General features: G+C 44.9%; 34 protein-coding genes, 4 non-coding genes and 12 pseudogenes across 122 annotated transcripts; 26 read left to right on the forward strand and 24 right to left on the reverse strand.

The window, feature by feature from the left end:
• Window positions 1–2,264: 2,264 nt before the first annotated feature.
• On the reverse strand, window positions 2,265–3,567 carry LOC128585481 (ribonuclease P protein subunit p25-like; annotated as a pseudogene).
• Window positions 3,568–7,695: 4,128 nt separating this feature from the next.
• On the forward strand, window positions 7,696–106,159 carry RPRD2 (regulation of nuclear pre-mRNA domain containing 2). 6 transcript variants are annotated; one of them, XM_053590682.1, is made up of 12 exons: window positions 7,696–8,468; window positions 70,467–70,596; window positions 82,134–82,234; window positions 83,379–83,456; window positions 84,723–84,775; window positions 85,858–85,984; window positions 89,170–89,345; window positions 94,027–94,309; window positions 97,110–97,370; window positions 100,621–100,821; window positions 103,162–104,337; window positions 104,478–104,566. In XM_053590682.1, the coding sequence occupies exons 1-12, from the start codon at window positions 8,264–8,266 to the stop codon at window positions 104,564–104,566; spliced, it is 2,880 nt and encodes a 959-aa protein (XP_053446657.1). In that variant the 5' UTR covers window positions 7,696–8,263. The 6 variants fall into 6 exon arrangements, with proteins under 6 accessions (XP_053446657.1, XP_053446658.1, XP_053446653.1 ...); XM_053590683.1 differs by lacking the exon at window positions 83,379–83,456; XM_053590678.1 differs by having other exon boundaries at window positions 7,709–8,468; window positions 103,162–106,159.
• Window positions 19,815–19,959, reverse strand: LOC128587070 (uncharacterized; annotated as a pseudogene).
• LOC128586427 (ADP-sugar pyrophosphatase-like) lies at window positions 43,000–44,007 on the reverse strand (annotated as a pseudogene).
• An 8,669-nt stretch (window positions 106,160–114,828) lies between the features above and the next one.
• LOC128585482 (eukaryotic translation initiation factor 3 subunit E-like) lies at window positions 114,829–117,909 on the reverse strand (annotated as a pseudogene).
• Window positions 117,910–120,924: 3,015 nt separating this feature from the next.
• TARS2 (threonyl-tRNA synthetase 2, mitochondrial) lies at window positions 120,925–143,758 on the forward strand. 4 transcript variants are annotated; one of them, XM_053590711.1, is made up of 18 exons: window positions 120,925–121,071; window positions 121,367–121,563; window positions 123,058–123,181; window positions 126,322–126,446; window positions 126,854–126,971; window positions 127,060–127,124; window positions 129,265–129,343; window positions 132,664–132,810; window positions 132,986–133,084; window positions 133,455–133,672; window positions 134,220–134,382; window positions 134,610–134,747; window positions 134,924–135,001; window positions 138,504–138,604; window positions 139,932–140,033; window positions 140,193–140,265; window positions 142,045–142,159; window positions 143,386–143,758. In XM_053590711.1, exons 1-18 carry the CDS (start codon window positions 121,006–121,008, stop codon window positions 143,532–143,534), a joined length of 2,157 nt encoding a protein of 718 aa, XP_053446686.1. In that variant the 5' UTR covers window positions 120,925–121,005; the 3' UTR covers window positions 143,535–143,758. The 4 variants fall into 4 exon arrangements, with proteins under 4 accessions (XP_053446686.1, XP_053446688.1, XP_053446689.1 ...); XM_053590713.1 differs by lacking the exon at window positions 143,386–143,758 and having other exon boundaries at window positions 139,936–140,033; XM_053590714.1 differs by lacking the exons at window positions 142,045–142,159; window positions 143,386–143,758 and having other exon boundaries at window positions 139,936–140,033; window positions 140,193–140,267.
• Window positions 143,759–144,185: 427 nt separating this feature from the next.
• ECM1 (extracellular matrix protein 1) lies at window positions 144,186–149,931 on the forward strand. Of its 6 annotated transcripts, XM_053590736.1 has the most exons (10): window positions 144,186–144,384; window positions 145,707–145,769; window positions 146,022–146,123; window positions 146,274–146,354; window positions 146,450–146,533; window positions 147,289–147,611; window positions 147,877–148,251; window positions 148,730–148,950; window positions 149,109–149,196; window positions 149,615–149,931. In XM_053590736.1, the coding sequence occupies exons 1-10, from the start codon at window positions 144,315–144,317 to the stop codon at window positions 149,843–149,845; spliced, it is 1,638 nt and encodes a 545-aa protein (XP_053446711.1). In that variant the 5' UTR covers window positions 144,186–144,314; the 3' UTR covers window positions 149,846–149,931. The 6 variants fall into 6 exon arrangements, with proteins under 6 accessions (XP_053446711.1, XP_053446709.1, XP_053446712.1 ...); XM_053590734.1 differs by lacking the exon at window positions 145,707–145,769 and having other exon boundaries at window positions 144,188–144,384; XM_053590737.1 differs by lacking the exon at window positions 147,877–148,251 and having other exon boundaries at window positions 144,189–144,384.
• Window positions 149,932–191,928: 41,997 nt separating this feature from the next.
• On the forward strand, window positions 191,929–192,478 carry LOC128585662 (protein mago nashi homolog 2-like; annotated as a pseudogene).
• A 25,142-nt stretch (window positions 192,479–217,620) lies between these two features.
• On the forward strand, window positions 217,621–229,243 carry ADAMTSL4 (ADAMTS like 4). 9 transcript variants are annotated; one of them, XM_053590694.1, is made up of 18 exons: window positions 217,621–217,722; window positions 219,833–220,036; window positions 220,238–220,310; window positions 220,603–220,958; window positions 221,130–221,829; window positions 222,075–222,177; window positions 222,872–223,008; window positions 223,334–223,538; window positions 223,789–223,961; window positions 224,100–224,208; window positions 224,311–224,496; window positions 224,667–224,796; window positions 225,822–226,026; window positions 226,616–226,792; window positions 227,175–227,381; window positions 227,504–227,683; window positions 227,967–228,111; window positions 228,264–229,241. In XM_053590694.1, exons 2-18 carry the CDS (start codon window positions 220,017–220,019, stop codon window positions 228,398–228,400), a joined length of 3,243 nt encoding a protein of 1,080 aa, XP_053446669.1. In that variant the 5' UTR covers window positions 217,621–217,722; window positions 219,833–220,016; the 3' UTR covers window positions 228,401–229,241. The 9 variants fall into 9 exon arrangements, 7 of the variants coding, with proteins under 7 accessions (XP_053446669.1, XP_053446670.1, XP_053446671.1 ...); XR_008380066.1 differs by lacking the exons at window positions 217,621–217,722; window positions 228,264–229,241 and having other exon boundaries at window positions 219,407–220,036; window positions 227,175–227,359; window positions 227,967–228,106; XR_008380067.1 differs by lacking the exons at window positions 217,621–217,722; window positions 227,967–228,111; window positions 228,264–229,241 and adding an exon at window positions 227,818–227,957 and having other exon boundaries at window positions 219,407–220,036; window positions 227,175–227,359.
• A 20,171-nt stretch (window positions 229,244–249,414) lies between these two features.
• On the reverse strand, window positions 249,415–254,439 carry MCL1 (MCL1 apoptosis regulator, BCL2 family member). 2 transcript variants are annotated; one of them, XM_053590772.1, is made up of 3 exons: window positions 253,603–254,422; window positions 253,050–253,297; window positions 249,415–252,260 (listed from the first exon to the last, which is right to left on the reverse strand). In XM_053590772.1, the coding sequence occupies exons 1-3, from the start codon at window positions 254,288–254,290 to the stop codon at window positions 252,144–252,146; spliced, it is 1,053 nt and encodes a 350-aa protein (XP_053446747.1). In that variant the 5' UTR covers window positions 254,291–254,422; the 3' UTR covers window positions 249,415–252,143. The 2 variants fall into 2 exon arrangements, with proteins under 2 accessions (XP_053446747.1, XP_053446748.1); XM_053590773.1 differs by lacking the exon at window positions 253,050–253,297 and having other exon boundaries at window positions 252,136–252,260; window positions 253,603–254,439.
• A 46,387-nt stretch (window positions 254,440–300,826) lies between these two features.
• On the reverse strand, window positions 300,827–309,897 carry ENSA (endosulfine alpha). Its single transcript, XM_053590803.1, has 4 exons — window positions 309,691–309,897; window positions 307,907–308,032; window positions 306,028–306,194; window positions 300,827–303,137 (listed from the first exon to the last, which is right to left on the reverse strand). Exons 1-4 carry the CDS (start codon window positions 309,742–309,744, stop codon window positions 303,122–303,124), a joined length of 363 nt encoding a protein of 120 aa, XP_053446778.1. The 5' UTR covers window positions 309,745–309,897; the 3' UTR covers window positions 300,827–303,121.
• A 5,866-nt stretch (window positions 309,898–315,763) lies between these two features.
• On the forward strand, window positions 315,764–315,870 carry LOC128586908 (U6 spliceosomal RNA). Its single transcript, XR_008380365.1, has one exon. It is a non-coding gene; the product is annotated as a U6 spliceosomal RNA (small nuclear RNA).
• Window positions 315,871–322,967: 7,097 nt separating this feature from the next.
• On the reverse strand, window positions 322,968–364,439 carry GOLPH3L (golgi phosphoprotein 3 like). The gene is made up of 5 exons (XM_053590782.1): window positions 364,232–364,439; window positions 361,488–361,682; window positions 332,362–332,493; window positions 330,656–330,770; window positions 322,968–325,100 (listed from the first exon to the last, which is right to left on the reverse strand). The coding sequence occupies exons 2-5, from the start codon at window positions 361,668–361,670 to the stop codon at window positions 324,673–324,675; spliced, it is 858 nt and encodes a 285-aa protein (XP_053446757.1). The 5' UTR covers window positions 361,671–361,682; window positions 364,232–364,439; the 3' UTR covers window positions 322,968–324,672.
• Window positions 364,440–365,290: 851 nt separating this feature from the next.
• Window positions 365,291–395,617, reverse strand: HORMAD1 (HORMA domain containing 1). Its single transcript, XM_053590815.1, has 15 exons — window positions 395,296–395,617; window positions 394,487–394,553; window positions 393,396–393,540; window positions 391,546–391,609; window positions 390,764–390,800; window positions 382,355–382,375; window positions 382,073–382,099; window positions 380,231–380,298; window positions 379,481–379,632; window positions 377,809–378,062; window positions 375,746–375,812; window positions 375,591–375,667; window positions 374,548–374,631; window positions 370,582–370,653; window positions 365,291–365,896 (listed from the first exon to the last, which is right to left on the reverse strand). Exons 2-15 carry the CDS (start codon window positions 394,517–394,519, stop codon window positions 365,816–365,818), a joined length of 1,182 nt encoding a protein of 393 aa, XP_053446790.1. The 5' UTR covers window positions 394,520–394,553; window positions 395,296–395,617; the 3' UTR covers window positions 365,291–365,815.
• Window positions 369,099–369,440, forward strand: LOC128585664 (60S acidic ribosomal protein P1-like). The gene is made up of 2 exons (XM_053590804.1): window positions 369,099–369,169; window positions 369,245–369,440. The coding sequence occupies exons 1-2, from the start codon at window positions 369,099–369,101 to the stop codon at window positions 369,438–369,440; spliced, it is 267 nt and encodes an 88-aa protein (XP_053446779.1).
• A 5,657-nt stretch (window positions 395,618–401,274) lies between the features above and the next one.
• Window positions 401,275–401,412, reverse strand: LOC128585669 (thymosin beta-15A-like). Its single transcript, XM_053590814.1, has one exon. The coding sequence runs from the start codon at window positions 401,410–401,412 to the stop codon at window positions 401,275–401,277; it is 138 nt and encodes a 45-aa protein (XP_053446789.1).
• A 12,604-nt stretch (window positions 401,413–414,016) lies between these two features.
• On the reverse strand, window positions 414,017–446,985 carry CTSS (cathepsin S). The gene is made up of 8 exons (XM_053590780.1): window positions 446,858–446,985; window positions 445,786–445,912; window positions 437,806–437,928; window positions 434,787–434,936; window positions 431,736–431,963; window positions 427,735–427,900; window positions 425,279–425,381; window positions 414,017–414,801 (listed from the first exon to the last, which is right to left on the reverse strand). Exons 2-8 carry the CDS (start codon window positions 445,909–445,911, stop codon window positions 414,702–414,704), a joined length of 996 nt encoding a protein of 331 aa, XP_053446755.1. The 5' UTR covers window position 445,912; window positions 446,858–446,985; the 3' UTR covers window positions 414,017–414,701.
• LOC128585670 (calcium-binding protein 39-like) lies at window positions 441,834–444,213 on the forward strand (annotated as a pseudogene).
• Window positions 446,986–454,719: 7,734 nt separating the features above from the next.
• LOC128585483 (nucleosome assembly protein 1-like 1) lies at window positions 454,720–456,048 on the reverse strand (annotated as a pseudogene).
• Window positions 456,049–478,179: 22,131 nt separating this feature from the next.
• Window positions 478,180–492,462, reverse strand: CTSK (cathepsin K). The gene is made up of 8 exons (XM_053590781.1): window positions 491,128–492,462; window positions 489,668–489,788; window positions 489,134–489,256; window positions 488,898–489,053; window positions 487,128–487,346; window positions 481,901–482,066; window positions 481,020–481,125; window positions 478,180–478,853 (listed from the first exon to the last, which is right to left on the reverse strand). The coding sequence occupies exons 2-8, from the start codon at window positions 489,785–489,787 to the stop codon at window positions 478,754–478,756; spliced, it is 990 nt and encodes a 329-aa protein (XP_053446756.1). The 5' UTR covers window position 489,788; window positions 491,128–492,462; the 3' UTR covers window positions 478,180–478,753.
• Window positions 492,463–492,600: 138 nt separating this feature from the next.
• On the reverse strand, window positions 492,601–575,483 carry ARNT (aryl hydrocarbon receptor nuclear translocator). 6 transcript variants are annotated; one of them, XM_053590706.1, is made up of 22 exons: window positions 575,293–575,483; window positions 546,954–547,065; window positions 542,390–542,434; window positions 538,803–538,847; window positions 533,147–533,191; window positions 529,999–530,212; window positions 526,232–526,445; window positions 524,358–524,460; window positions 520,820–520,885; window positions 520,334–520,419; window positions 518,047–518,123; window positions 516,756–516,890; window positions 514,459–514,533; window positions 511,039–511,190; window positions 502,107–502,217; window positions 501,856–501,928; window positions 501,582–501,705; window positions 500,991–501,093; window positions 500,462–500,609; window positions 497,115–497,277; window positions 495,941–496,107; window positions 492,601–494,610 (listed from the first exon to the last, which is right to left on the reverse strand). In XM_053590706.1, the coding sequence occupies exons 1-22, from the start codon at window positions 575,315–575,317 to the stop codon at window positions 494,521–494,523; spliced, it is 2,373 nt and encodes a 790-aa protein (XP_053446681.1). In that variant the 5' UTR covers window positions 575,318–575,483; the 3' UTR covers window positions 492,601–494,520. The 6 variants fall into 6 exon arrangements, 5 of the variants coding, with proteins under 5 accessions (XP_053446681.1, XP_053446682.1, XP_053446685.1 ...); XM_053590707.1 differs by having other exon boundaries at window positions 497,115–497,274; window positions 575,293–575,451; XM_053590710.1 differs by lacking the exon at window positions 533,147–533,191 and having other exon boundaries at window positions 497,115–497,274.
• LOC128587073 (small nucleolar RNA U13) lies at window positions 506,662–506,765 on the reverse strand. The gene has a single exon (XR_008380495.1). It is a non-coding gene; the product is annotated as a small nucleolar RNA U13 (small nucleolar RNA).
• LOC128587014 (small nucleolar RNA SNORA70) lies at window positions 519,251–519,385 on the forward strand. Its single transcript, XR_008380450.1, has one exon. It is a non-coding gene; the product is annotated as a small nucleolar RNA SNORA70 (small nucleolar RNA).
• Window positions 571,908–886,456, reverse strand: SEMA6C (semaphorin 6C). 11 transcript variants are annotated; one of them, XR_008380071.1, is made up of 20 exons: window positions 884,250–886,455; window positions 882,233–882,282; window positions 880,396–880,567; window positions 877,459–877,573; window positions 877,122–877,188; window positions 876,913–876,969; window positions 876,455–876,556; window positions 876,139–876,229; window positions 875,841–875,960; window positions 875,566–875,654; window positions 874,618–874,835; window positions 874,218–874,349; window positions 873,787–873,939; window positions 873,086–873,259; window positions 872,680–872,826; window positions 872,345–872,422; window positions 872,154–872,209; window positions 871,663–871,707; window positions 869,118–870,836; window positions 571,910–571,981 (listed from the first exon to the last, which is right to left on the reverse strand). XR_008380071.1 is itself a non-coding variant. In XM_053590702.1 (17 exons), exons 1-17 carry the CDS (start codon window positions 880,511–880,513, stop codon window positions 869,830–869,832), a joined length of 2,769 nt encoding a protein of 922 aa, XP_053446677.1. In that variant the 5' UTR covers window positions 880,514–886,455; the 3' UTR covers window positions 867,982–869,829. The 11 variants fall into 11 exon arrangements, 1 of the variants encoding a protein (XP_053446677.1); XR_008380073.1 differs by having other exon boundaries at window positions 884,217–886,455; XR_008380070.1 differs by having other exon boundaries at window positions 884,118–886,455.
• CTXND2 (cortexin domain containing 2) lies at window positions 599,414–599,609 on the forward strand. The gene has a single exon (XM_053590813.1). It carries the CDS (start codon window positions 599,414–599,416, stop codon window positions 599,579–599,581), a length of 168 nt encoding a protein of 55 aa, XP_053446788.1. The 3' UTR covers window positions 599,582–599,609.
• On the forward strand, window positions 622,368–674,882 carry SETDB1 (SET domain bifurcated histone lysine methyltransferase 1). 9 transcript variants are annotated; one of them, XM_053590684.1, is made up of 23 exons: window positions 622,368–622,885; window positions 623,507–623,603; window positions 623,702–623,972; window positions 625,317–625,468; window positions 650,260–650,294; window positions 651,895–651,994; window positions 652,738–652,863; window positions 653,030–653,231; window positions 653,747–653,820; window positions 656,650–656,840; window positions 657,606–657,735; window positions 659,861–660,008; window positions 660,098–660,256; window positions 662,202–662,834; window positions 663,097–663,213; window positions 668,707–668,876; window positions 669,690–670,318; window positions 672,051–672,079; window positions 672,198–672,330; window positions 672,621–672,786; window positions 673,664–673,875; window positions 674,155–674,243; window positions 674,385–674,882. In XM_053590684.1, exons 3-23 carry the CDS (start codon window positions 623,713–623,715, stop codon window positions 674,500–674,502), a joined length of 3,873 nt encoding a protein of 1,290 aa, XP_053446659.1. In that variant the 5' UTR covers window positions 622,368–622,885; window positions 623,507–623,603; window positions 623,702–623,712; the 3' UTR covers window positions 674,503–674,882. The 9 variants fall into 9 exon arrangements, with proteins under 9 accessions (XP_053446659.1, XP_053446664.1, XP_053446666.1 ...); XM_053590686.1 differs by having other exon boundaries at window positions 622,387–622,474; window positions 623,685–623,972; XM_053590685.1 differs by having other exon boundaries at window positions 622,387–622,474.
• CERS2 (ceramide synthase 2) lies at window positions 675,068–684,684 on the reverse strand. 4 transcript variants are annotated; one of them, XM_053590755.1, is made up of 11 exons: window positions 684,519–684,684; window positions 678,680–678,853; window positions 678,164–678,281; window positions 677,887–678,005; window positions 677,627–677,684; window positions 677,475–677,525; window positions 677,192–677,284; window positions 676,881–677,009; window positions 676,603–676,709; window positions 676,318–676,471; window positions 675,068–676,133 (listed from the first exon to the last, which is right to left on the reverse strand). In XM_053590755.1, the coding sequence occupies exons 2-11, from the start codon at window positions 678,850–678,852 to the stop codon at window positions 675,993–675,995; spliced, it is 1,143 nt and encodes a 380-aa protein (XP_053446730.1). In that variant the 5' UTR covers window position 678,853; window positions 684,519–684,684; the 3' UTR covers window positions 675,068–675,992. The 4 variants fall into 4 exon arrangements, with proteins under 4 accessions (XP_053446730.1, XP_053446728.1, XP_053446727.1 ...); XM_053590753.1 differs by lacking the exon at window positions 684,519–684,684 and adding an exon at window positions 684,196–684,407; XM_053590752.1 differs by lacking the exon at window positions 684,519–684,684 and adding an exon at window positions 683,818–684,005.
• ANXA9 (annexin A9) lies at window positions 686,574–706,366 on the forward strand. Of its 4 annotated transcripts, XM_053590765.1 has the most exons (16): window positions 686,574–686,641; window positions 687,335–687,428; window positions 690,560–690,636; window positions 690,745–690,848; window positions 692,373–692,463; window positions 692,642–692,738; window positions 696,680–696,774; window positions 696,992–697,105; window positions 697,332–697,422; window positions 699,081–699,160; window positions 699,464–699,523; window positions 701,195–701,279; window positions 701,392–701,487; window positions 701,586–701,644; window positions 704,648–704,770; window positions 704,995–706,366. In XM_053590765.1, exons 5-16 carry the CDS (start codon window positions 692,389–692,391, stop codon window positions 705,055–705,057), a joined length of 1,038 nt encoding a protein of 345 aa, XP_053446740.1. In that variant the 5' UTR covers window positions 686,574–686,641; window positions 687,335–687,428; window positions 690,560–690,636; window positions 690,745–690,848; window positions 692,373–692,388; the 3' UTR covers window positions 705,058–706,366. The 4 variants fall into 4 exon arrangements, with proteins under 4 accessions (XP_053446740.1, XP_053446739.1, XP_053446742.1 ...); XM_053590764.1 differs by lacking the exon at window positions 690,745–690,848; XM_053590766.1 differs by lacking the exons at window positions 686,574–686,641; window positions 687,335–687,428 and adding an exon at window positions 689,911–690,372.
• Window positions 693,156–695,608, reverse strand: LOC128585631 (ubiquitin-associated protein 1-like; annotated as a pseudogene). Its single transcript, XR_008380079.1, has 2 exons — window positions 694,417–695,608; window positions 693,156–694,142 (listed from the first exon to the last, which is right to left on the reverse strand). The product of XR_008380079.1 is annotated as a ubiquitin-associated protein 1-like (transcript).
• Window positions 708,255–718,676, reverse strand: MINDY1 (MINDY lysine 48 deubiquitinase 1). Of its 5 annotated transcripts, XM_053590728.1 has the most exons (11): window positions 718,138–718,675; window positions 715,273–715,358; window positions 714,563–715,130; window positions 713,829–713,886; window positions 713,387–713,451; window positions 712,714–712,872; window positions 711,491–711,593; window positions 710,708–710,850; window positions 709,486–709,680; window positions 709,033–709,185; window positions 708,255–708,789 (listed from the first exon to the last, which is right to left on the reverse strand). In XM_053590728.1, the coding sequence occupies exons 3-11, from the start codon at window positions 715,013–715,015 to the stop codon at window positions 708,709–708,711; spliced, it is 1,410 nt and encodes a 469-aa protein (XP_053446703.1). In that variant the 5' UTR covers window positions 715,016–715,130; window positions 715,273–715,358; window positions 718,138–718,675; the 3' UTR covers window positions 708,255–708,708. The 5 variants fall into 5 exon arrangements, with proteins under 5 accessions (XP_053446703.1, XP_053446702.1, XP_053446704.1 ...); XM_053590727.1 differs by having other exon boundaries at window positions 714,563–715,358; window positions 718,138–718,676; XM_053590729.1 differs by lacking the exons at window positions 715,273–715,358; window positions 718,138–718,675 and having other exon boundaries at window positions 714,563–714,721; window positions 714,832–714,966.
• PRUNE1 (prune exopolyphosphatase 1) lies at window positions 719,721–754,890 on the forward strand. Of its 3 annotated transcripts, XM_053590749.1 has the most exons (8): window positions 719,722–720,050; window positions 733,378–733,470; window positions 735,373–735,575; window positions 737,995–738,179; window positions 738,882–739,040; window positions 741,447–741,541; window positions 747,320–747,478; window positions 751,958–754,890. In XM_053590749.1, the coding sequence occupies exons 1-8, from the start codon at window positions 720,012–720,014 to the stop codon at window positions 752,384–752,386; spliced, it is 1,362 nt and encodes a 453-aa protein (XP_053446724.1). In that variant the 5' UTR covers window positions 719,722–720,011; the 3' UTR covers window positions 752,387–754,890. The 3 variants fall into 3 exon arrangements, with proteins under 3 accessions (XP_053446725.1, XP_053446724.1, XP_053446726.1); XM_053590750.1 differs by lacking the exon at window positions 747,320–747,478 and having other exon boundaries at window positions 719,721–720,050; window positions 751,958–752,553; XM_053590751.1 differs by lacking the exons at window positions 719,722–720,050; window positions 733,378–733,470; window positions 737,995–738,179; window positions 738,882–739,040 and having other exon boundaries at window positions 735,500–735,575; window positions 751,958–752,553.
• Window positions 741,057–741,163, forward strand: LOC128586903 (U6 spliceosomal RNA). Its single transcript, XR_008380361.1, has one exon. It is a non-coding gene; the product is annotated as a U6 spliceosomal RNA (small nuclear RNA).
• Window positions 755,427–771,489, forward strand: BNIPL (BCL2 interacting protein like). The gene is given in 11 exon segments (XM_053590816.1): window positions 755,427–755,552; window positions 756,612–756,707; window positions 757,455–757,507; window positions 767,035–767,138; window positions 767,140–767,211; window positions 767,319–767,337; window positions 768,247–768,349; window positions 768,676–768,807; window positions 769,608–769,694; window positions 770,163–770,261; window positions 771,351–771,489. Coding segments are annotated over 11 exon segments (852 nt in total). The 5' UTR covers window positions 755,427–755,502; the 3' UTR covers window positions 771,388–771,489.
• Window positions 772,152–775,276, forward strand: C5H1orf56 (chromosome 5 C1orf56 homolog). The gene is made up of 2 exons (XM_053590762.1): window positions 772,152–773,891; window positions 775,146–775,276. Exons 1-2 carry the CDS (start codon window positions 772,689–772,691, stop codon window positions 775,164–775,166), a joined length of 1,224 nt encoding a protein of 407 aa, XP_053446737.1. The 5' UTR covers window positions 772,152–772,688; the 3' UTR covers window positions 775,167–775,276.
• On the reverse strand, window positions 774,360–784,607 carry CDC42SE1 (CDC42 small effector 1). Its single transcript, XM_053590812.1, has 5 exons — window positions 784,469–784,607; window positions 780,482–780,656; window positions 779,825–779,935; window positions 778,578–778,667; window positions 774,360–778,287 (listed from the first exon to the last, which is right to left on the reverse strand). The coding sequence occupies exons 2-4, from the start codon at window positions 780,533–780,535 to the stop codon at window positions 778,593–778,595; spliced, it is 240 nt and encodes a 79-aa protein (XP_053446787.1). The 5' UTR covers window positions 780,536–780,656; window positions 784,469–784,607; the 3' UTR covers window positions 774,360–778,287; window positions 778,578–778,592.
• Window positions 782,323–792,923, forward strand: MLLT11 (MLLT11 transcription factor 7 cofactor). Of its 2 annotated transcripts, XM_053590805.1 has the most exons (3): window positions 782,323–784,513; window positions 785,413–785,485; window positions 791,610–792,923. In XM_053590805.1, the coding sequence occupies exons 1-3, from the start codon at window positions 784,310–784,312 to the stop codon at window positions 791,633–791,635; spliced, it is 303 nt and encodes a 100-aa protein (XP_053446780.1). In that variant the 5' UTR covers window positions 782,323–784,309; the 3' UTR covers window positions 791,636–792,923. The 2 variants fall into 2 exon arrangements, with proteins under 2 accessions (XP_053446780.1, XP_053446781.1); XM_053590806.1 differs by lacking the exon at window positions 782,323–784,513.
• Window positions 793,490–852,849, forward strand: GABPB2 (GA binding protein transcription factor subunit beta 2). 3 transcript variants are annotated; one of them, XM_053590758.1, is made up of 9 exons: window positions 793,490–794,749; window positions 797,437–797,511; window positions 811,172–811,317; window positions 815,656–815,823; window positions 817,235–817,429; window positions 820,336–820,486; window positions 844,611–844,796; window positions 852,016–852,140; window positions 852,295–852,849. In XM_053590758.1, the coding sequence occupies exons 3-9, from the start codon at window positions 811,210–811,212 to the stop codon at window positions 852,592–852,594; spliced, it is 1,233 nt and encodes a 410-aa protein (XP_053446733.1). In that variant the 5' UTR covers window positions 793,490–794,749; window positions 797,437–797,511; window positions 811,172–811,209; the 3' UTR covers window positions 852,595–852,849. The 3 variants fall into 3 exon arrangements, with proteins under 3 accessions (XP_053446733.1, XP_053446735.1, XP_053446734.1); XM_053590760.1 differs by having other exon boundaries at window positions 793,490–794,545; XM_053590759.1 differs by lacking the exon at window positions 797,437–797,511 and having other exon boundaries at window positions 793,490–794,545.
• Window positions 886,457–897,552: 11,096 nt separating the features above from the next.
• TNFAIP8L2 (TNF alpha induced protein 8 like 2) lies at window positions 897,553–902,002 on the forward strand. Of its 2 annotated transcripts, none has more exons than XM_053590792.1 (2): window positions 897,553–898,222; window positions 900,899–902,002. In XM_053590792.1, the coding sequence occupies exons 1-2, from the start codon at window positions 898,086–898,088 to the stop codon at window positions 901,506–901,508; spliced, it is 747 nt and encodes a 248-aa protein (XP_053446767.1). In that variant the 5' UTR covers window positions 897,553–898,085; the 3' UTR covers window positions 901,509–902,002. The 2 variants fall into 2 exon arrangements, with proteins under 2 accessions (XP_053446767.1, XP_053446768.1); XM_053590793.1 differs by having other exon boundaries at window positions 898,159–898,222; window positions 900,949–902,002.
• LYSMD1 (LysM domain containing 1) lies at window positions 898,101–912,031 on the reverse strand. 4 transcript variants are annotated; one of them, XR_008380084.1, is made up of 5 exons: window positions 911,182–912,031; window positions 904,167–904,531; window positions 903,056–903,218; window positions 900,937–900,983; window positions 898,155–898,230 (listed from the first exon to the last, which is right to left on the reverse strand). XR_008380084.1 is itself a non-coding variant. In XM_053590798.1 (4 exons), the coding sequence occupies exons 1-3, from the start codon at window positions 911,359–911,361 to the stop codon at window positions 903,080–903,082; spliced, it is 684 nt and encodes a 227-aa protein (XP_053446773.1). In that variant the 5' UTR covers window positions 911,362–912,031; the 3' UTR covers window positions 898,210–898,230; window positions 903,056–903,079. The 4 variants fall into 4 exon arrangements, 2 of the variants coding, with proteins under 2 accessions (XP_053446773.1, XP_053446772.1); XR_008380083.1 differs by lacking the exon at window positions 900,937–900,983 and having other exon boundaries at window positions 898,101–898,230; window positions 903,015–903,218; window positions 911,182–912,029; XM_053590798.1 differs by lacking the exon at window positions 900,937–900,983 and having other exon boundaries at window positions 898,210–898,230.
• Window positions 912,032–912,139: 108 nt separating this feature from the next.
• On the forward strand, window positions 912,140–914,977 carry SCNM1 (sodium channel modifier 1). Of its 2 annotated transcripts, none has more exons than XM_053590795.1 (7): window positions 912,140–912,299; window positions 912,563–912,633; window positions 913,183–913,271; window positions 913,365–913,459; window positions 913,570–913,658; window positions 914,487–914,678; window positions 914,827–914,977. In XM_053590795.1, the coding sequence occupies exons 1-7, from the start codon at window positions 912,249–912,251 to the stop codon at window positions 914,924–914,926; spliced, it is 687 nt and encodes a 228-aa protein (XP_053446770.1). In that variant the 5' UTR covers window positions 912,140–912,248; the 3' UTR covers window positions 914,927–914,977. The 2 variants fall into 2 exon arrangements, with proteins under 2 accessions (XP_053446770.1, XP_053446771.1); XM_053590796.1 differs by lacking the exon at window positions 912,140–912,299 and adding an exon at window positions 912,327–912,466.
• Window positions 914,978–915,814: 837 nt separating this feature from the next.
• Window positions 915,815–921,144, reverse strand: TMOD4 (tropomodulin 4). 2 transcript variants are annotated; one of them, XM_053590779.1, is made up of 11 exons: window positions 921,005–921,102; window positions 920,841–920,897; window positions 919,730–919,892; window positions 919,376–919,532; window positions 918,958–919,074; window positions 917,741–917,830; window positions 917,434–917,564; window positions 917,228–917,335; window positions 916,699–916,842; window positions 916,319–916,463; window positions 915,815–915,928 (listed from the first exon to the last, which is right to left on the reverse strand). In XM_053590779.1, exons 3-11 carry the CDS (start codon window positions 919,850–919,852, stop codon window positions 915,906–915,908), a joined length of 1,038 nt encoding a protein of 345 aa, XP_053446754.1. In that variant the 5' UTR covers window positions 919,853–919,892; window positions 920,841–920,897; window positions 921,005–921,102; the 3' UTR covers window positions 915,815–915,905. The 2 variants fall into 2 exon arrangements, with proteins under 2 accessions (XP_053446754.1, XP_053446753.1); XM_053590778.1 differs by lacking the exon at window positions 920,841–920,897 and having other exon boundaries at window positions 921,005–921,144.
• A 709-nt stretch (window positions 921,145–921,853) lies between these two features.
• VPS72 (vacuolar protein sorting 72 homolog) lies at window positions 921,854–942,386 on the reverse strand. Its single transcript, XM_053590771.1, has 6 exons — window positions 942,172–942,386; window positions 933,703–933,855; window positions 933,385–933,499; window positions 932,536–932,712; window positions 923,057–923,201; window positions 921,854–922,712 (listed from the first exon to the last, which is right to left on the reverse strand). Exons 1-6 carry the CDS (start codon window positions 942,286–942,288, stop codon window positions 922,325–922,327), a joined length of 1,095 nt encoding a protein of 364 aa, XP_053446746.1. The 5' UTR covers window positions 942,289–942,386; the 3' UTR covers window positions 921,854–922,324.
• A 10,290-nt stretch (window positions 942,387–952,676) lies between these two features.
• Window positions 952,677–1,022,088, forward strand: PIP5K1A (phosphatidylinositol-4-phosphate 5-kinase type 1 alpha). Of its 8 annotated transcripts, XM_053590739.1 has the most exons (16): window positions 952,693–953,175; window positions 964,294–964,332; window positions 979,273–979,307; window positions 983,225–983,305; window positions 987,425–987,555; window positions 987,847–987,964; window positions 996,791–996,943; window positions 997,903–998,202; window positions 1,006,981–1,007,186; window positions 1,008,600–1,008,683; window positions 1,011,241–1,011,289; window positions 1,012,667–1,012,751; window positions 1,014,232–1,014,378; window positions 1,014,538–1,014,667; window positions 1,020,177–1,020,222; window positions 1,020,443–1,022,088. In XM_053590739.1, exons 1-16 carry the CDS (start codon window positions 953,094–953,096, stop codon window positions 1,020,443–1,020,445), a joined length of 1,689 nt encoding a protein of 562 aa, XP_053446714.1. In that variant the 5' UTR covers window positions 952,693–953,093; the 3' UTR covers window positions 1,020,446–1,022,088. The 8 variants fall into 8 exon arrangements, with proteins under 8 accessions (XP_053446715.1, XP_053446717.1, XP_053446721.1 ...); XM_053590740.1 differs by lacking the exon at window positions 964,294–964,332 and having other exon boundaries at window positions 952,677–953,175; XM_053590742.1 differs by lacking the exon at window positions 964,294–964,332 and having other exon boundaries at window positions 952,677–953,175; window positions 979,276–979,307.
• LOC128585654 (mortality factor 4-like protein 1) lies at window positions 977,251–979,259 on the forward strand (annotated as a pseudogene).
• Window positions 1,022,089–1,027,871: 5,783 nt separating the features above from the next.
• Window positions 1,027,872–1,040,436, forward strand: PSMD4 (proteasome 26S subunit ubiquitin receptor, non-ATPase 4). 2 transcript variants are annotated; one of them, XM_053590768.1, is made up of 10 exons: window positions 1,027,872–1,027,960; window positions 1,036,505–1,036,645; window positions 1,037,460–1,037,574; window positions 1,037,930–1,038,016; window positions 1,038,251–1,038,319; window positions 1,038,474–1,038,689; window positions 1,039,063–1,039,171; window positions 1,039,368–1,039,499; window positions 1,039,577–1,039,644; window positions 1,040,150–1,040,436. In XM_053590768.1, exons 1-10 carry the CDS (start codon window positions 1,027,935–1,027,937, stop codon window positions 1,040,318–1,040,320), a joined length of 1,134 nt encoding a protein of 377 aa, XP_053446743.1. In that variant the 5' UTR covers window positions 1,027,872–1,027,934; the 3' UTR covers window positions 1,040,321–1,040,436. The 2 variants fall into 2 exon arrangements, with proteins under 2 accessions (XP_053446743.1, XP_053446744.1); XM_053590769.1 differs by lacking the exon at window positions 1,027,872–1,027,960 and adding an exon at window positions 1,033,292–1,033,312.
• Window positions 1,029,134–1,029,258, forward strand: LOC128587053 (uncharacterized; annotated as a pseudogene).
• LOC128586428 (ras-related protein Rab-32-like) lies at window positions 1,030,751–1,033,169 on the forward strand (annotated as a pseudogene).
• A 26,198-nt stretch (window positions 1,040,437–1,066,634) lies between the features above and the next one.
• On the reverse strand, window positions 1,066,635–1,066,709 carry LOC128587001 (uncharacterized; annotated as a pseudogene).
• Window positions 1,066,710–1,069,414: 2,705 nt separating this feature from the next.
• On the forward strand, window positions 1,069,415–1,079,005 carry ZNF687 (zinc finger protein 687). Of its 5 annotated transcripts, none has more exons than XM_053591066.1 (10): window positions 1,069,415–1,069,590; window positions 1,073,172–1,073,346; window positions 1,073,556–1,075,678; window positions 1,075,830–1,076,008; window positions 1,076,319–1,076,495; window positions 1,076,573–1,076,735; window positions 1,076,866–1,077,189; window positions 1,077,287–1,077,399; window positions 1,077,543–1,077,678; window positions 1,077,802–1,079,005. In XM_053591066.1, exons 3-10 carry the CDS (start codon window positions 1,073,567–1,073,569, stop codon window positions 1,078,297–1,078,299), a joined length of 3,702 nt encoding a protein of 1,233 aa, XP_053447041.1. In that variant the 5' UTR covers window positions 1,069,415–1,069,590; window positions 1,073,172–1,073,346; window positions 1,073,556–1,073,566; the 3' UTR covers window positions 1,078,300–1,079,005. The 5 variants fall into 5 exon arrangements, with proteins under 5 accessions (XP_053447041.1, XP_053447038.1, XP_053447039.1 ...); XM_053591063.1 differs by having other exon boundaries at window positions 1,069,416–1,069,590; window positions 1,073,172–1,073,261; XM_053591065.1 differs by lacking the exon at window positions 1,069,415–1,069,590 and adding an exon at window positions 1,069,599–1,071,065 and having other exon boundaries at window positions 1,073,172–1,073,261.
• A 136-nt stretch (window positions 1,079,006–1,079,141) lies between these two features.
• On the reverse strand, window positions 1,079,142–1,123,051 carry PI4KB (phosphatidylinositol 4-kinase beta). Of its 6 annotated transcripts, XM_053591070.1 has the most exons (13): window positions 1,122,263–1,123,051; window positions 1,121,039–1,121,135; window positions 1,106,245–1,107,181; window positions 1,100,637–1,100,681; window positions 1,097,517–1,097,744; window positions 1,095,900–1,096,127; window positions 1,092,521–1,092,630; window positions 1,091,036–1,091,140; window positions 1,090,684–1,090,807; window positions 1,089,575–1,089,840; window positions 1,081,356–1,081,488; window positions 1,081,019–1,081,139; window positions 1,079,142–1,079,995 (listed from the first exon to the last, which is right to left on the reverse strand). In XM_053591070.1, exons 3-13 carry the CDS (start codon window positions 1,107,151–1,107,153, stop codon window positions 1,079,814–1,079,816), a joined length of 2,451 nt encoding a protein of 816 aa, XP_053447045.1. In that variant the 5' UTR covers window positions 1,107,154–1,107,181; window positions 1,121,039–1,121,135; window positions 1,122,263–1,123,051; the 3' UTR covers window positions 1,079,142–1,079,813. The 6 variants fall into 6 exon arrangements, with proteins under 6 accessions (XP_053447045.1, XP_053447046.1, XP_053447044.1 ...); XM_053591071.1 differs by lacking the exon at window positions 1,121,039–1,121,135 and having other exon boundaries at window positions 1,122,263–1,122,317; XM_053591069.1 differs by lacking the exons at window positions 1,100,637–1,100,681; window positions 1,122,263–1,123,051 and having other exon boundaries at window positions 1,121,039–1,121,059.
• Between the last annotated feature and the right edge of the window lie 8,302 nt (window positions 1,123,052–1,131,353).

Consider the following 1,131,353-nt stretch of genomic DNA (forward strand, 5'->3'; position numbering starts at 1 on the left):
GGTGGAAAGAAGGGAACACTTTTACACTGCTGGTGGGATTGCAAACTAATACAACCTTTTTGGAAGGAAGTATGGAGAATCCTCAATGAACTGAAACTAGACCTCCCATTTGATCCTGTAATTCCATTACTGGCATATACCCACAAGAACATTTTTTTTACAAGGACATTTGCACTAGACTGTTTATTGAAGATCAATTTATAATCACCATACTGTGGAAACAACCTAAATGCCCACCAACCCAGGAATGGATTAACAAGCTGTGGTATATGTATACCATGGAATACTCTTCAGCCACTATACAAGATGGAGACTTTACCTCTTTTGTATTAACCTGGATGGAATTGAAACAGTCTTCTTAGTAAAGCATCACAAGAATGGAGAAGCAAGAATCCAATGTACTCATTCTGATGTGAGGATAATTGATGACCTAGTGCATGGTGGGGGGTGGAGAATGGGGGGAGTGGAGAGAGGGAAAAGGGAAGGGGGGTGGGGGAAATGGTGTGTAACATACATCTTGGAAGCAGGACACAATTATAAGAGGGACTTTACCTAACAAATGCAATCACTGTAATCTGGTTCTCTGCACTCTCAATAGATCTTCAACAATAAAAAAAGAAAAAACTTTTTTTTTGCTTATTTTTACCTCCATTGAATCAAAAATATGCTTCATGTAAAAGGATGGCATGGTGGCTCAGGTCTATAATCCTAACACTTTGGGAGGCCAAGATGGACAGATTGCTTGAGCTCAGGAGTTTGAGACCAGCCTGAGCAAGAGCAAGGCCCCATCTCTAAAAATAGCCAGGCATTGTGGTGGGCACCTGTAGTCCCGCTACTTGGGAGGCTGAGGCAGGAGAATCGCTTTAGCCCAAGAGTTTGAGGTTGCTATGATCTATGACAACAGCACTCTTCCAAGGGTGGCAAAGTGAGACTCTATCTCCAGTTTAAAAAAAAAAAACAAAAAAGGCTCTGTGCTTGTAGCTCAGTGAATAGAGTGCTGGCCACATACACGAGGCTGGTGGATTCCAGCCCAGCCAGGCCTGCTAAACAATGACAACTGTAACCAAAATATAGCCGGGCATTATGGCGGACACCTGTAGTCCCAGCTACTTGGGAAGCTGAGGCAAGAGAATCGCTTGAGCCCAAGAGTTTGAGGTTGCTGTGAGCTGTGACGCCATAGAACTCTACCCAGGACAAAAGCTTGAGACTCTGTCTCAAAAAAAAACAGAAAAGAAAAAAAGAAAAGAAATTTAGAAGGCCAGGCGCAGTGGCTCACACCTGTAATCCTAGCACTCTGGGAGGCCCAGGTAGGTGGATTGCCTGAGCTCACAGTTTGGAGACCAGCCTGAGCAAGAGCATTCCTCGTCTCTAAAAATAGCCAGGCATTGTGGTGGGCACCCGTAGTCCTACCTACTCAGGAGGCTGAAGCAAGAGAATCGCCTGAGCCCAAGAGTTGGAGGTTGCTGTGAGCTACAACGCCAAGCCACAACAGCACTCTACCGAAGACAACAAAGTGCGGCTCTATCTCAAGAAAAAAAAAAACTTGGATTATGGGAGGCGCCTGTGGCTCAGTCCATAGGGCGCCAGCCCCATATACCGAGGGTGGCGGGTTCAAACGCGGCCCCGGCCAAACTGCAACCAAAAAAAAAATAGCCGGGCGTTGTGGCGGGCGCCTGTAGTCCCAGCTACTCGGGAGGCTGAGGCAAGAGAATCGCTTAAGCCCAGGAGTTGGAGGTTGCTGTGAGCTCTGTGAGGCCACGGCACTCTACCGAGGGCCATAAAGTGAGACTCCGTCTCTACAAAAAAAAAAAAACAAAAAAAAAAACTTGGATTTTAACTCTGAAATGGGGAGAACCTTTTAAAAAGACGACTTTTAGGCAAAGAAGTTACATGATAACCTTCATGTAATATATATCTATACATGTTTTTTAATTGTTTGGGATTCATTGAGGGTACAAAGAATTAGGCTACACTGCATTTGTTACATAAAGTCCCTCTTATATTTGTTTCCCGCCCCCAATAAACTGTGACCCCCATCTCATGAAATATAGATATATATATTTTTTTTGCAGTTTTTTGGTCGGGGCTGGGTTTGAACCCACCACCTCCAGCATATGGGGCCGGTGCCCTACTCTGTTGAGCCACAGGCGCCGCCCTCATGTAATATTTTTTATTTATTTATTTGCTTATTTTTTTCATTGTTGTGTTTCTTTTTTTTTTTTTTTTTATAGAGACAGAGTCTCACTTTATGGCCCTCGGTAGAGTGCCATGGCATCACACAGCTCACAGCAACTTCCAACTCCTGGGCTGAAGCGATTCTCTTGCCTCAGCCTCCCTAGTAGCTGGGTGTTGTGTTTCTTTTATTGGAATCATGATTCCAGCTGCAGGGTTCAGGGGAGGAGGCATTAAGAGTTCTGTACTGAGTTTCTCCTTCTCGGACAGCATAGGGAAGAGAGATGTTAAAAGGGATGGAGCCCCCAGAGATGCCTCTGCCACTGAAATCTCTGGATGCTCCTCAGAGGCAGGGGAAGGAAAATTAGAAAGAACACTGTCCCGGGGTTGGGGGCAGAATAGGAACCCCATATCTCAGACTCCCCTGCCCTCAGGTAGTCAGTTTCTTACCCCCTGTCCCCCTCTCTGTGGTGGGAATAATTCCAAGAGCTCTCCCAGACTTCCAGAATCCAGGACGAACTAGGGAAGGGTGAGTGTCTTTAACCCTTGAAATAAGGTTCAAAGAGTCCAGGTTGCCTACCCTTCCCGTCCTGAAGAAGTTCCCAGTATATCCCAGAACTGGTGAAGGTAGAATGCCACATCTTCAGGCAACACAGCTGTAGGGGGGGCCCATTAAGCTTCCTCATGTTGTAGTGGACCCTGGGGCCCTTCTCTTGGAGGTTCATGTCTGAGGAGCTGTGTCCAGATTGTGGGCTCCAGAAGACCGACTCATGAAAGGCTGGCGGTGCATCTGAAGGTGGAGGTGCCAGGAATAAGATACTGTCCGTCTAGGTGGCCCCAAGACTGGAGTCTGGGGTTCTCAGTCAGGCCTTCTGGTCCTCGATCCTCCGCAGCTCCTGGCTCAGGCTGCGACCCCTTCTCAGAGCCTTCTCCAGCTCCAGGCTCCCCTAGGCTCCTCTTGTACGTTGGCGCAGTTGACGGGGAAGAGGGACTGGGATGGGGGTTTGGAGGATGGTAACCAGGTTATTGTGGATCCAGTGCGTCCTTGGAAAGTAGGATGGCAAGCCCGGGAACATTCTTAAGTACACTGAGACTGGCAGCCGGCTCACTAGTAGTCTGAGCCAGCGTGGACCCAGGCGGGAGGCTCTGCCACACCTCCCGCACACTCCACTTAAGCAGCTGCGTGACCTGGTGCAGGCCCGCCAGGCAGCGGTTGAGGATCTCGGCGCACCAGACGGTTTTGGTGGTGGCCTGGCCACAGCTGCTGAAGACGATGGCGCGTGTGGCTGGCTACGCCATGCTGGCTGTGGCAAAGGCCATCAGGTTCCAGGTCTTGCTGTCCTCCTTGACCCGCATGTTCCAGGTCTTGCTGTCCTCCTTGACCCGCATGTACATGGCGCCCAGCGCCAGGTCCACTTTATTTTTTTGAGACAAGAGTCTCATTACCGTTGCCCTCGGTAGAGTGCTATAGCATCAGAGCTCTCAGCAACCTCAAACTCTTGGCCTTAAGTGATTGTCCTGCCTCAGCCTCCCAAGTAGCTGGGATTACAGGCGCCCGCCACAATGCTCCGCTATTTTTGTTGTTGTTGTTGTTGTTGTTTTTTTGTTTGTTTTTTGTGTGTTTTTTTGGCCGGGGCTGAGTTTGAACCCGCCACCTCCGGCATATGGGACCGGCGCCCTATTCCTTGAGCCACAGGCGCCGCCCCGCTATTTTTTTTTTTTTTGTAGAGGCAGAGTCTCACTGTACCGCCCTCGGGTAGAGTGCCGTGGCGTCACACGGCTCACAGCAACCTCTAACTCTTGGGCTTACGCGATTCTCCTGCCTCAGCCTCCCGAGCAGCTGGGACTACAGGCGCCCGCCACAACGCCCGGCTATTTTTTTTGTTGCAGTTTGGCCGGGGCTGGGTTTGAACCCGTCACCCTCGGCATATGGGGCCGGCGCCCTACTCACTGAACCACAGGCACGGCCCTCCGCTATTTTTTTGTTGTAGTTGTCATTGTTGTTTGGCGGGCCCAGGTTAGTTTTGAAACCTCCAGGTGCAGTGTATATGACTGGCGCCTTAGCTGCTTGAGCTACAGGTGCCGAGCCTTAAATTTCTTACAGAAGTTACAAGGCCCCAAGTATACTCTCTCCCTTCCCCTCCTACACTTCATATTCTACCACTTGTCTTCTCTTGTTCTCTTCAAGCCACAGTGTCAAAAGACAAAATTAGAACAAATGTAAAGACCTGAATTGGCTATTATTTGTGATTCTAGAATCAGGCAATACCTCATTCTAGAATGAATGTTCCAATGAGTAAGTAGGGATTGGTTCTATAGATTGAAATGGGCTGAGGGAAGCAGAAACAAAACAAAGAGAACTCAACACATCACTTTTTTTTTTTTTTTTTGAGAAGGAGTCACCACCCTGGGTAGAGTGCAGTGGCATCATCATAGCTCACAGCAACCTCCAACTCTTGGGCTCAAGGAATCCTGTTGCCTCGCTTTTCTTTTTTCTCTATTTTTACTAGAGATGCTTTTTATTTTTTGCTCAGGCTGGTCTTGAACTCCTGAGCTCCAGCAATCCACCTGCCTGGGCCTCCCAGAGTGCTAGGATTACAGGTTTGAGCCACTGCACAGGGCCTTCAACTAATCGTTTTATTTATTTTCTTTTTTTTTTTTTTTGAGACACAGTTTCACTTTATTGCCCTTGGTAGAGTGCCCTTCAACTTCTGGGCTTAGGTGATTCTCTTGCCTTAGCCTTCTGAGAGCTGGCACTACAAGCGCCCGCCACAACGCCTGGCTACTTTTTTGTTGTTGCAGTTTGGCTGGGGTCAGATTTGAACCCGTCACCCTTGGTATATAGGGCCTAAGCTCTATCCACTGAGCCATAGTCGCTGCCCTCAACTCATCTTTTTTTTTTTTCTTGCAGTTTTTGGACGGGGCCGGTTGGAACCTGCCACCTCTGGTACATGGGGCCTGCACGGTACTCCTTGAGCCACAGGCACTACCCTCAACTCATCATTTTAAAGTTGCTTTTTTTGTAAAAGTTAAAGCAGAGGGGACTTCCTTATACTGGCTAAAACTGTCCTGTTTAGGGATTTTGTTTTCTTTCTCTCTCCTGATTTCCTGGAAGGTAAGATAAAGATCTTACTTTTAGCTTGGTGGAGGGGAACTTTAGCATGAGTAACTCCATTTTGGTTTTGTTTGTTGGTACTAGTGGAGGTCAGTCCAAACCAATGGCCTCCTATACATAACACCTAATTCCTCTAAGACATTTCTGTCTTAGAGCTTTTGCACTTACTGTTACTTCCACTAGCACGTTCCTCTCTCCCTCTCCCATATCTGTCAACCTTATTTTTCATTGTTTGGAGCCAATGTCACCTCCTTGGAGAGGAGTCTTCTCGGATCACCACTCTCATTCACATAAATTCTTTTGTTTTTGTTTTTTGAGACAGAGCCTCAAGTTGCCGCCCTGGGTAGAGTGCCATGGCATCACACCTCACAGCAACCTCCAACTCCTGGGCTTAAGCGATTCTCTTGCCTCAGCCTCCCAAGTAGCTGGGACTACAGGCGCCCACCACAATGCCCAGCCATTTTTTGGTTGTAGTTGTTATTGCTGTTTGGCAGGCCGGGGCTGGATTCGAACCCGCCAATTCTGGTGTATGTGGCTGGTGCCTTAGCGGCTTGAGCTACAGGTGCCGAACCAAATTCTTTATAAAAATTATGACTCGCCTGAGCGACAGTGAGACCCCGACTCGTGAAAAAAATGGAAAAACCCAGCCGGGCGCCGCAGCGAGCACCTGTAATCCCAGCGGCTTCCGGAGGCTGAGGCAGCAGGGTGCCCGCAGCCCGAGTCTGAGGTTGTGGTGAGCTACCACGCCCACTGCACTCTGCTCAGGGGCATAGGGTGGGACCCTGTCTCAACAACAACAACAACAAAAAATTATTACTCTAGGGCGGCGCCTGTGGCTCAGTGAGTAGGGCGCCTGCCCCATACGCTGAGGTTGGCGGGTTCAAACCCAGCCCCGGCCAAACTGCAACAACAACAACAAAAAAATAGCCGGGCGTTGTGGTGGGCGTCTGTAGTCCCAACTGCTAGGGAGGCTGAGGCAAGAGAATCGCGTTAAGCCCGAAAGTTAGAGGTTGCTGTGAGCTGTGTGACGCCACGGCACTCTACCCGAGGGAGGTACAGTGAGACTCTGTCTCTACCAAAAAAAAAAAAAAAAAAAAAATTATTACTCTATCAGGCTGCACCTGTAACTCAGCGGGTAGGGCGCCAGCCACATACACCGAGGCTGTCGGGTTCGAACCCCGCCTGGGCCTGCTAAAACAAGGACAACTGCAACAACAACAAAATAGCCGGGCGTTGTGGCGGGCGCCTGTAGTCCCACCGACTTGGGAGGCTGAGGCCAGAGAATCGCGTAAGCCCAAGAGTTTGAGGTTGCTGTTGAGTTGTGAGACCACGACACTATACCGAAGGCAACAGCTTGAGACTGCCTCAAAAATAAAAAAAAATTATTACTGTCTGAAATATACTTGTTTGTGGTCTCCTGCCAACTAATTCCCCAGAAGGAAGGGATTTTTGTCTTTTCTATTAAGTCCCCAATGTTTAAAACAGAACTTGGGAGAACATTTAGTAACTTTTATGAATTATAATAGTAGGTATCAACTTGACAAAACGATTCTTTGACCCAAGAAACGTAAGTCTAGTGGAGAGACATAACATAATTAAAATACAATTACATGTGTTCAGTGGGAACATAGGATCCTCCAAATCTGGCCAAAGGATTTACCTGGGACAGGCGCATACGATGGAATATTTAATTTGACGCTATACTAATCTACATAATAGATATCTAAGGTTCTGTAACCTACAACGGATTATGCAGTTGTAAGATTGTATCATAACTTGCGATGGTGACGTAATTATCTTGCCATTTACTCTTTCCTTGCCCCGAAAAAATCACGAGGAAATTTTTTTACTTCTCTTCTCCTCAGGCGGCTGTGAATGGTATGGTCCAAAATTACGCGAACTACAGTTCGGTCTATGAGCCTGCGTAGTGAATGGCTCGCTGGGGTTGGCGCATGCGCATCTCCTGTGGTGCCGCACGATGGCTACCAGCCATTTTCTCTAGCGTCCGTACTCTAAGGATTTGGCGGCGACGGCAGCTGTCGCAGCCGCCAAAGACTAACAGTGACCTCTCGGCCGTGGGAATTTTCCGATTCCCGTTGTTTGAGCTGAACAGCCCCAAGAGAGCGGCCAAGCTAGGAAGCAAAAGGCGGGGTAGGGCGGAGCGCTGGAGCCCTTCCCTCTAACTTCTCCTTAGTTTGACCAGCTGGCTTACCCTCCCCTTCCAGTTTTTGCTCCCAGTCCCGCTGCACGCTTGGCTACTGCGCAGGCGCACAAATCATCGAAACTCCTCCCTTGGCCCTTGGGTCCTGCAAGCTTCTGCGCGCGCTTCTCTTTCTCCACCCTGGATTGGTGAGATTGCCCCGCCATCACGCCTCCCTTGGCTTTCAAGATTGGGAAGGAAGCTGGGGGGCGGGGCTAAGCAGCGCGTGCGCAATACTGTTGCTGTTCCTTTGCTGCTATTGCGTTGCAAAAAAAAAAGAAAAAAAAAATCCCCTCTAGGTAGCTTTGGTCCTTTTCTGTGCTAGTCTAAAGGAGAGAGAAAAGATTTCTGCAACTGAAGGGGCAGTCGGGTAGTATTAAATTTAATATAGTAACGCTGCCTGGGGATAGGGGTGGGGAAGGGCCTCATCTTTGAGAGCCGAAGATTATAAAACCATTAGTTTCGGGTCCAGGCGTTTTGAAAGATTTTGCAGATCCTGTTTTCTGCGTAATTCTTCCGTGATTACAGACTGGTTTAAACACGATTCCTTGAACATTATTGATAAACTCGCAGGCCTTCCTTGCAGCGTGTAGGAGCCGCCAGCGTGCTCAGCAGCTGGTCTTCGCGTCAGTACTTCCAGAAGAGCTCAGCGCGTGCACCATCCCCACCCCCTGGCCTCCCTCCCCACCTCGGGCTTTCACGCACTCGCAGTGATTGTTTTGCCCGCTCCCGCCGCCGCCGCCAGAGGAGCAGGAGCGCTTGTGCAAACCGGGAAGATGGCGGCCGGCGGCGGCGGAGGCAGCAGTAAGGCCTCCTCCTCGTCGGCCTCCTCGGCAGGGGCTTTGGAGTCCTCGTTGGATCGAAAATTCCAGTCGGTAACTAACACCATGGAATCTATTCAAGGCCTGTCGTCTTGGTGTATAGAGAACAAGAAACACCACAGCACTATCGTCTACCATTGGATGAAGTGGCTCCGGAGATGTGAGTGTTGGGGGGGACTCGGGTAGGGAAGACTAGGGAAATGGAAGGAAATACGGCATGAAACCCTTGGGCTTTTTCCACGGAGCCACTGCATTCGGTCTGGGTTGTTCGCTTGAAAGCTTTTGCCCAAGTATTCCCAGACCCAGACTCCATTTCTACCTAGGGGTTGTCCAGAATTGCAGGAGGCTCATTTCTTGGATTTTTTTAGCCATTGACTTCGTGTGACCTTGGGCCGTTGGGCCGAGATCCATAGAGATTTACCTATTCTTTCATTTCAGAGCCTTGTAAGGTATGTTGCTGATTTTTACTGAACCTTTGGGTAAATTGTCGCGTCAGTTTATTTCTTAGAGGTCTTGGCGTGTTCATAATCTGTTTTTTCCTGATGGTAGGCAGGCAAGCTACGGCAAGCAGTAGTAAATCCAGCCACTTCGCTGGAATATGTTGGACCATTCTGTATCCTCCACTGACCTAAAACTTCGGATGTGTAAGAAGGAGGGCCTTTATGTGGATGAATTACCTAGAACTTGGGATGTGTAGTAAGGAGGGTCTCACCTGGGTAAGTGTTAAGAACCAGCTTGAGCTCTGCATAGGAGGTGACCACCCGATTTTGGCTGTACCTGTTGTTTGCTGCAGTACAATACAGTTTTCTTGAATACTGACCAGAAACGACTGTGATGCTGTGGTCAGTATCATCACTAATATCTTAAAATATAAAACTTATTTGGCTACTTTTTAATTACCTGAAATACCTTTTAACAAAACTGAAATTGATTTGATTGGTAATCAATAGGAAATATGCTTTTTGAATCTATAGTACTCTTTCCTGGTTATTGCTTTTTCTTGGTCTTCATTTTGGAGATTTTTCCACTTTTTTACTACAAATAAAAGGTCTATTAGAACATAGATTGTTTACAAAAGAGTTCACAAATCTTACAGAAGGAAGTGTGGAGAAGTCACTATAGCTTCCTGCTGAAAAGAAAGGGTTAACCCTTACTCCACATATATCTGTCTGAATTTGAGTTTGCTTCCTGTCTATGGCATGTCATTAGTGAGACCCATCATCCGGTTATTCTTTCTTCTTTCTCCACTTCTGCCATTACCCTGTAGTATTTTGATGTGTTTGTCTTTTAGGGAACAAATGGGTAAAGCTTGCAAAATTATTGGCCCTACGTTTCAAACCATTTGTCTTTAAAGTTGTTGGGAGACGTGTTTTGTGGTTCTTTGAATAATAATTCTAAGGAGTTATTGGAGACAAGACAGGATTAACAGTCTTTACCAATAGTAGATCAAATAGTTGCTTTCTTGCCAAGAGGTGAAATTAGAATGTGCAAACATCAAGTGTGCTAACAGTCATTATCAAAGACTCACGTGTCTGCTGTGAGTGCTCAGCCTTCTCAGTATGTCTTAAAATATACCTTAAGATCTGTTGAGAAGTAGATTTTTTTTTTTTTTTGGAGACAGTCTCACTTCGTCACCCTCAGTAGAGTGCCATGGCGTTATAACTCACAGCAACCTCAAACTCTTGGGCTCAAGTGATTCTCTTGCCTCAGCCTCCCAAGTACCTGGGACTACAGGCACCCACCACAATGCCTGGCTATTTTTAGAGGTGGGGGTCTTGCTCAGGCTGGTCTCGAACCTGTGAACTCAGGGCATTCCACCTGCCTCAGCCTCTCAGAGTGCTATGATTACAGGTGTGAGCCACCGCGCCTGGCCAGGATTTGACATTAACTTTTTAATTTTTTTTTTTTTTTGTAGAGACAGAGTCTCCCTTTATGGCCCTCGGTAGAGTGCCGTGGCATCACACAGCTCACAGCAACCTCCAACTCCTGGGCTTAAGCGATTCTCTTGCCTCAGCCTCCCGAGTAGCTGGGACTACAGGCGCCTGCCACAACGCCCTGCTATTTTTTGGTTGCAGTTTGGCCGGGGCCGGGTTTGAACCTGCCACCCTCGGTATATGGGGCTGGCGCCTTACCGATTGAGCCACAGGCGCTGCCCTAACTTTTTAATTTTTGTAGAGATAGAGTCTCACTTATTACCCTGGTTAGAGTACCCTCGCGTCACACAGCTCACAGCAACTTCCAACTCCTGGGCTTAGGCTATTCTCTTGCCTCAGCCTCCCAAGTAGCTGGGACTACAGGTGACTGCCACAACACCCAGCTATTTTTCTGTTGCAATTTGGCTGGGGCCGGGTTTGAACTCGCCACCCTCAGTATATCGGGCCGGCGCCCTACCCACTGAGCCAGGGTGACAACTTGATACTATCTCAAAAAAAAAAGAAAGAAAGAAAGAAAATGATGATAATGGATGTTATAAACAAGCAAATTTTTTTGGCCGGGGCTGTGTTTGAACCTGCCACCTTCACCTCGGTATATGGGACCGGCGCTCTACCCCTTTGAGCCACAGGCGCCGCCCTAAACAAGCAAATTAAAAGAAGCCAAAATGAAATCAGTTAGAACCCTTCTATGGGGCCATTGAAATGGGGCGCTGCCCACATTTGACATTAATTCTGTAAAATAATGTTTAATATACTTCATGCAGGTGTGATAGCACTGTGAACTTGAGAACATAATCTCCACTGTTTTTTAAAACTTATTTTTTTTTTGAGACAGAGTTTCTTTTATTAACTCTCAGTAGAGAGCCGTGGTGTCTGTCCAGAAATCTCCAAATCCTTGGGCTTAGGCGATTCTCTTGCCTCAGCCTCCCGAGTAGCTGGGATTACAGGCGCCCGCCACGACGCCCGGCTATTTTTGTTGTTGTTGCTGCAATTTGGCCAGGGCTGGGTTTGAACCCACCACCCTCGGTATATGGGGCTGGCGCCTTACCCACTGAGCCACAGGCGCCACCCTAGAACATTTTTTCTAAAGTTTGCAAGCACTTTACATTTTCTCACCTTTGGGCTATGGTGATAACTATGTGGTTACATCATTTGCAAGAATAGGTAGGTCCCCATCTCTGCAGTGTGGGATCATGAGTGACAATTATAGTATTTTTTCTAGTCAGCAATAATGAGATTATACTGGAGCCAGAATTTTGGTTTTGTCTCTACTGTTGATAATGACCCTGAGCTTCTTTCTTTTGTTGATATCTTTTTTTTTTTTTTTTTTTGTAGAGACAGAGTCTCACCTTATGGCCCTCGGTAGAGTGCCGTGGCCTCACACAGCTCACAGCAACCTCCAACTCCTGGGCTTAAGCGATTCTCTTGCCTCAGCCTCCCGAGTAGCTGGGACTACAGGCGCCCACCACAACGCCCGGCTATTGAAGTGCATTCTATATACTTTATATAGTTAAGTGTTTTTAGCTTTCTGAAACCTTGGTGCTGTTTTCTAGTGGAAAGTTAAATTTCACTTAACTCTTCTAAAATAGTTAAGGGTAATTTGTAGTTGTTTCATATTTGCATTTAATGAACATAATTTGTCTCATTGTAAACAAAGCTTTTTGAGAGAAATATGCAACAGAGTGGTGAAGGGCAGAATAGCATTGGGTTTCATTTTCTTTTTTTTTAGTTTTTTTTTTGTTGTTATTGCAGTTTTGGCTGGGGCCAGGTTCGAACCTGCCACCCTCGGGATATGGGACCGCTGCCCTACTCCCTGAGCCACAGGCACCACCCACATTTTCATTTAAGTTCATATTTCTTTACAGACCTAGTTTAGTTTAAGTTTGGCAAAATTTGAGCTTTAGGCAAAATTGTCAAGCAGGTGTCTTTGGTATTCCCAGTCTTTTATGTTCATTTTCCTGATGCCACTTTTGCTTCTCTTTTTTTTCCCTCTAATTTCCATTATTTAATGATTTAAATTTATACCTCAGAGTAAATTTAAGTAACTATGTTAGCTTTTCTGGTAATATTTGTATTTTATCCCATATGTCATAATGTGTAATAACAGATTTTTGTTTACTTAAGGGAAGTAATTTAGAAAAGGTAAGGCGCTGTCTCTGAAGATACGCTCCATAGAAGGGTTCTACTGATTTTATTTAGGCTTCTTTAAATTTGCTTGTTTATAACATCCATTATCATCATTTTCTTTCTTTCTTTCTTTTTTTTTTTTGAGACAGTCTCAAGCTGTCACCCTGGGTAGAGTGCTATGGCATCATAGCTCACAGCAATCTTCAACTCTTGGGTTCAAGCGATCCTTTTGCCTCAGTTTTTTCTATTTTTAGTAGAGATGGAGTCTCGCTATGGCTCAGGCTGGTCTGGAACTCATGAGCTCAAGCTATCCACCTGCCTCAGCTTCCCAGAATGCTGGGAATACAGGAGTGAGCCACCACGCCTGGCCTGTCATCGTTTTCGTTTTTTTTTTTTTGTGGAGACAGAGTCTCACTGTACCGCCCTGGGGTAGAGTGCCGTGGCGTCACACGGCTCACAGCAACCTCTAACTCTTGGGGTTACGCGATTCTCTTGCCTCAGCCTCCCGAGCAGCTGGGACTACAGGCGCCCGCCACAACGCCCGGCTATTTTTCTTTTGCAGTTTGCCTGGGGCTGGGTCCGAACCTGCCACCCTCGGCATATGGGGCCGGCGCCCTACTCACTGAGCCACAGGCGCCGCCCCCTGTCATCGTTTTCTAAAATGATTTTTCTGTAGCATAACTGTTGTTATTCCTCTGTTTTAAAATCCTCCAGTGATATCCTGTTGTAATAGGGTTAGGATTTAAACTTTGTTTATGGTGGTCAAAATACTGTACCATCTGCTTTGCCTACCTCTCAGGATTCTTTCTTTTTTATTTTAGTTTATTTATCTTTTGAGACAGAGTCTTCCTCTGTTGCCCAGGCTAGAGTACCTTTTTTTTCTTGAGACAAAGCCTCAAGCTGTTACCCTGGGTTGAGTGCTATGGCATCACAGTTCACAGCAACCTCCAACTCCTGTGCTTAAGTGATTCTCTTGCCTCAGCCTCCCAAGTAGCTGGAACTACAGGCGCCTGCCACAATGCCCGGCTATTTTTTAGTTGTAGTTATTGTTGTTTGGCAGGCCCCGGCTGGATTCGAACCCGTCAATCAACTCTGGTATATGTGGCTGGCGCCTTAGCCGCTTAAGCTACAGGCGCCAAGCCCAGGCTAAAGTACCTTTTTTTTTTTTGGATTTTTTTTTTTTTTTTTTTTTGGCCGGGGCTAGGTTTGAACCCGCCATCTCTGGCATATGGGACCGGCGCCCTACTCCTTGAGCCACAGGCGTCGCCCTTTTTTTTTTTTTTTTTTTTTGCAGTTTTTGGCCGGGGCGTATTTGAACCCGCTACCTCCGGCATATGGTGCCGGCGCCCTACTCCTTTGAGCTACAGGCCTCGCCTTTTTTTTTTTTTTTTTTTTTTTTTAATAGAGACAGAGTCTCACTTTGTCACCCTCAGTAGAGTGCCATGGCGTCATAGCTTACAGCAAGCTCCAACTCCTGGGCTTAGGTGATTCTCTTGTCTCAGCATCCCGAGTAGCTGGGATTACAGGCGCCCGCCACAACACCCAGCTATTTTTTTTTATTGTTGCAGTTTGGCAGGGTCCGGGTTTGAACCCACCACCCTCGGTATATGGGGCTGGTGCCCTACCTACCCTCTGAGCCACAAGCGCCGCCCAGGCTAGAGTACCTTAACTGCAGCCTAACTCACAGCAACCTCAAACTCCTGGGCTGAAGCAATCCTCCTGCCTCAGCCTCCTGAGTAAGTGGGACTACAGGCACTCTCCACCAGGCACCTGCCAAAACATCCTGCTACTTTTTCTATTTTTAGTAGAGACAGGGGTCTTGCTCTTTTCAGGCTGATCTGGAATTCCTGAGCTCAGGTGATCCATCCGTGTTGGCCTCCCACAGTGCTGGGATTATAGGTGTGAACCACTGTGCTGGCCTATTTATTTTTTGAGATAGTCTTGTTCTATCACTTTAGCTAGAGTGCAGTGGCGTCATCATAGCTCACTGCAACCTCAAACTCTTGGGCTCAAGCGAACCTCCTGCTTCAGCCTCCTGAATAGCTAGGGCTACCGGCACCCACCACCACACCTGGCTATTTTTTTTCCTGTTTTTGGTAGAGACAAGGTCTTACTCTTGCTCAGGCTGGTTTTGAACTCCTGATCTCAAGAGATTCTCCCCCCTCAGCCTCACAGAGAGCTACCTTTTTTGTGTGTGTGTAGACACAGAGTCTCACTTTATTGCCCGCAGTAGAGTGCTGTGACATCACAGCTCACAGCAACCTCCAACTCCTGGTCTTAGGCGATTCCCTTGCCTCGGCCTCCCATGTAACTGGGACTGCAGGCACCCACCACAACGCCCGGCTATTTTTTTGAGGCAGTTTGGCTGGGGCCGGGTTTGAACTCACCACCCTTGGTATATGGGGCCGGTGCCCTACCCACTGAGCCACAGGTGCTGCACCCATTTTTTTTTTTTTTTTCCTGAGACGGAGTCTCACTATCTTGTCCTCAGTAGAGTGTTCTGGCATCATAGCTCACAGCAACCTCAAACTCCTGGGCGTAAGCGATTCTCTTGCCTCCTCAGTCTCCCTAGTAGCTGGGAGTATAGGCGCCCCCTGCAAAGCCCAACTATTTTTTTGTTTGTTTGTTTTTGTTTTTGTTTAGCAGGCCAGGGCTGGGTTCCAACCCACCAGCCCCAGTGCATGTGGCCGGTGCCCTAACCACTGAGCTACAGGCACACAGCCTTCAGAGGACTTCCATTACAGGAGTGAGCCACCACACCCAGCCTTCTCAGCTTTAAGTTCTGCCTTTTTCTCATCGTTTAATTCCAAGCTGAAATATTAACTTCCTCAAAGAGGTCTTCTCTCTCACTTTATTTCATGTGGTCCCTTCAGTTGCTATCACATCACCTTATTTTCAGTATATAAATTACCATTTTTGGTATGCTCATTTTGTATCTTCTCCCCACCAGATGACAGAGCTATGTCTTGTTTGCTGCTGTATCCCCAAGCAACTAAAACAATGCTTGGCATACAGTGAGCAATCAGTAAATATTTGAGTATTTGCCAGTACAATGTTGTGAAATAGTTAATCGAGAACTTAAGGAACTGGGCCGTGCCTGTGGCTTAAGGAGTAGGGCGCTGGCTCCATGTGCCAGAGGTGGCGAGTTCAAACCTGGCCCCGGCCAAAAACTGCAAAAAAAAAAAAAGGAACAAAATTGATTTAATTTCTGTTTATCAGAAACAAACATTTATAAATTAGTGAAAGAAATTATAGGCAGATTCAGGGTATGGCTTCTATGAAGTTGATGTGCAGTTTGACAAGGTTATCATTGCTACACTTTCCTCTTTTTTTTTTTCTTCAGTTTTTTTGCCCGGGGCTGGGTTTGAACCCACCACCTCTGGTATATGGCCCTGGGGTCCTACTCCTTTGAGCCACAGGTGCTGCTCTTTCCTCCCCCACTTTTTTTTTTGTTTTTTTGTTTTTTTTTGTAGAGACAGAGTCTCACTTTATGGCCCTCGGTAGAGTGCCGTGGCGTCACACAGCTCACGGCAACCTCCAACTCTTGGGCTTCAGCGATTCTCTTGCCTCAGCCTCCCGAGCAGCTGGGACTACAGGCGCCCGCCACAACGCCCGGCTATTTTTTTGTTGCAGTTTGGCCGGGGCTGGGTTTGAACCCGCCACCCTTGGCATATGGGGCCGGCGCCCTACTCACTGAGCCACAGGCGCCGCCCTCCTCCCCCATTTTGTAAGAGACAGGATCTCAGGCTGGAGTGCCGTGGTATGGTATGTTCATAATTGACTACAACCTCCAGCTCCTTGACACATGTGATCCTACTGCCTCAGCCTTCTTTTTTTTTTTTTTTTATAGAGACAGAGTCTCACTTTATGGCCCTCGGTAGAGTGCCGTGGCCTCACACAGCTCACAGCAACCTCCAACTCCTGGGCTTAAGCGATTCTCTTGCCTCAGCCTCCCGAGTAGCTGGGAGTACAGGCGCCCGCCACAACGCCCAGCTATTTTTTGGTTGCAGTTCAGCCGGGGCAGAGTTTGAACCCGCTGCCCTCGGTGTATGGGGCCAGTGCCTTACTGACTGAGCCACAGGCACCGCCCCTGCCTCAGCCTTCTAAGCAGCTGGGATTACAGGCTCATGCCCCTGCTCTCAGCTTAATTTTAAAAGTTAATTAATTAAAAATTAGAATGAGACCTAGGTTTAAATCTTTTTGTTTTGTTTTTGAGACAGAGTCTCAGTTTGTCACCCTTGGTAGAGTGCCATGCAGTCATAGCCCACAGCAACCTCAAACTCTTGGGCTCAAGCTATTCTCTTGCCTCAGCCTCCGGCTATTTGTTGTTGTTGCAGTTGTTATCGTTTAGCATTCCTGAGCTGGGCTCCAACGCACCAGCCCCAGTGTATGTGGCTGGTGCCCTAACCGCTGAGCTATAGGCGCCGAGCTGAGTCTCTGGCTATTTTAAAAATGGGGTCTCACTCTTGCTCAGGCAATCCACTTGCTCTCTGACGTGAGCTGCTGCATCTGGGCCCTAGGTTTATTTTTTTTACATTTACCAAGTATCACCAGAAGTGGCTCTAGGTTTAAATCTTAACTCTGGTCATTTAATATTGTGTAATACTATGCAAAATACTTAAGCTCTGAGCTTCAGTTTCTCATCTGGAAGTAGAGGAAATAGTGTTCTCATAGGATTATTGTTAGATTCAAAAGGTAATGTATGCGTTTTAGCATAGGGCCCAGCACATAGAAAGCATTCAAATTACTTACTATTTTTTAATTTTTATGTGTTTTTTTTTTTAAAGAGACAAGAGTCTTACTTTGTTGCCCTCAGTAGAGTTCTCTGGTGTTACAGCTCACAGCAACCTTCAACTATTAGACTTAGGGGATTCTCTTGCCTCAGCCTCCCAAGTAGCTGGGACTACAGGTGCCTGCCACAATGCCCAGCTATTTCTTTTGTTGCAGTTTGGCCGGGACCGGGTTTGAACCCGCCACCCTCAGTATATGGGGCAGGTGCCCTACTCACTGAGCCACAGGTGCCACCCTTTTATGTTTCTTTTTTTTTGGCCAGGGGTGGGTTTGTACTCACATCCTCCGGCATATGGGGCTGGCGCACTACCCTTTGAGCCACAGGCGCCGCCCCCCTTTTATGTTTTTTTTTGAGACAGAGTCTCACTAGGTTGCCCTGGGTAGAGCGCTGTGGCATAACAGCTCACAGCAGCCTCTAACTCTTGGACTTAAGCAATTCTCTTGCCTCAGCCTCCCTAGTAGCTGGATCTATAGGCGCCCACCACAACGCCCAGCTGTTTTTGTTGTTGTTGCAGTTGTCATTGTTGTTTTAGCTGGCCCAGGCTGGGTTTGAACCCACCAGCCTTGGTGTATGCGGACCTTGCCCTACCCACTGAGCTACGGGCACCGCCTGCAGTTGCCATTTTTGATCTATGGTAATAGTTTCTCACTTTGTGTCCCAGGATCCTTAGGTGGATGATGAGACTGATTTTATAGTTAGCTTTTGTTGAGTGCTTGCTATGGGCCACTGTCTTGGTACTAGGAATACAGCAGAAAAACATAAAGACCTCACAGAACTTACTGTACTGTAGCAAGGGAAAGCAGACAACAAACTAAATAAGTGAAATATATTAGAAAATTAAGTGCTACAAAAAATACAAAGCAGGGAGGGGGATACAGGGCTGGGGGGGAGGGTGTTTTTATTTTTATTTATATTTTTGATATATTTGGGGGTGGGGGCTGGGCCGGGCTTGAACCTGCCACACTTGGTATGTGGGGCTGATGCTTTAGTCCTTGAGCCACAGGTGCCACTGTGGTGTCATAGCTCACAGCAACCTCAAACTCTTGGTCTCAAGCGATTCTCTTGCTTCAGCCTCCCACGCAGCTGGAACTGTAGGTGCCTACCACAATGTCCAACTATTTTTTAGAGACGGGAGTCTCACACTTGGTCAGACTGATCTCGAACAGGTGAGTTCAGGCAATCCACCCGCCTCAATATCTCAGAGTGCGTGAGCTTCTGCACCAGACCTGATTTTTTTGTTTGTTTGCTTGTTTTTGCCTGAGTGAGGAGAAAAATAAAAGTTGACCTTTACTAATACGGGAAAGAGTATGAGTGGAGCAGATTTTGGGAGGAGGATCAGAAATTTAGTTTTGAATATGATAGGATCGGGGAGTCTATTTGTTTTTTTTTTTTTTTTTGTAGCGACAGAGTCTCACTTTATGGCCCTCGGTAGAGTGCCATGGCCTCACATAGCTCACAGCAACCTCCAACTCCTGGGCTTAAGCGATTCTCCTGCCTCAGCCTCCCGAGTAGCTGGGACTACAGGGGGAATCTATTTTTAAAAATACTTTCATTGGGCTCGGCACCTGTAGCATGGTGGTTACGACGCCAGGCACATACACCGAGGCTGGTGGGTTCGAACCCAGCCTGGGCCAGCTAAACAGTGACAACTGCAACAACAACAAAAAATAGCCAGATGTTATGGCAAGCACCTGTAGTCCCTGCTGCTTGGGAGGCTGAGGCAAAGACAATTGCTTAAGCCCAAGAGTTTGAGATTGCTGTGAGCTGTGATGCCATGGCACTCTACTGGGGGCGACATAGTAAGACTGTCTCCAAAAAAAGTTTTATTGAGGTATAATTCACAAAGAAAAATATTTACTCATTTAAATTGTACAATTTATTTGTTTTAGCATTCACTGAGTTGTGTAAAAATCACAACAGGGTGCCTGGTATGTGGCTTGTTTCTAGAGCCAATAGGCTGGAGGGTATCAGCTAAAAAGTAAGTGGAGAGAAGTAGTTCTAGTAAGATAGAATGGTAAGTACAGATAGAGAAGTGGTCCAGAGAGAAAGCTGTGGTACTCTGAAATATGTATTTGGTCTTTATCCCATTGTCTGGCATATAGCTACTTAAATCCTTAGAATCTTCAAAGTGATAAGTGTCTTTTTGTGTGCTCTGAGTTGACTAAGGGCTAGTAGCCCCTAAGTAGCCTCAGGATGGGGTTGGTCACTTTCACCTTCATCCTCCAGCCTCTGGGGACAGGTGAGGAGTTGAGGGTGAAGTTGCTCACCTTTGATCAATAGTTTAATCAGGGTCGTTTCACTAAAAACACAACTAAATGCGGCTTAGCACCAGTTGCTCAGTAGTTAAGGCGCCGGCCACATACACGGAGGCTGGCGGATTGAAGCCTGGCCCAGACCTGCTAAAACAACAGTGACAACTGCAACCAAAAAATAGCCAGGCGTTGTGGCGGGCACCTGTAGTCCCAGCTACTTGGGAGGCTGAGGTAAGAGAATCGCTTAAGCCCAGGTGTTTGAGGTTGCTGTGAGTGTGACGCCACAGCACTCTACTGAGGGTAACTCTGTCTCAAACAAACAAAAATACAACTAAATGCTGCAGAAATTGCTATATATATTTTTATATATATATATATATATATATATATATAATTTTCATTAAAAATGGTTAGATGCCACGAAGTAGGTGGCAATGCCTTAACTATGTGCGTGTTCTCAGGCCCAAGGGCCTCTTCCATCCTTGGAAGACCTTGATCAGGCTGGTTTCAAGGGGAATACTAACCTTCTCTCCTTTCATACAACACCAAACATATTTTTTAAATAAACTTAATAAACTTTCTAGTTGAGAATAGTTTTGGATTTGGGGAAGAGGTACAAAGATAGTACAGAGAGTTCTTGTATACTCTGTACTCATTTCCCCTTGTTTACATTTGTGTTACATTATGTTACATTTGGTTACATCAACTACAAAAAAGAATAGCCGGGCATTGGCGGGTGCCTGTAGTCCCAGCTACTTGAGAGGCTGAAGCAAGAGAATCACTTCAGCCCAAGAGTTTGAGGTTGCTGTGAGCTGTGATGCAACCGCACTCTACCAAGGGCGACATAGTGAGACTCTGTCTCAAACAATACAAAACAAAACAAAAAAACAGTAAGTGGCCAGTATTAATACATAATTATTAACCAAGTCCATAATTTTTTTATTTTTATTTTTTAATTTTTTTCGGACTATAGGTGTCTGCCACAACACCCGGCTATTTTTTGGTTCTAGTTCTCATTGTTGTTTGTCGGGCCGGGGCTGGATTCGATCCTGCCAGCTCCGGTGTTTGTGGCTGGCTCCCTAGACGCGCCGATCCCCGAGTCCATACTTTATTTGTGTGAATTTCTCTAGTTTTTACTGAATGTCTTTTTCTGTCTTGGGATCTGATCCAGGATTCTACATTATATTTAATTGTCATCTTTCTTTAGGTCTTTCTAGATTTTGACAATTCTTTTATTTATTTGTTTATTATTAAATAATAGCTGTGTACATTAATGCAATCATGGGGCACCATACACTGGTTTTATATACCATTTGACATATTTTTATCACACTGGCTAACATAGCCTTCCTGGCATTTTCTTAGTTATTCTCTTGAGACATTTACATTCTACATTTAGTAAGCTTCACATGTACCCTTGTAAGATGCACCGTAGGTGTGGATTTTGACAATTCCAAGGAATACTGGTCAGGTGTCTTTTTGTGGGTGGGGAGACAGTCTTGCTTTGTTGCCCCCTGTAGAGTGCTGTGATGTCATAGCTCACAGCAGCCTCAAAATCTTGGGCTCAGGAAGTTCTCTTGTCTCAGCCCCCTAAGTAGCTGTGACTGTTTTTAGAGGCAGAGTCTTACTCCTGGCTCAGGCTAGTCTCAAACTTGTGAGTTTAGGCAGTCCTCCTGCTTTGGCCTTCCAGAGAGTACTGGGATTATAGGTGTGGGTCACCATGCCTTGCATTATTCAGGTAGACGGTCCTTTAATATGAGTTTGTCTTTTTTTGTTTTAAGTGATTAGTTGGGGTTATTGGTTCTTCTTGGGAAGAAGATTACAGAGGTAAAGTCCCATTTTTATCATTTTGTCATATCACAAGAGTATCCTGTCACCTGGATTTATTAGCAATGGTAGTAATCTTGATCACCTGGCTGACATAATTTTTATCAAGTTTTTTTTCTTTTTTCTCTTTCTAGACACATTTTCCAGTTGAGTATATTCTCAGGTTTTTTTCACTATAAAGTTACCTTTTTTTCTTTTTACACTTTTCAAACTATACTCTTTGTTTGGTTATGAGGTTTTTGGTTTTTTTTTTAGAGACAGTCTTACTTTGTTGCCCTCGTTAGAGTGCTATGGCGTGACAGCTCACAGCAACCTCCAGCACTTGGGCTTAGGTGATTTTCTTGCCTTAGCCTCCTGAGTACCTGGGACTATAGGTGCCCGCCACAACGCCCGGCTGTTTTTTTGATGCAGTTTGGCCGGGGCCAGGTTTGAACCCGCCACCCTCAGTATATGGGGCTGCTGCCCTACTCAGTGAGCCACAGGTGCCGCCCTGGTTTGTTTTTTTTTTTTTGAGACAGAGTCTCACTATGTCGCCCTCGGTAGGGTGCTGTGATGTTACAGCTTACACCAACTTCCAACTCTTGGGCTTAGGCGATTCTCTTGACTCAGCCTCCTGAGTAGCTGGGACTACAGGTGCCTGCCACAACGCCTGGCTATTTTTTCTTGCAGTTGTCATTGTTGTTTAGCTAGCCTGGATGCATGTAGTAGGTGCCTTAACCACTGTGGTGCAGGCGCCGAGCTGGTTATGTTATTTTTGTTTTTGTTTTTTGAGACAGAGTCTCACTTTGTTACCCTTGGTAGAGTGTCACAGCAACCTCCAACTCCTGTGCTTAGGCGATTCTCTTGCCTCAGCCTCCTGAGTAGCTGGGACTACAGGCACCCGACACAACGCCCAGCTTTGTTTTTTGTTGTTTTTTTTTTACTGTTATTTACATCTATTCCCATGCCATAATTTTTTGTTTCTTCTGGGGTATCTTTTTCTTCTGTGCTACCTCTTCTGGTTTGGGAACAATCTGTTCCTTTTCATTAAGGATCATCTCGATGTGGCAGGAGGAGCTCATGGATGGGTTAATGTGACCATGAGCTCTGTAAGTTCAATGATGCATCTTGGGTCCTTTGTTCACTTGGATAAGCTCAATGACCAAGAGAATCTACATCTAAACCCTTAAGTTCAGCATTACTCTCTGCATTTTTAAGCATATGCAACAAAAATTCAGCACTCTTTTTGGGCCACAAACCCTGTGTCCAGCCCCACTGTTTGGCCTGGGCACCATTGTAAAGTTGGAATGGTACAGATTATTTCTTTAAGGTGACATCCTTCAGATACTTGGTGGCTTTTCATATATGCATACCCTGATGGCCTGGGCAGTTTCACGTGTGTTCTTAAAGTGAACATGAAGATTTGAGCCTCTTGACTTGCATGACTTTTCTGGGTTAAGTGAATAGTGAACCATTTTCACAGATCACCTCAGGCCGCTTAGGGGAAGAAGAAGAGCAGTGGCTTCCCGACTATTCTTTTGTTGCAGTTTGGCTGGGGCCGGGTTCGAACCCGCCACCCTCGGTATGTGGGGCCAGCACCCTACCAGCTGAGCCACAGGTACTGCCCTTTTTTTTTTTAAGGAGCAGCATCTATGTAAATTATTTGGAATTGTTCTGTATGGAAGATTAAAAGCAGGCATTACTGGGTATGCTGAAAAGCATGGGAACTTTCAGTCAGAAAAGTGAAGAGTCAAGCTAGGCGTGGTGGTTCATGCCTGTAATCTTAGCACTCTAGGAGGCCAAGGTGGAAGGATCACTTGAGCTCAGGAGTGTTCTAGATCAGATTGAGCAAAAATGAGACTCCGTCTGTACAAAAATAGAAAAATTAGCCAGGTGTGGTGGGGCCCTATAGTCCCAACTACTCAGGACACTCAGGCAAGAGGATTTCCTGAGTCCAAGAGTTTGAGGTTGTTGTGAGCTGTGACACTAGGGCACTCTACCCAGGGTGACAGAATGAGACTCTGTCTCAAGAAAAAACAAAAAGGAAAAGTGAAGAGTCAGCTGAAACTGTTACAGTGAATGAACTTATGACAAACAGGACAGGCAAGGTTGTCCTGAGGGCAAATACCTGTATCAGCCCTAATGGGAGACTAATCTTGGGCCTCCCCAGAAAAGTAGAAGAGCCCTCTGAGAAGAATACTAAATTTGACTGAGGTCAGTAACTCCTCTGACTCTGCTGGAAGCAAATGCAAGTATATTTTGACAGAAAACTTACTCTGATTAGACTCAGAATTCTCATAGATGCTAGCACTTTGGAAGGCAAAGGTGGGAAGATCACTTGAGGCCAGGTGTTTGAGACCAGCCTGGCCAACACAGCAGGACAGTCTCTAGGCTGGGCACAGTGGCTCATGCCTGTCATCATAGCACTCTGGGCGGCTGAGGTGGGTGGATTGCTTGAGCTCATGAGTTGGAGACCAGCCTGAGCAAAAGTGAGACCCCATCTATACTAAAAATAGAAAAACTGTGGCAAGAGGATCTCCTGAGCCCGAGTTAGAAGTTGCTGTGAGGTATGATACCATGACACTCTACCCGGGGCAACAGCTTGAGACTCTGGTCTCAAAAAAAAAATCAGACATGGTGATGCATACCACTAGTTCCAGCTACTTGGGAGGCTGAGGCAAGAAGGATCACTTGAGCCTAAGAGTTTGAAGTTGCTATGAGCTATAATGACATCACTTTATTCTAGCCAGGCAACAGAGGAAGACTCTACCTCAAAAAAAAAAAAAAAAAAGAATTCCCAGAGGTAAAACTCAATAAAATTTAAGCTCACAGTAAGAGAATTACCAAACAAAAGAAAATAAGCCACTGAGAGTAAGATTTGGTAGCAACAAACCCCGAAAGATTTAAACTTTTTGAATCCTAAAATATGAAATATAAAATAACCATGTGTAAAATATTTAAATTAATGAAAGATCTACAATTGTTGAAATTAAAAATTTAGTCAGACAGGGGTGTCCAGCCTAGCCTTTGGGTCACATGTAGATTATATGAGGACTTTCTTGCTTATCTGTGGTGTCACATACCATGAAAATTATGTACAGACCTTTTTTTGCTAATCAGCTTTTGTTAGTGTTTGTATATGCAATGTGTGTCCCAACACAAGTCTTTTTCTAATGTGCAAAAGAGGGGGAAAAAGTTGGGCATCGTTGATTGAATAGCAGATTTCACCATTGGCAAAGGAAGAATTCATGAACTGAAAATGTGAAGTAATTTCCCAGAATGAAATGCTGAGAAATAAGTTAATGGGAAAGATATAATGAATCTAAAAAAATATGTGTGATTGAAGTCCCAGAAGAAGAGAATGGAGAACAGGCAATATTGGAAGGAATAATGGCTGAGAAATTTGAAGACTTAAAGAGACTTCAAGATGTGAATAAATAAAAGAATATATGTGAGGGAGGTTAAATAAAAAGGAACCTACACATAAACACTTTCTAGTTAAACTGAGGAGTGTCAAAAATAGAGAAGGTTTTTTTTTTGTTGTTGTTGTAGAGACAGAGTCTCACTCTATGGCCCTCGGTAGAGTGCCATGGCCTCACACAGCTCACAGCAACCTCCAACTCCTGGGCTTTAGCGATTCTCTTGCCTCAGCCTCCCGAGTAGCTGGGACTACAGGCGCCCGCCACAACGCCCAGCTATTTTTTGGTTGCAGTTCAGCTAGGGCCAGGTTTGAACCCGCCACCCTCGGTATATGGGGCCGGCGCCTTACCGACTGAGCCACAGGCGCCGCCCTAGAGAAGCTTTTTAAAATAGTGGGAAAGCATAGTTTTTTAAAAAGAACATCCCGTTATAATAATTATTATTTTTAGAGACATTCTTGTCTCCTAAGCTGGAGTACAGTGGTGTATTCATAGTTCATTGTAACCTCAAACTCCTAAGCACCAATGGTTCTCCCACCTCAGCCTCCTGAGTAGCTGGGAGTATAGGGGCATGTCAGCATGCCTGGCTAATTTTTTTCTTTTTTCTTTTTTTTTGAGACAGAGCCTGAAGCTGTTGCCCTGGGTAGAGTGCTGTGAGCTGTGTGGCATCACAGCTCACAGCAACCTCCACCTCCCGGGCTCAAGCGATTCTTCTGCCTCCGCCTCCCAAGTGGCTGGGAGTATAGGTGCCCGCCACAACGCCCGGCTATTTTTTGGTCGCAGCTGTCATTGTTTGGCGGGCCCGAGCTGGACTGAACCCTCCAGCTCAGGTATATGTGGCTGGCACCTTAGCCACTTGAGCCACAGGGGCCAAGCCTTTTTTTTTTTCCCTGAGACAGAGTCTCACTTTGCTGCCCTCCGCAGAATACCATGGTGTCACAGCTCATAGCAACCTCAAACTCTTGGGCTTAAGCGATTCTCTTGCCTTGGCTTACCAAGTAGCTGGAACTACAGGTGCCTGCCACAATGCCTAGATATTTTTGTTATTGTTGTAGTTGTCGTTGTTTAGCAGGCCCAGGCCGGGTTGGAACCTGCCAGTCCCGGTGTATGTGGCTGATGCCCTAGCCACTGAGCTACAGGCGCCGAGCCTGCCTGGCTAATTTTCAACATTTTTATAGAGCCATGTTCTCTCTGTGTTGCCTAGGCTGGTCTTAGCCTGACCGCAGTGATACTCCTGCTTTGGCTTCCCAAAAGTACTGGAATTATGGGCAGGAACCACTGTGCCTGACAGAGGATACGTGTTCTATCTTCAGTGTACAGTGTAACAACTATTCTTCCTGTGAAAGTATTCCCCCAAAGATTATGAATTACAAAATGATAATTATAGATTATTACTTACAACAATGGAAGCCAAAGGGCATTGAAATGAAATATTCAAAGCACAAAGAAAACAGCCATCAATCTAGAATGGTTTACACAGCAAAACTTTTTTTTTAATTGTTTGGGATTTATTGAGGGAATAAAGAATTAGGTTACACTGATTGCATTTGTTAGGTAAAATCCCCCTTATAATTGTGTCCTGCCCCAGAAAAACTATTTTTTGAGGTCAAGGATAAAATATAAGAGTTTGACATTGTTGTGAGCTATGACGCCATGGCATTCTACCCATGGTGACAAAGTGAGACACTGTCTCAAAAAAAAAAAAAAAAGAATTTATTCTAATGGGGGGAGTTAAACACAGCTTTTCTTTTTTAAAGACAGAGCCTCAAATTGTCGCCCTGGGTAGAGTGCTGTGGCATCATAGCTCACAGCAACTTCCAACACCTGGGCTCAAGTGGTTCTCCTGCCTCTGCTTCCCCAGTAGTTGGGAGTATAGGTGCCCGCCACAATACCCGGCTATTTTTTGGTTGTAGCCGTCATTGTTGTTTAGTGGGCTAGGGCTGGATTTGAACCCACCAGCCTCAGGTGTATGTGGCTGGCACCTTAGCCGCTCAAGCCTTAAACACAGCTTTTAATTATGAATAGTTTAAGCAGATGTATGATTTGTAAAACTAGAAAATTTGTACTACCATCATATGTGATTTAATGGACTCATAGGGAGAACTCTGTGGTCTAAAATTGGAAAATATGTACTCTTGAACAAATCAGAAATATTTAAGCCAATTAATGATGTATACTGGCTCCTAATGAAAGATTCAGATAGTTTCAGATACCCTCTATCATACAGATGTATATAATTTTAACTGGTCCTTACAAGTTACAACCTAGCAGTTAATAAATAAAAGGAAAAATGCTGGGCGTGGTGGCTCACGTCTGTAATCTTAGCACTGTAGGAGGCCAGGGTGGGTGGATTGCTTGATCTCATGAGTTTGAGACCATCCTGAGAAAAAAATCAAGACCCCATCTCTACTAAAAATAGAAAAACTGAGGCAAGAGGATTACTTGAGCCCAAGAGTTGGAGATTGCTGTGAGCTATGACTCTATGGCACTCTACCCAGGGGGACAGCTTGAGACTCTGTCTCCCCCCACCCCAACAAAAAAAGTAAATAAAAATGACAAAAGAAAAGAGTTATACTTTGGAAAGTTAAATATGCCACTTTCCAAATAACTTGTGAGTCAAAGAAATCATAGTAGAAATTTAAAATACATAGCACTAGGTCTGGTGCAGTGGCTCACTCCAGTAATCGCACTCTGGGAGGCTGATGTGGGAGGATCACTTGAGCTCAGAGATTTGAGACCAGCTCGAAGAAGAGCGAGACCCCATCTCTACTAAAAGTAGCTGGGTGTTGTAGTGGGCACCTGTAGTGTCAGCTACTCAGGAGGCTGAGGCAAGAGGATCACTTGGATCTAGGAGTTTGAGGTTGCTGTGAGCTGATGCCTTGGCACCCTAGTCTGGGTGACAAAGTGAGACTGTCCCAAAACAAACAGGCAAACAAACAAGAATAACATAGCACTGAACAGTAATGAAAATAGTGTGTGCCACTTGGATGTACTAGAGCATATATTAAGATAAGTAATCTAGGCTGGGCACAGTGGCTCACACCTGTAATCCTAGTACTCTAAAGGCCTAGGCAGGAGGATTGCTTGAGTTCAGGAGTTGCAGACCAGCTTGAGCAAGAGGGAGACTCTGTTTCTACAAAGGAAAAGAAAAATTAGTGGATGTAGTAGTACACTCCTGAGTCACAGCTACTCAGGAGGCCAAGGCAAGCTTATCTCTGAAGTTTGAAGTTTAGTGAGCTACTGTGATACCACTGCACTTTAGTCTGGGCAACAGAAACTCTGCTTCTCCCCCGTCCCCATACTAGATAAGTAATCTATCTAGTATGATAGAAGTCTAGTATGATAAAGTTTTATAGGAAGAAGTAAAAATAGGCCAGGCGAGGTGGTTCATGTCTGTAATCCTAGCACTCTGGGAGGTCAAGGCGGGTGGATTGCCTGAGCTTACAGGTTTGAGACCAGCCTGAATCAGACAGACCCCATCTCTTAAAAAAAAAAAAAAAAAAATAGGTAGGCGTCGTGGCAGGCGCCTGTAGTTTCAGCTATGGGGAGGTTGAGAGAAGAGAATCATTTGAGCCCAAGAGTTTGAGGTTGCTGTGTGCTATGACACCACGGCACTCTACTGAGGGTGACAAAGTGAGACTATTTCACACAAAAAAGGTAAAAGTAGAGTAGGATAAAGGACATTTGAATTTATAATGGACATTAGGGGATAGGCTTAAAAGAAGCAGTTAAGGGCAATGCTGTGGCTCAGGGGGTAGGATGCTGGCCCCATATACCTAGGGTGAGGGGTTCGAACCCAGCCCCGGCCAGCTAAAACAGCATTGGCAACTGCAACAAAAATAGCTGGCTGTTGTGGCGGGCGCCTGTAGTCCCAGCAACTCGGGATGCTGAGGCAAGAGAATCGCCCTAGCCCAAGAGCTGGAGGTTGCTGTGAGCTGTGACGCCATGTCACTCTACCGAGGGCGACAAAGTAAGACTCTGTCTAAAAAAAAAAAAAAAAGAAGAAGAAGTTAAAATAGGCTTCAGTAGTTCAGCGCCTGTAGCTCAGCAGCTAAAGTGCCAGCCACATACACTGGAGCTGGCAGGTTCGAACCCAGCCCGGACCTGCCAAACAACAACTACAACCAAAAAATAGCCAGGCATTGTGGCAAGTGCCTGTAGTCCCAGCTAGTTGGGAGGCTGAGACAAGAGAATTGGTTAAGCCCAAGAGTTGGAGGTTGCTGTGAGCTGTGACACCTCGGCACTCTACCCAGGGCAACAAAGTGAAACTATGTCTCCAAGGGGGGAAAAAAAAAAGATAGGCTTCATTGAGAAAATGAGAATTGAGTACAGACCTGAAGATACTGGGAGTTAGTTGATTATCTGGAAAAAGATGATTGTAGCAAAGGATACAATTAAAATTAAGACCCTGAGATGTTAACATGTCTGGTATGTTCAGAAAGTACCATTCCAGGGCTAGGTACTGTGGCTCACGCCTGTAATCCTAGCACTTTGGGAGGCCGAGGTGGGGGGATTGTTTGAGCTCAGGAGTTTGGGACCAGCCTGACCAAGAGCGAAACCCTGTCTCTACTAAAAATAGAAAAAAGTAGCCCAGCATTGGGACGGTTACCTGTATCCCAGCTTCTTGGGCAGTTGAAGCAAGAGAATCGCTTAAACCCAACGTTTGATGTTGCTGATGCCATAGCACTCTACCAAGGGTGACAAAAAGAAAAGAAGAATAAGCAAAATTTAGGATATAGAGGCAGTACCCGTAGCTCAGAGGGTAGGGCGCTAGCCACATAAACTGGGGCTGGAGGTTTGAACCCGGCCCAGGCCAACTAAACAACAATGACAACTGCAACAACAACAACAACAACAAAAAATAGGCATTGTGGTGTGCACCTGTAGTTCCAGCTACTTGGGAGGCTGAGGCAAGAGAATTGCTTGAGCCCAAGAGTTTTGAGGTTGCTGTGAGCTGTGACGCCATGGCACTCTACCCAGCATGACAGCTTGAGACTCTGTCTCAAAAAAAAAAAAAAAAAAATTAGGGTATACATGAGTATATTAACACCTATTTCTAGCAGGGAGCAAGTGAACAAAATGAAAGTATTACATTGGTAGTGTTAATAGTGTTGGTAGTGTTCTAGTCCCTGTTGTATTGGTTCATAACCTACGTTTTTTGTTACATACATTTTGTGTATGTTCAATATTAAATAACTAACATTCTTTTTTTTCCCCTTAATAAATAGTGATGGCTGTTAATGGCGAAAGAATGGAAGCGAATAAAGTTTTACTGATTTTTGAGAAAAGAAAAAAAATAATGATGGTAGATGAGGAAGTGGAGACATATCTGGTCATTCTAGTAGACTACTAGTTCCAAATATTTGAATGAAAAGGGAAGGTAGCCGCACTGGATTATGTATTTAAGGGAGGTTATTCTTTTTTTTTTTTTTTTTTTAAGCTATTTTATTTTATTTTATTTTTGTAGTTTTGGCCGGGGCTGGGTTTGAACCCACCACCTCCGGCATATGGGGCTGGTGCCCTACCCCTTTGAGCCACAGGTGCTGCCCTGAGGTTATTCTTTAATCAGAATCACATTAGTAGATTAGGGAGCTATTAACTAGTTTGTTTTTAAACTACTGTGTTATTATAAAAGTTTATGGTAAATAAAATTAAACAATACTTATGTTAAAAAATGAAGAATAAGTTACCCTTCACTTACTTTCTTTTTTGTAGAGACAGAGTCTCACTGTACCATCCTCAGGTAGAATGCCATGACTTCACACGGCTCACAGCAACCGCTAACTCTTGGGCTTACGCGATTCTCTTGCCTCAGCCTCCCAAGCAGCTGGGACTACAGGCGCCCGCCACAACACCCGGCTATTTTTTTTTTTTTTGTAGAGACAGGGTCTCACTTTATGGCCCTTGGTAGAGTGCCATGGCCTCACACAGCTCACAGCAACCTCCAGCTCCTGGGCTTAAGCGATTCTCTTGCCTCAGCCTCCCGAGTAGCTGGGACTACAGGTGCCCGCCACAGCACCTGGCTATTTTTATTGTTGTTGCAGTTTGGCCGGGGCTGGGTTTGAACACGCCACCCTCGGCATATGGGGCCGGTGCCCTACTCACTGAGCCACAGGCGCTGCCCCCGGCTATTTTTTTTTTTGCAGTTTGGCCGGGGCTGGGTTTGAACCCACCACCTTCGGCATATGGGGCTGGTGCCCTACTCACTGAGCCACAGGCACCGCTCCCCCTTCACCTTCTTTTCACTATATATCCAGCCTCATTATCAGCAATTTCTTCTATATTCTTTTTTTTTTTTTTTTTTAGAGACAGTCTCATATTGTAGAATGTGTTTACTATGGAGAATATCAGAAACAGAATTTTTTTTTTTTTTTGTAGAGACAGAGTTTCACTTTATCGCCCTTGGTGGAGTGCCATGGCGTCACACAGCTCACAGCAGCAACCTCCAGTTCCTGGGTTTAGGCGATTCTCCTGCCTTAGCCTCGCGAGTAACTGGGACTACAGGCGCCCACCACAATGCCCAGCTATTTTTTTTTTGGTTGCAGTTCAGCCAGGGCCGGGGTCGGGTTCGAACCCGCCACCCTTGGTATATGGGGCCAGTGCCCTACTCACTGAGCCACAGGCGCCGCCCTTCTGTATTCTTACAGAATGTTTTTATACTTTCACACAATATATGTTTATTTTTATTTATTTATTTTATAGTTTAATTTTTTGTTTGTTTTTTTTTTCTTTGCGGTTTTTGGCCGCGGCCGGGTTTAAACCCACCACCTCCAGTATATGGGGCTGGCGACCCACTCCTTGGGTGACAGGCGCTGCCCTACAGTTGTTTTTTTTTTTGTGTGATTTTTGGCTGGGGCTGGGTTTGAACCTGCCACCTCCGGCATATGGGACCAGCACCCTACTCCTTGAGCCACAGGCGTCGCCCCGCCCTACAGTTTAATGTATTTTAATAGCAATCTTAAAACAGGAACAGCACAGGAGACAACATTAAGAACATGTATTTGCACATAGGAATCTCAGTTAGAAAAGTATACTGAATGAATGGAATCTACTGTATGATAAAAATGCTACAAACACCATTTAGTTGCCGTCAATAAGAAATTTATTTGCTTTAAAAAAATCCAAATTCGGGTGGCGCCTGTGGCTCAGTCAGTAGGGCGCCAGCCCCATATACCGAGGGTGGCGGGTTCAAACCCGGCCCCGGCCAAACTGCAACCAAAAAATAGCCGGACGTTGTGGCGGGCGCCTGTAGTCCCAGCTACTCGGGAGGCTGAGGCAAGAGAATCGCTTAAGCCCAGGAGTTGGAGGTTGCTGTGAGCTGTGTGAGGCCACGGCACTCTACCGAGGGCCATAAAGTGAGACTCTGTCTCTACAAAAAAAAAAAAACCAAATTCTGGGGTGGTGCCTGTGGCTGAGTGGATAGGGCACCAGCCCCATATACCATGGGTGGTGGGTTCAAACCTGGCCCTGGCCAAACTGCAACAAAAAAATGGCCGGGTGTTGTGGTGGGGTGCCTGTAGTCCCAGTTACTAACAGATTTATTTATAATTTTAAAAGTTGAACTGCAGGGCGGTGCCTGTGGCTCAGCGGGTAGGGTGCCGGCCCCATATGCTGAGGGTGGCGGGTTCAAACCCAGCCCCAGCCGAACTGCAACAACAACAAAAAAAAAAATAGCCGGTCGTTGTGGCGGGCGCCTGTAGTCCCGGCTACTTGGGAGGCTGAGTCAAGAGAATCGCCTAAGCCCAAGGATTTGGAGGTTGCTGTGAGCTGTGTGACGCAACGGCACTCTACCGAGGGTGATAAGGTGAGACTCTGTCTCTACAAAAAAAAAAAAAAAATAATAATAATAATAATAGTTGAACTGCCAAAACTTGTTCACTGAAACATTTTGACTCACATTAATGCAGCATATCCCTGCATTTGTATTAAAAATCACACACAAACGAAAATGGAAAATGGCTCCCAACGGTGCACAGTGGTTATGGCGCCAGCCACATGCACCAAGGGTGGCTGGTTTGATCCCAGCCCAGGCCAGCTAAAACAACAATGACAACTGCAAAAAAAAAAATAGCTGGGCGTTGTGGCAGACACCTGTAGTCCCAGCTACTCGGGGAGCTGAGAATCACATAAGCTCTAGAATTTGAGGTTGCTGTGAGCTGTGACACCAGGATACTCTACCCAGGGTGACATAGACTCTGTTTCAAAAAAGGAAAAACTGTCAATACCTGATTTTTGTCCCCTGTTTTTTCAGTCACAATCATATACTTAAGTATCTTTTGACCCCATGGGGGGAAAAAATCTAACATTCAGAACTACCCATGATAGGAAGAAGAGAATTTTGGTGTTTTTTGATAATGAAATGTTTTCCTGTCATAATGGACTCTTAAGCATGTTCTGCGCGTATGTACCATGCTAAGTGGATATCTAGGCTTAATTGTTACTTGTTGTGGCATGGATAACACACAGGTTGGAGTCTTCAAACAGGCCAACCAGATAGTCCTCACTTGCCTTCTGCAAAGCACCAATAGCTGTGCTCTAGAAGTGCAGATCTGTCTTAAAGTCCTGAGCAATTTCTCACACCAAACGCTGGAAAGGAAGTTTGGCAATCAGAAGTTCAGTGGACTTCTGATAATGTCTAATTTTGTGGAGTACCACAGTACCAGGCCTGTGGCAATGAGGTTTCTTCATCCCTCCAGTAGAGGGTGCTCTTGCGAGTGGCTTTTGCAGACAGTTGCTTCCTGGATGCTTTACGACCAGTGTATTTGCCGGCAGTCTGTACAAGCCATGGTATAAAGACCTCCTTACTTACCCCCCTTCTTCTTTGGCTGGGGTTCCAGACTAGAGGCTGCGCTGGTATTAGGTGTGGTGGCACAGTGGCAGCTACGAACACAACTCCACATATATGTTTATTAATTTTTCTTTTCTTTTTTGGAGACAGAGTCTCACTATGTAGCCCTCAGTAGAGTTCTGTGGCGTCCCAGCTCACACCAATCTCAGACTCTTAGGCTTAAGTGATTCTCTTGCCTCAGCCTCCCAAGTAGCTGGGACTACAGGTGCCTGCAACAACGCCCGGCTATTTTTTGGTTTGTTTGTTTAGCAGGCCCAGGTCGGGTTCGAACTGCCAGCCCTGGTATATGTGGCTGTCACCCTAACCACTGAGCTACGGGCACCGAGCCTATTAACGGTTTTTTATGAAATTGTGGTGAAATACACAAAATTTATTTATTTTTTGGATTCAGAGTCTCACTCTGTCACCCTAGGTAGAATGCCACAGCCTCATAGCTCACAGTAACATCAAACTCTTGGGCTCAAGTGATCCTCTTGCTTTAGCCTCCCAACTAGCTGGAACAATTGTCACCTGCTAAGACCCCTGGGTACTTCGTCTATTTTTAGTGGAGGTAGGGGTCTCCTACTCAGGCTGGTCTCGAACTCCTGAGCTCAAGCACCTTCCTCAGCCTTCCAGAATGCTGGGATTAATAAGCATGAGCTACTGTGCCTGGCCCATAATTTACTATTTTAACCATTTTTTAAATGTATAGCACAGTGGCATTATAAACATTTATTATGCAATAATCATCGTCCATCTCCACAACTTTTTTCATCTTCCCAAATTGAAATTCTATATCCATTAAATAATAATTTTCTAGTCCCTGGCGGTGCCTGTGACTCAGTGAGTAGGGCTCCGGCCCCATATGCCAAGGGTGGTGGGTTCAAACCCAGCTGCGGCCAAACTGCAACAATAACAAAAAAATAGCCGGTGTTGTGGTGGGTGCTTCTGGTCCCAGCTACTCGGGAGGCTGAGGCAAGGGAGTCAATTGCCTAAGCCCAAGAGCTGGAGGTTGCTGTGAGCTGTGATGCCATGGTACTTTACCAAAAGCGACAAAGTGAGACTCTGTCTCTAAAAAAAAATAATAATTCTCTAGTCCCTCAGCTCCTGGCAACCTCCGTTCTACTTTCTATATGAATTTGACTACTCTAGATATCTCATGGAAATAGGATCAAAGTATCTATCAATTTGTGATTGGCTTATTTCCTTACATAATGACTTTTCTTTTTTTTTTTCTATGTATATATATTTTTAGAGACAGAGTCTCACTTCTTGGGAGGCTGAGGCAAGAGAATTGCTTAAGCCCAAGAGTTTGATGTTGCTGTGAGTTGTGACGCTACAGCACTCTACCGAGGAAGACATAGTGAGACACTGTCTCAAAAAAAAAAAAAAGTCTTGTATAATTTATATTCAGGAGAGCGTGTCTATTGAGCATTTATTCTATATTATAGGTCTTATTTTTATTTATTTTTTGGTAAAATATTTGTTACCAGCAACCTGGGGAGTAGCTTGTTTCTTTTTTTCCCCCAAAACAGCCATGAAAATGTAATTGATTTCATTTAGTTCTCAGAACTTCAGAAACACAAATAAGTAGCCAATTTTTTGAAAATAATATTTTGCATAATAGTAAATGTGTTTTTTTTTTTTTTTTTGTAGAGACAGAGTCTTACTTTATGGCCCTCGGTAGAGTGCCGTGGCATCATACAGCTCACAGCAACCTCCAACTCCTGGGCTTAAGCCATTTTCTTGCCTCAGCCTCCCAAGTAGCTGGGACTACAGGCGCCCGTCACAACGCCCAGCTGTTTTTTGGTTGCAGCCGTCATTGTTTGGTGGGCCTGGGCTGGATTTGAATCCACCAGCTCGGATGTATGTGGCTGGGCATCTTAGCCACTTTGAGCCACAAGGTGCTAAGCCAAAAAAAAAAAAAAAAGAGAGAAAAAAATTTTTTTTTTTGTTTTTGTTTTTTTAAATAGAAAATAAAGGCGGTACCTGTGGCTCAAAGGAGTAGGGCGCTGGCCCCATATGCCAGAGGTGGCGGGTTCAAACCCAGCCCCAGCCAAAAACTGCAAAAAAAAAAAAAAAAAGAAAAGAAAACTAACTAGTTGTGTTCGCGCTCACCTGTTGTCCCAGCTTCTTGGAAGGCTGAAGCAAGGATTGCTTGAGCCCAGGAGTTTGAGATTGCTGTGAGCTGTGACCCCATCACACTCTATTTAGGGTGACAGAGTGAGACTGTGTGTCAAAATTCAAACAAAACAACAAACTAAAAATAAACAAAAAAGCACAGACGGGAAGAGAGAGAGGGACGGATGTGCTCCCACAATATAAGATTATATGGGGTGGCGCCTGTGGCTCAGTGAGTAGGGCGCCGGCCCCATATACCAAGGGTAGCGGGTTCAAGCCCGGCCTCAACCAAACTGCAACCAAAAAATACCCGGGCATTGTGGCAGGCGCCTGTAGTCCCAGCTGCTCGGGAGGCTGAGACAAGAGAATCGCGTAAGCCCAAAAGCTGGAGGTTGCTGTGAGCCGTGTGATGTCATGGGCGGTACCCAAGGTACCCAAGGGTGGTAAAGTGAGGCTCTGTCTCTACAAAAAGAAAAAAAAGAGTATGACCCAACTACAACAGGCTACAACAGGATCTCTTCTGAACAAATGCAAACATTGTAACCTAATTGTTCCCTCACATTAATCTGACATAAAAAGCATGGACTTTTACTCTTTGAGTGGATTGCTTGAGCTTATGGGTTTGAGACCAGCATGAGAAGAGTGAGACCCTGTCTCTAAAAATAGCCAGGTTGTTTTGGTGGGTGCCTATAGTCCCAGCTACTTGGGAGGCTGAGGCAAGAGGATAACTTGGGCTCAAGAAACTGATGTTGCTGTGAGCTGAGGCCGAGGCACTCCACGAGGGCAACAAAGTAAAACTCTTGTCAAAAACAAAAAGAAAAAAAAAATACAGACTTTTAGCCAAATAAATACTTTGAAAAAACTTTTTTTTGTTTTTTTGAGACAGAGTCTCACTTTGTCTTCTGTCTTCTCCCATAGAGTGTGCCTTGGCTTCAGCTCATAGCAACCTCAAACTCCTGGGCTTAAGTGATTCTCTTGCCTCAGCCTCCCAGTAGCTGGGACTACAGGCGGACCGCCACCCCTGGTATATGGGGCCAGCACCCTACTCCCCACAGGCACCGCCCAATACTTTGAAATTGTTACAAGAGAACCAATGAAACCATAGATTTATTTTTTTGTTTTTGTTTCAATTCTTTCCCACCCCGTTCTTTTTTCTCTTCCTAATAGCTTTTTTAGTAAGGGTAATAATATGATACTGCTCTAGCCAGGCCCCTGTAGATGCAAACCTGGGGTAAACATACCTTTAGTAGATAACTAAGAATTATAATAACTTTCCTTTCAATAATTTTATTCTACAATGTTACCATAAGTAAAAGAAATGTATACATTTATATGTACATGTATGCAAGAAAAAATATATATCCTAAACATACACTTTTGTATATAAATTCTTTCCATTAGCTACTTAATTGCAGAATACCAAACACATTTTAGGTATATTTTAACTTATTTTTCCAGAAACTAGACTCTGTAGATCTATTTGGCTTACTAGTTCTATTTTTTTTGTTGTTGTTGTGTTTGAGACAGTCTCAAGCTTTTGCCCTGGGTAGATTGCCCTGTCCTAAACTTTGATAAGTATGCTTAGCTATAATTGAAATTCTGATTTGCCTAACACATCTTAAATTGTTACTCTCCCATGAAGAAAAAAAACTGAAGACTTTTTTACAAAAAAGTATCAAATTTATTTCAATATTTAGTGTCATTTTAAAATTATGGCTATTTGACAGTTATTTGTAATTTAAAATTCATACTCCTTTGCAGAAAACATTAATAAGCTGTTAAATACTGACAGTGGAATTACTGGATTATATATTTATAAAAGCCATGTTTACTAGTAAAAGGGTCCATTTATACTCCTTAACTGAAAGAATAATCACTTCTAATTATAGCACATTATCATCTTGACATAATATATCTTTTTCCTCTAATTACTAATATGCCCATCACATGTTTCCAAATTTTGGCTCAGCGCCAATAGTACAGTGGTTACAGCGCCAGCCACATACACTGAAGGGGGCTGGTTTGAACCTGGCCCCGGGCCCCTTAACCAGCGTCTGTGGCTCAGTGAGTAGGGCGCCGGCCCCATATGCCGAGGGTGGCGGGTTCAAACCCAGCCCCGGCCAAACGGCAACCAAAAAATAGCCGGGCGTTGTGGCGGGCGCCTGTAGTCCCAGCTGCTCGGGAGGCTGAGGCAAGAGAATCGCGTAAGCCCAAGAGTTAGAGGTTGCTGTGAGCCGTGTGACGCCACGGCACTCTACCCAAGGGCGGTACAGTGAGACTCTGTCTCTAAAAAAAAAAAAAAAAAAAAAAAAGAATAGCCCGGCATTGTGGCAAGTGCCTGTAGTCCCATCTACTTGGAAGGCTTCAAGAGAATCGCTTGAGCCCAAGCAAGAGTTTGAGGTTGCTGCGAGCTGTGACGATACAGTACTCTACCGAGGGCAACATGGTGAGACTCTGTCTCGAAGAAAAAAGTTTCCAAATTTTAAGTCTTTCTTTCCCACTTAAAAAAAATCTGACTTAGGGCGGCGCCTGTGGCTCAGTGAGTAGGGCACCGGCCCCATATGCCGAAGGTGGTGGGTTCAAACCCAGCCCCGGCCAAACTGCAACAACAAAAAAATAGCTGGGCGTTGTGGCGGGCGCCTGTAGTCCCAGCTGCTCGGGAGGCTGAGGCAAGAGAATCGCGTAAGCCCAAGAGTTAGAAGTTGCTGTGAGCCGTGTGACGCCACGGCACTCTACCCGAGGGCGGTACAGTGAGACTCTGTCTCTACAAAAAAAAAAAAATCTGACTTAACTGTTACTTTTTAAAAGTTCTAAAAGCAATGTGAGATTTTATTTGCACTTTGAACCAAAAAGTAGTGGACATCACTGCCACCTAAGTTAAAATAGAAAGTGGAATAAAAACAAAAGCGATATCTATATAATCAGCAAATTATCTGATATAACGTTTTAACAGTTCTACTTAGCACAAGAGTAAACTGGTTCTAAGGTACTACAATGTTTGACATTTTTACTGCAGGCTATAAATTATAGTGTTACTCTTCTGAAGTCATCTCTAAGAAAACAGAGTGTTCTTTTTTTTTTTTTGGTAGAGACCTCACTTTTACCACCCTCGGAAAAATGGAGTGTTCTTAAGGTCAAAAATTATTATATCTTGTAGGTGGTATACTGCATTGTCAGCATAAGAGAATTTTTTATAAAATTAGGTTTAAAAAATGCACAATGTCTTGGTAATTACCAGTTGTCTGAAGGCTAAAATCAGAAAAATGCAGAAAGTAGAGGTACTCGTTGCTCTGAAAAAGCCGGAATTATTCTATTGTAAGAGGTAAGCAATAATGATAAAAGATGCAGTTAATATACTGTATCTCTTCTAAGCCAAACACTTTTCATCTCAGAGAGGACAATTCTTTTACATTCTTTTTATTTTTATTTATTTATTTTTTCGCCATACACTGGTTTTATATACCATTTGACAAATTTTCATCACACTGGTTAACATAGTTTTCCTGGCATTTTCTTAGTTATTGTGTTAAGATGTTTATATTCTACATTTAGTAAGTTTCACATGTACCCTTGTAAGATGTACCGTAGGTGTGGTCCCACCAATTATGACTTTTACGTTCTTAATTTCCTTTGTCCATTTGAATAGAGTTCATAATCCAGTCATTTTTCTCCACAGCATGTTCTCATTTCAGTATGTAAACTGCTAATGGGCAAATGACTAAATCAGTTGTAAAGAATTTGTACCTAAGAAATGTTAATTTACAGTAACTGTTAATGAATACTAACAAACTTCTATACCCACGCCTAAAAGTTATTCAGTATTGAGGTCAAAAGTAACATAGTTCTGGCTTGCCCCCTGTAGCTCAGCGGCTAGGGCACCAGCCACATACACCAGAGCTGGCAATTTGGAACCCAGGCCGGGTCTTCCAAACAACAGTGACAACTACAACCAAAAAATAGCCGGGCATTATGGCGGGCACCTGTAGTCCCAGCTACTCAAGAGCCTGAGGCAAGAGAATTGCTAAAGCCCAAGATTTGGAGGTTGCTGTGAGCTGCGATGTCAAGATGTCACAGCACTCTTCCGAAGGCGACATAGTAGGGTCTGTCTCAAAAAAAAAAAAAGAAGTAACATGGTTCTTCCATTGGTTAGATTTCATTCAGTAAATAATTCTATTAAGAAATCCAAAGAAGGGCGGTGCCTGTGCTCAGTGAGCAGGGCACCGGCCCCATATGCCGAGGGTGGCAGGTTCAAACCCAGCCCCGGCCAAACTGCAACAAAAAAATGGCCGGGCGTTGTGGCGGGCGCCTGTAGTCCCAGCTACTCGGGAGGCTGAGGCAGGAGAATCGCCTAAGCCCAGGAGTTCGAGGTTGCGTGAGCTGTGTGATGCCACGGCACTCTACCGAGGGCAATAAAGTGAAACTCTGTCTCTACAAAGAAAAGAAAAAAAGAAATCCAAAGAAGGCTTGGCACCTGTGGCTCAAGTGGCTAAGGCACCAGCCACATACACCTGAGCTGGCGGGTTTGCATCCAGCCTGGGCCCATCAAACAACGATGATGGCCGCAACCAAAAAATAGCCGGGTGCCTGTAGTCCCAGCTACTTGGGAGGTGGAAGCAGGAGACTCGCTTGAGCCCAGGAGTGGGAGGTTGCTGTGAGCTGTGATGTTACAGCACTCTACCTAGGTCAACAGCTTGAGGCTCTGTCTCAAAAAAAGAAATCCAAAGAAAAAGCCCTGCAGGGGCGGCTCCTGTGGCTCAGTGAGTAGGGCGCCGGCGCCATATGCCGAGGATGGTGGGTTCAAACCCAGCCCCGGCCAAACTGCAACAACAAAAAAATAGTCGGGCGTTGTGGCGGGCGCCTGTAGTCCCAGCTACTCGGGAGGCTGAGGCAAGAGAATCACTTAAGCCCAAGAGCTGGAGGTTGCTGTGAGCCGTGTGACGCCACGGCACTCTACCGAGGGCAGTAAAGTAAGACTGTGTCTCTACAAAAAAAAAAAAAAAAAGAAAAAGCCCTGCAGGTACTTCCAAAGCTGCTTACTTCTCCACATGATTTTCCTCTGGTTGCAGAACCTGTTCATTCCTTTCTTAGTTATTTATGTTTTGCAGTATTTTCTTGATGTTTTTGTTTCCTCTTTTGCTCCCTCTCCCTGGCCTTAATTATTGTGGCCAATATCTAAGAAGTACAGCACTTGCTACTAACAGTGGAGTAAAGGCCAAAAAAAGGAAGCTGTATGGATCCTTTCCACAGCATACTTGATGCCAGCCAGATATTTTGGTAGCAGTCTTAGGAAAATTCATCTTTTTTTTTTTTTGCAGTTTTTCTGGCCGGGGCTGGGTTTGAACCCGCCACCTCCTGCATATGGCGCCCACGCCCTACTCCTTTGAGTCACAGGCACTGTCCCAAGGAAAACTCAACTTAAGTAGTGATCTAACTTTATCCTGGCATTAGTGACCCAGATTTGTGTGGTTACCTGTTCCCAGTAAAAATGAGAGGGACTAACGGGAAGAATATAGATGGTTGTAAAAAACCAAACCAAACCAGAATCCAGAACAAATGCAGACATAACTATTAGCAATGACAGGGTGAAAGACATAAAATAGGGAAGTGGTGACTAATGCTTATCTAGGTCTTTGGCCTTTAGTTCGCACAGTGAATTCAGGTGGGAGGAGATACACAGTAGGAGTAGTTTCTAGACATGGGACAATTCATGTCAGAAAATAAAAACTGGGCGGTGCCTATGGCTCAGTGGATAGGGCTCTGGCCCCATATGCTGAGGGTGGCAGGTTCGAACCTGGCCCCGGCCAAACTGCAACAAAAAATAGACACTGTGGCAGGTGCCTGTAGTCCCAGCTACTTGGGAGACCGATGCAAGAGAAATTGCCCAAGCCCAGGCGCTGGAGGTTGCTGTGAGCTGTGACACTATGGCACTCTACCTAGAGTGATAAAGTGAAACTCTGTCTTTAAAAAAAGAAAAGAAAGAAAATATAAAAACTGAGGGTGCTGAAAGGGGATTGTTTATTATTGCTTTGCTAATTGAGGACATTAAAATGTACCTTGTTTTGTAAAGGGGTTTTTTTTTTTTTTTTGTGGTTTTTGGCCAGGGCTGGGTTTGAACCCGCCACCTCCAGCATATGGGACCGGCGCCCTACTCCTTGAGCCACAGGCGCCGCCCTTTGTAAAGATATTTTAATGACCAGGGAAGTAGAAAGAAAATAATTAAAAAACTTTTAATTTGTATACATTTTGCTTTAGAATAAATAAGCTGCATTTTTTTTTTCATTGTCAACAAACCAGGGAAATTTCATTACTGTCCAAAGCCAGAATTTAGGAACTAATGTACCAGGCCATACTGTTTTCTTGGAAAATTTCTTCATATATTAGATAAATAGAGACAAAAATCAGAGCACAGTATCTAAAAGTGAAAACAGGTTAGCTGACATTATATTATAAGAATTTTATGGAAAATTCTTCTAAGTTTTTGTAAATATATACTTTTGTAATTTCTGGTCTTAGATGGACTATACACATATGGTGGTAATGTTGCTATTGAAATGTTGATGCCAGGCACAGTGGCTCATGCCTATAATCTAGCCCTCTGTGAGGCTGAGGAGAGTAGCTTGCCTAAGCTCACAGGCTGGAGACCAGCCCTAGCAAGAGCCAGAACCCATCTCTAAAAATAGCTGGGTGTTGTGATGGGCGCCTGTAGTCCCAGCTGCTTGGGAGGCTGAGGCAAGAGGATCACTTGAGCCCAAGAGTTAGAGGTTGCTGTGAGCTGTGACGCCATAGCACTCTACCGCGGGGGACAAACTGAGACTCTGTCTCAAAAAAAGAAAAGAAGTCAAATAATATCCTTGTTAAAATACTGTTTTCTCTCTTGGGGCGGCACCTGTGGCTCAAAGGAGTAGGACGCCGGTCCCATATGCCGGGGGTGGTGGGTTCAAACCCAGCCCCGGCCAAAAACTACAAAAAAAAAAAAAAAAAAGATGCTGTTTTCTCCCACGTTATTCCTTTTAATGAGAACAGAATAGAGTTATTCCTTTTATGGCCCCAGATAGAGTTCTGTGGTGGCTGCCTAGTTCACAGCAACCTCAAGCTCCTGGGTTCAAGCTATCCTTTTGCCTTAGCCTCCCAAGTAGCTAGGACCACAGGCACCCACTACAACGCCAGGCTAATTTTTCTTTTTCTATTTCAGTAGAGACGGGGTCTTAAGCTCCTGAGCTCAACGGATTCTCCCACTTTGGCCTCCCAGAGTGCTGGGATTATAGGTGTGAGCCACCGTTCCCAGTCACAAGTTATGCTTTTTTTTTTTTTTTTCTTTTGGCATTCTGTGATGCCTTTATTTTCTGAAAAAGCTAATTTTGAATTTACATTAAACTATGTTACATTTAACTACGTTAAATACATTAAACTACATTAAATACACTTCTCCTTAAGTGTGGAGAAGGCCTGGTAGTCTTGTTTATAAAAACATGGCCTGTATTGTCTGTGGCCTTTAAATTTCAGGAAGGGCACTTGGACAGGCTTCATGTTTGCATGTTTCAGCAGCAGCAGAGCGTAGGAATAGACTCTGGCATCCACTGTGAGATGCTCTGTAGCTGCCAGAGTATCAGTTCTCTTCACCGGGTCATTCTTTGGTAAAGAAATTACTTCCACAAATTCTCCACCCCTGGCTTTGGCTTGGGTCGCACATTTTCTGCATCATCTCCATTAACGGTTACCATCACAACGTGTATGGTAGTTTGACAAACCTGGGTCCATACAGACAGCTGGAGAACATTCAACAACATCACCCTTGTAGCCAATTTCCTCATCAAGCTCTTGGAGAGCAGCTGCTTCTGGGCTTTTGTCATCATCTATGAGACCTGCAGGGAACTCCAGGCAGTAGCTATTCATCCATGGTTGGAAATGTTTCATTACAATGATTCACTCGTAATGAAAAGTTCTCTGCAACACAGGGATAACCACTACACCATCAGCAGACTGTCCCTTCCTGGTTGTGCGCTTCACTGTTCCCGGGTTCTCGTTTTACCAGCAGGATCCATGTGAGTTGTTTTTTCAAGCTTGACCCATTTTCCTTCTGCAATTAATTCCTCAGAGATAATACATTGTTTGGCATTCTGAGAAGAATCTGTTGGTTCTTAGTTTTCCATTTTCAAACTAATTAGTTCTGATAGTCCTCAGGTGAGACGTCCACGTGGCGGTGAAGAAGGGAAGTGGGACAAAAGAAGGAAGGACGAACCTGAGACAGTAGTTTCAGCAGATGCTGGACCAATGGTTGGAGACACTGGTGCCCTACAAGTTATTCTTTTCTTGATTTTTGTATTATCTCTTCTTACCTACTAGAGAAGTATAAGGTATGAAGGTTGAGGCAGATTATTTTGATATAAACTTGAGAGTGTAATTACCAAGATATTCGTAAAAGAGTTGATGTGATGTATTCTAAATGCACAATAGAAATATTTGGTGGGGGCGGCGCCTGTGGCTCAGTCGGTAAGGCGCTGGCCCCATATACCGAGGGTGGCAGGTTCAAACCCGGCCCCGGCTGAACTGCAACCAAAAAATAGCTGGGCGTTGTGGTGGGCGCCTGTAGTCCCAGCTACTGGGGAGGCTGAGGCAAGAGAATCGCTTAAGCCCAGGAGTTGGAAGTTGCTGTGAGCTGTGTGATGCCATGGCACTCTACCGAGGGCCATAAAGTGAGACTCTGTCTCTACAAAAAAATATATATATATATATATTTGGGGGAATGATTTTGTTTATGTCAACCACACTAGTGTTTCCCTTCATTAATTTGAATAATAATAGTCCTGCTAATATAATATTAATTGAAGATGAAAGGGAAAAAAGTGCTTTTTTTTGGTTACAAGTAAGCCTAAATGGATAGTCCATCAACAAATATATATTAAGGGCGGTGCCTGTGGCTCAATGGGTGGGATGCCGGCCCCATATAACGAGGGTGGCGGGTTCAAACTCGGCCCCAGCCAAACTGCAACAAAAAAATAACCGGGTGTTGTGGCAGTTGCCTGTAGTCGCAGCTACTTGGGAGGCTAAGGCAAGAGAATTGCCTGAGCCCAGGAGTTGGAGGTTGCTGTGAGCTGTGATGCCACAACACTCTACCGAGGGCAATAAAGTGAGACTCTGTCTCTACCCAAAAAAAAAAAAAAAAAATATATATATATATATATATATATTAAAAGGCTAGTTTGTGGGGCGGCTCCTATGGCTCAAAGATGGTGGGTTCATACCTGGCCCCGGCCAAAAACTGTAAAAGGCTAGTTTGTGTATAGTTCTAGGAAGATAAAAAAGAAATAGAAGATATTCTGTTTTCAAAAAGTTAACAGTCAGCTGGACACAGTGGCACACACCTGTAATCCTAACACTGTGGGAGGCGGAGGCAGGTGGATTGCTTGAGAAAGGGAGAACTCATCTCAACTGAAAATAGAAAAACTAGCTGGGCATCTCATTGGGTGCTCGTAGTCCCAGCTATTTGGGAGGCTGAGGCAAGAAGATGACTTGAGCTCGAGAATTTGAGGTTGCTGTGAGCTATGATGTCCCGGCACTACCCAAGGCAACAGATTGTGACTCTGTCTCAAAAAAAAAAAAAAAGTTAAAAGTCTAGCCAAGTGAAAGTTAAATGAGTTTAGAGCAAAGAAAAAAAGAAGGGCTTTCAAGAGCTTTCATTGAGGGTCAGGAGTTTGATGTGGGTTTTGACATAAGTATTCAAATAAATGAAAGGAGAGTATGAGCATTTTTTGTTGGAAGTAATACTATGAACGCTTTTTTTATTTAAATCCATGAGCATAGTCTTTGGCTATCTGACCAACATTTGAGTCTTGCGTAAACAGAATTTGGGTTATAATCTCTCTTTTTTTTTTTTTTTTTTTTGTAGAGACAAAGTCTCACTTTGTCGCCCTCAGTAGAGTGCCGTGGCGTCACACTGCTTACTACAGGTATCCGCCACAACGCCCAACTATTTTTTTGTTGTTGTTGCAGTTTGGCCAGGTCCGAGCTTGAACCCGTCACCCTCGGTATATGGGGCCAGCGCCCTACCCACTGAGCCACAGGTGTCGCCCATAATCAACTTTTAAAAAACATTTGTTGGGTGGTGCCTGTGGCTCAGTGGGTAGGGTGCTGGCCCCATATACTGAGGGTGGCGGGTTCAAATCCAGCCCCAGCTAAACTGCAACCAAAAAATAGCCGGACGTTGTGGCGGGCGCCTGTAGTCCCAGCTACTCGGAAGGCTGAGGCAAGAGAATTGCTTAAGCCCAGGAGTTGGAGGTTGCTGTGAGCTGTGTGAGGCCACGGCACTCTACCAAGGGCCATAAAGTGAGACTCTGTCTCTACAAAAAAAAAAAAAAAAACATTTGCTGATTGAATGATACGTGCAGTTACTATTCTGCATAGTGATTAGGTGTAAGTGACACACATAAGTCTCTACACTTAGTATTACTATCTTATTTTCACCGAAAATAAGACATCCTCCGAAAATAAGACCTAGCACATCTTTGGGAGCACACCTTAAAATAAGACACTGTCTTATTTTCGGGAAAACAGGGTACATGCAGACTAAACGTCTGAGGTCAGTTGGAAAGAAAACAGTCTTAAAACTGTAGGACTTTGCAGACTGGATGGGCTTCTGATTGACAGTCTAGATGTTTTAACACTTCAAAGATGTTAGGAACCGCAACAGTGCAGCGGAGTCCAGGGTCTGGAATTAAAAGAATCTTCTTTTCCCCCCATTTTCAGGGGCCACAGTTAAAGAGAAGAAGCTGTCATTATACATACATTGATTTAAATTGATTAGTTTAATCTAATGACTCTCCTCGTACTCGACTTGATACATAACTAGCTTAGAAGGAAGGAAAACTATCAAAAAACAACTGTAACTGAAATATTTGACTTGCTTTGTGACAGGTACTATAAACATTTCTCTTTTTTTTTTTGACAGACTCTTACTATATCACCCTCGGTAGAGTGCGGTGGCATCAGAGCCCACAGCAACCTCAAACGCTTGGGCTTAAGCGATTCTCTTGCCTCAGCATTCCTGGTAGCTGGGACTACAGGCGCCCGCCACAACGCCCAGCCATTTTTTAGAGACAGGTCTCACTCTGTCTCAGGCTAGTCTCAAACTCGTGTGCTCAGGCAATCTACCCACCTCAGCTTCCCAAGTGTTGGGATAACAGGCATGAGCCACCTTACCTGGCCCACTATAAACATATATTACATGTACTGTGTATTATTTATTCCTTGTGGTATAAAGCCACTTTGCTCAAGGAGCTCGTTGTCTGGTGAGGAGACATTTATCGGTAGTAAATGGATATTTTCAACTTAATAGTGAAAAGTACAGTATCTGTGTACAGCGTTTTAGCATTATTGAGGAAAGGTATAAATGTAGCAGCATTGGGGTATTTTCTTTAATTTTAATTTTTTTTCCTTTTTCTTCTTCTTCTTTTTTTTTTTTTTTTTTAAGGACAGTCTCACTTGGTTGCCCTGGGTAGAGTGCAGTGGCATCATATCTCACAGAAACCTCAAACTCTAGGGTTCAGGCGGTTTTCTTGCCTCAGCCTCCCAAGTAGCTGACACTACGGGAGCCTGCCACAATACCTGGCTATTTTTAGAGGCAGGGTCTCTCCCGGGCTAGGTCTGGTCTTGAACCTGTGAGCTCAGGCAATCCACCTGCCTCCGCCTCCCAGAGGGCTTTTTCTTTTTTTGTGACAGAGTCTCCCTCTGTTGCCCAGACTAGAGTGCTGTAGTGTCATGACTCACAGCAACCTCAAACTCCTGGGTTCAAGCCATCCTCTTGCCTCAGTCTCTGAAGTGGCTGGGACTACAGGTGCCCTCCACCACACCTGGCTAATTTGGCCTTGCTCTTGGTCAGGCTGGTCTCGACTCCTAAACTCAAGTGATCTCTCCCCTTCACCTCCCAGACTGCTAGGATTATAGGCATGAGTTACCACACCTGACCATTTAATGTATTATTTTGAGTATGTAAATTTATGCCCAAGGCAGGTGTCAAAAGATGTACAATAGAAAATCAGCTCCTCTATCATGACTGTCTCTGGGTCTTGATCCCTTAGTTTCCTTGCCTAGGGACATCACTATTAGCAATTTCTTCCCCTTCTCCTTTCCTTTCTTTTCCCTTCCTTTTTTTATTTTTGAGACAGGGTGTTGCTCTGTCATCCTCGCAAGAGTGCAATGGCATCATCCTAAGCTCACTGTCACCTTAAACTCCTTGGGCTCAGGTGATCCTCTGCCTCAGCCTCCTGAGTAAGCTGAGACTACAGGTGCGTACCACCACACCTGGCTAGATTCTTTTTTTTTTTTTCATGGTGGAGACAATTAGTGTCTCACTCTTGCTCCAGCTGGTCTGGAATGCCTGGCTCTCAAGCAGTCACTTTGGCCTCCCGAGGTGCTAGGATGGTAAGTGTGAGCCATAGCACCCAGCCAACAGTTTCTTATATGTCCTCCTACAGATAATTCTATGAATGTAAAATATATATTTATTCTTTTACACATACTGAAGCATGTGAGACCCACTGTACTTTGTCCCCATCCCCACCCCCCGCTACCTTATATATTGGAGATCTTTACATATGAACTATAGAACATCCTTGGGGTTTTTTTGTTTTGTTTTTTCTTTCTTTCTTTTCTTTTTTTCTTAGAGACAGAGTCTCACTTTGTTGCCCTTGGTAGAGTGCTATGTTGTCACAGTTTACAGCAACCTCTAAATTTGGGACTTAGGTGATTCTCGTGCCTCAGCCTCCTGAGTAGCTGGAACTACAGGCGCCTACCACAACGCCTGGCTATTTTTTGTTGCAGTTTGGCTGGGGCTGGGTTCGAACCCACCATCCTCGCTATATGGGGCCGGCACCCTACTCACTGAGCCATGGGCTCTGCCCTGTTTTTGTTTTCAATCTATGTACTATTCCATTGTATTGTAGTAACTGATATATTTAACCAAGCCCCTGTTAATGGACTTGTGGGGTATTTCCAGACTTTTGTTGAAAACAGTGCTGCTGCAAAGAGTATCTTTGTACAACGGTGGTCTTTGTAAATAGGAGTAAGCATATCTATGGGGCAAATTCCCAGTTTTCTGAAGAATGTATTGAAGTGTAGTGAAACCAGAGACAGAGATTCGTTATTTGGAGGTTTGTCGTACTAGTGATAAAGAATTAGGGTTACTTCAGTGAGGTACTTGAAGGCGTGGGCAGGAGAAAATGAATTAGATGTTACGTATTCTGTCAATTCTAAAATCTCCTTGTTCCCATTTTACCATGTTTGAAAGCAGCAGATACTTTTCTATTTTTTTTTTTTGAGACAGAGTCTCACCATGTCACCCTTAGTAGGGTACTATGGCATCACAGCTCACAGCAACCTCCAACTCTTGGGCTTAAGCGATTTTCTTGCCTCAGCTTCCCAAGTAGCTGGGACTACAGGCACCTGCCACAACGCCCAGCTATTTTTTGTTGTTATTGTTGTTGTAGTTTAGCAGGCCTGGGCTGGGTTCGAACCCACCAGCTCTGGTGTATGTGGCTGGCGCTCTAACCACTGAGGCATGAGCACCAACCCAGGTATCTTGTATTTCATAGTTTCATTCAATCAATTGGAAGTACTCTTTTTGTTTTCCCTAGTGACAGGATCTCACTCTGTTGTCCACACTGGAGTGTTGTGGCATCATCATAGTTCTCTGCAGCCTCGAACTCCGGGGCTCAAGTGATCCTCTGGCCTCAGCCTTTCAAAGTGCTAGGGTTACAGGTATGAGCCACCATGCCTGGTAGAAGTACTTTTTAAATTTCTAGATGGTACATGATCTAAACAACAGTATTTTAAATGCAGTGACATACTATAGCAAAGAGGTAGGATTGACTTGACAGGACCTAGATGTAGAAAATAAGAGGAACCAGTTTGGCACGTGTAGCTCAGTGGCTAGGGCGCCAGCCACATATACCAAGGGAACCAGGTTGGAACCCGGCCCGGGCCTGCCAAACAACAATGACAACAACAAAAAAAAATAGCTGGGTGTTGTGCAGGGACTATAGTCCCAATTACTTGGGAGACCGAGGCAAGAGAATCTCTTAAGCCCAAGAATTTGAGGTTGCTGTGAGCTGTGATGCCATGGCACTCTACCCAGGGGGACGTAGTGAGACTGTCTAAAAAAAAGAAATAGAAAATAAGGGGAACCTTATAAGAGTCAAGAGAATAAAAGTCAAGGTTGATGCAGCTTTTAGTACCGTATTTTGTTTTCTTCACTTTTAGTATTTTTTTAGTATTTAAACCATTTTTCTTTTGTCTGCACGTCTTCCTATTTGATGATGATTACATTGATTTTGTGAATTTAATAAACCAGCTCACCTATTAGTGGATATTTGGGTTCTAATTTTCTTTTGACTGGTTTAGATAATCGATAACACTGAACAATTTTCTGTTTAGAATTTGAAGTAATTTGAATTTAGTAGATTTCTAGATTGTATATAATAATATTTAACTGATAGTCCAAGTAGTAAATTCTTTTAAGAAGCTAGTTGATAAACACTTTATGAATGTTAACAGACTACTTTGAAATTTTTAGTTTAGACGTGGCTCTTTTAATATATATTTTTTAATTAAAAAAAAAAAAAAGATGGGCGGCGCCTGTGGCTCAGTGAGTAGGGCGCTGGCCCCATATGCCGAGGTTGGCGGGTTCAAACCCAGCCCTGGCCAAACTGCAACAAAAAAATAGCCGGGCGTTGTGGCAGGCGCCTGTAGTCCCAGCTGCTGGGGAGGCTGAGGCAAGAGAATCGCGTAAGCCCAAGAGTTAAAGGTTGCTGTGAGCTGGGTGACACCACCGCACTCTACCCGAGGGCGGTACAGTGAGACTCTTGTCTCTACAAAAAAAAAAAAAGGTGGGGTTTTGGGTGGTGCCTGTGGCTCAGTTGGTAAGGCGCCGGCTCCATATACCAGGGGTGGCAGGTTCACCCTGGCCCAGGCCAACTGCAACAAAAAAATAGCCGGGCGTTGTGGTGGGCGCCTGTGGTCCCAGCTACTCGGGAGGCTGAGGCAAGAGAATCGCCTAAGTCCAAGAGCTGGAGGTTGCTGTGAGCTGTGGGAGATGAAGTGAGACTCTGTCTCTATTAAAAAAAAAAAAAAGATAGGGTTTCAGTCTGTCACCTAGTTGAGTCACCTCAAACTCAAGTGATCCTTTTACCTTAGGCTCCAGACTAGCTGGGACTACAGGCCTGTACCACTATGCCTGGCTGAGTTGTTTTAGTTTTTGTAGAGATGAGGGTCTCACTGTGTTGCCCATATCCGTCACAGATTCCTGGCCTCAAGCATTCCTCCTGAGTAGTTGGGATTACAGTAGCCATCAGGCCCAACTCGATGTCTATTTTAGTCATTTTATTTTATTTTATTCTATTTCATTTATTTATTTTGAGACAGCCTCACTTTGTCGCCCTGGGTAGAGTGCTGTGGCATCATAGTTCACAGCAACCTCAAACTCTTGGACTCAAGTGATCCTCTTGCCTCAGCCTCCCAAGTAACTGGGACTAGGCAAGCCCACCGCAACACTTGGTTATTTTTAGAGACAGGCCTCTCTCTTGCTCAGTCTGGTCTCGAACTTGTAAGTTCAAGCAATCTACCTGCTTCGGCCTTCCAGAGTGCTAGGATTAGAGGCGCGATATTGTATTCATTTTAATTTAGGGATTTAGGTTCTAAATTTAGTATATAAAATGAAATTAGGCTTGAAAATATTTGAAGTTGGTATTTTTTTTTGAGACAGAGCCTCAAGCTGTTGCCCTGGGTAGAGTGCTATGGTGTCACAGCTCACAGCAACTTCCAACTCCTTGGCTTAAGCAATTCTCTTACCTCAGCCTCCCAAGTAGCTGGGACTACAGGTGCTCACCACATGCCCGGCTATTTTTTGGTTGTAATTGTCATTGTTGTTTGGCAGGCCTGGGCAGCTGGGCTGGATTCTAACCTGCCAGCTCTGGCATATGTGGCTGGCACCTTAGCTGCTTGAGTGAGCTACAGGTGCTGAGCCTTGAAGTTGTTTATTAATTACAGTATTTATGATTATTTGATAGAGAGCCTCGAGCAGAAATATATATGTGTAGGATAGATACTATATTTATTACTATATGTGTATAATTGCATAGGATAAATTATATTCAGGGATTAAATCAATTGACTATTTCAATGCTTCAAACACCAGCAAATTTAGGGAGAGTCAAACTTCTTGTTCTTCTCTCATTATTTTTGTGAAGATAATACTACTTACTCCATTTCTTCATTGGTATTTTTCTGACCCATGATGAAATTTCTTCCTGATATTTATAGTGGTTTTTCTTTCTTCAGTTAAGTGCAGTCTGAATGTAATAGATGTAAAAATCTAGAAATCACTGCTTAGTGTGTTTTAAATTGTATGCCATTCTGAGTAGTGTAATGATTTTTTGTGGTACTCCACCCGAGCCTTTGTCCAGGGTTTCTACACTTTTCACCTGCTTTTAGTCTCTTAGGGCAAGCTCTGTTATCAGATTGACTGTTGCTGTATAGCAGTGCTTCCTTTCAAGTAACTTTTTTTTTTTTTTGAGATAGTCTCAGTACTTCACCCTGGGTAGAGTACTGTGGTGTCACAGCTCACAGCAACCTCAAACTCTTGGGCTGAAGCGATTCTCTTGCCTCAGCCTCCCAAGTAGCTGGGACTACAGGCGCCCCCCACAACGCCTGGCTATTTTTGGTTGCAATTGTCATTGTTTAGCAGGCCCGGGCCAGGCTTGAACCCGCCACCATACGTGTATGTGGCTGGCGTCCTTACTCACTGAGATATGGGTGCCAAGCCAAGTACCTCTTATTTTACTTAATAATGGCCCCAAATCCCAAGAGTGGTGATGTTGGCAATTCATACACACCAAAGAGAATCCATAAAGTGGCTTTAAGTGAAAAAGTAAAAGTTCTTAATTTACTAAGGTAAGAAAAGAAAATTGTACGCTGAGGTTGCTAAGATCAACAGTAAAAATGAATCTTAATTTTCTATCTTTAGGCTCAGTGCCTGAGGCTCAAGTGGCTAAAGCGCCAGCCATGTACACCTGAGCTGGCAGGTTCGAATCCAACCAAAAAATAGCCAGGCGTTGTGGGCTGGTACCTGTAGTCCTAGCTACGTGGGAGAGAGAAGCAGGAGAATCGCTTGAGCCCAGGAGTTGGAGGATGCCGTGAGCTGTGATGTCACCACACTCTACCCAGGGCTACAGGGGACTCTGTCTCCAAAAAAAAAGTTAATTAATTAATAAATCCAAGTGTCTAAATCTTCTATATGTGAAATTTTGAGGAAGGAAAAAATAAATTTGTATTAGTTTTGCTTTTGCACCCCAAATGCAAAAATTGTGGCCATAATGTGTGGTAAGTGCTTAGTTAAGATGGAGAAGCCATAAATTTGTGGGTGGAGGTTATGAACAGAAATGTGTTCCTGGCTGGGCTCGGTGGCTCACGTCTGTAAAATCCCAGCACCTTGAGAGGCTGAGGTGGGTGGACTGCCTAGCTCAGGAGTTTGAGACCAGCCTGACCAAGCCCAAGACTCTGTCTCTACTAAAAATAGAAAAATTAGCCAACCATTGGGACACATGCCCAACTAGTCAGGAGGCTAAGGCAAGAGGATCACTTCAGCCCGAGAGTTTACCCAGGGGGACAGAATGAGACTCTGTCTCAAAAAAAAAGATGGGTTCCAGCTAACAACAATTGCACTTTTAGACATCCAATAGGCATCTTGGAACATATAACCTAAGCATAAAGGGGGTGTTGTTGCACTTGCCTTCACCCCTGATATTCTTTTTTTGTTTGTTTGTCTGTTTGAGACAAAGTCTCACTCTGTTGCCCTGGATAGAGTGCCATCAGATCATTTCTCACAGCAACCTCAAACTTGGGCTCAAGCAATCCATCCATCTCAGCCTCCCAGAACGCTAGGATTATAGGTGTGAGCCACTGCCCTGCCACCATTCACCCTGGCTAAGTACTTAGAAGTGAATGCTTTTTTTTTTTTGCGATTTTTGGCCGGGTTTGGGTTTGAACGCACCACCTCCAGCCTATGGGGCTGGCGCCCTACTCCTTTGAGCCACAGGCGCCGCCAACAAGTGAATTCTTACATGCTAAATGCAAACGACAATATGACCTCTAGTAACCTGTATCTCTTGATATCTCTAATTTCTGATTAGGATATTATGTGGTGCATGTGGTATTCATATCATGCTTTTGGTTGTTGGGGGTGGCCCACACAGTGCTAGGGTTCCCATAACATGATGTTATTGAGTTGTACATCGTTTCTCAGCCCCAACAAGAACATCTCATCAGAGAAGGAGTTTAAAGTACACTGTTAAGTTTGCTAATTGATCTGTCCCCCAATCAATATATATATATTTTTTTTTTTTTTTTGAGACACAGTCTCAGCTCTGGGTAGAGTGCTGTGGCATCACAGCTCACAGCAACTTCAAACTCTTGGGCTTAAGCAATTCTGTTGCCTCAGCCTCCCAAGTAGCTGGGACTACAGGTGCCCCCCACAAGATGCAGCTATTTTTTGGTTGTAGTTGTCATTGTTGTTTGTTGGGCCCGGGCTGTATTCGAACCCACTAGCTCTGGTATATGCGGCTGGCACCCTAGCCACTTGAGCTATGGGTGCCGAGCCTGTCCCCAGATAAATTTAATTGTAAGTCTGAACCCTCAAGGAAGAAGTTATGGTACTCTTTTTTTGTTGTTGTTAATTGAGACAGAGTTTCACTTTGTGGCCCTCTATAGAGTTCTGTAGCATGATAGCTCACAGCAACCTCAAACTCTTAGGCTTAAGTGATGCTCTTGCCTCAGCCTCCCAAGTAGCTGGGACTACAGGAGCCCACTACAACGCCCAGCTATTTTTTTGTTTGTTTGTTTGGCAGGCCCCAGCCGGGTTCGAACCCACTAGCCCTGGTGCATGTGACTGGTGCCTTAACTACTGAGCTATGGGCTCTCAGCCTACAGTACTCTTTTTGAAGAAATAATATTTAATTTAATAAACAAAGGAAGCATCTCTGACTTCTATACAGTATAGCACCATTTGTTCAGTGTTTTAAGTTCACAAAAGAAACAGAAAGTTATAGTATTTAGATCTAAAAGGGACCTTAGAAGGCTTTTGAAGCTATTTGTTTTATAGAGTCTTTTGACTAGTTGGGTCTTAGCTCAGCCTAACACATATGTGACCATGTGCTGATATGATCTCCTTTCATTTTCAAAGTGTCCCAGTTGGGGTGATAAATGATCGTCCTCATGTAGTGGTATATGGCACTTTTCTTTCTTTTTTTTTTTTTTTTTGTGATTTTTGGCCGGGGCTGCGTTTGAACCCACCACCTCTGGCATATGGGACCGGCGCCCTACTCCTTGAGCCACAGGCGCCGCCCTCTTTTTTTTTTTTTTTTTTTAGAGACAGAGTCTCCCTTTGTCGCCCTTGGTAGAGTGCTGTGGCATCAAACAGCTCACAGCAACCTCCAGCTCCTGGGCTTAGGCAATTCTTTTGCCTCAGCCTCCCAAGTAGCTGGACCACAGGCGCCCGCTACAAACCCTGGCTATATTTTTATTGTTGTTGCAGTTCAGCTGGGGCTGGGTTCGAACCTGCCACCTTCGATATATGGGGCCATTGCCCCACTCACTGAGCCACAGGCGCTGCCCTGCACTTTTCTTTCTAATAATTTAAGTCTTGTTACCTCTCAACAAAGCAATTAGTGATTTCAAGGAAGTTGGGAGTATTTCTCTTTTTAAAGAGAAGGTAAAGATTCTTTGAAGAAAGGTACAATTGTATTTAAATGTTTAAGTGGCTCTGCAGTTACTTGTATTAAGTGTCTGCACAAATACTTATTTGATTATAGGATATTAAAGCCACAGGGTATGTTACAGAAATTCTAATCCAAATTCGTTATTCCTTTTTTTCTTTTAAAACAGAGTTTTATTTTGTTGCCCTCAGTAGAGTACTGTTGCATCACAGCTCACAGCAACCTCAAACTCTTGGGCTGAAGCGATTTTCTTGCCTCAGCCTCCCTAGTAGCTGGGACTACAGGTACTTGCCACAACACGTGGCAAGTTTTTTTAAAGGCAAAATTTACAAAAAAATTTTTTTTTTTTTTTTTTTTTTTTTTGTGGAGACAGTCTCACTGTACCGCCCTCGGGTAGAGTACTGTGGTGTCATACGGCTCACAGCAACCGCTAACTCTTGGGCTTATGCGATTCTCTTGCCTCAGCCTCCCAAGCAGCTGGGACTACAGGTGCCCGCCACAACGCCAGGCTATTTTTCAGTTGCAGTTTGGCCGGGGCTGGGTCCGAACCCGCCACCCTCGGCATATGGGGCCGGCGCCCTACTCACTGAGCCACAGGCGCCGCCCCTAAAAAAATTTTTTTTTAGCAGGCCGGGGCTGGGTTCGAATCAACCAGCCCCAGAGCATGTGGCTGGTGCCATAACCACTGAGCTATGGATGCCCAGCCCAAATTTGTTCTTTCTTTCTTTTTTTTTTTGAGACAGTCTCACTTTGTGGCTCTTGGTTGCCTCCACAATGCCCAGCTATCTTTAGAGACTCAGTCTCACTTTGGCTCAGGCAAACCTGAGAACCTGTGAGCTCAGGCAATTCACCTGCCTCGACCTCTCAGAGTGCTAGGATTACAGGTATGAGCCACCATGCCCGGCTCTAAATTTGTTATTTCATGTGCTTTCAATTTTTATATACAGGCATTATAACTATAGTATAGACTGTTTAGAAAATGACTTCCATTTTAAAATATTCATTTACCTTTTAATATTGTATTGCATAATGGTGTATATATATTTTTCTTTCATTTGTTTTTCACTAACTATAATGCAAGCATTATCATGTTATTTATAGGCATGTACTTATCAACTACATAATGTGGATATACCTTTACTTATTATTCTCCTGTCATTATTATTATTTCCATTTTAGAGACAGGGTCTTGCTATGTTGCCCAGGCTAGATTCAAGCTCCTAGGCTTAGGTGATCCTCCCACCTCAGCCTCCTGAGTAGCTGGGACTATAGACATGTGCCACCATGCCTGGCATTCTGTTCTTGTTATTATTCTTTCTTTACATGTGGCTTCCTCTTTTTGTTTTTCCTTTCATCACCCCTGCTCCATACGTGAGGACAGAATATGAATCCTTTTCAAGGGTTACAACTCAGATCTTTTGACCATCATGCTCATACCCTTTTCATTGTACCACAATTCTTCTCTATAATTGAAAGCACATTACGCCTCGGCACCTGTAGCTCAGCCACTAGGGCAGCAGCCACATACACTGGAGCTGGCGGGTTCAAGCCCAGCTCGAGCCTGCAAAACAACAATGACAACTATGACCAAAAAATGGCAGGGTGTTGTGGCGGGCGCCTGTAGTCCCAGCTACTTGGGAGGCTGAGGCAAAAGAATCTCTTAAGCCCAAGAGTTTGAGGTTTCTGTGAGCTGTGACGCCATGGCACTCTACCCAGGGCGAAATAGTGAGACGCTGTCTTAGAAAAAAAAAAAAAAAAAGGAAAGCACATTACATATGTGTCAACTGCCTTGTTTTGGAACAAGGCAGTGTAGACACAAAATTTTAATATTAATTCAATTTGAAAAGTACTATTTTGGCCAGGGTCGGGGGAGACAGAGTTTCTGGTGCCCTGGGTAGAGTGTGAGTGCAGTGGCATCATAGCTCATAGCAACCTCAAACTCTTGGGCTCAAGTGATCCTCTTTTTTTTTTTTTTTTTTTTTTCTGAAACCGAGCCTCACTAGGTTGCCCTGGATATAGTGCCATGGCGTCACGGCTCACAGCAAACTCAAACTCTTGGGCTCCAGCAGTTCTCTTGCTTCAGCCTCCTGGGACTACAGTCACTTGCCACATTACCTGGCTATTTTTTGTTCGTTTGTTTAGCAGGCTTGGTCCGGGTTTGAACCCACCAGCCTCGGTGCATGTGGCCTGCCTGCTAACTACTGAGCTTCGGGGCACCGAGCCTCAAGTAATCTTCTTGCCTCAAGTTTTCTATTATTAGTAGGGACGGAGGGGTCTCCCTCTTGCCCAGGCTGGTCTCCAACTCCTGAGCTGAAGCAATCACCTGCCTCCTCTGCCTCCCAGAGTGCTAGGATTATAGGCGTGAGCCACCTCATGGGCCTCAAGTTAAAAATTATCTAACCCTTCTGCCCCTAAGTTAACAGTTATTTCAAGGGTACTATGATCCTCATTTTCTTATTATTAACTTATCTCCTTCTCTATGATGAGCAAAAAGAAGGCTAAGTGCTTAGCTTTTATTTATTATTAGTATTATTATTTTTTGAGACAGAGTCTCACTTGGTCACCCTTGGTACAGTGCTGTAGCATCTTCGCTCACAGCAACCTCAAACTCTTGGGCTCAAGCAGTTCTCTTGCCTCAGCCTCCCAGGTAGCTGGGACTACAGGTACCTGCCACAGTGCCTACCTGTTTTTTAGAGACAGGGTCTCGCTCTTGCTCAGGTTGGTCTTAAACTCTGAAGCTCAGGCAGTCCACCACATCCAACTAAGTGTTTAGCTTTTAGATTATTGAGCAATTGCTGTTGTGAGAACACCTTATATCTTGGTTAATTTCTGGAAGAGTCACTAGAATACTTCACCATTTTATTTAGATGAGGTCTTGGCCCTTCCTGTGCTGTACAGTTACATAAGAAGCCTGAAGAGATTATAACCAAACTGAAAATAAATTGTGTTTTCCTTCTCTTATTTATTTGTTTAATAATTATACGCATATTGGAAGGCTACTATGTGTTAGGCACAGTTCTAGGTGCTGAGAAAAAAATCCTTGTCTTTATGGAGCTTCTATTCTCTTGGCAGGGGGCGGAGTGGACAGAAAGAACATAGTATAGTATATTGGAAAATTTTTGTGTTATTTGGGAAGATAAAGCAGGGAAGGATGACGGTGTTTGTTGGCTTGATGTTGCAGTTTTCAATAAGGTGGTCAGAGAAGTGTTCACGGAGAAAGTGATATTTGGGCAAAGACTTAAAGTTGATAAGAATGAGGCTCGGCGCCCATGCCACATGCACCGAGGTTGGCAGGTTTGAACCCAGGCTGGGCCAGCCAAAACAACAATGACAACTATAACAAAAAATAGCCAGGCATTGTGGCAGGTGCCTGTAGTCCCAGCTACTTGGGAGGTTGAGGCAAGAGAATCGCTTTAGCCCAAGCGTTGAAGATTGCTGTGAGCTGTGATGCCATAGCACTTTATCTAAGGCAACAGTTCTCAACCTATGGGTCACAACCTCTTTGGGGTCGAACGAACCTTTCACAGGGGTTGCCTAAGACCATCCTACATATCAGATATTTACATTACGATTCATAACAGTAGCAAAAATTATAGTTATGAAGTAGTAAGGAAAATAATTTTATGGTTGGGGGTCACCACAACATGAGGAACTATATTAAAGAGTCACGGCATTAGGAAGGTTGAGAACCACTGACCTAGGGCGACATAGTGAGACCCTGTCTCAAAAAAAAAAAAAAAAAAAAAGAACTTGATGAAGTGAATCCATGAGAAATAAGGGAACATTTGAGCTTAAAGCAGCAATCCCCAATCTTTTTGACAGCAGGGAGCAATTTCATGGATGATAATTTTTCCATGGGCCAGGGGGTGGTTTTGCTATGAGTCTGCAATAAATTGATTTATTATGCTCTCTGGGCAGTCAAACCCCTTTACTGATGATATTTGTAACTGCTCCCCAGCGCTAGCGTCACCACCTCAGCTCCACCTCAGATCATCAGGCATTAGTCCCTCATCAGGAGGTGAAAGGTAGATTGCTGGCATGTGCAGTTACAGGCTCCTGTGAGAATCTAATGTTGCTGTTCATCTGACAGCAGAGTGCAGGTGGTGATGCAAATGGTAGGGAGCAGCTGTTAATAAGGGATGAAGCCTTGCTCGCTGGCCAGTCATCTGTTTTCTTCTGTGTGGCCCAGCTCCTAACAGGCCACAGACTTGGGTCCAGGGGTTAGGGACTACAGAGTTAAAGGACCCTGACATAAGGAGCATGCCAGGTGTGTTGTAGGCCCTGCAGAAATGGCAGGGTGGCTGTAATGGAAGGAATAATAATAAGGAAATTAAATCAGAGAAATAATACAGGCCATTGTAAGGACTTTGAACTTCATTCTTTTTTTTTTTTTTTTTTTGGTTTTTGGCCGGGGCTGGGTTTGAACCTGCCACCTCCGGCATATGGGACTGGCGTCCTACCCCTTGAGCCACAGGCGCCGCCCTGAACTTCATTCTTATTAAGGAAGTGAGCCATTATTGGAGAGAGATAAACAATGGGGTAGTGTGATGAGATTTATATTTTTTAAATGATCACTCACATGAAGCCCAGTGGGGGAGGCTACTGCAGTAATTCAACCAAAAGGTAATGGTGACCTAGAACAGAAGGCAGTGATAGAGCTGGTAAGTAGTAATTGGAGTTTTTTTGGGTTTTGTTTGTTTGTTTGTTTTTGTTTTTTTTGAGACAGAGCCTCAAGCTGCTGCCCTGGGTAGAGTGCCATGGCTCACAGCAACCTCCAACCTCCAACTCCTGGGCTCAAGCGATTCTCCTGCCTCCGCCACCCAAATAGCTGGGACTTGTGGCACCCGCCACACGCCTGGCTATTTTTTTGGTTGCAGCCATTGTTGTTTTTGGCGGGTTTGGGCTGGATTCGAACCCACCAGCTCAGGTGTGTATGGCTGGCGCCTTAGCTGCTTGAGCCACAGGCACCGAGCCAGAGTTTACGTATTTTTAACTTGTTATTTTTAAGTAATTTCAAACCTTAGAGAAGTTACAAGAGTAATATAAAGACTTCCTGTGGACTAGGTGCGGTGGCTCACGCCTGTGATCTTAACCACTCTGGGATGCTGACGCAAGTGGATTGCTTGAGCTCAGGAGTTTGAGACCAGCCTGAGCAAAAAAAGCAAGACTCGTCTCTACTAAAAACAGAAAAATAGAAGCAAGAGGATTGCTTGAGCCTGAGTTGGAAACAAAAATAACACAAAGATCTTCTGTGTACCTTTCACCCAATTCCCCAGTTATTAACATTTTACCATATTTGCCTTATCTCTCTTACTGTTCTCTCCACACACAGTTTTTCCTGAACTATTCGAGAGTATGTTGCAAATATAATGCCCTATTTTTAGTACTTTGGCATTCATTTCCTAAGAGCAAGGATGTTCTCCTTATATTGTTGTATTACTTGGGCTGCCATAACAAAATACCATAGGCTGTATGGCTTAAACAAAATTTATTTTCTCACAGTTCTAGAGGTTGCAGAGTCCACGATCAAGGTCTAGTTTGTTTCTGGTCAGGGCTCAGGGCTCTTTCCTAGCTTACCAATGGCCACCTTGCTACATCTTATGGGCTTTTGCTCAGCCTATAGATGGCCACACTTAGTACGAGGGTGGAGTGGAGTGAGAGAGCTTTACTTCTGGTGTATTTTTTGTGTGGTGGTGGTGTTTACTTTTAAAGAGACAGAGTCCACCAGCTGTGGTGGCTCACACATGTAATTCCAGCACTCTGGGAGGCTGAGGCAGGTGGATTGCCTGAGCTCAGGAGTTTGAGACTAGCTTGAGCAAGTGAGAGACCCTGTCTGAAACCCAGGGCAACTGAGTGAGACTCTGTTGCAAGAAAGAAAAAAAGAAGAGAGACAGGGTCTTGCTCTTTTGCCCAGGCTAGAGTACAATGGCACTATCATAGGTCTGCCGTCTTGAAGTCCTGGTCTCAAGTGATCCTCCTGCCTTGGCCTCCCAAAGTGCTGGAATGACAGGCATGAGCCACACTATACCTGGCCTGGTGTCTTTTTCATACAGCCCAACTATTATGTCCCCTTTTAACCTTAATTACCTCCTTATAAATCCTGTCTCCAATAGTCATATTGAGTGTTAGGGCTTCAATAATACACATATTTAAGGGTCACAATTCAGTCTACAGCAATGGTTATATTACCTCTATGTAACTACCAAACTCCAGAAATGAATATTAATACATTGAACCCACAAACTCTAGTTTTATTTTGGCAATTATCTTAGTAATAGTCTTTAAAGGTCAGGAATTATGCGTTACATTTAGTTGTCACATCTCTTTTGTTTTTGTCAGTCTGAAACAGTTTCTTAGTATTTGTTTTTTATGACCTTGACAGTTTGGAAGAGTGCAGATTAATAACTTGTAGAATATCCATAAATTTCTATTTGCTATTTCCCTGTTATTAAATTCAGATTATACAGTTTGGGGGCAGGAATAACATAGAACTGTTGCTATATTTATAGCTTTTCTTTTTTTTGAGACAGAGTTTCACTCTGTTGCCCAGGCTAGAGTGCCATGGTGTCAGCTAGCTCACAGCAACCTCAAACTCCTGGATTCAAGTGATCTTCCTACCTTAGCCTCCTGAGTAGCTGAGACTACACCCAGCTAATTTTTCTAATTTTTTAATAGAGATGGGGTCTTGCTCTTGATCAGACTGGTCCAACTCCTGAGCTCAAGAAATCCTCCTGCTTCAGCCTCCTGGGATTATAGGCCCAAGCCACTGCACTTGGCCTGCTATTATGTTCTCAACACATTATATTTGGAAGAACATAATGTCTTTCCAGTTAGTAATGATAACTTTTATAACTTGATTAAGATGATTGCCAGGGGGCGGCACCTGTGGCTCAGTCAGTAAGGCGCCGGCCCCATATACAGAGAGTGGTGGGTTTAAACCCGGCCCCGGCTGAACTGCAACCAAAAAATAGCCGGGCGTTGTGGCGGGCGCCTGTAGTCCCAGCTACTCGGGAGGCTGAGGCAGGAGAATCGCTTAAGCCCAGGAGTTGGAGGTTGCTGTGAGCTGTGTGACACCACAGCACTCTACCGAGGGCCATAAAGTGAGACTGTGTCTCTACCAAAAAAAAAAAAAAAGATGATTGCCAGGTTTCTGCAGTGTAGAGCCAATGAGTATTTTGTGGGGAAATAGTTAGAGACACTCTAAGTATCCTGTTCCTCGTTAAACTTTCTCTCACTAGCTTTGGCATCCATTGATGATTGTTGCTTGAGTCAGTATTTACTGTGATGGCTGCCAGTGCTGATTTTTAAAATTCCCTTGGCTCCTGTGGCAGGATGGTTATAGTGCCAGCCACATACCAGGGAGCCGGGTTCAAACCCAGCCCAGGTGAGCTAAACAACGGCAAATGTAACAAAAAATAGCTGGGCGTTGTGGTGGGCGCCTGTAGTCCCAGCTACTTGGAGGCTGAGGCAAGAGAATCGCTTAAGCCCAAGAGTTTGAGGTTGCTGTGAGCTGTGATGCCGTAGCACTTTACCCAGGGCAACATAGTGAGACTGTCTCAAAATAAAGAAATAAATAAAATTTCTTCATTCGTCTATGTTTTTTAGTTGGCATTTGATTGTAAGGCAGGGTTTTTCCCCTTCCCCTATTTATTATTATTCACTGTGTACTCATGGATTTTTGTTTCATTCAGTGGGCTATATTCTTTTACTGTTATTTATTTTGACACCTAGCTTGTGAGCAGAGGCAGGCGATTCAAGCTGGTATCTGTGTTCCTTTGACATCCTTCTATGAGTGCTTTTTTACTTTATGGTGCAAGATGTTTCAAATACTCTTCTTGTATTTTCTATCCTGGTGTGGAATCGGTCATTTCTCTAAGAAACCCTGGTTCTTAGAAACCAAGATCTAGGCATTGCATTTGTTTATTGCTATTGGAATGTCCTTGATTCTAGGCCTTTTTGATTGGAAAGATGTAGGAAGTATGATTGTTCTATGTATAGACATACATATATTTTCATTCATCTATGTTTTCTATATACATGTATAACTGAGTTCACATCAAGACTTCCGATTTACAATCTAACACCATAAGGTTCATTTTCTATATTTATAACTTTCTAAGTTGGTATGTATTTCAAAGGTACCATTAATGACATCTGCTGATAGTTTGAATATGGAGTGTGAAAGAGAAAAGTCAAAGATGACTCAAGATTTTTTTCTTGTAGCCACCAGAAGAAATAGAAATGCCATTTACTGAGATGTAGAAGACTATAGGAGGAGGCAGTTTGGAGAAAAAAGATAAGAAAGTCAGTTTCTGATATGTTGACTCTGAGCTGTCTGTTAGACGTCCAAGGGGAGATGTTGATGGGTGTTTAAGTCTGCAGTTCAAAGAACAGATCCAGGATGGAAATACACATTACTTCAAGAAAACAAACCAAACCAAGCAGAGTGCCTCTCACCTGTAATACTAGTATTCTGGGAGACCATGGTGGGAGGATTGCTTCAGCTCAGGAGTTCAAGACCACCCTGAGCAAGAGCCAGACCCCTCTCTTAAAAAAAAATAGAAAAATTAGCTGGGTGTGGTTGTGCACACCTGTAGATCCAGCTACTTGGGAGGCAGAAGCAGGAGGAGTGCCTAACCAGGAGTCTGAGGTTGCTCTTAGCTAGGTTGAGCCCATGGCACTTTAGCCTGGGTGACAGAGTGAGACTCTGTCTCAAAAAAAAAAAAAAAGAAAAAGAAAAAAACAAATCGAACTTTCTAGGCGAAATTAATTGTATTTATCTAATAACCTTTTATTGTGGAAGTAGCAAATATGTATTAAAGAAAATTTAGAATACAGGCAAGCAAAAGAGATTTTATCTATATCCTGATCTCTTTTATACAAATAAAGATACAATTTTCTTTTCTTTCCTTTTTTTTGAGACAGAATCTCACTATGTCGCTCGTGGTAGAATGCCGTAGTGTCACACTCTTGGGCTTAGGCGATTCTCTTGCCTCAGCCTCCCAAATATCTTGAGACTACATGCGCCTGTCACATTGCCTGGTTATTTTTTGTTGCAGTTGTCATTGTCTAGCTGGCCTGGCTGGGTTCGAACCTGCCACCCTTGGTGTATGTAGCTGGTGCTACGGGCCATTGTGCTATAGGCACTGAGCCAACAATCTTAAACTCTTGAGCTTAAGTGATTCTCTTGCCTCAGCCTCCCAAGTAACTGGGACTACAGGCGCCCACCACAACGCCTGGGTATTTTTTGGTTGTAGTTGTCATTGTTTGGCAGGCCCCGGCTGGGTTCGAACCCGCTTGTTCCAGTATGTGTGGCTGGTACCCTAGCTGCTAAGCTACTGGCACTGAGCCAAGATGCAATTTTGTTTTCGGAAACAAAATTATTCTGCAATTACTGCTTTTTTTTTTTTTTTTGCAGTTTTTGGCCGGGGTGGGTTTGAACCCGCCACCTCCAGTATATGGGGCTGGCGCCCTACTCCTTTGAGCCACAGGTGCCACCCTGTAATTACTGCATTACTGCTTTTTTATATTTAGTTGTTTGTTTGTTTATTGAGACAGAGTCTCACTTTGTCGCCCTCAGTAGGATGCTGTGGCGTTACAGCTTGCAGCAACCTTCAACTCTTGGGCTCAAATGATTCTCTTGCCTCAGCGTCAGCCTCTCAAGTAGCTGGGACTATAGATGCCCGCCACAGCGCCCCACTATTTTTAGAGACAGAGTCTCACTCTGGCTCAGGCTGGTCGGGAACTATGAGCTTAGGCAATCCACCTCCCAGAGTGCTAGGATTATAGGCGTGAGCGAGAGCGCCTGGCCAATAATTACTTTTTTAGTCAACAATTTCTTTGTTAACTCCTGTTTCATTAAATTTTCATCTTATCTGAGACCACATTCAGATTTCCTTCATTAATTCAAAAATGTCACTTATCAGCTGCCTGGTTAGTCCAAACCTATAACTAGTCAAGGAACACAAATTAATTACATCTGATGGCTGTATCATTTGAATCTTCCTTAATTGTTGATTAGACTAGGCCAGTTGTATAGAATATTTCACCTGGATTTGTTTTGTTGCTTCCTTATGGTGTTACTTCTTTTTATTATTTTTAACACTAAAATTATTTGCTGTTTTTTCTAAAACTCCCTTCTATATAAGAATCTTTTTATGACTTATTCTTGACCACAGAATAAAGACTAAAACTTTTTACCTCAATATTTAAGTCTCGCCACAGTTGGCTGTCTTTACCTGTCTTTCCATACAGACCCTCCTGGTCAGACAGAAATAAAAATGGAGAGTGGGGCAGTGCCTGTGGCTCAGTGGGTAGGGCGCCAGCCCCATATACCAAGGGTGGTGGGTTTAAACCCAGCCCCCGCCAAAATTGAAATGGGCACCTACAGTCCCAGCCACTCGGGAGGCTGAGACAAGAGAATCGGCTAAGCCCAGGAGCTGGAGTTTGGGGGTAGGGGAGCAGGCTGCCAAACAACAATAACTACAAAAAAAAAAAAATATAGCTGGGCCCCTGTAGTCCCAGCTACTTGGCAGGCTGAGGCAAGAGAATCTCTTAAGCCCAAGAGTTTGAGGTTGCTGTGAGCTGTGATTTGAGAGCACTCTACCGAGGGCAATGTAATAAAACTTTTGTCTCAAAAAAAAAGTTCACTTCATTCCATCTATTAAATGGTAGTGATAAGAGTCCTACTCAGCACTTTTGCTCATGACCTATTCTCTGGAATGTTCTACCCCTTCCTGCCTTCTTATAAAAATTTAACTTCTCTGTCAGTCATTAACTGGGCACCTCCCAGCCACTGAATTAGTCATTAAGAACATGGCAGCAGATAATAAGACAGAATCCTAGCCTTCAGAGTGCTTATATTCCAGTAGGAAGGCAGTAGGTAGGCAGTCAAGTACACACAGTTTGATAAATTCTGTAGGAACAGGGTGCACTAAAGACACAGTCTTATGGAGTCAAGGGGTGCTTCTTTGAAGATGTTACATATCAATTGAGACCTGAAGAAGGAAAGGCTTGAAAGGAGCAGCAAGACAAGGGAAGGGGGTGGAACTTATCGGAGATGAGAACGAAGTGTGATTCACTACGCTGGAGCTTTAAGGAAGATACTGGCTAAAGTTGAGGCTCAGCAGGTAGGCAAAAAACAGGTTACAGAGGACTTTGAAAAGCATTCAGTATGTACTTTCTCAATTTCCACTTCCTTTAGACATCTTTGCAAACCAACTTGTTTTATTCCTCCAGACTTTTCACAGAGCTCTGACTAGACAGTTTGCATTGAGGAGAAGTAATATTATAATAAAAAGAGTTTGAGATGTAGAGAAGTAGAAGAGATTGAGATGGTGGGACGGTCATAAGTTGACATGAATTGAATTTAGAATTTCCTATGGATGAGTGGAAAACCACTAAAAACTATTTAGGATGAGTTATAGAAGGGAAAAATTCTGAGGGGGGTGGTGAGCAGAGAGAACATGAGCCAGGGTTCTGGGAACTGTAATTCTTTAATGATGGAACGTCAGATTTTCTGGGAAAGAGATGAGACTGGAAGAGAAGACAGGAAGATCATAAAGGAGGGTGAGGTCTTGCAGCTTTTCTCACTAAGCATTGGGAAACCATTGATAACTTTGATATGAGAAATAGAAAATGTTTGTGTGCTAGAGAATAAATTTGGCAACAATATAGAGTAAATTTGAGGAGACTAAGTTTAAAGATAACCAGTTAGGAGGATGTCGTTAGTAGTGGTACAGGTGAAAAGTGCTGAAGCACAACAAAGAACAATAAAATAGGAAATAAAGAAGGGGTAAACTTGAGAATATTATTGGAGACAAAATTAGCTAGGCTTAAGAGATTTATTAAATGGGGGTGGGGAGATGAGGAAAAGTCAAAAAGAATTGCTGTGCTTGGTATGGTGGCTCATACCTGTAATCTGAGCACTTTGGGAGGTTGAGGCAGGAGGATTGCCTAAGGCCAGGGAGACCAGCTTGGGCAACAAAGAGAGACCCCATTGCTACAAAAACTAATTTTTAAAAATTAGCCAGCTGTGGTAGTATGCATCTGTAGTTTTATCTACTTGGGAGGCTGAGGGTGGGAGTATCATTTGAGGCCCAGGAGCTTGAGGTTGCTGTGAACTAGGCTGCCCCTATGGCACTCTAGCAAAAAAAGTGTGTGTGTGTGTGTGTGTGTGTGTATACAAATGTAGATATATATGTATATACACATACGCATATATATAAATAAAATTAGAGCTGAAAGTGCTAAAGAAAATAAAAATTTATAAGAAGATAAAATTTAAGTATAAGAGGCAAGGATAGTTAATGGAGTATATGGTTCCCAAAGAGTCAAGAGGAGCTAAGAAACACAGTACCCAGTGGAGGGGTTACTCTTTAATAATTAGAAGTGACACTTTTTTACTAGGTAAACTGACATGGATGATTTTAAGTATGAATTCATGTTTTGAGAGAAGATAATTCCCACATGGTGATTTCTGCTTTCCCTGTGCAGTAGCATACAAGTGTATCTTCCAACAATGAGAAGGGATACAGTAAGACAGGGGCTTGACAAGAGTGATGAAAATTTGAAATACCTGTAAGGATGCTGATTAAGGACATGTGAATGGATCATATATAGCACTGGAGGTGCATGTGAAGAAGGAGACTATGAATTTATGTGGTTTTAATTTTCTTTTTGTTTTTTTTTCTTTCTTTGTTTTTGTTTTTTTCAAACAGTCTTCTCTGTTGCCCTGGCTAGAATGCAGAGGTGTTATCATGGCGCACAGCAACCTCAAAGTCTTGGGCTTAAGTGATTCTCTTGCTTCAGCCTCCCAAGTAGCTGGGACTACAGGTGCCTGCCACAAAGCCCTGCTATTTTTTGGTTATAGTTATCATTGTTGTTTGGCAGGCCCGGACTGAGTTTGAACTCGCTAGCACTGCTGTAGGTGGCTGGCACCCTAGCTGCTGAGCTACAAGCGCTGAGCCCCAATTTTCTATTTTTAATAGAGGCGGGGTCTTGCTCTAGTTTAGGCTGGTCTGGAACTTCTGGGCTCAAGCAATCTTCCTGTATCTGCTTCCCAGACTGCTAGGATTACAGGTGTGAGTCCTGTGCCTGATCTTCTGGTATGATTTTTCTGTTTCTTTTTTTGAGACAGAGTCTCACTGTGTCATGCTGCTGAGATGTCACAACTCACAGCAACCTCCAACTCTTGGGCTTAAGTGATTTTCTTGCCTCAGCCTCCCAGGTAGCTGGGACTACAAGTGCCCATCACAACACCCGGCTATTTTTTGTTGCAGTTGTCATTGTTGTTTAGCTGGCCAGGGCTGGGTTTGAACCTGCCAGCTTTGGTGTATGTGGCTGGCATTGTAACTACTTTGCTACAGGCGCCAAGGCTGGTATGATTTTTCTTAAGCAGAATCCAGCAGCAGAAATAAAGGATGCAGTAAAGGCATTCAGTTGGGTTGATCCAAATATCGATTTTTTGTCAAGTACATGTGATAGAAGGCTGAATTGGGGTGAGGAAAGGTTTAAAAAAATGAATCAAAGACTCTGGAATTGACAGAAGAAATAGAGTGCTGGTAGAGGAATGTAGCATTAGAGAAAATAAAGAACTGAGATCTTGATGAAATTGAAAAACAAGTCTAATGGGAGTGGAAGTTTGTGGTCAGAGAATGAGATTTTAAAATGTACAACAGAGTAGTTCGTTTTCTTCTTTTTTTTTTTTTTTTTTGAGACAGAGTCTCACTATGTCACCCTCTGTAGGGTGCTGTAGCATCACAGCTCACAGCAATTTCAAACTCTTGGACTTAAGTGATTCTCTTGCCTCAGCCTCCCAAGTAGCTGGTCTACAGGCACCCGCCACAACACCCAGCTATTTTTTTGGTTGTAGTTGTAGTTGTTTGGCAGGCCCAGGCTGGATTCGAATACGCCAGCTCTGGTGTATGTGGCTGGCACCCTAGCCACTGAACCACAGGCGCCGAGCCCAATAGTTCTTTTTTTTTTTTTTTTAAGGTGTGTTTTATTTATTATTTATTTATTTATTTTGAGACAGAGTTTCACTTTGCTGCCCTTGGTAGAGTACCGTGGCATCACACAGCTCACAGCAACCTCCAGCTCTTGGGCTTAGGCGATTCTCTTGCCTCAGCCTCTCGAGTAGCTGGGACTACAGGCGACCGCCACAACACCCGGCTATTTTTTGTTGCCATTTGGCCGGGGCCAGGTTTGAACCCGCCACCCTCGGTATTTGGGGCTGGCGCCCTACTCACTGAGCCACAGGCACCGCCCCAGCCCAGTAGTTCTTGAAGGTCATTGAATTTGAGGTCATGGAACTGAGAGACTAGAAAACATGATGAATTAAAGGTATAGATGTTGAAATTGCCCAGCTTTTTTTCTTTTTTTTTAAGAGACCAAGTCTCACTTTGTCACCCTCAGCAGAGTGCCATGGCGTCATAGCTCACAGCAACTTCCAGCTCTTGGAGTTAGGCAATTCTCTTGTCTCAGCCTCCGGAGTAGCTGGGACAACAGGCACCCGCCACAAGGCCCAGCTATTTTTTTATTGTGGTTTGGCCGGGGCCAGGTTTGAGCCCACCACTGTCAGTATATGGGGCTAGCACCCTACTCACTGAGCCTCAGGCATCACCTGAAATTACCCTGCTTAATAATGATACTTGAGTTGGCTTTGCTCAAGGTTCCAGGTAGTAAATTGATTGGGCCTTGTTATGGGCCTTTGAAAAGCTTAACCTAATTATTTACATGGGATTATATTATTTTACCTAGTAATGGAACAGAGCCTCCCTTCCAGCATATGAAGAAGGGAAGACTTAGATATATCTGAGTAGTATTTGGGGTAGGAGATGGAATGGGTCTATCTATAATAATAATGCCCAGAACTTGCTGGAAGTCACATTCTGATTGTATTCCAAAGTCCATGTGTGCTCTTTCCACTAACCTTTGTGTTTTCACAACAAGTTGAGCTTGTTTAATTATGTTTATCCATCCTTCCTTCTTTGTCATTACCTCCACTGTTTACATCCATGTAAAAGAGCAGTAACAGTTTGAGAACACTGTATTTGGAATAAGTTGAACTAAGTATAAATTGACTCATTTGGTTTATTTATTGTCTTTTGTCATCTCTAGCTGCATATCCCCACCGTTTGAATCTCTTTTACCTTGCCAATGATGTCATACAGAACTGTAAGAGGAAAAATGCAATCATTTTCCGTGAATCGTTTGCTGATGTACTTCCTGAAGCAGCTGCTCTAGTGAAGTAAGTAAATTTTTATCGCTCTGTGTAATCTAACCTTAAAATATTTGGACTATTAGTTTCCCCTTTTTACCCATTACTAAGAACTGTAATAGTTGAACATATTTAAAGATCTAAGAGTATTTACCTAACTAGTTCATTGTAACTTTCCTGCTAATATATATGTTTTTTCTTTTGAAACGTCTTCCTTTTTTTTTTTTTTTTTCCAGTTGCAGCCGTCATTGTTGTTTGGCGGGCCAGGCTGGATTCAAACCTGCCAGTTCAGCTGTATGTGGCTGGCGCCAAGCCCCTTTTTCTTTTCTTTTTTTAAAGTACAACTTAATCTTTCTCCTGGTGATACTCTCTGAACATGATACGCTTCTTTCTGACTAGTGCTTCTATTTTTTTAATTGCTTTTTTATGTTTGTTTTTATTTTTTGAGATAGAGTTTGAGGTTGCTGTAAGCTTTGATGCCACGGCACTCTACCCAGGACTACAAAGTGAGACTGTCTCAAAAAAATAAAAGAATGCAAGCTCTGGAATCCCAGTGGTCAAGTGAGAGTAATAGCTTGTCTGTTAGAGATGTTGTGAAGATTAACTAGGCCAGCATATGTAAAGTACTTGCAAGGGAATGTAAAAGTGCTATAAAAATGTGCTAAGTTTCTCAAATCTCAAGCAATTTGAAAAGAAGAGCAAAATCAACTAAAGAAAGAAGTAATATAAAATAAGAACAGAAACTAATGAAATATAGAATTAGGTGCCTTGAGTAATCAAATTTATGGAGACAGAAAGTTGAATAGTATTTGCCAGGGGTTAGGGTAGGGGTCTAGAATAAGGAGTTTTTTTTTGGAGGCAGAGCCTCAAGCTATTGCCCTGGGTAGAGGGCTATGGCATCACAGCTCACAGCAACCTCCAACTCTTGGTCTTAGGCAATTCTCTTGCCTCAGCCTCCTGAGTAGCTGGGACTACAGGTGCCCACCACACGCCCGGCTATTTTTTGTTGCAGTTTGGTTGGGGCCATGTTTGAACCTGCCACCCTCGATATATGGGATTGGCACCCTCCTCACTGAGCCACAGATGCTGAATCTGTTTTTTTTTTTTTTGGAGACAGAGTCTCACTTTGTCACCCTCAGTAGAGTGCTGTGGCATCATAGCTCACAGCAACCTCAGACTCTTGGGCTTAAGCAATTCTTTTGCCTCAGCCTCTCTAGTAGTTGGGACTAAAGGTGCCTACCACAACGCTTGGCTATTTTTTATTTTTTATTTTTTTTTAGAGATGAGGTCTTGCTCTGGCTCAGCCTGGTCTTAAACCCTTGAGCTCAGGCAGTCCACCCACCTTGGCTTCCCAAGTGCTAGGATTACAAGCTTGAGACATCATGCCTGGCTAAAGAAAGACAAGGAACTCTTTCTCTCTTTTTATTTTTTTTTTTTTTTTGAGATACAGTCTCATTATGTTGTCCTCGGTAGAGTTCTGTGGCTCACAGCTCACAGCAACCTCAAACTGTTGGGCTTAAGTGATTCTCTTGCCTCAGCCTCCCAAGTAGCTAGGACTTCAGGTGCCCACCACAACACCTGGGTATTTTTTGGTTGTAGTTGTCATTGTTTGGCAATCCTGGGATGGGTTCTAACCCACCAGCTCCCATGCATGTGGCTGGCGCCCTAGCTGTTTGAGCTACAGGTGCCAAGCTGACAAACTCTTTTTTTTTTTTTTTTTTTTTTTTCATTTATATTTTTCTTGCTCCCACATCCCAAGTACTATTTGCTTTTGTTTTTTGTTTTTTTTTTTTGTGATTTTTTTTGGCCGGGGCTGGGTTTGAACCCGCCACCTCTGGCATATGGGACTGGCGCCCTACTCCTTGAGCCACAGGCGCCGCCCTAAGCTGACAAACTCTTAAGGAACAAGGTGGGGGACTTGCTCTACCAGCTATCAACATATATTATAAAACTAACATAAACTGTTTAGAAAGAAGTATGGAGAATCCTCAACTCAAAATAGACCTTCCATTTGATCCTGCAATTCCATTACTAGGCATCTACCTAGAAGAAAAAATAATTTTATCATAAGACATTTGCGCTGGATTGTTTATCCCAGCTCAGTTTACAATCGCTAAGATGTGGAAACAACCTAAATGCCCATTGACAAACGAATGCATTAACAAACTGTGGTATATATATATCATAGAATACTACTTGGCCATAAAAAGAGGTGAGCACTTTTATATCTTTTGTATTAAACTGAATGGAGTTGGAGAACATTCTCTTTAGTAAAGTATCTCAAGGATGGAAAAGCAAGGATGGCTCCCGTGGCTCAGTGGGTAGGGCGCCGGCCCCATGTACCAATGACGGCAGGTTTGAAACCAGCCCCAGCCAGCTGAAACAGCAGTGGCAACTGCAACAAAAATAGCCAGGCATTGTGACAGGCGCCTATAGTCCCAGCTACTCAGGAGGCTGAGGCAAGAGAATCGCTTAAGCCCAGGAGTTGGAGGTTGCTGTGAGCTGTGACGCCATGGCACTCTGGCAGCTTGAGACTCTACCTCAAAAAAAAAGAATGGAAAAGCAAGTGTCCAATGTATTCAATACCTCTTTCAAGCCAGTAGATAAACTCATACATGCCCACATAAAAGAAAAACTCAATTCAAGTGTGGGGGAGGGGGATTAGTGTGCTCCCACGTAATGGGCACAATGTAAAGGTATATGGCACACCTCCTGGGTTTGAGGTATAACCAGAACAGGTACAAGAGGGACCATACTTAACAAACCCAAATATTGTAACCTAATTGTTTGTACCCTCATATTAATCTGAAGTAAAAAAAATGAATAAATAGGCTCAGCACCCATAGCTCAGTGAGTAGGCCTCCATCACATACACCAAGTTTGGCGGGTTCAAGCCTGGCCCAGGCCTGCTACACAGCAATGACAACTGCAACCAAAAAATAGCCAGGTGTTGTGGTGGGCACTCTACTCCTATAGAGTAGCCAGGAGGCTGAGGCAAGGAGAATCTCTTAAGCCCAAGAGTTTGAGGTTGCTATGAGCTGTGGCGCCCCAGCACTCTACCCAAGGCAACATAATGAGACTCTGTCTCAAAAAGTAAAATTAAATTAAATAAATAAATAAAACTAACATAAAGCTGTATATTATTAGCCCAGGGATAGGCAAATAAACCGGTGGAATATAGTAGAAATTCTAGAAATAGACCAATGTATATATGTATATTTGACCTATTTATGGCATTGAAGGTAGTGTAAAAAGAAAAAATTTTATGTTAGTAATGTTATACAATTGTCTCTTTATGGAGAAAAAGTGAAATTAGATCTTACATCATACATAAAAATTAATTCCATGTTAATTAAATACCTAAATGGTAAATGAATTATACGTCTTTTTGAAGTATAGGAGACTATCTCATGACTTACCTCATAAGATTTATAATCTTAGCTACATCAAAACCAAGACCTTCCATTTATCAAAAGATAAAGAGCATGAGAAGACAAGCCACATAGTGGAAGAAAGTATTTGCAAGGCAGTCAAGAAAGGTTATATCCAGATTAAAGAATTATAAATTAATAAGAAAGTGATTTTAAAAAATAATATTTTATCTGGCACTAGTATTAGAGGCTGAAACTGAGAAAATGATTTTCCTTTGAAAATAGATATAAATAACATTTTAAAGAAAAATAGACATATAGGTGGTGTCTGTGGCTCAACGGAGTAGGGCACTGACCCCATATGCCAGAGGTGGTGGGTTCAAACCCAGCCCTGGCCAAAAACAGCAAAAAAAAAAAAAAAAAAAAAAAGGTAAGAAAAATAGACATATAATGCTTAGTGAGAAATAGTGGCATTGTTCTACATTCTTACAGATCTCTTTAATGTCTAGCTTAATAGCAGATGATAACTTCCTTTTTTTTTTTGTAGAGACAGAGCCCCACTTCATCACCCTTGGTAGAGTGCTGTGGCGTCACTCGGCTCACAGCAACCTCCAGCTCTTGGGCTTAGGTGATTCTCTTGCCTCAGCCTCCCGAATAGCTGGGACTACAGGCGCCCACCACAACACCCAGCTATTTTTTTGTTGCAGTTTGGCTGGGGCCGGGTTTGAACCCACTACCCTCGGTATATGGGGCTAACGCCCTACTCACTGAGCCACAGGCGCCACCTAGATGGTAACTTCTTAAAGTTGTCGCCCTGGGTAGAGTGCTGTAGCATCACAGCAACCTTCAACTATTGGGCTTAAGCGATTCTCTTGCCTTTGCTTCCCAAGTAGCTGGGACTACAGGCACCCGCCACAACGCCTGGCTATTTTTTGGGTGTAGTTGTTTGGCAGGCCCGGCTGGATTCGAACCCACCAGCTCCAGTGTATGTGGCTGGTGCCCTACCCGCTTGAGCTACAGGCACCAATCTAACAGATGGTAACTTCTTTATCTACTTAATGCATTTGGTCTGTTGTGATGTCTCATGTCTGATGGCCCTGTAACTGCTGAGCTGACTACTGTGTAGGTCAAGTATCAGTCAGGAGTGAAAACCCATGCACCAGTAATTAAAACATGGAAAATTTAATACAAAGAACTGCTAGGTGTAGGTTTAAGTAGCTGACTACCAGAAGGAATAGAAGAGGATGCTAAGGTGTGGTAGGATGGTATGTGCGGAAAGCAACTATACTGTCCTACCACACTTTATTAGCATTCTCTTTTATATCCTCTGGACCTGGGGGAAAAGTGAAGAAGGAGCCTCCTGTCTCTTAGCTGAGATCCAGAGCTGAGCAAAGAGTGGATCGCTATAAGAACATGCTACCTGCCACTGTGAGCTCAGCTACCTGAGGCACATGCTACTTGCCAAAGAAACAGGCTAGAGCATCCGTCATTGAACTGCATGCATCATAAGCAGCCCTTGGCTGACATGCACTCCTGTTCTAGGATCCACTTGAGAACTGAGCACCAGAGAAGAATCTGTGCTGTCACTTCTAGCATCAGTGTTATTCCATGGCCCTCTACTGGCAGAATCTAGCACTGAGCCAAGAGGAATTGGAGTTATCGTTGGAGATTCATTGAGAGTACAAGAAACCAGATTACACTGATTGCATTTGTTAGGTAAAGTCCCTCTTACACTTGTGGAGTTTGCAGAGTCTTGCTCCAGCATCATAAAATGAAGCAAAGAATGATAGATATAGAGCTGGGAGACAAACAAAAAATTAATAACTGGCACTGGTTACCTTCCAGATAGGGTAAGAATGTTAAAGCCTATCTTTAGCAAGGTTAGTAAGACTGGCATAATAGGAGCTCTGATTCTATTGGCTTGGAGGTTGGTTGGTACAACCCTTTTATTTCTTTTTTATTTTATTTATTTATTTATTTGTTTATTTGAGATAGTCTCACTATGTCACCGTCGGTAGAGTGTAGTGGCGTCATGGCTCACAACACCCTCAAACTCTGGGACTTAAGTGATTCTCTTGCCTCAGCCTCCCAAGTAGCTGGGACTACAGGTGCCCACCACAGCACCCGGCTGTTTTTTTGTTGCAGTTGTTTAGCTGGTCCAGGTCGGGTTCGAACCCGCCACCCTCAGTGTGTGTGTCGCTGTATCCACTGTACTACGGGCACCGAACCTGGAGAATTTTTATGGCAAATTGTTGTTCATGGTAGTAAAAATTAGGAGACAATTCTGGTTTATACGGTAAAGAAGCAGTTAATCATAAAAGTTCACCATCTCAGATAGATGGCCCGGGTCGGGTTCGAACCCACCACCCTTGGTGTGTGTGGCTATCGCTGTAACCACTGTGCTATGGGCACTGAACCTGGAGGAGAATTTTCACAGCAATTGTTCATGGTAGTAAAAGGAGACAATTCTGGTGTTTACGGTAAAGAAGCAGTTAATCATAAAAGGTCACCATCTCAGATAGATGGAAGGGATGTGGTCTTGAAGGGGGCAAGTGAGGTCTTCAGAGGTAGCAAATTTTAAAATTTAACCATTTTGAAATGGAGTGTAAAGTGGAGCGCACAAAAAAAACTGATCTACACCATATAAGGCCAACATGAGAGTATCACTTGAGCTCAGGAGTTTGAGTTTTAGGGGTTTTTTTTGTTTTGTTTTTTTGTTTATGAGGCAGAGTAGCTATCACCCTGGGTAGAGCGCTATGGCATCACAGCTCACAGCAACCTCAAACTCTTGGGCTAAAGCAATTCTTTTGCCTCAGCCTCCCAAGTAGCTGGGACTACAGGCGCCTGCCACAAAGCCTGGCCATTTTTTGTTGCAGTTGTCACTGTTGTTAAGCTGGCCCAAGCTGGTTTCAAACTTGTCAGTGTTGCCCCGGATAGAGTGCTGTGGCGACATACCTCACAGCAACCTCTAACTTTTGGGCTCAAGCAATCCTCTTGCCTTAGTTTTTTATTTTCTTTTTTTTTTGCATTTTTTTGTCCAGAGCCTGGTTTGAACTCGCCACCTCCGGTATATGGGGCTGCTGCCCTATTCCTTTAGCCACAGGTACCTCCTTCAGTTTTTCAATTTTTAGTAAAGACGGGGTCTCGCTTTTGCTCAGGCTGGTCTCGAACTCAGAGCTCAAGCAATCCACCTGCCTTGGCCTCCCAGAGTGCTAGGATTACACTGCGCCCAGCCAAAGGAAAAGTTCTTGAAGGAAATGAAAAGTGCTACTCCAGTGAACACAGTGAAACAGCCTTATTACTGATAGGGAAGAAGTTTTAGTGGTCTGCCAGCCACAATAGTTCCTTACACCAAAGCCTCAGTTCTGTGAAGACTGAAAAAGGAGAAGAAGCTGCAGAAGTTGGTTCAAGATGTTTGAGGAAAGAAGCCATCTCTGTAACATGAAAGTACAAGGTGAAGCAGCAAGTGCTGATGCAGAAAGCTGCAGCAGTCTATCCAGAAGACATAGCCAAGGTAATCCGCCAAACGACAGATTTTTTTTTGTTTTTTTTTTTTTTTAATTTCAGCTTGCTTGTTCATTCTTCTTCGTTGGAAGTACTCTTTTTTGTTGTTGTTGTTCATTTTCTTTTTCCCCTGGCGATGCTCTTTTCCTGTTGCCTCCCCAGTAGCTGAGATTACAGACGCCCACCACAACGTCTGGCTGTTTTTGATGTTAGTAGAGACGGGGTCTTACTCTGGTTCACTGTTGCTCATACTGGTCTCAAACCTCTGAGCTCAGGCAATCCACGCACCTCGGCCTCCCACAGCACTGTCACTACAGGCCAAACGACAGATTTTCAACGTAACTAAAACAACAGTCTTACATTGGAAGAAGATGGCATCTAGGACTTTCACAGCTAGAAAGGAGAATTCAGTGACTGGCTTCCGAGCTCCGAAGGACAGGCTGGCTCTCCCATGCAGGGCTAAAGCAGCTGGTGAATTTGAGTTGAAACTAGTGTTCATTTACCATTCTGAAAATCCACGGGCCCTTAAAAATTATGTTAAATCTACTCTGCCTGTGCTCTATAAATGGAACAACAATGCCTGGATGACAGCACATCTGTTTACAGCATGGTTTCCTGAGTATTTGAAGTTCACTGTTGAGAGCTACTCAGACAACTTGTCTACTCACCTAGGAGCTCTGATGGAGACATTCATGGAAATTGTTGTTTTCTTTTTTCTTTTCTTTTTTTTTTTTTTTTGAGACAGAGCTTCAAGCTGTCACCCTGGGTGGAGTGCCGTGGCATCACAGCTCATAGCAACCTCTAACTCCTGGGCTCAAGCGATTCTCCTGCCTCTGCCTCCCAAATTGCTGGGACTACAGGCACTCACCACAATGCTTGGCTATTTTTTTGGTTGCAGTCGTCCTTGTTTGGTGGCCCGGCTGGATTTGAACCTGCCAACTCAGGTGTATGTGACCGGTGCCTTAGCCGCTTGAGCCACAGGCACCAAGCTGAGATTGTTGTTTTCATGCCTACTAACAGATTGGTTCTGTAGCTCAGGGATCAGCAGTAATTTTAACGTTCAAGTTTTATTCATATTTATTCTCTTATAAATAAATTTCACAGGGCAGCGCCTGTGGCTCAGTCGGTAAGGCGCCGGCCCCATATACCGAGGGTGGTGGGTTCAAACCTGGCCCCGGCCAAACTGCAACCAAAAAATAGCCGGGCGTTGTGGCGGGCGCCTGTAGTCCCAGCTACTCGGGAGGCTGAGGCAAGAGAATCGCTTAAGCCCAGGAGTTGGAGGTTGCTGTGAGCTGTGTGAGGCCACGGCACTCCACCGAGGGCCATAAAGTGAGACTCTGTGTCTACAAAAAAATAAATAAATAAATTTCATAAGGCTATAGCTGCCATTGATAATGATTTCTCCGATGGATCTGGCAAAATAAATTGAAAACCTCTGGAAAGTAATTAACCAGTCTAGATGCCATTAAGAACAGTTGTCATTCATGAGAGATGGCTCAAATGGAAAAACAGGAGTTTGGAAGAAGTTGATTTCAGCCCTCATGAACAACGATGTTAAGGAGGTTCAAGACTTCAGTGGAGAAAGGAACTGTATATGATAGAAATAACAAGATAACTAGAATTAGCAGTGGAGCCTGAAGATGTGACTGAATCACTACAATTTAATGATAAAACTTTATTTTATTTAGACAGACTCTCACTATGTTGCCTGGGTAGAGTGCAGTGACGTCACAGCTCACAGCAACCTCAAACTCCTGCGCTTAAGTGATTCTCTTGCCTCAGCCTCCCAAGCAGCTAGGACTATAGGTGCCCACCACAACACCCAGCTATTTTTCATTGCAGTTGTAATCGTTGTTTAGCTGGCCCTGGGCCGGATTTGAATGCACCAGCCTCAGTGCATGTGGCCACACCATAACCACTGTGCTACAAGCACTGAGCCACATGATAAAACTTTAATAGATGAAGAGTTACTTCTTGGTGGTGCCTGTAGCTCAAGCGGCTAAGGCGCCAGCCACATACACAGAGCCAAGACCTTCATCTTTTCAAAATTTTTTAAAGAATTGGCTAGCATGAGCTTGGCATCTATAGCTCAAGCCACTAAGGCACCAGCCACATATACCAGAGCTGGCGGGTTTAAATCCAGCCCAGGCCTGCCAAACAACAATGACAACTACAACCAAAAAATAGCTGGGTGTTGTGGGAGGCGCTTGTAATCCCAGCTACTTGGGAGGCTGAGGCAAGAGAATCTCTTAAGCCCAAGAGTTGGAGATTGCTATGAGCTGTGACATCACTGCACTCTACCCAGGGCAACAACTTGTGACACTGTCTCAAAAAAAAAAAATACCTACAGCAATGCTGTATGTACTTGGGAGGCTGAGGCAGGAGGGTTACTTGAGCTCAAGAGAGTTCAAGGTTAAAGTGAGGTATGATCATGCAGCTGTACTTCAACCTAGTAGCAGAGCAGGACCCTGTGTCTAGATTTGTGTAGTATAAATGCATCTTTTATATGCACCAAGAAACCAAAACATTTGTGTAATTCACTTTGTTGTGGTTCGGAACCAAACAGGCAGAGTATATAGTCTGTCTATTCTGCTTAATAAAAACTTCCAGGAAATTATAATTTCTAGAGATTTAATACAATTTTTTATTTCCTGTATATGTTGTTCTTTGGCAAAAAAAAATTCTTTGTGAGCACATGATGTATGGATTCAGACTCATATTTTCTTCAGAGCATATGAAGCTGAATGCCTTATTATTTGTTATACTTCAGTCTTCTTATGGTTTGGTCAATTCACATATGGAAAGGTTATGTTTCTGTTTTGGCAGATCTGTTAGAACATTAGAATGGTCTCTGTTGTTTGGCAGATCTCTTAGAATGAAATTTTCTTTACCTTTAACTCCATTCTTCTGTTTTTATTTTGCATCCTCGAGATGCCTTCCTTACTGTGGTTGTGCCTTCCTTGTGTTTTTTTCTGTTTATTCTACCGTTCCTCATGAGACATAATTTAAATCTTTATAGTAAATGCCCGTAATTATTTCTCATTCAGCCCTGTTAACTTTTTTTTTTTACATGAAATAGCCAACCTGAACCCAGAAGTTCATCTGTTAACCAAACTAATAAACTAATGCCTTTCCCTTCTTCATTCTAAATGGGTATTTTTATAGAGTTATATGATAGCTTTTTAGAAAACATGTTAATGGGGGACCACAACTGGAGCACATTGCAAGTACAATCTATCTGTGTAGAACACAAGTTGGATCTATCATGTGTAGAACACAAATGTCCTAAAGCTATAATTGGGTAAATGAGGTGAAAGCTATGTTATTAGTATAATGTAAATACTCCAGTTTGTACAAATAATCAACACAATGAAAATGGCATAAATGTATTTATGATCTATGTACAAAAGACTTAATAAAAAAAAAAAACATGTTAATGGCTTGGTGCCTATGGCTCAAGTGGCTAAGGTGCCAGCCACATACACCTGAGCTGGCGGGTTAGATTCCAGCCTGGGCCTGCCAAACAACAATGAAAGCTGCAAACAAAAAAATAGCCCAGCGTGTGGTAGGCGCCTATAGTCCCAGCTACTTGGGAGGCTGAGGCAGGAGACTCGCTTGAGCGCAGGAGTTGGAGGTTGCTGTGAGCTGTGATGCCACAGCACTCTACCCAGGACAACAGCTTGAGGCTCTGTCTCAAAGAAAAAAAAGAAAGAAAACATGTTGACAATGTGTGATTGAATCATGATTTTTTTTTTTTTTTTGACCAAAACTTTAAAAGAAGAAAAGAATAATCATATCATTGTTAAACTTTGTCTTCTCATTCTGTACTAGTGTAATCATTTTTTGGACCAGGTTAATCCTTGTTACATTTCATCTTGTTCAAGTCACCCTATCTTTTGGAATGCTAGTTGTAGCAGTTAGCACATTGACTAGCTCTCAAAACCTTAAAAACCTTCGATATGTCATCCATAGCTTCATCTATGTCATTTATTAAAGTGTTAAATAAGTGTTTAATATTTCTTTAGTATCCGACATTGTAGAAAAAATAGGTCAAAAATAAACATGAGCGCTGGGTGTGGTGGCTTATCCCTATAATCCTGGCACTCTGGAGTTTGAGACCAGCCCGAGCAAGGGTGAGACCTCATCTCTACCAAAAGTAGAATGGGTGTTGTAGCAGTCCCACCCACTTGAGAGGCTGAAGAAAGATTGCTTGAACTCAGGAATTTGAGGTTGCGGTAAGCTAGGCTAATTCCATAGCACTCTACTCAGGGCAACAGAGTGAGACTCTGTCTCCAAAAAAATAAAATCAGAAGAAATCGGGTATTTTTGAGAAACAGTCTCAAGCTGTCGCCCTGGGTAGAGTGCTGTTGCGTCATAGCTCACAGCAACCTCAAATTCTTGGGCTTAAGCGATTCTCTTGCCTCAGACTCCCAAGTAGCTGGGACTACAGGCGCCCGCCACAACGCCCCGCTATTGTTGCGGTTGTCGTTGTTGTTCAGCTGGCCCGGGCCAAGTTTGAACCCGCCACCCTCGGTGCTTGTGGCTGGTGCCGTGACCACTGTGCTATGGGTGCTGAGCCCAGAAGAACCTTTGAAAATAATTTTGTTGACAACTTCCCCCCCCCCCCCAGCTTTCTAGCTTGGAATAAAAGTCAGTATTTTTATAATATATATATTTATTTTTTCTACTTAGGGATCCATCTGTTTCTAAGTCTATAGAGCGAATCTTTAAAATCTGGGAAGATAGAAATGTATATCCAGAAGAAATGATTGTGGCATTGAGAGAAGCTTTGAGTAAGTATTTGTTTCTCCCCTAAAAGAAAAATAGTTAGTCTTTATAACTATATATTTTATAGATTTGGTCATGCTTCATAATAATGAAAAAGTTTTGGATCTGGCCCTGACTGTTTAAAATTAAATACTTTTGGGGGAGGTTTTGGTGAAGGGAGGGTAATGGAATGGGTGGGGCCACATCTACGGTGCATCTTAGAATGGGTACAGGCAAAACTTAATAAATGCAGAATACAAATGCCTATATACAGTAACAAAGAAAATGCCATGAAGGCTACATTGAACAGTTTGATGAGAATATTTCAGATTGTATATGAAACCCGCACATTGTACCCCTTGATTGCACTAATGTACACAGCTATGACTTAACAATAAAAATAAATTTAAAATAAAAAAAAATACTTTTTAAAATGTAGATTTGTTTGAATTAAAATTGAAGTAGAATTGATTTGGGGGATGGGGTTGGATTTTGTTTTTATTAACTACATAAAACATCAAGTGATGATAGGCATCTGATTATTTTCCTGCATTCTTTCACTGAGTGTTCCAAGTGGTTCATTGTTTATTTTTAATCAGTACTGCCCTATACTCGTACTGTTGGCAAATTTTTGGACAGGGTTTCAGTTCTCACTAAGCTGTTTGGTTGTAAGCATTCATTGGTATTCTTCACATTCTTTTGATTCAGATTTGCAGTAAGTTGTATGCTTCTTTTTTAAAGGGAAAAAAGTTCTTATGTATAGTCCTTAGTTGCTATGTGTTAGATGCATGTAATCAAGTCATTGAATAGACGTTGGCGATAATCTGCTACCATGACCATCATTTAACTAGAAGTTTGCTTTAAAATTTAATAGCATGTTCTAAGAAGCTGTTAAATGTTTTATTTCAATTTGTTAACTGGTATTTTTAAGCATTCTGACCTACCCTTTTTGGAACTGATATTTCATCAATTATAGAAATCGTGTTTATTTGACAGCTTCTTAGATTGGTGGGAATTTCTATTTTTTTCTATAAAAATGAAAGCAAAAGAAAGAAAGAAACAACACACGGTCTCGGATTGCCCTTTTTCGTGCTACAACTTTGGCTCTGAAGTGGACAGACAGAACAGCTTCCCATAATGCCAGATTGCAAAAACTGAAATGTTTTCCAGGTACCACTTTCAAAACTCAGAAGCAGCTGAAAGAAAATCTGAACAAACAACCGAATAAGCAGTGGAAGAAATCACAAAGTAAGGAACAAAATCTCAACTAATAATAAAATTACCTCCTCTTTTTGGAGCAGAAGAAAATGTAGACCATTTGACATCGTACCTGGCATAAACCATGGGCAAGCCTGTGTTTTCCAGGCTTGGGAGGCTCCCAATGACTTACACTAAACAAGCCATCACGGAGTTACTTCTTAAAAAAACAAACAAACAAACACTTTTAAACAAAAGGAAATGCAGAAAAGGGTTTAATTGAGTGAAGATTCAAGAGTAGTTGGGGGATTGAATGAAGAAAAAAAAGTGCTTGATAGTACCCAGGCTTATTCTCAGGTTCAAAGATATATGAAGTTAGAGACAGCTGGCATTAAACCACAGATCTGAAGAGGAGACTAGGCATTAAGAAGCATTTCTATGGGAACCATGAAATCCTTCAGATTTGGGGATATACTCTGCCAAATTAGACATGGGCCTCAAATCCTGGCCAGAAGCTCATTTTCTAACTGGAGCTCCTGTTATGTTTATCATATTTACCCAGCATGAAATCAAGGGAGTGGAATACTGCATGTGATAGGCTGCTGTGGGCACACTGAGCAATATTGAGAGAGACTTGAAGGTATGGAGGGAACAAGGTAAAAGACAGAACTGGGAGGTAAAACGAGACACTTGGGATGGCTTTGCTCCAGCGAGCATGTGGTACTCATCATGATAAAGGGAGTCTTCTAACATCCTTTTGGTCATAAGTTGCATGCTTAGGAACAAGAGTCATCATTTCAGCCAAAGTTCAACCACAGTGGTAATGTACTTAGAACTTTCCTTGCCTATTTTTGCTATGAATTGAGTCAGCAGAAAAAGGAATTCAAAGCTAAATACATAGGAATACAGTTGATGTTTTTAAGTAATTTTCTTCAGCCAGTGCTCAGGGGTTAATTGGATGTCCTGTTACTGAAGAGACTTAATTTGAGGTACTGAGATCTTATACTAGAAAAGGAAGGTTCTTCACGTATCTCAATATCTTCAAATCAGTAATTCTAGGACTTTATGACTTGAAGGGTCTGTTGGAGGTAAGTGGGTTAGGCCTATCTAAATAGTATATTTTTATATTGACCATGCTTGGGAGTTTTTAAATTTCATAGTCCATTATTTCTTCTCAGAATTACATTATGACTTAAACGTGCATGTTTGCCTTATGTTGAAAGAGTACACCCTTAACTGTAGAGCTAAAGTTTTTCCTGGGTAGTATTCAACTCTTTGTGTCTATATTCTTAATGACCTCTTACTTAATTCCAACAGCATCCACAAATCCAAAAGCTGCTCTCAAGTCTAAGATAGTTGCTGAATTTCGAGTAAGTTATAGACTTTAATATTGCAAAGCATTATTCACCCTTTTTTCATAACATTAGTATTTATTGCTTTATATGAATACTGTATTGAAAGCCCAAGCATTCAGTTTACACACAGAAATTATACAATTATATACCGCTTCACAAAGGCAGCGAACACATTACATTCTACAAAATCTACCTTACAGAAATTTAAAAATTCTAAATATCAAAAAGTACAGCTGAAGAAACAGGTATAAATTTGGCAGCCAGTAATTTTGACAGGGAAGTTGCAGCTTAAATGACTTTAAATATGTAGATTTGAAAAAACTGAGTTTAGAGTAACCATTGTGCTTTGTGTTGATCTGAAAAATATAACACTGGCTGTCGAAGAAGCATGTTCAAAAATATTTAATTCACTTCAAAATGTTATACAAATTATGGTAGTTTCTATGCACCCCAAAGCTTCAGTCATTTAGCTCAGGTACATTACTAAAGTAATAATTCTTCCAGTAGAGTGGTGTTTCCATTATTCACCCTTTTTGTGTTGCAGTTTTCTATATAGTCTCACTAAGATATATTTTTATTCAGTTTTACTTCAGTAATGTTTGAACTGTTCTTAAGAAATTCAAATTGAGATCAGATTGCTTGGAATTTTATTTGTTCCACGAATGGGAGAAATAACCTTCTGTCTATCACCAGCTGAGTTCTATATTGAATTTATGCCACCAAGGGCGTTTATCTTTCTATGAAGCTCTTCTAAATTAGAATTTGCTTAGAATATCAGAAGTCTATGTTTACATACTTAAAATTTAAAGAGGCTGTAAATGGGCCTTTGTTTCGGTCTTAACCCTTTATTCATAAACTAGTCTTGAGTAATTGAGAAAAAGGATCTTTTACAGTATATAGCCAAAAATACGGTTCTGACTTGAAACTTTGATCACTGATACTCCTATAAATGAGGTAAAGTAAATGGTTTTCCTCCTGTCAGAATTTTGTTAAGCTGTCTTTTTTGAATCGGGTTGTTTTTTTTTTAAAGAGGGTGAAGTTGAATAAGTGTAATTGAATGATCTTACAAATGAATTTTGATTGTGGTCTGTGTTCAGTCTCAGGCCCTAATTGAAGAGCTGCTGCTATACAAGCGCTCAGAAGATCAGATAGAATTGAAGGAAAAACAGTTGTCAACTATGAGGGTAGATGTGTGCAGCACGGAAACTCTCAAATGCTTAAAAGGTAATACATTCTTTTAAACAGAATAATTTAGTATTTCTTTTCAGATCTGTCATTTTCTGTAGCCAGAGTGGTTTACCTCATAAAGAGAACCTTAGGTTTTGGTACTTCTGGTTTCTCAGGTGGTGATTTCATGTATATAAATTTTGTAAGTAAGTTCTTATCCTTCTCACATGTAGTACTTTCTTAGTATATTAGGTTATATATGGACCATGGTATTTCACATGTGCAGTTAATTATTGAGGGTATCCTCTTTGATAAGGTCACTGTAGAACTTTATAAAATCTAATTAGTCGCTGTCTTTTCCTTACATTGTGAATTGTAAATCATACTCATGATTTATTAGAATGTAAGCCTTGTTGAAGACAGTAATTACCCTTATTTGTTCATTGCTTTCCCCTATCTCCTATAGCAGTGCTTGGCACATAATGTGTATTTTTGAAATAATGAGTAAATAACTACTAGATATTCATTTTGGCACTTCTTTTGTTCCTGCACCATACTTTAAATTTATTAAATTTAACATACATTATTCTTATCCTTAACAGCAACCCAGAAACATGTCTGAAGAGAGGGGTAGCTTATCCAAGTTACACAGTTTGGTGAGAGACAAAACCCCAATTCATGCTCACATCCAAAGCCATCATTGAGAAAGAAGTATACATACTGAATTATCAAGGATCATTTTAAGATAGGAAAGAAGAATTTTTAGTGTGACACACTGAGGTCATGTTAATTTTACTTTTCTGATCTTCAGTTTTCTTTCTTTCTTTTTTTTTTTTTTTTTTTTTTGAGGCAGAGAACTATGTTGCCCCCAGTAGAATGCCGTGGTGTCACAGCTCACAGCAACCTCAAACTCTTGGGCTTAAGCAATTCTCTTTGCTGCAGCCTCCCAAGTAGCTAGGACTACAGGCACCCACCAAAACGCCTGGCCATTTCGTTGTTGTAGTTATCATTGTTGTTTGGCAGGCCCCAGCTAGATTCGAACCCGCCACCTGTGTGTGGCTGGTGCCCTAGCCACTGAGCTACAGGCACCAAGCCTAGTTTTCTCATTTAAGAGATAGATCTCATAACCTTCTTTTTTTTTTTTTTTCTTTTTTGAGATAGAGCCTCAAGCTGTTGCCCTGGGTAGAGGGCTATGGCATCACAGCTCACAGCAACCTCCAACTCCTGGGCTCAAGTGAGTCTCCTGTCTCTGCCTCCCAAGTAGCTGGGACTACAGGCGCCCGCCACAGTGCCCGGCTATTTTTTTTTTTTTTTGGTTGCAGCGGTCATTGTTGTTTGGCGGGCCCGGGCTGGATTCGAACCCACCAGCTCAGGTGTATGTGGCTGGCGCCTTAGCCGCTTGAGCCACAGGCGCCGAGCCTCATAACCTTCTGTAATGTGAAAGTTATGGTGTAAGTGAACTGAGTCCCAGTCTGCTATTCTTTTTTTTGGAGACAGAGTCTCACTATGTTGCCCTGGGTAGAGTGCTGTGGCATCACAGCTCACAGCAACCTGAAACTCTTGGGCTTAAGCTATTTTCTTCTGCCTCAGCCTCCCAAGTAGCTGGGACTATAGGCACCTGCCACAACACCTGGCTATTTTTTTTTTTTTTTTTTTTTAATTTGGCCGGGGCTGCGTTTGAACCCGCCACCTCCGGCATATGGGACCGGCGCCCTACCCGCTGAGCCACAGGCGCCGCCCACCTGGCTATTTTTTTGTTGTTGTTGTTGCAGTTGTCATTGATTTAGCTGGCCCTGGCCAGATTTGAACCCACCAGCCTGGGTGTATGTGGCTGGCACCCTACCCACTGAGCTATGGGCCCACCCTAGTCTGCTGTTCTTTTTTGGGTTTTTTTGTTTTTTTGAGAGATAGAGTCTCACTTTGTCACCCTCAGTAGAGTGCTGTGGCATTACAGCTCACAGCAACCTCCAGCTCTTGGGCTTAGGCAATTCTCTTGCCTCAGCCTCCCAAGTAGCTAGGACCACAGGCACCTGCCACAATGCCCAGATATTTTTTTGTTGCAGTTTGGCGGGTCCAGGTTCGAACCCACCACCCTCGGTATATGGGGCCGGCGCCCTACTCACTGAGCCACAGGCACCACCCCAGTCTGCTGTTCTTAAGTAGCATTGTGACATCCAATTTGTAAAGAAAAGAAGTAATGAGCAAACTTTAGTTGAACTTTTCTTTACCTAAATCACAGCTGCCTTCTCTCTTGCTTGACTTTAGCAGCTTGACATGAATGTTTTGTGGGGGAAAAAAATTTTTTTTATTAATTTATTTATTTTTATTGTTAAATCATAACTGTACATTAGTGCAATCAAGGGGTACAATGTGCTGGTTTGTTTTTTTGAGACTAAAGTCTCACTTTGTCATCCTCGGTAGAGTGCTATACCATCAAAGCTCACAGCAAACTGAAACTCTTGGCCTAAAGCGATTTTCTTGCCTCAGCCTCACACGTAGCTGGGAGTACAGGTGCTTGCACAATGCCCAGCTATTTTTAGAGGCAGAGTCTCGCTGTGGCTCAGGCTGGTCTCGAACTCATGAGCTCAGGCAGTCTACCTGCCTTGGCCTCCCAGAGTGCTAGAATTACAGGTGTGAGCCACCATGTCTGGCCTTTTGAGAAAATTTTTAAAACTCTGTTTTGTGATTCTGTAGTTTGGAGAAGCTTAAGCTAAAACTATGAGACTGACTTGGCACCACATTATGCCAGGGCTGGCCGGACAGCCGGGCATTGTGGCAGGCGCCTGTAGTTCCAGCTACTTGGGAGGCTGAGGCAAAAGAATTGCTTTAGCCCAAGAGTTTGAGGTTGCTGTGAGCTGTGACGCCATGGCATTCAACCTGGGCGACATAGTGAGACTCTATCACAAAAAAAAAAAAAAAAACCCTATGAGACTGTGACTATTATACCCTAAGGTTGCAAGAGCACAACATATTCACAGAGAGGAATTTTCTTCAAAAGACTGCTTTTTTCTTTTTTAACTTAATTTTAAAAAGTTTTTTAGAGACGAGTTATCATTCTGTCTCCCAGTCTAGAGTGCAATATGGCATGACCAAGCTTATTGCAGCCTGAACTCTTGGGCTCAAGTGATCCTTCTGTCTCAGCTCCCAAGTAGCTAGGACTATAAGCTCTAGCCACCGTACCTGGCTAAAAGATTGAATTTTTTATTTTTTATCCTGAAATGAGTACTTCTGTATTAATTTAGATAAAACAGGTGGGAAGAAGTTCTCCAAAGAATTTGAAGAGGCAAGCTCCAAACTGGAGGAATTTGTGAATGGATTAGATAAGCAAGTGAAAAATGGGCCCTCACTAACAGAAGCACTGGAAAATGCTGGAATTTTCTATGAAGCACAATACAAAGAAGTAAAAGTGGTAGCTAATGTAAGTAATAATTAAAACCATCTCATACTGCATGCTTACTATATACCAGAAACTATTTATATATGATGTTGTCTGGCTCTATTAGGATAAGCATTATCATCTCCACATATGAAGAAATTACTTTTTTGTTTTGTTTTTATTTATTTGTTTGTTTATTTTTTTCTTTTTTTTGAGACAGAGTCTCACTACATCCGCCTTGGTAGAGTGCCATGGCGTCATAGCTTACAGCAAACTCTTGGGCTCAAGTGATCCTCTTGCCTTAAGGCTCCCAAGTAGCTGGGACTACAGGCACCTGCCACAACACCCGGCTATTTTTAGAGACGGGCTCTTGCTCTGGCTCAGCCTGTCTTGAACTCCTGAGCTCAAGCAGTCTGCCTGCCTCATCCTCCCAGAGTGCTAGTATTACAGGTAGGAGCCACCATGCCTGGCCTGAATATGTTTGAAGATTACAAGCGAAATATTCTGTATAATTTCCCCCAGTTTGAATTTATGTAATACTTATGATCAGATTGAGGTTGTGTATCTTTAGGAGTATCATAGAAATGGATTTTGGGTTCTTGTTTCATCCTGTCCATTGCTACAAGTTTGACTTTTCCCACTAGCTGTGATGTTCCCTTTGATATCTTGATTAATGTGGCATTTTCCAGGCTTGTTCATTGTAAAATTTTCCCTTAGAAATTATCATGGATGGAATTGTGCATCTCAAAAACATATGTTGAAGCCCTAAGCATTGTTCAGATGAATGTGACCTTACTTGAAATAGGGTCCTTACAGACATGATCACGTTAAAATGAGATCATTAGAGTGTTTTTTGTTTGTTTGTTTGTTTGTTTTGTGAGAAAGAGTCTCACTGTGTCGCCGTAGGTAGAGTGCTGTGGCGTCACAGCTCAGAGCAACCTCAAACTCTTGGACTTAAGCGATTCTCTTACCTCAGCCTCCCAAGTAGCTGGGACTATAGGCGCCCGCCACAACACCCAGCTATTTTATTGTTGTAGTTGTCATTATAGTTTGGCAGGCCCAGGCCAGGTTCAAACCTGCCAGCTCCTGTGTATGTGGCTGGCACCCTAGCCGCTGAGCTACAGGCACTGAGCCCAATTAGATTATTGTTAACGAAACTCTGTATTTTCTTCATATTATCCCAGTTTTTACATAATTTTTTTTTTATAATCCAGGATCACATTCAAGATACCATAGTACATTTAGGAGTCATATTTTTCCTTTATCCTCAGATTTCTTTTATTTGTGACAGTTGGATGTTTTTTTATTCGTGCTGACCTTGACGGTTTCAGAGAGTGCTGTTTTGGTATTTAGTAGATAATCAACTGAAATTTGACTATGTTTTTCTCATGATTAAACTAGGGTTGTGGGGGGCCGGGATTGGTGGCTCACGCCTGTAATCCCAGCACTCTGGGAGGCCTAGGCGGGTGGATTGCCTGAGCTTACAGGTCGGAGACCACAAGAAAAAGAAAGCAATTATGGGCAGCGCCTGTGGCTCAAGGAGTAGGGCGCCGGTCCCATATGCCGGAGGTGGCAGGTTCAAACCCAGCTCCGGCCAAAAACCACAAAAAAAAAAAAGAAAGAAAGCAATTAGAAATGTGAAAAAGCAGGAAAACTAGGATGAAACTTAAAAGTTGGACTGGAACTGAAAATAACTGTGAACTCATGGTTTTCAATACATACATGGAGAGACATGTAAATATGTGTGTGTAGGTTAAGTGCATATATACACTCTAGTAGCTCACAGGGTATGGTAGGAGAGATTATCACAGGGTAAACAAGGAGTTTACCTAGTGCTTAGATCTTGGTTTCAAAAGATAGTTTTTTAGTAAGGCATTAGGGCTTCTTGGGCAAGTACGTGCAACAAGAAAAACAAGATAATCCTGTAACACCTTGTTCTAAAAGTAAGAAATTGCTCAAAAAATGATGGGGAAATGTCAAAGAACACAGAAAGGGGCTTCCACTGGCCAAATCTTGTCAATTTGAGCCTCAAAATAAATATTGGTTATAATGAATTAAAATAATAAGACTGACTCTCTGAGTCCATACTGATATATATTAATAATTGAAAGCCTGATGAGGAATGAGGTATTTACATAGCTTCAAAAATTATAATTTAATTACTACCTTCATTTCCTAGGTCTGTGGAAATAAAATGCTATAAAATGGGTGGCTTAAAACAACAGAAATTTATTGTTTCATAATTCTAGAAGCTAAGAAGTCCGAATCAGGACTTTAATAGGGCTACGCTCCCTCCTCAACTGGGTAGAATTCTTCCTTGTTCTTTCTTAGCATCTGGTTGTGGCCACTGATCCACAGTGCTCCTTGGACCACAGCTCATCACTCCAATGTCTGCCTCTGTTATGCTACAATGTTCTCCCTTCAGCCTGTGTCCAGTTCTGTCTTCTTAAATGTGGATCTCAATTATACTGGATGATTAAGAACCAGTCTAATGGCTTGGCACCCGTAGCATAGTGGTTACAGCACCAGCCACATACACAGAGTCTGGTGGGTTCAAGCCCCGCCCAGGCCAGCTAAATAACAATGATAATTGCAACAAAAAGTACCCAGGTGTTGGGGAGGTCGCAGAGACAGAATGCAAACCACACTTGGGTTCTTGCACAAGTCACAAAAATGAGACCAGAGAGAGAGCCTGGATGTCAGGGACCTTCACCCACAGCTGCCCAGTGGTCCATACTGAGGCTCAGTGTAGCCTGTGGACCAGTGCAGCCTCAGAAGCCAGGAGAGACAGTGGGCTTTGTTCACTCTAGCCACAGGGACTCGAACGGGATCTTTTGCACTGCACAGATTTTATACATAAATATATTTTGTTTGGGGCGGTGCCTGTGGCTCAAGGAGTAGGGCACCAGTCCCATATACCAGAGGTGGTGGGTTCAAACCTGGCCCCAGCCAAAATCTACAAAAACAAACAAAACAAACAAACATAAAAAAATATATATATGATATATATATATTGAGCCATTCTCAATAAAAGGGCGTTGTGGCTACTTGGGAGGCTGAGGCAAAAGAATCTCTTAAGCCCAAGAGTTTGAGGTTGCTATGAGTTGTGACGTGATGGCACTCTACCAAAGATGACATACTGAGACTCTGTCTCAAAAATAATAATAATAATAATCTAATTGGTTCAGTAACATGATAAATGTATCATACTAATGTAAAATGTTAATAATAGAGGAAATTGGCCCGGCATGGTGGCTCATACCTATAATCCCAGCACTCTGGGAGACTGAGGCAGGTGGATTGCCTGAGCTCATGAGTTCAAGACCAGCCTGAGCCAGAGCAAGACCCCTTCTGTAAAAATAGTAGGGTGTTGTGGCAGGTTCCTGTAGTCCCAGCTACTCAGGAGGCTGAGGCAAGAGAATCACTTGAGCCCAAGAGTTTGAGGTGGCTGTGAGCTATGACGCCACAGCATTCTACCAAGGGCGACAAAGTGAGACTATCTCCAAAAAAGAAAAAATAATAATAATAGGGGAAATTGAGTGTAGAGCATGTGAGAACTCTTTCTGAGATGGAATCTCAGTCTGTCGCAGTGGGTAGAGTGATGTGGCTTCATCATAGCTCATAGCAACCTCAAACTCCTGGGCTCACGCTTTCCTCCTGCCTCAGCGTCCTGAGTAGCAGGGATGCCAGGCTAATTTTTTCCTATTTTTAGCAGAGACAGGGTCTCACTCTTGTTTAGGCTTATGTGGGAACTTTCTATACTATCTGTACAGTAATTTTGCATACCTAAAACAATTCCATTCTAAAATGCTTATTTTTTCATTTTATTTATTTTGAGACAGTCTCGCCCTGTCACCCAGGCTAGAGTGCCATGGCCTTAGCTCACAGCAACCTCAAACTCCAGGGCTCAAGGGATCCCCTTGCTTCATCCTCCCAATTAGCTGAGACTACAGGTGCCTGCTGCCATGCCCAGCAGTTTTTTTCTATTTTTAGTAGAGACAGAGGTCTCACTCTTGCTCAGGATGGTCTGGAACTCCTGAGCTCAAGCAGTCTGCCCACCTTGGCCTCCCAGAGTGCTAGGATTACCAGTGTTATCCACCACACCTGGCCTTATTTTTTTTTTTTCTTTAAATCATTGGGATTTGACTTTCCAAGCCATCCTTTATTTTTGGATTTGATTTTTGTCTGTCTTGAGTACCTAGAAGAGTGATCAGTTGAGCGATGCCTATGGCTCAGTGAGTAGGGCGCCAGTCCCATATACCATGGGCGGCGAATTCGAACCCAGCCCCTGCCAAACTTCAACAAAAAAATAGATGGGCATTGTGGCTGGCACTTGTAGTCCCAGCTATTTTGGAGGCTGAGGCAAGAGAATCGCCTAAGCCCAGGAGCTATGAGCTGTGACGGCATGGCATTCTACCAAGGGCAATAAAGTGAGACACTGTCTCAAAAAAAAGAAAAAGAAGAGTGATCAGCATACTTAGGCTCTCAGTAGGCAATGCTTTGTTGAATGGACAAATGAGGAAGATAAATTACAGATCTAAGTTTCTAACTCAGGAATTGTGTGGAATACAAAAAGTAGAGATTAGAAACTACTTTGTGCCATTGGACAGATGATGATCTCTTGTTTTGTGCTGATAAATGTTAATTAGAAAATCTAATCAGAGTTAAAATGGTAACTTCTTTATTCTGTTCCCAAAGGAGTAAATTCTTTTTTCTTTTTTAGGCATATAAAACCTTTGCTAACCGAGTTAACAATTTAAAGAAAAAGTTGGATCAGTTGAAGTCAACCCTTCCTGATCCTGAAGAATCACCAGTCCCTTCCCCAAGCATGGATGCTCCCTCCCCCACTGGTTCTGAGTCTCCTTTTCAGGGCATGGGGGGTGAGGAATCCCAGTCACCAACCATGGAGAGTGAGAAATCTGCCACACCTGAACCTGTCAAAGATAATCGTGATGTGGAAGACATGGAACTCTCAGATGTGGAAGATGATGGGTCAAAAATCATTGGTATGTCCTTAGGTGATAAACAACTTCCTTCTGGCTTGGTGCCCGTACCACAGTGGTTACAGCGCCAGCCACATTCACCGAGGGTGGCGGTTTCAAGCCCAGGCCAGGCCAGGTAAACAACTGCAACCAAAAAATAGCCGGGCGTTGTGGCGGGTGCCTGTAGTCCCAGCTACTTGGGATGCTGAAGCAAGAGAATCATTTAAACCCAAGAGTTTGGGGTTGCTGTGAGCTGTGATACCACAGCACTCTACCAAGGGCAACATAGTGAGAATCTGTCTCAAAATAAATAAATAAATAAATAAACAAACAAACAACTTCGTATCTATTTTGCTTTCCCAAGAATAAATTGATCACAGTCAAGTATTCAAAGATAGTTTAATTCTTATAAGATTAGAACACCAGGATAGCATTATTGTCTCTAGAGCAGTAGTTATTTATATGCCATATGGGTTAAGAATTATTGCCCAGTATCTGCACTTTTCAATATAATAGCCACTAGTTACATGTGGCTATTAAGCATTTGAAATGGGGCTTGTTCAACTTCAGATGTGCTACAAAGTATAAAATATACATTGGGGGCGGCGCCTGTGGCTCAGTCGGTAGGGCGCCGGCCCCATATACCGAGGGTGGCGGGTTCAAACCCGGCCCCGGCCAAACTGCAACCAAAAAAAAAAAAAATAAAATAGCCGGGCATTGTGGCCGGCGCCTGTAGTCCCAGCTACTCAGGAGGCTGAGGCAAGAGAATCGCTTAAGCCCAGGAGTTGGAGGTTGCTGTGAGCTGTGTGAGGCCACGGCACTCTACCGAGGACCATAAAGTAAGACAGAGTCTACAAAAAAAAAAAAATATATATATATATATATATACACACACACACACACATTGGATTCGAATCCAGAAACTTTGTACCCATCCCAAAAGTGAAAATATCTTATTCATGATTTTTATGCTTATAACTTACTTAAATAAAAAAAATGGGATATATTAAGATAAATTATTAAAATCAAATGTATCTGTTCTTTTTGTGTTTTATTATTTTTTTTTTTTTCCGAGTCTCACTGTGTCACCCTCAGTAGAGTGTCATGGCGTACAGCTCACAACAACCTCAAACTCTTGGGCTTATTAAGCTATTCTCTTGCCTATGCCTCCCTAGTAGCTGGAACTACAAGGTGCCCGCCACAATACCCACCTATTTTTTTTTTTTTTTTTTTTACCCACCTATTTTTTTTTGTTGCAGTTGGTTAGCTGGCCGAGACCAGGTTTGAACCCGCCACCCTCAGTATATGAGTCTGGTGCCCTACCCACTGAGCCACAGGCCCTGCCCTATCCATTCTTCTTACATGGTAGCTTCAAGAAAATTTAAACTTACATTTTTTTTTTTTGTTTGTTTGTTTGTTTTGGTTTGGTTTGGTTGTTTTTGAGACAAAGTCTTGCTCCATTACCCCTGGTAGAGTGAACTAACCTGAAATGGTAAATTGTTTCTCTTATGTCCCCAGCCTTTATAAATATTCTTACCATATGGTTTGACTTAAGTTGTATCTAATTGCAGTTTCTCCTGACTTTCCTAGTCCTTTGGTTCTCGGGTATCTGCCCCCAACTACAGTTGGGGTCAGCCTCCTATCTACGTGGGCACGTTCCAAAGTTTAAATGCATTTTTTTTTTTTTTTTTTTTTTTTTTTTACTATTGGCCAAAATTTAGAAGATGCTGTGAATATCATTTTGAACTTGTGTAAAATATATGAAAGAGAAAAAAAAAATTGCAGTTTCAAATTGTGCCTAATTGCACCACACAGTATAGCAGTTTCAGGAAGCCAAAGGAAAACACAATGAGTATGTATAGAGTTTCTGTCTCTGAGAAGGTTTATAAGTAAAGGAAAAAAAGGACAATGTATGAAAAATATTATTTGCAAAAGATAGAATATACATGTGTAGCAAATAATGGCATGCTTCCAGAAACATACAAATTTAGAACATAAATACTTAGAAGATACAAAGAAATCATTAAAAAGTAAGATATAGGGGTGGCGCCTGTAGCTCAAGCGGCTAAGGTGCCAGCCACATACATCAGAGCTGGCAGGTTCGAATCCGGCTTAGGCCCACCAAACAGTGACAACTACAACAAAAACATAGCTGGGCATTGTGGCCGGTGCCTGTAGACCCAGCTACTCAGGAGGCAAGAGAATCACTTAAGCCCAGGAATTTGAGGTTGCTGTGAGCTGTGATGCCACAGCACTCTTCCCAGGGCAACAGCTTGAGGCTCTGTCTCAAAAAAATAAGAAAAAGGTAAGATACTGGCGGTGCCTGTGGCTCAGTAGTAGGTGCTGGCCACATGCACCAAGGGTGGCGGGTTCGAACCCAGCCCTGGCCAGCTAAGACAGGAATGAAAACTGCAACAACAACAAAAATTGCTGGGCATTCTGGTGAGTGCCTGTAATCCCATCTACTCAGGAGGCCGAAGCAAGAGAATTGCTTCGGCCCAAGAGTTTGAGGTTGTGCACTGTGATGCTTATGGCACTCTACTGAGGATGACAAGCTGAGACTCCAGCTCAAAAAAAAAAAATAAAAAGGGTAAGATACAAAATAAATTCTGAAAACACCTTTCAAGCAGGTATTGAAGTTAGGAATGATCATAAATTATGAAGAGTGTGACTTTTTTTAAAAAAAAGCATGAAGTGAATGGTTGGTAGTTTTCACCAGAATAATGCTTTTTGCCCCCAAATCTGGAAATACTACAACGTGTTACCATATTAGAAGCAACTTCTAGAAAGCAGGACGTAATATCTCTTTTCTTTGTTGAAACAGTGGAAGACAGGAAGGAAAAACCTGTGGAGAAGTCAGCTGCATCCACTTCTGTGCCTGCAAAGCCAGCAGAAAGCGCCTCTAAGGCCTCCGCATGTGCTCCGGTGCCTGTGACCGTGACAGCAACTCCATCTCTTCCAAAGCCTGCAAATACTTCTCTTCTGTCCCCAACCCCAGCTCTGGCTTTGCCAAATCTGGCTAATGTGGATCTGGCTAAGATCAGTTCTATCCTTAGCAGCCTAACATCAGTCATGAAAAATACTGGTAAGTAAGGCCAGTAAAAAGAATAAAAAGTTGGGGCAGCGCCTGTGGCTCAGTGAGCAGGACGCCGGCGGTTCAAACCCATCCCCTGCCAAACTGCAACAACAACAACAACAAAAAATAGCCAGGTGTTGTGGCGGGCGCCTGTAGTCCCAGCTACTCGGGAGGCTGAGGCAGGAGAATCGCCCAAGCCCAGGAGTTGGAGGTTGCTGTGAGCTGTGTGACCTCACGGCACTCTACCGAGGGCAATAAAGTGAAATTCTGTCTCTACAAAAAAAAAAAGGGCAGCGCCTGTGGCTCAGTGAGTAGGGCGCCCGCCCCATATGCCGAGGGTGGCGGGTTCAAACCCAGCCCCGGCCAAACTGCAACAAAAAAAATAGCCGGGCGTTGTGGCGGGCACCTGTAGTTCCAGCTGCTCGGGAGGCTGAGGCAAGAGAATCGCGTAAGCCCAAGAGCTGGAGGTTGCTGTGAGCCGTGTGACGCCACGGCACTCTACCCGAGGGCGGTACAATGAGACTCTGTCTCTACAAAAAAAAAAAAAAAAAAGAATAAAAAGTTAATTTTCATCTTTTTAATTGAATCATTAGTCTCAGTTTTTTTGTTAATTTTTTTTTTTAATAAAAGAAATCAAAAAGCTAGCCGGGCGTTGTGGCGGGCGCCTGTAGTCCCAGCTACTCGGGAGGCTGAGGCAAGAGAATCGCTTAAGCCCAGGAGTTGGAGGTTGCTGTGAGCTGTGTGAGGCCACGGCACTCTACCGAGGGCAGTAAAGTGAGACTCTGTCTCTGCAAAAAAAAAAAAAAAAAAAAGAAATCGAAAAGGTCATTATAGAAGAATTAGAAAATATGCAAAGAAAATAAAATACCTATAATGCTACTACCCCAAGGGAAACCCTTATAAGTATGTGCATATATGAAAGTGTAAGGGAATTGGGCAGCACCCTTGGCTCAGTGAGTAGGGTGCCAGCCCCATAAACCAAGGGTGGTGGGTTCAAACCCGGCCCTGGCCAAATTGCAACAAAAAATAGCTGGGCGTTGTGGCGGGCGCCTGTAGTCGCAGCTACTTGGGAGGCTGAGGCAAGAGAATCACCTAAGCCCAAGAGCTGGAGGTTGCTGTGAGCTGTGACACCAAGGAACTCTACCAAGGGCGACAAAGTGAGACTCTGTCTCTTAAAAAAAGAAAAGAAAAGTTTAAGGGAATTATGTAAATAATTATAATAATTTTTCTCTCAGTAATTGAAATATATTGCATGTACTATTTCAAAACCAACTATTTAAAAGTAAACTACAAGCCGAGCATGATAGCTCACGCCTGTAATCCTAGCACTGTGGGAGACTGAAGCAGGTAGATTGCTTGAGTTCAGGAGTTCAAGACCAGCTTGAGCAAGAGTGAGACCCCGTGACTACTAATAATAGAAAATCTTGTCGGGCATTGTGGCAGGCATCTGTAATCACAGCTACTTGGGAGGCTGAGGCAGGAGGATTGCTTGAGCCCAGGAGTTTGAGGTTGCTATGAGCTATGATACCAGGGTACTCTACCCAGAGCAACAGAGTGAGACTTTGTCTCCCTAAAAAATAAATACATTTTTTTGGAAAGTGAAAGTTTTTATGTCATTTAATAGCCAGAATAGCATTTGCTAATTTCTCTTTTATTATTAGACAATATGATTCTGATTTTTCTCTGGTATAAAGAATGCTTATAACGAACAAGAGGGTGCTAAAATTTTATGAACAGTCCCTTCTAAAAAGGTTCGTAGGTGTATAGGGCTTTTTAAATGGAGATTTTTAATTAAAAACATTGCTAATGGCTCGGCACCCATAGCACAGTGGTTACGGTGCCAGCCTCATACACGGAGGGTAGCAGGTTCGAACCCAGCCTGGGCCAGCTAAGCAACTGCAACAACAAAAAATAGCCGGGCATTGTGGCAGACGCCTGTAATCCCAACTTGGGAGCCTGAGGCAAGAGAATCACTTAAACCCCAGAGTTTGAGGTTCCTGAGACACCACAGCACTCTACCGAGGGCAACATAGTGAGACTCTGTCTCAAAAAAATAGAAATAAAAAACATTGCCAGGCATGGTGGCACAAACGTGTAGTCCCAGCTACTTGGGAAGCTGAAACAAGAAGATGCTTGAGCCCAGGAGTTCAGGCTGTAGTGTGCCATGGTTGTACCTGTGAATAGCCTGAGCACCTCCATGTATTCATCACTCAGCTAGAACAGTACAACCATGGGAAGTATTGTTTTTTCTATGTCCTACTCCAGATTATTTTGAAGAAATTCCCAATCATTTCATGTTATCATGAATACTTAAATACATATTTCTAAAAGGGAAAGACTCAAAAAATCAGCATGTAGTTTTTAAAGTCTTTTTATATATTATAACCAAATTCATATCCAGAAAAGTACTGTTTTATGTGACTAGTATATGAAAGTTCCTGTTGTTTCTTACCCTCTTCACTAATTTATTCGTGTCAAATTCAACCATAAAGTTGTTTTAATTTGTATTCCTTTGATTAAAGATGTAATTAAAAGATTTTATTTGCTTATCCTTTGTTTCTTTGTGAAAATGTCTGTTCTTTTTTTAGTTTGTTTTTAAAACATTTGTTTTTCTCTTATCTTGATAAACCTTTTTTCCAATGTTAAAAATCAACCTGGTATGTTAAAATGTAAAAATGTAAAAGAAGTTTCTTAGATAATCACATTTTAAAGTCCTATTTCAAAAGCAAATAACTTAACCAATTATAGAATGTAGTTGAATTACACAACTGCAGTGGCTCTCATCATCCAATCAGCCAGCAGTATTTACTGAGCACTTACAGGACTCTGAAGTGCAGGTGCCATTTGGTAGAGAAAAAGACATACCCTGTTTCCCCGAAAATAAGACAGTGTCTTATTTTAAGGTGTGCTCCCAAAGATGCGCTAGGTCTTATTTTCAGGGGATGTCTTATCTTTCCTGTAAGTAGGTCTTATTTTCAGGAAAACAGGGTAGGTTGCCTGGTCTTTTTCTATTGGGGCTCTCAAAACTAATGAATATATGTGAAAATAACTTAATACATGTTTGTTTTAAGGGTGTTCCAAGTAGAAGAAGCAAATATTAATCTGAATTACAAGTTACTTTTTATATCCTATGATATGGACCATTTGTGGATCTGTTACAGAAGAATACCTGTTAAACATCAAATTTGTTGGAGTAGAAAGTATGAATTGAAAGATCGTTTTAAATTGCATTTTCTTGAGTTCATATTTCTGCCACCAGGGGTCAGTCCTGCATCGAGACCTTCTCCAGGAACTCCTACCAGTCCCAGCAACCTCACCAGTGGCCTGAAAACACCTGCCCCTGCCACAACAGCATCTCAGAACCCTCTGGCAAATATCCTCTCCAAGGTGGAGATCACCCCAGAGAGCATTTTGTCTGCTCTTTCCAAAACCCAGACACAGTCAGCCCCCACACTACAAGGTAAGCTGTAGTGTGCCATAGGGACTTGAATTGCAAATGTTTGTCTCTCATTTAATCCTGGATTCCATTTCTGAGGAATCCAAATTTGTAAAATGTATGAGACAGTTAATTCATTATTCTCTTCATATTTATCCGCAAGCCAGAATTTTAAAGAAGCATAAAATGTTAAAGCTGAAAGAAACTTTATCTCGCCTCATCTTCTATTCAAGTAAGGAAACTAAGGCTTGGTAAGGTGATGTGACCTGCTTTAAACTCACATTCAGTGATGGGCCAGGAATAAAAGCCAGCATTCCTTCACCTACACTGTGATACCCCTAGGGGTTGCATTAAGCACCCCAACTTTTAGTATAGGTTAGTGTATATTGAATTTTGTATATTTTAATGTTAACTGAAGCTAAAGACAGTAAACAAGGTCAATCTGTTATCAAAAATAAATCTTGCCAGGCTTGATGGCTCAGGCCTGTAATCCTAGCACTCTGGGAGGATGAGGCACCCAGATTGCCTGAGCTCACAGGTTCAAGACCAGCCCAAGCAAGAGCAAGACCCTGCCTCCAAAAATAGCTGGGCCTTGTGGTAGACACCTGTAGTCCCAGCTATTTGGGAGGCTGAGGCAAGAGAATTGCTTGAGCCGAAGAGTTTGAGGTTGCTGTGAGCTGTGACACCGCAGCACTTTACCAAGGGTGACATAATGAGACTCTGTCTCAAAAAAAAATTTTTTTTTTCAAGAACAGTTAGCTTTGTTGAATTTCGCCCTTTGACCCAAAGAATTCTTTCCTATTGCTTCTGAGAAAGTTTTGATGATCCATGAATAAGGTGACTTTCATCATTGTTAATCTGGACTAATGAATAATCCTTGAATTTTTCCATACCATAAAATGGGGATTATATATTTTCTTGTGAAAGAATCAGTGCCCCTGGTGGTCTGGGTTTGTAAGTCTTTTGGTGTTTGTTTATGCATTATAACCAAAACCGGTATTTGAAAACATCGTTTCCCAAAAGTTACATCAGTCATACAAGAGATGCCTTTGATAGGTCAGGTGAGGTGGCTCAGGCCTCTAATCCTCGCTAGCACTCTGGGAGGCCAAGTCAGGTGGATTTCTCGAGCTTACAAGTTCAAGACCAGCCTGAGCAAAAGTGAGACCCTGTCTCTACTAAAAATAGAGAAACGGAGGCAAGAGAATCGCTTGAGCCCAAGAGTTGGAGGTTGCTGTGAGCTATGATGCTACAGCACTCTACCCCAGGGTGACAGCTTGAGACTCTTTCTCAAAAAATAAAAAGAGAGAGAGAGAGACAGACACATCTTGAAAAAAAAGTATTCCCTCTTCAAATAAATTTCTAAAATTTGCATATGCTCACTCTCTCTCTTGAAAATAAATGTATATTAACTTGACTAGAGATAAATGTAGAGGTTGGAAAGGTAGGATAGAACATCTTTTTGCCGGGCAGCGCCTGTGGCTCAAGGAGTAGGGCACCAGTCCCATATGCCGGAGGTGGCGGGTTCAAACCCAGCCCTGGCCAAAAATAAAAAAAAAAAAAAACATCTTTTTGCATTTAGGGAAACATTTCCACAGATCAAACAGTAAGAAATACTGGTTTATGGGCAGCACCTGTGGCTCAAGGAGTAGGGTGCCGGTCCCATATGCCGGAGGTGGCAGGTTCAAACCTATCCCGGCCAAAAAAAAAAAAAAAAGAAATACTGGTTTAAAGTGTTGTTTTAAGAATAATTTTGCCTCTTTTCTTCCTGCTTCGCCTTATTAGTTTAAGTGAATGATTCTGACATTAAAATCTCTGCCTTCCGAGCGGCACCTGTGGCTCAGTGAGTAGGGCGCCAGCCCCATATACCGAGGGTGGTGGGTTCAAACCCAGCCCCGGCCAAACTGCAACAAAAAAATAGCTGGGCGTTGTGGCGGGCGCCTGTAGTCCTGGCTACTCGGGAGGCTGAGGCAAGAGAATCACTTAAGCCCAAGAGTTGGAGGCTGCTGTGAGCTATGTGACGCCACGGCACTCTACCGAGGGCAATAAAGCGAGACTCTGTCTCTACAAAATGTCTCTACAAAAAAAAAAAAAAATCTCTGCCTTCCTGTTGCCTCTTATTGTGCCATTTTGGGCTTATTTCTGAACTGCACTGGGAACATTTCAGTGATCTGCTCTTTATTGATAAGTAGGTCCAGTGTTCCCTATGACAGTTAGCCTTGCTTGTTTGTTCTGGATTCACTTTGGCCTCATACTTTGTCTACCGGGTTCCCACCAGAATGAATGAGAACATCTGATTGACCTGCATTGTTCGTATTGTATGGTAGGTGTTGTTCTTTTTAACCCCTCTAATCTTTGTTTCTACAGGCCTGTCATCTTTACTTCAGAGTGTTACTGGGAACCCAGTTCCAGCCAGCGAAGCTGCATCACAGAGCACTTCAGCCTCCGCTGCCAGCACCACAGTCTCTACCGTAAAGGGGAGAAATCTGGCCTCTAATACCCAATCTTTTATTCCTAAAAGCTTCAACTATTCTCCTAATTCAACTTCTGAAGTCTCTTCAACTTCAGCCACCAAGGCCTCAATTGGGCAAAGCCCAGGGCTCCCAAGCACTACTTTCAAACTGCCATCCAACTCTCTGGGGTTCACAGCCACCCACAGCACTGGCCCCGCTGCTGCACCCACTGACGTCGCCATGTGCCAGTCTTCAGAGATCTCTAAGCCAAAGCTGGAATCAGAGTCCACATCCCCAAGCCTGGAAATGAAGATCCACAACTTTTTAAAAGGTAACCCTGGTTTCAGTGGCTTAAATTTAAATATCCCAATCTTGAGCAGTCTGGGGTCCAGCGCCCCCTCAGAGAGCCACTCCTCCGACTTCCAGCGCGGCCCTGCTAGCACTTCAGTGGACAACATTGATGGAACCCCTGTGCGGGATGAGCGGAGTGGGACACCCACCCAGGATGAGATGATGGACAAGCCCACCTCTAGCAGTGTAGACACTATGTCCCTGCTTTCTAAGATCATTAGCCCCGGTTCCTCAACACCCAGTAGCACAAGATCACCACCCCCTGGGAGAGATGAAAGCTACTCCCGGGAGCTCTCCAATTCTGTATCTACATATCGACCCTTTGGCCTGGGCAGTGAATCTCCCTATAAGCAGCCTTCTGATGGAATGGAGAGACCATCTTCCCTGATGGACTCTTCACAGGAAAAGTTCTATCCAGATACTTCCTTCCAAGATGAGGATTACCGAGATTTTGAGTATTCAGGGCCTCCACCCTCTGCCATGATGAACCTAGAGAAGAAACCAGCTAAATCTATCCTGAAATCAAGCAAACTTTCTGATACCACCGAATACCAGCCAATCTTGTCCAGTTACAGCCACAGGGCCCAGGAATTTGGGGTAAAGTCTGCCTTCCCTCCATCTGTAAGGGCCCTTCTGGACTCCAGTGAGAACTGTGACCGTCTCTCATCTTCCCCTGGGATATTTGGTGCCTTCAACATAAGAGGAAATGAACCTGGGTCTGACCGGTCACCATCGCCGAGTAAGAATGATTCATTTTTCACCCCTGACTCCAACCACAACAGTTTGTCTCAGCCTACCACTGGGCATCTCAGTTTGCCACAGAAGCAGTACCCAGACTCTCCTCACCCAGTCCCACATCGTTCCCTTTTCTCTCCGCAGAATACCCATGCTGCACCCATGGGTCACCCACCCACTTCAGGTGTGGAGAAAGTCCTGGCCTCCGCCATTTCCACCACGTCGACGATTGAATTTAAGAATATGCTTAAAAACGCCTCACGCAAGCCCTCAGATGATAAACATTTTGGCCAGGCCCCCAGCAAGGGCACTTCAAGTGATGGTGTCAGTCTCTCAAACCTTACCCAGCCCAGCTTGACGGCCGCTGACCAGCAGCAGCAAGAAGAGCACTACCGAATAGAGACCCGAGTCTCCTCCTCATGTTTGGACTTGCCTGACAGCACGGAAGAAAAGGGGGCCCCTATAGAAACCTTGGGGTATCATAATGCATCCAATAGGAGGATGTCAGGAGAGCCGATACAGACTGTAGAGTCCATCCGAGTTCCTGGGAAGGGAAATAGAGGACACGGGCGTGAGGCTTCAAGGGTGGGTTGGTTTGATCTGAGTACCTCGGGCAGCTCTTTTGACAATGGCCCCTCAAGTGCCTCTGAGTTGGCGTCCCTTGGGGGTGGGGGCAGCGGAGGCCTCACTGGCTTTAAAACAGCACCATACAAGGAACGGGCACCCCAATTTCAGGAGAGTGTCGGCAGCTTTCGTTCCAACAGTTTCAACTCAACATTTGAGCATCATCTTCCCCCATCCCCCTTGGAACATGGGACACCCTTCCAGAGAGAGCCAGTGGGGCCATCATCTGCCCCACCTGCCCCTCCCAAGGATCATGGTGGTATCTTCTCTCGAGATGCACCCACTCATCTATCCTCTGTGGATCTTTCGAACCCCTTCACAAAGGAGGCAGCCCTGGCCCATGCTGCCCCACCCCCTCCTCCTGGAGAGCACAGCGGAGTTCCTTTCCCCACCCCACCCCCTCCTCCACCCCCTGGGGAACATAGCAGCAGTGGTGGGAGTGGTGTTCCTTTTGCTACTCCGCCCCCTCCTCCACCCCCTGTCGACCACTCTGGAGTTGTACCCTTCCCAGCCCCAGCGCTGGCAGAGCATGGAGTGGCAGGGGCTGTGGCAGTATTTCCCAAGGACCATAGTTCCCTTCTTCAAGGGACCCTGGCTGAGCATTTTGGGGTGCTCCCAGGACCCAGGGACCATGGGGGCCCCACCCAGCGGGACCTCAACGGCCCTGGCCTTAGCCGTGTACGTGAGAGCCTGAGCCTACCCGCCCATTCTCTGGAGCACCTGGGCCCAGCCCATGGAGGAGGAGGTGGGGGAGGCAGCAACAGCAGCGGTGGCCCCCCCTTGGGTCCCTCACACAGAGACACCATCAGCCGGAGTGGTATGATTTTACGGAGTCCCCGGCCAGACTTTCGGCCTAGGGAACCTTTTCTCAGCAGAGACCCGTTTCACAGTTTAAAGAGACCCAGGCCACCTTTTGCTAGGGGCCCTCCGTTCTTTGCACCAAAACGCCCATTCTTCCCTCCCAGGTACTGATGGAAAAAAACCAAGGGAAAGGCATTTTGAACAGTCTAGAGAGCATTGGAAGTAGGAGTTTGGTTTATTATTGTTGTTTTCATTTGTTTTTCCCTTCCTTGATTTTTTTTTTTTAATTATAACGAAGGGCCTCTCTTCCAAATTAAAAAATCATATATGCTTGCATTTCACTAGTCCATTCAGTCCTCCCTCCCACTGCACTTATCTACCTTGTCTGAGTTATTTGTATTTTTTTTTTTTTAAGCTAAATTCAATTTAAGCCACTTCGTTTGGCTGCTGGGGGCTTGGGGAGTGGGGAGGAAAACTTACTTTATTTTATCCCATCTATTGAAGAGTATTACTACGTTTGAAATAAAACTTCCATCAGTACAGATAATAACATGTGCGATGTTGGGATTTTATTTTGGGCTTGGCTTATCAGGTAGTGAATGGAAGGACTCCTGTGGCTTGGCTTATCAGGTAGTGAATGGAAGGATTCCTGTCCCCGTCTTTTGCCAGCTAAGAAATTGCTTTCACCAGCTTGGCCACCCTGTATGCTCCCTGCTGACAGCCAAGAGATGTTACAAGGGAGGAAATGTGGGAGACTTGAATGTTTTAGGTTGTTGTGTTTTGTTTTGTTTTGTTTTTAAAGGCATGTTGAAGTTGAGATCTTTACCCTTCTAAAAGTTTTCTTTTTTTTTTTTTAATCAGCTTCTTCCCCTAAAGTACTGGGAATAACTTAAGAGGAGATACAAACTTGATTCTATTCTAGTAAATTTTTTTCTCTTTATCCTTGGAATGAAAGGATGGGGCTTAATATAATTTCAAGGTTAGAATAAGGAGTGAGTACAATATATAAAGCATCAGTGGTGTGAAGTGACCTGCCTATTCTTCGTAAACAAAAAAATAGGGAACATTTTCAAGGTAGTTTCACACGTCTTGCATGCTCTTAGCTCTTGCCTCCTGCTCTTCTTTTTTGACTTTTTCTCCCTCAGTTTTCACTTCTGTGCCCAGAAAGACAGTTACTACAATCGACTTATCAGTACAAAGGTACAACTGAAATATTATCCCTGCATTTTTTAGCATAAGTAGACATTAATTTTACCGTGGTGCCTCCCTAAAGTAAGTGGTATTTGTTAGTGGTTTTCAAAGTTAACAAAGGTTAACTATTAGAGAAAGGAAAAATGTGTCTTTCTTTTTCTTTTTCTTTGCCTCAGTCCTATATTCACCCCTATTGATATTTTAAAGGAGGAGATCGGTAGCATTTTTCTTTATATTGTATCTCTTCAGATATGTCTTAGAGAGAGGTGGTTATTAGTATACACACGTTTATAAAGAAACAGAAGGTCCTAGTAAGTCCAAATTCACCCCACACTGTAGATAGCAATATGTTACATTTCAAGGCTCAGGCTGTATCCCCACTACCCACCCCAGAAAGTAAAGACTGATTCTGCCTTTAAGTCATTTCACAACAGAGCAGAGTGCTTTCCTTCTCCCTGGACTGGAAGGCTTATTTGTATTCGTATATCCAGTACTTGGGAAAAGACAATCACTGTACTTTGAAGTGGATATCTAGAGACGCTAAGGAGCGAATGTTGCTTAACTACTATTTTGTTTATTATTAGTGTCTTACCCTAAGGTGTCCACACTGATAATCTCCAGCTAGATGAATGAAAGTGTTCAGTTCTGGGGGAAATGACGGCATGGTTCATCTGTTTTGTCCAAGTTAGGTGTGGAACTATCAGAAATGTAGGAGCTGCTTCAGACTCCTGCTAAAAGTGTGGAGGGTGGGTGGTGGAGTGACAGAAGGTGATTCTTTGTCTCAGAGTAAGCTTGCTTTTCAGAGAAAGCAGCTTCAACCAAGTGTGCATTAGCTGGGGGGGTCACTGTGTAATTTTGTTACTTATTTGGGCTCACTTTGTGTTTTGTGGCTAGGGTCCAGCTAGTCAGTTGTCTTCCTAAGGCACATCTGGTCTTCTTTCCTTGATCTCAAGCTTCTCTGCCCTGTGGGGTATGGGACATACAGTGTAGCAAAGACAAGAAAATATACTTAGTATTGAGTCCTAAGACATTTGTGTAAAGAAAAGCATAATAGAAAGAAATTGGGGGTGGGGAGAAGTCTATTTTACTTCCAAAATTGAAATAGATTTTTTTTTTCTAGAAATCAAGCAGGGTGTTTTTCATTGTAGAATAAGAATGTGAATTATTTCTGCTACTTTTTTTAAGCTAAAAGTAGTGTTTACTTGAAACGCTCTCTGACCTTTTGATTTTATCAGAAAATATAGAGGTGTCAGGAAAATAGCTTCCTGAATGTCAGGACAGGGAGACTGTCCTCACAGAGTGATGGCTGATACACAAAAGGAAGGCTTTGTTGTACAGTTTAAAAGATAGACATTTAAGGAGTTGGGTTTTTGTGGGGTATTTTTGTGTTGTCTTTTAAGTCACAGAATCCTCAGTACATTTGTTTTACAGTGGAAGTGAGGATATATCTCAGACAGTCAGCCATTAATTTTGAGGAAATCTGTCTACAACGGTAAATGAAGATGATAATGTATATATGTGATATAGTGAAATGAAAAAGCCAGTTCTGGTATTTGTAACATGAGGCAGAGGGGTTTCATTCTTTCTGTGTCTGTGATTTAAAAGTCCATGACCATGCTCTGACTTTTGTATTTCGACCTGCGTTTAAAAGAACAAACAAGATATTTTTTAAAGAAAGCATAACTTAGTGTGTCTGGCAAGGACATGTTTCACATGAAAGCATAAGTAGAAGAATTTGTTATTAAAGTTCTTGGTGCTCACTGTAAAATCACAGACAGAGAATTGGTTTGGTGGGGGGTTGGAGTACGCTAGTAGTGCCATGATAGACTGTCAGAAGGAGGGTGCTTGAGTATTTTGAAAGACCTTACTCTTCATTCAGCTTAGATAACAGCTCTTCCCCAATACCCCTCGGCCCTCTAGAAAGTCAAGAGTAAATAAAATGTGGGTTGATTACAGGGAGGGTAAAATGAGCAGAGAATAATACCTTTATCTTTTCCCACACCAGGAATACAATGTTTGTGATATATATGGTACAGCAAACCTATCTAGATAATGTGAATATGCTAAACTTCCTAACTGCAGAATCTTCACACTCAATCCTAAAGTTACTGTGCAGAATTAAGCTTCAGCTGTTAATGTTTTGAAGCCGCTGTAAATTACTGCTTCCTCCTCTCCTCCCCCCCTTTTTTTTAAGTGGGCAGGGGTGCCTGTTAAAATTAGATATGTTGGATTGAAATTCTCACGTGTTCAGTGTGGAAAACAAAACAAGTACATGCTTTAGAAGCAGCAGCAATGAAATCCTTTTGAAATGTGTATTAATGTCATTTAATAAAATAACTACTTCTAAAGGTTTGACATTTTTCTTTGAGATTGGGGCTTTGACCAAGGGCCCCTGGCTTCTCTGGTGAGTGCAAACAGGAGGGAACTTCTTCTCCGGGAGCTGCAGCTGCTGCTTTGTGAAGTAGACCTGTGGTTAGAAAACCTAAATTTTCTTCAGCAAAGACCCAACAAGCTTGTCCAAGACTGAAGATGAAACCAACTACAGAATGCAGAAAGAAAAGCCTGGATATATCTCTGAAGAAATGATTGTATTGGCTTCTGGTCCCAAGGGTACGTGGGGTGGTGTGGGGGGAGTGGTGTATGTGCCCACGCGTCCTGAGGCATATGCAAGGATACCATAGACTTCTCATTTTGTCCCTTCCTGGTAACCACTTGCACTTTATTCTCTTCCAGCCATTCCTTTATTTTTTTTTAAATCTCTTTGTTCTTAATATTTTGTTTCCAGTTTAATAAAGTATGGTTCCTTTTGTTGTGTGGTTGACTTTTCCCCTGTCATGTTGCTCTTACCCAGATGTCCCCCTTTGACTTTTCCACCTAATGTCACGGAAAGCAATCAGCCTCTGAGATCTTCGTGGCCTTGTGGGTTTTTTCTCTTTGTTCCTTTGTGTAAAATTGAATTTTGGAAAGGGATGATGGGTGGGGTGAGATAGTGTTCAGGGAGTGGTTTGTAATGAAGTGGGATATACTATGTGGATAGTTATTTGTGTGTGTGTTCAAAAATGTGTACAGTTGTAAGCCAAGAAACCTCTTTAAAGCAGCCTGGAATAGGGTTGCAGGTAATAGGGATCATCCTCTGGTCATTTCCCCACATCTCCCCTTGTTGCTGCATATTGGCAATCCATCATACGGAAGCCACACTTAACCCTTCTCTCTTGTCCCATCCCTTTTCATAATTATAGTGAGGGTTAATAAATGGAATGTTGGCTTTAAGGAATAAAGGAGGATAGTCACTGAATCTGGGCCAGGCCTAGGTCACTGGCAGGGTAGAAGCCTCTAAATAGCAGCCTTGATTATGTGAAGCTGCGTATGTGTGTCATGAGACACTTAAGAAATAGCAGTGGCCTGGGAACACACCCAGCAGGTAGGGTGTACTACTGTATTGGAATCTGGCTCACCCTTTTTTCCTTGTCCCTTCTTGGGACCCTGATTTGCCCCTCCTCCCCCATTCCTGTCTCTACCCAGAAGGAATCAATAGCTTTTAGGCTCCTTATTGGCCTTTCTAGGCACATTATTGAAAATGAATAACTTCCTCCACTTGTTTTATTTAAGCCAGTCCTGTATAGGGGATGAGTTATCCCCTTGTGTGTGTAGACATAGTAACACAAACCATTAGAATGGGTTCTGGAGTATTGGGGTGTTTCTCATACTTGTTTATGAGTAACTGTATGGACGAGTCTGGTCAGCTGCTGTTCACAATTGCTGAGTAATAACTCATTGAAGCTGCATAGACAAGGCCAGAAGAGGGACACCAGTAAGAGATACTGGTTCTTAAGTAAACACCATATATGCTTTAAAGGAAATGAGCGAGTATAATGTGAAACTAAAGATCAATGTTACTTTTGACTAATTGCTGGGGGAGCAACAGAGACTTTTTTTGCTTAATTACAGATCTGAAGAAAAAGATAATAAGTCTGAAATGTAGGGGCGGTGCCTGTGGCTCAAAGGAGTGGGGCGTAAGCCCCATATACAGGAGGTGGTGGGTTCAAACCCGGCCCAGGTCAAAAACTACAAAAAAAAAAAAAAAAGGTCTGAGATCTATTTAGAAATTGATCATTGCAATTATAGTCATCCCTTTATCCATGGGAGATTGGCTCCAGGACCCCAGGAGATAGCAAAATCTGCAGATGCTCAATTCCTTAAATGAAACAGCATAATACTTATATGTAGCCTATGCACATCTTCCAGTATGTTCTAAATGTCTCTATACTACTTGGAATACCTAGTACAACATAAGTGGTGTGTAAGTAGTTAGACTGTATTAGCTTGGGTTTTGTTTGTTTTTTGAGACAGAGCCTCAAGCTGTTGCACTGGGTAGAGTGCTATTGCATCACAGCTCACAGCAATCAATTGCTGTGACTAATTGCTGGGGGAGAAACAGAGACACTTAGCAACTGCTAAAATTGCTAAATTTTTGACTAATTGCTGGGGGAGCAACAGAGACACTTTTCGCAATTAGTCAAAAAACAAACTCTTGAGCCCAAGAGTTTGAAGTTGCTGTGAGCTAGGCGGAGGCCATAGCACTCTAGCCTCGGCCACAGAGTGAAACTGTCTCAAAAACAGACAGGCTCGGGTGGCTCCTGTGGCTCAAAGGGGTAGGGCGGGCCCCATATGCCGGAGGTGGCAGGTTCAAACTCAGCCCTGGCCAATTAGTTTTCAAGAGCACAGATCCTTCTGCCTCAGCCTTCCGAGTAGCTGGACTACAGCTGCCTTCCATAATCTGGCTGATTTTCCTATTTTTAGTAGAGGGGGGTCCCGAACTTGGCTCGGGCTGGTGCAGCAATCCTCTCACCTCTGCCTCCCAGAGTGCGAGGATCACAGGAATGAACCACTGACTCCAGCCTCTGTATTGGTTTTTAAATTTTGTATTTATTGTTACTTTTTTTTTTTTTTTTGTAGAGACAGAGTCTCACTTTATGGCCCTGGGTAGAGTGCCGTGGCCCCTGGGTAGAGTGCCGTGGCCTCACACAGCTCACAGCAACCTCCAACTCCTGGGCTTAAGCGATTCTCTTGCCTCAGCCTCCCAAGTAGCTGGGACTACAGGCGCCCGCCACAACACCCGGCTATTTTTTGCTTGCAGTTTGGCCGGGGCCAGATTTGAACCTGCTACCCTCGGTATATGGGGCCGGCGCCTTACTGACTGAGCCACAGGCGCCGCCCTTATTGTTACTTTTTCTTGGTTTTTCCCCAAAATATTTTTGGTTTTTTTTTGGGACAGAGTCTCACTTTGTCACTCTCAGTAGAGTGCTGGGGTGTCATAGTTTGCAGCAACCTCAAACTTTTGGGCTCAAGTGATTCTCTTGCCTCAGCCTCCCAAGGAGCTGGGACTACAGGTGCCCACCACAATGCTATTTTTTTTAGAGATGGGGTCTTGTTCTTGTGTAGGCTGGTCTTGAACTCAAGCAATCCACCCCCCTCAGCTTCCCAGAGTGCTAGTTTTGTATGTATGTTTGGGGCGTCTATGAGACAGAATCCCACTCTGTTGCCCAGGCTAGAATGGCCTGACTTCATAGCTCAGAGCAACCTCCTGGGCTTAAGCAATCCTGCCTCAGTCTTCCAAGTAGCTGGGATTACAGGCATGGGCCACCACATCTGGCCAGTTTTTCTTGTAGCTAGGGGGTCTCATCTTGCTCAGGCTAGGCTCAAACTCCTGAGCTCAAACGATCCACCTGACTCAGCCTCCCAGAGCGCTAGGATTACAGGTGTGAGCCCACTCACTTGGAGGCCTCCAAATATTTCTGATCTGAGGTTGAATAAATCCACAGATGTAGAACCCCAAAACATGGAATGCTAACTGTACTTTATTATTTTATATTTTTCTGTCCTTTCACTTTGTGTTCACATCTAGGCAAGACTCAGAAGTTGAGAATACAGATGTGGGTGGAGAGCCTGGTGAGCTCTGCAGTGCCAACTGAGAAAACATAGGCAGTTTTTTCTGTTTAACTAAAAAGGGTGTTGGCTAAATAGTCCACCTTGGGCATGTTTGGGTTCATGGCAAATTAGATGTCCCAGCAACTAACTTCCTCATCCCCATTACATCCCCTTATTTTTGAGAATTTTTCAAGTATTTTGCCACATATTTTGTGGAAAAGACAGAATATAAAGGGAATTTCCTACATTTCTTGAGTTGTTTGAGAAAGGATGAGCAAAAAGAAAACAGATGGACAGCACTCACTTCCTTTGTTTTCCTGTCCCCACCCCCAGTGAGGAGTCCTTTGCACCTACCTGAGATAGCCGATCATTGCCAAGAGTAGTAATGGATAGTAATGGTAAAGGATTAACTTGAAATCCTGGTTATGTAGAAGTGGACCTTAACTGTTCATACAGGTTGAGCATCCAAAATCCAAAACTTTGAGCAACAGTATGACAAAGGAAATGATCATTAGGATTTCAGATGTTGGATTAGGGGTGTTCAACTGGTAAGTTTAATACAAATATACCAAAATCAGGGGGAGAAAATTGAAAATCGGAAACACTTCTGGTCTCAAAGATTTTGAGTAAGGGATACTCAACCTGCATTTCCTTCTGTAGATGTATCTTGGACCTACTTAAAAGTACTTTGTTCCCCCCGCCCCACCTTTTTCTTTTAACTTTAGTACCAAACAGTTGACTCTATTTCTACCCTGGCTGTGACCTGACAAATCAAAGGCAAGGCTTAAGGTGTTTGTGTCCTTCTCTTCCACAGACTCAAGAGATACTCTGGGGAAGGGAAATCTTAAAGAGATTATTGGATTATTGGATGAGCACAGACTTTTTTTTTGTTTGTTTGTTTGTTTTGAGTTTCACTATGTTGCCCTTGGTAGAGTGCTCTGGCATCACAGCTCACAGCAAACTCAAACTCTTGGGCTTAAGCAATTCTCTTGCCTTGGTCTCCCAAGTAGGTGGGACTACAGGCCGCCTGCCACAATGCCCAGCTCAGACTTTATTTTCAAAGTCAAAGTTCAGTTATCTCTGTGCCAGTGGCAAGAAGCTTTCCCCTCTAGTGACTCAGCAAATTTGGTTGGATGTTCTGTCCCATTGTAACGTCTTAAAATTCGACCCAATCCTATATCTTCCACTTACATTACTTAGAATTTCTTTTTTTTTTTTTTTCGTAGAGACAGAGTCTCATTGTACCGCCCTCTGGTAGAGTGCCGTGGCGTCACACGGCTCACAGCAACCTCTAACTCTTGGGCTTACGCGATTCTCTTGCCTCAGCCTCCTGAGCAGCTGGGACTACAGGCGCCCGCCACAACGCCAGGCTATTTTTTTGTTGCAGTTTGGCCGGGGCTGGGTTTGAACCCGCCACCCTCGGCATATGGGGCCTGCGCCCTACTCACTGAGCAACAGGCGCCACCCTCACTTAGAATTTCTTTAATCAGGTGGTGCCTGTGCCTCAGTGGGTAGGGCACCGGCCCCATATACTGAGAGTGGCGGGTTTGAACCTGGCCCCAGCCTGCTAAAACAGCAATGAGAATTGCAACAAAAAATAGCCAGGTGTTGTGGTGGGCACCTGTAGTTCCAGCTACTCAGGAGACTGAGGCAAGAGAATCGCTTAAGCCCAAGAGTTAGAGTTTGCTGTGAGCTGCGATGCTACAGCACTCCACCGAGGGTGACAAAATGACTCTTTCTCCAAAAAAAAAAATTTTTCTTTAATCATAGGCAACTTTATTTAAATTATCCAAATTTATTCTCAATAGTTGTTTCTAAAATATGTATGTCACTCTTAGATAATGGTTATATTATTACATCTTTTATAGAATTTTTTCATCTTTAGAGTTCTTCAGTAGAAGCCAGAGTTTTGAGTTGATTTACTATTCTGGTTAAGTTTTATTCTCAATATTCACGGCAATATCTGCCTTCTAAAAGAATGACTTTGGTCTTTTCAATCACTTGCTAACTGGGTGAGACTGCCTTATTACTCAAAACCGCATGACCAAATTGAGAATTAATTTTGGCATTCAGTCTTGCATTTCTGATCAAATTCACAATCCCCCTTTCACCTTATTCTGGAGTCATGTTCAGTTTATCTGACAACATGTTAATGCTGATATGCTGGTAGATGTGACATAAAGTCTCAAATATGAAAAGAAAGGCATTTTCTTTTTCTTTCTTTTTTTTTTTTTGCAGTTTCTGGCCGGGGATGGGTTTGAACCCAGCACCTCCAGTGTATGGAGCCGGCGCCCTACTCCTTGAGCCACAGGTGCCACCCTTTTTTTTTTGTGACACAGTCTCAAGCTGTGGCCCTGGGTAGAGTGATGTGGCGTCACAGCTCACAGCAACCTCAAACTCCTGGGCTTAAGCGATTATCTTGCCTCAGCCTCCCAAGTACCTGGGACTACAGGCGCCTGCCACAACGCCCAGCTATTTTTTGGTTATCGTTGTCACTGTTGTTCAGCAGGCCCAGGCTGCATTCAAACTTGCCAGCTCCAGTGTATGTGGCTGGCGCTCTAGCGGTTGAGCTACAGGCATTAAGCCTGTTCTGTTTTTTGTTTTTTTTTGAGACAGAGCCTCAAGCTGTCGCTCTGGGTAGAGTGCTGTGACATCACAGCTCACAGCAACCTCCAACTCCTGGGCTTAAGCGCTTCTCTTGCCTCTGCCTCGCAAGTAGCTGGGACTACAGGTGCCCACAACAACGCCTGGCTATTTTTTGGTTGTAGTTGTCATTGTTGTTTTGGCAGGCCTGGACTGGCTTCAAACCCACCAGCTCTGAGCTACGGGAGCCGAGCCCCAAGACAGCATTTTCTTTTCTTTTTTTTTTTTTGGCAGTTTTTGGCCCGGGCCAGGTTTGAACCCACCACCTCCGGTATATGGAGCCAGCGCCCTACTCCTTGAGCCACAGGCACAGCCCAAGACAGCCATTTTCTTTCTTTCTTTTTTTTTTTTTTTGTAGAGACAGAGTCTCACTTTACCGCCCTCTGTAGAGTGCCATGACATCACAGGACTCACAGCAACCTCCAGCTCTTGGGCTTACGCGATTCTCCTGCCTCAGCCTCCTGAGCAGCTGGGACTACAGGCACCCGCCACAATGCCCGGCAATTTTTTTGTTGCAGTTTGACTGGGGCTGGGTTTGAACCCACCACCCTCGGTATATGGGGCCGGCGCCCCACTCACTGAGCCACAGGCGCTGCCCAACACAACCATTTTATTTTCTTTTCTTTTTTTGTAGTCTTTGGCCAGGGCTGGGCTTGAACCCACCACCTCTGGCATATGGGGTTGGTGCCCTACTCCTTTGAGCCACAAGCACCACCCAAGACAGCCATTTTCAATGAAACCTTCAAGACAAGCCACCAAGAAGTCATTCACAAGCACTGATTGACATGCCCTCAGTTTTTTCTGAGTCCCATCAGAATCAAAGTTAAGCATTCAACAAATTGTGTAATTGAGTCTTTATATGTGTGAGACTCCTGTTGAATAGCTTTGCCTAGATCTTTTACTACCTGGCGGTGTTTTTGAACACCTCGTTTGTTATGACTGCTGTAGTCAAATAGCAAGGAATATGCAGACATACTGTCTGAATTGCATGAAGATGCAGTGGTAAAGGAAGAAATAAATATTATCATCACAACCTCTGGGGTGTTTGAAGAAAACAGGTGAATGAACCATGTTTGCTGCTGAAGAGACTAGAGAGGAGGGTGGCACCTGTGGCTCAGTCCGTAAGGCACCGGCCCCATATACCGAGGGTGGCGGGTTCAAACCCTGCCCCAGCTGAATTGCAAACCAAAAAATAGCCGGGCGTTGTGGCGGGCACCTGTAGTCCCAGCTACTCGGGAGGCTGTGGCAGGGGAATCACTTCAGCCCAGGAGTTGGAGGTTGCTGTGAGCTGTGTGTGATGCCATGGCACTCTACCGAGGGCGATAAAGTGAGACGCTGTCTCTACAAAAAAAAAGAAAAAAAAAAAAGACTAGAGAGAATTCTAGGGTTTCTTTTAACCAATTTTGCATTAAGATTTCAGATACCAATTTTCCCAGGCGTGAACTTAAAGCATTTCTATCTGTTGCTGGAACCAACACTCTTAAAAAAACAAAGATTGGGCGGCGCCTGTGGCTCAACAGGTAGGGTGCCGGTCCCATATGCCGGAGGTGGCGGGTTCAAGCCCAGCCCCGGCCAAAAAAAAAAAAAAAAGATTTTCTGCTGTTCCTGAGTAATTCCCACATTTATATTGGAATTTTGCATACCTGTATCTAAATATTCCTGCCTAAAAACATGCTTGTCAACCCGGTCGTCCAGCATCCAGCCATCCATGGTTGGCTGCATTTGTCTTGTCATTTCTGCATCTCAGACATCTTCACAATTGGTTCTGTTTCTGCCTGAAGCTGTTTCAGTTGTGCAGCAACTGTTCTTTGTTCTCTCAAAGCATAAGGAATATCATCAAAAGAAAGTTTTTTGTATATGTTCAGAGCAAAGTCTACCACTAAGAAAATCTTAACTTGTAATAATTTTCATTATGTGTCAGTGTTGGTGTGGATGTAGGGTAACTGGAAGACTAATACTCTGCTGGCAGGAGTACAACCACTTTGGAAAACAGTTTTTGTCTTCTTTTTTTTTTTTTTTTTTTTTGTAGAGACAGAGTCTCACTTTATGGCCCTCAGTAGAGTGCCGTGGCCTCACACAGCTCACAGCAACCTCCAACTCCTGGGCTTAAGCGATTCTCTTGCCTCAGCCTCCCGAGTAGCTGGGACTACAGGCACCAGCCACAACGCCTGGCTATTTTTTGGTTGCAGTTTGGCCAGGGCCAAGTTTGAACCCGCCACTCTCGGTATATGGGGCGGGCTGAGCCACAGGCGCCGCCCACAGTTTTTGTCTTCTAAAGCCAAACACTTTTTGAATCATCAATTCTGCTCTTCCTTTGCAGAGAGAAACTCAAGGAGGGAAAGACCAGATGCCAATCCAAAAAGTACACAATACTCGTAGTCAAGTCATACCCACCATATTGCCAAAGAAAAGGCGATTTATTTATTTATTTATTTATTTTGAGACAGAGCCTCAAGCTGGCCCCTAGGCAGAGTGCCGTGGCATCACAGCTCACAACAACCTCCAACTCCTGGGCTCAAGCCATTCTCCTGCCTCCGCCTCCCAAGTAGCTGGGCCTACAGGCGCCCGCCACAACACCCGGCTAGTTTTTTTTGGTTGTAGCTGTTGTTGTTTGGCGGGCCCAGGCTGGATACCAACCTGCCAGCTCAGGTGTATGTGGCTGGCGCCAAGCTATTTATTATTTTTTTAAGACAGAGACTCACTATGTCGCTCTCAATAGAGTGCTGGGGCATCACAGCTCACAGCAACCTCAAACTCTTGGGCTTAAGCGATTCTCTAGCCTCAGCCTCCCAAGTGGCTGAGACTACAGGCACCCATCACAATGCCCGGCTATTTTTTGTTGCAATTGTCATTGTTGTTTTAGCTGGCCTTGGCTAGGTTTGAACCCGCCAACTTCAGTGTATGTGACTGGCACTGTAACCATTGTGCTACGGGTGCTGAGCCTGACCTTAGTTCTTGCTTGTTTGTTTGCTAACAGGGAGTGGGATGGAGTAACTCTTGACATTCTTTCCTTCCTCCACTGCGACACAAGTCAGACAGTTGGCAGTGTGATAGTTGATCCTTGGGCACCCCCTCAGCACTTGGCTTGCTGTATTGCACATAGTAAGCAGTCAGAGAGAGGAGTGTGGAAGCTGCCATCTTAGGGTCTCCTACCATTTCACCGTCCCTTCTTTTTTTTTTTTTAGAGACAAAGTCTCACTTTACCATCCTTGGTAGAGTGCTGTGGCATCACAGCCCACAGCAACCTCCAGCTCCTGGGCTTAGGTGATTCTCTTGCCTCAGCCTCCTGAGTAGCTGGGACTATAGGCACCTGCCACAACGCCTGGCTATTTTTTGTTACTGTTTGGCTGGAGCCAGGTTCAAACCCACCACCCTAGGTATATGGGGTCAGCACCCTACCCACTGAGCCACAGGTGCCGCCCTCACCATCCTTTTTCTATCCAAACATGACAGGATAACACAGAATGACTAAAGAAACTGCATCTGTGTCCTTTGGAGCTTCAAATCAATATAGTGATTGGTACATAGTTAATTCAATATTCAGTAACCACCTATTTTTTTTTTTTTTTAATTTGGCCGGGGCTGGGTCTGAACCCGCCACCTCCGGCATATGGGACCGGCGCCCTACCCGCTGAGCCACAGGCGCCACCCAACCACCTATTTTGTTGCCTGCAATATAACACCGCTATCCTTTTAGTGCGGTCATTACCCTTTCTGAATGCTATTTTAAATTCTTACTACCTTCTCCCAAGAAAACATAGACACACACAAGGAATCTTGCCCACACAGTCTTGACTCTTTGTTTTTCAGGGTGCCTCATATACCAGAACATGGAGCCAAGAACCAGAGTGGTGCTTATGACTCAGATCCACTGCCCAGACAGGACTTCTGGCCTCTTTGGAAACCTAGATTAAACTGCTTTCTCTGACGGCTCTTCCTCCCCTTGATTCTATCACCATTCAAACTTCAGAACCGACTCTAACCATCCCCACCCCCAGGTGAGGGGAATTTTGAGAATTACGGAGAGCCTGACAGCTGCCCTCAGTTCTATTTTCTTTCTTTCTTTTTTTTTTTTTTGTAGAGACAGAGTCTCACTTTACTGCCCTCAGTAGAGTGCCATAACATCACAGGACTCACAACAACCTCCAGCTTTTGGGCTTAGGCGATTCTCCTGCCTCAGCCTCCCGAGCAGCTGGGACTACAGGCGCCCGCCACAACACCTGGCTATTTTTTCGTTGCAGTTTGGCGGGGGCTGGGTTTGAACCCGCCACCCTTGGTATATGGGGCTGGTGCCCTACTCACTAAGCCACAGGCGCCACCTCCAAATCTATTTTCTTTCAGACTTTTCTACAGTCTGACTATATTTCCATTTTTACTGTGTAAAATTAATCAAATATACCTACTCTTGTGTCCTAGATGTTGTGGGGAGAAGGAAGAGAGAGAATAAAGCAAGTTGAGAGCTGGGATGGGAATGAGAGGCAAAGGGCATAGGTAAGGATCACAGGGGTAAAATTCTAGTCAGGCACTTTTTCCTGAGGTACTGGGGGAGTATATTTCTATATATTATAGGGGAAGCATGATGTGGAAGAAGAGTACAAGACTTAGGTTCAGAAGCTACCATCAGCACATGCTGTTTCACCTTAAATTCCTCCACGGAAAGATTAAGAAGTCCCCCAAATCCCTTTTAAACACCATGAATATGAAAGGACTCAAAGAAGTGACCTTTGAAGATTCTTTGCTCCAGCCTTAAAGCTGTTATATGTATTTACCGTAATTGCTTCTTGTTGCTGTTGCCCATTACCAAAAATTTAATTGAAAGTGATACTATTATTCTCATTTTATAGTTGAAAAAATTGAGTCTTAAAGAAATTAATTTACCTGGGCGGCACCTGTGGCTCAAGGAGTAAGGGCGCCGGCTCCGTATGCCGGAGGTGGTGGGTTCAAACCCTGCCCTGGCCAAAAATTGCAAAAAAGAAAAGAAAAGAAATTAATTTACCCAAAATTACATGATTAATGGCAGAGCCAGAACTTACTTTAGGTCTGTCTGGTTCCAAACTCTATGCTTAGTCTTAATGGTTTTCGTATCTCTTGTAAGGACCATGTAAAAGAAATTTTACGGTTAAAGGGAAATTACTAACTACCATTTCTTGTTTGTTTTTCTCCCTTTCGTGCCCCAAAATTACACCCGCCTCTGTTGTCAAATCCACGGACCGCCTTATTGCTACTTTACGGTTTCAGCAGAAACGGGGCGGGTTTCGGGATTGCAGGGTTGTGTTACAGTTTCCGTCTTCCGGCCATCCGGAACCACTTACCGGTGCTGTGTGAGGTGCGCCCCCGTGGAGCTCCTGGAGGTGGTACCAGGCTAGATTGGCAGCTGTAGAAACCAATAAGCAAGGAGATTGTTGGATCAGAAGCCAATGAAGAATATGGTGAAGGAGAAGCGGCGATAATCTGTTTGAGTAAGTATGCACCGGTCTGAAGAGACATGGGGCTGTATCGGGGATGGCAACGACTCCAGTTCCCTGGGTTGCAGGCCTGCGTGCTCCACACGGTACGTGAGGTACCCAAAAGTTCCGAAAGGCATCGGACCCAAAGATGTATATTAGGTTCTCAACCCAGCCTCCCGCCTACACTCCTCTGTCCGGCCTCCTAATTCCCGGACACCGCAGCCAGGCTCCTTGAGTCTGCGGTCTGGGAGCGCAGAGCTGCGTAGGGCCCCTAGCCTAGGGCTCAGTCACCAGAGATTAAGACCAAGACCACTTAAATATTCATAAGGCCTATCATCCTCAATCGTAAAACAGGAATGATGGGATCTGTGTTTCCTGCTAACATATCTTTCTTTCCAGGCAGCTGTGCCAACCCCTCCGCACTGGTTGGCAGAGCGGCTTGTCCTTTTTGAGGAGCTATGGGCTGCTCAGGTAAAGAGGTTTGCAAGCGTGGCACAGAAGGAACCCCGGACTATTAAGGTATCACTTCCCGGAGGCCAGAAAGTGGATGCTGTGGCATGGAACACAACCCCTTACCAACTAGCCCAGAAGATCAGGTACCAGGGAGCTATACTTACTGCGATTATGCTCCCCTTTTAGTTCCTCTGCACCATAGTAGGGGAAGAAAACTTGATCTGCTTGTTCCTGTTCCATCCCCATCAACCAGAGTTTCTTTTATCTGTTTGTCTCTGCCCTTCCCTTGGCGAAAGAAATGATAGGTTGTTTCTTCTTGGCAAGTTGCCATGGACGGTAACCTTTTTTGTTTAATTTACTTTTTTATTAATACACAATGTACATATTTTTAAGGTACATATGGTTTTTTGATACATGCATACAATGTGTGGGGAGCAAATCAGGGTATTTAGGATACCATCATCAGGCGGTGCCTGTGGCTCAGTGAGTAGGATGCCAGCCCTATATACCTAGGGTGGCGGGTTCAAACCCAGACCAGGCCAAACTGCAACCGGGCGTTGTGGCAGGTGCCTGTAGTCCCAGCTACTCTGGAGGCTGAGAAAAGAGAATAGCCTAAGCCCAGGAGCTGGAGGTTGCTATGAGTTGTGATGCCACAGCACTCTACTGAGGGCGACAAAGTAAGACTCTAAAAAAAAAAAAAAGATATCTGTCATTGGTTCTGCACTGGTTACAGCTCTGGCCACATGCACAGAGGCTAGCTGGTTGAAATGGGCCAGCTAAACAATGACAACTGCAACAACAACAAAAATAGCCAGGCCTGGTTGAAACGGGCCAGCTAAACAATGACAACTGCAACAACAACAACAACAAAAATAGCTAGGCCTTGTGACGGGCTCCTGTAGTCCCAGCTACTTGGGAGGCTGAGGCAAGAGAATCGCTTAAGCCCGAGGTTGCTGTGAGCTGTGACACCACAGCACTCTACTGAGGACAACATAGTGAAACTCTGTCTAAAAAAAAAAAAGATACCCATCATCTCCAACATTTATCATTTCTTTATATTAGGAATATTTCAGATCTTCTCTACTAGCTATTTTAAAATATACAATAAATTATTGTTAATTATAGTCACCCTATTGTGTTATTGCGTTACCAAATGCTAGAACTTATTCCTTCTACATAACTGTATGTTGTACCTATTAGGCAAACTCTTTTCTTTCTTTTTTTTTTTAAAAGACAGAGTTTCATTTAATCGCCCTCAGTAGAGTGCCGTGGCGTCACACAGCTCACAGCAACCTCCCAACTCCTGAGCTTAGGTGATTCTCTTGCCTCAGCCTCCTGAGTACCTGGGACTACGCCTGCCACAACGCCTGGCTATTTTTTTTGTTGCAGTTTCGCTGGGGTCGGGTTTGAACCCACCAGCCTTGGTATGTGGGGCCGCAGCCCTACCCACTGAGCCATAGGCACCGCTCTCTTTTCATTTCCCCTCCCCCATTCTCCCTAATCTCTGTTAATTATCATTCTCTCTACCTTCATAACATCAACTTTTTTAACTCATGTGTGAGTGAGAACATCCAGTGTCTGTCTTTCTGTGCCTTGTAACTTATCTTTTTCTTCCTCCCTACCTCCCACTGCTGCAGTTCAGTGCTGGCAGATACTGCAGTAGCTGCTCAAGTGAATGGAGAACCTTATGATCTGGAGCGGCCCTTGGAGACAGATTGTGATCTTAGATTTCTGACATTCGATTCCCCAGAGGGAAAAGCAGTAAGTTTCTTTCTTATTTGGAATGCACTGGCTATTTTTTTTTTTTTTTTTTTTGTAGAGACAGAGTCTTACTTTATGGCCCTCGGTAGAGTGCCATGGCCTCACACAACTCACAGCAACCTCCAACTCCTGGGCTTAAGCGATTCTCTTGCCTCAGCCTCCTGAGTAGCTGGGACTACAGGCGCCTGCCACAACGCCCGGCTATTTTTTGGTTGCAGTTTGGCCGGGGCCGGGTTTGAACCCGCCACCCTCGGTATATGGGGCCGGTGCCTTACCGACTGAGCCACAGGCGCCGCCCTGGAATGCACTGGCTATTTAAATTAAGAAATAGTTAAATGATAACGGTAAATGATAACATTTCTTTTATATATTTTTTTTTACTTTTTTGAGACAGTTGCCCTGGACTAGAGTTCCATCGTCTCAGCCTAGCTCGCAGCAACCTCAAATTCCTGGGCTTAAGCAATCTTCCTGCCTCAGCCCCCCACCAAGGAACTGGGAACAGGCACCTGCCACAATGCCCAGCTAATTCTGTTTTTAGTAGAGAAGGGTCTCATTGTTGCTTAGGCTGGTCTTGAACTCCTAAGCTAAAGTGATCCACCCTCTTCAACCTCCCAGAGTGCTAGGATTACAAGTGTGAGCCACCATGCTCGACCTAACATTTCATTTGCCTCATTTTCTCCATTTGCAGATGAGAAGTAAATCCCTACCGTAGACTGTCTTGGACAGTCCTCAAACTGTGGCCCGCGGACCGCATGAGGCGGTGTGATTGTATTCATTCCCGTTTGTTTTTTTTTTTTCCTTCAAAATAAGATATGTGCAGTGGGCATAGGAATTTGTTCAGTTTTTTGTTTTTTTTTTTTAACTATAGTCCGGCCCTCCAACAGTCTGAGGGACAGTGAACTGGCCCCCTGTTTAAAAAGTTTGAGAACTGGGCAGCGCCTGTGGCTCAGTGGGTAGGGCACCAGCCCCATATGCCGAGGGTGGCGGGTTCAAACCCGGCCCCAGCCAATCTGCAAGAAAAAATAGCCGGGCGTTGTGGCGGGCACCTGTAGTCCCAGCTACTTGGGAAGGTGAGGCAAAAGAATCGCCTAAGCCCAGAAGTTGGAGGTTGCTGTGAGCTGTGTGATGCCATGGCACTCTGCCAGGGCAATAAAGTGAGACTCTGTCTCTACAAAAAAAAAAAAAGTTTGAGAACCCCTAAGTCTATTCCTGGCTACTTGGAAACTTAGGATAAAAATTTTTACTTAGCTTCAATATATTAGCCAAACATTCATGTTAGTGAAAGGGAGAGATAATAGATTGAAAACAGAATGATAATACCCCAGTTCAGCCCCTTGTCTTTTGAGCACATACATTATAAGTCATCTGTAGTGTATACTCAATTCTAACATGGCTTCGAGAACTGAGCACACAACCTGGCCAGCCTCCCACTTTGTCATCGTCATGTTAGCTTAGGTAACACAGACCTTGTCTATTAGAATCTAGAAAAATGGAGTTCTCATGTCATCTCTGTATACATAGTAACCAGATCCCAGAGGAGTAATTGTGTTGCTCTCCTGTGGCTCAGTCGGTAAGGTGCCGGCCCCATATACCGAGGGTGGCAGGTTCAAACCCGGCCTCGGCTGAACTGCAACCAAAAAATAGCTGGGCGTTGTGGCGGGCACCTGTAGTCCCAGCTACTCGGGAGGCTGAGGCAAGAGAATCGCTTAAGCCCAGGAGTTGGAGGTTGCTGTGAGCTGTGTGATGCCAGAGCACTCTACCGAGGGCCATAAAGTGAGACTCTGTCTCTACAAAAAAAAAAAAAAAAATAGCAGCGCCTGTGGCTCAGTGAGTAGGGCACCGGCCTCATATACTGAGGGTGGCAGGTTCAAACCCAGCCCCAGCCAAACTACAACAAAAAAATAGCCGGGCGTTGTGGCAGGTGGCTGTAGTCCCTGCTGCTCAGGAGGCTGAGGCAGGAGAATTGCATAAGCCCAAGAGCTGGAGGTTGCTGTGAGTCCTGTGACGTCATGGCACTCTACCCAGGGCGGTAAAGTGAGACTCTGTCTCTAAAAAAAAAAAAAAAATTGGACTAAGAGCCCTAAGGAACCACTGTCTTAGAAAATAGTTTATTCTTGGGCGGTACCTGTGGCTCAGTCGGTAGGGCGCCGGCCCCATATACCGAGGGTGGTGGGTTCAAACCCGGCCCCAGCCAAACTGCAACCAAAAAATAGCCGGGCGTTGTGGCGGGCGCCTGTAGTCCCAGCTACTCGGGAGGCTGAGGCAAGAAAATCGCTTAAGCCCAGGAGTTGGAGGTTGCTGTGAGCTGTGTGAGGCCACGGCACTCTACCAAGGGCCATAAAGTGAGGCTCTGTCTCTACAAAAGAAAGAAAATAGTTTATTCTGGGTGGCGCCTGTGGCTCAGTAAGTAGGGCGCCGGCCCCATATACCAAGGGTAGCGGGTTCAAACCCGGCCTCGGCCAAACTGCAACCAAAAAATAGCCGGGCGTTGCGGCGGGCGCCTGTAGTCCCAGCTGCTTGGGAGGCTGAGGCAAAAGAATCGCGTAAGCCCAAAAGCTGGAGGTTGCTGTGAGCCGTGTGACGTCATGGCACTCTACGGGCGGCAAACTGAGACTCTGTCTCTACAAAAAAAAAAAAAAAAAAAGTTAAAAAAGAATATAGTTTATTCTAAAGTCCTGAAAGGTTATAGGAGCAGCAAAAGAGGACTGGCCTCCTGCTTCTATGCTCCACGACTGGGAAGCACCAAGAACTACCCATTTTCCCGAAAATAAGACATCCTCCAAAAATAAGACCTACTTAAAGGAAAGATAAGACGTCCCCTGAAAATAAGACCTAGCGCATCTTTGGGAGCACACCTTAAAATAAGATAGTCTTATTTTCGGGGAAACAGGGTAGGGATTGGGCAGGGCTTCTGTGCAGTGGCCTTATGCTTTCTTTTCTATGCAGTCTTTTTTTCTCTCTCTCTTTTTTTTTTTTTAATCTTTTACTATGTTAGTCACTCCCAAAGTCTAGGTTCTCTATTTTGTGGTAGTTATTTCTAGAGTCATACTGGTTTTCCCACTAGCTTCTCTGAAGAAGAGAAAGAGATATAGAGGTTAAGAGAGAAATCTATCAACTTCTAAACTTTCTTGTGAATCCAGGTGTTCTGGCATTCCAGCACCCATGTCCTGGGGGCAGCGGCTGAACAATTCCTGGGTGCTATTCTCTGCCGAGGTCCAAGTACAGAATGTGGCTTTTACCATGATTTCTTCCTGGGAAAGGATCGGTGAGTAATGCAAGAAGGAAGAAAAGAATTCTGGGATGGTTTCTAAGGCACTTTTCAGGGGTCCTAACCATGTCCAATTTGAAGAAGAAGGGTAGAAGAGGGCTTCTCCAGGCCTCAACTATGACAGTGATACCACATTCTCTGCTATGACCCTCCTCTTCTAACTCTGCTTGAAACTTACTTTCTTAGCCCTCACAAAATCAAATATTACTTCATCCCCTTGTTTTTATTCTAATTTTGTTCGTTTCCCACATTTAGCTTTTAACTTCATGCATAGAACTTTCTCTCTAGCTGTAAAATATGTAACCTGATTTCCTATTTTACTGCGCTCCCTAGCCTACAGGTGTGTTGCCCAGGTGATTGATGCATCTTACAGGATGCAAGTTAACCAACTCTCCTCTCTCCAGGACAATCCGGGGCTCAGAGATACCTGTTTTAGAACGGATTTGCCAGGAATTTGCAGCCACTGCTCAACCCTTCCGGAGGCTAGAGGCTTCCCAGGATCAGCTTCGCCAGCTCTTCAAGGTAGGGTGGAGGGATAGTGGCTTTCTCCTGGGAACATTTTTCTGGGAACAAAGACTTGTCTTCAGTCTTTCATTCTACCTTTTTCCAGGATAACCCCTTTAAGCTTCACCTGATTGAGGAGAAAGTGACAGGTCCAACAGCAACAGTATATGGGTAAGAGTGGTCAAGATTAAGGGAAATAGGGAGAAGTGGGGAAGCACTGAAGAAGTTCAGAAATGGGAAGGAAGGTAGATGGTAATCTGTGTTGTTCTTGAAAAAGTAGTAGGGGGTGGCACCTGTGGCTCAGGGAGTAGGGTGCCGGCCCCATATACCGAGGGTGGTGGGTTCAAACCTAGCCCCAGCCAAACTGCAACAACAGCAACAAAAAAATAGCCGGGCATTGTGGCAGGCGCCTGTGGTCTCAGCTACTCAGGAGGCTGAGGCAAGAGAATCACCTAAGCCCAAGAGCTGGAAGTTGCTGTGAGCTGTGATGCCATGGCACTCTACCAAGGGTGACAAAGTAAGACTCTGTCTCTAAAGAAAAAAAAAAGAAAAAGAAGTAGGAACAGAAGTTGATTTTTTTTTTTTGGAACAGAAGTTGATTTTTATCTACCACTACTCTCTCTGTCTATAGAACAGTTCCTTCCTTTTCACGTCCTTTTCCTATCATCTAAAGGCCATGAAAAGGAAAAACCTAGGAGCTCAAGAATCTGGAAGTGGCTAGGTAGACACTGTAGCTCAGTGTCTACCAGCCACATACACTGTAGCTGGCAGGTTCAAATCCAGCCCAGGCCTACCAAACAACAGTGACAACTACAACCAAAAAAAAATAGCTGGGTATTGTGGCGGGCGCTTGTAGTCCCAGCTACTTGGGAGGCTGAGGCAGGAGAATCACTTAAGCCCAAGAGTTTGAGGTTGCTGTGAGCTGTGATGCCAGAGCACTATACCAAGGGTGACAAAGTGAGACTGTCTTGGGCGGCGCCTGTGGCTTAGTCGGTAGGGCGCCGGCCCCATATACCGAGGGTGGCGGGTTCAAACCCGGCCCCGGTCAAACTGCAACCAGAAAATAGCCGGGCGTTGTGGCGGGCGCCCGTGGTCCCAGCTGCTCGGGAGGCTGAGGCAGGAGAATCGCTTAAGCCCAGGAGTTGGAAGTTGCTGTGAGCTGTGTGAGGCCACGGCACTCTACCGAGGGCCATAAAGTGAGACTCTGTCTCTACAAAAAAAATAAAATAAAACTTAAAAAAAAAAAAAGTGAGACTGTCTCAAAAAAAAGAAAAAGAATCTGGAAATGAGCTGGGAACCGTGGCTCACACCTTTAATCCTAGCACTCGAAGGCTGAGGCAGGTGGATTGCCTGAGCTCAGGAATTTGAGACCATCCTGAACAAGAAAAAGACTTTGTCTCTAAAAATAGCTGGGCGTTATGATTGGTGCCTACAGTACCAACTACTTGGGAGGCTGAGGCAAGAGAATCACTTGAGTCCAAAAGTTTGAGGTTGCTCTCGGCCTTAGCGCCATCTTTCTAGAAACCTCCGCGCCATGAGAGCCAAGTGGAGGAAGAAGCGAATGCGCAGGCTGAAGCGCAAAAGGAGAAAGATGAGGCAGAGGTCCAAGTAAACCGCCTGGTTGTGCACTCGTGAAGGCCACAAGAGAAGGAACATGGAATGCCAAGAGGCTAAGGAGGCTAGTACAAGCTGCTGGACTGCATGCTACTGTCTAGAACTTGCTCTCAGTGGATCTAAGACCTCATCGCCATCCAATCACCAAGACCACCCCTAAGAGACCCACCTTGTTCACACCAAAACAGTCCTATTGGTCCCTTGCCCTGGACCTGACATCCTGGACTCGTTCTGTTCTCGCTTGTGGCTGAGTGTAACCAGTATACAATAAATCATACCTTCTGCTGTTTCGGCTGATGAAGCAAAAAAAAAAAAAAAGTTTGAGGTTGTTGTGAACTATGAGTCCATGGCACTCTACTGAGGGTGACAAAACAAGAAAGAAAAAAAAAAGAAAGAAAGGGGCGGCGCCTGTGTCTCAGTAGGGCGCCAGCTCCATATGCTGAGGGTGGCGGGTTCAAACCCAGCCCCCCAAACTGCAACCAAAAAATAGCCAGGCGTTGTGGCAGGGACCTGTAGTCCCAGCTGCTTGGGAGGCTGAGGCAAGAGAAACGCGTAAGCCCAAGAATTACAGGTTGCTATGAGCCGTGTGACGTCATAGCACTCTACCTGAGGGTGGTACAGTGAGACTCTGTCTCTACAAAAAAAAAAAATAAAGAAAGAATCTGGAAGTCGTTAACTGGCCTGTTCTTTCTTCCAGGTGTGGCACATTGGTTGATCTTTGCCGGGGGCCCCACCTTCGCCATACTGGACAGATTGGAGGACTAAAGCTGCTAACGGTCAGTAGTGGGGGCAGAGTTAGGGTAAGACTTCTGTTTTCCTTGGAGCAAGCAGGAGAGTGGGAAGATGATCCCTTCTTTTACCCTCTTCTCTACTCTGATAGCTAAGAGGAGAATTCAGATAGAGAAAGTTACTTAGACATCCCACATTCTGGATACTCCCAGTTTGATGGCCCAGAAGCCAGTTCAGATCCCTTCTGACATCAGTGTTAAGAAAGATGGGACAGGAGTGTACGAGCAGGCTAGACATGGTCACACAGGGAAGGCTGCTGGAGAGAGAGGAGGCATGGTCCAGAAGGATAGATGGACACTATCAGGCACAAGGAGAACACCTTAAGTAAGGGGCATGCCTTCTATGAAAATACCATTCCTGGACAAGATAAGTTACTAGATGGGATAGGAGCAGGGAGCAAAGGGACAATAACAAGCAGAGGCTTTTGAATTTCACATGGCTAGGAATAGAATAAGGTATAGAGGACAGAATTTTTTTTTTAGAGATAGCGTCTCATTTTGTCACCCTCGATAGAGTGCTGTGGCGTCATAGCTCACAGCAACCTCCAGCTCTTGGGCTAGGCGATTCTCTTGCCTCAGCCTCCCAAGTAGCTGGGACTACAGGCACCTGCCATAAGGCATGGCTATTTTTTTGTTGCAGTTTGACTTGGGGCTGGGTTTGAACTCACCACCCTCAGTATATGGGGCCGGCGCCCTACTACTGAACCACAGGAGCTGCCCCCCAGAATTTTTTTTTTAATTGAGATAGAATCTTAGTCTACTGCCCTTTTTTTTTTTGCAGTTTTTGGCCAGGGCTGGTTTTGTTTTTTGTTTTTTGGTTTTTTTTTTCTGTAGAGACAGAGTTTCATTTTATCGCCCTCGGTAGAGTGCCGTGGCGTCACACAACTCACAGCAACCTCCAACTCCTGGGCCTAGGCGATTCTCCTGCCTCAGCCTCCCGAGTAGCTGGGACTACAGGCGCCCGCCACAACGCCTGGCTATTTTTTTTTTTTTTTTGCAGTTTGTCCGGGGCCAGGTTTGAACCCACCACCCTCGGTATATGGGGCTGGCGCCCTGCTCACTGAGCCACAGGCGCCGCCCCAAGGCTGGTTTTGAACCTGCCACCTCTGGCATATGAGGCCGGCGCCCTACTCTGTTGAGCCACAGGCGCTGCCCTTCATCTGTTGCCCTTGCTAGAGTGCAGTGGTGTTATTATAGCTCACAGCAACCTCAGACTCCTGGGCTCAAGCAATTTCTCTTGCCTCAGCCTCCTGAATAGCTGGGACTACAGGCAACCACCACACTGCCCAGCTATTTTTTTTCTTTAGAGATGGGGTTTTGCTCTTGCTCAGGCTGGTTTCAAACTTGTGAGCTCAGGGAATCCACCCACCTCAGCCTCCCAGAGTGTTGGATTTACAGGCGTGATTCAGCATGCATGGCCAGAGTTTTGGTTTGGTGTTTTTTTTTTAAGAGACAGAGTCTCACTTTGTTGCCCTCGGAAGAGTGCTGTAGCATCACAGCTCACAGCAGCAACCTCCAGCTCTTGGGCTTAGGTGATTTTTTTTCCTCAGCCTCCTGAGTAGTGGGGACTTCAGGTGCCCACCACAATGCCCAACTATTTTTTTTTTTTAAGTTGTTTTTATATTATTTATTTTAGGTGTGCAAGTGGCCTTTACTCTTTTTTTTGTGTGTGTGTGTAGAGACAGAGTCTCACTGTACTGCCCTCTGGTAGAGTGCCATGGCATCACACGGCTCACAGCAACCTCTAACTCTTGGGCTTACACGATTCTCTTGCCTCAGCCTCCCGAGCAGCTGGGACTACAGGCGCCTGCCACAACGCCCGGCTATTTTTTTTGTTGTTGTTGCAGTTTGGCCGGGCTGGGTTTGAACCCGCCACCCTCGGCATATGGGGCCAGCGCCTTACTCACTGAGCCACAGACACTGCCCGCCCAGCTATTTTTTTTATTGCAGTTTCGCTGGGGCCAGGTTTGAACCCGCCACCCTCTGTATATGGGGGCGGCGCCCAGAGATTTTTTTTTTTTTAAATTGAGATTGAGTTCTTGTTCTGTTGCCCTGGCTAGAGCACAGTGGTGTCATCATAGCTAACAGCAAGCTCAAACTCCTGGGCTCAAGTGATCTCCTGCCTCAGCCGCCTGAGTAGCTGGGACTATAGCTGACCATCCACCCAGCTAAGTATTGTATTTTTTGCTTTTGTTAGGCTGCTCTTGAACTCCTGACCTCAAGTGATCCTGCCTCCTTGGCCTCCCAGAGTGCTAGGATTATAGGTGTGAGCCACGACACCAGGCTAAAGACTGACTTTTCTAGTAGCTGTGTGGGATATTGATAAGGGGCAGGATAAACTGACATTTGACCAGAGCTTATGGTTAATTTCCTAAGCAATCATAATCATTGATTAGAAGAGGAAGGGTCAATGCTCAATTGTAGTTTAAAGAAAAAAAAAGAAGGGACTCAGCCCCTGTAGCACAGTGGTTATGGCGCCAGCCACATACACCAACTGTGGCGGGTTCGACCTCAGCCCGGGCCTGCTAAACAACAATGACAACTACAACAAAAAATAGCTGGGTGTTGTGGCAAGCACCTGTAGTCCCAGCTACTTGGGAGGCTGAGGCAAGAGAATCGCTTAAGCCCAAGAGTCTGAGGTTGCTGTGAGCTGTGATGCCATGGCACTCCACCGAGGGTGACATAGTAAGACTCTGTCTCCAAAAATAATAATAATAATAATAATTAAAAGAAATAAAAAGAGGGTGGTGCCTGTGGCTCAGTGAGTAGGGCGCTGGTCCCATATGCCGAGGGTGGCAGGTTCAAACCCAGCCCCGGCCAAAATAGCCGGGTGTTGTGGCGGGCACCTGTAGTCCTAGCTGCTTGGGAGGCTGAGGCAAGAGAATCGCCTAAGCCCAAGAGTTAGAGGTTGCTGTGAGCCATGTGAAGTCATGGCACTCTACCCGAGGACGGTACAGTGAGACTCTGTCTCTACCAAAAAAAAATAAATAAATAAAAAGAAGGAACTACAAGGGTACTGATCATTCAGCAGTATTGAGGATGGGGAGGAAAGGAGGTGGCAGAAAAATGTATGTTGGAATTAAGAATCAGGCAACTCCACAGCTACTAACCTGAAAGAGGCATGTCTGCAGGACAGGCGTGTCCATCATCTTGTGGTGATGGTGGGGAAGTAGTGAGAGAGATGAGACAGGATCACTGTTGAGTGCTTTACCTGTGACACTTACACTGAGAGTATTATATGAGGTTTGAAAGAGAGGCTGGTGTCTTCAGTCCTTGTCTTCCCTTTGATTCCCTGTGTCCTCCCACAGAACTCATCATCTTTATGGAGATCTTCAGGGGCCCCTGAGACACTGCAGAGAGTGTCAGGGATTTCCTTCCCCACAGCAGAGTCGCTGAGAGCCTGGGAAGCATGGAGAGAAAAGGCAGAGCTGCAGGACCACCGGCGCATTGGGAAGGTGCAGAGATTGAGAGATGGGGAGGGGCAGTGATTAGGGCTGGAGAGAGGAAGGAAGTTGTTGTGAAGTTGGGAGTAGATTCAGTCAAACAGCCCAGGCAGCTCCATCAGTTTCTTCTGGATTCTAGATCCCATTTCTCTCCCTTTGAAGTGACCCTTGTCATTCCTGACCCCAGGAGCAGGAGCTCTTCTTCTTCCATGAACTGAGCCCCGGGAGTTGCTTCTTCCTGCCACGAGGAACAAGGGTGTACAATGCACTGGTAGCATTTATCAGGGTAAGAGGGACCCAAATCCAGGGAAAAGAAGACCAGGGAGGGGCTGAGGGTTTAGAAGAAGCTAAGGTGTCCAAGTTAAAAGAGGGTGGCGGGTCTCATGAAGCCTAGCAGTTAGGAAAAGAAAAAGAAAAACCAAAAACAAATAATTAAATAGGAGAGAGGGGTTGGAAGCATAAACATAAATATTATAAAGTGCTGGCGACCTTTAGCAATTGTGTGGTCTGTGGTGGAGGAGCGTAGAGATGGGGTGTGGTATTAATTGGTTGTGTCTATGAGCAGCATGGCCTTAAAGGCTCAGGAGAGTCACAGGTGCCAGCCTGTCGCCTCTCTTTCCAGTTACTCTGACCTTCCATGTCTATGTCCTACACAGGAGGAATATGCTCGTCGTGGTTTCTCAGAGGTGAAAACCCCCACGCTGTTTTCTACAAAACTCTGGGAACAGTCAGGGCACTGGGAGCATTATAGGGAAGACATGTTTGCCCTGCAGCCCCCAGGCTCTGACAGGCCCACCAGCTCCCAGAGTGACCGCCCTACCAGGCATCCCACAGACACACTTGCCCTCAAGCCCATGAACTGCCCTGCACACTGGTGAGCTGGGAGCCAGGAGACCTGAGTCCTCCTGGGGCTAGGGTTACAGTCAGATTGCTAAAATGTAATAGCACCTTTGAAAGAGGATCAAGACACCTGATTTGAGTCTTCAATCTGCCCTCTAGCTAACTGTGTGAACTTGAGAAAGTCATCATACCTCTTTAGGCCTCAGTCTCCTTAACAAGTAACATCAAGGATTTGCAGTTGCTATCAAGTTTCCTCTAACCTGTGGGTCACGACCCCTTTGTAATAATGAAAATACATGGCAGCGTTTGGAAGGCTGAGGACTACTGCTCTAAACCATCACAGAACAGAGGCACAGTAAATGATGTCCGTTATTGTGTTACTAGAAAATTCACTTTTAAGTCAGGCAGAACTCTGACTGATGAGTGGGGTTAACAGGACTTCATGGGAGGACATGCTAAGGCTGGAAAGGGTGTTAGCTGATGGTGCGGAGAAAGTAGGCAAGCAGATTGGGTGGGGCACAGTCTTCAGGGACTAGTGCTCCCTGTGGCCCTGACCCCTTTACTCCCCTCTCCAACCTCAGCCTGATGTTCGCCCACCGGCCTAGATCCTGGCGGGAACTGCCCCTGCGACTGGCTGACTTTGGGGCCCTGCACCGTGCTGAAGCCTCTGGCAGTCTGGGGGGACTGACCCGGCTTTGGCGCTTCCAGCAGGATGATGCTCACATCTTCTGTACACCAGATCAGGTGGCCCTTCCTAGGCTCCATCAAAGCTTTTCTATACCACCTTCCATTCTCCTGTGAACCTCCAACACCCCTGACCTTCACTTGCCCTCTGTATCTACTACAGTTCAACCACATTCTACCCCAGTCCTCTGCTGATACCTCTCTGGTTTTGCCCTGTTTCCCCCAGACCACCATCATCCTAGATCGAGATCTGGCACACAGCTCACCACCCTTATTTCCGCCCCCAGCTAGAAGCAGAGATCCAAAGCTGCCTTGATTTTCTCCGCTCTGTCTATACGGTCCTTGGCTTCTCTTTCCACCTGGCACTGTCCACTCGGCCATCTGGCTTCCTTGGAGACCCTTGCCTTTGGGACCAGGCTGAACAGGTGAGTAGGAGGTAGGGAATCAGAGGCAGATAAGCCACTCGAGTGGAAGCGGGTGGGAGGTACAGTAACCATCAGATAGAGGCAAATGCTGAGGAGTCATTTGTTGGGGACCAGAGAGATGTGTTGATATTGAAGCCTAAGGTAATATACTCTTCCTTGTCTCAATCCCTTTACAGGTCCTTCAGCGGGCTCTGGAGAAATTTGGAGAACCCTGGGATCTCGACTCTGGACATGGTGCTTTCTATGGGCCTAAGGTAAGCTGGCACACTAATTATTGGTTTATTTTTTATTTTATTTTATTTATTTTTGCTTTATTTAATATTTAATGGGTAAAAAGAAATATTTTTAAACTTATTTAGGATATAAAGAAGAAAAATACATTTCCTGCCTCCATAGAACTTGTTCTAGTGAGGGCTGAGGAAGGTAATAGGCTGAGTCAGTGCTGTGGGGTCAGTGCTGTATAGGTACTAAGAGAGCATGTTGGGGCTGTGGAGGTCAACATTACTCTGGGGGTCAGGAAAGTAATTCTGCAGGAATCACTCCCTAGTCTGAAAGGTGGCTCCTTCTTAGCCCAGTAAAGATGTGTTTCAGGAGAAAACAACGTAAGCAGAGGCAGGGGGTAGGGATGAAAACTCAATGTGGCAAGTTGGACCATTTTCAGTGAACTGGGGCCTGAGAAAGGAGTCAGACAGAAGTGAATGAATGAATACATGTCCCAGCAAGAGAGAGTAACTAAAGGGAGGGACCTAGCTTGTCAGAAGATAATTTTTTTTTTTTTTTTTCAGAAGATAATTTTTAAGGGAGAAATTTGAGACTGTTTAAATGCTATTATGAGAGGAAGCATATTTTAGAGAGAAAAATCAAAGTTGTGGGAGGAGGAGTTACAGTAGAGGGAAGTTGCTTGGGAGGTTTAGGGTGGGCTTGAGAGCCCTTCCCGGAAGGGACCACCACTCCCGTTATATCCAGAGTAGAAGAAAAGGCTGAGAGAAGATGCTGGAAGTTTGTAAGTGTGATGACAGGAAGTTGAAGGCATTTTCCCATGCTGTGACATTAGTTATCTGAATTCTCCATGAGCAAGGAGCAGGATCATTTGCTGAGATGGGAGTGGAGGAGAGGAGAGTTGCCAGTGAAATAACTCAAAACTCTTATATGAACCATATAGGTAAAATTTCAGTGCTTAATACTGCTGTGTACTGTGCTGGGGTGATTTATTCATGTAATTTGTATATTCCTCTCTTTTATGTCCCAAATATCTGTTCTAGTACATGGTATTTATTAAGCTGCTGAATAAATAGTATATGAAAATATGAAAAAATAATGAAAATGTGTTTTATTGGTCAATTTCAGCAGTAATATTAGGAAAGTAAAATATTTTCATGTTACTAAGAAAAAAGGTTTGGCACTAAGAGTGTCCCAACTTTTTTTTGCTGCACATTAGATGAAGAATTGTCTTGGGCCACATGTTAAATACACAAACACAATGAAAGATGATGAGCTCAAAAATGTCTGTGGCTTCACGCCTATGGCTCAAGCAGCTAAGGTGCCAGCCACATACACCTGAGCTGGCGGGTTCAAATCCAGGCCAGGTCCGCCAAACAACAATGACGGCTGGAACCAAAAAATAGCCAGGCGTTGTGGCGGGCGCCTGTAGTCCCAGCTACTTGGGAGGTGGAGACAGGAGACTCGCTTGAGCCCAGGAGTTTGAGGTTGCTGTGAGCTACTATGCCACAGCACTCTACCCAGAGCAATAGCTTGAGGCTCTGTCTCAAAAAAAAAAAAAGAATAGTGATAAGGGCAGCGCCTGTGGCTCAGTTGGTAAAGGCACCAGCCCCATATACCGAGGGTGGCAGGTTCAAACCCGGCCCCAGCCGAACTGCAACAACAAAAAAAATAGCTGGGCATTGTGGCGGGCGCCTGTAGTCCCAGCTACTCGGGACGCTGAGGCAAGAGGATCGCCTAAGCCCAGGAGTTGGAGGTTGCTGTGAGCTATGTTATGCCATGGCACTCTACCGAGAGCAATAAAGTAAGACTCTGTCTCTACAAAAAAAAAAAAAAAAAAATAGTGATAAAGTGTTTATTATCTTAAATCAATCTAATAAACTACTAAGGTAACTTTTTTTTTTTTTTTTGTAGAGACAGAGTCTCACTTTGTCACCTTCAGTAGAATGCTGTAGCATCACAGCTCACAGCAACCTCCAACTCCTGGGCTTAGGTGATTCTCTTGCCTCAGCCTCCCCAGTAGCTGGGACTACAGGCGCCTGCCACAGCGCCCGGCTATTTTTTGTTGCAGTTTGTCCGGGGCGGGTTTGAACCCACCACCCTCTGTATATGGGGTCAGTGCCCTACTCACTGAGCCATAAGCGCCGCCCAAGGTAACATTTTTTAAAAGAGAGAGAGGATGGGCGGCACCTGTGGCTCTATGGAGTAGGGCACCGGCCCTATTTGCCGGAGGTGGTGGGTTCAAACCCAGCCCTGTCCAAAAACTACAAAAAAAAAAAAAAAGAGAGAGAGGATGGCTCAGTGCTCATAGCTCATTGAGTAGGGTGCCAGCCACATACACCAAAGGTGGTAGGTTCAAGCCCAGCCTAGGCCTGCTAAAGAATAATGATAACTGCAACCAAAAGATAGCTGACACTGGCAGGTGCCTGTAGTCCCAGCTACTTGGGAGGCTGAGGCAAGAGAATCGCTTAAGCCCAAGAGTTTGAGGTTGCTGTGAGCTGTGATGCCATGGCACTGTACCGAGGGCAACATAGTGAGACTGTCTCAAAAAATAATAAAAGTATGGGTGGCACCTGTGGCTCAGTCGGTGAGGGGCTGGCCCCATATACTGAGGGTGGCGGGTTCAAATCCAACCCCAGCCAAACTGCAACAAAAAAATAGCCAGGCGTTGTGGTGGGCCCCTGTAGTCCCAGCTATTTGGGAGGCTGAGGCAAGAGAATCACCTAAACCCAGGAGTTGGAGGCTGCTGTGAGCTGTGTGACACCATGGCACTCTACCGAGGGCAACAAAATGAAACTCTTGTCTCTACAAAAAAATTAATTAAAAATAAAAAGAGAGAGAGGAAAAAGCTTGAGAAGCATGAGGAGAATGGGGCATAGAGCTCAATAGTGTAGCCAAAGGATTGGAGGCAGCAACAGGGACCGGTTGAGTCTCAAAACAGTGACTTCCATGGTGGCGTCAACCTCTGCTTTTACATCTGTGTAGTGTGGGACATGTCGGGCAGTAATTAGTGGTTCTGTTCCAGGGCCAAAGACATAGGAAGTTAAGGGTCCACCAGGGTCAGGTTTGCCGTGCGGTGTGATGGAGGAAGAATGACTGACACAGAGGAACCAGGGAGAGTGGATGCAACTGCATGGGGAGGAGACAGAAGCAGGAGGGGCCTTGCAAATAGGAAGAAAAAGAGTAGGTAAGGGATCTGTGTGAAGAGAAAGTAATAGGAATAATTGTAAGAGCTGGCAGACTGTTTTCAGAGGTACAGCCATTGGGGGAGATGATAGGATGAAGAGTGTAGCCACAGTGAGCGTGCAATTGAGAGGCCAGGGTATGGATGTCCCCTAACATTGTAACACCATTATTCAGTGGAGGGAGCTGTTGAGTGAGTGAAGGGGAGTGCAGCAGAGGTGTAGAGCTTGTATAGCTGGGTGACTTGACTCTTTAGATAGCCTGGTTGGCGAGCAGGTTAAAGGGTAAACCGGCATGGGTAGTGAGGGTGCTGGTTCTAGGTACTCACATGCCTCTCTGTTCTGTCCCTTCCAGATTGATGTGCACCTCCGTGATGCCCTGGGTCGGCCCCGTCAGTGTGGGACAATCCAGCTTGACTTCCAACTGCCCTTGAGATTTGGCCTCCAGTTCAAGGGGTACAGAAACTTGCCCCATCCCCTTTCCCTCCACAGCCCATGGAATAGGTCAACATTGCCCCTTTTACTTTTTTTTTATTTTTATTTATTTATTTATTTATTTTTTGTAGAGACATAGTCTCACTTTTACCACCCTCGGTAGAGTGCCATGACGTCACAGGAGTACAGCAACCTCCAGCTCTTGGGCTTACGCGATTCTCCTGCCTCAGCCTCCTGAGCAGCTGGGACTACAGGCGCCCACCACAACGCCCGGCTATTTTTTTGTTGCAGTTTGGCTGGGGCTGGGTTTGAACCCACCACCCTCGGTATATAGGGCCGGCACCCGACTCACTGAGCCACAGGCGCTGCCCGCTTTTTTTTTTTTATTTTTGTAGAGACAGAATTTCACTTTATTGGCCTCGGTAGAGTGCCATGGTGTCACACAGCTCAGAGCAACCTCCAACTCCTGGGCTTAGGCAATTCCCTTGCCTCAGCCTCCCCAGTAGCTGGGACTATAGGCGCCCACCATAACGCCTGGCTATTTTTTTGTTGCATTTTGGCTGGGACTGGGTTTGAACCCACAACCCTCGGTATATGGGGCCAGCACCCTGCCCACTGAGCCACAGGCGCCACCCCTACCCCCTTTACTTTTAACCTTAAAAACTAAATCAATCGGGCGGCGCCTGTGGCTCAGTTGGTAAGGCGCCAGCCGCATATACCGTGGGTGGCGGGTTCAAACCCGGCCCTGGTTGAACTGCAACCAAAAAATAGCTGGGCGTTGTGGTGGGCGCCTGTAGTCCCAGCTACTTGGGAGGCTGAGGCAAGAGAATCGCTTAAGCCCAAGAGTTGGAGGTTGCTGTGAGCTGTGTGATGCCATGGCACTCTACTGAGGGCCATAAAGTGAGACTCTGTCTCTACAAAAAAAAAAAAAGAACTAAATCAATCTCCTACACTCTCTCTTGCCAGAACTGAATATTTCTTGAAAACTGGAAGATGTGGCTCCGTGCCTGTAGCTCAAGCGGCTAAGTCGCCAGCCACAAACACCAGAGCTGGCGGGTTTGAATCCAGCCCGGGCCTGCCAAACAACAATGACAACTACAACCAAAAAATACCTGGGCATTGTGGTGGGCACCTGTAGTCCCAGCTCTTGGCAGGCTGAGGCAAGAGAATCACTTAAGCCCAGGAGTTGGAAATTGCTGTGAGCTGTGATGCCAGGGCATTCTACCCAAGGCAACAGCTTCAGGCTCTGTCTTGAAAGAAAAAAAAAGAAAGAAAACTGGAGGGTGACCTTAGATGTGGAAATTGTGGTACTTCTGACATTCTACCTGCTTCCCTTTTTCCTTCCAAGGCAGGCAGGGGCCCTGGAGCGTCCAGTCCTCATTCATCGAGCAATACTCGGTTCTGTGGAAAGGCTGTTGGGAGTGCTGGCAGAAAGCTGTGGGGGGAGATGGTGAGACTTCTGACCCTGAAACTAGATCATTCGTGCTTTAGATCCTGGTTCCCCTTCATATGCCAGCTTCTCTTTCCTTCTCAAATCTGCTCCCTGCAGCCACACTTGTGGCTACAGCCAGAATGAATAATTTACCTTTATTTGTTCTCTCCCAACCAGGCCACTGTGGCTATCCCCATTCCAGGTGGTAGTCATCCCTGTGGGGACTGAGCAAGAAGAATATGCCCGAGAGGTGAGGATTTGGGAGCAAAAAAGAAAGGGAGTCTGGTGCCCACAGTGGGTAGGAAGAGGCCATCCAGGGTGGTGGCAAGAGTGTAGCACTTGGAGCCACAGGACTGGGCAACTGTCTTATGTGCTGAAAATCCTACATCTAAAAACAGACTAACACGGGTGGCGCCTGTGGCTCAGTGAGTAGGGCGCCGGCCCCATATGCCGAGGATGGCGGGTTCAAACCCAGCCCCGGCCAAACTGCAACAAAAAAATAGCCGGGCATTGTGGCGGGCGCCTGTAGTCCCAGCTGCTTGGGAGGCTGAGGCAAGAGAATTGCGTAAGCCCAAGAGTTAGAGGTTGCTGTGAGCCGTGTGACGCCATGGCACTCTACCCAAGGGCGGTACAGTGAGACTCTGTCTCTACAAAAAAAAAAACAAACAAAAAAAAACAGACTAACGGGGCGGCGCCTGTGGCTCATTCGGTAGGGCACCGGTCCCATATACCAAGGGTGATGGGTTCAAACCCGGCCCCGGCCAAACTGCAACCAAAAAATAGCTGGGCGTTGTGGCGAGCGCCTGTAGTCCCAGCTACTCGGGAGGCTGAGGCAGGAGAATCGCTTGGGCCCAGGAGTTGGAGGTTGCTGTGAGCTATGTGAGGCCGCGGCACTCTACCGAGGGTAATAAAGTGAGACTCTGTCTCTACAAATAAATAAATAAATAAAAAATAAAAACAGACTAATGGCTCTGTGCCCTTAGCACAGTGGTTACAGCGCTGACCACATGCACCAAGTTTGGCAGGTTTGAACCGGCCTGGGTCAGCTAAACAACAATGACAACTGCAACAAAAAAATAGTCGGGTGTTGTGGCAGGTTCCCATGGTCCCAGCTACTCAGGAGGCTGAGGCAAGAGAATCACTTAAGCCCAAGAGTTTGAGGTTGCTGTGAGCTGTGATGCCACAGCACTGTACTGAGAATGACATAGTGATACCCTGTCGAGACCCTGTTGCCCCCCCAAAAAAAAAAACAAATAAAAATAAAAATTGAGGGCGGGGTGGTGCCTGTGGCTCAGTGGATAGGGCGCTGGCCCCATATATCAAGGGTAGCGGGTTCAAACCTGGCCCCAGCCAAATTGCAACAAAAAAAAAATAGCTGGTCGGGAAGCTGAGGCAAGGGAATCGCCTAAGCCTGGGAGTTGGAGGTTGCTGTGAACTGTGTGATGCCATGACACTCTACCATGAAAAAATAGCCTGGCGTTGTAGTGGGCACTTATAGTCCCACCTACTTGGGAGCCTGAGGCAAGAGAATCTCTTGAGCCCAAGAGTTTGAGGTTGCTGTGAGCTGTGACGCCATGGCACTCTACGCAGGGCAACAGATTGAGACTCTGTCTCCCCGCCCCCCCAAAAAAAAACAAAACTGAGACTAACCTTCCCCTGTGAAGATATGTCGATGTTAAATTAATAGACATTAAACACTGCAACAGAGCACTTGCACCAAAGGGGCTTGGTGAAAAGTCAGCTTCATTTTTCCTTCCAAGAGAGAACTGACAGGGCAGTACCAGAGTTGAGCAGCTGGCTGGGTAGAGTGGTGGCTGGAAGCAGGCAAAGTCCAGGGAGTACGTAACTGAGGGCTCATCTCCAGTAAGAAGACAGAAAAGTTGTGGGTTTAGGGGTGTGATGGGGAGGAGGCCTCAGTGCAGAGAGATCCAGTGGTTTGTCAGAACTGGAGGGCGCTGATGAAGGAGGAACAAATGTAGCTCCTCAGCCTTCCACTAGATTAACTTAAGTCACCAACCCTCTGTTCCAGGTACAACAGAGCCTACAGTGTGCCGGACTGGTCAGTGACCTGGATGCTGACTCTGGGCTAACCCTCAGCAGGAGAGTCCGCCGGGCCCAGCTTGCCCACTACAATTTTCAGTTTGGTAAGCAAGTGGGTCAGCCTAAGGCCCCACAGCCTTTTTGGGTCAGCCTAGGACCCCACAGCCTTGTGTTCTCCCACCTGTCCTCTGAATTCTTCTTTCTGTTAAGTCTCCTAAGGTTGGTTATCTGCACATTTTGGTTAATCAGGGCTCATTACCTGAGCTTGGTAGGAGCCAGGATTCAGGACACTTGACTCATTGAGAGCCCTATGTTCCTTCATGCTGCCCCACCTTTCTCTTGACCACTTCTGACCCTTAGGATAGTTTTCCTTTTATTAACCCCACTCTAGCTCTGGTGTCTGTTAGGGTAATTAACTAGGGAAACATCAAGAGAAAGGGACAGGAAGGGGGCGGCACCTGTGGCTCAGTTGGTAAGGCGCCGGCCCCATATACCGAGGGTGGCGTGTTCAAACCCAGCCCCGGCCAAACTGCAACCAAAAAATAGCCAGGCGTTGTGGCAGGCGCCTGTAGTCCCAGCTACTCGGGAGGCTGAGGCAAGAGAATCGCTTAAGCCCAGGAGTTGGAGGTTGCTGTGAGCTGTGTGAGGCCACGGCACTCTACCGAGGGCCATAAAGTGAGACTCTGTCTCTACAAAAAAAAAAAAGAAAGGGACAGGAAAGGTTAATAAGGCATTAATTAATTAACCTTGTTTATTCTAGACCTAGATGGAGTCAGCCCTCGGGGATGAGGAGAAAGGCCTTAAGAACAATAGTCTGGCAATGCCATGCTCCTGCTTTTTTTTATTTTCTGGGGTTCAGAGCTCTAACCTAAAGGCAAGGAACAGAAACCCCTTAGCCAAATTACCTGACTCTCCAGTTTTACACACCCCATTTGCCCTGAGAGCACTTGGAGCAGGTTGTGCCACAGTCCCGTATACACATGCTTATCCGTGTGTTCCACCCCTGCCCTCTTCCCCTTCCTCTGATCACCACCCAGGCACACAAATGCACACATGCTTTGTCTGGTTCTCTGTTTGTCTTTCTCTGCCTGACTCTAGTGTCTCTGACTCTGGGCTCCTGACCAAAAGTAAGAGGGCATGTAGGGGTTGGAACATTTTCCTATCTCCTCAGGATGACAGCTAAATATTTCCTTTCTTTGAACCATATCTGGGCTATGTTCCCACCCTTCCTAAAGATTTAGGTCTCTTAAGTTTCTGCATAAAAAAAGGAAGTATCCCATGTGGATGAATTTGCCCTGAAATTCCGAAACTTCCCTTCCTCTTCCTGCAGTGGTTGGCCAAAAAGAGCAAAGTAAGAGAATTGTGAATATTCGGACCCGAGATAACCATCGCCATGGAGAGTGGGGCCTGACTGAGGCTGTGCGACGCCTGGTAGAACTTCAGAACAGCAGGACCCCAAATGCTGAAGAAGTTTTCTGAGCCTTTGTACATAGATGAGACAAAGACCAACCTGCAAGAGCCAATAGCCTCCAATGACATGGGAAGCCCCAGCATAACTGGCAGTCTGGAGTCCCTGAGGACCCTCAGAACTCAGTGGAGGCATGTGTCTGCTCTCCTAGGGGACCCCACAGAGGGAAGGAGCCTCTGGCTATTTGGATGTGAGGAGAGTAAAACTTAAAAAAAATAAACTTGAAGCTCTTGGGTATGTGTTTTTATCTCTGATTCTGAGAGGAGGAAATAAAAGGAAGTTCTACTCTCTCTTTCTCCTTTTTGTCCCAGAGAGTTGGAGAAATTGAAAAAGGACAGTCTAGATCTCTTATGGAAAGCTGTCCTGTATCCCACTTCCCAATTCAGTAGGTTGTCAGATCCCTTTTCCACAGAAGGCAGAGTGCAGACAGAGAAATTGAGGCACAGACTAAGGGCTCAGACATCTCTTGCTCCATGATTCTCTGAATCAGTTTCTCTTCTGGTCATAGGAATGTTCCCCTCCCATCACCCCCATTCTTCTCAATCCTCTCAGGAGGCTTCAGGGTGACTTTGGGAGGAGTGGCTGACTGGGAGGAGCAGCTGGGACTGAGTCATGGCAGGAAGCTGAGGAGGGCGGGAGATAGCCATATAAGAAGGAGAAGGAGCTGGCCTGAGGTTCACAGCAGCAGTAACAACAACCAGAGAAGAAGGCTTCAGCAGCTTGGCCCTTCCAGTCCAGATCTGCCAGAGAACCCACCTTTGAGGTGGCCAGTGACCAGACTTTACCCCAGGATGGGGACTATGTCCAGAGCAGCCTTGGTCTTGGCCTGTTTGGCTGTGGCTTTTGTTGCCTCCGAGGGTGGTGAGTAGTGAGGGGGTCAGCACTTGGGAAGGTGTCTCAGTCAGCACAGGTGGAGTCAGGTCTAGGCATCCCAGACAGCTCATCCCCAGCAATCCTTCTCCACTTGGCCTCCCTCTGCTGGGCAGGCCTGCAAGGACATTGGGACACTGGAGCCTTTAGCCAGGGAAGTGGGGGCAGGGACTCCTAGAAGCTGCTGCCAAGAAACATCAAATCGGAGTCAAGTTGACAACTGTGGGGTTGGGTGGATTCAGAGGAAGGGACCTCTGCCAAGGAGGATGCCATCAGGCAGGTAGGATGTTTGTGGAGGGAAAAGGGCCCCTCAGGCTGCTCAAACCTGACTGGCAAACTTGGGAGCCTTGACTGAGTCCTGTCTGGTGACAGGGTGGAGAAGCATCCACAGACTCACCTACCTAGCACATATGCCATTCTTTTTTTTTTTTTTTTTTTTTTTGTGGTTTTTGGCCAGGGCTGGGTTTGAACCCGCCACCTCCGGCATATGGGACCGGCACCCTACTCCTTGAGCCACAGGCGCTGCCATACATATGCCATTCTTCATCTGCTATTTTTTTTTCTAGTTTCCTTTTATTTATTTCTTTTTATTAAGTCATATACACATAGATCATATACTATTTCTTTTTCATTTTGTTTTCTTACTTGTTTTGCCTTTTCTCACAGGGCGACTGATCTTTATCTGCTTTGATGTCTGAACAAAACATTTTGAGAGAATGTCAATAGGTCTAGTCTGTATCTCTGAAGCCTTTGTTCCTGGTCTTTTGTGCCTGTAGATCCACTATAAGTGCCTGTCATAGTCCCTCAGGTCCTAAATTGAGACCTGAACTGAGGAGGAGTTGAGACTAACTGAAGGGGGGACACTTCAACTTCTAGATGGGCTCCTTATCAGAAAGATGTTCAAAAACATTTCTAGGGCCTGGAGGAGGAGGTGGGCAGGTGAAGTTCCAACCAGCTCAAGTCTGGACATTTTCCTCTGAAAGCCAGAGAAACCTCACTGCAGAGGCTATGAGGAAAACCACCCAAAATTCCCGGGGAAAAGACACTAGCAGAGGAAATTAGGGCCTCGCTCCTCAATAATTCCCTTTAGGTCCAGCCTCTGAGCCAGGCAGAGATAGAGCTACAGAATGTCACAAGCTTTGTCAGAAACTAGGGCATGTCTAGGAGTGTTTGGGGGTGGGGGCATAAGACAGGTCCACACCAGGGATTCTCATGTCTCGGTTGTCTCTCCTACACTCTTGACCTCCATGGCCTCCTCAGCCCTCCTCAGGGTCAGGAAAGGGACCCCAATAATTGTCCCTTCCTCCCTCCAGGCCTCAAGGCTCCAGGGCAGAGGGAGCTGAGGCCAGAGCACTTTATGCAGCACTTTCACGAAGGTAGGTTTAGGGCCAGGCACGGTGGCATACACCCTATCCCAGCTGTTCAAGAGGCTGAGGCAAGCGGGTCACTTGGGCCCCAGAGTTTGAGGTTGCTGTGAGCTAAAATGACCCCATGGCACTCAATTGAGGGCAACAAAGTAAGACTCTGTCTCAAATAAATAAAGAAATAATAAGCATTTGTGGGAGCAGGATCGGATTGGGAGCCCAGAAGGAGCTGTGGGCTCTAACCATCTCTCCTCTTGCCTCTAGTTGGCTATGCAGCACCGCCCTCTCCACCCCTGAGCCAAAGCCTCCCCATGGATCACCCTGATGCCTCTCAGCAGGGCCCTCCCTTGGAGGGACAGAGTGAAGGTAAGGCCACCACACATCCTTCTCAGTTACCATCCAGGTTTCTGATCCAGCTTCCCTCCTGCTCTTCAGAGAGGAGGGAAGAGGCCTCGCCCCTCTCCTGGCCCTGGCTAGGAGAAAGGGTGGGCTGCTCACACATTCCCCCTTCTGTAGTGCAGCCCCTTCCCCCTCAGGAAGCCATCCCTGTCCAAGAGGAAGAGGTGCCCCCTCCCCAAGTCCCTTTTGAAAAGACAGGTGAGTACTTGCCTATTCCCTTGCCACCATTCCACTGTAGGTCTTGCTGACACGTCTGATCCATGCTCCCTTGTGCCCTCACCTCTATCTTACAGCAGACCTCCCTCACCCTCAGGAAGCCATCTCTGCCCAAAAAGAAAACCTGCCCCCTCCTCAACTCTCTATTGAACAGAAAGAAGGTAACAACCCCATCTCCTCTTTACCCACCCACATAAACCCCACAGTCTTCCCCCATAGCTTTGGAGCTAGGCAAGATGGCAGGCTCTGCCACTTACTAGTTGTGTAACTTTGAGGAAGTTACCCACTCCAAGTCTTAGTTTCTTCATCTGTAAAATTGAGGGAAAATACCTATTTTATGAAGTTATGTGATTAGATGACATAAAATGACATTTATTTTAGGGCAGCGCCTGTGGCTCAAGGAGTAGGGTGCCGGTCCCATATGCTGGAGGTGGCGGTTTCAAACCCAGCCCCGGCCAAAAACCACCAAAAAAAAAAAAAATGACATTTATTTTCACTCTCCTCTCTCCTGAGTTCCACCTTACACATGGAAACTAGCCAAGTCCTCTCTTTTGAAGAAGCTCATCCTACATGACTTTTTCTTATTACTTTTACAGTAGACCCAGCTCTCTCACAGAAGGAAATGATCTTCCAACCAAAGCAGAGAGAGGTTGAGTGACAGCTTTGATCTGTCCATCCCCTGTCTTAGCACTTAGGACCCTGGGCAGAGAAGCCAGGACCCTGAGCCTTGGGCAGCAGCATAGGGCAGAGGCCTGACTGGGAAGGTGAAGGGGGAAGCTGTGAGGATGCCACCCTCCCACCTCAATTTTCTTTTCCTTTTAGTTAGTCCAAAAATAATTAATTTCTTCTTCGTTTCCCATATATCCTCCCAACTCTTTGTTAATTACTCCACATGTTCCCCCATCCCCAATTCCAGACAAGCCAGCTGCATTTGTGGGCCAATCCCACCCAGAACCTGAGACCTGGAATCCAGCCCAGCACTGCCAACAAGGTCGATCCAAAGGGGGCTGGAGCCACCGGCTGGATGGCTTCCCCCCTGGGCGGCCTTCCCCAGACAACCTGAACCAGATCTGCCTTCCTGACCGCCAGCATGTGCTCTATGGCCCCTGGAACCTACCACAGTCTGGCTACTCCCACCTTACTCGCCAGGGTGAGACCCTCAATTTCTTGGAGACTGGATATTCCCGCTGCTGCCGCTGCCACAGCCATACACACCGCCTGGACTGTGCAAAGCTTGTGGTAAGGGCTAGACTCTGGGTGGGGGAGGTATCCTTTAACCCCCAGACAGTGTGTATATGTCTTAAGGGCTAGTGACCTAGGCCTGGGTATGGAGGAACTTCAGGTCCCCTTCACTAGCCCTACCCTGTCCCCCCCGAAAATTCTAGGAGAGCAGAGGACAGCCACTACTTCTTGCTGTCCTACCCAGGGTCCTTTCCTGGAACCTGGGAGGAAGGCAGGAATGTGGACACTGGGCTGCCGGGCTGACCCACCCCTCTTGCTCTAGTGGGAGGATGCAATGACCCGGTTCTGTGAGGCCGAGTTCTCGGTCAAGACTCGAGCCCACTGGTGCTGCAAACGGCAGGGAGAGGCTCGATTCTCCTGCTTCCAGAAGGAAGCTCCCCAGCCACACTATCGGCTCCAGGCCTGCCCTGACCACCAGTCTGGTATTTCCTCGGGCCCCGAGCTGCCTTTCCCCCCTGGGGTGCCCACATTGGACAATATCAAGAACATCTGCCACCTGAGACGCTTCCGCTCTGTGCCACGAATCCTCCCCGCTACTGACCCCATCCAAAGGCAGCTGCAGGCTCTGACCTGGCTGGAGGGGGAGTTCCAGCGCTGCTGCCGCCAGGGGGACAACCACACCTGTACTTGGAAGGCTGTAAGTGGGCAACCCAGCCACATCCCCAGCCTGCCTGCCTGCCATCTCCAACTTCTGATCCTGCCAGTCGGTACAACCATGTGCCTCCCTGCTGTGAGCACATCCATCTGCTCGTCTGCTTGTGGCTCCATCCATTGTGTTCATCTTGAGCCTTCATACTACACTCCTGGCCTCGTCTACCCATGACCCTACCATACATCCATCCGTCCGTCCATCTGTCCAGCGCTAGCCTCACCTGACCCTCTCCATCTGCTCTTCCAGCTCATCTCCCATGCCAGCTAGGAACCACATTTGGGCTTTGACCCTCCCAACCCTATGCATCCAAGCTGCCTCCTTGACCTCTAATTCTTTGCTCCCTTCCTGGCTCTTAGGGCCAGGAGCCCCTCATCTCATAGCTGGGAGCATTAAGGGATGTAGATAGTCAGGACAGAAGGGGCAGAGAATCCAGGCTTCTGATTTCCTTGTCCCTGGCCCACAGTGGGAGGATAGCCTTGATCGATACTGTGACCAAGAGCATGCTGTAAAGACCCATCACTACTCGTGTTGCCACTACCCTCCTAGCCCTGCTCGAGATGAGTGCTTTGCCCGTCGGGCTCCATATCCCAACTATGACCGGGACATCCTGACCGTTGACATCAGCCGAGTCTCCCCCAACCTCATGGGCTACCTCTGTGGGAAACAAAGAGTTCTCACCAAGCAGTGAGTCTCACCCAGTTCTTTCTCAACTCTTTTCCCTTCCCAAAAACCTCCCTTCTGGGATACCCTAGGGAAGAGCATAAATCATGGTGTCTCAACATCATTTTGATGCCAGAGGTTGCCCAAAGATACTGACTGCTGCCTCTTTTGCCCCAAAATAGTAAACAGATTCCTGGGCTGATCCGGAACATGACTGCCACTTGCTGTGAACTGCCATTTCCAGAGCAAGCCTGCTGTGCCGAAGAGGAGGTGTGTGTGTGGAGTGGGGGGCACCGTCTCTAGGCATTCATTGTAGTGGGGAGAAGGCTAGAACTGCAGGCTACCCTTTCTCTTTAGTGCTTCAAACCTGTTCTAGAGAATAACAAGGACTAGTGGGGAGATGTTTCTCTTGCCAGAGTCTTTGTTCCTGACCTGGCCTTCTCCCTCTTCCTAAGTGCCTATGTATGCCTTCTCTGGGCCTCAAGCTTCTGGCATTTCCAGATGTGCACATCTGTCAGTCACAAGGAATCCAGCTGTGCAAGGCAGCCTTGCACTCTGTGAGCCCCCAGAAGGCATCCAGAGGGAAAGCAGAAGCTGATGGAAGAACAACTTTGGGCACCCAAGTATCCAGCATCTGACCTCTGACCACCCCTCCCCTATCATCTGTTTCACTCTTCTCTTTCATCAGAAATTAGCCTTCATCAATGATCTCTGTGGTCCCCGACGTAACTTCTGGCGAGACCCTGCTTTCTGCTGTGACCTGAATCCTGGGGATGAACAGGTCAACTGCTTCAACACCAATTATCTGAGGAATGTGGCTCTAGTGGCTGGAGACACTGGGAATGCCAAGGGCCAGGGGGAGCAGGGCCCAACTGGGGGAACAAAAATCAGTTCCACCCTTGAGCCCAAGGCAGAATGAGTCACCCCAGAGCTTTGGATGGGGGGAACTCCGCCCTGCCCCACCCTTCTCAGCACTCATTATAGTAAACACCTCTTGGATCTGGAGTCCTCATTGTCTTTAGCACACACCAAACATGCCTCCTCAGTCTGCCTGGGTTTCTTTCCCGCAACTGTACAGCTGTCCCACAGGCTGGGTGCTAAGACCAAAACTAAAGGACTTGATTTCACTATTTGTCATCTTAAATTTATTCAAATGTCTTAAAAGGAATGCCACCTTGTTAGATGGCTATCAGGATTCAAGGCGAAATGGATAGGTTTCATAGCCTCAGTGAGGCGCCCCCAAAATGCCACAGCCCATTCAGCTCTGGGTCTGTAGCACAGTGGTCACGGACCCAGCCACATACATGGAGGGTGGCGAGTTCAAACCCGGCCCAGGCCAGCTAACTAGCTGCAACAAAAAAATAGCCACGCATTGTGACCGGTGCCTGTAGTCCTAGCTACTTGGGAGGCTGAGGCAAGAGGGTCTCTTAAGCCCAAGAGTTGGAGGTTGCTGTGAGCTGCTATGTTACAGTGCTCTACAGAGGGTGACATAGTGAGACTGTCTCAAAACAAAACAAATGCCACAGCCCATACTTGGTTCCTTCAACACCCATTTATTGAACTCCTATCTGTATGTGCTGTGCTAAACTTGGGGGGGGGGGGTACACACCAGAAACACACAGCCCCTTCTGTTCACAGTCCACAAGCCTAGCACGTGCCGCCCTCCCGTAGGGGCTGGGAGCAGGGCCCCGGCCAGTGAGGGTGCCCAGGGAGAAGCCTCTGGGGCTGAGGGTGATTATCCAGGATAGCAGTGGAGGGTCAGGGGCAGTTTGTGCACAAGCATCAAGGCTGAAAGGCTCTTTGGTGGCCCTCCGGATGTCTGGAACCTGGAGCTGGTCACCACTGCCTCATCAGCAGGGTCTAAGACAGACCTTGGCAGCCCCAGCAGTTTCAAGTAGAGGATGTGATGGATTTGCAGCTACCCAGGAAGGAGCCAGGGAGCTCAGGTGGGAGAGCGTCGTGCCAGAGGGAAGGGACAGTGGCCCGAGTGCTGAAACAGAGGGTGGCGGTGACAGGGAACTCTCACAGCTGTCCCCAGGAGTCCCAGCTCAAGGGTGGAACTGACAGAAGCGGGTCCAGACAGACGAATCCTCTGAGACTGTGGCCAAGACAACGTTCCAGAAAGCCGGGCTCCTCCAGCCCAGTTCTGGCGGAGAGGGTGAGCGGAGCACCGCAGTCCTGCCCCAGCCAAGGACAAGCTGGGCCTCAGTAAGCTCTCAAAAGACACCCGCCGCTCTCGCCTCCTCACAGACTTCTATTGATTTGCTTATTTACTGGGGGCCGGTTGGCGGCATCCAACTAAGCAGCCCCGGAACAAACCTGCCCGGCGAGCGGCTGCACGCCAGCTAGCGGCGCCCCGCCTCGCCCGCGGCTCACGAGTCACGTGCTCGAGGCCGCCTCTGCGCCTGCGTGGGCGTCGGGCCTGGCCTGAGCTGCTTCTCGCCCCCGCGCGCCCGCGGCCCCCCGGCCTGGGTCGAGCCCTCAGTCTCCGGGAACCCGCTTTTTCAGGGCCTTCGAATCCGCTGGCGGAGACCAAAGTCTAGAGCGTGCTGTTTTCGCCGGATTTCCTGGAGCTGCTTTAGGACCGCATCTGTGGGGAGGGGGCTTCGAGGCTAGCGGCCAGCGTCCCGACCCCTGCGGTTTGCAGTCTGCGGGGGAGGGCGGCTGTGGCCGCCGAATAGGGAGTACTAGATAGACGCGTCACAGGCTGAGCTAAGGGAAGAGTCCTCTCTAGGGACCGGCGGATGGGGAAATGGAGGAGGTGAGTTTGGCCAGAGCCTGGAAGATGGGTACAACTGTTAGCGAGAAAAATGAAAGTGTTAGCGTTTACGGCAGGTGGTTGTGTAAACTACTAAACCATAATTTGTTAAAGTCGGGGACGGTGGATGAAGGAGTCACACCTTATAACTAGTTGGATGGGCCAGGGAACGCCTCATCGAGGAATTCAGGCTTGAGCAGGCAAGGAAGGCTGTACACAGTCGGATGGATGCGAAATTCAGCTCAAGTAATCAAAGGGTCCAGGGTCCTTTTTGTGTAAGGCAGAGTGCTAAAAGTATTCCAGCTGTAAAGAGGACTAAAACACCGTCCTCAAGGACGTTAGTCTCTGGAAACTTGGGTATCTAAGAATTCTCTGAGAGCCACCCAGCCTGACCTTCAGGGAGGTCTTCCTGAAGGAGGCAGTGACACGGGATTGTGGTTTTCTTTTATTCCTTTATTTATTTTAGGGATTGTGGTACATTTCAAGAATGTTCCCCGCACTAGCTGGACGTCGTGTTACACACATGTAGTCCCAGCTACTGTGGAGGCTGAGGCAGGAGGATCCCTCGAGCCCAGGATCTTGGGTTGCTGTGAGCTATACTGACGCCGTACTCTAGCTGGGACCTCACAGCGAGATTCCCATTCAATAATACGAAAGAAAAAAAAAGAAATACACCACTCCTGTGGGGAGTAGCTAAATATGAGGTTGAAAACTTAGGCTTAGTTCTGCTTTCTGGAAGATCTTGAAGAAATTTCCAAGTCTGGGCGGCGCCTGTGGCTCAGTGAGTAGGGCGCCGGCCCCATATGCCGAGGGTGGCGGGTTCAAACCCAGCCCCGGCCAAACTGCAATAAAAAAAAAATAGCCGGGCGTTGTGGCGGGCGCCTGTAGTCCCAGCTGCTCGGGAGGCTGAGGCAAGAGAATCGCGTAAGCCCAAGAGTTAGAGGTTGCTGTGAGCTGTGTGATGCCACGGCACTCTACCCAAGGGTGGTACAGTGAGACTCTGTCTCTACAAAAAAAAAAAAAAAAAAGAAATTTCCAAGTCATGCCAACCTGAGGATATGCACCTTTGAAGGATTGTGAAGGAAAAACAATGTGAACGGTGTTTGTTTTTTTTAAAGACCCATTAGATGGATAGACAAACAGGAATAGATGAGGGTAGGGATGGGGACCAGTTCAGAGGTTGAAATGGTGGAAGTTCTGAGACTCTGAACTTCGTTAATGGTAGAGGGAATGAAGCAGGAGGGGACATTAAAAAAAAGTTAGGAGATGGGATTCTTTAGCTTTAAAAAGCTATTTAGGGGCAGCACCTGTGGCTCATTGGGTAGGGTGCTGGCCCCGTATACTGAGGGTGGTGGGTTCAAACCCAGCCCCTGCCAAACTGCAACAAAAAAATAGCCAGGTGTTCTGGCAGGCGCCTGTAGTTCCAGCTACTCGGGAGGCTGAGGCAGGAGAATCGCCTAAGCCCAGGAGTTGGAGGTTGCTGTGAGCTGTGTGATGCCATGGCACTCTACCGAGGGTGATAAAGTAAGACTCTGTCTCTACAAAATAAATAAATAAAAAGCTATTTAGGAGATGGGAGAAGTTCCCCAAGAACTTCTTTGCTTGGGGAGCTGTCTAGGAGGACCCCCACTTTCAGGCTTGAGTAACTAATGCAGATGTTATTATGGACAGAATGTTTGTATGCCCCAAAATTCATATGTTGAAATCCTAATACTGTGGTATTAGGAGGTGGGACCTTTGGGGAATAGATTCTAGGGAACTGAGTGTGAATGGAAGTGAAGAAAGGGAGTAGCTTCCTCTTTAAGTGTACTTCCGAGGCACAGTGGCTTATGCCAGTAGTCCCAGCACTTTGGGAGACCAAGGCAGGAGGATCACTTCAGGCCAGGAGTTTTGAGACCAGGCCTGGGCAACATAGTAAGACTCTACCTCTACAAAAAATTTAAAAATTAGCCAGGTGTGGTGTCACATGCCTGTAGTCCCAGCTACTTAGGAGGCAGAGGCGGAGGATCACTTGAGCCCGGGAGTTTGAGGCTGCAATGAGCTATGATGACACCGGGCAACAGAGTGAAACCTTGTCTCAAAAATAAATGATTAATGAATATCCTTTGTACTACAGAGTAGCTTCCTATTAGAGATGACACTAGGATGACTTTTAAATATCACAAATTCAGCTTGTTCAAAAATGAATTCACAGGGCTGGGGGTATTGATGTGTAACACACCTTTTGGGGGCAAGACACAATTATAAGAGGGACTGTACCTAACAAATGCAATCAGTGTAATCTGGTTTTTTGTACCTTCAATGAATCCCCAACAATAAAAAAAAAAAAAAAAACTCATCTGGGTATAGTGGAAAGATGTGAGGAAGAAAATATAGCAATAAATTAATTGTAGAGGGCAGTGCTTATGGCTCAGTGAGTGAGTAGGGTGCCAGCCCCATATACAGGAGGTGGTGGATTCAAACCGGGCTCTGGCCAAAAACTGCAAAAAATAAAAACACATCACAGCGTGTGAGTGGAGTGACTGGCGTTACAGGTGTAAAGCCCGCTCCTGAAATAGTATGAAAACAAGAAACGGCTACAAGTCCATGATGGCAAGTAGCGATATTCTTTATTTCCAGCCAGCTAGTCACGTACACACTGTTGATCTATAATCACACCAAAACATATGGTAAAATCCGATTAACTTTTTCTTGGTGCCTGCTGATTAACTAATATACATTTTCCTAACCCAAAATAACTATCACATGAGTCATACGTTAGCTGCTTTGCTTGTGAACCGATAAACCACAAGATCACAATAAAGAAAGAGTAGCAGGGCAGCGCCTGTGGCTCAAGGAGTAGGGCGCTGGTCCCATATGCCGGAGGTGGCGGGTTCAAACTCAGCCCCGGCCAAAAACCACACAAAAAAAGAAAGAGTAGCTTGGCTCGGTGCCTGTGGCTCAAGCGGCTAAGGCGCCAGCCACATACACCTGACCTGGTGGGTTCGAATCCAGCCATCCCCGCCAAACAACGACGACTGCAACCAAAAAATAGCTGGGTGTTGTGGCGGACGCCTGTAGTCCCAGCTACTTGGGAGGCGGGGGCAGGAGAATCGCTTGAGCCCAGGAGTTGGAGGTTGCTGTGAGCTGTGACGCCATGGCTCTCTACCCAGGGTGATAGCTTGAGGCTCTGTGTCAAAAAAAAGAAAGAAAGGGTAGATTGTTCCTTAAAATCTCTGGAAACCCATAACAACCTGATGGGCAGAACTTAGTATCTCACTTAACCATGGTCCGGAGGCCGTACAGCATATTGATTACATGACTTGCATGTATCAGCCTCTAGGCGGTATCTCTGGGAGTGGAGTTTTTGCTCCAATGCCCCCAGGCTTAACAGCCACATTCGGAAGTCGCCAGGCCTACAACGAAACCTAGTGCAGCAAGAAATCTTAAACTCTTTTCTCAGGCCACTTGGGCACAGAGCATATAGGCTTTTAGCCTATAACAGTGGAATTGTACCTTACACTAGAGTTAGGTTTTAAGTCAGTAAGTATATAAGGCAAAAATTATATAATCAACCTCTGAAAATCCCTAACTCACCCATAAAATACAGTGTCTTTGGTTTTGCGTGCCTGACTCTGTACACATAATGCATGTACAAACATGTACGTACATAAGTATGTGTGTGCTGTGTGTAGTGGGGAACAGTATATGACAGGGTACACAAGATACCATTGCAGTGTTGAGATTCACTGCAGCCTAGAGTTGACCAGAGTTGTTGAATGCAAATAGGGCACAGGAATGCCATGCTCTCACCTCTTCACTGCCTGCACCTCAGGCCAAGCCTCAGGATTATTGAAGCAGTCTCCTGACTAGTCCCCTGGCTCCTCCTGACCCTGTCCAGTCTCTTCCCACATGCTCCAGACAGGACGACCAGGAAATGGACTTGAGCAGGCCATTTGCCATTTTAAATCTCTTGGTGTTCCTTCATGATATCTCCTAGAAAAAAGGAAAAACAAAATAAAAAACTCGGTGACTTTCCACTGGTCAGAACAATGGGAAAGGGCAGCGCCTGTGGCTCAGTGAGTAGGTGCCGGCCCCATATACCAAGGGTGGTGGGTTCAAACCCAGCCCCGGCCAAATTGCAACAAAAAAATAGCCAGGCGTTGTGGTGGGCGCCTGTAGTCCCAGCTACTTGGGAGGCTGAGGCAAGAGAATCGCCTAAACCCAGGAGTTGGAGGTTGCTGTGAGCGGTGATGCCATAGCACTCTACTGAGGGTGATAAAGTGAAACTCTGTCTCTAAAAAAAAAAAAAAAAAAACAATGGGAAGGACAGTCCAGAATACCCCCATGTGGCTACCACAGCCTTCCACCCTGAGACTCTACACCGTCCCTGACTTCATCACTCTTCCCCTGGTCTTCTAAGCACCCAGAACTGAGATTGTTCTACGTTCAGTCCCTCAGATTCTTTTGTGCTCAAGGACTGTGATAATACTGCTCTCCCCATGGCCCAGGTGGGTCTAGTTCAAGCCATCCTCTTCCAGGCCTTCAGTATTTTGTTCTTGTTGAATTTTAAAATAATTTTCTTTCTTTCTTTTTTTTTTTTTTTTAAGACAGTCTCACTGGGCAGCGCCTGTGGCTCGGTGAGTAGGGCGCCGGCCCCATATGCCAAGGGTGGTGGGTTCAAACCCACCCCCGGCCAAACTGCAACATAAAAATAGCCGGGCGTTGTGGTGGGCGCCTGTAGTCCCAGCTGCTCTGGAGGCTGAGGCAAGAGAATCGCCTAAGCCCAGGAGTTAGAGGTTGCTGTGGGCCCTGTGACGTCATGGCACTCTACCCGAGGGTGGTACAGTGAGACTCTGTCTCTACAAAAAAAAAAAAAAAAGACAGTCTCACTTTGTCACCCTGGGTAGAGTGCCATGACCTCTTAGCTCACAGCAACTTCAAACTCCTGGGCACAAGCGATCCTCCTGCCTCAGCCTCCGGAGTTACACGCCTGGCTAGTTTTTTCTATTTTTAGTAAAGACAGGTCTTCCTGTTGCTCAGGCTGGTCTTGAACTCCTGAGCTCAAGCCATCCACCCATCTTGGACTCCCAGAGTGCTGGGATTGCATGCGTGAGCCACCGTGTCCCACCCAGCCCAATAGACTATCATAAAATCAACCTCCCTGCAACAACTAGCCAAGTCAAGAAAGAGCATCCATTAAGCTAGTGACATGATAGGCAAAAGAGAAAAAAAGTATCCAGGACTGATCTGAGTGCAGTGGTGTTTACAACTAATTGATCACAACCATTATAGATTCCTTTGTTTCCTTTTGACTCTCATTACTTCACTTGACTAGGCTTTAAAAATAAATAAATAGGGGGCGGCGCCTGTGGCTCAGTCGGTAAGGCGCCAGCCCCATAAACCAAGAGTGGCGGGTTCAAACCCGGCCCCAGCCAAACTGCAACCAAAAAATAGCCGGGCGTTGTGGCGGGCGCCTGTAGTCCCAGCTACTCGGGAGGCTGAGGCAAGAGAATCGCTTAAGCCCAGGAGTTGGAGGTTGCTGTGAGCTGTGTGAGGCCACGGCACTCTACCGAGGGCCATAAAGTGAGACTCTGTCTCTACAAAAAAAAAAAAAAATAAATAAATAAATAGGGTGGCGCCTGTGGCTCAGTTGGTTAGGCGCTAGCCCCATATACCGAGGGTGGCGGGTTCAAACCCGGCCCCGGCTGAACTGCAACCAAAAAAAAATAGGTGTTGTGGCGGGCGCCTGTAGTCCCAGCTACTCGGGAGGCTGAGGCAAGAGAATCACTTAAGCCCAGGAGTTGGAGGTTGCTGTGAGCTGTGTGATGCCATGGCACTCTACTGAGGGCCATAAAGTGAGACTCTGTCTCAAAAATAAATAAATAAATAAATAAATAGGCTGCAGTCTTAGAATAATCCAGAATGGCTACTCTGATCTTTGTCTATAAGGAAAATGGAGAACCAGCTATAACCACCACCACCTCCCTGCCTGTCCCACGTGGCTCCTAAAGACTGGCTAAAGTTGAGGTCCAGGCTTTCAGTCAAAGCCTTAGATCTCAGTTTCAACACCACATGTTGGCAAAATGTTTGATATTCCACCAGCCTTCCCTAAAGCTGCCAGAAAGGCTTTGGGGACCGTCAACAGAGCTACAGAAGTCAGTAAAGATTAATGGGCCCCTCAGGAAAAAAAAACAAAAAAAACCCGCCAATCTTCCCTGCAAAAAAGAGGTGGCTGAGAAGACTAGTAAAGCAAAAAGTTGTGTTCCTGCCTCAGATGACATCTCTCCAGAAATACAAAAATTTTTTCCCTTCAGGCTCAGCTCCTGTAGCACAGTGGTTATGGCGCCAGCCACATACACTGAGGCTGGCGGATTCGAACGCAGCCCTGGCCAGCTAAACAACAATGATGACAACCTCAACAAAATCTAGCTGGGCGTAGAGGCGGGCACTTATAGTCCCAGCTACTTGGGAGGCTGAGGCAAGAGAATCACTTAAGCCTAAGAGTTTGAGGTTGCTGTGAGCTGTGATGCCACAGCACTCAACCGAGGGCAACAAAGTGAAAAAAAAAAAAAAACAAACTTTTTTTTTTCTCTTCAGTCCTCCAGATTTTGAGTGTTTTGACCTGCCTGAAGACTATCCCATAAATGGAGTGCCTCGCATGATCCTTGATGAGGAGAGAAAACTTGAAAAGCTATCATAACTGGGCTCCGTTCACCTGTGAAGATGCCCTCTCCACCCTGGGAGTCCAGTTGCTGCAGTCTCCTTCAAGCATTCTGTCAACCCTGCATGTCAACTTGCCACCTGTTTCTTATGACGTAGATGTTAAATTTCTTAGTGCTTTATAGCTAGCATGTATCTACATTAATAAAGCATAAAATAAATAAGAAAAAGCATCCCAGAAGTCCCCACAATGCTGCTTTCTAATGTCAGACTTCTCCCACCCCTGTGTGGTAACCAACATATTGCTCTCTTGACAGAGTAATAATTCATTTGCCCTTTCTATATAGTTTTACCACCTAAATATGAATCCTTTGCCTGTAATCCTAGCAGGTGGATCACCTGAGCTCAGGAGTTTGAGACCAGCCTGAGCAAGATCAAGACCCCTGACTCTACTAAAAGTAGAAAAACTAGCCTGGTGTTGTGATAGACACCTGTAGTCCCAGCTACTGAGGCTGAAGCAAGAGGATCACATGAGTACAAGAGTTTGAGGTTGTGGTGAGCTATCGCACCATGGCACTCTACCCAGGGTGACAGAGTAAGACTTTATCTTAAAAAAAAAAACTTTAACAAGGGTATATGTGAAACTTGGTAAACGGTCTGTGAAGCTAGTGAATGATGCCCCATGATTATATCCATGTACACAGCTATGATTTAATAAAAGAAAAAAAATATACTAAAAAAAAAAAAATAAATAAAAATGAATCCTAAGGCTCGGCGACTGTGGCTCAAGCAGCTAAGGCGCCAGCCACATTCATCTGAGCTGACGGGTTCGAATCCAGCCTGGGCCCTCCAAACAACAATGATGGCTGCAACCAAAAAAATAGCCGGGTGTCGTGGCGGGCACCTGTAGTCCCAGCTACTTGGGAGGCGGAGGCAGGAGACTCTGTTGAGCCCAGGAGTTGGAGGTTGCTGTGAGCTGTGATGCCATGGCACTCTACCCAGGGCAACAGCTTGAGGCTCTGTCTCAAAAAAAAAAAATCCTAAAAACAATCATTTTTGTTTTTGTTTTGAGACACAGTTTCTGTGGCCTGAACTCAGCCTAGTTCACACTAGTTCACAACAACCTCAAATTCCTGGACTCCAGTGATCCTCCTACTTCAGCTTCCTGAATAGCTGGGATTACAGGCATGCTCCACAACACCCAGCTAGTTTTGCTATCTTTAGTAGAGAGGGGGTCTCACTCTTGCTGAAGCTGGTCTCCAGCCCCTGACCTCAAGCATTCTTCCTGCCTTGAGTTCTTAGAGTGCTAAAATTACAGGCTGAGTTACTGTGCCCAGCTTCATTTGGGTTTTTATAAAAAAACTTTATTGAGATATAAATCATATACCATGTAAGTCACCCATTTGAAGTGTACAAGTTTTTGGTGTATATATATATATATTTTTTTTTTTTTTTGAGACAGAGTCTTATTATGTCGCCCTTGGTAGAGTGCCATGATATCACAGCTCACAGCAACCTCAAACTCTTGGTCTTAAGCTATTCTCTTGCCTCAGTCTCCCAGGTAGCTGGGGCAATAGGTGCCCGCCACAGGCCCAGCTATTTTTTGTTGTTGTTGTTGTTGTCATTGTTGTATAGCAGGCCCGGTCTGGGTTTGGACCCTCCACCCCTGGTGTATGTGGCTGGCGCCCTAACCACTGAGCTATGAACGCTGAGCCAATTTTTTGGTATATTATGTTAATTTTTTAAAATTGTGGTAAAGTGTGTATATATAAAATAAAATTTGCAATTTTAACCATTTTTGGTACCATTCAGTGTCGTTAATTACATTCACAATATTGTACAACCATCACCACTATGTATTTCAAAACATTTTTATTGGGCGGCGCCTGTGACTCAGTGGGTAGGGTGCCGGCCCCCGATAACAAGGGTGGTGGGTTCAAACCTGGCCCCGCCAAACTGCAACAATAAAAAAAATAGCTGGGCATTGTGGTGGGCCCCTGTAGTCCAGCTACTTGTGAGCCTGATGCAAGAGAATTGTCTAAGCACAGGAGTTGGAGGTTGCTGTGAGCTGTGATGCTGTGGCACTCTACTGAGGGTGATAAAGTGAGACTCTGTCTCAAAAAAAAAAAAAAAAACAAACTTTTTTATTACCCCAAACAGTTCTGTAACCGTTAATAACTTGCCTTCCTCCTCCCTTCAGCCCCTGATAACTCTAATCTTTCTGTCTCTATAAATTTGCCTATGCTGGGTATCTCATGTAAGTATCATACAACATTCCTTTTGTGTCTTGTTTATTTCACTTAGCATAATGTTTTCAAGGTTCATTCATGCTATAGGATATATCAGAATTTTCTTGCTTTTTCTTTTGTGTGTGTTTTTTGTTTGTTTTTTTTTTGACACAAGGTCTCACATTGTCAACCAGGCTGCAGTCCTCCTACCTCAGCCTCCCAAAGTGCTAGGATGACAGGCATGAGCCACCACACCTGGCCCCTCATTCCCTTTTCTGGCAAAATAACATTTAACTGTACATATATACCACATTTTATCCACTCATCTGTTGATGGACATTTGTGTTGTTTTAGTCTTTTGACTATTGTGAATAATGCACAATTATTTAGTTTTGCCAGTTTTTTTTTTTTTTTGGTAGAGACAAAGTCTCACTTTATTGCCCTCGGTAGAGTGCCATGGCGTCACGCAGCTCACAGCAACCTCCAACTCCTGGGCTTAGGCAATTCTCTTGCCTCGGCCTCCCAAGTAGCTGAGACTACAGGCACCCACCACAACACCCAGCTATTTTTTTGTTGTTGTTGCAGTTTGGCTGGGGCTGGGTTTGAACCTGCCACCCTCAGTATATGGAGCTGGTGCCCTACCCACAGAGCCACAGGCGCTGCCCAAATTTTGCCAGTTTTTGGTGGAATTAGAATACATTTATTGTGTAGGTCTTACCTTTTTTTTTTTTTTTTTTTGAGACAGGGTCTCCCTCTGCTGTTGCCCTGGCTAGAAACTAGTGGTGGCATCATAGCTCACAGCAACTTCAAATTCCTGGGCTCAAGTGATCCTCCTGCCTCAGCCCCCTAGGTAGCTGGGACTTCAGTGTGTGCCACCACATCTGCTAATTTTTCTATATTTTGTTGAGATGGGAGAGTTTCCTTGTTCAGGCTGGCCTTGAACCCCTGACCTCAAGTGATCCTCCTGCCTTGGCTCCCAAAGTGCTGGGATTAGAGGCGTGAGGCACTGCGCCTGGCCAAGTTCAACTTTCTTAGATTCCACATATAAGTGAGATCATGTTGGCTTTGTCGTTTGGTGCTTGGCTCATTTTACTTAATCATAATATCCTCCTGGTTTATCCATGTTGTTACAAATGACCAAATTTTCTTCCTTTTTTTTTTTTTTTTTTTTTGGCCGGGGCTGGGCTTGAACCCGCCACCTCCGGCATATGGGACCGGCGCCCTACCCGTTGAGCCACAGGCGCTGCCCAATTTTCTTCCTTTTTTAAGGCTGTCTCTAAGCTTTGCCTTTTCTAGATACCTTGTATATGTAAAATTATACAATATGAGATCTCTTATGTCTGACTTCTTTGGTCATATTGTTTTTGATGTTCCCTCATGCGCCATAGCATGTGTATATATTTTGTTTCTGTTTATTGCAGAATAGTGCTCCATTGTGCAGATCTACACCATTTATCTGCCCATTCTCCAGTATTCCATTGGGTAAGCATAGAACATTTCCCTTATTCATTTATCTATTGATGGTCACTTGGCTATTGTGAATAGTGCTGTAATGAACATGGGACTCAGATACCTCTTCAACATACGGATTTCTTCCCTCCCTCCCTCCCTCCCTTCCTTCCCTCCTTCCCTTTTTTTTGGAGATAGAGCTGTTGTAGAATGCCATGGCTTGATAGCTCACAGCAACCTCCAACTGTTGGGCTCAAACAATCATTTGAGTTTGAGCCCCAGTTTTTCTATTGTAGTAGAGATAGGGTCTCGCTTTTGCTCAGGCTAGTCTTGAATTTGTGAGCTCAAGCTATCCACCCACGTTGGCCTCCCAGATTACTAAGATTATAGGCATGAGCCACCTCACCAGGCCAAAAAATGTTTTATAACTATTTTGTAAAGGAACTTTTTTTTTTTTGTAGAGACAGAGTCTCACTGTACCGTTCTCGGGTAGAGTGCCATGACTTCACATGGCTCACAGCAACCTCTAACTCTTGGGTTTACGCGATTCTCTTGCCTCAGCCTCCCAAGCAGCTGGGACTACAGGCGCTGGCCACAACACCCGGCTTTTTTTTTGTTGCAGTTTGGCCGGGGCTGGGTTTGAACCCGCCACCCTCGGCATATGGGGCCGGCACCCTACTCACTGAGCCACAGGCACCGCCCGTAAAGGAACATTTTTAGTAAGCCCAAAATAAATTTTTAACTTTCTTTTTTTTGGAGAAAAAGTCTCAAGCTGTCACCCTAGATAGAGTGCAATGGCATCACAGCTCACAGCAAACTCAAACTTATTGGCTTAAGCGATTCTCTTGCCTCAGCCTCCCAAGTAGCTGGGACTACAGGCACCCATCACAATGCTCGACTATTTTTTGGTTGCAGTTGTCATTGTTGCTTAGCAGACCTGGGCTGGGTTCGAATGCTCCACCCTAGGTATATGTGGCCGGCGCCCTGCCAACTGAACTACAGGGTTTTTGGCTATTAAGTTTCTTTTTTTTTGTAGAGACAGAGTCTCATTTTATCGCCCTGGGTAGAGTGCTGTGGCGTCACACAGCTCACAGCAACCTCCAACTCCTGGGCTTAGGCGATTCTCCTGCCTCAGCCTCCCGAGTAGCTGGGACCACAGGCGCCCGCCACAACGCCCGGCTATTTTTTTCTTGCACTTTGGCCCGGGCTGGGTTTGAACCCGCCACCCTCGATATATGGGGCTGGCGCCCTGCTCACTGAGCCACAGGCGCCGCCCAGCTATTAAGTTTCTTAATAGCCAAAAACAAATTTTTAAGGAGGAAATTCTAGCTCTCATCTCATTTTTTGCATATTTAGATAAATGTAAATGTGTTTTTTTGTTGGCCAAGCACGCACCTATAATTTAGCACTCTGGGAGACCAAGGTAGGAGGACAGCTTGAACTCAGGAGTTCCAGACCAGTCTGAGCAAGAGTGAGACCTTGTCTCTACTAAAAGAAAAACGAGCCATGCATTGTGGTGGGTACCTGTAGTCCCAGCTACTAGCGAGGCTGAGGCAGGAGAATTGCTTAAGGCAAGCTATGCTGATGCCATGGCACTCTAGCCTGGACAACAGAGTGAGATTGTCTCAAAAAAAAAAAAAAAAATGTAAATGTTTTCTTTTTTTTATGAAGCCAAATCATATACTGGGTGTTTATTTTTCTGTATAACCTTGAACTAGTAGAATATTGAATAAAGGAAAGCTTTCAAAAAAAAAAAAGGGGAAAGCTTTTACAGTCTTAAGTGTAAACTTAACATTCTAAAGGCCCAAGTTTTCCAGAAGGATTCATCTCAAATAAATATCCCTGCTGGTCTAGTAGTTAGGATTTGGCGCTCTCATCTCAAATAAATAAGCAAGCTACCTTCTACAGGAAAGGGATTCTTCTCCCCCACCCCACATGAGGCTATGTCAAGTTTCTACTCACCTTAATACAATCAAGATGAGAACCTGTCACTATGACAGGGCAGAAATACTCTTTAAACTTTAGAAGGCAGAAAGATCAGAGATAAATGTCTTGGCTAGACTAAGCATACTTTACACTATGACTTCTGGCAGAGTACTAGATTTATAAATTCAGCATTCTCCAGAGTTGGGAATGTACCCCAGAGATGCTTAGTACCCACTGCCCCTGGCCAGACAGAATGTGGGGTTGAGCTCACACCGTGGGAAAGAGTTGGGAGCAGCCTTCTGCTATAGGAACACACAGTGCCTTCACCAAGTGCTTAAGGAAATAAATAGAAGTTAAATATAAGGGTGGTGCCTGTGGCTCAAGGAGTAGGGCGTGGTCCCATATGCCGGAGGTGGTGGGTTCAAACCTAGCCCCGGCTAAAACCACAAAAAAAAAAAAAAAAAGAAGTTAAATATAATTAAAGCAAATCTTATCATTTTCACAGTAACAAAATATTTAATTATATAAAATGATAAATACATTTTATATAATTATATTAAATAAATAAATACATTTCTTTCCCTTTTTTGGCAACAGAGTCTTGCTCTGTCATCCTAGGTAGAGTGTAGAGGTGTCATCATAGCTCACAGCAGCCTCAAACTTCTGGGTTCAAGCAAGCCTCCTGCCTTATCTTCCTGAGTACTTGGGACTACAAGCATGAGATCCCACAGGGATTACAGGGATTGCGATCCCACAGGGGAATCATTTGCACAAAAGCTGGCTTTTTGTCACAGAAATGGAGACAGTGCATTCTGCTTCTTTGCCACAGACCCAGAGGCTTGAACTGGGTGGGATGTGGAGCTAGCTTGCTCAGTGGGAGGCCTGGCTGCCAGGCACCCCAGCACCCTGGGAGAGCTGCAGGAGAGGAGAGGAGGGTGCTGAAAGCTTGAGCCAGCTGGCACCCGCAGGGCCCCAGTTTGGAGCAGCCTCACTGAGTCCCAGCTCAGACTGGCTTTGACTCCACCTGCTGGCCTGAAACAGCCACCCTTGGGCTGACTCCCACGGAGACACTGGCTGAGTTGGGCATATCCTGCCTCCCACACAGACCCCGCTGTGGGCCACCAGGAACTGTCTGGATGGCCAAGGCGTGTCCTCCAGAAAGTCTGGCATAAGCCTCAGGACTTTGGCTGCCCCGCCCTTGCAGGGCTTCAAATCTCACGCAGCTCCCACACCCAGATCAAAATCAAAAAGTCAGGAAAACAAAGACCCAGTCTCCAGGGCAACTAGTTAGTAACTTCCAGTCTCCACCACATCCACAAGTGGAAATAGTTTTGGGGGGTTTTAATTTGTTTGTAAGCCCAGGAGCGCCAACTAGTGTCCTTAAAAATTGTTTTCTTTTATTTTTTTTCTTTTTCTGGAGCAACCCTGGAATCCAAGCAATTTTTTTTGAGACAGAGTCTCACTTTGTTGTCCTCTGTAGAGTGCTGTAGAGTCACAGCTCACAGCCACCTCAAACTCTTGGGCTCAAGTGATTCTCTTGCCTCAGTCTCCCAAGTAGCTGGGACTATAGGCACCAGCCACAACACCTGGCTATTTTTAGAGATGAGGTCTCATTCTGTCTCAGGCTAGTCTCCAACCTGTGAGCTCAGGCTGTCCACCTGCTTCGGCTTCCCAGAGTGCTAGTATTACAGGTGCAAGCCACCGTGCCCAGACCACAATATATATTTTTTTAAATATTAATTTAAATAAGAAATCATACATGAGGAAGAACGAACAAAAAAATTCTGGCAATATGAAAAATCAGTGCAGATCAGTCACCAAGGGGATCAGGGTGCAGCTGCCACAGATGATTCCATGTATAAAGAAATTATGGAGGCTCAGTGCCTGTAGCTCAGTGAGTAGGGTGCTGGCCACATACACCGAGGCTGGCGGGTAGAGCCTGGCCTGGGCCTGCTAGACAACAATGACAACTGCAATGAAAAAATAGCCAGGTGTTGTGGCAGGAGCCGGTAGTCCCAGCTACTTGAGAGGCTGAGGCCAAGATAATCGCTTAAGCCCCAGAGTTTGATGTTGCTATGAGCTATGACGCCATAGCACTCTACTGAGGGTGACATAGTGTGATTCTGTCTCCAAAAAAAAAAAAAATTATGGAAATGGCAGTTTGGAGTACCAATGCAAAAATGAGGAAGGGAGGGGCGGCACCTGTGGCTCAGTGACAAGGGTGTTGGCCCCATATACTGAGGGTGGCGGGTTCAAACCCAGCCACTGCCAAACAGCAACAATAACAACAACAAACAAAATAGCCGGGCATTGTGGCAGGCACCTGTAGTCCTAGCTACTTGGGATGCTGAGGCAAGAGAATCGCCTAAGCCCAGGAGTTGGAGGGTTGCTGTGAGCTGTGTGATGCCACAGCACTCTAACAAGGGCGATACAGTGAGACTGTCTCTACAAAAAAAAAAAAAAAAAAAGATGAAGGGAATTGAACGGAAGGTGGAAAACCACCAAAAGGAAATCCAAAAATTGACCCAAGAAATGAATGAAGGAGATGATGAAATTAGAAAGGATATAACAGAGCTTAAAGAATTAAAGGAGGCGGCTCGGCGCCTGTGGCTCTAGCGGCTAAGGCACCAGCCACATACACCTGAGCTGGTGGGGTTCTAATCCAGCACAGGGCCGGCCAAACAACAATGATGGCTGCAACCAAAAAATAGCCGGGGTGTTTGTGGTGGGCGCCTATAGTCCCAGCTACTTGGGAGGCTGAAGCAAGAGAATCGCTTAAGCCCAGGAGTTGGAGGTTGCTGTGAGCTATTATGCTACAGCACTCTACCCAGGGTAGAGCTTGAGGCTCTGTCTCAAAAAAAAAAAAAAATTAAAGGAGGCTTGGCACCTGTGGCTGAAGCCGCTAAGGCGCCAGCTACATACAGCTGAGCTGGCGGGTTTGAATCCAGCCTGGGCCCGCCAAACAACAATGATGACTGCAACAACAAAAAAAAATAGCTGAGCATTGTGGCGGGCGCCTGTGGTCCAGCTACTTGGGAGGCGGAGGCAGGAGAATCACTTGAGCCCAGAAGTAGAAGGTGGCTGTGAGTTGTGATACCATAGCACTCTACCCAGGGCCGATAGGTTGAGGCTCTGTCTCAAAAAAAAAAGAATTAAAGGAGTCATTCAGAGAGTTTCAAAATGCAGCTACAGGCTCAGCACCTGTAGCTCAGTGGCTAGAGCTAGAGGTTCGAATCTAGCCTGGGCCTGCCAAACGACAATGACAACTACGGGGCGGTGCCTGTGGCTCAGTAAGTAGGGCACTGGCCCCATATATCGAGGGTGGTGGGTTTGAACCCAGTCCTGGCTGAACCGCGACAAAAAATAGCCAGGCATTGTGGTGGGCTCCTGTAGTCCCAGCTACTTGGAGGTTGAGGCAAGAGAATCACCTAAGGGCAAGAGCTGGAGGTTGCTATAAGCTGTGATGCCACAGCACTCTACTGAGGGTGACAAAATAAGACTGTCACAAAAAAAAAATGACAACTACAGCCAAAAAAAAAAAATAGCTTGGCGTTGTGGTGCGTGCCTGTCGTCCCAGGTACTTGGGAGGCTAAGGCAAGAGAATCGCTTAAGTCCAAAGGTTGGAGGTTGCTGTGAGCTGTGATGCCACAGCACTCTACCCAGGGTGACAGGTTGAAACTCTGTCTCAAAAAAATAAATAAAAAAGCAGTAGAAAGTATCAATAACAAATTAAACCATGGAGAAGAAAGGATCTCAGAGATTCTTAAAGCTTGAAGACAAGGCTAACTCAATCATTTAAGGAGTCAGAAAAGAACTTAAGGAATAAAAGCAGAGCAAGTGTTAGAGAATTATGGGATATCATGAAGCAAACAAACATATGAATTATAGGTATCCCTGAAGGAGAAGAAGAGGGACCCAAAGACACAAAAGCCCTACTGGAGGGCTACTGAAATTTATAGCCCTACTGAAAATTTCCAAGCATCACCAAAAATTCAGTAACACTCTTTTTAGATGGATATTGAACCCTAATTCATCTCAATTCAAACAGAGCACCTCCTAAACACATTGTAATTAACCTGACCAAGGTCAAAATGAAAGGGAAAATTCTGCAAGCCACTGGGTATAAGCAGTAGCTTATCTACAAGGGCAAACACAGAGCAGCAGCGTATTTTTTAGCAGAAACTTTACAAACCAGGGTGGTCACCTGTCTTCAATCTTCTCAAACAAAACAAACTCTAGCCAAGGATTCTGTATCATATCCTGCTAAACTGAGTTTCATATTCAATGGAGAAATCAAATCGTTTTTTTTTTTTTTTGTTTTTTTTTTTAAGAGCTAGAGTCTCGGGCGGCGCCTGTGGCTCAGTGAGTAGGGTGCCGGCCCCATATGCTGAGGGTGGCGGGTTCAAACCCAGCCCCGGCCAAACTGCAACAAAAAAATAGCTGGGCGTTGTGGCGGGCGCCTGTAGTCCCAGCTGCTTGGGAGGCTGAGGCAAGAGAATCGCGTAAGCCCAAGAGTTAGAGGTTGCTGTGAGCCGTGTGACGCCATGGAACTCTACCCGAGGGTGGTAGAGTGAGACTCTGTCTCTACAAAAAAAAAAAAAAAAGAGCTAGAGTCTCACTTTGTCACCCCCCTCCGTAGAGTGCTGTAGCATCACAGCTCATAGCAACCTCCAGCTCTTGGGCTTAGGCGATTTTCCTGCCTCAGCCTCCTGAGTAGCTGGGACTACAGGCACCCACCACAATGCCCGGCTATTTTTTTGTTGCAGTTTGGCTGGGGCCAGGTTTGAACCCTCAGTATATGGGCCAGCGCCCTACCCACTGAGCCACAGACACCGCCTGAGAAATCAAATCTTTTACTAGCAAGCAAACACTGAGGAAATTTGCCAGTACAAGACCAGCTCTGCAGGAAGTACTCAGACTCATACTGTACACAGACCATCACAATGGACCCCAGCAAAATAAAGATACTTGAAAACTAAAGGACAAAGCCTAGTTTATACATTGGCCTAAGTGATAAAATTAGGCAATAGGCCTCCACAAAAGATGAACAGAGCTAATAGCCGGGTGTTGTGGCAGGCGCCTGTAGTCCCAGCTGCTCGGGAGGCTGAGGCAGGAGAATCGCAGAAGCCCAAGAGCTAGAGGTTGCTGTGAGTCCTGTGACATCATGGCATTCTATCGAAGGGCGGTAAAGTGAGACTCTGTCTCTACCAAAAAAAGAAAGATGAACACAGCTCCACCCTACTTATTAATTCTCTCAATAAATGTGAATGGCTTGAATTGAATTCCCCAAAGAAGAGACACAGGCTCAGCTGATTGGATAAAAAGCATAAGCCAACTATATGTCTTCAAGAAATACATATACCTCCAAGGGACAAAACAAGACTCAGGGTAAAGGGTTGAAAAATGATATTTCTAGGCTCGGTGCCTATAGCTCAAGTGGCTAAGGCATCAGCCACATACACCAGAAGCTGGCAGGTTCAAATCCAGTCCAGGCCTGCCAAACAACAATGACAACTACAACCAAAAAATAGCTGGACATTGTGGTGGCGCCTTTAGTCCCAGCTACTTGGAAGGCAAGAGAATCACTTAAGCTAGGAGTTGAAAACTTGCTGTGATCTGTGACACCACAGCACTCTACCCAGGGCCACAGCTTGAGGCTCTTCTCAAAAAAAAAAAAAAAAGGAAAATGATATTTCAGGCAAATGGACATCAGAAGAAAGGAAGAGTTGAAATCCTATTTGCCAATACAATTGGCTTCAAAACAACAAAAGTAAAGCAAGACAAAGATGGACGCTATATACTTGTCAAGAGAATAATACAACAAGAAGACATTTCAATCCTAAATATTTATGCACCCAACATAAATGCTGTCAGAAAGGGAATCCTAACCAGTCAGTACAACATGCGACAACACTCCACTGACAGAACTGGGTAGATCCTCCAAGCAGAAGCTAAACAGAAAAATGAACTTAAACACCATTCTAGAACAAATGGGCCTAACAGACATTTCCAGAGCCAACCATCCCAATAATACTGAGTATACATTCTTGTCAGCTCATAGATCATCTTCTAAAATTGACCATATCGTAGGCCACAAATCAAACCTCAACAAATTTAAATGAATAGAAATTTTGCCTTGAGGCTTGGCACCTGTGGCTCAAGCTACTAAGGCGCCAGCCACATACACCTGAGCTGGGGGGTTCTAATCCAGCCCAGGCCTACCAAAACAACAATGACGGCTGCAACCAAAAAATAGCTGGGCATTGTAGCGGGCCTCCAGCTACTTGGGAAGCGGAGGCAGGAGAATCACTTGAGCCCAGGAGCTGGAGGTTGCTTTGAGCTATGATATCACAGCACTCTACCAAGGGCAACAAAGTGAAACTCTGTCTCAAGAAAAAAAAAAAAAAAAAAAGAAAGCTTGTAACACACAAAAAAGTCTTGTACCAGATAGTTTTTTTTTGTTGTTGTTTTTAGAGACAGAATCTTACTTTGTTGCCCTCAGTAGAGAGCCATGGCCTCACAGCTCATAGCAACCTCCACCTCTTGGGCTTAGATGATTCTCCCAAGTAGCTGGGACTACAGGCACCCGCCACAATGCCTGGCTATTCTTTTTTTTTTAGAGACAGAGTCTCACTGTACCGCTCTCAGGTAGAGTGCCATGACGTCACACAACTCACAGCAACCTCTAACTCTTGGGCTTACGCGATTCTCCTGTCTCAGCCTCCAGAGCAGCTGGGACTACAGGTGCCCGCCACAATGCCTGGCTATTTTTTGGTTGCAGTTTGGCGGGGCTGTGTTTGAACCTGCCACCCTCAGCATAGGGGGCCTGTGCCCTACTCACTGAGCCACAGGCGCCGCCCTGCTTGGCTATTTTTTGCTGCAGTTTGGCCAGGGCCAGGTTTGAACCTGCCACCCTCGGTATATGGGACCGGTGCCCTACTCACTGAGCTACAGGAGCCACCCAGTACCAGATAGTTTTACACCAGAATTCTACCAGATCTTTAAAGAAGAGGTTGTACCTATATTGCAGTACCTGTTCCAAAACATTGAGAAGGAAGAAAGTCTTCCCAACTCCTTTTTTTGAGACAGAGCCTCAAGCTGTCGCCCTGGGTACAGTGCTGTGGCATCACAGCTCACAGCAACCTCCAACCCCTGGGCTCAAGTGATTCTCCTGCCTCCGCCTCCCAAGTAGCTGGGACTACAGGCGCCTGCCACAACGCCCGGCTATTTTTTTTTTTTTTGCAGCTGTCGTTTGGCCGTCCCAGGCTGGATTCGAACCTGCCAGCTCAGGTGTATGTGGCTGGTGCCTTAGCCCCTTGAGCCACAGGGGCGCCTCCAACTCCTTCTATAAAATAAATATCACCCTGATACAAAAACCAGAAAAAGAACCAACAAAAAAAGAAAACTGTAAACCAGTTTATTAATGAACATTGACACAAAAATACTCAATAAAATCCTAGCAAATAGAGTACAGCTATACATTTCAAAAATTATACATCATGATCAGGTGGACTTTATCCCAGGGATGCAAGGCTAGTTCAACATATGCAAACACATAAATGTAATTCACCACATCAATAGAAGCAAAAACAAAGACCACATGATCCTCTCAAAAGATGCTGAAGGCTCAGCACCTGTGGCTCAAGCACGTAAGGCACCAGCCACATACACCTGAGCTGGTGGGTTCGAATCCAGCCCAGGCCCACCAAACAACAATGACAGCTGCAACCAAAAAACAGCTGGGTGTTGTGGCACGCACCTGTACTCCCAGCTACTTGGGAGGCAGAGGCAAGAGAATCACTTGAGCCCAGGAGTTTGAGGTTGCTGTGAGCCAGGGGTCCTCAAACTTTTTAAACAGGGGGCCAGTTCACTGTCTCTCAGACCGTTGGATGGCCGGATTACAGTTTTAAAAAAAACTATGAACAAATTCCTATGCACACTGCACATATCTTATTTTTTATTTATTTTGTGTGTGTGTGTGTTTTTTTTTGGCCGGGGCTGGGTTTGAACCCACCACCTCTGGCATATGGGACCGGTGCCCTACTCCTTGAGCCACAGGCGCCACCCTGCACATATCTTATTTTGAAGTAAAAAAACAAAACGGGAACAAATACAATCTCACTACCTCATGTGGCCCACGGGCCATAGTTCGAGGACCCCTGCGTGAGCTGTGATGCCACGGCACTCTACCCAGGGCAACAGCTTGAGTGAGGCTCTGTCTCCAAAAAAAAAGATGCTGAAAAAGCATTTGACAAAATTCAGCAATTCAACATCCTTTTCTGGTAAGAACACTTAAGAAAGTAGGTATAGATGGGATATTTCTTAAACTGATGGAGGCCATTTACAACAAACCCACAGCCAATATTATACTGAATGGAATAAAACTAGAAACATTTCCACTTAGAACTGGAACCAAGCTAAAGTGTCTACTATTACCACCACTACTATTCAGCATAGTGCTGGGAGCCCTAGCCAATGCAATCAGGCAAAAGAGAAGGATATCAATGGTATCCAAATGGGTCAAACTTTTACTCTTTGCTGATGATATAATCTTATACTTAGAAAGCTTCGGGGAGGGCGGCACCTGTGGCTCAGTCGGTAAGGCGCCGGCCCCATATACCGAGGGTGGCGAGTTCAAACCTGACCCCAGCCAAACTGCAACCAAAAAATAGCCAGGCGTTGTGGCGGGCGCCTGTAGTCCCAGCTACTTGGGAGGCTGAGGCAAGAGAATCGCTTAAGCCCAGGAGTTGGAGGTTTCTGTGAGCTGTGTGAGGCCACGGCTCTCTACCGAGGGCCATAAAGTGAGACTCTGTCTCTACAAAAAAAAAAAAAAGAAAGCTTCGGGGAATCAACCATGAGATTTCTGTAAGTGATCAAGAAATACAGTAATACAGATTTTATATCTCAGGATATAAAATCAATGTTGGGCGGTGCCTGTGGCTCAGTGGGGTAAGGCACTGGCCCCATATACTGAGGGTGGCAGGTTCGAACCTGGCCCTGGCCAAACTGCAACAACAACAACAATGAAAAACCAGCTGGGCTTTGTGGCGGGCACCTGTAGTCCCAGCTACTCAGGAGGCTGAGGCAAGAGAATCACCTAAGCCCAAGAGCTGGAGATTGCTATGAGCTGTGATGCCATAGCACTCTACTCAGGGTAAAAGTTTGAAGCTCTATCTCCAAAAAAAAAAAAAAAAGAATATTAAGGAATATACTTAATAAGAGATATGAAAGATTTCTATAGAGAGAACTGTGAAACCCTGAGAAAAGAAAAGAAGACATTAACAAATGGAAGAACATACCATGCTCATGACTGGGAAGAATCAACATTGTTAAGATGCCTATACTAGGGTGGCGCCTGTGGCTCAGTCAGTAAGGCGCTGGCCCCATATACCGAGGGCAGTGGGTTCAAACCCAGCCCCGGCTGAACTGCAACCAAAAAATAGCCGGGCGTTGTGGCGGGCGCCTGTAGTCCCAGCTGCTCGGGAGGCTGAGGCAGGAGACTTGCTTAAGCCCAGGAGTTGGAGGTTGCTGTGAGCTGTGTGAGGCCATGGCACTCTACCGAGAGCCATAAAGTGAGACTCTGTCTCTACAAAAAAAAAAAAAAAAACAGATGCCTATACTAGGGCAGCGCCTGTGGCTCAAAGGGGTAGGGTGCCAGCCCCATATGCCAGAGGTGGCAGGTTCAAACCCAGCCCTGGCCGAAAACTGCAAAGAAAAAAATAAATAAATAAAAAATAAAGTTAAATTAAAAAAAAAAAAAACCAAAAACATTCTCCTTCGGGCGGCGCCTGTGGCTCAAAGGAGTAGGGCACGGGCCCCATATGCAACAGGTAGCAGGTTTAAACCCAGCCCCGGCCAAAAAAAAAGAATTATTCTTAGTAAAGTATTTTGAGAATGGAAAAGAAAGCACCCCATGTACTTCCTACTAATTTGAAAATAGTAGATGAACAACTAGAGGCCCTCACAAGAGAAAAACACAGTTAAATTCAAGTAGGAGGGAGGGGAAAAGGGAGGAGGGGGTTTGATGAGCTCCCACCTGAGGGGTACAATGTGGGGGTATATGTCACACCTCCTGGGGGATGGACTCAAGTTCTTATTTAACTTGGATGCTACCTAACAAACACAAACAATGTAACCCAATTTTATATACACTTATATTAATCCAAAATAAACAAGTTTTTATTTTTTTTACTTTTTGGCTGGGGCTGGGTTTGAATCTGCCACCTCTACTCCTTTGAGCCACAGGCGCTGCCCAAAAACAAGTTTTGTTTTTTTTTTTTGTAGAGACAGTCTCACTGTACCACCCTCGGGTAGAGTGCCGTGGTGTCACACGGCTCACAGCAATCTCTAACTCTTGGGCTTACGCGATTCTCTTGCCTCAGCCTCCCGAGCAGCTGGGACTACAGGCGCCCACCACAATGCCCGGCTATTTTTTTGTTGCAGTTTGGCCGGGGCTGGGTTTGAACCCGCCACCCTCTGCATATGGGGCCTGTGCCCTACTCACTGAGCCACAGGCACCGCCCCCAAAAACAAGTTTTTAAAAATAGTTAGAAAGTTAGCTGGGCGCTGTGGCGGGCGCCTGTAGTCCCAGCTACTCGGGAGGCTGAGGCAAGAGAATCGCTTAAGCCCAGGAGTTGGAGGTTGCTGTGAGCTGTGTGAGGCCACGGCACTCTTCCGAGGGCCATAAAGTGAGACCCTGTCTCTACAAAAAAAAAATAAATAAATAAAATAAAAAATAAAAATAGTTAGAAAGCTCACCAAAATCTCACAAGGTCACATGTCTTCAACTATAACATCGTTGAGGATCTCGCCATAGCCCATATTCATACAGCCTGATCATACCAAACCTTAGATTCCCCCAGGAAAGTCTTTTCCAATTTGTGGGCAAATGTTAATCTCAACACAAATTAAAAGCCTTTCTAAGTAAACCTGAAAATATATGTGCCTGAGTTTTTAATAATGGACATTTTATAATGGATGATCTGAACTCAGTTCTTTTTTTTTAGAGACAGAGTCTCACTTTGTCACCCTCAGGGTAGAGTGCTATGGTGTCACAGCTCACAGCAACCTCCAGCTCTTGGGCTCAGGCAATTCTTCTGCCTTAGCCTCCTGAGTAGCTTGGACCACAGGTGCCCACTACAACGCCCAGCTATTTTTTTTGTTGTTGTTGCAGTTTGGCTGGGGCTGGGCTTGAACCCCCCACCCTTGGTATATGGGGCTGGTGCCCTACTCACTGAGCCACAGGTGCCGCCCAACCTATTCCTGCCTTTTATTTATTTATTTTATTTTATTTTTATTTTTTTTGCAGTTTTGGCTGGGGCTGGGCTTGAACTTGTCACCCCCCAAGTATATGGGGCCAGTGTCCTACTCCTTGAGCCACAGGCGCTGTCCTATTCCTGCCTTTTAAAAAGAAAAGTAGGTGGGCAGTGCCTGTGGCTCAAAGGGATAGGGCGCCAGTCCCATATGCTGGAGGTGTGGGTTCAAACCCAGCCTCAGCCAAAAACCACAAAAAAAAGAAAAGAAAAGTAGGTAAAGGCCTGCTGCCCGTAGCACAGTGGTTACAGCGCCAGCCACATACAGTGAAGTTGGCAGGTTCAAACCCAGCCAGGGCCAGCTAAGACAGCAATGACAACTGCAACAAAAAATAGCCGGGCTTTGTGGCAGGTGCCTGTAGTCCCAGCTACTTGGGAGGCTGAGGCAGGAGAATCACTTAAGCCCAAGAGTTTGAGGTTGCTGTGAGCTGTGATGCCACAGCACTCTACCAAGGGCCACATGGGGGGGACTCTGTCTCAAAAAAAAAAAGAAAAGAAAAGTAGGTAGAAATTTGGATTGAGACCATTGCCTGCCATTTTCCTCCTTTGCTGGCAAAATAATAAACTTCTCTTTCCTTCTCCTTAAACCACTTGTCCCTCTCTTTCTGATGCACTTTTGGGGGACAAATATCAAACTTTCTGTAACAGATTGTGGCATCCCTAGCCCATTGGCATCCTGCAACTTCTATAAAAGGTAAGGAAAAGCCCTGGGTCAAAGCTGTGGGTCTTTGTGGATAGAAGCAACTTCTTTCCAAGGTGAGAGAACAAAGGACAATCCCAGCAGCTTCCAGAGGCCGTTTTTTCAGCTCTGGGTTACTCCTGTCTCTGTCTTCCTGAAGTAGATGTAGCTCCTGCAACTTGCACTGAGTTGAGAAAGAAATGGACGGCAGGCCAAGAGGGAAGGAATGCTTGCAACTGCCACCATTTTGGCACCAAGGGAGGGGGCAGGGAGGGTGTTGCCTGAACTAATTATTTAATCCCACACCCATTAGGTTATGACTCTTGGTCAGGAATGATCTCTCCTTACCCAACTGGGAGCTCAATTTGGCCAAAGGGTACCCATAACCAGAGCATGGCAATTAGCATGAATTTTTTTTTTTTTTTTTAGAGACAGAGTCTTACTTTGTCACTCTCAGTAGAATGCTGTGGCGTCACACAGCTCACAGCAACCTCTAGTTCTTGGGCTTAATTGATTCTCTTGCCTCAGCTTCCCGAGTAGCTGGGACTACAGGCGTCTGCCACAATGCCAAGCTATTTTTTGTTGCAGTTTGGCCGGGGCCGTGTTCAAACCCTCCACTCTCAGTATATGGGGCCGGCGCCCTACTCACTGAGCTGCAGGCACTGCCCTAATATGACCTTTAAAATAAACTGAACACTGCCTTTTTTGCTAGTGTCTCCAGCCAAGGATCCTTTGAGACAAGTGAAAGGACTCAAGAGGATGATGGAGGGGGCCAAGGAGCCCCCTGCCTCACTAATAGCTCCAACCCAAATAGCCCCATAGAAGCCCCAGGTGCATATTGACAATGGGCACATGCTTGAGGGGTCCCAGAGATCCATGCTTCTCTACTACAGCCCCAGATGCAAATTAACACTGGTTATTTGATTGATGCCAAGATCCCCTTTAAAACTAAAGACTGGGGCTCTGGCATTTGGAATGGCATGGCTAAGTGGAGATAGAATTCTCATAGGCTCATTCTCCTACCTGAAGCTTTGGTTTGGCCTCTTGTGAGGCACCTATATGAATTGCACATTTTAGGGTATTGATGCCTCATTGAATTTGGGAGGACCTGATTTGCAATGGACTTGGTAGAACCTCATTTGGGAGGACCTTGATTGTAACAAACTGTGTACTTCAAACATCTAAAGACAGAGAGACAACCCACTGTACCAGGGAGCCCCAATATGAGGGGCCCAATCCTTTCAATGATTGGAAATTTCACCTGGTATTAGTAAATGTCCTTTCAGGCTGGCCAGAAGTTTGTGCTACCCAAATGGAGAGAACACCTACAGTCCAAGATGGACTCCTACCAGGAGCTACTGGCCTGGGACAAGACCTTTGCCAAGTTCCTGCAAACAAGCCTCAAAGGATGATGGGGTGATGGCCTTGCCTTCCAGCATATGCACTTGGACGTGCAACACAGTGTCCGTAGAGGGACCTTGCCTTCCAGCGTCTGCACTTGGACAAGCAACACAGTGTCCGTGGAGGGACCTTGCCTTCCAGCATCTGCACTTGGACAAGCAACACACTGTGGAGGGACCTTGCCTTCCAGCATCTGCACTTGGATATGCAACAGTGTCCGTGGAGGGACCTTACCTTCCAGCATCTGCACTTGGATATGCAACGTGTCCGTGGAAGAACTGTGCCTTCCAGTGTCTGCACTTGGACAAGCAACACAGTGTCTATGTTTGTCCATGAGCTTCTTCAAATGAACCCCCAAAAGGAACCTGAATGATAATGGGCTCTCCTTTATAGCTGAAGTAACCCAACAAGTAGGAAAAGCCCTATATATTGCATGGAATCTACCTAATGTGGATAAGGTATTCCTTCTGCCTTCTTCTGGATAAGAGTAGCCCTTTAGAACCAGGCATGGTGGCTCACACCTATAATTCCAGTACTCTGGGAGGTCAAGGCGGGTGGATTGCCTGAGCTCACAGGTTGGAGACCAGCCTGAGCAAGAGCAAGACCCCATCTCTAAAAATAGCCAGGTATTGTGGTGGGTGTCTGTAGTCCCAACTACTTGGGAGCTGAGGCAAGAGAATCATTTGTGTCCAAGAGTTTGACGTTGCTGTGAGCTGTGACGCCAGGGCACTCTACCCAGGGTGACATAGTGAAACTCAAAAAAAAAAAAAAAATAGAAGTAGGCTTAAGTTTAGCCCCAAAGAAATAGTTTATGAGAGACCCTTCCTAGTGCTCCAAGGTCAGGACCACATTGCCTCTCCTCCCACAGATACGGAACAGTAAAACTGACAGTGGGGAATATGTTGCACAAGAAACGGCCTGGGTGAAAAAAAAAGGTAAAAATATTTTCTGTCTCCTCAACCTTTTGGGAATTGAAACCTGCATTCCTCAATCAGGCCAGCGGTTGGGAGGGCAGGGGGAGTGTCTTTTGTTCTTTGTGCCACAGGAGACAGCTCAAGGGTAGAGATCACAGGATTGTTTTAGCTGAAAATGGAGGAATCCAGGTGGAGGTCACGAGATTGTCTTAGCCCAAAAGGGGATTATGGGATTAATCAGACCCTTTACTTTATTTATTTATTTAGTTTTTGGCCGGGGCCGGGTTTGAACTCGCCACCTCTGGTATATGGAGCCAGAGGCCTACTCCTTGAGCCACAGGCACCACCCTAATCAGAACCTTTAAAAGCTCTGTATTGTGCAGAAGTGGGGACCTTGGTACTTTGAGATAGGAATGTGCCTTCCTCCTCATTTGCAGCAAAGTAATAAACTTTTCTTTCTTCTCCTCAAACCATTTGTACTTGTTCTTTTGATGTGGCCTCTGGGAAAAGTGTGAAATTTTTAGTTAATGCTAAAACTCTTTGTATGCAAGTCTTTGTGTATATAGGTTTTTATTTCTTTCCTTTTTTTTTTTTTTTGCAGTTTTTGCCTGGGGCCAGGTTTGAACCCACCACCTCCAGTATATGGGGCCAGTGCCCTACTCCTTTGAGCTATAGGCGCTGCCCTTCTTTTTTGTTTTTTAAGAGAAAAGGTAGGGGGCGGCGCCTGTGGCTCAGTGAGTAGGGCGCGGGCCCCATATGCCGAGGGTGGCGGGTTCAAAACCAGCCCCGGCCAAACTGCAACAAAAAAATAGCCAGGCGTTGTGGCGGGCGCCTGTAGTCCCAGCTGCTCGGGAGGCTGAGGCAAGAGAATCGCGTAAGCCTAAGAGTTAGAGTTGCTGTGAGCCGTGTGATGCCACGGCACTCTACCCGAGGGTGGGTACAGTGAGACTCTGTCTCTACGAAAAAAAAAAGAGAGAGAGAGAGAAAAAGTAGGGCAGTGCCCATAGCTCAGTGGGTAGGGTGCTGGCCACATACACCAAGGCTGGTTCGTTGGAACCCGGCCCAGGCCAGTTAAAAAACAACGACAAAAATAGCTGGGCCTCCTAGCAGGCGTCTGTAGTCCCAGCTAACTAGGAAGGCTGAGGCAAGAGAATCGCTTAAGGCCAAGAGTTTGAGGTTGCCATGAGCTGTGACACCAGGACAGTCTACCAAGGGTGACATAGTGAGACTCTGTCTCAAACAAAAAAGTAAATAAATAAAGAGAAAAGGTCTCCCTACATTGCCCAGGCTGGAGTGCAGTGGCTGTGCATAGGTGCAATCAGTACACAGTCTTCCAAGTAGCTGGATGATAGGCATGAGCCACCACACCCAGCTATGTCTTCATTTCTCTTGGGGAGATACCAAAGAGTGGAATTGCTGGCTTATTTGGTAAACGCATGTTTAACTTTTTAAAAAAACGGCCAGTTTTTCAAACTGATCATTTTTTTACTCACACTAGAGCCAAGCATGGTGGCCCAAACCTGTAATAATACTTATTCCTGAGTAGACGGGGCCTGGGAGGAAGGGAGATGTTAGTCAGAGGACACCAAAGTTCAGTGAGATCTACTGTGAAACGTGGTGACTATAGTTAATGACAACGTATTGTATTCTCAAAAGTCTTAAGAAAGTAGACTTTAAGCACTCTCAGCACAAAAAAATTATAAGCATGTGAAGTAATGCATATGTGAGTCAGCTTGATCTAGCCCTTCTAAAATGGATACATGCTTCAAAGCATGTCGTGCATAATGCACATATACGTATAATGTTTATTTGTAAGTTAAAACAATAATGAATTTTTTTTTTTTTTTTTTTTAGAGACAGAGTTTCACTTTATTGCCCTCGGTAGAGTGCCGTGGTGTCACACAGCTCACAGCAACCTCCAACTCCTGGGCTTAGGCGATTCTCCTGCCTCAGCCTCCCAAGTAGCTGGGACTACAGGCGCCCGCCACAATGCCCGGCTATTTTTTTGTTCAGTTTGGCCGGGGCCGGGTTTGAACCCGCCACCCTCGGTATATGGGGCCGGCGCCCTACTCACTGAGCCACAGGCGCCGCCCTACTTTTTCTTTTTTAATCTAGAGATTTACACTTTTCTACTTTTTTGTCTTTTCTGGCATAGCTTCAACATTTTTTAGACAATTTTGCCAGTCCCCTACAACTTCTCTTCCAGTGGGATTAGCTTTGGAAGACTAGCCAGATGTGGAGTTTAGCACAGGTATCCTAGGGATGGTTGCCAGAAGGAAAGAAGATGTCTCTTAGCTATGGAGTCTTTTTTTTTTTGCAGTTTTTGGCTGGGGCTGGGTTTCAACCCACCACCTCTGGCATATGGGACCAGCGCCCTACTCCTTTGAGCTACAGGTGCTGCCCCTGGAGTCTTTTTTGGGGGGGGCGAGACAGAGTCTCACTATGTCGTCCTGGGTAGAGTGCAGTAGTGTCACAGCTCACAGCAACATCAAACTCTTGGGCTTAAGTAATTCTCTTGCCTCAGTCTCCCAAGTAGCTGGGACTACAGGCGCCTACCACAACACCTGGCTATATTTTTGTTGCAGTTATCATTGTTGTTTTAGCAAGCCCAGGCCAGGTTTGAACCCACCATACCTTGGTGTATGTGGCCAGTGCTCTACCCACTGAGCTATGGGTGCTGCCCACCTATGGAGTCTTGGGGATTTTCTTTTTTTCTTTTTTTTTTTTTTTTTTGTAGAGACAGAGTCTCACTTTATTGCCCTCGGTAGAGTGCCGTGGCCTCACACGGCTCACAGCAACCTCCAACTCCTGGGCTTAGGCGATTCTCCTGCCTCAGCCTCCTGAGTAGCTGGGACTACAGGCGCTTGCCACAACGCCCGGTTATTTTTTTGTTGCAGTTTGGCCGGGGCCGGGTTTGAACCCGCCACCCTCGGCATATGGGGCCGGCGCCCTACTCACTGAGCCACAGGCGCTGTCCGTCTTGGGGATTTTCTACAGAGATCATGCCTACTGTGAATGACAATACTTTGTTTCTTCATTCTATTTATTTTCTTTTTGCCTTTTAATTCTTTTTCTTCTTTTCTTTTCGTTTTTTTTTTTTTTTTTTGAGACAGAGTGTCACTTTTTCGCCATTGGTAGAGTGCCATAACATCATACCTCACAGCAACCTCAGACTCTTGGGCTCAAGCAAGTCTCTTGCTTCAGCCTTCCAAGTAGCTGGGACTACAGGCACCTGCTATGACCCCCAGCTATTTTGTTTGTTTGTTTGTTTTTGGTCGGGGCTGGGTTTGAACCCCCCCATCTCCGGCATATGGGACTGGTACACTATCCTTTGAGCCACAAGCACCGCCCAAACCCCAGCTATTTTTACAGACGAGGTCTTTCTCTGGCTCAGGCTGGTCTTGAACTCATGAACTCAGCAATCCAACCACCTTTGCCTCCCAGAGTTTTAGGATTACAGGCGTGAGCCACCGCACCTGGCCTTGTTTTCTGTTTTGCCACCCTGAAAAGACCTCCAGGAAATGTTGGTGAGAAGTGGAGAGAGAGACAGCAAACTGTCCTTGTCTCCTTCCTGAGGGTGGAGGCTATCTTGGAGGATGCCCTGTGTAGTCCCCGCCCCTGTTTTTTGTGGGCCCAATTGAGCATGGCAGAAGTGACGGCATGTATTTTCTTGACGCTAATACACAAAACAAACTGTGACATCTCTCTCTCTGAAACTAGTTCTAGGGGAAGACAGCTGACATCTCACGAGGAGACATCCACATGGAGAAATTGAGGACTCTAGCCAACAGGGAGCAAAGAACTGAGGCCACAGAGTGACTGAAGAAAATCTTCCTGTTCCAGTTAAGCCTTCAGCCTCAGCTGATGTCTGAACTACAACCTCCTGAGAGACCCTAAGTGAGAGCCATGTGTACCACTTCCAAATTCCAAATGGATGCAAAATATGTAAAATAATATTTATTGTTTTAATCCACTAAGTGTTAAGGGTCATTTGCTACACAGCAATAAATTACTGATCTCAAAGGAAAAACTCTCAACATTTCACCATTAATGTGCCCTATGCTGTTGGTGCTTTGTAGGAGATATCTTTCTTCTTTCCTTTCTTTTTTTCTTCCTGGTTTCCTTCCTTTGTTTTTTGTTTTCTTTCTTTATTTTCTTTTTTTATTTTTTTTTTTAGATAGAGTCTCACTTTGTCACCTTTGGAAGAGTGCTATGGTGTCATAGTTCACAGCAACCTCCAACTCTTGGGTTCAAGAGATTCTTTTGCCTCAGCCTCCTGAGTAGCTGGGACTACAGATGGCTGCCACAACGCCCAGCTATTTTTTTTTTTTTAGTGACAAGGTCTCGCTCTGGCTCAGACTGGTCTCAAACATGTGAGCTCAGGTAATCCACCTACCTCAGCCACCCAAGTGCTGGGATTATAGGCGTGAGCCCCCGTACCTGGCTTCTTTCTTTCTTTCTTTATTTTTATTTTTTGAGACAGAGTCTCATTATGTCACCTGAGTAGAGTACTGTGACATCACAGCTCACGGCAACCTCAAACTCTTGGGCTTAAGTGATTCTTCTGCCTTAGCCTCCCGCCTCCCAAGTAACTGGGACTACTGGTGCCTGCCCAATGCCCAGCTATTCGTTGTTGTTGTTGTCATTGCTATTTGGCAGGCCAGGACTGGGCTTGAACCCACCAGCCTCAGTGCATGTGGCTAGGGGCATAACCATGAGCACCAAGCCTACTTTTTTCTTTTTTTTTAAGACAGAGTCTCACTATGTCGCCCTTGGTAGAGTGCTGTGGCATCAGAGCTTAAAGCAATCTCAAACTTTTGGGCTTAAGCAATTCTCTTGCCTCAGCCTCCCAAGTAGCTAGGACTACAGGCGCCTGCCACAATGCTCAGCTATTTTTTTGGTTGCAATTGTCATTGTTGTTTAGCAGGCCCAGGCCAGGCTTAAACCCACCAGCTTCGGTGTAAGTGGCCCATACCCCATCCACTGAACTATGGGCACCGCCCAAATTTTATTTTATTTATTTATTTATTTTTTTAATGGGAATTTCCCCCTTTTTATTTTTTTTTTGTAGAGACAGAGTCTCACTTTATGGCCCTGGGTAGAGTGCCGTGGCCTCACACAGCTCACAGCAACCTCCAACTCCTGGGCTTAAGCAATTCTCTTGCCTCAGCCTCCCAAGTAGCTGGGACTACAGGCGCCCACCACAACGCCCAGCTTCTAATTTTATTTTATTTTATTTATTTATTTATTTATTATTTTTTTTTTTTGTAGAGACAGAATCTCACTTTATGGCCCTGGGTAGAGTGCCGTGGCCTCACACAGCTCACAGCAACCTCCAACTCCTGGGCTTAAGCGATTCTCTTGCCTCAGCCTCCCAAGTAGCTGGGACTACAGGTGCCCGCCACAACACCTGGCTATTTTTTGGTTGCAGTTTGGCCGGGGCCGGGTTTGAATCTGCCACCCTCGGTATATGGGTCCGGCGCCTTACGGACTGAGCCACAGGTGCTGCCCTATTTTATTTTTATTTATTTTATTTTTTTTGTAGACACAGAGTCTCACTTTTTTTTTTTTTTGTAGAGACAGAGTCTCACTCTATGGCCCTTGGTAGAGTGCTGTGGCCTCACACAGCTCACAGCAACCTCCAACTCCTGGGCTTAAGCGATTCTCCTGCCTCAGCCTCCCGAGCAGCTGGAACCACAGGCGCCCGCCACAATGCCTGGCCATTTTTTGGTTGCAGTTTGGCTGGGGCCCGGGCTTGAACCCGCCACCCTCGGTATATGGGGACGGCGCCCCACCAACTGAGCCACAGGTGCCGCCCAAGAGACAGAGTCTCACTTTATGGCCCTTGGTAGAGTGCCGTGGCATCACACAGCTCACAGCAACCTCCAGCTCCTGGGCTTAAGCTATTCTCTTGCCTCAGCCTCCCAAGTAGCTGGGACTACAGGTGCCCGCCACAACACCTGGCTATTTTTTGGTTGCAGTTTGGCCGGGGCCGGGTTTGAATCCGCCACCCTCGGTATATGGGTCCGGCGCCTTACGGACTGAGCCACAGGTGCTGCCCTATTTTATTTTTATTTATTTTATTTTTTTTGTAGACACAGAGTCTCACTTTTTTTTTTTTTTTGTAGAGACAGAGTCTCACTCTATGGCCCTTGGTAGAGTGCTGTGGCCTCACACAGCTCACAGCAACCTCCAACTCCTGGGCTTAAGCGATTCTCCTGCCTCAGCCTCCCGAGCAGCTGGAACCACAGGCGCCCGCCACAATGCCCGGCCATTTTTTGGTTGCAGTTTGGCCGGGGCCGGGCTTGAACCCGCCACCCTCGGTATATGGGGACGGCGCCCCACCAACTGAGCCACAGGTGCCGCCCAAGAGACAGAGTCTCACTTTATGGCCCTTGGTAGAGTGCCGTGGCATCACACAGCTCACAGCAACCTCCAGCTCCTGGGCTTAAGCTATTCTCTTGCCTCAGCCTCCCAAGTAGCTGGGACTACAGGCGCCGGCCACAACACCCGGCTATTTTTTTGTTGCAGTTTGGCCGGGGCTGGGTTTGAACCCGCCACCCTTGGCATATGGGGCCGGCGCCTTACTCACTGAGCCACAGGCACCGCCCCTAATTTTATTTTTGTAATTGAAAAAAAAATTTTATGTTTTTGGCCAGGGCTGGGTTTGAGCCCGCCAACCTCTGGCATATGGGGCCAGCGCCCTACCCCTTTGAGCCACAGGCACCACCCTAAAAAAATTTTTTTGAGACACTTTCACTCTGCCGCCCAGGCTAGAGTGCAGTGGCATGATCAGAGCTCACTGAAGCCTCCAACTCCTAGCTGGGATTAAAGGCATTAAAGGCACTCCTGGCCTCTTTCTTTATATTGGAAAGTCCATCTTTTACTTCTAGTTTGCTAAGAGTTAGATTATCAGTGTCTGTTGAATTTTACGAAACATTTTTCCTGCCACTGACATGACCTATGGTTTTTCTTGCTTAGTTTGTTAAGGTGGTAAATTCATGAATTAATATTTTTAAAGTTAAATTTAGCTTGCATTACTAAAATAATCATAAACACAAATTGGGGCCAGGTTTGGTGGCTAATAGCTATAATCCCAGCACTTTTGGAGGACAAGCCAAGAGGATTGTGTGAGACCATAAGTTCAAGACCAACCTGAACAAGAGACTCTAGCTCTACAAAAATAGAAAAAAATCAACTGGATATGGTGTTGCCTGTCCATAGTCACAGCTACTCAGGGCTGAGGCAGGAGGATCTCTTGAGCTCTAGCCTGGGTGACAGAGCAAGACCCTGTCTCAAAAGAAAAAAGAAAAAAAAGGTTCCACACCTGTAGCTCAGTGAGTAGAGTACCAGCCATATACACTGAGTCTGGCAGGTTCAAGCCCGGCCCAGGCCTGCTAAACAATGACAACTGCAACCAAAAATATCTGGGGGAAAGCAGGCACCTGTAGTCCCAGCTACTTGGGAGGCTGAGGCAAGAGAATTGCTTAAGCCCAAGAGTTTGAGGTTGCTGTGAGCTGTGATGCAACAGCACTCTACCAAAGGCAACATAGTGAGATTCTGTTTCAAAAAAAAAGGCAGAACCAGCAAGGTGGCTCACTCCTGTAATCCTCCCCACTCTGGGAAGGTGAGATGGGTGGACCACTTGAGCTAAGGAGTTCAAGACCAGTCTGAGTAAGAGTGAGACCCTATCTCTACTAAAAATAGAAAAACTAGCCAGACCTTGTTATGGGGCGCCTGTAATCCCAGCCAGTTGGTAGGCTGAGGCCAGAAAATCACTTAAGCCCAAGAGTTTGAGGTTGCTGTGAGCTATGACAGTACTGCACTCTACACAGGGCAACAAAGAATCTCTCCCATAACTTGGACATGATGTATCCTTCTTTTTTATACATTGCCAGATTAAAGTTCCTAATTTTTCTCAAAATTTTTGTATCATTGTTCATGAATGAGATTTACCAGTAATTTTTCTTCCTAATACTATCTTTTATAAGGTTTTTGTATCAAGATGAGTCTAGCCTCAAAATGAGTTGGTGAAAATAATTAGTTCTAAATAGCTGGGCGTTGTGGCGGGCGCCTGTAGTCCCAGCTGCTTGGGAGGCCGAGGCAAGAGAATCACGTAAGCCCAGGAGCTGGACGTTGCTGTGAGCCGTGTGACGCCACGGCACTCTACGAGGGCAGTAAAGTGAGACTCTGTCTCTACAAAAAAAAAAAAAAAAGAAAAAGAAAATAATTAGTTCTATTCTCTGAAAGTTTGTATAGGATTGACATTCCTTCCATATATTTTTTTCATTTTAACATGAATGAATCTTAATCTTCTATAAGTGTTTGATGGAAGTTTCTGATGAAGCCATGTGGGCCTGGAGTGTGCTTTGTGAGAAAGTATTCAACTAGTGTTTCAATTACTCTAAGAAGTATTGGTCTATTCAGCAGTCCTATTCTTAAGTAAGTTTTTTTTGTGTGTGCGAGACAGAGTTTCACTTTCTCACCCTCAGGAGAGTGCCCTGACATCACAGCGCACAGCAACCTCAAACTCTTGGGCTTAAATGATTCTCTTGTCTCAGCCTCCCAAGTAGCTGGTACTTCAGGCACCCACCACAATGCCTGGCTATTTTTTTTTTTGTAGTTATCATTGTTGTTTAACTGGCCCAGGCTGGGTTTGAACCCACCAGCCTCATTGTATGTATGTGCCGGCGCTATAACCACTGTGCTACAGGCACGAACTATTTTATTTGATTTTTGAGACAGAGTCTCACTTTGTCGCCCTTGGTAGAGAGCTGTGGCATCACAGCTCAAAGCAACCTCCCACTCTTGGGCTCAAGTGATTTTCTGGCCTCAGGCTCCCAAGTAGCTGGCACTACAGGCGCCCAACACAACACCCAGGTATTTTTAGAGACAGGGTCACTCTCTCTTTTTTTTTTTTTTTGAGACAGAGTCTTACTTTGTTCCCCTTGGTAGAATGCTGTGGTGTCATAGCCCACAGCAACCTCAAACTATTGGGCTGAAGTGATTCTTTTGTCTCAGCCTCCCAAATAGCTGTGACTATAGGCACCCACCACAGTGCCTGGCTATTTTTAGAGATAAGGTCTCGCTCTTGCTCAGGCTGCTCTCAAACCTGTGAGCTCAGGGCAATCCATCCACCTCAGCCTCCCAGAGTGCTAGGATTACAGGCATGAGGCATTGCGCCTGGCCAAACACCTGGCTATTTTTAGTGATTGGGTCTCAAACTCCTGAGCTTAGGCAATCCACTTGTGTTGGCCTGCCAGAGCGCTGGGGTTACAGGCGTCAGCCACCGTGTCTGGTCCCAATTTGTGGTCATTTTGGATTTAAATCTATTAGTTTTAGTTTGTTCTACCTGCTTTATGTTCTTGTATTTTTTTCAAAGGGTTTTTTTGTTTGTTTGTTTTTTGACACAGAGTCTCAGTATGTCGCCCTGGGTAGACTGCTGTGGTATCACAGCTCACAGCAACCTCAAACTCTTGGGCTTAAGTGATTCTTTTGCCTCAGCCTCCCAAGTAGCTGGGACTTACAGGCACCTGCCACAATGCCCGGCTGTTTTTTTTTTTTTTTGTTTGTTTTTTTGTAGAGACAGAGTCTCACTTTACTGCCTTCAGTAGAGTGCCATGATATCACAGGACTCACAGCAACCTCTAGCTCTTGGGCTTCAGCGATTCTCCTGCCTCAGCCTCCTGAGCAGCTGGGACTACAGGTGCCCACCACAACGCCCGGCTATTTTTTTTTTTTTTTTGGTTGCAGTTCAGCCCAGGGTTGGGTTTGAACCCGCCACCCTCGGTATATGGGGCCGGCGCCCTACTCACTGAGCCACAGGCGCCACCCTGCCCAGATGTTTTTTGGTTGTAGTTATCATTGTTCTTTGGCAGGCCCGGGCTGGATTTGAACCCACCAGCTCTGGTGTATGTGGCTGGTGCCCTAGCCACTGAGCTATAAGCTCTGAGCCTCAAAATAGCTTTATTGAGATAATTCATTTGACATAGAACTCACTCGGCTCAGCGCCAAGTGGCTCAAGCGGCTAAGGCGCCAGCCACATACACCTGAACTGGCGGGTTTGAATCCAGCCCCGCCTGCCAAACAACAATGACAGCTGCAACCAAAAAATAGCCAGGTGTTGTGGTGGGCGCCTGTAGTCCCAGCTACTTGGGAGGTGGAGGCAGGAGAATCGCTTGAGCCCAGAGTTGTAGGTTGCTGTGAGCTGTGATGCCACAGCACTCTACCCAGGGTGACAGCTTGAGGCTCTGTCTCAAAAAAAAAAAAAAAAAATACAAATATAGAACTCACACATTTAGGGTGGTGCCTGTGGCTCAGTTGGTAAGGCGCCGGCCCCATATACCGAGGGTGGCGTGTTCAAACCCGGCCCCGGCCAAACTGCAACCAAAAAACAGCCAGGCATTGTGGTGGGTGCCTGTAGTCCTAGCTACTCGGGAGGCTGAGGCAAGAGAATCACTTAAGCCCAGAAGTTGGAGGTTGCTGTGAGCTGTGTGATGCCACAGCACTCTACCGAGGGTCATAAAGTGAGACTCTGTCTCTACAAAAAAAAAAAAAAAAAGAACACACATTTAGAGTATATAGTTCAATTGTTTTTAGTATATTGATAAGAGCTGTGCCAATGTTACAACACTTTCACTGTCCCCAAAAGAGACTCTGTACCCTTCACCAGTCATTCCCATTCCCCTGTCTACCAGCTTTCTCTGCCCGGTCCTTAGGATCGCTAAGCTACTTTCTGTTATTATAGATTTTCCTCTTTTGTGCGCATTACATAAAATTATTCCATATGTGGCTGTTTGTGTGGCTTTCTCACTTAGCATAATATTTTCAAAGTTCATTCATTCCTTTCTGTGGCTGAATAATATTCCTTTATATAACACATTTTATTTATCCATTTATCAACTCATGGATATTTGGGTTGTTTCTACTTTTTTTTTTTGGAGACAGAGTCTCACTATGTCACTCCGGGTAGAGTGCTGTGGTGTCACAGCTCACAGCAACCTCCAACTTTTGGGCTAGAGTGATTCTCTTGCCTCAGCCTCCCAAGTAGCTAGAACTACAGGTGCCCCCAAAATGCCTGGCTATCTTTTTGGTTGCAGTTGTCATTGTTTAGCAGACCCCAGGCTGGGTTCGAACTGGCCAGCCCCAGTGTATGTGACTGGTGCCCTAGCCGCTGAGTTACAGGAGCTGAGCCAATGCCCGGCTACTTTTTGTGGCAGTTGTCATTATTGTTTTAGCTGGCCTGGGCCAGGTTTGAACCTGCTAGCCTTGGTGTATGTGGCTGGCGCCATAACCACTGTGCCTTGGGCTTAGGTGATTCTCTTGCCTCAGCCTCCCAAGTAGCTGGGACTACTGGCTCTCACCAGGAGGTGTGGCTATTTTTAGAGGTGGCGTCTCTCTCTGGCTCAGGTTGGTCTTGAACTCATGAGCTCAGGCAATCCATCTGCCTCGGCCTCCCAGAGTGCTGAGATTACAGGCATGAGCCACCGCGCCTGACCTTTTGTGAAAATTTTTAATACTCTGTTTTGTGATTCTGTGGTTTGAAGAAGCTTCTTTAAGATAAAACTATGAGACTGTGACCATTTATTATAACCTAAGGTAGCAAGAGCACAGCATATTCACAGAGACGAATTTTCTTTAAAAGACTGCTTTTTTCAGGCGGCGCCTGTGGCTCAAGGAGTAGGGCGCTGGTCCCATATGCCGGAGGTGGCGGGTTCAAACCCAGCCCTGGCCAAAAAAAAAATAATAATAAAAAAAGACAGAGAAAGACTGCTTTTTTCTGGTCTTACATATCCAGAACTGGAGGGACCATGACATGGGGTGTCTGACAGGCCACGATGCCAGCAGGGCAGATGGGATTCTCACAGTGCCAAGGGATAGATCACTGTGGCCTTCTCTCTGCCTATCTCAGGTGGGCATTCCACCCACTTTTGGCCAAAAAAAAACACAAAAGGAGGGTGGTGGCTGTGCCCGTGGCTCAATGAGTAGGGCGCCAGCGCCATATACTGAGGGTGTCACTGCAACAAAAAAATAGCCTGGCGTTGTGGCGGGTGCCTATAGTCCCAGTAACTCGAGAGGCTGAAGCAAGAGAATCGACCTACCCCAAGAGCTGGAGGTTGCTGTGAGCTGTGATGCCACATCACTCTACAGAGGGTGACAAAATAAGACTCTATCTCAAAAAAAAAAAAAACCCTTTGGGACCCTCCACTGCCAGGCTTCCTGAGGAAACAATAAACATCCTATGGTTTCACTGTTAGTCAGGTTTTCTGTTCTGTGTGGCTGAAAGCATTCCTAACTGACATCATCCCTCAGATCCCAGCTTTAAATGTCATTTCCTCAAGGAGGCCTTTCCCAAAGCCCCAGATCAACATGTTCTGTAACAATCTCCACTCTCCCTTAAGCACCCCTCATCATACTTGTAATTACTTGTTGAATGATGATCTTTGTCCCTGCACTGGAAGTTCCATGAGAACAGACAGTAGGAGAGGTATCCTAGGGCCTGACCCTGTATAGGGAGGGCTCAGTAGCCTGTAAATACATCACTATCAAAAAAAGAGAGAAGGGGCTCGGTGCCTGTGGCTCAAGCGGCTAAGGCGCCAGCCACATACACCAGAGCTGGCGGGTTCGAATCCAGCCTGAGCCCGCCAAACAACAATGACAACTACAACCAAAAAATAGCTGGGCAATGTGGCAGGCGCCTGTAGTCCCAGCTACTTCGGAGGCTGAGGCAGGAGAATCACTTTAGCCCAAGAACTGGAGGTTGCTGTGAGCTGTGATTCCACGTAACTCTACCCAGGGTGATAGCTTGACGCTCTGTCTCAAAAAAAACAAAAAAACCCCGAGAAGGTAGCCAGGCGTTGTGGCAGGAACCGGTAGTCCCTTGTAGTCCCACAGGAGGCTGAGGCAAGAGAATCGCCTAAGCCCAAGAACTGGAGATTGCTCTGAGCTGTGACACCACAGCACTCTACTGAGGGCAACCTAGTGAGACTCTCTCTAGAAAAAGAAAAAAAAACTGGCTTGATGCCCGGAGCACAGTGGTTACAGTGCTGGCCACATGCATCAAGGGTGGGTGACAGGTTTGAACCCAGCCCGAGCCTGCTAAACAACAATGACAACTGCAACAAAAAAAATAGCCAGGTGTTTTTGTGGGCGCCTGTAGTCCCAGCTACTTGGGAGGCTGAGGCAAGAACATCACTTAATCCCAAGAGTCTGAGGTTGCTGTGAGCTGTGATGCCATAGCACTCTACCAAGGGTGACATAGTAAGACTTTGTCTCAAAAAAAAAAAAAAAAAAGAGAGAGAGAGAAGGATCAAGAGCACAGATGGAAGGAGGAAAAAGATAAAAATCATGGAAGGTGTGGGCTTGGCACCTGTGGCTCAAGCGGCTAAGGAGCCAGCCACGTACACCTGAGCTGGCAGTTGGAATCCAGCCTGGGCCTACCAAACAACAATGACAGCTGCAACCAAAAAATAGCTGGGCATTGTGGCAGGCACCTGTAGTCCCAGCTACTTGGGAGGCGGAGGCAGGAGAATCACTTAAGCCTAGGAGTTGGAGGTTGCTGTGTGCTGTGATGCTACGGCACTCTACCCAGGGCAACAGCTTGAGGCTCTGTCTCAAAAATAAATAAATAAGGCCACTGTCAGGTGCTGGGCGGCACGTTGGCCAGGATTTAGGCGGGCTTCCTGAGACAAAAATGTCTATGGCTAGCGATTTCTACCTGCACTACTATGTAGGGCACAAGGGCAAATTTGGACACAAGTTTCCAGAGTTCGAGTTTCGGCTGGACGGAAAGCTTAGATACGCCAACAACAGTAATTACAAAAATGATGTGATGATCAGAAAACAGGCTTACGTACACAAGAGTGTAATGGAAGAATTGAAGAGAATTATTGATGACAGTGAAATTACAAAAGAAGATGATGCTTTGTGGCCTCCCCCTGACAGGGTTGGCTGACAGGAGCTGGAAATTGTTATTGGAGATGAGCATATTTCTTTTACCACATCAAAAATAGGTTCTCTTGGGTGGCGCCTGTGGCTCAAGGAGTAGGGCGCTTGTCCCATATGCCGGAGGTGGTGGGTTCAAACCCAGCCCCGGCCAAAAAAAAAAAAAAATAGGTTCTCTTATTGATGTAAATCAGTCAAAGGATCCTGAAGGACTTCGAATATTTTACTACTTGGTACAAGACCTAAAATGTTTAGTTTTCAGTCTCATTGGATTACACTTCAAAATTAAACCAATTTAGGGCGGCGCCTGTGGCTCAGTGAGTAGGGCGCCGGCCCCATATGCCGAGGGTGGCGGGTTCAAACCCAGCCCCGGCCAAACTGCAACCAAAAAATAGCCGGGTGTTGTGGCGGGCGCCTGTAGTCCCAGCTACTCGGGAGGCTGAGGCAAGAGAATCGCATAAGCCCAAGAGTTAAGAGGTTGCTGTGAGCCGTGTGACGCCACGGCTCTCTACCGAGGGCGGTACAATGAGACTCTGTCTCTACAAAAAATAAATAAATAAATAAATAAATAAAGATGTTTAAAAAAAATTATGGAAGATGTGAATTAAAGTTTGTGCAAGTATGCTTCTTCCATCACATGAAAACTGTTAAAGTTTAGGGAATCATTAAAGAGGGGCTGGAATGGCCACTGTGGGAACTGGCTGTGAGCAATTTGTCTGGTACAAGTAGGAGTTGCCAAGTAGTGTTAAGGACCCAGCGGGATTAGAAACCATGTGCACTGGCATAAATCGCAGAATTATGAAATTTCCTCCGGCTGTGTTCAGCTGCGTGGTTGTGGGAAAGAAACTGGGGGTCTGCAGGATAGGCTGCTTTTTGTTCCTTTCTCTGATGAAGTAAATGAAAGTAAATGTGGACTTTTGTTTCTATTATCTCAAAAATGAAAACTTTTTTTTTTTTTTTTTGAGACAGAGCCTCAAGCTGTCGCCCTGGGTAGAGTAATGTGGCGTCACAGCTCACAGCAACCTCCAACTCCTGGGCTTAAGAGATTCTCTTGCCTCAGCTTCCCAAGTAGCTGGGACTATAGGCACCCGCCACAACACCCGGCTATTTTTTGGTTGTAGTTGTCATTGTTTTTCAGGACCAGGCTGGATTCGAACCTCCCAGCTCTGGTGTATGTGGCTGGCGCCTTAGCTGCTTGAGCTACAGGTACCGAGCTAAAAGTGAAACCTTTTAGAACTTAAGGCTTGCCCTTTGGCTCCAGACTGGAGAATATCCATAGGCTGAAGCGTTCACCTCAGAAGTCTTCCCTTATTATCCACTTTAGGGAATCTGTGAATTTCCCAAAGTACATGCAGAAGCTATGTGTGCACCCATTCTGGGGAAAGTGTCTGTCAGGTTCTCAAAGGACTCTGTGATCCAGAAAGGCAAGAACCACAGACTTGAGGTTGCCTCCTCACCACAGGCATTATGTGGGGCCACTGCTGTGGATCGGGGCTTGACTGCTGGGCAGTCGTGTCCCTGCTTGACAAGGGGCACTGTGGCTGAGGTAGATGTGCAGAGGTCTGGGCTGTATTCCCTCAGGAAAGTTACTTAGTTCCTCAGTTTTCTCTGGTATAGCACGGGAATAATAATCACAGTTCCTATTTCAGAGGGCTGTTGTAAAGATCAGGCCAGTTAACACAAGCAAATGGCTGAGGTACCATTGGTTAGATTAGGTTACACTCTGACTCAAAAAAAAAACCAAAACTTGTTTGGTTTGTTTGTTTGTTTTGAGTCAGAGTCTCACTTTGTCACCCAGGCTAGAGTGCAGTGATCATCACAGCTCACAGTAACCTCAAACCTTTGGGCTCAAGCAATCCTCCTGCCTCAGCCTCCTGAGTAGTTGAGACTACAGGCCTACACCACAATGCCTAGCTAACTTTTTCTATTTTTCATAGAGACGGGGTTTGGCTGTTGTTCAGGTTGGTCTCAAACTCCTAAGCTCAAGGGATCCTCCTGCCTTGGCCTCCCCTTGCTGAGATTGCAGGTGTGAGCCATAGCACCCCGCATGTTTTTTATTGTGACTAAAAGAGCCACACACATGGGTGGGACCTGTGGCTCAAAGGGGTAGGGCACTGACCCCATATGCTGGAGGTGGCAGGTTCAAACCCAGCCCCGACCAGAAACTGCAAAAAAAAAGTGCCACACATATATTCAAGGACAAAACTTTGAATTAGAAAGCAGCATTTTGTAGGGGCACAGTTATAACTCGTTCTGTGCAAAACGCAAAATCTAACCGTTGCCTCCTTTCTGAGGCTTACGCTGTGTGAATCTAAGCTAGTTCTTTAATCACTGTGCACTTCAGTTTCCTCATCTGCAAAACAAAGTTAATAATAGTAACTACCTGGTGGGACCGTTGTGATGAAGGCTCAGAGCAGGACATCATACTCACCAAATTCTGGTCACCGCCACTGTGACAGCTGGGGCTGACGTTCAGGCTCGTCCTCCTCTTCTTTTTTTTTAATTAAATCATAGCTGTGTACAATAATGCAATCATGAGGTACAATGTGCTGGTTTTATATACAGTTTGAAATATTTTCATCGGACTGGTTAACATAGCCTTCATGGCATTTTCTCCCAGGCTCCTCTTCTTAAGAAAGGCTCCTCCTGTCAGTAAGACCTTCCTTACCCTGAAACCTTCACGACTCATAAAGCACCTTCCTGCAGGGCATGTCTGTCTCATAGCTGCTCTACTGCTAAAGAATTGAGACCCAGAGAGAACAAGTGACTAAAGGCCCCACAGCCTGTGGCCTTCTTCAGCGTTCCCTTCCAGGAGCCCCTTCCCTTTCTCTACCCAGTTTCCATCTGTAGAAATACCGCTTTGGGTTCAGACTGGGACTCTGGAAACCTCACCCACGAAGCTGCCCTAAACTTCCAAGTCAAAAGTCTCTGTTCTGAGCCAGTCGTATGGCAGTGACATCAGGCTGCACTTCAGCCTCTGGAGACAAGGGCCTGGCTGTGCTTTCCATTGCCCATCACCCTTCTTTGTGCAGAGAGCAGCTGGGGAAAGGAATGAAATGCCAATGGCTTTGCTCTTTCAGGATACTCACAGATTTAAGGGAAGGGACATAGAAACCTTAAGTGACTGATCTGCTCTGCAGACTAAGAAACTGAATATACAAGTGGATAATGGCCAGAATATATAGAGCTTCAATCTACCACCTATGGCCACCTGCTCAGAAATTAACTCTTTTATGTACAACACCCCCAGAGATCAGCCTGCTGTGAGTCAGTCTTGCAGGAGCCAGACTGCTATCTCCAGTGACAATCCAGGAAGCTACATAATAACTTCTGTAACAGTCAGCCCCAAATGGACAGGACTTGATTAGTAACTGACAGCTTCCTTAATTTTTCTTTTTCTTTTTCTTTTTTTTTTTGAGACAGGGTCTCCCTCTGTCACCCAGGCTGGAGTGCAGTAGTACAATCATAGCTCATTGTAAACTCAAACTCCTGGGCTCAAGTGATGCTCCAGCCTTAGCCTCCTGAATAGCTGGGACTACATGTGCCCACCACAGCCAGCTGATTAAAAATATTTGTGTAGAGATGGGGTCATTGTGTTGCCCAGGATGATCTTTAACTCCTAGCCCCTAGACCCACCTAGGTCTCCCAAAATGTTGTAATTACAGGCATAAGCCACCAAACCTGGCCAGCTTCCCTAATTTTTGTTCCTATTTAGGACCAAGCAGAGAAAGCCAAATATGCATCCCTTAACCAATCACATGTCTGGGTAGCCCACCTACAGCTTCCTCTTGCCAACAGCCTCCAACCAGGGTGCTACTGGACAGAGGGGTCCGGCCACATGTCAGTGTCCAGCCAATCCACAGAGTTAGGGACAGTTCCACCAAACTTTACTATCAGAAGGCTGGGATTCTGGAGAACAGTGAGAGTAGCCTCTCCAAGACCGTTCTATTCTTCCATTTCCGAAACCACAGTTTCGTATATAAAGGTTCAAAGCAAAAGCCATATTAACCCTTATCTTAAATAATAATCAACATTATTGTTGTATCGTGACCTATTACAACACTTCCAATTCAAAAGTTACTCTCCTAAAGGGAGGGTTAGGAGAAATAATTCACCCTAAACTATTCAAGATATTTAATTTTAGGTTGACGCTAAATTTACAAAACAAGAATGGAAGATGTGAGGTGAAGGTCACGTAGGACCTAAACTGACCAGACCCGCTGTGTCAGCCCCAGCCTGCCTGACTCCATCTTATTCTCACTACATGTGCTCTCGGGACACACCTGAATCCTTCCCTCACCCTTCTGTAAAGCTTTCCCACTCGTCTACCTGCCTTTGAACCTCTGTCAAAGGCAAGTTCCGGTGGCTGTGTCCCTCCCTGTAGCAAACTCAGAGTAAATAGCCTTTGCTTTTCTCATTTGCTTGGTCTTCCTTTATTGCCACAAGACCCAGAAATGAAAGTGCAGGTAGAAGAGGTGGCACTGTCCTTGGTCAGTCCTCTTGTTCCCCTGAGCGCTTGGACTACAGAGCTGCTGGCTGTTACACTGGAAACACTGACCAGAACTTTGGACTCAGCAGAGCTAAAGCAGGAAGGCCAATTGGCTCACATGAAACCCTCCAGGCACAAAATCACAAAGGAGGTTTTGTTAAATGCTGATTGGTGGGGAGTGGCTCCAGAGATCTAGGGAAAGGCAGGAACTTTGCCTAGAACTTGGGCCAGGGATTGCCAGGAGCCGCCCTAAGGGATGGAGATTTGAGCTGGAACTCTCTTCTAACCTCCACTACCATACTTTATTCATTCTATAGATATTCTCTGAGTGTGTAGTAGAGGGGCTGTTAGGGGCAGAGTTAAGGTTAGATGGGATGGGCAAGGTTATGGACTTTGTAGAGCTCACCCCCTAAGGATGAAGATAAACAGTAAATAATGATTAAAATAAGGTAATTTCATAAGTAACAAATGCCCTGAGGAAAATAAAGTAGGATGATGCAACAGAGAGCCAGTGCTGGGTGGGGGCAGCTATACAAAGGGCAGTTAGGGACAGGCTCAAAGGAAGGACATCTGTGCTGACACCCCAGTGGCCAGAGGAGCCATCAAGGTGACTCTCAGCAGAAATGGTTTTCCTAAGCTTGGGTGTGATGGCTCAGCCTGCAATCCTAGCACTCTAGGAAGCTGCGGCAGGTGGCTTGCTTGAGCTCAGGGGTTCGAGACCCACCTGAGCAAAAACTGAGACCCTGTCTCTAAAAAAATAGCAGGGCGTTGTGGAATGTGCCTATAGTCCCGCATTGGGAGGCTGAGGCAGGATATCACTTGAAGAGTTTAAGGTTGCTGTGAGCTATGACAACACAGCACTCTACTGAGGGTGACAAAGTGAAACTCTGTCTCATAAAAAGGAAATGGTTTTCCAGGCAGAGGGAGCCCCTTAAGCAAAGGCCCGGAGGCAGGACCAGGACTGACATGTTCAATAAAGAACAGAAAGGACGGTGTGACTATAACAGTGTAAGCAAAAGGCAGCATGGTGGGATGAGACCAGGAGAAGGCTCAGGCAGCAGCAGGCATGAAGGACTTCCTCCAACACATTAAGAGTTTAGATTTTAGGGCGGTGCCTGTGGTTCAGTGAGTAGGGCGCTGGCCCCATATACCAAGGGTGGCGGGTTTAAACCTGGCTCCGGCCAAACTGCAACAACAACAACAACAAAATAGCTGGGTGTTGTGGCGGGCGCCTGTAGTCCCAGCTACTTGGGAGGCTGAGGCAAGAGAATCACCTAAGCCCAGGAGTTGGAGGTTGCTGTGAGCTGCGACACTACAGCACTCTACTGAGGGTGATAAACTGAGACTCTGTCTCTAAAAAAAAAAAAAAGAAAGAGTTTGCATTTTATTTAATGCTAAATATAATGGGAAGCTATTTTTTTTTCTTTTTTTTTTTTGGCCGGGGCTGGGTTTGAACCCACCACCTCTGGCATATGGGACCGGCGCCCTACTCCTTGAGCCACAGGCGCCACCCGGGAAGCTATTTTTAAAAGGCACTAATGGGGCGGCACCTGTGGCTCAGTGAGTAGGGCGCCGGCCCCACATGCCGAGGGTGGCGGGTTCTAACCCAGCCCCGGCCAAACTGCAACAACAACAAAAAAATAAATAAAAGGCACTAATGGCTGATCTGCTTTAGGTTTTTTGAAGGCCTTGGAAGACCCGTTTTGCTGAGATCTCATCAAGATCCCAGATGCCAGGGGCTGTGTGTACGGTGGTGGTGGGGGGGGGGAGAGTTAAGGAAATACAGTGTAGATCAGACCCAGTTATTGTAAGCCACAACCAGAATCCCTTGCTGAGTCAGGCAAAATCCGTCACATGGTGCGTGTAACACCCTGAAATCGTACGCTCATCATTTTTTGTGTGTACCTTATTTTAGGGAGAGAACCCAGAGATTTTACCAGCCCCTTAGGAGAGTCTCTGTAACCAAAAAAAGACAGCAAAAGGAGAATATTGACACATGTGTTTACATACACCTGGGCATGGGCTTTTTTTTTTTTCTTTTAACACTAGTCAAAACCAGATGCAGTGGCTCACACCTGTAATCCTAGCACTCTGGGAGGCTGAGGCGGGTGGACAGCTTGAGATCACAAGTTCAAGACCAGCCTGAGCAAAAGTGAGACCCCCGTCTCTACTAAAATACAAAAACTGAAGCAAGAGGATCACTTGAGCCCGAGTTGGAGGTTGCTATGAGCTATGATATCACAGCACTCTATCCAGGACAACAGCTTGAGATAAAGAAAAAAAAAGGACCAAAGCTAGAGAAGTGGACAGGGTGAGGAGGAAGGTGCTAGTCTCGGCATAGCAGAAACCTGGGGGAAACCTTTCCCCACCCTTAACCCAGCCCCCTGGGCCAGGGTGGGGCAGTGACAAACCCACTGCCAGGCCCCACCCCACCCTTAACCTGTACTCACATGCCTCCACTGTAAGGAACTTGCCCTAGAGAGGCGGGGTGCAGGAGGGCTGCACCTCACCCCAGGGTGCAGAGGCCCCCAGGTGTGGACTGCAGGCTCTGGGAGAGACCTGCTGGAGGTAAGTACTTTGCTTAGATCACTGAAGCCACTGTTCTCCTCTGCCCCAGGCTCCTCTGAACCCCCAATCTTAATGAAAAGAGCACAGCACCCTCTCTGCCCCACCAAGAGCTCTTTACTCACATCTGAACTCATCTCTTGGATATATATATTTTGTGTGTGTGTGTGTGTGTGTGTGTGTGTGTGTGTGTGTGTGTGGTTTTTGGCCAGGCATATGGGACTGGTGCCCTACCCCTTTGAGCCACAGGTGCCGCCCCTCTCTTGGATATTTTTATGAAGGGTTGACTCCCAATATGTTGGCTGATCATTTGCTTTTACTGAAAGTTCACCCAGCCCTGCCCAGCACATGGAGGCTGAGATGGGGGCCTTCTCCAGTTCATTATAGAATCTTGGCTTGGATTTGCTTCACTGCCCAGAAATAGGCTCTGGTGTGGCTGCAGGACACACCTGTTCTCAGCCATCAGTCAGGAGCCCAGCCCTCCCTGACGCTCAGATCCCCAGTAATCTGGGTCCGCGAGTCAGGGAATAGAGTCAGTTGCTGATGACAGGTCCCTGGCAGGACGTAATGACAGATGAGGACCTCCCAATCTCACACTTGGAGAAGCGACCAGGATGGCCCTCTCTGGTCAATCAAATCAAAGAGCTGCTTTCCTCTCTGGCTCTGGAACATTCACACCATTCAATGTCTTCCTCTGAGGCCTCTTTTGAAGGTCAGAGCACAGTCACCCATGCTTGTGTGCCAAGCTCGGTGAGGAATTTTTGGCTGCAGTATTCTCTGGCCCTCTCCCTACGGGTATTCCCAGTTTTTGGGACAAGTGGGGGGACCTTATGTGAGAGGACAGGGGGTGTTATTGGGAACAAGTGCCCTTCGTGCTTCCAAAACCATCAGCTGTCTCTGCTCAGACCACCTCTCCAGTGGTGCCGAGTGCACTGCCCGAGGAGGGAGGAAAGAGGAAGAGGAGACAGAGCTGCTCCAGATACTGGGGTGGGAGGGAAGACGCCGCCCAGCCCAGGAGCAGGGATCACCTCCGACGCTGGCCCAGGCCCGGCTCATCAGAGCTTCCAAGAAAAAGCCTTGGGAACACATGGCGAATATGATGCGTTCACTTAACAGCGTGACTGGGCACCTATGTACTGTGTGCCACGGCACAGGGAGATAGCAAGCTGCAAAACTCCAAAGGCAGGACCTGGACCCAGCCGAGATGCCTCTGTGCACACATGAGCTGCCAGCCCCAGGGAAGGTTCCTGCCCAGTGGGAACGCAGGCGTGAAGAGAGTCAAGGCGAAGAGACAGGTGGGAGCGGTGGGAGTCTCCGCCTAGTTATGAGGCCCCTGGGGCCAACGAAGGATGCTGGGCAGGGTCCCACTTCTTAGTCCCAGAAGAGCAGTGGTCACTTTACAGCACCAGAAATCCTACTACGGGCCTGTGTCCAGCTGCTTGCATCTGTGGATGTCACTCCTGTGTCTGTGGTCAGAGGGGTGAGCCTGGGTCACATCCTGCTCAGCCTGTACCTCACCCACAGCGAGCCCGACCCTCTTCTTTCTGACTCAGGTCCTTTGTACGTTCAGTGTCTTTCCTCTTCTTCTAGAATGAGGTACAATTGGCTGATGTAACAGTTCTTCCCCTTAACTTCAGCCTCTCTACGAGTTTCCTTGCCCCTTGAACTAAACATTTCCAAGCTGATGCAGTGGCTCACACCTGTGGTCCCATCTATTCAGGAGGCTGAGGCAGGAGGATCCTGGGATACTTAAGAGTTTGAAGTTATAGCAGGGCGCAGTGGCTCATGCCTGTAATCCCAGCACTCTGGGAGACTGAGATGAGCAGATTGCTTGAGCTAAGTAGTTTGTGACCAGCCTGAGCCACATTGAGACCCTGTCTCTAAAAAATACCTGGGAGTATGGCAGGTGCCTGTAGTCCTAGCTACTCAGGAGTCTGAGGCAAGAGAATGGCTTAAGCCCAAGAGTTTGAAGTTGCTGTGAGTTATGATGCCTCAGCACTCTACTGAGAATGATAGTGAGACTCTGTCTCAAAAAAAAAAAAAAAGGAATTTGAGGTTACAGTAAGCTGTGAGTAGTAGTCTGGGCAGTTTTTTTTTTTTTTTTTTAATTTTTAGAAACAGGGTCTGGCTTGTCCCAAACTCCTGGCTCCAGTAATCCTCCCATCTCAGCCTCCCGAGTAGCTGGGACTACAGGTGGGCACCTCAGTGGACATTACTAAGCATTTTGCTATCATCCACTACACAAGCACGACTGAAATTTTGTCACATAGGCCTCAGTGCTGGATCCTGCAGGGGAAACAGGACCTGTAAGCAAGACTCTGCTCTTTTTTTTTTTTTATTGTTGGGGATTCATTGAGGGTACAATAAGCCAGTTACACTGATTGCAATTGTTAGGTAAAGTCCCTCTTGCAATCATGTCTTGTCCCCATAAAGTGTGACGCACACTAAGGCCCCACCCCCCTCCCTCCATCCCTCTTTCTGCTTCCCCCCCCATAACCTTAATTGTCATTAATTGTCCTCATATCAAAATTGAGTACATAGGATTCATGCTTCTCCATTCTTGTGATGCTTTACTAAGAATAATGTCTTCCACTTCCATCCAGGTTAATACGAAGGATGTAAAGTCTCCATTTTTTTTAATGGCTGAATAGTATTCCATGGTATACATATACCACAGCTTGTTAATCCATTCCTGGGTTGGTGGGCATTTAGGCTGTTTCCACATTTTGGCGATTGTAAATTGAGCTGCAATAAACAGTCTAGTACAAGTGTCCTTATGATAAAAGGATTTCTTTCCTTCTGGGTAGATGCCCAGTAATAGGATTGCAGGATCGAATGGGAAAGACTCTGCTCTTAAGAATTTATAATCTAATTATTGGAAAGTTCCTAACATGGGGCGGCGCCTGTGGCTCAGTCGGTAAGGCGCCAGCCCCATATACCGAGGGTGGTGGGTTCAAACCCAGCCCCGGCTGAACTGCAACCAAAAAATAGCCGGGAGTTGTGGCGGGCGCCTGTAGTCCCAGCTACTCGGGAGGCTGAGGCAAGAGAATCGCTTAAGCCCAAGAGTTGGAGGTTGCTGTGAGCTGTGTGAGGCCACGGCACTCTACCAAGGGCCATAAAGTGAGACTCTGTCTCCACAAAAAAAAAAAAAAAAGAAAAGTTCCTAACATAAAGATGCAGGCTGACTACAGTCACCCTGTGCATGAACTATGTGGATGATGAGCTCCAAGTGTAGCTGGAGGGGAGAGGTTGTGTTGGAACACCAAATGCTTCTTGGAAGAGGTGGCACTGGAGCCACCTGAAGACTGAACAGGATATGAGGAAGAAGAGAAGACATTCCTTTGCCACCATGAGCAAAGTAGTAGGCTTCTGCATTGATCTCTGTCAAGGTCATCCATGGAGGAGTGAGGACATCTTGGTCAGGTGGTGGCCACAGAATGCAGGAGGACACACGAATGTGTGAAGAAGAGGAAGCCTTTGGGCAACCAGGCCAGCAATTCCCATCTGTGGTGATCTGGATTCTGTGTTTGCCTCCTCTGAGTCATAACTTCTTCACCTGTAAAATGAAGACCCTGGGGAAGGTGATGTCTAAAGTTTCTTACTATTCTAAAGTTAGGAACCGGGCACAGGGGCTCACGCCTATAATCTCAGCCCTCTGGAGGCTGAGGCAGGAGGATTTCTTGAGCTCAGGAGTTAAAAACTAGCTTGAGCAAAAATGAGACCCTGTCTCTACTAAAAATAGAAAAAATGAGCTGAGCACTGTGGCAAGTGCCTGTAATCCTAGCTACTGAGGAGGCTGAGGCCAAGAGTTTGAGGTTGCTGTGAGCTGTGATTCCATCGCACTCTACCCAGGGCAACATAGTGAGACTCTGTCTCAAAAATAAAAATAAAATTTGTAGGTTCGGTGCCTGTAGCACAGTGGTTACAGCACCAGCCACATACACCGAGGCTGGCAGGTTCAAACCAAACCTGGGCCTGCTAAAACAACAATGACAACTGCAACAAAAAATAGCTGGGCTTGTGGCAGGCACCTGTAGTCCCAGCTACGTGGGAGGCTGAGGCAACAGCATCACTTAAGCCCAAGAGTTTGAGGTTCCTGTGAGCTGTGATGCCACGGCACTCTGCCGAGGGCAACATAGTCAGATTCTGTCTCAAAAATAAATAAATAAAATAAAATTAGTAGAATAAGGGTAGAAAGGAGTGAAGATGACTTTAGGATTTTGCAGAACAACAGCAGGAGATGAGAAGTCAGGAGAGAGGGCAGTTTGGACAGAAGACTTCAGCTTTAGATCAACAGAGTGGACCCTTTCCGATCCTTCCTCACTAGGTTCTGGCCACCACTGTCACAGGCTGGTCCATTCTAGTCTTGCACTGGGCACTTACTGCTTTCCTAACTCAGATCCTGATCCTGGCTACACTGAGACCAGAACTAGAGGAACTAACCTTTGACCCAGGGGAGTCTATCAGTAAGTCTTTTCCCTCAGTAAGGAAATGCCTTCAGTCATAACCAGCAAAATCTTGCTATAGAAGCACTAGGGAGCTCCCAGGTAAAGGTGGGAAGCCCTTACGTTGAACTACAATTAAGTTTCCAGCACCCCAGGGTAATGGGAGCTTAAAACACAAATTAGGTTGGCTCGGCGCCCATAGTACAGTGGTTATAGCGCCAGCCACATGCACCAAGGCTGGCGGGTTTGAGCCCGGCCCGGGCCAGCTAAACAACAATGACAACTGCAACAAAAAAATTGCGGGGCATTGTGGCAGGCATCTGTATTCCCAGCTACTTGGGAGGCTGAGGCAAGAGAACCACTTAAGCCCGAGAGTTTGAGGTTGCTGTGAGCTGTGATACCACAGCACTCTACCCAGGGCAACATAGTGAGACTCTCTTAAAAACACACACACACACAAATTAGGTTGTTATTGAGAAATAAATTGAAGTAGATTCCTGCACACCTGGGTTTGAGACCAGCTCACAGGCAAAGCTCCCACAGGCAGCATGCCAGGCAGCCTCTCAGAGCCACTGTGCAGCTCATGAACAGATCACCCAGAAGTGGGGACAGGACCCCGGGACCTCTATTTCAGAACTGCCACAGCGACTGTTAGGCAAAGGAGAGGAGAAACACCCAGTGGGGCTTGAGCTGCCCTCTAAGAGCAGGACCAGATCCTGAAGCTGCCAGGACAGGGAAGGCAGAGGGCAGAGGGGAGGCCCTCCAGGCGCTGTGTCCCTCTCCGTCTGCTGAGCCTGGCCTGTGGGGACAGGGTGAGCACCTTCTGCCTCAAGCCTGAGCTTCTTCACAGCAGGCCTGACTCTACTGCTGACTTCAATCTTTGGTATGTATGAAATTCTTGCCTCTTCTCTGGTTGCCCTGCCTGCCCGGCTGGCCCTGCTAGGAGTTCTGTGCCCTCATTCTTACCTTTTATGTCTGCCTTTCTGAGGCCTTCAGCACAATCTGTCAGGATTAACTTGACACCAAACTGGTTTTCTCTAGAAGTGCAAGGAAACTTCTAGGCACAAGAGCAAGATTCTCATGAGGAAAATTACAAGGGCTACTTCTTTAAAGGTGTCCTGAGGTTAGAGTCCTCTGCCCCACAGCCCCCTGGAGAGAGAAGTCCTGTCTGGTGCTCAGACTCAGGCTCCACTCGGAACAGCTCCTCCTCACCTCTGGGCCGCCTCTCTGTGCCACTGCTCTGCTTGAACAATTCTTTGTTTACTTCTGGAGTGCAGTGACAGGTTGGAATTCGGGCTCAGTTATCACATGGACCTTAATATTCTCGTAGGAGTCTCTTTGAGGAGGGAAGATGGGTTTCTGTCACCTTTCTTCTTTCAGACAAAATGCATTAACTTTGACTTTTCTTTTTTAAGACAGAGCCTCGGGCGGCACCTGTGGCTCAGTCGGTAAGGCACCGGCCCCATATACCGAGGGTGGCGGGTTCAAGCCCAGCCCCGGCCAAACTGCAACCAAAAAATAGCTGGGCGTTGGGGCGGGGACCTGTAGTCCCAGCTACTCGGGAGGCTGAGGCAAGAGAATCGCTTAAGCCCCAGGAGTTGGAGGTTGCTGTGAGCTGTGTGAGGCCACGGCACTCTACCGAGGGCCATAAAGTGAGACTCTGTCTCTACAAAAAAAAAAAAAAAAAGACAGAGCCTCAAGCTACAGCCCTGGGTAGAGTGCAGTGACATCACAGCTCACAGCAACCTCAAACTCCTGGGCTTAAGCGATTCTCTTGCCTCAGCCTCCTGAGTATCTGGGACTACAGACACCTGCCATAACGCCCAGCTATCTTTTTTTTTTTCTTTTTTTGAGACAGAGCCTCAAGCTGTCACCCTGGGTAGAGTGCTGTGCCATCACAGCTCACAGCAACCTCCAACTCCTGGGCTCAAGCGATTCTCCTGCCTCCGCCTCCCAAGTAGCTGGGACTACAGGTGCCTGCCACAACGCCTGGCTATTTTTTGGTTGCAGCCGTCAGTGTTGTTTGGTGGGCTCAGGCTGGATTTGAACTCGCCAGCTCAGGTGTATGTGGCTGGCGCCTTAGCAGCTTGAGCTACAGGCATCACCAACTTAGACTTTTAATTCACCATCTGCAATTGTTTTGGGATCTGGTCATAGCGCCATGTGAGTCTGCAATTCCAGACTCAAAAGCAAAATAACAGTTTGCTCTGTTTTCTTTTTTTTTTTTTTTTGCAGTTTTTGGCCAGGGCTGGGTTTGAACCCACCACCTCTGGCACATGGGGCCAGCGCCCTACCCCTTTGAGCCACAGGCGCCACCCTTGCTCTGTTTTCTGAAAATGCTTTGAGTCCTCAGGCCTCACACCCTTCCCCCAAGGGACAGCACTCTTCTGTGAGCCCACCCCTCTTCCCAGACACCTGATCTCAACAGCTGCTGAGACTTCACCAGCCACAGCCACCTCATGTTCTGGTGCAGAAACCCCAAAGCACAAGGAGCCTGCCAAGATGGAAAGACATCACAGAACTCAGTCCCAGTGGCGTATCTGTTGTCAGAATTCTTAGTGAAGAAGCAGGTTCTGCCCAGATAGCAACATAATTTTTTCCCCAATCCCTGGCACAGAAGCTGAGCCATTATTTTAACCTGCTGTGAAAACATATTAACATACTCTCTGTCACTAGCAAATCCTGACTAGTCTTGCTGGACTCTGAGAGCATCCTCAGCAAAGAACTCTGGGCCTCACAACAGGGCAGCTTTAAGTCTTCATCTAATGCAAACTTTTTTTTTTTTTTGCAATTTTTTGGCCAGGGCTGGGTTTGAACCCGCCACCTCTCCGGCATATGGGGCCGGCGCCCCACCCCTTTGAGCCACAGGCGCAGCCCCTAATGCAAACTTTTGATCTATGTGGCACCTCAGCTAAAATATAATTTTGAGCAGCATCAGTAGCAATAACACTGTGTCAGGGTATGCACCTACTGTCCCAGCTACTTGAGAGGCTGAGGTGGGTGGGTGGATTGCTTAAGACCAGCCTGGGGCCTTGGTGCCTGTGGCTCAAGTGGCTAAGGTGCCAGCCACATACACCTGAGCTGGCAGGTTCGAATCCAGCTCAGGCCCACCAAACAACAATGACGGCTGCAACCAAAAAATAGCCAGGCATTGTGGTAGGCACCTGTAATCCCAGCTACTTGGGAGGCAGAGGCAGGAGAATTGCTTTAGCCCTGGAGTTGGAGGTTGCTGTGAGCTGTGATGCCACAGCACTCTACCCAGGGCGACAGCTTGAGGCTCTGTCTCAAAAAAAAAGACCAGCCTGGGATGGCTTGGTGCTCGTAGCTCAGTGGTTAGGGCACCACCCATATACCCTGAGGCTGGTGGGTTTGAACCTGGCCTGGGCCTGCTAAACAACAATGACAACTGCACCAAAAAAAAAAAAAAAAAAGTAGCTGGGTGTTGTGGTGAGCACCTGTAGTCCCAGCTATAGGAGGCTGAAGCAACACAATTGCTTAAGCCCAGGAGTTTGAGGTTGCTATGAGTTGTGACACCACAGCACTCTACTGAGGGCACGCTGGACCCATATACCAAGGGTGATGGGTTCGAACCCGGTACTGGCTAAACTGCAACAAAAAAATAGCAGGGCAACTTGGCACCTGTGGCTCAAGCAGCTAAGGCACCAGCCACATACACTGGAACTGGCGGGTTCAAATCCAGCCGGGCCTGCCAAACAACAATGACGGCTGCAACCAAAAAAAAATAGCCGGGTGTTGTAGCAGGCGCCTATAGTCCCAGCTACTTGGGAGGCGGAGGCAGGAGAATTGCTTGAGCCCAGCAGTTGGAGGTTGCTGCAAGCTGTGACACCATAGCACTCTACCAAGGGCGACAAAGTGAGACTCTGTCTCTAAATAAATAAATAATAAAATAAAAATTGTGGGACAGCGCCTGTGGCTCAAAGGAGTAGGGCGCCAGCCCCATATGCCAGAAGTGGTGGGTTCAAACCCAGCCCCGGCCAAAAACTGCAAAAAAAAAAAAAAAAAAATTGTTTTTCATGGGAGGCTAAAATAGGAGAATCGCTTGAGCCCAGGAGTTAGAGGCTGCAGTGAGCTATGATGAATCCATTGTACTTCATCCTGGGAGACAGAATGAGACCCTGTCTCAGCGGGGAAAAAAATGTTTAAAAAAAAGATTAGCCGGAGAGCGCCCATAGCTCAGTAGTTAGGGCACTGGCCATATGCACCAGGGCTGGTGGGTTAGAACCCGGCCTAGGCCTGCTAAACAACAACAACAACAAAATAGCGGGGCATTGTGGCGGGCACCTGTAGTCCTGGCAAGTGCCCAAGAGTTGGAGTTTGCTGTGAGCTATGACATAACAGCACTACAGAGGGTGACAAATTGAGACTCTGTCTCAATTAAAAAAAAAAAAAAAAGATTAGCCAACCACTGTGCCATACACCTGCAGTCCTGGCTACTGGGGAGGCAGAGGAGATAGGTCACTTGAGCTCAGAGAGCTCAGAAATACCAGGCTGTAGCCGGGCGCGGTGGCTCACACCTGTAATCCCAGCACTGTGGGAGGCTGAGGAGAGAGGATTGCTTGAGCTCAGGAGTTCGAGGCTTGTCTGAGCGAGAGTGAGACCCCGACTCATGGAAAAAAATGGAAAAACCCAGCTGGGCGCTGCGGCAAGCACCTGTAATCCCAGCAGCTTCGGAGGCTGAGGCAGCAGGATGCCCACAGCCCGAGTCTGAGGTTGCAGTGAGCTACGATGCGATTGCCCTCTGCTCAGGGCATAGGGTAGAACGCTGTCTCGACAAAAAAAAAAAAAAAAAAGAAATACCAGGCTGCAGTGAGCTATGATGAGGCCACTGCACTCCAGCCTGGGCAACAGAGTGACACCTTGTCTCTAAGCAAAACAAAATAACACTTGGCTCGGCGCCTGTAGCTCAGTGGCTAGGGCACCAGCCACCGAGGGTGGCAGGTTTGAACCCAGCCCAGGCCTGCCAAACAACAATGACGACTACAACTAAAAAATAGCTGGGCATTGTGGTGGCCGTCTGTAGTCCCAGCCACTAGGGAGGCTGAGGCAAGAGAATTGCTTAAGCCCAAGGGTTTGAGGTTGCTGTGAGCTGTGATGCTACGGCACTTTACTCAGGGAGACATAGTGAGACTCTGTCTTCAAAAAAAAAAAAAAGAAAAGAAAAGAAATAACAGCATTTTAAAATACGTATTCTATTACTTTTTAAGATAAGTTATGAAATAGATAAGCTGTGTACTCTTTTTTTTTTGTAGAGACAGAGTCTCACTTTATCACCCTTGGTAGAGTGCCGTGGCGTCACACAGCTCACAGCAACCTCCAACTCCTAGGCTTAGGCGATTCTCTTGCCTCAGCCTCCCAAGTAGCTGGGATTACAGGCGCCCGCCACAACGCCCGGCTATTTTTTTGTTGCAGTTTGGCCGGGGCCGGGTTTGAACCCACCACCCTCGGCATGTGGGGCTGGCGCCCTACCCGCTGAGCCACAGGCGCTGCCCAGTACTCTTTTTTTTTTTTTAAGACAAAGTCTCACTTAGTCAACCTCAGTAGAGTAAATGCTGTCACAGCTCACAGCAACCTCAAACTCTTGGGCTTAAGTGATTCTCAGGCGGTGCCTGTGGCTCAGTCGGTAGGGCGCCGGCCCCATATACCGAGGGTGGCAGGTTCAAACCCGGCCCTGGCCAAACTGCAAACAAAAAATAGCCAGGCGTTGTGGCGGGCGCCTGTAGTCCCAGCTATTCGGGAGGCTGAGGCAAGAGAATCACCTAAGCCCAGGAGTTGGAGGTTGCTGTGAGCTGTGTGAGGCCACGGCACTCTTCTGAGGGCCATAAAGTGAGACTCTGTCTCTGCAAAAAAAAAAAAAAAAAGTGATTCTCTTGTCTTAGCCTCCCAAGTAGCTAGGACTACAGGTGCCTGACACAACACCCGGCTATTTTTCTGTTGCAGTTGTCATTACTGCTTAGCTGGGCGGGGCCGGGTTTGAACTGGCCAACCTCAGTGTATGTGGCTGGTGCTATAACCACTGTGCTATGGGAGCCAGGCCAATCTGGGTACTTTTGTTACTCTGATTTTGTAGATAGGAAAGCTGAAGCTCAGGGTCCAAGGTCACACTGCTCCCAAAAGGCAAATCTGGGACCCGAGTTTGGGTCAGTGCTGCAGGCCCAGTGCTGTATCTCGCCACCTTGCAGCAGTAGCTGCTGCCACCATGGACTCGCCAGGCCTGACAGACATGAGGGAATGTGGCTACTTTGAAATATTCCCCAGAATCCTATGGGCAGGGGTGAGTGGCAGTTTGTGTCAGAAGAAAGGAGCCTGGAAAGGCTCCTCATCCCTGGTGAGAGGCACCCTTATTAAATCTGTAAAACAGTTATGTCAAGACTGTAACAGAGGAAGACTATCCTCTGAGAAACCTTGTCAACTCACTGAATATCCTTACACATCCTGGAGGCCTAATCCAGAAGCTCTACCTTACTTATGACCATGTTTCCCAAACACATATGTAGAAAGATGAGTTCAAACCACTTAACATAGTTGTCAATGCATTGATGATCCTGTAAACCTAATGGCTGCCAAGGTCAGGTCAGATCAATTAATTCAATTTCATAGACATTCATTGATCATTTCCTGTTCTGGAAACCTCAGTCATCAGACAGACTCATGGTTCAGGGCAAGGTCTGTCAATGAGGACCCCAGGACCTGCCTGAGAGGTGGTTGGTAGATTGAAATAGGGAAATTGAAAAAAAAAAAAAAAAAAAAAAAAAAAGGGCGGTGCCTGTGGCTCAAGGAGTAGGGCGCCAGTCCCATATGCCGGAGGTGGCGGGTTCAAACCCAGCCCCGGCCAAAAACCACAAAAAAAAAAAAAAAAAATTTATAAAAAAAAAAAAAGAAATAGGGAAATTGAATCAAGAATTCTGGCTTTGGGGATTTCTGACCAAATTTAAAGTCTACAGAGCAGTGACTGAAGACCAACCAGAATGTCACATCTATGTCTTGGTCCTTATATTACCAAATGGGTCACATCCTGTTTCTTCATCCTTTCATCACCTGGGAGCCAGCTCAGCCATGATGGAGCAAGACAACCAGAATGTGCTGGAATATGGCCAGAGCTGAGGCAGCACTGACCACTGCTTGTTCATGGGCTCATCCCACAAATATTTATTAAATGGCTACTATGTGCAAGGTCAAGTGGTGGAGACGACGGTAAACATGGCAAGGTGGTCTCGCCAGTTAGAGAACAGGTGTGATGGCTATTCCCGTAAGAGTTGTGGGAATGGGCCAGCCGGAACCAGCCACAGCAGCACAGGCGAGGAGCAGCCTCAGTGAGACAAACAGTGTGAGAGAGCACGACAGGACGGAGTGCTCTACTTATTACATAAGTCCCAGCTACTTGGGAGGCTGACGCAAGAGAATCACTTAAGCCCAAGAGTTGAAGGTTGCTGTGAGCTGTGATGCCACAGCACTCTACCAAGGGCAACATAGCAAGACTCTGTTTTAAATAAAATAAAATAAAAATAAAACATCTTTATTCCATTGCTAGAAAAAAAAATTCAGTAGACAGCAAAATTTCTGAAAAATTTCACTTGCATGCAATGTATACAGATAATAGTGCCTCAACTAGAATCCTAGTTTCTCTCACTGCCTGGGTGAGAGATTTGGGGCAAATTACTGGATTTGTGTTTGTGTCTTTACTTGGAAATTTGTAAATGGTATAACAGACCCCACTTCACAGCATTAAAATGAGGACAGGGTGAGGTGATGTGAGTGAAACCTTTATAAAGGTTCAGGGCACAGAGCAAGTAACACACATATATATGTCAGCAATATTATTACTGTTAAATCCCTATGTTGAACTCAAAGTCAGACCAATGCTCAGCCTGGCCATCTTCTTTGTGTTTTATCTGTTCCTATCCCTAGAGATACTTTTAGGTGAACATCTACTTATTACATAATCTTTTAAAAATCTTTTTATTCTTGAGATAGTGTACACAAATTTAATCTAGTACTTCACGAATTTCTGAGTTGTAGGAAATTATTATTTTTTGTTGTTGTTGCAATTTGGCTGAGGCCAGGTTTGAACCCACCGCCCTTGGTATATGGGGCCGGTGCCCTACTCACTGAGCCTCAGGAGCCACCCAGGAAATTCTTTATACAATATTCTCAGACCACTGTGGCATAGGAGGTGACAGCTGTAATAAATCCCGTGTTTTGGTCCATAGCCATTTCTTAATGGAAAAGACTATTTCTGACCTTCAGTTCTCAGCAGTTACAAATGTTAAAGGCAGACCTTTCCCTCCTCCCACTCTCCTGTCCTGGGCCCTTCCTTCTTGCCCTGCAGCTTGCCTCTTTTTAGGTAAGTGGATGCTAATGGCATATGACTAGGCCAGCACTGAGTGGGCCCAGGGCCGAAAATACCTTCCTCTGCCCACAAAGGCTGTATCATCTGCATTGTAGTCTGCGGTCAGGGCCAAGGGGCTTCCCCTCCAAATTCAGCACTATAAATATGCCCCTGGGTTAGGACTGTGTGTCACCCAGAGTCTCTAGATAAACCACCTATGCTGGGAGGGAAGAATTAACCCATTATCTTCCCAAGCTGTTTAGGAACATAGGACTAGGATGGAGGATTTTTTTTGGACTTTTTGGCAATCTTTTTGGCCAGGGCTGGGTTTGAACCCGCCACCTCCGCCATATGGGAATGATGCTCTACTCCTTTGAGCCACAGGCGCTGCCCAGGAGGGAGGATGTTTTAAGAAAAGGCATCGGGTAGCACCTGTGGCTCAAAGAGTAGGGTGCCAGGCCCATATGCTGGAGGTGGTAGGTTCAAACCCAGCCCCGGCCAAAAACTGCAAAAAAAAAAAAAGTATTTTTAGCCGGGCGTTGTGGCGGGTGCCTGTAGTCCCAGCTACTCGGGAGGCTGAGGCAGGAGAATCGCCTAAGCCCAGGAGTTGGAGGTTGCTGTGAGCTGTGTGACGCCATGGCACTCTAACGAGGGCGATAAAGTAAAACTCTGTCTTTTTCCCCCCAAAAAAGAAAAGGCACCAACTGGAGGCCAGCAGGTAAATCTGACCCACAGTCATGTTTTATGGTATACACATGTTTTCAAAGGATTTCCCCAGTGAGCTGGCAGTGTTTTATTAATTTATTTGTTTATTTTCATTTTCTGGAGACGAGTCTCACTCTCATGCCCAGCCTAACTCACAGCAACCTCAAACTCCCGGGCTCTAGGATCCTCTTGCCTCAGCCTCCCAGGAAGCTGGGGCTATAGGTGCCCACTATAACACCTGGCTAATTTTTCTATTTTTAGTGGAGACAGGGTCTCACTCATACTCAGGCTGGTCTCCAACTCCTTTGCTCAAACAATCCACTTACCTCGGCCTCCCAGAGTGCTAGAATTACAGGCATGAGCCACCATGCCAGCCCTTGTCAAAGTTTTAAAAACCAGGATATTTTATAATTTCTCTTGAACCCCCCCCCCACAGGGCTGGGTGGAGTGCCTCAGCCTGTAATCGTAGCACTCTGGGAGGCTGAGGCAGGTGGATTGCTTGAGCTCACAAGTCCAAGACCAGCCTGAGCAAAAGCAAGACCCCATCTCTACTAAAAATAGAAAAACTGGGGCAGGCCTGTGGCTCAAGGAGTAGGGCACTGGCCCCATATACCAGGATACCAGGGGTGGCGGGTTCAAGCCCGGCCCCAGCCAAAACTGCAGAAAAAAAGAAAAAGAAAAACTGAGGCAAGAGGATTGCTTGAGCTCAAGAATAGGAGGATGCTGTGAGCTATGACACAACGGCACTCTACCTAGGGTAACAACTTGAGACACTTTCTCAAAAAGAAAAAAAAAAAAGGCTGGTCATGGTGGCTCGGACCTGTAGCCCTAGCACGGTGGGAAGCCAAGGCAGGTGGGCTGCCTGAGCTCAGAGGTTCGAAACCATCCTGAGCTGGAGTGAGCCAGAGTGAGACCCCATCTTTACCAAAAAAAGCTGGGAATTGTGGCGGGCACCTGTAATCCCAGATACTTGAGAGGCAAAGGGCAAGAGAATCGCTAAAGGAAGAAAAGAAAAAAAAAATTTCTTTTTTAAATCTTCAAACTAAGATGAGTGAAAGGCAGTTGGAACTGAAAGCAAAATTAAAAAAAAAAAAAAAAAAAGGCTCCATGCCCATAACTCAGTGGTCAGGGCTCTGGCCATGTACACTGAGGCAGGTTGGTTCGAACCCTGCCCGGGCCTGCTAAACAGTAACAACTGAAACAACAACAACAAAAAATACCTGGGCATTACCAGTGTACGGTGCCCCATAATTGCATTAATGTACACAGCTACGATTTAATTAAAAAAAAAAAATAGCCAGGCATTGTGGCAGGCACCTGTAGTCCCAGCGACTCAGGAGGCTGAGGCAAGAGAATCACTTGAGCCCAAGAGTTTGAGGTTGCTGTGAGCTATGACACCATGGCATTCTACTACCCAGGGTGACAAACGAAGACTGTCTCAAAAAAAAAGAAAAAATTTTTCCTGTAACTCTACGAACATGAAAAACGAAACACATAAAAATATGAAAAAATATAGGTAATACAAAGTAGCATAATTAGTCCTTGTCCTAAAACAATTTACAGAAATTTGTTTTGAGAGTCTCACTTTGTCACTCTTAGTAGAATGCCATGGTGTCACAGCTCACAGCAACCTCAAACTCTTGGGCTTAAGCGATTCACTTGACTCTGCCTCCTAAGTCGCTGGGACTACAGGTGCCCACCACAACGCCAGGCTTTTTGTTGTAAGTTGTCATTGTTTATCAGGCCTAGATTGGGTTCAAACCCCCAGCACCAGTGTATGTGGCTGGCACCCTAACCACTGACCTGCGGGCGCTGAGACTATTTTCACATTCTTCATCTTCTTAGAGATACATCTGCTTCTGCTAAGCCCAGTATTAATCTTCCTCCTACCTGCAGGGTCTGTACCCAACTGGACCAGACTCCCTGAGGCCAGAGATTGTCTTTTGTTTTTTGTGTGTGTGTGTGTGTTTTTTTTTTTTTGGCCGGGGCTGGGTTTGAACCTGCCACCTCCGGCATATGGGACCGGTGCCCTACTCACTGAGCCACAGGCACCGCCCTGTCTTTTTTTTTTTTTTTTGTGGTTTTTGGCTGGGGCTGGGTTTGAACCCGCCACCTCCGGCATATGGGACCAGTGCCCTACTCCTTGAGCCACAGGAGCCGCCCTGTCTTTTTTTTTTTTTAAGACTGAGTCTCTCACTTTGTTGCATCATAGCTCATAGCAACCTCAAACTCTGGGGCTCAAGTGATCCTCTTGCCTCGGCCTCCCAAGTAGCTGGGACTACAGGTGCCTGCCACAACACCTGGCTATTTTTATTTTTATTATTTTTATTTGTTGTTGTTGTTGTTGAAACAGAGTCTAAAGCTGTCATCCTGGGTAGAGTGCTGTGGCATCACAGCTCACAGAAACTTCAAACTCTTGGGCTTAAGTGATTCTCTTGCCTCAGCCTCCCAAGCAGCTGGGACTACAGGTGCCCGCCACAATGCCGGGCTATTTTTTTGTTGCAGATGTCATTGTTGTCTTAGCTGGCCAGGGCTGGATTTGAACCCATCAGCCTCAGTGTATGTGGCTGGTGCCCTACTCACTAAGCTATGGATGCAACCAACACCTGGCTATTTTTAGAGACAAGGCCTCCCTCTTGCTCAGGCTGATCTCAAACCCGTGAGCTCAGGCAATCCACTTGCCTCAGCCTCCCAGAGTGCTAGGATTATAGGCATGAGCCACCGTGCCTGGCCAGAGATTGTCTTCTTTTGGTGGTTTTTTTTTTTTTTTTTTGGCCGGGGCTGGGTTTGAACCCGCCACCTCCGGCATATGGGACCGGCGCCCTACTCCTTGAGCCACAGGCGCCGCCCACCAGAGATTGTCTTCTAATTGTATCTTCAACAACTGCAAAAGATGTCCAAGGAATATTAGGTGAGGGATCAAAGACCTCCAATATTTTGTGTAGATGCAGGACAATGTTGCTAGAGCTTCTATTTTTGTGGGTTTTTTTTTTTCAGTTTTTGGCCAGGGCTGGGTTTGAACCCGCCACCTCCGGCATATGGGGCTGGCGCCTTACTCCTTTGGGCCACAGGTGCTGCCCTTGTGTTTTTTGTTTTTCCAGACAAGTTATAAAATATTCTGGTTTCAATGATACATATTGAGGCCAGGTGTGGGATGTAGGGCCCACACCTCTAATTTCAGCACTTTGGAAGCCTGAGGTAGGAAGATCCCTGGACCCCAGGGGTTTGAAGCTCCAGTGAGCTATGAGGACACCACTGCACTCCAGCTCTAACAATAGAGCAAGACTCTGCCTAAAAAAAAAAAAAAAAAGGCCAGAGTGTTGGCTCATGCAGCACTCTGGGAGGCCAAGACAAGATGATCACTTGAGCTCAGGAGTTTGAGACCAGCCTGAGCAAGAGTGAGACCCCCATCTCTACCAAAAAGAGAAAAATTAGCTGGTTGTTGTGGCAGGCACCCATATTCCCAGTTTCTCAGGAGGCTGAGGCAGGAGGATTGCTTGAGCCTCGGAGTTTGAGGTCGCTGTGAGCTAGGCTGATGCCATGAGACTCTAGCCTGGGCAACAGAGTGAGATTCTGTCTTAAAAAAAAAAAGGGGGGGGCGGCGCCTGTGGCTCAGTCAGTAAGGCGCCGGCCTGGCCCCATATACTGAGGGTGGCGGGTTTAACTGCAACCAAAAAAAAAAAAAAAAATAGCCAGGCGTTGTGGCGGGCGCCTGTAGTCCCAGCTACTCGGGAGGCTGAGGCAAGAGAATCGCTTAAGCCCAGGAGTTGGAGGTTGCTGTGAGCTGTGTGAGGCCACGGCACTCTACCAAGGGCCATAAAGTGAGACTCTGTCTCTACAAAAAAAAAAAAGAAAATTCAAACAACATACTAACACAGAGAAAAAAACAAAAAGAGTCTCACTGGTGTAGCTGGGACTACAGGAGCACGCCACAATGCCTGGCTGTTTTTGTTGTTGTTTGGCAGGCTCAGGCTGGGTTCAACCAGCCAGCTCTGGTGTATATGGCCGGCGCCCTTGCCGCTGAGCTACAGGCTCCAGGCCCCAAAAGCCTTTTTCATTCCTCCCCGAACCCTGCGTCCCTCCCCAGATGTTACCAACACCAAACAGCTTGGGGTGCATTCCTGCAGAGATAAATGGGTAAACAGACATCTCCAAGCCTGTCACACGTATCAGATTAGCCCCATTTCACAGGTAAAGAAACTGCAGCAAGGAGAGGCTGGAATATTTATTCTTCTAAGAACACAGAACTGGCAGGTGCTAGAGCTGAGATTCAAATCCAGATCAGTCTGACTCATAGGTCTGCGCGCTTTCCTTCTGCTAAGTCCTCAGTATAAAATTTTATGGATGAAGAAACCGAAGCTCACAGAGGTCCCCAGCAACCAGAGCCGCACGGTTCGCTGCCCAGCGTGGGAGAGGCAGGGGTGACTGGGCTTGCAAGGGAGACCTCGTGGAGGAGAGGACCTTGATAGACGCGGATCCGGGGTCGCTCAGGTCTATTGCCGTCCAGGGCGCAGCCCGCCCTTGGCCGCCGAGCCGCAGGCTTACCGGGTCCCGGGGCGGCCCTCGAGGCGGTCCCGCCGCCTTCCCAGAGCCGGTCCGGAAGCCCAGGGCGCTGAAGTCTCGGGCCCCAGGCGGGTTCAGGAACAATCCCCGCGAGCTACAGCTGCCTCGGAACCGAAATGGGACCGTCTGGGCTTCTCCCGCTCTAGCCGTCCAGGGGCGCCCGGCGCGCAAGGGCTGCCGAGGCCCGCAGTCCCCGCGTGGGTGGCCCTGGCGGGCGCAGGCTACAGGGTCAGCCGCCCGCTTCCCTGGGCCGCTGAGGGGCGCGTGCCGGGCGGGTGGGGCGCTGGCGGGGGCGGGGCGCGAGGGCGGAGTCGCGGCCCGAGGCGGCAGTGTCCCGAGCACGTCTCAGGGGCCAAAGTGGCCGCAGCAGAGCAAGGCTGCCTCCAGAGCGCAGAAGGGCTAACCGGCCATCGGGGGCGCGCAGAGCAGGTAGGGACCCTCCCTGAGTCCCGGTCCCCCCGCCTGGATAGGTATTCCCCATGGGGTCCCGTTAGACTACCCGTTCCGCGAGCCCACGTCGGCCCCGCTCCCTCAGCTGAGCGCTCGATCCCCCGCCACCACCCGATCTCCAGCTCTGATTGCCTCGAAAGATCTTCCAGCCTTTCGGGTAGAATTCCTGGGGAGGGGGTCTGATCCCTTGGAACTCTGGCCCTATCGCCCGAGGCGGGGAATGAGCCAAAATTCCTACTAAGTCACATAGTAAAATTGGAAAACATACTCTAGACTTCCCTGCGAACTCCAACTCCTCCCACCCTCCTCCTCTGGGAGGGGGCTCTTGGAGGGCGTGTACTCTCAACACCCCATCCTCACTCCTGGGGGTGGGGATAGGGCTGGAGGGATGCAGGCGGGTGTCCTTGATCCAGCTCAAGCCTGATGGTGGCAGAGGTTGACCAGGAAGAAAAAGACACCTGTTGGGATGGTCCTCCAGGACCCTGCAGTGGAGGACTCTAGGAGGACCAAGGAATTCTGAGCAGAACAGGGACTCTCCACCTGAGCCCTGACACATACTGTCCAGCCCCCTCCCCCCCAGCAATGCCCCATTTCCCAGAGGTGAGTCCCTCCAGGGCTGAAGGGGTTAGCCCTGTGGAGGTAGAGACCTTGTCAAGTTGGGTGTGTGACCAGGAGGAGCCCAGGTTTGTCCAGACCAGGGTCCAGCCTGGCACCAGAGCAACAGTTCTGACCTCTACTTTCCTCACCCCAGGCAGTGAGAGACACCAGATGAAAGGCATGAAAAGGGGTGAAAAGCACAAATGTGTATTGTGTTCCACAGAGGAAGGGGGTATGGGCCCCCTGCCCAGCTGTGCAGGGGAGGGTGGGGTGGGACTTTTCCAGAGAGGGAGCCAGGCCTGGCCTGGGCCCCAGGAGCTCACGTCACCCCCACCCCTCACTTCTCCAGGGAACTGCCAAAGCCAAACCCGGCCCAGGACAGGATTATGTGTACTGGGTAGACCGGCAGAGAGGAAGCAAGGAGAGACGTGGGGTGGCAGAGAGAAGCAGAAGCAGAGAGGGATGAGAGAAGGGACCTGGCATGAGAAGGAGCAGACAGCGACCCCTGTCTCTCCTTCCCTTCAACCTCAAGTAACAGAGTCAGGCGGCGGGCTGAAGGTCTGGGTGGAGCTCAGGCCCTTCTCCAGAGACCCTGGTTTCTTACTCCCATCGGGGCAGACTTGGGGACTTCAGTGCCAAGCCCAACCTGGGCAAGAAGTGGCCGTTAGCAGTCCCTTCCCAACTCCAAGCAGCCAAGGTGACCCTTCATATTCTGGCTTAGCCACTCTGATCCCTCCCTCAAATTCCCGTGCCCTGGGCTCTCAGGGAGGGGAGGAGGGGAGTGAGCTGAATGTTCTTACCCTTCCTATCATTTTCCTGTCCCTGAGCCGGCCCACCTCTGCAATGACTCCTCGGATTCCTCTCCTCAGTGCCTTTCAGATCCAACAGGAATCGTTCTTTTTTTCCTGGAAAGTAGCACTTCTCCTTCCCAGGTTTCCCCAGCCCTTACACTTGAACAGGAAACAAGCCCTCGCTGAACCAGTGCTGGTTGCTGGCACCCAGAGGGGAGGTTAAATCGCTGGTTTCTTCTCTAGAGCTTAAAGCATTTAGTTTATCCCTTGGCCAAAAAGTGTCTGAGGCAGGCAGAGATGTGCCTGACTGTTCCCTAAGCTTAGCTAAGAAGAGAAGGAGAAACTGGGAGGCAGGTGGCCACAGGGATGGCTGGGAAGGTCTTGTTTCTGGAAAACCCAAGGGGTATCTTGTCAGATCCTCAGAGGGGGTGTCTGGCATATTCTAACCCCAGCCTCCTTCCTCTCCCTGTTGGGGAGCAGGAATGGGAGCTGGATGGAAAACCATCCTAGGAAAGAGCCTGCCTATGTGTGCTGAGTTAGCCCAGAGCAGCCCCTAGGTGGGAATTAGGGAGGAGCTGAGAAGCTCTTACAGGACCCTGGGGAGGGAGTGTGAGTCTTAAATTGGGAGGCTGAGGTCAGACCCCACCCTGTAGCCTCTGCAGATGAACAAAGGCAACATTCCTTCCTGCTCCCACCCTTAGCTTCACAAGGGTGATCCATTCTCTCTGAGAGGTCCACTGAGGAGTCATCCTTCCCAGCCAGAGCCTAGAGAGGGAGCCACCAGGCTTCTGTCCCTGCAGCGTGCACAGTTCCTCATCCAAATGCCTGAGTAGAGTTTGTGTCCATCCTCCTCCACCCCAGCCCTGGGACAATCCAGGGAGGAGTATGGAGAAGTGGGTGAGCAGGTAAGAGGGGCACATGGGTGGAGAAATAGCTCTGCCTCTGAAAGTGAGGGAAAGGGGACCACTGGGAGGAGCAGGGGAAGTGGTGAGCAACTTCTAATTTCTGAAAAGCTGTCAGGAAGTGGGGTGCCTGCTGGGGGAGGAATCAGTGTCGCAACGCCTCCTCTGGGTCCAGTCTGACCTCCTCCTGCCTCTGGCTTGCAGGCCCCTGCTGTGTCTGATGCTACTCCTGTCCTTCCCTCAGCTCTGCCTGGATCTGGAGTTGAGCTCTGAACAGGTGAGCAGCTGCTGCCTGTCTGTGATCCCATCAACCACCCCAATCTCCCATAACCTCTCCAGGCCACGCCTCCATTTTCCATGGCCTCTGCTAAGCCAAGGCCCCGTCCAATCACACTTGGCCCACCCAGCCTCTCTGCCAGCTCTCTCTGAGTTCCAGCCCCGTCTCTAGTATTGAATATGACTCTGGGCCAGTAACGATTCCTTGAGCCTCCATCCCTGGACTGGATAGGTACTCTGTAGAGTTCCCTCTAAGATTATCCTAATTTTGTCTGACCTTTTTCTCTATATAGGTGTTGTCTGAACAGTCTCTTCAGACACCTCCAGAGAAGGGCCAGAGCCCTGAGGGTGTCTGGGGACCTTGGGACCAGTGGGCCTCTTGCTCCCAGCCCTGTGGGATAGGAGTGCAGCACAGGACCCGGACATGTCAGCTTCCTATAGCTCAACTCCATCCAAGCCTGCCCCTCCCTCCCCAGCCCCCAAGACACCCAGAAGCCCTCCTCTCTCCGGGTCAGAGACCCAGACCCCAAACTTCCCGAGAAACGATCCCCCTCTACAGGCCACAGCCTCGGGAAAGGGGCGGCCCATTTCGAGGTTCTGCTTCCCACCTAGGGAGAGAGGAGACTCAGGAGATTCAAGGGGCCAGGAGGTAAGGCTTTGAGGGAACAGGTAGGCCTTGGGCAAGGGGTGGGGCTCAGAATGAAGGAAAACGGTGGAAAGGACACATGGCTTAGGAACACTTTGGTAACCAGAAATAGACTGAGGACACAGGGCCAGAAATGGCCGGCGTTGTGACCCCATGTCTATAATACCTTCTCAGGTCCCAGGTTCGAGACCCCATCAAGCCAGGAATGTTTGGCTATGGAAGAGTGCCCTTTTCATTGCCACTGCATCGGAACCGCAGGCAGCCCCAGAGACCGCCCAGATCTGAGCTCTCCCAGACCTCTTCTGGAGGGGAGGAGCCCCTTCCATCCCTGATTCCAAAAGCAGAATCAACCTCTGCAAACCACAGGCCCCAAACTGAACTCCCTCTTACAGAACTGTCTGCCCACACTCCATCCCCGCCAGAAGAATCCCTAAGCCCTGAAACTGCTCAGACAGAAGTATCCCCCAAAACCAGGCAGGCCCCCCACCCGCAACAGCCCTACCTTGGAGCCAAGGCTGCTAGCACAGAGCCTACCACACCCACTCCCTCCTTAATAGAAAGTGGCTTCTTCCATGCAACCCTTCAGCAGAGAATCCAAAGTTCTCAGAGTTGGGCCAATCCCCAGGTATCAGGGAGACACCCTGATCCTTTGCTTTTTGTACCTCGGGGACAGGGCTGGCAGAGGCAGGGGCATTGGAGAACTGGGGGGAATCTTCACAGGCGCATGCAGTCTGTCCCTCACCACTCAGATGGCTGGCTGCCTCTGCTGAGTGCCGGCCCCCACTCCAGCTCCCTGTGGAGCCTCTTTGCTCCCAGTAGCCCTGTCCCAAGATGTTCTGGGGAAAGTGAGCAGCTGAGAGCCTGCAGTCAAGCGGTGAGTTCTTTCCTGGACCCCCCTTCTCCACCCAGACTTCCACTTCTGCTTCCCTGGCACTAAGTCTGGGTCCTCAGCTTGACTGGTCTGGACCTAAGGGAGAAGAGCCTGGGTATCTGGCCCCTCAGGGTAGGGCCTCAGAATTCTTCCACAGACCTGACCCTCCCTCTTGCTCCCTAAAGTCAGTTCTGACCCACACCCCCATTCCCTCCCCAGCTCTGACTACTTTGTATCCCCCATTTCAGCCCTGCCCCCCTGAGCAGCCTGACGCCCGGGCCCTGCAGTGTGCCGCCTTTGACTCCCAGGAATTCATGGGCCAGCTGTACCAGTGGGAGCCCTTCACAGAAGGTGAAGTTTCTAGCTCAGCTGCTGGGCAGGGGAGGCTCAGGATTAGGGGTAAAGGGAAGAAGGAGACACTTGCTTACTCCTGGCCCTGAAAGATTTCCAGACCCCTTGTTCTCCATGTAGGCCCTTCTTTCTTTCCCTAGGGCTGGGGTAAGGAGACTCAGCACAGGCCTGAAAAGGGGAGGGGCTTTCTGACAGGACCATTATAACCCATGGATGGTCAGGGATGGTCAGCCTTAGGAGGGGGAGGTGTCCAGAGTTCACTTTGTCTGGATTCTTCAGGAAGAAGTCCATCCCTGGAGGTGGAGTAGATGTTACACACGAGGGCCTTGGTTGGAGAGATGTTCCCCAGGGGTGACAGCAGGGAGGGGGTGCCATGGATCCTGGGTGCTATTGTATCGAGTGTCCCCAAGTTGCCATCCACTTGATTTTAGGCCCATGACAACTTGATCCAGGACCAGCCCTCATGAACTCTGAGCTCACATAATCATCAGTGTCAAAGATCTCTCCTCTTTCAGTTCAGAACTCCCTTGATGGTCCCAGTGACCTCGGTTGACCTGACCAGCTTTTCACTGTTTGGAGTTGTCATGTTCCTTCCATCCACAGTGAACTAGTGCTCACAGCTCATCCAGGCAAAGCTGCTGCCAGGCCTTCCCCCCACGGGCCCCAGCTAACCACCCTCTATCCTGTGCCTTAGTCCAGGGCTCCCAACGCTGTGAACTGAACTGCCGTCCCCGTGGCTTCCGCTTCTATGTCCGTCACACTGAAAAGGTCCAGGATGGGACCCTGTGTCAGCCTGGAGCCCCAGACATTTGTGTGGCTGGACACTGTCTGGTGAGGGAGGACAGGGTGTGGGCACCCATGCACACACACATTCCTCATTACAACAAAACACCCAACAGACTAAGATCGCCAAGGGAAGATTCTCACTTGCCAAGGTGGGCCAAGCAAAACTCTGAACTTCAGGAAGGACCCTGACAGGCTTATACATGGCGTCCCTGCATCTGGCTGGAGGTGGTAGGGTTGACAAAGGAACATACTCTCACTTGTAGCATAAACAGTAACACAGGTGGTGACTGTGGGTACCAAGTGGACCAGGATGGAGTGTGAGGTGGTGTCTGGCTTCCCTGTGCCCCCTGCCTCACCTCACTCTCTCCAGAGCCCTGGCTGTGATGGGATCCTTGGCTCTGGCAGGCGTCCGGATGACTGTGGAGTCTGTGGGGGTGATGATTCTACCTGTCGCCTTGTTTCGGGGAACCTCACTGACAGAGGGGGCCCTCTGGGCTATCAGAAGGTCCTGAGGATTCCTGCCGGGGCCTCTCAGCTACAGATCGCCCAGCTTCAGCCCAGCTCCAACTACCTTGGTGAGCATGGGCTGCCTCTGCGCCATTCCTGGTCTCTCCACTCTGCCTGCCCCACCCCCCTTCAGCACAGTGAACAAGCTGAACAGGGAAAAGGCCTTCCCCTTCCCTTTGTGGAGGCCAGAAGCTGAGAGGGCGTGGGGCGCCCTAGGGTGGGAGCTTCTATAGGTTTAGGAAGCTATACTAACCTATACTATAGGAGGAAGGTATTACTAACCTTGAATCTTTCTGGTCTCCCATCTCCCAACTGCAGCACTTCGAGGGCCTGGGGGCCGGTCCATCATCAATGGGAACTGGGCTGTGGATCCTCCTGGGTCCTACAGAGCCGGTGGGACTGTCTTCAGATATAACCGTCCTCCTCGGGAGGAGGGCAAAGGGGAGAGCCTGTCAGCTGAGGGCCCCACCACCCAGCCTATAGATGTCTATGTGAGTTTGGGGCCTGGAGTGGCTGTGCGGCCGGGGGGAGAGGCCTCCAAAGGCAAAGCTGTGGGTGTCATGATGGGAGACAGAGCTGGTGGCATGTCCCCCTTGCCACTCCCATTCACCACCCTCTCTTTTCACCAGATGATCTTTCAGGAGGAAAACCCAGGCGTTTTTTATCAGTATGTCATCTCTTCTCCTCCAGTCTCTGAGAGCCCCAGCCCACTGCCCCCTGTCTCTCAACTTCAGCCTGGTAAGACTCAGATCCCTAAACCTGAAGAGGAGGGAGAGGCGTTGAGGGGAGCTCCGAGGCAGTAGGGAGCTACCTGACTTGTCCACGGGGCTCCCTGCACAGAGATCCTAAGGGTGGAGCTCCCACCCGGCTCTGCACCCCGTCCTGTCAGGACCCCAGGCACCCTCCAGCGTCAGGTGCGGATCCCCCAGATGCCTGCCCCACCCCACCCCAGGGCACCCCTGGGGTCTCCTGCTGGATTCTGGAAACGAGTGGGACACTCTGAGTGCTCCGCATCCTGTGGCAAAGGTAAGGCTTCCTGTCTGCACACCCCTGCACCCTCACCCCAAATCCCAGCCTGACACTCATGACCCTATATGCTGGATCATAGGCCCCACCTCCACCTGGTGTCTGGGACCCCACTGAAACTAGGCTCTGAGCCATCCTGCCATTCCTGGCTGCCCTCTCACCCCCTTTAGGTGTTTGGCGCCCCATTTTCCTCTGTATTTCTCGTGAGTCGGGAGAGGAACTGGATGAACGCAGCTGTGCTATGGGCCCCAGGCCCCCAGCCTCCCTAGAGACCTGCCACAGCTCCCCCTGCCCCCCACAGTGAGTACTGGCACACAGAGAGGGTGAAGGTGCTGAAAACACAACTACCACTGGGGCAGACACCCACATGCTATCCCCAAGATCTTATCTGAACTCTGTATTCAACATGGCATCTTCTGGTGGCAGACACAATATTAGATTAGAAAGGGAGGCTGGTCACAGTGGGTCACACCTGTTATTCTAGCACTCTGGGAACCCAAGGCAGGAGGATTGGTTGAGCAGAAGTTTAAGAGCAGCCTGAGCAAGAGTGAGACCTGGTCTCTACAAAAAATAGGAAAATTAGTGGGGTGTGGCAAGGTGCCTTTAATCCCAGTTACTTGGAAGGCTGAGGCAGGAGGATTGCTTGAACCCTGGAGTTTGAGGTTGCTGTGAGCTATGATGATTCCACCACTGCATTCTAGCCCGGGCAACAGAGTGAGACACTGTCTTAAAAAAAAAGAAAAAGGCTGGCAGCGCCTGTAGCTCAGTGAGTAGGGCATTGGCCACAGACACTGGGGCTGGCGAGTTCAAACCCGGCCTGGGGCCTGCTAAACCAACAATGACAACTGCAACAACAACAACAAAAAATAGCGAGCCTGGGCAGCGCCTGTGGCTCAAAGGAGTAGGGCGCCAGCCCCATATACCAGAGGTGGTGGGTTCAAACCCAGCCCTGGCCAAAAGCTGCAAAAAAAAAAAAAAAAAAATAGCCGGGCATTGTGGCAGGTGCCTATAGTCCCAGCTACTTGGGAGGCTGAGGCAAGAGAATCGTTTGAGCCCAAGAGTCTGAGGTTGCTGTGAGCTATGACATCACAGCACTCTACCCAGGGCGACAGCTTGAGATTCTGTCTCAAAAAAAAAAAGAGGCTGACATTCTGTAGACACCCAAAAACCCTAGCAGCCTGAGCTCCCACAAGGAACCAAACTCCAGTGCTTCTCTGAGTGGCCTCCGCACCCAGTGTGTCTCCCTTCTGCCCTGCTGCGCCACCCTCCACACCTCTCCCCCGTGTCTGTGTCTTTGCCTCTCCCCTGCCCTGCCTGTGCTACAGCTGGGAGGTTGGTGAATGGACATCCTGCAGCCGCTCCTGTGGCCCTGGCACCCAGCACCGCCAGCTGCTCTGCCGGCAGGAGTTTGGTGGAGGTGGCTCCTCAGTGCTTCCAGAGCGCTGTGTACACCTTCCCCAGCCAAACATCACCCAGCCTTGTCAGCTGCGCCTCTGTGGCCATTGGGAGGTTGGCTCCCCCTGGAGCCAGGTGAGTTGACCCCACCAAGGAGGCTCTTAGGTTTTGGAGAGCTACAGTTGTGGTTTTCCCACTACCTTTCTCATCAGCAAAAACTTTTTACAAACAGGGTCTCAAATGGAACCCTTAATATCTCTTATCAGGTGACAGACTGAACCAGAGCTTGAGGTCCCAGAGCCCTGCTCAGCCTCCTCAGCCTGTAAAGCCATGTTGTGGCAGCTAGGGATCAAAGGCAGAGGTTGGGTCAAAAGCCACAGAGCAGGCTCGGCACCTGCGGCTCAAGCAGCTAAGGTGCCAGCCACATACACCTGAGCTGGCAGGTTCAAATCCAGCCCGGGCCACCAAACAACAATGACAGCTGCAACCAAAAAACAGCCGGGCGTTGTGGCGGGCGCCTGTAATCCCAGCTACTTGGGAGGCAGAGGCAGGAGAATCACTTGAGCCCAAGAGTTGGAGGTTGTGTGAGCTGTGATGCCACGGCACTCTACCCAGGGCAACAGCTTGAGGCTCTGTCTCAAAAAAAAAAAAAAAAAAAGCCACAGAGTAGAAGGTTGGGTGCTCAGAAACCCCAGCTCCTCAGATTTCCCTCTCCCCCCAACAGTGCTCTGTGAGGTGTGGGCGGGGCCACAGGAGCCGGCAAGTTCGCTGTGTCGGGAACAATGGTGACAAAGTGAGTGAGCAGGAGTGCGCTTTGGGTCCCCCAAAACCCCTCAGCAGAGAGGCCTGTGACATGGGGCCCTGCATCACAGCCTGGTTCCACAGCGACTGGAGCTCAAAGGTGGGCTTGGAGCTGGGATCTGTCTCAGGAGTGGTGGGCCCTCAGGGTTGGGGTTAAGGAGGAGCGTGGGGCACAGCAAAAGTCTGATATAGCTGAGGTCTCCCCCCAGTCCTGCGTTCCTGATGACCACACCCAGGACACCCTCTCAGTTTTTCCAACACAGCTCAATAAACTTACTGACTGAGCAAGCACCTACTGTGTGCTTGACCCTGGGAACTCAAGAGATCAGTGAGGAAAGCATGAGGTTCCTGGACCCCTGATAAAAGTCCCCACACATGGCTAGTACCCAGAGAGGTTCCCTAACTCAAGGATCAGGACCCAGGACACTTTTATCCCTAAGTCCCTGCCTATTCCAGTCACCAGCAGCCTCCCTTCTCACCAGTGCTCAGCAGAGTGTGGGACTGGGATCCAGCGGCGGTCTGTGGTCTGCCTTGGGAGTGGGGAGGCCTTCGGGCCAGGCCAAGAGGAAGGAGGAGCAGGAACTAGTGAACAGAGCTGTCCACAAGGAAGCCGTCCCCCCGACATGCGTGCCTGCAGCTTGGGGCCCTGTGAAATGAAGTGGTGCTGGTACACAGGGCCCTGGGGTGAGGTGAATGGAGAGCCTGGGCGGGGCAGGAAGAGGTGCCAGTCCCAGTGGGACTCCACATGGGCACATGAGAGCCATCTCTGTTCTCCCTTCCCCTAAAACACCCTCCCCTTCCCTCACATCAGTGCTCCTCAGAATGTGGTTCCGGCTCACAGCGTAGAGACATCATCTGTGTGTCCAAACTAGGGACTGAGTTCAATGTGACCTCTCCTAGCAACTGTTCCCACTTGCCCAGGCCCCCCGCCCTGCAGTCCTGTCAGGGGCAGGCCTGCCAGGACCAATGGTTTGCTACACCCTGGAGTCCAGTGAGTGCCCGGCTCCCTTGCCCTGCTCAGCCTGGGCCTCCAGGGAATAGGGGGTGGGGAGGCTCATCACAGTGTGTCCCCTCCAAGTCTCTGTGCTCCAGAAGAAGCTCCACTGAGATTTAACATTGTCCCAGTTCTTATAGGCTTGGAAGACAAGTGGGCCCACCCCATTTGGGATTTCATAATGTCCCAGTAGAGCCCTCCCACCTTTCTGAGGGAAGCAGTGACCTGGAGGAGCCTGGAGCACAGCAAAAGTCTGATACAAAGTCTGGGGTCTCCCCAGTGTTCTCGCTCATGCCAGGGGGGAATGCAGACAAGGGAGGTCCAGTGCCTGAGCATCAACCAGACCCTCAGCACCCGATGCCCTCCTCATCTGCGACCCTCCAAGAAACAACCCTGTAACAGCCAACCCTGCAGCCAGCGCCCTGGTAAACAGCCCCCCTCTTCCCACCCCTCAACAGAGTGGAGTTAGCTGAAGTATGGGAGGAGATGAGAAAGGACCAGTGGAGTGGGCAACAACAGCTCCAGACGTATGCATCTTGGTGTCTGTCTTGCGCCCACTGACCTCCTCTGTCCCCAGACGATCAGTGCAAGGACAGCTCTCCACACTGCCCTCTGGTGGTGCAGGCCCGGCTCTGCGTCTACCCCTACTACACAGCTACCTGTTGCCGGTCTTGTGCCCATGTCCTGGAGCGGTCTTCCCCGGAGCCCTCCTGAAATGGTTCCGGGAGACTTTCTGTGGTTTTCTCACGCCAACATTGGTCACCCGTTGATCAGCCCACTCTGTGCCCGTTGGCTCACCAGGGATGTCCTTCAGAGTGACTAAAGTTGGCAAGATGATGGACAGTGACTGTCAAGACATGAAATTGGGTCTGTGTGGTGCTGTGTTGGTATGTGTGCACATATGACCCAGGGTGTGCACCTGGGCCTGCGTGTGTGTGTGTGCACATGTGTATCACTTTTCAAAAGGAAGTTCACAGACTGAAAAGGAATGGGGAGGGGACCATACCTGTTTCCCTGAGACTTTTCTAGGCTGAGAAGACAGTTTGCTGTTCTCTGCCAGCTCAGACTACTTAATGTGGTCTTCCCCATCAACTGCAATTTTGTGCCCTGAACTTCTCATGTTCAGGCCTGGCATCTTTTTGCTTCTGACCCTTTACCCTTCACCCTTTACCCTCCCTACTCCTGACTCCCTACTTAGCTAGGGATAGGGCCTGCCTTACTCTAGAAAGAGACTGCTTCCTAGAGCAGGGGCCAGCTGGACAGAGGATGGAAAAGAGCAATGTTAGCATAAGACCCCTACCCCTACTCCCTACATCCTCAAAATGGTTGCCACCCCAGAACTAATTTATTTTTTATTAAAGATGATCATGACAAATGAGAAACAGGCTCTTCATTGCCCTCAAGGGAACCCAGACAATGGGCCTCCAGGCAGAGTGAGGTCAGAATGGAGGGCGGGAAGGGAACAACACTAAAGAGTCCGGATCACCTGAGGCCAAGAGCCTGGGTCAGAGAAAGAGCAGCCTGGCCAACCCCAGGCCCTGCAGGTTGGTCACTGGCCACTAGAGGTCACCAGTTCTCCCAGTTTAGGTGTGGAGTTCAGAGCTCCGCTCCAGGGCTGAGGGGGGAAACTCCACGGCCTTTGGTGGGCTTTGGGTAGGTTGAGTCTTTCCATAAAGTCTCTTGGAATCTAGTAGTACTCCTTTCAATCTGGGGCTGAGTTGAAGGGCAGCTGGCTTTTCGGGGGTCTTTTTTCCTATCCTCTTCCTTTGGCCCTGCCTTCTTGTCTCCCCCATGCTCCCTGCTACACCATTTCCCTAAACTCTCGGCTTGTCGCTCGTCTCGGTCGGGGAAAGGGAAGCGATCCAGCCTTCTTCCCTCAGCGGAAAGGCCTGGCGGAGGCGGGCTGGCGGGGCTCCAGGTGCCTCTGGCAGGGCGGGGGAGGAGCCGGGGCCGTACTGGATGTCCGGCCAAAGTCACATTCCTCCGAGCTGTCTCACCTCGCCCTCCCTGCCCGCCCCCCGCCCCGTTCTTTCTAGGTAAATAACTTGCTGGAGGTGACATGGGAGGGACAGCCTTTTCCAGAACATGTACCCTCTCTGCGACCCCTACAGTTCTGCGCCTTCCTGGGAAGGGGCAGAGCAACCGGCAGTCTCCCGCCCCCATCTCCACACCTCCAGTTGAGTAGAACCTTTGCTAAGACTCTGCAGAAACAGTTTTTAACTTTGCGACAGCGGTTTTCTGAGCAAACCTGGGCACTGTGACGGAAACCAGGGTCGCCTGAGACAGGATTTCCCTACCCACACGGTGGCCTTGGGACTCTGGCTTTTCCTGGGTTGAAAGTGGCTTGGAAGGAAGAATTTGGAAGACCCAAAGGACTGAAGTGCAAGGAAAGCGAAACTGACTAGCCCAGGGCAAGGTGAGGAAAGGCAGCCACAAGGAACGCCCAGCCTCAGACAAAAGTGTCAAACGCCTCCCTCAGCGGTGAGCCCGCAAGGGGAATCCACACAGTGGGGAACCAGAGAAGTGGGCCACCACCGAAGGCTTAGGCTGAGTCCTAAGGCCTTAGGAGGTGGTGGCCAAGATCGGGGCTCTCCCAGCGATTCCTGGAAGCTGAGAGCTGGGCGCGGCCCCAGCTCAGCTGACTTCCCCGAAGTCCCCCTCCCTCTGCGGGCCTCTCAGAGCTGTTGCTGGGCAGGTTTGGAGTTTGGCTGGAGCCTGAGAACCAATGGCAGGTGGAGGAGGCAGCCACTACTCCTCTCAGGGATTCCCTGCTAGTGGCGCCTCCTTTATGATAGCGGCTGAGCCCCCACTGCCTCCAGCCTCTGATATCTCGAAAAGTGGGCTCTCATTTGGATGCTTGCATCCTTTTTCCTCTCATTATAAAGCTAGGATTCAGTGCATCCTCTAAGGATTCTTTCCTCTGATCACTGAGGTCAGTATGGGGTCAACATGGAAGTTCTCAGGAAGAGGGAACCTGACCCCAAGCCACCTCTCTTCCTGGCCCCCTAGAGGGGAGTAGTGTGGCCAGACATCTCCTTGTTGACCTCTGAAACCCTCTGGAGGGACTTGGGAGAGAGGAAGCTGCAGCCCAAGGACAGGGACATGTGGTGGCAGGGCCCCTAGGTTTTTTGCACTGGGGAGAATTTAAGGAGGGACTCAGGAACTGGAGCCCTGAGAATTGAGGTGGGGTGGGTTGGCTCCCTTGATTTAGACAAGGGAGACCAAGCATGCTAAAGGCCAGCAAATTGTTGAGGACTCCTCCTTTCTGAGTGTTTGCTGGGGGAGGGAGGAGTTGTGGTTCTAGCATCAAAGATACTAGGTGTGAACTGTGAGCTCTAGGCTGGTCAGGATTCCTCTCCCCTCCCCATCCCAGCTTCCCTAGGGTAAATACCCACCAATTTTTTTTTTTTTTTTTTAAGATACGGTCTCACTTTATCGCCCCTTGGTAGAAGTGCCATGGCATCACAGATCAAGCAACCTCCAGCTCCTGGGCTTAGGCGATTCTCTTGCCTCAGCCTCCCGAGTAGCTGGGACTATAGGCGCCCACCACAATGCCCTGCTATTTTTTTATTGTAGTTTGGCCCGGGTCAGGTTTGAACCTGCCACCCGCGGTATATGGGGCCGGCGCCCTACCCACTGAGCCACAGGTGCCGCCCAATACCCACCAATTTAGTAGTTGCAGCCTTTGGACTGAGGCGGAGAATGCCAAGGCAGGTGGACTGCCTGAGCTCATAGGTTGAAGAACAGCCTGCGCCAGAAGGAGAACTTGTCTCTAAAAAAAAAAAAAAAGAAGAAAAAAATTAGCTGTGACATCACCGCACTCCACCGAGGGCCATAAAGTGAGACTCTGTCTCTAAAAAAAGATAATAATAAGGGGCAGAGCCTGTGGCTCAGTGAGTAGGGCACTGGCCCCATATACGGAGGGTGGTGGGTTCAAACGTGACCCTGGCCAAAGTGCAACAACAACAACAAAAATAGCTGGGCGTTGTAGTGAGCACCTGTAGTCCCAGCTACTCAGGAGGCTGAGGCAAGAGAATCACCTAAGCCCAAGAAAGCTGGAAGTTGCTGTGAGCTGTGATGCTACCGCACTCTACTGAGGGCGACAAAGTGAAAATCTGTGTCAATGGTGGCGCCTGTGGCTCAAGGAGTAGGTGCCGGTCCCATATGCTGGAGGTGGTGGGTTCAAACCCAGCCTGGTCAAAACCACACACAAAAAAAAAGGAACACTGAGAAAAAAAAAAAAGAAAATCTGTGTCAAAAAAAAGGCATGCATTAGTGGGCACATGTAGTCCCAGTTACTTGGCAGGCGGAGTCAAGAGAATCACTTGAGCCCAAGAGTTTGAGGTTGCTGTGAGTTGTGACACCACGGCACTCTACCAAGGGCCACAAAGTGAAACTGTCTCCAAATAAATAAATGAATATTGCAACCTTTGGACTAAATTTAGCTCCTAGACTTCCCCAACCCCCGGGCCTCCCTGTCAGCAGGTGCTCACAGCTGCAGGGGTGGGACTGGTGGGGAGTTTTAGTATTCTCTTTTTTTTTTTTTTTTGAGATAGAGTCTCACTTTGTCACCCTTGGTAGAGTGCTATGGTGTCATAGCTCACAGCAACCTTAAACTTCTGGGCTTAAGTAATTCTCTTGCCTCAGCCTCCCAAGTAGCTGGGACTATAAACGCCTGCCACAATACCTGGCTATTTTTAGAGACGGGATCTTGCTCTGGTTCAGGCTGGTCTCAAACCTGTGAGTTCAGGCAATCCATGCTCCTCAGCCTCCCAAATGCTGGGATTACAGGTATGAGCCACAGCGCCCGTCCCTTAACATTCTCTTTTAGATTTATCCTCTCTGGCAACTAGGAGTGAAGCAGAGCGGGGGGAAACCAGTTGCTGGCCTAGTGTGTAGGTCTCAGCCTTAAGCTGCTGTCTCTCTTTGAGGACCTGTAAGAGGACAAGTGTGGCTGGAGTAGATGAACAGGAGGGCATGGGATAAAGTGAGAACATGATGCAAGGAGAAGCTCCCCTCTAGAGTCTCTCCAACCAGATCCTCTTGAAATTTCTTGCTTTCTCCTTCTCCCCAGAAATAAAGAGACTTCATTTTAACGATCCCATTAAATTGAATCAGAAAGACCCTTCCTCTCTTTAAACCATGGAGAATCATGGTTTATCATGAGTAGAGATTATGGTTTGGAGAGGTATGTGGTGGGTGTAGGGGTTCCGACTTTCTTTACTCCCCACACTCTTCAAATATACAATCTCTGGTGCTGGCGATGCCTGTGGCTCAAAGGAGTAGGGCACCGGCCCCATATGCTGGAAGGGGTGGGTTCAAAACCAGCCCCAGCCAAAAACTATAATCTCTGGTGCTGGGAGGCAGCTGGGCAGGGAAGCTAGAGCAGAAAGGCCTATTTGTCACAGACAGGTGATGAAGAGGACTCAGCTTTAAAGGGTGGGACACACCTTCTACAGGAAGTAGAAAGTCTCAGGAAAGTACCTAAGTTTAAGTCTGTCAACAAGAGAGACAAACAGTTTGGGTTAACCCCAAAGTAACCAGCACAAATCCTCATCCTGATTTTGGGTTCCTTGATCTGATTGGAGAAAACACAAGAGAGTGTTTCAAGGCTGACATCTGAAGGTAGACAGGATTTGAAGGAGGAATGCACAAGTCTAGTCCAAAACAAGGCATACAGGCTGGGTGTGGTGGCTCATATCAGTAATCTCAGCACTCTGGGAGGCTGAGGCTGGTGGATTGCCTGAGCTCACAGGTTCAAGACCAGTCTGAGCCAGAGCAAGACCTCATCTCTAAAAAAAATAGCTGGGCGTTGTGGTGGGCACCTGTAGTCCCAGCTATTCAGGAGGCTGAGGCAAGAGAATCACCTAAGCCCAAGAGTTTGAGGTTGCTGTGAGCTGTGATGCCAGGAAACTACCAAGGGTGACATAGTGAGACTCTGTCTCTACAAAAAAAAAAAAAGACTTAGAAATGGTTAATAGAGTATACCCTTAAGGAATATTCATGGAACTACTTATATTTGTGTACTGCTTTAAGATAAAAGCACTTGTTATCTATATTCTCTCTTTAAATCTTTACAATAATAAGATAGTGGCTATCTGGGAGACTAAGGCAGACGGATTGCAAAAGGATTGGATCACTTGAGGCCAGGAGTTCAGGGGCAGCCTGACCAAGAGCAAGGCCCCATCTCTACCAAAAATGGAGGCCAAGAAAGGAGGATTGCTCGAGCCCAGGAATTTGAGGATACAGTGAGCTATGATGACACCACTGCATGCCAGCTTGGGTAACAGAATGAGACGCTGTCTGAAAGAAAAAAAAAAAAAAAGCAACAACAACGACAACAAAACCAAGACACAGGGTGGCGCCTGTGGCTCAAGGAGTAGGGAGCCGGTCCCATATACCGGAGGTGGTGGGTTCGAACCCAGTCCAGGCCAATGAAATAACAACGACAACTATAACAGGGCGGCACCTGTGGCTCAATGGATAGAGCGCCAGCGCCATACCAAGGGTGGCCGTTCGAACCCCACCCAACCAAACTGCAACAAAAAAATAGCCGGGAGTTGTGGCGGGCACCTGTAGTCCCAGCTATTTGGGAGGCTGAGGAAGAGAATCACCTAAGACCAAGAATTGGAGGTTGCTGTGAGCTGTGACTCCATGGCACGCTACCCAGGGTGATAGTGTGAGACTCTGTGTCTAAAATAATAATAATAATCTATATCTGGGAGTTCTTTTTTTTTTTGTAGAGACAGAGTTTTCACTTTATCGCCCTCAGTAGAGTGCCATGGCCTCACACAGCTCACAGCAACCTCCAACTCCTGGGTTTAAGCGATTCTCTTGCCTCAGCCTCCCAAGCAGCTGGGACTACAGGCGCCTGCCACAACACCCGGCTATTTTTTGGTTGCAGTTTGGCCGGGGCTGGGTTTGAACCCGCCACCCTCGGTATATGGGGCCGGCGCCTTACCGACTGAGCCACAGGCGCCGCCCTATCTGGGAGTTCTTACTAAATTTTTATCCTATATTATAAGTTTTTCTTTCATTCAGTAGCACTGATAAGTCATATCCTTCAGGGCTCAGAACAGGAAAAGGAAGATACAGAGACTTCATCTGCAGACTGAGCCCACTACTCTGAGTGGGGGAAAAGGAAGAAAGAAGCAAGTAACCCAGTCTCCTCCCAGCACTGCCAAGCTCTTCTGCAGGGCTTTTGTTCCTTAGAGCTGACAACAAGCTGCCTCATTTCAAAACATACACCCAACTTCATTTCAACACCAAGTTGTTTCCTTCTTTCTGTTTCTCTGCTTTGCCTCATGAGGGATTTCTGAGAAATGAAAGTCACCTCCCCCAGCCTCAGTCTGCAGTTTTAGTTTTTAGTTTTGTTTTTAATGATTAAAGAGGTGGGAGGATAGAGGATGGTAGTATCTTGCTTAAGCATATAGTATTAATCCAAAACTTTATAAAGTAAAAGAAATATTGTAAGCCAAATGTAAATGATTACTACTTTGGTCATGAGCGAACCTTGTACTTTTCAAAATAAAAAATAAAATAAAACAAAATAAAAATAAATAAATAAATAAAATAAAGTAAAAAAAAAAATACCCTTCCCACAGCCCTGCACTTGAGGTGTGTCCAACCTTTCCTTAGATCTGGGCTCTCATCCTTCAAAAGGAAGTAAGATATCTTTCCCTCAGGAAATTTCAGTAACAAAGCAGTGAAATCTAACAGCAGCTCCTCCTCCCCCTGATGTCACCCCTCCTCCCATTTCCACCAGCAGGAACTGCTCCAGGCAACCTAAGGAAAGGCGGTGTGAACAGGATGGAATGCAGGGAAAATCTGTGCCTAGGAGCTTCAGGAATAAAATGCACGTGGTGAAAGCAGTTGTTTCCTAGGGAAAACTCTTCTCTGCCTCAAATCTGAATCCCTGACAGAACTGGCTCAGTAGACTATGAAATGTACAGCAACATTTTCAAAAACAGCTTCTCCTACTAGACAAGAAAATTAACTTTTTTTAATGGCCACAGGATTGAAAACATGTTTTTAATCACAGTAAAGTGGAAAATTGTCCAATCCAAGATGAAACCTAATAAACATTCATTCAGCACACCTTGTCCCAGGCTAACTGGAATAAACACGCACATGTGACCACAGGAGGGCCGGAACACCACTAAGTGGGGGTGGTGAAATTCTGAATGGAATGCAGCCCCAGCCAGTTAGGGGCCCCCAGGCTGAGACCGCTGGCACTGGCTGTAGATTTTATACAGGCAAAGAAGCCAAAACAATGACCTCATGGGCAAGAATGCAGCCTGTGGGGAAGTCTGGGCAGCCAGAGCAAACTGGTTTTTTGAATCAGGATGGGAATAGCAGTAATTGAGTCTCCCACGGGAACAGGATTAGGGAGAGTGGAAGCTACCATTCAGCATCTTGGGGTTTAGTTAAATAACTTTTAGGGGCTGTCCCTTACTACAATTCTTTTCCAAAGGGAACAGGAGCATAGTGCTCAAAAACTTGGTTCCTTCCTCAGCTGTGTAAACCTAAAGGGTTAAGGACCAGATGGCTCCTGCAATGTGTGTGTGAGTGAGCTATTCTAGGTGATAATTTTTTTTTTTTTGAGACAGAGTCTCACTTGGCCACCCTTGGTAGAATGCCATAGTGTCACAGCTCATAGCAACCTCAAATCCTGGGCTCACGTGATCTTCTTGCCTCAGCCTCCCAGGAAGTTGGGAGTACAGACGCCCACCACAACACCCTGCTATTTTTAGAGATGAGGTCTCACTCTGGCTGAGGCTGGTCTTTAACCTGTGAGCTCAGGCAATCTAGCACCTCCAGCAGGTGCTGGAATTACAGGCATGAACCTAGGCCTAGGTGATACTCTTAACATATCAATAAGGCCAACTTTATTCAAACCAGGTCTGCCAGTGCCAACTCTTCCGATCTAGATCCGAAGATGGCTATGACCTGGGATTATATGTTTATGGCCATCACTTTAACATGAGAGGAAACAGAGTCTTTTTTACTTTCTATATAAACACAATCCATCCAGCTGTGTCATTTATACTCAATTCAGACTTATATTTAGACCAAAGAGACATTGTTTTTTTCCTACCAGCATTTTCCAATATTTTTACATAAGACCCCAAATGGCAGAAGCATCCCATAGTCACTGACCAGAAACAGAGCAAGAAAGAAGGTAAGATGAAATAAGAAAAAAGTTACCTACAATATCCATCTCTGTCCCTTTCACTCCCATACTCCAGAGGTTCTTTTCCAATTACATACCTTTATGTATGTTTCTTTCCTGCTCATCTTTTTTTTTTTAATGGCCAACATGATATTTTACTTCGTTTTTTTTGAGACACAGTCTTACTATGTCACCCTTGGTAGAGTGTGACAGGCGCCTGCCACAATGCCTGGCAATTTTTTGGTTGCAGTTCTTCTTTAGCAGGCCCGGGCTGGGCTCGAACCCGCCAGCCGTGGTGTATGTAGCCAGCGCCCTACTCACTGAGCTATGGGCTCCGAGCCCTCTTGCCTCAGTTTTTCTATTTTTTTTTTTTTTTTGTAGAGACAGAGTCTCACTGTATGGCCCTCGGGTAGAGTGCCGTGGCGTCACACGGCTCACAGCAACCTCTAACTCTTGGGCTTACGCGATTCTCTTGCCTCAGCCTCCCGAGCAGCTGGGACTACAGGCGCCCGCCACAACGCCCGCTATTTTTTTGTTGCAGTTTGGCCGGGGCTGGGTTTGAACCCGCCACCCTCGGCATATGGGGCCGGCGCCCTACTCACTGAGCCACAGGCGCCGCCCAGTTTTTCTATTTTTTATTTATTTATTTATTTATTTATTTTTTTTTTTTTTTTTTTAATTTGGCCGGGGCTGGGTTTGAACCCGCCACCTCCGGCATATGGGACTGGCGCCCTACCCGCTGAGCCACAGGCGCCGCCCCTATTTATTTATTTTTTATAGAGACGGGGTCTCACGTTATGGCCCTCGGTAGAGTGCCGTTGCATCACAGCTCACAGCAACCTCCAACTCCTGGGCTTAAGCGATTCTCTTGCCTCAGCCTCCCGAGTAGCTGGGACTACAGGCGCCGGCTACAACGCCCGGCTATTTTTTGGTTGCAGTTTGGCGGGGCCCGGGCTTGAACCCGTCACCCTCGGTATATGGGGCCGGTGCCTTACCGACTGAGCCACAGGCGCCGCCCCAGTTTTTCTTTTTTTTTTCTTTTTTTTTTTGTAGAGACACAGTCTCACTTTATTGGCCTGGGTAGAGTGCCGTGGCGTCACACAGCTCACAGCAACCTCCAACACCTGGGCTTAGGCGATTCTCCTGCCTCAGCCTCCCGAGTAGCTGGGACTACAGGCGCCCGCCACAACGCCCGGCTACTCGCCCCAGTTTTTCTATTTTTAATAAAGATGGGGGTCTCACTTTTGCTCAGGCTGGCGAACTCATGAGCTCAGGCAATCCACATGCCTCGGCTTCCCAGAGTGGTAGGATTACAGACATGAGCCATTGTACCAGGCCTTTATATTTTACTTTAAAGTAACTTTGCATAAACTTAAGTACACCTTCAAAAATGTAATTAGTTGGGGGTGCCTGCAGCTCAGCAGTTAGGGTGCCGGCCACATGCTCTGGGGCTGGTGCGTTTAAACCCAGCCTGGGGCCTGCTAAACAAACAAATAAATAAATAGCCAGGTGTTGTGGTGGGCACCTGTAGTCCCCGCTACCAGGGAGGCTGAGGCAAGAGAATTGCTTGAGCCCAAGAGTTGGAGGTTGCTGTGAGCTATAACGTCATCAAAGCACTCTACCAAAGGTGACAAAGTGAGACTGTCTCAATAATAATAATAATAATAAATAATAATAATAATGTAATTAGCTGGCTGGGAGCAGTAGCTTACACCTGTAATCCTAGCACTCTGGGAGGCCCAGATGAGTGAATTGCTTGAGCTGAGTAGTTTGGATACCAGCCTAAACAAGAGTGAGACCCTGTCTCTACTAAAATAAATGGAAAAACTGAGGCAAGAGAATCGCTTAAGCCCAAGAGTTTGAGGTTGCTGTGAGCTATGATGACGCAATGGCACTCAACCCAGGGTGACAGCTTGAGACTGTCTCAAAAAAAAACCTGTAATTAGCATCAAGTAAACATTTGGATCAGTATGTAACCAAACATCTTTATGGAGATAGCAACTTCCTGGTAATATTAATTTCTACTGTAAACAGCAAAAGAAATGTAACTAAAAGATTAACTCAGGGCGGCGCCTGTGGCTCAGTGAGTAGGGCGCCGGCCCCATATGCCGAGGGTGGTGGGTTCAAACCCAGCCCCGGCCAAACTGCAACAAAAAAATAGCCGGGTGCTGTGGCAGGCACCTGTAGTCCCAGCTACTTGGGAGGCTGAGGCAAGAAAATCACTTAAGCCCAGGAGCTGGAGGTTGCTGTGAGCTGTGTGAGGCCACGGCACTCTACCGAGGGCCATAAAGTGAGACTCGGTCTCTACAAAAAAAAAAAAAAGATTAACTCAGGTATCAAGTAATATTTTACAGCAACATGTCTCATAATATGCCTATCATCTTCAGCTAGATAAACTACAATATCTTCCTTGGAGTCTGGATAAAGTCCATTTCTAGGCCTGTTGGAACACACAGTGGCTCAGGATAAAAAGGGAGTCCAATAATTCTGGCGGCTGGGAAGTTCAAGGTTGAGGGAGCATATCTGGTGAAAGCCTTCCTACTAGTGAACATTCTGAAGAGTCCTGAGATGCAGGGTATCACATGGTGGGGGGTAAGCATACTAACATGCTCCCTTCTCTTTCATTTTTGTATTTTTTGAGACAGAGTCTCACTTTGTTGCCCTTGGTAGAGTGCCATGGTGTCATAGCTCACAGCAACCTCAAACTCTTGGGCTCAAGCAATTCTCTTGCCTCAGCTTCCCAAGTAGCTGGGACTACAAGTGGCCGCCACAACGCCCAGCTATTTTGTTGTTGGTAATTGTCATTGTTGTTTGGCAGGCCCAGGCCAGGTTCAAAACCACCAGCTCTGGTGTATGTGGCAGGCTTTCTAACCTGGCTATTTTTAGAGACAGGGTCTCACTGTTGCTCAGTCTGGTCTCTTAACTCCTGTCAGGGGCAATCCACCCACCAAGGCCTCCTGGAGTGCTAGGATTACAGGTGTGAGCCACTGTGCCTGGCCCTATATAATCAATATTTAAGTTTCCCTAATGTCCCCAGGTCCTTTATAGTTTATTCAGAATTCAGTCAAAAAGATCCCACTGTATTTAGTTGTCATGTTCCTTTTGAGTTTCTTTTTCTTTTTTTTATTGGAGATAGTCTCTCTTTGTTGACCAGGGTAGAATGCTATGGCATAGCTCATGGCAACATCAAACTCTTGGGCTTAAGCAATCCTCTTGCCTCAGCCTCCCAAGTAACTGGGTTGATAGGCATCCGCCACCACACCCAGCTAGTTTTTCTATTTTTAGTAGAGACAGTATCGTGCTCTTGCTCAGGCTGAACTCTTCAGGTCAAAGGACCCTCCCACCTTGGCCTCCCAGTGTGCTAGGATTTACAGCCCTGAGCCCTGTTCTTAGCCCCTTTTGAGTTTCCTTTCTTTTTTTTTTTGTAGAGACAGAGTTTCACTTTATTGCCCTCGGTAGAGTGCTGTGGCGTCACACAGCTCACAGCAACCTCCAACTCCTGGGCTTAGGCGATTCTCCTGCCTCAGCCTCCCGAGTAGCTGGAACTACGGGCGCCCGCCACAACACCCGGCTATTTTTTTGTTGCAGTTTGGCCGGGGCTGGGTTTGAACCCGCCACCCTCGGCATATGGGGCTGGTGCCCTGCTCACTGAGCCACAGGCACCGCCCCCCTTTTGAGTTTCTTAAGGCATATTCTCTAATCCCAGCAGCTGATTGTACATAGTAAGTTGCCCAGTGCCACATAATAAAAAATAAGAGACTCTCAACATCTGAAGGCCTAGAGCTCCTGTTATATGTCCCAGATCATTGGAATGTTGAAGAATTTTTTTTTTCCCCATCATAGGTCACTGCAGCCTCTAGCTCCTGGGTTCAAGTGATCCTACAGCCTCAACCTACTAAGTGTCAAGCTGTAGCCCTGGGTAGAGTGCTGTGGCGTCACAGCTCACAGCAACCTCAAACTCTTGGGCTTAAGCGATTCTCTTGCCTCAGCCTCCCAAGTAGCTGGGACTACAGGTGCCCGCCACAACTCCCGGCTATTTTTTTGTTGCAGTTTGGTTGGGCGGGGTTCGAACGGCCACCCTCGGTATATGGGGCTGGCGCTCTACCCATTGAGCCACAGGTGCCGCCCTGTTATAGTTGTCATTGTTATTTCATTGGCCTGGACTGGGTTCGAACCCTCCAGCCTGGGTGTATGTGGCTGGAGCGTAACAGTTGTGCTATGGGCACCAAGCCTTAAAAGGATTTTTGATTTCTTTTTTTTTTTTTTTTTTGTAGAGACAGAGTCTCACTTTATGGCCCTCGGTAGAGTGCCGTGGCCTCACACAGCTCACAGCAACCTCCAACTCCTGGGCTTAAGCGATTCTCTTGCCTCAGCCTCCCGAGTAGCTGGGACTACAGGCGCCTGCCACAACACCCGGCTATTTTTTTGTTGCAGTTTGGCGGGGGCTGGGTTTGAACCCGCCACCCTCGGCATATGGGGCTGGCGCCCTACTCACTGAGCTACAGGCGCCGCCCCGCTTTTGAGTTTCTTTTTTTTTTTTTTTTTTGTGGTTTTTGGCCGGGGCTGGGTTTGAACCCGCCACCTCCGGCATATGGGACCAGCGCCCTACTCCTTGAGCCACAGGCGCCACCCCCTTTTGAGTTTCTTAAGGCATATTCTCTAATCCCAGCAGCTGATTGTACATAGTAAGTTGCCCAGTGCCACATAATAAAAAAGAGACTCTCAACATCTGAAGGCCTAGAGCTCCTGTTATATGTCCCAGATCATTGGAATGTTGAAGAATTTTTTTTTTTTCCCCATCATAGGTCACTGCAGCCTCTAGCTCCTGGGCTCAAGTGATCCTACAGCCTCAGCCTACTGAGTGTCAAGCTGTAGCCCTGCGTAGAGTGCTGTGGCGTCACAGCTCACAGCAACCTCAAACTCTTGGGCTTAAGTGATTCTCTTGCCTCAGCCTCCCAAGTAGCTGGGACTACAGGCGCTCACCACAACGCCCAGCTATATTTTTGTTGTAATTGTCATTGTTGTTAAGCAGGCCTGGGCTGGGTTTGAACCCACCAGCCTCGGTGCATGTGGCTGGTTCTATAACCACTGTGCTATGGGTGCGGAGCCAGGTGCTGAATTTTATTATTATTATTTTTTTTAGAGACAGAGTCTTACTTTTTTTTTTTTTTTGTAGAGACAGAGTCTCACTGTACGGCCCTCGGGTAGAGTGCCGTGGCGTCACACGGCTCACAGCAACCTCTAACTCTGGGGCCTACGCGATTCTCTTGCCTCAGCCTCCCAAGTAGCTGGGACTACAGGCACCCGCCACAACGCTCGGCTATTTTTTTGTTGCAGTTTGGCCGGGGCTGGGTTTGAACCCGCCACCCTCGGCATATGGGGCCGGCGCCCTACTCACTGAGCCACAGGTGCCGCCCACTTTTTTTTTTTTTTGTAGAGACAGTCTCACTTTATGGCCCTTGGTAGAGTGCCGTGGCCTCACACAGCTCACAGCAACCTCCAACTCCTGGGCTTAAGCAATTCTCCTGCCTCAGCCTCCCGAGTAGCTGGGACTACAGGCGCCCGCCACAACGCCCGGCTATTTTTGGTTGCAGTTTGGCCGGGGCCGGGTTCGAACCCGCCACCCTCGGTATATGGGGCCGGCACCCCACCAACTGAGCCACAGGCGCCGCCCTAGACAGAGTCTTACTTTATCACCCTCGGTAGAGTACCGTGGTGTCACACAGCTCACAGCAACCTCCAACTCCTGGTCTTAGGGGATTCACTTCCTCAGCCTCCAGAGTAGCTGGGACTGCATGAGCCCACCACAATGCCTGGCTATTTTTTTTGTTGCAATTTGGCCAGGGCCGGGTTTAAACCCTTGGTATATGGGGCCAGCACCCTAACTCATTGAACCACAGGTGCTGCCCCTCGTTGCTGAATTCTTTTTTTTTTTTTTGTAGAGACAGTTTCACTTTATGGCCCTTGGTAGAGTGCCATGGCATCATACAGCTCACAGCAACCTCCAACTTCTGGGCTTAAGCGATTCTCTTGCCTCAGCCTCCCAAGTAGCTGGGACTACAGGCGCCTGCCACAACGCCCGGCTATTTTTTGGTTGCAGTTCAGCCGGGGCTGGGTCTGAACCCACCACCCTCGGTATATGGGGCTGGCGCCTCATGGACTGAGCCAAAGGTGCCGCCCTCTTTTTTTTTTTTCAATAAAGACCTCAACTCTGCAAACTATTTTATTTTATTTAATTAATCTATTTATTTATTTTGCACTTTGTGGCTGGGGCTGGGTTTGAATTTGCCACCTCTGGCATATGGGGCTGGTGCCCTAATCCGTTGAGCCAGAGGCGCCAGCCCATTGCCGAATTTTTTTTTTTTTTTGCAGTTTTTGGCTGGGGCTGGGTTTGAACCCACCACCTCCAGCATATGGGGCTGGCGCCCTACTTCTTTGAGCCACCGGCACCACCCACCCCACCCCTCACCCCATTTTTTTTTTTTTTTTTTGTAGAGACAGAGTTTCACTTTATTGCCCTTGGTAGAGTGCCATGGTGTCACACAGCTCACAGCAACCTCCAACTCCTGGGCTGAGGCGATTCTCCTGAGACTACAGGCGCCAGCTACAACGCCCAGCTATTTTTTTGTTGCAGTTTGGCCGGGGCTGGGTTTGAACCCGCCACCCTTGGTATATGGCGCCGGTGCCCTACTCACTGAGCCACAGGCGCCGCCCTATTGCTGAATTCTTTTTTTTTTTTTTTTTGTAGAGACAGAGTCTCACTTTATGGCCCTCGGTAGAGTGCCATGGCATCACACAGCTCACAGCAACCTCCAACTCCTGGGCTTAAGCGATTCTCTTGCCTCAGCCTCCCGAGTAGCTGGGACTACAGGCGCCCGCCACAAGGCCCAGCTATTTTTTTTTTGGTTGCAGTTCAGCCGGGGCTGGGTCTGAACCCGCCACCCTCGGCATATGGGTCCGGCGCCCTACTGACTGAGCCACAGGCGCTGCCCCTATTGCTGAATTCTTAATACACTAAAGCAGCGGTTCTCAGCCTGTGGGTCATGACCCACAGGAGCTGTATTAAAGGACCACGGCATAAGGAAGTTTGAGAACCACTGCTCTAAAGTAATCCCTAAAGAGAGGGAGAGATGGGTGGTGCCTGTGGCTCAGAGAGTAGGGTGCCGGCCCCATATACCGAGGGTGGTGAGTTCAAGTCCAGTCCTGGCCAAACTGCAACAACAAAAAAAAATACAAAAATAAATAAAAACGTAATTAAAAAAAAAACTAACAAAAAAATAAAAAAAGAGAGGGAGAGGAGAGAATGCAAAACAAAAAAATATAATGACAGAAATAGGCATGCATACTGATACTTGGAGGAGACCCTAACACATTTCCCAATGGTCAGGAGCTATCATTAATAAGTAAAGATCTGCAAATTACAAACCAGGTATAGTTTGGGAACAAAAGCCTGACACATGTATCCTTTTTTTTACTTTACAGGAATTATTAGCAAATGGGCAGCACCTGTGGCTCAAAGGAGTAGGGTGCCAGCCTCGTATGCCAGAGGTGGTGGGTTCAAACTCAGCCCTGGCTAAAAAAAAAAAAAAATTATTAGGAAAGGCTCAGGGCCCTTTGCTCCGTGGTTAGGACGCTGGCCACACACACCAGGGCTGGCAGGTTCGAACTTGCGCCAGGCCTGATAAACAACGACAACTACAACAACAACAACAAAAAAAAATAGGGCGGCATCTGTGGCTCAGTGACTAGGGTGCCAGCCCCATATAGTGAGGGTGGCGGGTTCAAACTAGGCCCCTGAGACAAAAAACAGCCGGGTGTTGTGGTGGGTATCTGTGGTCCCAGCTACCTGGGAGGCTGAGGCAGGAGAATCACCTAAGCCCAAGAGCTGGAAGTTGCTGTGAGCTGTGACGCCACGTACTCTACTGAGGGGCACATACTGAGACTCTGTCTCAAAAAAAAAAAAAAAAAAAAAGAGGGGCGGCACCTGTGGCTCAAGGAGTAGGGCGCCGGTCCCATATGCCAGAGGTGGCGGGTTCAAACCCAGCCCTGGCCAAAAACCAAAAAAAAAAAAAAATTATTAGGAAAGAACAGATTTCTGAGAGGTGCTTGCTCCATTTGCCTGGAGGCAGAGTCCCAACCCCCATTTTCCACATGCTTTACATAACTAAGACAACACCATAAAACAACTTCCAAACTAGGGAAGAGGGAAGGAATTGTTTGTTTTTTTTTTTTTTTGGCCAGGGCTGGGTTTGAACCCACCACCTCAGGCATATGGGACCGGCGCCCTACTCCTTGAGCCACAGGCGCCGCCCAGGAAGGAATTGTTTTTAAATCCTGAACTAGAAGCCTTTGGAAAGTGAGAGAGGGTTCTAGAACACAAAGTTCTGTAATCATTAAACAAGTGAAGCAAAAAACTAAATTATAGACTCAGCTAACCATCTTATTATTATTTTTGTAGATACAGAGTCTCACTCTATCACCCTCGGTAGAGTGCTGCGGCGTCACATCTCACAGCAACCTCCAACTCCTGGGCTTGGTGATTCTCTTGCCTCAGCCTCCCAAGTAGCTGGGACTATAGGTGCCTGCCACAACACCTGGCTATTTTTTGTTGCAGTTTGGCTGGGGCCGGGTTTGAACCAGCCTGAGCCACGGGCATTGCCTTTTTTTTTTTGGCTATTTTTTTGTTGTTGTAGTTGTCATTGTTGTTCAGCTGGCCTGGGCCGGGCTCGAATCTGCCACCCTTGGTGTATGTGGCTGACGCTATAACCACTGTGCCTTGCCTCAGTTTTTCTATTTTTAGTAGATACGGGGTCTCCATTTTGCTCAGGCTGGTCTCCAACTCCTTAGCTCAAGCAATCCACCCACCTCAGCCTCCCAAAGTGCTAGGATACAGGCATGAGGCACCTAGTGGGGCTAAAAATGCATTTTTTTTTTTTTTTTTGAGACAGAGTCTCACTTTGTTGTCTGCCGTGGTGTCAACACAGCTCACAGCAACCTCCAACTTCTGGACTTAGGCGATTCTCTTGCCTCAGCCTCCCAGTAGCTGGGATTACAGGCACCCGCCACAATGCCCGGCTATTTTTTTCTTGTAGTTTGGCTGGGGCTGCGTTTGAACCCATCAGCCTTGGTATATGGGGCCAGCACCCTACCCATTGAGCCACAGGCGCCACCCTAAAAGTGCTCTTTTTTTTTTTTGGGCCGGGGCTGGGTTTGAACCCACCACCTCCGGCATATGGGACCGGCGCCCTACTCCTTGAGCCACAGGCGCCGCCCTAAAAGTGCTCTTTTAAATACAAATAAACTGCTTGCAGGAAGGTCCTGAATCCTGTTTGCATAAATAGTTTGGTGCATAGGGCTTAAAACCAATATGCAAATCTCACATTTACACATTTCCATGGTGATTCAGCTTCCTCTCATGATAGCAGAAAATAAAGGTTATGATAGGTTTTGACTAAGTCTTACTCTGTCGCCTTGGGTAGAGTGCTCTGGAACCTACTGGAGAGGTCTCAGCCTCTCAAGTAGCCATAAGTAAAAACACCTAGCTAGTTTTTTATTTTTCTTTTATTTATTTTTCTTTCTTTTTAATTGAGACAGAGTTTCACTTTGCGGCCTTCAGTAGAGTACCGTAGAGTCATAGCTCACGGCAACCTACACCTCCTAGGTTTAAGCGATTCTCTTGCCTCAGCCTCCCAAGTAGCTGGGACTACAGGGGCCTGCCAGAAGGCCTGGCTTTTATTTTTTTGGTAGAGACAGGGTCTCAACTCTGGCTCATGCTGGTCTTGAACCTCTGAGCTCAGGGTAATCTACCTGTCTCAGCCTCCCAGGGTAGCTAGGATTACAGGCGTGAGCCACCACGCTGAGCCTTCTTTTTTTTTTTTTTTTTTTAAGAGACAGTTTCACTTTATCACCCTTGCTAGGGTGCTAGGCTGTTACAGCTCACAGCAACCAACTCCTGGGCTTAGGCAATTCTCCTGCCTTAGTCTCTCGAGTAGCTGGGACTTCAGGCGCCCACCACAATGCTCGGCTATTTTTTGTTGCAGTTTGGCTGGGGCTAGGTTTGAACCCACCACCCTTGATATATGTGGCCAGCACCCTACCCACTGAGCCATAGGCACCGCGCCTTTTTTTTTTTTTTCTTTGAGACAGTCTATGTCGCCCTCATAGAGTGTGTAGTGTCACAGCTCACAACAACCTCCAACTTTTGGGCTTAAGCGATTCTCTTGCCTCAGCATCCTGAGTAGCTGGGACTACAGGCGCCTGCTACAATGCCCGGCTATTTTTTTTATTGTAGTTGTCATTGCTGTTTGGCAGGCCTGGGCTACATTCAAACCCACCAGCTCTAGTGTATGTGGCTGGTGCCCTAGCCGCTGAGCTACAGGTGCTGAGCCTCGTTTTTCTATTTTTAGTAGAAAGATGGGGTCTCCCTCTTGCTCAGGGTGGTCTTTTACTTCCGACTTCAAGAAATTTATCCACCTCAGCTTCCCAGAGTGCTAGAATTAACAAGTGTGAGCCACTGTGCTCGTCTATCATAGGGTTTTTGCAATTGACTTTTCACCTCCTTTTTGGAAAAGGGGAGAGGAAAAGCACTGTAACAGTACCTAGAACTTCTTTAGAACTCAACTTTAGGTTTTCTAGGTCCTTCACTTCAAAAGGCTAAGTGGAGGAGAAATGGAACTGCTGTAGGGAACCCTCTTACTTCAAAATTACACCAACACTCAGTAACTCACAACAGGAATTGATACTAAAATGTATAAGAATTATTACAAAGTACACAAGTAAATAGCCAGGCGTTGTGACGGGCACCTGTTGTCCCAGCTACTGGGGAGGCTGAGGCAAGAGAATAGCTTAAGCCCAACAGTTTGAGGTTGCTGTGAACTGACACCAGAGCACTCTATTGAGTGGGACATAAGTGAGACTGTCTGGGGGGTGGGGAGTAAATAAGTAATGTTTAATTAGAAAGTCAATACCTGCTGGGCAAAGTGGCTCACACCTGTAATCTTAGCACTCTGGGAGGCTGAGGTGGGTGGACTGCCTGAGCTCATGGGTTTGAGACCAGACTGAACCACAGCGAGACCCAGTCTCTTACAAAAAAAAAAAAAAAAAAATTTGCTGGTCATCATGGCGGGTGCCTATACTCCCAGCTATTCAGGAGGCTGAGGCAAGAGAATCACATGAGCCCAAAAGTTTGAGGTTGCTGTGAGCTATGATTCCAAAGCACTCTACTGAGGGTGACAAAGTAAAACTGTCTCAAAAACAAAAAAGAAAAAAGAAAACGCAACACCTCGACACACTGAGGGAAATCAAGGAGCAGGGAACTTGTCTATAAGGCAAGCAGAAAGGCGTTGGAAGCAGTTCTGTAGACACTTTGATCTTCAGATTTTTTTTAATTTTATTGTTGGGGATTCATTGGATCTTCAGATTTTCAATCACCAGAGCAGAGCTGGGAGAGGTGGCTCACGCCTATAACCCTAGCATTCTGGGAGGCCAAGGTGGGTGGATTGCTTGAGCTCACAGGTTTGAGACCACCCTGAGCCGAGTGCGAGACCCTGTCTCTACTAAAAACTGAAAAACTGAGGGAAGGTGATTGCCTGACCCTAAGGTTGCTGTGAGCTACAATGCCATAGTACTCTACTCAGGGCAACAGATTGAGACTCTGTCTCAAAAAAAATACATCTAGCCTATGCCCAACCACCAGAACAGTGAGGAAGTAATTCCCTGTTGTTAAAAAAAAAAAAACAACCCTTGGGCGGCGCCTGTGGCTCAGTGAGTAGGGCGCCAGCCCCATATGCCGAGGGTGGCGGGTTCAAACCCAGCCCCGGCCAAACTGCAACCAAAAAATAGCCGGGCATTGTGGCAGGCGCCTGTAGTCCCAGCTACTTGGGAGGCTGAGGCAAGAGAATCGCATAAGCCCAAGAGTTAGAGGTTGCTGTGAGCTGTGTGATGCCACGGCACTCTACCTAAGGCGGTACGTGAGACTCTGTCTCTACAAAAAAAAAAAACCCAACACTTCTAATTTGAAGGAAAGGACCTGTCCTTTGCACGCAGAGAAATCAGCTTGGCCAGGCCTTTGCTTTTTTTTTTTTTTTTGTAGAGACAGAGTCTCACTTTATGGCCCTCGGTAGAGTGCCATGGCCTTACACAGCTCACAGCAACCTCCAACTCCGGGCTTAAGGGATTCTCTTGCCTCAGCCTCCTGAGTAGCTGGGACTACAGGCGCCCGCCACAACACCCGGCTATTTCTTGGTTGCAGTTTGGCAGGGGCCGGGTTTGAACCCGCCACCCTTGGTATATGGCGCCGCCCACCTTTGCTTTTGTTTTTTTAAATAAATCTTTTGAAACTTTTTATTTTATTTATTTATTTTGCAGTTTTGGGCAGGGGCTGGGTTTGAACCCACCACCTCTGGCATATGGGGCCAGCGCCCTACTCCTTGAGCCACAGCCTGGCCTTTGCTTTTTTTAATACACCTATATATCTGCTCAGCTGATTTCCCTCAAAGGTTTGTCTGAGAGGTGGAAGACAGGGGTTTATTAGAGAAGACCCATACCACACGTTGTATGAATAAAAGATTTATTGATTTTTTTTCCTCAGGAAAAGAAGTTAGGGAAACACACTACATTTTACAACCCACATTAATCTGTAGTTGGTCAGAACCCTTCCTGGCACAGCTATCAGAAGCACTAGCTGTTTAACCATAACCAAGGTATTCACCCCCCAGAAAGTACATGAACACTAGAGGATTGCATGTTTTTCCCTGAGAGAAGCATAAGACAAACAGAATTCGCTGAAAGCCATCTTTCCAAGCAGCCCCCCGCTCCCTTTTGGAGGATTTGCCTGAATTATGTAGCCAGTCAGCACTTAGATCACGTGTTTCCTCTTCCTAAACCAACTGTCTGCCCTCCTATCCCAAACCACTTGGGGTCCCCAAGCTTCAGCTGCCCTAAACCCAAAATATCAACTAAAATACTCATCTGTATTCCAGCAGCCATACTAGTGAGTTAAGTAGGGCCCCTAAATACCAATGCAAATCTATGTGCTTATTTCCATAACTGGATTTGGGAGACAGGCCATAACGATAACCAGATCTTAAGATTAAAACTACATAAAGTGCTTTTAGGTACATGGAGATAAGACGTGATATAAATAAGTGGTTTATGATCAAGAATGATAAATATATAAGTAAAAATAGCTCTAGTAAGATGACCTATGGCTCTAAGATGGGCTGGCAAGGAAATTCTTCCCCATTACATTCTTAGTCATCTTATTCATGCCTATTTTTATCTGGAGTCCAATAGACTAAAGATCATGTTCTGAGGGCAAAGCTTTCAAATGGCACTAGTTCCAATACCGGAGCTTTCTTCAGTTTACCAGTAGCTTTTTATGAACTTTCTGTAAATTTAAGTGAGCATATTGAAATACCAAAGAAACTTTAGAGAGAAAACTACATTAAGATGCCCTCCTTTGAAATTCCTAAAGAGACTTATCCTCAAAGATAACAACTGAACAGATATCAGTCTAAGGAAGAAAGACTTCCTCAGACTGTTACTACTGTTAGAGCATTCATGGTTTTTAACCACTTTCCAACAGGACAAAATTCATGAAAGATGAAGGTCTGTTGACTCCACCTGGGGGGAGGGGGGTGTTACTCAGGTTCCCAGTGCCAAAATCTAATAGGGCTGGTAAGAGTTCAGGAATGGCAGGGTAAAGTATAGACTGATGTTAAGTATCTGTAGCAGGAGAATAAACAGCTAGTACTTCAAGGAAGACTAGGAAATAAAAGGTAAGCCTGACAGAACATCAAATCTGAAATCCAAAGAGATGCCAATGCAAAAATCTGAAAGTCTGGGAATCATGAACAGAAATGACAGTAAGTATTCGCTTTATTAACATACTAGGCTTAGGCCTGTGTTTAACAGGAAGCCTAATAATAGCACCATGGTTGACTCTAACCTGCTTTTCCAAGCCATAATTTTACAATTTATTAAGCAAACAAGCGATCAAATATCTCTCATCCATTCACCTGATACGATCTTTTTATACACAGTAAGTAAGCTTAAAGATTAGCTTTTGAACTCAAATTTAAATTTCACCAGTTAAATTAGGTCAAATGAAAGGAACTCAAAATAGTTGCTGCCTAATCAGAGCCCATTATTTGTAAGTCATTCATCCCCCCACCTTAAAAACGCCTCTTTGACCCAATTATTGAAAACCTACCTATAATGAAGTGAAAGGATCAATTTCTATTCTTCAACCACTCAATCGCAGGTTTTCAAAAAACCTATCTATGGAATACTTACCAAAGTCAGAAAGGAAAATTAAAGCCTGCATAGTTATCAATCAGCTTTGTTCCAGTATAACTAGGTTGCATACAATTACATCAACTGGTTCTGTACACACTCTAGAACTGACCAAGATGAAGTTTAGCATAGAAAAGTTGTAAGAAATAGGTTCCTAACTACAGAAGTTGCAAAATTCAGAAGGGTTATGAAAAAAACTAAATTTGAGACCCCCCCCTTTATTGTTCAAAGAAATAAGACTTTCTGTAAAAATATATACAATTTTTACAGACAAATACATTTGTAAGTTGTTTGTCTTAAAAACTGAGGATATTCCACATCTGTAACTAATTATTAGGACTTACATCCAGTATTCTTGGCCATTACTAGGCTAATAAACTAGGAATCATTCAAACAAAGCTAAGGTACAACAGGTATAAAAAGTCCTGAACGCTTGAACTTTCTTTTCTTCAAGAATTATACCTGGAAAGCCTAATAGGAAAAGCTTCCCGTCACACTCTGTTGTACAGTATTGAGGCTCTAGTCATAGTTTTATTACTTGTAGCTTAAATCCACTTTTATACAGGTCACTGGCATTGTTAGTGCTTCTCTTTTAACACTATAGATAATGAACAAATTTGTGGGCATATTTAATGAATTCTACGACTAGTCCAACTACTGGCCACACTCCTGTTCTCAGCAAAGAAATGTCTTTCCTACTATCTTCACTAAATCTGAAAGTCCTTCTCCATGGCCTGTTTGCTTGTTGCTGAACTGAACTTTGCTTCTTTCAGAAAGTGACTCTTCAATCAAGGGGGGCCATTTTTCCCATGTATTTATTCTTGTAAGTCACATTCCTCTTGTCACTTCCTTTTCTGGGTAGGCTGCTCTTGCAAGTTACATACAACCTAGGGCAGCTTAAATCCAACTTCATAAATACATTTGATTTCACAGACGAATGTGGTTCTGGTGGCTGTTGTTGGTTAGGAGTCAATTATTGCACTTACAAGGCTATCTTATTAGATATGCCAAACCAGCTCCTACTCCAGCAACACCTGCAAAAGCCAGCAGCACATTTCTGATGCCGCCTTCTAGGTCCTCTACATGGAAGAACTCCACAAACCCATCCTAGAAAACAAAACAAAAAGAAAAGCACATTTTCAAGTATGGGTTTCCACTGTCTTAACACTAAATACAGAGGAAATAGGATTTAAAACATCTAAGGTTGTCTCCCCCCCAACACAATAATTACAATGATGAACTTATTATTCACCCCTGACTGCCAAAATAAAAATAAAAAACATTTCTTGAATTCTTCAGTTCAGTAAGTGAACACTAATAACAGTAAACTTGATTTTACAGTAATACCCTGGTATACTGGGATAATCTAAACAAAAGACTTTGAGAATTCCCATTTTCCAAGTAAAAGAAGGAAACCCTTACTCTCAAGAAAAAAAAAAAAAGAAAGAAAAAAGAAAACCCTTACTCTCAAAACCCCAAGTGATTATCTAATTGCACAGGCCAGTATTTCTGACGTATGAAAACTCTCTGGGTGGTATGTTTAAAACACAGGCCCCACCCCATCTATTCAATTAAAATAGGGAGGCCCCCTTGGGAATGTATTTTAGCTGTCCCAGGTGACTCATTTCTTCGTGGTTTGAATTCATTAGTTTGAAAATATCCAACTGAACAGCAACAAAGGATTAGAGAAAACTAGGATTTCCCATACAATTCAAGAGTGCAATACCACTATCTCCAAGGACCCACTATTAAAATCAAGATCAAGCAATCATGGTCCAAGGGTTAGAGCCCGGAAACTGAGTCGTGCCTCATAAAAATCTTTAGATGTCCCCATCTTTTCGAAAAAAATCTTTCATTTCCACTCCAAGGCAGCCTTCAATCTCAAGACAAACTTACCCAGCCTCTTTGTTTGACTAGCCAGTCCCGTTTTGTCCTTACAAGAACGTCTGTGATACTTTCTGCTAATGGTTCGATGCAGCTTTCTTGGTTTATGCTCTTCAAATGTTTGGCCACAAAGGCACCAAAAGAAATTAGAGTCACAATCCTGCCCCAGTTTGTTACGCCGTCACTGAAAACATGGACCATCACTCGAGACAAAGATTTGACATCGTCTTCGTTTTTGATGTCCAGTTTCCGAAGCATGCCTGAGGAAGAAAAGCATGCAGGTCCTCACCGCCTCTTTTGTCTAAAGCGGCGCACGAGTCGCCTGCCCACCCACGGCGGGGGAAGTCGCTAAACACGTACTAGGGAACTCCGGCCGACCCCACTGGGAAATTGACATCCCACCCTTTCCGGCCTTAGTACTGTGCTGCCATTTCCAAAGACTAAACATGGGCGGAAACAATGACTCATGGTCAGAATATTCTGGTTTATGAACTGGGCAGTTTCCACCCAACCGCGGTGGCTGAGTCCAGGGAGAGACGGGAAAAGGGGAGCGCAACCTCCTTACCTTGGAAGGCCGTCTCGTGGTTGCGCTGCACTCCGTCCCCGACGCGGCGCAAGGTCTCCAGCGCCTTCCTGCTGGCGGCCCCTGCCCTGCCTATTGGCTTCGCGTCCTTGGCGCCGGTCGCCTGCTCCCGAAGGTACCGAGAGATGATCTCCAGCGACTGCCGGTATAACTCATCCTCCTCCTCCTCTGCTGGGGGCGGTGTCGAAGGAAGTGACCCGTCCGTGCTGGGGCCGTTACTGGCCTCCCCGACCAACTCCAGCAAAGGCAGGACCGCCGGCCGCTTCCCGAGAGGCTCCGGCTCGTACCCGTCCAGCTCATCTTCGGGCGACATGATGGCGTCGGCGGCAGGGGCTTCCATCTCCTCCCGCGGCGCCGCGCAGAGGGTGGGCGCGAAGAACAGCAGCCTCGTGGGGGTCGCGGTGACGTCGGGGACCTCGGCACCAATGGGCGGCGGCCGCGCGACCCTACGGGAGTCTGGCGTGAAGGAGGCCGGGGGACTCGCGCCCGGGCTTCCGCCAATCACAGCGCCGGCTTCCCCTCCCCCTGTCTCTCGCCGGGCCGCGGCCTCCTTCTCGGAAGCCAAAAGCCGCCCTCCCGGGGGTGTGGCACCGCCGCTGCCAGCCCCCAGCCCGGCGCCCCCACAGTAGAGGTTGAGTCCGATCACTGCGTTTCTCTTGAGGCCAAACATCGTAGGCCGCCGGCGACTCCTGCGTGAGAGAGACGGGTGAGGCCTGACTCCGCACTTGAAGGAAGCGGAAGTAAGGACTGGGAGCGCAGCTACTCTGTTACGGTTTTGAGCCGGTCTTGAGCGTTAGCGTCAGAGAACTATTTAAAAACGTAAAGCCGTAAAAGGGGAAGGGGCGGCAGTTTCCGGAGAGGTGCGCACGGCACTTACTGGCCGCCGGGACAGGGCGGGGCTTTCCGGCCCTTCCGCAGGTTACATAACGGCGGCTCCGCGCGGAGCTCGGCGCAGCTTCAGTGCGGCCTGCGCGCTCCTCCTGGCTCTCGCTCTCTGTTGCACGCTAGAAACTTTTTTTTTTTTTTTTTTTTTGAGACAGAGCGTCAAGCTGTCACCCGGGTAGAGTGCTGTGGCGTCTGAGCTCACAGCAACCTCCAACTCCTGGGCTCAAGCGATTCTCCTGCCTCTGCCTCCCAAGTAGCTGGGACTACAGGCGCCCGCCACAACGCCTGACTATTTTTAAAGACGGGGTCTACCTCAAACTCAGGCTTGTCTCGAACCTGTGAGCTCAGGCAATCCACCTGCCTCAACCTCTCAAGTGCAGGGATTACAGGTGTAAACCATCACGCCCAGGCCATATTCTACAGTTTTTGGTGCTGTTTCTATATAAACCTACTCCACTGAGAACCTTTTTTTTTTTGCAGTTTTTATGGTCTCTCTTTTTTTTTTTGGCCGGGGCTGGGTTTGAACCCACCACCTCCGGTGTATGGGGCCGGCGCCCTACTCATTGAGCCACAGGCACCGCCCTTTTTTTTTTTTTTTTTTTTTTTTTTTCCAGTTTTTGGCTGGGGCTGAGTTTGAACCCACCACCTCTGGTATATGGGTCCAGCGCCCTACTCCTTTGAGCCACAGGCGCTGACCCTGCCTTTTTTTTTTTTTTTTTGAGACAGTATCATTGGGCAGATCGCCTGAGCTCACAAGTTTGAGACCAGCCTGAGCCAGAGCGAGACCCTGTCTCTACTAAAAATAGCAAAACTAGCTGGGCATTGTGGTGGGCACCTGTTGTAGTCCCAGCTACTTGGGAGGCTGAGGCAAGAGAATCATTTAAGCCCAGGAGTCTGAGGTTGCTGTGAGCTGTGATGCCACAGCATTCTATAGAGGCAAAGTAAGACTCGGTCTCAAAAAAAAGAGGAAAAGAGAGTTTTACCTGTTACCCTTGGTAGAGTGCTGTGGCATCATAGTTCACAGCAACTGCAAACTCTTAGGCTCAAGTGATTATTTTGTCTCACCCTCCAAGTAGCTGGGACTACATGTGCCCACCACAACACTGGGCTATTTTTAGAGACGAGGTCTTGCTGTGGCTGAGGCTGGTCTCAAACCTGTGAGCTCAGGCAATCTGCCCTCCTCGGCCTCCCAGAGTGCTGGGATTACAGGCACTTCGCCTGGCTTAAATTTTAATTTTTTATAGACGTGGGTCTTGTTATGTTGCTCAGGCTGGTCTGGAGCTCCTGCACTCCAGTGATGCTCCCCTCTTAGCCTCCCAGAGTGCTGGGATTTCAGGATTGGAGAACCACTACACTCAGCCTATTTAATCCAGCAGAGCAACCAACCATAATGTGAGCTAGAATATAGTCTCCAGATAAAGCATCAACAACTTAATTTCTTTTTTTTGAGTCAGAGTCTCATTATATCACCCTCAGTAGAGTGCCATGGCGTCACAGCAACCTCAAACTCTTGGGCTTAAGCAATTCTCTTGCCTCAGCCTCCCAAGTAGCTGGAATTATAGGCACCCACCACAACACCCGGCTATTTTTTGGTTGTAGTTGTCATTGTTGTTTGGCAGGCCCGGGCTGGATTTGAACCCACCAGCTCTGGTGTATGTGGCTGGTGCCCTAGCCGCTGAGCTACAGGCACTGAGCCACCAACAACTTGATAATGGAGTTGAGAGGTTAGGAAATTCACTTTGGGGTGGGAGAGCTAGAGGAAGGCATCATGGAAGAGTTAGCTTTTCTGCAGTGCTTTCTTTCTTTATTTTTTTGGCCAGGGCTGGGTTTGAACTCACCACCTCCAGCATATGGGGCCGGCGCCCTACCCCTTTGAGCCACAGGCGTCGCCCTCTGCAGTGCTTTCTAAAGCACTATTTGTATCAGGTGGTGAAGAGGGGAGAGACTGAGGAAATAGCAAGAATAATGACTTCCTTTTACAGCAGCTAACAAAGGAAATGCAAGTTTCACTTTTAAAATAAATTTCATTCCATTACTTGATTTTGGGGGCATGGGAGGTTTCTACTATGTTGTCCAGGATAGATTTGATCTGCTGGGCTCAAGGGATTCTCCCACCTCAGCCTCAGGAGTAGCTGGGACTACTGGCTCATGTCACTGTGCCTGGGAATTTTTACTTCATGATGCCTTCCTCTAGCTCTCCCACCCCAAAGTAAATTTTCTAACCTTGCAACTCCAATATTAACTTGTTGATGCTTTGTCTGGAGAACTCCATCTCACATTATGGATTGTGGATTAAATAGCGTGGTGGCTCTAAGCCTGTAAGCCTGGGATTGTAGCCAGAAATCTCACATGCTGAGCAGTCCAGTTGCATTTCCTCAGTCAATTCATTTTCCTGTACTCCAGAGTGACTGTTGCACACCTTCTCTTCTGTCCTCAAAACCTCCAATATCCCTTCCTCTCTTTTTTCCCCCCCCTTCCTCTCTTTCTCAGTCTCAGCTACTGGTTTATTTCACCAAGAAAATTGAAGCAATCAGAAGAAAAAAACTTCATTTCCCACCACCAAATCAACTAATTTACTTTTTCTTTTTCTTTTTTTTTTTTTTTTGTAGAGACAGGGTCTCACTTTATGGCCCTCGGTAGAGTGCCGTGGCCTCACACAGCTCACAGCAACCTCCAACTCCTGGGCTTAAGTGATTCTCTTGCCTCAGCCTCCCGAGTTAATTTACTTTTTCTATTCCCTGTCTTCCTTTCCTATGGTTGAAATCTGTAAACCTTCCTGTTACCTAAAATCAACTCTTCACTTGTACATTGGATTCTATCTCCCCTGGATACTCAATACTTGAATCTAAAGTCTTTGATGCTCCCCTTTATAGCAAAAATATTCTACTTTCTCACCTCCTTTTCTCTTGAACCCATTCCCATCAAGCTTTCATTCTCACAGCTCCACTGAAACCATTTTTGTCAAGGTTATCAGTGACCTCCAATGTGGTCATGTCTCAGTGTTCAGTTTGCATCTTCCTTTTACTCGATGGGTCAGCAGTATTTGACATGGTTAATCATTCTTTTCTGGAAACACTTTCATGTACTTTCCAGGATACCACACACTCCTCATTTTCCTTCTTCCACTATGACTATTCTTCAGTTTTTTTGTTTTTTTTTTTTGTAGAGACAGAGTCTCACTTTATGGCCCTCGGTAGGGTGCCATGGCCTCACACAGCTCACAGCAACCTCCAACTCCTGGGCTAAAGAGATTCTTTTGCCTCAGCCTCCCGAGTAGCTGGGACTACAGGCACCTGCCACAACGCCCAGCTATTTTGTTGGTTGCAGTTCAGCCGGGGCTGGGTTTGAACCCGCCACCCTCGGTATATGGGGCCGGCGCCTTACCGACTGAGCCACAGGCGCCGCCCTATTCTTCAGTTTTATTAATCTCTTTCACTGGCTGTCTACTTGATGAGAACACTTACCGTTTCCCTTCGTAACCCTGGGCTATACCTGACCCATAGCAGACACACTGAATGGATGAATCTAAATGTTTACTAACATGGGATATGGCTAGAAAAGTGGGATGGGGTACAACTCCTCCCCCTCCTCCTCCTCCTCCTTTTCTGCCAGTATTACTGAGGGCTTTGAAAGTCGGTCAAAGAGGGCGGTGCCTATAGCTTAGTGAGTAGAGCGCTGGCCCCATACCGAGGGTGGTAGGTTCAAACCCGACCCCGGCCAAACTGCAACAAAAAAATAGCTGGGCGTTGTGGTGGTCGCCCGTAGTCCCAGATACTCTGGAGGCTGAGGCAAGAGAATCCCCTAATCCCAGGAGTTGGAGGTTGCTCTGAGCTGTGACACTATGGCACTCTATCCAGGGCAACAAAGTGAAACTCTGTCTCAAAAAAAAAAAAAGAAAAGAAATTGTTGGTTATAGTTTAACCCCCCACACACATCCAACCCACCAAAGAAACTGATCTGTAGCTGGGTGGTGATAGTGTTAATGGAAAAGATAACATTAAGAGGCACAGTCTATAGGGCTTGATGGCCAAGAGGATGACAGAACAGATAGCGTGACATAAGATAGGCATCCACATTACACAAAATCAACAGGCAGATTCCCATGGACTGCCCTGGAGAACCTGTGCCCTCAACAGTAGGAAAAAGGGCCCATGCAGCATAGAAGCAAGGGCTCAGCATGATCTCTGGGAGGTCCTGACCTAGCTTATGGGAATTTTGGTTTAGTACAGCCATTCTCACCCTTGTGGGTCGTGACCCCTTTGGGGGTCGAACCACCCTTTCAGAGGGGTCGCTTAAAGACTATCCTGCATATCAGATATTTACATTATGATTCATAACAGTAGCAAAATTAAAGTTATAAAGTAGCAATGAAAATAATTTTATGGTTGGTGGTCACCACAACATGAAGAACTATATTAAAGGGTCGCGGCATTAGGAAGGTTGAGAACCACTGAGTTAGAAGGTCTCTGGATCCAGGGTGGTGCCCATAACTCAGTGGGTAGGGCGCCGGCCACATACACAGAAGCTGGTAGGTTTGAACACTGCCGGGGCCAGTTAATGAAAGCTGCAACAACAAAAAAATAGCTGTGGGCAGCACCTGTGGCTCAAAGGAGTAGGGCGCTGGCCCCATAGGCTGGAGGTAGCAGGTTCAAACCCAGCGCTGGCCAGAAAATGCAAAAAAAAAAAAAAAAAAAAAAATTAGCGGGCGGCACCTGTGGCTCAGTGAGTAGGGCGCTGGCCCCATATGCCGAGGGTGGCGGGTTCAAACCCGGCCCCGGCCTAACTGCAACCAAAAAATAGCCGGGCGTTGTGGCGGGCGCCAGTAGTCCCAGCTACTTGGGAGGCTGAGGCAAGAGAATCACTTGAGCCCAGGAGTTGGAGGTTGCTGTGAGCTGTGTGAGGCCACGGCCGGCACTCTACCGAGGGCCATAAAGTGAGACCCTGTCTCTACAAAAAAAAAAAAAAAAATTAGCCCTGCATTGTGGCGGGTGTCTGTAGTCCCAGCTACTTGGGAGGCTGAGGCAAGAGAATCGCTTAAGCCTGAGAGTTTGAGGTTTCTGTGAGCTATGACACCACGGCACTCTACCCAGGGTGACAGCTTGAGACTCTATCTCAAAAAAAAAAGATGATCTCTGGATCCCTAGTATTAGAGTCAGAGAAACCTCTGGTTTTGTTCATACTGTATACGAAGTCTTCTATGCTTAGGATAAATATATATTTGCCATAGTCCTAAACCTCAAAAAAATAACAATAGTATTGTCTCACTGTGCCAGTCTTACTTCCAGGCATGTATTGAATCCTTTGAAATTTTCCCAAACTTTGAGCAAATTTCCTCCTCAAAATGTATCTTTGTTTTGAATAATTCATTTACATAATAACTTTCAAAACAGGGAGAAAATTAGATCCTAGGAGGAACTACGATGTACTCTTAATAGGCTGTTGTCTGGTCCTTGGCAGTTAAAATTGAACATAATATCTCATGTTGCCTCTCCTCCACATTTTTTTTTTCTTTTGTCACCCTTTGTCACCCTTGGTAGAGTGCTGTGGCGTCGTTGCTCACAGCAACCTCAGACTCTTGGGCTCAAGCTATTCTCTTGTCTCAGCCTCCCAAGTAGCTGCGACTACAGGTGTCTGCCACAACACCTGGCTATTTTTAGAGATGAGGTCTCACTCTGGCTCAGGCTGGTCTCAAACCCATGAGCTAAGGCAATCCACCTGCCTTAGCATTCAGAGTGCTAGGATTACAGGTATGAGTCACCAGAGTCTCACTTTGTTGCCCTTGGTAGAGTGCTGTGGTGTCAAAGCTCATAGTCACCTCAGACTCTTGGGCTCAAGCAATCCTCTTGCCTTAGCCTCCCACTATACCTGGCTACTTTTTTCTATTTTAGTAGAGGCAGGATCCTGATCTATTTTTTTTTTTTTTTTTGTAGAGACAGAGTCTCACCTTATTGCCCTCAGTAGAGTGCCATGGCATCACACTAGTCACAGCAACCTCCAGTTCCTGGTCTTTGGCAATTCTCTTGCCTCAGCCTCCCAAGTAGCTGGGACTACAGGCGCCCGCCACAAGGCCTGGCAATTTTTTTGTTGCAGTTTGGCTGGGGCTAGGTTTGAACCTGCCACCCTCGGTATATGGGGCTGGCACCCTACTCACTGAGCCATAGGCTCTGCCCATGTTTTTTTTTTTTTTTTTATAGTACATGTTAGCTTTTTATTTGTTATTTATTGTTTCAGGTTCATTGAGGGTACAAAGAATTAGGTTACACTGTTTGCATTTGTTAGGTAAAATCCCTCTTATAATTGTGTCCCGCCCCCAGAGGAGTGCCATACACCATAACTTCCCATCCTCTTTCCTTTTTTTTGAGACAGTCTCAAGCTGTCGCCCTGGGTAGAGTGCTGTGACGTTATAGCTCATAGCAACCTCCAACTCGGGCTTGAGAATCCTCTTGCCTCTGTTTTTCTATTTTTTTTCTTTTTACTTGTTTTTGAGATAGAGTCTCACTATGTTGCCCTTGGTAGAGTGCTGTAACATCACAGCTCACAGCAACCTCAAACTTTGGGGCTTAAACAATTCTCTTGCCTCAGCCTCCCAAGTAGCTGGGATTACAGGCTACCCCCCAATGCCTGGCTACTTTTTGGTTGTAGTTGTCATTGTTATTTAGCAGGCCTTGGCTGGGTTTGAACCCGCCAGCTCCAGGGTATGTGGCTGGCACCCTAGCCTCTGAGCTACAGGCACTGAGCCCCCATCCATTTTCCTCCTTCCCTCTCCCTGCTCCTTCATTCCCTCTCCCCCACAGGGACTCACTCTTGCTCGGGCTGGTCAGATACTCTTGAGCTCAAGGGATCCTCCTGCTTAGGCCTCCCAGAGTGCTAGGGTTACCAGGCCACATTGATACAGTTTCTAATTCCACTTCACAATTTACCTTGAAGTAGACCCAGTATGATGGGATATCCTCTGGGATGCTGAGGTGGGTGGATTGCCTGAGCTCAGAAGTTCTAGACTAGGAGCCTCTTGTATTCTCAAAAACTATTGGGGACGCCAAAAATATGTTTAAATAGATGGTATCTACCAACATTTGCCATATTAGAAATTAAAATTCAACCAGGCAGGGCGGTGCCTGTGGCTCAGTGAATAGGGCGCCGGCCCCATATACCGAGATAGCGGGTTTAAACCTGGCCCCCGCCAAACTGCAACAATGACAACAAAAAATTCAACCAGGCAAAGTTGTTGATGCCCATAATCCTAGCACTCTGGAAGGCCAAGGCAGGGAAGATCACTAGAGCCCAGAGCCCAGGAATTCTGAGCAGCCTGAGCAAGAGTGAGATCCTATCTCTGCTAAAAATAGAAAAATTAAGTGGGCATTGTAACAGGTGCCTATAGTCCCAGCTACTCAGGAGGCTGAGGCAGAGGATCCCTTGATTTGAGGAGTTTGAGGTTCCTGTGAGCTACTATGATCAAGCCACTGCACCCTACCCAGGCAACAGAGCCAGACTTTGTTCTCTACCTCCCCTCTTCTCAAAAAAATTAAAACTGAGAAACTTGAAAATACAAGATCTGATTTTGGATCCAAAAATGTGAAATCTGAAATGCTCCAAAATCCAAAACTAAAAAGCACCAATATGATCTTCAAAAGAAAAGCTCATTGGAACATTTCACATTTCAGATTTTCTTTCCTTTCTTTCTTTTTTTTTTTGCAGTTTTTGGCCGGGGCCAGATTTGAACCCACCACCTCTGGTATATGGAGCCGGCGGCCTACTCCTTTGAGCCACAGGAACTGCCCATTGCCTTTTTTTTTTCTTTTTTTTAAGACAGAGCCTCAAGCTGTTGCCCTGGAGAGTGCTGTGGCATCACAACTCACAGCAACCTCCAACTCCTGTGTTCAAGCGATTCTCCTGCCTCCACTTCCCAAGTAGCTGGGACTATAGGCACCCGCCACAACTCCTGGCTATTTTTTGGTTGCAGCTGTCATTGTTGTTTGATGGGCCTGAGCTGGATTTGAACCCGCCAGCTCTGGTGCATGTGGCTGGCGCCTTAGGCGCTTGAGCCACAGGCGCCGAGCCACACATTTCAGATTTTCATATTAGAGATTAATAAGTACAATGCAAATATCCCCAAATCCAACAAAACTCCAAAATCTGAAACATATGTGGTCCTAAGCATTTCAGATAAGGGTTATACAACCTGTATGAATTTATTTAAAAACAATAATAGAGCATGTCTAATGGCTCATGTTTGTAATCCTAGCACTCTGGGAGATGGAGGCAGAAGGATCCCTTGAACTCATGAGTTCAAGACCAGGGTGTGTATAAGCGAGACGGGCCTATAGTATAACTAGAAAAATTAGTTCGACCTGGTGGCATGTGCTTATAGTCCCAGATACTAGGAAGGCTAAGGGAGGAGGATTACTGGAACCCAAGACCTGAGGTTGTTGTCAGATATGATGCCAGAGCACTCTACTAAGGGCAACAAAGTGAGACAGAGTTTCAAAAAGTAAATAAATACATAAACAAACCTTGAAGATACTATCACTTGTGTTTTGGTTTGGTATCAAAGAAGACTGTGCAGGCTTAGCTTAGCGCCTGTGGCTCAAGCAGCTAAGGTGCCAGTCACATACACCTGAGCTGGCGGGTTTGAATCCAGTCCGGCCCACCAAACAACGACGCTGCAACCAAAAAAAAAAAAAAAAATAGCCAGGCCTTATGGAAGGCGCCTGTAATCCCAGCTACTTGGGAGACAGAGGCAGGAGAATCGCTTGAGCTTAGGAGTTGGAGGTTGCTGTAAGCTGTGATGGCACGGCACTCTACCCAGGGTGACAGCTTAAGGCTCTGTCTCAAAAAAAAAAAGAAGAATGTGCAAAGTTATCTGAAGAGGCTAAATAAAATACCTCTCCTCCCTTTTCCAATTATATAACTATAAGAGGCACAGTGGCTCATGCTTGTCTTCCTAGAACTTCAGGAGGCAGGGAGTAGGGGGATTGCTTTAAGCCAGGAGATTGAGATATAGTGGGCTGTGATCATAGCAAAACCCCTGTGTCTACAAAAATAGAAAAATTAGCTTGGCATGGTGGTGCATGTCTGTAGTCTTAGCTACCTGGGAGCTGAAGCAGGAGGGTTACAGGAGTTTGAGGTTGCAGTGAACTATGATGACACCAGTGTAGCAAAGCAAGACCCAATCTCAAAAAACAAAACAAAACAAGACACCTTATCTCCAAATACAATCACATTCTGAGGTGTTGGGGGAGTAGGACTTAAACATGAATTTTGTGTGGGGGAAGAGGACATAAGATGCAGGCTGTAAGACACGTTTTCATGGTACCCTTTATTTTCCTTCACAGCATATATTCACAACTTTAATTGTGTGGTTATTAGTTATTTAATTATTACGTGTTTTTTTTTTTTTTTATTATTGAGACAGAGCCTCAAGCTGTCGCCCTGGGTAGAGTACTATGGCATCACAGCTCACAGCAACCTCCAACTCCTGGGCTCAAGCCATTCTCCTGCCTCCACCTCCCAAGTAGCTGGAATTACAGGTGCCTGCCACAACGCCCGGCTGTTTTGGTTGCAGCCGTCATTGTTGTTTGGCGGGCCCAGGCTGGATTTGAACCCGCCAGCTCAGGTGTATGTGGCTGGCTCCTTAGCCGCTTGAGCCACAGGCTCCGAGGCTAATTATTACATGTTAAATATCTAGAAATTGATTGTTCTTTTTTTTTTGAGACAGAGTCTCAAGCTGTTGCCCTGGGTAGAGTGCAATGGCGTCACAGCTTACAGCATCCTCCAACTCTCGGGCTTAAGCAATTCTCTTGCCTCAGCCTCCCAAGTAGCTGGGATTACAGACACCCACCCCAATGCTCGGCTATTTTTTGGTTGTAGTTGTTATTGTTGTTTGGCAGGCCAGGCTGGATTTGAACCCGCCAGTTTGGGTGTATGTAACTGGCGCCTTAGCTGCTTGAGCTATAGGTGCCAAGTGGTGATTGTTCCTTTTAAAATTTGTTGGATGGGGCTTGGCGCCTGTGACTGAAGCGGCTTTAAAAAAACAAAAACCAGTTCGTGAATTCCCAGGGTTACCCCTGACTCAGATCCAAGGTTGAGATAGGACATTGAAACATCTCTTTTGGGGCGGCACCTTGGGGCTCAAGGAGTAGGGCGCCAGCCCCATATACCGGGGTGGTGGGTTCACTCCTCGCCCGGCAAAAACTGCAAAAAAAAGAAAAGAAACATCTCTTTCTCCAGGTGGGTATTTCCTGGCTTACCTTTTCACTGAGAGTGGAGCCTGCAAGAGACCTGTCTTACTCAGAGGATTCTGACCTGGCTGCTTTGTTTGCACAAGCCCTCAGCTTTGTCCACTGTACCCTGAGAAGCTGTTAAGGTTGCAAGTCTGTCACGGGGGATTTGGCGGATGCCCCCAGAACTGTCACCAATTTCAGCCTTATGCTTTTGGACTCATGACTTTTTATGTCTAACCTGGCATTTTTCAGGGGCTTTGTAGTAGAATACTTGTTCAGATATTTAATCTGTTGCATTACTGAAACTAGGTTGCATCTTTGTTATCTTCCGCCCACCTCCTGTAAATTCTAAGAGAGCAGAGGCTTAGTCTACCTTGTTCCTTGCTATTTTCCCAGCACTAGCCCCTGTGCCTGGTGTACAGAAAGTGACTGGTAAGTATCTCTTGAATACACTATGTATGGATGTGAGAAGAAAGTGAGGAGTTCCCAAAAAGGCAAGAGAAGAAAAAATTCAGATAAAGATTGAAAACAGGGCGGCAACTGTGGTTCAAAGGAGTACAGTGCTGACCCCATATGCTGGAGATGCCACAGCACTCTACCGAGGTCACACTAGGTAGGTTCAAACCTAGCCCCGGCTGAAAACTGCAAAAAAAAAAAAAAAAAAAAAAGATTGAAAACAGGCTATTGTATTTGGCAATTAGGTTGTTCTGAGAATAGACTTGGAAAGAAATAAGAGCAAAAGGTTAATTTCAGCAGATTGAAGAGTTAGTAAGAGTTGAAAAAATAGGGACAGAAAGTATAACTTGCTTCTTCAAGAAGTTTGAGAGTAAAGAGAAAGTAGAGGAATGTTGGGTTGAAGAAAAAAATTTCATTTTAGAATGAGGGAATCAAACATATTTGTAAGTTTTTTTTTTTTCTTTTGAGGCAAACTCTTGTTCCGTGTTACACCAGCTAGAGTACAGTGGCGTCATCATAGCCCACTGCAACCTCAAACTCCTGGGCTCAAATGATTCTTCTGCCTCAACCTCCCCAGTAGCAGGAACTACAGGCACCCACTCCAACTCCTGGTGCCACCCTAATTTTTCTTTTTGAGACAGAGTCTCACTTTATCACCCTCGGTAGAGAGCTGTGGCGTTGTAGCTCACAGGTCTTGGGCTCAAATGATCCTCTTATCTGTTTATTCATTTTTAGTAGAGACAGGGTCTCACTCTTGCTCAGGCTGGTCCTCACTCTTGCTCAGGCTGGTCTCGAACTCCTGAGCTCAAGCAATCTGCCCACCTCGGCCTCCCACAATGCCAGGATTATTGGCGTCAGCCACCATACCAAGCCATCCTCCCATATTCTTTTTTTTTTTTTGAGCCTCAAGCTGTCTCCGTGGCATCACAGCTCACAGCAACCTCCAACTCCTGTGCTCAAGTGATTCTCCTGCCTTGGCCTCCCAAGTAGTTGGGACTACAGGCGCCCACCACAACGCCCGGCTATTTTTTGGTTGCAGCCATCATTGTTTGGTGGGCCTGGGCTGGCCCTTTGAATCCGCCAGCTCAGTTGTATATGGCTGGCACCTTAGCCACTTGAGCCACAGGCACCGAGCCAATCCTCGCATATTCTTGATACTACTGATACAGGATTCTCCCTCCCTATTCTAGGTTGGACAGGGGACCCCAGTTTTCCTAGGCTTGGGCAAGTTCATGAAGGGAACACCCTGACCTCAGAGAGCTGGAGGGACTACATTCATTCTTGCATATGGGGCTGGCGCCCTACCCCTTTGAGCCACAGGTGCTGCCCCATTCTTTTGTTGATAACACTCATTAACGATGAAAATGTGTTTCTATTTGCCAAGTCCTGGCCAAGTATAATTCTCAAGATCTAATACCCCTAAAGAGCCCAACCCAACTGGGAGTAGAGACTCCCCAGTTAGTTTAGTTCTTTTCTCCCTTCCAGAAACTCTGGTGCTTTTTACTTCTTCTGTATTCCTTTCTAACTTCTTCTTTTTTTTTTTTTTTTGTAGAGACAGAGTCTCACTGTACCGCCCTTGGGTAGAGTGCTGTGGCATCACACGGCTCACAGCAACCTCTAACTCTTGGGCTTACGCGATTCTCTTGCCTCAGCCTCCCAAGCAGCTGGGACTACAGGCGCCCGCCACAACGCCTGGCTATCCTTTCTAACTTCTAATAATAAAAAGTCCTATCTTGGTGGCGCCTGTGGCTCAGTGAGTAGGGCGCCGGCCCCATATGCCGAGGGTTGCGGGTTCAAACCCAGCCCCAGGCCAAACTGCAACAAAAAAATAGCCGGGCGTTGTGGCGGGCGCCTGTAGTCCCAGCTGCTCGGGAGGCTGAGGCAAGAGAATCGCCTAAGCCCAAGAGTTAGAGGTTGCTGTGAGCCGTGTGACGCCACGGCACTCTATCTGAGGGCGGTACAGTGAGACTCTGTCTCTACAAAAAAAAAAAAAAAAAAAAAGTCCTATCTTACCACTGATCTGTGGTCCGTGGGTTCATTCTTCGAATCCCCGAGATCAAGGACCTACTGAAGAGGGAAATTCCGGTATAGCTATAAATGTGATCCTCCGTCATCAGTGCTTGTAACTAAATCATTTGTACAGATTTGTTTGTTTGTTTGAGAGAGTCTCACTATGTTGCCCTTGGTAGAGTGCCTGGCGTCACAGCTCACAGCCACCCCCAAATCTTGGGCTTAAGCAATTTCCTAGACTCAGCCTCCCAAGTAGCTGGGACTACAGGCATCCACCACAATGCCCGGATATATATATATATATATATATTTTTTTTTTTTTTGGTTGTAGTTGTTGTTTTAGCTGGTCTGGGTCTGATTCGAACCCACCCTACCCACTACAGGCGCCGCCCATTTGTACAGACTTAGAATAGAACAACACTCAGGTCAGAGCCTGGTAGTATGCACTACAAACTTCTTTTGTCATTAACCCATTATTAGTTAACAGGATTCTGCTTATTGCCCTCATTGCTTGCTCAGCTAGTAGCAATTAGGATCTTAGTTTGACAGAAACCTGCAGTTGCAGGCCCCACCATCACACTTCAGAGAGAGAGGTCTGTGTTCTGTGTCCTAGGCCAAAAGGAGAAAAATTAAAATTTAATAGTAGAACAAGGTTTCTACTCATTCCTTGGGTTTCTGTCACCTGGGTCAGTTCTCTAAGGATCTGCTTCATTCAGAACCCACATATTCTTTCTAAAAATTTATAAATTGTCACTTCAATTTTGATTCACCTAGTTTGAATCTTTTATAGTCTCAGTCTACCCTATTCTTTCTGGCTTCATTTCCTTCCCTGTCCACCTTCGACATTGTGCACGATGATTTCAAAACACATTACCTGGGCGGCCCCTGTGGCTCTGTGGATAGGGTGTCAGCCCCAGATACTGAGGGTGGCGGGTTCGAGCCTGGCCCTGGCCAAACTGCAACAAAAAGTAGCCGGACGTTCTGGCAGGTGCCTAGTCCCAGCTACTCGGGAGACTGAGAATCACCTAAGTCCAGGAGTTGGGAGTTGTAAGCTGTGATGCCACAGCACTCTACCGAGGGCGATAAAGTGAGACTCTGTCTTAAAAAAAAAATAAAAGGCGGCGCCTGTGGCTCATTGAGTAGGGCGCCGGCCCCATATGCCAAGGGTGGCGGGTTCAAACCCAGCCCCGGCCAAACTGCAACAAAAAATATAGCCGGGCGTTGTGGCGGGCGCCTGTAGTCCCAGCTACTTGGGAGGCTGAGGCAAGAGAATCATGTAAGCCCAAGAGCTGGAGGTTGCTGTGAGCCATGTGACGCCACGGCACTCTACCGAGGGCAGTAAAATAAGACTCTGTCTCTACAAAAAAAAAAAAAAAAAAAAAGGCGGTGCCTGTGGCTCAGTGAGTAGGGCGCCTGCCCCACATGCCGAGGGTGGCGGGTTCGAATGTGGCGTCGGCCTAACTGCAGCATAAGAATAGCTGGATGTTGTGGCGGGCACCTGTAGTGCCAGCTACTTGGGAGGCTGAGGCAAGAGAATTGCCTGAGCCCAAGAACTGGAGGTTGCTGTGAGCTGTGACAGCACAGCACTCTAAGGAGGGCAGCAAAGTAAGACTGTCTCAAAAAAAAAAAACTTGGTACCACACCCTCAGTTAACCTTTGTCTTTTGTTCTTTGGTCTCAGTCACTCTAATCTTTATGTTTATTTACTCATTCAAGAAATATTTATCTGCTGGGCGGCACCTGTGGCTCAAAGGAGTAGGGCCCTGGCCCCATGTGCTGGAGATGGTGGGTTCAAACCCAGCCCCGGCCAAAAACTGCAAAAAAAAAAACAAAAAAGAAAAAGAAAAAGAAATATTTATCTGCTCCATGCCCGTAGCACAGTGGTTACAGCCCCAGCCACATGCACTGAGGCTGGTGGGTTTGAGCCCAGCCTGGACCAGCTAAACAACAATGACAACTGCAATGAAAAAATAGTTGGGCCGTTGTGGTGGACACCCGTAATCCCAGCTACTTGGGAGTCTGAGGCAAGAGAATTGCTTAAGCCTAAGAGTTGGAGGTTGCTGTGAGCTGTGACACTATGGCACTCTACCAAGGGCAACATAGTGAGACAGTCTCAAAAAAAAAAAAGGGTGGTGCCTGTGCCTTAGTGAGTAGGGGGCCGGCTCCATATACTGAGGGTGGCGGGTTCAAACCCAGCCCCAGCCGAACTGCAACAAAAAAATACCCTGGTGTTGTGGCGGGCGCCTGTAGTCCCAGCTGCTCGGGAGGCTGAGGCAGGAGAATCACAGAAGCCCAAGAGCTGGAGGTTGCTGTGAGTCCTGTGACGTCATGGCACTCTACCAAGAACGGTAAAGTGAGACTCTGTCTCTACAAAAAAAATAAAATAAAATAAAATAAATATTTATCAAGGGCCTGTTCATATGCTAAGACTTATTCAAGGTATTGAGGATAGACATGTGTTTCCTTGGCTTTTGGGTATTTGCTTACTGATTTATGGGAGAGCACTGGCTGATCACCAGTTGGGACTGGAACCAAGATGAGGTTTCCAGCCTTACTTTGCCAGTCCTCACAGGGATCCAGACGTCTTTTGAATTTCCCTCAGCTGCCCGGAGTCCTCATTGTGTCAAAGAGGAAGAGTTGAAGGAAGGGTGAATGCTCAGACTAGCATAGTGACATGTACAGAGAAGTAGTCCTTAAAATCTGGAAGTAAAAATGAGGGTCCAGATAATAAATTCTAAGACAATGGACTGATACATGATGAGACTTATGTTCATTTCTCAGGGATTCTATAGAAAAGATTCACCATTTTTTTTTTTGCAGTTTTTGGCAGGGCTGGGTTTGAACCCACCACCTCTGGCATATGGGGCCCGTGCCCTACCCCTTTGAGCCACAGGTGCTGCTCTACAGAACAGATTCACTCGGGTGGCACCTGTGGCTCAAGGAGTAGGGCGCCGGTCCCATATGCTGGAGGTGGCAGGTTCAAACCCAGCCCCGGCCAAAAACCAAAAAAAAAAAAAAAGAAGAAGAAAAGATTCACTCAGGCGGCTCCTGTGGCTCAGTGAGTAGGGCACCCGCCCTATATGCTGACGGTGGTGGGTTCAAACCCAGCCCCGGCCAAACTGCAACAAAAAAATAGCCGGGTGTTGTGGCGGGCGCCTGTAGTGCCAGCTGCTCGGGAGGCTGAGGCAAGAGAATCGCGTAAGCCCAAGAGTTAGAGGTTGCTGTGAGCCGTGTGACCTCATGGCACTCTACCCGAGGGTGGTACAGTGAGACTCTGTCTCTACAAAAAAAAAAAAAAAAGAATCTGTTTCAAATTTCTTTGGCCTCAACCAGAATTGCCAAACCTTAAATCCTTAAAATCTTGGTCTTTTGGCTGGGTGTGATGGTTCATGCGTATAATCCTAGCACTTAGGAGGCTAAAGCGGGTGGATTGCCTGAGCTCACAGGTTTAAGACCAGCCTGAGCCAGAGCAAGACCTCCTATGTAAAAATAGCCAGGTGTTGGGCGGCACCGTGGCTCAGTGAGTAGGGCACCAGCCTCATATACCAAGTGTGGCGGGTTCAAACCCAGCCCCGGCCAAACTGCAACAACATAGCAGGGTGTTGTGGTGGGTGCCTGTAGTCCCAGCTACTTGGGAGGCTGAGGCAAGAGAATCGCCTAAGCCCAAGAGCTGGAGGTTGCTGTGAGCTGTGATGCCACAGCACTCTACCGAGGGTGACAAAGTGAGACTCTGTCTCCAAAAAAAAAAAGAAACACAATAACAAAAATCCAGGTGTTGTGGTGAGCGCCTGTTGTCCCAGCTATTGGGAGGCTGAGGCAAGAGAATTGCTTAAGCCGGGGAGTTTGAGGTTGCTGTGAGCTGTGACGCCGCAGCACTCTACCAAGGGTGACATAGACTCTGTCTCACAAACAAACAAAAAAACCCCAAGGGGTATGTTGAGGTCAGGTGGGGTGGCTCACCTCTAGGAGGCAGAGGTGGGAGGATTCCTTGAGCTGAGGAGTTTAAGACCAGCCTGACCAAGAGGGGAGATCCCATCTCTACTAAAAATAAATAAAACTAGTTGGGTGGTATGGCAGGCGCCTATAGTCCCAGCTATTCAGGAGGCTGAAACCAAGAGTAGTAGTTTGCTGTAAGCTATGATGATGCATGGCACTCTAGCCAGCACCATGGAGTAAGACCTTGTCTCAAAAAAAAAAAAAAAAAAAAAGCATGTTGGCATGCTACAAACTGGACGGGATAGTTTCATGAGTGCCAATTAAATGTCTCAGAGAATAAAAGAGATGATATAATTGGAATGCTTAACTGACTGAAGGGATATAATAAATATTAAAGTTTAATTTTGTCTTCCCATGTCTGCAAAATTTATTGACGTGGAAGAGGTTTTCCTCGACATCAGTGAAAACACCACCACCTTTTCTCACTTATAGGTAACAGTCTTCACCATCTTGATTAACTGTCTTCTTGATTCAGAAGTCTGTTAACACACACATCAGTCTTCATCATAGGTAAGAATCTAGTCCTTGGCTTAGGCCAAGCTAGCCTGTCAGCTGGCCTTTGTGGAAGAGAGATGGCTGGCTTCTCCTCTGCCTTTGCTACATGCACTTCTCCGTCCACTCGCTAGATGTTGACCCTGACACCTCTAGGAATGGAGCAGAATGAAGAGGGAGATTAGATAAAGTTTCTGTGTTACAGGCTTTTGCATTGATCCATCGGAGGCTTCCTGGAGAGCTTTTTTTCTGAGGACAGGGTGATAGGTCTCAGATCTGTCACCAGCAGGTTGGAATGCAGTGTGGTATGATCATAGCTCACTGCATCCTCTACACTCCTGGACTCAAATGATCTTCCTGCCTTTGTTTAGCCTCCTGAGTAGCTAGGACTACTAACAAGGCAATACCATGCCTTGTTAATTTTTAAATTGTGTTGCCCAGGCTGGTCTTGAATTCCTGGCCTCAAGCAATCTTCCTCCTCAAGTGCTATAAGATCAGGGTCTTGTTTTCCTCAAGTTTTATAGGCTTGAGCCACCATTCCCAGCCCTTGGTGTTGGAAACAACAGCAGTGGTGACTTTCCTGAAGTGAGGTGATAGGTGTTATTATTATTTTTTTTTTGAGACAGAGTCACACCCTGAATAGAGTGCTGTGACATCACAGCTCACAGTAACCTCCAACTCTTGGGCTTAAGTGATTCTCTTGCTTCAGCTTCCCAAGTAGCTGGGACTAGAGGCGACCACCACAACACCGGGCTTTTGTTGTTGTTGTTGTTGTTGCTGTTGCAGTTGTCATTGCTGTTTTAGCTGGCCATGCTGGGTTCTAACCCATCAGACTCTGTGTATGTGGCTGGCACCCTACCCACTAACCTATAGGCGCTGCTGAACATGTTATTTCAAAGGTCACCACTCTCCTATCCTTTTGTTTTCCAGTCGTCCACAAAAATGTTCAAGAAGAGCCCCACCATGCTTCTAGGCGGTTCTCTTAAGTAGGATTTACACTGGTTTTATATTTGGTCCTCAGGATTCCTGTGTATTTGACTCTTTGTGAGAAGTGAGTGAGTAATTCCTCTCAAGATGTAACTGTCTACTTTGTTACCACAGGCTCTGTTGTTAACCAGCCTTGGCCATGAAATTCCTCTGCCATGAATCATATACACTCTAATGATCATCTCCTACCTAGGGACAACTATCAAATGCTTCAGTGATCCCTTGAAGTCCCTCTTTCTAGGCTTGAGGAGAGGGAATTGTTCCCTATCTCTTCTCCTTGGGATTGGATGAAACAGCATGGCAGTAGCTCTTTCCTGAGAAAGCTCTTTGGAAACTCTATTTCTACTTTTTATACCCTTTAAGTGGGGAGAGGGTTCAGGAGTTGTGCAACTGGTTCTTGGCAATTTCCTTTAAAATCTGCATTTCTAGGCCAGGGCCAGTGGCTCACACCTGTAATCCCAGCACTCTGCCAGGCCAAGGCGAAAGATTGCTTGAACTCAGGAGTTTGAGACCAACCTGAGCAAGAGCAAGACCATGTCTCTACTAAAAATAGAAAAACTAGCTGGGCATTGTGGTGGGCACCTGTAGTCCCCGACTTGCGAGGCTGAGGCAAGAGGAAAACTTGAGCCTAAGAGTTTGAAGTTGCTGGGAGCTATGATGACACCATGGCACTCTAGGCTGGACAACACAGTGAGACTCTGCCTTAAAAAAAAAAAAAAAAAAAGGGGCGGCGCCTGTGCTCAGTGACTAGGGCGCCGGCCCCATATACCGAGGGTGGTGGGTTCAAACCCAGCCCTGGCCAAACTGCAACAAAAAAATAGCCGGGCGTTGTGGCGGGTGCCTGTAGTCCCAGCTGCTCGGGAGGCTGAGGCAGGAGAATCACGGAAGCCCAAGAGCTAGAGGTTGCTGTGAGTCCTGTGACATCATGGCACTCTACCGAAGGCAGTAAAGTGAGACTCTGTCTCTACAAAAAAAAAAAAAAAAAAAAAGAACTGTGATTCTCCCCTGCTCCTAAGTGTGGGCCATGTTCTAGGTGTATGTTTAAGTCTCCACAGCAACTATTTGGTTTCTGTTTTTCTAGACAACACAGGCACTACGGGCACTGGTGAGGACAGTTATGGGCTGTGGAGAGGAAGTGGGACCACTGAGTCAAGGGGAAATTGTACAAAAAAGGCAGATTCCCTTGGTTTGCCCTCATTTAGGCCTCTTGTCCTGGAATGTTCTCAAGAACTCAAGATCCTGATTTTATACCGAGGGGGTGATGGGTTGAAACCCGGCCCCGGCCAAATTGTGGCAGGCGCCTATAGTCCCAGCTACTCTGGAGGCTGAGGCCAGAGAATCGCCTAAGCCCAAGAGCTGGAGGTTGCTGTGAGCTGTGACACCATGGCCCTCTATTGAGGGCGACAAAGTGAGACTCTGTCTCTAAAAAAAAAGACCCTGATCTTTCCTTGATTGACAGCAGTCACAGTTAAGGGCTGAACCTTGCATACATTTTTTCTTGCCATTACCAATTATGTAAATAACTATTCAATTGGGGGATCCCCTTGGGGCAAGGTAGGAAGGGTAGCCACGCTTTTGCTTTCCATTTTCACCCCAGGTGCCACTCTAAGAGCCAATAAGGCAGAGAGAGGTTCCAGGATCCCATCTGATAAAGTTGTGGTCATCCCAGATGGTGTGATGAGTAAGAAAAGCCAGGCCCAGAGGTGTAGGAAGAGTGGGCACTGTTGTAAGCCTTAAGTCAACACAGTGGTTCTCAACCTGGCAACTCCAGAGGGCATTTGACTATGTGTGGGGACTTTTTTGAGTGTCCTGTCTCAGAACAGGAAATGACTCAGAAATGCAATGGAGGAAGCCTGGGGATGACTCAAACTTTCCCAATAACAAAAGGCACTTCATACACGGACCTCACGTCAGACCAGGACTCATGATCACTGCATGACTTTCCTTTGAATGTTTGAGTAGGTGGTATCTGTTCAAGGTAGGTGACTTTAGCAACGGTAAGTTGCCTATGCCAAAAAAATTCCCCCTTACTCTGCTGATGTTTGAATTTCTACCATTAGAGTTTTGTCTCCTGTTAAAAATGGAAATAGTGGCAGCGCCTGTGGCTCAGTGAGTAGGGCGCCGGCCCCATATACTGAGGGTGGGGGGTTTGAACCTGGTCCCAGCCAACCTGCTACCAAAAAAAAAAAAAAAATGGAAATAGTCCAGGATGGGTGCCACTAGTTGGGCTTGGGACTGTAAGGTAAGTAGCTGGTACTAGATCAAGAGTGATGCAGCTGGGTGTGGTGCCTCACACCTCTAGTCCCAATGACTTGGGAAGTTGAGGCAGGAGGATTCCTTGAGCTCAGGAGTTTGAAAGCTGTCTGGACAAAATAGTTAAGATCTCTATCTCCAAAAAAATAAAAATAAAAATGTTTTCTGATGGGCATATAGTCCTAGTGGTTAATATTTAATACATGAATAATTTGAGAAAAGTTTATGTATTATGTTAAATTCTATTCAGTTTAGTCTTTTAAATCCAAATATTATAATAAACATTTAATAACTAAGGGTTCCTGTTTTATTCATTTGTTTTATTTATCTATCTATTTATTTATTTTTGAGACTTTCAAGCTGTTGCCCTGGGTGGAGTGCTGTAGCTCACAACAACCTCCAACTCTTGGGCACAAGCGATCCTCTTGCCTCAGTTTTTCTATTTTTAGTAGAGACGGGGGGGGGGTGTCTTGATTTTGCTCAGGCTGGTCTCGAACTCGTGAGCTCAAGCTATCCACTCACTTCAGCCTCCCAGAATGCTAGGATTACAGATGTGAGCCACTATTTTTTTGTCACCCTGTAGAGTGCTGTGGCATCATAGCTCACAGCAACCTAAAACTCCTGGGCTCAAGCAATCCTCTTGCCTCAGCCTCTCAAGTAGCTGGGACTAAAGGTGCCTACCACAATGCCTGGATTTTTTTTTTTTTTTTTTTTTGTAAAGACAGAGTTTCACTTTATGGCCCTAGGTAGAGTGCCATGGCATCACATAGCTCACAGCAACCTCCAACTCCTGGGCTTAAGCGATTCTCTTGCCTCAGCCTCCCAAGTAGCTGGGACTACAGGCACCCGCCACAACACCCGGCTATTTTTTTGTTGTAGTTCTGCCGGGGCCGGGTTTGAACCCGCCACCCTCAGTATATGGGGCCGGCACCTTACCGACTGAGCCACAGGTGCCGCCCCCAATGCCTGGATATTTTTAGAGATGGGGTCTTGCTCTTGCTCAGGCTGGTCTTGAACTTTTGAGCTCAAGAGATCCACCTACATCAGCCTCCCAGAGTGCTAGGATTATAGGCCTGAGCCGCCACGCCTGACCCTTATTTATTTTTTAGAGATAAGTTCTTGCTTTGTGAAGCAGGCTAGAGCGCAGTGGTGGGATCATAGCTCACTATGGCATCAAGTGATCCTCCCACGCCATCCTACTGAGTAGCTGGGAATACGAGTGTGCACCATCATACCTGGCTAATTTTTTTTTTTTTTTTGTAGAGACAGAGTCTCACTTTATGGCCCTCGGTAGAGTGCCGTGGCCTCACACAGCTCACAGCAACCTCCAACTCCTGGGCTTAAGCGATTCTCTTGCCTCAGCCTCCCGAGTAGCTGGGACTACAGGCGCCTGCCACAACGCCCAGCTATTTTTTGGTTGCAGTTTGGCCGGGGCCGGGTTTGAACCCACCACCCTTGGTATATGGGGCCGGCGCCTTACCGACTGAGCCACAGGCGCCGCCCCTAATTTTTTTTTTTTTTTGGAGACAGAATCCCCCTTTGTCACCTTTGGTAGAGTGCTGTGGCATCATAGCTCATAGCAACCTCCAACTCTTGGGTTCAAGTGATTCTCTTGCCTCAGCCTCAGGCTGGTTTGAAACCTGTGAGCTCAGGGCAATTCACCTGCCTCCACCTCCCAGAGTGCTTGGATTACAGGCGTGAGCCCCTGCACCTGGCCATACCTAGCTAATTTTTCTTATTTTTTATAGAGATGGGGTCTTCTTATGTTGCCAGGACATATTTTTATATTAATTTTTAGTGTGTACCCCAGAAAATATGTCAGAACAAGTTTCAAAAAATACTACCTAAATACGTTAAGTATCAGCTTGGCGCCTGTGGCTCAAGCAGCTAAGGCGCCAGCCACATACACCTGAGCTGACGGGTTCGAATCCAGCCCGGGCCCGCCAAACAACAATGACGGATGCAACCAAAAAATAGCCGGGCGTTGTGGTGGGCACCTGTAGTCCCAGCTACTTGGGAGGCAGAGGCAAGAGAATTGCTTGAGCCCAGGAGTTGGAGGTTACTGTGAGCTGTGATGCCGCAGCACTCTACGAAGGGTGACAGCTTGAGGCTCTCTCTCACATTAAGTATCTGTGTCAATAAACTGCAGTTTGTAACAACTTTTCTCTCTCCTGAAGGGGCCACGTTACCACAGTGTGGTTATCAGTGTTTAGTGCTATGCCTCTTCCTTTCATAAGGAGACGTTTTATTGTCTTATGGCGGATAATCTGAGTACTTGGCCTTTACCTGCTGTTAGTCATGTGTTTCATCTAAAAGTTTTCTTTTTTTTTTTCTTTTTTAGAGACAGAGTCTTACTTTATGGCCCTCGGTAGAGTGCCGTGGCCTCACACAGCTCACAGCAACCTCCAACTCCTGGGCTTAAGCGATTTTCTTGCCTCAGCCTCCCGAGTACCTGGGACTACAGGCGCCCACCACAACGCCCAGCTATTTTTTGGTTGCAGTTTGGCCGGGGCCGGGCCTGAACCCACCACCCTCGGTATATGGGGCTGGCGCCTTACCGACTGAGCCACAGGCGCTGCCCCTAAAAGTTTTCCAAAAGAGAGACACAGCTTTGTCCGGAGAGTAATCTCCTAGTGATATTCTCTCATTAGAGGTTTTGTTTCTCTGCTTATTGGCTGCTGTCAGCATTTTGAGACTTTTTTTTTGAGACAGAGTCTCACTTTGTCACCCTTGGTAGAGTTCCGTGGTGTCATAGCTCACGGCAACCTCAAACTCTTGAGCTCGAATGATTCTCTTGCCTCACCCTGTAGGATAATATTTAGAAATAAACTTATCCTACAGCAAGCACACAAAGTAAATTCAGTGTGAGTTTAAAATGACATGCTTTTCTTCCAGAGGCTTAAGACGCTTGGACCCCCCTGGGTTACTCACAGAGTTAGGCTCTTTGGAAAATTCCTTAGGCCTTTTCTCTGAAGCAGTACACCCCATGAAGCCTGAGATCCAAGGGCATGTCGCCCTTCCTCAGAGATACGGGCCAGAGGGTTGACATATGTTAACAACATATTGTCAGAGGTCTATAGGTGGTCTGCCCTGAAGGAAGGCCATAGTCGTTACTTCATACTGAGTAAACTGAGTGAATGCTTGAAGATTAACTCTGTTCCCCTATAGCTATTTTTGTCTTTGTGCCCTGCTCGGAAAACTAGTCACTGTTTAGAGGAAGAGATTTACTACACAAGTGGTTACATTGATATGATAAATTTCCTTTCAAGTTCAAATTCAGCTAATAGATAATGGATTAGGTGTGTACGTGACTGGAAGAGTATAAAACTTAAACGTGGAATAAAGAACTTTGCTATATGCCATCAAACGGTGTATAGTCTGTTTCTTGACTTAATAATTACAGGAGCGAGTTTACACCTACAGCAAAGCTGCTGCTCATTCTCGTCTCGGTTCACACAACACACCCTCCCAAGTAGCTGAGACTACAGGTGCCCGCCATAGTGCCCGGCTATTTTCAGAGACAAGGTTTCCCTCTGGCTCAGGCTGGTCTTGAACCTGTGAGCTCAGGCAATCCACTCGCCTCAGCACCCCAGAATGCTAGGATTATAGGCACTTGGGCCCTGTGCCCAGCCATAATTTAGAGACTTTATCTTTTTTTTTGAGACAGAGCCACAAGCTGTCGCCCTGGGTAGAGTACTGTGGCATCACCACTCACAGCAACCTACAACTCCTAGGCTCAAGCAATTCTCTTGCCTCAGCCTCCTAAGTAGCTGGGACTACAGGCACCCGCCACAATACCTGGCTATTTTTTGGTTGCAGCCGTCATTGTTGTTTGGTGGGCCCGGGCTGGATTCAAACCCACAAACTCAAGTGTATGTGGCTGGTGCCTTAGCCGCTTGACCCACAGGTGCCGAGCCGACTTTATCTTTTATCTTTTTTTTTGTAGAGACAGAGTCTCACTTTACCACCCTTGGTAGAGTGCCATGATGTCACGGTACTCACAGCAACCTCCAGCTCTTGGGCTTAAGCGTTTCTCCTGCCTCAGCCTCCCGAGCAGCTGGGACTACAGGCACCTGCCACAACGCCCGGCTATTTTTTGGTTGCAGTTTGGCCGGGGCTGGGTTTGAACCCGCCACCCTCGGTATATGGGGCCGACGCCCTACTCACTGAGCCACAGGTGCCGCCCCCAACTTTATCTTTTAATTAAAAAAAATTTTTGTTTTTGAGACACAGTCTCACTATGTCACCCTTGGTAGAGTGCTGTGGCATCACAGCTCACTGCAACTTCAAACTCTTGGGCTTAAGTGGTCCTCTTGGCTCAGACTCCCAAGTAGCTGGGACTACATGCACTTGCCACAACACCTGGCTATTTTTGTTTGTTTGCTTGTTTAGCAGGCCCAGGCTGGTTTGAACCCACCAGCCCCGGTGCATGTGGACAGTGTCTTAACCACTGAGCCACGGGTGTTCCCCATTAAGAGGTCAAATTCTTTATTTTTTCTGCATAGTTATATTTTAATCTGAAAATAAATTAGTAAATAGTTCATTCTTTTAACAAATATTTACTGAGCACATATTATATGCCAAACACCTGTTTTAAATTTTATTTATTTATTTATTTTGCATTTTTGGCCGGGGCTGGGTTTGAACCTGCCACCTCTGGCATATGAGGCCGGTGTCCTATTCCTTTGAGCCACAGGTGCTGCCCCATTTTTTTTTTTTTGAGACAGAGCCTCAGCCTATTGCCCTGGGTAGAGTGCTGTGGCATCACAGCTCACAGCAACCACCAACTCCTGGGCTTAAGTGATTCTCTTGCCTCCGCCTCCCATGTAGCTGGGACTACAGGCACCCACCACAACACCCACTATTTTTTGGTTGTAGTTGTCCTTGTTGTTTGGCAGGCCTGGGCTGGATTTGAACCTGGCAGCTCTGGTGTATGTGGCTGGCGCCTTAGCCGCTTGAGCTACAGGCACCAAGCCTATTTATTTATTTTTTGAGACAGTCTCACTATGTCACCCTCAATAGAGTGCAGTGATGTCACAGCTCACAGCAACCTCAAACTCTTGCACTTAAGCAATTCTCTTGCCTTAGCCTCCCAAGTAGCTGGGACTATAGGCACGGACCACAATGCCCAGCTATTTTTTTTGTTGTAGTTGTCACTGTTGTTTATCAGGCCTAGGCTGGGTTCGAACCCACCAGCCTTGGTGTATTTGGCCCGCACCCTACTCACTGAACTCATTGTACTATGGGTGCCACTCCAAACACCTTTTTTTTTTTTTTTTTTTTGTGACAGAGTCTCATTTTACTGCCCTTGGTAGAGTGCCGTGGTGTCACACGGCTCACAGGAACCTCCAGCTCTTGGGCTTATGTGATTCTCCTGCCTCAGCCTCCAGAGCAGCTGGGACTACAGGCGCCCGCCAAAACGCCTGGCTATTTTTTTTTGTTGTTGCAGTTTGGCTGGGGCTGGGTTTGAACCCACCATCCTCGGCATATGGGGCCGGCACCCTACTCACTGAGCCACAGGCGCTGCCCCCTTTTTTATTTTTTTTTTTAACAGACAGATTCATGCTATGTTGTCCAGGTTGAACTTGAACTCAAGTGATCCTCCTGCTTCTGTCTCCTGAGTAGCTGGAACTACAGGCGTGCCGCTGAACCCTGCTAAAACAACATTCTTTTTTTTGAGACAGTCTATTCTCCGCCTTGGCCTCCCAGAGTGCTAGGATTACAGGCATGAGCCACCATGCCCAGCCTCAAACAACATTCTTGATGCTGGGGATATAGCAGTGAATAAGATAAAGCCGCTGTTGTCCTGAAATTTATATCCCAGGAAAGAAAGGCAATAAACAAGAAGGCAAAGAGTATAATTTCAGGAAGTGGTGTTATGAAAATTTGAACAGGTGAATGATACAGAAAATGATGGGGGAGGATGATTTGGTAGGATAACTGGAATGGCATCTCTGAGGAAGGGAGATTCAAACAAAATCTAAATGTGGTGAAAAATTAATAATCTAGGGGAAGCAGGGGCAGTGTCCGTTGCTCAGTGGGTAGGGTGGCCACAATGCCCGATTATTCGAACCCAGCTCCAGCCTGCTGAACAACAATGACAACTGCAACAAAAAAGTAGCCGGGCTTTGTGGCGGACGCCTGTAGTCCCAGCTGCTTGGGAGGCTGAGGCAAGAGAATTACTTAAGTGCAGGAGTTTGAGGTTGCAGTGACCTGTGATGCCACAGCACTCTACCCAGGATGTTGCATGACTGGAGACACGAATGAACAGTAGCTTTGTCGTGGGTGTAAACGCGCTCCTGTAATTATTAAGTCAAGAAACAGACTACACGAGATGAGATGGCATGTAGGAACGATCTTTATTTAGGGGTTTGATTTTATGCCTTTCTAGTCACGTACACACTTAATCTATCATTTGTTATTGGGCAACAGCCTAGGACTCTGTCTCAAAAAAAAAAAAAACAAAAACCAATCTAGGGGAAGAACATTCCAGGTAAAGGGAATACCAGATGTAAAGGTGCTAGGCCAGTGTGACTAGAACTGGGAAATGGAAACAGAATTGATAGGAAATATCATTTTTTTTTTTTAATTTTTTTTTTTTATTGTTGCAGTTTGGCCAGGGTTGGGTTTGAACTCACCACCCTCAGTATATGGGGCCAGCACCCTACTCACTGAGCCACAGGCACTACCCAGGAAATACCATTTCTTTCAGAGGAAGAGACAGGGGCCAGAGCATTAAGGACCTTGTATACAGGCCATGGTGAGGAGTTTGGTTTTATTCTGATTTTATTTAAAATAGACAGCTATTAGATGTTTTTGTTTGTTTGAGACACAGTCTCACTTTGCTGCCCTTGGTAGAGTGCTATGGCATCATAGCTCACAGCAACCTCAAACTCTTGGGCTCAAGTGATCCTCTTGCTCAGTCTCCTGAGTAGCTTCGACTATAGGCAGCTGCCACAATACCTAGCCATTTTTAGAGGTAGGGTTTCACTCTTGCTTAGGCTGGTCTCAGCTCCTGAGCTCAAGCAATCCATTGCCTTGGGCTCGCAGAGTGCTAGGCTTACAGGTGTGAGCCACCGCACCTGGCTGGGATTAAGGTTTAGATATAGGAGGTAAGGGCAGGCGAGAAGTCTCTGGAAAAACTCAGTGAATGGTAGTTTTGATCAAGGCCAAGCACTTGACACTTGGTTCACGACAGCTGAAAGCCACTCACTTTGCGCAACTGAAAGGGACACTATTCCCTTTGTGTTCTGGAACTATACTCCAAGAGTTGCCATTGACACAAACCACAAAGTGAACGAATGGTGTCCTGGTCAGTTGCAGAAACTTTAGCCCTAGGGGAAGAGCAGAGGAAAGGGGTGTGAGAGGAAGCCAGGGAATGGGGCCTTACCTGTGGAGACCTACCAGCATCATATGAGTCATCTGGGTCAAACATCTTGAGGAAAAATGTAGCAAAAGCTTTAGTTCCTTCATGGGAGTGGGAGGAAGAGGTTGTAAAGGTAGAGGTCAGACACCGTGAAGACAGTGTGGTGTAGGACTGGATATGAGTGTGGGGACAGACACTGAACCCAAGAGCAAGCAGGATGGATCCATGTAAGTTGGAATCCACTAACAAGTGGGCACCAACTCACTTGCGGCAGGTGGTGGACTCGAGCAGAGGAGCTTAGAATTGTAAGGACTTTCCAAATAATTTTCTTTACACTTTGTATTTCTTTCTTTTTTTTTTTGTAGAGACAGAGTCTCACTTTACTGCCCTTGGTAGAGTGCCGTGGCGTCACACGGCTCACAGCAACCTCCAGCTCTTGGGCTTACGTGATTCTCTTGCCTCAGCCTCCCAAATAGCTGGGACTACAGGTGCCCACCACAATGCCTGGCTATTTTTTTTTTTTTGGTTGTAGTTATTGTTGTTTGGCCAGCCCAGGCTGGATTCGAACCCTCTAGCTCCGGTGTATGTGGCTGGCACCCTAGCCGCTGAGCTACAGGTACGGAGCCTCAGAGGTGTAAGTTTAACCTGCCACTCAGCTCCCTGAGAGGCAGGCCTGAGGAGGCTGGATGCCATAATTCTCCTGAACCTTCAGTCAAGACTGGTACCAAAAAAATTTTAAATGAAAGTTGGGAACTTTAAGGCTAATTTATTACAAAATTGGTTTCATCTGTATAACTTTGGACCCTCCTCCAAATGCAGAACTGGCCTACTCACCTATACTTTCATCCCTGGTCCCTTCATTTCCTGGATGTATCTCCCCAGGTTGTTCCCTCATTCCCTTTAAGGAATTTCCCTCAACACATTCATTCAAATTACAGCTAGGTTTCCTTCAGGACACTGCTTTATAGGCAGACCTAGAAGGTTTTTTTGCTCCTGTATCAGAAAGCGGGAGAATCAAGATACACATAGCTCCCTAGTGTCACTTCCTGACCATATGCTGGCTAAAAGTCACTCCTTTATCACAACTCTAAGGGACACTTAATAGTCATGTTGCATAATGACATTTCAGTCTATGACAAACCACATATAAGATAGTGATCCCATCAGATTACAGTAGAGCTGAAAAATTCCTATTGTCAGTTCGGTGCCTATAGCTCAGTGGCGGCGGGTTCAAACCCAGCCTGGGCCCGCCAAACAACAATGACAACTGCAACCAAAAAATAGCCAGGCGTTGTGGTGGGCGCCTGTAGTCCCAGCTACTTGGGAGGCTGAGGCAAAAGAATTGCTTAAGCCCAAGAGGTTTTTTTTTTACAACTTTGATCCTGACCCTTCATGGGCCTATGGCTTTTTTTTTTTTTTTTTTTTTTTGAGACAGCCTCAAGCTGTTGCCCTGGGTAGAGTGCTGTGGTATCACAGCTCACAGCAACCTCCACCTCCTGGCTCAAGCGATTATCCTGCCTCCGCCTCCCAAGTAGCTGGGACAACAGGCACCCGCCACAACGCCCGGCTATTTTTTGGTTGCACCCATGGTTGTTTGGTGGGCCCGGGCTGGATTCAATCAGCTCAGGTGTATGTGGCTGGCGGCTTAGCAGCTTGAGCCACAGGCGCCGCGCCTATGGGCCTATGTTTTTTTTTTTTTGTAGAGACAGAGTCTCACTGTACCGCCCTCGGGTAGAGTGCCGTGGCGTCACACGGCTCACAGCAACCTCTTAACTCTTGGGCTTACGTGATTCTCTTGCCTCAGCCTCCCGAGTAGCTGGGACTACAGGCGCCCGCCACAATGCCCGGCTATTTTTTTGTTGCAGTTTGGCCGGGGCTGGGTTTGAACCCGCCACCCTCGGCATATGGGGCCGGCGCCCTGCTCACTGAGCCACAGGCGCCGCCCGGGCCTATGTTAATGTACGTGTTTGGGTTGTATTTTTTATTCTTTTTTGTTTTTGTTTTTGTTTTAGCAGGCCCAGGCTGGCAGGTTCATGCTCCAGCCCTGGAGCATGTGGCTAGTGCCCTAACCATTGAGTTATGGGTACCCCCCCCTTTTTTTTTTCTTTTCTAAAATTTATTTTTATTTTTTTTGTTTGTGTCTTTTTTTTTTTTTTTTTTTTAAGACAGAGTCTCACTATTTCACCCTGGGTAGAGTACCATGGCGTTACAGCTCATAGCAACCTCAAACTCTTGGGCTTAAGCAATTCTCTTGCCTCAGCCTCTCAAGCAGGGACTACAGGCGCCCGCCACAACACCCAACTATTTTTTTTGTTGGTGTTGCAGTTATCATTGTTGTTTAGCTGGTTTGGGCTAGGCTCGAACCTGCCAGCCTCAGTGCATGTGACTGGCACTGTAACCACTGTGCTACGGGCGCCGAGCCTCATTTTGTTTTTGGCCGGGTCTGAGTTTGAACCCACCACCTCCGGCATATGGGGCCAGTGCCTTACTCCTTTGAGCCACAGGTGCCGCCCTCATTTTTTTTTTTTTGATTGTTGAGGATTCATTGAGGGTACAGAGAACCAGGTTACACAGATTGCATTTGTTAAGTAAAGTCCTTCTTATAATTGTGTCCCACCTCCAACAGGTATGTCACACACCATGACCCAGGCCCACCCCCTTCTTTCCTTCTCTCTAATTCCCCTTTCCCCCCCCACACCATGGATTAAGTTATCAATTGTCCTCATATCAGAATTGAGTACATTGGATTCTTGCTTCTCCATTCTTGTAATGCTTTACTAAGAAGAATGTGTTTCTTTTCTTTTTTTTTTTTTTTTGAGACAGTCTCACTATGTCGCCCTTGGTAGAGTGCTATGGCATCATAGCTCACAGCAACCTCAAACTCTTGGGCTTAAGAGATTCTCTTGCCTCAGCCTCCCAAGTAGCTGGGACTACAGGTGCCCGCCACAATTTCCAGCTATTTTTTTGTTGTAGTTGTCATTGTTGTCCAGCTGGGTTCGAACCCGCCAGCCCCGTGTATGTGGCTGGTGCCCTAGCTGCTAAGCTACAGGTGCCAAGCGAGATTTAGATCTTTTACTCATTTTTAAAATATTTATTTATTTATTTTATTATTTTTTTGTGACACAGTTGCCAGCTATTGCCCCGGTAGAGTGCCGAGGCATCACACCTCACAGCAACCTCAAACTCTTAGGTTTAAGTGATTCTCTTGCTCAGCCTCCCAAGTAGCTGGGACTACAGGTGCCTGCTAAACACTGGGCTATTTTTTGGTTGTAGTTGTCATTGTTGTTTAGCAGGCCCGGGCTGGATTTGAACCTGCCAGCTCTGGTGTATGTGGCTGGTGCCCTAGCTGCTGAGCTACAGGTGCTGAGCCAGCTGTCACTGTTGTTTTAGCAGGCCTGGGCTGGGTGTGAACCCAGAAGCCTCAGTGTTTGTGGATGGCGCCCAACCCACTGAGCAACAGGCGCCAACCCTCCATTTTTTAAAAAAATTGAGACTCTTTGTCGCCGCCTGTAGTTCGCAGAAACCTCAAACTTGGGTTTAAGCCATCCTCTTGCCTCAGCCTCTCAAGTGGCTGGGACTAGAGGTGCCCGCCACAACACCCAGCTATTTTTTGGTTGCAGCTGTCGTCGTCGTTTGGCAGGCCCGGGCTGGACTCAAACCCACCAGCTCAGGTGTATGTGCCTGGCACCTTAGCCACTTGAGCCATGGTTCCAGTTCTAAGTGGAAAAGCTTTCTGTTTTACTCCATTCAGTATAATATTAGCTGTGGGTGTGTCATAGATGACTTTGGTCAGTTTAAGAAATGTGCCATCGAATGCTTTTTCTGTATCAATTGAGAGGATCATATGGTCTTTATTTTTTATTTTTTTAATTTTATTTATTTATTATTATTATTTTTTTTGTAGAGACAGAGTCTCACTTTACCACCCTCCGTAGAGTGCCATGATGTCACAGGACTCACAGCGACCTCCAGCTCTTGGGCTTTCGTGATTCTCCTGCCTCAGCCTCCCAAGTAGCTGGGACTATTAGGCGCCCGCTACAACGCCCGGCTATTTTTTGGTTGCAGTTCAGCCGGGGCTGGGTTTGAACCCACCACCCTCGGAATATGGGGCCGGCGCCCTACTCACTGAGCCACCGGTGCCACCCTGGTCTTTATTTTTTCTTCTGTTGATATGGTGAATTTTGTTTATGGACTTGTGTACATTAAACCAGCCTTGCATCCCTAGGATGAAACCTACTCGATCTTGATGAATGATTTTTTAAATGTGAAGCTGTAATCTATTGGCTAGAATAGAGAATTATTATTGAGAATTTTTGCATCTATATTTGTTAGTGAAACTGGTCTGAAATTCTTTTTAGTTGGGTCTTTTCCTGGTTTTGGTATCAGGGTGATGTTTGCTTTGTTTCAATTAAAAAGTCTGCTGTCAGGGGGCATCTGTGGCTCAGTGGGTAGAGTGCCGGCCTCATACACCGAGGATGGTGAGTTTGAACCTGGCTCTGGCCAAACTGCAACAATAAAATAGACGGGCGCTTGTAGTCCCAGATATTCGGGAGGCTGAGGCAAGAGAATCGCTTAAGCCAAGGAGTTGGAGGTTGCTGTGAGCTGTGATGCTACGGCACTCTATCGAGGGCGATAAAGTGAGACTCTGTCTCTAAAAAAAAAAAAAAGAAAGAAAAGAAAAAGGAAAAGTCTGCTGTCATCCTAATGGCTCTGCCTCTGTAGATCAGTTGGTGCTTACTCCTGGCTGCTTACAGAATTTTTTCTTTCATCTTGACTATGACAAGTTTATTACAATGTGTCTTGGAGAGATTCTGTTTGAGTTGAGATGACCCAGGGTTCAATATACATTTGAAAGGAGTGTGTTGGGGTCTTTAGAAAAACTTGGGAAGTTTTCCTTTATGATGGTCTCCAGTAGGGCTTCCATTCCTTTGGGACAATCTTCCTTCCCTTCAGGAATCCCTATTATTTATATATTTGAATGCTTCGTGGAGCCTTATAGTTGTTTTAAGTGTCTATTCTGCTCTCTCTCGCCCTTTCTGCCTCTTTAGCTACCTGCGTTAACTCAAAAAGTTAATCCTCTAGCTTCAGGTTTTTTTCTTCTCCATGGTCTAACTTATTTTTGATACTTTCCACTGCATAGTTATATTCCCTGATTAGTCTCCTTCATTTACTTAAGCTCCACCATATCCTTTCTTTTTTTTTTTGTAGAGACAGAGTCTCACTTTACTGCCCTTGGTAGAGTGCCGTGGCGTCACACAGCTCACAGCAACCTCCAACTCCTGGGCTTAGGCGATTCTCCTGCCTCAGCCTCCCGAGCAGCTGGGACCATAGGCGCCCGCCACAACGCCCAGCTATTTTTTTGTTTTTGTTGCAGTTTGGCCGGGGCTGGGTTTGAACCCGCCACCTTCGGCATATGGGGTCGGCACCCTACTCACTGAGCCACAGGCGCCACCCCATAGCCTTTCTTTTAAGAAATTTTTTTGAGGGCGGTGCCTGTGGCTCAGTCAGTAGGGCGTCGGCCCCATATACTGAGGGTGGCGGATTCAGACCCAGCCCCGGCCAAACTGCAACCAAAAAATAGCCGGGCGTTGTGGCGGGCGCCTGTGGTCCCAGCTGCTCTGGAGGCTGAGGCAGGAGAATTGCTTAAGCCCAGGAGTTGGGGGTTGCTGTGAGCTGTGTGAGGCCATGGCACTCTACCGAGGGCCATAAAGTGAGACTCTGTCTCTACAAAAAAAAAAAAAAAAGAAATTGTTTTGAGACAGAGCCTCAAGCTGTCACCCTGGGTAGAGTGCTGTGGCAACACAGCTCACAGTAACCTCCAACTCCTGGGCTTAAGTGATTGTCCTGCCTCCGCCTTCCAAGTAGCCAGGACCACAGGAACCCGCCACAACGCTCGGCTATTTTTTGGTTGTAGTTGTTGAGCTGGATTTGAACCCGCCAGCTCTGGTGTATGTGGCTGTCGCCTTAGCTGCTTGAGCCACAAGGCCCCGAGCCCATCATATCCTTTTTATATTCTACATATTTCATCTGACTTTTGGTTCTGTCTTTCCATTTTCTCATCCATTTCTTTTATCGTCTTTATCATCCGTATTTTATTTATTTATTTTATTGAGACAAAGTCTCACTTTGTGCTGTTATAGCTCACAGCAACCTCAAACTCTTGGGCTCAAGCAATTCTCTAGCCTCAGCCTCCCTAGTAGCTGGGACTACAGGTGCCAGCCAGAATGTCTGGCTATTTTGTTTTTTTTTTTAGCAGGCCTGGGCAGGGTTTGAACCACCAGCCCCAGAGCATGTGGTTGGTGCCCTAAGCACTGAGCTATGGGCACCCAGCCAGCCTGGCTATTTTTTAATTTATATTTTATTTTATTATTTTTTATTTTTTGAGACAGAGCCTCAAGCTGTCACCCTGGGTAGAATGCCGTGGCATCACAGCTCACAGCAACCTCCAACTCCTGGGCTCAAGCCATTCTCCTGCCTCCCAAGTAGCTCGGACTACAGGCGCCCACCACAACACCTGGCTATTTTTTGTTGTAGCCGTCACTGTTGTTTGGTGGCTCAGGCTGGATTTGAACCCAGCAACTCAGGTGTATGTGGTTGGCACCTTAGCCACTTGAGCCACAGGCGCTGAGCCATTATTTTATTTTTTTTTGAGACAGAGTCTCATTATGTCGCTTTCAGTAGAGGGTTGTGGCATCACAGCTCACAGCAACCTCAAACTCTTGGGCTTAAGCAATTCTCTTGCCTCAGCCTACCAAGTAGCTGGTATTACAGTCATCCACCACAGTGCCCAGTTATTTTTATTTTTTATTTATTTTTTTGAGACAGAGTGTCACTTTGTCACCCTCAGGAGAATGACTTGATGTCACAGTTCACAGCAACCTCCAACTCTTGGGCTTAAGTGATTCTCTTGCCTCATTCTCCTGAGTAGCTGGGAGTACCAAGAGTATTTTTTTCAGTTTTGGCCAGGGCTGGGTTTGAATCCGCCACCTCTGGCATATGGGGCCAGCACCCTACTCCTTTGAGCCACAGGTGCCGCCCTGGGACTATAAGTCTTATTGCAATTCTTTTTTTTTTTTTTTTTTGAGACAGAGCCTCAAGCTCTCACCCTGGGTAGAGTGCTGTAGCATCACAGCTCACAGCAACCTCCAACTCCTGGGGTCAAGCGATTCTCCTGCCTCCACCTACCAAGTAGGTGGGACTACAGGTGCCCGCCACAATGCCTGGGCTATTTTTTGGTTCCAGCTGTTATTGTTGTTTGGCAGGCCTGGATTCGAACCTGCCAGCTCAGGTGTATGTGGCTGGCGCCTTAGCCACTTGAGCCACAGGTGCCGAGCCTCTTATTGCAATTCTTATTGCTGTTTTAGCTGGCCGGGTTAGAGTTCGAACATGCCACCCTTGATATATGGAGCTGGTGTCCTACCCACTGAACCATAGGCACTGACCCCAGTTATTTTTAGAGATCTTGATCTTGCTCTGACTGCTTTTAAACCTGTGAGCTCAGGGCAATCCATCCACCTTGGCCTCCCACAGTGCTAGGATTATAGGTGTGAGCCACCGTGCCTGGCCGTGTATAGCAGTGAGTACAGTTATATCCCAGGCCTCACATTCACTGTACCACTGACTCCATCAGAACAATGTCCAGACCTAGAAGCTCCATTCAGGGTAAGTACCATATACAGATGTATTATTTATTTATTTGTTTGTTTATTTATGTAAGACACAGTCTCACTTTGTCACCTTTGGTAGAGTGCAGTGGCATCATAGCTCATAGCAACTTCACCTCTCTGGCTCAAATGGTCCTCTTGTCTTAGTTTTTCACTTTCATTTTTTTATTTTATTATAATTTTTTTGAGACAGAGTCTCACTATGTCAGCTTGGGTAGAGTGCCATGGCATCACAGCTCACAGCAACCTCAAACTCTTGGGCTCAAGAGATTCTCTTGCCTCAGCCTCTCAAGTAGCTGGGATTATAGGTGCCCTCTGCAATGCCTGGCTATTTTTTTTTGGTTATAGTTATCATTGTTATTTGGCAGGCCTGGGTTGGATTCGAACCCGCCAGCTCCGGTGCATGTGGCTGGCGCCCTAGCTGCTGAGCTACAGGCGCTAAGCCAGTTTTTCATTTTTAGTAGAGATGAGGTCTCAGTCTTGCTCAGGCTGGTCTTGAACTCCTGAGCTTAGGCGATCCATGTACCTTGGCCTCCCGGAGTGCTAGGATTACAGGCATGAGCTACTGTACCCATCCCAGGTGTATCATTTAAAAAAAATTTTTTTTTCTTTTTTAGACAGAGTCTCAAGCTGTCGCCCTGGGTAGAGTGCTGTGGTGTCACAGCTCACAGCAATCTCAGACTCTTGGGTTTAAGTGATTCTCTTGCCTCAGCCTCCCAAGTAGCTGGGACTACATGCACCTGCCACAACGCCTGGCTATTTGTTTTTGTTGTTGTTGTTGCAGTTGTGTTGTTTTAGCTGGCCTGGGCTGGTTTTGAACCCATCAGCCTCAGTCCACGTGGCCAGCACCTTACCCATTGAGATACAGGTGTTACCCTAAAAAAATTTCTTATACTGTACTTTTTTGTACATTTTACATGTTAAGTATATTTAGATACACAAATACTTACCATTGTTTACCACTGTCTACCGTATTCAGTATAGAAACATGCTATGAAGAAAAAAAGAAAGAAACATGCTATGCAGGCTTGTAGCCTCAGAGCGACCCACATAGGCTAACCCACATAGTCTAGGTGTGCAGCAGGCTGTGCTATATAGGTCTGTGTAAGTGCGCTCTATGATGTTCACACATTGATAAAATTGCCTAAAGACTTATTTCTCAGAACGTATCCTCATTGGTTTTTTCTTTTTTTGAGACAGAGCCTCAAGCTGTTGCCCTGAGTAGAGTGCCATGGCGTCAAAGCTCATAGCAACCTCCAACTCCTGGGCTCAAGCGATTCTCTTGCCTCAGTCTCCCAAGTAGCTGGGAGATTTTTCCAGCTGGTCACAGGTTCAAGACCAGCCTAAACTAGATTGAGACTCTGTCTCTAAAAATAGCCAGGTGTTGTAGCAGGTGCCTGTATTTTTTTTTTTCTTATGAGAGGAAGGGCTTTATTCACCAGCCTGGAGCTTACGGCATAGAAGAATTCCAAATGGCTGTGCTCCCCGACTGCCTTGGTCTTTCCCTTTTTATTAACAGTCAAAAAGTTCCACCCCACAGGTACCCTTCTCATTGGCCAGTTTGAATCAAGTGGGAGATGCTATTCCTGCCCCCACAGAACTACAGGATTTCACAGAACTTGGAAATTTCCAAGTTTCAGGAAGTTTACAAATTCCCAAGAGCTGAGAAACCATGGAGAGGACCCTGCATGTATATCCTTGTGGTCTCCTTAAGAAGATCTGTTCTGGGCGGCGCCTGTGGCTCAGTGAGTAGGGCGCCGGTCCCATATGCCAGAGGTGGCGGGTTCAAACCCAGCCCCTGCCAAAAACCACAAAAAAAAAAAAAAAAAAAAAAAGAAGATCTGTTCTTCTAGACCTCACCCTTCTTGGCTATCCTCTCTCATTCCCCCCTTTTGAGACTCCATTATATTTTAATTTGGGGTCTCAGTATCAGCTTGTTTCTGTAGATGCCAATATTAATTACTTTTCGGCAGGTGCCTGTAATCTCAGCTACTTGGGAGGCTGAGGCAAGAGAATCACTTGAGCCCAAGACTTTGAGGTTGCTGTGAGCTGTGACGCCACAGCACTCTACCGAGGGTGACATAGTGAGACTCTGTCTCAAAAAAAAAAAAAAATCTCCAGCAACACAGCAACTTCCAACTCCTGGGCTTAGGTGATTCTCTTGCCTCAGGCTCCAAAGTAGTGGGGACTGTAGGCGCCTGCCACAACTCCCGGCTATTTTTATTCGGCCAGGTTTGAACCTGCCACCCTCGGTATATGGGGCCAGCGCCCCCTTCCCCCCCCAAATATCTAAACTCCAACAACACTCTAAAAACAATGTCCTAAGATTCCAGCTTAGGGCAATTTTGGTTCATTTGCTCTTTATCCTTATAAAGATTTCTCTTGACCAGAGTTTATCACACCTTCCTTAGCCTACATTCTTCTCCCAGCTGGAATGAGGTAGATTCCTTAGACAATCTTTCACCAGCACCTTCATCCTCTTGCTCCCTTGTCAGTCCACTCTATATGTCTTCAAATCATGATCCAGGATCTAAACAATAATGTCTTGTTTGCTCTTATATCCAGGGAGCTGCTAGAGAAAACAGTATAAGCATGTGGATTTGTACCATTACACGTTCTTGGTTTACAATCTGTTAGGGCCTCGACACTGTTTCCCTTTGTTTAAAGACAGTGTCTCGCTATGTTGCCCAGGCTGGAGCACAGTGGCTATTCACAGGTGCCATCATAGAACACTGTAGCCTTGAACTCCTGGGTGCAAACAATCCTCCCACCTCAGCTTCCTGTGTAGCTGGGACTACAGGCACGTGACACTGTGCCTGACCCTAACCCCTTTACTTAGTATTTTTAGTTCACTCTGTCTTCCATTCACTTTCCTTTCTTTCCTTTCTTTCCTTTCTTTCCTTTCTTTCCTTTCTTTCCTTTCTTTCCTTTCTTTCTTTCTTTCTTTCTTTCTTTCTTTCTTTCTTTATTTTTGTAGAGACAGAGTCTCACTTTACCGCCTTCAGTAGAGTGCCATGATGTCATAGGACTCACAGCAACCTCTAGCTCTTGGGCTTCCGCGATTCTCCTGCCTCAGCCTCCCGAGTAGCTGGGACTACAGACACCCGCCACAACGCCCGGCTATTTTTTGGTTGCAGTTCAGCCAGGGCTGGGTTTGAACCCGCCACCCTCGGTATATGGGGTCGGCGCCCTACTCACTGAGCCACAGGCACCACCCCATTCACCTCTCTTTCATCCCCTTTTATTTTTATTTATTTTATTTTTTAAATTTTGCTTTCAATTTCAATTGGCTTTCACTCATCTTAGTTTGAAGTTTTTTTTTTTAATATTTTATTTAAAACAATTTTTTTTTCTTTTCTTCCTTCAGTGATTCTCTTGCCCTTTGCCTCCCAAGTAGCTGGGACTACAGGCGCCTGCCATAACACCTGGCTTTTTTTTGGTAGAGACGGGGTCCCACTCTGGCTCACTCTGGCTCATGCTGGTCTTGAACATCTGAACTCAGGTGATCCACCTGCCTCGGCCTCCCACAGCACTGGGACTAAAGGCGTGAGCCACCACGCCCAGCCCATCCCCTCTTTTATGTCCTTCTATGGCTACTCTCTTCAACTCCCTGCCTAACTCCCACCTCCCTAACTCTCAACTAGCAGCTTAACATCTGATTTCACACAGAGTAATGAAGCTGGCAGACAAGGACTTCCATCAGTTACTCACCTCCACTCACAAACAGTTGGAAGTTTACCTGTTAAAATTTTCACCTTGAGGCTCAGCGCCCGTAGCACAGTGGTTACGGTACCAGCCACATGCACTGAGGCTAGAGGGTTCAAGACTAGCCCGGGCCAGCTAACCAACAATGACAACTGCAATAAAAAAAAAAATCCCAGTGTTGTGGCTGGTGCCTGTAGTCCCAGCTACTTGGGAAGCTGAGGCAAGAGAATCGCTTAAGCCCAAGAGTGTGAGGTTGCTGTGAGCTGCGACATGATGGCACTCTACCGAGTGTGACATGGTAAGACTCTGTCTCAAAAAAAAAAAAAAAAAAAATCTCACCTTGAGTCTCAAGCGAAATGTGCTGATAGAAGCCCAATTTCTTACTTAGCTGGCTTCTCAACTAGACCAACCCCATCACCTGCTGCAGTGGTGGCACGTGCTGAATGCCTGATGTCTGCTGTACTTACTGGACTGTCATGTGTCTCAGCCACACCCTTGTAGTCTCGTTTCTCTTTCCTTTATTTTTTATTTCTCCTTTTTTGGCCTTCCTTTATGAGGTGAACTATTCCTTTTCCCCCCAAAACCCTGTTTTTGATTATTATCACTCTCTACTTTGCTTCAGCTTTTACTCAGTCCCTCCACTCTGTCAATAATTGTTCACATCCTAAAACAACCCCTGAGTCCCTCCACATCATTCAGTCCTATAGCCAGATTCTGCCTCTATCAATCCAGGGAACTGATCTCACAAACGCTAACCAAATCAAGTGGATGCTCTTTGGTCACTTTTTTTTTTATTTAACGTTTTGTGATTTTATTGTTTTTAGAATTAAAGTCACCTCTGATTATCACAGTAATACATGCACATTGCCAAGAGCTTAAAAAGTACAGAGAGCAAACAAACACATATACCCTAAGCCATAATCTTGACAAGTAATTAGTATTTGGGCACATTTCTTCCTTGCATTTTTTTTGGATACTTTTAATTACATATGTGAGATGATTTCATTCTTTTTTTTTTGTAGAGACAGAGTCTCACTGTACTGCCCTTGGTAGAGTGCCGTGGTGTCACACGGCTCACTGCAACCTCTAACTCTTGGGCTTCCGCGATTCTCTTGCCTCAGCCTCCCGAGCAGCTGGGACTACAGGCGTCCGCCACAATGCCCGGCTATTTTTTTGTTGCAGTTTGGCCGGGGCTGGGTTTGAACCCGCCACCCCTCAGCATATGGGGCCGGCGCCCTACTCACTGAGCCACAGGTGCTGCCCGATTTCATACTTTATCTCATCTAACTTCCTATAGCATTTTACACTGTTGACTGATCCAGCTCTTCCTTTAAGCTCTCTGTCCTTGGGACATCTTCCTGATTCTCCTGTTTTGTCGGGGCCTTTTCTCTATCCCTTTTTGGTGTCAGTGTTCATTAGGCTCAGCTCTCCAGTCTTTCTATTCTATGTGTTATCACTTTGGAGCTTAACTGGGTGTATTTTTTTTTTTTTTTTTGAGACAGAGTGTCAGTATGTCACCCTCAGGAGTGCTGTAGCATCATAGCTCACGGCAACTTCAAACTCTTGTGTTTAAGCGATTCTCTTGCCTCAGCTTCCCAAGTAGTTGGGACTACAGGCACCTGCCACAATGCCGGGCTATTTTTTTTGTTGTTGTAGTTGTCGTTGTTGTCTGGCAGGCCTGGGCTGGGTTCAAACCCGCCAGCCCCGGTGGATGTGGCCAGTGCCCTACTCACTGAGCTGTGGGCGTTGGGCTCCTACTAGTGTACCCTGAAGTCCACAAAACCTGCCTCTCCTATTTTGAATTCTTTCTCCAACCTCTTGACAACTAAATCCAATAACTTATTATCTACTCCTGCTGTCCTATAGGCACCTCAGATCAACCTTTCTGCAAAACTGAATTCATTGTCCTCCTTGCTGGCTTTGCTCTTCCAGTTGTATTCTCAATTGGGGATATGGGATCATCAATCATATACTCAGTAACCCAGGCCAAAACCATGGGAAAAAAATTTTGAGAGTCTGACTCTGTCAGCCTGGGTAGAGTGCCATGGCATTTTTGTCCTCATACTGCAGTGAGAAAGATTATTCTAAAGAGCCAATTTTATCATGTCACTTGACAGCAGCTTCTTGTTGCCTCCAGGATGAAGTTCCAGGAGTGCTTTGAGACTTGACTCTTGCTTCCGCTGCATGCACATCTCTGGTGTCACCACTTTCTGGCTTGCCACAGCTACTCTGAGTTATTTTGTTTCCAGAGTGTAACACCTCTGGATCATTTTACTTACTATCTTTTCCATCTGGAAGACCCCAGTCTAACTCTTTTACCTAAATAAATTCTACTCCTCCATCAGATTTTATTTTAGAACCTACTTTCTGTGAAAGGATTTTTCTGTCTTTCCCCCTCTAATTGTGTGGGTGCTTCCAGAACATTTTGTGTTTATCCCTTTTCTTAGCACCAAATCCTTGTACTCTAAATGCTTGCCTATTAATATTTATTATAACTCCATATAGGCTGTGAACTCCGTGGGGCAGGAATCATATTTTATGCATTGTTGTAGTCCCTAAAGTAAGGATTTTACATGCCTTATTTAGTTTCATCTCCTATTTTGCAAATAAGTAAATTGAGACAGAGAGTTTAAGAAAACTGTCCAGAATTATCAAAAAATATCAAAATTGGCTTGGCACCTATAGCACAGTAGTTATGGTGCCGGCCACATTCACCAAGGGTGGCGGGTTTCGAACACAGCCCAGGCCAGCTAAACAACGACAACTGCAACCAAACAATAGCCGGGCGTTGTGGTGGGTGCTTGTAGTCTCAGCTACTTGGGAAGCTGAGGCAAGAGAATAATTTAAGCCCAAGAGTTTGAGGTTGCTGTGAGCTGTGACACAACAGTACTCTGAGGCGACATAGTGACATTCTGTCTCAAAAAAAAAAAAAATCAAAATCAGGATTTAAAGCCAGGCAGCCTAACTGTACTACAACCAGAAATCCACCCCCTTTAAATCCCTTCTCCACACTATTTGGCAGTGACCTAAACACCAATCTGACTATATCCTGCTTTTGTAATACCCCCTGCTTCCTAGACCTGTCTGTCATTTCCTGTGACCTTGCTCCCTGGCTGGATGTCCAGCCACTTTGTGAAACTCACTTGGTACAGCTCCCCAGGGAGCCCACACTGCCCCATCCTTTTTCTGACTGTTGGTCCCTCTACCAAAAAGCCCCCTTTCCCCTTGCCTTTCAGGAGAAGTCCTGTTCACCCTTCAGTGCTTATTCCATGAAAGCTTTCCTCATCATTCTTTTCCCAACCCCCTTGCAACTGGGTGAATCCTGTCTGTGCTCTCAGAAACTTGGTGACTTGATGTTTGGGCAAATTATTGAGTCTTCGTTTTCTCATTTGTATATTGGAAATAGTCAGGGTATCTACTTCATAGAATCATGGGGATTGAATAAGATGATGTACATTAAGCACTTGCAACACAAGTACTCAAAGTATTTAGTAATTGTTATTAATTATTCGTCTCCATTCCTCTATGGAGCTAAGCCTCTACTGCTGCAAGTATACCACTGTAATATGCTTTCTTCATGAGTGTTCCCCTGCCAGAGTGTAACAGCCACCCATCACTCATCCTGTGTTTTAGCATGGTGCCTGCCATACTTTGGGACACTTATTAAATAACTGAACTGGGCTGTTTAAATACTACCCACCTTTCAAAGCCTAGTACAATTTCTACTTCCTCTACTAATATTCACCTAATGAGTCCAGCTGGATTCATCCCTCTCATATGCTGTCTTGTAGTATATGTAGAAGTAGCTCAACGAGGCTACAAATTCCTCAGAAATCATCTCACATTGTGTTCTTTTTGGCCAGGGCTAGGTTTGAACCTGCCACCTCCAGTATATGGGGCCAGCACCCTACTCCTTGAGCCACAGGCGCTGCCCCCATCTCACATTGTTTATCTGCCCAACAGCTAATATTTCCAATCACAAAGTGAGCGTTCACCAATTACTTGTGAATTAAAATATTGTTGCCCAAGCATGGGAGATCTCACCCTTTCTCTACCAGTAAATCATCTGTCTCTAATACGATTCAGCTAGCACCTCACCTCCTGACTTTCCTTCCCTTAGCTCTTGGATCCGCTTACAACTCTGTAAATCTTCCTCTATGTGTATGCCACTGTCATAGCTTAGCGCCCCCAGTGTAAAACAGATCTTTCTGTTGCTTTTAACTTTCCCCAAGACCAGAGAAGGCATTATACAGGCAAGGGCTGCTATGGGGGTGCTGCCGGCCCCCTGTAGTATCTTCAGTGGCAACTCTTCATTATTTTTCTTTTGCCTACCATTTCTTTTTCTTTTTTCTTTTTTTTGAGACAGAGCCTCAAGCTGTTGCCCTGGGTAGAGTGCCATGGCATCATAGCTCACAGCAACCTCCAACTCCTGGGCTTAAGCAATTTCTCTTGCCTCTGCCTCCCAAGTAGCTGGGACTACAGGCACCCGCCACAATGCCCAGCTATTTTTTGCTTGTAGTTGTCATTGTTGTTTTGCAGGCTTGGGCTGGATTCGAACTTGCCATCTCTGGTGTATGTGGCTGGCGCCTTAGCCACTTGAGCTACAGGAACTGAGCTTGCCTACAATTTCTACGCCTGGGTCACACCAGTGTGAAATAAATGCTGCTGGACAACAATAGTAATTTCATCCCTGCCACTCTGTGTCTCAGATGTCTTAGCCCAGAGGCTTGTCAGTACAATCATTACCCAACCATGTAGGAAGAATGGAAGAATCTTTGACTCAACTCTATGGCATAAAGGTTTTAGAAAACATCCAGCTAGAATAATGAGCAGGAATAGCTATTTGAAGCACTGAAGAATCAGTTTGCTTTGGTTGCCTAGCCCTAAAGTATGGGAGTAAAGGAGAAGGAATGACAAGTTTTAAACTGAAATACAGATAGGCGCAAACATTTCTTGGCACTCCAGGTTTCCTAAGGCCAAAGCTTTTTTTTTTTTTTGTAGAGACAGAGTCTCACTTTACGGCCCTCGGTAGAGTGCCGTGGCGTCACACAGCTCACAGCAACCTCCAACTCCTGGGTTTAAGCGATTCTCCTGCCTCAGCCTCCCGAGCAGCTGGGACTACAGGCGCCCACCACAACGCCCGGCTATTTTTTGGTTGCAGTTTGGCCGGGGCCGGGTTTGAACCCGCCACCCTCGGTATATGGGGCCGGCGCCTTACTGACTGAGCCACAGGCGCCGCCCATTCAGTAGAGTGCCCCCAAAGCTTTAAATTAAGGACCAGGCATGTCAGGAATAGTGGGGGGAAAAATCCAATAAAAGACTAGATGCATGGCAGCACCTGTGGCTCAAGGAGTAGGGTGCCGGTCCCATATGCCGGAGGTGGCAGGTTCAAACCCATCCCCTGCAAAAAAAAAAAAAAAAAAAAAAGACTAGATGCAAACTCAAGCTCTTTAGCTAACTAGCTTTGCCAACTTACACGTAACTTATTTCTGAACCTTAATTTCTTCACTTATATTAAAGTGAAATTGCACTAAATGAATGATCCACGTCCAACCTTACTGCCCTCACCTCCCAGCCGTTCCCACCTGGCAAACATAAACCAGGCATAACATGCTCAGAAAGAAGTGACAAGACGGGCTGAGGGTAGGGAAGGGCAGGCTTACTGAGCACCCCCCATCATAGCCATCATTAATTTATGTCCCTAAATTACATAGCTTGGAATTTATATGTTATTTGAACTATTTCGCTTATTATTCTCTTTCAGCTTAGACAATAAACTCCATAGACAGTGAATGTCTTTCTCCAATACCGTTCTGTGCATTCATGGCTCTATCAGTGCCTGGAGTACTGTTTAGAAAAGCAGATGGGCTCAAGGAGTAGGGCACCAGTCCCATATGCCGGAGGTGGCAGATTCAAACCCAGCCCCAGCCAAAAACCACAAAAAAAAAAAAAAAAAAGAAAAGCAGATGGTCATGGGCGGCGCCTGTGGCTCAGCGGGTAGGGCGCCGGCCCCATATGCCGAGGGTGGCACGTTCAAATCCAGCCCCGGCCAAACTGCAACAACAAAAAAAATAGCCTGGCGTTGTGGCGGGCGCCTGTAGTCCCAGCTACTTGGGAGGCTGAGTCAAGAGAATCGCCTAAGCCCAGGAGTTGGAGGTTGCTGTGAGCTGTGTGACGCCACGGCACTCTACCCAGGGCAATAAGGTGAGACTCTGTCTCTACAAAAAAAAAAAAAAAAGCAGATGGTCAGAAAGGCATCACAATCCATTGGCTAACCCAGAAGAGAGCAAGCCAGTATCATCCTGAATAGCTGAAAACTTATTTGGCTTAGGTCTCCAAAACTTACTTGAGCCAAGAAAAAAAAAAAGATAATTTATTTGGAAACCTTTTGCTTAAAGAGAAAAAGAACTAAGTCAGGTACTGAGCATAACATTCCTTGTCCAGGTTAGAAGGTACTTCCTTCCCTTTAGAACAATGGGGATTTCTCTGGAACATCTAGGTTTCCTCGACTTGTCTTCCTTCAAGCATACTCATTTGAGAAGTCAATCACATTTCAGAGAATACCACGATCAACTCTCCCCAAGTCAGCAGAATGGGCAAGTTGCTTCAATCTGCCATGTGTGAATGTTGCAAGGGTGGTGGGCAAGAAAGGTACAGACCAGTGTGAATTTGTTTATCCTTTCATACGAATTTCTTTTTATTTATTTATTTTTGTGACAGTCTAACTTTGGTCCCCTTGGTAGAGTGCTATGGCATCACAGCTCACAGTAACCTCAAACTCTTGGGCTTAATTCTCTTGCCTCAGCCTCCCAAGTAGCTGGGGCTACAGGTGCCCACCACTATGCCTGGCTACTTTTAGAGATGGGGTCGCACCTTGGCTCAAGCTGGTCTTGAACCTATGAGCTCAGGCAATCCACCTGCCTCAGCCTCCCAAGAATATTAGGATTACAGGCATGAGCCACCGAGCCTGGCATTTGATATAATTTTCTAAACATTACATTCAAAAGCAGGTTGGTTGGTTTGTTTTTGAGATAGAGTCTTACTCTGTAACCTGGGGTAGAGTGCTGTGCTGTTATAGCTCACAGCAACATTAAACTTCTGGCTTCAAGTAATCCTCTTGCCTCAGCCTCCCAAGTAGCTGGGACTACAGAGCCCACCACAATGCCTGGCTAGTTTTTCTTTTCTTTCTTTTTTGAGACAGAGTCTCAATTTGTCACCCTCTGTACAGTGCTGTAGCATCATAGCTCATGGCAACCTCCAACTCTTGGGCTCAAGCGATTCTCTCTTTTTTTTTAGAGACAGAGTCTCACTTTATCGCCTTGGTAGAGTGCTGTAGTGTCACAGCTCATGGCAATCTCCAACTCCTGGGCTTAGGTGATTCTCTTGCCTCAGCCTCCCGAGTAGCTGGGACTATAGGCACCTGCCACAACACCTGGCTATTTTTAGAGATGGGGTCTCGCTCTTCCTCAGGCTGGTCTTGAACCTGTGAGCTCAGGCAATCCACCCATCTCGTAGTGTTAGGATTACAGGTGTGAGCCACTGTGCCCTAGTTTTTCTATTTTTATTAGATACAAGGTCTCACTCTTGCTCAGGGGTGGTCTCAAACTCCTGAGCCCAAGTGATCCTCCTGCCTCAGCCTCCCAGAGTGCCAGGATTACAGGAGTGAGCCACCATGCATGGCCACACAGCTTGTGTGTCTGTGACAGTCTCACTATGTTGCCCTGGGTAGACTGCTGTGCCATCATAGCTCACAAGTACCAACCCTCCTACCTCAGCCTCCCAGAGCATTACAGGGGTTAGCCACCGCTCTGGGCCCACAAGCAGCTTTTAATGCCTTGCTTAGGAATGCTTTCAGCAATACAGATTGGGATATCAAGAACAAAGAGGTTGGCTTGGCGTCTATAGCTCAGCAGCGAGGGTGCCAGCCATATACATCAAAGCTGGTGGGTTCAAATCCAGCCCAGGCCTGCCAAACAACAATGACAACTACAACCAAAAGAAAAATAAAATAGCCCGGCGTTGTGGCGGGCATCTGTAGTCCCAGCTACTTGGGAGGCTGAGGGAAGAGAATTGCTTAAGCCTAAGAGTTTGAGGTTGCTGTGAGCTGTGACATCACAGCACTCTACCAAGGGCGACATAGCGAAACTCTGTCTCAAAAACAAGTAAAAAGAAAAAAATAGAAAAACCGAGGCAAGAGGATCCTTCAAGCCCAAGTTGGAGGTTACTGTGAGCTGTGATGGTACGGTACTCTACTGAGGGCGACATAGTAGGACTCCTGTCTCAAAAAAGAAAAAAAAAAAAAGAACAAAGAGCTTACTCTGCCTCCTGCTGGCCACAAGCAGAAAGGCTCGAATTTCTTTTGGTTCAGCACTAAGAAATAATTATTTCTTTTGGCACATTTAACGTATTTCTCCTTCATAGCCATGAATTAGAAAAGGGAGAATGGGCTTCCTTTTTTCCTTAGTCTGGAGTAAGCTTTAGGTGCCAATAAACCATTTAGACCAAATACCTTTAATCTCTCATTTTCTAAGCCACAATCTGAGGTTGATGCATCTTCTACATTAGCTACAGAAAAAAGGGACAGAGTTTAGGAAAAGTCCTGGTCTGTACGTCAGCATTGCTGTTCTCTCTCCCTGAATGATGGAATCAGGGCATGTGGCTGGTACCACACATTAAAGACCACTGTGTCCCTAGTAACTGAGGGGACATACTAGCTTCTTCCCTGACCAGTACCTTCAGTATTGTTTTCTTTCCCTCCCAAACCCCAAGAAAACACACCAACTGCTTCAGAGTATTTCTGGGTTGGGTTTTTTCATGGGTCTTTTTTTTTTTTATTTCAAATACTGAAAAAGTCCCTTGGGCTCTGTGGGGCTCCCCATGCTTGGGCCTCCTTTCCCCCACACTCACTGCCCTCTCCCCATGGCAAATCTATTTCAAGGAAAGCACTTTTTTAAGGAGCAATTAACATTAGAGTCAGAGGAGCTCTTTGCATCTGCTGTACGTAGACTGAGCTTCTGTCTGGCACCAGGTCTCCAGCCACATCCAAATGAGGCATTTCTCACACAGCTGAACTAGAGCTCTTAGCGGTCGGGCTACTCACTTCCTACTCTCACACCTACCCACACCAGCCACATGGTCAAGGAAGAGGATGGCTAGGAATGTTTCTATCAACTCTAAGCCCTAGTTTCCCCAAGTCTCCCACCCCACCCTCTCAATCCCACCCCCAGGATTTCCTTGAGATTTCTCCCAACAGTTATTTGGAAAAAAGGTAAAACAAAAAAGGTTCAAGGTCTTGGTGCTCAGCCCAAGGGGCTCCATGCGCTGGGACACCGACGGGCAGGGGCTTCTGCCTCTCCAGCCCGTGCCTGAGCCACCTCCTGACCCCTGGCTGCAAAAGCAGGGAGGGCAGAAGCCAGCACAGGACTCAGGGGGGCAGCGTCTCAGGATCTGGTGGAGCCCCGGGCAGCATCATTCAAGTTGGCCACTGTAGATGAACACAGAAGAAAAAAAACACTGTCAAGTAATAGGGGGAAAAATCCCTGAATTCCCAGCCTCTACCCCATAATTCCTCCACACTTAGCAATCATTAGGCTATCTGGCATATGCCTGAATCCTATCCATAGAGGAATTGAAAAAAAAAAAGATTTATTTTTCTATCTACAAAACAATGTTTTCTACCTTTTTGAAGATAAACATGGAAAACAAACACAGAAAAACAACTCTTTAGACAACATGAACATAAGCTGGAGGCCTTCCAGTGGGCCTTCCAGTGGCTCAGAGCAGGCTGTTTCAGAGGCACAGCTACAGTCTCTCTCAGCAGTGAAGATTGACTGAGGCAAACACAGGGAGGAGGTGGTGACTACGTGGAGGCCAAAGCCAGACCACACACATGTTTTGAGTGGATTTAATAATCTGTGTTTAATCAAAGCAACTTGCATTTGGATTTTGAAATGATCCTTCTTTGCTAAGGAAGCTACATACTTCATGCTGTGGAAACGAGTGACAGACACAGAATGTAGCTTGTTTCTTTGCTTTCTTATCCTTGAAGATGATCAAGTAGAGAGGAGAGTGAGACCAACAGTTTTTCTGATTTCCCTACTCTTTCCATTCCTTCCTAAAAACCAGATTTATTGTGACCAGTAGTCTGGAGGACTCAAGCAATAGAGAAGGCAGCTCAGACAGAAAAGAAAGTACAGAATTCGAGAAGATCGGAGATGAAGAAAACGTACAAAATTATATATATATTTATATATATAATAACATGACATAATCTATGTACAACATGGCTGGGATAGTTGAGGCAACTATACAATGATGTTTGGCATTTCCCCCTTCCCACATGGACTTTAGCTTAAGGATGACAGCATGAGGAAATGGAGCAAGAAACACAAAAATCATATACAATTACAAGTGACAGTCAAGGAGTTTGGGGGCTAGGAGGTCCAGGGATCCTGCTCTCTCCATTCCTTCCTCACCAAGTTTTTCCTACCCAATCTGCACAACAGCCTGAAAATTAGATGGCCAGTTAGACGTGCACATGCACCTCATCTCCCCCACCTGCACGTCAGCAAATGTATCAGTCATTCTCACTGGCCCAAGGGTTTGGTATATCATAATTTGTGTGGTGAGAGGGCAAGAGGATTACAGAATCTTACTCTTTTGAATAATTAATTCTCACCCTGGCCCTCTTTATCATAACTAGCAGGTTGCATTCACTAAGATTCAGGCCAATATGGTGATAATGAGACTGAAGATGCTGGTCACCTGTAACTCCTTTCCTTTACTTGTTCATGAATCAGCACTGACACTTCTCCTTACCATGTGCAAGAACTGGGTTACTGAGCTCTGGGAAGGAAGAGATTTCTTTTTTTTTTTTTTTTTTTTGGCCGGGGCTGGGTTTGAACCCGCCACCTCCGGCATATGGGACCGGCGCCCTACCCGCTGAGCCACAGGCGCCGCCGAAGGAAGAGATTTCTTAAGTCTTCCTCCAAGGTGAAACATTTCTTAAGAACCTGTTGCTCCAGGCTTGCAGAACTGAGCCCCAGAGGCTTCCTTAGTTTATCCCTTTTCTCCCCTTTCCCTGGGCAGTGCCTGTGGCTCAGTGCATAGGGCGCTGGCCCCATATACCGAGGGTGGTGTGTTCTCCCCTTTCCCTAACAATACACTGGCATCTGATTACATCTGAAACGTGGGTCAACACATGTGCATGACTGAGTGTGTTTCCTCAGGCCCACAACTCTGCTGCTGTAACAGCTTTTTAGCAGCTAAGGGCCAGATGTAGGCCGTGAAAGTGGGTGGGGTCAGAGGTAAGAAGCTTCCATGGCTAGCCTCTTATGTTTCTTTAAGACACCACAAGGTCTCTCCGAGGTTCTCTTGCCAGAATTTATAACCCACAGAACTCAACTACTTCTCTTCTCATGTAGCCCTCTAATTGTTTCCCAGTACCATGGAGCAGAGGCTCACCACCCATGGGCCTTCCTCACTATTAGTTTTATATGAATAGCACAGGGTTTTTTCTGTTGGCAATTATAAAATTTTAGAATCAGAATCAATATTATATATTTTTAACTCTATTTTACAGATGAGAAAATAGAAATTCAGAGAGGCTAAATGACTTGACCAAGCTTATACATCAGTTTTGTTGAGACTGAGTGGAACTTCAACCAGATGCCTTGACTCCTAAACCAGCACTCTTTCTGCTATTCCATGAAACTTTCAAAAGTAACGTGCTGGAAGAGAGAGAGAACATGACATATTCTATGAACAATGGTCATCAATCTTTATATCATTTGAGAGCCAGGGCAAACTGTAAGAGATACTAAGTAAAGGAAGTTAATGGGCATTGTAGTTTTAGTCAAGCAAGTCAGGTTTTCTTTTTGAGGATTCTCTAAACCTGCCATAATGGAAACTTGAAGCAATAGGAGCCTAAAGACAAAACAGTTAGCACAGAAAATGTGTCTCATTCAGTCTGCCTTTCCTCACTATGTCAGGTTAGCATGGGGATGTTAAACCTACCAAATTATTCCCCAGGATCAGCCTAACCAATTTTGGGACATTTTCTTCCTGAAGGAGAAATCAAGTCTCTCCAGTTTCTCACACAAGAAAATGAATTTGCAGCATTATCCAATCCTAGTCTTTCCTATTCTGGGCCCCTACCTGGATTACAGTAAAGGAGTGGAAGTCTGATTTTAACCAAACACATGAATTCAGAGCCCATCTTCAACCCACATTACCTTCTCAGCAGCCCCCAGCAAAACCGCTGCCACTTCTGGCTAATAAGCTGAGAAGGTCTGACTAGGTGCCCTTTCCATCCCTGCCTATGATACACAAAAGTCCAGTGGATGAGGAAGGGGAGGTGAGGGGGCCCAGGTTACCCCGCAAGCTTGCTGGTGACGAGTGAGGACTTTCTCTGGGGCAGATCCTGTGGGGTGGGGATGTGGTCACCAGTCACGAGGTTCTTGTCTGGTCCTGCACTTGGCAGCTGCTTATTCTTCATCTTGGCTTTGGCCATATTGTAGTCTCCTGAGTCAAAGTATTTTTGCTAAGAGACAAGAGGAAAGTTTAGGTGAGGAGCTCTGGCCTTCCTTAAAAACAAGGAGACTTAACGTCTCACATCCATTATAAACCCTCATCTACATTGAGATCTTTCTAAAAGTCTTCCTCAAATAACCTTATTCTTTGACAGTTTAACATTAATTACATATACTTATGTCTTCTCCCCAATGTGTTCTGACCTTTTCAGGTATGTAAGCAGTTTCCCAGATAGAGTCTACATTTTTGGAGTCCAAGGACAACCCCTACAAATCCTTTGTACCCCACTCAGTACAAGATCATTCAACCAAAATTACTTCCTTTATTCATAAAGACTTACTGAGGACCTTACTAGTACAAAGCCAAAGCCTGGTACTGGGGAAATGGAAATGAGTTATATAGAAGAGTCACTTTGGGGCTATCCTGGTAATCTGCAGATCAACCTTAAAGTTAAAATTTTTTTTCTCAGACTAGGAATGGAAACTGGGTTCATTCAGGAGGATGATGTGCTTTCCTTCTGATTCTCACTGCTCCCACACATGTTCCATGACTGTGATAGCCTGCCCACGCCTGCCTTGACTACAGCAAGGCAAACTGCAAATGAGCATCACACTATCATCTGTGACTAAGATTCAATAATTGGGATCCTCCACAGAGATCTGTTTCACTCTCTATATAACCTACACAGAGAAGCACACTCAAGTTTGATGGATTCCTCAGTCAGCTTTAGATATCTCTGAGGACTAAGAAACCTGATCAGGGGTTAGATGGCAGTGAAGGTAGGCTCTCCCTTGGACCACCACGCTATACAAAAAGTAAGGTCATTGAGGGAATATAATTTTATGGGTGGTACTAACTTCAAAGGTATGAAGAAATCTATACTTCAAGTTGAGGATTTCTACAGGATAGATGGTTTGAACATTTTCTGAAATGATATACCTCAAATTTGATCTCTAATCCTTAAAAGGTGCACTATACTAACACCCCCCCAATTCAAACAGGGAAATGTCTTGAGGCAATCTGCACCCTCCTTCCCCCACATGTCCAAATGCTCCAACATTAAGCCTTAATTTCCTATATGGGACATCAGAAGGGAACTGATAGCATATCAGGGGTTTACAGTAATTTGCCTTGCTTTTTTCAACTTTCTAATTCCTCCCTATTTTATTTTATTTTATTTTTTGAGACAGAATCTCACTTTGTCACCCTTGGTAGAGTGCCATGATGTCATAGCTCACAGCAACCTCAAACTCTTGGGTTCAAATGATTCTCTTGCCCCAGCCTCCCAAATAGCTAGGACCACAATGCCCAGCTATTTTTAGAGATGGGGTCTTGCTGTAGCTCAGGCTGGTCTTTTTTTTTTTTTTTGTAGAGACAGAGTCTCACTTTATGGCCCTCGGTAGAGTGCCATGGCATCACACAGCTCACAGCAACCTCCAACTCCTGGGCTTAAGCGATTCTCTTGCCTCAGCCTCCCGAGTAGCTGGGACTACAGGCGCCCGCCACAACGCCCAGCTATAGCTCAGGCTGGTCTTGAACCTGTGAGCTCAGGCAATCCACCCGCCTCGGCCTCCCAGAGTGCTAGGTTTATAGGCGTGGGTGGCCTCCTCCTTATTATTGATCAACAATCTTCAGAAAAGAATCCAATAGAACTTCTACAGACTTTATTATAAGAATCCCCTTTGGGTCCAAAATAATAGGGTAAGAGATTATGCCCCATACCCCCTTTTGGAGTCTCTTCATGAGGAAGTCAGACCCTCCAGGCTTTTGTCCTAGGCTTGGATATTTGGCCTTCAGCTTTGCCTCTTCAGCTTTCTCTGGGAGAATACCTTCTTTCTCTTGTGTGTCCTAGAGAAAACAAATGTGTCAAATAAACTTAAAGACTGAGAAACAACTGCTTCTACTATCTGATAACCTTTATGCTATTAACTTTTCCTGGTGATCCACCCACTTGTAAATATGGAAACTAGACCTTAGTTCAAATCCCTAAAGCTCAAGATGACTGAGAAGAAAAAGACAAGCTGCTTCTCACACTCCACCCAAGAAACCACCCCAGTGACCCTCCTAAACAAAATAATCACAGAGTGGGCCATAGCTCATTCGGTACAGATGCCAAGAAAAGAACTGGCCAGGGCTTCTGGTGATATAAGGTGAGTAGGAGAGTTTCCTAGGCTATCTTTCTTACAGGTTAAATGGGAGATCCAGGGGAATAAGTTTCTTTGTGGAGGAGGGTAGCTATGTGGCCTTTTCCAAAGATCTCCACCTGAGTAATGACACAACATTGCTTCAAAATTTCTGTAAATATTGTAATAGGAAGGTGATCGGAAAACAGATTTTAAAAAGACATTGTTTTTAATCTAAGGAAAATAAAAACATAATAGCTTCACGAGTTTTTACCCACCACTTTAAACCAAATATCAATATTTACTAGGAAACTCTCCTATTCACCTTATATCACCAGAAGCCCTGGCCAGTGGGTCCTGCTGCCCTTTTCATTATTTCATTCATTTTAGAGATAGGGTCTTGTTCTGTCACCCAGGTTGGAGGGCAGTGGCACGATCATAGTTCACTACAGCCTCCGATTCCTGAACTCAAATAATCCTTCCGCCTCATCCTGGTTAAGAGTTGGGATTACAGGTCTGACTACTACCCTTGGCCTTTCAGTGACTTTCTGAAAAGACCTGAAGTCAACTTGTGGCTTTTTTTTAGTGGAATTATATTCCCTTCCCTTGAAAATCACGAACAGATATATTCCAGATGTATTTCATGAGCCCTCGAGCCCAGTAAAACCCGCAAGAAGAGGTTTATTTGGCGTTAGTGTCTATCACTGAATCGTGGGTGGACTAAGTCCCAGTGCCTTGGAACTCTGGGGGAAGAGGGTGGTGTCTTTCTCGTCACGATTCTGTCGGCGTTTTTTCTAGGTTTAATCCCCACTATTGTGTTTGGAACTCGAGTCTTCAATCTTGTTCAGTCCTCACGAAGGTGAGTAACAGACCATCCCCCATCTATCGAAATATGTCTCTTGAGAAACTTGTCACCTTAAACTACCCGTGATAATAATAATTACTCTTCCCTCCCCCAATACTGGTCCTTAAAACGTCTTCGCCTCCAACGTATCTCTGCGCGGATGGAGGATGCAGGCCTGGTCACTGGGCCATTCACTTCTGCTAACCAGAAAACACACATAGCTCCAGGACCACCAGCCCCCTTCCATTCACCCGAACACCCGCCCTACGTCCAAAATAGGCCAATTAGAGCACGGCTTCCACGGCTTGAGCTGTAGGCCTACTGGCCAATCAGGAAAGAAAGTGTACAGAGTGACAATCGACCTAACTAACCAGGGCCAAAGCACCAGGCCGAGTTGAAGCTTACCCTGCGTGACGCAAGAAGCGTCCAACCCCTGCAGAGCCCGAGACCATGGCGACCAATCCCGCACCGGTGGGAGACGGTCTCCCGCCCCATCTCGGTCGCCCCCAGCTCGCCCGCCTGCACCCCCTCCATTTCACCTGCTTCTCCTCGCCGGTCTCCTCTGCATGGTTCTCTTCTTGTTTCTGGGACATGGCGGGACCGGGACTGTGGAGTGTAGGGGGCCCGGGAAATCAACCGGAGAAGGGAAGGGGGAGGGGAAATGGGGACAACCTGCTCTGCTGCTTGGGCTCCTGTCACTAGGGTTGCTCAGTCAAAATGGCGGCAGTTGCCTGTGACGTTGGGACCGCCTCTTCTTATGGGAGCCAATAGGAGTGGGGTAGTGGGGGCAGTGACGTAACGATCTACCAATAGTCACTGGCTAAAGGTAGGTTCTATAGAGGCGACCGGCAAGCTGGAACACCAACCTGGAAAGAGTGTGAGCGACGAGGACCAGTTGGAGGACTGTGGGGGCTCTCAGGGGCGGGGCTGCTAGCTTTGGCATTTTTTTTGTTGTTGTTGTTGAGACAGGGTCCCACCCTATGCCCCTGAGCAGAGTGCAGTGGGCGTGGTAGCTCACCACAACCTCAGACTCGGGCTGCGGGCACCCTGCTGCCTGAGCCTCCGGAAGCCGCTGGGATTACAGGCGCTCGCCGCGGCGCCCGGCTGGGTTTTTCCATTTTTTTCACGAGTCGGGGTCTCACTGTCGCTCAGGCGAGTCGCGAACTCCTGAGCTCAAGCGATTCTCCCTCCTCAGCCTCCCATAGTGCTGGGATTATAGGCGTGAGCCACCGTGCCCGGCGCTTTGGCATTTTTGCTTTTTGGTGGGCTCAGACTTCTATCAACCTCACCGCCTGGCGCCCACGAGCCTTTGCAAGTCGTCAAACTGGAGAGCGAAAGGATGTAAACCTTTTATTCTCAGATGGAGAGGATTAAAAAACGTTAGCAGAAAATTATCGATCTCCAGAAAATGAGGAGATCAGATAGGACTTTTTTTTTTTTTTTGGAAAAAGAGTAAAAAGAGTCTCCCTCTGGTGCCCTGGGTACATTGCCGTGGCGTCATAGCTCACAGCAACCTCAAGCTCTTAGGGTGAAGCATCCTCTTCCCTCGGTTTTTCTATTTTTAGTAGAGAAAGGGTATCCCTATTGCTCAGGCTGGTCTCCCAACTCCTGAGCTCAAGAAATCCACCCGCCTTGGCCTCCCGGAGTGCTAGGATTACAGGCGTGAGCCACTCCGCCTGGCCAGATTGGACTTTGTATCACTTGATGTGTGAAATGGAGAAACTGAATTCCAGTTTGCAGAACACTTAATTGCTTAATGGCTTACGTTCCCTAATCTAATCCTTTTTTTTTTTTTTTTTTTGTAGAGACAGAGTCTCACTTTATGGCCCTCGGTAGGGTGCCGTGGCCTCACACAGCTCACAGCAACCTCCAACTCCTGGGCTTAAGCGATTCTCTTGCCTCAGCCTCCCGAGTAGCTAGGACTACAGACGTCCGCCACAACGCCTGGCTATTTTTTGGTTGCAGTTTGGCCGGGGCCGGGTTTGAACCCGCCACCCTCGGTATATGGGGCCGGCGCCCCCCTAATCCAATCCTTAACGTAGTTTTATACTCAGTTTCAGAGTCATCATATGGAGACTCAGCTTCTTGAAACAGCAGATTCTAGATAACGTGGTGAACGTTTAATAAATGTAGTTAATGCTAGTTAACCTATCCAGAGTCATGGTTCAATAGTATTTCTTTTTTTTTTTTTCTTTTTTTGTTTGTTTGTTTTTGGCCAGGGCTGGGTTTGAACTCGCCACCTCCGGCATATGGGACCGGCGCCCTACTCCTTGAGCCACAGGCACTGCCCTCAACAGTATTTCTTGTGGCTGGGTGCAGTGGCTCCCGCCTGCAATCCCAGCACTATGGGAGGCCGAGGCGAGCAGATCGCCTGAGCTCAGGAGTTCCAGACCAGCCTGAGCCAGAGTGAGACCTGTCTCTAAAGACAGCCGGGCATCGTGGCGGGCGCCTGTGGTCCCAGCTACTCGGGAGGCTGAGGCAAGAGAATCGCTTGAGCCCAAGTTGGAGGTTGCTGTGAGCTATGATGCCCAGGTACTCTACTGAGGGCCTCAAAGTAAGACTCTGTCTCAAAAAATAAATAAATAAGTAAAATAATACACACACACACATATATATATATAACGATATTTCCCTTGAGTGTCTGTAGATGATACTATATTACTTTTGCAGGGGATGCATATATAGTAAGGGAGTCTCTCCTGAATAGTAGTTACTTAAATATAAGTAAAGTTGTGGAAAGCTTACAGTCTAGTCAGGGTTTGGAGAGGAAGAGCTTTCTCAGCATGCCACACATACCATAAGTCCTCAAGATTAAATTGAGACATCTTCCTGAAGTGTTAGTCAAAAAGCGTGGCATTTTAATATTAAAAAAAAACATTGGTCTGCTAATAACAGGGCACATTTAACATTAAATTTTAATATTTTTAGACAGCTTCTTGTGGCCTTCTGGCTGTTCATTTTTTTGTATAATTAGGTGCATTTTTAATGGAAAAATGTTATACAAGGCAAAATATGTTAAGTGTCTATATAAAAGTGTCATTATAATGCTATGGAGTTCAAAGGAACATTCACATTGTTTAGGTCTTGGGAGCCGGTAATGTTCCGTTTCTTTTCTTTCTTTTCTTTTTTTGGTAGAGACAGAGTCTCACTTTATCGCCCTCGGTAGAGTGCCATGGCATCACGCAGCTCACAACAACCTCTAACTCCTGCGCTGAAGCGATTCTCTTGCCTCAGCCTCCCGAGTAGCTGGGACTACAGGCGCCCGCCACAACGCCCGGCTATTTTTTGGTTTGCAGTTCAGCCAGGGCGGGTTTTGAACCCGTCACTCTCGGTATATGGGGCCCGCGCCTTACCGACTGAGCCACAGGTGCCGCCCTCTTTCTTTTCTTTTTTGAGACAGAGTCTCAAGCTGTCACCCTAGGTAGAGTGCTGTGGCGTCACTGCTCACAGCAACCCCAAACTCTTGGACTTAAGTGATCCTCTTGCCTCAGCCTCCAAGTAGCTGGGACTACAGGTGTCTGCCACAACACCTGGCTAATTTTTCTTTCTTTCTTTTTTTTATTTTTATTTACTTTAATTTTTTTGTAGAGACAGAGTTTCACTTTATGGCCCTTGGTAGAGTGCCATGGCATCATACAGCTCACAGCAACCTCCAACTCCTGGGCTTAAGCGATTCTCTTGCCTCAGCCTCCCAAGTAGCTGGGACTACAGGCGCCCGCCACAATGCCCGGCTATTTTTTTTTGTTGTTGTTGCAGTTTGGCCGGAGCTGAGTTTGAACCCGCCACCCTTGGCATATGGGGCCGGCGCCCTACTCGCTGAGCCATAGGCGCTGCCCTTTCTTTCTTTTTTCTTTAATTTGTTCTTTAAAGTCCAGTCAAGTGAAGCAATGGGATTGGAGAAGGAAAGAACAAAGGAATCTATATTATGTGATACTATAGCTTTAAATATCCAGAAGTCTTTGAAGGCTTATCTTTAGATTGAGAGGAAAATTTCAGAACTTCTGAAATATAAGAAAAACTTTGGTTTTGGATTTTTCCCCATCAAATCAGGAAAATGATGTATATCTGTCACACTGACTTTATGTGGCAAAAACATACAGATTCAGTCATGAAGCCCTTCTGAAGGAGTATGAGCCCCTGGATTCCCAGGTACATTTCTAAAGGAAGTTGAGAGAAAATATGCTATTATACTTTGGGAAGTTCTTTTTTTGAGGCAGAGCCTCAAGTTGTTGCCCTGGGTAGAGTGCAGTGGCATCACAGCTCACAGCAACCTCAAACTCCTGGGCTCAAGCGATTCTCTTGCCTCCGCCTCCCAAGTAGCTGGGACTACAGGCGCCCGCCACAACGCCTGGCTATTTTTGGTTGTAGTTGTCATAGTTGTTTGGCGGCTGGGCTGAATTCAAACCCACCAGCTCAGGTGTATGTGGCTGGCGCCTTAGCTGCTTGAGCCACAGGCGCTGAGCCAACTTTGGGAAGTTCTATTAGGTTAAAAAAAAAAAATGGTGGCCTTACTATTTATATTTGAGGGGGAGGGGGAATTCTACACAAAAAATGTCTATTTGAAGAGCTCTTATGGAATATTTGATGTTTTTCCTTCTAGTTGAATCTACCATTTTACAATCTGGAATGCAAAGAAAAATTAACACAGTAAATGAATTGGACTGTTAGAAAAAGGAAATTTCTGACATAAAGTGACTCTTGCTTCTTTGTATTCATGAGAATTTTACTCCTTTCTGGGAGAGATGGCTCCCTCAATTATCAATAAAAAGTTGTGTTTGGTCTATCTCTTTCCAATTATGTAGACAATCAGGAACCCACTGAGGATAAAATGTAGACCAAGGCCTTGAAAAGAATTGGGGACACAGAAATAAAGATACATATATACATATAATGGCTAATAGAAAAATATCAAAAAGCAGTGTTAAATTATTTCAGCATTAAAGCAATAACTTTTATTCTTTAGTGAGTAAAATAAATACATTATTAGAAATCTATGAAAATATACCTATGGACATTTTAGGTATGTGGAAAAGTGGAAAACAAATTTTTATCTGTTAAGTGGAATCTTTATAGTTTTGTTAAAATTTGATGTCAGAAAGCATGCATATTCATGCAAGAGGGGAAAATATATAAAGTATTGAAAGTCAAAATTCACCAATCTAGGGAATTCTATATCCAGTGAAATTATCCTTCAAAAGTGAAGGATAAAGAGACTTTCTCAGACAAAAAGTGAGAGAATTCATGTCCAACAGACTTATCCTGTAAATAGTAAAAAGCTCAGTGCTTGTAGCTTGTAGTTCAGGGGCTAGGGTGCCACCTGAGCTGGCAGGTTTGAATCCAGCCCAGACCTGCCAAACAACAATGACAACTACAACCAAAAATAGCTGGGGGTCGTGGCGGGCATTTGTAGTCCCAGCCACTTCGGAGGCTGAGGCAAGAGAATAGCATAAGCCCAAGAGTTGGAGGTTGCTGTGAGCTGTGACACCATGGCCACTCTACCGAGGGTGACATAGTGAGACTCTGTCTCAAAAAAGAAAAAAGAAATGGTAAAAGAAGTTGTTAAGGGAGGAGGAAAACAAATCAGAAACTTCTCTCATCTGACCACTAACCAGGCCCAGTCCTGCATAGCTTCTGAGATCAGATGAGATCGGGCATGTTCAGGATGGTATGACCATAAATGGAAATTCAGTTTTATATACAAAAAAGCATGAGAGGCTGGGCACAGTGGCTCACGCCTGTAATCCTAGCCACTGGCAAATCTTATTTGTTTGCCTTCACTTATTTCTTTGTTTAGTCTACAACTTGAAAATACTCCCTTAGAATATTTTCTGGAAATTTGTGAAAGTACACACATTCATTAATTTATAGCACATTACCAATTACTTTATACACATTGTTTACCCTGCCTGGAGTAGCCTCAGCTCTTCTTTCTCAGCCTGAAAAGATCCTTCAAGACTAAATGCAAGGCTCAGCATCTGTGGCTCGCGCAGCTAAGGCGCCAGCCACATACACCTGAGCTGGCGAGTTCGAATCCAGCCTGGGCCTGCCAAACAACAATGACGGCTGCAACCAAAAAATAGCCGGGCATTGTGGCAGGCACCTGTAATCCCAGCTACTTGGGAGGCAGAGGCAGGAGAAAAGCTTGAGCCCAGGAGTTGGAGGTTGCTGTGATCTGTGACGCCACGGCACTCTACCCAGGGTGACAGATTGAGGCTCTGTCTCAAAAAAAAAAACAAAAACAAAACAAAACAAAAAACTCTGCTCTGTGTCCTCAGGCAAGCCTCATTATCTCTCTGAGTTTTCTTTAAAAACATATTGAAGGTACCAGACAGAGGTGCATCCTAGTGCTCTGGGAGGCAGAGGTGGATGGATTGCTTGAGCTCACAAGTTTGAGATCAGACTGAGCAAGAGCAAAATCCAGTTTCTACTAAAAATAGAAAAATTAGCCAGGCATTGTGGCAGGTGCTTGTAGTCTCAGCTCCTCAGGAGGCGGAGGCAAGAGGATCACTTGAGCCTGAGAGTTTAAGGCTGCTGTGAGCTAGGCTGAAGCCATGGAACTCAACCCCAGGGTGACAGAGTGAGACTCTTGTCTCAAAACAAACAAAGCGCATTGTGCTCACTTTGGCAGCACATATACTAAAGTTGGAAAGATACAGAGAAGGTTAGCATGGCCCATGCACAAGGTTGACACGCAAATTCGTGAAGTGTTCCATATTTTTCTATTTTTTTTTTGTGGTTTTTTGGCCGGGGCTGGGTTTGAACCCGCCACCTCCGGCATATGGGACCAGCGTCCTTACTCACTGAGCCACAGGCACCACCCATATTTTTCTAAATGTAGATCTGCCATTTGACCCTGCAATTCCTCTTCTAGGTGTATATCCAAAGGACCAAAAATCATTTGGCAATAAAGATATTTGCACCAGATTGTTCATTGCAGCTCAATTCATAATTGCCAAGTCATGGAAGAAGCCCAAGTGCACATCAACCCATGAATGGATTAATAAATTGTGGTATATGTATACCATGGAATACTATACAGCATTAAAAATGGAGACTTTACCTCTTTTATGTTTACATGGATGGAGCTGAAAAATATTCTTAGCAAAGTATCTCAGGAATGGAAAAAAAATATCCAATGTATTCAGTACTACTGTGAAACCAATTTATAATCACTCACAATTGCATATGAAAAATGAAACACAACTATAGCCTACGATGATGGAGGGAAAAGGAGGGAGAGGGGAAGGGAAGGGGTGGGTCCATAGAGGGAGGATTAGTAGGGGGACCACACCTATGGAGCATATTGCAAGTACAAGTTGGATCTATCAGGTGTAGAACACAGACGTCTTAATGCTGTAATTGGGTGAATGAGGTGAAGGCTATGTTGATTAGCAGGATGTAAGCACTCCAGTTTGTACAAATAATGAACACATCGAATCACACAATGGCATAAATGTATTCATGATCTATGTACAAATGACTTAATAAAAAAATGTGATGGGAAAAAAAGCACATTGTATGGTTTAGTGCTGTGAGAAATGAGATAACATATAAAGCAGTTAGAATGCAAAAAAATAGTGCTCAATATATGATAGCCTCATAAAGAAATATAATTACAGCTCAGTGTCCCTAGGACAGTAGTTATGGCGCCAGCCACATACACTGAGGGTGGCGGGTTCAAACCCGGCCCAGGCCAGCTAAACAACTGCAACAAAAAAATAGCCAGCCAGGACGGTGCCTGTAGCTCAAAGGAGCGGGGCGCTGGCCCCATATACTGGAGGTGGGGGGTTCAAACCTGGCTCTGGCCAAAAAAAAACTGTAAAAAAGAAAAAAAAAAAAACTTTCCTCAACAGTCCCAGGAAGAATACTTTTTCATTCTTTGTGCTTACAAATATTAAGGTTATACTGTTAGTATTTACACATGTATTGCAAAGTATCTTATTTGCCTACTTAGATGAATGTTCTTAGGCCAGGCCTGGTGGCTCACACCTGTAATCTTAGCCCATCGAAAGGTCAAGGTGGGAGGATCCCTATAGGCCAGGAAAAAGAAAAATTAGGTAGTGTGGTGCCTTACTCCTATAGTTCAAGCTACTCAAGAGGCAGAGGCAGGAGGATCATTCGAACCCGGGAGTTTCAGGTTGCAGTGAGCTCTGATAATGCCACTACATTCTAGCCCTGGCAACAGAGTAAGACCCTGTCAAAAAAAAAAAAAAAAAAAAAGTGCATTTTTGGGATCTGGAATTGTATACTATACAACTTTTTATTATTGTACAGCAAGTGCCCATTGATTTGTTAAGTACTCAATATTTTTTGGCAATAAAGTATGGAGTGGTTTTCTCGATTTTTTTTTTTGTAGAGACAGAGTCTCACTTTACCGCCTTCAGTAGAGTGCCATGATGTCACAGGACTCACAGCAACCTCTAGCTCTTGGGCTTCAGCGATTCTCCTGCCTCAGCCTCCTGAGCAGCTGGGATTACAGGCGCCTGCCACAAGGCCTGGCTATTTTTTGGTTGCAGTTCAGCCAGGGCTGGGTTTGAACCTGCCACCCTCGGTATATGGGGCTAGCGCCCTACTCACTGAGCCACGGGCACCACCCGGTTTTCTCAATTTTTAATTTGAAAGTTTTTAAGGAGTTTAATTTACTGAAAACCTGTATTTTAGCAAGGTACTGTCATCATCACACACAATATTGGTGCAATGATCTTTGCAATACACTTTGAGAAACTTTGTATAAAGCATGACTTAATGGAACAGTGCTTTGTCTTTTTTTTTTTTTTTTAGACAGAGTCTCACTCTGTCACCTGTGGTGTCATAGCTCACAGCAACCTCCAACCCCTGGGTTGAGGTGATTCTCCTGTCTTAGCCTCCCAAGTAGCTAGGACTACAGACACCCACCCACCATTTTTCTATTTTTAGTAGCGATGGAGTCTCACTCAGGCTGGGCTGGAACATCGGAGCTCAATCTTCCAACCTTGGCCTCCTGGAGTACTAGGATTTCAGGCATGAGCCACTGCACTGGACCCGAACAGTGCTTTGTTTTATTTAATTTTATTATTTTATTTTTAATTTATTTGGAGACAGAGTCTCATTCTGTTGCCCTGGATAGAGTGCAGTGCACTCATATTTTTGTTTTAAATAAAAATATCAGGGGGGCAGCTCCTGTGGCTCAAAGGAGTAGGGCTCTGGCCCCATATGCCAGAGGTGGCGGGTTCAAGCCCTGCCCTGGCCAAAACCTGCAAAAAAAAAAAAAAATATCAGGAAGGTATAAATAATCCTAGTAAATGTTTCTTTTTGAGAAAAAGTCTCACTTTGTCATCCTCGGTAGAGTGTTGTGGCATCATAGAAACCTCAAACTCTTGGGCTCAAGTAATTCTCTTGCCTCAGCCACCCAAGTAGCTAGGACTATAGGTGCCCACCACGATGCCCAGCTATTTTTAGAGACGAGGTCTTGCTCTGGCTCAGGCTGGTCTCGAACCTGTGAGCTCAGGCAATCCACTTGCCTGGGCCTCCCAGAGTGCTAGGATTACAGGTGTGAGCTACTGGGCCCAGCCTAAATACTTGCTTTCATTTTGTCACCCTTGGTAGAGTGCTGTGGTGTCACACAGCTCACAGCAACCTCCAACTACTTAGGCAATTCTCTTGCCTCAGCCTCCCAAGTGGCTGGGACTACAGGCACCTGCCACAACACCCGGCTATTTATTTACTGTTTATTTTTTGTAGTTTTTTTTTTTTTTGGCCAGGGCTGGGTTTGAACCTGCCACCTCCGGCATATGGGGCCGGTGCCCTACCCCTTTGAGCCACAGGCGCCGCCATTTTTGCAGTTTTTGGCCGAGGTTGGGTTTGAATCCCCCACTTCTGGCATATGGGGCTGGCGCCCTACTCCTTTGAGCCACAGGCGCCGCCCGCCCGGCTATTTTTTGTTGCAGTTTGGCTGGGCCGGGTTTGACCCCGCCACCCTCCATATATGGGGCCAGCGCCCTCTCAACTGAGCCACAGGCGCCCCCCTAATACGTTTCTTTCTTTTTTTTTTTTTTTTTTTTTCTGGGTTTTGGCTGGGGCTAGGTTTGAACCCGCCACCTCCGGCATATGGGACCAGCGCTCTACTCCTTGAGCCACAGGAGCCGCCCCCCCAGTACGTTTCTTAATGTCTCCTTTGTAGACATTCTAAAGAAAGGAAGAATAAGCCAATTATAAGCACAATTATATTTTTGCCTATTAGCTCTGTTATAGTTTGTTACAGTACCTTACCTATATTTAGAATTTAAGACTTTTGGGCGGCTCCTGTGGCCCAGTGAGTAGGGCTCTGGCCCCATAAAACCCGGCCCCAGCCAAACTGGAAAAAAAAAAAATTAAGACTTTCCATTGATAAATTCAGGGGTCATTTGCAAGTAGATAAGGGTATTAACAGGACAGATCATACTCATTCTCATGGTAATACTGGTATTATTGGTTAACTTATTTTATTTGTAGTTTTTGGCCAGGCTGGGTTTGAACCCACCACCTTCAGCATATGGGGTTGGCGCCCTACTCTTTGAGCCACAGGCACTGCCCTGGTTAACTTATTTTGATTGAGATGGAGACACTATACAGCCCTGATGTGCCCTGCTCCCTAGCCTATATGTGTCACAGTTATAGTCTTTTTGAATCATTTTCTGCATAGGATAAAAACATAGGGAAGTCATTACTAGTGTTGTGTGGGAAGGTCTTATTTCCAGTGAAAACCAACTTATAAAACTGCACAGATCAGAGAGCAAATAATGGATCTTTATTATACAAAAATGTGAAGGCTGTATGCATTAAGAAAATGTTTGGCAGTGAACATTATGTAGATTCAAACTGAAGACATCCTCATCTTATTGAGATATAATATAAACACTTTATTTTAAAATATATAAAATAAATGCTAAGAGTTGCAAGAAAGAACTCAATTAAGCTTCCATCCTCCAGTGAAGCTAAAACTTTCCACAGGAAAACCTGGTTTCAATTCATGACAAACTGTTTAAATGGAAAGAAAAGTTTTTTTTTTTTTCCATTTTTTTGGCTGGGGCTGGGTTTGAACCCACCACCTCCCGTATATGGGGCTGGCGCCCTACTCTTTTGAGCCACAGGCGCCCCCCCCCATCTTCTGTATTTTTAAGAGAACTGGACTGAAGCTCTATTCAGCCTCATATTTAGAATTTGTTTCACAGTACAATTAATATCTCTATTCACCTAAGAGATACCTGAAGTAAAAAACAAACTTTAATTGGATTACAGAATTTTTGTTGGGCTAAGTAGTAGCTCTTTTTTTTTTTGTTGCAGTTTGGCCAGGGCTGGGTTTGAACCCTCCACCCTCGGCATATGGGGCTGGCGCCCTACTCATTGAGCCACAGGCGCCGCCCTAAGTAGTAGCTCTTTAAGAGCCTTTTTTCTCTGTAATGGTGAAGAGGCAGTATCGTGTTAAAGTATAATTGTTATGGGGCAAGATAAGGACCACTGACTCAAATTAGAAGTTTGAAAGGAGTCTTTTATTTACTGTGGGGTTGTCTCAGCAAAGTCTGAGGCAGACTAAGTGTGAGAGTGTTGAGGGGTCTGAAGTGGGGGTTGTTATAGTCTGAAAGTTGGCAAAGGAACAAACAGGTGGGCTAAAAGTTGGCAACAGAAGCAAAAAGCAAGCGTGGGGTCACGATGACCCCCTTTACAGAAGCGAACCTTGCAACTTAATGGATTAGCAGACAAGTAACATAAAGGCAACATAAAAGTCACAGAAAGCAGATCTGGCAACACATCAAGCAGATCTGGCAATTGGTAAGTAAAACAATTTGCCACAGCACTTAGCTTGTTAACTCTCATCCTGACAGTACTTGGCCCATTAGTTCTTATCTTGTTCTGTTCCGGCCCCATCCAGACTGACCTAAGAGTGCTGCTGTCATCATTTCACAGTTATGGTGTGCTCATCTTTTGTCCTTTCATCTTTTATCCTACACAGCCCCCTGGTGCAAGTCAGTATTCATCTTACGGGGGTGATGCGGCTACTGGCACCCATCTCATAATAAATGCTTGACATTAGCACAATTGAGCAACTATTTTATTTGTATCCTGAAATATTAGATTTTATTTTTTTGAGACAGAGTCCCACTTTGTCAGCCTTGGTAGAGTGCCATGGTGTCATAGCTCACAGCAACCTCAAACTCTTGGGCTCATGTGATACTCTTGGCTCAGTCTCCTGACGGGTGGGACACCCATCAAAACACCTGGCTTTGGGCGGCGCCTGTGGCTCAAAGGAGTAGGGCGCTGGTCTCATATGCCAGAGGTGGCAGGTTCAAACCCAGCCCTGGCCAAAAACTGCAAAAAAAAAAAAAAACACCTGGCTTTTTTTTTTTTTAAGATAGAGTTTTGCTTTTGCTAAGGTTGGTCTTGAACTCCTGAGCTCAAGCTCATCCACTGGCCTCAGCTCCCAGAGTGTTAGGATTATAGGTGTGAGCCACCATGCCTGGCTAAATACTAGATTCTATATCGGCATGCTTTTTTTAAAAAAAAATTTTTTTAGACAGTCCACTTTGTCACCCTTGGTAGAGTGCCATGAGATCATAGTTCATAGCAACCTCAAACTCTTGGGCTCAAGTGATTCTCTTGCCTCAGCCTCCCGAGTATTTGGGACTACGGGCACCCGCCACAACACCGGGCCATTATTTTTTTTTTTTTTGAAACAGAGTCTTACTTTGTCACCCTCGGTAGAGTGCCGTGGCATCACAGCTCACAGCAACCTCCAACTCTTGGGCTCAAGTGATCCTCTTGCCTCAGCCTCCCAAATAGCTGGGACTACAGGTGCCTGCCACAACGCCCAGCTATTTTTTCTTGTAGTTGCTACTACTGTTTTAGCTGGCCAGGGCTGGGTTCACACCTGCCCCCCTTGGTATACGGCGCCCTACAGATTGAGCCACAGGCGCTGCCTTTTTTTTTTTGTAGAGACAGAGTCTCACTGTATCGCCCTCGGGTAGAGTGCCGTGGCGTCACTTTTTTTTTTTTTTTTTAATGAAATGGGGTCTTGCTTTTGCTCAGGCTGGTCTGAGTTCAGGCAATCCACCTGCCTCCACCTCCTGGAGTGCTAGGATTACAGGCACCCTGCTTTTGAAACCAAATTCCAAATTAGTCCTCTACATCGCTGCTGCTGCTGCTTTTTTTTTTTTGAGATAGTCTTATTATGTCACCCTCGGTAGAGTGCAGTGGCATCACAGCTCACAGCAACCTCAAACTCTTGGGCCTAAGTGATTCTCTTGCCTCAGCCTCCCAAGTTGCTGGGACTACAGGCACCCACCACAACGCCCAGCTATTTTTTTTTTTTTGTTTTCAGTTGTTTAGCTGGCCCAGGCCATGTTTGAACCTGCCACCTTTGGTGTATGTGGCTTGCACCGTAACCATTGTGCTATGGGCGCTGAGCCACCCAGCTATTTTTTTGCTGCAATTGTCATTGTTTATCTGGCATGGTTCGAACCTGCCAGCCTTGGTGTATGTGTCCAGTGCCCTACCCACCGAGATACAGGCGCTGCCCTAAATCGCATCTTTCTTTCTTTCTTTTTTAGAGACAGGGTCTTACTCTGTTATTTAGGTTGGAGTCCAGTGGCTCAATCATAGCTCATTATAACCTTGAATTTAAACAAGATCCTTCTTTTTTATTTTTTTGTTGTAGAGACAGAGTCTCACTGTACCGCCCTCGGGTACAGTGCCGTGGCATCACACGGCTCACAGCAACCTCTAACTCTTGGGCTTACGCGATTCTCTTGCCTCAGCCTCCCGAGCAGTTGGGACTACAGGCGCCCGCCACAACGCCCGGCTATTTAGTTTTTTTTTTTGTTGCAGTTTGGCTGGGACTGGGTTTGAACCCGCCACCCTCAGCATATGGGGCCGGCGCCCTATTCACTGAGCCACAGGCGCCGCCCAACAAGATCTTTCTTAACAAAGCTTCTTGCCTTAATTACTGAAATGAAAAATGTTTTAGAGATTTTGCCAGTTAGATGATTTATTGAGACAAGACTGATGACTAGAGGACTATCTGGATCAAATATGGACAAAACTACTCCGAGAACCCTTAAATAAAGACAGACTTTATCAATTTGTGTCGGAAGTCAAAAATAAGGAACAAGAAGATCTGTGGTTCAAATACACTTCATGTTCAGTAATTGAAACTTACAATTCCTTCAATTCAAAGCAGAGACATTTAAAGTAATCTGGAGAAAACAAGATAGTCATGTGTGAAAGGATGGAAACTTTCATGCCACCTCCCTTTCTCTTTTTTTTTTTTGTAGAGACAGAGTCTCACTGTACTGCCCTCAGGTAGAGTGCCATGACGTCACACGGCTCACAGAAACCTCTTAACTCTTACACGATTCTCTTGCCTCAGCCTCCAGAGCAGCTGGGACTACAGGCGCCCGCCACAACGCCCAGCTATTTTTTTTGTTGCAGTTTGGCAGGGGCTGGGTTTGAACCCGCCACCCTCGGCATATGGGGCCGGTGCCCTACTCACTGAGCCACAGGCGCCGCCCACCACCTCCCTTTCTCTCTTTCAAATTCTTTTTTTTTTTTTTTTTTTTGAGACAGAGTCTCACTATGTTGTCCTGGGTAGAGTGCCGTGGCATCACAGCTCACAGCAACCTCCAACTCTTGGGCTTACGCGATTCTCTTGCCTCAGCCTTCCAAGTAGCTGGGATTACAGGCACCTGCCACAACGCCTGCATATATATTTTTTTGGTTGCAGTTGTCATTGTTGTTTGGCAGGCCCGGGCTGGATTCAAATCCGCCAGCTCTGGTGCATGTGGCTAGCACCCTTAGCTGCTGAGCTACAGGTGCTGAGCCTGTCTTTCAAATTCTAATGCTGACTGCATGTAGGACGTGGTTGAGAGATACATTTTTTTCATTTGTACTTTTGCCCTAATGAATAAGGAAAAGGATAATACTAAGAGGGAGTATAGAATATACTATTTCTGGCTCTAGGACTGTGAAATCCAGTTAATCAAATTTAGGACATTCTTATTAGGTTAGAAAAGGAAAGATAAGAAAATCTCTAGCAGTACATTTGATCCCAGAGATCACCCTTTCCAATAAGCTGCATTATTTAGCATAGACAGAAACTATGAAAACATACATATATAAGATAGAAAACAAACATAGAAAAATATAATAAATGGTTTGTCTTCAATTCATTCACATTCTGTGGCTGAAGAACTCCAAATTCCACTTAGATATTCATGTTTATCCAAAAGCAAACTGGATGAAACTAAACCAAGAAATGGGAGAATATGTTTATTGGATGTGTGTGGGTTCACCCAGTTTATTCACCTATGTGGGGTGGAAATAAAGGAAGAAATCAAGTCTGCTTGATTTAAAGGTCAATGGAAAAGAAGCCCTGAAGTTGTGTTCCCCAAATCATAAGCCTGATTCAAGAGAAAAAAGGATGAAAATATCTCATCATACAAAACTCAGTGATGGGGTCTCTGACAGTCTCTAGCCAGCAGGGGAGAAAAGGAGAAACCCACCTGCTGGCTTTAGGATTTATTGAAGGCTGCCAGCACAGCCCAGATCATCTCTGTGGCACTGTGCTTTATCCCCTCCACCTCAGGGTCCAGTTCTACTAGGTCCTTGGCTCGATTCATTGCCACATCATACTTGTCATCTGTCAGAGAGGAGAAGACATTCTCTAACACGTCAGAGGAGTGGGCTAGCACCAGGAGTGCTAGTGTTCGCTTGTCCATACGCTGAGGGTCATTTACCCACCGCTCTAGTACACTGTCTTGAAGTTTCTTCACTAGTCGCTGTTTCTCTGTTATATTGGTCACTGGATGAGTAGTCATGTCAAATAGCAGGAAATTCTGCTTCTCAGTGGTTAGAATACCCTTCTCTACCAGGTTCTTTGCAATTCGCTCTCGTACATTTCTTAGCTGATACTGTAATTTGAAGGGGTTCCAGGTCTCACCTATGGGAAGAACGAAATGGGACATAATAAACAGAAAGAGAAAACCAAAACAAAAAAGTAAAGTAATTATTTGGAACTTTGGTTAAAATTTTAAAAAGCATAATCTCCACTTATTCCCTTTCATTTAATCATTAATTTTTTATAATTTGACTCCCTCCGTATTTCACATTAAACCAGATTAAAAAAATGTCACCAAAGACTTCCATATTGCTAGAGCTTATGGACTTTATTTTTGCTCCTATATGATCTCTCTAACACTGTCAATCATTCCTGTATTTTTGAAATTCTCTTCAGGACACCAGTCTCTTCTGGAGGATTTCTATTTTGTAACTGCGTGAGTTCACTTGGGTTGGTGAAACTAACAGGACTGAGGTTCCCTTCCCCCATCTGGAGAGCTAAAGCTTTATCCCAGGTCTGGTAGGCGGTCAATATTGGGACTCCAATTACCCTCATTCTGGCTTGCTCATACAGGTTCTGTACTGGAAGAAGAAAGCCAAGAAGACCAAAGGCTAAAAATCTTTTCTTCCTAGTGCCTACTCTGAGCAGAGCAGATCTCAATCTAGGAGAAATGGGCCACTGTCCCATCTCTACCTCCAGTATAGGATAGAAGTCCTGCCTATGAGGGAGACAGGCTGGAGAAGGAAGAGATCCACAGTTCTGCCTTAGGGAACTGACTTTATTTTGAACAGTGTAGAGAATTCTATGCCTAAGGGTGTTGTTGAAAACCATAGAGATTGTAGTTAAGAATAATTATTAGGGTCCATGTATTGGTAGCAAAAAGCCAAATGGCAAAGCCTCCAGAAGTTTACCAGGAAGAACCAGAGAAAGAAATCCAAGAAAAAAAGCCTGGAATAAAGATCAACACTAGGGCTGGGAAGACTGTGTGCTTATACCAGGCCATGCCCGCGCAGAAGCAGTGGGGCTTGACTTGAAAGTATTCCCCAGGTCACACACAGATCCACTGACAAAGGATGATAGAAGCTTCTCTGGCACCTGACAAACCAGCAGCTGATAAGAAGCTAGCAGAAAAGAAACCCCCCATAGAAGAAAAGAAGCCTACTACATGAACTCTTAAATGTTTATAGCATAAACATCAAATCATTTTGGACAGCTTATTTTGAAAGAGGCCGGTAGAGGTGGATCATGCCTGTAATCCTAGCACTTTGGGAAGTCAAGGTGGGTGGATTCCTAGAGCTCATGAGTTCGAGACCAGCCTGAGCAAAAGTGAGACCTTGTCTCTACTTAAATAGAAAAACTGAGAGGCAAGAGGATTGCTTGAGCCCAAGAGTTGGAGGTTGCTGTGAGCTATGATGCCATGACACTCTACTTAAGAGTGACAGCTTAAGACTCTGTCTCAAAAAAAAACAAAACAAAACTAACAAAAAAAGAGGCAGTGAGAGGAAAAAAACTATAGAGCACATTCATTTTAGATGCAAAGATGGAAAAAGGTTGAAAGTGAAAGGATAGGAAATTATATTACATGCAAACGGTAACCAAAACAGGGCTGGGATGGCTCTAAAATCGACTTTAAATCAAATAAGAGAAAAAGAGGGACACTGTCTATTAATAAAAGATTCAATACACCAAGATGATATGACAATTATAAACATTTACATACACAATATTAGGACCTCCAAATATATAAAGCAAAAAAAACCCTGACAGAATAGACAGAAACAGAGAGTTTACAATAATACCCCATCAAATAATACCCCATCAAATAATCAAGGAATCAGAACACTTCAACAACACAATAAACCCACTACACCTAGCACACTAATACAGAATACTCTACCCAGCAACAGCAGAATACACATTTCTCTGAAGTGCACATGGAATATTTTCCAGAACAGACTATATTAGGCCACAAAATAAGTCTTGATAGATTTTAATAGATAGATAATATACAAAGAATTTTGTGTGACCACAATGGGATGAAATTAGAATCAACAACAGAAGGAAATCTGGAAAATTCACATATATGTAGAAATTAAATAACACACTCTTATTAAACAACCAATGAGTCAAAGAAAAAGAATCACAGAGAAATTAGAAAATGCTTAAGAGAGGAATGAAAATAAAAACACACAAACCAGGCCTGGTGGCTTATACCTGTAATCCTAGCACTTTGGGTAGGAAGATAGCATGAGGTCAGGAGCTGAAGCCTTAGCAACATAGTGAGACCCTGTCTTCACACATACTCATACACATACACATACATGGAGGAACACAAAATTTACTAGGAATGGTAGTGTGTTCTTGTAGTCCTAGTTACTTAGGAGACTGAGGCAGGATTTCTTAAGCCGAGGATTGTGAGGATGCCAAGAGCTATGATGCTGCCATTCTCTTTTATCTGAGGAACAGAGGGAGACCCTGTCTTGAAAAAAATAAAAATTGAACCCCTGCCAAATACCAACATGTATGAGATACAATAAAAATAATACTCAAAGGGAAATTTAGGAAATTTATAGCTATAAATATTTATATTAGTACATTAAAAAACACAAAATCTCACATAAATAACCTAACTTTATACTTTATGGAACTAGAAAAAGAAGAGGAATCTAGGCTCGTTGCCTATAGCTCAGTGGTTAGGGTACCGGTCACATGCACCAATGCACCAGGGCTGGTTGGTTTGAACCCATCCAGGGCTTGCTAAACAACAACTATAACAACAACAACAAAAAATAAATAAATAAAATAGCCAGGCATTGTGGTGGGTGCCTGTAGTCCTAGCTCCTTGGGAGGCTGAGGCAAGAGAATCACTTAAGTCCCAGAGTTTGAGGTTGTTGTGAGCTGTGACGCCACAGCACTCTACCGAGAGTGACATAGTGAGACTCTGTCTCAAAAAAAAAAAAAAAAGAGAGAAATCTAAAGCCAAAATTAAGAGAAGGAAAGAAATAATAATGATTGGAGCAGAGATAAAATAGAGAGCAGAAAAGCAATAAAAAAAAAAAAATCAATGAAACCAAAGTTGGTTTTTGAACCAAGAAGAATAAGCCTGAGCAAAAGAGCAAGAGCAAGACCCCACCTCTACTAAACAAAGAAAAGAAAAATTAGCTGGGTGTGATGGCAGGTGCCTACTATAGTCCCAGCTACTTAGGAAGCCGAGGCAGAAGGATCGCTTGAGCCCAGGAGTTTGAGGTTGCTGTGAGTTGTGATGCCACACTATTGAGGCAACATAGACTGTTTCAGAAAAAAAAGAAAAAGAAAATAACAACTGGTAGGGCTGGGTACAGTGGCTCACACCTGTAATCCTAGCACTCTGGGAGGCCAAGGTGGGTAGACAGCTTGAGCTTATGAGTTCGAGACCAGCCTGAGCAAAAGCGAGACCCCATCTCTACTAAAAATAGAAAAACTGAGGCAAGAGGATCTCCTGAGCCTGAGTTGGAAGTTGCTGTGAGGTATGATACCATGACACTCTACCCAGGGCAACAGCTTGAGACTCTGTCTCAAAAAAAAAAAAAAAAAAAGAAAAGAAAAAAGAAAAAGAAAATAACAACTGTTGACCAGGATGTGGAGAAATTGTAATCTAATGTCAATTTGGGTATATATGCAAAAGAACTGAAAGCAGGAACTTGAACGGATATTTGTATACGTATACTAGTGTTCCTAGCAGCATTATTCACAATAGCCAAAAGCTGGAAACAAGGCAGGTATCCACCAACAAGTGAATGATTAAACAAAAGCAGTATATACATACAATGGAATATTATTCAGCCATAAAAAGGAACAACATTTTGATATATACGGCAACATTAATGGATGTTGAAAACATGCGTAATGAATAAGCCAGACACAGTAAAGAGAAATGTTGTTTGTATGATTCCACTTAAGTAAATAAGCAAATTTATAGAGACAGAAAGTAAAATAGAGGATGCTAGAGACTGAGGGGAGAGAGGAAGAGGGAGTTACTGTTTCAAGGGTCCAGAGATTTTATGGGGGAAGATAAGAAAGCTTTGGGTATAGTACAGATACATGTAGTAGTTACAAAACATTATGAGTATATTTAATGTTACTGAATTATACACTTATAAATGACTACAATAATAAATGTTATGTATATTTTACCACAATAAAAAATGTTAATTGTTAATTTACCACATGAAGCAGTTATCTACTTCTAGTTATATCCCAAAGGAAAAATATGTCCAGACAAAAAACATGCTCACAAATGTTCACAGTAGCATTTATTCATAGTAGCCAAATACTCATCAACTGATGAATGGATAAACAAATGTGGTATATCATACAATGAAATATTATTTGGCAAGAAAGAGTCCAGTTAAAACTAGGAAATTCGAATAACACTGGTGGATTGTTATCAATGTCAATATTATGGTTGTCATCTTGAAGATGTTAAAAAAGTTTCTTATGAAGAACACTGGGGCTGGGTTTGAATCCACTATATACCTTCTCTGGTATATGGGGCTGGTGCCCTACTCCTTTGAACTACAGGTGCCACCCGAAGAACACTCTTTTTTTTTTTTTTTTTTTTTTGTAGAGACAGAGTCTCACTTTATGGCCCTCGGTAGAGTGCCGTGGCCTCACACAGCTCACAGCAACCTCCAACTCCTGGGCTTAAGCGATTCTCTTGCCTCAGCCTCCCGAGTAGCTGGGACTACAGGCGCCCGCCACAACGCCCGGCTATTTTTTGGCTGCAGTTTGGCCGGGGCTGGGTTTGAACCCGCCACCCTCGGTATATGGGGCCGGCGCCTTACCGACTGAGCCACAGGCGCCGCCCCCGAAGAACACTCTTAAAGAGCTTCCAAGGAGATGGCGCCTGTGGCTCAGTGAGTAGGGCGCTGGCCCCATATACCGAGGGTGGCGGGTTCAAACCCAGCCCCAGCTGAACTGCAACCAAAAAATAGCCAGGCGTTGTGGCGGGTGCCTGTAGTCCCAGCTGCTTGGGAGGCTGAGGCAGGAGAATAGCAGAAGCCCAAGAGCTAGAGGTTGCTGTGAGTCCTGTGACATCATGGCACTCTACTGAAGGCAGTAAAGTGAGACTCTGTCTCTACCAAAAAAAAAAAAAGAGCTTCCAAGGTTGGGGTGGCAGAAGGTAAGGTGAAGCTTTGGAAAACTTTAGGTATTGATTAACCATGCTTATTTTTTCTTTTTTTGATACAGAGTCTTATCTGTTGCCTGGGCTAGAGTGCAATGGCATCAGCCTAGCTCACCACAACTTCAAATTACTAGTGTAAACCATCCTCTTGCCTCAGCCTCCCAAGTAGCTGGGACTAAAAGCACGTGCCACTATACTTGGCTATTTTTTCTACTTTTTGTAGAGATGGGGTCTCTCCATGTTGCTCACGCTGGTCTTGAACTCTTGGCCTAAGGTGATACTTCCACCTCAGCCTCTCAAACTGCTAGGGGTACAGGCCTGAGCCCCCATGCCCACTGATAAACCATGCTTTTTATGTCCTTCACTAGCATTGTTAAAGTGGACTGTATATCTCTTACCTAGCACAATGAATTTCTGTATTTCTATTCCCAAACTTATGGGTAGGATAAAAATACAAAGTGTAGAATTTGTGAATTGTTTTCAGTCATTTTACCAGTGAGTAGCTCTATCCATGTTTGGACAGTTTCTGTGGGTTCAGTTGCTTTGATGTGTTTGAGAGTTTCATCCAGTAAAACGTCACCAGTTGGGATGTCTGACTTTAGCAGTACCTTTGAGGTAAGAAGAAAGAAGGGAACTTGATTCACCTCAAATTAAAAATATTTTCATATATCATATAGACATTACTGACAAGTGTTATAGGAAATATAAACAAAAATAATATACTATCCCTGTTCTCAAGAAATTTAAGATTTAGTATAGGGTGACAGTGGGAAGATAAAAATAACATTTGAAGTAGGCTCTAGTGACAAACTAGCTATGAATGATAATGGAGAATATATAGTGATAACTTTCTCAGTCTGGAGAACCAAATTTTGAAGCCATTAGAAAGACAGGGAGCAGCCAGGTGTGGTGGCTCACGCCTGTAGTCCCAGCGCTGTGGGAGGCCAAGGCAGGTGGATTGTCTGAGCTCAGAGGTTCGAGACCAGTATGAGCAGCAGTGAGCCAGAGTAAGACCCTGTCTCTACTAAAACATCAAAAACAGCCGGACCTTGTGGTGGGTGTTTGTAATCCCAGCTACTGGGGAGGCAATGGGCAAGAGCATCAGCAGAGGAAGAAGAAAATGAACAAAAAAAAAAAAGAGTACTTCAAACGAAGAAGAATGAACAAGCAAACTGAAATAAAAAAAAAAAAGAAAAGAAAGACAGGGAGCCAGTTTTGGGGAAAAGTTTTTAAGTTTAGTTTTAATTGATACAGGACAGCTCAGGTGAAATGTCTAGGCAATAATAAAATAAGTTCCTGGAGGTGGAAAAAAAGACATACCTGGAAAGTTGGGAGTTAATCTCATGGAGCTGACAAACTAAGCTAGAAAGGTAAATGATATCTCCAAAAGGATAGAAAAGGGATCTAAACTGAGACTGGAATGTTAAGGAATGGAGAAGTAAAGGAAACAGGGTAGAGTCAGAGAAGCACAGGGATATGATACAATAAAGCCAAGAATGGAGAATGGTTCAAGTGCAAGGAGGTAATCAAAGTATCAACTTCCACGTATAGGTTAAAGGAGAAAAAAATAAACTGAAGACTGAGAAGGAGGCAGTGATAACCAAGGATGTAGTTTCAGTAGAGTAGTTAGGATGACATAGAAGTTATGACCAAAACTGGTAAGAAAACAGATGCAGAAGTATACTTGGAGAGGAGGTGGAAGGAGAGAAACTGAATAGTTATTGAAGAATAACCAGGATTAATCAAAGACTGACCCACAAGATTATCTATTAATACTCTACTTCATAATATAGCTATGGATATATAAGGAGTTTAATCAACAGCATCCTAAATGTAATTATTCTGCATAAAAAAAGATAAAACCCTAAGCTTCCTATAATTCTTTAGACTATGGATACTTGAACTTCTTTTTTTTTTTTTTTTTTTTTTTTTTTTTGTGGTTTTTGGCTGGGGCTGGGTTTGAACCCGCCGCCTCCGGCATATGGGACCAGCGCCCTACTCCTTGAGCCACAGGCGCCACCCCAGGATACTTGAACTTCTGTCTCTGCTATCGGATAATTAAACCTGTTTAGACAATGGGACAGCTGAGTCAGTGATATTTATCTTGTCTCACTATTCAAATCTTCCTTTCTTCTAAAATGTACTGTTGCTATTTGCCTTTCCATAAATTAGGAGGATGTTCATTAGAAGATGCTGTACCTTTCTGTCTAGCAGTCGCTTCTTACGCATGGTGGGGGGTTCCAGATAGATTCTACTCCGCATGGCCAACTCTATCAGGATGCCCCCTCTCAGGCCTGATGATATGCAGTCATTCCAGAAAGATGTGTAACCCTAGGGAAGGGGAAAAAGAGAAGAGAAAGAATGTTCTGAAAAGGATACTACTAGCAGGCCCCCTAAAAATGGGCTATTTTGTTGTGATTCATTTCATGTCATGCTACATTAACTCAAAAGTATAGAATAAGGCTCAGTGCCTGTGACTCAAGTGGCTAAGGCATCAGCCACATTCACCTGAGCTAGAAGGTTCAAATCCAGCTTGGGCCCACCAAACAACAATGACAACTACAACCCAAGAATAGCCAGGTGTTGTGGTGGGCACCTGTAGTCCCAGCTACTTGGGAAGCGGAGGCAGGAAAAGGTTGCTGTGAGTTTGAGGTTGCTGTGAGGTTGAGGTTGCTGTGAGCTGTGAGGTTGCTGTGAGCTGTGATGCCACCTCACTCAACCCAGGGCGACAGCTTGAGGCTCTGTCTCAAAAAAAAAAAAGTGTAGAATAAGAGAGAAGAATGTTTTTTAAGACTCTTAACACCCCCAAATATGGCTGACTTCAAATTCTTTACCGAATTCCTATGGCTTGGCTGCTAAACAGGATGCCAAATTTTAATTTTTTTTTTTTTTTTGAGGCAGAGTCTCATGCTGTCACCCCCGGGTAGAGTGCCGTAGGATCAGCCTAGCTCATAGCAACCTCAAACTCTTGGGCTTGAGTGATCCTCTTGCCTCAGCCTCCCAAGAAGCTGGGACTCCAAGCACCCCCATGGACACCTGGCTAGTTTTTACCATTTTGGTTTCAAACTCCTGCTCAAGGGATCCTCCCACCTCAGCTTCCCACAGTACTAAGATTATAGGCATAAGTCACCATGCCTGGCCCAAATTTTAATTTTTGAGAAGAATTTTGGCTTTTTTGAAATATTTCCATGACTCTAAGTTTCAGAGTGGGGTAAGAATAAGGCAAACAGAGAAAAGTATAAAGAAAGCATTTCAGCCTTTTACCCTTCTTAGATATGTATTAATTGGAAGCTATTTTTTTTTTTTTTTCGTGGTTTTTGGCTGGGGCTGGGTTTGAACCCGCCACCTCCGGCATATGGGACCGGCGCCCTACTCCTTGAGCCACAGGCACCGCCCAATTGGAAGCTATTTTGATGGGAGAGAGTAGAAACCCACTGTAGTTAAGTGCCTTCACCTTCTTTAAACATAATGTGTTTATCGATAAAATAATAAAAATAATAAAAAATGTGGACACTAACACCTATTTCCATAAGTTTGTTGTGAGGATTAAATCAGATGAAATACAAGACAAAGCATTTAGTATAGTGCATGGCATAGAGCAGCACTTAGTTGCCCTTATAAGACAATATGAGAGCCACTGTCTTAAGGAGCTGAAAATCTAGCTGGAAAGAGCATGTAAACTTGAGGAAAGTTCTGTAACAGTATAAAATTTAAATAAACACTCAACTGAAAAGCAGAAGAGATTGTCATAATTGACAGTTAAAAGTTTGGTTTGAATGGCAGTTTTCAAACTATGAATCACTTTAGGGCTAGAGTAGTTAGGGCTGGAATTGTCAGGAATCCTTAAGGAACCTAAAGTGGGGTTTGAAGAACAGGTTGACTGTGGCAGACAGAGAGGGTTTTCCAGATGAAGGAAATCATCCAGATTCTACCTAGTCTTCAAAGGGCAAAAGTATCCAGCAGAGAGATCTCATACACATTTCTACAGATCTAACTCAAGGTTTTAAATAGAAACCATGAGATCAAGTTGGTTAGGATTAGGCTGTGGAGAACCTTGGTACTTTTGGATTTTTTAGTGAAAAGTAATAGTGAATCCTGAAGGTTCTGGGCAAGGAGTTATGATGAACACAAGGAAGACTCATCCATTAGTGTTATGAGAACCATCCATACTCTTTAACTATTTTTGGCTGTAGCATTCCCTCTCACTAGAGAGCAGCTGAATGGGATTTGGCAGAGAGGTTCTAGCATGCCTTTACACATCAGCAAAGAGTTGAACTAAATACAGTAGAACCTCTGTAAGCTGACCACCCAAGGGAATGTAACAAACTGGTCAACATAGAGAGGTGGTCAACATAAGGAACGATGCCTACTATACTGCTATGTACATGTGGTGCATGTCCAGTCTATGAAAATTAGGTGAACTTAAGGAGGTGGTCAATGTAGGGAAGTGGTTAACTATAGAGGTTCTGCTGTAATTACTATTAATAGCAGTAATGTCTAATATTTACGGAATACTTACTATGTACTAGATTTGTGTTAAGCTTTTTTTTTTTTTTGAGACAGAGCCTCAAGCTGTCACCCTGGGTAGAGTGCTGTGAAATCACAGCTCACAGCAACCTCAAACTTCTCCAGGGCTCAAGCAATTCTCCTCCCTCCGCCTCCCAAGAAGCTGGGACTACAGGCGCCTGCCACAACGCCAGGCCTTTTTTTGGTTGCAGCCCACTCGTCACCGTTGTTTGGCATGTCTGGGCTGGATTTGAACCTGCCAGTTCAGGTGTATGTGGCTGGCGCCTTAGCTGCTTGAGCCACAGATGGCTCAAGCTTTTTTTTTTTTTTTTTTGAGACAGAGTCTCACTATGTTGCCCTCAGTAGAGTGCCGTTGTGTCACAGGTCACAGCAATCTCAAATTCTTGGGCTTACGCGATTCTCTTGCCTCAGCCTCCCAAGTAGCTGGAACTACAGAAAAACACACCACAACATCTGGCCATTTTTTTTTTTTTTTTTTTTTTTTTTTTTTTGTAGAGACAGAGTCTCACTCTATGGCCCTCGGTAGAGTGCCGTGGCATCACACAGCTCACAGCAACCTCCAACTCCTGGGCTTAAGCGATTCTCCTGCCTCAGCCTCCCGAGCAGCTGGGACTACAGGCGCCCGCCACAACGCCCGGCTATTTTTTGGTTGCAGTTTGGCCGGGGCCGGGCTTGAACCCGCCACCCTCGGTATATGGGGCCGGCGCCTTACCGACTGAGCCACAGGCGCCGCCCTGGCCATTTTTTTTTTTTTTGGCTGGGGCCAGGTTTGAACTGGCCACCTCCGGCATATGGGGCCGGCGCCCCACTCCTTTGAGCCACAAGTGCCACCCCAACACCCAGCTATTTCTTTTGGTTGTAGCTGTCATTGTTGTTTGGCAGGCCTGGGCTGGGTTCAGCCCACCAGCCCCAGTGTATGTGGCTGGCGTTCTAGCCACTGAGCTGTAGGCGCCACACATGTGTTAAGCCTTTTTACCTGCATTATCTAATTATATCTTCACAACAATGCTATAAGGGAGGTAGTACTATTATCCACACATCAAAGATAAGAAAACTAAGGGTTACAGATGTTATATAGCATAACAGAAGTCACAAAGGTAAAAAAAAGAATTTTTTATTTAAAAAATTTTAATTCCGGGCGGCGCCTGTGGCTCAGTGAGTAGGGCGCCGGCCCCATATGCCGAGGGTGGCGGGTTCAGACCCAGCCCCGGCCAAACGGCAACAACAAAAAAAAAAAAAAAAAAAAAAAAAAAAAATAGCCGGGCGTTGTGGCGGGCGCCTGTAGTCCCGGCTGCTCGGGAGGCTGAGGCAAGAGAATCGCGTAAGCCCAGGAGTTGGAGGTTGCTGTGAGCTGTGTGACGCCACGGCACTCTACCGAGGGCGGTACAGTGAGACTCTGTCTCTACAAAAAAAAAAAAAAAAAAAAAAAATTTTAATTCCCTTTTTCCTTTTTATTGGCTTGGAAGTTGCGCATTCTTTTCTTTTTAGAGATAGTCTCACTTTGTTGCCCTCGGTAAAGTGCCGTAGTGTCACAGCTCACAGCAACCTCTAGCTCTCTTGCCTCAGCCTCCCGAGTAGCTGGGACTACAGGAGTCCGCCACAACGCCTGGCTATTTTTTTTTTTTTTTTAGCAGTTTTTGGCCGGGGCTGGGTTTGAACCCGCCACCTCAGGCATATGGGGCTGGCGCCCTACTCCTTTGAGTCACAGGTACCTCCTGGCCTGGCTATTTTTTGTTGCAGTTTGGCTGGGGCTGGGTTCAAACCTGCCACTCTCGGTATATGGGGCCAGTGCCCTACTCACCGAGCCACAGGTGCTGCCCTTTGCATTCTTTTCTTTTAGACGTTATCCTTGAAAATTTCCCTCTTTCCTTCGGTCCTCCCTTCCCTCCCTCCCTCTCTTTCTTTCTTTTGGGATAGAGTCTCACTCTGTTGCCCAGGTTAGAGTGCTGGTAGTATTACAGCTCACGGCAACCTCAAACTACTGGGCTTAAGTGACCCTCCTGCCTCAGCCTTTCGAGTAGCTGGGACTACAGGTGTGCACCCCATGGCCGAGCTAATTTTTCTATTTTTATCATTATTGTTGTTTTTGAGTTAAGAGTCTCACCCTATTGCCTCAAGCTAGGGTGCTGTATTGTCAGCTTAGCTCACAGCAACCTCAAACTCCTGGATTGAAGCGATTCTCCTGCCTCAGCCTCCCAAGTAGCAGGGACTACAGATGCCTGCAACAACGCCTGACTAATTTTTCTATTTTTAGTAGAGACATGGTCTCCCTCTTGCTTAGGATGGTCTCTAACTCCAGAGCTCATGCAATCCTCCTGCCTCAGCTGTTTGCTAGGATTACAGGCATCAGTTATCACTCCCAGTTCCTACCCTTGAAATTTTAACATGGATAATCATTAATTAAAGATTAACAAAATCTAAATTAAAACATTAATCAATATTTAACTATTCTCCTAGTTGTCCAATATATTATCTTTTTATTACCTACAAACTAGGTATCATCATCCTTTTATACAGGTAGCAGCACTCTTTAGACTTACTCAGATGCTTACCATTCCTTCTTGCATTCAGATTTCCTTTCTGGTATCATTTTCCTTCTTCCTAAAGTAGAATTTCCTTATGTGAAAATCTGTTGAAGGCAAACTCTGTTTTATCTATTAACAAAATGTCTTTGTTTCACTGTCATGCTTGTTTTTATTCTTTACTTTTTTTTTTTTTTTTGAGACGGTCTCGCTCTCTTGCCCAAGCCACGGGTACCCATGGCATCACCTAAGCTCACAGCAACCTCAAACTTCTGCCGTTCAAGCAATACTCCTGCTTCAGACTCCCAAGTAGCTAGGGCTACAGGCGCCTGGCATAAAACAGCTAGTTTTCCTATTTTTAGTAGAGATGGGATCTCACTCTTAGGCTGGTCTTGAACTCCTGAGCTCAAGCAATCCACCTGCTTTGCCTCCCAGAGCGCTAGGATTATAGTGTGAGCCACTCAGCCTGGCCAACACTATCATTTTTGAAAGATAGTTTCTCTGGATATAAAATTGTAGGTTGATGATTTTCTCTTATCATAAAGATAGTATGCCCTCCTCTTCTAGCTTTCAGCGTTGCAGTGAGAAATGTATCATTCTTATTGTAGCTTCTTGGTAGGTGATGTGTCCTTTAACATCTCCTCTCTTGGTGTTTTGCAGTTTGGCTACAACATGATTATGTGATTTATTTATTCTGTGGTATATGGTATTTGGAATATGTTATGCTTCTTGTACCTGTGATTTCATTTCTTAAAAACTCTCGACTGTTATCTCTATGAATTTTGGCTTTCTTCTATTTTCTTTATTCTTTCCTTCTAGGACTTCCGTTTTTCTTATTTCAATTTGTGTCTTTTTTTTGTTGTTGTTGTTTTGAGACAGAGTCTCACTACGTCACCCGGGTAGAGTGCTGTGGCATCACAGCTCACAGCAACCTCAAACTCTTGGGTTTAAGTGATCCTCTTGCTTCAGCCTCCCGAGTAGCTGGGAGTACAGGTGTCTGCCACAATGTCCTGCTATTTTGTTGTTGCAGTTGTCATTGTTGTTTAGCTGGCCTGGGCCAGGCTTGAACCCACCAGCCGTGGTGCATGTGGCTGGTGCCATAACCACTGGGCTACAGATGCCAATCCAATCCCTGTGTCTTTTAATACCTTTTTTATATTTTCCATTTGCTTATTCTCCATATTGCTGTCTGGACAGTTTTTAATAAAAATATCTTCCCATTTACTCATTCTTTAATAAAAATAAAATAGTTTTTATATTTTCCATTTGCTTATTCTCCATATTGCTGTCTGGACAGTTTTTAATAAAAATATCTTCCCATTTACTCATTCTTTTTTTTATCTGTATCAAATATGTTAAACTATCCCTGAGATTTTGATTTCAACAATATTTCATTTGTAAAGTTCTATTTAGTTATTTTTCACATTTTCCTGGTTATTTGTGATAACTTCTTTTGGCTATTCATTTTGTGATACTTTTCTTTTTTTTTTTTCTTTTGAGACAGAGTCTCACTATGTTGCCCTTGGTAGAGTGCCATGGTGTCACAGGTCACAGCAACCTCCAACTCTTGGGCTTAAGCAATTCTCTTGCCTCAACCTCCTAAGTAGCTGGGACTACAGGCACCTGCCACAATGCCTGGCTATTTTTTGTTGCAGTTGTCATTGTTGTTTAGCTGGCCTGGGCTGGGTTTGAACCTGCCAATCTTGGTCTATGTGGCTGGCACTGTAACCACTGTGCTACAGGCGCCAAGTCTGTGATACTTTTATTTCTTTAAAAATGTCATAGATATGGGCGGCGCCTGTGGCTCAAAGGAGTAGGGGGCCAGCCCCATATGCCAGAGGTGGCAGGTTCAAATCCAGCCCTGGCCAAAAACCGCAAACAAAAAAAAAAAAAAAAAGAAAAAGTCATAGATATTTTATACTAATTATTTTAGTATCTGATAATACATGAAGGCTTTGATATCTGATAATATCTTAGGACTTGTCATTTGTTATTTCTGCTGATTCCTTCTCAAGTTTGTTTATATGTCTGATGATCTTTTTTTTTTTTTTTTGCCTCAGCCTCCCAAGTAGCTGGGACTAAGATGCCCACCACCATGCCTGGCTATTTTTTTTTTTTTTTGGAGACAGAGCCTCAAGCTGTCGCCCTGGGTAGAGTGCCATGGCATCACAGCTCATAGCAACCTCAAACTCCTGGCTCAAGCGAGTCTCCTGCCTCCGCCACCCAAGTAGCTGGGACTACAGGTGCCCACTACAATGCCCAGCTATTTTTTGGTTGCAGCCATTATTGTTGTTTGGCGGGCCTGGGCTGGATTCGAACCTACCAGTTCAGGTGTATGTGGCCGGCACGTTAGCTGCTTGAGCCACAGGCACTGAGTCCGGCTATTGTTTTTGTTGTTGTTGTCATTGTTGTTTAGCAGGCCCAGGAGTATGTGGCTGGCATCCTAACCACTAAGCTATGGATGCCAGCCTATTTTAGTTTTTTGAGACAGAGTCTTGGTCTGTCAGCCCAGCTAGAGTGCAATATCATCATCATAGCTCCCTACAACCTCAAACTCCTGGGCTCAAGCGATTTCCTGCCTCAGCATCCTGAGTTGCTGGGACTATAGGCACATGCCACTATGCCTGGCTAATATTTCTATTTGTTGTAGAGATGAAAGGAGTCTTATTCTTGCTCAGGCTGGTCTCGAACTTCTAACTTGGAGCAATCCTCTGGCCTCTGCTTCTCAAAGTGTTAGGATTATACGTGTGAGCCACTGTACTTGGCCTTATTTATTTTATTTTTTATTAAATCTTAGCTGTGCACATTAATGTGATCATGGGGCACCATACACTGGTTTCACAGACTGACAAATTTTCATCACACTGGTTAACATAGCCTTCCTTGCATTTTCTTAGTTATTGTGTTAAGACATTTATATTCTACATTTACTAAGTTTCACATGTACTCTTTTAAGATGCATTGCAGGTGTAATCCCACCAATCACCCTCCCTCCGCCCAGCCTTATTATTTTTTTTTTAAGGAAGGGTCTTACTGTGTTGCTCAGGCTGGGCTCAAACTCCTACGCTCAAGAGATCCTCTTGCCTTAGCTCCTGAGTAGCTAGGACTATAGGTGCTGCCACTGTACCTGGCTTGCTTGATGATCTTTAACTAAGAGGTTCACATTTAATCTTTGGTTAATCTATGAGATTCTAGAGGGCTAAATAGAGAATATCTTTCTCCAGAAAGGAAGATCTGCATTTGTTTCTGCCGAGACCCAAGTATGGGAGGATTAGGGGAGTATCACAAAACTAGGATTACATTTAAACTTAGTTTTCTCACTTTTCCTCAAACCCAAAGTTTATTCAGGAATTGAGTAATTCCTGACAGATTTGTTAATTTGCCCCAACACAATCTGGTTTTCATGTTTGCTTATTGCTCATCTATTAGATTTTAATTCTGGTGTTTGTTTGAAGGCCCTTAAAAATTACCTCTACTTTCCAAGGCTCAATATAGTAAAAATAATAATATAGTAAATAATAATAATATAATAAAAATTAAGCTTATTTGAGACTTAATATCTGGCCACCATACTGTCAGTACTAGATGTCCTTCAATTCCATCCCCACCCCCCAGCGCTCCACCCCCCCCCAACAGCCAGGGTGATATTTAAGCTCAACTTATTATTTTTTTCTTTTTGAGCCAGAGTCTCACTTGGTCACTCTTGGTAGAGTGCAGAGGCCATCAACAGCTCACAGCAACCTCAAACTCCTGGGCTCAAGCGATTCTTTTGCCTCAGCCTCTCAAGTAGCTGGGACTACAGTTATATGCCACAACGCCCTGCTATTTTTAGAGACGGGGTCTTGCTTTGGCTCAGGCTGATCTTGAATTGGTGAGCTTAGGTGATTCACCTGCCTTGGCCTCCCAGAGTGCTAGGATTACAGGATGAGCCACCTAAGCTGAAGTGTAATTATGTAACTCCTTTCCCCATGCTTAAAAATCTTTCAAATGGGGCAGCGCCTGTGGCTCAGTGAGTAGGGTGCCGGCCCCATATGCCGAGGGTGGCGGGTTCAAACCCAGCCCCGGCCAAACTGCAACAAAAAAATAGCCGGGTGCTGTGGTGGGCACCTGTAGTCGCAGCTACTCGGGAGGCTGAGGCAAGAGAATCGCTTAAGCCCAGGAGCTGGAGGTTGCTGAGAGCTGTGTGAGGTCATGGCACTCTACCAAGGGCCATGAAGTGAGACTCTGTCTCCACAAAAAAAAAAAAAAAAATCTTTCAAATGTTCTTCCTGCCTTCAGGATTGAGTCCAAATGGTTCAGCCCAGCATTCAAACTAAGCAGCTGCTTACTGGTTTCTTCTTTGGCCTCTTCCTCTGTGGAATACTATGCTTTGTCTATTTTGAACTATTTTAAGTTCTCTTAATGCAGCATTTTTGCCTACTGGCCTTCGCACTGCTTCGTCCAGAGGAACCAATACTTTCCCTTTCCCAACCCCTTGTACTAAAAGATTGAATACAGGGGTTCACATCTTCCCTGTAACCTAATTTAACATCGTTTTCTACTTTACTCCATACACTGTACTAGGGTTCTCACCTGAGTGTGCCTATATATACACTCCTTTCATATCACCTATTTTTTTTTTTTTTTTTTGTAGAGACAGAGTCTCACTTTATGGCCCTCGGTAGAGTGCCGTGGCCTCACACAGCTCACAGCAACTTCCAACTCCTGGGCCTAAGCGATTCTCTTGCCTCAGCCTCCCGAGTAGCTGGGACTACAGGCACCCGCCACAACGCCCGGCTATTTTTTGGTTGCAGTTTGGCCGGGGCCGGGTTTGAACCCACCACCCTCGGTATATGGGGCTGGTGCCTTACCGACTGAGCCACAGGCGCCGCCCTTCATATCACCTATTAAATTACACTGCAATCAACTGTTCTCACTAGATTATAAATTCCTGAAGGAGCATCTGCTCATGACCGATAGCAGCTGCTCAATAAATATTTCCTAAATGTTTAAAAGTAAATACGTGAACCTAGACAAAGCTCAGCTTGAGTCATAAACATTCCCTTAGACATCTCCAAATTTCCCAAGGGCCTGATCTTTGACTCAAATTCTGCCTCATGCCTACTCCAAGAGTTGTATTTGTGATCTCTTTTTAAGGAAGGGTAGGCTATTTTTTGAGATTAACATTTAGCTTTTCACGATTTACATTCCTGATTAAGGTTAAACTGTAACTTACTTCACAACACATAGTTTAGGCATAATTTATAATCTTGGTGACTTTATAAATCTTAACAGATGTGCAAACATTTTAGCCAATATTAAAACAACTGGAAGAAAGTTTTCCTTTGTTTTCTCATTTCCTTCTGACCACATAACTTCTGATTCAGCGACAGTGTTGTCAGATTGTCAACATAACTATCAATGAGAAGCACTGTAAAGAAAGAAGCAATGTAGACCAGGACGTAGAAACTACACTGTTTTGCTTTTTTGTTTCGGTTGCCCAGGCTAGAGTGTCATGGCATCATCATAGCTCACAGCAACTTCAAACTCCTGGTCTAAAGCAATCCCCTTGCCTCAGCCTCCTGAGTAGCTGAGATTACAGGTGCCTGCCACTATATCCGGCTAAATTGGAAGAGACTGGATATAGAAAAAGATAATCACTGAGAAAGAGAAATGATAGTACATGCCCCCCATCTACTATGAGTACAGATGACTAAAATAGACTAAAATACTGTCATCTAATAGAATAAAACAGATTCATGATACAAATCCACATGTATAAAAATCTCCAGAATAGGGCGGTGTTTGTGGCTCAGTGGGCATATACCAAGGGTGGCGGGTTCAAACCTGGCCCCGGCCAAACTGCAACAAAAAAACAGCAGGGTGTTGTGGCGGGCACCTGTAGTCCCAGCTACTTGGGAGGCTGAGGCAAGTGAATCGCCTAAGCTGAGGAGCTGGAGGTTGCTGTGAGCTGTGTGAACGCCATAGCACTCTACCATGGGCGACAAAGTGAGACTCTACCAAAAAAAAAAAAAAAAAAGAAAACTGAGTGGAAGATTATACATATTTAAATTTTTGATAATGTCATTTTGCTTTTATAAAAGATTGGGCAGTGGGAATTCAATAAATTCAATGAATACTTCATGCTGTTTTTCTTAATTAAGTATTCAAAGTGCCCTTCCTTATTTAAACTTCAAGACACACCTTAAAACAACTCTGAAGGTTAAAGATCTTTATGTTGCCTGCTGGGGAAAAGAAAGAGGAAATAAAAGAAAAAAACCATATTTGGTGTGGTGGCTCATGCCTATATTCCTAGCACTCTGGGAGATGGAAGCAGGTGGATTGCTTGAGCTCAGGAGACCAGCCTGAGCAAGAATGAGATCTCAGTCTCTAAAGATAGCCAGGCGTTGTGGCAGGGACCTGTAGTCCCAGCTACTTGGGAGGCTGAGACAAGAGGATCAATCACTTGAGCTCAAGTGTTTGAGGCTGCTATGGGCTATTAGCCCAAGGCACTCTACCAAAGGCAACAAAGTCGAGACTGTCTCAAAAACAAACAAACAAAAAAACAATAACAGGCTCAGCACCCTTAGTTCAGTGGTTAGGGTGCCAGGCACATACACTGTGGCTGGTGGGTTCAAACCCAGCCCGGCCTGCTATACAACAATGACAACTACAACAAAAAAATAGCTGGGCACTGGGGCGGGTGCCTGTAGTCACAGCTACTTGGGAGGCTGAGGCAAGAGAATCACTTAAGCCTAAGAATTTGAGGTTGCTGTGAGCTGTGATAGTACTGCACTCTACAGAGGGCTTAGTGAGACTCTGTCTCAAAAAAAAAAAAAAAAGAAAACAAAACAAAAAAAACACCCCTAAAAGCGTCATTAAAAATGATGCTTATAAGGAGTTTAAAAAATAACCTTAGGGGAGGATAAGATGGGAGGATCACCTAAGTTCAAGAGTTCAAGATCAGCCTAAGAATGAAACCCTGTCTCTACCAAAAATTAAAAAAAATTAGGCAGGTGTGGTGGCATGCACCTGTAGTTTCACCTACTCAGGAGCTGAGCAGAGGAGTGCTTGAGCCCAGGAGTTTGAGGATGCTGTGAGCTATCGTCATGCCACTGCACTGTACTCTACCTAGGGAGACAGAGTGAAAATTTGTCTCAAAAAAAAAAAAAAAAAAAAAAATACAGGCTTGGGGCCCACAGCTCAGTGGTTAGAGTGCCGGCCACATACACCAAGGCTGGTGGGTTCAAGCCCGGCCTGGGTCTGCTAAGCAACAATGACAACTGCAACAAAAAAACAGCCAGGTGTTGTGGTAGGTGCCTTTAGTCCCAGCTACTTGGGAGGCTGAGGCAAGAGAATCTTCTCTTAAGCCCAAGAGTTTGAGGTTGCTGTGAGTTGTGACACCATGGCACTCTACCAAGGGTGACATAGTGAGACTCTGCCTGAATAAAAATAAATAAATAAAAATAAAAAAATATAAAATAAAAAAAGTTGAGTAGAAAGATGAAAAATTATTTATAATGATTAGTTTTCTCAGGGCCTCTGAGTTTTTTTTCCCTGAATCTAAAGCCATCATCAAAAATTCAGAAAATAGATTCTGCAATCCCATTATTGGGCATCTACCCAGAGGAAAAAAAATTATTTTGTCATAAGTACATTTGCACAAGACTGTTTATCGCAGGTCAATTTACAATCACCAAAATGTGGAAACAGCCTAAATGCCCACCAACCCAAGAATGGATTAACAAGCTGTGGTATATGTATACCATGGAATAGTATTCAGCCATTAAAAAAGATGGAGATTTTACATCTTTGTATTAACTTGGACTGAAGTGGAACACATTCTTCTTAGTAAAGCATCACAAGAATGGAGAACCTAGAGAATCTAATGTGCTCAATTCTAATATGAAGGCAGTAGACGAGCTAATACAAGGTGGAGGGTAGGGGAACAAGGCAGCAGGGAGAGAGGAGGGGGTGATGGGAGTTCAGGGTGTATGGCACACCTCTTGGTGGCAAGACACAATTATAAGAGGGATGTTACCTAACAAATGAAATCGGTCTAACCTAATTCTTTGTACCCTCAATGAATCCCAAACAATAAAAAAAGTTTCAGAAAATAAAAAATTGGTAATGTTTTCTATGACAAGGAAATGCAAAATAAAGGAAAGCAACTGGTGCTCTTTGAATGCTTTCATATAAGCTTTAATCTTATTCTGGTCAGTAAAAATATCCTTAATTTTTCACTTTAATAAATGTAAATGTTAGGGCTGGGTGCAGTGGCTCATGCCTGCAACCCTAGCATTCTGGGAGGCCGGGGCAGATGGATTGCCTGAGTTCACAGGTTTGAGACCAGCCTGAGCAAGAGTGAGTCCCCATTTCTAAAATAGTCAGGCATTGCGGTGGGCACCTGTAGCCCCAGTTATTTGGGAAGCTGAGGCAAGAGAACCGCTTGAGCCCAGAGTTTGAGGTTGCTGTGAGCAATGATGCCATGGCACTCTACCAAGGGTGACAAAATTAGAGTCTCAAAAAAAAAAAGTTAATATCCCTCCTGTACTTTCTTTTTTTTTTTTTTTTTTATTGTTGGGGATTCATTGAGGGTACAATAAGCCAGGTTACACTGATTGCAATCGTTAGGTAAAGTCCCTCTTACAATCATGTCTTGCCCCCATAAAGTGTGACACACACCAAGGCCCCGCCCACCTCCCTCCTTCCCTCTTTCTGTTTCCCCCCCCATAACCATAATTGTCATTAATTGTCCTCATATCAAAATTGAGTACATAGGATTCATGCTTCTCCATTCTTGTGATGCTTTACTAAGAATAATATCTTCCACGTCCATCCAGGTTAATACAAAGGATGTAAAGTCTCCATTTTTTTTAATGGCTGAATAGTATTCCATGGTATACATATACCACAGCTTGTTAATCCATTCCTGGGTTGGTGGGCATTTAGGCTGTTTCCACATTTTGGCGACTGTAAATTGAGCTGCAATAAACAGTCTAGTACAAGTGTCCTTATGCCTCCTGTACTTTCTTAATTGCCTTATGTCCCAATTTTTAAATTATGATTATGTTGTCAAATTTATAACATTTATATTATATTCTGTTATCATAATTCACCACACCTCTTCTACCTTATATGAATTTGCATGGATAGAGAGGTGAATGGTGGGTATGTGGGAATTTTATATTTTTTATACATTTTTGTATGTATGAACTATTCATAATTTTGAAAAAAGGAAATGTTTTAGAATAAAAAGTCTAACAATATTCACAAATTTCTAGGAAATGAATTTCTTTTCTTTGTTTTTTTTTTTTTTTTTGGTCGAGACCCAGTTCTACCCTATGCCCTGAGCAGAGGGCAATGGCGTCGTAGCTCACTGCAACCTCAGACTCCGGCTGTGGGCATCCTGCTGCCTCAGCCTCCAAAGCTGCTGGGATTAGACGCTCGCCACGGCGCCCGGCTGGGTTTTTCCATTTTTTTCATGAGTTGGGGTCTCACTCTCGCTCAGACAAGCCTCGAGCGAGAGCCTCCTGAGCTCAAGCAATCCTCCCGCCTCAGCCTCCCACAGTGCTGGGATTACAAGTGTGAGCCACCGCACCCGGCTCTTTTCTTTGTTAATTATACTTCTATCACTTACATTCTTTTTTTTTTTGTGGTTTTTGGCCGGGGCTGGGTTTGAACCCGCCACCTCCGGCATATGGGACCAGTGCCCTACTCCTTGAGCCACAGGGGCCGCCCCACTTACATTCTTTTTGAAGAGCATATGCTATATTTACTCATTTTTTCACTAGGCAAACAAGAAAAACAACAATTTGTGTGAACCTTTACAATTTCAAATCCTTCATTATTCCCTAAATCTTTCTTATAATTAGAGTGAAGATGTTAACAGCCACACTTCTAATGGCAAAGGATGAAAATTCTGGAAAAGATTTAACTGCCATATAAAGCATCATTTAAATGTTTATATAGAATGAGTAGTAGTAGGATCTCCAATATTCTGCTTGACCAACTCAAAGTACCACCAAAAATAGTAATGTACAGAGGGATAAGAAATAAAAAGCACACTTTTCTCACTATTCTACGAAGCAGAAATTCTAGGTTAAAGTTGAAAATGGTGGCAGGGCCTGTGGCTCAGGGAATAGGGCGCTGGTCCCATACACCGAGGGTGGTGGGTATGAACCTGGCCGCAGCCAGCTAAAAACAACTGCAACAACAACAACAAACACATAAAGATGAAAATGAAATCTAGGAAATTTAGTTTTCTGGGGAGACATATAAATTCTTCACCTATTACTACAATTTAAGACCTAGGCAGCAGCCCCATATCTCATCCCAAAAGTTAATTAACTAAATTATAAAAGTTGGTTAGAAATAATAAAATGCTTATTGATAAATTTTTATTTAATCTTAATTTAGATTAATTTTATAGCTAGAAGACACCACAGACATTACTCTTTATTTTGCAGAGAGGGAAGTGAAATCCAGAAAAACAGGGAGTTTCAATATGATGCTTCTATAACATTTTTTCTACCCACTCTGTCACCCTGGGTAGAGTCTGTGGCATCATCGTAGTTCATAGCAACTGCAAACTCTTGGGCTCAAGCAATCCTCTTGCCTCCTGAGTAGCTGAGACTACAGGCACATGTGTCACCATGTCCAGCTAGTTTTTTTATTTTTAGTAGAGATGGGGTCTCACTTTTGCTTAGGTTGGTCTCCAACTCCAGAGCTCAAACAATCCACCTGCCTGGGCCTCCCAGAGTGCTGGGATTATAGGCATGAGCCACCCTGTCTGGCTGCTGCTATATTTTAAGATTAGAAGTAAGCTAAATTAACAAAGTGTGGGGATGGAAATCAATGGGAAAGAGAACCAAGTTAAGAGTGAAAGAATCCTATCATATACAATATTTCCAGATCTGGAATTGTTACCAGTATCAAGAGGAAGGTATGTAATAGCGAATTAAATTCTTTTCCTCTGTACCTCAGTAATTCATCTAAAATTCCTACAAGCCACATGAAACCAATTCAGGTATCAAGTCAGTTTTATATCTCCCAAATTATATCCCCAGGTAAATTATTTTGAGGTATGGTACATCATCCCAGTAAGAAAATAGTGAACAATCTTATTTACTTTTTTTTCATACTGTATGTGAGGTCACTGAAACAGGAAAGCCAGATTACTGAGATCACTAGATTAGGCTCTCTTCTAGGAAACATTTTCCAGGGTTCTGTTATTCTGATACTAAGGGCTGGCCATCGGTTGCTCAGTTTGTAAGAGCTGATTCAAGATCATTTTCAACTTTAGTAAATGAGAAACTACTGCTTTAAAAACTTAAAAATACCCCACAGAAGTTTAGCTTAAAGCATGTAAGTGGCTATTTATGCCCAGCATTCAACTAAGGTTTTTTTGCTCACTAGAAAAATTACCATTTATTGATTTATTAAAAAAAAATTATTTATTTCTTTTTCTTCTTTTTTTTGAGACAGAGCCTCAAGCTATAGCCCTGGGTAGAGTGCTGTGGCATCACAGCTCACAGCTACCTCAAACTCCTGGGCTTAAGCGATTCTCTTGCCTCTGTGAGCAGCTGGGACCACAAGCGCCTGCCACAATGCCTGGCCATTCCTTGGTTGTAGTTGTCATTGTTTAGCAGGCCTAGGCTGGATTCGAAACCACCAGTCTTGGTGCATGAGGCCGGTGCCCTAGCCCGTTGAGCTATAGGCACCACCTTTTTTTTTTTTTTGAGACAGAGTCTCATTATCTCACCTTCAGTAGAGTGCTATGGCGTTACAGCTCACAGCAACCTCAAACTCTTGGGCTTGAGCGATTCTCTTGCCTCAGCCTCCCAAGTAGCTGGGATTACAGGTGCCCGCCACAATGCCCGGCTATTTTTTTTTTGTTGTTGCTGCAGCTGTCTTTGTTGTTTAGCTGGCCTGGGCTGGGTTCGAACCTGGTGACTGGGTGTATGTGGACAGCGCCCTACCCACTGAACTATAGGTGCCACCAAATTATTTATTTTTTTGAGACAGAGTCTCACTTTGTCACCCTCAGTAGAGTGCCATGGCATCATAGCTCACAGCAGCCTCAAACTGTTGGGCTTAAGCAATTCTCTTGCCTCAGCCTCGCAAGTAGCTGGGACAACAGGCGCCAGCCACAACGCCCAGCTATTTTTAGGGGCGGGGGGGGTCTTACTCTTGTTCAGGCTGTTCTCCAACTTGTGAGCTCAGGCAATCCCGCCTCAGCCTCCCAGAGGGCTAGGATTGCAGGAGTGAGGCATCTTGCCTGGCCCAGTATTTTTGGCCATTCCCACCTTAAACCTTTTGGACAACTGTGAATGAATGAAGGCAAACAGAAAGTAAAGAATAACCAACAAGGAATTTCTCCCTCTTCCATGTTCCTACAGCACTTTTTGGGTACCCTTTTTGTTGTGCCAATAGTATGGTTACTGTACACACATCTTTTCTTCCCTATCAGATCCCTATGCTCCTTTTGGGAAGATAAATATTTTAATTACCTGTGTATTTGTCTTATTTTTCTCAGTGACTTGCTGGGAGAAATAAGTTTTGGCTGACTCGAAGGGGAAAAAAAATCACATCATCATACAATTTTATTGTTTTAAATTTATTTTATTATTATTAATTTTTGAGACAGAGTCTTAAGCTGTTGCCCCGGGTAGGGTGCTGTGGTGTCACAGCTCACAGCAACCTCTAGCTCTTGGGCCTAAACAATTCTTTTGCCTCAGCCTACCAGTAGCTGGGGCTATAGGTGCCCACCACAACGCCCAGCTATTTTTTGGTTGCAGTTGTCATTGTTGTTTAGCTGGCAAGGGCTGGGTTAGAAACCTCCACCCTTGGTGTATGTGGCGGGCACCCTTCTGACTGAGCTATGGGTGCCACCCCATTATACTATTTTTTTTTTTTTTTTTTTTGTAGAGACAGAGTTTCACTTTATGGCCCTTGGCAGAGTGCCGTGGCCTCACACAACTCACAGCAACCTCCAACTCCTGGGCTTAAGCGATTCTCTTGCCTCAGCCTCCGGAGCAGCTGGGACTACAGGCGCCCGCCACAACGCCCGGCTATTTTTTGGTTGCAGTTTGGCCGGGGCCGGGTCTGAACCCACCACCCTCGGCATATGGGGCCGGCGCCCCACCAACTGAGCCACAGTCGCTGCCCCCCATTATACTATTTTAATGACACTTTCGGAGGGTGAATTGCACTCCAGGTGGACATAAGTAAATTATCATGCAATTATCTATTTCCTTTTCTAAATCATTTTTTTAAACATTTTAATTTTACATTTAATGTGACACGGTATCTAAATCATTGTTATAAGCTGAATTGTGTACCCTCGAATTTCATACTTTCACGTTATAGCCCCCAATAAGTTGGAATATGACTGTTTTTGGAGAGAGGGCCATTAAAGAGGTGATTAAGTTAAAATGAGGTTGTTAAGGTGGGCCCTAATCCAGTTTGACTGGTGTTCTTTTAAGAGGAGGAAATTTGGACACAGAAAGACCTCTGGGATTCATGCACACAAAGGAAAGACCTAAGAGGGCACAACAGAGCAAGGTGAGCCTTCTCAAAAGAAACCAAACCTGCCTATCTTGATCTTGAACTTCTAACCTCCAGAACTACAAGAAAATTAAGTTCTATTGTTTAAGCCAGACACCTAATCTGTGGTATTTCATTGTAGGAGCCCTAGCAAACTAATATAATTATACTCCCACAGAAAAATCTAGAAAAGCCCTATTTATTCATTTGGTTTTTAAGCTTTAAGATGTAAGATAAAAGAATATCACTTACTCATATTTACCTATTTTAAGTATAATAGTATCCTCTTCCTTCCATAAAGAGGATATGTGACATGGGTTCTAATGTATGCCCGAGTGACCGAGGAGAAAAATTAATGACTATTTCCACACTAGACCTTCTAAAGATGTGGTCATAGTAATTAAGTATTATTTACTGTCTCTTTAAACATTTGTCCTTTGCAAATTAGGTTATTCAAACTTTTTACTTTCTTAGACTTGTTGCCCTTTATGACCAGCACATCTTTCTTTTTTTTTTAAGCAGCTATCACATTTATTTGTTTTCTTTTCCTTAGATCAACTCCAGCAAAAGTCCAAAGAAATTAGCCAACTTAATAAACCAACCTTACAAAACCATGAAATAGCATCTCAGACATCTTTCCCAGATCAGGGCACACAGGTAATTAAATGTCGATTTCTTACAAATATGAACTACAGTAGAACCTCCATAGTTGACCACCTCTTTACATTGACCACCTCCTTAAGTTGACCTAATTTTCAGAGATTCAGCGTGTACCACATGTATCAGCACAGTAGGCCTAGTTCCTTATGTTGACTGCCTTTATATGTTGACAAGTTTGTTACAATCCTTTGGGTGGTCAACTTAAAGAGGTTCTACTGTATTTGTCTTTGCTGGGACTATAATGAAGATTTATTCCAGAAAACTATAAGTCTTCTATCTTTTCTGCCTGATAAAATACCAGCACATCTTTCTTGAGGAAAGGAGAAGTGAAAAGTAATGCATAAAATTTTCCTGTTTCCTCCTTAATATTTGAAGTGAGAGAATAAAAAACTGAAGTAAATAAAACTATCAAATCATTCAGAATGTCTTACAGTGCTACTTTCCCTTTTTCTGACATTACTAATGCTTTAAAAAACTTAATGTTTTTTATGGGATCTCAAAATCTTTTTCTAAGCTTCAGCTTTGCTCGGGTATTTTTTTTTTTTTGAGACAGAGTCTCACTATGTCACCCTCTGTAGAGTGATATGATGTCACAGCTCACAGCAACCTCAAACTCTTGGGCTTAAGTGATTCTCTTGCCTCAGCCTCCCAAGTAGCTGGGACTATTTTTTTTTGTTGCAGTTGTCATTGTTGTTAGGAGGTCCGGGCCAGGTTGGAACCCCCCACAGCCTTGGTGTATGTAGCTGGAGCCCTAACCAGTGGCCTATGTGTGCTGAGCCTTTTTTTTTTTTTTTTTGAGACAGAGTCTCACTCTGTTGCTCTGGGTAGTGTCATAGCTCACAGCAACCTCAAACTCTTGGGCTTTAAGAGATCCTCTTGCCTGAGCCTCCCAAGTAGCTAGAACTACAGGTGCCTGCTACAACTCCTGGCTATTTTTCTTTTCTTTCTTTTTTTTAACAGTTTTTGGCTGGGGCAGAGTTTGAACCCACTACCTCTGGAATATGGGGCTGGAGCCCTACTCCTTTGAGCCACAGGCACCGTCCATTCCTGGCTAATTTTTTAGAGTCAGGGTCTGGCTCTTGCTCAGGCTGGTCTTGAACTCCTGGGCTCAAGCAATCCACCGGACTCAGCCTCCCAGACTGCTAGGATTACAGGAATGATCCACCATGCCTAGCCCGGCTTTGCTGGCATATATAAACATTTGAACGGGTGACGCCTGTGGCTCAAGGAGTAGGGCGCCGGTCCCATATGCCAGAGGTGGCGGGTTCAAACCCAGCCCTGACCAAAAACCACAAAAAAAAAAAAAAAAGTATAAACATTTGAACAAGAAAGATATGGCTCGGTGCCTGTAGCTCAGCAGCTAGGGTGCCAGACACATACTCGGGAGCTGGTGGGTTTTAAGCCAGCCTGGGCCTGCCAAATAGCAATCACAACTACAACCAAAAAATAGCTGGACATTGTGGCAGGCGCCTGTAGTCTCAGCTACCTGGGAGGCTGAGGCAAGAGAATCGCTTAAGCCTAAGAGTTAGAGGTTGCTGTGAGCTGTAATGCCACAGCACTCTACCGAAGGCAACATAGTGAGGTTTTGTCTCAAAAAAAAAAAAAAATAAAGATATGGATGAGACTTGAAAAAATAACTCGTGTTAAATATTACTGCAGAACATAATAATCTTTTAATAGGAGGCATAAATTAAAATCCATAAGAAGCTATCTAAGGAAATAAAATTCTTGGGGTCACATTAAGCAGTTAATGATTCTAAACAATTCTCTTTATCTTAGCAAGGAATACAGAAAAATAATGTAATACTTGTTTCGCAAGTATGTCCTCTTTTAAATGCAGTTTGAATGTAGATTCCACAACTTATTGCCCAATAATTGCCAAATAATCATTCAACTTTTTGACTGTCATAAAGAGAGGATGATACCTGTCTCACAAAATTAAGAGAATTGCAGAATGTTTTGAAAACTCGTAAGTTATACAAACATAAAATACAAAGAAGACAAAAGAGATGAAATGGCTCACAGCACATTTATAGGCTAGTGGCACAGCCCAAAGCCCCAATTTAAGTGGGTAGTGTTGTCTCAATATCATTATCAGCTTTTTATAAGAGAACAGCATGCATTTGGGGGTTGAGAGACTTAGGGAGACACTCTCAATGAAACAGCTTAAACTATATTTTCCCCTGTTAAAATAGGACTTTGGTTTTCCAGTTTATTTCCTTTTATATGAATAGTAAATAATTCTTTGAAAATATATAGCCGGATATAATAAAAGTCAAATTTTATAATAGCTATGTTTAAAATTAACAAACCCGATGAACGAGTCCTTCTGGAACACTTGCCCCATCACAATGGTAATAACCACTGGCAAAGTTTATTGCTCATTCTGTGTAATCAGGAAACGAAAAGGCAAGACCAGGTAGTAACTTAAATTAGACTTTTAATCTTTTTCTCAGTCACTTTCTAAGAAGATCAATTTCTTCGTTTATAGTCAATAATTGATAAGTTGTACACTGACTTATCATGACTGAGCTTGTTTTTTTTTTTTTTTTTAGACAGAGCCTCACTTTGTCCCCTGTGGTAAAGTGCTGTGGCGTCATAATTCACAGCAATCTCAAACTCTTGGGCTCAAGTGACAGGGTCTTGCTCTAGTTCAGGTTAGTCTTGAACCTGTGGGCTCAGGCAATCCACCTGCCTCGTCCTCCCAGGATGCTAGGATTATAGGCATGAGTCACCACATGCGACCCTCATGACTGATCTTTTAAAACTTTTTGATTAGTTCACACTGAAAATTTTTTATCACCTTTAAGAAAGCTTTTACTTCTAATCTCCCATTGCTAATAAATTATAATGATAAACTATACCTGATGGAGAATCACTAGTAAAAAGCATAGCATTAATATACCTAATAATTAAAAATAAAAGTTTTATCTAGTCTGATTTATCATTTTTTTTAAATGTATGAATAGTGTCATTGTTTGTAAGAATACCTCTGAAAAGTACAAGGATATTCTTAGCAGTTCATAATGGACTCCTGAATTTCCATTAACTCACCAATGAATGGCAGGTTAATGAATCCTACCATTTGCATCCAATGAATGAATGGCATATTCATACAATGAAATATTTAACACAAAGAACTGAATTAAAATTAAATTATATGCAACATGGATGAATCTCACAAACATCATATTGGTCAAAAGATACATAACAGTATTAACCCAATAATATAGAATTTAGAAAAAAGCAAAACTAAAATATGTTGTTAAGGGATATATACTCATGATAAAACTACAGAGACATGGGCAGTATGTGATTAAGGCAGGGCATAAGAGGAGAATTCTAGGATGCTGAAGTTTTCTTTGTTTGCTTTAAAATTATTTGTTAGAGGCTCAGCGCCCATAGCAGTGGTTACAGTGCTGGCCACATGCACCAAAGTTGGTGGGATGGAACCTGGCCCGGGCCAGCTAGACAACAATAACAATTGCATCAAAAAATGGTTGGGAATGTTTAGTGCAGCCCAATTCATAACTGCTAAGCCATGGAAGAAGCCCAAGTGCCCATCGACCCACGAATGGACTAGCAAATATTACGCAGCCTTAAAGAAAGATGGAGACTTTACCTCTTTCATGTTTACATGGATGGAGCTGGAATATAGTCTTCTTAGAAAAGTATTCCAAGAATGGAAGAAAAAGTATCCAATGTACTCAGCCTTACTATGAAGCTCATTTATAGCTTTCATATGAAGGCTATAACCCAACTATAGTACAAGAATATGGGGAAAGGGCCAAGGAAGGGGAAAGGAGGGGGGGAGGTTAGGGTGGAGGAAGGGCAATGGGTGGGGCCACACCTACGGTGCATCTTAGAATGGGTACAGGTGAAACCTACTAAATGCAGAATACAAGTGTCTACATACAATAACTAAGAAAATGCCATGAAGGCTATGTTGAACAGTTTGATGAGAATATTTCAGATTGTATATGAAACCAGCACACTGTACCCCTTGATTACACTAATGTACACAGCTATGATTTAACAATAAAAAAACAAAAATGGCTGGGCATTGTGGTGGGCACCTATAGTCCCAGCTACTTGGGAAGCTGAGACAAGAGAATTGCTTGAGCCCAAGAGATTGAGATTGTTGTGAGCTGTGACATCACAGCACTCTACTGAGGGCAACATAGTGAGACTCTGTCTCAAAACAACAACAACAACAAAAACAACTATTTTTTAAGAGTGTACATATGTGTTTCATATGTTTCTCTGGATATGCTGTATTTCACAATTTTAGAAAAGTTAAATAATAAAGCAGCTTAGTGCTTGTAGCTCAGTGGTTAGGGCTCTGGCCACATACACGGGCTGGTGGGTTGGAACCTGGCCGGGGCCTGTTAAACACCAATGATAACTGCAACAAAAAAATAGCCAGGCACTGTGGCGGGTGTCTGTAGTCCCAGTTACTTGGGAGGCTGAGGAAAGAGAATCGCTTTATGCCCAAGGTTTGAGGTTGCTGTGAGCTGTGATGCTACCTCATTCTACAGAGGGTGACACAGTGAGACACTGTCTCAAAAAAAAAAAAAAATAGTAAGGACTACTGCCTTTTTTCTCTATATATCTGGCACTTTCATATATGTGGCATTCATAAATTTTTAGTGGCCAGGTGTGAGGTGACTCATGCCTATAATACTAGCAATCTGGGAGGATTGCATGAGCTCACAAGTTTGCCCTTGCATAGCCTTGTACAATTCATGTTGCCTGCCTGGTGGGGCCGGTGTAGACCAGCCTGAGCATGACCTGTCTCTACTAAAAATAGAAAAACTAGAGTGGTGTTGTGGCGGCGCCTATAGTCTCAGCTACTTGGGAGGCTGAGGCAAGAGGATCCCTTGAGCCCAAGAGTTTGAGGGTGCTGTGAGCTATCATGGCAGGACACTCTATACAGGGTGATAAGTTTTTTTTTTAGTGACCAAACAAATGAGTGAAAATGTCTTTCCATAATTCCAATGAACAATACTTCTTGCCAATTTTACTACAGTGATATAATAGATGAAAAGCTTTTTTGCACAGTGCATAGTAAGTAGTCAATAAACAGCATTACTAGGAGAAAGCTTTGCAAGAAATGGGGAGGGGTAAAAACACTATCCACAAATTGAAAAGATGAGACGTTAAAAGATTATCACCAAAAGTCAAAACCATTAATAGGCTCATTCATCTTATAGGTAGCTGAATTTAATAAAAGGTTCTAATAAATGTGAGGTTTTAAATACACTAGCAATTCAATTAAAGCTTTAATTGTTCATGAAGCAATAATATCTATATAAAAACTTTTGCCAAAAGCAATAATGATAAACGAATTCCTAATTTCAACAGGAAATAAATTTGTTTTATTTTGGTTAGGCTGGTGTTCAAGTTTTGTTTTCTCAGTTGAGGTGTTACTGAACAGGGATAATATCTAATTAAATGGTTCTTGAAAGTTTAGACTTCTCAAATTACATTAAAATTTAAATTTCTTGATTGCTTTCAAGACCATGAAGCATAATATTTTATTTTTTAAATTTGTTCAATTATATTCAGTGGGAATTAAACTTTTATGGTCTTTTCAATCCTCCATTTAAAACAGTTTCTATGGTAAAATGCATTTGAATTTCCAATAAGCAATTTTTTTTTTTTTTGTTTGTTTGTTTGTTTTTAGAGACAGAGTCTTACTCTATCACCCTCGGTAGAGTGCCGTGGTGTCACAGCTCACAGCAACGTCCAACTCTCAGGCAATTCTCTTGCCTTAGCCTCCCGAGTACCTGGGCCTACAGGCGCCCGCCACAACGCTCGGCTATTTTTTTGTAGTAGTTTGGCCGGGGCTGGGTTTGAACCCACCACTCTCGGTATATGGGGCCAGCACCCTACCCACTGAGCCACAGGTGCCACCCTCCAATAAACAATTTTACAACTGTATTTTTGAAAAATAAGTCAGAAATATAGGAAGAATTTATATCCCAGCCCTCGTGTACTGTAATAATAACTAATGTTTATCATGTACTTTCTGTGTTCATTATTTCACTTTCCCCTATTATAGAGTTATCTGGGAGACTTTATTATCACTGCCATTTTATAGATGAGTAAACTGAGGCTCTAAAATCACAGAACTTATTATGATCACCAAATCCATGCAGTGTAGGATCTGAAACCAGGAAGTCCAAATCCACACTCTGCCACCTAGCCCTTTCTAATCTATCATCTGCCAGTTTCCACGTGCCGGGGGTCGTGCACATAAAAGTGATTCAGGCTGAGCACAATAGCTCAACACCTGTAATCCCAGAACTCTGGGAGGCCAAGGCAGGTGTATTGCTTGAGCTCAGGAGTTTGAGACCAGCCTGGGCAAGACAGAGAGAGACCCTGTCTTTAAAAATAGCCAGGTGTTGCGGTGGGCATCTGCAGTCCCAGCTACTTGGGGAAGCATAATATTTTAAAACAAATCTGTGGCAACTATTCCTCAGAAGAATCTAAAGAATGATATAACATTTCACAAACAATCTGATTAATGGCCTACTGTCTTTTCTTTCTAGGCCTATAATATGTGTGTGTGTGTGTGTGTGTGTGTGTGTATATATATATATATATATTTGAGACAGAGTTTCCCTATGTCGCCCTCAGTAGAGCGCTGTAACACCACAGCTCACAGCAACCTCAGACTCTTAGGCTTAAGTAATCTCTTGCTTCAGTTTCCCAAGTAGCTGGGACTACAGTTTTGTTTTCATTAGGCTGATTCTCTTTTACCTAAAGGAAAGAGCCTAAAAGTCCCTGCTGGCAATCTAAATCATCTATAATCTGGACTAACTCTAATTTCCCAATTTTGAATCTCACTGTTCTCCACCTACTTCAGTTATTCTGGCCTACTCAATTTTCTCCCAAATTCACTAAGTTTATGATATCTTTTGTCACTCAGGTTCCCTCATCCAAACTGTGTTCCCCTCTCCCCATTCATGTTAATCCTATCTATTCTTTTTTTTTTTTTTGAGACAGTTTCATTATGTCACCCTTGGTAGAGTGCCGTAGTGTCACAGCTCACAGCAACCTCAAAATCTTGGGCTTAAGCAGTTCTCTTGCTTCAGCCTCCCTTGTAGCTGAGAGTACAGGTGCCCGCCACAACGCCCAGCTATTTTTTTCTTATAGTTGTCATTGTTGTTTACCAGGCCCAGACCGGCTTCAAACCCACCAGTCCTGGTGTATGTGGCTGGCCCTAACCACTGAGCAACAGACACTGAGCCAATCCTACCCATTCTTAAATGTATGGCTTGTTTTTTTTTTTTTTTTTTTATTGTCAACAGTTTTTATTTATACCTACAAAAAGAAAACAAGATGGTATCAAAAGGACAATTTACAAACTAAGAATAGTAACAGCTCTTAGCATCCTGTGCCTGAATATCACACATCTACAAATCTTTCAAGTCTTAATGCAACAGGAATGTGTTCAGAGACCAGCAAGGACATGAATAGAGAGCACTGATCCCAAGCAAAAGCCACCAACCTTTAGATGAGAGAAGTCCACACAACGAATTGTTAGGGAGGGACTGGGAAGAAGCAGCCCATAGCTTAATACATTGAAGCCCTTTCCCTAAGTTCAGTTGCAACCATGACTGTAGTAACTAACTAGCATGATGATCTTCTGCTCATGTTCTGAAGCCAACAACAGAATGTGGATGACTGACAGACATGGAGGCAGAAGAGTTAAATTCTGCTAGACTTCAGCTGCGCTCAGGCCAGAGTAACTTTTGAGATGTGGAATTTATTATTACTTTATGATTGCAATGTCCCTGTGGAAAAAAAGGAAGCAAGCAATCCAAATAACTTGCTAGCCCAGAGACATTTCCCTCAAGCAGATGCTTTTTAAAGAGCTGGAAGTTTTTCTTAAATTAAGACATCCTTGTGGTGGAATCTCTACATTGAAAGGAAAAATATCAGAATTTGGTGTAGAAAGAAAAAGTCCAAAATAGACTGGTCAGTGCTTAGACAAACTGGGGTGGTGGTGGGGCACTTTGGTTTGAAAAGCACAGAGCAGCTGTTTCTTCTGTGCCTACCATCCTCCCTCGGCTTCAACTTCTAGAAGATTGGGTGGGGGTGGGGGGGAGCAGGACAAAAAGAGAAGGAAGAAAGTAGAAAATAAAACAGGATGTCTAAGTTTTTACATGCACATATTTCAGCTTATGCTGACAACCTACCTGTATGTTGCACAATGTATCATACTTTCAAGAACCCCTCAGAAACCATCCCTTCTCTCTCCCTAAAGAATTTTAAAAGGAAAACAAAAACAAACCTCAAGTATTTAGATATTTAGATCTTACAAACCAGTAATCACTCTCAGGTCTTAGCCAAAGAATGCAGTGGTGTCACTCCTTTAAACTGCATTATGAATACAAATTAACAGCATAAAAATGAATAGCTCCATGTTGGATTTGAAGAGGTTCCTGGGGCTGTCTGCTCTCTCTATCCTGTTACGGTGAACACAAGAACAGAACCCATCTCCTATACAAAGTCTCCATAAAACAGCATTACTATAAAGAGGACAAACTCACCTACCTTTAGATGGAGGAAAAGTTAACAATGACTTAAGCTTTAGTCCTCCATAACTTGTAAGCACTACACCTACCTGTAAAAAGCTGAGTGCAAAGGATGCCGAAGAAAATTTGCACCCAGAAGTTGTTTAAAAGCACTGCAGAGAACAGGGTACGAAGAGAATAAGAGTTCTTAACAAACCCTTAAGATTCTTAAGGGATTGTTTGTTCAAGATAACTTTGCCAAAAGTCAGAGTAGCTGGCGAAGTTGCTTTTATTCTAGCTCTACACGTACTGAGTTTAAAAAGAAAATTAGGTATGGCTTGTTTTAATGCCTTCTATTCTTCCCCATCTTATTTTATTTAAATAATTAATTTAGTTTTTTGAGACAGTCTCACTATGTCACCCTTGGTAGAGTGCTGTGGCATCACAGAGCACAGGAACCTCAAATTCTTGGGCTTAAGTGATCCTCTTGCCTCAGTGTCTGAAGTAGCTGGGACTACAGGTGCCCACCACAATGCCTGGCTATTTTTTTGTTGTCATTTTTGTTTAGCAGGCCCGGGCCGGGTTCGAACCCACCAGCCTTGGTGTATGTGGCATTCTAACCACTGTGCTACAGGGGCCAAGCCTCCCCGGTTATTTTAGTAGTTCATATTGAATTCTCTCTTCTTTTTTTTTTTGAGACAGAGTCTCACTTTGTCACCCTCGGTAGAGTGCCGGGGCATCACAGCTTACAGCAACCTCTAACTCTTGAGGCTTAAGTGATTCTCTTGCCTCAGCCTCCCAAGTAGCCGGGACCACAGGCGCCTGCCACAATGCCTGGTGTTTTTTTTTTTTTTTTGTTGTTGTTACAGTTGTCATTGCTGTTCCAGCTGACCAGGGCTGGGTTCCAACCTGCCACCCTTGGTATATGGGAATACAAGTAGGAAAGCCAGGAAAATACTTGGTTGTGTGATAAAACTCACTATCTCAAGACTAACTATACTTTAAGATAAATGTTCTATTCATAAGGAGAAATTTAGAAAGGGAAAGCTAAATTTTTAAAAATTTTCAGAAATTAAAACTCATCAATTAATATTTGACTCCTAAACCTCCAAAGAGGACAAAAAACTTTATTTTTGCCATAAGAAACCTACTGATTATTTCTGTAAGAAAGCTAATCACATTTGTTCTTGTCTTTTCATTTAAAAGACTTTTTCTCTCCAAAGCTTAAGAGGTCTTCCGACATGTGGGCCCTCCTTTTTACTTTTATAATAAGGAGTTATTTTACCATCAATCCGACTCGAGAAACTGTAAGAACAAAACTTTACACTGTATTCTATAAAATTTTGGAATAATTTTATAATTAAATTACACTTTAAGTAATTATACTTCTGGATTTTACCCTCAAATTATTAATCACCCTCCCAAACTTCTCCAACTCCCAGATGACTGGGGCACAATTCTAAGGCCAATTTAGCATAAATGAAAATATTCTATCAGATTACTTTTTAAAACATTTCAATATTTAATTGTCTTTGAGTTACTCCAGCAAATCTAATTAAATTACCTCTTTATCTTTTAGTCCCAGGAGCAATATTTCCTCCATAAGGGTGAGGCGGATATCTTTGGAGTCTCCAGAGTCTTCATTGTCTAGACTCCTCTCCTGATTGGTGTCTTCCTCACTTTCCATCTTCTTTTCAGAGTTCTTACTTACTTCAGTTCGACGGGCCCGGTGAGTTAAAGTGGTCATTCTCACCTGTTTCTGGAGGGAATAGTGAAAAAATAGCCATATGTGTGCTTAGGTAAATAAGCAAATACAGACATACATGCATATAAAAATGCATACAAGTAGGAAATAGGTCTGGCATGGTGGCTCATGCCTGTAATAGTAACACTATACCTGCTTGAGACCCGGAGTTCAAGACCAGCCTGAGCAAGAGCACGACCCTGTCTCTATAAAAAGTAGAAAAATTAGCCAGGTGTGGTGGCATATGCCTGTAGTCCCAGCTACTTGGGAGGCTGAGGCAGAAGGATCACTTGAGGCCAGAAGTTGGAGGTTGCAGTGAGCTATAATTATGCCACTGTACTCTAGACTTGGGAACAAAGCAAGACACTGCCATAAAAAAAAAAGCATCTGTATCTGTATCACTGGAAACAGGCATTCTTCCCTCCAGACAAACTCTGGACATATTAAAGAGAAATACAAATATAAATAATAGGCAATATTTACAAATTTAAATATAGACGAAAAGAAAGGAGTAATGACCAGAAAAACTGGGTTGATAACACAATATCTTTCCCAAAGTACAAGAGCTTAGACTCCACAGATGGCAATGATAAAAGATCAAATCAGGGGCGGCGCCTGTGGCTCAAGGAGTAGGGAGCCGGTCCCATATGCCGGAGGTGGTGGGTTCAAACCTAGCCCCGGCCAAAAACCAAAAAAAAAAAAAAGATCAGATCAGTAATTGGAAAGTCCAGAAGAGGGTGGTGCCTGTGGCTCAGTAAGTAGGGCACCAGCCCCATATACCAAGGCTGGCGGATTTGAACCGGGCCCCAGCCAAACTGCAACAAAAAAATAGCCGGGCATTGTGCCAGGTGCCTGTAGTCCCAGTTACTTGGGAGGCTGAGGCAAAAGAATCACCTAAGCCCAAGAGCTGGAGGTTGCTGTGGGCTGTGATGGCATGGCACTCTACCGAGGGCAACAAAGCGAGATTCTATCTCTAAAAAAAAAAAAAAAAAAAAACAAAAGAAAGTCCAGAAGAAATAATCAGTCTCGAAGCCTGCAGATTTTTTGTACATAACCAAGAGTGAACGTCCACCATTGTCACTCCTCTTTCACAAAATGGATCTCCAAGTTAAAGATGAACTGCAAAAACTTGAGCCCTCAACTCCAAAATGCATATAATAATTTATATAAAATTTGTGTATACACTCAATGGTACTATATTTATAAGACATTCACAAAAGTACAAAGTAAAAAAGAAAAACTAAGCAGAAATATATCTTCTAATATTTCCTTCCCATACCCTAAAAACTCATACACTCACTTTGGACATAACTAGAGGATAACACTCGGAAAATTGTGTAATAATTCCACAGTCAGTAAACTTAGCATCTCTACTATCTTGCAAATACACAAACAGCTGCCAACAAAAAGCCCTGGTAAGAGAGTGTTAAATGACTGGAAAATTCTTTCTCAATTATAAAACAAACAAACAAACGGTCCCTTTATTTATGTACTACAGTTGTTTAAAAACTCTATAGTCACAAGACACTGCACTAAATCAGCTGTGATAAAGTTTAAAGTTAGTGCATTTCATTTTATATAAATCTAGATGTCAGTTTTTAAGATTACATACAACAAATATTTTTATTCAGCAAGTATATACAGGAGTATCTTTTTCAAGATCAAAAGAATAGTATTTAAGAGCCATTATGATTGGACCCAGTTCTACCTTCTAGCAATATTTTCCACTATTCCCAATATATATGGTTGTCAAGCCTTTTCTCAAATATGTCCCATGCTTTCTTTCTGCCTCTGCTCTTTTGTACTTGCTGGGGTTCTCTGCCTTTTCTCAGTCTCTCTAAATTCTACCCATTACTCTAAGGCCTACTAACCCACTGTGAAATCTTACGTGAATCTCCTCCGTTATTTATATGCCGATGGCCAGAACTGAGCTCTCCTTCAGCTGTACGTTCACAGAAGTTTACTTATACTTAACTTCCTTTAAAGTATTAATTATACTCTTTCGTTTGGTATAGTTGCCTCTCAACTGTAAACTTCTTGAGAGCTGGGATATTGTCTTCTTGGGTTTTTATATCCTCCATAGCAACTAGTGAATGCCTTTAACGTTGTAACTGCTCAATAAATGTATACTGATTAAAATGAACACTCAGAAATGCATGTGAACATTTAAAACAGAAACACAAATGAAGTGACTCACCAAAGATTCTCTGCATAAGGGTATATTTCAAACATAATTTTTGTGGGAAGCAGGAAGACAGAAGGAGAAAGAGAACTGTAAAATAAATGCTTAAGGGCACTAATCTTATTTGGCACAACCTTGTTTGTGAATTGAGATTATTTCCTAATTCAAAGAAACAAACTTTAAACCTTCGGGGAAAAGAAAATAAAGGAGAATCTTCTTTGAGGAATTAATTTCCCCTAGACATTTACTAGTTAAAAATCCTATTTAAGAAAACAAATGGCCGAGAACAAATTCATAAATAAAAACCTCCCTTTTCCAATAAAGCCAAAACAAATTAGAGGTTTTTTTGGACGTTAGAAAATGTGATTTTCTTGTTGCTTACCTGATGTTACTCCTGGGTTACGGCTGGACGCAGGTTGCAGTTTGTGCTCTATTTTAGGAGGACACCTGTTCCCCCCACTCCACCCCCGTCCTAACAGGTGAAAAACTTCTCAGCCACGCAGAGAGCACAAACTTCCTGATCCTTCGATGCAGAGAAGGAATAACACATCAGCTTCTTCAGGATAACTAGGCAACCTACCTTGGTGTTTCTTCATTGGGCCAATCAGAAATCACCAAGGTTGAGTCCAGCCAATCGGAGCTTACGAGGGGAGGCTCTCCCCCTGGCTATTGTGTTGCGATCCAGACAAACACCACCAAAAGGAGGCAGGTTTGGGTTCAACCTGACAGCTGGTCAATCCAATGAAGGAACCTCAGTGAAGAGAGGCAAGAGGGCTGCGCTTTCCCCACACCAGTAAGCCGGCCAATCAAAGCGTTCAGTGAGCTAACAGGGGCCGCCAATCTCGAAAGGTTTCTGTTGGTCAATTTCAGTGCAGCAGGTAGGTTACTGTACTTAGGTGACATGTGTTGGGATCCAGGCAATACAGTACGAATAAATAAACAGGTTAAAATGAGTTGTTTCTGACAGCTAATACCTGATTTGATTGTTCCAGAAAAGCCTGATCCTTAAAGAGGAAGGATATATTTCTACCATTGCATACATACCAACATTCCTTACAGAACTGATCACAGACAAACCTAAGGGTAATGTACATTTTTGGAATATGGCTGCTGAAACTACAAAAGGCAAATAGACAAAGTTTTGAAGCTTCCTTCTAAAGCAAAATAAATGGGCAAGGCTGGAATTAGCTCCCAGGTTTCTCATTGAAAGCATAGTATCTTTCATGCTACCATTCAAAAGATCTAGAAAGTATGCTCAATTCTTCCAAAGTAATACCTACCGAATGACCTAAAAAAAAGTACCTAAACATTTTCCGCTAATTAAGTAAAAATCAGAAGCCATGAAAAAACCTACATACTGAACAATATTTTATTTATGCTGCTAAAAATGCCAGACTTTAACAATCAATTATCTTTTTGTCATGTAGTAAAAAATGTAAAAAAGGAAAAAAAGGGAAAGCACCAATTTTCAAACTATTCATTATATGCTATCACGTTAATAACATAACAAAGTATCAAAGAACATTGTTTTAATAACAACACAATGACAAAACACCCAGTTAAATGGTCTAGTTTTAACATAAGTAAAAAGTGAATCCCTACCAAACTTTAATGCCAAAGTAAACATTATTTCAAAAGTGGCTTTAGAAAGCCTTAAAAGTTAATACATATTTAAAAGAAGTGTCCACCAAAGTGGAAGATAGATCAATATTGACAGAATCATGACATTTATACTTTTAGTTTTAGTCAAATCATCCCAAATAAAATTAAGAACCACAATATGGTAGTCAGCTAAGAACTTCATTTTAGTGTATGAACTACTTAAAACTACATATATATTAAAAAATAAACAAAACTACATATATATTTTCAAAGTTAGGGAAAACACACCTTAAAATAGAAATATAGTGTCCTTTAATTTAAATGTTGAGAAGAACTTTGCAAATGTTTAGAAGAAAAAATAATTTCATATATGTTCCTTTGGTTCGCTGAACCTTCTCCTTTTTGGTATAGACTCTTGACTAGAAGAATCGAAGTGATGGAGGACCTGTCAAAAGAAAACAACTGCTTAGAATAGGTTTAAATGTCTTTCCAGTTTAAATGTCTTTAATTTTAGATCTTTTTTCATGTCTTTGAGATTTCTTTCTTTTTAAAAAAATTATACCTAGCATAACTATTTCCTACTATGACATACCTGTTTTTTTTTTTTTTTTTTTTTTATTCAGGCACTTGTATACAGGGATCAGTATGCTGCATGTGCCAACTTATTTTCTTTCTTTTTTTTTTATTGTTGGGGATTCATTGAGGGTACAAGAAACCAGGTTACACTGACTGTATTTGTTAGGTAAAGTCCCTCTTACAATCGTGCCTTGCCCCCAAAAGGTGTAGCACACATCAAGACCCCCACCCCCACTTCCTTCCCTCTCTCTGCTCTTCCTTTCCCCCACCCTCCCTCCTTTTTCTCTCTGCTCTTCCCCTTCCCCCACCCCCACTGTGTCATTAATTGTCCTCAGATCAAAATTGAGTACGTAGGATTCATGCTTCTCCATTCTTCTGATGTTTTACTAAGAATAATATGTTCCAACTCCATCCAGGTTAACACACAGGCTGTAAAGTATTTTTTTAATGGCTGAATAGTATTTCATGGTGTACATATACCACAGCTTGTTAATCCATTCCTGGGTTGGTGGGCATTTAGGCTATTTACACATTTTGGCGATTGTAAATTGAGCTGCAATAAACAGTCTAGTGCAAATGTCCTTATGATAAAAGGATTTTTTTCCCTTCTGGGTAGATGCCCAGTAATGATACTTGGTTTCTCTAAAAGTAGAGACAAACTTACTATTGACATAGTTACATTTTCAAATGGCTCTGAAAGTACAGGGTGTCCATTAAGTTCATGTGCAATTAAAAATTAACAACTATTTTGGGCGGCGCCTGTGGTTCACTCAGTAGGGCGCCGGCCCCATATACCGAGGGTGGCGGGTTCAAACCCGGCCCCGGCCAAACTGCAACCAAAAAATAGCTGGGCGTTGTGGCGGGCGCCTGTAGTCCCAGCTACTCGGGAGGCTGAGGCAAGAGAATCGCTTAGGCCCAGGAGTTGGAGGTTGCTGTGAGCTGTGTGAGGCCACGGCACTCTACCGAGGGCCATAAAGTGAGACTCTGTCTCTACAAAAAGAAAAAAAATTAACAACCATTTTAAATTGCACATGAACTCTATGGACACTGTATATATATATATATATATATATATATATATATATGCAAAATGTAAGATCTTCATTATGGTTGCTGTACTAGTTAGAAGACAGATTTAACATTATGTCCTCAATAGTAAACAATTATGGAGGGATGAGAAGGGCAAAAATATTTTAAAATGAGTTACAAATGGAAAAACATTCTGCCTTGGCATCATGGAAGATTTAAATCATGTCAATTTTGTATTCTTGGTACTTAGCAATGCTTGACACAATATATAATAGACATTCAATGCATACTTTGAATGAATAGGAATTCAGGAATTCTTTTTTTTAATTATTATTATTTTTATTAAATCATAACTTGGTACATTGATGCATTTATGGGGTTCAGGGTACTGCTTCGATATACAATGTGAAATGCTTACATTGAACTAAGTAACACACCCATCACAATTATACTCATTTCTTAATAGTTTTGAAATTGTACCATTGCATCATGCACATTAGGTGAGGTCCCCCCAAATACCTTCCCTCCACCCATAGCTCCCAACCCATCCTCTCTCTCAAGGAATTCTTTTTTTTTTTTTTTGTAGAGACAGAGTCTCGCTTTACTGCCCTGGGGTAGAGTGCCATGATGTCACACGGCTCACAGCAACCTCTAACTCTTGGGCTTACGCGATTCTCTTGCCTCAGCCTCCTGAGCAGCTGGGACTACAGGCGCCCGCCACAACGCCTGGCTATTTTTTTGTTCCAGTTTGGCCGGGGCTGGGTTTGAACACGTCACCCTCGGCATATGGCGCCCTACTCACTGAGCCACAGGCACCACCCTCTTAAGGAATTCTTATCTCTAAGTTATCAAAATTTGATTTTGCTGAAATAAATTAAACTCATTATGAATAACATTAGTATTTTACAGGAAAAAAATCAAGGCTCAATACATTGGGCAAAATGAAAGAACCTAATATATTAATGAAATGTTACTACATTTATTTTCTAAGTTATATAATTGAAAATATTAACCTATTATATTAAATTATCCCTCTAACATTTAATTTTTAAACACAGTTTAAATTTTTAGTTGTTTAATTTTTAACCTACTTACCAAAATGTCTAGTTGGAAAAATACGAATATCTCAGAAATGAAAAATACATGATCTGACTTGGTAAAATAAGATTCAAATATACAACAACTATAGGATTTAGGTCAGGAAAAGTTTCCTTCCCCCTGAAGTACTAGAAGGAAACACTATTTTTTTGGGGAACAAATCAATTTCGTAACTTATTTATTTTTCTTTTTTTTTGAGACAGAGTTTCACTATGTCACCCTCGGTAGAGTGCTGTGGCGTCACAGCTCATAGCAACCTCAAACTCTTGGGTTTAAGCGATTCACTTGCTTCAGCCTCCCAAGTAGCTGTGACTACAGGTGCCTGCCACAACGCCTGGCCATTTTTTGTTGCAGTTGTCATTGTTGTTTAGCTGGCCCGGGTTGGGCTCGAATCCACCAGCCTCAGTGTATGTGGCTGGAGCCGTAACAATTGTACTACGGGCACTGAGCCGATTGGTAACTTATTCTGCTTCTACTTTAGTTTTGGTTTCTAAAAAGCTCAGATCAAACTTGTAGCCCAATTTCAGCTCCATATAAACAAAATGGCCTGAATATTCTTATACTGTCACCTTTTCATTCTACTCATATTTTTCCTGATACTGATTTTTTATTTTTTCCTGCAGTTTTTGTCAGGGGCTGGGTTTGAACCCGCCACCTCCGGTATATGGGGCCGGCACCCTTCTCCTTTGAGCCAGGCACCGCCCTCACTGATTTTTATTTATTTTATAAATTCTTCTAACTACTTTAAATCATTCATGGAATGAGACAGTAAATATTTACATGGAAAAAATTAATAAAACTACATAGTACATCACTCTTTCCTCAGCTGCAGCCAAGGTGCTCGGTTCTTCAGAGGAAGCTAAGGCCGCATTGGGGTGAGGCCCTCACTTCATCCGGTGACTAGAACCGTGCCAGGCAGCGCTATCTCAGTACTCGTTTGTGCCATGGCCTCCGCCTCAGAGCTCGCCTGCATTTACTCAGCCCTCATTTTGCATGACGATGAGGTGACCCTCACGAAGGATAAGATAAATGCCCTCATTAAAGCAGCTGGTGTAAATGTTGAACCTTTTTGGCCTGGCTTGTTTGCAAAGGCCCTGGCCAATGTCAACATTGGGAGCCTCATCTGCAATGTAGGGGCTGGTGGACCTGCTCCAGCAGCTGGTGCTGCACCAGCAGGAGGTCCTGCCCCCTCCACTGCTGCTGCCCCTGCTGAGGAGAAGAAAGTGGAAGCAAAGAAAGAATCTGAGGAATCTGATGATGACATGGGCTTTGGTCTTTTTGACTAAATCTTTTTGGTAAGGTGTTCAATAAAAAGTTGAATTCTGCTGTCATGCTTAAAAAAAAAAAAACTACATAGTACATCTTACTTCAAAATCACATCAATTTTTAGGACAAAATATAATTAAACAACATTTGAATACCAGAGCTCTGAGGTATATCCAGGCATATCATCAAATTTATCATTTAAACTTTAAAGTAATGATATTCTTTTATTTATTTATTTTGTAGAGACAGAGTCTCACTTATCACCCTCAGCCATGTGGTCACATAGCTCACAGCAACCTCCAACTCCTGGGCTTTGGTGACCCCCTACAGCTCTTGGGTTTTTTTTTTTTGTTTGTTGTTTTTTTTTTGAGACAGAGCCTCCAGCGGTCGCCCTGGGTAGAATGCCATGACATCACAGTGCACAGCAACCTCCAACTCCTGGGCTCAAGCAATTCTCCTGCCCCCGCCTTTCAAGTAGCTGGGACTACAGGCACCTGCCACCCTCAGTATATGGGGCCGGCGCCCTACCGACTGAGCCACAGTCGCCGCCCTATTTTATTTTATTTTTTGAGACTCACTATGAGTCTCATGAGTGCCGTGGCGTCACAGCTCACTTATTCTTGGGCTTAAACAATTCTCTTGTCTCAGCCTCCCGAGTAGCTGGGACTGCAGGTGCCTGCCACAAGGCCTAGCTATTTTTTTGTGGCAGTTGTCACTGTTGTTTAGCTGGCCAGGGCTGAGTTTGAACCTGCCAGCCTCAGTGTTATGTGGCTGGCACCATAACCACTATGCTATGGGCACCGAGCCTATTATTTATTTATTCATTCATTTATTTATTTCAAGACAGAGGCTCACTCTGTGACCCTGGGTAGAGTGCCATGGCATCATAGCTTACAGCAACCTCAAACTCTTGGGCTCAAGTGGTCGTCTTGCTCCTAAGTAGCTGGGACCATACGTGCCCACCACAACGACCAGCTAATTTTTCTAATTTTAGTAGAGACAGGGTCTTGCTCTTACTCACACTGGTCTTGAACTCCTGAGCTCACCTTGGCCTCCCAGAGGGCGAGGATTGCAGGCGTGAGCCACCCCACTTGGCCTATAGTAATGATATTCTGATACTTGCCGTTTTATCGAACCTCTACACTGTATTGTAAAACTTACCGTTTTCCCAGATTCATGGTGGCTTCTCTTCCGTTTTTCTTTAGAAGATTTTATTGGTTGATTTCCATTTGCCTGCACAAAGATAGAATAATTACTAACAGATTATTTCTTAAAGAATAGGCAACACTTGGAGGGAGGGGGTGGGGCCTTAGTGTGTGTCACACTTTATGGGGGCAAGACATGATTGCAAGAGGGACTTTACCTAACAATTGCAATCAGTGTAACCTGGCTTATTGTACCCTCAATGAATCCCCAACAATAAAAAAAAAAAAAGAAAAAAAAAAAAGAACAGGCAACACTTGATTTTTCAACCTTATGCAACTATAAGACTTTTTTTAAAAAAAGCTTTATTGAGATAATTCAAAGAGTATACAATTCACCCATTTAAAAGTGTACAATTCAGTGATTTTAAGTATATTCACAGAGTTGTGCAACCATCACCACAATCAATTTTAAAACACTTCCATCACCCCAAGTAGAAACTCTATACTCTCCAGCTATCACTCTCCTATGCCTCCATTATCCTACCACCAACTAAGATTTTCTGTCTCAATAGCTTTTCCAATCCTTTTTCTTCTCTTTTTTTTGGGGGGGGGCGTGGGGGGAGACAGGGTCTCACTGTCACCCGCACTGTAGTGCTGTGGCATCATCATAGCTTACTACAACCTCAAACTCCTGGGCTCAAGTGATCCTCCTGCCTCCAGAGTAGTTGGGACTACAGGATGCACCAACATGCCCAGCTAATTATTCTATTTCTGTAGAGATGGGGTCTTGCTCTTGCTCAGTCTGATTTTGAACTCCTGACCTCACGCAATCCTCTGGCCTTGGCCTCCCAAAGTGCTAGGATTATAGTTGTGAGTTACTGCGCCTGGCCACTTTCTCAATTCTGACTTTCAAATGAAAGTATTATATAATATGTGGATATCTGTGACTGCTTTTAATTAATATAATGTTTTCAAGATTCATACAAGTTGTAATGTGTATTGATACTTCATTCCTTTTATAGCTGAATTATATTCCATGTATAGATATACCATATTTTGTTCATCCATTCATCTAGTGATAATCATTTAGGTTTTTCCCATCTTTTGGCTATTGTTAATAATGCTATATATGCAGTTATTAAAATGAATATTGGAAAACGACAAGTCATTAGCTGTCATTTTACTCTTCTCTCAAAGGACATACTTCTTTTCTAATACTTGAAATGCCTTTTCCAATGATAACTTTCTTAGTGTATACTATTAAATATTTTCATTTCTTGACCTGTCCTAACCATAATTCAGTCATGAATCTCAAAATCAGGAGTGGACTGTCTCAGAGTTTTATATCTAAAATCATGCACAACTTCAGAAGTGAATTTATATCTCCAAGGAATCTTCATGTTACACTGTAAGGAGATCTTGTTTAATAATTTTTTTTTGCAGTTTTTGGCCGGGGCTGGGTTTGAACCCACCACCTCTGGCATATGGGGCCGGTGCCCTACTCCTTTGAGCCACAGGTGCCACCCTTGTTTAATAATTTTTTTAAGCACTTGCCTCTATCCCTATATCCTAGTAAAGAATATTCATCCTAAATAGAAGCTGTCTAGAAAGAATATTTTGCTGCTAGAAGTAATTCTTTTTTTGTTTTTTTGAGATAGAGTCTCACTATGTCACCCTCAGTAGAGTGCCATGACATCACAGCTCACAGCAACTCTTGGGCTTGAGTGATTCTCTTGCCTCAGCCTCCTGAGTAGCTGGGATCACAGGCTCCCGCCACAATGCCTGGGTATTTTTTGGTTGGAGTTGTCATTGTTGTTTAGCAGGCCCTGGCCAGGCTTGAACCCACCAGCCTCGGTTCATGTGGCTGGCGCCCTACTCACTGAGCTATGGGCCTAGAAGTAGTAATTCTTGACAATCCTTTATCTCTTGCTTTATCAGCACACTAGTTTGAATGCTGCCTTCTGCCAGTTCTAACTTCCCATTGAGAATGTGGAGCTGGGGAGAGACACAAAATGGCACTATAATCAGTGGTGTTCTGATAACCAGCACCATGAGAGAAACAAACTCTGAGGCATGTGCTGATTTCCATGCTGTGACGACTACTACTACCATGTCCAATTTTAAGCTAGTAACATGATGTTACTAAATAAGGAGTTGGGGAGAAATCTTCTAGCACACCACTGGTAGAGTGAGCTATTTGTTTCCAACCTTAGGATATAGTATTTTACATATTTTACAGTATGCTTTTTCTTTATTTCTAAACCTTTGAGAGTCACTTTAAGGCCCAAAATGAAATGTGAATTTATATTTGAATTCATATTTAGTATAATTCATACCAAAAACTAAGTGATTTTTGGGGGGTTTAAGAACATAAGATAAGGGCGGCACCTGTGGCTCAGTCGGTAAGGCACCGGCCCCATATATGGAGGGTTGCCGGTTCAAACCCAGCCCCAGCTGAACTGCAACAAAAAAATAGCCAGGCATTGTGGTGGGCACCTGTAGTCCCAGCTACTCGGGAGGCTGAGGCAAAAGAATTGCTTGAGCCCAGGAGTTTGAGGTTGTTGTAAGCTGTGACAACATGACACTCCACCGGGGTCAACAAAGTGAGACTCTATCTTAAAATGTTCTATTTCCTGGGGCAGTGCCTGTGGCTCAAGGAGTAGGGCACCGGCCCTATATACTGGAGGTGACAGGTTCAAATCTGGCCCCAGCCAAAAACAGCAAAAATAAAAACCAACAAAAAAAACAAAACATGAGATACATTTTATACAAGATACATACAAAAGAGTAATTTGTGGGCTTGGCGCCCATAGCTTAGTGAGTAGGGCACCAGCCACATACACCAAGGCTGGCGGGTTCAAGCCAGGCCCAAGCCTGCTAAACAGAAATGACAACTGCAGCAAAAAAAACCAGCCGGGCACTGTGGTGGGTGCCTGTAGTCCCAGCTACTCGGGAGGCTGAGGCAAGAGAATTGCTTAAGCCCAACAGTTGGAGGTTGCTGTGAGCTGTGATGCCATGGCACTCTACTGAGGGTGACATAGTGAGACTCTGTCTCAAAAAAAAAAAAGATTAATTTGTAATGTCTTATTAATAAGATAATCAACTTACAAGATAGAGCATGGGGCTGGGTGTGGTGGTTCATACCAAGGCGGTGATCTCCTGAGCTCATGAGTCGGAGACTAGCCTGAGCAAAAGGGAAACCCCATCTCTACTAAAAATATAAAAAATAGCCAGTTGTGGCAGGCACCTGTAGTCCCAGCTACTTGGGAGGCTGAGGCAACAGGATTGCTTGAGCCCAAGAGTCTGAGGTTGGTGTGAGCATGTTACCTTGGTATTCAACCAGGGCAAGAGAGTGTGACTCTGTCTCAAAAAAACAAAACAAACAAACAAAATTCCCACTAAACACACACACACACACACACACACACACACACACAATATCTTAGGAGCATGGGAATTTTTTGGCATTCTGGGAAATTTCCTTGGGAGTCTGGATAATAGTAACCCTTCTCAAAGCCTTTCAGGATTCTCTTCTTTAATGTACTGTCAGGAAAATTATGTAGCCTAGTCAGACTTCTATAACGACCCTGTATCATTGCATATTTCCATTTACTAAACTTTTAGCTGTGACCAAGAACTATATGTTACTCAGGTTACATCTCCAGCGCCTAGTAAAGTATCTGACATATAATAGGTACCTAGTAAATATTGGTCTAATAAATAAGATATTAAAATAAACTCACATAGTATACACTAAGGGGAAAATATCATGGCTAGAATAAAAACAAACCTAAAAAGACATTTACCATTTTATACTTTTTTTTTTTTTCTTTTTTGTAGAGACAGAGTCTCACTTTATGGCCCTTGGTAGAGTGCCGTGGCCTCACACAGCTCACAGCAACCTCCAACTCCTGGGCTTAAGGCGATTCTCTTGCCTCAGCCTCCCGAGTAGCTGGGACTACAGGCACCCGAAGACATTTACCATTTTATTCTGAAAGATTTTTCCACTTCTTGTTTTGCTTTCAGACATATCAAGTTCAGATGTTTTACTGACTAACTGCTCAACCTAGAAAAGTAATTACACAAATTCATATAATAATATAATGAAACACATTCATAACACAGGAAATAGGGTCCAAGAATTTCCACATAAAATGTAGCATCTTGTTAAGTTAATGAAAACCAAAAATTCTGATTGGTTCGTACTGTCACAAAAAAAGCACATAAGATAGTGAAACTGACACTGTAACAGCTGACCCAATCACTGAACTGAGTCCCAAATGATCAGCAGGTGCTACCCTTATGGAAGATCAGAAATTCAGCCCACTCCCATTTGAGAAAGAGGGTGGGCAGAGAAAGGCAGACAATCAATCATCAATCCTATTATTTCCAAGTTCTTATTATCTAAATTATCTTATTATCTAAATTATCTATCTTATTATCTAAATTACTCTGCATGGAAAACAAAATTAAACTTGTTATACTCCAAGGCAACCAAATGTATTATATACTCCATTTGTAAATACAAAGCAAGGTAGAATAAATAATTGTGTAAGAGTCTATCTAGGTCTAAAATCTTGAGATTCTATAAACAGTAATTACTAAACAAATCCACCAGTAAAATACTCAAGGCTTGTCAACATATAATTGTCAGATTTTGTTAATAAGCATTTAAAATATTTTATTCTAATTTTATTCTAAAAGACCTAGAATAAAAAAATCTGAGAAATAATTAAGTAATTGTCTTTTAAAAAAACAAGCAATTGTCTTTTAAAAAAACAACTTGTTCTGGGAGGCCGAGCCAGGTACATTGCCTGAGCTCATGGGTTCAAGACTAGTCTGAGGAAAAGCAAGACCCTATCTCTACTAAAATAGAAAAACTGAGGCAAGAGTATTGCTTGAGCCCAAGAACTGGAGGTTGCTGTGAGCTATGAAGCCATGGCACTCTACCCAGGTTAACAGCTTGAGACTCTGTCTCAAAAAAAAAAAAAAAAAACTTGTGAGATGGAAATACCAAGTTCATACCTGAGAATGAGAAATGGAAAGATCTGGACTTTCCTTAGGCCTTATAATTTCATCTTCCTCACAAAATGAACTTGGTTCTGTTAAAAAAAAGAAAGTTAAAATGGCATATAATTGAATTGGAAATGAGTTAATCTACATTTTCATTAACGTTTTACCTCCAAATTCAGAAGATCCAGGGTTTTTCTTCCGATCTTCCATTTTAGTTTCAATGTCAAAATCATCCTTAGATGTGAAAGAAAATAAATGACACATTTCAAAAAGAAATTTAAAACTGGGTAGAAGAATTTATGAACAAATTTTTTTTTTTTTAGAGACAGGGTCTTACTCTGTCACCCAGGCTGGAGTGCCGTGGACCAATCATAGGTTATCAACCTTGAACTCCCAAACTGAAGTAAAACTTTCCCCTCCACCTCCCTAGTAGCTAGGATGATAGGATACTAGGGAGGCTGGCTAATTTTTAAATTTTTTGTACACACGGAGTCTTGCTATGTTGCCCAAGTTGGTCTTAAACTTCTGGCCTCAAGCTATCCTACCACCTTGGTCTGGCAAAGTGCTGGGATTACAGGTATGAGCCACCATGCCCAGTGAACAAATTTGTTTTATGTGAAGGCTAAATATAATATAAAACTGCAACTACCTTATGCTTGCTAGATATAAAAGTGGTCCTAGAATTACCATTACACAGCAATTTATTTATCCAAATAAAGTATAAAATACTATTTTTCTTTATTTTGCAGCCTTGCTTTAAGGACAAATGATAAAAATATACAACTTTTCTACAATGTATGATGATTCTAAGATTTTACTACTATTTGCATATATTGAATTAGACATGTTCACACTACAAACTACGACTTCTATAGCTCTGGAATTTCTGTACAAATGTTAGCATATGCTCTAAATATACGCCAACCATCTTCAGGGAGTTAATAAAGGATAAACTCAGTCATGGTATGGCAGAAATTACAACAGGTTTAAAGTCTACATTATAATTACTGTGCCTGTTGAGATACATGTGAAAAAGATTAAAATATTTTGAAGAATGCTGCAAAAATTCCAGCCATATTTATTTATAAAGCAAGATTAGGATTTAGGTTTTAGGAAAAGTTTTCTTCTTTGAATTGCTTAAAAATTGATTGAATATCCTATTTGTAAAGCTATAGCTAAAGAGCCCAATTCAGAATAGTGAGCTTCTGTCCATAACTATGGTCTTAATTTAGCATAATATAAATCGAGACGAAAGAAAACAAGAAGTAAGATTAAAGGACGTAATGTTAACACTTAAAAGATTAAAGCAATAACGACTTCCACATTTGCTGGGAGTAAAGCAAGAGAAAAAGCTCCTTTATATTTCTATTCATCCATTCACTGAATTAATGCTGAGAATCCTAAGGCATAGGAGGACTAAAAAGATAAATAAGACACTTTTCCTGTATTCCAGGAGCATCCAGGCTGATTCAGGACAGCAACTTTCCAGGCCCTGAAGAAATTCAAGCATAGGCTACCTGAACACTTTGTAAAATGCCATAGAAAGGATTCCATCGTTAGTTAGAGGGTTGGACTAGTTCAATGGTTTTCAAATTATGCCCTAGAGCCCTATGGGGCTCCTCAGAGTCCACTTTGAAGGGTAGCAGATGAGATAATGAGAAGGGTAGCAGGACCATTATACATGCTTCAATTAGAATAGTTGTGCTTTTAAATTCTGAATATAACATTGTTTGAATCAAGGTAAAAAGTTGCTTTTTTTGTTTGTTTGTTTTGAGACAGAGTCTCATTATGTCGCCCTTGGTAGAATGTCATGGCATCACAGCTTACAGCAATCTCTAACTCCTGGGTGTAAGCAATTCTCTTGCCTCAGTCTCCCAAGTAGCTGGGACTACAGGCGCCTGCCACAATGCCCAGCTATTTTTTTTTTTTTTTTAGTTGTAGTTGTCATTGTTGTTTGGCAGGCCTGGGCTGGATTCAAACCAGCCAGCTCCGGTGTATGTGGCTGGCACCTTAGCCACTGAGCTACAGGCGCCGAGCCATCCAAGGTAAAAAGTTTTAAAACCACAGGCCTAGCCCTTGCTGTTCTTTAGGATCCTTTCCAACCTGAGTATTTATGATTATAATACAGTATTTACAATAATGTTAATGGGAGCTATGAGTCTCCAGAACTGAGCCAAATATTTGTTACTATTATACTTTATGTAACTTTTAAGATGTAACTCACACTTACATAATGCTTTTGTTCATCTGGCATATCATCTTTGTCCATCAGGATTTTTTGAAGTGGTGTTTTTAAGTGTTTTGGTGATAGTATAGCTGAGTCAATATTTTCCATTCGTTCCTTTTCAGTGGTCACTTTTACTTTGAAGGTATGAAAAGGTGTTGGGACTTCTCCCACATTTAAGTACATAGGCTCCCCTTCAAATATTACTCCTTCACAGTCACCATCCTTAAAACCAGGAGGCTGATAATCTGGGGGTGTGACTGCAAAAAAGTAAGTATAAACTGTGCTATTCATGAAATTGAGAAAAATATTATTATAAAACACACATAGATTAAAGATATTTCACATAGTTTAGGAGGGCATAAATTAAAAACAAAAAATCACCCTCTTACTATTTCCAAGTCCCTGTTTTATTCTCTAATTTTTTTTTTTTTTTGAGACAGAATGTCACTATGTTGCCCTCGGTAGAGTACCTTGAAATCACAGCTCACAGCAACCTCCCAACTCCTGGTCTTAAGTGATTCTCTTGCCTCAGCCTCCCAAGTAGCTGGGACTACAGGTGCCTGCCACAACGCCCGGCTATTTTTGGTTGTAGTTGTCATTGTTGTTTGGCAGGCCCAGGCTGGGTTCGAACCTGGCAGCCCCAAAGTATGTGGCTGGCGCCCTAGCTGCTAAGCTACAGGCATCGAGCCTCTAAAGTTAATTTTTGTTTTCTTTGCTTTATTGGCTATGTGAATTTGAGTAAATTATTCATCATCCCTGATCTGGTTTTCTCACTTGCCAAATGGTGAAAAAACAACACCTAACTTCAGAGGGTCACTGTGGGTATTAAATGAATCAAACTTAAATCCTATGACCACTGAAAACAGAACTGACATAAAGTGTTCAAAAAATTTTAGTTGTCATTGTGTTGCTTTATAGTCTTTTAGAAGACATTATACAAGTAATAAAAAATAAAATATTCAGTATTTATATAGGTCTTAGGAAAATATACATACATTTCCTTAAAAAACACAAATGATATCATACTGTTCCAGACCTAGCTGTTTTTAATTTAATAGTATCTCCTGGATAATTTTTAGTACCTTCTTTTTAATAGCTTGCATGGTATTCTATTATATAGATGCACCATAATTTATTTACTCAATCTCCAATGAAGGACACTCAAGTTGTTACCCATTTGTTCCTATTTTAGCCAATGTAATAATCAATAATATAATCCTTTATAATCCTTATAAGCCTGCATATTTGTGAAATATTTCCTGAAGATATTTTTCTAGCTATGAAATTTCTGGACTAAAGAGAATGTGAATTTAAAATTTTGATCCTGCCAAACTGTCCTCTAAAAATATTGTACAGAGTGTCTGCTACCCCAAACCTTTGCCAATAATGGATTTACAAGTTTTACCAATCTGTTAAGCGAAAACTGGTACCTCGGGCGGCGCCTGTGGCTCAATGAGTAGGGCGCCGGTCCCATATGCCGGAGGTGGTGGGTTCAAACCCAGCCCTGGCCAAAAAAAAAAAACACCCCCCCCAAAAAAAAGAAAACTGGTACCTCACTATTTTCACTCCTTTATGAGTGAGGTTACATTCCACATGGATATACTAATTGGGATAATTATTTCAACAATAATAAAACGTATAGGTACAACTGAAACAGGATGTACTGAAATAGTACCTTCATCGTAGTAAAAAAGTTTCATGGTCAAACAAACATCATTAGGTAAAGGTCCCAGATTTTGCATTAGAATATAAATCTTGCGAATGAGGAGAATACTTGCTTTCTTGGTGTCACCAGATGACAAGCTAGATTCGTTGCTCTGGTTTTTGCTAGAAGAGAATCACACATTAATTTCTTTTATAAAAACACTGGTAGCTCCTGATACAATAACTTGACTTTTTTTTTTCTTTCTTTCTTTCATTTTTTTTTGGAGATAGAATCTCATTCTGTAGCCTAGGCTAGAGTGCCATGGCCTCCGTCTAGCTCACAGCAACTTCAAACTTTTGTGCTTAAGCAATCCTCCCTCGGCCTCCCAGAAAGCTAGGATTATAGACTTGAGCCCATACGTGGCCCATTAACTCCACATTTTAATGACCTGATATTCTTATTCCTATTATAGCATTATTTAAAAAATTTTAATATCACTATATTACTATTATTATAAACCAATAACTTGATTTTACATAAATTAATATGCATTTTATATAAGGTATTTATAGGAAACAAGTAGTGGGTTTTAATTATATTCCTTATCACTCAAGTTCTCTTTCCACAATTAAAAGAGTATATAATTAGTATATAATTAGCTTCTGGCTTGCAGCTACTCTAAGCCACCACTCCATTTTGCACAGCCACATCTTGCTAGCTGCTTAGCACCAGTATGAATGAGTGGTAATCTGTAATACAAACAAAACTACAGAATAATACCTTGTGAAGTCCATGACTGGTCCATTATTGGTGTATTTGAATTTGAATTGATAACATTCTGAAATTGTCTTAAAGAGAAAACACTGCAATTAATATATCTGAAGTACAGAACTAGCTGCCAAATAGCTACATACTGTTTTTGTATGACTCTTATTATTTAGTCAATATTTTTTTTCTGCCACGTTAAACACTGTTGATCCACTGAAGATTTTAAGTCCTTACAGTCAGTTCCCATAGGCCAGGATTTGGGGCTTCGGTCTCGGAGAGATACTTATTATTCTTCCATTTATTGCAATGTATGTTGTACATGAGGGCTGTCCGGAAAGTATCCAGTCATATAACATGAAAAATAGAGACATATTTTTCTGAGGGCTGGCTGGATACTTTCCAGACAGCCCTCACATACCAGATGGAAGAACTCAGCAGGCAAGTAAGAGGAGCACCATACCTCAGCGGAGTGACTAACAACAAGGCTTAAGTCTTTGCTATACTTTAATCACAGGCAAGCTATTTTAGTCTTTAAAGTCTTGTTTCCCCAGCTAAAAGAATGGGGTGAAGACAGTACCTGTCTCAGTGGTGGTTGTGAATAAATATTTACAAATAGGATAATTTATACAGAACACTTTATAACCTGACACACAGTAAACATGCAATATTATTAGTGCATCAGTAAGGTTGCTGATTTACTGATAGAAAAATATGCAATTATAAAACATGAAAATAAGTATTTTCTAATCAGTCAGTTCATTTTCTGAACAATTAATTCAGTCTTTGCTCAAATGATCTCCTTTGTCACCATGTACGCATATTCAACGTTAAACGCAGCCATGAGTATCAAAGAAAAGACATATTCTCAGCCCCCTTGAAGCTCAAATACTTTTATTACTTTCTTTACATTTCAGTGCTTACACAAGAAAGGGGATCAGTGTTCTCTCCCTTTTTAAGATCTATTTAAGTCTGCTACTCCATGACTAAGTAAAACACTATATTTGTTTTACTGTAATGTAAAATATAATGTAAGACATTATGTCATAACATTATATTGTACTGTAGTGGTTAAACACCTGGGTTGTGAACTAGCCTTCCTAGGCCCAAAACCTGGTATTGCCACTTTTGTCACTGTGACCATATACAAGAAACCTTGTACCTAGATTTCCTAACCTGTGAAATGGAAATGATAATAGCAGTTACCTCCTGAAGGCTGTGATGAGTAAATGAGATAATGCACATAAAGCCCAAAGAACAGAGCCTAATAAAAAGTAAGTACTCAATAGATCTTTCCCCTTTGTTTCTTGTCTTCTGATTTTCCCTTTCATTTCTTGTCCTCCCTTCTCTCCTTTAATTGTCAGATGAACAAGTGGGTATGACTGGTTGGGATAAATATTTGAAGTTTAAAGATGAGTTTCTTAATTTGCTCAAACTCAAGCCCTATTCTAGATAAAGAATATCATAAAGAACCAGAAGTTGGGCGGTGCCTGTGGCTCAAAGGAGTAGGGCGCCGGCCCCATATGCCAGAGGTGGCAAATTCAAACCCAGCCTTGGCCAAAAACTGCAAAAAAAAGAACCAGAAGTCAGGAGATTTATTTCTATTGGTTTATAAGCTTTGTGGCCTAGGATCAGTCACACAATCTCTCTTGCAGTAAATGTATTAATTTGTTTAAAGATAACAATACAAGGCCTGTTGTACCTCAGAAGAGTTTTATGAGGTACAAATGTGAAAATATATATGAACATGCATTGATTAAAGCATGATTAAAAGCATAAGACGTGTAGTATTACAGTTTAATGTTATTTTTAGATATTAAAGTCATTATGTTTCTTTACTAACTTAAGCACACTTACCTGAGGCTCTTCTGGATTGGTGTATACCTATTTAAAAATAATTTACAATTGTATTATCTAATGATAGGTATTCAAAAACAACTCAATTGGATGTTAGGTTAAACTATTAAGCAGACTCAGCAAAACAAAACAACCCACCCTCAATATTACTTTATTCCATTGAATAGATCAGTTGTTTGAATAATTTAACATAATCAACATCATAGTTTTGGTGTCATTTAATTAAGCAAGGTGGAATTTGACAGTCTTTTAAAAAAGAACATGCAATTTAAAAATACTTACAGCTAGAACAATCATCCTTAGCTGAAATACAACAAAGAACAAAAATTTTACTCATGTTTTATAAAATAGTTTTTCATGATGGAGCATAAGAATCTCTGTCCTATTTCAACATATGTTCCCTTTTTTAAGATTTATAGATATATTTTAATTATAAACAAGGCAGGCTTATAATTACAGTGTACATGGGGAAGTGGAAATTGTGAACATTTTAATTTGATAGTTTTTTGTTTTTTTTTTTGAGACAGAGTCTCATTTTGTCACCCTTGGTAGAGTGCTATGACATCACAGCTCACAGCAACCTCAAAACTCTTGGGCTCTGGGCAGCACCTGCGGCTCAGTGAGTAGGCCGCTGGCCCCATATACCGAGGGTGGCGGGTTCAAACCCAGCCCCTGCCAAACCGCAACAAAAAAATAGCCGGGCGTTGTGGCGGGCACCTGTAGTCCCAGCTGCTCGGGAGGCTGAGGCAAGAGAATCACATAAGCCCAAGAGCTGGAGGTTGCTGTGAGCCGTGTGACGCCACGGCACTCTACCGAGGGCAGTAAAGTGAGACTCTGTCTCTACAAAAAAAAACAACAAAAAAAAACCTCTTGGGCTCAAGTATTTCTCTTGCCTCAGCCACCGGGGTAGCTGGGACTACACAGGTGCCACAACCACACCTGGCTATTTTTAGAGACAGGGTCTCGCTCTTGCTCAGGCTGGTCTTAAACTCCTGAGCTCAAGTCATCCACTGCCTCAGCCTCCCAGAGTGCTAGGATTATAGGCATGAGCCATCGCACCCAGCCAATATAGGTATATTGTGAAATAACACAATATATGTGTTGTATGAAGAACAAAGAGAATTGATTTTGAAAAGAGAACAAGTAGAGAGCTCAGGACCCTCCACTTTTAATAAAGAGAAGAGGCACTGGAGACCATAGCAAAAGGAAATCACAGGAAATAATTCACTCAAGTGAAAAATCTAAGAGTCATCCTGAATTCTGATTTTTTTCCTTATTTTGCCACAACCATCAACAAATTCAATCAATTCTATTGCCTAATATATCCTGGATCTTTCTTTGCTATCATGGTCTAGGCCATCATCATTTCTCACCAGTACTACAGTAGTGGCCTAAGTGCTATTCCCCTTACTCCTAATCTTGTTTTCCTTCTATAGAATTCTCTAGATAGCAGGCAGAGGGATTAAAACAAAATTTGAATGTAAATTGAATGATGTTACATTTCTCCTTAAAACCTTCAAATGACGAGGCGGAGCAAGATGGCAGCCGAGTAACAGCTTCCTTGCATCTGGGCACCGTGAGTCTGGGGAGATAGGACTCCAGGCATCTCTGGCTGGTGGGATCTGCCTATCATCACCCCTGAGAGGATACAGGGAGTCAGCGAGAGACTTCTGGACCCCAAGAGGAGGACTAAAACAGTGGAAAACCGGCAAGTGGTCGCGTGTGTTCAATCCGTCTAAACCCGCCCACAACTTCCACAGGCACGAGAACTTAAAGAGCAAGAGGAAGTGAAAGGAAAATTAGGGCAAGGAAACAGATAAAAGAAATCACTCATGAGGAAGAATCAGCAGAAAACTCCAGGCAACATGAAGAACCAGTCCAGAACAACCCCGCCAAGGGACCATGAGATAGCTACTGCAGAGGATTCCACCTATACAGAAATGTTAGGAATGACAGAAAGGGAATTTAGAATACACATGTTGAAAACAATGAAAGAAATGATGGAAACAATGAAGGAAACTGCTAATAAAGTGGAAATTAACCAAAAGGAAATTCAAAAACAGAATCAAATAAGAGATGAACGATATGAAGAATATAAAAAGGATATAGCAGAGCTGAAGGAAATGAAACAGTCAATCAGGGAACTTAAAGACGCAATGGAAAGTATCAGCAACAGGTTAGACCATGCAGAAGAAAGAATTTCAGAGGTAGAAGACAAAGTTTTTGAGATAACTCAGATAGTAAAAGAGGCAGAAAAGAAGAGAGAGAAAGCAGAACGTTCACTGTCAGAATTATGGGACTTTATGAAGCGTTCCAACATATGAGTTATAGGAATTCCAGAAGGGGAAGAAGAATGCCCCAGAGGAATGGAAGCCATACTAGAGAATATTATAAAAGAAAATTTCCCAAATATCACCAAAGATTCTGACACACTGCTTTTAGAGGGCTATCGGACCCCAGGTCGCCTCAACTCTAACCGAGCTTCTCCAAGACACATTGTGATGAACCTGTCCAAAGTCAAGACAAAAGAAAAGATTCTGCAAGCTGCCAGGAGTAAGCGCCAGTTGACCTACAGGGGCAAATCCATCAGAGTGACCGCAGACTTCTCTAATGAAACTTTCCAAGCAAGAAGACAATGGTCATCTACCTTTAATCTACTTAAACAGAACAATTTCCAGCTCAGAATTCTGTACCCTGCTAAGCTAAGCTTCAAAATTGACGGAGAAATCAAATCATTTACGGATATACAAACATTGAGGAAATTCGCCACAACAAGACCAGCTCTACAGGAAATACTTCAACCTGTTCTGCACACTGACCACCACAATGGATCAGCAGCAAAGTAAGAACTCAGAAATTAAAGGACAGAACCTAACCTCCACACTGTTGCAAAAGATAAAACTAAGCAATGGACTCTCACAAAATAAGACGAATAGAATACTACCACACTTATCAATTATCTCAATAAATGTTAATGGCTTGAATTCCCCACTGAAGAGACATAGATTGGTTGACTGGATTAAAAAACACAAGCCATCCATTTGCTGTCTGTAAGAAACACACCTGGCTTCAAAAGACAAATTAAAGCTCCGAGTCAAGGGTTGGAAGACAATTTTTCAGGCAAATGGAATTCAGAAGAAAAGAGGAGTTGCAATCTTATTTTCAGATACATGTGGATTTAAAGCAACTAAAGTCAAAAAAGACAAAGATGGTCACTTTATATTGGTCAAGGGAAAAATACAACAAGAAGACATTTCAATTCTAAATATCTATGCACCCAATTTAAATGCTCCCAGATTCTTGAAACAGACCTTACTCAGTCTGAGCAATATGATATCTGATAATACCATCATAACAGGGGACCTTAACACTCCTCTTACAGAGCTGGACAGATCCTCTAAACAGAAATTAAACAAGGATATAAGAGATTTAAATGAGACCCTAGAACAACTGTGCTTGATAGATGCATATAGAACACTCCATCCCAAAGATAAAGAATATACATTCTTCTCATCACCCCATGGAACATTCTCCAAAATTGATCATATCCTGGGACACAAAACAAATATCAACAGAATCAAAAGAATTGAAATTTTACCTTGTATCTTCTCAGACCATAAGGCACTAAAGGTGGAACTCAACTCTAACAAAAATGCTCGACCCCACCCAAAGGCATGGAAATTAAACAATCTTCTGTTGAATAACAGATGGGTGCAGGAAGAAATAAAACAGGAAATCATTAACTTCCTTGAGCATAACAACAATGAAGACACAAGCTACCAAAACCTGTGGGATACTGCAAAAGCAGTTTTGAGAGGAAAATTCATCGCTTTAGATGCCTACATTCGAAAAACAGAAAGAGAACACATCAACAATCTCACAAGAGATCTTATGGAATTGGAAAAAGAAGAACAATCTAAGCCTAAACTCAGTAGAAGAAAAGAAATCTCCAAAATCAAATCAGAGATCAATGAAATTGAAAACAAAAGAATCATTCAGAAAATTAATGAAACAAGGAGTTGGTTTTTTGAAAAAATAAATAAAATAGATAAACCATTGGCCAGACTAACGAGGAATAGAAAAGTAAAATCTCTAGTAACCTCAATCAGAAATGATAAAGGGGAAATAACAACTGATCCCACAGAGATACAAGAGATCATCTCTGAATACTACCAGAAACTCTATGCCCAGAAATTTGACAATGTGAAAGAAATGGATCAATATTTGGAATCACACCCTCTCCCTAGCCTCAGCCAGGAAGAAATAGAGCGCCTGAACAGACCAATTTCAAGCACTGAGATCAAAGAAACAATAAAAAATCTTCCAACCAAAAAATGCCCTGGTCCAGATGGCTTCATTCCAGAATTCTATCAAACCTTCAAGAAAGAGCTTATTCCTGTACTGCAGAAATTATTCCCAAAAATTGAGGAAGAAGGAATCTTCCCCAACACATTCTATGAAGCAAACATCACCCTGATACCAAAACCAGGAAAAGACCCAAACAAAAAGGAGAATTTCAGACCAATCTCACTCATGAATATAGATGCAAAAATTCTGAACAAAATCCTAGCCAACAGATTACAGCTTATCATCAAAAAAGTCATTCATCATGATCAAGTAGGCTTCATCCCAGGGATGCAAGGCTGGTTTAACATACGCAAGTCTATAAACGTTATCCACCATATTAACAGAGGCAAAAATAAAGATCACATGATCCTCTCAATAGATGCAGAAAAAGCATTTGATAAAATTCAGCATCTTTTTCTAATTAGAACACTGAAGAGTATAGGCATAGGTGGCACATTTCTAAAACTGATTGAAGCTATCTATGATAAACCCACAGCCAATATTTTACTGAATGGAGTAAAACTGAAAGCTTTTCCTCTTAAAACTGGAACCAGACAAGGTTGTCCTCTGTCACCTTTACTATTCAACGTAGTGCTGGAAGTTCTAGCCAATACAATTAGGCAAGACGAGGAAATAAAGGGAATCCAAATGGGAGCAGAGGAGGTCAAACTCTCCCTCTTTGCTGATGACATGATCTTATACTTAGAGATCCCCAAAGACTCAACCACAAGACTCCTAGAAGTCATCAAAAAATACAGTAATGTTTCAGGATATAAAATCAATGTCCACAAGTCAGTAGCCTTTGTGTACACCAATAACAGTCAAGATGAGAAGCTAATTAAGGACACAACTCCCTTCACCATAGTTTCAAAGAAAATGAAATACCTAGGAGTATACCTAACGAAGGAGGTGAAGGACCTCTATAAAGAAAACTATGAAATCCTCAGAAAGGAAATAGCAGAGGATATTAACAAATGGAAGAACATACCATGCTCATGGATGGGAAGAATCAACATTGTTAAAATGTCTATACTTCCCAAAGCAATCTACCTATTCAATGCCATTCCTATCAAAATACCAACATCGTACTTTCAAGATTTGGAAAAAATGATTCTGCGTTTTGTATGGAACCGGAAAAAACCCCGTATAGCTAAGGCAGTTCTCTGTAACAAAAATAAAGCTGGGGGCATCAGCATACCAGATTTTAGTCTCTACTACAAAGCCATAGTGCTCAAGACAGCATGGTACTGGCACAAAAACAGAGACATAGACACTTGGAATCGAATTGAAAACCAAGAAATGAAACTAATATTTTACAGCCACCTAATCTTTGATAAACCAAACAAGAACATACATTGGGGGAAAGACTCCCTATTCAATAAATGGTGTTGGGAGAACTGGATGTCTACATGTAAAAGACTGAAACTGGACCCACACCTTTCCCCACTCACAAAAATTGATTCAAGATGGATAAAGGACTTAAATTTAAGGCATGAAACAATAAAAATCCTCCAAGAAAGTATAGGAAAAACACTGGAAGATACTGGCCTGGGGAAAGACTTCATGAAGAAGACTGCCATGGCAACTGCAACAACAACAAAAATAAACAAATGGGACTTCATTAAACTGAAAAGCTTCTGTACAGCTAAGGAGACAATAACCAAAGCAAAGAGACAACCTACACAATGGGAAAGGATATTTGCATATTTTCAAGCAGACAAAAGCTTGATAACTAGGATCTATAGAGAACTCAAATTAATCCACATGAAAAAAGCCAACAATCCCATATATCAATGGGCAAGAGACATGAATAGAACTTTCTCTAAAGACGACAGACGAATGGCTAACAAACACATGAAAAAATGTTCCTCATCTCTATATATTAGAGAAATGCAAATCAAAACAACCCTGAGATATCAGTGAGAATGGCCCACATCACAAAATCTCAAAACTGCAGATGCTGGCGTGGATGTGGAGAGAAGGGAACACTTTTACACTGCTGGTGGACTGCAAACTAGTACAACCTTTCTGGAAGGAAGTATGGAGAAACTTCAAAGCACTCAAGCTAGACCTCCCATTTGATCCTGCAATCCCATTACTGGGCATCTACCCAGAAGGAAAGAAATCCTTTTATCATAAGGACACTTGTACTAGACTGTTTATAGCAGCTCAATTTACAATCGCCAAAATGTGGAAACAGCCTAAATGCCCACCAACCCAGGAATGGATTAACAAGCTGTGGTATATGTATACCATGGAATACTATTCAGCCATTAAAAAAAATGGAGACTTTACATCCTTCGTATTAACCTGGATGGACGTGGAAGACATTATTCTTAGTAAAGCATCACAAGAATGGAGAAGCATGAATCCTATGTACTCAATTTTGATATGAGGACAATTAATGACAATTATGGTTATGGGGGGGGAAACAGAAAGAGGGAAGGAGGGAGGTGGGTGGGGCCTTGGTGTGTGTCACACTTTATGGGGGCAAGACATGATTGCAAGAGGGACTTTACCTAACAATTGCAATCAGTGTAACCTGGCTTATTGTACACTCAATGAATCCCCAACAATAAAAAAAAAAACAAAAAAACCCCTTCAAATGAGTTTTCTTTTCACTTAAAATAAAATCCGAACTCCTTCCTTATACAGCACTGAATGCTGCTGTCTCCCCCAACGTACAAGTGCACTCCAGTCTTACAGGCTTTCTTTTTATTCTTGGAACTCTCCAAACTCCCCTTAAACTCTTGGCATTTGTTGCTGTGCCAGAAATAGTCTCTCCTTCAATCAATTCCCGGTTAGTTTCTTTTCATTCAGGTTTCAGCTTAAACATCACCTCCTCAGAGAAACCCCTCTGACAATCCCTACCTCTATATTTACTACATACTTTCATTAAAAATTTTAATGGGGCGGTGCCTGTGGCTCAGTAAGTAGGGTGCCAGCCCCATATAACAGAGGTGGTGGGTTCAATCCCGGCCCTGGACAAAAACTACAAAAACTACAAAAAAAAAAAAAAATTAATAGCACTTAAAACTAGTAGAAACTGACTTGTTTTATTCACTACTTGCTTTCCTACTATATAGAAGGAACTCTTTTTTTGTATTCTCCTACCTAGAATATGTCTTTAACACACAACTCAATATTTGCTATGCCTTAATGAGGAATGTTAAGAACCATGGATAAAAATCATCTTCACAATTTTTCCTAGAGCTGTACTTCCTTATACATGTTGATATGCATTTATGCTACAAAAAGGCTCATAAATCTTAATTTCACAAGTTCAGAATTCATTAGAATTTAACCTACATTATATGGAAATTTCTTTCTTGAATCCTAAGAAATAATTTATTAAATTATTAGAATAAACAAGATTGTAGAAGGCATGTGAAACTAATAAATGAAGTTTTGGGTTTTTTTTTTTTGTGTGTGTGTTTTTGGCCAGGTCTGGGTTTGAACCCACCACTTCCAGCATATGGGGCCAGCACCCTACTCCTTTGAGCCACAGGCACTGCCCTTTTTGTTTTTTCTTTTTGAGACAGAGTCTTACTATGTCACCTTTGGTAGAGCGCTGCAGCATCCAAGCTCACAGCAACCTCCAACTCTTGGGCTTAAGTGAGTCTCTTGCCTCAGCCTCCCAAGAAGCTGGGACTATAGGTGCCTGCCACAATGCCCAGCTATTTTTTGGTTGTAGTTGTCATTGTTGTTTGGCAGGCATGGGCTGGGTTCGAACCCACCAGCTCTGGTGTATGTGGCTGGCACCCTGACCACTGTGCATGGGCGCTGAGCCTAAATGAAGTATTTTAAGAAACTTTTTAATTCATTATTTTTTTGTAAGCGTTATTAATAAAAATGAGTAATTTAACCAAAACTGGCTTAGCAAAATTTGTTTAGTATTAATCCCATTAGCTTTAATTAAAGATTAGTCTTTAAAATAAATAAATGGTCAGACTTTGCAGTAACTTAGACTGGCCTATTCTCAAGTTAGTTTAATGTTTTTTTTTTTTTTTTTGTAGAGACAGAGTCTCACTTTATGGCCCTCGGTGGAGTGCCATGGCATCACATAGCTCACAGCAACCTCCAACTCCTGGGCTTAAGCGATTCTCTTGCCTCCACCTCCCGAGTAGGTGGGACTACAGGTGCCCCCCACAATGCCCACCTATTTTTTGGCTGCAGTTCAGTTGGGGCCGGGTTTGAACCCGCCACTCTCGGTATATGGGGCCGGCGCCTTACTGACTGAGCCACAGGCGCTGCCCCTAGTTTAATGTTTTATTACATGATAATTCTGGTTAGATTTGTAGAATATAAATTATAAAAAGGATAAAGAGATATTGTAAGACTTACATATTTTTTCTGTAAAGCATCATAGCATCCTAGCATCCTTAAAAAAAAAAATAATCAAGGATTCATTTTTAGACTAAACAGATTTGCAGAAAATAGTTCTTTTCAGAATCTCCATATTATCTCATTACTAAATAATACAAAATGTCTTATTAAAGCTCTCATCTTATAAACGATTAAACAAAATAAAATGAAAACAATGTGGCAGAAATAAAAGAAATGATAGAGCATAAATGGGAAAATATAAAATACTTGACAGCTATTTTTGGGGAACAAAAACAAAATAAACAAGCCTGATCACATGGGACATAAAATAAAAATTTTAACGCAAAAATTTAAAGACCTAGGCTTGGCGCCTACAACAAAAAAATAGCTGGTGTTGTGGCACATACCTATAGTCCCAGCTACTTGAGAGGCTGAGGCAAGAGAATTGCTTAAGCCCAAGAATTTGATGTTGCTGTGAGCTGTGATGCCACAGCATTCTACCAAGGGCAACAAAGTGAGACTCTGTCTCAAAAAAAAAAAAAAAAAATTAAAGACCTGCAAAAATGCTAACTAGCATTAAAGAGTGATTCACTAAAATTTAGTTAATCACTGAAAGGTATCAAAAGTACCAAACAAATGTAATTTAAGAAAAAATAATTTTATATCTTTTTTTTTTTTTTTTATTTTTGGCCGGGGCTGGGCTTGAACCCGCCACCTCCGGCATATGGGACAGGCGCCCTACCCGTTGAGCCACAGGCGCCGCCCAATAATTTTATATCTTTAGGTATTCTTTTACTTACCACTTCACTAACTGTGTAGATCCTGGACAATTTTTATCTTCTTTCAGAATTTTGACACAAAGATCTAAAGACAAATAAATAAATAAAATAAAATACATAAAATTAGATACAATGTTTTCATGCCACCATTATCCATCATTACACAAAACCTTAGAACATTTGATATGGACCCTCAACCCAGTAAAACTTGTAAGACCAAGAGGTGGCCTTTAACTGGCTATCAGAAACAAAAGGATCCTCCAAAGAAGCAAATCTAACATGATGGAAAGGACTGACAGCATCTCGTAGCCTCTGGTTCCTTATTTTAGAAACAAGGGTAGTACTGACTTTGTAGGACTGTTACATGAATTAAAAACATATTGTACATAAAATAGCATAATAGAGTGCTTAATGTATTGCCTAGCACATAATTGGTACACAATATTTTACTCGTGTGCTGAGAAATAACTTTATTATTGTAATATAAACTGACTATATTACTTTTTCTTCCTTAAAATGCATAAGAAATACACCACTACTACACAAATTTATAAGTAACAGAGTGTTTTAGCCTATTTATTTCATCATTATATGCATAATACAGGTGAAATTATACTTAAGAAGATCAGGAAAACTTTTATGATTAAGTGCTTTTAAGGTACTGAATGTTAAAAAAAACTATTTAGATGCCCAAACAAAAACTTGTGCATGAGCCATTATTCATTATTGAAAAAACAAAAAAACCCACCCAATATTCATCAACTGATGAATGGATGAATATAATGTGGTATAGACATATAAATGGAACATGATTTAGCAATGAAAAAGAATAAAGGGGGCAGCGCCTGTGGCTCAAAGGGGTAGGTGCTGGCCCTATATGCTGGAGGTGGCGGGTTGAAACCCAGCCCCGGCCAGAAACTGAAAAAAAAATAAATAAATAAAGAAGGAATAAAGTATTTATCCATGCCACAAGAGAGGAACCTTGAAAACATGCTGAATGAAAAAAGCCAGTGGATAGTTATTTAGGGAGTTTCTTTGTGGGGTGATGAAAATGTTCTAAAATTGACTGTGGTGATGTTTGCACAACTCTCTGAATATACTAATAATCATTGAATTTTACACTTTAAGTAGGTGAACTGTCAGGTACATGAATTATATCAATAGAGATGCTATTAAAAAACAAAATTTTGGCTGGGTGCTGTGGCACATGACTATAATGCTAGCACTTTGGGAGGCAGAAGCAGGAGGACAGCTTGAGGTCAGGAGTTTGAGACCAGCCTGAGCAGGACTCCACCTCTATGAAATATAAAAAAATTAGCTGGGCATTGTGGCACATGCCTGTAGTCCCAGCTACAAAGAAGGCTGAGCCAGAGGATCCCTTGAGGTCGTGAGCTGAAAGTTGCAGTAACCTATAATGACACTATTGCACTCAAACCCAGGCAACAGAATAGAGAACGTATCTCAAAATACAAAACAAAACAAAACCAAAAAAATAAAATTGCCAGGCGTGGTGGCTCACTCCTGTAATCCTAGCATTTGGGAGGCCGAGGTGAATGGATTGCCTGAGCTCACAGGTTTGAGACCAGCCCCAGCCAGAGCAAAACCTCGTCTCTAAAAATAGCTGAGCATGTGGCCAGCACCTCTAGTCCCAGCTACTTGGGAGGCTGAGGCAAGAGACACACTTGAGCCCAAGAGTTTTGAGGTTGCTGTGAGCAATAACGCCACAGCACCTCTATGAAGGGTAACAAAAATGAGACTCTGTCTCAAAAAAAAAAAAATTTCTAAGTCAAAAATTATAATTTGAGAGCAAGCAAAAATCAAAATATCATTTTAAAAGAAAGTTTTAAAATAATTAATATATATTATTTTACCATCTAGATATCTTGTTCCATAAGCACATTCTGGAAATATTCCTCTCAAATACGTGATGCAGGACACGGAAACTGCGAGGAGCCTCTTCACTAACACCAAAGACTGTTGCTCAGTCGATATCTTATTAGGAAATACCAATGCACTCTAAAATCCAAGGGAAATTAAAACATTATATTTATATATATTCAAAATAAAGCTTCCCTTTAGACATACATACATGTTAGAATAAAAGGGGAAAAATAAAGTTTCCCTGGACTCAAAGTAGATCCAATTTTGCATACACGTAATACTCCTCAGAGAACTCCTTCCCACATTAGGGTGGCTTCTAAAATGTGAGGATGTTTCTAGGATAACCACCTAAAAAAAATGTGGAAAAGTACTTAAAAATCTGAAGACTCCCCTTGTAGATTAACTGTCTGTAAATGCATAATACAAGGAGAGATAAACAAAGATTTTCTCTTTGGACACTGACTAGGTTTAACATACATTAAATGTAATGCAAGATACTATGCAAAAATGACCAATTTATCTTTGTCTCTGGGTCACAAATATTCATTCTGCAGGAATGGACTACTATGAACAATAATTCAGTATTCATTAATAAATAATGTAAATTAAGTTCGAACCAGCAATTTAATGTATCAATCATCTAGTAGAATTTACCATTAATTAAAATATAGTTTAATGGGGCGGCGCCTGTGGCTCAGTGAGTAGGGCGCCAACCCCATATACTGAGGGTGGTGGGTTCAAACCCGGCCCCGGCCAAACTGCAACAAAAAATGGCTGGGTGTTGTGGCGGGCGCCTGTAGTCCCAACTACTCGGGAGGCTGAGGCAAGAGACTCACCTAAGCCCAGGAGTTGGAGGTTGCTGTGAGCTGTGATGTCACAGCACTCTACCCAGAGCGATAGAGTGAGACTCTGTCTCTTAAAAAAAAATAGTTTATGTATATTTCCATTTCTAAAAACATGGAGTTTCCTGGAATCAAACTCTCAAACAGTTGACTTGCAAATATAAAAATATAGTAGTTGAGACTTCAAGAATCAATAAAATCCGCTAAGTTACAACATATTAAAATATAAGAAATCCTACCATGGAAGTCCTCTGTAACTGTGCTGTGGCCATCTTCTTCTGATAAAAGTATTTTCTTTAATTCAACCTTGTGACACAAATACAAACTTTAACTTTAGATCTTATTTTTATTTTTACCATTCTAGTTCACTACATATGAAGTTGGAAAGAAAGAATTTTAGGTGAAAATATTTGAGGATTTCTTTACTTAAAATGAGATCTTCAAAAATGCATAGGTGCAAACTGCTGTACAACGATTTTGAGGAAACTCTTAATTTTAAGCCATTTGAACAGCAAGTCTCACATAAATGGGTAATTAAAAAATTCTTTAAAACAACTTTTTAAGAAGGCTTAATCTTCCCATTTTCCTTCACTATACAGCATTCAAGCCTCGACAACACGGCACCCGTTTAGCGTCAGAAACCCTGTTCAGGAAACTTTCCTTCACTAACTTTAGCGTTGCTCGCGGAGTCCACTGTCTGCTCTGCGCAACACCCACCAAAAGGCCACCGAGGATATTCTAGCTTATCATGACTGATTCCGATTTCTCCACGACGACCGTGGGATGCTGATGTTAAGTTTCAACTTTTTGGTCCCAATTTCATTTTTTGTAATCAGACAATTCAACTAGAAGAGTTTATTTTAAACATTTAAATTCCCCCAAACATAGCCTCGACTAGTTGCCAGTATGAACCCTATCTCAAGAATCTCTTGTGAAAAATACGTATACACTTTTGCCCCCAAATGCTTTGCCACTAAGACCTTAACAAACTTAAAAGTAGGGGGAAGGTGACAGAAGAAGAAGTTAAAAAGTAAAAATACATATATACTAGTATATATTACGGAACATCTGACCGGCGGGCGCCGGCGACCAGAAGACCAGCAGGAGGCGCCTCGCGCTCTGCCTTCCACGCATGCGCTTTCCTTCAACCGTCATCCGCCAGGACGCCACTGGGGGCCTGGGGACCCGCAGTCGGAGTCTCTTTTCCCGCCCAGAGCAGCGCGAGGCGCGCCGGGACCTCAGACGCGGGACTATGGTGCCGCAGCGTCTCAGTCAGGGAAAAGGAATCGCGCGAACGAAGCGTTGGGATACACGTGGCTTTCCGGCGGTAACCCCAGGTTCTCAGCCGCCATTTAATAGATCATATTAAGTTCTGGCTGTTTTCTGACTTTCTACTATTGGAATTACCACGTCTTGCATCCCCAGCTACCAGTCTCCCGTGTCTTCAGGAAACCGATTCCTCAGCAGTCTCTAGCTTAGATGTTTCCACTGTGTTATGTCGGAGCTGACAGAGGAAGCTTTGAAAGTACATGGACTCATTAAGAAACAGTAGGCCAGGTGCGGTGGCTCACGCCTGTGATCCCAGCACTCTGGGAGGCTCAGGCGGGTGGATCTCTTATCTTATGAGTTCAAGACCAGCCTGAGGAAGAGTAAGACCCTGTCTCTAAAAGTGGAAAAATAACCTGGCGTTGTGGCGGGTGCCTGTAGTCCCAGCTACTGGGCAGGCTGAGACAAGAGGATCGCTTGAGTCCAAGAGTTTGAGGTTGCTGTGAGCTGTGACCCATGGCACCCTACCAGGGTGACAGAGTGAGACTATTGTCTCAAAAAAATAAACATGATAAAATCAGAGAGGGTAGATAGTTGGAGATTGTCCAGTAGTAGAAGCTTCTTAGTATACAGATTGTTACATATCCATCCAAATAAATTGGGTTAGCAGTGTAAAAGTACCATAATTATAGGATCCCTTCACTGCAATAAGTGAATCACATGCATTTTTTGGTATCTCAGTGCATACTACTATAAGTTATGTTTGCACTATTAACATCATAAAATGTTTACTATATATGTCATAATATATTTACTATAGTCTATTAGGTGTGCAGGAGCAGTGTATGGTGCCCCATGATCGCATTAATGCACACAGCTATGATTTAATAAAAATAAAAAAAGAAAGAAAAGATACTGCTAAAATATTCTGACAGTCATTTGAGCCTTCAGAGAGTCCTAATCTTTTTGTTGGTAGACAGTCTTTTGTGGATGCTGCTGACTGATCAGGGGAGGTTTCTGAAGGTTGGACTGGTGTGGCAATTTCTTTTTTTTTAATTATTTTGTATTAAATCATAACTTTGTACATTGATGCATTTATGGGGTTCAGGGTACTGCTTTGATATACAATGTGAAATGTTTACATTGAACGAAGTAACACATCCATCACAATTATACTCATTTCTTAATAGTTTGAAATGTACCATTGCATCAGGCACATTAGGTGAGGTCCCCCCCAGATACCCTCCCCCTCCCATATTGCCCGTCCCCTCCCCTCTCTCTCCTCTTCCCTTCTACTTTCTGGACTATAGTTATGTTTTGCTATTTGTATAAGTGTGTAGGTGGTTATATATTATTTCATAGTAGTATTGAGTACATTGGATACTTTTTTTTTCCATTCTTGAGATACTTTACTAAGAAGAATATGTTCCAGCTCCAGCCAGGTAAACATAAAAGATGTGAAGTCTCCATATTTTTAATGGCTACATAGTATTCCATAATGTACATATACCACAATTTGTTAATCCATTCATGGGTCAGTGGGCACTTGGGCTGTTTCCATGTCTTGGCTATTATGAATTGGGCTTCAATAAAATTCTGGTGCAAATGTCTTTGTTGTAAAATAATTTTTGATCATCTGGGTATATACCTAGTAGAGGAATTGTAGGATCAAATGGTAGGTCTACTTTTAGTTCCTTGAGTGTTCTCCAAACTTCATTCCAAAAAGGTCATATTAACTTGCATTCCCACCAGCAGTGTAGAAGCATTCCCTTCTCCCCGCATCCATGTCAACATCTGTAGTTTGGGGATTTTGTGATGTGGGCTAATCTTACTGGAGTTAGATGATATCTCAAAGTGGTTTTGATTTGCATTTCTCTGATGATTAAGAATGATGAGCAATTTTTCATGTGTTTGTAGGCCATGCGCCTGTCTTCATCAGAGAATTTTTTGTTCAAGTCTCTTGCCCACATAAAAATGGGGTTATTTATTCTTTTCTCATTAATTAGTTTGAGTTCTCTGTAGATTCTAGTTATCAGACCTTTGTCAGAAGCATAACCTGCAAAAATCTTCTCCCATTCTGAAGGTTGTCTATTTGCTTTATTTAGTGTGCTCTTGGCTGTGCAAAAGCTTGTTAGTTTGATCAGATCCCAGTAATGGATTTTTCGTGTTGCTTCAATTGCCTGGGGGTGAGAGGAAGGAGGGTTCTCCTCATAAAATATTCTCCCAGGCCAATTTCTTCAAGTGTTTTCCCTGCACTTTCTTCTAGTATTTTTATAGTTTCATGTCTTAAGTTTAAATCTTGAATCCAAGGGCGACGCCTGTGGCTCAAAGGAGTAGGGCACCGGCCCCATATACTGGAGATGGCTGGTTCAAACCCAGCCCCGGCCAAAAATTGTAAATCTTGAATCCAGTGAGAATCAATTTTTGTTAATGGTGAAAGGTGGGGGTCCAGTTTCAGTCTTGTATAGGTCGCTAGCCAGTTCACCCAGCACCATTTGTTAAATAGGGAATCTTTCCCGGGTGTGGCAATTTCTTAAAATGAAACAATGAAGTTTGTTGCATTAATTTACTCTTTCACAAAAGATTTCTTTTTTTTTTTTTTTTTTTGAGACAGTTTCACTATGTTGCCCTCAGTAGAGCGCCATGGCATCACAGCTCACAGCAACCTCAAACTCCTGGGCTTAAGCAATTCTCTTGCCTCAGACTCCCAAGTAGCTGAGACTACAGGTGCCTACCACAACGCCTGGCTATTTTTTTGTTGTATAGGGGTTCGAACTTGCTAGCTCTGTTGTATGTGGCTGGCGCTCCAGCGGCTGAGCTACAGATGCCGAGCCCAAAAGATTTCTTTGTGACATGTTTGATAGCATTTTCCCCACAGTAGAAGTCTGTCATACTTGGAGTTAGTCTTCTCATACCATGGTGCTACTTTGTCAACTAACTTTAGATAATGTTCTAAATTCTTTGTTGTCATTTCAACAATGTTTACAGACAGAATCTTCACCAGGAGTAGATTCCATCTCAAGAAACCACCGTCTTTGCTCATCTGTATGAAGCAATTCCTCATCTATTCCAATTTTATCATGAAACTGCAGCAATTGAGTACCATCTTCAGGCTCCTCTTCTTATCCTACTTCTGCTATTTCCACCCATCTGCAGTGACTTCCTCCACTGAAATCTCCAATCTCTCAAAGTCATCCAAGAGGGTTGGAATTAGCTTCTCCCAAACTCCTGTTTATGTGGGTATTGTGGTCTCTTAATGGCATCTAAAGTGATGAGGCTTTTTCAGAAGGTTATCAATTTTCTTATCTCAGATCTATCAGAGGAATGAAATCACTATCAATGGCAATTATAGCCTTATGAAATTAAAGCCTTATTTTTTAAATAATAAGACTTGGAAGTTGAACTAACCCCTTGATCAATGGCCTACAGAATAAATGCTGTGTCAGCAGGCATGAAAACAACATCAATCTTCTTGTACATTCTCCATCAAGGCTCTTGCATGACCAGGTGCACTGACAATGAGTAATCGTATTTTGAAAGGAATCTATATATATTTTTTTGAGTTGGAGTCTTACTCTGTTGCCTTGGGAGAGTGCTGTGCCATCATCATAGCTCACAGCAACCTCAAACTCTTGGGCTCAAGAGATCCTCTTGCCTCAGCCTCCCAACCAGCTGGGACTACAGGCACCCACCACAATGCCCAGCTAGTTTTTCTATTTTTAGTAGAGACCAGGTCTCACTCTTGCTCAGGCTGGTCTTGAACTCCTGAGCTCAAGCAATCCACCCACCTCAGCCTCCTAGAGTGCTAGGATTACTCTTTCATAAGCAGTATTATAGTTTCAAAAACAGTTCTGTATTGAGTTTTGGAAGAAAGCTGAAATTCACAAATATCAACAGCAAAAAGAAGTTGTCTAGTTCTTTCTATATGCTTTGGGAATTTGGGGCTCATTCCTTTGTTCATATGCACTTCTTTCCTTCTATTAAATCCCTGGAAGGTCAGCTACTTTCCATAAGGTCATACCTTCCTTCGTATGCTGCCATGGTCAGTGATAGGCCCTTAATTTGGACTGAAATAACGGATTGGGTTTTTAAAAACTTAGGATAAGCCCTTGTCACAGCCCCTCCGTTAGTGCTGCCAGACATCACAAAACCATTCCACCTGTTTGTCCATGAAACAAAAGGAATAGCTAAAGGGGTGCTAACCCAAACGATAGGGCCATGGAGGCGACCAGTGGTCTACCTGTCTAAAAGACTAGATCCGGTGGCATGAGGGTGACCAGGCTGCCTGTAAGCCATTGCAGCCACAGCTCTGCTGGTGCGAGAGGCTGACAAGCTAATGGTAGGGCAAGACTTGATTCTCATGACCCCACATCCTGTAGAAACTCTCCTTTGGGTACATAATCTTTCCAAGTTCAGGCTTTAATGTAATTGCAGGTATTGCATGAGAAACTCAGCTTAGCAAAGTGGATTTTCCAACATTTGGGAATTCTATTAGCCCTACATCAGCTATAAGTTTTAGATTGAGGTGGTGGATTTCTTCCTCACCCGGCTGGAAATCTTACCTATCCTCACCCAGGTGGAATAAAGCCAGTTTAATTGCACAAACGAGGCTTCCGTTTTCCTTTCATCTCATATGTCAGAATAATCTTTCATCTTTGGCTCCATAACCTTTCATTTGGTGCCGAACCCAGGATGGGGAGAAGCACCTTTGGGGAGCTGAAGTATATCCCATTGGACCCCGCTAAACGGACCTGTCTTCCAGTGAGATGAAGGGAAACAGGAAACCTCTCAGACCCTGCCTAAACTTCATCCATCTAATGGTGAGCTTTTTCATCTAGAACTCCTTTTCTAAACCTTTTTTAAACTTCTCTTCCCATCCTCTACTCTTAACTTCCTTCCCCCCAACCCCCCACCCCCGCTCCATCTCTGAATCTCTTACTTCCTTCTCCTCTGTTTGTTCCCCTGGCTGGTTCCACATGTGGAGGCCTCGCTTCCCTGATCACCCAGTGCCTCGTGTTTGGGAATGTCCTCTTGTAGGCCTGGGCTCCGGCTGGCTCCCCAGCCTCACTCCTCTAGTCCCTACTGTGGGCCTAGACCCCTCCAGCTGGTTAAGGTCACGTTCAGAGGCCTCTTTTGACTAAAGTCATAAGTGGGTAATCTCCTTAAGCCAGCCTCAACCAGCCAGGTGAACGTTGTCATCAATGTATTGCCCTGCTGTGGGCTGGACCGTTTTCCTTGAGGCAAGCTTACCTGTCCAGTGCCCTCCCAGAGGCCTGGATCACCATTTTTTTCTGGCCGGTCTGACTTTCTTTGTCCTCCTCTTTGTTCTCCTTTTAATCTCATTTCTTTCTTTTCTTTTTTTTTCGTACTTCACATTCATATTTTATTTCTACATTAAAAATGAAAATAAACTATAAGAAGCTGCAAAAGCATGAAATCTCATGAAGATTATGAAGCAATAGAGGCACCATTATAGAAGGTTAAAATTGGCTCATCTAGTAGGAGGTATAAGGACTACACACATTAAGGCCATCAATGGTGAGACTGACAGCATCTGCCACCTGGAATTTATGTACCAATGGGAGTTTTAAAATGAACTTAAGGGAACATTGGTTACCCATAACTTATTAGCCAAGAAGTATAGGTAAGAAGACATCACAAGAAGCCTAAAAATCTCTAAAAACATAGGTTTACAAAAAACAAGCCTAAAATCAAGGCTCTCTGGCAATGTTGAAATTTTTCTTGAGAGAAGATCTCCATGTTATGATGTGTGGACAGCCTCTTTCTCCTGCTGGATAGTTTCCTGAGAAGGGAGAGTATTTTTTTCTTCAGGATTAGTTTTCTTCAGTTTCGACTTGTCAAACTTCTCCACTTCCAACAAGTCTGGGTTATCACTCATCTTGACTTGAGAAAGACTTAATGCTTGAAGACTTGCGAAATACCGACCACCTTATTGAGCCCTCCACTTGCTCTGGACCTGCTTCTTAATCTCATTTCTTTCTCTACCTCCAGTTTTCAATATGAGCACTGCTCAGTCACAGATTTCCCCTTGTTCACCTCTAAACTGCCTTTTACCTCCAGAGTCACACATTCCCCCTTCTTCACCTCTAAACTGCCTTTTGACTAATCTCAAGCCTCTAAAGCTCTATCCTGACCTCAAACCAAAACATCTCATTTTTTTCTGTAATACTGCTCGGCCTATGTACAAGTTTGACAGTGGCTTGCAGTGGCCTCAACATGGCACCTTAAATCTCTCAGTTCTCACTGATTCCAATAATTACTGTCAAAAATCAGGCAAATGATCAGAAATTCCCTACATCCAGGCCTTTCTCCCCTGAAACATTCCTTCTGTATATTTGTCTTGCCAACCCTTGCAGAGCTTTCTTTCACAGGTGAAACCAGTTTTCCTGATCCATGTGAATCTCCATTATCGTCTTTCGAACCTGTCTTTTGCCCCTCCACAGACCCTCTGCTGTGGAATTCTACCCCATCTGCCCTCTCTTCACTTCCCCCTACCTGCCTTCTGCTGCATGTGCCAGAAACAGACAAGACGGTGGAACTGGAAGGGGAAAAAAATGGCAGTATTTCCCCCAGAGCCCTCATTGATCTGGCCTTCAAGGTGTGGCAGTGCCTCTCAGGCCTCTAGTATTGGCTTCTGCCATTAAGCAAAACCTGGCTACTTCTTAAAACTCCACAAAGATTCCAAAAAACCCCAAAATCTTCCTGAAGATCCTGCTTTAAGTGCAGCAAACCAGGCTTCTGGGCAAAGCAGTGCCCCCAAATCCAATCCCCTATACCAAACCGTGTCCCCTACCCTTTGTGTCCAGCAGAGGTCTGGCTATCCAGATCTTTCTGAAGATCTGGTGCAGACACTCTCAGAATGTGGCTGAAATTCCCTCCTTAGCCTAGCTGCAAAAAACCAATGACCACTGGAAAATCAGAATGCCTCCTGGATGCCATCCTAGAAAACTGAACTCTAGGTATTTTTGCTTATAGAAGGTAAACTGATCTTTTCTCTTTTCTAACAAACACGGGAGCAATTTTATCTACATTGTCAGCTTGTAAAAATCCTCTAAAAAATGCGCAGAGATGTCAGTAATGGGTATTAGAATTTCCCAACTACTGCAAGAGACACAGAATTTCAGACACTAGTTTCAGAACCCCAGCACAACTCAATCCAAACAAAGCATCTCCTAGACACGTTGTAATTTTGCCAATGTTAATATGAAGGAGAAACTTCTGCGGGCAGCCCGGCATAAGAAAAGAATTACTTAGAAAGGGAAAAAAATATAATGATGACTGCAGATCTTTCAGCTGAAACTTTCCCACCTTCAACGGCCTTAAACAAAACAGTTTCCAGCCCAAGATCCTATACCCTGTTAAACTGAGTTTGATTTGTGATGGAGAAATCAAATATGTCACTGACATCCACATGCTGAGGAAATTTGTCATGACTCGACCAGCTCGACAGGAAATAATCAGACCCATTCTACATAACATGCAATAGGAGGGTACACCATCAAAGTAAACCTACCGAGAAAGTAAAGAATGAAGCCTAGCTTCCACAATGGTGAGTGGCATAAAAGTAAGCTCTGGACTTCTGAAAAACAATATGACCAAAACTCTGCCAAATCTATCAGTTCTCTTAATTAATGTGAATGGTTTGAACTCTTCTTTATTTATTTATTTTGAGACAAAGTCTCACTATGTTGCGCTGGTAGAGTGCTGTGGCGTCATAGCTCACAGCAACCTCAAACTCTTGGGCTTAAGCGATTCTCTTGTGCAGCCTTCCAAGTAGCTGGGACTACAGGCCCCCACCACAATGCCCAGCTACTTTTTTTGTTGCAGTCGTCATGCACTGAGCTTGGCCGGTTTGAGGCCGGCCCAGGCCTGCTAAACAATAATGACAACTGCAACAAGAAAATAGCCAGGCGTTGTGGCAGGCACCTGTAGTTACAGCCACTCAGGAGGCTGAGGCAAGAGAATTACTTAATCCCAGGAGTTTGAGGTTGTTGTGAGCTGTAAGACCATGACACTCTACCAAGGGTGGCATAGTGAGACTCTCAAAAAAAAACAAAAGAAAAAGAAAAGAAAAAAATCTTCACACTCAAACAAAATCATGGAAACTAAATAACTTTATGCTGAATGATAGCTGAGTCATAGACAAAATCAAGAAGATCATTAGATTTCTGGTACAAAATGATAATGAAGACACAAACTATCAAAACTTGTGGGATACTGCAAAAGCAGTCCTTATAGGGGAAATTTATAGCATTAGATGCCTTCATCAGGAATACAGAAAGAGAGTAAGTCAGCAACCTAATGGGCCATCTCAAGCAACTGAAAAAGGAAGAATAATCTAATCCCAAACCTACCAGAAGAAAAGAAATAACCAAAATTAGAGCAGAACTAAATGAAATTGAAAACAAAAGAATTATTCAGAAGATCAGCAAAACAAAAAGTTGGTTCTTTGAAAAGATTAACAAAATTGATAAACCCTTGGCTAGACTAACCAGAAACAGAAAAACAAGATCTCTAATAACTACAGAAATGATAAAAGGGAAATAACAATAGATACTACAGAAATACAAAAGATTCTCAACAATTACTACAAAAACTCTATTCCTCTATGAAAATGTGAGGAGATGGACTGATATCCGGAAGCACAGTACCTTCCAAAACTCAGCCAGAAAGATTTAGAAATCTTGAATAGGCCACTATCAAGTACTGAAATAGCATCAATTATACAAAATCTCCCAAAAAAGAAAAGCCCTGGACCAGATGGTTTCACACCAGAATTCTATCAAACCTTCAAAGAGGAACTAGTTCCTATAATGCATAAATTTTTCCAAACTATGGAGAAAGAAGGAATCCTCCCCCAACACATTCTATGAAGCAAATATCACCCTGATCCCCAAACAGGAAAGGACCCAACAAAAAAAGAAAACTGTAGACCAATAATGAATATCGATACAAAAATATTCAACAAGATATTAGCAAACAGAATACAACAACGCATTACAAAGGTTATACACCAGCTTGGCGCCTGTAGCCCAAGTGGCTAGGGTGCCAGCCACATACACTGGAGTTGGCAATTTCAAATCCAGCCTGGCCCACCAAACAGCAATGACAACTACAACCAAAAAATAGCCAGGCATTGTGGCAGGCGCCTGTAGTCCCAGCTACTTGGGAGTAGGAGGCAAGAGGAAAACTTGAGCCCAGGAATTCGAGGTTGCTGTGATGTCATAGCACTCTACCGAGGGCAACATAATGAGACTCTGTCTCAAAACAAACAAACAAACAAACAAAAACGTTATACACCATGATCAACTGGGTCTTATCCTAGAGATACAGGGTTGGTTCAACATATGCAAATCTATTAATATAATACCCCACATAAATAGAAAAAACAAAAACATAAGATTCTTTCGATTGATGCAGACAAGGCTTTTGACAATATCCAGCATCCTTTCATGATAAAAAACACTCAAGAAAATAGGCTTAGAAGGAACATTCCTTAAGCTGGTAGAGACTATCTACAGCACATCCACAGCCAATATATTGAATGGAGTAAAACTGAAAGCATTACCACTCAAATCCGGAACCAGACAAGAATGCCCACTGTCTCCACTGCTATTTAACATAGTGTTGGAAGTCCTTGCCATTGCAATCAGGCAAGAGAAGGAGATCAAAGGAATCCAAATGGGGGCAAAGGAGGTCAAACTCTTCCTCTTCGCAGGTGGCATGATCTTATACCTGTAAAACCACAAGGACTCAACTATAAAATTCTTAGAAGTGATCAAGGGATATAGTACCAAAGAAGATGAAATACCTGGGATTTCTATATCTAACAAAAAAAGCGAAAGATCTCTATAAAGAGAATTATGAAACTTTGAGAAAAGAAATAGCAGAAGATGTCAACAGATGGAAGAACATACCATGTTCATGGCTGGGAAGAATAAACATCATTAAAATGTTCATACTACTCAAAGCAATCTATAGATTTGATGCAATCCCCATCAAAGTACCAATGTCATACTTTAAAGATCTTGAAAAAAATAGTACTTTGATTCATATGGAACCAGAAAAAACCTCGAATAGCAAATACAGTTCTTAGAAATAAAAACAATTCTGGAGGCATCATGTTGCCAGACTTCAGATTATATTACAAGGCTATAGTGATCCAAACAGTATGGTACCAGCACAAAAATAGAGACACAGATCTATGGAATAGGATAGAGAATCTAGAGATGAAACTAGCCCACATATTGTCATTTAATCTTTGATAAGCCTAACAAAAACATGCAATAGGCAAAAGAATCCTTATTTAACAAATGGAGCTGGGACAACTGGTTATCCACATGCAGAAGTCTGTAACTGGACCCACACCTCTCACTATTGACAAAATTGATTCTCAGTTGGATAAAAGATTTAAATTTAAGACATGAAACAATAAAAATTCTAGAAGAGAGTGTGGGGAAAACACTTGAAGATATTGGCCTGGGAAAAAACTTTATGAGGAAGACCTCCCCTAGCAATTGGTGCAACACCAAAAATAAATAATTGTGACTTGATCAAGCTGAAAAACTTTTGCACAGCTAACAGTTCCACAAAGCAAACAGACAGCCCTCAGAATGGGAGAAGATTTTTGCATGTTATGAATTTGACAAAGGCCTGACAACTAGACTCTACAGAGAACTCAAATTAAACAATAAGAAAAGTGCAAACAACCCTTTCTATTAAATGGGCAAATGATTTGAACAGAAACTTCTCTAAGGATGACAGACGAATGACAAAAAAAACACATGAAAAAATGCTCATCGTATTTGATCATCAGAGAAATGCAAAGCAAAGCCACTCTAAGATATCACCTAACCCCAGGGAGATTAGCCCACATCACAAAGTCCCAAAACACCATATGCTGGTGTGGATGTGGAGAGAAGGGAATACTTCTACACTGCTGGTGGGATTGGAAACTAATACAGTCCTTTTGGAGAGAAACATGTTTTTTCTTTTTTTTTGAATTTTGCTTCAACTGGCTTTCACTCATCTTAGTTTGAAGGTTTTCTTTTTAATTTTCTTTTTTGTTTTTCTTTTTTTCCTTTAGTGATTCTCTTGCCCTTAGCCTCCCAAGTAGCTGGGACTACAGGTGCCCACCACAACACTGGGCTTTTTTTTTTTTTTTTCGTACAGACGGGATCTCACTCTGGCTCATTCCAGCTCAGGCTGGTCTCAAACCTTTGAGCTGAGGCAATCCACCTGCCTCAGCCTCCCAGAGGGCTAGGATTACAGGCGTGAGCCACCATGTCCAACCTGGAGAGAAGTATGGAGAATCTTCAAAGATCTAAATGTAGACCTTCCATTTAACTCTGCAATCTCATTACTAGGTATCTATCCAGAAGAACATAAATCATTTTACCACAAAGACATTTGCACTAGAATGTTTATTGCAGCTCAATTCATAATCACCAAATTGTGGAAGCAACCTAAGTGCCTATCAACCCATGAATGGATCAACAAACTGTGGTATATGTATACCATTGAATGTTATGGAGTCATTAAAAAAGATGGAGACTTTACATTTTTTACATTTACCTGGGTGGAGTTGAAATATATTCTTCTTAGTAAAGTATTACAAGAATGGAAAGATGAATATCCAATGTACTCCGTAATAATATGAAATCAATATATAAACAATTACATGCTCCTAAGAACAGTAAAAAAAAAAAGTAAGAGTGGTTAAAATGGGCATCCTTGTTTTGTTCAAATTCTTAGGGGAATGCTTTCACTTTTCCCTATTTTAACTATGATGTTAGCTGTGGCTTTATTATATATGGCATTTATTTATTTATTTTCAAGCTGTTGCCCTGGGTAGAGTGCTGTGGCATTATAGCTCACAGCAATCTCCAACTCTTGGGCTCAAGTGATCCTCTTGCCTCAGTTTTTGTATTTTATTAGAGATGCAGTCTCGCTTTTGCTCAGGCTGGTCTCAGATTGGTGAGCTCAAGCTATCTACTCACCTTGGCTCCCAGAGTGCTAGGATTATTACATACATGAGCCACTGCACCCGGCCTGGTTTATTATTTTGATGTATGTTCCTTCAAAGCCTAGTCAGTTGAGGATTTTTATTATGAAGAGATGCTGAATTTTATTGAACACTTTTCCTGCATCTGTTAAGTGTAATAAATGTATTGCATTTATTGATTTGTATATGTTGAACCATCCTTACATCTCTAGTATAAAATCCATTTGGTCATGGTATCTTTTTAACATGCTGTTAAATTTGATTTCAAGACTTTGTTGAGGGGTTTTGCATCTATGTTCATTAGGGATATTGATCTGTAGTTTTCTTTGTTGTGTTTTTATCTGATTTTGTATCAGAGTGATACTGGCCTTATTTAGAATGAGTTGGGAAGAATTCCCTCCTTTTTGATTTTTTGAAACAGTTTCAGGAAGATTGGTATTAGTTCTTCTCTATATGTTTGGTAGTATTTGGCTGTGAATCCATCTGGTTCTGGGCTTTTTTTATGTGTGTTGGGAGACTTTTTATTACTGATTCCATCTCGCTATGCAGCATGGATCTTTTCAGAAATTTTATTTCTTCCTGGTTCAATCTCAGGAGGCTGTGTGTTTCCAGGAATTTATCCCATTTCCTTTAGATTTTCTAGTTTGTGAGTGTACAGTTATTCATAGTAGTCTCTGGATGATCTTTTGTATTTCTGTGGTATCGTTGTAATATATCCTTTTTCATTGCTGTTTCTGTTTATTTGGATCTTCTCTTTTCTTGGTTGTCTAGCTAGTGGTTTATCAATTTTGTTTATCTTGTCCAAGAACCAACATTTTGCTTTGTTGATCCATGGTATTGGTTTTCTTTTACTCTATTTCATTTAGTTCTGCTCTGATCTTTGTTATCTTTTCTTCTAATAACTTTGGGTTTGTTTTGTTTCTAGTTCCTTTAGGTAGAACATTAGATTATTAATTTGTGATCCTATTTTTTTGATATACAAAGTTGATATAGACTTCCCACTTAGCACTACCTATTCTGTATCTCACAGGTGTTGGTATATTGTGTTTTTTTTTTTGTTTGTTTTGTTTTTGTTTTGTAGAGACAGTCTCATTTTATTGCCTTCGGTAGAGTGCTGTGGTGTCACATAGCTCACAACAACCTCCAGTTCCTGGGCCTAGGTGATTCTCCTGCCTCAGTCTCCTGAGTAGCTGGGACTACAGGCACCTGTCACAACACTCTGCTATCTTTCGTTGCAGTTTGGCTGGGGCCAGGTTCAAACTCACCACCCTTGGGATATGGGGCTGAACCACAGGAGCCACCCTGGTATGTTGTGTTTTTATTTTGATTCATTTTGAAAAGTTTTTTAATTCCATCTTAATATTTTTGCTGAACCCGTGATTGTTCACAAGCATATTATTTAATTTCCATGTATTTTCATGGTTTCCAAAGTTCCTTTTTGTATTGATTTCTAGCATTATTCCATGTGGTCTGAGAAGTTGCCTGATATGATTTTGATTTTTTGAAATTTGTTAATACTTGGTTTGTTACCCAACATATGGTCTGTCTTGGAGAATGTTCCATGTGTTGGTGAATATAATGTATATTCTGTTGTTGGATAAAATGTTCTGTAAATGTTAAGTACATTTGATCTAATGTCTAATTTAAATTCAAGGTTTCTTTGTTGATTTTCTGTCTCGATGATGTGTCTAGTGTTCTGAGTAGGATGTTGAAGCGCCGACTATTACTGTATTGCTGTCTATCTCTTTCATTATGTCTAGTAATGTTTTGTGAATCTGCAACTCCAATGTTGGGTGCATATCTATTTAGACTCATTATATTCTCTTGCTAAATTGATTCCTTTGTTATCAAACAGGGTGGCCATAAAGTTTGTGTGCAATTAATTTAATTTAATTAATTAATTAATTTATTTATTTTGAGAGTCTCAAGCTGTCACCCTGGATAGACTGCCATGGCATCACAGTTCGCAGCAGCCTCAAACTCTTGGGCTTAAGCAATTCTCTTGCCTCAGCCTTCCAAGTAGCTGGGATTACAGGCGCCACCAAAATGCCCAGCTATTTTTATGTTGTTGTTGTCATTGTTGCTTTAGCTGGCCTGGGCTGGGTTTGAACCTGCCAGCCTTGGTTTATGTGGCTGGTGCCCTACCCATTGAGCTACGGGTGCCTCCTATGTGCAATTTAAAATAGACACCCTATATAATGACCTTCTTTGTTTTTGTTTGTTTTTTTACTGTTTTTTATTGAAAGTCTGTTTTTCTTGGATATAAGTACAGCTATTCCTGCTTGCTTTGGTTTCTATTTTTGCATGGAATATCTCTTTCCACTTTTTCACTCCCAGTCTATATGTGTTTTTACAGGTGACTTTCTTATAGACAACAAGTAATTGGATCATTTTTAAAAATCCATTCTGCTAATCTGTGTTTTTTGAGTTTGGCATTTAAACTATTTACACTCAAAGTCAATATTGATATATGAAGCTTTATTCCTGTCATATTGTTGGTTGTTTTCTGCTTGTTTTATACATAATTTGTTCCTTTATTTTTCTCTGTCTTTTTGTTTTAGTAGTTTGATAAAATTCTTTTTTTTTTTGTAGAGACAGAGTTTCACTTTATGGCCCTCAGTAGAGTGCCGTGGCCTCACACAGCTCACAGCAACCTCCAACTCCTGGGCTTAAGCGACTCTCTTGCCTCAGCCTCCCAAGTAACTGGGACCACAGGCACCCGCCACAACGCCCGGCCATTTTTTGGTTGCAGTTTGGCCGGGGCCGGGTTTGAACCCGTCACCCTCGGTACATGGGGCCAGCGCCTTACCGACTGAGCCACAGGCGCCTCCCGATAAAATTCTTAATGTTGCTATTTGATTCCTCTCTCTTCCCACTTTGTGCGATTGTTTTATGAGACCTGCAAGTTATGTTTGTGGATGGTTTTAGTACAGTGAATATTGGCCTTTTCTTTCCATGTTTAAGACTCCTTCAAGTATTTCCTGTAGGGCTGGTCTAGTGGCAATGAATTCCCTCAGTGTTTTCTTGTCTCGGAAAGATTTTATTTATCCTTCATTTATGAAGCTTATTCTAGTAGGATATAAAATATTTGGCTGACAGTTTTTGTTCTTTCAGCACTTTGAAAATGTCATACCATTCTTTTCTGGACTATAGGTTTCTGATAAGAAGTCTGATGGTAGTCTAATGGAGTTTCCTTTATAGGTGACAAATTCTTTGCTCCTGATAATTTAAAAAATTCTTTCTTTCACTTTAGGCATTCTAAATACAACATGCTGTGATGAAGTCCTTTTTGCAATGTATTTGCATGGGAACAGTGGGCTTCCTGTACCTGGATGTCTAACTCTCTTGCCAGACTTGGGAAGTTTTCATAGATTATTTCTTTAAATAGTTTTTCTGGCCGGGTGCAGTGGCTCACACCTGTAGTGGCTCACGCTAACGCTCTGGGAGGCCAAGGTGGGTGGATAGCTTGAGCTCATGAGTTCAAGACCAGCCTGAGCAAAAGTGAGACCCTGTCTCTGCTAAAAATAGAAAAACTGAGGCAAGAGGATTGCTTGAGCCCAAGAGTTGGAGATTGTTCTGAGCTATGATGCCATGGTACTCTACCCAGGGCAACAGCTTGAGTCTCAAAAAAAAAAAAAAAAAAAAGATTTTTCTAAATCTTTTGATTTTTCTTTCCCCTTGGGAAGACTGATAATTCATAAGTTGGATAATTCTATGTAGTCCCAAATGTCTTGACTTTGTTTATTCTTTTCTTTTCTTTTACTTTCTTCTTCTTCTTTTTATTTTTTGAGACAAAGTCTTACTCTGTCACTCTGGGTAGAGTACTGTGGCATCATCACAGCTCACAGCAACTTCAAACTGCTGGGTTCAAGTGATCCTCTTGCCTCAGCCTCCCAACTGGCTGGGACTACAGGCATACACCATGATGCCCGGTTAGTATTTTCTATATAGTGAGATGAGGTCTCGCTCTTGCTCAGGCTGGTCTCAAAATCCTGAGCTCAAGCAATCCACCTAGCTTGGTCTCCTAGAGTCCTGGGATTACAGTTGTGAGCCACTGTGCTGGGCCTGTTCATTGTTTTTGTAGGATAATATTTAGAAATAAACATATCCTACATCAAGCACACAAAGTAAATTCAGTGTGAGTTTAAAATGACTTGCTTTTCTTCCAGAGGCTGAAGAGATCTGGACCCCCCTGGCTTACTCACAGAGTTAGGCTTTTTTGGAGTTGTAAAATTCCTTAGGCCTTTTCTCTGAAGCTGTACACCCCGTGAAGCCTGAGATCCAAGGGCATGAGCCCTTCCTCAGAGATATGGGCCAGAGGGTTGACATATGTTAACAACATATTGTCAGAGGTCTATAGGGGCTCTGCTCTGAGGGAAGGACACAGTCATTACTTCATACTGAGTAAACTGAGTGAATGCTTGAAGATATTCTTCTATTAACTCTGTTCCCCTGTGGCTGCTTTCGTCTTTGTGACCTGCTCGGAAACTAGTCACTGTTTGGAGGAAGAGATTTACTACACAAGTGATTGCATTGATATGATAAATATTTCCTTTCAAGTTAAATTACAGATATGTAAAAAAGAAGATAAGATGATGAAACTAATAGATAATGGATTAGGTGTGTAAGTGACTGGAAGAGTATAAAACTAAAACTTGGAATAAAGAATTTTGCTATATGCCATCCCACGGTGTATAGTCTGTTTCTTGACTTAATAATTACAGGAGTGAGTTTACACCTACAGCAAAGCTGCTGCTCATTCGCGTCTCTGGTCACGCAACACTTTTTAACTCTTTTTCCTTATTTTTTTCTGACTGGATTATTTAAAAAGATCTGTCTTCAGGTTCTGAGATTCATTCTTCTACTTGGTATAGTCTATTACTGGAGTTTTCAAACGTGTTTTGTTTTGTTTTCATCAAAATGGCACCATACTGTTCCAAACATATTTTGTTATTTCCTTTAATGGGTTTTTCAGTTCCAGAATTTCTGTTGTTTGGATATCTATATTCTTGGTAAATTTCTTGTTCATATCTGGAATTTATTTTTTGATTTTTTTGAATTGGTTTTCAGATTTCCCTTGTATCTCTTTGAGCTTTGTTAAATTTAATATTTTGAATTTTTCATCTGAATTTCAAGAAGTTCTTTTTTATTGGGAGCTATTACTGGACCATGGTTGTGGTCCCTTGATGGTATCATATATCCTTACTTTTTCATGTTTCTTGTGTCCTTCCACTGGTATCTGTGTATCTGGTGTAGCAGTCACTTCTTCCTATTTTTTGAAATCGCTTTCATAGGGGAGTTTTTTTTTCCTGAAGAGGTATGTATGTTGCTGGGTGAGTCAGACACTTTGGCTTTGGTTTTGGGTCACCTCAGTAGTGTGATCTTTATGTGACCTTTTCAGCAGTATGCAGGGTTAGTGAAAACTGTGATTTCCTCAGTGGCTTAGGGTGTGGTTATTAGTTGATGCTGTGGTGAAGTTTTGCTTGAGACTTCAAAGCCAATTGAACCAGTCTTCAGGCCCCTGTAATAGCAGCAGTGAGCTGAATGTGCACGTTTTTAGGCTCCAAAGTAGCTTACACTGGCACGAGTGTTAGGGGCCCAGGAAACCCAGTTCTTGGCTTCTAAGTGATAATAGTGGGAGGAGTGGGCCAGGTGTGTGGGCAGGTTCTCAGGCCCCTGAGCAGCTGGTGTGATGTGGGTGATGGGAGTGGTGGTGGTAGAGCAACCCACTGGGACCACAGGGTCCATGTTGGCATTGCTGGCAGCTGCAGTGGGTTGGAGAGGCTAATCTTCAGTCACATGTCTGCCTGAAGCCGGGCAGTGGGTGTTGTCCTAAAGATGCGTAGGAGAGCCTGGTTCCTCCTCGGCTGGGCATGTACCCAAATTTGGACCAAGAGTGGGGCACACCCTAGTGTTAAATTCTCAAAATGGTGCCTTGAGCCTCTAACCCGGGAGGACAGGGCTCCTCCCAGGCAAGCAGCTGGGGCAAAAAGAAGCTGAAGGGAGGGCAGACCACTGAGTCTCCATCTCACAGCAGTCAGGTGCAGGGCACTGGGTATTGTCTGGTATGCCTGGGAGAGTCTGGTTTCCCTGACCCTCTTAGGCCAGGTGGTGGCTGAGACTACAGGCATGTACCACCATACCCATCTAATTTTTCTACTGTTTGTAGAGACAGGGTAGCCTGTGTTACTCGGGTTAGTCTTGAACTCCTGGCCTCAAACGATCCTTCTGCCTTGGCCTTCCAAAGTGCTAGGATTACAGACATGAGCCACCAGGTCTGGGCCAGTTTGGGATATATTAATGACATCATCCCACACATTTTTCATGTCCTAGGCATGAATTTATAAAATCTAATGTTTCTGCTGCCTGTTCAGAACCCATCTACTAATCTAGAGCAGCTCTGAGGAAGATCTATCTAAATGAGACAAAAATATGAGTAACAGAATATTTTAAAAGAAATGCAATTCAGTTGTTTTTTTCAGGTTGGTTTAATTGTTTGCCAAAAAGGTCCTAATCTATTAAATTATTGATGATTAAATAGTTTGGACTAGTATATTCAATTGTTGATCATTAAAATTAATCTTCCAAAGAGTTTGAAAATAGATCATTTTGTATTTGTCTACTTTAACACCATTTAATTTAAAAACATTTATTGAACCCTTTTATATGCAAAGGTACAATTTGAACCCGTGGGACATTTACAGCCTAATATTTTCTCTTATCAAAGTTGCCATAGCCCATCACCAGTATACTACAATTAACATTCTCATGACAGATAATAATAATTACCTTAGAATAAGAATGGTATGTGGCAATAATAGAAATTTGAAATGATAGATTTATTAAGCACTTTTAGGCCATCAAGTTACGAAAGCATATTAAGAGACTTAAAAAGACAAAAAGTATAAAATTAAACAATGACAAATACAGAAGATTGCCTTAGCTGAACAATTCTCATATAGTTATATCTATAGTATATTATTAATTTACTTAGCAAACTTTTATTCTGACATCTGCGAAGTGAAAAAAGTGAAGTGAAGAGTCAAACTTTATTTTCTAGTTAGTACAGAAAATATATATTGATCATGTCACACATTTCTTTTGGATACAATTAAGAGAAATGGTTCCATCTTTCTTTTCTTGTTATAAAATGAAGAGGTTCTTTAGATTTCTGGGTAAGACGAATAACTGGCAATCCCACAATGATTTCCTCTATTTCTTGCCATCCGAATATATCCTTGGTCACCAAAGTAGAGGCCCCAGCTTTAGAAAAAGAAATAACACAAAATTATAAATAAACACAATCAAATATTATTATAATTTTTTGTTTTGTTTTGTTTTGCTTTTTGGCCAGGGCTGTTTTTGAACCTGCCACCTTTGGTATATGGGGCCAGCACCCTACTCCTTGAGCCACAGGTGCCACCCTATAATTTTTTTTTTTTTTTTTGAGACAGAGTCTCAAGCTGTTGTTCTGGGTAGAGTGCTGTGGTGTCATAGCTCAAAGCAACCTCCAACTCAGGCTCAAGCAATCTTTTTGCCTCAGTTTTTCTATTTTTAATAGAGATGTGGGTCTCACTTTTGCTCAGGCTGGTCTTGAACTTATGAGCTCAAGCAATCCACCCACCTCAGCCTCCAGAGTGCTAGGATTACAGGCATGAGCCACCTCGCCTGGCCTTATTATAACTTTTTATCTCCTTCTTTTCTTCTATAATTGATCATATTTGAAAAGCTGTAAAACAAGATTAGAATGAAATAATACACATATAATAATTTCTCCAGGAAATTTAAGCAATTTGTAAAAGATAGCTTAGACTAAAGGGTTTAGTCCTATATTGATGAATAATAGACTAATACCTAAGGAAAACAATATAAGACCCATCCAAGTTTGTCCTCCTATGTTGAAAATATACTTTCTATAAGGAAAGAGTTTCATTATCCTTCATAAAGCTTTATTGCTAAATTTTTTGCATGAGAATATCATGGTTACTGATTTTCTATCAAACTTAAATTCCTCTAGAGACTGTCAATTAAGAAATATTTTTGAGGGCAGCACCTGTGGCTCAGTGGGTAGGGCGTTGGCCCCATATATCGAGAGGGGTGGGTTCAAACCCGGCCCCTGCCAAACTGCAACAACAACAACAAAATAGCTGGGCATCATGGCAGGCGCCTGTAGTCCCAGCTACTTGGGAGGCTGAGGGAAGAGAATCGCCTAAGCCCAGGAGCTGGAGGTTGCTGTGAGCTGTGATGCCACAGCACTCTACCCAGGGCTACAGTAAGACTCTGTCTCTACAAAAAAAAAAAAAAAAAAAAAAAAGAAAATTTTTGAGCAACTATTATTAAAAAGGCATAGGGCAGGGAATTCTAAAGTAAACAATAAAAAGTACATCTCTGAAAGAGCTTTTTGATCTAGAAATGGAGCTAAGACTTTCTCAGAAATAAAACTATCAAAAACTAGAATACGCTACCTTGTAAGGAGCTCTCCAGCACTGTGTTTTATCACAGGGCAGAGCTTGTTAGAGGTGTTGCAGAGGGAATTCATGTGTCAGATAAGGATTAGAGGGGAGCCAGAGTTTACTCACTTTTTTATTTTATAGCCTTAAAAGGATTTCAAAATTATTTTACAGATTGACATATAGTTACCAATTTTTAAATTAGCATGTACTAACGCACACAAAAAAGCCATATTATTTACTATCACTAGCTATTATTTTTCTTTCTTTCTTTTTTTTTTGGTAGAGATAGGATCTTGTTTTGTTGCCCAGGCTGGTCTTAAACTCCTGGTCTCAAGCAATCCTTCTGTGTTGGCTTCCCAAAGTTCAGGGATCTTACAAGCACGAGCCACCATGCCCAATAGCAGGTTTATTTAAATAATACTCCAATTTATTTAAATAATATCCCCAATAACTTTGGGGCCTTAATTAGTCACTGATCTCTATGAAAACTTCCCTAGCCCTCTTTTTCCAAAGATTCTCTTGCTCAATTTTGTGGGAAGACTCTTCAATCGAGGCAGCCTTCTAGCGAACTATGTGGCCTTGTCAAGATTCTAAACTTTTCTGGATTGGTAGCAATTTTGTCTCTAGTTGTGCTAGATTTCTAAATTTATGGACCATTCCATAATTGGCAGCATAGACTATACGACTATACAATTACTTCAGGATCTTATCCAATGGCATATCGTCAAGATCACTATAACTTAGCATTTATGGAGATGTCCCTGAAGAATGTGCAGTTTATCAATCCTCATTGATTTCCGGATTAAGCCAAAACATCAGACAGTTATACAATCCAGTATTTTGCATGTTAGCCCCCCCCATAAAATAAGCTTTACTCAATTATCTTTTGGCAGTAAATTATTAGCCTATATTATTAGACATTATGAAAACATTCTGTAAAACTTCTTACTGTATTTACTGTTGAAATGTTATTGAGGGCATTGTTCTCTACATCACATAGAGACACAAAGGAATAATAAAAATAATGACAATAATCCCTATAATTTGTTGGATACTATTATGTGCCAGGCACTGTGTGCTGAGTATTTCATCTTCATTTTCTTGTTTAATCTTTATAATATTCTGGAGGCTATTATTCCTATTTTACGGAGAAGAAAACTAAAAGTTAAAGGAGTTAAATAATCACCAAGGTTTACACATATAGTAAAGAAAGCCAGGATTCTGACCAAGATCTGCCTGACTTCAAAGTTAATTCTTTTACTCATTATGCTAAATTGTATTTTGGAAAGACTTCCTTTTTCTTTCTTTCTTTCTTCTTTTTGTTTTTTTTTTTGAGACAGAATCTCACCATGTTGCCCTGGGTAGAGTGCCATGGCATCATAGCTCACAGCAACCTCAAACTCTTGGGCTTAAGTGATTCTCTTGCCTCAGCTTCCCAAATAGTAGAAAGACTTTCTTGACCCGTGTCAGGAAAGGAGAGAAAAATTCAGAGAAGTGGGTAATGTTTAGAAGATTAAGTATAAACACAAGAAAAACAGAAAAAGAAACCAAATAGAGAAAAACTCCACATTCTTTTACTTATGGTTAACTTGGTAGCATTGGGAGTGACACATAATTCAACCTTTTATGAGATCAACAAGAACAAATTGGAAAATCTCAAACGATTGTGTACCCTTCATGGAGCCTGTAATTCTTGTGTCTATTCAGTCCCTCCTCTGTAGGACTCAGTGCCTGCTGCAGCTGTGCTGCTTCATCATTGCCCCTTTCTATCTGTGTCTCTCTACCAGGCACCACATGGTTAGAACAGTATGTGCAGCTCTCTTACCTCATTCACTTTTTATCACTGCTCTGCTTTTGCACATTTAGCTTTCTCTGCTCTGATTGCTGCTTTTAACCTGGCTAATTCCTTCTTGTTCTTTAAGATTTAGTTAAACAGACTGGGCACAGCGGCTTATACCTATAATCTCAACACTTTGTGAGGTCAAGGAAGGTGGTTTGCTTGAGCTCAAGAGTTCGAGACCAGCCTGAGGAAGAGCAAGACCCAGTCTCTACCAAAAATAGAAAAAACTAGCCAGGTGTTGTGGTGGGTGCCTGTAATCCTGGTATTGGGAAGGCTGAAGCAAGAGGATTGCTTGAGCCCAGGAGTTTGAAGTTGCTGTGAGCTATGATGTCACAGCACTCTAGCCAGGGTGACAAAGAGAGACTCTGTCCCCCCAAAACAGACGAACAAACAAAACTATTTAGTTAAATAACTTAGCTAAAAAGCTTTCCCTGACTATTCAGCCTGGGCAAAATACTCTTCTGTGCTTCCATTGCAACTTATACTACCTCTAATTTTAGTATTTATAACATTCTAGTACAAGGGTATGTATATGCACCTACCTGTTTCCTTGACTCTAACTTTAAGCATCTTGAGGGATGATAGAAAAGCTGTATTTTTCAATGCCAAATCCCCAGTTCCTAGCTTGTCACAAGTTAGGTACTCAATATTTGTTTGTTGAATTAATGTATGAATGAAGTTTGCAAAAATGAACAAGAGATTGCCCTACTTTTTTTTTCTTTAATAGCATCAGTTATGCCCTATCTTTAAGAATATTACATTCTACTGAATAGAAATTGATTTGTAGACATAGCTGTAACACAAGCCATAGTGTTAAATACTGTAATAGAATTTGTAAAGCATTGCTAGGGCTTAGAAATGAGAGAAACAATTCTGGGTAAGTGAATGAGGTGTGCAGGAAATAGCATTTGGAGTATGTTTTGAGGAATAAATAGTATTTTTAATGACTTTCTCACTTTAAAAGTAGTAGCTTTCCTTTTTAAAGACAATTGTGAAATATATAAAAATAGGCAAAGACAACCATTATTAACAGTTGGTGTAATTTCTTCTGGTCCTTTATTATAATGTACATCAGAGAAGTTGGACATAATATTTTAAACTTAATATTTAAATTATATGTAAAGTTTGTATTTACATATATTTTTTCCCTTTAAATATATTTCCTAATTATTATGTTAGGTTATTAATAACAGTCTGAATCATCCTAATGCATGGGTTGGTTTATTTAATCATGTCTATTGTTAGGCATTTTTGGATACTTACTACTTTTTACTATTAAAGAACAATGTAACAATTTACATAAACTGAGTATGAAGGTTTCCCTGTATTTAGGATTATTTTCTTTATACAGATTCCAAGAAATGAATAATGGACCAAGAACAACGTTTGTTCATATTGTTAAATTGCTCTCAAGAAGGATTATAACAGTTACTTTCCTATCTGTAAGAGACTGTAAGAGAGTGCCCATTTCACTAGACAGGGATGATTTCTGTACATGGCAATAGGTTTCAAGGACATTTCAGAAAGATAAAATAGCATATGCAAGGAAATAGAAATGGGTAAATACTTGAGAATATAGCAGAAGAGGTGTCTAGAAAGCTATGTCGAAAGCTAGACAATGGGAAAACTGCAGTGCTTGGTCAGAAATTCAGGCTTTATTTTGATGACAATGTGGAACTATCTAGAATTTTTGAACATGTTTTGACAAGATCTATCTATCTGTATATTTTCTTTTTTGTAGTTTTTGGCAGGGGCTGGGTTTGAACCCGCCACCTCCGGCATATGGGACTGGCACCCTACTCCTTTGAGACACAGGCACCACCCAACAAGATCTATATTTTAAAAGATGCCTCTATAGCTGAGTAGACTAGAACCTGAATTAGAGTAGGGCCTTTGAGAATGGAAAAGAGAAACTATATGTATAAAATATGATTCAGGGGGTAAATAGACAGGGCTGTGGGAGTTAAGAGAAGGGGAGTCCAAGATGATTCCAGGGCTTAAATAATATGAAGGTAGGGCCAGATATGCTGACTTATGCCTATAATCCCAGCACTTTGGGAGGCCAAAGCAGGAGGATTGTTTGAGGCCAAGAGTTCAAGACCAGCCAAGGCAACAGAGAGAGAATTACCCAGATATGGTATTGCATGCCCGTAGTCCCAGCTACTCAGGTGGCTGAGGCAGGAGGATGACTTGACCCCAGAAGTGTGAGGTTGCAGTGAGCTGTGATCACACCACTATACTTTAGCTGGGCTACAAGGCAAGACTATCTCTAAAGAAAAAAAAAGAAACAACACAGGGTGGCGCCTGTAACTCAGTGGGTAGGGTGCTGGCCCCATAAACCAAGGGTGGCGGGTTCTAACCCAGCCCCAGCCAGCTAAAATAGCAGTGACAACTGCAACAAAAATAGCTGGGCATTGTGGCAGGTGCCTGTAGTTCCAGCTACTCGGGAGGCTGAAGCAAGAGAATTGCCTAAGCCCAAGAGTTGGGGGTTGCTATGAGCTGTGATGTCACAAAGCAAGAGAATTGCCCAAGCCCAAGAGTTGGGGGTTGCTATGAGCTGTGATGTCACAGCACTCTACTGAGGGTGACAAAGTGAGACTCTGTCCCCCCCCAAAAAAAATAAAAAAAAAATGAAGATGGTAATGTATTGCCTCAAATATGGTTTTCCCTTGGTCTTATTCTAAAATCCTTTTCAGGGATATAGGATGAAGGGAGAGTTGGGATAGAGGAAGAGAAGACATGTTTAGACTTGCTGAGTGTGAGAATATATATTATCATGAGTGGTAGGAGGCTCAGTGGGTGGGGAATTTCTTTTTTTTTTGTAGAGACAGAGTCTTACTTTATCGCCCTCAGTAGAGTGCTGTGGTGTCACAGCTCGCAGCAACTTCCAACTCCTGGGCATAGGTGATTCTCTTGCCTCAGCCTCCCGAGTAGCTGGGAGTACAGGAGCCCACCACAACACCTAGCTATTTTTTTGCTGAAGTTTGGTTGGGGCCGGGTTTGAACGTGCCACCCTTGGTATATGGGGCCGGCGCCCTACCTACTGAGCCACAGGTGCCGCCTGGTTATTTATTTTTCAAACAGAATTGCCAAGGTGGAAGTTGGATGGAAAGTCTGTGACCTAGTAGAGAGGTCATTTTTAGAGATTGTGAACTAGAAATCATCAACATGACAGCAGTAGTTGAAACTCAAGGAAAAGAAGAATCTGCTTTGGTATAACAAATTCATGTAAGGAGCAGGTGGAAAATCTAAGATATGAGGCTAATGCTGATGTTGGGAAATGAATAAGGTTAGTACCGTGTCACTGATGTCATAGAAGTAAGTGCAGTACAGAGTTTATAAAGCAGTGAAGTATTTTGCATTTCCATGCCATCGCATATGCTTTTTGGGTCACTGAGCAACTTTCCAAGCCCTAACACACTTTTCCCCTCCAACACATAAGAAATTCCACTTAGCTGAAAACTGATTGCAAATAATGTCTCCCCCATGGAGCTTTGGGCAGTGAAGCTTCTCTTCTGCTACAGGCCCAAAGCCACTGAGATGTGCATTATTATAACATAGCATGTTGTACTGTTTAAAGATACATCTAAGTCTATGTTAAATTGTGAGCATCTTTAGGACAGATGTTTTCTTATTGTTTTTTATATCACCAGGGCCTAGATAATGCTAGTCATGTTGTAGATGCATAGGAAATGCTTGTTGAATGAATGAGTACAGAAAATAAGTTTTGAATTTCAACACTAAAATAGATATATGATCTTTAAGAAGAGCAACTTCACTAGAGAAGAGAATTTAGAACACCTAGGGAGCCCCTTAGAGAGTCAGTAAAGCATAAGGGAAAGTAGTACTTCATTTAAAAAACATGTCACTGGTCTGTCCAAGATGATCAGTGCTGTGAATAGGTTAACAGTGAACCAAGATATTGATTCCTTCAGCTACGTCCAATGTGCTATACAAATATCATTATCTTCTGTGTGTGCCACAACATGAAAAGGTAGGAAAACACCTTTTCATTTGTTTAAGATCTATAGACTATGAACTTCCAATAAAGATGTAAAGGGTATGATGGGTTGAATTGTGTCCTTCCCAAATTCATGTTGAAATCCAAACCCCCAGTGCCTCAGAATGTGACCTTATTTGGAAATAGGGTTATTGTAAATGTAATTAGCTGAATTAAGGTGAGGGCATTAGTGTGGGTCCTAATCTGATATGACTGATGTCTTATAAAAAGGGAAAATTATACACAGAGACAGACACGCACACAGAGGGAATGCCACATGAAAAATGGAGGCAGAGATCAGGGCGACACATCCTGAGGCCAAGGAAAACCAGATTACCAGCAAAACTGCTATGGGATAGGCATAATTTTTCTTTCTTTTTTTTTTTTTTGAGACAGAGCCTTAAGCTGTCGCCCTAGGTAGAGTGCCATAGCATCACAGCTCACAGCAACCTCAAACTCCTGGGCTCAAGTGAGTATCCTGCCTCCGCCTCCCAAGTAGCTGGGACTACAGGTGCCTGCCACAACACCCGGCTATTTTTTTGGTTGCAGCCATCATTGTTGTTTGGCAGGCCCGGGCTGGATTTGAACCTGCCAGCGCAGGTGTATGTGGCCAGTGCCTTAGCCGCTTGAGCCATAGGCGCCGAGCCAAGCATCATTTTTCTTTCTTTCTTTCTTTTTCTCAGTTTTGGCCAGGGCCGGACTTGAACCCGCCACCCCTGGTATATGGGACCGGCACCCTACTCTTTGAGCCACAGGTGCTGCCATTTTTCTTTAATTTTTAAAAAAATACTTAGCTGGGGCGGCGCCTGTGGCTCAAGGAGTAGGGCGCCGGTCCCATATGCCGGAGGTGGCGGGTTCAAACCTAGCCCCGGCCAAAAAAAAAAAAAAAAAAAAATACTTAGCTGGTCAATTATTGGGTGGCACCTGTGGCTCAAAGGGGTAGGGTGCCACCCCATATGCCAGAGGTGGTGGGTTCAAACCCAGCCCCAGCCAAAAACTGCAAAAAAAAAAAAAAAAATATATATATATATATATATTAGTTGGCAAATACTATATATATTCAAGATGTACAATGTGACAATTTTATATACGTATAAATTGTGTCATAATTATCACCATCAAATCAGTTAATACATTGATCACAACTCATGCTGATCCCTAGAACTTTTTCATCTTACAAGAGAAAGTATATACTCTTTGGTTACCATTTCCCCATGTCCCCCATCCTCTAGTGGCAACCACAGCTCTATTCTGTTCTTATGAATTTAACTTCTTTAGATTCCACACGTGAGATCATGTAGTATTTTTCTTCCTGTGACTGTAAACATTTTCTTCCTCACAGCCCTCAGAAGGAACTAACCCTCCCTGCACCTTGATCTCAGACTTCCAGCCTGAGAGATAAATTTCTGTTATTTAAGCCACTCAGTTTGTGGTGCTTTATTGTAACCACCCTAGGAAGTTAACATAAAGAGAGACTTCAAGTGTGCTTAAAACTCAACTCTTCATATTTCCTCCCCCTTTCCCCCCGAGGAGTTATATTCCTTTAATTTGTGAATCATACAGATGTCAGTTCAATACCATATGGCAAGAGGCCATTAGGTGCCACATTGGTGCTGCTGAAGATACTCATAGGCACATATAGAGGATTAGAGTGACACACAGGTAAATGTATAATTTAAATGTAATACATGAAAGGCTGTGATCTGGCACACACAGGACCTTTTACAGTACAGAAAAAAGACATTTTGCTCAGCCCAAGGATTCAGGAAGGACTTTATAGGACAGATAATGGCTGAGCCCTCTTGAAGGAAAAGGAGGGGAAAAACCAAATGAGAGGAAAGGTGTAAGGATATTCTAGGCAAAAGGAACTCATAAACAAGATCTGAAGATATTAAAGATAAAGTAGTATGTATGGGAACTATAACTGTTTATACCTCATATAACTAGAGTGAAATGTATGAAACAACAAATGCCAGGAGTTGAGGCTGGCAAGGCAGGTAGGGACGGCAGCAGGGAAGACTCTTCTTCTCTATCAGGGAACTTAAATTTTACACTGATACTAAATAGAAGAGTGATCAGCCCAGACTCATTCACATTTTAGCCACATCAGTTTGGGCCAAGCACAGTGGCTTACGCCTGTAATCCTAGCACTCTGGGAGGCCGAGGCAGGTGGATTGCCTGAGCTCAGGAGTTTGAGTCCAGTCTGAGCAAGAGTGAGACCCTGTCTCTAAAAATAGCTGGGTGTTGTGGCAGGTGCCTATAGTCCCAGCTACCTGGAAGGCTGAGGCAAGAGAATTACTTAAGCCCAAGAGTTTGAGGTTGTTGTGAGCTGTGACATGACAGCACTCTACTGAAGGTGACAAAGTGAGACTCTGTCTCAAAAAAAAAAAAAAAAAGAGACACATCAGTTTGGCAGCAGTAGGAAAGATGGACTAGAGAGTAAAGGGGAGAGCAGGGAGTTAAGCAGACAAGTTAGAAAGCAACAGCAATACTCCCGGCAAGAGGTAAACTAGAGCAGGAATAGAAAATGAAGAAGGGACAAAATAAACAATATATATGAGGTGAAATTAATTTGAATAGTTTGTTGCTTCATTGGACCTTGAGGGGTCAAGGATGAATCCGTAGTGTCTCATTGGGTGACTGTGCTGTGTGGTGTGGCCTCTTACTGATATGGGGATTCTGAAGGAGAGGCAGTGTGGTAGAGAATTCCTTGGACATAGTGAGTTTGGAGAGATTCGATATATGTAAGTGGATATGTCCAGGTGAATCTGAAGTTCTAGGCAGATATCACAGCTAGAGCTAGAGATTCAAAAGCTATCAGCATATAGGCTACAGCTGTAGGAATGGAATGATGTCACCCAAGAAAAAGTAGAATAAGAAAAGTAATTGGCAGAGGACGGAGTCCCTGGTGAAATAGCAACATTTAGGGGCAACAGAGGAATAGGTGTTCATAAGAAAGGCCAAGGAGGAATGATCAGAGAATCATGAAAACAAAGTTAAGAAGGCAGAATAGTAAGTAAAGAAATTGGGGCAGGAAACAATTTAGGTCATTTTGTAAGAAGCTATCAGCTTATTGTCAATATCATAATTGTCATGACCAAAATCACATGAGAGTCTTTGTTGAGGCTCCCTCAGATTCCTGATTTTAATTAAATATATGTTAAAGTGCAAATAGATTACCTATTTTTCTTTTTTTGAGACAGTTTCACTATGTCACCCTTGGTAGAGTGCTGTAGCGTCACAGCTCACAGCAACCTCAAACTCTTGGGCTCAAGTGATTCTCTTGCCTCAGCCTCCCAAGTAGCTGTGACTGCAGGTGCCCATTGCAATGCCTGGCTATTCTTTGTTGCAGTTGTCATTTGAACCCGGGCTGGGTTCAAATCTGCCACCCTTGGTATATGTGGCTGATGCTGTAATCACTGTACTACAGGTGCTGAGCCAGATTACCTGTTTTTCACAAGCCAGTAGTCATTCCCATTAAGGTTTCCATAGCCAACCACTAGTACTCCGTGATTTACAACCTGAGTACAGGCCGGCTCGTAGTAGACACCTGAGTAAGGGAAAAGGTGAATGTTATATGATGATCAAAGACATCCGAAATATTACTTTTTATTAGACTGTTCTAGATACATACCAAGGTTAATTAAATGTTAGGAATACGCACTCTCATGCTTAAACTATTTGGAGCTCATTTTTCTTTGCTACCAATGCTACCTGTCACTTTTCTTGCCAAATTTGGCATCAATCCAATCATACTTCCCTCAGAAACCTTCTTTGATAAGCCACCACTTTTTCTAATTTATTTTTAACTTCTATATAATCAGTTATTGCATTTCTTTGTGTATACAGAAATACATGTTTTATTGCATTTTGCTTTATTGCACTTCACAGATATTGCATTTTTTACATGTTGAAGGTGTGCAGCAACCTTGCGTCTTTCAAGTTAATTGGTGGCATTTCCCAACAGCATGTGCTCACTTCATGTTTCTGTGTCACATTTTGGTAGTTCTTATAATATTTCAAATTTTTTCATGATTATTATACTTCGTATCTGTTCAGTAATCTGTGAGCAGTGATCTTTGAGGTTGCTGTTGTAATTTGGGGGAAGGAGACACCATGAATTGCACCTATATAAAATGGTGAACTTCATCAATAAATGTTGTATGTATTTGACTGCTCCAACATCCCCCACTGTGCACTCCCCCATCTAGCTCCCTTTCCTCAGGGCTCCCTGTTCCCTAAGACACACTACTGAAATTAGGCCAATTAATAACCCTGTGATCAGGCGGGGCACAAAGGCTGACACCTGTAATCCTAGCACTCTGGGAGGCCAAAGTGGGTGAATTGCTTGAGCTCAGGAGTTCAAGACTAGCCTGAATAGGAGTGAGACCCTGTCTCTACTAAAAATAGAAAAACTAGCCAGGTATTGTGGTGGGTGCCTGTAGTCCTAGCTCCTTGGGAGACTAAGGCAAGAGGATCACTTTGAGGTTGCTGTGAGCTATGATGCCACAGCACTCTACCCAGAGTGACAGACCTGGTTGGAGAACCAGGTCTTGCTCTGTCTCCAGGGATAGAGTCCAGTGGCATGATCATATTTGCAGTGAACTGTGATGATGCCACTGCACTCTAGCCATGGTAACAAAGCCAGACTATCTCAAAAAAACAAAAAAACAAAACAAAAAAAAAAACCAAAAAAAAAGCTCAAGCCTCAAAATCCTGCCTCAGCCTCCCTAGGATTACAGGTAGGATCCACTGTGCCCAGCCTCTCTAAATCAAAAGCTAGAGGATTAAGCTTTTTGAGGAAGGCACATTGACAAATGAAATAGGCTGAAAGGTAGGCCTCTTGTGCCAGTTAGCCAAGTTGTGAATGCAAAGGAAAAGTTCTAGGAGGAAATTAAAAGTGCTACCCCAGTGAACACAGGAATGATAAAGTAAAAATAGCCTTATTGCTGATATGGAAAACATTTTAGTGGTCTGGATAGATTAAACCAGCCACAGCATGCCCTGAACCAAAGCCCAATCCAGAGACCCAACTGTCTTCCATTTTTTGAAGGCTGAGAGAGGTGAGGGAGCTACAGAAAAATATTTGAAACTAGCTAAGAGGTTGGTTAATGACGTTAAAGGAAGAAAAGCCATCACCAGAACATAAAAGCTCAAGGTGAAGCAGCAAGCGTTATTGTAGATGCTGCACCAAGTTTTCAACAAGTAGCTAAGACCATCGATGAAGGTGGCAACACAAAACAACAGATTTTCTATGTGGAAAAACATGCATCTTTTAGAAGAAGATGCCACCCAGGACTTTCATAACTGGGCAGAAAAAGTGAATGCCTGGCTTCAAAGCTTCAAAGCACAGGCTAACTCTTCCATTAGGGGCTAATGCAGTTGGTAATTTATAGTTCAAGCCAATGCTCACTTACCATTTGGAAAAATCCTAGGGTGCTTCAGAATTGTGCTAAATTTACTGTGCCTGTGCTCTATAAATGACAAAACAAAGCCTGCCTGACAGCACATCTGTTTACAACATGGTTTGCTGAATATTTTAAGCCCACTGTTGGGAACTACTGCTCAGAAAAAAAAAATTCTTTTCAAAATATTACTACTCATTGTCAATGCACCTGGTCACGCAGGAGCTCTGATGGAGATGTACAAGGAGACTGATGTTTTCAGGCCTGCTGACAACATCCATTCCACAGATCAAGGAGTAAGTTCAACTTCCGAGTCTTATTGTTTGAGAAATACATGTATTACTTTACTGATTAGAACTGGATATAAAATACTTGTATAAAATGTGGGACTGTCTTTAACTCATGTAAACTTTCAGAGATGGAGTGATGGGGCAGGACATTCTTTCTTTTAGAGCAAGAGTCACATACAACACGAGCATAATGGGTCTGAATTTTTACCACTTCTGTAGAGGAAGAAGGAGGAATGACTCGCATCTATAGCAACAGACACGGGGCCTTTACTGGCCACAGCTTCTTTTAGGGCCTCTTCACTGCCAAAGGGAAGTTCCGTGTACTTTGAACATGTGGCAGCGCGATTTTTTGAGTCATATTGGCACTTTTCATCCTGCAAAAACAAAAAACTATAAATCTGATAAAAACGTAGACTTTCCTTTCCTTTATAAATCATTGATATCCTAAGTCTAGATTTTAAATACATTTTCTTTCCTCACTTTAGCTGTTGCAAATGCCTAAAACTCCTTCTCTTTTTAGTGAAAGAAAAATAGAATCTTTCAAATCCTAACCATCCCTGTTCTCACAAATAACAAAGAAATACAGAACTATTCTATTGTTTTAAACTGTGAACCTCTTCATTCATGCAAAACTTGCCAGGACAATGTCCCCTTAGACTCTGAGGTGGACTCAGGGGCATGACACAGAGATCACAGTGTCCAGATGAGAGCTTTACAGTCTTTTTGGTCATATAAGGCCTGCAAGATGACCTGCTGTTAACATGATGGTTTACAGGCGGCGCCAGCCACATACACCCAGGCTGGCGGGTTTGAACCCGGCCCAGGCCAGCTAAACAATGACAACTGCAACAACAACAACAACAATAACAAAAAATAGCCAGGTGCTGTGGCGGGCGCCTATAGTCTCAGCTACTTGGGAGGCTGAGGCAAGAGAATCTCTTAAGCCCAAAAGTTTGAGGTTGCTGTGAGCTGTGATGCTATGGCACTCTACTGAGGGCAACATAGTGAGACTCTGTCTCAAAAAACAAAAAAAGGAGAACCAAGAGATGAACCCAGCTACTTACCGTCATTTGATCTTCAATAAGCCAATCAAAAACACTCAGTGGGGGAAAGACTCCCTGTTTAACAAATGGTGCTGGGTGAACTGGCTGGCAACCTTAGAAGACTGAAACTGGACCCACACCTTTCACCATTCACTAAGATAGACTCTCACTGGATAAAAGATTTAAACTTAAGACATGAAACTATAAAAATACTAGAAGAAAGTGCAGGGAAAACTCTTGAAGAAATTGGTCTAGGAGAATATTTTATGAGGAGGACCCCTCCTGCCCACTCCCACCTCGGGCAATTGAAGAAACACTAAAAATCCATTTCTGGGATCTGATTGAACTAAAAAGCTTTTGCACAGCCAAGAGCACAGTATGTAAAGCAAGTAGACAGCCCTCAGAATGGGAGAAGATATTTGCAGGTTATATCTCCGACAAAGGTTTAATAACCAGAATCCACCAAGAACTCAAATGATTAGCAAGAAAAGAACAAGTAATCCCACATTAGTGTGGGCAAGGGACTTCAACAGAAACTTCTCTGAAGAAGAGAGGCGCATGGCCTACAGACACATGAAAAAATGCTCATCATCCTGGGCGGTGACTGTGGCTCAGTGAGTAGGGCGCCGGCCCCATATACCGAGGATGGCGGGTTCAAACCTGGCCCCAGCCAAACTGCAACAACAACAAAAAAGTAGCCAGGCATTGTGGCAGGCACCTATAGTCCCAGCTACTTGGGAGGCTGAGGCAGGAGAATCGCCTAAGCCCAGGAGTTGGATGCCACGGCACTCTACTGAGGGCGACAGAATGAGACTCCGTCTCTACAAAAAACAAACTGCTCATCATCCTTAATCACCAGAGAAATGCGAATCAAAACCACTTTGAGATATCATCTAACTCCAGAAAGATTAGCTCACATCACAAAATCGCATAACCATAGATGTTGGTGTAGATGTGGAGAAAAGGGAATGCTTATGCACTGCTGGTGGGAATGCAAGCAAATACATTCCTTTTGGAAAGAATTTGGAGATCACTTAGGGATCTAAAAATAGACCTGCCATTCAATCCTGCAATTCCTCTACTAGGTATATATCCAGAAAACCAAAAATCACTTATTAACAAAGATATTTGGGTGGCGCCTATAGCTCAGTGGGTAGAGTGCCGGCCCCATATACTGAGGGTGGTGGGTTTGAACCCAGCCTGGGCCAAATTGCAACAAAAAGTAGCTGGACGTTGCAGCTGGTGCCTATAGTCCAAGGTACTCGGAGGCTGAGGCAAGAGAATCACCTAAGCCCAGGAGATGGAGGTTGCTGTGAGCTGTGGCGCCATAGCACTCTACCGAGGCGACAAGGTGAAACTTTATCTCAAAAAAAAAAAAAAGATATTTGTACCAGAATGTTTATTGCAGCCCAATTAACAATTGCTAAGTCATGGAAGAAGCCCAAGTATCAATCGACCCACGAATGAATTAATAAGTTGTGGTATATGTACACCATGGAGTATTATGCAGCCTTAAAAAAGATGGTGACTTTACCTCTTTTATGTTTACGTGGATGGATCTAGAACATATTCTTCTTAGCAAAGTAACTCAAGAATGGATGAAAAAGTATCCAATGTACTCAGCCCTACTATGAAACCAATTTATAAACACCCACACTTCCATATGAATGCTATAACCCAACTGCAGCCCAAGATGAAGGGGAAAGAGGAGGGGCAGGAGAGGGGAGAGGATGGGTGGAGGGAGGGTAATTGGTGGGACCACACCTATGGTGCATTTTACAAGGGTACATGTTAAATCTACTAAGTGTAGAATATAAATCTTAACACAATACCTAAGAAAATGAGGTGAAGGCTATGTTAACCAGTTTGATGAAAGTATTTCAAATTACATATAAAACCAGCACATTGTACCCCATAATTGCATTAATGTACACAGCTATGATTTAATTAAAAAAAATAAAAATAAAAAAGTCTTGGCACCTGTGGCTTAGTAACTAGGGCACCAGCCATATACACTGGAGCTGGCGGGTTCGAATCTAGCCCTGGCCTGCCAAACAACAATGACAACTACAACCAAAAAAATAGCTGGGCATTGTGGTAGGTGCCTGCAGTCCCAGCTACTTGGGAGGCTGAGGCAAGAGAACGGCTTAAGCCCAAGAGTTAGAGGTTGCTGTGAGCTCTGATGCCACAGCACTCTACTGAGGGCAACATAGTGAGACTCTGTCTCAAAACAAAAACAGAAACAAACAAAAATAACATGATGGTTTACAAAGCCCATATAAAATAGAAAACATTCATATTGCAAGTGGGAAAAGAGAGGTTATAAATTCATGCTTGTTGTATATACAACTATGTTTTTTTAGTTGCTTATGAGGAAAAGAACTCAAATAGCCAAAATAATAGTGGTTAAGGTAAGGGGTTTTTGAATGATATTTTTCTTTTTTCTAAATTTTCTATAGTATGGACATAATACTTATATCATTTTACAAAATGTGTAATGAACTTGTGAGGAGGAAGAAAGTACTATTTAGCTTATTAGTAGGTACAAGAATGATGGTTGATCTGAGAATAAGCCATGGGAGGCTGCAGGAGAAAAACATTTATAAACCTAAACAGATATACAGAAATAATTTTAAGGACAGTTTACTTAAAGCCTTTTTTTAAGCACGGATACTACTGGTTTGTTTAAAAACATTGTGCTGGCCAGGTGTGGTAGCATGCTAGGAGGCCGAGGTGGATAGATCCCTTGAGCTTAGGAGTTTGAGACCAGCCTGAGGAAGAGCGAGACCCCATCTCTACTAAAAATAGAACAACTAGCCAGGTATTGTGGTGGGTGCCTATACTCCCAGCTGCTTGGGAAACTGAGGCAAGAGTTTGAGGTTGCTGTGAACTATGACACCACATAGTTGACTATGTGACTGAGTGAGATTCTGTCTTGAAATAAATAAATAAAAACATAAATAAAATTGAAATAAAAATAAAAACATGCTACTGATCCATTAGGAGGGGCACTGCATAAGAAAGAGACCTCTTGAGAATTTCAGATTGGGATTCTCTCACACACACAACACTGCTTCAAGTAATTGCCCTGGTGGCAAGTCCAGTGCACCCAGTCAATGGACGGCATGAAGTCATAAGGCAGCGGAAAAGTTTGCTTGTGACACACCATGGCTTTGTAGGGATAAGAAGCTTCTGAATCGATGCCGTTGTTATCAATGATGTACTGGAAGGCCTCTGTCATGAAGCCACCATGGCAGCCTTCATTCCTGTACTTTTCAGTTGAGCAATCCACCAGGTTCTGTGCACTGAGAGATACCAGCTTTCCTGTTGTCAGCTTTAGCTGTGCTTCCAAGGCCCCCACAGCACTGAAAGCCCAGCAAGCACCGCAAGAACCCTAAAAGAGACACAAGTTCAGAGAGACAGTCACAGAAATTCAGTGGAGATGACTTCCATGGCATAGACTGGACCACTCCCAACTACATCCATCCTGTCAGGAGGTCCTTCACTCTTAGACAACAGGGGATGAAGACTAAATGCTTGCTTGTTCTCTGGGTAAAGTCCAACCTTGATGGAGATTTGCAAATGGCTAAGCTCAGAGCACAATGACCATCTTCAAATATATTAACAAATAGTACTCAGCGAGCATGTCCCAAACCCCACCTACTTTCACCTGTAAGTAAGGGAGATAGATGCTTACAGTAAAGTGATTTTTTTTTTTTTTTCCTGAGACAGAGTCTCACTTTGTTGCCCCAAGCTAGAGTGCCATGATGTCAGCCTAGCTCACAACAACCTCAAACTCCTGGGTTTGAAAGATCCTCTTGCCTCAGCCTGCCAAATAGCTGGGACTATAGGTGCCCACCACAATACTCAGCTAATTTTGTCTGTTTTTAGTACAGATGGAGTCTTGCTATTGCTCAGGCTGGTTTCAAACTTCTGAGCTCAAGTGATCTTCCTGTCTTGGCCTCCCAGAGTGCTCAGGCCTACCATAAAATGATTTTGAAAGAAGCTAGGATGATTTCTTTGACCTAAAATGTACTTCCTCCTGCCAAATGATGTCCGAAACATTTGCTTTCATCCTAGGTTAGCATTTTTCAAACCTTGTGATCCTCAGCATTTTTTGATCAAAAGATATTTTACAAGAAGGCACAAGAAACAGCAAAATACAAAGCTACTTTTAAGTTAAAAAAGCACAAAGGGCTGGGTGTGGTGGCTCACACCTATGATCTTAGCATGCTAGGAGGCACAGACAGGAGAATGGCCTGAGCTCAGGAGTTGGAGACCAGCCTGAGCAAAGCAAGACCTATCAAAAATAGGACAAATATCCAGGTGTGGCGCTGGGTGCCTGTAGTCACAGCTACTCAGGAGGCAGAGGCAAGGAGTTTGAGGTTGCTGTAAGCTAGGCTTAGGCCATGGAACGTTAGCCCAGGAAAAAAATTAAATTAAAAAGTCCAGAGGATCCAGAGCCCCATCATGAATGTTTTTCTCTCTCTCTTTATTGGGTCTTCCCAAGCTTTTATTTTAGAGAAGCTTGGGTTGGATGGACATCCAAAGTTAGTTGAAAGAAAAATGATGCAGGTGGAAAAGAATAAGAAATTGGTAGTACCATTCACTTTTTTTTTTAACTCTTTCATTAGATTTTTTTCTCCTGAGCATACCATTTACTACTTCTTCTTCTTCTTTTTTTTATAGAGTGCTGTGGCATCACAGCTCACAGCAACCTCAAACTGTTGGGCTTAAGTGATTCTCTTGCCTCGGCCTCCCGAGTAGCTGGGACTACAGGTGCCCGCCACAATGCCCAGCTATTGTTTCGTTGTAGTTGTCATTGTTGTTTGGCAGGCCAGGGCTGGGTTTGAACCCACCAGTTCTGATGTATGTGGCTGGTGCCCCAGCTGCTGAGCTACAGGCGCCCAGCTACCATTAACTTCTTAATAAATGTTTTACCTTTTTCATTGTTCACTAGCTGAAGCATCTGCTCAGAATGCTCTGATTCTTCTCCCTTACCCTGACCACTAAGGCAAAACATGTGTTTTACCCTTCGTTATCTCTTAATTATTTTAGGATTTTTGTAGTTGTTTTTACAAGGCACACATTTCTCATTTTAGCAATGCAAGTAGCAATGCAAGCCTAGCCATAGATTAACTCGAGAGGTATTGTTTATAGGCCACTCCAACTTCACTCTTTCCCCTCCTTCAACCCTGGAATTTATAAGTGAGATAGAGAGAGAAACTTCTGGATCAAGGCTCTCTCACCCACATGACACTGCTTTGAAGTTGGCTTGATGGAGGGTCCAGTGCAGTCAATGGATAACATGACTATTAAAAGTATGTCTCAAAGACCTACTTTTTTGTCTAAGGCGGCTCTTAACCACTGAAAAAAGCACTCTGGGGAATATAGTTATCTCTCAGGATCCACAGGGAATTGGTTCCAGAACCTCTGAGGATACCAAAATTCATGGATGTCCAAGTCCCTCATATAAATGAAGCAGTATTTGCATATAACATATGCACATCCATATACTTTAAATCATCTCTAGATTAATTATAATACCTAATACAATGTAAATGTTAGGTAAATAGTTGTTATGTTTTAAAATTTATACTATTTTTAATTATTGTATTGTTATTTTTTTTCTAGGTATTTTTGATTCGTGGTTAGTTGAATCCATGGACGTGGATCCCACTGATATGGAAGACCAATTGTGATGAAGTTTAATATGTGATCCTTGCCTTTAAGAAGTTTATAATTTAGTTGGAAGCACAAGAATAACAAAAATAGGGTGGTGCCTGTGGCTCAGTGGGTAGGGCGCCGGCCCCACATACCAAGGGTGGTGGGTTCGAACCTGACCCTGGTCAAACTGCAACAAAAAAATAGCCGGGGGTTGTGGCAGCCGCCTATAGTCCCAGTTACTTGGGAGACTGAGGCAAGAGAATCGCCTAAGCCCAGGAGTTGGAGGTTGCTGTGAGCTGTGACGCCATAGCACTCTACTGAGTCTCACTCTAATAAAAAAAAAAAGAATAACAAAAATAATTAGAAAGTAACATCATACAAGACTGCGAGATTCACTGCCAGATTATGTAGCTAGGCAGCAGTTCTCAACCTGTGGGTCACGACACCTTTGTAACAATGAAAATACATCGTGGCATTAGGAAGGTTGAGAACCACTAAGCTAGAAGAAGCCTATACCGAGGGTGCAGAAGCTTGGGATGATAACGCTCACCTGGTATTTCACTTCGGTAACACATCCCTTCTCTCTCCAGTCCAGAGAATCAGGCAATGTCAGATTAGGGCTTGACTTATAAGTGACATTTCTCTGAGACTGCCTGGGAACCTTCAGGCAAGTCATCAAAGATACTACTTCTTCACTGGTCTGCAAAGCAAATATACAATCATGATTCACTTAATGACAGGGACACATTCTCAAAAAATCTGTTAGGTGAGTGTCAGAGCATACACACGCCTAGAAGGTACAGCCTACTACACACCTAAGCTATAGAGCAATGCTTTTTAACCATTTTTATCTCACGGCATACTTGAACCTACACTTAAACTTCTTTGGCACACTTAAATTATGTTGATCAAAAAAAGAATAGAGAAAAAGAATGTACTTACTGTGCTTTGAACTTCTTTCAAAAATAATTAATGATCTTAAAAATTTTCAGAGAACACCTAAGATCCTCTCATGGCACACCAGTGTGCCACAGCACACCAGTTAAAAATCACTGCTATATGATATAGCCTAATGCTCCCAGGCCACACACCTAGAATGAATATTACTGTACTGAATACTATAGGCAATTGTGATAAATGTTAAGTATCCACATATGTTTCTAAACATAGAAAATGTACAGTAAAAATACCAGTAAAATGTATAGTAAAAATACCATTATTAAAATGGTACACTTGTATAGGGTACTTACGAATGGAGCTTTTAGGACTCTAAGTTGCTCCTCTGGCTGGGTCAGCGACTGAGTGGAGCGTGACTGAAGGCCTAGGACACTACTGCAGACCACTTCACATACACTGTGTACACAAGCTACACTAAATTTATAAAAAGTTTTTTCTTCAATAATAAATAAATCTTAGCTTACTGTAACTTTTTTGCTCTGTAAAATTTTTATTCTTTTCAATTTTTTGACTCACATCATTTTTACTTAAAATTTTTTTTTTGTTAAAAATTAAGACACACACACAAGTTAGCCTAACCTGTATGGGGTCAGGATCTCAATATAACTATTTCTACCTTGATGTCTTTTCCCACCGGAAGGTCTTCAGGGGCAACAATATGCATAGAACTGTCATCTCCTATGATAAAATGCCTTTTTCTGGAATTCCTCCTGAAGGACCTGCCTGAGCTGTTTTACAGTTAACTTTTTCTTTCTTTAGAGGCAGAGTCTCGCTCTGTCACCCAGGCTGGGGTGCAGCGGCATGATCATAGCTCATTGCAGCCTTGTACTGCTGGGTTCAAGTGACCCTCCTGCCTCAGTCTCCAGAGTAGCTGGGACTACAGGCCTGCACCACTATGCTGGGCTAATTTTTAAAAATTTTTGTGGAGACTAGGTTTCACTCTGTTGCCCAGACTGATGTTGAATTCCAAGCAATCTTCAGCCTTCCAAAGAGCTGAGATTACAGGCATGAGCCATTGTTGTGGACCAACATTTTTGTTCTTTTTGTAAGTAGAAGGGGTACACGCTAAAATAACATAAAAAGTATAGGATAGTAAATACATACTCCAGTAATATGGTTGTTTATTATCATTATCAAGTTTTATGTAGTAGATGTAATTTTATGTGCTATACTCTTACACAACTGGCTGTGCAGTAGGTTTGTCTACACCAGCAACACCACAGTGAGTAATCATTACAACAGACACATCAGTGGTAGGTGATAGAAATTTTTCAGCTCCATTATAATTCTTTGGGACCACAGTTGATTTTTTTTTTTTTTTTGTAGAGACAGAGTTTCAATTTATTGCCTTCAGTAGAGTGCTGTGGCATCACACAGCTCACAGCAACCTCCAACTCCTTGGCTTAGGTGATTCTCCTGCCTCAGCCTCCTGAGTAGCTGGGACTACAGGTGCCCGCCACAACGCCTGGCTATTTTTTTGTTGCAGTTTGGCCGGGGCTGGGTTTGAACCTGCCACCTTTGGTATATGGAGCCGGCGCCCTGCTCACTGAGCCACAGGCACCGTCCGGGACCACAGTTGTATATGCAGTCTATCACTGATGGGAATGTCATTATGTAGCATGCAACTATATCCCTTTCACTCATATCCTTCTTTTTAATATTCTAATAACTGTAACTGTGCATCTATCTTAAAATTGAGAAAAACCAGTAGTAGTTGTGATCAACACAGGTTCTGCTACTAGCTGGTGCCGTGAATTATTTGGGTCTCTTTATTCTTACATTTTGCAATAGCATATCAATTAGGCATCTTCACTAGGAAGGAAAAAAGAAAATAGTAAAATCTAGAAGTTATGCCTAGGCGGATTATTGCTTGCAAGCAAGGCAGAATGTATTCTGTCTAAAAAGTGGACCCAACTGGTTTTACCTATCAGAAAGAATTACAAAGGATATTCCTGCATTTAAGAAGGAATTTGGTCTACCTAGGGTGTTCCCTTCTTAACTTTGGTCTCAGTGGTAGGGTAGAACAGAATCTAAAAACTAATGAGAGATAATTTGTGATAGTAAATACCCACATACTCCCATAAGAAAGGAGGTGAACCAGATTAAATTGCTAATTGAGCCTTACAGAAGTCTGACAACTAACTATAAAAGACTGTCACCAGCCTTTAGGCAGTGCTTTCTAGAATTTATATTAAAAAAAAAAAAAAAGCAATGAGTCTATGAGTTTAAATGTCCTCTAAGAAAGAGATTTGTCAAAGCAGAACTAAATAAGGAATTTCTATACAAATTCTTATGTTTTCAATTCTACTGTTTTCTAACTGTCTATGCATACAGTGTGTCCCAAAGGTCTCCCCTAAGTCGCTATACATAGGGAAAATGGGAAATTGTAGTTAAATGTATCTTTATTTACAAAATGTTCATTACAAAATTTTACAAAATATTCTCTACATGTTGGTCACCTCTTCGTAAAATCTAGGGGTGACTTTTGGAACACCTTGTTTAACTATACTCTCCTTTATTATTGTTTTGTTGTTTACCTTCAGATTGCTGTGGAGGAAACAGAAATTAAGCTTACCCAGACGTGAAAGTAGTAGGATTACAAATTTTCCTACCATGTCTCCCAGGTGGTTCATGCCTAGATCATATGAATGCATCCCCATCGAATGTTCCAGATTGTGTAACATCACAAACTTTAGATTCTTTTCCCAGATGAGACGCCGTTCTGTTTCCTCATTCTAAAATATAAGGAAAAGAACATAGTTATACTGCATCCTGGACATGTAAGTGTTCAATAATGAAGATAGCATTTTATGAAGCATTCTACTAAATGTAGATCTATCTGAGAGCAAGAAAATCAAGGAATATATCTAATATAAGTGCTAAAATTATACGTGAAGTCTGACAATTAAGTTCACGAACTCATCCTAGAAAAAGTGCTGCATACCTCATTGCTGAATATCACTATGGTCACGTTCAAAGTACTCCCTGTGGGATGCTATGCACTGATGCCAGCATCTAGTCCACCCTTCAAAGCAATTTTGAAATTCTTTTTCTGGAATGGCTATCAGAACTGTCATCATATTACCCTTGATGTTCTAAATGTCATCAAAATGTCTTCCTTTTAATATTTCCTTTATCTTCAGTTAAAAAAAGTCATGGGGGACAGATCAGGTAAGTAGGGAGGGTGTTCCAATGCAGTTATTTGTTTACTGGCTGAACACTCCCTCACACACAGTGCCATGTGAGCTGGTGCACTGTTGTGATACAAGAGCCACACCTTTCTCATGCCAAGATTTTCAGTTAAGATTTTCCTATTTCTCTATTGATGTTTACTTGATCTGCTATGCTTCTCACAGTCAACCAATGATTTTGACATACAATTCAATGACATTTTGCAATGTTTTTGTCAGTTCAGCTCCTCACTGGCCACCCTGACCTTTCTTCATCAGTGACACTTTCTCTCCCCTCAGAAAAATATTTGATCTATTTGTACATTGCTGTTTTCTTCATGGCATTATCCTCATAAACTTGGGCTAACATGTCCCTGATTTCACTCCCACTCTTGCCAAGTTTAACAAAAAATTTAATCTTTGTTCATTTTTCTACTTTAAGCTCTGACATTCTTGAAATAGCACACAAAAACACACAATAACAACATTTAACATTATTTGACAAAACACTGCCACATGTGGACATGAACACAGCTGTGAGACACTGATATACCAAGGTTATGAACCCTTACTGAGTTGTTTGTACAGTGTTGCCAACATAAGCACATGATGGCGAGTTCTTGGACTTAATTGTCACTCCTCATATTAATCTTAATTCTTGCTCTTAATTGCTTTGATGGTGATTAATATTATTTTATGATACCCATAATGAGTTTCTTCAATATGACAAAAGCCTTTTGACTTGTTTGTTGAAGTATATCCTTTATAAATGATAATTGTCTTTAATTTTTATAAATCTTTGTGAAAGGTGGCCTTGTTAATGAACTAGTTAAAAGAGAAAGATAAACTATCAAACAAAAAGTAAGAGAAATAAACTCACAATACATACTGCCCTGTTAAATAAAACTCACAACTGTCCCTTGTTTTGTTTTGATTAAACACCTAGGACTCCTCTCTTCTTCAAGATTAACTTCTTATCTCTAAAAGTTTGTTTCACAGCCTTGAAGTGCCCTAAGCCTGCAGAAGGGATACAAGGTCTCTGCTTCGGTTCTTACCAGATCTCATCCCACGGACTCTGATAAGCTGGCCTCACAGAGGGACAGGGGAAAAAAAAAGAAAAGGAGAAAAACAGTGGGCCAGGCTCAGTGGCTCATGCCTGCAATCCCAGCACTCTGGGAGGCCAAGGTGGGAAGATTGCTTGAGCTCAGGAGTTTGAGACCAGCCTGAGCAAGAGTGAGACCTCTGTCTCTAAAAATAGTTGGACATTGTGGTGGGAAGCTGAGGCAGGAGGATCGTTTGAGCCCAAGAGTTTGAGGTTGTATGATGCCACCGCACTCTACCAAGGGTGACAAAGTGAGACTCTGTTTCCAAGAAAGAAAAAAAAAAAAACAAACAGACAGACACAGCTGTTTCACATCCACTTCTGTTAACAGTCTGCTGCAAAGAAAAGCCATTTTAACTTTTAGAAGTCTGAGTAGCTTTTCCTCAGCTGCTGGCACTACCCCGTACCTTCTCAATGCCAGGCATTTTCTCTCTCTCTCTCCTTCTTGCTCTCTTTAGTAAAAAAAAAAAAAAAATTTGCTACTTTTTAATCCTGATCTTTGTGTGAGAAATCTTTCTCTACCTGAATCATGAGCACCTCATGAGTCCCCACCCGAACACTATAAAATGTTTATTATGTTTTTGAGACACAGCTTTGCTCTGTCACCATGGCTAGAGTGCAATGGCATCATCCACCACAGCTCACAGCAACCTCAAAATTCTGAGCTCAAGTGATTCTCCTGCCTCAGCCTCACAGGTATGCATCACCACACCTGACTAAGTTTTCTATTTTTAGTAGAGATGGACTCTTGCTCTTGCACAGGCTGGGTTCAAACTCCTGAGCTCAATCAATCCACCCGCCTCAGCCTCCCAGAGTACCAGGATTACAGGTGTGAGCCACTGTGCTAAGCCTATAAAAGTCTTTGTTACCTTCACTCTTGAAAAATGGTTTAACTGATTTTAAATTTCTAGCTATTTTTCTTCAGCTGTTTGAGCACATTAGTCTTTCATTATCTCTTGTTGCATAGGAGAGGTCTATTGTAAATCTACTTATTGAACCTCTGCTTTTAACCCTAGTAGCTTTTATGATTTTTTCCTTTCTCTTTGATATTTTATAACTTCATTACATGTGTCTGAGTTGGGGTTTATTTATCTTCTCCTAGATTGGATGACTCAGGACCTTTTCTCATATCTGGAAAATGCGCAACCAGTACTTCTTCATATATTGCTTCTCCACCATTCCACCTAATTCTCTTCTTCAGAAACTCCTATCAGAAGTTTTTTGAAGTATTAAACTGTTGTATTTGCATTTCCACAGATTTTTCTTTTTATTTCTATATGCTGCATTCTGAGTGAATTCTTCAGTACAATCATTCAGATTACTGATTATATCCAACTCTTTTCAGTCTGGAAATCACTTTTATCCAGGTTTTAAATTCATTTCACAATTTCTTTTCTTTCCTTTTTTTTTTTTTTTGCATTTTTTGGCCGGGGCCGGGTTTGAACCCACCACCTCCGGCATATGGGGCCAGTGCCCTACTCCTTTGAGCCACAGGCGCCGATCCACAATTTCTTTTTTATAATTGTGGATGTTATTTCTTTTACTCATTTTTGGTTCTATTACTTTAATCTTATTAAAAGTGAAATCACATGACGACTATTGATTTTCTTATGCATCGGAAATTCATTTCTACAGAATACAATGTACATAGAATGCAATATATATGGTGCCTCCTACAAAAGCTGAACTACCACCACCACCATGGCCAGAATTTCCAATGAGCTGCAGCCTTGGTGAGCAGCCAGCAACAACTGCGTTATTCTTTATTTCAGTGAGTGGGAAAGCCCATGTCTGGACCCTAGTTCTAGGTACCAGGAACAGGTCTGGATGTCCATCTCTCTCCTTTGGAGCAAGATTTCACTGTTTCCATTAATGAACATAATGGGCATGGATGGTGGGCACACTTCAAATTACTAGATGGAAAAAAAATGAAATAAAGAAAAATCTGAGTACAGAAAAGGAAAAAAGAAAAAAACTTTGAGATAAATTATAAAGGTAGAATGCTAATCAAAAGTCTTGTTCATTCCTCCTGAGGGACTGGAATTATTAAAAAGAAGAAGGGCATTCATTTTACCAAATACTGGTGCTAAGTGCCCACCTTAATTAACAGTAGTTAATTCATCACCACTAAGAAAATCATATGATCAATGTAGAAACAGATGCAGAAAAAGCATTTGACAAAATTCAATAACCTTTCATGATAAAAACTTTCAACAGCTCAGGTACAGTGGCTTATAGCTGTAATTCTAGCACTTTGGGAGGCTGAGATGGGAGGATTGCTTGAGGTCAGGAGTTTGAGACCAGTCTGAGCAAAAGCAAGACCATGTTCTCTATGAAAGAAAGAAAAAAGAAGGAAGGAAGGAAGGAAGGAAGGAAGGAAGGAAAAAAAGAAAATAAATATGTGTGTGTTGGTGCATGCCTGTAGTCCCAGATACTGAGAAGCCTGAGGCAGGAGGATTACTTGAACAAACGAGTTTAAGGTTGCAGTGAGCTACAATGATGCCACTGTGCTCTAGCCCCAGGCAACAGAGCAAGACACTGTTTCAAAACAAAACAAAACAAAACTCTCAATAAATTAGATATAAAAGGAATTTTCCTCAACACTACAAAAGGTGCATATGATAAGACTACAGCTAACACCATACTCAATGGTGATGGTCATTCCTCTAAGATTGGTAAGAGACAAGAATATTTACTTTCACCATTTCTACTCTATATAGTACTGAAAATTCTAGCCAGAGTAATTAGGCAAGGAAAAGAAATAAAAGGCATCTGGGGGCACCTGTGGCTCAAAGGAGTAGGGTGCCAGCCCCATATGCCGGAGGTGGCAGGTTCGAACCCAGCTCTGGCCAAAAACTGCAAAAAAAAAAAAAAAAAAATGGCTTGGTTCAGCAAATCACACAAAAATCTGCAGAAATTGCAAAAATTCTGAAAGACAACCTGGCCATTTTGGAAAAGCAAGACAAAAAGACAGAAAAGGCTTCAGAAGAAATGTCAAAATCACTGCAGCAATGAAGGAAATTCTGTGTGGTACAAATGACAAGTAACTCCTGACAGAAGTAGTAGCTCAGCTGGCACAGTGGGCTGCTGGTGATGCTCATCGCTGTCTGCAGCTCATAGACTTCGAGGGAAAAAAAGATATGACCCAGATATTTAACAACATCGTCAGAAGACAGAGAGGCGCTCGGAGTCCCACTGTGGAGTTCATCGCTCACCCCCACATCTTGTTCATGCTCCTCAAAGGATATGAAGCCGCATGTATTGCCTTGTGTTGTGGGATTATGCTGGGAGAATGTATTTGACATGAACCACTTGCCAAAATCATCCTCTTTTCTAATCAATTCAGAGATTTCTTAAGTATGTGGAGATGTCAACATTTGATATTGCTTCAGATGCCTTTGCTACTTTTAAGGATTTACTAACCAGACATAAAGTTGGATATGACCCCAAAAGCAAGGGCAATAAAAGCAAAAATAGATAAGACTTTACTAACCAGTCTTGGTAGCAGACTTCTTAGAACAAAATTATGACGCTGTCTTTGAAGACTATGAGAAATTGCTTCAGTCTGAGAACTATGTGTCTAAGAGACAATCTTTAAAGGTGCTGGGTGAACTGATCCTGGACCGCCACAACTTCGCTGTTATGACCAAGTACATCAGCAAGCTGGAGAACTTGAAGCTGATGATGAACCTCCTTCGGAACAAGAGTCCCCACATCCAGTTTGAAGCCTTTCACGTTTTTAAGGTGTTTGTGGCCAGTCCTCACAAGACCCCATCTATTGTGGAGATTCTGTTAAAAAATCAGCCCAAACTCATTGAGTTTCTGAGCAGCTTCCAAAAAGAAAGGACAGATGACCAGCAGTTCACGGACGAGAAGAACTACTTGATTACACAGATTAGGGACTTGAAGAAAACAGCGCCCTGAGGACCTCACGGTGTCCTGCCACAGTCATTGTCTCACCTGTCCAGTTTGTACAATAACTGTCATTTCAAAAAGTCATCATTCTGGGGAAGGCTTTGGAGGGCCTTATTTCTTCTCAGTTAATTGTTCAGGGTAGATGGAATATAAACATTTGAATGGAAAAAATTAACCTAGATATCACCTCACATCCATTAGAATTGCTATTATGGAAAGGAGGAAAGATAAGAGTTAGTAAGGATATAGAGAAAAGGGAGCCCTCATACTGTTGGTGGGAATGTAAATCAGTACAGCTATTTCGGAAATGGTGTGGGGTCTCCTCAAAAAACTAAAAATAGAATTATATGATTCAACAATCTTACTTCTGGATTCATTCAAAGGAAATGAAGTCAACATGTCAAAGAGATATCTTCAGTTCCAGGTTCATAACAGCGTTCTTCACAGTAGCCAAAGTGTAGAATCAATCTAGATGTCCATCAAAACATAAATGGAGATTCTACCCTTCCTTTTGTTCTTTGGGGAGGGCCACACCAATAACTTGCTCTCTCTTCTATCTCTCTTTCCCTCTTTCACTCCTACTCTTTCTTAGAGAAAATAAAGTCCATACTTTAATATCCTTCAAAAAACCCAAAATGTGGTATATATGCAGAGTGGAATACTATTTAGCCTTAAAAAAGGAAAATTGTGGCATTTGCAACAATATGGATGAATCTAGAAGACATTATGCTAAGTGAAATAAGCCAGGTACAGAAAGACAAGGACTGTAGGATCTCACTTACATGTAGAATCTAAAAAAGATAAACTCATAGAAGTAGAGAGTAGAAGGGTGGTTACCAGAGGCTGGGGGAGGGTGGGCTGGGAACTGGCTAATGTTAGTCAGAGGGTGCATTGCTTCAGTTGGACTAGAGGAATAAGTTCTAGTGATCTATTGCAGAGTATAGTTAATAAGGTGTATATGTATCTACATTATATATATAATATATAATGTATAATATATAATGTATATTAATGTATTTAGTTATAATGTATATTTCAAAATTACTGAAAGATTAGATTTAATTTTAATTTTTAATTTTGTAAAGACAGGGTATCACTATGTTGCCCAGGTTGGTCTTGAACTCCTGGCCTCAAGCAGTCCTCCTACCTGGGCCTCCTAAATTGCTGAGATTACAGACGTGAGCCTTGACACCCAGAGTACAAGAGTAGATTTTACATGTTCTCACCACAAAGACAGGATAAGTATGTGAGATGGTAGATGTTATTTAGCCTAATTTAATTATTCTGTGCTATGTACATGTATAAATGTATCATCGTACCTTATAAATATATACAATTATTATTTGTTAATTATAGATAAATAAAAAGAAAACTTGGAGCACATGACCTACTAAGAGTGTCATTTTTATACATAAGTAATACACCAAATACATAAATATCTGCTGCTAGCTTGCAAACATAGAAATATTATAGTTATAGGACTTAGTTACTTGAAGCTATAAGGTTAAGGTCTTAAAATTAATCAACAAGTACACTTTGAAATAAAAACAAAAGCCCAAAGTGGGAAGTGAGAGTCAGGAAACAGCATTTGGCGGGGCTTCAGTGTGCCAGAGGCTGCAGCGAGGCCTTTTTTGCTTCTCCAGCCACTGGATGCGCCCCTTTCTCAGAGGCTTCCATTCATCTTCCCATAGCCTGGGATCTTACCTTCGTTATTTATTTTGCTTGCTTGCCTGCTTCCATCAATTCTCTGCTCATGTCACCTTCTTTGTGAGGCCTTTGCTAACTATCCTATCATATCTACAGACTTCCGGCCGCCACCACTCAGGCCCCTTCCTATCCTCCAGGCCTTGCTTCATTTTTCTCCACTGCACTTATCTCCATATAACATGTTCTATACCTGCTTATTTATTTCCTTATTTCCCTCTCGGTCTTTCTCTCTGATATAAGCTCCATAATAACAGGAACTTGGTTGTTGTTTTCTTTTTTGAGACAGAGTCTCGTTCTGCCATCCTGGCTACACTGCAGCGGCCTCATCACAGCTCACAGCAACCTCAAACTCAAGGCAGGTTCAAGCTATCCTCCTGCCCCAGGCCTCCCAAGTAGCTGGGACTACAGGTGTGCCTCACAACACCTGGCTACGTTTTCCAACTTCTTTGTAGAGACAGAATCTCACTCTTGCTCAAGCTGGTCTCAAACTGCTGACCCCAAGTGATCCTGCCACCTCAGGCTCCCAGAGTGCTAAGGAACTGGGTTTTGTTTCCTACTGTGTGGTACTGAGAACACTAGCTGGCAAGAAGTGAGTGCATAATACTTATGGAAAGCCTGCTTGTCAGAACATAATTTTGAGAGGTAGAAAACAGAGTCCTCGTGTAAAAGCGTATAACTTGAGTGAAAATTCCATCCACCTTCTCTGTGTACTGCTTGCCATAGGTTTTCTTCCAGAGATGCCAGTGGTGGTCCAGGGCAGGATCCCTATGCAGCTGTGCCATTGCAGAGCAGCACACCAAGAGCGTCCAAACCAGCCTTTTCATTCTGTTTAGGGGAAGGTAACATAAGAAGTGTAGCTATTAGCTGCATATATTGTGACCACATTTTTTATAACAAAAATTAGCAATGCGAAGTCTGTCAGAGGAATGATTGTTATGAATCAGAATTACACAGGAAAATCCTGGGGTAAACGCAAGGCTCATAGAGAATGACTGCACACTTATGTCTTAAGTCCTACTTCCAGGGCTTAGTAGCACTTTAAAAAGTAATTTTCAGTAATTTCCCAGTATCTGGTAAATCAAACACACGAGAGGAGTTAAAAAGCTGGGACTTTCCAGGATTTTCCCAAGAAATCTAATCAAGACAAACCCTTTTCCCTCTCTTCCCCCCACATATATACATATAATAAAATACAATTCTTAAGAAGAGGACAAACCTGAAAAACCAGTTCATCTTCTGAATTTTTTAATATATGGGCTTTTCTTAACTGGTCTATTTAAATCTCCACAACCTTTAGAGATAGTTAAAAGACTCTCATCTATTGCGTTCACATCTTCATGTAATTTTCCTTTTTTACAATGTTCAAATGTCTGTTTCAAATGAAACTATTAACTATTCCTTAAAACACTTTTATATTTAAGTTAAAGAGACTTTAACATAAATTCAATAACCAGTTCCTTCAAACTAGATTCTACTTTCTTTTCCAATTCTTTGTAATTCAAATCATTTGGAAGGAATCATGAATCATGTAAACCTTCAAATTATATTCCAAAGAAAGCCACCTTTCAGCCTCAACTTAGGTGCTGGAGCAGACGTTAACTTTCTAAAACATAAGACACTTTAATCAGAAAGGGAAGAGGCAAAGTGAGTGACATGATTTTTTAGTTTACTTCCTGAAACCTAAGATTTAAAACCTGGCAAGCAGAGCCAGCTAAAACATGAACAGAGCGTTTGAAGACCAAAGAGAGAAAAAGAACAAGCGGTACTTACTCAGCAGAACCCACACACCTCTCAGAGTAAGTCGTCTCCAACTGGTGGGCTCTCTCCAAAGATTTCAGAGGCAGCAAGGAACTTCAGTTGAATTGACTTTAAAAAGAAATTGGAACTTGTCACATGAGGTATCCACAATGAGGAAGTGAACTTTCATTTCAGTTTCATTTAAAATCTGACTAGATCAGCTCCCTATAGCCCTCTCCCTGAGACCCTGTGGACAAAATGGGGACAGTAAGCCACCAAGAAGAGCCCCTAGTAGAGATCAACAGAACAAACATGTTTACCCTTTAATCCTTCATTTTGATAGTTAACTTTATTAAAAGCACCAATTTTTTTTTCTTTTTTCTTTTTTTTTATTGTTAAATCATAGCTGTGTACATTAGTGCAATCAAGGGGTACAATGTGCTGGTTTCATATATAATCTGAAATATTCTCATCAAACTGTTCAATGTGACCTTCATGGCATTTTCTTAGTTATTGTATGTAGACATTTGTATTCTGCCTTTAGCAAGTTTCGCCTGTACCCATTCTAAGATGCACCTTAGATGTGGTCCCACCTATTACCCTCCCTCCCCCCTAACCTCTTCCCTCCCTTCCCTTTCTTGGCCTTTTCCTCATAGTCTTTGTGCTACAGTTGGGTTATAGCCTTCATGTGAATGCTATAATTTAGCTTCATAGTAGGGCGGAGTACATTGGATACTTTTTCTTCCATTCCTGAGATACTTTGCTAAGAAGAATATGTTCCAGCTCCATCCATGTAAACATGAAAGAGGTAAAGTCTCCATCTTTCTTTAAGGCTGCATAATATTCCATGGTATACATGTACCACAATTTGCTAGTCCATTCGTGGGTCGATGGGCACTTGGGCTTCTTCCATGACTTAGCAATTATGAATTGGGCTGCAATAAACATTCTGGTACAGATGTCTTTGTTATATTGTGACTTTTGGTCTTCTGGGTATAAACCTAGTAAAGGAATTATGGGATCGAATGGCAGGTCTATTTTTAGGTCACTAAGTATTCTCCAAACATCCTTCCAGAAGGAACGTATTAGTGTGCATTCCCACCAGCAGTGTAGAAGTGTGCCCTTTTCTCCACATCCATGCCAACACCTCTGGTTTTGGGATTTTGTTATGTGGGCTACTCTTACTGGGATTAGGTGATATCTCAAAGTAGTTTTGATTTGCATTTCTCTGATGATTGAGGATGATGAGCTTTTTTTCATGTGTTTGTAGATGATGCGTCTGTCTTCTTTAGAGAAGTTTCTCTTCAACTCCCTTGCCCACCCTGAGATGGGATCACGTGCTCTTTCCTTGCTAATACATTTGAGTTCTCTGTGGATTCTGGTTATTAGACCTTTATCGGAGGTATAACCTGCAAAAATTTTCTCCCATTCTGAGGACTGTCTGCTTGCTTTACTTACTATGTTCTTGGCTGTGCAGAAGCTTTTTAGTTTGATCAGGTCCCAGTAGTGTATTTTTGATACTGCTTCAATTGCCTGGGAAGTCCTCCTCATAAAATATTCACCCAGGCAGATTCCTTCAAGAGTTTTCCCTGCACTTTCTTCAAGTATTTTTATAGTTTCATGACTTAAGTTTCAATCTTTTATCCAGTGACAGTCTATCTTAGTTAATGGTGAAAGGTGTGGGTCCAGTTTCAATCTTCTACAGGTTGCCAGCCAGTTCACCCAGCACCATTTGTTAAATAGGGAATCTTTTCCCCACTGAATGTTTTTAATTGGCTTGTCAAAGATCAAATAAGGGTAAGTAGCTGGATTCATCTCTTGGTTCTCTATTCTGTTCCAGACATCTACTTCTCTGTTTTTGTGCCAATACCATGTTGTTTTGATCACTATCGATTTATAGTATAGTCTCAGGTCTGGTAGCGTGATTCCTCCTGCTGTGTTTGTATTGCTGAGTAATGTTTTGGCTATTCAAGGTTTTTTCTGATTCCATATGAAATGAAGTATTATTTTTTCAAGATCTTTAAAATATGACAATGGAGCTTTAATAGGAATTGCATTAAAATTATATATTGCTTTGGGTAGTATAGACATTTTAACAATGTTGATTCTTCCCAGCCATGAGCACGGTATGTTTTTCCATTTGTTAACATCTTCAGCTATTTCTTTTCTTAAAGTTTCATAGTTCTCTTTGTAGAGATCTTTCATGTCCTTTTTTAGGTATACTCCCAAATATTTCATCTTCTTTGGCACTACTGTGAACAGAATAGAGTCCTTGACTGTTTTTTTGGCTTGGTTATTGTTGGTATATATAAAGGCTACAGATTTATGGGTGTTGATTATGTAGCCTGAGATTGCTGTATACCTTGATCACTTCTAAAAGTTTTGTAGTAGAGTGTTTTCCAGATATATGATCATATCATCTGCAAAAAGTGAAAGTTTGATCTCTTCTGACCCTATATGGATACCCTTGATCTCCTTTTCTTCCCTAATTGCCATGGCTAAAACTTCCATTACAATGTTAAAGAGCAATGGAGACAATGGGCAACCTTGCCTGGTTCCTGATCTAAGTGGAAATGATTTCAATTTAACTCCATTCAATATGATATTGGCTGTGGGTTTGCTGTAGATAGCCTCTATTAGTTTAAGAAATGTCCCTTCTATACCGATTTTCTTAAGTGTTCTGACCATGAAGGGATGCTGGATATTATCAAAAGCTTTTTCTGCATCAATTGAAAGAATCATATGGTCCTTATTTTTTAGTTTGTTTATGTGCTGAATTACATTTACAGATTTACGTATATTGAACCAGCCTTGAGACCCTGGGATAAATCCCACTTGGTCGTGGTGTATAATTTTTTTGATGTGTTGTTGGATTCTGTTTGTTAGGATCTTATTGAGTATTTTAGCATCAATATTCATTAGTGATATTGGTCTATAATTTTCTTTTCTTGTTGGGTCTTTCCCTGGTTTGGGGATCAAGGCGATGTTTGCTTCATAGAATGTGTTGGGTAATATTCCTTCTTTTTCTATATTTTGGAAGAAGTTTAGTAATATAGGTACTAGTTCTTCTTTAAAGGTTTGGTAGAATTCGGATGTAAAGCCATCTGGTCCTGGGCTTTTCTTTTTAGGGAGATTTTGTATAGTTGATGCTATTTCAGAACTTGATATAGGCCTGTTCAACATTTCCACTTCATTCTGGCTAAGTCTTGGTAGGTGGCGTACTTCCAGGTATTGGTCGATTTCTTTCAGATTTTCATATTTCTGAGAGTAGAGTTTCTTGTAGTATTCATTAAGGATTTTTTGAATTTCTGAGGGGTCTGTTGTTATTTCACCGTTACCATTTCTGATTGATGAAATTAGAGATTTTACTCTTTTTTTCCTGGTTAGGTTGGCCAAAGGTTTATCTATTTTATTGATCTTTTCAAAAAACCTACAACTTTTGGATTTATTGATCTGTTGTATAATTCTTTTGTTTTCAATTTCATTTAATTCTGCTGTGATTTTGGTTATTTCTTTTCTTCTGCTGGGTTTGGGGTTGGAGTGTTCTTCCTTCTCCAGTTGCTTGAGATGTCCCATTAAGTTATTAACTTCCTCTCTTTCCGTTTTCTTGAGGAAGGCTTGCAGTGCTATAAATTTCCCTCTTAGGACTGCCTTTGCAGTATCCCAGAGGTTCTGGTAATTCATGTCTTGATTGTTGTTTTGTTCCAAAAATTTGGTGATTTCCTTCTTAATCTCGTCTATAACCCATCTATCCTTCAGCATAAGGTTGTTTAGCTTCCATGTTTTTGTATGGGTATACAGATTCCTGTTGTTATTGAGTTCAACTTTTATTCCATGATGGTCTGAGAAGATGCAAGGAATAATTTCTATTTTTTTTAATTTGCTGAGGTTAGATTTGTGGCCTAGGATGTGGTCGATTTTGGAGTATGTTCCATGGGCTGATGAGAAGAATTTGTATTCAGATTTGTTGGGATGAAATGTTCTGTAGATGTCTGTTAAGTCCAGATGTTGAATGGGTAAGTTTAAATCTAAGATTTCTTTGCTTAGCTTCTTTTTGGAGGATCTATCCAGCACTGCTAAAGGAGTGTTAAAATCTCCAACTACTATGGAACTGGAGGAAATCAAGTTGCTCATGTCTGTTAGAGTTTCTCTTATAAATTGAGGTGTGTTCTGGTTGGGTGTATAAATATTAATAATTGAAATCTCATCATATTGAGTATTACCTTTAACAAATATGAAGTGTCCATTCTTATCCTTCCTTATTTCAGTTGGTTTAAGCCTATTGGGTCTGCGCATAGGATTGCAACGCCTGCTTTTTTCTGCTTTCCATTTGCCTGGAGTATAGATGACCATCCCTTCACCTTGGGTCTAAATTTGTCTTTTAATGTAAGATGCAATTCTTGTATGCAGCAGATATCTGGCTTGAGTTTTTATATCCAGTCAGCCAACCTGTGCCTCTTTAGAGGACAATTTAAACCATTCACATTAATCGAGAATATTGATAAATATTTCGAGAGTCTGGACATTTTTAATCCTTTTGCGACTGTGGAAGTTGTAATTTGATCAAATTTTTCTGGGTGGGTTTACTTTTGTGGTGGAGGATTATGCTGGTCTTTATGGAGGATAGGTCTGAGAATATCCTGGAGAGCTGGTTTAGTTATGGCAAATTTCTTCAACATGTGAATTTCATTGAAGTGTTTAATTTCTCCATCATAAATGAAACTCAGTTTAGCTGGGTACAGGATCCTGGGTTGAAAGTTATTTTGTGGCTCAGCGCCTGTGGCTCAAGCAGCTAAGGCACCAGCCATGTATACCTGAGTTAGTGGGTTTGAATCCAGCTCAGTCCCACCAAACAACAAATAACGGCTGCAACCAAAAAATAGCCGCGTGTTGTGGCGGGTGCCTGTAGTCCCAGCTACTTGGGAGGCGGAGGCAGGAGACTCGCTTGAGCCCAGTAGTTGGAGGTTGCTGTGAGCTGTGATGCCATGGCACTCTACCTAGGGCAACAGCTTGAGGCTCTGTCTCAAAAAAAAAAAAAAAGAAAGTTATTTTGTTTTAGGAGATTAAAAGTCGATGACCATCCTCTTCTAGCTTGAAAGGTTTCAGCAGAGAGATCTGCAGTTATTCTAATATTATTTCCCTTGTAGGTGATGGTTTTCTTTCATCTGGCTGCTTTCAGAATTTTCTCCTTCATATTAACTTTAGTGAAATTGATTATGATGTGTCTGGAGGATGTCTTATTTGGGTTGAGTCGTGCTGGAGTTCTGAAACTGTCTGCTATCTGAATTTCAGAATCTCTTGACATGTCTGCAAAGTTCTCCTTCATAATCTCATGGAGAAGAGACTCTGTGCCTTGTGAAGCCACTTTGTCGCTTTCAGGTATCCCTATAAGACAAATGTTGGGTTTTTTCGAATTATTCCAGAGCTCTCTGAGAGAGTGATCTGTTTTTGCCCTTCATTTCTCTTCCTCTTTGAGAGTTTGGGAGTGTTCAAAAGCTTTAATGTCAGAAATCCTTTCTTCTGCTTGCTCCATTCTGTTACTGAGGGATTCTACTGTGTTTCTCAGATCTTTGAGGGCTGCAACTTCTTGTCCCAACGTGTCAAAATCTTTGGTCAGTTGGTCTTTGAATTTGTTGAATTCTTGAGACATCTTTTGGGTTACTGCTTGGAATTCTAATTCGATCTTATTTGCTATCCAGATTCTGAGTTCAATTTCTGACATCTGAGCTATTTGTTTGTGCATGGGGTCTTGTGCTATGTCTGACCCATTGATCCTTGATGGGTAGGGATCCTTGATCCCTCCTAGGGGAGTTGATCTACTCTGATTATTCATATTGCCAGAGTTTTTCTGTTGATTTCGCCTTATGATTGTTTTTCACCATTGCCTCTGGCCATCCTCAGAGTTGGAGAGGTATCTCTCCAAGATTAGACCCCAGTGGGATCATTCTATTGTTGCCGGATCTTTGTAGGGAGTGACCCTGTGTAGTTTCTCTGGGGCTGCCCCAGCCAGGGAGTTCTGGTTGTGGAGGCAGCTCGGGAGTGTAACACACCCAGATCCAGCAACAGGGCGGGAGGTGGTGCGCACGTTTCTGGGAGTGACTTTGGCACAGAGAGCCCAAGGCTCCAGCAATCTCTGGCCAGGAGAAGGGCTCTGCGCAGAGGCAGGGAGGGCTCCCGAGGGCACGCAGCTACCAGTATCCCTGGCCAGACGAGCGGGCCAGTGTGGAGGCCTGGAGGACACAGGAGGGAGGACGCAGGGTTGCGCGGCTCTCGCAGTTCCTGGTCAGACATGCGGAGGCCCGGTGGGTGCGGGTCGCAGGTTGGGGGTCACGGTGCAGCTCTTATGGAGGTCCGGGCGGCACCAAGCCCAGGAGTTTGAGGTTGCTATGAGCTGTGACGCCACGGCACTCTACCCAGGGCAACAGCCTGAGGCTCCAGTGTGCCAAAACCGTCTCACTCTGCTCCTGAGGGTTAAGGCTGTAAGGCAGCTCAGTCCCCACCTTTAGGCTTCTTAGTCACTAGGTTACTAGCTCCTGCCCGATCCTTGCTCTGCGACCCTGAGGGCGGAGCTTGCCGGGGCAGTTCTCTCATAATGGCTCCCTGCGGCCCACAGCTGAACACTATTAGCTCCGTCTGTCTCAACGGCTCAGTCTGGGGTCCTAGACAATCCCCAAAGTTCTCTGCACGTCTGCTCAAGCTCCCCCCAAGGCAGTTCAACTGAGTGCCAAGTCCAAAAACACCAAAAAAGTTCATAGGTAAGGGCTTTCCGGTTTGCAGTCTCATTGCTGCTTGCATTTATGGTTGCCAGTGGGATTATGTCGATCGAACACACACAACCACTTGCCAGTTTTCCACTGTTTTTATCCTCCTCTTGGGGTCCAGAAGTCCCTTGGTGACTCCCTATATCCTCAAAGGGATGATTATAGGCAGATCCCACCAGCCAGAGATGCCTGGAGTCTTATCTCCCCAGACTCACTGTGCCCAGTTGCAGGGAAGCTGTTACTTGGCCGCCATCTTGCTCTACCTCCAACATGGATCAAAAGCACCAATTTTAGATGGAAAAAATTTAGTTACAAAGAGGATTAAGGTACTGAAATTCCATCTTCTTTCATGATTTCCTAGGAAAACCTTTCTTCCTTTCCTTCTTTTTTTTTTTTTTTTTGAGATAGAGTTTCAGTTTGTCACCCTTGGTAGAGTACCCTGGCATCATCACAGCTCACAACAACCTCAAACTCCTGGGCTCAAGTGATCTTCTTGCCTCAGCCTCTCAAGTAGCTGGGACTACAGGTGCCCACCACAATGTCCAGCTACTTTTAGAGCCGGGTTCTTGCTTTTGCTCAGGCTGGTCTCGAATTCCTGAGCTCAGGCAATCCACTTGCCTGAACCTCCAGAGTCTTGGGATTATGGACATGAGCCACTGAGCTCAGCCCCAGGAAAACCTGTCTTAATTGTTATTATTGTTTTCAACACACTTATCCTATGTTCATCAATTAAAAATATCTTTATTAATACATACATGTGTTAATATAGTATAATTAATAATACATATACGCACACACACATATATATGTTAGAATATTCATGGAAAAAGGATACACCTATGCATATACCCATATACATCTGATTGCTAGAGTGGTTGGTTACCTGAGTGCAATAGGAGCAAGATAAACATTTTTTTAAATTTGCATTTTCCTAATTACCAAATGAGGCTGAGAATAGAATTTTTGACTGTTTGAGTTTTCTATGAATTGCCTGTTCATCTCTTATTATAAGGTTTTTTTGTTTGTTTGTTTGTGGTTTTTGGCCAGGGCTGGGTTTGAACCCGTCACCTCTGGCATATGGGGCCAGCGCCCTACTCCTTTGAACCACAGGCGCCGCCCGCCTGTTCATCTCTTTTACTCATTTTTCCGCTTCTTAATGGTTTTCAAAGTGACATTCTTTCCTTTATTTCGATCTATCTGGCACACTGTATAATTCATCTCATCTTGTATGTCTTTGTCAACACTGCATTTGTGAAATATTTATTGGGTTCAAAGTGAAATTCTAAGACAAAACTCATAGGCTGGCCAGCATCTGAGAACTTGACTTTAATATCTTTCAAGTGCTTCAGAATAGGTTCATCATGGTCCTGAACCAGATTGCTGAGCAAATCAACGTTCTTAAAAACAGGCAACCAGAATTCAGGAATTCCCTTGGGATCTTCTTTTTCTTCATCCTTTTTCTTGTCTTTAATCTTGGCCTTTTCTTTCAGTGCCTCCAAAATTTCATCTTCTTCATCTGGTTGCTATTCACATTCTTCTTCAGCGGGTTCATCGATCACATTAATAACCTTGAATCACTTGTCAAATAGAGGCTGATAGAGAACAACATACTTCCTTTCAAGATCATGAACTACTTCATAAAATTTGGCTTCTATCTGTGCACATTTAACTTGAAGGTTTTGAGAGTGCTCACTACTAGGCAGTGGTGTTTCTACCAGACCATCAAGTCTTTCTTTTTTCTTTAAGACAGAGTCTCACTATGTCACCCTCTGTAGAGTGCTGTGAAATCATAGTTCACAGCAACCTCAAACTCTTGGGTTTATGGTGGCACCCACAGCACAGTAGTTACGGTGCCAGCCACATACAATGAGGGTAGTGGGTTTGAACCTGGCGCAGGCCAGTTAAACAGTGATGACAATGGCAACAAAAAAATAGCTGGGCATTGTAGTGGGCACCTATAGTCCCAGCTACTTGGGAGGCTGAGGCAAGAGAATTGCTTAAGTCCAAGAGTTTGAGGTTGCTGTGAGCTGTGATGCCATGGCACTCTACTGAGGGCAACCTAGTGAGACTCTGTCTCAAAAACAAACAAACAAATAAACAAACAAAACCTCATGGGCTTAAGCAATTGATTCTCTTGCCTCCGCCTCCCAAGTAGCTGGGACAGGCACCCACCACACCTGGCTATTTTTTGTTGTTGTTGTAGTTGTCATTGTTAACAGGCCTGGGCCAGGTTTGAACCTGCCATCCCCCATGTATGTGGCCAGTACCCTAACCACTGAGATACGGGCACCTAGCCATCAAGTCTTTCTTGAAGAGCTGAAAGAATATGAAGATTTTGCATCATTTGAACAATCAGCTGATGCCCTTTGATTTTACTTTCTTCACCAGTTTCTTCTCCTGCTTCTCCAACATCATCCAAATCTTGATCAAGTTCACGCTGTCTTTGTTGTAAATGTCTGCCATGTTGTTAAGATCTCTAAATACCGGAGGCTAGTTCAGGGAGTCCACTGAAGCTGCAGCCAGTGACTCAGGCTGGCAGTAGTGGCAGGAGGAGAAGAACATGGTGCTAAAAAACCTGCCTTTATGTCTTTAATCCATCTGGAATTCAGTTTTGTGTATGGTGTGAGATAGGGAGCGTATTTTATTTGTTTTTCTATTTTGATGTTTCTTCTGTTATACATTGAATTCCCACAAATACACAAGTCTGTTTCTGAGCTCACTGAGCTATTCTTTTTTTCTATTGCTACTTCAGTATCAGATGGTTTTAGTTAAGACAGTTTTGTAATATGTCTTCATGTCTGCCAGAGCAGGTCATCCCTGCTACCCCATGTTCATGTTTGTTCTTCTTTTTAAGTTGTCATGGAATTTTTTGTGCACATGAACTTTTTTATACAAATTATTTGAATCAGTTTATCTAAGCAAGTGGTAAGATTTTATGGTTCTAAGTAATTATTGCTATATCTGTTCCCCTTGCAGAACAAGATTCTAAAATAGTACTTGGTGTTAAGATAGATGATTATGAGAAAATGCTTCTCTTTAGGATATTTATTTGAAAAATTAACACTCCTGGCACTCACCTGTCCACTTTCCATTTGGCTTCTTTTTGTCTTTGTGATTGAGAGGGGCCTATTTTCTACTTCTTGAGCAGAAACAAATATTTTCCTCAGGAAACAAAATCCTATTTAGGAGCTTTTGTTATTTATTTTTGTGCTGTAGAAAGTACAGTGAGGATTCTTGGTACAGTCGCAGGTGGACAGGGTGGTACCATGAAGCATCTGTAAGAACTTTGATCTCTCCTATGTCGACAGCTTATCCTACACACTGGCAGCCCCATCGCCTTCCCCAGTTATTTTGGTGACTTGTATGGATGATACAAGAAAAAAATGGAGGGGAATAAATGGAATTAGAGTGTTCTAGGCTCCTAGTATCATTGGAAATGCAATAAAAGTAAAAAACAGCATATTACATTTTAATAAGTCAAAGATGAAATGTAATTCCTAGGATAATCACGAAAAGAATAGTAAAAAGATTTATAAGTGATCTAACACTCCTGGGGGAGAAAAATGAAATAATAAAATATATGGTTATTGTAAAACAAGGTAATAAAAAAGAGAAACAGGATAATAAAACAGGTGGCTCAAATAGAAAATAAATAGTAAGATGTAGACATAAATCCAATTTTTATCAGTAGTAATATTACATAAATCTAGACTATACACTCCAATTAAAAGATAAGGTTATAATACTGGATATCCAAAGCAAAATGCAGCTATATGGTGCTTATAAGAAAAACAGTTTAATATAAAAAAACAGAAAGGCTGAACACAAAACAAGGTAAAAGATCATCCAAACACTAGCAACAACAAAAAGCTGGTGCAGCTATTCAGATCACTCAAAGTAGTTTTAAAGCAAGAAGTGTTATCGGAGAAAAGAGGGAACTTCCTAATGATAAAGAGACCCACCAGGAAGTGATTATATTCCTAATCTGTATGCTCTTTAAAACATGGCCTCAGACTATATAAAGCAGACTGTCAGATCTAAAATGAGAAAGAGACAAATTACAATCATAATGGGAGACTATAAAATACCTTGTCGAATAGATGGTAGAACAAAAAAATGGAATAAATCAAGAAGGATAACAAAGATCAGAATAACAGAATTGACAAACCTATCCTAATTGAGGAATATAGAGCCTATTTGCAACAAAAACAGAATACTTGTTTTTTCCTTTCCTCATGCCACCTTACCCAAGACAGAATACTTACTATGTATGTGCTGGGCCATATGCTGAAATAATTCAGAGTATGTTCTCTGACCTCAGTGGGATTAAGCTAAGCACCACTAACAAAAACTAAGTAGAAAGCTTAACATTTAAGTGATATGCTTCTTAGTAACTAGTGTGTGAAATGGCACACCATTGCTACAATGGCAATTAGAAAGTATTTTGAACTGAACAATGATTAAAAAATAAATGACACGGCCAGGTGCAGTGGCTCAGTGCCTGCAATCACAGCACTCTGGAAGGCTGAGGCGAGTGGATCGTGTGAACTCAGGAGTTCAAAACTAGCCTGAACAAGAACAAGAACCCATCTCTACTAAAAAATATGGGCGGCACCTATAGCTCAGTGGGTAGGGCGCCAGCCCCATATACTGAGGGTGGTGGGTTCAAACCTGGCCCCAGCCAGCTAAAAAAAAAAACAGCAACAACAAAAAAGCCAGGCATTTTGGCGGGCGCCTGTAGTTCCAGCTACTTGGGAGGCTGAGGCAAGAGAATCGCTTAAACCCAAGATCTGGAGGTTGCTGTGACCTTTTGACGCCACAGCACTCTACTGAGGGTGACATAGTGAGACTCTGTCTCAAAAAAAAAAAAAAAAGACTCATCTCTACTAAAATTAGAAAAACTAGTTAGGCATAGGCCCAGCTATTTGGAATGCTGAGGTAAGAAGATCCTTTGAGACCAGGAGTTTGAGGTTGCTGTGAGCTACGATGCTGAGGCACTCTACCCAGGGTGACAGAGTGAGTCTTTGTCTTAAAAACAAAACAAAACAAAACAAAAAAATCCCAAAGACATGTCAAAATGTATGAAATGCAGCTAAAATAGTGCTTAAAAAGAAATGTGTAGCCTTTTACTGGATGTATTAGAAAAGAATGGCTAAAATCAATGGTCCAAGCCACCATCTTTTGCATTCCTTTTGGACTAAATAAAGTCTATTTAACTACTCTGGCAGTTCTTTTTAGAATAGCAGTTATAGCAAAACCGTAAAGAAAAGCACTTTTTAAAATTTTTTTCTTTTGAGACAGAGTCTCAAGCTGTTGCCCTGGGTAGAGTGCCATGGTGTCACAGCTCACAGCAACCTCAAACTCTTGGGCTTAAGCAATTCTCTTGCCTCAGCCTCCCAAGTAGGTGGGACTGCAGGCACCCACTGCAATACCCAGCTATTTTTTGGTTGTAGTTGTCATTGTTGTTTGGCAGGCCAGGACTGGATTTGAACCTGCCAGCTCTGGTGTATGTGGCTGGTGTTCTAGCCACTTGAGCTACAGGTGCTGAGCCAAGAAAAGCGCTTTCTATAAACTTCATTAAGTTGTTCGTTTGTCTTTAAACTCTCAAAATGTTACTATTTCTCAGAATAGGAAGTTTCCAGCAAATATAGAAAACAGGAAATACCAAAATGGAAATACTTTCATGAATTAAAAGCAGATATGGTGCATCTTCTGCATCAGGCAATATATGACGCACTGAAGCTCTTTCACGTCTATTATTTTATTTGATCCTTCCAACAACCTGTGAGAAGTGGTGGTAGCAGTAGTATTCCTATCCTATAGATGAGGAAACCGGGACTCAGAAAGGCTTGTCTAAGATCCTTGTTGGAATAAGTGGTAGAATTGGAACTAAAAGTTGCACTCTTTCCAGCATCCCTGCTGCTTGGGCTAGATGCTGTATTTCATGTTAGGCTGGAGAAGTATTGTCCTAGTGTTGGCTTGTATTGATATTGCCTCATGAAAACTACTTACACCTATTTCTTACTAACTCTGTCTCCAGTGACATTGCATTGCATAGCTTAAAATTGGCAGACTCAACAAATCCTTTTTTTTTGAGACAGAGTCTCTCACTTTGTTGTCCCTGATAGAGTGCAGTAGCATCACAGCTCACAGCAACCTCCAACTCTTGGGTTCAAGCGATTCTCTTGCCTCAGCCTCCCAAGTAGCTGGACTACAGGTGCCCGTCATAATGCCTGGCTATTTTTAGAGACCAGATCTCGTTCTGGCTCAGACTGGTCTTGAACTCATGAGCTCAGGCAACCCACCCGCCTCAGCCTCCAATAGTGCTAGGATTATAGGCATGAGCCACAAATTTGTGAGCCCAGCCTCAACAAATTTTTTGTTTGTTACATTTATTGTTTTATTCTGGACAGCCAGCAGTTACTGATATATAATTAGACTGGACTCAGAGGGCATTGAATTAGTTTAAGTTTCTTTTTTTAAAAATCTTTCTTATTTTGTTCAAGACTTGGCATTTTAAGAATTTACAATATTGGTCTGAATTAGTATAGTTCTCAGTTTCAGATTTCACAGAGTAGTAAAATTTTAAGAAAATAGTAGAGGGCCAACCTAAACTTGCTATCTTTTTAGTTTATCAAATGAGGATATTTAAACTTTATTATCACTACTCATCATCATTTATTTGTTTTTATTTTTTTCGAGAGTGAGTCTCACTATATTGCCCTCAGTAGAGTGCTGTGCTTTCACAGCTACAGCAACCTCCAACTCTTGGGCTTGAGTGATTTTCTTGCCTCAGCCTCTTAAGTAGCTGGGACTCCAGGCACCTGCTACAACCCCTGGCTATTTTTTGGTTGCAGTTGTCATTTTCATTTAGTAGGCTTGGGCAGGGCTCGAACCCTCCAGTCCTGGTGTATGTGGCCAGCACCCTACTCACTGACCTATGGGCGCTGAGCCGACTTATCATCAAAATTGAAGAAGCGCATTTTAATACCAAAGAAGTATAAAAAGGAAATAATCTCAGGAGTGAGAAGTTGATTATATTTGGTTTTATAAGAAGAAAAAACAAATAGTTTTTGAGTTTATAAACTCAATCTGTTCATGTTTTAGTCATTTAACTGAAAGACTAATGAAAATATTAAATATTGTCAGGGACAAAGATCCTACAAAGGAATCTGTGAAGGATCTTTGTGGTACTCTGAGGTACATATTTGCTTTTCAGATGTACCTCAGCATCTAGAACAGCATCAGCAGTCAGCAAATATTTGATAAAAGAATGAAAGATTTGCACTTCTCCAATAGCTAAAGTTTGGCCACCAGTGATGTAAGCCACCCAAGTTGACATCTTAGCTCACATATTGGATGTATTTAAGAAGATATGAAAGAAAACATGGATAATTAATTCCTGTTTTAGTTTGCTGAAGTCTAGTTGGGATCTGTAGAAGATGCATGCGTAAAGGTGGCTTAATCTCATGAATAATTAATATCAAATTGGTTGCCCCAGACTTTTAAAAGAAGCATGTAGCATCTTTTTTCAAGGTATTAAAAATGCCTTTGCTACAAATTGGAGAGACTTTTCATGGTTCACTAATTTTCTCTAGGCGTCTGCAGGATTGATGAGATTGAAAGCTTTCAAATTTATGATGACAGGGGCAGAACTCTGAAGCTTCTGTTTAATCCTCTTATGAGGGACACTGAAAACATCAGCTGCAGCTACATCTAGGAAGTGGTGGTGGTAGCAGCAATGCCCCATTCTATAGATGAGGAAATCGAGACCTAGAGAGGCTTAAGCAAGGTCACTACGGCAGGAAGTGGTGGGAGGACAGGCATGGTGCCACGGACATTAAAAACAGGAAGCATGAGCATGGAGCTTCAATCACGAGAAATCAGTTTCCTTCAAACCATTTCTCCTTTTCACATCCTGCCTGTCCTGGTAAATCTGCACAGCTCTTTGGTAGAAGTGCTTGTTACCAAGAGTAGTAGTGACAAAGAAGAGGTAGAGGTTGTGAAAGATACCTAAGGTGGTATTAAGGCTGAAGATGAATGGCAGTTGCTTTATTTTATTTGCAAAGTTCACCTGCAGGCTCAGGCCTTCCCCAACTCAGGGTATTTTAGGTCCTACACATACAAGTAAAGCAATCTTGCAATGTGTAGAAAGGTTGTGTTCTGAAAGACCTATAAGAAGGCTGTTCAGAACCAAGACACACTCTCCTAAAGAAGTACTATGAGGTGGTGATTAGTTTCTTACACATGACAACAAAAGCCTATGTAATCCATAATATAGCTTAAAAACTATATTTATAAAGTGAAAAATAGTACAGGAAATACTGCTGTAAACTTGTTCCAGAACCTCCAGGGAGGTTGGATCTGAATTTCATTCACACTAATACACCCATGGTAACAGACAGTCCAGCTCTGCCAAGCCCTGTCCTAAGCACTTTACATATGTTAACTCATTTAATCATAACAAACTCCTGTGAGGCAGGTGTTATTACTTTCCCTATTTCAGCCTTAGCCTGAGCCCAAGATCACCCTGCTATCAAATGGAAGGGGCAAGATTAGGATCCAGGCAGCTTGGGACCAGAGTTTTAATCTGTCCCAGTGAGTCCTTGCTGGTTTGTTAGGTCTTTGAGTGCTTCAGGTATATACCTGATGCACATGCTCTCAACCAGTAGTTGAGTTGCCTTTCACTAAAATATAATTGGGTTTTATCAAGTTAAATTTTAATTTGGTAGAGAGGAAAGGGAAAGTGATTGACTCCCAAGGATCAATCACTTGTTGTGTCAGGCCATAATACACTTAGTAGGCTTACACAGAGCTTGGTATATAGATACTCAGAAAATATTTTTTTATTGGATGCAAGTGATAATTATTATTTTTTGAGTGATGGGGATCTTAGGAGTTCTTTCATGTAAATTTACAAAAGCTAGAGTGAAAAATTATTATATAGGAAGATCCAGATGGATATTTCTATTGTGTCTGGGGAGGCACGATAAATCATCATGTTAAATAAAATATGTTAAAATATATCCCCTGCTGACTTAAATATCTCATCATTGCTTTTCAAACTATAATATGACTCAAGGTTTTAATCTGTCCCAGTGAGTCTTTGCTAGTTTGTTAGGTCTTTGAGTGCTTCGAGTACATACCTGATGCATATTTTTCCAGTTTTTCTATTTGCCCTCAATGGGAAGGTTAGTCTGAATTACCTAGTTCACCATGCTGGAAGGGCAAATCCATGAATCTCTGATTCACTATTTTATCATCTTCCTCCACCTCTGCGACAGTGCTGTTCAACAGATACACAGTGTAAGCCACACAGGCATTTTAAGTCCTCCATATTTAAAAAGTAAAACGAAACAAAATAAACAAAAAAGTAAAATTAATTTTAACATATATTTTATTTAACATGATGATATATCTATATTATCATTTTTATATATAATCAATAAATTATAAATGAGGTTTTTTTTGTACCATGTTCAAAATCCAGTTTTATATTTTATACTTATAAACACATCTCAGTCTAGACTTTTAAAAGCACCACATCTCAAGTACCCAACGGCTACTTGCAACTAATGCCCACTGTATCAGCCCACACAGATCTAAACCTTCTCCAGTTCTCTTAAAACATAATGCTGATCAAAATATTTCCCAACTCAAAATCCTTAATCGGGGCCATGGTGACTTTTGCCTATAACATTAGCATTTTGAGAGGCCAAGGTGGAAGGATCATTTGAGGCCAGGAGTTCGAGACCAGCCAGGACTCGTGGGTCGGACTCCATTTCTACAAAAATTTAAAAAATTAGTTGTGTGGGTGATGTGTGCCTATAGTCCCCGCTACTTCAGAGGCTGAGGCAGGAGGATCTCTTAAGCTCAGGAGTTTAAGACCAGCATGAGCAAGAGTGAGATCCCATCTCTACTAAAAATAGAAAAATTAGCTGAGCATTGTGGTGGGCACTTATAGTTCCAGCTACTTGGGAGGCTGAGGCAGGAGCATCGCTTGAGCCCAGGGGTTAGAGGTTGCCATGAGCAAGGCTGAGGCCATGGCAGTCTACACAGTGTAAGCCACACAGGCGTTTTAAGAAAATGAAAGCATTGCCAAACATGATGGTTCATGCCTGTAGTCCTAGAACTCTGGGGGGCTGAGGCAGGTGGATTGCCACAGTGTAAGCCACACAGGCATTTTAAGAAAATGAAAGCATTGCCAAACATGATGGTTCATGCCTGTAGTCCTAGAACTCTGGGGGGCTGAGGCAGGTGGATTGCCTGAACTCAGGAGTTCGAGTTGTCTACCCAGGGTGACAACTTCAGACTCTGTCTCCAAAAAAAAAAAAAGAATAAATTAGTAGGCAATATGTAATCATTGAAGTTTTTTCCCTCATTAATTTTTTTTTTGGGGGGGGGGACAGAGTCTTAACTCTGTCACCCAGGTACCAACCTTGCTCACAGCAACCTCAAATTCCTGAGCTCAGGCAATCCTCCTGCCTCATCTCCTGGAGTAGCTGGGTCTACAGGCACCCACCATAACACCCAGCTAGTTTTTCTATTTTTTTAGTAGAGATGAGGTCTCCTTCTTGCCCAGGCTGGTCTTGAACTCCAGAGCTCAAACAATCAGCTCATTTTGGTCTCCCAGAGTGCTGGGATTACAGGTGTGAGCCACCGTGCCTGGCCTTTTCCTTTTTTAGAAATAGAGTCTTGGGCGGCACCTGTGGCTCAGTTGAGTAGGGCGCCGGCCCCATATGCCGAGGGTGGCGGGTTCGGACCCAGCCCCGGCCAAACTGCAACAGAAAAATAGCCGGGCGTTGTGGCGCGCACCTGTAGTCCTAGCTGCTCGGGAGGCTGAGGCAGGAGAATTGCATAAGCCCAAGAGTTAGAGGTTGCTGTGAGCCGTGTGACGCCATGGCACTCTACCTGAGGGCCGTACAGTGAGACTCTGTCTCTACAGAAAAAAAAAAAAGAAATAGAGTCTCAGTCTGTCGCTCAGGCTGGAGTGGAGTGGAGTGGTTTTTTTTTTTTCTGTTTGTTTGTTTTTTGAGACAGAGTCTCACTGTGTCACCCTTGGTGGAGTGCTGTGACATCACAGCTCACAGCAACCTCAAACTCTGGGCTTACGCAATTCTCTTGCCTCAGCCTCCCAAGTAGCTGGGACTACAGGTACCTGCCACAATGCATGGCTTTTTTTTTGCTATTATTGTCATTGTTGTTTGGCAGGCCCCGGCTGGATTCAAACCCGTCAGCTCCAGTGTATGCGGCTGGTGCCCTAGCTGCTGAGTCTGGAGTGGTGTTTTCATAGCTCACTATAACCTCCAACTCCTCTGGGAGTACAGGTGTGAGTCACCACCCCAACCTATAAATGTTTTCTGTTGTTTGTGGCAAGAGATCAGGATCCTCTGCCTGTCAAGGTTCTTCCCCTATGATGTGGCCCATTCTTGAGAATTTTGCTTAATTTAGAACTGATTTCTTTGAACTCCCACCTGTGCTGTAGCCACGCTGTTCTCAGGGACCCCCCCATGTTGCCTGGTCATTCTTGCTTCCTCTGGAATGACTCTTTCCGTTCCTCGCCTCTCTCTTCTGCAAGATCCACGTCAAGTACTGCCTCTTTACAGAGCCTTCTCTGATTACCCCACTCACCTTCCCTCCATTCTATAGTTTTACACCACTTAGAAGTTACACTATGAAGATTTGAATATATTCTTTATTTGTATCACATAAAGTAGTTTTAGCTCACCAGCTAACTTAAAATACAAGATCCTGGCAGAGCGCTCAGAGCTCACTCCTGTAATCCCAGCACTTTGGGAGGCTGAGGTACGTGGATTACTTGAGCTCAGGAGTTCAGCTTGAGCAAGAGACCTGTCTCTACTAAAAATAGAAAAACTAGCTGGATGAGGTGGCAGGCACCTCCCAGCTACTTGGGAAGCTGAGGCAAGAGGATCACTTGAGGCCAAGAGTTGGAGGTTGCCATGAGCTATGACGCCACAGCACTCTACCAAGGGTGACCAAGTGAGATTTCGTCTCAAAAACAAAACCAAACAAACAAAAAAACCCCCAGAATCCTATCTATTTTTTTTTTTTTAGACAGTCTCATTATGTCATCCTCGGTAGAGTGCTATCGCATCACAGCTCACAGCAACCTCCAACTCTTGGCCTCAAGGGATCCTCTTGCCTCAGCCTCCCAAGTAGCTGGGACTACAGGTGCCCACCACAACACCTGGCTATTTTTGTTGTTGTTGTTGTTGTCATTGTTGTTTGGCAGGCCCAGGCTGGGTTCGAACCCACCAGCCTTGGTGTTATGTGGCTGGTGCCCTAGCTGCTGAGCTACAGGCACCGAGCCCTATCTTACTATTCTTTATATTGTTCTGTGGTTTCACATATGTTTCTAATAAATGTTTATTGGATTAAATTTCCTAATTAAAACATTCTGCATATTTTGTCTTCAATTCTGATTCATGTCACCATTTGACAGTGGCTTCTGAGATTTTTAGCATTCGGTTTCTCTGATTCTTTTAATCTCTTCCTAATCTATAAAAGTCTGTAAACAAATACAGTACTTGAATACATTAGGGAAACATGTCATTATAAAATCTATTACTGTGTCTATTTAATGTATTTTGTAAAATTAAAAATCATCCTGCGATGGATAAAGGTGGAATATTGCAGAATGGAAAGGCCAAGGAACAGAAGAGCCATCCCAGAGGGGAAGCACAGTAAGTCCCCCTGAAAGGTGGCACACTTGCTGTTGCAAATTTATTTAACTAGAGAGATTAAAAACAAAAAACAAGACAAGTCTTCAGCACAACACTAAATCTTATCTAAAAATGCTGGCCCCCTCCATCATAGATGAGGAGACATTTCCCAAATGATGCGGACAGGGGAAATGAAAGCAGAGTAAGGAAGCTGTGTGCTGCTTGTCACTGCTGGCCTTCTCCAGCATTTGAAGGACCCCCTCTTAGCCCCATGCACCCTGAAAATCAGCTACTTTAGGTTTCTCTGAGGAACTATTTTAATCTTACAGAACAGAACTCTAAATTTTAGGGTGACGCTGCTGCTAGTTTTATTCTTTGTTAATTCAGCCAAGTGTGCTAGAAATTTAATAATAGACATTGTCTTCATCAAAAAATAGCTCACTTGGCTTGGCCCCCGTGGCACAGTGGTTACAGTGCCAGTCACATGCACCGAGGCTGGTGGGTTCGAACTGATCCGGGCCAGCTAAATAACAATAACAATTGCAACAAAAGATAGCCGGGTGTTGTGGCGGGCACCTGTAGTCCCAGCTGCTTGGGAGGCTGAGGCAACAGAATCACTTAAGCCCAGGAGTTTGAGGTTGCTGTGAGCTGTGACACCACAGCATTCTACTGAGGGTGACATAGTGAGAATCTGTCTCAAAAAAAAAGGCGGCGCCTGTGGCTCAGTGAGTAGGGCACCGGCCCCATATGCTGAGGGTGGCGGGTTCAAACCCAGCCCCAGCCAAACAGCAACAAAAAAATAGCTGGGTGTTGTGGCGGGCGCCTGTAGTCCCAGCTGCTTGGGAGGCTGAGGCAACAGAATCACTTAAGCCCATGAGTTTGAGGTTGCTGTGAGCTGTGACACCACAGCATTCTACTGAGGGTGACATAGTGAGAATCTGTCTCAAAAAAAAAGGCGGTGCCTGTGGCTCAGTGAGTAGGGCGCCGGCCCCATATGCTGAGGGTGGCGGGTTCAAACACAGCCCCGGCCAAACTGCAACAAAAAAATAGCTGGGCGTTATGGCGGGCGCCTGTAGTCCCAGCTGCTCGGGAGGCTGAGTCAAGAGAATCGCGTAAGCCCAAGAGTTAGAGGTTGCTGTGAGCCGTGTGATGTCATGGCACTCTACCTGAGGGCGGTACAGTGAGACTCTGTCTCTACAAAAAAAAAAAAAAGCTCACTTATTACTAACCCTTCTGTCCAAGAAATACACAAGAAGGAAGAATACTCTTAATAGACTATAGGGGTTTAGAAAACTAGGAAGGAAAATTTTAAGAGAAAGTTAATTGACAGAGGAAAAAAGCTCAATTTTCTGTTAAAATTATGCACTTAGCCCTTTCTTTTTTTTTTTTTTTTGTAGAGACAGAGTCTCACCTTATCGCCCTTGGTAGAGTGCCGTGGCGTCACACAGCTCACAGCAACCTCTAAATCCTTGGGCTTAGGCAATTCTCTTGACTCAGCCTCCCAAGTAGCTGGAACTACAGGCGCCCGCCACAACGCCCGGCTATTTTTTTGTTGCAGTTTGGCTGGGGCTGGGTTTGAACCCGCCACCCTCGGCATATGGGGCCGGCGCCCTACCCGCTGAGCCACAGGCGCAGCCCAGGCACTTAGCCCTTTCTAAAGAAAGAGAATAGAAGTCTTGAATTGTTAGAAAAATCAGGATGTTCTAAATTGAAAATATACATTATTTCTTTTTGTTGTTGTTGTTGTTGCAGCTTGGTCAGGGCCGGGTTTGAACCCACCACCCTCAGTATATGGGGCCAGCACCCTACTCACTGAGCCACGGGCACTGCCCTCCTAAGGGTTCCTTTAGGAAAGACCCTAGCCTATTAAAAGCTCCCAGAAATCTGAAGAATCTTGCTCCCCCTACGCCCAGACAAGCCTCCAGACAGCTTCGTTGTAGCTGCCATCTTTGCCAGGCTATTCTCTGCTGCCTTTAATTAAATTTGGCCTGAACCTCTCCTGGTCTTGTCTCTGGGTACACCACTGAACCCCTTTTAGCGAGGACTCTAAACTAGAAATTATGAATTCATTTAACTCTGCTCCATTAAACAATTTCCTTTCTACCCCCTCTCCAACCTCCCACAACAGAAGAGCTTCTATTCTACTTTCTTTAATTTTTCTTGTTTTGGGGTTTTTTTTGCAGTTTTTGGCCAGGGCTGGGTTTGAACCCACCACCTCCGGTATCTGGGGCTGGTGACCTACTCCTTTGAGCCACAGGTGGTGCCCTATGGCTTTTGTTTTAAGCTACTTAGATAAGTACCATTAAACTGAGGTCAGGGGATGGTAGACCACTGAATGTGGTTCCTAGGAGTTTGAAATTCTCAGGCTTCAACAATATATCTAGAAAAAAAATCTTTGGTTGTGGCAACCAGTGGAAGCAATTGAATAAAACAAACAAGGCAAAAAGCTACTGGCAATCTATTATATTTTCTAGGTTCTCAACTTGTATCACAACTAAAGTTGAGTAGGCCTCAGAAAGGGCATTTGCCCATAGACACAGAGAATAAGGGACAAGTAAAATCCTCTCACAGGAGGAAGCAGGGACCATGGGATACAATAAAGCAGATCCCCACAGAGAACAAACCTGGAAGTTCCCAGCTGCCTGGTCAAGGAACTCATTCTACTCCTAGAAGGGGAGACTTCCATGTCCTAGTCTAGATATATGCTACACATCAGTGAAAATGGATAACTGTTTTCCATCCATTCTTCCTTTTCAAGAATTAAAATTTTCATTGTAATTGCCCTCTTTCTTCTTTTCCGTTATTTCAGATACATTGGCTAAGATAACAAGTTTTAGCTACAGGTAGCCAGGCCTCAAGGAGTCATATCCAAACTTGAGAAAGACTACATTGTCAGCCAGAAATCTTGGCCTTAGAGCTGAACACAGTAATCAAACAAGGCCCTGGGTTGTCTCTCATTGAGGAAGAGATGTTGATAAGGGGTCATTTATATCTGCATGGACCTTTTTTAAACAGCAACCATTCTTCCCTTATTTCATTTCCAATAGAATTCTAATTTTGTTTAGATAACCACTTCCCATGGGACCATGGGCTGAAATGAAGTCAGAGAGGTAGCTTGGGACCAGATTGTGCTTGTATGTCCATTTAAGAATTTTGTATTATTTCTAAGTTCACTGAAATATAAACTCAAGGAGGTCAGACATTTTTGTCACTGTTCAATCTCCAGAACAGTGCCTAACGTACAGTGGATGCTTAATATTTGATACACAAATGAAAGTGTAAAGAGAATGGCTTTGTGTAGGGAAGCAATATGATCTGCTGTACAGAGAACAGACTGTAGCATGAAGTGTAGCAGGAAAGCAGAGGAGTCAGAGAGCTATTACGGAAGTACAAGGGGGAATTATGGAAGGGAGAGAGAGAGAAGTGGCCAGATTCACATTACATTTTGAAGAGGGAGGGACAGAGTTAACTAATGTGGATCATAAGAGAAGTAGAGAAGATAAGGTTAATACCAAAACAGTGATTGAGCAATGTTTAAATAAAAATCACATGGCTGGATAAGAAAGCTTCAAACAGTCACTAGAACTTTTCTTTTTTATTAAAAAAATTTTAATTGTGATAAAATATACATAACATAAAATTTGCCATTTTAACAAATTTTAAGTACATAATTCAGTAGCACCAAGTATATTTGCAATGTTAAATTACAATTACCACCATTTCCAGAACTTTTCTTAAAAAAAAAAAAAAGACTATTTTTTAGAGCAGTTTTAGGCTCACAGAAAAAGTAAGCAGAAAGTACAGAGAGTTCCAACATGGTCCTTATTCTCACACACTGAAACTTCTCCCAGTTAGAAGTTCCATCATCCTAAACAGAAACTCTGCTCCATTAAACAATTTCCTTTCTACCTCCTCTCCAACCTCCCACAATAGAAGAGCCTCTATCTTACTTTCTTTAATGTCTCTATTAATTTGCCTACTCTAATGCGTCATATAAGGGGAATCACAATATTTGTCCTTTTGGATCTAGCTTATTTCACATGTTTTTAAAGATCACCTGTATGGTAGCATGTACCAGAATTTTAGTTCTTATGGCTGAATAATAGTCCATCACATAGAATATTACCACATTAGGTTATCCATTTATCTGCTGATGGACACTTGGATTGTTTCTCCTTTTTGGCTATTGTGAATAATGCAGCTAAGAACATTGGTGTATTAATACAAGTATGTGCTTGAATCCCTACATTCACTTCTTTTGGATCTATACCTAGGAATGGAATTGTTGGATTATATGGTAATTCTATGTTTAATGTTTTGAGGAATCACCAAAATGTTTTCATGAATGGAAGCTTCACAAATGGAAGCGTCACCTTTTACATTTCCACCAATAATGTACAAGAGTTCCAATTTCTCCACATCCTCACCAACACTTATTATGTTCCTTTAAAAAATGTATACATAGGGTGGTGCCCGTAGCTCAGTGGGTAGGGCGCCAGCCACATACACCCAGACTGGCAGGTTTGAACCCAGCCTGGGCCACCCGAACAACAATGACAACTGCAACCAAAAAAAGAAAATAGCTGGGTGTTGTGGCAGGCACCTGTAGTCCCAGCTACTTGGGAGGTTGAAGCAAGAGAATTGCTTAAGCCCAAGAGTTCGAGGTTACTGTGAGCTGTGATGGCACAGCACTATACTGAGGGCGATATAGTGAGACTCTGTCTAAAAAAAAGTATATATACACACACTCTGTATATTTGTAGGGGAAACTGACCCCTGATCTTTAGCATAAGACTCACTTCCTGCTTGAGAGACCTGGAGAATCACGAGAATGACATGTGAGTTGTGTATGTGCAAGAGATCAGAAAACTGGCCTCCAAAGGACAATGTGCATGTGAGGTGTGGCAGTACCAGGCCTAAAGGTTATAGTAAAGATTCTCTAGATTCCAAAGGTCTCTTGACACTAGAGGCAGAGGTCTTGCTTAAGGTCTGAGATTTTGCAAAAACAAATTGGAGACATTCTGTCTGACACTTTCCATGTTCTCCCTTTTTAGTGCTGATGCCTGATAAGTAACTTTTAAGTACTTTTTCCTGCTTTATGATAATACAGACCCAAGGTTAGCTCAAGAGGTTAGTCTCAGAGTTCCTCAGTCCCCTGTCACGGGCTTTGTGTCAAGCCTCTTCATTCCTCAAGTCAAGATCCCCTCATCTGGTGACCCCAAGTCCCTTCATATATTTTATACTACACACACATACACACTAGAAGCTGGTTAGATGGTGGCTCACTCCTGTAATCCCAGCACTCTGGGAAGCTGAGGTGGGAGGATCACTTGAGCTCAGGAGTTAAGAGACCAGCCTGAGCAAAAGTGAGACCCCATACTCTACTAAAAATAAAAAAACTATCCTAGCATTGTGGCAGGTGCGTGTAGTCTCAGCTACTTAGGAGGCTGAGGCAGGAAGATCACTTGAATCCAAGAGTTTGAGGTTGCTGTGAGCTAGGCTGATGCCATGGCACCCTACCCTGGGCAACAGAGTAAGACTTTGTTAAAAATACATATACACACACACACACACGCCCATTGGGTTATTAAGTATGAAATGTCTGATTTCCTTAAGTACTAAGCTTGACAGTTGCTATCGCTGACATTTCACTGACATTTCTTGTTTTATTTTTATTGTGAATGTATATCCTTTGGCTTGCGATTATCTTTCAAAAATTTTTACAACAACTTTTGCAAAATCATGGATAAGTAAAAAAAGAATCATATTCTTTTCAAATATGAGTTCTGTCGTGAAACTAATGCTGTGCACATAGCTCGAAATAACGAGTGTTTGGAAAGGACATGGCTAATGAACACACAGTACATTGGTATTCTGAGAAGTTCCAATCTGGTGATTTTCATCTGGAAAATGAACTGCATGGGTGACCTAAGACCAAGGTGGATAATGATGAGCTGAAAGCTGAAGTGGATGTGAGTCCACTTCAACCTGTGGCTGAAATAGCAGCAAGGTTTGATGTTACTCTTCCAACAACATTGGACCATTTGAGACAAATGGGCAAGGTAAAGAAGCTGGTTAGATGGGTTCCCCAGGAATTAAATGAGTGTCAGAAGAGAAATTGTCTTGAAGTTTGCCTTACTTTGCTGTCACAACATAAAGGTGAACCATTCCTACCCCGTATTGTTACATGTGATGAAAAATGGATTCTTGACAATCACAAAGCATTTGGCACAATGGTTGGATAAAGATGAAGTGCTGAGACACAGTCCAAAATCAAATATTCATCAAAAAAGCTAATAGTGTCTGTTTGGTGGTTCAGCGCTGGTATTGTTATCCACTGCAGCTTCATGAAACCTGGTCAGTTGATTATAGCAGATGTCTACCACAACCAGTTGGACGAAACGATGAGGATCTTGCAATTAAGCAGCAAGAAAATACACACAGGCCAATCCTCTTGACCAGGACTTGACAAAATATTGCAAAAAACACTGCTCAAAATATAGAAGCTGGAATTGGAAACTCTCTGTCATCCACTGTATTCACCAGACCTTGTACCCACTGACTGCTGCTTCTTCCAGGCTTTGGACAACTTCTTTCAAGGAAAAATATTCAATTCTCAACAAGGTGAGGGAAATCCCTTTTGCAATTTCATCACCACTTGTTCCCCAGGCCTCTTTGCTGCTGGCTTAAACAAGCTACCATCAGGATGGGGAAACTGTGTTCATACTTTAGGTGCAATCTTTAATTATAGTGCTTCTCGTTTGAACTTTTGATGTTGAACATTTCATATTTAACAATCTAATAATAACCATCCTATGGGTGTGAAGTGGTATCGCATTATGGTTTGGGTTTGCATTTCCTTGATACCTCATGATGATGAGCATATTTTCATGGACATGCTTTCTGATGATTTATACATGTTTTTGGAGAAATGTCTATTTAAGCCATTTGCCCTCCTTTATTTATTTATTTTTTAAAGAGTCGCAAATTGTCACCTTGGTAGAGTGCCGGAGCATCATCATAGCTCACAGTATTGAGTTCCAACTCTTGGGCTCAAGCGATCCTCTTGCTCTTGCTCAGGCTGGTTGCAAACTCGTGAGCTCAAAGCAATCCACCTGCCTTGGCTTCCCAGAGTGCTAGGATTATAGGCGTGAGCCACCATGCCCAGCCTTATTTATTTATTTTTGAGACCAGGTCTTGCTCTCTTGACTGGGCTAGAGCGTTGTGGCATCATTATAGCTCATAGTAACCTCAAACTCCAAGGCTCAAGCAATCCTCCTGTCTCAGCCTCCTGAACAGCTGGGACTACACCCACCACTAAACCCAGCTAATTTTTCTATTTTTTTTTAATTAATTTATTTTTTTAGAGACAGGGTCTTGCTCTCAGGCTAATCTCAAACTCCTGGTCTTAAGCAATACTCCCCGTGTTGGCCTCCCAAAGTAAAAGATTACACTTGTGAGCCACTGTGCATAGTCTTCTTTTGCTCATTGAAAAATTTTTTTTCTGGTGTTGAGTTATAAATTATTTAACTGATTTATGGTTTGCAGATATTGTCTCCCATTCTGTGTGTTTTTTTTACTCTCTTAATGTTCTTTAATGCACATTTTTTTTATTTTTGGTAGAAGTACAATTAATCGATATTTTCTTTTGCTACTTGTGCTTATGGTGTCATGTCTAAGGAACCAGTGACAAATCCAAAGTCAGGAAGACTTAACCCTGTGTTTCTTACTATTTTTGTAGTTTTAACTCACACCTTTCAGTTTTTAAGCATTTTGAATTGTGGTGTAGAGTAGTATTCCAACTTAATTTTTTTTTTTTTTTCTTTTTTGAGACAAGAGTGTCATTCTGTTGCCCTGGGTAGAGTGCCGTGGTGTCATAGTTCATAGCAACCTCAAACCCCTGGGTTCCAGCAATTCTCTTGCCTTAGCCTCCCAAGTTGCTGGGACTACAGGTGTGCCCCACAATACTAGGCTGGTTTTTCTATTTTAGTAGAGGAGTCTTGATTTTGCTCAGGATGGTCTTAAACTCCTGCGTTCAGTTGATCCACCCGCCTTGGCCTCCAGAGAGCTAGGATTACAGGCGTGAGTCACCACATCCAGCCCTCCAACTTCATTCTTTCACATGTGGTTATTCAGTTCAAGTATGATTTGTTGCAAAGATTACTTTTTTTTTTTCTTTTTTTCTTTAACATTGTGCCTCTGCTCTCTGCTCTCCAGGCCCCAACCCAGCCAGAGGCCACAGAGGGTACCCCACAAACATTACACTTTCCCCACATTGAACTGTCTTTATACCCCATGTCAATTGAAGACAAATATTAAGGGTTTAATTCTAGTCCATTAACCTATATGTCTATTCCATGTCACAATTCCTTGATTACTGTTGGTTTGTAGTTAAGTTCTGAAATTGGAAAGTGTGGGTCCTCCAACTTCTTTTTTTTTTTTTTTTGTGAGACAGAGTCTCACTATGTCACCCTCAGTAGAATGCCGTGGCATCACAGCAACCTCAAACTCCTGGGCTTAAGCAATTCTCTTGCCTCAGTCTCCCAAGTAGCTGAGACTACAGGTGCCCACCACAACGCCCAGCTATTTTTTTGTTGTTGTTGTTGCACTTGTCATTGCTGTTTAGCAGGCCTGGGCCGGGCTTGAACCCGCCAGCCTTGGTGTATGTGGTTAGTGCCCTCCTCACTGAGCTATGGGCTCCAAGCCCCAACTTTGTTCTTTTTCAAGACTGGTTTGTCTGTGTGGGGGCTCTTAAATGCCCATATGGATTTTAGGGACAGCATGTCAATTTTTGCAAAGAGTCAGCTGGGATTTTGATAGGGATTATGTTAAATTTATAGATCAATGTGGGGAATATCACGATCTTCACAATAGTGTCTTCCAATCCACGGACACAGGACATTTTCCCATCTATTTAGGTTTTCTTAATTTCTTTCAGCGTTTTATAGTTTTCACTGTTTAAGTTTTACATTTCTTTTGCCGAATGTGTTTTAAAGTATTTTATTCTTTTTGATGCTATTGTAAATAGGGTTTTTGTTTGTTTGTTTTTGTTTCTGTTTTTCTGTTTTTTTGAGACAGAATCTCACTATTTCACCCTTGGTAGAGTGCTGTGGCATCACAGCTCACAGCAACCTCAAACTCTTGGGCTTAAGCAATTCTCTTGCCTCAGCCTCCCAAGTAGCTGGGACTACGCCCGGCTATTTTTTTTGTTGTTGTTGTTGTTGTCATTGTTGTTCAGCAGGCTTGGGCTGGGTCTGAACCCGCCAGCCTCAGCATATGTGGCTGGCGCCTTAACCACTGAGCTATGGGAACTGAGCCAGGTTGTTTTCTTAACTTTTATTTTCAGTTCGTTCATTACTCTTGTACCAAAATAAAATTGATTTTTGTTTGTTAATCTTGCATCCTGCAACTTTGCTGAGCTTATTAGTTCTAATAGTTAATTTTCTATATATAAGATCTCATATATAAAACCAAGGAAATCAAGCTTTTAGGCTGTAAACACTCAGAGGTAAAGGACTAGGTAGGTCCCTGCAGTCCTCGACGAATCTAGCTTATCAGTATTATGAAGTCTGTTGATGACTCATAAAGGCTTTTCAATGGCAGAGGACCCTGAATGTCCAGCCAAAAATACATGTACTATAAAAGTGTAAAACTGCTGAGGATTTCAGTGCCTGTGTAACTAAAAATTTATGGGTTATTACTTATATGTTTTCATTTCCTTCTCGTAATATATGTGAATGAGTGAGAAACAGAGTGTATTACATAAGTTGAAAGCACCAGGAGCTTAGATTCAGAAAGAGAAAGCAATCAGCCAGGTCTAGAGTATGGACATTCTACTGTACAAATAACCTAGTTTATCCATGAACTCAATGACAAGGAAAAATGTTTGTCTATCTGTGAGGGTAGGGGAAGAAGAGATGACTGCTAAAGAGTACACTATATAAAACAAATGCAATATATAAAACTGGATACTAATTTTAATAGACTAACTTAAAAGGACACCTTTAAACAACTGGAGAAATTTTTCTATTTCTTTTTTTTTTAGAGACAAGAGTCTCACTTTGTCACCCTTGGTAGAGTGCTGTGGCATCACAGCTCACAGCAACCTCAAACTCCTGGGCTTAGGTGATTCCCTTGTCTCAGCCTCCCGCATAGCTGGAACTACAGGTGCCCACCACAACACCCGGCTATTTTTTTGTTGCAGTTTGGCCGGGGGTCCGGATTTGAACCCGCCACCCTTGGTATATGGGGCCGGCACCCTACTCACTGAGCCACAGGTGCTGCCCACAACTGGAGAAATTTTTCAATGAATTAAATATTAGATGATATTAAGAAACAATTGTCAACTTCATTCAGTGTGCTAATGGCACTGTGATTACATTTTTAAAAGTTCCTCACTCAGGGATGCATAATGAAGTAATTATGAATGAAATTATACCTGAGATTTGCTTTAAAATGGTTTTTAAAAATAGAGGAGGGATAGATGAAACAAGATTGCCAAAATGTTAGTAATTATTGAAGTTGGATGGTGGTTACTTGGGCTCATGCCTGTAATCCCAGCACTCTGGGAGACCAAGGCAGGTGGATTGCTTAAGCTCAGTTCGCGACTAGCCTGAGCAAGAACAAGACCCCGTTTCTACTAAAAATAGAAAAACTAGATGGGTGTTGCGCACCTGCAGTCCCAGCTACTTGGGAGGCTGAGGCAAGAGGATCACTTGAGCCCAAGAGTTTGAGGTTCCTGTGAGCTCTGATGCCACAGCACTCTATCCAGGGCAACAGAGTGAGACTCTATCTCAGAAAAAAATAACAATAATGAAAAGAAAGAAAATAAAACCCCATGAAGGATCAGTGACTCATTCCTGAGCTTACATAATTAGTATTTCTTTCATTATAATTGGTATTATTAGTTGTTTATTTCTGTCTCTAACATTAGGCTACCATATTCTTGAAGTCAAGGTCACATCCCATTAATGTTTTTCTCCTTTCTAGCTTTAACACATTGCTTATCACACAGTAATAAATATTTACAAATAAAAATAAATTTTTCACAATACTTGAATGAAATAAAAGGGTGTCTGATACATGATAAACATCCAGTAAATGGAAACTCTTTACAGTAGTAATAATGGGTATTTAATAAATATTTTGTGAAAACAGGCAAATCCATGCTGATTTATTATCAGCCAGCTAATTTATTTCAGAACTATACTGGTTGGAAATTATTAGAAAAGAACTTCAATTTCCTGTTTTGGTGACAGCAAAAATTTAGGTTGTAGAACCTCAGAAAGGGCCTCACCATATTTTTCAAGAACTCCTTGTTAGTACCATGGTGAGTATAAAATTAAAAAATTAAGGAAAAAGGATATTTTTCAAGACCCAGCTTCACATCCTGCTTAAGCTGGTCCCCCTACAGGCAGAGTTAAATGCTGAGATCTCCTTATGTTTACTCAATCCCAGAAACTCAGTGCAGTTATTGTTATAGAGTAAGCACTCAGTGTCACTTGAAAAGAATGATCAAATAAATAGGGCTGAATTTTTTTTTTTTTTAGACAAGAGTCTCACTGTGTCACCCTCAGTTGAGTGCTATGGTATCATAGCTCACAGCAACCTCAAACTCTTGAGATTAAGTGATTCTCTTGCCTCAGTCTCCCAAGTAGCTGGGACTATAGGCGCCCGCCACAACACCCAGCAATTTTTGTTGCAGTTGTCATTGTTGTTTAGCTGGCCCGGACCAGGTTCAAACCCGCCAGCCTTGGTATATGTGGCTGGTGCAAAAAACTGAACTACGGGCACCACCCAAGGTTGCGTTTTTAATGTGACAATCTCTTCAACCAGACTGTGAGCATATAGAGATCATGTTTTATTCATCTTTTTGTCTCCAACATCTATCCAGCACAAAATTAATGTGTACTTATTAAATTGTAGACAAGAGACAAATACTTTATTTCAAAATTGCAAAGAAAAGAAAAGAAAACACATTTCTCATATGATGTAAACTTGTACCAAAGACTTATGAATATACTTTTGAACTGTAGTGGAAAATACAGGAATTTCTATCTTGAGGGTATAGTAGAAAGGAATTTGGAAACTGTGAAGTAAGGTTACCCTAGTTGTGGAGGGTGGTTAAAGCTAACTAATCCCAGTGAGTAAGAATTTAGTCTCCATGAAGCTCTCTGCCTCCACCTGGACAGTATCAGCCCCAGGACCACCCACCAGGGCAGGCTGTGGTCGCATCTCTCAGCCTCAGAGTACACACCTGTCAGGGAAATTCCTGCTGTGGCCATGATGAGAAAAGACTTGGGTGTGGGGAAGGACGGCAGCAGGGATTGCCTGGAGTCCAAACAAATGGAGAGACTGAGAGGCAGACTGGTAACACCACATCTGCTTCGAGAATGGCACACTAACTCCCTTCTAAAGTATGTATGCTATTACACTGCACTACTGCAGAAGGAATGGAATGGTAGGATGGGGTTGGCTGGCTGGAATCACATCTTAGGGAAGCTGGCCAGGTTAGCAATGCCACAGGCGTTGTTCTTATTCCGAGCCATGAGGATATAGCCTTTGTTTCCCCAGTTTTCTCCCCAGCTGTAGGACCAATTAAGAAAAATACTTTCAGTTTAGTCATTAAAATACTTACTGAGTATTATGCTAGGCACTGATAGTATATAAAAACGAATAAAATCTTTTTTACCTTTAAAGAATTTAAAGTCAAGAAGTGAGGAGAAAACATAATACTATAGTTATCAAAAGTGGGAGATACTGCATCTGATCAAGAGGACCAAAAAAGCTTTGATGTAAGAGGTGGCACTTGAGCTGAGCCAAGAGAATGGGTAGAATTTTGACCTGTGGGAAGGGGATGGCACAAAAGGGGTGTGAAATGAACAGAGGCAGGAATGCATGGGGAGTGTGTTAGGATCTGGTGGTTGAACAATAGTGTGCTGGACAGGGTATAGTGGAAGACATGTCTGGAAAGGGAGATTGAGAACAAGTTGAATTATCTTTACTGTAAGCCTACAGAGTTTGACTTCTACTTCATGAACCATCATAGTGGAGAAGCCAGTGAAGTTTTTTGAATAGGAGAGTGATATGATTAGAGTTGTATTTGGGTAAGATTAATCCTGAAAATATAAGTCCAGAGCATAAGAAAGATACAAGAGCAGCTGAAGCTGGTGATTTTAATTTGGGAGAAAACCCCATAGGAGGGAGGGGATTATGAAGTGCGATGAGATTATAAAGGAAAGGAGTGGAGAGACTAAAGGACAGGAGAGACAAAGGGAAAGGAGAGGGGAGAGATGGGTTTGTATATCTTCCAAACGATTTTCAGGAGTTTTCTGTCCTTTTTCCCCAATTAGCAACTTCTCAAATTACCCACTACATTTTACTTAAGACCCTATCCTGCCTCGTTCTCCTGTTCCCTGCTTCTTCACGGCCACACACCCCCTCCCCACCAGTGTTCCTGACCCTGCCTGGGTGTGTCCCTTACTCCTCCAGCTCTCTTGGATATTCTCTCTGCCCTTGGCACCAGATCGAGAGAGAGTAGGGTGAGTGCCTGGGGCTGACTATAGGCACAGAAGCTACGGGAGATTAGAACAGTGCTCAGGTTCACCCTGAGTTGGGACTGTGATAAAAAAAGGTTGTTTCACCTGAAGCAACTCTCAGTCTTATAATCTAGCCTTCTAGGTAGCCCCCCAACTTTGCTACACCACTGCATTAGTCTGTAATCCTGAGAGTCTAGGATTCCTGCTCCTTGGGGAACAGCAAGGACAACAAATGTAATCAGTCCTGCTGCCAGGTTGGTTGTGACCAACCAGAAAAGGAAAAGTATGATCTTTTTTTTTGAGACAGAGTCTCACTATGTTGCCCTCGGTAGAGTGCCGTGGTGTCACAGCTCACAGCAATCTCAAACTCTCGGGCTTAAGCAATTCTCTTGCCTCAGCCACCCGCCACAACACCTGGCTATTTTTTGGTTGTAGTTGTCATTGTTGTTTGGCATCCTGGGCTGGGTTTGAACCTGCGAGCTCTGGTGTATGTGGCTGGCACCCTAGCTGCTGAGCTACATAGGTGCCGAGCCGAAAAGCATAATTCTTATAAATCTGCCCCTCATTCCCAAAGTCACAAGGGCCTAAAAAGAAATGGGAGCCAGGGTATCCTAGAATTTTATTTGTTCCCAATAATAATTAGGAAACTAATTTGTTTTTGTTATTTCTTTTTTTTCTTATCTTATTTCTAAAAAGTGTTTCTCTTCACAGACTTCACAATTTGTGTCAAGTTCTTATATACATATATAAAACTCCATAATCTTCAAGAGTCTCTTGAAGAGCCAAAAGCTCCACAAGGGAATATTAAACCTTTACAGTGTTCTCCTGCTGCCTATACACAGAGTGATAATGGAAACTTCCCTAAAAATTGATCACATTAGAGACAAAAGAAAGTAAAAATATGTAATTGCAAAGCTTCTCTAGACTCTTTTTGCTACTTTATGTCGTGTTAGTTAGGCCCTTGTTTCTTATTGGCTCTGTTCCCCGTGTGTGGAACTAAGCACCTGGCACGTGGAACAGTGTCCAATGCCTACTTTGAGTGCTGACCACTAAATGTTAGACACAGAATCTCCTCTGCCTGGAAAGATAAAACTGAAAAGCCTGAGGCAATTTCCTCTTGAATTGGGAGTGAGAAAGGAATATTAAGAAGTTAGAGGTGAGGCTGGATATTCTAAGGATGATTGAGACGCAAAAGCAGTATTCCCATCATTACCTGTTTTTAATTATCCAGTGTTTGTTTCCTTTCTGGATTCCATATCCCACTGCCAAAACCGCATGGTTGAGATTGTCACTATTGCAGCTTTCATCATAGTACACACCTAAGAAACAAACTTTCAAGGTAAGGCTCTCTGCAATACAAGGACCACCCTGTGGGGCATCCCAGTCTAGAAGACTGTAGAATACCAACCCCTCGAGAGAGTTTACAACAGAGATTCTCTGCCCTGCAGCAATAGTTTCTCTTTGGCAGACTCAATCAGAATATGAAAACTAAGTACTGTGAGGTGGCTCACATCTGTAATCCCAGCACTCTGGGAGGCCAATATGGGTGGATTGCCTGAGCTCACAAGTTCAAGACCAGCCTGAGCCAGAGCAAGACCCCATCTCTAAAAATAGCCGGGCATAGGGCAGCGCTTATGGCTCAGTGAGTAGGATGCCGGCCCCATATACCAAGGGTGGTGGGTTGGAACCCGGCCTCAGCCAAGCTGCAACAAAAAATAGCCGGGCAAGAGAACTGCCTAAGCCTAAGAGCTGGATATTGCTGTGAGCTATGACGCCATGGCATTCTACCAAGGGCGACAAAGTGAGACTCTGTCTCTAAAAAAAAACAAAAATATCTAGGCATTGTGGCAAGTGTCTGTAGTCCCAGATACTAGAAGGCTGAGACAGGAGAATTGCTTGAGCCCAAGCGTTTGAGATTACTGTGAGCTGTGACACTATGGCACTCTACTGAGGGCGACAAAGTGAAACTCTGTCTTAAAAAAAAAAAAAAAAAGAAAGAAAAAGAAAACTAAGTACTGAAAATACCTTGTGTCCTTTGAGAAACCACCAAGCCCATATCATAAAAGACAGTTATCTATAGGAACAGCTCTTTACCTTTGCTGTAAAACTGGAAGGAGGTTAGGCTTGCATCAATACCCACAGAGATGGGTCCCACTCGGGCCACTGCCCTCTTCAGGGCTTTCTCGTTCCCCTCAGGGATCTCTCTGTACCCTCTGCATTTAGCTGCCTTGCCAGTTGGGTTGTACATGCAGCTTTCATCCTAGAAGAGACAAGGTTGTGATAGGACTAGAATGAAGCAGCAGGCAATGAGGTGGGGAGTGAGAAACTCAACTGATGTTTTGAGTAATGACAGTGAATGAGAAGGGGCAGCAGACTAGAGTCTCCTCACCATTTTATTAAACTATAAAAAAAAAATGTGAAAAGTGAATTCTTAACTTTTATCACTGATAAAAATCAATTCCAGGTGCTTGGAAGACATAAAAGTGGAAGGAAAAACTTTAAAACTTAAAAAGGAGAAAGAATATTTTTATTACCTCAGAGTAGAGAAAAATTGCTGAAATAAGAATTTTTTAAAAATGTACAAATCATCTTCTGGCTGTGTAGTATTTGTGGGCCTCAGAGGGCAGGAAGGTGTCAACTACTATATGGAGACCAAGATCAAGGCTCAGCTACAGGGAGGGCATGGGCCCTCTGCACCTCTATTAGGGAAACTGATAAGGGGCAAAGAATTTTGGCTGGAGCCTTATGCTCTCAGTAAAGATAGAATATATAAGTAAAAACAAGTGACACTAAAATATATTAATTAAAGAACTTATAATTTAGCCTGTGACAAATTGTGGAATCTAATGATAGCCCACATCAAGGTGATATATTCTTTTTGGCAATTTATTTTCCCTTAGACTATCCCTTCAAAACTCTAAGGTTTCATCTATAAGAATATGTTATCTATTACTAAGGAGGCTGAGGCAAGAGAATCGCTTGAGCCCAGAGTTTGAGGTTAGTGTGAGCTAGGCTGAGGCCATGGCACTCCAGCCTGGGCAACAGAGAGAGACTCTGTCTCAAAACAACACCTTAGCCTCTCAGAGTGCTGGGAATACAGGCCTGAGCCACTGAGCCTGGCCCATTTGATGATACTTTAAAGTCAGAATAACATGCCAAGACTTCAACTTACAACACACATTATATTAGTATTTACATATCTTTTTAAAATTCCTCAATTTTTTTCTCAAGACAGAATCTTACTCCGTGCCCTGGGTAGACTGCTGTGGCATCACAGCTCACAGCAACCTCAAACTCTTAGGCTCAAGCAATCCCCCTGCCTGAGGCTCCCAGAGTGTTAGGATTACAGGTGTGAACCACTACGCCTGGCCTCTTTTTTAAATTTCTAAAAATCAGTAAGAAAAAGGAAAACTTACCCAATTAAAAATGGGCTGTAAATAAAATTCAGTTCAGTGAGGAAGAAATGCAAATGGCCAGATAATCTGAATCAGTGGGATTTCTGAATCAGTGGGATTTCTTATCATTGCTGGTTGGAGTATTAATTTTTCCAAATACTTAGGTAAACAATTTGACATTATGCAGTGAAGTTGAAGATAGGCATACCCTAAGACCCAGATGATTCTGTTCTAAGGTGTTATATCTTAATAAGAAATGTTTGCACATGTGCTTGAGAGACATGCCCAGGAATGTTTATCACAGATAAATAGACCTGTAGATAAATCTTATCTTTGCTACATACTAGTGGTATGAATTTGAATATGCTATTTTATCTCCTTAATATCAATTTTCTCACATATAAAGTGAGGCTACGTCTGCCTTATAGGGCTGATAGGAGGATTAAGTGAGAAAATGCACTACTGGGTAGCGCCTATGGCTCAAAGGAGTAGGGCGCCGGCCACATATGCCAGAAGTGGTGGGTTCAAACCCATCCCCGGCCAAAAAAAAAAAGAAAGAAAGAAAATGCACTACTAAGCACATAGAAGCTATTATTTAATTACTAAAACTTTGTGTCCCTGCTCCAGAGGCTCCTGTTAGAAAGGGCTCATAGAGGGAACCCTCCCTAACACATTCTGCAAAGCGAACATCACCCTGATACCACATTCAAGAAATGACCCGACAAAAAAGGAAAGCTACAGGCCAATCTCACTAATGACTGTTGATGCAAAAATACTCAATAAAATCCTAGCTAATAGAATACAGCTGTGTATTTTTAAAAATTATACATCATGGCTGGGCGCCTGTAATCCCAGCACTCTAGAAGGCCAAGGTGAGTGAATCGCCTGAGCTCAGAAGTTTGAGATCAGCCTGAACAGGAGAAGCAAGACCCTGTCTCTACTAAAAATGGAAAAAAGTAATCCAGATTTTGTGGCAGGCATCTGTAGTCCCAGATACTTGGGAGGCTGAGGTAAGAGAATTTCTTTTTTTTTTTTTTTTGTAGAGACAGAGTCTCACTGTACCGCCCTCGGGTAGAGTGCCGTGGCGTCACACGGCTCACAGCAACCTCTTAACTCTTGGGCTTACGCGATTCGGTAAGAGAATTTCTTAAACCCAAGAATTTGAGGTTGGTTGCTGAGAGTTAGACACCATGGCACTCTACCCAGGGTGACAAAATGAGACTCTGTCTCAAAAAAAAAGAAAATTATACATTATGATCAAGTGGGCTGGTTTAACAGATGCAAATCCATAAATATAATTCACCACATAAACAGAAGCAAAAACAAAGACTAGATGATCCCCTCAATAGATGCAGAAAAAGCATTTGATAAAATTCAGCATCATTTTCTGATAAGAACACTTAAGAAATTAGGCATAGGCTTGGAGCCTGTAGCTCAGCAACTAGGGCGCCTGCCACATACACCAGACCTGGCAGATTCGAACCCAGCACGGGGTCTGCCAAACAACAATGACAACTACAACCAAAAAATAGCTGAGCATTGTGGTAGGTGCCTGTAGTCCCAGCTACTTGGGAGACAGACAAGAGAATTGCTTAAGCCCAAGAGTTTGAGGTTGCTGTAAGCGGTGATGCCATAGCACTCTACCAAGGGCAACATAGTAATACTCTGTCTCAAAAAAAAAAAAAGATAGAGGTCATCTATGACAAACTCACAGCCAATATCATACTAAATAGAGTAAAACTGAAAGCATTCCCACTTAGAACTGGAAACATCCGCTATCGCCATTACTATTCCACATATTGCTGGAAGTTCTAGCCAATGCAAATAGGCAAGAGAAGGATATTGAGGACATTCGAATGGAGGCAGAGGAGGTCAAACTCTGGCTATTTTCTGATGACATGATGCTAAACTTAGAAACCCCCAGACACTCATCTACAAGACTTCTGGAAGTGATCAAGAAATATAGTAATGTCACAGTGTATAAAATCCATGTCCACAAATCAGTAGCCTTTTTATATTCTAATAACAGCCAGGTTGAAAGCAAAACAATACCTTTCACAGTAGCTTCAAAGGAAATGAAATATCTAGGAACATATCTAACAAAGGAGGTGAAGGATCTCTACAGAGAGAATTATGAAAACCTCAGAAAAGAAATAGCAGAAGACATTAACAAATAGAAGAATATATCATGCTCTTGGCTGGGAAGAACCAATATTGTTAAAATGTCTATACTTCCCAAAGCAATGTACAGATTCAATGTGATTCCCACTAAAATACTAATATCATACTTTGAAGGACTGGGAAAAATAGTTCTTCATTTTGTATGAAACCAGATAAAAACTCACATACCCAAGGCAATTCTTCGTAATAAAAACAAATCTGGAGGCATCACTCTGCCAGACTTCAGATTATACTACAAGTCCACAGTGATCAAAGCAGCATGGTATTGGCACGAAAGTAGAGACATAAACATATGGAACTGAATAGAAAACCTAGACATGCAACTAGTCTATTATTGCCATCTGATCTTTGATAAACCAGACAAAAGCATACACCGGAGAAAAGAATCCCCTTTCAATAACGTGCTGGGAGAACTGGATAACCACATGTAAAAGATCGAACCTGCACCTCTCACAGCTTACAAAATTTCACTCACAATGGATAAAAGATTTAAATCTATGACACAAAATGATGAAAATCCTAGGAGAAAGAGTGGGATAAACTCTAGGTAATATTGGCTGGGGAAAAGTTTTATGAAGATTCCATGGGCAATTGCAACAACAAAAATAAATAAATGGTGCTGGGCACACTGGCTCATGCCTGTAACCCTAGCACTCTGAGAGGTGAGGTGGGCAGATGGATTAAGCCCAGGAGTTTAAGACCAGCCTGACCAAGAGCAAGATCCCATCTCTACTGAAAGTAGAAAAAATTAGCTGGATGCTGTGGCAGAGGCCTGTAGTCCCAGCTACTTGGGAGGTGGAGGCAAGAAGATCTCTTGAGCCCAAGAGATTGAGGTTGCTGTGAGCTAGGATGATTCCACAGCAGTCAACCCCAGGGGCCAGAGTGAGACTCAATCTTAAATAAATAAATAATACTTAGTTAAGCTAAAAAGCTTCTGCACAGCTAAATACACAATAATTAAAGCAAACGGACAACATTCAGAATGGGAAAAGATATTTACATGGTATGAATCTGACAAAAGATTTATACTTAAATCTATAGAGAATCCAAATTAACAAGAAAACAGCAAACAATCCCATCTATTACTGGGCAAGAGATATGGAGAGAACCTTCTCTGAAGAAAACAGATACATGGCAAAAAAAACACGTGAAAAAATTCTCATCATCCCTAATCATCAGAGAAATGCAAATCAAAACCACCTGGAGATATCTCCAAACCCCAGTGAGAATCGCCCACATCACAAAGTCCCAAAGTCCCTGGGTGAGGACCACAACTATAACAGGGACCTTACCTAACAAAGACAAACAATATAACCTAATCATTTATATGCTCATATTAATCTGAAATTTAAAAAAGGAAGAAAGGCCTCGTATTATATTGCCCACTAGCCCCAAATCACATAAAATAAAGCTATATAATTCATGAAAATAGCATAGTGAATGTGTGGATTTTCTTTGTGTGGGAGGGTGGGGGTTGAGCAGAGGGTTATAGAGATTTAGAGGTTTATGGGGTAACCTATCCTCTGTTTTCTCTCCAGGAAAGAGAGGCAAATCAGAACTATGGAAGCCTAAGCTCCCTAAATTCTGCCAGATTATGAAATCTTCATGGTATTCTGTGGGAAATTATTCCATCAGGAAAGCAGGGTAGGATAACAGAAAACGAGATTTCTGTAATTGCCTCTAGTACAAAATACCATGCAGAAGAAGAAGTTAACAGAGGTGTAGAACTGCAGGGGTTAGCTCACCTGTCCCACATATGGGTAGGCATCTTCGGAGTCAATGCCCCGGTTCTTCTGCACATACTGGAAGGCATTGGTCATGTAGCCCCCTCCACAGCCATCATTGTCAGACACACAATCCACCAGGTTCTGGGGGCTCAGATTTAGGAGTTTGCCAGTTTTCTTCTTGAGTTGGCCCTCCAGGGCACCCACAGAGCTAAACGCCCAACAGGAACCACACTGACCCTAGGAGGCACACAGAGAAACTATCAATCACTGCTGTGCACACTTGCTATATCTTCTCTCCACATGCCTGAAGAAATGCCACACGTTCTATAAACTTCAGCACAAATATTGCCTTTGTTACGAAGTTTTCCTTTTCCTCTTCATTTAACATTTGTGGCACTGTTCTATTACTATTACTAACTGTTACCATCTTTACCATGGGTAGCAGTAAAGCAGAGAAGCTCAGACTACTGGCTTTGGAGGGCTGTAACCTTGGTCATTAGCCATGTGACCTTGGGTAAGTTACTAAACCTATCTGTGCCTCAGTTTCCTTATCTACAGGCATAGCCTATAGATATAGCTGCTCAGGAGGCCGAGGCAGGAGGATCATTTGAGCCCCAGAATTTGAGGCAGTAGTGATCAAGCCACTGCACTCCAGCTGAGTGACACAGCAAGACCCTATCTCCAAAAAAAAAAAAAAAAATGTTAGCAATTAGTGTTTGTTCAGTTAGACTGTTGATTTTCTTTCATTTCCCATTCTATTTTTTAAGATTGAGGATTTCTAGAGGACAGAGTTTATGTTTAAGTCATCTTTTTTTGAGACAGGATCTTGCTTTGTCACCAAATCTGGACTGCAATGTCAAGATCATAACTCACTGCAGCCTCAAACTCTTGGGCTCAAACCATCCTCCCCTTACCCTCCCGAGTAGCTGAAAGTACAGGCCACATCATAAGGCTGGTTAATTTTTCTATTTTTTTTTTTTTTTTGCAGTTTTTGGCCGGGGCTGAGTTTGAACCTCTGGCATATGGGGCCGGTGCCTTACTCCTTTGAGCCACAGGTGCCATCCTAATTTTTCTATTTTTATAGAGATGTTTGTTGTCTGTTGCCCAGGCTGGCCTTGAACTCCTGGCCTCAAGCAATCCTTCCACATTGGCCTCCTAAAGTGCTAGGAATACAGGCAAGAGTCAAGATGCCAGGCTGTCGTAGTCATCCTAGCACTGTATCTGGTAAGTTCTAGGGGAAAAAGGGTTTGATCAATAAATGTTAAATCAATTGTTCATCTTGCTGACATAATCCTGTATTGTTTTGTTTTTTTTGCAGTTTTTGGCTGGGGCTGGGCTTGAACCCACCACCTCCGGCATATGGGGCCGGCACCCCACTCCCTTGAGCCACAGGCACCGCCCCCTGTATTGTTAAGGTTATGGGAAAACTGGCATTCTCAGCCTGGTAAGAATGTAAGATTGTAAAAGCTTTTTTGGAAAGGATTCTCTGTGACCTAGCAATTCCAATTTTAGGATTTATTTTGCATCAATCTTTGTACCTGTGTACAAAAATACGTGCACAAGGATGCTTACTGAAATACTATTTGTAATAAAAAAAAAAGAAACCCAGAAATAAGCAAAATGTACAAAAATAGGTGAGGAGTAAAATAATGTTAAACTCTACTCTCTTAGCATAGCAAGATACGCCGTATTTCCTTCCTGGTGCCCTCCTACCTCAAGAACAAAGCAGCAGCAAAAGGAAGAGGCCACGCCAGACTACAAGTGCACACCCAGGAGGAAGGAGAGTACCTGGTTTTTGACAGGAGTAACATATCCTTTCTTTCGATAGTCAATAGAATCTGGGGCTCTGCCTTCCCAGTCAGGGACATAGAGGGTGTCGTTACTGTGGGAACGAGAGGGGGGCACTTTGAGTCCAGTCATCTTCTGAATCACCTCTTCACTGGTCTGAGATAAGGAAGAAAGAGGCATTAGCAAGAAACTAAAGCAAGTAAGGCAGGTGGGTAAGGAGCTGAGGGTCAACTCACCATGTCCCCCAAGTGGTTCATGGCCAGTTCATATGTGTGGACACCAAGAGAGGCCTCAAGGTTATGGATGGAAATATACTTCAGGTTTTTTTCCCAAATTAAACGCCGAGAGATTTCATCCACCTAAACAGAGCATAGTCAGTACCCACACAGACTGTGGACAAAGTTGCAGATGCAATGTTGTGGAAGTTTTTAGGAGAAAAGATCCAAGTCACAATTATAAGGACCTTAAAGAAACATGTAAACAAATACAAGTAATACAATGCAAAGGTCTAGATAGAAAAATTGCTTATAGGCTAAAAGCATTAATCTGAGAAGTCTTTCCAAAAGAGAACTATAAGACAGGTATAAAGCAAAGGAAGGATACAACTTGATGGAGGGCGAGTTGAGGCAGAGGAATGGAAACTGTTAATAGCTTAGGGAACGGGGACAGGTTTGCTTGGAATGAAGCATATGAAGAACGGAGTGTGGAAGCTAGGTCTGGAGGTCCCAGTCTCAGCCCCCCGCCACACCCCTGGCCAGGTCCCCAGGCACCTTGCTATCATACTCCTTCCTGTGCGTCTTCTTCCATAGCTCCCACTGAGTGTCCAGTATCTCCTCAGGGTACAGAGCAAAGCTCACCATGGGTAGCAGCATAACCTTCAGTCCCCACATCCTAGGGAAGGGCATAATTAGGGGAGACTTTCACTCAGCAGAGGGTTCACAGCCTGGCTTGGGATGAGGAAATAGTGGGAGCTATATTCCTAGAGGTGGCTCTTAACCTTTTAGGAGTTGTAGGCTCCCTTGAAAAACTAGTAAAAGTAAAATGCACGCACACACAGTGATAACCCAGGGATTCGTGCTGTCAATGAATCCCTTCCTCTGAACCGTTAGGCAAAGGAAAACTAGCCTCTCTGAGGAAGGTAGAGAGAGAATGGTGATTTTCATATGATAGGAGAGGCCTAAGTTTGGGTACATCTGCTTCCAAGAATTCTGACCTAAGGAGATTCAAATAACACACCCTCTCTCATTCTCATACACACACACACACACACTTGCACAGACAACCAGACCGGGGTCAGCTGTTTCCTCTAAGGTCCCCAGCAGACTTGGAGATGAACAAGGTGAGAGCATGAATAGGGTTACAGAATGTAGAAAGGAGAGATTTCCAGCTAAATTTTGCTTCCTGATAATTTTTTCAGAGTATTCTCTTCCTTGCTTAAATTCTAGCACTTTCCCAGGTCTTATTAGAAAAGGACAATAGAAAATTTGAGTGTCTTCTGTCTCCTTACCCTCCTTTCTCTTTCCCCTGGCTCCTTAGGCAGGAACTGCCCTAATCTTAGCCAGATGCTGTGGGTTGGATGATTCCCCCTCCCCAACAACAAAAAACCTCTGTGGCCGCAACACAGGACAAAGAGAAGCAAGGCCTGTTAGAACAATGTAAGACAATTCTATGATGATTAAATTCAGAAGTTTACTCTAGCTTAGCTCATTTCTTGCATTGGTTTGCTTAATTACAAGTCCTCCATTTTATGAAACATTTGCAGGCGAAGCAAGTCATACAACTTGAGTAATTTCTGAATTTATAGTCCATTTTTGTGTAATCTTTGCTAGCTGGCAAAATTAATAGCTGGCGTGTAGAGGGCTTTGAGCCATCTCAGGAAGCACGGGGCCATCACCCCTGTGGCACTCTCCCTTCTCCCTATTAGTGAGTTAACCCTTTGGTCCTTTTTGGCCAAGGCAGAAAACCCTCAGAGGCTACTTTTAAGGGATGGGTAAGGATTCCCTGTACCCTTTACTTTTACTGATAACCAAGTACGTATATATACATATTGTATAAAGAATCCTGAAGATTTCCAGGCAGACTTTACTTGGCCAGGAAACGGGTATTTCTGTTTTCGTCTGCAGAGCCTACAAAGTTTATTGTGATCCCCAAGTCACTATCTCTCTAATACTCCTAAAAAAGAGAACTGGCAGGAAAGAAAAGTTAAGATTGAGGAAGGTAAAAATGTTACCTGCTGGTGGGAATCTGTTGTTGGATCTGGTGTCAGCAGGGAAGTATGGGCAGATGACTGGGGAGTGCTAGATTTATCCCATCAGGATTGCGGAAGTCAGCTCTAGCTGTCGGCTGGAAAATGTGGATAAGAGGAGGCGGGGATAGAAATGCTGAGAGAAGGGGGACTTCAGAAGGGGGGAAGGAGGCAGTGGACTTGCACAGTGGTTGTGTGTGCGCGATGCATACGCCAGGTGGAGAGTAGCTATAGGGCCTCACATGGCTGTCTTTTGGTGCAGACAAAAAGGATCTCAATACATTATTACTCAAGTAGGGGTTCACCTTCTCTTTTGGTGAGGAAATAGAACAACGCAGCCCTAATCCCTCCCATCTTCCTTATTATCTTTTATTATGATATTGGAAGATTATATTTTTTCCTACCATTTTCCTATTACAACCTACCTCCCAACATTGAAAAGTTTTTAGATTTGTGTCTGACCCTCCCCTCTGGGATGAAGAAATAAACTGAAAAGGGTAGGAAGGGAAGCCATAGGCTCTAAAGTTGTATTTTATAAGTTTGCTGGCTAAAAGCTATTACCACATCCAGTAAGAGAATAGCTCTCCCAGTCTTAACATATTTTGCTGATGGAGAATAGGCCCAGGAAGTTCAGATGGAATTAGCTCTTAAGTAACTTCATTATGACAGCACTTGAATCAATGCCCAAAGTCCCATGGATTCACGTGTTGAGTCTGTGGCTAAACCCTCAGAAGGTGGATGCCTGACGTACATCATCTGTCTCTAATATTAAAATCCCCATCTGGGTCCCAGTCTCATGAGTTTCTGGAAATGCTTCCCCAACATCCAGGCATCTGACAGATCACAAGAATCTAGCTCAGTTCCCAAACCACACCCCTAAACTTCATTTTCTTCCATAAACAGACATAGGGAAAGAGGGTTCTTGTAGTAAAAAGAATAATACATGGAATCTAGACTCACTTTCCAGCCGGATTCTACAACAGACCCTCAATGATACGGGCTTATGGCTCTCGATTTTTAAGAGTTGTTAATGAGCCAACATGGTCCTAGAGAGAAACCAGGTCCAGACCTGAAGAGTTTAAATTTCCCCATCCCCAACTCCTTTTAATCCAGAAGTAAACATACTGAAAGGAAGGCATCCATATGTGGTGATTTCCAGTTCAGCTCTTCCTCTCTCTCCCAAGGACTTGGACAGCCCCCAGCCATCCCATCTTGTGGTCAGGATGTCCCTGCTGATTTTACTCAGAATGTGTCAGGATCAGGAGGACCAATGTGGGGGAAGGGTGCAGAGGGATCAGAGCCCTGTGATTTCTGATTCCTGAAACTAAAGGCTCATAATGTGCCTTATGTTTACATGTCTGGCGCTCAAGCTATGGATCCCTTTAATTGTGGGTGATTGTTGTTTATGAGACGAAAAAGAACAAAAAAGCCACAATGAAGATCACACAACACAAGAAATTTTACAAAAGGAAAAAATACTTTGTTTTAAAATCTTTGCTACATGTCATTATTTTTGCCACTGTAAGGCTTGGCACAGATGCCAGCAATACAGAAATGGCCAAGAAAACAAAACAATCAAAAATAAAACCCTGAAGGAAAAGCAGAAACAAAACCCCCAGAGCGTCTTCTCCCTCTTTTTCCCTCCCCCAAAGCCCTATAATAACTGTACAATATTATAGTCTTGATCACATTTAAAAACAGCTGATTACTTAAAAACAAGGATTCCATTGGAAACTCAACTTTTTGGTTTCATAAGTTGTGATATAAATATATATGTATACTGTATGTGTGCACATAGAATAAAAAAATACACTGTCTCATTTTTCACTCTACTACCTGGCACCAGACTAGAGACAAAAGGGAGGGAAACCCAGTAAATGACATTCCTTCAGCCTCTCCAAGGCCATCTGTGCTCCTCAGTCCCCTGTGACTACATTTCACATATCTTCTCATAAATTCAGTCTTGCACTTAGATACTGGCTAGAGCCAATTAAAAAAAACAATAAAACCGATATACATAACTGTTACCTGAGGAAGATAAAGGATGAAAGTAGTAACCTGATTCAACATCTATATGGCTATAGTTAATTACCAAGTGACCCTGTTGGGATAGGCATCCAGACACCATCTGTCACATAGAGTTATACTTGTGCTTTAAAGCAAAACCCAACCTCGAGGTTAGAGAAGAAGCAAAGAATAAAGAACTATTAGCCCAGGAAACACTCATATCTCAGTTTCTTGTTAGAATAGATATTTTGAGGATGGGTGAACAAGGCTACTTTGTAAAAAGGGCTTTGCATTTGGTTTATATTCTAACATGAGGATTTGCACTGGGCCTGCTAATCCAAGAAGTTGAGTTTCCATGCAAAAATAACCTCTACAGAACACACATCATATGTGATTCTGATAGAAAAGTGCAGCATTATCCTTATGGCCATGTCCAGGGTTTCTGAAAGTGTTTATCTTGCCAGTCTATTTTGGTATGCTTGCAGATCTTCCAGATAAGGTGAGAGCACCAAAAGTGGGAGTGATCCAGCTTTATCGCTTTAATGTTCTTTGAAAAACCAACCATACCAACAGAAGACTATGTATCTGCTTTACAGTTGCATGTAGGTTAGATATGGATGTAAGCACAGCCAAGACATTATTTAAATACTCTTTGGCTGCAATACTAAGTAGAAAATGTCTGAAGATTTAACCCCTTAGGACTCTTTGAAAAGCACACTGAAAGACAAAATCTGGGACAAATTTTGCATAACTCCCTAATAGGAAGAAAGAACTACAGGAAGAGCACGCGCATGCGCAAACACACATGCGCACACACATAAATACACACACAAGAAGCCAGCCCCCCCACCACTTAACATGTTTCTTTCCAGAGGAATTGCTCACACAGGCAGCAGAAAGAGCCTATGCTTACTTCCTAAAGCCCCATGTATACCTACCATGTTCCATGGTCCTTTAACATAGGGACATTTCTCCTCTCTTGTACTCTATGCAGAATTTCTCTCTAAAAACAAGCCATACTACTCAAGGCAAATAGTGGATGCCAGGTTCTTCTAACCTGCTTCTTGACACTAACACAAATCATCACTGCACAACTTCTGGTCAGGAGATGTAAGGAAAGGCATTCTAACTTCACCCAGCCACAAATTTTCAAAGGGTCAAAAGCCTTGGAGATTTAGTGGATCTCTCCTATAAATTTTACCTCAGAGAGGCAGGACGGCAGGGGAAAAGCCAAAAGGCAAAAGGGGGTACATGTCAGGGGTGAGGGAAGGGAAGGGAGAGGAACTTTTATTCTGTTTACAGAAGGATTTGCTTTATAAAAAAAAAAAAAAAGACTTTTCTCCCCCACCCCTTATCCTCACCCCAAAAGTTCTATTCTGAAAAAGAGGGAAACATTGTTAGATCAGGAAATTCTTCATTGTTGTAGCTGTTGCTCTGGTCTCCCAGCATGGAGAGCATTTCCTAATGAGAGAAAAAAATTAAGTTGGGGTCACATACCTTACATTATCAAGTTCCCTCCCAACAATCCCCTGCACTGCCATCCCTGACACCAAGCATCGCTGTTATGCTGAGCTCTCTCAGCCTTCCTTACTTCCAGCAACTCTGACTCCTTTAAATCATAGCCTTTCTTCCTTACCCCTTCTCTGTCTTCTTCCTACAGTTCTACTTTTTTTCTTTTTCTAGTTCTCAATATTTTCAAAGGAGAAAAATCTGATTGCATAACATTCCATATAACCACCTATAGATACATGGAGTCTTGTATTCTTTTTGTTTTCTATCCAACACTGTTTTGTCTTCTTTCACTCTTTGCTTTAAAGTAGCTCTTCCTTTGTCCTGCTTGAGACTACTCTATGTTCTCTAGTGGTCCTCTCAGAACTTACATAAACATTCTTTTACAGGTATGATCAATGTTCTATTTTATATATATATATTTTAAAAATCATCCTGCCTCTCTTATTTTTATTATTTATTTTATTTTACTTAATTTTTGAGACAGAGTCTTGCTCTATTGCCCTAGGTAGAGTGCAGTGGTATCATCATAGCTCACTGGAATCTCAAACTCCTGTGCTCAAGTGACCTCCTGCCTCACCTTCCTAGAGTGCTAGGATTACAGGTCTCAACCACTGCACTTGGCCTATCCTGTCTCTTTTAAACCCAAAGCTACTACGAAATGGGGATGTGGATCTCCTTGAATGAACTAAAGTGACTATCTTTGACCTCTTCCTATGGCGCTTCACTTCACTAAATTTCATTCTGGTTAAAGTGAATGCATTACCCTAAGTTCACAATCTTTTTTTTTTTTTTTTTTGGCCGGGGCTGGGTTTGAACCTGCCACGTCCGGCATATGGGGCCGGTGCCCTACCCACTTGACCACAGGTGCCGCCCATCACAATCTTTTTTTTTTTCTTTTTTAAAGAGATGAGTTCACACTAGGTTACCCAGGCTGGCCCTAAACTCCAAGGCCTTAGTCTCCAAGTACCTGGAACTATATGCACACACCTATACACCCAGCTTCCATAATCTTTTCAATTACAGAAAATTTATTCCTAAAGTCATCCCTGTCTTCTCATATATGCCCCAAACCAAAATCCTCACTTGATTCAGGCATGCTTCCTTCTCTATTTCTCCTCCTAGTCCATTTCTCTCCCAGTTTGTGATTTTCTTTTTGCCTTTGCCTTTTCTTTTTCCCATCCCTTACTCTCTCCATTTCTTCCTTCCAGTCTTTTTTTTTTTTAACCTGTAGGTAGGTGTGAACAGTTTCTGATTTTCTGAAGTCTTTTCTCCTTCTCACCTGGAAGACCTCAGGCTGACCAGGTTGCTGTGCTGATGGCTGCTGAACATGCTGCTCACTAGAACTTGAGCGATGATGAGCCTGCTGGCCTTGCCACTGGGGCCAGACACTGACACCCTCTGCTGTTCGTGTCTGGAATTGTCCTGCAGTCTGTCCAGTCTCTGGAGCTAGAAATACAAAAGAATAAACAACTCTAGTCTCTACTGGAGAGGAGAAAGTGGCATATATAAGCTATTCATTTTATCTAGGATAACTTCTGTCCTCTCTGCCTCTTCTATTTCAAAACCCATCCCCAAGTTAATTTTTTTTCTCCAGTCAGCCTTTCCAAAGAGTCCTTTGCTCATTTAGATTAATCTGCATACTATTAATTTTTTTCTCTTCATTTAGCATCTCACTGTTGCCCAGGCTAGAATGCCATGGTGTCATAGCTCACAGCAACCTCAAAATCCTGGGCTCAAACGATCCTCCTGCCTCAGTCTCCCAAATAGCTGAGACTGGGCACCCACCACACCTCCTTCTATTTTATATTTTTAGTAGAAATGGGGTCTCGGTCTTGCTCAGGCTGGTCTTGAACTCAAGGGATCCTCCCACCTCAGCCTCCCAGAGTGCTAGAATTATAGTTGTGAACCACCATATCTGACCTGCTTACCATTAAATGTTTGACAATTTACATGCTTGTTATATGTGCTACAAGTATTTTTCACGTTGGTAAGTTTTGTTTTGTTTTTGAGACAGAGCCTCAAGCTGTCACCTTGGAGAATGCTCTGGCAGCACAGCTCACAGCAACCTCCAACTCCTGGGCTCAAGCAATTCTCCTGCCTCTGCTTCCCAAGTAGCTAGGACTACAGGTGCATGCCACAATGCCCATCTATTTTTTGGTTGCAGCCATCATTGTTGTTTGGCGGGCCTGGGCTAGATTCAAATCCACCAGCTCAGGTATATGTGGCTGGCGCCTTAGCTGCTTGAGCCACAGGCACCAAGCCCATGTTGGTAAATTTTAGTAGGCAGTCCAAACAGAAGGTCACCTTCCATTTCCCTACAATTAGATCAGGGTACCCAGGACATAAGCCAACAGTTTTAACTACTTAATCCTTTCTCTCTCTCTTTTTTTTTTTTAATCCTTTCTCTTTAGTGGTGTGATTTTTCTGTTGCCTTCTTTCTAGTCTAAACTTACCAAAACTGGATCCCCGACTGGTGAGATTGGGGTAGGCAGCAGCACCAGGTGACACAGTGGGAGCACCGGAGAGGGACATGGGGCTGAAGGAGGATGGAGTTTGAAAGTTGCCCACACCAAACTGGGAAGTGTGAGTCTTGGCTGTAGCCTGGGTAGTTACCTGCTAATGAGAGCAAGAGGTAAAGAACAAATGGAACATTAACATTATTGTATATACCATGCCTATGAGAATCAACACTGTTAATCACATCATCCTTCTGAACCAAGATCATCACTGATTTGCTACTGTGTGAATTTCTTCTGATTAAGTCCCAATCTCTTAACACTATTTTTTTGGCAGCTAAGATAAAAGTGCAAAAAGCAAAGACCTATGGGATTAATGAAAGTTGTGAGAATTAAACGAAAGCATTTTGTGAAGTGTGAAGTTATATAAAACTAGAAGCATTAATAATTGAGGACTATATGCACAGAAAAGACTCTTTGCACCACTGTTCCATCTGTTGTGCATGCATTTGATCCTAATGATGTTTTTTTTTTTTTTTTTTTTTTTTGTAGAGACAGAGTTTTACTTTATTGCCCTCGGTAGAGTGCCGTGGTGTCACACAGCTCACAGCAACCTCCATCTCCTGGGCTTAGGCGATTCTCCTGCCTCAGCCTCCCGAGTAGCTGGGACTACAGGCGCCCGCCACAATGCCCGGCTATTTTTTTGTTGCAGTTTGGCCGGGGCTGGGTTTGAACCCGCCACCCTCCGGTATATGGGGCCGGCGCCCTGCTCACTGAGCCACAGGCGCCGCCCCTAATGATGTTTTTTTTTTTTAATGAAAACTATGTGTCTTTTACCATAACAGCAATGCACATCATTGTGGAATATTTGGAAAGTGAAGAAAAAGACAAAGAAAATAAGAATCATTCATAAATCTATCACTAGAAACCCATGGTTAGTATATTTGTATAATTTCTTACAGTTTTTCTTTTCTTATGCATTTTGTATATAATTAAAGTCATATGCATATAACATTCTGGAGCCTGGTTTTAGTTTTGAGTTTTTTACTTAAAATATTATTTATAGAAATATATAGTAATTATTAGAGAATATTTGTCTTAGATATAATATATTACATGGTAATATGTACATTATGTAAGAATTTTTCAATTTTTTTATAAAAAGATATCACTGTATATAAATTAATAAATAATTTTCTGTTTGGTTCCTGTAATATATAGTCCCAAATAAATAGAAAACTTCTTAGAATCTATTCCAAATCTCAAAATTAAACCTGCTCAAAATGTTCTGTGTGAACAATTCTGATTTATAATGAATATGTGAAAACCATGGACTCCAAAGAGATTTTTGGATTATATTTTGATTTTCTTTTCTTTTTTTTTGCAGTTTTTGACGGGGGCCGGGCTTGAACCCACCACCTCCAGAATACGGGGCCGGCGCCCTACTCCTTTAAGCTACAGGCGCTGCCCTCTTTTTTTTTTTTTTCCTTTAAGACAGACTCTACCTCTATTGTCCAGGCTAGAGTGCCATGGCATCAATCTACCTCACAGCAACCTCAAACTCCTGAATTCAAGCAATTCTCTTGCCTTATCCTCCCAAGTAGCTGGAACTACCAGCACCTGCCAAAACTCCCAGGTAATTTTTCAGTTTTTAGAAAAGAGTCTGACTCTTGCCCAGGGTGGTCTTGAACTCTAGCTTAACGGATCCTCCTATCTCAGCCTCGTGGAGTGCTAGGATTACAGGTGTGAGGCACTATGCCCAGCTTTATCAGTAATTTTTTTTTTCTTTTTTGAGACAGAGTCTCAAGCTGTCGCCCTGGATAGAATGCCAGGGCAACATAGCTCACAGCAACCTCCAACTTGACTCGAGCAATCCTTGCCTCAAAAACTCTTGCCTCAGTTTTTCTATTTTTAGTAGAGATGGGGGTCTCGCTTTTGCTCAGGCTGGTCGTGAAGTCATGAGCTCAAGCAATCTACCTGCCTTGGCTTCCCAGGGAACCAGGATTATAGGTGTCAGCCACCGCACTTGGCCCAGTGTATTTTTTTTTCTTTTTTCATTTTTTACAGTAGCCTTTTATTTTTTATGCCTATTATGCCATAAATTCATCAAGAATAGGTTCCAGCAGCTCCGGGGCCTTTCCAGTGGATATGACAAAGCTTGCTATGTCTATTATGCCATGAATTCAGAAGGAATATGTTCCAGTACCTTATGCCCCCTTCCCACTGGTTCTCTTGGTTCTCCTATGTGCTGTGCTGTATGCCTTTTACACCACGAATTCACAGGGAACAGGTTCTAGTACCTTACGCCCCCTTTCAACTGGTTCTCTTGGTTTTCCTGTGTGCCGTGCTATAAGCCTTTTACGCCATGGTTTCTTAGGAATAGGTTCCAGCATCTCAGGCTTCTTACCACTGGTTCTCACAGAGTGGGCTTCTCTGGGTGGAGTAGGCTGGCACATCAGTTGAACCCAGGCACCTTTCTCTTCTCTTTCCTTCTTTTTCTCATCATTTTTCCTTCAGGAAGCTATTTCAGCTCTTGAAGTGCTTAATATGCTCAATACAAACATTTATGCCCTTGGCAAGAATCTTAGCCTTGTTTGTTTACAATAATGCCAATAGCATGCTGGGTGATACAGTGGACTCTTCCAGTTTTGCCATGGTAACATCTGTGTGGCATGCCTTTTTGAACAGTACCCATTCCTTTGATGTCTACAGTATCACCTTTCTTGTAGATTTGCATGTATGTGGCCAAAGGTACAATTCCACATTTTCTAAAAGGTCTAGAGAACATGTGTTGAGTGCCTCTCTTCTTTCCCTTTATGTCTGTCATTTTGGTGAACTACTGGAAGATGGCATCTCTAGCCAAAAAGCTTTATCTGTAAAAAAAAAAATTTTTTTTTTTTTTTTGAGACAGAGCCTCAAGCTGTTGCCCTGGGTAGAGTGCTGTGACCTCACAGCTCACAGCAACCTCCAACTCCTAGGCTCAAGCAATTCTCCTGCCTCTGCCTCCCAAGTAGCTGGGACTACAGGCTCCTGCCACAACGCCCGGCTATTTTTTGGTTATAGCCATCATTGTTGTTTGGCAGGCCCAGGCTGAATTCGAACCCGCCAGCTCAAGTGTATGTGGCTGGCGCCTTAGCCACTTAAGCCACAGGCGCAGAGCCTTATCTGTGATTTTTAATTACCTAGCTACTCTCACCAAAGATGAAAATTGAAAGGTGGAGAATGGGAGTTGGGGAGAAGGTATTCGAAATAAACAATAATTTTACATATGCCAAAAAAAAAAAAAAAAAAGTTCAACCAACCAACTAAAAACAATACACTGACGACACTAAGATAAGTTTTACCTGGGCAGAGAAGCCTGGGCGGGTACTAGGGGTCCAAGTTGAGGCTGATCCCTGGGTAGGGTTAGAGTGGCGGGAAATCTGGGCCAATATCTGTCCCGCAGAAGCTGATGGTTGGACGATGGTTACAGGAGGAGCCAGACCACTATTCCTAGGTTTGAACAAAAAGTAAGGTAAATGATTGAAAGGATGAATTTACCACAGAAGCTAGGAATTGAAGGACAATCCAGTGCTATCCCCTAGATTCCCTTGACTTACTTGGGATTAAGGAAAATTTGATAATAGAATTTGTAAAAGACTAGAAAGACCGTCACATACTGACCAGGACACAGAGATGGAGCCTAGCATATGGCAACAGGACAGGTACAAAGGTGTCAGAGGAAAAAAAGCAGCTTCTTTGCCTCACATGAGGCCCTACCAGCTCTAATGCTTTGTCTGAAATAACCAGAGAAAGCAAGGAAAGAATAAAATTTGGATTCAGTGACTGAATCCTTCAGGGCCTTGTAAAGCAGCACACATATACGGGGCTCACCTGAAATTCTCTGCCGGCCGGGGGGTAGGAGGGAATGTGTTGCCCTGGGAGAATAGCTGTTGGGTGGCAGGGACAGTGCTGGAGGAGATGCCTTTACTCTGATCTGTGGACCAAAAGGAGTCAGGGAAGGCCAGTCAAGGGGCTGTAGTATATTACTTTAGTTCCTATTCACTAATGAGGTATAATGATTAGGTGGCTATACATTGGAATATCATTGATTAGGCAGTGACAGGCCCATCAGTAAGTGATCTAAACAACAATTTAAAAGGGGAACAAAGGCTCGGCACCTGTAGCTCAGCGGCTAGGGCACCAGCCACATACACAGGAGCTGGCAGGCTCAAATCCAGCCGGCCTACCAGGGCATTATGGTGGGCGCATTATGGCCCGGGCCTGCCAAACAACAGCTGGGCATTATGGCGGGCGCCTGTAGTTCCAGCTACTTGGGAGGCTAAGGCAAGAGACTCACTTAAGCCCAAGAGTTAGAGGTTGCTGTGAGCTGTGATGCCACAGCACCCTACCTAGGGCGACAGCTTGAGACTGTCTCAAAAAATAAATAAATAAAAATAAGGAGGGAACAAAGAGGAAACATACCTGCATTGATGTTGGAATAGATTTCTGAAAATCTTGGGTCTCCATCCTGGGCAAACAGACCATCTGACTTCTCCAAGGGCTTGTTGTGCTCTGGTCCTGTGGCTGTCACAGGCTGAACAGAAACCTACGGAATGCAATAATAAAAATAACTATTAAAGGTTTAACATGATAATTTAGTAACCTTGAAATCCATATAAAGTACACATACACTGTAACTGGCACTGAAGAACTCCAGAAAACACTATCATCTTCAAGGAAGAAGGTATATACGCACCTGGGAATGATTGTAGCTGGCCAGTCCATCTCTTCCTGGTACCATGTCCAATTCTGTTTGCTGTTGTTGCTGCCTATATGTCAAATGCCAGTGAGAAGAAAAATAGGAAAAAGGAAGATTTTCTTTTTTAAATCTGGGGAAAGGGCCTTAAAAAAAATAAGCAAACAATAAAACAAAAAATAACCAAGGCTGCAAATAGCCACCCCTGGGCTACTGACTGCTCAACTGATGATTCTTCCACCATTTATTACCTGGGTGCCAGCTGCCCTGAACCCATCTCCAGGGGTAGGCTGGCTGTGGGACCTAGCTGTGGCCTCTGGATTGCATTGGATAGTGTAGGCCGTGGTTCCTGGCTAGAGTTCCTAGAAGAATAGAGAAGACAAAATAGAGAAAATAACAAAGGAGGGTGGGAGAATCTGACTCAGTACAGAAAGTTTTACAGATTCATCTGTAAGTGGAACAAACAATAATAAATCCCCCTTTCTAAGTCCAATCCTATAGGTAACTTATGACCTCAGTTTCAGCAAATAATTCATACTATTGACAGCATGGTATAAATAGAAACTATGGGGCAGCGCCTGTGGTTCAGTGGGTAAGGCACCAGCCCCATATACCGAGGGTGGCGGGTTCAAAACCAACCCTGGCCAAACTGCAACAAAAAAATAGCTGGGTGTTGTGGCAGATGCCTGTAGTCCCAGCTACTCGGGAGACTGAAGCAAGAGAATTGCTTAAGCCCAGGAGTTGGAGGTTGCTGTGAGCTGTGACACCACAGCACTCTACCAAGGGCAATAAATTTGAGACTCTGTCTCTAAATAAAGAAAGAAAAACTATGTCCTACGGCATTGTTTGGGTTCTTATTCAGTATCTAGCTGTTGTGGATTGTATATATCACCATATATTGGGTTGGGCTTTTTGTATTTTTTTTTTGAGACAGAGTCTCACATGCTAGAGTGACATGGTGTCAATCTAGCTCACAGCAACATCAAACTCCTAGGAATAATCCTCCGACCTCAGCCTCCCTATTAGCTGGAACTACATTTGCCCACCATAAAGCCCAGCTAATTTTTCTTTCTAGTAGAGATGTGGTCTTGCTCTTGCTCAGGCTGGTTTCAAACTCCTGAGCTCAAGAGATCCTCCCACCCTGGCCTCTCAGAATGCTAGGATTACAGCTACTACACTCGGACATATGCTGTATTTTTTAAAATCACAGGTAAGAAACTGAAAATACATATCCTGAAACATTAACAAAGACTATGAAGTGTGAGAACTTTTTTACTTTCTCTCTATACTTTCCAATTTTTCTATACAGTATTTGTTAAAAAATAAAATACTAGGACAGGCATGGTGGCTCACACCTGTAATCCTACCACTCTGGGAGGTTAAAGTGAATCACTTGAGCTCAGGAGTTCAAGACTGCCTGAGAAAGAGTGAGACACGGTCTCTACTAAAAATAGAAAAATTAGCCACGCGTTGTGGCAGGTGCCTTTAGTCACAGCTACTCAGCAGGCTGAGGCAGGAAGATCGCTTGAGCCTAGGAGTTTGAGGTTGCTGTCAGCTAGACTGATGCAATGGTACTCTAGCTTGGAGGAAAAGAGTGAGACTGTATCAAAAAATAAGTAAATAAAATAAAATACTAAAACCTAATTAAAATTAATTTCAGTGAGAGAAAATTACACCTAACAGTAGAGAAAGCCATTAAGAACTTTACTTTAGTACTTAAAAGGACTTAAAAAAACTTTATTTATTTTCTTTTTGAGACAGAGTCTTACTATGTCACCCTCAGTAGAGTGCCTTAGCAAAATAGCTCACAGCAACCTCAAACTCTTGGGCTCAAGTGATTCTCTTGCTTCTGCCTCCCAAGTAGCTGGGATTATAGGAGCCTGCCACAATGTCCAGCTATTTTTTTTTTTGTTACAGTTGTCACTGTTGTTTAGCAGTGGTGGTTCGAACCCACCAGCCTGGGTGTATGTGGCCAGTGCCCTACCCACTGAACTACGGGCGCTGCCGTTGTTTAAATTTTTAAGTCCTGGGAGGTGCCCTTAGCTCAGTGGGTAGGGTGCTGGCCACATACACCAAGGCTGGCAGGTCTGAATCCAGCCCAGGCAGCTAAACAACGACAACTGCAACAACAACAACAAATAGCCAGGTATTGTGGAAGGTGCCTGTAGTCCCAGCTACTTGGGAGGCTGAAGCAAGAGAATCGCTTAATCCCAAAAGTTTGAGGTTGCTGGGCGGCACCTGTGGCTCAGTGGGTAGGGCACCAGCCTCATATACGGAGGGTAGCGGGTTCAAACCCAGCCCCAACCAAACTGCAACGAAAAAATAGCCAGGTATTATAGCGGGTACCTATAGTCCCAGCTACTCATGAGACCGAGGGAAGAGAATAGCCCAAACTCAGGAGTTGAAGGTTGTAAGCTGTGACGCCATGGCACCAAGGGTGATAAAGTGAGACTCTGTCTCTAAAAAAAAAAAAAAAAAAAAGTTTGAGGTTGCTGTGAGCTGTGACATTACAGCACTCTACCAAGGGCAACATAGTGAGATTCTGTCTTCAAAAAAAAAAATTTTTTTTTAATAAAATGGAAGCACAAAATTGCTGTATAATGAAATATAAAAATGCAAAAAGAAAAGACAAAACCAAAAAGCTATAATGATTATGACCATACAATTGAGACTTAATAAGGAGTTTCTATGGAATACTATTCAGCTATTAAAAAAAATGGAGACTTTACATCCTTCGTATTAACCTGGATGGAAGTGGAAGACATTATTCTTAGTAAAGCATCACAAGAATGGAGAAGCATGAATTCTATGCACTCAATTTTGATATGAGGACAATTAATGACAATTAAGGTCATGGGGGGGGAGGAAAAGCAGAGAGAGGGACTTTACCTAACAAATGCAATCAGTGTAACCTGTCTTATTGTACCCTCAATGAATCCCCAACAATAAAAAAAAAAATAATGAGTTTCTAACTCAATCCATTGCTATTCTAAATTAGCAAAAATTAAACATCATGAGTTCTTAAGACTGAATTGGACAATACTGTTATCATCAGGTATTATTCACATTCGCTAAGTATTCATAATCTGATCTTCAAGAGCTGGGTTCAAGACCAATTCTACAGAAACAGATTAAGTGGCAAAGAAGTAACCTGAAAATTGATGCCCACTTAGATGATTATAACAAAAAAGAGACAGCAGCAAATATTGACAAAGAGGATAGCCAAAAGTGGAAACAAGGCAATGTCCATAAAATGATAAACTGACAGACAAAATGTGGCACATATCTATGCAATGGAATATTATTTGGTCTTGAATAATGAAATATTATTTGGCAATTTTATTTTTTTTTGGAGACAGAGTCTGACTTTGTCGCCCTCAGTTGAGTGCTATGGCGTCAAAGCTCACAGCAACCTCAAACTCTTGTGCTCAAGCTATTCTCTTGCCTCAGCCTCCTAAGTAGCTGGGATTATAGGGGCCTGCCACAATGCCCGGCTATTTTTTTTTTTTTGTAGAGACAGAGTCTCACTGTACGGCCCTCGGGTAGAGTGCCGTGGCCTCACACAGCTCACAGCAACCTCTAACTCTTGGGCTTACGCGATTCTCTTGCCTCAGCCTCCCGAGCAGCTGGGACTACAGGCGCCCGCCACAACACCCGGCTATTTTTTTTTGTTGTTGCGGTTTGGCCAGGGCTGGGTTTGAACCCAGCACCCTCGGCATATGGGGCTGGCGCCCTACTCACTGAGCCACAGGTGCTGCCCATGCCCGGCTATTTTTAAGACAGAGGTCTCGCTCTGGCTCAGGCTGGTCTGGAACTAATTAACTCAGGCAATCTATCTGCTTTGGCCTCCCAAATGCTGGGATTACAGGCATGAACCATCATGCCTGGCCTATTTGGCTATTAAAAGAAATGAAGGGCGGTGCCTGTGGCTCCAAGGAGTAGGGCGCCAGCCCCATGTACTGGAGGTGGTGGGTTCAAACCCAGCCCTGGCCAAAAAAAAAACCTGCAAAAAAAATAAAAATAAAATAAATGAAGTGGCTGGGTGTGGGGCTCATGCCTATAATCCTAGCACTCTGGAAAGCCGAGGCAGGAGGATTTCTGGACGTTAGGAGGTCAAGACCAGCCTGAGCAAGAGCAAGACCCCATCTCTACTAAACAGAAAAATTAGCCAGGTGTGGTGGTGCATATCTGTAGTCCCAGCTCCTCTGGAGGCTGAGGCAGGAGGACTGCTTAAGCTGAGGAATTTGATGTTATAGTGAGAAATGATGATGCCACTACACTCTAGCCAGGGTGAGAGAGCAAGACTCTGTCTCAAAAAGAAAAACAAAAAACCAGTCCCCTAATACAATGCTACAACATGGATGACTCTTAAAAACATCATATAAATTATAAGAGGCCAGTCACAAAGGAACCATATGCTCTGTGATTCCATTTGTATGAAATGTCTAGAATAGGTGAATTTATAGACAGTAGATTAGTGGTTATATAGGAAAGAGGTAGGAGAATGAGGAATGACTACTAATGGATATAGGATTTCTTTTCTTTTCTTTTTTTTTTTTTTTTGAGACAGAGTTTTACTTTGCCACCCTCAGTAGAGTGCTGTGGCATCACAGCACAGAGCAACCTCAAACTCTTGGACTTAAGTGATTCTCTTGCCTCAGCCTCCCAAGCATCCGCCACAACACCTGGCTATTTTTTGTTGCAGTTGTCATTGTTGTTTAGCTGGCCTGGGCTGGGTTCGAACCTGCCAGCCTCAGAGTATATGGTCGGAGCCCTACCAACTGAGCTACGGGCATTGCCTTTTCACATCTAATGGGTAATGTGCCGATGTTATAACAAGATTTGTGGGAGGCACATCTCATGCATGTGAATGAAAACCTAATCATCATGCTTATGAACTACAAAAGGATCAACTCTAGCTAGTTTTTAAGAGATGGGGTCTTGACTCGGTGCCACAGAACAGTGGTTATGGCGCGAGTCACATACATTGAGGCTGGTGGGTTCAAACCTAGCCCTGACCCGCTAAACAACAATGACAACTGCAACAGAAAAAAACAGCCAGGCATTGTGGCAGGCGCCTGTAGACTCTGTCTCCAAAAAAAAAGAGTTTGTGGTTGCTGTGAGCAATGGCACTCTATCGAGGGCAGCAAAATGAGACCTTGAAAATGTTCTTAAATTAGATTGTGGTAATAGTTGCACAGCTGTGTGATATACTAAGAAAATGCTACACACTTTTTAAATGGGTAAACTGTGTAATAAATAAAATGTGTCACAATAAAACTTTTTATTTTTTATTTATTTATTTTTTTTGAGACAGAACCTCAAGCTGTTACCCTTGGTAGAGTGCCATGGCGTCACAGTTCACAGCAACCTCAAACTCTTGGGCTTAAGCAATTCTCTTGCCTCAGCCTCCCATGTAGCTGGACTACAGGTGCCTACCACAACGCCCGGCTATTTTTTTGTTGTGTTTGTCATTGTTGTTTTAGCTGACCCAGGCTGGGTTCGAACTGCAAGCCTCCGTGTATGTGGCCAGCACACTACCCACTGAGCTACAGGCACTGCCTCAATAAAACTTTTTAAAAAAGAAGCTGAGAGGGTGGCGCCTGTGGCTCAGTGAGTAGGGCGCCGGCCCCATATGCCGAGGGTGGCGGGTTCAAACCCAGCCCCGGCCAAACTGCAACAAAAAAATAGCCGGGTGTTGTGGTGGGCACCTGTAGTCCCAGCTGCTTGGGAGGCTGAGGCAAGAGAATCGCGTAAGCCCAAGAGTTAGAGGTTGCTGTGAGCCGTGTGACGTCATGGCACTCTACCTGAGGGCGGTACAGTGAGACTCTGTCTCTACAAAAAAAAAAAAAGAAGTTGAGAAAGCAAGCTCAAATAGAAAAGAATCAAAAAGAAACTAATGAAAAAGTGGGATGTAGCTATGCTCTAAGTAAACTATGGTCCATGGACCAAATCTGAACCCCTCCCTGTTTTTATAAAGATTTATTGGAACACAGCCATGTTCTTTCATTTCCTTTTTGTTGTTATGCTACTACAGAATTAAACAGCTGAAATGAAGACCATATGGCCCACAAAGCCTAAAATATTTATTATTAAATGTCTAGCCCTTGCTCTAAAAGTCTTGCTGTCAGACTACAGCAATAAACTGGCATACATAACAAAATCCTTTCTAGAAAGAATTGATACATAAAACTGCAACATAAACCCTTCCCTCCCAGGCCTACTTTCTGAACTACTATTTGTTAAACTCTCACTCAATCTTGATCAACTACCCAAATCCTGTTAAGTTGTTTAAAAAGAATAACTTTAAACTAATGGTGTTTAATGCTGGAAAAGAAGAGAAGGAGAGAGCCTGAACAAGGTAAACAGATTTGGCCCATGAGAAATACGAACACAGGAAAAGATTTGTGTGATACTATAAAACATAGCTGACCCTTGAACATGAGGGCTGGGGGATCAAACTCCAGCACAGACAAAAATCTGAGTATAACTTTTGACTCCCCCAAAACATAACTACTCATAACAAACTACGAGAATCCTTACTGAAAACATACAGTCTATTAATACCTTTTTTTGTATGTTATATGGAGTATATACTGTATTCTTGTAATAATGTGAGCTAACAGACAATGTCATTAAGAAAATCGTAAGTCAGGGCGGCGCCTGTGGCTCAAGGAGTAGGGCACCAGTCCCATATGCCGGAGGTGGCGGGTTCAAACCCAGCCCCGGCCAAAAACCACACACACACACACACACACATACACACACACACACAAATCATAAGTCTAAGATGACTATTGTGGAAGAAAAAATATAAGAAGAGATAATACATTTACAGTAGAAAATTTACTACTGTAACACTGTACTTTTGAATACCACTAAGTTTGCATCATCTGTAACTGAGATAAATGGTCTGTCTGGAATGGCGACCAACCACAGCTGTGCCCTCAGTCTATGGTACATATCAAGCAACTTTTCTTACAATGACATGACTTGTCTCTGCTTCTTGGAAACACTTTCAGCATCACCAGTGGCACTTCATATGGGTCCCATGGTGTTATTCGAAACGTATGGTATTGCAATAAACACACAAAAAATACAAAAGAACCTTGGGAGATCACTTTCTACTACCATATACAATTCACTGGAGAGAAGAACTCACACAGAGATTATTAGCATCACATGGCATTTTAAGTGGATACCTACAAGTTGAGCTCACTGCAATAGCAACAGGATGTGGCTTCAAAATTATTACAGCAGTACAAATATATATGTGTGTGTATACTATAGTTTTCAGTGATGATTTAATACAACTTTTTTTTGTTGTTTTAAGAGATGAGATCTCACTCTGTCACCCAAGACATCACCACACTGCAGACTTCAACTTTTCAGTTCTGAGCTCAAGTGATCTTCCTACCTCAGCTTCCAAATAGCTGGGTCTACATGCAGGTGCCCCCATGCCTGGCTGATTTTTTAATTTTTTGTACAGCCAGGGTCTCACTATGTTGCTCTGGCTCTAGTTTTAAACTCCTGGCCTCAAGCAATCCTCCCCCTCGCCTCCTCAAATGCTAGGATTACAGGTGTGAGCCACTTTGCCAGGCCTTGTAACTTTACCTTTTTTTTTTTTTTTTTCCTTTTTTGCAGTTTTTGGCTGGGGCTGGGTTTGAACCCGCCACCTCTGGCATATGGGTCCGGCGCCCTACTCCGTTGAGCCACTGGCGCTGCCCGCAACTTTACTTTTGTTTACAATTCTCTAGATCAGTGATTTTTGACTAATGTGCCATGATAGAATATAAGGTGTGCCAAGCAAATTTTTAAGATTAAATTATTTTCAAAAGAAGTTCAAAGCACAATAAGTATTTTTTTTTTAGTTTTTTTTTAAATCAACATAATTTAAGTGTGCTACAGAAGTTTAACTATGGTTCAAGTGTGCCATGAGATAAAAAAGGTTGAAAAATACTGCTCTAGACTAAGAATGGTGCCACATATGGCCTGTGTTTGTGTAAGTTTTCATAAATTTCAACTTTTTATAATAGATTTGTATATACTTTGTTATCAATGATAAAATAGGCTATAATTTATGTGTATTTTATGCATTCATGATATTCCTAACTTTTTAATTTTTTTGATACTATGCAGTTTGCAAGTTTTTTCAAATTGTTACAAACATCCAGAAAGTTTTTCAATACGTTTATTTTAAGAGGACCTGCGCAGTTCAAACCTGGGCTGTTCCAGGGTCAACCACACATATTTGGTCTTCATCCTATTTCCTGATTCCTAAAATCCTAGGAATCTTCAAAGTGATAAGTATCTTTTTATATGCTAATGAGTTGACTCAGGGCTGGCAGTCCATAGGTTTACTCTGAGGGACCCTATCCTTCTGGGCAAGCTGTAAAATTTGCCCACCCTCTATAGCCCCAATATAAAAGGGGTCTAGTAAACTTCCTCCCGGGTGTAGACACCACCTTTGCACTACCCAGGCAGATCGCCCTGAACATCTCTGTTCCAGTCTCTGGGCGCTGCCCTTACACCTTTCAGCCCCAAAACGTGGAGAGGCAAGAGGGGCTGATGGTTAAATCGATCAATGGCCAATGATTTAATCAATCATGCCTATGTAATGAAACTTCCATAAAAACCCAAAAGGACTGGGTCTGAGGAACTTCTGAATAGACAAACATGGGGAGATTCCTGGAGGGTGCCATACTTCGGAAGGACATGGAAGCTCTGGGCTCCTTCCTCCATACCTTGCCCTACCTATTTCTTCTTCCCATATTCAACAGTGTCCTTTGTAATTTGCTGTAAAGTAAACCTATAATAAATGTAAGTGTTTTACAGAGTTCTGTGAGACATTCAAACAAATTAACTGAACTCCAGGAGGAGGTCATAGGAATCCCAATTTATAGCCAATTGGTCAAAAGCACAGGTAAAACAATCTGGGGTTTGCAAATGGCATCAGAAGTGAGGGCAGTCTTACAGGACTGAGCCCTCAACCTGAGGAATGTGATACTATCTCCAGGTAGATAGCAAATTGAATTGAATTGAATTGAATGACACCCTGCTGCAAAAATGATTGCTTGCTTGGTATGTGAGTTATCTACATAAATATGGTACCAGAAGTATTTTGAGTTGTAAGACCAGAGAAAAAAACATTTTTTTTTTCTACTCAGCCTGTATAGTACATACTTCACATTGGTGTTGGTACAGATGATGTACTCAATTTCATCTGAGTAAGGGTTCTGGAAAGTAAAGGAGCTGGTCCTCATCCAGAGCCAGTCTCGATTCTTAGACCGGAACCGGAACATGACAGACAGCACCTGGCCTTTTAATTTCACCACCTGAAAAAGTTTTCATGCCATTAGTGAACTCATAAAAAATTTTCTTTGGAAAACTAAATAAAAATTTTCCCATTTCTACAACATTAAGACTCTTGTAGATAGGTTTAGTTGACATTTAACTCAATATTTTGAGTATCATGAAAAACACAGACATTGTAGAATTGTGTTCTTCGCAGAACTTGTTAAAACCCAGTATCCTTTAGTCTGTTTCATAAAGGATGCAATGCAAGTGGGTTTCAGTATTTTCAAGAAAATAGAACAGTAATGCTATATGAAGTTAACTAGATATAACTACATCTTTTAAAGAGGTTATTTAAAATATACTATTTTACTTGTGCAAGTTAAAAATAAGGCTCAGTGCCTGTAGCTCAGCAGCTAGGGCGCCAGCCATATACAATGGAGCTGGCAGGTTCGAATCCAGCCTGGGCCTGCCAAACAACAATGGCAATTACAACCAAAAAAATAACCAGGTGCTGTGGTGGGCACCTGTAGACCCTGCTACTTGGGAGGCTGAGGCAAGAGAATCGCTTAAGCCCAAGAGTTTGAGATTGCTATGAGATGTGATGCCACTCTACCCAGGGCAACAGCTTGAGATTCTGTCTCAAAAAAATAAATAAATAAAATTTATTTCCATTAAAAAACACACACACATACAAGGGAGTAAAAAATAAGAGACTAAATAAGGAGGAGGTATATATATTTATCTTGTTTCTTCCCATAATCCCAAGTTACCTGACCACTCTAGTCAGAGTCAAACAGGAATCACAATTACCAGGAGGGAAAAGACTGTTTCTCGTACACAGCTATGATTTAACAATAAAAAAATAAAATAAAATAAAATATTAAGATAATTAAAAAAAAAAAAGACTGTTTCTCCACTTCCCTTGGAAAGTCTATTAAAAATAGGTTGAGCTAGCTTTATAAGTCTATACCAGAAATTTGTTAAGTTTAATGACATTGACTATACCTTCCATACTGCTCTTTAATCCTAGCTTTTCCCCCTAAATCTGACAATTTCTGGCACCCATAGAGGTTTCTATAAATAAAACTAAGTTAGCTTTAGCCTTGCTTTGCTTTTTTGTTTTTGTTTTTTGCAGTTTTTGGCTGGGGCCAGGTTTGAACCCGCCACTTGCAGTATACGGGGCTAGTGCCCTACTCCTTTGAGCTACAGGCGCCACCCTGCTTTTGTTTTTTAAAAATAATTTTATGGCAGCACCTGTAACTCAGTGGGTAAGGGCGCCAGCCACATACACCAAGGTAGGCGAGTTTGAACCCAGCCCAGGCCTGCTAAATAACGACAACTATAACAAAAAAATAGCCAGGTGTTGTGGTGGGCACCTGTGGTTCTAGCTACTCAGGAGGCTGAGGCAAGAGAATCGCTTAAGGCTCAGTGCCTGTGGCTCAAGTGGCTAAGGCGCCAGCCACATACACCTGAGCTGGCAGGTTCGAATCCAGCCTAGGCCTGCCAAACAAAGATGGCTGGAACAAAAAAATAAAAAAAATAGCCAGGCATTCTGATGGGTGCCTATAATCCCAGCTACTTGGAAGGCAGAGGCAGGAGAATCACTTGAGTCCAGGAGTTGGAGGTTGCTGTGAGCTGTGATGCCACCACAGCACTCTACCCAAGGTGATAGCTTGAGGCTCTGTCTCAAAAAAAAAAGAGAATCGCTTAAGTTGAAGAGTTAGAGGTTGCTGTGAGCTGTGACACCACTGCACTCTACCAAGGGCAACATAGTGAGATTCTGTCTCAATACAATAAAATAATACATAAAAATAATTTTAGCACCTGTAGCTCAGCGGCTGAGGACACCAGCCACGTACACAGGAGCTGGTGGGTTCGAATCCAGCTCGGGCCTGCCAAACAACAGTGACAACTGCAACCAAAAAATAGCCGGGCGTTGTGGCAGGTGCCTGTAGTCCTAGCTACTTGGGAGGCTGAGGCAAGAGAATCGCTTAAGCCCAAGAGTTGGAAGTTGCTGTGAGCTGTGATGCCATAGCACTCTACCGAGGGCAACAAAGCAAGACTCTGTCTCAAAAATCATAATAATAATAATTTATTTTTTTTATTTTTTTATTTTTTTGTAGAGACAGAGTTTCACCTTATTGCCCTCGGTAGAATGCCATGGCGTCACACAGCTCACAGCAACCTCCAACTCCTGGGCTTAGGCGATTCTCCTGCCTCAGCCTCCCGAGTAGCTGGGACTACAGGCGCCCGCCACAACGCCCGGCTATTTTTTGGTTGCAGTTTGGCCGGGGCCGGGTTTGAACCCGCCACCCTCGGTATATGGGGCCGGCGCCCTGCTCACTGAGCCACAGGCGCCGCCCAATATAATAATTTTAGGTTATTTTCGTTTCTAGTCTCATGGAATAGAAAATCATCTTTTGACTCTCCTCTGAACAATTAAAAAAATAATAGCTGCTAATGTTTATTTGTAACTACTTGTTTCAATCTCTGGACTATATGCTAAATGTGCATTATCTTATTTAATCTTCCAAACAACCCTCTGAATTTAAGTGTGGTTATTATATCCATTATATTCATAAGCACACTACTGAGACTTAAAGAGGTTAACTTGTCTAGTACATGCATATAAAGTAAGAGCTGTTATCTAAGGCCAAGTCTATTATATTCACCAGATATTTTCAGGAGCTAGGGCCTGAAAATTATAATTAATAGCCATCTCAAACTAAGAATTTACTTTCACTTATCTATTAATAAACAGCTCAGTGACATGTACAATATTTTAAACACTTTAAAGATAGCTCTTTGGATACAGATAATTGAATGTAAGACAGTAAGTAGCCAAAGCCAAACAGAAATACCTTGGACATTATCTATAGTTTCAAAGTATTAGTCTTTTCTTTTTTATGAGACAGTGTCTCATTTAGTCACCCTGGGATAAAGTGCACTGTCATCATAGCTCACAGCAACCTCAAACTCTTGGGCTCCAGTGATCCTCTTCCCTCAGCCTCCTGAGTAGTTAGGACTACAGGCAGCTGCCACAATGCCTGGCTAGTTTTTCTATTTTTAATAGAGATGGGGTCTTGCTTTGCTCAGGCTGCTCTTAAACTTCTAAGCTCAGGTGATCCACCTACTTCAGCCTCCTAGAGTGCTAGGATTATAGGTGTGAGTTACAGGGCCCAGCCTCGTCCTTTTATATTCCTTAAAAATACAGGTTACGTACGAAACAACATATATGTTATATTCAGTTACTCAGTGATAAATACAATAAATATTTTTTAAAACCCCAACCAGGGGAAAAGTTACCTGTTGGAAGCTGTCTCTTAGAAGCTGTTGGTCTTCAGGATGACAGAATTCTACAATATTCTTTCCTAACAGTTCCTAGAAGGGAGAAAGAAAAGTAAAATATATACATTTATGGTGATCTAACTTTCCGGGTCAATCAGCTAAGAACCTGGATTTTCTTTCTTTTGTCTTTATTCTAAGATTATAATAGGTAAGTGGGAAGAAAAAAAAAAGACAAGAAATAAAAAAGAAAATGGAATCTACTAAAGATGAAATCTGCTAAGCGAATGGCTTCCATAACATTTTTCTTTTTTACATTTAACAAGTATTACATTTAACTTTTAATACATTTTAAACATTTAAATACATTAATAACTTTTAATACATTTAAAAGTATTTCTTTTATACATTTAACAAGTTTTACAGGTTCTAGACATAATTTACATTCATAATTTACCCTATTTAAGTGTACAAGTTGATTTTTATTAAATTTATACAGTTGTACAATCATTACCACAATTCAGTTGTAGAACATGTCCACTGCCATAAGAAGTTCCTGTGTACTCATCTGCAGTTTACCCCCGCTTCCCCCGCCTCCAGCCAACCACTGATCTTCTTTCTGCCTCTTTAGTTTTGTCTTTTCTAGGAATTTCATATAAATGGACTCATATAATATTTAGACTTTTGGATCTGGCTTCTTTCACTTAGCATAATACTTTTATTTTTTTCCAAGACAAGTTTTTTGGCCTGAGTAGAGTGCTGTGACTGTCATAGCTCACAGCAACCTGAAACTCTTGTGCTTAAGCAATCCCCTTCCTTCAGCCTCCTGAGTAGCTGGGACTACAGGCGTCCTCTACAATGTCAGGCTATTTTTACAGACAGGGTCTAACTCTTGCTCGGGTGATCTCAAATTCCTGAGCCCAAGCAATCCACCTGCTTCAGAGTGCTAGGATTATAGGCGTGAGCCACTGCACCCAGCCTAGCATAATACTTCTGGTTTATCTCTGTTATTGCATGTAGCAGTGGTTTACTCCTTTTTATTGCTCAACGGTATTCTAACATGAATATACCATAGTTTACTCATTCACAAAATGTTAATGGAGAAAACTATTTCTACTTTTTAGCTATTATGAATAATATAGCTGTGAACATCTGTGTAAAAATCTTTGTGTAAACGTTATGTTTTCATTTGTTTTGGGTAGAAACAAAGTAGAATTGGTAGGGTGTAAAGTAAAGAGAATATTTACCTTTTTAGGAAACTGCCAAAATGTGTTTGTGAAGTAGCTATACTATTTTATGTATCTTCCAACAATATACAAGGGTCCCAGCTTCTCCACATTTTCTCCAACACTTTTTGATTATAGTTATTCTAATAGGTATATATTATTATCTAATTGCAATTCTAATTGCCCTTTCCTAATGATAAAAAGATGTTGGGAAAAAAAAAAAAGATGTTGAGCATCTTTTTTTTTAAGACAGAGTCTCACTTTGTCCCCCTCAGTAGAGTGCCAGGGCATCACAGTTCACAGCAATTCGTGGGCTCAAGCAATCCCCTTCCAATTCGTGGGCTCAAGCAATCCCCTTCCTTCAGTTTTTCTATTTTTAGTAGACAGGGTCTTGCTCTTGTTCAGGCTACTGAGCATCTTTTCATGTGCCACTCATATTTCTTCTTTGGTAAATGTCAGATTTTGTACCTCTTTTTCACTGGCTGATTGTCTTAATGAGTTGTTTATAATCTTCTTGATAAAAATCCTTTTTCAGGTATGTGATCTACAAATATTCTCTCAGTTTGATCTTTTAACTTCCTTAATAATATCCTTTTAAGAGGACAAATTTTTATAAGAACTAAATCCAATTTACCAATTTTTTCTTTAATAAATCACACTTTTAGTGTCACATAAAAAATCTTTGGCTAACTCAAGATCACAGATATTTTCTCCTATAAGTTTATATATAATTTTAGCTCTTAAATATTTAGGGCTTTGAGTTGATTTTGTTATGGTGTAAGGCAAGCTCTAATTTCTGTTAATTCCCTTTTTTTTGCACATGGACATCCAATTGTTCCATCACCATTTGATAGACTTCTTTTCCCGTTTGAATTGCTCTTGTCATCTTTGCTAAAACTCAGCTGACAAATGTGAGAACAGGCTCTGTTCCAGCCTACTGATCTATACGTTTATCCATACATCAACAGCGCACTCTTTCTGGACTAGGGCTATGTTTTGGCTATCTTAGGAATTACTTGCTTACATAATCTCAATGTTGGCAAAGAAAAACAGGGGCTTAAGTATCATGAATATAACAGCACCAGCTCCTACCTGTGGCTGGTAGCCAACAGTTGCCACACAGCGGTGATCCACAAAAGTGAAGATCCCCTCAATGTTGTGCCGGGAGATAAACTCTGTTGGTTGGCAAATATTACTCATGTCTGTACAGTTGGGAGAACTAGTTACCTGAGAGTGAAGAGGTAAAAATGAAGTAAAATGATACTGTTCTTTACAGACGTATTTCCCATCTCTTCATGGTCTCTGTATAGATATGAGAGTTCTAATTTTAGGAATTTCTAAACATTCACATTTTATTCAGGAAGGAAAAAATGACAATGACAATCAGAAAGGACATAAAGTCTAGATCTGTTCCCACAAAGGTACTGTTTTATCGTTATTGTTATCATTATTAATTTTTAAGAGATAGGGTCTCATTCTGTAGCCCAAGCTAGAGTGTAGTGGCCTCATGACAGCTCACTGAAACCTCAAGCAAACTTCTGGACTCAAGCAAACTTCCTGCCTCAGCCTCCCAAGTAGCTAATAGTAAAGGCGCCCACCATCCTGTGACTGGGTAATTTTTTTAAATTAGTATTTCGTAGAGATGAGGTCTTATTATATTAGTCAGGCTAGCCTTGAACTTCTAGTCTCAAGCAATCCTCCTACTTCAATCTTTGAAAGCACTGGGATTACAGGTGTGAGCCACTGCACCTAGCACACACATATAATACTCTTTATCAACTTAGTAAAGTAAGAAAGAATGAATTCAACTCAAACCCATCTACTTTCATGTGGTTAGGCTGTACTTTTTATTTGGATTCATAAATTATTGTCCAAGTAGCCAAGAAACTTATCTATACTTATGAAAATAATCAAAATTAGGCACCCATAGCTCAATGGGTAGAGTGCCGGCCCCGTGCACCAGGGCTGGCGGGTTTGAACCTGGCCTCGGCCCGCTAAACAAAAAAAAAAAAAAAAGAAAAGAAAATAATCATTATAATTCCATTTCTCTATGGTTCATCATGTAATGATAAAATGAAAAGATCTCTCTCTTTTGTACAGGGGCAAAGAAAATAGGCTGGAAATAGAAAATCAGTATTGTAAAATTAACAATAAGAAAATAATAAGGGGAAAAGACCTTTCTCCTTCTATCATACTCTTCAACTTTTACTTAAATCTAAGAGTAGCAATGGTCACTATGCATGTCACATTCTTTCACATTTTTAGAGTTTTATGGACTTCTTCATTTGTATTCAAAAAGTAAAAGAAAATTAACATAAATGAATCCTGAAGATTTCTTCTAATTGAAAAAGGATACAGACAGGTGTGGAAAATTCACACTTGCCTGCAATCTGCCAATGGCTACTAAGCAAAACTTGCTCCCCTGGCCGGCCTCTGGGTCATCATCTGGGAGGGAAACACCTTCAGGAAGGTAAAGTTAAAAGGTTTAACAGGGATCTCAAATTCAAATGCCTTTAAAATCAGATAGGTAATGATTCAAAATACTTTTAGGTATTAAGAGGTTAGGTATAAGGCAATGATAAAAAGAAAGATAAACAATTACACAGAATTTACCATATATGCCATTCATTGTTTTAAGTATTTATATATATAATTTATGTATATACATACAATTTACATATATATGAATTTATATATTTTACACTTATTAATTATAATAAACTGGAAAGTACAAGTCTCACCCAAAGTATTCTTAAAAACTATGCAGGTAAAAACAAACATATTAAGGTAACCATTCTGCTACCAATATAATAGTCAGAAAACAGATGTTTGACCCACCCTATGACTTTAAGCAAACAACCAAAAATGAAATTATACCAAATACCAATAATTACTTATGTTCTCTGGAAAAGAGAAAAGCCAATTATTTTACATGGAAAACTGTACTTCCTCTCTACTCTTTGTATAGTTACCTTCTTTTTATCCAGAAAAAATAGCATTACTTTGGTAACTACACAGAAGTATGAGTACATCTATCTTAAATGTACGGTTTATATAGTATATAGAATAAAAAGTTCAAATGTCATTACTACAAATTTTTTAAACTTACATTAACTACCATTTACTGGGTGCCTGAAAGATGCCAGATAATGGGCTGGATGCCATCCTTAAGTTAAATCTAGTCCTCAAAATAGTCCTAGGAGATGTACTAGCTCCAAATTATAGATGGGAAAACTGAGGTTTATAAAAGTCAAGTAATTTACTCTGGGTTTTGCCACCAATAAATAACAATACCAGGAATCAAACCCAGGTTTTTCAATATCCAAAGTTTAATCTCTTTCCAAAATATGCCACCTTTCCTCTTTTTCTCTTAGTTTGTCTCTCCTGGACTCCCTGCCTCCACCAAATTCTTAGAAATACCTATACAAGCAGGGAGGCAGTAAATTTGCTAAGATTGAGAAACTCTTGATAAGCCAATTTAAAAAGATGGTCCCGGCATCCCAACCACCTTTCGCACATTCCTTGAATGATCTCAAGTTCTAATAAAGCTAATCTGCTCATGGCTTCATTTAAAAATCTTTGCAGACCTGTAGCTAATTAAAGCGACCATGCTCCTTCCTTCATGGGAGCCTGGTGTGCAATGGCTGCAAACAGCAGCTTCCTTGGTAGTCTATGCAGCCTGTCGCTTATATAGGGTGCTTTAAGGGACCTTGGAGACACTCCATTCCAATACATGTTCACGTGTTAGACTTTGTGCTGTCCCCAGTCTAGGCTCCAGAAAGGTATGCATGGTGCCTTTGGAAAGCCCCAGGGCACTGTGACCAGGGTTTACATGGCCAAGTCATCATGTCCATCTGCACCAAACTACAGAACAAAGAGCATGTAACTGAGGCCCTTGGCAAGGCCAAGTTTAAGTTCCCTAGCTGCCAGAAGATTTTACCAAGTTTAACTCAGATGAATAGAAAGACATGGCTGAGACATGGCTCATCCCAGATGGCTATGGGGTTATATACATTCCCAGTGGTGGCCTCCTAGACAAGTGGCAGGCCCTGCACTCATGAGGACTTAACAGTGTGCTGCCTGTCATTTGTACCTAACAATGATAAATCCTACTTCCTGTCCAAAAAAATATAAAAAATAAAAATCTTTGCAGAAAATATCCCCTTTAATAAGTTGTTAGAATTAAGCCATTTTCTCCCTCAAAAGTCTTGCTCCTACTTTAGAAAGCTTTCCCAAATTAACTGCATTCCACCCAATGTTTCTAACAACTGCTTAGAACACAGGTATTCCACATAAATTATGAAATTACATTTAAAAATTTAAATTTGCGGGTGGCGCCTGTGGCTCAAGGAGTAGGGCGCTGGTCCCATATGCCGGAGGTGGCGGGTTCAAACCCAGCCCCGGCCAAAAACCACAAAAAAAAAAAAAAAATTTAAATTTGCATTTATAGCCAATACTAAGTCATTTTCAAGTCTGAGTAATCCATCTCCACAACTGGAATATAATAAACTTTCAATAATGGAAAGGATGGAATCTGCTTTTTCTTTCCTATTTTCTTTCAGCAAAGTATATTTCACATACTAGGTAAATAATAAAATGTTAGCTAACTTTCATGAACTGTGTGAGGAGCCAACAACACCAAGGGAGAAACCACTACCCCACTTTCCTACCTGCTGGGGGCCAAGCTTTGATGTACCCTGTGCAATGGACTACCACGAAGTGAGGTTCCCCATCCTTCACAGAGCCGAGTCCATTCCTAGAAGAGTTACAGGAATCAGGAGAAAAATTCTACCTAGTAAAAACTTAAAGAGCAATGCTGGCTTAGCACCATTAACTATAAGTTCTTGGGTGTTTAGAAAACAGAATAGATTACTAGTGGCTGCACATTTCCCACCCAAAAGTGACCAACGTATTTTTTACTCTTATTAAAGTAAAGCAACTGAAAGACACTGCAGCAGAAGGAAAGTATATGGTGAAATAGTGGAACAACTTCCTTAAACAGGATGAGCAAGAGAAACTTCAGAAATTCAGGAAAATACTGCCAGAGAAAAAAGTAACCAGGTGATAAGGGATGAAGGAAGGACTCCAGTGAGTCAGGTAAAAAAGTGATGATTTTACTTGGCCATCCTTTTGGTTTTCACTGCTCAGGACCTCACCTGCATCTGTTCCTCACAAAACTCAGTCTATTCACAGAGACTGGGTCCACAGCACTACTGCCACACCTGTTTCAATGAACAAAACAAATCAAAAATAGTCAGTCTGCACTATCAAAGAACTTTCCACAGTAAGGCTCTGGATACAACTAGACACAGAAAACTGGTAATGCTCCTAACAAGGGAGGATAAAGGTAAATCAAGTTTGGTATTTCTCAAACTTTTACCTGTCATAGAATTTGACATAATAATGTTCTATATACTCTTTAAATGCAAAGATTCTCCACATCAGGAGCTGGCAAACTTTTTCTATTGAAGTACCAAATAGTATATATTTTCAGCTATGTGGGCCACATACCTCTGTTACAACTAGTCAACTCTGGGGTTATAATATGAAAGCAGCCACAGATCATACACAAACAAGTGGGCATGGCTATGTTCCAATAAAATTTTACTTACAAATGTAGGGCTGTGGGCTAGGCCTAGTGGCTCATGCCTATAATCCTAACATTCTTCAAGGCTGAGGCAGGTGGACTGCTTGAGCTCCAGAGTTCAAGACCAGCCTGTGCAAGAGTGAGACTCCATCTCTAAGGCAGGAGGATCACTTAAGCCCAAGAGTTTGAGGTTGCTGTGAGTTATGACACCATAGCACTCTACCCAGGGCAACAGTCTTGGGAAAAAAATCGGGTGGTGGCTTGCTTACTCCTGCCCTATATTAACCACAACCTTATCTAATTGCAACATTTCATTGTAATCTATCTTTCTCCTGCCTATGTCTTCAAGTTAGCTATGTACCACATATTGGGATACTCCCTCCAATCCTACTTCCCCTCTATCATTTCCTTAAAATAATAATAAATAAAACATACAGCTTAATATGTTCTATACTCTGTTCTACATATTTTTACATATATTAATTCATCTAATCCTTATAACTTTATGACATTGATATTAAAATAACCTCCAATTTTAGATGAAATCAAAGCAACAAAGTAGTCATGTAATCTGTCCAAAATTTTAGATAGTGTCAAAACTAGGATTCAAATCCATAGAATACTACAAATTAAAACAAAATCCAGCAGCCTGAATCCAGAGGCTGTAAATCGCAAAGCCACAAAATAGTCAATTTTGTACCTCTTCCAGAAAACGTTCATTAATATTCTACCCATCATTTCTAACAAGCATCCTCTCAGTAAAATGTAGTCAATTTCCATTATACAACTTGAACTTACCTTATGACTTTAAAAGATGCCTTTGCTACCTGGATAGAAAGGACCACCATCTTTTCTACAAAATCCTAAAATATATGTTGTTATGTTATTTATTTATTTAGAGACAGAGTCTCACTCAGTTGCCCTGGGGTTAAGTGCCATGGCATCATAGCTCGCAGCAACTTCCAACTCTTGGGCTCAAGCGATTCTCTTGTCTCAGCCTCCTAAGTAGCTGGGTCTACTGGCACCTACCACAATGTCTGGGGTCTCGTTCTTGCTCAGGCTGGTCTCAAACTCCTGAGACCTCCCAGCTTAGTCTCCCACCTTAAGGCTAAGGTAATCCTCCCACCTTAGCCTCCCAGAGTGCTAGGATTACAGGCATGAGCCACCACACCCAGCCTAGTATACAATTTATAAACACTAAACACTAACAGAAAGAAATAAGGAAATCTCAAATTACTAACAAACGAAAAAAAAGAAGAAATGGTCTAAGTAAATGGATGCTTCCTTATAACACAAGAGAAAAAAATACAGGTCAGACTACTATGAATTAAAACAAAATCCTGTATCAAACACACTAAATAATCTGGGGAAATTCATTTCTCTAAACCTGCTTTTTCATCAGCAAAATGGTAACCACGAATCTTAACCCTATGAGGCAGTTGTGGGGACTGAATACAATGACAGACACAAAGCACCTGTCACAGTTCATAACATGGGAGGAGTTCACTAAAATGTTAGTTCCCCTACCAAATACTTTTTTCTGTGTTAAAATCCATCTGTGTCTTGAGAGTTAAATTTAATCCAGTTGGAGCTTAGATTAAAAATTTTAACTCCTTTGACAGAAATAAAACCTATACTCCCATATAATCTTTATTATATCTATAACACTATCCCAATAAAAAGAACAGAACACAAAATGGCAACATTGAGAATATTCTCCAAAATATTGAAAATGTATGTCTTCAAGAAAAAGAGATTACTAAAAAATTTAGTCCACTGTATTACCCAGATAGTACATTATTTTCACCTGCTAACTACAATCTTGGGCAAGATAAGATAAAGTTTAGCATTAGTGGAAGAATCACATTTCATTCATTGTGCATCAGTGTTCAAACATTAAAAACCAATTAGTTTTATTAAGATGAATTTATTCATCTGTGGCCTAAATAAAGCATTTTTAAATCCACTACATGCTCCTTGGTAACAAGCACTCAAGAAACATTGTTTTTGTCTAATAATAGTAATCTTAGAGTTATACTTTCAGAAGGTAGTGTCAAAGCTAGGATTCAAATCCACAGACTACAAATGAGGCTATTTAGTCTGAATACATGTGCAAACTTTCAGATAAGAATTTTCACTTTCCTCTAATATCTGTAAAGATGCTTTTATTTCTACTTATATCAATTAACATTCAAGATTTCTGTGTCCTCCAATGTTTCTATGAAAATATAGGGGCGGCGCCTGTGGCTCAGTCGGTAAGGCGCCGGCCCCATATACGGAGGGTGGCGGGTTCAAACCCAGCCCCAGCCAAACTGCAACCAAAAAACAGCCGGGCGTTGTGGCAGGCGCCTGTAGTCCCAGCTGCTCGGGAGGCTGAGGCAAGAGAATTGCTTAAGCCCAGGAGTTGGAGGTTGCTGTGAGCTGTGTGAGGCCACGGCACTCTACCGAGAGCCATAGGGTGAGACTCTGTCTCTACAAAAAAAAAAAAGAAAATATAAAATCTGAAAGGAGGGAGAAGTGGGGAAAGGAAGAGCAGAGAGAGGGAAGGAGAGAGGGGGGTGGAGCCTTGGTGTGTGCCACCCCTTTTGGAGGCGAGACACGATTGCAAGAGGGACTTTGCCAAACAAATGCAATCAGTATAACCTGGCTTATTATACCCTCAATGAATCCCCAACAATATAAAAAAAAAAAAGAAAATATAAGATCTGTTTTTTCTGCCTCCAGGATATGAAAGGCTATTTAATATTATGTGACTATGATTAGTATTAATTTTTCCATGTAAGTTAAATAGCAAAGTAAAATACATTAAGAAAATCTAAAGTAAAAATTTCTTTTTTGGTTTGAATCATAAAAAGATGATGCATGTAAGCATACAGTATATAATTAGGACATTTTTCATTAGTATTAAAGTAAGAGAAAAACATTAAATTTTGAAAATAAATCAATTTACCAAATGTAACTTAAATTGGAAAGAACTGGCCAATTAACATGCTGATATATCTTTATAGTAGAATGAAACAGAAGTCTTGAGTATTATTTGATGGAACAGAGGACCCTAAGCTCTTAATTCTTCTATGGCAAATTGCAATGCTCACCCTGACACTCACCTCATTCGGCAAATAAATGATCTCCTTGAGCCCATACACATCCTCATAGAAGACTGCTGACCTTCCTTTTTCACTGTTCCAGTCTTTAGATCCAAGATACGCCCTGAAGGAGGAGGATGTGAAAAGCATTGTGTTTTTTTGTTGGGAGGGGAGATACTGGAGGCAAAGACAAGTAAGCATCCTGTTCTTGCCTTCACTCTCCTCAATCTCCTTGCTTATAACAGAATAGACCAGCAGGAGATGGGTATTTTTCAAGCCTAAAATATTTCATTTCTCATCAATGACTCTCACTCTTAAAGTTCAAAGGCACTTGTGCAAAGGGAATATAGCAGTGGCAGTGGTGGAAAACAAAGAGGCAAGGCTATCTTCTTGTGCTTGATTATTTTTATACATACATACATAGACACAGTTTATGTCACTGTTTAAAAACAAGTAACTTTATATGTCATGGAAACACTTATCTGTCTCAAGCAAAAATTGTTTCTTCCCTTTATTATACAGAAAACAAGGACAACTTCCGGGGAAAATGAAAACTAAAGAAATGAAATGCATAAAAACATAACAGAAGGGAAAACTGAAGACCAACATTAATATTATCATATTTAAATTTCTTGTATTTTAACTACCTTTTTTTTTTTTGGAGACAGAATCTCACTATGTTACCCTCAGTAGAGTACCATGGCGTCACAGCTCACAGCAACTGGGCTTAAGCGATTCTCTTGCCTCAGCTTCCTAAGTAGCTGGGACTACAGGTGCCCCCCACAATGCCTGGCTTTTTTTTTTGTTGTAGTTGTATAGCTGGCCCAGGCCAGGTTTGAACCCACCACCCCTTGGTGTATGTGGCTGTTGCCGTAACCACTGTGCTACCGGCACCAAGCCTTAACTACCAGTTTTTATCCCTTCCACTTTCACTTTTTTTTTCTAGATGTGCTCAGGAACAGAACTGACGTAATTTTCCTAGCCAAAACCATGGCAAAAGGATTGAATAGCACTGAAATAGGGTGAAAAAAGAAAAATAATACAGATCACAAAACAGCAATAAATATCTTCTTTTTTGAGACAAGAGTCTCTGGTGCCCAAGCTAGAGTACTGCGGCATCACAACTCACAGCAACCTCAAACTCTTAGGCTCAAGTGATCCTCCTGCCTCAGCCTCCCAGGTAGCTGGGACTATAGGCACCTGCCACAACACCTTGTTAGTTTTTTTATTTTTAGTAGAGATAGGGGTCCAACTCTTGCTCAGGCTGATCTTGAACTACTAAGCTCAAGCAATCCACCTGCCTCGGCCTCTCAGAGTACTAGGATTATAGGCGTGAGTCACCATGCCCAGCCAACAATAAATACCTTATATGCTGACCAATAACAATCTGCTATAAATAAAAATCTGTTATCACAGAATGTAGCACAAAGCCAAGCACAAGTGGGTAAAAAAAAAAAAAAAAAAAGCCAGGTAATTATCCATATAAATGAGACAGAAGCATAGAAAATTCTTTTTAAAAAGGCTTCTGTTATACATTTTGGCTTTTACCATTTATACTAATATTAAAGTAAACTTTTATATGGGGGTGGCACCTGTGGCTCAAAGAGGTAGGGCGCGGGCCCCATATGCTGGAGGTAAACAAGTTCAAACCCAGCCCCGGCCAAAAACTGCAAAAAAAAAAAAAAAAAGGTAAACTTTTATATGAACATTATCACTAATGAACTATTTTCTAAATATAAACCACAAGTCAATAATCTGCATGTGAATAAAAAGAATTGATATATTCATTAAAGGCTTCAAAAATTCTAGAAGCCTTGCCAAATTCAATAAATCTATACTTCAGAAAAAAAGAAGAAAGGACTTTCCATTCCTTTTCCATCCACATTAACTCTTACCTGTCAGGGCATTTTCTGAAGTGGACAGCTGCTCCCGAAGTTTGTCCACATCGTCTGGGTGCACCTGATCATAGAGTGTGCTGCCAAACCATTCCGACTGTGGCTGGTTCAAAACAGGAGCTACGGAATCAGAGACATAGACGACTCGGCCTGTCTCACATGACACAATAAACAGAAAGCCATCTGCTGCCTCCAAGATTAAATGTTTCAGTTCCTGCCCAAGGAAAAGAAATAAAAATTAATACTAAACTTTCAAAAACAACATACAGGAAATAGTAAGATGCTTCAGGCCATATGCGTCTCTCCATATGCAACTGCTGGCTCACCTCTGATCCACAGTTACAGGTTTCCACCCTAAATGTAATTATCTCCATTGACAAGGTTTTTTCTAACAGGTATTTCCTCAATTTCCTTATGTTACTATCCACCTCTTTATCTCAGGACTCAAGAGGGTATATAAAAAGGCTTATTACTAACAATAATTGACTTGATTCTATCCTAACTGATCTCCTTTTAGAATCTTGCTTGACAAATATTCCCATTTTGTCTTTCCCCTCATGTCTATAAAAACAACGTTTTCCAAATTCTATACAAATCTTCCCTTGACTTGGTTCAACTTGTCTCTGTTTTTCAGTGACAAACATAGTGAATAATGTTCTACTTACTGGCTCTATTCCCTTTTCAATTATTTCTCAATCCCAATATAATCTTTACTATCTATAAACTACTGTATTGATTTTTGGGAGGTTACTAATATCTTCCCTTTTCATGGAAGATTCATCATTTTATTCAACCTCTCTGCAAAATCTCAGAAATGTTCTCCGTTCTACCCTTTAAATTTTATTTTCCCCAGCTGCTTCTATGGCACTGCTGTCCAATTTTTTATTCCTCTTTTGCTTTAGGCTCAATTTCCTCTGTTCAAGTCTTAAACATAGACATTTCCAAAGTTGTATCTTATGTCCTCTATATTCATACTATACTTTCTTCCTGGGGAATCACATCACTCCTCTCCACTATGATATAATATCCAAGTCTATATCCCTAGCCTTACCTAATTATTTTTCTTGAGTTTTGAGCAGACCTGAAATCCAAGTATCTGTTAAACATTTCCAAATATTCTACCAGCTACTCAACAGCAACATCACAAAACCTCAATCATTATTTCCCTTTCCAAAAAACAATCTTCTGTGTTCTTCTAGCATTCCCTTACTTAACAATATTCTCCCGAACTAGAAGCCTCCAAATTTAACTACTCTCCCTCACATTGTAGTGATCACTGAGATTTATCAATTCTACTTTCCAATGTATGTCACTGTCCTAGTCATCTTACACCAATGAAGCAGTCTCTCTGCTTTCTCTCTCTTCATTCTATCCTTAATATCCACATCAAGAGTAAATAATGTCTTTCAATGTTAATAAATTTCTGCAAACTAAAACATTTTGACGACTCCCCACTGTATAAATATTTAAACCTAAATTCTTTAACATCTAAACATTCCATCATCAGATCCCAGCCTACCTTCCTATTATCATCCCTAACATGCTAAACCACTTGACTTTCCTGAGTAACCCAATTACTCTCACACTTCTAAGTTTTTGCTCAAGTTATTCCCAAAAGCAAAAGCACTATTGCACAACTCCTCATTTTCCATAACTGAACTTCTATGGGACTTAGTATTACATCTCTATTATAGAACTAGCTCTGTGTTTGTAATTTATTTACATGTCTATTTCCACCAATGACTACCTCTTAACTTCCTTCAAACAAAGCACCTACCTGGTTTGCCCACAAACGCATAAATGGAGCTTGCTGAATCAACATCTGCATGTGTACTACTGAAGCAATAGCATGTACAGCTATAAAAAAATCTGTGCTCAGTGTAACCTGGCTTATTGTACCCTCAATGAATCCCCAACAATAAAAAAAAAAAAAAAAGAAAAAGAAAAAGAAAAATCTGTGCTATGTACGCTTTTAAGTAGATCACTTTATTTGGAAAATTCTTCTTTTTTTTTTTTTTGTAGAGACGGAGTCTCACTTTATGGCCCTCAGTAGAGTGCAGTGGCATCACACAGCTCACAGCAACCTCCAATTCCTGGGCTTAAGCTATTCTCTTGCCTCAGCCTCCCGAGTAGCTGGGACTATAGGCGCCCGCCACAACGCCCATCTATTTTTTGGTTGCAGTTCAGCTGGGGCCGGGTTTGAACCCGCCACCCTCGGTATATGGGGCCGGCGCCTTACCAACTGAGCCACAGGCGCCGCCCTATTTGGAAAATTCTTATTCCTTTCTCCCAAACCATATTCCTTTCTTCTTTCTAATCCTTTAATTAAAACAGTGGCATGAAGTGCACCTTTGATTGATGTTATAATAAATTTTTTCCTTCCTTGTATTTCCTGTATTTTCCAAATTTTTCTGCAATGACCTTGTGCTACTTAAAATAATTAAAATAAGGGGCAGCGCCTGTGGCTCAGTGAGTAGGGTGCCGGCCCCATATACCGAGGGTGGTGGGTTCAAACCCAGCCCCGGCCAAACTGCAACAAAAAATAGCCAGGCATTGTGGCAGGCGCCTGTAATCCCAGCTACTTGGGAGGCTTAGGCAAGAGAATCGCCTAAGCCCAAAAGCTGGAGGTTGCTGTGAGCTGTGATGCCACAGCACTCTACCGAGGGTGACAAAGTGAGACTCTGTCTCTGGAAAAAAAAAATAATAATAATCAAAATAAAACATGCTTTCCTAACCCTGAGAAGTCTTACCTAACCACTCTCACTCAAGTCTGGTCATTGAATTTACTTTAGCCATCCCTCTAGTGTATATTTATCTAGTCCCACATAAATTACTCTAATAACAAGAGGGGAAAAAGCATTTCCTTTCTAATACATTTTCCTGCTGTTCATTTTTTTTTTTTTTTGTGACAGAGTCTCACTTTGTCGCCCTCAGTAGAGTGCTGTTATGTCACTGCTCACAGCAACGTCCAGCTCTTGGGCTTAGGCGATTCTCTTGCCTCAGCCTCCCGAGTAGCTGGGACTACAGGCACCTGCCACAATGCCTGGCTATTTTTTGTTGCAGTTTGGCTGGGGCCAGGTTCAAACCCGCCACCCTCGGTATATGGAGCTGGCACCCTAATTACCTAGCCACAAGCACCGCCCCTATTTATATTCAGACTGAGTTCCTGAAAAGCATGAAATGCTTCTGCCTTCTTTATTTTTTTCATCATTCATCAAAGCATAACCCTGAATAGCAATAACTGCCTGTTAGACTTCTGTCACCAAAACTGGAAGCTGCTTCAGAGATGAAAGACAGATTGTACCATCCTTCATAAACCTAAAGCCAAAGAAGAGGACTAGTTTTTTGTTGTTGTTTTTTTTTTCCTTTTTTGTGGTTTTTGGCCGAGGCTGGGTTTGAACCCGCCACCTCTGGCATATGGGGCCAGAGCCCTACTCCTTTGAGCCACAGGCACCGCCCGGAAGAGGACTGGTTTCAAGGCCACTGTCATTTCCTCTCTCTGTGATTCCACTATCCTTACACTTTGCAAGCTGCGTTCATGAACCAAGTTCTAAAATATCTATAACCTTCCTAAATACTTTTCACAACTCTTCTCTACTTCTCACTGTCCCAGTGCTGATTAATATTATAGCCAATGACTGAATTAATTTTCCTATGATCTGAATTTTTCCTGAAAAGCTGATTGTTGTTAAAAAAAAAAAAAAATCAAAATTTTCAACAGATTCACCCAGATTCTAGACCCTCTCAGAGTTGTGAGTCCCAGAGACCTGATCAGTGAGGAAAGATGGCTTATAGGAGCCATCAGTGGATGTGTTGCCAGTTCCCCGCAAGGACTTCATGTGAGAAACTGCCATGCGTAAGATGGTTAGCTTGTCTGGTTTTCGAGCCAGGGCACTACAGGTGGGTACCATATCTGACAGTTCTGTGATGTACGCTGTCATCTTGTTCCGTCGCCGCCGTTCAATTTCACTATGATTTTCCCTGCATGGAGAGAAAGAAGCCCCATCCAGCTGGTCACATCTGGTCATTTGGCAGCAGGGAGAGTGATATGGATACCAAGTGGCTGCTGAAGAATGTGGTATTTACATTTAGTGATGCTCAGTCTCAGAAGTTAAAGTAAGGTTTGCCAACCTTCTCATGCAAAGCAAGCCTGAGATAGAACTAATAAGACAGACAGACAATAAACAGATTTTGCAATTCTTTCTCCCGAAAACGTCACTTTCTATGTAAATTATCTTATCAGAAAAAAAAGTTTCTTTTTTTTTTTTTTTCTTTGTGTAGAGACAGAGTCTCACTTTATTGCCCTCAGTAGAGTGCCGTGGTGTCACACAGCTCATAGCAAGCTCCAACTTCTGGGTTTAGGCGATTCTCTTGCCTCAGCCTCCCGAGTAGCTGGGACCACAGGCGCCCACCACAACGCCCAGCTATTTTTTTGTTGCAGTTTGGCCCTGGCTGGATTTGAACCCGCCACCTTCAGTATATGGGGCTGGCGCCCTTACCCACTGAGCCACAGGCGCTGCCCCAAAAAATGTTTTAAGGAATGACAGTATTTAAAAATGCTGGCTCAGTGCCCATAGCCCAGTGGTTAGGGCGCTGGCCACATGCGCTGGCCACATGCACTGGTATGGTGGGTTTGAACCCAGCCCAGGCCTGCTAAACAAACAAACAAACAAAAAATAGCCAGCGCTGTGGTGGGCACCTATAATCCCAGCTACTTGGGAGGCTAAGATAAGAAAATTGCTTGAGCCCAAGAGTTTGAGGTTCCTGTGAGCCATGACACTCTACCGAGGGCAACAAAATGAGACTCTGTCTCATTTAAAAAAAAAAAAAAAAAAAAAAAATATATATATATATATATATATAGTGGCCAGGCACCAAGGCTCACACCTATAGTCCTAGCACTCTGGGAGGCCAAGGCAAGGAGAATCACTTGAGCACAGGAGTTCAAACCTGCCTCAGAAAGAGACCTGTCACCACCAAAAATAGAAAAATCAGTTAGGCATTATGGCAGGCACCTATAGTCCCAGATACTCAGGAGGCTGAAGCAGAAGTATCACTTGAACCCAGGAATTTGAGGTTGCTGTGAGGTAGGCTGAAGCCTGGTGCTCTAGCCTAGGTAAGACAGTGAGACTTTGTCTTTAAAAAATAATAATAAATTAAAATAAATAAATAAAAATGTTGATTTCATTCAAGTTCCTAAGAGACAAATAATCTCCACATTTACTAATTTAACTATTTAACGGCTAGAAAATGATCAATTTCTGCCAAATCAAGTATGTTGCTCAGTAGCTAATATAACAATTGATTAAGTAGAGATTCCCTTGGCCTGCAAAATGTTACTTTGTTGTAAGCTTCTCCCTTATTCACAACATTAGAAGGCAGAATTTCAAGATTTTGAAGTTTTATTTGTCCCGTTAAAGTCCTACCTTCTTTATTTGGGTGTGGTGCCAATACAATGAACTTAAGAGACTTAAAATAGCATCTACTAGAGGTCTCACAGAGATCTCCACTCTGAGAAAAAGTGAGTTGGGGAGCTGGAGTAAAGTAGAGTGGAGGATGCTTAAAAGTCTGAAAAGAGATCATTTGGATCTCACCAGGATAAGCAGACCACATCTCCAACAAGGACCTCACAATCAGGAGAGAAGAACATCATTGTCAAGAGTTTTCCAACAGGAATTTTAGAAAGCCCAGGAGGTTCCTCAGTGGAACCATGGGGATGCCTCAAGGAAAGCACCAAATAACATACTATATTTCTACTTCTACTTGAACAGCTTGGGTTTATCTTCTATCACCATTTAAAGATTTCGTTTGAACAAAAGTTCTTTGTCAAAAAAGAAGGGGGAAAAAAATGAAAGTAATAACCTAACATAAATCTCTTTTTTATGTGAAGAACAAACTGAGGTCGAGTAGTAGCCTCTTCCCAGGGCTGCCTCATTCCTAGGGCAGGGCTTTCTCTACCACATCATGCCAAGTCAGTTTTCTGAAGAGTGAAATAGTTAGTAGGAGTCATAGGCTGAAATGGCAGCACAGTGAATGTGTGGCCCAAGTTAAAGAAGTAAATGACAGATAAAAGGGGGAAAACAGTAAAAATAGGTGCTGGTATCAAATTAATGATCTATTTCCTAAGTCTCAAAAGTTAATCACAAATCCCAGAGACTAGAAAACAAAAATATTTGAGCACAATTCTGCAATATTTTTATTTTATGAACAAGAGTCTCCAAAAAGAACTGGTGAGTTAGCTTTCCAAATGGCAAAAGGACTCATTGCATAGGTCCATGTTTAGTTATTTTGCCAGAGACATGTAAAACTCTACTTTCAATCTCAAAGCACCCATCTTCCTAGTATAGGACAGGTTTCTGACACTGAAGTACAAAAACCTGATCTGGCTACATCAAGGCAGCCAAAATTTTTCTGGGGAACCACCACAAGAAAGAATTCAGTCACCAAAGCAACACTAGTTCTTTGTGATGGCAATCTAAGCTATTGAATCCGTGTAGGAAAATAAAGTGAGTATTCTAGAGAGGTGTAGAGTAAATACTGAGGCCTAAACACTGAGAACTAACTGTACATACAGATTATTTATTGGTTTTCTAATAAAAAGGGTATTTCCCTACTAAAGAACCAGCCAGCACAGCTAAATTATTTCTAAAAGCTTTCTGTTCTGTGAAACTTAATGCTGATGAGAAGAAAAAAATTTTTTTAACTAATACCAATTTCTTAAATTCCTAAGTAAAGTTCCTTCAACCCACCACTTTCTGATGGGATAAGCCAAAGTTCCTGTTACATCTAAACTTCTAAAAATTCTTATCATCTCTTGCCATAGATAAGGAAAAATACAGAAAGAAAAGGGTAAGAAAAATGACAGAAAAAGCAGCATATTTTGTTTAATCATGCTAAAAGACACTGTTCTCCTACCTGGCAAGTCTCTCTTTATCCGCAGAGCTCTGCTCATCATCCGACCTAAAAACAGAATTAATGAACTAAGCTAAAATTAAAATAAAAAGGAAGGAAGGAAATAGGAAAGGAAAAAAAAGGAAGGAAAGAAGAAAGGAAGGGAGGAAAGGGAATAAGAAAAGGAAAGGAGAAAGGAAGAGAGAAAAGAAAATAGAGCAAAACAGATGCAGAGAAAAAGGGGAGGGAATGGAAATATGGGCAGGAATCACGCCTGTAACTCTATAAAGCCATCTGTTAGAATAAAGAAAAAGTAACTTGCAAGGTAAATATCAACATAGAAGCATATATATATATATATAATTTCTATACCTTTATATCTCTATATAAAAGTATTATATTATGATCTGAACACAGCATTTTGCCAATCTCTGTAGGGACCAAGGATATACAGAATTGGAATAAAAACCAATCAAGGGAATTCAGGAATGCCATTTCATACACTGCTCCCAATCTGGAAAGAAAATGATATTCACATGTGCTACACTACAATGAACAAATTAAGAGTAAATAAAAGAGGTGTTAAGTGATCATAAATATAAACCCTCCTATACACACTCACATATAAGAAAAAACAACCAACCAGATTTCACTGGAGAAATTATATAAATAAAACTAAGAACAAGGATTCTGCCATGTCCTCTACCATTAACTTGTTCCTAAAGTAATTCTTAATTTCACTTTAGTCACTTTATCTTTTCTATGCAGTAAAGACACACAAGTACACCCCCAGTGACAATGATCCCTCCCTTAGAAGAGGATACAAAGGATTACTATTAAAATATTCCAGAAAAATGGGATACTATAAAGAGTGAGTGGCAACTGAAGAAACATTTAAGTGTTGTCAGGCCAGTACAACAGTATTAAATTCCATTTTAAATATAGTAGAATCTCTGTAAGTTGACCACACAAGGGAGTGTAACAAACTAGTCAACATAAGGAACTAAGACTATTGTACTGATAGGTACACGTGGTGCATGTCCAGTCTATGAAAATGAGGTCAACTCAAGAAGGTGGTCAATGTAGGAAAGTAGTCAACTATAGAGGCTCTATTGTATGTCTATTTTATATAGATATATAAGGAAGGCCCAAACAAAATGTCTACGTATGACATATTAACAGGCTAAAAGAATATGTAGCTATTAAAAATAACAAATACATGGCGGCGCCTGTGGCTCAAAGGAGTAGGCGCCAGCCCCATATGCTGGAGGTGGCGGGTTCAAACCCAGCCCCAGTCAAAAAATAAATAACAAATACAATGACTTTATCAACATATGAGAAATTTTCTATATGACAGGCAAAAGAAAAAAGACAGAAAATAAAAGACTAAGAATAAGAAGAATATAAAAATGTATGTATATATTCTGATGAGAAGAGAAAAATAATTGAGTGATATTAAGTAGTTTAGAGTTGCATGGTTCTTGGGTTATTTCTTCCAGATAGTTACTTAACAAAATATAAAACATTTTTTTCAAAAAGCTGAGAAAAATGACCAGGCGCTGTGGTTCACACCTATAATCCTGGCACTTTGGGCCAGGAGTTTGAGCTCAGGAGTTCAAGACCAGCCTGAACAAGAGTGAGACACACACTCACACCTATCTCTAAAACTAGCCGGGCATTGTGGCTGGTGCCTGTAGTCCCTGGTAATTGGGAGGCTGAGGCAAGAGGATTGCTTGAGCCCAAGAGTTTGAGGTTGTTGTGAGCCTGTGACCCACTGCACTCTATCAAGGGGCAACAAAGTGAAACTCTATTTCAAGAAAAGAAAATAAAGTTGAGAAAATTCATATATTTTCAGTTTTGAAGACCCTTTACTGAATTCCCAAGGAGGTTATAGTTAGGTGAACTACTTTAACAAATCATTTCTTTCTTTCTTTCTTTTTTTTTTGAGACAGAGTCAATGTCGCCCTGAGTAGAGTACCGTGCCATCACAGCTCACAGCAACTTCAAACTCTTGGGCCCAAGTGATTCTCCTGCCTCAACCTCCCAAGTAGCTGGGACTACAGGTGCCTGCCACAGCGCCCAGCTATTTTTTTTGTTGCAGTTGTTTAGATGGCCCAGGTCAGGTTCGAACCTGCCACCCTTGGTGTATGTGGCTGGCGCCATAACCACTGGGCTATGGGCGCTGAGCCTAACAAATCATTTCTTAAAGAAATGAGTTCTGTTGTTTAAAAACTGTTAAATACAAGGGTACATGTATTTAACACGTGAAAGTTAAAGTACTTTAGTAAGTACATGTGAAACTTACTAAATGTAGAACGTAAATGTCTCAACATAATAACTAAGAAAATGCCAGGAAGGCTATGTTAACCAGTGTGATGAAATATGTCAAATGGTATATAAAACTAGTGTATGGTGCCCCATGATTGCATTAAAGTACACAGCTATGATTTAATAATAAATAAGAAAAACTGTTAAATACCTAAAATTCCTATGTACTATTTCAATTACTATAGATCCACAACCCCTTATCCACTTCAATATTCTTAAACGAAATGTATAAATGCATGAATGTGCACAATAAGCAGGATAAATGAAGACCAAAATAATTCAGGTCATGTTTTCATGGTTTTGAAATTTTAGTTAAGATACTATAAACTGGCTCAGTGCCTGTGGCTCAAGTGGCCAAGGCTCCAGCCACATACACCTGAGCTGGTGGGTTCGAATCCAGCCCAGGCCCGCCAAACAACGATGGCTGCAACCAAAAAAATAGCTGGGCATTGCGGCAGGCACCTGTAGTCCCAGCTACTTAGGAGGCAGAGGCAGAGGCAGGAGAATCGCTTGAGCCCAAGAGTTGGGACGTTCTGGTGAGCTGTGATGCCACGGCACTCTACCCAGGGTGACAGCTTGAGGCTCTGTCTCAAAAAAAAAAAAAAAGAAAAAAGATACTATGAACCTGTACCACCAATACTAATTGAAAAGTTGACTTTTTCTTCTGAGATGGGGTCTCACTATATTGCCCAGGCTGCAGTGCAACAGCTATTTACAAGTGCAGTCAGTGCACTGCAGCGTGGAACTCCTGGGCTCAAGCAATTCTCCTACCTCTGCCTCAAGTGATCCTCCCACCTCAGTGTCACGTATGTACCACTGCACCCAGCTGATGGCTTGACTTTTTAAATGCAACTTGAAAAACTATGCTCCAAATATTTATGTTCATTTTAGAGATGGCTCACATGCTAAAGACTTTACAAGTATCTACTTCATTGACAAATTATCATTACAAAATCTCTTCACTTCACTCCATTCCTCTTATCATTGCCACCACTCTAGCCTAGGCCCACACATCTTTATAGCAATCTGTCTTGTTATTTCATAGTATCTTCCTATCTCCCCACAGTCCAACTTCTTTTTTTTTTTTTTAATTTTATATTTAGATACACCTCTTAGCATTAAAGGCTTCCTACTCTTTAATCAATCCTATATACTGCTACTAGACAAATATCCCTACAATGCATTTTATATAATATCCTCTTATTTGAAGAGTGAGATGGCATTTTACTGCTTTAGAATAGTTTAAAACTACTCCATCTGATATTTCTTAACTCTCTACATCAATGATTCTCAAAATATGGTCCACAGACCAGTACCACCAGCAATGCATAAATACTAAATGCTCAGTTAAATACTAGATTTTGAAATAAATGGGTTATTCATTTTTCTGAGGTGGCTGCAAACTTAATTTTTTAAAAAATGATTTACTGCTCAATAATGTGTAGCATGACTTTCTATGGCTGGGCTACAAGGCTCACATCTGTAATCCCAGCTCTCTGGGAGGCTGAGGTGGGTGAATTGATTGTTCAAGACTAGCCTGAGCAAAGCAAGACCCTATCTGCTAAAAATAGAAAAATCAGCCAAGTGTTGTGAGGCATCTGTAGTCCTAGCTACTGGGGAAGTTGAGGTAAGAGGATCATTTGAGCCCAAGAGTTTGAGGTTGCTGTGAGTTATGACAAGATGGCACTCTACCCTGGTCTCTGTCAACAAAAAATAAAAAATAAACTAAAAACAAAATACATATATATAATATATAGCATGACTTTCTAAAAAGAAAACCAATATCCAAGCTGAGAGGAATTTATTGTTTAATAAAAAGTAAAATGGCCAAACACAATGGCTCATTCCTATAGTTCCAGCACTTTGGGAGGCTGAGGCAAGAGGACTGCTTGAGCCCAGTAGTTCAAGACCAGCCTGGGCAACATAAGCAAGACACTGTCTCCAATTAAAAAAAAAAAAAGCTGAGAATAGTGACATGGATCTGTAGTCCTAGTGATTTAGGAAGCTAAGGCAGGAGGATTTGCTTGAGTCCAAGAATTCAAGGCCCGAGCGACAGAGCAAAACCCTCTTTTTTTTTCCTTTTTTTTAAGACAGAGTCTCAAGCTGTCACCCTGAGTAGAGAGCCGTGGCATCACACCTCACAGCAACCTCAAATTCCTGGGCTTAAGAGATTCTCTTGCCTCAGCCACCCAAGTAGCTGTGACTACAAGCGCCAACCACAACACTCAGCTACTTTTTTTATTATTGTTGTTGTTGCAGTTGTCATTGTTGTTTTAGCTGGCCCAGGCAGGAACCCACCAGCCTTGGTGTGTGTGGCTGGCACCCTACCCACTGAGCTATGGGCACCACCCAAAACCCTCTTTTAAAAAAAAGCAAAGTAGGGCGGCGCTTGTGGCTCAGTGAGTAGGGTGCCGACCCCATATACCAAGGGTGGCGGGTTCAAACCCAGCCCTGGACAAACTGCAACAAAAAATAGCCAGGCGTTGTGGCAGGCACCTGTAGTCCCAGCTACTCGGGAGGCTGAGGCAAGAGAATCACTTAAGCCCAAGAGCTGGAGGTTGCTATGAGCTCTGATGCCACACCACTCTACCAAGGGCAACAAAGTGAGACTCTGTCTCTACAAAAAAAAAAAAAAAAAGACAAAGTAGGGCGGCACCTGTGGCTCAGTGGGTAGGGCGCCGGCCCATAAACAAAGGGTGGTGGGTTCAAACCCGGCCCCGGCCAAACTGCAACAAAAAAAAATAGCTGGGTATTGTGGCGGGCGCCTATAGTCCCAGCTACTCGGGAGGCTGAGGCAAGAGAATCACCTAAGCCCAGGAGTTGGAGGTTGCTGTGAGCTGTGTACATGGCACTCTACCAAGGGTGATAAAGTGAGACTCTGTCTCTACCCTCTACCAAAAAAAAAAAAAAAAAAAAAAAAAAGAGCAAAGCATATTTCACCATCTTGACAGGTAATTTAAACAAATTTGTATCAATAGAAACTCATACTCATCTCTATAATAAAACTGTTTCTCTATGCTTATTAATAAAATAAAACCATTATTTGTACATCTTTTATTTGTAGAGATCCATTTAATAATAAATGCAACCACAAAATCTAGAGTTTCTCTGGAAAACAAATAGCAAGCACATAGCTATAGATACCACATATACAGAAAAACTGTGTATAAAATATACCACTAGTTAAAAGCCATGTCACCTGAACATAAATTATAGTTATAATACTAAGTCTCACCAGCTTTCAGAATAGGAAGAAGAGTAGACACAGTAATTCACTCTCCTGGAGATAAAACTGAGTATGCTAGGATGGCCTTGGTCCTACAACATGGACCAAGATGCTCTACTACATTACCTGGCAAACCGCTCCTTATCATTAGACATCTGATCGTCATCACACCTGATGGAAGAAAAAGGGATTATTTCAAAACATTACACTTGTTATACCTATTTCATTCTATAATGAAAATTAGAAATATAAATATATTTCACAGGAAAAATGTCAGCAGAAAAGTATCATAAAACAATAGAGAATAGAACTTAAAAAATCCATGGCTATTATACGTTAGGTTTTTGATGTTTCCATTACCCTTACCAGACACACCAAAAAAAGACAATCTAGTGAGAATACAGCTTACTGCTCTGTCATCGCTTCTCTAAAGTTGGGAATATTTCTGTATTTTTTTAAATTCTGGTAAAAAAATACATAAAATGTACCATCTTAACCATGTAAGCTTACAGTTCAGTAGCGTTAACCATACTCACATTGTTGTGCAACAGATGTCTAGAACTTTTTCATCTTATAAAACTGAAACTCTATATCCTCTGAATATCATCTTCCCATTTCTCCCTTTTCCAACTTGCTGGCAACCACCACTCTACTTTCTATGTCCATGAGTTTGACGACTGTAGATGTAAGTGGAATTGTTCAGTATTTGTATTTTTGTGACTGGCTTATTCTTTTAGTATAATGTCCTCAAGGCTCATCCATGCTGTAGCATGTGACAAGATTTCCTTCTTTTTAAAGCTAAATAATATTCCAGAGTATGTTTGTATTACACTTTTTTTTTTTTTTGTAGAGACAGAGTCTCACTGTACCACCCTCGGGTAGAGTGCCGTGGCATCACACGGCTCACAGCAACCTCTAACTCTTGGGCTTACGCGATTCTCTTGCCTCAGCCTCCCAAGCAGCTGTGACAACAGGCGCCCGCCACAACGCCCGGCTATTTTTTGTTGCAGTTTGGCCGGGGCTGAGTTTGACCCCGCCACCCTCGGCATATGGGGCTGGCGCCCTACTCACTGAGCCACAGGCGCCGCCCTGTATTACACTTTCTTTATCCACACATCTGTCAGTGGCATTTGGATTGCTTCTACCTCTTGGCTATTTTGAAAAATGGGGCAATATTATGGTGTGCAAATATCTCTCCAAGATTCTACCTTGCATATATACCCAGAATATATACTCAGAAGCAGTACTGCTGGATCACATGATTACCCTACATTTTTTTTCAGACAGAGTCTCACTACGTCGCCCTGGGTAGAGTGCCGTGGTGTCACAGCTCACAGCAACCTCAAACTCTCAGGCTTAAACAATTCTCTTGCCTCAGGCTCCCAAGTAGTAGCTGGGACTACAGGCGCCCACCACAACGGCCAGCTATTTTTCTGCTGCAGTTGTCATTGTTTCTTAGCTGGCTCCAGCTGGGTTCAAACTTGCCAACCTCGGTGTATGTGGCTGGCACCGTAACCACTGTGCTACAAGTGCTGAGCCTACTTTATTTTTTGAGGCAAGAATATACTGTTTTCCATTGTGGCTGCAACATTTTACATTCCTATCAACAGAGCACAAGGGTTCTAATTCCTCTACATCTTCACCAATACTTATTATTTTCTGGGGGTTTTTTTTGTTTGTCTGTCTGTTTTTTGACAGTGGCCATCCTAATAGGTAGATTTGTGTCTCTCTAACGATTAGTGATATTAAGTATCTTTCTTTCTTTCTTTTTTTTTTGGAGACAGAGTCTCAATAATATTCTAGAGTTCAAGAGCAGCCTAAGGAAGAGTGAGACCTCATCTCTACTAAAAATAGGAAAAATTAGCCAGGCATAGTGATGGGCACCTGTAGTCCCAGCTACTTGGCAGGATGAGGCATGAGGATCTCTAGAGCCCAAGAGTTTGAGGTTGCTGTGAGCTATCCTGACACAGCAGTCTAGGCTGGGCAATAGAGTGAGACTGTCTAAAAAGAAAAAAAGAAGAAAGAAAAGAGAACAAGCTAAGCCACTGGCCTTCAGCAAAAACACCTCCTTTTCCTGAAAGAATCCCTTCATCAATATACAGCCTCTATAGTTAACCACCTCCTTACAATTACCACTTCCTTAAATTGACCTAATTTTCACAGACTAGACATGCACCCACGTACATATCGGTATAGGAGGCCTACTTCCTTATGTTGACCCCCTCTGTATGTTGACCAGTTTGTGATAGTCCCTTGGTGGTCAACTCACTGAGGTTCTACTGTAGTTCATTTTCAAAGCTCCATAAGATTCACTACACAGGGTGGCGCCCGTAACTCAATGGGTACATACACCGCCGGCCACATACACCGAGTCTGGTGGGTTTAGGCCCAGCCGGGCAAGCTAAACAACAATGACAACTGCAACCAAAAAATAGCTGGGCGTTGTGGCGGGTACCTGCAGTGCCTTAAGCAAGAGAATCACTTAAGCCCAAGAGTTTGAGGTCACTGTGAGCTGCTGATGCCACAGCACTCTACCAAGGGCGATGTAGTGAGACTCTGTCTCAAAAAAAAAAAAAAAAAAAAATATTCATTACACAAAAACAAATTCAAATTCTGCTACCTGAAGGAAGAGTCAACAAGTATCAAGGGGTATGACAAAATAGTATATTAAGGACACTCCCACACACTGAATTTTATCTCCCAGTATCTCTTCCCCTGTGCAGACTCCTCCCACACTGACTCAAGACGTGAACATATGACTTGCTTTGGCCAGTGGGACATTAGCAAATGTCATACAAGCAGAGGCTTAATAAGCACTTGCACACTGGAACTTGCCCTGTAGACTGTAGCCATCACCAGATGAAGAAACTCAGTCTGGCCAATTTAAGGATCAAAGACCATATATGACAGGAGAGGGGGTAACCAGCCATTCTACCTAAGGCCAACTTTCACCTTATCAGCCAGCTAAATGCAATCTTATGAGGGAGCATCATAGCTCACAGCAACCTCAAACTCTTGGGCTCAAATGATCCTCTTGCCTCAGACTCCCAAGTACCTGGGACTGCAGGTGCCCACCACAACGCCTGGCTATTTTTAGAGACAGGATCTTGCTTTTACTCAGGCTGGTCTCAAACTCCTGAGCTCAAACAATCCACCTGCCTCAGCCTCCCAAAGTGCTAGAATTACAGCCGTGCCCAGCTTAGATACAGAATCTTATAAATGTTCTGTATGTTCCTCACTGAGGTCCTTTCTCTGGTGTAATTAACAGAATGCTCAAAATTTTGCTAGGATATAGTACAACGTGCATATTTAGAGTTTTCATATGAAGCACTTTTTTTAGGCCTAAGGACAAGATGATTACAAGTTAGAAGTATATAAGATCATAAAGTCAGTTTTATTTATTATTTATTTATTTATTTATTGAGACAGAGTCTCACTTTGTCGCCCTCAGGTGAAGTGTGTGGTGTCGTAGATCACAGGAACCTCAAACTCCTGGGCTTAAGCGATTCACTTGCCTCAGCCTCCCAAGTAGCTGGGACTATAGGCGCCCGCCACAATGCCCGGCTATTTTTTGGTTGTAGTTGTCATTGTTGTTTGGCAGGCCTGGGCTGGATTCGAACCTGCCCGCCCCAGTGTATGTAACTGGTGCCCTAGCTGCTGAGTTACAGGGCACTCAATTTTAAAAGTCTAGAGAAAGATTTTCAATCTCTTACCTCAAAAATTTACTGTTTCCTTCTCCATCATCATCAAAATCCAGCCTGGGGAAAGCCAACAATAAATATTATAAGCCTACTGACACAGAACATTAAGAAATTAAAATTTCTCAACACAAGCTACCTGTGGAAAAGAACAAAATTGAGGCAATGGGCAGGAGTCAAACAAAGCTACATTACTTTATCCTCACAGAGCCAAACCAGAAGAAAGAAAAAGAGTACCCACTGCCACCTTAACACTTTCCTAGTTTAACAGTTCCACCTTGACCAAAATTTTGCACCAGACTATAACCTCTACAAAAAAACAAATTCACTCAAAAGAGAAAAGGAAAAAATTAACATAAATAATTCAGGTCCAGTTTTCATTCAACACCTCTCAAAACAGGGATGTTACATAAGGGTGTGATTCAAGACCTAAGAAGGTTATTAGAAAATGCTTCTTTCCACTATTCATCTAATAAACAGAAATATATGCTGCATATAAAACTTTGTGGTAGATGAGGCAAAAACAAGACCCTTACCCTCAAAGGGCTCTTTGCCTAGAAAAATATAAATATAAAATAAATGAAAATAGGAAAGCACCATGTAACATGCTATAAATATGCAGTGAAGAAGTGAATTTCATTTCAGGGGATTAGGAAAGATTATAGATAATTAAATTACAATGTTGCTCATGTAATTAATTGCTAATTAAGATGTTAGCAATGTGATCAGTCTTGCTTACTCTACTAGTGACATAATCTGATATTATGGGCATCTAAATGGGTAGCACATGAAGTAGACACCAACCATTCTGAAAGTGTTCACTTCTTCCTCCTCCCTGAAGCCTCTGATCACCTGTCAAAAATCCTAACCATCTGCCCAATAACTCAATTCCTAAGAATCTAAAGAAATAGAAATAGAAATATGTTCACTACAGCAATGTTCACTGTAACATTATATGTTAACATATAATAGCAAATCTTTAAAACAATCTCAATGTCCACAAAGAATTCTTCTTAGTAAAGTATCTCAAGAATGGGAAAAAAGTATCCAATGTACTCAATACTACTAGGAAATCAATATATAATCACCTACTCATTCATACAAATGGTAAAACATAAGTATAGTCCAGAAAGTAGGAGGGAAGAGGTGAGAGATAGAAGGAGAGTGGAGGGGAGGAAGGAGGATATTTGGGGGACCTCATCTAATGTGCATAATGCATGATACATTTCAAAACTATTAAGAAAAGAGTGGGGCAGCGCCTGTGGCTCAGTGGGTAGGTTGCCAGCCCCATATACCGAGGGTGGCGGGTTCAAACCCGGTCCCAGCCAAACTGCAACAAAAAAATAGCCGGGCATTGTGGCGGACGCCTGTAGTCCCAGCTACTTGGGAGGCTGAGGCAAGAGAATCACCTAAGCCCAGGAGTTGGAGGTTGCTCTGAGCTATGTGACACCACAGCACTCTACGGAGGGCACTAAAGTGAGTCTCTGTCTCTACAAAAAAAAAAAAAGAAAAGAAAAGAGTGTAATTGTCTTACCACAACAAATAAGTAAGCGAGGTGATGGATGTGTCAATCAGTTCAATATAAGCATTTCACACTATATATCAAATCAATACACTGAACCTCATAAATGCATCAATGTACACGAGTTATGATTTAATAAGAAAACATTAAAAATTAAAAAAAAAATGTCCACAAAGAGGAATCAAGTACATCCTTTTTTTCTCTCTTTTTTTTTGAGACAGAGTCTCACTGTCTCGCCCTCAGTAGAGGGCCAGTGCCAGGATGTCATAGCACACAGCAACCTCAAATTCTTGGGCTCAAGCGATTCTCTTGCCTCAGCCTCCCGAGTAGCTGGGACTATAGATACCTGCCACAACGCCCTGCTGTTTTTAAAGACCAGGTCTCACTCTGGCTCAGGCTTGTGTTGAACCTGTGAGCTCAGGCAATTCACCCACCTCGGCCTTCCAACTGCTGGGATTACAGGCATGAGCCACTGTGCCCGGCCTCAAATACATCCTTTTATGCAACCATTAAAAATTACGCTTTCACAGAGTATGTTACAATACAGAGGTTATTACATATGATTAGATAAAAAGATTAGGCTATATAAAACTATATAATTATATGATTATAACTATTAAAAATAATTTATATACAAAAACTACCAAATTACCCAATAACTCAGTTTCAAAATACACTATAAAATTGATGATACTTGAGTATGGACATTTTATTGTTCTTTCTAACTTTATATATTTTCCAACCTTTCATTTAATATATTTTTCTGATTACCAATCATCACGTTCATTTCGGAAAACTTGGAAAATTAAAAATAAATAGGTACAGTACTCATAATCCCATCACACAGAAATCTGATGAGTATTTTTTCAGTGTTTTTGTTACACACTCATGTTTTTTCCTAACAGTGAAATATTACTACAATATTGTAACCTCTCTTATATACAGCAGAACCTCCATAGTTGACCATCTTCCTACAATGACTACCTCCATAAGCTCACCTAATTTTCACAAACCCAATCTATACCACATGTATGTATCAATACAGTAGGTTTCGTTCCTTTCATTGACCATCTCTATACGTTGACCATTTTGTTTTAGTACCTTGTGTGGTCAACTTATAAAGGTTCTACTGTATATTGTGGAAAAAAAATTTTTTTTTTGCAGTTTTTGGCCAGGGCTGGGTTTGAACCCACCACCTCCGGTATACATGGCCAGCGCCCTACTCCTTTGAGCCACAGGCACATCCCTATTGTGAAATTTTTTTTTTACTGATACCCATTTGCCTCTTCTAGCTATAGAGTATTCCATTTGAAATCACTGTAACTTTCTCAAGTGATCCTCTAATTTAAATATTTATATTGCTTCTAATTGCTATTTTTTTTTTCTTGAGACATAGTCTCACTTTGTCCCCAATGGTAGAATGTTGTGGCATCATAGCTCACAGCAATGTCCAAGTCTTAGGTTCAAGTGATCCTACAGACTCAGCCTCCCTATGTAGCTGGGACTACAGTCGCCTGCCACAACACCTGGCCATTTTTAGAGACAAGGCCTTGCTCTTGCTCAAGCTGTCTCAAATTACTGAGCTCGAGCAATCCACACACCTCAGCCTCCCAGGTGCTAGGATTACAGGCATGAACCACCTGGCCTCTGTTTACTATTATAATATGATGATAATATAGTGTTTAAGTGAGTTGATTCTAAAGCTAAACTCCCAAGGTTAAAATCCTAGATCTGCCATTTAACTAGCTTCAGAACTAGCTTATTTATGCACCCTATGCCTCAATAATTATAAGATAAAATGTGTAAAGCGCTGAACACATAGCAAATCTTAATATGTTTCTCATGTTACCACTTAGCTCACAAATCACTCTTAAATTATCTTCAGTAAGATGAAACTTAAATAGTTATAAGATCAGCTGCATAATTTTTAAAAAGAAAAAGAAGAAAGGGAAATGCAATACCAAAAAGTGGATAAAATACTACCTACCCATTCATTCAGGCCCCACTAAAGCAATCTCCTTTCTCAACTTTTCCCAGTGTTTACCAACCAAAGGTGGTATTTCTACATACAGAAAAATACAGCACTTAGAAAACTTTGCAAATTCTATCTTGTATTATATGTATGTATATAAATGATTATTCCTGTTAGAACATAAGCAACTTGGAGACAAAAAAATGTGTCTCATTTATAATCACTGAATCCTATTGGCAATCAGCACAATGCCACACACTAATTAGGCATTTGATAGATACTTTGGGAACTGAATGGACTCTGCATTCCAAATAAAGTAACATATCAATAACGCAGAAGGAAAATTAGTGAGTTTATCATTCTCTAAATTCAGAAAAGAAGCCTATCAAAATGATTTTAAAATGCAGACATAAAGCTTAATGAAAGCAGTACTTTTCTCAGCAACAATGAAATCTCTGGGTTTAGCCAGATGCCTTTACCTTACAGATATTTTTGCTTTAAAAAAAGAAATGCAGTGGCTCACCTCTGTAATCCTAGTACACTGAGAGGCTGAGGTCGATGGACTCTTTGAGCTCAGGAGTTCAAGACCAGTCTGACCAAGTGAAGACCCTAGCACCACTACCTTACCTCTACTACAAAAAATAAAAATAAAAATAAACTAGCTGGGGTGCACACCTGAAGTCCCAGCTATTCAGGAGGCTGAGGAAAAAGGATCACTGGAGCCCAAGAGTTACAAGCATTTTATTTTATCTTTTAAGTTTTTAATTTTTTCTTTTTTATTTAGAGATGAGGTTTCTGTGTGCTGCAATGAGTCCACAGTACTCTACCCAGGGTGACAGAGACTCTGTCTCATAAATAAATACTACGGGAAACTTGAATAAAAACATCAATTCAACATAAGGAAAAATCTCCTACAGAACACAAATGAAAAGAAAAAAAAAAAAAGGAAAAATCCAGAGACTAAGAAAACTTCTATGAGAGCTGTGTAGTAGGTTATCTGTTAAAGAAAGAGAGTGGGCTCAGTAAGTACCTAAAGCAGGTTGGTTTACAGAGAAAAATTCATAACGCACTATACTCAAATTTACCCTGGTCGCCGCTTAATAGCCCTCTGGACAATGGTTCCTCCACCTTGAATTCCAGGCCCAGGGTTTCCAGAGGCAATGGCTGGACCCAGTGATGGTACATCTGATGTCATTTCTGTCAGAACAAAAAAGAAACACACATTTTCAAAAAGTAGGCCTTTGCTTGTCATCAATAACATCAAGCTGTCTAAAAGAAAGGGTCAAACTATGAATCTCAGCAGTCTGCTAAAAATCTCAAATACACATATCCAAACTACTCTCCTCTTCAATTTAGTTTTCCTCACTTGACACAGTTTGAAAAGAGTACTATATTCTGCAGTCTTCACTTTAAAACACTTATAACGGTGGTTCACTGGTTCACACCTGTAAAGTAATCCTAGCACTCTGGGAAGTGGAGGCAGATGCAGGTGGAATCCTTAAGCTCAAGACCAGACCTAATCAAGATCCAGACCCTGTCTCTACCAAAAATATAAAAACTAATTGGGCATGGTGACACATGCCTGTAGTCCCAGCTACTCAGGAGACCGAGGCAAGAGGATTGCTCAAGCCCAAGAGTGGAAGGTTGCTATGCACTACAATGTCTCTATCCAGGGTGACAGAGTGAAACTATGTCTCAAAATAAAAAAGAAAAAATTAAAAACTTAAAAGATAAAATAAAATGCTTGTAACTTTTCTTTCCAGAATCAGAGGGAGGAAAAAAAATTTAATGAAATATTTATAACAAAGACATAGTAATTTAAAACAATCACACACAAATTGATTTATATATTTCATTCATGCAATAAATATTTATAATTTAGCTTTTTAATTTATTTTAATTGGAAGATTTAGAAAAACCCAAAAGGTAAAATCACTTAAATCTAATACTTAAAATAACATAGAGGTGGTGCCCATAGCTCAGTGTGTAGGGCGTTGGCCACATACACTAAGGCTGGCAGGTTTGAAGCCGGCCAGGCCAGCTAAAACAACAATGACAACTGCAACAACAACAACAACAACAAAATAAAGCCAGGCATTGTGGAGGGCATGTGTAGTCCCAGCTACTTGGGAGGCTGAGGCAAGAGAATCGCTCGAGTCCAAGAGTTTGAGGTTGCTATGAGCTGTGACACCATAGCACTCTACCCAGGGTAGAGTGAGGCTTGAGGCTCTGTCTCAAAAAAAAAAAAAAAGAGTAAAACTGAAAGACCATAAAAACACTACCCACCCACCTATCCAAGCCTCTAACAGGGCAGGGAAAAGCCCCTCTCCTTCCTGCTTTTCTTTTTCTTTTATTTATTTATTTATTTTTTTGAGACAGAATCTCACTTTGTCACCCTTGGTAGAGTGCAGTGGCGTCACACTCACAGCAACCTCAAACCCTTGGGCTTAATCGATTCTCTTGCCTCAGCCTCCAAAGTAGCTGGGACTACAGGCACCTGCCACAACACCCAGCTATTTTTTTTTAATTTTTTTTTTGTAGAGACAGAGTCTTACTTTATGGCCCTCGGTAGAGTGCCGTGGCCTCACACAGCTCACAGCAACCTCCAACTCCTGGGCTTAAGCGATTCTCTTGCCTCAGCCTCCCGAGTAGCTGGGACTACAGGCGCCCGCCACAAGGCCCGGCTATTTTTTTTTTTTTTTTTAGGTGAGAGCTCACCAATCTCCCTCCCTTCTCCCCTTTCCCTCTTCCTACTCTCCACTTGAATTTTTTTTTTTTTTATTGTTGGGATTCATTGAGGGTACAATAAGCCAGGTTACACTGATTGCAATTGTTAGGTAAAGTCCCTCTTGCAATCATGTCTTGCCCCCATAAAGTGTGACACACACCAAGGCCCCACCCACCTCCCTCCTTCCCTCTTTCTGTTTCCCCCCCCATAACCATAATTGTCATTAATTGTCCTCATATCAAAATTGAGTACATAGGATTCATGCTTCTCCATTCTTGTGATGCTTTACTAAGAATAATGTCTTCCACGTCCATCCAGGTTAATACGAAGGATGTAAAGTCTCCATTTTTTTTAATGGCTGAATAGTATTCCATGGTATACATATACCACAGCTTGTTAATCCATCCCTGGGTTGGTGGGCATTTAGGCTGTTTCCACATTTTGGCGACTGTAAATTGAGCTGCAATAAACAGTCTAGTACAAGTGTCCTTATGATAAAAGGATTTCTTTCCTTCTGGGTAGATGCCCAGCAATGGGATTGCAGGATCAAATGGGAGGTCTAGCTTGAGTGCTTTGAGGTTTCTCCATACTTCCTTCCAGAGAGGTTGTACTAGTTTGCAGTCCCACCAACAGTGTAAAAGTGTTCCCTTCTTTCCACATCCACGCCAGCATCTGCAGTTTTGAGATTTTGTGATGTGGGCCATTCTCACTGATATCTCAGGGTTGTTTTGATTTGCATTTCTCTAATATATAGAGATGAGGAACATTTTTTCATGTGTTTGTTAGCCATTCATCTGTCGTCTTTAGAGAAAGTTCTATTCATGTCTCTTGCCCACTGATATAAGGGATTGTTGGCTTTTTTCATGTGGATTAATTTGAGTTCTCTATAGATCCTAGTTATCAAGCTTTTGTCTGATTGAAAATATACAAATATCCTTTCCCATTGTGTAGGTTGTCTCTTTGCTTTGGTTATTGTCTCCTTAGCTGTACAGAAGCTTTTCAGTTTAATGAAGTCCCATTTGTTTATTTTTGTTGTTGTTGCAATTGCCATGGCAGTCTTCTTCATGAAGTCTTTCCCCAGGCCAATATCTTCCAGTGTTTTTCCTATGCTTTCTTGGAGGATTTTTATTGTTTCATGCCTTAAGTTTAAGTCCTTTATCCATCTTGAATCAATTTTTGTGAGTGGGGAAAGGTGTGGGTCCAGTTTCAGTCTTTTACATGTAGACATCCAGTTCTCCCAACATCATTTATTGAATAGGGAGTCTTTCCCCCAAGGTATGTTCTTGGTTGGTTTATCAAAGATTAGGTGGTTGTAAAATGTTAGTTTCATTTCTTGGTTTTCAATTCGATTCCAAGTGTCTATGTCTCTGTTTTTGTGCCAGTACCATGCTGCCTTGAGCACTATGGCTTTGTAGTAGAGACTAAAATCTGGTATGCTGATGCCCCCAGCTTTATTTTTGTTACAGAGAACTGCCTTAGCTATACGGGGTTTTTTCTGGTTCCGTACAAAACGCAGAATCATTTTTTCCAAATCTTGAAAGTACGATGTTGGTATTTTGATAGGAATGGCATTGGCCCAGCTATTTTTTGGTTGCAGTTTGGCGGGGGCCAGGTTTGAACCCACCACCCTCAGTATATGGGGCCGGCGCCTTACCGACTGAGCCACAGGCGCTGCCCGTCGCCCAGCTATTTTTAAGATGAAGTATCACTCTGGCTCAGACTGGTCTCAAACTCATGAGCTCAGGTGATCCACCCACGTTGGCATCCCAGAGTGCTAGGATTACAGGTGTGAGCCACCATGGCTGGCCGCCTACTTTTTTCTGGTTTTTTTTTTGTTGTTGTTGTTGTTGTTAAATCATAGCTGTGTACATTAGTGCAACCAAGGGGTACAATGTACTGGTTTCATATACAATCTGAAATATTCTCATCAAACTGTTCAAGGTAGCGGTGCATCTTAGAATGGGTACAGGTGAAACTTACTAAAGGCAAAATACAAATGTCTACATACAATAACTTTTTTCTGTTTTAATTAGCATTATGTTTCTTTTTATCTTTGAGTTATCTAAACCGAAGAGTTGACTCTTCATCTGTAATGTTTTTATGCTGAATAATGTTTTTCTTTTTCTTTTTTTGTAGAGACAGAGTCTCACTTTATCACCCTCGGTACAATGCCATGGCGTCATACAGCTCACAGCAACCTCCAACTCCTAGGCTTAGGTGATTCTCTTGCCTCAGTCTTCCGAGTAGCTGGGACTACAGGTGCCTGCCACAATGCCCGGCTATTTTTTTGTTGCAGTTTGGCCAGGGCCGGGTTTGAACCCACCATCCTCAGTATATGGGGCCAGCGCCCTACCCACTGAACCACAGGAGCTGCCCTGAATAATGTTTTTCGTAACATTATGAATGAATCCATAGGATCTATCAGTATTAAAAGCCCTTTGTCTAAAAATAAAATAAAATAAAAAAAAAGCCCTTTGTCTATTGTCTATTTGTAACACATTTACTTCCATTTCTTCCAAATGGCTAATATCCATTAGCTGAATATGCAGTATCAGTTGCTGAATAGTCCATCTTTTCCTCCTATATCTGAAGTGGCTCCTGTATTATACCTTACATGTCTATAGATACTTGATATTTTTCTACACTTTTACTTCTAGTCTAATGTTAATACAAACATTTTCAATTACAATAGTTTTATAATACCCTTTAATTATACAATAGGAAAAGTCCTCTGTTGCCCATTAATTTACTTTACAAAATATTCTTACCAGACATCTGAGTTCTGCTTCCAGAACAATAGAGTAAATGAACTTTTCACTATTCCTTCTGCTAAATGCAACTAAAAATCCTGATTATGTGGTTATATATATTTTACATACATAACCAATATATGAGTATTCTTTTTTTTTTTTCGAGACAGAGTCTCACTATGTCACCCTCGGAAGAGTGCCATGGCATCACAGCTCACAGCAATCTCAAACTCTTTGGGCTTAAGCAATTCTCTTGCCTCAGCCTCCCAAGTAGTTGGGACTACAGGAGCCCGCCACAACACTGGGCTATTTTTTGGCTGCAGTTGACATTGTTGTTTAGCAGACCGGGCTGGGCTCAAACCTGCAGGCCTTGGTATATGTGGCTGGGGCCCTACTCATTGAGCCACAGGCACCACCAATATGGAGAAAAGAAAGCAGACGAGGTAGGGACATCAGGACCTGAGGAATGACATGGTAATGAGTTCCCAGGGTTTTCTCTTTGCTTCATCTATACCAGACATGGGCTGAAAAAGTCAGCAACCTGACCATAACAAGGGCACAGACAAAAATAGTCGTCTAAAAGCCCTCTCTGGTGAGAGGACCAGGAAAAGGGGCTGCCTACCAAGACGAATTTTTTTTTAAAAACTGTCAAATTAGATAGGGAAAAGTTGTGGCCCCCTTCTCAACCATGCCAGCAAAAGCTGAATGGTGAGCCCAGACGTCTATACTCTTACAAGGCTATATACCAGAGCACCTTAAAATCCCTACCAGGATAGTGTTAGAGAAGGCCCAATCTGGACCCAGAACTTTCATCCCCACTGGTCAGAAACAGATACCTTCCTTTTGGCAAGTCAGCTTCAATGGTGAAGCTGAAACCCTCATTTTCACCCAGCAATAAAAAAGAGCCCTCAACACGTATCAACAGAGGCTCAGCAAGGAACCTGGAATTTTATCTCTACCTAGCAGAATCAAGGCAGCGCTACCCTCTCCCCTGCAAAAGTGATGTCAACAAAATTCAATCAAAACAGAAGGTTCAAAGAAGATCCAGCATCACATAATACAAAAATGCCCAGGTTTCAATTAAAAAAAAAAAAAAACCCTTTTTGGCTAAGTGTCTGTAGTTCAGCGTCTAGAGCACCTACCACATACACTGGAGCTAGAGGGTTCGAATCCAGCCCGCCTGCCAAACAACAATGACAGCTATAAGCAAAATATAGCCAGGCATTGTGATGGGTGCCTGTAGTCCCAGCTACTTGGGAGGCTGAGACAAGAGGATCACCTGAGCCCAAGAGTCTGAGGTTGCTGGGAGCTGTGATGCCACAGCACTCTATCCAGGGCAACATAGTGAGACTCTGTCTCAAGAAAAAAAAAAAAAATCCCTTTTTATCCCAGAATCAAGAAGATTTCAAACTGGCTGGGCGTGGTGGTTCACGCTTATAATCCTAGCACTCTAGGAAGTTGAGGCAGGTGGATTATCCTGAGCTTAGTAGTTCAAGACCAGCCTGAACCAGAGAGAGACCCCATCTCTAAAAACAGCCTGACATTGGAGTGGAGAGCAAGATGGCGGCCGAGTAACAGCTTCCTTGCATCTGGGCACCATGAGTCTGGGGAGATAAAACTCCAGGCATCTCTGGCTGGTGGGATCTGCCTATAATCATCCCTTTGAGGATACAGGGAGTCAGCGAGAGACTTCTGGACCCCAAGAGGAGGACAAAAACAGTGGAAAACTGGCATGGGAACTTAAAGAGCAAGAGGAGTTGAAAGGAAAATTAGGGCAAGGAAACAGATAAAAGAAATCACTCATGAGGAAGAATCAGCAGAAAACTCCAGGCAACATGAAGAACCAATCTAGAACAACCCCTCCACTGGACCATGAGGTAGCTACTGCAGAGGATTCCACCTAAAACAAAATGTTAGGAATGACAGAAAGGGAATTTAGAATACACATGATGAAAACAGCCTGACATTGTAGCAGGCGCCTGTAGTCCCAGCTACTTGGGAGACTAAGGCAAGGGAATCACATGAGCCCAAGATTTTGAGGTTGTTGTGAGCTATGATGCCATGGCACTCTACCAAGGACAACAAAGTGAAACTCTGTCTAAAAAAAGGAAGGTGGTGCCCGTAGCTCCAATAGGTGGGACACAGGCCACATATACCTAGGCTGGCAAGTTCAAACCCAGCCCAGGGCAGCTAAAAAAACAACAATGACAACTGCAACAAAAAAATAGCCGGGCGCCTATAGTCCCAGCTACTTGGGAGGCTGAAGCAAGAGAATCTCTTAAGCCCAAGAGTCTGAGGTTGCTATGAGCTGTGACGCCACAGCATTCTACAAGGGCAACATAGTGAGACTCTGCCTCAAAAAAAAAAAAAAAAAACTCAGGCTCGGCACCTGTGGCTCAAGTGGCTAAGGCGCCAGCCATGTACACCTGAGCTGGCGGGTTCGAATCCAGCCTGGGCCCGCCAAACAACAATGACGGCTGCAACCAAAAAATAGCCACGTGTTGTGGTGGGTGCCTGTGGTCCCAGCTACTTGGGAGGCGGACACAGGAGACTCGCTTGAGCCCAAGAGTTTGAGGTTGCTGTGAGCTGTGATGCCACAGCACTCTACCCAGGGCAACAGCTTGAGGCTCTGTCTCAAAAAAAAAAAAAAAAACTCAAACTGAATGAAAAATAGCAATCAATAGATGCTAACATTGAAATGACACAGATGTTAGAATTATCTAACGATTTTTAAAGAAGCGTGATAAAAATACTGCAACAACGGCGGCGCCTGTGGCTCAGTCGGTAGGACACCGGCCCCATATACCGAGGGTGGCGGGTTCAAACCCGGCCCCGGCCAAACTGCAACCAAAAAATAGCCGGGCGTTGTGGCGGGCGCCTGTAGTCCCAGCTACTCGGGAGGCTGAGGCAAGAGAATCGCTTAAGCCCAGGAGTTGGAGGTTGCTGTGAGCTGTGTGAGGCCACGGCACTCTACCGAGGGCCATAAAGTGAGACTCTGTCTCTACAAAAAAAAAAAAAAAAATACTGCAACAAGCAATTACAAAAACAGACATGAAAAAGACCAATAGAAATTTTAGAACTGAAATAAAAAATTTAGTGTATAGGCTCCAAGAGTAGAATGGAAGGTACAAAGGACAAAATCAGTGAAATGGAAAACAGAACACTAGAAATTACCTAATTTGAATAGAGGGAATACAAACTGAGAGAAAAAAATTAACAAAGAGCCTCAGAGACCTTTGGAATTAATACAAAAGATCTAACATTTGTGTCATTATAGTCCCAGAAAGAGAAAAGAAAGGAGTACTGAAAAATTCCCAATTTTGGCAAGAATTACAAATCTATGGATTCAAGAAGTTGTGCAAACCCCAAAAAGGATTAACACACATCACATAATTAAACTTCTGAAAACTAAAAACAAAGAAAAAGTCTTGAAAGTAGCCAGAGAAAAATGACATCTTACTTACAGGTGGAAAACCATTCTAACAGCAAAAGGCTCTTCTCAGAAACCATGGAAGCCAGAAGAAAGTGGGTAATATTTAAGTTCTGAAAGAAATGCCAACCTGGAATCCTATACCTAGTGAAGACGTTATTCAGGAATGAAAGGGAAATTAAGATGTGCTCAGATAAAGGAAAACTAAAGAGAATTTGTCACCAGCAGACCTATCCTAAAAGACTGGTTAAAGAAAGTTGTCAGTCTGACTTGGCCCCCGTAGCACAGTGGTACAGCACCAGCCTCATATATCGAAGCTGACAGGTTGAAATATGGCCCGGGCCAGCTGAACAACAATGACAACTACAACAAAAAAAATAGCGGGCACTGTGGCGGGTGCCTATAGTCCCAGCTACCCAGGAGACTGAGGCAAGAGAATTGCTTAAGCCCAAGAGTTTGAGGTTGCTGTGACCTATGATGCCATGGCACTCTACCCAAGGAGACATAGTGAGACTCTGTCTTTAAAAAAAAAAAAAAGAAGAGAAGAGAAAAGGGAAGAAAAGGGCAGCGCCTATGGCTCAGTGGGTAGGGCACAAGCCCCATATAAGGAGGGTGGTGGGTTCGAACCCGGCCCCAGTGAAACTGCAACAAAAGATAGCCAGGCATTGTGGAGGGCACCTGTAGTCCCAGCTACTTGGGAGGCTGAGGCAAGAGAATCGTTTAAGCCCAAGAGTTGGAAGTTGCTGTAAGCTGTGACACTGAGGTTGCTGTGAGCTGTGACACCACAGCACTCTACTGAAGGCAACATAGTGAGACTATCTTAAAAAACAAAAAAAGGAAAAAAGAAAAGAAGAGAAAAAGTTGTCTACATAGAATAGAAATTATAAAAGAAGAAATTATGGAATATCCAGAAAGAAGAAGGAACACAGTAAGCAAAATTATGGTTAAAATCCAAAGGATTTCCGGGCAGCACCTGTGGCTCAGTGGGCAGGGTGCCGGCCCCATATGCCGAGGGTGGCGGGTTCGAACCTAGCCCTGGCCAAACTGCAAAAAAAAAAAAAGCAGGATTTCCTTCTCTTTTCATACTTGATGATTGAACCGAATATTACAAACCTGTTTAATGTGGTACTTGATGGTTAAATCATACTTGATGGTTGAAGCAAATATTATAAACCTATTTAATGTGCTACTAAATATATGTAGAGGATATATTTAAAACAATTATAAATGGGAAAGGGTAAAGAAACATAAAGACAGGTAAGTTTTCTAACGCTTTAACAAACTGGTAAAATAACAACAGTAGACTGTGATAAGTTATATACATTTAATGTAATACCTACACCAAGCTCTATAAATCTACCTAAAGAGATACACTAAAAAATGTTATAGATAAATCAAAATGAGATTCTGAGAAACATTCATATAACCAGCAGAAAGGTATAAAAAGAGAGAAAAAAGAACTAAAGCGAACAGAAAACAAAAAATAAAATGGCAGACGTAAGCTTTAACATAATAATAATTTTATTCAATGTAAATGCTCCAAATACACCAATTAAAAGATGGAGACTGGCAAAACAAATTTAAAAACACAACCCAATTGCAGGCTGCTCACATGAAACTCACTTCAAATATAACAGTAAAGGGCGGCACCTGTGGCTCAGTGAGTAGGACACCAGCCCCATGGGTGGCAGGTTCAAACTTGGCCCAGGCCAAACTGCAACAAAAAAAAAGCCAGGGGTTGTGGCGGGTGCCTATAGTCCCAGCTACTTAGGAGGCTGAGGCAAGAGAATTGCCTAAGCCCAAGAGTTGGAGGTTGCTGTGAGCTGTGACGCCATAGCACTCTACCGAGGGCAACAAAGTGAGACTCTGTCTCTAAAGAAAAAAAAAATACATATGTGTGTGTGTGTGTGTATATATATAAACAGTAAAGGCAGGCTGAAAAGGAAAGGATGGAAAAAGATGTATCATGTACTCCTCAATCAAAGAAAAGCATGAGTATTGACAAGCAGGAATATTAAGCTATATTAATAATAATCAGATAAAGTAGACTCCAGAGCAAATGAAATACCAGATATAGAGAAGCCTTGAATATCCCTCTCTCAGCAATTGATAGAATAATTAGAAAATCAACATAGAGATAGAAGTAATCAACAACTTCATCAACTAATAGGATCATAGGATCTACTTAATATTTATAGAAATATTCCCTGACCAGCACAATGGCTCATGCCTGTAAATCCTGGGATTTACACTTTGGGAACTCAAGGCAAAGAGGATTACTTGAAGCCAAAAGTTTGATACTGGCCTGGGCAACAACATAACAAGAGCCTGTCTCAACCAAAAAAAGGTTAAAATATGAATTTAAAAATGGAAAGGAAGGAAGGGCGGGAGGGAGGCAGGGAAAAGAAAAGAACAGAACGGAAAAGACAAGAAATATTCCATTCAACAACAGAAGATACACACTCAAGTGTCCCTAAAACATACCAAGATAGACCATATTCCAGGCCATAAAACAAATGTCAACAAATTCAAAAGAATTAAAACCATATAGACTGTGTTCTCCACCCAAAATGGAACCAATAACAGTAAGATAAAGAGAAAATCTCTACAGCAGTGGTTCTCAACCTTCCTAATGCCATGGCCCTTTAATACTGTTCCTGTTGGTCATGACCCAAGGTTGAGAACCACTGCTCTACAGACACAGAAACTAAACATACATCTAACTAATCAATGGGCCAAAAAGGAAGTCTCAGAGAAGGGGGAGAAAAGAAGGAAGAGCAGGGAGCAGAGAGAAAGGAGAGAGAATAGGGGAGAGGGGAGGAGGATTGATAAATTCTCACCTAATAGGCACAATAGGGTCTACAGCACACCCCCTGGGTGAAGGACTCAACAACTTGGACTTTACCTAACAAATGCAAACAATGTTACCCAATCCTTTTGTACCAATTTTTTTTTTTTTTTTGCAGTTTTTGGCTGGGGCTGGGTTTGAACCCACCACCTCCGGCATATGGGGCCAGCGCCCTACTCCCCTGAGCCACAGGCGGTGCCCTGTACCTTCATATTTTTAATCTGAAATTAAAAAAAAAAAGGAGGGCGGCACCTGTGGCTCAAAGGAGTAGGACGCCAGCCCCATATGCCGAAGGCGGCGGGTTCAAACCCAGCCCCAGCCAAAAACTGCACAAAAAAAAAAAGAAGGAAGTCTCAGCTCAGCACCCATAGCACAGTGGTTACAGCGCCAGCCACATACACCAAGGCTGGCAGGCTCGAAACCAACCAGGCCAGCTAAACAATGACAAATGCAACAAAAAATAGCCGGGCATTGTAGTGGGCACCTATAGTCCCAGCTACTTGAAAGACTGAGGCAAGAGAATCACTTAAGCCCAAGAGTTTGAGGTTGCTGTGAGCTGTGGCATTACAGCACTCAACCGAGGGTGACTCCATCTCAAAAAAAAAAAAAAAAAGAAAAGAGGGCAGCGCCTGTGGCTCAGTGAGTAGGGCACCGGCCCCATATGCTGAGGGTGGTGGGTTCAAACCCAGCCCCGGCCAAACTGCAACAACAAAAAAAAAAAAAGAAAGAAAAAACTAAATGAAAATGAAAATACAACACAGCACAATTCATGGAACATAGCTAAAGTTGTACTCAGAAGAAAATTTATAGCACTAAAATGCTTACATTAGAAAAGCAGAAAAGGCCGGGCATGGTGGCTCACGCCTGTAGTCCCAGCGCTATGGGAGGCTGAGGCGGTGGATTGTCTGAGCTCAGAGGTTCAAGACCAGTATGAGCAGCAATGAGCCAGAGTAAGACCTGGTCTCTACTAACAACATCAAAAAACAGCCAGCACCACCAGAGGAAGAAGAAAATCAACAAAAAAGGAGTACTTCAAACAAAGAAGAATGAACAAGCAAACTGAAGTTAAAAAAAATAAAAATAAATATTAAAAAAAAAAAAAAGAAAAGAAAAGCAGAAAAGTCAGATCAATCACCAAAACTCAAACTTCAAGAGCCTATAAAAATAAATAGGAGCCTAGCGGGTAGGGCGCCGGACCCATATACCGAGGGTGGCAGGTTCAAACCACAACAAAAATATAGCTGGGCATTGTGGCGGGTGCCAGCTACTTGGGAGGCTGAGGCAAGAGAATCGCCTAAGACCAGGAGTTGAAGGTTGCTGTGAGCTGTGACGCCACAGCACTCTACCAAGGGTGATAAAGTAAGACTCTGTCTCTACAAAAAAATAAAATAAATAAAATAAATAAATAAAACCAGGCAAGCAGAAAGAAGGAAATAATTCAGAGCATAAATTAATGACTTTGAAAATAAAAGCAATAAAGAAAATCAATGAAACAAAGACTTGGTTCTTTAAACAGATCAATAAAACCTCTAGACAGACCAAAAATAAGAAAATACAAACTACCAATGTTAGAAATGAAAACGAGTATAACAATATAGACCCTGAATACGTTAAAGGGATAATAAGGAAATACTAAACATAACTTGAACACATAAATTTGACAATTTAAACAAAATGGAGCAACTCCTTGAAAAAAGCACAACTATAACTGGCCCAATACAAAATAATAATTTGAGTGGCCCTATAGCTATGAAGAAAACCAAAGCATAAATTTAAAACTCCAAAACAAGAAATCTCCAGGCCCACATGATTTCACTAGAGAATTTTACCAATTATTTAAAGAAAAATTAACACCAGTTCTTTACGATCTCTTCCAGAAACCAGGTGAGGAGTACGCTTAATTCATCTTATGAAACTAGCAGTGCCTGTGGCTCAAAGGAGTAGGGTGCCGGCCCCATATGCCAGAGGTGGTGGGTTCAAACTCAGTCCCGGCCAAAAAGTGAAAAACAACAAAACAAAAAAAAACCTAGTCTTGCCCTGCTAGCAAAACAAGACAAACCCAGTAAAAACTAGAGACCAGTATCCCTCATGAAAACAGACACAGCTTAACAAAATATAGACAAAATTTAACAATACACAAAAAGAATTATACAATATGACCAAGCTGTGGTTTATCTAGGGATGCTAATTAGTTCAATACTTGATAATTAACCAATGTAACCTACCATATTAACAGGCTAGAGAAGAAAAAAAATCACACAATCACACTGAACAATAAATGAAAAGCACTTGACAAAATTCAATACCAATTCTTCATAAAAACTCTTAGAAAGGGCGGCACTTGTGGCTTACTAAGTAGGGCACCGGCCCCATATACTGAGGGTGGCAGGTTCGAACCCGGCCCCGGCCAAACTGCAACAAAAAAATAGCCAGGCATTGTGGCTGGTGCCTGTAGTCCCAGCTATTAGGGAGGCTGAGGCAAGAGAATCGTGTAAGCCCAAGAGCTGGAGGTTGCTGTGAGCTGTGACACCACAGCACTTTACTGAGGGTGACAAGGTGAGACTCTGTCTCTAAAAAAAAAAAAAAAAGATAAATTAGGTTGACAATATGAAATTGCCATTTTATAGGTGAAAATGGACAATGTTGGAAATTCCATATTGTTTATCATAATAGTATGGTAACAATGAGAAAAATAAGCTAGGAAAAGTCAAATCAGACCTACCATAAGGTCCAATGGTAGGTGGTGAGAACTTTATTATATATTTTTTGAGACAGAGTCTCACTTGGTCTCCCTCAGTAAAGTGCCGTAGTGTCATAGCTCACAGCAACCTCACACTCTTGGATTTAAGTGATTCTCTTGACTCAGCCTCCCAAGTAGCTTGGGACTGTAGGCACCCACCACAACACCTGGCTATTTTTACAGACGGGGTCTTGCTCAGACTGGTCTTAAATTGAGCTCAAACAATCCACCCGCCTCGGCCTCCCAGAGAGCTGGGATTATAGGTGTTAGCCACCGCACTCAGCCAGGAGGTTGGAACTTTAGATAGTGAAGGAAGGCCTTGCTAAAACGTAACATCTAAGGAAAAATCAGAAGGAGATGAGGGAATAAACAATCATAAAGGTATCTTTGGGGAAATGTTCTCTAGGCAAACTGCAAAGACGCTGAGGTGAGAGCATGCCTGTTACATTTTAGAAATAGTAAGGATGATATCCTGGTTACAATGGAGTAAGCAAATGTTACACAATAAACTGTCAACAGTGATTATCTCTGAAATGGCATTTACAGACCTCTACATTTGATTTTGTATATATCCATACTGTTTTATCTTTTACAATAATCATATATTATTTTTATGACCAAAGGATACATGATGCCAATTTTTAAAAAAGAAAATGTATGTAAACGGAAAATCTGAAAACACAGCTCAAACTCTTAAATCTGATAAATTTGCATTCCAATCCTCGGATCATCATTTACTTTGGGCAAATTACTTCATCTCTTTAATACACAGCTCTATTTGTGTATTTTAACTACTAACCACAGTTAATAACAGTAGTTACCTTCTGGGATGATTAAATTAGATGATGCATATAAAAACTGCTTAGCATTGTGCCTGACACACTAATTCTCAAATAGTAGCTTCATAAAATTATACCAAAGACCAAACTACAATTTTGTCCTTAACTTTTCATGGCAACAGTAATACATATAATAAAACACAATGAGGATACACAGAAAATCAAAAGCATAAGTGACTAAAAACATTCAAAGAATACAGAAACAAACTGTGAAAAGTAAAAATCCTCCACATACACACCTTAAACCCACTTACCTGCCTATGGGTAACTTTTGTCAGCAATTTTCTTTTTTTTTTGACACAGTCTTGCTCTGTCACCTGGGCCAGAGCCAGAGTGCCATGACCTAAACCTAGCTCACAGCAACCTCAAACGTCTAGGACCAAGCAATCCTCCTGTCTCATCCTCCCAAAGTGCTGGGTACCGTGACCACCCTGACCTCTCTTCATCAGTGACACCACCACACCTGGCCTGTTGTTAGCTTTTTTTTTTTTTGAGACAGAGTTTCACTTTGTTGCCCTAGGTAGAGTGCCCTGATGTCATAGCTCACAGCAACCTCAAACTCCTGGGCTTACGCAATTCACTTGCCTCAGCCTCCTGAGTAGCTGGGACTACCCGCCACAACACTCTTCTTGCTCAGAATGGTCTTGAACTCCTGAGCTCAAGCAATCCACCCACCTCAGCCTCCCAGAGTACCATTACAGGTGTGAGCCACTGTGTCCAGGGGTTGTTAGCATTTTGATATGAATCCTTTCAGAGTTCTAACACAATTATATACCATATATAGGGTTTTGGTAAACAAAAAAAAAAAGGGCTCAAATTATACAGTCTCCAACTTACAATGGCTCCACTTAAGATTTTTCCGCTTATGATGGGTGGGAAACCATTGCAAATTCAACTTAAAGTACAATATTGAATAAATTACAAGTTGAACATGGTGGCTCATGCCTGTAATCCCAGCACTCCAGAAAGCCAAGATGGAAGGATGCTTTTGACTAAGGAGTTTAAGACAAGCCTGAACAAAACGGGATCTTGTCTCTACTAATAGCAAAATTAGCTAGGCATTATGGTGGGCATCTGTACTCCCAGCTACTCAGGAGGCCAAGGTAGAAGGATCACTTGGGCCCAGGAGTTTGAGGTTGCTGTGAGTAAGCTAAGGTCATGGTACTCTAGCCCAGGTGACAGAGCAAGACTGTCAAAAAAAAAAAAAAAAATTATAAAATATCCAACATTTTATCAGAAAGCAGAACTTATTTGTATCAGATGATTTTGCCCACTATAGACTAATGTGATTATTCTGAGCAGGTTTAAGGTTCAGCTAGGTTAAGCTATGATGTCGATAGATTAGGTGTATTAAATGCATCTTTGACTTTTGGTATTTTCAACTCTTCTAGACATAGCCCCATTGTAGGTCAGATTTATCTGGACAGAGCCCTAGTAACTTGAGAAGCATCTGTACTTATTCTGAACATATTTTCTTCCATGTAACCAATATGAGAACTTGGAGAGGGGGGCCATGACAAATACAGGTATAGCTCAATCTTTTAATTTTCTTTCTTTTTTTTTTTTTGAGACAGTGTCTCACTCTATTGCCTTGGGTGGAGTGCTATCGTGTCATAGCTCATAGCAACCTCAAATTCTTGGGCTCAAGCAATTCTCTGGCCTCAGTCTACCGAGTAGTTGGGACTACAAGCACCCGCCACTACTCTTGGCTAATTTTTCTGTTTTTAGTAGAGATGGGATCTCATTTTGTTCAGGTATAAATGTGTATTTATAACAATCAAACTATCACACACATAAATAATCTTTCAATGACAATATTTGTGTATCTTTATGCATAGATGTCAGGATTTCTATAATAACAAATTTCTGAAAATGACTTCCAGGGTCTATGAGTAAACATATTTAAAAAACTAATTGCTCATTACCTTCCAAAGAGGTTGATATCATTTCCCCTCCAAAAACACAGACTTCTCTGGAGAGTGTAAACCATAGGTCTTCCCACTTGCACAATATCAGCCAAACGTGAAAGTGGGATAACCTATTGAAAATAGGGAAACTGGGGCGGTGCCTGTGGCTCAGTGAGTAGGGCACTGGCCCCATACACCGAGGGTGGCTGCCCAGCCAAATTGCAACAAAAAAATAGCTGGGCATCGTGGTGGGCACCTATAGTCCCAGCTACTTGGGAGGCTGAGGCAAGAGAATCGCCTAAGCCCAAGAGCTGGAGGTTGCTGTGAGCTGTGACGTCACAGCACTCTACTGAAGGTGACATAGTGAGACTCTATCTCTAAAAAAAAAAGAAAATAGGGAAACTGGCTGGGCATGGTGGCTCATGCCTATAATGCTAGCACTCTGGGAGGCCAAAGCAGGAAAATCACTGGAGGTCAGAACAAAACCACATCTCTATCAAAAATAGAAAAAAATAGCTGGGCATGATGGTGCATATTTGTAGTTCTAGCTTCTAGGGAGACTGAGCCAGAATTACTTGAGCCCAAGAACTGGAGATTGCAATGAGGTATGATGATGCCATTGCATTCTGGCGGGTTGATAGAGCAAGATTTTGTCTCATAAAAAATGAAAGGAAAGAGAGAAAATAAAACACAAAAAGTGATAGCAAGGTATACATACTGGATGCTTCACTTTTCCCCTGTGTCATACTGCCTCTTTCTCATAGTCCATATTTCTCTCCTACTGGTGGAGTACATCTTCTAGTAGATTTCTGAGAAAGAAAGCCGGGTGCGGTGGCTTACGCCTATAATCCTAGCACTTTGAGAGGTCAAGGCAGGTAGACTGCTTGAGCTCAGGAGTTCGAGCCCAGTATAAGCAAAAGCAAGGCCCTGTCTCTACTAAAAATAGAAAAACTAGCCGGGTGTGGTGGTGCAGGCCTATAGTCCCAGCTACTCAGGAGGCTGAGGTAGAGGACCTTGAATTAAGCCCAAGAGTTTGAGGTTGCTGTGAGTATGATAGGATCACGGGACTCTACTCAAGGAGACAGAGTGAGACTGTGTCTCAAAAAAAAAGAGAGAGAGCGAGAAGAAATATATATTTTTTTTTTGGTAAAGACAGAGTCTCACTTTATGGCCCTCGGTAGAGTGCCATGGCATCACACAGCTCACAGCAACCTCCAACTCCCGGGCTTAAGCAATTCTCTTGCCTCAGCCTCCGGAGTAGCTGGGACTACAGGCGCCCGCCACAACGCCCAGCTATTTTTTTTGGTTGCAGTTCAGCCGGGGCCGGGTTTGAACCCGCCACCCTCGGTATATGGGGCCGGCGCCTTACCGACTGAGCCCACAGGCGCCTCCCGAAATATTTTTTTAATAGATGAAAATATTATAAAGTAGTTTATATGAGAAGCCAGGAATGAAAATTTGGGAATCTTTAATATAAAAAAGTTAAATGAAGTGAAAAATGCTACATTAAGATAAGAAGGCAAGTGGTTCAGCAAACAGGTAGAAATGAAGGAAGTTTCTTGGTTTACTTTACTTTATTTAGTAAAGAGTTCTAGCAATAGGAGTCAGAATAGAAAAGTAAAACCATACTGAATAAGAAAATGACCAGGCAAAAGGGACAAATAAGAACAGTCAGTGAGAAAAACAAGGGTGGGCCAGGCGCAGTGGCTCACACCTATAATCCTAGCACTCTGGGAAGCCAAGGCAGGAGGATCTGTTGAACTTAGGAGTCTGAGACCAGCCTGAGCAAGAGCAAGGCCCTACCTCTACTAAAAATAGAAAAATTAGCACGTGTATTGGGCACTTATAGTCCTAGCTCCCTAGGAGGCTGAGGCAGGAGGATCACTTGAACCCAGGAGTTTGAGGTTGGTATGAGCTAGGCAGAGACCTTGGTACTCTACCCTGAGCAGCAGAGTGAGACTGTCCCAAAGAAAATGGAAAAACAAGCATGCATAGTGTGTCTGAAGCGAAGTTGCTAGAAGAGGCTCAGATATGGTATATGAAGAACTCAGAGGATTCTGTTGAAACACAGAATTATGAGGAAAGAATATAAAGTTACAGAAAAGATTTTAGGAAACTACTACTCTTCCAGCTCCTTGTTTGGCTTCTATCTTGGTTCTCCACCTCAGCAACAGTGGTGCCCTCTAGGCTGCCTAATGTATTTCACCTCCTTCAGCTTCCTAAAGACAATACCCCACACTCCTCCTCAAAAGATAACCCATTTGCACTACCTTCAGTAGGAAGTGACTCAAAATCACAATGGATAGGTTTTTTGGAGTTTGTTTGTTTTTTTTTGAGACAGTATCTTGTTCCCTTGACTAGAGTACAGTGGCATCATAGCTAACTGCAACCTCCAACTCCTGAGCTCAACTAATCCTCCTGCCTCAGCCTCCCAAGTAGCCAAAACTATAGGCACACACCGCCAAGCCTGGCTAATTTTTCTATTTTTTTATAGAAAAGAGAGTTTCACACTTGCTCAGGCTGGTCTCAAACCCCTGGTCTCAAGCGATCCTCCCATCTCAGCCTTCCAAAGTGGTAGGATTATAGGCAGGGGCCACTATCCCCAGCCTGGAAAAAATCTTACAAGAGATTAAGAATTCTATGTAAATGGACTGCTAGCAATCAAATTTTGTCTCTATCACCTAGTAGCTGGGGACTTCCAGAAAGTTACTTATTTACTCAGTGCCTTAGTTTCCTCCTCTGTGTAAAAGGACAATACCTACATCACAAAAATTGTTCTAAGTGTTAAATGAGATAATATATAATGTGGGTTAAATGAGACAATACATTTAGAATAGCTGGGATATTAAATGTTAAAAATTATTTGTATAAATTAATTCATGAAGTCAATGGCTTAATTCGTATTATCCTTTCAAAAATATTTTCATGTTAACAGTGGATAAAGAAATGAACCTCCAATGCTGGGTTTTACCTGTATTCATTGATTTAACAAATATTTAGGAATTCTATTATAGGAATTCTAGTCCTATATAGCAGGCAGCACTGTAAGCACAAGGGTGCTATGGTGAATAAGGGAAGCAAAAGTTCTGCTCTCATGAAACTTATATTCTAATTACACTGCTGAAAGCCATAAACTTAATTTGTCCATTCAACTACAGTTAAAATGTAGAGAAATAAAAAATGAAGAAATGATGAAAAGAAATATAAATTCAGAGAATTTATCTGAGAAGTAGGAGACAGTTTCTAACCTAAAGACCAGTTAACAAACCAGGACCTGGCATATATCAGGAACTTAATAAATGTGTCCATTCCCTTCTCTGGGTTTATTTCCTCTGTGTAAAATGATAGGCGTTGTCATGTTTGCAATGGGAACACTTACTGAAGTCCACTTACTGAAGTCATCATGGCACATTAGGCAGCATTCTTAAAAACAGATGGCTAAACAAGCAGGGCCTATCATCATTAGGTGTGCTCTTTTATTGTTACATCTAAATAAAGTCAGCTGTACAACCACAGAAATACCTGATAGCATTGACAGAAATGTTACCCTTGTGCTTCTTTACAGTACTATACCAAATGGGAACTAACATTTTAATTAAATCTTGTAACTAATCTCAAAAAAAAAAAAAAGCTTGTACCAAAGTCAATTTTCACAAATCAAGGATTCAAATTTCACTAATTTTAGAATTAAACACCCCCAAGATATCACAGCCTAAGTTAACTCAAGGAAAGGGGTTTAGTTTCCTTGAGTGTGAGTGAGAATTCAGTTTTTGAAGATCAACTACCACTTACTGTGGAAATTCCCATTATTGCCTTAGAAGAAAGCCATCCACAAAGAACTACAAAAGACTTTCATAAAACATACTATTCTCATCTCTTAGTGGACTATTTGAGGAGAAGGGGAGGATAGAAATACAAAAAATTAAGTGGAAAGACCACTATTTCAAAATGACCAAAGAAAACTAGACTTCCAGGAATACAGAAGTATCTATTTCTTTAATTTCTAAGAAAATAGAAAAAGAAGAGGTAGGTTAGTGGTACAAATCTATTGCATAGGCTGCTCATGCCTGTAATCCCAGCATTCTAGGAGGCTGAGGTGGGCAGATCCCTTGAGCTCAGGAGTTAGAGACCAGCCTGAGCAAGAGCAATACCCCATCACTAGTAAAAATAGAAAACTTATCCAGGGCTGGTGCCTGTAGTCCCAGCTACTTGGGAGGCTGAGCAAGAGGATCTTCAGTCCAAGAGTTTGAGATTGTTGTAAGCTATGATGCCAGGGTACTCACTGGTGCCTGTAGTCCCAGCTACTTGGGAGGCTGAGGCAAGAGGATCACTTCAGCCCAAGAGTTTGAAGTTGTTGTAAGCTATGATGCCAGGGCACTCACTCTACCCAGGGCCACAGAGTGAGATTCTGTCTCAAAAAAAAAAAAAAATCTATTGCATAAAAAGTATGCAGATTGAGATTCCTTTCCAAAATGTTAATTGTATTTCAACTGCTAAATTAGTAAAATATACTTTTTTTTTTTAGTCTCACTTTGTTGCCCTCAGTAGAGTGCTGTGTCATCACAGCTCACATCAACCTCCAACTCCTGGGCTTAGGCGATTCTGCCTCAACCTCCCAAGGAGCTAGGACCACAGGTACCCACTATAACGTTGGGCTGTTTTTCCATTGCAGCTTGGCCAAGGCTGGGTTCGAACCCACCACCCTCGGTATATAAGGTCAGTGCCCTACCCACTGAACCACAGGTGCAACCCTAGTAAAATACACTTTCTAGAAAGGTCCTTGCAGTAGAATATAATAAAAGAATATCAAGGCTCCATGCCTGTGCTCAAGCGGCTAAGGCGCCAGCCACATACACCTGAGCTGGTGGGTTCAAACCCAGCCTGGGCCCACCGAACAATGACGCTACAACTAAAAAAATATAGCCGGGCGTTATGGCAGGCACCTGTAGTCCCAGCTACTTGGGAGGCATTGGCAGGAGAATCGCTTTAGCCCAGAAGTTAGAGGCTGCTGTGAGCTGTGATGCTATAGTACTCTACCCAGGGCAACAGCTTGAGGCTCTGTCTCAAAAAAAAAAAAGAGTATCAAGATACTCTTCATAAACGGCTAAGGACCTGAAAACAAACTCTTGCCGCCGCTTTTGTAAAAACCCACTGTTCTGTAAAAGTCAAACCACTTCTCTAGCTTGATTCAAACTGACCCATGAGAAAGGTACCTGTGGGCCATGAATTTTTTTTTTTTTTGGCCGGGCCTGGGTTTGAACCCACCACCTCTGGCATATGGGACTGGCACCCTACTCCTTGAGCCATAGGCGCCGCCCGGGCCATGAATTTTTGACTGGGGATAAAAATAATAAGATGAGGCAGTCGGGAGTGCGGCCATTTTGGACTCTTGTCTGCCCTCGCTCCCTGGCTGGAATAAAGCCCTTCCTCTTTTAAACATGGTGTTTGGGTGTTCTTTCTCTCCACTGGGCCTCATCTTCCTGCAACAATTGAATCAATCCGGGTCCAGCCAGAAAAGAACCTCTTTAAGTGGGCAGTGCCTGTGGCTCAAAGGAATAGGGCGCTGGCCCCATATGCTGGAGGTGGCGGGTTCAAACCCAGCCCTGGCCAAAGACTGCAAAAAAAAAAAAAAAAAAAGAACCTCTTTAAGTCTTTCAAACAAAGAAAAATAGCAAAGAAAAGTGGGATGCTGGAAGAGCTAAGAAGCCCAACAGGTTTGGAGGCAGCCCAGAGCTCATCAAGAGCAGTAAGTGGATACCAGCCTGTGGCCTGACTAAGCAAAACGGAAAAAACTGTCTTGTTAGAGCCAATGGCTTGAGCAGGTGGGAGCTGGTACCCCCGAGGGAGGAGCTGTCCAGCAGGTCACAGAACTATGGAAGAATCACAACCACTTCCAGAAATGATGTCCCTGAAATAGTGGTGGCAGTGAGGGAAGGAGGGCGAAGATAAACCCTGCCTTCTCCTGTCCCCCTTCCTTCCAAGCTAATGTCACTAGCCAGATCTCCCACTAGCCACATCTACCTGGAGGTCAGGAAGTATGCTGGAAAGATTGTTCAATGCGAATCAAAGGAGGGCAGATATTGAAGCTGTTATTGATCATTATTGTCTCATTTCAAGATGCAGGCCTTTCCTTATTCTTGATAAAAAAAAAAAAGTGTTGCGTTAGCACTAATCTTACATTTATCAATAAATATTAGGATCTCTGTGGGGCTTATTGGGGAAACTGAAATATGCCTCCCTAAAATATCCTTCTTTGGCGTATTTCAAAATGGCTATTCAGGGGGTCTGGAGACTTTGGAATAGCTCTGAAAAGCTGTCCTCTGTGGGGGAGATTTGCATCTGTGGAGGAAATGTACATCAGTGAAGTAAACAGCAGATGCAGAGGTGTTCTCTGCGGTCCACTTATCTGGATCTAGAAAAAATTAACTCACAGGAAAAGGACACTAAAGCTTGATACTATTAGCAGTCTGACAGAGAATCATTTATCTCAGGGTACCATCTATTCTTTCTGAAGGCTGCTACCTGTGAGGCCTCATCTGCATAATAAGACAGCCCTTCTTCCCTCCCCCTCCATAACCTGGGACCACACTCCAAGCCTCCATTGCTTTCTGTGGGGTATGACAACTTTGATCATCTCATAATTGTGGGACTCCCATGTTCATGTCCATTAATAAATTTGTATGCGTCTCAAAGAAAAAAAAAAAAAGATACTCTTCATATTTTCTCCTTTTTCACTAATTCTGCTTCTTTACCTTACACTGCATGAATTTCTATTTTCCCATATCTAAAAAAAGGTAAATAAAGATAGCATGAGAGGCTCGGCGCCTGTGGCTCAAGCGGCTAAGGCGCCAGCCACATACACCTGAGCTGGCAGGTTCGAATCCAGCCTGGGCCCACCAAACAACAATGACGGCTGCAACCAAAAAATAGCCAGGCGTTGTGGCAGATGCCTGTAGTCCCAGCTACTTGGGAGGAGGAGGCAGGAGAATCGCTTGAGCCCAGGATTTGGAGGTTGCTGTGAGCTGTGATGCCACAGCACTCTACCCAAGGTGACAGCTTGAGGCTCTGTCTCAAAAAAAAAAAAAAAGGTAGCACGAGAATTTTGTTAATTAATGCATTGAAAACTATAATTTATATAGGTAAAAATCATCTAAAAATAAACTTTTCCCTAAATGACAGCCTTTTTTTTTTTTTTTTTTTTTTGAGACAGAGTCTCACTACGTCACCCATGGTAGAGTGCTATGGTGTCACAGCTCACAGTAACCTCAAACTCTTGGGCTTAAGCCTAACACAATGCCCAGCTATCTTTCTGTTGTAGCTGTCATTGTTCTTTAACAGGCCTGGGCCAGGTTCAAACCCACCAGCCTCAGTGTATGTGGCCGGTGCCCTGGCCACTGAGCTATAAACGCCAAGCCATGACAGCCTTATAAAACAAGTGTCTGCCTCCTCCATCCACAATAAATTGTATATAATAGCACAGGAAGAGTTCTATGTTAATGAGAATACCATAATCCAGGGAGGAAAAACCTACACTTACTACAAATTCATTCTAGTCTCTGGTTTGAGTACAGAATTGTAAACCAAATACCTAATCCCTTCCCAGCCAGTACCTCAGCCAATGCATTACAAATAACATAACCAATTTATTTTTTTTTTGAGACAGAATCTCACTAGGTTGCCCTTGGTAGAGTGCTTGGCATTATAGCTTATAGTAACCTCAAACTCTTGGGCTTAACCCTCAGTAGAGTGCTATGGCATCACAGCTCACAGCAACCTCCAACTCTTAGACTTAAGCGATTCTCCTGCCTCAGCCTCCCAAGTAGCCGGGACTACAGGTGCCTGCCACAATGCTTCACTATTTTTCTGTTGTAGTTGTCATTGTTGTTTGGCAGGCCTGGGCCGGGTTGGAACCCGCCAGCTCCACTGTATGTGGCCAGGGCCCTAGACACTGAGCTGCAGGCACCAAGACCACATAACCAATTTAAAAAGAAAGTGTTCTTGGGCAGCAGCTGTGGCTGAGTGGGTAGCGCGCCGGCCCCATATACCAAGGGTGGCGGGTTTGAACCCAGCCCTGGCCAAACTGCAACAAAAAAATAGCCGGGCGTAGTGGTGGGTGCCTGTAGTCCCAGCTACTCAGGAGGCTGAGGCAAGAGCATCGCCTAAGCCCAGGAGTTGGAGGTTGCTGTGAGCTGTGACACCACAGCACTCTACCGAGGGTGACGAAATAAGACTCTTAAAAAAAAAAAATTGTTAGTAATCCATAGACAATAAAGTTATAGCCTAAAGCTTCATGGGCCACCTATGCATTCACTTCTACTTGCCAGTGGAAGCAGAATTAAGGAAAAAGGGGAGAATATGAAGAAATATCAATTCAGAGGTTGGGGGGGTCATCACCACATCTCAACTATTACTTCGACACTGTAAGAGTCGTGAAAGAGAGTAAAAAGTATAAATCATTTATTCTTCTGATGTAGCACCACATTACGATAGTGAAAAATACAGAAGAACCAGGTCCCGTGAATACAATGAACATGATCAAGCATTGTTATTTATCCTAAGGATTACCTTAAATGAAGCTTAGAGAGAACAAAATACTCATTTTTAAAAATAATTTGCAGACTCGGCGCCTGTGGCTCAAGTGGCTAAGGCGCCAGCCACATACACCTGAGCTGGCGGGTTTAAATCCAGCCTGGACCTGCCAAACAACAATGACGGCTGCAACCAAAAAATAGCTGGGCGTTGTGGCGGGCACCTGTAGTCCCAGCTACTTGGGAGGCGGAAGCAGGAGAATCGCCTGAGCCCAGGAGTTGGAGGTTGCTGTGAGCTGTGATGCCACAGCACTCTACCCAGGGCAACAGCTTGAGGCTCTGTCTCAAAAAAAATAAATAAATAAAAAATAAAAATAAAAATCATTTGCAGACACATGTGAAGACAGAACAAGAACAGTAGGAAAACTTAGCAACCAGTACTCAGCAAAAATACAAAGTCAAAAAAAGTCAAAGAAATTATGAGATATTCCTGGTCCCTAAAACAGCTCTAAGGAAAGAAGGCATAACAACGCAACAAAGAATTCTGACCTGGAAACCATTTCTTTCTTTTCACTAAGCACGGTACATTTCCACACTGTATCCTTCCATTCACAGATCTCCTTTCCCAAAATTTAACAGGTTACTGAAAAAATCTACAACACATCTTTGATCTCTTCCTTTTGACATAAGGTGCAAAGGGAGAAATGACAAAGAAAATATTTTTCCTGATTTATTATGTATTGAACATGGGATCAATAACTTAAAAGAAATAGAACTTTTTAACATCAAAAAAAAAAAGAAATGCAGCCAGAGTGCAGGGGCTCATGCCTGTAATCCTAGTACTTGGGAGGCTGAGGGACATGGACTGCCTGAACTCACAGGACCAGACTGAGCCAGAGCAAGATTCAGTCTTTAAAAGTAGCCAGGCATTATGGCAGGCGCCTACAGCTCCAGCTACTCGGGAGGCTGAGGCAAGAGAATTGCTCGAGTCCAAGAGTTTGAGATCTCATCTCTAAAATTAGCCGGGTGTTGTGGTGAGCACCTTCAGTCCCAGCTTCTTGGGATGCTGAGGCAAGAGAACTGCTTAAACCCAAAGACTTTGAAGTTGCTGTGCGCTGTGATGTCAAAGCACCCTATCAAGGGTGACAAAGTTAAGACTCTGTCTCAAAAAAATAAAAAAGAAAAAAGCAATGCAAAAATTACAGAGTAAAGAACAATAAACAAAACTGTTTAAGTAACAAGGATTCTGCACAAAATTGCTGTTTTCTGCTTGGCGATTTAACCTAAGGCTGATCAGCTAATGAAAATTTGGTCAAAACACTGTCATTCTGGTTGCTGTTGTTTACAAAGCAAAACAAAATAAAGCAACTCCACCCACACAGCTGGAAAAAAGCTTCTGACATGTACACCAAAACTTGTTTACCCAGACCACTTCTTTTTTTTATTTAGAGACAGTCTCACTTTATCACCCTTGGTAGAGTGACACGGGGCGTCACAGCTCACAGCAACCTCCAACTCCTGGGCTTAGGTGATTCTCTTGCCTCAGCCTCCCATGTAGCTGGGACTACAGGCGCCTGCCACAACACCTGGCTATTTTTTTCTTGCACTTTGGCTGGGGCCAGGTTCCAACCGCCACCCTCAGCATATGGGGCCGGCACCCTACTCACTGAACCACAGGCACCACCCCAGGCCACTTCTTAATAAAAAAAAAAATGCTTTGGAATTTGACTAGGGTTATATAAGCATTTTAACAAGATGTAATAGTTTAAAATCTTATTTACTCCCTAGTTCACAGATTTCTTAGTACAAGGTCAGGTTTGCCATTCATCATTTTTCCAGTTTTAGTTTTATTCCATCAGTCAGCACTGCAATAAAATTTTAGCCATTAACTTTATCCTTTCCTTTAACAAAATTAGATTTTTGTATTAATTTATTTATTTTTATTGTTAAATCACAGCTGTGTACATTAATGCAATCAAGGAAAAAATTAGATTTTTTAAAATGAGTTGACAAGTGACAGCCACTTCTTAAAATAGTTCTGTTCCCAGAAACACTCTGGGACAGACAGTAAATTTCACAGTGATTTAACTGTAATATGAAAACCAAGGTATTGCAAAATAATACTGCTTTTCAGAGAAACGAAAAATATTAATTTCAACGTGAAGACAGCAGAGAATCCCTCCCACTGTTGTATATTCAATAAATTCTCTCTCTCTCTCTCTCTCACACACACACACACACACACACACACACACACGCGCGCGCGCGCGGGGACGGGGCCTCTTTTTGAAGGCTAACAAAGATAAGGCTTTCCGTGAAATGACAGATTTTGCAAGACTGGCCAATGCTAGCAGGTAAACTAAGCCTTTTAGAAGGAAATATTTTCTAGAGAGAAGTTAACCGTAATACTAGTATAGTGGAAAGAGGACTAGGAATTTGAAGATCTGATCTCTCTAGTCCCGCAAGACTCTCAAGACTCTCTTAAGACTAGTTAATTTTTTTCAAAATTGAGAAATGGCACGGAACTAAACTTTTCTGAAATAATGGAAACTGCCTCAACCTAGGCCTAACTAAATTTAAACGTGGATATGGGGCGGCGCCTGTGGCTCAGTGAGTAGGGCGCTGGCCCCATATGCCGAGGGTGGCGGGTTCAAACCCAGCCCCGGCCAAACTGCAACAAAAAAATAGCTGGGCATTGTGGGGGGTGCCTGTAGTCCCAGCTGCTCGGGAGGCTGAGGCAAGAGAATCGCGTAAGCCCAAGAGTTAGAGGTTGCTGTGAGCCGTGTGACGCCACGGCACTCTACCTGAGGGCAGTACAGTGAGACTCTGTCTCTACAAAAAAAAAACAAAAAAAACGTGGATATGTGGATAAGAGAGAACCACAACCATTACACAAACCTCTGCCCTCCGCAACTACAGAGCCTCTTAATACATAAATGCAAGTTTCAAAGTATAGGCGGGGGGAGGTATACCCTGGAGAAACTGAGTATATACAATGAGTGCCAAAAAAACTTATACGCATTTTAAGAAAGAAAAAAACTGTTAAAATTGTAATAATATATACAGATAACGTTTGTTATCCTGTATATTGTATCTTGCATCTCTTATAACTGCTGAAGTCAAATGTGACTTAATGTTATATTATATATAAAATATATATTCAAAGAATTTTAAATTTTAAAAAATATAAATTAAAATGTAAACGTTTAAATGTGTGGTAGCAACACTTCATTTAACAGCAACGTGGTCCAGTGTTTATGAATCCAAACTACTCTTAAAGTAAAACGAACCACAGTTACTCGGCATCAATCACCTCCAGCGGGCAGAGGGTTAAAAGAGGACCACAGCCCAGACCTGAAAGCCGCCGAGAGAGCGGAGGAGGCCAGCCCCGCCGGCCTCGCTCCAACACAGCTCCGGGAAGGGAACCCCCAACTCCCACCCGCCGGCTCTTTCCCTCCTCCTCCCGTCTGCACTGATCCCCAGGGGTCAGGCACCTCCCACAGGTCACTCCCCTCCCCCACTGTCCCCCAGCCGCCCCCGCCCCGCCTCAACGCCTCCAGCTCCTGCTATGTCCCCTCAACCCTAGGTCTCGCCAGTTGTCAGCCCCTTCAGCACCTCCCCCTTTAGAGGCGCCACAGTCCTCAGTCTCCTCACCGGGGTTAGCAGTAGTCGCCGCCATGGCTGTAGAAGCCACTGCCGCCGCGCCACCTCCCCCAGTGGGAGGAGCTACCGCTACCGAACTGGGGGGAGGGGGAGAAAAGAGCCACTCCCCAGAAGCAGCGCGTTACCGCCACCACCGCCACCGCGGAATCCAAGATGGCGGCTCCAGCCACCCTCACCATCCCTAACCCCCGCGGCAAGAAGGCCCCGCCCTCCAGGGAAAACTGACCAATGGAAATGCCAAGTCGACCTGGGGTGGGGCTGGTCTTAGCGCTAGCCAGTCCAGTAGAGGGAGGGCTAGGAAGAACTCCAGCCGGCTGTCTAATCCCGCCTTCTTTGCTTTAAGAGGTGGATGGACTGAGTGACGTCAGTGAAAAGCGATCCAAATGGGTATTTTGCTGAAGAGGTCCTTGGTGGTTCTCCTGCAGCCGATTTACTTTGTAGATCTTACAGGGGTCCCCAAACTTTTTAAACAGGGGGCCAGTTCCTGTCCGTCAGACCATTGGAGGGCCAGAGTATAGTTTAAAAAAAAAACTCTGAACAAATTCCTATGCACACGGCACATATCTTATTTTGAAGTAAAAAAACAAAACGGGAACAAATACAATCACGGCCGCATGTGGCCCGCGGGCCGTAGTTTGAGGACCCCACTTAAACTTCAAATGGTGATTTGTAATCCTTTCTACCTTTTTCCTCCTTTAAAGACCTTTATTACTGGTGAAAATAGTTCGGGGTTAATTTTTGAATGCTTCCTGTGGAACTGGTAGTGTAGGATCTAGGCGCTTATGGTTTGATAAAGGAAATACCTACAGCAAAAACTTGGAGGCACTGGATGAAAAAGTATTTTAAGACTGGGTAACTTCCTTTGCTCAATGATAGGGATGTAGTGAGGGGATTTTAGTAGGTAATTGATAAAATGGTAGCTGCATGGAGTTACTTTCTGATGATAGGTCGCACTCGCGAACTTAGTGAGATCTTGTCTCTGCAAACAAACAAACAAAAAAACACCAAAAGAGATCTTGTCTCTGCAAACAAACAAACAAAAAAAACACCAAAAGATCGGGTAGGCGGGGTGGCCCAAGCTTATAGTCTCAGCTGTCAGGGAGGCTTAGGCAAGAGCCTGAGCCCAGGAGTTTGGGGTTGCTGTGAGCGATGATGATGCCATGCCCTCAGGGCAACAAGACACCCTGCCTCAGAAAAAAAGAAAAGAAAAATGCTTTAAATGCATTTACTCATTTAATGCTCACAACACTGTGAGTAGATTCAACTTTTATTTCCATTTCGTAATTAAGGAAACAGAACCAAAGAGGTTAAGCGAGGGATACCTACCAAGTAAGTATGGTATGAGATGCAAATTGGAGACTGACTCAGGGAAACCTGTTCCACCAGTGCCTCTGTTTTAGCACTCTGTTTTAGCTCATGTAGCTTTCACATATTGTTTAATAGAAATTTAATTAGAATTTGAACAAAAATCCCATTATGCTATTGAGCATCTTCACATTTTTAGAGATTGCATATGTACTATAAAGATGACATTGGCTCCGCGCCTGTAGCACAGTGGTTACAGTGCCAACCACATACACCAAGGTTTGCAAGTTCGACCCCAGCCCAGGCCAGCTAAACAATGACAACTGCAACTGCTACTTGGGAGGCTGAGGCAAGAGAATCACTCAAGCCCAAGAGTTTGAGGTTGCTGCAACACCACGGCAGTCTACTGAGGGTGACATAGTGAGACTGTCTCATTTAGTTAACAGCCAAGGCATTAAAACATAATTTGCATATATTTTCATTTGTTAAGACTTCATTTTGCGGAGTGGTGCCTGTGGCTCAAAGGAGTAAGGCGCGGGCCCCATATGCCGGAGGTGGTGGGTTCAAACCCACCCCCGGCCAAAAACTGCAAAAAACAAAAAAAAAGGATTTCATTTTGTTATATTTCTAATAAACCAAAGAGAATAATAAATTATACACTCGGGAGAAATACGTTGAAATGGTAGATCTCATGTTACGGGAGGTTTTTTTTTTGTTGTTGTTATTTTGGTAGAGACAGAGTCTCACTTTATCGCCCATGGTAGAGTGCGGTGGTGTCACACAGCTCACACCAACCTCCAACTCCTGGGCTTAGGCAATTCTCTTGCCTCAGCCTCCTGAGTAGCTGGGACTACAGGTGCCCAAAACAACGCCCGGCTATTTTGGAGACTGGGTATGGCTCTTGCTTAGGCTGGTCTCCAACTCTTGAGCTCATGCAATCCGCTCGCTCAGTCCCGGAGTGCTGGGATTACAGGTTTGACCCGCCATACCCAGCCTCGACAATTTATTTCTTATGGAGCACCACTACTTAGCATATTAACAAAAACAGTTTTCAAGCACTTATCTACACAGGCGATTCTATTCCACAGTGTCCCTGCTTGGCTTTTCTTTCTTTCTTCTTCTTTTTTTTTTTAGAGATAGAGTCTCACTTTGTCACCCTTGGTAGAGTGCCACGCTGTCACGGCTCACAGCAACCTCCAGCTCTTGGTCTTAGACAATTCTCTTGCCTCAGCCTCCTGAGTAGCTGGGACTACAGGCACCCACAACACCCAGCTATTTTTTGTCGTTGTTGCCGGGGCTGGGTTTGAACCCGCCACCCTTGGTATGTGGGGCCGGCATCCTACCCACTGAGCCACAGGCGCCACCCTTAACCACAATTATTTTATTTTATTTTTACTTTATTTATTTATTTATTTTAGACAGAGCCTCAAGCTGTCTCCCTGGGTAGAGTGCAGTGGCATCACAGCTCACAGCAACCTCCAACTCCTGGGCTCAAGCGATTCTCTTGCCTCCGCCTCCCAAGTAGCTGGGACCACAGGTGCTTGCCACAACGCCTGGCTACTTTTTTTTCTTTTAGTTGCAGTCATCATTGTTGTTTGGCAGCAGGCTGAATTTGAACCCTCCAGCTCAGTTGTATGTAGCTGATGCCTTAGCTGTTTGAGCCACAGGCGCCCAGCCAACCACAATTATTTTAAAAAAACTCAAGAAAGTTTTTAAAAAGAATATAGATCCCAATTCTAACAACTACCTATATGCAAGGAAGTCCCAGTTGATCACGTAGCAGAAAAACCCCACATCAGTGGAGCTTTTCACAAATATGTGTGTTTCTGTTACAATTCAATTAGATCACTTTTAAGGGTGGCTGAAGAAAGAATTTAGGGACCCTGCATACTGAGAAGGTAACAAGACCTCAACTTCGCTACAGATAACACTGAAACCATGAAGTAAGAAGTCCACCACGATCTAAGCGTTACCAATCCATTTCACAGATAGAGAATTGAGAGGATAATCTCATAAACAGAAGTTCCAGCCAATATTGCAGTCATTTGATCACTGACAGACAACAGGAATATTCTAGCATTTATAACTTATAAGTAAATATAAACGGATCATAGAATCTTTTGAACTGAGCATGTAACCAATGTCATGGAAATTGCCTCTATTTCATATCTCTATGCTAAGTCTACAAAAAAAAGTCCAAATTTATCCCAAAATTTAAAAAGTCAATTTGATTTTGTGATTTTCTGCTTTTATTTTTATCTGTATCTTCTAGATAGTCTTGTAATGCTTCCAGGTAGAAGTAAAACTGAGCATAAGGATGACTCAGTAAATTGAATGTATTGTCATTTTTGTGCTATAAAAAATTCTGGTTCTGGGCGGCACCTGTGGCTCAGTCGGTAAGGCGCCGGCCCCATATACCGAGGGTGGTGGGTTCAAACCCGGCCCCGGCCAAACTGCAACCAAAAAATAGCCGGGCGTTGTGGCGGGCGCCTGTAGTCCCAGCTACTCGGGAGGCTGAGGCAAGAGAATCGCTTAAGCCCAGGAGTTGGAGGTTGCTGTGAGCTGTGTGAGGCCACGGCACTCTACCGAGGGCCATAAAGTGAGACTCTGTCTCTACAAAAAAAAAAAAAAAAAAAAAAATTCTGGTTCTGGGGGACACCTGTGGCTCAGTGAGTAGGGCGCCGGCCCCATATGCCCAGGGTGGCGGGTTCAAACCCAGCCCCCGCCAAACTGCAACAAAAAAATAGCCGGGCGTTGTGGCTGGTACCTGTAGCCCCAGTTGCTTGGGAGGCTGAGGCAAGAGAATTGTAAGCCCAAGAGTTAGAGGTTGCTGTGAGCCGTGTGATGCCACAGCACTCTACCCGAGGGCGGTACAGTGAGACTCTGTCTCTACAAAAAAAAAAAAAAAAATTCTGGTTCTTTCAGTGCAAAATGGAGTCTATGAAAATAATAGTTGTATAGTGTAAATTAAAATATAGTTGTTTCCTCAGATTATGACTACTTAATTGTTGAAAAGTTGATATGTGGCCCTTCTTTTTTTTTTCTTACAATTAGATTACGGGGCCATTTGTCTATTTAGGTCAGTCCTGTTTTGTTACAATAAAAACATGTCCCGAGTCAAAAAAAAAAAAAGAAAGAAAGAAAGTTTTTAAACAGAATATGATTTTTGGGTGGCGCCTGTGGCTCAAGGAGTAGGGCCGGTCCCATATGCCAGAGGTGGCAGGTTCAAACTCAGCCCCGGCCAAAAAAAAAAAAAAAAAGGAAAAACAGAATATGATTTTTGTGTTTTTCAGAGCATAATGAGTAGTGGCTGGGTGTGGTAGTGTGCTCCTGTAATCCCAACCACTCAGAAGGCTGAGATGGAAGGATGGCTTCAGCCTGGGACCTCAAGACCATTCTGGGCAAAATTGTAAGACCTTGTCTCTTTAAAAAAAAAAATGTAGTTATGAAAGAGTAAAAAAGAAGAGGGTGGCCACCTGTGGCCCAGTGAATAGGGCGCTGGCCCCGTATACTGAGGGTGGAAGGTTCGAACCCAGCCCAGACAAACTGCAACCAAAAAATAGCCAGGCGTTGTGGCAGGTGCCTGTAGTCCCAGCTACTTGGGAGGCTGAGGCAAGAGAATCGCTTAAGCCCAGGAGTTGGAGGTTGCTGTGAGCTGTGTGAGGCCACAGCACTCTACCGAGGGCCATAAAGTGAGACTCTGTCTCTACCAAAAAAAAAAAAAAATAGCCAGGTGTTGTGCCAGGCGCCTATAGTCCTAGCTACTTGGGAGGCTGAGGCAAGAGAATTGCTTGAGCCCAAGAGTTTGAGGTTGCTGTCAGCTGTGACACTACACTGTCACCTGGCATTCTACCCAGGGCAACAAAATGAGACTCTGCCTCAAAAAAAAAAAAAATGCAAGTTACAGAAGAAGATATTTTTCAATTGCAAGAGGGACTTTACCTAACAATTGCAATCAGTGTAACCTGGCTTATTGTACCCTCAATGAATCCCCAACAATAAAAAAAAAAAAAAAAGATATTTTTCATTTAGACCATTATTTTGTGAAGTCTGAGCCAATCTGAAAAAGACATCTTGGGATCAAAACTGATGGAGTTGTAACTTTGGATGCAGCAGGACATTATGTCAGTCCTTTCTATTTCATTCAGAGCATAGTAAGTGGTCAAAAATATTTCTCCCAGCGAGGCGCAATGGTGCATACCTACTGCAGCTGCTCTGGACTCTGAGGTGGGAGGGTAACTTGAGTCTAGGAGTTGAAGGTCAGCCTAAGGAACATAGTGAGATCTCATCTATAAAGATAAAAATAATAAAAACTTCTGATTTTGATTCTACATGGAACAAATTGGTACAAATCATAAATGTAGTAAAATGCCAGCCAGTGAGCATAATCTTTGAAAAGAAATAGGTAAATAAGTGCTTTTTTCACAATGAAGTATGGAGGCCAGTAATAGGGAAGATACTGTTACAAGTTTTTTTGTTTGTTTGTTTTTGTTTTTTGAGACAGAATCTTACTATGTCACCCTCAGTAGAGTGCTGTACTGTCACAGCTTACAGCAACCTCAAATTCTTGGGCTTAAGCAATTCTCTTGCCTCAGCCTCCCAAGTAGCTGGGACTACAGGTGCCCGCCACAACACCCGGCTATTTTTTGGTTGTAGTTGTCACTGTTGTTTGGCAGGCCCGGGCTGGATTCGAACCTGCCAACTCTGGTGTATGTGGCCGAGCTATGGGCACCAAGCCTGTCACAGGTTTTTAAATAGAGGCTGAAGTTAAAAAATCCCTTTTTTATGCTACAGATAATACTAACAGAAACTATTTTTATTATTTCATGTGGGCATGCTCAAATGGCTTATCTGAGCAATATTTTCATAAACTTACTACTTCAAGTTATAAATGCCATGGTTTGGGATTCTTTTTCTTTTGTTTTCAGTTCATAAATTTTATTAACCCATACACAATTACCTATTTTCTAATTTGTTAAAGCAATAGGTCAGGTGACCTACTTGTCACAGTAATGCCCAACAGTGTCCGGCAACTCCAGCATCACATTCATCTGAAGGGCACTCTTGAGAAAGGCAAGTAATTTTGCCATTCCCATCCACCTTATATTACTATGTATTTCAGCATATCCTTCCTTTAAGCTGATTTTTCTTTTTCTTTCTTTCATTTTTTTTTTTTTTGAGACAGAGTCTCACTGTCACCCTCAGTAGGGACTACAGGTGCCTGCCACAAACCCAGCTACTTTTTATTGCAATTGTCATTGTTATTTAGCTGGCCCAGGCCAGGTTTGACCCCACTAGCCTTGGTGTATATGGCTGGCACCATAACCACTGTGCTATGGGCACCGAGCCTCTTTTTCTTTTTGTTTTTCTGAGACAGAGTCTTACGTACTCTGTCACCATTGGGTATAGTGCCGTGGCAGCATCATAGCTCACAGCAACCTTAAACACTTAGGCTAAAGCAGTCCTTATGCCTCAAACTTTCCAAGTAGCTGGGACTACAGGCACCCACTACAATGCCCAGATAATTTTTCTTTCGTTCGTTCTTTTCTTTCTTTCTTTTTTTTTTTTTTTACTACAGATGGAGCCTCCCTCTTGCTCAGGCTGGTCTTGAAATTCTGAGCTCAAGCAATCTATCTGTCTCTGCCTCGAGTGCTAGGATCATAGGTGCAAGACACCGCATCTGGCCTATGCTTATTTTTCTTGGGAGTGGTCTAAGATTTCTTAGCACCACCACAAAATCTCAACATAAAATGAAGAGCAGGCTCTTTTTGAACCTTGTAGTCAGACAAAGTGCACCTATCTTTCAGCTGCTTGCCACCAAAGATCAGTCTTTGCTGATCAAGAGAAATTTCTGTCTTATCCTGGAAGCCTTCACATTTTCTATTGTATTGAAGGGTTCAACCTTAAGCATGATGGTCTTCTCCATAAGGGGGTATTGCGAAAATCCTGGTGGTAGTTCCGTGGCAGACAGCAGATAATAAAGCTATGATTTTTTTTTTTTTTTGAGACCAAGTTTCACTATGTTGCCCTTGGTAGAGTGTCGTGGTGTCACACTTCACAGCAATCTCAAACTCTTGGGCTTAAGCAATTCTCCTTCCTCACCCTCCCAAGTAGCTGGGACTACAGGCACCCACCACAATGCCTGGCTATTTTTTGTTGCAGTTGTCATTGTTGTTTAGCTGGCCCGGGCTGGGCTTGAACCCACCAGCCCTGGTGCATGTGGCTGGTGCTGTAACTACTGTGCTACGGGCACCAAACCACAAAGCTATGATTTTTAATGTTAAGAACAAAGTGTTAGGCTCAGCACCTTTACCTTAGTGGCTAGGGTGCCAGCCACATACACCAGAGCTGGTGGGTTCGAATCCAGCCAGGGCCCGCCAAACAACAATGACAACTACAACCAAAAAAAGAAAAAATAGCCAGGTGTTATAGCAGGCGCCTATAATCCTAGCTACTTGGGAGGCTGAGGCAAGAGAATCACTTAAGCCTAAGAGTTTGAGGTTGCTGAGAGCTGTGACGCCACAGTACTCTACTGAGGATGACAAAGTGAGACTCGTCTCAAAAAAAATAAAAAAAGAACAAAGGGTCAGGATTTTGTAAGAACAACAGACTGTGATACAAATGCCTTCCTTGACTGCCAAGAGTATATTATTTCCCAACACATGATAATTTTCTTCTTCAGAGAAAAAAAGTGGATGACACATTATTGAACATACTCTAAACCACATCCAAATGTCGCAACAGAATAGGGGGAAATGCTTCCCAGAGCTGAATGCAACAGTAAAACTGAATAAAACTTTTGCTCTCTCTAAAGTTGAAACATTCAACTTTTGAGGTTTCTCTATGCCAGCAGTTCTCAACCTGTGGGTCACAACCCACAGGAACTATATTAAAGGGTCCCAGCATTAGGTAGGTTGAAAACCACTGCTCTATGCTCTTCTGCTTGGAATCTGATAAACTGCTGAGAGCTGTTTTTATTTAGAATCGCTCCATGAAAATAGATTTTTGTTACCTCCAACTATTCGGAATTATTTGGCAGCTATCAAATCCTCTTGTTGTGTCTGACAAACTCTTTGTAAATTCAGATTTTCTAATTTCAGTAGAAATAAAACTTAAGAAATGTATTGATGGGCAGTTCCTGTAGCTCAGTGGGTAGGGCGCCAGCCACATACACTGAGGCTGGCAGGTTCGAACCCAGCCTGGGCCAGCTAAACAACAATGACAACTACAACAACAACAAAAAATAGCCAGGCTTTGTGACCGGTCCCTGTAGTCCCAGCTACTGGGAAGCCTGAGGCAAGAGAATTGTAAGCCCAAGAGTTTGAGGTTGCTGTGAGCTGTGATGCAAGGCACTCTACCACAGGTGACAAAGTGAGACTATGTCTCAAAAAAAAAAAAAAAAATGATGAAATCCTGTCATTTGCAACAACATGAATGGAACTGGAGGACATTATGTTAAGTGAAATAAGCCAGGCACAGAAAGACAAATATCACACATTCTCACTAATGTATGGGAACTAAAAAATATATATATATATATTTTTTTATATTTGAGCTAAAAAATAAAAAGAAAACAATGAGCTCATGGAGATAGAGAGTAGAATGGTGGTTACCAGAGGCTGGGAAGGTAGTGGGGAAAGAGGGATAAAGAGATGGTTAATGGGAACAAATGTTAGTTAGATCTTGTGTTCAGTAGTACAACATACCAATAATCCTAACAATCTGGGAGGTGGAGGTGGAAGGATCTCTTGAGCTCATGAGTTTACCATGAGCCTAACCAAGAGCAAGACCCTTTTTCTACTAAAACATAGAAAAAAAAATTAGCCAGCTGTTGTGATGGGCTCCTATAGTCCCAGCTACTTGGGAGGCTGAAACAGGAGGATTGCTTGAACCAGGACTTTGAGGTTGCTGTGAGCTGGGATGAAGTCATGGCACTCTAGCTTGTGTAACAGATTGAGACTCTGTCTCAGAAAAAAAAAAGAAACTTATAAACCAGTTAAAAAAAAAAGTATGTGTGTGTGTGTGTGTGTGTATGTATTTCTCAGACAGGCTCACTCAGCCACTCTTGAGTACAGTTCCATGGCATCATTGTTCACAGCAACCTCAAACTTCTGGACTGAAGAGATCCTCTTGTATCAGCCTCCCCAGTAGCTGAGACTACAGGCACCCACAACACTTGGCTAGTTTTCCTATTTTTAGTAGAGACAGAGTCTTGCTTTGTTCAGACTGATCTCAAACTTTTGAGCTCAGGCAATCCACCCACCTCAGTCTCCCAGAATGCTAGGATTACAGGCATGAGCTACCATGCCCAGCTCCAGTAAAAATATTTTTTAAAATATCTGTGTGGTCTGGGTGCCCATAGCTAGTGGTTAGGGTGCCAGCCACATGCTCCGGGGCTGGTGGATTTGGACCCCGCCTAGGCCTGCTAAACAAAAACAAACAGCCCAGCATTGTGGCGGGCACCTGCAGGGAAGCTGAGGTAAAAGAATCACTTGAGCCCAAGAGTTTGAGGTTGCTGGGAGCTATGACAGCACAGCACTCTATCGAGGGTGACAAAGCAAGACTCTGTCTTAATAAAAAATAAAAATAAAGGGCGGCGCCTGTGGCTCAAAGGCGTAGGGTGCCAATCCCATATGCCGGAGGCGGCGAGTTCAAACCCAGCCCCGGCCAAAAATAAATAAATAAATAAATAAATAAAATAAAATAAATATATCTGTGTGTATATACTTTTTATCTGCATTTGTATATATCTGTAGATAGGTACACACCTTCAAATCAATAAATAAAAACAAATAGCTCAGCAGCACCTGTAACTCAGTCAGTAGGGCCCCAGTCACGTGCACCGAGGCTGGCAGGTTCAAAGCTAAAACAACAATGACAACTGCAACAACAACAAAAAAATAGCCAGGCGTTGTGGAAGGCGCCTGTAGTCCCAGCTACTTGGGAGGCTGAGGCAAGAGAATCACTTGAGCCCAGGAGTTTGAGGTTGCTGTGAGCTGTGACGTCACAGCACTGTACCCAGGGTGACAGCCTGAGACTCTGTCTCAAAAAAAAAAAAAAAGAATAGCTCAGTCAAAAGGGAAAAGTATAAGTAAAGCAATCTGCAAAAGTACTATAGTAATTAGAGACTCAAGTACTATAGTAATTAGAGAAAAATAATTTTTTTAAAAACTGAAATATTGTTTTTAGGCAATTAACTGAACAAACATTTCAGCAATTGAGAGTAACCTATGCTAGCAAAGCTCTGAAAAAAAACACTTTCACGGGGCAGCACCTGTGGCTCAGTGAGTAGGGCACCGGCCCCATATACTGAAGGTGGCGGGTTCAAACCCAGCCCCAGCCAAACTGCAACAACAACAATAAAAATAGCCTGGTGTTGTGGCAGGTGCCTATAGTCCCAGCTACTCGGGAGGCTGAGGCAAGAGAATCACCGAAGCCCAAGAACTGGAGGTTGCTGTGAGCTTTGACGCCACAGCACTCTACCAAGGGCAACAAAGTGAGACTCTTTGTCTCTAAAAAAAAGGGGGGGGTGGCGCCTGTGGCTCAAAGGAGTAGGGTGCCGGCCCCATATACCAGAGGTGGCGGGTTCAAACCTGACCCTGACCAAAAACTGCAAAAAAAAAAAAGGCTTGGGAAAAAAAAAAACACTTTCACATCTATAAGATATGTAAATTACTAAACCTTTTTAGTGTGTAATTTGGCAATATCTATTAAAATGCTAAATATGCATATCCTACAACCTAACATTTAATTTGGGGGGTAGGGAAGGAGTTTTATTCTATTACCCAGGCTGGATACAGTGGCTTGATCATAGCTCACTGCAGCCTCAATCTCCTGGGCTCAAGTGATCTGCTGCCTCAACCTTCCTGAGTAGCTGGGACTACAGGCTTGTACCACCATATCAGACTAATTTTTCTATTTTTTTGTAGAGACAGCCTCACTATGTTGGTCTCAGACTCCTGGCCTCAAGTGATCCTCCTACCTTGGTCTCCCAAAGTGTTAGTCGCACTGCCCCGTGAAAATGTATGAGTCACAACATCCAGCCTATTTTCAATTTTTTGTGGAAGTTATCCTATAAAAACTTTTCTGCAGGGTGGCGCCTGTGGCTCAAAGGAGTAGGGCGCTGGCCCCACATGCCGGAGGTGGAAGGTTCAAACCCAGCCCTGGACAAAAAATAAACATTTTTGCAAATGCCCAGGGAAATATGGACAAGAATATTCATTGAAATGCTAGTATAATAAGAAATTTGAAACAACCCAGTGCACACCAATAGAGAAATTTGAGTACTCAAATTCTCAGCAGCCATTATAAAGAATGAAGTGGATTCATATGTATATATTCATATATATTAAAATGGAAAGATGTCCAAGATATACTGTTAAATGAAAAAAGGATACAGGAAGAATTTTTTAATAAAAATTATAAAAAATAGGGTGGTGCCCGTAGCTCAGTGGGTAAGGCACAGGTCACATACACCGAGGCTGGCGGGTTTGAACCTGGCCTGGGCTGGATAAACAGCAATGACAACTACAACAAAAAAATAGCCAGGCATTGTGGAGGGTGCCTGCAGTCCCAGCTACTTGGGAGGCTGAATCAGGAGAATCACTTCAGCCCAGGAGTTTGAGGTTGCTGTGAGCTGTGATGCCACAGCACTCTACCGAGGGGACAGCTTGAAGCTCTATCTCAAAAAAAAAAAAAAAAAGAAAGAAAAATTATTTTTTCTTTTTTGAGACAGAGTCTCAAACCGTCATCCTGGGTAGAGTGCTGTGGCATCACAGCTCACAGCAACCTCCAACTCCTGGACTCAAGCCAGTCTCCTGCCTCCGCCTCCCAAGGAGCTGGGACCACAGGCACCCTCCACAACACCTAGCTTTTTTTTTGGTTGCAGCCATCATTGTTGTTTGGTGGGCCTGGGCTGGATTCAAACCTGCCAGCTCAGGTGTATATGGCTGGCACACTAGCCACTTGAGCCACAGGTGCTGAGCCATAGACATGATAAATTTTTCAAGATCTATCACTGATAAATGTAGCAATTATAATAAGCCCCAATGCTCAGTTTTGTTTTAGTTTTCCCTTCCCTGTAAAGAAACAGATATTATCTTTACCTCAAGGGCAAGAAAAACTTGGGAACTGAAAATATTTTTGTTTGTGATATTTATAAATCATTTATGAAAATAAAAAGTTTGAGAGCTAGAACTATACCTCATTCTCCATTTTATCCCTAGCACCTAGTACAGTGATTGACACACAGTAGGCATTCAGTAAATATTTTTCTTTTTTTTTTTTTTTGAGACAAAGTCTCACTTTGTCACCCTAGGTAGAGTGCCATGGCCTCATAGTTCAAACTCCTGGGTTCAAGCAATCTTCTTGACTCAGCCTCCAAAGAAGGTGGGACTAAAGGTGCCTGCCACCTGCGTTGGCCTCACAAAGTGCTAGCACTACAGGCATGAGCATTTGCACCTGGCTGAGAGTTACTTTTTTAAAACGTGTGTGATAATACACTTTGAAAAATTATCTATGTGAAAAAAATTTTTGAGTAGATAATAAGTACATTACATAAGCCATCCAATCTCTCTCTCTTTTCTTTTTAGAGATAGAGTCTCACTTTATTGCCCTCAATAGAGTGCTGTAATGTCACAGCTCACGGCAACCTCCAGCTCCTGGGCTTAGGTGATTCTCTTGCTTCAGCCTACCAAGTCGCTGGGACTATAGGCGACCGCCACAACGCCTGGCTATTTTTTGTTGCAGTTTGGCTGGGGCTGGGTTTGAACCTGCCACCCTTGGTATATGGGGCCAGCACCCTACCCATTGAGCCACAGGCGCTGCCCTAATGGCACCTATGGTCCCAGCTACTTGGGAGGCTGAGGCAAGAGAATTGCCTAAGCCCAAGAGCTGGAGATTGCTGTGAGCTGTGACAGCACAGCACTCTACCAAGGGTGACAAAGTGAGACTCTGTCTCTAAAAAAAAAAAAAAAAAAGTTTTTAATGACCCAAATATAAACCAAATAATACCTTTAAGGATATAGTAAATTTTGCATTGGAGGTACTTATGAATGTGTATAACTAATCTAAGTGAAATAATTGTTATGACTTTTGATTCAAATGTCTCAAGTAAATTCTTTTGAGGAAAGGGGGAAAAGATATTGAAGCTTTAGTAATCCTGTTGACAAGTAGTTCTCAAATTTGAGCATACATCACAATCACCTAAAGGAGCTGGTTAAAACACAGATGCCACATGACGTAGTGGCACTTGTCTATAGTCCTAGCTACTCAGGAGGCAAAGGCTAGAAGATTGCTTGAGTTTGAGGCTACAGTGAGCTATGATCATACCGCTGCACTCCGGCCTGAGCAACATAGTGAGATCCCATCTCTTATAAAACAAACACAGATGCCAACACCCCAAGAGTTTCTTATTCATTAAGACCAGGTTAGGGGCCCCAAATTTTACATTTCTAACAACTTCCCAGGTAATGCTGCTAATCCAGAGAGACCCTTTTCATACACCCAAGAGCTGGCTAATGAAATTATTACCTGAGCTATTTAACCATGGCTGCCCCAGCCTTGGCAGAGTTGTGGAAATACTCCTCCACCCATTTAGGCTTCAATTTAATCTAGTAGGATCATTTTCTTACTATGGAATGTCTGAAACTTGATCTTGTTTTAGTTTAACTATTTATGAAGCTTCTGAGTTCAGTGTGAGAGTGGGGAAGCGAGAGAGCTACCAACTACTCTCCTTTTGCAGTAAGGGGGCTAAAGAAAAGAGCAGAGCCCGCCAAGAAATGTGCTCCTGCAGGAGACTGCCCTGGTAATAGCCAAATCCAGCCTGGGATATCACTCTCTTGAAAGGTAAATTACTATGCATATTACCTTCCTCCTGGAGTTTTCACTGGGAAAAATCCCAACAATTGTGAGTTTATTTTTATTTATTTATTTTTTTGAGACAGTGTTTCATTTTGTCACCCTTGGTAGAGTGTCATGGTGTCACAGCTCACAGAAACCTCAAACTCTTGGGCTTAAGCGATCTCTTGCCTCAGCCTCCCAAGTACTGGGACTACAGGCACCCACCACAACACCTGGCTATTTTTTGTTGCAGTTGTCATTGTTGTTTAGCTGGCCCAGGCCAGGTTCAAACCCTCCAGCCTCAGTGTAGGTGGCCAGCCCCATAACTACTGTGCTGTGGGTGCTGAGCTAACAATTGCAATTTTAATAGCATCTTCCTATGAGCTTGGGAAATGTTGGAGAAATGATTGAGGAAAGTAAGAGGGTTTTTGTTTTGGGGTTTTTTTGTTTGTTTGTTTTGCTCAGGTTGGACTTGAACTCCTGGTTCAAGTGAACCTCTGGACTCAGCCTAAGAACGCTCTCTCTCTCTTTTTTATTTATTTATTTTTTTTTATTATAAAAAAGGTGAAACTTTCATCTGAGAGGGGATGTCTTAGGCATAGTCTCTTTGTAAAACAAGTTGTGGGGGACCTCTGATTAGCCCTGTTACCCAGAGACTGTCTTTGATTTTAGGGATTATAGTAAGAAAGCTTCACACTTATATTTCTTCATCACTTCTCTTTTCAGACTAAACTTATGGCCAGGAGAAAAAAGCTATGTCTTTTTAGTATTTGGGGTTTTTTCCCAAAAATGGTCAGGGCACTCCAGGTGGGAAGAATGAAGTGATTTGCAAAGAGAACACAAGGAAAAGAAGAGATGATTGATCTTTCTGGAAGTGAAAGATGAACTGACTTTGCCAGTAAATACTGTTGTTCTGTTTCTTACTTCAGCAGGACCAAATTTAACATAAACCAATAGCATCATGTCCCACCTTTTTTTCCTTACTCTAGTTCTAAGCAGTGTTGCTACTAATCTCAAACAAAAAACAAACTTTAAGGGTGGTGCCTGTGGCTCAAAGGAGTAGGGCGCCGGCCCCACAGGCTGGAAGTGGCAGGTTCAAACCCAGCCCGGGCCAAAAACCACAATAAATAAATAAATAAAAATAAAATAAACTTTAAAAGCCACTATAAAAAATACTAGAACAGACCTTCTCTTCAGAGACAGGTTCTGGATCTACCATTGTTTTTTTTAGAGATAGAGTCTCACTATGTCACCCTTGGTAGAGTACTGTGGTGTCACAGCTCACAGCAACCTCCAGCTCTTGGGCTTAGGCGATTCTCTTGCCTCAGTCTCCCAAGTAGCTGGGACCACAGGCACCCGCCACAACCCCTGGCTATCTTTTTGTTACAGTTTGGCCAGGGCCAGGTTCAAACCCACCGCCCTTGGTATATGGGGCCGGCACCCTACTCACTGAGCTACAAGAGCCGCCCTGGATCTACCATTTTTTTATAATGTATTTCTCAAGAAAATTTATGTGGCCATTGACATCTCAAAGAAAGGAAACAATACGCAAAACTCCAATAATTTGACTCAGCGCCCATAGGTCAGTGAGTAGGGTGCCAGCCACATACAGAGAAGCTGGTGGGTTCAAGCCCAGCATGGGACTGCTAAAACAACAATGACAACTGCAACCAAAAAATAGCTGGGCGTTGTGGCAGGAGCTGTAGTCCCAGCTACTTGGGAGGCTGAAGCAAGAGAATCTCTTAAGCCTGAGATGGGTGCCAGCTGCTTCATCACCCCCATAAGAATTACCGCCCACCACCGACTTGCACCAGGGTGCTGTGTAGGATAAAAGATGAAAGGACAAATAGATGAGAACACTGTAACTCTGAAATGATGACAGCACGATTACTCTGAGATTGGTCCAGATCAGGCAGGACAAGATAAGAAGGAATAGGCCAAGTATCGTCAGAATGAAAGTTAAGGAGCTAAGTGCTGTGACAAATTGTTTTACTTATACATTAGTTGCTAGATCTGCATTATGTTACCTTATTGTTATCTAGCTGCCCTTTACGTTACCTATTGGCTAAACCCACACCATCCTACTGAGTAGCTGGGAATACGGGTGTGCACCATCATACCTGGCTAATTTTTTTTTTGTAGAGACAGAGTCTCACTTTATGGCCCTCGGTAGAGTGCCGTGGCATCACACAGCTCACAGCAACCTCCAACTCCTGGGCTTAAGCGATTCTCTTGCCTCAGCCTCCCGAGTAGCTGGGACTACAGGCGCCCGCCACAACGCCCGGCTATTTTTTGGTTGCAGTTTGGCGGGGGCCGGGTTTGAACCCGCCACCCTCGGTATATGGGGCCGGCGCCTTACCAACTGAACCACAGGCGCCGCCCCCATTTGGATTTTTCTTTTTTTTTTTTTTTTTTTGGCCGGGGCTTGGTTTGAACCCGCCACCTCTGGCATATGGGACCGGCGCCTTACTCCTTGAGCCACAGGCGCCGCCCCCATTTGGATTTTTCATATGGAAGTCTAAAGATAGGAAGCTTGCTTTTTATTTTTTTTTATCTTTTTATCCCTAGCATTTAATCATAATTCCTGGCATATAATAAGTAAAGGAAAAAATAAATACATAGAAAATAAAAAAAAAAAAAAGAAGAAGAAGAAGGCTCGGCGCCTGTGGCTCAAGTGGCTAAGGCGCCAGTCACATACACCTGAGCTGGTGGGTTTGAATCCAGCCCAGGGCTTGCCAAACAACAATGACAGCTGCAACCAAAAACTAGCCGGGTGTAGTGGCAGGCACCTGTAGTCTCAGCTACTTGGGAGGCAGAGACAAGAGAATCGCTTGAGCCCAGGAGTTGGAGTTTGCTGTGAGCTATGATGCCACGGCCCTGTACCCAAGGCAACAGCGTGAGGCTCTGTCTCAAAAAAAAAGAAGAAAGAAAGAAATTAAAAGCTGTGAACTATCTCCAGCTACGTCAAGCTGAAGCCCTGCTGACCACTTTAATTACTTATTTATTTATTTTTGCAGTTTTTGTCTGGGGCTGGGTTTGAACCCACCACCTCTGGCATATGGGGCCAGTGCCCTACTCCTTTGAGCCACAGGCACTGCCCCTGCTGACAACTTTTAAACACTCTGAACTTTCTCCTCCTCAACTGATATGAGTACTGATCTTAACTATGGTGAGACCTCAGCTAAGCCAAACACAGGACTGTTTAATTCTGAATAGTTTTCCAGATAACTGAAGTTTATTGAATTAAGTGCAAAACATTCTGAAATATAGATTATTTTAAGAGCTCTTATTAATTTCCTGTGGATTAAGCAGAAATGGCACCATTTCGAGACATTAAGAGCTAACTAACTTCATCTTTGGAGTAAGGCTTTGAATAAACCACTTATCTCTGAGGCTAATCCTGTCATCTGTTAGGGGACACATTACTTTCTTGCCTACCTCTTTGCATCAAATAAGATAATGTAGGTAAAACGTTCTCTAAACTCATAAGTGTTTTGTATGCTTAAGATACCATCATTTACCTATTTTTTTGCTTATGCAGAGGCAGCACTGTGAACTTAATCATCCAGGGAAATAGTAAGCCCCAAGCCTACAATATACATAGCTGGGCAGTGCCTGTGGCTCAAAGGGGTGGGGTGCCAGCCCCATATGCTGGAGGTGGCGGGTTCAAACCCAGCCTTGGTAAAAAAAAAAAAAAAAAAAAAAAAAATATATATATAGTTAAACTGTTTGCTACATGGCAAAAATATTATAATTTTCTTTCTTTCTTTCTTTCTTTTTTTTTGGTTTAGCAGGCCCCAGCCAGGTTCAAACCTGCCAGCCCCAGTGCACAGGGCCAGAGATCCAACTATTGAGCTAGAGGTGCCCAGCCAAAATGCTGTTTCAATTATCTGTTTAATTGTTTTCCTGGACTTCTCTTGCTGCATTAATTCTCATTGTTATCAGTGTTCTTGCTTTTATTTTTTTCTCCATTTTTTTAAGTGGTCTTGCCTTTAAAAACTCTTTTAATTTGGGCGGCGCCTGTGGCTCAGTGAGTAGGGCGCCGGCCCCATATGCCGAGGGTGGCGGGTTCAAACCCAGCCCCAGCCAAACTGCAACAAAAAAATAGCCGGGTGCTGTGGCGGGCACCTGTAGTCCCTGCTGCTCGGGAGGCTAGGCAAGAGAATCGCTTAAGCCCAGGAGCTGGAGGTTGCTGTGAGCTGTGTGATGCCACGGCACTCTACCAAGGGCCTTAAAGTGAGACTATGTCTCTACAAAAAAAAAAAACAAAACTCTTTTAATTTGTTGCTAATTATATGGTATGGGTTCAGAGAGTACTAGAAACGGGAATAGATTAAGAGATAATGAAAGAAAGACATCCCCATGAGTGAAGTAAATGAACATTATTGCTGCTACCATTTCCCCCTTATTTCCTGTCTCCTGGTTCTTAGATAAATCTTCCTTTTGTATCTTTCTTTTTCTTTTCTTTTCTTTTCTTTTTTTTTGAAACAAAGTCACTCTGTCACCCTGAGTAGAGTGCTATGGCATCATCACAACTCACAGCAACCTCAAACTCTTGGGCTCAAGTGATCCTTTTGCCTCAGTTTTTCATTTTTCGTAGAGATGAGGTCTCACTCTTACTCAGGCTGGTTCCGAACTCCTGAGCTCAAGCAATCAAACTGCCTCAGCCTCCCAGTGTGCCAGGATTACAGGCGTGAGCCACTGCACCTAGTCTCCCTAGAAACTCCCCAGTTAGTTTAGTTCTTTTCCCCCTTCCAGAAGCGCTGGTGCTTTTTACTTCTTCTGTATTCCATTCCAACTTCTAACAAAAAATCCTATCTTACCACTGATCTGTGGTCTGTAGTTTCATTCTTCGAATCCCCGAGACCAAGGACCAAGAGTTTTCTTTATCACTTCCTTCTTCTTCCCACTATATGTCTATTTAATTCCTAAATTTTTAATTCCTAAACCTCTTTCACAATCTCACATCCATGCTTTGTTTCCTCCTGAGACTGCTTCAACTCCTCTCTTCGGTGTGTGTCGCTTTCTATCTCCGATACCTTTTACACATTCTTACCGGTTATCTTCCTAAAATATGGCTTTGATAATTTGCCTGCCTTCACTCACCAAGCATGAATTGTGAATGAACAATGTGGCAGGAAGTGATAAAGATATTAATTCACTTATGTAGGTGTATTAAATGCCTACCATGTTCTAGTCCTTCCCTAGGCACTGAAGCTATGCCATGAATAGGACAGAAACCTAGAGCTGATATTCCAGTGAGAGTGAGTTGGATAAACAGTAAGCTATGGCTCCTGCTCTCAAAGTATTTATCTGCTCCCTCAGTGGTTCTTCTATGCCTGAAAAAATAAAATTCAAATCCCCTACTGTTACCGAAATTTTGCTCTTCAGTAGGTCCTTGGTCTCGGGGATTCAAAGAATGAACCTACAGACCACAGATCAGTGGTAAAATAGGATTTTTTGTTAGAAGTTGGAATAGAATACAGAAGAAGTAAAAAGCATCAGCGCTTCTGGAAGGGGGAAAAGAACTAAACTAACTGGGGAGTCTCTACTCCCAGTTGGATTGGGCTCTTTATCTAGGGGTATTAGGTCTTGAGAATTACACTTGGCCAAGACTTGGCAAATAGAAACACGTTTTCATCATTAATCAGCGTTATTGACAAAAGAATGAATGCAGTCATTCTTGGAAGCTAAAGTGCTATCGCACGACTCAGCACCGACTTGTCAGATGCTCTAGGCAGGGGTCAGAAGATGGAATGACACAAAGATGACACAATTTATAATACAGGCATTGCAGAGGTAGCGCTATCTGATGACAGTAGCAGCAGTGCTCAGCAACAGCCAAGTCCAGAGGTGGCAATGTCCAGTGCCGGCACTGCCCTAACCAGACTTTTCCTGTGCTAACTTTGGCTATGGTTTCTGAGGGCTGACTTATCTTAGTTTCTGCCTGTTTATCAGACTCATTCTCTCTTCTAAGAATTACCTCTTTACAACATGTGTCTGTTCTGTTTAAGTAAGAGAAACTCCATTTCTATTGCTTAAGAACAAGAATCCTCACTCATACAAAAGTGTTTTTTCCTCTGAAATGAAATAATATATAACAGGAATATATGAGGTTTGAATTTGCTGAAGGGACTCTTGATACCATAAGGAAGGCAAACCTGGCAATAAAATCAACATAGAAGAAAGGCAAAGTTGAGAAAAGCCAGAGACAACTAAAGGCAGAACCATGGTAACACTTTGAATCTCTGGATTCAGCCATACCTAAAGTTAGCCCTCACTCTGGACATTTTAGCTTGATGAATTGAGAACTTCCATGTATTTTTTGGTGGGCTTTTCTGTCACTTACAACCAAAAGTGCTCTGCCTGGTTGGGTGAGGTGGTTCACACCTGTAATTCTAGCACTCTGGGAGGCAGAGGTGGATGGATAGTTTGAGCTCACAAGTTTGAGACAAGCCTGAGCAAAAAGTGAGACCCTGTCTCTACTAAAATAGAAAAACTAAGGCAAGAGGATTGTTTGAGTTCAAGAGTTTGAGGTTGCTATGAGCTATGATGCCACAGCACTCTACCCAGGGCAATAGCTTGAGATTCTGTCTCAAAAAAAGAAAAGAAGAAAGAGGGTGGCACCAAGGAGTAGGGTGCCGGCCCCATATATCAGAGGTGGCGGGTTCAAACCTGGCCCTGGCCCCAAACTGCAAAAAAGAAAAGAGAGAGAAAGGGAAGGAAGGAAGGAAGGAAGGGAGGGAGGGAGGGAGGGAGGGAAGGAAAGAAAGAAATAGCTTGGCATGTGGCAGGCACCTGTAGTCCTAGGAAGGAAGAAAGAAAGAAAATAGCTTGGCATGGTGGCAGGCACCTGTAGTGGAAGGAAGGAAAGAAGGAAAGAAGAAGTGGGTGCCTGTAGTCCCAGCTACTTGGGAGGCTGAGGCAAGAGAATCACTTAAGTCCAAGACTTTGAGGTTGCTGTGAGCTGTGACACCACGGCACTCTACCCAGGGCGACAGCTTGAGACTCTGTCTCAAAAAAAAAAAAGGGTGGCAGCTGTGGCTCAAAGGAGGGGGGCGCCAGCCCCATATACCAGAGGTGGTGGGTTCGAACCTGGCCTCAGCCAAAAACTGCAAAAAAAAAAAAAAAAATTGTCCCCCTTGTTTCATTCAATCCCAACTCTGCCTCTTCTGCGTTGCTATAGGTCACTTCAGCTAACCTCTTTTCCATAGAGCTTTGCAGGTATAAATTAGAAACCAATCCACTGGCTGATAACTGTTGCTCGTTCTTCATACCATTTCTATTTTTAGTTGAGACAGGATCCCACTCTTGCTTAGGCTGGTTTCAAACTCCTGAGCTCAAGCAATGCACCTGCCTCGGCCTCTCAAAGTACTAAGATTTTAGGCCTGAGCCACCATGCCTGGCCTCACAAACAACATTTAAAAATAGAGAGGAAGAAAAGACCAAACACCCAATAGAAAAATGAGTGAAAGGCTCAGTGCCTGTAGCACAGTGGTTACAGCGTCAGCCACATACACTGAGGGTGGTGGGTTTGAACTCGGCCTGGGCCAGCTAAACAATGACAACTGCAACAAAAAATAGCTGGGCATTGTGGCAGGCGCCTGTAGTCCCAGCTACTTGGGAGGTTGAAGCAAGAGAATTGCTTAAGCCCAAGAGTTGGAGGTTGCTGTGAGCTGTGATGTTATAGCACTCTACTGAGGGCAACATAGGGAAAGTCTGTCTCAAAAAAAAAAATAGTAGGCAGCACCTATGACTCAAAGGAATAGGGCGCAGGCCCCATATACCAGAGGTGGTGGGTTCAAATCCAGACCCGGCCAAAAAAATTGCAAAAAAAAAAAAAAGATAGAAAAACGAATAAAAGATATAGATAGGCAATGTATATAAAAGATATAACTGCTAGGAAAACAATTCCATTAAAAATAACATAAAATAGGGCGGCGCCTGTGGCTCAAGGAGTAGGGCACCAGACCCATATGCCAGAGGTGGCGGGTTCAAACCCAGCCTCAGCCAAAAAAAAAAAAAAAGTGAGACTCTGTCTCTACAAAAAAAAAAAATAATAATAACATAAAATAGAAATAAATTTATTAAAAGCAATGCAAAATTGGGCAGTGCCTGTGGCTTAGTGAGTAGGGTGCCGGCCCCATATACCAAGGGTGGCGGATTCGAACCCAGCCCCAGCCAAACTGCAAAAAAAATAGCCAGGCCTTGTGGTGGGCGCCTATATTCCCAGCTACTCGGGAGGCTGAGGCAAGAGAATCACCTAAGCCCAAAAGCTGGAGGTTGCTGTAAGCTGTGACTCCATAGCACTCTACGGAGGGCAATAAAGTGAGACTCTGTCTCTAAAAAAAAAAAAAAAAAAGCAATGTAAAATTTATTCTCTAATGTTACAAAGTATTGTTGAAAGGAACTGTAAAGATCTAAACAAATGGAAAAACATCTCATGTTCATGATGTTCATGGATCAGAAGACTTAATATTGTTAAGGTGGCAGTACTGTTCAAACTAACCAATAGATTCAACCTAATCTATATCAGAATCCCAGTTTGAAAACTTACCACAAAGCTAAAGTAACCAAGATAGTATGACATTGGCATAAAGATAGACAAATAGATCAGCAGAATCAAACAGAGAGTTCAGAAATGAATCCATGTATTTATGACCAAGTGATTTCCCATCAAGGTGTTAAGAACATTCAGTGGTGCAAGGAAAACTGGATATCCCATGAAAAGAATAAAGTTGGGGCTCAGCGCCTGTGGCTCAAGTGGCTAAGGCACCAGCCACATACACCTGAGCTGGCAGGTTCAAATCCAGCCCGGCCCGCCAAAACAACAATGATGGCTGCAACCAAAAAACAGCCGGGCATTGTGTCAGGCACCTGTAGTTCCAGCTACTTGGGAGGCAGAGGCAGGAGAATCGCTTGAGCCCAGGAGTTTGAAGTTGCTGTGAACTGTGATGCCACAGCACTCTACCCACGGTGACAGCTTGAGGCTCTGTCTCAAAAAAAAAAAAAGAAAAGAATAAAGTTGGATCCTTATACCATGTACAAACATTAACTCAAAATGAATTAAAGACCTAATGTAAATCGGGTATATCCAGAAGTGATCAATTCCATTTGTAACAGTGCACCAAAGCAATTCGGAGAAAGAAAAACAATGCACAGTTGAGATAAAAATGACAGCACAGTTAAATGCACTGATTAGGAACATAAAATAATTTTTTTTTTTTTTTTTTTGTAGAGACAGAGTCTCACTTTATGGCCCTCGGTAGAGTGCTGTGGCCTCACACAGCTCACAGCAACCTCCAACTCCTGGGCTTAAGTGATTCTCTTGCCTCAGCCTCCCGAGTAGCTGGGACTACAGGCGCCCGCCACAACGCCCGGCTATTTTTTGGTTGCAGTTTGGCCGGGGCCGAGTTTGAACCCGCCACCCTCGGTATATGGGGCCGGCGCCTTACCGACTGAGCCACAGGCGCCGCCCAGGAACATAAAATAATTTAATGTTCATACCCAGCAAGTTAAGAACTACACAACAAATTAAGTTCAGTAATACTCTTGAAATTTGAAGAAATTTTATTAAAGAGAGATTTGGGCCTAACACAGAATTGGGATGTCCAACACCATTTTACCAAGATCTTACAGGGCAAGAAAATCCCAGTTGATTTCCAGCTTATATATGTATTTCTTTCTGTTTTACCTTGGAGTCATTCTCCAGATACTATATGCTTTTATGTATGTGCCTATCTTGTCAGTCACTCATGTAAACTTGGTCAGTTTCATAAGTGCTTCTTCCTGATTTTATTCAACCTTTGGACCTTTTTTGGTTTTCACACTGTGTCATTGAGAAAACACAGTGTATTCACACAAGCCAATAACCTTGCTGTATTTTCTTTTGTCTAGGATATTTCAAATCTAAAGATATACATGAAGGGAAGCTGTAGCTAGACAATGGTATAGAGGTGCAGGCCCCATGGAAGAGCCAAGCCAGCCCAGCAATATCGACGTGGACAAAGGCTTTGCCATCGCCTTTGTGGTTCTTCTGTTTCTATTCCTAATAGTGATGATTTTTCGGTGTGCTAAGTTGGTGAAGAATCCCTACAAGGCCAGCTCCACAACCACAGAACCATCTCTGAGCTGAAGTATGATGAAACCTTGTAGATGTCCCCTCAAAAGACATTTGGACTCTTTTTATACAGATTTTGATATAGATTTTATATTATTTTACCTCCCTATTTCTCAGCCTTCTCACTCTTTCATTTTACAATGAGCACATGAAAGTGAATTAAGAATAATGAAAGGAGATGAAACACAAGCCAGTTGTGTTGTTCCTATTTAGGGAAATAGGTTGCTAAAGCAGGTCAGAGGCAGGCTGAATTTATTGACTAGAATAAGGCCATGGGTTTCAATTCTTCAGTATTTAGTGTCTATAGGTTGCGACAGTGGGGCATAATTTTATGATGTAATGTAACATAATATCATTATGCTTACTAGACCTATCTGAAGTGGACAGAGTTGAAAGGTCCCTGTAGTTATACTAATGTAAGGTCAGCAGGAACCCACTGTCCTATGATAAGCGTCTAACAAGACCTTTTTGGTGAGGATTTGCAAAATCTGCTGTTCTCAGGTGGGCAGATCTCTGTGGCAAAGGGGGACTAATTTCACTTTTGTTTTTGTTTTGGGTTTTTTTTTTTTTTGTAGAGACAGAGTTTCACTTTATTGCCCTCAGTAGAGTGCTGTGGCATCACACAGCTCACAGCAACCTCCAACTCCTGGGCTTAGGCGATTCTCCTGCCTCAGCCTCCCGAGTAGCTGGGACTACAGGCGCCCACCACAACGCCCGGCTATTTTTTTTTTTTGTTGTTGTTGTTGCAGTTTGGCCGGGACTGGGTTTGAACCCGCCACCCTCGGCATATGGGGCCGGTGCCCTGCTCACTGAGCCACAGGCGCCGCCCTGTTTTGGGGGGGTTTTTTTGAAACAGAGTCTCACTCTTATCCCACTGAGTGGAGTACCATGGCATCATCATAGCTCACAGCAACCTTGAACTCTGGTCACAAGTGATCCTCTTGCATCAGTTTTGTTTTTGTTTTCGTTTTTATCACTACACAGTTTTTATTTGTGGAAAATGTTAAGCACTAAACATTCAATTTGAATTTTAAAACATTTATTGTATATTATATGCAAGTTACTATGTTATATGGAATATAAAGAAGCTGATATTGTCATAAGCCTAAAGCAGATGTTTTATCAGTCTAAGGCAAGGCTGTAAAATAACCAGCAGCTGCCCAGGGGGTTCAGTGGCAGCAGAGAATGTAGTGTCATAAAATGTTCTGTGAAGATAATGCCATTTAACAGAAGATCAAAGGAATGGATTACACTAGAGAGAGTGGAAAAGGTGGTGATTTCAAACCAGCATTTTAAGTAAAAGGGCATGAAAGTAGGAAAAAATGAGAGATATGTAGGAAAAGCAGAAATACCCATTATTATACCCATTAGCTAGAAACTTTCATTAGCTAATGTAATGAGTCACTCTTTCTTTTTTCTATTTTTTTCAATATTTCCAAAGTCTCAAAAAATAGACAACTAATATATATATATATATTTTTTTTTTATAGAGACAGAGTCTCACTTTATCGCCCTCGGTAGGGTGCTGTGACGTCACAGCTCACAGCAACCTCCAAATCCTAGGCTTAGGCGATTCTCTTGCCTCAGCCTCCTGAGCAGCTGGGACTACAGGCGCCCGCCACAACGCCCAGCTATTTTTTGTTGCAGTTTGGCCGGGGCCGGGTCAAACCCGCTACCCTCTGTATATGGGGCCGGCGCCCTACCCACTGAGCCACAGGCACAGCCCGACAACTAATATTTATAAATAAAAATAGAAGATGGGGCAGCACCTGTGGCTCAAGGAGTAGGGTACTGGCCCCATATACTGGAATTGGTGGGTTCAAACCTGGCCCTGGCCAAAAACTGCAAAAAAAAAAAAAAAAAAGAAGAAGAAGAAGAAGATAATTGGGTGGCACCTGTGGCTCAAAGGAGTAGGGCACTGGCTCCATATAGCAGAGGTGGTGGGTTCAAGGGTTCAAATCCAGTCCCAGCTAAAAACTGCAAAAAAAAAAAAAAAAAGATTAGTAAAATTATTTTTTAAAATATAGAAGATAATTTCAAAAAACAAATCATGCCGGCCATTGCCAAAAACCCACTGACAGGCAATGGACCCCTGAGCTCCCACTTTTGACTCTATGTCTCTTGCCTTTCTTTACCATCGCTCCTAACTTTGTATTTCATCAGTGGATTGCTGCCAGTTTCCACAGGTCTCAGAGGACACTGCTTTCAGGATGGGACCAAACAGAAGATGGCCCAGGCCAGGTTCAAACCTACCAGCCCTTATGCACGTGGCCTACACCCTAACCAATGAGCAATGGGCACCCAGCCCTGTGAAGATTTTCTAAATGGTAAAAGTCGATCTCAATTAAGTTTTAAAAAATGTATATGCATAACAAGAGGAAGATGCCTCCGAGTAACAGCTTCCTTGCAACTGGGCACGGTGAGTCTGGGGAGATAAGACTCCAGGCATTTCTGGCTCGTGGGATCTGCCCAGAAACATCCCTTTGGGGACACAGGGAGTCAGTGTAAGACTTGTGGACCCCATGAGGAGGACAAAAGCAGTGGAAAACTGGCAAGTGCTTGTGTGTGTTCATTCTATCTAATCCCGCCGGTGGCTCTAAGTATAGCAGCAGTGACACTGCAAACTGGAAAGGCCTTACCTGTGAGCTGTTTTGGTTTTTCTGGACTTGGCACTCAGTTGAACTACCTTGGCAGAGCTTGGGCAAGAGTGCGGAGAACTTAAAGCATTGTCTAGGACCCCAGACTGAGCCTCTGAGCCAGAAGGAGCTAATAGTGTTCAGCTGTGGGCTGCGTGGAGCTATTGTGGGAGAACTACCCCAGCAACTTCTGCCCTCAGGGTCTCAGAGCAAGTATCGGGTGGGAGAGAGTAATCTAGTGACTGAGCAGCCTAAAGGTGGGGACTGAGATGCCTTACAGCCTTAGCCCTCAGGGGCACAGAGTGAGAATGGTTTTGGCACACTGGGTAAGTGGATAGCCACTTTGGGAGAGATCCCAGCGATAAGAGCTTTCCTGTGAAAGCTTCTGCTTAGCCAATTTTGCCTTTTAAGAGGGCTAAGGAGAGATTTAGGTTCTCCACCCTGCAGGGTTTGAGAAATCAGCAGAGGCCTCCAGTCCCCATCTCATACAGGCATATCAGCATTGTGATTAACATCTCATACCCCAGAAGATTACCTGTTGCCCAGAAAATATTCAGCAAGAGATATATACTGCTTTGTTTTTGGTTTTCTTTTTTGGGTGGATTTTTTTGTTTGTTTCTTTTGTTTTGTTTTTTAATTTCAACATTTTCCCTATAGATTTTTCTTTTTTTTCTTTCCTCATTTTTCTAGTTTAAATATAATTTCCCATTGTTGCCTTTTTCAACAATTAGAACTTCATTTTTGCTAGTGTTTCTACCCCTATTATTGGGTTTTCCCCCCACTTTTATCCTGTAAAGTCTTCTGTTTGCTTGTTTTGGTTTGATTTATAGCATTTTTGTCTTTCTTCTCTACTTGGTGGAGGGTGGGGTACTGTGTCAGAACAGGCTGGCAAAGAGCTGCTGACCTCAAGAAGCTGATTCAGAATATGCAAATATCCTTTCCCATTGTGTAGGTTGACTATTTGCTTTGGTTGTTGCCTTCTTTGCTGTACAGAAGCTTTTCAGTTTAATTAAATCTCATTTGTTTATTTTTGTTGTTGCTGCTCTTGCATCAGTTTTTCTAATCTTAGTAGAGATGAGTTCTTGCTCTTGAGGTCTTGAACTCCTGCGCTTAAGCAATCCACGCACTTTAGCCTCCCAGAGTGCTAAAATTTATACATGGGAGCCACTGCACCCATTGAAAAAGGGCCTGATTTGCCTTGGATGAATCCCTTAATCTTTCTCAGCCCAAATTTCCTCATCTATAACATAACATGTAGAGGGTTGAGTGTGGGCCCCAGAAAGGATATATTCATGCCATAACCCTGCACTCTATAAATGTTGCCATATTTGAGGAAAGGGTCTTTGCAGATATAATTAAGAATCTCAAGATAAATCCATTCTGGATTATCTGGGTAAACTCAAATCCAATGAGGAGTGTCCTTATAAAAGAGCAGAAGATGACGCTGGGAGAAAAAAAGGACACGTGAAGATAGAGGCAGAGATTGGAATCATGCAGCTATAAACCAAGGAACCCCTGCCTAGAAATACCAGAAACTGAAAAAGACAAAGAAGGATTCTCCTCTAGAGCTTTTGGTGGCAGTGTAGCCTCACTGACACCTTGATTTTAGATATCTGGCCTCAAGAACTGTGAGAGAATAAATTTCTGTGGTTGTAAACTACCTGATGGTGATCACAGTATACTAATGTATGGTGTATGGTAGTCATCATCCTAGTGATTTTTTTTTTTTTTTGAGACAGAGTCTGACTTTGTTGCCCTGGGTAGAGTGCTGTGATGTCATAGCTCACAGCAACCTCAAATTCCTGAGCCTCGAGCAATCCTCTTGCCTCAGCCTCCTGAGTAGCTGGAACTACAGGCGCCTGCCACACACCTGGCTAATTTTTCTATGTTTAGTAGAGATTGGGTCTCACTCTTGCTCAGGCTGGTCTCAAATTCCTCAGCTCAAGCAATCCACCCCCCTCTCTCCCAGAGTGCTAGGATTACAGGCATGAGCCACCTCACCCAGTCCATCCCAGGGATTTTTTTTTTTTTTGTATAGACAGAGTCTCACTTTATCACCCTTGGTAGAATGCCGTGGTGTCACACTGCTCACAGCAACCTGCAACTCCTGGGCTTAGGCGATTCTCTTGCCTCAGCCTCCCGAGTAGGTAGGACTACAGGTGTCCGCCACAGTGCCCAACGCCCAACTATTTTTTTGTTGCACTTCAACTGGGGCCAGGTTTGAACCTGCCACACTCGGAATATGGGGCCAGCAGCCTACCCACTGAGCCACAGGCGCCTCCCTCCCAGGGATCGTTTTAAAGAAAAGATGTCTCGGCACCTGTAGCTCAAGCTGCTAATACACCAGCTACATACACCAGCGCTGGCAGGTTTGAATCCAGCCCAGGTCTGCCAAAACAACAATGACAACTACAACCAAAAAATAGCCGGGCATTGACGCAGGTGCCTGTAGTCCCAGCTGCTTGGGACGCTGAGGCAACAGAATCACTTAAGCCCAAGAGTTGGAAGTTGCTGTGAGCTGTGACATCACAGCACTCTACCCAGAGGCTCTATCTCAAAAAAAAGAAAGAAAGAAAGAAAGAAAAGAAAAGAAAAAGAAGGAGGGCAGTGCCTGTGGCTCAGTGAGTAGGGCGCTGGCCCCATATACTGAGAGTGGCAGGTTCAAACCTGGCCCCGGCCAAACTGCAACAAAAAAATAGCCAGGGCTTGTGGCAGGTGGCTGTAGTCCCAGCTACTCGGTAGGCCAAGGCAAGAGAATCACCTAAGCCCAAGAGCGGGAGGTTGCTATGAGCTGTGACGCCATGGTACTCTACCCAGGGCAACAAAGTGAAACTCTGTCTCTAAAAAAGAGAGAGAGAGAGAGAAAGGAAATCATAGTTCCTATACCCCAAAAATCTGAAGTTAGTGAAACTTGGTAGTGTTGGCTCTGTACTAACTAGGAGGAAAGTAAACAAGGGAATTCACTGGAAAGAAAGGGGGCATTTAGGTTGCTGACCAAGGCTCATCACAGGTTTGGCCAAAGGGGACTGGTTTTAGCACAGTAAGTAATAGAGAATTAAAGTCCTCACATCCATCCACACTCATCAAATATTCTAGGCAATAGTAACCTAGAATGTGAGGGTGAACTGGGAGCTATAAGAGGGAGACATCATTTGGGCTTATCTCTGTTAATGTGACATCTTTAACCTTTCCTTTCTTTTTTTTATTATTAAATCACAGCTGTGTACATTAATGCAATTATGGGGCACCATACACTGGTTTTATATACTATTTGACATATTTTCATTACATTTTCTTCCTGGCATTTTCTTAGTTATTGTGTTAAGACATTTATATTCTACATTTAATAAGTTTCACATGTACCCTTGTAAGATGCACCGTAGGTGTGATCCCACCAATCACCCTCCCTCTGCCCATCCTCGCACCTCTCCTCCCCTCCCTCTCCCCCCTCTCCATATTCTTAGGTTATAACTGGGTTATAGCTATCATATGAAAGCCATAAATTGGATACTTTTTCTTCCATTCTTGAGATACTTTTCTAAGAAGAATATGTTCCAGATCCATCCATGTAAACATGAAAGAGGTAAAGTCTCCATCTTTCTTTAAGGCTGTGTAATATTCCATTGTGTACATATATCACAGTTTATTAATCCATTCGTGGATCAATGGGCACTTGGGCTTTTTCCATGACTTAGCAATTATGAATTGGGCTGCAATAAACATTCTGGTACAAATATCTTTGTTATAATGTGATTTTTGGTCTTCTGAGTATATACCTAGTAGAGGAATTATAGGATTGAATGGAGGTCTATTTTTAGATCTCTCAGTATTCTCCAAACATCTTTCCAAAAGGAACATATTAATTTGCATTCCCACCAGCAGTGTAGAAGTGTTCCCTTTTCTCCACATCCACACCAACATCTCTGGTCTTGGGATTTTGTGATATGGGCTAATCTTACTGAAGTTAGATGATATCTCAGAGTAGTTTTCATTTGCATTTCTCTGATGATTAAGGATGATGAGCATTTTTTCATATGTCCGTAGGCTGTGCACTTGTCTTCTTCAGAGAAGTTTCTCTTCAAGTCCCTTGCCCGGCCTGAGATAGGATCACTTGTTCTTTTCTTGCTAATACATTTGAGTTCTCTATGGATCCTAGTTATGTTGGAGACATAACCTGCAAATATCTTCTCCCATTCTGAGAGTCTGCTTCCTTTACTTACTGTGTTCTTGGCTGTGCAAAAGCTTTTTAGTTTGATCAGGTCCCAGTAGTGTATTTTTGATACTGCTTCAATTGCCTGGGGGGTCCTCCTCATAAAATATTTGCCCAGACCAATTTTTTAAGAGTTTTCCCTGCACTTTCTTCTAGTATTTTTATAGTTTTGTGTCTTAAGTTTAAATCTTTAATCCAGTGAGAGTCTATCTTAGTTAATGGTGAAAGGTGTGGGTCCTGTTTCAGTCTTCTACAGGTCGCCAGCCAGTTCACCCAGCACCATTTGTTAAATAGGGAATCTTTTCCCCACTGAATGTTTTTCATTGGCTTATCAAAGATCAAATAACAGTGAGTAGCTGGGTTCATCTCTTGGTTCTCTATTCTGTTCCATACATCTACCTCTCTGTTTTTGTGCCAGTACCATGCTGTTTTGATCATTATCAATTTATAGTATAGTCTGAGATCTGGTACCATGATTCCTCCTGCTTTGTTTTTATTTCTGAACAATGTCTTGGCTATTTGAGGTTTTTTTCTGATTTCGTATAAAACAAAGTATTATTTTTTTGAGATCTTTAAAGTATGACAGTGAAGCTTTAATAGGGATTGCATTAAAATTGTATATTGCTTTGGATAGTATGGACATTTTAACAATGTTGATTCTTCCCAGCCATGAGCATGGTATGTTTTTCCATTTGTTAACATTTTCAGCTATTTCTTTTCTTAGAGTTTCATAGATCTCATTATAGAGATCTTTCACATCCTTTGTTAGATAAACTCCCAAAATTTCATCTTCTTTGGCACTACTGTGAACATAATAGAGCCCTTGACTGTTTTTTCAGCTTGACTATTGTTCATATATTTAAAGGCTACTGATTTATGAATGTTGATTTTGTAACCCGAGACGTTGCTGTATTCCTTGATCACATCTAAGAGTTTTGTGGTAGAATCCCTGATGTTTTCCAGATATACAATCATATCATCTGTGAAGAGCAAAAGTTTGATCTCTTCTGACCCTATATGGATACTTTGATTGCCTTTTATTCCCTAATTGCAATTGCTAAAACTTCCATTACAATGTTAAAGAGCGGTGGAGACAATGGGCAACCTTGCCTGGTTCCTGATCTGAGTGGAAATGATTTCAGTTTAATTCCATTCAATATGATATTGGCTGTGGGTTTGCTGTAGATGGCTTCTATCAGTTTAAGAAATGTCCCTTCTATATCAATTTTCTTAAGTGTTCTGATGATGAAGGGATGCTGGATATTATCAAAAGCTCTTTCTGTATCAATTGAGAGAATCATATGGTCTTTGTTTTTTAATTTGTTTATATGCTGAATTATATTTATAGATTTATGTATATTGAACCAGCTTTGAGACCCTGGGATAAAAACGACCTGGTCATGATGTATAATTTGTTTGATGTGTTGCTGGATTCTGTTTGTTAGGATCTTGTTCAATATTTTTGCATCTATATTCATTAGTGATATTGGTCTATAATTTTCTTTTCTTGTTGGGTCTTTTCCTGGTTTGGGGATCAGGGTGATGTTTGCTTCATAGAATGTGTTGGGTAGTATTCCTTCTTTTTCTATATTTTGGAACAGGTTGAGTAATATAGGTACTAGTGTCTCTTTAAAGGTTTGGTAGAATTCTGATGTGAAGCCATCTGGTCCTGGGCTTTTCTTTTTGGGGAGATTTTGTATAGTTGATGCTATTTCAGAACTTGATATAGGCCTGTTCAACATTTCCACTTGATTCTGACTAAGTCTTGGAAGGTGATGTGCTTCCAAGTATTGGTCAATTTCCTTCAGATTTTCATATTTTGGAGAATAAAGTTTCTTGTAATATTCATTAAGGATTTTTTTTTTAATTTCTGAGGTTCCTGTTGTTATTTTGTCCTTGTCATTTCTGATTGATGAAATTAAAGATTTTACTCTTTTCTTCCTGGTTAGGTTAGCCAAAGGTTTATCTATTTTATTGACCTTTTCAAAAAACCAACTTTTTGATTTATTGATCTGTTGTATAATCCTTTTGTTTTCTTTTTTTTTTTTTTTTTTGTAGAGACAGAGTCTCACTTTATGACCCTCGGTAGAGTGCCATGGCATCACACAGCTCACAGCAACCTCCAACTCCTGGGCTTAAGCGATTCTCTTGCCTCAGCCTCCCAAGTAGCTGGGACTACAGGCGCCTGCCACAACGCCCAGCTATTTTTTTTTTTTTTTTTTTTGGCTGCAGTTCAGCCGGGGCCGGGTTTGAACCCGCCACCCTTGGAATATGGGGCCGGCGCCCTACCGACTGAGCCACAGGCGCCGCCCAATCCTTTTGTTTTCAATTTCTTTTAATTCTGCTCTAATTTTGATTGTTTCTTTTCTTCTACTGGGTTTGGGGTTGAAATGTTCTTCCTTTTCCAGTTGCTTGAGATGTCCTATTAGGTTGTTAACTTCCTCTCTTTCTGTTCTCTTCAGGAAGGCTTGCAGTGCTATAAATTTTCCTCTTAGGACTATCTTTATGGTATCCCAGAGGTTCTGATAATTCGTGTCTTCATTGTCATTTTGTTCCAAAAATTTAGTAATTTCCTTCTTAATCTCATTTTGACCCAGCTATCATTCAGAATAAGGCTATTTAACTTCCATGTTTTTGTATGAGTATGCAGATTCCTGTCATTACCGAGTTCAACTTTTATTCCATGGTGGTCCGAGAAGATGCAAGGAATAATTTCTATTCCTTTAAATTTACTGAGGTTAGATTTGTGACCTAAGATGTGATCTATTTTGGAGTATGTTCCATGGGCTGATGAGAAGTATGTGTATTCAGTTTTGCTGGGATGAAATGTTCTGTAGATGTCTGTTAAATCCAAATGTTGGATGGTTATGTTTAAATCTAAAATTTCTTTGCTCAGCTTTTTCTTGGAGGATGTATCCAACACTGCCATAGGAGTGTTGAAATCTCCGACTATTATGAGCTGGAGAAAATCAAGTTGCTCATGTCTGTTAGAGTTTCTCTTATAAATTGAGGCACATTTTGGTTGGGTGCATAAATATTAATAATTAAAATCTCATCATATTGAGTATTACCCTTAGCAAATATGAAGTGACCATTCTTATCCTTCCTTACTTTTGTTGGTTAAAACCTATTGTATCTGCAAATAGAATTGCAATACCTGCTTTTTTCTTATTTCCATTTGCCTGAAATATGGATGACCATCCTTTCACCCCAAGTCTATATTTATCTTTTTTTTTTTTTTGTAGAGACAGAGTCTCACTTTATGGCCCTCGGTAGAGTGCCGTGGCCTCACACAGCTCACAGCAACCTCCAACTCCTGGGCTTAAGCGATTCTCTTGCCTCAGCCTCCCGAGTAGCTGGGACTACAGGCGCCCGCCACAACGCCCGGCTATTTTTTGGTTGCAGTTTGGCCGGGGCGGGTTTGAACCCGCCACCCTCGGTATATGGGGCCGGCGCCTTACCGACTGAGCCACAGGCGCCACCCTATATTTATCTTTTAAGGTAAGATGAGATTCTTGTATGCAGCAAATATCTGGCCTGAGGTTTTTTTTTTTTTTTTGTTTGTTTTTTGAGACAGGATCCCACCCTATGCCCCTGAGCAGAGTGCAGTGGGCGTGGTAGCTCACCGCAACCTCAGACTCAGGCTGCAGGCACCCTGCTGCTTCAAGCCTCCAGAAGCTGCTGTGATTACAGGCGCTCGCCACAGCACCCAGCTGGGTTTTTCCATTTTTTTCATGATCGGGGTCTCACTGTCACTCAGGCAAGTCTCGAACTCCTTAGCTGAAGCAATTCTCCCTCCTCAGCCTCCCACAGTGCTGGGATTACAGGCGTGAGCCACCGCGCCCAGCTGGCCTGAGTTTTTGTATCCTGTCAGCAAACCTGTGCCTCTTTAGAGGACAGTTTAAGCCATTCACATTAATGGAGAATATTGATAAGTCTGGTAAAATTTTGGGTATCAAGTTTTTCGAAAGTCCAGTGGACATTTTTAATCCTTTCACCACTGTGGAAGTTGGAGTTTGATCAAAAGTTTCTGAGTGACTTTACTTCTGTGGTAGAGGATTGGGCTGGTCATTATGGAGGATAGGTCTGAGAATATTCTGGAGAGCTGGTTTGGTTATGGCAAATTTCTTCAACATGTGAATGTCATTAAAGTATTTAATTTCTCCATCATAAATGAAACTCAGTTTAGCTGGATACAGGATCCTGGGTTGAAAGTTATTTTGTTTTAGGAGATTAAAAGTCGATGACCACCCTCTTTTGGCTTGAAAAGTTTCAGCAGAGATCTGCAGTCATTCTAATATTCTTCCCTTTGTAGGTTATGGTTTTCTTACATCTGGCTGCTTTCAGAATTTTCTCCTTCATTTTAACTTTAGTGAAGTTAATTATGATGTGCCTGGGGGATGTCTTATTCAGGTTGAGTCGTGCTGGGGTTCTGAAACTGTCTGCTATCTGAATTTCAGAATCTCTTGACATGTCTGGAAAATTCTCTTTCATAATTTCATGGAGAAGAGCCTCTGTGCCTTGTGAAGCCACTTCATCGCTTTCAGGGATTCCAATGAGGTGGATATTAGCCTTCTTTGAATTATCCCAGAGCTCTCTGAGAGAATGATTCTTTTTTGCTCTCCATTTCTCTTCATCTTTGAAAGTTTGGGAGGGTTCAAAAGCTTTGTGTTCAATGTCAGAAATCCTTTCTTCTGCTTGCTCCACTCTGTTACTGAGGGATTCTACTGTATTTTTCAGATCTTTGAGGGCTGCAAATTCTTGCTTCAATGTGTCAACATCTTTGGCGATCTTGTCTTTAAATTCGTTGAATTCTTGAGAGAACTTTTGAATTCTCCTCGAATTTCCAATTCCCACTTTTCCTCCATTCTATTAATCTTGTTTGCAATCCAAACTCTGAACTCAATTTCTGACCTCTCGGCCATCTGTTTATGGATCTTCAGTTATGTCTGCCGTATCTTTCCTGGGTGGGGGGGGTTGATCTACTCTGGTTATTCATGTTGCCAGAGTTTTTCCGCTGATTTTGCCCCATGATTATTTTACACCATTTGACTAGATGAGTGGATAAAGAAAAGTTGGGTTCGGGGCTTCAGGAGTAGTGATTGACCAGACTTTTGCCCAAAAGCTGGGACTGGTGTCTGTACCTTTTCCCCTGGAGATTTGCCAAGGATCCGTACAGTGCTACGGCCTGAGAAACTGGGGACCTGCTTGGTGTTATGGGGCTAAGTGGCTCTGTCTTGTTTTCAGGTGGTCTCTGTCTGATCCTAGTGAATCAGTTACTCTGGATTGAAGTCTCAGCTATGGAGAAATACTAGCAATTAAGTCACCCTGCCCCCCACAGGCAACAATTGAAAAAGGAAAATCAAAACTTCCTACAACCACACACCCAGGGTACCACTTGGATAGTCCTCAGGTGATTGGCCCAGTTCAAAAGGTCTAAATCTATTGTCTCAGTCAGCACCTGTTTCAGGTAGGAGAGTTTCAAAGGTCTCTGGCAACTAGATCGCAGGGGTCTGCTGACAACTCAACTCAAATAGGACTTGCTCCCGTGCTCCGTGAGGTTAGGAGGACCCACCCAGCAAATAGATTAGTCTGGGAAGGTTGATGCCTCCTTCCCCACCTTGCACCTCTGTCACGCCCAGTCATGATAACCCCGCAGGGCTGTGACCCAGTTGCCTCCAATGAGCAGATACTCCAGGGGTTTGCACCTGCCTGAATCACAGGGAGATCTATGTCTCCTAAGCCAGGCCACTGCTCTCTGACACTATCCAGCAGGGGGAGGTGAGGCCTGACAACCTTGGGCGCTTGAGGGAGGCTGGGACTGTTCACTCAGTTCCAGCCCCACCCCTGATTGATGTTACTGACAGAACAGAACAACTTTGTGGAATTTGTTTCTGCCCCAGCTAAATTCCCCTGCAGAAGAGAAGCTGTTTTGAGTTCACAAAACCTGCGCCTCAGGCTCTGTCTTTGCTGCTGCCCAGTAGTTTGTATTCGCAGCATGGTTAGCTGTCAGTTCTAGACTCTCCTGCCCTCCTTTGTCTAAACTGATTATCCCCTGGGGGCTGGGTGCATCTTAGGCTCAGTAAAGCAGTCCACTGGGTCAGCCCTGCCCTGGGAATCTGCCAGCACTGTGTGTACATTTTCTAGTCCATGCACTCCACCCAGGCTGGTACCATCTCAGGCAAACCCTTTACTCATGGGGCCTGCATTTCTGTCCCAGATCTTTTCTGCCAGAGGCTGCCACCAGAGAAGATGCCTGGCGTCCTTTGGTTGCCCAGACAGACAGGTGGTGTGACTCCGGAATATCCAGGGGTGAGCTCTATTGTTTCCAAAAACAGCTGCTGGTGTGCGCCTCAGGGCATGGCCACTCCAGCATGGTTTCCTCTCAGCTGACCGTCCTCTCCTCACTCCCGTGCTGCAGAATCAGTACTGGCCAGCAGCAGTCCGTGCCCTGTCTGCACCTCTCGAGAAATCACCCAAGAATGTAGACTCCTGAGGGACAGGCCTCCAGACCTCAGAGTTAGAGTGGAGGGGAATGCTGGGAGCTCAGAATTGTAGGTGGAGAATATATATAGTTTTAGACAGTTTTATGCCTGGCAGGAGAGCGCCATGGCACCCTAGTAGGGGAAGAAGGCCCAGTTTTTAAAGGGTCTCTCCCATGGGATATAATGGGAGGACTTTTCAATTCTGCTCGTTTGTTATGGGATACTCCGAGCTGTTCTCATGGGGGAGGGGACTTCCGTCCACTTGGTGATGGATTTTGTACCTTTTGTTTGTATCCTTGGGGTCGCGGCTGGCCTCAGCAGGGTTGATGTGCATTCTTCAACCTTCTCTCTAGGCGCAGCTCTAATCCACCAGGTTACTTGCTAAATTTGTGTCTTTTAACTCTCCTTCTGGACGGGAGCCTCTGCGGAAAGCTGGCTTCAGTCAGCCATCTTGTATCTGCCTTAACCTTTCCTTTCACTCACCTGAAAATGGCAGCTTACAAGTCAAATCAGTCTGCAGAGTTTTATTGGGTCAGAGCCCATCCAATTTTAATCTATAGTGTGTGTGGGCGTGTGTTGGAGTTCTGTGTTTGTTTTTTGAATCAACATTTTATTTTTATTATTATAAAGGTAATCCATGCACATTGTAAAAAAAAATTTTTTTTCAAACATTAGTAAGGATAAAAAGACAAAAATGTCCTCCATACTGTTTTCCATAAGAAAAAAAGAAAGGCAAAAGTTTCCTAGACTACTGCCTTGTTTCTCATCTCCTCTTTCCAAAGGTAACTGCTATTAAGTTAGTTTTTGCAGGTATTTCTTTCCAACATTTTCCTTTTCTTTTCCTTTTAAATGTAACATTTTTTAGTAGACTATCCATTTTCATGTTTCAAAATTCAAAAGATACAAAATGGTGTTCTGTGAAAATTCTTACCCCCACCCCCAGCCTTCCATTTTCCCTCTTCAGAGATAACCTAATAATTTCTTTCTCTCTTTCTTTTTCTTCTTTTATTTATTTTTTTGTTTGTTTGCTTTTGGTTGCAGTTGTCATCGCTGTTTGGCAGGGCTGGGCTGGATTCGAACCAACCATGTGGCTGGTACCCTAGCTGCTGAGCTACAGGCACTGAGCCTAATAATTTCTTGAGTATGCTTCCAGTGATATCTTTTTTTTTTTTTTTTTTTTTTCCAGTGATATCTTATGTGTATGTGAATGGAGAAAAAAAATACATTTTTACCATTATTTACACAAATAATACCATACTATATGCCATATTGTGCAACTGCTTTTCTTTTCTTTTTTTTTTTTTTGAGACAGAGCCTCAAGCTGTCGCCCTGGGTAGAGTGTGCTATAACAGCTCATAGCAACCTCCAACTCCTGGGCTCAAGTGATTCTCCTGCCTCCACCTTCCAAGTAACTGGGGCTACAGGCACCTACCACAACACCCGGCTATTTTTTGGTTGCAGCCATCATTGTTTGGCAGGCCCAGGCTGGATTTGAACCTACCAGCTCAGGTGTATGTGGCTGGCGCCTTAGCTGCTTGAGCCACAGGCGCTGAGCCGCAACTGCTTTTCTTAAATCTGTATCTTGATGATCATGCCACATCAATATACAATGAGTTTCTTTGGCTTTTTTAAAACACAGCTAAAAAATATTCCGTTTTTTAGGTCTTCCATAATTTAATCAATATAAATTTACATTATTTCTAAATCTTTTACTATTTCAAATAATGCTACAGAAATAATTTAGCACTTGCATCATTTCAGAAGTATGCAAATTCAAAGTATGTACCTTAAGTCCTCAAGTTGAATTGATGATTTTAATTAAAGAGTATTGTAGAGAATTTATGTCTTTTTTTTTTTTTTTTTTTTTTTTAAACAGAGTCTCACTCTGCCCTGGTAGAGTGCAGTGGTGTTATCACAGCTCACAGAAACCTCAAACTCCTGGACAAGTGATCTTCCTGCCTCAGCCTGCGGAGTAGCTGGGACTATAGGCACATGCCACAGTGCCCAGCTAGTTTTTCTATTTTTAGTAGAATGGGATCTTGCTCTTACTCAGGATGGTCTCAGATTTCTGAGCTCAAGGGCTCCTCCTGCCTCTGCCTCCCAGAATACTAAGATTATAGGCATGAACTACTATATCATGTCTACAGAATTTTTGAATAAGTTGCCAACATTTAAAACTTAAAATAAGGATTTTTATATATATATATATATATATATATTTTTTTTTTTTTTTTTTTTTGTAGAGACAGAGTCTCACTTTATGGCCTTCGGTAGAGTGCCGTGGCCTCACACAGCTCACAGCAACCTCCAACTCCTGGGCTTAAGCGATTCTCCTGCCTCAGCCTCCTGAGCAGCTGGGACTACAGGCGCCTGCCACAACGCCCGGCTATTTTTTGGTTGCAGTTTGGCCGGGGCCAGGTTTGAACCCACCACCCTCGGTATATGGGGCCGGCGCCCTACTGACTGAGCCACAGGCGCCGCTTTTAATGTTACTTGAAAATGAGAATAACTAGCAACACTGTATTTGTACATGATTAGCTGAAGCTGAGTAGCAACTGCTCCCTATGGATGAAACATGTGCTTTCTATAGGGCCATAGTCCTCACGTGCCCCGTTTGCTCCTTTATATCACCTTCCCGGAACCTGGACATCTTTGAGTTTTCAATCCCTAAAAACTGCTTTTGATTCCGAAATCACTGAGATTATAATCTAATTTCCTCTGAGTCTGCCTACAGGGAAAGAATCATTTTGCATTCCAATGTTTTCACCCTCATCCTGTAATTTCTCATAGTCAAATATTAAGTAGTTTGTAGTCATTTTCCAATTTATGTGATATCCAATAGATTACAAAAATGAATGTGCAGAGCACACCAACATGAGTACCCCAGGTGGTATACCAATTATTTATTATTTTATGGTAATAGTGGTAATAAACTTTATATAATAATTTGTAATTTTTTATTTTTTTTTAGAGACAGAGTCTCACTTTATCACCCTTGGTAGAGTGCTGTGGAATCACAGCTAACAGCAACCTCCAACTCCTGAGCTTAGGCAATTCTCTGCCTCAGCCTCCTGAGCAGCTGGGGCCACAGGCACCTGCCACAACGCCTGGCCATTTTTTTGTTGCAGTTTGGCTGGGGCTGTGTTTGAACCCACCACCCCTGGTATATGGAGCCAGTGCCCTACTCACTGAGCCACAGGCACCGCCCAATTTGTAATTTTTTTTAAAGAGACAGGGTCTCACGCCATTGCCCAGGCTAGAGTGCAGTGGTGGGATCATAGTGAGCTACCACACCCAGTCAATAATTTGTAAATTTTAATAATGTGAGTCATTTATGCCAGATCATCTCTGACAAGAGTTAGTCTTCACATCTTGAAAGCAGAAAGACAGGGCATGGCTCCCTAATTATTAAGGAATTTTTGCCTTATTAAGAATTATGGAGCTCAAAATTGCCTTTCCTACAATGCTTCTAAAATTTTAGCAAATAACTTGCCTGGAGGCCCTATTAAAATTCAGATTCTTAGCCCACCTGTGGCGGGTGCCTGTAGTCCCAGTTACTCGAGAGGCTGAGGCAAGAGTAACTGGGACTACAGGCGACCACCACAGATTGCCTGAGCCAATTGCCTGAGCCCAAGAGTTTGGCGTTGCTGTGAGCTATGATGCTATAGCCCAGTACCAAGGGCAACAAAGCGAAATTCTGTCTCAAAAAAAAAAAAGAAGAAGAAGAAGACACCTTCTGATTCCCCTCTGCTGATTTCTATAGGACTGACCATTACAGCCTCCTCAGGGCAAGGGATACAGACAGGAGACTAGAATACGGCATGACAGTCCTCATTCCTCCATCCCATCCACCCCTCATACTGAAAAGCTGAAAGAAGTCTAACTAGTAGAAATATAATTCAGGCTCGGCGCCTGTAGCACAGTGGTTACGGAGCCAGCCACATACACCGAGGCTGGTGGGTTTGAACCTGGCCAGGGACAGCTAAACAACAATGATGACAACTGCAAAAAAAAAGCTGGGTGTTGTGGTGGGTGTTGTAGTCCCAACTATTTATGAGGCTGAGGCAAGAGAATCCCTTAAGCCCAGGAGTTTGAGGTTGCTGTAAGCTGTGACGCCATTGCACTCTACCAAGGGTGACATAGTGAGACTCTGTCTCAAAAAAGAAAAGAAATACAATTCAATCAGCAGAGCAAAGCTTTCTCCTTATTCATCAGACATTATGGAGCATCGCATATGCTGGGGCAATATATTAAAGACGATTAATCACTTGAGCTGCTCACAAACCACTAGAGCAGTGGTTCTCAACCTTCCTAATGCCACGCCCCTTTAATACAGTTCCTGTGGATCACGACCCACAGGTTGAGAACCTCAGCACTACAGGAGACAGAGACATACACTGACAACTCACAAGTGGAATCAACTAATGTAATGGAAGCACAGAATCAGGAGTTCGTTCTGCAGGGGATGAGTGATGTTCTACAACAGCAATTCTTTTTTTGTTGTTGTTGTTGAGAAGGGTCCCACCCTAGAACAGCAATTCTTAAATTCTGGTCCCAGGACCAGTAGCATAAATGTCAGACATGCAAATTCTCAGACTCCACCCAGACCCACCCTAACAGTGGTCATGAGGCAGCAATCTGTGGTTTAACAACCCTTCCAGATAATTCTGATACACGCTAAAAGTTGTCAATTGCCAATCTAAGAAAACCTCACAAAGAAGATATTCGATTTGAACCTTAGAGAAATATTATTTTTCCAGGCAGAGAAAGAGAAGGAAAAATCTAGGAGCTAGACCACCATGAAAAAAAGTGTGGAGATGAAAAAACCATATAATATACATGGTTTTATATATATATATGTATATATACAAACATGTTGGAGAAACAATACATAATCAAGAATATGAAAGAAGAGATGGGAAATATGGCCAAATAAGTAAATTGGGAATATACAGAAAAAAAGTTTTAAAGCAGGAGTTTGTGCCATGAGTAGAACTGTACTTTAGAGCTTCCTATAGGATTGACCTATAATAAGGGCTACCAGGCTCGGCACCTATAGCTCAAGCAGCTAAGGCACCAGACACATACATCAGAGCAGGCAGGTTCGAATCCAGCTTGGGCCTGCCAAACAACAATGACAGCTACAACCAAAAAATAGCCAGGCATTGTGGTGGGTACCTGTAGTCCCAGCTACTTGGGAGGCTAAGGCAAGAGAATGGAGATTGCTGTGAGCTGTGATTGCTGGAGATTGCTGTGAGCTGTGATGCCACAGCAGTCTACGGGCGACAGCTTGAGGCTCTGTCTCAAAATAAATAAATAAATAAATACATAAGGGCTACCAATTAGGAGGTTATTTTGTCTTAGCAAGAAATAAGAGCTAAACAAAGAAAACAGAATCAGAAAAGAAAGAAGAGGAAAGATAAAATGAACATTTCCTTCCAAAATGGGATAAACAAGTTACACTGAATGATTCAAGAGGGCAGTGCCCGTAGCTCAGTGGGAAGGGCGCCAGCAACAAACACAAAGACTGGTGGGTCCGAACCCAAACCCAGCCCAGGCCTGCTAAAACAATAATGAAAACTACAACAAACATCAACAATGATACAGGGTTCCCCCCCATTCTTAGCTGGACAGGGGACCCCAGTTTTCCGACGCTTGGGTAAGTTCATGAAGGGAACACCCTGACCTTTTGCCCTGAGCTGGAGGAACTGCATTCATTCCTTTGTCAATAACACTCATTAATGATGAAAACGTATTTCTGTTTGCCAAGTCCCAGCCAAGTGTAATTCTCAATACCTAATACCCCTAGATAAAAGAGCCTATGCAGACACTTCCCAGTTAGTTCGTTCTTTCCCCCCCTGCCAGCAGTTCTGGTGCCTTTTACTTCTTCTGTATTCCTTTTCAATTTCTAATAAAAATCCTGTTTTGCTGCTGATTTGTGGTCTGTGGGTTCGTTCCTCGAATCCCCAAGACCAAGAACCTACTGAAGAGTAAAATTCCGGTATCAAAAACAGCAAAAATAGCTAGGCATTCTGGCGGGCACCTGTAGTCCCAGCTACTTGGGAGGCTCAAGCAAGAGAATCACTTAAGCCCAAGAGTTTGAGGTTCCTGTGAGCTGTGATGCCATGGCACTCTACCCAGGGCAACAGCTTGAGACTCTGTCTCAAAATAATAATAATAATAATAATTCAAGAGCACCAAATTGCCTGGCTTTGCCCCGTTTTAGCTGCGTGGCTTTGGAAGAATCTGTTTAAATTCTGTGCGTCAGTTTTCTCACCCATAAGAAAAGAGAAAATAAGCTGGGTGTGGTGGCTCAAGCTTATAATCCTAGGATTCTACGAGACAGAGGAACACTGCTTGAGCTTAGGAGTTTGAGACCACCCTGAGGAAAACCAGACTCCATCTTTACTAAAAATAGGAAAAATATGGCTGTGCTTGGAGGCTCATGTCTGTAGTGCCAGCACTTCGGAGGCTGAGGCGGTTGGATTGCCTGAGCTCACAGGTTCCAGAAAAAAAATAGCTGGGCATTGTGCTGGGCACCTGTACTTCCAGCTACTTGGGAGGCTGAGGCAAGAGGATTGCCTGAGCCCAAGGGTTTGAGGTTGCTGTGAGCTCAACCAAGGGTGACCAAGGGAGACTCTGTCTCAAAATAAATAAATATAGGAAAATTATCCAGGTGTGATAGCAGACACCTGTAGACCCAGCTACTGTCAAGGCTTAGATAGGAGACAGCTTGAGCCCAGGAGTTTGAGGCTTCTGCGAGCTAGGCTATGCCCATGGCACTCTAGCCTGGGCAACAGACTGTTGTGTGAAAAAAAAAAAAAAAAAAAGGAGAGAGCGAGACAATAATACTAAGTCTTACCTCATAGGAATTCTGTGAGGATTAAGTGAATAACTGTGACGTGCTTAGAACAGTGCCTGGTATGTAGTAAGCACTCAATAAATATCATGTGTGTGTTTCATGGGAGTAATGTGTCTAAAATTTCTAGCTCTGGTTAGAAGATCATACCACCATGAATGTGGAACATGCTTAATTTCAAATATCTGGTGGAACCCTTCATTTCTCTATACCTTAATTCCTGCTGTCTTAACAATTGGAAATAGGCACTTAGTGTGGTCCCAGGAAACTTGTAAGCAGGTAAAATGAGCACAGGTGAAAATGTGGTGAGCAGGAGAGAATTTGGAGAGAATTTCAAGGACTTGACAATTTTGGCTGCTTGGGCACTATTTCCATCCTCACAAAGGAGGTTCCTCTATGCTTTTTAAATCAAATTAGGTGCTTAGATTCACTAGCTATTACAATTAATTAGTGTCAAGACAGCTGAACAAATTGAAGCAATAATGAGATGCTGTAGTATATCATAGTGCTGATTCATCAGATATACCCTGTTCTCCCTCCCTCCAGAGGCAGTACTGTTCTCCCTGGCCCCCTTATGGTTGGTTAGGGTCCTATGATTCATTCAAAGCAAAGAGTTGTGAATGAAGGCGCCCTTAATCACTTTAATCGTCAATGTGAGCACCTCTAGCATTTTCTCCCTCTGCCATGACTATCATCATCCTGGGTTCCTGAGTAGCTATCACATGCAGAACCCCACCACCATCAATCTAGAGATGATTATGCAATGTGAGCAAGAAACATCTTTTTTAAGTTACTCAGGTTGGGATATTGAGGGTGGCGCCTGTAGCTCAAGCGGCTAAGGGGCCAGCCAAGAGCTGGCGAGTTCGAATCCTGTGGGCCTGCCAAACAATGACAACTACAACCAAAAAATAGCCGGGCATTGTGGCAGGCGCCTGTACTCCGAGCTACTCAGGAGGCTGAGGCAAGAGAATCGCTTAAGCCCAGAAGTTGGAGGTTGCTGTGAACTGTGATGCCACAGCACTCTACCCAGGGCGATAGTTTGAGGCTCTGTCTCAAAAATACAAAACAAAAAAATATATTGAGTTTTTTTTTTTTTGTAGAGACAGAGTCTCACTGTACCGCCCTCGGGTAGAGTGCCGTGGCGTCACACGGCTCACAGCAACCTCTTAACCCTTGGGCTTACGCGATTCTCTTGCCTCAGCCTCCCGAGCAGCTGGGACTACAGGCGCCCGCCACAACGCCCGGCTATTTTTTGGTTGCAGTTTGGCCGGGGCTGGGTTTGAACCCGCCACCCTCGGCATATGGGGCTGGCGCCCTACTCACTGAGCCACAGGCGCCGCCCGGAAAAAAATATTTTGAGTTTTTAAAAATTAAATGGACAGTTTTTATCCAGTCCTAATGAAGGTGTGTGGAAGCAGACACTTCCAGAGATTTGCTAGTGGGACTAATAGTTACAACCGTTAAGAAAAGCAACTTGACAGCAGTCTATCTAAATGTGGTTTAACCATACTATGGAGTATTATTTAGCTGTCAAAAAGACAAATATTATCTTTATTGGTTTCAGGAAATATCTACATGTTAGATGAGACTAAAACAAGAAATGTACATACAGGACCTTGTACACATAGGACTAGAAAACTAAGCGGTTCTACCTCGAAGGAATTAAAGTGGTGATGGGGAAGGAGAGGATATTATCCGTTTCTCTTATTACATCTTGATATCCTTTATAATTTGTAAGACTTATTTAATAAAAACAAACTCAAGTAAAAGTGAGAGAAAAAAACCTAAGCTTAAGAGTGTTTACTGGGCGGTGCCTGTGGCTCAGCGGGTAGGGCGCCGGCCCCATATGCCGAGGGTGGCGGGTTCAAACCCAGCCCCGGCCAAACTGCAACAAAAAAATAGCCGGGCGTTGTGGCGGGCGCCTGTGGTCCCAGCTACTTGGGAGGCTGAGTCAAGAGAATCGCCTAAGCCCAAGGATTTGGAGGTTGCTGTGAGCTGTGTGAGGCCACGGCACTCTACCGAGGGCGATAAGGTGAGACTCTGTCTCTACAAAAAAAAAAAAAAAAAAAAGAGGGTAGCGCCTGTGGCTCAGTGAGTAGGGCGCCGGCCCCATATACCGTGGGTGGCGGGTTCAAACCCAGCCCCGGCTGAACTGCAACCAAAAAATAGCCCGGCGTTGTGGCGGGCGCCTGTAATCCCAGCTACTCGGGAGGCTGAGGCAAGAGAATCGCGGAAGCCCAAGAGCTAGAGGTTGCTGTGAGTCCTGTGACATCATGGCACTCTACTGAAGGCGGTAAAGTGAGACTTTGTCTCTACAAAAAATAAATAAATAAATAAATAAAAAGAGTGTTTACTAAGACTAAGTCTTACAAAACAAACCGAACTAGGGCCACAAGCAGGGAACGACGGGAGAGGCGGAGCCTCTGTAAAATACTCCTGACCACGCCTACTTTGCCCGTCGCTTCTCAGAGTGCCCGTAAGGATCTGTCTTAACGCATGCGTAGTCATCTTAGCCTCTGAGGGACGCCCAGGGGCTTTGGATTTGACCCGGATAGGTTACCGTCGCGGTGACCGAACGGCACCAAAGGTTTGCTTCCGGGTTTCTCTTTTACTTCCCCTTCCCTCCCTCACGCTTTTTCCCCTCCCCCTGCTCCCTTTTCCCTTCGGTTTCGCTCTTTTCGGTCGAGGCCGACCCCTGGGTCGTGAGTCTAGAGTCTGGTTGGTGAAAAAGAGCCCTTGTAGCTGGAAGGAGGGACGCGTGGGGAATACTGTTACTTGAGTTATTTGGAGACCAAAAGCTTATCTGGGATGTTTTGTGTGTGGAAGGAGGTCTACCCGAGAGGCGGCGGGGGCGGGGCTGAGCTGGGTTTGCGGATGAGTGGGACGCACCGGTAAAATAGGTAGCACGGCGGAGGGCTTGTTTGTGGGCAAGGGGAAAATGGAGGCACTGAGAATTGGCATTAGCTTTCCCTTAACCGTTTGATCGAAAAATGAATGTGTGTAGCCGAGCGTTGTGGCGGGCGCCTGTAGTCCCAGCTATTCAGGAGGCTGAGGCAAGAGAATCGCTTGAGCCCAAGAGTTGGAGGTTGCTGTGAGCTGTGACGTCACGGCCCTCTACAGGGTGACAAAGTGAGACTCTGTCTCTCAAAAAAAAAAAAAAAAATGTGTGGGTTATTTGGATCGTGGATATTAGGCAGTCTTATTTTATTCCCAGATTGCTTTATTTCCCTTTACTTTGGGAAGCAAACTTTTGTGTGCTTAAATGTTACAGGCTTTTAGAAAGGTAGATTTCCACACAGAAGCAAAGTAATAGATGGAAAATTATCCAGGTGTGGTGGCGGGCACCTAAAGTCCCAGTTCCTATCAAGGCTTAGGCAGAAATACTGGAGTTTGAAGTTCCTAGGAGCTATTACGAGGCCATGGCACTCTGCTGGGCAACAGAGTCATACTCTTGTGTCAAAAAAAAAAAAGAGAGAGAGAGAGTTCCTCTGTAAGGGGAACAAGTGATGAAAGGGAAAACGCCAACATTGAATTAGTTATACATCAATGCCTGCGTTAGGCAGGGGTTTTATTCAAATTAGAGATAACATATAGACAGATTCGCAGCGTTAATTAAGGAACACATTAAGTCACAGTATGTTCTTCGGTACTCAATAAGTTCTCTTGATTTCCTAGAACATTGTTTTCAGTAGCTTTCTATTGCATAATGAATGTTTTCTATGACTTCTCAAACTTTTAAATCTTATTCAGGCCTGTTAGTCTGTAGCAGATGATGAGAATGCTACTAAATCTCGGCATCAGATTCTGGAGAATAAGGAGAGAGAAAATAAGACTATTTGAATAACAGGTAGCAGAGTAGGAAAGAGTTTTATTAGAAAACTGAAATTCTCTATTAATTGTGGTTATAATGACTCCAAAGTAATTTTAGTTTTTTGTTCTATGCAGAGGACGAAAATATGTCCTCCCTTCCTGGATGCATTGGTTTGGATGCAGCAACAGCTGCAGTGGAATCTGAAGAGATTGCAGAGCTGCAACAGGCTGTGGTTGATGAATTAGGTATTTCTATGGAGGAACTTCGACAGTTTATCGATGAAGAACTGGAGAAGATGGACTGTGTACAGCAGCGCAAGAAGCAGCTAGCAGAATTGGAGACATGGGTAATTCAGAAAGAATCTGAAGTGGCTCATGTTGACCAACTCTTTGATGATGCATCCAGGTGAGGACTAATGAGAAGTAGAAGGAAATCTCCATAAACAGACAGCTTTAGAATATGAGCATTAATAACATTGTATACAAGCACTTTATAAATTACAAGGTACAGATAGACCTTATCCCTCCTTAAAGTTTATGGTCCACAATCTGACCTCATAATCACCTGTAAGTAGAACTTTCTTTTCCTTTTTTTTTTTTTTTTTGAGATAGAGTCTCACTGTGGTGCTCTTTCTAGAGTGCTATGGCATTATAGCTCATAGCAACCTCAAGTTCTTGGGCTCAGGGGATCCTGTTGCCTCATTTTTTTCTATTTTTAGTGGAAGCAGGGTCTTGCTATTGCTCTGCTGTTTTTGAACTCCTTAACTCAAGTAGTCCACCCACCTCATCCTCCCAGAATGCTAGGATTACAGGCGCAAGCCACCGTGCCCGGTCTTAAGTAGAATTTTCTACCAGAGGGTGTTATATGATCAGCAGTAGGGGTGTCCAACTCTTAAGTCCCTTCCCCTTCCTCATGTTCTCTACTTTAGAGCAATTGCTTTGTTTTCCCTAGTAAGATTTTTCAGGGAGCGAAGATTATGAAGAGCTGCTATCTGTAATGACTGTAGAGCATTAATAAGTTCCGAAACCCCCAAAAGATATGTTTCCGTTTCCCTAATTATCACTTAGAATACATTTTCAGTAGCTGGGCATGGTGAGAGCAAGACCCCATCTCTACTAAAAATAGAAAAATTAGCCGCGTGTGGTGTTACACGCCTGTCGTCCCAGCTACTTGGGAAGCTGAGGCATGAGAATCGCTTGAGACCAAGAGTTTGAGGTTGCTATGAGCTGTGGTGACACCATAGCACTGTATCCAGAGTAATGGGATGAGACTGTCTCAAAAAAAAAGAAACCAAATCACTATTTAAAACATTCTTCTATGGGAAAAGTATTCTAAATTCTAAACAGAGACTTTGGAATATGGCCCATTTAAGTTAGAATAGTCAATACTTGGGCGGCACCTGTGGCTCAGTGGGTAGGGAACCGGACCCATATACCGAGGGTAGCGGATTCAAACCCAGCCCCAGCCAAATTGCAACAAAAAATAGCCGGGCATTGTGGCAGGCGCCTGTAGTCCTGGCTACTTGGGAGGCTGAGGCAAGAGAATCTCCAAGCCCAGGAGTTGGAGGTTGCTATGAGCTATGTGACACCATGGCATTCTACTGAGGGCAATAAAGTAAGACTCTGTCTCTACCAAAAAAAATTAAAAAATAGTCAGTACTGATACTTAAATATATATAAATTCTAATTGCTCCTGTGCCTCTACTTCCTCTATTGGCTTTGACCTTTTCTATATGTGTTTCAATATTAGGGCAGTGACTAATTGCGAGTCTTTGGTGAAGGACTTCTACTCCAAACTGGGCCTGCAATACCGGGACAGTAGCTCTGAAGATGAGTCTTCCAGGCCTACAGAAATAATTGAGATTCCTGATGAAGATGATGATGTTCTCAGTATTGATTCAGGTAAGGGATGAGGCTTTGGGGTTTTTTTATTATTTTTTTTGAGACAGAGTCTCACTTTGTTGCCCTCGGTAAAGTGCTGTGGCGTCACAGCTTACAGCAACCTCAAACTCTTGGGCTAAAGTGATTCTCTTGCCTCAGCCTCCCAAGTAGCTGGGGCTAGAGGCACCCGCCACAATGCCCAGCTATTTGTTGTTGTTGTAGTAGTCATTGCTTGGCAGGCCCAGGCTGGGTTCAAACCTGCCTGCCCTGGTGCAGGTGGCCTAGCCACTTAGCTACGGGCGCCAAGCCAGGGATGAGGCTTTGGAAAGTAAAGTATCAGAATTGAAGTTGAAACGCTGGAAAATGAGCAGATATAACATAATAGAAGAGAGGAGAAACCATTATCACTAACTCTGTATTCCAAAATGCCTGACTTGACTACTGGAGAAAAAAAAATGCAAGATTGTTAGTATCTTAATCTTCCAGTGTGCTACACTCTGATTGCATTACTCTCCTTTTCCCCATTCTGTATGAGCTCTATTCTGAATTCTGTTGCTTTTCTTTATAGGTTACATTAGCACCTATATATGGGTACTAAAACAATAGATTGGAGGGGTTTTTGTGTGTGTGTGTGTTTTAGACAGAGTCCCACTATGTTGCCCTTGATAGAGTGCTGTGACGTCACAGTTCACAGCAACCTGAAACTCTTGGGCTTAAGTCAGTGGTTCTCAACCTTCCTAATGCCACCACCCTTTAGTACAGTTCTTCATGTTGTGGTACCCCCCAAGCATAAAATTATTTTCATTGCCACGTCATAATGCTCATCCCTTCATAGTTTTGCTGCTGTTATGAATTGTAATGTAAATATATGATATGCAGGATGTATTTTTATTGTTTCAAAGGGGTCGCAATCCACAGGTGGAGAACCACTGGCTTAAGTGGTCCTCTTGCCTCAGCCTCCCAAGTAGCTGGAACTACAGGCACCTGCCACAACACCCAGCTTTTTTTTCGTTGTAGTTGTCATTATTGTTTAGCAGGCCTGGGCTGGGTTCGAACCCTCCAGCCCCAGTGTATGTGGCCAGCACCCTAGCCACTGAGCTACAGGCACTGAGCCATGGAGAATTTTTTTTTTTAGTGGTTTTATTAAGGTATTATTTACATACTATGAAATTCATCCATTTTAAACATACAACCTGAATTTTACCACATTTTTACAGTAACTCAATTTTACAACTTCTGCATCACCCCAAATTTTCCTTGTGTCATCAGCAAATTCTGATCTGCTTTCTTTTTCTATAGCTTTGCCTTTTCTAGAAATTTTACACATACGAAGAAAATCATACAATAAGTAGTCTTTTGTGTCTGCCTTCTGTCACTTAATATTGTTGATACTTTGGGCGGCACCTGTGGCTCAGTGAGTAGGGTGCCAGCCTCATATGCTGAGGGTAGCGGGTTCAAACCCAGCCCTGGCCAAACTGCAACAAAAAAATAGCCGGGCGTTGTGGCGGGCGCCTGTAGTCTGAGCTGCTCGGGAGGCTGAGGCAAGAGAATCATGTAAGCCCAAGAGTTAGAGGTTGCTGTGAGCCGTGTGACGTCATGGCACTCTACCCGAGGGCGGTACAGTGAGACTCTGTCTCTACAAAAAAAAAAATATATTGTTGATACTTATTCATGCTGTTGCATGTATCAGTAGTTTGGTACTTTCCTGGTGAATAATGTTCTATTATATGCATGTGTACCATATATTTTTATATGTTCCTCAACTGATGTGTGTTTATTTTCAATTTTGGCTATTTGTTTGTTTGAGACAGAGTTGGTTTTTTTTTTTTTTTTGTGGTTTTTGGCCGGGGCTGGGTTTGAATCCGCCACCTCCGGCATATGGGACCAGTGCCCTACTCCTTGAGCCACAGGCGCCACCAGAGACAGAGTTTTAGTTTGTGGCACTTGGTAGAGTGCTGTGACATCACAGCTCACAGCAAACTCAAACTCCTGGGCTTTAAGTGATTCTCTTGCCTCAGCCTCCTGAGTAGCTGGTACTATAGGCACCCAGCCACAATGCCCAGCTGTTTTTAGAGATGAGGTCTCCCTGTGGCTCAGGCTGGTCTTGAACTTATAAGCTTAGTCAATCCATCTGCCTCAGCCTCCCAGAGTGAAACCCAACCACACCTGGCCCAATTTTGACTGTTATACATTATGCTGTGATTCTTCATGTATAAAATTTTGTGTGGGTATTGTTTCTTTCGGGGGGGAGATATTGCTAGATCTTATGGTGAGTATATATTTGACTTTTTCAGAAATTGCCAGGCTGTTTTCCAAAATGGTTATCCCATTTTACATTCTTACTAGCAAAGTATGAAGATTCCAGTTTCTTCTTCTCCTTTCCAGTGCTTGGTATTGTCAGTTTTTTATTTCAGCCATTCTAGTTAGTGGGGGTATCATGTTATCATTGTAGTTTGCAATTCCCTAATGACTGATGATGTTGAGCATGTTTTGACTTATTTGCCATTTATACATGTTATTTACGGAAATACCCACCCAAGTATTTTGCCTTTTTTATATATTTAGTTACTTATTTATTTTTGAGACAGAGTCTCACTGTGTTGCACTGGGTAGAGTGCTGTGGCGTCACAACTCACAGCAACCTCTAACTCTTGGGCTTAAGCGATTTCTCTTGCCTCGGCCTCCCAAGTAGCTGGGACTACAGGTGCCTGCCACAACGCCCAGCTAGTTTATGATTGTAGTTGTCGTTGTTTGGCAGGCCTGGGCTGGATTTGAACCCACCAGCTCTGGTGTATATGGCTGGCGCCCTAGCCACTGAACTACAGATACTAAGCCAGTACTTTTACCTTATAAAAAAATTTGTCTTATTATTGATTTAGAGGACTTATTTATATGCTCTAGGTACAATTCATTTATGAGGTGTATTTTATAAATATTTTCTCCCTGATATGGTTGGTTTGGTCTTTCCATTTTATTAATGGTGTCTTTTGAAGAGTTAAAAGTTCTTAAGGCCATCCAGTTGTTCCACCACCATTTATTGAAAAGGGTGTATTTGTGTGTGTGTGTTTTTGTTTTGTTTTGTTTTTTAGAGACAGAGTCTCACTTTCTTCCCCTCGGTAGAGTGCCATGGTGTCACAGCTAATAGCACCCTCAAATCTTGGGCTCAAGTGATTCTCTTGCCTCACCCTCCCAAGTAGCTGAGACTACAGGCGCCCTTTAGAGACAGGGGTCTGGCTCTGACTCAGGCTGTTCTTGAACTTGTGAGCTCAGGTGGTTAGTTCACCCACCTCAGCCTCCTAGAGTGCTAGGATTACAGGTGTGAGCCACCACACCCAGCTTGAAAAGACTGTATTTTTGATGCCTTTGTCAAAATCGACTATCCAATCAATATGAGGGTCTATTTTTGCATTCTTTTGTCATATTGATCCAAATGTCTACAACAGCCTTACACTTTCTTAGTTACTATAGCTTTATGGTACGTATTGATCAGTTATTATAAGACAGACGTTTGTATTATATTAAATTTTTTATATAATTTTGGGAGCAGCTTGTCAGTGTTTACCAGCCCGCCCTCCTCCATGCTAGGATTTTTTTCTTTTTTTTTTTTTCTTTTTTTTGTAGAGACAGAGTCTCACTATACCGCCCTCAGGTAGAGTGCCGTGGCGTCACACGGCTCACAGCAACCTCTAACTCTTGGGCTTACGCCATTCTCTTGCCTCAGCCTCCCGAGCAGCTGGGACTACAGGTGCCCGCCACAACGCCCAGCTATTTTTTTGTTGCAGTTTGGCCTGGGCTGGGTTTGAACCTGCCACCCTCAGCATATGGGGCCGGCGCCCTACTCACTGAGCCACAGCGCCACCCACTCCATGCTAGGATTTTTTATTTTATTATTTTTTTGTAGAGACAGAGTCCCACTTTATGGCCCTGGGTAGAGTGCCGTGGCCTCACACAGCTCACAGCAACCTCCAACTCCTGGGCCTAAGCGACTCTCTTGCCTCAGCCTCCCGAGTAGCTGGGACTACAGGCACCCGCCACAACGCCCGGCTATTTTTTGGTTGCAGTTCAGCCGGGGCCGGGTTTGAACCCGCCACCCTCGGTATATGGGGCCGGCACCCCACCAACTGAGCCACAGGCGCCGCCCCATGCTAGGATTTTTAATAAGGGGCTATGTTGGATCTAGAGATCGGTTTGAATATTGCCTTTTTAACAATATTGACTCTTATAATCCATGAACATGGTATATCTCTCCATTTATTTAAGTCTTTAATTTCTTTCAGCAATGTTTTGTAGTCTTGCTTTTTTTTGTTTTTTTATTAAATCATAGATGTGTACATTAATGCAATCATGGGGTACAATGTGCTGGTTTTATGTACAGTTTGAAATGTTTTCATCAAAGTGGTTAACATAGCCTTCACAGCATTTTCTTAGTTATTGTGTTAAGACGTTTATATTCTATACCTAGTAAATTTCCTGTGTAACCTTGTAAGATGCACTGTAGGTGTGGTCCCACCAATTACTCTCCCTCCACCCATCTTCCCCCCTCCCCTCCCTCTTCCCTTTTCCCTTCTTCTTGGTCTATAATTGGGTTATAGCTCTCATAAGAAAGCTATAATTGGTTTCATAGTAATACTGTGTACATTGGATACTTTTTCTTCCATTCTTGAGATAACTTTGCTAAGAAGAATATGTTCCAGCTGCAGAATATTCCATGGTGTACATATACCACAATTTATTGATCCATTTGTGGGTCGATGGGCACTTGGGCTTCTTCCATGACTTAGCAATTATGAATTCAGATGCAATAAACATTCTGGTACATACATCTTTGTTGTAATGTGATTTTTTTGGTCTTCTGGATATACACCTAGTAGAGGAATTGTAGGATCAAATGGCAGGTCTATTTTTAGGTCTCTTAAGTGTTCTCCAAACATCTTTCCAAAAGGAATGTGTTAGTTTACATTCCCACCAGCAGTGGAGAAGTGTTCCCTTTTCTCCACATCCATGCCAACATCTCTGGTCTTGGGATTTTGTGATATGGGCTAATCTTAATTGGAGTTAGATGATATCTCAAAGTACTTTTGATTTGCATTTCTCTGATGATTAAAGATGATGAGCATTTTTTCATATGTCTGTAGACCGTGCACCTGTCTGCTTCAGAGAAGTTTGTCTTCAAATCCCTTGCCCACCCTGAGATGGGATCACTTGTTCTTTTCTTGCTAATAACGTTTGAGTTCTCTGTGGATTCTGGTTATTAAACCTTTGTCGGAGACATAACCTGCAAATATCTTCTCCCATTCTGAGAGTTGTCTGCTTGCTTTATTTTCTGTGTTCTTGGCTGTGCAGAAGCTTTTTAGTTTGATCAGGTCCCAGTAGTGTATTTTTGATGCTGCTTCAATTGCCCAGGGAGTCCTCCTCATAAAATATTCACCCAGGCCAATTTCTTAAAGAGTTTACCCTGCACCTTCGTCTAGTATTTTTATAGTTTCATGTCTTAAGTTTAAATCTTTAATCCAGTGAGAGTCTATCTTAGTTAATGGTGAAAGGTGTGGTTTCAGTTGCAGTCTTCTAGAGGTCGCCAGCCAGTTTACCCAGCACCATTTGTTAAATAGAGAATCTTTTCCCCACTGAATGTTTTTCATTGGCTTATCAAAGATCAAATAACGGTAAGTAGCTGGGTTCATCTCTTGGTTCTCTATTCTGTTCCATATATCTACCTCTCTGTTTTTGTGCCAGTACCATGCTGTTTTGTTGATCACTATCGATTTATAGTATAGTCTGAGGTCTGGTACCGTGATTCCTCCTGCTTTGTTTTTATTTCTGTGTAATGTCTTGGCTATTCGAGGTTTTTTCCTGATCCCATATAAAATAAAGTATTATTTTTTTGAGATCTTTAAAGTATGACAGTGGAGCTTTAATAGGGGTTACATTAAAATTGTATATTGCTTTGGGCAGTATGGACATTTTAACAATGTTGATTCTTCCCAGCAATAAGCATGGTATGTTTTTTCATTTGTTAACATCTTCAGCTATTTCTTTTCTTAGAGTTTCATAGTTCTCATTACAGAGATATTTCACGTCCTTTGTTAGGATATTTCATCTCCTTTGATGAAGTGTATTTCATCTTCAAATATGATCAAATATTCATCTTCTTTGGCACTACTGTGAACAGAATAGAGTCCTTGACTGTTTTTCAGCTTGATTATTGTTGGTATATATAAAGGCTACAGATTTATGAGTGTTAATTTTGTAACCTGAGATGCTGCTGTAGTCCTTGATCACTTCTAAGAGTTTTGTAGTAGAATCCCCGGTGTTTTCCAGAGTAGTCTTGCTTTTTTATGTTAAGTTTATTCCTAAGTATATGTGATGCTAATGTGAATAGGATTATTTTCTTAATTTCATTTTAGGATGTTTTCTTGCTAGAATATAAAAGTTGATTTTCGTGTACTGATCTCATAGCGTACGACCTCACATATTAGACCTAGAGCTTTTTGTTGAATCTTAGGGTTTTCTAAAATGAAATCATACAAATAAGGTCAGTTTTACTTCTTCCATTCTACTCTGAATGTGTTTTATTTCTTTTCCATATTATACTCACTAGAACATCCAGTACAGAGTTGAATAAAAGTTAAGAAATCAGACATTCTTCTTGATCTTAAGGTGAAAGCATTTGGTCTGTAACCATTAATTATGATGTTAGCTGTAGGTTTTTTTGTAGATGTCCTTTGTCAGGGTGAGGGGAGTCCCTTTTGATCCTAGTTAGCTGAGATTTCTCATAGCTGGATTGGATTTGTCACTTTTATATATCGTTGTGATATAAGCATATGGCTTTTATCTTTTATCCTATTAATAGGGTAATAATAATTTTTATTTTATTTTCTTATTTTCAGAATCTTGCTCTGTTATCCAGGCTAGAGTGCTGTGGAGTCATAGCTCACAGCAATCTCAAACTCTTAGGCTTAGATGACTGCCGCAGTACCTGGCTAATTTTTCTATTTTCAGTAGAGACACTCTTGCTTAGGCTGGCCTCAAACTGCAGAGCTCATGGGACCCTCCTACCTTGGCTACCCCAGAATGCTAGGATTAGACACATGAGCCACCTTGCCTAGGCAGTAATTATTTTTTAGATATTAAACTAGCCTCACATTTCTGGAATAAACCACTCTTTTTTTTTTTTGTAGAGACAGAGTCTCACTGTACCGCCCGAGGGTAGAGTGCTGTGGCATCACACGGCTCACAGCAACCTCTAACTCTTGGGCTTACGCGATTCTCTCGCCTCAGCCTCCCGAGCAGCTGGGACTACAGGCGCCCGCCACAACGCCCGGCTATGGAATAAACCACTCTTGATCTTAGTATATAATTCTTTTTATATGTTGTTGGATTTGATTTGCTAATTGAGAGAATTTTTGCATCTGTGTTCATGAAGACTATTGGTTTGCAGTTCTCTTGTGTGTCTTTCTTTCTTTTGGTATCAGGGTAATTGGATCTTATGAGTCGGGAAGTGTTCCCTCCTCTGAGTTTGTGCGAAATGGTATTATTTCTTCCTTAAATGTTTGATAAATTCAGCAGTAAGGCCATTTTGGCCTAGACTTTGCTCTGTGGAAAAATTTTTACGATAGTTTTTATTTTAGAATAATTTTAGATTTACAGAAAATTGAAAAGATACTACAGAGTTTCTGAACACCTTTTATTCAGTTTCTCTTAGTGTTAATGTGTTTCCATGGTACATTTGTCAAAACTAAGAAGCAAACATTGAAACATTACTTTTATCCAAACTTTTTTTATTCATTTTGTAGAGTTTTTCTGGTCTGCGATCTAATGCAGGATACCACATTGAATTTATTGTGGGAAGATTTATAATTACTAATTCATTTTATTTATCTGATATATGTCAGATTTTTTTTTTTCAGGGGTTGGTTTGATAATTGTGTCTTTCTAGGAACTTGTTCATTTAAGTTGTCTTAATTTATCAGCATAAAGTTGTTCATAGTATTCCCTGTGATTCCTTTTAATTTCTGTACTTTCTTGTATAGTGATATCTGTTTGTTCATTCACATTATTTGTTATTTGTGTCTTTCTTTTTTAAAAATTCACCCCTAGTGAAAGGAGTGGCTAGTGGCTAGTCTAGCTAAGGTTTATCCACATTTTGGTCTCATTGGATTAATTGCTTTCATTCATTCATTCCTCCTTTAGACCACCCTGAACACTGGGGAGGGGGAAATGGAAGGGCAGCAACTGAGGACCCAGTGACAGATGAGAGCCAGGCAGGGGAATAGCTTCTTAAGTGGGAAACCCCCAGCCCAGACTTCGAGACAGGAGGGCCACCCTAGGCCAGCCCAGGCAGGGAAGGGCCAGGCCTTGCCCCAGACAAGAGGGTAAATGGCCCTGCCCTCCTACACTCCGGTAAAGGCAGTGTAAACTAAGAGCAGGTATCCAGGCCTAGGGCACAGCAGCTCAGGGAGCTACCCCAGTCACCCCCTTCTCCTTCCCTTTCTTTCCCCCTTCCCCCTCCTGCATCTTCCTTCCCTCTCCCCCTCCCTCTCCTTACCCATCGGTTTCCTGTTAATTCTGCATCAGTTTTTGTTGCTTATGTTTTGGAGCTTTGTTGTTAGTTGTATATATAATTGTTTTATTGTTATACTGACTGTTATATTGACTGTTTATCATAAAATACACCCTTTTTTATTGTTAAATCATAGCTGTATACATTAGTGCAATCAAGGGGTACAATGTGCTGGTTTCATATACAATCTGAAATATTCTCATCAAACTGTTCAACGTAGACTTTATGGCATTTTCTTAGTTACTGTATGTAGGCATTTGTATTCTGCATTTAGTAAGTTTTGCCTGTACCCATTCTAAGATGCACCTTAGGTGTGGGGCCCCACCCATTACCCTCCCTCCACCATGAACTCTCCCCTCCCTTCCTCTTCCTTGGCCCTTTCCTCATAGGCCATATAGGCCTCATAGGCCTCATTGTGCTATAGTTGGGTTATAGCCTTCATGTGAAAGCTATAATTTAGCTTCATAGTAGAGCTGAGTACATTGGATGCTTTTTCTTCCATTCCTGAGATACTTTGCTCAGAAGAATATGTTCCAGCTCCATCCATGTAAACATGAAAGACGTAAAGTCTCCATCTTTCTTTAAGGCTGCATAATATTCCATGGTATACATGTACCACAATTTGCTAGTCCATTCGTGGGTTGATGGGCACTTGGGTTTCTTCTGTGCCTTAGCAATTATGAATTGGGCTGCAATAAACATTCTGGTACAGATGTCTTTGTTATATTGTGATTTTTGGTCTTCTGGGTATAAACCTAGTAAAGGAGTTATAGGATTGAATGGCAGGTCTATTTTTAGGTCTCTAAGTATTCTCCAAACATCCTTCCAGAAGGAACATATTAGTGTGCTTTCCCACCAGCAGTGTAGAAGTGTGCCCTTTTCTCCACATCCACGCCAACATCTCTGGTTTTGGGAATTTGTTATGTAGGCTACTCTGACTGGGGTTAGGTGACATCTCAAAGTAGTTTTGGTTTGCATTTCTCTGATGATTAAGGATGATGAGCTTTTTTTCATGTGTTTGTAGATTCTGCGTCTGTCTTCTTTGGAGAAGTTTCTCTTCAACTCCCTTGCCCACCCTGAGATGGGGTCACGTGTTCCTTTCTTGCTAATACGTTTGAGTTCTCTGTGGATTCTGGTTATTAGACCTTTATCGGAGGTATAACCTGAAAATATTTTCTCCCATTCTGAGGGTTGTCTTCTTGCTTTACTTACTATGTCCTTGGCTGTGCAGAAGCTTTTTAGTTTGATCAGGTCCCAGTAGTGTATTTTTGATACTGCTTCAATTGCCTGGGAAGTCCTCCTCATAAAATATTCACCCAGGCCGATTCCTTCAAGAGTTTTCCCTGCACTTTCTTCAAGTATTTTTATAGTTTCATGACTTAAGTTTCAATCTTTTATCCAGTGAGAGTCTATCTTAGTTAATGGTGAAAGGTGTGGGTCCAGTTTCAATCTTCTACAGGTTGCCAGCCAGTTCACCCAGCACCATTTGTTAAATAGGGAATCTTTTCCCCACTGAATGTTTTTAATTGGCTTGTCAAAGATCAAATAACGGGGGGCAGCGCCTGTGGGTCAGTGAGTAGGGCGCCAGCCCCATATGCCGAGGGTGGCGGGTTCAAACCCAGCCCCGGCCAAACTGCAACAAAAAAAAAATAGCCGGGTGTTGTGGCGGGCGCCTGTAGTCCCAGCTACTCGGGAGGCTGAGGCAAGAGAATCGCGTAAGCCCAAGAGTTAGAGGTTGCTGTGAGCCGTGTGATGCCACGGCACTCTACCCCAGGGTGGTACAGTGAAACTCTGTCTCTACAAAAAAAAAAAAAAGATCAAATAACGGTAAGTAGCTGGATTCATCTCTTGGTTCTCTATCCTGTTCCAGACATCTACTTCTCTGTTTTTGTGCCAATACCATGTTGTTTTGATCACTGTCGATTTATAGTATAGTCTCAGGTCTGATAGCGTGATTCCTCCTGCTGTGTTTTTATTGCTGAGTAATGTTTTGGCTATTCGAGGTTTTCTCTGATTCCATATGCAATGAAGTATTATTGGTGGTGCCTGTGGCTCAGTGAGGGTGCCGGCCTCATATGCCGAGGGTGGCGGGTTCAAACCCAGCCCCGGCCAAACTGCGACAGAAAAAATAGCCTGGCGTTGTGGCGGGCGCCTGTAGTCCCAGCTGCTCGGGAGGCTGAGGCAAGAGAATCGCGTAAGCCCAAGAGTTGGAGGTTGCTGTGAGCCGTGTGACGCCATGGCACTCTACCCGAGGGCGGTACAGTGAGACTCTGTCTCTACAAAAAAAAAAAAAAAAAATGAAGTATTATTTTTTCAAGATCTTTAAAATATGACAATGGAGCTTTAATAGGAATTGCATTAAAATTATATATTGCTTTGGGTAGTATAGACATTTTAACAATGTTGATTCTTCCCAGCCATGAGCATGGTATGTTTTTCCATTTGTTAACATCTTCAGCTATTTCTTTTCTTAAAGTTTCATAGTTCTCTTTGTAGAGATCTTTCATGTCCTTTTTTTGGTATACTCCCAAATATTTCATCTTCTTTGGCACTACTGTGAACAGAATAGAGTCCTTGACTGTTTTTTCGGCTTGGTTATTGTTGGTATATATAAAGGCTACAGATTTATGGGTGTTGATTTTGTAGCCTGAGACATTGCTGTATTCCTTGATCACTTCTAAAAGTTTGTAGTAGAGTCCCTAGTGTTTTCCAGATATACAATCATATCATCTGTGAAGAGTGAACGTTTGATCTCTACTGACCCTATATGGATATCCTTGATCGCCTTTTCTTCTCTAATTGCAATGGCTAAAACTTCCATTACGATGTTAAAGAGCAATGGAGATAATGGGCAACCTTGCCTGGTTCCTGATCTAAGTGTAAATGATTTCAATTTAACTCCATTCAATATGATATTGGCTGTGGGTTTGCTGTAGATAGCCTCTATTAGTTTAAGAAATGTCCCTTCTATACCGATTTTCTTAAGTGTTCTGATCATGAAGGGATGCTGGATATTATCAAAAGCTTTTTCTGCATCAATTGAAAGAATCATATAGTCCTTATTTTTTAGTTTGTTTATGTGCTGAACTACATTTAATAGATTTACGTATATTGAACCAGCCTTGAGACCCTGGGATAAATCCCACTTGGTCGTGGTGTATAATTTTTTTGATGTGTTGTTGGATTCTGTTTGTTAGGATCTTATTGAGTATTTTAGCATCAATATTCATTAGTGATATTGGTCTATAATTTTCTTTTCTTGTTGGGTCTTTCCCTGGTTTGGGGATCAAGGTGATGTTCGCTTCGTAGAATGTGTTGGGTAATATTCCTTCTTTTTCTATATTTTGGAAGAAGTTTAGTAATATAGGTACTAGTTCTTCTTTAAAGGTTTGGTAGAATTCGGATGTAAAGCCATTAGGTCCTGGGCTTTTCTTTTTAGGGAGATTTTGTATAGTTGATGCTATTTCAGAACTTGATATAGTTATGAAGTGAGTGTATGATGCCCCATAATCATATCATTGTATACAGTTATGATTTAATAAAAAAATTAAAAAAATAAAAATAAAAAAGAACTTGATATAGGCCTGTTCAACATTTCCACTTCATTCTGGCTAAGTCTTGGTAGGTGGCGTACTTCCAGGTATTGGTCGATTTCTTTCAGATTTTCATATTTCTGAGAGTAGACTTTCTTGTAGTATCCCTTAAGGATTTTTTGAATTTCTAAGGGGTCTGTTGTTATTTCATTGTTACCATTTCTGATTGATGAAATTAGAGATTTTACTCTTTTTTCCTGGTTAGATTGGCCAAAAGTTTATCTATTTTACTGATCTTTTCAAAAAACCAGCTTTTGGATTTATTGATCTGTTGTATAATTCTTTTGTTTTCAATTTCATTTAATTCTGCTGTGATTTTGGTTATTTCTTTTCTTCTGCTGGGTTTGGGGTTGGAGTGTTCTTCCTTCTTCAGTTGCTTGAGATGTCCCATTAAGTTATTGACTTCCTCTCTTTCCGTTTTCTTGAGGAAGGCTTGCAGTGCTATAAATTTCCCTCTTAGGACTGCCTTTGCAGTATCCCAGAGGTTCTGGTAACTCGTGTCTCAATTGTTGTTTTGTTCCAAAAATTTGGTGATTTCCTTCTTAATCTTGTCTATAACCCATCTATCCTTCAGCATAAGGTTGTTTAGCTTCCATATTTTTGTATGGGTATGCTGGTTCCTGTTGTTACTGAGTTCAACTTTTATTCCATGATGGTCTGAGAAGATGCAAGGAATAATTTCTATTTTTTAAAATTTGCTGAGTTTAGATTTGTGGCCTAGGATGTGGTCGATTTTGGAGTATGTTCCATGGGCTGATGAGAAGAATTTGTATTCAGATTTGTTGGGATGAAATGTTCTGTAGATGTCTGTTAAGTCCAGATGTTGAATGGGTAAGATTAAATCTAAGATGTCTTTGCTTAGCTTCTTTTTGGAGGATCTATCCAGCACTGCTAAAGGGGTGTTAAAATCTCCAACTACTATGGAACTGGAGGAAATCAAGTTGCTCATGTCTGTTAGAGTTTCTCTTATAAATTGAGGTGTGTTCTGGTTGGTTGTATAAATATTAATAATTGAAATCTCATCGTATTGAGTATTACCTTTAACAAATATGAAGTGTCCATTCTTATCCTTCCTTATTTCGGTTGGTTTAAGCCTGTTGGGTCTGCGCATAGGATTGCAACGCCTGCTTTTTTCTGCTTTCCATTTGCCTGGAGTATAGATGACCATCCTTTCACCTTGAGTCTAAATTTGTCTTTTAATGTAAGACGCGATTCTTGTATGCAGCAGATATCTGGCTTGAGTTTTTGTATCCAGTCAGCCAACCTGTGCCTCTTTAGAGGACAATTTAAACCATTCACATTAATTGAGAATATTGATAAACCTTTCGAGAGTCCAGTGGACATTTTTTTTTTTTTTTTTTTTGGTTGCAGCCGTCATTGTTGTTTGGCAGGCCCAGGCTGGATTCGAACCCTCCAGCTCAGGTGTATGTGGCTGGCGCCCCAGCCACTTGAGCCACAGGCGCCAAGCCCCGGTGGACATTTTTAATCTTTTTGCTACTATGGAAGTTGGAATTTGATCAAAATTTTCTGGGTGAGTTTACTTTTGTGGTGGAGGATTACACTGGTCTTTATGGAGGATAGGTCTGAGAATATCCTGGAGAGCGGATTTAATTATGGCAAATTTCTTCAACATGTGAATGTCATTGAAGTATTTCATTTCTGCATCATAAATGAAACTCCGTTTAGCTGGGTACAGGATCCTGGGTTGAAAGTTATTTTGTTTTAGGAGATTAAAAGTCGATGACCACTCTCTTTGTAGCTTGAAAGGTTTTAGCAGCGAGATCTGCAGTTATTCTAATATTCTTCCCCTTGTAGGTGATGGTTTTCTTTCGTCTGGCAGCTTTCAGAATTTTCTCCTTCGTATTAACTTTAGTGAAATTGATTATGATGTGTCTGGGGGATGTCTTATTTGGGTTGAGTCGTGCTGGAGTTCTGAAACTGTCTGCTATCTGAATTTCAGAATCTCTTGGCATATCTGGAAAGATCTCCTTCATAATCTCATGGAGAAGAGACTCTGTGCCTTGTGAAACCACTTCATCGTTTTCGGTGATCCCTATTAGACGAATATTGATTTTCTTCGAATTATCCCAGAGCTCTCTGAGAGAGTGATCTGTTTTTGCCCTCCATTTCTCTTCCTCTTTGAGAGTTTGGGAGTGTTCGAAAGCTTTGTCTTCAGTGTTAGAAATCCTTTCTTCTGCTTGCTCCATTCTGTTACTGAGGGATTCTACTGTGTTTCTCAGATCTTTGAGGGATGCAAGTTCTTGTCTCAGTGTGTCAAAATCTTTGGTCAGTTGGTCTTTGAATTTGTTGAATTCTTGAGATATCTTTTGGGTTACTGCTTGGAATTCTAATTCGATCTTATTTGCTATCCAGATTCTGAATTTAATTTCTGAAATCTCAGCTATTTGTTTGTGCATGGGATCTTGTGCTGTGTCTGCCCCATTTATCTTTGGGGGAGTTGATCTACTCTGATTACTCGTATTGCCAGAGTTTTTCTGTTGATTTCGCCTCATGATTGTTTTTTCACCGTTGCCTCTGGCCGTCCTCAGAGTTGGGGAGGTGTCTCTCCAAGATTAGACCCCAGCGGGATCACTCTGTTGTTGCTGGATCTTTGTAGGGAGTGACCCTGTATAGTTCCTCTGGGGCTGCCCCATCTAGGGAGTTCTCGTTGTGGAAGCAGCTCCGGCGTGTGACACACCCGGATCCAGCAAAGGCAAGAGGTGTTGCGCATGGTTCTGGGAGTGCCTGGCGCCCATTGACTTTGGCACAGAGAGCCCAAGGCTTTAGCAGTCTCTGGCCAGGAGAAGGGCTCTGCGCAGAGGCAGGGAGGGCTCCAGAGGGCACGCGGCTACCAGTATCCCTGGCCAGACGAGCGGGCAATGTGGAGGCCTGGAGAACACAGGAGAGAGGATGCAGGGTTGCACGGCTCCCGCAGTTCCTGGTCAGGGCATGCGGAGGCCTGTTGGGTGCGGGTCACAGGTCGGGGTTTGTGGCGCAGCTCTTATGGAGGTCCGGGCGGCGCCAGGCCCAGGAGTTTGAGGTTGCTATGAGCTCTGACAGCACGGCACTCTACCCATGGCAACAGCCCGAGTCTCCAGTGTGCCCAAACCGTCTCACCCTGCCCCTAAGGGTTAAGGCTGTAAGGCAGCTCAGTCCCCGCCTTTAGGCTGCTCAGTCACTAGGTTACTAGGTCCCACCCGATCCTTGCTCTGGGACCCTGAGGGCTGAGCTTGCCAGGGCAGTTCTCTACAATGGCTCCCTGCAGCCCAGCTCAGTGGCTCAGTCTGGGGCCCTAGACAATGCCCAAAGTTCTCTGCACTCCTGCTCAAGCTCTCCCCAAGGCAGTTCAACTGAGTGCCAAGTCCGAAAACACCGAAACAGTTCACAGGTAAGGCCTTTCCGGTTTGCAGTCTCACTGCTGCTTGTACTTACGGTTGCCGGCGGGATTAGGTCGATCGAACACACGCAACCACTTGGCAGTTTTCCACTGTTTTTGTCCTCCTCTTCGGGTCCAAAAGTCCCTTGCTGACTCCCTGTGTCCTCAAAGGGATGATTATAGGCAGATCCCACCAGCCAGAGATGCCTGGAGTCTTATCTCCCCAGACTCACTGTGCCCAGTTGCAGGGAAGCTGTTACTCGGCCGCCATCTTTAATCCACACCAAAATACCCCTTTTTGTCTCTAATAATGTTTGTTTTGAAGTGGGCTTTGTCTGATATTAATGTAACCTTTCCATTTCTGTTACAACTACTGTATACCTGGTGTATCTTTTTCTGTCCTTTTACTTTCAATACATTGTTGTATCTCTTTAGACAGTAGACAATTAGATTTTTTATTTTATTCCATTCTCACTGTCTCATTCCTTTAAGAGTGCTGAGTCTATTCAAAGTTAAGGTGAATCCACAAAAGTGGATTTACATCTGCCATCTTACTGTTTTTTTGTTTTTTGAGACGTAGCCTCAAGCTGTCACCCTGGGTAGAGTGCTGTGGCATCACAGCTCACAGCAACCTCCAACTCTGGCTTAAGCGATTCTCCTGCCTCTGCCTCCCAAGTAGCTGAGACTACAGGCGCCTGCCACGACACCTGGCTATTTTTTGGTTGCAGCCGTCATTGTTGTTTACCCGGGCCTGGGCTGGATTTGAACCTGAGCCACTGTTTTTTATATAAGATGTCTACATCTTTTGATCATTTGTTTCTTTTTTGCCTTTTTGGGATCAAAACAAGTATTTCAGTACACTGTTTAAAATTCCTGATTTGGTGGGCGTTTTTTTGTTTGTTTTTTTAGTGGTTACATCTTTACTGCAGCATAATCAGGGCAGGCTCATGCTTGTAATCCTAGCACTCTGGGAGGCCAAGGCCAGGTCCATTGCTTGAGCTCATGAGTCTGAGAGCAGTCTAAGCAAGAGGGAGACCCTGTCTTTACTAAACATAGAAAAGAAAAAAAAAAAACTAGCCGGTCATTGTGGTGGGCCACTATAGTCCCAGCTACTCAGGAGGCTGAAGCAATAGGATTGCTTGAACTTAGGAGTTTGAGGTTGCTGTGAGCTATGACACCATGGTACTCTACCCAACGCAACTGAGTGAGTCTCTGTCTCAAGAAAACAAAACAAAGAACCCCCATAATCTGTTAGAATTAATACTGACTTAATTCTGCTAAAATATAGCAACTTTGCACCCATATAACTACACTTTCACTCTCTTCTTATGATACTATGTCACATACACCTGTTATTTATTTTTTTAGAGACAGTATCTTGCTCTGTGAACCAGGCTGGAGTATGGCATTGGTACAGTCATAGCTCACTGTAGCCTCCACCTCATGCTCAAGTGATCCTCTCTACCTTACCTTCCCGAGTAGCTAGGACTACAGGTGTGCGCCACCACACCTGGCTAATTTTTTTTTTTTAATTTATTCATTTATTTTTTGTAGAGTCGGAGTCTCACTTTATGGCCCTCGGTAGAGTGCCGTGGCCTCACACAGCTCACAGCAACCTCCAACTCTTGGGCTTAAGCGATTCTCTTGCCTCAGCCTCCCAAGTAGCTGGGACTACAGGCGCCTGCCACAACACCCGGCTATTTTTTGGTTTGCGGTTTGGCCGGGGCCGGGTTTGAACCCGCCACCCTCGGTATATGGGGCCGGCGTCCTACCGACTGAGCCATAGGCGCCGCCCTTTTTTTTTTTTTTTTTTATGAGACAGAGTCTCACTCTGTCACCCTGAGCAGAGTGCCATAACATCAGCCTACCTCACAGCAATCTCAGTCTCATAGGCTCAGGCATCTCAAACTCTTGAGGTAATCATTCCACCCACCTCAGCTCCCAAAGTGCTAGGATTACAGGTGTGAGCCTTCTCGCCCAGCTAATTTTTTTTGGAGGGGTTGGGGGGTAGAGAAGGGATCTTCTATGTTGCACAGGCTGGTCTCAGTTTTCCTGTTGCAGCCTCCCCAAGTGCTGGGATTCATGAACCACCATGTCAGGCCTCACATCCATATATATATAAAGCCATTAATTTAGTGTTATAAGTGCTACTTTAACCAATCTTACATTTGAAGAAGATAAGGGGAAAAAAGAGAAAAAACATATTTTACCCACATGTTTACCATTTCTGTTGCTTTTCATTCCTTTCATACGGATCCAAGTTACCATCCAGTGTCATCTTTATCTAGCCAGATGGATTTCTTTTCATATTTCTTGTAGTGCAATTTTGCTAAAAGTGGATTTTCTCAGTCTTTGTTTATCTGGGATATAGGATTCTTGACTGACAGTTTTCTTTCAACACTTCAAATGTGCTATTCCAGTGCTTTCTGGCCTTCATTAATTTTGATGAAAAGTCAGATGAAATTATATTTTACCATGTATGTGATTGTAGTCTTGCTGCTTTTAAGATTTTCTTTTTGTCTTTCAATTTTAATTTGACAAGGATATATTCAGGTAGTTCTCTCTGTATTAATCCTCCTTGAGATTTATTGAGCTTCTTAGATTATAGATTCAAGTTTTTTTTTTTTTTTGACTGGGGCTGGGTTTGAACCTGCCACCTCCGGCATATGGGACCGGTGCCCTACTCCTTGAGCCACAGGCGCCGCCCTAGATTCAAGTTTTTCATCAAATTTGGAAGCGCTTCATTCATTATTTCTTCTTTTTTTATTTTTTCTTATATATTTCTTGGTCCCTTTCTTGTTGCTTTCTGGGGTTCACATTACTTATATGGTGGAACACTTGATGTTATCCCACAAGTCTTATGAAATGTTCATTTTTTTCAGTCCTCTCTCTGTACTTGGATTGGATAATTTCTGTCTATATATCGGTATCTATATTCTAGTTCACATACTCTTTTTCTTTTTCCTACTCAGATCTGCCACTTACCCCTTCTAATGTGTGTTTCATTTCAGTTTTTGTATTTTCAACTCAGGAATTTCTATTTTTGTTTTATAGTTTCTCTTGAGATTCTCTGTTGTTGATTAAGTATTAACATATTTTCCTTTAAATCTTTGAACTTAATTTCCTTTAGTTCCTTGAGCATATTTGCAAATCCAATACTTGGGCCCACTCAGAATCAGTTTCTATTTATAGTGTTTTTGTCTTGAGTATAGGTCACATTTTCTTGTTTCTTTGCGTGTCTCACTTTTTTGTTAAAAATTAGATATTTTCCATAATCTAGGAACTCTGAATTTTAATTATTTTCCTGAGAGTTTGTATTATTTTCTTTTTTTTATTTTTTTTGAGATAAGAATCTCATTCTGTTGCCTAGGCTAGAGTAATGGCATCATAGTTCATAACAACCTCAAACTCCTAGGCTCAGGCAATTCTCCTGCCTCAGGAGGAGGGCCTGCAAGAGCCTGGTATCTGGCTAATTTTTCTGTTTTTAGTAGAGATGGGTCTCACTTCCTTCAAGGCTGATCTTGAACCCAAAGCTCAAGCAATCTACTCACCTTGGCTTCCCAAAGTACTAGGTTTACAGTAGTGAGCCACTGTACCTGACCTATTTTATTTTCTTAAAAGTAATTTTCCTGAATAGCCTGGCATTGTTGTGGGCACCTGTAGTCCCAGCTGCTTGGGAGGCAGAGGCAGGAGAATCGCTTGAGCCCAGGAGTTGGAGGTTGCTGTGAGCTGTGATGCCACAACTCTCTACCCAGGGTGACAGCTTGAAGCTCTGTCTCAAAAAAACAAAGTAATTTTCCTGGACTTCCCTGCAGCATGCAGCTGCTGATGTGTCTAGTTGGTGTTTTTATTTTACCTTTTTATTTTTTCATTTCCTCCAAAAAAGTATTGGCTTTTTTGTGTGGTTTAGTGAGTTTTATAGAGGTCTGGGGAATGCATTGAGAGTTACATTTAGTTCTCATGTCTTCTCTGGCTTTGACTTTTTTTTTTTTTTTTTTTTTTTTTGCTTTGACTTTTTTATGACTCTCTTGGGTCTTTTCAATGTAGGAATAGTTCACAATATTTAATTTTTCTACACACTAAAAACTTTTTTGAAGCAGAATCTCAAGCTATCGCCCTCAGTCGAGTGCTGTGGCATCACAGCTCACAGCAACCTCAAACTCTTGGGCTTAAGCAATTCTCTTGCCTCAGCCTCCGAAGTAGCTGGGGCTATAGGCGCCTGCCACAATGCCCGGCTATTTGTTGTTGTTGTTGTTGTTGCAGTTGTCATTGTTTTTAGCTGGCCCAGGCTGGGTTCGAATCCGCCCACTTCAGTATATGTGGCTGACGCCCTATTCACTGAGCACCACCTAAAAACTTTTAGATCCATAACATTTTTTCAGTAAAGTTGATTAATTTTCTCCACAGAAAGCTTGTACATTATTAGGTTTAGTCCTAACTACCATTTTCTTTTTCTTTTTTTTTTTTTTTAAGACAATCTCACTATGTTGTCCTTAGTAGAGTGGTGTGGTGTCCCAGGTCACAGCAACCTGAAACTCTAGGTCTTAAGTGATTCTCTTGTCTCAGCCTCCCAAGTAGCTGGGACTACAGGTGCCCGCCACATTGCCCAGCTATTTTTTGTTACGGTTGTCATTGTTTAGCTGTCCCAGGCCAGGTTTGAACCCGCCAGCCTTGGTGTATGTGGCTGGCGCTGTAACCACGTACTATGGGCATTGAGCCCTAACTACCATTTTCAGTAGTCACCAAAAGAAAAAAATATTTTATTTTCACATATTTTATTTTATTTATTTATTTATTTATTGAGACAGAGCCTCAAGCTGTTGCCCAGGGTAGAGTGCTATGACATCACAGCTCACATCCTGGGTTCAAGTAATTCTCCTGCCTCCGCCTCCCAAGTAGGTGGGACCACAGGCGCCCGCCACAATGTCCGGCCATTTCTTGTCATTGTTTAGCAGGCCCCAGGCCGTATTCAAACCCACCAACTCAGGTATATGTGGCTGGCACCCTAGCCACTTGAGCTACAGGTGCCAAGCCAAGAAAAAAATATTTTAAAAAATATTGTTGCTAGTATATAGATATTTAGTTGACTTTGCCATGTTGATTTTTTTATCTGACAACCTTTGTTAAATTTTTATATGTGGATTTATTTGTTTTCTGTGTAGATGGTCATCTGTAATAATGGCAAGGTTTTTTTTCTTATTTGTTTGTTTTTTTACTTACAAAAAATAAGTTTTTGTAGGGCCTGGCACAGTGACTCACGCCTGTACTCCCAGCTCTTGGGAGACCAAGGCAGGTGGATCGCCTGAGCTCACAGGTTCGAGACCAGCCTGAGCCAGAGTGAGACCTCATCTCGAAAAATAACTGGGCATTGTGGTGAGTGCCTGTAGTCCCAGCTATTTGGGAGGTTGAGATAACAGAATTGCCTAAGCCCAAGAGTTGGAGGTTGCCGCCCATAGCACAGTGGTTACAGCGCTGGCCACATGCACCAAAGCTGGTAGGTTCGAACTTGGCCCAGGGCAGCTAAACAATAATGACAATTGCAATAAAAAAATAGCCCAGCATTGTGGTGAGTGCCTATAGTCCCAGCTACTTCGGAGGTTAAGGCTAGAGAATCGCTTAAGCCCAAGAGTTGGAGATTGCTGTGAGCTTTGATGCCGCAGCTCTCTACCAAGGGCAACAAAGTGAGACTCTGTATCAAAAAAAAACACAGGCTCAGTGCTCATAGCTCAGCAGTTAGGGCGCTGGCCATATACACCGAGGTTGGCGGGTTCAGACACGGGCCTGTCTTACCAAACAATAACAACAATAACCAGCTGTTGCGGCAGGTGCCTGTGGTCCCAGCTACTTGGGAGGCTGAAGCAAGACAATCACTTAAGCCCAAGAGTTTGAGGTTGCTGTGAGCTGTGATGCCATTGCACTCTAACAAGGACAACATAATGAGACACTGTTTCAAAAGGAAATGGCAGATTAAAAGAGTTCTGGAGGGCGGCGCCTGTGGCTCAAGGGGTAGGGCGCCGGTCCCATATGCCGGAGGTGGCGGGTTCAAACCCAGCCCCGGCCAAAAAAAAAAAAAAGAGTTCTGGAAATGGTTGATGGTTATGGTTGGACAATAGTATGAATATACTTAACACCACTGAACTGTACACTTAAAGTGGTTGGGGCCAGGCACAGTGGCACACATCTGAAGTCCCAGCTACTCAGGATGACTTGAGCAAAGGCCAGTCTGGACGACATAGCAAGATCCATGTCTTAAAACAAAAAAAGGACTGGGCCGGGTGCAGTTGCAGCTCACACCTGTAATCCCAGCACTGTGGGAGGCTGACGGAGGGTAGATTTACCCAGCTCACAGGTTCAAGACCAGCCTGAGCCAGAGTGAGACTCCCCCACCCCCGAGCCCCTCAAAAATAGCTGGGCGTTGTGGCAGGTGCTTTTAGTCCTAGCTACTCGGGAGGCTGGGTAAGAGAATCTCTTGAGACCCAGAGTTTGAGGTTATTGTGAGCTGTGACACCACGGCACTCTACCATGGGTGACATAGTAAGACTCTGTCTCAAAATAAAAATTAAAAAAAAAAAAAGGTCAGACAATAACAACTGTTGGGGGGAAGGATATGGAGAAATTGAAACCCTCTTAAATTGCTTATAGGAATATAAAATGGTATAACCACTTTTGGAAAACAGTATTTCAGTTCCTCAAAAGGTTAAACATAGATTTATCATATGTCCCAGCAATTCTACTCCTAATTGTATACCAAGAGAAATGAGAAAATATGTTCACATCAGTGTTATTCATAATCAACAAAAGCACAAACAACCCAAATGTTCATCACATGATGAATGGATAAAGCAAATATGGTATATTCATACAATAGGATATTTTTCAGCCATAGAAAGGAATGAAATACTGATGCAGGTACAACATAGATGAACCTTGTATGAGGAACCACTTACTCTGTGCTATCATTTATTTTTATGTATTTATTTTTTTATTTTTTGAGATAGAGTCTCAAGCTGTTGCCCTGGGTAGAGTGCCATGGCATCACAGCTCACAGCAACCTCAGACTCTTGGGCTTAAGCGATTCTCTTGCCTCAGACTCCCAGTAGCGGGGACTACAGGCACCCACCACAACTTAACGGCTATTTTTTGGTGGTGGTTGTCATTGTTGTTTGGCAGGTCCCTGCTGGATTTGATACTGAGCCAGTATCATTTATATGAAGTATCCAAAATAGGCAAATCCATAGAGACAGAAGGGAGATTAGTCATTGCCAGGATTGAGTTAAAGGGAGGAATGGGAGTGACTGCTAATGGATATAAGGTGTTTTTTGAATGATGAAAATGTTCTGGAATTAGATAGTGATGACAGTTTCATAACTTGTGAATATACTAAAAACAATTGAATTACACATTTTTTGTACCAGACGAGGTAGCTCACACCTATAATCCTAGCAGTCTGGGAGGCCAAGGCAGGAAGATCACTTAAGCACTGAAGTTCAGGACAAGCCAGCCTGAGCAAGAACAAAATCCTGTCTCTACTAAAAACAAAAAAATTAGCCGAGCATTGTGGTGGGTGTTTGTAGTCCCAGCTACTAGGGAGACTGAGGCAAGAGGATTGCTTTAGCCGAGGTGACAAGAGTGTGAGTATCTTAAAAACAAATTACATTTTTAACAGATGGATTTATGGCATGTGAATTATACCTTACTTTTAAAAACTTTTAATTAAATGAAATTTGGAATTCATTTCCCTAGTTGCACCAGCCACATTTCATGTGCTTTTCGTAGCCAAATACTAACAAATTATATAAAGCAGGTTTAGGACATTTGTGTCATCATGGACAGTTTTATTGGACAGACAGTGCTATTTAAGAATCAACATTGCGGGCGGCGCCTGTGGCTCAGTGAGTAGGGCGCCGGCCCCATATGCCGAGGGTGGCGGGTTCAAACCCAGCCCCGGCCAAACTGCAACAAAAAAATAGCCGGGCGTTGTGGCCGGCACCTGTAGTCTCAGCTGCTCGGGAGGCTGAGGCAAGAGAATCGCATAAGCCCAAGAGTTAGAGGTTGCTGTGAGCCATGTGACGCCACGGCATTCTACCCGAGGGCGGTACAGTGAGACTCTGTCTCTACAAAAAAAAAAAAAGAATCAACATTGCTACCTAGGCATGGTGGCACATGCCTGTAGAACCAACTTCTTAAGAGGCTGAGACAGGAAGATAACTCGAGCCTAGAAGTTTGAGATCGTAGTGCACTGTGATTACACCTGTGAGTAGCCACTGCACTCCAGCCAAGGTAACATAGCAAGACTCTGCCTCTACTTAAAAATAAAAAATAATTTAATTCATTGGCCGTATTGATTTTAAAAAGTCTTTTTTTTTTTTAATTTCTTATTTTTCTTTTTTTTTTAAGAGACAATGTCTCACTATGTTGCCCAGGCTGGAGTGCAGTGGCTATTCACAGGCGCAATCCCACTACTGATCAGCTGGGGAGCTTTGACCTGCTCTGTTTCTGACCTGGGCCAGTTCACCCCTCCTTAAGCAACCTGGTGAGCCCCACTCCCAGGAGGTCACCATATGGATGCCAAACTTAGTGCGGACACCCAATCTGTATAGCACACTACAGCCCAGAACTCCTGGACTCAAGCAATCCTCCTGTCTTAGCCTCCCAAGTAACTGAGACTACAGGCATGCACCACCATGCCCGGCTAAAAAGTCATTTTTAAAGGCTCGGCATGGTGGCTTATACCTGTAATCCTAGCACTCTGGGAGGCAGAGGCGGGTGGACCAGCCTGAGCAAAAAGCGAGACCCTGTCTCTACTAAAAATAGAAAAAACTGACACAAGAGGATCACTTCAGCTCGAGAGTTGGAGGTTGCTATGAGCTATGATGCCACAGTACTCTACCCAGGGCAACAGCTTGAGAGTCTGTCTCAAAAAAAAAAAAAAAGTCCTGAGGCAAGTGAATTGTTTAAGCCCAAGAATTAGAGGTTGCTGTGCGCCACAACACTCTACCAAAAAAAAAAAAAAAAAAAGTCATTTTTTTAAATTGCATAAATGATTCATAAATTGTTACAAAAATTCAAATAAGCATAGTGAAAGCTGGCACCATAACCACTGTGCTAAGGGGGCCAAGCCCTTTTTGATTACTTTTACATCTGTGTACTTATCTATGTCTGGATTGTTTTCAGCTGTTATGAACAATGCTCCTGTGCTAATACTTTTAAGCAACTTAGTTCTTGATTTCTCAGAAATTCTTGTGTGTAAGTGTCTTATATTCATTAGAGTTCTCATCCGTAGGTGATGCTGGCAGCAGAACTCCAAAAGACCAGAAGGTGAGTTGGGGTAGATACAAGAAGAGTGAGAGAAAAGAATTTGAAAATGGGAGAAGCTTTTGGCCTGACCATTGGTCAGGTTAGCCATCAGCATATAATCATTTACCCTGTAATCAGCCCTATAGGTTCCAGTCCTCTAATAGATGTTAGAAGAATGCAAACAGAGGCTGGGTGCGGTGGCTCACACCTGTATAATCCAGCACTTGGGGAGGTGGAGGCAGGAGGATTGCTTGAGGCCAGGAGTCCATGACCAGTCTGAGCAACACAGGGGCATCCTATCTCTATAAAAGAAAAAAAAAAAACTAGGTGTGGTAGCATGCACGGTAGTCCTGGCTGCTCTAGAAGCTAAGGCAGTAACAGTGAGCTATGATTTTGCCTCTGCAGCACTCCAGCCTGGACAACAGAGCAAGACCCTCTCAAAAAAAAAACAAAGGCCAGGGCTTGGGGCCTGTAGCACAGTGGTTACAGCACCAGCCACATACACCAAGGCTGGCGGGTTCAAACCCAGACCGGACCAGCTAAAAACAATAATGACAACTGCAACAAAAAATAGCCGAGTGTTGTGGTGGGCGCCTATAGTCCCAGCTACTTGGGAGGCTGAGGCAAGAGAATCTCCTGAGCCCAAGAGTTTGAGGTTGCTGTGAGCTGTGATGCCAAGGGCAACATAGTGAGACTCTGTCTCAAAAAAAAAAAAGTGGCCAGGTCCAGTGACTCATACCTATAATCCTATAATCAGTCTGGGAGGCTGAGGTAGGAGGATTGCTTGAGCTCAGAATTGGAGGCCAACCTGAGCAAGAGCAAGACCTTGTCTCTACTAAAAATAGAAAAACTAGCTGGGTGTTGTGAGTGGGCCTGTAGTCCCAGCTACTGGGGAGGCTGAGGTAGGAGGATCGCTTGAGCCCAAGACTTTGAGGTTGCTGTGAGCTAGGGTGATGCCACGGTGCTCAAGCCTGGTGACAGAGTGACACTTTGAGGTTGCTATGAGCTAGGGTGATGCCACGGTGCTCAAGCCTGGTGACAGAGTGACACTCGGTCTCCAAAAAAAAAAAAAAGACAAAGTAGAATTGAGTAGTGTCCAGTCAGGTGAAGTTAATCAAAGAAAGCTTCCTAAAATTGATTTTTGAACCAATTTTGTAAGGAAAGGCAATTTTACTTGATTATTACCCATAAGTAATCCAGACATAACTTGTTCCTTTTTTTTTTTTTTTTTAGACAGAGTCTCACTATGTCGCCCTTGGTAAGAGTGCTGTGGCGTCACAGCTCACAGCAACCTTAAACTCTTGGACTTAAGCAATTCTCTTGTCTCAGCCTCCTAAGTAACTGGGACTACAGGCTATGATGGTCAGATTAGCCACAATGCCCGGCTAATCTGTTTGCAGATTGTCATTGCAGTTGTTTTTTTGTTGCAGTTGTCATTGTTGTTTAGTTGACCCAGGCCAGGTTTGAACCCCCCAGCCTAGTGTATGTGGCTGGTGCCACAGCCACTGTGCTACGGGCACCAAGCCCCATTTGTTTTTTGAAAGACAAGTTATATCTTATTCTCAAGTTATTTCTATCCCATGCTACTATTTTAGAACTTGTTTCCTCTTCTCTTCTATAGCTCCGTGAAGCCATGGCTGCCTTAAGAAAATCAGCTCAAGATGTCCAGAAGTTCATGGATGCTGTGAATAAGAAGAGCAGCTCCCAGGATCTGCATAAAGGTTAGAGTCAAGAAGTACCTGGGTATAGGTGGGAGTGAATTCTTACAGAGATTTTATGAATTGCTTGCTTGCTTTAGCATCTCAGAATCCTTTTCCACCTCACAAAAAAAAACAAACAAAAAATCCTTTCCACCTCTTTGTTTCTTTTAACATTACCACCATTACGTCCTTAGTCAATGTAAGATTATCGTTATTTTATTTTCTGCTTTAGTTTTTAATGTCTGCTGATTGTTTGTGATATCCCAAACTCATTGTCCTTAGTAGTTATGAAATTATCCTAATTATACTAATGTTGATTTTCTAGGCTAACTACATTCCTATCTTACATTTAAGCTATTTCCACGTTCATGGAGTTTCAGGAGAAGAGAGTAACTCAAACTCTTAAGAGGGAAGCTTTCTTTGTAGGATGGAAGTATTAATAGCCTACATGTGTTTTATAAATGCTGCTGAGCATTTAACAAGTGGTAGTTATTATCATTGTTAATAAGGAGTTGGAGACATTTGGTTAACATGAGATGTCCCTGAATTACATGAGGACTTCAGTTATTTAAGGTTCTCTTGTTAGCATAAACAATTGAGTTATCTGTATCTGATGCTTCTGCCTTTGGCCAAGAGAGTAGCAAAAGTGGCTGAGTTTCATAGATTTCCCCATTCCTTGATTACTCTACCTCCCTCTTTCTTTACCTTTCCATTTTCTACCCAATCTATGTCATGATTCTTAAGAATTTTGCTTTCTTTCCTAGGAACCTTGAGTCATATGTCTGGAGAACTAAGCAAAGATGGTGACCTGATAGTCAGCATGCGGATTCTGGGCAAGAAGAGAACTAAGACATGGCACAAGGGCACCCTTATTGCCATTCAGACAGTTGGTAGGTCCAACCCAGAGGAAGCACTAAGGAAAGGCAGCCTGCATGTCTCCATCACTGATTATTCCTTTTACCCGCATCCTTCCTTTTTTTCTCTTATTAAGCAGCCAGGATTTACACAGAAACTGATAGTCTTTTTAAATTTTGCATATCTTTCTCTTTTACACAGGGCCAGGGAAGAAGTACAAGGTGAAATTTGACAACAAAGGAAAGAGTCTACTGTCGGGGAACCATATTGCCTATGATTACCACCCTCCTGCTGACAAGCTCTATGTGGGTAGTCGAGTGGTGGCCAAATACAAAGATGGGAATCAGGTCTGGCTCTATGCTGGCATTGTAGCTGAGACACCGAATGTCAAAAACAAGCTCAGGTACCTGAACATAGGACGATAAAGGGAGTAGAGACTGGGAGCACAACACCTGCCCTGTTTTTGCCAAAGTCCAGACTTCACAATTGGCTTTTGTATTCTTAGTCCCTGATGGCCACAAACAGTTTCTCTTTCTTTGCCACAGGAGTCATATGGGTGATTTCTTTCTCCCTCACTCCCTCATTTTAAAAATCCCTTTTCACAAGGAGAAAACATACAGGAAAACTAGGAGGAGAGTAATCAAGATCAATTAACGGTTGGGAGAATGAGGGATTCGCATAGAAGTCAGAAATGAGGTGGAGACCAAATGGTTAGCAGCAGCAGAATAAATGGTTTTTGAAAAAGTAGGGATGTTGGTTAGATTAAGAGAGAATTTCTAACTCTTTAAGGTGAGAGGAAAAAAAGGAAACAGGAGGAAAGTAGTAAACTGGGGTGAAACTATGGTAAAATAATTACTGTAGGTCATGTTGTTAAGTGTCATAACCTCCCGATCTTCCTACCATTATTCTTCTTTTCAGGTTTCTCATTTTTTTTGATGATGGCTATGCTTCCTATGTCACACAGTCTGAACTGTATCCCATTTGCCGGCCATGTGAGTGTCCCCATTCTTCCTTAGCTGTATCAGTTTCCTCCTCTACCTTACTTACACTCTTAAAACTCCAGTTGCAAAACTAGTGTTTTTGGTGCTTTAGTCTCAAAGAATGTAAGTTGAAATCAGGTGTAATGGCACATGCCTGTTGTCCCAGTTATTTGGGAAGCTGAGGCAAGAGGATCACTTGAGCCCAGGATTTTGAGACCAGCCTGGGCAACAGCTCATCTTTTTTTTTTTTTTTTTTTTTTTTTTTTGAGATAGTGTTTCACTCTGTTACCCAGCCTAGCGTGCCATGCCGTCAGCCTATCTCACAGCAACTTTAAACTCCTGGGTTCAAATGATCCTGCCTCAGCCTCCCAAATAGCTAATGAGTATAGACACCCACCACAACGTCTGGCTAATTTTTCTTTTTACATATATATATATATATATTTTTAGAGGTGGGGTCTTACTCTTGCTCAGGCTGATCTCAAACTCCTGAGCTCAAACAATCCAGTCCTTCTACCACAGCCTGTCAGAGTGGTAGGATTACAGGTACCAGCCACTGGGCCCAGCCAAGACCTCATCTCTTAAAAAAAAAAAAAAAACACAAAAAAACCTGTAGTCCCAGCTACTTGGGAGGCTGAGGCAGGAGAATCGTCTAAGCCCAGGAGTTGGAGGTTGCTGTGAGCTGTGTGAAGCCACAGCACTCTACCAAGGGCAAAAGAATGAGACTCTTGTGTCTACAAAAAATATATAGGTGATGCCTATGGCTCAATCCGTAAGGCACCAGCCCCATATACCAAGGGTGGCGGGTTCAATCCCAGCCCCGGCCGAACTGCAACCAAAAAATAGCTGGGTGTTGTGGCGGGCGCCTGTAGTCCCAGCTACTCAGGAGGCTGAGGCAAGAGAATCACTTAAGCCCAGGAGTTGGAGGTTGCTGTGAGCTGTGTGATGCCATGGCACTCTACCGAGGGCCATAAAGTGAAACTCTTGTCTCTACAAAAAAAAAATATATATATATATATATGTGTGTGTGTGTGTGTATATATGTATGTATTTGTATATATAAAGAGGATAAGTTTCATTGATGTCCTTTGGGAGATACTTTTTTTTTTTTTTTTAAGGGAGATAACATTTTTATTGTTCTTCTCTAGGGCTGGGTCTTTTGTCATCAAAGAGTGAAACATTATATAAGGTCACTACAAAAGTTTTGAGACAGACTATGTTGTGGTTCATTATTTCACTTCCAAGAAACAATAGTTGAAAGCATCCTTTCTGATTCACCTGTGGAAGTTTCAACTTGCTCAGCTTATTGGTGTAGCTGGAAGGGCTTCATTTGTTTACATGTATGCAGATTTTATATTTCTTAATTTTTGTATATCTCAAAATACAGAAGATCCCAACTAACTGGGTGGACTGCGCATATTATAGATCTGTTTTGATCTCCATATCTGTTTTGAGCTCCATAGTGTCCTCTTGTTACTCTGCCTATACAAGCACCTGTTTTAAGTGTCGGAAGAATTAATATTTTCATGTAATGTGACAGTAAATACAGATGGTGCCAAAAAAATGTATTCACATTTTAAGAAAGGAAAAAGCTGTTAAAATTATAATGCTCAACATGTACTGATAACGTGTGTTATCTTTTTTTTTTTTTGAGACAGTCTCATTATGTCACCCTTGGTAGAGTACCATGGCATCACAGCTCACAGGAACCTCAAAATCTTGGGCTTAAGCGATTTTCTCGCCTCAGCCTCCCAAGTAACTGGGACTACAGGTGCCTGCCACAATGCCCAAGTATTTTTGTTGCAGTTGTCATGGTTTTAGCTGGCCTGGGCTGGGTTCGAACCCTCCAGCTTTGGTGTATGTAGCTGGCGCCTTAACCACTGTGCTGTGGGCACTGAGCCTGTGTGTTACCTTCTGAGACAGTTTTTTTGTTTGTTTTGTTTTTTTTGTTTTTGGCCGGGGCTGGGTTTGAACCCGCCACCTCCAGCATATGGGACTGGCACCCTACTCCTTGAGCCACAGGCGCCGCCCACTGTGTGTTACCTTCTATGTTGTCTCTTGTATCTCTTGTAATTGCAGAAGTTAAATGTGACTTGAGTATTACCAATTTAATAATAATCTTTTCATTTCTTAACATGCACATACTTTTTTAGCACCCTTTGTACATTTGAGTCCCTTAAAATCCTGGGAATGAGAAAGGAAGATAAATTTTTTTATTAATTTCATGACACCACCTGATCTTTCTAAATTTACACTGGATAATGTCAACAGGTGAGCAAGAATTTGGACAAATACCCATTGTGTGAATTGAGTGAATCAATTCTGTTTGTATATTCCTTATTTAGTATTCACTTGATTTTCAGGATTTACTTGATTTATAAATTTGTACAATTGACACATTAGGTTCCCTGCTGAGGTGGTCTGAGTTTTCCTTCCCTTGAGGTTATAGTTTCTTTTTTTTTTTTTTTTTTTTTTGGAGACAGAATCCTAGTATGTCCCCCTCTGCATTGCAGCTCATAGCAACCTTAAACTCTTGGGCTTACACAATTCTCTTGCCTCACCCTCCCAAGTAACTGGGACTACAGGAACCTGCCACAAAGACTGGCTATTTTTTGTTGTGGTTATTATTATTTTAGCAGGCCCCAGGCTGGGTTTGAAGCCGTCAGCCTTGACGTATATGGCCAGCACCCACTGAACTACAGGCACTAAGCCAAGGTTATGATTTCTTCATTTCTTCTCTTCCTCTCAAAAATATCAAATGTCTCCTTGCCAACTATTTTTCCCTATGAAGACATGCCCTACTTGTTGCCCTCTCTCAGCTCTACTTCTTCCTTGGAACAGTGAAAAAGACTTGGGAGGATATAGAAGATATCTCTTGCCGGGACTTCATAGAAGAGTATATCACTGCCTACCCCAACCGCCCTATGGTGCTGCTCAAGAGTGGCCAGCTTATCAAGACTGAGTGGGAAGGCACCTGGTGGAAGTCCCGAGTTGAGGAGGTGGATGGCAGCTTGGTCAGGATCCTCTTCCTGGTACTGTTCTTCCCTAGAATTTTGGAGACAGGGGTCAAGATAGGGTAGAGGGGCATAACAAACAATAACAAGGATGATAGCTATTCAGTAGCTTTCTGTAGCTTTCCATAGCTCTCCTCTTTCGTGTCCTATGTTTCTGGCCAAATTTTACTTTGTCCTTTTTTGTTCGTCTCTGGATGGTTGTTGAATATAAAATTTCTAAATTGAATTATGACATCAATCTGCATGATTTTGATTTATTATCTTTTTCCCCGAGGAGTATTCACAATGTGTGTAGGTACAAAGAAGGCAGTCAACTCTGGTTTTCCAGTGTTAAAATTTTAGTTGGTTAGTTGGATCAGGAAGACGAATCGAGGAATTGAAGGTCATGATTACCTTTTAAGGCTCCATTTAACTCTTAGATCCTTTTTACTCATCCTTTTCGCCTTCCTCATCCCATCTTATAATTATATTTCTTCTCTGTCTTATCATAGCCCTTTGTTCTTAGGGCCAATGATCGTTATCACACTTCCTATACTCAGTGTAGACATTTTCTCTCCTTTAATTTCTTAAATTAAGAGGAATATATGTTTTTCTTCTTTTATGTTCCTGATACTTATTTGTGGAGGCTGGCCCATAAGTTTATTACATAGATACAGAGATGAGGGCTTATTAGGGAGATTTCTCAGAGGTAGCACGTGATGTATAATCTCCACATGTGACAAGATAGATGCTAGCCTTTTTAACCTGTTTCCCCGTTACCATCTTTTCCTCCCAATCCCCCAGGATGACAAAAGATGTGAATGGATCTATCGAGGCTCTACACGGCTAGAACCAATGTTCAGCATGAAGACATCCTCAGCCTCTGCACTGGAGAAGAAGCAGGGGGGACAGCTCAGGACACGTCCTAATATGGGTATGTCCTAAAGATACCCAGGGAAGGGGAGAAACAGGGCAAACTAGCAAAGGAGATTATATATAGTGGCTGTGCTTTGTTTACTAGGATGACACTATTGACTCAACTGGAAACAGGACGTCTTCCTGAACTGTTTTCCAGTAGTACTGATGTATCTGTGGTGCTGCTTCCACATGCTATGGCTCTGATTCCTTGTAAACAACCACATAAAAGTTTGAAACTCTCCATTTTATGGGAATTATCTGCCTTGTGTGTTATCTGTGGTCAGTTTTTGTTAAAACTTAAGACTGGTTTTTGTTTTTAGTTCGTTGATTTTTTTCCTGCCACCTTTTTTTCTTTTTCTCTTTTTTTTTTTTTGAGGCAGAGTCTCACTTTATTAATCTGGATAGGGTGCTGTGGTGTCATAGCCCACAGCAACCTCAAACACTTGGGCTCAAACCATCCTCTTGCCTCAGCCTTCCCAAGTAACTGGGTCTACAGGTACCTGTCACAACACCTGGCTATTTTTAGAGACGAAGTCTCGCTCTTGCTCAGGCTGGTCTTGAACCCCTAAGCTCAAGCAATCCACCCCACCCGCCTCAGCCTCCCAGAGTGCTAGGAGCCACCAAGCCCAGCCCTGCCACCATTAGTTGATAAAAGAGTGCATTTAAAAAAATATTCCTGGTTGGGTGGCGCCTGTGGCTCAGTGGGTAGGGTGCCAGCCCCATATACTGAGGGTGGCGGGTTTGAACTCGGCCCCAGCCAAACTGCAATAGAAAATAGCCAGGCATATTGGCAGGTGCCTGTAGTCCCAGCTACTGGGGAGACTGAGGCAAGAGAATCACCTAAGCCCAGGAGTTGGAGGTTGCTGTGAGCTGTGACACCATGCCACTCTACCGAGGGCAATAAAATGAGACTGTCACTAAAAAATACATATATATGTTCCTGGGTAGGCAGTGCCTGTGGCTCAGTCTGTAGGGCACCGGCCCCATATACCCACAGTGACGGGTTCAAACCCAGCCCCAGCCAAACTGCAACAAACTGGCAGGCAACTGTAGTCCCAGGTACTTACGAGGCTGAGGCAAGAGAATCGCCTGAGCCCAAGAGCTGGAGGTTGCTGTGAGCTGTGACACTACAGCACTCTACTGAGGGCAGCAGAGTGAGACTCTGTCTCTAGAAAAAATGTATATATTCATGGCTCGGCATCTGTAATTCAACAGCTAAGGCCCCAGCCACATACACTGGAGGTGGGTTTAAATCCAGCCCAGGCCTGCCAAACAATAATGACAACTATAACCAAGAAATAGCCAAGTGTTGTAGTAGGCGCCTGTAGTCCCAGCTACTTGGGAGGCTGAGGCAAGAGAATCGTTTAAGCCCAAGGGTTTGAGGTTGCTGTGAGCTATGACACCATGGCCCTCTACCCAGGACGACATAGTGAGATTCTGCCTCAAAACACACACACACACACACACACACACACACACACACACATATATATGGGGGGGGGGTATTTTTTTTTTTTTTTTTCACCAAAGGCCAGGTGCAGTGGCTCATGCCTGTAATCCCAGCATTCTGGGACGGTAAGGTAGGAATATTCCTTGAGGTCAGGAGTTCAAGACCAGCCTGAGCAAGAGCAAGACCCCATCTCTATTAAAAATAGATAAATTAGGGTAGCGCCTGTGGCTGAAGGAGTAGGGTGCCAGTCCCATATGCCGGAGGTGGCGGGTTCAAACCTAGCCCGACCAAAAAAAAAAAAAAATAGATAAATTAGCTGGGCATCATGGCAGGCGCCTATAGTCCCGACTACTTGGTAAGCTGAGGCAGAAGGATCCCAGGAGTTTGAGGCTTCTGCAAGGTGGACTGATGCCTCAGCACTCTAGCCTGGGCAACCAAGTGAGACAATAAATGAAGAAGAAAAGAGAGAAAGGAAGTAAGGGGAGGGAGGAAAGAAGGAAGGAAGGACCCACCCAACATGTCCCCACTCACTGGTGTAAATAATGGAAACTGGCAGTTTTTGGCACTTACTCAAAATGTTTTCATTGCTCTTTTTCATATTGCATGAGTTAAGGGTCTGATGTGTGTGAATGAATGTAATCGACAAAAGAAGCTGTTATCTTCTCAGAGGGCAATTTCCCTTTTCTTATAGGTGCTGTGAGGAGCAAAGGCCCTGTTGTCCAATACACACAGGATCTGACCAGTACTGGGACCCAGTTCAAGCCAGTGGAGCCCCCACAGCCTACAACTCCACCTGCCCCACCTGTTCCACCTCTGTCCCCTCAAGCAGGTGACAGTGAGTGAGTGCTATTCCTTCTTTTTTCTTCAGTTTCTTTCATAATGTATTTTCTGCATCTTTTACTCTATTACCTCTTTTCTAATTGCCTAGAAGCTTAGAAAGCCAGCTTGCCCAGTCACGGAAGCAAGTAGCCAAAAAGAGCACATCCTTCCGACCCGGATCTGTGGGCTCTGGTCATTCCTCCCCTACATCTCCTACACTCAGTGAAAATATCCCTGGTGGAAAATCTGGGATCAACCAGACCCACAGGTGAGGAAATCTCAGGTGCTCTGGGCAGGTTAACAGTGTAGGCTGAGTAGTCACTGTGTATGGAAAGTTCCTTGGTTCCAAAGGGTTTACTTTAAGGTTATGATGGTGAGGAGTTTAGACTTAAAAAGGAAATGTTAATCTGCGGTGCCTGTGGCTCAAAGGGGTAGGGCACCAGCCCCATATACCAGAGGTAGCAGGTTCAAACCCAACCCCGGCCAAAAACTGCAAAAAATAAATAAATAAATAAATGTTAACCTTACAAGTTTTAAGAAACAGAAAATAAGGCTCGGCCCCTGTGGCTCAAGCAGCTAAGGCGCCAGCCACATGCACCTGAGCTGGTGGGTTCAAAGCCAGCCTGGGCCCGCCAAACAACAATGACAGCTACAACCAAAAAATAGCCGGGCGTTGTGGAGGGCACCTGTAGTCCCAGCTACTTGGGAGGCAGAGGCAAGAGAATTGCTTGAGCCCAGGAGTTGGAGGTTGCTGTGAGCTGTGATGCTACAGCACTTTAAAAAAAGAAACAGAAAATAAGAATAACTGGATTAGAAACTGGGTTCCTGGAAATACGGTGTTAGCAAAAAGTCTTTTGCTAAAACTTCTTGTTGAAGATAGTACCATTGTTGCTAAAATAGAGAAAAGGGCTGAGTGCAGTGGATCCTGCCTGTCATCCCAGCACTTGGGAGGCCAAGGCAGGTAGATTGCCTAAGCTTACAAGTTCAAGACCAGCCTGAGCAAGAGCGACTCCGTCTCTACAAAACAGCCAGGCAGTGTGGCAGGTACCTATAGTCCCAGCTACTCAGGAGGCTGAGGCAAGAGAATCGCTTGAGCCCAAGCGTTTGAGGTTGCTGTGTACTATGCTGCCACAGCACTCTACCCAGGGTAACAAAATGAGAATATGTCTCAGAAAAGACCAGAGTCTCTTCTCTTGAATCCTGGGAGTTACTAAGGACATTTTTTTTTTTTTTTTGTAAAGACAGAGTCTCACTTATTGCCCTCATTAGAAGGCCATGGCGTCACAGCTCACAGCAACCTCCAACTCCTGGGTTCAGGTGATTCTCTTGCCACAACCTCCCAAGTAGCTGGGACTATAGGCGCCCACCATAATGCCTGGCTATTACTAAGGACATTTAGAGGACATACAAAGGATTGATAAGAGACTAGATTCTACTTCTCTAATTCCCAGGCAAATATATTTTAGTAAGAGGAGAGCTATTGATGGAGGTTGCTGTGAGCTGTGACACCACAGCACTCTACTGAGGGTGACAAAATAAGACTCATTCTCTAAAAAAAAAAAGTGATAGCAACACCTGTGTTTCAAAGGAGTAGGGCGTCGGCCCCATATGCCAGAGGTGGCTGGTTCAAGCCCAGCCCCAGCCAAAAAATAAACTGCAAAAAAAATAAAAAAGAGGTGAGCTATTGAAATGGAGATTTAGCCTGTCAGTTCAGAGTAACTAGAAAGGGCTAGGCCTCGTGGTTCATGCCTATAATTCTAGTACTCTGAGGTGCTAAGCCAAAGTGGGTGGATCGCCTGAGTTCATTTGTTCCAGACCAGCCTGAGTAAGAGCGAGAAGCCGTCTCTACTAAAAATAGAAAAACTAGGCAGGTGTTGTGGTGGGGGCCTGTAGTCCCAGCTGCTTAGGAAGCTGAGGCAGGAGGATTGCTTGAACTTAAGAGTTTAAGGTTGCTGTGAGCTATGAGGCCACGGCACTCTACCCAGGATGACAGAGTGAGACTGTTTTAAAAAAACAAACAAAAAGAGAGTAACCAGGAAGTTTCATTGTCCAAGGTTGGTAAAGCCAGGGAAGATCTTTCTTAAATGTCATCTTTAGTTTCAAGAGCATAGTTACTTGAAAGATGACAGAAACGGCTTAGCTGGCTGGCAGGATAATTATACAACAGAGAGGTGTGTTGCTTTCCAATCTGATCTTTGGCATTTCATTTGCAGATCACCTTTAGGCTTAACAACCTCTGCCCCAGCATCCTCAGCAACCCCAGCCCCTCCAGTACCCCCAGCCTTCCATGGCATGCTGGAGCGGGCCCCAGCAGAGCCCTCCTACCGAGCTCCCATGGAGAAGCTTTTCTACTTACCTCATGTCTGTAGCTATACTTGTCTGTCTCGGGTCAGACCTATGAGGAATGAGCAGTACCGGGGCAAGAACCCTCTGCTGGTCCCACTGCTATATGACTTCCGGCGGATGACAGCTCGGCGTCGAGTTAACCGCAAGATGGGCTTTCATGTTATCTATAAGACACCCTGTGGCCTCTGTCTTCGGACAATGCAGGAGATTGAACGCTACCTTTTTGAGACTAGCTGTGACTTCCTTTTCCTGGAAATGTTCTGTTTGGATCCCTATGTTCTTGTGGACCGGAAGTTTCAGCCCTATAAGCCTTTTTACTATATTTTGGACATCACCTATGGGAAGGAAGATGTTCCCCTATCCTGTGTTAATGAGATTGACACAACTCCCCCACCCCAGGTGGCCTACAGCAAGGAACGGATCCCAGGCAAGGGTGTTTTCATTAACACAGGCCCTGAATTTCTGGTTGGCTGCGACTGCAAAGATGGATGTCGAGACAAGTGAGTTGGTAGGGGGATTGCTGCCCCTGCCTCTGGCTTTATTACGGTTGCTTTTCTTTTCACCTTACGTCTATACTGCTTTCCCTATCTCCCTATACCTTCTTCCTCAGCTGGAACTCCTGCCACAGAGCCTCCATGAATGCTGTGAGGTCAGGAGGCTAGAGTCTAATGTGGCCCCACTGAGTAACTGTATATGTGCATCTTACGTTGTTTTTTCTCTCATCTTCTCCCCTTTTCCTTTGCTTGCCTCTGTCTTGTACAGATCCAAGTGTGCCTGCCATCAACTAACTATCCAGGCTACAGCCTGTACCCCAGGGGGCCAAATCAATCCTAACTCTGGCTACCAGTACAAGAGACTAGAAGAGTGTCTCCCGACAGGGTAAGTAGTCTGAGGATGTTGGGACGCCTCAGAGACTGAGGACCATCTTCTTAGTTTTCTGTATTTGTAGGAACCATCAGAAATCTTAAAATTTGGTACCAAAAATAGAATGCCACCATGGCCATTTTATTAATTGAAATTATTTCCTGAGGTCCCAGGAATTTCTTTTGTGGGCTTTCTTTGAAATGAAGGCATGGGGCCAGGTGCAGTGGCTCACGCCTGTGATCCTAACACTCTGGGAAGCCAAGGTATGTGGATTGCCTGAGCTCACAGGTTCAAGACCAGCCTGAGCAAGAGCGAGAACCCACCTCTAAAAATAGCTGGGTGTTGTGGCGGGCGCCTGTAGTCCCAGCTGCTCTGGAGGCTGAGGAAAGAGAATCACTTGAGTCCAAGAGTTTGAGGTTGCTGGGAGATAAGATGCCACGGCACTCTACCAAGGGTGACAAAGTGAGACTTTGTCTCAAAAAAAAGAAAGAAAATTTAATTCAGCCAGCATACCAGGTGCATTTACTCTTTCTGTGGTAAAACCAAGATGAAGAGACCAGCTGTGGGGATCTGGCACCGTGGTTCCTGCATGAAAACAGTAGTTGGTGGTGCCTGGACCTACGGCACTTCTGCTATTACAGTAAAGTTGGCCATCAGAAGACTGAAGGGATTAAAAGACCAGTAGAAGCTCCATCTTTTCAGATGTCACAATCCTCTAATATTTTGTGTTAATTTATGTAAAAAAAAGTGTGAATATATGTATGTGTGTGTTTATTCTTTTTTCTCTTCCTAAGCCTCCCTGAGAAGAGAAAAAAAAAGTATATATGTATTTAAAGCCTGAATGATTTCACCTGGAGAGAAGGTTGACATTTAGGGCGGGGCTCAGGAGCAAGCTCTGCGAGCCACATTTTAGAGGCTGAGCAGTGTATGAGATTAATGACAGGAAAGAGGAAGATGATAATGTGATAAATTGGCATATGCAAACATAAGCTAATACATTTAGTTTTCCAGATACGTAAGAAACAGTGAGGAGCCGGGCGCGGTGGCTCACGCCTGTAATCCCAGCACTGTGGGAGGCTGAGGCGGGAGGATTGCTTGAGCTCAGGAGTTCGAGGCTTGTCTGAGCGAGAGTGAGACCCCGACTCATGAAAAAAATGGAAAAACCCAGCCGGGCGCCGTGGCAAGTATCTATAATCCCAGCAGCTTCAGAGGCTGAGGCAGCAGGATGCCCACAGCCGGAGTCTGAGGTCGCAGTGAGCTACGACGCCATTGCCCTCTGCTCAGGGCATAGGGTAGAACTGTGTCTCGACAAAAAAAGAAACAGGGAGGAGAAAAGCATTAATGAAATAATTCAGTAAATGTCCCATAATTGAAAGGGCCAATTAGGTCTTGACATAACATATGAAACTATATCCCCACAAACAGACATCGTAAAATGGCAGGACACTGAGAACAAAGGGAAAATCCTAAAGTTTCTAGAGAATAGAAATAGTATAGAAAAACTCAAAATTATTTCACCTTCCCAAAATAACACTGGAAGATAGATGGCAATTGAGGGAAAATTATTTCTAACTTAGAATTCTAAGCTCAGGCAAACTATCCCTTAAGTATTAAGGTGGGCAGTACCTCAACACTTCCATTATTCCCCTTCTCAGAAAGTTACTCAGAATGTTTGCCAAAATGAGAGGAAAGGCCAAGAAAGAGGAAGGCAGTGATCGTGCAGTAAAGGGAGCTTCCAGGCTGACAGCTGTGCTCTAGGCATAGAGAACAGTCTGTGCTTTAGCAGGCCAGATGGCTATAGGAGTGACTTCCCCAGGAAGATGGGGTTGATACAAACCTGACCTGTCCGAATATCTTCAGAGAAGACTGAGACTACTGGGGAGCCCATAGGTGCAGCCTCAAGACCCTTCAGACCCTTCAGATTCCCAAGTGCGGCCATTCAACCAAATCCAAACTTCATAGGGATTTATTCTATACAATTAGATTCAGTAAAAAGGCCACAATCAAAGATCCATAAGGCCACAGGTTCCCCACCACTGCCTGACCAAGTAGTATGTGAGTGGATGTTATGTATATTTTTTTACATGTTTGAAGTGTTTCATTAAAATATTTTGAAGTAACCACACGTAATGTCATTCGCCTGCTTAAAACTCTTTAATACCTTCCCACTGGACTTTGTATTTTATTCTGAGTCTTAACCTTGGGTTATAAAATACTGTACTCTCTGGCACCCTGCTATCTCTCTCCCTCCAAAATTGTTCCAGCCACACTGATATTCTCAGTTCCTGGATCGGGTTGACCAAGGGCCTTCCAGTGCTACTTCTGGGGTCTTGTACACACTGTCCTTTCTCCTGGTATGCCTGTACTTCTCCTGGTATGCCTGTACTTTTCCTGCCTTCTCTAACCTTGAGCTCCCTCAGCTTTGATCTCATTTCAGATACCTTCCCTTGTCACTGTAAAACTAGGTCATTTTTTCTCCCTTAATTCTCAGATCCAGTACTGTGTTTATGTTGTTTATAACATTTATGACAACTTTATCGGTTGATACTACTTTTTTTCTATCTTTACATTAGAATGTAAGTTCCATGAGGGCGGGGACCTTGTCTGTTTGTCTTGCTCACCGCCATATTAACAGTTGGCAGTTACTATAACCAGTATCTGAGTAAACAAATTCTATGGAATGAATGAATGAATGCTCAGGATAGTTACTCTAAAGGAGTGATTAGACCTAATTTGAAATTACAGCCTGTCCCTATTAAGTTGATCCTGCTTCATCAGCTGTAAATAGAGGATATGAACATAAACATTGTTCCCAATCCCTGTGTGGTTTCAAAGGACCTAACAAAGTTTCTTTCTTTTTTTAAATTTTGAGACATAGTCTCATTCTATTGCCCCAGTAGAGTACAGCGGTGTCCTTACAGCTCACTACAGTCACAAACTCCTGGGTTCAACTCCTGCCTCAGCCTCCCAAGTAGCAGGACTATAGGCATGTGCCATGACTCCTGGCTAGTTTTTCTAATTTTGGTAGAGATGGGGGTCTTTTTCTTTTTTTTTTTTTTTTTTTTGGCCGGGGCTGGTCTTGAACCCGCCACCTCCGGCATATGGGACCGGCGCCCTACCCGTTGAGCCACAGGCGCCGCCCAAGATGGGGGTCTTAAGTTCTGCTCAGGCTGGTCTTGAACTTTTGTGTTCACCTCGGCCTCCCAGACTGCTAAGATTACAGACTTAAGCCACTGCATCTGCCCCGAAGTTGTTTCTCAATCTGATGCTTTATAGGGTTATTTTGAGGATAGAATATGCAAATGTATTTATACAGTATTAGAGTAAAAAGCATTTATAGAGTGACAAACACAAAGTACAGTGGACCCTCCATCAACCGGACATGCACTACATGTACATTTTCTGTACAGCAGGCCTAGTTCCTTACGGGTTTTTTTTGTTTGCTTGTTTTGTTTTGTTGAGACAGAGTCTCACTGTGTTGCCCTCAGTAGAATGCCGTGGCGTCGCAGCTCAGAGTAGCTGGGACTACAGGTACCCGGGTGCCACAACATCCAACTAATTTTTTTTGTTGTTGTTATTGTAGTTGTTGCTGTTTGGCAGGCCCAAGTTCAAACCCATCAGCCCTGCTATATGTGGCCAGCACCCTAGCCGCTGAGCTACCGGCGCCAAGCCAGCCTAGTTCCTTATGTTGACCACCTCTGTATGTTAACCACTTTGTTACAGTCAACTTACAGGGGTTCTACTGTAACTGTTTTTCATTTTGGGTTTTTTTTTTTTTTAGACAGTCTCACTTTGTTGCCCTCTGTAAAGTGCCGTAGGGTCACAGCTCACAGCAGCCTCAAACTCTTGGGCTTAAGTGATTCTCTTGCCCCCGCCTCCCAAGTAGCTGGGACTACAGGCACCTGCCACAACGCCTGGCTGTTTTTTGATTGTAGTTGTCATTGTTTGGCAGGCCTGGACTGGGTTCAAACCCGCCAGCCCTGGTATATGTGGCTGGCGCCCTAACTGCTGAGCTACAGGTGCCAAACCACCTGGCTGTTTTTTAGAGAGGTTCTTACTCTTGCTCAGGCTGGTCTCCAGCCTGTGAGCTCAGGCAATCCACCCACCTCAGCCTCCCAGAGTGCTAGGATTACAGGCGTGACCCACTGCACCCAGCCTCCACTATAATTGTTAAATTGGTAGAAGGCCGGCACGGTGGCTCACACCTGTAATATCCACCTCTCCTAGCACTCTGAGAGGCCCAGGCAGGTGGACAGCTTGAGCTCATGAGTTTGAGACCGGCCTGAGTAAAAGCAAGATCCCATCTTCACTAAAAATAGAAAAACAAGGCAGGAGGATAGCTTGAGCCCAAGAGTTGGAGGTTGCTGTGAGTTGTAACACCATGGCACTCCACCTAGGGCCACAGCTTAAGACTGTGTCTCAAGAAAAAAAAAATTCTTAGAATATGAGCTTCTTCATGGTAAAGACCATGACCTGTTGGCTTGGCGCCCATAGCACAGTGATTACGGCACCAGCCACATACACGGAGGATGGCAGGTTTGAACTCAGCCCAGGCCAGCTGATCAACAATGACAACTGCAACAAAAAATACCCAAGTGTTGTGACAGGCGCCTATAGTCCCAGCTACTTGGGAGGCTGAAGCAAGAGAATCACTTAAGTCCAAAAGTTTGAGGTGGTTGTGAGCTGTGACACTATAGCACTCTACTGAGGGCAACATAGTGATACTCTGTCTCAAAAAAAAGTGACTGTTTTCATTATTATATTTCTAGTGTCTAGTAGGGTTCTTGGTGTTTAATAGGTGTTTACTGAAAGACTGAAAATCAACTTTACCATAAAACAATTCCATGAACGTTAGTCCCAGTTTCTCCTGCCCCTTTTGTCCCTTTACTCCCTTCCAGTCTCGGTTATATTGGCTTCTACTTTTCTCCCATATCTTTATTTTATGCATCTGTTTCTACACATTGATGTTGTCTACAGAGTACTTATTTTAGTGGCTGTATAATCTGTACTCCCATCACTTTTCTGCAGATGTGAAGCATTCTTGTGTTCACTGTAATAAACTGTGCTGCTATAAACATCTTCATAAGTCACTTCCCCCCCTTCCGAATTATTTCATTAGCCTGTTTCCACATGCATCAAAGACCATAGACAATTCAATAAATCGCTCAGATCATTACATTTCTTTTTACTTTTTTTAAAATTCTTTTTTGACCACTGTACTAACAGACATTGCCTAATTTTTAGTCTTTATCCACAAGACATTATAAATGATGATAGCTTACGAATTAAGATAGTTTTGCCTATAGTCCCAGCTACTTGGGAGGCGAAGGCGGGAGACTCACTTGAGCCCAGGAGTTAGAGATTGCTGTGAGCTGTGATGCTACAGCACTCTACCCAGAGCGACAGCTTGAGGCTCTGTCTCAAAAAAAAAAAAAAAGATAGTTCTATGAATTTTCCTATGCTGTATTGTTCATGTTGTAATGGATTTTATTCTTCCTTCCTCTTAAGAGTATATGAGTGTAACAAACGCTGCCAATGTGACCCAAGCATGTGCACAAATCGATTGGTACAACATGGTCTACAGGTTCGATTACAACTCTTCAAGACACAGAACAAGGGCTGGGGTATCCGCTGTTTGGATGATATCGCCAAAGGCTCTTTTGTCTGTATTTATGCAGGTTGGTGATGAAATATAAGGGTTGCTTTCTGGGGTTGGGACGTGGTGGGGAATTGAACCAGCAGCAGGTTACACATAAGAATAAAGTGCTTAGCCAGGCACAGTGGCTCACACCTATAATCCTAGCACTCTGGGGGGCCAAGGAGGTGGAGTACCTGAGCTCAGAAGTTCAGGACAAGAGGAAGACCTTCTCTCTAAAAATAGCCAGACATTGTGGCAGGTGCCTATAGTTCCAGCTACCTGGGAGGCTGAGACAGGAAAATCACTTGAGCCCAAGAGTTTGAGGTTGCTGTGAGCTGTGACACCACAACACTCTACCGGGGGAGACAAAGTGAGACTCTGTCTCAAAAAAACAATAAATAAATAAAGTGCTTAGGCCAGGCGTAGTGGCTCAAACCTGTAATCCTAGCACTCTGGGAGGCCAAAAAGCGAGAATTTAGCTCAGGAGTTTGAGATGAGCCTGAGCAAGAGTGATACCCTGTCTCTACTAAAAACAAAAATTAGCTGGGCATAGTGGTGGGCACCAGCTACTCAAGAAGCTGAGGCAGGAGGATCACTTGAACCTAGGAGTTTGAGGTTGTGATGAGCTATGATGCCACGACACTCTATCCTGGGCAACAGAGAGAGCCTCTTTTGGGGGGAAAAAAAGGGGGGGGGCAAAATACACAAAGGAGGTATCATCAAAGAGAAATGACATTGCAGAGGGGAGATGTTCTGACTCTGTATTGTTAGACTGGGTATTGATGGCAATGACCAGATGCTTTCTAAGTAATCCCCATAACCCTAAAAGGCCTTTAATTTTCTTCATTCTCAGGCAAAATCCTCACAGATGACTTTGCAGACAAGGAGGGTCTGGAAATGGGTGATGAGTACTTTGCAAATCTGGACCATATTGAGAGTGTGGAGAACTTCAAGGAAGGATACGAGAGTGATGCCCCCTGTTCCTCTGACAGCAGTGGTGTAGATTTGAAGGACCAGGAAGATGGCAATAGTGGTACAGAGGACCCCGAAGAGTCCAATGATGATAGCTCAGACGATAATTTCTGTAAGGATGAGGACTTCAGCACCAGTTCAGTGTGGCGGAGCTATGCCACCCGGAGGCAGACCCGGGGCCAGAAGGAGAATGGACTGTCTGAAACAGCTTCCAAAGACTCCCGCCCTCCAGACCTCGGACCCCCACATGTTCCGGTCACTCCCTCAATCCCTATAGGTGGCTGCAATCCACCTTCCTCTGAAGAGACATCCAAGAACAAAGTAGCCTCATGGTTAAGCTGCAATAGCATCAGTGAAGGTGGTTTTGCTGACTCTGATAGCCGTTCATCCTTCAAGACTAGCGAAGGCGGGGAGGGCCGGGCGGGGGGGAGCAGAATGGAGTCTGAGAAGGCATCTACCTCAGGACTGGGCATCAAGGATGAAGGAGACATCAAGCAGGCAAAAAAAGAGGTAATGTCCCAATCCCAAAAGAAACCACCACCACCCCCACACACCCAGCACATTCTTAGTGTTTATTTAAAGAACTAGATTTTACTTGGACATTTTTTTTTTTCAGAGACAGAGTCTGGAGCGTTATGGCATCACAGCTCACAGCAACCTCCAGCTCTTGGGCTTAGGCAATTCTCTTGCCTCAGCCTCCTGACTAGCTGGGACTACAGGCACCCACCAATGCCCAGCTATTTTTTTGTTGCAATTTGGCCAGGGCCGGGTTTGGTATATGGGGCTGGAGCCCTACTCACTGAGCCACAGGCACCGCCCAGCTTGGACATTTCTTGGTACTTCAAAAGAAAACCAAAAACCATGTAATCCCAGCACTTTGGGAGGCCAAGAAGGATTGCCTGAGGCTGGGAGTTCAGGACCAGCCTCAGCAACATCTATAGCAAGACCTCATCTCTACAAAAAAAAAAAAGAAAGAAAGCCGGCTTAGCACCCATAGCACAGTGCTTACGGTGCCAGCCACATATACCAAGGCTGGCGGGTTCGAACCTGGCGCAGGCCAGCTAAACAACGACAACCGCAACAAAAAATAGCCAGGTGTTATGGCACCCTCCTGTAGTCCTAGCTACTCGGGAGGCTGAGGCAAGGTAATCTCTTAAGCCCAAGAGTTTGAGGTTGCTGTGAGCTGTGGCACTATGGTGCTCTACAGAGGGCAACATAGACTCTTGTTCCTCAAAAAAAAAAAAAGCCGGGCATGGTGGTATACCTGTATTCCCAGCTACTCAGGAAGCTGAGGTGGGAGGATTGCTTGAGCCCAGGTGTTTACGGTTGCTGTGAGCTATGATTGTGCCTCTTTGCACTCTAGCTTGGGTGACAGAGTGTGACCCTTTCTCTTAAAAAAAAAAACTTAAAATCTACACGGGGAATGACAACTAGCTGGTTCATTGAAAAATTAAAGATGGGGCAGCGCCTGTGGCTCACAGGAGTAGGGTACCGGCCCCGTATGCTAGAGGTGGTAGGTTCAAACCCAGCCCCAGCCAAAAACTGCAAAAAAAAAAAAAGAAAAATGAAAGATAAGTTTTTTTGTTTTTTTAATTAAAAGCTGTTGCAAGTTATTTCTACTAAAGTAGAAAAATAAGAATTGATTTTAACTATATCTTTAATGATACTGAAACTTCCCACATTATAGATGGTAAAACTGTGTCCCTGGCTGGTATAACACTCTTCTCTTGGTATTTTCCAGGAGCATTATGCCCCAGCATGGGAAAGCCTACAAGGCTCCTGCCAGGAGGGTTTAGTAATGAGAGTGGTTGTTGCAGAGTGATTTCCTCACACCCATCCCACTTTGTTATTGTTTTTTGAGGCAGAGTCTCACTATCTCACCATGGCAGTAGAGTGTGATGGCATCACAGCTCACAGCAACCTACAACTCTTGGGCTTAAGCGATTCTCTTGCCTCGGCCTCCCGAGTAGCTGGGACTACAGGCACCCATCACAATGCCTGGCTATTTTTTGTTGCAGTTATCATTGTTGTTTAGCAGGCCCTGGCTGGGCTAGAACCCACGCCTCAGTGTATGTGGCCAACACCCTACACTGGCTACGGGTGCCGCCATACCCACCCCACTTTAGATGGTGCACCTTTCCCTGGCTGATGTTACTTCGAAGGTCATTTAAAGTCAGGTCTAATTATTGGATTTGTTATCTTGAGTCATGAAGCATTTAACCTTTCACTTGCTCTTTTCCAGGAGCCTGATGACCGAAACAAAATGTCAGTGTAAGTGCCTGTCTTTTGACCTGTTTCCAAAGCTGCCCTTTCCCCTCAAGCCTGTGAAAGGAGCCTAAGAAACAGCAAATAATCTGATCCCTTCCTCTCATTCCTTCCCCTCCGTCAGAGTTACTGAAAGCTCTCGAAATTATGGTTATAATCCTTCTCCCATGAAGCCTGAAGGACTTCGCCGCCCACCCAGTAAGACCAGTATGCATCAGAGCCGACGACTCCTGGCCTCTGCTCAGTCCAACCCTGATGTACGTGACCTCCTCATACTGTGCTGTACCCAGCTTTCTTTTTCCTTCAGGATCTAAGTAAAGAAACATGGAACATTTTTACTTTGTCATGTCCTTCACTGTAATTACTGTTAGGTCTTTTCCTGTTTCTTTGGCTTTTATACCTTGCCTCATCTTCTGTTATCCAATATCTAATCTTCCTCTTGCTACAGTCTCAATCCTTTCTTACAAAACCATAGGTAAGAGCAAGGACTTGAAGGGGCCATTTCCATTTACTCTTCTTCCTTATTCTTACCCTTCTGCTTCCCCAGGATGTCCTGACACTGTCCAGCAGCACAGAAAGTGAGGGGGAAAGTGGGACAAGCCGAAAGCCTACTGCTGGTCAGACTTCAGCAACAGCGGTTGACAGTGATGATATCCAGACCATCTCTTCTGGCTCTGAAGGGGATGACTTTGAGGACAAGAAGAATATGTCTGGTAGTCTTGAAAATTTTGGGGAGTGGTAGGAAGAAACAGTAGGAAAGTTGGGTAGAGCACTCTAAAGAAGTGGGAGAGAAAAATTTAGATGCTAAGAGTTGACGCATCTCTTAAGGAGGCTTCCTGGCTCTATGTTATACCATTAATATTGTTTGACACATCCGTTTTCTCTCTTCTGACTTCCTCCTCTTTTCCCTCAGCTCCTTTGTCCAGCAGATCTAATTCTGCTTGAAAAAAACTGCCACTGGTTCAGCACCCGTAGCACAATGGTTACAACACCAGCCACATAAACTGAGAGTAGCGGCTTTAAACCCAGCCTGGGCCAGCTAAACTGCAACAAAAAAGTAGCTGAGTGTTGTGGCAGGCACCTGTAGTCCCAGTACTTGGGAGGCTGAGGCAAGAGAATCGCTTAAGCCCAAGAGGTTGACGCCATGGCACTCTACCGAGGGAGACATACTAAGACTGTCTCAAAAAGGGATGGGGGAGCAGTGCCTGTGGCTCAGTGAGTAGGGCACCAGCTCCATATACTGAGGGTGGCGGGTTCAAACCCAGTCCCAGCCAAACTGCAACAAAAAAATAGCCAGATGTTGTGGCGGGTGCCTGTAGTGCCAGCTACTCGGGAGGCTAAGGCAAGAGAATCGCTTAAACCCAAGATTTGGAGGTTGCTGTGAGCTGTGTCGTTACAGCACTCTATCAGGGGTGATAAATTGAGACTCTTATCTCTTAAAAAAAAAAAAACAAAACTGCCAGTTAGGTTCTTTGCCTGAGTCGCAGCTTACTGGTATTTCTGAGCTATAAGGTGTGGGAGAAAAAAATGAGGGTAGAATGTGCAGTTGTGAGTGGCATAGACCCTGACCCCATTTTCTTTCCTCTATAGGTCCAATGAAGCGCCAAGTGGCAGTAAAATCAACCCGAGGCTTTGCTCTTAAATCAACCCATGGGATTGCCATTAAATCAACCAACATGGCCTCCGTTGAGAAGGGGGAGAGTGCACCTATTCGTAAGAACACACGCCAATTCTATGATGGTGAGGAGTCTTGCTACATCATCGATGCCAAGCTTGAAGGCAACCTGGGCCGCTACCTCAATGTGAGACCCTTCCCTGTACCTCTGGTTGCTGGGTTATCCCAGGGTCCTCAGATTTCTAGTTCCTGCTCTGAAAATTCTGAATACTCTGAAAACCTGCCCCTTTTGGTGGTTATAGATGTTTGCTCTCAAAGAATCTTAAAGAAGTAATTTCCTTCAAAACATCTCAGCTGTAATGCAGGGTGGGGGGAGGTCAGACGGCATCATTTTCCTTCCTACTCACCCCACAAAGCCAGATTGTCTTTCCCTGGTTTTTATTTGATCCTGTTCTTAAACCTACAGCACAGTTGCAGCCCCAACCTGTTTGTCCAGAATGTCTTTGTGGATACCCATGATCTTCGCTTCCCTTGGGTGGCTTTCTTTGCCAGCAAGTAAGACGGAGTCGGGAGCAGATGACGGGCGAGGGGCAGACACTAAAGTTTGAAGGGCCTCCCTTCCATGCATGATCCTGTAACCCCAGGTGCCTAGTTATCTGTTGTCTTCACCACACCCATCCTTTTTTTCCTTTTCAGGAGAATCCGGGCTGGGACAGAACTTACTTGGGACTACAACTATGAGGTGGGCAGTGTGGAAGGCAAGGAACTGCTTTGCTGCTGTGGAGCCATTGAATGCAGAGGGCGTCTTCTTTAGAGAATGGCTTCCTGACCTTCAGAACCCTTCTCAACCTCAGGAACTAGGTCCTCCTGACTGTTGAACTCTGACCCCAAGTCTCTGGTCTAGCTACTCCCCTCAGCTCCTAGTCCATAGAAATGGGGGCACTGGATCCAGAAATCCCTTTCTTTGTGGTGCTAGCTGGCCGGATCCCTTCTCCACCTCCTCAGGTGGGGAGAGATTGTCACTGTAACCTAGGTCTGTTGTCCCTCAAGTCTTCCTGCCGCTCATCCTGCCCATCCCATGTTTGTTCAAGTGTTCATGCTTCTCACAGATATCATTCCTGGAATGGAGGCTGTGTATCTACTACCCTTGGTTTGTATTATTTCTTGAAAGTCTTAACAAGATGATAAAACTAAGACTGCGATTTATTTCTCTCCCTCAGACCCTGTACTCCCAGTTCTGGATCTCCCAGTGAGATGCCCCCGCCCACAGTCCTCCCCAGTGGAGACTTGTCATTAAGTTTCTACTTTCTCTAGCTTTGCATTTTCTCACTTGCCATGAAGTTTAAAAAGGAAAATGTTACATAACTGCAAGGAAGGCATAAGAAAGATTATTGTCGTTTATTTAGTTGATCCCCCTTTTTCAATTCCTAATAGTCTGATGCTTATTGCCACATTTTATTTAATCTTTAATATATTTTAATTAAAAAAAAAAAACATTAACAATACATTTTGGTCTGAAATGGTCCCTCTGCTGAAATGCTATGTGCTAGCTGTAATTCTGGCTTAAACCCATACATTTAATAAATAAAAATTAGAATTAGTTGCCATTCTACTCCAAACCAGCTAGCCTAGTGGGAGGCAGCTGAGAGAGAAAGGAGGCAGTCAGATCTCAGACCTGTGGCTTCAGAGGCGGCTGGCAGAGAAATAACACAAAGATCATCTTAGTAGTCCCCAGTACCCCCCCACTTTTTAGCAGAGGTAGGGTAAGGGTCATGTACACCCTCCTACACTCAATTCCTTTGTGTCTAAGAGGGAAAAAGTTAAAAGTCAGCTCAGCTTTGGCTTCTGACCTGAGTTAGGGAGCTTAGAAAGGTGAGCCTTGGTCCAACTTTGGCAGAATGATGAGGCCCTCAGGTGGGACAATAAGGCACAACCCTGCCTTACTGAAGGTCAGGGAGTCAAAGGCAGACAGCTAGGGCCAAATTATAAGAATAAGGAATGTGAGTTGTAATCCCAACCCCCGGATCTGAGGAAGGGTCTCAAAAGCAATAGAAAGGATAACGGGAAGATAGGAAAATAAGACTATCCCTCCCCTCTGACAAAGGAAATAACCAACCTCCCCTCTACCTGGGGGTAAATAGGCTGGTCAGAATTTGGTTTAAAGGCAACTAGGTGACAAAGAAGCAAGGAGGGATGGCACAGAGAACTCTCTTCTTTCTTCTTTCTCCCCAGAGCTTAAAGTGACCCTGTAGGGGGGAGTGTGGTAGTTCCTTGGCTTTATGCACTAATCTGGGACGAGCAGGTTCAGTCATTTTTATGATGGTTGTTATTAAGGATGGGATGGCCATTGGCAAGGGGCCGGCTCTTTGCTCCTCCCCCAGCTGCAGTCTCCTCCCCCTCTGAGCTCTCTGTTTCTTCCCGGTCACTGCGTTCATCTTCTACCAGCTGTGGAAAAGGGATAAGGTAGGTTACATGACATCCTCACACGCCTAAGGACTGCCTCTCTCGGTGTTTGTTCTGAGGCGCTATACCCAGGGACCCGCACTGGTTTTTCTAAAGGGTGGCTACATAACTGGGGTTTTGAAGAGTAATAAGGCCTCTTATTACAAAATGAGGATGGAGACTTCACCTTTCCAGTTATGAACTTGTGGGCCATGCGCAAAATGAGGTAGGCCCAGAAGATATGTAGCAGCTGTAGCACTCCCATCATGGAGTTGAAGAAGTAGTAGCCAAAGAAGGGAGGGTAGAGCTCCAGTGGGTACACAAGAGTGCAATGCAGGATCCTAAGAATTGAAGGGGGACACAGAATCCTAAATGGATGAGAAAGAGTCAAGACGGAAGGGAATAAAAGAAGGGAGAAAGGCAAAACTCCTGATACCTTCAGAACAGGAGTGTGGCCTGGCTGCCTACTCACCAGAAGGGCAGGATGACCAGTCGGGTAATGATGAAGACAATGGCGAAGACAATGAAGATGTTGTTGCAGGTATTTTTCCATCCCGCGTAGTTAAACATCTTGGCTGACTGCACAGATACCCCTTATCCATCATCACGGGCTCCTGACTCTCCCAGCACATTCATACATGTACCCCTGTTAGCAGTACTGGCTCTGCACTCCCCCAACCCCTGCCCTCTCAAAATCACAAAGGCACAGAACAACCTGCATTTGGGTCTCTAGGTTTGAGGAAGCCTAACCTCTAGCAAGTAGTCGGAAGAATCATGTAGAGCCATGATAAGAGTTCCTGCTCGGATGTAATTGGCAAACCAGGAGAAGCTGATGAGGATGATGGTGGCAACATGGTGGATGATTTGTTCCTTGAAATCCTGCAGAAGAGATGCAGCTCCAAGGAACTTTTTCCTATCCCTCAGCACCCACTATTCCTCCTCCTTTTAGTTCCCCATATCCCAATTGCTGCACCCAAAGCACCCAGAAGTCAAACATGAGGCTGTTCATCCTAAGGCCTCACTTTCACTCTTAGGCCTAATTGCCCAGCCCTTTCACCCACCTTCCGCTTGACATCAGAGGCAATGCTGAAGAGCAGGGACCAGTAGAAAGAAAGTTCAATCATGTAGTACCAATACTGGGAAGGGACAGTGCTCTGCAAGAGGAGAGAGGTAAGAGCAGCCAGGTCCAAGGGTCTCACCACCCCAAAGCCACCCTTCTAGCCCCTGAGGTTATTCCTAGTTCCATGACCCCAGGCTGCTTGCCATGTGTCCAGAAACCATCTCTTCACAAGAGTATGTATGTCTCAGCCACCCCCATGTAAGGAAGTGGGAGTCATCTCATACCTGTATGGGATATCCCTCCCAGACTTTCTTCATGTTGTAAAACCAGGGTTTCTGCAGAGATGGTGAGAGGGTAACGAGGAGAGACCAAATTCTATAGCCTCCCCACCCTTGCTGGATGAACCTACTCCCACCTCCCAGCAATGCCCACTCACATCCACAATGACAGCCATGCCAGCAATGAAGGCAATCAGGTAAAATGTGAATCTCCAGCTAGAAGAGGAAGCAGAAATGGCCACTAGGTAGGCAGAGGGCAGAGCCCTCCAGGAGCCCCCAAGTGCCCACAGCCAGCCTCTCAAGATCCCATTAATTTCTGAATTCACATCTTCCTACACACAGCCACGGCCCACCCCTCCCACCAGAACATAGCAGACCTTCCTCTGCCTCCCAGCTTCTTCTGCCCCACGTCCCCCACCTGGCTTCTCGGAACTTCTTGAGGAGACTGGGCCGATCTTGGTTGCGCCGGCGGCGGAACCAGCGCTCTACTTGGCGGCCAGAAAGGCCGCTCTGCCGAGACAAAAGTTCTACCTCTGCCTGGGTACAGTGAAGACGCAGTTAGGTTTAGCTTCAGAACTCCAGTGCCCCTCCCCCACTGTCCCACCCTCTCCCAGCAATGACCCAGGTCAGGACCTCTGCTTTCCTGCAAGAGTTCACATTCAGGCTCATCCCCTCCCCACCAGAGCAGCTCATACCTGCTTAGGCTGCTTGCCACTGGTCTGGTAGAAATGTTCCAAGGTGGTGTTGGGAGGTGCCCGCAGCCGAGTTTTCTCCTTTACGTTCAGGAGGGCGGCCAGTGGTGTAGCAACATAACTGAGGAAGGGATTTGAGTGAGAAGAGGCTGGCTTTCTTGGAGTGAACTGCAAGCTCAGGGAACTTTCTTCTGGGCCTCAGTTTCCCTAGTTTCCTGGCAACCCCCTTTCCTCTATCCTCCCGGGCTGCCCACAGCTGACAAAGCTGCCTGTGTTCACTAGTGGCCAGGCCGGGTGGCGGGTGAAGGGTGAGAACAAATAACCATTGAAGGACAGGGCCTGAGGGTGCCGAGCCCTCAGGAAGACAATGGTTCCCTCAGCGGAGGGGGCTGCACAGTGGGAAGAGACCTGGGCAGCCAGAATCCCAGGGTCCAGGACTAAACAAGAGGCATACTTGAAGTCTAAAAAGTCATGTGACTGGCAGCCAGGAATGGCCTGCGGGTAGGCTAGTATGCTTACAGCTCAAAGAAGTATCGGATGATGAGGAAAAGCAGGGCCAGGGGCAGTGTGATATAAAGGTCTGAGGCTTTGGCATAGACACGTCCATCTCGATCTTCTAGGTCAGCCCAGGTTAAGTTCACAGGCAGCCACAGCCGTTCCCACCAGAAATAGTCATACAAGGTCTGGAGCATCCTAAGTGAGGGGAAGGTAGAGGACATCAAATTGGGGCAGCTATGGGAAGCGAGGTGAGTGAAAGTTTTCACTGCGCAGCAAAAGGTGCAGGGAGCAGAGACTTAGGTGCTAGATTTTGGTCCTGGCTATGCAGCCTTGAGCAAATCCGTTTTCTCATCTGTAATATGGTAATTTTCTAGGTTTAACGTTTACTATTTATAGCAACATGAGATGCTGACGATTCCCTGGAATTAAGAATCTTGGGGTCGGGCGGCGCCTGTGGCTCAACGGGTAGGGCGCCGGTCCCATATGCCGGAGGTGGCGGGTTCAAGCCCAGCCCCGGCCAAAAATAAAAAAAAAAAAAAAAAAAGAATCTTGGGGTCTTCCTGTCATTTTGTTATACCAATCTGGAGGACAGGCAGGACTGTAGCCCTAGAAGTTGTAGCCAAAAAGCTGAGTAAAGTCCAAGGCATCCTCCATTCTCCTCTACTCCCTGGCCATCTCCTCTAACCCCTAGACCACCTCATAGCTGGAAGCTTTTCTGGTGGGGGAAGCCCAAAAACATTGCAGAACTGGGGCAAACCCTTCCTCCTCTTCTCTACAACCCATCTCAGCAGCAGGTCCCTGGGGAAAAATTAAGAAGCCAAGGTAAACCACAACTGTGTCCCCAAATGATGCTGCATTCCAGAACAGTAATCTGTGGACATCAAATTGCACATAAGGCTGACAGCCCATGCTAAACCATCCAGTCACCACACATAAAGCAGAAGAACCCTATCAGGCTTCTCAGAAAGAAAGTGAAGACAGCAGAGACTCAGGAACTGTGGGATGGGGAATCGAGATGGCAGACCCACGCGTCGGTGGAATTAAGAGCTATTCCTGGGCGGTGCCTGTGGCTCAAGGAGTAGGGCGCCTGTCCCATATGCTGGAGGTGGCAGGTTCAAACCCAGCCCCGGCCCAAAAAAAAAAAAAAAAAGAGCTATTCCTAATAAATGATCATCCAGAAAATAAAATACTAGTCTACAGGGAAACATCCATAGCCCCTCATCTAAGGAAAGAGCTGCTGCTGCCTACTTCTTACCCACTTCCTCCACTGAAAGAGAAAGGGACTGGGTGGTAGTGGTCATTTGGATACCCAGAGGATAGAGGGAATGGGCTGGGCAGGGGGATTGGGTAGGGCAGCAGCCACTTAGAGCTAGGAAAGGCACCGAAATGGCCCCAAAGGCTCAGAGACACTGGGTCCTAGGATGCAGCAATGAGTGCCCACAGGATGACCAGGGCCATCTTTTCTAGGCTCCCTGCCTCTCATTCACCTCCCAGAAGGAAGGAGGCTGTGATATTCAGGCTGGCCCAGAGACTGGAAGCTGAGACAGAAGGAAGGTCGCTCCCTCTGAGCCATGGAGAGGGAAGAATGGGGGATTGTTACTCCACTGTGCACTGGACACCAATGGTGCCACTGAATGAAGATGGAACCTTCAGACTGCAGCTGGGCTGGGCTGGTCCTCCCACTGCCTCTGACAGCTCCAGCTCCGCCCCCACATGCCACAGAAGCACTTGCGAAATCACTCTGCCTGTCACGGGTCAGTATTCCAACTCAAGGACTTCACCCTCTTGTCCTCACTCCTGGTCACTGCTCTCTCAGATGAAATCAGAGGTCAGCACCGACAATAAAGGAGCTTCAGCTCCACCTTCTCCTGTCTTCCTCCCCCCAGCCATACACACACACTCACACACTCCAGGCCTCAACACAGCAGGGTACTGCTCCTTCCCTCTCCACCCTAGGCAGAATAAACATTTAATATTTAATTAGTTAAAGAAATGGAAGCCTTCTGAAGTGAACAAAATTAAATGAAATCTCCCACAGTGGAACTTTCCCAATGCAAGCACATACACACTTATTTACCTAGAGAAAAGTTGTAGAAAACTGAATAAAGAAACGACAAAGTTAGAAAAACTGAGCAGGGACGGGGCAATGCAGAACACCCAGATACATTTGCACACCTCCCCCTCTTCCTTACCATTTTTTTTGGCTTAGCTTGATTGGAGGTGAAGAATGACCTGACCTGGTCACCTGACTACTGACTGCTGTCTCTTGGACCCCAATTTTTTGTCCAGTGAAATGTAAAGGCCTGGGCACAGGCAGGGGAGGACTTTGGGTCCTATCCCGGCCTGGTCAGTGAAAACTGGCAGTGATATTACTTTTGTCAGGTGCATTTTGAGAGTTAAGGATTTAGAGGGTTGACTGGGGTCATGGAGGGTGGGCTGGGTGGGGCCCTCTAGAGCTCCTGGGGTCCAGAGGAGCTCGGGAGAAGGCAGAGAGAATGGCCAAGGGCAAGCACCTGGATACTGCAACTATCTCAACCCCTGGACAAGATGACACCCATCTTCTTCCTCTCCAAGCAGGGAAAGTGGAAGATAGAAGTGAGAGCACGTGACTTGTCTGGATTTGGGAATGCACATTAATGAGACTCTCACACGTGGGTCTCAGGTTTTCCATGGCCACAGCCCTGCCCTGTTGTCCCATACTTCCATTAGTAGAGAAGCATTACCCACCATGTCCCCACCCTCAAGACTAACCCAGCAGGTTAGGACCTCTGACTCAACATGAGGGAAGGGAAGACAGAGGGGTTCCTCGGTAGCCTCACTTACACAACCCACACAGGCTGGCTGGCAGCTTCTTAGCACCAGCACACCAAACCAAGCAAGGGATCCCATAAACAAGAAGAAAGAGTGATGTGCATAGGGCCAGGGTAATGACCCTGCTTTTCCAGACTGCTCTAGCCCTCAGGGCAGTTACTTGATCTCTAGCAAAGAAAACCACAACCTACAGACTTCTTCACTCACGGAATTCATTCTCCCACACAGTAACATGGTGTGTGTGTCTCTCTCTATTTTCTCTCTCTCACACACACACACACACACACACACACACACCTGCCTTAGAGACATAGATGCCACTTTCGGAGGCACTGGCTGGAGACAGGCCAGAGAGCAGGGATTTGACAGGCATTGGATTACCAGGAATTTGAGCAAGGGTCCGCCCAGCCCCAACCTATGCTCCAACTCACACTGACACCTCCTCAGGACTGTCCTAGGTAGATAAAGAGGCAGAGGGTCCCCATGGGAGCATGTAGGCCCAGAGGGCTGAGAGGGCAGAAGTTTGGGCCTATGAGAAAGGAATTCTCAGACTGAGTATGACGACAGTCCCACTGGCTCTCAGAGTTTGGAGGAATAACTGAGGAAGATATACATAAAGGGGTCCAAAAAGAAGGAGAAAGGGACCAAGAGAGGGTCCCACAGGCTCTCAACTTCCACTGAAGCCTGAGTGACTACAAAGAAAGGTGGTTAGCTGAGCGTTGTGGCAGGCACCTGTAGTCCCAACTACTTGGGAGGCTGAGGCAAGAGAATAGCTTAAGCCCAGGAGGTGAAGGTTGCTGTGAGCTGTGATGCCACAGTACTCTACCTAGGGCGACATAGTGAGACTCTGTCCTCAAAAAAAAAAAAAAAGAGAGACAGAGAGAAGAAAGGTGAAAGAAGTGCTGAACAGTTTTTCTTTCTTTCTTTTTTTTTGAGACAGAGTCTCACTTATTAACCCTGGGTAGAGTGCTGTGGCATCACAGCTCACAGCAACCTCCAACTTCTTGGGCTTAGGCGATTCTCTTGCCTCAGCCTCCCAAGTAGCTGGGACTACAGGTGCCCTCCACAATGCCCGGCTATTTTGTTGTTGTTGCAGTATGGCCGGGACTGGGTTTGATCCCTCCACCCTCGGTATATGGGGCCAGTGCCCTACCCACTGAGCCACAGGCACTGCAGCAGGTCATGAAATAGAAGGCTTCAAGCCATGGATGAAACCAAGAAGAGGGGTGGTCACTGCTCCAGGCTGCACACAAGCCCCAAAGTTTAGGTCAGATTATGGGAAAGATGTGGGTGGAAGGCAATAAAAAGACCAGCGACCAGAGGGCCTCCTCAGGCCTCCAGCTAGCCTGGAATCCACCAAAGGCCCCAACACACCCAAACTCTGCATGAGAGGCCAGGAGCAGGGAAAGGCCAGCAGAGACAAGAAACAGCTGGAGGCAGTGCTGAGGACACAGGGAAGGGCTAGCCAGACTGTGGCCAGTGGCAGGGGAAAGAGGAGCCCCTTCTCCCAGGTGAAAATCTAGCCAGAGGCCCCAGTGAGGGGAGTGGAGCCAAGGGAGGTGGGATCTCTCTTTGAAACAAGAGTGTGTGCAGGTCAGGGCCAGGTCCTAAGCTAAGGGACAGGGCTACAGACAAGCCCTTACCCTTAGAAGCCCCACGACAAGTGCAGCCAGCCACTCACATTGAGACTCAGTCACCCCAACTCTGACTAGGCACAGAACCCTATTCTCTTCCCTAACACAGATGTGGGGGCGGGGGTGGGGTGGGGGTGGAGTGTGCCTGCCCATTGGAGGCCTTCCCTGATTCAATTCTCTCAGAACAGGGGCTCAGGATCCTCAGGTTCACCTGACCCCTGGGCCTGGCAACTCAGGTGACTGCGATCAGGCTTTGATGCAGGAGCCAGGCTTGGAGAAACTCAGGGCTACACTCGGGCCACACGCACGCCCGCACAGGAACCCCGCCTGTGATTAACAAGTGAGGGTGCAGAGAGCCAGTTCCATCGGCAGCTCCCGGCGCCTGCCACACACCTCCTAACGGTATGGGAGCCCGGCCGTGGGGGGGCCGGCAGCGCAGAACCGCTCCTTCCTGTTTCCCGTTAAGCACATGGACGCTCTGACCTCCCTCGCGTGGGCACCTTAGGTCGGTGCGAAGAGAAAGCAGCAAGACCCTCCTCTCTTCTCCCCCTCTGGCTCAGGACGCGTCCAGGCCGGGCCAACACCGCGGGCCCACTGCCAGGACGGGGGCTCTGGAGCAAATGGTCACCAAGCTTTTCTACTTCCCAACAAAGAGGCGCCTGAGACTCGGCCCCTCCGCAAAAAGCCCTCGCGTTCCCACCTCCCAGCCCATACCTGCTGCCCAGGAGGCTTCTGCGGGCTCCGGCCGGCGCTCCTGGCCACACCGAGGCGCCAGGCCAGCCTGCCCCGGCCGGCGCTGGGGGCCCGGCCGCTCCCGAGCGCTCCGGCCCGCCCCGGCCCAGGCCGGCCGCCATGAGCGCGCAGGCTGAGGCCCCCGGGCCGGCGGTGGCCCTCCGCCTCCCAGTCCCCCCGGTGTCCGCGCCCCTGTCCCCATCCCCTCCTCGCCTCCCACCCCGCTGCCTCCCCCGCGGAGCCCCTCCCCGCGGGTGCGCAGCGAAGCGTCCCCCATTTCGCCTAACTTTCCCGCGGCTCCTTCCCGCGCCCACCCCCGCGCGAAGTGCCTCGGGCTCCGGGGCCCGGGTTCCGACTCACTCGGCGGCGGCGGCGCGGAGCTGGCGGAGCCGGGAGCCGCTGCTCCGTGTGTCCTTCGGTCGGTGCCCCGGGCCCCCTCCCGACTGGCTCGGCTCGCTCCTCTCCTCCCCCTTCCGCCCGCCGCTGGCCCACTCCCTCCTCCTCCCTCCGCCTTCCCGGCCGCGGAGCCCAGGCCAGCCGAGTCCGGGGTGCCCGGGGAAAGAAAGGCCGTGCGCTCTCCAGAGGCCGGGACAGAGGGGAGCGGCCCGGGCCTCCGCGCCGGGCGGCCGCCCCCTTCCAGCCCTGGCGGGTCCCCGGAGCCCGGGCCCAGCGGCCGCGCCCACCGTAGTCGTTACACCAGGGGAGAAGCCCCGGACGAGGGAGTGCGGTCTCCCCCAGCCACTTGGGTATTCTGGTTCAGGTTGGGATCCAGCCCACCGCGACCCCGGGACAGACCCGCCAGGTGCCAGCGAGTCCGGGCCCCGGAGAGGCGGTGCCCTTGCCCCACCCTGCCCGCCCCTGCCGCGGTTCGCTTCCTCAGCCCGGCGACGGCGGCCCCCGTGCCCTCTGGCCGTCTGCCCACTTCCCACCGCCGCCCACAGGGTAGCCCCGCGCCCTGGTGCGGGCGCCCAGGCTGAGCCCCGCTCGGGCCCCCGGAGGTCCGGTGAGGAGAGCGTTCACGCGCGCTCTAACCCCACTTCGGGAAGTCCGAGCCGCCCCTCCGCTGGTGTTTTGTACTTGAGGTTTCGAACTACACCTACGTCTATCCGTGTTCGATTTCATATTATAAAGTAGTTTTCCCTTAAATAGTCTGGTAAATGTGCTTTCCCACAGCAAAAAGCACGAGGCAACTTGTTTACCCTAGGTTTACGGAGAGCTACAGCTTACTCCTTGTAGAAGCACTTTAAAAAACGTTCACCTTGCTGAAATGTTGGCTTGTTAATGCTGAGACTTGTTGACTTGTTAATGTCACAGTGAGAACCTCTGACAGCAGGTCTACCCACTTGCCTCAGGGCTTACCTAGTGCAGTCCCACTTGTGCTTTAACAGTTCTCTTAAGGAGCAGGACCTCCCACCAATACAGTGGGCTGGGCCCTCATCTACCAGGAGAAGAAAAGCAAAAGCCAACTGACTTCCACCCTACACACTTGCTGGCCTTGTTCCCTGAAGCACCCCCAGGGCCTTCTCCAGGCTTTCCCAGTTCCCAGCAGCCCCTCCAGCCTTATTTTCCTTTGCCCCTGTCAGAACTCCTTCCTTATTAGCAAAGTTTATACTGTAACTTTCGGAGGCACCTGTGGCTCAAAGGGGTAGGGCATGGGCCCATAGGCTGGAGGTGGTGGGTTCAGACCCAGCCCGGCCAAAAACTGCAAAAAATAATAATAATAATAAAATAAAAAGCTTATAGCGCCGGCCCTATATGCCGAGGGTGGCGGGTTTGGACCAAGCCCTGGCCAAATTGCAACAAAAAAATAGCTGGGCGTTGTGGCGGGCGCCTGTAGTCCCAGCTGCTTGTGAGGCTGAGGCAAGAGAATCGCGTAAGCCCAGGAGTTGGAGGTTGCTGTGAGCTGTGTGATGCCACGGCACTCTACCGAGGGCGGTACAGTGAGACTGTCTCTACAAAAAAAAAAGCTTATAGTGTAACTTTCTACCCCTGTATAACTTCCCCAGGCCTAAGCCTTCCAATTCCAAAACTCCCTCTAACCCTTTTCAGCACCCTCCCTTGGGTCCTGTCTGTTGCCACCACCCACACACCTTCCTCCAGAAGGGTTCCAGCGTCTCTTTGGGCCCCTCTCACCTCTCTCCATACCTCTATCCTGTTTGTCTCCCCTTTTTTAGCTTCTGAACCTTTTTCTCAGGTGGTTTTCCTAGATGCCAGTTTTTCCACATGGTTCTCACTAGACTTTTTAAATATTTCTTTAGGACAGAGGCTGGTTAACTTTTTTTCACCAGCTAAAACTGCATGGACGCCAGTGAGCCAGGCTTCTTACCCATTTAAAGTTTGAGAATAGGTTGAGATTGTTTCGGCCCCAAGACCTCTAATCATTCGCTGTTAACTTTTTTTTAAAGATAGCATTAGGGAGAAGTTTGGTGCAGAAGTTGGATAATTCCTGCAGAGCCTGAGAAATAAGATAAGAGGGTACACTCCCCAGGAAACAAAGGAGAAGGTGGGTTGAGAGGGGAAACTAGGCCTCAGTCAGCAGTAGGATGATGCTACCTTCCGTCAACATACTCAGGGCACACAGGCCCCTCCCTTGCTGGACCGGGAGGTTATGATCACCACCCTTCCAACCCATCCCCCACCACCATACTGGCATGGCCACGCCCACAGTGCCCCTAGCACTGCCTGCCTTGCCATGACTCACTTCCTCTGTATGGGCTGCTGAGGTCTCCCAAAGCAGAGGACAGGCCATTATCAGGCCAGAGTTTAGGTATCTGGGCTGGCATTTGAATGGACTCAGTTGTGGAAGGTAAGTTTTTCAGGTCAGGCTGACATATACAAAGGCTGTTTGGGTAAGGAGCAGAGGATGGTTAGTACCTGAACAGAGAGATTCCAGTGCAGAAAATGTTTCCTAACAAGAGGTGAAATAGCCGGAAGGAATTTCTATGTATTCTGAAATCATACAATGTGAAGTATTTGTGGAAAAGCAATATGGGGTTTGGGTGTTGAAGACGTATACCCGAGTCAACTGCCAAAGCTCTATGTATTACTTCTTTTCCCATGTTTGCCACTAAAACAAATGGTCCCCAAATCAACCACATCCTCATCAAGTGATGAAGAAAAACACGGAGAGGAAATTGGAGACCTGGATTCTGTTTCCAACTCCATAGGCTTGGGAAGCTAGTCAGCCCTGCGGAGTCAGTAATGGAAAGGTGGTAGCTTAAGTAATCTCTAAAATCTCCTCCAACTCTGAAATTCTAAAAGGTTCCATCCAAGGGGATGGAAGGTGATTAGCACATCTGAAAACAACAGAAGTCTGGCCCTGGACTTGAACAAAGCAAACCCCAGGGATAAGGAGTGTGATTCCACTCACACTGGAGACTTCACTTCTGCCACCTGAACAACCTCTCTGTCCACCTTCTCCAAATTCAGAATCCCGCTTTATAGATTATCCAGGAGTACCCTGAAGGGAGTCTTCACCATTCCTTTATTTTCCTCTAAGTCTCCTTTAGAGAGGAGGAGGGCACAGAGACTCCACCTGGCTGGGGAGCCGCCACCCTAACCGCAGTAACCCAGCTTCCTCCTGCATGTGTCCAGTGAGTAGATTCTTGCCTAAGGCTCTTCCCTGGACCCTATCTGCTTACCAAGTCCACCCAGGAACCTGAATTCCTCAGGAGGCAACACTCCCCAACAAGTGTGCAAAAAGAGTCACTTGCTCTCTGGGGGTGGAGCCAGAGAACCAAGTGGCCCTAGGAGCCTGGAGCTCCCCGTCTGCTGATGCCCTCTTGTGGTTAGATTGGGGATTAGCAAGAAGGAAGTGTCAGGAGAAACGGAATTTCTTAAGGGAGACAATAGTAACAGTTACCATGATAAAATAATTATATATAATAGTAATATTATAACAATATTGTTATTTATTAGCTAACATTTCTTTTTACTATTCTGTGCTCAGCACTCTTTAAGTGCTTTACAAGTATGTATTAACTTATTTCATTCTCACAATAATGCTATTATTATCTCTGTTTTGACCATGAGGAAAATGAGCACAGAAAGGTTAAGGTAGTTCCAAGATCACATGGGAAACCAGAATTCCACCTACAAGAAGCCTGGCTCTGGAGGCCGGTCACAGTGGCTCCTGTCTGTAATCCCACCACTCAGAGAGGCTGAGGTGGGTGGACTGCTTGAGGTCAGGAGTTCAAGACCAGCCTGAGCAAGAGCAAGAGCAAGAACCCCGTCTCTGCTAAAAATAGAAAGAGAACTAGCCAGCATTGTGGCAGGTGCCTGTAGTCCCAGCTACTTAGGAAGCTGAGGCAAGAGGATTGCTCAAGCCCAGGAGTTTGGAGTTGCTGTGAGCTATGATGATGCCACAGGGCAACAGAGTGAGACTTTGTCTTAAAAAAAAAAAAAGAAAAGAAAAAGAGGGCGGAGCCTATGGCTCAGTGAATAGGGCGTCAGCCCCATATACCAAGGGTGGCAGGTTCAAACCCAGCCCCGGCCAAACTGCATCAACAAAAAAAATAGCCGGGCGTTGTGGCAGTCGCCTGTAGTCCCAGTTACTCGGGAAGCTGAGGCAAGAGAATCATGTAAGCCCAAGAGCTAGAGGTTACTATGAGCTGTGACACCACAGCATTCTACTGAGGGCAACAAAGTGAGACTCTGTCTCCAAAAAGAAAGAAAAAGAGGGCAGCACCTGTAGCTCAGTGAGTAGGGCACCAGCCCCATATACTGAGGGTGGCAGGTTCAAACCCAGCCCTGGCCAAACTGCAACAAAAAAATAGCTGGGTGTTGTGGTGGGAGCCTGTAGGCCCAGCTACATGGGAGGCTGAGGCAAGAGAATCGCTTAAGCCCAAGAGTTTGAGGTTGCTGTGAGCTGTGACACCACAGCACTCTACCAAGGGCAATATAGTGAGACCCTGTCTCCAAAAAAAAAAAAAGAAAAGGTAGTCTGGGGCCAGTGCCTGTGGCTCAAGCGGCTAAGGCGCCAGCCACATACACCTGAGTTTGCGGGTTCGAATCCAGCCAACTGGCTGCCAAACAACAATGACGGCTGCAACCAAAAAATAGCCGGGCATTGTGGCAGCTGCCTGTAGTCCCAGCTACTTGGGAGGCAGAGGCAGGAGAATAGCTTGAGCCCAGGAGTTGGAGGTTGCTGTGAGTTGTGATGCTACAGTACTCTACCCAAGGCGACAGCTTGAGGCTCTGTCTCAAAAAAAAAAAGAAAGAAAAGGTAGTCTGGCTCTAGCTCCAGAACCTTTGCTTTTAGCTATCATACTGAGACTGAGTCGCATTTTTCATATTGCCAGGTAAAATACAGGGCACACAGTTAGGTCACAATTTCAGATAAACAAATAATTTGTTAGCATAAGTATATTCCCTGAAATATTTTGGTCATACTTTTATCAACAAATTATTCATTGTTTACTTGAAATTCTAATTTAACTATGTGTCCTGTATTTTTATTTATTTAATCTAGCACCCCAAATTTACAAGACACTTTGTCTGACACATGACATCCACACATATCACCTCATTTAATTGTTCCCAGAAACCTGTGCTCAGATGTCTAGCATGTTCCCCTAACACAGCCTCTCCCAATATTTCATTTAGAGAACTAAAATGACTAGCTAAGGTCACAGAACTTAGCGAGTGGCAGGGCTGGGAACTGAAGCCACATTCTCCAAGTCTAACACATGCAGGTTTCCAGTTTAACGGGAGAGAAAAGTGAGACGTGATTACATTACAGAAATGTGCCTTTATGATGTCTCCTCAGACCTAGTCTGCAAGTTCCTCCTCCAGTGATGTAGGAAAATTGGGGCGGGCCTTCTAAGGTTGGGAAAGTGGCAGAGCAGTGCAGACAGCTCTGTGCCAAGTGACCTCTCTAGGGAGGGAGGGAAAGAACTGTGCCCAGACCCTAGGGAGCTAAACATGAGGAGGGAGGGCCGAGGCTCCCCAGGACTGTTCCCTGCTGCTCTGCACTGTGACAGCCTCAGGCCCAGCTGCTGGGGTTGCATCACCCGTAACTAAAACAGCCAGAGAGCGCTGGCTGCCAAAAGGCCACAGAAACTTGGGCCTAGGGAACCTGGTTCATCTCCCTGTTGCCTTTTGGGAGAATGATGCTTCTATCTACCAATAACACCCTTTGTATTTTTCACTCCTGTCTCTGCTGATCTGCTCCCACCCCCAAATACCTGTGCCCTTCCTTCCCCAAGATATGAAAAGTCCCCTCACCCTCCCCACCTAGCTGGCTGACTCTAATAAGGTAGTAGTCAAGGGAGTTTCTGGGCTGGGACCCCCTTTGGGGTGCAGCTGGGGTGCCCTGCTGGTATGTGCCCCAACAGGTTTTTCTCTATCAGTTTTGAAATCAGCCAGGAGCCTGTCTGACCTGCCCCCCAGGGAACTGGAGCCAGAGGCAGAGCCAGGTCAGAAGCTGGACTTAGAGACGAGGGTTCTGGGTCCCGCGCAGCCCCACAGGGAGAGCAGTGCACAAAGCTGCCTGTGTCTGTGGCTGAGCAGCTAAGAGGCTGAGTGGAGTTCACTCGAGTGGGTTGAGTTCCTGGGAGCAGAGATGCCAGGCAGGGAGGTGCTTGAGTGTGGGACCCAGTATAGCCTGGTCTTCTCCCACGTCTGGGAGGGGCCCGAATCAGAGACAACAGCTGGGCTGGTCGGCAAGAGAGGTCATCTGACTGGCTGCCCAGCCTGGGCTGTACACACCCCTTCTCTCTACCAGGCCACACAGGAGCCGGTGCCCACACAGGCAAGCTCCAGGCGTAAAGACGACACCTGCCTTTCCTCTGGCACCTTTGGGTAAGCACTAGTCTGGGTTCTCATGTTGGGGAGACCTTGTTGATTGCTTGGGGGAGGAAGGAATGCGTTTTTTTCTTCCAACATGAAGGTGCCTCCTCTCTGGGCCAGGCACCCATGAACCTGCAAGGACATTATTCACATCAGCTCAGAGACTGCACCTGCCGACCTAAAGATTCTGGCCTGAGACAACGAAAGTGACAGGCAAAAAGCAGGTGGGCAGCTTTATAGGCAGGGACTGGGGGCTTTCTTATAGGCTGGGGCTGCATGTGGGGAAGATGCTATTTGGAGTTGTCTCCTAGTCCACATACTTACTCCTGCCACCTCACTTCAATGTTCTACATGGCTCCAGGAGCCTCCACCCAGGCCATGAGAGGAAGGGACGTCCCCTTCAGACCAAGGACTGAGGAGACTCAGCACCCGGAATCAGGGAGGGTTTGTGGTGCTTGTTCTAGGAGCACCCTTCATCCATCCTTGCTTCTTCTTTTTGAGACAGAGCCTCAAGCTGTCACCCTGAGTAGAGTGCCATGGCAACACAGCTCACAGCAACCTCCAACTCCTGGGCTTAAGCGATTCTCTTGCCTCTGCCTCCCAAGTAGCTGGGACTACAGGGCACCCACCACAATGCCCAGCTATTTTTTGGTTGTAGTTGTCATTGTTGTTTGGTGGGCCTGAGCTGGATTTGAACCCGCCAGATCTGATGTATATGGCTGGCACCTTAGCCGCTTGAGCTACAGGCACTGAGCTGTTCCTTGCTTCTTCTTCTTTTTTTTTTTTGAGACAGAGCTTCAAGCTATCACCCTGGGTAGAGTGCAATGGCATCACAGCATCATAGCTCACAGAAACCTCCAACTCCTGGCCTCAAGCAATTCTCCTGCCTCTGCCTCCCAAGTAGCTGGGACTACAGGCGCCGGCCACAACACCCAGCTGTTTTTTTTTGTTTGCAGCCATCATTGTTGTTTGGCAGGCCCAGGTTTGGGCTGGATTCAAACCTGCCAGCTCAGGTGTATGTGGCTGGCGCCTTAGCCACTTGAGCCACAGGTGCTGAGCCTGATACTTGCTTTTTTTTTTTTTTGTAGAGACAGAGTCTCACTTTATGGCCCTTGGTAGAGTGCCATGGCATCACACAGCTCACAACAACCTCCAACTCCTGGGCTTAAGCGATTCTCCTGCCTCAGCCTCCCGAGTAGCTGGGACTACAGGCACCCGCCACAACGCCCAGCTATTTTTTGGTTGCAGTTCAGCCGGGGCCGGGTTTGAACCCACCACCCTCGGTATATGGGGCCGGCGCCTTACTGACTGAGCCACAGGCGCCTCCCCCTTGCTTTTTTTTTAAGAGACAGAGTCTCACTTTGTCACCCTCAATAGAGTGCCATGGCATCACAACTCACAGCAACCTCAAACTCTTGGGCTTAAGTGACCTGGCTATTTTTTGTTGCAGTTTGGCCAGGGCTGGGTTTGAACCCACCACCCTCAATATATGGGGTGCCCCACTCACTGAGCCACAGGCGCCGACCTGATCCTTGCTTCTTAAAAGAGATGTTGAGAAATGAAGGTGGAAGCTTCCTCTTACCCCTCCACTTCTGCTCCATTCTGGTTCCCAAACCTGCTAAGTGGGTTGATCTTTTTTCTGAAATAAAAGGAAGGAATAGGAAATGAGAGCCCAGAGTCTGGGGGTCATAAAGAGGCCCAGAAGGGCTGGGAAATTAGGCTCCATTGACTCCTGTGACCTTCCCCAGGCCAGTCAGTTGCACCATGTCTGTGAGTACCATGAAGACGGCACCATCCCTCATTCAGGAGATCCTCAGCTACCTGGGCCTTGCCAACAAGGTAGGAACTGTTGGGACTGCAGTTTTTAATGTATTGATTCAAGGGCTGGGAGAGATTGGAAGAATAGGCAAGTGGAGGACAAGCCCTGAATTACACCAAGGACTTCGCTGGGGCACTGAGGATGGGTCCGGGGGGAACCACAGGCCGTGGCCCTCCTGATCACCCTGCGCTCTTACAGACTGCAGCTTGGGGGACCCTGGGAACCCTAAGGACATTCTTGAGCTTCACTGTGGACAAAGATGTACAGAGGCTGCTGAGGGCCATTACAGGCCAAGGTAAGCCCCTATCCTTCTGCACTTGGAAATTACCTTTTCTTTTTTCCTTTGTGTTTAGATCTTTAATGATGTACAACATAATACAAAACAAACCAAAAAGACTGATTTCTATGACTAGGTGTTACTCATTGTATCATCCTAAAGCAGTGGGCTGGAGGGACAGGCTGTTCAAGGAGAACAGAGATAGTGTTAGTGCTCGCCAATGAAATCACGACCTGTTTTCTGATCCATTCAATGTGTTGAGAAGGGACCAATAATTTCTTAAACTGACAACTGTCAGGGACTCTAAAACCCTGGGTAGCAAAGGACTGTGGTCCAAACTAAGCCAAGAGAAACAGGCTGGAGCAGGAAGCATGGTCAATGCCTTGCAGAAGAGGCAAACTCTAGGTCCCGTAGAGAAAAGTGTATTCTTTGCACCTCAGAGGCTTTGCAGAACCAGTGTCAACATTAAGAGACTTTGTTAAAAGGAGGGAAAAATAAAGCCCTAAAAAAAACTTTCACTTGCACTCAACTTAAAATTGGAGTTCAGTCCACTGTGTAGAGTGGAGGGAAAGCAGCACTGAGTCTCGTCCTCTCACCCCTGCTCCCTGACAACTCTTAGCCAGGTTTCAGCTGAGTACACAAAGACCCCAGAAAGACCAGGACAGTCTCTCTGGAGGGCTGAGGTGGGAAGGACGCTTCTCAAATTGCAAATACATTTCATATGGAAGGAGCCAGCACTGTTCTGGGGCCATTCACATGCCCAGATCTTCCCCCCCTTTCTCCCCAGCTAATGGCCTAGGCTCAGAGACTGGCAAGCACAGTCTCTACATCTGACCTTCTAAACCCCAAAAGAAAATCCAGAAGTGCGCCCCTTCTCCTTTCCCATAAGTGGGCTCTGCAGGGCCTCCTGGGGGTGTTGTCTCTGCAACAGGATCTAGGCAGGGCCTGGTCTCAGCTGGCTCCTGCCCGAGCCATGAGGTCTTCCAAAGCATTGTCCTGGTCATTATTGTGTAATAGCAAAACCTCCTTAATGTCTTTCAGTTCAAAGCCCATTTCCTTAAATTTGCTCATAAAGTGAAGAAACTCCATCATCTTCTCTTCTGAACACTGGTGCATTTCCAGAGCCTCTTCCACTAAAAGAGGGTCAAAGTCCTTCTCACAAAGCTGTCCATGTACAAAGAGATAGTCGAGAATCTGTTCAATGTTCTCTCCTTTTTTCTTCATGGCTCTCAGGACACACTCATATGAGTAGCCCATGTTGACCACTGTCTCCACACACTGCCGCTCACTGGGAGACAGTGTCTGTAGTTCAGAATAGGCCTGGGGACAGCTGGGCATGTTGGGCATGTGGGACCTGTATTTGGAGGTGATGATTCTTCCATGTACACAGACAATAAAGAGTGGGAAGGCATCGGGCGGCGCCTGTGGCTCAGTTGGTAAGGCGCCGGCCCCATATACCAAGGGTGGCAGGTTCAAATCTGGCCCCGGCTGAACTGCAACCGCAAAATAGCTGGGCGTTGTGGCGGGCGCCTGTAGTCCTAGCTACTCGGGAGGCTGAGGCAAGAGAATCGCTTAAGCCCAGGAGTTGGAGGTTGCTGTGAGCTGTGTGATGCCACGGCACTCTACCAAGGGCCATAAAGTGAGACTCTGTCTCTACCAAAAAAAAAAAAAAGAGTGGGAAAGCATCTGGGAGGACGTCAGGGTTGGCATCTCTGTGCCACTGACCAAGTTCAAAGCTGAAAGCCCAAGAGTATGATGCCCACTGAGCTCACTGGCACTGCTTTGGGTAGAAGGCTTTTGGGAATTCTGGAACATGCCACTGCGGAGGCAGGATGTGCTATGGAAAGTGCTTGCCAGTTTGGCTGTCTTCTGATTGTTGTCATCAGAGTCAAGTTTAGGGAAGGACAGGGATTTGATATTGCTTACTGCAGGGCTGGAGGGGAGGGACACTTTGGAAGACAGCGACATCTTTTCACAGTTGCCCAACTGTAGTAAGGTTATAAAGCCATTGAGTTTATGAAGAGGTTTGAAGTCTAGGGTCACCCGCTCCAAGGATGCCAGAACCTCCTCATCCTCTAACATAGACCCAGAACCTCCTCTGGGTAAGTTATTGTCCAATAGCTGAGCCATAATGGGTCCAGTGGTTCCTACCAAAATGTTTCTCAGTTCTTCCTTCTCATCAATAGTTTTTAACTCCAGATTATCAAATGGGTCTTCTTCACACACAAAGTCAGCAGGATTGAAATCTGCCTTTGTGTGGGGTGGGCTGAGAACTTTCTGTTTCGTGGCACTACTGCTGACCCGAATTGGGGTGAGGATTCTATTGTGCTATAAGCTGGCAAGGATGGGGTTAATAGGAGGTGGCATCGTGGCTCTACTGTGAGTCTTGGAAAAGCTCATTTTGCTATCACCCTCTGGGCCACTCTGTGAATTCCCTTTAGCTTCTGCTTTCTCAATCTTGCGCTCTGCTTCCCGCTCAACTTCTTGGATTTTCTTAATATCGTCAGCCCACTCGATGGTCTTCTTTTCCAACAAGAAGTCATACTGTACTTCTCTGACAACCTGCAAACAATCAGGCAAGGAGAAGCCAATAGGTAGACCAACTTTAGCTGGTGTTTTGAATTTGTCTCCTATCTTAAATGGGACATCATCAAGGTAACTGAAAGTCCCATGAAAATCTGCACCCAACTTCTTAGAAGCCATTTAGAATCTGAACGCCGCTGCTGCCACGGTCCCAAAAGCGGCAAGGTGCTGGCGCTGGCCAGCCTCCTAGGCTCGGTCCTCGCTGAGCTCCTGACGGCCCCTAGGGAAAGGGAACGCCACCACCTCCAACTCTACCCGCCTGGGTCCAGGCCGTCACTGTAGCCACCACCACTACCTCAGCCGCCATGTTGTCTTTTTTTTTTTTTTGAGACAGAGTCTCACTTGTCACCCTCAGTAGAGTGCCATAGTGTCATAGCTCACAGCAACCTCAAACTCTTGGGCTTAAGCAATTCTCTTGCTTTAGCCTCCCAAGTAGTTGGGACTACAGGCACCCACCATGCCCAGCTATTTTTAGAGATGAGGTCTCACTCTGGCACAGGCTGGTCTTGAACCTGTAAGCTCAGGCAGTCCACCCGCCTTGTCCTCCCAGAGTGCTGGGATTACAGGCGTGAGCCACCAGTCCCAGCAGAATCTTCCTTTTAGAAGGAGGAGCCAGGAAAGAGGAAGTAATGGTGGTCAGGAAATGTTTGTGGAATGCCTTAGCTCTTGTATGTTGAGTGCCACGGTAGGTGTGTCATGCCCATTCTCACAACACCCCTGTGAGGTAAGGCTTATTATTTCCATTCTACAGATGTGGAAACTGGGGCTCAGGGAGGGTAAGAGCCTTGCCCAAGGTCACACAGCTCATAATGGCAGAGCCAGGACTCTAATCTAGGTCAGCTAATCCCCCCAAATCATTTTTTGATTTCATACCAGAACAACCTTGCCTAAATTTGGGTCAGATTTGCAAGCTGTGTTTTTTGTTTTTTTTTTTAGATAGAGCCTCAAGTTGTCGCCTTGGGTGGAGTGTTGTGGCATCACAACTCACAGCAACCTCCAACTCCTGGGCTCAAGAGATTCTCTTGCCTTAGCCTCCAAAGTAGCTGGGACTACAGGCACCCACCACAACGCCTGGCTATTTTTTGGTTGTAGTTGTCATTGTTGTTTGGCGGGCCTGGGCTGGATTCGAACCCACCAGCTCTGGTGTATGTGGCTGGCACCTTAGCTGCTTGAACTACAGGCACCAAGCCGATTTGCATGCTGTTTTAACACTTTATTTGCACTTTCTTTTGAGATCAAATAATAGTGGGAGGTGATACAGCCCCTGCTCCTTTCCTTCCCAGCCCTTTCCTAGGCCTTGTTCTCTGCTCCAAGAAGTATGGGGATCCCTTTTCTACAAAGACCCTGGTTACAGCTCAGCCCTAATCTTGGTTCAGGTGTGGACAGTAATGCCATTGTGGCTGTGCTGACCAATCGGAGCAGAGAGCAAAGGCAGCTTATCTCTAGAGCCTTCAAGGAGCGCACCCAACAGGTAAGACCACTCTCACCTCCCAGAAGCAACGGGCTGGGGTGCCTGAGGACATGGGGTACAGCAACAGCAGCAGAGGCCAGCCTCTGCTTCCCAGCTAAACAAGGGGCTGTGCTTCAGGCTTGGGATGAAAACCAGACAAATCTTCCCAAACATCCCCACACTTCCAGGGCCCTCCCCTTACTTCTCATGCCTCTACTGTGGGGACCATTTATTATAGGACCTGCTGAAGTCCCTCCGGGCAGCACTTTCCGGCAACCTGGAGAAGATTGTGGTGGGTCTGCTGCAGCCCATGGCCCAATTCGATGCCCAGGAATTGAGGACAGCCTTGAAGGTGCCGGAGAGATTTGCTGGGGTGTCTGTGAATTGAAGATGCTGCTGAGGGAAAGAGAAGGCTGACTGCCTTGCCTTTGCCCACTGCAGAGGGGTGGACTTGGAAGAGAGACCCTTCTAATCATCCCGTATTGACTCTTAGAAGAAGTGGCCAGTGTCTGCTCTCTGCCTCCCCCCCACCCCAATGACATAGCCCATTCTCAGAGTGTCCTCTCAATTTATTACAGGGCTCAGATTCTGCTAAAGGCGTGGCCATGGAAATTCTTGCTACCCGAGCCCCACCTCGGCTACAGGAGTGCCTGACAGTATATAAACACGGTAAGAATATGGAGGGTGGAGCTGGGAGGGGTGACTCATGCCTGTAATCCCAGCACTCTGGGAGATAGAAGCAGAAGGATTGCTTGAGGCCAGGAGTTTGACATCAGCCTGAGCAAGAGCCAGACCCTGTCTCTACAAAAAATAGAAAAATTAGCTGGGCATGGTGGCCAGCACCTGTGGCAGGAGGATCACTTGAGCCCGAGGGTTTGAGGTTGCAGTGAGCTGTGACACCACTGCACTCTAGCCAGGGTAACAGAGCAACACCCTGTTTTAAAAAATAATTAAAAACATGAAAAGAAAAATATGGAAGGAAGGAATCCAAGAGCTGAAGAAAGTTCTGTAGGACAATTAACTCCTCTCCTGCTCTCCATACTGCAAGCCACCTGGGAACCTGGCTGCCTGACTTCTGTCCCCGTGGGTCCCTCCTCTGTCCCCTGCCAGTGCCTCCATGTCTCTATTCGAGAGAGCCAGATGTGACTGGGTTTTTTTTATTTTTTATTTTTTTGCATTTTTTGGCCGGGGCTGGGTTTGAACCCGCCACCTCTGGCATATGGGGCCCGTGCCCTACTCCTTTGAGCCACAGGCGCTGCCTGTGACTGGGTTTTTGTTTTGTTTTGTTTTGTTTTGTGAGACAGAGTCTCACTTTGTCACCCCTGTAGAGTGCAGTAGTGTCAGAGTGCCCTAGCTCACAGCAAACTCAATCTCCTGGGCAAGCAATTCTTTTGTCTCAGTCTCCCAAGTAGCTGGGACTACAGGTGTCTGCCACCATACCTGGTCTTGAACTCCTGAGCTCAAACAATCCACCCCCCTCAGCCAGTACTGCTAGAATTACAGGTGTCAGCCAACTTGGGGCCTTCAGATAAGACTGTTAAAGAAAGAGAAGCAATGACTAACCATCTTTGTCTGGAGCTCCAGGGCAGATTCCAAAGTCACAGTCCCAAAGGTAGCCAGGTCACCTTCCCAGCCCCTTGCTGTCCCTGCTATCACACCACATTCCAAACTGAATCCAGCCTTGCTGCAGCCTGGGGGGAATGTCGGAACCTGCTCTGTAAGTCATGGATGTCACCACTAGCATCCCTTGGCTGCTGGCTGTACTTGGCTGCCACATGCCTTACTTAGTAATTTGTAACTGGCTCCTCCATCCCCATCCTAGTACCTCCCCTCCTTTTTCTTGCTTTCCCTTTGATGTCTAATCTTGGCCTATGTTCTTAATCCTTCTCCTACCTTTCTCCTTTTTTGCATCTGTTTTTTCATTTCCCTTCTTTTTCTTCTCTTTCCTACTCTTCCCTTCTTCACATCCTACCTCTCCCATCATTTTTCCTTATCTGCAATGAGGGCAGCAGGCCCCCAACCATCTTGCCTCACTCCGTGGGTTTCTCTGTGTTCTCTTCACCGTCCAGTCAATACTCCAATGATGCCTCCTGCTCTGCCCCAGGGTGGTGCTGACAGACAAGCCACCCCAACCTCACAGCTCAGAGATGTTTTCAGAGTGCCCGTTATGGTACCTGTGCCTTACATGCTGGGACCTGACAGCCATCAAGCTACTCCAAGCAGGAAATGGCAGGATTGGCCAGGACAGTGGGGCAGGCATTGGACAGGTCCTGGGAAAACTCTGGGAAAAATCAGGAGGACTCAAAGAGTTCCTGACCCCACTCCAGATTTCCAGGTGGAGGCTAAGGAGGACATCAAGTCTGTAACCAGTGGCATCTTGCAGGACCTGCTCCTGGCCCTTGCCAAGGTGAGAAGAAAGAACGTCTCTGAGGGTAGGGAGTGACACTTAACCAGTAAGGGGTGAATTAGAGCGGCGGGCACTACTGTCCTACATTGGAAAAGAGCACGTGTCTGGGCAGCACCTGTGGCTCAAAGGAGTAGGGCGCTGGCCCCATATGCCAGAGGTGGTGGGTTCAAACCCAGCCCTGGCCAAAAACTGCAAAAAAAAAGGAAAAGAGCACGTGTCAGGAGACACCAGAGTTTGGTTTATGGTCTGGAAATTAAAAGCTGCCCTTCAACGCTTCCTCCTGAGAATAGTTTCTGCTCCTAGGGGGGCCGTGAGAGCTACTCCGGAATCATCGACTATAACCTGGCAGAACAGGATGTCCAGGTAAGCAAGGGGGCCTCACAGTGTGCATGCCATGTGCATGAGAGCCCTCTCCACATGCCAGAGAGCCAGGGGCCTATGTGCCCATTTGTCCTGCAAACCTGTCCCTGTCTTAGGGATAAAGTCCTCAGTGACCTGTGGAGGATAAGTTGTCAGGAAGTATCCCAGCTGAAGCCTTTTCAATCCTCCAGCCCCTGCTTCCAGGGCTCATAGGAAGCAAACTCATCAGCAAATAGATCCTTCACTCCTGGGCATTTGTGCCGAGAAAGCCCCCCCAGATCCTCTTTTGGGGATTATTTAATTCCTTGAGTACCAAGATTTTTCCAAATCAGTGAATAGAGCTGTGAGAGTAGAGCCCCTTTCTTATCTCTATTTCTTTCTTTCTTTTTTTTTTTTGGGGGGGACGGAGTCTCACTATGTCACCTTCACGGTAGACCACCTTGGAGTCACAGCTCACAGCAACCTCAAACTCTTGGGCTTAAGCAATTCTCTTGCCTCAGCCTTCCAAGTAGCTGGGACTACAGGCACCCGCCACAATGCCCGGCTATTTTTTGGTTGCAGTTGTCATTGTTGTTTAGCTAGCCTGGGCTGGATTTGAACCCACCAGCCTCTTTATATATGGCTGGCGCTGTAACCACTGTGCTATGGGCACCGAGTCTCTTTTTTTTTGAGACAGGGTCTCACTTTGTTGCCCTTGGTAGAGTGCTGTGGCGTCACAGCTCACAGTGACCTCCTACTCTAAGGCTTAAGCGATTCTCTTGCCTCAGCCTCCCAAGTAACTGGGACTATAGGTGCCTGCCACAACACCCAACTATTTTTAGAGACAAGGCTGGTCTGAAACTCATGAGCTCAGGCAATCCACTCACCTTGGCCTCCAAGAGTCCTGGGTGTTTCTTTCTTTTTAAAAAATCATAAATAGGCTAGGCATGGTGGTTCATGCCTGTAATCGCAGCACTTCCGGAGGCTGAGGTGGAAGGATTACTTGACACTAGGAGTTTGAGACCAGCCAGAGCAACACAGTGAGACCCTATCTCTATAAAAAATAGAAAGTAGCCAGATGTGGTGACAGGCACTTATAGTCCTAGCTAGCTGGGAGGCTGAGGCCGGAGGATTGATTGAGCCCAGGTGTTTGAGGCTGCAGTGAGTTACACATATGATGACACCACTGTGCTCTAGCCCATGCAACAGTGCCTGGGGTATTGTTGTGACAGTAGAGGTAGAGGTCTCGCAACAGTGCAAGACCCTGATTCAAAATAACATAAAATAAAATCACAATTAAAAACTAGTTTATGAGGGTGATGCCTGTTGCCCAGTGAGTAGGGCGCCGGCCCCATATACTGAGGGTGGTGGGTTCAAACCCAGCTGTGGCCAAAATGAAACAAAAAAATAGCCAGGCGTTGTGCTGGGCGCCTGTAGTCCCAGCTACTCAGGAGGCTGAGGCAGGAGAATCGCCTAAGCCCAAGAGCTGGAGGTTGCTGTGAGCTGTGATGCCACAGCACTCTGTCAAGTGTGACAAAGTGAGACTCTGTCTCTGAAAAAAAAACAAAACTAGTTTATGGTTTAAAGTAAACTTTTGCACCCTTAATCCCATTTCTATCATTATGATTTTGGGAACATCATAGCCATGGCTCCCAAGCCCCCCACCTGTGATCCTGATTCACTTCTGCCTCCTAGGCACTACATCAGGCAGAAGGACCCAGCACAGAGGGGACATGGGTCCTCATCTTCACCCAGAGAAATCCTGTACACCTCATCCGAGGTACACAAATCTTATCCCTGAAGCTTGCTCCAATGATGAGTTTTGGTGATGACGGGAAGCGATGATGAGTTAATCTCCCTCCACCTATCTTTCTGTCTCCCCCACACACAAGTGTTTGACCAGTACCAGCGGTATACTGGGTACGAATTGGAAGAGACCATCCGGAATCGCTTCCACGGAGACACCCAGGTGGCCCTTCTCAGCCTGGGTAAGGGACCAGCTCAGGGCATGCAGAATGGGAGCCCCTCTGAGACAGGAAGCTGTGGCCCCAGTTGTGAACCTCCATCCTTCCCTCTTTACTTCCAGCCTCGGTAGTCAGGAACACACCGTCGTACTTTGCTGACAAACTTCACCAAGCCCTCCAGGTGAGAGGATCACTTCTTTTCTCTCCCATTGGAACAAAAGTGAGAGGAGGCATCGCCTGGGCAGGAGGGAGGAGGCTTCAGGCTGTAGCTAATGTAACCATCTCACTACATGTCACAAAACCATAGGCGTCTCATCCTCTCGACTTACCAGCTGTCAAGCATAGAGGCATGAGCTGTGATTAGAACTAATTTGACCCATAGGGCACTAACACTAAAGTTGGGGCCTTGTGAATGTCTAGGTGGCCAAATATAGATATGAATTTGCTCTGTGTGACAGTGCCTGGTCTAGTTTTGGTTGTTGTCAGAGAGATGATGAAACTAGCAAGAATAATGCAAAGGAGTAGCATTTCTGAGGTGCTAGCTGTGTGCCAGGGCCTGCCCGGACCATGTTACACCCATTTCCATTAATCTTCACAATATTCCATCCTTATTTTATAGATGAAAAAACTGGAGCACAAAGAGGTTAAGTACCTTGCCAAGGTTACACACTAGTAGTAAGTCACACAGTTTCCCTACAAAACACTTAGTGATATGGGACAGTGGTTGCTGCAGTGGTATGTGCCTATAATCCCAGCTACTCTGGAGGCTAAAGTGGGAGATGGGCTTGAGGCTATGAGTTCCAGACCAGTCCGAGTGATATAGGGAGACCCCCGTCTCAACAAATAAATAAAGAGAACATTTAACATCCTTTGTCTCCTCTCTGTCAGCTATACCATAAATGCCCTTAGCATGCAGGGCCCCCTTTCTCCACACTGGTCAGATTTTGTTCTGTATTATCCTTGGTTTGAGTGTTTCTACCAACAGAATAGTAGAACTTTCCCCCCAAACCTATAAAAAACTCACTAGGTTGGAGAAAATATAAAATTTGAAGAAGGTAAAAGTAGTTATTATTTTGGCGGATAGAATAGCTTTCTATAGACTGGTTGAGAAGCTGTCATGCCATGTTGATGGCTGTTCAAAAGATAGTATATGGCCAGGCACGGTGGAGGCCGAGGCCGGTAGGTTATCTGAGCTCAGGAGTTTGAAACCAGCCTGAGCAAGAATAAGACCATCATCTCTAAAAAAAATAGCCAGCTGTTGTGGTGGGCAACTGTAGTCCCAGCTACTTGGGAGGCTAAGGCAAGAGAATCGCTCAAGTCCAAGAGTTTTGAGGTTGTTGTGAGCTATGGCACCATGACAGTCTACCAAGGGTGACAAAGAGAGACTCTGTCTCAAAAACAACAACAACAACAAAAAAGATAGTATATGTAAGCACTTATTCTACCATCCAGAGATTTCCATCTTGACAGTAAATTATTATACTTAACCAATAAAGCCTGTATTATTATGAATCAACACCCAGATTCATTTGAAAAGTTGTATAAATTCCTGTCATAAGTCAGGTATGGTGGCACATGCCTGTAATTCCACCTATTCAGAAAGATAAGCCTGAGCAACATACAGCAAGATTCTGTCTCTTTGGCCAGCACCTGTGGCTCAGTGAGTAGGGCACGGACCCCATATACCAAGGGTGGAGGGTTCGAACCTGGCCCCGGCCAAACTGCAACAAAATAATAGCCGGGCATTGTGGCGGGTGCCTGTAGTCCCAGCTACTCGGGCTGGGGCAAGAGAATCGCCTAAGCCCAAGAGCTGGAGGTTGCTGTGAGCTGTGATGCCACAGCACTCTACTGAGGGTGACAAAATGAGACTGCCTCTAAAAAAAAAAAAAAAAAAAAAGACTAACGTATACTTAATACAGTTTTGGTATAAAGAGAACTGTATACCAATGAGAATATTCAGTTAATGAATGACTCTTGCCCCAATTCTACAACTCTGGAATAGTAAGAGTTAGAAGAAGAGTGGATACTGGGGAGCAATCTGCAATTTTTTTGGGTGGGGGGCAGAGTCTCAGTATGTCACCCTCAGTAGAGTGCCATGGTGTCACAGCTCACAGCAGCCTCAAACTCTTGGGGTCAAGTGATTCTCTTGCCTCAGCCTCCCAAGTAGCTGGGACTACAGGCACCTGCCACAATGCCCAGCTATTTAGAGACAGGGGTCTCGCTGTGGCTCAGGCTGGTCTTGAACCTGTAATCTACCCGCCTTGGCCTCCCAGAGTGCTAGGATAACAAGTGTGAGCCACAGCACCAAGCCTTCATTACTTTCTTTAGCCAAAAGGCAGAAGGCCTGGTGCATGTATGGGAGGAAGAGAGTGATGCTGAGCCCCAAGAGTCCAACTAGGAGAAACTCATATGCAGAGGTGTGTGTAGGGGATACCCTGATGGGTCAGGATCAGAACCAGAAGTTACATAGCCTAGATCCCTATCAGAGCCCCATCAGCTCAGGTTGGGGGTAGGGTAGGTGTCTCCTCCTTGGACGTCTGCTGACTTGAGAGTTGAAGCAGCCTTCCTGGATTGCATGCTGGCAGGGTTTTTTTGTTTTTGTTATTTTTTAAATTAAGGCAGTCTCACTTTGTCACCCTGGGTAGAGGCCATGTCGTCACAGCTCACAGCAACCTCCAATTCCTGGGCTTAGGTGATTCTCTTGCCTCAGCCTCCCAAGTAGCTGGGATTTAAGGCGCCTACTACAACGCTTGGCTATTTTTTGGTTATAGTTGTCATTGTTGTTTGGCAGGCCTGAGCTGGATTTAAACCTGCCAGTTCCAGTGTATGTGGCAGGGGCCCCAGCTACTGAGCTACAGATGCTGAGCCATGAATATATATATTTTTTTTTAGAGACAGAGTCTCACTCTGTTGCCCTCAGTAGAGTGCTGTAGCGTCACAGCTCACAGCAACCTCCAGCTCTTGGGCTTAGGCGACTCTCTTGCCTCAGCCTCCCAAGTAGCTGGGACTACAGGGGCCCGCCACAACGCCCGGCTATTTTTTGGTTGCAGTTGTTTAGCTGGCCTGGGCCAGGTTCGAACCCGCCAGCCACCCGCTGTGTGGCTGGTGCGGTAACCACTGTGCCAGATCCTACTTTTACTGACAACCTCGCTATCTACGCCCCATCTCTTTCTTCCTCTCCCAGGAAACTGAACCCAAATACCAAGTCCTGATGCGCATCCTCATCTCTCGCTGTGAGACTGACCTTCTCAGTATCAGAACAGAGTTCAAGAAGAAATTCGGGAAGTCCCTCTACTCTTCTCTCCAGGTGAAACTTGGCTAGTTCTTAGCCTGGAGCTCTGGAGCTATGCCCTCACCTCCTCCCACACCCCCAGGCAGAAGTCCTGTGTCTTTGGTTAATTTAGTGCAGGATTCCAGGCACCAGGGATGATCCCTCCCCTCCCAGACCAGCTTTGGACTAGCATGGGGAGAGAACAGAGTGTTTGGGCTGTAGTAGGGTGTCTTTCTAACACTTGACTCTCTTGTCTGCAGGATGCAGTGAAAGGGGACTGCCAGTCAGCCTTCCTGGCCTTGTGCAGGGCTGAAGACATTTGAGACTTCCCTGCCTCTACTCCATAGGACACTCAAGGATCAGAGTCCCATGTTGGGCTGAGCCTGTAGGAAACCAGCAGAGCCTCCACACAGGACAGCCCCTCACCAAACACCACGTTTCAGCTTCTTATTGAGGCTGGAACTCTCTTTTGTTAAGTCCCTTAATTTCCTTCAACTCAAAATGATATATGTACCTGGGTCCTCTAGCTCTGTCTTTGGAGCCAGGTGATGAGATCTCTTTGATAGTGTCTGCGTGGCTCACTCTTCCTGTGCCCTGGCCAGAACATCTCACTGGTAGCAGAATTCTTCTGGCAAACTTCACTATTGTTTCTGTGCCCTGATTGAATTTTGGGTGGAGCAGGACACAGGACGGAAAGGGGCCTTGGAGTTGCAGGCGCCTATGATGTACACTTGGCTATTCAACAGGAATACGGTTGTTGCCCTGGTGCTCTAGTAATCAATACCCCTCCCCCCTGGTGTCTCTCTTCACCTTTATTCCTCAGGAGATTTCAGGCAAAAATAATTGATAAACAGGCACCAGAAGAAGAACAAGATCCAAAATAGTAAGAGGTAGCAAAGGTCAGTGAACTGGGAAGCAAGCAGAGGTCAAGCTGCCCTCCCCAGTTTGGGAAGTCTTGGTTAGAAGGGAGCACAACCCCCAAATTCATCTGTCCAATCAGGGATTTGGAAACCCATTTCCCATGACAGCACTATTTCCTATCAAGGACATAGCAGGAACAAACAAAAACCAAAAAGATGGCTCAGCACCTGTGGCTCAAGCGGCTAAGGCACCAGCCACATACACGAGAGCTGGTGGGTTCGAATCCAGCCCGGGCCCACCAAACAACAATGACGGCTGCAACCAAAAAATAGCCGGGCATTGTGGCAGATGCCTGTAGTCCCAGCTACTTGGGAGGCAGAGGCAGGAGAATCGCTTGATCCCAGGAGTTGGAGGTTGCTGTGAGCTATGATGCCACAGCACTCTACCCAGGGTGACAGCTTGAGGCTCTGTCTCAAAAAAAAGAGAAAAGGAGGCTTGGCACCCGTAGCACAGTGGTTACAGTGCCAGCCACATACACCAAGGGTCCAGGTTCGAATCCAGCCCAGGCCAACTAAACACTGCAAAACAACAAAAAATAGCTGGGCACTGTGGCGGCTCCTGTAGTCCCTGCTACTTGGGAGGCTGAGGGAAGAGAATCGCTTAAGCCCAAGAGTTGGAGGTTGATGGGCAGTGCCTGTGGCTCAGTGAGTGGGTCGCCAGCCCCACATACCGAGGGTGGTGAGTTCAAACCTGGTCCCGGCCAAACTGCAACAAAAAAAATAGCCAGGTGTTGTGGCAGGCACCTGTAGTCCCAGCTACTGGGGAGGCTGAGGCAAGAGAATCACCTAAGCCCAAGAGCTGGAGGTTGCTGTGAGGTGTGATGCCACGGCACTCTACCAAGGGTGACAAAGTGACTCTGTCTCAAAAAAAAAAAAAAGTTGGAAGTTGCTGTGAGCTGTGTCGCCATGATACCCTACCAAGGGTGTCATAGTGAGACTCTGTCTCAAAAAAAAAAAAAAGAAGGGCGGTGCCTGTGGCTCAGTCGGTAAGGCGCCGGCCCATATACCGAGGGCCCAGCCCAGGCTGAACTGCAACCAAAAAATAGCCGGGCGTTGTGGCGGGCACCTGTAGTCCCAGCTACTCAGGAGGCTGAGGCAAGAGAATCGCTTAAGCCCAGGAGTTGGAGGTTGCTGTGAGCTGTGTGATGCCATGGCACTCTACCAAGGGCCATAAAGTGAGACTCTGTCTCTACAAAAAAAACAAAAAAGAAAAGGAGCCAGGTGCAGTGGCAAACACCCATAATGCCACACTCTGGAAGACCGAAGCAGGTGGATTGCTTGAACTCAGGAGTTTAAGACCAGCCTGGCCAAGAGTGAGACCCCGTCTCTACTAAACATAGAAAAACTAAGGCTGGGCATGGTGGCTCACACCTGTAATCCTAGCACTCTGGGAAGTCAAGGTGGGTGCTCAAGAGTTTGAGACCAGCCTGAACCAGAGCAAGACCTCATCTCTAAAAATAACCAATGTTGTGGTGGGCACCTGTTGTCCCAGCTACTTGGGAGGCTGAGGCAAGAGAATTACTTGAGCCCAGCTTGGTGCCTGTAGCTGAGCAAGTAGGGCACCTGCCACATACACTGAGGCTAGCAGATTCAAAACCACCTGGGCCAGCTAAACAACGACAACCGCAACCAAAAAATAGCCGCACATTGTGGCAGGCACCTGTAGTCCCAGCAACTCAGGAGGCTGAGGCAAGAGAATTGCTTAAGCCCAAGAGTTTGAGGTTGCTGTGAGCTGTGACACTACAGCACTCTACCAAGGGTGACATAGTGAGACTCTGTCTCAAAAAATAAAAATAAGGAATTGCTTGAACCCAAGAGTTTGATGTGTGAGCTATGATGCCACAGCATAACAAAGTAAGACTCTATGTCTTAAAAAAAAGAAAGAAAGAAAAGAAAAACTAGTTGAGTGTTGGGGCAGGCACCTGTAGTCCCAGCTACTTGGGAGGCTGAGAGGAAAGAGGATCTCTTCTTTTTTTTTTTTTTGTAGAGACAGAGTTTCACTTTATGGCCCTCGGTAGAGTGCCGTGGCCTCACACAGCTCACAGCAACCTCCAACTCCTGGGCTTAAGCGATTCTTTGGCCTCAGCCTCCCAAGTAGCTGGGACTACAGGCACCCACCACAACGCCGGGCTATTTTTTGGTTGCAGTTTGGCCGGGGCCGGGTTTGAACCCACCACCCTTGGTATATGGGGCAGGCGCCCTACCGACTGAGCCACAGGTGCCACCCGGAAAGAGGATCTCTTGAGCCCAAGAATGGAGATTGCTCTGAGCCATGATGATGCCTGCAGGGTACTCTACCAAGGGTAACTGGGTTAGACTTAGTCTCAAAAAAAAAAACAGAAAGAAAGAAGAAAAGCAGGCTCGGGCCGCGCCTGTGGCTCAAAGGGGTAGGGCGCTGGCCCCATACGCCGGAGGTGGCGGGTTCAAACCCAGCCCTGGCCAAAAACTACAAAAAAAAAAAAAAAAAGAAAAGCAGGCTTTGGTTCCTCCACTGGGTCTATTAAGAATGATAGGCAACCTCCTTCTACCTCTGTACCCTCCTCCCCCTTTTTGTATTCTTCAACTGGTCAAATACTTAACCCTAAGATAAACAACAGATCTCAGGAAAGAAGTTTTATTTCCAAATACCTTAGAGGGGTATTACAAATAATGGAGATTAGAAGCCCAAATCAAACACTGAAACAAATGGAGACAGGCCTGCTGGGTAGTCCTGAGCCCTCACACAGTCAGGGATAGAAGGAGGGTGCATTCCAGACTGGAACTTTGCCCTGGAGCCGGGGTCTCTATATTCATGTGACTGTTCTGAGAAAGGGAACTGGGAAGCAGAAATCTTACCCCACTAATCTCAGTGTTGCCGTGATGGGAAGAAGAGAAGGCAGCAGGATGTAGGGCAACCACCTTACTAAGTCTGATCTTGGCTTTTACTGTCTGCTCTAGTCCCCAACAGTCCATAAATAAGTCACCCTACACACCTCAGGGGTTGAGGTTGGGGAGCAAGCAAACAAGTTAGCGCCTCTGAGAGAAGGGGCAGCTCAGCATGGCAACGGGGCAGAGCTACAGCAGGACACAGTCTGACTCGTGCTTGAACCTTGGCCGCCGTTCCCCGGCCGGGCGTCCAGACGTGGCTCCTCTGCCCTGTGTTGGATTTAACAATTGGTCATCCATCTAGCAACTTTGGAAGAGCATGAGATCAGAGAGTCAAGGAGAAAATGGGTCAGGGATCAGGAGAGGGAGTGGGGAGAGAAAGAAAGGGAGGGCACCTGGGAGGGGTCCCAAGAGAGGAAGCCCTGAAGACGTAAGTGAGGAAGCAGGGGCGCTCTGGACCAAAGTACAAGGTGTGCCCTGGACACAGGGAAGGGAAGAGCGCCGCAGGCTCACCTGCAGCGATGGGGCCCATGTTTGCAAGGGCTGCACTGAGTGCTGCTGCTGATACTCCTCTTGCTGAAGATGCTGGGCCAGCTCCAAGTCGCTAAGACCCAGTGTGCTTTGTGGCTGCTGCTGTTGCTGCAGGGACAAAGCAACCAGGTAGTCCTAGAGAGAACAGAGTTGTGAGGTGAGCTAAGGTTGGAGGGATGGATATCTATCCAAATCAGTTTTTCCTCATTCTCCAAATTTTCTAGCATCTATTCCCTTGAGAGTAAAACACGCAGCCAAGTGCGTCATTTGTGGTACCAGAGAAGGGGCAGAATGTGTACCAAGTGAGGAGATGGTCCGGGGGTGATGGAGAGAGAAGGGGCATGGACTGTCACGTGGTGGTCTCTGGATAACAATATGCATAAAGCCCTCTAAGGCAAATGTGTTCCCTGCACCTTTCCCAAGGGCTCTACATACCTGGTCTACCTGTAACTGTTTTTCTGGGGAGCCACTCCCACCTTCTTCTGCTCCAGGACTCTTGCCCAGAGAGTGACTTAGATGAAAATCAGAGTCACAGAAGCAACTGTCTCCGTCCACATTGTTCAGGCTCTCCCACACTACTTGCTCTTCCTGTAGAAAGCCCTGGTCTGTGACCAGTAGGTACAAATGACTCTGCAAAGAAAAGAACAGAGCTAATCAGTGGGACAGGTGAGACAGAGGCAATTTATTGCCAGAAATCATCTGCAATACTCAGTCTGAGACCCCCTGGATCAGCTGGTGTGATGGCTGGGACATGTCAGTGTGGGCATGTGGATCTTTATAAGTATGTGTGGCCTTGGGGAGACAAAAGGGATATCTGAGTGTTTGTCCAACTTGGTTTGAGTGTGGAAGCCATTTTTCTTTTTTGGAGACAGAGTTTCAGGCTACCACCCCAGGTAGAGTACCGTGGCGTCACAGCTCACAGCAACCTCAAACTCCTGGGGCCAAGCGATTCTCTTGCCTCAACCTCCCAAGTAGCTGGGACTACAGGCACCCGCCACAATGCCCAGCTATTGTTTGGCCCAGGCTGGATTTAAACCTGCCAGCTCCAGTGTATGTGGCTGGCAGCCTAACCTAGGCTACAGGTGCCAAGCCTGGAAATCATTTTGATCAAGCCTGGAGTCCGTGGGGCTGGTGCCACCCAAGATCTTGTGCCCCCATTTTCCATGGTTCTCTCACTTGCCTTATGACTACCAGGATAAATCCTTTGAGAATCAGGGACCCCTTCATCTGCTAGTTCCTAGAAAGCTTTGGCAATTTATAACTTCGGAAGACTGGTATTATTCAAAAATTCCACTGCCCCTTTCTGAGAAAGGACTACACTGGCCTGTCCCGCTGATGCAGGCTCATCCCTATTTGGCTCTGGCTGGTGTAACGTAAGCAGAAATGACGTGTGCCATTCCCAAGCAAAAGCACCAAGTGTGAATGTACAATGTCCATCTCTCCCTTCATGCTCATATGTTCCAGATAAAGGCTCTTTTGTCAGCCTAGGTCCCAGAGTGAAGATGGTGTGGGATAGAACTGTAGCCAATTCACAGTGGACATCAACATGAGTGAAAAATAAGGCTTAATCTACTTTATCCTGATTGACACTGACCCCAGAGAAAAAGGCATGAGGAAAGGATGGTGTTCCAACCTGCTGTCCTCAAACCCTCATCACCTTGTGCTTAGTCATGGTGCTAAAGTGGTTGTTTCGGAAAAAGACGCTAAGTTCCCCCTCCTTGGCAGCAGCTGTCAGCTCACACAGTCCGTGGTAAGTCAACTGGGCTGCAGTGGTCTCCAGGAACTGTTCTGCAATCAGACCTGCCAGAAGGGCACACAATGGAAGTTTGGTTTAAATTCAAATAGGAATGTTCATCCTGAGAGCCCCATCAAGAGCCCTGGAAGTCAGTTCCACCTTTTGAAATCCCTTGATGCATGGCTATATTCATTCATTCAGCAATAACCATAGGGGTTATGGTGATGCAAGCCTGTAATGCCAGCACTCTGGGAGGCCAATGCTGGTGTATTGCTTCAGCTCAGGAGTTTGAGACCAGCCTGAGTAAGAGCAGAGCAAGACCCCATCTCTAGAAAATAGCCAGGTGTTGTGGCCGGTACCTGTAGTCCCAGCTACTTGGGGGGCTGAGGCAAGAGGATCGCTTGAACCCAAGAGTTTGAAGTTGCTGTGAGGTATGATGCCATAGCACTTCACCAAGAGTGACAAAGGGAAACTCTGTCTCAAAAACAAACAAACAAAAAAATCCAAAAAAACAAATACCCTTAGAGCAGCTACCCTGAGCCAGGCACGCACTATGCCCTGGGGACACATCAGTGAACTAGACAAGCTCCCTCAACCCCTCTTGTGGAGTTTACATTCTAGTGGGAGATGACAGACCACGGACAGTAACTTTAAGTGGCCATAATTCCGGCCACCTGATAGGCATGGGAGGGGAGGGGATGTCACCTTCTGTCACAAGGTTGGTATCACTGGAGTGTTTGCAGGTGATGATCTTCTCTACCAGCTGGTTGTAACTCAGTCTCCCCACTGTACACACAGCCTCGGGACTCTACAGGGGAAGCAGGGTGGAGTAGTACAGATTGAGGGTTGTTTTTTTTTTTTTGAGACAGAGTCTCACTATGTTGCCTTTAGTAGAGTACCATGGTTGCTCACAACAACCTCCAACTCTTGGGCTTAAACAGTTCTCTTGCCTCAGCCTCCCAGGTAGTGGGACTACAGGTGCCCACCACATGCCTGGCTATTTTTTGCTTGTAGTTGTCATTGTTGTTTGGCAGGCCCAGGCTGGATTTGAACCCTCCAGCTCAGGTGTATGTGGCTGGCGCCAAGCCTGAGGGCTTTTTTTTTTTTTTTTGTAGAGACAGAGTTTCACTTTATTGCCCTCGGTAGAATGCCATGGCATCACACAGCTCACAGCAACCTCCAACTCCTGGGCTTAGGCGATTCTCCTGCCTCAGCCTCCCGAGTAGCTGGGACTACAGGCGCCCGCCACAACACCCGGCTATTTTTTGGTTGCAGTTTGGCCGGGGCTGGGTTTGAACCCGCCACCCTCGGCATATGGGGCTGGCGCCCTGCTCACTGAGCCACAGGTGCCGCCCGCCTGAGGGGTTTTTTAAGGAAGGAAATAAACCATGCCCACAAGAATTGCAACCCCATGAGGAAATTATCCTGAACTTTTGATGTCTAAAGAATTGATCCGGCTCGGCGCCTGTGGCTCAAGTGGCTAAGGCCAGCCACATACACCTGAGCTGGCGGGTTCAAATCCAGCCCGGGCCTCCAAACAACGACTGCTGCAACCAAAAAATAGCCGGGCGTTGTGGCAGGTGCCTGTAGTCCCAGATACTTGGGAGGCAGAGGCAGAAGGATCGCATGAGCCCAGGAGTTGGAGGTTGCTGTGAGCTGTGATGCCATAGCACTCTACCCAGGGTGACAGCTTGAGGCTCTGTCTCAAAAAAAAAAGAATTGATCCTATTTGCATGTGGTTTGCTTGTATTTGAATGTCATCCCCTGCTTAAAAAAAAAAAAAAAAAAAAGATTAAAATTCAAAGAATTCTATATCGGGTCCAGTCTCTAATCCTTCTTTCCTTCCCAAGGCAATCTAACGTCTACCTCCCAACGTCTACTCCATGAACATTTGCCTAAGCATCTCACGGGGCCCCTCCCACTCTCACCTGTGGGTCAACAAGCCAGCCATGGTACAGAGGTATGCCCAGCAGGTCAAAGACGCTGCACTCAGGCGTGTACTCAAAATCAGAGACACCTGTGAACCGCACGTTGACGTCTAGACCAGTGGCCAATTTAGGCAGCACTGTCATTGCATCATCCACATTCTGGGGACAAAAAAAAAAAAAAAATGATAGGAATTCTGGCCTTCTCTCCCACCACACCACTCCCACTTCTTAAAAAAAAAAAAAAATTAATCCTATTGCTTTTCTTTCCTGATTCTCTTATAAGCCATTCTATTCCTCCCTTGCTTCAACCCCTTTCTATCTCACATAAATGAACATTCTTTTCTTTTCTTTTCTTTTTATTTTTTTGAGATAGACTCTCAAGCTGTCGCCCTGGGTAGAGTGCCGTAGCGTCACAGCTCACAGCAACCTCAAACTCTTGGGCTTAAATGATTCTCTTGCTTCAGCCTCCTGAGTAGCTGGGACTACAGGCACCCACCACAACGCCCGGCTAAGAACATGATTTTCTAGGAAAAAGACATACCCTCCTCCTCTTGCAGAATGAAATCACGGTTCAAGGAACCCTCTAAAAAACTAGCAAAAAGGCTCCTCTTGATATTGCTGGGTATCTCCTAATAAACCTGCCAACCCCTATGTCCACAGACCTTTGCCTCACCTGCTGAAAATTCAGCTGAAGTCCCTCTGACTTTTCCTGAGGCTTGATAGACAGGAGGCAGTTTCCTGTAAGACAAGATCTCTTACCAACTTACTCCACCAATTACCCCAAAAGCTCAGCATCCTCTTCTCCTGGGGTAATGTCACCGAAGTATGTATGTCATAGCTGGAAAGGACCTTAGCATCTAATCTAGACCCTTTATATCTCACAGGAAGGCACAAGCTCATGAAGATGAAGGGCCCACCTAAGGTCACAACAAACACTAAGGGCATAATTGGTATTTTAAGCCAGGACTCCTGATAATTTGACCTTTGCTTTTCATCTTTGCCCTCCTTGCCACAACAGAACACCAAATGGAGATCCCTCAATGGTCTGGATTTCTGGCTAAGTGGATAGCTCTGGAACCCCTTGGGTAATTCCTCTTCAAGGCCCAGTCACTCACCAAGATGGGCCATGAGCTCATCCGATGTGATCACTTCCTTCTGTGGGGGCAGCTTCACCTGGAGGCAGAGGGTGACTCTGTATGCTTTCCCTCACAGAGCACTGAAGCAGGGACCCACAGAAAGGGGGTGGGGGTCCACTGATAGGGTGAGGATGGAAGAAAAGGCATCTGGAGTAAGGGATGAAGGTGAAATCTGTGAGGAATTCCCATTTGCTAGGGAGTAGGAGATACAAGAGTAGGATACATCTTTTTTTTTTTTTGCTTTGTTTTTATTATATTTCTTTTTATTTGTTTATTTATTTTTTTAACTAATTTTTTTTTTTTTTTTTTTTTTTTTTTTGAGGCAGAGTCTCACTCTGTTACCCTGGGTAGAGTGCCATGGAAGCAACCTCAAACTCCTAGTTCAAGCAATCTTCCCAGCTCAGCCTCCTGAGTAGCTAGGACTACAAGCCCCTGCCACGACACCCAGCTATTTTTAGAGACAGAATCTCACTCTTGCTCAGACTGGTCTTGAACTCCTGAGCTCAGGAGTGATCCACCTGACTTGGACTTCCAGAGCCACCTTGCCGGCCTTTGCTTTGTTTTTAGAAATATCTTATTTACTTAAGCTGGAGAACTAGGAAGAGTAATCTGAAAATTTTTGACTAGTTTGAGAAAATCAGGATGATCAATGAAATGAGTCAGGGAAGAGTATTTCCCAATATTTTCTAGCGTTTATCTGAACTCTCTCTTACCTTCCACTGAAGAAAGAGAATGTTCATGATGGCAAGGAGAGGGCAAGGGCCGTTAGTGCTCTGGGTGATGATGGGTGTACGTTCCCCCTTCCAGGGGATCCACTTGACGCAGTACAAGTCTAGCTCAGGCTGTCGGGTCCTGGGGGACTGAGGAAGCCCCTGGGATATAGAGCACACACCTGCTGTCTCCACCTCAGGCAATGTCACACGGGTTGGACCTGGTAGACTTGAGGTAGCTTCAGGTGGAGGGGACTCAATGTTACTCTCACCCTGAGAAGACAGCAAAGCTTGGTCTACTGGCCCCTGTTCCCCAGGCGTTCCATTTGCAGTTCTTGCATCCGTGTCCTGAGGGTGCTCACCTGGTCCTGACAGGACCTCATGGTTTTCGAGAGTGACTGCTTCTGCAGTCCTGGCCTCACTAGGGGCCAGGTGCTCAGGCTGAAGGGGCTCCATGGTCAAAACGAGTCAACCAAGGGGCACGGAGGGTGTTTACTGACCTCAGGTACTTGCCTAAACCAGGCTTGATAGTCAAAGGAAGGATTTATCCAATAAGAAGAATAACACTGGGCTGGAGAGAAGACAAACCCAAAAAGTCTTAGAGAAGGAATATAGTCTGTGCAGTCACTCTGGTTACGGGTAGCACATGTCTTTCTCAGCTTGTGTGAACAGAATCGTCCCAGGCTCCCCGGCTGAGCTCTTTCCACTTTTACCTTGCTGTGACCAGATGAGACCAACAAGGGCCAGATGCTTCTGGGCTTGGGAGGGACGACTGAAGACATGGGTGGACTCAGCCTCCCTGCAACAGGTAATGATAAAGAATGAGGAAGAGACAGAGGGATGGAGGAACAAACAATGGTTATCAGTACAATTTTCTTTGGCTTACCCTGTTAATAGGCATCATCTCAGGCAAGACGGGGTAATCCCTGTGCCCTATACCAAACCCTACCCCTTCACAGAACTTCCTGAGCACACACAGGTTGCTTATACCCTCGGGGGTACCTTCTCTCTGCCTCAGTCCAAGTCTGAAAGAGGAGTAGTGGGTGGGGTGAAGAGCCCAACTAGTCCTACCGAGGTGCAGAGTCAGCATCCTGCCCCTAAAGGTGAAATGCTGGTGAGGAAGTGGAAGTTTTCTCCTCAGAGGACTTTACCCAACCTTACAACAATCCCAAACCACAGTAAGTAGGTCTTGAAAACAGACTTCCTGTGTGGCGCCTGTGGCTCAAAGGAGTAGGGCACTGGCTCCATACTCCAGAGGTGGTGGGTTCAAACCCAGCCCTGGCCAAAAACTGAAAAAAAAAAAAGACTTCCTATAGGCTGGAGAGGGGAAACACAGGTCATGGGAGACTTGAATCAGAGATGGGTTTTGATAAGTAACTTCAGATTAGGTACACAAAAAACATTCCCCATAACATTTTTTTTTTGCTGTTACACAGAGTCTCGCTTTGTCACCTCAGTAGAGGGCTGTGACATCACAGCTCATAGCAACCTCAAAGTCTTGGGCTTAAGCTATTCTCTTGCCTCAGCCTCCCAAGTAGCTGGGATTACAGGTGCCTGCCACAACGCTGGGCTGTATTTTTATTTTGCAGTTGTCATTGTTGGTTAGCTGGCCCAGGCTGGGTTCGAACCTGCCAACTTCAGTGTATGTGGCTGGCACCATAACCACTGTGCTACAGGCGCCGAGCCTCTTTTTTTTTTTTCTAATTTAAAAATATTTTGTATAGCTGGCCCGGGCCAGGTTCAAACCCGCCACCCACGTTGTATGTGGCTGGCACCGTAACCACTGTGCTATGGGCGCTGAGCCACCCCACAACTTCTAGGGAGCTCCTCTTGACAGCTAGAATTGAAACAGCAACCTCTCTTCAGTTTCTCTTTTTTCCAAAAACTACCTAAACCCAGCAATAGTCTCTTGTTCACTATTCACATGGAATAGGAAAATGATGATTACTGATTTACATAAAAAATATTCTCTCTACAATCACCTACCTATATTCTTTATGTCTGTTCCCAATGAGATGTGAACAGCAGACCTTTTTTTTTTTTTTGGGCCAGGGCTAGGTTTGAACCAGCTACCTCTGGCATCTGGGACCGGCGCCCTACTCCTTGAGCCACAGGAGCCACCTGAACAGCAGACCTTTTTAACCTGCTCTGTATCAGTAGTAAGCATTAAGGCAGATTTAATTAACAATGTAGACAATAAATGATTAAAAAAACACAAATCCTAGAAAACATCTCCCTTCAATCTCTTTAACCCTTCTTACCTCTCTTTAGTCAGGGTAAGAGACAGGGAGAAATTAAACTATTAATAGAAATTGTGTCTTTTCTTTACCTTCCTCCTAACCTAAGACGATCCTTCCTTCTTGTAAATCTACAGAAATTTGGGGTTTGGAAAGGCCTAGGTAGTGAGGATGAGGAACATTAAAGTTACTGAAATAAAATAAGCCTAGTCACCCAAATTCATCATCCTCCTGAATCAAATATAATTTATGCTAGCTGCATATCATTTACATGCTGTTAATTTAGAATCAGAGTAGCTCCCTAGTCATCTAGTGGTTAGGAAAGAAAGAAAAAGAAAAAAAGAATCAGAGTAGCAAAAGTTGCCTGCAGGCCTTATATCTTTTTTTTCTCTATCTCTCTCCTTTCTTCCTCCTTTCCCTAATGACACCTAGATTGAACCTTAAAGCAGATGCCAGTACCTGGGAAAGTTAAAAAAAAAAAAAAAGCTTAGAGAAAAACAGGGCTCTTTTCTTTTCTGTCCAGTGCCAGAAATGATCCATAATTAAGCAGGGGTTGGGCCGCTAGCTGGCTAGTGGGTTGAGCCACAAGAAACAGGAGCTGGACACCCAAGGCAGTGGGGTCTCAGAGAAAATGGCCAGAGCTAAGTGGGCTAAGTCTTAAGAGCCAGGGGCAGGAAAAACACCAGAGGGTTTCCATACTGCATGGCACATTCCTGGCAGGGAGGGCACAAAGTATTTCACAGTGGGAAGGGTGCTCACACCAGGATTTCGTTCTTTTCCTCCTGTTTTCTCAGTTTCTCAAGTCCCGCATTTTTTCTCCAGCCAGAATTATCCTATGATGGTAGGTGAGGGAATGAAAATTTAATAGAAACACAATTTCTATTAATAGTTTAATTTCTCCCCCTCTCTTACCCTGACCCCTCCCTAATCAATGGCAGTAAATAGCCACGAGCACACAAAATAGGTATAGTAGCTTCAGGAAGACACTCCTCCTCCAGTAGCCCTCCTCTCCCCTCAACTCCTACTGCCCCATTCCCAGTCACCTCTCACTCAGTCTGACCCAAATCTTCACGATTTTCCCCTTAGCATAAGTTAAACGCCACCTGGTTGCCCTGTCTACGGCTAACAAGGAGAGGGGAGGGTCTTATGAAGAGGAGGAAATGAAGGGACCCAGCAGATCCCCCTTTACATTTCTTCCTGCCTTAGCTCCTTCAAGCCCTCAGACTTGCAGAGACCAAAGGTGGGAGGACAGTCAGGTGTCAACTCCACAGAGCTGGAGAGGAAATGGAAAAACAATCATGGAAGAAGAAGTGAAGACGATGGGTAAAACAAAGTTTGTACCTTAAAGAAGTGGGTGCTGTTCCAAGATGGAGAAGAAGGGTTCAGCTCTGGCAATCGGGTAAGGGGAAGTGGGTACAATGACGGGAGCTGCCAGCTGTCCACACCAAGGCTTAGACAGGTTTATACAGGTTTACCAGTGGCACTCCCGGCTGGGTTGTGACCACTTCCGGACTTACGCCCAGTGTTGGGGTCATTGGAGGATGGGAGGGCAGATAGGGTGCTCCCAGTCTTAGAGTGTCTTCAGAATCCTTGAGTCCCAGAGTCCAGGCCCTGATAAGGAGCTCGCTTTCAAAGGAAGTTTGTGGTTTTTCTTTTTTCTCTCTCTTTTTTCCATCCAGACGAAGCAAAATTAGTCAAGGACAAGCTCCCTGCAGGAGGAGGGGCCTGCTCAGCACTGGTGGATTTCCATCAGGACTTTCTGGCTCAGTCAGCAGCTTGGTGATCAGCAGAGAGGGAGAGAAAAACAACAGACCCTTTCTCTTCCCTCCGCCTGCCTCTGGAAAGGACAGAGTGCTTGTGCCTCTCTGGTGAGAACAGGGAAGAGCAAGTGCCCTTGCTAAATGGGGAGGAGCAGGGCTGGACAGCAGCAGCTGCCTAGCTGGGCTTTCTCCCTGCGTATGACAGTCAGTTGCTGTGGATCCACACAGGCAGGGCCAAAGAGCAGGATATTTGTTTATTTAATCATTTACCGTTAAAAAATTCTACTTCTTTCCCTCTGGAACCCTCAGAAGGCTCCTTTCCAAGTCCTTGCTACATCATTTTTTAAGTCTAAAAATGAAACTGGTTGGGAATTTGGGAGTGGAAGAAGTCTCAGGCTCTGGGACAAGAGCACATAGTAGGGAAAAAAGTAGCAGAGCAAGCAAGAGATTTGAAAAGCTAGTGTGAGATGGATGGTAGGAAATGAAGGGATAGATTAATAAATAAGGAGACATTTGACAATGAGGGTCCATTTATCTGCAGTACTCTGCACTACCCTGGGGCTGGAAAGTGGCAGTTAAGGGAAGTTGGAAGCTAGCTACATTCTACTTAAAGGGCTGCCACAGGACGAAACTTAAAGGAACTCTGAAAGCTTCAAAGGGCAGTTGAAACAATTGAGGAGGGATGGAGAGAGGCGTCAAGGAGACAGTGACAACCATCCAAGAAAGGAGTAAGAAGATATTTGCAGAGGCTGTAGCAAAAACAGGCTACAGAGTTGTAAAGGAAGCAGCAGGAGTGATCAGGAGACTGTAGGTATTTAAAAAAGGGGTCAAAGATTATTCTTTCTAGCATTGACGACCACAACATTTGTGGCAATGGGTCTGGCAAAGGACAGAATCAGAGAAAGGAAGATGAAGATCTTTTTAGCCATGTGTAGTTTAAGATGTCAACCAGATGCCCAATGTAATATATGTAAACATGCTACACTCAGCCTGCTCTGAAAGGGAAAGTTAAGATGCCGCAAAAATGGGGTACTGTGACACGCACGCATTTATATGTAAATGCTCTCTTATTTTTGTCTGCTAAAAATAAATAAATAAACCCAATGAGCGATCTCTCCGAAAATTCTCTTTTCCTCCACGGTCTGTACCACTCCACAGGTACGGTACTGCGTTTCCTACGGCGCCCTGCGCCACGCCCACCTTCACATCTCAGGAAAGATTCCCAGGAGTCTCTGGGTGCAGAACTCCGCCCCTGCCGCTAGGGGCGGGGCGACGTTGGGTTCCGGGTTTGCTAGCTTACGCACTTCCTCCTGGGCTCGGAGGCCTAATCACCGCGTGGCGGGTTCGAGTCCTGCCTACTGACTCTGGCCTCCAGCCCTTAAGTCCAGGGCGGGGTGCATTCGCCGGGTAAAGCCTCTCCTCTAGCAGGGGCGGCCGCATAGCTGGGGCTTCACCATGGAGGACTACCTGCAGGGTTGTCGAACTGCGCTGCAGGTAACGGATCTCTGTCTGTGATTGTAAGGAATGGAGCTCGGGGTGCAGGAGGAACGAAGGTTTGGGATGTGGGGAGCCCCGACGGACCGAGTTGTGAGGAGGGGATTTGAGGGTCTGATCAGTCTTGGAGCATGAGACGCGAGAAGTGAGAACCAAGCTTGCCGCGCAGTCTCCGGGCTTGGGGCTTCCAGGCCGGGAGAAGTCCTGGTCTGGCTCCTGCCTTTGCTCTTCTGTTTGCCGGGTCCTGGGTCGGTTCAGTCTGAAGGCTGAGGCAGCGCGCGCGTTTCTTTCCCCCCTGCCCCGCCGCTCGCTGCCCCCCGGCCCCTCGGCCCCTCAGCCCCTCAGCCCCGCCGCTCGCTGCCCTCTGGCTCCCCCAGCCCCCCCAGCCCCGCCGCTCGCTGCCCCTCGGCCCCCGGCCCCCTGGCCCCCGCAGACCCTCGGCCCCCCGGCCCCCTGGCCCCCGCGGACCCTTGAGGCTGTGGAGGGAGCTGAGCTCTGGCAGTGTTTCTTCTGAACAGCGGTTCCCTCTGTGGGATCAGACTCATTTCTAGATGAGAGGTGGTCATCGTGGTTTATTTTAGATCAGCTTCTTTCAGCCAAATACGGAATACATCGAGCGTATTTGTTAACCGACAATATTCCTTTACCTCCAGGTTTCCCCCTTGCCCGTAACGCTCATAAATCCCGTAGAAATCTCTTGCTTGGAAGGGATACGACAAAGTGTGTTCATAATCAAAACCAAAAACATGACTTCCGAATGCTTTCTGGCTTGTTTTCTGGGGCTCTCCTGGCCCTGTGGACTCACCCAGCCCTGCTGACTGATTATGAGGCATTAGGCTGTATCTCCAGTTAGCAGCTCTAGGCAGAGAGGGACTCCAAAGAAGTCACCAGGCCCATTACTTTTGAGTTACACAGCCCCAGAAGAAAACCTACACAGATGGCTGACTGTGCCTTGCTTTTTAAATAAAACTGCACAAATTCCCCAGGGAGATAGTTTCTGGTCTTTAACAAATCCTAAGTCACCTAATTACTGCTATAGACTCAGGTGCTGGGATAAATGTATGTCCTTATATTGATTTAAGGTGAAGTTCAATTTTAAAACCAATGACATCAAGTATCTCCTTGTGAAAAACAAATTTGGGGAAGTTGTTTCACTGCATAAGGCAATATGAAGCCAATTCTTTTTTATTACTTCTGATTCCACCACAGGGAGCTCATTGGAGGATCCAAAGTTGAGTTTTTGTGTCACCATTCTAAGAGATAAGCAGATTTTTTCACTATTTGGTAGTCCTGGGACCTGAAATCTCAGCAAATAGAATTTCTTTGCATGCATCTGCTCTCCAGCATGTGCCTTCCAGAGCCTTCCCCCACCACACAGGTAACAGTATATCCTCTACAGCAGCAGTTCTCAACCTGTGGGCGCAACCCACAGGAACTGTATTAAAGGATTAAAGGACCGCATTAGGAAGGTTGACAACCACTGCTCTACAGCAATATGAAGCTGGAAAAATAGTGATTTTTCTAGTGTTGCTGGTATCCCCCCTTGCATTTGTCTCCCAAGGAGCAAGATCTAGACATCTTTTTTTTTTTTTTAGAGACAGTCTCACTTTATCACTCTCGGTATAATGCCACCGTGTCACAGCTCACAGCAACCTCCAACTCCTGGGCTTAGGCGATTCTCTTACCTCAGCCTCCCAAGTAGCTGGGACTACAGGCGTCCACCACAATGCCCAGCTATAAACATCTTCCTTTTAAACTTATGATCTTATAAAGCTGAGATTGAATCTTAGAACTCTCATGATCACACAGCCTCCCAAGGGTCTGAAGAAATGAGAAAATAGATAAATAAATAAACAGATAAATTTTTTGTTGTGTTGTTGCCCTGGGTAGAGTACCATGGCATCATAAAACACTCTTGGGCTCAAGCAATCCTCTTGCCTCAGCTTTTCATTTTTAGTACAGATGGTGTCTTGCCCTTGCTCAGGCTGGTCTCAAAAGTCATGAGCTCAGGCAATCCACTGGCCTCAGCCTCCCAGAACGCTAGGATTAAAGGCATGAGCGCACCTGGCCTTAAATTTTTTTTTTTTTTGAGACAGAGTCTCACTTTGTTACCCTTACTACAGTGCTATAGCATCACAGCTCACAGCAACCTCAAACTGTTGGATTCAAGCAATCCTCTTGTCACAGCCCCCCGAGGATCTGGGACTATATGCACATTCCATAACACCAGCTATTTTTTAGAGACAGGGTCTCACTCTTGCTCAGGATGGTCTGGAACTTGTGAGCTCAAGTGATCCACCCGCCTTGGCCTGCCAGAGTGCTAAGATTACAGGTGTGAGCCACTGTTTCTGGTCCTAAATTTTTATTTTATTTGAGCACATGGTCATGCACAAAACAAGGTCACTTATTAAAGAAAGTCCAGAAAGTATAGTTCACTCTCAAAGATAACTGAGAGCAAACTGCTCCAATAAGGAACAGTCTAGGTTGCTTTTTTTGTTTTTAGAGACAGAGTTTTACTTTGTCGCCCTCGGTAGAGTACTGTGGCATCACAACTCACAGCAACCTCCAGCTCTTGGGCTTAGGCAATTCTCTTGCCTCAGCCTACTGAGTAGCTGGCACTAAAGGTGCCCACCACAACACCTGGCTATTTTATTGTCGCAGTTTGGCCGGGGCTGGGTTTGCACCCTTGGTATATGGGGCTGGCGCCCTACTCACTGAACCACAGGAGCTACCTTACCACCTTAGATTGCTTTTAATTATAGAAGTAGTAAGCGCACAAAATGAAAATTTTTTATTTTTTTTTCTTGAGACAGAACCTCAAGCTGTTACTCTGGGTAGAGTGCGGTGGCATCACAGCTCACAGCAACCTCCAGCTCCTGGGCTCAAGCGATTCTCTTGCCTCTGCCTCACAAGTAGCTGGGATTATAGGCGCCCACCACGATGCCTGGCTATTTTTTGGTTGCAGCCGTCATTGTCAGGTGGGCCGTGGCTGGATTTGAACCCGCCAGCTCAGGCATATGTGGCTGGCATCTTAGCCGCTTGAGCAACAGGCGCGGAGCCTAAAATGAAAATTTTTTTTTTTTTTTTTTTGTAGAGACAGAGTTTCACTTTATTGCCCTCTGTAGAGTGCCGTGGCGTCACACAGCTCACAGCAACCTCCAACTCCTGGGCTTAGGCGATTCTCCTGCCTCAGCCTCCCGAGTAGCTGGGACTACAGGTGCCCGCTACAAGGCCCGGCTATTTTTTGTTGTTGTTGAAGTTTGGCCGGGGCTGGGTTTGAATCCGCCACCCTCGGTATATGGGGCGAGTGCCCTGCTCACTGAGCCACAGGCGCCGCCCTAAAATGAAAAATTTTAAATACAGGTCAAGAGTGGTGGTTCATGCCTGTAATCCTAGCATACTGGGAGGCCAAAGCAGATGGATTGCCTGAGCTTACAGGTTCGAGACTAGCCTGAGCCTGAGCTAAAGCAAGACCTCATTTCTAAAATTAGCCGGGCTTTGTGGCAGACACATGTAGTTCTAGCTACTTGAAAGGCTGAGGCAATTTGTCCTGGCTCGGCACCTGTGGCTCAAGCGGCTAAGGCGCCAGCCACATACACTTGAGCTGGTGCGTTCGAATCCAGCCCTGGCCGCCAAATAACAATGATGGTTGCAACCAAAAAATAGCCGGGCATTGTGGCAGGCGCCTGTACTTGGGAGGCGGAGGCAGGAAAATTGCTTGAGCCCACGAGTTGAAGGTTGCTGTGAGTTGTGATGCCACGGCACTCTACCTAGGCTGACAGTTAAGGCTCTGTCTCAAAAAAAAACAAAAAAAAAAAAAAAACAAAGGCTGAGACAAGAGAATCGCTTGAGCCTGAGTTTGAAGTTGCTGTGAGCTATGATGTGACCATACTCTACTGAGGGCAACAAAGTGAGTCTGTCTCCAAAAAGAAAAGAAAAGAAAAATTTCATAAAAAGGGTATGAAATGAAAAAGATAAAGATCCTTTTTCTGCTCTCCTCCCCATCCATTTCCTCAGAGGCTACCCTGTTATGTTTCTTTTCTAAAGAGAGACATGATTTAGACAGATAACACTCGTAAGTTTGAATGTCCCTGTTAAACTGTAGTTTAATTATAACTTCCAGGGAATTATAAATGCTTGGCTTTTGTACAGGATAGAGACAGCTGATAATTCAGCCAAGTCTTTTGCTACCATATTTTTAGCTTTTTTTTTTTCCATTTTTTTTTTTTTTTTAGAGACAGAGTCTCACTTTTTCACCCTGGGTAGAGTACTGTGGTGTCACAGCTCACAGCAACCTCCAGCTCTTGGATTTAGGTGATTCTCTGTCCTCAGCCTCCTGAGTAGCTGGGACTACAGGCACCCGCCATAACAACTGGCTATTTTTTGTTGCAGTTTGGCTGGGGCCAAGTTCAAACCCACCACCCTCCGTATATGGGGCCTGCACCCTACTCACTGAGCCACAGGTGCTGCCCTATTTTTAGCATTTGTAACCAGAGAAATTTTCTGCCAGAAGACAATGGGATGTTCCATTTTTTATAACTAAAGGTTCTGATCATGATGACTCATCTTTCACTTCAAGGGAAGAGAAATCTGTGCTTCAGAGTGGGGCTGCACTGCAGTTTAGGTGTTCATCTAGGAGCCTTTGAATAAGGTGCAGGCAGTCCCCGGGTTACAAATAAGATAGATTCTGCAGATTTGTTCTTATTAAACTGGTATGTTAAGTTGGAACAGGTATATTTACCTATTATCTGCAATAGCCTCCATTTGTAAGTGGGAGTTCTACATCAGTCGGATGTTTATAACTCAGGGACTGCCTATATTGTGTGCACTTTTCAGGCATGAAGCAGAAACCCAGAGCTGGAATTTGCAGTCCTGACATCAGTATCATTTGCATTTTCTCTGATGAGGGGGTTTGTCTCTGGCTGGCTCTTTCTCTTGTTTTTTTTCTCTCCTTCATTAACTATTTCGTACAGTAGTTATCAGACCATAGTTGCCTTTCAACCAGTGGGTTGTTTTTTGTTTTTTAGGTTTTTTCTTTTTCTTTTTCTTTTTTTTTTATTTTTTATTTTTTGGCCGGGGCTGGGTTTGAACCCGCCACCTCCGGCATATGGGACCAGCGCCCTACTCCTTGAGCCACAGGCGCCGCCCTTCTTTTTTTTTTTTTTTTTGAGACAGACTTGCACTCTGTCACCCTGGGCAAAGTGCTGTGGCATCATAGTTCACAGCAACCTCAGAAACTCCTAGGGCTCTGGCCACATACACTAAGGCTGGCGTGCTCCAGCCTGGCCTGGGCCTGTCAAACAACAGTGACAGCTACAACAAAAAAATAGCCAGGTGTGACGGGCGGCGCCTGTGGCTCAGTGAATAGGGCGCCAGCCCCATATGCCGAGGGTGGCGGGTTCAAACGCAGCCCCGGCCAAACTGCAATCAAAAAATAGCCGGGCGTTGTGGCGGGCGCCTGTAGTCCCAGCTGCTGGGGAGGCTGAGGCAAGAGAATCGCGTAAGCCCAAGAGTTAAGAGGTTGCTGTGAGCCGTGTGACGCCATGGCACTCTACCTGAGGGCGGTACAGTGAGACTCGGTCTCTACAAAAAAAAAAAAAAAAAATAGCCAGGTGTTGTGGCAGGCACCTGTAGTCCCACCTACTTGGGTAGCTGAGGCAAGAGAATCACTTAAGCCCAAGAGTTTGAGATTGCTGTGAGCTGTGATGGCACAGCACTCTACCAAGGTGATATAATGAGACTCTTGTCTCCAAAAAAAAAAAAAAGCTAAAAAAAAAAAATACTCTTGGGCTCAGTGATCCTCTTTGCCACAGCCTCCTGAGCAACTGGGACTATAGGCGCCTGCCACATCACCAGGGTGTCACTCTTGCTTAGGCTGGTCTTGAACTTCTGAGCTCAAGCAATCCACCTCTCAGAGTGCTAGGATTATAGGTGTTTTTTTTTTTAGACAGAGTCTCACTGTGTTGCCCTTGGTAGAGTGCGGTGGTGTCACAGCTCACAGCAACCTCAAACTTTTGGGCTTAAGTGATTCTCTTGCCTCACCCTCCCAAGTAGCTGAAACTACAAGCGCCCACCATGAAGCCTGGCTATTTTTAGAGGCGGTTTCACCCTAGCTCAGGCTGATCTTGAACTCCTAAACTCAGGCAATTCACCTGCCTGGCTTTGCAGAGTGCTAGGATTACAGGCTACCATGCTCAGCCCTTTTTTTGGGGGGAGGGGGGACTGAGTCTCACGTGTTGCCCTCAGTAGAGTGTCCTGACATCACAGCTCATAGCAACCTCAGATTCTTGGGCTCAAGCCATCTTCTTGCCAAAGTCTCCCAAGTAGCTGGGACTACAGGTGCCCGCCACCACGCCCGGCTATTTTTATAGATGGGGGTTTCACTCTTGCTTTGCCTGGTCTTGAACCTGTGACCTCAGGCAAGCCACCTGACTTGGTCTCCCAGAGTGCTAGGATTACCGGCATAAGCCACCACACCTGGCCTGTTTTTTTTTTTTTTAAGGTAAAAAGTTTATACTTATTTACTTGTTGCTCTCAAATTGTATTTCTTCCATTGGCAGCTCAGGTTTCTTCATGCTGCTAAGTATAGCTATATTTTCCCTAAACTCTTTTTCTCTGATGGTCAGGAAACTGAGGTTGTTTGGCTTGTGCTTTCAGCTGGTGAGGATGGTGTGGGGGTTAAGAGTTAACACGTGTTTTTCCTAAATGAAGAGGAAAATTGTGTCATGTACACTGGGTAGCCATACACCCAGGTTGCCCAGGTCAGTTCTAGTTTTCTCCAGCATAATCATTAAGAGCGCCCCTTTTTGTTCACAAAATGTGCCAATTGAAACAGTAAGGTATGTCGTCACCTTAATCATAAGTTTATGTTAAGGGTTAGGGAGACATATTAAGGGTTAGGCCATGAAAAGATAGTGAGCACCTCAAGGTAGAAGTTAAGTTCTATCTGAGAGCCACAAGCTGGAGGTCTAGAGGAAGAGGTTTGCTCTAGCCTGGGTGTCAGGAGGGCTTTACAGAACAAGGGGGCTTTAGGTAGTACTAGAACGGACAGGAGAGGTAAAGAAAGGAAAAGAGGAACAGGATTGCTCTTCACTAAGTGCAGAATAGGCACTTTTGTTCTACCCCATGAGATAACTACTAAAAACCTCATGAGTTTGCTTGTGGTATTCTCCTTATTCTCCTCTTTTTTTTTTGAGACAGAGTCGCACTATGTCATCCTCAGTAGAGTGCCATGGTGTCTTGCCTCAGCCTCCCAAGTAGCTGGGACTACAGGTGCCCGCCACAACACCTGGCTGTTTTTTTGTTGTTGTAGTTGTCATTGTCGTTCAGCAGGCCCAGGCCCGGTTCAAACCCACCAGTCTTGGTGTATGTGGCTGGTGCCCTCGCCTCTCCTTATTTATTTATTTTCAGAAATAGAGTCTCACTTTGTTGCACTCGGTAGAGTGCTATGACACCATAGCTCACAGCAACCTCCAGCACTTGGACTTAGGTGATTCTCTTGCCTCAGCCTCCCGAGTAGCTGGGACTACAGGCGCCCGCCACAATGCCCGGCTATTTTTTGTTGTTGCAGTTGGGCCGGGGCCGAGTTTGAACCGGCCACCGACGGCATATGGGGCCGGCGCCCTACCCACTGAGTCACAGGCGCCACTCGCTTCTCCTTATTTTATATGAGGAAAATGAGGCTTAGAGAGAATAGAGTCCCGCGACAAATAAAAAGCAAAGCTGGGCTTCAGCCCCAAAGTCTGATCTTTTTAGGTGGTAGTTCTGCTTTCAGATGAGAAGAACACGGTGAATGTGCAGAGCTGGATATGTGCACTTCATGGTTGGCTGCTGGGGAATGGTGGGTGGTGATGGGGGAAAGGAATGCTGCTACCTCCCGTGGCACCCCAGTTCCAAGATTGCTACCAGACCCAAAGTATTAATTTTGTTTCTGGTTGCTCTCCGGGTTTGGCCAAGCACAAGGGCTTAGTTGTTCACCTTACTCTGGAGATGATTTCTCATTGTCTGAGAGCCATGAAGTTGTGCTTGGTCCCTTTGTTCTCCTTTGCCTTCCCTTCATGCTGGGGACTGGCGATCCTGGTTAATCATGATTCAGCTGCCCTTGATGAGGAGGCAACACTTAATGTGAATGAGCTTTGGAAGATTTTTTATTTTTTTATTTTTTTTTTAATTTCAGCTTGCTTGTTCATTCTTCGTTTGAAGTACCTTTTTTTTTTGTTGTTGTTCGTTTTCTTTCTTTTTTTAGATATTCTTCCTCTGGCGATGCTCTGTCCCTTTGCCTCCCCAGTAGCTGGGATTACTGATGCCCACCACAATGTCTGGCTGCTCTTGATGTTAGCAGAGACGGGATCTTACTCTGGCTCACTGCTGTTCATACAGGTCTCAAACCTCTGAGCTCAGGCAATCCACCCGCCTCGGCCTCCCACAGCGCTGGGGACTACAGGCATGAGCCACCACGCCCAGCCAAATTCACTTTTTTTTTTTGCAGTTTTTGGCCGGGGCTGAGTTTGAACCCACCACCTCCAGCATATGGGGCCGGTACCCTACTTGTTTGAGCCACAGGTGCTGCTTATTATTTTATTTATTTATTTTTTTTTTTTTGAGACAGAGTTTCATTTTGTCGCCCTCAGTAGATGATTCTCTTGCCTCAGCCTCTGAAGTAGCTGGGACTATAGGTGCCCACCACGACACGCAGCTATTTTTTGGTTGTAGTTGTCATTGTTATTTGGCAGGCCCGGGCTGGATTTAAACCTGCCAGCTCCGGTATATGTGGCTGGTGCCCTAGCCGCTGAGCTACAGGTGCCAAATCATGCCTGGCTATTTTTTTTTTTTGGTTGTAGTTGTGGTTGTTTCACAGGCCCAGGCTGGATTCAAACCCGCCAGTTCCGGTGTATGTGGCTGGTATGAGCTACAGGCGCTGAGCCAGCTTTGGAAGATTCTTGAGGGCCTCTCTATACCTCGTAGAGGTCTTTCCTTTCCCCCTGCCCCTGTCTTTCCTGTTTCCCTTACCTTTTCTCTCCAAATGGCTCTCATGTTTATATAGTTCCCTCCCTAGAGAACACTGTGCCCCCTCTCACTGCTTCAGTGAGCAAATTATCTCTACAGCCACTTATTTCAAGTGCTTTGCTGTCATTTTGGTCCACAGCCATCTGGGCAGCTCTTGGTATCCAGGAAACAGAGGGGCCTTCTCTGATATCAGGAGGAGAAATTATAAGTTACAGGAGTTACTATAAGACTGGGGTCTTGAATACAGAATTCTCTTAGTGCTTTGGAAAAGAGTTGATGTTGAAAAAAAATCCCCCCTTACCAGTGCTGTTCAATATGAATGGGTCTTGGCTTTTACGCTCTTGAAGTAGACTTGGAGAAATGGTGATGGGGAGAATCTAAGGCAAACTTCCCCAGGGGCCCTTTCCCCTAACCCTGAAAGATAACCTCTGCCTTTTGTACTTCTCTCTAGGGATGGGAGTAGATGGTGAAGAGGGTGGTTTAAAAACAAAAACCTACCTAGTAACTAGATAGGGCGATTTCTACCACTGGAAGTCTTCTAAAATTGCCTCTTTTGGGCTGTGGCTTTCTGGTGGGGGAAGAAGAGGAATGATAGCTTATACAGGGAAGATGATTCTAGGTTTCCCTACATTCTTTTTTCCTAAAGTTATATTACTTGATAACAATTTTTTGCCCTTTTTTTTTTTTTGAGGCACAGTTTTACTTTGTCACCCTCTAAGAGTGTTGTAACTTCATAGCTCACAGCAACATCCAACTCTTTTTTTTTTTTTTTTTGTAGAGACAGAGTCCCACTTTATGGCCCTCGGTAGAGTGCTGTGGCCTCACACAGCTCACAGCAACCTCCAACTCCTGGGCTTAAGCGATTCTCTTGCCTCAGCCTCCCGAGTAGCTGGCAACATCCAACTCTTGGGCTCAAGTGATTCTCTTGCCTCAGCCTCCAGAGTAGCTGGGACTATAAGCACCTGCCACAGCACCTGGCTATTTTTGTATTTATTTATTTATTCGTTTGTTTATTTATTTATTCTTTGAGACAGAGTCTCACTTGTCCCACTTGGTAGAGTGCCTTGGCATCATAGCTCACAGCAACCTCAAACTTCTGGGCTTAAGCAATTTTCTTGTCTCAGCCTCCCAAGTAGCTGGGACTATACAGGTGCCTGCCACAATGCCTGGCTATTCTTAGAGAAAAAGTCTCGCTCTTGCTTAGGCTGGTCTCTAACCTATGAGCTCAGGCAATCCATCCACTTCAGCTTCCCAAAGTGCTAGGATTACAGGCGTAAGCTACCTCGACCAGCCTGCCTTTTTTTTTTTTGGTAGAGACAGAGTCTCACTTTATTGCCCTCGGTAGAGTGCCGTGGCATCACGCAGCTCACAGCAACCTCCCACTCTTGGGCTTAGGTGATTCTCTTGCCTCAGCCTCCCAAGCAGCTGGGACTACAGGCGCCCGCCACAACACCCAGCTATTTTTTTGTTGCAGTTCAGTGGGACTGGGTTTGGTATATGGGGCCAGGGCCCTACCCATTGAGCCATAGGTGCTGCCCTTTGTTTTTGTTTTGTTTTGTTTTGTTTTGTGACAAAGTCCCACTCTATGGCCCATGAGGCATGGCATCATAGCTCACAGTAATCTCAAACTCCTGGGTTCAAGAGATCCTCCTGCCTCAGCCTGCCGAGTAACTGGCACTATAGGCATCCGCCACAAAGCCCAGCTAATTTTTTTCTGTCCTTAGTAGAGACAGGGTCTTGCTTGCTCTTGCTCAGGCTGGTCTTGAACTCCTCTGAGTTCAAGGGATCCTCCTGCTTCAGACTCCAGAGTGCTAGGATTGCAGGTGTAAGCCATCATACCTGGTCTGTTTCTTGCTATTTTAACTTCTCTGAACCTTCTTCCTACTTTGCTAAACTCTTGTATCTAGCAAATCATCCCTGATTTAAGAAGGCAGAATGTATGAATTTACTCCTTCCTATGACCCAGTAGTTTTCAGCTGGAGCCAGTTTTGTACCCCAGGGAGCATTTTGCAAGTCTGGAGACTTTTTTTTTTGAGACAGAATCTCACTATGTCGCCCTCGGTAAAGTGCTATGGCATCACAGGTCACAGCAACCTCAAACTCTTGTGCTCGAGTGATTCTCTTGCCTCAGCCTCCTAAGTAGGTGGGACTACAGGCGCCCTCCACAACGCCTGGCTATTTTTTTATTTTTCACTCTGGCTCAGGCTGGTCTCAAACCCATGAGCTGAGGCAATCCACTAGCCTCGGCCTCCCGGAGTGCTAGGATTATAGGTGTGAACCACTGCACCTGTCTAGAGACATTTTTGATTGTTATGACTGAAGCATTAGGTGGGTAGAGACCAGGGATGTTTTCAAATACCCTACAGTGCACAAGACAGCACCTACAACAAAAAATTGTCCAGTCCAAAATACCAATGATGTGGAAATTGGGAACCCCACTACAATTAGTGTGTCTCATTTTGTCTTTCTCATCCCATCCTCTTTCAGCAGCAGGCTGAGATAGAAGTTCAAAAGTAAGCAAGAGAGAATATTGTACCCTAAACTAAGACAGAGGCTTTGTGTTCGCATTCCACCCAGCAGAATACTCATACCTGGAATGAAATAATAATTTAAGTATGTGCCTTATTGCATTATTTTGAGAATTAAATGATCAATTAGTACATGTAAAAATATTAGAATAAGGGAGGCACCTGTGGCTCAAAGGAGTAGGGCACCGGCCCCATATGCTGGAGGTGGCAGGTTCACACCCAGCTCCGGCCTAAAACTGCAAAAAATATATACATATATTAGAATAATACCTGGCACACTCAATAAATAGTTAAAAATGAAACAAAACCCCAAACCCTGTCTCTGCTATTGTGGGTACAGTAGTTTTAGTATATTTTATTTTAGGGAGATGTGAGGGAACAAATAACAGCAGATATCTTTCCTCCTCAGAGTTCTTACCAGCAGCTGGACTTTTTAAAGCTTTAAAAATAAAAGTTCCAGCAGCAACTGTTCTTGCATTAATCTGAACCTGCTGCAAAAGTGTCTGCTTCTTGGGTTATGAGACATGTTGGGTATATATAGTTATTATTGGGCCTTCTCAGGAGAGGAGTTTCCTGGACAACTGGATAGTAGACTGGATTTTATTTGTACCTTTATTTTCAAAGCCTTTTCTCATGATTGAGAAGAGTAAGCATTCTTTTTCTTCTTTTTTTTTTGAGATAAGATTCTATGTCGCCCTCGGTAGCGTGCTATGGCGTCACAGCTCACAGCAACCTCAAACTCTTAGGCTTAAGTTATTCATTTGCCTCAGCCTCCCAAGTAGCTGGGACTACAGGTGCCCGCCACAAAGCCCAGCTATTTTTTTGTTGCAGTTGTTTAGCTGGCCCAGGCCGGGTTCAAACCTGCCACTTTCGGTGTATGTGGCTGGTGCTGTAAGCTGCATTCTTTTTCTTTCTCTCTTTTTTTTAAAGAGACAGAGTCTTAGGTGATTCTCTTGCCTCCGCCTCCCAAGTAGCTGGGACTACAGGCACCTGCCACAACGCCCGGATATTTTTTGATTATAGTTGTCATTGTTGTTTGGTGGGCCCCGGGCTGGATTCAAACCTGCCAGCTCCAGTGTATGTGGCTGGCGCCTTAGCCACTTGAGCTACAAGCACCAAGCCTACATTCTCTCTCTCTTTTTTTTTTTTTTTGTAGAGACAAGAGTCTCAGTTATCCCCCTCAGTAGAGTGCCGTGGCATCACACAGCTCACAGGGATTAGGCGATTCTCTTGCCTCAGTCTCTCAAGTAGCTGGGACTACAGGTACCCACCACATGCCTGGCTATTTTTTTTGTTGCAGTTTGGCCAGGGCCGGGTTTGAACCCACCACCTTCCATATAAGGGGCCAGCACCCTATTCACTGAGCCACAGGCACCACTGCTATTCTTTTTCCTATTATAAAAATGGGAATAAAAAAAGAACCAGGGTCTATATACCCAAGAGTGTGGCTTGAATTATCAGCTATCCCAAGTGCTCTACTTTTGGCTATTTGAGTGCCCAAAGCAGCATAAGAAACCAGAGGATTATTTACTGTTCTTCCATAAGCCACAGTTTAGTAGAGAGGAATGGGAACTTTTCTACCAATTAGATGTGTATGGAATGCTTAAGGTTTAGCTAAAATATTTATGTCCTCTCTGCTAATAAGCTCCTCTATGAAATGAGGACCTGTAAGATCATCTGACCTGCTTGCTCTTTGAAGATCAATAAGAGGAAGTACATGAAGCCCTATGTGAGTGTAACATAAAATGAAACAGAAATGATTTTGTCAGTTTCCCATTCTTCTTCCTCTCCAGGAGTCCCGACCTCTACGTGTTGTGCTAGGAAATGAAGCCTGCGACTTGGACTCCATGGTGTCTGCTCTTGCCCTGGCTTTTTACCTAGCAAAGGTAAGTATCAAGTTGAGGCAGGAAGATTGCTTGAGCCTAAGAATTTGAGGTTGCAGTGAGCTATGATGATGCCACCGTGTTCTAGCTGGGTGACAGACCCAGACCTTGTCTCAAACAAACAAAAAACCAAAAACCCACAAGTGTCTGAGTCCCTAAGAATGAAAAGATTTAGATTCATAGAGGTTAGTGACCTAGCTCTGTCACTTATCAGCATTAGCGCTCAGAAAGTTAAATCCCTTAACTTAGGCTCAGCGCCTGTAGCTCAGTGGTTAGGGCACCAGGGCTGGCGGTTCGAACCTGGCCTGGGCCAACTATAACAACAACAAAAAAAAACAGCTGGGCATTGTGGCAGGTGCCTATAGTCCCAGCTACTTGGGAGGTTGAGGAAAAGAGGATTGCTTAAGCCTAAGAGTTTGAGCTATGACTCCACAGCACTCTACCGAGGACAACATAGTGAGACTCTGTCTCAAAAAAAAAAATAAATAAAATAAATACCTTGGCTCAGCACCTGTGGCTCAGAGGGTAGGTGCCAGCCACATACATAGAGGCTGGCAGGTTCAAACGCAGCCTGGGCCAGCTAAAATCAACAATGACAACTATAAAAAAAAAAAAAAGCCAGTTGTTGTGGTGGGTGCCTGTAGTCCCAGCTACTTGGGAGGCTGAGGCAAGAGAATGATTTGAGCCCAAGAGGTTGAGGTTGCTGTGAGCTGTGACTGCACAGCACTCTACTGAGGCAACGTTGTGAGACTCTGTCTCAAAAAAAAAAAAAAATCCCTTAACTTTGCTGAGTCTCACGTCATTGTCTATAAAAGCTGAAATGGGGCAGCACCTGTGGCTCAAAGGAGTAAGATGCCAGCCCCATATGCTGGAGGAGGTGGGTTCAAACCCAGCCCTGGCTGCCCCCTCCCCCAAAAAAAACTGCAAAAAAAAAAAGCTGTTGATACTATTTTTCAATGTTGCTGTGAATAAAAAATAAGTATTTATAAGTATAAATAAGGGATTTGTACACCATAAACAGTTTTTCATTGAGTTTCTTACATGTATAGATATCAGTGATATAGTGGGTCTTCCTCTTGCTCTTAAGGACTAATCCTTCTGTGCAGCATTGCATCTAGAAGTAGGTCTTGGCCGAGGGCAGTGGCTCACACCTGTAATCCTAGCATTCTGGGAGGATGAGGTAGATGGGTTGCCTAAGCTCAGGAAGTCCAGACTAGATCCAGACTGATCAAGAGTGAGACCCCATCTTTATTAAAAATAGAAAAACTAGCTGGGCTCTGTGGTAGGCACCTGTAGGCCCAGCTACTTGGGAGGAAGATTGCTTGAACCCAACAGTTTGAGGTTACTGTGAGATATGATGCCTTGGCACTCTACCCAGGGTGACAGAATGAGACTCTGTCTCAAAGAAAAAAGAGGGTCTTTTCCATAAGTTTTCTTGTTGACCTTCATGTTATTGTTAAAGAGGAAGAAGGGCAAGAGTCTTTCTTTTATTTTCATAGACTGGGTATTGTGGCTTTGAAAAAGGTGGTAACGGGTGGCACCTGTGGCTCAGTGGGTAGGGCGCCTGCCCCATATACCGAGGGTGGTGGATTCAAACCCGGCCCCGGCCAAACTGCAGCAACAAAAAAAAAAATAGCCAGGCGTTGTGGTGGGCGCCTATAGATCCAGCTACTTGGGAGGCTGAGGCAAGAGAATCACCTAAGCCCAGGAGTTGGAGGTTGCTGTGAGCTATGTGACGCCACGGCAATCTACCGAGGGCAATAAAGTGAAATTCTGTCTCTACAAAAAAAAAAAAAAAAAAAGGTAGTAACTTACCCAAGATTGTGTTTCCTTTGGTCTTAATAGTCTTGTTACTGTTCCCCGTCTATTCTGAAACATGATACCATCTTTCACTTTCCTTTTCAGACAACTGAGGCAGAGGAAGTCTTTGTGCCAGTTTTAAACATAAAACGTTCTGAGCTATTTCTACGGGGTGACAACGTCTTCTTCCTTCAGAAGGTTAACATTCCAGAGGCCATCTTGATTTTTCGGGATGAGATTGACCTCCATGCATTGCACCAGGCTGGCCGACTCACCCTCATACTTGTTGACCATCATATCTTACCCAAGTAAGTAAAAGAAAATCAATTTGATAGTTCCCATGTATTGTCTGACTCTGATGAGTGAGAAATCAAGAATAGCTGAGCGTTGTGGCGGGTGCCTGTAGTCCCAGCTACTTGGGAGGCGGAAGCAAGAGAATCACTTAAGCCCAAGAGTTTGAGGTTGCTGTGATCTGTGAGGCCACAGCATTCTACTGAGGGCAATATAGCAAAAATCTGTTTCAAAAGGACTAAAGGATAGCTCAGAAATCATTTCAATCTGCCTTTGGTATCATTATTTTAATATTTTATGGCAGATTTTTTGTAATTGGAACCTTTGAAAATGTTTGCAACTGTATTTGTCTTTTCTTTTCTTTTTTTTGAGACAGAGTCTTACTATGTCACCTTCGGTAGAGTGCCGTGGCATCACAGCTCACAGCAACCTCCAACTCATGGGCTTAAGCGACTCTCTTGCCTTAGCCTCCCAGTAGCTGGGACTATAGGCACCCACCACAATACCTGGCTTTTTTTTTTTTTTTGGTTGTAGTTGTCATTGCTGTTTGGCAGGCCCAGGCTGGATTCGAACTCTCCGGCACCAGTGTACATGGCTGGCACCCTAGTCGCTTGAGCTACAAACACCAACCCTGCAACTATATATTTCATTTTTAATAGTTAGCACAAGTATTTCCTGCATAATAAACTCTTATGATTTTAGAATTATTTGTTATGGTAGAATCTATAAATATCTCATTAGTACCTCTTTACCAAGTGTACACATCTAAAATAATCCTATCCCTAATTTAGGACTGGAAAAAACTGCCAAAAGAGCAACACCAGTGTAAGACTTCCAAAGTCTGTCTGGTTCCTACTAATATTAAAGTGTGTATTTTTTCCTTACACTCAGTTTTTGTAGCAGAAAACTGATGGAGTGTAGCATAAAAGCAGTAATCTATGTGCACATTCACTCCATTAATAAACTTTTATTTAGAGGATGAAGATAAGACAGAGTCCCTGTTCTTGAGCTTTCAATCAGGAAAAGGGAACCTAGGCAAACAGATTGTTGTAATGGGTATTAGAATTAAGCGATAACTGTCAACTCTAGGGACAGTAGGCACATGAAGGCAGAGTGGTTCATTATACCATAGGGGAGCTGAGATTGGCAGGAAAGGTTTCCTAGCAGAGTTGACCTTGCTCTCAATCTTGAGAGAGGACTAAGTGCTTGCTTAGTGAACGGAGCAGGAAAGTGGTTAGGAAAGGCATTCCAGGCAGAAGGAATTAATAGAAGCAAATGCAGGCAGGCAAGAAATAGCATGGTGAATTAGGGCAACTGGAATTTGTTTTGCACAGCTGGAGCATAAAATATGAAGAAGAAATAGGGCATAGAAAAAGATAAGATTAAAGAGGCAGGCAGTGGACAGATCCCAGACTTTATTTTAGGCAATAGGGAACTATTGTAGTTCTATTTATTCCATGTCCCAACAGAATCAAATTTACTTTTTTTCAAGTGATCATTCAGGCAGCTTTGTGAAGTATAGCTTCAGAGGGCTCTTGATTAAAGCAGGTGATTGGTTGAGACTACTGGAACAGTTCGGATGAGAGACATTGAGGGCCTACAACAAGGCAGTAATAGAAAGTTGAAAGCAGCTCAGCACCCATTGCTTAGTGGTTAGGGCCCTAGCCACATACACCAAGGCACGAGCGTTCAAACCTGGCCGGGGCCTGCTAAACAACAATGACAACTGCAACATAAAATAACCAGGTGTTGTGGTGGGGCCTGTAGTCCCAGCTACTTGGGAGGCTAAGGCAAGAGAATCACTTAAGCCCAAGAGTTTGATTTGCTGTGAGCTGTGACGCCACAGCACTCTACTGAGGGTGACATAGTGAGACTCAACATAGTCTCAAAAAGAAAAAGAAAAAGTTGAAAGCAAGGGCACGGATAGGAGTTGAGCTGAAAGCCACAGTGACCTGCCTGGAATTGTAATATTGAGTGGATTGAAGAAACAGGAAATATTTAGTTATTGGGTATCAAGGAAAAGCAGACCTACAGGACAACAGATGTGTGAATAAGATACAGTAGAACCTCTGTAACAATCTGGTCAACGTTGGGAGGTGGTCAACATAAGACACTTCCATTGAGTACATGTGTATGTCCAGTTTTTGCAAATTGTGTCAGCTTAAGGAGGTAGTCAATGTAGGATGTGGTCAATTATGGAGGTTCTACTATATTTGCAGTAGATACTCTACAAAATTAACTTACATGCTATTTAAAGATGACTTCAGTTATAACATGAAAGAATTGAGAGGAGGCAGAGGTAGAAGTGACCAAAGGTCTGAGTCTGTTTGCATTTTCCTTTATGGGTGGGGTAGAGATTTTGGGAGAGGTTAGAAGTAGTTGGAGTACCCCTACCTACCTTTCTTTTTCTTTACCTCATCCCCTTACCCTCCACAGAAGTGATGCCGCCCTGGAGGAGGCAGTGGCAGAGGTGCTAGACCATCGACCCATAGAGCAGAAGCACTGCCCTTCCTGCCATGTTTCAGTGGAGTTGGTGGGGTCCTGCGCTACCCTAGTGACTGAGAGAATCCTGCAGGGGGCGCCAGAGATCTTGGACAGGCAAACCGCAGCTCTTCTGCATGGTGAGGGCAGCTTTGAGATTGAGACCTGATGCTTCTCTTTCCATCTCTGAGAAGGGAGAGTGGAAAAATCTAAACTCCTCCAGCCTAATCAGATATGCTCTCAAAGCCATTGAGCTCATACCAAAGGGTAGGATTCTTTGTGGGGGACAATTAGGCTTTTGTTTAAAGGCATATAGGATAATTTGTTGGAGAAAACAGAGGGAAGCACAGGGCAACAGACCTAGAAGCTTCTTAGAAGTATCATTGTATAATTGAAGGAGGAGGAGACAAAGAAGCAGGAAAGGATTTAATACCAGTTCCTCTAAGAAATAGTTATATGACCTTGAGCAAATCTCTTAACCTCTCTTGTTTTCATTTTTTCTATTTGTAAAAAAAGAGAGAGAGAGTTGGACTAGACTGTCTTTTCCAACTTGCTGTGTATAAGATTCTCTGATGGAATTTGGCCTACTGAAGAGATGTCATCTCTCTAAGTTACAAAGATGCTCAGGCTTTCTTTCTGCCTTTTCCCCATTTCCTTGCCTGGATTTTAGTTTGGATTTGGGAGGTCTTACTCAGTCCATAGTCGGTCCCAGTTTCTCATTTTGCTTTTAGTTAGTTTGCCATACACATCTCCTGTGTTGTGTATACTTGGTTTGAAGGTCATGTAGAGGTCGTGCATGGAGGCTCATAGGATTACAGTTTTGCCATCTCCCTTCTCCACAGGAACCATCATTTTGGACTGTGTCAATATGGATCTTAAAATTGGGAAAGCAACCTTAAAGGACAGCCAATATGTGGAGAAACTAGAGGCCCTCTTCCCAGATCTGCCTGAGAGAAATGACATCTTTGATTCCCTACAAAAGGCAAAGTTTAATGTATCAGGTATGATATATTAAGCTGATTGTTTTTTTTCTTTCTTTCTTTCTTTTGTAGTCTCACTTGGTAGAGTACATTGGTGTCACAGCTCACAGAAACCCTAAACTCTTGGGCTCAAGTGATTCTTTTGCCTCAGCCTCCCAAGTAGCTGGGACTCCATGCACCTGCCACATTGTCAGCTTTTTTTTTTGCAGTTTTTGGCCGGGGCTGGGTTTGAACCCGCTACTTCCGGCATATGGTGCCAACACCCTATTCCTTTGAGCCATAGGCGCCGCCCTGCCAGCTACTTTTAGAGATAGGGTTTCAATCTTGGTCAGGCTGGTCTCCAACTCCTCAGGCAATCCCCCACCTTAATCTCCCAGAGTGCTAGGATTACAAGTGTGAGTCACCATGCCTGGCCCTAAGCTGACTTCTGTACCTCCCACATGAGAAAACAGGTGGGCAAGTCTTGTTCATTGTATTCTTTTTTTTTTTTGTAGAGACAGAGTCTCACTGTACCGCCCTCGGGTAGAGTGCCGTGGCGTCACACGGCTCACAGCAACCTCTAATTCTTGGGCTTACGCGATTCTCTTGCCTCAGCCTCCCGAGCAGCTGGGACTACAGGCGCCTGCCACAACGCCCGGCTATTTTTTTGTTGCAGTTTGGCCAGGGCTGGGTTTGAACCCACCACCCTTGGCATATGGGGCCGGCGCCTTACCAACTGAGCCACAGGCGCCACCCTGTTCATTGTATTCTTAAATAACATTGACTTACTTTTAGAGCATGCATAGTGATTTTACACCAAAGAGAAATGAAGTAGCGTGAGTCTGAATTATGAACTAGTCAATCATTTACTGGATTGTTCTATCCTGGCTCTTGGGTAGGATAAGGAGGAATAATTAAGCATCTCAGAGGTTCTCTTCTAGTCAGAGAATATAGGGCATATAAGTAAAATATGCTGAAGGTATACCAGATTATCAGAGTGTGGTATATATAATTGGAAGGGAGGTGAAGGAACATTTAGTGTGAGTATACAAAAGACCAAGGAAGAGGACAAAAAAATCTTTCATCATCCTCCCAGCTACCACCTATTGACATAAAAAAGAAAGAGGCCGGATGTGGTGGCTCATGCCCGTAATCCTAGCACTCTCGGAGACTGAGGTGGGTGGATTGCTTGAGCTCAAGACCAGCCTGAGCAAGAGCAGGACCCCATATCTAAAAATAGCCAGGTATTATGGCGGGCGCCTGTAGTCCTAGCTACTCAGGAGACTGAGGCAAGAGAATTGCTTAAGCCCAAGCAAGGTCGCTGTGAGCTGTGACACCACAGGGCTCTACTCAGGGCAACAAAGTAGGACTCTGTATCAAAAAAAAAAAAAAAAAGAAGAACAACAACAAGAAGAAAGAAAAGGGAAGGTACCACATGTACTTTAAGAAAATTTAAACAGGCCACCCACATTGGCTCATGCCTGTAACCTTAAGACTTTGGGAGGCTGAGACAGGAGGATCACTTGAGACCAGGAGTTTGAGGCCAGCCTGTGCAACATAGCAAGATCCCATCTCTCTAAAAAATAAAAATTGGGCAGCGCCTGTGGCTCAGTGAGTAGGGCGCTGGCCCCATATACTGAGGGTGTGGGGGGTTCAAACCCAGCCCCGGCCGAACTGCAGCAACAACAACAACAACAACAAAAATAGCTGGGTGTTGTGGTGGGCACCTGTAGTCCCAGCTACTTGGAAGGCTGAGGCAAGAGAATCGCCTACGCCCAGAAACTGGAGTTGCAGTGAGCTGTGTGATGCCACGGCACTCTACCAAGGGCGATAAAGTGAGACTCTGTCTCTACAAAAAAAAAAAAAAAAAAGGTAAAAAATAAAAGTTAGCCAGGCATGGTAGCACATACTTTTAGACCTAGCTACTTGAGAGGCTGAGGCAGGAAGATTGCTCAAGCCCAGGAGTTTGAGGCTACAATGAGCAATACCACTGCACTCCACCATGGGCAACAGAGAGACACGGTCTCAAAAAAAAAAAAAAAAAAAAAAGAGAGAGAGTTGCTCGCTTCGGCAGCACATATACTAAAATTGGAATGATACAGAGAAGATTAGCATGGTCCCTGCACAAGGATGACACGCAAATCCGTGAAGTGTTCCATATTTAAAAAAAAAAAGAGAGAAAGAAGTTGAAATAATACAAAAGGGGAAAAAAAGTAATATCCTCCGTTCTTGCTTTTGCCCTTCTCTTCACAGTCCCTCTTTTGTCACCCGTCCTCATTTGTTTAAAGTAGATTTTGATTGTATAATTACATTTACATTTCCCTCTTCACTGTGCCAGTGAGAAGCTCTGTTTTTCTTCTTCCTTGACTTATTTTGGTGTCCTCACTTTCCTGGTCTTGGGACTCTGGGCTCCCCTGTTTAACTGTTAGTCTCACATCCACTTTCTAGGACTGACCACTGAGCAGATGCTGAGAAAAGACCAGAAGACCATCTATAAACAAGGCATCAAGATGGCCATCAGTGCCATATATATGGATTTAGAGGTAAGAGCAAGATGTTGGTGTGGTAGGGAGAGAAAATTTTTTTTTTTTTTGCAGACAGAGCCTCAAGCTGTTGCCCTGGGTAGAGTGCCGTAGCATCACAGCTCACAGCAGCCTCCAACTCCTGGGCTTAAGCAATTCTCTCGCCTTAGCTTCCGAAGTAGCTGGGACTACAGGCGCCCACCATAACACCCGGCTAGTTTTTGGTTGTAGTTGTCATTGTTGTTTGGCAGGCCCAGGCTGGATTTCAACCCGCCAGCTCTGGTGTATGTGGCTGGAGCCTTAGCTGCTTGAGGTACAGGGGCCGAGCCTTTTTTTTTTTTTTTTTGAGAGAGCCTCTTTTGACAGGCTAGAGTGCCAAGACATCACCTAGCTCAGTACAACCTGAAATTCCTGAGCTCAAGTGATCCTCCTGCCTTGGCCTCCCAGAGTGCTAAATTACAGGCATGAGCCATTGTGTCCAGCCCATAGAAAACCTTCAGTTATGTATGTAACCTGACCTCTTATTCCTGGCTTACTTCCAAAATGCATCTTGTCCCTATCTTCTTGTCTCTATCTCCACTGTGACTATCATAGCTCATTATTTCTTACTGTACCACTATAACAGCCTCCATACTGTTTTGTTTGTTTGTTTTAGAGACAGAGTCTCACTTTGTCACCCCAGGTAGAGTGCTGTGGCGTCACAGCTCACAGTAATCTCCAGCTCTTGGGCTTAGGCGATTCTCTTGCCTCAGCCTCCCGAGTAGCTGGGACTACAGGCACTCGCCACAATACCCGGTTGTTTTTTGGTTGCAGTTCAGCCAGGGCTGGGTTTGAACCCGCCACCCTCGGTACATGGGGCTGGCGCCCTACTCACTGAGCCATAGGCACCACTCCAACAGCCTGTTTTGCCTGTTTCCACTTTTGCACCCCTACAAACCATTCCCCCTACACCAGCCAGAGTGGTGTTTTTAAGACACAAATCAGATCAGATCATATTACCCCTCCCTTTACTGCCCTTTAATTGTCCTTTGAATAAAATCTAAAGGCCTTAGCAGAATGTAGTGGTTCATGCCTGTAATCCTAGGACTCTGGGAGGCCAAGGCAGGTGGATTGCTTTAGTTTGTGAATTTGAGACCAACCTGAGCAAGAGTGAGAGACTGTCTCTCTTAAAAATAGAAAAAGAAGGGCGGCGCCTGTGGCTCAGTCGGTAGGGCACCGGCCCCATATACCGAGGGTGGCAGGTTCAAGCCCGGCCCCGGCTGAACTGCAACCAAAAAATAGCTGGGCATTGTGGCGGGCGCCTGTAGTCCCAGCTGCTTGGGAGGCTGAGGCAAGAGAATCGCTTAAGCCCAGGAGTTGGAGGTTGCTGTGAGCTGTGTGATGCCACGGCACTCTACCGAGGGCCATAGAGTGAGACTCTGTCTCTACAAAAAAAAAAAAAAAAAAAATAGAAAAAGAAAAACACTGGCTGGGTATGTGGCAGGCACTGGAGGCTGAGGCAACAGGATCGCTTAAGCCCAAGAGTTTGAGGTTGCTGTGAACTATGAAGTCATGGCAGCCTACCCAGGGTGACAGAGTGAGACTCTGTCTCAAAAAAGGGAAAAAAAAATATGAAGGACTCGCCTTGGTTTATAGAACCCTTCTTGACCAGGCCGGGCTTTTACTCTGGTCTCCTCCATTCCAGCCTTTCTCCACCACTCACAGTACTATAGTCACTTGGGTTTTCTTTCTGTTCCTCAGACCATTAAGCTTATTTTCAAAGATAAAGTATTTGGTTTGGGGGCGGTGCCTGTGGCTCAAGGAGTAGGGCGCTGGTCCCATATGCCGGAGGTGGCGGGTTCAAACCCAGCCCCGGCCAAAAACCAAAAAAAAAAAAGAATTTGGTTTGGGATAGGTTGAATCTGAGATGGCTGTGAATCATCTAAATGGAAAAATGAAGTAATAGGTTAGACATCTGAGCCTGGGGGCTGAGAAAAGAGTTCTTGGTTTAAGATAGAAATGTGGGACTCACTGAATAAAATAATGCAATGGTACGCTGGAGCTGCCTTGTGCAATTTTCTGAGAGGTAACTGCTAGTTTTTCATGAATTCTGGGAATTTGTTTGTTTGTTTTTAGAGACAGAGTCTCACTTTGTCACCCTTGGTAGAGTGCTATGGCATTACAGCTGACAGCAACCTCCAGCTCTTGGACTTAGGCAATTCTCTTGCCTCAGCCTCCCAAGTAGCTGGGACTACAGGTGCCCACCACAACACCTGGCTATTTTTTTGTTGCAGTTTGGCCGGGTTCAAACCCGCCACCCTCAGTATATGGGGCCAGCGTCCTACTCACTGAGCCACAGGCGCCACCCAGGAACTGTTTTTTTGTAGATACAGAATCTCACTGTACCGCCCTCGGGTAGAGTGCCACGACGTCACACGGCTCACAGCAACCTCTAACTCTTGGGCTTACGCGATTCTCTTGCCTCAGCCTCCCTGGGACTACAGGCGCCCACCACAACGCCCAGCTTTTTTTTGTTGCAGTTTGGCCGAGGCTGGGTTTGAACCCACCACCCTCGGCATATGAGGCCAGCGTCCTACTCACTGAGCCACAGGCGCCACCCGGGAACTGGTTTTAAATAGCCATTTATAAGATAAAATTGTATAAGCATATAACATATTAAAATTTTAATATAATAATTTATATAATATTATATAAATATAGTATATTAAGTATAATTTGATATGTAATTTAATGATATTAAAAACAAAAGTTTTGGCCTGGCACCTGTGGCTCAAGCGGCTAAGGTGCCAGCTACATACACCTGAGCTGGCAGGTTCGAATCCAGCCCAGGCCCTCCAAACAACGATGGCTGCAACCAAAAAATAGCTGGGTGTTGTGGCGGGCCGCCTGTAATCCCAGCTACTTGGGAGGTGGAGGCAGGAGAATCGCTTTAGTCCAGGAGTTGGAGGTTGCTGTGAGCTGTGATGCCACTGCACTCTACCCAGGGCAACATATGTCTCAAAAAAAAAGTTTTTTAAAAAGTGCTTATTTCCAGCTCTAGGCCTTTGAACTTGCTTTTCTCTTTGCAGAGCTGGCTCTTTCTTATCATGCAGGTCTCAGCTCAGATGTCTGCTGTTTTGGAAGGTTTTTCCTGACCACCCAAACTGAAATAATATTGCTTGTACTCAAAAAAACCTGTAACAGTTATCTTATTTTTTTTTTAGAACTTAACAGACTGAAATGATCTTGTTCATAGTGTCCTTATTTATTGTCTATATCCCTGTACTAGTTTATCACCCTCACCAGAGCAGGGGCCCCATTCCTAACACCCATCACTATGCCTGGCATATAGTGGATGCTCAGTAAATTTTGTTGAGTGGATGAATTAATATAATTTAAATAGTTGTGCTTTAATACCTGGTTCTGTGTTATATTAGTTTAAATTATTCACCAGGGTGGTGCCTGTGGCTCAGTGAGCAGGGGTCCGGCCCCATATACCGAGGGTGGTGGGTTCAAACCCAGCCCCGGCCAAACTGCAACAAAAAAATAGCCGGACGTTGTAGCGGGCGCCTGTAGTCCCAGCTACTTGGGAGGCTGAGGCAGGAGAATCGCCTAAGCCCAGGAGTTGGAGGTTGCTGTGAGCTGTGTGACGCCACGGCACTCTACTGAGGGCAATAAAGTGAAACTCTGTCTCTACAAAAAATAAAAATAAAAATAAAAAATAAATTATTCACCAAAGGCCAGGCACAGTGGCTCACACCTATAATCCTAGTGCTCTGGGGGAGCCAAGGCAGGTGGATTGCCTGACCTAACAGGTTTGAGACCAGCCTGAGCCAGAGCGAGACCCTGTCTCTGAAAAATAGCCAGGCATTGTGGCTGGCATCTGTAGTCCCAGCTACTTGGGAGGCTGAGGCAAGAGGATCACTTGAACCCAAGAGTCTGAGGTTGCTGTGAGCTAAGATGCCATGGCACTCTACCAAGGGTGACCAAGTGAGACTCAAAAATAAATTTTTTTTAATTAGGCAGGCAAAGCAGTGTGTGCCTATAGTCCCAGCTACTTTTTTTTTTTTTTTTTGTAGAGACAGAGTCTCACTTTATGGCCCTCGGTAGAGTGCTGTGGCCTCACACAGCTCACAGCAACCTCCAACTCCTGGGCTTAAGCGATTCTCTTGCCTCAGCCTCCCGAGTAGCTGGGACTACAGGTGCCCGCCACAATAGTCCCAGCTACTAATGAGGCAAAAGCAGGCTCAAGCCCCGGAGTTTGGGGCTGTAGTGAGCCATGTTCGTGACATTGCACTGCAGCCTGGGTGACAAAACAGGACTCTGTCTCAAGAGAGACAGAGAGAGAAAAAAGGACAGAGAGAGGAAAAGGGAGAGGGGAAGGAAAGAAAAGGAAAGGGAAAGAAAGGAAGGAAAAGTAAGAGGAATGGAAGGAGGGAGGGGAAGAGAAAAAGGAAAGGAAAAAAAAGAAAACTGCCAGGAATACAGAAGAGCCCCAATCTGAAATAGGTGGTGGCATTACTCATGGAGGAAACACTGCATGAGATTTTGAAGAAGAATATAGATAGGCATAGAAGGAGCCAAGGACGCACTTGTTATACTTCTGCTCTAATTTGTATGCCCCATTCTGTTCTGAAAACAAAAACCCAGGCGGCACCTGTAGCTCAGTCAACAGGGTGCCGGCCACATACACGGAGGGTGGCGGGTTCAAACCCATCCCCAACCAAATAGCCAGGTATTGTGGTGGGCGCATGTAGTCTCAGCTACTTGGGAGGCTGAGGCAAGAGAATCACTGAAGCCCAAAAGTTTGAGGTTGCTGTGAGCTGTGATGCTACGGCACTCTACCAAGGGTGACATAATATGACTCGGTCTTTGCCACAAGGCAAAGACCTTGCTTGTTTGATTGCAAAGGCAGGAGAGCCTTGAACATTATATTCAGTGTCATACATGATAATGTTTTCATTCTTAAAGCAATTATATTTGGTACATGTGGTATCTTTATTTTATAGACAAGGAAACTCAGGTCCAGGGAGGTTAGTATAACTTCTTGATCATATAGCTAAGAGATAATAGAGCTAATTTTCAAACCAAATCTGTCTTGATCCAAAGTCTGTGTTTGCCTTTTGCCTCATTCTACCACACTGCCTTCCAGCACACAGATAGCACAGGGTAAATACTAGGTACCTTTTTTTTTTTTTTTCAAGCAACCTCCAACTCCTGGGCTTAAGTGATTCTCTTGCCTCAGCCTCCCGAGTAGCTGGGACTACAGGCGCCCGTCACAATGCCCAGCTATATTTTGGTTGTAGTTGTCATTGTTATTTGGCAGGCCCAGGCTGGATTCAAACCCAGCAGCTCTGGTGTATGTGTCTGGCACATCAGCTGCTTGAGCTACAGGCGCCAAGTCTTTTTGTTTTTTTTTTTTTTTTGAGGCAGAATCTCACTTTGTCACCCTTGGTAGAGTGCTGTGGTGTCTCAGCTCACAGCAACCTCAAACTCTTGGGCTTCAGTGATTCTCTTGCCTCAGCCATCCAAGTAACTGGTTCTACAGGTGCCTGCCCATCTCTAAAAATGGCCGGGGTCTCGCTCTGGCTCAGCCTTGTCTTGAGCCCATGAGCTCAGGCCATTCACCTGCCTCAGCCCCCCAGATTGCTAAGATTACAGGCGTGAGTCACCACTCCCGGCCTAGGTTTCCTTCTTACAGAGCACACGTCCCCAGTTAACATGCAAAGAAAACCTTGATAAGTATGTTTGGTTAGTGGTGCCAAGGAGGGCCCAGCTGTAGTCCTCATCCCTCGGCCTTCTCCTTTTCTTTCCTTGCAGGCCTTTCTGCAGAGGTCTGGCCTCCTTGCAGATCTCCATGCTTTCTGCCAGGCTCACAGCTATGATGTCCTGGTCACCATGACTATCTTTTTCAACACTCACAATGAGCCGGTGCGGCAGTTGGCTATTTTCTGTCCCCATCTGGCACTCCGAATGACGGTGAGTCTCTGTCCCTTCTCCAACCTGGGAGCCTCACAGAGCTTGCCAACGTGCACTCTGTGCTATAAGGACCTCTCCATGCTTCTTGCATTATCATATTTACACAGAGGTCCTTTCACCTGTTATGAGAATCTCTCCTGCTTTTCTTTCATTCTCCTTTTTTAAGATAGAGTCTTACTGTGTCGCACTCGGTAGAGTGCCATGGTGTCACAGCTCATAGCAACCTCAAAATCTTGGGCTTAAGCAATTCACTTGCTTCAACCTCCCAAGTAGCTGTGACTACAGGTGCCCACCACAGCGCCTGGCTATTTTTTTGTTGTTATTGTAGTTGTCATTGTTGTTTGGCAGACCCGTGTTGTGTTCAAATGCGCCAGCCCCCGTACATGTGACTGGCGCCCTAGCCACTGAGCTACAGGTGCCGAGCTTCTCTCTCTTTTTTTTTTTTTGAGGCAGAGTCTCAAACCATCCCCTTGAGTAGAGCGTTGTGGTGTCATAGCTCACAGCAACCTCCAACTCTTGGGCTCAAGCGATCCTCTTGCCTCAGTTTTTCTGTTTTTAGTAGAGATGGGGTCTTGCTTTTGCTCAGGCTGGTCTCCAACTCATGAGCTCAAGCAATCCACCTGCCTCGGTCTCCCAGAGTGCTGGGATTTCAGCTATAAGCCACTGTGCCCAGCCATTCTCTCTCTCTTCATATGGATATCCTTAATCATACTACTGTTGAGATAGAGAGATTCCAAAGAGAATTACAGATAAAATTCCTACTTTCAAGGAACTCAGGCAGTGGCTAGGGCACCGGCCACATACACCAGGCCTGGCAGGTTCAAATCCAGGCTGGGCCTACCAAACATCAATGACAACTATAACAACAAAAAAATAGCCAGGCGTTGTGACACGCACCTGTAGTCCCAGCTACTTGGGAGGCTGAGGCAAGAGAATTGCTTAAGCCCAGGAGTTTGAGGTTTCTGTAAGCTGTGACTCCAGGGCACTCTACAGAAGGCGACATAATGAGACTCTGTCTCTAAATAAGTAAATAAATAAAAGAAGGAATTTGAAAGAAATCTATATTCTTGGTTAAAAGGAAATGTTAGGCTGGTTGTGGTGGCTCACACCAGTAATCCTAGCTCTTTGTGTGGTTGAGGTGAGAGGATCACTTGAGCCCAGGAGTTTAAGGTTGTTGTGAGCTATGACCCCCTCCACTGTACTCTAGCCTGGGCAAAAGAGTGAGACTATGTCTAAAAAAAAAAAAAAAAAAAATGAAGCAGAAAGAAATATTATCAATCTGGAATTAAAATTCCATTCTTAGTTTAATCATTAATTCTTCACCCCCCAAAATCAATTCCTTTCTTTGTACTCTATTGCCTTGAAAATCAGAAGCATGAGCAAGCCCTTTTTTTTTTTTTTTTTTGTAGAGACCGAGTCTCACTGTACCGCCCTCGGTAGAGTGCCGTGGCGTCACACGGCTCACAGCAACCTCTAACTCTTGGGCTTACGCGATTCTCTTGCCTCAGCCTCCCGAGCAGCTGGGACTACAGGCGCCCGCCACAACGCCCGGCTATTTTTGGTTGCAGTTTGGCCAGGGCTGGGTTTGAACCCGCCACCCTTGGCATATGGGGCTGGCGCCCTACTCACTGAGCCACAGGCACCGCCCGCGAGCCCTTTTTTTACTACTTACCATGCAGGAATTAATTTTTCTGCACAGTGTGAACTGAGCAGAGAAGTGATCTATAACTAGGTTTGTTTTTTTTTCCTGGTCTTCTATTGGGCCACCTTTCCGACTTCCTCCATTTTCTGTTCTTCCATCGGTTACTGATTATCCTGGGAAAGATTTATGTATTTATTTATTTATTTATTTTCGAGACAGAGCCTCAAGCTGTCGCCCTGGGTAGAGTGCTGTGGCATCACAGCTCACAGCAACCTCCAACTCCTGGGCTCAAGCGATTCTCCTGCCTCCGCCTCCCAAGTAGCTGGGACTACAGACGCCTGCCACAATGCCCAGCTATTTTTTGGTTGCAGCTGTTATTGTTGTTTGGCGGGCCCGGGCTGGGTTCAAACCCACTAGCTCAGATGTATGTGGCTGGTGCCTCAGCCGCTTGAGCCACAGGCGCCGAGCCCCTGGGGCAGATTTAAAATAGGAATTAAGTCTGGGCAAGATGGCTCATGCCTATAATCACAGCACTCTGGGAGGCCGAGGCAGGTAGATTGCTTGAGCGCACAGGTTCAAGACCAGCCTGAGCAAGATTGAGACCCATCTCTAAAAATAATGGGTGTTGTGGTGAGTGCCTATAGTCCCAGCTACTTGGGAAGCTGAGGCAAGAGAATTGCCTGAGCCCAAGAGTTTAAGGTTGCTGTGAGCTATGATGCCACTGAGAGCAACAAAGTGAAACTCTGTCTCAAAAATAAATAAATAAATAAAAGTAGACTTAAGACAGCTCAGGGACTTTTCAGGTTGCTCAGTTATATGATAACTGCTAAAGACAGAACAGAGCTGGATAGACCTTTGAACTCAGAAGGTATGTTTGTTCTTTCCCATCTGTCTTTGCCTCTGTCTTCTTCTCCAGGAAGCAAATGTGATTTTATTTAGTGTAAGGTAGTTTGGCATTGTGAAGAGAAGACAGTTTTAAAGTCGGACAGATGTGCTTTTCTGTTCAGGTTCACCCCTTGCTTGCTCTTTGAGCTGAGACAAGTCAGCTGACTCCTGAGTCAGGAAACACGTACTCACTGATTAGTCTGATGTGACCATTGGACATAATGTCATATGTAAAGTACACTGCTAGGCACAGAGCACGCACTCGGTAAATGGTGGCTCCTCTTAATCCTGTCATAAAGAAAAGAGTGTTTTTGGCTCGGTGCCTGCAGCTCAGTGGCTAGGGCACCAGCCACACATACCAGAGCTGGCGAGTTTGAATCCAGCCCGGGCCTGCCAAACAACAACAACTATAACCAAAAAAAAGAAAAATAGCCAGGCTTTGTGGCGGGTGCGTATAGTCCTAGCTACTTGGGAGGCTGAGGCAAGAGAATCACTGAAGCCCAAGAGTTTGAAGTTACTATGAGCTATGATGCCATGGCAGTCTACCCAGAGCAACAACTTGAGACTCTGTCTCACAAAAAAAAAAAAAAGAAAGAAAAAAGAAAAGGGTGCTGTGGCCTCTTATGCCTTCCTGAGTGCCATCCCCCAGTGCAGTTCTTCTGAAGCTGTGTGGAGGACACTTCTGTGCTGGGAAACAGGCATCCTCCTTTCACAGTTGGCCCCACCATCTTCTCTCTTCCTCCTGTGTCAGGGGTAATGTGATATATTAATTTGGATTATTGGCTCTAATGACAGGTCTGCATTTGAATGTCAGTTTTGCTTCATGAAAATCGTGACCTTAGGCAAGTTAATCTATCTAAGCCTCAGTTTGCCCACATGTAAGTAAGGGTAACAGTAATACCAATCTTATAAGGTGGATGTGAAGTAAATGAGATAATATTTAGCTTGGTGCCTGTTGCTCAGTAGTTAGGGTGCCAGCACATACACTGGGGCTGGCAAGTTTTCGAACCTGGCCCGGGCCTGCCAAACAACAATAACTGCAACAAAAAATAGCCGGGCGATGTGGCGGGTGCTGTAGTCCTAGCTACTTGGGAGGCTGAGGCAAGAGAATCACTTAAGCCCAAGATTTTGAGGTTGCTGTGAACTGTGATGCTACGGCACTCTACTGAGGGCAACATGGTGAGACTCTGTCTCAAAAAAAGAAAAAAGAAAGAGATAATATTTGTAAGTGGCCAGACTTGGCACCATGCTTGGCATTCCTGCCACCCCCATCTTGCTCCATCCTCTGACCTCCAAATGGATGCTAGTTCCATCCCAGCTAAGGACAGAGTTCAAGTTCTTGAATACTTGTATATACCTGGAAGCAATACTATATTAGATGCTGGGAGTCCTGGGTCCTGGTTCAGGTTCAGCCATCTATGTGGTTTTGCTCAAGATACTTAATCTCTCTGAATTATAATTTCCTTATTAATACAATGAAATATATGATTCAAAATATTCTGTTTCTGGGCAGCGCCTGTGGCTCAGTTGGTAAGGTGCCGGCCCCATATACAGAGGGTGGCGGGTTCAAACCCGGCCCCAGCTGAACTGCAACCAAAAAATAGCTGGGCATTGTGGCGGGCGCCTGTAGTCCCAGCTACTCTGGAGGCTGAGGCAAGAGAATCGCTTAAGCCCAGGAGTTGGAGGTTGCTGTGAGCTATGATGCCATGGCACTCTACCGAGGGCCATAAAGTGAGACTCTGTCTCTACAAAAAAAAAAAAAAAAATATTCTGTTTCTAAAATACTATGTATATTAGTAATGTTCCTTTTTCCTAAGCAATAAAACTGAACTCTGGATAACTTTAACTTTAAAGAGTTTTCTCCTTTATAAAGGGAGCCTCTCATTTAGAAGCCTCAGCTTCTTTGCTACACCAAGTTATGTATCATTTCCCCATTATTGTTTCCTCTTTAGATCTGTGAAATCCTGGAACGCTCCCTCTCTCCATCTCTGAAGCTGACTCCTGCCTCAAGCACCCACCCTAACCTCCAAGCCTATCTTCAAGGCAACACCCAGGTCTCTCGAAAAAAACTTCTGCCTCTGCTCCAGGAAGCCCTGTCAGTATATTTTGACTCCACAAAGACCCCTTCAGGGCAACCTGAGACAGTGGTTGTGTCCCGGGAGCAGGTGGACAAGGAATTCGACAGGGCAAATAACTCCTTGATTCCTGGACTGAGTCAAGACGAGGAGGACCCTCCACTGCCCCCCACACCTATGAACAGCTTGGTGGATGAGTGCCCTCTGGATCACGGACTGCCTAAACTCTCCGCGGAGGCTGTCTTTGAGAAGTGCAATCAGATTTCACAGTCAGAGTCTGTCACTGCCTCCCTGGCAAAGAAGTGACTGTGAGGAGGATAGGGGATGGTGGGTGAGGTTATGTGACCCACCTCAAATGCATGTTTTGAGATGTGTGGAGATTCACCAATTCTGTCTTCATTGTTCCAGAATCTGTAATCTGTTCCTGTAAAACTGGGAAGAGAAAGAAGTGAAAGAAAGCAGCTGCTAAGAATGGCTTTCTACCTTTTCCCCCAATCTCTACCAATCAGACAGATACTATTACTTACATCTGCACTGACTTCTCTCTATTTCATTTGCCAGGAGCACAATATGATACACCCACACTCCCAGCAGAGGGGGACAAAAAGAATGTAGACCCCAAAAGTGCTCTCAGTAAGGATGTTGAACAGAACCAGTATCTGTCATGAAACTAAACATTTATTGATTGTCCCCATGTAGTCGTTTATTTAAGTATTTATTGAATACCTGCTTCAAGCAAGGTAGAAAAGAGAATATGTTTTGGAAATTCTTATTCCAGTTTTTAGCCTTTAGCAGATTACCAGCTCCATGACTGTTCTTTGTGCCACCGTTTAGGTGACAAATTTGATTCACAGATAGATGAATTTCTATTCTGAGCTTACTGTGACTGTGGCAGGTCCTGTTTGGGAGCAGATTGGAGACCATTGTCTTCTATCCTGATCAAGTGGCCTGGCTCTCTGTTCCTTTAGACCCCTCTGTCTCAGAAACAGGAACCTTAAAGAGACCCTGAAGACCTGATTTTTTTCTTGAGACAGAGTTTCACTTTTGTCACCCTCGGTAGAAAGATTTTTTTTTATTTGGCCGGGGCTGGGTTTGAACCCGCCACCTCCGGCATATGGGACCAGCGCCCTACTCCTTGAGCCACAGGGGCCGCACAGAATGATTTTTTTTTTTAAGAGATGAGGGTCTTGCTCTTGCTCAGGCTGGTCTCGAACCTGCGAGCTCAAGGCCTTGGCCACCTGCCTTGGCCTCCCAGGGCTAGGATTAGAGGTGTAAGGCACCGCACCCAGCCAAGACCCCTGATTCTTAAGACTTCAGGTGGCACCAAGAAAGGCCTTAAGACCTCAGGTGCTCTCCCCAAAGACGGCAGACCTGGAAAGAGTCCTGGGTCTGTCCCCTGCCTTAGCAGGTCTATCAATTTCTTTTTTTTGTTTGGAGATAAGAGTCTCACTTTGTCACCCTGGTAGAGTGCTGTGGCATCACAGCTCACAGCAACCTCAAACTCTTGGGCTAAAGCAGTTCTCTTGCTTCAGCCTCCCATGTAGCTGGAACTACAGCCACCAGCCACAACGCCCAGATATTTTTAGAGACAAGGTCTCACTCTTGTTCAGGCTCATCTTGAACCTGTTGAGCTCAGGCAATCCATCTGCCTTGGCATCCCAGAGTGCTAGGATTACAGGTGTGAGCCACCGTGCCCAGCCAGGTCTATCAATTTCTTGTCCATTGCTTTCTCTTCTTGATCATATTAAAAGGAAGCATGGAGTTCTAATACTGCTACAAATGGTTTTTTTGGTAAGGCACATCAGTATTCTAGGTCTCACTTCACCTATCTGTGAAACAGGGTTTACACTTAGGTGTGGCCTGGAATTCTGTGATTTTCCTCTTGCTGCCATTCTTTCTCTTCTATGCTCCTCTGTATTTTTCTTCTGTTTTCCCTGGGAATGTTCAGGGTCGCTGGATTGTCTGTATTTATGTGTGATTGTACCTAGGGACTCAGCCTCATGTAGCATGTATAGGGGTGTGATTAGAGGGGTGTGGTTCACACTGTAGTGGCTCAGCAGAGAGCTCCCTCCAAGGGTTTTGCATGTAGAGTCTCCCTTTTTTCTTTACATAAACCTATTCCCCTTGTCTTACCCCACAGCTTGATTTCCATGTAAGTTGCTGACAATTTCACTGATGACTGGGGTACGTGGTGACTTTGGCATGCTACCTTCCAGTATGAGGGGCACAGTCTGACTTCACTTTGAGGATATGTCTGTAGCCATTTGGAAGGTGAAAATAGCCATTTGTGATCGCTGAACCAAAGGAATTTATGTTTTGTAACTTGGGTACTTTATTGTGCATTTTGTTGAAGTATTAAATACTTTTTTTCCTCTTTGGAATCTTGCTGTCTCTTTTCGACAACTACAGGGTCTTCCCAAAGTTACCTCTAAAGTTGCCATACGTAGAGAAATGGGAAATTGTAGCTAACTGTACCTTTATTTACAAAATATTCATTACAAAATTTTACAAAATATTCTGTATGTGTTAGCTACCTTTTTGTATAATCAAGCCTTTTGAGCTTAAAGATTCATCTCCCTTCTTCCTACACTACCTAATGTCTTCCTCCTCGCAACTATTTTTGGGAATAGGAGCAACAGGCTGTATCTCCCCTCATCTTCAGCCTTTCCTCTAGTTTATTTCTTCTTCCAGAACCTTCCACATACATCTGTCTCCCCAGTTTTGCTTATGTTGAAAAGTAAAATAATCTTACAACCAAAATGGTTTCTACTATTGCTTTTTTTTTTTTTTTTAAGAGAGACCAGCTTTCGGGCGGCACCTGTGGCTCAGTCGGTAGGGCGCCGGCCCCATGTACCGAGGGTGGTGGGTTCAAACCCGGCCTGGCGAACTGCAGCAAAAAAATAGCCGGGCGTTGTGGCGGGCGCCTGTGGTCCCAGCTACTTGGGAGGCTGAGGCAAGACAATCACTTAAGCCCAGGAGTTGGAGGTTGCTGTGAGCTGTGTGATGCCATGGCACTCTGCCAAGGGCCATAAAGTGAAACTCTGTCTTTACCAAAAAAAAAAAAAAAGAGAGAGAGACCAGCTTTCAGAGGGTTACAAGGTATCTGGAAAGGAGAATGAATTCCCTTCCTAGACTCACCCCAAATTAGCCACTCTAGAAAATGCACTCTCCCTCCCCTTAAAGGGAGACAGCGTGTTTTTTTTGTTTTTTTTTTTTTTCTTTTGGGCAAACCTGCTCCACGGGAGGGGAAGGAGGGAAGGTGGCAAAACCTGTTTGAAGATGAGGTTACCTCCCTTCCACACCTCTGTCCTGGGAGGCAAAAGCAAAAACAGCTGAGACAGAAAAAGGGTAAGGAAGTGTTGGGGGCTGGAATAGGCAGCTTCCCAACAACTCTTAAGTGTTTAAAGAAGATAGGAAGACTTATGAAGATGGGAACGGTGCAAGAGGTAGGAAAAAAGACTTTCAATCTTGGGTAAGTAAGAGCTTGGCTCACTTGATTGGAAATGGAGAGAATAGGCTTGAGGGATTTCCCACCATTCAGCTCTTACCAGGTCAAATCTCAGGGGTTGGTCAAACAGAAAATACTGTAAGAGAATCCACTTGCAGGGGATGGGGTGGCTGTAGGTAGAAAATATCAGTATGGTATGGAGCCCGGGTATGGCATTCCAGGATAGTTCCCTGGTTTACAAATAAAGGAAGTTTCTGTATTTTATAACAGGTAAATATGCCCATGTTCTTTATTTTCTTTCTTTCTTTTTTTTTTTGTAGAGACAGAGTCTCACTTTATGGCCCTCGGTAGAGTGCCGTGGCCTCACACAGCTCACAGCAACCTCCGACTCCTGGGCTTAAGCGATTCTCTTGCCTCAGCCTCCCGAGTGGCTGGGACTACAGGCGCCCGCCACAATGCCTGGCTATTTTTTTTTTTTTGGTTGCAGTTTGGCCGGGGCTGGGCTTGAACCCGCCACCCTCGGTATATGGGGCCAGCGCCCTACCGACTGAGCCACAGGTGCCGCCCTTTGTTCTTTATTTTCTAACCCTCATCCTCCGGGCTGGCCATCGGAAAAAGCTGACCCAGAATTGAGTTCAGATTCAGGTTCTCCTTCCCAGCAGATGGTCCTTGCTTTCTTTCCCTACCCCCACCTATGCCATGTTCTCCCCTAGCCACTCCCCAGCATGGTGGAGGACAGGCAGGCCTGATGAGGGGCCTTCTTTCCCAATTTGGCCAGTTGATAGCTGGGTGGATCTGCCTGGGTGGTTCCCGCCAATTATAATGTGTGACATCTCTCAGCCCGACTTCATAGGTGGAGCAATGGCCGTAGAGGCAAATATGATTAGCTCTACATTCCATAACTCCTCTGCTCCTAAGTCCAAACTAGGTAATCTGCTTCTAGCAAGCAGCAAAGGAGGGAGAAACATCTGTATAGGAGATCCAAGTTCCTTTTAAAGCCTGCGCTCTGCTCTGTACCTTAATTATTGTTCTTCACTCCAGTGTTTCCATTATCTTAACCTGTCTTCTTGGGGACTATCTTAGGTTCAGGGAGAATGCAGAAGCAGCAGAACTAGGAGCAGCTCTGAGACTTAGGGAGCTGGAGCTGAAAGAAGAATGGCAGGAGGAAGAATTTCCTAGGTAAGGGAAAGTGAGGGCAGCTGGGAGATGAGAGGGAGGGTGAATTAAAACTTGAAGGGGGCTGGGCATGATGGAGCTTTCCTGTAATCCCAGCACTCTGTGAGACTGGGGTGAGAAGACTAAATGAGTTCAGGAGTTTGAGACCAGCCTGAGTCACATAACAAGACCCCATCTCCACAAAAAATAGAAAAATTAGCCGAGTGTGGTGGTGCATACCTGTAGCTCCTCAGGAGGCTGAGGCAGGAGGATCTCTTAAGACCAGGTGTTTGAGGTTGCAGTGAGCAGTGATGAGGTCTCTGCACCTCAAAACTCAAAGCAAGACTGTTTAAAAACAACAAAACAGGCTTGGCGCCCATAGCCCAGTGGTTACAGTGCCAACCATATACACTGAGGGTGGTGGGTTCAAACTCAGCCTGGGCCAGCTAAACAACAATGACAATTGCAAAAAAAAAAAACAGCAGGGCATGGTGGCGGGCACCTGTAGCCTACTTGGGAGGCTGAGGCAAGAGAATTGCTTAAGCCCAAGAGTTTGAGGTTGCTGTGAGCTGTGACATCACAGCACTCTACCAAGGGTGACATAGTGAGACTCTGTCTCAAAAAAAAAAACAACTTGAAGGAAAGAGGTGAGAAAAAGAAAGCAGGTGATGAAATGAGGGGGGGAGGTGGCGGCAGGGGAGCTATAAATTGATGCTTGGCTTGATGCTGTTAACCCAGGGCTCTGCCCTCTTTTCATCTTTTTTCCTCTAGATTGCTTCCTGAGGAGGTCTGTCCTTTTGAAGAACCTAAAGGCCCTAAACTTGGTAGGTGAAATAGGAACTAGCCTTCAGGTTCTTGATTCCAATCCAGTGAAGAGCAGTGCCACCACTGTCCCTTTGTAGTTCTCTTTTCATCTTTCCCAAATTACCATATTGGTCCTTTCTTCTTCAGAGTTTGCCCCATATTATCACTTCCACACACATAGGCATTCTAAACCCCACCCCCAACACACATATCTTTTTGGGTTGTTTTTTTTTTTTTTTTTTTTTTTATAGATCAATATCTTTAATGAATATAGATGCAAAAATATTCAACAAGATCCTAGAATTCAGAATCCAGCAACACATCAAACAAATTATACACCATGACCAAATGAGTTTTATCCCAGTTTTATCCCAAGGCTGGTTCAACATATGCAAATCTATAAATAAAATACATCAAACAAAATTAAAAACAAAGACCACATGATTCTCTCACTTGATGCAGAAAAAGCTTTTGATAACATCCAGAATCCATTCATGATCAGAACACTTGAGAAAATTAGAGCAGGAGGAAATCAAGTGGTTCGTGTCTGTTAGAGTTTCTCTTATAAATTGAGGCACATTCTGGTGGGGTGCATAAATATTAATAATTGAAATCTCATCATATTCAGTATTACCCTTAACAAATATGAAGTGTCCATTTTTATCCTTCCTTACTTTTGTTGGTTTAAAGCCTATTGAATCTGCAAATAGAATTGCAACACCTGCTTTTTTCTGACTTCCATTGGCTGGAAGTATAGATGACTATCCCTACACCCTGAGTCTATATTTATCTTTTAAGGTAAGATGAGATTCTTGTATTCAGCAGATATCTGGCCTGAGTTTTTGTATCCAGAAAGCCAACCTGTGCCTCTTTAGAGGGTAGTTTAAGCGATTCATGTTAAAGAAGAATATTGATAAACCTGGTAAAATTTGGGGTATCCAGTTATTCAAAAGTCCAGTGGACATGTTTAATCCTTTCGCCAGTGTGGAAGTTGGAGTTTGATCAAAAGTTTCTAAATGAGTTTACTTTTGTGGTAGAGGATTGTGCTGGTCATTATGGAGGATAGGTCTGAGAATATCCTGAAGAGGTGGTTTAGTTATGGAAAATTTCTTCAACATGTGAATGTCATTAAAGTATTTAATTTCTCCATTAAAAATGAAACTCAGGTTAGCTGGATATAGGATCCTGGGTTGAAAGTTATTTTCTTTTAGGAGATTAAAAGGCTATGACCACCCTCTTCTGGCTTGAAAAGTTTCAGAAGAAATCTCTGTACTCATTCTAATATTCTTCTCTTTGTAGGATATGGTTTTCTTACAACTGGCTGCTTTCAGAATTTTTTCCTTCAGTGACCAATACTTTGAAGCACATCACCTTCTAAGACTTAGCCAGAACTGCATGGAAATGTTGAAATGGCCTATGTCAATATCTGAAATAGCAACAACCATACAAAATCTCGCAAAAACAAAACAAAACAAACAAACAAACAAAAACATGACCAGATGGCTTCATGTCAGAATTCCACAAAACCTTCAAAGAAGAAATACTACCTATATTACTCAACCTTTTCCTAAATATAGAAAAAGAAGGAATAGTACCCGACACGTTCCATGAAGCAAACATCACCCTGATCCCCAAATTAGGAAAAGACCCAACAAGAAAAGAAAATTATAGACCAATATCATTAATGAACATAGATGCAAAAATATTCAACAAGATCCTAACAAACAGAATCCAGCAACACGTCAAATAAATTATACATCATGAACAAGTCAGTTTCATCCCAGGGTCTCAAAGCTGGTTCACTATACATAAATCTATAAATATAATTGAGCACATAAACAAATTAAAAAACAAAGACCATATGATTCTCTCAATTGATGCAGAAAAAGCTCTTGATAATATCCAGCATCCCTTCCTGATCAGAACACCTAAGAGAATTGGTATGGAAGGGACATTTCTTTTTTTTTTTTTTTTTTAACTTTTTTTTTTTTTTTATTGTTGGGGATTCATTGAGGGTACAATAAGCCAGTTACACTGATTGCAATTGTTAGGTAAAGTCCCTCTTGCAATCATGTCTTGCCCCCATAAAGTGTGACACACACTAAGGCCCCACCCTCCTCCCTCCATCCCTCTTTCTGCTTCCCCCCCCCCATAAACTTAATTGTCATTAATTGTCCTCATATCAAGATTGAGTACATAGGATTCATGCTTCTCCATTTTTGTGATGCTTTACTAAGAATAATGTCTTCCACTTCCATCCAGGTTAATACGAAGGATGTAAAGTCTCCATTTTTTTTAATAGCTGAATAGTATTCCATGGTATACATATACCACAGCTTGTTAATCCATTCCTAGGTTGGTGGGCATTTAGGCTGTTTCCACATTTTGGCAATGGTAAATTGAGCTGCCATAAACAGTCTAGTACAAGTGTCCTTATGATAAAAGGATTTTTTTCCTTCTGGGTAGATGCCCAGTAATGGGATTGCAGGATCGAATGGGAGGTCTAGGTTGAGTGCTTTGAGGTTTCTCCATACTTCCTTCCAGAAAGGTTGTACTAGTTTGCAGTCCCACCAGCAGTGTAAAAGTGTTCCCTTCTCTCCACATCCACGCCAGCATCTGCAGTTTTGAGATTTTGTCATGTGGGCCATTCTCACTGGGGTTAGATGATATCTCAGGGTTGTTTTGATTTGCATTTCTCTAATATATAGAGATGATGAACATTTTTTCATATGTTTGTTAGCCATTCGTCTGTCATCTTTAGAGAAAGTTCTATTCATGTCTCTTGCCCATTGATATAAGGGATTGTTGGCTTTTTTCATGTGGATTAATTTGAGTTCTCTATAGATCCTGGTTATCAAGCTTTTGTCTGATTGAAAATATGCAAATATCCTTTCCCATTGTGTAGGTTGTCTCTTTGCTTTGGTTATTGTGTCCTTAGCTGTACAGTAGCTTTTCAGTTTAATGAAGTCCCATTTGTTTATTTTTGTTGTTGTTGCAATTGCCATGGCAGTCTTCTTCATGAAGTCTTCCCCCAGGCCAATATCTTCCAGTGTTTTTCCTATGCTTTCTTTGAGGATTTTTATTGTTTCATGCCTTAAATTTAAGTCCTTTATCCATCTTGAATCAATTTTTGTGAGTGGGGAAAGGTGTGGGTCCAGTTTCAGTCTTTTACATGTAGACATCCAGTTCTCCCAACACCATTTATTGAATAGGGAGTCTTTCCCCCAAGGTAAGTTCTTGTTTGGTTTATCAAAGATTAGGTGGTTGTAAGATGTTAGTTTCATTTCTTGGTTTTCAATTCGATTCCAAGTGTCTATGTCTCTGTTTTTGTGCCAGTACCATGCTGTCTTGACCACTATGGCTTTGTAGTACAGACTAAAATCTGGTATGCTGATGCCCCCAGCTTTATTTTTGTTACTAAGAACTGCCTTAGCTATACGGGGTTTTTTCTGGTTCCATACAAAACGCAGAATCATTTTTTCCAAATCTTGAAAGTACGATGTAGGTACTTTGATAGGAATGGCATTGAATAGGTAGATAGCTTTGGGAAGTATAGACATTTTAACAATGTTGATTCTTCCCATCCATGAGCATGGTATGTTCTTCCATTTGTTAATATCCTCTGCTATTTCCTTTCTGAGGATTTCATAGTTTTCTTTATAGAGGTCCTTCACCTCCTTCGTTAGGTATATTCCTAGGTATTTCATTTTCTTTGAAACTATGGTGAAGGGAGTTGTGTCCTTAATTAGCTTCTCATCTTGACTGTTATTGGTGTATACAAAGGGTACTGACTTGTGGACATTGATTTTATATCCTGAAACATTACTGTATTTTTTGATGACTTCTAGGAGTCTTGTGGTTGAGTCTTCGGGGTTCTCTAAGTATAAGATCATGTCATCAGCAAAGAGGGAGAGTTTGACCTCCTCTGCTCCCATTTGGATTCCCTTTATTTCCTTGTCTTGCCTAATTGTATTGGCTAGAACTTCCAGCACTACGTTGAATAGTAAAGGTGACAGAGGACAACCTTGTCTGGTTCCAGTTCTAAGAGGAAAAGCTTTCAGTTTTACTCCATTCAGTAAAATATTGGCTGTGGGTTTGTCATAGATAGCTTCAATCAGTTTTAGAAATGTGCCACCTATGCCTATACTCTTCAGAGTTCTAATTAGAAAAGGATGCTGGATTTTATCAAATGCTTTTTCTGCATCTATTGAGAGGATCATATGATCTTTATTTTTGCCTCTGTTAATATGGTGGATAACGTTTATAGACTTGCGTATGTTAAACCAGCCTTGCATCCCTGGGATGAAGCCCACTTGATCATGATGAATGACTTTTCTGATGATAAGCTGTAATCTATTGGCTAGGATTTTGTTGAGAATTTTTGCGTCTATGATCATGAGTGAGATTGGTCTGAAATTCTCCTTTTTGTTTGGGTCTTTTCCTGGTTTTGGTATCAGGGTGATGTTTGCTTCACAGAACGCGCTGGGGAAGATTCCTTCTTCCTCAGTTTTTTGGAATAATTTCTGCAGTACAGGAATAAGCTCTTCCTTGAAGGTTTGATAGAATTCTGGAGTGAAGCCATCTGGACCAGGGCATTTTTTAGTTGGAAGCTTTTTTATCGTTTCTTTGATCTCTGTACTTGAAATTGGTCTGTTCAGGAGGTCTATTTCATCCTGGCTAAGTCTAGGGAGAGGGTGTGATTCCAAATATTGATCCATTTCCTTCACATTGTCAAATTTCTGGGCATAGAGTTTCTGGTAGTATTCAGAGATGATCTCTTGTATCTCTGTGGGATCAGTTGTTATTTCCCCTTTATCGTTTCTGATTGAGGTTATTAGAGATTTTACTTTTCTATTTCTAGTTAGTCTGGCTAATGGTTTATCTATTTTATTTATTTTTTCAAAAAACCAACTCCTTGTTTCATTAATTTTCTGAATGATTCTTTTGTTTTCAATTTCATTGATCTCTGATTTGATTTTGGATATTTCTTTTCTTCTACTGAGTTTAGGCTTAAATTGTTCTTCTTTTTCCAATTCCATAAGATCTCTTGTGAGATTGTTGATGTGCTCTCTTTCTGTTTTTCAAATGTAGGCATCTAAAGCGATGAATTTTCCTCTCAAAACTGCTTTTGCAGTATCCCACAGGTTTTGGTAGCTTGTGTCTTCATTGTTGTTATGCTCAAGGAAGTTAATGATTTCCTGTTTTATTTCTTCCTTCACCCATCTGTTATTCAACAGAAGATTGTTTAATTTCCATGCCTTTGGGTGGGCTTGAGCATTTTTGTTAGAGTTGAGTTCCACCTTTAGTGCCTTATGGTCTGAAAAGATACAAGGTAAAATTTCAATTCTTTTGATTCTGTTGATATTTGTTTTGTGTCCCAGGATATGATCAATTTTGGAGAATGTTCCATGGGGTGATGAGAAGAATGTATATTCTTTATCTTTGGGGTGGAGTGTTCTATATGCGTCTATCAAGCATAGTTCTTCTAGGGTCTCATTTAAATCTCTTACATCTTTGTTTAATTTCTGTTTAGAGGATCTGTCCAGCTGTGTAAGAGGTGTGTTAAAGTCCCCTGTTATGATGGTATTATCAGATATCATATTGCTCAGACTGAGTAAGGTGTGCTTCAAGAATCTGGGAGCATTTAGATTGGGTGCATAAATATTTAGAATTGAAATGTCTTCTTGTTGTAGTTTTCCCTTGACCAATATAAAGTGACCATCTTTGTCTTTTTTGACTTTAGTTGCTTTAAATCCACATGTATCTGAAAATAAGATTGCAACTCCTCTTTTCTTCTGAATTCCGTTTGCCTGAAAAATTGTCTTCCAACCCTTGACTCGGAGCTTTAATTTGTCTTTTGAGGCCAGGTGTGTTTCTTGCAGAGAGCAAATGGATGGCTTGTGTTTTTTAATCCAGTCAGCCAATCTATGTCTCTTCAGTGGGGAATTCAAGCCATTAACATTTATTGAGATAATTGATAAATGTGGTAGTATTCTATTCGTCTTATTTGGTGAGAGTCCATTGCTTAGTTTTATCTTTTGCATCAGTGTGGAGGTTAGGTTTTGTCCTTTGATTTCTGAGTTCTTACTTTGCTGCTGATCCATTGTGGTGGTCAGTGTGCAGAACAGGTTGAAGTATTTCCTGTAGAGCTGGTCTTGTTGTGGCGAATTTCCTCAATGTTTGTATATCCGTAAATGATTTGATTTCTCCATCAATTTTGAAGCTTAGCTTAGCAGGGTACAGAATTCTGGGCTGAAAATTGTTCTGTTTAAGTAGATTAAAGGTAGATGACCATTGTCTTCTTGCTTGGAAAGTTTCATTAGAGAAGTCTGCGGTAACTCTGATGGATTTGCCCCTGTAGGTCAACTGGCGCTTACTCCTGGCAGCTTGCAGAATCTTTTCTTTTGTCTTGACTTTGGACAGGTTCATCACAATGTGTCTTGGAGAAGCTCGGTTAGAGTTGAGGCGACCTGGGGTCCGATATCCCTCTGAAAGCAGTGTGTCAGACTCTTTGGTGATGTTTGGGAAATTTTCTTTTAAAATATTCTCTAGTATGGCTTCCATTCCTCTGGGGCATTCTTCTTCCCCTTCTGGAATTCCTATAACTCGTATGTTGGAACGCTTCATAAAGTCCCATAATTCTGACAGTGAACGTTCTGCTTTCTCTCTCTTCTTTTCTGCCTCTTTTACTGTCTGAGTTATCTCAAGAACTTTGTCTTCTACCTCTGAAATTCTTTCTTCTGCATGGTCTAACCTGTTGCTGATACTTTCCATTGTATCTTTAAGTTCCCTAATTGACTGTTTCAGTTCCTTCAGGTCTGCTATATCCTTTTTATATTCTTCATATCGTTCATCTCTTATTTGATTCTGTTTTTGGATTTCCTTTTGGTTATTTTCCACTTTATTAGCAATTTCCTTCATTGTTTCCATCATTTCTTTCATTGTTTTCAACATGTGTATTCTAAATTCCCTTTCTGTCATTCCTAACATTTCTATACTGGTGGAATCATCTGTAGTAACTACCTCATGGTCCCTTGGTGGGGTTGTTCTAGACTGGTTCTTCATGTTGCCTGGAGTTTTCTGCTGATTCTTCCTCATGAGTGATTTCTTTTATCTGTTTCCTTGCCCTAATTTTCCTTTCACTTCCTCTTGCTCTTTAAGTTCTTGTGCCTGTGGACTAAGGGTTACAGGACCAGAAGGGTGAGAAGGTTGAAGAGCAAAAAAAGGGGATGAAAGAAAGGAGGACCGAGTGATAAGAAAAAAAGAAAGATAGAGAAAGGAGAGGGGGTGGGTATAAGGAATATTGACAAAAAGAAGAGAGGCACAGAAAGAGGGAGACAGGGCAATATAGGTGTACAGTAGGGTACTTTGACACAACCTTAAAAAACCCCACCTTCTGGGGGTGCCCAGTTGCGTGGTTCCCTTGAGGTCAGCAGCTCTTTGCTAACCTGATCAGACACAGTACCCCACCTCCACCAAGTAGAGAGGAAAGACAAAAATGCTATAAATCAAACCAAAAGAAACAAACAGAAAACTTTACGGGGATAAAATTGCCAAATTATATCGGTAGAAACACTAGCAAAAATGAAATTCTAGTTATTAAAAAAGGCAGCAATGAGAAATTATAATTAAACTAGGAAAATTGAGAAAGAAAAAGGGATCTGTGTGGAAAAGATTGAAATTAAAAAAACAAAAGAACATCAGCAACATCAAAATAAACAAACAAAAAAAACAACCAAACCAAAAAAAAAAAGAAGAAAAAAGTACACAACCAAAAACAAAGCAGTTTGTATATGTTATTGAATATTGTCTGGGCAACACGTGGTCTTCTGGGGTATGAGATGTTAGTCACAGTTCTGATACGACTGGAGGCTGCTGATTTCTCAACCCCCAGCAGGTAGACACCCTAAATCTCTCTTCAGCCTACTAAAAAGGCACTTTGAACTTGTAAACTTGCTGAGCAGAAGCTTTCCCAGCTTTCTCACTGGAATCACTGCTGAAGTGGCTATCCACTTACTCAGTGTGCCAAAACCGGTCTCACTCTGCCCCTGAGGGTTAGGGCTGCAAGGCGGCTCAAACCCCACCCTTAGGCTACTTGGTTGCTGGGTTACCAGCTCTCACCGTTTCTAGCTCTGCGACCCTGAGGGCGGAGCTTGCCGGGGCAGATCACTGACAATGGATCCGTGTGACCCACCGCCAAACACTATTAGCTCCGTCTGGCTCAGCGGCTCAGACTGGGGCCCTAGACAACGGCCAAAGTTCTCCGCACTCCCGCTCAGGCCTTCCCCAAGGCAGTTCAACTCAGTGCCAAGTCCAAGGACATCAAAACAGTTCACAGGTAAGGCCTTTCTGGTTTGCAGTCTCGCTGCTACTGAACTTACAGTTGTGGGTGGGTTTAGACGGATTGAACACACGCGACCACTTGCCGGTTTTCCACTGTTTTAGTCCTCCTCTTGGGGTCCAGAAGTCTCTCGCTGACTCCCTGTATCTTCATAGGAGTGATGATAGGCAGTTCCCACCAGCCAGAGATGCCTGGAGTCCTATCTCCCCAGTTTGGGGGTTTTTTAAGACAGAATCTCACTCTGTCATCCTGGCTAGTGGCATCATAACTCACAGTAACCTGGGCTCAAGCAATTCTCTTGCCTCAGCTTCCCAAGTACCTGGGACTCCAGGTGCCCACCACATCACCCAGCTAGTTTTTCTATTTTTAGTAGAGATGGAGTCTTTGTTTTTTTTTTTTTTGTAGAGACAGAGTCTCACTTTATGGCCCTCGGTTGTGTGCCATGGCATCGCACAGCTCACAGCAACCTCCAACTCCGAGCTTAAGCGATTCTCCTGCCTCAGCCTTCCAAGTAGCAGGGACTACAAGTGCCCGCCACAATGCCTGGGGTCTCTTCCTTAGGCAATCCATCACCTTGAGCTCCCAGAGGGCTAGGATTATAGGCGTGAGCCATGGCACCTGGCCTACAAAACATTTTTTTTTTAAGGACATAATAGAGAAGATTGATGGGGTCATTTATGAAGATAGGAAATATGGGGAAAAATAAGAAGGAAATGATTTTAAGTACCATTTTGGATCTGATGACTTGATGACCGGGAGACATAAAGTGGAGATGTTCATTCTAACCATTTAGGGATAGGGATTATAGATTTGGAGGTAGAGCAGAATCCTAGGTTAGAGGCAAAGTTGGGAGCTGTCCTGTTAACTGGTGCTGATCGAAGACATGGGAATAGATGAGCTTCCCTAGGAAATCTTATGTAAAAAAAGAAATAGAGAATCTCAGGGAAAAAATTGACACTGGCAAGGGCCATATTCCTGCTGTAGGTCAGACCATGGCCATTGTCCAGTGAAAAAGTTAGGATAATGAATCACAGGAAAAAGAAACCAGCAAGGGATTGGGTTGATTAGATAAACTACAGCTTAAGAGTCAAGGAAAAATTTGAGGAATGATAACGTTAGAGTAATAAACTCTAGGAATTTGGGGAGGTCACAGAAAACAGAAAGTAGACTCTACCTTGGTGATCCTTGCCCATCCTTCTCTTTCAGATGAGCTGCCTCAGACGGAGGATCTGGGGGCCACTGAGGCAGCTGCAAGGCTGGGCTGGGGTTGTATGTGGGATGTGGCTGGAGAAGATGGTCATCACTGGAGGGTCATCACTGGTGTTCTGAACAGGACAGTGGGAGCAGAGAGTGGATATGACTGTCATTGAGCCCTATAAGAAAGTCCTGTCTCGGCGGCGCCTGTGGCTCAAGGAGTAGGGCGCCGGTCCCATATGCCAGAGGTGGTGGGTTCAAACCCAGCCCCGGCCAAAAAAAAAAAAAAAAAAAAGAAAGTCCTGTCTCATGGAGGTAAAGACTAACATAAGTGGAGAGTTAAGGACTTTGGCTTCTTGAATAAAATACCAAAGTTGAAGATTAAATAATTAGGTTCAGGCTCAGTGCCTGTGGCTCAAGCGCCTAAGGTGCCAGCCACATGCACCTGAGCTGGCAGGTTCAAATCCAACCTGGGCCCACCAAACAACAATGATGGCTGCAACCAAAAAATAGCCGGGCCTTGTGGCGGGCGCCTGTAGTCCCAGCTACTTGGGAGGTGGAGGCAGGAGAATCGCTTGAGCCCAGGACTTGGAGGCTGCTGTGAGCTGTGATGTCACAGTACTCTACCCAGGGTGACAGCTTGAGGCTCTGTCTCAAAAAAAAAAAAAAAAAAAAAATTTAAAATTAAAAAAAATTAGGAGGGGGCGGTGCCTGTGGCTCAGCGGGTAGGGCGCCGGCCCCATATGCCGAGGGTGGCGGGTTCAAACCCAGCCCCGGCCCAAACTGCAACAAAAAAATAGCCAGGCGTGTGGTGGGCGCCTGTAGTCCCAGCTACTCGGGAGGCTGAGGCAAGAGAATTGCCTAAGCCCAAGGATTTGGACGTTGCTGTGAGCTGTGTGACGCCACGGCACTCTACCGAGGGCGATAAGGTGAGACTCTGTCTCTACAAAAAAAAAAATAATAATTAGGAGGGCGGTGCCTGTGGCTCAAGGAGTAGGGCTCTGGCCCCATATGCCGGAGGTGGCGGGTTCGAACCCAGCCCTGGCCAAAAACTGCAACAACAGCAAAAAATAAATAAAACCTTCTACTAAAAAATAAAAAAAAATAGGTTCAAAATCCTTCCTGTAACTTGCAGAGACCCTCAGAGTCCCCTCAAACAGATGTACTGCCTGTTAATACATATTGATTGATTGACCAAATGAATTTTCCCTTTATCCTCCCCAGGTTACCATGGTGATGGCCTCAATGCTGTCATCCTCTTTGCTTCCTGTTATCTACCCAGAAGCAACACTCCCAACTACTCTTATATTATGGAACACTTGTTTAAGTGAGTTAGAAGGCCTAAAGGGGCGCCTGTAGTCCCAGCTGCTCGGGAGGCTGAGGCAAGAGAATCACATAAGCCCAAGAGCTGGAGGTTGCTGTGAGCCGTGTGACGCCATGGCACTCTACCGAGGGCAGTAAAGTGAGACTCTGTCTCTACAAAAAAAAAAAAAAAAAAAAAGAAGGCCTAAAGGGTTATAGGGAGGGAATTAGGGAAGGGAAAAGTAACAAAGAACCCTTCCAGGATCAGTAGCTTATCAGAGAAGCTACAGTAATGTTCCTCTCACTTCTACAACTGCAGGACATGCTTTCCCCACATTTTCATTCCCCCAGGTATATGGTGGGGATTCTGGAGCTGCTGGTAGCTGAAAACTATATGCTTGTTCATTTGAGTGGAGGTACAAGCAGGGCCCAAGTTCCACCTCTGAGCTGGATACGCCAGTGTTACCATACCCTGGATCAGCGGTAAGACCACAGGACAAGAAAGCTACAACTCTCTATCTTATCTTTCTCTTTTCTATCTTTCCATTCTTTCTTCTTCCATTTAGTGCCTCTCCTTCTTGGAGTCAGAGAAATCCAGTTTCAGACTTCATCATTACCACTTACTAGCTGCATGGTTTTGGTCAAGCCATTTAACTTTTCTGGGCCTCAGCTTCCTTATCTTTAAAATGACAATGCTAATGCCTTTGCCATGGGTATTTGTGAAAATCACATAAATCAATGTGACATATTGCCTGGCACACAGGTGGCAATTTTCCTTTTCTCCCAATTTTGCCATGTATTTTCCTTTCTACATTTCTCTCTTCTCTGCCTTCATCCCTGACCTAAGATGCCTTTTTCCCCCTTGTGTTCCTTTTATCCCCTTTGTTTTCCCCCATCTCTCTTTGCTCATTTTTCTCTTTTCCTTTTTCCTTCCTTGTTGGTCTTCTTCTGCATGGAGTTTTACAAAGTCCTAGTCATGGAGACATGGAGAAGTATGCAAAAAGAACTTATGTGAGGGTAGGGCAAAGGATGGGAACAGGGTACCCAGACTGAGGGATTCTAAACAGAGTTTTCTAAAATGAGGGTCATGGAGAGAGAGCCTAAATAATATGGGTGGAGGTAAAATCATTCGATCTCCAGGAATGGGGATTAGACCCAAATGACAGAGCAATCTAGAAATTAGAGAAGTGAAGGAAGTAATAGTGCAGAAGATAGTTCTAGAAGGTCTTTATGCCAGAAGGTAGAGGAAGAAATAGGATGATATCATATTCTTTCTTCTTAAGGCTCCGAAAGAACCTGAGAGCCCTGGTGGTTGTCCACGCTACATGGTATATGAAGGCATTTCTGGCACTGCTTCGGCCCTTCATCAGGTACTAGCTCTGGGGACAAGGACTACCTTCCCCCAATTTTCAAAATTAAGATAAAGAAGGTCTTGCCTTGCCAGGCATAGTGGCTCACACCTGTAATCCTAGCACTCTGGAAGGCCAAGGCAGGTGATTGCCACCTGAGTTTAAGACCAGCTTGAGCAAGAGCAAGATGCCATCTCCAAAAATAGCCAGGTGTTGTGGTGGGTGCCTATAGTCCCAGCTATTTGAGAGGCTGAGATGGGAGGATCACTTGAGCCCAAGAGTTTAAGGTTGCTATGAGCTATCATGCCACAACACTCTAGCCAGGATGATGGAGTGAGACTCTGTCTCAAAAAAAATAAGGTCTTGCCCCCCACCCCCACCCCATTATTCCCAGCCTTACCCACTCTACTCCCTACATTTACTTTTCTAAGGGCCTCTAGGAAACCCCCTCCTGGTACAAAACACACTTGGCTTATCCTCTCTTTTTAGTTCTAAATTTACACGAAAGGTTCGTTTTCTGGACAGCCTGGGAGAATTGGCCCAACTCATCTCCCTGGATCAAGTTCACATCCCTGAAGCTGTCAGACAGTGAGTCTTATGCTTAAGGATAAAGGTTTTGGGTGGGATGGGTAAAGCCAGTCCTCACTTTTTTAATGTCTTTGGGGTGGAGGATACAAAGGAATTTGATTTCAGCTGCTTCAATGTATCTGGGGAAATTGCTTACAACCAGACACAACTTTAAGGACACTACTTCATGTAACAAGAACAAGTGGAAAAAAAAAAATTATACACATAAGTGCAGAGCATCAAGGAATCCAGGAATAATCAGGCCAGGTGTGGTGGCTCACTCCCATAATCCCAGAGTTCTGGGAGGCCAAGGCAAGTGGATTGCTTGAGCTCAGGAGTTCAAGACGGCCTGAGTAAGACCCTGTCTTTACTAAACTGTAGGAAAACCAGCCAGGGTGTCTAGTAGGTGCCTGTAGTCCTAGCTACTTCAGGAGGCTGAGGCAAGATTGCCTGAGCCCAAGAGTTTGAGAGTGCTGTGAGCTATGATGACTCTACAGCACTATGCCCAGGGCAACAGAGGGAGACTCTGTCTCAGAAAATTAATTAATTAATTAATTAAACAAACAGAAGAATGAATAATCACAGTACAGAAATTATAGGAGATTCTGGCTCAGCGCCTGTAGCACAGGGGTTACGGCGCCAGCCACATACACCAAGGCTGGGGGGTTTGAACCCAGCCCACGACCTGCTGAACAACGACAACTCTAACAAAAAATAGCCGGATGTTGTGGCAGGTGCCTATAGTCCCAGCTACTTGGGAGGCTGAAGCAAAAGAATCGCATAAGCCCAAGAGTCTGAGGTTGCTGTAAGCTGTGATGCCATGGCACACTACCGTGGGCAACATAATGAGACTGTCTCAAAAAAAAAAGAAATTACAGGAGATTCAGACTGGCCCTAAAAATTAGGAAGAAATATGTTGGCGGTGCATAGGAGATTATATCCAGTGGGGGACAGCAAAGGATATTAAATGCTAAAGCTAGTGCTAAAAGATGACGCAAGCACCATGTCTTCTAGTTCTTCTAATTCACCTGTCTTCTGTCCCCCAAACCACTGAGGAAAACCTAAGTCTTGCCCCTGAACCACTTCTCTCCTCTACCCTTCCTCTCTTAGGTTGGACCAGGATCTCCATGGCTTCAGAGGGACCTAGCACAGGACTGGAGAAAGGGTCTGCCTATACCCAAATCTCTGAAACATTTGAGCTACTTTGTAAATCACCTTATCCTCACCCCCCCAGGACCATAGGATGTTTAATCACCTTATCCTCACCCCCCCAGGACCATAGGATGTTTATTTCTCAAAGGGATGTCATCCTTCCCATGACCCTCCCTTCTGCAGGGATTTGAGGTTGGGAACCCCATCTGTTGAGTGGGGTGGCATTTTGTATGGAAAGTGCAGAGTTCTGGGTTTTTGTTTTTGTTTAAGGAAGTTTTTTTGTTGTTGTTGTTGCAATTTGGCCGGGCTGGGTTTGAACCCACCACCCTCGGCATATGGGGCCGGCGCCCTACTCACTGAGCCACAGGCACCGCCCCAGAGTTCTGGGTTTTAATTCTGCTTTAGTCATAGAACCTTGGGCAAATAACTTCATTTCCCTTGAGTCTCATTCTCCTCCCTTGTAAGCCAAGGGCTGTGGTCCTCTTCACCTGGGATGCAAAAAGCTTGACTGTTCACAGGCAGCCCACCTGCTAGGAGCCCAGGGTGTCCTTTGCTGAGTCTTGAAGACCCACCACATACCTTCTTTCCTCCTGAATGTCTGCTGCCTGTGACCCTGCGAAGCAGTGCTTCCAAAACCTGCATTTTTGCCTTCCTTAATAAATTCAGATCTGGGGTGGTGCCTGTAGCTCAGTGGATAGGGTGCCAGCCCCATATACTGAGGGTGGCAGGTTCAAACTCAGGCCCGCCCAACTGCAACAAAAAAAAAGCCAGGCGTTGTGGCGGGCACCTGTAGTCCCAGTTACACAGGAGGCTGAGGCAAGAGAATTGCCTAAGCCCAAGAGCTGGAGGTTGCTGTGAGCTGTGTGACACCACAGCACTCTACCAAGGGCGATAAAGTGAGACTCCGTCTCTACAAAACAACAAACAAACAAATAAATTCCAATCTGGCTGGGCATGGTGGCTCACTCTGGGAGGCTGATGGGAATTGCTTGAGTTCAGGAGTTCGAGACCCCGTCTCTACCAAAAATAGAAAAGCTGAGGCAAGAGGATTGCTTGAGCCCAAGAGTTGGAGGTTGCTGTGAGCTATGATGCCACAGCACTATACTTGGGGTGACAGCTTGAGACTCCATGTCTCAAAAATAAATAAATAGATAAATAAATAAATAAATGCATTCAGATCTGTAGCAGCCAATAGACTTCAACAAGATTTGTAAGCTCTGTTCCGGGAAATGAACACCTCTTTTCCTAACCCCTTACATCACAATCCGGCTGGGGTTCGGGCACAGAGCTCTTGCTATGGAGGTTCTTAGGATTTCACCTCGGCCCCTGGGGCTGCGGGAGCGCCCCTCGTGGCGCGCGCGCGCGTCCACGCGTCGGAAGCGCCTTCTCCCCTCGTGCCTCGGTTCAAACGACCAGGTGGGTCGAGAGCGGAAGGGAGGGAGCGAAGGTAGGAGTCCGGCCTGGCTCTCTGGCCTCCCTCCCACCCCCAAGCCGCCCAGCCCCATGGTCCCCGCCGCCGGCGCGCTGCTCTGGGCCCTGCTGCTGAGTCTGGGGCTGTGGGCGGCGGGGGCCCACGGGCAGACTCAGAGTCCAACCGAGATACAGCGGGTCACTTTCCGCTTTGGGGGCCCCCTGACCCGCACCTACAAGAGCACCATCGTCGGGACACGTCTTCCCCGGAGGACAAGGATAACTCTGGAGGATGAGAATGACGCCCTGGCCAACGCCGACCGCCTGGCAGGCCCAGCCGCTGCTGAGCTCTTGGCCTCCACGTTGTCTACAGGCGACAGACGGTCTGGATTGACCCGGGAGGATGGGTCTTTGGAAGAGGGGGTTGTGATTAGTGCCAGAAAGTATGACAATGCCCTAGAGGCTCTCACTGCCAGTCCCCAGACAGCGGGGGGTTCCAGCACGACATTTATAGCCAATAGCCAGGAGCCTGAAATTAGGATGACTTCAAGACTGCGTCCCCTTACCTCGAGGTCTAGTGAGGACCCAGTGAGCTCAGAGCCCACCCTGAGCAAGTGGACGACAGCCGGGGCCACCCCAAGTCGGTGGCCATCACCCTCTCCCACAGCCATGCCACCTCCCGAGGATCTGCATCTGGTGTTGATGCCCTGGGGCCCGTGGCACTGTCACTGCAAGTCAGGCACTATGAGCCGGACTAGGGCTGGGAAGCTGGAAGGCCTTTCTGGGCGCCTTCGAGTTGGGGCGCTGAGCCAACTCCGGACAGAGCATAGACCTTGCACCTACCATCAATGTCCCTGCAACCGACAACTGGAGGAGTGTCCCCTGGACGCAGATCTCTGTGCTGATGGCAACTGTGCCTCTCGGACCACCGCTTCTAACACTTTCTCCAGCATCCACCTTAGACGCAGACCCAGCCGACCACCCCCCAGCCCCAGCCCTAGCCCTGCACTGGCTTTTTGGAAAAGGGTCAGGATTGGCCTGGAGGATATTTGGAATAGCCTCTCTTCAGTGTTCGCAGAGATGCAACCAGTAAGTGTTTGGTGATGAGCCAGGAAGGATCCTTGGAGGTGGATCTGAAAATTTCTGATATCCGAAACTATGTTGCTAAGCCAGCCTGTATGTTCTGCATGAACTATTACTGACTTAGTTTGTTGATTGTTGTTCTTGTTATTTTTTTGTTTGCTTTTTTTTTGCAGTTTTTGGCTGGGGCTGAGTTTCCTCCAGCATATGGGGCCGGCGCCCTACTTCTTTGAGCCACAGGCGCGATTTATTTGGTTGATTCATAACATGTATTGGTTATTCTCATTATTGTTAGCCATTGATCCCACCTATTATTTCTTTTCTTTTTTGTTTTTTGAGACTGAGCCTCAAGCTGTCGCCCTGGGTAGTGCTGTGGCATCACAGCTCACAGCAACCTCCAACTCCTGGGCTCAAGTGATTCTCCTGCCTCAGCCTCCCAAGTAGCTGGTACTACAGGTGCTGCCACAACGCCCGATAGGTTGCAGCCATCATTGTTGTTTGGTGGGCCGGGCTGGATTCCAACACGCTAGCTCCTTAGCTGCTTGACCCACAGGCACCGAGCCCCACCTATTATTTCTTGTGGCAACTGCTGGTTGGTTATTAGGCAACATATCTTATTGGTCAATCCTTGACCAAAGTTCATAAATACATTAAGACTTCTTGCTACACAATTATTGGATATGGAGATCAATAGTTTTGACCTAATTAATGCAGCTTAACAGTAACAACAGCCAATATTTGAGGTCCTATTATGTGCACTTTACCTGGATCAATCCTTAGAACCCCACAAGGTATTATTATCCCCACTTTACAAATGAAGAAACTGGGGTTTACAAAAGCTAGTAGTAGCAGAGCCACAAGTAAGATTTAAACCAGGCTTGTTCAACAACAGTGCTCTCCAGAACTGTCCTTCTGAGATTCTTCCCAACAACAAAAGAATTCTCAAGGAAGGGCAGTCCTTTGCTTTACCAAGAATTGCAAAAAGTTCTAATTGACCTAATAAGGTGGTCTTCATTGAGAGAGATGACAGGAACTTTGGGGAGGAGTGACAGACAATAAACAAAGGGTATACTTGGTAATTTTGCTGGTTTCTGTCTTTCTCCTTGTGTGTCCAGTACCATTATTGAACGTAAAAAAGTGTAAGTGAGGGGGCAGTAGGGTTAAAGGAGTGAGGGTTTGTGGGAGGGGAAGATGAAGCAAGGAAGGGAGAATATAGATGTGGTTGTAATTTCCCCTTTTCTCTATTTTTTTTTCCTTACTCAGATAGACAGAAACCGGAGGTAATGGCCACTTCATCCACAAGAGGAGGTGTCAGCATCTCAACCTCTCTTACCCTTTCAATTCCAGCACTCACTAGATATTTTTAGTACAGAAAAACAAAACTGGAAAATACATTGTTTGGTCTTGTGTCTTTTTACAGAGGTTATCTCAGGGGAGAGACCATTAGTCTCTTCAACCCTAAAACTGAACTGCATACTAGCAGCCTCTTGCTTATTCCCCAACTCCCTATCCCCTAGGATAAAATGTTAGTGTTGCGGGCGGCGCCTGTGGCTCAGTGAGCAGGGTGCCGGCCCCATATACCGAGAGTGGCAGGTTCAAATCCGGCCCCGGCCAAAACTGCAACAAAAAAATAGCCGGGCGTTGTGGCGGGCGCCTGTAGTCCCAGCTACTCGGGAGGCTGAGGCAAGAGAATCGCCTAAGCCCAGGAGTTGGAGGTTGCTGTGAGCTGTGTGACGCCACGGCACCCTACCGAGGGCGATACAGTGAAACTCTGTCTCTACAAAAAAAAAAAAAGTTAGTGTTGCTCATTTTCCTCCTTTCCAATGTTGTTTTTGAAACTTAAAAATTTGAAAAATCTCAAATAAATGCTTAGAAGAGGAAATAGGAAGAACAAGTAGTTAAGCCCTGTAAAGATGACGGAGGCCTTCTCCATGCTGTCACGGTGCTTAGCCCTCTCAGAAAGGGCAGTGTAGGTACAAAATTCCATTTCCGCCATTTTCAAAGAGTTATCTTCATCAGCCATAGCTACCCTTTAATCCAACATATAACCGTAATGATTATTCTGCAACTATTTTGCTTAAATGTTTTTATTTGAAAAATGTATTTAAAAGTCCAATAGTTTTTTAATATAAATTAAGACTCTCAAACCCATTCCCATCACTTTATTGTTAAAGTGATGACAGCATACACATCAGAGAAAGTAGCTAAAGGCAAGCCAGCACCAAAAATGAAAGGGAAGACCATGTCCAAACAACAGGTATTAGAATGAAGCTGAAGATCATGGTGACCAAAGATTCCAGGAGTCGGCAACCTTTCCACTCTGTCCTGTTAACTAACACTCAGGCTGCTGATCATAGCGACTAGCTTGACTAAAACTGAGAGTAAATTGGGAATATAATTCTACAATCAATCTTGAAAAACTAGAAAATACACCAAAATTTGAAAAACTTAGAACCTCTCTAGGTGGGAGCAAACCGGATGGATGGTGGATCAGCAGAGTGGATACCAGTTCCCACATTCCTGACCCCACTACCATAAGCTGCAGAGCTGGGAGACCCCAGCCCTGTCTCTGAGCAAAAGCTCACCTGTCTTATTCTGCCTTCCTAATTTTTACCCTGCAAAGAAAGGGCCAGAATAAAAACACCTGAGAAAAGTGAAAGTGCTTACAGACTTTCCTCCTGCTCCTATGTTGCTTTCCCATCTAAAGTAGACTTTTCAGCCACGTGGACAGTGGGACCTGGTTTCCAGACAAAACTCCCTGAGTTTTATTGGTATCTGGTTTTAGAGCTAGGACAAAGAACTTACCTCAAGGAGGATAAGCTGAGCTGTCTCTACTGTTTTTCTCTCCCCTTTCCCAATCCTATCCTGTTCATGTCTCCACACTGCAGGAACCCCTCCTCAAGGGGACAAGAATGGAGAAGTATAGTATTTGTCCATCACCATACAAGCACAAACAATACATTGAATAAAGAATTATTTGGAAATGATGTGCAGCCCTATTGAGCCTAATTTACAAGGGGTCCTAATTTATCCATGGTTCAGGTTTAAGGTGAATAATGGGACAAGGATAGGATGTGGGGTAGAAATCACTTAAGAGAAAAATATATTCGGCTCGAGTTATGAGTCTCAACTAGAGGTGATTTTGCCCTTAAGTGACATTTGGTAACATCTGGAGACATTTTTGGTTGTCATAACTCAGGTTTGCCTATAATGCATAAAACAGCACTTTTATTACATAGAATTATCCATCCAAAAATGTCAAAAGTATCTGGAATGGGAAACCTAGAGCCTCTCCCTGTTCCCATGCTGTGAGGATCATAAGATCCCTAAACTCAGGAGGCGCCTGTGGCTCAAGGAATAGGGCGCTGGCCCCAAATACCGGAGGTGGCAGGTTCAAACCCGGACCCAGCTAAAAACTACAAAAAAAAAAGTAAACCAACACTATGACATTCAAAAAAAAAAAATCCCTAAACTCAAAGATGACTATTTTCAACTCACGTATCTCACTGTCCCTCCGGTTCTCACGGTCAGAAGTCTACCTTGAAATATAACCTAGTTTTGTTGCATTCTGGGTTTCTCCCTCTTTCTCCTATTGCCTGGGCCAGCAGGGAGGGTGGCAGAAGGCAGACCAGGTTCCTCAAGACGTAAGTGGAATGTCAGCAGGTTAACTCTTACTCAGTGGGAAACAATTAGGTTCCTAACAGGATCCGTTCAAGGCAGAAGGAATAGCAGTAGAAGGAAATGGAAGTAATTAAGAGAACTCAAATTTTTAATTTTTTTTTTTTAAAGAAAAGTTGCTACGAAGGTAGTAATACCACAGAAACACAGGATTAGAGGCTTAACTAGACAAATACCCTGATATTGGCAGCGAGACTGAGGGGCTGTGAGCTTAAGGTCTGAAATCTAAAAAGTAGACTAGGCAGCAGTCACCCCTCACCCCCAACATCTGCTTTAATCCATTCCCAAAGGAAAGAGAAAGGCAGGGAGAGAGGGAGTTTCTTGGCAAAGCTGGTGTCAGCTTTGGTTATCTCGCCTACCTACCCCATTTAAGGAGTTCCAGGTTAAGAGTTTAAAAACAAAGGGTACTCAGACCATCATTCAGGAGAAGGGAACTCATTCCAGGTTCACAAAGAACTCCTATCTCAGGTCTGAGGTGTCCAGGGCTTCAGCTGAGCATCTCTGGCCAACTAGTAGTCACTGGGTCAGTCCTGCTGCCTTGACCCCATCTCCAGGAGGGGATACAGCCAGAGGGAGTAGAGGGAGTCCAGCCCCCTAAGCCTTTTGAGGCACTGTTAGGCCAATAGGGAAAAAGAGGGGCACTTGGGTCACTGGTTCTAGGAAGCATCTGGTGAGGGCAGCATTTCTTCTGGCTGGACACAGACTGGGAGCTTCAAGACATCAAAACCTGAATTTAAAAAAAATTTTTTTAAAGAGGCAAGATTAACCTCAAAACCAAGGCTTTCAATAAAAGGCACCATCTAGTACAGACTTTTAACTATTCCCACAGTGTATTCTTTTCTCTATTTCTGTCTGTACACCACCCTCTCTCTGTCTTTCCTGATCCTACATTCTTAAATCTTTCATTCTATTCTCTCCTCCTCTCTTTACATCCATTCTTGCATTAGAGGATCAGGGTTCTGAAGCAGGGTATCAGGATGTACTGGCAGTGTTGGATGGGCTTCTCTAATCACTCACCGTTTTCTACTGGAACTACAAACCCCTAGAATTGCTCCAAGGCCTGTCTCGGTTTCCCTTGGACCTCATCTGCTCCTGAACTGCACCTGTCTGTGAAAAAGCACATGTGAGACACCTCTTACATCTTTGTATCTCATGATAAAAGGTCTCCAGCAAAGAAGCTGACCCCATCTCTTGAGCATAACATCAATGCGAAAAGGCTAAAACTAACCACCATTCCACCCAGAGAAGTTTCAATGCCTCCCTTCTTTCTTAATGACCTTCATGAGAAAAAGGTAAAATGGTTATTTTACTAAAAAGATCCCCTCACAAAGGACTCTCTCATGTGTATGAACTTTATAATTGGTAAGAAGACTTTTTCTTTTTTTTTGGAGACAGAGTCTCACTATGTTGCCCTCGGTAGAGTGCCACGTTACAGCTCACAGCAACCTCAAACTCTAGGCGTAAGCAATTCTCTTGCCTCAGTGTCCCAAGTAGCTGGGACTACAGGTGCCCACCAAAAACACCCGGCTACAAAGACTTTTTTTTGATACAAGGTCTTGTTCTGTCACTCAGCTGCAGTGCAATGACACTATCATAGCTCACTACAGCTTTGAACTTCTGGGTTCAAGGGATCTTCCTGCCTCAAAATCCCAGTAGCTGGGAATATAGGTGCCTACCACCACATGCAGATGCTTTTGTTTTTCGCAGGGATAGAGTCTTGCTGTATTGACCAGGCTGGTCTCAAACTCCTAGCTCAACTGATCCTCCTGCCTCAGTGTCCCGAGTAGCTGGGATTATAGGTGCCCACCACCACACCCAGCTAATTTTTCTATTTATAGTAGAGATGGGGTCCCACTCTTGCTCAGGCCGATCTCAAACTCCTGAGCTCAAGCAATCCATCTGCCTCTGCCTCCCGGAGTACTAGGATTATAAGGGTGGAGCCACACACCCAGCTGAAATAGCAGTTCTTAACGAAGGAAGGATTATAGTTTTTGGGGAAAGCCCTCCAAAAATTTTTTTCCCTCCAGTTAACTATTAAGACACATATATCTCCCACCCCAACAAAGAACAATCTGCTTATTATAATGGTGAGAGAACATAGGCTCAGAGACCTGAAATGCCAGGTCTCAGGTTTACAGAACTAGAGTCCAGATTCTTGTTACCCCATTGAGTATTTTGTTACATGCCTTGCTGGAATTTTCTCTAAAATGTGGAATAGTTACAGATCACACTCCCACATCAACCTCTCCCAATTCCCTTGTTACCATCACAAGTCCATCTCCAGCCCCCATCTCCCCAGAGCCAATGTGAGTCAGGTGGACAAAATTCATTGGTTCTCCAATCATGGTCCGGTCAATTCGTCTTCTCTTCTTCTGCTGCGTGGAGAAGATAAGGAGTCATGTCTGAAGCTTCCTCCTCCAGAGTAGAGGAAGAGATAAGAGCCTTGAAAACCACCAGAGGAAGAACTATGGGCCTGATGGGAGGAAGGCATGTGGTATTATAATAGGGAAATCACTAGGGTATGGAAAGCAGAGCTGCAACAACATAAACACAAGGACATGGACCAGAGTGGTGGGGGCAGTGGCCTACAGAGTGGGTAATGGACATAGAAAGGACATATCAACGTCACCTCTGACTACTGAGGAAACAATGGGGAAAAGTAAGATATTAAGCTCCACCTACAACTCCTGCCCAACTCCAAGTGGACAGGAATGAGAGGTGATGGCAAGGACTATTAATTTCTTCCACCATCCATCCAGTCCCCTTTATTCCACATATACACCTGCCTGGCCATAGAAACTATTCCAACAGAGAGGAAGGCAACAAGTGTGCTTTTCAAGGAACAGATCCTACAAGGTACGTCTACTTCCCAGCATGAGGTAACTGGTTTCTGTGTGTGTTAGGTAGGGTAGGAGACTTACTGGCTGGGGTTTCTCCACCACACAGCAGCCCAGTTTGTGCCAAAATTCACTCATGTTCCCTGATGGTTCCAGATTCAGTCCTCTGACTGGCCCCCGGGGGCTCTTGCTCTGGTGGTACCTTGATTGTCCCGTCCTCACTCTTCCAAGGTGTTAACAACACCCTAGGTTCACTCAGCTGGATGGAATGAGAGAAAGCAGAATCCTCAGAACCTTTAGCTGAGCAGAGAAGGTCAGCGTCTCAGACCCTTAGAGGTTAACAAAGCCAGAGATAGGTGGTCAGGCAGGCACAAGGTTATGTCTTCCTCAGACTTCCTCTGGAACTCTATGTTAGCAGAAAGTAAAAAGGTTAATGAGAAACCTCCTGACGAGCCTGTAATTCTTAAGAGGGCGTAGTCCTGCACCCCAACACTAACCTGTTCCAAATATAAGAGCCCCACAGTCTGACTTTCAGAAAAAGGAACAGAACCAAAAGGACACCAATGGGTTAAGGAGCAGTGGCTGGTGGAACCAAGGTGGGAGGGGGGTAAGAAATGAAAGGCTTAGGGTAAGAGGATAGGGAGGACTAAAGGATAGTGGCAGAAATGAGCAAAGTCTGGGAGTTCTACAAGCTCTAGCTCCTTGGGTTTGGGGCAGAAGGGGAGGGGCATTAAGTGACTTTGAAGAGGAAATAGTGTTTTTTTGTTCTCACAAACAAGGCCTCCACCCTGTCCCCTCCCTTTTTCTTTACCTTGCTCCCAACCTTTACACCTAGATTGTCTTTCTTTCTTTCTTTTTCTTTTTTTTTTTTTTGTTGCAGTTTGGCCAGGGCTGGGTTTGAACCCGCCACCCTCGGCATATGGGGCCGGCGCCCTACTCACTGACCCACAGGCGCCGCCCTCTTTTTTTTTTTTTTTTTGTAGAGAGAGTCTCACTTTACGGCCCTCGGTAGAGTGCCATGGCATCACACAGCTCACAGCAACCTCCAACTCCTGGGCTTAAGCAATTCTCTTGCCTCAGCCTCCCGAGTAGCTGGGACTACAGGCACCCGCCACAATGCCCGGCTATTTTTTGGTTGCAGTTCAGCCGGGGCCGGGTTTGAACCCGCCACCCTTGGTATATGGGGCCGGCGCCTTACCAACTGAGCCACAGACGCCACCCACACCTAGATTTTCTTTAAGAACAAGAGAAATCTTGGCCACCTAGATCATAGGAAATTAAATGGAGTGGGTTAGGCCTGGAGAAAAACTTCCTACAATAAGGAATTTCTTCCCTGCCTACCCTGTTTCCCCGAAAATAAGACAGCGTCTTATTTTAAGGTGTGCTCCCAAAGATGCACTAGGTCTTATTTTTAGGGGACATCTTATCTTTCCTGTAAGTAGGTCTTATTTTTTGAGGATGTCTTATTTTCGGGGAAACAGGGTAGGTTTACAGCCTTCTTTCTCCCTCATTTCCCTCAACGGAGACCCACCCCCTCCCAGAAGCCATTTAGCAGTTCTTCTATTACCTGACCTTGAGATTCTTTCTGAAGGCTGTGTATACTCTGTTAATCTGTGTCTTTTATCACTGCATTCCTGTGTACATCTGTTTGCATATACATGGCATGGCTCTATCTCCACGTGTGTCTTGTATAGATCATTTGTGTACAGGTTATAGGTACATGCTCCAGATATCTTCTGTCCCATGAGGAATCTTTTTCCAGCTTCCCCACCCTCTCCACACGTCCTATCCTATCATGTCACTCTGCTCTGCATCACACCCCATAGGGCCCAGGATTCCCTCCCTCCTCCCCTCATGCTGTGACATGTTCTTTACTCACTCCTTACCCCAAGGAGTGAGTAAAGAACTTACTTACTCCTTCATCAGCCAACCAGACACAGGAACTTTCCGATTACTACTAGTGTCCAAGGAAGAACTTCCTTTTCACTAGTGCCAATCAGGGCAGGGCACATCTGGGTTTCTTCTTCTACTCACTGCCTTTCCCCAATACTCTAGTAGCGACATATTAAAGATTGCAAACAGGGCAGTTTCAGGAATATTACATTTTAACATAAATAGGAATCTTCTTTCCTTCCAGGCATGGAAGCCTGATGGTCTGACACCTTAGACTGATTTAAAAACTGAGAGTTTTTGTTTTGTTTTATTCTGTTTTAACAGGCTTGCGATGAGATTACACAAAAGCACAAACACTGAAATACAGCTGCTGGGGAGGGAAGAACCCAGGAGTCTGGGCTTTCTCTTACTTCCTTTCCCACCCTTGGAAGGGAGGAGTAATCAAACAGGGCGGAAGTCAAAACACAGCTGTCCAGAGAGGAGAGTTGTGGTCAGTGGGGAAGTCAGCCAGTCAGTCACAGGGTTTGTTGTGATGGTGGCAGGTGGTAAGGTTGAGGGGGGGAATGGAGAAAACAATGAAGAATCAGAGGAAACCCCCAACACCGCCAGATAGATTGAACTGAGACCGGACTCTCCCTTCAAGCATATCCCCACCCTACTCAAAGCTAGGTGGACAGAGGTGGACGGTGCTGGGAGGGAAGAGGAGGAAAAAGAGGGAGGAAGACAGAGTGAAAGGAGCAGTGGAGGGAACAAGGACATTTCTGTTTCTTCTCCAGGGACCTGACTAGAGCTGGGTGGAGGCAAAGCATGCGTGTGTGGGACTTGGCATGAAATGACCAATGATGATGAGAGGTGACCAGGAAATTCCATTCCCTAGGACATTAGGGTCTCTGAAACTTACGGGTGGTGTCAGGGTGTGAAGAAGACAAGACAGGGTGAATGTGGTGTTAGTGCAGGGTATGAGGGAACAGAACAGAGGCCAAAAAGGAAGTAAAAGCCATGGTTGTAATTCTCCTTTAAAGCAACCTGACAAAATGAAGTCCTGAGCTGCTAAACTGTAGAGCAAGAGCCACCTGAATACACTGCCCACCATTTCAATTTCACAGGGAATGGGACAGGAGCTGGGAAAATAACAGGAGGGATCAGAATTAGAATAAAGCCACATCCCAATAGCCAAGTGGCAGAGAACTTGGCCCCTTACGCCTCAAATAGGAAGAGTGAGATACAGAGCTGGGAAAGACACCCTACCCCCTCCACTACCACCACCAAGGTCACACTGGGACTTCAGGATCTTGAAGCTGTTGGTGGTGGAGGTGAGCGAGGGAAGGGATGAGAGTAAGGTGCCAGCAAGGATGTACAGAGGTAGGTTCCCTGGTCCTGTTCTAGCCCCAAACCGGTTTTCCCGGTCCCATTGCCTGCAGCCTCAAGGCCTCCAGCCCGCTGGCCGACAAGCCCTCACTAGAAGCAACTGGAGAGAAGAGAACTGGGAGAAAGGAGTGGGCAACTCTGGCTGCACGCCCAGGGCTGCAGGTGGTCCCCGAAGGCAGACCCCCAGACATGGAGTATTCTTGAGGGGTTCTAGAGATGGGAGGTGGACCCGTATTTCAGCCAAGTGACTGACCTCAGCACCAACTTTGCTACTCCCTCTAAAAGGTTTTGCGGGGGCTTATAAGGAAACAGTGCTTTGGCCCTAAACTTCCCCTGCCCGGACAGATTTAATGTCACAGACTTCATGTCTGGCCGCCCCCCACCCCCACCCCCAAACTTACGCAGAAACTCGCTACCCCTCCCCACCCTCAACTGTGACAGGGACTCTTGACTCATGTAGACCCTGCCCCTCCCCACCCTCAACTGTGACAGGGACTTCTTGACTCATGTAGACCCTGCCCCTCTGACCCTCAGGGTAGACCCAGGGTCTACTCATATAGACCCTGACCCTCTCCCACCTCCCCCAACACTTCAGTCCCTGCTTTCTTTTCCACTCGTCGCAGCCTTAACCTGCGCGCGGCCGGGGCGCGGATGAGGGCTGCCACAGCGGAGCGCGCCGCCCTTCCCACCGCCGCAGCATCCCGGGCTCTCTGGACCCCCCCACCCCACCCCCACCCCCAGCATCCGGCGCGTCTCTGCCTGGCCCGAAGGCGTGGCGGGCAGCCCGGGGAACCAAGTCTGCAGTGTTACCTGCTCTTCTTCGGCATCGAGGCGGCCCGGCGGCAGTGGCTGGAGGTGAGCAGGTCAGCTACCGCAGGTGCGGGGGTGCCGGAGCTTTCCTCGGCGCGGTGGGGAGCCGAGGGCGGGCCGGCAGAGGTGGGGCGGCGGAGGGCGGAAGCGGCGGCGACGCGATTACGAAACCCGCGCGGCTCCGCGCCGGGCGCGCAGCTCCCCGCGACTGCAGCGGTGCTGCGCCGCGGGGGACGCGAGAGGGGCCCGGGCGTCCCCGAAGCCGCCGCCCCTGCTAGGGGAGTTGGGTAATATGGACACCCGATGAGGGCTCATCACCCACGCCGGGCCCCCGGAATCGCTTTCTCTGTGCGCGACAGGCACTGCAGGGCGATCTGAAACGGAGCCCCTAGATCCTCCGGGCCTAACCAAGTGCAGAGATTCGCAGAAACTGCCCTCGTCTCTCCTGCTCCACCCCAAAGGGAAGGTGGCTAGGTTTATCTCCCCACGAGCAGTAGGGAGAGGAGGGATTGGGAAAAGGGTTGCAGAATTTTTCTGATTCTCAAAAACACCTAGTCACCTGAAGTCCTTAAATTGGGGGGGAAAGGAACGCTCCTCCTTTCCATTGGCGTGTAGTGTTCATGTTTTTAATCCATAAACCCAGATTTGGAGGACAACTGGCTGTTCATCCATTGCACTCCTTGTCAACACGGTGCTGGAAAAGATAGGGAATGACCGTGCACAGCAGTAAGCCTAGAGAGACGCTCCAACCCCCTCTCCTCCCTAAAGTGCTCTGGAACCTATCGTTTGAATTAGCCGAGTCAGGCGGGGAGGGGGCGGGGAGTTCTTCCGGCTTTCTTAGGAGGGGCTGCATTGCAGGGGGAGACTGAGCCGACAGTCACTGAAGAGGGAGAGGGAGTGAGAAGACAAAACCGACAAAGCCTCAGCAGCTTCTTTTTCTCCAGTCCAGAGCAGACCCCGGAGCCCCCGAGGCACTCCTTCCGTCTTTGGAACACGCTAGTAATTCACTGATAGCAGGTAAACTAAACCAAAGGAGGGGGGCAGGGACCTGCGAAGATAGAAGAGCAGCTTCTTCTGGTTGGAATGGAGACCTCAAATAGAATGAGGTGGGGGACAGATCAGGAGGAGAGAAGGGGGCGCTTTAAACAATGGCATCCATGCCTTGTCATCCTGAATACAGACATTAATTTCTAGCAATTTACATGTAGTTATTTATCAGCACTTACCTCCTTCAAGTATGTTTTGCTTTTCTATAATTTATTGGCCTGTGTATTTAATACTGTCTGTCTAGTTATCTTCCATTTTAAACTATCATGTGTTCTAACAATTATTTGATGACTGCTATGTCTCTCTAGCCTCTACTTCCCTATACTTGCAGATTTTTTAATCTTCCATTTGTCTCTGTCGGAGGGAGTTTGGGGGAAGGGATGTAATCCTGACCTTTCTTTTCACAATCTCCTTCTCCCTATCTCAAACCTTTGCTCCACAGAGGCAGCTCAAATCAGGAAAGGTGGTGGGGTCTCTGTCAGAGAACTGCTTGAACCCATATTGTAATCAGTACAGCTCACAGGAGTTAGGTATGGGAAATAGATTCTGGAAAAGGAATGCTTATTTGCAGCGCAGTGGAAAAGATAGGGGAAGGACATGGCTGATAGGAAAATCCAAGCTCAGAGTGAGGCACATGTGAGAAGCCAGAGAGCTTCCATTCTTCATCACCACCACCTCTTCTTCTTTCCCACCACCATGATGGCAGTATGACACAGCAAGGCCCTGTTGAGTAGGCCTCTGATATCCCACAGAGGGTCTGGACAAAGATATTTGGGTGTGTCTGTGTGGCTCAGACAGAGGCAATATTTCTAATCTGTATATTCGCTTATGTATCTCTAAGAATAGACAGTGATATTTAGAAATTACCTTTGCATTAATATCTGGATACTTTAAAATGAAGGCTAGTGGAAAGCATTTATTAAGCATGTATTGTGGTATAAGGCACTGACCAAACCCTTTAAGATAAGTACATGAATAGATGTGAAGACAGATGAAGTGTGGGTGGAGAGCATTTGGGAATGGAAAGGGGAAGCTGGCTGAAAGGGGACCTTTGCCAAATTTTGAGGACTTGGGAATTAAATACATAGTGTATTAAATCAAAAATTTAATTACTACTTACATTAGTAAATATATTTTGGTATCATAGCTTCAGTTTTCTGTGTAGTCTTTATGTTCTTGACTTGATTTTAATGCTACATAGTCTTGTATAAGTGTCTATCCTTTATACATGTCTCTGGGTCAATGACATAGCTAGAGATTTTAGGCCTTTTGAACTATGTTTCATAAAATTTCCTTTAAGTCTTTAATTGCAGGATAGCTCTGCCCAACATTCAGTGATGTGGGCAGTTTTTATATATACTCTGGTTGTAAGGAGTCAGTTTGTCAAAGAGCTTTTTCCCTTTCTCCTATTCTAGCTTGCTCTCTACTACCTTTTTTTTTTTCACTCTTCAGATCAGAATTACAGAACAATCAATGTCTAACCCACAGAATATTGTGCCTCGGGAACTAAGAATTCTTGTAAATAGAATTTTTGAAAATACTGGTATGGGATTATATAAAGCTGTGGGGCAGCTATCTATGTACAACACAAAAAGGGATCAGATTGGGGATTATGAGACCTGGGTTCTACCTAAACCGTCTGGAAGACTTCCCAAGTCACTAGATAATTTGTAAGGTGTCTTCTAGTTTAAAAATTCTAATTTTTTCCTGCTATGATTCTATTTTTTTTTTGAGACAGAATCTTAAGTTGTTGCCCTGGGTAGAGTGTCACAGCTCACAGCAACCTCAAACTCTTGGGCTCAAGAGATTCTCTTGCCTCAGCCTCCCAAGTAGCTGGGACTTCAGATGCCCCCCACAATGCCCAGCTAATTTTTGTTGCAGTTGACATTGTCGTTTAGCTGGCTTGGGCCGGGTTCGAACCCACCACTCTCAGTGTATGTGGCTGGCACCATAACCACTGTGCTATGGGCGTCAAGCCTATGATTCTATTTTTTAATGAGCCTATTATGTGCCCAGCTAAGCTCACTCTGGAATAGACTTGTAAGGGAGGAGATATAAAAGAAGCCAGCTGACTGGGAAAATAATTGTTAACACAGTACACAGTCTCTGTAGGCAGAAGTCAGGAACAGTCTCGACTCCTAGGGTTTGCTTCTTAGGATCTCTATGCTGTAGACTTAAGCAGGGGTTGGTTGGTTAATAGGTACAACTGTTTTTGTAACTCTTTTTCTGTACAAATGTCTCTGCAAATTACTGTGGGTATGATCAGAGTTGGATATCATAGGAAGATGACCTCACCTCAAATGCTCCCCAACCCTGCTCCAGTCCCTGCATCATCCTCCTATGCACCTTCTCTGCTGAGTAATGCTCAGTTCCCAGTTTTATTCTGGAGCTTGAACCTAAGAAGAAAAAAATCAACTCGGGCGGTGCCTGTGGCTCAAAGGGGTAGAGCGCCGGTCCCATATGCCGAAGGTGGCGGGTTCAAACCCAGCCCCGGCCAAAAAAAAAAAAAAAAAAATCAACTCAGAACTCGGTGGGGGGTGTTGTATTTTTTTTTAAAGACAGAGTCTCACTCTGTTGCCCTGGGTAGAGTGCTGTGGCATCATAGTTCACAGAAACCTCAAACTCTTGGGCTCAAGCCTCAGTCTTCCAAGTAGCTGGGACTACAGGCACCTGTTAGTTTTTCAATTTTTTTTTTAGTAGAGATGGGGTCTTGCTCTTGCTCAGGCTGGTCTCCAACTCCTGAGCTCAAGCAATCCACCTGCCTCAGCCTCCCAAAGTGCTCACTTTGGGAGGTGTGAGCCCCTGCGCCTGGGTTCAGAATTCAGTTTTAATTTCTTTTTTTTTTTTTTTGAGACAGAGCCTCAAGCTGTCGCCCTGGGTAGAGTGCTATGGCATCACAGTTCACAGCAACCTCCAACTCCTGGGCTCAAGCGATTCTCCTGCCTCTGCCTCCCAAGTAGCTGGGACTACAGGCGCCCGCCACAACACCCAGCTATTTTTTGGTTGCAGCTGTCATTGTTGTTTGGCCTGGGCTGGATTCGAACCCACCAGCTCAGGTGTATATGGCTGGTGCCTTAGCTGCTTGAGCCACAGGCACCGAGCCTCTTTTTTTTTTTTTTTTAGAGACAGAGTCTCACTTTGTCACCCTCTGTAAAGTGCTGTGGCATCACAGCTCACAGCAACCTCCAGCTCTTGGGCTTAGGTGATTCTCTTGCCTCAGCCTCCCAAGTAGCTGGGACTACAGGCACCCACCACAACGCTGGGCTATTTTCTGTTGTAGTTTGGCTGGGGCCAGGTTCAAACCTGCCACCCTCATTATATGGGGCCAGTGTCCTACTCACTGAGCCATAGGCACCGCCCCAGAATTCAGTTTTAACATTAAAAACATCCTAACCTACTCACTCCCAGCCACTCTTTCACATGTTGTCACCATGTTTTAGATTAAGGCTTTCTTTTTCTGCCTGAGTAGAGTCATTTCACATTATATGAGGGCATTTTGGAACCTATCTAAGGTTGTTATTAAGTCTCAGGCCTGGTTTGTGCCAATGGGTTATTTGGAGAAAGGCCTTTTGAAACTTGGGGTTGTATTTTTGGAGGCAGTGGAATGTTCTTTCTGCTCCTTTGGGAACATTTCAACTAGTGCTTCTTGCCCCTTCCCTTGGCTAGTAAGTAGCACAGCAGGGAGCTATAATAGTCATGTAATAATAGGCAGGGTGTGGGTAGCCTAAAGGCAAAAGGTAATAAAACTACCCATTAAAATACGGAAAAGTATCTGATGTTGGTAAGGGACCTTCTCTTTCCAATCTAAATTTTACTTTCTTACCTAGAATTTCCAATCCATTTACTCTACCATCAGGTATACTCTAGCATTGGGATAAAAGAGACCATGTTATAGCATAAGAAAATTATTTTAGCATCTGGATTTTGCTTTGCAGGAGGGATAATAGACTATTAAGGTTTACCTGTGAGCTAATAGATGGGAGTGGCAAAGTACTCACTGTATTAAATATGAGGGGAAATTAATAAGCAGCCTTGAATATTTGTGTGCAAAGCTCAGCACTGTAGGTAGAAAAAGTAGACTGGTTTTTACTTAGGAAACTATTGAAGGAGATAAGACCATTCTTATACATAAAAACATAGTAACAGGGTGGCACCTGTGGCTCAGTGAGTAGGGCGCCGGTCCCATATACCGGGGGTGGCGGGTTCAAACCCAGCCCCAGCTGAACTGCAACCAAAAAATAGCTGGGTGTTGTGGTGGGCGCCTGTAGTCCCAGCTGCTCGCGAGGCTGAGGCAGGAGAATCGCAAAAGCCCAAGAGCTGGAGGTTGCTGTGAGTCCTGTGACATCATGGCACTCTACCAAAGGTGGTAAAGTGAGACTCTGTCTCTACAAAAAAAAAAAAAAAAAACCATAGTAACAGGGCGGCACCTGTGGCTCAAAGGGGGAGGGCACCTGCCCCATATGCCGGAGGTGGTGGGTTCAAACCCAGCCCTGGCCAAAAACTGCAAACAAACAAACAAACAAAACACAGTAACAGTGAGCTCGGCGGCTGTGGCTCAAGCGGCTAAAGCGCCAGCCACATACACCTGAACTGGTGGCTTCGAATCCAGCCCAGGCCCGCCAAACAACAATGACAACTGCAACCAAAAAATAGTCAGGCATTGTGTGGTCCCAGATTCGTGGGAGGCAAGAGAATTGCTTAAGCCCAAGAGTTGGAGGTTGCTGTGAGCTGTGATGCCACAGAATTCTACCCAGGGCGACAGCTTGAGGCTCTGTCTCAAAAAAAAAAAAACCAGTAACAGTGATCTGTACCCAGAATTGGTGGAGTCAGGTAAAACTCTACAGGGAAGATAATGGAGGAAATAGAGTAGAAGAAGCTGAGTAAGTTTAAGGAAGTCATCCTTAAAGATGAGTTTATAGTAGAGTTAGAAGGCAAAAAGAAAAATAAAAATCAAAAATGTCATGGAAGACCTTTTCACAGGTACCATGATCTAGTAAACCAAAGTCAAGAAGAAGTCAAGTATCTATAAATGTAAGAGTTTGAAGGCTGGACACAGTAGCTCATGCCTGTAATCTCCACACTCTGGGAGGCCACGGCAGGCAGATTGCTTGAGCTCAGAAGTTCAAGACCAGCCTGAGCAAGAGCAAGACACTGTCTCTAAAAATAGCCAGGCGTTTGGCAGGTGCCTGTAGTTCCAGCTACTTGGGAGGCTGAGGCAAGAGAATTGCTTAAGCCCAAGAGTTTGAGGTTGCTGTGAGCTATGATGCCCCGGCACCCAACCCCAGGACGACTTTTTTTTTTTGTCTCCAAAAAAAAAAAAGAGTTTGAGAGGGGAGTGTAGGGACTTGAAAAGCATCTTGAAACTTGGGAAGTATTTTAAGGTAGAGAATAGAGAGAGTTAAGCAAGACAGGAATGAGCATAACTGTAGCTGAGGCTGTACAACTGCTAGAAAGAGTGGGCGAGATTTTGGAAGGTTTTGAAAATCAGACCCAAGATCAATTTGATGCAAGATAAGAAACAAGTTATTCTCCTGGGCACAGTGGCTCATTCTTATTGCCACTGCAGGAGGTGGAAGCAGGAGGAGTTTAGACCAGCCTGGACAACATAGTGGGGTCCGGTCTTTAAGAAAATGAGTTGAGGGTGGCGCCTATGGCTCAAGGAGTAGGGCGCCAGTCCCATATGCCGGAGGTGGTGGGTTCAAACCTAGCCCTGGCCAAAAACCACACACACACAAAAAAAAGAAAATTAGTTGAGTATAGTGACATGCACCTATAGTCGTAGTTACTTGGGATGCTGAGGAGGATGGTTTGGGCCAGAAAGTGGAGGTTGAGGTGAGCTATGATGATGCCATTTTCTCTAGTCTGGAGGACAATACAAGACCCTGTCTCACCAAAAAAAAAAAAAGAAAAAAAATCATTCCAAGATGAAAAGTTAGGAAATGGTAGAAACTAAAGGCAGGGTTCCTGAAGCTTGTCCTAGGGAAAGGGGATTATGTATAGAGGCAATGGGGATGTGGTGTTTCTAATCAAGGAAAGGCCCCGGGCCACAAAGAAGTTGCTACAGCATGAGGACTGACAAGTGGTTTCTTTCCAGGAAGCTATGAGGGACCCTGTGAGTAGCCAGTACAGCTCCTTTCTCTTCTGGAGGATGCCCATCCCAGAACTGGATCTGTCAGAGCTAGAAGGCCTGGGTCTGTCAGATACCTCCACCTACAAGATCAAGGACAACAGCATGGGGAAAATGACCGGGCAAGCAACTGCAGGAGAGCAGGAGAAAAACCTGGAAGGTGATGCCCTTCTTGAGTACAGCACTTTCAACTTCTGGAGAGCTCCCATTGCCAGCATCCACTCCTTTGAATTGGATTTGCTCTAAGGCGAAGACTTCTCTCTCCCATCACCCTACCCTTATTGTCTTCCCTTTCAAACCCCTTCCTTTCTACCCCTTTTCCACTTTAATCTTGTTCTCTTTCTATTGTGTTGGTGGTGCTGATGAATCTGCCAGAGTTAAGTTGTATTTATTTATTTATTTATTTATCTACTCCATATTTCTCAAAAACCCTCCCACTACAGGGGGTTAAAGCAATGGTGTACTGGGTCACAGGGATTCTTTCTTCCCCCTCTAAGTATTAACTCCAGATTTTCTGCTACGAAACAGGATTTCTAAAAGCCTAAGGACTCTGGTGTGTTCTTTTTCTTTTTTTTTTTGAGACAAAGTCTCATTATGTCGCCCTCAGTAGAGTGCTATGGCATCACAGCTCACAGCAACCTCAAATTCTTGTGTTTAAGCAGTTCTCTTGCCTCAGCCTCCCATGTAGCTGGGACTACAGGCACCCACCACAACGCCCAGCTATTTTTTGTTGTAATTGTCGTTGTTTAGTTGGCCCCGGCCAGTTTCGAACCTGCCAGCCTCAATGTATGAAGGCTGGCGCTGTAACCACTGTGCTACAGGTACCGAGCCTCTGGTGTTCTTTTTCTCAGAGAAATTGGTGGCAGTTAAGGGTATAAAACAAGAGGAAATAATGTATTATGGAATATGAAAATAGGGAAAAACATTGAATAATTTCAGAAACAGCTAAGTTCTTTTTTCTCAAAAAGATATTCCTTTAACTTTACAACTTTGCAGCTGTGAGTTGAAAACTGAGGAAAATTAGATACCGAATTTTAAGATGCAATCTTGCTGACCATTATAACTTGTAAGGTTTTGACTATTTTTTAAAAGGCACAGGGTTTGGCCCTTAGTAATATATAATACCAATCAATGGGCCTTGGGCACAGTTCTTCTGCTACACTTCGACCATGAAATGAACAATTAACGTTCTGACCTTATACCTTGACCCCACTCCTTCCAAAATTGTTGCTGATTTGTTCTGCCATTTAGTCATTTACTTAATAAAGACATAAAATCCCAGGACTGGATTCTAGTTTTCTTATTCTTCACAGGGAAGCAGTATCAGTCTCAGAAATTAAGTAGCCTGGTTTCACATTCAGCTTATACATTTTGTCTAATATTGAACTTTAAGGAAAAATGTTTTGATGAATAGCATTTATACATTACATGGTAAACTTCCAGGCCAAGTGTGGTGATTCACACCTGTAATCCCAGCACCCTGGGAGGGTAAGGCAGGTGGATCACCTGAGTTAAGGAGTTCAAGACCCCTGCTCTACTGAAGAAAAAAAAAAAAAAAAAACTAGCCAGGTGTTGTGGTGGGTGCCTGTAGTGCCAGCTATTCAGGAGGCTGGATAACTTGAGCCCAAAAGTTTGAGGTTGCCATAAGCTACGATGCCACGGCACTGTACCCAGAGTGACAGAGTGATACGGTCTCAAACAAAAAAAAGTGAACTCCACGTTAACAGGTAATAAGGAAAAAGGTGAAATCAAGTTAAAATTAGAAAAGTAGTTAAAGCTACAACCACTCTTTGGCCCCATTCATCATCAGCATTATATTTCAGGTAATAATTCTCTTAGGTGCCTAAGAAACTAATTCAGCCAAATATGTTATTTATTTATCTCACCTAATTCTACAAAACGACTTGAAACTAATTTCCAAGTAATTTTTTGTGTGCCTCTTTGGACAAGTAAGAGGAGGTAAACAGGAATGAGACAAGATTCTGACGCCCAAAAAAGGGAAGCCACAAGTGCCAGTGTGGATGGCACTGGGCCCTTGGACGCGCACGGGACGGGGTCTATAGAGCAGGGCTCAGAGCGGGGGAGGCTAGACCTCCTACGCCCGATACGAAGACCCGACTTCTCCGAGTTCTTTAGTCGTGGCAAATGGTGTGGAGACCAGGATCAACTGGTAAATAAAGTGAGTAATCAGATTTGTAAACTGCTCACTCCTAGGACCCCCCCCACCGCCCGGCGTGCACTGACAGCTTGGCTCTGGGATCCCCTGACTGGAAATACGTGTCCAGCAAGCACCAGAGCCCAATCCTGTACAAAGCCAGACTGTCCTAAGGACGAGGAAGCAGGGCTGTCCTGTCAGTCTTAAACCTGGTTCCACCAGGAGAAGCAGCCAAGAAGTAGGACACAAACTTCGGGACTGAAGCGTACTCTGATCTCCCCTCAGCGGTTGGCCGTGTTTTTGGCGCCAAAACAACCTTTGGGGTCCGTCCCCTTCAGGAACTACGAGACGTCAGACACGTCATCAGTAATTCTCCGCCTCGTTAAATAGTCCTGTCTACGATTGTCCCGGATACACGTTTTTCCACTCAGAAGTCCTTCGATAGACAGGAAATGAGTCTCGGAGGCGCCTCATCTTTCTGCTCGAATAGCAGTGTGGGTTTTCTAATAATTTTTCCTCTACAGATTCCTCCGCCAAAAATACTTGCTGCTCATTCACTTCCGGGTCCGCCATTTTGTTACCTCAATTTCTCCACGAGGGGGGGGTTAAAGGCCCCAAAAATATGCATGTATGAAAAAGCCCCAAAGTAACTGTCAATGACAAGGAGTCTTACTAGAAAAGGAAAGGGGACCGAGGGGACCAAGGCGGGCTCGGTGGAGGCACAGCCGGCAGCGTCCCAGAGGAGGAGGTGAGGGGGGAAAAGAGACGCGTGGACCCTGGGGGGCGTCAGGACTGGAACAGAAAGTGCGGTAACAAGTCGCAGCGTTTCCTAGCCCTGCCCTGGATTTCTGAGTGCAGACCGAGCGACGCCCGCTCACCGGAGCCCGGACAGCTGGGGAGGAGGACGGAGAGAAAGGGAATGCTCCTGGGAGGAAGAGGAGGGGACTGGAAGGTGAAGAAAGGGGTGGGTGTAAGACCTGGGACTGGGTAGCCGGACCAGGGGAAGCCGAGGCCGTGGAAGTGACCGCTAGGGGGCGGCGTGGAGCGGGACCAAGGCTACCCCAACCAGCTGAGACCGCCCCAGATCGGGTCCCCTCTTGGAGAAAGAACTTTGGTGTGAGAACGGGGGGAGTTTATGATCGAGGGGGGGCTCTTAATTCTCTGGCCAGTAACTTGCAGAGTATCAGTGAACTCCATTTGTAAACTCCTGCTCAATCCTATTCTAGGATCCCCCCACGCTGCCCCGCGTGCCAACCGCTGGGGGAGATCAATGTGAGCAAGAGCAGTAAGCTGGCGACGGGGGTGGGGGACCGTGCAATACAGAAAGAGCCGTGGATTCTTCCATTGCAGTTCTCTTTCCCGTTAGCTTTCTCCTATGCGCCCAGATTTTCTTGAACCAGAGCGTATGTCCATTCCTCTTCTTTTTCCACAGGGCTTCTTTTTAGGGGGTATCAGTCTCTGTCTTTAACCATCTGTGGAAAAGGGCAGGTTCTGCCTTACCTTCAACAACTTAACATTGTGGCCATCTGGGAATATTTTTTCTTTTTTCTTTTTTTTTATATTTTCTTTTTTCTTTCTTTTTTTTTTTTTTTTGAGACAGTCTCACTTTGTCACCCTGGCAGAGTGCCATGGCGTCACAGCTCACAGCAACCTCCAGCTCTTGGGCTTAGGCGATTCTCCTACCTCAGCCTCCTGAGTAGCTGGGACTACAGGCGCCCGCCACAACACCCGGCTATTTTTTTTTTTTTTTTTTTTTTTGTAGAGACAGAGTCTCACTTTATGGCCCTCAGTAGAGTGCTGTGGCCTCACACAGCTCACAGCAACCTCCAACTCCTGGGCTTAAGCGATTCTTTTGCCTCAGCCTCCCGAGTAGCTGGGACTACAGGCGCCCGCCACAACGCCCGTCTATTTTTTGGTTGCAGTTTGGCCGAGGCCGGGTTTGAACCCGCCAGCCTCGGTATATGGGGCCGGCGCCCTACCAACTGAGCCACAGGCGCCGCCCACCCGGATATTTTTTTGTTGCAGTTTGGCCGGGCCGAGTTTGAACGTGCCACCCTCGGTATATGGCTTAGTGCCCTACTCACTGAGCCACAGGCTCCACCCAGCTTTCATGTCTTGTTTAAAGAATGAGATGACGGGTGGCGCCTGTGGTTCGGTGAGTAGGGTGCCGGCCCCATATACCGAGGGTGGCGGGTTCAAACCCAGCCCCTGCTGAACTGCAACCAAAAAATAGCTGGGCGTTGTGGCGGGTGCCTGTAGTCCCAGCTGCTCTGGAGGCTGAGGCAGGAGAATCACGGAAGCCCAAGAGCTAGAGGTTGCTGTGAGTCCTGTGACACCATAGCACTCTACAGAAGGCGGTAAAGTGAGACTCTGTCTCTACAAAAAAAAAAAAAAGAATGAGATGACACATATGGGTTTGTTACTCATAGATGACTCACAGATATGATTAAAGAAAAGTATAGCTGTATATGTGAAGGCAGACTACACTGGAAAACACTGGATCGCTCAAAAAGATTTTGCAAGAGTTTAGGTATTGAAGACACTGGTTACTATGGGATAAAAATCAACATACTTAAAGGATCTTGTTTCCAGAAGTATCAGCTCCCCAGGAACATGAAGCAAACCAGACTTGTCCTTAAACAGACACCCCAAAACCGAATGTTGTTTTTATGTATGTGTGAGGGGTGGGTAGAGACTAGAGCTGAAATTTTGTGGTTAAGATAGATTTGTTTTATTTTTATTTTTTATTTTTTGCAGAGCAGTTTTTGGCCGAGGTTGGCTTTGAACCTGCCACCTCTGGGCATATGGGGCCTGTGCCCCACTCCTTTAAGCCACAGGTGCCGCCCTAAAATAAATTATTTTAGGGTGAGGCCAGTAGCTCAGTGAGTAGGGTGGCCCCATATACCAAGGGTGGTGGGTTCAAACCGCCACCCCCACCCCCCACTTCCCCATCCTCACCCCCCATGCCTCCCTGCCAAAGTGCAACCAAAAAATAGCCAGGCATTGTGGCTGGCGCCTGTAGTCCCAGCTACTTGGGAGGCTGAGGCAAGAGAATCGCCTAAGCCCTGGCGTCGCCTGTGGCTCAGTGGGTAGGGCACTGGCACCATATACCGAGAGTGGTGGGTTCATACCCAGCGCTGACCAAACTGCAACAAAAAATAGCCCGACATTGTGGCGGGCGCCTGTATTCCCAGCTACTTCGGAGGCTGAGGCAGGAGAATTGCTTAAGCCCAGGAGCTGGAGGTTGCTCTGAGCTGTGACGCCATGGCACTCTACCAAGGGTGACAAAGTGAGACTCTGTCTCTTAAAAAAAAAAAAAAATAGATTATTTAACTTGAATCCAGCATATCTAAACATCCCTGTGTGGGGCAGTCTTTGTTTTTGGGGTGAGTTATTATGAGGTGTTTTAAGCTTGGTGACATACCTTTTATTATTTTGGGAAAATGTGAAGAAGTAATTTCTAATTAGTGAACCATCTAAATTGTTGTTTTTTACTCTTAGTAAAAAAGTAAATTACATTGGAACGCAATTTTGATATTTTAAAAGGAAGATAACCTTGGAGAAACATGATATATTATTGTTCTGTAAGAAGAGTTTTCTATAAATTTTCTCTACATTTTTTTCTCTACCTTGGATCAGATTGTAGAAGTTTACACTGTTGAAGTTCATACTCTGTTCCTGGACATGCATAGAGAACATGGACCTGGGTGTCAGGTAGTATATTCAACTTGAACAAACTCCCCTAGTGTTTTGAGCACAAAGCTTTATGATACAGAACAGAAATTAAACCACAAAGTGGCTGAATTGATTTGCCTAACTCAGTGATTCTCAAATTTTCTGGTTTCTGGATCCATTTACATTCTTAAAAATTATTGAGGATGGGCGGCGCTTGTGGCTCAGTCGGTAAGGCGCCGGCCACATATACCGAGGGTGGCAGGTTCAAACCCGGCCCCGGCCAAAACTGCAACCAAAAAATAGCCAGGCGTTGTGGCGGGCGCCTGTGGTCCCAGCTACTCAGGAGGCTGAGGCAAGAGAATCACTTAAGCCCAAGAGTTGGAGGTTGCTGTGAGCTGTGTGAGGCCACGGCACTCTACCAAGGGCCATAAAGTGAGACTCTGTCTCTACAAAAAAAAAAAAAAATTGTTGAGGACTCCAGTTGCGTCATCAAATCTATTAGTACAAGTTGATTATCCCTTCTCAAAATTCTGGGTATTCAGATATGTTTTTATTTGGGGATATTTGCATATACATAAGGAGATATCTGGGCAATGGGGTTCGATTCTAAATACAGAATTCATTTGTTTCATGTACACCTTTATACCCATATCTTTGATAATTTTGTACATAAGACAAAGTTTTTTTGTTTTTTGCACTGAACCATCAAAAGGCAAAGTTGTCAGGTATGGAATTTTCCACTTCTGGCATGATGTCAATGCTCAGAAAGTTTTGGATTTGGGGTAGGGTGTAGTGGCTCATGAATGTAATCCCAGCACTCTAGGAGGCTGAGGTGGGTGGACCCGCCTGAGAGACCAGACTGAGCCAGAGCAAGACCTCCTCTCTGAAAGCAGCCAGGTGTTGTGTTGGGCACCTGTAGTCCCAGCTACTCTGGAGGCTAAGGCAAGAGAATCTCTTGAGCACAATCTCTTGAGATTGAGGTTGCTGTGAACTATGACACCGTGGTGACAAGGGTGACAAAGTGAGATTCTGTCTCCAAAAAAAAAAAACAAACAAAAAAGAAAGTTTCAGATTTTGGCCTGGGCATGGTGCTCATGCCTATAATCCCAACATTATGGGAGGCTGAGGTAGGAAAATCACTTGAGGCCAGTAGTTTGAGATCAGCCTAGACAACATACCCTGTTTCCCCGAAAATAAGACAGTGTCTTATTTTAAGGTGTGCTCCCAAAGATGCACTAGGTCTTATTTTCAAGGGACGTCTTATCTTTCCTGTAAGTAGGTCTTATTTTCGGAGGATGTCTTATTTTCGGGAAAACAGGGTAACAAGACCCCACTTCTACAAAAAATTAAACATTAACTGGGCATAGTGGCCAGCACCTGTAGTCCCAGCTACTCAGGAGGCTGAGGCAGGAGGATTGCTTGAGCCCAGGAGTTTCAGGTTGCAGTGAGCTATTATGCCACAGCACTCAACATAGGACGACCGAGTGAGACTCTTGTCTCCAAAAAAAGAAAAAGAATTAGTAGATGGCTTAGTAGATGATAGTTGCATTCTCATATCTACTTAATTCCATCCGTTGCCATATGTACATGGAGAAGAAAGGAGTATTTTAATAGCTTTTTCAGATAATTCCGAGTATTCTTTGATGCTACACAAAAACATGACAAATGGTAATTTTTTTTTCTTTTTTTTTTGTTTAGCAGGCCCTGTCCAGGTTCAAACCCCTCATCCCTGGTGCACATGGCCGGTGTTCTAACCATTGAGCAACAGGCGCCCAGCCACAAGTGGTAATTTCTTTTTTTTTTTTTTGTAGAGACAGAGTCTCACTGTACCGCCCTTGAGTAGAGTGCCGTGGCGTCACACGGCTCACAGCAACCTCTAACTCTTGGGCTTACGCAATTCTCTTGCCTCAGCCTCCCGAGCAGCTGGGACTACAGGCGCCCGCCACAACGCCCGGCTAACAAGTGGTAATTTCTTAAAAGTTAGTATCAATGGGCCAGGCATGGTGGCTCATGCCTGTAATCCTAGTACTCTGGGAGGCCAAGGTGGGTGGATTGCTGGCACTCACGAGTTTAAGAACAGCCTGAGCAAAAGTGAGACCCCCATCTCTACTAAAAATAGAAAAAACTGAGGCAAGAAGATTGCTTGAGCCCAAAAGCTGGAGGTTGCTGTGAGCTCTGATGCCCCAACACTCTACCCAGGGTGACAGCTTGAGATTCTGTCTCAAAAAAAAAAAGTTAGTTGCAATGAATAATTTGAAACCGTATCAATGAACTTTTGTACTTCATTACCTTAAAAATCATTAGTTGTTCACCTTGAACTTTATTTTTTTTACCTTTATTTATTTTTTTTTGGCCAGGGCTGAGTTTGAGCCCGCCACCTCCAGTATATGGGGCCAGCACCCTACTCCTTTGAGCCACAGGCACCACCCTACCTTTTAAAATTTTTTATTTATTTTTGTTTATTTTATTTTATTTATTTATTTATTTTTGAGACAGAGTCTCAAGCTGTCACCCTGGGTAGAGTAGTGTGGTGTCACAACTCACAGCAACCTCAAACTCTTGGGCTTAAGCAATCCTCTTGCCTCAGCCTCCCAAGTAGCTGCGACTACAGGTGCCCACTGCAACATCTGGCTGTTTTTTGTTTATAGTTGTTGTTGTTGTTTGGTAGGCCCAGGCTGGATTCAAACCCGCCATCTCCAGTGTATGTGGCTGGTGCTCTAGGCGCTTGAGCTACAGGCGTGAGCCTATTTATTTATTTATTTTTTTTTTTTTTGAGACAGAGTCTCACTTGGTCACCCTTGGTAGAGTGCCATGGCATCTTAGCTCACAGGAACTTCAAACTCTTGGGTTCAAGTGATCCTCTTGCCTCAGCCTCCCAAGTAGCTGGGACTACAGGTGCCCGCCACAAAGCCCGGCTATTTTTCAGAGACGGTGGTCTCACTCTGGCTCAGGCTGGTCTTGAACCTGTGAGCTCAGGCAATCCATCCACCTCAGCCTTCCATGTGAGCCTCAGCCTCCCAAGTGAGTTACAGGCGTGAGCCACCAAGCCCAACCTTTTTTTTTTTTTTTTTGTAGAGACAGAGTTTCACTTTATGGCCCTCGGTAGAGTGCCATGGCATCACACAGCTCACAGCAACCTCCAACTCCTGGGCTTAAGCGATTCTCTTGCCTCAGCCTCCCAAGTAGCTGGGAGTACAGGCGCCCGCCACAACGCCCGGCTATTTTTTGGTTGCAGTTCAGCCGGGGCCGGGTTTGAACCCGCCACCCTCGGTATATGGGACCGGTACCTTACCGACTGAGCCACAGGCACCGCCCCCTTTATTTATTTATTTTTTTTTGAGTCAAAGGCTCAAACTGCCACCCTGGGTAGAGTGCCATGGCTTCATAGCTCACAGCAACCTCCAACTCTTGGGCTCAAGCAATCTTCTTGCCTTAGTTTTTCTATTTTTATTTTTATTTTTATTTTTGTGGTTTTTGGCCAGGGCTGGGTTTGAACCCGCCACCTCCGGCATATGGGACTGGCGCCCTACTCACTGAGCCACAGGCGCCGCCCTCTTTTTTTTTTTTAATAAAAACATTGTATTTACTTAGAAGCATTCAGAATGTCAACAAAACAGCTGCAACTTTTTTTTTAAATTACAGAGTGGTATTCAGTTAACAGAACAATAATTATTTCATATAAGCTACATCAGAGACAACTGAAGATGAAAAAACTACCATCCCCATATATAACTAATTTTTTTTGTTGTTGCAGTTTTTGGCTGGGGCTGGGTTTCAACCGGCCACCTCCGGCATATGGGGCCAGTGCCCTACCCTTTTGAGCCACAGGAGCTGCCCCTATCCCCATGTATAACTAATTTGTGCTGTGCACCAACAAGAACCTGCTTTAAATTTCCATGCCAGTTTACAACCCCCATACTGTTCCAAGCAAGGTTAATGGCTATTGAAAATACCACCAGGACAGGGCTATCTAAAGACACATTCGGTAGTGTGTTAACTATACTAAAAAAGACACTGTACAGTTTAAAAACAAATCTTACACAGCCTTACATTTTCGGTTTTTTTCTTTAAAAGGAGTGAGTTGGGTACAGGGGGGTTAAATGCTTTATAGACAAGAAAAAAAATGCACTAGAACCAACTTATTCATCATCATCTTCATCATATTCTTCCTCCTTTTCCTCCTCTTTATCTTCCTTCTCTTTCTTCTTTTTCTTGCTTTTTTTCAGCCTTGACAACTCCCTTTTTCACTGCATCAGGCTTTCCTTTAGCTCGGTATGCAGCAATATCCTTTTCGTATTTTTCCTTCAGCTTTGCAGCCTTCTTTTCTTTTCTTTTTTTTTTTTTTCCTTTTACTGTTATTTGCATTTATTTTATGTTGCATCTATTCCCGTGCCATAAGTTTTTGTTTCTTCAGTTTCTTCTGGGATATCTTTTTCTTCTGTGCTACCTCTTCTTCTGGTTTGGGAACAATCTGTTCCTTTTCAGTAAGGATCATCTCAATGTGGCAGGGGGAGCACATGTATGGGTTAATGCGACCATGAGCTCTGTAAGTTCGGTGATGCATCTTGGGTGCTTTATTCACTTGGATATGCTCAATGATCAGAGAATCTACATCTAAACCCTTAAGTTCAGCATTACTCTCTGCATTTTTAAGCATATGCAGCAAAAATTCAGCACTCTTTTTGGGCCACCGACCCTGTGTCCAGCCCCACTGTTTGGCCTAGGCACACCTGCCAACTCCACCATTATAACGTCGGAATGGTACACATTGTTTCTTTAAGGTGACATCCTTCAGATACTTGGTGGCTTTTCGTATATGCATACCCTTGATGGCCTGGGCAGTTTCACGTGTGTTCTTAAAGTGAACACGAAGATTTGAGCCTCTTGACTTGCATGACTTTGTGGGGTTTTCTGGGTCAAGTGAATAGCGAACCATTTTCACAGATCACCGAAAGACAGTGGACCTCTGGGGTCTGAGCCAACACGACCACAGGCCGCCTGAGCCCCGCCAGCAGAAAAGTCCTGCTGTCCCCACTCCCGCCCATCCCGTTGCTCTGAGGGCTGTACAGGCCTCCCAGCCGCAACATGAAGTCGGCCTCCGACACATCCCCTCTCACACACAAGACATCATCGCCTCTAGCGAACAATCAGTAGCCGTGGGAGATCTCTTCTCGGGGGCCTTAAGACCGGTACCCCTCACGCCAGGATGGCGGCGATGACCAGACGATTGAGTCTGCAGCCTTCTTTTCATAAGGCTGCTTGTCATCCGCAGCAGTGTTATTCCACATCTCTCCCAGCTTCTTTGCAACATCACCAGTGGATTAACTGGGATGTTCTCCTTTGATTTTTGGGCGATACTCAGAAAAGAACAAGAAAAAGGCTGAAGGAGGCCTCTTGGGTGCATTGGGATCCTTAAACTTTTTTTCTGTTTCCCCCTTAGGAGGGATGTAGGTTTTCATTTCTCTTTCATAACGGGCCTTGTTTACCTTTGCCATATCTTCAAATTTTCCTTTCTCTTTAGCAGACATGGTCTTCCATCTCTCTGAGCCCTTCTTAGAAAACTCTGAGAAGTTGCCTAAAGCATCTGGGTGCTTTTTCTTGTGCTCCTCCCGACAAGTTTGCACAAAGAATGCTTATGATGACATTTTGCCTCTTGGCTTCTTAGGATCTCCTTTGCCCATGTTATTTTCCTCAGTGAGGCAGAGTCGCCCAGTGCCCATCCGGCTCTCACTTGTCCTGGTGCTGTCTCTATGGAGTTCTATGGAGTTCAGTGTACTGCCAGTTTTTCTATTTTTAGTTGAGACAGGGTCTTGCTTTTGCTCAGGCTGGTCTCTGATTCCTGAGCTCAAGGTATCCACCCGCCTCTGCCTCCCAAAGTACTAGGATTATAGGTGTGAGCAACCACACCAGGCCAGATTTAAGAATTTGGATAAAGAGTTCTTGTTCCTTTGAGCCTGACTGTCCCATAATTTATTTCTCCCAACGATTACCACCCCCCCCAAAAAAAAATTACTCACTAACTGCCCAGTTTCTCTTTTCTTCTCATGGGGGATTCCCTCATCTTCATGCACCTGCTATCCCGTACTCTGGTCCCTGTTAAGCGGGCCACCTTTCGTGAACCAGCACAAAGAGTGAATGAATCCGAGTGGGAATGGTGGGGAATGGATAAAATAAATCACCCAAGAGACATAGATTGCATAAAAGATAGAGATGAGATCCACAGGTCTGGCGCAGCTGATGACTATAGCCAGCACAGAACCTTGTAAAAAGTATACAGAAGGTACTCTGATTCTGGCAGAGGGAGCAAGAAGAAAGGAGTATTATTGTTTTAGGAAGGGAGGAGAAGCAGTTGGGGGCCATTCCTTTTTTTATTTTTTTTTTGAGACAGAGTCTTACTTTATTGTCAGTGTCACGGCGTCACAGCTCACAGCAACCTCAAACTCTTGGGTTTAAGTGATTCTCTTGCCTCAGCCTCTCAAGTACCTGGGAGTACAGACGCCCACCATAATGCCTGGCTATTTTTTTGTTGTCACAGTTGTCATTGTTTAGCAGGCCCAGGCCAGGCTCAAACCGCCAGCCTCTGTGTTTGTGGCTGGTGCCCTACTCACTCAGCTATGGGCACCGAGCCTGGGAGCCATCCTTGAGCACACTCCCAGGCTGTGGGGGTCTTGCCACCTCACAATCTGCACTCCACATCTCCTCCCTTTTTATTTTATTTTATTTTTTTTTTTGGCCGGGGCTGGGCTTGAACCCGCCACCTCCGGCATATGGGACCGGCGCCCTACCCGTTGAGCCACAGGCGCCACCCTCCCTTTTTATTTTTTAATTTTAATTTGTGGACAAATGATTTTAGCTGGAGAAGTTGCTTGACTCCAGCTCTGCGGAAGACTGGGAGAATACAAAAAATTAGTATTAATACTTCTAATACACATAATGCTATTTGTTTAATTTTTTTTTTTTTTTTTTTTTTGTAGAGACAGAGTCTCACTGTACCACCCTCCGGTAGAGTGCCGTGGTGTCACACGGCTCACAGCAACCTCTAACTCTTGGGCTTACGCAATTCTCTTGCCTCAGCCTCCCAAGCAGCTGGGACTACAGGGGCCCGCCACAACGCCTGGCTATTTTTTGTTGCAGTTTGGCCGGGGCTGGGTTTGAACCCACCACCCTCGGCATATGGGGCCGGCGCCCTACTCACTGAGCCACAGGCGCCGCCCCTTGTTTAATTTTTTTATTTTTTGAGACAGAATCTCACTATGTTGCCCTTGGTAGAGTGTTGTGGCATTACAGATCACAGCAACCTCAAACCTTGGGCTTAAGCGATTCTTTTGCCTCAGCCTCCCAAGTAGCTGGAACTATAGGCTCCCGCCACAATGCCCCGCTATTTTTTTGTTGTTGCAGTTGTCGTTGTTTAGCAGGCCCAGGCTGGGTTCAAACCCACCAGCCCTGGTGTGTGACTGGCGCCCTAACCAAATGGGTTATGGGCACTGGTCCAAATGTTTAATATTTTTTAAAGGACTGAAAGATTGTAATTTATCAAAAATGTCTTTAGCTGGCTCGGCACCCATAGCTTAGTGAGTAGGGCGCCAGCCACATACCCCGAATCTGGCAGGTTCAAGTCCGGCCCAGGCCTGCTAAACAATGACAACTGCAACCAAAAAATAGCCGGGCGTTGTGGTGGGCGCCTGTAGTCCCAGCTACTTGGGAGGCTGAAACAAGAGAATCGCTTAAGCTCAAGAATTTGAGGTTGCTGTGAGCTGTAACGCCACAGTACTCTACCAAGGACTACATAATGAGATTCTCTCAAAAAAAAAAAAATGTCTTTAGCTAATTGGACAGGATTATAAATATTCAAATGAGACTCACACATGGTTTGAATTTCTTAGTGAAGTCTTAGGAGATGATTTTTTTTTTTTTTTTTGCAGTTTTTGGCCGGGGCTGGGTTTGAACCCACCACCTCCGGCTTATGGGGCCTGTGCCCCACTCCTTTGAGCCATAGGCACCACCCAGATGATTTTTTACTTTATCCCAATTACATTCTGATTCATCATAGGGTTTCAGGTTAATACAGATCCATTGGAATTGGGCATGATAACACAATGGTAAATGTGCTTTTAAACTTCGAACTTAATCTTTTATTTTTTATTTTTATTTTATTTATTTATTTATTTTGGGACAGAGCCTCAAATTGTTGCCCTTGGTAGAGTGTCATGGTGTCACAGCTCACAGCAACCTCCAACTCCTGGGCTTAAGCGATTATCTTGCCTCAGCCTCCTGAGTAGCTGGGACTACAGGCTCCCACCACAAAACCTGGCTAATTTTTTTTTTTTTTTTTTTTGGTTGCTGTTGTCTGGCGTCGGGCTTGAACCTGCCACCCTCAGTATATGGGGCTGGCACTCTACCCACTGAACCACAGGCCCCACCCTAAACTTCATCTTTTATAAAAATTACTATCTGTTGTAAAGGATCGTGTTTGGCTTCTAATTTCTTGTCTACTTTTTCTTGCATTGATAATGCCAAAGAAGTGTATTGAGCCAATGTATTTACATATTGGATTGTGCGTATAGACTGCGTGAGCGCCAAAGCTAAAGAAACAGCACTCGCTATGATGACAGTTAATGCTGCAATACCTGCTAACACTTTTTTTATGAGTAATACCATGATGTAAATGCTTATTAAGTTCAATTAAGGTTTGTAAACCTGAATCATCAGACCATGGTTGAGTTAAATTTACAGGCGACATAACAAAAGAAGGTTGTTTAATTATAGTAATAGCATGAAAAGGATCAATATGACTAACACAATTGGATAAGTTACATTTTATACAATTTATAATAAAACTATGGTTAATTTTTGTTATAGAGATGTTATCAATTAACAAGAGTCTTGGAGGTGGGATACAGGCCATAATATAGTGTAAAGTGCTGGAATTATTTTGCATTACTTCGTTTGTAGGCTTCAGGACTTCTACTGGTTGAAGGGCTGCTGAAAGGCACCAAAGTGAGTAGGGCGCCTTTATTTTTTATTATTTTTTTTTTATTTTGCAGTTTTTGTCTGGGGCTGGGTTTGAGCCCACCACCTCCAGTATATGGTATATGGGGCTGGCGCCCTACTCCTTTGAGCCACAGGTGCTGACCCCCCCACTTTTTTTTTTTGAGACAGAGTTTCAAGCTTGTCACCCTGAGCAGAGTGCCATGCCATCACACTCACAGCAACCTCAAACTCTTAGGTTTAAGAGATTCTCTTGCTGGGCGGTGCCTGTGGCTCAGTGAGTAGAGCACCGTCCCCATATACCGAAGGTGGCGTGTTCAAACCCTGCCCCCGCCAAACTGCAACAACAACAAAAAGATAGCTGGGCATTGTGGTGGGCGCCTGTATTTCGCAGCTACTCCAGAGGCTGAGGCAAGAGAATCGCCTAAGCCCAAGAGCTGGAGGTTGCTATGAGCTGTGACGCCTTGGCACTCTACCGAGGGCGATGAAGTGAGACTCTGCCTCTAAAAAAAAAAACAGATTCTCTTGCCCCAGCCTCCCAAGTAGCTGGGACTACAGGTGCCTACCACAACACACGGCTGTTTTTTGGTTGTAGTTGTCATTGTTTGGCAGGCCTGGGCCAGATTAGAACACGCCAGCTTTTGTGAATGTGACTGGCACCCAAGCCACTGAGCTACAGGCGCAGAGCCCAGGATATTTTTAAGTAGAACTGGCTTTTTCCCCTGAGAGTGCATGACAATAAAGAGTACAGTAACTCGGGCGGCGCCTTGGCTCAGTGAGTAGGGCACCGGCCCCATATACCGAGGGTGGCGGGTTCAAACCCAGCCCCAGCCAAACTGCAACAGAAAAATAGCCGGGCGTTGTGGCGCGCGCCTGTAGTCCCAGCTGCTCGGGAGGCTGAGGCAAGAGAATCACGTAAGCCCAAGAGCTTGAGGTTGCTGTGAGCCGTGTGACGCCACAGCACTCTACCAAGGGCAGTAAAGTGAGACTCTGTCTCTACAAAAAAAAAGAGTACAGTAACTCATAGCACAGTTTGATTTGTGCTAAGGGACCAGCACAATTGTATTTGCACAGAGGCACCCACTGTTGCATCTGCACCATAAGTCATGTTAAATGTTAAAATGTTAAAATGATGAAAAGGGCAAATGATGTCTTTTCTTTTTTTTTTTTTTTGTAGAGACAGTCTCACTTTACTGCCCTCGGTAGAGTGCCGTGGCGTCACACGGCTCACAGCAACCTCCAGCTCTTGGGCTTATGTGATTCTCTTGCCTCAGCCTCCCGAGCAGCTGGGACTACAGGTGCCTGCCACAATGCCCGGCTATTTTTTTGTTGTTGCAGTTTGGCCGGGGCTGGGTTTGAACCCGCCACCCTCGGCATATGGGGCCGGCGCCCTACTCACTGAGCCACAGGTGCCGCCCCGCAAATAATGTCTTTTCTTTTTTTTTTTTTTTTTTTGTGAGACAGAGCCTCAAGCTGTCACCCTGGGTAGAGTGCTGTGGCATCACAGCTCACAGCAGCCTCCAACTCCTGGGCTCAAGCGATTCTCCTGCCTCCACCTCCCAAGTAGCTGGGCCCTACAGGTGCCTGCCACAACGCCGGGCTATTTTTTGGTTGCAGCCATCATTGTTGTTTGGCGGGCCCAGGCTGGATTTGAACCCGCCAGGTCAAGTGTATGTGGCTGGCGCCTTAGCTGCTTGAGTCACAGGCGCCTAGCCAATAATGTCTTTTTATTATAAGAAAAATTGTTTTTGTTAATTTTGCTTTCAATTTCAGCTGGCTGTCACTCTTCTTAGTTTGAAGTTTTTCTTTTCTTTTTTTTAATTTTTTTTTCCTTTCTTCCTTTAGCGATTCTCTTGCCCTTTGCCTCCCAAGTAGCTGGGATTACAGGCGCCCACCACAACGCCAGGCTTTTTTTTTTTTTTATGGAGGGGTGGGTAGAGACAGGGTTTCACTCTGGCTCACTCCGGCTCATGCTGGTCTCAAACCTCTGAGTTCAGGAAATCCACCTGCCTTGGCCTCCCACAGCACTGGGGCTATAGGCATGAGCCACCACGCCTGGCCAGAAAAATAGTTTTGACCTCCAGGATCCCTGAAAGGGTTTCAGGAACCAGAAGTACTCATGAACCATACTTTTTGAACTTTTTAACTACTGGCTTATGCAGATCGGTAAGCATTTACTTTCCTTAAACATTAATCATAATTATATCTTCACACCAGAGTAAGAAAACAAAAACAAGATTAACAGGGTGCTCACGCCTGTAATCCTAGCACTCTGGAGGCCACGATGGGAGGATCACTTGAGTTCATGAATTCAAGACCATCCTGACCAAGAGTGAAACCCCTGTCTCTACTCAACATAGAAAAATTAGCTGGGCGTTGTGGTGCACACCTGTAGTCCTAGCTACGGGAGGCTGAGGCAGGAGGATTGCTTGAGCCCAGGAATTTGAGGTTGCTGTGAGCTAGGCTGAAAGGTCAAAGCTATGGCATTCTCGCCTGTGCTGAGACTATCTCAAAAAAAAAAGAAATAGGCGGCACCCGTAGCTCAATGGGTAGGGCGCCGGCCACATACACCAAGGCTGGCACGTTCGAACCCCTCCAGGGCCAGCTAAAAAACACTGAAAACTGCAACAACAAAAAATAGCTGGGTGCTGTGGCAGGCACCTATAGTCTCAGCTACTTGGGAGGCTGTGGCAAGAGGATCCCTTAAGCCCAAGAGTTAGAGGTTGCTGAGAGCTGTGATGCCACAGCACCCTACCCAGGGTGATAGCTTAAGACTCGGTCTCAAAAAATAAAAATAAGAAAAGATGGGCGGCGCCTGTGGCTCAGTGAGCAGGGCGCCGGCCCCATATGCCGAGGGTGGCAGGTTCAAACCCAGCCCCAGCCAAACTGCAACAAAAAAATGGCTGGGTTCAAGCCCAGCCCCGGCCAAACTGCAACCAAAAAATAGCCGGGCGTTGTGGCAGGCGCCTGTAGTCCCAGCTGCTCGGGAGGCTGAGGCAAGAGAATCGCGTAAGCCCAGGAGTTAGAGGTTGCTGTGAGCTGTGTGAGGCCACGGCACTCTACCGGAGGGCGGTACAGTGAGACTCTGTCTCTACAAAAAAAAAAAAAAAAAATGGCCGGGAGTTGTGGCGGGTGCCTGTAGTCCCAGCTACTCGGGAGGCTGAGGCAGGAGAATCGCCTAAGCCCAGGAATTGGAGGTTGCTGTGAGCTGTGTGATGCCACGGCACTCTACCGAGGGCAATAAAGTAAAACTCTGTCTCTACAAAAAAAAATAAATAAATAAATAAAAATAAGAAAAGATTAGCAGGTGTAGTTTGATTTAAAAAAAAAACAAAAAAACTTTGAGGGCGGTGCCTGTGGCTCAAGGAGTAGGGTGCCAGTCCCATATGCCGGAGGTGGTGGGTTCAAACCCAGCCCTGGCCAAAAAAACCACAAAAAAAAAAAAAAAAAAATTTGATGTGTCCTTTTTCATTGTGCCTTCCCAAAGACCTACAAACATCCAGAAAGAGTAATTGCAAATAAGGACTCCCATAATTTGCTTCAAGCAGCAGGTTCACAGGTGAGCATCCTTCTTGCTTCTTGCCTGAAAACCGGGGTGCATTTCTTGTTACTTTGTATCATGTTCCTTAAACTAGATGGATAATAGTATGTTGCACATACTTCCAAAATATTTTTCTGGAGATTGAGAATGAGGACCTGACACTTTCCCCAAGTATCATTTTTTTTTTTTTTTTTTTTTTGAGACACCAGAGTCTCATTATGTCACCCTCGGCAGAGTGCAATAGCATCACAGCTCACAGCAACTTCAAACTCTTGGGCTTAAGAGATTCTTTTGCCTCAGCATCTCACTGAGCCTAATTCTTTTTTTTGTTTGTTTTTTTGTTTGTTTTTGTAGAGACAGAGTCTCACTGTACCACCCTCGGGTAGGGTGCTATGACGTCACACGGCTCACAGCAACCTCCAGCTCTTGGGCTTAGGGGGTTCTCTTGCCTCAGCCTCTCAAGCAGCTGGGACTATAGGCGCCCGCCACAACACCCGGCTATTTTTTTGTTGCAGTTTGGCAGGGGCTGGGTTTGAACCCACCACCCTCGGCATATGTGGCCGGTGCCCTACTCACTGAGCCACAGGCGCCGCCCGCCTCAGCATATCAAGTAGCTAGGACTACAGGTACCTGCCACAAGGCCTGGCTAGTTTTTCTTGTTGTCATTGTTTAGGAAGCCCGAGCTGGGTTGGAACCAGCCAGCCCCATGTATGTGTCCTAGCCGCTGAGCTGCAGGCACCAAGCCTCCTAAAGTATCTTGCCTTAAAGTATCTGTCTTAAAAAAAAAAAAAAAGAAAGAAAAGAAAAAGAAAACCACATATTCAGATGAGACAAAGAAAATAAAATTCTTGTAAGGGACATGAGGTAGAAAGAGAATGAAGAAAAATCAATAAAGGCTGTTTAGTCTTTAAGAAAAAGGTTAAAGAAAACCTTTAAAAACAAAGGTTTTTTTTTTGTTTGTTTGTTTGGCTGGGGCTGGGTTTGAACCTGCCTCCTCTGTTATATGGGGCTGGCGCCCTACTCCTTGAGCCACAGGCACCGCTCTTAATGTTCATGTTATATGAGGTAGAAAGTGACTACCAGATAGTAAACTTGAGGTGTATTTCATATATATTCAAGTACAAGAAGACTTCTAAAGACATTTTACAGGTAGTCTTCCTTGTGTTTAAGTTATAGATACCTGAAAACTTTTGTTCCTTTGCACAAAGATGTCTTTGGTGGACTTGGGAAAAAGGTTGCTAGAAGCAGCAAGGAAAGGCCAAGATGATGAAGTGAGAACATTGATGGCAAATGGAGCCCCATTCACCACAGACTGGGTAAGCTTAGCAGAAAAGTCTTTTAATTATTTCCAGTGTGTGCCTTTACCAACCTTTTTCTTAAAGACTAAACAGCCTTTATTGATTTTTCTTCATTCTCTTTCTACCTCATGTCCCTTACAAGAATTTTATTTTCTTTGTCTCATCTGAATATGTGGTTTTCTTTTTCTTTTCTTTCTTTCTTTTTTTTTTTTTTAAGACAGAGTCTCACTGTTTCACCCTTGGTAGAGTGCTATGGCATCACAGCTCACAGAAACCTCAAACTCTTGGGCTTAACCGATTCTCTTACCTCAGCTTCCCGAGTAGTTGGGACTACAGGCGCCCGCCACAACACCCAGCTAATTTTTGGTTGCGGTTGTCATTGTCGTTTAGCAGGTCCCGACTGGGCTCGGACCCGCCACCTTCGGGAGTGGTCGGCACTCTACTCACTGAGCTATGGGCTCCGAGCCTTCTTTTTCCTTTAGTTTTTTTTTTTTTTTTTTTGAGACAGAGCCTCAAGCTGTCACCCTGGGTAGAGTGCTGTGACATCACAGCTCACAGCAACCTCCAACTCCTGGGCTCAAGCTATTCTCCTGCCTCTGCCTCCCAAGTAGCTGGGACTATAGGTGCCCGCCACAACGCTAGGCTATTTTTCAGTTGCAGCTGTCACTGTTGTTTGGCGGGCCCGGGCTGGATTTGAACCTGCCACCTCAGGTGTATGTGGCTGGCGCATTAGCCACTTGAGCCACAGGTGCCGAGCCTTCTTTTAGTTTTCTAAATTGAAAGAGTCTCCTGTGGATATATAGGTGATAATTGTAAGGTATAATATACTTGTGATTTCCTGTAATGCTTTTTAGAGTGTTTTCTGAAGATTTAATTCTCTCTATATTTGGGTTATAGGCTTCTGTAATTAGCTAAAATTTAAAATCAGTATAATAAGAGTTCTATTTCTAGACTAGTAAACTCCTTTCCTTTTCTTTGGTATATCCTGGTCTGTGAAATAGTACAGCCATTTTGTTTTCTTTATTACTCTTAAAAAACATTAAAAAGGCAGGTGTGTTTTAATGAACCTAGGCAATCAACTTGGAGATCAGAGAATTACAAAAGATGCACAAAAGCCCACAAATTGTGTACTTTCTTAGTGTTCACGAATTTTGTAAACATTGTCTAATTTTAACAATTTTGATGAGTTGAGTGACCTCCATTCTGGGGTTATTAATTCAAAACTTCAGAGGCCAACAGGTTCTTAGCACTTCACAAAAAGGAAGAAAAGGAACCTCATTAGATTAGCCATTTCTATAAATAGACCTAAAAAGAGTAATGTGAATTAAATCCAGTCAGACAGAGAGGTGGAAGATATGAAAAGCAAAAAATAAACAGGCTTTAAAAAAAGAGAAAAACAAAGAAAGGAACACATCTCTGTCCAGAGAGATACTGATAGATAACACCTACAAGATTTACGCAGAGATAATAGCCTTGCTTATTGCTGATGATACGCCATTGCCAAGTTTTTTGTTTTTGTTTTTGAGACAGAGCCTCAAGCTGACATCCTGGGTGGAGTGCTGTGACGTCACAGCTCACAGCAACCTCCAACTCCTGGGATCAAGCGATTCTCCTGCCTCTGTCTCCCAAGTAGCTGGGACTACAGGCATCTGCCACAATGCCTGGCGATTTTTTGATTGCAGCTGACGTTGTTTGACGGGCCCAGACTGGATTCAAACCCACTAGCTCAGGTGTATGTGGCTGGCACCTTAGCCGCTCGAGCCACAGGCGCTGAGCCACTAAGTTTTTTTTTTAAGAGACAGAGTCTCACTCTATTGCCTCGGTAGAGTGCTGTGGTGTCACACAGCTCACAGCAATCTCCAACTCCTGGACTTAAGCAATTCTCTTGCCTCAGCCTCCTGAGTAGCTGGTACCACAGGCGCCCGCCACAATGCCTGGCTAAAAAATTCCTTTTTTTTTGCAGTTTTTGGCCAGGGCCGGATTTTTTTATTTTTTTTTTGCAGTTTTTAGCCAGGGCCGGGTTTGAACCCACCACATCCGATATGTGGGGCTGGCGCCCTACTCCTTGAGACACAGGTGCCACCGACTCGGGGCCAGGTTTGAACCCACCACCTCCAGTATATGGGGCCAGCGCCCTATTCCTTGAGCCACAGGTGCTGCCCCATTGCCAAGTTTTTATTGCCTCTTCATCTCATCAGTTTTTTTGCTCTGCCTACCATGACAAAAACTTTTTTTTTTATTTTTATAGAGACAGAGTCTCACTTTATGGCCCTCGGTAGAGTGCCGTGGCCTCACACAGCTCACAGCAACCTCAACTCCTGGACTCAAGCGATTCTCCTGCCTCAGCCTCCCGAGTAGCTGGGACTACAGGTGCCCGCCACAATGCCCGGCTACATGACAAAAACTTCTACCTGATCAAATTTGTACCCCAAATTCCACATATAACCTTCTAATCTCTACCCTTTTACTATGAATTGTTTGAAAACTACCTACCCCCCCTTTTTTTTAGAGACAGAATCTCACTTTATCAACCCTCAGTAGAGTGCTGTGGTGTCGCAGCTTACAGCAACCGCCAACTCCTGGGCTTAGGCAATTCTCTTGCCTCAGCCTCCCCAGTAGCTGGGACTATAGGCACCCGCCACAACGCCCGGCTATTTTTTGTTGCAGTTTGACCAGGGTCAGGTTCCAACCTGGTATCCTTGGTATATGGGGCCAGCGCCCTACCCAATGAGCCACAGGAGCCACCCGTTTGTTTTTGTTTTTTTTTTTTTGAGATCCAGTCTCACTTTGTCACCCTTGGTAGAATGCTATGGTGTCATAGCTCACAGCAACCTCAAACTCTTGGGCTTAAACGATTCTCTTGCCTCTGCCTCTAAAGTAGCTGGGGCTATAGGCACCTGCCACAACACCCAGTTATTTTTTTTAGGGACTCTTGCTTAGACTGGTCTGGAACCTGTTAGCTCAGGGCATTCCACCAGCCTTGGCCTCCCAGAGTGGTAGGATTACAGGTGTGAGCCACATGCCAGGCCCAGAGTGTTCTTTGTTTGTTTGTTTTTAGAGACAGAGTCTCAAGCTGTCATTCTGGGTAGAGTGCCGTGGCATTACAGCTCACAGCAAACTCTTGGGCTTAAATGATTCTCTTGCCTCAGCCTCCCAAGTAGCTGGCACAACACCCTGCTATTTTTTTGTTGTTGTTGCAGTTGTCATTGTTTTTTTTTTTTTTTTCTTTTGTAGAGACAGAGTCTCACTTTATCGCCCTCGGTAGAGTGTCATGGAGTCACACAGCTCACAGCAACCTCCCACTCCTGGGCTTAGGCGATTCTCCTGCCTCAGCCTCCCGAGTAGCTGGAACTATGGGCGCCCGCCACAACACCCGGCTATTTTTTTGTTGCAGTTTGGCCAGGGCTGGGCTTGAACCCACCACCCTCGGTATATGGGGCCGGCGCCCTACCCACTGAGCCACAGGTGCCGCCTGTCATTGTTGTTTTAGCAAGCTGGGGCCAGGTTCGAACCTGCCAGCCTCAGTGTATGTGGCCGGTGCCCTACCACTGAGCTACAGGCACCACCTCAGAGCGTTCTTTTTCTTTTTTTTTTTTGAGACAGAGTCGAGCTTTGTCACCTTGACAACAGTGTCACAGCATCAGCATAGCTCAGAGCAACCTCAAACTCTGACTCAAGTGATCCTTCTGCCTTAGCTTCCCTAGAGCTGGGAGCACAGGCCAGCACCACCATGCCTGGCTAATTTTTTTTTTACCTTCTTCTAATCCCTGTGTAAAATCATGTCCTTTGTGGAATCTTACCTGATAAATCTACCTGACTTAAAGCCATTATACTTATTTAATTGATGGTATATTTATTTGACCATTAGTTTATTAATTTTTAAATCAGATAATTTCTTTAGACCTGTCTACCAAACCAACTTCTCTCTTTTTTTTTTTTTTTTTTTTGGGAGGAAGAGCACAGGGGTGCCCTTCTTTTTTTATTTTTTTTTGTAGAGACAGAGTCTCACTGTACCACCCTCGGGTAGAGTGCCGTGGCGTCCCACAACTCACAGCAACCTCTAAGTCTTGGGCTTACGCGATTCTCTTGCCTCAGCCTCCCGAGTAGCTGGGACTACAGGCGCCCGCCACAATGCCCGGCTATTTCTTGGTTGCAGTTTGGCCGGGGCTGGGTTTGAACCTGCCACCCTCGGTATATGGGGCCGATGCCCTAACTCACTGAGCCACAGGCGCTGCCCCCAACTTCTCTCTTGAAGGCTAGAATCATAGGCTTCACCTCTTTTTCACTCAGGTCACTCCAGTAATGATCTAGGACTCTGCACACAATGCATAGTCAATGAGTATTATTTTCCTGCAGCTTGGAACATCACCCCTTCACCTTGCAGCTCAGTATGGTCATTATTCCACAACAGAAGTGCTCCTTCGAGCAGGCGTTAGCAGAGATGCCCGGACCAAAGTGGACAGGACGCCCTTGCACATGGCTGCAGCTGACGGACACGCGCACATCGTGGAACTTCTTGTTAGGGTAAAGAATGATGGTGGGACTGTGTTGTAGAAATGACATCCACCTCCTTGTTTTTTTACTTAAATGAGTGGTAGAAAACCAGATTGGGAAGGATTAAGTTTAGGACAGTTTATAGCATGACTCTCAGGAGTCATGACGGATATTAAGAGTTTGTTTTCTAATTTTTTTTTTTTTGAGACAGAGTCTCACTTTGTCGCCCCCAATAGAGTGCTGTGGCATCATAGCTAACAGCAACCTCCAACTTTTCTTTTAGGCTCAAGAGATTCTCTTGCCTCAGCCTCCCCAGTCACTGGGACTATAGGTACCCACCACAATGCCTGGCTACTTTTAAAGACAGGGCCTCAGTCTAGCTCAGGCAATCCACCTGCCTCAGTCTCCCAGAGGGCTGTGATTACAGGCGTGAGCCTTTTTTTTTTTTAGAGACAGAGTCTTCACTTTGTCGCCCTCAGTAGAGTGCTGTACCGTCACAGCTCACAGCAACCTCCAGCTCTTGGGTTAGGCAATTCTCTTGCCTCAGCCTCCTGAATAGCTGGGACTACAGGCACCCGCCACAACACTCAGTTATTTTTTGTTACAGTTTTGGCCGGGCTGAGTTTGAACCCGCCACCCTTGGTATATGGGGCTGGCTCCCTACTCACTGAGCCACAGGCACTGCCTGCACCTGGCCTTTTTTGCTTTGTTTAGCAGGTCCAGCCTGGGTTCAAACCTGTCACCCCCAGTGCATGGGCCGGCGCTCTAACCATTTAGCACAGGCATATAGCCTTTTTTCTAATTTTTTAAAGGCTGAACAGACTTAATTGATTTTTCTTCATTCACTTTCTGCAGGTAATCGTTGCACTTATGCCCTTTTTCTTCACGCAGTTGGCTGTCAGTTAATAAATGTAGCAAAAATCTGTTCTTTTGGCTCGGCGCCTGTGGCTCAAGCAGCTAAGGCGTTAGCCACATACACCTGAGCTGGCAGGTTCAAATCCAGCCCCGGCCCACCAAACAACAATGGTAGCTGCAACCAAAAAATAGCCGGGCGTTGTGGCGGGCGCCTGTCATCCCAGCTACTTGGGAGGCAGAGGCAGGAGAATCTCTTGAGCCCAGGAGTTGGAGGTTGCTATGAGTTGTGACACCATGGCACTCTACCCAGGACAACAGCTTGAGGCTCTGTCTCAAAAAAAAAAAAAAAAAATCTGTTCTTTTCCCGTTCCTCTCCCATCTGTTTCATTTCCCAGTGATGTCCTTAGAGGACCCACTCATTGAAAGTATTATGTCTACCAGCATTTAGAATAATTCGAGGAATGTTTTTCCCTGTGATAGTCCTTAAATGTGACCTAAGGTAAAGTATATGTAATCTGTATACAAAGATTCTGTATTTAATGATGGGATGTTACACTCTGTTGAAAAAGTTGCTTTTCCATGACAGAATGGTGCAGATGTGAATGCCAAGGACATGCTGAAGATGACAGCTTTGCATTGGGCCACAGAGCACCACCATCGGGATGTTGTAGAGCTACTTATCAAATATGGAGCTGATGTCCATGCTTTCAGCAAATTTGATAAATCTGCTTTTGACATAGCCCTGGAAAAAAACAATGCTGAGATTTTGGTCATCCTCCAGGTGTGGTTCTTTTTCTGTTCCCCGGAGTATACTTTATTTGAAATTAAAGATTTTTTTTTTTTTTTGAGACGGAGTCTCACTATGTCGCCCTCAGTAGTGCTGTGGTGTCACAGCTCACAGGAACCTCAAACTCTTGGGCTCAAGCAATTCTTTTGCCTCAGCCTCCCGAGTAGCTGAGACTACAGGCACCCGCCAGAACGCCCGGCTATTTTTTTGTTGCAGTTTGGCTGGGGCTGGGTTTGAACCCGCCATCCTCAGTATATGGGGCCGGCCGGTGCTCTGCCCACTGAGCCACAGGTGCCGCCCTACTATCTTTTTTTAAATTAATTTTTTTTTTGAGACAGAGTCTTACTCTCTCACCCTGGGTTGAGTGCCATGGATGACATCATAGCTTACAGCAATCTCTAACTCTTAGACTCAAGCAATCTTTTTCCCTTAGCCTTCCAAGTAGTTTGGGACTACAGGCATGTGCCACTATGCCTAGCTAGTTTTATATTTTTTTAGTAGAGATGGGATATTACTGTTGTTCAGGCTGGTCTTGAACTCCTGAGCTCAAGCATTCCCCCTTCCTCAGCCTCCCAAGTGCTAGGATTACAGGTGTGCACCACTATGCTCAGCCAATTAGTATTTTTTTTTTTTTTGAAACAAGAGTCTTACTCTGTCACCCCTGGTAGAGTGCTGTGGTGTCACAGCTTACAAAACCTCAAACTCTTGGGTTCAAGCAATTCTTTTGACTCAGCCTCCTGAGTAGCTGGGACTACAGGTGCTTGCCACAACACCCAGCAATTTTTTTTTTTTTTTTTTTTTTTGTGACAGAGACTCAAGCTGTCGCCCTGGATAGAGTGCTGCGGTGTTGTCACAGCTCAATTCAACATCCAACTCTCAGGCTCAAGCAATCCTCTTACATCAGTTTTTTCTATTTTTAGTAGAGATGGAGGTCTCACTTTTCCTCAGGCTGGTCTTGAACTCCTGAGCTCAAGCAATCCACCTGCCTCGGCCTCCCAGAGTGCTAGGATTATAGGCATGAGCCACCGAGCCAGGCCTGCCCAGCTATTTTATTTTATTTTATTTTTTTAGAGATGAGGTCGCACTTTTGCTGGGACTGATCTGGAACTCGTGAGCTCAGGTGATCCACCTACCTCAGCCTAGGAATGAGCCACTGCACCTGGTCTAGTATCTTTAAAAAAAAACAAAACACAATTCTAGGGCAAGGCAGTGGCTCAGCCTGTAAACTTAGAACTCTGGGAAGCCGACGTGGGTGGATCACGGGTTTAAGATCAGCCCGAACAAGAATGAGACCCAGTCTCTAAAAATAGCCGAGTGATGGGCGGCACCTGTGGCTCAGTCGGTAGGGAGCCGACCCCACATACTGAGGGTGGCGGGTTCAAACCCGGCCCCGGCCAAACTGCAACCAAAAAATAGCCGGGCACTGTGGCGGGCGCCTGTAGTCCCAGCTACTCGGGAGGCTGAGGCAAGAGAATTGCTTGAGCCCAGGAGTTGGAGGTTGCTGTGAGCTGTGCGAGGCCACGGCACTCTACCGAGGGCCATAAAGTGAGACTCTGTCTCTAAAAAAAAAAAAAATAAATAAATAAATAAATAAATAAATAAAAATAGCCGAGTGTTGTGGCAGGCGTCTATACTCGCAGCTACTTGGGAGGCTGAAGCAAGAGAATCACTAGAGCCCAGGAATCTGAGGTTGTTGTGAGCTGTGACACTACAGCACTCTACCAAGAGCCACAAAGTGAGACTCTGTCTCAAAAAAAAGAAAAAAGAAAAAGAAAACTATTCTAGCCAGGTACAGTGGCTCATGCCTATAATCCCAGCACTCTGGGAGACTGAGGTGGGTGGATAGCTTGAACTCACAAGTTCTATACCAGCTTGAGCAAAAAATAAGACCATGTGTCTACTAAAAATAGAAAAACTGAGGCAAAGGATCACTTGAGCCCAAGAGTTGGAGGTTCCTGTGAGCTGTGACACCATGGCACTCTACCCAATGTGACATCTGGAGACACTGTCTCAGGCTCGGCACCTGTACTCAGTGATTAGTGCACTGGCCACATACACCGGGTCTGGCAGGTTTGAGCCCAGCCTGCCTACTAAACAACAATGACAACTACAATAAAAAAATAGCCAGGCTTATGGCAGGCGCCTGTAGTCCCAGATGCTTAGGAGGCTGAGGCAACAGAATCACTTAAGCCCAAGAGTTTGAGGTTGCTGTGAGCTGTGACACAACAGCACTCTACTGAGGGCAACAGAGAGACTCTGTCTCAAACAAAAAAAAAATTGCTTCTGAAAGTACAAAATAAGATAAAGATGAGTATCTTTTCACCAAAATTGGGCAAATATCCCTGGAAGTAAAAATGTAGCATATGGAACTAGACTTTAAAACCTGGCATTTAGTTATTTACTTATTATATATTCTCTTAGGAATTTCTTCAATGGCAGAATGGAATAAGTATTTGGATGAAATTCTAGAGAACAATTGTTCCCGTGGGTACTCGGCAGGAATCTCCTGCTAGCACATTGACTTGTAAATAATTGGTCACAAAGTATTAGTACTGGAAATTACTTTGTAGACTATTCAGGCCAACTTTCTTGTTTTTTCAGACAAACAAAACAAGATCCAGAGAGGTTGACTGAATTGTCCAGAAGTTTTTGCAAATGATAAGCTTTTGATTTTCTCAAGTAGAAACAAGTTTGGGAAAGCAACCTAACATATCTGTTTTTAATGGTTATTCATTAAAAAAACAGTAGTCTTAATGAGAACTCAGCTCCCTGGGACATTGTGTGCTGGAACTAGTTCTGCTTGACAGAGCACAGAGGTGGGGGTGGGGGCATGCTATTCAGTAACTATAACTAAAGCTACTCAGTCTTCTGACTTTGAAATAGCCTGTCTTGTTTGGTAGGAAGCAATGCAGAACCAGGTGAATGTGAATCCTGAGAGGGCAGACCCTGTGACTACTCCTGTGACTGTTACTGCTCCCTTCATCATCACATCTGAAGAGGTTGTTAACTTCACTAACTTTGTTTCCTCAGCCAACACGAAAACAACCTCAGGTAATATTCTGACAGCATGACATTTATTTTAGACTTAACAATAAACAGAACAACACATTTTCCTAGAGACAAATGGTCTGACAGCCCCTGTTTTATTAAATTATTCCCCAAACAGAAGATTTACAATAGGTTTTAAAGCTAAGGCACTGATTTTTTTCTGGGGTAAGGAAAGATCATACATAGGGATTATACATGACTATTTACTGTATTAAAAGTAACATATTCTGGGGCTGCGACTGTGGCTCAGGGAGTAGGACACTGGCTCCATATACCGAGGGGGGCAGGTTCAAATCCGGCCCTGGCCAAACTGCAACAACGACAACAAAAACAAAAAAAATAGCCGGGTGTTGTGGCAGATACCTGTAGTCCCAGCTATTCGGGAGGCTGAGGCAAGAGAATCGCCTAAGCCCAAGAGCTGTAAGTTGCTGTAAGTTGTGACGCCACTCTACCAAGTGGCACTCTACCAAGGGCAATTTAAAAAAAAAAATAAAAAAAATAACAAATTCTGGGCTCGGCGCCTGTGACTCAAGTGGCTAAGGCACCAGCCATATACACCTGAGCTGGTGGATTCGAATCCAGCCCAGGCCTGCTAAACAACAATGACAGCTACAACCAAAAAAATAGCCGGGCATTGTAGTGGGTGCCTGTAGTCCCAGATACTTGGGAGGCTGAGGCAAGAGAATCTCTTGAGCCCAGGAGTTGGAGGGCTGTGATGCCACGGCACTCTACCCAGGGTGACAGCTTGAGGCACTATCTCAAAAAAAAAAGTAAGGTATTCTGCAGCTGGATCTATTGTAGGGTTATGCCTGACCCCAAAAAGAAAATATAAGGGTACTTCAATATAGTTCTGCTAAAGGAAATAGTTAAACATTCATAGTATTCATAGTATAAAGCAGTAAGTAAGAAACTAGAATAAGCATAAGTGACTTTTGGAGTGTTAATATAAAAGAGGTAAATGTGATTATTTGAATAAAATATAAAAGTCTTTGTTTGGCCGGGCACGTGGTGACTTATACCTGTAATCCTAACACTTGGGAGGCCGAGGCAGGTGGATTGCCTGAGCTTACTGGATCAAGACTAGCCTGAGCCAGAGTGAGACCCCCCATCTCTAAAAATAGGTACTTGGGAGGCTGAGGCAAGAGAATCACTTTAGCACAGGAGTTTGAGGTTGCTATGAGCTGTGACACCACGGCACTCTACTGAGGGCAACAAAAAAAGACTCTGTCTCAAAAAAACAAAAATAAGTCTTTATTTATTCTTAAGAGCATATATAAAAATAAAATAGCTTAGGCTCAGTGCCGGTAGCTTAAGCGTCTAAGGCGCCAGCCACATACACCTGAGCTGGTGGGTTCAAATGCAGCCTGGGCTGTCAAACAACAATGACGGCTGCAACCAAAAAAAAATATCCAGGTATTGTAGTGGGCGCCTGTAGTCCTAGCTACTTGGGAGGCTGAGGCAAGAGAATCGCATAAGCCCAGGAGTTGGAGGTTTGAGTGCCACAGCACTCTACCCAGAGTGACAGCTTGAGGCTCTGTCTAAAAAAAAAAAATAAGAAGAAGAAGATAAAATAAAATAGCTTAGAGAAGTACCTGGTATTATATTTTAAGACCTGTACGGTGTTATTTCGAGTATTGCTTGAGCCTTGGAGCTCCAGACTACAGTGAGCTAAGATCGCACCACTGTATTCTAGCCTGGGTGACAGAGGGGGAGATCCTGTCTCTAAAAACAAAAACAAGGCAGTGCCTGTAGCTCAGTTGGCAGGGTGCTGGCCACATACACTGAGGCTGGCGGGTTCAAACCTACTCTGGGCCAGCTAAAAAACAACAATGACAACTACAACAAAAAAATAGCTGGGGGTTGTGGCAGGCACCTGTAGTCCCAGTTACTTGGGAGGCTGAGGCAAGAGAATCGCTTAAGCCCAAGAGTTTGAGGTTGCTGTGAGCTGTGATGCCAGAGCACTCTACTGAGGTAGACAAAGTAAGACTGTCTCAAAAACAAACAAACAAAAAACACACACAGAAACAAAAAACCTATATGTTAAGGGAACAAATGAGTTTATTTTCAACATCTCTTTTTATTAGTAATTACAATGGAACAATTTGTGTCCTCATTTCAATAAAAATTGACACATTGTTTCTTTTTCTGTTTATGACTTTCATTTGAAAATAAACAACTGGCACACACCTGTAGTCTCAACTACCTGGGAGGCCAAAGCAGGAGGATCGCTTGAGCCCAGGAATTTGAGGTTGCTAATGAGCTATGACACCATATCACTCTAGCCCGGCACACCAGAGTCAGACTGTCTAAAAAAAAAAAAAAAAAATAGCTGATCACTGTGGGGGGCGCCTGTAGTCCCAGCTACTCAGGAGGCTGAGGCAAGAGGATTGCTGCGACCCAGGAGTGTGAAGTTGTTGTGAGCTGCCATGCCACAGCAGTCCACCCAGAGTGACATTTTGAGACTCTGTCTCAAATAAATAAATAAATAAATAAATATAACCCACTGTATTCCTAATTAAAATTGTACAATATCAAAGGAAAGATCTTTTTTTTTTTTTTTTGAGCCTCAAGTTGTTGCCCTGGGTAGAGTGCTATGGCGTCACCGCTCATAGCAACCTCTTGCCTCAGCCTCCCAAGTAGCTGGGACTACAGGCCACCAGCCACAACCCTTGGCTATTTCTTGGTTGTAGTGGTCATTGGTTTGGCAGGCCTAGGCTGGATTCAAACCTGCCAGCTCTGGTGTATGTGGCTGGTGCCTTAACCACTTGAGCTACAGGTGCTGAGCCAAAGGAAACATCTTTAATGAGATATTGAGAGGCAGTGTGCTAAAAGAAAAGAAGCAATGCACATAATATATACAGAATTTTGGAATTAGAATTGTATTTATATATTCATTGATTATTAGCTTCTTGACTTTGAGAAAATTACTTAGTGCTCTAAGCCTTGTTTATACATGTCTGTAAAACTGAGATATAATAATATCTACTTTATGAGGTTGTTGTGAAACTCTGAGATTTTGTATTTCAGGATCCATTTTATAGCAGGGCTTCAATAATAGATATTAAATGAAAATATAATTCCTGGGGCAGTGCCTATAGCTCAAAGGAGTAGGGCGCCGGCCTCATACACCAGAGGTGGGTTCAAACCCAGCCCAGGCCAAAAAGAAATACACAGATTAAAAAATAATAATAATAAAAAAAGATGGGTGGTGCCTGTGGCTCAGTGAGTAGGGTGCTGGCCCCATACACCAAGGGTGGCGGGTTCAAACCCAGCCCCGGCCGAACTGCAACAAAAAAAATAGCCGGGTGTTGTGGCGGGCGCCTGTAGTTCCAGCTGCTCAGGAGGCTGAGGCAGGAGAATCGCGGAAGCGCAAGAGCTGGAGGTTGCTGTGAGTCCTGTGACGTCATGGCACTCTACCGAGGGCGGTAAAGTGAAACTCTGTCTCTACAAAAAAAAAAAAAAAATATATATATATATATATATATATATAAAATTCCTCAGAGGTTGACTATATCATGCCCACAAGGGGGCAGTAGTAGTCTTCTTTTTATAGGCTATCAACAATCATTTCGATTCATTTTGCTTTCAGTTGGATTTTAAAAATTTACTTTAGGGCCTGGAGAGGTGGCTCGTGCCAGTAATCCTAGCACTCTGCAAGGGTGAGGCAGATCAGGAGTTGGACACAAGCTTAAGCAAAGCAAGCTTGAGTTGAAGATTCTAGTAGAGTCTCCGTCTCTACTAGAAATAGAAAAATAGCCAGGGGTGGACAAGCACCTATAATCCCAGCGACTTGGAAGGTTGAGGCAAGGGGATTGCTTAAGCCCGAGAGTTTGAGGTTGCTGTGAGCTAGGCTGATGCCATGGCATTCTAGCCCCAGCAACAGAGTAGGACTCTGTCTCAAAAAGAAAAAAAAGTAGCTTAAATGTATATACACACACACATAATCATAACATTTACAGTCTTTTGGATTTATAGTGGTTTGAGTCACACTGATTAAAGCAAGTGATTTCTTTTTGTTTTTTTTTTTTTTTAGAGACAGAGTCTCACTTTATGGCCCTCAGTAGAGTGCCGTGGCCTCACACAGCTCACAGCAACCTCCAATTCCTGGGCTTAAGCGATTCTCTTGCCTCAGCTTCCCGAGCAGCTGGGACTACAGGCGCCCGCCACAACGCCCGGCTATTTTTTGGTTGCAATTTGGCCGGGGCCGGGTTTGAACCCGCCACCCTTGGTATATGGGGCCAGCGCCTTACCGACTGAGCCACAGGAGCCGCCCAGCAAGTGATTTCTTATCTAAAGGCAGTTAGAAGCAAATAAAATGTGTTCACAAACATGTGAAAAGAGCTAGGGATGGTCTTTAGTCTAACTTCTGAAATTCTCCAGATTTGGAATGATAAGCAAAGTTGAACACAATTCAGGATAGGTATTCTTTGCCTTGGTTTCTTGTTGTGTTTGTCATGCAACTTTTGGCAGACCTACTCTTCTTTCTTTCCTCTTTACATTGACAGTTGCAAATTAAAATTGCTAAACCATCATATAATAAAGCCGATCTCTCCAATGTCATCTGTTTGTTTTTTTTTGAGACGGAGTCTTACTTTGTCACCCTCTGTAGAGTGCTGTGGCGTCATAGCTCACAGCAATCTCCAACTCTTGAGCTCAAGCAATTCTCTTGCCTCAACCTCCCAAGTAGCTGGAAGTACAGGTGCCCGCCACAACAATCAGCTAGTTTTTCGATATAAGGTCTTACTCTTGCTCAGGCTGGTCTTGAAACTCTGAGCTCAGGCAATCCATGCGCTTTGGCCTCCCAGAGTGCTAGGATTACAGACATGAGCCACCTCACCCAACATAATATTTTTCTCTATTAATATTTTTAAGAATTAGAGCACTGGTGGCATGTACCAGTCATCCTGGCTATGTGCAAGACTGAGGCAAGAGGATTACTTGAGTCCAGAAGTTCCAGTTCAGCCTAGACAATATAGTAAGACTCTGTTGCTAAAAAAGAAAAAAACACTAAACTTAAAAAAAAAGTTTTTCAACGAATCCCCAACAATAAAAAGTTAAAAAAAAAAAGTTTTTTAAAAGAATTAACTGAAAGTATCCTAGGATTATCTTTTTCTTTCTTTCTTTTCTTTTTCTTTTTTTCTGAGACAGGGTCTTGTTCTGTCTCCCAAATTAGAGTGCCATGGTGTCATCATAGTTCACTGCAACCTCAAACACCTGGGCTCAAGCAATCCTCCTGCTGAGTAGCTGGGACTAAAATGACTGCCACTATGGCAGCGGATTTTTCTGTTTTTTGTAGAGACTGGGTCTCACTGTGGTGCTCAGACTTCTCTTGATCTCAATACTCCCATCTAGGCCTCCCAAAGTGCTAGGATTACAATTTTGAGCTATTGAGCTTGGCCTTAATGGAGAAAATCCAGATTGCAGAATTTGCTTTAAAATTTAACACTTGTGATTAAGGTATCAGTCATCATCAGTGCCATCATCAAACTGCAGTTTGGGAAGTATCATTAATTAGGAATTTGGGAACATTAATAGGGTAAAACAAAGTTATGAAGATGACCAGGTGCGGTGGCTCAAGTCTGTAATCACAGGACTATGGGAGCCCAAGGTGGGAGGATCACTTGAGCTCAGAAGTTCAAGACCAGCTTAAACAAAGTGAGACTCCCATCTCTACTAAAAAATAGAGAAATTAGCGGAGTGTTGTGGCAGGCATCTGTAATCCCAGCTACTCAGGAGGCTAAGGTAGGAGGATTGCTTGAGCCTACTAGTTTGAGGTTGCTGTGAGCTAGGCTGATGCCATGGCAATGTAGCCTGCGCAACAGAGACTCTGTCTGGAAAAAAAAAAAAAAAAAGACCAAAGATTTAAAGATGAATTTCCTGTTTATGTACAATTGAAAGATGCATTCCAAAGTCAAATGTAAATAGCTTTATGTTGATGCATAAAGAGCATAGGCTTTGAAATCAGATTAATTAGGTTTTAATAGTAGTAGCTATATGACCTTGAGCAAATTACTTTGTTTTTGTGGGTATAGTTTTCACTAACTCATTGAAATCATTACATGTTCTATCACATTGTGATGGAGAAGGCTGAGGTACCACATCACAAGGAAACTCAGCAGTTAACAGCAGCAGGAGACTCCATTTAAGCAGTATCTTAGAGACATCCTACTCAGAAGGGCAAGAGAGCCGGCCATCCACAGCAGGTCTGAAGCAAATGACCTGCAGGGCCTTCTTCTTGATTTGTTTCTTCTGAATGAAAGACCTTCCTTTTCCCCAACATTTAGTAGTATGTAATTGTCAAAATAATGCCTGGAGAGATTCAGATGAAATTAAAGCACTAGCTAAAATTTTTTTTGTTTGTTTTCTGTCTTCCAGGCTTTAATTAAAACATTTAGATTTGTTGTGAACTACCAGGGCTTGAGGAGTGTGTTCCACCCAACCCTGTTAGGGGTCCACCTTTATCATAAAAACATCCTCATCCGGGTGGCACCTGTGGCTCAGTCGGTAAGGCTCCGGCCCCATATACAGAGGGTGACGGGTTCAAACCCGGCCCCGGCCAAGCTGCAACAAAAAAATAGCCGGGGAAAAAAAAAAAAATAGCGGGCACCTGTAGTCCCAGCTACTTGGGAGGCTGAGGCAAGAGAATCGCTTAAGCCCAGGAGTTGGAGGTTGCTGTAAGCTGTGCGAGGCCACGGCACTCTACTGAGGGCCATAAAGTGAGACTCTGTTTCTACAAAAAAAAAAAAAAAAAAATCCTCATCTTCTCCCCAGCCACTGGGACAAATGAGTATGTGGCTACTGTTTGCTTAAGACAGGATCTTGACAACTCAGGCTGGAGTGTAGTGGCATAATCATAGCTCACTGCAGCCTTGAACTTGTGGGTTTAAGAGATCCTCTAGAGGCTGGTTGCGGTGGCTCATGCCTATAATCCTAGCACTCTGGGAAGCCAAAGGCAGGTGGATCACCTGAGCTCAGGAGTTGGAGACCAGCCTGAGCAAAGCAAGACCCCATCTCTACTAAAAGTAGAAAAACTAGCTGGGTGTCATGGTGGGAGCCTAAAGTTCCAGCTACTCGGGAGGTTGAGACATGAGGATTGCTTGAGCTCCAAGAGTTTAAGGTTGTTGTGAGCTGTGATGCCATGGGATTCAACTCCAGGACAACTGAGTGAGACTCTGTCTCAAGAAAAAAAAATGGGGGCGGCACCTGTGGCTCAAAGGAGTAGGGTGCCGGCCCCATATGCCAGAGGTGGCGGGTTCAAACCCAGCCCTGGCCAAAAACTGTGGAAAAAAAAAAATGGGGCCGGAACGGTGGTTCATGCCTATAATTTCAGCACTTGGGAGGCCAAAGCAGGTGGATTGTCTGAGCTCATAGGTTCAAGACCAGCCTGAGCCATATTGAGACCCCGTCTCTAAAAAATAGCTGGGCATTGTGGTGGGCACCTGTAGTCCCAGCTACTTGGGAGGCTGAGGCAAGAAAATCGCTTAAGCCCAGGAGTTTGAGGTTGCTATGATCGATGACACCACAGCAGTCTACTGAGGATGACAAAATGAGGGTCTGTCTCAAAAAAAAAAAAAAAAAAGGGGCGGCGCCTGTGGCTCAGTCAGTAAGGCACTGGCCCCATATACTGAGGGTGGCGGGTTCAAACCCGGCCCGGGCCAAACTGCAACCAAAAAATAGCCGGGCGTTGTGGTGGGTGCCTGTAGTCCCAGTTACTCGGGAGGCTGAGGCAAGAGAATCGCTTAAGCCCAGGAGTTGGAGGTTGCTGTGAGCTGTGTGAGGCCACGGCACTCTACCAAGGGCCATAATGTGAGACTCTGTCTCTACAAAAAAAAAAGAAAGAAAGAAAATGGACATTCAAAAAAAAATAAAAAAGAAAATGGACATTCATTTTCCAGAAGACACCAATCTTTTGTTTTTATATAGAATCCATCACCTGTCTGTCAACTCAGACATGTGATTGGCTTTTATTCCAAGGAGATCATCATTTTTTGGCAGGTTATGCTAAGGAACCAAATGCCATTATTAATGTCACATTCTACCAAAAGCCTAGAGAAGGACAGGATACTTTGTGGAGTGTGTAAACATTAGTACTGTGGAAAATTTATGGGAAGGCCAGTGTGCTGGTTTACACTGGACTCAAACCATGAAGAACCTGGAGTCTGGAGACTGAAGGGTTAAGCTTCACTTGTAATCTTTTTTGACAAAAATTAAGTCAGGCCCTTTAAAGGTGATATTCAGAGGAATTAAATATAAAGAAATTGGAGGTTTCTGCTAGTGAAATTAATAGGACCAAACGATTTGAACATGTCATGCTATAAGGTAGAATTTTGTAAAAGGGTTTCTCTGAATTATATGCTCATTACTTCATAACAGTAAAGCAATGTGGAGTTTTATTTATGGAACAATCTAATCACTTAAAGGTTTCATGTATATTTTACATGGATTACTAATTTTTTTTTTTTGGTAAAGACAGAGTCTTATTTAATTGCCCTTGGTAGAGTGCCGTGGCATCACACAGCTCACAGCAACCTCTAACTCCTGGGCTTAGGTAATTCTCTTGCCTCAGCCTCCCAAGTAGCTGGGATTACAGGTGCCTACCACAATGCCTGGCTATTTTTTTGTTGCAGTTTGGCTGGAGTGGGTTTAAACCCGCCACCCTCAGTATATGGGGCCAGCACCCTACCCACTGAGCCACAGCCACCACGTCTTTCTGGGTATTTAAACGTCTGATGAGGGTTGGGCATGGTAGCTCCCACCTGCACTCCTAGTGCTCTGGGAGGCAGAGGCAGGTGGATTGCCTGAACTCACAAGTTGGAGACCAGCCTGAGCCAGACCTAGACCTGTCTCTAAAAAGAAAAAAAAAAAAACTAGCCGGGTGTCGTGGTGGGCACCTGTAGTCCCCAGCTACTTGGGAGGCTGAGACAAGAGGATCATTTGAGCCCAAGAGTTTGAGGTGGCTGTGAGCTGTGACACCACCATATTCTACTGGGGACAAAAAAGTGAGACTCTGTCTCAAAAAAAAAAAGTCTTGATGGTTTCAATACTGTATAAATAGAATAGTGAATAATACTTTTTTTTTTTTTGAGACAGAGCTTCACGCTGTCGTCCTGGGTAGAGTGCTGTGGCATCACAGCTCACAGCAACCTCCAACTCTTAGGCTCAAGCGATTGTCCTGCCTCCGCCTCCCAAGTACCTGGGAGTACAGACGCCCGCCACGACACCCGGCTATTTTTTGGTTGCAGCCGTCGTTGTTCTTTGGTGGGCCCAGGCTGGATTCGAACCCGCCAGCTCAGGTGTATGTGGCAGGTGCCTTAGCCACTTTTGCCACAGGCGACAAGCCATGTATACTTCTTTATATTGGAATGTTTTTCTTGTTATTTCAGTTTGTTATTGATAGCCCCATCAATGTAAAGTCGTAGGTTGTCATTGTGGATCAGTAATCTCTTAGACTAAGTTAAATATTTTACCATGGTGATAGAGAAGAGTTAAAGCAAGATAATCTGAATTATTGTCTTGTTTTTAAAAATATAGCCTCCAGGGGCGGCGCCTGTGGCTCAGTCGGTAAGGCACCGGCCCCATTTACCGAGGGTGGCGGGTTCAAGCCCAGCCCCAGCCAAACTGCAACCAAAAAATAGCCGGGCGTTGTGGCGCGCGCCTGTAGTCCCAGCTACTCGGGTGGCTGAGGCAAGAGAATCGCTTAAGCCCAGGAGTTGGAGGTTGCTGTGAGCTGTGTGAGGCCACGGCACTCTACCAAGGGCCATAAAGTGAGACTCTGTCTCTACAAAAAAAAAAAAAATATATATATATATATATATATATATATATATATAGCCTCCAGTGTTTTTATATGTTAACTTCAGGCTGAGCATAATGGCTCACACCTCTGTTCCTAGCACTCTGGGAGGCCAAGGTGGGTGGATCACCTGAGTTCAGAGTCCAAGACCAGCCTGAGCAAGAAGAAGACCCTCATGTCTATTAAAATAAAATAGAAAAAAACTAAATTTCACTTCATTTGTCTCATTTTTCCACCTGGAAATTAGGGATATAGAACGGCAGGCAGTATATTTCCTTTTGCAAAGGACTCTGAAGGGAAAAAAAGAGAGAGAGAGAAGAACCTGATAGCCAGAATATTATGGAATGAATATAAAATTCCAGTATTTAAATTGGAAAGAGGAGACTAAAGATCCAAGTTACATTTTTTTGTTGTTGTTGTTGTTGGTTTTTTCGTTTGTTTGTTTAGGCAGAGTCTAACTTTGTCACCCCAGGTAAAGTGTCCTGTCGTCATAGCTGACAGCAACCTCAAACTCTTGGGCTCAAGCAGTTCTCTTGCCTCAGCCTCCCAAGTATCTGGGACTATAGACACCTGCAACAATGCCAGGCTGTTTTTTTTTTTTGGAGACAGAGTCTCAGTATGTTGCCCTAGATAGAGTGCTGTGACATCACAGCTCACAGCAACCTCAAACTCTTGGGCTTAAGCAATTCTCTTGCCTCAGCCTCCTAGGTAGCTGGATCTACAGGTGCCTACCAAAACACCCATTTATATTTTTGTTGCAATTGTCATTACTGTTTAGCTGGCCCAAGCTGGGTTCAAACCTGCCAGCCTGGGTGTATGTGGCCAGCACCCTACCCACTAAGCTACCTGCACCACCCATGCCAGGCTATTTTTTTTTTTTTTTTTTTGTAGAGACAGAGTCTCACTTTATGGCCCTTGGTAGAGTGCCGTGGCATCACACAGCTCACAGCAACCTCCAGCTCCTGGGCTTAAGCGATTCTCTTGCCTCAGCCTCCCGAGTAGCTGGGACTACAGGCGCCCGCCACAACACCCGGCTATTTTTTTGTTGCGGTTTGGCCGGGGCTGGGTTTGAACCCGCCACCTTCGGCATATGGGGCCGGCGCCCTACTCACTGAGCCACAGGCGCTGCCTGATGCCAGGCTAATTTTAAGAGATGGAGGGTCTATCTAGCTCTGATTGGTCTCAAACTCGTGAGCTCAGGCAAAATTCACTCACCTCAGCCTTCCAAAGTGCTGGGATTACAGGTATAAGCCACTATATACAGCCTGTTTGTTTTGTTTTTTGAGACAAAAATCTCACTCTGTGCCCTGGGTAGAGTACTATGGTGTCATAGTTCACAGCAACCTCAAACTCTTGGGCTTGAGTGATCCTTCTGCCTCAGCCTCCTGAGTAGCTGGGACCTGTAGGTGCCTGCCACTGGGTCCGGCTAGTTTTTATATTTAGTAGTTTATATTTAGTAGAGATGGGATCTTGTTCTTGTTCACGCTGGTCTCAAACTCCTGAGCTGAAGCAATTCACCTGCCTTGGCCTCCCAGAGTGGTAGGATTATAAGCGTGAGCCACCTCACCCGACTGTAAGTTGCATTATTAACCCCATGGGTTAAAAAAAAAAAAAATTAATCCCATGTGTTGTCTCATTAACAAGATTTTGTGAATAAAGAAAAAAAAGGCTCAGCGCCCATAGCACAGTCGTTACAGCACCAACCACATGCACTGAGGCTGGCAGTTTCAAACCAGCCCGGGGCCAGCCAAACAACAAAGAAACTGCAACAACAAAATAGCTGGGCGTTGTGGTGGGTACCTGTAGTCCCAGCTATTTGGGAGGCTGAGGCAAGAGAATCGCTTAAGCCCAAGAGCTGGAGGTTGCTGTGATGCCATGGCACTCCATCTAGGGTGACATAGTGAGACTCTGTCTCAAAAAAAAAAAAAGAAGAAAAATAAGCAAACAAACACAATCTTGAACAATAAAATACTTTATTTTCCTATAATTCACTGGAATAAATTTTTTTTTGTTTGTTTTTTTGGCTGGGGCTGGGTTTGAACCTGCCACCTCCGGCATATGGGACCGGCGCCCTACTCCTTGAGCCACAGGTGCCGCCCTCACTGGAATAAATTTAAACAAGTAATTTTCCATCATCTCTTTTTGGTTTCACCTGTGTATGTCAGAAAACTAAACTTGATTTTTCACAAATATTCTTTCTTCATTTTGCTATTGAGGGAAAGTTTTAACTGCAGTAAAATAAAACAGCCTTGCCTTTTGATTGCTAATGACTTACAGTTGCATATATTCCAACTTTTGTGAGGGACATGTATCTAAAAATCATTTGTTCTGGTTAGGCGCCCCAAGCACAGTGGTCATGGTGCCAGCCACATACACCAAAGCTGACAGGTTCGAAACTGGCCTGGGCCTGCTAAACAACAGTGACAACTGCAACAAAAAATAGCCAGGCGTTGTGGCAAGCACCTGTAGTCCCAGCTACTTGGGAGGCTGAGGCAAAAGAATCACTTAAGCCCAAGAGTTTGAGGCTGCTGTGAGCTGTGATGCCACGCACTCTACTGAGGGCAACATAGTAAGATTCTATCTCAAAAAAAAAAAAAAAAAAAAAGATCATTTGTTCTTTGTTTCATTTTGGGAGGTTTTGTGAGTTCTTATATCAGCATTTGATATGATGGGCTGAGTGATGAGGAAAGATGAACTAAAATTTGGGACCAGGTTGTAGCTGACTCTTGCTTTGCATGGAATCATTCGATAGGCTCTTTCTGGAGGTCAAGCACTGTGTCCTACTCAGATCATTTGGTTCCCTGGGTGTTCTATGACAGTGTTAGAATAAAGTTGAGATATCATCACTGTCTCCATCCTTATTTCCACTCCTACAGTTGTCAATCAAAAATTTTAATTAAGATGGTTTCAGTTTGAGGAGTACTACACAAGTATTTGATCTTCTAAAGCAGAGGTTCTCAACCTGTGGGTCCTGACCCACAGGAACTGTATTAAAGGGTCATGGCATTAGGAAGGTTGAGAACCACTGTTTTAAAGGAAAATCTGCTGGGGTGGCACCTGCGGCTCAGGGAGTAGGGTGCCGTCCCCACATACCAGAGGTGGCGGGTTCAAACCTGGCCCCAGCCAAAAACTGCAAAAAAAAGGAAAATCTGCTGAAATTTAAATGTATAAATTAATTAAATTACCTAGATTAATCACATCAGAAAAATTGTTTTGTGGGCAGTGCCTGTGGCTCATTGAGTAGGGCGCTGGCTGCATATACCAAGGGTGGCGGGTTTGAGCCCGGCCCTGGCCAAACTGCAACAAAAAATAGCTGGGCCGGGCAGCACCTGTGGCTCAAAGGAGTAGGGCACTGGCCCCATATGCTGGAGCTGGTGGGTTCAAACCCAGCCCCAGCCAAAAACTGCAAAAAAAAAAAAAAATAGCTGGGCCTTGTGGTTGGCGCCTGTGGTCCCAGCTACTCGGGAGGCTGAGGCAAGAGAATCACCTATGGCCAAGAGCTGGAGGTTGCTGTGAGCTGTGATATCATGGCACTCTACCAAGGGCAACAAAGTGAGACTCTGTCACAAAAAAAAAAAAAAATTGTTTTGTGGAATTTCTATAAGAAATGTTAAATAGGAGCTTCCTTACTGACTTTCTTGATAGAAAAGCTGAAAAGAATATATAAGCATAGATAGTGGGAAAACTTAAAACTTAAGAGAACATTTACTTGGGAGGTCAAGGCACAAGGATTTATTGAGCCCAGATATTCAAGGTTAGAATGAGCTATATATTTAATATATGTAAAAAGAAGGCTGGGCGCAGTGGTTTACACCTGTAGTCCTAGCACTCTGGGAGGCCAAGGCGGTTGGATTGCTTGAGATCAGGAGTTTAAGACCAGCCTGAGCAAGAGTAAGACCCCATCTCTACTAAAAATAGGAAAATTAGTCAGGTGTAATGGCAGGTGTCTATAGTCCCAGAGCTACTTGGGAGGCTGAGGCAAGGGCATTGCGCAAGCCCAAGAGTTTGAGTTGCTGTAAGTTCTGATGCTACATACAGCACACTATCGAGGGTGATAAAGTGAGACACTGTCTCTAAAACTAAATAAAAGATTTTTAAAAAGAAGTGTATCAGGCTCAGTGCCCGTAGCACAGTGGTTATAGTGCCAGCCACATGCACCGAGGGGTGACAGGTTTGAACCCAGCCAGGGCTAGCTAAACATCGACAACTGCAACAAAAAATAGCCGGGCAACAAAAAATAGCTGGACTGTGGCGGGCGCCTATAGTCCCAGCTACTTGGGAGGCTGAGGCAAGAGAATCGCTTAAGCCCAAGAGTTTGAGGTTGCTGTGAGGTGTGACGCTACGGCACTCTACCCAGGGTGACAGAGTAAGACTCTATATCTCAACAACAACAAAAAAACTGTATCAGACAGTCTACTCAGAAGACAAACTACACAATGATTTATAAAGTGTATAAATTTATGCTATATAATTTCTTTTTTCTTTTCTTTTTTTTTTTACAGACAGATTGCCCTTGGTAGAGTTACATGGCATCAGAGCTCACAGCAACCTCTAACTCCTGGGCTTAGGCAATTCTCCTGCCTCAGCCTCCTGAGTAGCTGGGACTGCAGGTGCCCACCACAATGCCTGGCTGTGTTTTTTTTGTTGCAGTTTGGCCGGGGCCGGATTCAAACCCGCCACCCTCGGTATATGGAGCCAGCACCCTACTCACTGAGCCACAGGTGCTGCCCACTATATAAATTTATTTTAAAAATTTAAAATAGTCCAGCGCCTTGGCTCACACCTGTAATCCCAGCACTTAGGAGGCCAAGAGGGGTGGATTGCCTGAGCTCACAACCTGGAGACCAGCCTGAGCAAGAGCGAGACACCCATCTCTAAAAAATAGCCAGGCATTGTGGCAGGTGCCTATAGTCCCACCTACTTGAAAGGCTGAGGCAAGAGAATCCTTTGAGCCCAACAATTTTTTTCTTCTTCTTTTTTCTTTGAGACAGAGTTTCACTTTGTCACCCTAGGTAAAGTGCTGTGAGGTCATAGCTCACAACAACCTCAGACTCCTGAGTTCAATTCTCTTGCTCCCAAATAGCTGAGACTACAGGCCTTCACCACAACACTTGGATATTCTTTTTTCTTATAGAGGTGGCGTCTCGCTTTAGCTCAAGCTGGTCTTGAACTCATGAGCTCAGGCAATCCACCTGCCTCAGCCTCCCAGAGTGCTGGGATTACAGGCATGAACTGCCTTGTACAGGTGAACCCAGGAGTTTGAGATTGCTGTGAGCTGTGATGCACTCTACCAAGGGCAACAAAATGAGACTGTTTCAAAAAATAAAATAAATAAAAATAAAAAAATTAAAGTATGTAAATTTATCTACATAAAATTTCTAATTTTTTTTTTTGTAGAGACAGAGTCTCACTGTACCGCCCTCGGGTAGAGTGCCGTGGCGTCACACGGCTCACAGCAACCTCTAACTCCTGGGCTTAGGCGATTCTCTTGCCTCAGCCTCCCGAGTAGCTGGGACTACAGGCGCCCGCCACAATGCCCGGCTATTTTTTTGTTGCAGTTTGGCCGGGGCTGGGTTTGAACCCGCCACCCTCGGCACATGGGGCCGGCGCCCTACTCACTGAGCCACAGGCGCCACCAAAATTTCTAATTTTTAAAATATATCATTTGTAGGCTGGGCACCTGTAGCTCAGCGGCTAGGGCACCAGCCACAAACACTGGAGCTGGCAGTTTGAATCCAGCCCAGGCCTGCCAAACAACAATGACAACTACAACCAAAAGAATAGCTGGGCATTGTGGCGGGTGCCTGTAGTCCCAGCCTCCCTACTTGGGAGGCTGAGGCAAGAGAATCACTTAAGCCCAAGAGTTTGAGGTTGCTGGGACCTGTGGTACCACGGCACTCTACCGAGGGTGACATAATGAGACTCTGTCTCAAAAAAAAAAAAAAATAAAGACATATATATATACACATACATACACACACACACACATACACACATATATATATCATTTGTAAATTTGTTTAATTTATACACTGTTACTATTAGTTAGGAACAGAGCTGGGTGTGGTGACATTTTGAGAGGTTGAGGTGGGATGATCACTTGAAGGCTTGAGGCCAGGAGTTCAAGGCCAGCCTGGGCAACATAGTGAGAACCCATCTCTACAAAAAATAAAAAAAATATTAGCCAGGTGTGCTGGTGTGCACCTATAGTCCCAGCTACTTGGGAGTCTGAGGTAAGAGGATCACTTCAGCTTAGAAGTTCAAGTTTACAGTGATCTCTGATAGGGCCACTGCACATTAGAGCAAGACCCTGTCTCTTACAAAAAAGGCAAATTAGGAATAGGAGGTTAACTGCAAGCAGTGAGGAGAAAGAACTCTAAAGAATATAGGAATAGCCAATATATAGGGAGCAGCCACTACTTCTGTACTGACAAGTTTAATGTCTGGCCAGCTGACAAAAAATGTTTATAGGGTCCAGCTCCAGCATCACAAGGCAGGCAATGAAGGATAGATTTGGAGCTGAGAAGGATTAAATTCATAACTGGCACAAAAGCATCTCTCTGAAATGATAGTGAAAGGCATAGGAAATGGAGTTCACCTTATAAAAGTTAAATTTGTGGAAAATGTTGAGTAATGCTTTGGGTTCATAATGTTAGGCATATCTGTTGCCAGATGTAATGCACATCCCTTTAAAAACATAGCTGTGGGCCGGGCATAGTGGTTCACACCTGTAATCCTAGCACTCTGGGAGGCTGAGGCAGGTGAACTGCCTGAGCTCAGGAGTTCAAGACCAGTCTGAACAACATCGAGACCCCGTTTCTAAAAAATAGATGAGTGTGGTGTGGATGCCTGTAGTCTCAGCTACCAGGGAGGCGAAGGCAAGAGAATCACTTTGAGCTCAAGAGTTTGAGGTTGCTGTGAGCTATGTTGCCACAGTGCTCTACTGAGGGTGACAAAGTGAGAGTCTGTCTCAAACAAAATAAATAAATAAATACTTAGTTGTGAAAATAGCACATAGCCACAAGAGAAACAGGTTATGACAAAAGTTTGTTTTACTTTATTTATTTAGACAGAATCTCACTTTGTCATCCTCAGTAAAGCACTGTGGCAACATAGCTCATAGCAACCTCACACTCCTTGTCTCCCTACAGGCACTAGCCACAATGCCCAGCTATTTTTAGAGACAAGGTCTTGCTTCTGGCTCAGGCTGGTCTCAAACTCGTGAGCTCAGGCAATCCACCCACCTTGGCTTCCCAGAGTGCTAGGATTACAGGGGTGAGCCACCATGCCTGGCCTATGAAAAAGTTCTTTTTAAAAACACATCAATGGCCACCTATAGTGGCTCACGCCTAAAACCTAGTACTCTGGAAGGCCGAGGTAGGATGATCACTGGATGTGAGTAGTTCCAGACCAGCCTGGGCCAGAGCAAGACCCAGTCACTATAAAAGATAGAAAAAATAAGGCCAAGCTCTGTGGCTCATGCCTATAACCCCAGCACTCTGGAAGGCAGAGGTAGGCAGATTGCCTGAGCTCACAAGTTCAGGACCACACTGAGCTAGAGTGAGACCCTGCCTCTAAAAATAGCCAGGTGTTGTGGCAGGCACCTGTAGTCCCAGCTACTTGGGGGGCTGAGGCAAGAGGATTGATTGAGCCCAGGAATCTGAGGTTGCTGTGAGCTATTATGCCACAGCACTCTTATGGAGGGTGACAAAGAGAGACTGTCTCAAAAGAAAGAAAGAAGGGCGGCGCCTGTGGCTCAGCGGGTAGGGCGCCGGTCCCATATGCCGGAGGTGGCGGGTTCAAACCCAGCCCCGGCCAAATTAAAAAAAAAAAAAAAAAGAAAGAAAGAAAAATTAGCCAGGCATGGTGGCAGGTGCCTACAAGTCCCAGCTATTAGGGAGGCTGAGGCAAGAAGATTGCTTCTGCCCAGGAGTTTGAGGTTACAGTAAATTATGCTGATACCACTATGCTCTAGCCTAGGTGACAGAGTGAGACATGTCTCACTAAAAAAAAAAAAAATACATCAGGGCTGAACAGGGTGGCTTATGCCTGTAATCTTAACACTCTGGGAGGCCAAGGTAGGTGGATTGCTTGAGCTCAGGAGTTTGAGACAATACTGAGCAAGAATGAGACCCCATCTCTACTAAAAATAGAAAAAAATAGAAAAACTGAGGCAATAGGATTGTTTGAACCCAAGAGTTGTAGGTTGCTGTGAGCTGTGATGATGCCACAGCACTCTACCCAGGGCAACATTGTGAGACTTGGTCTCAAAAAAAAATGTACATTATGATATAACAAAGTAAATAAATAATTGCTTTTAGCATTAATCCATAATACTACCCATTGACATTCTATACATGAAATGTCAGATTTTTTGGCCAGGCTTGGTGGTTCATGCTGGTAAACCTAGCACTCTTGGAAGCTGAAGAGAGAGGATCACCTGAGGACAGGAGTTTGAGACCAGCCTGAGCAAGAGTGAGACCTGATCTCCACTGAAAATAGAAAAAACTAGCCAAGTGTTGTAGTGGACACCTGTAGTCTCAGCTACTATGGCACTCTAGCCTAGGGCAACAGGACATGGTGGCTCTTGCCTGTAGTCCTGGCTACTCTAGAGGCTAAGGAAGGAGGATTGCTTGAGCCCAGGAGTTTGAGATTGTTGTGAGCTAGACTGAGGCAATGGCATTCTAGCCCAGGCAACCATGAGATTCTCAAAAAACAACAAAAAGGAAAATTGAGCTTTTTAACTTTTTTTTTTTTTTTTTTTTGCACTAGAGACAATCATCTTCTTCATACCTATCTAGCTGATGAACAAAGGTAGATGGTTAAGTCAAGCCCGAGGGGGCTCGTTCCCTCACCACTGCTGAGCTTGGGGTGAGACATGCTTTGTGCTTTCTGCCTGCTACCAAGGAGAGCTTGGTGCAGCCAGCCTAGGGAGTGGGTGGTACTCTTAGGTCTGTTAATTACTAATGCTCAACCTGACAGAGCCAAGAGAATGATCAAATAACGGGAATGTAGTGGTCCTTTACCAAGCACATTAATTTAATCCACTTTAAGGGAGAAACTTTTTAAACCTTAAAAACGTTTTATCACCCTGATAATTGGTTTACATCAGTTTGGATTAGAGAGAGAATAAGATTAAGCATTTTAGAGTGAAAAGCTGAGGTTTGATAATAAGAGCCATTTTTAGTTTGCCTCAACTTATTCTCTATACTGGACCTCATTTGCCTTTTTTACTGAAATGGGTGAACCCCATGTCTCAGCAGTACAGTTCTCAAATTCTACCACCTCAGAATTGGCCATGCTCGCAGCTCTTGCTGAGGCATCAGCCCCCCTCTCCAACTCAAACAGAGCCACAGGTAGGTAAGGGATATATATCTGCTGGGCAAATCACCATTTCTTCTTTTGTTTTAAAGTCCTCAGCAGATTTAATTTGCATGAAATGTTAAAGAATTGTAGTTAATTAGAGGCAGTTAGGAAAAGGAGTGTAGAGTCACTGAGCATAGGAAGAAAAATGACTAGGTGTTAAAATCAGATAGCTGAATAGTACTAGACAATGACTGTTATTCCTTTGTATTGTTGCAGTTTTAAATGTGTTTGCCTTGACTCCAGTTGCTTCAGATTGAAATGTTTATTCATGTATCAGACTTTTTGGAGATACTCTGTTATGTTTTGACTGGTCCTATCATTCAGTTATTCAAAATAGCAGCCTAGATAACTCATATTACAGTATCAAAATATATGGAACTGCTACCTTTCTGATTATCATATCTGTATACTTCAGGAGAGCTTACTTTTATTTTCACTGGAGATGTTAATTTGCATTTCCAATGGAATTGGACAAATGTATGCCGTATAGTGCCCTTCTGGTATTTAAAACAAGAAGGTTTCAAGTCAGCCACAGCTGGTGGTCTATGGGGCTTCTCAAAAGTAGAGGCAAATAGTCATAGATAGGGCTCAGTAGTCACCTAGAAATTTTTCTGGATCCCCTGGTAGTCTGCCTGATCATAAATGAAAGTGTATTGGCGGTGCCTGTAGCTCAGTGGGTAGGGTGCCGGCCACATCTACTGAGGCTGGCGGGTTCAAAACCAGCCCGAGCCTACTAAAACAACGACAGCTACAACAAAAAAATAGCTGGACGTTGTGGTAGGTACCTATAGTCCCAGCTACTCAGGCTGAGGCAAGAGAATCAATTAAGCCCAAGAGTTGGAGGATGCTGTGAGCTGTAATGCCATGGTACTCTACCCCCAGGGCAACAGCTTGAGGCTCTGCCTCAAAAATAAATAAATAGGCTCAGCGCCTGTGGCTCAAGCGGCTAAGGCGCCAGCCACATACATACACCTGAGCTGGAGGGTTCGAATCCAGCCTGGGCCTGCCAAACAACAATGACGGCTGCAACCAAAAATAGCCAGGCGTTGTGGCAGGTGCCTGTAGTCCCAGCTACTTGGGAGGCAGAGGCAGGAGACTCACTTGAGCCCCGGAGCTGGAGGTTGCTGTGAGCTGTGATGCCATGGCACTCTACCGAGGGCGACAAAAAGAGACTCTGTCTCAAAAAAAAAAAAAAAGAAAGAAAGTGGACTGTTCTGATGTCTTTCTGACACTGACATATGGGTGGTGAAAACATTCTTCCACTTCCAGGCCTGTTTTTCTGACTGGCAGTAATCATGAAGATCCCTACACAGATATGTGTGAGTGAGCAGCATGGCAGAGGGGGGAAAAATGTATTAAACTTATCCTCGCTGTTTTTTTTGGTTTGCAATTTGATCTTGGGTAAATCACTTAACTTCTCCAGGTTTTATTGTCCTCATCGTTGGCATGGTGGTTGGATTAGATTATTTGTCAAGGTTCTTTCATCTATTGATGAGGTGGCTCACACCTATAATTCTAGCACTCTGGGAAGTGGAGGCAGGAAGATTGCTTGAGTTCAGGATTTGACGACCAGCCTGAGCAGGAGCAAGACCCCATCTCTATTGAAAAAGAAAAAATGAGCTAAGCATTGAGGTGGATGCCTGTATTCCCAGCTACTTGGGAGGCTGAGGCAGGAGGATTGCTTAAGCCCAGGAATTTGATGTTGCTGTGAGCTAGACTGATGCCCTGGTACTCTAGCCTGGACAACAGAGTGAGCCTCTGTCTCAAAAACAAAACAAAACAACAAAAAAAAGTTTTTCTCATCTATAACATTTAGCTATTCTTTGTTTCTAAGAGGCATGAATGCTTTATTTGCATTGAACAAACCTAATTGTGTCTTATATGAATAATCCTTACCCCACTTATTATTGTAGAGTTCTGTGACTCTTTAGATCGAGAAATTCAAATAAGAAAAAAAGTTTCCTTTCTGTCAGAGACACCATCTTCCAATAATTCACCAAATGACAAACACAAGGGAAAGGGGAGAGGTATCCCATACATGTTCTCTAGGCCTTTTAGAAAACACGGAGTTGTGGTTCAGGGACTATAGCTAAAGTTGTTAGGGCGCCAGCCACATATACCCATACTGGTGGGTTCAAACCCATTGCTAAACAACAATGACGGCGGTGCCTGTGGCTCAAAGGGGTAGGACGCCAGCCCCATATGCCGGAGGTGGCAGGTTCAAACCCAGCCCCGGCCAAAAACTGCAATAAATAAATAAGTAAATAAAATAAAATAAATGTGTATTCATTAAAAAAAAAATGACAACAACAAAAAGAGCAGGGCGTTGTGGAGGGTACCTATAGTCCCAGCTACTTGGGAGGCTGAGGCAAGACAATTGCTTAAGCCCAAGAGTTTGAGGTTGCTGTGAGCTGTGATTCCATGGCACTCTACCAAAGGCAACATAGCGAGATTCTGTCTCAAAAAACAAACAAACAAATAAACAAAAAGAACAAAACAAAACATGGAGTTGGGTGGTGCCCGTAGCTCCGTGTGTAGGGTGCCAGCCACATGGACCAGTGCTGGTGGGTTGAACCCAGCCTGGGCCTGCTAAAACAAAAATAATAACTAGGCATTGTGGCAAAATAATAACCGGATGCCACGGCACTCTACCGAGGGAGTGAGACTCTGTCTCAATGAAAAAAAAAAAGAAAACATGGAATTGTTCCTTTGGCCACATATATGCAAATCTACAAGAAAGGTGATATTGGGCAGTCCCTGTGGCTCAATGAGTAGGGCACCGGCACCATATACTGAGGGTGGCGGGTTCAAACCCTGCCCCCGCCAAACTGCAACAAAAAAATAGCCGGGCGTTGTGGTGGGCACCTGTAGTCCCAGCTACTCAGGAGGCTGAACCAAGAGAATTGCCTAAGCCCAGGAGCTGGAGGTTGCTGTGAGCTGTGACGCTACAGCACTCTACCGAGGGCGACAAAGTGAGACTCTGTCTCTAAAAAAAAAAAATGAAGAAGAAGAAAGGTAATATTGTAGACATCAAGGGAAAAGGTATGCCACACAGATGTTACCATGGCAAAACTGGAAGAGTACAATGTTACCCAGCATGCTGTTGGCATTGTTGTAAACAAACTAGTTAAGGGCAAGATTTTTGCCCAGAGGATTCATGTTCCTACTGAGCATGTTAAGCACTCTAAGAGCTGAGACAGCTTCCTGAAACCCCGAATGAAAATGATCAGAAAAAGAAGGAAGCCAAAGAGAAAGGTACCTGTGTTCAACTGAAGTTCTAGCCTGCTACACCCAGAGAATCCCACTTCTGGAGAACCAACACAAAGGAGACTGAGCTCCTGGAACCCATTCCCTATGAATTCATGGTATAATTATCATACAGCATAGCACACAGGAGAGCCAAGAGAACCAACGGAACCGTGATATTAGGTGCTAGAACCTATTTATTCCCCCATGAATTCATGGCACAATAGATGTACAGCATAGCACACATGGTAACGAAGAGACCTCATGTAACAGTAACATAAGGTGATGGAATCTATTCCCTAAAACTTCATGGCATAATAGTCATACAAAGCTTTGTCACATTCAATGGCAAGGCACCTCCCTGAGCTACTGGAACCTTTTCCCTATGAATTCATAGGTATTAAAAAATAAAAGCCAGCTCAGCACCCGTAGCACATTGGTTACAGTGCCAGCCACATACACCAAGGCTGGCGTGTTCAAACCCGGCCTGGGCAAGCTAAACAACAATGACAACTGCAACAACAACAAAAATAGCTGCTGGCTCAGCACTTTGTAGCTCAGTGAGTAGGGCACTGGCCACATACACCAAGAGCCCGGCCTAGACCTGCTAAGCAACAATGACAACTGCAACCCAAAATAGCCGGGTTTTGTGGCAGGCACCTGTAGTCCCAGCTACTTGGGAGGCTGAAGCAAGAAAATTGCTTAAGCCCAAGACTTTAAGGTTGCTGTGAGCTGTAACATCATGGCACATGCTGAGGGCGACATAGTGATACTCTGTCTCAAAAAAATATATATATATAGCCGGGCATTGTGGTGGGCTCCTGTAGTCCCAGCTACTTGGGAGGCTGAGGCAAGAGAATCATATAAGCCTAAGAGTTTGAGGTTGCTGTGAGCTGTGATGCTACAGCACTCTACTGAGGGTGACAAAGTGAGACTCTGACTAAAAAAAAAAAAAGAAAGGTACATGCTACATACTATTTAGCATTAGCTGTTATTATTTTTATTCTTGATTCTACCAGATGGGAATATCTTGATTCTATTAGCAACCTACCATTTTTGCCTATCAAACATCAATGATTTGACTACTTGAAATATTTTGTTAATTCACTCTTAAATATATCCTTTTTAATAGAAATAATGTATTCTAATTTATAGTTATTTATCTAAGTTCCATAATCTATTTAGACTTTCAAGATGCTCCCTGAAAAAGAGTTCTAAGATGAAATATGTTGGGGAAACTCAGGATATCTTATACCTTGTTAGAGAATCATAATGACCACTGAATGCCTATTAAAGTCTCTGATACTTCCTATAAAACAAACAAAAAAGTTTAAGGAGGGCGGTGCCTGTGGCTCAAAGGGAGTAGGGCGCCGGCCCCATATACCGAAGGTGGCAGGTTCAAACCCAGCCTGGGCCAAAAAAAAAAGAAAAGAAGTTTAAGGATATTTAAACCTGTGTTTTGAAAATGTATTTCTACCTACAACCCATATTTAGTGAAAACTATTAACATCTCAATGAAGACATTTTAAAAAATGCTATTCTAATGCATTCCCTATTTTCTGTCCCCTTCTGACTTAGCATTGTTCACAAAAGCTTTGTCAACTGTTGAATCCAACTTTTTTCTCAATTTTTCCTCTTCTTGAATATTGTCAATTTCAAACTATTGCATTCCTATTTTTTGAAAAAAGGCTGAAATTTTAAATTTACTTTTGTCATCTCTAGCCAATTCAGAGGAAATTATAGCGGGAAATTCTGTTGACTCATCGATCCCACAAGTGATGGGGAGTGGAGGCCAGAGGGTCATCACCATAGTGACTGATGGAGTCCCTCTGGGTAATATTCAAACTGCAATTCCTCCTGGAGGGATTGGCCAGCCATTCATTGTAACTATGCAAGATGGACAGCAAGGTGAGTTACCCCATGTAAATAATTGTTTACTAAAAGATATGTATTTTATGTATATACATATAAACACATACACATATACATATATACATGTACACACATATACATGCATATATATTTTTTGTTTTCTTTTATTTAAGCTCTGTCTCCCCAGCTAGAGTGCAATGAGGTCATCATAGCTTATTCCAACCTCAAAGTACTGGGCTCAAGCAGTCCTCCTGCCTCACCCTCCTGATAGCACACCCAGCTAATTCTTCTACTTTTTGTAATGACATGGTCTTTCTCAGGCTGGTCTCAAATGCTAGCCTTACTCCATCTTCCTGCCTTGGCTTCTCAAAGTGTTAGAATTACAGGCACAAGCCATCTGTATACTACCTGACTATCAAAAGATATTTTAGACCCTACATGCTCCTAAAAGTGACACATTAAGACAAAAAGTGGGGTAGAATGGCTCACACCTGTAGTCCCAGCTATTTTGGAGGCTGAAGTGGTAGTATCACTTGAGGCCAGGAGTTTGAGACCAGCCCGGGGTAAATATTGAGACTTTGTCTCTAAATTAAAAAAAAAAGACAAAGAGTGGGCATGGGAGAATGCCAGATGCAAGATGAGACAAAGAAGCTCAGAAAAAGAAACAGGCTCAGCGCTTATAGCTCAGTGGCTAGAGCACTGGCCACATACACCAAGGGTTCAAACCCTTGGGCCTGGGCCTGCTAAACAACAATGACAACAACAACAAAAAAATAGCTGAGCATTGTGGCAGGTGCCTATAGTCCCAGCTACTTGGGAGGCTGAGGCAAGAGAATCGCTTGAGCCCAAGAGTTTGAGGTTGCTATGAGCTGTGACACTATAGCACTCTACTGAGGGCAACATGAGACTCTGTCTCAAAAAAAAAAAGGAAGAAAAAAAGGAAATATATATATATAATAAAAGAAAGGAAATATATATAAAATATAAATAAAATATAATAAATTATATAATAATAAAAATAAATATATAATATAATTTATAAATTATATATATATAATTTGTTTAGTAAAAACCAATAATCTGATAGAAAATAGAACAAACAATATGAACCAGGAATAGTTCACAGAAAAGCAAATACAGGGCGGCGCCTGTGGCTCAGTCGGTAAGGCACCAGCCCCATATACCAAGGGTGGCAGGTTCAAACCCGGCCCCGGCTGAACTGCAAACCAAAAAATAGCTGGGCATTGTGGCGGGCGCCTGTAGTCCCAGCTACTTGGGAGGCTGAGGCAAGAGAATCCTTTAAGCCCAGGAATTGGAGGTTGCTGTGAGCTGTGTGATGCCACGGCACTCTACCGAGGGCCATAAAGTGAGACTCTGTCTCTACCAAAAAAAAAAAAAGAAAAGCAAATACCTCTTTCTTGGATAAGTACAAAAACAAAATTGAAAAAAAAAATCCTACCACTTTGGGAGGTTGAAGCAGGAGGATTGCTTGAGGCAGAAGTGTTTCACCAGCCTCGGCACCATAGGGAGACCTCATCTGTACAAAAAATAGAAAAATTAGCCAGGTGTGGTGACATGTTCATGTCGACCCAGCTACTATGAAGGCTGAGGTAGGAGGATCACTTGAACGTAGGAGTTTGAGGTTACGGTAAGTTATGGTGACACCACTGCACTCTAGCCCAAGTGACAGAGTGAGAGCCCATCTCAAAAAATAAAGTAAAATAATAAAATAAAATTAAACTGATGGCTCTTAAAAATATGAGAATGTGTTCAACATACTTCATTCAAAAAAAGAGAAATGCAAATAAGTATTCCACTGAGATATCATTATAACACTGTGTTATCAAGGGTATAGGGAAATAGGCACTCTTATAAATTATTTGTGAGAGTATAAATTAATGGGTTCTCTGAAAAGCATATTGGCAATATCTGTCAATATTAAAGATGTATACACCTTTTGGCTAAACAGTTCTTTTCCTATGAACTCATACTTAACACACACAGAAATAATACATTCTAAGTCATTTATTACAGCATTATTTGTCATTGTTAAAGGTAGAAAAGAACCAAAGTATATGTCAATAGGGGACTGGATAAATAAATTATGGTACAAGAGCAAGATGCAGGTATGTAGAATATACCACATTTATATTGTTAAAAGGGGAAAATATATGTATATTTACTAATATATTCAGACTTAGATTGCCTCTGGAAGAACATATAAGAAACATAAGAACATATAAGAAACATTGTTTACTTTCAGGGAGGGTAACTGGGTGTACCTGGGAATTTCTGGAAGGCTATTCAGTGTATATGCTTTTATAGCCTTTTTTTTGTGATGGGGGCAGAGTCTCACTTTGTAACCCTCAGTAGAGTGCTGTGGCGCACAGCTCACAGCAACCTCAAACTCTTGGGCTCGAGTGATTCTCTTGCCTCAGCCTCCCAAGTAGCTGGGACTACACGTGCCCACCACAAGGCACAGCCATTTTTTTAGAGATGGGGTCTTGCTCTTGCTCCGAGCTGGTCTCAAACCTATGAGCTCAGGCAATCCACCCACCTCGGCCTCCCAAGTGCTAGGATTACAGACGTGAGCCACAGCACCTGGCCTAGCTTTTTTTTTTTTTTTTTTAAAGACAATGTCTTACTCTGTCATCCTGACAGGGGCATAATCGTGGTTCTGCTGCAGTTCAAACTTCTGGGCTCAAGTAATCCTCCGGTCTCAACCTCCTAAGTAGCTCGAACTATAGGTGCACATCAACACACCTAGCTGTTTTGTTTTTGAGACAGAGCCTCAAGCTGTCACCTTGCTGGTCTCGACCTCCTAAGTAGCTCAAACTATAGGTGCACATCAACACACCTAGCTTTTCTTGTTTTTTTTTTTTTTTTGAGACAGAGCTTCAAGCTGTCACCCTGTTTAGAGTGCTATGACATTACAGCTCACAGCAACCTCAAACCCTTGGGCTTATGAGATTCTCTTGCCTCAGTCTCCCAAGTAGCTGGGACTACAGGGGCCTGCCACATGCCTATTTTTTGTTGTTGTTGTTGTTCTTCTTCTTGTAGTTGTCATTGTTGTTTAGCATGCTCAGGCCAGGTTGGAACCCACCAGCCCCAGTGTATGTGGCCAGCACCCTAACTACTGAGCTACAAGCACCAAGCCACACCTGGTTTATTTTTGAATTTTTTTTTTTTTTTTTTAGACAGAGTTTTACTATGTTGCCCTAGGTAGAGTGCTGTGGCATCACAGCTCACAGCAACCTCCAACTCCTGGGCTTAGGCGATTCTCTTGCCTCAGCCTCCTGAGTAGCTGGGACTACAGATGCCCACCACAACACCTGGCTATTTTTTGTTGCAGTTTGGCCAGGGCCGGGTTAGAACCCGCCACCCTCGGCATATGTGGCCAGCGCCCCACCCACTGAGCCACAGGTGCTGCCCTAGAGACTGGGTCTTGTTCTTGATCAGGCTGGTCTTGAACTTCTGAGCTCAAGTGATCCTCCCACCTTGGCCTCCCAGGGTGCTGGGATTACAGGCATGAGCCACTGTGCCCTGCCTAATAGTTCATTCCTTTTTATTGCTGAGTATTATTCTATGGTATGGCCATACCACAGTGTGTTTTCCATTTACCCACTAGAAGACACTTCAGTAGTTCCCAGTTATCAGTCACATTAAGAATAAAGCTATTATGATTATTTACAGGTTCTTATGCCAAATAATAAATAGGAAGTAGACTCGGCGCCTGAGCTCAGTGGCTAGGGCCAGCCACATACACCGGAGCTGGCAGGTTCGAATCCACCCTGGGCCTGCCAAACAACAACAACAACTACAACCAAAAGAAAAAAAATAGCTGGGCAATGTGGCGGGCGCCTGTAGTCCCAGCTACTTGGGAGGCTAAGGCAAGAAAATCACTTGAGCCCAAGAGTTTGAGGTTGCTGTGAGCTGTGCGCCACAGCACTCTACCGAGGGTGACATAATGAGACTCTGTCTCAAAGAAAAGGAAATAGGAAATAAATTTTCAGTTTCCTGGGATAAATGCTCTGAGATAAATTGCTGGGTCAAATAGTAAGTATGTGTTTAGTTTTGTAAGAAACCGTGAAACTAATTTCTAGACTGGCTACACCATTTTATGTTTCCACTAGCACTTAAAGAATAATCCAGTTTTTTTGCATCCTCTCTAGCATTTGGTATTATAACTCTTTTTTTTTTTTTTAGCTATTCTGATAGGTATGTAGTGTTTATGTGTGTGTATGTATTGACCCTTCTCTCACTTCTCTATGAGAAGAGAAATAATATAGGTTTAGTTAATGCCAAACTTTTTTTTTTTTTTTTTGGCCAGGACTGGGTTTGAACCCACCACCTCTAGTATATGGGGCCAGCGCCCTACTCATTGAGCTATAGGCACCACCAGGTGTTTTTTTTTTTGTAGAGACAGAGTCTCACTGTACCGCCCTCAGGTAGAGGGCCGTGGCGTCACACAGCTCACAGCAACCTCTAACTCTTGGGCTTACGTGATTCTCCTGCCTCAGCCTCCCAAGCAGCTGAGACCACAGGCGCCCGCCACAATGCCCGGCTATTTTTTTGTTGCAGTTTGGCCGGGGCTGGGTTTGAACCCGCCACCCTCGGCATATGGGGCCGGCGCCCTACTCACTGAGCCACAGGCGCCGCCCTTGGCCTGGGTTTGAACCCGTCCCCTCTGGTATATGGGGCTGGCGCCCTACTCCTTTGAGCCACAGGCACTGCCCTGCCAAACTATTTTTATTAAAGGTTTCTCAAAAATGGGCAGTGCCTGTGGCTCAGTGGGTAGGATGCCGGCCCCATATACCGAGGGTGGCGGGTTCAAACCCAGCACCAAACTGCAGCAAAAAAATAGCTGGGCATTGTGGCAGGTGCCTGTAGTCCCAGCTACTCGGGAGGCTGAGGCAAGAGAATCGCCTAAGCCCAGGAGTTTGAGGTTGCTGTGAACTGTGACACCACAGCACTCTCACTGAGGGCGATAAAGTGAGACTCTGTCTCTACCCAAAAAAAAGGTTTCTCAAAAATACTATAGAATGGGCCAGGTGCAGTGAGTCACACCTGTAATCCCAGCACTCTGGGAGGCCAAGGTGGGCAGATTGCCTGAGCTCACGAGTTCAAGACCAGCCTGAGCTAGAGCGAGACCCTGTCTCAAAAAAAAAAAAAAAAAATCTGAGCGGTGTGGAGGGTGCCTGTAGTCCCAGCTACTCAAGAGGCTGAGGCAAGAGAATCAATTGAGCCCAGGAGTTTGAAGTTGCTATGAGCTATGATGTGATGGCACTCTATTGAGAATGACAAAGTGAGACTGTCTCAAAAAAAATAAATAAGGGTGGCGCCTGTGGCTCAACTAGTAGGGCGCTGGCCCCATATGCCAGAGGTGACGGGTTCAAACCCAGCCCTGGCCAAAAACTGCAACAACAACAATAAAAAACTTATTTTTTTTTTTATTTAAGTCTCAAAAAATAGACAACTAATATTTATAAATAAAAGTAAAAGATAATTTTGAAGTTAACTGATGACTCCATACTAAATCTCAGAGTCAAAGCGTTCTATAATAGACATACTCTTATTTGATAATGTGAATGGTACTTTCTTTGCATTATTATTATTATTGCTTAATATTTTGATGTAGCAATTGTCTGATTCCTTTTCTGAATGCATTTATGTTCGTTCGTTCTTTACGAGATTTTTGTTTCTAGTCCTTATATTAGACATTGTTATTGTTATTAAATTTTAAGTCTTTTTAATTTTTGTGTATGTAAAAATAAAAAATAAATAAATAAAATATATTATAGAAAGACTTCACACATTCCTTGAACACATTATTCCTGCAAAATTGAGAAACTACACTAACTGGCCATAGCTGCTGACCTAGAGGCAAGCATCTTTTTTTTTTAATTTAACATAGTTTTGTTTATTTTTTGGAAACAGAGTCTCATTCGGTTGCCCCAGGCTAGAGTGCTAGGGCATCATCCTAGCTCACAGCAACCTCAAACTCTTTTTTCTTTTTTTTGAGATAGAGCCTCAAGCTGTCGCCCTGGGTAGAGTGCTGTGGCATCACAGCTCACAGCAACCTCCAACTCCTGTTAAGCAATTCTCTTGCCTTAGCCTTCCAAGTAGCTGGGACTACAGGCGCTCATCACAATGCCCGGCTATTTTGGGGTTGTAGCTGTCATCGTTGTTTGGCAGGCCCCTGCTGGATTTGAACCCACCAGCTCTGGTGTATGTGGCTGGCGCCTTAGCGGCTTGAGCTACAAGCGCCAAGCCGCAACTTCAAACTCTTGAGCTCAAGTGATCCTCCTCCCTCAGCTTCCCATGTAGTTGGAACTACAGGTGCCCACCACAAATGCCCAGCTAGTTTTTCTATTTTAAGTAGGGATGCGGTCTCACTCTTGCTTAGGTTGGTCTGGAACTCCTGAGCTCAAGTGATCAATCCTCCAACCTCGGCCTCCTACAGTGTTAGGATTACAGGCATGAGCCACCACTCCAGGCCTAATTTAACAGAGTTTAATTGAACAAAGAACCATTATCGCCCAAACCATAACAGGTTCAGAGAGACTTTCCAGACATCCTTACACCTGTGTAAGTTCTTCAGACCTTATATAGGACTTAACCTGCATGGCTTTCTAGTCTACAAATCTATACCCCTCCTTTCTGAGTCATTCCGAGTAGCCCTTTAATCTTATCTGTTTCTCTTTGCAGATCCATGCCTTCCCTGTTGATTCTTAAATTCATAAAGAAATATGAAAAATAGGGCGGCGCCTGTGGCTCAAGGAGTAGGGTGCCGGTCCCATATGCCGGAGGTGGCGGGTTCAAACCTAGCCCCGGCCAAAAACCACAAAAAAAAAAGAAATATGAAAAATAATACATCAGAGGGTGGTGCCTGTGGCTCATTCGGTAGGGCGCTGGCCCCATGTGCCAAGGGTGGCGGGTTCAAACCCGGCCCCGGCCAAAATGCAACCAAAAAATAGCCAGGCGCTGTGGCAGGCACCTGTAGTCCCAGCTACTCTGGAGGCTGAGGCAAGAGAATCGCTTAAGCCCAGGAGTTGGAGGTTGCTGTTGCTGTGAGCTGTGTGAGGCCACGGCACTCTACCGAGGGCCATAAAGTGAGACTCTGTCTCTACAAAAGAAAAAATAAATAAATAAATAAAAAATAATACATCAGATTTTTTTTTTTCTAATTAAATGAAAGCAAAACTCCTTGCTTACTGAGTATTTATCACCTCAATTGATGTCCTTTGGCTTGTAGTTCTAACTGTGCCTGCTGGTCAGGTTGCAGAGGAGACTATAATTGAAGAGGAAGAGGAAGGAAAGTTGCCACTGACAAAGAAACCAAGAACAGAAGACATGTCAAACAGTGAGGAGGAAAGCAAGGTAATGTTTTTTTAGCAGTCATGGAGAGAAGAGAAAGGAAAGAATCAAAAGCCATAACTATTAAGGCCTGAATCCTTCTTCATCTTTTTGTCTACTGTCTAGATAACTTATGATCAGGAATTCTTACCTGGTGGTGGCTGGTTTACTTTTACAGGAAGGCAGCGAGAGAGAGCAACTACAGCAGCAACTTCAGGAGGCCAATCTAAAAGCCCAGGAATACCGACACCAGCTCCTAAAGAAAGAGCAGGAAGCAGAACTGTACTGTCATAAGCTGGAGGCCATGGCCGGACAGCAGCCCAACGGAGCCAATTCCAGCATGGTTGGAGAGGTGGCTGAGGTAGATGCTATAGTCCCAGAGCAGAAGGTGGAAAAGAGAGAGACAAAAGTGACTGGGTCAGGAGGGGCCGAAGAGCCTCCTCATACTACAGTTTCCATAGAAACTGTTTCATCTTAACATGCAAGGGCCACAACTCGCATGTGTTCATCTTACTCCTCTTTTAAAAAATAATACAGAAGACAAACATTGTATAAAATTAAGAAAGTCCTTAAGAAGAAAATTATGGCAGGTTACAGTGCTTAGGCTTAGGAAGATCTTTCTGCACCTGGAAAATTCAAAGCCATGTTTAGGGAACACTTCTTCTGAGGGACAAAAGAATAAGGACCACATTTCTTAGCCTGTATCATTGCTTTAAGCATAAATTTAAAAGAATGCTAGGTGTTGGAGCTTAATTTTTTTTTTTTTGAGACAGAGTCTTACTTTGTCACCCTCGGTAGAGTGCTGTGGCGTAACAGCTCACAGCAACCTCAAATTCTTGGGCTTAAGCGATTCTCTTGCCTCAGCTTCCCAAGTAGCTGGGACTACAGGCTCCCACTGAAATGCCTGGCTATTTTTTGTTGCAGTTGTCATTGCTGTTTTAGCTGGCCAGGGACGGGTTTGAACCCGCCACCCTTGGTATATGGGGCTGGCACCCTACCCCCTGAGCCACAGGCGCTGCCCTTGATTTTATTTTTTTAATAACTGACTTTGTATCAAAAGAATTTTTTCTTTTTTTTTGCAGTTTTTGGCTGGGGCCGGGTTTGAACCCTCCATCTCTGGTATATGGGGCCAGTGCCCTACTCCTTGAGTCACAGGCACTGCCCCGTATCAAAAGATTTTAAGGTAACATTTCTAATACATACACAGCAAGAGCCTTTGATAATTATACTATCAAAGTGTCCTGAAAATTTGCCTTAACTGGGAGGAATAGTAGAGGCAAGCTTTGGGAAAGAAAAAAGGAATATATTCCACTTCTAGGAGAGCAGGAACTCCCAACTATCCTGAGTTAATTTCTTTTTTTTTTTAGAGACAGAGTCTCACTTTGTCACCCTCGGTAGAGTGCCATGGTGTCACAGCTCACAGCAACCTCCAACTCCTGGGCTTAGGCAATTCTCTTGCCTCACCCTCCCGAGTAGCTGGGACTACAGGCACCCGCCACAACACCTGGCTATTTTTTTGTTGCAGTTTGGCTGGGGCAGGGTTTGAACCCACAACCCTTGGTATACGAGGCCGGCGCCCCACTCACTGAGCCACAGGCGCCTCTGCCCCTTGAGTTAATTTCACAGAAAAAAATTTTTTGATTGCCTGACAAGTTTGTATCCTCTGTGTCCATAGCTCAGATGCCAGTTTAAGAAACTGAAATAGAGTTTTTAAAAACTGGAAAGGAAAATAACTTGTTCATGTGGGAGAAGTGCGCACAAAACCAGAATCCCCCAGGCTGTGTTTCCACAGTGCTGGGATATGGCCAGAAAGAGGCTTGTGGGGCTATAAACTCTGGTCTTGAGATACATACTTTTACTCTGGCTGGTTTTTTAAAAATTGCAATCAGGAGGATAGTTTGTTGTCAGAACAACTTGCTTCCAAACATTTATTTATGTTATATCAAGCTCAAACTCTATAATTTCATAAAACTTTAAATTTCAATAATTTTCTAAATGTTATCCATAAGTTTACTTTTCTGTGGCACTTGTTATCCTCCTATGTGCAAAAAAGGGGAGAATGAAGACAAATGTTAATGATGTTGTATCGTTTTATTTCCATCTCATTTGGCATCAGTAAGTTGCCCCGTTTCCATAAGTTTGGGCCTGCAGAGCTTGGTGCCTTATAAGTGTTCAGTGTGTGCTGACAAAGAGCATAAGAACTATCCGTGCCCTAAGGTGAAGAACCAAAGATTTCAGCCACTTAGTCTGTCTTCCTCCATTCTCTCCCACTAAGTGTATTTCCAGAGACTTTTGGAAAGTGTTTCATTGCTGGTTTTCTTTTTATGTCAATGTGTATTTTTTCCCAAATAAATGGAATATGGTTGGGGAGAGAGAGAGATTGTGGACAGGTTATTCTAAGATTGCTTTCTTACTTTGTTATAAATTAGACATAACCAGAGGGAAATGTGCCAAGTACACATTGAATGATTGTTTAGAATGTGGTTTTCTTAATTAGTGATCATGGGGAAAACATGCTTTTTTTTTTGAAGACAGAGTCTCACTTTCTCATCCTCAATAGAGTGTGTGGCGTCACAGCTCACAGCAACCTCAAACTCTTGGGCTTAAACGATTCTTTTGCCTCAGCCTCCCAAGTAGCTGGGACTACAGGTGCCTGGCTATTTTTTGTAGTAGTTGTCATTGTTTGGCAGGCCTGGGCTGGATTCAAATCTGCCAGCTCAGGTGTATGTGGCTGGCACCTTAGCCGCTTGAGCCACAGGCACCAAGACCCCAGGTCATTTTTGACGAAGACTTTGAGATAGAGGTTTGTTAACGGAGAGGCTGGAGTAAGGAGGGAAAGAAGGAAAATATCTGAAAAGGGGTGGATAGGCAAAGGTGTTCATTTTTACTTATTTTTATTTAGTTTTTTAGCACTCCAGAGTAGGGAAATAGGATTTGATCTCCATTTGTATTGCCATGATGAGAATGGTAGGTCAGGATGTCTTGAAGTAGTTAGAAATGAAATATAAAGGGCGGCGCCTGTGGCTCAGTGAGTAGGGCGCCGGCCCCATATGCTGAGAGTGGCGGATTCAAACCTAGCCCCGGCCAAACTGCAACAAAAAAATAGCCGGGCGTTGTGGCAGGCGCCTGTAGTACCAGCTACTCGGGAGGCTGAGGCAGGAGAATCACCTAAGCCCAGGAGTTGGAGGTTGCTGTGAGCCGTGTGACACCACGGCACTCTACCGAGGGCAATAAAATGAAACTCTGTCTCTACAAAAAAAAAAAAAAAGAAATGAAATATAAAATGCATTAATGCAATACCATTTCATGATTTGATATATCTTTCTGGATCAGTCATGGAAGTTGGGGAAATGTTTCTTAGATCTTCTGGGTTAGAAGATTCCAACTGGTTTATTGAGAAGGTTGGATTATTGAGAATCAAATAACAGGGGCTGTGCCTGTGGCTCAGTGGGTGGGGTGTTGGTCCCATATACTGAGGGTGGCAGGTTCGAGCCCAGCCCCGGCCAAACTGCAACAACAACATAAAAAAAAACATAGCTGGTCGTTGTGGCAGACGCCTGTGTTCCCAGCTACTCGGGAGGCTGAAGCAAGTGAATTGCCTAAATCCAGGAGTTGGAGGTTGCTGTGAGCTGTGATGTTACTGCACTCTAATAAAGTGAGCAATAAAGTGAGGCTCTGTCTCTATTAAAAAAAAAAAAGAGAGATAAAATAAAAAAACAAATAACAGATAAGTCATTTGACTTAGTACTTCAGCAGGAGCTTAGGATGGTTGCCTACTCTAAAAGAAAGCTGCTTCAGCAATATCAGTATTAATATTAGGAATTTTAGACTCTACATTTGCATTTTGGTCTTAAGCCCTTGTCCACAAAAATAGAAGGAAATAAATGTATGGTTTTTTTTTTTTTTTTGTAGAGACAGAATGTCAATTTACCACCCTCCGTAGAGTGCCATGATGTCACAGGACTCACAGCAACCTCCAGCTCCTGGGGTTCCGCGATTCTCCCACCTCAGCCTCCCAAGCAGCTGGGACTACAGGCGCCTGCCACAATGCCTGGCTATTTTTTTTGTTGTTGTTGCAGTTCGGCCAGGGCTGGGTTTGAACCCGCCACCCTTGACATATGGGGCCGGCACCCTACTCACTGAGCCACAGGCGCCACCCAAATGTATGGGTTTTTTAGAAACAGAGTCTCACTTTGTCGCCCTGTGTAGAGTGCGGTGGCATCACAGCTTACAGAAACCTCAAACTCTTGGGCTCATCTGATCCTCTTGCCTCAGCCTCCCGAGAAGCTGGGACTATAGGCACCCAACACAATGCCTGGCTACACCCTACTCTCGCTCAGGCTGGTCTCAAACTCCTGAGCTCAAGCAATTCACCTGCCTCGGCCTCCTAGAGTGCTGGGATTACAGGCATGAGCCACCTGTGCCCTGCCATTTTAATACTTCTGGTTTTGTTCCTGGTTTCAGGGAAATTAACACATTGACTGCCACACTAGAAAAATATTTTTTTCTCTTGGGGTCACCGTATTTTATTATGAAAATAGAATAAAAACTTTGAAAACAAAATTATCCTTTTTTTTTTTTTGTAGAGACAGAGTCTCACTTTATGGCCCTCAGTAGAGTTCCATGGCATCACACAGCTCACAGCAACCTCCAACTCCTGGGCTTAAGCGATTCTCTTGCCTCAGCCTCCCGAGTAGCTGCTATAGGCGCCTGCCACAACACCCAGCTATTTCTTGGTTTGCACAGCCAGGCCGGGTTTGAACCCGCCACCCTCAGTATATGGGGCCGGCGCCTTACTGACTGAGCCACAGGCGCCGCCCTATCCTTTCTAATTTAATGAAAACTTTGTTCTTTCTGTTTTCTGTGTGTGCATTATATGCAACTCATGCAGCCCTAGAATTAATTTTTACACTACACACCATGTGAATTGTATGTGACTCACAACATACTTATTAAATTTGTTTATGAGGGGGTCGGGAGTGGTGGCTCATGCCTGTAATCCCAGCACTCTGAGAGGCAGAGGCAGGTAGATTGCTTGAGCTCAGGAGTTCAAGACCAGCCCAAGCAAGAGTGAGACCTTGTCTCTAAAAATAGCTGGGCGTTTGTGGCAGGCACCTGTAGTCCCAGCTACTTGGGAGGCTGAGGCAAGAGGATAACGTGAGCCCAAGAGTTAGAGGTTGCTGTGAGCTGTGACCTCTCGACACTATCAATGGTGTCAAAGTGAGACTCTGTCTCAAAAAAATAAATAAATAGATGGCTTGGCGCCCGTAGCACGGTGGTTATGGTGCCAGCCACATACAACTGAGGCTGGCGGTTTCGAAACTGGCCTGGGCCTGCTAAACAACAATGACAACTGCAACAAAAAATAGCCAGGCGTTGTGGCGGGCGCCTGTAGTCTCAGCTACTTGGGAGGCTGAGGCAAGAGAATCACTTAAGCCCAAGAGTTTGACGTTGCTGTGAGCTGTGACACCACAGCATTCTACCAAGGGTGACACAGTGAGACTCTGTCTCAAAATTAATAATAATAAATAAATAAATAAAATTTGTTTATAAGAATTGAGTCTTTTGTCATTCCACAAATACTTATTTGTGTCTAGAGTGGACCTCTGTCTGAATCATACTCCCCCAGTACATACTACAATATGACATTGCCACATGTTATCCTATCAATTTTGTTCCAAGAACTGCCAGGCAAACATTATGGTGAAATGCTGAATCAACAGTTATGGTAATCAGAGAAAACAGTCCAGAACTTGTGGCACCCTTCTTTGGGCCAGCTGGAGCAGGGCAGCTTGCTGATTAACAGTGAAACAATGAGTAGAGTTTTCACAGCTTCACTAGGCCCCGGGCTGAAAACCAGCTTAGTGAGCTAAATACAGCTTATATGGCAGTTAATGTGTTCATTATAAATGTGTAGATATGCATTCCTTTCCCATCACTACTTCTGTAGGATTTCTTAATTGTAATGCTAGAGTTGAGTTCTCTTAATTGAAATGTGGGAGAACTTAGCTTTAGGTTTTGTTGTTTTATTTTTATTTTTTCTATTTAGAGATTGGATCTTGCTATGTTGCCCGGGCTGGACTTGAACTCCTGGGCTCAGGTGATTTTCTCACCTCAGCTTCTTGAGTAGCTGGGGACTACACCTGGCTGGCTTTCAGGTTTTTGTTTTGAACTCAGTGCCTTAAAAGATGTTCTTTTGCTCTGTCGGATATGCATTTTGTTATTTTTCACTTTGCCTTTCCCGCTTCTTCAGCCTTACCATGACTATTAAAGTTGGGTCTGTTTAGTAATGTTAGAAATCTATGGCATACAAAGTGACTTTGTTTATATGGATGTAAAAGAAATGAATTGGCCAGATGGCTCTCCAGTTGAAGTTTTGTGTGACTAGGGCATTTCATTTTCTTTTTGAGACAGAGTCTCACTATGTCATCCTCGGTAAAGTGCTGTAGTGTCACAGCTCACAGCAACTTCTAACTCTTGGGTTTAACCAGGGGTCCTCAAACTTTTTAAACAGGGGGCCAGTTCACTGTTCCTCAGACCATTGGAGGACCAGAGCATAGTTAAAAAAAAAAAACTATGAACAAACTCCTATGCACACTGCACATATCTTATTTTGAAGTAAAAAAATAAAACAGGAACAAATACAATCACACCACCGCATGTGGTCCGCAGGCCGTAGTTTTGAGGACCCCTGGCTTAAGCGATTCTTTTGCCTCAGCCTCCCGACAGGCACCTACCACAACGGCTGGCTATTTTTTTGTTGTTATTGTTGCAGTTGTCATTGTTGTTTAGCAGGCTGAGGCTAGGCTTGAACCTGCCAGTCCCAGTATATGTGGCCAGCGCCCTACCCACTGAGCTATCGGCGCCGCCACTAGGGCACTTCTTATACCTCTTTGCTAAGTGTATGTTAGAGAGAACATTTGTAAATATATATGAATTTTCTTTTTTTTTTTTTTTGAGACAGAGTCTTAAGATGTTGCCCTGGCTAGAGTGCAATGGCGTCATAGCTAACAGCAACCTCCAACTCAGGCTCAAGCAATCCTCTTGCCTCAGTTTTTCTAATTTTAGTAGAGACAGGATCTCACTTTGTTGCTCAGGCTGGTCTTGAACTCATCAGCTCAAGCTATCCACCCACCTCGGCCTCCCAGAGTGGGGGCCACTGCGCCCAGCCAATTTTCTGTCTTATCTTCGCTTCTTTTGAGGTTCAACTCTAAAGTAGCTGGTATAACCTAGAAATACTTGTTTTGTTTTGTTTTTGAGACAGAGTCTCAAGCTGTCACCCTGGGTAGAGTGCCATGGCGTCACAGCTCACAGCAACCTCAAACTCTTGGGCTTAAGTTATTCTCTTGCCTCAGCCTCCCAAGTAGCTGGGACTACAGGCGCCCACCACAATGCCTGACTATTTTGTTATTATAGTTGTCATTGTTGTTTGGCAGGCCCAGGCTGGATTCGAACCCGCTAGCTCTGGTGTATATGGCTGGCACCCTGGAAATACTTTTATTTCATTAATCACATAGAGTACCTTTCTTCATAGAGAAAGCATGGACTGAAAAAGAAAAAGCATGACTTTGACCCTTCTCTGAGGAATGTATTCTAACAGATAGTATGGAAAACCCAAGGAATAAGGATCCAGAGAGAACCAGTCCCTGGTTTTTATTTTTATTCTTTTAGAGACAGGGTCTTGCTAGCTTTAAATGGAATTTAAAGCTATTTTGGCATTTGGCTATTTCGGCATTTGGAGTCTTTGAATGTCACCCTACCTCCAATCCTAGATAAACTAAAACATAAAAAAATAAAACTAGGGCAGTGCCTGTGGCTCAGTGAATAGGGTGCCGGCCCCATATACTGAGGATGGCGGGTTCAAACCTGGCCTGGGCCAAACTGCAACAAAAAAATAGCCCAGCATTATAGTGGGCAACATACGGAGACTCTGTCTCTAAAAAAATAAAAATTAAAAATAGCTGGGTGTTGTGATGGGTGCCTGTAGTCCCAGCTATTTGGGAGGTTAAGGCAAGAGGATCATTTGAACCCAAGAGTTTGAGGTTGCTGTAAGCTAAGATGCCACAGTACTCTACCAACGGTGACCAAGTGAGACTGTCTCAAAAAAAAAAAAAAGAAAGAAATTGCCTCCAATAAATTAGGATGAAACCTGATTCCCACTCAATAGTAAATTTCAGTGAAGAGCAGTTCATTATATGTATGTATGCCTGAAATTTCACTCTGGAGGTCTATATTGTTAGGAGAGGGCCAAACAAGCTTTCTCTAAATGATTATTTCTAAATCAGGAAAGTAGATGTATAGAGTGTCTGTTCTTTCTGCAATGGCCCTCTATTCAGGGGTTCCCTTCCTTTTCAGAGGTGTAAGGTATTTGACAAGTGCCAGTCAAAATAGCTTCCACAGGAGTGGAAAGGCGGCCTGCCCTCCATAGGGCGCTTCCATCTCTATCCCGGACACTGCTCTGAGGCTTTCAGCATACATGGTGTCATCACATATGCTAAAAAAATTCCATTTAAAGCAAGGTATTTGCATAAAGCAAGGTGTATATATATGCTTTTCTTCATTTCAGGTTAATATAAGGGTACATATGATTAGGTTACAAAGTTCGCTTTTGTAAGGTTAAAATCCAAGTTGTAGTTGTGTCCTTTACATTGCTACATACCCGTGCAATGTACCCATTGGGTGGGAATCCACCCAGCACCCTCAGAGTCTTTCTCTCATGTGAGCATGTGGTTGCCAAACTTAGCTTGTTAATACTAGGAACATTGTGATTGTGATTCGCCATCTCTTTCCCATCCCTCTCTTTTGTGATCTCATTGTTCTCTTTAAGTCTTTCCCAAACACTAGAATGTAGAAGATTGTTTCTAATTTCTGGGACTTGTCTCTTCTCTCTCGACTCCCCTCCTTCCCTACCACATATTTTCTGTTTATTCTGAGGAGGTCTGTTTCTGAGCATTAATCTAGGTCACCTTCTATAGCCTGTGCTTCCCAGTTTCACGAGTCTGTTCTGTCCACAGTGGCAGTGGCAGCACTCCTCCTGGCGTGGCCCCACGTGCTCCCTTTTTGCCAAGGCAATTTACATGTGTGTCAGGGATGTGCCTAGGTTGTCCTGTTTTTCAGGTTGTCTGACAGTTTTATGTACAGTATGTTTTTAGCAAAACTTAAATATATTTCTTTTCTTTATTTAGGATAAAGTAGGGTTTGATTCTGATGATTAAGTTTGTGTGTGTGTGTGCGTGTGTGTATGGGCATCTATATGTACATATACAGATCTATATTACATATACAACTTTTGTACTATCACCTAAAATAAATGTTTCTTAATAAAATGTCAAAGTCTTACCATTTCAGTGTGTCACTGAATTTTTTTTTTTATCTCACAGGCAAAAATTATATCTACTCACTTATTACAGATAAACCTCAAGAACCAGATTTCCCTATCTGACTGAGCAAACCAGAGGGGGGTATAAATCTTCTCACCCATTCACACCAACTGCCTCTTTCCTTACCCATTCACACCCTCAGCCTGGTATTCCTTTTTCCTTTTTTCTTTAGAGTCTCACTTTATCACCCTCTGTAGAGTATCGGTGGCGTCACAGCTCACAGCAACCTCCAACTCCTGGGCTTAGCCAATTCTCTTGCCTCAGCATCCTGAGTAGCTGGACCTACAGGCACCCGCCACAGTGCCTGGCTATTTTTTGTTGCAGTTTGGTCAGGGCCAGGTTCGAACCCACCATCCTCGGTATATGGGGCTGGCACCCTACGCACTGAGGCACAGGCGATGCCCACACCCACAGCCGGGTATTCTTGACAGACAGAACAAGTTGACATAAGAACTGAAGTAAGAATGGAAAGAGCTTTTCTTTTTTCTTTTTTTTTTTTTTTTGTAGAGACAGAGTCTCCCTGTACCGCCCTCCGGTAGAGTGCCGTGGCGTCACACGGCTCACGGCAACCTCTAATTTTTGAGCTTACGCGATTCTCTTGCCTCAGCCTCCCGAGCAGCTGGGACTACAGGCGCCCGCCACAACGCCCAGCTATTTTTCTGTTGCAGTTTGGCTGGGCTGGGTCCGAACCCACCACCCTCGGCATATGGGGCCGGCGCCCTACTCACTGAGCCACAGGCGCCACCCGAAAGAGCTTTTCGATGGCTTATCAAATGTACATTTTCTTTCTTTCTTTCTTTTTCTTTTTTTTTTTTTTTGCAGTTTTTGGCCAGGGCTGGGTTTGAACCTGCCACCTCCGACATATGGGGCCGGTGCCCTACCTCTTTGAGCCACAGGAGCCGCCCCCAAATGTACATTTTCTTTCTCATCCCCATCCCTTACCTAAAAGTAGACAACCGAGGGATGAGAACAGTAGCTGAATAAAATGATTCTTTGCTTTGTATGAGAGTAAAGTCAATACTGAGATGTCATTTTTTTTGAGACAGAGTCTCACTTTGTCCCCCTCAGGAGAATGCCATGGCGTCCCAGCTCACAGCAACCTCAAAGTTTTGGGCTTAAGTGATTCTCTTGCCTCAGCTTCCCAAGTAACTGGGACTATAGGGGCTGGCCACAATGCCTGGATATATATATATATATTTATATATATGTATGTATATGTATATGTATGTATATGTATATGTATGTATATGTATGATTGCCTAAACCCAAGAGTTGGGTTTTTTTTTTTTTGGTTGTGTTATCATTGTTCTTTGGCAGGCCCTGGGCCAAGTTTGAACCTACCAGCCTTGGTGTATGTGGCTGATCCCCTAGCTGCTGAGCTACAGGCGCCAAGCCAATGTTGAGATGTGGAGGGGAAAACATCAGGCTCAGGGGCGGCGCCTGTGGCTCAGTGAGTAGGGCGCAGACCCCATATACCGAGGGTGGCAGGTTCAAACCCGGCCCCGGCCAAACTGCAACAAAAAATAGCAGGGCGTTGTGGTGGGCGCCTGTAGTCCCAGCTACTGGGGAGGCTGAGGCAAGAGAATCACCTAAGCCCAGGAGCTGGAGGTTGCTGTGAGCTGTGATGCCACGACACTCTACCAAGGGCGATAAAGTGAGACTCTGTCTCTACAAAAAAAAAAAGAAAAGAAAAAGAAAACATCAGGCTCAGTGAGGCTTGGTAAGAGTGGCTTCTCAGCTAGTCTTGGTTAAAGAGTGCTTGCTGCTATTTCAGCCTAAATTAAGTACACATTTTTTAAGAAAATGCCAGGAACAGTTTGGTAGTAGCCCAATCCTCATGGAGAGCCATGGTGAATAGGCTGATTTAGCTAGCTAGATGAGTGTCCCCACCTAATATACAGCGTTCTCAAAAGAAGCTCCATTGGCAATAAGGGTGCCTTTCTTTTTTTTTTTTGTAGAGACAGAGTCTCACTTTATGGCCCTTGGTAGAGTGCCGTGGCCTCACACAGCTCACAGCAACCTCCAACTCCTGGGCTTAAGCGATTCTCTTGCCTCAGCCTTCCGAGTAGCTGGGACTACAGGCGCCCACCACAACGCCCGGCTATTTTTTGGTTGCAGTTCGGCCGGGGCCGGGTTTGAACCCGCCACCCTCGGTATATGGGGCCAGCGCCTTAGCGACTGAGCCACAGGCGCCTCCCAAGGGTGCCTTTCTTTTCTTTTTTCTTTTTTTTTTTTTTAGAGACAGTCTCACTTTATCACCCTCAGCAGAGTGCTGTAATGTCACAGCTCACAGCAACCTCCAACTCCTGGGCTTAGGCAATTCTCCTACTTCAGCCTCCTGTGTAGGTGGGACTACAGGCGCCTGCCACAATGCCCGGCTATTTTTTGCCATAGTTTGGCTAGGGCTGGGTTTGAACCCGCCACCCTCAGTATGTGGAACCAGCGCCCTACTCACTGAGCCACAGGCACCACCCAAGGGTGCATTTCTTTAAAAATAAGTGGGCAGCACCTGTGTTCAGGGGGTAGGGTGCCAGCCCCATATACCGAGGGTGACCGGTTGAACCCAGCCCCAGCCAAAACTGCAACACCAAAAAAAATAGCCGGGCGTTGTGGTGGGCGCCTGTAGTTCCAGCTACTCGGGAGACTGAGGCAAGAGGATTGCCTAAACCCAAGAGTTGGAGGTTGCTGTGAGCTGTGACGGCACAGCACTCTACCAAGGGTGACAGAGTAAAACTCTGTTTCAAAAAAAAAAAAAAAGAGGGCGGCGCCTGTGGCTCAGTGAGCAGGGCGCCAGCCCCATATGCCGAGGGTGGTGGGTTCAAACCCAGCCCCGGCCAAACTGCAACCAAAAAATAGCTGGGCGTTGTGGCGGGCACCTGTAGTCCCAGCTACTCGGGAGGCTGAGGCAGAAGAATCGCCTAAGCCCAGGAGTTGGAGGTTGCGTGAGCTGTGTGATGCCACGGCACTCTACCGAGGGCAATAAAGTGAAACTCTGTCTCTACAAAAAAAAAAAAAAAAAAGAGGGAGAGTGAGAATGATACTAAGGCCAACCACATAAAAGCACCTGTGTTCAACAGCTAGAATCTCCAGGCAAGCTTGCAAAGTCAGTATTTAGGAAATTAGACAACTACCAGGTACTAGGCTACATGCAGATAATTGCTTATTGGTAAATACATACAAACACTATGTATATCAATTACAAAGTACTTCTGACAGGTACCTGATAAATATTAATATTTGTTAATATTTGGCTATGCTGAGGGAAGAGCAGGAACTTGAGCTTTGAGAAGCAAAGAACTAAAGGACTTGTCAAATTAAAATCCTCATGAGAGGGTGGTGCCTGTGGCTCAAAGGGGTAGGGCGCTGGCACCATATGCTGGAGGTGGCGGGTTCAAACCCAGCCCTGGCCAAAAACTGCAAAAAAAAATCCTCATGAGAGAAATCTTTTTTTTTTTTTTTTTTTTCCAGTTTTTGTCCAAGGTGGGGTTTGAACCCGCCACCTCCGGTATATGGGGCCGGTGCCTTACTCCTTTGAGCCACAGGCACCACCCTGAGAGAAATCTTTAGGAAGATGGAAAGGTTGGAGGGAACTGGAGAGATAGGAATCTAGAGTACTTTGATGGGTGATACTCTTAAATGATGGGGAAAATCACAAACTAGAGCAACTTCTGTAAGATTTTCTTTCTCACTTATAGGTGGGAATAACCTAGTGATAACTACACCTATGTAGGGTTTGTGCAAGACATCAGATAGCTAACAAAGTAATTTAAGACTATAGGGGACATCTGAGCAAAAGTGTGCAGTCACACTGCTCCTATAACCAGTCCTAAAGTTCAAGAAATTTGTTACTGTAAAGAAAGTGATGTTTGGCAGAGGGTACAGTTTTTTTTTTTTCTAGAGAAAGGGCCTCTCTCTGTCGTCCAGGGTAGAGTATAATGATAGTTCACTATAGCTTAGAAATCCTGGGCTCAGGCACTCCTCCTGCCTCAGTCTCTTGAGTAGCTGGGATTACAGGCACAAGCCATCAGTTTAGCCATGCGCCCAGCTTCAGTATAATAAATAATGATAATAGTTATCATGCTTTAAGCTTTTGCCACATGTCTAGCAATGAGATAGGCTCTTTGCATACACACAAACATACCTATCATGCAAGATAGGAATAATCCTCATTATATAATTGTAGAAATACATGTTGTGAGTTTGCCCAGTCACACACTTGTAAAAATTGTTCTCCATTCTGGGCAGCGCCTGTGGCTCAGTGGGTAGGGTGCCGGCCCCATATACCAAGGGTGGCAGATTCAAACCTGGCCCTGGCCAAATTGCAACAACAACAAAAAATAGCTGGGCATTGTGGCGGGGGCCTGTAGTCCCAGCTACTTGGTAGGCTGAGGCAAGAGAATCACCTAAGCCCAGGAGTTGAAGGTTGCTGTGAACTGTGACACCCCAGCACTCTACCGAGGGTGATTAAGTGAGACTCTGTCTCTTAAAAAAAAAAGAATTGTTCTCCATTCTAAAACTATAGCTTCTCTTTTGAGTTAATTAATTAGTGTTCTTTCCTCTGGAGTTTCTTTCTTTTATTCTTATATTTTTTGAGACAAAGTCTCAAGCTGTCACCCTGGGTGGACTGTCATGGTGTCATAGCTCATATCAACCTCCAACTCTTGGGCTCAAGCAATCCTCTTGCCTCAGTTTTTCTATTTTTAGTAGAGACAGGGTCGCACTTTTGCTCAGGCTGGTCTCAAACTCCTAAGTTCAAGCAGTCCACCTGCCTGGGCCTCCCAGAGTGCTAGGATTACAGGTGTGACCCACCACACAGGTGCGCATGGCTGGAATTTGCTTTTTTTGTTAGAAAAAGGCTCCCTTCACTTGGCCTTGGGTAGTTAATTCATCTCATTGCATTTAAGAAACTAGGAAGAGGGCAGCACCTGTGGCTCAACAGATAGGGTGCCAGCTCCATATGCCAGAGGTGGCGGGTTCAAACCCAGCCTGGGCCAAAAGCTGCAAAAAAAAAAACTAGGAAGAAGCCTGGGCACAGTAATTCTCTTCTATAATCCTAACACTAGGAGGCAGAGGCTGCAGGAGGACTGTTTGAGCCCAGGATTCAAGACCAGCCTAAACAACATAAAGACAATGAGACCTACAAAACAATTTTTAAAAATTAGCTAGATGTGGTGGCATTCACCTGTAGTCCTACCTATTTGGGAGGCTGAGGCAAGAGATCGCCAGAGCCTGGGAGTTTGAGGTTGTGGTGAGCTACGTCTATGCTCTAGCCCAGGTAACAGCAAGACCCTGTGTCAAACAAACAAAAAAAACCCCAAAAAGTCACTGTTCCCCTCAAGGTAATCTACCCCTTCAGGTCTCAGTAACCACTACCTACCTCCCTTTGTCATCTCAGGACTAAGGCAGTTGTTAGCCTCCAGTTACTGACCTATTCCTTCCTTACCCATACCTTTTTAAAATGGCCCTTCATAGCCAGGTGTTGTGGCGGGCACCTGTAGTCCCAGCTACCTGAGAGGCTGAGGCAAGAGAATTGCTTAAGCCCAAGAGTTTGAGGTTGCTGTGAGCTGTGACGCCACAGCACTCTACTGAGGGTGACATAGTGAGACTCTGTCTCAAAAAAAAAAAAAACGGATCTTCAAAGGCCAGTGTGGTGTCCCACGCCTTTGAAAGGCTAAGGTGGGAGGATTGCTTGAACTCAGGAGTTCAAGGCCAGTCTGAGCAAGAGCTCCCCCATTTCTGCTAAAAATAGAAAAATTAGCTGGGCGTTGTTGAGGACACCTGTAGTCTCAGCTAGTCAGGAGGCTAAGGCAAGAGGATCACTTGATGCCACACCACTCTACCCAGGTAATGGAGTGAGACTGTCTCAAAAAAAAAAAAAAAAAAAATGGACCTGGCTCAGCGCCTGTGGCTCAAGTAGCTAAGGCGCCAGCTACATACACCTGAGCTGGAGGGTTCGAATCCAGCCCAGGCCCGCCAAACAACAATGATGGCTGCAACCAAAAAATAACCGGGCATTGTGGCAGGCGCTTGTAGTCCCAGCTACTTGGGTGGCAGAGGCAGGAGAATTGCTTGAGCCCAGGAGTTGGAGGTTGGTGTGAGCTGTGATGCCACAGCACTCTACCCAGGGCAATAGCTTGAAGCTCTGTCTCAAAAAAAAAAAAGACCTTCATTGTCTGGTCGTCATGGAGTGATGTTTACAACTAATTGATCACAGTCAGTTACAGATTCCTCTGTTCCTTCTTCACTACCACTGCTTCACTTAACTAATGTTAAAAAATAAATGAATGGCGGCGCCCGTAGCTCAGTGGGGAGGGCGCCAGCCACATACACAGAGGCTGGAGGATTCAAACCCGGCCCAGGTTTATGCGGCCGGCGCCCTAAACACTGTGCTGTGGGTGCCGAGCCCTAGAGCAAAGTTTTTATTTGTCACAATCACAAGGAATAAAGGGCAAAACTAGGAATAAGTTCAGTGTTTTCAGCAAATCTTTCTCAGTCTCCCGCCGAGGTAACTCAGGTAGCAAACTGGGAAAGGGATTAGTGCTGCTTCCTTAGCTGCAGGGCTCGGTATGAGCCCCCAGGCCGAGCCAGAGGGAGAACGTTAGTCTGAGTGCTCAGACTGGATGGTACCCAGGCCAAGCGCAGGCGAAAACCCGACCTGTAAACCCGCACGTGAGGTCACAGCCAGTGCGAGGTCTTAAGAGTTCTCAGCTCAAGGGAGGTAGGCGGAGCAGGTGGCCCCGTTCGCCTATCCCATTGACTCCCGGGGTAATGGACAAACATCTTGCAGCCCCAGCCCTAGCAATCCCGGATCCAGGCTGGGATGAGGCTGAAAGGCGCAGCCTGGGAGGGTGCGCATGCGCGTGAGGAATCACACTCTCCAGGGCCCTCCTGTTCCCTGAACCCGGCTGCTCCCTCAGCATCTTCTGGGACCAATCCTTGCCCAGTATGGCTGAATCCTTTGCAGTTTTTTAGCAGCCCACCTCTCAAGCGACTCAAAATCTTCCAGTCAATGCTTCTGAGGACAAGATTTCCTGATTTGAAGTTTCTATCACTTACCCTGCAGCTTCATTTTATTTCTCAAAGTAATTCCCTCCCAGGCAGGGCGCTGTGGGTCATACCTGGAATCCTAGCACTCTGGGAGGCCCAGGCCGGTGGATGGCCTGAGCTCACAGGTTCGAGACCAGCCTGAGCAAGAGCGAGACCCCCGTCTCTAAATACAGCTCGGCACCTGGATTCCCAGCTACTCCGGAGGCTGAAGCAAGAGAATCGCTTAAGCCCAAGAGTTTGAGGTTGCTGTGAACCGTGACGCCTCTATCCAGGGAGACAGCTTGAGACGTCTCAAAAATAAAATAAATAATGGCTTCGCGCCTGTGGGTCAAGCGGCTAAGGCGCCAGCCACATACACCTGAGCTGGCAGGTTGGAATCCAGCCCGGGCCCACCAAACAACAATGACGGCTGCAACCAAAAAATAGCTCGTGTTGTGGCGGGCGCCTGTAGTCCCTGCTACTTGGGAGGCTGAGGCAGGAGAATCGCTTAAGCCCAGGAGTTGGAGGTTGCTGTGAGCTGTGATGCCAAAGCACTCTACCCAGGGCGACAGCTTGAGGCTCTGTCTCAAAAAACAACAACAACAACAATAATAATAAAATAAAAAGTCCCCCTTAACCTCAATCCAGAGAAGAGCTGAGTGCCATCCCCAACCCCATCTAAACTCTCTCGTGAGTCTCCTGGGCCCCGGCCAATCCCGACACCATTTATCTGCTTGCCTCCTTCTGGAAACCTTTCCTGATTAACCCCGGTGGGACCGCAGCCACTCCAATTACCCGAGAGAGCGCGTAAGACCAGGGAGAAAGCAGAGCTTCAGGGACAAAGGCTCCCAGAGCCAGAGCGACGGTTCCCCGCCCTCCCCGCCTCCGCCGCCGCGACTCGAGGCAGGCAGCGGTTCCGGCACAGCTGTATTGGGGAGCGGAGGCTCCTACACAGTAGGAGGCGGCACGTCCCGGGCCCAGAGACAGGGAAGTCTGCACAGCGCCGCCGGGAGCCCAGGCTGTGAGGAAGCCCGGAGGGGCGAGTTAAGGCAGCTTGGCTGGAGGGAGCGGGGAGTGGGAGGCTGCCAGCTCCCTCCCCCGAAAGGCTGGCTCACCGAGGGGACGAGCTCCTCGCCTCCCACTCCTCTCTCGTCAGGACAGGGGACAGTCGACAGCCAATAAATAAACCCGAGACAAGAAGGGGTCTCAGGAGACTCTCAGAGTCCAGGAAGGCTGGAGGTGGAGTACAGAGGGGGAGGTGACCTGTCCTGGGAGAAGTGTCCGTGGCCGCCATCCAGGCAGCTCCCTTAGAGGTTGAAATGGCTGCCGCTAGGAACAGCGAGGCAGGAAGCGGGCCCGACGAGCGGCGGCTTCTCGATGTCCACCCTCTTCAGGGAGCGGTCCCGGCACCCCTGGGGCCGGCCTGGGTACAGGAGGTGCCTGCCCGGACCCCCGGAGTACCTGGAAGTGCCTCCCGAGGGAACGCGAGTGAGCAGGGCGGGGGGCGCGCGGTGCATGGGGAAGGGCACCCTCCGGCTGCCCCCCAGTCCCAGCCGGGGAGCGGAGACGGAGCGCGCCGGCCGGGCGTGGGCAGCAGGGCACGTCCCCTCCGGTGGCACGTCCAGCCTCAGGGGCGCTGCACACTCCCGGGGCAGCGGGCTAGCTGGGAAGCAGGCGGGTCCGGAGGCCGGCTCCAGGGGGCGCACCCGCGGGGCCGGCGCGGCGGGGGGCTCGGCGCCCTTCCTGGGCGGCTGTGGGCCGTGCAGGTAGCGCAGCAGTTCCTCCAGAGTGGTGACTTCCACTGCCTGCCTGGGGCAGCCGGGGGGAGGTGGCCTCACCAGCACGCGGGGTGCAGGGCCGCCCACCGTGCGGCCCGGGCCCGAGCCCTCCTTGGCGTTGTTTCCATTCTGGTTCCACTCCCAGGGACCCCCTGCGATGCGGAGGTGCTTGACTGGCAGCTCCGGGGTGGACTCCGGGGTGGGCAGGCAGGCCAGCTCTGGCGGGGGCGCGCCCTCAGCGGGAGGCAGAAAGGTGGTGTAGAGCTGGGGCGACGATACGTCTCCGTCCTTCGATGGTGGTGGGAGCTCTGGGCCCCCACCATGCAGCCGGGCCAAGCTACGGAGGGAGAGAGGGCGCGGCAGCCCCGGGGTCTCGATGTCCTTGCCCCGGTGTCGGTGGGCTCGGCGACAAGCACAGGAGACCAGGAGGCCGGAGACAGAGGCCCCCAGGGCGAAGGCCGCTGCCATACAGGCCAGGAGGAGTGGGATGGGCACCGAGCGTGAGGCCAAGGATGGGGACAGGTCCTGGCGCACGCCTGCGGTGAGAAGGACTGGGGCTCAGCCGGGGTGGTAGCTAGATGCACCACGCAGCAGTTTCCCAGGTCTGAGTTCCACTCAACTGCACCCACTTGGCCTCACTCCTACAGCCTGGCCCTCTCTCAGGATTCACTTTCCCTCACCCCTCAACACAACTCATCGCACTACAGTTCACAACATGGGTGAGAGCTTGGGCCTCTGGTGTCCCTGTCCCAGCTCTGGACCCTGTAGCCATGCCAAGAGCAAATGCCAAACTACCGGTGCTGGTGCCCGGTCAAAACAGGCATTAGTGAGCACCAAACACAGTGAGGCTTAGAATCCTCCAAGAATCAGCAGCTCCACACTCATTCCTGTCCCTCCCAGGTAGCCCCTTACCCTGAGTATGAGCTCCAAGAGTGGAAGACTGGGGCAGGAGGGGTGGGCATCACTGGGGACACTGGGGGTCCCAGGGGAAGGGCCAGGACCCAGAAGCACTGGTAACAGAGACCAAGTCATAGCCAGTGAGCTCCTGATCTCCACCCTGACACCCATCTGGGGTCCTTCCTCCCTCCTTTGGAACCCAAAAGTCCAGAATTCCAGCCCCTACTTTCCTCTGGGCCTGGAAAAGGGCTCACCATGCAGGGCTTTCTTTCCTTTCCTTGTTCAAAAACTGTTCTAGGAGTTCTACTGTGTGCCAAGCACAGAGCTATATGCTGCCTGTCTGGAGGATGTTGCTGTTTTCTGAGACTCTTAGGGTATTCAGGGTGCTGTTCTGCTGCTGCCACAGGGCACAGACAGGTGTGTGGGCTAAGCACAGGAAAGTGAGGTTGAGATAAGAGGACTCACCATAGGCAGAATCCCCGGGGCCAGACTGACTCCCAGTAGCTCCATCTATGAAGAAGGGAGAAGAAAAAGTGAAGATGGGGGTGGGCCAGGCACAGTGGCTCATGACTGTAATCCTAGCACTCTGGGAGGCCAAGGTGAGTGGATTGCCTGAGCTCATGAGTTGGACACTGGCCTGAGCAAGAGCGAAACCTTGCCTCTAAAACTAGCCAGACATTGTGGTGGGTACTTATAGTCCCAGCTACTTGGGAGGCTGAGGCAATTCTTGGCACTTGAGCCCAAGAATTTGAGGTTGCTGTGAGATAGGAGGCCACAGCACTCTACCAAGGGCAACAAACTGACTCCATTCTGTCTCAAAAAAACAAAAAACTGATGGGGGGTGACTGTGCCACAAAAGAAAAGAAAGACCAAAGCCCACACCTGGGTTGTTGTGTGTGCCATCATGGCCATGGCAGTCCTAGCTGCAGCTACATGCAGCCACCCCTTCTGTTTACCTTGGCAGTCACCGTGGACCATAGATTCCTGGTTCCCAGCCAGATCCACATCAGTCCTAGGAGAAAAGGAAGTGGCCAAGTGCAGTGGGACACTTTGTCCCCATCTCTCACTCTGGGCCTCAGGTTCCTTTCTTAGTGGTGAGGCATTTTATCCTCTGAAGATCCAGAGTTCTTAAGTGGCTCTCACTTACCCACCAGGTCTCTTGATATCCACACAGCCTCTGGAGCTGTGCCAGCCACAATATGGGTCCTGAGAGGCCAGACATCTCCTAGGGAAAACTGAGTCATGTGAGACTGGGGTCTCCTCCACTCCAGTCACATTCTATTCTGGTGCCTTGTCTATTTTCACCCTGGCTTACAGGAGGACCCCAGCCCCATATTCTTATCCCACCCACTCTAATCTCTACTCCAGGCTTTGGTTGCTGCCCATCTTCAACCATCCCTTACACTTCCCTGCCACCTCCAAGACCTATGTTTCTGTGCCCCTGGCTGGCCCAGGCAGAGGTGGGCCTCAGGCCCCTCTCACCTCTGACAGGCCCCATGCCGGCCACACCGGCTGAGAGGGAGGTAGACGATACAACCAGAGAAAGCCACAAAGAGCCTGTGACTCTCAGTGTCCAGCTCCAGCCCTATGATCTGTCGTGCTGTTTGGGCTGCCCGTTTCCCACTGCACCTAGGGTAAGGCCATAAGGAATCAGAGACGGAACAGGGGAGGCCACTATATCCCTGGTAACTTGAAGAACAGAGTGGGGAGGTACACGAGCAACTGAGCACACCCCCAAGGCATCTGAGTCTTCTCACCAAGCCTCTCTGCCCCAGAGCTCCTGCCCCTCGAAGCCAACACTGGAGTGTCCAACCCATTCCCACGTCCCCATCTGCCACATCCCACCTCGCCCCTGTTCTGCAGGGGGCCTGCCCTCCAAGGGTCTCACCGAGAGGGGCTGTAGGCATCAATCTCTTCCAATAGGATGGGTTCAGGGCCCCCAGGTTGCCCACCTGGAGGCAGCACCTTCAGCACTGTCCCATCGTTGGCACCAAGGAACATGACTGTGCTGTTATTGTGGGGACCAGCCATGCCATCCACAGCTACCTGGGTCAGTAGGGCCCTAAAAGAACAGGCCTATGGTCAGGGTGACCTGTCTTGTAGAAGCCTAAACATTTCTTTTTTTTTTTTTTTTTTTTTGGAGAGACAGAGTCTCACTTTATGGCCCTCGGTAGAGTGCCATGGCCTCACACAGCTCACAGCAACCTCCAACTCCTGGGCTTAAGCGATTCTCTTGCCTCAGCCTCCCGAGTAGCTGGGACTACAGGCACCCGCCACAATGCCTGGCTATTTTTTGGTTGCAGTTCGGCCGGGGCCAGGTTTGAACCCGTCACCCTCGGTATATGGGGCCGGTGCCTTCCCGACTGAGCCACAGGCGCCGCCGAGAAGCCTAAACATTTCAAGGAGAGCCCAGGTGTCCTGGTACCCACACCTGCACCCTACCCCCACACTCCAGGGTTCTTTTCTTAACTGTCTCCCTTCTACTTTCACTGTTCTTCCTCTGAACAGTGTGCCCTACCTTGGGAGGAGGGAGGAAGAGGACAGTAACTGAGGGCAGGAGGGTGGTGGTTAGTATTTTTTAGCTCATACCTGCTAGTGAGAGTGAGAAGAGGCTGATGGGTGGCAGCTGGCACAGCGGGGTCCAGCAGTGGGTGAGCCTTGATGAAGGTCAGAACATCATCAGGGAGGTCTCGAGAAGAAGAGAACAAGGCAGCTCCTCCTACTCCTGCACAGGACCCTGGCCTGGTGGGCATGAGAAGGGGCTGGCTTAGGGAGGTAGCCCAGGCTTAGTTCAGAAACATGCGCCCTTGCTGCTCCCAGGAATAACTGGCAGGCCTTGCCCCTCCACACAGACACCAAGGCCATTGCTACCCTGCCCCATTATAGCCTGGCAGCCCCGCTGCTAACCCAGCACAGCTCGTTCCCAAGGCCTGGGACATCTTAACCCTCCTCACAATCCCAGCTTGCGAACAGACACCTCTTGCTTCTGTCCCCACAACAGCCACCCCCATCCTGGGTACCTGGGTGAGGGGACCCTGTCCTCAGATACAGGGGTCCAGGCCCCATCCAGACTCCTCTGCTCCTTGAACTTGCCCTCAAATCCACGCTCAATATCATCCAAATAGAAGGCACAGACTGCAGACCCAGGGATGCTGAGGGAGCCAGAAAAAATGTGGGATAGGTGCTGACTGGAACACAGAACTCCCAGGAGAGAAGTGTGGCTGCCCTTTGTGCATGTTAGGAGGTAGAAGCTAAAGGGTGGGGCCGCCACTGGGTGCCATGCAAGGAGAAAAGAAGGTGGGCAGGGCACCAGACTGGCTCTGCTTAGAGCTTCCTCATCACTGCCCCTTCAGTGGTTTGAGAGGACAGTTTGGATGCTGGAGGAGGGGACAGATCAGGTCACAAAAGTCATTGACCAACCTATTGGTCTGCGTGGTGAAGACCCCAAAGAGAGCAGAGCGGCCATGAAAATTCACAGGCCCGGTCAAGGCCTGTAAGACATCAAAATAGAAGGTAGAGTCTCCAGGGACAGAGCAGTTAAGCCGCAGCTTCAGGAAGGATGTCCAATGGCGGTCCAAGGCCCGAGGTGAGCCCCCCATGTCACGTTTACAGACTCGGGCAACACGGGAGAACTGCACCTGGGGGAAGAGATGGGGGAAGATACAGTGAGAGAGAGCCCCAACACTGGCTGGGTGAAAGGAATGTGTCCAGAGACAGATGTGAAGGTCACAGCAAGTTAAAGGCATGGTGGAGTAGGTCAACTTGGGTAAAGGATGAGGGACACATGACTCAGTGGCCATAGCTCATACACAAGGGCTGGTGGGTTTGAAACCGGTCCAGGCCTGCTAAACAATGACAACTGCAACAAAAAATAGCCAGGCGGTGTGGTGGGCACCTATAGTCCCAGTTACTTGGGAGGCTGAGACAAGAGAATCGCTTAAGCCCAAGAGTTTGAGGTTGCTGTAAGCCACAACCCCACAGCACTCTACCCTGGGGGTGACAGCTTGAGAATCTGTCTCAAAAATAAGATAGAAAAACTAGCTGGGCACTGGGATGGGCGCCTATAGTTCCAGCTACTCGGGACACTGAGGCAAGAGAATCACTTAAACCCAAGAGTTTGAGATTTCTATGAGCTGTGACACGATGGCACTCTACCAAGGGCTACACAGTGAGAGTCTGTCTCAAAAAAATAAAAAAAATAAAAAAGATGAGGGACATAGCAGGATTTGGGGGTCAGAGCATGGAGGGCTATTCCAAGTGGGGGGCTGTGTTGTGAAGACTAGACCAGGAGCTTTCTTCCAACTCTGACTGGACTCTCTGGATCCAGCAGAGCCCTCAAGCTACCCACTCCTGGTGCCACATCCTTACCCTGCCCAGCCGGGCGTCCTCCACGGAGACCTCTCGGAAGAAGAAGTAGACATGGTCTCCATGCTCCAAGGCATGGACAAAGTGTGGCTCTGAGGTGGAAGTGACAGGAAAGGGTATAGAAGAGCATCTGTGCCTGCTCAGAAACTCCTGACCCCTCCCCAGCTCTCCCCATCATGTGCACACACATACGGCCACTCCACCTGCCTGCTCCCACCACAGTCCTCCCTCAGCACCTTGTCCTAAGGACAGTCTCCCTCCACCAGACCTGCCCTGACCTCGAAGCCACTTGGAGTCATACTTGGCGGAGCGGAGTGGGGGCTGAGGCCCGAGGCTTCGGTAAACTACAGCATCACTGGCCTGGAAGTCTGCGGCTGTTGCTGAGTACAGGCTTCCTTCTGCAGGGACAGGAGGATGGCGTCAGAGAGCTCAGGCATCTGTATCTGCCTCTCACACCCCTACCTAGGCCTGGCCCTGGCCCCTACACCAACCCTCCACTCAGGAGAAAGACCAAGTGGAGAGAGGAGCTAAGGCTCCCTCTAGCCACATGCCTGCTTCTTATATGACTGAGCACACCTGCAAAGATGGCCACGTTGGACTGGGTGGCATCAAAGGGGCATCGAGCCTGCCCGCTCAGCTCTTCACCCTCCTGCTGCAGCGAAGTTATCTGGGGGCAGAGGGAGGAGGTTCCTGGAACCCTCAGGGTCTTGGAGTCTGGCTCCATAGCCCAGGTCTTATGTCCCCTGGCCTCCTTCCCCAGCCCCTCCTGGATCCCTACATTCTGGGCACTCCCATTCCCTGACACCAGTTCCTGACCCCTTCCCATCAAATTGATTGCCCTTCATGGGTTCCCCCCCAGATCCCATTTTGACCCCCACCCTCTCCTTTGTACCCCATAGCTGCGGCACACGGGGCTGAATGAGTTTGTTCCACAGGCAAGGAGTGTCTGGGAGTCCCAGGGAACAAGAACACGAATGTAGTTGTAGCACTCATCCTAGAGAACCCAAAGTTCCAGGTCAGTGACAGGCTCTTTGGGACTCAGACTAGAGGCTAATAGGAAGGAAGGTTATTCCTCTTGAGCCGGTCAAAACAACGTGGGATAAAGTCCAGGGAGCTATTTGCTAGCCTTGTGGCCTTAGCTGAGCCCTGTGGCTTCTCTGAGCCTTACTTTTCCTTCTTGTGAGGCATATAAAGGAAACTGAAAATCATCAATTGCCTTTCCTTCCTATTTTCCTCTACGGCCTAGGATGAGAAAAGTGAGAAGGAAATTGGACATGGTAGAGGACCATGTGGACAAAGCCTGGAGGCAGGGTAACCCTCCTTCCCTCCAATTCTCATCCCACTCCTCACCGTCAGCTTCCCCCGGACAGCACAGTTCTCCATGTCTTGGCTCCTCCATGTTAGATACTAAAGGAGGAGGAGAAGAGGGAAAATCTTGGGGCCCTGAATCTCTCCTCATTGCAACTCCTTTTGGGTCCTTCTTCCCAGCCACTCAACCCCTGTCAGATTTCCCCCAGCCTCACCTCCATGCCTATACCACCTCTCACACAGCCCCTCACCTTGCTGGGTACCAGCCCCTCTCTTTCTTCTTCTTCAGCTTGAAGATTGAAGGAGAAAACATGATCCCTGAAGGAGCAGGTAAGGAGTCAGAGCCAAGCCAACCATTTCACCTGACCCACAGTTAGCTGTTCAGAGGCAAACAGTACAGACCTCCTGGCCCCTACCCTCCATCCCCACACCATGCGTTGGCATCTGTGCTCTGAGTCCCAGCATGTCCATGTCGCATGGCTTGTGCACCTGCGTTTGTCCCCTGCAGGAGCGGCAGTGGTCATGCAGGTCCCATGTCTGCCCAGGAGTATGCATTTCTGCCCCACAATGGTGCTACGGTCAGTTTACCGGGCAGCCACCAGCAAGGTCCGGTTCAAGGTCAGGAATTTCTGAAAGTCCAACCCAAGTTCTGCAGCCACAGCATCGTCCTCCAGGCCCCGGAACCAGGATAAAGGGGAAGAGCCTAGAGGACACAGTGAGGGTCAGCTAGGACACTACACACTCCCCAACACTCTGTTTAGCCAGAAGAAACCCCACCCATACAGGGTCTCATAGACGTACCCAAAAGCTGTTCATAAAAATTTTAAGTACTGGCTCAGCACCTGTAGCTCAGCGGCTAGGGCACCAGACACATACACTGAAGGTGGCGGGTTTGAACCCAGCCCAGGCCTGCCAAACAACAACTACAACCGAAAAATAGCCAGGCATTGTGGTGGGCGCTGTAGTCCCAGCTACTTGGGAGGCTGAGTCAAGAGAATCAATTGCTTAAGCCTAAGAGTTGGAGATTGCTGTGAGCTGTGACGACACATCACTCTACAGAGGGCAACATTGTGAGATTCTATCTAAAAAAAAAAAAGATGCATTGTCTCATTTTAATACATTTACCTATTAACCTTATGAGGTGAATACTAACATAGCTCCATTTTATAAACGAGGAGCTTGAGGCTCAAAGTCGTTAAAGAATTTGTGTAAGCAGCTCAGCACCCACAGCACCCACCCACTGGTTACAGTGCCAGCCACATACACCAACGGTGGCAGATTCAAACCTGGTCTGGGCCAGCTAAACAACTGCAACAAAAAAAATAGCCAGGCATTGGGCGGTGCCTGTGGCTCAGTCCGTAAGGCGCCGGCCCCATATACCGAGGGTGGCAGGTTCATACCCGACCCCGGCCAAACTGCAACCAAAAAATAGCCGGGCGTTGTAGCAGGTGCCTGTAGTCCCAGCTACTTGGGAGGCTGAGGCAAGAGAATCGCTTAAGCCCAGGAGTTGGAGGTTGCTATGAGCTGTGTGAGGCCATGGCACTCTACCGAGGGCCATAAAGTGAGACTCTGTCTCTACAAAAACAAACAAACAAAAAAATAGCCAGGCATTGTGGTGGGCACCTGTAGTCCCAGCTACTTGGGAGGCTGAGGCAAGAGAGTAGCTTAAGCCCGAGAGTTTGAGGTTGCTGTGAGCTGTGATGCTACAGCACTCTACCCAGGGTGACATAGTGAGACTCTGTCTAAAAAAAAAAAAAGAATTTGCATAAGCTTATTTAGCTACGAGGCAGCAGGGACCCGGTCCCTCTGCCTCCAGAACTGAGCATAGGCCCTTCTTAGACTCGCCTTAGGGTTAGTAATGTCCTTCCAGCTTAGCTTTAGGAAGTAAGATAAATTCACCATAGAGAATCGGCCTCCATTGTCACAGCAAGTAGGCAAATAGACCTGGGTTATGGGCACCAATAAGGTTTGCTCTTCTTATTTACCCCTCAACAATTACTCCCCAAAACCCAATTGCGCTTCCTCCATCTTTAAAATTACTCAAAACCCTACATATATAACAGGAACAGCAAATAAATTTTTCTTCTTAGAAAAAGTAGGTTTATGGTTTCTATCATGGCAGGACCTAGGTTTAGAGGGACGTAAGAGGTGTTGAGAACCACTGAACCAGTTCCTGACCTTCATTTCAAAGTTAAGAATAATAGCAAGCATGGCTGTGCACGGTGTGGCGGGCACCTATAATCCTAGCACTCTGGGAGGTGGAAGCAGGAGGATCTCTTAAACCCAGGAATTTGAGGTTGCTGTGAGCTAGACTGACCATGGCACTCTAGCCTGGGCAACAGAGTGAGAATCTGTCTCAAAGAAAAAAAAAAAAAAAGAATAATAGTAAACACATAAAAAACACTTACTTTGTGGGAGACTATATTCTCAGCATTTTATATGTATTAGGATGCTTTTTTTTAGATACAGGGTCTCATTATGTTGCCCAGGCTGCAGTGCAGTGGCTATTCACAGATATGATTACAGTGCACCGCAGCCTGCACTTCCTGGGCTCAAGCTATCATCCTGCCTCAGCCTCCCCAGTAGCTGGGACTTCAGGGAACTCCAGCCCAATTGGCTTAGAATATGATTACTTTGCAGATGAGGAGGCTGAGGCAGAGAAAGGTTAAATAACAAACCAAAGTCACATAGCTAGTGAGCAACTCAGCATGAATGCAAACCTCTTAAGGTTTGGTCTGGCCAATAGTCCATGTTTTTTTGGTTTGGTTTTTGTTTGTTTTTTTCTTTTGAGATGGGGCCTCACTCTATCACCCTGACTGGAATGCAATGCCATTAATGTAGCTCCTTACAATCTTGACTTCCCTCCTAACTCAGCCTCCCCAAACCAAGCAGGGGCTACAGGTATATACCACCACACCTGGCAATTTTTTTTTTTTTTTTTTTGAGACAGAGTCTCACTTTGTCATCCTCGGTAGAGTGTAGTGGCATCACAGCTTACAGCAACCTCAAACTTTTCAGTTCAAGTGATCCTCTTGCATCAGCCTCCCAAGTAGCTGGGACTACTGGCACACACCACAACGCCTGGCTATTTTTAAAGACTGGGTCTCTGGTCTTGCTCAGGCTGGTCTCAAACTCTTGAGCTCAAGGGATCTACCTGCCTCAGCTTCCCAGAGTGCTAGCACACCTGGCAAATTTTTTAAACATTTGTGTAGAGATGGGATCTTGCCATATTGTCCAGGCTGGTCTCCAATTTCTGTCTCAATCATTCCTACAGCCATGGCCTCCCAAAGTGCTGTGATTACAGGTGTGAGCCGCACCTGGCCAAGTCCATATTCTTACCACCAAACAATGCTGTTTCTAAGTGAAGAAACCAGGTCAGGGCTGAGAAACAACTGAACTGAGGTGTTAGCTCACTGTGTTTGCCCTTCTTTGAAGCTGAGAGCTTTCATGCATCTTGTCTCCCACATTAGGGGTCTGGGTCTCTAATTGCCCACAGAGCAATTAGGTAGGTTCCAGGGCACTTACCCTGTAGGTCAGAGGTCAACAGAGGGAGGGGGTCCTGGGGAAATCCAGCCCAAGTACGGGGAAGTGAGAGCAACAGCAGCAATAGCAGCAAGGGCATGAAGTGGGGGGCACGGGGCATCCTGTGCGGGGCAGCTCAGGCCCCAGGGGGTACCCCCTCACCCATATGCTGGTCCTGAAAGAGGAAAGAGAAAAGTGGGTAGGGGCCAAGTGCCCTCCACCCTTGATGCAGGCAGATTCCTCTCCTGGTCTATCCCCAAAAGACCCTGTTAGGTAGGGGAAAGAACCCTCTCTCTAGAACTGTCCGAGTCCCAGCCAGCTGTCATTGTCACTCAAGGGCCTTCCCTTTCCAACTGGCCCAAACTGGCTAAAGTGAGGCCTGTGACCCCAGGTAAGGACAGGACATACTCACCCCCCTCCCATCCTTCTCACTCAGCCTTTCCTCCTCTCTCCTGACCAGGTCTGGGACATTCAGTAGTTGACACCTCCTGGCCCCCCTCTTGCTAACCCCTTCTCAGCTATAATTAGACACCGAAGCCTTAAATTATAAATAGTGTCTCCTTGGCACTGGGAGGAGAAAGAGGGCACCATGTCTGCCTCACCCTCCCTTGCAGACCCCCATAGCATCCTAGGAGCAATGCAGGCACTGGGCCCAGTGCTACATGGCTGCCACTGTCCTCTCTAGAACTGAGGAAGATAGGGTCAAGGGGGACAGACTAGGGGTCACTGTCCAGGTCTAAACTCCTCCTTCAGGGCCCCTTCCTACTGCTAGGGAAGAGGCTGGGCAGGGAGAGGAGTTGGAGGAGGGGGACTGTCTTAGCCAAAAATGAATCTGCATCAAAGCCAGATCAGAGGCTAAATTTAGCTCTGGCTGCAGCTGTTCCCCTAGACCCACTGGGCCCCCTCCCAATCTCTCCAGCCCCCTGCTCCCTCCCTGGCTCCTAAGGACTGGTGCACCCCTTTAAGGAAGTAGAGATAAAAGGGACTAATGAGGTGAAAGGGCTAAATGTGCCTCTCTTTCCCTTCATTCCCTCATCAGGTTGCCTCTGAAATTGAAATATAAATAATTCAATGACAAGCTGGCAACTGTAACCTAAAGTCCAAGAAAAGGTGAATATGATGGAAAGGATGGTGAGACAGGCCTCTTTCCCAGTCATCAACCTCCCCCAGCCCAGCTGACCCTGGCTAGGCCCCACAGTGGGAGGTACACACCTTGCATTCTCCTGAAATTGAAGTGAAGGGCAGAGTAGGTTCCAGAAATCAGGTCAGGAAGGGTGAGAAGCCTTTATTTTCATGAACAAATAACTACCCTTCGCTATTCCTTACTTGCCCATCCATCAATGTCCCCTACAAGAGAGACCCTGGCCTTCCAAGCCTAATCCCCTTCTATCTCCCCAACAATTCCACTCTTTGAGCCAGGACCCAAGCATCCCCTCACCCCCAATCCAGTGTCTCCAGTGGGGAGGCTGACGTCAGGTGAAGTCCCAAGAGAGCTGGAGGAGGGGAAGGGGTAGGTACATCTAATGATGACCCGCCTTCCCCAGGGGCAGAGGAGTCAAGATAGCTAACTAACGACCCTCCCGTTCAAAGGCTGGGGCATGCTCCCTCCCCCACTTTTGTGTTTCCAGATGCTGATGCCCCCAGAGGAAGAGAAAGGGACACAGCTTGTCTTCTATCCTCCCTAACCCCCGCCCCCAAGTTGCCCTGAGCAACTGGTATCTTCACCCTGGAAACAACTTTGGTCTCTGCCAAGTGGGGAAACTAGCCAGACCCTCTTTCCTGCTCCCTGGCCATGCCTGCTTTCATCCCCTGTCCTCAGGAGGTACTGCTCTTCCCTTACCTGGGAAGGTGACTCTTGTGGGGATTTGAGAGGGATGGAAGACCTCTGACCTGATGGAAGATGGGACAAAAGGAAAGCAGAGACTGATTTACATGCACCTTCCTCACCACACCCCTTAAGAGTAAATGTGAAAATTCAGGAAGTCTATTGAGGCTAAGATATAGGAGATGACACTATAGAAGGGGGGGTTGCTGGTGACATTTAGTTGGATTACAAAGGTGCTGTCATGCCCAGAGGTGTGACGGCAGGGGATGAAGATGGCCCCTAGCCAGAAACTCCTGGAACTTCAGGGCCAGCCCTTGGCAAAAGGGGTAACTGGAAGAGTTTGTGGGGCCTGATGACCACTCCCATGTCAAAACCCTCAGATTCCAACAGCCTTCCTAGCAAGAGCTCACTAGGGAGGGACAATAGAGACTAATTTGCATCTCATTTACATGCTCTTCATTTCCAGGCAAAATGCTCTGATAGCAAACACACACACACACCCCGCCCCTTCCTTCCAGCAGGCCCTACCTCCCACCAACCCAATCTCTTTTCACATGCACACACACACACACTTTCAGCTGCATTAGTCTAGCGCCTAAAAATACGCGGTTGGCCTTTGCATTGGCCTTATAGGCTCAACTACAATACATTTTTAAGAGGGTTTCCCATTGCTGATTTGGAGGAACAGCATCTGGGCAGCTCCCAGCCAACCCCTGGCCTGGAGAAAGGTTTACTCTGCCCTGGAGGAATCCCAACTGCTTCATACGCCCCATCTGAAGCAAATGCGAGAGATCTGGCCGACTGTCTCTTGTTTCTAGATCCTCCCCTTGCTGGGAAGAGGAAACAGCGTTTTTCTCTCCTCTTGTCCCCTGTAGCCACCTCTGGGGAGTGGCCGGGGTCATAGAGCCTTAGCGGAGATGGAGAAGAGACAGAGAAGGGGAAACTGGGCTAGGGACAATAGCAGGAAGCTTTGGGCTAGTCGCCGGCTCCAATCCACCTTCCTCGGGAGCAGGGGCACGCCAAGAAGCCTGGCGGAGCCGGCGCGTTCCTTCTCCAAGCAAGACCTTTCTCCTACCCCTGGTTCACCCAGGCTTGGTACCTACTCTCCCTCCTAAGCAATTCCCAATGAGGCTCATCCAGGTGCTTAGAACGTCGCAAGAGGTGGGCCTGGGGCCAAGGGATCGAAGTGTCTCCCCCTCACTGGATCTGGGGCTGTGAGGAGGGGCGGGTAGCAGAGTCTGGGCCGGGACCGGGTCCCACAGCCACGTTAGCGGGAGGAGGGGCTGGAGGGGCCTGCAGGCTCAGACGGAGTGGGGATGGGAGCGGGGGTTGGGGAGTTGAGGCGGGTCTCGCAGTGCAGGGAAACCCGGCCAGAGGCTGAGAACAGACGAGGGCGGGCCCGAGGCCCGCGCTGCGCGGGGTCCGTGGGCGCGGGAGGCAGCAGCCGGCTCTGATCTCCTCCCCGGGGGACTCAGTCTAACAAAGCCCCCGGCCGAGCGGACCGGAAGAAGGAGATGGGTGCTGGGACCGAGGCTGTTGGGGGAGTCCTTTCCCTGATTCTGTGCCAAGCCGACCCCAGGTCCGCTTGCGTAAGGACTGAGGTGTAACCGTGACACCAAAGTCCAAAATGAGGCGCCCCCTTAGCATCCCCGCGGGGGTCCAGAGGTAGCTCTCCGCGGGCTTCAGAGCCTTAATTTCCCTGCGAGGGAAGCAAGGGGCCAGGTTTTCCACCTTCCCTACGGTGCGCGCTTCAAATAATCCCCGTTCCCTCTCCCCATTACAGCGGGACGCGACTCTGAGAAAGCCCAGTTGACAAGGTGCCCATACCCTCCGAACTACAGTGCAGCGATGGGGCCCAACCACCGTCCCTCCTCCCCACCTGCACCCTAACTTCGCTGACCCTCTCCGCCAGCCCGGCGTCCAGAGCGCCGGCACCCCACCGGGTCCCTCCAGCACTTGGGAAGGTCGCCACAGTCTGCGCGCCCGGGTCCCTCCTCACCTCAAGCAGCCCCACCCCTCCCCGAGTACTTGCTCCGGGATCGCGGTCAGCGTGACAGAGACCGCATCGGGCGGCCGGCGGCCACGCGCCTCGTGGACTTGGCAGTCCGTGGTTGGGGCTCAGGAAGATGCGACGAGCGACCGAATTGAATGGCTCTCGGATTTTAGCTTCGGGGCGCTGTCGGGTCCGGAGAGCCCCAAGTCCAAATCGCAACCCAGACTCCCGCCGCGGATTCGCGCAGGAAAACAATGCGAACGCCTGGAGCTCCGGACTCGGCCCCAGCCGCCCCGCCCGCCGCCCCACCGGACTCACCCCCCGCCAGCAGCTGGCTAGCGGGAACTAGCCCCGCCCCCTGAGATCGGCGAGACCACGCCTCTCGCCACTTCTCCGCCAATAGTGCTGCCCGGGGGCGGGGCGCCAGACCCACAGTCCACCCCGAGGGCCAGGACAGGAGGGTGAGCTGAAAGCCATAGGCCCGCGCGAGACCGACAAACCCACGGAGAGTCGCCGACACCCATACAGGAGAAGAGACACGCATAGAGACAGAGACAAGCTGACACGGGAGAGACTGCGGAGAAATCCCACAAGAGGAAGGAGCAGAAGCTGGCTTACGAGCGACAGGAAACCTGGGGGCCTCGGAGGGGCCAGGCTGTTGGAGCCTACGCCATTCTCGCTCCCTTTCCTCCTCCTCAGTGGCTTTGGCTACCCTGGTCCCTGGGAACTCTCCAGTCGCTCCCTTACTCTACCCCAACCCTCCATATGCTTTTTATTTTTACATCCACCTCCTCTTTCTGCCCAAGTGATTTCCTTGGTTTGTTCTGATCCCAATAATAAGGCCTCGAATGCATTTGAGGGCTTGAGGCCTGGGAAAGAAAAGTCGCTCCCGTTTTAAAGGGGAGAGGGAAGGTGGCACCTGTGGCAGTCAGTAAGGCACCGGCCCCATATACCGAGGGTGGCAGGTTCAAACCCAGCCCCAGCTGAAGTGCAACAAAAAAATAGCTGGGCGTTGTGGCGGGCGCCTGTAGTCCCAGCTACTCGGGAGGCTGAGGCAAGAGAATCGCTTAAGCTCAAGAGTTGGAGGTTGCTGTGAGCTGTGTGATGCCACGGCACTCTACCGAGAGCCATAAAGTGAAACCCTGTCTCTATAAATAAATAGAGAGGGAAAGGGGATTATTTGAAGGAGGTTTTCCTTTCCCCCATCATCTTCTCCCCTCCCACCTCTACAGTTAAAGTGGGATGGGCTATGGACACTATGCCAGGAACTATGAAGTCAGGGAGCCAGGGTAATAGGCAGTGAGGCTGTTGGTCAGTGGAAGAGGACAGGTAAGAAGGGCTGAAGCATTGACTCAGAATCACACAGAGGAGCAACATGGAGACCCAAAAAAGAGAGAAAGTAACCATCTGCCCTAACCCCACAGAGCCTTTCTGCTCCCACAGACACAGGGTCACTGACACATGTCCCATCTTTCCTCCGAGGACTCTGGACATCCCTCCAAACAGCAGAATTGATCCTTTTCCATCCTCACCCTCATAAAGACTATTTGATTCTGGGAATGTCAGTGAGGAGGAAGAATGAGGTCACTTCAGACAGTACTGTCTGGCTGCCACCTTGGTATTGCTTGTTAGGATTCTTCCCTATGTGGGGGTGGGACAAAAGATAGGGAAGTGGGTGGCCTGGGAGACATAGTTTTATCTGAGTGAGCACTTCCACTCACATTTTAGTCTCTGGACTAGAGGAAAGTGGGGGCAGGTTTGCTACTGGTAGGACAGCCTTAACTGGACTGAGATCAAAGTGGGTAGCATCATGCACAGGGCTAAGCCCCACAATGAGTAAGCAAGAAACAGAAATACACATAAACATACACATGTGCACACACACTGAGTGACAGATACAGATTTAAGGACAGATGAACCAGTAAGATAAACAGGATCAGAAACACTGGAACTGGCCAGGTTCCATTGGTAGTTCATGCCAGTAATCCTAGCACTCTGGGAGGCCAAGGCAGGAGTATCGCTTGAGCTCAGGCATTCAAGACCAGCCTGAGCAAGAGCGAGACCTTGCCTCTACTAACAATAGAAAAACCAGCCAGGTGTTCTGGTGGGCATCTGTAGTCCCAGCTACTGGGGAGGCTGAGGCAAGAGGATTGCTTGAGCCCAGGAGTTTGAGGTTGCCATGAGCTATGCCACCACAGTACTCTATGCAGGGCTACAGAGTAAGACTGTTTCTAAATAAATAAAATTAAATTAAATTAAAGAAATGATATAACAATACCTACACACGATTAGTTGCTGAGAGATCATGGGTCCAAGGCAATTTAGCAAACAGTTGGGGTTGATTTAAAGGCTGGAAAGAAGTTCTGGGGAAGACACCACCTAAATACAGAAGATACCAAAAAATGTATACACATCATAAAAAAACTTCATTAAAATTGTAATACTCAATGTACACTAACAAAATTTGTTGTCTTATATATTGTGTCTCCTGTGAGTGCATAAGTCAAATATGACTAATTACACCCCTATATACAGACACTAAGAGGTTAAAAGAAATCACTCCAGGCAGTGCCCATAGCTCAGTGGGTAAGCCACCAGCCACATACACCATAGCTGGCGGGTTCAAATCTGGCCTGGGCCTGCTAAACAATGACAACTACAACAAAAAAATAGCTGGGCATTGTGGTGGGCGCCTATAGTCCCAACTACTTGGGAGGCTGAGGCAAGAGAATCGCTTAAGCCCAAGAATTTAAGGTTGCTGTGAGCTGGGACACCATAGCACTATACCCATGGTGACTGCTTAAGACTCTGTCTCAAAATAAATAAATATGTAAATAAAATAAAATAAAAAATAAATCACCGTGGCTCCTAGCATAGGGTTTAGGTACCCAACTATCTGCTCATTGAATAGATTAGTAAATAGTGATTACGATATAATTCATTTAAAGTGTTAGAACTGGGTGGCGCCTGTAGCTCAAGCAGCTAAGGCACCAGCCACATACACCAGAGCTAGCAGGTTCAAATCCAGCCCGGGCCTGCCAAACAATGACAACTACAACCAAAAAATAGCCAGGCATTGTGGCGGGCACCTGTAGTCCCAGCTACTCAGGAGGCTGAGGCAAGAGAATCACTTCAGCCCAGGAGTTGGAGGTTGCTGTGAGCTGTGACGCCACAGCACTCTACTGAGGGCGATAGCTTGAGGCTGAGGCTCTGTCTCAAAAAAAAAAAGTGTTGGAGCCAAGCTCAAATCTAAACTCAATCCAACAAGTATTAAACACTTACTTCAGACACATTGTACTGTGCAGTCCACTGTGGGATCCAGTCCCAGTCTTTGAGCAAATGATCATCTATTTGATTTAAAATAAGATTTACAGGCCAGGTGCCCATAGCTCAGTGGTTAGGGGGCCGGCCACATGCATCGGGGTTGGTGGGTTCGAACCTGGCTGGGCCTGCTAAACAAACAAAAAAATAGCTAGCCATTGTGGCTGGTGTCTGTAGTCCCAGCTACTAGGTAGGCTGAGGCAAGAGAATCGCTTGAGCCCAAGAGGTTTTGTTTGTTTTTTTTTTTTTTTTTTGTAGAGACAGAGTCTTACTTTATGGCCCTCGGTAGAGTGCCGTGGCCTCACACAGCTCACAGCAACCTCCAACTCCTGGGCTTAAGCGATTCTCTTGCCTCAGCCTCCCGAGCAGCTGGGACTACAGGCGCCTGCCACAACGCCCGGCTATCTTTTGGTTGCAGTTTGGCCGGGGCTGGGTTTGAACCCGCCACCCTCGGCATATGGGGCCAGCGCCCTACTGACTGAGCCACAGGCGCCGCCCTGTTTTTTTTTTTTTTAATGTTTTATTTATTTATTTATTTTGCAGGTTTTGGTCGGGGCGGGTTTGAACTCGCCACCTCCAGTATATGGGGCCAGCGCCCTACTCTTTTGAGTCACAGGCGCCCCCTGTATTTTTTTTTTTTTTTTTAAGAGACAGAGTCTCACTTTGTTGCCCTTCGTAGAGTGCTGTGGCGTCACACCTCATAGCAACCTCCAGCTCTTGGGCTTAGGTGATTCTCTTGCCTTAGCTTACCGAAGCTGGGACCACAGGCACCGGCCATAACGTCCCGCTATTTTTTTGTTGCAGTTTGGCCAGGGCGGGTTCGAACCCTCCACCCTCAATATATGGGGCTGGCACCCTACTCACTGAGCCACAGGTGCTGCCCAAGCCCAAGAGTTTGAAGTTGCTGTGAGCTATGACATTACCTCACTCTTCAGAGAGCAACAAAGTGAGACTGTCTCAATAAAAAAATAAAAATAAAAAATAAAATAAATGAGATTTACATATACTAAATAATTAAAAAGCAATACTGGCTCGGTGCCTGTGGCTCAGTGAGTAGGGTGCTGGCTACATACATTGAGGCTGGCATATTTGAACCCGGCCCAGGCCTGCTAAACAATAATGACAACTGCAACCAAAAAATAGCTGGGGTTTGTGGTGGATGCCTGTAGTCCCAGCCTCTTGGGAGGCTGAGGCAAGGGAATTACTTAAGCCCAAGAGTTTGAGGTTGCTGTGAGCTGTGATGCCACAGCACTCTACTGAGGACGACACAGTGAGACACTGTCTCAAAAATAAATAAATAAAAAGCCATACTAAGTCTCAAAATGTTACACTGAACATAAATTCCTAAATGTAAAGAAAAAAATATGCTCCATAATGACTGCAGAAAAAGATGTTAGATACGTTTTATCATGGAAGAGGAGAAAAAGTAGGTAGGTGTGGGAGTTGGCTTGATACAAAAGAAAGAAGAAAATGTTCCAAAGAAGGATACAACTTGGGTGGTGCCTGTAGTTCAGTGAGTTAGGGCACCAGCCCCATATACCAAGGGTGGCAGGTTCAAACCTGGCCCCAGACAAACTGCAACAAAAAATAGCTGGGTGTTGTGGTGGGCAGTGGGCATCTGTAGTCCCAGCTACTTGGGAGGCTGAAGCAAGAGAATTGCCTAAGCCCAAGAGCTGGAGGTTGTTGTGATGCCAATGCCATAGCACTCTGCCAAGGGTGACAAAGTGAGACACGGTCTCTAAGAAAAAAAAAAAAAATTCCAAATTTTCTCTTGATCTTTGTCTGGATTTAGTTGTCACTCAATTTTATTCTTCTTTTCATAGCTATGCTTCTAGAGTTGCCTATACTTGCTATGTCCATTTTCACGATTTTTTTTTTTTTTTGAGACAGAGTCTCACTGTCACCCAAGGTAGAGTGCCCTGGCATTACAGCTCACAGCAACCTCAAACTCCTGGGCATAAGCAATTCTTTGTCCCAGCCTCCCAAGTAGCTGGGACTATAGGAGGCCACCACAATGCCCGGCTATTTTTTGGTTGTAGCTGTCATTGGTGTTTGGCAGGCCCAGGCTGGGTTCAAACCCACCACCTCCAGTGTATGTGGCTGGTTGCCCTCAGCAAATAAATAAATATATATATATAATTATTTTTTTTTAGACAGAGTCTCACTATGGCACCCTCCATAGAGTGCTGTAGCATCACAGCTCACAGCAACCTCTAACTCCTGGGCTTAAGCGATTCTCCAGCCTCAGGCTCCTGAGTAGCTGGGACTACAGACACTGGCCACAATGCCCAGCCATTTTTTTGGTTACAGTTGTCATTGTTGTTCAGAAGGCCTGGGCTGGGCTCGAACCCAGCAGCTCCAGTGCATGTGGCTGGCGCCCTACTCACTGAGCTATGGGCACTGAGCCAAATACATATATATTTTTTTCCTTTTCTTTTTTTTTTTAGAGACAGAGTTTCACTTTGTCACCCTCGGTAGAGTGCCATGGCGTCACATCTCACAGCAACCTCCAGCTCTGGGGCTTAGGTGATTCTCTTGCCTCAGCCTCCCTAGTAGCTAGGACTACAGGTGCCCACCATAATGCCCGGCTATTTTTTGGTTGCAGCCATCAGTGTTTGGCATGCCGGGATGGATTGGAACCTGCCAGCTCAGGTGTATGTGGCTAGTGCCCTAGCTGCTTGAGCCACAGGCGCTGAGCTGAAATATATATATTTTTAATAAATAAATAGCTTCAGTACTATTAATATGGTCATTCTCAGCCTTCTCTAACCTCTCACTTAATTTTTTTTGTGTTTGTTTTTTGAGACAGTCACTTTGATGCACTGGCTAGAGTACTAAGGCATCATCATAACTCACAGCAACCTCAAACTCTTGGGCTCAAGAGATCCTCTTGGGCTCAGTGCCTGTAGTTCAGCACCTAGGGTGCCAGCCACATACACTGGAGCTGGCAGGTTCATATTCAGCCCAGGCCCGCCAAACAACAATGACAACTACAACCAAAAAATAGCTGGGCATTGTGGTGGGTGCCTGTAGTCCCAGCTACTTGGAAGACTGGGGCAAGAGAATCACTTAAGCCCAAGAGTTTGAGTTTGCTGTGAGATGTGTGCCATGGCACTCTACCAAGGGTGACATAGTGAGATTTTGTCTAAAAAAAAAAAAAGAGATCCTCTTGCCTCACCCTCCTGAGTAGCTGGGACTACAGGCACCCACCATAACACTTGGCTATTCTGTTTGTAATAGAGACAGGGTCTCACTCTTGCTCAGGCTAGACTCTTGGTCAGGCTGGTCTCAAACTCCTGAGCTCAACCAATCCACCCAACTCAGCCTCCTAGAGTGCTAGAATTATAGGCGAGAGCCACCACACCTGGCTCCTTAAATGTTGATGTTGCCCAGATCATGTCCTTAGACACATCTCACTCTATCTGTTCCTTGGTCAAGACCAGCAGTTCTCAACCTGTGCATCACCACCCACAGGAACTGTATTAAAGGGTTGCGGCATGAGGAAGGTTGAGAACCACTGGTCAAGACAATCAACATCAACAGTTATAATAGGCTCAGCACCCGTAGATCAATGGTTAGGATGCTGGTCACATACACTGAGGAGGGCAGGTTTGAATCCAGCCCTGGCCTGCTAAACAACAATTACAACTGCAACAACAACAACAACAAAAAAAATAGACAGATGTTGAGGTGAGTGCCTGTAGTCACAGCTACTTGGGAAGCTGAGGCAAGAGAATCACTTGAGCCCAAGAGTTTGAGGTTGCTGTGAGCTATGATACTACAGCACTCTACCGAGGGTGACAAACTAAGACACCGTCTCAAAAAAAACAAAACAACAACAACAAAACAATTATAATAGGCTACAACCTATTACAGGTGGTGGCTCACTCCTGTAATCCTAGCACTCTGGGAGGTCGAGGCAAATGGATTGCTTGAGCTCACAGATTCCAGACCAGCCTGAGCAAGAGCAAGACTCCATCTCTAAAAATAGCCGGGCTTATGACAGGCACCTGTAGTCCCAGCTAGTCAGGAGGCTAAGATAAGAGAATTGCTTAGCCCAAGAGTTTGAGATTGCTGTGAGCTATGACACCATAGTACTCTACTGAGGGTGACAAAGCAAGACTGTGTCTCAAAAAAACAAAAAGAAAACAGAGGGCTCGGCACTTGTAGCTCAAGCAGCTAAGGCGCCAGCCACATATACACCAGAGCTGGCAGGTTCAAATCCAGCCTGGGCCTGCCAAACAACAATAACAATTACAACCAAAAAATAGCCAGGCATTATAGCTGTAGTCCCAGCTACTTGGGAGGCTGAAACAAGAGAATCGCTTAAGCCCAAGAGTTGGAGGTTGCTGTGAGCTGTGACATCACAGCACTCTACCCAGGGTGACAGCTTGAGGCTCTGTCTCAAAAAAAAAAAAAAATAAGACAGAAAGAAAGAAATTAAAAGCTGTGAACTATCTCCAGCTATGTCAAGCTTAAGCCCTGCTGACCACTTTATTTATTTATTTATTTATTTTTGCAGTTTTTGTCCGGGGCTGGGTTTGAACCCGCCACCTCTGGCATATGGGGCCGGCGCCCTACTCCTTTGAGCCACAGGCACCGCCCGTGCTGACCACTTTAAAACACTCTGAACTTTATCCTCAACTGATATGAGTACTGATCCTAACTATGGTGAGACCTCAGCAAAACCAAACACAGGACTGTTTCATTCTGAATAGTTTTCCAGATAACTGAAGTTTATTGAATTAAGTGTAAAACATTCTGTTTAAAATAGAGATTATATATTAAGAGCTATTCTTTATTTCCTGTGGATTAAGCAGAAATGGCACCATTTTGAGTCGTTAAGACCTAACTAACTTAACCTCTGGGGTAAGGCTTTGTTTCTTGGTATGTTGTCGTTGTTGTTTGAGACAAAGTCTCACTATGTCGCCCTTGGTAGAGTGCTGTGGTGTCACAGCGCACAGCAACCTCAAACTCTTTTTTTTTTTTTTTTTCTTGAGACAGAGCCTCAAGGTGTCACCCTCAGTAGACCCGTGGCATCACAACTCACAGCAACCTCCTTAAGCGATTTTCTTGCCTCAGCCTCCCAAGTAGCTGGGACTACAGGCGCCCACCACAACTGGCTACTTTAAGAGACCGGGGTCTCGCTCTGGCTCAGGCTGGTCTCCAACTCCTGAGCTCAGGTGATCCACCTGCCACAGACTCCCAGAATGCTAGGACTAAAGGCGTGAGCCACCTCTCCCAGCCTTAATTTATTTTTTTTTGAGACACAGTCTCAATCTGTCACCACAGCTAGAGTGCAGTGGGGGATCATCATAGCTCACAGCAACCTCAAATTCCTGGGCTCAAGGGATTTTCCTGTCTCGGTCTCCCAAGTAGCTGGGACTACAGGTACAAGCCACCACACCTGGATAATTTTTCTATTTTTAGTAGAGACAGGGTCTCGCTCTTGCTCAGACTGGTCTCCAACTCCTGAGCGTCTGCATAGCCTCCCAGAGTGCTAGGATTATAGGTGTGACCCACCATGCCAGCCATCTTTCAGCAAATATTTATTGAACACAGTATGTGCCAGGCACTGTGCACAAACTAAAACATAAGCTCTGTCCTCATAAAGCTTACAGTCTAATAGGAAGGCAGTTAATAAAGTTGCAAATTAGCCTGTACTGTGGCTCACACCTGTAATACTAGCACTCTGGGAGGCAGAGGCAGGTGGATTGCTTGAGTTCAGGAGTTTGAGACCAGCCTGAGAAAGTGTGAGACCCTGTCTCTATCAGAAATAGAAAAAATTGGCTGAGTGCAGTGGCTCAAGTCAGTAATCCTAGAACTCTGGGAGGCTAAGGTGGGTGGATTGCCTGAGCTCACAAGTTCGAGACAAGCTTGAGCAAAAGCAAGACCCCATCTCTAAAAAAATAGCCAGACGGGGTGGTGCCTGTAGCTCAGTGAGTAGGGCACCGGCCCCATATACTGAGGGTGGCAGGTTTGAACCCAGCCCTGGCTAAACTGCAACAAAAAAATAGCCAAGCATTGTGCCAGGTACCTGTATCCCAGCTACTTGGGAGGCTGAGGCAAGAGAATCGCCCAAGCCCAAGAGCTAGAGGTTGCCGTGATCTGTGACACCACAGCACTCTACTGAGGGCGACATAATGAGACTGTCTCAAAAAAGTAGCTGGGCGTTGTGGCGGGCACCTCTAGGCAAAAGAATTGCTTGAGCCCAAGAGGTTGAGTTCGCCGTGATCTAGGATGCCACAGCACTCTACCAAGGGTGACAAAGTAAGATTATCTCAAACAAACAAACAAACAAAAAACGCTCAGCGCCCATAGCACAGTGTTTAGTTACAGCACCAGCCACATACATCAAGGCTGGTGGGTTCAAATCCAGCCAGGCCAGCTAAAAAACAAAGACAACGGCAACAACAACAAAATACCTGGACATTGTGGCAGGCGCCTATAGTCCCAACTACTTGGGAGGCTTAGGCAAAAGAATCACTTAACCCCAAGAGTTTGAGGTTGCTGTGAGCTGTGATGCCATGCAATCTACCAAGGGTGATAAAGTGAGACTCTGTCTCAAAGAAAAAAAAAGAATTGAAAAGTAGAGAGAGTTACTAGCAGCATTGTGGATTCAAAAGTTGTTACTCTTGGCTCGGTGCCCGTGGCTCAAGCGGCTAAGGCGCCAGCTACATACACCTAAGCTGGTGGGTTCAAATCCAACTGGTCCAAACAACAATGACGGCTGCAACCAAAAAATGGCCAGGCATTGTGGAGTGCGCCTGTAGTCCCAGCTACTTGGGAGGCTGAGGCAGGAGAATCACTTGAGCCCAGGAGTTGGAAGTTGCTGTGAGCTGTGATGCTACAGCACTCTATCTAGAGCGACAGCTTGAGGCTATCTAAAAAAAAAAAGTTGTAACTCGTATTTGCATCTTATTGTATTTTCATTTTCTTTATTCTTATTTTCCAACTAAATTATACATTTCTTATAAAAAGGATTTTTAGTTTTCCTGTGATTTAGATGGAGACAGAGTCTTACTCTGTTTCCCTGTGTAGAGTCTGGTGGTGTCAGAGCTCACAGCAACTTCAAACTCCTGGGCTCAAGTAATCCTCCTGCCTCGGCCTCCTGAGTAGTTGGGACTACAGGCGTGTGCCACCGCCTGGCTAATTTTTTTTCTATTTTTAGCAAATATGGGGTTTCTTTTTTTGGGGGGGCAGTCTCACAATGTCACCCTCAGTAGAATGCTGTGGCATCGCAGCTCACAGCAACCTCCAATTCTTGGGTTTAAGCTATTCTCTTGCCTCAGCCTCCCAAGTAGCTGGGACTACAGGCACCCACCACAATGCCCAGCTATTTTTTTTTGTTGTTGTTGTTGCAGTTTGGCTGGGCCGGGTTTGAACACGCCACCCTCAGTATATGGGGCCGGTACCCTACTCAATGAGCCACAAGCGCTGCCCCATAGTTCCTTTCTTTTTTTTTTGATTTTTTTTTTGGTAGAGACAGAGTCTCACTTTACCGCCTTCGGTAGAGTGCCATGATGTCACAGGACTCACAGCAACCTCTAGCTCTTGGGCTTCCGCGATTCTCTTGCCTCAGCCTCCCGAGCAGTGAGTAGGGCGCCGGCCCCATATACCGAGGGTGGCAGGTTCAAACCCAGCCCCGGCTGAACTGCAACCAAAAAAATAGCCGGGCATTGTGGCGGGCGCCTATAGTTCCTTTCTTAATGCAGCTTTCCATTTCTCCTCATCCCTTTGCCACCAAACTCCTTAAAAGAGTTATCAACAATTTCTTCCTTCCTTCCTTCCTTCCTTCCTTCCTTCCTTCCTTCCTTCCTTCCTCCCTCCCTCCCTCCCTCCCTCCCTTTCTTTCTTTCTTTTGATACAGAGTCTCACTATTTCACCCTTGGTTAGAGTCCTGTGACATCACAGCTCACAGCAACCTCAAACTCTTGGGCTAAAGGGATTCTCTTGCCTCAGCCTCCCAAGTAGATGGGACTACAGGCACTCACCACAACGCCCTGCTATTTTGTGGCTGCAGTTGTCATTACTGTTTAGCAGGCCCGGTCTGGGTTGGAACCTGCCAGCCTCGATATATGTGGCTGGTGCCCTACTTGCTGAGCTATGGGTGCCAAGCCATCGTCAACATTTTCTAATCCAAGCTGTATGAACGATGCTTGGCTCTGGATCCTGGAAGTGATGAGGAGAAAGGTGGAACTAAGAAAGATGCCGAGCCTCAGTCACTATCTCCACGGAAGAGAACTAATGGTTTTGGAGTCAATGGTATGCTGACTCCTGAACTTCAATTTGCTCTTTAACTTTTCGCAACCAACCAACTTCCCGATCCTTCCCCCTCTAGAACTGTTTTATAGAATCACCAAATCTCAAGGTCTCTGTGGATTCTTATCCTGTGATTAAGTAAACAATTGAACAATTCCTTTAAGTATGCCCTTTCCTCAAGGAAACATCTATTAAAGCATCTAAGACATTCCCATTGAGCTAATTATTTCACTCCCCTGATCAAAAACCTTTAATGCCACCCCACTACCTATAGGAAAAGGCTGCACTGTTGAGCAATTTCTTTAAAGCTTACCATGATCTAGTCTTTTTACTTCACTTTATCTCTTGAACAGTTTGTGCTCCAGACATATAAAATAAATCACCACCTGTTGAGAATGCCCTGTATTATATCTACTCCTGCCCCCTTACCTGGGAAGCATTTCTTCCCTATCTTTAGTTAATAAGTAGTTGAATCCGGGCGGCGCCCGTGGCTCAGTTGGTAAGGCGCCGGCCCCATATACCGAGGGTGGCGGGTTCAAACCCGGCCCTGGCTGAACTGCAACCAAAAAAATAGCTGGGTGTTGTGGCGGGCACCTGTAGTCCCAGCTACTTGGGAGGCTGAGGCAAGAGAATCGCTTAAGCCCAGGAGTTGGAGGTTGCTGTGAGCTGTGTGAGGCCATGGCACTCTACCGAGGGCCATAAAGTGAGACTCTGTCTCTACAAAAAAAAAATAATAATAAATAAATAAATAAAAATAAGTAGTTGAATCCATCCTCTTAAGCCCTTCAGAATTAATCTAAGCTTCTTTATTTCTTTTTTTGACGGGGAAGTAGAGTGCTGGGGTGTCATAATTCATAGTAACCTCAAACTCTTGGGCTCAAGCGATCCCCTTACTTCAGCCTCTCAAGTACATGGGACTACAGATGCCTGCCGGGCTATTTTTTAGAGATGGGGGTCTCGCTTTTGCTCAAGCTGGTCTCAAACTCGTGAGCTCAAGCGATCCACCCGCCTTGGCCTCCCAGAGGGCTAGATTACAGGCTATTTTCCTAATTCTTTAAACCTCTATTAAGGTTATTAGCATTGTGTGACTTGCACCATAGCTATGTATACATAAGTTTATCTCTCTGAGAGTACAGTATGGAGTACAGTAACCTCATCCTAGCTCAATGCAACCTCAAACTCCTGGGCTCAAGCGATCCTCCTATTTTAGCCTCCTGAGTAGCAGGAACTACAGGTGCCACCATGACCAGGTAATTTTTTTTTTTTAATTTTTAGACAAGTTCTAAATTTTTTTTTTTATTTAAATTTTAAATTTTAAGACAAGGTCTCACTATTGCTCAGGTTTGTCTGGAACTCCTAGCCTCAAGCAGTCCTCTTGCCTTGGTCTCCCAGAGTGTTAGGATTACAGGGGTGAGCCACTTTGCCTGGCCTGTAAGATTCTTTTTATCTTTTTTTTTTTTTTTTTTTTTTTTGTAGAGACAGAGTCTCACCTTATCGCCCTCGGTAGAGTGCCGTGGCGTCACACAGCTCACAGCAACCTCCAAATCCTTGGGCTTAGGCAATTCTCTTGCCTCAGCCTCCCGAGTAGCTGGGACTACAGGCACCCGCCACAACGCCCGGCTATTTTTTTGTTGCAGTTTGGCCGGGGCTGGGTTTGAACCCGCCACCCTCGGCATATGGGGCCGGCGCCCTACCCGCTGAGCCACAGGCACCGCCCGCCTGTAAGATTCTTGATGATAAATATTTTCACCACATTCAGGAGTTGTGATTTCCCTCTCATTTTTGTGTCACTTTGGCAGTCAGTTATAACACAAAGCTCAGTGGGGGGTGGGAGTGGGGGTGGGGGGTCCTCTGAGTCTAGTCATTCAGCACTGTGCTGACACCTGTTGGTCATACATAGTTAAGCAGCACTGGCCCCAGTACCTTCCTCCCTCCCATATGCACCCTTACCTGCCAGGCACTGGAAGAATAAGCTGTGGTTAACACTGCTCCTCCTCCCCGCACCCCCAACCCCCTGCCAACACCATCCTTCAAACTTCAGAATTTTCCCCCAATGACCTCCAGCAGTGTGGAATTTCCATTCTATCCAGTACTATAGAAATGTAAGAACCAGATCTCAAGGAACTGGGTGGCAAGAAAAGAAAGAGGCAGATAATTTGAGACTGGGGGATGGGCAAACCCCTCCTCCATACCTCAAGAATCAAGACTTTTCCACAGAATTCTATTCTTTTTGACCTTTGTCAAATTTTTTTCTAGATTGCTCCTGGGCCATAGGACTTGGTGACAGGGGTGATGAACCGGAGGTTGGGCAGAGTGGGTAGGCGGGGCAAAGGGGTGGGGCCAGAGGGGCCCTGGCTGGGGAGCTTCTCCATTCTGTCAGCCCTCCGGTCCGGGAACATCCAAGGCAAGACTGGCACCCAGTGCAGCAGGTGAGGGACTGGCAAGAACAGAAGGGTAGACTTCAGGGGTGATGGTAGCAGAAAGGACCCCAGCTCTTTCAGCCTTAGCTTCCCAAATTGTGAAACTCTCATTTGCAGAGTTCTTGAGCCCCCAAGGAGTTTTAGTTTCACCCAGTGGCAAGGCAGCCTCTTAAAAAAAGACCTGGTTTGGGATGGGAGTGAGTGGCAGGATTGAGGGATGGGGATGGATGTGGGCGTGTGACAGAGAAATGTAATGAAATCCCAGAGACATGGAGATAGATGGGTAAGGGCCAGAGGGAAAGCATGTCCAGGCCAGAGGACCATGGGGGAGGACAAGAAAAAAAGGGAGTCCAAAACAGATAAAGGGAGAGGACAGTGGATCAAATGTGAGATGGCAATGGAGGCAATGGAGAGCTGGGTAAAAGGAAGGCCAAGGAGGAAGGAAGGCCCACACGGAGCAATCTCCTCTTCCAGAGGGGAGCATGGCCTAGAAAGCCCAGGGCAAGCCAGGGAGCAAAACAGGGTTCTAGGTTCCCACTGGAATGATTTAGCTGGGTAAAAAACACCCACAGTCACCAATCTCCCCTGCCTCTTCAGACTCCCATTTTGGTTTGGGGGAGAGGGTGAGGCTGCTCCTCACTGCGGTCACAGCCACATCCTGCAAAGCAGGGGAGGGGGAAGTAAGAAACAAAACAACCAGAAGAACCACAAGCAAACGCCATGGGGAGTGAAGCCTGGACAGACACAGCTTATTCATCACCAGGAGGGTCCTCAGGTCAATCAGCAGGAGACTGTAGACCTTAGTGTTGTCTCCCCTTCCCGAGTTGCTTATTCCTCAGGCATCCTCAGAGCGCTTCACCCTCACTGAGACCATCACGGGGAAAGAGGTTTTCTTTGTATTTTGTGGTTTTAAACTCAATTTAATCATTTACTAGTGACTTAAGCCAAATTGCTTAATTTCTCTTTTTGTTTTTTTTGAGACAGAGTCTCAAGCTGTCACCCTGGGTAGAGTGCCGGGCCGTCACAGCTCACAGCAACCTCACACTCTTGGGCTTAAGTGATTCTCTTGTCTTAGCCTCCCAAGTAGCTGGGACTACAGGTGCCCCCCACAACGTCCAGCTATTTTTTGGTTGCAGTTGTCATTGTTGTTTAGCAGGCCCGGCCCAGGTTCAAACTCGCCAGCCTGTGTATGTGGCTGGGGCCCTACTCACTGAGCTACGGGTGCTGCCAGCTTAATTTCACTTAGCTTCGGTTTTCTCATTGCAAAATGTGGTACCTACTACCTTATAGAGGTGATTAACATAAAGCACTCAGCACATCATCGGTCCTCAGTAAGTTATTCTTATTAGGACTTGTGGGGCTCCTATGTTTCTTCACTTCTTTAAAGGCAAGACAGTACATTAGATGACAGGAACTTTTTTTTTTGAGAGAGAGGATCTCACTATGTCATCCTCTGTAGAGTTCCATACCATCACAGCTTACAGCAAGCTCAAACTCTTGGGCTTAAATGATTCTCTTGCCTCAGCCTCCCAAGTAACTACAGGTACCCACCACAATGCCCAGCTATCTATTTTGTTGTTGTTGTTATCATTGTTTAGCAGGCCTGGGCGGGGTTTGAACCCACCAGCCCCGGTGCATGTGGCCAGCACCCTAACCACTGAGCTACAGACACTGAACCTGAGCTTTTGGGGCCAGGAAAATAGTTGTGTTTGATCTGAGGTATATTATTGAACATAAACTTCAATTTTTTCAGCTGTAAAATAAGGATAATGATACCTACACCCCATAGATGTATGATACATACTGTTCAAAGATAGTAGTTGTAAGAATTATCGGCCAGGTAAGCCCTACCTTCTCCACTGTGGCAGCAATAGCCTATTCCATTTGAGAGTTCACTCATGGTGGGGTATTCATGGGTGTGTGACCACCTTCTTCCAGCCAGAGCTATCAATATCTACTTGGCTATTGTGGAGATCAAGATTTCCCACAGTGCTAAAGGAGAAAAGGAGGAAAAAGACACAGGGGATGAGATTGGGCACGGTGGCTCACACCTGTAATCCTAGCACTCTGGGAGGCCGAGGCAGGTGGATCACCCTGAGCTCACAGGTTCAAGACCAGCCTGAGCAAGAGCGAGACTTCATCTCTAAAAATAAGGGGCGGCGCCCATAGCTCAGTGGGTAGGGCGCCAGCCACATGCACCCAGGCTTGAGGGTTTGAACTTGGCCCCAGCCTGCTAAATAACAATGACAAATAAAAAATAGCTGGGTGTTATGGCGGACACCTGTAGTCCCAGCTACTTGGGAGGCTGAGGCAAGAGAATCACTTAAGCCCAAGAGTTTGAGGTTGCTGTGAGCTGTGACACCACGCACTCTACTGAGGGCAACATAGTGAGACTCTGTCATAAATAAATAAATATAAATAAAGATAGCCAGGCATTGTGGCAGGTGTCTGTAGTCCCAGCTACTCAGGATGCTGAGGCAAGAAAATTGCTGGAGCCCTAGACTTTGAGGTTGTAGTGAGCTATGATGCCACGGCACTTACCAAGGGTGACAAAGTGAGACTCTGTCTCAAAAAAAAAAAAAAAAGAGACACAGGGATGAGTCTGGAAAGAGATGACAAACGGATAAGGATGAGACAGAAATCAAAGAAGCAACAGAAAGGGAAAAACCATCTCTCTCTTTTTAGGGAAGCCTGTGGCCTTTTTCCAGTGACTGACCACATACCTCACTTCCCAGGAACCATGGAGTCCTTTAGCTCCAAGAGTCTGGCACTGCAAGCAGAGAAGAAGCTACTGAGTAAGATGGCAGGTCGGTCTGTAGCTCATCTCTTCATTGATGAAACAAGCAGTGAGGTGCTAGATGAGCTCTACCGTGTGTCCAAGGAGTACACGCGCAGCCGGCCCCAGGCCCAGCGGGTTATCAAGGACCTGATCAAGGTGGCTGTCAAGGTGGCCGTGCTGCACCGCAGTGGCTGCTTTGGCTCCAGTGAACTGGCCCTGGCTACCCGCTTTCGTGAGAAGCTGCGGCAAGGGGCCATGACAGCACTTAGCTTTGGTGAGGTGGACTTCACCTTTGAGGCTGCTGTTCTGGCAGACCTGCTGACCGAGTGTCGGGATGTGCTGCTGGAGTTGGTGGAGCACCATCTCACACCCAAGTCACACGGCCGCATCCGCCACGTGTTTGATCACTTTTCTGACCCAGGCCTGCTCACAGCCCTCTACGGGCCTGAGTTCACTCAGCACCTTGGCAAGATCTGTGATGGGCTCAGGAAGCTGCTGGATGAGGGGAAGCTCTGAGAGCCCTGGGCCCAGCATATTCCAGCTCAGCAAAATGGCTGAGTGAGAAAACAACAGATAGTGGGCTTCCTACCCTGCTCACCTGCACTAACCTTTCAGTACTCAGGCTTCATTCTTTCCCAAGAGCACTTTTGACTCTGAGACCACCCCACCCCCAAACTGTTGGTGGAGAAGGAGCAATGCTAAGGGGTGAGGGCCCTCTCCCACTCAAGCCCCAGGACAGGAAACAGAGCTGTGTGAAAAGGCGAAATGAAACTTGGATCTCTATATCTCCTACAAGGGACTTCTGAAACAAGCAAGGCTCCCCCCACCCTCTGAACCAGGGAAGGGGAAAGCACCCATATAACCCCACTGGGACACTGAAGACAGAAGTGGGGAAGGTGGCCCTTAGAGACATAGCTTGGACAGATACTGGAGGCTCTGCTCCACAGTGCAGGAAGAAGGGGCCAGGGCAAGGGAGATTCTCTTAGGGGAAATAAAACTACTGCAACATGCATGGGGCTCAACATTTAATCTCTCCAGCTTCTTACACCTTGTGATCATCACAGAGGAAAGACGGTATCTAAACACCACTCATCTCACCTCTCACCACTTCCATACAGGAGGCTGAGGCATATTTCCAGTATCACTGAGGTTCCCTTGCCTACTTCTGTTTAAGAAACAAACAAAAAATATAACTGTACCACAGACCAGTGCTACAAAGTGCAAATAAATACACAGTGAGGGGCAAGGCATTGGCAGGCAGGCTCTGGTGGAAAGAGGGTATAACAAAGAGATCCCCTCAACTGTCCTCTTCAAGCTCCAAGGAAATCCTTCCATCCCTTAGCCCCTCATAAGCTGAGCAGAGGAACAGGTTAGAAGGGTGAACTGTTGGAATGGAGAGTTCAGATCCCTACAGTGCTACTTTTCTCAGAGCTAGAGTTGTGGGAAAGTCACAGGGAGTTAGTCAAGACTGAACTTGAATCCTTTACTTTATGACTGAGGAAAAGGCCTGGCACCATCTGCCATTTTCTGTGATGGGAGTAGATCACTGGTTGCCCCATCCTCAATAACATCCTTGGCTAAGGATGGGGAAGGTGAGGACCAGCAGGTACTTGCTCACTCTTCCTGGGCTCCCGCATTCCAGGGCTATCGAAATCCCATTTTTCAGCTAAGAGTGAGAAGGAATAGGATACAGTGAATAAATATTAGTTCAATATAGCACCAAATAAATTAGATAACATAGTTGGAGATGAGGAGGAAGTTGAAGAGAGTCTCTGCTTCCCTGCTTTAAGGCCAGGGAATGGTGAGAGGGATAGGAAAGGCAGCATGTATGAAAAAAGAGTCTTTTACATCTAAAGGACAGCTCTAGGTTCAGCCCAAGAATTGGAAAGGAGTCCAATCCACATCCCCTACTCTTACCAATAAAACTACCCCAGGTCAAGGAACTCTCGGCAGAGAAGGAGGCTGGGGAAGATGGCTAGAGTGGAAAAAGGTGGCCTGGGAAGCCATGCTCTTGAGCCTAACCTCAGGCTCCTCCTCCTCAAGTTGTTCTTTCAACATCTTACTTCTCTCAATCAGTTCTGGGGACATCAGAGTTTGAAGATTTCATCCTCCTGGTCCCGTAGTGTCTGGGTTCGAGAGGTACGGGTCAACGGTACAGGACCCAGAACTGCTCGTTGCTGTGTCCGAGGGGAGCTCAGGTGGGGTCCTGCATCCTCCTCAGGTACCCTGTAGGTAATGCAAGGGGAGAAAGACAGACAGATCAAAGCAAAAGCCTGAGAATGGGCCAAGTGAAGAGGTACATGGGACGCTGTCTTACTATCCTGACACATAAGCTGGTTGCTCTAAGACAATCTCAATATCAATCTCAATATCTTCTGGATAGGGCGGCACCTGTGAGCAGGATGCTGGCCCCATATACCGAGGGTGGCGGGTTCAAACCTGGCCCCGGCCAAACTGCAACAACAAAAAAAAATAGCTGGGCATTGTGGCGGGCGCCTGTAGTCCCAGCTACTCGGAAGGCTGAGGCAGGAGAATCGCCTAGGCCCAGGAGTTTGAGGTTGCTGTGAGCTGTGTGATGCCAAGGCACTCTACCGAGGGCGATAAAGTGAAACTCTGTCTCTACAAAAAGAAAAAAATCTTCTGGATAAATAAATCCTAATTTTCATGCTCCTTCATGGGTGATCAGGCAGGAAAAAGCAGTCAACTTTTTTACTCCAGTAAGAACACAGAGCCCACGGGCGGCGCCTGTTGCTCAGTGAGTAGGGCGCCAGCCCCATATACTGAGGGTAGCAGGCCAAACTGCAACAAAAACTAGCCAGGCATTGTGGCGGGCATCTTTAGTCCCAGCTACTTGGGAGGCTGAGGCAAGAAAATCACCTAAGCCCAAGAGCTGGAGGTTACTGTGAGCTGTGATGCCACAGCACTCTACCGAGGACTACAAAGTGAGACTGTCTCAAAAAAAAAAAAAAAAAAGAACACAGAACCCAGCTTCTCAATGCTTCTGTCCATTCCAACAGCCACAGGCTCTGCTCACTGTCTTGGGGCCACCTGGGGGAAAGCTATCACTTTGCTTCTGCTGGAACTGTGCTTACTTACTTGTGTCTGTGGTTAGGTAAGACGGGGAAGAATGGAGGAGTCTATGGAGGAACTTACAAGGAAACATACAAGACTCACCCACTTTCTCCCTTTTTCAGCTTCTGAGCAGCAGCCTTCTTTGACAGGCTGATCTGTGAATCAAGCTTCTTAAGGAAGTCAGAGGCAGAGAGGTCGTGGATGGGTGTGGGGGATTCTTGGCCAGGTGCAGAGAGGACTTCGCCATTGGCACGTCCTAAACCTGTCTCTTGTTTCTTCCTCTCGGCTGAGTGTGGCAAAACTTCATTCTTACTTGGGTGTATCTCTTTCTCTCTGTTTTTCTCTTCCTCAGAATCCAAAACATTGAACAAGTCTCTGGGCTCTGTCAGGACGGGGATGTAGAGGGTCTTCTTCAAGAAGATGGAGTCATTAGTATAAAGGCGGTTTGCACGCTTAATCTGTTCCATCTTTAAAAAAAGTCACCAAAATTAATGACAGTTATAATGATCAACCTTATATTGCATCTTGAGCTTTTTAAAATGATCATACATGGCTGGGTGCAATGGCTTATTTCTATAATACTAGCACTCTGGAAGGCAGAGGCAGGTAGATTACCTGAGCTCACAGGTTCAAGACCAGCCTGAGCCAGAGCGAGATCCACTCTGTAAAAATAGCCGGGCATTGTGGTGGGCACCTGTAGTCCCAGCTACTTGGGAGGCTGAGACCAGAGAATCGCTTGAGACCAAGAGTTTGAGGTTGCTGTGAGCTATGATACCACAGCACTCTACTGAGAGTGACAAAGTGAGACTCTGTTTCAAAAAAAAATAAAAATAAAAAAGTGATCATACAGAGGCTTATTTGACCCCAAACAACCAAGCTGAAGTACAGAGTGCTGATACTTCCTATCTTACAGATCAGTGCTTTTTACAATTTTGGGTCACAGGGCCTTTTTACACCTTTTTTTTTTTTGCAGTTTTTGGCCAGGGCTGGGTTTGAACCCACCACCTCTGGCATATGGGGCTGGCGCCCTACCCCTTTGAATCACAAATGCCGCCCTACATCTTTTTTTTTTGAGACAGAGTTTCACTTTGTTGCCCCCAGTAGAGTGCCCTGGCCCCATAGCTCACAGCAACCTCTAACTCTTGGGCTCAACTGATTCTCTTGCCTCAGCCTCCAGAGTAGCTGGGAATACAGGCACCTGCCACAAAGACGGGCTATTTTTAGAGATGGGGTCATGCTCTAGCTCAGGCTGATCTTGAACTTGTGAGCTCAGGTGATTGGCCCACCTTGACCTCTCAAAGTGCTGGGATTGCAGGCATGAACCACCACGCCTGGTATCTTTTTACATCTTAAAAAATCATTATGGAAAGTGAGACTCTGTCCGAAAAAAAAAATGCAGGGTGATAACATTGGGGGAGGCATGGAAAAGAAAAGTCATTATGGAATGGTGGTGCTCGTAGCTCAGTTGGCAAGGGTGCCGGCCACATATACCTAGGGTAGCAGGTTCGAACTCAGCCCAGGTCTGCTAAGCAACAACGACAACTGCAACCAAAATATAGCCGGGCGTTGTGGCAGGCGCCTGTAGTCCCACCTACTTGGGAGGCTGAGGCAAGAGAATTGCTTAAGCCCAAGAGTTGGAGGTTGCTGTGTGCTGTGATGCCACAGCAGTCTACCCAGAGCGACAGCCTGAGACTCTATCACAAAAAAAAAAAAAAAAATCATTATGGAAAAAAAGCTTTTATTTATTTAAATGTTATCACTATTAAAGGCATTATGATTAAAGCTAAGAAATTATTATTATTTTATTTATTTATTTATTTATTTATTTTTAGAGAGAGAGTCTCACTTTGTCACCCTCAGTGGAGTGCTGTGGTGTCACAGTTCACAGCAACCTCCAGCTCCTGGGCTTAGGCAATTCTCTTGCCTCAGCCTCCCGAGTAGCTGAGACTACAAGCGCCCGCCACAACACCCAACTATTTTTTTTTTTTTTTTGTAGAGACAGAGTCTCACTGTACCGCCCTCGGGTAGAGTGCCGTGGCGTCACACAGCTCACAGCAACCTCTAACTCTTGGGCTTCCGTGATTCTCTTGCCTAAGCCTCCCGAGCAGCTGGGACCACAGGCGCCCGCCACAACGCCCAGCTATTTTTTTGGTTGCAGTTTGGCCAGGGCTGGGCTTGAACCCACCACCCTCGGCATATGGGGCTGGTGCCCTACTCACTGAGCCACAGGCGCTTCCCTCACCCAGCTATTTTTTTGTTGCAGTTTGGCTGGGGCTGGGTTTGAACCTGCTACCCTCGGTATACGGGGCCAGTGCCCTACTCACTGAGCCACAGGCGTTGCCTGCTAAGAAATTATTTTTAAGTATTTAAAAGTAACCCACTTCGGGCGGCACCTGTGGCTCAAAGAGTAGAGCGCCGGCCCCATATGCCAGAGGTGGTGGGTTCAAACCCAGCCCGGCCAAAAACTACAAAAAAAAAAAAAAAAAAAAGTAACCCACTTCATGTTAACATATGTATTTTAATGAAAAATAACTGTATTTTTCGGCTCGGTGCCTGTAGCTAAAGCAGCTAAGGCACCAGCCACATACACCAGAGCTGGAGGGTTTGAATCCAGCCTGGGCTTGCCAAACAACAATGACAACTACAATCAAAAAATAGCCAGGCGTTGTGGCAGGCGCCTGTGGTCCCAGCTAGGGAGGCTGAGGCAAGAGAATCACTTAAGCCCAAGAGTTGGAGGTTGCTGTGAGCTGTGACGCCATGACACTCTACCCAGGGTGACAGCTTGAGACTCTGTCTCAAAAAAAAAATAAGTAAATAAATAAAATAAAAACTGTATTTTTCAAAACAAAAGAAAAAATGTAGATAGGAATTGTTTTACATTTTTGTAATTCACCCAACAAAAGATAACAGTATTGCTCTATTTGTCTCTATACCCAATCTGCTGCAATATCACACATCATGCAGCTTCTGGAAAACACTGTACACTCATGAGAAGATGAGAATGAATATTCTTATTACTACTATGAAAGTGACATCTTACTACTACTATAAAAACAGTTTGAACTTGTGGACCCCTGAAGAGTCTCATGGACCTGCCTGGGGACCTGGGCTGGGCGCCTTTTCACTTTGGCAAGCTGAGGCAAGAGGACTGCTAGAGGCCAGGAGTTCAAGACTAGCCTGAGTACCATAGAAAAACCTTAACTCAAAAAAAGTTAGAAAAATTAGCCAGGTGTGTTGGACAGCGCCTGTGGCTCAGTCGGTAGGGCGCCGGCCCCATATACCGAGGGTGGAGGGTTCAAACCCAGCCCCGGCCAAACTGCAACCAAGTTTGAGGCCACAGCACTCTACCGGGGGCCATACAAAAAAAAAAAAAAAGAAAGAAAGAAAAATTAGCCAGGTGTGGTGCGTTGGCAGGCGTCTGTAGTCACAGCTACTTGCGGGCTGAGGCAAGAGGATTGCTTGAGCCCAGGAGTTTGAGGTTGCTGTGAGCTGGGTGAGGCCACAGCACTCTAGCCTGTGACAAAGTGAGCTTCTGTCTCAAAAAACAAAAATCAAGGATCTCAGGTGGCGCCTATGGCTCAGTGAGTAGGGTGCCAGCCCCATATGCCAACGATGGCAGGTTCAAACCCGCCCCGGCCAAACTGCAACAACAACAACAAAAAATAGTCAGGTGTTGTGGCAGGCACCTGTAATCCCAGCTACTTGGGAGGCTGAGGCAAGAGAATCACCTAAGAGCAAGAGCTGGAGGTTGCTGTGAGCTGTGATGCCACAGCACTCTACCAAGGGCAACAAAGTGAGACTCTGTCTCAAAAAAAAAAAAAAAATCAAGGACCTCGGCTCGGCGCTTGTGGCTCAAGCGGCTAAGGCACCAGCCACATACACCAGAGCTGGTGGGTTCAAGAATCCAGCCCAGCCCGACAAATAATGCTGGCTGCAACCAAAAAATAGCTGGGCATCGTGGCGGGCGCCTGTAGTCCCAGCTACTTGGGAGGTGGAGGCAGGAGAATCGCTTGAGCCCAGGAGTTGGAGGTTGCTGTGAGCTGTGATGCCACAGCACTGTACTGAGTACTAAGGGTGATAGCTTGAGGCTCTGTCTCAAAAAAAAAAAAAATCAAGGACCTCAGGCTTCAAGAGGTTAAGTTACTTGCTGAAGATTATCTAGCAAGTTAATGCCAGAGCTGGAACTAGGATCCTGGGCCTTTTCACTCTTTCTGGGAATGCTTTTCACACTATTATCTGGTAGCATCTCCTTAGTTGACGAACTCCCTACATTGACCACCTCCTTAAGTTGACTTAATTTTCATAGACCGGACACGCACCACATGTACATATCAATACAGTAGGCCTTGGTCCCTTGTGTTGATGACCTCCGTATGTTGACTATTTTGTTACAGGTCCTTGGGCAGTCAACTTACAAGAGGTTCTACTGTATTAACAATTTTGGCCAGGCACAAGGGCTCATGCCTATAATTCTAGCACTTTGGGAAGCTGAGGCAAGGAGGATTGCTTGAGGACATGAGTTTGAGACCAGCCTACTGAGTCCCCATCTCTACAAAAATTTTTTTTAATTTCATCGATCAAATATTTTGTATCTATTTAATAATTCTTGAATATATCAACTGGCATCATCATCTATCTACCGGGCCTTTTAAGGTAGAAATATCAATGTCATCCTTAAATCACACTTTTCTTTCATCACTCCTACCAACAGATCAACAAAAGTGCTTCAAAAACCTCTGTGACATCTGGTCTGATCTTCATGTCTACTACTATTGGCTTAGAACAGACTCTTAATATTTCTCATCTGGGTCATTTTATTTTATTTTATTTTATTGAGACAGAGTCTCATCCTGTTGCCCTGAGCAGAATGCTATGGAGTTAGCCTAGGCCACAGCAACCTCAAACTCTTGGGCTCAAACAAGCCTTCTGAGTAGCTGGGATTATAAGTGCCCACCACAGTGCCCAGATGGTTTTTCTACTTTTAGTAGAGGAGTCTCGTGCTTGCTCAGGCTGGTCTTTTGTTTTTTTTTTTTTTTGAGATAGAGTCTCACTATGTCACCCTAGATAGAGTGCCGTGGTGTCACAGCTCACAGTAACCTCAAAGTCTTGGTCTTAAGCAATTCTCCTGCCTCAGCCTCCCAAGTAGCTGGGACCACAGGCCCCCACCGTGCCTGGCTATTTTTAGAGACAAGGTCTCGCTCTGGCTCAGGCTGGTCTTGAACTTGTGAGCTCAGGCGATCCACCGCCTCGGCCTCCCAGAGTGCTAGGATTATAGGCATGAGACACCACACCCAGCCCCCAATTTTCTTTGTTACATACCTCCTGAGCTCATCCTGAGACCCAGGGGCTGCCCTGTACTTTCATACCCACTTTTTTTGTGTGTTAATTTCAGATTAATATGAGCATAGAAACCATTAGATTACAATATTTGTATTTACTAGGTAAGGTCCTTGTTGTAGTTATGTCCTGCACCCAGGAGGTGTGCCATATACCCTTACATTGTGCCCATTAGGTGGGAGCACACCAATCACTATCCCTCCCTCCATCCAACTTGAACTGAATTGAGTTTTTCTCTTGCGTGGGAGTATATTAATTTGTCTACCAGCTTCATATTAGTATTGAGTATACTGGATATTTGCTTCTCCATTCTGTGATATTTTATTAAGATGAATGTGTTTCAACCCCATCCAGGTTAATACAAAAGATGTAAAGTACTCATCCTTTTTAACGGCTGAATAACACCATGGTATATATGTACCACAATTTTCTAATCTATATGATGGGTTGATGGGCACTTGGCTTGTTTCCACATCTTGACAGTTATAAATTGAGCTGCAATAATCATACCCGCCACCCTCGGTATATGGGGCTGGCGCCTCACCGACTGAGCCACAGGCGCTTTAAAAACAGCAAGCATAAAATGTTGGCTAAATTCAACATTTGTTTGTGTGTAATGGAACAAGATATGGCTGGGGCAGTGAGGAAGGAGCAGATAACCTCATCAATTCTAATGCAGTTCATTTTAACACCTATCAAGTCTTCCCTGAGCATGACCTGAAATACCTAGCGCAAAGAGTAACTCTTTTGCACCAAGGAAGCCACCTTACTGGAAAGAAGGCAGATCATGGAGGAGGAAACAAGAACAAGAGATAGGCACTTTAGGTACTGAGAACTAAAAATCAGCTTTCCATTATTTGCTGTAAACGTTTTTAATCACTCTCAGCTAAAAATTTTCTATGTAGTTAATTAACAGAGTTAGACAGACCTGTTTGAATCCCAACTCTTTTTTTTTTTTTTTCTTTTTGGCTGGGGCTGGGTTTAAACCTACCACCTCGGGCGTATGGGGCTGGCGCCCTACCCACTTGACCACAGGTGCCGCCTTGAATCCCAACTCTTACACTCAGGTATTTGACCTTGGTCAAACTAACTAATTTAAGTCTCGGTTTCTACAAAAAGGATACAGTAACTGTATACTTGATAGGGATGCGAGGGTCAATGGACTACTGCACCTAAAACCCCTAGCCTAGTGTCTGGGATAATAAACAGGAGCTACTCCTCTCCACTGGAATAGTAGGACCCATTTGTCCCATCCAGACGGTGCAAAACTGAGCCTGTGGCTCAGTCGGTGAGGCACCGGCCCCATATACTGAGGGTGGTGGGTTCAAACCCGGCCCCGGCCCAACTGCAACCAAAAACTAGCCGGGCGTTGTGGCGGACGCCTGTAGTCCCAGCTACTCGGGAGGCTGAGGCAAGAGAATCGCTTAAGCCCAGGAGTTGGAGGTTGCTGTGAGCTGTGTGAGGCCACGGCACTCTACCGAGGGCCATAAAGTGAGACTCTGTCTCTACAAAAAAAAAAAAAAAAAACTGAGATGGGAAAATACAAAGATAAAGGCACAACAGACCACAACAGAGAAAAATTCCAGAGGAGGTTGCCTAAAGGGCATTCTCTCCAGAACTATTTCTTTTCTTTTTTTTTGGTTGCAGTTTGACCTGGGGCCGGGTTTGAACCCGCCACCTTTGGTATATGGGGCCGGCACCTTACCGACTGAGCCACAGGCGCTGCCCCAGAACTATTTCTTCTAACTGGTGTTCCGTACTCCAATTAGGAAAGACTCACCGTCACCCCGTATTTGAGTGCTAGTCCAGCCAGGGTGTCTCCAGGCTCCAAATGATGCTCCAGGCGTCTTTCCCTTACTGGGGAGCAGGCCGATTGAACCAGGCTTCCGTAAGAACGAGCCCGGCTCCCGTGAAGTAGTCCTGATCCCCCGAGGCGGGGTTGTCTGGAGGGTGAAGCCATTTTTGATACCCTGAGAAGCTAGGGTTGCAACTAGCTGAAGTCTGGGAATGGATATTCAGGGGACTTCTTTCCCCTTCTCTCTTCTAGGCCTGAAGTCTGGGAATGGATATTCAAGGGATTTCTTTTCCCTTCTCTCTTCTCAAGTTCCCCACTCCCCAGAGCTCCACGCTCAGCACTTAGCTTGCTGCTGCTTCTCTCTCCAAACCCCTCACCCACAAATCTATCCCTTTAGTATTCAGTCTCTACCTGAGTTAGCACCCCTCCAACTTTGGACCCCACACTCTTTTCTACACTGACCTCTGACCTTTGAATTTTAAACACCCTACTCAACACTCTTCAGTTTGCCCCCACGTCGAGCAGACTGGCTTCGGAGCGCCCCCCCATTCCGGCACCGACTAGTCCTGGGGTTCGCCTGCTAGGGTCGGGAACAAATGGCCCACCCGAGGTGGACTGTCGCAGCAGACGAACGCGTGACGATCGCGGGCGTTTTAGTACACTTTTCACTTATACATTCTCAAAGGCCTGCGCCGCATCACAAAGATCACATCCTCAAATTCCTGCTCCACATCTAGGTTCTTGTAGCTCCAGAGGCTCCAAGGCCCCGGTTCCACCTGAGCGGCAAGCGCTTTGAAAAACAAGACTTCATTTCCCAGAAGGCCCAGCTCCCGTGGAGCCGCAGGGCACCATGGGAAATGCAGTCTCCCTTGGCGCCAGAGGCCGGCCTTGCGTGCCGCGCAGTGCATGCGTAGAAGAGCATCCCCGGAAGTACAGAGGCCCACCGGAAAGAAAACGGAAAAAGGAAAGTTATCCCACTAGCGCTACGGTGGCCTGCAGGAGTCTTTGAACTGGTGCAAAAGAATTTTTCATTTCTGAGACTCGCAGTCGTGATGTCTTTCAAGAGGGAAGGGGACGATTGGAGTCAACTCAATGTGCTCAAAGTAAGCGTGAGCGGGGACGGTCTGAAACAGCTTCAGCTGTTCTCTGAAGATTGTGAAGGAGCTTCGTTTCGTTGCTTTGGCAACAGCTCAGAGGTGTGGGAGGGAACCAGGCGACTAGAGCTCAGCAGTGACCCCTTCTCCTCCTTCTGGTCGCTGTTCTCCCCTAGGTCCTTATTCCATTTGAGTCCTCATCCCTACCCTTTTCTTTCCACTCCTCCCTCTTGTCTCGTTGATCCCGTCTGGACTTCTCGTCTCCCCTGCAGAAACGAAGAGTCGGAGACCTCCTGGCTAGTTACATCCCAGAGGATGAGGCGCTCATGCTGCGGGATGGACGGTGAGGGCGAGAGTGGATCAACCCTGAGGGTTCTGCGGTTAGAGGCTCAACAAACTTTTTTTTTTGAGAGGGGGTCATACTGTGTTGTCCAAATGGGCTTTGAATTCCTGGGCTGTAGCCATCCTCCCGCTTCAGCCTCCTCAAGTATCTGGGGCTAGAGGTGTCACTGAGCTGGGTTCAACAAACTTTTGTTATTGAGTAGCCGGGCGTTGCGGCGGGCGCCTGTAGTCCCAGCTACTCGGGAGGCTGAGGCAAGAGAATCGCGTAAGCCCAAGAGTTAGAGGTTGCTGTGAGCCGTGTGACGCCACGGCACTCTACCCGAGGGCGGTACAGTGAGACTCTGTCTCTACAAAAAAAAAAAAAACTTTTGTTATTGAGGAGAATATCAGGAGGATCTAAATTCTTTGACGAGGAGTGAGGACTGGAAGAGATGGAGATTAGGAGACCTGGGAGTTGGGCTTTATAAAGGACTTCTAGGACAGGGGGGGACCCACAGCAGGAACCCCCCCCCAACCCTCCTGAGACCAATTATCTTCTTTCCCTCTCCAGTTTTGCTTGTGCCATCTGTCCCCACCGACCTGTACTGGACACCCTGGCCATGCTGACTGCCCACCGTGCAGGCAAGAAACATCTGTCCAGTAAGCTTAGGGGAAGACAGGGAAGATAAAAAATAAATCTCTGGATACCATTCTTGGTGCTGTGTTTTTAATTCTCTTTCCCTTTCTTCTAAGGCCTGCAGCTTTTCTATGGCAAGAAGCAGCCAGGAAAGGAAATGAAGCAAAATCCAAGACAGCAGAATGACTTGAGGGAAGAGACCAAAGCTGAGGTAATAAAAGGAGGGAGGGTATGTTCTAGGCAGAACCTGGCTGCACACACCAGGCTTTGATTTCATTCTACCTCTGAAGGCTCTGACTCTGTCTCCCATCTCCTTACCAGGCTCCTCTGCTAACCCAGACACGGCTTATCACCCAGAGAGCTCTGCACAGAGCTCCCCAGTATAATAGTCGCTGCCGCCGGAAGTACAGGTTTGTAGGATGGGAAATCCAGAAGTAGGAAGGATCATGAGATAGATGGCTATAAAATTGTTTTCCAGATTGTATTTTGAGAGGCCAAGGTGGGTGGATTGCCTGAGCTCACAGGTTTGAGACTGGCCTGAGCCAGAGGGAGACCCCATCTCTAAAAAAAAAAAAAAAAAGGCAAAACCAATTTGTATTTTGAGGAATACTAATATTTTAGAGATGTTAATTGGCATTTCAGGAAAAAGAGAACTTTGTGCTTTTAAAAAAAGTTTGGGAAAGGTACTTTGTAATCCTACTTGAAGAAGAATAACACTTATATATTTCAAGGTCTATACAAAGTGTTAAGATTTTAAAAATAAAAAAAAAAAAATAAAAATAGGCTCGGTGCCTGTGGCTCAAGCACCTAAGGCGCCAGCCACATACACTTGAGCTGGCGGGTTCGAATCCAGCCTGGGCCTGCCAAACAACAATGATGACTACAACCAAAAAATAGCTGGGCGTTGTGGTAGGCGCCTGTAGTCCCAGCTACTTGGAAGGTGGAGGCAGGAGAATCGCTTAAGCCCAGGAGTTAGAGGTTGCTGTGAGCTGTGATGCCACCACACTCTACCCAGGGCAACAGCTTGAGGCTCTGTCTCAAAAAAAAAAAAAGATTTTAAAAACTTAAAATAATTTAAGCTAGCCTTTCCCAAATTCATGATTCCAAAATCTTTTTTATGCAGAATATTTAATATCTTCACTATCACAGTGTAGAAAGCACTGTTTCAGAGGGTAGGAGTCATAGGAGAGTTGGCCCATTCCTTTGTTGTATTTAGATTCTGATTCTTCTCTACCCAGATCAGAAGCCCCTGGTCCCTCTGTCGGTTCCCCTATGTTTCCCCCAGAGATCCAACTCCAAAGTGGGAAGACTAGTAGGGAACCTGAGCCTGGCGCTGGCCCACAGGCGAAGGAATCAGCAACTGTCTTAACCCCGGCACCTATGAGCCCCACAAGAAGACGAGCCCTGGATCATTATCTTACCCTTAGAAGGTGAATATGCCAAATCACTTTCCTCAGATTTTCTCTATTCTCTCTGACTCTCCTTTCTTCAAACTTATTCAATTATTTTTTTCTTATTGCCACCAAGTTTTTAATGAACTTCTTTCTTGACAAATTCTCTTTTTTCTGATGTTTACAGCTCTGGATGGATCCCAGATGGACGAGGTCAATGGGTAAAAGATGAAAATGTTGAGTTTGACTCTGATGAGGAAGAACCTCCTGATCTCCCTTTGGACTGACACCTTCTTTACCCATTAATTCCCAAATAAACTACGACAGGTGCTGGCAACCTAACTTTCCTCATGTCTGGTTGTAGTCCAATCTTAAGATTTCAGATCTGTTCATTTCAGCCTGGTCACTCCTTCCCTGCAAAGTACATAGCTCTCCATATTTCTTTTTTTTCTTTTTCTTTTTTTTTTGAGACAGAGCCTCAAGCTATCACCCTGGGTAGAGTGCCGTGGTGTCACAGCTCACAGCCACCTCAAACTCCTGGGTTTAAGCGATTCTCTTCCCTCATCCTCCCAAGTAGCTGGGACTACAGGCGCCTGCCACAACGTCCAGCTATTTTTTGGTTGTAGTTGTCATTGTTTGGCAGGCCTGGGCGGGATTCGAACCTGCCAGCTCTGGTGTATGTGGCTGGCACCTTAGCCGCTTGAGCTACAGGTGCCACCCAAGCTCCCCATATTTCTAACCCTTCCCCCACCTTCTACCAAAGTCATGCCAAGCGTCAGCTGCACGCAGCTTGGTGCCCTATTAATAAGTCAGTCAAAAAGAGGTCTTTGCCTTTCATGTTGTCTGTCTCCTTCCCCACCTCCACTCAAAAAGTACTTTCCTCTTTCATATCACATGAAGCTACTGGGTAGGCCTGGGGGCTTTGGGGGCTGGCCACATCTGGAAACAGGGTGAGGCTAAGTGCCCTGTGAAAGCAGGAGAGACTAAAGGCATTGGCAGAGTTATGGGAAACACCAAGGGAGGAAGCTCCCCCACCAACCTCCTAGTAACCTGAACCTCCCTGCCTGCTGATCCCCAGAGTATAAATAATCCCCTGATGAACTGGCAGTAACCCTTGGGGGTTAGGGCCAAGATTCCCACCCCAAAGCCCAAGGAAGGAGGCAGGCAGAGTGAACAGAAGGGCTTTTATTTACAGGAAAGGGGGATAGATGAGGGTTTAAGTGTCCATTGCTCTGAGCTCTAGTTGGGAAAAGCAGTGTGGCAGTGTTATCTCTTCTTTTGTTGGCGACCTGTAAAGGAGGAAGAGTAAACCTAAGTATTTGTTCTAGCTCCTGCTCTCTGCAAAGGCATTCTCCTTTCCAGTTCCTTAGCTAAACTCAAAAGTGGTAGTGTCTCAGGCCACCTGACAGGCCCAGACACCCCACACTAACAAGAAACCATACCACAAATAAAACACCACACCTCCAAATAGGCATTATTACCTCTAGCTTCCTTTCCACTTCTCTGCTCGTACATATTGGGGCAGGGTACTTTTCTATTTTCTGATCACTCATGGGATTTAAACTTTTATCTCTTTGGTGGCACCCCAGGCTATGGTCACTATGTCTGCTTTCAGGAGGATCCACCCCTTTGTGTACTTCCTGCTGTCTCCTCCACACATCATGTCTGCAGTTACTCACGTAGTTCATTGTTTCTGGTCATGGCCTGGGCTGCCCGAGCTCGTGGCCCCTGCTGTGTAAAGTGGTAGCCAAAGCGGACAATGGAGGGACACTGCTCTAGCACGGTGGCCATCTCCATCTCTACTGCATCACCTGGCCATTGACGCTGTGGGAGGGAGAAGCAAAAGCTGTTAGTCACCCTCTGGGTTGTTCACAGTCCCACACCACACACCCAGAGGCTCCAGAGTGGATGAAGGGAGGCGCTGACTTGGCTCCTCTTGTAGAGACAACTAAGAGGAGACTTCAAACAAGGTAAGTGGCAGCTGCCCTAGGGGCAGGCTCTGGGAAGGGGCTAAATGAGCATTAGCTGAATGCTAAGGCCAAGGAAAGGGAATGCTGACCTGGTTGTCTACACGGAGCTCAGTGAGGGTGGCATTTTCCCGAACTGCCTTCAGCACAGCCATAAGCCCTGTGCTGCTAATGAAGTTGGATTCGATGTTCAGGCTCTGGAGGCTCCGATTCTCACGCAACATGTCAGCCACGGCCTGGGTATTAGAGACTTGGGTTAGGATTAGGGAGTTTCACAGATGACTGAGGAAAGAACAGGAGCAAGAGGGAAACACAGCTCTTTGAGAGGAGCTGTGGAGGGGCTATAAGTGGGGCTAGAGGCAGACAAATGCAGGTAGGGACTAGGGGAAGGCAGGTAGATTAAGTGCACACTGTAGCTGAGGGTGTTAGGGTTGTAGCCCTTTGGGAAAATGATCTCAGGATTTCAGAGTTGTTAGTCATAGGACTGAAGGTAGGAGTCTCTAGGAGGGCTGCCCTAAGAAAGTATGATGGGAACAGCACCCCCAACACAACCCTTTGTAACAGCCCTGCTAGGGGTATGTGCAATGTGTGGAGAGGGCTGGGGATGTCAACTAGCCTTACATTGGCGATAGGGTCACCACTCCTCGTGGCCACTAGACTGAGGTTCCGAACGTAAGTATTTGTCTTCATTGCCTCACACAGCTCACTTAGCATGGGTATTGGGATGTCCTGTCAGAAGAGAATAGGAAAAAGTGGGCTAAAGGCTCTCATCTTCTAGCAGAGTTATCCTGGGGTTACTTACTATTTGGAGAATGGGAGTCAAATACCTGTATGTTATTGAGGTTCACCTCCTCCAGATCCTTGTCATTGCTTCGAACTCTCTTTAGTATCTCCTCAATGTTTGTAGGATTTGGGGGCTCATCTGGCACTGGCTTATACTTGTCAGGCTGTACCACACCTAGTGGGGGAGGGCAGGAAGGGAAACCCAAGATGTCCCCCAGTCTCCTTTCTATCTGTTCTCTTATCACTCATGCAACGTGTCCTCCCCTAGATTCACGTGTCATTCTTTGCTACCTTTGCCCAGACTCCAAGACTGCTTGCCCAGTACCCTAGCTTCTGTGCCCCAACACTCACTGCTGATGCCTTCTGTGTTGCAGATCTCCCCACTGCAGATGGCGTCATAGTACTGCTTGTTGCTCATCAACGTGTACATGCCCAGAATTGCTGAGAGGGTAAGCAGAAGGGCACGGGGAGTGAGAAGAGATCTGTTTCAAGCACCTACCTACTGCATTTTGCATCTGCTATTTTCTTTTTTTTTTTTTGTAGACACAGGGTCTCACTGTACCACCCTCGGGTAGAGTGCCATGACATCACACAGCTCACAGCAACCTCTAACTCTTGGGCTTACGCGATTCTCTTGCCTCAGCCTCCCAAGCAGCTGGGACTACAGGTGCCCGCCACGACACCTGGCTATTTTTTTGTTGCACTTTGGCCGGGGCTGGGTTTGAACCCGCCACCCTCGGAATATGGGCTGGCGCCCTACTCACTGAGCCACAGGCGCCGCCCAACATCTGCTATTTTCTTTTCTTTTTTGGAGATAGTCTCACTTTGTTGCCCTTGGTAGAATGCTGTGGCATCATAGCTCACAGCAACCTCAAATCTTGGGCTCAAGCAATTCTCTTGCCTCAGTTTTTCATTTTGTAGAGACAGGGTCTTGCTCTTGCTCAGGCTGATCTCGGATTTGTGAGTGCAAGCAATCCATCCACCTTGAAATGCCAATGCTAGGATTACAGGCATGAGCCACTGTGCCCAGCCTTGCTTTTTTTTTCTGAGATGGGGTCTCGCTATAGCTCAGGCTGCTTTCAAACTTTTGAGCTCAAGTGATCTACCCGCCTCAGACTCCCAGAGTACTAGGATTACATGCATGAGCCATGGCTGTCTGGCCAGAAGCTGCTGCACATTTAAAGCCTGACCCCTTCCACTCTTCCAAAGAGGTTTTTCCACCCTCCCTCAGCCCCAGGGGTCCCTTCTATAAACACTGGGAAAGTGCCAAAGAAAAATCCCCAAGGAGCCACTTAGAGGGTAAGAGTCTGCAGAGATCCCCCTCCTGACTTCAGCCAGAATAGCTCCACTATTATTTGCTTTTACAATCCCTGTAAAATTGCTTAAGATACTAACTTATCAAATTTAAAATGAACATATAAACAAATAATAAGAGAAACAGAAACCCATTTCCTAAGACTTTCTCAGATATCCATATCCTGGTTCAGGGCCTTCCTCAACCAGACCATGTCATGGCTAGTACCCCCTTCCCCTCATCCTCCCACTCCCCAGCTTCCCACAACTGCTACCTGCAATATCACATATTTCCGCATCAGTGGCGTGCGCCAGCGCCTCCTCCAGCTCAGGCTCCAGGGTGATCTGCTCCTGTACTGGGATTTCCCTCTTGGGCTGAATATAGGGTTTCCCTAATGAGGAGGTGAAAGGTCGTTCAGGAAGAAATTGTTTCTCCCAATATCCTGCCTCCAGCTTTCTTCCCTTCTCCAGGAGGTAAAATGCTGGGTCACTAGGGAACACTGGAATGCATGAGTCCTATATAAGCTCAGGCCTCCTGGGTCCCCTGATCTATCATAAGAATGGAAGGGTGCAAGCTGGCAAGCAAATGTCAGGACACTTGAGCTAGGAGCTAGAAAGCAACATGGAAGCTGCAGGAGAGACGTGTGAGACAGCACTTGGGTCTGGGAGGCAGGGATGTCAGGTTCCCCATACCCTTCTTCTCGCCTGTGAAGGGCACCAAGTCATCGCGTTCTTTGACCTCTAGTGCCTGCTGCTCCAGGTACTGCAAAAGGGCCTCTCGGTCCAGAGGCCCCGTTGGGCTCTTCTTTGTCTGGTCACGTTGTCTTAGTCCAGCTGGCAGGAGCATGTTCTTAGGGATGGGTTTTGGGGAGCAAGTCAGACCTCTCCTCTGACCTGGGGTACTTCTAGGGCTCCCTAAAAGATCTCCAAATACCTTTTCCTGGCACTTCTATACTCCAGGTCCTATAGGAAGCCCTGGTCTCAGCCACCCAGAGCCCTTCCCAAATGCCTGGAGACTGCCTCTGGTCCCCATGCTGGAGCCCCTACCTCAGGGTCCATCTCCTGCAGCTCGCAGTCCAGCTGCTCCAGCTCCTCAGGGCTCAGGGTCCTTAGGATCTCATCTTCATCTATGTCTCTGTATTTCTCCAGTTCCTTCTGGTATGATGACATGATGGCCCCCAACCCCTCCCCAGTATGTGGCACTCAGAGCCTGGGGGACATGTAAAAAGTGGTTGGACAATGGAAAGATGGACACATACATGAAGAGACCAGCCAGGGGGCAGAATATTGGACTGGATACCTTGCAGGTTATTAATCTAATTGGAGGTGGGACGAGAAGGCAAGGTTAGCTCGTCTACAGTTAGAACTACAGTCTCCTGGGTGGCGCCTGTGGCTCAAGGAGTAGGGCGCCGGTCCCATATGCCAGAGGTGGCGGGTTCAAACCCAGCCCCGGCCAAAAACCAAAAAAAAAAAAAAAAAAAGAACTACAGTCTCCTTCCTGCTTCCCCAGCTTCCAGACACTCTGACTGGGGATCCCAGGCATCCAGCCTGGGTTTGTCGTCTTCCCACTGTATGACAGAGAAACCCTGGCAGTACCCCTGCCCTATAACCTACCCTGCAGTGCCTCTCACCCTAGCACAGCTGCTGGGAGCCCTGCCAACACAGCTGGCCCTTAGCCCAGTTCGTGTTGAAAGGCAGACAGATAGCTTCAGGGAAATTTCTTCTCTTCCCTATAATCCAGCCTTTTTCCTAAACTGGTTAAAGGAAAGGTAAACTAGAGGTGGAAAGAAACAGTCTTTTAACTTACCCTAATTTCCTCATTTATTGTGAGAGATCAAGATTTCACTTTCTATATTTGCTAAAATTCTAAATCCTAAGGGAAAACACAGCTCAGAAAAGCTGGGGGACTTCCAGGTTGGGGGAAGGGTGGTAAGCCCTCAGGAGAAGGCACTGAGTTCCCATAATTTTTCTCTAGCTTTGGATAGGAAGGTGACACCGGACCAATGGGTGGGAAATGCCTTCTAAATAGGGTAAAGTTTCTCTAAAAACAGTGGGAAAGTTTCATTAGCATAATCTTTCACAATATAAAAAATACATACAAGCTACACATACACACCATGCTGGATATGAAAGATCCAGAAAGTGTGTGACAACTTACATTGACGATGTAAACCATACAGTTAAGGGATCAGACGGACAGTGGCAGGGACATACACTGGTGACAGAGACAAAGATGAATTCCGTATCATTCCCCATAGGAGCTACTCTTTTCCCATCTCCCACCAGGCTCTTATCCACAAGCCCCCAGCCTTCTCCACCTACCAGTCCTGTGGCCACCTCCCTTCTCACGTCCCCCTGCTGGTTGGTCTGTCTGTTCTACTGGAGCACTGTCTCAACAGCAGGAGGAGCACAGCACCCAGGAAAGGGTGGGGGAACAGTGAGCTCAGCATTTTATTATTTTAGCTCTGGCCAGGTGGGGGGTACTGGGAGATCACATATACCAGCCCCCACACCCTGCCCAGCCCTGAGAGCCTCTAGTGGACATTAACAGCCATGGCACCTCCTCCCCTTCCTTTCATCCAAGCTGGAGTCCTAGACAGACATTACTCTAATGACATTACTTCAGCTCTATTAGACATAGGCGGTTCATACTTACTTGGTGCCTGTTGTAGTCAAAGCACTAAATAGAAGGTGATATAAAACTCAGTGTAAGGGGCGGCGTCTGTGGCTCAACGGGTAGGGCGCCGGTCCCATATGCCGGAGGTGGCGGGTTCAAGCCCAGCCCCGGCCAAAAAAAAAAAAAAAAAAAAAACTCAGTGTAAGGATTTTGTTTTAGTGTCTAATTTTAAGGCATTTATAATCAGTTGGAGGAATGAACACTTTATAATTTAAAAAGGACAAGTTGTGGGTGGTACCTGTGGCTCAGAGAGTAGGGTGCTGGCCCCATATACCGAGGGTGGTGGGTTCGGGCCCAGCCCTGGCCAAACTGCAACAACAAAAAAATACAAAAATAAATAAACTTAATTTAAAAAAAAAAACAAAAAACTAACTTTAAAAAAAAAAGGACAACTTGTAATAAATGCTGACAAGTAAATATAAAGACCCATACATACTCGAGACATTCACAAATACTTTTTGCTCCCAACTCTACATTGGACACCAGACAAAAGGGATTTTCTATTTTATTAGATTTAAAAAACACAACAAAACCAGTAGGACTAGAGGAAAAAGTGAAGAAGGAAATGAAGAAAAGGCCTGGGTAAAGAACAGAGATGACAAGGTAAGAAACAGGGAGAGGGGCGGCGCCTGTGGCTCAGTCAGTAAGGCACCGGCCCCATATACCGAGGGTGGTGGGTTCAAACCCCGCCTGCAAACTGCAACCAAAAAATAGCCGGGTGTTGTGGCGGGCGCCTGTAGTCCCAGCTACTCGGGAGGCTGAGGCAAGAGAATTGCCTTAAGCCCAGGAGTTGGAGGTTGCTGTGAGCTGTGTGAGGCCACGGCACTCTACCCGAGGGCCATAAAGTGAGACTCTGTCTCTACAAAAAAAAAAAAAAAAAAAAAAAAGAAACAGGGAGAGAAAGGGGGGAAGTCAAGAGCCCTGAGTCAGGGCCATAAAGAGATTTGCAAAGACTAGACATCTCTTCACTTGATGACAATTTTCTGGCGCAAGGCTCGGGGCCCAGATCCAGGGAGGGGCTCGGGAGGTGGTGGGCCAGGGCCTAGGGCTGAGGCAGTGGGTGGCAGTCCGTGGGCAGTAATGTACTTCTTGTAGGCCTCGCGGATGATCTTGAAGGCTCGAGCAGTAGCATAAGGTATGTCTGTAACGGGGTCCCGGTATAGGGCTGGACGATGAGTCACTGGGCAGACTTCCCGAACAGGGACCTTTGGGGGATGTCCTTGGGGGAACCATTCCTCAAATGTTGCATCATCACTGAAAGTGATGAAAGTACGTGAGCAGCGAGTAGGGGGGACGATGGGTCCAGTCCCAGCGTGGAGAGTCAATGCAGAAGCTGTGGGAGCAGGATCAAGTCTGAGGGCAAAAGACAGAGAAAAACAGAGCTGAGACAAGACGATAATACATAAAGAAAGAAATCAGAGAGATGAGGAAAGAGAAAGAAAAAGGCCTGATAGTGGGAACATTCTGAGAGAACCTACTAAGTGACAGAGAAAAGGAAGCTAGGCTAGAAGAAAAAACAAGAAAGAAATGGAGAAGAGAAGCTAAAAGGAAAAGGAGTAAGAAAGAAATGAGCTGAAGGGAGGAAGGAATCTGAAAGAAATCCCAGTGTCAGGGTGAGCTGTATGAGGAAACCAAGTGAGATGGGGCTGAGAGACACAGCTGAAGTCAGACTCTCTTCCCCCTCGAGATTCACTTACCCTTCCACATCGACAGTCTCTTCTTTGGGGCCCGGCTCCCCAACAAGTGGCACTGCCACTGAATGATAGGTGATTATGGGCCCAGGACACTTGCGCTTCTTATGAACCTGCTTCTTTTTGTCAGCCTCCAGCCGCTCATATGTCTCTTCAGGGTCAAAGGAAGAAACGAGGGTTGGTCGGTCAGAATTCCCCCCTTTTCCACATGACCATTCTATCCCAAGATCTTCCCAGCCATACTGCCAATACCCCATCAACTATGAAAGTCCCCTAAGGCCCTCTGGCACCTCCCACTTCCTAGGTTTTCTGCCTGCCCCTCTCCACATCCTGTTCTCTTCATTTGTCAAGTACACTGGGGCCCTCAGCCACTCAGAACTGTAGTGCCTCCATGTTGGCAAGGACCCTTTGATGAGGACTTCTTAATTTCCCCAGATACCAGAATCTCCTGTATAATTGCTCTATCAACTCTCTCCCGTCCAAATGGCACATTATAGCATTACAGAGGTCTTTCCTATTTTGAGCTGAAATAGACTTCCTGATGACAGTTTTACCTTTTAAAGCCATAAAGGAGAAAAGTCTAATCTGGCTTCCACATGCTAGTCCTTCGAAATCAGTATCTATGTTCCCACTGTGTCTTCTCACCACTGACAATACAACTATTTTTTTCTTGCCCCCAGTAGAGTGCCATGGCGTCATAGCTCACACCAACCTCAAATTCTTAGGCTCAAATGTTCCTTTTGTCTCAGCCTTCCAAGCAGCTGGTACTATACACACCTGCCACACTGCCTGGCTATTTTTTAGAGATGGTGTCTCACTCTTGCCTAGGCTGGTCTCATACTTCTAAGTTCAAGCACTGTCCACTGCCTTGGCCTCCCAGAGTGCTGGGATTACAGGCATGAGCCACTGCACCCGGCCCTTTTTTCTTTTTTTTTTTTTAGGCAGAGTCCCACTCTGTTGCCTAGACTAGAGTGCCTAGCTCATAGCAAACTCAAATTCCTGGGTTCAGGCAATCCTCCTGCCTCAGCCTCCCAAGTAGCTATGACTACAGGCACCCGCAACAACATCCAGCTAACTTTTCTGTTATTTTAGTAGAGACAGAATCTCATTCTTGCTCAGGCTTGGTCTCCAACTCCTGAGCTCAAGGAATCCTTCAGCCTTGGCCTCCCAGACTGCTGGGATTATAAACCTGAGCCACCATGCCCAGTCTACAACATGGTTTTGAGTCACTCCCTCAATTTTGCCACTCCTTGGCCTAGTATACTCTTGTATTACTATACTTATGGCTTATGGCAGAGTTTCCTAGCTGGCAGCCCACTCAAGTGTCTGTTCCATCTTTATTTTATTTATTTGTTTGTTTGTTTATTTTCTGAGATAGTGTCTCACTCAGTGGCCCTGGGGTTGAATGCTGTGGCATCATAGCTCACAGCAACCTCAAACTCTTGGGTTCAAGTGCTTCTCTTGCCTCAGTCTCCCAAGTCGCTGGAACTATAGGCACCTGCCACAACACCCAGCTTGTTTTAGAATGGGGTTTCACTCTTGCTCAGGTTGGTCACTTGAACTCCCGAGCTCAGATAATCCTCCCGCTTTGTCCTCCCAGAGTGCTAGGATTACAGGCATGAGCCACCTCATCTGGCCTATGCAGTGTTTAAATAAAAATTTAATTAGATGGTGATACTTAAGAATTAAGAAATTGCCAGCCAGATGTGGTGACTCATGCCTATAATCTAGCACTCTGGGAGGCTGAGGCGGATGGATTGCTTGAGCTCAGGAGTTTGAGACCAGCCTGAGCAAGAGCAGGACCCTATCTCTTAAAAAAACCTAGCTGGGTATCCTGGCTGGCACCTGTCATCCCAGTTAGTCAGGAGGTGGAGGCAAGAGATCACTTGAGCCTACAGTTTGAGGTTGTTGTGAGCTACGCACTACACACAGGGCAACACAGTGAGACTCTGTCTCAAAAAAAAAACAAAACTAGGAAATTATATTTAGGCTTCGAGCCCGTAGCTCAGTAGTTAGGGTGCCAGCCACATACATGGGGGCTGGCGGATTCGAACCCACTGGGGCCTGCTAAACAATAATAACAATTACAACAACAACAAATAAATATAGCGGAGGTGGGGGTGGGGGGGTGGCACTTATAGCTCAGTGGGTAGGGCATCAGCCACATATACTAAGGCTAGCTGGTTCCAACCCAGCCTGGGCCAGCTAAAACAATGACAATTGCAACAACAAAAAAAGAATAGCCAGGCATTGTGGCGGGCACCTGTAGTCCTAGCTACCTGGGAGGCTGAGGCAAGAGAATCGCTTAAGCTCAAGAGTTTGAGGTTGCTGTAAGCTGTAATGCCATGGCACTCTACCCAGGGTGACAACTTGAGACTCTGTCTCAAAAAAATTAAAAAAAAAAAAAAAAAAAAAAAAATATATATATATATGTATGTATGTATATGTATACATAGCCAGCCATTGTGGTAGGTGCCTGTAGTCCCAGCTACTTGGGAGGCTGAGACAAGAGAATCACTTAAGCCCAAGAGTTTGAGGATTGGTTAGGTGCCCATAGCTCAGTGGTTAGGGTGCGGGTCACATATACTGGGGCAGGCAGATTCAAACAAGGCTCAGATCTGCTAAACAATGATAACTACAATAACAACAACAAAAATATTGGGGCATTGTGGCAGGTGCCTGTGGTCCCAGCTACTTGGGAGGCTAAAGCAAGAGAATCGCTTAAGCACAGGGGTTTGAGGTTGCTGTGAGCTGTGATGCCATAGTACTCTACTGAGAGCAATATAGTGAGACTCTATCTCAAAAAAAAAAAAAAAGAGGGCGGCGCCTGTGGCTCAGTCGGTAAGGCGCCGGCCCCATATGCCGAGGGTGGCGGGTTCAAACCCAGCCCCGGCCAAACTGCAACAAAAAAATAGCCGGGCGCCTGTAGTCCCAGCTGTTCGGGAGGCTGAGGCAAGAGAATTGCGTAAGCCCAAGAATTAGAGGTTGCTGTGAGCCGTGTGACGCCACGGCACTCTACCCCAGGGCGGTACAGTGAGACTCTGTCTCTACAAAAAAAAAAAAAAAAAAAAAAGAGTTTGAAGCTGCCATGAGCTGTGACGCCATGATACTCTACCAAAGGCAACACAGTGAGGCTATCTCAAAAAAAAAAAAAAAAAGAAAAGAAAAGGAAATCATATTTAAATATGGAAATTAAAAATAATAATAAATAGGCTCGGCACCTGCAGCTCAAGCAGCTAAGGAGCCAGCCACATACACCTGAGCTAGCAGGTTTGAATCCAGCCTGGGCCCACCAAACAACAATGATGACTGCAACCAAAAAATAGCCAGGCGTTCTGGCACACGCCTATAGTCCCAGCTACTTGGAAGGCGGGGGCAGGAGAATTGTTTGAGGCCTGGAGTTGAAGGTTGCTGTGAGCAGTGATGCCACAGCACTCTACCCAGGGTGACATCTTGAGGATCTGTGTCAAAAAAAAATAATAATAAAAATAATAATAATAAATAATTAAAGAGATTTTGGATCCCTCTTAAAAAACAAGAAAATCTGGCAATCCTGGGTCTGCATTCTTCCAGGGCAACAATTAGCTGGGCTAAGTAATTAAGTCTTCCTGTCAGGCACTCCTCTTCAATTTACCACAATCCTTCTGGTTACCTGCCTTGTTCCCATAACATTACTCTGTGGCAATTCACTGGTGGTATACACATAAGGCAGAAACTGTGACTCATATTACCTACAGATTATCAGGGTCATGAAGCATCCTGCACATTACAGGCACTCAACAAATGTTTGTTAATGAATAGATCAAAATATTCCTGATCCCTTTCCTCTGAAGAACTCCAAATTTCTGTGTCCTCAAGTGTGGGTACTGTGAACACAATCCTCTCAAGTCTGACCATAAAAAAAAAAAAAAAAAAAAGAGTACTGCTGGTGGTGCCTTTGGCTCAGTGGGTAGGGCAGCGGCCCCATATACCGAGGGTGGTGGGTTTAAACCTGGCCCCGGCCAAACTGCAACAACAACAACAAAAATAGCTGGGCGTTGTGGCGGGCGCCTGTAGTCCCAGCTACTCCGGAGGCTGAAGCAAGAGAATCGCCTAAGCCCAGGAGTTGGAGGTTACTGTGAGCTGTGACACCACAGCACTCTACTGAGGGTGATAAAGTGAGACTCTGTCTCTACAAAAAAAAAAAAAAAAAGAGTACTCTAGAAACATCTCCAATGATTGGACTTCTCTTGAACTTCAATTCTGGTGGGTAATACTGCTTTCTCTCCTTTGAGCCAATATTCCAACCCCTCTCCTCTCCAACACTTCCCTGTACCCTTTTGAACTCCTGCTCTATAATTAGCTGGCTCCCCTATACCCTCTTGAACTCCTGCTCTATAATTAGCTGGCTCCCCTATACCCTCCAGCTCTTCACTGAGCATTCCTTCCCCAACTGACCTTACCGGAAACCTGGTCATTCTCTGAGGCCATTACTCCACCCTGCAGCTCTCTGGTGGAGGCTGCTCATTCTCTTACATCCCACACAGGATACGCCTGGGTCCTACTGAGCCCGATGCCATAGCTTTTAGATCACTATTCTTCCACCCACCTGCAAACTCCCTTCTCTTTAGAGACCTATGCCAACAGTCTAGATTAACTTCTCTTTCCTATTCATGGTCACTTCTTCACTCACTGAAGACTTTGGCAGTGGTGTCCACTTTTTCTCTCCACCCCAAGTCCTATCATCTCAGGTCAACCTGGTGACATCAATGTGCTTGTGGTTAGCCCCGTCAACATTCCATCCCCACAATTTCTTTACCACCTCAGTATCTAACAAACCTTCTTGTTGATGATACTCTAGTTATACCATTCCACTCTAGCTACAGCCTAAAATACGTCACTGCCAGAAACTCTCTTATATCTGGAATAGTAACAATCATACATCCCCAGCTCTGACTACAAAATCCGATCCTTTGGGTCTGTTTGTTCTACCACTCTGTTGTCCTCTTTTTTCTGTACATTTAGGGCATTTTCATTCAATCCATCAGCCCCTTCCAGCCTTCACTTTCCTTTTCATTTTTATTTTTTCTAGAGACAGAGTCTTGCTCTATTGCCTGGCTAGAGTAGAGTGATGTCACAGCTCACAGCAACCTCAAACTACTGAGCTTACGTGATCCTCCTGCCTCAGCCTCCCAAGTACCTGGGACTACAGGTCCATGCCAGCACACTGGCTAAATTTTCTACTTTTTGTAGAGATGGAGTATCATTCTTAAGTTGGTCTTGATCTCCTGATCTCAAGTGATCCTTCAACCTCGGCCTCCCAGCATGCTAGGATTATAGGCATGAGCCACCATGCCTGGTCATTTTCCTTTCTTTTCTGAGACAGGGTCTCACTCTGTCGCCCTCAGTAAAGTGCTGTGGCATCACAGCTCACAGCAACCTCAAAGTCTTGGGCTCAAGTGATCCTCTTGCTTTAGCCTCCCAAGTAACTGGGACTACAGGCACCCACCACAACGCCCAGCTATTTTTAGAGATGGGGGTCTCACTCTTGCTCAGTCTGGCCTCAAATTCCTGAGATCAAGCAATCTACCTGCCTTAGCCTCCCAGAGTGCTAGGATTACAGGTGTGAGCCACTGTGCCTGGCCTTCCATTTTCCTTTTTATGTTTATTTTTTTATTTTGATTTTTTTGCAGTTTTTGGCCAGGGCCAGGTTTGAACCCGCCACCTCTAGCTCACGCCTGTAATCCTAGCACTCTGGGAGACTGAGGTGGGTGGATTGCCTGAGCTCACAGGTTCAAGACCGGCCTAAGCAAGAGCGAGACCCTATCTCTAAAAAAACAGCAGGGTTCAGCGCTCAGCACAGTGATCACAGCACTGGCCACATGTACCGAGGCTGGCGGATTTGAACCCAGCCTATGCCAGCTAAACGACACCTGCAAAAACAAAAAAATAGCCGGGTGTTGTGGCAAGTGCCTGTAGTCCCAACTACTTAGGAGGCTAAGGCAAGACAATCGTTTAAGTGATGAGATGGGGGTTGCTGTGAGCTATGATGCCATGGCATTCTACTGAGGGCAACATACTGAGACTAGGTTTCAATAAATAAATAAATAAATACATAAAATAAAATAAAAAGAATAACATACTGTGGCAGGCACCTATAGTCCCAGCTACTTGGGTGGGCAAGAGAATCACTTGAGTCCAAGAGTTCAAGGTTGCTATGAGCTATGATGCCACAGCACTCTACCGAGAGCAACAAATTGAAACTGTATCTCAAAATAAACAAACAAAAAACTGCAGATTTTTTTTTGTTTGTTTGTTTGTTTGTTTGTTTTGGCCAGGGCTGGGTTTGAACCCGCCACCTCTGGCATATGGGACCGGCGCCCTACTCCTTGAGCCACAGGCGCCGCCCAAAACTGCAGATTTTTTAAGAGACAGAGTCTTGCTCTATTGCACAATGGCTCACACCTATAATCCTAGCACTCTGGGAGGCCGACGCACTGTGGCAGATGACTATAGTCCCAGCTACTCAGAAGGCTGATGAAAAAAAAACACTTGAGCCCAAGACTTTGAAGTTGCTGTGAGCTATGATGCCAAAGTGACTCTGTCTCAAAAAAATAAATAAAAATAGAAAAACTGAGGTAAGAGGATCACTTGAGTCTAAGACTTGGAGGTTGCTATGAGCTATGACGCCATGACACTCTATCCAGGGCAACAGCTTGAGACTGTCTCAAAAACAAACAAACAAAAATACACTGAATTGCTTTTATATAAATAAAGAATATATGTCGGCGGGGCAGCGCCTGTGGCTCAGTGAGTAGGGCGCCGGCCCCATATGCCAAGGGTGGCGGGTTCAAACCCAGCCCCGGCCAAACTGCAACCAAAAAATAGTCGGGCGTTGTGGCAGGCGCCTGTAGTCCCAGCTGCTCTGGAGGCTGAGGCAAGAGAATCGCTTAAGCCCAGGAGTTGGAGGTTGCTGTGAGCTGTGTGAGGCCACGGCACTCTGCAGAGGGCCATAAAGTGAGACTCTGTCTCTACCAAAAAAAAAAAAAAAGAAGAATATATGTCCCATTTTAACACCAACATAATGGAAAAAGAGTTAAGAGACTACATTTTTTTTGTTTTGAGGCAGTCTCACTTGTCTCCCTCAGTAGAGTGCTGTTATGTCATAGCTCACAGGAACCTCAAACTCTTGGGCTCAAGCAATTCTCTGGTCTCAGCCTCCCAAGTAGCTGGGACTACAGGTGCCCACCACAACGCCCAGCTATGTTTAGAGACGAGTTCTCACTCTTTGTCAAGCTGGTCTCAAACATGTGAGCTCAGGCTATCCACCGACCTTGGCCTCCCAGAGTGCTAGGATTACAGGGGTGAGCCACCACGCCCAGGCCAAGCAACAATATCTTCAATATGTTGGAGCTAAACAAAATCTTTCCTCAATTACTGTATTCTTTTGGAGTCAAGTTACTTAAGTTTCAAAACTATCATTAAAGTGGAATGGGTTGCCCAACTCTTGGGCAGTGCTTGTGGTTCCGTGGGTAGAGTGCCAGCCCCATATATGGAGGGTGGCAGGTTTGAACCCAGCCCCGGCCAAACCGCAACAAAAAAATAGCCGGGCGTTGTGGTGGGCGCCTCTAGTCCTAGGGCGTTGTGGTGGGCGCCTCTAGTCCTAGCTACTGGGGAGACTGAGGCAAGAGAATAGCCTAAGCCCAGGAGTTGGAGGTTGCTGTGAGCTGTGATGCCACAGCATTCTACTGAGGGCGATAGAGTAAGACTCTATCTCTTAAAAAGAAAAAAAAAAAAAAGTGGAATGAGTTCAAGCCCAGATACTGCAGGTAAATAATATTCTACTCCATAATGAAATTGTATTTCACTTACACATGTTCAACTATATATACTCGGTAAAAAAAAAAAGAGAAACGGATTCAGAAAGAGAAAAGTAACATATTAAATACTACAGGTGAGGGCGGCGCCTGTGGCTCAAGGAGTAGGGCGCCGGTCCCATATGCCAGAGGTGGCGGGTTCAAACCCAGCCCTGGCCAAAACAAACAAACAAACAAACAAACAAAAAAAAATACTACAGGTGATTCCATCTGCCACTCCACTCAGTGAAAGTATGTCCCAGAAAACATGGATAGGTTCGAATCTACTGTTTCCTCAATTTCTCATGTACCTCTCATGATTTGAAACCCTCATCATTCTGTAAAGTGGGTTTTTTTTTAATAAGTTTTGTGGGCTCGGTGCCCATAGCCCAGTGGTTAGGGTACCAGCCACATACACTGGGACTGGCGGGTTCAAACCTGGCCCAAGCCTGCTAAATAACAATAACAATGGCAACAAGAAAAAATAGCAGGGTGTGGGCGGCGCCTATGGCTCAGTGAGTAGGGCGCTGGCCCCATATGCCGAGGGTGGCAGGTTCAAACCCAGCCCCTGCCAAACTCCAACAAAAAAAATAGCTGAGCCTTGTGGCAGGCGCCTGTAGTCCCAGCTGCTCGGGGGGCTGAGGCAAGAGAATCCTGTAATCCCAAGAGTTAGAGGTTGCTGTGAGCCGTGTGATGCCATGGTGCTCTACCCGAGGGTGGTACAGTGAGACTCTGTCTCTACAAAAAAAAAAAAAAAAAATAGCAGGGTGTTTTGTGGTGGGCACCTGTAGTCCCAGCTACTTGGGAGGCTGAGGCAAGAGAATCGCTTAAACCCAAATGTTTGAGGTTGCTGTGAGCTGTGACGCACAGCACCCTACTGAAAGCAACACAGTGATTCTCAAAAAAAAAAAAAAAAGCAAAGCAATTTATCTAACTAACTACTGACCTTCTGTTTTCATGATTATCATTAAAGTAGGCATTATCACCCCCCATTTTGTGAACAAGAAAGCAAGATTGCAAATAGGTTAATATGCCTCCAGTCTTGGGCGGCGCCTGTGGCTCAAGGAGTAGGGCGCCGGTCCCATATGCCGGAGGTGGCGAGGTGGCGGGTTCAAACCCAGACTCGGCCAAAAAAAAAAAGTAAAAAAAAAAAATATATGCCTCCAGTCTTACAGCAAGTGAATAGCAGAACTAGGATGTGAACTCATTTCCATATAATTCTTTTTTTTTTTTTTTTTTTGTAGAGACAGTGTCTCACTTTATGGCCCTTGGTAGAGTGCCATGGCATCACACAGCTCACAGCAACCTCCAACTCCTGGGCTTAAGTGATTCTCTTGCCTCAGCCTCCCGAGTAGCTGGGACTACAGGCGCCCGCCACAACGCCCGGCTATTTTCGGTTGCAGTTCAGCTGGGCCGGGTTTGAACCCGCCACCCTCGGTATATGGGGCCGGCGCCTTACCAACTGAGCCACAGGCGCGGCCCCATATAATTCTTATTTTATACTAAAGTACCTCAATAAAGCTTGTTCTTTGGAGCCCTCATAAATGCCTAGGTCCCTGTTCCTAGTCATTTCCTCTCCCCATTTCTTTCTTTTGATTCCCTCCAGATCATTGTTTTTCTCAGGTTCCTCTACCTAAACCACAGACTGACCCAGTGAACGTAAGTTGAGCTCTTCTGTAATCTTGGCCTCCCTGAGCAGCTCCTCCTGGGTCAGTGGCCGCTCACAGTGGGGCCCTTTACGCCTCCGTGACTGGCCTTGCCTCTCTTGTACCCGAAGGAATGTCTGACGAGTGTGCTCAGCTGTAGATTGACGCATGGACTTCCGACCTGGGAAGAGAACCAGATAAGAAGAAATTTTTGAGTTCATGTCCTCCTACTTTACTTATTTATCTATTTATAAATTTTTGGTTTGGGAATAATTTCAAGCTCAGTGATTATGACGCAACTTTACAATAAAGTTGCAGTAACAGTATAAATAACACCTATGCAAATTTTACCCACATCATCTACTGTTAACATTTTGCCCCATTTACATTGTTTTTTTTTACTGAATGATCTGAAAGTTGTACATTAATGACCTTTCCCCCTAAATATTTCAATGTGTATTTCCTTTTTTTTTTTTTGAGGCAGTCTTACTTTGTTGCCCTCGGTAGAGTGCCCTGGCATCACAGCTCACAACACCCTCAAACTCTTGGGCTCAAACAATCCTCTTACCTCAGCCTCTCAAGTAGCTGGGACTACAGGCACCACAACACCCAGCTATTTTTTAGATAGGAGTTTCGCTCTTTCTCAGGCTGGTCTCAAACTCCTGAGCTCAAGCCATCTACCCACCTTGGTCTCCCAAAGTGTTAGGATTGCAGGCGTGAGCCACATACCTGGCCTACCATGTGTATTTTCTAAGAATAAGGATTTTCCTTACATAACCATAGTATAGTTATTAACATGATACTTTATTACCATATTGCAATTTTGTCAATTGCCCCAAACATCCCTACTCACTGTCAGAGCCATCATCCTGCAGTTCTAGAGGTAGCAGCACCTTCTCTTCTCGGGTCTTTTGTGAGCTACCAGCAACGGTGTTGACCTTTCGAGGTCTCAAGCTCTTGAGAGGCTCCTGAGGACAGAAAGTCATTAAACATGATGGAAGAGAGAAATAAAGGGAAGAGAGAAATAAAGAGAGATAAGGATAAAGAAGATTAGGTTTGTCACAAGGGAAAACTAGCATTGTAGGAAATGGAACTGCATGGATAGCTCTGAGAGCGGATGAGAGGGAGAACAAGAATTAAGGAGATCCAGGAGAACCAGATCCCTCTACACCTTATAGGCTTTGGTGACCACTCGGCGCTTCCTTCTTGGCTCTTCTGCTTCTCCGTCGCTGGATGGTTCATCCCCTTCATCAATGTCAAAGTCAGAGTCTACCTCATCTTCTGTGTCTGACTGGTCCCCTTGATACTCGTCATCTCCTGATTCCTGAGGACACAGGGAGATGAGATGTGGTTGGCTCTGGAATTATTCACATCCATTCAGTAGGGACAGAATCTCCATTTTCCTGATAAGAGTTGCCCTAGCACCACACTCATCTCCTTCCAACATTAACTGCCCTTTATCGGTAACACACTGTGTTAATAGTGGGGAACAAAAAGATATGGTTTGATGTTTATGAGGCTCATAGTCTCTTAAAGACACTATTTTATTATTTTTTTTTGAGACAGAGTTTGTTGCCCTCGGTAGAGTGCCATGGCGTCATAGCTTACAGCAACCTTAAACTCTTGGGCTTAAGCAATTCTCTTACCTCAGCATCACAAGTAGCTGGGACTACAAGCGCTGGCCACAACACCCAGCTATTTTGTTTGTTTGTTTGTTTGTTTTTTTGTTATAGTTGTCATTGTTATTTGGGAGGCCCTGGGCTGGGTTTGAATCCGCCAGCCCTGGTAGATGTGGCTGGCACCCTAAGCCACTGAGCTATAGGCCCCAAGCATAAAAAGATATGGTTTGGGCTTTATAAGGCTCATAGTCTTATAAAGACACTGTTTTATTTATTTATTTTATTTCGTTATTTTTTTAAATAGTCTCATTATATCACCCTCGATAGAGTAGTGATCACAGCTCACAGCAACCTCAAACTCTTGGGCTTACGCAATTCTCCTGCCTCAGCCTCCCAAGCAGCGGGACTATAGGCACCCACCACAACGCCCAGCTATTTTTTGTTGCAGTTGTCATTGCTGTCCAGTAGGCCCTGGCCGGGTTCGAACCCAACACCCTTGGTGTATGTGGCTGGGGCCATAACCACTGTGATAGGGGACCTGAGCCTATTTTTTTTTTTTTTTTTTTTTGAGACAGTGTCTTACTTTGTCACGCTCAGTAGAGTGCTGAGAGGTCATAGCTCACAGCAACCTCCAGGTTTTAGGCTCAATCAATTCTCTTGCCTCTGCCTCCTAAGTAGTTGGGACTACAGGTGCATGCCAAAATCCCAGCTATTTTGTTTTTTTGAGACAGAGCCTCAAGCTGTTGTCTGAGTGCCGTGGCATCACAGCTCACAGCAACCTCCAACTCCTGGGCTCAAGCAATTCTCCTGCCTCCGTCTTCCAAGTAGCTGGGACTACAGGTGCCCGCCACAACACCCGGCTATTTTTTGGTTGTAGTCGTCATTGTAGTTTGGCGGGCCCAGGCTGGATACAAACCTACCAGCTCAGGTGTATGTGGCTGGCACCTTAGCGGCTTGAGCCACAGGCACCAAGCCAATGCCCAGCTATTTTTAGAGACGGGGTCTTGCTCTAGCTCAGGCTGGTCTCAAATCCCTGAGCTCAGGCGATCCATACATCTTGGCCTCCCAGAATGCCAGGATTACAGGCAGGAGCCACTGGACCCACCTTAGAAACAATTTAAAATGAAGTTTAGGGCGGTGCCTGTGGCTCAGTGGGTAGGACGCCAGCCCCATATACCGAGGGTGGTGGGTTCAAGCCCAGCCCTGGCCAAACTGCAACAAAAAAATAGCCAGGTGTTGTGGCGGACGCCTGTAGTCCCAGCTACTCAGGAGGCTGAGGCAAGAGAATCGCCTAAGCCCAGGAGTTGGAGGTTGCTGTGAGCTGTGTGACGCCACGGCACTCTACCGAGGGCGATAAAGTGAGACTCTGCCTCTACAAAAAAAAAAAAAAAAAATGAAGTTTAAACACAACACAATATGTAAACTATTAAGTGGAAATGAAATATGATAGGAGATCAGGGGAAGAGGCATTCTCAGTATGGCCTCTTAGTATGAGAAAATCTAAACCCTGGACTTTGGCAGGGCGCTATGGCTCATGCCTGTAATCCTAGCACTCTGGGAGGCCAAGGCGGATGGATTGCCTGAACTCAGGAGTTCAAGACCTGAGCAAAAGTGAGACCCAGTCTCTACTAAAAATAGAAAAAATAGCCGGGTATTGTGGTGGGTGCATATAATCCCAGCTACTCAGGAGGCTGAGGCAAGAGGATCTCTTCAGCCCAAGAGTTTGAAGTTGCCGGGAGCTATGATGATGCCACAGCACTCTACCCAAGATGACAGAGTGAGACTGTGTCTCAAAAAAACAAAACAAAGGGCGGCACCTGTGGCTCAGTGAGTAGGGTCCCTGCCCCATATACCAAAGGTGGCGGGTTCGAACCCAGCCCCAGCCAAAACTGCAACAAAAAATAGCCAGGCATTGTGGCGGGTACCTGTAGTCCCAGCTACGTGGGAGGCTGAGGCAAGAGAATTGCCTAAGCCCAAGAGCTGGAGGTTGCTGTGTGCTGTGACGCCACAGCACTCTACCAAGGGCATCAAAGTGAGACTCTATCTCGAACAAAAAAAAAAAAATTGAGGGCAGCACCTTTCGCTCAGTGAATAGGGTGCCTGCCCCATATACCAAGGGGTGGCAGGTTTGAAAAACAAAATAAAACAATCCTATACTGTCATTCCTTTTTTTTTCGAGACAGAGTCTCACTTTGTCACCCTTGGTAGAGTGCCATGGCGTCACAGCTCACAGCAACCTCAAACTGTTGGGCTTAAGTGATCCTTTTGCCTCAGCCTCCTGAGTAGCTGGGACTACAGGTGCCTGCCACAATGCCCGGCTATTTTTTGTTGCAGTTGTCATTGTTGCTCAGCTGGCCCAGGCTGGGTTCTAACCCGGGTCCCTTGGTGCATGTGGCCAGTTCTATAACCACTGTGCTACAGGTGCTGAGCCTAGACTTTCATTCTTTAGATTAGGGGTCAGGAAACTTTTTCTGTAAAGGCCAGATTAAAACAGTGGAGCAACGTTGGCCCACAGGTTGTAGTTTGCTGAATCCTGCTTTAGATTCTAAAGGATTTGAGCTATAGTTTTTTTGTTTTGAGAGTTTCACTATGTCACCCTCGTTAGAATGCCGTCGCGTCATAGCTCACAGCAACTTCAAACTCTTCGGCTCAAGTGATTCTCTTGGCTCAGCCTCCCTAGTAGCTGGGACTACAGGCACCCGCCACAACACCTAGCTATTTTTCAAGACAAAATCTTGCTGTGGCTCAGACTGGTTTTAAACCCGTGAGCTCAGGCAATTCGCCCACCTTGGCCTCCCAAGTGCTGAGAGTACAGGGGCTAACACTGCGCCCAGCCTTGAGCCAACATTGGTAGTATTGGGCGGTGCCTGTGGCTCAGTCGGTAAGGCGCCGGCCCCATATACAGAGGATGGTGGGTTCAAACCCGCCCCGGCCAAATTGCAACCAAAAAATAGCCGGGCGTTGTGGCGGGCGCCTGTAGTCCCAGCTACTCGGGAGGCTAAGGCAAGAGAATCGCTTAAGCCCAGGAGTTGGAGGTTGCTGTGAGCTGTGTGAGGCCACGGCACTCTACCGAGGGCCATAAAGTGAGACTCTGTCTCTACAAAAAAAAAAAAACATTTGTAGTATTTATGTATTTATTTTGAGACAGAGCCTCAAGCTGTCACCCTGGGTTGAGCGCTGTAGCATCACAGCAACTTCTAACTCCTGGGCTCAAGCGAGTCTCCTGCCTCTACCTTCCAAGTAGCTAGGACTACAGGCGGCCACCACAACACCCGGCTATTTTTTGTTTGCAGCCGTCATTGTTTGGTGGGCCTGGGCTGGATTCGAACCCACCAGCTCAGGTGTATGTGGCTAGTGCCTTAGCCACTTGAGCCACAGGTGCCGTGCCCACTGGTAGTATTTAGTTAGACAAGAGTGAAGACGGAATCATGGGCAGATAGAATAGCAGGAACAAAGGAGCAGAAACAATAATGTGTACAGTATGATTACAGAATAAGGATTTAGACCTAAGTAAAGCAAATTTATCTCTGGCAAGAAGCCTCCTTTTTGGCTGACTGCCTTTGACCCCAGCACAGCCTCCTTCCAACACTGACTGCCCTGTAGAACTATAAGATCTGGGGCGGTGCCCGTTGCTCAGTGAGTAGGGTACTGGCCTTATATACCAAGGGTGGCGGGTTCAAACCCAGCCCTGGCCAAACTGCAACACAAAATAGCTGGGTGTTGTGGCGTGTGCCTGTAGTCCCAGCTACTTGGGAGGCTGAGGCAAGAGAATCGCCTAAGCCCAAGAGCTGGAGATGCGCTGTGAGCTGTGACACCACGGCACTCTACCAAGGGCGATAAAGTAATACTGTCTCTTTAAAAAAAAAAAAAAAGAATATCTGAAAAGGTTATATTGGTTTATGGAAAAACTTACATGTAAGGCTAATAAACTTGATTTTAACCTGCAGGCCAGTGATTCTCAATCCTCTCCATTTCCTTACTCATCCCAGTTTTGATAATCATTGACAGGTAAACTAAAGTTACTGAGAGAAATATGATCTTCCTCAGAAGTTTTGGGACAGGCAAACAGTTAAATACTACTACGTCCAGGGTCCTCAAACTACGGCCCATGGGCCACATGCTGCAGTGTGATTGTATTTGTTCCCGTTTTGTTTTTACTTCAAAATAAGGTATGTGCCGTGTGTATAGGAATTTGTTCCTAGTTTTGTTTTGTTTTTTTTTTAACTATAGTTAGCCCTCCAACAGTCTGAGGGACAGTGAACTGGCCCCCTGTTTAAAAAGTTTGAGGACCCCTGACTATGGATAATGGAGAGCCACTGAAGATTTGAAGGAAGTATACACAAGGGTTAGTTTAGAAGGTACTGGAGGTAGACAGGCTAGAGTAGACAACCTGATGTACAACCTAGACCTGAGGTGATCCTTGTTAAGGCTAGCATGGTAGTCACATTGGAAAGAAAACAGGAACAAAACACTTGTGAGACAGATATCAAGCAAATAATACAGATGGTTGACACTCCAAGACAGCCAGAGTTCAATCTTGTACTGATGACCATCATTTCCTCCCAACTGCTGTTTGTGAAAGCCAGCCTGGGAACACATTAATCCCCTGAGCTCTAATCTGGTACTAAACCGTTTCATTAGAGGGTAGCATTGTGCCCAATCAAAATACTTTCACTAAATTATAGATTTACTATCACTGCTTGGCTTTTATTGGGAGTCATTAATAGACATGATTAGGTAAGAGAATGTTTCTTTTTTTTTTGAGACAGAGTTTCATTTTGTCACCCTCAGTAGAGCTGTGGTGTCACGGCTCACAGCAACCTCAAACTCTTCAGCTTAAGCGATTCTCTTGCCTTAGCCTCCCAAGTAGCTGGGACTACAGGCGCCTGCCTCAACACATGGCTATTTTTTGTTGCAGTTGCCACTACTGTTTTAGCTGGCCAGGGCCGGGTTCGAACCCACCACCCTCAGTATATGGGGGCAGTGCCCTACCCACTGAGCTACAGGCACGGCCCAAGAAAATGTTTTAATATCATCTGCCAAACCTATTACTTTATGTAAGGAAATAATGACAATTCTCCCTAGGATTTAATGTTGAGTAAGTTTGTCTCTCCTGAAGAACATGTTTGCTTCTTTCTTACTAAAAAAAGAAATACAAAGTTTGGCTGCCAGGAAGCTCACAGCTAAATTTAGTATCAATTGCTATTACCATTTAGCATAGGGTACAATTACTTCTGGCCTGTCTCTATTTTTACTGTTCTTACTTTTTGTTTATATTGTGAGCCTCCTTAAATCCCTTTTGGAAGTACAAAGGGTAGATATTAAATAACGCATAATAAAATGACAAGAATAGGAAAATGAACATGGAGGAGGGATGAGAAAGTTCTATTTTAAAATACTTGGTTAGGAATGTGTAAGTAGGGCGGCACCTGTGGCTCAAGGAGTAGGGCGCCGGTCCCATATGCCAGAGGTGGCGGGTTCAAACCCAGCCCCGGCCAAAAAAAAAAAAATCACAAAAAAAAAAAAAAAAAAAAAAGAAAGGAATGTGTAAGTAACGATTCCTAGTCAGTCATCAAGTCCTTTGGATTCTATTTCCTTAATTCTCTTGAACCATCCTGTCCATGTTTCTCTATTGCCACTGCCCACTTCCAACTATTCTCATTACAGAGTATTTTTTCTAAAGTACAAATTTAATCATGGAACTTGAAGATGAGATCTCCTTATTACTCTGGACCAGAGGTCCTCAAACTTTTTAAACAGGGGGCCAGTTCACTGTCCCTCAGACCGGTTGGAGGGCTGGACTATAGTTTAAAAAAAAAATTATGAACAAATTCCTATGCACACTGCATGTATCTTATTTTGAAGTAAAAAAACAAAACGGGGGTGGCGCCTGTGGCTCAGTGAGTGGGGTGCCGGCCCCATATACTGAGGGTGGCGGGTTCAGACCCGGCCTCAGCCAAACTGCAACCAAAAAATAGCCTGTAGTCCCAGCTGCTCGGGAGGCTGAGACAAGAGAATCGCATAAGCCCAAAAGCTGGAGGTTGCTGTGAGCTGTGTGATGTCATGGCACTCTACCGAGGGCACTAAAGTGAGACTGTCTCTGCAAAAAAAAACCAAAAAACAAAAAAAGGGCGGTGCCTGTGGCTCAAGGAGTAGGGTGCCGGTCCCATATGCCGGAGGTGGCGGGTTCAAACCCAGCCTCAGACAAAAACCACAAAAAAAAAAAAAAAAAAAGAAGTCCCAGCTACTTGGGAGGCTGAGGCAAGGGAATCGCTTAAGCCCAGGAGTTGGAGGTTGCTGTGAGCTATGTGACGCCACAGCACTCTACCAAGGGCCATGAAGTGAGACTCTGTCTCTACAAAAAAAAAAAAAAAAAAAAGGGAATACAATCACACGGCCTCATGTGGCCCGTGGGCCGCAGTTTGAGGACGCCTGGAAGAGCAAAATTCTTTAACATGGTCCATAAGGCCTTACCATCTCTATTCTTCTTCATGCTCTAGAGAATGACAGTAGACTTATGGGTGCCACACTAATATCTCCAAGACTTTACACTCTGCCCCACCCCTCCATGGACTAACCTTTATACTCCTCCTGCTTTGCATCCAGCCAAGAACTACTTGTCATACTGCCTGCTTCTTAAACATCATCCTGAAGGTCATAACTCTGGTTCACATGTGTTATCAGCACCCTATATTTACCTCTTTAGTCCTTATCACACAGTATTTTAAATGACTAGTAACCCAACCAGCTCCCCCACTGGGAGAGCTGGGGTATGGCACATGCATGGGCAGGGCAGTGCTTTTAATAGTCCGCTTTCCTAGAGCCTAACACTGATGGCATGCTACGGGTGCTCAGCTCCTAGTCAATAGATAGATCCAATCAATAAAATTTAGCAAGTACGCCAAGTGTAGTGGCTCATGTCTGTAATCCCAGCACTCTGGGAGGCCTGTGTATTGCTTGAGCTCACAAGTTCAAGACCAGCCTGAGCAAAAGCAAGATCCCATCTCTACTAAAAATAGAAAAAGCTAGCTGGCATCTTGGCAGATCGCTCAAGTCTCAGCTACTGAGGTTGCTACGTGCTATGATGCCACTGCACTCTACCCAGGGCAACAGTAAGACTCTGTCTCAAATAAATAAATAAATTTTGCAAGTGCCAGTCCACTGAATGTATAATGTTGAACAAAACAAGCCATCTCTAACTTTATAAACTTTACAATGTAAAGGAAAGTATAAACTAGTAATCAAGCCAAATCCAATTACAAATTGAAATTGAAATATGTACTATGAAGAAAATAAACAGGACATTTAGAAAATAGTCATGGAAGGGTTATATGAGAAAACATTTATTTATATGGAGACTTGAAAGTCCGCTACTTCTGGAGCAGTTCTTTTCTTTTTTTTTTTTTTTGTAGAGACAGAGTCTCACTTTACGGCCCTCAATACAGTGCCGTGGCTTCACACAGCTCAAAGCAACCTCCAACTTCTGGGCTTAAGCGATTCTCTTGCCTCAGCCTCCTGAGTAGCTGGGACTACAGGCGCCCACCACAACGCCCGGCTATTTTTTGGTTGCAGTTTGGCCGGGGCGGGTTTGAACCCGCCACCCTCGGTATATGGGGCCGGCGCCCTTCCGACTGAGCCACAGGCGCCGCCCCCGGAGCAGTTCTTTTCTATACCTCAGGTGAATAAGAGTCCAGTAAGCCAAAGCACACATACCCTCAGTGACTACCACGTGCACTGCGTGAGTCAGATGTCAGCAGTGCGGTGACAGACGCAACCAGAAAAGCATAGTGAGTACTTGCCGTACTCTGGGGGTGTCTCCCGAGAGCTTCAGCTTCCCTGAACCCTCCAACCCCCTCCAGGGCTCTCTGCTGTCGAAATCCACTGTATCGCTCCGACTCGCCCACCCATCTCGGTATCAGCTCCCAGAGCCTCTCCATTCCTCGCCCCCTTCCTCTTTGTCCCGGGTTTCTCACTCTAGGACGCCGCTTCCTCCCCTCCCTCTTCCTGGGCCCGGCTCTTGCCTCAGTGAAACCCCCGTAAGTCGTCTGGTAGAACTCATCTTCTTCTTCTGCCTCCAGGAGCCCAGAAAGCCGATTCCCAGCGGTCTTCCGGGGGACCCGGCCACCAGCCAAACTCATAACGACTACAAAGACCGCACCACCACCAGCAGCCCCTAACCCAGCTCTGTTCTCCGAGCTCGGCGCTCTACACCCCTGCCTGCAGGTGGCCGTCAGCCGCAGAAGTCGGGCGTACGCAGGCAGAAGCAGCGGAGTGCCGAGTTTCACGCTCTGAACCCTCTTTACTCTTCGGTCTCACCTCCTGCCCTAGCATTTGCCTATCTGGCTTGATGAGGATATCCCCAACCCTAAGTCCATTATTGGAAGTCAACAAATTTTCTTTCTTTTTTTTTTTTTTTTTTTTTTTGTAGAGACAGAGTCTCACTACCGCCCTCGGTAAGTGCCGTGGCGTCACTCGGCTCACAGCAACCTCTAACTGTCGGGCTTACGCGATTCTCTTGCCTCAGCCTCCCGAGCAGCTGGGACTACAGGCGCCTGCCACAACACCCGGCTATTTTTTTTTGTTGTTGTTGCAGTTTGGCCGGGGCCGGGTTCGAACCCACCACCCTCGGCATATGGGGCCGGCGCCCTACTCACTGAGCCACAGGCGCCGCCCGGAAGTCAACAAATTTTCTTTCAGAAAATTTTCCAATCGTTTTCTACACTGCTGCCAGTAGGACCCTTTCAAAGAACCCAGACTGTGTGTCATTCCTGAAAAATTTTAATGGGTTGCCATTTTCCGCAGTACAAAATCCCAAATCTTCCAGGCAGAAAGTACAATATTGTAGTTAAGAACACAGGCTTTAGGCTCCGCGCCTGTGGCTAAAGCGGCTAAGGCGCCAACCACATACAACTGAGCTGGCCGGTTCAAATCCAGCCCGGGCCCGCCAATCAACAATGACGGCTGCAACCAAAAAATAGCCAGGCTGGGCGGCGCCTGTGGCTCAGTGAGCAGGGCGCCGGCCCCATATACCGAGAGTGGCGGGTTCAAACCCAGCCCCGGCCAAACTGCAACAAAAAAATAGCCGGGCGTTGTGGCGCGCGCCCGTAGTCCCAGCTACTCGGAAGGCTGAGGCAGGAGAATCGCCTAAGCCCAGGAGTTGGAGGTTGCTGTGAGCTGTGTGATGCCACGGCACTCTACCGAGGGCAATAAAATGAAACTCTGTCTCTACAAAAAAAAAATAGCCAGGCTTTGTGGCGGGTGCCTGTAATCCCAGCTATTTGGGAGGCGGAGGCAGGAGAATCGCCTAAGCCCAGGAGTTGGAGGTTGCTGTGAGCTGTGATGCCATAGCACTCTACCCAGGGCAACAGCTTGAGGCTCTGTCTCAAAAAACAAACAAACAAAAAAACACAGACTTTAAAAAGAAAACACAACAACAAAAATAGCCGGGCATTGTGGCAGGCACCTGTAGTCCCAGCTACTTGGGAGGCTGAGGCAAGAGAATTGCCTAAACCCAGGAGTTGGAGGTTGCTGTGAGCTGTGACGCCACAGCACTCTTTTGAGGGCGATAAAGTGAGACTCTGTCTCTACAAAAACCAAAACATCCCCCCACACACACACCCATGGCCTTAGATATTTATCCAATCTTTTTTTGTTTGTTTGTTTGTTTGTAGAGACAGAGTCTCACTCTATGGCCCTTGGTAGAGTGCCGTGGCCTCACACAGCTCACAGCAACCTCCTACTCCTGGGCTTAAGCGATTCTCTTGCCTCAGCCTCCCGAGTAGCTGGGACTACAGGCGCCCGCCACAAGGCCCGGCTATTTTTTGGTTGCAGTTCGGCGGGGGCCGGGTTTGAACCCACCACCCTCGGTATATGGGGCTGGCGCCTTACCGACTGAGCCACAGGCGCCGCCCTTTTTTTTTTTTTTTTCCTTGTAGAGACAGAGTCTCACTTTATGGCCCTAGGTAGAGTGCCGTGGCATCACACAGCTCACAGCAACCTCCAACTCCTGGGCTTAAGTGATTCTCTTGCCTCAGTCTCCCGAGTAGCTGGGACTACAGGCGCCCGCCACAACGCCCGGCTACTTTTTTTGGTTGCAATTCAGCCAGGGCTGGGTTTGAACCCGCCACCCTCGGTATATGGGGCCAGCGCCTTTACCGACTGAGCCACAGGCGCCACCCCATATTTATCCAATCTTTTAACACTGAAGAGACATCTACAACCCTCTGTTTATTGCAGCACTATTTACAATAGCCAAGATAAGATATTAGCCCAGGTGTCCAACAACAGATGAATAGATTTTAAAAATGTAGTATACATATACAATGGGATACTAGTCAATGGTAAACAATGAACAATGAACTCCTGTCATTAGTGGCAACATGAATGGAATTAAAGGATTTAAGTTAAGTGAAATAAACCAGAAGCACAAAACTCAAGCCTGTAATCCCAACGCTTTGGGAGTTTGAGGCTAGGAGTTCCAGACCAACCAGGGCAATGTAGCAAGACCCTGTCTCTAAAAGAAGAACATACTTGTGATCCCAGCACTTTGGGAGGCCAAGGTAGGAGGATTGCCTGAGCTCATGAGTTAGATACCAGCCTGAGCTAGTAATCTCTAGAAATAGCTAGGCGTTGTGGTGAGAGCCTGTAGTCCCAAGTAGCTGAAGGCTAAGGCAAGAGAATCTCTTGAGCCCAAGAGATAGAGGTTGTCGTGACCTATGATACCAGTGCACTCTACTTGAGGTGACAAAGTGAGACTCTGTCTTAAAAAAATAAAAAATAAAAATAAAAGAAACATTAAAAAAAAAAAAAAAAAAGGAGGGCAGCGCCTGTGGCTCAAGGACTAGGGCGCCGGTCCCATATGCCGGAGGTGGTGGGTTCAAACCCAGCCCCGGCCAAAAACCACCAAAAAAATAAAAAAAAAAAGGAAAGAAAAAACATTAGCTAGACCTGTTGGTGCATGTCTATAGTCTGACCTACTCAGGAGGCTGAAACTGGAGGATCACTAGAGCCCAGCTGTTTGAGGTTACTTTGAGCTATGCTGACCGACTACACTCTAGCCTGGGCAACAGAGCAAGAGACTCTGCCTCTAAATAAATAAAACAACAGCCCGGGCAGCACCTGTGGCTCAAAGGGTAGGGCACCCGTCCCATATGCCAGAGGTGGCAGGTTCAAACCCAGCTCCGGCCAAAGAACTGCAAAAAAATTAAATAAATAAATAAATAAAACAGCCAGCACAGTGGCTCACACCTATAATCCTAGCACTCTGTGAGGCTGAGGTAGTGGACAGCCTGAGCTCAGGAGTTCCAGACCAGCCCGAACAAGAGGGAGACTCAGCCTCTACTAAAAATTGAAAAACTACCTGGGGCATTGTGGTGGGTGCCTGTAGTTCCAGCTACGTGGGAGGCTGAGGCAAGAGGATCCCTTGAGCTCATCAGTTTGAGGTTGCTGTAAGTTAGGCCAATGCCATGGCACTCTAGCCTGGGCAACAGCATGAGACTCTTGTCTTAAACAAAAAAAGATTGTTGAGAACATTAATCCTTGTAAACTCCTTAGCACAGTGTTTATCAAGCATGTAGTAAATGTTTAGTAGGTGATTACTACTAACACGGCCTTCAAGATCTTTCATAATCTATGGGCGGCACCTGTGGCTCAAAGGAGTAGGGCGCCGGCCCCATGTGCCGGAGGTGGCAGGTTCAAACCCAGCCCGGACCAAAAACTGCAAAAAAAAAAAAAAAAATAGGGCAGCGCCTGTGGCTCGCTTGGTAGGGTGCTGGCCCCATATACCGAGGGTGGCGGATTCAAGCCCGGCCCCGGCCAAACTGCAACCAAAAAATAGCCGGGCGTTGTGGCGGGCGCCTGTAGTCCCAGCTACTCGGGAGGCTGAGGCAAGAGAATCGCTTAAGCCCAGGAGTTGGAGGTTGCTGTGAGCTGTGTGAGGCCACGGCACTCTACCGAGGGCCATAAAGTGACACTCTGTCTCTACAAAAAAAAAAAATAAAGATCTTTCATAATCTAACCTCTCTCCATCTTTCTACGCTCACCTGCCACATCTTTGAATTACTCCCCTAACACCCAATTCTTTGTCATGCCTCCATGCTTTTCATTCTCCTTAGAATCCTTTTCCTTAGGCCTGGCTCAGGTGGTTCACATCTGTTATCCTAGTACTCTGGGAGGCCGAGGTGGTGAAGACACAGTGTGAGCCAAGAGAGAGATCCTGTCTCTACTAAGAATAGAAAAACCATCCAGCATTTGGGTGGGTATCTGTAGTCCCAGCTACTTGAGAGGCTGAGGCATGAGAATTGATTGAGCCCAAGAGTTTGAGGTTGCTGTAAGCTATGATGCCTATGATGCCACAACACTCTACCCAGGGCACGGAATAAGACTCTGTCTAAAAAAAAAATCCCTTTCTTTATAGGATAGTGAAGTCTTCTTGCACATCTTCTTACCCTCTTCAGTTCCCATAATCAGACAAATCATGCCTTCCAGATTCTCTGAAATGGTTTAATCTCAAAAAGTCTGCTGTATGTTAAGATTCAATTCCCTTTTTTTTTTTGAGACAGAGTCTTACTATGTTACCCTTGGTAGAGTGCTGTGACATCACAGCTCACAGCAACCTCAAACTCTTGGGCTTAAGCAATTTTCTCTTTTGTTTTTTTTTGAGACACAGTCTCACTTTGTCACCCTTGGTAGAGTGCCCTGGCGTTACAGCTCACAGCAACCTCTAACTCCTGGGCTTAGGCGATTCTCTTGCCTCACCCTCCCGACTAGCTGGGACTACAGGCACCCGCCACAACACCTGGCTAGTTCTTGGCTGCAGTTGTCATTGATGTTTAGCAGGCCTGAGCTGGGTTTGAACCTACCAGCTCTGGTGTATGCGACTGGCACCTTAGCCGCTGAGCTACAGGAGCTGAGCCGCAATCTCCATTTTTTATTCTGAAAATACACTTATCAAATTAGCCAGGTGTGGTGGTTCATGCCTATAACCCTAGCACTCTGGGAGACTGAGGCAGTTGGTTGCTTAAAGTCAGAGTTCGAGACCAGCCTGAGCAAAAGTGAGACCCCCCCATCTCTACTAAAACAGAAAAAACTGGCTTGATGCCCATAGCACGGTAGTTATGGTGCCAGCCACATACATCAAGGGTGGAGAATTCAAACCTGACCCGGGCCAGCTAAACAACTACAACAAAAAAATAGCTGGGCTTTGTGGTGGGTGCCTGTAGTCCCAGCTACTCAGGAGTCTGAGGCAAGAGAGTTGCTTAAGCCCAAGAGTTTGAGGTTGCTGTGAGCTGTGACACCACAATACTCTAGCCAGGGCGACATAGTGAGACTCTGTCTCAAAAAACAAAAAACAAACAAACAAAAAATAAATAAAAAATAAGGGGCGGCACCTGTGGCTCAAAGGAGTAGGGTGCTGGCCCCATATGCCGGAGGTGGTGGGTTCAAACCCAGCCCAATCAAAAACTGCAAAAAAAAAAAAAAAAGAAAAATACACTTATCAAATCATATCCCTTATAGAAACTCTGTGATGGCATCTTTTACATTTTATGGCAGTTTTGTTTTTGTTTTTTTTAGCTGGGGCTGGGTTTGAACCCACTACCTCCAGTATAGGGGGCTGGCGCCCTACTCCTTGAGCCACAGGTGCCACCCAGCGTCTTTTACATTTTATTCTAGTGATTTATATGTCTGTTTCCCTCAGTCTGTGATCTTTTCTGAGGGCAGGGACTTTTTTTTTTTTTTTTGGCCGGGGCTGGGCTTGAACCCGCCACCTCCGGCATATGGGACCGGCGCCCTACCCGTTGAGCCACAGGCGCCGCCCAGAGGGCAGGGACTTTTATCTGTGCATACCAGGAACTCACTTTATGCCTGGGACACATCAGGGACTAAATAATGTTAATTGAATGAGAAAATGAATGAACGAATGATTAATTGAATAATTAAGGTACCCATCCTCTGGCTCAGTGCCTATGGCACAGTAGTTATGGTGCCGGCCACATGCACTAAGGGTGGCAGGTTCAAACCCGGCCTGGGCCTGCTAAAACAATGACAACTGAAACATAAAACAAATAGCTGGGTGTTGTGGTGGGTGCCTGTAGTCCCAGCCGCTGGTGAGGCTGAGGCAAGAGAATCGCTTGAGCCCAAGAGTTTGAGGTTCCTGTGAGCTGTGATGGCAGAGCACTCTACCGAGGTGACATAGTAAAACTCTGTCTCAAAAAAAAAAGGTAGCCATCCTCTTACTCTTGTCTCTATATTGCTCTTGCCAGTTCTTAGCCCCTTCATTCTGACCATAGGTACTATTCTAAGACATAAAGCATGCTATAATAAAGGTGCTTGTGAATGTTCAAATGTGCTCAAGTCTGTATGCATGGCCGTATTTTGAGATCACCAGATTTCCTCCATTTCCTCAAGTATGTATTGGTGAACTCCCCCTTTTCTCTCCTTTTTTTTTTGAGACAGAGTCTCACTATGTCATCCTTGGCAGAGTGCTGTAGCGTCCCAGCTCACAGCAACCTCAAACTCTTGGACTTAAGTGATTCTCTTGCCTCAGCCTCCCAAGTAGCTGAGGCGCTCACCGCAACACCTGGCTCACCACAACGCTGGCTATTTTTTTGTTGTAGTTCTCATTGTTTGGCAGGTCCAGGCTGGGTTGGGGCCCGCCAGCCCAGGTGTATGTATGCGGCTGGTGCTCTAACCACTGAGGTATAGGCCCAGAGCCTGAACTCCTCCTCATCCTCCACCCCTGCTTTTTTTTTTGAGACAGTCTCACTTTGTTGCCCTCTGTAGAGTGCCATGGTGTCACATCTCACAGCAACCTCCAACTCTTGGGCTTAGGCAATTCTCTTGCCTCAGCCTCCCAAGTAGCTGTTACTATAGGCGCCCACCACAACGCCCAGATATATATATATGTATATATTTTTTTTGAGACAGAGCCTCAAGCTGTCGCCCTGGGTAGAGTGCTGTGGCATCATAGCTCACAGCAACCTCAAACTCCTGGGCTCAAGTGAGTCTCCTGTCTCCGCCTCCCAAGTAGCTGGGACTACAGGCGCTTGCCACAATGCCGAGCTATTTTTTGGTTGCAGCCATCATTGTTGTTTGGTGGGCCCAGGCTGGATTCAAACCCGCCAGCTCAGGTGTATGTGGCTGGCGCCTTAGCCGCTTGAGCCACAGGTGCCGAGCCCGCCCAGATGTTTTTGTTGCAGTTGTCACTGCTGTTTTAGCCACCCTGGGCATATGGGGCTTACCCACTGAACCACAGGTGCCGCCCCTACACTCCCTTTTCTGTTTCCTTGGGGGGCACTAAGCCAACATGTCCTGCTTTGCCTCTGCTTCCACACCCTGCCACGTCACCCCAGTTCTGCTATGCTAGGAATGTTACTGGGGAAGAGTGACTGTGACTCAGAGGGCACCCTAGAGATTGAATGGGAGCGGGTGTAGAGATAAGGTTTAAGGGGAAAAGATGGGAGATGCCTGCTTCTTAAACACCCCAAGCTCCACTTTTTGAATTTTGCCTTCTTCCATTCACATATTCAGGAGCCATATATTGGGCACCTATTCTGTGCTAGGCACTATTCTAGAGGCTTGGGATAGAAAAGTGGATAAGCTGTAATCTTTGCCCTGAAAAATTCAGTCTTATGAGGGAGATAAACAAGTAAAAAGACTGACATAATACAAGGTAGTAACAAAATTCCTTAAGAAACTATGTAAGAGGGCGGCGCCTGTGGCTCAAGGAGTAGGGTGCCGGTCCCATATGCCGGAGGTGGCGGGTTCAAACCCAGCCCCGGCCAAAAATAAATAAATAAATAAAATGTTAAAAAAAAAAAAAAAAAAAAGAAACTATGTAAGAGGGATTTCTTCTTTTAGGAGGGCTGAAGTCAAATTTCCAGGTAAACCCCCCAGAGAGAAGATTCCTCTGTTTGATTGTCTTGGTCATTCAGGGATTTACTTGTCTGTTTCCACTTTCTTTTTTTCTTTTTTTTTTTTTTTTTTGTAGAGACAGAGTCTCACTGTACCGCCCTCAGGTAGAGTGCCGTGGCGTCACACGGCTCACAGCAACCTCTAACTCTTGGGCTTAGGCGATTCTCTTGCCTCAGCCTCCCGAGCAGCTGGGACTACAGGCGCCCGCCACAACGCCCGGCTACCCACTTTCTTTTTTTCTTTTTGGGGATTCATTGAGGGTACAATAAGCCAGGTTACACTGATTGCATTTGTTAGGTAAAGTCCCTCTTGCAATCATGTCTTGCCCCCATCTTTCCACTTTTCTTAACACCTCAGCAAAGTCAACTTGGAACTATTCAGGAAAAAGTAGCAACCCCATGACTATTTTGGAAACAAGAATAATTTATTCAACAAATATTTATCGTTTGAATACCTAGGAGCCAAACCTGGTGCTAACGAGTGCTAGTTCCTATTCTCTTTAGTTGGGTGAGGTATATAGGTACTGGCAATCATAAAATAGTTCAACACCACACCATCCCAATGCTGAGAAATTATGAATGGCTATCTGATCATTTGAAGTTTGTCTACCTTCAGTGCCCAAAGGAGGATGAATAATCCAACAGGTGGCAGCAGGGAAACAATTATTTTAGATCTTGCCTCAAGCTGTCGCCCTGGGTAAGAGAACTGTGGCATCACAGCTCACAGCAACCTCCAACTCCTGGGCTCAAGCGATTCTCCTGTCTCCGCCTCCCAAGTAGCTGGGATTACAGGCGCCCACCACAACGCCCAGCTATTTTTTTTTTGGTTGCAGCCGTCATTGTTTTTTTTTTTTGTAGAGACAGAGTCTCACTTTATGGCCCTCGGTAGAGTGCCGTGGCCTCACACAGCTCACAGCAATCTCCAACTCCTGGGCTTAAGGGATTCTCTTGCCTCAGCCTCCCGAGTAGCTGGGACTACAGGCGCCCGCCACAACGCCCGGCTATTTTTTGGTTGCAGTTTGGCCGGGGCCGGGTTTAGAACCCGCCACCCTCGGTATATGGGGCCGGCGCCCTACAGACTGAGCCACAGGCGCGGCCCGCAGCCGTCATTGTTGATTGGCGGGCAGGGCTGGATTCAAACCCACCAGCTCAGTTGTATGTGGCTGGCACCTTAGCTACTTTTCAAACCCACCAGCTCAGTTGTATGTGGCTGGCACCTTAGCTACTTGAGCCACAGGCGCCAAGCCAATATTTTAGAACTTGATGTGGAGGGGAAGAAGGCTGAGGGAAATATGTCGAGACAGTCTATGGATGTTTGGGTCCTATGTTCCCTTACTAGGACCCAGAAGATATTCAGAAAGAGGATAACCAGGGTGGTGCCTGTGGCTCAAGGAGTAGGGTGCTGGCTTCATACACCTGGGGTGGTGGGTTCAAGCCTGCCCCGGCCAAAACTGAAAAAAAAAAAGAGAGAAAGAGAATAACCAGCCATTTTGGGGGCTGCAAAATCTGGAATTTTTCCCATTCTTCTTTATTTATTCATTTCACAAATAATTGTTGAACTCCTATAATGTACAGAGTCGGGAGGAGCTGGAGGGCTAAGAGTGAACCAACAGCTTGCTCTCCAGAAGCTTACATTCTGTTCAGAGTCAGGTCTTCACTTCTCACCAGGATTCCCAACCCACAGGGAACTTTATTGAAACCGAGAATACTGGAATGGTATAATTTACATGGTATTATTTACTGTTTATTTACATGCCCTCTGAAACATAATTGACAGAAATCTAAGGGCTTGGATAGTGTAAAGGTTGTGAACTGGTGAGATGGTCGATTGCCTTACGTGTTTTTTTGTTTTTGTTTTTTGAGACAGACTCTCACTGTGTCGCCCTCGGTAGAGTGCTGTCGCGTCACAGCTCACAGCAACCTCAAACTCTTGGGCTTTAGCGATTCTCTTGCCTCAGCCTCCCGGGGTGCGGTGGCTCATAGTGCGGTAGTCCCCTGCGAAGGGACTACGGCGCCCGCCATCAGGGGTCGCGCTCTGGCTCAGACTGGTCTTGAACCTGTGAGCTCAGGCAATCCACCAGCCTTGGTCCCCCCACCCCCCACGTGCTAGGATTACAGGCGTGAATCACCACATCCCGGCAGTTATTATTATTATTATTATTATTTATTTTTAGTACAGACGGGGGGGGGTCCTTGCTTTTGGTCAGGCTGGTTTTGAACTCGGGAGCTCAAGCAATCCACCGGCTTCGGACTCCCAGAGTGCTAGGATTAGAGGGCCTGTTTTGTGATACTCTACGGCTTAATGTCTCTGAGTTGATTCCAGTGCTTTTGTGCGAGGTTCCTTTCTGGGCTGTAAATTTGAGAGGACCAGCCCGACCACCTCTTAGAACACCTCTTATTCCAAGTTCAGAGTTTCCAAACCCCATACTTCAAAGAGCTAAATCGATGTTGACCTACCGAGCCACCGTAGGGGATGTCAGCCTACCGGGGCAAGTACGTCATCCACGGGTGGCTAAATTAGTGCCGGCAGACCCCTCTCACGTGACCATCAGCGGCTTCCCCATTGGCTTTGCTGCCATAAGGGCGGGCGCGTGCGCAGTGTCCGGGTTTCTTAGGCCACCCTGAGTAGAGTGAAGGGGTTGGGTGGTAAACGGGCTGTGGCTAGACAGGAGGGGGAAGGGATGGTTGGTCTTCTCGTTTTTCCTGTAGGTGTGGTTTGGGCCGGACGCGGGATCAGCCGGCTTGAGCTTACTCCTTTGTGAAAGGGGAAAAGTAGCTACTGCAGAAAGCGGTTAAAGTTTTAGAGGGGGTCCGAGACGGGCGCTTTCCCCCATGCTTGGCGAATGGTGCGGCCCTGAGCTGGACCTGAAGCTGGCTGGAAGTGTCTGAGGGAGGTCCCGGAGGCGGGGCGGGGGGTAGGTGGCCCGCAGAACGCCGGTTCTGTGAAAAGACGTAGGGAAGATTCGATTCCGAGAAGAGGAAGAGCCGGATTGAAAGGGAGCCAGGCCGCTGAGGGGGAGGGGGCTGCCAAGATGGCGTCGGCCTCTTCTGGGCCGCCGGCTGCCGGGTTTCCGTCCTTTGATCCTGGGGTCCCTCCCTGTGCCTCGACTTCAGGTAAGCCGGGCGAAGCGTGGGCAGGGGGCTGGTGAGGAATATGCCAAGGGAGAAGAATGATACCTGTGAGGTACTTGTAGCTGGGAATGTTTTAGGGTTGCCAGTAAGGAGGACGGTGGGCTGAGCTTCAAATATATTTCTGAGCGGGCAGGGAGTCTGAGGAAAGGATGAGCCTGACTGCGAAAAGAGCTGTGGAAACGTAAGCTTTGAGGAGACCAGATTGAGGGCTTTGAGGAGGGATGGATCTTGAAGGCAGAAGAAAACAGAAGAGAAAAGGAAGGGAATAGAGAAACTAAAGTAAATGGAGGCCTGATTACGTAGAGAGGAGCTACTTGGTGTGAGAGGCGGGTAGAATACAAATTGATTGTGGGTTAATTGGATTAAAATGTTGAGGAGAAGTCATGAGACCTAAAAGCTATTGAAGTTATCGGTGGGACACTCGATTGCTGGGGAGCTAGGGAGTCGTGAATTTTGTTGGGGAGTAGGAGTTACTGAAGCCGTCCTTTTCTTTGGAGACGCCCCTTAATGCGTCATTCCTTCTCACTTCGCTCCCTGACGCGCGTGTGCGGACAGACATACTTGTTCACACTAACTCCTTTGGTGACTCCGGTCTCCGGATCGCCCAACTCAGGGAAGGAATGGGAAGTATTGAAGAGCGCCTGAGGAATGTGGGAAAGAAATCAGGACCAAAAGACCCTAAGAACATGTCGGACGTAGTGGTTCACGCCTGAAATCCCAGTGCTTTGGGAGGCCAAGGCGAGAGGAGGATCGCTTGAGGCTGGGAGTTCGACACCAGCTGAGCAACAAAAAACAAAAAAACTAGCCAGGCATGCTGGCGCGCCTGTATTCCCAGCTATTTGGGAGGCTGAGGTAGGATCTATTTGCTTGATCCTGGGAGTTGCAGGTTACAGTGAGTTGTAATGGCTTTGTACTCCAGCCTGGGCCACAGAGCAAGACCCTGTTTCTGGTGGGACGGGGTGAAAACCTTAAAAACAGGGAAGTTGGAAAGGAGTCGTGAATTGTAGTAAAGACTGAGGGAATTGATAATGGGACATAGGCCTGAGTAAAAGAAAGATAGGTGGAGGCTGACTATGGAGGAATATTGAATAGTAAAAAATGGACTGGAAGGATGCTTAGACTGTAGCAGGAGATTGGAACTTGGAGAACCCAGCCAGGCAATTGAGAGAGATTAAAGTAGTTAAAAACTAATGAAGATTGAGGGAGGCCTGAGGAGGCCCACAAGAAAAGCAACAGATTGTGTGTAGGAGGAAAAATGTGTTTATGTAGGGGGCAGCAGGGTGAGTCAGAAACAGTTCTAGAGCTTCCATCAGAAATATCTGGTGTCCTGAAGTAACTGTTGCCTCTACACTATGAATAGGAGAGGTTGCCAGATGTTGGATGCTTTACTTGAGATTTTGATGTTTCCTTAGGCCTGGGATCACATCCTACCATTCTGAACTGGCAAAATACAGGGTTCTTGATCTATAATACAGGAGCCAGTTTAGGAAATACCTACTCACTAGAATCTTCTTCATAAGCTGCAGTTTTCTTTATGTACATCTGTTTTTAGTTTCTTTCTTTTTTTTTTTTTTTTTTTGCAGTTTTTGGCTGGGGCTAGGTTTGAATCTGCCACCTCCAGCATATGGGATCAGCGCCCCACACCTTTGAGCCACAGGCGCTGCCCCTACAATTTATTTATCTTTTTTTTGTGTGTGTTTTTTGGCCAAGGCTGGGTTTGAACCCGCCACCTCTGGCATATGGGACCGGTGCCCTACTCCTTGAGCCACAGGCGCCGCCCTTGTTTTTAGTTTCTTGAGAGGTGAATTTTGCCTCTCCTGTGAAAGGTCAGAGCAATTCATGCTGCATTTGAAGTGTGAAAAAGGATAAAGTAAAAATTACAATTTTTTTTTTAATACAGTAGCTCCTTAGTTTGAAACCTACTCTCTATCCCCTAAAGAATGGTTGTATGTGGTCCTTAAGCAGATTTCTTTTCTATTCCTTTTTTTTTTTTTTTTGAGACAGAGTTTCACTATGTTGTCCTGGGTAGAGTGCAGTGGCATCACAGCTCACAGCAACCTTAAACTTTTGGGCTTAAGCGATTCTCTTGCCTCAGCTTCCCAAGTAGCTGGGACTACAGGCGTCCACCTTTTTGAGAGTCAAGGTGTATGTGTGTTTCAGCCATCCTAAAAGCAATTCAGCTCAAATCCAGTTGAGTTTTGGTGAAACTCTGAAAGTCTAAAGACAAGATTCTTTCGCCATGTTTAAAAATCCATATAAAATAAGAGTGTCACAGTTCAGGGACATTGTTTTAAATTAGCCAGTCATAACCTTTGGGGGCTCAATCTTTTGGTATTGAATTTGAGAAGAAGAGGTTGTTTAGAAGAGTTGTTCCTTGCTAATATTAAATCCCTGTGTAGATTGTTTCACCATTAAGCCATAGTCAGTCTTTTATACTGCTGAAGTGAAACACAGGGTAAAGCAAACCATAAGTTCAAAGAGATGTTTAACATTCTTTTCTATTAATTACCATGTTTACATTTAGGGGAGGCATTTATTATGAATATCAGCACACAGCACCATCATCATATTCTTGTTCTTATAGTTTAATTGTTAATAAAAGATGATGCAGTTTGCTGTCTGGTTTCAGCTATTTGGTGTGTGAAGGAAATTGATTTGTTTCCTTCCATTCTCCCCCATCCTTATTCAAACAGTGGCACTGCTTAAAAATGAAATCAGCTCTGATGAGGTTTTGTTGACAGTGCAGCCATCTGTCACACAAGTATGTGGAGAGACTGTTTCCCTATCTCTAACTTCCTTTCATGAGCTTGAAATTCAGCAGCTTAGTGACCTTTTTGCCATCAGGAAGAGAGTAAAGAGGTTTTGAAGTTAGTAGAGGGGTGGGAAAGGAAAATTAGGGAGCTAAGGTGTATACTGCTCTCCTGAAATAAGCTGTGCCATGAAATCATGTGTGAATCCCCCAACGAAAAACCCTTGAAATCTTAGATAATCGTGAAGTGTAGCTGCTTCTGCTTTAGACCAGAACATTTTTTAAATTGTCACCCTTCATATTATTTTATCAGGAGCACGGATGATTTGGAGGTAACCCTATAGCTTCTTATCTGACTCCCCTATACCCCCCGCCCCTGCTGCCCCCATAATTGCTGATGGAAATAGAGGATGCAGAAGTGAAACATTTTTGCTTGGGACTTTTTTTTTTTTTTTTTTTTTTTGAGACAGACTTTCAAGCTGTTTCCCTGGGTAGAGTGCTGTAGTGTCATAGCTCACAGCAACCTCCAACTTGGGCTCAAGGGATCCTCTTGCCTTAGTTTTTTCTTTTTTTTTCTGTTTTTAGTAGAGACAGGGTCAGGATTTTGCTCAGGCTGGTCTCAAACTCCTGAGCTCAAGCCATCCACCCACCTCAGCCTTCCAAAGCACTAGAATTACAGACATGAGACTGTGTCTCAAAAAAAAGAAAAAGAAAACTAACATCAAAATGTCATTTTTTTTGTTTGTTTGTTTTTGGCTGGGGCTAGGTTTGAATCCACCACCTCTGGCATATGGGACCTACTCCTTGAGCCACAGGCACCGCCCAAAATGTCATTGTTTTTGATTAACCATTTATTTCTGCTGTGGCTGTTCAAGTCCAATGTCAAGTATAATTAGCCTTATACATTATTGGGTATCTGATAATAATTGATAATGTGTACTTACAAGTTAGCTTTGAATATCAAAGCTATACATTTTGCTTGTTAATGTCTGTGGGCTCTTCTGGGTTGATACTAAACCCTTCTGATTAATACCTTTGCTGAAATATATGCTACCTAATAGTTGTTAAATAATTTATTTATTTGCTTGTTTTTCTTTGATAATATAATGGAAACTAGCTTGTGAAGTCAATAGCAGAGATAACACAAGGCCAGCAGCAGAATTGGGAAGAGGGAAGGGAGAGAAGCTGGACATTTTCTTTCCTAGAATTTTGACGTGTTTTTACTTGATATAAAGAATCCAATGAGAAGATCAGAGTTGTCAAGTTTTTTTTTTTTCTTCCTCTTCTTTTCCTTTTAACTGGGTAGACATGTACTTTAAGAAGCATGCTGCTTCCGGGCAGCGCCTGTGGCTCAAGGAGTAGGGCGCCGGTCCCATATGCTGGAGGTGGCGGGTTCAAACCCAGCCCTGGCCAAAAAAAAAAAAAAAAAAAAAAAAAAAAAAAAAAATTAGAACAGAATATTCCTTGGGCGGCGCCTGTGGCTCAACGGGTAGGGCGCCGGTCCCATATGCCGGAGGTGGCGGGTTCAAGCCCAGCCCCGGCCAAAAATAAAAAAAATAAAAAAAATAAAAAAAAAAAAAGAAGCATGCTGCTTCCTGATAGCCAGTAGAGGGAATCTCTGTTTTTCTATGTTCTGAACCCAGCCCCATTCATTCTCAAAGACAGAATGTTCAGATTAATCATGTTTTCTAGAGAAAACCCCTTCTTTTAAAAATTTTTTTTTGAGATAATCTACCTGCTTCGTCCTCCCAGAGTGCTAGGCTTGCAGGTATGAGCCACCACGCTTGGCCAGGAAAACCCCTTCTTAGGCCATTTCCCCTGTTACACCTTACTTTTCCACCCTTTCCCATCAGAAGAAAGTGTTTGGGTGGCGCCTGTAGCTCAGTGAGTAGGGCGCCGGCCCCATATACCGAGGGTGGTGGGTTCGAACCCAGCCCCAGCCAAACTGCAACAACAACAACAAAAAAAGTAGCCAGGCGTTGTGGTGGGTGCCTGTAGTCCCAGCTACTTGGGAGGCTGAGGCAAGAGAATTACCTAAGCCCAAGAGCTGGAGGTTGCCCTACTGAGGGCAACAAAGTGAGATGCTGTCTCTAAAAAAAAAAAAAAGAAAGTGTTCATTTCCCCATACATTCTCATCTTGTTTTGTTCATATCTCTTATGGCTTTTTTTTTTTTTTTTCCTTGAGGCAGAGTCTCAACCTGTCATCCTAGGTAGATGGCCATGGTGTCATAGCTCACAGCAACCTCCAGCTCTTGGGCTCAAGTGATCCTCTTGCCTCAGTTTTTCTAGTTTTTTTTTTTTTTTTTTTTTTTTGGTTTTTGGCCGGGGCCAGGTTTGAACCTGCCACCCTCGGTATATGGGGCCGGTGCCCTACCACTTGAGCCACAGGCGCCGCCCTAGTTTTTCTATTTTTAGTAGAGATGGGGTCTTGCTTTTGCTTGGCCTGGTCTTGAACTCCTCAGCTCAAGCTATCTACCTGCCTTGGCCTCCCAGAGTGTTAGGAATATAGGTGTTAGCCAAGGCACCCTGCTCTCCTATGGCTTTTTTTTTTTTTTTCTTTTTTAGAGAGACAAAGTCTCACTTTGTCGCTCTTGGTAGAGTACTGTGGCTCACAGCTCACAGCAGCCTCCAGCTCTTGGGCATAGGCGATGCTTTTGCCTCAGCCTCCCGAGTAGCTGGGACTATAGGCACCTGCTGTGCACAACACCCTGCAATTTTTTTGTTGCAGTTAGGCCGGAGTCAGGTTCGAACCCGCCACCCTCGGGGCTGGCGCCCTACTCACAGAGCCACAGGTGCCAGAGTGCTGTGGCGTCACAGCTCACAGCAACCTCAAACTCTTGGGCTCAAGTGATTCTCCTGCCTCAGTCTCCCAAGTAGCTGGGACTACAGGCACCTGCCACATTGCCTGGCTTTTTTTTTTGTTTGTTGGTTGGTTTAGCAGGCCCGGGCTGGGTTCAAACCCACCAGCCCTGGAGCATGTGGCTGGTGCCCTAACCACTGAGCTGCAGGTGCCCAGCCTATATTTTCTTTTCTTTTTTTGAGACAGAGTCTCACTATGTCGCCATCGGTAGAGTGCTGTGGTGTCACAGCTCACAGCAACCTCAAAGTCTTGGGCTTAAGTTATTCGCTTGCCTTAGCCTTCCAAGTAGCTGGGACTACAGGTGCCTGCCAAAATGCCCAGCTATTTTTTGGTTGCTCTTGTCATTGTTTGTTTATTTATTTATTTATTTTTTGGGACTCATTGAGAGTACAAGAAACTAGGTTACACTGATTGCATTTGTTAGGTAAAGTCCCTCTTGGAATTGTGTCTTGCCCCCAAAAGGAGTGGCACACACCAAGGTCCCACTCCCCTCCTTCCTTCCCTCTCTCTGCTCTTCCTTTCCCCAGCCCTCCCTCCTTTCTCTCTCTGCTCTCCCCTTCCCCCACCCCCACCATGTCCTTACTTGTCATTAATTGTCCTCATATCAAAATTGAGTACATAGGATTCATCTTCTCCATTTTTGTGATGCTTTACTAAGAATAATGTGTTCCATTTCCATCCAGGTTAATACAAAGGATATAAAGTCTCCATTTTTTTAAATGGCTGAATAGTATTCCATGGTATACATACACTATAGCTTGTTAATCCATTCCTGGGTTGGTGGGCATTTAGGCTGTTTCCACATTTTGGCGATTGTAAATAGAGCTGCAATAAACAGTCTAGTGCAAGTGTCCTTATGATAAAAGGATTTTTTTCCTTCTGGGTAGATGCCCATTGTTTTTAGGTGGCCCGCGGCCAGGTTGGAGTCCACCACCCTTGGTGTATGTGGCCGGCACCCTACCCACTGAGCTATGAACACCACCTGATCTATTCATACAGAACTCCAGTTGTCTGAAGAATGCACATCCGGCCAGCCTCTAGCATCCCAAATTATATGTGTACTTTAAACATTGAAGCCAGTCACACACTGCTTCTTAGTTTCTCATATGGCAGATGATGTCATCTTGTCTCTGACGGAAATGCTTCTGCTCTGAAAGCACAGGGAGAGGCTCTGCTATTAAGGCCAACTCTGTTTTGTTCCACAGGCTGAGGGGAAAAACCACACTGTTTCAGAGCTGTTCATTGTCTGATATATGTTTGTTAAATCTATTTTTTTTTTTGTAGAGACAGAGTCTCACTTTATGGCCCTCGGTAGAGTGCCGTGGCCTCACACAGCTCACAGCAACCTCCAACTCCTGGGCTTAAGCAATTCTCTTGCCTCAGCCTCCCGAGTAGCTGGGACTACAGGCGCCCGCCACAACGCCCTGCTATCTAGTACTTTTTTCATTCACCGCAAACATAATTAGGTGGAGCCAGGGATCAAAGTGGAATGCTTCCTTACAACTAATATAAAGTTACTCAGAAAAATTTTCTGTGACATACTGTGATGATTCAACTATGAATTATAGTGAGAATTGACTGGCTGGATTGTTACCACTTTGGCATTTGACTTGACTGGTTATCTGTTCTGAAATTATTTTAGTAACAATGATTTTCACAGTTTACAGGCTAGACCTTTAATATTTTTCAAGTCTTAACATCCGGGAGATAGCTGAAATTGGATACCCCTGTTTTATAGGAGACCATTGATATTTTGAGAGTTATATGGTAGAACCCCTGTAGCTCCTCCAACTCCTCCCAGTTGACCTAATTTTCATAGACCAGAGATGCACCACATGAATGTATCTGTACCATAGGCCCACTTCAAGTTGACTGCCTTCATATGTTGACCAGTTTGTTACAGCTGCTTCGGTGGTCTACTTACAGAGGTCCTACTATTTTCCTTTTTTCTCTTTTTATTTTTTTTTTGAGATAGAGCCTCAAGCTGTCGCCCTGGGTAGAGTGCTGTAGCATCACAGCTGACAGTAACCCCCAGTTCCTGGACTCAGGTGTTTCTCCTGCCTCCACCTCCCAAGTAGCTGGGACTACAGGCACCCGCCACAACACCTATATATATATAAATATATAAATATATATATATATATATATATATTTTTTTTTTTTTTTGCGGTTGTCGTTGTTTTAGCTGGCCTGGGCTGGATTTGAACCCACCAACCTCGGTGTATGTGGCTGGCGCCCTACCCACTGAGCTAAGGGTGCTGCCTATCTGGCTATTTTTTTGTTGTTGCAGTTGTCACTGTTTTTTGTTTGTTTGTTTTTTGAGACAGAGCCTCAAGCTGTCGTCCTGGGTAGAGTGCCCTGTAATCTCATAGCAACCTCCAGCTCCTGGGCTCAAGGAATTCCCCTGCCTCTGCCTCCCATGTAGCTGGGACTCCCCGCCATAATGCCTGGTTATTCTTTGGTTGCAGCCGTCATTGTCGTTTGGCAGTCCCGGGCTGGATTCGAACCCAGCAGTTCTGGTGTATGTGGCTGGCGCCTTAGCTGCTTGAGCAATAGGTGCCTAGCCAGTTGTCACTGTTGTTTAGCTGGCGCTGGCCCAGGCTGGGTTCAAACCTGCCAGCCCCAGTGCATGTGGCCAGTACCGTAACCACTGTGCTTCAGTGCCAAGCCTATTTTCCTTTTTTAGAGAGAGCCTTTATCATATGTGCTGATGTAGGTTTGTTTCAGATTGTTCAGGCACCACAAAGAAAAACTCATATGTACTTCAGAAAGAGCATAAGAGTATGAGAGTCATGCTTTGCTATCTTTCCTTCTAGCTTATCTTTGCAATGGCATAACATGATTATAATGAGCTTAATTAAGTTAATGTGTGTAGGGGAAGTGCTAGTGAATTTTTTTTCTTTTTCTTTTTTTTTTTTTTTTTTTTGAGACAGAGTCTTACTATGCCACTCTCCACTCCCGGTAGAGTGCTCTGGCGTCACAGCTCATAGCAACCTTAAACTCTTGGGCTTAAACGATTCTCTTGCCTCAGCCTCCCAAGTAGCTGGGACTACAGGCACCCTCCACAATGCCTGGCTATTTTTTTGTTGCAGTTGTTATTGTTGATTCTAGCTGGCCTGGGCTGGGTTCGAACCTGCTAGCCTTGGTGTGTGTGGCTGGCGCCCTACCCACTGAGCTATGGGTGCCACCCTGAATTTTTTTTTTTTTTTTTTTTTTTTGGTTTTTTGGCCAGGGCTAGGTTTGAACCCGCCACCTCCGGCATATGGGACCGGCGCCTTACTCCTTGAGCCATAGGTACCACCCGCCACCCTGAATTTTTTTTTTTAAATGGAGTCTCACTCTCTCACGCTGGGGAGAGTGCCATAGCATCATAGCTCACAGCAACCTCAAACTCTTAGACTCAAGAGATCCTCTTGCCTCAGTCTCCCAAGTAGCTGGGACTACCGCCCACCAATACCCAGCTAATTTTTCTATTTTTAGTAGAGATGGGGTTTCACTTTTGCTCATGCAGGTCTCGCACTCCTGGCTCAGAGAATCCACCTACCTCAGCCTCCCAGAGTGCTAGGATTACAGGTATAAACCACCATGCCTGGCAGGATGATAGTGATTTTTGAGTTGTGGTTTGCTAGGAAAAATGGGTTATAAAGCAAAGAGAATGACAGTAAAGCTATCCCTGTTTATCTCTTTGATTATTAAGTTATATAATATACATACTCAATTTTTTTTTTTTGAGACAGAGCTTCAAGCTATTGGCCTGGGTAGAGTGCCGTGGTGTCGCAGTTCACAGCAACCTCCAACTCCTGGGCTTAAACGATTTCTCTTGCCTCAGCCTCCCAAGTAGCTGGGACTGTAGGTGCCCACCACATTGCCTGGCTATTTTTTGGTTGTAGTTGTCATTGTTGTTTGGCAGGCCCGGGCTGGTTTTGAACCCACCAGCTCTGTTGTATGTGTCTGGCGCCTTAGCCACTTGAGCTACAGGCGCCACCATATAAAATATTTTTTATAGAAAGTTTATATCATTGAGGACAAAAAGAAATGCTATAAAATCAGTCTAATCCCCTATCCAGAGATAGTCATTTTATATATATATGTATATATATATTTTTGTTTGTTTGTTTTAGACAGAACTTCAAGCTGTTGCCCTGGGTAGAGTGCGGTGACATCACAGCTCACAGCAACCTCCAACTTCTGGGCTCAAGCGATTCTCCTGCCTCTGCTTCCCAAGTAGCTGGGACCACAGGTGCCGGCCACAATACCCGGCTATTTTTTTGTTGCAGTTTGGCTGGGGCCGGGTTTGAACCCGCCACCCTCGGTATCTGGGGCCTGCCCCTTACCGACTGAGCCATAGGCGCCGCCCTCTTTTTAAGCTTTTTGCTAGATAGTGCCATATTGCCTTCAAGATGTGGAAGACCATCCAATAAAATATATATGCATTCTTTTAAAAGTAGAAGCTGCTTGCACAGGAACCTCATAACTTAAATTACTTTCTTTTTCTTTTTTTGAGTCAGTCTCACTTGGTCATCCTTCATAGAGTGCTGTGGCGTCACCGCTCACAGCAACCTCAGACTCTTGGGCTCAAGTGATTCTCCTGCCTCAGCCTCTGGAGTAGCTGGGATCCAGGCACCTGCCACATGGCTGGCTATTTTGTTTTGTTTTTTTTTTTTGTAGCGATAGAGTCTCACTATACCGCCCTCGGGTAGAGTGCCGTGGCGTCAACACGGCTCACAGCAACCTCTTACTTCTTGGGCTTACGCGATTCTCTTGCCTCAGCCTCCCAAGCAGCTGGGACTACAGGTGCCCGCCACAACGCCCGGCTATTTTTTTTTTTGTTGCAGTTTGGCCGGGGCTGGGTTTGAACCTGCCACCCTCGGCATATGGGGCCAGCGCCCTACTCACTGAGCCACAGGCGCCGCCCATGGCTGGCTGTTTTTAGAGACAGGGTTTCACTCTGGCTCAGGCTGGTCTCCAACCCATGAGATCAAAAAATCCACCCTCCTTAGCCGGGCGTTGTGGCGGGTGCCTGTAGTCCCAGCTACTCGGGAGGCTGAGGCAAGAGAATCGCTTAAACCCAGGAGTTGGAGGTTGCTGTGAGCTGTGTGAGGCCACGGCACTCTACCAAGGGGCATAAAGTGAGACTCTGTCTCTACAAAAAAAAAAAAAAAATCCACCCTCCTAGGCCTCCCATTAGCCAGTACGCCTGGCCTATAACTGAATAATTTTGCCAATCTAAATTTACACCAGAGTGAAATGATTGGAGTTTTGTGACCACTGGTGGAATTTTTGTGCCAGAGCTTCTCCTTCTGTTATTTATTTTGACATTTATTTAGAATTGTAAAGAAAAAAAAAATCTTTTCAACATTTTATGGTATGCTGCTAGGGATTGGGCAAGGTCCAGTTCATAGTTTTAGAGTTTTTATTTAAAATATACTTATTCTCTTGTAAGCTAATAGAACCCAGAAGTAAGTGATAACTTTCTGTTTTTCTTCATTAGGTTTCCACTTTCTGTGCTGTGGGGTCAACCGTAAGAGAGGTAGATCTGATGTGTCTCTGTGCTGAAGAAGCATGAGCTCCTCACAGTAACTAGCAGCCAGCTCCTCTCCTCATGACAATTGCAGACTTTTGGTAGTGGTAGTGCATGGTCATCTTCTGACAAGGCTACGGATGTCTTACAAGCACTGTTTAACTATAGCTTCCGTATCCCTCTGTCTTCTTCAGAAAAGATGTTAACATAAATTTCTTACAATTCCCTAGTATAATATGAATATTGACTACCTTTTGTGTCCTTCGAAATTTTCCTATAAGGTCATTGCCTTTTATTTCAGTAAATTAATCTCAGTCTTTCCTTTTTCTCTTTCTGTTGTACCTCTGATTTCCCCTGACCCTTCCCATCCTAAATACAAGGTTTCATAATTCAACATGATGATAATAATTGGTACTATTTATGGGAGGGTTTTTTTTTTTTTTTATTTTAAAGACAGAGTCTCACTTTGTTACCCTTAGTGCCGTGGTGTCATAGCTCACAACAAGCTCAAACTCTTGGGCTCAAGCTTTCCTCTTACCGCAGCCTCCCGAGTACCTGGGACTACAGGCAAACACCACAGCGTCCAGCTATCTTTAGAGATGAGGTCTTGCTCTTGCTCGAGGCTGGGCTCAAACCTGTGAGCTCAGGCAATCCACCCACCTTGGCCTTCCAAGTGCTGGGATTACAGGCATGAGTCACGGCACCTGACATTAGTTGTAGAGCATTTGTTGTAAATTAAGTCTGTACATGATTTATCTCATTTAATTCTTAACCCCATGAGGTATATATTGTTATTTTTACATTTTATAGGTAAGGGTAACCAAGCCTTAGAGAAATTTTAACCAACCTGCCCAAGGTTACCTAGTTAGTAAATATTAGATCTAGTATTCAAATACAGCAAATCTAGGCGTTCTGATTGCAGAGCCTACATTCCTACCCACTGTGCTATTGCTGCTCTCCTTGCTAATTTGAAAGCCTGTATGTGAACTAACTTAACTTTAAAACCAGATTAAAGGGCGGCCCCATATACTGAGGGTGGCGGGTTCGAACCCGACCCCGGCCAAACTGCAACGACAACAACAAAAAAATAGCTAGGCCTTCTAGTGGATGCCTGTAGTCTCAGCTACTCAGGAGACTGAGGCAAGAGAATTGCTTAAGCCCAAGAGTTGGAGGTTGCTGTGATGCCATGGCACTCTACTGAGGGTGATATAGTGAGACTGTGTCTCTAAAAAATAAAATAAAACCAGATTAAGTATTTGTTATTGAATGCATACTGTCTGAACCAGGAGTTCGTGGTGAAGGAGAGAATAGTACAGAGGGAACTTCCTTTTCTGACCTTGGCCTTCCTAAAACAACAAAATTCTGAGCTTCTCAGTGCATGGTGGAATTATTGATCAATCTTTCTGAAACTGTTTAAAAGTTAATGAGGACTTTTGCCAAGGATTAACTAATTCTGTAGTCCAGGTCTAAGATCTCTGAAACAAAACAGACTTTGGGGTTTGCTTATCAGAAGTGTTCCTTTTGTACATTACAAATTCAGAATTCACAAGTCTTATACTTACGATAAGAGCAAATCATGGTCCTCCATATGAAGTCTGGCAATGAAGTTCAGGAACTCATCTTAGAAAAATTGCTAGCTGGGAGCAATGGCTCACACCTGTAATCCTAGTGCTCTGGGAGGCTGAGGCAGGTGGATTCCCTGAGCTCATAGGTTCAAGACCAGGCTAAGCCAGAGTGAGACCTCATCTCTAAAAATAGCTGCTTGTTGTGGGGCGCCTATAGTCCCAGCTGCTTGGGAGGCTAAGACAAGAGAATTGCTTAAGCCCAAGAGTTTGTGGGTTGCTGTGAGCTATGACGCCATAGCACTCCACCAAGGGTGACCAAGTGAGACTGTCTCAGAAAAAAAAAAAAAAAAAAGTACTGCATACCTCATTGCTGAGGTATCTCTATGGTCACCTTTGAAGTACTACCCTTGAGAAACTATGCACTGATGCCAGCACCTAGTCCTTTCAAAACAATTTTAGAACTTTTTCCTGGAATGGCCATTAGAACTTGTCATATACCCTTCATGTCCTGAATGTCATCACAATGTCTTCCTTTAATATTTCCTGTATGTTTGGGTCAAGAAAAAATCAGTAAGGGCCAGATCAGGTGAGTAGGGAGGGTGTTCCAATACAGTTATTTGTTTACTGCCTGAAAACTCCCTCACAGCCATTGCTTTATGAGTTGTGCATTGTCATGATGCAAGAGTGATGAGTGGTGGAAAAGTTGAGCTTGTTTTCATCTTTTTTCTTTTTTTTTTGTAGAGACAGAGTTTCACTTTATGGCCCTTGGTAGAGTGCCATGGCATCATACAGCTCACAGCAACCTCCAACTCCTGGGCTTAAGCGATTCTCTTGCCTCAGCCTCCCGAGTAGCTGGGACTACAGGCGCCCGCCACAACGCCTGGCTATTTTTTGGTTGCAGTTCAGCCAGGGCTGGGTTCGAACCCGCCACCCTCGGTATATGGGGCCGGCACCTTACCAACTGAGCCACAGGCGCCACCCTGTTTTCATCTTTTTCATGCAGGCTTTTCACCACTTCCAAATAGTAAATGTGGTTAACTGTTTGTGTAGTTGGTACAAATTCATAATGAATAATCTGATACCAAAAAAGGTCAGTAGCATCCTTTTGACTTTCGATTGGGAATGATGCAACTTTTTAGTATTGGAGAGTAAGCTGACTTCCATTGTGCACTTTGATGCTTTTGTACACCCATGTTTCATAACTGTGATAGCATGGCCTAAAACATTGTCTTGCCTCTTCATAAGGTCTTGGTACACATTGACTCTCCTTTGCTTTTGTTCATCAGTGACCTCCTTTGGGAACATTTTTGCACATACCTTTCTCCTGCCGAGAATTTATTTTTTGTCTTTCATGCCAAAATTTTCAGTTAAGATTTCCCTGTTGCTCTACTGATGTTTACTTGGTCTTCTATGCTTCTAGGCCAGCCGGTGAGGCAAAATTTGACTCATTTTTACATTGTTTTTATCAGTTCTGTTTGTTCCTGCCTGCCCTGATCTCTCTTAATCAGCCATGCTATGCTGTCTGTCCCCTGAGAAAGATGTTTAATCCATTTGTATACTGCCGTTTTGCCATTTTCTTCATGGCATTTTCCCCCATAAACTTGGACTATCATTGACTTTGCTTTCTCGCCCACTCTTGCCAAGTTTAACAAGAAACTTAACATTTGGGTGGCGCCTGTGGCTCAGTGAGTAGGGCACCAGCCCCATATGCTGAGGGTCCCTTCAAAACAATTTTAAAACTAATAATTTTAGAACCAGGGTGGCGCCTGTGGCTCAAGGAGTAGGGCACCGGTCCCATATGCCGGAGGTGGCGGGTTCAAACCCAGCCCTGGCCAAAAACCACACACAAAAAAAAATAATAATAATAATTTTAGAACCCCCATGCTATCACGGCAGGTTCAAACCCGGTCCCGGCCAAACTGTAACAAAAAAATAGCCGGGTGTTGTGGCGGGGGCCTGTAGTCCCGGCTTCTCAGGAGGCTGAGGCAAGAGAATCGCCTAAGCCCAGGAGTTGGAGCTTGCTGTGAGCTGTGTGATGCCACGACACTCTACTGAGGGTGATAAAGTGAGACTCTGTCTCTACTGAAAAAAAAAAAAAAAAAGAGTGCTTTTTTGCCTTGGGCTTGTTAATTAAGTGGGAATCTTACAGTCATGGAGGAAACAAACTCTATGGACTTAGGGAGTTAGTGTAATATAAAAACAGTTTTACTGTTAGAACTTTATCCTTCTTTATCCTTGTAGATTGCTTTTGCATGAGAAAATATTAAAAGAGAAGCCAGCTCAGATGAAGAAGCTTGCTTTATTTTCTTTTGTGGTATTTTTTCCCTTTTATTATAAAATTTCTCAGGCATACACAAAGAATAGCATCATGAACCTCCATGTACCCATCTCCTAGTTTCAACAGCAACATTTTGCTAATCTTGTTGCATCTGTACTTTCCCATTTTTCTACCTCTATCCCCTGGAATATTTTAAAGCAAGCCCAGTTTCCATGTGATTTCATCCATAAGTACTTCACAATGTATTTCTACAGATAAGGGTTAGGGGTGAGGGATTATAACATAACCACGGTAGCGCAGGGCACGGTGGCTCACACATGTCCTCCCAGCACTCTGGGAGGCTGAGGTGGGTGGATTGCTTGATCTCACAAGTTCGAGACCAGACTGAACCAGAGGGAGACCCTGTCTCTAAAAGTAGCTGGGTGTGTGCCTGTAGTCCCAGCTATTTGGGACACTGAGGCATGAGAATCACTTGAGCCCAAGAGTCTGAGGTCGTTGTGAGCTATGGTGGCACTCTACCAGAGGTGACAAAGTGAGATTCTGTCTCAAAAACAAAGCACAGTAGCATTGTCATATCTACAAAATGATTTAATTTCTTCTCTAAAGGTTCCTTTCTCTGAAATGTCTTCTTACAGCCTCCCCCCCGACAAAATCAGGCACCCAAACAAGTTTCACACATTTTATTTGGTGAATACGGCTTTCTTGAGTCCTTTATTAAACTAGTTCCTACTCTCTGTAGTGTTGTTTAGAGGGCCAAAGGAGCTATATTTGTAAGCTTTCAAAGTGTTTTGCAAATATAAGTTATTTGGTCATGGGAGAGAAATACCCTTTGTAAAAATCTGTCAGTATTGCAGTTTAGTGTTATAGTCAGCATTAAAGAGAAATAGGAGAGGGTGGTGATGGAGAAAAAAGTAGTTGGCATTGAACTGGGGCTGAGATGGATTAAAATTGAGCCAGCTAGATGAAGGTAGCCTGGAATCTTCTCTATACCAGTGATTGCCAAGTTGTCAGCCTATATACCCACCCTTGAGTAACTGCCTCCCTTCTCATGTAGTACGTGCCGTATTTTTTTTTTCTTTTTGAGACAGCCTCAAGCTGTCACCTGGGTAGAGTGCTGTGGCATCACAGCTCACAGCAACCTCCAACTCCTGGGCTCAAGTGATTCTCCTGCCTCCACCTCCCAAGCAGTTGGGACTACAGGTGCCCACCACAGCGCCCGGCTATTTTTTGGTTGTGGCCGTCGTTGTTTGGTGGGCCGGGGCTGGATTCGAACCTGGCAGCTAAGGTGTATGTGGCTGGCGCCTTAGCCACTTGAGCCACAGGGACCGAGCCTGGATTTTTTTTTTTTTTTTTTGGTAGAGACAGAGTTTCACTGTACCGCCCTGGTGTAGAGTGCCGTGGCGTCACACGGCTCACAGCAACCTCTAACTCTTGGGCTTACGCGATTCTCTTGCCTCAGCCTCTCGAGCAGCTGGGACTACAGGCGCCCACCACAACGCCCAGCTATTTTTTTTTTTTGTTGCAGTTTGGCCGGGCCGGGTTTGAACCCGCCATCCTCGCTCAGCATATGGGGCCGGCACCCTACTCACTGAGCCACAGGCGCCGCCCCTGGATTTTTTTTTTTTTTTCTTTTGAGACAGAGTCTCCCTATCTCCCCGTTGGAAGAGTGCTGTGGCGTCACAGCTCATAGCAACCTCAAACTCTTGGGCTTAAGCGATTCTCTTGCCTCAGTCTCCCAAATAGCTGAACTACAGGTGCCTGCAGGAACAACCAGCTATTTTTTTGTTGTAGTTGTTCTTGTTTTAGCAGGCTGGGGCCAGGTTCGAACCCACCAGTGCCAGTGTGTGTGGCTGGTGCCCTAACCACTGAACCACAGGGAGCCGAGCCAATGTCAGATTTCCAAGTGTGGACTGATGACAATGTCGGCATTTGAATCATCAGAATCAGAATTTTGGCTTAGATGGGGAAAGGCAGATCCCAAAATCTACAGAAGACTTTTCTCCTAAGGAATAGTAAATTCTTTCCCATTTATTTTTTTTCCTTTTATTCTCTTTTTTAAATTGGGAGAGTAAATTTTAATGTTGAAACTCTGTCTTATGGTCAATTTTCTCACCTGAAAAGATAATGACGTGTATATGGATCATGATATGGATTATAAAATAATACCTACAATATTTTTCAAAAAAGATGCTAGAAAATTTTTCTATTGAACAATATTCTGATCTTATCCATAGGGTGGTTTTCTTTTTTTTTTTTTTTCCTTTTGCAGCTTTTGGCCGGGGCTGGGTCTGAACCCGAACCCACCACCTCTGGCATATGGGGCCAGCGCCCTCCCTACTCCTTTGAGCCACAGGCACTGCCTCATAGGTTGGGTTTTTTTTTTTTTTTTTTTTTTTTTTTTTTTTGCGGTTTTTGGCTGAGGCTGGGTTTGAACCCGCCATCTCCTGCATATGGTGCCGGCGCCCTACTCCTTTGAGCCACAGGCGCCACCCCATAGAGTGGTTTTCTTTTTTTTTTTTTTTTGCAGTTTTTGGCCGGGGCTGGGTTTGAACCCGCCACCTCCTGCATATGATGCCGGCCTCCTACTCCTTTGAGCCACAGGTACCACCAGGGTGGTTTTCTTGTGTGTTTTTTTTTTTCTTGTCTTCCTCTTTCTCTCTCCGTCTTTTTTTTTTTTTTTTGAGACAGAGTCTCACTTTATGGTCCTTGGTAGAGTGCTGTGGCCTCACCCAGCTCACAGCAACCTCCAACTCTTGGGCTTAAGTGATTCTCTTGCCTCAGCCTCCCGAGTAGCTGGGACTACAGGTGCCCGCCACAACACCCGGCTATTTTTTGGTTGCAGTTTGGCCGGGGCCGGGTTTGAACCCACCACTGTCGGTATATGGGGCCGGCGCCCTACCAACTGAGCCACAGGCGCCGCCCTCTTTCTCCATCTTCTTATTCCCACTTCTTTTCCTTCTCCTTTTCTCCTAGTAGAAGCGAAGGCTTGATTATAAGATGAACAAGTATTATAGTGGTAACTTTTCAATTTCATGGATTTCTTCAGTAGACACTTTCTCATTGTCAGAGCCTTGGGCCAAGTGGTCTAATCTCTGCAGATGGTATCTGGTTCTTTGTACTGTCACCCTGCTCTTCATTGGTTTCTGGACCAAGCTGAGTGTTTCAGCAGTAATGGTAAAGTTATCTTTTATTTTTCACTTCCATTCTTTCGTAGGTTAGAGCTCTAATGTGTGCCCTTAGAGGCAAAACTTCAGGCAAAGAAGAAAATCTGTCCTGATTCTCTCCTTCCCTGAGTCACTTACTAAGTGTTATTACTTAGATCTCACTGTCTTTTTGTTTTCTTGCTTCACCTAAATGTGCTCTTGGGATTAATCTCAGTTTTGAGGGTCACAGATAGCTAAGCAATTGACTCCAAAATTCCACTGAGTGAAATCCTCTACTCCATCCTCATTCTGAGTTCTTTTTTTTTCCTATTGAGACAGAGCCTCACTTTGTTGCCCTCAGTAGAGTGCTATGGTGCCATAGCTCATAGTAACCTCAGACTCTTGGGCTCAAATGATCCTCTTGCCTTAGCCTCCCAAATAGTTGGGACTACAGGGGCCCGCCACAACGCTCAGCTATTTTTTAGAGAGTGTAGCAACCCTAAAGCTGCAGGTTTGTGTGATAAAACTAGGAAAGGTGAGGGCGGCGCCTGTGGCTCAGTCGGTAAGGTGCCGGCCCCATATACCGAGGGTGGCAGGTTCAAACCCGGCCCCTGCCAAACTGCAACCAAAAAATACCCGGGCGTTGTGGCAGGTGCCTGTAGTCCCAGCTACTTGGGAGGCTGAGGCAAGAGAATCACTTAAGCCCAGGAGTTGGAGGTTGCTGTGAGCTGTGTGAGGCCACGGCACTCTACCAAGGGGCATAAAGTGAGACTCCGTCTCTACAAAAAAAAAAAGAAAAAAAAAAAAAAACTAGGAAAGGTGGGGCCAGGCGTGGTGGCTAGGATCACCTGTAATCCTAACACTGGTAGGCTAAGGTGGGTGGATTGCTTGAGCTTAGGAGTTTGAGACCAGCCTGAGCAAGAGTGAGACCCTATCTCTATTATAAAAATAGAAAAACAAAGAAAAATAGCCAGGTGACTGGTGGCACATCCCTGTAGTCTAAACTACTTAGGAGGGTGAGGCAAGAAGATCACTTGAGCCTACAAGTATGAGGTTGTTGTGAGCTATGACGCTACGACACTCTACCTAGGGTGGTACAGTGAGACTGTGTCTTAAAAAAAAAAAACAAAAAAACAACAACCTAGGAAAGATACAGAGTAGGACAGGCTCCAGCCCACTCTTTGCCTTAAAATCACTCCTTTTTTGGGCGGCGCCTATGGCTCAGTCGGTGGGGCGCTGGCCCCAGATACCGAGGGTGGCAGGTTCAAGCCCGGCCCCGGCCGAACTGCAAACCAAAAAATAGCCGGGCGTTGTGGCGGGCGCCTGTGGTCCCAGCTACTCGGGAGGCTGAGGTAAGAGAATCGCTTCAGCCCAGGAGTTGGAGGTTGCCGTGGGCTGTGTGATGCCATGGCACTCTACCAAGGGTGATAAAATGAGACTCTGTCTTAACAAAAAACAAAACAAAAAAAAAAATCACTCCTTTTTTCTCCATTGTTAATTGTTAAGCATTATCCAGTGAGTTTTTTGTTTTTTGTAGAGACAGAGTCTCACTTTATGGCCCTCGGTAGAGTGTTGTGGCCTCACACAGCTCATAGCAACCTCCAACTCCTGGGCTTAAGCGATTCTCTTGCCTCAGCCTCCCGAGTAGCTGGGACTACAGGCGGCCGCCACAACGCCCAGCTATTTTTTGGTTGCAGTTCTGCCGGGGCCGGGTTTGAACCCCCTCGGTATATGGCGCTGGCGCCTTACCGACTGAGCCACAGGCGCCGCCCTCCAGTGAGTTTTTGTATATAGAGGAGCTTTTTTTTTTTTTTTTGGTAGAGACAGAGTCTCACTTTATGGCCCTGGTAGAGTGCCGTGGCATCACACAGCACACAGCAACCTCCAACTCCTGGGCTTAAGCAATTCTCTTGCCTCAGCCTCCTGAGTAGCTGGGACTACAGGCGCCCGCCACAACGCCCAGCTATTTTTTGGTTGCAGTTCAGCCGGGGCCGGGCTTGAACCCGCCACCCTCGGTATATGGGGCCGGTGCCTTACCGACTGAGCCACAGGCGCCGCCCCAGAGGAGCTTATTTTTTAGTTGAACTGACAGACTAGTATTGGATACTGGCTCTTCTTGTTCTCCCAAGTGCCTTACACACCCTTTCCTTTGGGATAAAAAAGGAAGCATTAGGCCAAGCACTAACCAAGGAGTCTAAAACCAGTGTTTACTTCCTCAACTGAAACCATGTAGATTTTGTTATTTAGAATCACTAATTCTGTGGTTACAGGTATGCACACTAACATGGGTGTGTTAGGGGACAGGGCAGCACAGCAAACCCAAATACTTTGAGATGTTAGAATTTTATGAAAGTCTAGGTAACTGAACATTAAACCTTGCTGTGTGCCCAACTTTGCTATTGCATTAGAAATCACATAACAAGGGCAGTGCTCGTAGCTCAGTGGGTAGGGCACTGGCCATGTACACTGAGGTTGGCGGGTTTGAACCCGGCCCTGGCCAGCTAAAACAACAATGACCACTGCAACAACCACACACACACACAAAAATAGCTGGGTGTTGTGGCGGCGCCTATAGTCCCAGCTACGTGGGAGGCTGAGGCAAGAGAATCACTTAAGCTCAGGAGTTAGAGGTTGCTGTGAGCTGTGAGCTGTGACTCCATGGCACTCTACCAAGGGCAACAGTTTGAGACTGTCTCAAAAAAGAAAAAAAAGAAATCACCTAACAATGCATTTGTCTTCTTGCTTTATAATCCATAAACTACTTTGATTCAGTTTATCTCATTTAATCTTTACATAAGCCTTCTTTATAGGCTAGGTAAGGTGGCTTACATTTGTAATCCTAGCGTTCTGGGAGGCTGAGGCAGGTGGATTGCCTGAGCTCACAGGTTGGAGAGTAGCCTGAGCCAGAATGAGACCTCATTTCTAAAAATAGCTGGGCATTGTGTCAGGCACCTATTGTCCCAGCTACTTGGGAGGCTGAGGCAAGAGAATTGCTTGAGCCCAAGAATTTGAGGTTGCTGTGAGCTATGATGCCAAGACACTCTACCAAGGGTGACAAAGTGAGACTCTGTCTCCCCCCCACTCCTCGAAGTCTTCTTTTATAGATTCCTCTTCCATTTATTTATTTATTTATGTATATGTGTATTTTATGTTTTTTTTTTGAGACAGAGTCTCATTATGTTGCCCTCGTTAGAGTGCTGTGGCGTCATAGTTCATAGCAACCTCAAACTCTTGAACTTAAGCAATTTCCTCAACTCAGCCTCCCAAAGTAGTTGGGACTATAGGCACTCCCCACAACGGCTGGCTATTTTGTTTGTTTATTTTTTTGTTATAGTTGTCATTGTTTGGCAGGCCGGGGTTGGGTTCGAACCCGCCATCCCCTGTGCTTGTGGACAGTGCCCTCGCTGCTGAGCTACGGGCTCCAAGCCTCCTCTCCCTTTTAGTTAAATACAGCAAACAGTTTGCCTGGTATAACATGTAAACCGGATCTTCTGATTTTTAAATAGTTCAGCATTTTGTCTATTTTTGTTTGTGGACACCTTAAATTCCGCACTAAGTTACCAACAGTTTTAATAATGAATCTTAGTCATCCTGGCTTATTCCTCAAAAACTTTAATTTGGGGTGTCATCATGATTTACTTATTCACTCAGCTAATGCTGATCTGATTGAAGGTGAGTCATCCTAGAAAAGGTATAGATTATTGGACTCTGCTGGAGAGAACCAGCAATGAAAATTAATCTATTTTTCCAATTTTCATGGTCATTTTGTTCAGTGTATCTTCCTAACAGCTATATGTAATTTTTCATTTCTCCTTTTTGATAAGAGGAATGAAAATCATGTTACCCATTTTTTGCTACCCTGCCTGACTGTGGGGAAGTAAATTTTGCTATTTTGCTTATTGGTACCATAGATTGTTAGTATTTTTTACTACTAAGAACTGTCACAACCTATAAGCCAAGTGATAATTCTGCAATTCAGGGGCCCTTGATCATTTTTGTTTTAATGATAATTAGGGATTTACCTGATTTTTTTTTTTTTTGTAGAGACAGAGTTTCATTGTACCGCCCTCAGGTAGAGTGCCAGGACGTCACACGGCTCACAGCAACCTCTAACTCTTGGGCTTACGCAATTCTCTTGCCTCAGCCTCTCGAGCAGCTGGGACTACAGGTGCCCGCCACAACGCCCAGCTATTTTTTTTTTTTTTGTAGTTTGGCCGGGGCTGGGTTTGAACCCGCCACCTTCGGCATATGGGGCCAGAGCCCTACTCACTGAACCACAGGTGCTGCCCGATTTTTTTTTTTTTTTGAGACAGAGTCTTTGTCACCCTTTGTAGAGTGCTGTGGCATCTTAGTTCACAGCAACCTCAAACTCTTGGGTTCAAGAGATCCTCTTGCTTCAGCCTCCAGGTGTCTGCCACAAAGCCCAGCTATTTTTAGAGGAGTCTTGGCTCTTGCTCAGACTGGTCTCAAACTCCTGAGCTCAGGCAGTCTACTTGCCTTGGCCTCTCCCAGAGTGCTAGGATTACAGTTTTGACCCATCAAGACTGGCCTTACCTGATGTTGTTAATCCTGTGTCTCTCTTGTGGCCTCAGCATTAATCCATATATGTGGACTGGCATCTTCTTACTCAGGTATTAGCTCATATTATTGAGGATCCATCCCATTTGGATTCTTGTTTTTAATTTCCTTTAATATGGCTGATTTTTATTCCTTTGAATTCTTTTTAACTAGGTCAAAGTGATATTTTGATAGTCTTTGAAGATTAAGGCCAATGTTCTCCAACATGAGAGCAAGAAAGTCTGTGTTTCTGAATCGATTATGTTCATATTCATAATCATGAATGCAGGTTATAGGATTACGAACCCTTAAGAGTCAGTTTAACCTTTCAGAGTAGATTTTCTATAGATATGATAATGTAGTCACTTTCTAAACATACTTTATACTTATTCTTTTATATATTCCCACCCCCTTTTTCTTGAGATGCCTGAGCATGAGGGTAGTGGGATCATAATAGTTCACTCTAACCTCAGACTCTTGGGCTCAAGCAATCTTCTTGCCTCAGCCACCCAAGTAGCTGGGACTACAAGTGCCTGCCATAACACCCAGCTAATGTATTTTCTTTATTTCTTTCTTTCTCTCTCTCTCTCTCTTTTTTTGCAGTTTTTGGCCAGGGCTGGGCTTGAACTGCCACCTCCGGCATATGGGGCCGGTGCCCTACTCCTTTGAGCCACAGGCACCGCCCCTTTTTCTCTCTTTTTTTCAGTTTTTGGCCAGGGCTGGGTTTGAACCCACCACCTCTGCTATATGGGGCTGGCACCCTACTCCTTTGAGCCACAGGCACTGCCCTTCTTTCTCTTTTTTTTTTTAAGTAGAGATGGAGGTCTTGCTCTTGCGTAGGTTGGTGTAGAACTCCTGACCTTGAGCAGTCCTGCCTCAGCCTCCCAGAGTGCTAGGATTATAGGTGTGAACTAGCTCACCAGGCCCTTTTTCTCTTTAACTATGGTATCAGTGAGCCCCTCTGAATGTGGTGATTAATTATATTAAGAATGGTTATATTTGGGCGGTGCCTGTGGCTCAGTGAGTAGGGCGCTGGCCCCATATGCCCAAGGTGGCGGGTTCAAACCCAGCCCCGGCCAAACTGCAAGAAAAAAATAGCCGGGCGTTGTGGCGGGTGCCTGTAGTCCCAGCTGCTCAGGAGGCTGAGACAGAGAATCGCGTAAGCCCAAGAGTTAGAGGTTGCTGTGAGCTGTGTGACGCCACGGCACTCTACCTGAGTGCCTCTGTCTCTACAAAAAAAAAAAAAAGAATGGTTATATTTAACCGGGACTTGTGGCGGGCACCTGTAGTTCCAGCTACTAGGGAAGCTGAGGCAAGAGAACCGCTTGAGTCCAAGAGTTTGAGGTTGATGCTACAGCACTCTACCGAGAGTGACAAAGTAAGTCTCAGTTTCAAAAACAAACAAACAAAAAAGAATTGTTATATTTCCTTGAGTAAGGAAAGGGACTAGAATAAAGATGATGGAATATGCATAAGGTGTCTAAGTATAGAGGAGTAGGAGCAACGAGCATTTAAAAATCACTATTTGGGTTGGGTGGGGTAGAGATTAGGGGGTGGTAGTCGGGGGTAGTGGGAGAAGGAGGAGGCGGCAAATCACTTATAAATGGCGCTGAAGCAGGAACTGAAGACTAAATTCCAGGAGGGTGAGCGAGTATTGTGCTTTCATGGGCCTCTTCTTTATGAAGCAAAGTGTGTAAAGGTTGCCATAAAGGACAAACAAGTAAAATACTTTATACATTACAGTGGTTGGAATAAAAATTGGGATGAATGGGTTCCAGAGAGCAGAGTACTCAAATATGTGGACACCAATCTACAGAAACAGTGAGAACTTCGAAAAGCCAATCAGGAGCAGTAATGCAGAGGAGAAGATGAGAGGGGCTACCCCTGGAAAGAAGACATCTGGTCTGCAACAGAAAAATGTTGAAGTGAAAACAAAGAAGAATAAGCAGAAAATACCTGGAAATGGAGATGGTGGCAGTACCAATGAGACATCTCAACCTCCTCAGAAGAAAAGGGCCCTGGTAGATCCTACTGCTGAAAATGAAGAAACATTCATGAACAGAGTTGAAGTTAAAGTAAAGATTACTGAAGAGCTAACACCTTGGCTTGTTGATGACTGGGACTTAATTACCAGGCAAAAAAACAGCTCTTTTATCTTCCTGCTAAGAAGAATGTGGATTCCATTCTGGAGGATTATGCAAATTACAAGAAATCTCATGGAAACACAGATAATAAGGAGTATGCTATTAATGAAGTTGTGGCAGGGATAAAAGAATACTTCAATGTAATGTTGGGCACTCGGCTCCTGTACAAATTTGAGAGACCACAGTATGTTGAAATTCTTGCAGATAACCCTGATGCACCCAGGTCCCAAGTATGTGGAGCACATCTACTCAGATTATTTGTACGAATTGGAGCCATGTTGGCCTATACACCTTTGGATGAGAAGAGGCTTGCTTTATTATTGAACTATCTTCATGATTTCCTAAAGTATCTGGCAAAGAATTCTGCAACCTTGTTTAGTGCCAGCGATTACGAAGTGGCTCCTGAGTACCATCGGAAAGCTGAGTGAGAGGTGGTCTCACTCACATATGTTTAGATCTCTGTAAACACATTTTTGTTCTTAGTCTTTCTCTTCTACAAACGATGTACTTCGAAGATGTTAGTGTATAACAGAATTGATGTTTGTTTTCTGTTTGATTTTAAACAGAGAAAATAAAAGGGGTTATAGCTCCTTTTTTCTTTCCTTTTTTTCATTTCAAAGTTGCTACCAGTGTATTCAGTGAACAGAAAGACATGCTGTAGAGTGTTTTATTGCCTAGTTGACAAAGCTGCTTTTGAATGCTGTGGTTCTATTCCTTTGACACTACGCACTTTTATAATATGTGTTAATGCTATATGACAAAATGCTCTGATTCCTAGTGCCAAAGGTTGAATTCAGTGTATATAACTGAACACACTCATCCATTTGTGCTCCTTTTCTTTTTTTTTTTTTTAATGCTACTTAAAGAGCTCATCCTTTGCAAGTCATCCGTGTTGTTCCTTAGGCATTTTATCTTTCCTCAAATTGTTGAAGAATGGTGGCTTGTTTCATGGTTTTTGTATTTGTGTCTAATGTACATTTTAACATGGTAGATGCAATGCCATTGTGTGCCTAGTTTTCTGGAAAAGTCGATCTTTTAGGAATTGTTTTTCAGATCTTCAATACATTTTTTCTTTAAATTAAAAAAGAAAAAAATCACTATCTGGTAAGGATCTGGTATGACCAAGCAAGAGGCAGGAGCTTATGTTTTTGTTTAATTTGATTGAAACCCTAATTTTATTTTCAGTGTGCTTGATGTACATTGTGTGTGTGTGTGTATACACACTTACGATTGTATTTTATTCATTTATTTATTTTTTTTAGCAGCATGTGGAATGAAAAGACCCATGGCATCTGAGGTGAGTTTCATATTGATACAATGGTTAGTAAAACTTTTAATTCTGGAATGAATGGATAAATAAATAAAACTTTAATTCTAGGATATAAGTATACTTACTTATTGATGACTTTTTTTTTTTTTTTTTAAGAGACAGAGTCTTTTTTTGTCGCGCTCGGTAGAGTGCTGTTGCATCACAGCTCACAGCCACCTCCAGCTCTTGGGCTTACGCGATTCTTTTGCCTCAGCCTCCCAAGTAGCTGGGGCTACAAGCGTATTGATGACATCTTTATTTTTTCCCTGCTTAGGTCTTAGAAACTAGACAGGATACTTACATCTCTTTGTTTATTTAATTTTATTATTTATTTATTTATTTATTTTTGAGACAGAGCCTCAAGCTGTCACCCCGGGTAGAGTGCGATGGCGTCACAGCTCACAGCAACCTCCAACTCCTGGGCTCAAGCGAGTCTCCTGCCTCCGCCTCCCAAATCACTGAAACTATAGGCGCCCGGCTATTTTTTTAGTTGCAGCTGTCATTGTTGCTTGGCAGGCCTGGGCTGGATTTGAACCCACCAGTTCAGGTGTATGTGGCTGGTGTCTTAACCACTTGAGCCACAGGCGCTGAGCCTATTTTAATTTTTTAAATTATTCTTTTTATTAAATCATAACTTTGTACATTGATGCATTTATGAGGTTCAGGGTTCTGCTTCGATATACAATGTGAAATGTTTACATTGAACTAAGTAACACATCCATCACAATTATACTCATTTCTTAATAGTTTTGAAATGTTCACTGCATCATGCATATTAGGTAAAGTCCCCGCAAATACTCTCCCTCCTCCCATATCCCCCCTCCCCTCCACTCTCTCTCTTCCTTTCTACTTTCTGGACTATAGTTATGTATTGCCATTCATATCAGTGTGTAGGTGGTTATATATTGATTTCATAGTAGTATTGAGTACATTGGATACTTTTTTTCCATTCTTGAGATACTTTACTAAGAAGAATATGTTCCAGCTCCATCCAGGTAAACATAAAAGATGTGAAGTCTCCATCTTTTTTTTTTTTTTTTGTAGAGACAGAGTCTCACTTTATGGCCCTCGGTAGAGTGCCATGGCATCACACAGCTCACAGCAACCTCCAACTCCTGGGCTTAAGCGATTCTCTTGCCTCAGCCTCCCGAGTAGCTGGGACTACAGGCGCCCGCCACAACGTCCGGCTATTTTTTGGTTGTAGTTTGGCCGGGGCCGGGTTTGAACCCGCCACCCTCAGTATATGGGGCCGGCGCCTTACTGACTGAGCCAAAGGTGCCACCCGTCTCCATCTTTTTTAATGGCTTCATAGTATTCCATGGTGTACATAGACCACAATTTGTTAATCCATTCATGAGTCGATGGGCACTTGGGCTGTTTCCATGTCTTGGCTATTATGAATTGGGCTGCAATAAACATTCTGGTGCAAATGTCTTTGTTGTAAAATAATTTTTTTTTTATTGTTGGGGATTCATTGAGGATACAAGAAACCAGGTTACACTGATTGCATTTGTTAGGTAAAGTCCCTCTTACAATCGTATCTTGCCCCCCAAAGGTATGGCACACACCAAGGCTTGACTTCCCACCTTCCCTCTCTCTGCTCTTCCTTTCCCCACCCCTCCCTCCTCCTTTCGCTCTCTGCTCTCATTGTAAAATAATTTTTGATCATCTGGGTATATACCTAGTAGAGGAATTGCAGGATTGAACAGAAGGTCTCATGTCTTTGGTAGGTTAGAAATTACATAGCTTTGGCTCGGCGCCTGTAGCTCAGCAGCTAGGACGCCAGCCACATACACCAGAGTTGGCAGGTTTGAATCCAGACCGGGCCTGCCAAACAACAACGACAACTATAACCAAAAAATTGACAGGCATTGTGGTGGGCACCTGTAGTCCCACCTACTAGGGAGGCTGAGGCAAGAGAATTGCTTAAGCCCAAGAGTTGGAGGTTGCTATGAGCTGTGACGCCATGGCCTTCTACGCAGGGTGACGTAGTGAGACTCTGTCTCAAAAAAAAAAGAAAAACGGAAATTACACAACTTTACTATTGTCATAGTTTATTATGAATATTAACTGGGCCAGGTGCAGTGGCTCACGCCTATAATCCTAGCACTCTTGGAGCCCAAGCCAGGTGCGTTGCCTGGGCTCAGGAGTTTGATACCAGCAGGGACCAAGAGTGAGACCCAGTCTCTACTAAAAATAGAAAAACTATCTGGGCATTGTGGTGGAAGCCTGCAGTCCCAGCTACTCAGGAGGCTGAGGTAAGAGGATCACTTGAGCCCAAGAGTCTGAGGTGGCTGTGAGCTGTGACGCCCTGGTACCCTACCCAGGGCAAGGGAGTGAGACTCCGTCTCCAAAAAAAAGGTAGGTAAAGGGTACTTTTTCTCACCTTAAAGAGGGCGGCGCCTGTGGCTCAACGAAGTAGGGCGCCAGCCCCATATGCTGGAGGTGGTGGGTTCAAACCCAGCCCCAGCCAAAAACTGCAAAAAAAATAAAAATAATAATAGATGTTCATGAAGAGCACCTTCATGTCTTTTGTGCTGGCATGTTGGGTTTGTTTTGCATTTTTTTGCCGGGGCCGGGTTTGAACTCACCACCTCCAGTATATGGGACCGGCGCCCTACTCCTTTGAGACACAGGTACCACCTGGCATCTTGGTTCTTGGGAATAACATTCTAGACTCGACTCTATTGGTCTTACTCCTCCCCCTTCACGGGCTGTTGTGTGGATTGAAAACAATATTATACCATGCTCAAGAATTTCTTCAAAAATCTGGGGGCCCTTATCTCAGAGAAGCCATCTTATTGCTTCAGCCTTTTAATTCCTAGGATATAAAATTAGTTGGATTTGCCATTGGCTAGATCATTTCTGCTAGTGATTTCAGTTTGAGCAAATAGCATTGGGGTTGGGTTGAGGATTTAGAGGGCTACTAATTTCTGAAAGGAAGCTGTTGAAAAATGCGTCTCTGAAACTCTGCTTGTAATGTGTCTTACTTTTGTAAACAGGTTTATCTTTTTTGTGTGGTTTCTTTTTCCTGCTTCCTCAGTTTCTACTTTTCATTTTGTTTGTTTTTGAGACAAAGTCCCTCTGTTCCCCAAGCTACAGTGCAGTGGTGATGTCGTACCTCACTGTAGCCTCCAACTTTTGGGCTCAAGGAATTCTCCTGCTTCAAGCCTCCCAGTAACTGGGTAAAGAAGCAGGCATTACCATGTGTAGCTAATATTTTTATTTTTCTGGAGGCAAGGTTTCTCTGTTGCCCAGGCTGGTCTCAAACTCATGGGCTCAAGCAGTCGTCCCACTTGAGCCCCCCAAAGTGCTAGGATTACAGGCACGAGACACCACATTTTGTCTCTACTTTTTTTTTTTTCTTGTTGCCCTCAGTAGAGTACCATGGCGTTACAGCTCACAGCAACCTCCAGCTCTTGGGCTTAGGCAATTCTCTTACCTCAGCCTCCTGGGAGGCTGGGACTATAGGCGCCTGTTACAACACCCGGCTATTTTTTTGTTGCAGTTTGGCCAGCGCCAGGTTCAAACCCGCCACCCTCGGTATATGAGGCCAGCGCCCTACTCACTGAGCCACAGGTGCCACCCGTCTCTACTGCTCTTTAATGCAGCACATTTTCCTAGCAACTACATGTCATTTTTGTTTTCTGTGTTATTTGGTGCCAAAGGTGAAATATATGTCCTTGGAGCTTTCTTCTGTGATAATTTAGCCAGTTAATTCATTGGTAAGCAACAGTATAGCTGTGTATTTGTATGGGATGGGTCTTCTAAAGATTTTATATAAAATGTTCTTGATCCAGAAAGAGTATTTGGGGTGTTTTAGTTTATTTTGTTTTGTTGTACCATCATGGTAGCTATTTGGTGTATACATGGGAAATGTATACTAATCTTTACTCTTTTTCTAGGTGTCTCATACTTCTGGCATGCCCATTAAGAAAATAGGCCACCGAGGTGTTGATTCCTCAGGAGAGACTACATATAAAAAGGTGTGTCTGGGGGGAAACTTTTGATCTCTTACTCCAGGAGCCTCAGTAATGAAGCCCCTTGATGATATTTTCTACATTCTATCCCATCTCTTGATATCCTGAAGAACAGGATATCTTTGTACATCATACAACTTGGACTTTAGAATTTATTTCACAAAGGGTGTCTTGTTTCTTGTTAGTGTATTTTTTGTTTGTTTGTTTGTTTGTTTGAGACAGAAACTCAAGCTGTCACCCTGGGTAGAGTGCCTTGGCATCACAGCTCACAGCAAACTCCAACTTTGTGTTTAAGTGATTCTCTTGCCTCAGCCTCCCAAGTAGCTGGGACTATAGGCGCCCACCACAACGCCTGGCTGGTTTTTGGTTGTAAGTTGTCATTGATGTTTGGTGGGCCCGGGCTAGATTCGAACCTGCCAGCTCTGGTGTATGTGGCTGGCACCTTAGCCACTTGAGCTGCAGGCACCGAGCTATTGTTGGTGTATTTATATTTAAAAGGATAATTTTTTTTTTTTTTTTGAGACAGAGTCTCACTGTGTCACCCTGGGTAGAGTGCTGTAGCATCACAGCTCACAGCAACCTCCAACTCTTGGGCTTAAGTGAATCTCTTGCCTTAGCCTCCCAAGTATCTAGGACTATAGGCGCCCGCCACAACACCTGGCTATTTTTTGTTGCCATTGTCATTGTCGTTTAGCTGGCCTGGGCCAGGCTCGAACCTGCTAGCCTTGGTGCATGTGGCTGGTACTGCAACCACTGTGCTACAGGCACTGAGCCTAAATGAGAATATTTTTAATGAATAAATCAGGTTTTACTTGCTATTTCCATAAGCCGAAGCAACTTGGTTTTCCTATTAAGTATTTAAATAGCCCTGGAAGACCATTCTTACCTTGCCACAGGGAACCATGTTTTGTTTTGTTTTGTTGCAGTTTTTGGCTGGGCTAGGCTTGAACCTACCACCCTCGGTGTATGGGGCCAGTGCTCTACTCCCTGAACCATGTATCTTGAAGTCCTTCTATCTTTCCTCCATTGCTGGATATTCATGAATTAAAGGTCATATACAGATATAGGAAGTGGATTAGGGTTTTTCTTTCTTTTTTTCTATTATTTTCTCTTTTCCTCTCCCTTTCTTCCTTTTTTTTTTAAGATTGTCATTTCAACTGGGGAAAAGATAGTTCCTAGAAAACCTGCTTTTTTGTCTGGGTATCAAATTGACTGTAAAGGTAGTAGTGATAGCCCAGATGGAACTGGTGAAGAGAAAACAGGAGAGAAACATTCTGAATCCTGGGATCCCTGTTCTTCCGTTCTTGATTAATTTGGAGATGGTTAAGCTTCTCAAGGGAGTGTTCAATCTCTCATTTAGTATTCACACTTTATCTGATAATAGGGCATAAGGATTTCTTAGTGTCATATTCCTGGCCCATGTAGATTTTGTGTCTGTTCCCTGATTTTATTTCATTGTCTCAATTAGCGGAGGTGGAGTGACCTGCATTCTCAGGGACCTAACTGCCCTCCAAATGGGTTGTGAGGCCCATGTCAATTCAACAAACATTTATTGAGCTCTTTTTATATGCTGATCATTGAAATTAAAAGGTAAGCTTATTGTCTAATTGGGGAAGAAACACTTAAAAAATTTACACTTTTTTTTTGGTGACAGTCTCCCTGTGTTGCCCTCAGTAGAGTGCTTTGACGTCATAGCTCACAGCAACCTCCAACTTTTGGGCTTAAGTGATTTCTCTTGCTTAAGCCTCCCAAGTGGCTGGGACTTACAGAGGCCCGCCACGACACCTGGCTATTTTTTTGTTATAGTTGTCACATTGTTGTTTTGCAGGTCCGGGCCAGGTTCAAACCTGCCGGCCCTAGTATCTATAGCCGGTGCCATAACTGCTGAGCTAAACTTATACTTTTTTTTTTTTTCCCAAACTTATACTTTTTAGTACCAACTAAAGACTAAGTAGAGGGCAGCGCCTGTGGCTCAGTGAGTAGGGCGCCAGCCCCATATATCCAGGGTGGTGGGTTCGAACCCAGCACCAGCCAAACTGCAACAAAAAAATAGCCGGGCATTGTGGTGGGCGCCTATAGTCCCAGCTACTCGGGAAGTTGAGGCAAGAGAATCACCTAAGCCTAAGAGCTGGAGGTTGCTGTGAGCTGCAACTCCACAGCACTCTACTGAGGGCGATAAAGTGAGACTCTGTCTCTAAAAAAAAAAAAAGACTAAGTAGAAATATAAGTCATGTCTGGTTGGAATTGGGGATAGGAAATAATTCATATGTGCTATCCAATATGGTAGCCACTAGCCACATTTTGAACTGTGGCTAATAAGACCAAAGAAGTGGTTTTTTATTGAACTTTAATTAAGTTTTAAATAGTCGTGAGTAACTAGTGGCTACTGTATTGGAAAGCACAAATCTAGACCATGTGATATTTTCCCATAGAATTAGAATCCTGGATTTTATTAGTGGGGATCTAGTATTTGTGTGTGTGTTTTTTTGTTGTTGTTTTTTTTTTAGAGACAGAGTCTCACTTTATCACCCTTGGTAGAGTGCCATGACATCACAGCTCATAGCAAACTCCAACTCCTGGGTTTAAGCGATTCTCTTGCCTCAGCCTCCCCAGTAGCTGGGACTACAGGTGCCTGCCACAACGCCCCGCTATTTTTTTGTTGTTGCAGTTTGTCTAGGGCCGGGTTTGAACCCACCACCATCGGTATATGGGGCTGGCGCCCTGCTCACTGAGCCACAGGCGCTGCCCTAGTATTTGTGTTTTGACCATATTATGATAATTATAAACCTAAATACTTCTCAGTAATAATTTGAACCTTTCATGTTTTCTTCTTCAATTAGGAGTTCTTTTACCACCTTATCATCCTTGAGAGCACTAGTCAGGCCCTTCCTTAGGAGGACTGAAGTCAAATCAGAATATTGTTTAATTTTACTTACATTCTATAAGAGATGAAGGAAATGTCTGGAGGTACCCAGATACATTCTGGGGATGGGGACTTTAGGAGAAAGAACTAAGATTATTCTCTCAATACAATGTATCTTTTTTTTTTGTAGAGACAGAGTCTCACTTTGTCACCCTCGGTAGAGTGCTATGGTGTCACACAGCTCACAACAACCTCCAACTCCGGGGCTTAGGCGATTCTCTTGCCTCAGCCTCCCAAGTAGCTGGGACTACAGGCGCCCACCACAATGCCTGGCTATTTTTTTGTTGCAGTTTGGCTAGGGCCGGGTGTGAACCTGTCACCCTTGGTATATGGGGCCGGCACCCTACTCACTGAGCCACAGGCGCCACCCTGTATCTTCTTTTTTTGTTGTTTTATTTTGTTTTGTTTGAGACAGAGTTTCACTCACCTTGGTAGGGTGCGGTGGCTTCATAGCTCACAGCAACCCCATACTTCTCTTGGGCTCAAGTGTTTCTCTTGCCTCACCCTCCCAACTAGCTGGGACTACAGGCACCTGCCACAACAGAGTGAGATGGGTCTCACTCTGTCTCAGGATGGTCTCGGCCCTGTGAGCACACACAATTCACTCACCTCTTGATACTGTAAGCACAGGCAATTCACCCACCTGGGCCTCCCAAGTGTTGGGATTACAGGAGTAAGCCACCACACCCAGCAATACAATGTATCTTCCTGTGTATATGTGGAATGTTTGTTTAGGCTGTCTCAGATAGTCCCACCTTGCTACTCTGACTATTCATTGTCCTTCCAGTCTTTTCAAGGCCTAATTGCAAAATAAAGCATGAGGGATGGGCTAGCTGGATTGCCCCAGTAGTTGAGACTAAAGGGTTTTGGTTGTTTTTTTTTTTTTTTGCAGTTTTTTGGCCGGGGCTAGGTTTGAACCCACCACCTCCGGCATATGGGGCTGGCGCCCTACCCCTTTGAGTCACAGGCACTGCCCAAGACTAAAGGGTTTTTGCTTTCATATGCTCCTTCTAACTTCTCCCTTCTGAATTTTTTTTTGTTTTTTTTGTGGTTTTTGGCCGGGGCTGGGTTTGAACCCGCCACCTCCGGCATATGGGACGGCGCCCTACTCCTTGAGCCACAGGCGCCGCCCCTCCCTTCTAAATTTTTACTGCTGTGGTCAGACTTAATATAGGAACTTTTATTTCTTTTCTGTTTCCTAGACAACCTCATCAGCCTTGAAAGGTGCCATCCAGTTGGGTATTACTCACACTGTGGGGAGCCTGAGTACTAAACCTGAGCGGGATGTTCTCATGCAAGATTTCTACGTAGTGGAGAGTATCTTCTTTCCCAGGTACAGAGGATAATGTTCAGGGGAGTGAGCTGGACAATCAGGCTTCTGCATAGCAACCCAGGACAATTTTAATGCATTGCGTTGTATGTAGGAAGTATGATCCCCTATGCCTGTGTTTTGTTCTCCGTGTTGTGAATTTGTCCCACTAAGTAATTAACTCTTCTAAGCTCTCTGATTGTCTCGGGAGGGATGGTATCCCCCCAACCTCCAATGACTGTGAGTGTCTTCACAGGGCAGACTCCCCAGAGGACAGGGACTGGGAAATTACCCTTTTTCTATTTAACCCCACAGTGAAGGGAGCAACCTAACTCCTGCTCATCACTACAATGACTTTCGTTTCAAGACCTATGCACCTGTTGCCTTCCGCTACTTTCGGGAGCTATTTGGCATCCGGCCTGATGATTACTTGGTAAGCTTCTGGATCTCAGCACCCTGAGACTCTAGTATCTAAGGGATACTTCTTTTTTTTGTTGTTGTTTTTTCCTTTTGTAGAAAGAGGTATAATGGCTCCTGCCTGTAATCCCAGCACTCTGGGAGGCCAAGGTGGGTGGATCACTTGAGCTCAGGAGTTCAAGACCAACTTGAGCAAGAGCGAGACCCCCATCTCTAAAAATAGCTAGGCATTGTGGCGAGCTCCTATAGTCCCAGCTACTCAGGAGGCTGAGGCAAGAGACTCACTTGAGGGCTCAGTGACTGTAGCTCAGTGAGTAGGGCACCAGCCACATACATCGAAGCTGGCAGGTTTCAGCCTGTCCCTGCCCTGCTAAAAACGACAACTGCAATAAAAAAATAGCTGGGCATTGTGGTGGGTGCCTGTAGTCCCAGCTACTTGGAAGGCTAAGGCAATAGACTCACTTGAGCCCAAGAGATTGAGGTTGCTGTGATCTGTGACACCACGGCACTCTATTGAGGGCAACAAAGTGAGACTTCTGTCTCAAATAAATAAATAAATAAATAAAAAGAAAGAAAGAGGATCTAATTCTGTTGCCCTTGCTGGAGTAATGGCACAATCACAGCTCACTGTAAACAGAAATCCTGGGCTGGAATGATTTTTCTGCCTTAGCCTCCTCTAAGTGGCAAGAACTATCACTGAATAATTTTTTTTTTTTTTTAATTTTCCTTATTTAGGGGCCGTGCCTGTGGCTCAAAGGACTAGGGCACTGGGGGTGGCAGGTTCAAACCCAGCCCCAGCCAAAAAAACTGCAAAAAAATAATTTTTTTTTCTTTATTGAAAAACAAAACAAAAAAAAAATTTTTTTTTCTTTATTTTAGAATGTTAGGGAATACAAACATTTTGGTTTACATGCATTACTTTTGTATAGTTTGACTCAAGGTTATAATTGTATCTATCCCCCAGATAATGTGCATTGTACCCATTAGGTGTGAATTTATGCATTGGTTTTTTGCGTTGTTGTTTGTTTTTGTATTTTTTGCCCTAAGTAGAGTACCGTGACATCATAGCTCAAAGCAGCCTCAACTCTTGGGTTCAAGTGATTCTCTTGCCTCATTTTCCCAAGTAGCTGGGACTATAGGTGCCCACCACAACGCCTGGCTTTTTTGTTGTTGTTGTCGTCGTCGTTTAGCAGGCCCAGTCGGGGTTCAAAACCACCAGCACTGGTGCATGTGGCCAGAGTCCTAACCACTAAGCTATGGGCTCCAAGCTGGCCTGGCTTTTTAGAGATTGGGTGTCACTCTTGCTCAGGCTGGTCCCAAACCTGTGAGCTCAGGCAATCCACTCGCCTCTCAGAGTGTTAGGATTACAGACGTGAGCCACTGCGCCCAGCCCTGTACAAGTGCATGTTGATCATTTAGTTCCAATTTAAAAGTAAGTACATGTGGTATTTGATTTTCTATATTTAAGAAGATGGTCTCCAGTTCCATCTAGGATTTTACCAAAGTTCACATTTTATTTTAATGGTTGTATACTACTCCATGGTATACCTATACCATATTTTATTAATTCACTCATGTATTGATGGGCACTTGGGTTTTTTCCTTTCCTTTTTTTTTTTTTGTTGCTGTTTTTGGCCGGGGATGGGTTTGAACCTGCCATCTCTGGCATATGGGGCCAGTGCCCTACTCCTTTGAGCCACAGGTGCTGCCCTCTTTTTCTTTTTCTTCTTTTTTTTTTTTTTTTGAGACAGAGCCTCAAGCTGTTGCCCTGGGTAGAGTGCTGTGGCATCACAGCTCACAGCAACATCCAACTCCTGGGTTCAAGCGATTCTCCTGCCTCCACCTTCCAAGTAGCTGGGACTACAGGTCCCCGCCACAACGCCTGGCTGTATTTTGGTTGCAGCTGTCATTGCTGTTTGGCGGGCCCGGGCTGGATTTGAACCCACCAGCTCAGGTGTATGTGGCTGGCGCCTTAGCCGCTTGAGCCACAGGCGCTGAGATGGGCACTTGGATTTTTCCCAAGTGATTGTGAATTGTGCTGCTGTAAACATTTGAATACAAGTGTCTTTTTTATAGAGTGACAGTTAATGAGATTGCTGTATCAAATGGTTGATCTGCTTTTAGTTCTTTGAGATTATTTCCATACTAATTTCCATAGAGGTTGTATTAGTTTGCAGTCCCACCGATAGTGTGTAAGCGTTCCTTTTTCTCTGCATCTATGCCAGCATCTGTTATTCTGGTCTGTGTCTGTCCTTGTGCCAGGAGTACCATGCTGCTTTTGTTACTATAACCTTGTAGTGTAGCTTGAAGTCTGGTAAAAGTGGTGCCTCCCTATCTATTGTTTTGTTTTGTTTTTGAGATAGAGCCTCAAGCTGTCACCCTGGGTAGAATGCCATGGCTTTACAGCTCACAGCAACCTCCAACTCCTGGGCTCAAGTGATTCTCCTGCCTCAGCCTCCGAGGCAGCTGGGACTACAGGCGCCTGCCACAACGCCTGGCTATTTTTTGGTTGCAGCTGTCATTGTTTGGCAGGCCCAGGCTGGATTCGAATCTGCAAGCTCAGGTGTATGTGGCTGGCACCTTAGCCGCTTGAGCCACAGGCGCCGAGCCACTCCCTATTTATTCTTACTACTTCAGATTGCTTTGATTATTTGGAGTCTTTTCTGGTTCTATACAAAGCATAAAATCATTTTCTCTAGATCTGCAAAAAATGATGTTATTTTTGTGGGGATTGCATTGAGTCTGTAAATTACTTTGGGTAATACAGACGTTTTAACAATGTTGATTCTGTCTATCCATGAGTGTGATAAGTTTTCCCATTTGTTGACACCTTCTCTGTTTTCCTTCCTTAATGTTTCATAATTTTCCCTGCAGAGATCTTTCACCTCCTTGGTTAAATATATTCCTAGATATTTCTTCCTTTTTTTTTTTTATAGAGACAAAGTCTTACCCTCTCGCCCTCTGTAGAGTGCTATGGCATCACACTGCTCACAGCAACCTCCAACTCCTGGGCTTAGGTGATTCTTTTGCCTCAGCATCCCAAGTAGCTGGGACTACAGGCACCCAGCACAACGCCTGGCTATTTTTTTTGTTGCACTTTGGCCAGGACCGGGTTTGAACCCGCCACCCTCAGCAAATGGGGCCGGTGCCCCATCCACTGAGCCACAGGCGCTGCCCTAGATATTTCATTTTTTTTGTTGCCATTTTGAAAGGTATTGGGTCATTAATTTGACTCTCAGCTTGACTGTTGTTGGTGTATAGGAATCTATTGATTTGTATACATTGATTTTGTAACTCTGAGACTCTGTTAAATTTATTTATCAATTCCTGGAGTCTCTTGGCAGAATCTTTGGAGTTTTCTAGATATAAAATCATCAGCAAGGGCAGCACCTGTGGCTCAGCGGAGTAAGGCGCCAGCCCCATATGCTGGAGGTGGTGGGTTCAAACCCAGCCCCGGCCAAAAACTGCAAAAAATAAAGAACCAAAAAAAAAAACATCATCAGCAAAAAGTGATAGTTTGACTTCTTCTTTCCCTGATTTGGATGCCCTTAATTTCCTTTTCTTGTCTGGTTGCTCTGGCTAGGACTTCCAGCACAATGTTCAGTAGAAGTGATGACAGTGAGCAACCATGTCAGGTTTCAGTTCTAAATGGAAGTACTTTCAGTTGTTCTCCAGTCTGTATGATGGTGGCTTTGGATTTATTGTATATGGCTCTTAAAATATTGAGGAATGTTCTGTCTATACCTATTTTGTTGAGAATTCTTATCATAAAAGGGTGTTAAATTTTGTTAAATGTTTTTTCTGCATCTATAGAGATCATACAGTTTAGGGGTTTGCTTCTGTTTATGTGGTGAATTACATTTATAGTGTTGCATATGTTGAATTGCCCTTGCATTTCTGGGATGAAGTCTACTTGGTGGTAATGGATTATTTGTTTGGTGTGCAGTTTGATTTGGTTTGCTAGGATTTTATTGAGAATTGCATCTTCATTCAAAAGGGATATTGGCCTGTAGTGTTCTTTTGTTGTGTCCTTTTCTGGCTTTGGTTTCAAGTAATAATAGCTTCGTAGAATGAGTTGGGGAAGATTTCTTCCTTCCTTCTCTGTTGTGAAATAATTTCTGCAATATAGATATCAATTCTTCTTTGTAAGTCTGGTAAAATTCATTGTGAATCCTGGGCTCAGTGGCTCACGCCTGTAATCCTAGCACTCTGGGAGGCCAAGGTGGGTGGATTGCTGAACTCGCAGGTTCGAGACCAGCCTGAGCAAGAGTGAGCGAGTCCTGGTCTCTAAAAATAGCTGGGTGTTGTGGTGGGCGCCTATAGTCCCAGCTACACTGGAGGTTGAGGCAAGAGAATTGCTTGAGCCCAATAGTTTGGGGTTGCTGTGAGCTATGACGCCAGGGCTGCCTACCAAGGGTGACAAACATCATCTGTGAAACCATCTGGTTGGGACTTTTTTGGTTGGTATTTTTTTTTTTATTGCTGCTTCAGTTTCGTTACTTGAATTTTGTTTATCTTCAGGAGTTCTGTTTATTCCAGACTGAGCCTACAGAGGTTATGTGTTGCCAAGAACTTGTATGTTCCCTCGGTGTTTTCAAGTTTATGTCCATAGAGATTTTTTTTTTTTTTTTGTAGAGCCAGAGTCTCATTTTACTGCCCTCGGTAGAGTGCCATGGTGTCACACAGCTCACAGCAACCTCCAGCTCTTGGGCTTATGTGATTCTCTTGCCTCAGCCTCCCGAGCAGCTGGGACTACAGGTGTCCGCCACAACACCCAGCTATTTTTTTGTTGTTGTTGCAGTTCGGCCAGGACTGGGTTTGAACCCACCACCCTCGGTATATGGGGCTGGCACCCTACTCACTGAGCCACAGGTGCCGCCCGTGCATAGAGATTTTTACAAAGTGTTCAAAGATGATATTTTCTATATCTGTAATATCAGTTGTAATATCTACCTTTTCATTTCTGATTGAGTTTATTAGAAGTCCTACTTTTTCCTTTTTCTGGTTAATCTAGGGAGAGGCCTGTCAATTTTGTTGATCTTTTCAAAGAACCAACTTTGTTTCATTAATCTTCTATATACTTACTTTGATACCTATTTCATTTAGTTCTGCCCTTACCTCAGTTATTTCTTTCCTTCTGCTGGGTTTGGAATTGGTTTGCTCTTCCTTTTCATGTTCCTTGAGATGATTCATTACATTGATGATTTGTCATCTTTCTTTTGGATGTAGGCATATTATGGCAATGAATTTTCTTCTTATGACTGCTTTTGCTGAGTCCCACATATTTTGATAACTGTGTCCCCTTTGTCATTCAATTCAAAGAATCTTTTATTTATTCATTGTTTATTTATTTTTGGAGACAGAGTCAGTTTGTCACCCTCGGTAGAGTGCTGTGGTATCACAGCTCACAGCAATCTCAAACTCCTGGGCTGAAGTGATCCTCTTGCTCAGCCTCCCAAGTAGCTGCGACTACAGGCTCCCATCACATTGCTTGGCTACTTTTTAGAGACAGGATCTTGCTCTTTTTCAGGTTGGTCTCAAACTACTGAGCTTAGGAGATCCACCTGCCTCAGCCTCTGAGAGTGCCAGGATTTTTTTTTTTTTTTCCCCCTGAGAGACAAAGTCTCAAGCTGTCGCCCTGGGTAGAATGCTGTGGTATCACAGCTCTTGGGCTAAGCGATTTCTCTTGCCTAAGCCTCCCAGGTAGCTGGGACTATATGTGCCCATCACAACACCTGGCTTTTTTTTTTTTTTAGTTGCTGTTGTCATTGTCGTTTTAGCTGGCCTGGGCCAGAGTCAAACCCGCCAACCTCCGTGTACATGGTGGGCTCCCCACCCACTGAGCTACGGGTACCACCATGAGAATGCTAGGATTACAGGCATAAGCCACTGTACCTGGCCCTATAATCTTTTTATTTCAATCTTAATTTCCTTCTTGGCCCCGCTATCACTCAGCAGTAGGTTGTTCAGTTTCTATTACTTTGTGTAGTGATGAGCATTTCTGTTGGAATTGATTTCTAATTTTGTTCCAATGTGGTCTGAGAAGATACATGGTATAATTTCTATTTTTTTAAATTTGTGAGACATCTTTTGTGGCTTAGGATGTGTTTAATCTTAGAGAATGTTTCACAAGCTGATGAAAATGTTTTATTCAGTGGCTTTAGGGTAGAATGTTCTATAAATATTTGTTAGGCCCATTTGTTTTATTTTTATTATTATTTTTTTTTGCAGTTTTTGGCCAGGGCTGGGTTTGAACCCACCACCTCCAGCATATGGGGCTGGCGCCCTACCACTTTGAGCCACAGGCGCCGCCCAGGCCCATTTATTTTAGATTCCATTTATGTCTATCGTTCTTTGCTTATTTTCTGCTGCGGGATCTGTCCTGTTCTGTCAGTGAGGTGTTGAAGTCCTTAGGTATTACAGTGCTGCTGTTTATTATTTTGTTTAGAGTAAGTTGGATTTGCTCTATGAATGTAGGCTTATTTGTGTTAGGTACATAAATATTTAGGATTGTTATGTCTTCTCATTGAATTGTTTGTATTTCCTTGAATAAATTTTTCGTTTCCAGAAGCTCTGGGTTTTCTTTTAATAATTTGATTTCTTTTTTTTTTTGTAGAGACAGAGTCTCACTTTATGGCCCTCGGTAGAGTGCCGTGGCCTCACACAGCTCACAGCAACCTCCAACTCCCGGGCTTAAGCGATTCTCTTGCCTCAGCCTCCCGAGTAGCTGGGACTACAGGTGCCTGCCACAACGCCCGGCTATTTTTCGGTTGCAGTTTGGCCGGGGCTGGGTTTGAACCCGTCACCCTCGGTATATGGGGCCGGCGCCTTACTGACTGAGCCACAGGCGCCACCCTAATAATTTGATTTCTTTAGTAAATTTTTCATCCATGGTTTCTTGCTGTTGGGTTTCTTTTCTCTTGTATTTCTTCTTTTCTTTCTTTCTTTTTTTTTTTTTTTTTGAGACAGAGTCTCACTATGTTGCCCTAGGTAGAGTGCAGTGGTGTCACAGCTCAGCTCACAGCAACCTCAAAATCTTGGGCTTAAGCTTTTCTCTTGCCTTAGCGTCCCTAGTAGCTGGGACTACAGGTGCCTGCCACAATGCCCGGCTATTTTTTGTTGCAATTGTCATAGTTGTTTTAGCTGGCCTGGGCCATATTCAAACCCACCAGCCTCAGTGTATGTGGCGGGCACTGTAACCTCTGTGCTACTGGCGCCTAGCCATAATATACTTTTTTTTCTTTTGAGATAGAATCTTACTATGTTGCCCTTAGTAGAGTGCTGTGATGTCACGGCTCATAGCAACCTCAAACTCTTAGGCTTAAGAGAATCTCTTGCCTCAGCCTCCCAAGTAGCTGGGACTACAGGCACCTGCCACAATGCCCAGCTATTTTTCTTGTTGTAGTTGTCATTGTTGTTTAGCTGGCCCGGGCTGGGTTCGAACCCACCAGCCTTGGTGTATGTGGCTGGTGCCCTAACCAATTAGATATGGGCACTGCCTCATTTGAAATTCTTTTTTTTTTTTTTTTTTTTTTTTGTAGAGACAGAGTCTCACTTTATCGTCCTCGGTAGAGTGCTGTAGGGTCATGGCTCACAGCAACCGCCAACTCCTGGGCTTAGGCGATTCTCTTGCCTCAGCCTCCCAAGTACCTGGGACTACAGGCACCCACCACAACACCCAGCTATTTTTTTGTTACAATTTGGCCAGAGCTAGGTTTGAAGCCACCACCCTCAGTATATGGGGCCAGTGCCCTACCCATTGAGCCACAGGTGCCGCCCATACTTGAAATTATTTATCAGTCATTTCAGTGTTCTTGTTTTGGTTGGTTTCCTTTGGTATAGAGTTATTGTTTTCTTTTGGGGATGTCCTTTCACTTGTGACTTTTCATGTATCCAGAGATCTTTTGCTGATTCCTTATCATCTGGAACAGCGTTTTGTTCTTCCCCCCACCCCCCCAGTTTTTGGCTGGGGCTTGGTTTGAACCTGCCACCTCCGGTATATGGGGCTGGCACCCTACTCCTTTAAGCCACAGGTGCCGCTCTGGTTCTTTTTTTTTTTGTCTTTCCTCACTGGAGTTTTTAATGGGACCTCTGCTTTCAAATTATTTCTCATCTGCGTTTGGGAAGCTTGTCTTACAGAAGTGAATGTATGGATGCAAGACTCAGAGGCAAGGCTCAGGAACCCAGGATGTGTGGATTTTTGGGGGGAGTTGTGTGTCTCCTGGGACCCAGCCTTTGTCCCAAGAACACTCAGGGCTGGAACAGTGCCATGACCCTCCCATCTGAGCACACACAGCAGAGGGTTAACTGCATGGGGCCAAGAAGCCTGTCTCTGGGGTCCAGGCAGGTTTTTATAGGTCCTTAAGTGAAAAGGATAACAGGAATCCTAATCTGACATGGGACCAAGACAAAGGATTCAGCCAGATATGCCTGAGGAACTGATAGTGACATCTTCCCTCCCCTCTCTGTGGTCAGTCAAGGGAGAGAGGCAAGCTGTGGTGGGTCAAATTAGGATACCATAGGCCAAACTCGAGGGAGACAAGAGAGGTGGGGCTGGCAGAAGAGCCTCAAGCTAGTGATACATCTACAATTTTTTTTTTCTATTTTTTTGTAGAGGGCAGGGTATTGCCAAGTTGCCCAGGCTGGTATCAAACTTCTGGGCTTAACCTGCCTTGACCACCCAATGTGCCAGCCAGAGATATTTCCAAAACAAGGAGGCCCTATCTCTCCACAGCCTCACTCTAGTTTTTCCTTTAGAACAGAATTGTATCTGTAGATGGTTTTTATGTTGGGTAGGCCCTGGTGTATCTGGATCTTTTACTCTTCTCTCTCTTTGCCCCAGTACTCCCTCTGCAGTGAACCACTGATTGAACTGTGCAACTCTGGAGCTAGTGGTTCCCTCTTCTATGTATCCAGCGATGACGAATTCATCATTAAAACAGTCCAACATAAAGAGGCGGAGTTTCTGCAGAAGCTGCTTCCAGGATACTACATGGTATAGGAGAAAGGAGTACTGGCTGCATGCACTGCCCCTCCTGGACTAGGCTGGGGAGCTGTCTTGGCAGGGCAGCACAATGCCAGTGCTTCTGTCTTCAGAATGTAGTTCATTTTTGTGCTTTCACCCCATCTGTTTTGATTCTCCATAGTTAAAAGGGGTTTGGTTTATCTGTTCTGGTTTAAATGTTATTTGGCTTAGACTGTCCTATCCAGAGGCAAGATTCAAGATGTTTTTGTTTTCTGTTTTTTGGTTCAATTCCTAGTTTGGGGAAAGGAAGTAAGTTACTTCTTTTGATAGTACTCTATATGGTCTCACTCTGCAGGTTCTAGAAAAGTTAGGGAACTCTTTTTTTTTTTTTTAGACAGTCTCACTGTGTGGCCCTTGGTAGAATGCCATGGCATCATAGCTCACAGCAACCTCAAACTCTTGGGCTTAAGCGATTCTCTTTCCTCAGCCTCCCAAGTGCTGGGACTATAAGTGCCTGCCATAATGTCCAGCTATTTTTTCATTGTAGTTGCCATTATTGTGTAGCAGGCCCAGGCTAGGTTTGAACCCTCCAGCTCCGGTGTATGTGGCTGGCACCCTAGCCACTGAGCTACAGGCGCTGAGCCAGTTAGAGAACTCTCCTTGCCTCCCATACTGCCTCCAAGAATATACTAGGCTAAGTAAGGGTATGGTTTTCTCTTAAATGTCTCTGAAGAATATATTCATCATATGTTTGGTATCCTAACAGATGACTATATTGGAGAGTTTGTGGTTCAGCTTGGTGATGATCTCATCATTGAAATAGATGTACTGGGAAATTAAACAAATATGATGTGGGTTTATGGGCTGAGAGAGTATGTTTGAATCCCATGTAGGAGACAAAGGAAGGATGGATAACAACTCTTGTCCTTGTGTTTCACTGAAAAACAGCTAACTTGCTCTTTTACAACTTTTTACTTTTGTGCTTTCAGAACCTGAACCAGAACCCTCGGACTTTGTTGCCTAAATTCTATGGACTGTACTGTGTGCAAGCAGGTGGCAAGAACATTCGAATTGTGGTGATGAATAATCTCTTACCACATTCAGTCAAAATGCATATCAAGTATGACCTTAAGGGCTCAACCTACAAACGACGGGCTTCTCAAAAAGAGCGAGAGAAGCCTCTCCCCACGTTTAAAGACCTGGACTTCTTACAAGACATCCCTGATGGTCTTTTTTTGGATGCTGACATGTACAATGCCCTTTGTAAGACCCTGCAGCGTGACTGTCTGGTGAGTTTGTTGTATTTCCCTTTGAGACATCACAAATCTCAATCACCAAAACGGCTTGATGGTTCTTAGGTATTAGGTCTGTGGGAGATGGGACTCTGTTCCTTAGCTCTGTATGTCCCAGACATTATTTAAAATAATATTGAATGAGCAGATTGCCATGCCTTTGCATTTTGTTTACTTTATCTGGCTTTATTTGCTTCTCTAGCTAGACTGTGCCTCATAGTCAAATGTTCTGCTGATTTTCACACCAGCACCATTATTCCTTACTTAAGTCCTGCCTGCCAAATCCAAATTTACATGTTGGAAGTTGAGTACTGCTGAAGAAAATCATGCAACTGTGTATTCTTGCATTTCTACAGATTTATGATATCCATCCCCACCTGTCCATTCAATATTGCTTTTCTGTCCATTTCCTGTTGCTATCCAGGGATTTCAGATGTTTGATACTTTCTTCAAACCATTTTTTAAAATTATTTTTATTAAATCATAACTTTGTACATTGATGCATTTATGGGGTTCAAGGTACTGCTTCATCTTCAAACCATTTTTTAACTCTTCATCTCTCCACCTTTGTTTCTTCACAAACTGCCTTAACTTTTCTATCCTGTTACATACCTTTTTTCCTGCCCCCATCACCAATTTATGAACGTATCTACCCTTAAAAAATCTGTAATCTTCTACGTTCTCAACTTCCTAGTTTATTTCAAGTCAGTCCTTTTTGTGTTCTAGATTTATTTCCTCCTGATTATTTAGGACCTCCTTCATCACTTGCTTCTTTTCATTTTTTTTTCTTTCTTTTTTTTAAGACATAGTCTTACTTTGTTGCCCCCTGGTAGAGTGCTATGGCATCATAGCTCAGAGCAACCTCAAACTCTTGGGCTCAAGTGATTCTCTTGCCTCAGCTTCCCAAGTAGCTGGGACTGCAGGTGCCTGCTGCAATACCCAGCTATTTTTAGAGAGGAGGTCTCACTCTAGCTCCTGAACCTGGGAGCTCAGGTAATCTGCCCACCTCAGCCTCCCAGAGTGCTGGGATTATAGGCTCTTTCTACACACACACACACCTGTGTATATGTATATATATATTTTGTTGTTGTTGTTGTTTGTTTAGAGACAGAATCTCACTCTGTTGTCCTGGGTAGGATGCCATAGCATCATCATAGCTCATAGCAACCTCAAACTCTTAGGTTCAAGAGTCCTCTTGGGTCAGCCACCCAAGTAGCTGGGACTACAGGTGTGCATCACCGTGCCCAGCTAGTTTTTCTGTTTTTAATAGAGGCAAGGTTTTGCTCAGGCTCGTCTTGAACTCCTGAGTTCAATCAATCCACCCACCTCAGCCTCCCAGAGTGCTAGGGTTACAGGTATGAGCCACTGTACCCTGCCTCTTCTCTAGCTTTAATTCTTAGCGGCTGTTTTCTTTTTATACACAAGGAATCTCATCTCTGCTATCTTAAGTTTTGGAGGATTTTAACTAATGATACTTCCATTTGTCTTTTTTCTTTCTCATCTCTTATTCCTCCTTCAACCCTCTGTGTCCCGGCCTTTGCTGTTACCACTTCATTAGAATTGCTGTCCCCAATGAGAACCTAGTTGCCAAATAGACAGTACTTTTCAGTCCTTCCTTCAGTTTTCTATAGCATTTGTCAGTTGACTATTTCCACTTTTTTTTTTTTTTTGTAGCTTTTGGCCGGTGTGTTTGAACCTATCATCTCTGGTATAAGGGGCTGGCGCCCTACCCCTTTGAGCCACAGGCACCGCTTTATTTCCACTTTCTTTTTTATTGTTAAATCATAGCTGTGTACATTAGTGCAATCAAGGGGTTCAATGTGCTGGTTTCACATACAATCTGAAATATTCTCATCAAACTGTTCAACGTAGCCTTCATGGCATTTTCTTAGTTATTGTATGTAGACATTTGTATTCTGCCTTTAGTAAGTTTCGCCTGTACCCATTCTAAGATGCACCGTAGGTGTGGCCCCACCCATTACCCTCCCTCCACCCTAACCTCCCCCCTCCCTTCCCCTTCCTTGGCCCTTTCCTCATAGTCTTGTACTATAGTTGGGTTATAGTCTTCATGTGAAAGCTATAATTTAGCTTCATAGTAGGGCTGAGTACATTGGATACTTTCTCATCCATTCTTGAGATACTTTGCTAAGAAGACTATATTCCAGCTACATCCATGTAAACATGAAAGAGGTAAAGTCTCCATCTTTCTTTAAGGCTGCATGATATTCCATCGTATACATGTACCACAATTTGCTAGTCCATTCGTGGGTCGATGGACACTTGAGCTTCTTCCATGACTTAGCAGTTATGAATTGGGCTGCAATAAACATTCTGGTACAGATGTCTTTGTTATGTTGTGATTTTTGGTCTTCTGAGTATAAACCTAGTAAAGGAATTATAGGATCGAATGGCAGGTCTATTTTTAGGTCTCTACGTATTCTCCAAACATCCTTCCAGAAGGAACGTATTAGTGTGTATTCCCACCAGCAGCGTAAAAGTGTGCCCTTTTCTCCACATCCACGCCAACATCTCTGATTTTGTGATTTTGTTATGTGGGCTACTCTTACGGGTTAGGTGATATCTCAAAGTAGTTTTGATTTGCATTTCTCTGATGATTAAGGATGATGAGCTTTTTTTCATGTGTTTGTAGATCGTGCATCTGTCTTTTTTAGAGAAGTTTCTCTTCAAGTCCCTTGCCCACCCTGAGATGGGATCACGTGTTATTTTCTTGCTAATATGTTTGAGTTCTCTGTGGATTCTGGTTATTAGACCTTTATCAGAGGTATAACCTGAAAATATTTTCTCCCATTCTGAGGGCTGTCTGCTTGCTTTACTTACTATGTTCTTGGCTGTGCAGAAGCTTTTTAGTTTGATCAGGTCCCAGTAGTGTATTTTTGATACTGCTTCAATTGCCTGGGGAGTCCTCCTCATAAAATATTCACCCTGGCCGATTCCTTCATGAGTTTTCCCTGCACTCTCTTCAAGTATTTTTATAGTTTCATGTCTTAAGTTTAAATCTTTTGTCCGGTGAGTGTCTATCTTAGTTAATGGTGAAAGCTGTGGGTCCAGTTTCCATCTTCTACAGGTTGCCAGCCAGTTTACCCAGCACCATTTGTTAAATAGGGAATCTTTTCCCCACTGTATGTTTTTAATTGGCTTGTCAAAGATCAAATAACAGTAAGTAGCTGGATTCATCTCTTGGTTCTCTATTCTGTTCCAGACATCTACTTCTCTGTTTTTGTGCCAATACCATGCTGTTTTGATCACTACTGATCTATAGTACAGTCTCAGGACTGGTAGCGTGATTCCTCCTGCTGTGTTTTTATTGCTAAGTAATGTTTTGGCTATTCGAGGTTTTTTTCTGATTCCACATAAAACGAAGTATTATTTTTTCAAGATCTTTAAAATATGACAATGGAGGGCGGCGCCTGTGGCTCAGTGAGTAGGGAGCCAGCCCCATATGCCAAGGGTGGCGGGTTCAAACCCAGCCCCGCCTAAACTGCAACAACAACAAAAAAAATGACAATGGAGCGTTAATAGGAATTGCATTAAAATTATATATTGCTTTGGGTAGTATAGACATTTTAACAATGTTGATTCTTCCCAGCCATGAGCATGGTATGTTTTTCCATTTGTTAACATCTTCAGCTATTTCTTTTCTTAAAGCTTCATAGTTCTCTTTGTAGAGATCTTTCACGTCCTTTGTTAGGTATACTCCCAAATATTTCATCTTCTTTGGCACTACTGTGAAAGGAATAGAGTCCTTGACTGTTTTTTCGGCTTGGTTATTGTTGGTATATATAAAGGCTATAGGTTTATGGGTGTTGATTTTGTAGCCTGAGACATTGCTGTATTCCTTGATCACTTCTAAAAGTTTTGTAGAAGTTACCATCTCTAGTGTTTTCCAGATATACGATCATATCATCTGTGAAGAGTGAAAGTTTGATCTCTTCTGACCCTATGTGGATACCCTTGATCGCCTTTTCTTCCCTAATTGCAATGGCTAAAACTTCCATGACAATGTTAAAGAGCAATGGAGACAATGGGCAACCTTGCCTGGTTCCTGATCTAAGTGGAAATGATTTCAATTTAACTCCATTCAATACGATATTGGCTGTGGGTTTGCTGTAGATGGCCTCTATTAGTTTAAGAAATGTCCCTTCTATACCAATTTTCTTAAGTGTTCTGATCATGAAGGGATGCTGGATATTATCAAAAGCTTTTTCTGCATCAATTGAAAGAATCATATGGTCCTTATTTTTTAGTTTGTTTATGTGCTGAATTACATTTATAGATTTACGTATGTTGAACCAGCTTTGAGACCCTGGGATAAATCCCACTTGGTCGTGGTGTATAATTTTTTTGATGTGTTGTTGCATTCTGTTTGTTAGGATCTCATTGAGTATTTTAGCATCAATATTCATTAGTGATATTGGTCTATAATTTTCTTTTCTTGTTGGGTCTTTCTCTGGTTTGGGGATCAAGGTGATTTTTGCTTCGTAGAATGTGTTGGGTAGTATTCCTTCTTTTTCTATATTTTGGAAGAGGTTTAGTAATATAGGTACTAGTTCTTCTTTAAAGGTTTGGTAGAATTCTGACGTAAAACTATCTGGTCCTGGGCTTTTCTTTTTAGGGAGATTTTGTATAGTTGATGCTATTTCAGGACTTGATATAGGCCTGTTCAACATTTCCACTTCATTCTGGCTAAGTCTTTGTTGGTGGCGTACTTCCAGGTATTAGTCAATTTCTTTCAGATTTTCATATTTCTGAGAGTAGAGTTTCTTGTAGTATTCGTTAAGGATTTTTTGAATTTCTGAGGGGTCTGTTATTTCATCCTTACCATTTCTTATTGATGAAATTAGAGATTTTACTCTTTTTCCTAGTTAGGTTGGCCAAAGGTTTATCTATTTTATTGATCTTTTCAAAAAACCAACTTTTGGATTTATTGATCTGTTGTATAATTCTTTTGTTTTCAATTTCATTTAATTCTGCTGTGATTTTTGGTTATTTCTTTTCTTCTCCTGGGTTTGGGGTTGGAGTGTTCTTCCTTCTCCAGTTGCTTGAGATGTCCCATTAAGTTATTGACTTCCTCTCTTTCCGTTTTCTTGAGGAAGGCTTGCAGTGCTATAAATTTCTCTCTTAGGACTGCCTTTGCAGTATCCCAGAGGTTCTGGTAATTCGTGTCTTGATTGTTGTTTTGTTCTGTTGATTTCGCCTCATGATTGTTTTTCACCATTGCTTCTGGCCGTCCTCAGAGTTGGGGAGGTATCTCTCCAAGATTAGACCCCAGCAGGATCGCTCTATTGTTGCTGGATCTTTGTAGGGAGTGACCCTGTGTAGTTTCTCTGGGGCTGCCCCCGCCAGGGAGTTCTGGCTGTGGAAGCAGCTCCAGAGTGTGACACACCTGGATCCAGCAACAGGGCTGGAGGTGGTGTGCATGGTTCTGGGAGTGCCTGGCACCCAGTGACACTTTGGCACAGAGAGCCCAAGGCTCCAGCAGTCTCTGGCCAGGAGAAGGGCTCTGTGCAAAGGCAGGGAGGGCTCTTGAGGGCATGCAGCTACCAGAGTCCCTGGCCAGACGATTGGGCTGGTGTTGAGGCAGGGAGGGTACAGGAAGGAGGATGCAGATTTGCGCGTCTCTTGCAGGTCCTGGTTAGGGCATGCAGAGGCCCAGTGGGCATGGGTCGTGGGTCGGGGGTCATGGCACAGCTCTTATGGAGGTCCGGGCGGCGCCAAACCCAGGAGTTTGAGGTTGCTATGAGCTGTGACGCCATGGCACTCTGCCCAGGGCAACAGCCTGAGGCTCCAGTGTGCCAAAACCAGTCTTACTCTGCCCTGAGAGTTAAGGCTGTAAGGCAGCTCAGTTCCCGCCTTTAAGCTGCTCAGTCAATAGGTTACAAGCTCCCGCCTGATCCTTGCTCTGCAACCCTGAGGGGGCGGAGCTTGCCAGGACAGTTTTCTCACATTGGCTGCCTGCGGCCCACAGCCAAACACTATTAGCTCCATCTGGCTCAGCGGCTCAGTCTGGGGCCCTAGACAGTGCCCAAAGTTCTCCACACTCCTGCTCAAGCGCTCCCCAAGGCAGTTCAACTGAGTGCCAAGTCTAAAAACACCAAAACAATTCACAGGTAGGCCTTTCCGGTTTGCAGTCTCACTGCTGCTTGTACTTACGGCTGCTGGCGGGATTAGGTCAATCAAACACACCCAACCACTTGCCAGTTTCCACTATTTTGTCCTCCTCTTGGGGTCCAGAAGTCCCTTGCTGACTCCCTATATCCTCAAAGGGATGATTATAGGCAGATCCCACCAGCCAGAGATGCCTGGAGTCTTCATAGGGCAGGGATCTTAAAGAGAAGGAAAATGTCTCAGGTATCCTGATACCCACATAATTGGAGCACCCAATAACCTAAGCTCTAAGTTAATTTACCTTCTCATATAGCCCTACTCATTTCTCCTATTTCCACTTTCTTAACATATTTTCTTTTGGTTTCCCTACTGATTTTTCTACATCTTTTTTTCTATCTTTAACCTTGTTTACTTACTCTGCATCTACTTTCAAGCTAACTCCTATTTTAGTCTGTTTCCTTTGTGTGTGTGTGGGTTTTTTTGTTTCTTTTTTTGAGACAGAGTCTTAGGCTGTCGCCTTGGGTAGAGTGCCGTAGCATCACAGCTCATAGCAACCTCAACCTCTTGGGTTTAAATGATAATTCTTTTTTTTTTTTTTTAAAGAGCCATTACTCTCTTTTTATTTATTTATTTATTTTTGTGTGTGTGTGTGGTTTTTGGCCAGGGCTGGGTCTGAACCGGCCACCTCTGGCATATGGGACCGGCGCCCCACTCCTTGAGCCACAGGCACCACCCTAAATGATAATTCTTGCCTCACCCTTCCAAGTATCTGGAACTACAAGCACCTGCCACAACGCCTGGCTATTTTTGTTGTTATTGTTGTAGTTGTCATCGTTTAGCAGGCTGGGCCAGGTTGGAACCCGCCAGCCCCAATGTATGTGGCCAGTGCTATAACCACTGAGCTATGGGTGCCGAGTCAGTCTGTTTCCTTTGGATGCAAGGAGTGAAGACTTTTCAACCAGCGGATCCATAGGTTTTTCAAATTGCACCCTAGAGTCAATGCCAGGCTCTCTTCATCCCTTACTCCACCTACCTACCATGACATCCTTGGTTGAGCTGCACTGCCAAAGTGAGCTCTTGGAGTTGATGGGCGCATACCGTTTGGCACCCTGTTCTAGGGTACAGAAAGTGTTCGGAACAATAGGATATAATCCCTGCACTTTATTTATTTATTATTTTTTTGAGACAGAGCCTCAAGCTGTCTCCCTGGGTAGAGTGCCATGACATCACAGCTCATAGCAACCTCTAATTCCTGGGCTCAAGCGATTCTCCTCCCTCCACCTCCCAAGTAGCTGGGACTATAGGCACCTTCCACAACGCCCAGCTGTTTTTTGGTTGCAGCTATCGTTGTTTTGGTGGGCTCGGGCTGGATTCGAACCTGCCAGCTCAGGTGTATGTGGCTAGCACCTTAGCCACTTTAGCCATAGGTGCCGAGCTTAATCCCTGTACTTTAATATGATATATTTTCTTACCCCTACTAACCTCTAATTTGCCACACCTACCTTTTCCTTTTTATGTTCCAGTAATACCAGATTATACCTCCCTGTATGTAACGTGCGGTCTGATGCTTTAGCCTTGGCAGTATTCTTTCCTTTATTTACTTTTACTTATTTTCTTCCCAATTTATCCTTCATAAACCTTTTTTTTTTCTGCCCCCCACTCTCGGTAGAGTACTGTGGTGTCATAGATGATGGCAACCTTAGACTCCTGGGCTCAAGTGATTCTCATGCCTCAGCCTCCCAAGTAGCTGGGACTACAGGCACCTGCCACAACGCCTGGCTATTTTTTTGTTCTTGTTGTCATTGTTGTTCAGCAGGCCCAGGCCAGGTTTGAACCTGCCAGCCCTGTGCATGTGTCCTGTGCCCTAATCACTGAGTACAGGTACTGAGCCTGATATCATTTCTTGACCTCCTCTATACTTTTTTTTCTTTTTTCTTTTTTCTTTTTTTTTTTTTTGTGGTTTTTGGCTAGGGCTGGGTTTGAACCCGCCACCTCTGGCATATGGGACCGGCGCCCTACTCCTTGAGTCACAGGCATCACCCAACCTCCTCTATACTTCGTTATCATGTAAATACTTCCACTGTTGTACATATTAGACTCTACTGGATTTATTTTATATTTGTATTCCTTTCTAAGTTTATTATGTCCTTGAGGACAGATAGTATTTTGTCAAGTATCTATATCCTGGTAGTCAGGCACGGTGCCTACATACGGTGCAGAGTCAGTAAATGATGAACAAAATTGAAGCTGGTTATGTAAGATCCTGTAACAGATGTACTCTGTCCTAAGCTATTCTTTCACTGGACCTTCATCATGGATTCTTTGTAGCACAAATTCACATTCCTTGTTCTCTTGAGAATGTAGTGTTCTTTTCATGAAGAGATACACGAACAAAGATGGTCTTGTGGGCTAGGCATTGGGACATGAAAAAATAATTCATATTTTCTCACATGAGAGACAACTAAGGGAATGTAAATAAAGACAGAGCAAAGAAGGTTAACATACTTTTCCTCAAAGAAATAGGAGCAAAAGATAATCCTATATGTATATCCTATTGCTTTCGACAATATTTAGGTCATGAAAGCTGTAAGATCCTGAAAGATATCCTCATATTCTGCAAGGCTCAGATCATGTTTTTTCTTCTATCAGGTGCTGCAGAGCTTTAAGATAATGGACTATAGCCTCTTGATGTCAATCCACAACATTGATCATGCACAACGAGAGGCATTAAACAGTGAAACACAATACTTGGTTGACACTCGCAGACCAGCCCCTCAAAAGGCTCTCTATTCTACAGCCATGGAATCCATCCAGGGCGAGGCTCGAAGAGGTGGCACCATGGAAACTGATGACCAGTAAGTTGACTCAGGGACACCTAGAAGTAGAACATAGGCTTGTAGCCCTTTTTCTTGAGGAAGGGACCCTACTTGTGGAAAGGAGTGACATTGATTCAGCATTTTTATCACAACATTAATGCTTACAAAACTGTAGAACAAGCTTTCTTAAGAATACAAAAGGAGGGCGGCGCCTGTGGCTCAGTCAGTAAGGTGCCAGCCCCATATACCGAGGGTGGCGGGTTCAAACCCGGCCCCGGCCGAACTGCAACCAAAAAATAGCCGGGTGTTGTGGTGGGCGCCTGTTGTCCCAGCTACTTGGGAGGCTGAGGCAAGAGAATCGCTTAAGCCCAGGAGTTGGAGGTTGCTATGAGCTGTGTGAGGCCGCGGCACTCTACCGAGGGCCATAAAGTGCGACTGCGTCTCTACAAAAAAAAAAAAAAAAGAATGTAAAAGGAGGCGGCACCTGTGGCTCAATGGAGTAGGGCGCGGGCCCCATATGCTAGAGGTGGCGGGTTCAAACCCATCCCTGGCCAAAAATTGCAAAAAAAAAAAAAAATATATATATATATATACATATAAACGGAAAGGAAAATGTCTTTAATTTAGGGTTCACAGTACATCTGAGAAAGAGCTGTTCAAGATAAAAAGGTTTAAATATTTGCACTCAGGGCCAGGTGTGGTGGCTCATGCCTGTAATCCCAGCACTCTGGGTGGCCGAGGTGTGTGGATTGCCTGAGCTAGAGCGAGACCCTGTCTCTAACACTAGCCAGGCATTGTGGTGGGCGCCTATAGTCCCAGCTACTCAGGATCCTGAGGCAAGAGAATTGCTTGAGCCCAAGAGTCTGAGGTTGCTATGAGCTATGACACCACAGCACTTTACCAAGGGCGACAAAGTGAGACTCTGTCTCAAAAAAAAAAAAATTTACTCAATCTTAGACTTACATGTCTACAAATTATATTAGAACATCAGAAATAGTTTTTTATGGACTTCTTGGTGGAAGGCATCTTTCTACATTGTATATCTAGTGAGTATGGTTACCGAAATATCATAAATGTCTTAGGTGATTTCATTTTTAAGTTATCCTATAACATAATTCTCAAGAAGTGTCTTAGTGGGTGAAGTTAAGACCTGAAAGTAGTGAGGAAGTTTAGAGTTTTGGGAGAGCATTCCCAAAATATCTTAGTAGTGCTGGCTAATTTTTCTTTAGGGTGGGAGATAGGTAGGCAAAGAGATTTGGGGAAAATTTAATTATAGTGCATACTCCAGAGTGGTTGCTGGAATAGAGGGAGAATCTCATTCTCTCCAAATTTATGGAGGATGAAACTGTTAAATTCAGGTCTCTTTTCATGTCCCGATTCGACTCAAGATTAGGAGAAACCTCTACCAACTACTAACACATTTTATTACTTTTTCCCTTGTGTCTTCCCCAGTATGGGTGGCATTCCTGCCCGGAATAGTAAAGGGGAAAGGCTCCTGCTTTATATTGGCATCATTGACATTCTGCAGTCTTACAGGTGAGGATATGGATCCCAAAATTAGGAGACAGTGGCATGCAGGTAGCCACTTGTATTTTTCCTTTAGATGGGTTGGTCACTCAAGTTCTTCCCGAATTAAGAACAGTGAGTTGCAGTCTGGCTTCTTACCTCATTGGTTTTCCAGTATTTTATTTTATTTTTGCTTCTCTTCCCCGCCTTTTGTACCCCACCACCTCTCCAAACATAAGAATACCTTCTGTGGAAAGCTGAGTCAGTCTTGGAAGCACCAGGGTAAAATACACCATCTGTCTGGCTCTTTGTGAAAAAGCTGTGAGATGAGTCATGTTCCACATTGAGATAAAGCTGGAAACATGCTCCCCTTTTCTACAGAAGAAAAACAAGTGGATCCTTGTGTTCTGTAAAAAGTATTTGCCAAAGGTCGGGCACGGTGGCTCATGCCCGTAATCCTAGCACTTGGGAGGCTGAGGTGGGTGGATCACCTGAGCTCACTGGTTTGAGACAGAGCGAGACCCATATCTAAAAAATAGCCAGGCATTGTGGTGGACACCTATAGTCCCAGCTACTTGGGAGGCTGAGGCAAGAGAATCACTTGAACCTAAGAGTTTGAGGTTGCTCTAAGTTAAGACACCATGGCACTATACCAAAGGTGACAAAGTGAGACTGTCTCAAAAGACAAAAAAGTATTCACCAAGGGCTGGGTGCAGTGGCTCACACCTGTAATCCTAGCACTCTGGGATGCCGAGGCAGGTGGATTGCTTTAGCTCATGAGTTTAGGAGATGAACAAGAGGGAGGGAGACCCCTCTCTTAAAAAATAAAAAAATATAGCTGGGTGTTGTGGTGGGCACCTATAGTTTTGGGTACTTGGGAGGCTGAGGCAAGAATATCACTTGAGCCCAAGAGTCTGAGGTGGCTGTGAGATATGATGCCATGGCACTATACCCAGGGTGACAAAATGAGATTCTGTCTCAAAAAAAAAAAAAAACAAACAAAAAAATACTAGCCCCTAACAGAGAGAATAAAGTAATGATGAAGGGATGAAGGAGGAGCTGGAAATGTTATAACCCCACATTTGTACCAGTGAGGTTTCAGGTACTAATGAGGACCAGGCAGTACTTGATTTACTCATTCAGAGTATTATACCCCACCTTTTTTTTTTTTTTTTTTTTTTCTTTTTGGAACGAAGTCTCTGATGCCCCAGGCTGAAGTACCATGGCTCAGCTTAGCTGGGAGCAGCCTCAAACTCCTGGGCTTAAGTGATCCCCTTTTCCTTAGCGTCCCCAATAGCTGGGACTACAGGCCTCTGCCATAACACCTAGCTAATATTTCTATTTTCAGTAGAGATGGGATCTCTCTCTCTTGCTCAGACTGGTCTCGAACTCTTGAGCTTAAGGGATCCTCCCACCTTGGCCTCCCAGAGTGCTAGGATTACAGGTGTGAGCCACTGCTCCCAGCCTGATTTAGATTATCACCCAATTTTTTTTTTCTTGAGGCAGTCTCACTTGGTCACCCTCAGTAGCGTGCCCTGGTGTCATAGCTCACAGCAACCTGAAACTCTTGGGCTCAAGCCTTCCTCTTGCCTCAGCCTCCCAAGTAGCTAGGACTGAGGCGCCTGCCACAATACCTGGCTATTTTTTAGAGATTCGTGGGCTCATTCAATCCACCTGCCTTGTGCTGGGATTACAGGTGTGAGCCACTGCGCCCTGCTAGTATTACCCACTTTTAACTACTCTTTCCAGGCGTATCTATTTCCAGCTCTCATTTATAATACATATTCTTCTTTTTTTTGAGACAGAGTCTCATTATGTGACCCTTGGTAGAGTGCTGTGGCGTCACAGCTCACAGCAATTTCAAGCTCTTGGGCTCAATCCATCCTCTTGCCTCAGCCTCCCTAGTAGTCCCTAGTAGCTGGGACTATAGTGCCTGCTACAACGCCCATCTATTTTTTTGTTGTTGTCATTGTTTTTTAGCAGGCCTGGGCCAGGCTCAAACCCACCAGCCTCCGTGCATGTGGGCAGCACCCTAACCACTGAGGTATGGGTGCTGAGCCTATAATACATATTCTTGTCTCTGATTTGCCACAGACATATATACTGCCTTTTTCTTTTTTGAGACAGGGTCTTATTTTGTTGCCCTCGGTAGAGTGCTGTGGCATCACAGCTCATAGCAATCTCCAACTCTTGGGCATAGACAATTCTCTTGCCTTAGCCTCTTGAGTAGCTGGGACTACAGGCGCCTGCCACAACGCCAGGCTATTTTTTGTTACAGTTGTCACTGCTGTTTTAGTTCAACCCAGGGCCGGGTTTGAACCTGCCACCCTCAGTATATGGGGCCCGCGCCCTAGCTACTGACCCACAGGCGCTGCCCTATACACTACCTTTTTCCCCTGGGGTAATAATTGACTTACCTAGAAATAATATTGATCTCCATGCTGAGCCAGTGTATCACAGTGTATGTGCTTTCCCAGCTTCTATCTCTTCGAGGATTCCTATTATTGCCCCCAATAAAGTAGAAAACTATAAGGTCATTCATTCATTGAAAAACTATTCTGAGTGATAAAAAACTTTTTTTTGGCAGATTTGTTAAGAAGTTGGAACACTCTTGGAAAGCCCTAGTACATGATGGGGTAAGTAGCAATAGCTAGAGGCTCTCCTCCCCATTTCTACCTCTGTCAGTTATGATCTCCTCAATTTCTTTTTTTTGTGTGTGTTTTACTAATACTTCGTTGCATTTCATGGATTTTGTGATCTTTTATATACACATATATATAATTTATCTACCTCTATATTAATTCATTTTAGCATCAGAACCTATCTTTAGACAATGTCAAAAGCTCGTTGTAAAATGATAACCAGTTTGGGGGAAACCAGAAAATTCTCCCAAGTGGCAGTTACAATCAGCACTTAGGACCAGTACCATAAATATCAAAATCCCACATTTCACAGCTCATCTGAATAAATATGTAAACCATAGCCGACATAGAACGGAACACCACCCTGGTATCTTTGGTAATATAACCACACATGACTTTTTCATTCTTTTTTTTTTTTTTTTTTTTGTAGAGACAAAGTCTCTACAAAAGTCACACAGCTCACAGCAACCTCCAGCTCCTGGGCTTAAGCGATTCTCTTGCCTCAGCCTCCCGAGTAGCTGGGACTACAGGTGCCCGCCACAGCACCCGGCTATTTTTTTGTTGCAGTTTGGCCGGGGCTGGGTTTGAACCTGCCACCCTCGGCATATGGGGCCGGTGCCCCACTCACTGAGCCACAGGCGCCACCCCGACTTTTTCATTCTTGACCCACAGCTCACCAGCTTGTGCCCTGATGCCAGCAAATTCCACCTTCTGGATAATATAAGCACATGTGCTGACCAAACTTTTCTTTAGTTGCCACATATCCCCACGGCCAATATACTGATCCTTAAAAGTTAATTCTACTAGGTCAAGGGTCACATCCTTAGGGTCTACAACATTCACATAGACATCTTGATAAGGTCTTAGCCGGAACACTTGAGTCCCAGTCTGGTCCACAGTGATAGTTCCGTTTTGTAAATCTTCCTTAAGTGACTTGACTTGCAAAAGCAGAGGGCTGAATTCATCATTGGGGTGAGCAATCTCTACAATGTCTCCAAGCTTGATGTGAGGAAACACTTTGGGGTTACAACTAGCTCATCATCACCGCCTCCAAATCCCTTCTTGTGGATGACGAGTTTGTAGACCTTAGTTGTTCTCATTTTGCACCGTTGTTTCCTTCAGCTGTTCCAAACTTGGGGCAGAGAAGTCATCTTGCCTCCCTGTCACTGAGAGCCCGCACCACTCCGGTGGCTCCGCCCCGGGGCCCCACCCACTTCCCCTAATCTCCTCGATTTTTTCCATTTACTTACTTCATTTGTGGATTTTACCCTTCTGCTAGGGTCTCAATCTACAAGAAAATGGCTCTTGGACTAAAGGTTCTCTTGCTGGGCCTCCCTCTCTCTTAACTCTGTAGCCATCTCTTCTCTGTAGGACACTGTATCGGTGCATCGCCCGGGCTTCTATGCTGAACGGTTCCAGCGCTTCATGTGCAACACAGCATTTAAGAAGATTCCCTGTAAGTGGTTTCTACCAGATGACCCCCACCTCCCTACCTCCCTTACCCCATGAGATGGGAGCAGAACACCTTTGTCAGGGAGCTCCCAAGGTCCTCTCCTTCTCCAACTTCATCCCTTCAGAGTTGCTTTTCATTCTTAACATCGGTCACTCCACCTGTCCTAGTTGTTTCCAAGTTGCTGCTTTCCCCCAGCTTTCCTACATGTGTCATTGACATGAGGGCCGTGTTTAGGGAATTGGCGTGATTTGGGAGAAAATGTATAATTGTGCATGTAGGATTCATGTTATAGGTTGAGATACGCAGAGCCAGACTATTTTGTACAGAAATATGTGAGGATAGGGGCATGCTGCCCGTAACTCAATAGTTAGGGCAACCGCCACATACGCTGGGGCTGGCAGGTTCAAACCCAGCCCGGGCCTGCTAAACAACAATGACAACTGGAACAAAAAAATAGCCTGACATTGTGGAGGCACCTGTAGTCCCAGCTACTTGAGAGGCTGAGGCAAGACAATCACTTAAGCCCAAGAGTTTGAGGTTACTGTGAGCTATGATGCCACCGCCCTCCACCAAGGGTGACAGAGTGAGATCTGTCTCAAAAAAAAAAGGCTTAGTGCTTGTAGCACAGTGGTTATAGGGCTGGCCACATACACCAAGGCTGGTGGGTTTGAACTCAGCTCGGGCCAGCTAAACAACGACAAGTGCAACAAAAAATAGCTGGGCGTTGTGGCAGGCCACTGAGTCCTAGCTACTTGGGAGACTGAGGCAAGAGAATCGCTTGAGCCCAAGTGTTTGAGGTTGCTGTGAGCTATGATGCCACAGCACTCTACTGAGGGTGACATAGTGAGACTCTGTCTCAAAAAAAAAAAAAGAACACTGGTAATATCCACATATTTCTTTCTTTCCTTTTTTTTTTTGAGACAGAGCCTCACTATGTCACCCTCAGTAGAGTGCAGTTGCATCACAGCTCACAGCAACCTCAAACTCTTGGGTTCAAGTGATTCTCTTGCCTCAGCCTCCCAAGTAGCTGGGACTAAAAGTGCCCGCCACAATGCCTGCCTATTTTTTTGGTTGCAGTTGTCATTGTTGTTTAGCTGGTCCAGGCCAGGTTTGAACCCTCTGGCCTGGGTTTAAGTGGCCTGTGCCCTACCCACTGAGCTACGCGCACCACCTGTTTTCTTCTTCTTTCCAAAGTGAAGTGAATTGAAACCCATCCTGTCAGTAGTAGTTTATAGAGCCCACCTTTGTTGACATTAATCTTTCTTTTTTTTTTTTTTTTTGCAGTTTTTGGCCAGGGCTGGGTTTGAACCCACCACCTCTGGCATATGGGGCAGACGTCCTACCCCTTTGAGCCATAGGAGCCAGCCGACATTAATCTTTCTTTTCAGAAAAACAATATTGGGTACACTAGCAGTTTATATGCATTTCTTGGTGATGGTTTCTGAGGTGGGTGCTAAGTAGGCTCTCTCTTTCCATTTTGAAGTGAAGCCCTCTCCTTCCAAAAAGTTTCGGTCTGGCTCATCTTTCTCTCGGCGAGCAGGACCGAGCAGCAATTCTTCCGTTAATTACCAGCCATCGTTCTCTGGGGAACACAAGGCACAAGTGACAACAAAGGCGGAAGTTGAGCCAGGTTAGTGTTAGGGCTGGGGTTCCTGTGTGATTGGGTACTTCCTCCCTTCTGAGCCTTCACATTTACTGGCCAGGACCTGTATTCCCCATTTCCATTTAGGAAAAGACATATTGCTATATATTTTTCCCCACCCCGTTTTCTCATTTCTCTTTTTTCCAGGCATTCACATTGGTCGTCCTGATGTTTTACCTCAGACTCCACCTTTGGAGGAAATCAGCGAGGGGTCGCCTATTCCTGACCCCAGTTCCTCACCTGTAGTTGAAGAGAATTTGCAAATGCTAACTACAAGGTTGGTTTCTTGGCTCCTTTCTCCATATAATCTTATCTCTTCAGGTCCTTGGAAACCTCCATAATACTCTTTTTCAAGTGATCACTGTGTTTTACTCTTCATTAAATTTGTATAGATTCACTTCCTAAGAGCTTATTTTTAGCTGTATGGAAAAGTGTATCAACATCCTGCATCTTTAGAATATAGGGTAAGGCTTTATGTACAGACTTTTCTGGTATTGAGTCAGATACCGAAACTAACCCATCATCTGGTGAGGTGAGAATTCTCAGCTTAGAGTTTAAGGTTGGTAAGATTCCTGGTGGTAAAAAACAATGAACATCAATCTTCAGGAGTCCAAGCATAAAGATCATTTTTTACCATGAAGTCGCAATCAGTCTGCTGTGTCAGGCCAGGGCTAGGGTCTCATTTGAAGGCTCAAATAGGAAGATGCGCTTCTAAGCTCACTGTGTGATTACTGGCAGGATTCATTTCCCTGTGGGTTGCTAAACTGTGAGGGCCTTATTTCCTTGCTGGCTGTTTTTTGAGAGCTGCTCTCAGTTCTTTGCTACATGGGCCTGTCAGGCAGCTCAATGTAGTGGCCAGTTTCCCTCATAGTGTACAAGAGATCAGACACTTAAGCAGAAGTCATAGTCTTTCTGAAACCTAATCTCCAAATTAACACTGTTATCTGTGTTGCATTTTATTTGCTAAATGTAGCTCACGCTCAAAAAGGACTTACCCAAGGGTAGGACTCAATGGGGGCCAGCTTAGAAACTTTCTGTCATGGTCTGCCCTTCTGCCCCCAGTAATTCACATTTCTCCACATACAATGTATCCAAAGTCTCCATTGGCTCAAAGCCCAGAATTTTGTCACCCAAATTTAGTAGGTGTAAGTTTAGTAGTTTCTTACCTGTAATTCCTTAAGCACAACTCCTTATGTATAGATCCTTTCAAACTAAAGAGGCAGAATATCTGTTCCTCATACACCCACCATACAATGGTGAACAGGTGTTAATAACTACTATATGCATTCTTTTTTTTTTTTTGAGAAAGAGTCTCGCTATGTCGCCCTTGGTAGAGTGCCATGGCATCTCAGCTCACCGCAACCTCAAACTCTTTAAACGATTCTTTTGCCTCCGCCTCCCAAGTAGCTGGGACTACAGGCACCCACCACAATGCCTGGCTACTTTTAGAAGTGGGGGTCTCACTCTGGCTCAGGCTGGTCTCAGACTCGTGAGCTCAAGCAATCCACCTGCCTCGGCCTCCCGTGCTAGAATTGCAGGCATGAGCCAAGGAGCCCTGCCTGCTTTTTTTTCTAATGATAAGAACCCCAAGGAAGGCTCGGCACCCGTAGCACAGTGGTTAGGGCACTGGCCACATACAACACTGGCCACAAGGCTGGTGGGTTTGAACCCAGCTTAGGCCACCTAAACAATAATGACAACTGCAACCAAAAAATAGCCAGGCGTTGTGGCAGGTGCCTGTAGTTCAGCTACTTGGGAGGCTGAGGCAAGAGACTTGAGCCCTAGAGTTGGAGGTTGCTGTGAATTGTCACTCTGTGTCACTCTACTAAGGGCAACATAGTGTGACTCTGTCTCCAAAAAAAAAAAAAACAAAAAAACTTAGGCATGAGGATCGCTTCAGCCCGAGAGTTGGAGGTTATTATGAGCTATGATGCCACAGCACTCTACCCAGTGCAACAGCTTGAGACTCTGATTTAAAAAAAAAAAAAAGGAAAAAGGGTGGTGCCTGTGGCTCAGTAAGTAGGGCGCTGGCCCCATATACCGAAGGTAGCAGGTTCAAACCCAGCCTCAGCCAAACTGCAACCAAAAAATAGCTGGGCGTTGTGGCAGGCTCCTGTAGTCCCAGCTTCTCGGGAGGCTAAGGCAAGAGAATTGCGTAAGCCCAAGAGCTGGAGGTTGCTGTGAGCCGTGTGACATGGCATTCTACCAAGGGTGGTAAAGTGAGACTCTTGTCTCTACAAAAAAAAAAAAAAGAAAAAATACTCAGAGGAAAAAATTCCCAGAAAATGTTATTGCTGAGGTAAACTATATAGTTAGGCCTACAATAGTTGGTGATAGCTGGTTGTGTCTGTGTAGAACGTGTACAGACTTAAAGTATATGCAAGGATGTACATAGTTTATATGTGTATGAATAACTGTGCTATTTTCAAGAAGGGAGTTGAGTTCCTGAGGATGTTTCATACTCAGGGAGACTGCTGGAACTAGTCCCCTGTGGAAACTGAGGGATGACTGTACTTGAAAGCATCACTTTTTATTTTTTTGAGGTCTTAATGTATAGCCATACCCTTGGCTTCATCTTTAGACCACAAACCACGTTTTCTTGGCAGTGCCTTGGATTTGAATCCAGCCCAGGCCAGCTAAACAACAATGACAACTACAAGAAAAAAATAGCCAGGCATTGTGGGGTTGCCTGTAGTCCCAGCTGTTTGGGAGGCTGGGGCAAGAGAATCACTTAAGCCCAAGAGTTTGAGGTTGCTGTGAGCTGTGACGCTACAGCACTCTACTGAGGGTGACATAGAGCTTTTTAGTGAGACTGCATCTCACTCTTATCATCCAGTGCAGTGGTGTCATTATAGCTCACTGCAATCTCTGACTCCTGTCTCAGCTTCCTGAGTAGCTGGGATTGCAGGCTACCACCACCATGCCTGCTTTATTTTGTATTTAGAGATGGGGTCTCACTCTTGCTCAGGCTGGTCTTGACCTCCTAAGCTCAAGTGATCCTCGCCCCTCGGCCTCCCAAAGTGTTAGAATTATAGGCGTAAGCCACTGTGCCTGGCTTTATATATGATACTGTTGCTAAACTTAGTGCCACTCCATCCCAAGGATCTCCTTTCATTCGGCAATGAGATTTTTATCACTTCCCTTTAACCCCTCATAGGCAACCTTCTTTTTAAATCCAAAAGTCTATATATTCACCTTATTCAGGACACTACATTTTCACTAAAACTCTTCAAAGCCATTTTGGATTTTTGTTACAGCAGTACCTTATTCCAGGTATTATTTATTGTATAACAGATTACCCAGAACTTAGCGATCAAAAATAACAAACATTTACTAACTCAACTTCTGTGGCTTGGGGAATGCCTTTAGTTCAACATCTCTGAGGAGGTTCTGTTCAGGCTGTCAGACTAAAAGTTTGCCCGAGTGAAGATCAGCTCAAGTTCACTTATATGATTGTTGGCAGGATTCATTTCCTTGAAGGCTGTTAGATACAGGGCTCAGTTCATCACTGGCTATAGGCCAGTGGTACTTCTTCAGTTCCTTGTCACACTGCCCCATCCATAGGATAGCTCACAGCACAGCAGGTGACTTCCCTCAGAGCAAGCTAATTCGAGAACATGCATCCAAGAGGCTTTCTGTAACCTAATTTCAGAATTTGACATTCTGTCCCTTGTGCAACATTTCTGTTCACTAGAAAAGAATCATTAAGTGCAGCCCATACTCAAGAGGAATGAGTTACACAAGGGCACAAATATCAGGAGGCAGGGATTATTAAGGATAATCATAGAGGTTGCTGCCACACCTGGGGATTGACAAAAAAGGTACTAGGGGCCGGTCTAGATGGTTCATGCATTTTGAGAGGCCAAAGTGGGAGGATCACTTGAGACCAGGAGTTCAAGACCATCCTGGGCAAGATAAGCAGCAAGACCCCATCTCTATAAAATATAAAAATTTTAAAAATTAGCCAGGTGTGATAGCAAACATCTGTAGTCCTAACTACTGAGGAGACTTAAGGGGGTAGGATCACTTGACTTCAAAGCTATGATAAGGCCCCTGCACTCCAGAGCAAGACTCTTATCCCCTCCCCCCACACAAAAAAAAAGAAAGAAAGAAAGAAAAGAAAGGTAGGAAATATTTGATATATATTTTTTTGGGTTTTTTGTTTTGTTTTGTTCTTTGTAGAGACAGAGTCTCATTTTATTGCCCTTGGTAGAATGCCGTGGTGTCACACAGCTCACAGAAACCTCCAACTCCTGGGCTTAGGTTAGGTGATTCTCTTGCCTCAGCTTCCCGACTAGCTGGGGCTACAGCTTGCCTATTTTTTTGTTGCAGTTTGGCTGGGGCCAGGTTTGAACCCACCACCCTCAGTGTATGGGGCCCGTGCCCTACCCGCTGAGCTACAAGTGCCACCCTGGTGGTGGTGGTGTTTTTTATTTTTTTTGCAGTTTTTGGCCAGGCTGGGTTTGAACCCACCATCTCCGGCATATAGGGCTGGTGCCCTACCCCTTTGAGCCACAGGTGCTGCCCGTTTTTTGTTTTTTTGTTTGTTTGTTTATGACAGAGTCTCACTTATGTTGCCCTTAGTAGAATGCCGACCTTAAACTCCTTCTGGGCTTAAGCAATTCTTTTGCCTCAGCCTCCCAAGTAGCTGGGACTACAGGCGTCCGCCACAACACCCGGATATTTTTTGGTTGTTGTCATTGTTTGGTAGGCCTGGGCTGGATTTGAACCCAATAGCTCCGGTGTATGTGGCTGGCTCCCTAGCCACTGAGCTATAGGCGCTGAGCCTGTGTTTTTTGTTTGTTTTTGTTTTGAGACAGAGTCTCAAGCTGTCACCCTGGGTAGAGTGCCCTGGTGTTACATCTCACAGCAACCTCCAACTCTTGGGCTCAAGTGATCCTCTTGCCTTAGTTTTTCTATTTTTAGTAGAGACGGGGTCTCGCTTTTGCTCAGGCTGGTCTCAAACTCATGAGCTCAAGCTGTCTACCCTCCTCGACCTCCCAGAGTGCTAGGATTACAGGTGTGAGCCACTGCACCCCAGTCTATTTTATAGTTTTTAAGAAACTAAATTGATAATTAAAACAATGTGCTTCTGGGTGGCGTCTGTGCCTCAGTGAGTAGGGCGCCGACCCCATATACCGAGGGTGGTGGGTTCAAACCCAGCCCCGGCTGAACTGCAACCAAAAAATAGCCGGGCGTTGTGGCGGGCGCCTGTAGTCCCAGCTGCTCGGGAGGCTGAGGCAGGAGAATCGCTGAAGCCCAAGAACTAGAGGTTGCTGTGAGTCCTGTGACATCATGGCACTCTACTGAAGGCGGTAAAGTGAGACTCTGTCTCTACAAAAAAAAACAAACAATGTGCTTCTAACTCTAGTAGCATCTTACTTAGCCTCATCTTTCTGAATCCTAAATTGTTTATAAAGTAAAATACAGGGCAGTGCCTGTGGCTCAGTTGGTGGGGTGCCGGCCCCATATACCGAGGGTGGTGGATTCAAACCCGGCCCTGGCTGAACTGCAACCAAAAAATAGCTGGGCGTTGTGGCGGGCGCCTGTAGTCCCAGCTACTTGGGAGGCTGAGGCAAGAGAATCGCTTAAGCCCAGGAGTTGGAGGTTGCTGTGAGCTGTGTGATGCCATGGCACTCTACCGAGGGCCCTAAAGTGAGACTCCATCTCTACAAAAAAAAAAAAGTAAAATACAGAGAAGCATTGTGAGATTTAACTTGAGAGAAGAGTTCTTTTTTATCTTCTAATTCTTTTCCTTTCTACCTCCATTATTTTTTTCTACTTAGTACAACCTTGGAAAAGCTCGAAGTTGCAGAGTCAGAATTTACCCATGTGAGTGTCTGGGATGTGGGGAAGGTAAATGCTTTGAAGGGCATAAAGAGAATCACCAAATGGAAGTTAAATCTTGCTTTTTGATAAATTTTATGCTTTTAATACCTTATAGTTAGAAAATTTACCTTTGCTGACCAGGTTGAAATTAAGTTGAATTTCATTCCTACCTCATCACATACTCACTCTACATCCTTAATTTTATACCCTTTTGCTTTTTCAGTGAGCGAAAACCCTCAGAATTTCTGGAACAAGGATCTACAATCTCTGTGATTTCAAGATGTCAGTTCTTGCCCCAGCAATGCTGAATTTTCTTCTTGGTCATCAAAAAAGGAGTATAATGGAGTGAGTGGCGCTCTCCATCACCTTCCTAAAGAAGAATCTCTTTTCCTTCCCCTTCCTCATACATGGACATTAGTGCCTCAGACACTTGAAGATCGCAGCATCTCTTCCACTCCAGAGTTGGGTGGCACGAATTTTCAACTGGCTAACCTTGGCTTCCATAATTGAATATTTTTCAAACCCCCATTTTTCATGTTGGAAATGGAGTTGCAGGACATGGTGGTTTTGTTAACCCTCATCTACATCTCACCAGGAGCTGGACTCTTAATTTCCTCATGACAGACTAGCTGGCACATTTTCCTACTTTAGTCTTTCTCTCTGGTACCTAGAAGACCCCTTTAAACTTTGTAAATGTTTTTCGGGTAGTATGGTTTTTAACCATCTCCCAGCCTCTTTTTTTTTTTTCCTTAAAAAAGGAAAAGAACAAACAGTACACAATTTTGTGCCAGTTTCAGATCAAAGCTTTAGAAGGGTTGAAGAGATGCCTGTTTATAGCTTTCCCTCAGAAGAGACCTAGTGTTTGCAGAGAAGTGTATTGGTTGCCAAGAGCAGCTCCTCTTTAACTCCTCCTCTCTTGATGAATTTCTTAAAGGCTGAAGGAATAGAGAGAGTGAAATATGGGGTAATGATTACCCCTTTTGTTAAAACTAGGGTAGTCATGTGGCTGAGAGATCAGAGCCCTTCTTAGGTAGGACCCTACTCACTGCCAGCCCGTAATGATTATTACTATTTTGCAATTCGAAATGTATTCTGATTGTTTTTTAAATACGAAGACTTATGAATTTTAGATCATTCTCCAAAGGAGATTTTTTTGCTCTTCCCACCTTTTCCAACAGTGTTCTGCTGTTTATGGAGCTAAGATGGAGAGGGGGGCACCTGTGTCTGTTTAACAGGCAGTCCTTATTTGTGAGGCTAGAGAATAATTTCTTACAACTCATGGTCAGCCAGAAGATTCTTGCCTTGGTGAGGTCATTGCTGTGCTGCATGTCCTGCCCCCTGTCTTTATGCAGAGAGGGTGGAAATGGGGGCTACAAACGCTGTCTCCTCCCCATCTCCAAGAGTTTCGGTCCTCTTTCTTATCCTTTCACTTTTGTCAGGGGAAGAAGGGGGCCTGATGTCTCAGGCAGATTGTTGAATTCCCATACTATCCCTTCTCTACCCCCACCCTACCTTGATAGTAGGTTAGCCCATACCCCAAATAACTGTCTATATTAGACACCCCCAGCCAGTTTTTGGCTTCCTGTCTTTGCTGCCATGTTCTTTTTTTACAAGAAAGAAAGAATTCTTGCTATTTTTTTTCATAATTTACTATTTATGATGTATTTAAGTGTTTTATTCAGGACAGAGTTCTGTAAGGGATGGGAGGGAATATTTGAGGGAGGGCTGGGTTTTGGGGAAAGGAATGGGAAAATCAACAACTTTATGAAGTGTCACTGTTTGCCTCTACTTTGTATTGTTCAGAAATGGCAAATGCAATATAAGTGATAAATATCTGGTTTTAATGTATTAAACTTTAATCAGTTATTTGGGCCTCTTATTCTTGATTATTTTTCATGTACTGTCTGCTCCACCCTCCTACTCCACCACTTGTTGCCCTGAACAAAAGCTGCGTGCATCCTTTCCTGTTTTCCTCACTTCAGCTTCAGTCTGTGGCTTCATTCACTATTTCTCAGCCACACCCACCATCTTAACAACTTTAAAAAAGGGTGGGACAAAGGCTTTTTCTAAGGTATGAAGGTGAGAAAGCTTTGGAGAGAAACAAGTTAACTGAACATTGTTCCTGTACCTTTCACTATTCCCTGTCTTGTTAAGATCATTGTCCAAGGCTGGGCACAGTAGCTCAACACCTGTAATCCTAGCACTCTGGGAGGCCAAAGACAGGATGGCCTCAGCTCACAGGTTTGAGACCAGCCTGAGCAAGAGCAAGTCTCCGTCTCTAAAAATAGCCAGGCGTTGTGGAGGGTGCCTGTAGTCCCAACTACTTGGCAGGCTGAGGCAAGAGAATCACTTGAGCCCAAGAGTTTGAGGTTGCTGTGAGATGGGATGCCACTGCACTCTACGGAGGGTCACAAAGAGAGACTCTCATCATCTCAAAAAAAAAAAAAAAAGGGGGCGGCGCCTGTGGCTCATGAGTAGGGCACCGGCCCCATATGCCGAGGGTGGCGGGTTCAAACCCAGCCCCGGCCAAACTGCAACCAAAAAATAGCCGGGCGTTGTGGTGGGCGCCTGTAGTCCCAGCTGCTCGGGAGGCTGAGGCAAGAGAATCGCGTAAGCCCAAGAGTTAGAGGTTGCTGTGAGCCCTGTGTCGCCACGGCACTCTACCCGAGGGCGGTACAGTGAGACTCTGTCTCTACAAAAAAAAAAAAATCTCCAAATGCACAGAGTAGTTGGAGGTCAAAAGAAGTAATTGTCCTGGGTGGCGCCTGTGGCTCAGTGAGTAGGGCACCGGCCCCATATACCAAGGGTGACGGGTTCAAACCCAGCCCCGGCTGAACTACAACCAAAAAATAGCCAGGTGTTGTGGTGGACGCCTGTAGTCCCAGCTACTCGGGAGGCTGAGGCAGGAGAATTGCGAAAGCCCAAGAGCTGGAGGCTGCTGTGAGTCCTGTGATGTCATGGCACTCTACCGAGGGCGGTAAAGTAAGACTGTCTCTACAAAAAAAAAAAAAAAGAAGAAGTAATCATCCTTTACAGGTTTCCAGTGTCTGAGAGGAGAAGATGTGCATACATACACAAGCAGCATGTTAGATGTGACCCACCTAAGGATTTAAGTACTCTGAAAGAGTGGTACAGAACATAAAATGGAAGGAAACTTAAGGTTACTATGTGCTAGAAGTGTTCAGAAACATTTTATTTCAGCACAATGACACAGAAGCATGAGAATGATTTGTTTTAGAAAATAAGAAACTGGTGAGAATGTTGGAGTGGATGCAGATGGATAGAGGCAACACTACTGCTAGGCTGAGGAATTTTCTTTTTTGAGACAGAGTCTCCCTATGTCGCCCTCAGTAGGTGCTGTGGTGTCACAGCTCACAGCAACCTCAAAGTCGGACTTAATCAATTCTCTTGCCTCTGCCTCCCAAGAAGCTGGGACTACAGGCACCCACCACAACCGCCCAGCTTTTTTTTTTTTTTTTTTTTTTTGGTTGGAGTTGTTTTTAGCAGGTTGGGCTTGGACCTGCCAGCCTCAATATATGTGGCTGGCGCACTTACTCAACTGAGCTATGGGCTTCGAGCCAAGGCTGAGGGTTTTTTAAGCTGAAGGTAGTGGGAACCCATGTAACATTTTTGCCCCTAAGTACCATATAATAAAAAAATAATTCAGGCTTGGCACGTGTAGCGCAGTGGTTATGGCGCCAGCCACATACACCAAAGTTGGTAGATTCAAACCTGGCCTGGGCTGGATAAACAACAATGACAACTCCAAAAACAACAAAAAAAATTGCTGGGCAGTTGTGGTGGGTGCCTGTAGTCCCACTGGGCAACATACCTTAAACCTCTCTACAAAAATACGAAAATTTAGCCAGGTATGGTAGTGGTCTCCTGTAGTCTTAGCTACTCCTCAGGCTGAAGCAAAAGTATAGCTTGAATCTAGGAGTTCAAACGTGTAGGGAACTGAGATCCTGCCATTGCACTGCAGCCTGAGTGACAGCATGACCCTGTCTCTGGAAAAATAATTCAGGGACTAATCTGTTGAAGTTCTATCAGAACTGGTAGAAAAGCAGACTGGTTAGACTAATAATTCAGATGTAAGGTTCTCAAAGGCTTGAATTGGATTTGAACCCACAGGTTCAGCCATATTGTGGACTGGATAAGGAATTGGAAGGAATTGGATCTGAAAATGTTGTAGGCATGAAAATGGTCTTTGTTGCCCTAACCTTGTCACTCCTTCAGTGTGCTCAAAACTGCTGAGTGGGGCAAAGATCCTCTTAGGATCAGAGGATCCCTCTAGCGGTCAATAGCAGCTAGTGCTTAAGCTACAGCTGTGTGCTATAAAATATATTCAGGTACAAGTCAAGCTTATTAGTGTGAAACTTCTTTTTTTTTTTTTTTGTAGCGACAGAGTTTCACTTTATTGCCCTCAGTAGAGTGCCGTGGCATCACACAGCTCACAGCAACCTCCAACTCCTGGGCTTAGGCGATTCTGCCTCAGCCTCCCCAGTAGCTGGGACTACAGGCGGCTGCCACAATGCCCGGCTATTTTTTTGTTGCAGTTTGGCAGGGGCCTGGTTTGAACCCGCCACCCTTGGTATATGGGGCCGGCGCCCTGCTCACTGAGCCACAGGCGCCGCCCTAGTGTGAAACTTCTAAAAGAGAAATCAGAATCATGGAATAATATAAAGTTGGAAATCCTCATCTGGCCTAATGTTTTACTCCCAAGCATGTCGATCTTAGCTATTCTGAAAGATAATTCATCAGAGATAAAAAATCTCATTTCTTTTTTTTGAGACAGTCTCACTTTGTCACCCTCAGTTGAGTGCTGTGAAGTCATAGCTCACAGCACCCCCAAACTTGCCTCAACCTCCTGACTAGCTGGGACTACAGGCATTCACAACAACACCCAGCTATTTTTTAGAAACATGGTCTTACTCTGGCTCAGGCTGGTCTCAGAACTCCTGAGCTCAGGCAATCCATCTTCCTCAGCCTTCCAGAGTGCTGGGATTACAGGTGTGAGCCACCTTGCCTGGCCATTGTGTAGCTTTTTAAAAGAAATAATTTTAATTTTTTTTTTTTTTTTAGATATTTTGGTTGTTATGTTTGAACTTTTCAATGATTTTTTTCCCTCTTTCCTGTCTCATGTTTTTTCTTCTAAATATATGAAATTTTACTCCTGTACAAACTATGATGGTTACCCATTTTTAAAGATATTCATTAAAACTTTACTGACACTGGGCAGCACTTGTTGCTCAGTGGGTAGGGTGCCAGCCCCATATACTGAGGGTGATGGGTTCAAACTCGGCCCTGGCCAAACTGCAACAAAAAAATAGCCGGGCGTCGTGGCAGGTACCTGTAGTCCCAGCTACTCGGGAGGCTGAGACAAGAGAATTGCCTAAGCACAGGAGTTGGAGGTTGCTGTGAGCTGTGACACAAGAGCACTCTACAGAGGGTGATAAAGTGAGACTCTGTCTCTACAAAAAAAAAAAAAAAATCTTTACCAACACCTAGATAATATCTACAATACTCCTACCTCCTATCCCTAAGTATGGTATTCTGTAGGCATGAATGTCCCTTCTCTCCTCCTCTCTTAGTCTCCCTCCTCCAGATAGAGATCTGGGATTTCCAATTGGGTATGTGTGTGTGTGTGTAAAATATTTTGAATTTGGGCGGCACCTGTGGCTCAAGGAGTAGGGCGCTGGCCCCATATGCCGAGGGTGACAGGTTCAAGCCCAGCCCTGGCCCAAAACTGCAACAACAAAAATATTTTCCAGGAGAAAACCCTAAAGAACTATTTTTCATTATTGATTTTCTAATGATTTGACTAATAGTTTACATTTAAATAAAATTTAAATTAAAAAAATATATATTTTTTGAATTTTATTTTCTTATATATTTGAGACAGTCTTGCTTTGTCACACTGGGTAGAGTGCCGTGGTGTCATAACGGGGTCTCGCTGTGCCTCAGGCTGGTCTACACCTCCTGAGCTCAGTCAATCCACACATCTGGGCCTTGCAGACTGCTAGGATAACAGGGCTGAGCCACTAGGTGGGGGCATGGATTTTATAATTTTTTTTTTTTTCCCCCAGACAGTCTTACTATGTCACCCCTGGGTAGAGTCCTATTGGCATCACAACTCACAGCAACTTCAAACGCCCACCACAAGGCCTGGCTATTTGTTTAGCAGGCCTGGGCCGGATTGGAAGCCACCAGCCTCAGTGTTAAAAGACTGCTGAGCTCATGAATTTTATTCTTGATTAACAAACAAAAATGGTTGGCCGGGCGCGGTGGCTCACACCTGTCATCCCAGCACTGGGAGGCAGAGGTGGGTGGATGACTTGAGCTCAGAGGTTGGAGACCAGCCTGGAGTTTGAGTGAGACCGCATCTCTAAAAACAGCCAGGTATTGTGGCGGGCGCCTATAGTCCCAGCTACTGGTTGGAAGGCTGAGGCAAGAGAATTGCTTAAGCCCAAGAGTTTGAGGTTGCTGTGACCCATGATATCACAGCACTCTACCGAGGGCGACAAAGTGAGATTTTGTCTCAAAAAAAAAAAAAAAAGAAAAAAAAAAGTTTACTGGTTTGCGCTTTGGAAGATTAGTTAAAATGGTTAATTCGTCGTTTTTTTTTTTTTTTTTTTTGGCGCCTACCCTGTGTCAGGCTTTGTACTGAGTTTAGGTAATTGCAAGGATTAAGACACTTGTCCTGGGCGGCACCTGTGGCTCAGTGAGTAGGGCGCCGGCCCCATATGCCGAGGGTGGCGGGTTCAAACCCAGCCCCGGCCAAACTGCAACAAAAAAATAGCCGGGCGTTGTGGCGGGCGCCTGTAGTCCCAGCTACTCGGGAGGCTGAGGCAAGAGAATCGCTTAAGCCCAGGAGCTGGAGGTTGCTGTGAGCTGTGTGAGGCCACGGCACTCTTCTGAGGGCCATAAAGTGAGACTCTGTCTCTACAAAAAAAAAAAAAAAAGACACTTGTCCTTCTTTAATTAAATGGAAGAAGAGCTAGATACGCAAACAAATTTAATTCAGGGGTATGAGAGCTTGTAGTAGCAGTGCTTACAGGGAACTGAGGAATCTAGAACATTCCTAAGTGATCCCTGCACTTTTTAAAAATGATGCTGAAAACAGACCGGCATTGTGGCGGGCGCCTGTAGTCCCAGCTACTTGGGAGGCTGAGGCAAGAGAATCGCTTAAGCCCAAGAGTTTGATGTTGCTGTGAGCTGTGACATTACAGCACTCTACTGAGGGTGACATAGTGAGACTCTTTTTTAAAAAAAAGGGTGAAAGCTCAAAGAGTAGGGCGCCGGCCCCATATACCGGAGGTGGTGGGTTCAAACCCAGCCTAGGACAAAAAACTAAAAAAAAAAAAAAGTTTCTTTAAAAAAAAAAAAAAGGGTGATGATGCTGGAATAGACACAGCCACAGCACTTTAAATGTTTCTTCCAAGCTTCTTTGAAATCTGGCCAGTGGGGTACACCACCTGAGAACAGGAATGCCAGGAAAGGGAGGTGAGGCCTTCTTTCTGGGATACTGGCTTCTACCCACGTCTGCTATAACCAGTTTGTTTCTGCTGCGCCTACCACTCCCAGAATTCAACGCGAAGGATGGGGCGGAACCAGCTGGCCGCGTCGAGATCTGTGATTGGCTACAACGGTGGGCCAATTGGAGGGGTTGTTGTTTGGCAGTCTGGGAGAAGCGGTCAGCAGAGGAAAGTGGCAAGATGGTGTTGGAAAGCACTATGGTTTGGTGAGCGGCTAGCTGGGGGCTCGTGGGGGCGGGACTGCGTCCCGGGTGCGTGAATCTCGGAGACCAGGCGCTCCTTGGCTAGGGTGGGGGGCTTATGGACAATATATGGCCTTGGGCCTAGAGGGAAAGAGCCCGATCGACTCCCTGAGTCATCCCAGGGCCGGGAGAGGCGGACAGGTCCGAGTCACCCCCGTTACCCCTCAACCCCCGGACAGCATTGGCTGTCCGATCCCTGCTGTTTTTCTCTATTTGAGCGTCGTCTTTTTTAGACCAGCCCCAGGTCGGCCTTTAGCCAGAGTCCTGCTTCTTGGACTCATCGCGTTAGTCTTAGTGCTTCCTGTTTCCAATTCACTCGTCTCTTGCCTTACCTTGCCCTGTATCATCTTTAAAGGTACATTTAGAGATTGCTTTCTGTGTGTCAGACATTGTGTTTACTTTGCTTAAACCTCACAGCAACACTTAAAGTAAACATCCCTCCATTTTGTAGTTGAGGATTCTGTTTAAGTCTCATGAGATGAGTCTCAGCGATTTTAAGCGACTTACTCGAAGTTACACAACTATAAGTGGTGAAGTCAAGATTTAAAGTCCAGGCTTTTATCCGACGAGCTAGCTCTTTTCATCAGTCTCAGACTTGGACTGAGTTGTGAGTCACATTAGAAGCTTAGGACATAAACTTTGGCAGAGTTTTAATAGTCCCTTCTAAGTGTGAGCATAGAATACAGTGCAGAATAATAAGTGAACACATACAAATTGCCAATTAGATGGAACAAACACCTAAGAAGTTTCTTTTTTTTCTTTTTTGGAGGAGGGTAGTGTTGCCAGATAAAATACAGGATACCTAGGGCGGCGCCTGTGGCTCAGTGAGTAGGGCGCCGGCCCCATATACCGAGTTTGGTGGGTTCAATTCAAACCCGGCCCCAGCCAAACTGCAGCAAAAAAATAGCCGGGCGTCGTGGCGGGCGCCTGTAGTCTCAGCTACTCGGGAGCCTGAGGCAGGAGAATCGCCTGAGCCCAGGAGTTGAAGGGTACTGTGAGCTGTGACGCCACACTACCAAGGGTGACAAAGTGAGATTCTGTCTCTACAAAAAAAACAAAAATAGGATGCCTGGTTAAATTTGAATTTCAGATGAACAATTAATACTTTTTAGTGTAAAAAATAAATGTGTCCCCAAAAAAGGGGGCTCCTAGCACAAGTGGGGCAACTCAACTGCTCTTCGTGCGGAATCGACATCAAGAGATTTCAGAAGCATAATTTTTTGGTATCTGGGCAGTTGGTGATCATTGGTCCCGGTGCCCATTAAAAAGAGAAAAAAAAGGTTAAAAAAATGTCCCAAATATTGCATGGGACATACTTATACTAAAACGTTAGTTGTTGTTTATCTGAAATTCACATTTGACTGAGACCTGTGTATTTTTATTTTCTACCTTTGGCAGCCACTAGGGCAGAACATGGTAAAATAGAAAGAGAGCAGGATTTGGAATCTAAGAACCTATGTTTTCTCGTATGTGGAGCTGCATGTTCCTGTGAATGTTAGTCCATCTATCACTTTTATTTGTCTATATAATGGGAATAGTGGTGACATCAGCCTGTGATCCTGCTCTGTAAACTGGAAAGCACTATATGTATATTCGTTTTCTTGGGGAGTGCTCAAGAAAAAATTGAAGAGGAGAGCCCTTAGCTAACAATTGCGGAGTTGCAGCACCTGGTGGCGGGGAACAGCAGAGGGCACAGTTCCCTGCACAGGTGCATCACTCCAAGGAGCTGTGTTGGAAGAAATGTGTGGACAGGCCAGGGAATTGCCTGGACTCTAGACTTCCACACGGAAGATTGTGTCTCTAGCTGTGTGGACGACTTCATTGACATCCACTCTTGCCATCACCAGTTGGTTTGCCCAAATTTGTGCAGAAAGGAGGGCAGTAGATCATCCCCCGGGAGAATGATAAAGCAAAGGACTCTTTATTAAAGCAGATTGAAGGGCTAGCAGGGGAAGTTTGTCAGTTGGTGCTAAAAAGTAACAGATCAAATGTTCAAAAAGTGAAATTTATGTATTTGGAATTCAGAAATTCCAGGTTGTGGCACATCAGTTATTCAATAAATGTGAATTCTCCAACTATAAAAAAAAAAGAAAGAAAAATTTGAAGAGGAATCAGACAGATGTTGAGAAGGAGAGATAAGTGAAGGGCATACATATACAAAGCTGTGAAGTGTAAATGCCCAGCATTTGGGGGAATAAGGAATAGAATCAAGTATGTGTATATTTTGGGGGTGAGAGGTTTGTTTTGAGAAGGTGTCCTACTATGTTGCCCTCGGCTAAAGTGCAGTGGCATCATCGTAACTCACAGCAACCTCAAACTCCTATCCTCAAGTGATCCTCTTGTCTTTGCCTCTAGAGTTGGTGGGACTACAGGCACACACCACTGAGCCTGGCTAATTTTTCTTTTTTTTGTAGCTATGGCATTCTCACTGTTGCTCAGGCTGTTCTCAAACTCCTAGCCTTAAGCAGCCCTTCTGTCTTGGCCTCCCAGATGGCTAGGATTACAGGTATGAGCGACCATACCCAGCCATAGTGTGACTGTTAATGCAGGTTGAATATCCCTTATCCAAAATGCTTAGAACCAGAAGTGTTTCAGATCTCCAATCTTTTCAAATTTTGGAATATTTGTATTACTCTGAGGATATTATGCAGGCATTTTTGACATTTTCAATACTATTTTTATACCACAGAGCATAGAATAAGCAAAAAAATCACAGTGAATGATGTCCATGGGTCTTGGCCCATGTGAGGCATCATGGGGAACCTGCCATTGGTGCAACTGGCCTCCCCAGTGCCATTTTATTGCTCTTTGTGGGTGTACTTGTGCTGGGGGAATCTGGGCTTGATTGGAAAAAAAATAGAATATCACCACTGAAGCAAGCTGGGTGGGTCTTTTTCTCCCTTGAGATTCTGAATAAACTGTTGTGCAGCTTTGTTTAGTTTTCCGCGTATCATATGAGGTCAGGTATGGAGTTTTCCACCTGTAACATCATGTTAGCACTCAAAAGTTTCTGATTTTGGATCATTTCAGATTTTATACTTTCCCATTAGTGGTACTCAACCCATATTTCCTTTTCTTTTTGTTTCCCAGTAGTTTCTTAATTACTTCTCTGGCATTTTTGGCTTGTTTTTATTGGCAGACAAAGCATACTAACAAAAAAATTGCCCCTTGGGGTGGCGCCTGTGGGTCAGTGGGTGGGGCGCCGGCCCCATATACTGAGGGTGGCGGGTTCAAACCCCGCCCCAGCCAAACTGCAACAAAAAAATAGCCAGGTGTTGTAGTGAGCGCCTGTAGTCCCAGCTACTCGGGAGGCTGAAGCAAGAGAATCACCTAAACCCAGGAGTTGGAGGTTGCTGTGAGCAGTGTGACACCACAGCACTCTACCCAGGGCAATAAAGTGAGACTGTGTCTCTACAAAAAAAAAAAAGAAAGAAAGAAAATTTCCCCCAAACCCATATTTTATTGCCAATAGTAATGAGGTGTCGGGCAGTGCCTGTGGCTCATATACCGAGGGTGGTGGTTTTGAACCTGGCCCTGGCCAAACTACAACAAAAAATAGCTGGGCATTGTGGCAGACGCCTGTAGTCTGTTACTCAGGAGGCTGAGGCAAGAGAATTGCCTAATCCCATGAGCTGGAGGTTGCTATGAGCTGTGACGCCATGGCACTCTACCAAGGGCAACAAAGTGAGACTCTGTCTCTAAAAAAAAGAAATGAGGTGTCTTATCTAGGCACTGCTTTCTTCCGTTAGCATAGATAAAATTATTGACTGTTAGAGCTGTCAGAGACTTCAGGTTGTCAAGAATTTATCTTCTAGGGTGGGTGTGGTGGTGGGCACCTGTAGTCCTAGCTACTAGCGAGGCTGAGGCAAGAGAATCGCTTGAGCTCAAGAGTTTGAGGTTGCTGTGAGCTATGTCACCATGGCACTCTACCAGGACAACAGGGTGAGACTGTCTAAAAAAAAAAAAAAGAAGAGAGAGAATTTATTATCTAGGAGCGTGTGTGGCAGGGTGGGGGCTGGTGGGGAGCCCAAGCATGCACCAGAGCCATGGCACTGATAGATAGCAGGTAAGCCAAGGACCCAGGCTGGGTAGCAGCCCTTGCAGCAGACCACCTCTTCAAGGTGTTTGTCACTGGCAAGACCCCCATCATCAAGTACTATGTCCACCAGCTCCTCTCACAGCACTACCAGACCACTGTCAGGGTGGACTTTGCCCTCAAGGTCTTCAACTGGCACAGCAGGACACTGGTGGGCTTGCAGCTGTAGGACATCTTGGGGCAGGAACAGTTTGGCAACGTGACCTGAGAATGCTACAAGGAAGCTGTTGGTGCAGTTTTCTTCCAAATGGAAGCCCTATTCCTGCTGTCCTTTAAGCTAACAAATGTGACCAGAAAAGGGATGGTGGCCAGAATCTTTCCTAGATGGACCAGTTCTGCAAAGAACATGATTTCACTGGGTGGTTTGAAACCTCTGCAAAGTATAACATAAACATAGACAAAGCCATCCAGTTCCCAAGTGGGGAATAAATATTCTTTCGAACCACCAGAGCTTTCCTAATGAAGAAAATTATGTGGACAAAATTAAACTAGATCAAGAAACCTTGAGAGCAATGAGCAAATCCCAGTGTTGCTGACATGGCTTCTGCTTCTCCTGTGCCTGCCTCCATTCTGAGTGAATTTCTGAGAAAGAGTTGTGGATGAAAAGCAGACTGAATCTTCCCACAGGCGCACATCAGAATACAGCACCATTGTATGCCTGCGCTTATTTGAAAATGGAATTTCTTTATTTTGGAGACAGTTTCACTCTCTTACATCAGGCTACGGTGCCATGGCATCATAGCTTACAGCGACCTCAGACTCTTGGGCTTGAGCAGTCCTCTTGCCTCAGCCTCCCGAGTAGCTGGGACTACAGGTGCCACCATGCCCAGCTCATTTTTCTATTTTTTTTTTTTTTTTTTTTTTTGTAGAGACAGAGTCTCACTTTATGGCCCTTTGTAGAGTACCGTGGCATCACACAGCTCACAGCAACCCCCAGCTCCTGGGCTTAAGTGATTCTCTTGCCTCAGCCTCCCGAGTAGCTGGGACTACAGCTGCCCGCCACAACACCCAGCTATTTTTTTGTTGCAGTTTGGCCGGGGCTGGGTTTGAATCCACCACCCTCGGCATATGGGGCTGGCGCCCTACTCACTGAGCCACAGGCGCCGCCCCCATTTTTCTATTTTTATAGAGACAGGGCCTTGCTCTTGCCGAGACTTCTCTCAAACTCCTGAGATCAAGTGATCCACCCACGTTGGCCACCCAGAGTGCTAGGATTCCAGGTGAGAGCCACTGTGCCTGGCCGTAAGCATCTTTTTAAATAACAGTTCCTCGGGATTTTGTAAGCCTTCCTTCCAAATTGTTGTTTTAATGAAAGGACTAGGTAGTTACCTCCAGTGCTGAGGTCATTTCAAGTCTATATTTTTGTCTTTGTATTCCATCCTCCCTTCTGAGTGAGGTTTTTATACTCTGTACCCCTAACCCTAACCCACTAAGGCTTGAAGTTTCTCTTTAGCAGTTTTCTATTCAAAACTTTTGTACTTCGGCTCCGCACCTGTAGCTCAAGTGGCTAGGGCGCCAGCCACATACACCAGAGCTGGCGAGTTCGAATCCAGCCCAGCCCACCAAACAATTATGACAACTACAACCAAAAAATAGCTGGGTATTGTGGCCGGTGCCTGTAGTCCCAGCTACTTGGGAGGCTCAGGCAAGAGAATCGCTTAAGCCCAAGAAATTGAGGTTGCTGTGAGCTGTGATGCCACAGTATTCTACCAGGGCAACAGCTTGAGACTCTGTCTCAAAAAAAAAAAAAATTTGTACTTCATGTAAAATTGTTATTATTAAATATAATTTGACCAGTTGTAGCTGATGTAACACCTCTTAAACATTAAATTACTCAAAAAGAAGCCATGCCACCCCAATGATCCTCTATAGGGGCTTAATAACTGCTTCTTTTACCCTTTTTTTTGGCCTCTGGGAAGCTAGAAATAGTATTTTGTATCTGGATACCTTTTTAAAAAAAATTTTTTTTTTTTAATCTGGAGACTTAGATTGTGAAAAGTTGCAGGGATAGAAGAGGTGAGACCAGAAATCCATGAAACTTCATTTTTGTACTTCATTCCAGCCTCCAAAGCCCTTAAGTGTTTTTTGTTTTTGTTTTTCTTGAGATAGAGTCACATTTTGTCACCCTCTGTGGGGTGCCATGCCTCTTAGCTCACAGCAACCTCAGACTCTTAGGCTCAAGCGATTCTCTTGCCTCAGTCTGCCAAGTAACTAGAACTACAGGCGCCCGCCACAACGCCTGGATTTTTTTTTGCAGTTTCTGGCAGGGGCTGGGTTTGAACCCGTCACCCCAGACACATGGAGCTGGCACCCTACTCCTTTGAGCCACAGATACCACTGAATACCTGGATATTTTTAGAGGCAGAGGGTCTCACTGGCTCAGGCTGGTCTCCAACGCCTGAGCTCAAGCTGTCCACTGTCTCGGCGTCCCAGAGTGCTGGGATTGCAGGCATGAGCCACCGCGGCTGGCATTGCTGTTAAGTGTTTAATTAGATGATTGGATTGTGCTTTTCTGCAACCTGTGCTGCCATGTGTGTGTTATTTTATACTTTTTTTTTTTTTTTGTAGAGACAGAGTCTCACTTTATGGCCCTCGGTAGAGTGCCATGGCATCACACAGCTCACAGCAACCTCCAACTCCTGGGCTTAAGCGATTCTCTTGCCTCAGCCTCCCAAGTAGCTGGGACTACAGGCGCCCGCCACAACGCCCAGCTATTTCTTTTTTTTTTTTGGTTGCAGTTCAGCCGTGTCGGGTTTGAACCCGCCACCCTCAGTATATGGAGCCGGCGCCTTACCGACTGAGCCACAGGCGCCGCCCTATTTTATACTTTTTTTTCTTTTTGACACAAGAGTCTTGCTCTGTCACCCAGGCTGCAATGCAGTGGCATCATTATAGTTATAGCTCACAGCAACCTCAAACTTCTGGGCTCAAAGTATCCTGCCTCAGCCTTCTGAGTAACTAGGACTATAGGTGTGAGCACTTGTTTGCCTGACTAATTTTTCTTTTTTTTTTTTTTTTGTAGCGATGTCTTGCTATGTTACCCAGATTGGTCTTGAACTCCCACTTTGGCCTCCCAAAGCAGTAGGATTATGGGCATAAACCACTGTGCCCAGTTTATAAATATTTTTAAATTACCTTACATTTCCTATATTTGGACTATTTTCTATTAATGGCAGACTTAGACTACTTATCCATGATAACACTTAAATGTAGCTTATGAAAGTACTTTTTTGTTTTTTTGAGACAATCTCATTATGTCACCCTTAGTAGAGTGCCGTGCATCACAGCTAACAGCAATCTCAAACTCTTGGGCTTAAGTGATTCTCTTGCCTCAGCCTCCCAGGTAGCTGGGACTGCTAGCACCCACCACAACACCTGACTATTTTTTTGTTGTAGTTGTCATTGTTGATTTTTGCTAGCCCGGGCTGAGCTTGAACCTGCCAGCCTCAGTGTATATGGCCTGAACCCTACCCACTGAGCTACAGGTGCCACCTAAAAGTACATTTTTTTAAGGCCAGGCTCACGTCTGTAATCCTAGCAGTCTGGGAGGCTGAGGCAGGTGGATTGCTTGAGCTCAGAAGTTCAAGACCAGCCTGAGCAAGAGCGAGACCCTGTCTCTGCTAAAATTAGAAAAATTAGCTGGGCGTTAATAAGGTGTGCCTGTAGTCCCGGCTACTCGGAGGCTGAGGCAAGAGGATCTTGAGCCCAGGAGTTTGAGGTTGTTGTGAGTTACACTGAGGCCATGGCATTCTAGCCTGGCAACAGACCAAGACTCTGTCCAATAGAATAGAATAATAAAAAAAAAAAATTTGTTTTTTTTTTTTTTTTTTTGAGACAGTTTTACTTTTGCCCTCAGTAGAGTGCCATGCGTCATAGCTCACAGCAACCTCAAACTCTTGGGCTCAAGCAACTTTCCTGCCTCAGCCTGCCAAGTAGCTGAGACTACAGCCGCCTACCACAATGCCCAGCTATTTTTAGAGATGCAGTCTCGCTCTTGCTTAGGCTGGTCTTGAACCTGGGAGCTCAGGCAATCCACCTGCCTTGGCCTCCCAGAGTGCTAGGATTACAGGCATGAACCACCTCGCCTGGCCAATAAAATAATTTTTTATATGCTATGGTATATCAATAGATCACCACTTTTGCTGCTTATCAGAATTGCCTATGGAGATTTTTAGAATTTTTCTCCTTCCGTCATTCTGAGTTAGTTTAAGGTAAGACTTGGTCATCTGTATATTTAAAAAGAAAAGTTTCAGGTGATTTCTGTGTTCTCCAAATACTGGGAACTGCTGCTGTTCACCACAGTGTTATTCACACAAAGGTGTGGGAAAGGGGTCCCTGGAACTGGAAGGAAGGTTTCAGAGAGATTCTTCAACATTTCTTCTCTTTAATTATTCTTTTTCCCAATCTGACAGTGTGGACAACAGTGAGTACATGCGGAATGGGGACTTCTTACCCACCCGGCTGCAGGCCCAACAGGATGCTGTCAACATAGTATGTCACTCCAAGACCCGCAGCAACCCTGAGAACAACGTGGGCCTCATCACACTGGCCAAGTATGGGGGACAGAGCAGGAGGGGCTTTGGTAGGTGGGTGGTGTTAACATGTTGTGTGCTGCCCAAAACATGCCACGAGATTGCCTTTTTTTTTTTTTTTTTTTGGTTTTTATTTTTATTTTTTTTTCTTTATTTTTTTTGTAGAGACAGAGTCTCACTTTACTGCCGTCGGTAGAGTGCCGCGGCGTCACAGGGCTCACAGCAACCTCCAGCTCTTGGGCTTATGTGATTCTCTTGCCTCAGCCTCCCGAGCAGCTGGGACTACAGGCGCCTGCCACAACGCCCGGCTGGTTTTTAGTTTTATTTACAGAGTCTCACTATGTCACCCTCAGTAGAATGCCGTGGCATATAGTTCACAGCAACCTCAAACTCTTGGGCTTAAGCGATTCTCTTGCCTCAGCCTCCCAAGTAGCTGGGACTACAGGCGCCCGCCACAATGCCCAGCTATTTTGTTATTGTTGTCATTGCTGTTTAGCAGGCCTGGGCTGGGTTTGAACCCACCAGCCTCAGTGCATGTGGCCGGCACCCTAACCACTAAACTATAGGCACCAAGCCCCTGGCTATTTTTAGAGATGGGGTCTCGCTCTGGCTCAGGCTCATTTCAAACTCCTGAGCTCAAGCAATCTGCCCACCTCAGCCTCCCAGAATACTAGTATTACAGGTGTGAGCCACCTCACCCTGCCCTAAGCACCAGGCATTTAAGAAGAATAGAGGTTGGTTATTGTCCAGGTCTCTAAGGAAAGGCTGAGTCAAACATGGTTAGGAGGAGCTTGTGCTGACCAGAACTCCCTAAAATGCTCTTCCCACACCCCAGCGACTGTGAAGTGCTGACCACTCTCACCCCCGACACTGGCCGCATCCTGTCCAAGCTCCACACTGTCCAGCCCAAGGGCAAGATCACCTTCTGCACTGGCATTCGTGTGGCCCATGTGAGTCCTGCAGGGCCCTGACTATTCTCGCTGCTCTGAGGTTCTGCCCCCAACATAGTCATTTCCCCTCTGGAATCTTGAGCTAGAACCAGAGCAAGAGGACCGAGAGGGCCAAAGGAAGCTACCCCGGAGTGGAGGATTACTGGGGGGTGTGAGTCCCAGGATCATTGAGGATTGTGAAAGGAAAAATTCCTAGAACTGATAATTAATCAGTTCTCTATCCATGAAGAGGCATAGCAGGAAGGGGGTTGTTCAGTCTTGTGTGATGGTAGACGTGAGATACCCAGAAACTACAGGAAACAGAATAGTGACAGAGGAAAGCACTGGTTGACAGGACCTCCTCTTCCTTTGCAAGCTGGCTCTGAAGCACCGACAGGGCAAGAATCACAAGATGCGCATCATTGCCTTTGTGGGGAGCCCAGTGGAGGACAACGAGAAGGATGTGAGTCCACGAGACAGCTGGGAGTGCAGCGGCCTGCATTTTGGAAGGAGGCTTTCCAGCCCTTTGGGGCATCTGGCCAAGGCGTGGGGCTCTTGGTTCTGGGGAAAGTGGACATGCAGGTTTCAGTGTTGCTGTTCGGGTCTTGGGGAGGCCAGCAGATTCTGTGTGCTTCTGTGAGCATGTTCTTTCACCCTCAAGTATGGAACAAATTGCTTGATTTTTCTCCCTTCCCAGCTGGTGAAACTGGCTAAACGCCTCAAGAAAGAGAAAGTAAATGTTGACATTATCAATTTTGGGGAAGAGGTGAGTAGAGACTGAGTAGGGGGCACTGACTTGGTTGTAAACAGAACAATCCTTCCCCAGAGGTGGCCCCATGCTGCTAGGAGAATGACACAGAAGTGACACAGAATGGGGAGCGTCAGGTCTAAAGGGGCATCTTCTGTTCTTCCTTACCCAGGAGGTGAACACAGACAAGCTGACAGCCTTTGTAAACACACTGAATGGCAAAGACGGAAGCGGCTCCCACCTGGTGACGGTGCCTCCTGGGCCCAGCTTGGCCGATGCTCTCATCAGCTCCCCCATTTTGGCTGGCGAGGGTGGTGCCATGCTGGGTCTTGGTGCCAGTGACTTTGAATTTGGAGTAGATCCCAGCGCTGATCCTGAGCTGGCCCTGGTGAGCAAATGTTGATCCCCAGTAGAGCGCAGGGGTCCTTCTTTGTCCTCTACTGACATACTTGTTACAGAGATTCAGCGGTGCTAAACAGTCCTAAACATCGCCATGACACGCATTCAATTTCCACGACCTGATTCCACTCCCTCTTCCCCATAATTCCGTCTGATCTTTACAGGGGCCAGTGTCAGACTTCTCACTTGCTTCTTCCAAGTCCTTCATTTTTTCCCCATGCCACTGCTTATCCCTCTGGCTTCTTCCCCATAGGAGAAGCAGAAGCTACTTGTTATGCCGCCTTCCCACACCCTCAGTTGACTCCCCAGCTCCAGTGAGAATGCAGGAGGGCAGTGTCTGATCTTCTCCTGTCCTTCTCCAGGCCCTTCGTGTTTCCATGGAAGAGCAGCGGCAACGGCAGGAGGAGGAGGCCCGGCGGGCAGCTGCGGCCTCTGCTGCTGAGGCTGGTATTGCTGCAACCGGTGCTGAAGGTAAAAGAGGTGGAATCTGATGTCCTGGGACGACAGGGTGCTAAGCATTGAAAGCTAGGTGCACATGTTGCAGGGGAGCGGGGAGGCATGGCAGGGTAAGAGTACCCAGCAGGGCCGGGCTGAGGGAGTGGCTTTGGGAGTGGATCTGTGTGGATGCAGCACCAGTTCCACCATGTTCCTTGTTTCCTTTTCACAGACTCAGATGATGCCCTGCTAAAGATGACCATCAGCCAGCAGGAGTTTGGCCGCTCCGGGCTCCCTGACCTAAGCAGCATGACAGAAGAAGAGCAGATTGCATATGCTATGCAGATGTCCCTGCAGGGAGCAGGTGTGCCAGGGCCTGGGTGGTAATGCAGAGGGTTGGGTGAGGAAATGGATTTGAACAGACTGATCTCTTTTCCTTAGAGTTTGGCCAGGCAGAATCAGGAGATATCGATGCCAGCTCAGCCATGGACACATCTGAGCCAGCCAAGGTGAGGGCTAACCTGCCCCCGTCAGGTTTAAAGTACAATTCAGATCCTCACACACTAAGACTGGGCTCTTTGCTCCTCAGGGCACCATACGTGAGTCCTGTGGGAGAAGGAAACTTGGGACATTCATTTCTTGTCTGTGGACCTCGCAGGGGCCACAGAATGCTAGTGGTCAGAGTTAGAGAAAGGTCCTAAGGTTCCTGGAGGGTGACTAGAGCGTCTGGGAGGAGGATAAATGAGAGCTGGCTGTGTGACAGCAGGAATCCTGAGTGTGCTGGCTTCTGTTTTAACCCTCTGAGTTCAATTAGCAAAATCTCAGGCTCCTTGATTTGGTCAGTAATACATGTTTGCATTCATACTGTGTGTAGCTTTTGCCAATTTGTCCCTTCCCTTGATTAGAGGTGCCCACACAGGAGAGATGGGCTCAGGCCATATGCTTCTGTCTGTCATACCTGCTTGCTCTCTGCCAACCTGTGCCCCACCCTGAGCCATCTCTACCTTTTTTCAGGAAGAGGATGATTATGATGTGATGCAGGACCCCGAGTTCCTTCAGAGTGTCCTAGAGAACCTTCCAGGAGTGGATCCCAACAATGAAGCCATTCGAAATGCCATGGGCTCCCTGGCCTCCCAGGCCACCAAGGATGGCAAGAAGGACAAAAAGGAGGAAGACAAGAAGTGAGACTGAAGGGGGGAAAGGGAAGCTGAACCTGCTCAGGGTACCGCCTGTGGGCTGTGGACGGGTTAGGTGTGCGCTGTCTGTAACCATTACAACCTAAATAAAGCTTGGTGACTTTTTTTCTTTTTTGCTTCAAGTGGTGGTAGCTTTGACTGGAGAGGAGGAGCACGTGGCCTGAAGGAGCCTTCACTGTCCATATCTCTGAGTCTCACTTCCTGTTTGCCCATCCTGACCCCCTCGCCTTCCCCCCAGCTCCTTCTGAGATAGTCCTTCTCAGTCCCTACTGCCCTGGGGCTGCTTTACTTTCTCTTTAAGAGAAGCTTTGCCAAGAGCCTACTTTGTGTTGGGCACTGAGGCCACAGAAGTGAGTAGAAAGGAATCATGATCCTTGGGGACTCAGGGACCAGGAAAGCACCCAAATGTAAATGCCATACCTCTGATAAGTGCCAAAAGAGAGGCAGGAACGAAGCACTGGGAATAGTGGAGGAAGAGCCAAGCTCTGCAGCCTCTCTGAAGGCTTCTGGAGGTTCTATTTGAGCCCTGAACAATTAAGGAGTAGCTCAGAGACTGGCTCCAGCGGCAGGAGATAAGAGTAGGAAAAGTAGGCAGCACGTGGGACACTGAGGACCTGGCAGTCTTCAGGCCTGACATTGATAGGTGGGCTCTAAGAAGCCACAGCATAAGGCATGGTGTATCTTTGTGGAACACCAAACAGGTTTTCTTGTGGGTTATAGGAGTAGAATGCAAAATTCACATGACCCTTGCCGCTTATAGTAAAAGAGGTAAATGGGCGGTGCCTACGGCTCAGTGAGTAGGGGCTGGCCCCATACACTGAGGGTGGTGGGTTCAAACCCAGCCCCAGCCAAACTGCAACAAAGAAATAGCTGGGTGTTGTAGCGGGTGCCTGTAATCCCAGCTACTCGGGGCTGAGGCAAGAGAATCACCTAAGCTCAAGAGTTAGAGATTGCTGTGAGCTGTGATGGCACGGCACTCCACCAAAGGCGACAAAGTGAGACTCTGTTTCTCTAAAAAAAAAAAAGAGGTAACTATTTGACATATACTAATAAAATACTGAAATCTAGACCATGAAGCATAACAACAAAATGAAAATACAGAAAGCCACTGAATTCAAGAGAATATTACTCATGCCTCCCAGGGATTTGTCTCTGTATCTTGAGCCCACCCCATTCATCCTCCTCAGAGGTAACTATTATCCTGAATTTTGTATTTATTGTTCCCCTTCACAGTTTTCTCCAGTTTTTTTTGTTTATTTTTTGAGACAGAGTCTCACTCTCTTGCCCTCTGTAGAGTGCCAAGTCCTACCTCACAGCAACCTCAAACTCTTGGGCTCAAGCATCCTCTTGCTTAAGCTGAGACTGCATGCACCTGCCACAACACCTGGCTAGTTTTTCTTTCTACTTTTAGTAGAAACAGGGTCTCCCTCATGCTCAGGCTGGTCTTGAACTCTGGAGTTCAGGCAATCTACCTGCCTCGGCCTCCCCAAGTGCTGGGATTACAGGCATTTTCCACCCCCTGGCTTCTCTGATAGAGATTCTTGACCAGGATATGTTAGTTTGCTTAGTTTTGAGCTTTATAGGAAATAGTTTTACCACACTCTTAAGACTTCTGGGACTGACTTTTTTTTTTTTGAGACACAGTCTCAAGCTTTCACCCTGGATAGAGTGCTGTGGCGTCACAGCTCACAGCAACCTCACACTCTTGGGGTTAAGTGATTCTCTTGCCTCAGCCTCCCAAACAGCTGAGACTACAGGTGCTCACCACAATGCCTGGCTATTTTTTAGTTGTAGTGGTCCTCATTCGGCAGGCTGGGCCAGGTTCAAACACACCAGCTCCGGTGTATGTGGCTGGTGCCCTAGCTGCTGAGCTATAGGCGCTGAGCCTTTTTTTTTTTTGTAAAGACAGTCTCACTTTATGACCCTTGGTAGAGTGCCATGGCATCACACTGCTCACAGCAACCTCCAACTCTACTCCGGGATGGGGGTGGGGGGGTCTCACTCTTGCTCAGCCTAGTCTCCAACTCCTGAGCTTAAAAGATCCACCCACCTCAGCCTCCCAGAGTGCTAGGATTACAGGTGTGAGCCACCAAACCTGGCTTGGGACTCAACTCATTAACAAAACATTTTCTTTCTGAGGGTCATCAAAGTCATGTCATACAGGGTGTAGATATGCACACACCCCCACCAGCCCCGCCCTCACCTTTGGTTAAAGGTTAGTTGGTGCTGACTACACTTGTCACTTCTTGGGTTGCAAAGCAAAAAGTTATGATATAACTGCCAGGTTCAGATCTGAGCTCCTAGAAGTTTCGTATCTCAAACTGTGTGGTGATTATGCAGGCATAAACATACATAAAAAATTCATTACACTATACACCTGGAGTTCTGTTTTTTTTGTTTTTGTTTTTTTTGTAGAGACAGAGTCACACTTTATTGCCCACGGTAGAGGGCCGTGGCATCACACGGCTCACAGCAACCTCCAACTCCTGGGCTGAGGCTATTCTCTAGTCTCATCCTCCTGAGTAGCTGGGACTACAGGCACCCGCCACAACACCTGGCTATTTTTTTATTGCAGTTTGTCTGGGGCTGGGTTTGAACCCTCCACCCTTGGTGTATGGCGCCGGCGCCCTACTCATTGAGACACAGGCGCCACCCAAAGTTCTGTTTTCTTTACTTATAAGTATATGATATCTTATAATAAAAGAGAAAAAACTATTAAAAAAAGTTGCCAGTGGGGCGGCGTCTGTGGCTCAGTGAGTAGGGCGCCGGCCCCATATGCCGAGGGTGGCAGGTTCAAACCCAGCCCCGGCCAAACTGCAACAAAAAATAGCCGGGCATTGTGGCGGGCGCCTGTAGTCCCAGCTGCTCGGGAGGCTGAGGCAAGAGAATCGCGTAAGCCCAAGAGTTAGAGGTTGCTGTGAGCCGTGTGACGCCACGGCACTCTACCTGAGGGTGGTACAGTGAGACTCTGTCTCTACAAAAAAAAAAAAAAAAAAAAGTTGCCAGTGGGGTGTGGTGGCTCAGTGTCTGGGGTTCAAGACCAGCCTGTGCAAGAGCAAGACCCCATATCTACTAAAAATAGAAAAACTATGGCCGGGTGTGGTGGCTAACTCCTATAATCCTAGCAGGATTACCTCCTGTAATCCTGGATTGCTTGAGCTCACCAGTTCGAAACCAGTCCGAGCAAAAGAAAGACCCCATCTCTACTAAAAATAGAAAAACTGAGGCAAGAGGATCACTTGAGCCCAGGAGTTGGAGGTTGCTGTGAGCTGTGATGCCATAGCCCTCTACCCAGGGTGACAGCTTGAGACTCTGTCTCAAAACAAAACAAAAAAAGAAAAGAAAAACTAGCTGAGGTCTCATTTTGCTCAGGCTAGTCTTGAACTCCTGACTCAGGCACTCTATCCACCTTGGCATCCCAGAGTGCTAGGATTACAGGTGTGAGCCACCATTGCCAGACCGGAAAGGCTTTTATTTGACAAAAAAAGAGAAAAGGTAGGGGTGGCACCTGTGGCTCAAGGACCACACACTGGGGTGGAGGGTTCAAGGGTGGCCCTGGTCAAAACTGCAAAAAAAATAGAGATGAAGGTAGAGTGAAGTCTGACCAGGAGCCAGCTGCTCTCACAGATTCAAGAGGCTTTTATTGTCCCTAATCTGTAGGGTTGAATGTGGGAGGGGGTTGCTAGAGGGGGTTATCTTCTGCAGAGGGACTGATTTTTGCACTAAGGCCCAATAGTCACTATAGTTACTCTCCCAGGTAGAAAGTTACTGTTCTGTTGTTTCCCAGGAACAATGGCCTTGAAGCATTTTAGGGAGTTGGGAGGGGGTTCCCTGTGAAAGTTTGGTCTTTGGCCTGCTTTCTCTCACCAGCCGTTTCCCAAATGGCTGCACTCTTGTCAGTGTCATGAGAATTCCTTCCCAGTCACTGCCCTCTGGCCCAGACAACCAAGCAAGACCCCATCACAGAAAATAATTCCTGTCAACTAAGTCTTCTCCAGCCCTTGGTATCATGAAGACTTTTTTTTTTTTTTTTGTAGAGACAGAGTCTCACTGTACCGCCCTCGGGTAGAGTGCCGTGGCATCACACGGCTCACAGCAACCTCTTAACTCTTGGGCTTACGCGATTCTCTTGCCTCAGCCTCCCAAGCAGCTGGGACTACAGGCGCCCGCCACAACGCCCGGCTATTTTTTGGTTGCAGTTTGGCCGGGGCTGGGTTTGAACCCGCCACCCTCGGCATATGGGGCTGGCGCCCTACTCACTGAGCCACAGGCGCTGCCCATGAAGACTTCTTAATTTCTGCCAATCTAATAAAGATAATATGATAACTCAATGTGGTTTTGATTTGCATTTTACTATACTAATAGTGAATACTAATAAGACCATCTTTCATATTTTTTTTTTTTGGTTTTTGGCCGGGGCTGGGTTTGAACCCACCACCTCCGGCATATGGGACCGGCGCCCTACTCCTTGAGCCACAGGCACCGCCCCATCTTTCATATTTTTAAAGAGGTTTGTATTTCCATTTTTCTGAAATGTCTCTTCTGCCCACTTTTTATTGGACTGTCTTTTAAAGTTTTGTAAAGGTTCTTTAATTTCTTTCTTTCTTTCGTAGAGACAGAGTCTCACTGTATCACCCTCGGTAGAGTGCCATGGCGTCACACAGCTCACAGCAACCTCCAGTTCCTGGGCTTAGGCAATTCTCTTGCCTCAGCCTCCCGAGTAGCTGGGACTACAGGCACCCGCCACAACATCCGGCTATTTCTTTGTTGCAGTTTGGCCAGGGCTGGGTTTGAACCCGCAACCCTCGGTATATGGGGCCGGTACCATACTTGCTAAGCCACAGGCACTGCCCTTCTTTAATTTCTTTTTTGTTTCCTTTTTTAAATTTTGGATTAATGTAAGGGTACATACAATCTTTAACTATTCTTGCTATTAAATCAATATTGGCTGTTTATGTTGCAAATAGAGATGCTTTTCACATTACAATGGGGTTATGTCCTAATTGATCCATAGTTAAATCGAAAATACCTTAAGTTGAGAATGCATTGAGTAACCCTGAGCTACCAAACATCATAGCTTAGCCTACCCTACTTTAAACATGCTCAGACATAGGCCAAGTGTGGGGGCTCATGCCTGTAACCCAGCAATCTCCTACAAGGCCAGGTTTGGCAGATTGCTTGAGACCATCTAAACGAGAGCAAGACCTTGTCTCTACTAAAAATAGAAAAACTAGCCAGTGTTCTGGTCAGCACTGTAGTCCCAGCTACTTGGGAGGCTGAGGCAGGAGGATCTTATGTGCCCAAGAGTTTGAGGCTCCTGTGAGCTGTGATGAAGCCAAGACACTCTACCCAGGGCAACAGGGTGTCCCAAAATTCCTTTCTGTCTCAAAAGAAATTTGGGAGTGACTGTAGATTAAAAAGAGAAGGGTGTCCAATGATCAAGACCTGGGATACTTCAACATTTAGAGGTTAGAGAGAAAAAGAAACTGCACAGTGGCTTGTGCCTGTAATCCTAACATTCTGAGAGGCCAAGCCAGGTGCATTGCTTGAGCTCATGGGTTCAAGACCAGCCTGACCAAAAGCAAGATCCCTGTCTCTACTAAAAAAATAGAAAAACTGGGAGGCGGCACCTGTGGCTCAAAGGAGTAAGGCGCCGGCCCCATATGCCGGAGGTGGCAGATTCAAACCCAGCCCTGGCCAAAAAACTGCAAAGAAAGACAAAAAAAAAAAAATAGAAAAACTGGGTGGCACCTGTGGCTCAAAGGAGTAAGGCACTGGCCCCATATGTCGGAGGTGGCAGGTTCAAGCCCATCCCCGGCCAAAACTGCAAAAAAAAAAAAAAAAAAAAAGAAAGAAAGAAAAGAGGGCGGCCCCTGTGGCTCAGTCCGTAGGGCGCCGGCCCCATATGCCGAGGGTGGCGGGTTCAAACCCGGCCCCGGCCAAACTGCAACCCAAAAATAGCTGGGCGTTGTGGCGGGCGCCTGTAGTCCCAGCTGCTCGGGAGGCTGAGGCAAGAGAATCGCTTAAGCCCAGGAGTTGGAGGTTGCTGTGAGCTGTGTGATGCCACGGCACTCTACCGAGGGCCATAAAGTGAGACTCTGTCTCTACAAAAAAAAAAAAAAAAAAGAAAAGAAAGAAAGAAAAGAAAAGAAAAACTGAGGCAAGAGGAAAGAGGATCAGGTTGAGTCCAAGAGTTGGAGGTTTCTGTGAGCTATGACACCATGGCACTCTACCCAGGGCAATAGCTTGATACCCTGTCTAAAAAAAAAAAAAAAAAAGACTTATAATCCATGAAAATGACAAGAGGGGGGCCAAGATGGGTGGATGGTTAAGCTCAGGAGTTAGAGACCAGCCTGAGCAAAAGTGAGACCCTGTCTCTACTAAAAATAGAAAAATCAGCCAGGCATTGTAGTGGGCACCTGTAGTTCCAGTTAGCTATTCAGGAGGCTGAGACAAGAGGATTGCTCAAGTCCAAGAGTTCGAGGTTGCTGTGAGCTATGATACCATAGCACCCTAATGAGGGTGACAAAGTAAGACTCATATTTTTCAATATGAAATAGCTGGGTGCAGGGCAGTGCCTGTGACTCAATGAGTAGGGCACCGGCCCCATATACCAAGGTGGTGGGTTCAAACCCAGCCCCGGCCAAACTGCAACAAAGAAAATTGCCAGGGGTTGTGGTAGGTGCCTGTAGTCCCAGTTACTCAGGAGGCTGAGGCAAGAGAATCACCTAAACCCAGGAGTTGGAGGTTGCTGTGAGCTGTGATGCCATGGCACTCTACCGAGGGTGATAAAATCAGACTGTCTCTACAAAAAAGAAAAGAAAAGAAATACCTGGGTGCGGTGACTCGTGCCTGTAATCCTAGCACTCTAGGAGGCTGAGGCAGGTGAATTACTTGAGTTCACGAGTTCGAGAGCAGCTGAGCAAGAACGAGACCCAGTGTCTAAAAGATATCCAGGTGTGGGCGGCGCCTGTGGCTCAGTGAGTAGGGCGCCAGCCCCATATGCCGAGGGTGGCGGGTTCAAACCCAGCCCCGGCCAGACTGCAACCAAAAAATAGCCGGGCGTTGTGGCGGGCGCCTGTAGTCCCAGCTGCTCAGGAGGCTGAGGCAAGAGAATTGCGTAAGCCCAAGAGTTAAGAGGTTGCTGTGAGCCGTGTGACGCCACGACACTCTACCCAAGGGCGGTACAGTGAGACTCTGTCTCTACAAAAAAAAAAAAAAAGATATCCAGGTGTGGCTCGGTGCCTGTAGCTCAGCGGCTAGGGTGCCAGCCACATACACTGTAGCTGGTGGGTTCAAACCCAGCCTGGGCCTGCCAAACAACAATGACAACTACAACCAAAAAATAGCCAGTAGGTGTGGCAGGCGCCTATAATACTTGGGAGGCTGAGGCAAGAGAATTGCTTAAGCCCAAGAGTTTGAGGTTGCTGTGAGCTGTGATGGCACAGCACTCTACTGAGGGCAACATAGTGAGACTCTGTCTTAATAAATAAATAAATACATACATAAATAGAAAATACCCGGGTGTTGTGGTGGGTGCCTGTAGTCCCAACTACTGGGGAGGCTGAGCCAAGAGGATCACTTGAGAAAGAAAGAAAGTAAATGACCAGAGAACTATAGGCTTACTTGAGAAATGCATTCCAGGAGTAGGGATGGCTACTGACAGAGCAGGCTGAAGGCAGTGGTTGGCAGGGAAAGAAAAAAAGGTGTGTTCCTCTTCATACCTTATTGAGTTCAGACAACTCAATGAACAAGCTACCACTTAATGTCCCAAGCATCCACTCAACAGTCTTCACGGAGCACCTACTCAGTGCCCAGACTCTATGTGAGTTGCAGGAGATAAAAATGATAAGCAATGGCAGTGCCTGGGGCTCAAAGGAGTAGGGCGCTGGCCCCATATGCCAGAGGTGGCAGGTTCAAACCCAGCCCCGGCCAAAAACTGCAAAAAAAAAAAAAAAAAAAAAGGAAGAAGGGCGGCGCCTGTGGCTCAGTGAGTAGGGCGCCAGCCCCATATGCCGAGGGTGGCGGGTTCAAACTCAGCCCCGGCCAAACTGCAACCAAAAAATAGCCGGGCGTTGTGGCGGGCGCCTGTAGTCCCAGCTGCTCGGGAGGCTGAGGCAAGAGAATCGCGTAAGCCCAAGAGTTAAGAGGTTGCTGTGAGCCGTGTGACGCCACGGCACTCTACCCGAGGGCGGTACAGTGAGACTCTGTCTCTACAAAAAAAAAAAAAAAAAAAAAGAAGAAGAGCAAAACTGAAGGATTCCTGGCTCCATGGATAACCAGTGAGGAAGACCTACCGTCTAGGGCAGGAACTGCATTTGACTGCGAAGAGTGGAGACCAGAAACAACAGTGGCTTAAGTTTTACTGTATCATGTAAAAAAAACTCTATAGATAGGTAGTTTACAGCCGCTCCATCATCAGTAGGGCCCAGGCTCCTTTTCTCTTTCTCATCCCCATCCTTAGCTTTTGGTTTTCCTTCTCAAGATGACCTCATGGTCCAAAGGTGACTGTTGGAGCTTCTCCAGCTATCATATCTACATTCCAGCCAGTAATCATGAGGAATGGGGAAAGGGCAAAGAAAGATCTCCCCTGTTCTCCATGGAACTGCCTCTGCTTTCAGAGGTTGTTCATTGTCTTTTGTCCCTCACGGACCATCTGAGGAGGCTTCTGTGGTTAGCATTCTCCTTAAAGGCTACATAGCTTTTTTTTTTTTTTTTTTTTTTGAGACAGAGTCTCACTTTGTCACCCCCAGTAGAATGCCATGGCAAATAGCTCACAGCAACTTCAGACTCCTGGGCTCAAGCAATTCACTTACCTCAGCCTCTTGAGTAGCTGGGATTACAGGTGCCGGCCACAACTCCCGGCTATTTTTAGAGGTGGATCTGGCTCTCCCTCAGGCAACCTGTCCGCCTCAGCCTCCTAGAGTGCTGGGATTATGGGTGTGAGCCACCCTGCTGGGCTAGCTACTCAGCTTTGACAAGCACCTTCTAGAGCAACTCATTTAGGATCCAGTTAGTAATAGGTAGTTGTGGTCTATGTGTGTTTTTTTGTTTTTTGTTTTTTTTTTAGAGACAGTCTCACTTTGTTGCCCTTGGCAGAGTGCTGTGGCGTCACAGCTCACAGCAACCTCCAGCTCCTGGGCTTAGGCAGTTCTCTTGCCTCAACTTCCCAAGTAGCTGGGACTACAGGTGCCTGCCACAACACCTGGCTATTTTTTTTGTTGCAGTTTGACCGGGGCTGGGTTTGAACCCGCCATCCTCGGTATATGGGGCTGGCGCCCTACTCACTGAGCCACAGGTGCCGCCCTATGTGTGTTTTTTTTAATTAGTTAATTTGTTTTGGTAACATGGTTCCTGAAATGATTAGTAGGCTTCAGTGAATTATTAAGTATGAATTATTGTAGCCAAAGATCTTACATATAATATTAAGCCTAAAAACTCACATAGTAGAACCACTATAAGTGGACTGTAAAAGTGGTCAACATACAGAGGTGATCAAGGTAAGGAACGAGGCTTACCATACTGATACATACATGTGGTACATGACTGATCTATGAAAATTAAATGAACATCAGGAGGTGGTCAACTATGGAGTTTCTACTGTATTTTGGTTATTGGCCTCTGCGAACATACCCCAAATTCTCTGATTAATGGTAGTTTGAAATGGAAGATAACACTATTTTTTTTTTTTTTTTGAGACAGAGACTCAGGCTGTCGCCCTGGGTAGAGTGCTGTGGCATCATAGCTCACAGCAACCTCCAACTCCTAGGCTCAAGTGATTCTCTTGCCTCCGCTTCCCAAGTAGCTTGGACTACAGGCGCCCGCCACAACATCTGGCTGTTTTTTGATTGCAGCGGTCACTGTTGTTTGGTGGCCCGGGCTGGATTCAAACCCACCAGCTCAGGGGTATGTCTGGCACCTTAGCCGCTTGAGCCACAGGCACCGAACAGGCAGATAACACTATTAATCTGACTTTTTTTTTTTTTTGAGACAGAATCTCAAGCGGTTGCCCTGGATACAGTGCTACGGCGTCATAGCTCACAGCAACCTCAAACTCTTGGGCTCAAGTGATCCTCTTGCCTCCATTTTTCTATTTTTAGTAGAGACAGTGTCTGGCTTTTGCTCAGGCTGGTCTTGAACTTGTGAGCTCAAGCTATCCACCTGCCTCGGCCTCCCACAGTGCTAGGATTAAAGGTGTGAGCCACCCTGCCCAGCCCCATTTCTTTTTTTAAATATAAAATAGCTTTAATTTATACATATATGCCATTATTTAAATAACTTTTCCACAGGTAATAGGAATGTTACTTCAAACTATTTACCAGAGAATCTGCTTACAGATGTGCCAGCATTTTTTTTTTTGATCTAGAGTTGTTTCTGTAGATGCAGAAAGGATATGAGCCAAAGTCTCAGCATAGACTTCTTCCCTCTCACACAGAAATCCAGTTACATCTTCTTCATGAGGAACACCAATGTTAAGGTTTAGGCTCCCTGAATAGTGTGCAAGGACAACTGTGCCAGCTGTCATACACTCCCCAGCTCCAGTCCCAAAATGCTCATACCACATGGCACGCAGACCAGTGTTGCTTCAAAAAAGTAATTCTTGGGCGGCGCCTGTGGCTCAAGGAGTAGGGGGTGCCGGAGGTGGCGGATTCAAACCTAGCCCCGGCCAAAAACCAAAAAAAAAGTAATTCTTTAAAAAAATAAAATAAAATAAATAATTCATCAAATGGAATGTTTTGTTTAGTTTTCTTTTTTCTAGTTTTTTTAGTTTTTAGTTTTTTGTTTTGTTTAGTTTTTTTCATTCCGAGCCGGAATGTTTCGTTTAAATTCTACATCTTCTTGGGCTCCTAAATGCTGACAGGCTTCTCAGTTGGTTTACTCTAAGTTCATCTGCTTTGTTAAGACAGCCTCCAATGAGGCGAAGTTTAAGAGAAGGTGATGGGCGGCGCCTGTGGCTCAGTGAGTAGGGCGCCGGCCCCATATGCCTAAGGGTGGCGGGTTCAAACCCAGCCCCAGCCGAACTGCAACCAAAAAATAGCCGGGCGTTGTGGCGGGCGCCTGTAGTCCCAGCTGCTCGGGAGGCTGAGGCAAGAGAATCGTGTAAGCCCAAGAGTTAGAGGTTGCTGTGAGCCGTGTGACGCCACGGCACTCTACCCGAAGGCGGTACAGTGAGACTCTGTCTCTACAAAAAAAAAAAAAGAGAAGGTGATAACTGGCCATCTTCCTTATTCAGTAATTTAGCAAATGTTTTGATCTGCAAAGGATAATTCTTTTCAGGCCTACATTGGCCCATAGAAACCACTAAATGGGCCAGGCAGTTCACGTTTGTAATCCTAGCACTCTGGGAGGCCAAGGTGGGAAGATCCCTTGAGCTCAGGAGTGTGAGACCAGCCTGAGCAAAAGGGAGACCCTGTCTCTACTAAAAACAGAAAAACTAGTCATTGTAGAGGTGCATGTAGTGCCAGCTAATCGGGAGACTGAGGCAGCAGTATCTCTTGAGCCCAAAAGTGAGGTTGCTGGGAGCTATGATGTCACAGCACTCTACCCAGGGTGAAAGAGTGAGACTCTCTCAAAAAAACAAACAAAAACAAACACAAAGAAGTTCTGTTCTAATAGGCTCATAGTAAACAGAGATCTGTATAAAAGGATAATATCATGTCTGGACTGTAAAGCAACATTGATAGAATATTGTGTCCAGAAACCCTTTATCTGAAGCTCTGTATTTGGGTTGTGAATAAAGACTGCTTCTGTGATTCAAAGGAACTTGGATCTTTCAGGTAGAAGTGGAATATTCTTTCTTGCTGATATTGATACAGGACAAGTGGCATCCCAGCCAGCTTGTGGACTGGCTGCCTCTGCCTTGGCGGTGTTGGTGCGGAGGCCGCGAGCAGCAGAACCAGGGGGCTGGAGGGTGTGCAAGGGGTCCCCATTTCCCAGGCCTGGGATTGTAGCCATTCACTTGCGACCCAGACACGACCCAGACATTTCCCAAACATGCTGTCCTAAACACAACCCAGACATGTCCCAGATATGCTAAATGTAACCACTGAGGGCCCCATGTGACTATATATACCCCTAGACAAAGAGGAGAGAGAGAGAGAGAAAGAGAGAGCTTTTCTCTCCCAACTTGGGTTTTCTCTCTCTGCCAGGACCTCCGGCGCTTCTGTATTCTTTTCTGTAAATAAATCCTGTCTTACCACTGATCTGTGGTCCGCCGATTCGTTCTTCGAATTACTGAGACCAAGAACCTACTGAAGAGCGAAACTCTGGTATCAATATGATTCAAACAGCAATGTTTCTTGCACGTAGCAGCCTATGATTTCAGAGGACGACGTTTCGGAGGAAGAAAGCAGCAGTGACAAGAGGGGTTGCTCTTGGGGGCGACTGCCTCATTCCTTGGGTCACTTCCTGGTAACTGTGAGGCTGGCACGATCTGTGTTTGTCATTCCAGCTTGATAAATTGCAGGGCAAAATTTTACTTTTGCGGTCAAAGCTAAGTTTACCTTCTCAGAGAGTGTAGGAGGCAATTCTTTTTGAACACTGGTGGAGAACTGAAAGGTTTTCTCCACGATGATCTGACCAGGTCTCTTCCTTAGGAAAACTTCAATGTCATTACCTTTAGAAAAGATTGTCCAAAGCAAACATGCTCCAATCTTCTATTTGGAGGGTCTAGTTCTGATTGCTAGTGGTCTGCGTGCTGAGTTGGGAAAAAGGACTGAAGTTCTCAGAATTTAGAATGTAAATGTTCTTTTAATCCTCCTGGGTTTTTTTGTTTTGTTTGAGACAGAGTCTTACTCTGTCACCCTGGGTAGAGTATTGTGAAGTCACAACTCACAGCAACCTCAGACTCTTCAGTTTAAGAGATTCTCTTGCCTCAGCCTCTCAAGTAGCTGGGACTACAGGTGCCCACCACAACGTCCTGCTATTTTTTGTCTCAGTTGCCACTGCTGTTTTTAAGCTGGTCAGTGCTGGATTCAAACCTGCCACCCTGGGTATATAGGCCGGCAACCTACCCACTGAGCCACAGGAGCCGCCCAATCCTCTTAATTTTTTTAGAATAATATTCCTGCCATCTCTGGAGCATAAATTACTTTTCTGTCCAGGTGGAGGAGGAGCAGTCATACAATCCTCCTTAAACAGAATTTCAAATATTGGCAATTCTATTTTCACCCCACTTCTATCATCCCCTTCGAGAGGTGTCTGGTGTGATAGCTTCCTGATCCTTATGAGGTTCTGTAGTACATGTTTCTCCTCTCTGCCACTGACTTAGGGATTCCCTTACTTCAGTGTACCTAGTCAGTGTCCCAGGCAGTGGGTGCTTCCCAGCTGCTAAGACTTCACTGTTGTTTCTTTCATTCTCTTTGTCTTTGTGAGATTGTGTCTTTTAAAAACTCCCTTTGTTGGGGTGGTGCCTGTGGCTCAATGGAGTAGGGTGCCGGCCCCATATGCTGAAAATTGCAGGTTCAAACCCAGCCCCAGCCAAAAACTGTAAAAAAAAAAACCAACTCCCTTTGTTGGCTCAGTGCCTGTAGCTCAGTGACTAGGCCCGGGCAGGGCTCCTCAAACTTTTTAAACAGGGGGCCAGTTCACTGTCCCTCAGACCGTTAGAGGGCCGGACTATAGTTAATAAAAAACAACTATGAACAAATTCCTATGCACACTGCACATATCTTATTTTTGAAGTAAAAAAACAAAACAGGAACAAATGCAACCACACCGCCTCGTGTGGCCCGTGGGCCGCAGTTTGAGAACCCCTGGACTAGGGCGTTGTCCACATGCACCGGGGCTGGTGGGTTCAAACCCATCTCGGGCCTGCCACAATGACAACTACAGCAAAAAAAAAAAAAAAAAAGAAAATAGCCAGTGGTGGCGCCTGTGGCTCAGTGAGTAGGGCACCAGCCCGTATACCGAGGGTGGCAGGTTCAAACCCAGCCCCAGCCAAAACTGAAAAAAAAAAACCAACTTCTGTAAATAGGGTGGCCCCTGAGTATGAGTCAGTGAGTAGGACACCAGCCCCATATACCGAGGGTGGAGGGTTCAAACCTGGCCCCACCAAACTTCAACCAAAAAATAGCCGGGCGTTGTGGTAGGCATCTGTAGTCACAGCTACTTGGGAGGCTGAGGCAAGAGAATTGCCTAAGCCCAAGAGCTGGAAGTTACTGTGAGCTGTGATGTAAAAGTACTCTACAGAGGGTGACAGTGAAACTCTGTCTCTAAAAAAAAAAAAGAAAGAAAAGAAAAATAGCCAGGCATTGTGGCTGGCAGGCACCTGTAGTCCCAGCTACTTGGGAGGCTGAGGCAAGAGAATCACTTAAGCCCAAGAGTTTGATGTTGCTGTGAGCTGTGATGCAATAGTGCTCTAAGAAGGGTGACCTAGTAAGACTCTATCTCAAAAAAAAAAAAGAAAAAAACTCCCTTTATTGTCATTTCTGTAGATCTCAAGAAGAAACAAAAATATATTAGGGTGGCACCTGTGGCTCAGTGAGTAGGGTGCCGGCCACATATACCGAGGGTGGCGGGTTCAAACCCAGCCCTGGCTGAACTGCAACCAAAAAATAGCTGGGTATTGTGGCGGGCGCCTGTAGTCCCAGCTGCTCGGGAGGCTGAGGCAAGAGAATTGCAGAAGCCCAAGAGCTAGAGGTTGCTGTGAGTCCTGTGACATCATGGCACTCTACTGAAGGCGGTAAAGTGAGACTCTGTCTCTACAAAAAAAAAATATATATATATATATATATTAGTATATAAAATGAACTATCTTTGCCCGAAAGCCCATCTTTTTTTTTTTTTAGACAGAGTCTCACTTTGTTGCCCTGGATAGATAGTGGGGGCGTCACAGCTCACAGCAACCTCCAACTCCTGGGCTTATGCAATTCTCTTGCCTCAGCCTCCCAAGTAGCTGGGACTACAGGCGCCCGCCACAACGCCCAGCTATTTTTTGGTTGTAGTTGTCATTGTTGTTTGGCAGGCCTGGGCTGGATTTGAACCCGCCAGTTCTGGTGTATGTGGCTGGTGGCCTAGTCTCTGAGCTGTGGGCGCTGAGCCCAAAAGCCCATCTTAATCACATAAATTAGATATTATCATTATTATCTCATACATGCAATGTTGATTTAGTTTCACCCACAAGTTTCCTAATTTTTTTCTCACCAATTATTGCTTCACAGACTTGCATTCTTTTTTTTTTTTTTTTTTTGCAGTTTTTGACCGGGGCTGGGTTTGAACCCATCACCTCCGGCATATGGGGCCTGCGCCCTACTCCTTTGAGCCACAGGCGCCGCCCCGACTTGCATTCTTCTTATTCCTCTAGAAGTAAATCCTATAGTTCTTTTAGTGAAAATGTGTTGGTAAAAACTTTCTCAGCTTTTGCTTGTGTGAAAATGTTTTTTTTCTTTTTGGCCGGGGCTGGGTTTGAAGCCACCACCTCTGGCATATGGGACTAGTGCCCTACTCCTTGAGCCACAGGCACCGCCCGTTTTTTTTCTTTTTTTTTGTAGAGACAGAGTCTCACTTTATGGCCCTCGGTAGAGTGCCGTGGCTTCACACAGCTCACAGCAACCTCCAACTCCTGGGCTTAAGCAATTCTCTTGCCTCAGCCTCCCGAGTAGCTGGGATTACAGGCGCCCACCACAATGCCAAGCTATTTTTTTTTTGGTTGTTGCAGTTTGGCCGGGGCTGGGTTCCTACCTGCCACCCTCCGTATATGGGCTGGTGTCCTACTCACTGAGCCACTGGCACCACCCTATTTTCTAAATTTTTATTTATGTTCTTTTTTCTTTTTCTTTTTCTTTTTGAGATAAAGTCTCATTCTGTGCTCTGAGTAGATTGCTGTGGTGGCACTCTATCTCACAGCAATATCAAACTCTTGGGCTCAAGCGATCCTCTTGTCTCAGCCTTCCTAGTAGCTGGGACTACAGGCGTCCACTAAAATGCTTGGCCAGATTTTTCTATTTTTAGTAGAGATGGGGTCTCGGTCTTGCTTAGGCTGTTCTCAAACTCCTGAACTCAGGCAACCAACCCACCTCAGGCTCCCAGGATTATAGATGTGAGGCCAGGCCCTCTTCTTTTTTTCTTTTGAAGTGATGTCAAACTTACATAGAAGTTGCAAATATAGTCCAAAGGATTTATTTTTTTCCTGAATCTCTGAATACTTCGGTATGTATTTCCCATTTAAAAAAGGACATTCTCTTACATAACTACAAAACAGCCACACAAATGGAAAACTCACACTGTTATATTGCTGTGGTGTTCTCCTTAGACTCTATTACAGTTTCACCAACTAGCCTGATAATGGCCTTTATAGCAAAGAAAAAAAATCCTGTTTAGAATCTCAAATTGCATTTAATTGTTATATCTTTCTGTAATTTTTCTTTTTCTTTCCCTAACTCTCTCTCTCTCTCTATTTTTTTTTTTTAAGACAGAGTCTCACTCTGTCTCCCCAGGTGTAGTGCAGTGGTGCCATTGGTGTCATAGCTCACAGCAACCTCAAACTCTTGGGCTCAAGCAAACTTCCTCTCAGCCTCCCAATTACAGGCATGAGCCCCTGTGGCTGGCCTTTGTTGTTATTGTTAAATCTGTCCAAATGTCTTTTTTTTTTTTTTTTTGAGACAGATGTCGTCACTCAGTAGAGTGCCATGGTGTCACTATGTTGTCCTCAGTAGAGTGCCATGGTGTCACAGCTCACAGCAACCTCAAACTCTTGGGCTCAAGTGATTCTCTTGCCTCAGCCTCCCAAGTAGCTGGGACTACAGGTGCCCACCACAACACCTGGCTATGTTGTTGTTGTGCAGTTGTCATTGTTGTTTTAGCAGGCCTGGGCCAGGTTCGAACCTGCTGTCCCGGTGTATGTGGCTGGCGCCTTCCCCACTGAGCTATAGGCACTGCCCAACCCAGCTATTTTTAGAGACGGGTCTTGCTCTTGCTCAGGCTGGTCTCGAACCGGTGATCTCAGGCAATCCACCTGCCTCGGCCTCTCAGAATGCTGGGAGTACAGGCGTGAGCCACCGCACCAGCCTGTCCTAATGTCTTTAACCCAGAAGAGTTTCTAATCTTTCCTTGATTTTTATGACCTTGATACTATCACAGGCCAGTTATGTATGTATGTGTGTATTTATTTATTTTAAGAGAAGGGTTCTCACTCTGTGGCCCAGGTTGGAGTGTAGTAGCATGACCATAGCTCCCTCCAGGCTTAAACCCTTGGGCTCAAGTGATTTTCCCACCTCAACTTCTGAGTAGTGGGGAACACTATGGATGTGTTCCATCACATTTTGCTAAGTTTTTAGATGGAATCCTGGTTACCCATGCTGGTCTTAAACTTCTGGACTCAAGTGATCCTCCCATCCTCCCACCTTAGCCTCTGGATTCGCTGGGATTACAGACGTAAATCACTGCACCTGGCTTCCCAATTATTTTATTATTTTATTATATTTCTTAACCTGAAAGCCTCTTTCAGTAAAGCCCTGTTATTTGGGGGCTTTAATTGTTTGTTAATTTGGGTTTGTCTGATGTTCCTCATGTATGGATTCAGGCAAGGCCTCTTTGGCAGGGACATCACAAAAGTAATGCTGTATTGCTGTCACCGTGTTGTGTCAGAGGGAACACAGTTTTAATTTGCCTCCTTTTCCCCCACAATAATAAGGGATGAGTGGGTAGGGTACAGATAGAATAATATTGGCCCCGATCTGATAATTGCTGAAGCTGGCTGATGATTACCTGGGGGTTCACTATGCTTTTCAGCTTATTTTTTATGTTTGAAAAATTCCAGAATTGGCGGTGCCTGTGGCTCAGTGAGTAGTGCGCCGGCCCTGTATACCAAGGGTGGCAGGTTCAAACCCAGCCCCGGCCAAACTGCAAACATAAAATAGCCAGGTGTTGTGGTGGGCACCTATAGTCCCAGCTACTCGGGAGGCTGAAGCAAGATAATCGCCTCAGCCCAAGAGCTGGAGGTTGCTGTGAGTTGTGACGCACTCTACTGAGGGCGACAAAGTGAGGCTCTGTCTCTAAAAAAAAAAAAAAAAAAAATTCCAGAATAATTTTGGAATGTTGAAATGTGTTTTAAGATCTGAAGAAAAGATATTTAAAATATTTCATCTAGCAAATTAGGGCACACTGGTACCAGATGGGATTTCAGTGGTCTGGGGGTCAGACTGTGGAGACTTCCAGTTCTAAAGAATGAGTTGTGAGTTTCCTATATTGATAGAAAAGAATGATATTTTTCTTTTTTTTTTTTGAGACAGAGCCTCAAGCTATCAGCCTGGGTAGAGTGTGGTGGCATCACAGCTCACAGCAACCTCCAACTCCTGGGCTCAAGCGATTCTCCTGCCTCAGCCTCCCAAGTAGCTGGGACTACAGGTGTCTGCCACAATGCCCGGCTATATTTTGGGGGGTTGCAGCTGTCATTGTTGTTTGGTGGGCCGGGCTGGATTTGAACCCGCCAGCTCAGGTGTATGTGGCTGGCTCCTTAGCTGCTTGAGCTGCAGGCGCCGAGCCCATTTATTATTATTTTTAATTTTCATATTTAAATATAATTTCCTTTTCTTTTCTTTTTCTTTTTCTTTTTTTTGAGACAACCTCACTGTGTTGCCTTCAGTAGAGTGTCATGGCGTCACAGCTCATGTCAACTTCAAACTCTTTTTTTAATTTTGCGACAGAGTCTTACTATATTGCCCTCAGTAGAGTGCCATGGCATCACAGCTCACAGCGACCTCAAATCCCTGGGCTCAAGTGATTCTCTCACGTCAGCCTCCCAAGGAACTGGGACTATAGGCACCTGCCACAATGCCCTGGTATTTTTGTTATTGTTGTAGTAGTTATCATTGTTTACCAGGTCTGAGCCTTGTCCGAATCTGCCCACCCCAGTATATGTGACCCATGCCCTTAACCACTGAGCTATGAGCACCTAGCCAATCCTCAAACTCTTGGGCTTAAGTGATTCTCTTGCCTCAGCCTCCCAAGTAGCTGGGACTATAGGCACCTACCACAATGGCTGGCTATATATACATATATATATATTTAAAAATTTTTTGAGACAGAGTCTCAAGTTGTCACCCTAGGTAGAGTGCCATGGCATCACAACTCACAGCAACCTCCAACTCCTGGCTCAAGTGATTCTCCTGCCTCAGCCTCCCAAGTAGTTGGGACTACAGGCGCCCGCCACAACGCCTGGCTATTTTTTTTTTTTTTGGTTGCAGCCGTCATTGTTGTTTGGATTCGAACCCGCCAGCTCAGGTGTCTGTGGCTGGCGCCTTAGCCGCTTGAGCTACAGGCACCAAGCCTTTTTTTTTTTTTGAGGCAGAGTCTCATTCTGTCACCCTCAGTAGAGTGCCAGGATGTCATAGCTCATAGCAACCTCAAACTCTTGGGCTTAAGCAATTCTCTTGCATCTGCCTCCTGAGTAGCTGGGACTACAGGCACTGGCCACAACGCTCCACTATTTTTAGAGACGGGGTCTTGCTCTTGCTCAGGCTGGTCTTGAACTCCTGAGCTCAGGTAATCCCAGCACTTTGGGAGGCACTGCGTCTGGCTTGGAAAGAATGATCTTCATATAAAATATATACGTATATAGTCCATCCATGCTCGGCCATGGACCCATAGTTTGTATTTTTTGTTGTAGAAAATGAAAGAGTATGGTTCCTCAGGACTCCTGTCCACTACCCAGGAATAAACTATCTGCAAGCATGAGTTCTTTTCAGTTTGCAAAGCCATCATACCACTATCTCGGTAGTTCTTACAATTCTGAGAGACAGGCAATGTTGATGTTATTCTTATTTTCCAAATGAGTTAACTGATGTGTGAAGAGATTATGCTGCTTGCTTAGATTAATTATTTATTTAGTCACTCATGCCCTCGCTCATTTAATAAACATTTACTTTGTATCTACTCTGGGCCAGGCTCTGAGGTGGCTATAGGTGGTACAAAGACTGGTGTTAAGAACCCCACAGTCTAGTGAGAGAAGATAAACAGCCAGACAGGAATCATAATGCCCAGACAGGAGCAGGAGCAGAGCCACACCATGCTGGCACAGCTTTAAAATCCCAGCACTCTGGGTGGCGCCTCTGGCTCAGTGAATAGGACACCGGCCCCATGTACCGAGCGTGGTGGGTTCGAAAGCAGCCCTGGCCAAACTGCAACAACAACCATAAAGAAATAAATAAATAAAAATAAATTCTTAAAAAAAAAAAAAATCCCAGCACTCTGGGAGGCTGAGGAAGGAGGATTGCCTGAGCTCAGGAGTTAGAGACCAGTCTGAGAAAGAGAGAGACCCTGTCTCTACTAAAAATAGAAAAACTAGCCAAGCAACAGGCAGTTGTCTGTAGTCCCAGCTACTTGGGAGGCTGAGGCAGGAGGGTCACTTGAGCCCAGGAGTTTGAGGTTGCTGTGAGCAGTGATGAAGCCAAAGCTTCATTCAACACAGGGTGATTGAGTGAGACTCTGTCTCAAAAAGCAAATTAGAAAATAAAAGAAAAGAAAAGAAATTAAGCTGCAGGCAACAATCTATGCCATAAACAGCGTTGGGTACAGGCTACTGATTTGCATCCAGTTTTATATACAAGTGAGAGGGCTTGACTGGTCAGGCCTCAATGTAAGGGACAAAATCCAGCTCAAGTATTTTAAGGAGAAAGAAATTTATTGATTTTAGTGTCCCTGAAGCTATTAGAAGTGCTATAGAGGTGGCTTTGGTCTGGGCTTTCTGAGCATAGCAGAACCAGTCTTTGCTGGGGGTGCTGTCCTTGCTTCACTTAGAAGTTGGGATATCAGGAGGTGCCTGCTGGACCCAGCTGGTCTAAGAGCACCATCCCCACTGCAGCCCAATGTGGGGAAAGCAGGGCCTTTTCAATAAATGGCAACTGTCCCTATGGACAGAAAACGTACTTCGATCCTTAACGTCACCCAATACACAAATGTTAATTCAGACTAAATCAGACCCAAATGTGAAAGGTAAAAGAAATAGGCTCACAGAAAAAAGGGAAAGGGAAATAACTGTTTGATCTTAAACTGGATGCAAAAAGCACCAACCATAAAAGAAAGATTGTTCAATTAAACTTCATTAAAATTAAAAGGTTCTGGGGGCAGCACCCGTGGCTCAAAGGAGTAGGGCACCGTCCCCATATGCTGGAGGTGGTTCAAACCCAGCCCTGGCCAGAAACTGCAAAAAAAAAAAATTAAAAGGTTCTGGGTGGTGCCTGTGGCTCAGTGGGTAGGGCGCCGACCTCATATATGGAGGGTGGGAGGTTCAAACCCGGCCCTGGCCAAACTGCAACAAAAAATAGCTGGGTGTTGAGGCAAGAGAATTGCCTAAGCCCAAGAGCTGGAGGTTGCTGTGATGCCAATGCCATAGCACTCTACCAAGGGCGACAAAGTGAGACTCTGTCTCTAAAAAAAAAAAAAAATTAAAAGGTTCTAAGAAAATTAAGAGGTTTTTGGTGAACCTTGAAAACAATGTGTGTATGTAAGTGAAAGACACAAAAGATCACATATTGGGTTAATGGGGTATTGGTTTTTTTTTTTTTTTGAGACAGAGTTTCACTTTGTTGTCCTGGGTAGAGTGTGTGGCATCACAGGTCACAGTAGCAAACTCAAACTCTTGGGCTAAGCCATTCTTTTGCCTCAGCCCTCAGCCTCCCAAGTAGCTGGGACTACAGGCACTCACCACAACGGGATATTTTTAGAGATGGGGTCTTACTCTGGCTCAGGCTGGTCTTGAACCTGGGAGCTCAGGGCAATCTACCTGCCTCAGCCTCCTACAGAGTGCTAGGATTATAGGCATGACACTGCACCTGGCCTTTTTTTTTTTTTTTTTTTTCCGAGACAGAGTCTCTGTCATCCTCAGTGGAGTGCCATGGCGTCACAACAACCTCAAACTTCTGGGCTCAAGCAATCCTCCTGCATCGCCCTCCCAAGTAGAGCCAGCTTCCTGGCCCCAAATCTGACTGTCACTCTTGCCCCCTCCTCCTAGAAACACTTGACTGACTTTAAGGGAACCAGAGTCTCCTGCTTCTCTCCTTCATTTCTTTGCTATTCTATCTCAGTTTCCTTTGCTGGTTCTTCTCATCTCGACCTTTAAACTTCGGAGTCCCCTGAGGATTGGACTTCTCTTTTTGATCTTCACACACTCCCTTGGAGATCTTATCCATCTGACCTGGGTTTTAAATACTATCTAAAGCTGATGGCATCCGATTCTTTTTTTTTTTTTGGCAGTTTTTTAGCTGGGTCTGGGTTTGAACCCACCACCCTCAGCATATGGGGCTGGCACCCTACTCCTTGAGCCACAGGTACCACATCTCTTTTTTGTTTTTTGAGACAGAATCTCTCTCTGTTGCCCAGGTTAGAATGCCATGGTTTCAGCCTAGCTCACAACAACTTCAGTCTCCTGGGTTCAAACCATTCTCCTGTAGCCTTCAAATCAGGCTTTCAAACTGCTGGGACTATAGGCGATACCCCAATTTTTTTTTTTTTTGAGATAGTCTCATTTTGTTGCCCTCAGTAGAGTGCTGTGGCATCACAGCTCACAGCAATCTCCAGCTCTTGGGCTTAGGTGATTCTCTTGCCTCAGCCTCTGGAGTAGCTGGGACTACAGGTGTCTGCCACAATGCCTGGCTATTTTTTTGTTGCAGTTTTCCTGGGGCTCGGTTTGAACCCGCCACCCTCTGTATATGGGGCCGGTGACCTACTCACTGAGCCACAGATGCTGCCCACGACACCAAATTTATATCTGCACTTTGATTTGTAATTAAGGAACTGATCTAACCCTGAAACCTGCTTCTGCCTGAGGTTGCTTCCCAACCCAAAGCGGCAGTATCACACTTCTACTGCTGTTATGCCCAGGAGTCTCTCAAAGACCACACTGCCAGACAAGTCAAATTTTAAGAGGAGTCCTTTTATTCGAGAGCCGCCAGCGACTCCCTCAGTGTCCCAACATGGGGTTTCTGAGAGCAGCCCTGAGTGCTCAAGGCTTGGTCTGTATCCTGGTTGGCACACAGGCCACCTAGGTGCATTCTGGTAGGTTAACAATCATTGTACAAAAACAGAATTTTGCGGTTAGTTAGCTATACATTTTTGTTTCGGTACTTTCCCCACCTGCTATTTCTTTTTTTTTTTTGACACAGAGACTCAAGCTGTCACCCTGGGTAGAGTGCTGTCGCATCACAGCTCACAGCAACCTCCAACTCCTGGGTTTAAGCGATTCTCCTGCCTTTGCCTCCCAAGTAGCTGTGACTACAGGCACCCACCACAATGCCCAGCTATTTTTTGGTTGCGGCCGTCATTGGTGTTTGGCGGGGCTGGGCTGGATTCAAACCCGCCAGCTCAGGTGTATGTGGCTGGCGCATTAGCCGCTTGAGCCACAGGCACCGAGCCCACCTGGTATTTCTTAAAGGTCAGTCTGGGGACAGTTGGTACTTCCCGGTCCATTTCTCAGGGGAATTAGTCAAGCAAGAAGTCAGGGAGTGCTTTCCAATCTATCTTGGGAGTGAACCAGATTCACTCCATTTGGCTGAGGGCTTGCGGCCGAAATTTGTCAGGAGTTAACTTGTGTTTTTTTCACCTTAGTCTAAGCCTAAAACTTCAGGCCCCACACTCTTGGGTCTCTTTCTTTCGCATCCACTTCCAATGGTGCCATCTGTCTCCTTTTCATGGTTTCCTATCTTATTCTGAGGAAATGTGAAAGTCCTCTCAGCAGCCTCCAAAGCACTCCAGGGCCTGACCAGCTGCTCTCGTGCCCTCACCTCTCTGCAACACCCCACCTTGTTCTTGTTCATTCTTCTTATAATGTTCTTGTCCCAGGGAGTAGCACTGCAGCTCACTCCCTCACTTCCTTCTGGCCTTTACTTAATTGCCACTTAGCTAAAATTATAACCCTCCCACACTTCTTGCTTTTCTTCCCGCTTCATGTTTTTAGGAGTTGGGGATTTTGGCTTGATGCTCCTAGCTCGGTGGTTAGGGCGCCAACCACGTACAATGGAGCTGGTGGGTTTGAACCCAGCCTGGGCCTGCCAAACAACACTGACAACAACAACCAAAAAATAGCCAGGTGTTGTGGCGGGCACCTGTAGTCCCAGTTACTTGGGAGGCTGAGGCAAGAGAATCGCTTAAGCCCAAGAGTTAGAGGTTGCTGTGAGCTGTGACGCTACGACACTCTACCCAGGGTGACAGCTTGAGTCTCTGTCTCAAAAAAATAATAAAAAAAAATTGGGGATTTTGTTTTTAAAATTAATACTTTCTTTTTTTATTTTTTAATTGAGGGTACAAAGAATTAGGTTACAATGTTCACATTTGTTAGGTAAAGTCCTTGTTACAATTGTGTCCCACCTCCAGAAGGTGTGCCATCCGCTCTAACATTGTGCCCATTAAGTGGGAACACCCCCATCTCTCTCGCACCTTCCCTCTCCCACTTCCTCATTCCCCTGCTCCCTACTTTGAATTGATTTGAGTTTTTCTATTTTTATTTATTAATTTTTTTGAGATAGAGTCTCTTGAAGGTGTCACCCTAGGTAGCTCACAGCAACCTTGAACTTTTGGGCTTAAGGGATCCTCTTGCCTCAGTTTTTTTTTTTTTTAATTTTTAATTTCAGCTTGCTTGTTCATTCTTCTTCGTTTGAAGTACTCTTTTTTTTTTTTTTTTTTTTTTGTTCATTTTCTTCTTCCTCTGGCGATGCTCTGTCCCCTTGCCTCCCCAGTAGCTGGGATTACAGATGCCCACCACAACGTCCGGCTCTTTGATGTTAGTAGAGATGGGGTCTTACTCTGGCTCGCTGCTGTTCATACTGGTCTCGAACCTCTGAGCTCAGGCAATCCACCCGCCTTGGCCTCCCACAGTGCTGGGACTACAGGCATGAGCCACCATGCCCGGCCTGTTTGTTTTCTGGACAGAGTCTCATTATATCCCTCTTGGTAGAGTGCCATGGCATCACAGCTCACAGCAACCTCAAACTCTTGGGTTTAAGCGATTCTCTTGCCTTCGACTCCCAAGTAGCTGGGACTACAGGTGCCTGCAACAACACCGGCTATTTTGTTGTTGTTGTTGCAGTTATCATTGTTTTTTTTTTCAGCAGGCCCGGGCTGCGATTGAACCCGCCTGCCTCCGTGTATGTGGCTGATGCCCTAACCGTTGAGCTATAGGTGCCGAGCCCTCTTGCCTTGGTTTTACTACTTTTAGTAGAGAGGAGGTCTCGATTTTGCTCAGGCTGGTCTCCAATTTGTGAGCTCAAGCTATCTACTCACCTCAGCCTCCCAGAGTGCTAGAATTACAGGCGTGAGCCACCTTGCCTGGCCCTTGAGTTTTTTTCTTATGTGGGAGAGTAGTAGATAATCTTCTGGCTTCATATCAGAATTGACCACATTGGATTCTTGCTTTATACACTTTATTTCTTAGAGCACTTTTAGGTTTACAGAAAAATCAAGCAGATCGTATAGAGTTTCCATATATCCCCCTCACTTTCCCCTTATTACTTTTTTCCCATTTATATTTACCACTTTATTAATTTGAGACAGTGTCTTGCTCTGTCACCTGGGTTATAGTGCCATGGTGTTAGCCTAGCTTACAGCAACCTCAAACTCCTGAGCTCAAGCAATCCTTCTACTTCAGCCTCCCAAGTAGCTGGAATTATAGCTGCCCACCATAATAACTGGCTAGTTTTTCTATTTTTAGTAGAAATGGGGTCTTGCTCTTGCTCAGGCTGATCTTGAACTCCTGAGCTCAAGTGATCCTCCTGCCTCAGCCTCTCAGAGTGTTAGGATTATAGGTGTGAGTAACTGCACCCAGCTCATTTTTTTTTTTTTAATGCAGGAAGAGTTGAAACAAATTTTAAGGAAAATTTTCATTTTTCCCCCTAAACATGAATCATTCAAAAAATATGGAATGGGGTGGCACCTGTGGCTTAGTGGGTAGGGCGTTGGTCCCATATACCAAGGGTGGTGGATTCAAACCCGGCCCTGGCCAAACTGCAACAAAAAATAGCCAGGCGCTGTGGCGGGCACCTGTAGTCCCAGCTACTTGGGAGGCTGAGGCAAGAGAATCACCTTACCCCAGGAGTTGGAGGTTGCTGTGAGCTCTGTGACACCATGGCACTCTACTGACTGAGGGCAATAAAGTGAGACTGTGACTACTAAAAAACAAAACAAAACAAAACAAAAAACATGTTGGTCTTCTCTGTATTGTTCCAATTTTAGCATATGTGCTGCGGGAGGAGTTTTCCCTCTTGCTCACATCTTACATTAGTGTGGTGCGTTTGTTATCATTGACGAACCAACATGGATACATTATTTATTTATTTTTAAATTTTTTATAAAAATTGAGTGTGTGATTGTTTTGGGGGTGTCTTCCAGTGAGGACTTGACAAATTCTAGAAGACAAACTCTAGACAAATTCTAAAAGACCTATACCACTTAATAATTACAATATTATTAACTAAGCACAGAGCTTCCTAAGGTTCACTCTGCTATACATTCCATTGCTTTGGACAGTTGTACGATGTAATGTATCTACTATCACAATATCTTACAGAAGAGTCTCAGTGCCCTCAGAGTCTCCTATGCTTCACCTGTCCATCTCTCTCCTTCTACCTGAGTCCTCAGCAAGCCGGGGTCTTCCCACTGTCTCTGTAGTTCTGTGATACAGCTACACTCCTCTCAGACTGGCTTCTTTCTTTCCGCAATACCCATCAAAGAGTCCTCCACGTCTTGTCATGGCCTGATAGCTCTGTTTTATTTTATTCCTTGGCAGTTCTCATTCTAATAGCTATTGGTTCCCCTTGCCTCAGAACGTGTGTTTAGTGATAGGGATTCTTGTCTCATCTGCTTTGTTCACCACATGTCTTCAGTGCCTGTCATAGTGCTTGACTCACAGATGGTGTTCCAGAAATAATGGCTGATTTAAATTTTTGTTAAATGAACGAATAGTGCATCCAATTGAAGAGCGAACTATTCTGTCCAGAATCCTCCTGGCAAGGGGATATGTATAGTGTCTGGCATTGTGGACCCCTAGAATTTCAACTCCACTGTCTCTGACTTAGGATGAGTCACCTGACTCAACCTGTTTGTGTCTTAATTTTTTTCTCAGAAAACAGAATAACAGTATCTCTCTGTAGGGCGCGGAGGCTCATGCCTCCTAGCACTTCGGGAGGCCGAGGTGGGGGATTGCTTGTGCTCAGGAGTCTGTGGTTAAGTGAGCTATGATCACGCCACTGCAGAGACTCTGTCTCAAACAAACAAGACTAAGAAATAATAGTACCTCCTTCCAGGGTTGTGGCGAGGATTCAATAAGTTAATGTACACAAAGTTCTAGGCCCCTATGTGAGTAGTAATTGTTACTCCATACACGAAGACCCAGAGTGAGAGGTGGAAATGGAATGCCGGTTGCTTACGTCCAGTTCGGGATTCTAAATCGGTTGTTCAGAGAGAGGCAGCACTGGTAGTTCTGGCTGAAGTTGCTTCCCAGGAACAAAAGCGGCAAGGGGGGTTAAGGGAGGCTTGGGGCAGAGGTGCGCACTAATCTCATTTGCCAATTACTTTACAAAATACTTTACATTCCAAACTATTTCAGTCCTCCCCAAATTAATCTTGTCAGCTGGGTATCCTCATGTTACCCATGAGAAAACAGATTCAGGACGATTAAGTGACTTGTCCGATGCCACCATACGGCTAAGTGGTGGCCCCCAAATTCCCATCCAAGAGCTCCACTTCACACTAGGATGCAACACGAAAACTCTCAGGTGAGAACCCTGGGTCTAGTGACCTGGAACCCGGGCAGGGTAACAAAACCACCTATAAATGCGCCGTGTAACGGCGGCTGTGTACTGTGGAGGAGTCCCCACCCGCCCAAGTGAACGCCAGGTGGCAGACTAGGCTTGCAGATTCACTCTGCAAATAAGCGCTGATTAGAGCATTAAAGTGATTCATTTTTCAAGCAACTCCTCCCTTTCCCCCGCCTCCAGAAGGCGGGGCAACAAAGCGCGGGAAAACTTGTCCTCGGCCCCATCCCCACTTGTTCTGGGGGCGGGGAGCTCTTTAAGTGGGGAACGAATCCGCGGTCCGACCCTTCCAAGCTTGGGAAGTCTACCCGTTGCTTCTTAAGCTCCCTTTGGAAATGGTCCAAGCCCATGCCAGCATTTCTAACGTAACCTGCTTCCACTTCTGGTCCGCAAGCCCTCCCCAGCTTTCAGGTCCTGGTTCTTTACAAAACTCAAACCCTGGCTTGGCCCGGGTAGTACAGTGGTTACGGCGCCAGCAACATACACCGACGATGGTGGGTTCGAACCGGTCCGGGCCAGCTAAACAACAATGAACAATGACAACTGCAACAAAAAATAGCCGGGCGTTGTGGCGGACGCCTGTAGTCCCAGCTACTTGGGAGGCTGAGGCAAGAGAATCACTTAAGCCCAAGAGTTTGAGGTTGCTGTGAGCTGTGACGTCACGGCCCTCTACCGAGGGCGACATAGTGGGGTTCTGTCTCTAAAAAATAAAAAACTCAAACCCTACGTTTTTTCCGATCTCTACTGCTGAGGGAGGGGCTATGGGTCACGCCGTTGTCCAGGAAATGGACCGTGCAAGGAGCCCATCTATCCAGATTGTAAAACGATTTAGACAGTGGGAAGACTGCGAGATAATGATCAGCCGGACGACGTAATGTTTGGGGTGGTGTTCTGTTCTGCGATTTCTGCACGGCATCAATTACCTTGGGGTTTAGTTTGAAAACGGATCTACGTTTCAGGGCTCCGCTCTCAGTCAACCAGGTTCTGCTCAAAGTGCCCAAAGCGCGTAAGCGCAGTTCCTAAATTTGCATAAGAGCAGCAGCGCCAAGCTCCGGGCGGCCAATAAGGAATGAAGGGCGGAGACGCACTTGGGACGGTCTCCCCTCCAATAGGAAAGCCGGGAATCACGCTGGCTTCTCTCTAAGCGACAGTGACGCAAGCCAATCGCTTTTGAGGGCAGGTGGACCTCGGCGCTGCCAATGGGGAGAGGATTCTTTAAGGGGCCTAGGCTCTTCGCCCAATGAAGATACGAGGATCTTGCGGGCCCAGTTCCGAGCGGCAGTACTTAAGGCCAACCCGGCGCGGGGCTGGGAGGGGCGCAGGACTGAACGACGCGGGGGCTAGCCAATGGCGAGTGCAAAAGCGGGCAGCTCAGGCCCGGAGCGCGGAGGGCGCTGAAGGAGGAGGGAGGCTGAACCGGAGAGAAGCAGGAAGTAGCGGTGGCCGTAGGGAGGGCGGCGGCGGCGCCTGAAGCCGGTTATAGATCGCCTAGTCTTGGCCCGCACCGGGAGCGGAACAAGTAAGTGTGCTGATGTAAATACCCGCCCTCGGCTCCGCCCCTGGGGGGGCGGGTAAATGCCCGCGCCCCTCCCCCACTTGGTCAACTACCCCCTTCTCCGCACCGCCCCCTGGGGCGGTTTCTGGGGAGGCCCAGACGCAGCCTCCATCCCTAGGGTAGATGGGCGAAACCCCCAGTGTGTTGGAAGCACAGACCCAGTAGGGTAAACATAGGAGGGTCGGGGACCCCAAGTCCCGGCGCCCCCAGACCAACAGGCGCCTGAAGTGCGGCCCGGGACCGGAGGCTGCGGGATTCGCGACCTAAAATGGTGTCCGTGTCCGGGGATGGGGGCGGGGGAACTGGACCAGGCCGCAGCGGAGCCTGCACCTCGACTGGGTGGGGGTCAGCGCCCGGGCCTCACAGGACTCAGGCTCGCGCCCTGGGCCCGCCGGGCGCCTTCCGATCACTCCTCTATCTCAAGAGACTCCTGAGTCCGCGCCAGGAGGAGGCTGCACTGCGCACGGAGGGGAGGGGACGAGGTCCTATTTGGGACCGACCAACTGCAGAGAGCTGAGAGTCACGCTGAGACCTTCCCTTCCCACTCCTTCTTCCATGCATTCCCCGGTGCTGTGTAGTCCTGGGCCCCAAGGTTCTGCGCAGCAGCTAGCTCCCCACGGACCTGGCCTGGCTGAGGCCCCGTCTTCACTGTGCATGCAGGTGGGAGTGAGGGGAACGAGAGAAGCGCCGTGCGCCTCAGTTTCCCCTCTAGCTTCTCTTAAGTACACCCCGCCCCCTCCTTGCAACCCCAGATCTGTTCTCCCCGCTGGCCCACGGCAGATGGCAGGGACTTAATTCCACCGACTGCCCAGCTTGGCCGCAACCTAATCGCCGGCCCCTCGCCCTCCTGTGCGCAGCAGGCCTGGGGCCCGGGCAGAGAGCAGTGGAGCCCCCACCCTACCTGAGCCTGTTCAGCCCCTTCCTTTGGCTTTTGGAGAAGAACAGAGAGAAGGGGGGGGGGAAGGTGGGAGCCCTAGGGGCAGGGTCCAGCAGTTGCAGAAAGGGCTAGGTAGGGAAAAGGGGAGTTTTCTTGGAGTTTCCTTGAGGTCCCTGCTTAGTTGATTGTCTGCTCTGGGTTGATGGCGATTGGATGACCTCTAAGTCACTTGGATGCCAAAGAGAGAGATGGTTGGGGGAGGTGAGTTCCAGTATTTTCTCATAGTGCCCCTGGCCTGTTCTGACCAGTCCACTCTTCTGAGGCCTCTTTGTGGGAGGGAGCCAGGCCCAGGACCACCCTATAGATTCATCAGGGCTGGAACAAGGTGAAGGGCTTTGTTCAAGCACAGTCTGCAGAATTAAGTGAGGGGGTGAGGTGAGGGGAGGACTCCTACTTTCTTCTTCTAGTTCGCACCTTTTCCCCCACCCCACCTTGGTCTCCAGCAATGCCAGCTGCAACCTGCTGGGACTGTCTCCAGTTACAGTATGAAGGCTGGAAAGAGGTGAGAGAATTGGCCCTGGGAAATGGCTTGCATTCTGAGCAGAGAATGTGTAAGGATAGAGACTTTTTTAGTTGCTCTTTCAGACAGAGAAACACTTGTGGGTAGAGACTGGTAGGGGACAGACCTGGCTCCCCACATACTCTGAGCTGGCCTTTTTGATATAGTGCCACATATGTCTTGTGGGATTTGGAGGGGGCTGGGTCAGGTTGGGGTTGGGTGAGACTTCCTGGGCTACTGTTGCCAAGGTAGGGATTTTGAGGGCAAGAAGTTTGAGTTGGGGGGTAGACCGAGGCCAGGAGCTGGATTGTCCCCATCGTGGCAGCTGTGCTGGTTAAGCTGGTACCATGGGGGTTTGACTGAGAAAGTAAGATGGGGAGGGCAGACCAAGGCCCTCTGGGGAAGGTAATGAGGGAGCAGCAGGTGTTCGTGGCAGGAGAGGCCTAGGCTGGGGCCCTTGTGACCAGGCTGCCGTCACTGTTTTCCCCTCTGTCTCTCTTCTCTTTGTCTCTTTCTGTTCCTCTGTCTTATTCTTCCATCTAGGTTTCTTGGATGATTTCACTCAGTCCATATCTCCCCGCTGACCAAGCTAGATCTCCAGGTGCAAATGATGGTCCTAGGTGCTCCCAATTCGACCTTACGTGCCCCTGACTCTTGTCTCTGACCCCAGCCCCAGGTTCCCAGTGCTTACTCTTTCCCAGCAACTCCTTGACTTGATGTGTCCTGCTTGGCCCAGCTGGAATAATCAGTCCTATCCTGGGTCTGACTCAGGGAACAGGTCTGGGGTGCAAGTACTTAACTATACATATACAGTTTTATATCATTCCGGAATGACCCTGTGATACATAGATCACTTGTCCCCTTTGTCAAACAGCAGAAGTAAGGCACTGAAATAATTTGCTTCTCTGGCAGTCCATGATCAAGCTAATCCAGAATTATTTCTTAAGTTTTTGCTTATGTCACTTCCCTTTTGTGCATATGGCCTGTCAGATCTCTGTGGATCACAGAAGACCTGTGAAACATAGGAATTGTTCCTCTGTTGACATGTATGTGCCTTCAAACCTAGAGTGTCTATATATCCTTCTCTCTAATGATAGTATCAGTTGATTATTTCTTTGTGGGCAGAAGAAGAGATGAGCTACCTCTGCCTCTATACCCTTCTCAGAGGTTAGGGCGTTAGCCACATACACCGAGGCTGGTGGGTTCTAACCCAGCCCGGCCTCCTAAACAACAATGACGACTGCAACAAAAAAATAGCTGGGCATTGTGGTGGGCGCCTGTAGTCCCAGCTACTTGGGTGGATGAGGCAAGAGAGTCACTTAAGCCCAAGAGTTTGAGGTTGCTCTGAGCTCTTGACACCACGGCATTCTACTGAGGGCGACAGAGTGAGACTCTGTCTCAACAACAACAAAATGTATGTGAGTGTGTGTGTTTGTGTATACATTTATTTATTTGGGCTGGGTAGGCTGGGTACAGTGGCTCACACCTGTAATCCTAGATAACTTGAGCTCATGAGTTCGAGACCAGCCTGAGCAAAAGCGAGACCCTGTCTCTACTAAAAAATAGAAAAACTTAGGCAAGAGGATCTCTTGCATCCAAGAGTTGGAGGTTGCTGTGATCTATGACTCCATGGCACTTTACCCAGGGTGACAGCTTGAGACTCTATTTATTTTTATTTATTTTATTTTTTTGTTTTAGGTTTTATGTTATTTATTTTTTTTGGTGTCACAGCTCACAGCAACCTCCAACTCCTGGGCTTAGGGGATTCCCTCCTGAATAGCTGGGACCACAGGTGCCCGCCACAATGCCCAGCCATTTTTTCTTGTGGTTTGGCCAGGGCTGGGTTTGAACCCGCCACCTCTGGTATGTGGGGCCGGTGCCCTACTCACCGGGCCACAGGCACCACCCCAAGACTCTATTTTATTTTATTTTATTTTATTTTATTTTATTGTTTTAGAGATAGGGTCTCTGCCATCCAGGCTGGAGTGCAGTGGTTCACGTGGCCTCCAACTCCTGGGCTCTGGTGATTCTCCTGCCTCAGCCTCCCAAGTAACTGGGACTACAGTTGTGAGCTATTATACCCAGCTAAGTGTTTCAATTTTTTTGTAGAGATGGGGTCTTGCTATGTTGCTCAACCTGGTCTTGAACTCTTGGCTTCAAGCAATCCTGCTTTGGCGTCCTAAAGTGCTAGGATTACAGGTGTGAACCACTATGCCCCGCCCTTCTCTGTATTTCTGAGAAGTCTCTTTTCCCCTGCTTTCTCTGGATTTTGGAGACTGACCAGGTACGTGCATGCTGCCTCTCTTCTGATGTTAGGAGTTGGCACGTCAGCACCTCCAGCACCTCTCTAGGATTCCCACTACAGGGGAAGTGTACCTAAGTGGAACGTGTATGGGTTCTGAGAGAGGTTAAACATGGAAATCCTCAGGGAGGAAGTCCAGAGCCTGTCTTCCAGATGTCTCAGTTTTTCCTGCTCCTTCCTATTTTTATCAGGTCTGGGCGCTATGGGGGACATGAAGACCCCTGATTTTGATGACCTCCTTGCTGCCTTTGACATCCCTGACATTGATGCAAATGAAGCCATCCACTCTGGGCCTGAAGAAAATGAGGAGCCAGGAGGCCCAGGGAAGCTAGAATCCAGCATAGGAGGCGAATCTAAAGATACAGAAGCAGCCTCTGCTGGGGATGGCCCTGGGGGTCCAGCCCAGGCTGCTGACCATGGCCTACCACTACCAGATATTTCCACAGTCAGCGTCATTGTCAAGCATACTGTGTGCCCTGAGCAGTCTGAGGCTCTGGCTAGGGGGTTAGGAGAGGAGGGTGGCCAGGCTGAGGTGTTGATTAAGGAAGAATGTGTGAATCCTCCTCTGATGCAAAATGGTTTTGGGGGCCCTGAGGCATCTCCCCCAGGAACCCCTCACTCTCCAGCTCCTCCCACTGAGGATACCTGGAAAGAAAAAGCCATGGAAGGCAAAACTCATTTGGACCTCTTTGCTCATTTTGGGTCTGAGCCAGGGGAACACTCGGACACCCTGCCTTCCTCTGTACCTTCCCCTCCTCGGGAAGGGGATATGACCCTACCCACTTTTACCTCTCCCTTTGAGCTGGCCCAGGAGAATGTCTCAGGCTTGCTGCCACCTGGTTCTTCCCCACTGCTGGGGGCCTTGAAGCAGGAAAGCTGCAGCCCCCCTCATCCCCAGGATATAGCCCAGGGAGCCTTGGGCTCCAGCCCCAAAGCCTTGGGCATCCCTGCCAGCACCTCATCCCCCCAGGTTGCTGGAACGCCCTTCTTCAAGCAGTCTCCAGGGCATCAGAGCCCTCCCGCCTCCCCCAAAGTACCCAGCTGTCAGCCCCTGAAGGAAGAAGACAACCAGGGGCCAGTGGACAAGTCTCTCCAGGAAAGTCCCCATAGTCCCTCTAGTGGAGCTGAGGCAGCAGATGAGGACAGCAATGACTCCCCTACCTCCAGCTCCACTAGGCCTCTGAAAGTGCGGATCAAAACCATTAAGACATCCTGCGGGAGTATCACAAGGACTGTAACCCGAATACCCTCCGACCCTGACACGCCTGCCCCCTTGGCTGAGGGGGCCTTCCTGGCTGAGGCCAGCCTCCTGAAGCTATCCCCTGCAACACCAGCCCCTGAAGGTCCAAAGGTGGTGAGTGTGCAGTTGGGTGATGGTACGAGGCTGAAGGGCACTGTGCTGCCTGTGGCCACCATCCAGAATGCCAGCACTGCCATGCTGATGGCAGCCAGTGTGGCCCGTAAAGCTGTAGTTCTTCCTGTGGGGACCGCCACCAGTCCTAAGATGATTGCTAAGAATGTACTGAGCCTGGTGCCCCAAGCCTTGTCCAAAGCTGAGGGGCGGGCAGGGCTGGGGTTAGGGGGGCAGAAGGTGAATGGTGCCTCAGTGGTGATGGTGCATCCTTCAAAGACGGCTACTGAGGTAGGTGTCGGGGGCGGCACAGTGATCTCACGGACCCAGTCCAGCCTGGTGGAAGCCTTTAACAAGGTCCTCACCAGCAAGAACCTGCTGCCCGCCTACAGGCCGAACCTGAGCCCGCCTGTGGAGGCTGGGCTGGCCCTGCCTCCAACGGGCTACCGCTGTCTTGAGTGTGGGGATGCCTTCTCTCTGGAGAAGAGCCTGGCACGGCACTATGACCGCCGGAGCATGCGCATCGAGGTCACCTGCAATCACTGTGCCCGCCGCCTGGTCTTCTTTAACAAGTGCAGCCTGCTCCTGCACGCCCGCGAGCACAAGGACAAGGGGCTTGTCATGCAGTGCTCGCATTTGGTCATGAGGCCCGTGGCCCTTGACCAGATGGTGGGGCAGCCGGACATTACACCCCTGCTGCCTGTGGCTGTCCCACCTATTCCTGGACCTCTGATCTTGCCTGCCTTAGGCAAGAGTGAGGGGGCCATCACCTCTGCTGCCATCACAACAGTTGCTCCTGAGGCCCCTGTTCTGCCGCTCTCAGTGGACCCTCCTGTTGCCCCTGCCACCTCTGCTTACACGTGCTTTCGCTGTCTGGAGTGCAAGGAGCAGTGCCGGGACAAGGCTGGCATGGCAGCCCACTTCCAGCAGCTTGGGCCCCCTGCCTTCGGGGCCACTAGCTCTGTGAGTTGCCTTTCACAGCCCTTATCTTGATTGGGGATAGACAGGTGCTATGGTGTTAGGATCTAGGAAGGAGTTGGGGGCTTGGTTAGGAGAAGTAAGGGGTCTGTCCAGGCCACTCCTCACCGTCTTACCTTGTTTGACCCACTGACAGGTTTGCCCAACCTGCCCCATGATGCTCCCCAACCATTGCAGCTTCAGTGCCCACCAGCGCATGCATAAGAATCGACCCCCACATGTCTGTCCCGAGTGTGGGGGCAACTTCCTGCAAGCCAATTTTCAGACCCATCTCCGTGAGGCCTGTCTGCATTTCTCTCGCCGTGTAGGATACAGGTGCCTCGTACCCTTCCCTCCATGGGGCTTTAGGATCTCCTGGGGAGACGCCCATCTCCTCCTCCTGCCATCTCTTGGCCTTGTTGTATGGGCAGACTCTGCCCTGAGGTGGCAAGTCCTGCCTTCCTCATGGAGTTGGGGGGAAGTCGGCTGCCTATGGAGTGCTTCTGTCCAGGCCTCTACAGCTCACTCTTACTCTGGCTTCACTGCTGATTTCCTCCTTGGAGGTCCATCCCCTGAGGATAAATGAGGTGGGGATGGGCATGAGATGCCCTCACCTCACCACAGGGGCTCCCACTTCCTCTCCAAGGTGCCCCAGCTGTGCGGTGGTATTTGGGAGCATGAACTCCATCAAGTCCCATGTCCAGGCGTCGCACTGTGAGGTTTTCCACAAGTGCCCCATCTGTCCCATGGCCTTCAAGTCTGGACCCAGCGCCCATGCTCACCTCTACACCCAGCATCCCAGTTTCCTCATGCAGCAGGCCAAGTGAGACCATGGGCTGGGGGCAAGCCAGGGGGCAGGGTGTCCACCCCACCTGATGTCACGCTGTCCTCTGCCTGCAGGCAGATCTACAAATGTGCCATGTGTGACACGGTCTTCACCCACAAGCCCCTGCTGTCCTCGCATGTCGACCAGCACCTGCTGCCCCAGTGTGTCAGTGTCTTTAAGTGCCCATCCTGCCCTCTGCTCTTTGCCCAAAAAAGGACCATGCTGGAACATCTCAAGGTACAGGGCAGAGGGCTAGGGGTGGGTGCTTAGTTTTGCTGACCTGGGGTTGGGTTACATCCCTCAGCAGTGGGAGCAGGGCAAAAGCCAGGCCTCCCCCACAGCAGCTCTCCCCTCTCTCCCTCTGCAGAGCACCCATCAGTCTGGGTGCTTGGGAGAGGAGCCTGCTGGGAAAAGGGGTGCCCTTCTGACACCCAAGACTGAGCCTGAAGACCTGGCTGTGTCTCAGGGAGGGGCGGCACCTGCTACTGAGGAATCCTCTTCATCTTCAGAAGAGGAAGAACTGCCCAGCTCCCCTGAGTGCCCCCGCCCAACCAAACGGGCACGGCGGGAAGTAGGGAGCAAAGGCATCAAGGGTGGGGGAGGCGGTGGTGGCTGGACCTGTGGCCTCTGTCACTCCTGGTTCCCTGAGCGTGATGAATACGTGGCTCACATGAAGAAGGAGCATGGCAAGGTAAGTGGCCCCAGGGGGACAGGAAGGGCTGGCTGTGTGATAGTGGGGACAGGGCCTTGCAGCCTGGCTCTGACATTTCCTGCCCCTGCTCTCCCAGTCTGTGAAAAAGTTTCCCTGTCGGCTGTGTGAGCGCTCCTTCTGCTCAGCACCCAGCCTGAGGCGCCACGTCAGGGTCAATCATGAGGGCATCAAGCGAGTTTACCCATGCAGGTAACCCTTGCCCCCACCTTCCTGAAAGTGGCTTCCCTAGTAGCCCAGAGAACTTTTTCACCTGCCTCTTGTCTAAGTAGCCTGAGGCTGAGCACTCCTCTGGCCTGCTCCTGTCAGCCTTGGCTTGTGCCCTTCTCTCGCAGGTACTGTACAGAGGGGAAGCGCACCTTCAGCAGCCGCCTCATCCTGGAGAAGCACGTGCAGGTCCGGCATGGCTTGCAGCTTGGGGCCCCGTCCCCTGGCCGGGGGAATGCCCGGGGTCCTGGTGCCCGATCCCAGGTAGGCACAGGCCAGACTGCTGTGTAGGACCCTACAAGTGGGAAACTGGGCTCATGGCCCAGTCTTGGAGACGCAGGGACTGGGGGTGATGGTTGAGGCCCGGTTTCCACCACTCTCCTCTAGGCGCCAGGCCGGAAATGCCGCCAGTCTTCTGACTCTTGCAGCGAGGAGCCTGACAGCACAACACCACCAGCGAAGTCCCCCAGGGGAGGACTTGGGCTGGGAGGTCATGGCCCCCTGTGCTACCGAAGCAGTGGACCAGTGGAACAGGGCCTTGCTGTGGGGTTGAGGGTGGGTGGTGGCGCCCAACAGTGCCTCGACTGTGGCCTATGCTTTGCCTCCCCTGGCTCACTGAGCCGGCACCGTTTCATCAGCCACAAGAAAAGACGGGGTGTGGGTAGGGCCAGTGTCCTGAAGTTGGGGGATGGAGAGGAAGAGGGTCCCCCTCCATCAAAGTCTGACCTAGATGGTGGAAATTCAACCTTGCCTCCTCCTGGGGGCCCACTGACCTGTAAGGTGTGTGGCAAGAGTTGTGACAGCCCTCTCAACCTCAAGACCCATTTCCGCACACATGGCATGGCATTCATCAGGGCTCGGCAAGGGGGCAGCGGGGACAGCTAGGCTTCAAGCCCAGGATTGAGCAGCCCTTCTCTCTTCCCAGGGAGCTTGGTTTTCCCTGCTGCTTCCTGGGCTGCGACATTTCATTAACATTCATATTTTGTTCAAATCCTTTCTCTCGCCCCAACCCTGAGGAAAAGCTTTTGAGGAATATAGTTACTTGCAATCTCCCTTTGGGTTAGGCCCTTGGGCCCCGTTAGTGGCCCCTCCATTCTTCTTTCTGAGCCCAACACTAATGATGCTCCTGCTGCAAAACCCCCAGTGTCGGACTGGGGCTGGGAGGATGGGACAGTCATAGACCTGCCAGACGGGTACAGAGGGACCAACGGGCATGAACAGCCTCCACAATTCCTCCAGGCACAGACTGGAATCTTCTTCCTCTGGGCCAGGCCCTAACACCCCACTCCCAACTCCCTGGCGCTCAACCCACCCACCCTTGCAGTGCCTTTCACTTCTTTTCTTTTACCCCAGAAATCCAGGGGTTGGTGGGGATGAATCCCGTCAAGGGGGCCCAGGGAGGAGGGGACAGGCTCTCAGGAATCTTTTTTCTTGTAGTAATAATACTAACAATGGGGGAAATAGAAAACCAGACCATTAAAACTGCTCATGGTTTAACCCCCTATGTAGGCCTCTATGTGACTTGGAAACGTGAAGTTGGGGGGGCAGGAGTCAAACCTGGGGAGACCCCTTTTAGGGAAAAAGTGGCACTGACCAAGACAGGGACAAAGCAGTCAAGGAATTCCTCCTGTTTCTGTGTGTGCCTCTGGTATCTTGGACACTGAGGTGTCTGCTTACTCATCACTCATCCCCTACCCCGTAAAAGAAGCCAATTTGGAAATGACACAGATGGCTAACTAAGGACTTTATTTAAAACAAAAATTTAAAAATAAAAAATTGAGAGCTATTTCCCTGGGTGTGGGGAAGGGATCAGGGTAAGGAATTCCTGTGGCTATGCCACGTACCCCTCATACGTGGGAGGGGTTGTGGTAATTCCTGTCCTTGCCCCTGTGGTAGGCACCTCAGCAGGTGTAGAGCCCTGCCAGGGGAACTTAGGCTAGGGCCAGTCCCTGGGAGGGGCACAGTTGGGCAGTAGCCTGGCCAAAGGCCAGCCACAGGATTGAGTCTTAAGTGCCAAAGACCTACTCGTCCCCCTTGGGACCCAGAACAGATGAAGTAGGTGGCCTGCAGAGAACCTCTCAGATCCTGGCGAGGAGAAGACAGGCCCTGGCGTCCCTCACATTCATCTCTGTTCTCTGGAGGGCAGTGAGTCCTGGAGTCAGTCAGGTGGTAATACTGACGTAGTGCTGGAGGACAGGGAAGCCCCAGCAAGTCTGGACCCCAGAGCTGGCTCTCCCACCCCATGACAAGCTCTTGCCTGTTACCACAAGATACATGATCCTTTGTATTTCTTGCCTTCCATTTCCCTTGGGTGGATGGTTGGGCAGGTGGTTTCCTGGTTTGGGGTTTCTCAGACAAGGGCTCCTCTGGGAGGGCCCCTGGGCCTGAGAAGAAGGATATCACATGATGCCATTGGTGAGGTACTGGAAGCCATCATAGAGTTTGGTGGTGATGGACCGCATGCTGCCATCCACCATCTGCTCCACCAGCAGCTGAAGCTGCTCCTCTGTCATGCTCATGTGGAACCTCTCTTTGAGGTTGCGAATGGTGCTGGAGCCATGGAAGCAAGGGAGCTGAGAACCTGGGGGAAGCAGGGGGGGAAGGTCATGGATGGACAGGAAGGGACAGTAGTAACAGCCACAGCAAATACAAACTAGGGGTGTCTGAAGTGCCCCTTCCCTCCCACCTCAGAGTTCCCTGACAGTGTGGATGTAGTTCTGGTTGGGCAGAAAGGAACTGGCACAAGGCCCTGACTTAAGCCCCTCTTCATCCCACATTCCTCAGCACCTCTGGAGGTGAGGGCATGAACAGAGGAGGAAAGAGCAACAAGCACAGATCCCCAGTAAGGGGATGGGGGGCAGTCAGAACCCAGAGGGCAGGCTGGAAGAGGCTCTTGGGAGCGGGCCCTGAGCTGGGCACTTATCTGGTTGCAGGCCTCTCTGCCTACGCTACGTCTGACACTCACAGATGACCTGAGCCACCGTCATCACGGGGCCAGACGGGGATGCTCCTGAGCAACGACGACAACCTGTGGGTAGGGGTAGGGATGGGGAGGAGGAGGAGGAGACTGGCAGCTCAGACTTGGTGCACACCTGGGGCCTTGGGGAGGGAGATAGGAGGGAGTCCTGGGCCCAAGACTGTAGATAGGCAATGTGTAAAGAGCAAAATGGAAGAAGATAAAGATGAGAGACAGAAAATAGTCCTCAGCTTAGAGCCGGAGGAGGAGTCAGTGGTGAGAAGGGGAAGGGGGGCTGGGAACAGGGCAATCAGGTCACAGTGGAATGGGGAAGAGAGACAGGAGGAGGGGACTTAGATGCTCAGAGCTGGGCAGGCATGGAGAGGTGAGAGGACCAGGAGCATTGGTGACACTGTTCTCTCCCTGAGGATGCCCAGGATGGGGCTTCTGCCCCTTCCCCAGCCCTGGACCCAGCTCTATCAGGGTCAGGAGGAGTGTCCTGAAGGATCAGATCAGAGCAGGAAACCCTCTGGGAACCACACCCACCCCAGGCCTTGAGGTGGAATCAATTTCTGGAAGTGCTATGCTCCAGGGCCCCACCCAGGGAGCCTCCTGAAGCGCTGTGAGCTCCAGCCTCTCCCTGCCCACCTTGCTGCATGATCTCCACAATCTGCACCACCTTGTCCATGTGTTTTCGAGCAGCAATCAGCCCTTGAAGCATCAGCATCTTATAGTAGTTGAACATGTCACCATCCAGGCCACCCATCACCTAGCAAGAGAGCAGAGAGCTGTGCACAAGTGTCCTCACAGACTGCCAGAACCCCCCTTCTAATCATGTGTAGGAACTGTGCCAAGCTCCCTTGTTTCCCTATTCCCTAATCAGGCAGGAAGCGCCCAGGAAATCCTGCTTCATTTGTGTGGAGCCATCAGCTTCCCCTCTGAAAGAATACAGTAACCCCAGAAGCATCTCTCCTTCCTAACTTACATCCACAAACTCTGTGGTCAGCTTAAAGGCTGATGTCTCAAAGCCCAGGTTTCGGGGTGAGCTAGACAGGATGAAGCCAAAGTCGATGTGGATGATATGGCCTTCTGCGTCCAAAAGGATGTTCCCATTGTGTCTGAGGAGTGAAGGAGAACAGAATTAGGAGGGGTGGTCAGTCTAGCAGGCTGGACCCTCAAGCCACAACATGTTGACCACATGACACCACAGGGGAGTCTCCTGCCTTTAACTCTGGGTCCAACCTCCTAGGACCTAAAACTAGCAGTGGAAGGAAAAGAAGTCAGGAAAGAAAACTGCTAACAAAGGCTGTGGGGTCTAGAATACTATTATAATTTTTTCCCCCACTGGTGATAATTTATTATAATCTGTTAGTAGCCCACAAATATTAATTAAACCAGAACTATGTTTACACAGAAATAGGCACTGATATGTGTCATTCTGTGGGGAACTGTGTACACACAATCAAAGTGGTTTAGCGTTTTGATCTTCTGCTTATGTTGCTTAATTTTTATTTTTATTTTTGGAGACAGAGTCTCACTACATCGCCCTTGGTAGAGTGCTGTGGCATCACAGCTCAAAGCAACCTCAAACTCCGGGCTTAAGCGATTCTCTTGCCTCAGCCCCCAAGTAGCTGGGACTAAAGGCACCGGCCACACGCCCGGCTATTTTTTGGTTGTAGTTGTCATTGTTGTTTAGCTGGCCCAGGTTGGGTTTGAACCCACCAGCCTCAGTGTATGTGGCTGGCACCCTACCCACTGAGCTACAGGTGCTGCCCATGTCACTCAATTTCTTTCTATAGACGCTCAATCTCCCTCTTATGATGACCGATCCCATCTTCATGGTGTTTTTTCAAGGCTGCCAGTTGTTCTTTTAGCCTGTGCCTGGAAATATAGTTCCTCTTCCACTTGTTCTTTCTTTCTGAAGGCTCCACCAGCTTCCTGGATCAAGCCCATGCTCCTGTCGATATTGTTAGGCTGATCTGAGGCAAAGCCTCGGGCTTGCATAGCCTTTACGCTCCACATGCCAAACCGTGACCGCACCACCAGGGCCGAGACTGCCATTTTTGCTCGAGCTGCTCCTCTCTGGTCACTACTGTGACAGCCTTACTGAATGCACTAATGGCTTTTTTTTTTTTTTGTTGAGACAGAGTTTCATTTTGTTGCCCTCTACGTAGAGGGCTCTGTCCTCACAGGTCACAGCAACTTCAAACTCTCGGGCTCAAGCAATCTTCCTGCCTCAGCCTCCCAAGTAGTTTGGATTACAGGCGCCTGCCACAACGCACAGCTATTTTTAGAGACGAGGTCTTGCTCTGGCTCAGGCTGGTCTCAAACCTGTGAGCTTAGGCAATCCACCTGCCTCGGCCTCCCAGAGTGCTGGGATTACAGGCATGAGCCACTGTGCCCAGCCTATTATTACAATTTAATAAAAATAGTTTAAGATCATTCCAATTTTCCAGAAGTTTTACTTCCAGCACCCAAAAGAATCCCACCTGAATAGAGAATTCAAAATCAAGCAAAGGAAGCCAAGCACTTTACCATTCTGGGGCCTCTATTCTGAACCAATTTACCAGGGTTTTACATGTACTTATAATTCCTGTCAGTTCACTGCAGATTGGCAGCAGCACCAGAAGGGAGCAAAAAAATCAGAGGCAAGTAGGCTGAGTGGAGCTACAATGTAAAATAGTGCGGGGGACTCAGGAGTAAGTCTTCAATCACTTGTGTAGGCAGGGCAAGGTGGCTCACACCTGTAATCCCAGCTCTTTGGGAGGCTGAGGAGGGAGGATCCCTTCAGTTCAGGAGTTTGAGACCAGCCTGAGCAAGAGTGAGAAGCCATCTCTAAAAAATAGAAAAACTGGCTTGGTGCAGGTAGCTCAAGCGGCTAGGGTGCCAGCCACATACATTGGAGGTGGCAGGTTCGAGCCCAGCCTGGGCCTGCCAAACAGCAATGACAACAACAGCCCAAAAACAGCCGGGCGTTGTGGCAGGCGCTTGTAGTCCCAGCTACTTGGGAGGGGTAAGGCAAGAGAATGGATTAAGCCCAAAAGAGTTTGAGGTTGCTGTGAGCTGTGACACAACAGCAGTCTACCAAGGGCGACGTAGTGAGACTCTGGCTCAAAACAAACAAACAAAAAAAACAACAACAAAGAAAGAGGGCAGCGCCTGTGGCTCAAGGAGTAGAGTACTGGCCCCCATATACCGGAGGTGGTGGGTTCAAATCTGACCCGGCCAAAAAAAAAAACAAAAACTGAAAACAAACAAACAAACAAACAAAAAACTAAAGAAAGAAAAACTTAGCCAGGCATCATGGTGGTACCTGTAGTTTCACCTACTCAGGAGGCTGAGGCAGGAGGATCCCTTCAACTCAGGAGTTCGAGAAAAGTCTGAGCAAGAGCAAGATACCTGTTTCTAAAATAAAATAGAAAAAGTAGCCAGGTGTTGTGGTGGGAGCCCATAGTCCCAGCCTACTCTGGAGGATGAGGCAGATGGATTGCTTGAGCCCAGGAGTTTGAAGTTGCTATGAGCTGTGATGATGCCACTGCACTCTAGCCTGGGTGACAGAGCAAGAATTGGTTCAGAATAGAGGCCCCACAATGGTAAAGTGCCTGTCTCAAAAAGAAAAAGCAAAATCACTTGTGTAAAAAAAGTCTCAGGAGATAGTAGTACCTCAGGGAAGCTGAAGAAAAGTTAAAGGAAGACAGACCCCAGGTCTTTGTGGCTCCCCCATGAATGGCCAGTAGATGAAGGCCAGTTAACATGCTAAGTGCCTAAGGGCTGGCCGACTCCAAAGAACCAGCCTCCCTGGTGTCAATGAAGGTTTTGTTAAGCTAAGAACTTCCAGTCTGAGGGCCACCTTCTCTGGGGTTGGTCTGACCTGCCAAAAGAAAGGGGCAAAGGGAAAACAGAGTCCCACCTGAGTCCTTTCTCCTCCAGGAAAACATTAAAGAGTGAGCAACACAGGCACAATCTTAAAGGCCAGAAAGTTTCAACTGGTCCAGCCTCTTATAGGTGAGCAAGCAGAAGCCCTGAGAGGGGCAGTGACTTACTTGCCCGAGTTCCAGAGGCACTGAGGAGCAGTTTCTCTGCATTCCTAACTATTGAAGCTGGCTCCCACTAGAAAGCTGTTTCTGACCCATTTTGAAGCAGTTTTCGAGAACTGAAAACCTGCTTCCAGTCTGAGGTCACACATCCCTTACTACCACTTCTTTCCAGTGGCTGATTCCATTCATAGCTTGACTGTATCATGAATGGTCTATCAGCTACCTGACCTCCTTTTTTTAAAGGGTAGCCTCTCTTGGGCGGCGCCTGTGGCTCAGCGGGTAGGGCGCCAGTCCCATATGCCGGAGGTGGCGGGTTCAAGCCCAGCCCTGGCCAAAAAAAAAAAAAAAAAAGGGTAGCCTCTCATCTCCTAACATAATTAGTTTTTTAAAGAAAAGCCCTGGGGGAATCTCTACAGCCAGCTTCCCTGACACCCATTTACTCAATCCTGGGGCTAAGCTCTAGCGTATCTAGGCCTAGGTTCAAAATCCTGACACCTTAGACTGGGTGCAATGGCACACACCTGTAGTGGTAGTTACTTGGGAAGCTGAAGTGGGAAGATCACTTGAGCCCAGGAGTTCAAAGGCTACAGTGAGCTGTGACGGTGCCCCTGCACTCCAGCCTAGGTGATAGAAACCCAGTCTCTGAACAAAAAAAAAAAAAAAAAAAAAATTCTGGCTCGAGGCCAGGAGTTCAAGACCAGCCTAGGCAACATGAGACATTTGTCTCTACAAAAAAAAAAAAAAAAAAATTTTAAAGGCAAAAAAAATTTAACGATCATGTATAGTATATACTATTTGAGCAGCTGGTACATTAAAGGCCCTGATTTTACCACTATAGAATTCATCCATGTAACAAAAAGCACTTGTTTCCCCCTAAATCTATTGAAATTAAAATAAAAAAAAAAAAAGCCAGGCACAGTGTTACACACCTGTAGTCTCAGGTTCTTGGGAGGCTGAGGTAGAAGGACTGCTTGAGGCCAGGAGTTCAAGGTTGCAATGAGCTATGATTACACTACTACACTTTACTAAGTGATAGGGCAAAACAGTGTCTCTTAAAAAAAAAAAACCTGGCATTTTATTTATTTATTTATTTATTTATTTATTTTTTTTTTGCCCAATGTGAAGGTACTTTAATCCTTTCCAGAGGCAGGGTTTTGATGAACAGCACACCAAGAGAGTACATGAACACCGGGTATCTGAGGTACACCTGGGGTAACTTTACTCTTCTGAGCAGGGGCTCACATCACATAGTTTCTGAACAAACTACCAAGCTTATGCTCCAGCTCCATTATTTCCTAGCTATAAAATCTTTTTTTTTTTTTTTTATTGTTGGGGATTCATTGAGGGTACAATAAGCCAGTTACACTGATTGCAATTGTTAGGTAAAGTCCCTCTTGCAATCATGTCTTGCCCCCATAAAGTGTGACACACACTAAGGCCCCACCCTCCTCCCTCCATCCCTCTTTCTGCTTCCCCCCCCATAAACTTAATTGTCATTAATTGTCCTCATATCAAGATTGAGTACATAGGATTCATGCTTCTCCATTTTTGTGATGCTTTACTAAGAATAATGTCTTCCACTTCCATCCAGGTTATTTTTGTTTTGTTTTGAGACAGAGTCTTACTTTGTCACCCTCAGTAGAGTGCCACGGCATCACAGCTCACAGCAACCTCAAACTCCTGGGCTTAAGTGATTTTCTTGCCTCAGACTCCCAAGTAGCTGGGACTACAGGTGCCTGCCCCAACGCCTGGCTATTTTTTATTGCAGTTGTCACTGTTGTTTAGCAGGCCTGGGCCAGGTTCGAACCCGCCTGCCTCAGTTACCACTGAGCAATGAATGGGCACACAGCCTCTTTATTTTTTTTTGAGACAGAGTCTCAAGTTGTCGCCCTGGGTAGAGTGCCGTGGTGACATCAAAGCTCATAGCAACCTCCACTCTTGGGCTCAAGCCATCCTCTTGCCTCAGTTTTTTTGTATTTTTACTAGAGATGGGGTCTTGCTCTTGCTCAGACTGGTCTCAAACCCATGAACTCAAGCAATCCACCCGCCTCAGCTTCCCAGAGTACTAGGATTACAGGTGTGAGCCACCATGCCAGGCCAGTCTTGGCATTTTAGAAACAAGCTAAAGCATGCAACCAAATTCCTTATAAATAATTATATTCTCCTGCAGCCATTAAACACAGAGCCTATTCTGGGTTCATTGGTAGGGCTGTTGGGGTGGAATGAATATGGGTTCTAATAGCTACCTGACCCTTATTTCCCTCATGAGGAAATACTTGTGTGGCAGGCTTTTCATCTGGTTTATTTATTTATTTATTTTGAGACAGAGCTTCACTTTGTTGCCCTCGGTAGACTGCCGTGTAGTCATAGCTCAGAGCAACTTCAAACTCTTAAGCTCAAGTGATTCTCTTGCCTCAGCCTGCCGAGTAGCTAGAACTATAGGCGCCCTATGCCCACCTATTTATTTATTTATTTATTTAGAGACAGAGTCTCAAGCTGTTGCCCTGGGTAGAGTGCTGTGGCATCACAGCTCACAGCAACCTCCAACTCCTGGGCTCAAGCAAATCTCCTGTCTCCACCTCCCAAGTAGCTGGGACTACAGGCGCCCACCGCAATGCCTGGCTATTTTTTGGTTGCAGCCATCATTGTTGTTTGGTGGGCCCGGGCTGGATTCGAACCTACCAGCTCAGGTGTATGTGGCTGGCACCTCAGCTGCTTGAGCCACAGGTGCTGAGCCACACCCACCTATTTTTAGAGGCAGGGTCTCTCTCTTGCTCAGGCTAGTTTGGAACCTGTGAGCTCAGGCAATCCACCTGCCTTGGCCTCCCAGAGTGCTGGAATTACTGGCATGAGCCACTGCGCTCATCTGTGATCATCTGGTTTAAACTTAAGAATGTCAGGCCAGCACAGTGGCTCACGTCTGTAAATCCCAGCACTTTGGGAGGCCAAGGTGGCTGGACTGTTTGAGCTCAGGAGCTTTAATCCTCTCGAAACCAGCCTGAGCAAAAGCAAGACCTCATCTCTACTAAAAATAGAAAAACTGAGGCAAGAGGATTGCTTGAGCCCAAGAGTTTGAGGTTGCTGTGAACTGTGATGCTACAGCACTCTACCCAGGGTAATAGCTTGAAACTCTGTCTCAAAAAAAAAAAAAAAAAAAGAATGCCAGGCCATGGCAGGTACTGAGTAGATGCTAATTTTTTTCTGAGATAGAGTCTCACTCTATTGTCCAGGCTAGAGTGCTGTGGCGTTAGCCTAGCTCACAGCAACCTCAGACTCTTGGGCTCAAGTAACCCTCTTGCCTCTGCATCCTGAGTAGCTGGGACTATAGGTGCACACCACCATGCTTGGCCAGTTTTTCTATTTTTAGTAGAGATGGGGTCTTGGTTTGGTCAAGCTGGTCTCGAACTCCTGACCTCAGTGATCCTCTTGCCTTGGCCTCCCAGAGTGATGGGTTACAGGTGTGAGCCACGGCTGCTCTGTCAGCTAGATCTTAATGGGCCACCATGCTACTAGGAGTGCGGGTAGCACAGATATGGCATCTCTGCCTTCCCAGTTACAGCTGCCCCATACCCAGGGAGAGGTGGAACTCACAGGAGCATTCAAAGCACAGGCCCTGAGTCACTGTCAGAAGGCAGGGCCTAGATGGTACAATAAAACCACATCTTTGTACAATATGTGGTTCACCTATAGGTGTAATCAGGTCTCAAAAGGTCTCTTTCTCTTTTTTTTTGAGACAGAACCTCAAGCTGTCACTCCTGGGTAGAGTGATGTGGCATCACAGCTCACAGCAACCTCCAACTCCTGGGCTGAAGCAATTCTCTTGCTTCAGCCTCCCAAGTAGCTGGGACTATAGGCGCCTGCCACAATGTCCAGCCATTTTTTGGTTGTAGTTGTCATTGTTGTTTGGCAGGCCAGGGCTGGATTCGAACCCGCCAGTTCAGGTGTATGTGGCTGGTGCCTTAGCCGCTTGATTTTCAAAGAAATGACAGTTCTGGGCCAAACAACACATAGTTAAAAGTTGTGGAAATCATATGTTGGAATAGGACGGTTCAGGTGGCGCCCATAGCTCAGTGGGTAGGGCACCGGACACATACACCAAGGCTAGAGGGTTTGAGCCTGGCCCGGGCCTTGGTAAACAACAATGACAACTGCAACCAAAAAACAGCTGGGTGTTGTTGTGGGCACCTGTCGTCCCAGCTACTTGGGAGGCTGAGGCGAGAGAATTGCTTAAGCCCAAGAGTTTGAGGTAGCCCTGAGCTGTGATGCCATAGCACTCTATGGAGGGCGACATAGTGAGACTTTTTCAAAAAAAAAAAAAAGGGACAGTTGATGGCTGGGAGTTTCAACTTTATCTCCACCATGTCTCCCATACCCTCTTCTCCTTCCTGTTCTCAGTCACCACCCTCAGAACCCCATTACCTATTGCTTTGTTGCTGAAGGCCCAATTACATCTGCCCTCATGCACATGCCATAGGTTATTTATTTACCAAACAGACATGATCATGCAAAATAAAATTGCTTCACAGGTTCTCAATCTGGGCTCAAATGACCTGTCTCATGTCACTGCCTGACTCCCTGCCTGCAGTGCAGCCCAAGCTTTAATCACACTGAATTATTTCCTCAACCTGGGACATACCTCTTCCACAGCTCTGTCTTTGTTCTTCCTTGTCCTTTAAGTCCCTGCTCATTCAAATCCTTACTCCTCCCATTAATCCTTCATATCTTGGGTAGCACCTGTGGTTCAGTGAGTAGGGCACTGGTCCCATATACTAGGGTGGCGGGTTCAAACCTGGCCCCAGCCAAACTGCAACAAAAAAACAGCTGGGCATTGTGGCGGGTGCCTATAGTTCCAGCTACTCGGCAAAAGAATCGCCTAAGCCCAAGAGCTAGAGGTTGCTATGAGCTGTGACGCCACCGCACTCTACCAAGGGCAACGTTAAACTCTGTCTCTAAAAAAAAAAAATCCTTCACATCTTTACCATTTTACCCTAGCACTGGTTAGTCTGTCTCCTCAGCTTAATGTTATGGGAACACATCTGTCTCTCTTTAAAATATCTTGTTTGTTTCATCCTTACAGCTTGGCAATGAAACGTGGTAATAAGCAATTGAGAATTACGTGTGAAGGGATAAAGGGAGAAAGGTTAGGATGAGGGCAGCAGTCACCCACCTGTCCTTGACCTGCAGCAGGTAGCAGACCAAGCAGTAGCCAGCACAACTTTGCACAAAGTTGCGTTGGGCACTGAGAAATGCCTCAGTGGTGTAACTGCCGTGCTCCTGTAGGAAGTAATCGAGCAAGGAGAGCTGTGACTGTTTCTTCACCTGGTGGATGGACACAGCGTTGACCACCGGTTCAATCATGCCACTATCGGCGGAAATCACAAGGATCTTGTATGGCTTGATCCAAAGGGGCACTCGTTCCTGTTCCCAAATGGACTGTGAGGAGATATGGAAGGATTGGGATTCTCATCTTTCTCTAAACTAGAGGAGGAGGCCAAAATCCCCATTTGCCCCACCAACCCCTCTCCTTGATGACACTAGATTCTTTTTTTTTGTAGTTTTTGGCCGGGGCTGGGTTTGAATCCACCACCTCCGGCATATGGGGCTGGCGCCTACTCCTCTGAGCCACAGGTGCCACTCCAATGGCACTGGATTCTTAAGTCATCATGTCAAATGAGTAAGACTCACTGATCCTGCTGAGGACCAGCAAGTTCTGAAAGGAAGTCCAAGTCCTAACAGGGTCAGGAAGCTACACTCTGATGTATATTGGAAAAGGCATCATCTAGGCAGAAATTCCAAGAAAGGAAAACAGGAAACCTCACTGTCACTTCACAAGCAGGGAGAATGAGAGGTATCAATAGAAGTTCAAAGAATAATGGGCTGAGGTCCAAAGAAAGCTTCTTTAGAGAATGAAAATATGTATACAATATAAGGACCCAGATTAAACAAGAGAAACCGCTTTCAGGTGACCAACCCAGGGAGCTCAGGGGATAAGTATCTCACCCACAACCCACCTGCTGCAGACCATTTGGGAAGTTCTGATCTAAAGGGCAAACTCAGCACCCTGAAGCTCAACGATCAGAGCAGGGCAGATGCAGTTCACAAAAGGGCCAAAAGAGGCTGCTGTGCCTGTGGCTGTGCTCTGGAGAGAGACACACCTAACCTGCCTCCAGTTTCCACCTGGGCAGGAAGCTGGTCCCTGCAGAACAACCTGTGTGGTCACCTCATGTGGGCTGGAGTTGGACTGAATTCTCTTTCTTTCCCTTTCCCTTCTCTCACCTGCAGTTGCTTCAACACCTGGAAGGCTAGGAGCTCTTGCCTAAGGTCATCCCCACACTTGACAATGACTGACAGGAGCCGCCAGTTGGGGAGATGGCCATAGGGGGAGCCCTCTCTGATCCGCCTGTGAAGAGAAGTACAGGGTGTCAGAGGGTGAGGCCAGGGTGAGGGACAGAGATTTGGCTTCCATCAAAAATCCAAAGCAAACGCCCCATAAGGGAAGGACTCAGACTGCCTGGGAGCTTGAGAGGTTTCCTGGAAGCTGATGGATAAGGAAAGGCAGTGGGGTACCTGCAACTGACTCCAAGCTCTGAGAGGGTTACAGTTGGTCCCCACCCTCTGCCCAACTCACCGTACTTTCTCCTGCCAGGGCTCTTTGAGAGCAACTGCAGAAGGGTCCTCTGGGTCTCGTTTGAAGGCTGTGGGGGTGTGAGCCAGCTGTTCTGAAAGGCGCCGTCTAGCAGAAAAAAAAATGCATCATTTGCTTGGAGGAGTTGCCCCAGAGCCTCATGCCCTGTCTACAATGGCATTTCACGCACTGTCTCCTAGATTTTGAGAACACAGAGTGGGAACCTAGGCTGAGAGAGACTTATGGAAGGAAATATTTTTGCTAACCCAGTGGTTTGTAATCATGTTAAAATATAGATTATCAGGTCCTCTTTACTCTTTTAATAAGATTGATTTAGAATAGGGTCTGACTCCAGAATCTGTACTTTCTTTTTTTTTTTTTTGCAGTTTTTGGCCAGGGCTGGGTTTGAACTCACCCTCCGGCATACGAGGCTGGCGCCCTACTCCTTTGAGCCTCAGACGCTGCCCCAGAATCTGTACTTTCAACAAGGCCTCCTCCCTCTCTTTGATTCTGATACACAGCAGTGTGAGACCCCCACCTTGAGAAACATTGCTCAAATTTGTTCTGGTGTTTTCTTTTTTTTTTTTTGAGACAGAGGCTCAAGCTGTCACCCTGGGTAGAGTGCTGTGACATCACAGCTCACAGCAACCTCCAACTCCTGGGCTCAAGCGATTCTCCTGCCTCTGCCTCCCAAGTAGCTGGGACTACAGGCGCTTGCCACAACACCCGGCTATTTTTTGGTTGCAGCCGTAGTTGTTTGGCGGGCTGGGCTGGATTCAAACCCGCCAACTCAGGTGTATGTGGCTGGCACCTTAGCCGACTGAGCCACAGGTGCTGAGCCAAAATATATTTATTTTTTTTTTTGTTGTTGTTTTTTGTTGTTGCAGTTTGGCCGGGGCCACAGGCACCGCCTGTTCTGGTGTTTTCATCCCTTTGGACGAAAGGGGTAGCAGACCAAGCAGTAGCCAGCACAACAATTCTAAAATTTAATTTCCTGGGCGGCACCTGTGGCTCAGTGAGTAGGGCGCTGGCCCCATATGCCGAGGGTGGCAGGTTCAAACCCAGCCCCGGCCAAACTGCAACAAAAAAATAGCCGGGTGCTGTGGCGGGCACCTGTAGTCCCAGTTGCTCGGGAGGCTGAGGCAAGAGAATTGCATAAGCCCAAGAGTTAGAGGTTGCTGTGAGCCGTATGACGTCATGGCATTCTACCCGAGGGTGGTACAGTGAGACTCTGTCTCTACAAAAAAACAATAAATAAAAACTAAAATAAAATAAAATTTAATTTCCTTCTGTAGTAGCCCAAGTAATTTCTCAACCTACACCTTCACTGTCTTAAGTTTGGTGGTGTTAGGATAAGCACAGAATAAGGAGAGAAAAGAGAAGACAGAGGCTGACAGCAAGTGATTAAGACAGAGAAGAAGGAGACAAAAAGATGATCTGTTCCTGGAAGAGGGTTGCAATATGAGGGGCAAGGTAATTGGGCCATACCGGATGTCCCCTGCTGCAATGAACACAGGCTCCTTGCTCTCCTGGCTGGTGATGCTGTCCACAGAGAACTGAGAGATGTTGTCACAGCTGTTGGTGTGAACTTCAGGGAGCTGGGGAGAGCCGGGGAGTGCAGGTCAGAAGTGCTGAGCATAGGTCTCCTTGCTTTCAGCTCCTGCTTGCTTGCCAACAGCATGGCATGTTCATCCTCCAGCCCCTTCTACACTCTACTCCAAAAAACCTCCCTGGTTATATACCACCCTGATCACATGGACCCAAACTACCTAGCACTCAGAAAGATCCTTTCAACTGCAGTGTTTCTCAAAGTGTGAAATACCTGGGATGCTTGCTAGAATGCAGATCCCTAGGCCCCACCATCAATCTGAATTAGAATCACTGGGAATGGGATTTGAAAGTCTGAATTTTTTTTTCTTTTTTTAGACAGAGTCTTACTATATCGCACTTGGTAGAGTGCTGTGGCATCACAACTCACAGCAACCTCAAACTCTTGGGCTTAAGCGATTCTCTTGCCTCAGCCTCCCAAGTAGCTAGGATTACAGGCACCCGCCACAACACCCAGCTATTTTTTGGTTGTAGTTGTTGTTGTTTGGCAGACCCGGGCTGGATTCAAACCTGCCAACTCTGGTATATGTGGCCGGTGCCCTAGCCGCTGAGCTATAGGCGCCAAGCCTGAAAGTCTGAATTTGTTTTTTTTTGTTGAGACAGAGTCTCACTTTGTCACTGTTGGTAGAGTGCTGTGGCATCACAGTTCACAGAAACCTCAAACTCTTGGGCTTAAGCGATTCTCTTGTCTCAGCTTCCTAAGTAGCTGGGACTACAGGCGCCCGCCACAATGCCTGGGTATTTTTTGTTATAGCTGTCATTGTTTTTTGTTTTTTTTTTTGAGACAGAGCCTCAAGCTGTCGCCCTGGGTAGAGTGCCATGGCTTTACAGCTCACAGCAACCTCCAACTCCTGGGCTCAAGCGATTCTCCTGCCTCCGCTTCCCAAGTAGCTGGGACTACAGGCGCCCGCCACAATGCCCGACTATTTTTTTTTTGGGTTGCAGCTGTCATTGTTGCTTGGCGGCCCGGGCTGGATTCGAACCCGCCAGCTCAGGTGTATGTGGCTGGCGCCTTAGCCGCTTGAGCCATAGGCACCGAGCCTAGCTGTCATTGTTATAGCTGGCCCGGGCTGGGTTTGAACCCTGCCAACTTCGGTGTATGTGGCTGGCCCCTTAACCATTGTGCTATGGGTGCTGAGCCTGAAAGTCTAAATTTTTTTTTTTTTTTGCAGTTTTTGGCCGGGGCTGGGTTTGAACCCGCCACCTGTGGCATATGGGGCCAGTGCCCTACTCCTTTGAGCCACAGGCACCACCCCTAAATTTGTTTTTGTTTTTGGGAGATAAGAGTCTCACTATGTTGCCCTTAGCAGAGTGCTGTGGCATCACAGCTCACAACAACCTCCATCTCCTAGGCTTAAACAATTCTCTTGCCTCAGCCTCCATGTTTTTTTCTGTTTGTTTGTTTGGTTTTTTTGAGACAGAATCTCATTCTGTGCCCTGGGTAGAGTGCTGTGGTGGCATCAAAGCTCACAGCAGGGCGGCGCCTGTGGCTCAGGGAGTAGGGCGCTGGCCCCATATACCAAGGTGGGGCGGGTTCAAACCCAGCCCCGGCCAAGCTGCAACCAAAAAAATAGCCGGGCGTGTGGCAGGCACCTGTAATCCCACCTACTTGGGAGGCAGAGGCAGGAGAATCGCTTGAGCCCAGGAGTTGGAGGTTGCTGTGAGCTATGATGCTACCGCACTCTACCCAGGGTGACAACTTGAGGCTCTGTCTCAAAAAAAAAAAAAAAAAAAAAAAAGGCAGAGGTTCTGTCTTTTCACAAAGGTGAAATCTGGCCATGTAATGGCCCTACATAAAATCTTAACATGGTTCTTCCCGACCCCAGAATAAAGTTCAAGTTTCTTTCCTACCTTACAGGGCCTTCCTAATTGGCCAATCCCAGTGTCATTCTTCCTCTCTTCTCATCTTATACTCACATATCGCAGCCAGACATAATTTCTTTCACTTCCCATAATAGGCCCCTTATTTTCCAGTCTTTGCACAAGCTATTTCCTCTGCCAAGAATACCTTACCCATGCTTCAGGCCTCAGCTGAGATTACTTCCTCCAGGAAATTATTTGTGACATTCACCCCAAAGCAGTTGGAGTAAGTGTTGCCCCCACTCTCAGATGCTCCTACATGGCATAATATCCCATCCTCTCCATCACAACCTATAGATCACACCACACTACAAGTACCTGCTATTCGTTAGCACTTAGGACTCAGGTCTGGCACATAAAAGACTCTCAATAAATATTCCTTGAATGAATGAATGCATGAGTGACTTATAATTTTCTGTTATACTGAGACAACTTTATATAGCAGATGTTTAATTTTAATAAATTTTTTTTTTTACAGTTTTGGCCAGGGCCAGGCTCGAACCTGCCACCCCTGGTATATGGGGCCGGCGCCCTATTCCTTGAGCCACAAGTGCCACTCATTTTAATAAAATCTTTTGCGGGGGGCAAGTATAGTGGCTCATGCCTATAATCCCAGCACTTGGGAGGCCAAGGTGGGTGTATTGACTGAGCTCACAGAGATCAGCCTATTTTTAGAGCGAGCCTCTGTCTCTAAAAATAGCTGGGCGTTGTGGCGGGTTACTGTAGTCCCAGCTACTTGGGAGGCTAAGGCAAGAGGATCGCTTAAGCCCAGCAGTTTGAGGTTGCTGTGAGCTGTGACTGCATGGCATTCTACCAGGGGTGAGAAAGTGATACTCTGTCTCAAAAGGAAAAAAGAAACAAAGAAAGAAAAGAAAGAAAGAAAGATTTTACATTTAACTTGAATTCCTTCTGCAGGAGAACAGACTTCTTTCTCCTGAATCAATATCAGACTAGAGGCATTCAGAGCCTTTCTTCTTTTTTTTTTTTTGAGACAGAGTCTCACTATTGTCACCCTCAGTAGCGTGCCATGGCATCACAGCTCACAGCAACCTCAAACTCTTGGGCTTAAGGGATTCTCTTGCCTTAGCCTCCCAAGTAGCTGGGACTGCAAGCACCTGCCACAATGCCTGGCTATTTTTTGTTGCAGTTATCATTGTTATTTAGCTGGCCTGGGGCCGGGTTAGAACCCGACACCCCTAGTATATGTGGCTAGCACTGTAACCACTGTGCTATGGGTGCCAAGCCCAGAGCCTTTCCTCTTCCACTGCTCACTACCTGCACCACTCATTTGGGTACCTGCCTCACCCTGCCTCAGGGTGTGTTGTTTTGTTTCAAACATACTGAAAGCCCCTGGAGAGTAGGTGCTGTGCCCAGCATTACCTCCTTGGAGCTCTCTCACCTCCACTTGCAGCTCGCCTATGTCATCCACCGACCAGGCCTCATCATCGTTGTCATAGTTGGGCACAGTACTGAAGCTGCCAGCCCGCTGTTCATGGGTGATACCACATTCGGGCAGGTTCTCTACAGACCGTGTACTCCGAATTCGGTTCTCAGGGATCCGGGCAGGGACACTGGTGGTGTCGAAGTTTTCACATTCAAGGACTTCCACATAGATCAGATAGGGAGCCTGGGAGGAAGTAAGAACAGTATTTGCAACTGACCTCCACCATAAATATCAATAGTTCTTCTTGCTTCCTACTCTTAGATCTAGCCTTTATGCATCAGACAGACCCCTCATACTACAAACACCATAGTTGAGTCAGGCATGTGTCCTATGCCCCTCTGTATAAAGAATTTGAGTGACAATATCCTGACATAAATTAAAAGAAAAGAATTTAGAGGGCGGCGTCTGTGGCTCAGTCGGTAGGGCGCCAGCCCCATATACCGAGGGTGGTGGGTTCAGACCCGGCCCGGCCAAACTGCAACCAAAAAAAAAAAAATAGCCGGGCGTTGTGGCGGGCGCCTGTAGTCCCAGCTGCTCGGGAGGCTGAGGCAAGAGAATCGCGTAAGCCCAGGAGTTGGAGGTTGCTGTGAGCTGTGTGAGGCCATCACACTCTACAGAGGGCCATAAAGTGAGACTCTGTCTCTACAAAAAAAAAAAAAAATGTTTCAGCTGAGCTTCAAAATGCATAGATGACACACTTGGGAAAAACCACTCCTGCCTATCAATTATAGCCTCTAAAAGAAGCTTAGAAGCCTATGAGGGGGGCGGCACCTGTGGCTCAAAGGGGTAGGGCGCCGGCCCCATATGCCAGAAGCGGCGGGTTCAAACCCAGCCCCAGCCAAAAATCACAAAAGAAAAAAAAAAAAAAGAAGCCTATGAGGGCTTGTCCTAACCCAGCCCCTGGGAGCTACGGTGCACAAAAAGACAAACGAATCTGGGCACAACTGTGAGTACTCATTCCAACCAGCAAATTCAGCTAATTCTTTCCAATGTGAATTAGGCATCTTAGTCTCCTCTGTCTGCCCACTCTGATCAGAAAAGGTCTTAGAAACAAAATATTTCTGTATCTTTATGGTTATATGGTATATGGCTATACCTGGAAAACCTAAGAGTTATAGAAGGACTGAAAAGAGCTACTGAAATGACTATGAAGAGGAGGTGGAGAGCAATTCTCCTAAGATACAGCAAGAGGCAAGCTGAAAAGACCAGGCTTCTTTGGCTTCAGTTCAGAAAAACAAAGCCCATGCTGGATGCAGTGACCCATGCCTGTACTCCCAGCTTCTCAGAAGGGTGAGATAGGAGGATCACTTGAATCCAGGAGTTTGAGACCAGCCTGGGTACCACAGTTAAAACCCATCTCCATATCCCTCCCCCAAAAGCCCAAGAAGGGGGACACTAGGGCTCTCAAAGTGACAATAACACTGAGGTATAGTCATGGTTGGCACTCACATCATGAACTATGAAGAGAGTCTAAGACTTTGGTGAGGACATCTCTGGGCATACACACAAACCCTGGACAATCCTGGGAACAGAGTCATGTTAGAGGTAGGGTTTAGGCCACAGTCCACCTACCTTGTCCTTGGAGTTGAGGACAACAGCCTGTGTGTGGGGTACACGAACCACGTGGTGGTCAAAGCCAGCAGTAGGAAGCCAAACTCGGGCAGGGAGCTTATGGTTGAGCAGAGAGAGCTCCGAGATCAGCCGCTGTGTTTTCTGCTCTTTGGTGGGGAGTGTGGCCAGCCGCTTGCCGATTGCCATCAGGGATTTGATGAATTCTCGCTCAGGAGCCAGTCTAACAGGCTATAGAGAATTGGGATAAAACAAAAAATAGTGAAGAAACCGTAGAAAAAAGTGGCCCACCCTCTCAATCACTCTTGGCCAATAAGGCCAGGGGCCTCAGTGTCAGAACTCCAGGAAAGGAACTACCTTTTCACCCTAGGAGGAGACGCCACCCTACCCCTGGCAGTGTGAATTGAGAACAGCCAGCACATTCCTTCTCCACAGGCTATTTCTTGAGGAGACCATGAGTACAGGTTAACTGCAACATATCCCTCTTCTCTTGGACTTGAGTTCCTAAAGGACTATCCCAAGGCTTCAGAATGGGCAGAGGGACATCTGGAGGGCCCCAGAGAGCATCACTGTTTACAATTAAAGTTTTGAGCCATCTCAAGAACAGGGATGTCCCTCTGCACATCTGGATCTCTGCCAAGGGGCTCTGCCAATGCCCACAAGGCTAGGGAAAGGAGCTCCAAGTTTACAGTCCCCCTTCTAAAGAAGGAGGTGCTCTTGACTTAATTATTTCTGTTGCTTTCCATGGTATTCCCCTGTCAATCCCACAGTCTCTTACAAGGGGATTCACATGCAGGACGAGATGAGGATGAGCCAACTTTGTACTAATGAGAGAACAATCAAGAAGAAAAAAGGCAGATGGAGGGAGAGGTGGTGGTAAGTGGGTGGAAAAAGTAGAAGCTCCTTTTTTAGACACTGATGATAGTCCTAAAGGCCTATCTCTTCTAGTGATTCCTCCTTGGGTCCTCCTCTCTTACCTCTCAGCAACTAGCTTCCCGTATTAGGTCCCTCCTATGAGTTTGGCTCCTCATGCTGGGTAGTTCAGTCATCCCCAGAAAGGGTAAAGTCAGTCTGGGGAGTAGGGCGGGTGTGGGGAGAAAGACAGACTTGGCTAGACCTGAGAAGAGCTCTTTTCACAGTTGGGTCCTATTATTATAAGGGGCATTTTATCCAGATAGCCCATCCTCCCCACCCACCCCACAACTGCCCATCCTGTGTCTCCTCTGCTAGATAAAAAGTTATCTCCTCCTTTTATAGAAGCATTTCACTCACCAGGCTTTTCTCTCCCTTTCTGTGTGTGCCTTGCTTAGTTTCCTGATTGAGAATTTCTACCCTCACTTCCTCCCATCACAAATAAGAGTTTCTTTTGAAAACCAGGCAGTACTAGGTCCACCTCTCTCTCTCTCTTTTTAGATAGTTTATGTCGCCCTCAGTAGAGTGCCATGGCATCACAGCTCACAGCAACCTCAAACTCTTGGGCTTAAGCAATTATCTTGCCTCAGCCTCCCAAGTAGCTGGGACTACAGGCGCCCGCCATAACACCCGGCTATTTTGGTTGCTGTTGCAGTTGTCATTGCTGTTTAGCTGCGTTAGAACCCACCGCCAGCCTCAGTGCATGTGGCCAGCACCGGAACCACTATGCTAAGGTGCTGAGCCAAGATCCGCCTTTCCATGTGCAAAAGAAGCAGGTTTTAACGGGAAAGTTCATCTCTCAGCCTCTACCCCATGTAGGGTAGCTTGGAGTGCCATATCAATAATGACATAGGGCTGTCTAAATCAGGCAGGAATGTGTCAGGGGGCAAGGCTGAAAACAGATAAAGGAAAACAATAGAATTGGGTGCTTCTACGGTCCTTGGAAATAACCTGAGGACCTAACAGAGAAAGGGAAAGAAAAGGAAATTTGAAGACTCACTTCTTCCTTCATCTTGATCCTCTAATCCAGTGGTTCTCAACCTTCTTAATGCCGGGATGTATTTTCATTGTTACAAAGGGGTTGCAACCCACAGGTTGAGAACCGCTGCAATCCATCTACTCAGGTGGCAAATGGTCACTATCCCAAGGACTGTCCACCCCAACCAATTCCTATTCATTTCATATTAGAAAAGATAAAATTCCTTTTCATCCTCAAATTATCATTTGGCCTGGGGGCTCCTAGGTTACTTGAGTATGTTGGAAATGTGCTCCCAGGCCTGAAGGGAAAGGCTATGTGACATAGGAGGAGATAGGAATCATGATTGAAAGAGGATTAGCGCAGAACATACGAAACTGATTAGATAGATAAATCAAAAATAAAATATAAAAAATCATCCAAACTCCCAGAGGGTCCTGCATTTCCTCTCACGTCTTTACCCAGCAACAAGGGCCAAAACCCTGTGGGGCAGAGGGTCAGAAGTTAGTCCAGAGGGAACAAAGAAAGAGGACACGGGGATTAAGGAACATCCTGGGCAGTGAGCTGGGAAAAGGGGAGAACTCACACCTGGAAACAATGAGGTTGAAGTTAAAAAAGAAAGCCATTGGGTAGCGCCTGTGGCTCAAAGGAGTAAGGCGCGGCACCATATACCGGAGGTAGTGGGTTCGAACCCAGCCCCAGCCAAAAACTGCAAAAAAAAAAAAAAGAAAGAAAGAAAGAAAACCACTTGCGGGGAGGTAAAACTTTCCTTCAGGCTGAGGGAGTCCTGTTTGCTTTTGGAGTCAGCTCACCAATACAGGGCCTATCATTTAGAAGACTCTGAATAAATACTGGATAATCTGATGGCAGAAGCCATAAGGAAAGAGTCTTGGGTGGGAGAAACAGGATCCTGGGGGTTTCTGCCAGGCAGTTCTTGGCTCCAATTCAGGAGCGAACTCTACCTCTCTCCCAGCTGTATGCTCCAGGGACCCAGGAGCTGAGGCTGAGTAGCACTGCATCCCAACTGTCTTAAGTATCAACTGAGCAGTGAATGGAGGAAGTCAAGGGACTCCTCCAGATCTGGGAGACCTGGGAGGGAGGAGCTGATCTCCCAGGGAGAAAAAGAGGCCTTTTAACTTCAGCCTTGGCTTGCAGGGCTCAGAAGATCTGGGGACGGAGAGGAAATGCAGCCATGGGGGGAGCCTGCCACCCAGCCCCAGCCTGGCCCCACTTACGGAACTGAATGAATTATCAATACTCTCGGTGCTGGAGGAGAGCTCCTGGGAAAGGGCCAGAGGGCAAGGGGAGGAGTAGGGGGCAGGAAGGGAGGGGAGAGAGAGAAAGGCAAAGAATTTAGCTCCAATTTAGATCATAACTGCTTATCTTGAGAAGCTCTACCTTTCTGCTTTAATAAAAGAAAGTCAACCCAGAAATGCCACTTGCCAGACACTTGTGGGAGATGCTGAAAGGCCAGCTCAGACCTCAAGATCAGAAGGGTTGAAGAGACAAAGCAGTCTCTCTCACTTTATTTCCTTCTAATCTCACCTGAGTGAATCTTCCTTCTATGACAAAACCCTAAGGCTGGGTCCCTTGGGCAGTAGCTCTGCACTGCCAACTTCTCTGCTTTCTCTTCACCCACCCACATTCTCAATCAGATCCTCTATCATGAGGACCACCACAGAGGGACTGAATTTAACAAGTTGCACGATCCCCATAGTAGAAACCCCATGTTCCTATAGCTTCTTGGAACTCTCAGTAGCAGGTGTACTTCCTCTCTCTCTTTTTTTTTTTTTTATACAGTTTTTTTGGGCGGGGCCGGCTTTGAACCCGCCACTTCCAGCATATGGGGCCAGCGCCCTACTCCTTTGAGCCACAGGCACCACCCTGTACTTCCTCTCTTATTAGCCTTACTGTGCCCATCTCAACCTTGAACCTGTGTGACAAAGGGCATCCCAGATCAATGAAACTGCAATCTCTGGGCTGGATGCTGGTAGGAATAAAGGAGAAATCAATCTTGCATCTATCAACTCCCCTTAGGCTTCCTATCAGGCTATGTCACATGACACTCAACGTATAGGGTGGACGTAAAGTTTGAGTGCTGTTTTCTATGTTAAACTATTTTAAATTGCGGGCGGCGCCTGTGGCTCAGTCGGTGGGGCGCCGGCCCCATATGCCGAGGGTGGCGGGTTCAAGCCCGGCCTCGGCCGAACTGCGGCCAAGAAATAGCCGGGCGTTGTGGCGGGCGCCTGTGGTCCCAGCTGCTCGGGAGGCTGAGGCAGGAGGGTCGCTTGGGCCCAGGGGTTGGAGGTTGCTGTGAGCTGTGTGAGGCCACGGCACTCTGCCGAGGGCCATAAAGTGAGACTCTGTCTCTACAAAAAAAAAAAAAAAAAAAAAAAAAACTATTTTAAATTGCACACAAACTTTACGTCCATCCTATACAGTTTTTTTTTTCTGGAGATAAGGTCTTGCTCTGTCACCCAGGCTGAAGTGCAGTGGCAAAATCATCAATATATTACAATTTTTTGACATAAATTTGGATCCTAGCTAAATTCATCTGAGAACATTGACTAGCTGGACAGCAGCTGTCCTAGGTCAAAGGATTGATCTAAATATCACCCCATTCCTGTGTCTTTCTGGTGTCTGAGCAAGAAAAAGGAAAGAGACTGTGGTCAAATTTATGTAGCTCTGCAGCAGGGCTCACGCACAGACCATCCTGGTAGATACTTCCCAGCAGTTATCTACGATGGCAAGGAGCAAGGGCAGCACCTGTGCACACACAAGCAGGATGTGGGGGCTTGGACTTAAGAGACAGTTGTGTGAGGGCTCCCAGTGCAGGGAGGCGGCCTCTTGTACTCTGGAACCAGCAGTATCAAATGTCTGCTTATTCAATTCCATGGTCCTACAGGCAGATCCTTCCTTAAGGAATATAGGAAGAAGAGCACTTTGAGAAGCCACACTGGGAAACACTTCCCTAAGGCAGTAATTATTCCATCCTAGGAAGAAGTGGGATGGAGAATTAAGGCAGAGAAGATGCCAGGGTGTATTTTGACTTAGTGGTTCGATTTTTACCCAGGAGCTGGTTGGGAAAGGAACAGCAGGCAGGACCAGGGCTCCATGAGGCAATGCTTTTGCTAATTCTCTCACACACAGGTCTCGTCTGACTCACTAATAGCCTTAGAGGAAGAGCAATACATCATGACCTGCTCCTCTCCTCCTACTCCCTGGGCTGGAGTCACTCACTGAGTCAGCTCCAAGAAGTAAAGCCAAGGCCAAGAAGCTGACATCACACCACATCAGGCTGGAAGGCCCACTTAGGCTTCAGTGACACACAGCAGATATCTCTGTACAAAGGTTGTCGTCCTAAAAAGAAAAAGCTGATCTACTGAGAGTGTCATTACATGGGGCAGGGTGTGTGGACAAGGTGGTATCTAAATTCACTCTCTACTTTCTGCACCCTCACTCTATGTCCAAATATTTACCATTTGGTTATAAATAGGAAAAACTACTTGAGCAGAGTTCAGCACTTCCTGGCCAGGCTGATTAAATTGCTTTGAAAAGGCACACTTCACAGGACAATGGTGGGACATGAGAGAAATCAGTACTAGAGCCCTCTGATACGGGGGCTGTGTGTGTAAAGGATTCCTAATGGAAAGAAATAGAACCCTCAGTGAGATCTGGGTAGAAAAGGGCTTTGCAGGGAGACCCCAGGCAGGAGAACTATATAAGCAGCCCCTGGTCCTCTTCCTTGAGTCCCCACCTCATCCTCTGGTGCTCCTCTACCAGTGGTAGGAATATAAGGGACTAAACTCAGAACCCAAAAGGCAAGAGATTGAGAGAAGAGTGTCAGGGTCCCACTAGAGATTCACCTTCTATAGTATCTCTGCTCAGACCTAGAAAATTATGTGTATCATTTTATTTATTTTTTGAGACAGAGTCTCACTTTGTCACCCTTGGTAGAGTACTGTGGCATCACAGCTCACAGAAATCTCAAACTCCTGGGCTTAAGCGATTCTCTTGCCTCAGCCTCCTGAGTAGCTGGGACTATAGGCACCCGCCACAACGCCTGGCTATTTTTTGGTTGTAGTTTGGCCGGGGCCGGGTTTGAACCCGCCACCCTCGGTATATGGGGCCGGCGCCTTACTGACTGAGCCACAGGCACCGCCAGGAAATAACTTTTTAAGAGAGTCACAAGCTAAACAGTTCCCTAGAAATGGGGGTTTTCATTTCCCTTAAAAGTTTCTAGAGAATGATGGCATTTCATCTTCCATCCTCCACTACCTGGAGCACACAGCTGTGCTCACTGTATGAGGTCACTAACTTTGTAGAGTGAATAAATATTGCACAACAGGGGACAGGGAGGAATAGAAGGAAAACCAATTTCCTTGGTATTTGGAGGACTTAAAAAGGCCTTGATAGTCACATCTTCAAAATGCCAAAAGGTTTGGAAGAGACCCCTGTATTAAAGACTTCCAATGCTTAGAAAACTGGTGATAGTCGTATCACTTCTGTCCCTCATCCTTGCTCTCCCATTTTTTGAGGAGCCACAGTGGATTCAGGTGTCTCTACTACCATGGGATAGAAGAGTGCCTAAGAGTACCTAAGGATGCAGTATCTCCTTCCTTTCCTGGATCTAATGACATAAGATATGGAGTCAGGTTGAGGAGAATGGCAGCTAGAGAACTCACCCTAGATGATACAAGCACTCACAGAACACCTGACTTAGTGCTGGTGGGAAGAGGATGTAGATGTGAGGAAGAGAGAGCCAAGGCTCAGCACAGAATAAGGAAAGCCCTGAAGCCTCAACTTTTCTGGTCCTAAGATGAGGACTACAAAACAGGTACAGAGAAAAGCCAAGCCTGACAAAAGGAACCAAGGAACTCACTCCCACCTGCTTACACTCAAATGCTCACACTCATCTTGGGGTTTGACCCCCCCCCAAAAAAGACACACCTCAAATTCTTCATGGCCTCAGTTACGCCAAACTCTGGAAGACTCTTGTTCTGCAACAACCACCCTTCATGAGCCCAGGCTTACCTGCCAAACTCAACCAGAAGTGAAAATGGTCTATTCTGGTTCTAAGAACCTGGGCTTTGCCTGTGCATGGACGTGGAAGCTCAGATGGCCACAGCCTGGACTCTTATTCCCTAAGTGGCCTTTGAAAGCCGGGGACTGGAGGAAGTAGATGTTGAGAAATAACCCAAGCAGCTCAGCTGAATGATTACGAGCATCAGCTGTGGATTGGGGCAAATCGTCTAATCTCTTAGTCTCAGTTTCCTCACTGGTAAAATAACCTCTCTTAGGGTTGTTGTGGGGATTAAATGTAAAGTCCCTGGCATGATGCCTGACACACAGTAAGTACTCAATAAATATTAGCACTTTTAGTTTTACATTTATTAAACTATCCTCTAACAGAACACCAAATTTCCAGAGAGCCAGCTCCCAGCTTTGCAGTCTTCTCTCGCTCCTGCCTTTTCCCTTCCCTACTCACTGTGACCTCCCTCTACTCTGAAAGTTTTGTTGTATCAAAAATGTGGGTGAGGGCGGCGCCTGTGGCTCAGTCGGTAAGGCGCCGGCCCCATATACCGAGGGTGGCGGGTTCAAACCCGGCACCGGCCAAACTGCAACCAAAAAATAGCCGGGCGTTGTGGCGGGCGCCTGTAGTCCCAGCTACTCGGGAGGCTGAGGCAAGAGAATCGCTTAAGCCCAGGAGTTGGAGGTTGCTGTGAGCTGTGTGAGGCCACGGCACTCTACCGAGGGCCATAAAGTGAGACTCTGTCTCTACAAAAAAAAAAAAAAAAAAAAAAATGTGGGTGAGTTATGTACCCCACAGAAGCAGAGGCCAGGACCACGTCTAATACACATTTTCCAACAAGTGCAAATTCCTCATTTTTTTTCTCCCTTCTTTTCTAGGCTGGGCTGACAGCCAGGATGGGAGCCTGGCCAGTGGTGAGTCAGAGGGGAGGACTGGGGCACTATTGTCTGGCTGGGACACCAGGTCACCAACACCTGGTTGCACACTGGGGAACTTGTCCTGCTATCTGTCCAGATGGGGAGAAGCGGGGCTAGGGGATATAACCTACTGATGTGCTTGTCTCCTCCCTGCTGTTTCCTAAATTGGATATCCCCAACTGCTACTGTAGCTTCCTCTTCTTCCCAGCCTCCAGGTCCTTGACTAGGCACTAGATTTGCTTCGTACTAAGACTGCTTCTCTCTTCCCTTTGTGCTTCTTCCAAATGATATGGGAGAAATAATCATCAAGGCAATCTTTCCTGCAAAGGCACGCAGGCAAGAGAGCATTATGCAGATACCTCAGGGATAAAGAATGAACTTTACCCTTAGATCAACAAAAGGCAAGACCTAGGGGGTAGAGGAGAGGGACTATGAGGAGTGCCAGGAGAATGAAGCTGATGTTCTAATGTCCCCTGCCCCAGCATGCACAAAGATGGCAGCCCCTTCTTTCCCAAGGTAGTTGTTCCGAAGGCTCTGGTAGCTATCCCAGGTCTCAAATATGGGAGCAGGGAGAGGGGACCTCTGTACAATTCTAAGTAGGCAGTTAATGGAATGGCAGTGGTTTAATAAAAATGACTTTGAACAGAGGCAGGCGAATCAGCCGCACCATTAGCTATATGACTGGAGGCAAGTCACTTTGTCTCTGGCTTTCTGAGTTCTTCCTCTGTAAAATGAGGCAGTTGGAATACATGAATTCTAAGGTCTTTTTCCATTCTAATATTCCATGCTTTTATCAGTGAAATGAAACAGGGAAGCACAGAAAGGACAGAGTAACTCTATAAAAGACATCCTGCCCTCTGCTACCTGCCTCTCTATCCCTCCCCAGAATTTTACCTCATCCTCATTCTCCACTTTAGGGTTGCTGGCTGTTCGTTTCAGGTTGCTGCTGAGACTTATGCTGGCGGTGGCATCTGACTTAGAGCGCTGGTGAGTCCTTTTAGAGGGAGACAGCCCTGTATCAGGGGCTGGGCTCAAGGAAGGCAGCTCCCTCTTTCGGTGAGCTGGCTTTAACTCATCTGAGAGGATCAGCTTCCGCAGCTTGGTCCCACGGGAGTGTCGTTGAGTGGAAATGTGCATGTCTGAAGAGTAGGCCCCAAGCAACAGGGCACACTGGAGGGAAAAGTTAATGCTCTGGCGGCAGCGGTGGACTATGTAGGGCTTAATGGCATCACCCACATCCTCGTCCATGTGGATGTACATGTTAAGCAGCTGGGGCAGATAGAAGTCCACATCCTCATTGCGAAAGCAGAAAAGACGGTTGCCGATGTAGGCTTGCACTCCAGGCTCCTTAGAGTTATACAGATATGACATGGCCATGGAGATGTCAAACAGTTTTGATTCAAACAGCCTCAACAGCCATGACTGTTTAGCTGAGTTATTCTGCCGCTGCCTTCTTGCTCCTTTGGCTGTGCCTGTGGCCACAGTGGCTCCCATCTCATCTTCCTCCTCCCTGATCTGAGAAGGTGGATCATCTAGGCAACGGATCTCATTGTCCACACCATCCCCATTGACCAACTCCAGTGGGGAGTTTCTGCTAGAGATGGCTACGCCTCCATGCAAAAGCTTGACTTTCTCCAGCACCTCCTGGCAAGCCTTCTGGGCTACCTCAGGGTCAATCACTGATAGTTCCCCGACCCCCTCCGTGATGACACTTAGCAAAGAGCCCCCGTTACTCCCTGCTGGGCCAGGAGTCGACTCAGAAGTTGGCTTCAAGGGGGTAGGCTCCACTACTGTGTCTCCCATGGCCACAGCCAGATTTCCAGCTTCCAAGCTACAGGAGGAAGGAGGGAGAAAGGAACAAAAAGGGAGATACATACACACACTGGTTAGTGGTGCTATCCTCAGGTCTTCCCTTAACCATGAAACCTTCCCAGGCATCTCTTTTTATCTTCCTGGACTCCTTCAAAATAAGATGAAAAGTCATCTCCCAGGAAGCTTCCCTGACTACCTGCACAGCTTGTTACTACATTTCTTTTGATCTCTTCTGCACTTACTCGGCTTAGCCTCTATTCTTAGCATATATATATACACACACAATGTTGCTTTATATGTGTCATGATATATAGGTTTACAAGCTCTTCAGGTAGACTAGGGAGCAGTTCAGTCTTACTCCCTTATCCCTAACCCTTCAAATACTTTTCTATCCTCTTGCTTTTTCCATCTCTCTTTAAATGCCTGTCATAACCTTCACCAAATTTGAGCAAAAACGCTCAAAAGGTGTGAAGAAGAAGACAGGTAATCCTTTGACTTGGGTGACCTTGGGTGCATATACTGTGGATAGGTAGAAGAAGGAGGCCTATAGATTCTCTAGTCACTCTGGGAGGCCATTTTCCACCACCCTTCCAGTACCTCTTCTCACACCTCTGAAACATCAAAGAGTCAAGGTTACTTTGATCTGCCAATATCATATAGCCATCTCCCTACCTCTCAGCAGTCACCACCAAGTTTTGCAGAAAGTCAGATGGGGAACTCTTCTGTTTTCACAGATCACCAAAAAAGGTGACTTCAGTTGCTTTCTCCCAACGGTGTCAAGTAAGTTCATCCCTGAATATCCCTGATACAGCTTGGTATTAGTAAGGTGGCAACTCTTTCCCTCTGCTGTTTCCCAGATTAGGCCATGTCTTCTAAGCAGTAGAACCAGCATGGCCGCCTATGTGATCTGTCTCTACTCACAGCTATGGGTTACACAGGAGTAATAATAAGGAAGCTTTAATCATTCCCTGCCACACCTTGGTAGGGCACTCTCATCAGAGGATCACTGTAATTCAGTTGGAACCACTACCTTTTAGGTCTGCTTAAAGACTCACAAGATAGCCTCAACCATCCTATACAACCCTTTTTCTCAATCTCTGTGTGCTTAGCACATCTTTTTCACTTTTCCTCTAATCCAGAAACTTCCAAGTCACTAAAAGCTCCAGAAAATCCACTTTTGAAAACTTTCAAAGGAAATAAAGTTCAGACATTCTCCTACATACATCTCAAAACTTCACTAGGAAATTTAGCGAATGCCTAGTCCAATTAATTACAATTGGGATTATTACTGGCACAAGGAAGTCAGATAAGGATATTCTCGGCTCGGCGCCTATGGTTCAAGTGGCTAAGGCACCAGTCACATACACCTGAGCTGGTGGGTTCAAATCCAGCCCGGGTTGCCAAACAACAATGACGGCTGAAGTTTGAAGCTCTGTCCCAAAAAAAAAAAAAAAAAAAAAGACATTCTCACTTCTGTTGTCCATCCCACAGGCAAAAGAGAAACTCCCAGGGCTCAGCTAAGAACCCCAGGTTACAGTATTCAAAGGACTTCACCACTGAACAGACTTCCCCATCTGGCAGCCACTACTCCTCAAGGAACCATACAATGGCAAGAGATGCAAGAAAGCCAGACTCATCTCTGATATAAGCAGCTCTGCCACTAGAAACCACCAAACTGGAGCTGGGCCTCCCTGTTGGCCTCACAGGGACTTGGAGGCACCTGGATCTGAAGCAAATCATGGAGAAAAGTAGGTGTTCAAAGGAATAAGGTTAGATTGTTTTGACAACTTACACAACAGAAAGAGAGTCTCCAAAACCTAAATCCAGATATGGTCTTCAGTATCAATTTAATCATTTTTGAATGCAAAGAAAATATACCATCGAGGGTAGCCATTCTAAAGAAAGTGAAAGGACTGGGTGGCTCCTGTGGCTCAGTGGCAGGGTGCTGGCCCCATATACCGAGGTTGGGGGGTTTGAACCTGGCCCTGGCCAAATTGCAACAAAAAAAAGCCAGGTGTTGTCGTGGGCGCCTGTAGTCCCAGCTACTTGGGAGGCTGAGGCAAGAGAATTGCCTAAGCCCAGGAGTTGGAGGTTGCTGTGAGCTGTGATGCCACGGCACTCTACCGAGGGCAACATGGTGAGAAGAAAGAAAGGAAAGAAAAGAAAGGAAGGAAGGAAGGAAGAGAAAGGACTACAAAACAAAAGAAAAAGAAGGAATGAGTCCTTGGTTCACTACCCTTCCCTTTGTAAGTCAGAGATATAAGAAATAAATAACAGAAGAGAATTCAAACCTTTAATGTCAAATGGCTCCTTTGGTCTTCGAGGACACTCAGACAACTGAGGCTCCATGCTTCAACCTGGAGCCTAAACTCTCCTTCCAGACAGATTGGAGAGGAAATAGAAGAGGCCTTCCCCGACCCAGCCTAGCAGTTGACCTTCAGGAAAGGAGGGGTGGGGTGTAAGTAGGGGGAGTGCTGATAATTCACTGGATTCCATAGCTCCCATCCAGTAAAGTAGGGAATCCTATCTAAGCATGAAGGGTTATTACAGGGCAGGGCAGAGCAGCAGCTGGAGAAGACAGGGTGTACACATGTATGTGTGTGACTGAGCAGTTAAGTACATGTCTGCAGAGCACTCTGAGGGGAGGGGACACTACCACTTAACACTGGGTTCTAATAAGATCGAATTAGAATTCCAAGCAGTAACCCAAAAGATGTCTCAAGAATTCAACAAATTCAAAGACCAAATGACCAAACATTTTGACACACTGAGACAAGAAGTTGCAGCCCTCAAAGATCTGAGAAACACAGTAGAATCCCTCAGTAACAGAATGGAGCAAGCAGAAGAAAGGATTTCTGACATTGAAGACAAAGCTTTCAAATGCTCCCAAACTCTCAAAGAGGAAGAGAAATGGAGGGCAAAAACAGATCACTCTCTCAGAGAGCTCTGGGATAATTCGAAGAAAACCAATATTCGTTTTATAGGGATCCCCAAAAGCGACGAAGTGGCTTCACAAAGCACAGAGTCTCTTCTCCATGAGATTATGAAGGAGAACTTTCCAGACATGTCAAGAGATTCTGAAATTCAGATAGCAAACAGTTTCAGAACTCCAGCACGACTCAACCCAAATAAGACATCCTCCAGACACATCATAATCAACTTCACTAAAGTTAATATGAAGGAGAAAATTCTGAAAGCAGCCAGACGAAAGAAAACCATCACCTACAAGGGGAAGAATATTAGAATAACTGCAGATCTCTCTGCTGAAACCTTTCAAGCTAGAAGAGGATGGTCATCAACTTTTAATCTCCTAAAACAAAACAACTTTCAACCCAGGATCCTGTACCCAGCTAAACTGAGTTTCATTTATGACAGAGAAATTAAACACTTTAATGACATTCACTTGTTGAAGAAATTTGCCATAACTAAATCAGCTCTCCAGAATATTCTCAGACCTGTCCTCCATAAAGACCAGCATAATCCTCCACCACAAAAGTAAACCCACCCAGAAAATTTTGATCAAACTTCAACTTCCACAGTCACAAAGGGATTAAAAATGTCCACTGGACTCTCCAAAGGCTTATCAATATTCTCAATTAATGTGAATGGTTTAAATTGTCCTCTAAAGAAGCACAGGTTGGCTGACTGGATACAAAAACTCAAGCCAGATATCTGCTGTATACAAGAATTGCATCTTACATTAAAAGACAAATTTAGACTCAAGGTGAAGGGATGGTCATCTATACTCCAGGCAAATGGAAAGCAGAAAAAACCAGGTGTTGCAATCCTACTCACAGACGCAATAGGCTTTAAACCAACTGAAATAAGGAAGGATAAGGATGGATACTTCATATTTGTTAAAGGCAATACTCAATATGATGAGATTTCAATTATTAATATTTATGCACCCAACCAGAACGCACCTCAATTTATAAGAGAAACTCTAACAGACGTGAGCAACTTGATTTCCTCCAGTTCCATAGTAGTTGGAGATTTTAACACCCTTTTAGCAGTGCTGGATAGATCTTCCAAAAAGAAGCTAAGCAAAGAAATCTTAGATTTAAACTTAACCATTCAACATCTGGACTTAACAGACATCTGCAGAACATTTCATCCCAACAAAACTGAATACACATTCTTCTCATCAGCCCATGGAACATACTCTAAAATCGACCACATCCTAGGCCAAAAATCTAAAATTTTAAAAAACAGAAATTATTCCTTGCATCTTCTCAGACCATCATGGAATAAAAGTTGAACTCAATAACAACAGGAACCTGCATACCCATACAAAAACAAGGAAGCTAAACAACCGTATGCTGAAAGATAGATGGGTATAGACAAGATTAAGAAGGAAATCACCAAATTTTTGGAACAAAAATCTGGGATACTGCAAAGGCAGTCCTAAGAGGGAAATATATAGCACTGCAAGCCTTCCTCAAGAAAACGGAAAGAGAGGAAGTTAATAACTTAATGGGACATCTCAAGCAACTGGAGAAGAAGAACACTCCAACCCCAAACCCAGCAGAAGAAAAGAAATAACCAAAATCACAGCAGAATTAAATGAAATTGAAAACAAAAGAATTATACAACAGATCAATAAATCCAAAAGTTGGTTTTTTGAAAAGATCAATAAAATAGATAAACCTTTGGCCAACCTAACCAGGAAAAAAAGAGTAAAATCTCTAATTTCATCAATCAGAAATGGTAATGATGAAATAACAACAGACTCCTCAGAAATTAAAAAAAATCCTTAATGAATACTACAAGAAACTCTACTCTCAGAAATATGAAAATCTGAAAGAAATCGACCAATACCTGGAAGTACGCCACCTACCAAGACTTAGCCAGAATAAAGTGGAAATGTTGAACAGGCCTATATCAAGTCCTGAAATAGCATCAACTATACAAATTCTCCCTAAAAAGAAAAGCCCAGGACCAGATGGCTTTATGTCAGAATTCTACCAAACCTTTAAAGAAGAACTAGTACCTATATTACTAAACCTCTTCCAAAATATAGAAAAAGAAGGAATATTACCCAACACATTCTATGAAGCAAACATCACCTTGATCCCCAAACCAGGGAAAGACCCAACAAGAAAAGAAAATTATAGACCAATATCACTAATGAATATTGATGCTAAAATACTCAGTAAGGTCCTAACAAACAGAATCCAACAACACATCAAAAAAATTATACACCACGGGGCGGCACCTGTGGCTCAAGGAGTAGGGCGCCGGTCCCATATGCCGGAGGTGGCGGGTTCAAACTCAGCCCCGGCCAAAAACCACAAAAAAAAAAAAAAAAAATTATACACCACGACCAAGTGGGATTTATCCCACGGTCTCAAGGCTGGCTCAATATATATAAATCTATAAATGTAATTCAGCACATAAACAAACTAAAAAATAAGGACCATATGATTCTTTCAATTGATGCAGAAAAAGCTTTTGATAATATCCAGCATCCCTTCATGATCAGAATAGTTAAGAAAATTGGTATAGAAGGGACATTTCTTAAACTAATAGAGGCCATCTACAGCAAACCCACAGCCAATATCGTATTGAATGGAGTTAAATTGAAATCATTTCCACTTAGATCAGGAACCAGGCAAGGTTGCCCATTGTCTCCATTGCTCTTTAACATTGTAATGGAAGTTTTAGCCATTGCAATTAGGGAAGAAAAGGTGCTCAAGGGTATCCACATAGGGTCAGAAGAGATCAAACTTTCACTCTTCACAGATGATATGATCGTATATCTGGAAAACACTACGGATTCTACTACAAAACTTTTAGAAGTGATCAAGGAATACAGCAACGTCTCAGGCTACAAAAATCAACACCCATAAATCTGTAGCCTTTATATATACCAACAATAACCAAGCCGAAAAAACAGTCAAGGACTCTATTCCTTTCACAGTAGTCCAAAGAAGATGAAATATTTGGGAGTATACTTAACAAAGGATGTGAAAGATCTCTACAAAGAGAACTATGAAACTTTAAGAAAATAAATAGCTGAAGATGTTAACAAATGGAAAAACATACCACACTCGTGGCTGGCACTTAAAGTGCCTATACTACCCAAAGCAATATACAATTTTAATGCAATCCTTATTAAAGCTCCATTGTCATATTTTAAAGATCTTGAAAAAATATTACTTTGTTTTATATGGAATCAGAAAAAAACTCTAATAGCCAAAACATCACTTAGCAATAAAAACACAGCAGGAGGAATCACACTACCAGACCTGAGACTGTAATATAAATCAATAGTGATCAAAACAGCATGGTATTGGCACAAAAACAGAGAAGTAGATGTCTGGAACAGAATAGAGAACCAAGAGATGAATCCAGCTACTTACTGTTATTTGATCTTTGACAAGCCAATTAAAAACATTCAGTGGGGGGCGGCGCCTGTGGCTCAAGGAGTAGGGCGCCGGTCCCATATGCCGGAGGTGGCGGGTTCAAACCCAGCCCTGGCCAAAGGCCACAAAAAAATAAATAAATAAAATAAAAAGCTATATATTAAAAAAAAAAAAAAAAAACATTCAGTGGGGAAAAGATTCCCTATTTAACAAATGGTGATGGGTGAACTGGCTGGTAACCTGTAGAAGATGGAAACTGGACCCACACCTTTCACCATTAACTAAGACTCTCACTGGATAAAAGATTTAAATTTAAGGGCAGCGCCTGTAGCTCAAGGAGTAGGGCGCCGGACCCATATGCCGGAGGTGGCGGGTTCAAACCCAGCCCCGGCCAAAAACCACAAAAAAAAAATTTAAATTTAAGACATGAAACTATAAAAATACTTGAAGAGAGCGCAGGGAAAACTCTTTTTTTTTTTTGCAGGGAAAACTCTTGAAGGAATCGGCCCAGGTGAATATTTTATGAGGAGGACTCCCCCAGCAATTGAAGCAGTATCAAAAGTACACTACTGGGGGCAGTGCCTGTGGCTCAAAGGAGTAGGGCACTGGCCCCATATGCCAGAGGTGGAGGGTTCAAACCCAGCCCCGGCCAGAAACTACAAAAAATAAAAAAATACACTACTGGGACCTGATCAAACTAAAAAGCTTCTGCACAGCCAAGAACATAGTAAGTAAAGCAAGCAGACAGCCCTCAGAATGGGAGAAAATATTTTCAGGTTATACCTCCGATAAAGGTCTAATAACCAGAATCCACAGAGAATGCAAATGTATTAGCAAGAAAAGAACATGTGATCCCATCTCAGGGTGGGCAAGGGACTTGAAGAGAAACTTCTCTAAAGAAGACAGATGCACGATCTACAAACACATAAAAAAAAGCTCATGATCCTTAATCATCAGAGAAATGCAAATCAAAACTACATTGAGATATCACCTAACCCCAGTAAGAGTAGCCCACATAACAAAATCCCAAAACCAGAGATGTTGGTGTGGATGTGGAGAAAAGGGCACACTTCTACACTGCTGGTGGGAATGCACGCTAATACGTTCCTTCTGGAAGGATGTTTGGAGAATACGTAGAGACCTAAAAATAGACCTGCCATTCGATCCTATAATTCCTTTACTAGGTTTATACCCAGAAGACCAAAAATCACAATATAACAAAGACATCTGTACCAGAATGTTTACTGCAGCCCAATTCATAATTTCTAAGTCATGGAAGAAGCCCAAGTGCCCATCGACCCACGAATGGACTAGCAATTGTGGTACATGTATACCGTGGAATGTTATGCAGCCTTAAAGAAAGATGGAGACTTTACCTCTTTCATGTTTACATGGATGGAGCTGGAACATAGTCTTCTTAGCAAAGTATCTCAGGAATGGAAGAAAAAGTATCCAATGTACTCAGCCCTACTATGAAACTAAATTATAGCTTTCACATGAAGGCTATAACCCAACTATAGCACAAGACTATGAGGAAAGGGCCAAGGAAGGGTAAGGGAGGGGGGAGGTTAGGTAGAGGGAGGGTAATGGGTGGGGCCACACCTACAGTGCATCTTAGAATGGGTACAGGCGAAACTTACTAAAGGCAGAATACAAATCTCTATATACAATAAATAAGAAAATGCCATGAATGCTACGTTGAACAGTTTGATAAGAATATTTCAGATTGTATATGAAACCAGCACATTGTACTCCTTGATTGCACTAATGTACACAGCTATGATTTAACAAAAAAACAAAAAAAACACTGGGTTCTCACTTCTCATCACCTCAAAAGATTCTAGGCAAACAACCTTCCACCAGCCTCTATTAAAGAACTTATTGGGGGGCTGGACACAGAAGCTCACGCCTGTAATCCCAGCACTGTGGGAGGCTAAGGTGAGCAGATCACCTGAGCTTAGTTCAAGATCAGCCTGAACAAGAGTGAGACCCCGTCTCTAAAAATAGCCAGGTATTGTAGCAGGCGCCTGTAATCCCAGCTACTCAGGAGGCTGAGGCAAGACAATTGCTTGAGCCCAGCAGTCTGAGGTTGCTGTGAGCTATAATGCCACAGCACTCTACCAGGCGCAACAAAGTGAGACTGTCTCACAAAAAAATCAATAGGGCAGGCAAGGTGGCTCACACCTGTAATCCTACCACTCTGGCAGGCTGAGGCGGGTGGATAAGCTCGAAAACAACCTGAGCAAAAAGTGAGACCCTATCTCTACTAAAAATAGAAAAACATGGCTTAGGGAGGTGCCTGTGGCTCAGTGAGTAGAGCGCTGGCCCCATATACTGAGGGTGGTGGGTTCAAACCCGCCCCGGCCAAACTGCAGCAAAAAAATAGCCGGGTGTTGTAGTGGGAACCTGTAGTTCCAGCTACTCAGGAAGCTGAGGCAAGAGAATCACCTAAGTCCAAGAGCTGGAGGTTGCTGTGAGCTGTGACGCCACAGCACTCTACCAATGAAGTGAGACTATGTCTCTAAAAAAAAAAAAGAAAAACTTGGTTCAGCAGCCATAGCACAGTGGTTATGGCGCCAGCTACATACACCAAGGATGACAGGTTCGAACCTGGCCCAGGCCAGCTAAACAACAACGATTACAACAAAAAAACAGACGGACGTTGTAGGGGGTGCCTATAGTCCCAGCTACTTGGGAGGCTGAGGCAAGAGAGAATCGCTTAAGCCCAAGAGTCTGAGGTTGCTGTGAACTGTCATACCACAGCACTCTGTTGAGGGCAACATAATGAGACTCTGTCTCAAAAAAAAAAAAAAGAAAGAAAGAAAAACTGAGGCAAGAGGATCCCTTGGGCCCAAGCGTTGGAGGTTGCTGTGAGCTATGACACCATGACACTCTACCCAGAGTGACAGCTTGAGACTGTCTCAAATGATAAAGGACTTATTGGACTGATCTCTGCTAGAATAGAATGATAAAGAACTCCAAATCAATCCCCAGTTAATCAACATTCCCATTTTCAAATCTTTCTCTCCCACAGTGGAGATTAGATAAATATGGACTGGTTCAGACCAACCCCGATTTTTTTTTTGGAGACAGAGCCTCAAGCTGTTGCTCTGGGTAGAGTGCTGTTGCATCACAGCTCACAGCAACCTCCAACTCCTGGCCTCAAGTGATTCTCCTGCCTCTGCCTCCCAAGTAGCTGGGACCACAGGCGCCCACCACAATGCCCAGCTATTTTTTGGTTATAGCTGTCATTGTTCTTTGGCAGGCCCAGGCTGGATTTGAACCCGCCAGCTCAGGTGTATGTGGCCAGTGCCTTGGCCACTTGAGCCACTGGTGCGGAGCCCAATCCTGATGTTTTTATCTGTTTCTCTATTTTCTTGGACTGTCCTTTAAGGGACCATCTGCCTCCAAGCAGGCAGGCAGGAGGTCGGGCAATGGAGCCAATATCTTCACCCTGCAAAGTAGGTTAAAAGAGCTTGTTAAACAATGGGAAAGGATATTTGCATATTTTCAATCAGACAAAAGCTTGATAACTAGGATCTATAGAGAACTCAAATTAATCCACATGAAAAAAGCCAACAATCCCTTATATCAATGGGCAAGAGACATGAACAGAACTTTCTCTAAAGACGACAGACAGATGGCTAACAAACACATGAAAAAATGTTCATCATCTCTATATATTAGAGAAATGCAAATCAAAACAACCCTGAGATATCATCTAACCCCAGTGAGAATGGCCCACATCACAAAATCTCAAAACTGCAGATGCTGGCGTGGATGTGGAGAGAAGGGAACACTTTTACACTGCTGGTGGGACTGCAAACTAGTACAACCTTTCTGGAAGGAAGTATGGAGAAACCTCAAAGCACTCAAGCTAGACCTCCCATTTGATCCTGCAATCCCATTACTGGGCATCCACCCAGAAGGAAAGAAATCCTTTTATCATAAGGACACTTGTACTAGACTGTTTATTGCAGCTCAATTTACAATCGCCAAAATGTGGAAACAGCCTAAATGCCCACCAACCCAGAAATGGATTAACAAGCTGTGGTATATGTATACCATGGAATACTATTCAGCCATTAAAAAAAATGGAGACTTTACATCCTTCGTATTAACCTGGATGGACGTGGAAGACATTATTCTTAGTAAAGCATCACAAGAATGGAGAAGCATGAATCCTATGTACTCAATTTTGATATGAGGACAATTAATGACAATTATGGTTATGGGGGGGGAAACAGAAAGAGGGAAGGAGGGAGGTGGGTGGGGCCTTGGTGTGTGTCACACTTTATGGGGGCAAGACATGATTGCAAGAGGGACTTTACCTAACAATTGCAATCAGTGTAACCTGGCTTATTGTACCCTCAATGAATCCCCAACAATAAAAAAAAAAAAAAAAAAAAGAGCTTGTTAAAAGTTAATGGAAAAAATAAGGAGATTCGAATATACTATTTAAAGTCACAAGGTGTCTAGTAGAAGAAATAAAAAATGACATAATTACATAAACAAGAGCTATAAATTCTCTAAAACTAAATTCTCTTTTGTAACAGTAAGTCAAGAGATAAAGGCAAAAGCATTTTATCTAAAGCTAAGGGATAACCTTCAGAACTAAACACTGAGATAATTAAAGAGGTTAACTCTGGAGGAGGAGTAGGGAAGAATAGAAAGGGACTGCTGGTTTTCATCATAAATTCTTTTAGTACCACTGGGTTTGCTACCAATTGCATGTATTCCTTTATTAGTAAGTTTTACAGCCAGACCTGGTGGTCACACCTGTAATCCCAGCACTTTGGGAAGCTAAGGCAAGAGGGTTACTTGAGGCCAGGAGTTTAAGATCAGCTTGATGAACATTGCAAGACTCTGTTTCTCCAACTTTAAAAACTAATCAGGCATTGTGGTGGATGCCTGTAGTTCTATTCAGGAGGCTGAGGCAGGAGGATCACTTGAGCCCAGGAGTTTGAGGCTGTAGTGACCTATGATTACACCAGTCTGGGTAACAGAGCAAGACCCTGTGACTAAAAATAATAATTTTTAAAAAGAGATTGCTCTTCTGGCTCGGGGCCTGTAGCTCAGTGGCTAGGGCACCAGCCACATACACTAAGGCTGGCAGGTTCTAATCCAGCTTGGGCCTGCCGAACAACAATGACAACTACAACCAAAAAATAGCCAGGTGTTAGGGCGGGCACCTGTAGTCCTGGCCCATTGGGAGGCTGAGGCAAGAGAGTTGCTAGAGCCTAGGAGTTTGAGGTTGCTGTGAGCTGTGACACCACGGCACTCTACCCAAGGTGACATAGTGAGACTCTGTCTCAAAAAAAAAAAAAAAAGAGATTGCTCTTCAAAAGAGACTCCATATCACCAGAACACTGTTCTGTTAAGAAGTTTTTTCTCAGCTCAGTGCCCATAGCTCAGTGAGTAGGGCTCCAGCTACATACACCGAGGACCTGCTAAACAGTAACAACTGCAACCAAAAAAATAGCCAGGTGTTGTGGCAGACGCCTGTAGTCCCAAACTAGAGAGGCTGAGGCAAGAGAATCTCTTTAGCCCAAGAGTTTGAGGTTGCTGTGAGCTGTGACACCATAGCACTCTACTGCAGGCGACATAGTGAGACTCTATCTCAAAGTAAAAGAAAAAAAGTTCTTTTCTTTATTTTTTTGTTGCAGTTTGGTTTGAACCTGCCCCCCTCAGTATATGAGGCCCATGCCCTACTCCCTGAGCCACAGGCACTGCCCAAAAAAAGTTCTTTCTCATGTCTTAAGGTCTAACTCAAATCTTTCTTTAAGAAGGTCTCAACTGGGTGGCGCCTGTGGCTCAAAGGGATAGGACGCCAGTCCCATATGCTGGAGGTGGTGGGTTCAAACCCAGCCTTGGCCAAAAACCATAAAAAAAAAAAGATCTCAACTTATCTTTCCCCTTTGACCTCAATGGTAAAGGTGGAGATTGAGTACTCCTTTTTCCTTGTAGAAATTTAGGGCTGAGTAGTCAAGCAGGCTCAAGTCTCATCAAAATCAGGTAAATGCCAAGGCCCCAGAGGGTGGTGGCATCAGGGGAAAGGGCATTCTCAAGCTACCAGAAGGAGAGTAGTAAAGGCAGTGGTCTCAATATAGTTAAGTCAATATTAAAACAAGCTGAGAACTCTGGACAGAGCCAGGGAGCTGGTAGAAGCAGATTCCAGACAGACAGCCCAAGTCAGCTCTGGGAGCCCCTGTTGAAACAGACAGATGGCAAAGAAAGCAACCTGTATGTTCACTCCTCTCTGAACTGTTCCTTCCCGCTCCAAGTCCCCAAATATGCTTGAACTAGGCCTTCTTTTGTCTCATGACAATCATTGAAAGGTTCTTCCTCCCAAACCTCTTCCCCAAATCAAAGAATCTCAATTTGCTGCTTTGGATGGCACTCAGAAAAATTACTGAATTTTTTTTTTTTTGTGGTTTTTGGCCAGGGCTGGGTTTGAACCCGCCACCTCTGGCATATGGGGCTGGTGCGCTACTCCTTTAAGCCACAGGCGCCACCCGGCACTCAGAAAAATTCCGGGTGGCGCCCGTGGCTTAAAGGTGTAGGGTGCCGGCCCCATATACCAGAGGTGGCGGGTTCAAACCCGGCCCCAGCCAAAAACTGCAAAAAAAAAAACAACAAAAACAAAATTATTTCCATCCAGTGTGGACCCAGCTCTGAGAATAAAACAGGGAAACTAGGGAAAATATGACTTCTGGTTGGGAATGCTTCCAAGGAGTGAAGCTTCTAAAAAGGATTATGTGGAGGCTGCACTCCGGCTAATGATAAGAGAGAAGGGGGAAATGGGACAAGGTAGCTCATTAATTCCAAACAGGTCAAGAGTCAGAATGTGAATGGAACTTCACGTGCCTTCTTTGCTATCACAGGTCAAGAAGGAGCCATGGAACACAAGTAGCAACTGAGTCCTGAGTTTCAGCTTACTCTGAGTTCTCTCTTCCAGCCAGCTTCTTCAAGGGCTTTTCCATAAACACACTTCCCCTATATAGAATATGGAGTTATAGGTCAAATATGGAGGTACAGCACAGGTGACCACTTAATGCACTGGGGGGAAAAACAGGGCAGATGAAAGAAGCCAGCTTGAAGCCTGGTTTTCCAATGACTTACATCCATGGTTGTAGACCAGAAAAATCTGACAGAAAGACCAAGATCAAGGAGAACTCCCAAGATGACTAAACCACTACTAATAAATACCTTTTGTCTTAGGAAACCCAGAATGTTCTGTAAACAAATAAACCAAATCTAATTTTTCCTTCCACCTACATCCTCTTCATAGCCTATTACTGAACTGATGCCTACAGAGTGGACCATTTTCCCAAGAAGATTACTCTAGAGGTCAAGTGAGGAAGTTACATGTTGAATCCAGAAGTCCTGATTCTGAATGTACAAGCTCTTTCCGCTGTCTCAGGTTCCTTTTCCCAGTTAACCCCTACCCACTCACACACCCCTACCCACTCACACACACCTACCCAGGGCCTGATCAAGATGGAACCTACCAAAACTGTTCCAGTAAGCCACAGAGAGTAAACTGACTCTTCTGGATCTGGACAACGGTGGGAAGACATTCTGTTCTGTGATTCCTTCAACATAAGCCTAAAATTAAATAATCTCAAACAAAATATCTCACAACCTCAGTTTCCATGCAGGCCTGTTCATCCCTACTAGTGGGTGCTCAAGGAGTCAGCAAAGTGTAATCTGATAGGGACTTCTTCAAACTTGCTCCATCCTTCAGAAACACCCTTCAATCCTTAAGAGCCTTAGACAGCTGAAGCTCCCCCTCCTTTCAACACTTTTTCTTCTTTTAGTTCAAAGTTTAGCTGATCCTGAAATAAGTGGTATGAGGAGATAAAAGAGAATGAAAGAGAACACATAAAGACCATAGGGAAAACAGAACAAAGTGTCACAAAGATCAGGGAAATCCTTGAAACCTGAGGGAGGTGTCAAAGTTGGACAACCTGGATGGGAAGGGACACTGTCAGATCTTGTCTCTCCTACAGAAACAAACATCCAGAGGGTTGGGGAATTGAGGAAGGAGTAAGAGAAGCTTAAAAATGTTATAGGGATCATAAATCACCCTAGAGAAAAAGAGTGAGGGCTAGACTCCAAGTAGAAGGTAACTTCAGAATGATGGCAAGGGTCTGAGATCCCTTAAAGAGAAGGGACTAGGCCATTCTTGGAAGCCAGGAGCCAGGTAGGCGGGTGGGTGACGGTGAGGTAATGGACTCAGAAGAAGCAAAGGAAGGGAGGGATATAATCCTTAGCTCAGGGAACTGGAAACCCCGTGCTGGGGATGCACTAAGACCTGAGGAAAGAGGCAAAATAAGAAAAGGGATAAAGGCGGAGTCCATCGGAAAGGTTTGGGGCAGCAACTCAGACGACAAGGACAAGCAAGAATTAACATTATGAAGTCGTCTGATGTGGAAAAGGTTCATGACTTAATAATAATAATAATTTGAGACGTAGGCAACAGGGATAACCGTGAGGGAGGGGGGAATGCCCGGGGCAGAGAGAAGAGCTAAACAGAAGAGGAAGCCAAAAAGCAGAGGAGGACCCCAGGCCTGAGAAGAAAGGGTGGGGAGGAGCGCCGGGAGCAGCTGCCCCCGGGAGGGCAGTTTCGTAGTCGAACCCAGGTCGGGGAGAGGCTGTGCGGCACAGGGTAGGGGAAGCCCACCACCACGACCAGCAGGGCAAAGAGGACTTAAGGGGGAGGAGTAGCTTACCTCTGGGGGACCTCCGCAGAGGAGATGCGGGCGGTCGGGGTCGGACTGCCGACACTGCCGCCTCAGCAGCAGCGACCGCTGCCGGGTTCCATTGGGCGCTTGCGCTTCCCTGACAGCGGCCGCGGCGGCTGCACCAGGCCCCGGCTGCGCGGCTGCCCGCGGCGCCGCCTGACGGGGCCTTCAGGCTGCCTCAGGTTCGACTGGCCCACGCACCCTCCGCTTCCTCCCTTGATGCACCAAGACCAAAAATAAACTAACTCTCCAGCAGATCTCGATGTAAAATTATTCTGCGGAATCCAAACCTTTTTTCTCGGGATAGGCTTTCCTCTGTCCAGGATGCTCAGGACCCTACCGATCCCATAGTAAATCTACGGAGTCAAGTGAGCTGCCCGGAACATGCCTGTTTAGAAATAGAAAAGGGGGCGGGGAAGAGATACAGTATTTGGAAGCCAGGGAGGGTAGAGAGGGCAAGGGAAGGGGCTTACGAGTGGGAGGGGGGGCCAATCTTTGAGGGGCGGGCCTAAGAGAGAGCGTTGGCAGAGCTAAGGGAGCCGAGAAGGAAGTAAAATTGGCTGTATTAGTGGCAGGGCGGTAGTGTGGTCCCTGTTAAATAAGTATGGACGTATAGCGTACTTCCAGGAGTACATCCAGGATTTCTATGTAAATGAGCCATTTGAGTTAGCCACCTAGTAACCCTAAGTGCAAATCAGGGGCTTTACCCCCTCCTCACTGCTACCGGACCCTCTTAGGGGTCCTCAAACTATGGCCCGCGGGCCACATGCGGCGGTTTTGTTTTTTTACTTCAAAATAAGATATGTGCAGTGTGCATAGAAATTCGTTCATAGTTTTTTTTTAAACTATAGTCCAGCCCTCCAACAGTGTGAGGGACAGTGAACTGGCCCCCTGTTTAAAGTTTGAGGACCCCTGGATGGACTCTGGGGGCCCAGAAGGGAGAAGCGAGAGAGGACCGGCAGAGAAGACAGTCACCCTCAATACCCTTTTCCTACACATCGTTAAGGACAATGCCAAAATTACGCCTTTTCTCACTTCGCTGGTGACACGGTCCAATCGCTTCAGTCTTTCGTTTGCCGGCCTAGGATAGCCGCCCTATTTGAGGTGACAGTTCTGCTTCCAATATTACCACCGACCTGGGCAGCCTTTCATCTCCCAACATCCAGACTCCCAATCCTCCAGGGAGGGTCTGGGCAGGGACAGGCTGGGAGAAGTGAGTGGGATGACAAAGGATTGAAAGGCATAATCCCTTCCAAACAAAACCAAACCATATAAGACTAAACAAATAAGCAAAAACAAACCTTGCAAAAGGGTCCCAGTCCAACCCAGGTTGGGGGAAGGCTGTGCAGGATAGGGTAGAAGAAGACCACCAGCACGACCATCAGGGCAAAAGTTATTAGTTAGGGGCGGCGCCTGTGGCTCAGTGAGTAGGGCGCCGGCCCATATGCCGAGGGTGGCGGGTTCGAACCCAGCCCCGGCCAAACTGCAACAAAAAATAGCCGGGTGTTGTGGTGGGCGCCTGTAGTCCCAGCTGCTTGGGAGGCTGAGGCGAGAGAATCGCGTAGGCCCGAGAGTTAGAGGTTGCTGTGAGCCGTGTGACGCCACGGCACTCTACTCAAGGGTGGTACAGTGAGACTCTGTCTCTACAAAAAAAAAAAATAAATAAAGTTATTAGTTAGTTTAGTGTATTTTTCTTTTTCTTTTTAGAGACAGAGTCTCACTTTGTCGCCCTCAGTAGAGTGCTGGGGTGTCACAGCTCACAGCAACCTCCAACTCCTGGACTCAGGCGATTCTCTTGCCTCAGTCTCCCAAGTAGCTGGGAGAACAGGCGCCCACCACAACACCCGGTTATTTTTTTGTTGCAGTTTGGCCAGGGCTGGGTTCGAACCCACCACCCTCAGTACATGGGGCCAGCGCCCTACCCACAGAGCCATAGGTGCCACCCCAGTTTAATGTATTTTTCAGTTAACATACTGATTGAGAGCCCTCTTCCTCCTCAGAACCTCTCTCCTAAGGTCTTAACTAGGGCTTAATATTCAAAGGCCTTCCTAAGGCCCTTACTTTAATGTTCTTCATTGAGGCTACTTATGTGAACCCAGGTCTTGGATGCCATCTTCCCTGTGAAAATTAAGCTAATAATTATTGCTTGTGGCTGGGGTGGCTCAAGCCTAAATCCTAGCACTCTGGAAGGCTAAGGCCTATGGATCACCTGAGCTCAGGAGTTTGAGAGCAGCCTGAGGAAGAGTTAGACCTTTTGTCTACTACTAAAAATAGAAAAACTAGCCAGGCATTGAAGCGGGCTCCTATAGTCTCAGCTACTAGGGAGGCTGAGGCAGGAGGATCACTTGAGCCCAGGAGTTGGAGCCCGCAGTGAGTTATGATCACACCACTGCAGCCAGCCTGCCCAACAAAAGAAGACCTCGGCTCTAAAAATAAATAAGTAACCAAACAAAATAAACAATGGGCACAGAATTTATACTTGGGATGATTTAAAAAAAAATTACACTAGTAGGGTGCGGTGATTCACATCTGTAATCCTAGCACTTTGGGAGGCTGAGGCTGGTGGATTGCTTGAGCTCAAGAGCTAAAAACCAACCTGAGGAAGGGTGAGATGCCATCTTTACTAAAAGTAGAAAACTAGCCGGGCATTGTGGCTGGTGCTCGTAGTCCCAGCTACTTGGGAGACTGAGGCAAGAGGATCACTTGAGTACAAGAGTTTGAGGTTGCTGTGAGCTATGACATCACATACTCTACACAGGGCGACACTCTAGAGTGAGACTTTGTCTCAAAAAAAAAAAAAAGTTATTGGGCGGTGCCTGTGGCTCAGTCGGTAAGGCGCTGGCACCATATACCGAAGGTGGTGGGTTCAAACCTGGCCCCGGCTGAACTGCAACCAAAAAATAGCCGGGCATTGTGGCGGGCACCTGTAGTCCCAGCTACTCGGGAGGCTGAGGCAAGAGAATCGCTTAAGCCCAGGAGTTGGAGGTTGCTGTGAGCTGTATGATGCCATGGCACTCTACCAAGGGCCATAAAGTGAAACTCTGTCTCTACAAAAAAAAAAAAAGTTATTGCTTGAGCTCCCTACTGTGTATGAATACAAACATTACCTTGTTTATTTGTCACTGCAAACCTATGAAAGAGATTTTATCCATGGAAACTCAGCTTTAGAATGGTTACGTTATTGTTTTTCCAAATTGTTTTATTTCAGCCCACAGTAAGAAATGTATTTTCTTTTCTTTTCTTTTTTTTTTTGTTTTTTGAGACAGAGCCTCAAGCTGTCGCCCTGGGTAGAGTGCTATGGCTTCACAAATCACAGCAACCTCCAACTCCTGGGCTTAAGCGATTCTCCTGTCTCAGCCTCCCAAGTAGCTGAGACTACAGGCACACGCCACAACGGCCGGCTATTTTTTGGTTGCAGCTGTCGTTGTTTGGCTGGCCGGGCTGGATTGGAGCGGCCCGCCAGCCCAGGTGTATGTGGCTGGCGCCTTGAGCTCAGGTGTATGTGGTTGGCGCCTAGCTGCTTGAGCCACAGGTGTCAAGCCTTCTTTTGTTTGTTTGGTTGGTTGGTTTTAGGTTTTTTTTTGCAGTTTTTGGCCGAGGCTGGGTTTGAACCCACCAACTCTGGCATATGGGGCCAGCGCCCTACTCCATTGAGGCATATGGGGCCAGCGCCCTACTCCGTTGAGCTACAGGCGCCGCCCTATTTTGTTTCACTGTTTAAAAATAATGTTTTGGAGGGACTTTACCTAACAAACGCAATCAGTGTAACCTAATTCTTTGTACTCTCAATTATTTCCAAACAATAAAAAAAAAGTCAAAAATGCTTTAAAAAAAAAAAAAGAAAAGAAAAAAGGCTCGGGCGGCGCCTGTGGCTGTGTGAGCAGGACGCCGGCCCCATATACCGAGGGTGGCGGGTTCAAACCCAGCCCGGGCTGAACTGCAACCAAAAAAATAGCTGGGCGTTGTGGCGGGCGCCTGTAGTCCCAGCTACTCGGGAGGCTGAGGCAGGAGAATCGCCTAAGCCCAGGAGTTGGAGGTTGCTGCGAGCTGTGTGACGCCACGGCACTCTACCAAGGGCAATAAAGTGAGACTCTGTCTCTACAAAAAAATAAATTAATTAATTAAAAGAAAAGGCTCGGCGCCTGTGGCTCAAGCGGCTAAGGCGCCAGCCACATACACCTGAGCTGGCGGGTTCAAATCCAGCCTAGGCCCACCAAACAACAATGACGGCTGCAACCAAAAAATAGCAGGGCGTTGTGGTGGGCACCTGTAGTCCCAGCTACTTGGGAGGTTGAGGCAAGAGAATTGCTTAAGCCCAAGAGTTGGAGGTTGCTGTGAAGCCATAGCACTCTACCCAGGGCGACAGCTTGAGGCTGTCTCAAAAAAACAAAAAAAAACCCTGTTGGGCGGCACCTGTGGCTCAATGAGTAGGGTGCCGGCCCCATATGCCGAGGGTGGTGGGTTCAAACCCAGCCCTGGCCAGACTGCAACAACAAAAAAAATAGCTGGGCGTTGTAGCAGGCACCTGTAGTCCCAGCTACTCGGGAGGCTGAGGCAAGAGAATCGTCTAAACCCAGGAGTTGGAGGTTGCTGTGAGCTGTGATGACATAGCACTCTACCGAGGGTGATAAAGTGAAACTGTCTCTACAAAAAAATAAAAAATAATTTAAAAATTAAATAAAAGTGTTTTGCATTCTGCTGAGTTTATTTCACAATGCACTAACAGGTTGCAATCTACAGTTTGAAAACAATGGGCTAACTAAATATTCAAAACAATATAAGTGTGGCTCAGCCCCTGTAGCTCAGCGGCTAAGGCGCCAGCCACATACACTGGAGATGGCGAGTTTGAATCCAGCCTGGGCCGGCCAAACAACAATGACAACTACAACCAAAAATAGCTGGGTGTTGTGGCTGGTTCCTGTAGTCCCAGCTATTTAGGAGGCTGAGGCAAGAGAATTGCTTAAGTCCAGGAGTTTGAGGTTGCTGTGAGCTGTGACGCCATAGCACTCTACTGAGGGTGACATAGTGAGACTCTGTCTCAAAAAAATAATAATAATAATAATGTAAGTGGTAAAGCTAAGATTTTGCTCTTTCTAGTAAATGCCTCCCTATGAACATTTCTTATCCCTTTGATTATCAAGAAGTAAAACCATGGGGGGCGCCTGTGGCTCAGTGAGTAGGGCGCCGGCCCCGTATACTGAGGGTGGTGGGTTCAAACCCGCCCCGGCCAAACTGCAACAAAAAAATAGCAGGGCGTTGTTGCGGGTGCCCGTGGTCCCAGCTACTCGGGAGGCTGAGGCAAGAGAATCGCTTAAGCCCAGGAGATGGAGGTTGCTGTGAGCAGTGTGACGCCATGGCACTCTACCTAAGGTGACAAAGTGAGACTCTGTCTCTACAAAAAAAAAAAAAAGAAAAGAAGTAAAACCATTATGTATACTATATTGGTTTTTTTTTTTGTTTGTTTTTTTGTTTTTTGCAGTTTTTGGCTGGGGCTCGGTTTGAACTCGCCACCTCTGGTATATGAGGCTGGCGCCCTACTCCTTTGAGCCACAGGCACTGCCCCAATATATTGATTTTTTTTTTAATCTTAAATTTATACAGTTAATGAATATAGAGTTTATAGAGTTTATAGAGTTTTTTAGTTAGGTACAAGAGATACCACTACAGGTTAGCCCCTGACAAGAGTAATGTTTGCTTATACTGAGAAACCACGGAGGGGCTAGGAACCAGCTTCAGAAAGGTGATTATTCATCAAAACCACCGGAAATAAAAGGGTCAAGAAAATATTGTAAGAAATAGGTGACTACCTCTATCTATCTATTGAAAATGCTTAGCTTGGCCGGGGGTGGTGGCTCACCCCTGTAATCCTAGCACTCTGGGAGGCTGAGTAGGTGGATTGCTCTGAGCTCAGAAGTTTTGAGACCAGCCTGAGCCAGAGTGAGACACCATCTCTACAAAAACAAACAAACAAAAACAAAAATGGGCGTTGTGGCAGTCTCCTGTAGTCCAAGATACTTGGGGTGTTGAGGCAAGAGAATTGCTTAAGCCCAAGAGTTGAAGATTGCTGTGAGCTATGATGCAACAGCACTCTACTGAGGGCCACAAAGTGAAACTCTGTCTCAATAAAAAATAAATAAATAAAATAAAATAAGGCTGGAATTAGTAAGATGTTTTCAGACAAAGAAGTAAGCCTAGTGAGGAAGATGACATAAGGAAAAACACTTTGACAATATATAATAGCATTAATTCCCCTACTTAGTATACTTTGTGAATGTAGCATTTGCTTTATTTTCAAAAGAAAGCTAATTGTTTTTTTTGTTGTTCTTTTTTGAGAGTCTCACTATGTTGCCCTCAGTAGAGTGCTATGCTGTCACAGTTCACAGCAACCTCAAAGTCTTGGGCTTAAGCGATTCTCTTGCCTCAGCCTTCCAAGCAGCTGGGACTACAGGCGCCTGCCACAATGCCCAGCTATTTTTAGAGACGAGCTCTTGCTCTTGCTCAGGCTGGTCTCAAACTTCTGAGCTCAAGCAATCCACCCACCTCAGCCTCCCAGAGTGCTGGGATTACAAGTATGAGCCACCCTGCCCGGACTACAGGCGCCCATTACAACGCTGGGCTATTTTTTGGTTGCAGTTGTCATTGTTGTTTGGCAGGCCTGGGCCGGATTCATTCACATGGACCTATAGGCTATATATGTAGAGTCTTAGTTTAAAAACAAATGATTAGGGTGGCGCCTGTGGCTCAGTCGGTAAGGCGCCGGCCCCATAAACCGAGGGTGATGGGTTCAAACCCGGCCCCAGCCAAACTGCAACCAAAAAATAGCCAGGTGTTGTGGCGGGCACCTGTAGTCCCAGCTACTCGGGAGGCTAAGGCAGGAGAATAGCTTAAGCCCAGGAGTTGGAGGTTGCTGTGAGCTGTGTGATGCCACGGCACTCTACCGAGGGCCATAAAGTGAGACTCTGTCTCTACAAAAAAAAACAAAAAACCAAAAAAAAACAACAAATGATTATTTCAAAGTTTAGTAAATATATTTTATGATGGAGCTGAAATGAGAAAAGACAACACCTTGAGAAAGGTTATGGGAGTGGAGAACAGAGGACTGTAGAGAAGGGGGAGAGTGAGGAGTGTGGACAGGGAACAGAAAGTACTCCAGTGAATCTCAGTTTAGCCCTTCACCTAATCAAATGAAGACAGCTTGAACTATAGAAGAAAACTTGTTTCATGTTACATTTTAAAAACATGCAAATCTCAAAATCATCTGGTGGATGGATGTATCCCCAATGACTGGGACAGTATTTCCTTGGATGATTCTTTTTTTTTTTTTTTTTTTGTAGAGACAGAGTCTCACTTTATGGCCCTCGGCAGAGTGCCGTGGCCTCACACAGCTCACAGCAACCTCCAACTCCTGGGCTTAAGCGATTCTCCTGCCTCAGCCTCCCAAGCAGCTGGGACCACAGGCGCCTGCCACAACGCCCGGCTATTTTTTGGTTGCAGTTTGGCCGGGGCCGGGTTTGAACCCGCCACCCTCGGCATATGGGGCCGGCGCCTTACCGACTGAGCCACAGGCGCCGCCCTCCTTGGATGATTCTATCTGTTCTATCGCTAGTGGTTTACTTTTCCATAGGCCTCTTACTTCTTCTTCTTTTTTTTTTTTTTTTTTTTGAGACAGAATCTTACTTTATCACCCTGGATAGAGTGCTATGGCATCACAGCTCACAGCAACCTCAAACTCTTGGGCTCAAGTGATTCTCTTGCTTCAGCCTCCCGAACAGCTGGGACTACAGGGGCCTGCCACAACGCCCGGCTATTTTTATTTTTATTTTTTTAATTTACAAAGTTATGATTTAATAAACAAAAATAATACATTTTTTTATTTTTTTTTTAGAGACAGAGTCTCACTTTATGGCCCTCGGTAGAGTGTCGTGGCCTCACACAGCTCAAAGCAACCTTCAATTCCTGGGCTTAAGCGATTCTCTTGCCTCAGCCTCCCGAGTAGCTGGGACTACAGGCGCCTGCCACAATGCCCGCCTATTTTTTGGTTGCAGTTTTGGCCGGGGCGGGTTTGAACCCACCACCCTCGGTATATGGGGCCGGCGCCTTACCAACTGAGCCACAGGTGCCGCCCAATAATAAATATTAAAAATAAATAAATAAAAATTATCCGGTGGCGCCCATAGCTCAGTGGGTAGGGCACCAGCCATGTACACCGAGGCTGGCAGGTTCAAACTGGGCCTGGGCAGGCTATTTTTAGAGATGAGCTCTTGCTCTTGCTCAGCCTGGTCTCCAACTCCCAAGCTAAAGCAATCCACTCCCAGGCAGTGCCTGTGGTTCAGTGGGTAGGGCGCCAGCCCCATATACCAAGGGTGGTGGGTTCGAACCTAGCCCCTGCCAAACTACAACAAAAAAATAGCTGGGCATTATGGTTGGTACAATGAACACTTATAGCCCTGACTTAAACCATGTAAGAAAAACATTTGTACATCCATAAAAAAACCATAATGAAAAAAAACAAAACCAGCTGGGTGTTATGTGGGCACCTATAGTCCCAGCTACTCGGGAGGCTGAGACAAGAGAATCGCCTAAACTCAAGAGATTGAGGTTGCTGTGAGCTGTGATGCCACAGCACTCTACCGAGGGTGACAAAGTGAAACTCTGTCTCTTAAAAAAATAATAATAATGAAATGGAAAACAAATACGTAGGGGGAGGATCAACAAAACCCAAACTATCTGAAGACACACAAGTAAAATAAATTTCTCCCGCAACTGATCAAGAAACAAAAAGAGAGAAGGGACAGGTAAACAGAAGAAATGAAAAAGAGAATATGTCTACCCCCAAAACAGAGGCAAAAAAGAAAACCAAGAAACGTATGGCAGCACAGTGGCTACAGCGCTGCCCACATGCACGGAGGCTGGCGGGTTTGAACCTGGCCCTGGGCCAGCTAAACAATGACAACTGCCACAAAAAATAGCCGGGCGCCTGTAGTTCCTGCTATTTGGGAGGCTGAGGCAAGACAATAGCTTAAGCCCAATAATTGGAGGTTGCTGTGAGCTGTGATGCCATAGCACTCTACCAAGGGCA

This window comes from Nycticebus coucang, chromosome 5 (genome assembly GCF_027406575.1).
Source record: "Nycticebus coucang isolate mNycCou1 chromosome 5, mNycCou1.pri, whole genome shotgun sequence".
Taxonomy (NCBI): Eukaryota; Metazoa; Chordata; class Mammalia; order Primates; family Lorisidae; genus Nycticebus; species Nycticebus coucang.

Excerpts from the sequence above, each read along its gene's own strand:
- RPRD2 (XM_053590678.1), top strand. The coding sequence starts at position 8,264 with ATGGCGGCCGGCGGCGGCGGAGGCAGCAGTAAGGCCTCCTCCTCGTCG. Across the intron at positions 82,235-83,378 it reads GGCATTGAGAGAAGCTTTGA|GTACCACTTTCAAAACTCAG; the intron begins GTAAGTATTTGT and ends AATGTTTTCCAG. Across the intron at positions 89,346-94,026 it reads AAGTAAAAGTGGTAGCTAAT|GCATATAAAACCTTTGCTAA; the intron begins GTAAGTAATAAT and ends TTTCTTTTTTAG.
- TARS2 (XM_053590711.1), top strand. The coding sequence starts at position 121,006 with ATGGGGCTGTATCGGGGATGGCAACGACTCCAGTTCCCTGGGTTGCAG. Across the intron at positions 127,125-129,264 it reads CCAACAGCAACAGTATATGG|GTGTGGCACATTGGTTGATC; the intron begins GTAAGAGTGGTC and ends TCTTTCTTCCAG. Across the intron at positions 140,266-142,044 it reads AAGAAGAATATGCCCGAGAG|GTACAACAGAGCCTACAGTG; the intron begins GTGAGGATTTGG and ends CCTCTGTTCCAG.
- ECM1 (XM_053590732.1), top strand. The coding sequence starts at position 145,550 with ATGTCTAGGAGTGTTTGGGGGTGGGGGCATAAGACAGGTCCACACCAG. Across the intron at positions 146,124-146,273 it reads CTTGGAGGGACAGAGTGAAG|TGCAGCCCCTTCCCCCTCAG; the intron begins GTAAGGCCACCA and ends CCCCTTCTGTAG. Across the intron at positions 146,355-146,449 it reads AGTCCCTTTTGAAAAGACAG|CAGACCTCCCTCACCCTCAG; the intron begins GTGAGTACTTGC and ends TCTATCTTACAG.
- ADAMTSL4 (XM_053590694.1), top strand. The coding sequence starts at position 220,017 with ATGGAGAAGTGGGTGAGCAG. Across the intron at positions 223,962-224,099 it reads CCCAGCCTATAGATGTCTAT|ATGATCTTTCAGGAGGAAAA; the intron begins GTGAGTTTGGGG and ends TCTTTTCACCAG. Across the intron at positions 227,684-227,966 it reads TTGCTACACCCTGGAGTCCA|TGTTCTCGCTCATGCCAGGG; the intron begins GTGAGTGCCCGG and ends GGGTCTCCCCAG.
- MCL1 (XM_053590772.1), bottom strand. The coding sequence starts at position 254,290 with ATGTTTGGCCTCAAGAGAAACGCAGTGATCGGACTCAACCTCTACTGT. Across the intron at positions 253,298-253,602 it reads CCACGAGACGGCCTTCCAAG|GCATGCTTCGGAAACTGGAC; the intron begins GTAAGGAGGTTG and ends TTTCTTCCTCAG. Across the intron at positions 252,261-253,049 it reads TAGTCAAACAAAGAGGCTGG|GATGGGTTTGTGGAGTTCTT; the intron begins GTAAGTTTGTCT and ends TTTGTTTTCTAG.
- ENSA (XM_053590803.1), bottom strand. The coding sequence starts at position 309,744 with ATGTCCCAGAAACAAGAAGAGAACCATGCAGAGGAGACCGGCGAGGAG. Across the intron at positions 308,033-309,690 it reads AGACCGGCGAGGAGAAGCAG|GACACACAAGAGAAAGAAGG; the intron begins GTGAAATGGAGG and ends TGTTTTCTCTAG. Across the intron at positions 306,195-307,906 it reads TGAAGAGACTCCAAAAGGGG|CAAAAATACTTTGACTCAGG; the intron begins GTATGGGGCATA and ends CTTGTCTCTTAG.
- GOLPH3L (XM_053590782.1), bottom strand. The coding sequence starts at position 361,670 with ATGACCACTTTAACTCACCGGGCCCGTCGAACTGAAGTAAGTAAGAAC. Across the intron at positions 330,771-332,361 it reads AGCGACTGCTAGACAGAAAG|GTACTGCTAAAGTCAGACAT; the intron begins GTACAGCATCTT and ends CTTACCTCAAAG. Across the intron at positions 325,101-330,655 it reads ATGGATAGAGCTACTCACTG|GTGAGACCTGGAACCCCTTC; the intron begins GTAAAATGACTG and ends TTCTTCCCATAG.
- LOC128585664 (XM_053590804.1), top strand. The coding sequence starts at position 369,099 with ATGGCCTCCGCCTCAGAGCTCGCCTGCATTTACTCAGCCCTCATTTTG. Across the intron at positions 369,170-369,244 it reads GACGATGAGGTGACCCTCAC|GGCCCTGGCCAATGTCAACA; the intron begins GAAGGATAAGAT and ends CTTGTTTGCAAA.
- HORMAD1 (XM_053590815.1), bottom strand. The coding sequence starts at position 394,519 with ATGGCCACAGCACAGTTACAGAGGACTTCCATG. Across the intron at positions 380,299-382,072 it reads CCAATCCAGAAGAGCCTCAG|ACAATTTCAGAATGTTATCA; the intron begins GTAAGTGTGCTT and ends TTTCTCTTTAAG. Across the intron at positions 375,813-377,808 it reads CAGATGAACAAAAGCATTAT|GATGATTTTGACATTGAAAC; the intron begins GTAAGTGTGAGT and ends TTCACATCTAAG.
- LOC128585669 (XM_053590814.1), bottom strand. The coding sequence starts at position 401,412 with ATGAGTGATAACCCAGACTTGTTGGAAGTGGAGAAGTTTGACAAGTCG.
- CTSS (XM_053590780.1), bottom strand. The coding sequence starts at position 445,911 with ATGAAAAGGCTGGTTTGGACGCTCTTGGTGTGCTGCTCTGCAATGGCA. Across the intron at positions 434,937-437,805 it reads TGAACCACCTGGGAGACATG|ACCAGTGAAGAAGTAGTATC; the intron begins GTAGGAAAATTT and ends TTTGCTTTGCAG. Across the intron at positions 427,901-431,735 it reads CTTATCCCTACAAAGCCATG|GATGAAAAGTGCCAATATGA; the intron begins GTGTGTCACAAG and ends TTGTTTTTGCAG.
- CTSK (XM_053590781.1), bottom strand. The coding sequence starts at position 489,787 with ATGTGGGGACTGAAGGTTATGCTGCTACCCATGGTGAGCTTTGCTCTG. Across the intron at positions 489,257-489,667 it reads GGAAGGAGTATGATAGCAAG|GTGGATGAAATCTCTCGGCG; the intron begins GTGCCTGGGGAC and ends TGCTCTGTTTAG. Across the intron at positions 487,347-488,897 it reads TTACTCCTGTCAAAAACCAG|GGTCAGTGTGGTTCCTGTTG; the intron begins GTACTCTCCTTC and ends TGTGCCTCCTAG.
- ARNT (XM_053590706.1), bottom strand. The coding sequence starts at position 575,317 with ATGGCGGCGACTACTGCTAACCCCG. Across the intron at positions 502,218-511,038 it reads TGTACCAACACCAATGTGAA|GAACTCTAGCCAGGAACCAC; the intron begins GTATGTACTATA and ends CTATTCTTCTAG. Across the intron at positions 501,094-501,581 it reads CTATTCCAACATCAATGCAG|ATCAGAGTAAAGGCATCTCC; the intron begins GTATGTTTCCTC and ends TTTGGTCCACAG.
- CTXND2 (XM_053590813.1), top strand. The coding sequence starts at position 599,414 with ATGGAAGAGCCAAGCCAGCCCAGCAATATCGACGTGGACAAAGGCTTT.
- SETDB1 (XM_053590684.1), top strand. The coding sequence starts at position 623,713 with ATGTCCTCCCTTCCTGGATGCATTGGTTTGGATGCAGCAACAGCTGCA. Across the intron at positions 662,835-663,096 it reads AAAGATGGATGTCGAGACAA|ATCCAAGTGTGCCTGCCATC; the intron begins GTGAGTTGGTAG and ends TGTCTTGTACAG. Across the intron at positions 673,876-674,154 it reads ACCTGGGCCGCTACCTCAAT|CACAGTTGCAGCCCCAACCT; the intron begins GTGAGACCCTTC and ends TTAAACCTACAG.
- CERS2 (XM_053590752.1), bottom strand. The coding sequence starts at position 683,957 with ATGGCGGCCGGCCTGGGCCGGGGCGGGCCGGAGCGCTCGGGAGCGGCC. Across the intron at positions 677,526-677,626 it reads GCATGGCTGTCATTGTGGAT|AAACCCTGGTTTTACAACAT; the intron begins GTGAGTGGGCAT and ends CCATCTCTGCAG. Across the intron at positions 677,010-677,191 it reads CCTCTGATGTCAAGCGGAAG|GATTTCAAGGAACAAATCAT; the intron begins GTGGGTGAAAGG and ends TCTCTTCTGCAG.
- ANXA9 (XM_053590764.1), top strand. Across the intron at positions 692,739-696,679 it reads GAGGGCCATTACAGGCCAAG|GTGTGGACAGTAATGCCATT; the intron begins GTAAGCCCCTAT and ends ATCTTGGTTCAG. Across the intron at positions 701,280-701,391 it reads TCCTGTACACCTCATCCGAG|TGTTTGACCAGTACCAGCGG; the intron begins GTACACAAATCT and ends CCCACACACAAG.
- MINDY1 (XM_053590727.1), bottom strand. The coding sequence starts at position 715,015 with ATGGAGCCCCTTCAGCCTGAGCACCTGGCCCCTAGTGAGGCCAGGACT. Across the intron at positions 709,681-710,707 it reads GCACCATGACTAAGCACAAG|AGTCATTTGTACCTACTGGT; the intron begins GTGATGAGGGTT and ends TTTTCTTTGCAG. Across the intron at positions 708,790-709,032 it reads CATGGGCCCCATCGCTGCAG|GGCAGAGGAGCCACGTCTGG; the intron begins GTGAGCCTGCGG and ends AATCCAACACAG.
- PRUNE1 (XM_053590749.1), top strand. The coding sequence starts at position 720,012 with ATGGAGGACTACCTGCAGGGTTGTCGAACTGCGCTGCAG. Across the intron at positions 733,471-735,372 it reads TGGCTTTTTACCTAGCAAAG|ACAACTGAGGCAGAGGAAGT; the intron begins GTAAGTATCAAG and ends TTTCCTTTTCAG. Across the intron at positions 738,180-738,881 it reads AACCGCAGCTCTTCTGCATG|GAACCATCATTTTGGACTGT; the intron begins GTGAGGGCAGCT and ends CCTTCTCCACAG.
- C5H1orf56 (XM_053590762.1), top strand. The coding sequence starts at position 772,689 with ATGGAGGTTCTTAGGATTTCACCTCGGCCCCTGGGGCTGCGGGAGCGC. Across the intron at positions 773,892-775,145 it reads TGTTCGCAGAGATGCAACCA|ATAGACAGAAACCGGAGGTA; the intron begins GTAAGTGTTTGG and ends TTCCTTACTCAG.
- CDC42SE1 (XM_053590812.1), bottom strand. The coding sequence starts at position 780,535 with ATGAGTGAATTTTGGCACAAACTGGGCTGCTGTGTGGTGGAGAAACCC. Across the intron at positions 779,936-780,481 it reads TGGTGGAGAAACCCCAGCCA|CAGAAGAAGAGAAGACGAAT; the intron begins GTAAGTCTCCTA and ends TTCTCCACGCAG. Across the intron at positions 778,668-779,824 it reads CTGGAGATGGACTTGTGATG|ACAGGTGCAGTTCAGGAGCA; the intron begins GTAACAAGGGAA and ends GCTTTTTCACAG.
- MLLT11 (XM_053590805.1), top strand. The coding sequence starts at position 784,310 with ATGAGGGCTGCCACAGCGGAGCGCGCCGCCCTTCCCACCGCCGCAGCA. Across the intron at positions 784,514-785,412 it reads CCCGGCGGCAGTGGCTGGAG|TCCAGAGCAGACCCCGGAGC; the intron begins GTGAGCAGGTCA and ends CTTTTTCTCCAG. Across the intron at positions 785,486-791,609 it reads TAGTAATTCACTGATAGCAG|GAAGCTATGAGGGACCCTGT; the intron begins GTAAACTAAACC and ends GTTTCTTTCCAG.
- GABPB2 (XM_053590758.1), top strand. The coding sequence starts at position 811,210 with ATGTCTTTGGTGGACTTGGGAAAAAGGTTGCTAGAAGCAGCAAGGAAA. Across the intron at positions 811,318-815,655 it reads CCCCATTCACCACAGACTGG|CTTGGAACATCACCCCTTCA; the intron begins GTAAGCTTAGCA and ends ATTTTCCTGCAG. Across the intron at positions 852,141-852,294 it reads ACAGTGAGGAGGAAAGCAAG|GAAGGCAGCGAGAGAGAGCA; the intron begins GTAATGTTTTTT and ends TTACTTTTACAG.
- SEMA6C (XM_053590702.1), bottom strand. The coding sequence starts at position 880,513 with ATGCCCCGTGCCCCCCACTTCATGCCCTTGCTGCTATTGCTGCTGTTG. Across the intron at positions 877,189-877,458 it reads ACCTTGCTGGTGGCTGCCCG|GGATCATGTTTTCTCCTTCA; the intron begins GTAAACTGACCG and ends CTGCTCCTTCAG. Across the intron at positions 873,940-874,217 it reads GACAGGGTCCCCTCACCCAG|GCCAGGGTCCTGTGCAGGAG; the intron begins GTACCCAGGATG and ends CATGCCCACCAG.
- TNFAIP8L2 (XM_053590792.1), top strand. The coding sequence starts at position 898,086 with ATGAACCGGAGGTTGGGCAGAGTGGGTAGGCGGGGCAAAGGGGTGGGG. Across the intron at positions 898,223-900,898 it reads ACTGGCACCCAGTGCAGCAG|GGAAGCCTGTGGCCTTTTTC; the intron begins GTGAGGGACTGG and ends CTCTCTTTTTAG.
- LYSMD1 (XM_053590798.1), bottom strand. The coding sequence starts at position 911,361 with ATGGCTTCACCCTCCAGACAACCCCGCCTCGGGGGATCAGGACTACTT. Across the intron at positions 904,532-911,181 it reads CACTCAAATACGGGGTGACG|ATGGAACAGATTAAGCGTGC; the intron begins GTGAGTCTTTCC and ends CTTTTTTTAAAG. Across the intron at positions 903,219-904,166 it reads CTGAAAAAGGGAGAAAGTGG|GGTACCTGAGGAGGATGCAG; the intron begins GTGAGTCTTGTA and ends CATTACCTACAG.
- SCNM1 (XM_053590795.1), top strand. The coding sequence starts at position 912,249 with ATGTCTTTCAAGAGGGAAGGGGACGATTGGAGTCAACTCAATGTGCTC. Across the intron at positions 912,300-912,562 it reads GTCAACTCAATGTGCTCAAA|AAACGAAGAGTCGGAGACCT; the intron begins GTAAGCGTGAGC and ends TCTCCCCTGCAG. Across the intron at positions 913,460-913,569 it reads GGGAAGAGACCAAAGCTGAG|GCTCCTCTGCTAACCCAGAC; the intron begins GTAATAAAAGGA and ends TCTCCTTACCAG.
- TMOD4 (XM_053590778.1), bottom strand. The coding sequence starts at position 919,852 with ATGTCATCATACCAGAAGGAACTGGAGAAATACAGAGACATAGATGAA. Across the intron at positions 919,533-919,729 it reads TGCAGGAGATGGACCCTGAG|AACATGCTCCTGCCAGCTGG; the intron begins GTAGGGGCTCCA and ends CCCATCCCTAAG. Across the intron at positions 916,843-917,227 it reads GTGGTGACCCTATCGCCAAT|GCCGTGGCTGACATGTTGCG; the intron begins GTAAGGCTAGTT and ends TCTAATACCCAG.
- VPS72 (XM_053590771.1), bottom strand. The coding sequence starts at position 942,288 with ATGAGTTTGGCTGGTGGCCGGGTCCCCCGGAAGACCGCTGGGAATCGG. Across the intron at positions 933,856-942,171 it reads CTTACGGGGGTTTCACTGAG|GAATCAGGAGATGACGAGTA; the intron begins GCAAGAGCCGGG and ends CTGTGTCCTCAG. Across the intron at positions 933,500-933,702 it reads TGGTCACCAAAGCCTATAAG|GAGCCTCTCAAGAGCTTGAG; the intron begins GTGTAGAGGGAT and ends TTCTGTCCTCAG.
- PIP5K1A (XM_053590738.1), top strand. The coding sequence starts at position 953,094 with ATGGCGTCGGCCTCTTCTGGGCCGCCGGCTGCCGGGTTTCCGTCCTTT. Across the intron at positions 998,203-1,006,980 it reads CCCTGCAGCGTGACTGTCTG|GTGCTGCAGAGCTTTAAGAT; the intron begins GTGAGTTTGTTG and ends TTCTTCTATCAG. Across the intron at positions 1,014,379-1,014,537 it reads AAAGGCGGAAGTTGAGCCAG|GCATTCACATTGGTCGTCCT; the intron begins GTTAGTGTTAGG and ends TCTTTTTTCCAG.
- PSMD4 (XM_053590768.1), top strand. The coding sequence starts at position 1,027,935 with ATGGTGTTGGAAAGCACTATGGTTTG. Across the intron at positions 1,038,017-1,038,250 it reads TGGAGGACAACGAGAAGGAT|CTGGTGAAACTGGCTAAACG; the intron begins GTGAGTCCACGA and ends CTCCCTTCCCAG. Across the intron at positions 1,039,172-1,039,367 it reads TGCTGCAACCGGTGCTGAAG|ACTCAGATGATGCCCTGCTA; the intron begins GTAAAAGAGGTG and ends TCCTTTTCACAG.
- ZNF687 (XM_053591066.1), top strand. The coding sequence starts at position 1,073,567 with ATGGGGGACATGAAGACCCCTGATTTTGATGACCTCCTTGCTGCCTTT. Across the intron at positions 1,076,736-1,076,865 it reads CCATGCTGGAACATCTCAAG|AGCACCCATCAGTCTGGGTG; the intron begins GTACAGGGCAGA and ends CTCCCTCTGCAG. Across the intron at positions 1,077,679-1,077,801 it reads GTCCTGGTGCCCGATCCCAG|GCGCCAGGCCGGAAATGCCG; the intron begins GTAGGCACAGGC and ends ACTCTCCTCTAG.
- PI4KB (XM_053591070.1), bottom strand. The coding sequence starts at position 1,107,153 with ATGGGAGACACAGTAGTGGAGCCTACCCCCTTGAAGCCAACTTCTGAG. Across the intron at positions 1,091,141-1,092,520 it reads ATTGCAGCAGGGGACATCCG|ACGGCGCCTTTCAGAACAGC; the intron begins GTATGGCCCAAT and ends TTTTTCTGCTAG. Across the intron at positions 1,090,808-1,091,035 it reads CCCTGGCAGGAGAAAGTACG|GCGGATCAGAGAGGGCTCCC; the intron begins GTGAGTTGGGCA and ends TTCTCTTCACAG.